Source organism: Tetrao urogallus, assembly GCF_951394365.1.
Source record: "Tetrao urogallus genome assembly, chromosome: 5".
In the NCBI taxonomy this organism is placed as follows: domain Eukaryota; kingdom Metazoa; phylum Chordata; class Aves; order Galliformes; family Phasianidae; genus Tetrao; species Tetrao urogallus.
In genome coordinates, this window is record NC_136818.1 from 35,176,068 (window position 1) to 36,329,500 (window position 1,153,433).

General features: G+C 39.0%; 5 protein-coding genes across 8 annotated transcripts; 2 read left to right on the forward strand and 3 right to left on the reverse strand.

Annotated features, from left to right (window-relative positions):
- Window positions 1-397: 397 nt before the first annotated feature.
- BMPR1A (bone morphogenetic protein receptor type 1A) lies at window positions 398-21,006 on the reverse strand (the record flags this gene model as incomplete). 3 transcript variants are annotated; one of them, XM_079535708.1, is made up of 11 exons in its annotated part: window positions 20,970-21,006; window positions 11,478-11,640; window positions 9,827-9,929; window positions 8,316-8,409; window positions 5,907-6,006; window positions 4,969-5,113; window positions 4,144-4,330; window positions 3,473-3,770; window positions 2,504-2,679; window positions 1,620-1,750; window positions 398-523 (listed from the first exon to the last, which is right to left on the reverse strand). In XM_079535708.1, the coding sequence occupies exons 2-11, from the start codon at window positions 11,621-11,623 to the stop codon at window positions 398-400; spliced, it is 1,506 nt and encodes a 501-aa protein (XP_079391834.1). In that variant the 5' UTR covers window positions 11,624-11,640; window positions 20,970-21,006. The 3 variants fall into 3 exon arrangements, with proteins under 3 accessions (XP_079391834.1, XP_079391833.1, XP_079391835.1); XM_079535707.1 differs by having other exon boundaries at window positions 4,144-4,336; XM_079535709.1 differs by lacking the exons at window positions 4,969-5,113; window positions 5,907-6,006; window positions 8,316-8,409 and having other exon boundaries at window positions 4,144-4,336.
- A 69,021-nt stretch (window positions 21,007-90,027) lies between these two features.
- Window positions 90,028-201,856, reverse strand: LDB3 (LIM domain binding 3; the record flags this gene model as incomplete). Of its 2 annotated transcripts, XM_079536258.1 has the most annotated exons (17): window positions 90,028-90,117; window positions 91,780-91,895; window positions 93,181-93,301; window positions 95,751-95,931; window positions 97,131-97,431; window positions 103,774-103,901; window positions 106,128-106,172; window positions 110,529-110,636; window positions 112,244-112,414; window positions 118,336-118,371; window positions 132,978-133,014; window positions 133,975-134,144; window positions 140,760-140,963; window positions 143,940-143,962; window positions 157,456-157,531; window positions 171,354-171,505; window positions 201,764-201,856. In XM_079536258.1, 17 exons carry the CDS (start codon window positions 201,854-201,856, stop codon window positions 90,028-90,030), a joined length of 2,052 nt encoding a protein of 683 aa, XP_079392384.1. The 2 variants fall into 2 exon arrangements, with proteins under 2 accessions (XP_079392384.1, XP_079392385.1); XM_079536259.1 differs by lacking the exons at window positions 90,028-90,117; window positions 91,780-91,895; window positions 93,181-93,301; ... (5 more) ...; window positions 112,244-112,414; window positions 118,336-118,371 and adding an exon at window positions 129,021-129,117.
- Window positions 201,857-222,920: 21,064 nt separating this feature from the next.
- Window positions 222,921-245,072, reverse strand: OPN4 (opsin 4; the record flags this gene model as incomplete). Its single annotated transcript, XM_079535259.1, has 12 exons — window positions 222,921-223,112; window positions 223,932-223,970; window positions 224,444-224,512; window positions 225,055-225,207; window positions 227,108-227,294; window positions 228,433-228,540; window positions 230,923-231,087; window positions 231,912-232,083; window positions 233,811-234,014; window positions 235,464-235,597; window positions 237,541-237,683; window positions 245,046-245,072. The coding sequence occupies 12 exons, from the start codon at window positions 245,070-245,072 to the stop codon at window positions 222,921-222,923; spliced, it is 1,593 nt and encodes a 530-aa protein (XP_079391385.1).
- Window positions 245,073-274,839: 29,767 nt separating this feature from the next.
- On the forward strand, window positions 274,840-333,663 carry WAPL (WAPL cohesin release factor; the record flags this gene model as incomplete). The annotated part of the gene is made up of 19 exons (XM_079535710.1): window positions 274,840-274,940; window positions 280,466-280,989; window positions 294,015-295,064; window positions 299,178-299,296; window positions 309,289-309,384; window positions 312,056-312,208; window positions 312,459-312,595; window positions 314,478-314,589; window positions 320,037-320,264; window positions 324,424-324,535; window positions 325,413-325,510; window positions 327,001-327,077; window positions 328,456-328,631; window positions 328,909-329,024; window positions 329,712-329,873; window positions 331,053-331,260; window positions 331,964-332,052; window positions 333,098-333,193; window positions 333,598-333,663. Exons 2-19 carry the CDS (start codon window positions 280,488-280,490, stop codon window positions 333,661-333,663), a joined length of 3,597 nt encoding a protein of 1,198 aa, XP_079391836.1. The 5' UTR covers window positions 274,840-274,940; window positions 280,466-280,487.
- Window positions 333,664-406,320: 72,657 nt separating this feature from the next.
- GRID1 (glutamate ionotropic receptor delta type subunit 1) lies at window positions 406,321-920,092 on the forward strand (the record flags this gene model as incomplete). The annotated part of the gene is made up of 16 exons (XM_079535236.1): window positions 406,321-406,399; window positions 408,398-408,553; window positions 618,373-618,657; window positions 695,571-695,776; window positions 797,356-797,409; window positions 811,110-811,283; window positions 822,569-822,730; window positions 824,476-824,595; window positions 866,470-866,571; window positions 867,978-868,175; window positions 871,434-871,758; window positions 872,479-872,617; window positions 892,407-892,602; window positions 900,871-901,037; window positions 902,342-902,582; window positions 919,664-920,092. 16 exons carry the CDS (start codon window positions 406,321-406,323, stop codon window positions 920,090-920,092), a joined length of 3,033 nt encoding a protein of 1,010 aa, XP_079391362.1.
- Window positions 920,093-1,153,433: the final 233,341 nt, after the last annotated feature.

Below are 1,153,433 nucleotides of genomic sequence, written 5' to 3' on the forward strand. Positions count from 1 at the left end.
ATCAGGTAGAAGGCAAATAAAAAGCTTATATTCTCCATCTCTGTTGAATCCATAATAGCTTGTTAGGCTTTCACAGAAAGCACTGTAATCGAAACATTCAATTCAGTACCCAGAGTTTTACTGGAGACTCACAAAGTATGACTGAAGTCTCAATGCAGCTAATACCAAAACAAAATGCATATTTTATCAAGGCTGTCCATATACATAGCACGTAGTGTAGAGAGTCTCTCAGTATCACAGTCTATGAAGTACTGAAAGATTTGATTAGCAGCCTGTAGAAGTGTGGTGAGAAAATACACTGAATCTCAGTTATTTCCTCTTTCCACATAGGTCTCACCCAGGTTTGAGTGAAAAGTTCTAGGAGTCCAGCTTTGCTGTCCAATGTCAGTTTACTTTGTCAAATCTTTACATCTTGTGATTCCACCATCTTGGCAAGTGTCTTCTTGATCCTCAAGGCCGTGAGTCTTGAAGCAGGATTGTGAGCCCAGCATTCAGACATTAATTTTAATATTGCTCTTAAACACTGTTAAATAAGAAACAAAGGACAAGTATTGTAACAACAGACAGATCTGAGGTGTAAAATTTCAGTTATTTGTCATGCTCAAAGTAGAACACTCTTAAGCCCAAACTACTTACACATTTTCAGCAAAACTGATGGAGATCTTTCTCCTAAGCTCCACTGCCTAGTACTACAATTGTTGAAACTAACTGAAGCATTTCTTAAGTTTCATGGATTTTTTTGCCACAATTTGTTGCTATAACTCAAGAATGTCAGTACATAAATGATAGTAACAAGCAGAAAAAAAATCCACACATACAACAGAGAAAATGTAGATAACTTTCTCACAGGAAACAAGTTAAGTGACAGAAATTCCTCCTGCCCTCAAAAATACTGAGGAGAAAAGTGGGAATTCCTAAAAGAAATTTAAGATTTGGGGGAAAAAAGGGCATGGCATATGTAGCCTTTTATATGAAATCGTGAAGCCTTATTTACTGCATTCAAGCCGTGACCCTTTAAAAACACATTTTTGTTTATTATTTCAGTTACATCACAGTATAAATGTTATACCTTTTGAAATCAGAAACAAGTAGTAAATACACCTGTCATAATAATCACTTCACAAGTAAAGATCCTATTAATAACCTTCCAGGGTAAAAAAAAAAAAAAAAAAAAAAAAAAAAGCTGAACTCTGAATATGTACATACAACCAAATTGCTTCATATTCAATAAAATACTTAATGTCACAAACCAGTAGGCCATACATACTAAAACTAGTAAAACCAGTAAGGAAAACAAAAACAAAAACAATTGATTGGCTTTAGCTTCAATTAAAACTCCCAAATGCCATCAGCTAAATACAAGATATCATTTGGAACAGTACTCGTATGTTTGGATGCTATTTCAGGGTGTCTTATTCCCAGATTACTGAAAAGTTAACATCAAAATATAGAATTTTGAGTTTATTTCAAACAGATTTTTATCCTACCATTGCTGTGAAGTTTAAAATATCAGCATGTCTGATGGTAGTCTCTATTTACAGTGCCTTAAAGTTCAAAACTAAAATACCCTTCTTTAATGATGAACAAATGGAATTAATTCTTCCTTTCAGCATACTCACTTCATCACTATTCCATCTGTTAGATACTACTGGGCGCAGACGTTTGACACACACCACTTCTCTCATGTCTTCATAAGATGGATCATTTGGCACCATGTCATAGTATGGCAACTGATACTCTTCAACAATACCTGGAGATAGATGTGAAAGATTAAACACCATTTAAGAAAAAACAACAGCAACAAACAAATCTATGTCTCTACTCCCTGATTTCCTTAACCCGGAGCAAAACCAAACAGCTTTATGCCAAATCAAACCCAACACACTATTATATAGCAACAAAAAGCCCAAAACTTCATAACAGCAATCTTTTACAAGCAAAACTCCAGTAGTTATGAATATTAAGTTTAAAAAGTCATGCTAGTTCCTTTCAGTCCCTTTGATTTTAATACGTACTGTAGAATTTGGCATCCTCTATTCCAATCTCAGCTACAAAGAAACACGGAGAAAGCAAAAGTTGGAAGAACAGAAAAGATGCCACAATGTCACAAAGGAACAGTGAAGAGGAAAGAAAGGAGGAGTCACAAGAATATCTAAAACATTGAATAAGAAATGCTATAAATTGTATCAGAATACCCCAGCAATTACATTTTAAAAGTTGCAGTGCATCTGTATCCCACTACCTCTCCAAGACCCGACACTTTGCTTTTTGAGAAAGGAGAAGAAAACCCCTAAGCTTCTTAATTTTAACAATCAAAAAGGTTCAGGGTCAGTGGTTTTCAGCTTATATGCTGGACAGATAGTTAGTACTGCTTTAAAAGAAGGCAAGTCTGTTGATAATAGGCTTGTTCAATTATTTCCTTTCATTATTTTCAAGAAAAGTATATAAGGTTAAGGAGAACAAAGGTCCTTGTAGATCTTATACAGAATATAGAGAAGTTTACCTCCTGTGACACAGCGTCGAGCCATTTCCCAAATTATCAGCCCAAAACTGTATATGTCAGCCATGATGTATGGCTGAAAATGGTTTTTATTCAGGCTTTCATCTAGGACCTCTGGAGCCATGTAACGTTTTGTTCCCACTCTAGTATTCAAGGGAACGTCAACTTCATTTGTGTCACTGCAGGAAAACATTAACAAGTCAGTAAACTGCTGACTGTCACAAAACACGGTATGAAACTGCACGTGTAAGGATGCAATCTCTACACCCCAAAACGCCCATTTATTTTCTTTCATTTATTTTCCAATTATTTTCTTTCATCTATTTCCTTCCCAATTTTACACTTGGACTATACTGTACCACTGAAAAACATAACATGGCAAAACAAACCTGTATGGAAGTTAGTCATTAACTGCATTGGTAACAAACAAAATTAAAAACCACTACAGAGATGCATATAGTCGGCAGCAACTCAAATGAAAACTACTCATAAAGGCTTACATGCTTTCTTGCATGCTCTAGCGTAGTACTTATCTCAGGTTTCACTGAGCTTGTAAAATTAAAGGAAAAAGTATTTTCAATGTTACTACTACAGTATTATTTTCATCATTTAGTTTCAACTCCTTTCACACTGTTCATATTTTCAGTGAGGTAATTTGTAACAAAACTGGAGCAGTTAGCATGAAAGATCAGTTTTGAGTAACAAATTAGTTTTCTTCCTTTCCTCTAAAAAAATATTGCAACTTTCCACAAATAAGGGTTGTTGTGTTTTTTTCCACTTAGTTCACTTCTTAACCTGTTTTCACCTTGATGCTTACCAGCATTCCAAGGATTAATCACATTTTAATCTCAAAACAAACCAACAAAAAAATCCCCCAAAAAATGCAACCAAACAACTCAGTCTCCCTTCTTAAACTGGTGCATTGAAAGAACCCAATTTTTTTTTCCTGTTACAGAAGATTTGTTTATCTACCTGTTAAACTTGACTGCGAGACCCAAGTCAGCAATACAGCATGTCCCATTCTTCTTTATCAAAATGTTTTTACTTTTCAGGTCCCTGTGTGCAATAGCAGGCTTGCCTTGTGTCCCATAGATTTCTGTGTGTAGATGGCACAGACCACATGCAGCAGAGTATGCCAGTTTGAGGAGAGCCCTGTTGTCTAGTGTAGTGCACTTCAGAAAATCATATAGTGATCCATTTTCATGATAATCTGTAATCAAGTAAAGCTGCGTCCAAGATCCAGTGCCTTTAATATCTGCAGCTATAAAACCTATCAAACACATAAAAACAAAGTTTCGATTATTTGCATGTAAGTTCTTCATGCAACCCATTAAGAATTTTTAAAGCTTTCTTGTCTTAGACTGCATCAGAATATCTTTTCCCCCTTTGAACACTGGTAACACAAGAGTTCAGATTTCTCCTGTATGAGGTCCCCATTCCAGACTTTCAGCACAGAGATGGCAGACGTTTCCAACCAAAAGTATAAGGAATTACTATTTTTACAGTATTCTATTAGTATACATTAAGAGGCAGACACCAGATAATTTCACACAGGAAGCAACATGCTCCTTAACCCATTCAGTAAGAGCTCCTCCTTCTTCACTCTAACATAAGCTCAAACAAACACCATGCTGTTTCCTTACCAAGGATGTTTTCATGACGCATTAAAACAGTCTGGTAAATCTCTGTTTCTCGAAACCAACTGGCTTCTTCTGTGGTAAAAAACACTTTGACTGCAACTTTTTCACCCCTCCATTTGCCCATCCACACTTCACCATATCGTCCCTTTCCAACTTGCCTCACCATCTGGATTTGTTTGGCAATAGTGCGCTGAACCTGAAGAAAATGAACAAAAAAGAAGGGGTGAGGGAGAAGAGTAAATTCCAGCAATGAACCAAAGGCACCTAGGGCAAGAAGCTTGTCAAACCTAGTTACTTTGGATTTTCATCTCATTGGAAAATTAGTTCTATATTATTTTCCATAATTCTCATTTTAAACTTGTTTTCTCTAGGGAAGAAATCAGAACAATTTCTTATTTAAATAAGATGCGTTCTATTTGATTCTAGATTATGAATCATACACTTATCACTTACCAATTCTCATACAAATATTAACTATGATGTTGAATAAAAAAACGCAAACAACTATTAACCAATAAAAAGCAAATCAATTTATCAGATAGTAGACAGAGAAAAAAAGGGAATTCATTCATACGTGTGTTATCCATTCAATGCATTTCCATCTTCTCCCTCTATTTTGCTGATAGCAACAGATTTCCTAACAAATAACCTGCTAACCTGCTTTTACACTTCAAGTATGAGCTTCCATACTTCAGTTTTTCTTTCACCTTCCACAGTAATTGCAAAATTAAAAATAATTAATGGATAAGCTAGGCATTAAGCACTAAGCCAAATTTCATAGTAAATGGACACAGGTTCACTGTTGGAAATCTTGGGTTTACAATTTACCAGCAATGGTAGTCCTGAGCCACTGCCAGAACTCTGCGACTGGTCAATGAGGTCTTTTAATGACTCCCCAGCTGGAATAAATGCTTCATCTTGTTCCAGGTCACGATTATAACAGTGTCTCTTTGCCATTGACTTACAATAATGCCTGCAAAAAGTAAGAGTAGAAGAAAAGTTGAGCTTCAAAACACTTCTTCAGACTATGTAGTAAGCTAGGAAAAAAGCTATACAAGTAGTACAAGTTTTCTTAAGAAAAGCAGATTTCACTGCACAATTTTATCCAGAAATGCAGCTTACAGAGGTTTGCTCTTATTGTTTTTTTTTCTTTCAACACAAAAAACTTGTATTATGTACAGAGGCACAGCAATTTATTACGTGTCAGGTGAAAAATCAGCATTTTAAAAATTCAGCTTGCAGCCAATGTTACCAGTATAAACCATCACTGCTTTTGGCTTAGAGGAAAAGACTGAAATTTGAACCATGGCAGATGGGGCAGACACATACATTGCTGCTGAACCTGTTATAATGATGCTAACCTCCATCTAAGAGCTGGAGCAGACAAAAGCAGGCATTAAACTGCACTTGTATGAGGTACCATAGCTCAGGCAGTAAATTATTTAAAAATAGCAGAAAGTCAAAAAACTTGTTGCTTAAGGCTTGCAGAAATATTATGCAAAGGTAAGTCTGACAACAAATTTAATCAACAAAATGATCAAAGATTTAAATATACAATTGACATAATCCTCTTAACTGAATGCTATAATAAAGCTACACATGGCTTATAAAACTGTCAACAATCACTTGGTACCTAGAATAAAGAATCAAAATAATTTAAGTCCCACGTTCTGAACATTTCATTTTTATACAGCAATGCAAACTACTCTTTTTACACTTATTTGAGAAATGAAAAATGTTACCAATAAATGAAATGCTTTCCTTACTTGTAACAAAAGCAGCTAAATAAGATGATCATGACAATTATGCAGACTGCCATAGAAATTAAGACTGCCATCCAGCGAATGCTGCCATCAAAAAGTCCATCTATTAAAAAAAAAACAAAAATAATTTCCAAAGTAGTTCATTAATAAAATATGTGGAGCACACGCAGCTTATTCAGATTTTACCTTTTCATCTACTGAACGCTTTAGAATTGCATAGTGATGACATAAACCGTGTCCCAGAAAATGTGACAGCTCTAGAGATCTTGCAGACTATACAGCAAAAGTTCTCTTAGGAATTTCAAAACACTGCATTTCATTTGCCATATTAAGGCTTTAAATATCCTGTGTACGCACATAAGCATGTGTAAGTGATGGAAACACAATAAAACTTCATTTCATAGCAATGAAACAGACCTACAGGATAATTACCTAGAATTTCCTGATGTCATCATTGTTATTTATAATACTGCTGATAAATTAAGCAGGTAATAAAGTTTCAGTACTGACAGATGACAAAACACAACACTAATAATAAAAAAAATTTAGTGCATATCTTTTGCACATTATGGCATCAGAATCAACTCACTCATTGTAAAAATGTAACCACAGTAACATTGTTGGATTGTTTTTTTTTTAATCTTTTTTTGTAAGGGTTTTGGTCTAGCATTATAGAATCCAGACATGAGAACAAACTGTATTTCTTCTAATACAGCTACTGACTGAAATCTAATCATTCAAAACACTCGTGGAATTGAATGAGTAAGAGATATATATAGTACCTTGGGTGTCACAGGTTCTCAACAGAAGTCAATTCTGTAGTAGGACTTGTTTACTTATAAAATAAGCAGATTAATACACTCAGGGACCCTTACATAAATTCTGAACTGACAAAACTGTCAAAAGATTAATTGCTGGCAAATTATTACAAAGAGCCTACTTGAGAACTTCCCATTGCTACTGAGCATTTCAGGAATCTCCACTGCTACCCTAATGGAAACGCTTACTAGAGATGACAACACATAACAGGAATTCATTTAAATAGAAAAACAGTTAAGCAGAATCTAGGGTTCAACATTATACACAAGAGAATAAGGAATTTATACAATTTTTAAGGTGTTCAGTATTCTTTGAAATTCATGTGCTTTTGCAGTCTTAAAAATGGAGGTAAAAGTAGCTGGTTCACAGAAAAAGAGGGAAGTGATCAATCTACAAGAGTATGAGATTCATTTATCCATTAACACAAAGTTAATTTATTTAAAAAAAACAAACCACAGGCAGAGCAATTGCAGTCCAGATACTGACTATTTTAGGTGTAAAAAACAGACCATCAAAGCTATGAGGAAATGCCATATTACTGTCATTAATCACCATCAGGTTAAATAAACACAAATGCTTATGCGAAAAATCCCCAACGACAGGACGAGGGCCAATGGGTGCAAGCTGGAACATTGGAGTTTACACATAAATATGAAAAAAATACTTCTTCACAGGAACAAAACACAGGAACAGGCTGCCCAGAGAGGTTGTGGGGTCTCCTTATCTGGAGACACTGAAAAACTGCATGGACATGCTCCTATGTGACCTAATGTAGGTGTTCCTGCTCCAGCAGGGGGATGGGACTAAATGATCTTCCATGATCCCTTCCAATTCCTGACATTCTGTGATTCTGTGAATGGAACAGTTTGAGAACCGTGTGTCAGGTGAAAAATCTCCATTTTAAAACTTCAGCTTGCAGCCAGTGTTACCATTGTAAACCACCACTGCTTTTGGTTTAGAGGAAACAGTTTTAATGATAAGATTACTGCAAATTTGAAAAAAATTGTATTCATGAGTCTGCAATGTGCCTTTGCCACAAAGAAGTCTACCTGTGTCCTCATCTGCTTTAGGCAGAGCATTGCCAATAAGCCAAGGGAGGTGACCATTGTTCTCTGTCCAGCACTGGACACATTTTGAGAACAGTTCTGGGCTCCATGCTCACAGGAGAGACACCATGGACATCACAGAGAAAGTCCAGCAAAGGGCTACAAAGATGCTGAAAGGACTGGTGCACCTCTCCTGTGAAAAAAGGCTGAGGGAATTGGGACTGCTCAGTCTAGAGAAGAGAAGGGTTGTTGGAATCTTAATGTAAATAAACAGATCAGAAGATCACATGCAGATCAAGATATAAGTGAACAAGCTAAGAGTAAAAATATCGTGACTGTGGAGAAACAAACTTAGCTTTGAAATGCCAGAAAACTAGAAATAAAGAGTGAAGAATAATAAAGAGCTTCAAATCAAAACGACTTTAGGAAAAAAAAAACCACACTACTGCAATATTGTTATTACATTTTCTCCTTGTGTTGATCAAGAAGCAGAGAACACACACAATAGCAGCAGCAATATGAACGCTTAGGAGCTGTTTACCTGTACTATCGAGCGGTGGTAATGTTGGCTGTAAATCCTGATTGCAGAAGTCAGTCCGACAGCACTCAATCGTCCGACGTAATTGTGCTTTTGGTGAGTCCTGTTGAAGGAAAATTGGAACATTCAGATTCTGAAGTGACCAGCTAGGACAAGCACTGGAAATCCTACTGATACAACTCAGCAGAAACAAAAGTTTAGGTCATCTTAATTTAAAAACACAAACAAACAAACAAAAAAATCCCAGCAGAAAACAGTTCAACTCCATCATTTAATGCATGAGACCTTTACAGTGGTAGAAAAGTACCATCTAATTTCTTTGGGTGCAAATGTTAAACAAGTGTATTGCTTCTTTTTCACATTACAGCACAAAAGTAAATACATGCAATTTAGCTGGCTATTTCATATACTGTAGAATTTTTAAGGTTAGCCAACAGCAGTTAATATATATTAAATAAATATTACTCTTATGACAGAAAAGCCAACTGCTTTAGAAATTTCAACTGCATTCACTACAGCAGCACTATTTGCTTCGAGAACACTTTCAGAACAATATATAAAAGATGGAATAGCATGTAAACTAACCTGAAGGTAAGACACTACTACAAACAGAAGAACAATTTCAGCAGGTTATCGTGATACCTCAGGTCTGATTTGCAGTAATGTTAAACTTTCACCTCTGTTACTGGAGTCAAGAGTGCTTACAAGAAAGATATTCTGAGTATTCAAAACAGAGATAGCATTTTGGCAAAAATAAAATAAATAAAAAAAATTAAAAAGTGCAATACAGCTGGTGATTATCAGCTTTGTTTAACATAAGGAATGTGACAAAGGAAAAAGGCAGTTCCTCGGCTAATGCTATATCCCCTTCTTCTAAACAAATCCCTGCTCTATTAGCTGCATTTTCAGTTCCTATTTCTGTAACAGATAAGGAGTTCTATAGGCTTTGCTCTATTTAAACACAGCAGTTCAAATTGAAAGCAAGTTATATGCAACTAATTATAAATAACCTCTCTGATAAGGAAAAAAGCTACGTATCTAACAGAAGAACATAGACATTTGCTAAATTGCGTGCATGTTCATCTAACTTTAAGGGAACTCTTGTAACCTGTGGACATAGATGCTTAAGGTTAGTACTCTCCTGTCAAATGAACTGAAGAAAACAAGAAGTTACAAATTCAGACAATCAAGAAATCCCAAACTATAACAAGCTCCCTGGATCAATTAGTTTTACTATAAAATTGCTTCTTCAACTAAAGAAACAGCTGATAGAAGTAAAAGGTTGTTGTCCTCTGTTCATTTTGTCATCAAATTCGAACTACTTGCAGGGAGCTCTAAAAAGCCTGGATTTTACTCTAATCTTTGCTCAAAAACCCATAAAGAACCCCAATCTCCTCAGTGGAACAGCAACATGTAAAACATTACGACTGCAGTCAAATTACAGAGATTTAAATTACTTATGCAGTTTTCCTAAATAAACTCCATGGATATTTCCAATTTTAACAGTGTCTCCTTTTTACCTTGCATTGGAAGTCTGAACCTTCATACTTCATGCAGCCAGAAGCAAGTGTTGGTTCCCCATGTTCATCTTCCTCAATGATAGCAAAGCAATGCCCATTAGTTCTGGAATAAACAAATTAGATGTGTTTTACCAACCTGTTCGCTGTTGGATATGCAGCATTAGACGACTATGAATTAATTAAGCATTGCAGTTTCTAAAACAAAAATAGCTGTCTGTAGTAGTGGCTACCACACTTTGATGGTTGATGGTTTGAGATCACCATTCCTTCTCCCCTCTCCCAGTATTTTCAAATAAAAGACTGCAGGGATATTTCCTCTCAAATTTCTGCCTTTACACTCCAATTTTCCCCAACTATTTATTTATTTTTTTTTAAACCAATCACACAGACAGTTGTTAAGAAACAACTGAGGAACGTGGATGTGCAGAGATGAGACCAAGCAAGCTCACTGATTTACAAATTTATATGTTAAAAAAAAAACCCCAACAACAAAACCCCCAAATTCCCATGTCTCTTCTGTGAAGCTCCTTCAATGAAAGACACTACCAAAGAGTAAACAACATACAAACAACATCCAAAATGTAACTCTGAGCAGAACACTCACAACCAGTTTCTGTTGTTTACCAGTTTAAATTAAGGTAAAGAAATGAACAGTGTTATTTCAGAATAATTGCTTTATTCCCATTAGTCACTTCAGATGGAAAAAAAAATAATAATGAAGGCCTACATTGACTTTATACAGTAGAGGGCGATAAAAAGCAAAAGAAAAGCAGTAAGGGAATTTAGAGATAAAAAATCTGAGTGATCAATGAACATTTTCTAGCTGGAGAGCTATGTTTCTAAAATACTATGTGAATTTATGTTTCAGAATGCATTATCAAGATTTGATCCATAAAAGCTACATTATATGCCAAGCAACAGCTTTAGAGGCTCTTAATATTGTAAACAGTCAAATTTCATTAGAAAGCACAATACTTGCTATGATCTATCTTTAGATCGGTTCTTAAGGACGAGTTTCCACATTTCTTTAAAGATGGAAAGGTGAATGAAAAAACAGAGGACAAAGAGTCAGGAACAATCAAAGAAATGAAAGTAAAAACATCAAACATCCTAAGGGGGCATACAATCAATGATCCTTGTAAGATACCTGTTCCTTATCCAAGTCAAAGCTACCCACCTGCTCCTATGTTCAAAAACTTTTTTAAAGCCTGTCTTTCCCTCACCCATCTCTATACCTTAAAATATAACATGAAAAATACTCAGTAAATGCACATGTAACACAAACTCTTTTTTTTTTTTTTTTTTTAAACTGAAAAAATATTTGACAGTAACAGGCAATATAATCAAAACAGAAGGTTTAGATTTTCATTATTTAATGTTTACCCAGTTCTAAAATGCTACAGGTCACTTAAAAACTCAGTTTTTCCAAGCAGTTGCTGGGGCAAAATGACTCGTTGCAAATGGTTCTAGTAAAAGCAGCATTGTTTATATACAGACGACTGTGGATTTTAGCTCTCAGCTTTTCACAGTACCACTGAATTACAACCAAATCACCTGACAGAGCCTGATTCAGCACAGTAGAGATACTTCACGCTCTCATGAGCAAAAAGCCTCCTCAAAGAGCCTGTTTTGTCCTGTGTACAATACTTACATGCATGTGTTATTAATAGCATCATCTGGACAATGTCCTGAGCAGTAGCACTTAAGAAATGGTAAGGTGTCTTCTGGAGCAAGTGTTACCCCATTTCCTTGTTTCTTTTGGTCAGGATTTGTCTTCATTCCTGTGCCATGGAGCATGCTGTCTAGATTTTGTCCTAGACATTAAAACAATAAAAATAAAAGAATATGTATTTTCTGCAACTCTGAGAACTGGTTAGGAATTTCAGAGAAAAATCTGCTACAACAGAAAGCTTTTATTATCATGTAACTGCATTATACAAGATATTACAACCTGAGAATGACACAACTTCGAGTTAAACATTCTATTCTAGAAACATCTAGCTCATATTTTGTTTCTGAGCAGCAAATCACAATCTTAGCCACAATCAATATAAACAGGATATTTTTCCTTTTTGAGGCGGGGCAGAAAAGTAGTAATGCAAGGCTGGTAAGAATTTTCTGCAGAAAGCCTTTCTCATTCCTGTGCTCAGAAAGCCAAGAGGCTGGCTGCTGGGTAACCACAACAGCATAATTTTATGCATGACCAAACACACTTAATATGCAATTTTGTAATTCTCTGAACTGAAGTCATTTTTTATGGACTCACGGTCTCATAGAAGAGCATTAATAACTCCAGAATCTCTTGGGTTTTTTTGATCTCTGCATGCATTAGTACTTCAAAACAGAGCTAAGGTAAATCTTGTTTGCAAATTAGATTTCCATAAATGACATGAACATTCTCACAAATGAGCTTTCAGAGAACAAAAATAGGGCTGAATAATGTTCCCAAGTAGCCTTCAGTTGCTTGGCATTAGTAGACTTGAGCATCATTTACTCTACTTTGTATTATTGTTTGAAAGTGCTTTTAGCAATTTAGCAATTAGTGTTATTGAAAGTGCTTTTCTGAATGTAGGAATTCATAAGAAAAACATCATCTGTCTTCTGAGGAAGAACATCCAGAAAAAAAAAATCTGGAACTGCCTCATTTGGAATATGCTTTGTGACCACTACGAGAGATGATCTTCATCTGTTTCCTTCAGCTCTACTGCATGTAACATCACCATGAAAAAAAAACTTTTTCCAAGAGTTGCCCCAACACTATTCTTGGTATTTTAAGTCCTCAAAGCGCAAGCCAAACAAAATCAGAAGAACTGTGAACAGACTCACCTGCACTGACCAAATTTACAGCCAATCTGTGTGAGATGCTTACTGTGCAATAGAAAAGAGCAGCCAATTCATACTGATGGAAGCTTTTAAAAAATCAGTTACAATCCAGCAAGTGCAAGTACCTCAGTACCTCTCAAAAAGGTCTGTCACAATGAACACTTTCAACGTATCACGGAATAAAACATTTTGGAGGAAGCTCATGGTTTCATAACAGATTCTTGGGGCTTCTTGGTGAACTCCTAGACCACTAACTGTAGAGAAATGAAGACGTTACTCTAATGTTGCACTGTGGCTGACAGATGTGCAAAGAAGACTGATAAAATGTGAAGCTATCACTTTCTGCATGACTCTGTTCTAACATCCATTGTCAAAATGTGTGAATAGTAGTGTTCTAAATATCTAAATGTGTTCTAAATATAGTAGGGAGTGCAGCCCCAATTCAGCTATTTCACTGGATGTGAATCTTCTTCAGATACAACTAAGAGTACCTCCCTATTCTACCTAAAAACTCAGATCACTTAGCCATGTTTTATTTGAAACAGTTTTCAACAGTACTTCAGCAACATCCATGCACACCACCTTTACTTGTGCAACAGGTATTTCAGATTTAATCAAAAGGAATTCTGCACTTCTCAAGTGCCCACTCATCCACATCTGTCCTTTCTCTCTTTCTACAGTTTTCAGCCCAGCAAAAACTGTAAGTTCATTTTAATACCATGCTGCAGATGTTACACAACACTGCTCTCTCTTCCGAGAAATCTTGACCTGCTCATAGAAATGGTAATTTTACTTACTATTTACATGAAGAAAAAGCCACTGCATAAACACAAATATTATTTTTCCTTCTTATTTTGTCCAACTACCAAGATATATTTCCTTAATTTAGGAACTATATAGTTAATATTATAAAACCCCTTATATCTTCAGGGAAATTCCACATGTTCGAAGTCTGAATACTTTATGACCTACATCTCACAGACACTCATCCATCTTACTACTCTGCACATTAAATGCATTTTTTCAATTTGTTAGAAGATACCAAGCCCATTAATGTAGGGCTGCTCCCAGCTCTTATGAGAATAAACAAAATATGAAACTGCAATTTGTAACAGGTTCAGGCTAACATAACCATATAGTTCCCCAGAACTTTTTGACAGAAAAATCTATAAATTATTGAAGGACAGTTTTCAATTTCCCTGCCAGTGTAAAGGTGCCATCTAAATTTTAAGCCCTGTCTGGCATTTTTCAAGCAGTATTATTTTTCCTAAACTAACGCTGCAGGAAGACTAGTGTCTACCAGTCTTTCATAAATACAAAATAATAAAAATAAAATACATTTTTCCTCTTAATTCTTTAGGGATGATTTATATAGCAAGATTTGTGAAAAGCGGGAAACGTCATTCCTATTTACAAGAAAGGGAGGAAGGGAACTACAGGCCGGTGAGCCTCACTTCTGTGCCTAGAAAGATCATAGAGCAGATCCTCCTGAAAGGCATGTCAAGGCACACGAAGGATGAGCAGGTGATCCAAAAGAGCCAGCATGGCTTCACCAAGGGAATGCTGTTCCTGACCAATCTAGTGGCTTTGTATGATGGAGTGATGGCAACAGAAGGTAACTGATGTCATCTACCTGGATTTCTGCAAGGCCTTTGACATGGTCACCCACAACACCCTTATCTCTGAACTGGAGGGAAATAGATTTGAAGGGTGGACTATTCAGTAGATAAGGAACTGGTTGGAAGGTCACAGCCAGAACCAAATGTCAGTGCTGGTGAGCTCAAACATTCTCACACAACCACAGAGAAGCTCATGAAACTTCAAGCCAACAATTTAGCATTTCCTCCATAACACTGCCACATTGCCTCATATGTTCTGTGTTTACTTCAACCAAAATTATGCCTGTGATTTCATAATCAACTATCCTCCACAAATCAAGCTGTAATGCTAGAACTAGTTACTGAATTCAGAGAATCATAGAACAGTTTGGGTTGGAAGGGACATTTAAGATCATCTAGTTCCAACTCCCCTGCTATAGGCAGGGACATCACCCTCTAGATCATGTTGCTCGAAGTCACATCCAGCCTGGCTTTGAATGCTTCCAGGGAGGTGGCATTCACAACCTCACTGGTCAACCTGTTCCACTCTCAAAGTAAACAATTTCTTCCTAATATCTAGTCTCAATCTACCCTCTTCCACTTTATAACCATTTCCCCTCACCCTCGACTCACCCTGTTGCTACCTCCTCTTATAAAAAGTCCTTCCCCATCTTTCCTGTAGGCCCCCTTCAAATACTGGAAGACTGCTGTATGGTCTCCTTGGAGCCTTCTTTCTCCAGGCTGAAGATCCACAGCTGTCTCAGCCTGTCCTTGTACAGGAGGTGCTCCAACACTCTGATAATCTTTGTGGCCCTCCTCTGGACCTGTTCCAACAACTCCATATCCTTACTGTGTTGGAGGCTCCAGAACTGGACACAGTATCCAGGTCTCACCAGAGCAAAGTAGAGGGGCAAAATCACCTCCCTCGACCTGCTGGTCACACTTCTCTTGATACAACCCAAGATACGGTTTGCCTTCTAGCTGCAAGTGCACACTGCTGGCTCATGTTCAATCTTTCATCAATCGAAACTCCCAAATCTTTCTCCTCAGGGCTGCACTCTGCCCTGACCCTTGGTCTTGTTGAATATGATGAGGTTGGCATGGGCCCACCTCTCAAGTCTGTGCAGGTCCCTCTGGATAGCACCTCTTTCCTCTAGTGTGTCAACTGCACCACTCACTTGGTGTCACCTGAAAACTTGCTGAGGGTGCACTCAATCCCACTGTCCATGCTGCCTACAAAGATGTTAAATAGCATTGCTCCCAACACCACCAATCTCCACTTGGACATCAAGCCACTGACCACAACTCTCTGAGCGCAACCATCCAGCCAATTCCTTATCCAGAGAGTGGTCCATCCATCACATCCATTTTCCTCCATTTTGGTGACCAGAACGCCATGCAAACCAGTATCCAATGCTTTGCACAAGTCCAGGTAGTCCACTCAAGTTGTTCAGAAGTTTTCTGCTGAATTCATAATAGTATCACTTTCCTCTAGTTTATACTGACATTATACATGAAAACACTTTCATTCCAAAATAAATTATCCTTAAAATGGATCTTTCCTAACAGAACTATAGTACTCTAAATACCTCTTACGTTAAATAGGTCTTCCTTAGAAAAAAGGAGATATTATAGCCAGGGCCTGTCACCATTCTACTGATGAGAAGTTTCCAAGATGTACTGTACACAAACCTTGGTATAATGGGCACAGATTGAACAAAATAACAGCACTTTCAATTAAAAACACAGTAACACAGAAAATCAGTGTTATGGGTACAAATAAAGTATCTTCAATACTTCTATGAGCTCTGCATTCTGGTATTTTTAACCTTTAAGTTTCTATAGAGCTGCCTTTTTTTTTTTTTTTTTTTTTTAAAATAAATATGTCAAGCCTGTGATCTCTGAAGGCCAGGCATGTTATAGGCAGCTCCACCTAGCAGAACTGGTTCCTTAAAAAACAAACAATGACAACAAAACAACAACAAAAATCACAAGTTCCCAGACTGCTTGTTTAAAACCCTTCACTGCCACCCTCTGGCTGCCCCAGGAGGTATGCCGCACAGTTTAACATAACAGCGCTTCAACCAGCAATACCCAACCTCTGGTCCTACTTCCCTTCCCCAGAACAGTCACTTCTGAAGAATACTCTCTGTTCATGTATATTAAATACAAGAGAAAAAGAAAAAAGGATTTTACTTCTAATTTACTTTAAAAAATTAAAAAAAAAAAACAATTCACTGCATTACAGCTTACATTAAGTGTACTTTTGAAAAACAAAGTTAATCTCAAATTTAGTGTAAGATACAGATATATATACTCTCTTCATAATCCATTGAAGTAACTTAATCAGAAGAAATATTTACCAATAATTTAACAAGTTTTAATTGACAATAATTTAACAAGTTTGCTGCCAATGTTTTAAAGATATATGGAACCATGAGTTGGGAAGAACACAGGTAAACAGAAATATGACGTTCCTAAGCAATAAATCATACCCTGAAAAATTAAGTTCCTTCTGCAGATTTTAGAACATACAGATTTTTTCAGGTTAGTTACTGAACTTAAACACAAAACGTGAAATTCATAAAGTGCATTAAAGTTCAATAAACTATTTTCAACACAATAATTTTCAATCATAGAATGGCTTAGGTTGGAAACGATCATAAAGATCACACAGTTCCAAGCCCCCTGCCATGGGCAACTGTCACCTACCAGATCAGGCTGCCCAGGGCCCCCCATCCAGCTTGGCTTTGAATACCTCCAGAGACAAGGTGTCCACAATTCCTGTGGGAAATCTGTTCCAGTACTTCACCATCCTCGGAATAAGAAAAATTCTGCCTAACAGCTAACCTAAATCTCCCCTCTTTTAGTTTAACGCCATACCCCCTTTTCTTATCACTATCAGACCACATTGAAAGTCAGCCCACCTCCTGCTTATAAGCCCCTTTCAAGCACTAGAAGGCTGCAGTGAGGTCTCCCCCAGATACTTCTCCAAGCTAACTGAGCCCAAATTCCTCAATCTTTCTTCACAAAAGAGGTGCTCCAGCCCACTGAGCATCTTTGTGGCCCTCCTCTGGACCTCCTCAAACAGCTCCGTGTTCTTCCTTCATGGGGGACCCTAGGCTTGGACACGATACTTCTGATGGGGCTTCACAAGGGCAGAGCAGAGGGGGACAACCCCCTCCCTCTCCCTACTAGCCACTCTTTTAATGCAGTCCAGGATGCAGTTGGCCTTTCTGGGTTGCAAGCACACACTGCTGGATCACGTTCAGCTTTTTGTCTACCAGGATCCCCAAGCTCCTCTGTGCAGGGCTGCTCTTGATGAGTTCTTCTCCTATCCTGTGCCCATCCGAGACTGCCCTGACCCAAATGCAACACCTTGCACTTGGTCTTGTTAAACCTCATTAGATTTTCACATCCCCACTTACTGAGCTTGCCCAGGTCCCTCTGGATGGCATCCCTTCATTCTATTGTGTCAGCTGCACTGCTCAGCTTGGTGTCATCAGCAAACTTGCTTAGGGTGCACTCGATACAACCATTCTAGCTAGTTGATAAAGATATTAAAGAGCACCATTCCTAAGACTGACCCCCTAGGGAACACCAGTCATGACCAGTCTCCACATGGACATAGATCTCTTGACCATACAAATAACAGGAAGCATGATACTGAAAACAAACATGAACAGATTTATTTTCTGTTCACTAATTGACAGTACCAACTTTAAGTCTTAATACTGAAGAAGGTTTTAAAATTTAAGTTTCAATAAAATTTTCTTCATATATATTGAATGTAGTTTTTTTGTTAACTAATTTAGATGATCTACTATACTGGTGTTCCGCAGTGTGCCTGAGGAACATACAAAAACGTGATGAATCAGGTGTCTAATATTACATTATAATTATATCCAAGTTTAAAATTTAGGAGAACATTTTTAAGTATACTTGAAGCTACTTAAAAAGCCCATCGCATACTTTGATTAGTTCTGCTCATTATGGTACAGTATAAAACAAGGAATGCTACTCTGAAGTAAAACTGGTTCTGTGAACTGAAAACCTGCACTAGCAGTAAGACAAATACCCATTTACTACAGTGCTTAATTGTAGTTGAAGGTGATGAATTCTTGCCTAAGATAAGCAAAAGTAGCTGGTTGTCTATGTGAAGCAGTAGTGAATGGAGACTAAGTTACATCTATGATGATATTGTAAAGGTCTTCCACAATGAGAAAAGAAATACAGAAATGGTTTGTGCCTTAAATAAAGGCTATTAAATTTAATCCTCTGCTATTCACATCCATTTCTGATCATTTCTCAACCAGGGCAGTGTTCCATAAGCTAAAAAGAAGATGCAATCCTCTTTCCTAAGATAATACTTGTAACTATCAGCTTATTTGTTCCATACTGCCCTAAACCAGATTCCCCCAAGAATCCAACAAGTGTATAGATGACTGGATCTTTGTTTTGTTTTTGTTTTTTTTCCTTCTGTTTTTACCCCCTCTTCCCCAATACATTTCATGTGTTTGAAGACAAGCCCTTAGGCAATTTGCATCAAAGAAGCAACATTTCAGGTAGCTCAATTTTCTCAGGGCTTTCAGAACTTTCTCTGTATTGATATGAAAGTCAAGAGATATTCTTAAGAGTAATTCCTTCTTCAGAGGCAGATTTTTTTTAGAATACAGAGCATTTCAAATTAATTAAGTGAAATTTATTATTATAATATAGTAGAAAATATTCATTCAAGCATTGTTATCAGAAAGAATGTAGTTGAATTTTAAGTCACTTTGAGATCTCTACATTTATCTTATTTCTATTTGTAACTAGGGAGATATGAAAGAGAAACAAATTTGTTTTTCCGGTTAGTATTGCTTTTGAGTAAAATGCTAGTGGAACAAGCTCTACTACGAATTACTATATCTGAGAATAATCCAGAGTGGAACAGATCTTTCTGTTCCATTGATGTGTCCCTGATACCACTTGGTCAAAGGTGGTCCAACTTGAAAGTTAGACTTGGTTGCTCAAACTTGGTTGCTCAAAGTCTTCCAATCAAGGTTTGGACAGCCCTAAGGACAGGTAAGGCACAGCTTCTTAGGCAGCCTGTTCTATGCTTGACTGCAGTCATCACAAATTTTATTTTTCCTGATTTCTCTCCAAAGTTTCCTTTACTGAGATTTCTAGCAGGAATAAATTTAATTATCTTAGAGCTATTTGTAAATAGAAGTGAATCTGTACTCTAAACTTCAACTACATGCAACCTAAGCTATTTCTGTCTGAACAGATTCAATTAATTCTTGTTAATTAAAAAATTGCACATTCACAATAGGATGTGGGACTGGTATTAAGGATTTCCCTCTCCTGGGTTAACTAAGATGTGAGAATCCTACATTTATGATTGTTTTATTGCCTACAACCTTGAAATATTCACTACAATTGCAAAGCTTCAAATCAAGCCCCTTGCTCCTCCTCAGACCCAAAGTGCGTGCATGCACAAGAACTTTAGCCTTAAATACTTTTGACAAAGTTTTGCACGTATCCAGAGAGAGGACTTGTGTTCCACAAAACTTTAGCTGTGAACAAGTGAGCAGAACGATACTGCAATAAGCTGACAGATGATCTGCCCTGCACAGAAGCGTTCCTCATTATTTTAAGACATAGTGTAGCTGACCAGCTCCTCCACAGTCAATTCAAAGAAAATACTTTTGTGTCACAGCCTTGCCAGGCTGCCCCTTGCCACACCAAAGCTGCAATCAGCACAGATAGCATAATATATTTCCACTGTTCATTTGAAATATCATTTATATGTATTGCTTAGGAAAGCCTGGTGACCTGTGTAAGCATTCCTCCCCATGCAGGTTAGAAGCTAGGGCAGTTCCCAGATAAAAACTATTAAAATAGCTTTCACTGATACCATTGTAATTAACAAGAATGGGATTCTTATCCACCCATCAGAACAACGTACAGCCAACTTACTTTCTTCCCCCCTAACTAGTTGCAGTCTTGACAGTTATTATAATATTAAAATTTATAATCTTAAAAGTTATAAGCTTCAACTCTGTATCAAGTCACAACAAGAAGACAGGCACACTGGTTTTCTTTTTAATTTAACCTAATTCAAGAGAGGAATAGAAGTCCTAGTGATAACCGTATCTCCAGAGCTTATTGGTAATTCATGACCAGACAGACAATAGACTCACAAATACTTCACTAACCAAAAACCAGGCTATTATGAACACCATGAACCCTCAGCACATCCAATTGAGTGAGCAGAAATGGTTTGTTCAGTTAATGCTGAACTGTCTCGGCTGTTGTGTTAAAAAAAAAAATATGGAGAATTCCACACTGCAGTTTCTACAGTGGGTCAAATTTGAAGGGTTCAGATACACATATAGGAAACTGAAATCCAAGAGGTCACAACACAGAATTTCTTCAGTTTTACTGCTCATATAAGTTTCTCTACAGCGTATCTGTGCTGGCATCTGCTCTATTCAAGCATTTGCAGTTCTATACTCCATAATCTAACCTCCATGTGACCACTATCATCTTCCATTTTTTTTTCTTTTAGTAGGTGTTTGACACATCAGGCAGACATACCAACCTGCCTGAAAAAGAATGGTCCTTGGTGTTTGGTGAGCATAGAGCTCACCAAAATATACAAAACAACAGCAAAACAGAATGCATACTCAGTTACAGATGAAATACAAGGTTTTTTTCAGCTAGTATACAATTACCTTGAACATGGAGAATGATAAGCAGATAGGCTCCAAGCAATCGCTCACAAACTCTCAGTCGAGTCATTGTTCACTTTTAATCCTTCCTGTGCAAGGCAAGTGGCCCTTCTGCTTGACAAACGTTAAGCTCCGTCTGTTTGGTGAAGCCTAATACAAAACTGCAAGGATGATTTTGTAACTTTTCCAACTTCGTTTCCTGAAAGATACAGTAAAGTAGTGTTCAGTTACTACTTGCATTTCTGAAACAAGGAAAGAAGACTTCAACATTCTCCATCACACTGAAGATAACTAGGTTGCTGCAAAATAAAATTAAGGCAGCGGATGTTTATTAAGATTCAGTAACTAAAAATATTAGTAATAGTTAGGATTTTCTAAAATAACTAAGAACCAGACCCACAGCAGTTCTAATGGCTGAAACAAAATTATGATGTTTGTTAACTCACCAGTTGCCATCATAATTTTTTGACTCACACAGCTATCACAGGCGCTATTTAACAGATTAACATGTAAAATTAGATTGAATAAAAAGTTACTTTTCCAGACCGCAGTGGTCAAATACCACTCCTTTATTAAGTGCAGTAGTTGATTGTGTTCTGCTGAATGAACTTTTTACAGTGATTAAAAAAGGAAGCGTAATTAGGCCTGAAAAGACTCGAGAGCAGCTCTAACACCTAAACATTGCAGAGAAACAAAGGCGATTTTGTAGGAGGAAGACGAGAACCCCGAATCCGCCTTTGTGCGGCCTCTTGTTTCGGCGGGCCTGACCCCCTGACCCCTGTCAGCCCGGCGCTGCTCATGAATGCAGACCCTCACATTTGTGCTGCAATTACTGCTGGTGGCCGCTTCCACCAGAAATAACTCAATCTGTCTGCCGTAAGACCCGAGAACTTTTCATTTTAATTAGTGCTTCAGAGGCATTCACCATGGAGGGAAATTAGCGGCAGAGCCGGGAGGTGTCTGTCACTTCAATTGCGGCGGGAAGGGGCACGCAGCCTCCGACCCATGCCCTACTTTTCACACATCTCTGACTTCTCTCTAATGAAGCAACAAAGCACTTCGGTGCAGGCGGCAGCAAGGCCCTGAGCTGTGGGCTCAGAGCAGCCTCAATGTGGTGCGGGCTGTCGGGGAAGGCAGGCAGCATCGCCCTCATGCTGCACGAATGGCAGCGTGCCTTGCTAACGGCCCCAGTGCTCTGAGCTCCAACAGCCGCTGTCTCTAGAAACGCAACAGCTTACAACCCGTGTGCATCTCTTTTCTTTAATACTTCAATTTTCACCATGCATAAGTATGCGCATCAAAGTACATGTAACAAAATGACACAAAGAACATATCCTTTTTCCCAACTCCCAATTATTATATCACTGCAACCCCGGAATGCTTATCACCGTTTAAAAGAATATCTCAAAAACGGAAACTAAAACCCTGCAGGACTGCAACTCCCTTCTGTCCTCCTGAAACATATGCACAACGCCTTCACATAATTGCTAGCATTACCTTGCTGCCGCTGCCAGCGTTTCAGTCCAACCCAGCTGGCTCAAGGCACTGGCAGACAGGCACTACGAAACTTGCTGTACCCACAATGACAACACTTCATGGTGTGGCAGGGAAACTTAAGCTACACCGATGAAAAATCAGAAATTCAGCATGAAATGCCACAATAGGAAATATGTGAACATGTCTTGTTCTGCTGCCCGGGCTACAAAAGCAACAAACAAGCGTCAAAAACCCAGTATAGGCAGGTTGGGGCAGTCTTCTCAGTCATCACAGCAAAACTCAACAGAGCTTTTCTGCCACACTATCAGAGCAGATTTCAGACATTTCTCACCCACCCTCTGAGCCGTTTCTTGTTTTCATTTCAGTTTCTGAGCTGAACTATGCCAAATAGTTCTCTAGAAACCTTCATTGTTCCTTCTCAGAAAAAGGAAATTGCCTGACAAGATTTAGTTCTCAACACTACCTTGCACTCTGATAACTGATACAACTGCCACATAGTTTAACAGATTGAGAATGTTATAAAACAGACTAGTTATTCTAGTACTATACTAGAACTATATACTATACCACACCCCTAAGTGTGAGAATTTCTTCCTCTGAGAATATATTTCATTAAAGCAAGACAAAAACACGACAACAAAACCACATTTAACAAAACACAAAGGGCCATGGTTACATCTCTCCTGAGCTGCTGCTGGACTGCCAGTAACAAGGAAGACTGCAGCCACACGGTAGCACACCAAGGTATGCAGTAGCTGGAACATCTCCAAAAACTGCCTATTAATAGACTGTTAATAGTGTAGAAGGACACAACTAAGGGAGCGCTTCAAATGTGTTAAGGCACCAATTAACTAATAGAGTGTTTGTCAACTCAGTTACACTGAAGAAATTCAAAACCACAAGCCAACCAGTTGATTCCAAAGTCTTTAATCTCTTTTTTTTCCTATTATAGCTATGAAGAAGCATTCAACTACAATTTTTTATCTTTTTGAGTGATTTGTTCATAAATCAATGTGCAATTTGTTTACAGAGTAGATTATTATCCCTCCTAAAAACATTTAAGATAATGCTTTGGTTATTATAACTGTGGTTTTTTTTGTCTAATTGGACCTCAGCTGTGAATTCATGAACCAGGATGGTCATCTTAGCCTTACACTTTGTATGACTCCAAAAATAGCAAGCTAAATGACACAAAATGTGTCATGTGGTCCAAGGTGATTTTTGAAGTAGAAAATCTAGGAGTAATTGTTCTTTAGATGTGGTTTTTAACAGCTTGACCCCAATACCAAAAGAGCTGCACCATCCCTAACTTTCAATAAAGTATGACAGTACGCAACATACCACCAAGATAGTGCTGTAAAAAGAGAATATATGAAATGTGAGAATTAGAACATAAGTTCATTTCAACACACAAGATACATTTCAAAACATCTGCTTTAGTATATAAAGTACCAGATAAATGTATTTGGCAAAGCAAAATTGAAAAACATTCATTGTGGTCCCTGCACATAATGGGGGCAAGATGCGACTTAGGTAACTATAAACATGCTACCTCAATCATACAAACAGCTTCAAACACAACCTTGAAGTAGAACAGAATGCCAGACTGTCAGTCAGATGCAACAGCAACTTTTCTACTACAAATATTAGAACTTTAAAACACACCTGATATGATGACACAGACAATCGTTAATTTGGTTGAAAGAACAGCAGTAAAGAATTCAATGCAGAGCAGACAATAATTAGTTCTGAGAATGGAAATTGCTCACGTAGTTCAAACGACATTAAAGGATCTAAATTCTTACATAAAATTGAATCAACCTGATCTATCATTTTTCATTAAAGAACTAAGCTCAGTAAGTAGACTGTTGATAAACTCTTCTGGCAAACATGAACTGTCAATTCAGTTGAGTGTTGCTTTTATGTAAAAATGATTTGAATCAACGTGAAGAACTGGAATATGAGAACCAGGATGAAATACAACGGCATGACAGTGGCAAAGTTTCATTTCTTCTTTAAGCAGCTTAGGAGTTGATGCATAAAGGTACTGTACTGATGTCCTTGGACATAGTTAACCAAACACATGATGTTAGAAGCATCAGTGCAGTGTGGCTGGAAGACTGAGGCAAACACAACTTGAGGACCCCCCTTCAAAATTTTCCAGAGGAAACAGCACTGTAAGAGAGACAATGCAGATAAATTCACCATAAGCAGAGGACTGGTAACACTATGTGGAGAACAGGAAAGACCTATGAATGGAGACAAAAAGATTAATAAAGTGAAAGTTGGAAAGGAAAAGAATCATCTTTGAAAGCATAACGTGTAAATAAAGAAGAAAAGACACACAAGTATTCAATCTGCAAACTACCATCTCAACAAGTAGGTATGATCTAGCCATTAAAATGCATTTAGAGCAGAAATTAGAAGATTATTTCCAAACCCGGTTAGGTTTTTGGGCTGATCTAACTAAATCTAATCCAGAATCTTAACAATTAAGTCCACCATCTGATACAGCTGCAGGTGACAGAAAAGGTGCGGACCCTGAAACAAGTGAGTGTTTCTAACTCCATATTCCTATTCGTAATAAATAAAGAGCTGAGGTTAACTTTTGATCAAAGTCAAATTTAGTCCATTTCAGTCAATTCCATAACACAACAATTCAAATGCAAGTTTGATGTTCTGTGCTTTTCTTTTTCTGACTGCTTTTTAAAACACGTTTCTATGTAGTTAATGGAAGGCATGCCTGTAACAACTACAAAAAAGCATCATACTGAAACAGATAAACTAACTATACTTAAGCACTGTCAAACGCGCCACATGAAAAACACAGGTAAATGCAGGTAAAACCACCACTGAAATCTTTGAAGTCAGGAGTCAATGAGAAGACTGCCGGCTACTGCAAGCCAATTGGCTGCATGACATCAACAAAAACTACTCCAATCCACATGTTCATGCACCTATCTGTGCAAGGCCAAAAAACCAATTCGATTAAACTGAAGATTATACAGCATTATTTAAAAAATACTAGTGATTTCACACATTTAAAACCCAAGATTGTGAGTATGGTTTCCACATTCTTTCACCAACCACAATCTACTACAAAATTTGAAATACTAAATAAAGTGTGTCACATGCTTCTCAAAAGATTGAAATGCATAATATAACCTAATTCAGTGGATATTTATAAACGTATTTATAATGAACTTAGAGTAGCAGTGGGTTTGTTCACTCAGAAAACATAAACCCTAACAACTGTTTTCTGCAGAAGAGTTAATGCTAAGAACGGACTTGATATTAAGCAGCTGGATGAAAGTCACTTCAGAAACCAAACTACCAAATCATGACGTATCTGTCTGCTTCACAAACAAAGTTGTTAACCATGAAGAAATTAAAGCATAGCTACTTTTTACCATGCCCAGCACAATTAGGTAATTGGGGACGCTACTCATTGGACTCCTCAATGTCCATCTTACTGTTACTCTGGAATTCCAATTAACTAACTGCTACAAAGTTTCTGCCATTAAATTAACAGTAATGAAATTCAGCAAACGTATTTTCCCAGTGCCATCAGGTATTCAGATCTATCCCCATGTGCTACAAGCAACAAGCACGACACATTCTCTTGAGCATATTCAAACAAGACTTCACTACACCACTTTTATTCATCTTGACCCATTTTCCCCCTTCCAGCAGTGCTGTTTTTGCCATTAGCTGGCTGAGGCATTCTGCCCTTCGCACAAGAGTCTCCTCCCTACCCCAGCCAACATCACCCTTCTGCCGCTCTTCCAGGTGCTATCACCCTTCCTTCATTGCTTTTATCACCTGTCATTTTCGCTAGCTCCTTACTGTCACACCAGTCAACGTGAATTGAAAAAAAAAAAAAAAAAAAGAGATTTTCTTAAAAATGCCTTATGTTGCTACTGAAAATACCATATGGTTGTACTAACGTGCCTGGGGACGCACTTGGGTTCGGAGTCTGAAGTATTTGATACCGTGCCCGTGTATCAGGGCGGTAGCAGAGCACTATCACACACGGCCGCCTCGGCCTTAGCTGCCCGCCGGCCCCCCAGCCTCGCCCAGCGCAGTGACGCCTCCGCCCCGCACCGCGGGTGCGCGCAGCCGCCGCGCCGCGCCGAGCAGGGCCATGTGGTGCCGAGCCCCGCCCGCAGGGCGGTGCCGCCGCTGCCGACGGTGCCGTTTCCAGCTCGGGAAGAGAGGAGTGGGAGCCGCTCGGCTGAGGCGCTTCGGGCCCTTTTCCTCGCGGAATACCGAAAAGCAGACCGACGGCCCTCTCGGTGCAGCCCTCTCTTCTCGCTCCCCTCGGCCCGACCGAGGCAGCGAGGACCGCAGTGCCGTGGCCGGCTGCCAGCAGCGCAGCGCCGAGCCCCCCCGGCCCCGCTCGGCGAGGTGCCGCGCAGACTTTCTGGCTCCACGGCCATTGTTCGCATGGCTGCCCCGCAACTTGGCCCCCGGGCATTAGCATGACAATGCCGCCTTCCCCCGGAACACCTCTAGCCCCGGAAAACAGCTCGGGCTGCGGTTGCTTTCTTCCTCTCCAGATTTTCCTTCGCCTTTTCCTATTCAAGGCTTCCAGTAACTAAGCACGAAATCAAACGCTCAACAAGCACTGCGGACGAGGCTCAGAAATACCGATAGCGTGGATTAGTAATTACCAAGGTCACAAGAGCCAACTTGGTAACACCGACCGCAGGGCCTGTGCTCCTTATGCTGCAGTGTGAAATCTGCTGCTGTGATGTCACCTGTTACATGAAGGGCACACTTTCCTGACAGGGCACGGAGCACATAATTCCTAGGAGGAGGTAACCATCAAATCATAGAATCGTGGAATCACAGAATGGCCTGGGTTGAAAAGGATCACAATCATCATCTGGTTCCAACCCCCTGCTATGTGCAGGGTCGCCAACCAGCAGACCAGGCTGCTCAGAGCCACATCCAGCCTGGCCTTGAATGCCTCCAGGGATGGGGCATCCACAGCCTCCTTGGGCAACCTGTTCCAGTGCCTCACCACCCTCTGGGTGAAAAACTTCCTCCTAATATCTAACCTAAACCTCCCCTGGCTCAGTTTAAAACCATTCCCCCTCGTCCTATTACTATCCACCCTTATAAACGGTCGTTCCCCCTCCTGTTTATACGTTCCCTAAATCTTCCAAGTGTATTTACTACAGAAACAAGATTTTAGGTATGTACTTCCCAAATGGCATGTAATTCTTATGTTTGTTACCTTTGTTTGTGCCCTTCTAACTTTAAAGTGCTGAAACGCGCCCTTTCACCCTCTCTCACCATTTTCTCCAACTGCATGAATTGCCTTCTGTCTGCCATGAGCCTCACTACCCACCTTAGAACTCACATTGGGATATTTTCATAAGGTTACAGGCTCCAGATGCAAAACATGAGGAGGTGACCGCCTCCACAGTAAGGGCACAAGAGGTGAGCAAGCATTGTCAGCAGCAAGTCTTGCATGGCCTAAATCAGAGTGCCTGGCAGTTCAAATTAATATGCCGGTCTCTGAACAGCTGTGCCGTTGAGCTGGCACAAAGCTGATACTGCCACGGAGGCACTGACCTCCAGCAAATGAGCGAGGTGGCTGGGATGGCAACAAAACAAGCCCTCTCACCAGCAGCTGCTCTGGATTGCAAGGAGAGAGAGCCCTGGTGCATGGGCGGTTAACAAAGTTTCCGCAGAAATAAAGTTTCAGCACAAATAAAGGATAGAAAGAAATAAACCAGCTAACTGCAAGTATTCTGTAATTACAACATTAATTATCTCATGTAGAACTTGGAAGGAATTCAGTTATGTACTTATGTATAAAGCACACCATGCTCAAGCACGGTTACTTCACAAATAACAGGTATTAAATTTGATGTCTATATTAAGAAAGTCTATATTTACGGTATAAATTATCCAAAATTATTACTAGGCTACATTCAGTTTCTACTTTTATCCTCAGTATTCAGTTTTTAATTGTGAAACATGTAAGAAAGTATTACTGCTTTGGGAAAAACTTCCAGGACTTTGGATGAATGCAGCTGAGCCTCTTGGACCACGTTAGTATTCTGACTGGGTATTCTGCAAGGCTTGCTGAGACAAAAGTAGGAGTTTAACTTTGATTTGCATTAAACTAAGTGCACTGTAGATTTGCTCGGTTAAATAACTACAGAAACAACATGGCATGCACACAAACTGCTTCTCTTAAGTTTGAACAATGTACTTTCATCAAATATAGCTTCAAAGACATTTCTAAGTCCGAACGGTAATATTTCAATTAGTGGACAATGACAGAGTTCAAAGGTAATGTTTATACTTCAACAGTTATAGTCCCCTGTCTCCTTGCAGTGAAGCAATACTGTTAAAATTTTTCACACAAAGTTCACCAAAAACAAATATACAAGAAGCAGGACTAGAAAACAGATTAAAGTATTTCAACTGGGAGTTCAGTGGTTCTATTACTAGTGTTTCTCCATTAGTTGCACCACCTTCTGACTGCAAACTGCTAATATTACCAGGAAAAGGTTTTCAACAACCATAGCACAGCAGATTTAAGGACAATATGTCAACATGTAAATTGGTTCTCTTTGTTGTATTTTTTCTTCTTATATTAAAAAACTTCTAGCTAAAATGTTCTTTTCTTCTTTGTTCTTTTCCTTTTCTTCAAGTCACCTTTTCTCTTCATATGGTAAGAAAGTAACACTACATATCTAAGGAATCTAAGAAGGTACTGAGTTTGTAATATATTCCTTCTGTCAACCTTCGTTGTTTCCCTGCTTTTGCTCTTTGACCCTTGCAGTATATGACAACCTGCCCATGCTCAGTATTACAGGAAAGTCTTGGACATAATTGTATAATAACATTCTGCCTCTTTCGCCCCCCATCATCCTCTAGCTTGAACGTATCTATCTCCTCTGATGTCTCAATAATTCCTTAAACTAAAGTATTGAAAATAAATGCATCTACCTCCTGATGTCATCTCTATTAGTTTTGCAGTTTGGATATTCTGCAGTCATTCAAAGCCACTCTCACGTAACCACCACATTCTGTCTTCTGCTGCATTATTCTGTCAAGGCCGTTACTGCATACAGAGATCCTTCCACATCTACACTATCAAATCCTTGTTTCTTTCACAATCCTTTACCTTTCAATGATCAACTCCTACTCCACACGCAAATTATCTGTCAAGGATGAAGACTTGCCTCCCCATCTTTACACATAACTTAATGGTCCAAGGTAGTTTCATTGCCAAATAAGCCATAAGCATCCTGGTGATTTTTTACTACCATTTTTTTTTTAAACAAGTATAAAATTAGACACCTCTGTCTTGTAAGACTGAAGGCTGGGCTTAACATGAGGCCCATCACCATCTCCTTGGCTCTAGCTGTAACTGAAAGATGCGCTTTTCAGATCTGTTAACACTATCAATATGGAATCAAACTCCGTTAATAACACTCTTCAAGTGAAAAAGCAGTAACATTTGCCATCTGTTAAGAGACTGCCATAGTCCCTTAGATGGAAACAGCACCCAGGGCCAATCTTCCAGTATAGAGCATTGTTTGTACAACTGGACACGAAAGACAATCTTACACACTGGCTGTATTGTAAGTATACAGATTTTCTATTTGCACCAACTGCTGTGAAGGGGAGAGAAAAGAATAACATCAATCCCAGACATAACATGCTTAACTTCCCAGAACTTGCAGCTGTATGATATGGAGGAACCACCGTCAAGGTGAAAAACTCCACAGAGGCTTTGGTAATGGAAACAAAAAAAAAATCTACAAATGGGAAGGAAGAAAAAGCCTCACCACTGTATGAAGGAAAAGAGTATTAATCACTGTGATGATGATGGAATGATGTTGGTTGTCAAACAACCGTTTTCAATGCTCGGTGTAAAAGCATCCAAAAAAAATCCAACAAACAACCCTCAGAGCATTTCCAACAAAAAAGTAATTTGTTTTGCTATTGATAAATCCAGATACAGTTATCAACTGTATTCAAGCCCAAATATTCTATTTTTTTTTTTTTTCCTTTGTGAATTTAAGCTGTCTTAAAAAAACCCCAAAAAACAGCAAGATAAAGTACTGGCATCATATAATAAGGGAAAGCACAGAGAAAATCCTCATTTTAACTTCACCATGTGACTTAAGTGCAACACAGATTATTGTGGTGTCAGACTTGAGGGGCACCTGACATTTTTTTTTCTCCCCAGCGAAACCTAGATCTTCATGCTTCCTACACCAGCCTGAGCCATGGGGGCCAGTCAGTTTGGTACCTGCTGCAGTTACCAAGTAGTTGCTGGTTAGAGGAAGTATGACAGGTGCAATGTAAAAATTAAATAGTTCTGGTTGAACTCAACTCGCTGCTGAGGAGAACCACAGATAAATCCAGGTCAAAACTTGTGTTTGCACTGTTCATCAAGTGCAAGGTGACAGCTGCATGCAAGCACCCCACAAGACTGCTGGATAACAGTGTTCAAACTAATGATCCCCATCAAGCAATTCATGCACATTTTCAAGAAAAAACATCAGTTGTCCCTGCATCATATGATAGCATCAAAATCCCTTTGTTTCAACACTTGTCTCCCATCTCCATCACTCAAAATCTTGCATGCACTTAAACTCATCTTGAAATTTTTGATATGAAATGTCTACCAAAGTGCATCCCTGATTTCTGAATTGATTCATATTCTAATGACAGCAACTAAAAACCGATCAATTTTCATGCAAAGCAAAATTACCTGAATTAACTGCTTAAAAAAAAAAAAAAAAAAAAGGTTGCTGTACTCCTCATTCCTGTTCATAATTGTGTGTGAAATAACTTCAGAAATAACTTTATGAGGGCAGAAAATTCAGAGAAGAACACAAGCTTATCATGTGTCAGTAGAACAAAATAGTACTGATTATTTCTGCTTTTCAAAAGGAGCAGGTTCATTAGCAGTGTTTGTAAATATTTCAGGTGTGGTCCACGAAAAGGTGACAAAGGAAAAGATCAAACTGTAGAAAAGCTTATATTTCAGGGCTGGTTACTGTGACTGAATATAACTGCAAGTCAGAATTAAGGCTGATTATTCAAATTAAATATGTGAGGGAAAAATAATGGGTTACAGGAAAACTACAGATTCAAAGGGAACAAATTTTGTTGTGATTTAAAGAGCATAAAGAACTATTTTTGACAGAAAAAAAAGGGACAGAACAACTCACCATTACTGAAACACCTCTAGCAAATGCAGCACAGTATCTCATTATGATCAATCCTTTATCACCTCCCAAATATGTATTTCCATTCCTCTTTCCAGTTAGATGGTTTTTAATCAGCGTTTCAAAAACTAGCAACTTGAAACCACACAAGTGAATAAGTAATTCAAATCTTGGGAAAAGATCAGTGTCTTTGAGGAAAGGTCCAACGCTTTGGGGTATGTTCTACACAACCTCACTGTGAAACCTCTGACCTTCTTGGGACCTTTCTAGCATTACTCCATCTCCAACAGGCCCGTATTTTATGTTGCTGTGACCAGCCACAGACCTTTAAAATCTGGGTGCAAGATGCCTCATATGTCACAAGGAGTCACCTGTGCATGGAAACTTCCTTATCAGTGTAAGCAACCTGCAGCTTCCAGGAAACTCAAGCTAAAAATCATACACATCAAAGCTTCTATTTTCTTCAGAAGTATGTATACAAAACACACAAATACAGGCTAAAGCTTCCCCCCATTTGCTCATTCACATGCCTGCTCTTTCAATATACGTATTAAACACTATTGCAACATGTTTTCACAGAGGCAAAAACTCCAAAGGCCACGTCCTCCAAGTCCTCAGCTGTAAAGGAGCGCTCTACCACGTGCATTCACAAAGTCACTCAAGACAGGGCCATCCATCCTACTGCCTTCATGCATGCACTGTATGTGACAGCCACCACGTTCACAAGAACAGGTGGGTAACAGGTTCTGCTTACCAAGATGACAGTCTCTCACCCCCTTCCAGATGTAGATATGCAATAATGTTTCTAAGACTCCTTTTACCTTTTACCTCCACTAAAGGAAATACTTGACATTGCTCATCCTACAGGAATATATTTTCCTTACCTTAAATTCACTCCAAATGGATCAAATGACTTTGTCTTTCATCATCCTGACTTAATCAGTCATTCCGGAGTTTATATTTTTTCCGGATTACATAATCTTGCCTTTTTTCCTGTTAGTTTGCCCTTCACATTATTGATAAATACAGCCAAGTTAGCGTTACTTTCTGGCATTTACATTGTTAGAAGTAACTACTGACATTATCACGAGTCAGTTCATAGCAAACAAAAAACTTTTTTTTTTTTTTTTAAATAACTTATCAACAAATGATCCTCCTTCTATAGCATTAACAGACCTTCCTGTTAAAAAAAAAAAAAGGCAGAATATTTAAATAGCAGATAACTAACCAAGACATTAATATTTACTGCCTAGTTACTCAGATTATATTCCACTGTATGTATTTCTATGAAGTTTTGAAATTGACTACTTAAGTTTTAAAATAGTCCAATTACTCAAGACTCTGAAATCTTGTACTGTGTTGTAAGCACAAAACATTTTTGAAATACACGATAAAAAATAAGCCTTCTTTACCAAGACTTTGTTACTGTTTATTCTTCATTTTTTTAAGCATACCACATCTCAGAAACAAGGAAACCAGCCATTTCCTACTGCACTATGGGAAGAAAGAGAAGCCGTACTTCAAATGAAAACAAAACGTTCCTTGTGTTATTGTTTAGAACATAACTACATCTTACCATTCTTCATTTAAATGTTTAAATTTAACCAAGTCAAGTAACAACCAAAACAGAAAATCAGGAATGCTTCTAACTGCATAATACTGTCTGTAAAATACATTCCCATCAACATAAACATCTTCAGATCGTTCCATGAATGCATTCCCTCTATACTTCTCCTATCCTTAATTCTCCACTCTACCATATTAAGTTCCCATCCCCAGATACATAAATAAGATATAAAATTGAACCTGATCGAATAATAGAACTGTTTGAGTTGGAAAGGACCCTTAAAAGTCCCCTGCAATGAACATGGACATCCACAGCTAGACCAGGTTGCTCAGACCATGGTGCAGCCTGACCTTGAATGTCTTGAGGGATGGGTTTTCCCACCACCTCTCTGGGCAACTTGTGCCCAGCAGCTCACCACTCTTACTGCCTCCTCTTGCTACACAGGAACTTGCCCAGATTTCCTAAGAGCTGTTACTCACCAGACTTTCAACAGGAGATTCTGAGCTTAACAGGTTCAACATAAAAATGAGCATAAAGGGACTGCAGAACAGCATAACTTGATCTTCCTGACAGTCTTGGTCCAGCAATCAGGAAGTCCCATGTGTTAAGCTGTCTGAGAGCAAGATGGTCATACTACTGAACAACTTGGGTGAAACTAGGACAAATGGATCTAAAAAAAGGAAGTACTGTCAAGAGGATATCGACCACAGATTAGGCACACACTACTTTCCGAAGGATGTGTGACAGCATGCATCAGAAGTGAACAACTCTAGAGTGGAATCACTGGCACTTCCTGTTTTGATCAGCAGATAAAAAAGAGGACACGGATTTCTGGTTACTCCACTCCTGGAAAATGCTATGAGCATACTGACCTGCATTTCCCATTTGTGGTTTGAGTCTGAAGTGGCTGAGCCTGTTTGCTATAGAATTAACTCCTAGCCAATAGTTTGCTGCCAAGAAAATTCAAAGACAACTACCCCAACCTTTTAGAATAATTGCTTCCTTATTCAACAGAGGAGATCTTGATGATTAATAAGAAAACCATTGCAAGAAAAACATCTCATAGCTTCAAGATTTTGTTCTAAAACACTTGACGTGATCCTGGCTACTAAATGAAGAATCTCCATCATGAGATGAAATAGCCCTATCACCACCAGCCCGGGAGGGGAAAAAGGTGACTCTAAAGGCAAAGAAGCTGAAAAATAGGAATTTATTCCAAAACTGTCAACTGAAGTTGCTGGTTAAGCATCACTAGATCAGAGGTCTTTAATCTTCTTCTAGTTATTGCCTCCTAAAGGCAAGATGAATTAAGGGAGTATTTTAAGGTTTAATGGAAAATATATATTGAAGTAATCCAAGTTGTTTTCAACACCCTGAAGAAAAACTAATCACACAAACAAAATCTTTATATTAAATAAAGAGACAACATGACATAGGAGACTAGTTGCAGAAGGTAACTAAGAACGTACGGCCATATTGATTAAGTGCAGTATACCATGCCACATTTCTCCATTTACATCATGCAAATGCTGAAGACTTGCACACATTCACAGTTACAATCAAGAAGTAGGTATTTACCCTACTAAGTAAACGCAAGAGAATTTTACAGAGCCCCAAAAATAAGGTACAGCTACCAGAAGTACAAGGAAATGCCATATTAAAAAGACATTCTGCATTAAACACAAACCAAAATAAATGAGGATTATTCCTCATCTTGAGAGGTCAACAGCTGTCGGAGATGCATGACATGCTTCACTGAACCTTAACACAGAGGAGATAGCCAAAAAGATTTAATCACAAATTGGTATACCACTTAGGAAGTGACAAATGAAGTTTTAGATGATAACATCATCTTTTTCACAGCATAAATTTACAATTAAAGCATTCACTTTCACAGGGCTTTGTGGGTGTCAAAATGCCCCCGCCAAAAATTCAACTGAAAGCACTTCATGGTGTGATATGCAACACTACAGGCTGATCTCACTTAGGGAGTAAATTGGCTGACCAACATCTGGGATGATACACTCCATCTAAAGCCAGTATTTATATTCTTTCCCTCTTTTGGCTTTAGTAACCTTGATTTCTCATCTTTTGTCTGTTACCTGGCTATTAAAATTAAATTACAAAAGGAATGAAAAGAGAAGGTAGAACACGTAAAAACAGAAGTGACTAGCAAAAAATTCTGGGTTTGCTTGGTTCAGACTTGCAAAGACTTGCCCTCTTTTATTTTCACGCTTTCTGGCTTTCAAGTAAAAATCTTCAGTAAAAATTGTACAAGCTGTGTCAAGATAGTGAAATCTTGAGGAATAATGGTACTGTATTACTTTTTGTCAGATTATCTGTTCACCTACAAGAAAAGTATCAAACAACTTCCCCTCTCCATCTACTGCTAATAATCTAACTACTGAAAAATACAGTGCACAAGGGACAGGAGGGGGAGGGGAAGTAACTCGTGCAGTTTTTATGGCTTTGTGGCATTATTCTTTTCTCCACCATTCTATTTTTAAAAGCGTATTTCATCTGGAGTTTTCAGTCCAAGTGCATCTACTTGTGCTCTGCCACATGACAGTTTTTGCCCAGCGTCATCAGAGAACAAAAATAAACAAATATTGGCAAAAAAAGTCCCTTTCTTTTTCCCACTGTGCAATAGAAGGGCATCTGCCTCTTTTCGAGCTTATTTCAAATAAGGACAGTATCTTAAAGATGCTTAAGAAGAAAATACAGGTGTTATTTCAAAGGCATAAATATTTACTGGTATTCCTTATTTCAACCAATCTACATATGCAGTCTCTGAAAAAGTACCTTTCTCTCAGGTCTCTTACATGAAAGGAGAGAGATTTTTCATGAAAGTTTTCCCTTTTCCTCTGAATCAGCTACTGCATCAGCTCTACATGCGTTAGGAATGGGATCACTGAGAACAGTGGGCAATAGGATGAAAGAACTGTTCTGTGATGACACATTCCCCACCCTTAATGATTCTCTATTCCTGTAAAACTCCAAACATATATTATCCTTTCAATTCCACACATTTATCATTCTTCTCATTGGCTGTTGTGGTTCTGTCCTGTTTAATGACGTTCTTCAGTGCTACAGACAGCCCCTAGCGTACACAGTCTCCTGTTAGCATGAAAAAGTTCTCCACAATCTCTGTTCTGATATTTCTTTGTAATTCCATGCTGAGAAGAGAAGCTGTTATTTCTGGTAGACAAAAGAGAGATCTTTTAAGACAGTGACACATTTTGAGAGAACTCTGTAACAATTTAAAAGAAAAAATTATAGAATCATAGAATCCTTAGAGTTGGAAGGAAGCTCAGAGGGCCATCTAGTCCAACTCCCCTGCGATGAACAGGGACATCACAGCTACACCAGGTTGCCCAGGGCCTGATCCAGCCTCACCTAGAAAGTCTCCAGGGACATCAACCATAACACTAGGCAACCTGTTTCAGTGCTTCACCAATCTCACTGTATAAGATTTTTTCCTTATATCTAGCCTGTTATGTATTGTTCAGTTGTCTTTGTCATTGGATGAGAAATGATCTGCTCCTCTTCACAGGAAAAAAAATAGGAATAAATTTGTTTTTTGCTTTGTGTCAATGCAAAGCCTATTATTTTCAGCACTGCCCTTTAACTTTTTAGTAGTGCATAAATGTGCTAGATCTAAGGTTACTTTGGCTGCAAGAAACACAGTAGAACTGGTCTTCGAATTATCCTTTCTCCAATATGAGGAACATGTGATTAAATGCAAAAGAGAATAAAAGCTTGCCTATCTTCTTGTACTGTCAGACACAAAAACTTGAGTAAAATAGGATTATAAAAGCTAACATAAATCAAGACGTGTCCCATGTAGACCAGATTAGGATCTTCCTCACCTGACGTACTGTAGATTTGACTACAGATTTTGCACTTCCCAGCATGAGTTCAAGCTTTAGAGCTTTGTCAATTTGTTTATGGTGTGCAGAAAGTTACTGTTTTCAAATAATAAATCAGCAGAAGAAAAAAAATACAGGTTAGTCAAATTCTACGTTGATCCTTTCCTTGCAGGATTTTCTCTAAAACCATATGTTTCTCTAAGTAGGATATATCAAACATAAAAACTCCTTTCAATCTCCCTTGGCTGATCTTTGCAAGTGAAAGAGAGATAGAGCTGCTGTACCTGAATTTCTATTTTCCTGAAAAGAGATGTAAGGTGAATTTGTAATAAGGGCCGTAAGCTACAGAACTAACATAATCCAAGAAGCAAACTTCCTTTGGAAAAGAACAGATAATGACTGGTGAAGCCTGAGAGCGCAAGTCTCTGAAGCTGTTCCATCTCTTATGAGACAATGTTCATACCCAAATGGGAAAAAGAGAGAGGAAGGGCCAACAGTCACAGATCTGAACGCTGTATGTGGGCATTGCCTCAGCAACGACAGTGAGAAGATAGAAGGGCCAATACCAACTGAATTAATGTTGCAGAAGAGAATTCTGAAACTTGTCAAAATCCAACATAACAGGATGATTGTAATCAGTGTCATAATTGCGTAAAGGAAAAAAAGCTTCAGACACTGCAAAACAGCAAACTTGGAACAGCACACCAAAACCCCACGCACAGCGTTCATAATCAATCACAGGAATGACTTCAAAATATTAAGGCAGTGGAATGTAGTATGAAAAACCATTACTAATAGCAGTAACAATTAGAAAAAAACAATGTAATAAAACTCTGTAGTCATCAGGCACTATGCCAGAGGACAAGATGGCCAACAGGCATCTGTCACTTAGCAGCAAAACTAGTCATTTACTTCCACTAAAAGATTAATTATAACTGTGACCTGACTATAACCTGGCAGGTTACAGCAAACAGAATTTGTATAGTAGCAACTTTTTTTCCAATCTCTCTCAGTAAAATAAATGCCTGTATTTGATACTCATTTGTCTTCTTTTCTTAAGTGATACACAGAACAGAAAGAAGACCAAACAGCAGTTTCAGCATGATGTTAAAAACACTGTCATCAGCATTAAAAAAAAAAAAAAAGCAGCAGCAGCTTTAAAATTTTTTAAAAGAAAGATAAGGTGGCTGCTTATCATACGCATATTTACTCCAGAAACATTAAAAATATTTTTGATATATTTACCTTGCTTCAGAATTAAGAAACTGAATGAAACTATATTGTACTTCAAGCTTCCTCCAGACTGTTTTCATCTGTATTTCCACTTCATTAGTTCAAAGGTGGTACTATGGAAATGCATATTTCCATGAATCTGTAAAATAAAAAAATTTTACTTACGAGTTATCCAAAGAAATTGTATTGACAGCTTATAGAACATAACGCAAACTACATATTGAAGATACTGATATCCAAAATAATGGAAGCCATCTGCCATTATGAACTGCTCCTAGAAAAAAATCCAACTTCTTAGACTGTTATACTTCTAGCAGTTGTATAGTTACATAATATTTGCACTGAAAAGCATTTTCAATTCAGTGTTTTAGGTGACATACGGGTTTGTCGTAGATGATGGGAGATCCTGGGGAGGAGGGATGCTCTAAGTCCCTCTAGGTAGGTTTCCTATGAATAAGTTTCCTATGTGCCTTCCTCATCTTTGCCAATTACCATCCAGTAACTCCTGGATTCACCTGTCCTCCAGCAATCAGGTTTACAAGCCACTCAGTTTCTCCAATTTTATTTCTGTAACAGATTAGGAGTTGGGCGTTGATGCGCACAAATGGGAAAAAAAAAGAAATAATGCTCCAATCAACCTTTATTAAACAAGCAAGAATCTTCAGGACTGCAGGTTCACAACAAAAACACACTAATATGACCCCACTGGTTCCATCACACAAGGAACTCCAGTATTGTGAGAAAGCATCACTAGGTTTATTGAAGTTACACACAAGCATGATTGCTCCTCAGAAGAAAAAGCAAGCCAGAAGTTTGGAAATAAAATACTGAGTTTGATTTTTTGTTCACGTTTGTGAAATAGCCTACATCCAAACATGAGAGAAGAGCAAGGGGCAGGATCTCACGCAGCGTTCTAACAGTTGAGAGCAAGCCTGACTTGTGTCAATTGGCCCTTGGTTTTCAAACATAACATGAATTTTGGGCTTATCAGCTTTTCTACTTAGATTTCAACTTGAGCATGTGGCACATATTGCCAGCTCTTCCCATTTTATCACATCACAATTTGTGAATGTTTCTTTTCTATCTGAAGTTTTTAGAAACAGCACACAAGAATTTTATCACTAAGAACTTCCACTCTGCAAACATGACCTAGACAGTAAAACAGAAGCTCAAACATCACTAACACAGATGGTTAAAAATATACAACCAGTCTTACAATCTAGTAATTTAATGCCTTATTTTTGAATGTGAAGGCCAACAGCATTAGGAAAAGGGATGGATGAAGCATGCACCCACATGATTTCTAGCAGAGGAAAAGTTTGTGTCCACTTCCTGTTTCCTTTCTAAGCTCCATAAGAACATTATCATCACAAGGTCAAAATACTTCTGTCTCCACGTCCATTTATAAGTACTGCTCCTAACACACTGAGGTTTAATAGTCCTGGTAATGAATAATAAATCTGTGCAAAATGGCAATCCGAAACCACCCTGAGTATCGGATGGCACCAATTCTTCAAGACAACTGTCTCCACTGAGCAGACAGGCTGACACTTAACAGCTATTTCTTCCATGGCAGAATAGAAAAATACATTCTCGCCATGCAAAGATGCGTTGTATCTGCAAAATAAATCCATCTCTCTCCCTATCTTTAATCAAGATATTCAAGTAAAACCCTCACAACCTCTACAGAGTGCCTGTTAGGTTCTCTGCTCTGGACAGATCTGATTCTCTTACATCACTGGGTAACACGGGCACAGCCTCTTTCATGACTTATTAAATTTGTGTGTCAACATCAAATTCATCGCCTCTTTTTTTTTTAGAGGGCTACAAAAATCTCAGAGGTGAGTGAAGTTAATATTAATCTGAGTGACCTCATTCTGTTACTTTTACACAATTTCTTCATCAGCATGAGGTGCTACGTCAGAATGTACTTAACTTTATAAAAAGCAGTGACTTACGTTATTGTTATCCAGAATGCTCAACTGCTAACAGTAGTTTTTCAAAATATTTTATGTCATTCTCAGTGGCATTTTGCAGAAAAATGTCATCAATTACAAATCAAGCTATTTACTAAGTTATTCACAATGCATCTTCACTTCATTAGAACTTTATCTACTGCAGTGACTACAAGAAGCACTAACAGCTTCAAAAGCACATGGGCTCTCAGCACTTCACACTAGTTACATAAATCCAGATTGATTTGGAAATTTTTACAACAGGATTAAATTTGAATTCTTCATACACTACTAACTCAGACTGTCACCGCTCAATCTGAGAAAAAAAGACACCCGAATTACATTAATATACTAATTATAATATACTTGCTAACCCAGATAAGTGTTAATTTGCAGTCACCAGCAGGTCACAGGGAACAGTTACAATACCCAGCCTGGAAGGACTCCCTGTTGAGTTTTCCACAGCTACCAGTGTCTGAGGGCTGAGGTGGGTTTTCCACCTCACTTCCTCACACCCTCCCCATGGTCACAGAGGGAAACCACAGGATGGTACATGTACTGTATCCTCTATATCCTACTACTCTATCCACTATATCCTTTGATCCTTTATATCCTTTGAGCGGAGGAGTGCTTACTTCTAATAGCTGAGATTGGTTTGTACAGGTGGGGAGCAAGACACAGCATCTTTGAATTGCTGGAATTCCTGGGACAGCTTCTCCACAGCTGAGACACAGGCCCACAGATAGGAACTAATTCTGTTCCCTCCTAGTTCCTTGGGACCTTTGCTGATAGCAGCCCTGGCCCTGTACAGTGCAGCAACTATAAACATCACTGTGTTATCAACATTGTTCTTCTCCTAGAAACTAATCATAGCAGACATCATAGCAGACACTCTAAAGAAAATGATTCCATCCCAGCTAAAACTCAGACACTATCTTGTCAGCTTTCAGCTTTGATATTTAATTTTTATTTTAAATCTTAAATGACCTATTCATCCCCAAAGCATCTTCTTGTAGTTGGGGAAAAGTGAGAATTACCCTTTATTTCAAGGAGAATTAAAAAGGAGCATTTAATATAAGTTAGAAATTTTAGAGTAGAATAAACAATCATCAAGTAGATGAAGGGCTTTGCTATGTGGTTGCTAAAATCCAGTATCTGACAAATCTATAGCTGAATAAACACGCTTGTAGCCCAGAAACAAAGAGCAATGGTCAGTGCAGAGGAAGCCTACAACTGCCAGAAAACAGGTGCTAAGGAAGGCTCTAACTTTTAACAAAATCTGAATACCATGAAACTTAGGAAAAGAAGGATGAAGATGGCAAATACTTGCAAAGAAATTTTTGTTATTAAACTTCTTAAAGTCATGTGCATTTTACATGCAAATTCATGTTTATTTAAGGAACATAAGTTTAGAAAAATCTTCATTGAAGTATTAACAGTTACAGTAACTCAACTGCAGTTATGTACATGATCACAGAAGGATCCATTGGTACAGATTATGGGCTAAACACCCCTCAATTAATTCCAGTTTCCAGTTAGATCTTCCCCTTTTTCAACTAATCCAGCCTCCATCATTGCTTCACTTCTGCTGGGTTAACCGTTCAACTGGTCACACTCCCATCCCAATTTTTGAAGCAGAATCTTGTTTTCCTATAAATTCTAAGCATGGGTTTGGTGATATCAGACCAAAAACAAAAATAAAAATGAAAAAATAAAAATCAACAAAACACAAAAAGGAGGCAATAAAATTTATGGAAGTGTGACCAAAGGGGAGAATGGGGAAAGCAGGTGGTGCCAATAACATGTCTGTAAGCAGTGCTGGAGTGCCCATGGCTAGTTGACAGTTCTCTTGAACAACAGACAGGAAAGGTCTCAGAAACAGAATTATCCATTTTAGGGTAAACCACAGGCAAAAAAAAAAAAAAAAAAAAAAAAAAAAGCTTTTATTAGAAATTTGTGAACACAGAAAATACACTGCAGGTCCAGACTGAGTGAGAGTACCCTGGAAGATGCTTCAGTCTTATGACTGCCACTGGAAAATGTAGCCAGAGCTGCTGTAAGCTATAAACTGATCAAAACAGTGATTATACTGCTATGACAAGTCCAATATAGCTGTAAAATTTGAGTAGAAATTTTAAAAGCTGCCATACCAAAATTTCAGGTACTATTTCGAAGTTCACGTTCAAGGCTACGAATTTCTTAAGGAAATCCTTTTTAGTGTGAGAAAAGCCACACTAAGCTGGAAAAACAAAAACAATATGGCCTGCTGCACACCTGAGGCTTGGTGGTGTTGTCTGTGGAACAACAAAGGTATATATGAGCATTCTAGTAAACAAATAGCCCTTTCAAAACATATGGGACCAATACACAAAATGAAGTGATGCTAGGGCTGAACAAACTTAGTGCTCTGCAGCCTGAACATCAGGTAGCAAGATGTTAAAGAGCCTGAAAAATGGTTCAAGCACCTTTATCCAATCCTTGAGAGAAGACAGTTTTTGATCAATCTCCCACTTCAATAAGAATATACCCCCTTGAAAACTAATTTTAAAATTTAATTTTAATAAGCTCCTGAGTGAGGCTGGCCTGTGCAGTATGAGACAGACAGAAAGAGAGGCTGAGTTTTATGCTGTGACAAATGTACTCATACATACACCACAAGGCACCGTACCCTTCAGAATTCCTTGTCACACAATGAGTTTTTTATTGGGGTCATGACAAGAATCCAGACATCAACCTCCTGTGATACTGACTCAGATCCATAACAGAAGTCTGCCTTGGCAAAAAGAACAGAAAATTCTACTAGGCTCTTACTTTGTCCGGCAGATGTAATTTCCTACAGTAGAAAGGTTTTAAATCTTCACCTTTCTTAGGAGATCATTACCAGTTCTTTCTGGCATACCTACACCATCTGGAGTCACCCAGAAGACTCAATGGGGCTAACCATCTATAGCTGCTTTGAAAGCAGGCTCCGTGCTCACAGTGAAGTATATCTTTCAGTTGTTTCAAATATCCTTCGCTCACAAGTCCAATGAGCCAAGAGAGTGAAAAATCAGCTGATTCTCCAGACTTTGGGACTGAAAGCTATCTGACAGCAGCTTGTTGTTAAATCAAAAGCAGTTCTTCAGTAGGCCATTCCCAAAGGCAATCTCATCAGCTTACAGCATTGGTGACACATCAAAGTTGGATGGTTCATCCAGCATGAAGAAGTCAAGTCAGGATCTGATTTGCCAAGCTTTGTTACTAAACCAACTGGGTTAAAGATTGCGCTGTACAACAACTACTTTCATCATAGCCCAAAGCTCTCCAAGTACCCAAAACAGTTCTGAGAAGTGCTTCTGTTCGTAAGAGATCTAAAAAAACAACTCTTTTATCTCAACTGTGGCGGTACCCACCAGAAAACTCCACTGCACACACAGTCTGAGCTTCCTCTCAGAATACTGAAGACCGTTCTCACAGCTAACACGGCCTTCTGCCGCAGTTGACACCCCAAAAACATAAGGCTAGCTGTGTAATCACATACTTCTCATTCTTCCTAAATTTCAGAAAATCATCAAAAACTGCCTAGGCTCTGTTTTGTTTAGTCATCAGTTAACTTTCATAGCCCACCTTCCCAAAGCACTTCAGAACCTCACTGGGCCTTGTCACTTGGACAGTGGTTTGCCTCGTGCAGATGAAAGCAACAGTAAGCAATCACTTGGCACACAGACCTAGAGGAGCACATTCTTATCATAACACTGATCCTGGGAATGCTGCCCAGACTTCAATTTCTCTGACAAAAGCACCAGTGAAATCTACCTCCTGCCAGTGCCGCAGGACCATTAGTTCATGTTTTGACAGGTGACCCTCTTCCTCCTCCCACTAAGATTCCTGCAGAAGGCCAAGTATTTCCTCAGTCTGTCTTTTCACAGAATAACTCAAATGTGAGAATGACTTTCAGGAATGCTTTCATTTAAATATATCGTACTATTTTATATATACAAAAACCAAAAAGTTCCTGGTATAGTATCACAACTTCAAACTCCTTTGGTCTTTGGATGCTATCAAAATTACTTTCTGAATAAGCTGAACACAAAAACTGAAGCCCGGTATGTGAAAACCATCCATGGCTTTTTCAGGTCCTTGAATCTCAAGGAGCCATCACCTGAACAATTTCAAACACGTGGAAACATGGAAGAGTCTTTATGGAAACCAAAGTCTGTCACACAACAAGGAATGGTTAAAGGCCTCCACCACCAGCAGGCCTGTCAAGCATTTCAGTTTTACTGACAGAACGTGACATGGATCACACGCTAACATCCAAGACAGCAAACTAACACTTCTGGGGGGAACCAAGACAACATGTGCTCTAAGAAAGAAAAAAACAAAACAAAACCCTACTTCTTTTCATTAAGATATGAAAATAAGAATATCTAGACACTTGTTGGCAGCTTAAACAGATGTTAAGAATCTTCAGTAAAACACCATTGATATGTCATACTTAACACCAGGACTTCATTAAAATGTTATGCAGTTTTCCTTCAGACAAGTTACAGCTTCTCAATACCGCTTGGAAGAAACCCACTACGTACAATAAGGATGCTCAGAAAGCTACAAAGCATTTGTGCCTGTGAGATGCATGTGAGATTCCACAGGTTGACAAGTTTCTGTATAAGGCTATACATGTAGCTTAGTTCCCAGTATATTCACCCATATTCCGCAGAATATAAGCTCATTTATGTGAAACAATGATAAGTCAGATAGAGAACCAACATCCTCTCTGTGAAAACTTTTGAAGGAGACAACCAAATATGGGCCTTCTGTAGACATCAGCTTTAAGGTAAGGATAAAAGATATTACATCCAATCTACTGCCCTCTTTGGAGTTACCACACAGACTGTGGAAATACTCAATTTCAGGTACTGCAATTGGACAAAATAAATTCTGAAGTAGCCTACAATAATCCATCATTGCCAAAAAGCATAGCTAATAGTGGTGACTGTTGAAAAATACCATTTTGTAGCTGAGAATTTGCTCCATCAAACAGTGTAGTTTTGCTCTTCATTGCTGCTGTAGTTTCCAAGGAAATAAATAGGAGAAATTAGTTTCAGAACGAATTACACGTTTCAACACAAGTACACAGTCACAAGCATAGACACAAGCACAGGTCTTTGGCAGGGAATACAAAAGTAAAAGCTTTACCAGTTTTTCACAATCCAATGGTACAAAACCCCCCAATTTTATCGGTAGAGGAAGGTGAAGGCGTGCTTTATAACTCAGAAAACTGTATGAAATTATCTTGGTAGCATTTGATTATTATCTGCTGTAAGTGAACTGAACTTCATTTCTTTAAAAAATAGGGTAATACATTTAGGTAACTCTTTCAGATACAGTAGACTAATTTGTTATTCTGATAGCAATTACTCCTATCACCACAAAAAAACAAGAATTCTTTTTGCAAAAAAGATAACATTAAAATAAATATGCATATCACCTCAAATAAAAGCTATAACTATGGAATCAAAAATATTTGATTCCAAAGTTTGCAGTAGGAATTTATCCTTGCAGCTTTGGTCCCTGAAAATTTCTTCAAAATTATTTTTAAAAAATGAACTAAGGAAATTAGTGTGATGAAAACAAACTATATAGTGTTGAAATAACCATTTACTCATTAGAATCTCAGAAAATATGACCATAAAAAGATGTTCCATCCTTACCATTTGCATGATGATACGGAACTTGCTTTGCAAGTCTAAACTGGACTAGCTTAGCCACCAAGGTCTCAACTTGTGCTCAAGCAGAGCTCAGAGCAGAGGTTAGATTAAAGTATTGCAGCACTGAGTAGGAAGCAATGCATGTGGATAACTCAGTATACAGACTAAACTGCTCAAATATTCTCAGCCACTTCAACTATTACATCTAACAGCTATGAGCTCAGAGTGCTGGAACACTGCATTGCCTCTAGTTCTTCAGGCTCCAAATCAAGGTTCTGTCCAACTTGACCTATGATTTCTAATGACAGATTTGTGAAAAAAATAACTACATACAGACTAGACCTTGAGGGCACAGACAAACACAGGGCAGGAAAACTTAAGAAAAAGTTCTTAGACATGCTGAATAATTATCTAAATAGCTAATATGGCTTCTTGTGTTTCCTACTGATTTGTATGGTCAGAAATAACAGTAAATCACTTCTATTCATCTCAGATTCTCTTCTCCAGATACACTCGACTGAGGGAGCATTCATCAAGGGCCTGAATGAAAACAGTAATTTTTATTTTTATTTTTAATTAAAAAAATAAACTTCTGGTAGATACTGGTAACAGGCCACTTAAGAGAGAACAATTAACTGCTTGGAAACAAGTTCATTTTATGTGGCAAGACCACCCATCTGTGAACAAACTCTAAAATACTGGCTATATCTTGAGTAGGGTAACTTTAAAAAAAAAAAGTTAAATGGATTCCATGAGAGAACTTAGGCACCACAAGCAGCATTTACATGATGCTCATTTAGTCCTCATTAGCTTCCTCAGTCACAGAGAGGTTTTTGCCAAACAAAGTTCTACAGGTACCAGAGGTTTGCTACCACCCACTTAAAGCAGACAAGCACTCATCTAGAAGGTCATCCTGCTAGATATTGTGTGTGCATCTTCAGCCACTCAAGCTAATGTGAGTCGTTAACTGTTGACTCTTTTCTTCAAACACATTTTTGAGGCAATAATCTGGAAATTAAACCATCGTCCTACAGGCTCTAGATGAACAGGGTGCTCTCAGACCCAGAGAACTGGAGATCACCCTTCACCTCCCTCGCTGAAAACAAATCACTTCACAGAGAAGTGCACAAGGCTCATGGAAGAAGATGCCAAAGGAAAGAAGGGTGTTTTAGCCAAACAATTAAGCATACATGGGGTGGACAAGAATCCTGAAACATGACCACACGTGTTAATATATGCTTTAAATCAAACACACTCCAAGCTATAAGTTATTTACTCTTGGGAGGTAGAGAAAGAGAGATAGAAACCCCTTCATCTAAAGTAGCATGACTTCTTGGATTTCCTTTATCAGAGTTAACGTGCCACCTGCAAGGATGCAGTCAGGTGTAACTATGGACACATTCTAATAAATGGATAAAAGGACAAGATAGTTCTCAATAGTATTAACAGTGAAGTCCACAGTGACATAAAAAACATATGAAAGCTTTTCCATCAACACGGAAACACTCCATCAGGAAAACACATACACTGTTAAGGTGAACTGTTCAGTAAGCTTGCTTGTTTCCAATTCTGCGTGTCTTAGGTTTGGAAGACTTGCCCTGTTGCAAGAAGCTCGAGATACCTGACATCGTTCCTTTAATGTGACATCTCTTGAACAAATAAAGAAAAACTCTGACACTAACAGCTTTTTCTATGAAGTAGAGATACAAGAGCCAACAGCTGACATTTGAATCTCATCTTTATTCAAACAGGAAAAACACATCTAAGAGTTATCAGTTAGGGACTGATTTGCTCATGACTGTAGTGGGTTCTTCCTTGCCAGAAGACAGCTAAAAGCACACTGGATGCCCTATGGTTACATGTATTTACAGCACACTGGCCAAGAAATTAATGTGCATTTCTCTTCTCCTCACACTACCTAAAGAAAAATTCCTCACACTTGAGAATAATAAATATACCTCTGCCCAAACTACCCAAGCAAAGCAAGTCTGTGTGCAAGACCTCCTGGATTCAATGGAGATGAAGTTCCATTGCACAGGGAGTAAGTACTAACACTGGAACATCTATATTTTCACTTCCAGCATTGTCCCATTTGTTCCTAACTAATAATATTTTTTTAAAGCCTAAATAATCTTTGAGAAAAGATGAAAGTAGAGCTATTTCAGATGTACACACTATTACATCCCATAACTTGAATCTTCTAAGAGAAAAGCTACAGTAGTAAATTGTGGAGATATACTTTAAATTATTAACTATCAAGTTACTGTTCATTATTATTTTCTCGGATATTTAAGAGAAAAAGAGTATCTTTTCATGTATCTTTCACTCAGGTATTCCACATTCCATTCAAGGAAGTGAATAAAATTCCTATTTTAAGCAAGGAAAAATGCAAGAGGAGTTCAAATATAGAGCTAACCTCTGCCCCTCTCTACACTGAGAACCATCTGGATTCTATTAAACCATCAAGCAAGTACCACGATTAATACAAAAAGAAATAAAAGAACCACTGAAACGTTTAACATTGGTAGCTTCTTTATAAGCTATGCTAAACCTCCACATGGACCTCAACTGATTAACACTTCAAATGCACGACATCTCTCTTATAAAGTTATACAGACCGCTTTCACTCTCCCTTCTCTGTGACCACCAGGCAGAACTGCAGCTAAATATTTTTCCACATTATCCTACTCTACAAGGCAGCTGCCTAAGCAAATTATGAAACTGTAAAATAGCAATCAACGTTGTGAAATTCAGGGGAAGGCAACGACGACTTCCATTTAAGGTCATCAAATTATTCTACTTCAAACACTTCCACGCTTTAATTTCGTTTAACGCAATGCAGGTGATACAGAACACAGATCGTGCATAGCACTACTCAAAGATGCAGGAAGAAAAGGGCCCAATGCCAGACAAACACCTCATGGGCTCTGAAGAAATTCAGCCTCGTCTAGGTTTATGACTAAGTCACCAACCTGCACAGGACTTAACAAACCCCAACAAAAGGAGTGTTCCTTGGAATTGTTTGGCACTTTAAATAGATTTAACAGCACAACTGAAGCGTCAGCTTTCAGGCAGCCTTTTCAGCATAAAATCATTCCCAAGGAGCCAGAAAGCCAATTAATTTCTTGACTCCTTGCAGAAACAAATTTCAGCCCACTGATAATTTCCTGGAACTTCAGCATTCTCTGCGTGACAAGAATGCAAGATACTTGGGAGCACTGATGGAGTTTTAACATTGTGGATAGTTTCAAGTATTCATGGAAAACAGAAAAGAATCCAAATTCAGGATAACTACTTCTTTGTTGACATGAAGAAAGTAAAAACATTCTACAAGAGCAACACGAACGTAAATGACAAAAAGTCAGTTCTCCTTCAAGTGTTTTATATAAAACTGGTAATTAACATTTTGCCTGTTCTCTTTTAACACAAGTATACACCAATTAAAACTCCAACATGATTATCATACAATTAAACAAGATTATAAAAGGATGAGATACACATACATAGTCATGACTGCTTTTGCTTGTTCAAGCCTCAAAAGCAACTGTGGGAAAAATGGATGTGGATTCAAGTCTTCTGAATGTGAATCATGGTGCATCTTAAAAAGACAAGAAATACTAAGTTTGATGTTCCAGTGTTTTTAAAAGAAAAAAGAACGGAAGGAAAGTAATTTCCCTATTCCCTAATAAGCCATGAAATATTAGGAAGGTTGGAATAACCGTCTACTTTCTTTAAAGTAGCTTTGAAAATAGCTAAAACTGACACAGTCAGCATGCGGTCTTTATACAAATCTCTCTCACTGCCTCACAGAACTATGCAGCCTAACTGCTGGTCCCAGCAGCTCAAGACAGATTCAAAAACAGGTGACTTCCTTGGCACTCCACTAACTGTAGAAGATTCTGCAAGAGAGAAATATGCACCCAGATATGCCACTGTGTTTCCGCCACGTGATATATTCAGGTATACACAACTGCAAGTCAGGAAACGGATTCCAAGCACCAGAGGAAGATTAGAGCATCTGACTTGGTTATGCTGGCCCTAGAGAGTCATGAGAAGGAACACAAGTCACTGAAGTGAGCTGAAACAAATGTTTAAATAGTTCTTTCCCATATTAATATATTCTCTGAACTAAAATAGAAAAAATATTTGAGTATATTTAAACAAAACCACACAACTCAGCCACAACCCTTCAGTTCTTTATATTTAAGAAGAAAACAGAACTTGAAAGATCTAAGTATTGCAACTAAATCTTGATCAAAGAAGCATGCATCACATATTCTGGCAGTTGCTATAGTAGATGCCTGCCATTGGTTAAATGTAAGCATTGCCATAACCTAACTTTTTAACTTTCAAAAGAGGAAGGGGGAGGGGGGTGAGGGGAAGAGTATCTAGGATAAGAGAGAGAAAAAAAAAAAAAAAAGAAAAAAAAAAAAAAAAAAAAAAAGGCTTGAAGTTACAGGAAGCCCAGTAAAGCTCAAGATGCTGCAATACACTTCACCTGTGTATGTGTTTGGAAGTCAGGTGAGACTTAAAAATTCTCAAGTTCTTTGTTATATGGGATATATGTCCCTAGTAAACCAGAATCATAGAATGGCTTGGGTTGGAAGGGATCTCAAGGATCATCAAGTTGCAGACCCCCTGCTGCAGGCAGGATTGCTAACTGTTAGCTCAAGCTCTGGATCTGGTTGCCTAGGGCCCTAACTAACCTGGTCTTGAACACCTTCAGGAATGTGAATATGATATGGTATTTCAGTGATCTGATTTAAAGGCCTTTAGACTGTAAAGACACTAACAATATCCAAGTAATTTGGCTTACATGGGTCTTGGTCTTCCTTAAAAGCTGAGAAGCGAGTGTGGCGACACATGGATTGAAGATGATATAGGACACAGATGTACACAACCCAAAGCACCAAACTCCTCATAGCATCCCTGCTAACACTTGCCAAGGCCTTCAAAAGCACAGAATGGCACCAGGTTATTCTGCAACGAATGAAGAGCCTGTGGGCTTTCCTGGCCTACATGATTACTCAGTAAGATTCATCTCTTTGTGGACAGAACCTTATACAGTGCAATTTGTACAAAGCCAATATCAGTTCTTTTATGCACAGTTCAGCAGACTGGTTTGGGGAGGTGGGGTTTCTTGGAGGTGGTGGTTGTTTTGTTAAATGATGCTTGTTCTGTTAAATAAGTCGAGACCTGCCCATAGTTCCTACTTACTTGTTGAAAGTAACAAAAATCATTTTTAAGTTCTCAAGAGGAATATTCTTAGATATTGAAAAATAGCAGTGGTTTGGATACATAATTCTTATCGCACTGTGGTAACCTGACCCTGGAACTGACACGTGGAAAACAAGCTCCAGAGACCTATTATCCACCTCTGCAGGAAAAGAGGAAAAAAAAAAAAAAAAGACCCCTGATCATTTGAAAACTTGATCAAGAGACTCTTAAAAATACAGAATAGGGTAAGGTAAATATAAACAAATGCTAGCAGCATGAAGCAATACCCTTCTGTTTAATTCAACATATAAGATACCAATAGGATGAAGAACAAGATTAATTCCTTCAGCCTCAAAGGTCATTAAAAATTCCATTGCATCAGTTCATCAGCAACGTATACAGAATGGTGTTTCAAGCAACTATCAGATTGAAAATATCTATACTTTGAATGGGATGAATAGGAAGAAGACTGCTGAGAAGAATGGAAGAGGTAACGAAAGGATGTGCACAAAGAACAGCTGTTTTAACTGCTGCTCCTCTCCAGAGCAATGAAGCAACTACAGACCTCCACCCAGATATATAGCAAAGGAAATGCTCGTGCCAGAGCTCCCCACTGACACACTGCCTTATGTGCACTATGTTGCACATTGAGCAGCACCCAAAAAGGCAAATTGTCTGCTGCACATGAAATAATGACATTTTTTCCATTACTGCACGGTAGTATTACACTATTCTTCTACAGGTCTTTCAGCACTGCGAGTATTTACACAAATTGAAAATTACAAGTTTTATAGATAGTTATTTTATTATTTTAGACTTGTACAATTACTCCATTTAACTCCCTCTTTAGTCAACTGCTCTTTCTTCCATCTGGCCATGACTATTAAAAGCATTAATAGTTTAAGCTCTACAACTAAAGCCGGATGCATTTTGATGAGCTACAAATGCTTCTTTTCACTTGTAGAGGGGCACGATAGGATGCTGAACAAAAAGAAAAACCCATCTAATGTTTTAGAGTTCTCTGACATTTTGCTTTTAGGATAAATAATTGCATCTAACACCAGTAATACAGCATCACCAGTACACACAGCTGACACTGAACAGCAGGCAAAGGGCTTTCCAAGCCACTGTCAACAACGGCGAAACTAAAATACTTCATGGAGAATCTAAGAACTATTGAAACCATGGCTTCTGCTACTGCAGTAAGAAACACCATGCGACACAATGGCAAGCTGCCTACCAGCTGGTCTTATCTTTATTACATTTATTTTATTATCTATATTTTATCCACTGTAAAACCGCTTCCTCTGATGCTATTCAGTTTATGTGCTACTAAAACTAATTGAAAAACATTTTTTCCTAAGAAAACTGTCAAAGACAGCTATTACAAAGAATATGGGGAGCAAGGGACTGCTATGTAATTTTATTATCTAATCCTCTGCTTGAGCATCTCTACTTATAAAATTACATATCATTTTACTTTCTATGATTGACAAAAAAGACGAACTAAAAGATGCAGAAGCGAATCTCAAATCTTGAGGAATTCAAAAGGAAAGGAACTGCTTATTGAAGTCTGAGCTTAATGCTAGAGGACAAGCAAAGCAAAGCAAACAATTGTCTCCACAGAAGGAGAATATAAAGTATTTGTATTTGACATCTCAAATTATTTTTGATAGAACTACAGCCACGTTTGAGAAAGTTTACCAGTTCACAGATCTATTTCTTGTTGGTGCTGCCATAAGTTTTAATTAAAAGCAAGCAAGAAAACATCAAATACAGTTTTGCAAGAGAGCAAAAAAAAAAAAAAAATCTTAAATGTTTACATCTTCTAATGATGTTTGGAGGAAAAAAAAAACCACCAAGCTATATAAAAGCTGCAAGAGTTGCAGAAATACTACCAATGCATAACATGTTCTGTTTTCGGTCTTATGTATACCATATTACACAGAACACGACTTGCAAGCCAACATAGTTCATTTTAGGTTACCAGCATACATTTATATAGGCTATGTAGTACAGAGAATATAGAAATGTCAATTTTATACTGTCAAAATTGAAAGGTAAGTCAGGGGACAATAGGGTGAGAGGCCTTACATAAAGCCAGTACACAGTTTATACCTGGAAAATGGACAAAAAGCATTTTTAAAAGAGACAAGATTTTAGTATACGGGGAATTTTCTCAAGTTCAGTAATCTGCCTTAAGGCTTCTGGTCCTCCGTCAAGTTCCAACACGGCTTGACAATTTAATTTAAACATTTAAACTGGAAAGGATTCTGTGAAGTTGAGCGATAACGTTCACATCTCATAGCATTGCCAAAAAAACCCAGGTGGAGAAAAACCCACTGTGATTTACTAATGCAAAACCTGGAATCACAGAACCATTAAGGTTGAAAAAGACTACTCAGATCATCTAGACCAACCGTGAACTCACCACCACCATGCCACCACTGCTGTGACCAAAGCACAGAACCCAGCACTTGGTCCTGCTCAGTTTCATACAGTTGTTCTCAGCTCACCAATCTATCTATCCAGATCCCCCTGCGGGGCCTTACTTCCCTCAGGCAGATCAACACTTTCTCCCAACTTAGTGGCATCTAGCAGATAGCCAGAACACCAATCCAAAACCTGGCAAAGTTAACTAGCCATTATAACAGGAATGTTATCATAGTCCTATGAAAACCCAGTGTGAACTTCTGCTGAAAAAAAAAATTCCAGCCATATACATTTATTACATTTTAAAAATAATTGCTCTCAGACCAACAGTTCCACACATAACTATTTCAAATCCTACCTCCCAAAAGGAAAGAAGAAATAAACAATTAGTTCACTTAAAGGAGAAAGGGAGCAGTTTACTTCTGAGTCCTACAGCAGGCTCTTATCATCGGAAGAAAAATCATGGGTCTTACAACAAGTACATTAAGAGTTACTCCTTTCCTGGCAAACAGTTCCTTGTGTTTGAGAACCACTGCCAAATCTAACACTGACAGAAGAAACACTTCAGAACTTAAGCATTTTTTGAAGTCTTTCCATTGTTTCAAATATGCTCTTAGAAACAAAAAACATTGAACAGCCATGGCATTATGTTGGCTTTCCCAGGTCATAAACACTGATATTTTCAAAAAAAATATCAGCAGTAGCTGTTGTAGCACAAGACTGTGTAAGTAACTACTTCTGTTACATAACACAAGTGCTAAGACTTAAAGCAAAACAGGAATCCAAATCTATTTACACAATTAAATTATCAGACTGAAAAATAAAAATTAAATGTTAGGCATCTACCCAGCAGCTCCCACTGACAAAATATTCAGATGGAGATTTTCAGATAGCCTGTAGCACTAAACCATTTGGCAACTCTCCTGCCTCGGTTCTCTACATACAGACAAGCTTAAATTGGGGAATATAAGACTGCCACAAACAAGGAATGAACAGGAAAAAAAAGCCTACATACTTGTTCATGCTGCAACCTTCAGAAAGCTAGACTTCAGGCCATCGGAAATAAACAGATCTTTGTGGTAAATCACTGATTTTTAGAGGTGAAACGAAAAATGAAATTTTCCAAGGTTGTCCATAGATATTAAGAAATATCTAGCAGAAAAGCCCACCAATCTGACCCTCAAAACAAAGGATCATTCAATGCCACTCCTGTTAGTCAAGTCCTTCCTTCAGCTATGAAACTAAAGGAAGATGATAGGACAGTTGCAAATTATACACTGAAGTTCCAGATTTCATTTTTCTTTCTTGGCACAAAATATAAATCAAACAACCACTGCAGCCAGGTAAAAACAAATGGCTGCTGCTGAACAACTTCAAGTGATCCTTGTTCCTGTCCTCCATTCATTCATTCTCTTAGTCAAGATGTAAGGATCCAGTAAGTAAGCTAGTAGATTGGGTCAGTCAGCAGACAAGATGCAAGCTGTCAGAGCTCTGGGGAAGATGAAGAATCCACTTCACGTCAGCCAGCAACCCCACACACCTGACGTGCTTCCAAGAAGAGACATCAGATCACTGAGCTAGGAAGAGGCCTTTAGAATTTCTCAGTCCAGCCCTCTGCACAACATGATCCCAATTCAAAGTCAGGCTGAGTTACACAGCACTTGGTGCAGCAGCATCTTCAACATGTCCACGAATGGCACTTCTGCAACTTCTCTCAGCAATGTGCCCCATGCTAATGGCAATTTATTATTATTTTTCTTAGTCCAGTAAGAAGTTACTCTGCTGTAACTTGTAACCACTAATTTTCCATCCTTTGAAAATGCACTTCAGGGAAGACCTGCTAAAAGGCCCCTCAGACAGCTGAAAACAAGCAGGTAGGTCATCACTCCTCAGCCTCTGGCTGGCTGAGCAGCTCTGCTCCATCAGGTCACTGCACCACATCAGTGCCTCTCGCACTAGGGACCTACATCTTGAAGACTGAGCGTGCAGAGTGGCTAGCTGCCATTTCTGTTCTAGTTCAGGTGAAGTGTAAGCCTTGGTCTCACGACTTCCTTTTCTCTCCCTCAGCTGCGGATCAGAGCTAGTATCCACATAAACAAAGGATGAGGTTCCTCAAGTAACTGATGTGATGATTTCGGGGCTACCACAATTGCTAGCTGGAACATAAGAGAAAGGCACAGAACCACCTATCTGACCATTATCTCATTGCACAGACAGATGAACAAACATCTGAAAATTTCCAGAAAGAAAGCAACACTAGAAACATCCATCTGCTCAGTTGTTAGCTTAAACACTGCGTTATTTCAGTGCCAAAATAATTTTCTTGCTTGCCACGGCACATTAAGGGAAGAGTTTTTATGAAGATCTATGCAAACATTTTGCAAGGTAAGCATGCGTGGGCAGAAGCAACATAATTCAGATAGGTTCACTGCTAACGTTCAGCCTGGCTATAGCAGCTCTTTCAAGGGAGGCAGAAGTCGGGTGCTGGTGCTGCAGTTTTACGCAGAGCTCAGCATCCATTAATCTACCTTTAGCCTCAGCACATGCAGTTCACAACCAAAGTTAAACTACTTGAAACTGCTGCACTGGCACGAGTACTAAACAAAATACAACATACGTGAATTAATAGTTATTTTCTCATTGCTAGTTACGACACAGATTTAGGATTGAAACTGAAGAAACCTTCCACCTGAACTGCACTAAGCCTGTTACAAAGGTATACACTGGAAGAGAAAAAAAAAAAAGGGGTTGCATCTGTGCCTTTTTTCTCCCTTTTTTCTTCTATCATTTACCTTTATTAAGTCAGCAGCTGCATCCAGTGCATAGCGCTTCTCTGGAGTAAATATCTTTGACCAACACCATACATTTTGAAGTAGGCTACAGTGAGCTGTGCAAACAGAAAGAAGAATATGGCCAAAGAGATGATCGAGTCATTTATTTTTCATCTGGTCTCACTGAAGAAAAAAAGAAATGCAAAGTCCATTTTCGCTTTGCTCTTTAGGGGTAAGTTCAACCTTCCAAGAGAGCTTACGTTCACAATTTTAAATGTGTGCAGTGGACAGTAGTGTGCAGAGAGTGGATTTCTCAGGTATTTGGGCTGAGAAGATGTAAAGTTCAGCAGCCTGTACCAGAGATACTTCTGGTAGGAGAGAGGGAAGGCAAAAGACTTGTTGCAGTGAAACAAAGATCAATTTAATCCTGGGTCTGGGAGAACTCGGGGATAAAGAGAAAAAAAGAAGTTTCATTGGAACAAGATACTCTCAGTGAGTGCTTCATGCTAACTTAAACTGGGGAATTTTGACATAGGACTCCCAGTTTCAGCGGGCTGTTGCTTTTATTTCTGGGAGGAGGGAGGCGAATAAAAGGAATTCCTTGGATGAGAGCTGCATTGCTAACCACAATCAGGATCATTTTACTTCTTTTGCTACAAAGAGGTTACATGGCATGATGAAAAATTCCATGATCCAACAGCTTATTATTTTTACAAATAACACAACTCCAATCGGTTGTATTTTTGCAGCTGATTCACTCTGTACATTTCTCAGTACTTGATACCCACTGTTTATCATTCAAGCTGCAATAAACATAAAATCTTGTGTCCTTGATGAGATAGTCCACAAACAGAGTTGTTTTTAGCTCCTGAAGCAAGACTCGGGTCCTCATTTGTCTCATTTTTTGTGGTCTCACACAGAAGGTAGAGGGGAGAAAAGTCCCAAGTTAAGGGCACCTAAATGGCACAATCATTTGCAGTATGAACGAAAATGGAGAGAGGGGAAGTCTCTCTCGCTCTCTCTCTGTCACACACAGAAAGTAACCCAACCGAACATGGTCAGAATTTCTTGTTAGTTTTCCTTCCTGAGTTTCTCTTACCTGGAAGTATTTATGCAGCCTCAGAAGAATACAGATGCGTTAATGCCCCTACAGGAAGAGTAGATAAAAGCTGACATTGCGGTATCTTTAGACCAGAACAACTGCAATATTGCACAGAACACTGTGTTCCAAAGTCGACTCCGAACTTTAGATGCAAATACAGCTATGTTATAAAAAGCCTCCGTGATTTTCTCCTGCAGTTTTTTGTTCTGTGTCTTGAGATGGTGAAAGCTTTAAGAGGGGTGCATTAAGTCCACAGCTCTTGTCCTTCCCAGAGGCAGCTGAGCACTGCTGCAAGGGAAACCATACAATCCTTAAAGCACACTGCTTCCAAGTGCTATTTTGTTTTCAGGATGAGGGAGGGAAAAAGCAGCTCAGAAAGCAAACGGTACCCTGGGCTCCATCAGAAGAGCGGTGGCCAGCAGGGACAGGGAGATGATTGTCCTCCTCTACTCTGCTCTTGTGAGGCCCCATCTGCAATACTCTGTCCAAGTCTGGAGCCCCCAGTACAAGACAGGGAGCTGTTGGAGAGGGTCCAGAGGAGAGCCACAGAGATGATCAGGGGACTGGAGCACCTCCCCTATGAAGACAAGCTGAGGGAGCTGGGCTTGTTCAGCCTGGAGAAAAAAAGGCCGCGGGGTGACAGAAAACTGTACTTTCAAAGCGTTCTTACTCTTGGAACCAAGAACAAAATAAAAACCAAAACCCATCAGCAAGGCAGAGGAGCACAGCGCTCCGCATACACGGGGAAAGACGCGCGGGCCGCCGGGCGGGGCGGAGCAGCTGCGCGCCTCAGCCTCGCCAGCGTGTCTGCAGGCCGGGCTGTGGAATGCCGAGCGGGTAACTTGATCCCTTCCTCCCCTCCTCCTTCGCAGCAGCATTTAGAAAGTAATTTAACCTCTTAAAATGGCATCTCGGCGCTGCTAGCGCGGAACGCATCTACTCGGGTACGCTCTGCTCCAATAGGGAAGAAAACTTAGTTGTTGTGTTGTTCCCATATTTCTTTCCTGAAGCAAAATGGAGGAATCCGGCCCACCTCACATTTGATCTGCCATTTCTAGCCGATACGCCCCGTGATTTCATGGTAACGCGGCTGCGCTTGCACGCCAGCAGCAGTTGTGCTTGTGGGAACAATTAGCTCTCAGTGCAGCCATGAAGGTCTGTTTGTTCCGCGCTGCCCCGCTCCCAGGGCGCCTCACTCTCACTGCTCTGACCAGCGGGGAGCGAGGAGTCGGTGAAAACAGGGAACGGTTCTTCGGCTGCTGGCCTCACTTCTACAGTCTGTGATGCAACCGCACTGCTGAGTGCGAGCGCTCCCATTGCACACATGCACAGAAATATCACAGCGAAGCTCTGCCTCAGGTAACGCACGAGCTGATCTTACAGACTGCTGCCCTCTTTTCTCCCAGTTTTCCATAGCACGAAGAAAGGCTGCTGCAATTCAGAGTATTTTCCTGTAAACAAAATAGCCAACATTTTTACCATTCTGAACATACTGCCATCAGTAGGATACCACTATACTACCAGATAAGAGACAAAGACTTGAAGAAAATAAGTTATCAATCATTCTAGCAACAGCACAATGCAAGAGGGGAAGATCAAGTTGAAAAACATTTTTCCAGCAGCAGTAATTTAGTTACTGAACACGTTACTAAATGTTACTCTATCAGAACCGTGCAGGAAAAAAAGCCCCCAAGGAATCCTAGCAGGGCTGCAAGTCTGAAGGACATGCATGTGCTACAATGAGGAGCAACGAGCAACAAAAGCTGCCAGGAATTCGAGTGTGGGGCCACATTTTAAAATATATTTACCGAGTCAGTAATGGAAATTCAGAGCTGAAAGGTCTTTAGATACACGGTCCTTAACTCGCACTTCCTGGTTCCCAAGTACAAAATGGAAACAACTTCTAATGCTGGGGTGGTGAACTAGAACAGTGCTTTAATGATAAAACCTCAGGATCCAGGGAAGAAGGTGAAATGCCACTATGATGGGGTCTTCTAGAAGACTTAAAATCTAGAAAAGAACTCAGAGTAGACAGGATGTTTGGAAGTATTACCCTTATCTATATTCTGATGTATTAACAAAAAATAAACCAAAGCCAACCAACACCCACTAGCTATGGACATTTCTTAATGCTGGTTATAGCATGCCAAGGATCACAAACACCAACTGCTTCACCCTTATGTTCTAGGCAAAGTAAAAGCGGGGCTATCTTTTTGTTTTGTCCCAGAACAAACTCCTTAACATAGATGCCTCGGTTGCTCACAGAACATGAGCACTTTATACACAAATGTTTGTCTAGGTCAGTATTTACAGTAATTACAAAAGCTGTGCATATAGTGGCCGATGAGCTCCTACTTTACAGAAAGCTAAGCTAAATGTTTTGCTGTATGCATCATATATGTTATCTTCAGTTTTTCAGATTACACAACTCTCAATCTTCACTCTTTCCCCAAAGAAATCTATATGATGGCTATTATCTGTTATTCATCTATGGAAATTTATTTCTGGATCACTTATTTCTAATGTACAATTTGGTAACTGATATCTAAAAGTCAAAGCACCATCAGTTATTCTTCTTTTACAATACATTTAATAACTCTTACTTGTGTGGAATAAAATTTATGCAAATTGTTGGTCAGGAATGGAAAAGCAAAAAGAGTATGTTTACACAATAAAACTGAAGTTCAAACCACCACAGTGTGATTACATGACAGATTTTAAATGGCTTGCACAAAGTCATCAGCACTGATTCCTTTCCAGAAGGCCAATGTAACAGTTCCATTCTCAGTCGTTCCTGTGGTAGTGCCCTCCCCCTACCTTTAATTGTCAGCTTCTCTCTTTTCCATAGGTTGCGTTTTGAACCCCAGGACCTGTTGCTGGGGTACTGCACACAAGCAGTGTATATAAGGATAGCAGTAAAAACATGAGGTAATCCTCAAGGCTTTAACAGGCATAAAACCCACTGGCCTAAAACAATGTATACAAATTTTTCTGAAGATACTATCTGCTAAAGCTCTGTTTTCCAAAACAGCAGTTGGAAAACATGAGTGTGAAAGGTTTATGAGAACATACACATGTCTTCAGTTCTTCACTTCAACACAAGCTTCACGCAAGCAGAAATGACAACCAGTAACTGGAGGGGAAAAAGAAATAAAACCTATCAAGCAAATCTCAGTAACGCTAAACTTTCAGAAACATACCAAAAAGGGAGAACAATTATGAGGGACGAGAAATCTGCCTTCTTACCCAAACGTTTAGATCTAACATTTCAGGTTATTGTTTGATCAGAATTTCAGAATTTCTCACTTTTTTTTTTTATTTTATTTTTTTTTAAAGAAACAGGGGAAATCATTTTAATAAGTGAAATGTAGCATCAAGAAACATACCTGCTTGTAACAGACTTTATGGCTTTGCAGTTGTAACCTTTCTGAAGGCCACAGATCACATATCAAATAAAAATATATGTATTACACTTCATAGATAGTAGCACAATAAATAACTGCTGTTAAAAAGTTTTCAGTACTTTCATTGTGCTAGTCTTGTATTCATAGCACAAAGCCTGACAGGTACCATCCTAATCTAATAACCCCTTTGAACACACTTCATTTCATGAGAGAATTACAACTGGGAATTTTTCTAGCACTTTAAGTGCCCCTTTAGACACCAATTCCTAATGCATCTTTTCACAGGCGGTCCTACTGAGCTATAACTGAAGCAAGTACAGCTAACTGAAGACCTGCGTTACCACTTGCAAGAGTAGAGAAACAGATCTTCTGTAAGACCTAAAAATAATAAAGAACTTTTAGAAACTCGAAATTAAAATTTAAAAATTCAGTAGCGTTTGGGAAATCTGTTTCCATGAGGATAAAGTATTTCCTAACACACCTCCCAAAAGCACGTGCTCCGGATTATAATCTATGCTGCCCAATGGAAGGAAAATTCAGTGCAAAAGAGCAGCATGCAGGAAATCCAAGCATTTTCAAGATTAAGCTATCTTGCAAAAGGTGATTTATACAGAATTAGTTTTCTGTAATAGTATAATGAGTTTAAGTGGAGGAGTGGGTACTGCACATACATTAATACATAAACATTTGGCTGTATCAGTACTCCTCCAACCTTGTCGCCCATTTCATTGCTGTATTTTTAGAGCATTCTCTCACACCAACCATGCTGTTACGGTAGCATTTATTTCCATTATGTGTGCTGTCAAAAAATGGGTCTTCTGCTGCAGCTGCAGCAGTTCTTCGGAAAACACACTGAAATACGCTGTATCCAAATATCAAATGCTTTCTTCCATTCATAGCTACCAGCCAGCTTTGTATATCAGAAACAAAAGAAAAGTACCCATGTTTCACTTGCTAGGCTTGTGTCACCTCTAGCTTCTTTTGACTACCTAGAATTTTTTAGATTTGGGAACAGAAAGTACGTTGTTATATCTGTCCTTACTATATAAAGATTTTATTGTGTTTTTGCTCTTCTGAAGCCTAGGTTACCTGAAGCAAACAGAACAAAAAATACTCAGCTCAAGTACTTTTGTCCTAGCTGTGAAACAAAACACTCATTGTATTTCTGGTTCTTACACTTCTAATGGTTCTTCCACTTCAAATTTTCTCTTCATTCAGAGGAAAAAAAAATAATAATCCACCACACATCCAATAAATTGTGTGATGAGCAGCAGACCCGGGAAGAGCTCATTTCCTAGAGATGTATGTTTTGTTTTGGTACATACCTTTTCCCAGTGTAACTGGCCCAGCTTTTTCCCTGTATCCTGTATGGTTTTCACCCTTGCTGCCCTTCACAACATACCTACTTCTCAGCTGACATGCATATTCCTCTAAGCACAGTTTTCTCTCCCTCTCCCATCTTCTGCTGCCAAACCGCCTCTCAGTAACTGGACACAATGTGCATACTGACTTTCCCCTCATCAGAAGCAACAAGTTTACCAAACACTTCTGGTCCTAACGCAGGAAATAATATAGCTCAAGACCTTCAAATCAAAAACAATGTGATATCCACTCCATCATCTCACCAAAACATCTAATCCTCAAATCCATGCCTTGCCTTTCAAGTTTTTGGTATCAAGAATTTGCCCTAATCCCAAATTTTACATATTGTATCACATACAGAAACATTTAACAAAACTATAACAGAAGACTGCTGCAAAAGGAAAAGAACAAAGGTGGATGTGGGGATGGGAAAGTTTCTGCTCATCCCATTTTTGTTTGGGGTGTGTGGGAAGAACGTACTTAATGTACATTAAGAGATTACACAGGAAGACTATTACTTAAAGTAATGAAAAGCAGTGTTCCAAAACAGGTAATACTCCCAAACTGCAGCTCTGTCCACAGGCAGCCTACACTACAGCCAAGCTGCAGTTGGAAGGGCCATCTTGTTCCACAAGCCAACTGGTCTGACCCAACCATTGCAAAAAACGGAAACCCGTGGGAAAAAAAAAAAAAAAAAAAAAAGAAGTAACGAGTTTAGACATAACTTAACTTCCTATGGTATCACAGGAGTGCCAGAGTTGCTTTAAAGAAGAAGGTGAGGACACACATGGGTGGTGTTAATAGAGCACAGAACTGGCCTTTCTAGCACACCTAGCTGTTAGGCCTGCTTATCTCAAGCCGCCCTCGGTCTGCTTGTTATTTATTCGTCTAGCAGATTTTCATTGCAGACATCAATGGAAGCCTATCTGGCTGTATTGCTGCAGTCTTTAGGAAACTATATCATCAGACTTTCCACACTAAGCAAAATAAAACACCCGAACAGAAAACGCTCAAGACAAGTTAGACAGTAAAAACACGTTACTTCATGTTTGATGGCCGTATCATTAAACCTAAGCCAATGAATGTGTCAATCAAGGCAGCCAGACGTCAGTGAGATATAACCAAAAGTAGGTGTGAAAGTCACTCCTGAATATAACAGGAGAGGAGCTGACGTGACTGGGTGTGTGTGCTAGTGTGATAAAAGGCAGAAGAATTAGCATAGTGATTCTACCAGATGTCTGGCTGAGTCCTCTGCGTGGGACACCGCCTTGCTAGCAGACATGTAGAGAAAGAAGGTAGGAACAGCTTCCTGTCTGCCCCAGTTGGAATTGCCCATGCAGTGCCTAAGAATGGCTACAGGTAATCACACTGTTGTCACTAATGGACACATCCTTCCAAAAATTTGTGTCAGCTGCAACTTGGAAGATACTTTGGGCCCCAGCCACATATTCTGGTGTTGATTCTTCAGCTAAAGCACTCACTGTGAGGAGGGTAGGAAACCCCCTGCCTCCCCTTGTATTGTGGGAAAGAAAAAGTCATGGTGAAAAATTATTTTCTATCAATTTCTTAATTTCTTTTCAGGTTTGATAGACCACCATCACATTGCCCTCACAGTTGTTTTTCTTTCCTGGCCATGAGAAACACAAGCCTATTTAGAACTGCACCCCATTAGTAATGCTGGGGGAAGGAAAAAAAGACCAACCTTCTTGTTTTAATGAGATTGTTGAAATTGTGTTACCGGAATTACATAATATGCATGTTTATATACAATCAACATGCACAGCTGTATAATCTTTTTTTTTTTTTTTTTTTTTTTAAAGACTTATAATGACAGTATAAAATGCTGCTTCAAAATTGACTTATTTAAGTCTGCACTGTTTGTTAGAATGGAAGTGCTGCCCTTCCCCCCCCCATTACTTCACATCTGGTCTCCTGGTGAGCTGGAGGGAGAAATTAAGGTCTTTTTCATAGGGTTAGTTTTCAGTCAGATTAGCAAACAAATCCAACCTTCCACCTGGCCACAATTATTAGCACTGGATAGAAGGGAGTAAAACAAGTCATTCTAAGCAGATATTTGTGATCTAAAGTTGGAGCTTCACAACAAAGAGCTCTTTGGAAAACTATCCTCTTTGGAAAAAATCCTCCAGAGCTTTGATACCTACTTTAGAGTCTTTAATTATTCCTCCCCCCCTTCCCTCCCCCCCCCAGCCTCCCCATTAGAATTGTTACTTTACACTTATTGTATCTCATCTGACATTCTATCATCCAGATATTCAGTAGTACTACAGCAGTCTACACCACCTGTATTTTCTGTTTCTTTACTACCTACTCCACTTTCCAAAGTGGAGTAGAAACACACAAAATGCAAGGCTGTTAGTACCTTTCCATTGCAGTGTTCACTGCAATTTTTTTGTTGTTGTCGCTGTTGTTTCCCCTTTAATTTTAATAAATTATTTGCACGTGGTAGAATTATCCCCTCATATTGAAGAAATGTTAGGGTTTTTATGGAGGACACTTTTTGCCACCCTCCTGAGGACACGATGAATATTTCATAACTTCACAATAGCTTAATGAACAGGATCACTGCTACACAAACATGACATTCCTTCAAAGGTCTAACAAGTGAGATACAACCTTCGCTTATAAAAGCTGCAATGCCTCTTCCCCATTCTGCATGCACATGTGTAATACCTATGCACACACATTATAGTTTATTACACCATTTGGCCACATCCAGCAGTTATGCTTGATGGCCTGCAATACTCAGTATTACCATCATGTCTTCCATGGTCACTTTATCAGAGAAAACAGATTTAAAATAGTAAAGTGGGGAGAGAGCAAATTGATATTGATTCTCCTTAAACTCTTGACCCTGGTAATTTATCTGACAAATAATGCATTCCACCACCTGGTAATACTCAGCAGCAGACAAGTAAGCTAGCTGACTCTTAAAAAAAAATAAAAAAAAAACAAAAAAACCCAACAACAAATACAAATGGTAACAAAACCAACAAGAACATACTGAAGATTACTTAGCAATAGTTAGAATACTAAAGTGTGAAAGCAAAAATGCTGAAACCTGGCGACTCTGCAACAGGATGGGAGAAAAAAAATACCTATTGCTAGGCTAGCAGCCTCCTCAACTATTTTGTAAGCCTGAGCAAGTGGAAAAGGCACTAGGAAGGGCTGTAAGTTCCCAGCCAGCAGAGTAACCAAGCACAAACAGTACCCAGACCCAACTTCCATCTAAAATGCAGCTGATACAATAGACGCAGAAGGAGGAGCTGGTTTATTCACATGATAAAACAGTCACAAGATTTGAGACGTGGCTCCCTTACCCAGCTGGTTAAAACAAACCAACGAAGTTTGCAATTGACATGAGAGTAGACAAGAAAAAATAATAGAGTAAGATGAAAGACAGTGTTCTGAGAAATTCAGAAGAAAATACAAAGAAAAACCAACGGGATAAGGAATAAAATGTAACAAAATACCTGCATTTACCTAGATTAAGTTTCAGTAAATTAATACCAACCAACACTAGATTTACAGAAGCACAGAATAGATGAGGTGCAAAGCAGCCACGCAGTGTTCAAAGCAGGAACCTCCATGCAGCCCTGAGTTGTGTTCAGTCACATTCTGGGTATCTCTAACATCAGAAACTCTAACATCAGCCTCTCAGGGCAAATCCGTTCCATTTTTTGACCATCAACAGTTTCTAAATAAATTAAAAATAAAAGGCAAAAGGGTACTACTTACGCTTAAATAGCATTTGTTCTATTTCATTTTGTACCCATTGCCTCTTGTCCTGTTACTGAGCACACTGGTGCAGTCTCTGTTCTGCTCTTCCATCAGAAATTTCTACACATTGATCAGAAATCCCTGAGCTCTTTTCCCTGGGCTCAAATGCCAGCTATCAGCCCCTCCTCATATTACAGCTCCTACAGACCTTTGATATCATCGTGGCCCTTCACTGGACATTCATATCCATCTTGTACTGGTGAACCAGAACAGGTCACAATGTTCCAGATGTCTCACCAGTGCTGAGAAGGGATTAATCACCTCCTTTGACTTGCTGGCAACACTCTTCCAAACACAGCCTAAGATACCATTCACCTACTTTGCTGCAAGGGTGCACTGCTGGCTCACGTTCAACTTGTTGAACAGGACTACCAGGGCCTTTTCTGCAAAGCTGCTCTCCAGGCAGTCAGACCCTACTCTGAGCCAGTACCCAACATTATTCCTCCCCAAGTGCAGGGCTTTGCATTTCCCTTTGTTCAGCTTCACAGAGCAGAGTCTCCTCTGCTCGTTTCTCCAGCCTGCCCAGATCCCTCTGCATGACAGCACAAACTGTGTGACCTACAAAACTCCTACAGCCTTGCTGAGGGTGCACTCTGTCCCTGCTCTGATAACATGCAGTTATCGTTACCAAAGGCATCACACTGTACTTGGACCTAGCACTGACCTCTTCAGTTGGACTTCATGCTGCTCATCAGAACCATGCAAAAATGGCAGTTTGGAGGCCACTTTATTGTCTGTCTGATCCATGCTTTTTTAAGTTTGTCCATGAAGATACTACAAGAGACACTGTCAAGAGCTTTACTGAAGACAAGATCAACGATATCTGCTGCTCCCTGCCATCCACAGAGCTAGTTGCTTCATCATGGAAGGCTACCAGGATGCTCACCAACACCACCCATGCTGACCTGCCTGCTCATTCTGACCCACTCGCTCTCTATGAACTACTACTTACCCATCCAAGGCAGAGCTCCACACTCCCATTGCTCTCCAAGAGGCAAGGCAGCACCCCAGCCTGGACCTCCTGAAGAGCCTGCGGCACGCCAGCTCTATCACCTATCTATCTGCAGTGAAATCTTTTGGATTTCACTGAGACTATAGCCATCAGGTAGCACATATACGTTTAGCTGCTCCAGTTCGTTTGCTGTATATTACAAACAATCAAGTCAAAGTATGTACAGGAAAGTAATACATGGTGTGGAGGGAAACATCTTACTGACAAAACTGGCTGGAAACTGCGTATCATGCTATGAAGTCACACATGCTGGAGGGAATAATCAGAAATGACAACAATGGAATGCCTGCTGTGTGAAAAGTACAGTTCAAGAGGTGCTATGCAGCTCTTTCAGAGAAAGGAGATAGATGGGTCTCTGCTGAAGGAAGTCTTCTGAGGAACAGCTTGTGAAAGAAGAATCCTAGTGCCCCTAGATTCCCTAGATCTCTCTGTATACCTCACCCCTACTGTGATGCTGAGCTCAAACCTATCCAACCTTCCTTGCCATGCTGCTACTCCACTGCCTTGTCTCCTTTCACCTGAAACTCCTTGCCCCAAGCCTTATTTCTGCTTTCATATCCTCAGAAGTCTTCCCCACCTGCATTTGCAGCTCACCCAAAGCTTCCCCCCTCCCCCAGTTCTTCCCCCTTCATGTTACTTTCTATATTTTACTTTTAGTTTTTCCAAACACACAAGATTATCTTGCTAAAAAAAACAACAACACTTCTTCCAAAACCAGAAACACTTTGAAAACTGTTTTCAAATTTCTGAAAAACAGAAGTACAAAGAAACAAAACACAAACTCATAAAATTTACATCGTGATACATCACATCCAATTTTTAAATTTTGGCCAGAATTCTTTCAAACAAGAATTCTCAATCGTTATTTTTTTTACAGAATAAAAATCACAGGCTCTTGTATTAAAAAAATCCATAAACCAACAGTTTCCATAACAGAATACAAACTAACCTGTGCTCACAGACCTGCTCTAATATAAGTCATTTCAGTATCAACACAGAACTGATGAATACCACTGTCATCAGAAGAGTACAAAGAAAAAAAAAACAACACAAAGGAAAATACAAAAATGTACAATTTTACATCTTGCTTAATAGTTGATAAAGACATTTTCAATTTCAGACAAAACTCCTTCTAATACTGTATAGAAACACGCTGTGGATGTATATACAAGGATTTAATGTCTCAGCTAGCTTCTGGTTGTTGGGATTTAAGAAGAAGCTGCCACAAAGTGGTGTAATTCCTCAGCTGCCTGCTAAAGACTCACACTCCTCTCCAGAATGGTAATGCTGGCCGTTGTTGGGAACAGAACACCCGGGGCTGGGCTTTTCATGTTCCTCTCTTAGTAGCACACTGTCGTTTGATGCACAAGCACTTACTACTGGGTTATTTTTCCCCGTGGCCAACTCACCTTTCGATTAATAAAATTCAGCAGAAATTAAAAGATACTCATGAAGAACCAACGAGAAAGGAGCTGACAGAATTTCACGCAGTAACAAGTATAAATGCCACGGATGCTTACTGCTAAAGATGGCCATTCTTACATCAGCTTGCCACCTCTTTCCTCCACCTCTGCTTCCTGCAGATTTCTAGGACTATTACCTAAAGTATTACAGAGGGGCATAAACATTATACAACCGCATTTGAAATCTTTTCTTAAAGTTTACTAACGCCATTTCTGCAGCAGAACCCCAGGCTAAGGAATGCACAGCTGCCAAACAGATGTATAATTTCAGCATTTAGATTCCATTATTTCAAGGGGATTTTTTTTTTTTTAAACTAGATGTTTTTATATTTTCTATTTCCATCTGTTGTTTGACCTCCTTCAGCTTTGTCCCCTCTTTTCTGATTTAGTTCATTACACCAAAATAATTTTCTAAATTAGAAACATCTCTACATTTAAAAACTTGTGAATTTGAAAAGAGGTGGGGGAGCGAAGCATGGTCGGGGAGAAACAAAAACAGACAGTTCAGCAGAGGATTGGGTTCAATACAAACTGTCCTGTCTGGGTCGGGTTTTATTTCCTAGTTCCCAGTGAAACCCAAATTGGCACATCTCTAACTGCATTCCTTCCATGAAATTTTAAGAATGGGATACTGAAGAATATCGGCTACAAGGGGATGATCTGGCACTTCACCACAGCCCTGTGCCCTAAGTTGTGAGTGGAAGAACATTCAAATTCTTGATTCCTTCTAAAAAGAGTTGTATTAACTATAAGTTCAAAAAGAAAAAAACGTATCTCAGCATGTCCCAAGATAATCCATGGAGGGAAGATTTAGGTTGGATGTCAGGGGGAAGTTCTTTACAGAGAGAGTGAAAGGTGCTGGAACGGCTGCCCAGAGAGGTTGTGGATGCCCTGTCCCTGGAGGTGTTCAGGGCCAGGTTGGATGGGGCCCTGGGCAGCCTGGTCTGGATTAAATGCGGACGTTGGTGGCCCAGCATTGTGGCAGGGGGTTGGAGATTCATGATCCTTGAGGCCCTTCCAACTCTGTGATTCTGTGATTCTGTGTTACAAAACATTAAGACCAGCACAGACCACTATCAGTGGCTGTCAACTTCAGCTACTTCAGTAAGAATCAATTCATGTACCAGTAATATCAGAAAACACAAATGGAATTAGCACAGGTGAAAAAAAGTTTCATTCTACTAACCAAAGTAGAAGATAAGGGCATTACTAAGAAACGTTCTTAAACCTTGGTCACACTACGGATTTTAAAGAGCCAAGATCCCAAGCAGGATCACTAAATTCAGCTCAGCAGCTATGACAGACGTGGTTTCAAAACCTAACAATATTTATTCTATTTTTAAGCTTACATTAACAATTTGCCTAGGAAAGGAAGGGCACTGCTTTCAGCCTTAATGAACGGCATACACCTCCGAACATTCCCAGAGACCATTTTCTATAGGATACTTTCATAAAATAGACTAAACTGTTGCAATCAAGGAAATGTAGAAAACAAAATGAGAGAAATATCAACATGTAAAAACAAAAAAGAATTCTTTTAATTCTGCAAGGTTAACTTGTTTCCTCTCAGAGAAGACATATCAGGAACCAGCTTTATTCAAATTGCCTTGAAAGTTTTTGTTTGTTTTTAATTCCTTCCTTCAGGGACGTTACTTAAAGATCAGTATCACTATCAAACTAAAATTCATTCACTGATCTGAACTGAGCATAGTCCATGTTTTGGGTGCTGAGTCTGTACCTCATTAGCAGCAGAGCCTTCCTGTGCAGCATCCCTATCCTGTCTTATCATTAACTGTCAGCTTTCCAGGTCAGCAGCTGGTTCTGAACAGCTTCTTCTTAGGCCAAGGCAGAAAAAGGGACAAAGAATCTCTGAAACATACTCCAAGGAAATCTGGAAGAGCTGCATTTCTCTTTCAAGGAAGAAGATATGCAGCAAGAGGGGACACGGAACACACTGTGCACATCCTTCTGTTTTTCTTTGTGCTTCCAGACACTTTAGCAACTACAAGCCACTCGTTCCCACTGTTCTCTCTTCCATTTGCAAGAGTGGGGACTACAAGTTCCAGTCAATACTTTTCCTGCTAAAACATTCCACCCACGTTACTTGTTCACACTGTTTTCAAAGCACCTTTATACTCCTGCACAACACCACGGGACATGGTGTCTGTGCTTATGCATCAGCACTATAGACTGAACTTTCAACTGAACAAATAGGGAAAAATCAAATGGACTAGAAAATGATATCTGAACGTACAAGCCAGGCTACATCCTCTATCAATCTTTTCACTGCTTCTGTATGCATGGAATTCTCTTTTAACATGCAATGCACTAAGATGTGCATCAAATCTTTTGTGAGCAGAATGTTAATTTCCTGTAGCAGCAAAGTTTTGCACGACTTTGGGACTCAGAACTGGGACTCTACCCACTGATTTCCAGTATAGTCTGGCATCAGTCTCTTACAAAGGAAGTATAAATGCACATGAATGGTTTTTCCCCCCCCTCAACTGGAGAAAAAGTCGTTAATAATTAACACTGTTAAGACAAGAGTCTGCAAGAATAGCAAGCTTAGGATTTCAGCAACTGCAAAAGTGAAAAGGAAGGAGCTTCCACAAAGCAGGTCTGAATTCTGGTACATGACTTCAGAGACTTTCTTTGATATCTGTCTTACCCCTGCTACATCTGCTTGTATTCTTTATAAGCCACAACACAACAATGCTGATACGTTTTTCCCTCTGCAGAATGATGCACTGAGGGAATCCAGACAAAAAATTGCTAGGTGCTTCCACATCTTAAGCTGAGGAAGTTGACTGAAGTCATCTCACAAAGCAGTTGTATGAAGAAACATGGAGAAAACTGAACTAGTATCAAATTTTTTGTAAAACACATAGTTGCTCTTATAACACGTGATAGAAATTAAACTACAGCACCACTGAGCTGAAGTGGCAATTTCTTCTTCTATTGCACAGCCCGTCTATCGTGTACTAAAAAAAAAAAATCACATTTTAAACTACTGTATTTCTCTCTCTTTTGAAGGGCCACGGGGATCATACTCTCTTAACTGTTACTTCACAGATTTTATCATGTTGAAAACTTTTGAAGTACTTCCAATGAGTTACACACCTCAATCCGAAGGAACACAAACACCTCTGAATGCAGTACAGGCAAACTATCCCACCAATGAGCTTAAAGGAAGCACTCCATCAAGTCAATCAATTCCACTAAAACAATACGTGTCCTCAATAAATTCTATAGAAATAACACACCGGACTTTAAGTCTTCACCACTGCTTCTCTTTCTGCATACACAACCCGTGCATTTTTACACAGTCATGAACTAGAATTCAGTTGTCTGCTTTAATAACTATTTTGATTTTTTACTTACCAATTCTTCCTGAAATAGTACAGCTGAGTGAAATGCACAGAACTCAAAAGAAAGAGGATGACTATAAGGCATCCACTAGGAAAACGGCAAAGACTAGATCTACTACACTACAGACCTCAAAGAGATGCCCACAGCATCTGTGTACAGCGTCAACAGTTTCATAACCAGAAACACATCTCATCTCTGCTGTAACACAAATGAAGGTCTCAAGCCCCACTATATTATCAAAAACACTGATGTAAAATGTTTCAGTTGTAAGCTGGCTACAGGAAACTACAACATTCTCTCATTTCTGTGATTCCCACATGGTGTTGTGAGTGCCCCATCTCATACAGTGGTCAGACCAGCCAGAGGCTGCAGCTTACTCTCTCAGTCAGGACACAGCCTCACAGGAGAACAAAAGGAATCTAACATTCACCCTCCCTAGAGGAGAATGAAATTCTTGATATTAAAGACTAGGAGAAAAATTGCTTTGTTTTGTCGAGGGAGGCACAAAACACACGCCTAGAGCACGAAGTACGGAGTGTATGTTTCTGGACTGAATCCCTCACAAAATAGCTATTCTGAGTAACAAGAATATTAAGAAAGCAAAGCTTTGTCTTCTCTACAACAAAGATAAATTAGCTGACTACTTCAACTTTCTGTCCTATTTCAAGGAGCATGCATTACAGTTCACAGATTATTTTTAAAGAATTCAATACAGTGGGTTAAATTTTGCATGGTTTTGTTGTTGTTGTTTTAAACTTCTTTGGGGAGGTAAACAAAATGGCTATTCCTGAGAAAAATCAACTGATCTACATACTTCACTGTGATTTTTAAGTGATTACGAGAATGAGAGACAGAAATTCCTTGCTTTCCCTTTAAAGTACTAAATGTTTTAGAAAGCACAGAAACTCAATGACATCACCATGACTAGGAATAATCAGCTAGGGTTTGGTGGAGCAACTGCAGAAGATTTTTGCAGCTCTTGTTCAAGGAAGAAAAGGCACTAAATCATCAGCTGCTACAAGCAAGACTGCTGTCAAAATGAAGCACATACACTGCCCCCCACCCCCATACATTTGGGGAAAATTAACGTGTGAAATAAGGCTCTAAGCACTCCATCAGTGCCTACATACAAGAGCTCTGAAGTGACATATCTTAACATTACTGCAATACTTACATGATTTATTTACGGAAAATATTCAGGTATGTGAAGCAAAACCCATGCACTGAAGACATGCTCTGTTCCCTCCTCCCCCTTCAAACGAGGAACCAAAAACCTCACAGAGAAAGGTCTGATGCTTGACAAAAGCAAGGGAGAAATACATCTGCAATACGTGCCCTTACATATGCCATCTTGTCTGTTTGCCCATCCATGCCTTCCAGCCACTTACCAAAGCTACCGAAGTTCTATGTGTCAGACATTTACTGGAAGAAGATACTGTCCTCATGACAGAAGTTGCCATCCACAATAACAAACAAAAGAGAAACAGAGTGATTGGCCTTTTTCTGTTGGTTTCTTGCTTTTAAGGACTTGGGCGAAGGTGAGTTTGATGCTTTTGAAAGCTTGGCCAAATCAAAATTACTGCAAGCACCACTATCTCTTCTTTGATCACTTTAATAAAGGGGACTTACTGAAACATTCATGACACATCTGTTACTTATGTGGGCCTCGTTCTTCTCTGTGAAGTTGAAGGAGTTCTTAGTTACACTGACTGATGAGCAACGTAAGAAAGATTCCATTAATTCAGTGTTGTTTAACACCGCTATTTTCAAAACAATTTCTTTTCTTTTAAGCTGTGAATGTAGCCTATTCTGGTTTCTCACTATAAAACTTAGTGAATATGAATCCACCTAGCTTTTTCGTTTTCTTTTAAATTATTTTTTAATTATCACTGCATAGTCACATTATGTCCCAATTGCTTTACAGAGAACAAGTACAAATTCCTACCTTTAAACCAAGGGAAAAAATAAATAAAAGCCTAAGCCACCCACATACCGCTTGCTTTTCAGGACTCCAGGAAGTAGACAAAGCTATTTATTGTTTCTTCAAAACGCTTTCCTCCTTGCAGTCCAGTGCTTTGTGACAACTCATATCACAGTAACACTCATCTATGGGAAACACATGTCTTTTCTAAAGGAAGCTAGCAGACTGCTTACTGCACATCTGAAAAGCACCCCATTCAAACCTAGATGAGACCCAAACCTTGTTAACCCTAACTTGGAGTAGCTCAAAAAGTAAGCCAACTGCTATGTATAGGTTAATGACTACTTACATTAATTATGCTTTAGAACCCCAGTTCCCAAATTTTGGCACCCAGAAAAAGCACATACACCACTTATTCAATTGTATTGAGTATTTTTGTTTCTCCTTACAAAGTTTACAATTCTCATTGTGACCATCATCAGTGCCAGCATCAAGAACACCAGAATCTGGAGCCCACGTTTTGACTAGGGAACGCTCTTTGACTGGTGGATTCCGGTGGATTCCAAGTTCTGTGTTACTTCTTGCCATTTACCAATAGCTGACCTCCCTGCTTTGGGTAGGGGCTGGGCCCAGTGACATGCAGAGGTGTCTTCCAAACCATAATATCTTTTTCGTTTTGAAGAGAAGAATTCCAACCAGCCCTCACGAATTCACTGTCCGCAAACAGAGTGACCAAGGGGATAAGTAGAGAACAGGCAGCTGAAGATCACAGCTATGCATTAAGATCTCTGACAGATCTCCGCACTCAGAGCCTGCATTCACGCATGTGTCCATACAGAAATATAAACCACACAGACCCTAACACAACAAAGCACATGTGTTGAAAGACCTATAAGAAAGTAACAAAAGTAAAGACACACAGGACACACAGGACACATCGTCAAAAGTAGTATTTTTTTCAGGCTGCTACAGAACACCACAACACGAGTGTCTTACTAACTATGGGCTGAAATAACGAATTTGAATATCAACTGGTCTCGTGCAGCTCCTCATTCCAGGATGAGATGCTACTGCGAATCAGGGAACAGTTCCAGCCCAGGCCATCACAGAAGGAGCTGCTCCACTCCCACAGAGGGCAGGCACCAAGGAGCTGACTGCAAATGGAATCCACCAAATTGTTACCCGTCCTCATGGAACGCACAACACGGGTCCCAAACACAACCAGCCCGCACCTGGAAGACTCCCCATCGCACAGCCTTCACCACAACAGGCCAGACGACCGCTTCACGGACGTTCTACAGCCTCCCGCCGCACCTCGATACCGAATTCACTCTTAGCAGTACAGAAGATTAAAGGCCGACGAAAATCCAGTCAAGTTTTTCAACCTCTTCGGGACATCTTGTCACCAGGTACGAGAACGCCGCGTGTAACCGGAACAGGACAGCGGACGCTCCCGCCCAGCAGCGGCGGGTCCCCGCTCCGCAGGCGTGCGGTGCCGTGCCGCCCCCCGCGGCCTCCCGGAGCCGCTCGCAGGCCCCGCTCCGCCGCCGGCTCGGCACCGCGCCTGGAATTACAACACCGCGGGCGCAGACGCAGGGGGAGGGAGAAGGCGGCCAGACAGAGCGGCGTGCGCCGGGCCTGCCCGGCCCCGCAGGCGGCCCCGTGCCCACGCAGGAAGCCGGCGGCTCTGAGAGCCCCCGCGCTTCGCCCGCAGACGGGTCTCCGAGCATCGGCCCGACCCGCGGGGCGAGCGGCCGGGTCGGAGAGCCTCGGGCAGGCGGCCCGAGCCGGCGTCCGACGGGGAGAGCGGGACGAGGGCCCGGCGCTCGGAGCCCCGCGGGCTGAGAGAAGGTGGAACGCGGGAGCGCGGCGCTCCTCGCCGGCCGGCCCGACCCCGCACTCACCGCTCGCGGGGGCTCCTCATCCTCTGCGGCGGGAGAGAAGACGAAGCAGGAGGGAGCCGCTCCCGCCGCGTTACGCGGGCCGCGCCCGGGACCCCGACGGCTCCTGGGAGACGGGAGCGAAGGCGGCCGAGCGCCGGGAGGAGGAGGGCGGGGCGGGGCGGCTCGGCGCAGGCTCGCTCCCCGGCAGGCGCTCCCGACGCCCGGCGCGTCCCTGCGGAGCGGGCGGGGCGGGCCGGAGCCGGATTCCAATCGCGGCGCCCGCCGAGCCCGGCCGCGCGCACGGCGAAGGGAGGGGGAGAGCGGGGACGGGCGCTCGGCGGAGGCGGCGCCGACGGCCGCCGTTGAGAGGCGCAAGGCCGCCCCTCAGAGCCCTCCCGCTTCCACCGCCATTCCGTCGACGCGCTGGCGGGGTGCCGCGGGATAAAGTTGGCCGCTTCTCCTCCCCCGTTGCTCCCGTCACGGGCGGTAGTACGGGCCGCGGCAAGCCGCCACCTGAGGCTCCGCAAAAGGACCGTCGAGAAGAGCTTTCCCAGTGAAATAGGCGCCGCAGCTCCTGTAGGAGGCGCCAGAGAGGCGCGAGGGCGCGGCGGAGCTGCAAGGGGCAGCGCGGCCGGGAGCGCTGTGGAGGTGAGGTGAGGGGTGACGGTGGAAGCTGCCTGTGGAAAAGTGAGGGCCTCACACCGGTCCTTGAGCTCTGTGGAAGAATAGTTCTGAAAAGCTTGGCATCCCAGTGCCTTATGAGTGATGAGAGTTGCAACGAACGGAATTGTTCGTTTGCTTTTTTCCATTTCCTTTTTAAATAAACAAAGCTGGCTAGTTAGATTGGAATACATCATAACTTCTGCAACGAGCTTCTCTCCTCACTGATAAGATTGCTAAAGGCCATGATTTGCATTGCATTTCCAAGCTCCTCGTCATTAGGACACATTACCAAAGTAACAATTTGTCTGTCTGTCTCCCAACAGCAGTGCAGGAGCTTTAGTAGCACTGTGCCATGGGATGAGCAGCTGGACCTTTCACTCAGCAGAGTGGCAGCAACTGTAATGTTGATGTGGTCCCATTACACAGCTCTGCACCAAGAACTTTGTACACAGGGCCAATCATGACCACACAAACCTGCTCGCTTTCCCTTTGCTATTGACCAAGACACCCCTTAGGCCATCTGCATGCCCAGATAAGCTGTTTTTAGAGAGTAACCAACTGGGAAGCGATCTCACTTAACCACATGCATGTATGATGTGAGAAACCCTGCTTTGCTCGTTGTGCTGACCTCTTCACAGTCCAGCTTCATTTTTGTCTGCTAGTGTCATATAGAGTTTATGTTGTCCCATTTGCGTGTAAGATGAGCACATTGGCTAAGTAATGTAGTTCACATGTGTTGTACACGTGCATTGTTAGGCAACTGCTTAGCTTGCATTCTATCCCATATAGTGAAACAAAAGAGGAAGTACATTCAAACCTATCTGCTTTGCAGACTCCTTTAAAACGCAGGCAATTAAAGGCACACCTACTAAGTGTAGGTGGCCAGATACTACAGAGAAAGGCATTAAGAAATGTAGGACTTGCATTACTAGACTTGTAGAAAATTTTTTTCCGATGAGCCAGAAAAAAATGTCAGTGTCCAAGACAAAGACAGCCAAGAAAGACAAAATCACAGTGCTCATGCCAAGCAATACAGAACTTGTATGCTTATGTTTATAATTTCAAAGGAAAATATGAGTCTGCTGTTCCTCCACTCTGTCTACTATCAGATTGTAGCAGCAGAATAGACACTCAATATGGAAGAAGAATGCAACATGCATGTGTGTGCTCCCAAGCAGAACCAAAGCTGTTAGAGCTAGCATCTCTCTTGGTAATGATCTGTGTGGTAATACAGTCCTGCATTTTTCAGATGTTGGATAGTGATTTAAATCCATCATGCCTGAATTCAGCAAAAGCTATTAGCCTTGATTTGTTTTTGAGCTCACTTATGAAATAGATCAACTGTTTTCATTGAATTTCTTGTAAGTAATCACGGAAACTGCTCTCTTAGCTGGTATTTTTTTAAGGAGTTGGGCGCTGAATATATCTCAGGCAATAGTCCTGTCACATCAGAAATTGTGTTGCTGAGGATTTGGTTTGCTCTACCCTGCCAGTGTGCCTATTCATGGCATAAATAAGGAGCATCAGGCTGTGTAAATAATAGTCTTAATCACAAAATAAATTCAGTAAAAAACTTTAGTAATTTCAGTTTAAATAAAATAAAAATAAAATAAATTTTAAAAAATTTAGTAATATCAGACCTGCAAAAGACAGCTTAATCGTGATCTAAAATGATGAATCATAACAACCTCGAAAGGTATTTGCATCACAGTATTGTTCTGGTTGTCTGATGAAACATCACATGGAAATACTGTATTTATGTTTATTTTTCTAAACATACAGTATGCACCGTATGGTTTCAATTTCATAAGGTATAAACTTTTTTTGAGACACGGGTTAACAACAAAAGTATGAAAACTATATGATTAGACTAAAACTCCTTGTTTACATTCATATAGCAGTCTGCATGTGAGAAGCAGCTTGTTGACCAATGCTAACGTGTGAGATAATGCGGTATGATGGAAGCATTTTCTTGATGTGCTGCCTTAAGAACCCAGTTGTATTTCCCTTAATGAAAGTAACTGTGGAAGCTTAACCTCAGAAAGAATCAAACCTGTTTTGTTTTGACTTGCCTTGTTTACCTTGCAGGAAAGGCAGAGATACCTGTTTAAATCAAAGATGAACACTTCAGGTGATAGGCACTCAGAAAGAGGCAGTGTTCCTGTGAGCTAGTTATCAGTAACAGACATCTCACCTGGTCAGGATTTAGCAATCTGCAAAAGCTTGGACACGTTAGGTTTTAGTAACATGAGGTATTTATCCTGGTAATACAGCAACACTCAGAGACACTGTAGTCTGAATTTGAAAATAAACATACGTTAATTCTCCACTTGACCAGGATGGGGTGTAGAAGCCTGGCATAAAACACAGAAAGAGCAGTTCAAGATTGTCGTGATGAAGAGAGCTGTATTAAACAAAATATTAAATCATGAATCGGGTAGTCTTGCAGCTGCTTTCTTTTGTCATTTCCCGTCCAGGAATTTCTTTCTAGTTCTTGGAATCACTGGGGAACTGCAAATCTTAAACTTATGTTTAGGAGAGGTATGCATAGGTAGAAGGTCACCCATCTGATAGGACTTAATCTTTGTGTGATTCCTCTTCCCTTCAGTCTCTGAAATCCATACGTATAAAATCTGTGATCCAAATATGTTTTTGAAAGCCGATGAGCTCTTCACTGTTACTGTAAGTGAATATTTCATGCTACGTGTTAAACAAACGTTACCCTTTAGTTGGGGACGCATTCCTTTCATTTTATTTACATTAATTCTTGTCTTTTTTCTTCAGAATTACTGTACTTGAAAACACATTCTTTTGATTATAAATTCATTGGAACTGTCTGTTAGTTAGAAATGATACCGATCTTATTAAGTGTTTTAAACATAATCTTAGTTAATTCAATTAGGGTAGAATCAAATCTGTGAGGGAAGGTTTGTTTTTCCTTTTTTTTTCCTTTTTTTTTTTCTTTTTTAAAGATCTACAAATGAAGCACTGATAGTAAAAAGGCAAAGGTATTTTTCATTTTTTCAGTGTTGCAAGCCTCAGCCAACCTTCAGCCCAAAAAGCATGATGTGGAACTGAGTGCAGTGCAGGACTGCAGAGCACCATGGAGAGACTCCAGAGAACAGCAGCTCAATGTGAACACAGGCAGAAGGAAACAGGAAACCATTTCTGCAGCTGCAGCACTTGTTGTATTCTGCTATTATTTCTGCAGTCCAGCTTCTTTAGCCTCGTGCTAGTGAACAGAGAGGAAGGAGGATACAAAGGCTATCTATACCTGTGATATGACTCAGGCAGCTGCTGCAGGAGCTGACCAGATTCCTAAATAAGACATGTAGTAGGGACCACAACTCTGTCTTGCCAAGGGCTGTAGGAATGGGGGAACTATGCCTGACTTCACAAGAGCTTTAGGAAACATTTTGCCCGTCAAGAATCAAATTTCCTATTGTGTTTTCTGCTTGCTCTTTCTTTGTTGTTTGTTTTTTTCTTTCTATGCCTTGTTGAACTTTTTACAGTCTTATTTCTAATAGACTCCTATGTACAAAAAGCACTGTTTTCACCAGACCATAATAAACTCTGAGAGAATTTTCCTTATAAATACAAGAAATATTTCAAATATATATGTATGTATATTAAAGCCAACGTAGGGTAGCAAGAACATAAAAAGTCTTACAGAAAAAGAGTACTTGTAGGCTCAGCAGGAGCTTCACCTGGGCACTTTGTTCACATCAGTTTGCTGGAGACTTAGTAATATGATTTCCCTAGATGCATGCAAATAAAATCTATGAAGTCTTCATTTGCTCTAACAAGATTAAGTATTTAGGGTTAGACTCTACTGCTGTTTTAAAATTGATAGTTTGAATTAACTATGAATTAATTCTGCTCTGCCCAATGGTCTATAAGGAAGTTTTAATTATCCGCTTCACTCTTAGAAGATTTGTAATACACTAACATATATTTCTGTTCCTCCACTTTTTATTACAAGTGAGATTTATTAATTCCTTTTACAAGCTTGGGTAATCCTTAGATCCCAAACCACACTGTCTTAACTTTTCTTCCCCTTGATGTGGAGGCTTCATTGCTTCCAACCTTTTTAACAAATAATTCTCTTCTTGACAACTGACTGTCCTTTTCAGCAACAGAAACTGAATGCTGAAATAGGAAATGTTTTCCAGTCTGCTGTTAAACAAAGAGAACTCTTCATAATACAGAGGAAGAAAAAATCCGTTGATATGTGTAATAGCCTTATCCTCAAGAGGAGTGGATTCAGGCAGCTTTGTTGCTGGCAGCTCTGGTGGGCACTGTCAAGATTTATAAAGAGGGACATTTACAAGACGGAAGATGCAGTGTTCTTCCAAGGTTGTTAGAACAAAATAGATCTGAATCTCATACAAAACAAATGAACCGAATAATTTTAATTAATCAAATCCTATTTTTGTTCCTCAGCGTAATCATATCTTTAACCATGAATGCACTGCTGTTAGATAAGAAATGCAGCAAAGCATTCACCTCTTTTTTCATTCTCTAGCGCAAACAATATAACATAGCTCTACTGAATCGAAAAGAGAAAGGATATGCTCATATTTCAGTCACAGCAGTTAACCCACATGTTTGAAAATGTGTAATGAAGGGCATAGTAAGAAATCTTCTCCCTCTGTCTTAAAGTTACTTCATATGTACTGGAACTTGAATAAGCTCAAAAAACACATGCAGCTGAAGCAAATCCTGATAAATAATCTATAAGTTCCCTTGCTTCCAAAGAGAAATGGCCTTCGCCTGCAAATCTCTGGATTTGGCAGCTATGCCTAATTCAGTTTCAACTCCCACTGACATCAGCAAAAATTACCTGATTAGGGATGCAGGATCAGCTCTAAGATAGTAGCATATTAAAATGCTATTATAAATTCAAAAACTGCTACCCAAAGTATAAAGTATTCAAAGCAGTTGAATGGTTCTCAGTGCACATATTCAAAATGCTGAACAATAGCAGCTATTGCATGTGTGACCATCAGGAAACACAGCTGTGCTTCTTTGTGTTACAATTAATTACTTCCGTTGTATATAAAATTGAAAGTATTGGTACTCCGGGGCGGAAGAAGGATATCCTGATACACTGCTCCTATTTCCTTAGGAAGAACTATGACTGAACCTTTCACCATTAATAAAGTTACAATGACTTTTCCTGTGATGAATAAAGGAAGGGTAAATTTTGTGGTTAATCTAATGCTAATGGAACTTTCTCTCCGCATTTTCACACTCCTACATTTATATCTCATTTTACTGTTTTCACATGCCGTCTTTGATAACAGTTGCTCACTTCTAAGTAGTTGAACTTAATAATGCAAAGTCTAAAATAAATATTTGGCTTAAGGATTTTTTTTTTTTTTTTTTTAAATGACATTAGATCAGAGGAAAGCAGAAGACTTCACCACTGTTCTTTAGCAGGCTGAGTAAAAGCTTCTTACCTCAGGTATTTGTGGCTAGATTCTCTGACGCTGGCACACAGCAATGTAATTTTTATCTTTTTGCACCAGTACAGTTCCCTAAGCTGGAGGGCGATGAGGAGTCTTAGCCAGAGTTTGGGAGGATTAGTAACATCCCAGCATTTTGTTATGGTTTTTTTTTTTTTTTTTTTTTTTTTTTTTTTTTTTTTTTTTTGCATTTTTATGTCAAAAAGTGCGTAGGAGCAAAAATCTGTTTGAAGTTGGACTAAATAGTGCAAATCTGGACTGTGAGTGTGTATACTGCCCCCAGACTTTGATATCCACTTTTGAATAACAATGACCCTTTCTTTTGAAGGAGCTTCTGAACAGACAACAGCTTCTGAGACTGTTTAGGAAATCCGTCCGTCTCAAGTCTCCATCAGCCAACAGCCAGGTAAGTCTAGAAAAGGTGGGAAATGTGCTTTGTATTCGCTGTGAAGAATTTAATCTTTCTGGATGTTCCTCCTAACCTTAATCTCTGTGTTGTGTGCATAAGTGTAATTACAACAGAAAACTCTTTCAAATCCATAAGATGTGTAACAAAAAGCTGACTAAATGACATGGGGAGTAAGTGACAAGCAGAGTCCTTCAACATGAGCACTAATAAGTTCTGCAAATTTGAATTCAGGCTAGTGGGGTCACAGTGGAGTGACTTAAGAAAGGGAAGTCACAAAAGCTGCCATTCCAAAAACTGGTGTACATAGTACAGATGGCAGAAAATCATAATCCGTATAAATTACAGCTCTGTTCTGCTTTTCTTGCTGCAGCAGCTGGCGCTGGGAATACAGTCTCAAAGGCTAACTGTGCTCTGTCAGTATTCCAGAAGAGTTTAGATTCATGTATGCAACGTTTGATGTGATAGCTAAAACCTGAACCTCTCTGACAACGGTTACCACACTTCTTGCAAGGACTTTTAGCCCAGAAGTTTGTGTAGTGCAGCAAAGACCTTGCTTAACATATATCCAGTAGAACAGAAACTTTCAACAAGTACTGTATATATCGTGCATTCACAAGAAATCTCAGCAAATCTGTTATTTCCAGGATGCAATAGGCTGAGTACACCCACACTAGCTTCAAAGCACATTTTGCTTACTACCCCACAATATTACACAGCTTATAAGCATGTGTAACAGCAACTCAGTTCAGCTTCCCCACATGCAGAAAGCATAGGCAAATTTATGACGTCTTCCGAATCAGCACAGGGAGAAATATCCACAAAGAAAATAGGTTATGGAAGATGCAGGCCTACCAGTGGCATTTGGTAGTACAGAACAGTGATTGGGAAATAATATGTTTGGTCTTTGTTTATAATGCAGAAACAAAGTTTTTGTTGTCTGAAGTGTTGGGATTTTTTTGTATGAAGCTAAATGTTTGAAAATACACCCTTTTTTGTGTTCCCACATCTTCCATATTATGACAAATATGGAGAAGCTCTCCTGTAAATTACAAATACCTGATAACAGAAACGAAGTCTCTGAGTACACTCAGTTCAGTGCTTATTAACACTACCTTAATGGCCTCAAGTTGTGCCAGGGGAGGTTTAGGTTGGATATCAGGAAAAACTTCTTTACAGAACGGGTTGTTAAGCACTGGAATAGGCTTAGCAGGGAGGTGGATGTGGTGCTCAGGGCCATCATTTAGTGGGGAGTTGTTAGAGTTAGGGTAGAGTGGTTAGGTTGTGGTTGGACTTGATGATCTTAAAGATCTTTTCCAACCTGAGCGATTCTATGATTCTGTGATTCTATTGTAAATGGACTATGACTCCAAGAATTTAGACTGAAGTACCACAGATATAAAATGCATCCAGTTCAAGGGAATCAGAGCTCAATTCTGGGTAGCTTCCTGTTCAAATCCATGCATGTGTTCCATACATGCATTCATCATGATTAACGTTTCTTTAAACCAAGCTAAACCTTGGTCCCAACGTTATCATTGCAGTCTATGTATTATTATATCTTAAAATTAATAAATCCTGTAAATAATTATTTCTTCTCAAATGAGAGCCTCTGAGATTATGAATATAAATATTAAGCTTCCTAAAAATCCAGAGCGTCTGCTATAACTCACTGTAAGAATAAAACATTCCAGAAGAACAGCAAGGTCCTTAGCTTTCTGGTAGCGACATGTATTCATTACACAGATATTGAAAGGACTTTATTCAACTGTAAAAAAATCACAAACTCACCAAGACCTGAGGTCTGTTTCATTAATGCTGCACATGGTAAAACTAAGCAGAAGCAAAATTTCCTTAACATCTTTGTCATTAAGGAAAGTAATCTTAATTCTGAAGTAATAATTAATCTTCTGCTATAAAATATTTTATACATTCCATTTTATGCATATTTATTATTTCCTCACAGCTAAAATGTGTAAACTTTTAAAGGAAGAAACAAGTTTTGTTCAAAAGGTTATTTTTGATGAAAAAAAAAAATTAGGTTATTCTTTTTACACAAAAAAGTCTTGTAAATTAGCCCGACAGTGCTTGTTAATACAACACACATTTGTTACTATTTTGATAAAATCTTCCTAAGAAGAAACTGTATTTTTAACGACTTTTTATATGCATGCAGCAGAAAATCTGTGCTTGAATATGATCTGAATCTCATCCGAAACTCCGCAATTTGGCTGAGAGAACAAAGCATTTCTTTGTGTATTCAATAATGGCTTCAGCAATCTTATTCACACATTCCTTTCTTTCTTAATCAACAGAAGCTGGCAGAATTTAAGATTCACAATTAGGGAAAAAAGCAATGCCTCGGTCAATAGTCTTGAAATCGCCATTTTCTTCTGAGCAAATAATAATCTCTCTTCTATTAAGAACCTCTTAACACAACACTTGTCAAGCTGTTTTGCACCATGTGTTTCCCTAATGAACTTTGCTCTGTTCACTTTTTGCACCCTATTAACTGGCAGAGTGTTATACCTCCAGTGCTTCCCCTCAGTACCGCTCAGCTCTCCAGGGATCATGGTACAACTGTCTAGTGCAAAGTTTAAAGGTCAGAACAGGCAATCTGGAAAAAGAGCAATTCAAAATTAACAGCAATCTGCGTACATTCTGTTCATTCTTCTGAATTGTTTTTCCTTATGCACACTGTAAACAAATTAGGGCTGTAAAATAAAACCAAAGTTCACAAATTTGCAATTTCTGGTACTGTACTTTGTAATGCCATCTAAAGCCAAGTTTGTCCATTTATTATCTAAATTCTTAATTATGTCTCATGTAATTAGTTGTATCTTTAAAAATACTGCATGCCTGAGGGGTGTGGATTAGGAATGCACAAAATGGCTGTTTTAATAAGTCACGCTGTGTATGAGATACCCTTTCATTTGGAAGGACTTACTTGGCACTAGAGTTCAATGAGAACATTTAAAACACTTTGTATACTATTTAAAGTCATTTCTGCTAAGAAATGGAAAAACATCCACCAGAACTCACGCAATCTAACTTCGTTCTCAGATTCATCTGTGTAACCCAAGACAGAATTTACCCATTCCTTGTAAACTTGCTATAAACAGCATTTGTTGACACGATAAGGTCTCTGAGTATACAAGTCTTGTTAAGTTACAATATGTACTGTTAGTACACTACATCTTTTAAGCATATGAATGTTTGTTTAAAATAGCACAATTTAGCTAATAAGACTGATACACAGTAAGGTTGAAACCAATGCTTCTAATTTTATTTTCAGGTTTGAAGTAGAGAATACAAGCTTGTGTATGCTGTCAGCTGTTCACGTGCCAAATTAACAAATATGTCCAAACTGTAAAGCTTTAAATGTATTTGTACATTCATTTTATTACTAGACTGTTTTATCCATGTTGGCACAGGTAATCCATGCAAAGTACAATTACTCACACCTCATAAACCATGCTGCATTCTGACCTGAACTAACTAAGAACTTCAGAAAAATATGTATCTAAAAGCAAGGGCACTTGTGGTATCAAGTCAACATGTAATTATATTATAAAACCTAGGCTTCTATGATCACTGCAGACAAGAAATCACTCAGTTTCAAATTCTGATGTTTGTAAATACTAAACAATATCTGCTACCTGGAGACAAGTATTACAAATAAACATTAGCATTCCCAGCACTAGACACTAATGAGTGTGTTCAGTGCTGGATGTTCACATTATTAAACATAAGTATGTCTTTAAGAAAACATTTCACCCAAAGTACTGACCACTGAAGGACCAAAGTAAAATATTTTCCCTTGTTTAAAATTGCAATATGTGAATCCAGTACATTACAAATTAACTTAGAAAAAATAAGTCAGATGAGTGGTTTTCTTTTCAGGTAATAAAAGCAAGGCCTTCTTTGGTAATCTTTACTCTCTTATGCAAAAAGAGCGGAAAAAGAGAAAAAGCATTAAGGTCATTTTTGAAGCCATTGACTGAAAAGATGCTGAACACCGTATTAGACAAAATACCGGTATTCTTATTTGGTCATTCAGAGGTACAGGATCTTTGTTTTGTCACGTAAAGTCCCATGTTAATTAATATAAATATTTAGAGGAACTTATGACTTATCCCAGGCATCTGTTACAAGACAGAAAACATAAACAAGTGCACATTATTCATCCTGCAAACACTATTTTTGTATAGCATTTATGTTCAGTGATAGTTGAAGGGCCCTGTTCTGAATTATATAAGTATGCATCCTTTCCTCCATATCACAAAGGTGACATATAGCAGAAGAGTATCAGTGTTATGTGGGATTCTATCCCTGTGAAAGTTAAAATTCTACATTACTATTCACAAATTTCTGGTTCAGATATGTGCAAAAATTATGTAAGGGCAGGTAAGTGGATTCCCTATTTTTGGACCATATTATGAAGCAGCACAAGTCAAAACAGGAAATTTATTACATGATAATCCTCAGGGTATCTCTGTTTTTCACTCAGAGATATCACTGTACCTCATAAACTGATATGTAAACTAGTTTTAATCTCACTTGCTCAGACACCAGCTGGAGTCAGGGCATGTGTTACAGTGCAGATTACCTGTCCAAGGAAATTTTCAGGACCCCTTCAAGTTAGTACAGCTCCCACTGAAATCTCTGCTGCTGCATTTTCACAGTTGCCACTGCACAAGCTAGCTCAGCTATACCTAACATATGTTGCATTCACCCTTTTGCAGTGTTGACTTCTACTAGGTAGGATCCTGGATCTTCCTTGCTCACTCATTCTGTATACATTCATACTATATATTGGGACTACTGTCAGCTCTTTGTACCCCAATTTCCTGCGCCAAGCCTTTTCCTTGACCATAGCAAGTCATGCTGGCTATTCTCTGCTTCCCCCCTCTGCCTCAACGAAAGTATCTAATATATCAACTTAGTGCAACTGGCCTTACCTAGCTCCTCTCCCTCCTCCAGCCCCAGCTTCCCCTGCCTCCCCAATGCTTCACCCTTCTACACAATATCAGAGGCCCTCAAGCCCCCCCATATTCTGGCTGCTGCAGGTGCTCTGCCCTCTTTGATCCAAACCTCTCTTCCCCTGCTCACACCGAGACCCCTAATGGAAGTCTTTCCACATCCCATACTTGTCCACCTGAGCTCCTGATGGGAAGTCCTGTGCAACTTCATCTGGCAATCTTGGGGTCCCTTGTGAATATGGAGAAGAAAGAAGCAGCTCCAGCCTGGCTGCCTACCACATTCTCTGCACAGACTGTACACCCCTGGTTAGCTGCAGCCAATCATCTCTGACCATCTCCTAAAATGCTGTATTCTTCATAGTACCAGCAAAGAGGGAGCTCTTAGGGACAGAGAAGGTGGAGAGGGAGACACACATAAATACATAGATCATGACATTCTACTGTGGTGTTACATGCTCTAGCAGTCTGTGTTGTGCCAAGGAGTCAGACTCCCTGTTTTGAGAGTTTGATGTTGACAGTAAGAGACTAGTCCCAGTCAGTGGGTAACACAGAAGTCTGCCCAAGGAGCATCTTCAATGCATTCAAAAATTAAAAGGAAGTATAGAATTGTCTCACTCTTATAAAAAGGTATTTAATGAATCAAATATGAGTAAAAATGTATTTAACTTCCATGATTATAGTTTATTCCTCTGGAGAACATTATGAGCCAAATACCTGGGCTTTGTAGTTAATGGAACCGCGTTTACATCAGCCCAGCACTGACTGAAAACAGAAAATTTGTTTCCTATAGGAAAAAAAAAAAAAAAAGCTTTGCATATAATGAAGTAGTGTTATAGAATAATGAATGCATTCAAAATCTGACCCTGTAAGCACTCAGATCAGATCCCTGCTAAGATCAGTGAGAACTAAGATACCTGCTGAATAAACACAGGTCATACATGTCTGAACTGCCACAGGCAGTTATGATTGCTATTTTCTTCCAAGATGTGGACTGCCTGCAGCTAATTTAACTCACATATTAACCCCCTTTTTCTTTTATTTCCTCCTCCCCGCATTTCTCCCCACAGCTTTGGATAGCTTTTCATCACTAAAAAGACACACCTATGTTCTTAAAATTGGCATTACCTATAGGAGGGAAAAGACAGACAATGCCAAGTCATTCCCGGCTACTCAAAACACAAGGTACAGTAGTGTGCAGATAGCACCAGAATGTGGCCCACAGAACTCATTCTCACTCTCAGAAATACGAATTAAAAACTGTCAGTACTGCAAGCTATCAATACACAATCATAATTTTCATTTAAGCAAATTAATAAAACTTGAATATTGATTAGGCTTTCCATTATAACTCCATTTTCTATTCAACAGAACTGCTGCCTCCAATACAAATAGATATTTAAAATTAGGAATTCAAAATCACTGCTAGTACTACAAGTATTGCTTTCAAAAAAAATCAAACCAACCAAACAAAAAGAACAGTTTTATAAATGTTTGAGCAACTTCGAAGTTTTTTATAAAATATTTAAAAATAGGACTAAGATGAAGTGTCAAAGCTACTGTCTTACAATGGCAAATGCTACGATGTAGAATGTGTTATATTTAAACTGAGGAAAACAATAAAAAGCATCTGTCTGTGGTGTTATGCTGCCCAATGAATTTTTATCAACATTCATTTACATTGATAAAACATTGATTGATTACATTCCACAGGAGAAGTAAAGGTGCCTTTTTTCTATGTATGTGGGATAGATTTGGCAACTTTTTCAAGCTATCTCCCACTTTCCAGCTGTACTAGATAGAAATGTGTCTTCACTGTTAATCAGTGTTAAAGATCCAGAAATGGGTTCCTACCTCCCACTTTATATCAGTGGACATTATAAACCAAAGTAATGTTCAGGTTTGTTTTTTTTTTCCCACAAGAGGAAAGGTAAACTGTTTTTGAATCAATAGCCACAGTTCCTTTCCAGCCAGCCTGATTCCGTTCAATTTAAGAGCAGGCTGGACAAAGCCAGTTAGCCTTTTCCATTAAGATTTGAAAGTGAGGTATCTACTGCTCACATATAAGCTAAGTGCACTAGCAAGGTTGACCCAACCTTTCCTCAATCTTATTGGGTGTGGAAGGAGTTAATTCCATTTCCACTTCATTCTCAAACTAAGCTACTCATTGTCTCTTAGGCTTCAGAGCTACGTATGGATTCAAGGCAAACTTCTTATTTGGAAAGAATCTAAAATACTTGATGCTATGAGGTAGCACCACAACATAAAGGAATAGCACACACTTTTCATAGAGGAAACCCTAACCTATTTATTTCCCTTTGAAAGCTGCGCCCTTTGGTTCTACTGATTATTGTCCGTATAGCACTTACTCATTCTTTTTATGAAAGAAAATGAGCTATTACAAGAGATGAGTTATTACAATTACAATAACAGGACTTTTCCTGTTATTCTTAAACACTAGTGTGTGGTCTAAGCAGTAAAACTGCTGTGGGTAGTTCATTTTAAACTGTATTTATGTATTACATTTCAAATCACAGGTTTTAATCAGTATTTCTCCAAACTGCTGCACTAATAATCTGTTTTTAAATGGAGTATTTAATTTGGTTTTGATTGTTCATTTCATATGAACCATGCAAAAGCATGTTCTGCTCCTAAGGAACGAGTTAAAATGAAATTTTAGAAATATCAACTTTATAGCTTCTACCAAGACAAATGCTAGCCATGGTTATCAACTTTATAATTGCTCATTTAGTCATCAGTTTCCCCAGCATTACTGATTTCCAGCTCTTTTTAAACATTGATGGCATGGGCATGCTTCTTGCACAATGGCTTATCCTTCTTGGAGTAGAATGGTTGACCTTCCAAATTCACATGGCATACCTAGAATTAGAGAGAGACAGAGGGAGAGAGAGAGAGTTAGTTTAGGTCTTGGTTTGGTTAGTGGCACACTCCAACACACACAGGTGGCTCAGACTTCAAGACCCAGATTCTGATCCTCGCAATGCATGATTTTATATCGGCATGGTCCCAAGTGTACCTCCTGCCGTGGCACCACCAGATACTCATTCCTCTTATTACTTGGGTGTTTTTGTGATCAAGGAATGACTCAATCAGACAGCTGGTATCATTGAAATTGTGGATTATTCTTCAACGAATTAAGTTCACTGCCTGGCTTCGTAAGTGCCAGCGTTGACATAGCAAAGTGTGTGAAAATGCATAGCTGAGGGCAAGGTAGCCTAGATTTAGATTAGCTTTATCTCTCCTGGAATTGTGCTGATATCCACACTGGGCAGCACAACAACATGTGAGGTCAGAGTTAGCTAAACCTCTTAAGGAAGTCAGTGCATTAGAATCTAGTAAATGTTGTCCCTGCTTATGGCAGGCTTAAGACCAGCGAGAGATAACATCAGTGATGTGCCACTACATGGGGAAGGAAAAACCATGTGAATGGATACGAGGATAAGCACATCAGAAAAGATCTTGCATTTGACTTTTAGCTCACTGCTAAAAGGTGAAATTAGCTTCTACAAAAACAGCTTAGAGAAATACATTAACAAAAAGGATGTCACCTCTGCACAAAATTGAGTTGCTAATAAAATAAATACATAAGGATGCAGCTAGGTGAAAAAGTAAAAACAAGAACAGGAAGTATACAGAGAAAGTGTCTTTTATAAGTTACAAACAGCTGTTGGTTTGTGAAGGAGAATGGCTGCCTTAGTATTGCTTTCTGTGTTCAAATTTCAAAGATATTTCAGTTTGCATAGAAAAACACCTTTGTGGTACTCACTTCCAGATGCACTTAAAGGATCAGTAACCAGTTTAGCCTAATATATTTATAAATATTTCTATTCTTTCTGTTATTCAACCTGAATATTAAAGTTCAACAAATCTTAGAAATTGTCACTTCTGGTGTGGCCAACATATTTTTTTTTTAGCTAATTACAGGTTCTGTTACCTCATGAATAAGAGGTTGGGGAGCAGCACAGCTGTATTGGAACCGTAAGAAAAGTACTGCTTCTCATGCACATTTAACTACTTTGTGTGCAGTGTAGGAATATGGCCACACTACAACTGATGAGTGTGACCAACTTCTACATTAACTACTATTCATTCTCTCTAAACAGATTCCTTTTTGCAAATTTCAATAAGAATTCTGAATGGACATGCAAACTGCTCTGCTTTGTAACTAAGATTATGCCTATACTCTTCAATTGTATTGATTTATTTTAAATCCTAATTTATCTGGTAAATATTAAATTAATAGCAAATAGTGCTAGATATAAGTGTACATACAGACTCTCTAGAACTGTGTGATTTATTGAAGAGCATTCGCTTGTGCTAGTTAAATTTATTAATTCTAATAAAAGTTTACAGAGGAGAAATGACTCTCATCCCTCTCCATCTGTAACTAAGAAATGAAATTCAATCCCTCTGCATCCTAAGACATATGTTAGTCATTTCTGCTTCCAGGTCTTCTGGTGTTACTTAACAATTTATGATAAAAGCATAAAGAAATGAGATAGTATTTGGTATAGAACCTACAGCACAAATGAAGCAGGTATCATGCCAAGTATGTCCAAGGGCTTCAATGAATTTATCTCCAGCTTCAACAGGAAAATCACAGCCATGGCATTTTGTGCTGAACAAAGCAATGTAATCTAAAATAATAAAAAGCAAACTTAGAACAAACTCTTAGCATAATCACATTACACCCAAAAGAAATAGAAAGTTTCCAGAGGATAAATTTTTTTGATTACTTTTGCTCAGATTTTCTTACTATATTCATTGAAACACTCCCATAACAGAATTTTCGAGCTGCATTTTTTCCCCCCATTATTTAAATACAAATTCAGTGCAATGCCCTGTGGCTGTACAGTACTACAAGTTGTCATCACAAGCACAGAATATGCACTAAAAAATTCATCACATTCAAAGTTATGTTTAGAAGCGTTTGTTTAAGTTTCCATGAGTAGTTTTATTTAATGTTGAAATACTGTGGTTCTTCTGCATTAATAAAGAATATTATGGAAACCCCTTAACTGCTGCATAATACATCTCTGTTTGGAATATCAAGTCCAACTTGCAGATAACTTGAAAGAGACAAGCAGAATTTCAAGCTATATATGGAATTAATGAAAGTGATTAGAGGCTGTGGTGAAAACTGCAATTTTAAAGGATATCAAATCAATCATGCTGTAGGATTTTCTAAGAGCTACAATGACAGGAAAATCTGATTTTTGCAACCATAAGGAAGGCATTTCCAAAGAAAACTAAGCCAGAAGCACATTCACAGGACAAGGACGGGCTTACAGAGGGAATAGCAGTTTAACCTTTGCCTGCGTCCTGACCTTGTCAGGCCACTACATTTACCTCTTCTGTATTTTTGGAAATCCTGACTTTTTCCTTGCTAGTTGGCAAGAAGCAGCACTCAGAAAACAAAATCTGCACTACCATGTGTTGCACATCTGAGCAGAGCTATCTTTTCATATATTGATCCGTTTTAGGTTGGGGTAGAAGCATCAAACAACTTAGAGAGAATTTGGGCAGCAATCCACACATAATGTATAGAAGCACTGTCAGAAGAAGAGTTTCTCACCACAGTAACAGGAAGATTTTTAGTGAGCAGAAGATACCAGGGAAGTTACGGGGACAGGAGCAAATGTGAAGGGAGAGAAATTAGAGCCAACTGTTATAATAGGTTAGGGAGATAAATGAAGTCAGGCAATCTGGTACATAGGGGCAAAAAGACCAGCTCTCTGCCAACCTATCATTAAGTAGAAAAAATTCCAAGAACAAAACATTTTTAGATGTGGACAGTGGAGGCAAAATACATTCTTGGTTGGGTAGCTGGTTTTATTTTGTCCAGCAACTGCTTTATTTTATGTTGCTTCCGTACAACATGAAGCACACGAATGCTAAGCAGAACCATCCAGCTTGCTGTACCTTTCTCACAGTAAGGTTCTCCATCTTCCATGTGAAAGAGACTATTCCCAAATGGCTTCTTACAAGCAGCACAAACAAAGCAACTCGTGTGCCAAGTCTGTCTTAGGGCGTGCATCACTTCCTGTAAAATAAAGAAACAAAAATCTCCAGCAGAATAGCAAGCACTGCAACTATCTACTGGAGAAAAAATACAAGGCAGAGATGCTCAAAACTTTTCACTTTTGTTTCAGGCAGTTCCTTTCCTCAAAAGAGAGAAGTATAACAGAAACTAAACTCCACTGGAAAGACAGAAGTACAAGTACTGCAAAATTTCTAGAGCAACATATTTGCCAAAATGAAACAGCATAGTTCAGCCAGCTGTTTGTATCAACATGCCCAGTTGCTGTTGCAAAGGAGATTCTGCACATAGATCTCGATTTTTTTTTCTCCTTTTTTTTTTTTGACATTATGAACTCTTCAACGCAAGTGTATGATTTGTTATTTAATGTTTGAAGAGCAATTTCACCTCTGAGACCAAGAAATGCACGAAGGAGATAAATGATTTAAGTCTGATGTTTTCAAAGCAACTTCGATGATGTACTCATTTCTTCTAGCTTCTCACCAGAACTCTTTACAAACGTGATTTTAAAAAAGTTACTGGATTATGACTTACATGATTAGTCAAAATGAGTCTGTGCATCTGTTCCTAGGCCATGTGTTCATCACAAAAAAAGCAAATTCTGCACATGTTCTTTACAGAAGAGAAGCTTGAAAGTGTACAGGTGGCATTTTTTAAACATGCTTGTGATCCATGCTTTGTATAATCACAAGCACTGTAAAGCACCTAAGTTTCTGGCACCAACTGAGCTGTCTTTAAACTCCCACCATTCTCAATTGTTTCCTCCTCTCCTACATAGTCACCTGTGTTCATGAACAAGTGTTTACAGGACAAGACCAAGGAACTGACCTTCCTTTGGCAGGCTACCTTAACCCTTAGCAGTACTTTAGTTGTGTGTATAGCCACATAAAATCTTATCCAATGCCAAGAAATGGATGGCACAGGAAATAGGAATAGCCAGATTCTACCATGTTCTTTCTTCCATCCAGTATGGAGCAATCTCTATGCATTCTTATCTTGTCATACGTAAGTTCTGCAAGTCCAAAAGCTGCCGCAGTGTCTCTAATGTATAGTTAAGTACCTACTAATTTGTCAGTCTCGTTTGTCAGTGTTTGACAGTGTATCCCTGTCAAACTGTCAAAGGGCCAGATGCTTAACTAGAGTAATTTAGCTTTGTTAACTTCACTGAAATAGTGATTAAAGCAGCTGAGAATCTAGATTCTATTTTACATTGTTTCTGATTAAATACATAGGTTCTGATTATTTGAAACACTTATTTCTGTCGACTAAAATAAAAGAGACTGAAATCTATTTCCAAGCTTTAAATCTAAATAGTCAAGTTTATGCTTTGCATATAGAAAATCACCACTGAGTTTCATTAACTTCTGCTACTGTTTGCAAAACAGTTATCACTGATAAATAGGCTTGGATCCATTTATGAACCTCACTGAGCTAAGAAACAAAGAACAGATAGAGAAATCTTATTAATATAAATAGAGGCAGCTGGCATCTTTGCTATTTTCCTGATGAAAATCCATAATGATGGACTGATCTGTGCCAACATTAATTAGGTAAATCAGTACTCTGCTATAAAATTACTCCTACTGCTGCAGAGCCAGAGCTCCACCATAAGCATCTGATGCCGCCACCCCTAATCAGCAATAGCAGAGTAAAGCATCTTCTCAGTCAGTGCCAACATTCAGACAGATGTCAAAAGATGACAGCTAAGCAGTCAAAACTGATGTGGTATTTCTTTCTTCCTCGGTAAGAGAATCATGGCATATATATAGCATATATACATATAGTATGTAATTGCATGCATAAATAAACTGCTAGAAGTATCTTACTGTATTCAAGCCTCATTACCATATGGTATGCGTAGAACATATTTGCTTGTATCTAAGCATCTATTTTAAAAAGTTTGCATCTATTTTTGTCTCTCTTCAATTCAGATCATTTTATTTACCCTGTTTTGTTTGTTTGTTTTTAACAATAAGAAATCATCAGCATTCCTCTCAGCAGCTGTGCTGCTAGCTAACAGTGAAGTGCAGTATGAGCATTTAGCCCATCTAAGATCAGTCTTCTCCATGGAACTTTAGATTAAGTCAAGCATTAAAACATTCCAGTTTAAGTCTCCATTGCACAAAGACAAGGAAAAGGTAGATAAGATAAACATCCTGTGTGTTGGATAGCAGTGAACTATCCACAAAGCGTACTGTGTTTTACACCTGAGAGATGATAATTGGATTACTTATTCTATCTAGTTGGATAAAGTACAGGAATAGCCAAGATTTTGGTTACCTAGTGATTATTATAAAATAATGTGTTTCTCATTCCAAAATTATATGTAGGCTAAGGAAGTATTATCAAAAAGGGAGAAAATAATAAAATAAATACAAGCACTGCTTACAGTTTAAATTATTTCTAATTTCAGTAGGCCACATATAGCTGAAATAACGGTTCTCTTTCTTACCCCCATGATCTTAGTGTGGCATCTGGAGCAGGTCGGTGCAAAGAACTGCTCATAACAGCGCTCGCAATATACGCTATTCTGCTCTTCCACAAAGCACATATCAGCCAAGGATGTCTTGCAGTAAGCACAGTTGAATTCTTCTGGGTGCCAAGAGCGACCCATGGCTACTAGGAAGGGACCCCTGTGAACAGAGATATTTTTTACTGCAAAGATACTGAGTGACCCCAATTACAAACCCATTTTGCCAGATGCTGCATCCATGTATAACAAGCATTCTATTCAAATTATGAAGGTGCATATTAAAATAAGATCCAGAAACCTGACCAGAAAGTGTCTTTTTTAAGATTATTACTAAAACAGTTTGCCAACTGTTTAAAGTATTTAATTGTTTGGACACATACATTGTATTTACAAATAGCTTTCAGAAAAATCATCTATGGTTTTCATATCTGCATAGCTGTAAGTGATCTTTGTGACCAGCTAGAAAGACAGTAGGAAAAGACCAAGGTTTGTAAATCAGAAGATAAATCCACTATTTAAAATCACGAGAAAGCAGGCCAGTTTCCAAACCTACCCACATACACCCAATATCCTGCCGTATTTTCTTTTGAGAGACTGCTACGTGCTGCACGTTCTAGAAACGTTAGTATATCGGATGACAAGCTGCTGTTGGTTATATGGAAGACACAAATTTGTTTTGGTGATTTACTCTTGATTGTAATTACATGTAGCGATCAATTCTTTTATTACTGGAGTCTTTCTGTTTCAGAAAATATAAAGGGTGACGAGCAGTAGTTCCACTTCACCAAACTAGCTCCTTTTAGTGGATGAGACTGTCATTAAAGTGGATTACTTCAAGTTGGTTAGCAGTCCAGAGAGTTACACTGGGCGCCAATCCAGCAGAATGAACTGGGAAAGAAGGGAGAGGCATGCTATGAATCACTGATAATAGAGTGTGGGCATTATCTCTCCAGACACAAAAGCAACAATTACATCTGGCTGCTGTTCCAAAATGATGTCTTGTTCCTAGTCTACCATCCTCCTACTGGCCCCCAACATCGCAATGCAGTGGTGTATATACCTCCTTCAAGGGGTACTTCAGGGACCTTGTTTAAAAACTTGTTTAAAAAAACAGTAATTTGCCACAGCCTCCATGAAACAAACAACTAGCATGCATAACTTCACAGTGATAAAAAGTGAACTGCACCATAGCAAAATGAGCTCTAGAAATGTTAAATTAATGAAGCAGATAACAGACAACCCTGCTGAGTAATTTAACTGAGGCTTAGGCTCTGGTACTGTATATTAATGTATAAAAAACAGTCTCCCTGTTATATTGTCTTTTCTGCCTCGTCCCTCTTCAAAACCTCATGACCTTACCGAATTATGCTGTTACAGTGCCCACAGAGAGGAGTTCGGTTGCTGGCTGGAAAACGCTCAGCCCTCTGAATTGTTCCTCGGGCTATTGCAGGAGCCAGGGGAGAAGCTGAAACTGGAGACGGGTATGCAGATTTAGAGGCAGGAGGTGGTACTGGAGCACCCTTCGGAAGGATGTTCTTTGTGACAGTGGTGGTGGTTTTTCCAGGTGCAAACTTCTGGGAAAATGACTCATCTGTTACCCAGGGAGGACGGCTTGCTGGCTCCGTGTTGGCAGGGGTGTAGGAATGAACTGGTGCAGGTGCTGTTTAAAGTATGCCAAAAGAAACCAAGAAGGATTTTTAGGTCTTTTCTTCCCATAGCAAAACAATAACCAAAGCTTCAGAGGACAATTTATTATGGCCTCTCTTATTATCATTCGTTAATTCTGGACTAAAGCCAAGGATTTCAGCACAATCTTTGGCTTTTAATCTACATGCATTACAGAAAACATTGCCTGCTGGCTTGTAAAGACTTTGTGGAGACCATTCTCAAAGATATCTCTTCATTTTTCCAGTAGAAATGGATATGACAGTTCTGTGATAATTTGAAAAGCTGCCACGTAATCTGTTTTAAGGCAGGTTATAAATAGAAAGGCCAGATTGTGTAATGAAGTTTTAGACAGAATTCCCCACAGTTTCAATATGGAGTTATGCTTGAATTTTCATTACATTCATTAAAATGTAATGAATGTGCACAGACGTCAGTACTGTTTACCACTTGTAGAACGTTAGATTCGTAGGTTTCTGACAAAAAATAGACTCACACAGAGAACATAGAGCTAGAGAGCACTGTAAGCAACACTGAAGGAGCCAGTTCAGCTCACATGACCAGCAAAACAAAGCCAGCAGCACTCAGAGGAAGGCCAGACTTGCGGTTGTGACTGATCTTAAGTTCTGCTCTTGGCTCTGCCACAGACTTCCTGTATAAACTTTGAGTGAGTTGTAGTATCTCTGTGCCTCAGTTCCCATCTATAAAATAGAAATGCTATACTTCCTTTCTCCCACCTTTGCAGTACCACATAAAATCATCTGCGCAGAGACTGTGCCTGTTTGTATGTATCAGGCTTTCATCTTGGGTGGAGCTTTATCGCATAAAAATAAGCAGAAGCTAGAGCCTGTTCATACTGAGATGTTTTCCCACTGCCTTGCTCTTTTCAAAATGCCAGATCTGGCACTGTGCAGGACTGCAGCTATTGCCTAAGAAACTACCTCACTTTGCCAAGTACGGGAGTACTAAAAGCAGCTTTTCTTTTGCAAAGAAAACAAGCGAGGGATTGTCAGCATGTGTGAAAAGGAGTAAAAGCTTGGAGAGTTGAAGTGTTCTGCCCAAACCAGAGAGCACAGATTTGGAACAGAAGCCAAGTCTCCTGTACTCAAAGCAAACACTCTGCATAGTAGATCACGGTGCCAAAAAAATGATGAGCAAATATACCATTTGTGGCTTTATGGGGCTTTCAGGTAGAAAGGTATTTCAAGCAAGGAGAGGTTTAGAATACAAGACAAATATCTCAGGATAATAAAGTGGTGATAAGATTATATTTTACTTAACACTCCACTCCTCCCTTAGCTCACACTGCCACACAGAATAACATACATGGATTATTGTCCTCAATGTGGGTGCGTAAATCGCGTGTGTATCAACCTACTCTGGTCAGCCAGCTTAATCATCTCTGATTCTATTTTTTATTGGGTTCAGAGTTTCTAACACATCTTCTTGATCAAACGTTTTTGTTCTTCAGCATCAAGTTTTCTCCTTCATAAAACTGAATCTCCCACCTTAGCTTGAGGCTTCTTTTTTTCTCCTGGGAATGGTAAACATCGTTTAAAGATTTCTGAACAGAGTTTGTATCCAATCCCTTTAAACCCCGGGGCTGTTGCTATTTATGTATTATGGTATTAGGGTAGGCAAAATTAGAAGGCAATATTTCATCTCTAATTGGTGAGTTCAAAAGGCTCCCACCTATGAGACTCTGTAATTAAATAAGGTGACTTTTAGCTCACTCAGTTTTGTGGAAGGATTCTCCCTCCCCCACGGCCAGTTCTTGTTCATACAAAGTCAGGCAACGCATACCACAAAGGACCTAACAAAATGGTCAGATATTCAAACCCAGGGATCCAAAAGAAAACAATGAATACAGTTAATGTTTTTAGGATATATTTTTCTTAATGATTGTCTTTAGTAAATTAGGAGCTCTTTGTTTTCTGCTTTTTTCCCCCTTAATCTCATAATGTCATTGTTTTATTTTTCCTGTTTATTCTGATCAACGTAGACAGCATATGATTTATCTGGGTTCAGAATAGTCTAGACTCCTTTGAAGGATTAACACTTGGGATGGGCCTTTTTTATTCTCTATACCGTCTTCTATTTCTCCTTTTTCTCCCTTTCTGGCAACTAAATCCTTCATTTTCGGTTGCTGAAAGAAGATACCAAGGGAATTACTGCAAAATGACAAATACCGGGTGTTCACAACTGCTCTGATTTCTCCATAGTTAACTAACATTTCAGCCATTATCATTTAATTTTAAAAGCTGGATTTATTACTGTGTGAACAGGTTGGAATTACTGTAGGTTTAAAATGCCATCATTGCAATGCATTACACCTGTTTCATAAACAATGAGATTTTAGTAATTGTTATTAAAAAGAAATTACTTTCTTACTATCTTACAGTTATATTCCCTGAACTTACATGAACAGCTCTTTTTTCTTAGCAAGTACAGCCATATGAATTTACCTTGCATGTTTATATATTTCAAAATCTTTCAAAATTTATACAGCAAATAAAAGGTGCTGTTTGCTGCGCGTTGTGTCAGCTAACCTTTACCTGTTCAGCAGTGAATACTTGAAATAATTCAGTAACTCAACCTCTATCACCTTGTTTCTCAGCCTTCAGATTCTCTTCTAGTAGGAGAGAAACAATGGGACTACTGTTATGTGAAGAGAATGGTAGGAGAAGAAGAGATTTCTTAACAACTGTAAGAACAAGCCAATTCCGTGCTTCTGAGGAATTTGGAATTCTCATCAGCTCTTCGTTTACTGCCAATGGATATTCTTCCTCCAGAAAAAAAAGGTATGTTTTCAAAGATTCATGTAGTAATATATAGATTCATATAGTCTCAAAAGCTTTAGCCTTACAAACTAACCTGTGAAAACAATTTCTCTTTTTTTGTGTTTTGTTTTGTTAGTGGAATGCAAATTTTATTATTAGTTTTCCAGTAACAAATGCAGTTTATAATCACAAATGATTTGGCTAGTTCTACACATAGCGGCCATGTCCTTGAAGCCCCAAATATTTGCGTATACTGTTCAAATGCATAATAAAAGACAGACAAAGCAGATAATGCAACAGTCCTCTATAAGAAGACACTACCCTTATTCAGAAGTATTTAAAAAGAAATAAGAATATACATAACCTGCTATTCTAGTCTTGAATGTGTTAAGGCATTAGTGAAAAGTTTGTTGAGATCTGTGGGAATCTTTCTACTGATTTCTAAAAGAACAGATCAAGCCTTTACATTTGAGCCATTTTGCATATCTGAATAGTCCCTTTCTGGACTTACAGATTTAAAAGGGAAGATCTCCTTTCTTGTTTTTACGTATTGTGTTACTTTGTAGTATAAAGCTGGCATTTGGGTTGCTTGAAACAATGAAAGCACTATTGTAGTCTGGAAAGTACAGGAAAGAGAGATGCAAGTATTTTCTGCCATCTAGTGGACCGTGTTTAGAAAATAAGTCTATGTGCCTCTTAAAAGCACCTGATGTAATGTGTGAAACAGAAGTGGGTAAAAATCTCCGTGTAGGAACAACAGAAACAAAGATTTTTAGCAGCAGAAAAGTCCTAGCAGTTCTTCTCCTTCCTTTAAAGCATAGACTTACTGATTTACTCACATCTGAGCTACATATTCAACAATGCAGTTTCACTGTGAGATTAGTTTCAGTGTAAACAAGATTTAACCCCATTACTTTTCAATATGATCCAGATTAAAATAGTTTCATAGACCTTCTTAAGTGGCTGATTTTTGTTTCCGGATGTTGCACATATGGGGCTGTATGTTTTAATCTGAAAATTGCTAGTGTGGAATTTTAGAGGAAGTAAGGCATCCTATTCCTATTCAGTTAACACTGACTGATAGCATAAAGGAATTCCTTTGCTAAATTCCCCACTACAAATCCTTCACAATATTCATTATTTCAGCCTTTTCATGCAGTGGATTTACAGAAATGGAAATCTAAAGCTTATTGGTTAGAGTGAGAGTACAGCTACTGCTAAGGCCTGAGGTTGTACTTGGAGGAAAAAGATGAATATTGTGGTCTCATCTTTTATCCTTCGAGAATAGTTGATCTTTTCAGATTAAGGTTGCATTTTACACTGCAGAGCAGAATTTATATGCACTGGCAAAGTTGGATGAGAAGCTTTTCTAACTACTTTCTTGGTGACAGGATCTATCGGTGACAGGAACTGTTCCTTCCTCCATTTCTTCCAAGCAGCAAGTTTCTGTTTGCTTACAACTGCATCTGTCTTTAAGGCCAGGGTCACGTTCCAACTGAAGTGCTACAACACTAAATGAAGAATACTTGAAAGAGGTACCAAACAAAAACCAACAACCTACAATAAAATGACTTTCTGTTAAACCTCATGCACCTGAGTCACTCTGGGGTTTAATTAGAGAGGTATTTTATAATTCTTTATTTTAAAACTTCTATTTATTCTCAAATATCTCTCTGCATCTTCCTGATGAGGGGAAGCACAGGAAGATGTGCTGGTCTCTTCTGTGGTAACTGATGGCAGGACAGGCAGGAACAGCACAGTGCTGTGCTACAGGAGGGTCAGAGTGGAGATGAGGAAAAATTCCTTTCTTGTGAGAGTAGTGGAACAGAGGAACAGGCTTCCTACTGATAGGGTTGATGCCCTATGCTTGTCACACTTCAAGAGGCATTGAGCACCAGTAATTATCTTTAACTTTTGCTCATCTCTGACATGGTCAGGCGGTTGGATCTGATGGTCTTTGTGGGTACCTTCCAATGGTATTATTCTGTTCCAGTCTAAACTCCTGAGTAGAACAGAGAGACTTACTGTTTTTCTCTCTGTGAACTTTAATGCAATTTGCATCTGTTGTATTACATTTGTATAATTGCAAATTTTCTCATGTCCTCTGGAATACATTATATCCTTTCATTACCTACAAAAGAAGAATTTCCCACATGCAGGCAGGCAAAGCTTCAATTGGAAATAATTTTGCTGTCTACACAGTGACACAGAACATATTTTTCATACTGCACTTTTTAAAGTAATGGGGCTCAAAACCAGCAGTATAAGGAATTGCAAAGAAGATGCCTATCACAGAAAGTAAAAGTTGGGCCTCTTATTCTGAGCTGAATTAAACAGTCAGCTTTTTCCCTAACAGATATGTGTATTGGTTTATGTCTGCTGCAGATCTGTGTAAACTAGAGTTTTCACTGCCCTCAAACAAGCTTGGTATTTTGTACTAATCAGTTTATTTTGAAGATACTTTCACTTTCCACAGCTTGCTCTAATCAGCATTATGGAAATAAATCCTCTGTTCTCATCTTTCCTTCTTTTGCAGGACGGAAATACCATTTGACTGAGAGCACAGTATATGCTGACTCACCTAACCAAAATCAAATGAGGAGAAAGTGAAACCTTGATTGACTTTGAGATCCCTGTACAGTTTGTTAAAGCTCCGAACTGACTTTTTTTTCCACCTTCATATCTCAAATACAAAGATAGATATAAAGCAGGCAGACTGATTTAAGTAGAATTTCTCAATCAGTTTCATTGCAGTAGATCCAGAAATAAAGCACTGCAGAAAAGAATGAGCTTAAGACTGTTAGAATTGTTGAGCTTTTCATACATACTTGGCTGTCAGAATAAAAATCAACATTTTAGTTACCTTGTTAAGAACAGAAAACTTAATTTGAAACAGAATTGCATTTAGAATTAGATTGCTAACTCATTTAATTTGTTCATTTTGAAGGTTCACATTTTGGTCATCACTAGTTTTAGAAGTTGACTCCATTTGTAACACATTAATACAAACAGGATTTAAATAGCATCAAGGAGTATATTTTCCACCTAAATGAATAATCAAATATGTTTCTTCAGTAATTGGATCTGTGGGAAATGGAAGCATAGTATTACTAAGTACTTTAAGTCATTCTTTAATCCAAATACAAGCCTGAATTTTAGAAATTCATTATGTGGTTTTCTCTATTTTGCAAATATCCTACTTCATTTATTTTGTTTCCATCCTAAGGTGTGCTTTCTTAAGCTATTCTATCAACTAGGAAGTGCCCTGAGGATCCTAAATAGGTGTACTGGGCTTTTTGCAAATGCACTGATTTTGAGAAATGAGGCTATACACCATTTTTACAGACTGCTCCCTTGCTTATCTTCTTTCTCCTACATTTGGTCCACATTTTCACTAATACAACATCATCCTTGATCCTAAGCTGAAACAACATTGTCAGTTCAGTTGGTTCTGTGCATATAAATTTCCTGATAACACACATGTCCTATAGCAAAATGAACATATTATTTTTCTAAAAGTAATGCCTGTGCATTCCGGTACTTGGAAATCTCCTTACCTGGCTGGTAGACAGAGGGCTTTATGCTAGCAGTAGTGACAACTCTTGGTTTTGAAGCAGCAGAAGCAGCAGGACTTTCACCATAGCTTGCAGAAGCTGGCACTGGTGTATATGACTGGCTTGTGTTTCTAAAAACAAAACAAAGGTATCAGCAACTTTATAAACAGCCAAAGTTATTGAGTACAAAAGGAAGAGATTTGGATGCTTCCTTCCGAAGTACCCCAGAAGAACTGTGAGAGCTAGAGAGAGAATGCAGTGAGAACCACTAATCGTTATCATTCTAAGAGAGGCTTGAAAGTTCTTTGGAAAGAAAAATATCATAAATTATGATCTCAGTCTAAATTCAATGCTATTTTTTCTGAGGTTTGGATTCAGCAACTGAAAAATACATGACATGAAATACTACTATGTGATTTCTGCATTCCTAGATAAAAACTTTTGCTCAGGGGTTCAAGCATCAATAATGATTTTTTTTTTTCTCCATTTTATGGCTTAGATGGTTATTCTGTGTTTGATTATAGTAACATGTTGAAGTATATGCCTCTTCTACTTGCCCGTTACTTAGGACGATTCTGTTTGTAGTAACTTTGCTTCACAGACACCTAAAAGAGCATGACAAACAAAGCAAGCAAGAAGGAATGAATTAAAGAAGTACAGAGAAGGGAAGTAACAAATACTGAGATGCCTGCAGTAATAAAAACGTTCAGTGTTCAATATCATTTTAACTCACCTCAATAACATAAACATAGTATTACTCTTTCAGTTTCACTATCTCAATGAGACAGGTATCTACCAACTTGTGCTGAGATTTTAGGAGTTGCTTCTATGTTGACTTTGTCTATAAGAGACAGTTTGTAAGCATAAGAAAAGATGTCCTGATTTGCAAGATCATGATCTATTGTGGCTCGTTCTTTCTCTGACAATGGAAGTAGATCCTATCTGGAGAGCATGTTATAATTTTTACCTATGACGAAACCAGCAAATTTCTTCCAGTGGTTTATATTCTCACAAATGTAAACTTTTGATTTGATTTTTAATTGTTAACAAAATAAACTTATCCTGGCAATCCAGCTACTCTGCTACTCTGACATTACTTACACAAGATCTAGCCTGCAGAGCACTGCTGACTCAGGCTGGTTTATTTTGTCTACTGAGTCCTAGAAACATTGCTGTTGCTATAACGACTGTAGCTAGTTATTTCTACACCCACTCTAGGGGCTAGGGCTGGATTCTGTTGTGAACTGTACCATGATTTCACAACCACCAAAGCACAGTATACCTTTCAATTTTCCATTCCTAGCATCTACCTCTGCACCTATGATGCATAAGAACAAACTCTACTTGGGGTCACTGGAGAGGGGATCATTGCTTCCACTGTAGCGCAGACAGGAAGAGTTATATTTCAGGGACTTGCAAAACATCTTTAGCTGAATATGCAACATCTAAAGATTTCCCATTGTTTCAAAATCTATTATTCAAGGTAAACCACACAGAAAAGCAGTAAGAAATACTTACCTTTACAGGATCAGTGATCAATATTTACTATGTGAACAGAAAGTTTTTAAACTGTGCGTGTCATACAGACTTAATCTGAAAACAATTTACACACAAGAAAGCCTACTCCCAGATGTGCAGTTTCACTGACGGCAAGATTCATTTCAGTGTTTCTTAACACACAAAACGCAAAGAAGTTCTGAGCCAGATTAGTGATACCTGAACTGCCTTGAAGAAAAATGGTTATTAAAAATTCAAGTGTTTTTTGAAGTTAAGAGTGTGATAAAAACATGCTACCAGATTCCTTGTACGTGTAGGGAAATTAAAACAAAATGACAAAAGGAAAATGCTGAAAAGAATTCTATTCGTTGTATCAAGTTAATGACAAAATTAGAAGTCAATCACTAAAATCTATTGCAAATGTATGATGAATATTAAATACAGTAAGAAGATAAAGAGCCTTGTCAAAGAGAAATGAAGTGTTATGAAACATCATTACAGGTTTTAGTGAAGTTAAAAGATTTATCAGGTAGAATTTCTGCTGAAGGAAATAGAGTTATCATTAAAGAAAAAAATGGAAAGGAAGGAAGAAGGAAAGAATGAAAAAAGATGTCCTAAGTGCTGAAGATGCTGTAATGTAAGAAGAAGCAACAGCATATCTAAAGCAGTGAAAGCACCTTTACTGGATTTATCTGTAGCAGCCAATGGCATGTGAGAGGCAATGAATTAAATACTGGCTCTGAACACTATTAGTTTTAAGAAAGTAAGGATTTTCATGTTAATACTTCACTGGATGCAGCAATAGACTGGGCTGTTAAGTGCTTTTAAGGTATAGTAGCTGCACAAAACATTTTTTATACCTCTTCGACTGGTAGCTGATGGAGGTGGAAGAATGCCGGTTGAAACTAAAATGAGACAAAAGTTGTATTTGAAAAGAATGTATCAAGAAAATAGTGACATCTTGTCTTACAGAGATTTTTCTTATGAATAGGAGATATTTTTAATAAGTGATAAACTAAACAACATGTATATACTTTTAATAATGTAAGATCAGTATTATGTTACATTTTGCTTGTCTTATTAAAGCTGGGAATCATAGTGAAACCCGAATAAGGATTACAAGTAAATGAGTAGAGTATATTGCTTTGTAATTCACTCTCAGCCCCTTCTGTTCATTTTTTAGTCGTGGAATTACAATTCAACCACATTCTTTGACATTCACCATCAATTTGTAATGCCACAACAATTAGGTATGAATTTTCTTTTGTCAATAACATAAGCTTAATTTACATACAAAGAAAACTTGAATTAACCAAAGTTCAAAGATCAGCTAAGTTTCCTGGCTAATTATGGATCAAACAAAGATAACCCCACAGAAAGGACAAGAAAAAATAGTTGAAGTAGCAGAATCAATCTATCATGAGCAACTTTTCCATTGCAGTACTGTTCTACTGTTACACACTAAACGGAGCCCTGGGTGAATAGGCAGATTTTTTTTTTTTCCTTGGGGAAACAACATCATTCCAGAAAAAATGCTTCCTTCGTGTAAATACAAGAGGCACTGAGTCCCTGCAGAGCATAGGATATGAGAAACAAGGGGGTTCAGAATGAACATAGCTCCTGCCTAAGTGCAGAGCAGTACAGAGCTGTGTGGCAACAATCACACCATGAAGGAACACAGCCTACATTTGCCATAAATAACAGTAGGATCTTGTCATGCATCAGTTATCTTCTTAGCTTCTGGAGAATTTTTTCTCTTTATCACAGACAGTGCTTGGATTCAGACCCTAGGATCATAGCAGCTATGCCTTTCTTGTAGAACCATAATCCTGACTCTTTGCTTCTCCTGTTGCTATGTTCCCAGACTGCTGTCTTGCTTGTTGCCCTGCTTTTACCCTCCTAATGGAATAACCAATTGCATAAAGAGTTCTGTCACTTATTTTAAAAACTTCTGCTATGCTTTCTTTATTTTTTGTAAATATGATTTCAAGCGCAAAAGTAACATTAGTTCTGCAAGTTTAAAAGGGCAGAGAAACACAATCAGTTAAAGGTTAATGACTTCTAACGTCCTTCTTCAGGAAGATTATGAAAATTTTAGCCATGTCAATTGCTATGCATCCATGCAGCTTATTCAGAAAAGTAAAATCAATATAGAACTGCTCTGTCAAGGTTTAAAATCAGATTTAAGTGGCTAAGGACACTGACCAAGAAATCATCCCGTATTTTCTTGGTAGGTCTCTTTAATGTAGCTGGAAGGGGAAAAAAGAAACTACTGAATCAGCAGTGGGACAACCTCCGGCTTGTTCTACCTGTACATGTTTTACAGGATGGAATACTGCTGTAACTAAGATCATCCATATTTTATTTTGAACTAAAGTTATAGGAACTGCTGCTATGCTCCAATGGTAGATGATACTTGACCTTTAGAACTGTATTTTGGCATGCTAATACATTTCTTGATTTCTAAATCAAAACTATCAGATGTTTGACAATTTGAATTACAAAAGAATTTAGAAACTATGCCCTTATATTTGAACGCCGGCTACAGTATGTGGCAGTTTTAAAAATAAATAAACATGAAACAAATGCAAAGAGGTAAGGAAGCTATTTCATCTGTAACAAAACACTCCAACAAAATGTGAATTTGCATTTTGCACTTGATTGCTAGGAGCCAATTTTTAACCAATTTTTTCCTATGAGTTTCTGATTTGCTTTTATGTCCTAAGGCTTGTCATATTACTGCACTACTGAGAGAGGTACTACCTAAGAGAATAACACGTGCCAGCTGATAACAACTTGAAGTATATGTCAATATCCTTGACTTAGAATAATTGCCAGCCATGAACAGTAGCTTTTAACAGCCTGATGAAAGCATTACTCTCTGAAGTGGACACTTGTTTTTGATAGGTTCTGAGGCTTTCAGGCTGGAATGTATCTCAGATGTCCCTCATTCAATCTTTTGCTCAAAGCAAGGTGAGCCATTAGATCAGACCATACTGTTCAGGGTTTTATCCAGTGGGGTCTTGAAAAATCTTAAAGAACGGAGTTGGCACAGCCCATCTGAGCAATTTGCTGCCCTGCCCAACTTGAAGGTTGGCTTAAAGTTTTTTTTTCCTTAACCAGTCAGAACCTTCCTTTTCATTTTGTCTCCTGTTCTCCTGCAGGGCAACACTACAAAGAGCTCAGTTCTATCCTGTTAATCATTTCCTCATAGGTAAAAGAAGACTCTTATTAGCCTAGAGAAGAGAGGAATGTGGAGGAAGAAGCTAAGCAAAGCTTGTTCCTTCGGCTGTTTCATCTCATCAACATCTCAGTGGCCTTCCACTGTACTTGTTCCAGCTTATCTACATTTTTGTTTACTGGGGAACCTAAACTGGATATAACATTCCAGTTGCAGACTAACAAGTGCAAAGCGAAGGGAGTAATCACTTCCCTTAGTCCATGTTCCTTATTCCTAGGCAGTGCTGGGCACATTTGCTGCCCGCTGGCACTCAACTAAGATGCCCATATCTTTTCAAAGGAGGAAAACATAAAACAATCCATGCCAATTTAATGCATAGAAGATATCTAAAATGAAAAAAAAAATCTAGTATTTCTGAGTGATCTTTTTATTCTTGTTACTTGTTAGAATTATGATTGCCATTGATTATTGCAAAATTGATCACTATTTGCAAATATTTTGTGAAACTACTGCTAGTATTAATGAAAGTACAGAAACAAAGTACTAATGCCATAATACTACTACTTCTTGCATGAGACCTATTACTAGCTATTTTGTATAATTTTCACTGTAGCTAAGAGAATACCAAAGAAATCTACGTAGATAGGTAAAAATATACCTCTCATATCAAGAGTCTTATGGCTCCTAGGATACAGACTGATAAAATACAAATAGATGTCCTCTTGCTGGCCAGAGTAGTACCATGGCTTCAGATTGATGTCATGTTCTGACTGATAGATACATTTTGTTCCTTGGCTCAGAGAAATGCCTAATGTGAGTCTCTTCTGTCACTCAGAAGAAATCACTAGTTTTTTTTCACATCAGTGTAATAAAAAGCCAAATACACACAGTTATTGTTGCTTAGTAAGTATGGGTCTTGCTTTGACTATTAGGGGCTCCTGTCAGTTAGAGCTACATAGGACCCTGTTCTTATATCGATAGGTGATCACTCCAACTGACTGAAAGGGATTTGTTAGCAAAACATGCATCAGATAAAATAGTACTGGTGGTCATGTTTAAGAGCCTAACACAGAAAAGGAGTATAAGAATTACTTCTGAAGTGCACTGAGCACTCAATTTGAAAATGAGGTAATCTTACAGTTCTATGATAGATACCATAAATAACAAATTCTATATGTAATTCATCACTTCAGAATTTTGCAAGTTTGTGCATAGAACTAGATGTGTTACTAGTAGTAAAAACCCTTACAGAGTCTTCCATTCCATTCTTGCCTTCTGTTCTTGGTACATTCTTGGTGACACCAATTTCATAAAGCAATTGAAAATGAAGTTACGAAGAATGTAACTTCGATAAATGGACTTACATCAACATGTTAGTTTGATTTCTTATGTTTTAGTAGATGCATATGGGAATTAGAGAAATGGAACTAAACAAAGCCATGCTTACCTACTAAAACTCAGAATTCATCTGATCTTCTGTTACGTAGCTGTTTCATTTTTGCACTGGTTTCAGTGATGTGAAGCAAATAAAAATGCTTTCAAGTCTGTATTTGTGCTTAGCACTTAACTGCTGTTTTTTACATTAATCTTGAAGATCATTGTATTGCTTATTATATCTCTTAACGTGTGCTCTTCAAATGTGCATGCTCTTGCCTAGCCGTGGTCATTCATTATCCACAACTAAGAGCATAACAAATGAAGAGCTGTGGTCTTTTGAAAGTGTATCAGATGGTTAAACTATGATCCATGTTTTCACCAAGAAAAAAAAAACACAAATCTGTCATTCTCAGCTGGCCTCACTGGACACCTATTTTCATTTTAAGATGGCAAAACAGCACAAGCTTACTAACTGAAGCAACTTTGATCAAAATTATTTCCTTGGTTGCCTATCATAAGTCTACAACTTAGGTTTTAATGTGAACCATCAAACAAGGCAGCAATTCTATTAGACACATCATGCTTTTAAATATTTTTCACAAAAGCAGTCTCTTAAGAAGCCAAAAACCTTAAATGTGAGAGAATAATACAGAATAAAAACAAATAGAATACAAAGAAACAGAAGAGATCTTTATAGATATACCTAGACTGAGATGAGAGAGCGGATGAAATAGTGGAAGCTGCTACTGACATGTTCTTGGACCCAAGGAAAGGCTTAGGTTGTGAAAGAGAGCTGGGGGCTGCAAGCACTCTGCAGAAGACACAGTAAAAGTATGAAAGCATATATACAAAAAATTTACAGGGACAAAGTAGTGCCATCAGAATCAAGCTCTGTCGGAGTTCAGGTACAAGAGGGCTGCTGCATAGTTACCAGGAACAGGTTTTCTGTAGCATACATCTGCAGGCTTACAGAATAGCACAACCAAGCACATTCCCAGAGAACACAAGTCACAATGCACACATTATGTAAAAATCTTTTTTAAAAAAGTCTATTGAAAACTAAGAAAGACTGTATTTTGAATTCAGATGTTTCAATCTGAATTCAAGCAAAAGATTTTAATATAAAAGCACTATCAGACAGAAGATTAACCTCCTTCGGAAAACACGTTACCAACATGATTAGTTGAATAGAGAATTTAGTTTTGAGGCATATATTCACATATCAATTTTCTTCGTGCTACTGTTTGAAATAGGGAATAAAATTGCCTAAGTCATATCATTATTTCATGTAAAAGTGCCTTTCAGCATAGTTCTGAATTACAGTGTAATATCCTATATTCAAACCTCCTTTGATAGCTGGTGATTGGCTTTCTTGCACTGGACTAAAAACATTGGATTCCTGTAGGTCACAATTAGGAAAAACATTACTGAGGTAAAAATTAAGTAGTTGGCATGCATAAGTAATTCAAGTGAACTAGCACAAATTTAAAAAGAAATAGAGCCAAGAGAACACTTTCAAATCCATTTTCAGAATTCTAAGGTATGAGAATCTACATCTTAGATCTCAATTATTTTAAGTAGTTTATATTATTGGAAATGTGCTTTTCCCTGGATTTTTAAAGCACTCTAGAATACATATCTTTTAGGAATAATTACGTAGCAAAAAACATAAAAAAAAAGAACAACAGAGAAGCAGATTCTATGATTCCAGGTGCACTAAACAAAATTCACTCCTATTTTCCCAACAATCACTATAATGTGACAGCAATGTGAGTCCTATTTCTGCACAGGCTGAGTTTGATCATTTCTGATACACGACTGGAACTTCTACTGCACACTACCAGTGTTACGAATTTGCATCTCCTTGAAACTCACATTAGCTCTATAGCTTAGCTGCATTAGAGGAAAAAGCTAGATAAATCTGTTAGAGATGACTTAAAACTTTACAGAGCACTCAATCATCAGATGTGTGGTTTTGCTGAAATCTGCTACAACTCAGTAGGCTCAATTACGAGTGACCTACTTTAAAAAAAAAAAATTCCATTTCACGCCTCACTACAGAAATATTATTAAGAGAAGCCACATTCAACCACTCCTAAGTACTGTGATGAGTTTTAGTTTCACTTGAAGTGGTAGAAAAACATTTCCAGTTTTGACCGTAGAGTTGCTTTTTTGAAATATAAATTATATTCCAGACTTAACATCCTTTTTGTCATTTGTAGGACAGTTTTATTTTGCAAATTCTTTACAATCATGAACATTCTTTGAAATAAGAAAAAAACCCACAAAATTATACAAAAGCATACAAAATAGGCTACAGCTTGTACATACAACATTCTTAAGTTTAGAATGTGTATGCAGCATTTCCAGAGCTATACAGGGGTATATCTGCAAAAGGACAAAGCAACGAAGCATTACCTTTGGAAGGAGGATGAGAAAGACTCTTGCACTACTGAGGTGGGAGTGGTTGCTGGTGGTGTCATCATACTGGCTGTATTTTGAGCAGCGGTAGCAGGCTGATGTGCTGAAGCATGTGGTGCAGGGGCAGAGGCAGGGCTGGTAGACACCGGAGCATGCTCAACAGGGCTACTAATTAGAGTTAAATTAAATAAAACAAAAAGCATCTTAAAAAGCTGCATTTCTAAAAGGACAGCAGAAAGCCTACTATGTTTGCACCTGAAGCTACAAACATAGTAGCGTGCTGAGTTACTGAGAGAAAAGCACAGTAATGCAAAGGAAAAAAAAAGCATTTGTTAGACTTTTCTGCACAAGCAGTTAGGACTGTAGTGTAGCCCTGCATGACTGAAGTTTACCCCAGGTCTCATACAGCACTTAAGTCCTGCTCCCACTGAAACCTGCAATAGGAAACGTGGCGTGGAGTTCTTAGATGTCGTATTGACCTTGCCACAAGCTCTTCGAATTACGATAAATTTCACTCAGCATTCATTCCTGGAGCAGAAGTTTACACTAAGGAGTAAACCTCTTAATTAGATGTAGAAATGCAGTTTGAGGAACATTATTATAGTTCTGTAGCAGCAGGTTTCCTGCAAGTTCTGAAAGCCTAAAGCTATGATCAGCACAGTTTTGTGCTAAGTTTAATCATTTTGCACGATATGGGTACTGGAAAGATGTTTATAAAGTGTCCATTGACTCCTAGCTCATCTCTGCCCTAAATTCAGCTCATGTTCTGCTGGCCAGCCCATCAACCAATAAGAACACTTTACACATAAGAACAGTACACAACATATAAGGGGAAAATACAGCATAAAATGCTACTATCTCACACTGAGTCCTCTCATGGCATTGATAAATATAAACATTCATTTTATCTGTAATTGAAAAACAGCTAAATTTAAAAGAAAAAAAATTATTCTTCTGTCCTGTGGCCATTTTACTAACATTTCCTTCATTACCTGCTATCTAAGCACACAGTGCTCATTAACATATTTTGTCCTTGAACCTTCACTCAGCTTTAGAAAGTATAACTCATACGTTACATGTAGACAAATTGGGTGAAGTTGATCTATCAGACAACCTTGCATGGCAGCACAGTCAGAGTATCCACTGTTAAAAACTGAAACAGTCTTTTGGGAGGCTCAGTTTGTCGTCTTCAACTATTTACAGGGGAGAATAAGGTTAGATATCAGGAAAAGGTTCTTTACTGAGAGAGTGGTCAGGCACTGGAACAGCCCCCCAGGGCAGCAGTCGTGGCACAGAGCTGCTGGAGGTCAACAACCAACTGCAAAATGCACTCATACATAGGGTCTGATTTTTGAGTGGTTCTGCATAAAGCTGGGAGAAAAAAGGGAAGGACGGAAGCATAATTTTGTCTTTAGACCAATTCTACTGTGGGTTTAACTAACTTTTATCTACCAGGACAAATAAGATGCCAAAAATTATAACCAATTGCAATTTGAGTTTTCAAATTATCATACTATTTTGGGGCACAATTTTCGGATATAATATGGCCATCTAATAGCCAGACATTAGGGTCATTTTTCTTGATGCCATATTTGTGGGTTATAGGTTATTTTCTCTAGCAGTTATCTCAGTGTGTTCAAAAAGAAAAAAGAAAGAAAAAAAAAAACAAAACCAGAAACAACAAACCAGACTACACTATTAACCTAATGGTCTTATCCACAAACATTGGTGAACATCATTAAAAACAATGGCTGCATTTTTACTCCTTCTCATCTGATTTATGAGTTAGGTTCTTACATGACACCTATGAAGGTGACGGCATGTAAGTGATTCTGTCATACAACGTAGAAACAATGCCCAGAATATTCTTTTCTGAGCATGCTAAAAATCAAATAACAAAAGGCAGCTCGCAGTTCCAAGACTGCTTTTCAGCTAGGTTTCAGCCCCTAAACATTCTTTCTCTCAACCTTTTTTTCTGTAGTTTTTTCATCGTGTATTTTCTGCCTTTCAGCCATTCTGCCTAATGTTTTCTTATGCTCCTTTCAGAAAGGAGCTCTGATTTAAGATGGTGCGCTCCTCGGCAGCTAGAATGAATGTCCAGAATTCCTGACACCTCTTGCTCTTTGAGAGACTGTCCCCTCCTCTTGTACCTTCTCCTCTGGGTTTGGTAGTCTAAATGATGGTATCTCTTATTTTAACTCAATATTTTACAATCTGATTAGCTGAAATTGAAGCATGCTTGTTACACCCAAGTTGAATGCAAACCACAACAAAAACAGAATGTTTTCTTCCTTACAAATTTCACCTGCAATTAGATAAATAGGATAAATAGAAAGGAGCTTTTGAAAATACTCATCTTGTTGGCAATTCTGGCTTGCAGGCCATTACGTGAAAAGTCTTGCAACAGTTTTGCAAAAGTTTGTTCATCACAATCTGCATTTAAGTTCAAGATGAACTTTTCTACCTTGATGTATTTGCATTTTGTTGTAAATTCTTCCATTTCTGTAATACAGCACTGCAGAGCAGTGTAGTTGCATATTGTACATCCCAGCTATGGATCATGGGCTAGTCTATTACTGAGTTTAAATGCAGAGGAATATTCACAGGATTTCCCTCCTTCCCCCTCAGCAACAGCAAGTACTGGGGTTTTAGCATCACATGACATTGACCAAAACTTAATACTTACTTTGACTTAGCAAACATGAAAAGATAGAAACTATACAATACCACATATCTATTTTATAATGGAATGTAATGCATGTTCTAACAACAATATATGATTTTGCCTATTCTGTCTTTCCATTACCACTGAAAGGAAAATGGTTACAGATTGCAAAAGAATCTCTGAGACCGCATACCTTGAGTAGAAGAAAATAGTGAGGTTAGTTAAGTGTGGAAAGGATCTTCAAAATGTACACCAAAAGACAATCTGTGATATACGTTTAAAAAACAAGAGAGAGAAAGAGAGACAAAGAGAAAGAAAAGAGAATATATGTCGATATGGACCTGTGTGGAGAAGACGAATTTGAACTGGACAAACACGTATGAATTAAATGCAAACATACTGATATAAAATTTAAAAGAAACAAAATTTTTTTATCTTACATGCTGTAATAGCTTTTCAGAGTGATTAAAGTGTTAGAGGCTCGATCACATTCCTGCAGGGCAGAATACATTAAGAGTTTAACAGAAAAAGGAAGTAGAATAGATGTAAATGAAATAGGGAAAAGCCTTAAAAAAATATCACAATGATCTTATTATACACAAGATGGACAGTTGACAACAATTCTCTATACTCAGTTTTACAGAAACAGTTCACATTAACTTGAACTGTTATTAATTGATGCAATATAAATTTTAAATAATTTTACTTAGACATTCAAATAAAATAATTCTCTTTCCCCCCAAGACTGCCTTCTTTTCAGAATTCCAATTTTTTTTTTTAATTATTTTTATTTTTTAAATTCCACTGTAGAAGAATTTTGTGAGCAGGTAAGCGTGAATGGTTTTTACAAACCAGGTTACAGGTTAATTTTTTCTTTAAAGGTATTACATATACTTTTAATCTTCACAGTACTGTGTATTTAGAGGAGAATCACAGGAAATGGATGTTCTCAAACATTTCCATTTTTGTTGTAACCAATAAACATAAAATCCATGATGTCAGTTAGGTAGATGAAAGTCAGTACATATTCTCAACTGATTTTCACTTACGAAAGTAATACAAATCAGTAGAGGTTAAAAGGATAATTATGGTTAACAACCATACTGAGAAAATGTGGCAACAAATGCACTCTAAGATTTAAAATACCGTAATCCCAGTAGAGTCCTAACTTGTCACTTTCTGTCCAGAGAACAATTGAGTAGATTAGTAAAGCTGCTTTTAGTTTCCTTTATATAACATGAAGCCCTGTCTGTTTCAAGTCATCCAACAGAGCTCTTGTATAAAATTGAAAATATAAGGGACAAATCAAAAGGTATAGAAAAAATTCTCTATTTTACTGCTGCATTCATAGAAAAAAAAGGTGCCGGAGGAGGTATTTAGAGAAAGACATAGCTTGGAAGAGTTTTGCATTTGAATCTGACAATGTTTGAGAAATACAGTGCATAACATCAGCCGCTGCTTTTCTGCAGAAGGTGCTTAATGACTTGTCTCTATGTTATAGATGAAATCCTTACAAGTAAAACCCACAGGAATTAGAAGTTGCTGTAATTTGTAGAACTTAGACAGCTGCCTTTTAGGCCATAACCATTTCAGTCTGGAAGAGTTAGAGATTGTTATTACCAAACCATTCCAAAGCTCCAAACCAGGTCAGTTGCGCAGTTACACATCACTGTGTACCTTCGATTACTGGATGAAGAAAGAGAGACTTTATGGCCAGTAGTGACACAACTGGCTTCCCTCTGACTTGTACTCACTCCAGGCCTCACAGAGCCCTTGGAGGCCATTGGCTTAGCACTGCCAGTGTTGGCACCCACGGTGCATGACTGAGGAGGCTGCAAAATACTGGAGGTCACACACTTTGGCACATATGTAGTAGCTGTAGCCCTGGGTAACAAAGATTACAAGCAAGTTGTAAAGGAGATATTTGTTATCAGGTCACAGATTCCTGAGGTAATAGGTTTTTGAGGATGAGAGAGAATTCCAGTTACAGAAGATGCTGGTGTTTTTAAAATAAAAATAATTGTTTAAGTTTTATGGTTTTCAGAGGTATTACCATTTCATATCCACATCAAATAAAGCAGCATTCTAGAATACGAACATCTATCCCCTTAAAACAGCAGTTATTGTTTCTGTGCAGTGGGCAAAGCCTTTGGCAGGAACAGGGGCAGGAGTGTAACAAGGTAGCTGAAAAGTCAAGTCTGGTTTAGTAATTAAAGCTTCATTTTTCTGTCTCTTCTTTTTCCTGTAAGAAGATTTATATTTGTAAATATCCAGCATGTTCTTCAAGTATTCCTAAATTCTCACTGTAGGAGATCATCATGGTATTGCATTTGAAATCACAACAAATTTTGATGGCTCATTACTGCATAAGCCAGGGAAAGGATGCAAGAATTTTACGAGTACCTTGTGTTAAATCTGGAAACCATATTGCTAGGAATATCATAATAAGACACATGGCAAAGCTGCAACAATAACAGATGGAGGTGGATAAAAGCAATGGTTTGACAAACCATGCAAGATTAAGGCAATGCAGTGTGACACTAACAGCAGTCATAAATCAGATATAGTTCCTAGTAAAATCCAAAAAAAAGATTTCAGTGGAGCAGCTGCATAGTTCTGTAGATGGTTTTACACAAATCAAACAGCTACTCAAATGCTAGACGTGTTATTGAATTTTTTATTTACCTTATATACACTTGCTATGCAGGAATCAAGGTTTAAATTTTTTTTTTTAATTTTTTTTCCTTTTTGACATAATTCTTATTTTCCCTGCGTGTCCAAGTGCCAGTTACCATTGCTTATATCATTAGTCAGGATGATGCTTGCACTTGGATTTCAATTCTATGCAACTTTTGTTGAACTGTGAGAAGTCTTCAGAACAAATATAAAAAGTATTTATTCATGGAGGGGTGAATAAAATTGGAAAGAAATGAGGTAAAATTTGTTTCAAGGCATGAACTAACAAGCGACATTTCTTTGCTCCATTAAACAAAAGATTAGATTCATTTAAGAAGTACCTGTGCTTCAGCTCTTGTTTGTACCTTCATAGATACATTTCTACACATAACTACAAAGTGTGCTGAGATTCTTTGGGAAAAAATCACTTTTGAAATGAAAGAAATTACAAAACCTCATATCCCATCAAGGATCACACAACATACACAAGAATCAGATACAGAAATGTTTATACAAAAGTTCCAAGCAATTAAATCCCCTTCACTACTATGTCTGCTACCATCTCACAGACCTTTCTGAATTCTACATCAGAAAGAAACGCCTAGCAAATCTGCTTAGTTGAAACCTATTTATTGAGAAGGCAACATTTATTGCCTTCTCAAATTTTGCATGTTTTTGAGGTAAAAGTAAAAGGGGGAAGGAGGCCAACTGAATAGGGATAAAGGAGAAAACACAGAGCAACAATTACCTGTTTTGTGATGCTGCTGCAGCATTTTCTTTGTCTCTGCGAAAGGAGGGAATACCATATGAATAAAGGAAATGCAATTGTTATTTGTGGCAAAAAAAAGGAAAAGAAAAAAAAAAAGAAAAAGAAGACAATCAAAATACAACCAAAAAACACACAGGGCAAAGGAACATAGGTTTAGGAAAAATGTTTGGTTGCCAAAAGCATCGTAGAGTGGTTGCTCATAAACACAGCTACAAGAAACATCTTCAGCTCTTAAATGAAACTCACCAAATTTTCAGGTTTCCCCATGAGCATTGTCTCTCATTCAATATTAAAGAAAAACAAAGCAAAATTACCAGTTTTGCAAGTCTAATTTCTCATGCAAATCTGGCACGGTCTGTATGTATGCAATTTCAGAAATAATTTTTACTTAGTTACTTCCTTTTTAAAGGAACAGTGGAATTCCAATGAAATATAGTCTTATGCCAAATCTCAGTGGTAAAAATAATCAGATTGGGGCAGTCCTTGAAGATCCAATACTTTAAAAATTATTAAAAAATAACTGGTTAACAAAAAACATATGGATTGCATATGCCTGGCATCACTTAAAAATTCTGTCCTACCCAAATAATTACTAGTTTTCTGAGTTATAAATTTTATTTAAGCAAGAAGTTTCATCTCTTCAGAGAAGTAAGGAACAATTCAGCCTCAATTTTCAGTGATAGTCTGTAAATCCTATCAACACACTCACAGAAATAACTGATTGATTTAAGTGCAAGCAACTCTATATTTGTGGAAGAATTGTAAAGACTATAACACTTAATCTTTAGACTCCTATGTTTGAGATCTAGGTGAGTTAAATATCTGAGATAAGTCTCAAGATTTAGCAATATGGTGATGATTATTACTTTTTAGGACAACACTCTCAGACATATGGCTTGAATTTTGGGTGGTCCTCTATGGAGCCAGGAGTTGGATTTGATGGTCCTTGTGGGCTCTTTCCAACTCTGGATAATCTATTATTAAAGATTATACTGTCAATATAATCAGCCTCTGACAAGAAAATCGGCTGGAATCTCAGCGTGTTTAAAGTTAAAATGTGCCAAATTAGAATATTTCCCACAACTGAGATATAAAATTACAAAATACACAGCAAATGCCCCCATTCACCCAAGAGAATCTCCTTGCTGAAAAGTCCTTCCAAGTAAGAAACACAGATATTAATTTATCTTGATTTGGTGTGCTCTGATCGTTGTCTTACATTATATTTTGAAAACTACTCAATATTTTTCATTAGAAGTATTTTGTATATTTCTGTGTTTCTGTGTGTACACATGCATACGCACACGTGCACCCTTCTCGTGGTTTAACCCAAATAAATTTATAAATACTTGTCTATCAGCAAAGACTTCAGCACAGATATTCTCTAACCTCCCAATTTTTAAAATTCCCAACTAAAATGTAACCCTCAAAATAAATGAATTGAAGCCAGACTTTCAAACACAACAGTAGATTTGAAACGAGACTCAGATGTGTCTGTCTGACTAAGAATGTTGTTACTGTCTGAATGGAAGAACCTGACTTGAAAGTAAATACCCCAGTAAGATGAATTGCTCACCACTCTAAAGCAATGAGAAACCAAACACTGCGTTATGGTAACAAAGCTGAGATTTCACTGGAACATCCTGTATAGTAAAACCAGGCTGAAACAAAGTGGGGGAGGACGGATTAGAAATTGGTAGAGAGTGGCTAGGGTGGGAAAGCGTTAGTATACTGAGAGTCATCATCATGCAAGTCTGATAATAAATAATTACAGTTGCAGCCTGAAGATAAAATAAAGCATTGTCTAATGTCAGTGTTACGAAATACTCATGAAAAATTATAAAGCCAAAAGGCAGGCAGCTGGGGGTTGAGCAGAAGCAGTATTAGGCCTCTGGTAAAACTGTTAATCTGATCTATTAATCTGTTTCTGCTTTGCTAGCTATGGCTACGCTGAGAAATGCAGAACATCACTTGAGCTTGAGATAAGGATTTTACAAAAGCTTTCTCCCTGAGTTTACAAGTATAACAATGCTGAGTAACGTGGCAAGGGGAGTTGAGAAGGTTACGGAGATAGATAAGTGTAGTAAACATACTTCCACAGAGTAAAGCAAAGAAAAAGGCAGAGTAAAGGGAAAGATGAGCTCAAAGGCACACAGTACTTTCTCAGTGTTGCTTTCAGGAACTATTTCTCTTCTTAGTCAACAGGAATAATTCCTGCTTGGTTAATAGTGAGAAAGGCTCAAGATCAGCTATGTCTTACTGGTGATACTTGCATTTTGAAGATCAAAAATTGAATACCTTGCCGATGTTACAGTCAAAATGTTTTTTGCAAACTCAATACAGAATTAAATTTACTTTTGAATCAACTACATCACTGGGACAAGCTTGGTAAAGTTCATACTCTCTCAACACGTACAAAATCAGCTCAGAATATTATGGGCAGTTTGTATCCAACATTAGTGGATATTAGTTTTGAGCTAACTGGGTGAGATTTAGTATTAATGATTTCTCTGCACTCCCTTTTGTCCCAGCAAAATAGCTTTTGATAGAGGGACCTCAGTCAATGACTATTTGACAAAACACTGCAATTCCCACAAGGTTTTGTTGAACACTGGACATATCTCTCAAACAAGACTTAAGTATGGAACATACTGTCTGTCCCAATTATATAGTTTGTTATACAGCAGAAAATATTAAATGTTACCTTCTCATTAAAAATGTGCTATGTGATATGGTCATAAAGACTGAGTTAATTGAATGATTAAGATAGAGTCATATTCTCTCTCACACTAGCAAGAGTTTGAGAAACAAAATGTAAAATTCATTTGCAAGCCAAACTTGTGTGTTCTACTGGACCCTAAAAGATCAAACACCCTAAAAGAGCTTCCATTGAATGAGAAATTATGTGCTAAGCAGAAGAAACTTAGTCATTTGATTTCCAAATATAAAATGGGAAAAATTCCCAATCATTTATATATAACAAGTATTGAGATGCTAAACTTGTGCCTTTCCTTAAAGAATCTAGACTTGCTCTTGAACAGCTCCTCTCTGTGCCATCAAAATGTTTTAGACAGAGAATCAATCTATAATGAAGATCTGATGTTATGAGGAAACATTGGCATCCTAAGAGACCACAAGGTCCTTCAACTCCTTTCTGTGTTTCAATACTGAAGCAGTACTGAGAATATAACACATATATTCTCAGCATTCTCCTGCAGAATTTTTTTTTCTGCATTTTACACACAAGGAACTAACTCTTAATAGAATTACTAATGACCAAATAGAAGGTCCATGGCAGGGCAGAGAATTGAAATGAATCAGCATTTGAATCCCTAACTGAGCACTGTAAACATCAACTCATTCTCTTTAGCAAGAGATTATGGAGTGATTTGTTATAAATGTTAGTATGCAGACTATTGGTATTTTCTTGTGTAGATCACCCAGTAGCTTTCTATCAAAGCAGACACCTGAAACATATATTGGCCTCTTTTTAAAAGAGGAAGTATTTATTAAGAATTACAGATTATTAGGGTCTCTTTCTCTTAAATTAAAAAATTCTTTTTCTAGCATTTTATTGTGAATTTGCAGGACCTTTCCTAACTAGACTAATAGATTTTATCCTACTACGTGCTTACATTTACATAAACACATTCTCTTAGAAATAAAATTTCCTTTCGAGAAGTTGAAGTCACAAAATATTTTTTCAGACATTTCTTTTAGGGTGCCTGGGAATAAAATTAAATGAAAGCTATTTAATAATTGCCTTCCAAACATTTTTTTCTTGACAGCAAGAAATCCTGATGCTGTTGGACACTCTTTACTGAGCCACGTTAACTGCTGATCCAGTTCTGATTCGGTAAGGCAATTTTTACCTTTGTGTTTGGAGCTGAGAATTTTTCCATTAACACGTGGATATAAAACCATTGAGATGGCTTATCTTTTTTTTTTTAATCCCCAATGCTGTGTTTTTGTAACTGCAACAAACTATTACCTTCACAGAGACACCACAGGACACACACAAAAAAATCATAGGCAGTTAACTGGAAAGGATAGAAGATAACTATCATGCTGGTTTAGTTCAAACTTTAGCTTGGGATAAAAGAATAGCTAGTCTCTCTTTTTCAGCCACCTTAGTTAAGAATGTGAGCAGCCCACGCCAAAACAATTGCAGTTTAACCTGCTAATATGCCTGCTTTTCAAAACAGGAAAATCCATTTCTCCCAGAAGGTGCTTTGGTTTGCACACACAGTGCCATAGAATAGGAAAAGCACTGTCAGATATTCATTAAAAAAAAAAAACATACAGGTACTTATTCTCAACAGGTACTACAGAACTCAGTCAAAGCAGCTCACTAAATCAAAGCAAATCCCTCCTATGGATTTTAGTGGCATCTAGTAATATGCTATCACATTAAGCATTCAAATAATTATTGAAAATTATTTCAATTGAAATTGAAATAAAGCAGCAACTGTGCTGTTTGTATTGAGATTTATATAGATTTATATAGAGACATTTGACATGCAAGTATGCTCTCCAATTTATCTTATTGGTAAATGTACCATTTTAGTAAGAACAAAGACTGTAAAATCCTGAGTATATGGAACATCTTGAGCTTGGATGTATTCCAGCTCAAAACAAACAAACAAAAAACTGCAGATAACTTTCCCTATCTTGGCCTTAATTCTGCAATCAGATCTATCTGAACATTTCCCTCTACTGTTTAAGAACTCTACTAGTAAAGCACAAATATCTGCCAGCAGGAACCCGACATAGGAACCTTTCAGATTGTATTTAGGACCACTGTAGACAAGGACAGTGCACAAGTTCAGATACCAAAGGATACCTAAGCTGGGAAATGATTCCCCTTTCACTGAAGCATGTTTTCATTATTGAAACTTCACATTGCTTCAGAGAAGCTGAGAGAACTCATAGACCTCCTTACTGTCAGCTGGAAGTTTTTCAAGCCAATTTTTTATTTGTGCACTCAGATACACTACTATGCCTTTTTGCTTAGATTCTTAAGACAAATAACCAAGTATGAGATAAAACAGTTGTCAGTATTTTTTCAGAACATGGGTTACATTTTATTTCACAGATTCCCTTAAGAGTTTTCTTTATTTCCCTTCCTCTCATTGGTAATTATACAACATTCTGGGTCAACAATTGATTACATGGAAATGAACTATTAGGAAATTATTAGTACCTAATACAATTCTGTTAACATTAATGCAATTTAGAAACAAAGAAAAAGGAAGCCAGTGCTAAGCCATCAGCCAGTTCTCCAACTCATCTTACACAAGGCTCTGTGAATCACTCAGATGATCCACAGACCACAGCTGGGTGCTTCCAGGTTACACATGCCTCTTAGAAAGCTGTTACATGCAAGAACTGCTTTTTCCTTGTTAGACTGAAGGCAGTGGAAGAAAACAGTACAGTAAGAGAAAGCTGTGCCATGCACTGGTATTTTGGTTAGCCATCAGCATCAGTGGCAGGATGTGTGTGGGCATATATATACTTAAGGGATGCATACAGTTCCACAGAAGGAAGGAAAGCAGTGTGTGTTTCTGCCAGTGAAGAAGCAAGTGCTGGCCATGAACATGCAAAAGACTGAGATGATAAGTAAGAGATATTAAAACACAGCTCACTACAGCCAAAAAGTGAACACAAAAGTGAATCATGAGCATCGACAGTCTCTATTATTCTTATGTGTTACTTACTTTATTACTATTCCATTGAATTTATTAATTTCATATGAAATTACATCTCACTCCCTCAGTTATAAGTGAGTGCATTCAACTGGATACAATAGACCTTACGGCTCCCACCTTTGATCAATTTGTTCTACAGAGGACTGGCTTCAAAAAAAGCCATCTATGATATCTAAATTCACTTTTCCCATTGAACTTCAAGGAGTGTTTTGGGGAAGGAAGACATATTCGATCAATTTACCCTTCTGGATTCACTCACAAATCCGTAGAAACAATCGAGTTTATTTGCTATTGCAATGTTTTGCTTTGTTGCTCTTCAGACATTAAAAGGTAAGCAGGGATAAGAATAAATAGATTTACTTAATATTATTTACTGTAGTAATGTTGCTGAAGTGAAAAAGCTAGCTACCAAACTCTGCTTTATTTTGTGTGCTGTTATAGAAAAGTAAGCTATACTCTGGGAGGATTTTTGGTAATCTGCTTAGTGTACAGAAAGAAGCCATGCTAACCTCTGTAAATTTTGGCATATGAAGGAAGAGGATCAAAGTACCTTACATCTTGTCTTGGTGGTATCAGATAGATAGCTTTGGAAATGAGAATAAGGCCACTGTTCTTGAAAGCAAACTTAAGTCAATTCATTTTCATGTACATTGGAGAAGGTCTCTAATAAAAGGCTGATTAATGAAAGCTATTAATTGGTTTTACCAAGACCTACCACAAGAACTACTACTATTATGTACCATACCAAGATTCTAGCTTTTTACATTTGCAAATTAGAATTTGCGCAAGTGCCCCAGTATTTTCTAAAGAAGCCATGGAATCAGTCAGCTTATTCCCTGCAGGAGCCTGAAAGTACAAGTGAAAGATTGGTCGCCCCTTCCTGTTTATTCCTTTTTACTAAGAAGGTTTTAGACAATTCTGTGATACATGAGATACGCTTTTCAAAAGTGATAAAGCACTCCCTAGAATTCCTGTCCCTTACATTCCACATCGTTGTGCATAATGACAAATAAACAGCAATGAAGAGAAAGTGACCTTTACGTTTATTACGTAACAAAAAATTCCCTCTCCTATCCATGCAGGCAGGTGTGAAAAGAAGGAGGCAAGAGAAGGAGCCACAGAACTTTTCTTCTCTTGATTTCCATGCACAAAAGGAAGTGAGGTCAATTTCTCATGCCTGCTTTCCTAAAGACACACTCTTGCCACATCCATCAGCATGCCCTGCATGCAGTCAGTAGTCCTGCTGCAAACTAAGCACTCTAAGAGGTGAGGAAGAGACCATTTGTGTAGGAGACAAAGCAGCAATATTCAGGAAAAAGGTTAGTGTATAACAAACGGTCTTATACCACAGCAGAAAATGAGCATTTCCCTGAGTCATAACCAGACAAGCAGATTTACCTGGAAGGCCTTCTGGTTTTGATTTCCTAGTGGCATCAGCTTTGCTGTATCTTCGTTAAATGCTTATAACACTAAGGCTTTATTGGAAGCACTGGGAAGGACAGGGGACTAATATCTCTATCTGCATCCTGCGTTTTACTATCCTTTTTGGCATGGAGATTACGTAGAAGACACTCATCACCATCTCAGTGTCCTCCACTTGGTGTAAGAGTCATGATTCAAAATATATTCAACGTAGAGCAGATATACCTGCCTATCATCAAAGCCATTTTAAAGAACTACTTGACTCACTGAGTCTTCAGTCAGGAACCCAGTTTAAGCTTTACTGTCATTAACTGAGACTAGTTTTCCTACGGAAAACAGCAGACTTCTGCAAATGGTCAAGAAAGAGTGGAAGATGAGGTTGACTGATCAGAGGCAACTTAGAATGAGATAAGCCTGGACATATTAAAAACAGGAAAACTTGACCTCCAGCCAAAACAAAGCTAGCAGACTCTCATAACTATTCATGAATTCTCATCAGGTCTAAGCCTGTCATAGTCTCCAGCAATGAGAGATAACAGAATGACAAATGCAGCCCAGCTTCTCCATCTTACAGAAAAAAACCTGCCTCCTCCTCAGGAAGGAAAAACACAGCCTGTTAACATTTACACGAGGAAATATTTGCAGCGTGAATTTCCGGGGCTTGGAGATCACCAGGACAACATAAAAGCAGATTTTTGAGGTGTAAGAGTTAAGGGGTTGCCAGGTTAAGTATAAACAAGAAACTAAATTAAAAAATTAGATTTTTTTTTTTTTAAGGGATTGGATCAGTAGAAAGATGTTGTAGTAAACAATCTTGCATTAGGGGTTAAAGACAGCAAATTCTACAGGATTTTTCTCATTTTAAAAGTTCAAAAAATTACCAACTATTGAAGAGTTTTTTCTATTACTTTTTCCTATGGTTACATGAAGGACTGAAATTCTACAAGCTCATAGAGTACTGACAGTTAATTTTCTGTCCTCCAGGGAAATGGTTTATAACTCTCTCATTATGATTACATGGCTTATGTGCACTATTGTTAAATCCACAGAAGCAGAAATAAGGGGAAGATGTCCCTTAACTATATTTGCATTAATTTCACTACTAACCAAACTGTGCTTTTCTGATTATTTAAAAGTATCTTTGAAAATGACATTAAATATAAATATTCAGATATAGTACAGACATTTTCATTATAGTACATGCACTAGAACTATTTGAAAGAAATAGTATCCACATATTATGTTCATAAAACATTTAAGGATACCCAATTCCTACTTAAGTGAAACTACTATCATGTATTTATTCAGAAAACCATTTAATTTGGTTGAATAATAGAATGAAGACTTTCTATTTAGGTACATTCATTATCTGTTTAAAAAAAAGTAAATTGCATAATTACAGTTTAAGTTCTCCTAAAATCATCTACACATAAATAAGATTTACCCATTCTGAATTGATGTCTGATATTAGCAACACGCAGGAGAAGTGAAAATGTTACTCTTCTTTTGTGCTGGTATCAGTTTATGCTGATTGTCCACACGTACTATTGAGATAGGATTGGAATTTGTTTGCATTCCCATAAGGAAAATATGAATGAACACTATACATTAAATGGAATGTTTACTGAATTGCTACAGTACTTATATTTTAAAAAGTGAAGTACATTTTAAAATGGACTGCTGTCCTTGTACTCTAAAATACAAGTCAAACTTTTTTTTTTTTTTTTTTTTTTTTTTTTTTTTTTTTTTTTAATTCTTTAAACCCTCATATTTGGTCAATTTATGCAAAATCCTTCAAGAATAGTAGCTTTTCCTGCCTACAAAATGAGAGTTTCACCATGTTTTGTTCTCACCAATATAAATTGCAGATGTTCAAAAGCTTCAAAAATTGTTTCAATGTTTTCATTGAATTTCAAATTCACATGTTAATTTCTTTGGTCAGAATTACTGCTACCAAATAAAATAAGCTAGCCTGCCATTTAAAGAACAATTAAAAAAAAAAAAATGTTATTTAGGCTATAAGCAAATCTGCAACAGAATTAACCTTTTGTTGCTTTATTAGCGGAAGCTTCAGTTTTAATCAACACTAAGGTCTGCTAATGCAGATTGCTAAGGGATCATATCAACCATTTCTATGGAAACCATAGATGTAGATGTAATTGAAATACTTTTTTTATTATCATTTAATGATCAGAGCATAAACTAGAAGTGATACTTCTCTGGGTGTACTTTAACCAAAAAAACAGAAGCACATGGGGGCCTTTTGGATAGATGTACCTCAGTTTGATGAGCACAGTTTAAAACTGAAGCACTGCTGTACTGTTCAAATAGAAAGATCCCATTTCACCAGCAGTGCCTCAAGGGCCTTTATACATTAACATGTCAGAGAATGTATATTATTAAAAAGGAAATCTGTAAAGGTATTATCAGTGTCTTCTCATCTAGCATTTATTAATTATGCCATGTTCTCTTTCACAAGTAAGAAAGATTATTTCAATTATTTTATCAGGTTGATTCTAGTTCAGATAGTTTAAGGGTCAGTAAGAACTACAGCTAATAGGGAAAAGCTTTTTGACCAAATTTTCTACTGTGGAAAGAAAGTGCACCTTTTTTCAACAATCAGTTAAAGCAGTTGAAGAATTGTCTTAAAAAGGAATGAAGTACTGTGTAAAACAGGCACATCATTATTTTAGTTTTAAATCCGTTTATTTGAGATAAAGCATGATGCTATATACAGAAAAAAAATGTGGGTCAAAGCAAGAGCAATACAGAATGGGCAACATGTTCCTTTGAACTTTGGAGTTGCTTTTATAAACTTCAGTGCACCAACAGTACTATATATGTCGTCTTACTCCTAAACACCTCTAGCAAAAAGTCAATTCCTTGCAGGTCCTGAACAACCACATTCTATCTTTCATCTAATGACAAATTTAGATTTCAAATATTATAGCAAGTAGTCTTATCAAATAAGTTTTACTAGCATTATATACTGAAGAAAAAATGATAACGCTTAAGTCTTATTTCAAACAGCATCATTTGACTATGTGAACTAAGCAGGTTGTACATTTAGCAAACGCTTGGCCAGGCTCAGTCAGCTTTCCTTTTCATCCTATGTTCTAATATTTAATTATCTTTACAGCAATAAAATTCAATAAAACCTAAGTCTTCCTCCTAAAGAAACACTGTGAATAACTTTCATTTTCTCCTGTAAGTAAAGTCAAAAAAGTAACACAATGATCTTTTCCTTCTATCTGTATATTGAAGTTGCTTTTGATATCGTAAAGGACAAAAGCTAATCTACTTTATACCAAAGAACGTGAACAAGGCAGTATGATTATTTTTGCTTTTGGTGACAGTGAGTGAATTCCAGGCTAACAACAGAAAACTACCAAAGACGGGCACTCAGAAAAAATAAAAACAACCTAGCGATCATCTTTCCTGTACGTGTGTTACGCTCTTAGGCTTTAACTCAGGATAGCAGTTATTTCTTTCCTGTAATTCTCTCTCACATCTTTGCCCACTGAATGTGGGCTTTTAACTTTTAACATTAAGGATTTGCGCCGACAGGCCGTGATGCCAGTTGCGCAATTTGGCAAAGCGTGGGCTGTTACGTTCCGTTTCAAACCTTTCCCTGTGGCATGAAGAAAGAGAGAGAGAAAGACAGAGACAGAGCGAGAGAGAGAGAGAGAGAGAGAGAGAGAGAGAGAGAGAGAGAGAGAGACAGAGAGACAGAGAGACAGAGAGACAGAGAGACAGAGAGACAGAGAGACAGAGACAGAGAGAGAGAGAGATAGAGATACAGAGAGAGACAAAGAGAAGAAAGAAAGGAGGGAGAAAGAAAGGGATTAGGGAACATGGCTACCACTCCCCTGCCTTATTATAATTAGGGCAATGGCAATTTATTTGGATTTGTTTCCCCGGCTTTTGAATCAGTGCAAAGAAAGCTGGACGATCCTTTTTAGACCATGAATGAATATTTTTGCATTTGTTCATTTCTGAGGAGTAATTTGAAGTAACTTTATATGCTATGACTTAAATTTGGTATTACAGGTCTGCTTTTGCTAGAAATGCAGTGCAATCCCATTGTTTTCCTGCCAGCAGATTCGCTTGGCTCTCCCCTCCCCAACCCAAGCAGTCATTTAAAGTTGATTCAGTACAGGAGCAAAATTATTGCAAATATTTTCCATTCCGTAACTAATACATAGGCCAGCATATTTATATCTATTTCTCATGCTGTCCTATAAGGCCATCAGATGCAGCATTCAGCAGTAGTTTCTATAGGTTTCTCAACAGAAGCAAGTACAGGTATTTCTGATCATTTGTGTTGAAGAGAATAACCTGGGATTTTCAAAAGTGCAGTCCTGTGAATAACTGACCTCCCCCTGCCAGTTTTGACTGCAGACTGGTGCTCTTGAGCAAGTTGTAAGCAATGTTCAGCACCTCTCAGACCTTAATTTTTTCTAGATGTTCTATAGCTTAAATTAAGATTTTGCAAACAAAAAGTGGATGGAGGAGGATGTGGGATGAGAGTGTAGTCAAGGAGAAGTATGTTATTTACAAATTTATTTGATCAATTGCAAACAGATTATTTTACCTGTTCTGCCTATTATTTAAACTCAAAGTTAACTCTGTTAATTGTAGCAGAACTTGAGAGTGAAATCAGCGTAAAAGAAAGGAACAGACCAAACTGGTTTTAATCCTCAGGCTGAATATAGCACAAGACATTGAACAGTGTAAATATCAACAAATTCACTGATATTTCTCAATTTTCTTTCTAAATCTAAGGGAGTCTTTATGTATGACTTCCTAAACTATCTTTTAATTACTTAAAAATATAAAAGTATTTATTGCTGAACCACTAAAAGTGTATGGTGGCATTTATTCCAGTTACACTGAAGTGCATTAGCTACAGTGGGTCTTGAATTTCATTAATTCCCTCACTGCTTTAAAAATATATCCCTCCATTCAAGGAAATGGCATTAAGAAACACCTGCCAATCTTGAAACAGATACCATCTTTCTGGAAACTGTTCTGTAACAATCATCACAACAGCAAATTAATGTTTCCACAGCAAGTTATAATCGTATGTGCGCCTTCAAAGTAGCAGTAACATGAGCAAAAGGAAGTCAGGCTCTGCATTCAATGATGTTAACAGAAAATAAATACTCTGCCTCCTGAAGATTCTAAGTCTTACCGATACCACTCAAAGCATATGTTAAGAAGTTAGAAGCAGCAATCCCAAAGTGACTATTTTTATGTAAAATGTGCCTGCCAAAACTGAGCCACGTGTTCCTTTTTCCAAGTGTTTGGAAGAAATCTTACTGCCGTCTCATGCAGCTCTTGCTGACTACACTGAAGAACTGACACAGAGACAACGGAAAGCACCAGAGGGTGACTGCTCACAACACGCTCTAGGACCAAAGTCATTCATTCTGGCAGTTTACATTTTGAAACATTTAATATTTTTTTTTCCATAGAGCCAAAACAAGATCAGTGCAACATTTAACCTGACAAGCTTCACACCCCACAATTCTGTGACAGCCTTTTGCGTTTGAGAGCCCAGGAAGCCTTCCAGCTGATCTCCTAACCGTGGGCATGCAGCAAAACCTGGTTGTACAGGCTGTACAGTGTCTACCATTATTATGATGGCAGAGTGAAGTTCAAGTATTAATTCTGTGCATCTGACATAGCTTCTTCCACCCTTTCCAAAATCAAAAGATGAAACAGAGAGAGGTCCAATCAACCCAAGAAAACATATGATGGACGCATGCACAACCAGTGCCTGTGCTACAAAATCTGTGGGTAGGGTACATATAATGTATGAAATAGGCACCAGGGCACCAAGATGAGGCAAACACTATCAGTTTGCTATGAAAGAGGCCCTATTTCACTTCTTGCACCAGAGCTTGTGATGTATTACTACACACACTGTACTACTAACTATCCACTACAATATTCCCTTCTGCCTCTACTAACAAAGAATGTCCTTAAATTTCTTTTGGTAATCCAGATATGCTTAAATATACTCAGAATCATTACTGTCCTTGTGGTAAAAAAAAATAACAGTAGCATTAATACATTAAAACTGCAGAAAATGTGCAATGCATAGTAAATACAGTCACGTACTTTTAAGTTACAGTAAAAAATGTAATTTACACTATGCATGTTGATGTACTAACTTTTGCAATCCACCTAATATCACATTAAACTTCCACTATCTAGTGTTTTACAAAGCCAGAAACTACATCCAGAAAGATCACTTCTTTAATAAAATATATTACTATCAGATGTGTGTATAGGAGAACTGTTATGTTCGCTACAGTATTTCAAATCCCCCCGTAGTAAGGATTCACATGTGTGCTATTACATCAAAACATGTAACGTAGGGTACATTTTCTAAGAGTTAGGCTTGCACATTTGATAGGAGAAATGAATCCAGCAGGGATGTAATGCCAAGCCCGATGTTCAGGCACCCACCCATGAACTTCGGTGAACTGCAATAAAAGGCTTGTGGCAGACATAAAACTGGAATTCTGCATACTGTATTTTCATAGGGAAAATGACAGCCATCTTTCTCACTAGCTCAACTTCGTAGCTTGAACTGTGATCGAAAGCTCAAAGTATTCATAGAAGAAACATGCTGGTAAAAAGATGATGATGACAAAATAGAGCAAGTGGATTGAATATCAAAGAAATCACAAACCCAACTAGTGGTGTAGAGTAGCTAATGTGAAATAGGAGTTTGAAGTATGGAAATAGAAAATCAGGCTTACATGCAGGATGCTCCAATTCAACTTCAGTTATTAAGCTGTACACAATAATGTAACAAAAAGTGGATCCCTGGCAGTATAGGAAAACCTAAGATGATCACAGGCCTTTAATTCCTTGTTTTATTTCTGAGCATACTCATTTTATCAGCATTATTGTTAGGTCATAGAAGGAGACAAATATATTTCACCTCAGCAAAAGCAGTCCTGTGCTTCCTTATTATACAAGTTTTGGTTGCACTTCCAACAAAACGTGAGCAAATGATTATGGATACGAATAGAAAAAAGCTCCTTTAGTGTATCGTTTCAGATGAATCAGATGTCAGTCAGGATCATCCAAATAAATTGCACATAAATTTTAATGCTATCACAACATCACATATTTTCATACAGTTACACAATCAAGCAGTTACACAGGATTTGGTCTTAGAAGCTCGCTGCATTCACACACAGAGTAAAGTACATAAAAGTTGCATGGGCAGGGAGCTTTCAGATTTGAACACACTTTTTTGTACTGCCTTAAATGCATGCCAGTTTGTTAACCCTTTTCATTCAAATTACTCTCACGGATAGCATTTTAATTTTAGTTATTTTTAAGTAACTGAGTTAGAGACAATGTGTAAGGCAAGAAAATAGTTGTATATGCTAGTATTAATGCTGTTTTAAAACATTATTTGGTTATCACTAGGGACAGAAGCCACGTTTTTCACAAGGAGTCTCTTACCTTGATCTCCTCAGGGCTTCTTCATCTGGATCTTGCACTGCAGGAAAAAACCATTTCCGTTAGAACAGAAATGAAGAAAGAAATAATCAGCTTTGTGATAAAATTACAAGTTCTTCAGGAAAGCATCAAAAGCCTGTTTAAAGGTACACTGATGCTGACTTTACAGCAGTGGCTTTTGTAACAGTGAGAAGAGGAGCAGTTTCCCTAGAGCTAGGCAGAAAGATCTTAGGAAAGTGGCTATTACTACAACATCCTTTACTAGCAGCATTTCATAGCTGTAGGCAATGACCCTACAGAGAGAGCTTGCTGTTCTGTGGAATCACGTCAGAGTTAGCAGTAGATTAATACAAGGAGAAAAAACTAAATATTTCTCTGTGATGTTGGAAAGGTTCTTAAACTAGAACAGAAACAAGATCTGAATTTAGCACCAGATGGTCAGAAAAGTATTTCTGTAGGCAATAACCAAAGAAGTTCAAACTCATATAATGTTCACAAAAGATTTAGGTTTAGACTAGAGGCTGATAGAGGAACACAAGGTACAGTACAAACAATGATCCCTGTTTTTTTGTTTTTGTTTTTTACTTCAGGAATTCACTTCTATAGAAGTCTGTTACAAGATACTTAAGTGCTTTATCCTTTCTCTAATGAATTGAAGACTTTTATGTATAACTGCTGGAAGGGTCACTGTGCATAGATTACATTTGTAAGAAAGGATTATACGGTCCCAGATAAACTTCTACTGTACAGTCTTATACTTATTTTGGTGAGACCCTTGGCAGATCAAAGATTTTCTTCATAAAGTACAAGGTGAGACACAAAACTTGGATTTCCTAATTCCCTTAATTTACATTCAAGGCTTCTCTGTCTGATCTTAGCCCTCCGTGACAACAACTGCAAGAAGAATGTGAACCAAGTATTAGCCACCAGCGCTAGGATAAGAAAATAAAGAGACAAATCTAAAGCCAGGATGAGGAAGATGCTTTGTTATTTGACTTACTGAACTCTGTTCCAGTCATCTGAGCAAGGATGCGAAAAGACTTAGACTGCAGGTTGGCAGAACGGCGGCTCCAGTCTTCAGTTTCATCTTCAGGCTTGTTCTGAGTTTTGAGAACAGCCTGATACACCGGAGATGCACTGTCTACGTGAGGATCTTTAATAGGAAGGGTACTGCAATTCAGAAAGTGAAATGTTGTGAAACAACACGCAGCAGCTTTCATCTTAACTTCTCTCTGGTCTTACAGCTTCTCATCCGAAATAACAGCAATTCAAAACAAAAGGACAAATACATAGATTAACATCTGGTGAATTAAGAAAGATTTTGCTCGTTATAACTGTGCAATCATTCAAACCCTTATATTAAAAGCACTGTGAAAATGGCTTGGAGATACCTGTTCATGATTCCTCAGCCAAAGCAGCTATAAGCTTCTGTGATGATATAAAGGAGACTGTGATGATAAAGGAGACTTATTTCTCCAAGCATTCTGACCAATATTATTTCTTATAAAAACAGCTTTGTGTTGGTACTGTTTTACATTATGTTTCATTACAGTTTTGGGCCAGTGTATTTTAAGGTAGCACATAAAAACAGAGAACGCATTTCATTATATTATTAACGTAATAAACTTTTTTACTATTATTTATTTTTTTCCTTTTCAGAGGTCATTATTCTCAGACAAAAGTCTGAATTCAAACTCAAGCTGCAACAACTCCAGATTCATTGCCTACTTTTAGTAGAAAAAAGATGACTTGTACTCAAGACTTACTCAAGTATTTTATATCTAAAAACTTCAGCAGTAAAATGTACCTCAGGCTTTTCCAATGTCTCTCATCATCTTGCACCGTGATATCCAGAAGGAAACTTCTAATTTTTCACATCCAAAGCCAAAACTACAGATCTCTGTAGCACACCTGAGGTTAATGTGCTTGTTTTGTGTGTTTTTTTTTTCCTCCTGCGTAACTGATTTCTGCATAGCACAGTTTGAATAGTGACAGAACTTTAGAAAGACACTGTGAGGGAATGATGTGTACAGCCATGTGTACACAACTTTTGTAAACACAAAGTCTTTTTCTGAAGCAAGTGATTATTTTTAACTGCTTTAATGTGCTATTCCATACAGAGATTTGCAGGCAGGATATTCAACTTCACAAAAATTGAGAAATGACTGAAGAGATAGGGGCCATAACTCAGAGCTATAAAGTTTAGGGAACGGTCACCTGCTGTAGAAGTTGCTTCTCTGGCTCAGGCGCTAATTTAGTATTATCTGAAAATTTTGCACGTTGCAGAGGAAATCAACAAGGAAGTTGGTTTTGCTATTTGAAGGCAGATGAGGAATGATGAAAAAGCCAAAAGCATATCTGATATCCTATATACAGAGGTAGATCCTAAAGTAATGCCTCCTATTTATTACCATGGAAACTACAACAGATACAAAGAATACAATAACACTATTTGAGAGAGCAAATTCTTAGCTACATAATGCTGTTTTTCAACATAGTCATCTCTATTAGGTATGCACTTTTGCCAGTAATGAACAAGAGCCTGCATGCCATGCGCATAAAGACTTGCACCAGCAGAGGTGATCCACTGTTTCACAGCTGCTACAATTGCATTGTTGCTAGAAAAACGTTGCTCACACAGTCTATTTCCACTGAACTGAGCAAGTGAAAGCCAGAAGGTGCCAAACCCAAACTATACAGGGAGTATTGTAGGACAGTCCAGCTTAGATTGGCAGTTTCTTCCACAGTCTTCAAACTGGTATGGGACTTGGCATTTGTGCGTTGCAAGAGAAAGGTTGTCTTCTTCTCTGGCCTGAGTGTTAAGTCTGAGCCCTCAGCTTAGTCAGTGTTGTGACATAGCAGTCAGAACTGACGGCTTGCCTGGACCCCAGGAAATTCACAAAGATTGTGCCTTTCCTGCTCTGAAAGAGCACACATCACTTAACTGGCAAGGGCTGTGTAACAAACTTTTTCTTCAATGGGGAATTCACATCACCACTCCATGGACTACCATTTTGACTTCAGCTTGTAGCGATGACTCCCTGTCTCATCACTGGTAATGATGTGATCTGGGAAATAGTCACCTCCAGCCTTCTATTGGTTCAATTCCTGACCAACTAGCATGCAGTGTCCTTTTATTTCAGTGTAAGCATTTGTGGAAACCATCTGGTACAAAAGTCATCCAACTCCTGTGTTGCCTCCATCGTTTGCAATACAGTTAAGCTGATATTCAGTTCTGTACAAACTCTTGGTTATAAACCCACAAATTCATGTGGATGAGCTCATTGGAGCAGTCTTCATTTCATAATACAGGTGTGCATGGCTGTCTAGAACACGGCTGGTCTTTCATTTCACTGTCACCAGAGCTGAAATGTGCCAGCCACTGCTTTACTGTGCTAACATCCAGTGTTTCATCTCCATAAACATTCAGCAATCATCAACAAATATCAATGGGTGCCATTTTTCCACATAGAGGAATTCAGTTCCACTCTTCTGCTTCATACATACTTCCATGCCGTGTCAGACTCCAACCTGTCAGACTGCCCCTCTGCTGCCATCTGTCACGTGGCAACAAACTGCAATGGAGTATTGGTGGGAAGGTTCAATCTCTATTCCATACCACCAACATCCGCCTCTGACATCAAGGACCAACTTAATATAATGGGAGGCATTACTATCACAACAGCTCTCATACAGCATACAGTAAAAAAAAAAAAAAAAAAACCAAACTACTAGGCAATACCTTAAATGTCAGTACTTTCCAGGTGACACATCTCTGCTTCAGCATTGCATAACAAACTTTTTCAGTGGATCCACAACTAGTGATAGCATGGATGTGTTTTTCAAGTAAGACTGCAAGTGGTTCGGAAACATGACACACGCTTATATATGCTGTAGACTCACAGCATGTGTGATATGTGGCTGTTTCATACCCCAACACCTTCGAATTTTTTTAATTATTTTTTATTTTTTTTAAGAGTATTTATATTTCTCACACCCCCAGCATATGCAGACTTTTCACTTCCTTGAGGACTCAGTTGGGCACAAGTTCATTACTACATGGTGGAGCGGAGCTTTGGAGAAAAAGACCCTAAAAATGAATCTTCAGTTCAAGATCTGAAAAAAAGAAACTTCCCCCAAAGGTGACCTAGTTTTCAAGTTCCCAGCTGCACTTCAGGCATTCCTCTTAGTACTGGCTAAGCATGCAGTATCTTTTGCCTTATCAATAGAATCACAGAATGTCTGGGGTTTGGAAGGGATCTTTGAAGATCATCCCATTCCAAAACCTCTGCTGAGGGCAGGGAAATATCTAGGGGGAGGAAAGGCTAGATGATTACTTTAATTGGCCAACAGTTACTTTATGCCTCAGACTTGTATTCCAGTGCTGAAGTTCAAAAAAGAAAAAAAACAACCCAGCTAGACCTGATAGCAAATTTTAGAACTGCAGTCTGTTGCAAACTGGATATACGCAGTACTGTTGATTTTAACCACGTACTCCTGTGGCAACTGTGGTATGCAACTCACAGATTATTCAAATTCTGTTCTTTACATGCTCTAAATTGCTTTATATTTATATTACAACCAAGATGCAAAGAGACAGTTAAAAAGTATATGTATGGATATGCTATTTTTTCTAAAAACTAGACCACAGATTTCATAGTAGCAGTACATGGCATTAATATGACATATTTATGTCTTTGTGGTAGATGATTATGGCAGGAAATGGAGGTTGGTGAATTAACATCCTTAGAAGAGTGAAATATGCTCCTATAAATTGAACTAGATTAATGCAATACATTGGAATAGTTCCAACTGTCTTTACTGCAGCAGGCTTTTTTCTTTTTCTTTTTTTTTTAATTGTAATTATATTGCAAATGGGTATCTTGGACATCTAAGCCACTCAGCATGGAAGTGCAAAACACAGGGCATCAATAATTATGAGCATTTCCTAAACCTAAATGTGGTGTTTGACTCACACAGATAGTTGAGCTACATACATAACAATGTTAATAAGTAGTTCTTATACCTCTTCGTAATTTAATTTTTCCATCTGGGTACACATGTGCAGAAATATCATGCATCCTTAAAAACGTTACCTCAGAATGGCATTACTGAAAAAAAAAAAAGCCTGTCAAAATGGATTAGAGCTTTTGAGTTTTCTTAATACAATACCCTAAGATATTATAGTAGTATTCAATAGAAAGTTATTTCTTTTTGCACATTACCATACAGATCAGATGTTATTAGCATTAAAAGAAGCTTAAAAGACAGTCAAATCTCTTTGGATATGTACAAATGTGATTTTATCTTGCAGTTCATTATAAAATATGGTTTACCCTGTGAATCACTTACTGAATCATGACTCAGTTTTAGTGCAAGCAAGTAGAAAGACGATAAATAAAAACTTTGGAAGTTACTATATAGCTCTACCCTTAACGTAAGCATACAACAAAATATTGTAACACAGGATATTAGACTAATTCTGGCTATTGACTAATGCTTTGAGATGTAAAAGGAAAAAGTTCCTGCAGATCAGAGAATTATACAGCCAAACTAGCTTATTGTAAAGAGATGCTAGACTTCATTTAGTTTATACAGTCACATTATTGATTCTGCTACCGGAACTGTAAGATCTTAATCCTGATAAAGCTGTTGGATTTATATCTGCTTACATGAATTGTGAATTTGGCTGAAACTGCATAATGGAACCTAAAAGAGGTTTTACTGAAATGTACTTGAAATACCTGACCACATGGTTTTATTGCAATTAACTCTTAGTTCTTGGTATATCAAAATTAATTGTAACAAAGCAACATACAATGAAATATGAAGTCAGAGCACTTGAACACTGCTATCCTCATGTTTTAGCTTGAGTTCTGAATAATTGTAGTGTAAGTAATTTGTAAACTTCCCTTTAAGTTCTCCAGGGCAACCCAGTATTTGTGTTATTTTCTAAACAGCATAGTCCTGACACCGGTCTTACTGATAGAAAAGATAACAGATTTCCAATGGTTAAACTGGAGGATGAATCCCTGTCCTAGTACTACTTTCACTGATACCAGAAGTAAACAGTATTTGCAGTTACTGTGCAGAACAGAAGCCTTTTGGATCTCCAGTCATAGTACTGTATTACATACACACCTGTATTACATACCACCTCATGGCTTCAGAACTTATCTGTAATATAAAGTTAGAAGCCCAGAGGAAAGTAACACATGTTACTGTGATAGGCAGAGAATTGGGACCAAATGGATCAGTACATAATTTAGTTTACTTTTATTTGACAAACTTCTCATACTATACTAATATAATTTCCACATGAAGCAAACTTTTATCTCAGAGTTGATCTATTAGCAACCTGAAGAGTTGCAGTAATATCAGCGAGGATTGTATCTTTCTATCTAGATTTAAAAGGTTGTGATCATAGTAGGATAACTGAGAAATAACATGGAGAAATTTGTTTAGTTACTGAAGCGCTAGGAGTTTTTAAAAAATAGTTTATAAATCAGGCTGTAACACACAGCACAGTAGGCTTAGAAAATTTCCTGCAACTGACCACACATAAGAATAGAAGCACAATTTTCCTCTGGAGTCAAGTGAATGCTTAGCTTAGGAATGGAGTTCTTAAGCATTACAATTTCCATTATGCAATGCCACACCATCTGGTAGAAAGTGTTCTTATAATCTACACCCTTATTGAAACCACAGATATAAAGAACTTCTTTCATTGCACTTTGTTAAATTGTTCAATTTACTTACATCTTTGGAGACTGACTGAGCTGTGATCAAGCCAACAAATTGTTTGGGATGCATATTATGGAGTTATGAACACAACAGAATAATATTGGTGGGGAAAAAAAAAAAATCTCTCAGTGAGAAAATAGCCAGTAAAGGGAGTGTAGGCAAATCTATAAAAATGCCTGCATTATGAATAAGCTTACAGCTAACAAATTTGAAAGAAGCAATGTTAATGTTTGTTTCTCTACCTATATTTTAGATTCATGTGATAAGAAGGTAGGCTCTATTTTAGGTCAAACATACCTAGTAAGAAACAGGGCTACACTTATGCCACATATAATTTCAGTTAAGTCACAAATGTGGATAAGTTTATCAAACAAGATTAGCAGAAACATGCACTGGAAAAAACAAAATTATTGAAAATCAATGAATTTTACTATAGTCCTAAGGATAACAAAGCATATGGCATAAGGCATATATACAGTAAATATACTAGAAGGATAACAAAGCATATGCATAAGGCATATATACAGTATATATACTAGATAAGGGAATAGTACTATACAATTTTCCATTATAAAGGATAAAACCAAAGTCAGCACTAAGTAAATACTTGGCTTCTTTAACTATTAATAGAAACCCTCCCCCTTTCCTTTCTTAATTCAGTGTTTGCTACAAAGAATAGTCAAGATAAGTGAAAAGCCGTCTATCTTCAAATACAGACCACTAAATCTTTTCCTGTGGTATTTGAGATACCAAAAAAAAGTTGCATTTGCTCAATTCCATCCCAGCTGAAACTAAGACACTAAGACACTAGTTATCCATCCTTTAAACTGGAAACAAACAAACAAACAAAAAACAAAACCACAAACCCAAAAACAAAAAAACAACCCACTTTCAAAGCAGTACCTAGAATTGATTTGTATTTTTCACAGAAAAGATACTCCAGAAAAAAGAAGAGCCAAGGAAGAACTCTCATCATGCATATGGGGACTATTAGATGTTCCATGCAGAGAAAGAGCATTCCACACAAGGAAATAATCTTACCCAGCAAATTCTCCACCTTGGGCTTGTGCCTGGCCTGCAATTGCATCCATGATGGCATCTTGGGAATACATGCTGATTGGGGTGTTATACTGGGCGTGAATTATAGTAGCCTTGCCGCCTAGGCCTTTCACCTCAATGGGTTTGTGTGTAGACAGGGCAGAGTCCTTCAGGACACTGGGGTTGAAACGCTCCGTGAAATCCGTACTGGATTGTGCAAGAGTGAGGTTCAACAGGAAGGGAGGGGAAGAAAGGAGAAAGGTGTGATAGTTAAGTGAGAGAAAAACTAACACAGGAGTGTATATGTGTATTCATGGCATCTCACCACAAAAGCTTCAGTTCAGAGAATAAGAGTAACAGTTAAAAGCTGGCTGCACTCATGAGTGACATCTTTGTGTTGGCTATTGGACAGATAAAAAAGGTGAAGAGTTGTCTTCATAAAAAATCCCTATGTATTTCTCATATTTACATACATTAAAATTGTTCTCTTACATGCATACGTAATTGTATTCATGCACATAAGCAAAGGCACACGTATGTATGCATGTCCATGGATGTATGCACATCAGCGAACTCCCCACGAAGGTCATACACAGCACTAGGAAAGTACAATGAGGTGAAGAGATGTCAGCTTCTCTATTATTTAGAAGATCACTGCGCATAATTAATCACAGTGAAATTTAGTACTCGTGCCTTTTCATGCTGAAAGCCCTTCTCAGCCTCTACAGAAGGCCCACGTGTTGCAATAACATGATAAATGTTCAGTCTCAAATCTAATTATCTCATCGCGCAATCAACATTGCGGTCATATTTGGAGGAGATGCAGCCATCTTCTTCCAGTGGCTTTGCTTATGAGGGAAGACTTACTTGAGAAACTGAAATATCAGTAATATAATTGGAGTTCCCATAGCAAAAGGAAGAGTTGGTTTAATGTTGTACTTCAGCTAAATTGCACCTAGTTTCCTTGTACTGCCTAGCTGAATACTGTTACCATCCTACAGTTTGGACTGAGCACTGTCTGGATTTTTAACAAAAAAATCAAAACCTCAGCTGTTAGTCACTGAAGTAACTGCCCTTCCTTAACCTGCGGAATATCAGATTAATATCCAGCCTGCTGATCCTACCCTGCCAACAGCAGGAGGATGACAGCAGTGCAGCTCCTGAACGCTCACCAGGACTAAGCAAAACTGAGAAATCCATCCTTTGGGAAATGCAGGTATTTCACAAAGATTTCATTTTGAACTGAGCCAAAAGCTAAGAAAGGATGTAACCCTCCTGCCCAAAACAGCAGCAGCAGTAGTGCAGTAATTCTGAGAAATGTAATCCAATTTGAATGGAGTAAGTTTCATTTTCAACCTAAAACCATTAGATCATATCGACTATATTAAGTCTTCTGCTGAATTCTTTCCTGTAATTGAACTACACCTGCTTTGGTAGTGGAACAATACTGTTCCTGTCAGTCATGAGTGAGCCATGGAGTGTGTCTGAGCACTAAATCTGAACATCCAACACTGCACTGAGGAAAAAAGAAAATAAAGATGGCAACCATCAGACAGTCTTCCAATGATTAACAAAGATGATGCTCCATCACTGAATCCAGCCAGGAGATTCCACTATGCTTTAAGCTTTCTCTGTGGTGGGATGCCCTGACTGCAGATGGGCAGTAGGAGAGAGGCAGTTACATGTCATTCAACAATACTCTACAGAACAAAAACAGCAACATGCTCAAGGAACAGAGACATAAATAAGCACATGCTGTACTACAGCCATAGCCTTTAATGACACACATCAATGTTACAAGGAAGGAAAATGGAAAGCTGAATTAAGAGATGATTTTCACTTTTCCCTGAACGCATAAAAATACATTTTCACATCTAAAACACCTCTTCATCAACTGTTCTCTAACATTATATTACTATTCTAATGGCATCATCTGTCGAAAGGTGATGTGCAGAGATGTCCAGCATATTATACTTGACTTTACAGCATGCACATGCCTTACTCTAACAACTGTATCTCTTTTCTTCGTGACATTCTCAGCAATCATCTACTCATTATAAACACATTGGTCCCCAAGATCCTGAATTTACTGTTCTCATTTCCCCACACTACAAGGCTTAATAGAGATCCTAAAGCTAGGATCTGAGAAGACTGTGAACAAAAAGATGGAGATTAAAACTGACGCTATAAAAGAAGATACGTAAAGATATGTAAAAATAAACACCAAAGAAAGGCAGTGACACCTTACAATGTGACTTCTGCTTTCCAATACAGTCAGAACAATTATCACTGTAAGGTGTCAAGAGCTTTATTTGTCCAAAGGAGCTGCATCAATCACATGACATTTCTCCAACACCTCACTGAAATCAACAGAAAATGCCTGTCCAGTGTAAATTTTAAGTATTAAATATTATTTCAATTTTATATATTCTAGTAGCAACCTTCTCTTATCAGTTTAAATTTGACATTTAACTAAAACAGTTACTTATTTTAAGCTGAATTTAGCCCAGTCTCTTCAGCAATTTATTGACAACATTCAGCTCAGAGACAGAAGAGGACTTTAGAGAGAATTCTTTGCCCTCATCTTAGAAAACAAGATCAGAGCTGAGTATCTGTAAACTTCACTAATAAAGCAAATCAATCACAATTCCAAGTCAAACATGTATACTTATTTGGGGATGATTTTTTTTTAATTAGAGTAAATTTCTTTTTAGTTCTTTTCAGTATTAATATCTATTGCCAGCCTAAATTCGAATTCTAATGGAGTGTGGCTTAAGAAATTATCTTAATGCTTAGACAAAAACACATCACAGATAATGCCCCTAAAAAGACTCTGATGAATCCTAAAGGCACAGACTACATAAAAAGTTAGAAGGAATCCAATCATGACTGTAGAGATGAGCAAGTCTGAAAGCATCTACAGGAACTAATTAAGCACAGATGCTAAGTCCATTTGCAGAATTAAAACACCACCAAGAAATGCTAAACACATCATGTGCTTAGAACAGAGCACCTCTGCACAACAATGGCAGCGTATGATGCTTGCCAAGCCAACAAGACTTTTAAAAAAAATGCTTGTAAGCAAGACACAGCAGGAAAATCAGGGATCATGCTACCCCAGAAAGCAAATCTTCACACATACAGCATAACACAAATACTTAGCACTATATGAATAATACTAACTTGGAAGTGGTGTTGGTTATAACCTAAAAGAAGAGAAAGAGAACAAACAACATCATAACCAAACAGAAAGTATCAGTAGTTTTTACAGTGCAAAAGGAAAAGGTAGTTACAGCTTACTAAAGCTTTAAGACCATCTGCAAATAAGAGCAAAAATAAATGTATGCCTGAAAACCCCAACATGATTAAGAAAGGAAAAAATGCAGGGATTATAGTTTATCTACATGGATTTAGTAGGTACTATGGCATTTTGGCTGACCCTTGAGCATGATGTTATTACTGTACATCCCTGAATGTGCTGTTATCAAAGTGTATGGTAGGAAAAAAAGTGTTTGCAGATTATATTCTCAACTAAAAATAGTAAATGTGTTATAGAGATTATATTCATCCCTTAGGTACTAAATTTTCAGGGGTGAAGTTTGTTCTAGTCAGGTCATCCTCAAAATCAGTATTGCAAGATTGACTTTTTTGTCTTACTTGCTGGAGAATATTAAAATTTTTTTTTAAATCTAAAATTGAGGAATATGCCTTATTATTTAACAAGCTATTGGCTGAAATTCTATTGCACATACATTATGCTGGCAACAGTGTAAGCCAATTAATTTAAGCATAGATATTCCTAATTTTCTCACTGCGAAGACAGTCCTTGTGGTCTGTATTTTTTTTTTTGCAATCCTTATCTGAATACTTTATTTCCTGTGCAATGTACACAGCCTGAAAAAACACATGGTGTATTCTGCTTCACTCCATAAGCAAGAAGAGACTGTGACTTGAATGGTAATTCCAAAAAAAACACAATACCAAGCTGAAAACATAAGTCTTATGCAGTCAAAGCTGGGAGCAATGAAGAGAGCATGCTCAGACTGTCATATTTTATGACATTGCTAATAACTTCTGTTGATTTCAAGAATGGCTTTCATGGGCTGCATGTATATTTTCCTTTACTTCCTTCAAAGCTTAGATGATATTCACAGATGAGGAGAAACGCATCATAATTTGAGCAAATGAATAACAAAGAGTTCAGGATCAATTCGTAATCATTTCTTCTTATTTAGCTTCATGCAACACAGTTACTGGGCACTACCCCTTCCAACTTGCTACTGCAATGCTGGATCCGGAGCAGATGTGGGACTGATACAAAGCACTGGACAGCAATGTTAGATTGACATTCAAGCCAGAATGTTAGGCTTTTTCTTTTGGGGAATCTTTGATATGCTGCCTTTTTTTTTTTTTTTTTTTTTTTTTTTTTTTTTTTTTTTAAATCATACAAGCATTTTGCAATTGGTTCACCCTGATGCATTTTTCATGACTGAAAAAATGCTCTTGTGAGTCAGAACTGCAGTAAAGGATTTGTACTTCTGCATTTCCACGGAAAGGACATAACAGACCACCTTCTGCAATTACTGTTCTTCAGCCTCTCAGATTCAGGAATATTCTTCTGATTTTATAAACCCTACATAAAGCCAAATATAACAATCTGTTACAGGAACCAGCAGAGCTATATTAGGAACAAGCTGTAGCCTGTAAGCATATCACTGATCCTATGTCCATTTTAGGTACCTACAGGATGACAGCTGGGCACTCATTTACAAAGAAATACGGTGTAAGAGTATCATTTTCTGAAGTGGATTCTGATGGATGCTTTAATCCTCTAATCCAAGTCTCTGCTTTACACATACAATGACAGAACTACAGGATCCTTACCACTGGTTTTAATGAAAGGATATATTACAAAAACAAAAATATGTGCAAAGATGAAAATCATTATATGTGTATACTAAGAACAGCTCAACAGCCACATATCAAAGATTTTTTTTTAGGTGTGAAGATGTTATCGGTTTCCTTCAAAGAGGAGTTTGTTTATATTTGGTATGCTATGAGAAAATCCTCTCTGGTTCTGAGCCACACACTATTTTAGCTTAATCCTAAATATGGACACATGAAGGACCCAACTTGCTGCTCACGGGGGTCATGCAGTAAGAAGCAAGTAACCCAAGCCACCTGGCAAGTACGTGCAGGACAGGTATCAACAGCCCTTGACCTACCATGTGAAAACTAACTTACATTGGAATGAAAAAGAATATGTTAGAAGCTGTCACTCATTCTTCACATTTACTAATGTTCCCCTTCGGGAGCATGAAGTTCTGCACTTCTAATGAACCACCTCCGTGTTTTTTTACCCTGGCTCAGGATTCTCAACTCTTTATGTAAAAGTGCATCAGAGCAACAAATGCTCTATGTTTCCTTGACTTCTTCAGAATAAATCTCAAAATTAGTTTTAGCTTACTGACAGGATTTTTCACGGTGAAACCTCTGACAGCAATTCACACAACTGAGCTTAAATGATTTGGTGAAAACAGCAAATTGAATTTGTATTTCAACCAATCAAAACAAAATGCATCTTCAAATTTACCCCCAAACCTGCATTTTCTTATAGGTTTTACTCCACTGATAAGTGCATGCCCATGAATGCAGAGTTTTGAAGTTTCAGAATCTCACGACCTCTATACAATATCTCATCCAAAGCAACAAAGTCCAGAATGGATTTTGCAGGGCTTGGAGTGCCTTCCTTGCATGCTCTTTCACATAACAAAATGGAGACAAACATGAATGATACAAAGTCCCAAGGTAGTTACATATTTCACCTCACTATCACTTCACTAAGAGCAATTAGAATGATGCCTCTCACTTTATGGTTAACACTCCACTGGGATTGGGAAATATTTAATGTATTCATAAGTTTATTTGCATGTAAACAGATTTAGAATGCTCTAAACCTCAGAGAATTACCTGAGAAGATGGGATAAAGGCAGTTTTAATGTGGTTTTGTTTTTTTAAACAGAACATTTATATGATTTTTCATATATTGTCTTGTCATTCAAGTTCATACACACTTCCATGTCAAGTGCCATTCTGTCAGACTGCCCCTCTGCTGCCATCTATCACACATGAAAAAAAATTAATGAAGTACTGATGGGAAGGTTCAATCTCCACTTCCATACCATCAATATCCACCTCTGATACTGTGGGCCCACATAATAAAATAGGAGGCATTACTTTTGGAGCAGCCCTTGTACATTTTGATTATGTGTACAACATGGAAGAACCACAGAACGAAGACAGAATTGTTGTAGCAACTGGATAGATCAGTACGAGGGAAAGGCGTTACAACAGAGGTGTGACGATGGAAGGACTGGCATGATAGAAAGGTGTTATACAGGAAGGGAAGAACATTGTTCACCTGTATCAGAAGATTCCAGGTTCTCGGGGGAAAACTTCACCAAGGAGGGATCTCCAACCAGAGATCCTTCCCCAGGGCCAGTCAGCCCTTAAAAGGGGTCTAAGAGAGGTGCAGCCAGGCTCCACCCCTTCCTGTCACACAGCTGAATTGCCTTCACCTGTGCTCCCTGGGCTGAGCTGGTCCTTTCCCCAGGTGCTCAGTGTTTCAATTAGCTTTCCTCAAGAAAACTGTAAATGAGAAGCATTTTGAGGCATACTTGGCTGACCTTGCCTATGATCCTGCTTTCTTTTAAGCATGAATTGCCCTTCTTAATTATCCAGCATGCAAAGAGAGCGTAAGATTTCTTCTGATAAATTATTAGGAGTGGAAATGCTGAATCACTGAATTACAGAATTGCAGGAGTTGGAAGAGAACTCTAGAGACCAAGTCCAACCTCCCTGCTAAAGCAGGTTCCCTACAATAGATTGCACAGGTAGGCATCCAGATGGATCTTCAATATCCCCAAACAAGGAGAGACCACAGCCTTTCTGAGCAACCTGTTGCAGCGCTCTGTCACCTTCACTGTAAAGAAGTTAATCCACCTATTCGCATGGAATTTCCTATGTTCCAGTTTGTGGCCATTGCTCCTTGTCCTTTTACTACACATCACTAAAAAGAGCTTAGCCTCATCCAATTGCCTCTTGCACTTTAGTTACATATAAACATTGGTCAGATCTCCTTTCAGCCTTCTCCAGGCTGAACAGATCCAGGTCCCTCAGCCTTTCTTCACATGGGAGTTGCTCCAGACATCATCATCACGAATGCCCAAGAGAATTACAATAAATTATCTGAACCAGAAGAATCATCTAAAGCATTTATACATGCTCTTTCATAGGAATAAAATATCCTTTCCAAAAACTTTAAACCCTTACATTTTACTCTAGCAAAAAATGAAACTCTTCTGCATTTGCATATAAAGTAGTTGAAAAGGTGCATTTATAATCACATCTTGAATGGATTGCCTGAAATTTTTGTTATCTCGCGTAAACAATTTGCTCCTATTGAAGAAGGGAATTTTCCCATATTCCCAAGATAAAACTTCATTTTAAAATAGGCATGAATAAACAAAATAAATATAGTAGCAGATTAATTCATGAAGGCAGAAAAAGGAGAACTCATTTCTCATTGCTTTTCTCCTCACATGCTGCAGTCTGAGTTACTTACGTCACACACCTAAGAGTAACGCAGTTCTCTGGAATACATTAATACACTGAAAACCTTGACAGTGTGACATCAAACTTTGTAGGGAGCATCTGCAGATCATGCCTTCTTAGTATACTAGTTAAGAACACAATGATCAGATGTAAGACAGATTATGTTCAAACCAGAGGATTCAACAAATGGCGCTTTAACTCATTTTACATAAGGAAGCCAATACATACAAGGGAGGGATTAAAGCAGGACATTGCGGTGCACTAGCTTGTCTGGCTTTCTGGTCAAAGCAGTTCTTCCTTAGGAAAGTAGTAAAGGGTCAAATCTCTACTAGAGCTGCTTCTGTAATGGCTGGTAGGAATACTTTGTTCTAGGAGAATACAAACATCATTTTAAAACTGAAAATGCCACAGCTCTGGCTAGATTACAGATGCCACTGTCACTGTGGTTCCTCTCATGCTCTGATGATTATTGCCAATTCATATTGCAATTCAGATAACAAAGACCTTACTCTGTAATGGTACTGTGAATATGTTTTTGGAGGTACTAAACAATTTAAAAATCGTTCCAAACTTCAATCATGACTACAGCACAAATGAACAACAGGGCAGGTACTATTACATTCATTTTCCAACAAAATCTTGTTTGAATATTACTATGAATTTATTGAAACATTAAATATTTTACCACGTTACCTACCCTATAGGAAGTCCACCTTCTGAAGCCCTCCGTCTGAGACTTAATTTATGCATCTCAGCCATTTCCCTTAGAGTTTCTGCTGAGTAAAGGCCAATAGGGTTGTTATATTGCCTTGCAGGGCTCAGCTGGCGTACAGGACTATTGCCATCAGTCAGTAGAGGGCTTAGTTTTGAACCTAGGTTACTCTTTGCAGGTGAAACGTCAGGAGTCACGGACTGAGAGGACATGGAAGATCTAACTGCGGTAGTCTTTAAGTAAGAAGAGCTATTTGAAAAGCTGATCTCTTCCTTGTTGAAGTAGCCTGAAAACGTTCCATTGGTTGCTAAAACACTACCCATAGGCCCAGTCGCCGTGTTAGTTAGAGGACTGAAGGTTGCTCTGTTGCCATTGATTTCCCAAGCAGGTTCCTGTAGTAGCAAACATGCAGGCCAAGAAAAGAAAAAAAAAGAAAAGAGCAATCATAGAACACATGCAAAAAATAATACATCTGCAATCACTGCTTTCTAAACATATTGATAAACTAGCAACAAACGGATTAAGTGCCAAAACATCCAACCTTTCAGGGAAGATTTTCAACAAAGAAGCTCACTGTTTCAAAATCAGGGAAGTAAAACATACTCAAGCACTTTTTATCCTTTTTTTAGTTCAAACCAACAAATTAAAGCTTATTATTAGAAGAGCATTTGCTATTGGTCAGCTTCATAGCAATGATTGTATACAAATACAACACTGTCTATTAGTTTCTAAGATAATTAAGAAAACTTAAAGAATATCCTAAGGTCAGAACTATCTGAAATAATATACAAACATAAAAGTCAATCTTATTATTACAAAAACATAATTATTCTAAACCACACCATTCTATTTTTCATGAGTACACTTAAAGTTATTGAAGCCCACACCTTGCATTGCTTACACAGGCTTTGGTTCATGCTGATTAGGCCATGCAGCATTGTTAGCAAATAGACCAAATGGATTCAAGAATAGATATCTGTTCTACAGACAAAATGCCTCTATATTCTGACAATTTCTGTATAATTTCCACTTGAATGAGTGTGTGCATGAGTACATGGCTGATGGCTTTATGATCCTATGGCTACATCCCAGATAGTGTTTCTAACTAGGACTGCAGTCAAAGTCACAGTAAACTCTCCTAACAATAACTACACTCACAAATGACTGTGCTGGTTCTCAAATTAGAAGTGTACTAGCAGAAACTAGTAAACTTGTATAAGACAGTACTATGCTTCATTTTAATACATGATTTACTATTAATGCAGTTTAGTGCAACTGAAGTAAAGGGTAATATCAAAATAGAAAAATAATGCTTCTCCTGCAACATGAAGAAGTAATACTTATCAAAAAACCCACCTGAACATCAGTTAGAAAATGCATGTAAAACTTCTGTTCTCACATTAGCTAAAACATCCTTTTCCTTTTTCTGCCCTTCAGTTCAAACTTATTTTGGTATAGCACCATCTAAATCATTGGAACTGGAAAGCACCGAGCACTTCACAGGACACATTGAGCACACTTAGGGTTAAACCACCCTTTGGTTCCAGCTACTAGCAGGGTGCAGTGACCACAGTTCTGTGTTTTTTGGAAGGCTGCCTGCTTATAGTATGAACAATTTTATCAAAGAATGATATAAACTGCTCTTTCAGGTGGGCCTTTTATAACTTTGCTCTGTTTTCTTATTCTTTTTTTATCTAATATTACAATAATAGAAAACTACTAGTGCTTTGGATATGTATATTAAAAAAAACCACTTTTTACCATTCTACTTGTCAGCTCTTTGTCTTGACAATACCTAACTCTGAAGTTTCCTTTTTTCATTTAAGCAAAGCACCATCTTCATGTTTTAACTCGTCTGTTCAGCAGGTCATGCTCCCTACACGCAGCATCTTTGACAATGTTTTGCATTTGTAGCTTTGGGAAGGTTTCCTCATGCAACATGAAGAAAATTTTAGCATGATCAATTATAAAAATTACCCGATCTAGGGTATGATGCAGAAGTGTTCCATGTTTGAGGAAAAAAAGGTTTTCAGAGGCACTCACTTCTGTGACTTTAAACAATTCTGGTGTACTCTGAAATATCTAATGCTCTTGTCAAAGCCGTGGTTGACAAGAAGAGTAAGTAAAACAATTTTTACAATAAAAAATTTTTGACAGCCCTTCTGGCAATGAAGGGAAAACACAGAATTTAAAATCTTAAAGGCTCAGTGACAAGCAAAATTATAATACTAATACTAATAACATTTTCCCATGCTTGCTTTTTGAACCTAGAATCCTGAGTTCAACTCACCCTGTGCATCTTTTAAAATAAGGAATTAAATAGTTTCAAAAGTAGCTACTTTATTATATTTTTGGGGTCTGTAATTCTGTAATTTGGATAAGATATTCTATAGCTGAGACGCCCAACAAAATATTTTAGTGCTTCGCAACTTACAGGTTTCTCTAGAGCCCATAATAACCACTTGAATTTTATCTGAGAGGCTTAGAATCCTGGCTCCAGTCTAAATTGGGTTCTGCATGTTTTTCTAGAGGAGGATCACTCCCATGTTTCTCTCTGTACCTGCAGCTGTAACAGGTGCCCAGGTACCCACACACTCACAGTTCAGAGATCCAGCCAGCCAGAGGCTGCAGTCCACCTTGGGGGACAGGAACAAGAAGGGGACACAACTCTGAAGAAAGGACAGAGCTCACAAGCTGCTCTCAGTGAAAGCTAGTACAAGAGCAGGTAGTAACCTACAGGGACATTTTGCCTGCTTTGGACTGGCACTGCTGTGTTTGCCATATTTAACATACTACAGGCACTTCCCCATAGCCTTACATGAGCCATACACCTGCAAATAATTTAGCCTCTGATTCTCTATGTTTGCTGGTATAGGTTATCATTAAACTTCTTTACTTCGATACTGAGGTTCGCTAGAAAGATATATATTTTACTTTATCCTCTTAGATTTTTCTATATTGCATATTTAAGATTTAGGGAGGTTGAGTATATTTGGAAAATCAAGATAATATGAACTGATCAGTTATAACTAATTGTAGAAGAACTAACCCATCCAACAAAGCTAAATATGTGGGAGAGAATTATAATATTAATACATTTAGAATGTTTTGAACCAAATATTGCAGTCCAATAAAATGAACTTAGAACTTTTTTGTTAATAAACATGAAGAGATTTTAGCTGGCATTAATAGCTGCCTGGGGCTGTAGAAATAAATGTGAAGTGCTATTCCTTTTAAAGTTAATAAATAAAATGGAATTACATGCTCCAATCATCATACTGCGATGCTGAAAACAGCAACCCACCAGTCTTAAGTGGCCTACTGCATGTTTCCAAGTATTACTGAATAAATAGAAAGCACTTATTGTCTCTCAAAATGTTTTTTAAAAGCAGCAAACACACAAAGCTGTGTTCTCAAGCTAAGTCACCACTTGTGCAAACGAACGTTACGTGCTAACTGAAAGGGGACAAATAATAAAACAGTACAGAGGTGATTGACTAGAAAAAGTATCTGAAGGAGCTATATTAGTTTGTTACATTGAAAAATCAGTGGCTTCTATCTATGTTTACTGTGAACTTCCTTTCTAAACCTTGGAATAAAAGGACATGCAAATAGATCTGACTATACAGCATCCATATTATAGAACTGCTAGTGAAATAAAATCCAGATATTTCATTAATCAGAACTCATTTTCATTATTTTAGTGTCACTGAACACTAACAGTAAGTGAAGGGAAAATTACAGGGAAGCCCTAAGAAGCAACGGCTGATGATTTTACCAAGCTTTACGACATAAACGAACCTTTGCTTTCATTCCACAAGCAATTTCTAGCTGGAAGAGCAGCACACTAGCAACTCATTACTAGAGTTCATAGTAATCCAGCAGTGCCAGGTTAGCATTCTCCACTTTAAGTTAATACTCGTGTTAGTTCAAGTGTAGGGTGTTTCCCCTTATCTGGGGAGAAAGAGATGAAACACAAAGTGGATAAAAGAGCACTGATACAATTTCTTTTCCATATTCTGCCCAATAATCACCTTACTATCTCTTTGCTGTTGTGATCCCTCATCCTGGGATTGTTCCTGGGACTATATCTTAGAATAAAATACTGTTCCTTCTCTATTTTTTTCTTTCAGGTCAGTCACAACAGCAGATCAATACAGGAAAACAGTTTTTGAAATATGAAGTTCAGATTTCTAGTGCTGAGTAGCAGCATTACTTCTCAGGAAACACAGCCAACAGTAACAAGCACCCCCTTGTTTCCCAACTGTCTCTCATCCCAATCTGCCTTGTCATCACTGCGGCTGGAAGGGCAAGATGACGTTTACAACTATGCCAGTGTGTTGCTACTCTTCAGCCGACCAGAAGAGGAGGCTCTGGCATTGAGCAGCGGGCTTGCAGAAATCTACTGCGAGGGAAAACTGGGTTTTAATTTCCCAGCGTAATGGCAGTGAATGAGCTTAAAACTGACAAATGCAGAGGAATCTCAGACATTTGGGAATTCAAGGAAGCAACAAATCAGTTCAGTTTCTATTCTGCAATATTATTAGTTCTTTTTCTTATAGATATTTCTGTGAAGAGCAAATTCTGCTTTTATATATTGGAGAAGCGAGAAACATTTATATAGAAAAATACTTCACCAGTTTTTCAGGTCCCTTTTTTTGAAAGCTCAAGTACCTTTTGTCTCTTTCTTATAGTCCATACAGTCTTTATTATAAATGACTGTGGCTTTTAGCACTTCTGGGAGAACAGTTTTACATCTCTTCCACTACAGTAATGAATTTGACCTCCCAGCATGCCCAAGAAAAAGGTGTTACTTTAAGCTTTTTATATAAAAGAAAATAGAGGCACAATGGCATTAAATGAGTCTGCTCAAAGACACTCAACAAATAGCTTTTGGCTCAGCCTTCTCTTCCATAGTACAGCTTGCTAAAGAGACCTATCCTCCCTTCATCTATTTTCTCTTAGCCACATGGGTACCTAAATTTGTCAGGAAACAAGTCCTTAGCATTATGAGATCCTCAATGGGATTCTGTAATGTGTGTGTTCAGGAAGGTAGTTATATTATAACAATTAAAGAGGCTTTCTTAATACCTTTACACAAAGGGAAAAATGTTAAATCAGTGCTTAGCCTTAAAGGCTCGGGTCAACTACTTTGAACTGCACTGAGCTGAATCCTTGCCTGTATTATGCACGCCTGAAAAGCTGGCAGCAGCTCACTGACTGGTAATGGCTTCATCTCAAGTCCTTGGATTCATACCTACTCTTCTCTCTGTTTGAATGCTGTTAGCCATAGTTATCTCCTCCTCCTCCACCTATGCTACATCTGCGGTGACATATCTGATTAAAACATCACAAATCAAAACTGTTTCAAGTTTAAGACTAATGTTAGAGAAGAAAATACTGGAACTGCAAATCAGTTTAACTCTTATTTTCAGTAATATCCTGCAGCTCAGCTGAAGCCATACTTATAGTTGCAGAACTTGTACCATCTGTAACATCAATCAGCTCAAAAAGGTAATTAGAGAATGTATTACTTGGGATAGATAGGAAAAATCCTATTGTCCTTCCTTACATCTTTTTTTAAAAATTGCACCTTTATTTCTCTTTAGTGCAGAAAGTGATGACCATAACAAAGAAGAAACACGTGCTTCAAAATTAGTGGAAGCTACATTCTGATCAGAATAACATACACAAGAATTATGGTTTATAATAAGACACTGAACTTGCACATGCAGATTTTTTTTTAGCTAACATTGCTGTGACTTAACCTTCACCAGAAAGAGGTAAGAAAAACCTCCCTTGATGTTTGAGGTCAGCACTGTCATGATTTGTTTCGTAATGTCATTTTTTGCTATCTTGGTAAGGCAACTTAACTCTTTTCAAGTGAACCATCAAAGTCTAAACATTGTCAAGCAGTGATGTGGAGGTGGCAGCTTCTTGCATATGTGTCAAAGAACTCTTCATTTCTACAGTGACAGTGTTAACAGGAATAATATAGGGATAAACAACGAAACATTGATTTTAAAGTGTACTTACTGTGTAACATATCTTATTGTGACATCCTCACACTGCTGTTTGTGCCACTAAAATTTTATTCTGGATTTTGAAACCTATTTTCCAAAGGGTCAATGCCTTCATTACATTTCAAATCATCCTTAGAGAAGAATTCCACTTTCTGCACTCAACATTACCTTTATTACTTTATAACAACTAAACTCACTGTTGTCCACTTCAACTATTTTTCTATTACTCAGATAAAAGTCTTAGGCCAGGAAGACATACTGCTGGCTTTCAGTAGGCTTGTTTTTATATCTGGTCAGCAACTTCCATGCTCCAAAACAAAACTGTCACTCCTAACCTGCTAATGGCCCCCCACTCCAGCACTCCACTGCTGCCTGTTCCACTAGGTTTTTTTTAGGCAGGATCTCTGCCCTGTTTGAATACTGTCAGAAAACCAGTTCCCCACCATGCCTTCACGTAGATGTCACCTTCTCCAAATAAAGGTGCTACAAATTCTCTTTTCCAGCTGCAACTACTGCTTATACCCCATTCCAAATCCTACCTTCAGTAGCTGCTATAAGCTTTTCCTAAGCCAGGATACACAGAATGCTCAAGTGTAAGACAACACGCTCTTGAAAAAGAATCAGATCCTGTGGTATTATATCACTTAGGCAGATCAAAATAGGAAACATGAAGTGCATTTTATGACTTCTGTGTCAAAGGTGTTTTTAAAAACCTACAGTGTGGAGAGTTAATTCTTCTATAGGGTAGTTGGGTATGGAAAACAGTTTTGTGTAGTAAGCAGCTTTCAATGCCTATGGCAATAATTTTCAAATTGACAGCTGCTATGGAAGGATCATGCCTAAAACAGAACTGTATTCATTTTTATAGATTCATTTTTATACAGGCTTTTATAGGCCTGCGGTGAGAGTAGTCAAACTTGTCATACCTGTGTAGGTGTCTCTCAAAAGAGAGTCATCAGTCTTGCATTGGGGAATAGCTCTGAAGAGAGATCGTGTACTTGTTGCCTTGAAAACTAACAGCACTCTGTGTAGTTCTTAAAGGAAAATAAGGACTTGATTTCCCTTCCTGCCCTGTATTTTGCTGGTGCATTGGAACACCAATCTAATTGAAAGAATGATCCACCCTTTTTTTCCCCAGGAATTTCTAAGTACTGTTTGGCACGTCTTCCAATAACTTTCTCCTAGATAACACTTGTAAAATCATGATATAAGGAGAAATAACTCTGAGCAAGATCAATTATTGATTTCTTCCCTCACCAAAAAGATTACAAGATCCAGAATGAAGTAACATTTTTTCTGAGTCAACTAATAAACAGCTCTTCAAGTTCATTTCAAATTTAGCAAAACAAAATTGACTCAAATTATTCTTCCTGGTTGTGTTTTCTAGCTTCTTGCTAGCTTCTATGTGCCCATGGTAGTCACGTGGATGATGCCAACTTCCTAAGTTTTGAATTTGGGAAGTATGGTGTTTATTTTAAACAATGTTTTACAAATTATCACCAGAAATTTGAACTATTAAAGTAGGAGGAGATCACCTATTTCCCCATGCCTTTTGATCATGAATGTTTCTTTCTTATATTACAAGGTTGGGATGAAACTGATGCAGAATGAATAAAATTGCAGTAAGGGAGATTTTACCTCCTCTCCATTTATCTAATTAAACGCATCACCAATACAAACATCCTCCTCAGTGCTTTAGCCTTAGGATGTATACCATCTGTCAGGCACCCTAACTCCTCAGTTTCTCCAAAATATATCTGATGTCTTGTCAGAGAGTCACTGAATGGTTGTTCAAATACAAACATTTAAATTATGGAAACTAACTACATTTAAGAACAGAAGCCAAGCCATCCATTTCCTCTGCCATTTGCTGTTATTCACTAAATCAACTCATCATTTTATTTCGATGTTTGTTGAATAATGCAACAAGAATGCAATATGATGCAAATCTTCAATTCTCTGGTATGTCTGTGTTTCAAATCAGTGCATTTCCAGTTGTAGCCTGGATTCAGTTACACTGAGGCACAGTCTAAAGGGTTTTTCCCCAAGAACAAACAAAAACAAATGTCTATTTTCAGCATTTGGTAGCCACTTTCTTACATGAAAAAAGTCAGGAAGACAACAGATTCTTTGCTCAGAATGAGATCATAGGACAGCTAGATGCCTTGGTTCTGTTAATCAGAAACTAGCAAAATATAGGTCATCAGGTACATTATAATCAGTTTTGCTTCCTATGCGTTCATTCAATATTTATTTAGGATGGACAAAATATATTTTCAGTAGTAGGTATTTACCTTCACTGTTGTAGATAAAAATGTTAACTTTGGCTGAATATAACTGTGTCACATACCTTCTGGTGGGGAATTACAGCTCTGGGTGAGTCAATTTTGGGTGGTGTGGTTGAAACTGGCACTGGACGTTTCGATCTGAGGATTAAAAAAAAAGATTTTGCAATCAGAACTCTTTTTTCCTAGATAAAATTTTACATTTCTTGCAAAAATGCTACTTCATCAGTAGTGAAAATTAGGCAAAGCTAGTACATTTTCTAGTCATCATAAAGCTTTTTCCATGTTCTCACTTGCAAAAGTCTTAGATGTGAAAAATAATGCCTGATTTAGTTTCTCTGAACAGTGAAAAGCCTTCCACTTTGCATCACCCATTTTCTAGTACCTTATGACTGGATTTTTACAGATGCCAGCTAGCTATAACAGGAGATAAACTCATTTTTGGACAGCATTCTAGAAAATGGGACTTAGAAGTGTCTTAAAATGCAATGACTATGCTTTGATACTGAGGCATGTCAAGATCAACTCCTCAAAAGATTATGACTTTATAGTCTCAACAGTAGATCACTTCACTCCAAATACTCACCACCTTCCATCTGTGTTTGACAAATACATGAGGATTTTAAAAACTGAAGTAAACCATACCGAAATATTTGCAAAACACACAATGCATCCTTTAATTGGAATATAACAAAATCAATTTAGCAGGTTTAAAATGTTAACTAAGTACTTCAGGATGCTCAGAAAGTGAAGATGTATTGTGAAGGTTCTGAGAACTTCACTGAATGCCCTTCTGAAATCTTGCCAGAAAACAGGATCATGGGAAAATGAACTGAAGAAAGTACATGTAATCAAAGGAATCACAGTTCTGCTATTGCTGTGCTATTGCCAACCCACAGATTAGAGTTATATTTCAAAACCTCATCCATAAAAATTATATTTTGTAATATAACAAAAATGAAATAAAAGTACTTAAAATCACACAAAACTGTTACTGAAGCAGAATTAAGTAAGATGTCTGGAAACATTTGTTTTAGAAAATAAATGAATAGAAGACATTGTAGAAGTTAGGAAAACAGTGAACAGTAGGAAAAGGAAAAATAATGCTATGCTGGACATAAAGTAAAATTGAAAAGACAACATATATACAATTGGTAGAAGGCAAAATTTGTTTCCTAGAGTAGTTGATTAACCTGAAGTAAAATTTAACGCTAGAAGACAACACTGAGACTACAAGAATAATAGGCCATCAGGATGGATTAGACAGTTATCCCTATAACAAAAACACAGAAGATGCTTTTGGTCCAGTAAAAATACGTAGCCATACAGGTTCTCATTTTTCATAGCACAACTTAATAAAAGACTGATAGGGGAAGATATTCCATTTTAGGCTCTTTATTTCCTTACTGAGGGCTGTGTTGCTCTTTCCAATGACATACCTAACAAGGGCAGCTACTGGAGAGAGAAAACTGAGAAAGACAAACGCTGGGGCCAGTCATAGTGGGAATCCATGTGTTAAAACATAGCATCACACTGAGCTGTGTATTTAGCTTTAGTTGCCACATATAAAATGAATTATCTTCATAGGAACTGGAAGATTTCTTAATGGAGAACAGAAATTATGTGACCCTTTTAACCTGCCCACAACACGGGGGCTGGAACTAGATGTTCTCTCAGGTTCCTATCAACCCAAGCCACTCTATGATTGTATAATTCCTGAAGCAGGAGGCTAGAAAATCGTAAAAGGCACTAATAACTGATATTTACAGATTGCATATATTGTAATATAATATCAATCCAAGAAAGGCTTCAAGTTCCAAGAACAAAAGTTGATTGCTAACTGCCTAGAAAATACTTTCCTCAGTGATGCATTATTAACCCATCTTTTTTCAGAAGTGCTTCCACCAACCATTTCAGCTAAGAGAAAAAATAAGTCATTTAAGATGTGCACACTCATCGCAAAAGAAAATAAAGTAAGCTCCAGCCCAGAACACAGAGTTGCAAAAAAAAAAAAAAAAAACTGAAAAAATTTATAAATAAGTAAAGATTTAGGGGAGATTCTGATCCTCCTTCTGCTAGTACCCAGGTATTTCTGTGAAGTTATTGAGGGGGTCCTAGACATAGTCAAACACAGAGCCAGGCAGCATGGGCTCTGAGTGTACCTTCTGCTCTATCCATTGATCATGAATTCTAGTGCCAAAGTTGCTCAGCAATGTAAATGCTTTTTGTTGCTTTTACATGCAGAACAAACAGCTGCATACAGCAAGTTTAATGCTTAACTAGAAAATATTTGTATTGCATTATCCTGGGCTGCATCAAGAAGGGTGGCCAGCAAGGTGAGGGAGGTGATTGTCCACCTCTGCTCTCATGAGACCCCATCTAGAGTACTGCATCCAGGCCTGCAGTCCCCTACAATTCTGCTGCTTATTTTATCTCTATTTTTCCCAGTCATTACTTCACCACAGAAGATGCTAAGGAGCTTTATTTCTTTCAAACGTTGCTCATAAACTACCTCTGCCATTTACAGTGTTATCCAACAAAGATTATTATTCTGCACCAACTTGAAGATTTTAAGATATTACTTTAGAACAAGAAGCGTTCCTACATAACTCTGTCTTGGATGTTTGTAACTGTGATATTTAACAACAGAATGATAAAGCTTGCTAAATTTGGCACAGGTTTGCATCGGAGAAAAGGGCAAAAGAGGTGAAGTCAATTTGTGGAATGAAAAATGTATGTACTTCTAAAATGATTATTTACATAAGAGCTATCATTCCTCAGGGAAAATATCTTGCAAGTTCAGGACAATTTTTTCTCCCTTCTTTTCTAACCATATCCTGCGGCACCACTACTAACTTAGATTTTTTGCTTTTCAAGTCACTAAGGTGCTGCTGTACGTGTCTGTCTCAGCTTACATTTTAATTCATTGACTGCAAAATTATCTTCTTCCAAAAACCCATGGAGTACACTTAGTTTGTAGAGTTGCAAAGAATATGGAAGTCCAAATTCTACAAATGATTGTGATAGTTATAGATTTGATGTTGAAATATTCCAGGAAATTTTTTTTCCAAGTCAAAGCAATTGATTTATTTTCAACTTGTCCACTTTTTGTTTTCTAGTTTTAAAGTTAAAAGTGGAAATGAAAAGCTTGTTTCTCAGCCTTAAAAAAGCCCAAATACGTAATTCCAGCATCTTTTTAATTCTTCCCTAATATCTCCTGTTCTGGGAAATACACCTCCCCTGTCTCCACATACAGATTCTCTGCCTTACTGAAGTTTAAAAGCAGTAGGGATCTAGTTTTGAGAAGCAGTTCAATTTTGTTAGTACTGTTGATATAACTGTCAAAATTTCTACTTGTTCCCATCTACCTAAATATATCTTTAATTAAAGAGCTCTTGTCTTCAATTCTATTATCTTTGCGCTCACAACAAATGTTCATTAGGACTCAGCTGCACTAAGAGGAGCTGCCTGCTTAAGGAAAAGCTTCCAGAGAGTTCGAATTCTGTGATGCAATTACAGCTTATCCCTACTCTCGGGAGCATATCACCATACTTGGAGACAGCAGATACGATCTAACAGCTGATAGCTCTTTTCCATGCACATGGCATTTTTTTGTAGTTTATAACTTTGGCAGTCAGTGTCCACCTTCACTTCTTGGATTCTCAGGACAGCTAAAATCATTTTTACATTAAGCTCTTGTTGTTGCTTCATTATATATGTGACCATCTATATACACTGATTAAGATGCTCAAAATGTGTCTTACTGTCTCAAAACTTGAAGAAGGGGGGGGGGTCTATACAAAGGTAATAAAACAAATCAACTACAATACTACAAAATACAATATTTTGAAATCATTTTACCTACTTTACATATCTCCTAATTTAATAGAGTGGGTCACACTGGACTTTGGATACATATCAATTAAATGCAGTAATATTAATTTTGGGAAAACAGAAGTGAAATAGCTAGACTAGATATTCTTCATGGTCATCACTTCAATATGTCCATCTTCAGCCAAACACTGAATGAAATATTATGCATAGAAGCTACCTACTGATTCTAAGTCTTGCGGGGAAAACCCCGAGTCTTGTGATCTCCCACAGTTTAAGCTCACTAAGCTCTTCCTGTACATTAGCAAACAGGCTCAGCATCCTTTATGAGAATCACAAATACAAAACCCACAATACTTCATATATCATTGTGATCACTTTGGGGCTAGGATGAAGCCTAGTTTCACCTTATCAAGATAGCATCTGTACCTGCATTGAAATTGATAAATACTTCCATCAGCAGTTTTGCTCTATGTCAACAGTAACGCAAATATTAGCATTTGGATGCATGACTGACTTGTTAATTATTTCCCTGCATTGCACTACACTCAGATGGACTGCAGAACTGGCAGTTATAGTTTTCAGGCCTGTTGTTCGTACCCATAGCATTATATGAACAAAAATACTCGTAAATGTCATCTCTAAGTAAGCAGTTATCCAAAAATCTGTGGAAGAGAACGTTTACAAGTATGTAATATCTATTTCCTTTAGAAGGGATTTGAGCAAAGGGTAGATGTAAATACTACAGGACAGAAAAGGAAAAAGCAGAGAAATCTTGGTGAGTTTAGATTAAAGAAGGAAAGGAAAAGTGAGAAAAAGTACTTGTGAGGCTGTGAGTTTTGAAAATGAGTACATATCTATAGATTCTGAAGCAGCAAACAAATTCTACTCTCCTGTTTTCTCTTCAGCTCCCCCTTGTCCCACTGGATGACACCTACACATCTTTTTTACTCTTCCCCTTTCACTTGTGAGACAAAAACTCTTCACCTGAATTCCCTTGTATTCTGCCCTTGAGCTGTTCCCTCCTGGAACTAATGCTTCCATTGCCTCCCAGTTGATTCAGTAACAGCTCTGAGATTCCTCCACCCCAGCAGCAACTGAGGGCAGAATTCAGATTGCTCAGCTGTAGAGAAGAGTGTTAGAGAATCACAAGGGAGACACTGAAATAGAATCACAATAATCAGGGAGGGTTCAGAGCTTAATCATATATAATCTCACTTTAAATCTCTGACAATTCAGTAGTTATTTATTATTCATGATTGTATTTATTATTTCTAATTACTGCCAGATGCTAAAAATAAATGTAATTAAGGTGAAGAAGCAAATAATGAAATAATTTGTTAGTGTAAGAAGAGAAGAACAAAACATTTAGGTTGTGAAAGAATCTAATACTGAAGAGCTGTTATTACAAGGAGCAGGAAAATGCACTGTCTTTATCCAGCGCTTATATGTATGCATTAACTTGGACTAAAAATGTCACTCTCTCACTCACCCCAGTAAGCATAATAATTAAAAAATGCTGAGGACTCGGACATTAAAAAATATTTACCTATGTGTTTTTTACTGAAGAGCATATAACGTGAAACATAGCCTTTTCTCCTGTTTAACTTTCCCCTACCACGCAGATAATGTATCTGACTCTTAGATCACCTCCATTCAAGTACCATCAGACTCCAGGGCAGTCCCGCAATTCTTCACTTTCCAACAGCTTTGTTAAGGGTGAACATCATTCAGCTGCAGATTTCAGATCAACACTGGGAGCTGCTGTAGAGAATCACCCAGAAGTATGCAGCCAAGACTCAAAGGTATGGTGAATCCATCCCTTTTTTAAAAAGGAAGGAAAGAGATTCACAAAAGAATACAAAGCTCAACAGCTGCCTTCTGTTGAAGGTACTTCTCACAGTAGCTGTCTGTGCTGTCCAAATCCAAATATGTTGATATTACACAGATGAAGTCTATTCTTCCCTTTGCCACTCGACATTTGCTAATAGCAAATCTAATGCTCTAGATACTTTGAGCATCATGATCACAAATGATTAGAATTTCCCGAAACTGTCAATGATGCAAAATTAGTATCTGTTTTTCCTGTAATTTCTTTAACTCGGAATGTGGACATTATAGCATACTGCATGGCTTTCAGAGCATTTCTAATTGACGTATATGGCAGAAAGAAAAATTAGGGGTCATGGATAATAGGATCTTAACTGTAGTTCAATTCATTTAGCTATTCACTGTTTGCAAACCAGAATACATCAGTGAGCTTTCCATCGGTGCCTTTCCTTCACTTTTTCTTACAGTTTAGAGGATGCGAACTGAAGTGGGTTACACAGAGCCAAACACTCGCTGCCACTGTCTCACCACAATAATCAGTAACTTATCTAGGCAAAGTTCCAGTGCTTCTGAAAGATATGAATATCTTCAGTTATTGCAACAAGCAAGTGTGATGTTTATAAGCAGTACTCAGAGATACCTGAAGAGATGTACATTCTACTCTCCAGTGTGCTGATACCTATATTTTTACACCTTGCTTACTAGGCTAAACAGACATTCACAAAGGCTCTACAGAAATACAAATAAGATATGCATCTATACACACCACAGTCACTACATGGTTCATTTTGCTCTTTGCTTTGTTGATTTTTTTGTTTGTTTTTTTTTTTTTTTTAAATGCTGCTACTTGCTTAGAGTGCCTTCTTCACCAAGACAACTAACTTACAATTTCATGCTCAATAATAATTCCATTATTTGCTTCAGTAGCTAACCTGCCAATTATGCTGCAGAAAAAGGATGATCCTGTGACAGGGCCACTATCTTTGGAATTAAAATTCAGTTTTATCTGCTACTACACAGGATGGCCTACAGAAAGTTACTGGACATTCTACTTTGCTTCTCTGCAGAAAGACAATTTCCTTCATGAGAGTAAATATATCAAAGGCTATGAGTGATCCAAATGCACTGTTGAGACAGCAATATAATGAGCAGATGCTTTCTCTAATTATTTAACGCTTTTTGGAACTTTTGAGATAAACAGTTTTCTTCCTACACTGTTGATTAGCTGTAAGAAAACTAAGCAACCATTTTTTTCCTCATCTGATAGATGTCAAATCTGCCAGAAGCTGTATCTGACAGATTTTGACCTGAAACTTAATTCTTATTTTAAGACTGCTTACTTAAGAAAGTTTGCCAGGCCTCGTCAAAAAAATTTGCTTCCTTCTGAATTATTCGAGTACTGCTTGAAGTTGTATTTATGACAATGCAGAAACTACTCCACCACCTGCCAGTGCCCAGTACTGCCATGCTGCACTAGACAGCAGTCAGAAAGAGGAAACAAAGAGATGGCCAACCTCTGAAGAGCCTAAAAGCCAAGCAGAACATACCTTGGTGTGTCCCTGATCTTAATAGGGATATCAATTATTAAAATATGGAAAAAAAAAAAAAAAAAAAGACCTGGTAACTTTTATAGTGGCTGATGTGCATGAAATATCACAAAAAAGATCCAAAGGAGACTGGTAACTTCACGTACACAAATAATGTATTACAGGATTGACCCAGTAAAGCATTCATATTTCACCCAGTTGAGTTACTTTCTACTTTGCTCTTGTGAGGCCTCATCTGGAGTACTGTGTCCAGGTCTGGAGGCACCAGTACAAGAAAGACAGAGAGCTGCTGGAGAGGGTCCAGAAGAGAGCCACAAAGATGATCAGGGGACTGGAGCACCTCCCCTACGAAGACAGGCTGAGGGAGCTGGGCTTGTTCAGCCTGGAGAAAAGAAGGCTGCGGGGTGACCTCATTGCAGCCTTTCAGCACCTAAAGGGAGCCTACAAACAGGAGGGTAATCAACTCTTTGAAAGGGTTGATAACTGCAGGACAAAGGGAAATGGTTTTAAGTTGAGGGAGGGAAGATTTAGGTTAGATGTCGGGGGAAGTTCTTTACAGAGAGTGGTGAGGTGCCGGAACAGCTGCCCAGAGAGGCTGTGGATGTCCTGTTGGCCAGGTTGGATGGGGCTCTGGGCAGCCTGGTCAAGTATTAAACGTGGAGGTTGGTGGCCCTGCCTGTGGCAGGGGGGTTGGAGAATCATGATCCTCGAGATCCCTTCCAACCCTGGCCATTCTGTGATTGTGACTCCTTAATTCCACTTCTTAAGAGTAATGTATTAGCTTGAAGCACGTAATTTACATTTTGCCACATCCATACTTAAGCCAATCAACATTAATCAACAAGAAAAGGTCTCAGCCCTGATATATTGTGACCTTCTTGTGAGCTTAACATTTTGGGTAATATACCAACTTGCTGATTGCAGAATGCAACTAGTAAATACTTGTTTCAAAGATTATAGCTGTCATGTATATTGAGTTGTGTAAGCCTGTTGATTTGGATAAGATGTGCCAGTGATATCCATCATAACTATTCCATGCTAAATACAACATAAGACATATAAGAATTCACACAGAGATGGATGAAATTAGCTCATCCATTGCATTTTTATCTTACGAATAAGAGCATGATTTTAACTTCACTGAAAGCTGGTGTTTCAAGGTAGGGAAGAAGTATGTGCAGTCTGAGAATAGTTCAAATCCCTGAGCAAAATCTTCTTATAATCAAAACCTGATTGCACTTTAAAGCCTTGGTGCTACAGTTTCCAGGCTCTAAAACTAACAAGGACACTTTATGCACTGAGTGTAAATAGCAGTCCACTCATCCTGCTCATGTAGAGAATATATCTATATTCATTGCAATGACTGATATTTGTATTTTGTTTTCCATGGAAAAAGCAAATCATCACTTTCAAAAGCATTAAATGTTAACTACTCCAAGATGGTAACTCATAGTCTTGTCCAGATACCAGCCTAACATTCGGAGACAAATGCTACCATCCTCTCATGTCTGCACACAGGCACAACTGGGGTATTCAATGCGATTCATCTCCACTTCAGAACTCATAATAATACATGTTAACTTTTTTAAGCCAACTTTTTCTTTAATGCACTGAGCACATGGTCTCATCAGAAGTTTGGGGAAGAAACCTTGGATACTGAGGATAAAAGCTCCAGGGTTGAATTTCTAAGCAAAATAAGAATTAGTGTCACACCACATTCACATGATTGTTGCTTTCCTCTTTTTCCTATCATTGCGACTAAAATTTTGAATTTATGCATACTGTGACTAAGTAAGGAATGTAAGAATCTGACTACTACACTATTCTTGTCTTGCCAAAAGTAGAATTTAGAATTCCTTTCCTGAATGCAGGTACACGCAGTCACCAACTGACTCAACTGAGGAACCATCCTTTGAGGAAAGGCTGAGGACACCTGGATTGTCTTCTCAAGAGAAAAAGAGGTTAAGACAACTTCATCATCCTCCACAGCTCCCTGAAGATAAGAAATCACAGAATGGCCTGGGTTGAAAAGGACCACAATACTCATCTGGTTTCAACCCCCTGCTATCTGCAGGGTCGCCAACCAGCAGACCAGGCTGCCCAGAGCCACATCCAGCCTGGCCTTGAATGCCTCCAGGGATGGAGCATCCACAACCTCCTTGGGCAACCTGTTCCAGTGCCTCACCACCCTCTGGGTGAAAAACTTTGTCCTAATATCTAACCTAAACCTCCCCTGTCTCAGTTTAAGACACGAAGGTGCCTGTAACTTCTTACCATTAACCAATGATGGACACACAAAAACAGATCTCTCCTATGCCAGTGGAGTCAGACTGGACATTGGCAAGAACATATCCACTGTGGGGGTGGTCAGACACTGGAACAGGTTTCCTAATGAGGTGGCTGAAACCCTATGCTTGTTGGCATTCAAGAGCCATTTGGATAATGTCCTTAAAACACAGCTAAATTTTGGTTAGCTCTTGAACTGGTCAGGCATCTAGACTCAATGATCTTTGAAGGTCCCTTCCCACTGCAGAATTCTAGCCTATTTTAACTTGAGGTCTCCAAAATGTACTGTCCACATGGTGTAAGATCTGAGACCTCAGTGCGATCTAGACCAGAATTACTCCAGTGAGTATGGCACTGAATAACCAACATGGCATCAACTTTGTATTTTTTTTTTCTGATATGAAATTCAGGAACTACTCACTCAATATGTAAATTCTCTGAGAATCACATTAGCTTTTTTAAACAATTTCTGCAAAATTCAAGAAGGGAACAGACTAAAGGACAGAGCTTCGTTTTTTTGTGTGTGTGTGGTTTTTTTGTTTTTTTGTTTGTTTGTTTGTTTGTTTTTTGTGTGTTTTTTTTTTTTTTTTACTCTGATACACTTCTTTCTTGCCATAAAATTTCAGACCATATTTCTAAGGCAACGTGAACATATTTATACTTGAAAATATGCTAAGAATAACACTTCTAGTGAAATTGTATCAAATGCAAGTCAAAATGCAAGTCACACACCTTCTTGAACTCTGAAGGCTGTGGGTAGGAGGCAGGCATTTGTATCCTTAGTCTAGACTGACACAGTAGCAATGGACTTGCTTTTGTATGTAGTAATTCAGAAATCTGACTCAAGTCTTGATAGGGTTTTTGCTTCCCAAACTTTTAAGTGCTGCTATCCTAGCTATTGAGTCCCAAGCGGTACTGCTGAGCTGTGAAAGTATTGCTGCAGTCTCATCCAAGGAACAGTCATTTGACACCAGGAATTCAGTTTCCATAAAGACTACAGTAGAAAAGCAGTAATGGCCAGGAAGAAGTTAGCTACCCCAAGAATGGATTTCAGGATAGGCATTCACAAGGCAGAATGCAAGCACTAGCAAGTCAACACTAGCTTTAGCTTTCCTTTCAAAAAAAGGAAAGAAGTCATATTCGCATGAGAACAGATTCTCCCTCTATACATAAGCAGTCCCTGAATGAAAGCATTATTAGTCTAATGAATGTAATAAAATCATCCAAATAAAAGGAGAAAAAGTTCCAAAACCATGCTTTCATTTTCTGTCTGTTTTTACTAATCTCTTCCTACAATGCTTTTTGGCAATGTTTCCAGTAATACCCCAACTACTCAATATTTTAGTCTGTGCTTTTGGGAGAATTGCCTGTAGAAAGTTTACTCTTAAACTGTAATATTTACCCTCTTCTAATTCTTGTTCAAGCATAAACCCAGCCTAAATCTGGTTCTGATTTTAAAATATGCCCATCAGCCCTACAACATGTACAGAATTGTTTACTATTCACAGCTTCAGACAAAAGAAAGCAGTTTACAATGACCTTTCAATTTCCTTGGCTTGCAGTTTGCTGTTACCACATACTTTATTTATGGTAGATCTGAAATAAATACTGCAGGATCAGCCATCTTTTGGTGCTGCACAAGAAAAGGAAAGCTATTAAATATTTACCATAAATCTCTCCTAGCTTTACAACTGATTCTTCCCATTTCACCACTAAAAAGTATTATTTAGCTTTTGATTTGCCAGCAAAAAGCAGTCAATTGAGGCTGCCTGAATGCAAACTGTATTCCAACACTGGCTTGCCCTGAAAGGGGGGGACATTGTGTCAATGCATATCAGGCCTGCACCTTCCCTGCTCCTCTGCAGGAACTCGTAGTGACACCAAAGCAGGCATCTTGGAGCATCACAGGAATGCCTATGCCAGCAGAATGAGGCATGCTCATATTACAGCATTTTCCAAAACTTAGTCAGTACATTTGGTGAATCCTTTCCAAGGAGGCTGATCAGATTCCTCAAGTTAAGATCAAATGAATACTGTGGATGCTCCAGTGAAATGTGTTAACAAATAATACTGTACTCATGAACTGTATTTGAATTTTAAAAAGAAACCTATTTGTATCAATTAAAAATAAATTTTGCATGCATTTCATTTTTTTTTTTTTTACCTGTGAACTGAATGCAGCAGAACAATAAGAAGATGGCCCAGTTCCTGTGGGACAGCCAGCCAGTTGAAGATGAACTTTAACTGGCCTGGGACTAAAATGCCTGAGGGCAGCTGTGCAGCTCAAGTGACCGACCAGAAACAGATACTGTAAAATGACTGAGAACTAATCTCCAGTAAGGCACAAAAAGATTAGAAGCAGTTTCTTTTTCCACAGCAGTTCATTAAAGAGTATGATCACAGCCTTCCACAGCATTGTCCAGCAGCACGGGAAGTACATAGCAAGTTCTGGAGATCTAAGCAGCCAGAAATTGACAATGAGCATTTGGAAAAAGCAGTATGCTACTGGAAAGCTGAATTCTGACTGCCTGATCAAACCTCTGGCACAGTTGTCAAGTTCTCATCCAAGGAATTCCGTGACATTGAAAAAGTTTTGTGAAGGTTCAGTGAAATCATAGCCTAGATAAGGTGATAAGAGGCAAATTTAACAGTGAGTTTAGGAAAGGGTGAGATCAGAAAAGATCAGAAAACACTTGACAACTACGGCTTCCTTAACCCAAAATGAGATACTTGCGTGACAAACGCAGGCCAGCACTCCACACAAAACACTCACTGAAGAGCTATGTTAGTGTACATTGAGAAGGGCAAATTGATGGTGCTTGAAGAAAAACTAAGTTTGTATAGCCAGAGAAGTGAAGACTCTTTGTTTAGAGTAGGACAGGACTAATGAGCATTCTTAATGCTTCCCTTCTACTACATTTGATGTCTTGCAATTTGATATCCTGCACAAGTGCTGACACTATGTACATTTTGCTCAATAACCAAACCACCAGTTCTTCACCCTGAAAAAGAAACTCCAAGGGGAATTTAAGTATGAACATAAAAGTGAGTAGCAGCAAACACTATCTGAACTGTCAGGTTATAAAAAACACTCATGAAACCTTCATGGTCAGGATCAATAAGAGAAAAGGCCATTGCTCTTGAGAGCCCATAGCAGTTAGATAAATATAAAGCTTTTGGTCTTAGAATACTTATGTCTAGATTTCATGTTCCATTGTTTTTCCCTTGGCATTACAGACTAAACAAACAAGTTCACTTTGATTCCAGAGCTGTAACAACAAAAATCAAGCCACAGGTCCTCCAGTAAGGAATTCTAGGATCTTGTAAAGATTTTTTTAGAGCCATGTGACTACTAGACATTGATGTCTAAGATCACTGAAATTTACGGCTTCAGTTTTCCTATCACTATAGCCAATTACTAACACACATCTTTTAAATTTGAAAGTATTCCATGTTTTCAGACTTTAATACGTATCAGATAATTGAGTGTTCCCATCTCAACAATCTGCACAGAAAGTAGACTTTTTTGTCCACTCCATCATGAGTGACTGACCCAATATTTTGTGTTAACTGGTCTTTCTCTCACCAATGCAATATTTTGTGAAATTGTTTTTGCTGAGAGATCTTATCTAAATGTGAAACATAAGAATCCAATAGGAAAGCAAACAGAAGGTCTGCAATAAATTATCAGAAATTATCATCTTCAACCTGCAAGTAACTCAAAACGATTTAGAGCATTTTTCAAAAGATGCCATATGAATCTCTTTACCACTACTTTTCGTTAAATTAGACCAAAAATGCTGGAGAAGGTCACAGAATGAGGATTCAACTGCAAGCATCCAGGATAATGCCCTATCTTTTTTAAAATACTTTAAGGTTTCAGTAACTTCAAATGACCACTTTTAACTGACTTCTATCACATTTCTGTGAGAAAGTCTCCCCTTCTTGCGTTCAAATGTTTTTCTTTCCTGCACTGAAGCTACACCTTTTTTACCCTACCAAATGCAGAGGGGTCACTCAGGTAACTCAGTGTGAACTTAGAGGTGCCAAACCATTAATAAAAATTCTCACTCTGGGAATGACAGATTCAATCCATGGGATCAGAATACTTACGATAGTTGTTTCTAGAACAGTCATTCATATATTAACCAAAAGTGTGTGTGTTCGCATAGGACTAAAGAAACATCACTGTTGGACTTTTATCAGGAGCCTGAATGAACAAGGAATTACACCTGTATTCAGTGGGCTAAATACAACACAGATTCATATGTCATACAAGCCATTGTGATATCTATAAAAATCCATGCTACTTGCTACAAAATCACCACAGATTTTAGCTGTTCACCTCATATCTATACATTGGACACTTCAAATAAAACTAACAGGTAAAGAAGAAACACATAGCCCTCAGTCATGGGTTTCATAGGACATCCTTGGGAACACAAAGATTTTAACTGATGTCAACGTACTTCTGAAGAGTGAGGCTCAGGTTGTAACTTGCTGACTTGATCTTGTTCTGAGCCTCTAAGTGAGTCATGCTGTCAGTATTGACTCCATCAATGGCTACCACAAGGTCCCCTTGATTCATCTGTGACTGTGCTGCCTTGCTGCCAGGAGTGATCTGTACGGGGAAAGGAAAAGAAAAAACTTCTTAAGTCATTCTGTGCATGCATTACTTCTACAGAACTGTCCAGAATTGTAACACAATTTTCCTCAATTATTGCTATTGTCGTATTCATTCGTGTACAGGTAGAACAACAAAAATTATGGAAATTAAACAAATACACTTAACTTACATTTCTGCAAAGGTCAAGAGTATTACCTACTTGTCTTTATTTGCGTTTTAAGGGGATAATTATCATAATTCACTTTGGGGTGCTGTATAGAGACATTACTCAGAACTGGAAAACTAAGAAGCCAATAACCGCTGCACGACTTCACTGTATTTTTCCTCCTAATAGTAATTTTTCCCAAACTAACTCATTACACTAATCAGACAGAAACGGAATATGTGTGAAGGACCTTGGACATGTTTTGTTTCCCTATAGTGAGCTTTATAGGAAAGTATTCTGGTTAACTTTAACCCACATAAAACTACAGCTCCATTACCAAGACACCACTACTTATCCAAGATAACCTCCATCAGCCTGTTGCACATAACAATCCAAAAATAAAAGACAAGCACTTTTAGAAATAAGTAACTAGAATACTCCAACTGCAAATCCAACTACTGTAACAACAGTTCAGAATTTCTGATTCCTCACTACATAATCACACTGTGCTAGCTCCAGGTGCCCAGTGGAATGCAGCATCTTCAAGCAAGCAGTATTCTCACCCATATTTAACATAGCCCTCTCAGGTGCATCTGGGTGCAATCAATACGCTACAGTTATAGCAGTCAGAAAAATCACAGTGAAATGGTGATAGAGGAGGTGTAATGACAGAGGGACTAGCACAATGGAAAGGTGTTACAAAGGAAAAGTGCTCACCCATATCCAAAGTGCTAGGCTCACAAGAAAAACTCCACAAGGGAGAGATCTGCAACTAGAGATCCTTCCCCAGTGGCAGTCAGCCCTTAAATGAAGTCTAAGAGAGGTGCAGCCAGGCTCCACCCCTTCCAGTCCCACAGCTGAATTGCCTTCACCTGTGCTCCCAGGGCTGACCGGGTCCTTTCCCCAGGTGCTCAATCAGTGCTTCAGGCCTTGACTCAACAGTTACCATCCAAAAGCCATCTATGAAATTTCACTCCATTATTGAACTCCAACTAGAGAAGAGCCTTCAGATACCTTCAGCCAGTTTTCAATGAGCACATCAGATTTTTCCTTTCTTCTCTGCACTCAGTATTTATGAGGTACAGATATAAGCTACAGATCTTTGCTAAAGCTTTTAAGATACTCACTTCATTAATTTCCTCACTGAAAAAATCACCACCACACCAAGGGTAATACCAAGGAAACCACACCTGCAGTTGTTGACTCTTGTTCCTTCAGTATAGTAAGCATAAACCATGTCTGACTGCAAGGTGAAATTCCTATGTGCAACATTCCTATGTTCTTTTTCCAGGGTGAAACACATTGACTTCTCTCAGTTTCTGATTCTTACTTCTTCCAGTTCAAAATTTAGATGTTATAAAATAAAATATAAATAAGCATACAGAAGTTAACTACAACTGACATAGAATTAGATACAAATTTTGAGGGAAGAGATAATCATACCAGTTTCACTTACTCTAGTGGGATATTTTCTGCCAAACGTGTTTTAAGATGGAAAACTTTCCAGGAAGTTTCTCCGGGAAACTTTCAAGTGAATCCAGAGTGGGCAGTTACAGAGGACACTGAGAACCTTCAGGAGTTGCTGGCGACAAAATACCAGCACACACGGAGATAAAGGAGAGCCAGATCTAAAGTGCCAAAGCACTTTCAAGACTATCTTGTTCCCATTTTTAAAGATCCAACAGAAAGGAATGGAATGCAAAGTGTTTATCTGTTGGCATGTTTTCTTAATCTGAAAATTCAGCTCTGATCAACCATTTATTTATTAAGTGGTTGCAGACAGATCAATGTTTTTGTGAAATCTTCAGGACTTATTTTCTATTTAAAATGTTCTTTTAAAATATTTTTTAAATGAAGCATTGATGTTAATTAAACCTCAGGATTAGAGCAAAAATCCAGATCTATTTGCCCACACCATAAATTCTACTTTACTGTCATCCCTGCTTTTCCTCTAATAGAGCATTACAAAATGAATAAATGAATATATAAATACTGTCCAGTTAAAATACAGTTTTCATTTTGTCCACTAATGCTTTTGTCTTAAAATGTAAGTAGGTAAAACCCAGACAGAGCTATTTCAGAAAAAAATTGTAACAGTCTTAACTCATTTGCTCTAGATTATGGCACAGCTTTCAGCTGCCAGGTGTTGCAAGGGTCACAGACTATTTGCCCCAGACTCAAGGTATAATTATAATATGTCAGTTGATTAGAAAAAAAGTAAACTAATAATAATTTTTAAAAAAATAAAAAAGAAAAAGAAAAAGAAACCAGGATACCACTGACAGTAAGACCTAATTTTAATTGCATTTCTTTAGCACCCAAAGCTCAAGAACAGGCTGCAAGTTGGAAAGTAAAGTATATTTCTCATCTCAGAAAAGCACAGAAACACTTGCTCAAGCTCTCAGAAGTTTCCAACAAGATAGACATCTGACTTCCAATGTGCCCAGCTTAAAACCTGTGGGCAGGCTAGTGGTATCACACTGTAAGGAGAGCTGTGTACTGGGTAGATATATAGCATAACAGTGACAGCTGTGCCCCAAAAAAATAAGTCTGCACTGGCTTCAGGGCAAGGACCACCTAGCAGGAGCTCTGGGAGGTGGAATACAAAGTGCAGCTGCTGCACCACCTTGAGAACAAGATGTGCTTCCTTGCAAGGCTCCTCAGCTCCACTCCAAAATGGGAGAGATGGGATCAGGCAGCATTTCAATGGCTGAGTGTTAAAATATTATCAGGAATGCTTGTATAAACAGATAGATGGACATAGCTTCCCTACCGCAAGGAATTCCTAATTTACTGACAGACAAAAATACATACAGAGGCCTACACAAGTGAGAAGGTGCTAATACAGCATCTTGCAGAATTAGTCAGGGCCTCTTCTTTTCCTAGGACTTCAGCTATGCCTGCCCTCTTCCTGACCCCAGCCCTAAAATCAACACATCACACCTTTGCATTTAAGAAAATATCTCACTAGCACTATAAGTATGCTAAAGCACTGGAAATGAACACCCTCTTCACCTCTGGATACGTACAAAAGAAGAAAATAGCATGAGGAAATGTTCAGTTCCACAGTTCAGCTGAAATTCAGAGACAGGACACAAGCTATCAGAGTGACTGTAGCACTTTTTTTTTTTTTTTTTTTTTAAACAAGAAAAGGAATGGGCAGACACTAAGAACCACTAGAAAATAAAGTCTGCAGAAAGCAGCATTTAAAGTCTCCCTCATTTTACCACTGTTTTATATAGATGTTTCCAGCAAACCTTCAGAGGCTTTTTAAGCACTGAGGCTCACAATGCCTGAGAGTGGCAGGAGAACAACCTCATTCTACATATAAAAGCATGACCCACTGGAATGAGGAAACATTGAAATCCCAGTGTGGAGCAGTTAACAGTGAAGTGATGAATACCCAAATGAATCCAACTAGTTATCTCCAGACTGTATATATCAGTTCCTCTCTCATCTACACTGTGAAAAAGTCAATTGAGGAATTCTATGTTTTGTTTCTTAAATGAGTAGGTTTCCATCCTTATCCATATAATAAGTACGTAATAACTCCTAAGGGAAAAATCAATGGTTTTCTTACAAAACAGAAAACAATTCTGGACAAGAAATGACAGCAAAAAAGTAAAACTCACTGAAGTGAATTTCTGTCTGATGAATTAGTTTCATCTTACACATTGCTAGAAGGCATGAGACAGGAACAAAGACACAGCCTAGGTAACTCATCCCATACATTAAGCATCCCACTATCTTTGATGATTGCTTTATACTTTTCAAGGCCAAATGGGAGAGCTTAGCAAGACTGATTAATTGTAAAGAGGACCACAGTATACTGGAAAATTGAAGTTCCTGCACATATGGATGTTCCACGGAGACAGAACACATCTCCTCTGTGTGTTCTAGGAACACATCTAGAGCTAAGAGAGTTGGGGTGGTTCAGCCTGGAGAAGAGAAGGCTCTGAGGTGACCTGATAGTGGCCTTTCAATACCTGAAGTGGAGCTACAGGAAAGGAGACAGACTCTTTAGCAGGGCCTATTGTGATAGAACAAGGGGAAAAACTATCAAGCTTAAAGAGGATAGGTTTGTATCAGAAATAAGGAAAAAGTCTTTTACAGTGAGAGCGGTGAGGCACTGAAACATGTTGTCTGGAGATGTGGATGCCAAATCCCTGGAGACTTTCAAGGCAAGGCTGGATAAGGCCCTGGGCAACCTGATCTGTGATGTCCCTGTGCACTGCAGTGAAGTTGGACTAGATGGCCTTCAGAAGTTAATTCCAATTCTAAGGAAGCTGTGACCTGGCCCTGGTCTACCTATCTAGCTGTGGGTGTCTCTGTTCATTGCAGGGAAGCTGGGCTAGATGGAATCATAGAATCACCAAGGTTGAAAAAGACCTTTAAGATTATCCAGTTGAACCGTCCACCTATCACCATGGTTTCTCAGTAAACCATGTCCCTTGGTACAACATCTAAACATTTCTTGAACATCTCCAGGGTTAGTGACACTACCACCTCCCTGGGCAGCCCATTCTAGCACCTGAGCACTCTCTCAGAGAAGCAGCATTTCCTAACATCTAACCTGAACCTCCTAGGTGCGACTTGAGGCCATTCCCTCTAGTTCTATTGCTAGTAACACAAGAGAAGATGCCAACTCTCACCTCATTACAACCTCCTTTCAGGTAGTTGTAGAGAGAGATATGATCACTGCTGAGCCTCCTCCTCTCCCAGCTGGAGAACGCCAGCTCCCTCAGCTGCTCCCCATAAGTACTCCAAACCCCCCACCAGCTTCATTGCCCTTCTCTGAACAAGCTCCAAGGACTCAATGTCTTTCTTGTAGTGACGGGTCCAGAACTGAACACAGTACTCAAGGTGTGGCCTCACAAGGGCTGAGTAGAGGATCACATCCCTGTTCCTGCTGGCAACACTATTTCTCATACAAGCCAGGAAGCCATTGGCCTTGTCGGCCACCTGAACACACTGCTGGCTCCTACCCCCAGGCAGACTGACACTACCTGCCAACTTGATGTCATCTGCAAACTTATTGAGGGTGCACTCAATGCTTTCATCCAGATCATCAATAAACATACTGAACAAGACAGACCCCAATACCGATGCCCGGGTAACACCACTTGTGACCAATCACCAGCTGGATTTAACTCCATTCACCATCACTCTTTTGGCTCAGTCATCCAGCCAGTTCTTTACCCAGCAAAGAGTGCATCTCTGCAAGCCACAGGCTGCCAGCTTTTCCAAGAGAATAGTGTGGGAGACAGTGTCAAAAGCTTTGCTCAAGTCTAGATGACCTTTAAAGGTCCCTTCCTACTCTAAGAATTCTATGGTATCGCAAATCAAGCCTAGAGAAAATTTACTTTTTGCAGCCACCATCTTCCCAAATAAAATTTCTTACTGCTTTAATAAAAGTAGTTCTTTTTTATTATTTGTTTTTAATAGGAGAACAAAACACACCTTAAATGAATGCTCAGGGGATCTGCAAAACGTGCCATTGACATCTTAAAGAGTTTCTATTTATATTAAGCAAAGCTGAGCTGGCATGCTGCAGAGGCACACTGAAGTGGCCTCTCAGGCTAATGTTTCATCTCTAGTTAGGAGGGAAGGTTACAATACATGTGAGAACACCCAAAATAGCTTTAATCTACCTCTCTTCGATATAAGAAGCCACCGTATCAGAAGCACAAAGATTCTGTGGGACAACCAGTCAAACACAGTTCAGAACACTATGCTCAAATCTGTACTGCAGCAGCAGAACTGCTATTAGAACTAGAGCCACCCAGTTTACCTCAGCCTTGGGGATACCACAGCATAGTGGGGAGGAGGGAATATTTTTGAGTGTGAAAACTTCTGTCCTTGGTCAGAAGGTATTCCAGCCTTCTCTCCTCTGTCCCAGCTTCACCTTTTCTGGTTGAAATGTCCTGTCTTTTGTTTAAATAAATAAATGGAAATGCTTTGGAGCTAAGCCTGTAAGAAGAATGACCAGTCTACGTATACCAAGTCTACCTATAATAATCAAATGTGGATGGAGCTTTTTAAAGGATGTGTTGGCAAAGCCAGAAGACTACACAGCTCTCTAAATCTTGTACAGTATTAGCTTTAGTAATCTCTATTCTCCTACAATTCATCAAAAAAACAGCTATTTCAACCATCCAGTTTACTTTTATCATCATACATTGTGCCATGACAGTGTGCTACTGAGTTCTTCTTTGGTACCGGAGTTTAATATCCTTAATGCAAATTACATTTGAGAAAATAGCTGAGGTATTGATGCTTCACCTTCCTGGAGATTTCCACAGGACAACTTCCTGCAGCCAAGTTACATTAAGCTTTTAAGTGCTTACAGGACTACAAGTGCCAATATTTCTTTCCCCCAAATTCTTCTTTCTCCATACCTCATTTTTCAGTTTGAATTCATTTTAGGGCAATTTTATAAGGTAAATGCTTATGAAGACAAATCTTACTTATCAATACACCCTTCAGATTTTCCACTGCTTTCATCTTATTTCAATCCATACTCTGCATTTGGATCTCCTGATAGAAGTAATTTGTCTCTTCTATCCCTACAAGTATCAGCATTGTCTTTTCCCATTGGCCACTATGCTCAGATTTTCTTTTTAAGGTCATTCTGCTTAAGGCCTTTCACTGTATATAACCAAGACCACAATGCTTTATAATTTTGAAGGAGTTTTGATCTGCTCAAAAGCAGTAAGGCCTCACTGAAAGGGCATCTGAGACAATACCATGTGCATTCATTTGACATTTAGTGGCCTGCAGCCAATTCTGATATTAAATGGCTCAAAATAAAATAGCTTTTATTTTGAGCACATCCTGAGGCAGAAGCACAATTTTTTAATCTGTAAGCAACTCTTCTGCTCCTGTGCGTTTGTAACTTAAGGTGCTTTGATGCAGGTTTACAGTTAACTATTCTTTCAAAGTGTATATTTATTGAGTTCATTTTGTTTCTGTCTGCCAGGGGAATAGTTCCTCCTCTGATCAATTAAGTACTAGAAGCCAATTTGACACAGCAAATAGCAGTCCTGTCCCTAAATGAAAAACATGTAGCATTCAACTCCAAGCATTGCCTGCAGATGCTATAAGAGCAAAGAAAGGCACAAGGGAAGATGGAATGTAGCACATGTACACAGTGACATTGAATCAGAACTAAATTTGCATCAACTACAGTCAGTATAATGTCATTATTCTGTCTTCAAGGTTTTAGAGGCTGTTCAGTGTGAGTCTCTTCCAGCTGAATTGCCCAGCACTATCAGAATCAGCTACCTATCAAACAGCATTCTTATCTTCAAGAGTGTTTTGCACCTGTGGCATTCATCTCTGTGAGAGAAACAAAATCAGAAGTTTCAGAACTCCAAAATGAAAGCAGCTTTAAAATTTAAGTGAATAATAATAAAAGAAAATAAAGAACTGTTTGTAAGTTTCCCCCACAGAAGTGCAATGCAGATTTCTTTTGCCATACGCTGTGCCACATTTAGTGGCTAACAACATCCTGCCAGGTATTCCAGCAGAGTCCTTGGAAAATAAAGGAGATTTCAGGAAGGAAGAAGTTCTAAAGACTGAGGATGTTTATTTTACCCAACAAAATGTAGTAGCTCAAGCTTTGCTCTAGCATTTCAATCAAGCAAAGATGCCAAATATGTATTAATGTACTAGCACTGCCCATAGCTAAAGGCTATTTTGGATTCAAAATAAAAATAAATTAGTAAGAGTATAATTTATTAAGAAAGAAACAGCACTTTCAGTTTAACCAGAATTGCAACAATGGCAGATTCAGTGACTATGAAAGATTACCTACTTGCTTTCTCTTCTCCCCAGTCACGATCAAGCTTATAACGAAACACAGGGCCAAATAAGATCTGAAAGAGTGGCTTCTATATAATATAGGGTTCAGAAGCTTGTTTCAATCCTGGCCCGAAAGAAATTACGTCAGCCAGATGTGCTACACAAAGTTTAACCTGGTCTTCCTCCTCCACTAAGTACTTCTTTGTCAGCTCCCTTCCTTACCCGCACTATTTCCTAGAAATTTTTCTTAGAAAAATTTTAGAAAGCACTGCAAAGAAGACAGAATACATTCTAAAATGGTTCAGAAAATCATCCTTAAACTAACATCAATATTGTTTGTAAGCCAATACACCCTAAAAAGTACAATTGAAACTAAAGTAAGAAAATGCAGCGTCAAAGAAGGGTGCAAAGTTTTAACAAGAATGTCTTAAATTTGAGAAGCCATAATCTGAGAAAGAAGTGGAATATTTAGAAAGACCTTTAAGAAATTAATGACCTTAACTAATTAATACTAGCTTGCCTGTGATGAATGGCTCTTCATCTGAACTGATCTGCGTTTGAAGATTCAAGCACTGCCACTCACCTTCATCACTGTCTTCTATTTTTATGCCCAAGTTCTGGGCTCAAATATGACACAAAAATTCCCAAACACTGCAAGGAAAGATATTCTAGGGACATTTCCATCCCAGATAGAGGTAGGAAAATATGATCTCATGATTCCTAATTCAGCAGAGTGCACAGTTCAAGCAGACTCAATTATCTTTGGATAAGTGACTGGGTTTTTAATTCGCAGATGGATTTTTTTTTTGTTCAAACTGCCAGTCTCTAGGGTTTTCAAAAATAGTAAAGCATTTTTACTTCACCATCCCTTTCAGCAGCACATTCACAGTATTTTTTGAAAAATGTAACTACTTCCACAACAGGAAAAACAGAAACTTTGATTTTTACTTTTTGCTGTGACAATTAAGAATTTTCACTCCTTGCCAGCAGTAATATCATTATAGTAGCTATTTCTCAGCATTCATCTAGCAATCTTTTAGGAGCCTAGAGAATAACTTATTGTAAATAAGCTATTCTGGATCATTGTTTCACCCCATTCTTTCTGGGTATTGTGCTTCTTTCCCATTTTATCTCATCTAGGTGTGGTATTCACCATTTAACTATATAAACAGCAACAAGTTAAGACTGAATTAAGCCTTACATTTTAATGGAATGCTCAAGGCAGGGCCTTGAAATATGCCCTCTATATATGCTTCTCAGCTCTTAAACTTTTATACATTTCTACTCTTTCATGTAATTAATCATACTTGGAAGGAAACTAGTAGCAAGTGACAAAGATGTCTACAGGTTTTGTTGTATGATGAGCAGTATAGAAGTTTAAGGTAGATGTTTGAAAATGGATTAGGTTTCTATCCAATAAATGTTCTTAAGTAATAAAGTTTAGATGCATAAGTTACACAAAAATCATATTTATTCTTCTAGGTATAGTTAGCTAAGCTTTATGTAGATTAATATGCATCTATTCTTTAGTTTAAGATGTGCATTTGTGCTTGATTCAGAGCATAATTGATTCAGGCTCACTATGGATCATGAATCTGTGCATCTTGTACATTAAAGTTGTTCTGCAGGTGCTTTCCTTCACTTTCACATCAAAGCTACTTTTCTTTTTTCCTCCATTCCTTTCTTGGAAACTGCAGACATTTTTCTCAGTAGCACTAGAATCAGAGTTTGTAGGGACATACCTACATACTACATACCTAGTCACAGTAAGTTTCACAATTCAGCATGCCCATATTGGGAGTTTTCCTCTCCTGGTCCAGGATAAATACACCAATTAAGATTATTTATTTGCATATTCTGAGCTGGAATAGACGTTCACAGGGCATCTCTATTTATGTACATGGAAGGAATGCATTCAAGCTCAGAATGTGAGCAAGCAATGCTTTCCTTGGCCACATTAGACGCTAACTTTTGCAGTACAGCATGTTATACGCTACTTGTTTTGGGGAAGCAGCAGCAAAGTTTTCATTTGCCCAAGAAAGTCCAAGAAAGTTTGAAGTGGCCTGCCTATGACCAGTTTGTGTTTTCTTCCATCTAGTACAAAATGCATTACTAAACAGTAAATTTCTGTAGATGAAAATATATATACACAACAGTTGCTTTTATAGGGATTCCTTCTGCTAATTGTCTGTTACCAATGAAGAATGAAAGGAACACATGAAAAAAATGTAACCCTCTGTTTTGATCGCTAATGTAGACCTAGCTAAACTGCAGGATATGAGCTTCATTATCCCAATTTATCAGCAAAAAAAAAAAAAAAACAAAAGGAACCTGACATGTTGTTTTGGATTGCAGTGTATGTCTGAAGTAAAAATGTCTCTAAAAAAGACAAAAAAATAGATGTATTCCCTAATTTCAACATGCAAATCTCAGGTCCATCCAGATCTCAGCTCTTCTCCAGGCAGAGTTACATTCACAGTAAAGTTTTGCAGAGCTATATACCACCTATGCATGTACAAGATCTATAGGCATTTGTGTTTTAATATGTTGTCAGACTGTTTTTGGCCAAGATTCTCTAAGGCCTCATAGATCAGGAGATTACTTTATGAATGACTGACACATATCCTTCCTGGTGGTCTTCTTAATTTTGTTTGCTCTTAATATTCTTCCTTCTCTCACAGTATCACACTAACATTGCTCGGTCTCATGAATTGTGTTTGCGTACAAATTATTTACTAGCAGTCGGCAATGGTGTTCACATCAAGAACATGTCAGCTGAATGGTAGCAGAAAACACCTTTCAGAGTGAATACGCACCTATTTAACAATAGGAGGCTTTCACTTCAAATATGGAGCAGCAGAAATAAATGGAAAAATAAGATTACTTGGATGGTTATTGGGCAGCTGAGGAAATTTCTGTGGCAGACAAGTGCCGAAAGGAAGCGTTTTAGTAATCTCTATCCCAGGATAGGTTTTCTATTTATAGAATTATAAAGCTCTTCAAGAGACTGCAAAATTACGTAAATAAATGAATAATGCATCTATCTTACATGTAACAGCCTAATGAAGTCTGAAGATCCACCCAAACATTTACTAGGCATTTTTTAAATAGCACCACAGAGAATAACCTGGTTCTCTGAGCTGATGACAGGCATTTTCTTGAATGACCTTCCCCTTCACCTATGTGTATCACTTCCAAGACTAAAAGAAATGCCCTCTACCTCCTGCGTCCATTTTGCATCTCCTACACAATTCCAGATAACACCAATGAGTCTTTCAGGTCATTCCAAGTCCAGGATATGTACAAGTAAAATTCATAAAAATTTGAGCAAGCAACATGAGCCACTTAATCTATAACTAGAAAATAACAATTAATGCTTTATGAAAATGCCGTTCTTTTAGAGATATCTAGAGTGATAACTAGAAAAAAGACTCATATTAACCTACCTTTAGCCTTCTCTCACTTCTGGCAATCATACCAGTAAAATTTTATGAAAAAAATGGAAGAGACTCCCAAGACTGCTTTGAGTAATATTAAGCATATGTGATAGTTGATAATGAAGCTATATACTGCACAGAGAAGATATAAATACAGACTTTTATTAATCTATCAATCCTTGCCTATAAAGATGCACCAGAAATTTAAGGAAATTCTGCTTTTAAAGTGAGACACTGACTGCATTCTTCCACACATGTACAGTGCCTACCTCCTGTAGTGGGACCCAAACCACTCTGGCCCTGTACCTCAGGGTAATAAAGTACAATTAACAAGCAATAAATGTTTGAAAGTTAAAAAAAAAAAAAATGGCATTAAGCACTATTTTAGGCAAATTATACGGAAGACAATTATAAAGAAGCCAACCAAGTGTTAAAAGAAGTTCTTGATAAAATACAAAGGAAAAATGGAAAAATCAAAACATAGGGGGGAAAAAAAAACATGTCTCAAAACATCAGTCTTGATTCCTTACTTGCAAACATTATCATTGCTTTTCTAACTCCACTGCTTTGTGAGAATATCATAAATAGAACTCACATGAAATCATCAATTTCATGCATAATTTTAGCATCTGTTGCAGCCCCTGTGAAGAGATTTGCAATGAGTGCTTACATTCTACAGACAATTGGGTATTGGTTATGACTCTTGGGGGGGGGGTCACTTTTTTTTTTTTTTTAACCACACATGATGCTGTAAGAGTGTGCAACATGACAATCCAGAGAAAAATTCCACTCAACATATCCATTCTGTGACCCCAGCCTTCTTGGAAGACCAGAGGACCACCTCTGGGGATTTTAGTTTTCTTGTTTTTTACTGCCAGCATATCAGAAATAGAGCATAAGCACAGCAAAAATATTATATTCTCCAATTCTCCATTACTTAGCCTGAACTTCATTCGAGTCCAAACACAAGCTTTCCAGTTTCTCTATTAACTGCTTTATAACACTACCAGTGACTTTGTAGCTTTCTGAAAAATGATTGATGTGACAGTATTTTCTGTATTTCAAAATACAGCAGTTTCCAAAACCTGATGACAGCTTTCAGTGTAACAGCATTTGTTAATACTTTAACTGATTAAGTTTTTAAACATTCAGTTTATTCATGATGGGAAATTGTTGAGATCTGTTAAAGATGAAAGTACCTGAAAACTACATGAGGCCCCTTCTTACTTACATATATGCCCCTATTTCATAAAGGGTACTAATCCAAATTGTTATAAGTACTGAATGCTCATTAACTCTCTCTTAATGAGTTATGATAAATTATTAAAGGGTAGAGCTATATATTTTCCAAAGGGAGCTATGTTGACAGGGCTTTAAGTATGTTAGTATGCTCGGTAGTACCCTAAAGTAGCTGAAACAGGTGCCACAGCAGGTGCCACAAGTAGAACATAGATTTGCTTTGGCATTAGAACAGAGTATATAGCAAGTGCAGGATTGTTTTATGGATTTAAAAAGCATATGCCATGAATGATTTGGGAAAGCAGAGCCTTTAGGGGTATAGCATTAGTCAAAGCTAAGCTAACAGGAAGAAGTCCTGCTTCATTACTGTAACAGCTGTTTGTACTTTATGACCATCAAGATATCTATTACTAGGGGAATATTTTGCCCTTCTGATGGAAAAACTTGCTGAACTGTTACTTCGGTCTTAATTTCACCAAGAAGTTAGAGGACTGCTCCAAAAGTAATGCTTCCTCTTTTATTAAGCTGGCCCACAACGTCAGAGGCAAATGGTGGTACAGCGGTAGAGGTGGAACCTTCCCACTAATGTTACATTACATGCTGTTGCCATGCAACAGATGGCAGCAGAGAGGCAGCGCCTGACATGGAAGTGCATGAAGCAAAGGAGTGGAATTGAATAACCCCATGCAGACAAATGGCCCCCTCTGAAACTTGCTGAACATTTATAGAGTCCAAATAGTGGATATTAGCATAGCAAGGTGGTGGGTAGCATGTTTCAGCAGTGGCAACAGCGATGTGAAAGATAAGCCAGGTTCTAGAGAGCCTGAACACAGATTTTACGAGTACAGCAAGCAGGCTCTTTGGCCTCCGTGCTAGACAAAGTGCACAGCTAATGGTGGTGACCATGTTGAAAAATGATGTTTTGTGGCTAAGAATTTGCTCCATCAGATGATGTTATTGCAGGTACTGTAGTTTTCATAGAAATAAATAAGAGGCATTATTATTGAAGCAACAAAACACTGTTGAAGATTTAAGGGATATAGTTCTGCCACTCACCTGCAAAAAAAAATTATATTTGCAACTATTAAACAAAATGTAATAAAATTTACACTTATTTCACACTTTTTTATAGTGACCTCTTTGTTAAAAAATTCATCTTAGTTTTTTTCCCCAACTCCTAATGTCATGGGAAACTGGTAATGAGTAATAGCCCTAGTCGCTAGTATATAATGTCATAGACAGTGACATCTTTTACCAACAAAAGGATCTATCTCTAACCATGGCTTTAGATACTTCCAATTGGTCAGTTAACTCAAGTAGGAGATGAAAAGCACTTCCTCATGAGACATAGCTAACCTGTGCTGACACTTGCATACTTACTGCATCCACAAGCTCTACTTTCCATGTGGATTTGCAAATTGTCAGTATGGCTGTGATTTATGCAACAAAGTTTCTCCTATAAGAAATCACAGAATGCCCAGAGTTGGAAAGGACCTCAAGGATCATGAATCTCCAACCCCTCTATCGCAGGCAGGGCCACCAACCTCCCCATTGAATAACCAGACCAGGCTGCCCAGGGCCCCATCCAATCTGGCCTTGAACACCTCCAGGGACGGGGCATCCACAGTCTCTCTGGGCAGCTGTTCCAGCACCTCACCACTCTCATAGTAAAGAATTTTCCCCTGACATCCAACCTAGATTTCCCCTCCCTCATCCTGCAATTATCAACCCTTTCAAAGAGTTGATTCCCCTCCCCTCTGTAGGCTCCCTTTAGGTATCGATGCTGCAAAGGGGTCACCCCACAGCCAAATTCTTCATAGCTTCTGAGAATGTTAGTCATTGAAGTTATTCTACGGAGGCTTTGGTGATCCCCTTCCTAACAGTTGAGCAGTGATACAACTCTGTCAAGTTTTCATTTTCTACTGAACTTTTCTGGCCCAACTGCAAAATCATTATTGCCTTATATCTGAATTAAGATCATGGATAGCTCGCAATAAAAAAAAAAAAAAAAAAAAAAGAAATCTAACCAGTCTGCTTGATAGCCAGCCTATAGACATGAGACAGCCAAAACTGTAACTAAAATTGAATGTGTGAAAAATAATTATCCTAAATGCCACTAGGAAAGCAGCCTAGCACTTCCTACACATTTCCTAGATTAACCCTAAGAAATATGCAGTCAGAAAACCTCAAACCCTGCTCTTATATTCAGAACTTTCAAGCTAGACTTTCCGATAAATAAACAAAAGCACAGTTCATGTTGCTCAGTTTCCTTAATGAAGCTAGGTTGGTTTATACCAGGTAAAAATATCTTTGAGCAGGTAGCATTACTCACAGAAAGAAAATTTATATTAAATGATTTTCCAACCTCCTTTTCACACAAGTGAATGACAACAGAGGTATTATCCTTTAATTGTCAAGGCTCTTTACAAATCTATTTTCCCTGAAACTTCACAGAACTAGCAGTATTATACCAGGAATAAATCTGTCCCGGTATCTTCAGTTACTCTATTTGGAAAGCAGTCATTTGCCTGACCTTCAGCATTGCTAAAAACAGAGTTTGTCTGTCATCAAGAGCCAGTGAGATTTCAGATAAAACAGAAGTCATGGCTCTTGCAGTGAAATTCCAGGAGCATCCATTAAAGGCTTGCCAACAATAGCATCTCACACACTGATAGAAGTATGACAGTATGGACTAAAGAAAAAAAAAAAGAAAAAAAGAGATAAGACACTTGAAATTGAGCTTATCACTGAGACTTGGTAAAAGATACACGAAACCATAAGGATTTTTTAATTACATTCAAGCTAAAACTTTGTGACTTGAACTTTGGTTCTTTAAAGACTCAATTTCTCTCACAATTGAGAAATAGTACACTTCTGCCCCTTCCTCCTTCAAAAGTATTGAAAGAGGAGTATCACCAACACAAGAATCTATTTGGAATAACACATAGATGAACTGAAAATATTTGTTCTAACTCCCAGTGTAAGCAGTTTGGGTAAGCACTGAGATAGAAGCAGAACTAGTTATTTTTCAAGCTTCCAGCTTCCTTGTTTGAATTAAAATTGATGACATCTGTGATCATTAGAACACAGTTGTTATAGTAAAGGGTTGGTACAGAACAATAGGTGCCAAGCCAGCTTTCTTCATTATGGTCCTATGCCAGCATGTTTACAGTCCTATCTCCTCTTTCAGACCAGAGCCTATGATTTCTCTTCACATTACTCACTCCAAACAAAATTCTGTCTCAGACCTAGCAGGACGTTACAGAATGCTTGGATGGCAAAAGACATGTAAAGCAAAAAACAAAGTCCACTGATACAAACACCTTACTTGCAACATCGTTATCTTGAAATAAGCCTATACTTCCAATATTTGTGCTCTTTGTCTAATCTTACAGCTACTTCATCTCCCAGTGAAAAACAATCATATTTATGGAAAAAAAAATCAGATGAAAACCATATTTCAAGCCTAAGCAGAGGTTAATGTTAACACCAATTTTTAAGTGCAGCTTATAGGCAACTCTCCTTAAACATGAGATTGTTTAGATACACTTCCTGTTACATTATCCAATTGAGAATGGTAACAGTGCAACTAACTTGAAGGACAAAGTGATCCAAATTACTAAAGTAGTATTACCAAGATGTACAGTTGAACCAATAGCTATTTATTCATTTGTCCACATCAGTGCCTGTTCTGACAAGTACTCCTAGAGCCACTGAGCCTTTTGGACAGGCTTCAGAATTTCATCCAATGGACAGCAAAACTATTGCCTGGCTAGACAAAGCAGACAAATGCTAGCACACCAAACTACTTGAATCAGGAGAAAAACTCAAAGTCTTGTGTTGAAGAATTCTAAAGGAATTAAGCAAAATACAAAGCATGAACATACCATCAGCTCAGACTACATTTTTACCAAGATCAAGTAAACGGTGGACAAAAAGGGTGCATTTCAGCCCTGCTGAGAGGAACTTAGGTGTTCTAGTAGATGGAAAATTTAAGATGAGCAAGGAGCACGCACTCGCAGCCCAGAATCATAGAATCACTCAGGTTGGAACAGACCTTAAAGATTGAGTCCAACCATGACCTAACCACGCTGCCCTAACTAGCAACCCGCCACTAAATCATGTCCCTGAGCACCACATCCAAATGGTTTTTAAACACATCCAGGGATGGTGACTCAGCCACTCCCTGGGGAGCCTATTCCAGTGCTTAACATCCTTTCTGTAAATAAGTGTTTCCTGATATCCAATCTAAACTTACCCTGACACAACTTGAGGTCATTTCCCGTCATCCTGTCACCTGTGAGAAGAAACCAACCTCGCTCTCACTGTAAGCACCCTTCAGATATTGGAAGAGAACAATAAGTTTTTCCCTCAGATTCCTTTTCCCCAGACTGAACGTCCCCAGTTCCTTCAGTCTCTCTTCATAGGGTTTATTATCCAAGCCCTTCACAAGCCTCATTGCCCTTCTTTGGACCTACTCCAGCTCAATGTTGTTTCTGTACTGAGGTACCCAAAACTGAACACAGTACTCGAGGTGAGTCCTCACCAATGCCGAGTATTACTTCCCTAGTCCTGCTCACCACACCATTCCTGATCCAAGCCAGGATGCCATTGGCCTTCTTGGCTAGCTGGGCACACTTCTGACTGACATTCAGCCAACTGAGCATCAGTACACCAAGGTCCCTTTCCATAGGCATCTTTCCAGCCACTCATCCCCAAGCCTGTAGGGTTGCCTGAGGTTGTTGCGACCAAAATGCAGAATCCAACACTTGACCCTATTGAAACTCATGCAGTTTGCCTTGGCCCATTGATCTAATCTATCCAGGTCTCTCTGCAGTGCCCTTCTCCCCTCAGGCAGATTGACACTTCCTCCCAACTTGGTATCATCTGCTAAATTACTGAGGGTGCACTCAATCACCTCATCAAGATCATTGATAAAGATGTTGAATAGAAGTGGCCCCAGTACAGATCCCTGGGGGACACCACTCGTGACCAGCAGCCAACTGGATTTAACCCCATTGACTGCAATTCTTTGGGCCTGGCCATCCAGACAGTGTTTCACCCAGCAAAGGTGTACGCCCGTCCAAACCATGGGCAGCCAGCTTCTCCAAAGAATGTAGTGGGGGATAGTGTCAGAGGCCCTACTGAAGTCCAGGTGGATCACATCAACAGCCAACAGTATCCTGGGCTGCAACAGAAGGGGTCAGAAGACATCACAGGTAGATGATCAGACTCCTGGAGCACCTCTCCTATGAAGACAGGCTGAAGGACCTGGGACAAAACGCTGTGGAGAGACCTCATTGTGGCCTTCCAACGCTTGAGGGGAGCTTATAAACAGAAAGGAAATCAACGGTTTTACATGGAAATCACTGTTTTACTGACAATATTTACATAAATAGTGATAGGATGAGGTTTTAAGCTAGAAGAGGGAAGATTTAGATTAGATTAAATGTTGGGAGAAATTTTTCACTGAGAGTGTGGCGATGTGCAAGGGCACACCAGAGAGTTTGCAGATACTCCATTCCTGAAGGTGTTTGAGGTCAGATTGACTAGGACCCTTGGCAATCTGGTCTAGTGCTTGATTTAATGGTTGGCAACCCTGCCTGCAGCAGGGAAGTAGAAACGGAATGATCTGAGAGGTACCTTCCAAACCATTCTATGTCCAAATGACAGAGAAAAGAATGTGTACATACACACACACACACACACACACACACACACACACTTATCAGGGGAATCTCTTTAACATAGACACTTAGAAAAAAAGCATGTGAGATTTTTCTGTAGGTCACTTAAATCCAAAAGGCAAATCTCAGATCACATTTGGCATATGTTCAGGAGACAATAGGGGAAGTACATTTCTTGAGTACCAACAAGAAATTTGAAACTAAACTACAAGAACACAAGGACATTGCATGTCCTCTCATTGAGTGGTATGTTTGCTTACTAATGTATTATTTGATTTTCTCCCCTCCTGTATTTAAAAAAAAAATTAATCCAAAATAAAGATAGGAGTGTGGAATGTTTAATATAACAGTTACACCAAACTACATGAAAGCATTCAAATAAATATTGGGAAATGATTAGATGCCTGAGCTTTTATAATGGAACTCAGAATTCAGCCAGAATAATTCTAGTTTGTGACATATTGAGAAAAAATAATTTTTACTGATTATCACATTAATGTAACTATAGTATCAATGGGGAGATACAAACAGCTTCAGAATATGACATGCACTCTCCTCTGTTTTTAGGAAAATTTTGAGATTTTTTTTCCTTGCCTCTTGATCCCTATTTTGTTCTTGTTAAAGCAGGTGAACTGCTGTGGAAAAAGATTCTTTTAAAGAATTGTTTCTACGCTAACTCTTTTTACAGGATTAGTATACACAAAGACATCCTCATATCAAGGTAGCTGCATGAGCCAGGCAGTCACTACTCTCAAACAGCAGCCAGGAGCAGATACTTTAGCAGAATATGAAAATTAAGGAATGCTATCCTCAAGACCAGAAAATTCCCTGTAAATGTTCTAGAGCTAAGTGCAAAAAAAATCTTCCTTTTTATTTTTCTTCCTTTATTCTTTGAAAGAAGAAGGCTTAATTGACTATCTGACAAGAATACTTCCTGGCTTCGAGAGTTTGGAGATCCAATCTAATTCCTAATCAGGGAGGAGCAAAATTAAATGTAGACAAAAGGAATACTATTCAGGAGTAGTCTTAATGTTTTCCTCAAAAGTAGCTAACTGAAATTCTAGTTAGTATGAGGCAAATAATTTTAAGCAGTGCTGGCTGAGAAGACATTGTAATTAAAACAAAGAAGTTACAGACCAAATTAAATAACAGAACTAAATACTCAGAGTTGCAAGAAAAAAAAAAACAAGAAACACTTAACCATGTCACAAAATTACATGCAACTCGGATCCAGTTCTCTGGGAAGGATCAGCATCCTGCAGTGTACTTAAAAAAATAATACTGTACAGGACTGTTCTGCCTACTTTCGAGGTTGTCTTTAGGACACATGAATTACAGGGAATCATGGGTGGAGTGTATGAAAGATCTTATTGCAGCTGCTTGTACTGCACCTGTTCAAAGGATAAATAAAGCAGCTAAGTTCTAGTTTTGGATTCACTTGTTTCTAGCCCCTTGATGCGGAAAGAAATGATATACCACCTCCTCATCTTGTCAATCATACTGCAAATGTGTCTTCAATATTGTGGAAGTGATAAACTCCCCCCCACACTCCCCCAAATGTTCCCACAGCCTGGGATAAGCTCTATGACAATTCACACGCCCTGGAAAAATACCTATAGCTCTGCTTCACATTCTCCCAGACAGCAATCTCATTCACATGGATAGCCAATTCTTCTTCCCAGTTTTTGCTAAGAATGGTATTGGAATTGGATCTATGAAAATGATCCGAAATTAATATTGGATTAATTCCAACACTCCGGAGCTTACATAAACTTTGTTCTATACCTCCTCCTTTGTTTACCTCTGACTCCCGAAGTTGAAAGCGCAATATCATACTGCATGAAAGAAATACACTGAATCTGTGCAAGTTAAGGAATTAGACTTTTTTAATCCATGTCATTAGTGTATTTACAGTGACATTTGGGACATGGAAGAATATATTCACATGACATTTTCTTTGAATGCTGGTTTTTGTTATTCTACAGGGCGTATTATTTTTTAAACTCTATTTTGATTGCCTTCCTACCTGAAGAATTATTTCTGGAAAACCGAACAAATTTATTGTTAGTCCTAAACACAGGTTTAGAAAAGTAGTACACAATCCCACATATTTAATATGGAAATTTAACTGTGTTTTGCCACTAAGAATAGGTGGAAATGTCCACAACCACTATCCAGTGTTTTTCCAAGAGTAATATTTCCTACTCTCCACCTTTGGCATATTTTCTACAGATAAAAAGTTGGATGTTGCAGCCAATAATAACATTCTGCAGGATTCTTTTCATATTTCTCATCACTCTCCTACAAGGAGTTATTGTAATTCATTGTGGAAGGATCCTTAACTTTCACTTCCCAAACACAGTCCTCATCTTGCTTTTCCAGTCAGTGCACTGAATTTGAACATCACAAAGCTTAAAGCAAAGAAAGGATGACAGACTCAGATGAGAGAGAATGGGTGGGGCAGAGCAAGGAATGGCAGGAAGGGGAGGCACCCCACTACAGCATTCCAAGCACACAGAGGCAGAGCTGTCTCAGCAGAGCACCATCCACATGAAGCAAGGATGAGTGCCAAAAGACAACACTGGAACTCCTCCACATGACCACAGCCCACAGCAATACCAGTACCTGCCCTTGCAGTCAGCTGCTACAGCTAAGGTATACAATTCCTAAGCATGGGATATTCCTTCCCTCAATGAGGGGCAGTACATTTGCTATACTTTGGGAGTGAAACAGCCGAACACTTATAGGATCCAATGATCTGTTCATCTTTCTGTGTCAGGGGCTTACCTTCAAGCACCCACCTTGAACTACCAAAGACTATACAACCAACAGTGCATTTTAATTTACACTCAGAAACATCAATATGAAGTAGACAAACTGGAGAGGGATTCTGCTCGAACATGTTTGGTTCATTGTTACTGTTTAAGATGACAACTCTTAAGCAATTTTGATTTGTTCATGCAATTAAGAAAGCAAACTTAACATTGAAAACCTCATTTGCCCCACACCACAGACCTGGCAGAAGGAGTTAAAATGATGTAACAAATCCAAGAGTAAGTGAAAAATTGAAACAAGAACCTTCTAGACAGGAGAGCAATTTTGACAGCAGGTCCAGAGTATATTTGTACCTTGCAACCCCTAACAAAAAAAAAAATTAATGTAGTAGGAAGACCATTATTTCCTAGATTATCTTGGCCAACTCTAGGGACATAGAACATCTTGTATTGGGTATTTGTTTTTTAAACACCTGCCATAGCACTAACTGCCCTTGGCCATTTTTGAATCAGCTGTAACTAGGTAAGGAGAGAACACTGACATTCTCAAATAGAGCATAGGCCCAGCAATCAAGAAAAGGCAGACCAAATTCACCCTAATACCAGAGCATTCTGATTTGGCACTATGTACCAGAATCTGGGGTTACATGTAGTATTTTTGGAGATTTGGATGCTATGTCCCATTCCAGAAGCTTGAGGTAAATGCAGCATTCGTTCCAAATCAAATAGCTTCCTAAGTTACAGGACGCTTTAAATATAGCATGAGAGTCCCACAGAGGCTTCTGAAGAGCACACATGCCACCCTAACCAGGTAAAGCTGGTACTATAGGGCCTTAACATTATTTTTCCTCATGCCACAAAGACTAATTGTCACTAACACTGTCTTTAAACTGAAAAGCCAGAAATCGCCTACAGAGTGCACTCTTTGAGCCAATTACCTTTAGTGAGAAGGGCTTATGGCTTTAGTTACTCGACTAACCAAGAGCAGCAAGTGAGGGAGCCAAAATAGCCCAGCAGCTGGAATCTGGGCTCTAAGCAAGGAAAGGGAAGAGACAGGGTGCCTGCACATAAAGGCTGTTATTCCTAATCCTCAGCTGCCATTGCTACAAATCAAGTGTATTTAGAAGGATTTTGGGGAAAGGTTAAAACCTATATTCATAGTGTCCAGGCACTGAACACCTGTGGCATGGATAATCAAAACACCAACTACATATGTGAGAGGTGCAGAAAGTAACTCTACCCAACCCACGGGATTTGCATGCCTTGAAGACATTTGATCCATCACGCCTTCCTAAAAGAAGAGCAGGTTCTCACTGACTTTCTGGAAAAATGGCTGCTAGCCACTGCTAACAATAAGAGTCACCTTGTATTGAGCAAGCTGAAGATGTCAGATGGAGACAATCATTAGCCAGAAAATAATTGTTTTCAGGATACTTACTTCTAGAAACAGAGCAATGACTCAGAAAATGACTGGAAAAAATGTTATTTTATCCCTCTGTAACTAAGAGCTAGTTGCTCTCAGTCCCTGAAAGGTTTCCAGAATAATGTAGAAAAAGCTTTGTATTTGGGGAAAAAAAATATATACGTTTCATCAACCTGTTATTGATGAACTATTTAGAACTCTTCCCATAAGATATCTAACAGTAGAGTTAGACTAAGCCTTCAGGGCCAATTTCACACTGACAGCTCATATAATCAAGCTTTTAGTTCACTTAACTGCTCTCATAACTTAAGGGCCTGAATTGCATACATCATTTTTTCATCATCTACACAGAACATTTTGACAGGTGATATCTGTTTACTTTCAATTAAGTCACGTCACTTAAATTATGGGTCAGTGCAATGTGACTGAACAGCACATTTGTTGACATCCTTTTCCTCATTCTACTGGCAAGGATTTATTTATGAAATGCCATTTACTAAGTACTACAGCATACTTTCGGAAAATTAGGATTTAAAAATTTAGACTGCTGTAATAGAAAGCCTATTCTGAAGTTTCATTCTCTAACTTTTTTTATTAATACTAACTCAATGCAAGGATACTAGAAGAAACATCCCTTTCAGATGCCATATAAACCACCCTTCTCATTATCCATTTTAAAGCATGCATAGCTGACATTTTCAGACACTGTTTAAATTTATTTCCATAAAACTTGCAAGTATCAATTTTTATCATGTTTGAAGTTCCCCTTCTTCCTCATGATCTCTCAGTAGGGATTAATAACTTATCTGCACACTGAGCAGCTAGTTCTTTCTGCAACAAAACCCAGTGAACAAAGAAGAGCAGAATCTCATTATGTTGGAGAGCTTTCAATATTGCATTATGAAATTATAGCATCTCGGGTACTTCTGTACAGAAACTTCTAGTTACATGTAAAACAAATCAACTATATCCATCCAATAGAGGTTGGAGCTAGCTGGAGACAATTGGTGCTAGATCATAATTGAAGACCATCCCATTTAATACACAGTTTTGGTACTCTGAGTACAACTAAAAGCTTTTTTTTTTTTTTAATCTACTTTTTGTATAACTAAATAGTAATCTTCTCCTGACACTGGTAATTAGACAACTGCAGCAACCAGATGAGAATTGCTGTTGCTACTATAGAAAATTAGTACTAGCATATTTGTACAGCAAAGTTTCCAATTCATGTCACACTGGTTGAACAAGAGTTTGAGGTAACATATTCAGAATGAAGCTAATGGCTGAGTTGTCTGCTGTGTTGTGGAAGACTGCCATTTGCTAAGTTCAGATAACCAACACTAATAAAAATGTCACATAAAAAAAGCTTCGTGACTTTTAGCTATAAAGCATTCAGTAGCTTTAAATATCAAATTTAATAGTTATCTCCTGCTGTATTTACAGGTTCTAAAGCATCTGCAAAGTTATCTTTATTAATAATTAATTAAATATGACAACTACTTGAAATACTACATTAACTGTATTCTGAACTAAATACTATGTTAAAGGTTGAGGAATTAATCACAGTGTAATTTCCCGTTGCCAAGAAGTGCTTAATGCTAAGAAGAATAAAACTCATTTGAGCTGAGGTCTTGCTTCCTGAGCTTGAGAGATCTCTTTTACATAAAGACAAAATAATTGTTACCCCACTCTTGAAATTCTCAATTTCCTCACAGCTTCTGGGCCGAAGTGTATTATCCCATTCAACACTATTCCTTCCTGTTCAAGGAAAGATTATATTTATCTGCCTTTGAGGAACTAGCTGCAAAGTCACCAAAGTGTGCTTGGTTTTCTTTTGCACCAAGAAATACTGAGTTTGTAATTGCATAAGTTCTATTGTCTAATTCTTTATAAACTGAACTCTTCTACAAATAGTGCCACAATGGCATTAGTAATTCAGATACGATCACAACCCTGAAAAAACAGCTGTGTTTAGCAAGTGAAATAAAGAAAGGGCTTCAAATTTGCTAATTTTACATTATGTCAGAATAGTCAGAGCAGCAGGTTTTATTATGTAACATCCTTTATCTAGTAGTAGCTATTATGGACCATTATTCATGTTAATCTGGCCTATGTTCTAACAGGCCTACATATTTCTCCTGAAATTCAGAACAGATACAATCGAAAATCTTAAATCTATTCATGATGTCTGCAGAGATTCTGTGTAGAGTACATAATACTGTTTATATGCTGCTGACCTTTAGCATTAATCCTAGTATTTAGTGATTACTTTACTCACACAAAAACATATAATAGGGGCTACCTTTCCAGCTGAGTATCTATTTTCTTTAACAGAAAAAAATCACTTGATAAAGAGCTGAAGTAAATTAAATATCCTTCCTGAAAGTTACTTGAAAACAATACACATTCAAGTTACATTTCATTATGATGCTGAGATTTAAATAAATCTAACAATACTTACCCCAAAATCCTGAGTTTAAAGTTGTAAGAATAAGCTGTGTGGATAGTTCAGAAGGTTTTCTTATAGGAGATAAATAAAAATCCTCCCACTTTTATTATAATCACTTAAAAAAAAAAAAAAATCTCTTGCAATGAAACTGCTTTATATCACCAAAACTAGTGTTTGTTAACAACCCTTCAAGATAGCTAGCAACTCATGTGAAACACCCAGTGAGGGGACTCCTCAGACCAGACATGGCATTTTTGGTCAAGACAAGGAATGCCTTGTATCTCAGAATATCTAATCCCACATTTCGTAGAGAACCTGAACAGCCAACTTGAGAACTTTGTTCTACTTTTTTCAGAGTAAAGGCTTGAACTGAGTGTCTAGTATCCAAGGATGTTCTGATCCCTGATCCCAAAACCCATCATAATTATTGGACCAGAGGAAGAGAACACCACTGGAGCATTAGGTCCTTTCCTGCTAATCCAACATATGCCTGTGCTTGCTGAGATACAGCCCTATCATATAAAATACCCTCTGTACTGTATTGTCATTCAATGTCAGTGCTAACTACTGCGATACCTCAGATAAACAGTACCAAACTAGGTGTTTCAGGAGTTACTTGTAGAATTGTAATCCACAGAAATGCAATCAATTCAGACATCTGGGATGGTAAACATATCAGAATTGGATGGTAAATTAACTGGAAATCAAAGATACCATCTAAAGTAATCAGCATTTCCTCATTGTATCAATACACACATACAACAAATGACTTCATATAATAAACTTCAGTATCCTGTGATTTTTGGGTAAGACTATCATTCAAGAAGCAACCTACAAATTAAAGACCCTCCTGAAGAAATACTGATGGCCACAGGATAGATAACATATTACTAAAAGGTAGGAAAGCTTTGGAGTGTTCTTAAAAGCTGCTTTGACAGCTCTTCTCTGTCATAAAGACCTTTTTGAAGCTAAGTTATAGAAGACTGAAAGAATGTGAAACCACCTACGCATATGTTGGTGGACAACAGGTTGGCCATTAGCCAGCAGTGTGCCCTTGTGGCCAAAAAGGACAGTGGTATCCTGAGGTGCATTAAAAAGAACATGGCCAGCAGGTCAAGAGAAGTAATCTTCCCCCTCTACTCTGCTCCGGTGAGGCCACACTTCAAATGCATCTGGTTCTGGGCTCCCCAGTTCAAAAAAAAGACAGGGATCTCCTAGGAGGAGTCCAGCAGATGGCCACAAAGATGATAAAGGACTTGGAGCATCTCCCTTATGAGGTAGAAGGCCTGATGGATGAGGCCAAGCTCTTCTCAGTAGTATATAGTGGATAGAACAAGGAGCAATGGCCTAAAACTTGAATATAGGAAATTCTGTGCAAACATGCAGAAGAACTTCTTTATGGTAAGGGTAATGGAGCACTGGAACAAGTTGCCCAGAAAGGCTGTGGAGTCTTATATGGAGACATTCAAGACCCATGTGAATGCCTACTTGTGTGACCTGCTGTTGGAAACTTGCTTTAGCAGAGGGCTGGGACTCAAGCTCTGAGGTCCCTTCCAAGCCCTGAAATTCTGTGACAAGATGTTACCATAGCTTATCTAGCCATAGGACAGTCATTACATATAAGTCCAATGGCTCACTCCTTCTCTCAGATATTGATTCAAAGTCATTTGAGTTTTGGAGGGAAAAAAAAAGGGAAAAATCTCTAACCATCAGCATATAAAAAGGAAGACTTTTAGAGTACATAAGACCTACCTATTAGCTATGTAAAATATCAACTATTTAAATGCTGATTTATGCCTTTTAAGGTTGCGAAAGATTTTACATTTGGAGATGAGACAAATGATCTTCACGCTACAGTTATAGAAGCTACTGTGTGATTAGAACTGCAACTACTCAGTGATTAGATTTACCAGATATGGATGTGTAACACATGATGCAGACCAGCATTTCAAGTGATCTTGTTCAATGCCTTCATTTAACTGAGTGAAGTTACAGTTCACTCATTATAATGTATGGTCACCACATCCAAGAGACATTTAGAGAATACATAGTGATTGTCCTGGATAACCTGAGGTTTCCTGCCTTCAAGTATAGGAGAAAAGAAGCCAAGAGGCTGTCCTTTTGCCATCACTTGCCTGTTGTAAGACACTGATACCCTACATGCAATTAAACAAATTAGAGTACAGAATAAGTAATCACAAGATTCTGTACAGGAAACACAGCCACAGTGGGAGATTGACATATATATGCCAGAGAGCATAGGAAAGTGAAATGTGAAACGCTAGAATAGCTTTGTTTCATTTTCCTTCCAAATAAATGTTTCAAGCCATTCGTATCAAAATAAATATACTGACCATCTAATTTTTTTTTCTCTATTAATATTTCCCATTTCTCCTTATTTCACTTACATGATGATCAGATATCAACTACTTCTTCACTTAAAGTAAAACCCAAACAGTTCTTATGTTTTGTTTAACTCTATCTCCTTCAGCTCCGGGCTCTGACTTTCGATTTGGAGCCTAGGCAATGCCAGTCACAAGCTGTTACTGTTTGAGGTAATATTTCTGCATACCTTTCAGCTCATTTAAACACCTGCAAGCCAGTCTGCCTCCCCGATACTATTTGTTGTTCAGCAATCATCATACATGAAGAGACTTTGCTGCTGCATCCATCCATGTACAATCACCCAATCTTAGGTAACAGCACAACACATTAAACTATACTTGCACAAGTTACATCTATAAAATTAATTAATTCTGCTTGCTCCTAGACAGTTCATGCAAGCAGTGTGAAAAAAACAAACCGCTTTGCTGCCCATGTTAATTTTGGATTTGCACATATGATCAGGCCACCTGTGACAGCTCTTGCAGTGCCAACAGTCTACAGCTCCCATTCACTTCAGTAGGAGAGATAGATGCTCAGCTTCACTATGCCTGTCAGGATTATTCTCCTACCTCAAGTACCTGTCCCTTACATCTCATGACAGAATGTATTCTAAAATATAGGATGTCTTGTAGAGTGGGGACAGTCCCCTTTTTGAAGTCCTCCCAGACTATTTTTTAAGTTAACTGTTCAACAAGTATGACTTCAACTCCTTGCTACTTGTTTTTGTCTCCTCTCTTGTCAAGAGCGCCCTGGAAATCAGTATATTTTCCTCTTTCCCCACAGTAAGATTGCAAATGTGGGTGAGTTCAAAGCTTATCTCACACAAGTGTAAATTGCTGATAATGGAAACATCTGACCTGTTTGAATACATACTCATGTGAAAGATGATAATGTCCCTGCAATATCTATTTTTTTCTTTGGCAAAAGCCATGTATTATACTGCGTTCCAATTAAAAATAGCTCCTACTCTAGTCCTCCCTACAAGAAACTATATTCATTTCTGTATGCCTGCTTTTTCCCCCAAGGCAGATTACAAAGCTCTCAGCTAAAAAACTGTGCCTCACTGGGGAGGACTCCAGGATACTTAACAGGGCTTTCTGATGCTTCTATTGCTTGCTAAAAAAACACAGCCAGCTGTGTAAAGAGGTAATACCTCCTCACCTCTGGGAATCCAACTGTCGCAGTTCAGATTATGCTCATCACAAGTTCTGAAAACCCCAGGATAATCATGCAGCCTTTGGTACATTGAGTATGCCTTACATGATTGCAACTTGTGACAATAGGTTCTTCTGGAAAGAAGAGCTTTTCATTTCTAGCTGTCACATAACATGCAAGTGCCACAGCCCTGACCCCTGAATGAAGGACTCCCAGCACAAATGAACTGCGTAAAAATTAAATATCTTACAGGGCAGGCTGCAAAATGTCATGAAAATGCCTACAGAATTATGTTGGCAACTCTACATACTTAATTTGGGCGCAATAAGGAAATACTAAAAGTATTCAACAGATAGTAAAAGCATTAGTGAAATTAGTTCAAGTTAATAAAGAGACTTTCATTATCTGGGCAGAGTTCACTGTTGCTTTTTGTTATTGTAACAAGACAGCTTTCTTTGCTATTATTATGGAACAAAGACTGCTTCTGCAAAATAAACTCTTCTGATCATTATGCAACTTCACATTAAGGAAAATATGTTTCTATGGAGAAAATATTGTGCATTAGAATAAGAGATGAAATAAGAGCACTGCAGTTTGAATAAGAAATAGGATAGTTAAGATTTAAGAAGCTCATTGGTGACTCTGAATCATGATTGTTGCAGAGTTATCCATTTGCTATCTATAATTTAACAGATTTTCTCTCCATTATAAAAGAACTATTTTCAAAGTAGTGGAGGTGGTTTCCATCCCTCCCCACTCCAGTGGAGCAGACCATTTGTTTGCATTCTACTCATCTTCTTAAATCATTCTGGTATTTCTTTAAACACTTAAGTAACTTCTATAGCCATTGCTTTGCAAAACAATAAGCCTTCTGCAGATGATTTGTGGAGACACCTCTACAGAGCAGAACATTCTAGAAAGGATTTGAGGCTGTCAAAAAAGGAGGAGGGAGCTGTAAGAAGTAGCATGAAGCAGAGTTACCAAATCAGAAGTTACATAGAATACAGTAAGAAAAGAGGAAGATAAATGCTTGTGAATTTTTTTTATAGTCACTCAACCCTAAGAACTTCTGTGGAAATGACATTATCAGATAACAAGAACACTCCATTGCAATGCCTTGAAATATTGTTGTTAGAGGGGGGGAAAAGATTACTAGGAAATAAATGCACTCATCTATAATCAACAGATACACTGGGTAATTAATAATTAAGTTACATACTGTTCATCAGCTAGAAATGGAAGGCTCCTGCATAATTTAAGTCCTCATTTAAGCATTATTGAATTTTCTGTTTGACATGCCTAATTTTCATCCAGTTATTCCAACTGCTTCCAAAGAGGAACATATCTACTTAATTTGAGAGGACATAGATTTCACATATTTACAAGCTGTCACATAGTTTCTTCCCTGAAATGCCATTGCTTGTTCACATTCACAGTTCTTCTAATCCTTTCCCCCCCAAATAAACTGCATCAGGGAGGCCCCTGCCATGGAAAAAAGGAACACTGTACAAAACAGCACTGGAAGTTCGTTTGAAAGAGACTTCATCATCATTTTTAAAAATACACCAGCAAGATGTGCCTTTGAGACATCAGGCTTTGCCTTGAACTGATGTATCTGAATTCCACATTGCATTCTCAGATCCTTTCATCAGACCTACCTGCAAAGATCCTCTACTTTATTTGGCCAGGTCATACAATCAGTTTACTGCTACTTTCCAACTTAGACAAGCTCAACGAAGCCTTTTGTTCACTTACTCTGGAGATGGTCAAAGGCATGTTGAAGTCCTTGCCCCCTTGCAGTCGGAAGCCCCACGGTCCAGGTCCATTCAGAGTCACGCTGTAAGCCATTCTGTACCTTTCTCACAAGCCAGCTAGGCACTGCAGGATAGAAGGATGGGGTAGACAGAGAAAGTGTGAAAAAGTAGTATGAGAAGAGGGAAGAGTTTCATATAAATAAGCAAGTCTTTCTGCCTTGCCTGTTCAGTCGTGCTGGGATATCACCTAAGAATAGTTGGGAGCTATAATGCAGATGCTGATATCTCAGCTGAGTAGGGCCCATAAAAGGTTTGTAACCAGACACCTACTATGCAAAGACTTCATGACTCAGAGGTCTAATATAGCCCCCAGGGAGGGGGACAGATCTTTCTGGGCTTCTCAAACCCCTCTTCACATTCAATTAGTCCATGGGTGAAACACATTTTGAAATAAAATGAAGTCCCATGCTAAAATCCCAAACATCTAAATCTCACTACTGATTTGTTAAATAACAATATAGCCAATTAGTTTCTGCTTCAGAACACACTGCAAAGCAATACATAACACACTACAAACAAGTTCCTACTATATGTAGCAGGAAGGGCACCAAAGGAGTGCTTATCTTACATGAATCTGTTAAATGCAAATTATATACTACACTCACTTGGAACCAAAAAAAAGAGTCCTTGATTTCATTATTGGCTCATGGTACCATAACTTAAGCTTACTAAAGGGGCAACTACATTTTTTTCCTCTTAGAATGCAGGTATTATGAATGATTTCTAAGCAGCATATAATCCACATAGCAAAAGCGTAGTTTCATCTCATAGCTGTCATACTGTTCTCAATACAACTTGTCTAAAGACATGGAAATTAAGTGGAAGGCTAAGAATATAATCAGTTAGCTGTTTCCTAAACTCACTCCATAACTTTTCATATATTCTCTTCATGCTAGGTGTTTCATACAACCTTTGTAACTCATTTGGAATATCAAATACATTTCAGCTCTGGATTGAAAGTAACTAGAGAATCTGAAGGAAGGGGAACTTCTAAACTGTTGGCAGAACTAAGATAAATGAAAAGCTTCTGCTCTTAGGATAAAGCTGTAATCTTTAATACCACTTTTAAGTCACTAATTTCTGCAGGGCCTACAGAAGTTCTCTAGTACACTTCCCACAGCATCCCTGCTTTTACCCACATATTACAAAGAAATTCCCATTATGTTAAGTTGAAAAATAAGCAAAGGCTCTGCTCTGATAACTAACCAAGACCTATGCACTAGCTCATTTGAACACTGATAGTAAAAGTCTGCCCATGCACCTTAATGTCATCTAACGACATCTTAATGTCACAAAAAAACTGATGGCTGAACTACAGAGAACAAACACTGTCATGGCCTCTCTCTTCATCTGTGAAGTAGATCAATAATTCTTGCAAAGCCACAAGGCAGTAAGTGCTTGTTTTGTATGAATACTGGCAGAAAAGACAATTATACAAGGGAATAATTATCCTCCACAACGATGGAAGGACAAACAACATAACCACATTTTCAAATCCCAAATTCAATTTACAACAACATGGCAGGTGCAGTGGGTTTGAGTGAAAGTTGTACTCAGTCAGTAGAACTGGCCCAAACCAAAAATCAAAGAAAACAGGAAGACAGATTGAAAGAAAACAGGTTGATGTCATACAAATACCTATCTATGCATGTATTTATAGCTTCTTTTTTTTTTTTTTTAACATTATCAACATTAATTGTTAATCTCTGTATGAGTCATAAGCAGTGATACTTAGATAATGATTTTGAGGGGAGAAAGAAAATATACTTTCTGCACTCTGAACCACAGAGCTTCCAGGCTTGACAATAAATCTAGTAAGCCTCAAGTCATGTGCAGGATTTCTTTTTTTAATGTTTAATTTTGAAAGTACACAGACACGCATGAAAGAAGTTCCAGTTGCATTATTCCTTCCTTTTTCCCAGGAGTTCACTGCATTTTTCTACTATCTTTTCTTAGCTCAATTACAAAGGTTTGGGTGAGTGCAACAAAAATGAGAGTAAACCAAACATGGCAAGTCATTTCTTCACTAGCAAAGAGAATACCACAAAAAAAAAAAAAAAAAAAAAAAAAAGAGAGGTTACATTTTTATGGATGATCAATGCATTCCTATACTTAAACATTCACTGGGAAAAAATTGCAAAAGCTACAGCAGAATTAAACTGCACAGACAGCAAGCTGAACAACTAAGCATGAAGAAATAGAATTGCTGTTTAATCAAACACTATGTACTTCTATCCTACTTTCACATGCATAACATGCCACCCACTTATCAGTTTAGGACATCTAAAAGGGTCTCTGAGGCCCTTCAGGCTGGGTAGCATGCTATGAAACTGAAGTGATAATCTCATTAGGGGCACTGCCATTTGAATGACATGTTAAACTGAGGTTTAACTCGTTTTCTACTTCCTTGGTTTCTGCTTGCACCCACATGAATATTCAGTACAGCTTGGCACTTGTATGAAGAAAAAGTAGGAGATACACCAGTGTCCTGCCCACTTCGCCCTTCAACAAAACAGGATGACATCCTTTCATTTGCTCACACTATCGGGTGCCTCTTGGAGAGTGTAACAATCAGAAAGATCAGTGCAGTGGAGTGGTGATAGAGGAGGTGTAATACAAAGAGACTAGCACAATGGAAGTGTGTTTCAAAGAAAAATGGCTCACCCATATTTGAAGATCTAGGCTCACAGGGAAGAACTCTACAAGGGAGGGATCTCCAACCGAGAGCCATCCCCAGTGGCAGTCAGCCCTTAAATGAGGTCTAAGAGAGGTGCAGCCAGGCTCCACCCCTTCCAGTCCCACAGCTGAATTGCCTTCACCTGTGCTCCCAGGGCTGACCAGGTCCTTTCCCCAGGTGCTCAATCAGTGCTTCAGGCCTTGACTCAACAGTTATTGTTCACAGAGGCAAAAAGATTCCATTATTTTCTTCATAAGCCTTTCTAGGTCCTCAGTCTCCTGTGTTTGTTTCCCCTCTGCATGCCTGTGCCTTATTCTGGACAGCTGCAAGCAGTGAAGCAGCTCATGCTGCAGACAGAACTCCATTTGCTGGGAATGCTCTTAGAACTGCTCCCGTTCTTCTCCTGACTCCTACCATAGGCAGCCTCTAGACCAGAAAGCCAGTGGCCTGCCTAGATTATTATTTCAGTCCTGATCTGTTTTCAGAGGTGATACAGACAAATGCGCTCGCTAAGTCAAATATCCAGAACAAACACAGGGAAATAGACTGGAGCAGCAGATGCACTGCCATCACAGCTATCAGCACAAGCCTCCACAAAACCTTCTGGGAAACTTGCAGATGAAATAAGCTGTATATACATAGTAGACTATCCTCTTGTTTTTAGAACCTTATGGTGTTTGGATTAGGTTTATTTGCTTTAGATAGCCACTTCTCAGACTGTTCCAAAATCACTTTTCATTTACTCAATTGAGTTTTATTACTCTTAGGGTGCCTTCTTCCCTATGTTCTCCATCTAGGTGAAAAATCTCCGACAAGCATAGATCCCTCCCTTAAAGAAGCTACATGGAGTCAAATGAGGGCACCAATGTGATGAGTGACATTTAAAGAAAAAACATTCCAGAAACCAGGTGACATTTTTCTCTCCAGATACCAAAACAAAGATTTGTTCAGAGCTCACCAAGTCCCCTCAGAGTTGTCCCATATGACTGATAGGAACAGCTGCGAGGAAGCTGGATGGGTACCAGGCACCATAGGTCCCAATGCCAACAGGTTCCATGCACATAAAAGAGTGCTCCAGCCTTCCACAAATACCTCAGAGCCCAAGCACAGCCATCCTTCCACAGCTACGTCAGAGCTCATACACTGGCGGAAACAATTCACATATGCTAGGAGACCATGTTGCATTACAGTGAACAGGCTTTCTGAAAACTACACCTGCATGCTTGGAAGTGCACAGACATCAAGTGAATGAAATAAAAACCTCTAGTGCGAAAGCTAAATTAAGATGGAAGGAAACAAGTCATGGAAATTCCAACTGTTCAAGTTGCTACCACTTTGTTAGGCTGGCCACATTACTCATTATGTATTTTAGCTCCCGTGGTAGAGTGCCCTAAGAGAGCCTTCAATTACTACTACTGCAGCAACAAGTTTATATCATTTATATCATCCATTTGTAACATTTCAGTAGCAGATGGTTAGAATGTTTATCTGACATCTGATTTGCAACAGCCTGTGTTGCTTGACAATAAGTCATGTGTTGAAATAGGTCTGATATATGCAGTCCTAGTGTTGTCCAGTATTTTTGGATTAACAGTGCTGACTGTAAAACTCATGGAATAATGAGAAAGCAATTGCTGAATTTGGGTTCTCATCTTCACTCCAACCCATCAAACATAGAAACACATATGTACTATATATTGTCTAATCAGTACAAAAGAAATAAAACCATTTAGCTTCACCTAATTCTGCTTTGTTGCTATCTTTCCCATACTGGTGTTTGTAGGTCCCAACAGTACATGCACTGAGTGAGCATATGCTATAAAGTAGTATTCCCAGGGAGGTGAGCTAGAGAAATACGATGATGGAGTATTATTCCCCTTCTCTGTAATATAATGCCATCAGAAATGCAGTTCAAACCACTTTGTTTGGCTGTATGCTGCAGCATATATCACTTTACAGACTCACCAGGTTCCCCACTTTCTCACTACCAGGTTGTTCACTGTAAATGCTTTCATCACTAGAGAAAAATCACTTTTTACACTATTTTTGGGTGTTAAGTGGCCTCCTTTTTCTATCCCAAAAGACTGGATATATGTCATAGCATAGCCAACCTTCACCTTCAGAAGACTCTAATAGTTTCAGTAACTATGTTAAACTGCAAACCACTCCTGTGGGAAGAGAGAAAGAGGAAGGAAAGAAGCTGTCACACCTCTCTTCAGTATTTGCAGAGACCCCATTTACAAAACGACTTAAGGGTACATTACAAACTTTTCACCTTCACACCATCTCAGCTATGGTTTTCAAGGGCATCCACTATAACACGTAGTACTTAACACCTCTGTGGCACCTACTTCACCAAGATAATAAGATTTTCTTGTTTGTTTCTGACTTGTTTTAAAGAGAAAGAACACCAAAATACCTGCTGTTTCAGCAAACATGACCACCTCCTTCCTGTGGCTGGACTCACAGTGCTTAGGTTACCAGCTTCAGACTGTGAAATGAGTCAACAGCAATCGGATTAAAATGCAGAGCTCATTTTCTAAGAGAAGTATTTGAACCAGAAACAAGGCTGCAAAATGCTTTGCTGTTATGTGCGTGTCATTCTCCTCTAACTCTGGGCTGTGTGCGTGTCACTCTCCTCTAACTCTGGGCTGGCACCAGGAATGCTCACAGCCACCCTGCGACTGCTCTATTTTGTGCCTTGCTGCAGGGGATTCTAAGCGACGGGAGAAAAAGAAAAAAAAAAAGTCACTTAAAAAAACAAAAACAAACAAAAAAAACACAGCAGATGCACAGGGGAAAAAAGAGTGAAAGGGGCTACGTGCAGATCGCTGACAGCTCCAGAGGGCAGGGACAGAGCTGACACTGATGTCACAGGACTTGCACGGCGCTGGCTGGCCTCCAGAGAGCCCGGGGCTTGGCACGGCACAGCGAACGCTCCACAAGGCTTCGACGACAGCTCCTGTACCGCTACTCCCGCCTGCACAGATACCTCACGAGTCGCCGCACAGCTGAGGCACGATGCGCCTGCAAAAGCGCACAGTGCCTCAAGGTTTAACCTTAAACTGTTCTCACCCCTAGAGTTAGACTCACCCACCCGCGTCTGTATCCCCACACAGCCTCCAGCGGGAAACACTTCCCCCTACAGCAGCTCTCCGCACAAACGGAGCTGTAGCAGAGCCGCTCGTGCTCCTCTTAGGGCGCCGGCGTCCCTCAGCGGCGCGGCGCGACCCACCTGTGCCAGCCTCGGTGCTGCGAGCAGCACACCCGCTAACTCCGTGCGCTGCAGGGGATTCTAAGAGCCGCCACACTCACGGGCGCTCAGCGGCCCGCGGACGCTCCCGCTGCACCAGGAGGCAGCCCGAGGGCAGCCCTGCACCGCCCCTGAGGGGAAGGAGCGCTGTCGCCCAGGTGGGGCCTTAAAGCGGCCGCCGCAGCGCGTGGCTAGGGGATGGGGGACGTGGGCAGCGAGGGAGGCAGCCTCTGAGGAGTGCTCGACAAGCGTTCCTTTCTGCGCCCCAAAGATTTTAAATCCCAGTTTTTGAACTGAGATCGTCCCTCGGCTTTGGTGGCAGAGCAGCGAAGTGACACAAAGCCGTGCCGGGCCCCGGGGCGGCAGTTACAAGGCACACACCCAGGTGCCCTCAGGGATGAGACGGCGGCCGGGAGGTGGGGAGCGTTCGGAGGGACACGGAACGTTCCGGAAGGCGGCAGCCCCGTGGGAAGGGGCGCTGTGGCGGCGGGGAGCCCGCGGCCTTCACCCGACAGGAGTCTGTCACGGAACGCCCCGGCCCCACCCCCGACCTCGCGCTCTCCTTCAGCACCAGGGACAGGCGCTGCGCCCCGCCAGCCGGGCAGCGAGGGGAGTGTGATGTGTGAGGCGGCGTGCTCATGGGGTAATTTGTTCTACCGCAGGTTAAGGAGACGAAATCATCCTCATAACTTTTTTTTAATTAATTTGTTTTTGGTCTCAACTATGATCTTCACGATGGTTACTCCAGAAAGAAGAATCACAGAATCATAGAATGGCTTGGGTTAAAAAGGGCCACCATGATCATCTAGTTTCAACCCCCTGCTGTATGCAGGGTCGCCAACCACCAGACCAGGCTGCCCAAAGTCAAACCACAGCTTTGTGCAGTGTTATGACTAATTTGCAGCAGGGGGAACGAGCTTATGCTGACAGCAGTTTGGTCAGTTTGTCTTCTAACAAAGAAGGCAATTTGTAAAGTGATTTTGGGATGGCTGTTTGTGACTGCTGTTGTCTCGAGCCATGGATAAACTGCAGTACTTTATTTATTGGATTGCTTGCTGTTGCACAGCTAGCAAGTCTAGTTACCATCATCCACTAGATTATCCGTGGGACAGCAATGAAATTGTATGGTAAAATGTAAGTTTTACTCAAGTCAATTTTTTCAAACATTGTGTGTATTTGACGAAGCGCAGTAATGTGTAGTGGAAATGCTAAGTTATGGCCTGAAGCAGTGATGGAGCACCTGGCAGGAAGGTAGGGCCAATCCAGGGGAGCTCAGGTGCACGCAATGCTTCTGAGTGACCAGAAGGGGTGGAGCCAGGATCCACCCCTTACAGACCTCATTTAAGGGCTGGCAAGGGGGAGGGTGCTTTGTTAGAGATTCCTGTATATCTAAGGTCTTCTAAGAGTAAGCAGTTTTTTCCTTGTACATTTTGTGCCTCGAGCTATTGTATTTGAGTGAATGTTTAGTTACTATGGTCTAGGATGTTGTCATTTCAATCACATTTCTGTGATGCTAACCAATTCATGTACTGATGCTTTTGCACCTCACAATTTATCTGCATAGCGGGTATTTTCAGGTGAAACTGTGCACTGAGGAGGTTTTCAATTAAGATACCATTTCACAGAATCAGAGTTGTTTTTGGAAGTAACCCTTAAAGGTCACTTAGTTCATCCCTCCTGCAATGAACAGGGGATCATAATGTCAGTATAGTACAGCAAAAGACTGGTATCTTTTTCTCTCTCTCTCCTAAGAGGCATTTAAACCTGAAGAGCTTTTTCATTTTTTCAGCTCTGAGTAATGCATCATCTGAGTTCTTTTCTGAGTTGCATCAGAAGCCTCCATCTTGTGCATGTTAATAGTATTGCATTAAAGGCATGTGATCTCCTTTAGGAAGATTAGATGGAATTAACAAGGGCAGAACCTGATTTGACTTTCTGTGTTGTGTAATGAGGCACTTCCGTATGTCCTATACTAATTTCATTATATGTTATATGCATTTAAAATGGTGTATATAGCCTCAGTGCCATGTTTAAGAAGTAAGAATTGTGACTGTCAGAGATTTCATGCAGTGGGCCTGTGTTAATGAATTAAAGTGTGAAAATGTATGCTCAGTTATGCTTGGAGTTAGTCTTCACAGTACTAAATTCCTTATCAGGTTTCTTCCTAGAAGTCCTCTTTAAACACTAGAAGCTGCAAAATAGCAAGCAGATCTTCTGCAGATGAATGAACTTCATTAAGTAGCATAAATAGTGGCTTGAGTTGGAAAGCACTTTCCATGTAGAGAGAAATTATCCTTATATGATGATTGAGAAAGTGGTTATCATTTAGATTATTCCGTTCTATGTGAGATAAAAAGAGTTGTGAAGACTAAGAGCATATATTTTAACCTCTGCCACACTTCAGCAATCTGAATTTCTACTCCCTAGAGTATGTTAGCTACAAATTGTCCTTTCACCCTGTTCTGACAAATAGCTGATCAGTTCTGCTTCAGTGTTTTTGTTTGAACCAGAGGGGATCTACTGGCTTGTTTGTTGCTCATTACATCAAATTAAGACCAGGGAATTTCAAAGTACAGGAATTCTGTCTGCACAGCACAAGCATAAAAACCAGTTCCCAACAAATTTAAGAAAGAATTGGTTGTACTTAAGAGCCAGCTGAGTCTGGTCTTCAGGAAGGACAGAATCTCCTGTGCTGCGCCTTCAGGATCGCCATTAGAAAACCAAAGAATGTGATGGCAGGCCCTCCTGTGCAGAGAATCCTATTTGGTTTCTTGAAAGTGGCTTACTGGTAGGTTTAGCTGTACCGTTTTCTCTGATGCTCTCTTGGTGTGATTGCTTTTGAGCCGTGAGTTTGAGCCTGTGTAATTCCCTTTCCTGGGAAATTCTGATAGTTCTGCTGAGGGTTAGTTCTGGGTAAAGTGGCTCTCCCTTTGTAGCTTTAACCTTGTAAGATAGGTCAATTTTCACTATTATCAGCCATTCACCACTTTTGCAAAGCTCCTAATGTTGCTAACACGCAAGAGCAAACAACAAAACAATCAAAACTCCAGCTGTTACGTAGAGTTCAATGAAACATTCTTAATTGCAACCCATCATTAATTAAAATGTTGTCTTTTTTTCCAGTTTAGCTTAAAAATAATTTAAATGGCTGTCTATATGGTAAACTTCCTGGACAATTCCTGTATTTACCTGAGCCATATTATTAGTATAACATTCCCAGAACAGGGTCAAAGCAGTGTTATGGCAGTGGATAATTCAATGGGGACTACTGGTCGGATGGACTCCAGCAAAAAAGCTTAACTCCTTATGTGGGCTGTTTTCCTGCTTGGGGAAAACACCTGGCTCAAAATGTCAGTGTTGTCTACACAATATCTACAAAGATTGTGGACATCTTTTAGATAAAAAAGCTTAAATTCTTTTTCCATTTGCTCTGTTTACAGTCAGTTTATCAAGTAGACTTTGTGTTCTTCATTCCAGCTCACTATTCAACTGTAAATATTAAGTTATAAATGCATGCTATCTGCATGAGGGGGAAGGCATCGTGAATGTCCTCCCACCTGTTTCACTCTTTATTTCTCTGCAGTTTTCAGTTGGAGGCTGAGTAATCCATCATTGCATCTTTTTTAGCACAGCCATTGCTAGCTCTTTAGGTATGGAAAAAAGTAATGGTTTAAACCTTTGTGCAAAACCTTGCTTTGCAGTACTTCAAGTGCAAATACTATGCCTATTTATGGATAAACTCAAGTTCCTTGGTAACCTGATTTGCCAAGGTCACAGAGGGACTCAATGCCATACTCTTGCTCAGAGATTACTGCGAATTAGTGGTAGTTGAGTATCAGCTTGTTCAGTTTGATTACTTGGTGCTTTGATTTGATGATTTGTTCAGTTGATCCTGATGATTTATTGAAATGATTCTGATCTCTGAAGACAGGGTACACTTAGCTGATGAAACCAAGCCAGCTGACTTTTGTAAATATTGATTTAACTTAAGCACCACTTTTCCTTCAGAACTAAATAATTGTGAAAATGTTGACATACACATAATAAAAGCTTTAAAAATAATTCTTTTAAAATAGCTCTGTTACCTCTTGATTATCAAAATGAAGACCTACTCACCTACTCTAATGAACGTTTTGTTCTGTCATAGGTATGTTTACTGTCTCAGTGCAGTGTGTGATAAGGAATAGTGTATGGTAACTGTTGAATCATGGCCTGAATCACTGATTGAGCATCTGGAGAAAGGACCCAGTCAGCCCTGGGAGCACAGGTGAAAGCAATTCAGCTGTGGGACTGGAAGGGGTGGAGCCTGGCTGCACCTCTCTTAGACCTCATTTAAGGGCTGACTGCCACGGGGGAAGGATCTCTGGTTGGAGATCCCACTGTTGTGGAGTGAACTTAGGTCTTTGGAGATGGGTGAGCATTCCTTTCCTGTTTATCTTTTTGCCATTCCACTCCTGTGTTGCCTTTCCACTGTGCTAATTTTTTGGCTGTAACAAACAGAATGACCAACACTTCACCAAAATTTTTCATCGTTCTGTACAAATAATTGTTTGGCTACTTGGGAGTTGCGGATAAGGATGATAATTTTAAAATAATCTTGGCAGCTGCTGGAGAATGACTGCAGGTAGATGGCCATGCCAAATGGTAGTATCCCAGTGCCTCACTTTTCAGGCATCAGGTTAAACAGTAGTGCCTCAAGAGGTAATCCAGAGTAAGTTACTAATGGAATAGTATGAATGTTAAAAGGGTAGTTAGACAACTAGATTTAAACCTAAACATGGCAGTTTTCATTTAATATGAGACCTGCTCCTAAAGTAATTCTGCTTATTATGCTGGCCCACAGCATCAGAGGTGGATGTTGGTGATAGGGCAGTAATGATGGAACCTTTCCATCAATATTAACTTGTGTTTTGTTGCTGTGAGGCAGATGGGCAATCTGACAAAATGATATCTCACATGGAAATGCATGTGAAGCCAAGGGGTGTTACTGAATTCCCGCATGTGGGAAAAATAAACCCAGTGATATTCATTGATGCTTTTTGGATGTTTATGGAGACCAAACTGCGGATATGAGTACAGTTACACAAAGTGAAGGACAAGCTATGTTCTGGGCAGATTTTTACAAGCATGGCATGCAGGCTCTTGATCGTTGCTGGCCAAAGTACATATCTAATGGTGGTGACTATGTTGGGAAATCATGTTTTGTAGCTGTGAACTTGCTCTATCTGATAGTTATTGTGCTTTTTTGTATATTTTTGTATTGTCTATTGTTGTTTCTGTGGAAATGAATGAGAGGGATTACTTTCAGAGCAAACTATATGTTTGTTAACAGTCTCAATTTTTTATTTGCACATTTTTCCATCCTTAGTGTTTTCAGCTGTACTGGCAGTAAGGGAGGAACTGAGCTCCAAGCAATTAGGGCTAACATGTCTAAATACTGTGAATGTTGATTCCTATGGACTTAGAATTACTTTGGTTCCAAAATTCTGTGTTGCCTGTCTTAACTATTCTTGTATTTTCTCCTCTTTTCCAACTACATCTATGGCATAGGTTATACTAGCAGTGGTTGTTGACTCCTGTGGCTTGAACTTGTACTGTATGTATGAGTTTGATTTCCTATCAACCACCTGGTGGTTTCCTATGAACCACCTGGTCCTCAGGTGTCTAAGGACCAAAGGATGTAATGCATTCCTCAGTTTTTCAGATTTCTGGAGGTAGATCTACCCACACAATCTGTGGGATGGCCAAGAGATGTCGAAATATTTTTGGAAGAGTTAGGCTTATGGCTAGATTAGAATGGCAGGGTAAGGGAGCATGCTAGTTGCCACAGTCTCATGTGACCCTTAATGAATGTGTTGCATACTGGTTTTTAAGTAGTAAAAACAAATCAAACTAATTTGGAATGGTTTAAAAGAGCAGCCATTAAGTTTTCAAATAAAGGCAATTCAAAATTTAAATTACTGTGAACTTGCTTGAATGCCCATTTTTCAGTTTCTAGTGCGGAACAAATATTCCAATGAAATGCGTGATCAGTGATGAGGGATTTTTGTAAACTGAGGTTGATTAAAATATTAACAGACAAATTATACTCAATTTCAAGGGAATCTGGTAGAACCAAGCCACTAGTTCTTGAGGAGGGAAGCAGGTGAAGACAGGTGCTTATAAGTCTTCCATATGTTAAAGGGGAAGCATGGTGTTCTCTTGTCTTCTGAAATCAACCAATATACTGAGTGCAGTTTGCTCAAACTCTGCAAAAGCTGAGGTTATTGTGGTAGTACTTAACCTGGGACTTCCAAAGTGTTTCAGTTGCTGAAGTTCCATCGAGTATCCCTTGAACGAACAGGATCCCTTTTTTGGGTCAGTATCCAGTCCTGTGAGATCTAGAACCTTTTGTTGTCCTTTTTAACAATCACTTTATTTTGATGTGGTGCTGATAGCTATCCTGAGTTGCTTCCTTTTTGTCTTCCTTTCACTTTAGCTGTCTTCTGAAGTGACAGTTTGATATTTAAAAAAAAAAAAGAATTAAAATGGGTGAGATTTATTGAAAATAAATGAATAAAATAAATGAACAAAATACTGCTATTTGTGGAAAATCTTCAGCAAGTGGGAAACAAAACACCAAGACACTAAAAGGTCAGTAGGGGATGCTGCTTTATTGCCATAGGATTTTGTATTTTCCTTTGTTTTAACATTATTTGGCAAATCTAGTGGTGATTTGAGATCCCTATAAATTGCTTAAACTTGGCTGATTTTGTTTTTAGAGAATCATCTTTAAAAAGTTGATTTAAAAAATTACTTTTCTCTGAAACCCAGTTTCCATCAGGATCCATATCATGTGACTCAGTTATTTTACTGATGTTAATCTGTTCTTACCCATATGGCTTTGCTGGTTAGACCATGTGCCTCTGGCTGTCTCTTGATAAAAGAAATGAACTGATCTTATCTAAACCCCAAATCCTGTATTTCCTAGATGTAACTTCCAATAATATTGACTAGTCAGCTGTGTTGTTTTGGAAACTCTTGCCATAATTTCATTTTTTAAAATCTGGAGCTCAGGCAGCTCAAACTATTGCTGTGTTCATGACCTGATCTACTAAGCAATTGCTTTTGTGCTGTGACCTGTTAACAAAGGAGCATGTTCAGCTGTGATGGGGATTCTTTCCATTTCAGGAGGCAGCATAATGAAAGGAAGGTGCCAGATACAACTTTCTAAACCATGCTATGGCTTCTTTTGTCCCTTCTCTGATATCATTATGGTCTGAGTTCTGCACTAGAGAAAAGTCAAAGAGGTTTGAGTCTGGGGGGGGAAAAAAAGGTGGGGAGGAATTTGACAAAAGATGGTAACTGTTGTATTCCTTTGCTGAGTAGTCTACAACAGGAAAGAGAAGGAGCATGTTTTGCAAAAGGCTATTATATTTAACAGTATTTCATCTTGTTGTCCTTTTTAACAATCACTTTATTTTGATGTGGTGCTGATGGGTATCCTAAGTTGGTTCCTTTTTGTCTCCCTTTCACTTTAGCTGACTTCTGAAGTGACAGTTTGATATTAAAAAAAAAAAGAATTAAAATGGGTGAGATTTATTGAAAATAAGTTTTATGGAATGTTTGGGTTTTTATTCCTTCAGAGAAGACAAAAATGTTCCTTGCAGTGTGCAAAGTGAACAGCTTTTATTTCTAAAACTACATGAAAGTTAACTTCTCATCTGATGGATAATAAGTGAACATAAAGATCCAGGGACCTGAAAGATTGGTGTTTGTTTGCTTGTTTGTTTTTCAGATGGGGTATGATTTTCAGAAGTCATCTGTGTTGTAATTGTTTCTTGCCACTGAGTTGCCTGATACTACTGCCTCAACCTTGCCCTTCATATGGTTAAGATTCTTCTTACTTCACTGAATAGCAGCAAAAAGTGAGCTTTAATTTGGGTGTCTGGAAAACAGTATTTCAAATAAGATTTATCAGTACTTCAAGAGTTCTGACCTGTGCTTCTGTTACTCAAACTTCAGCTGAGGACAGAAGGATCAAAATAAATCATTTTAAAATAAAACCTGATGGATTATTACGTTTCATCTTTTTACATGCAGAGATGGAGGCATACATAATTCCTTTAAAAGCCAAGAAAGGGTTGTATTTAATGCTATATTTAGCACCTAAAGGCATTGGAATTGCTTGAAAAATGTTACAAGAAAAGTGAACTAGTGAGAACTAGAGGTTGTTGACACTTCTGGGAGGCAAGACTCTGGAGAGGCTTGAAGGCTGTACTGCTCCAGGATTGCCACTGAGGCGAGTAGCAAGGATGCTTGATCTGAGAACCTGCCTGTTAGAAGCGAGCTGAGATCTGGGCTTGCAGGAGCTCCAGAGTTCAGGGTTATGAAGAAATGAGAATCCATTTTGTGCCAGGCCCTTGGAAAGAGTTCTGGCCCTTTGGAGTAGGAAGCAGGATGATTGGTTGCTCTGTGCTGACACTGGGGAGAATGAGAAGAATATCTAGGAGATGAAGATTGAGTTGAGTAAGCTCTGCCTTCTGCACAAGTGTGTGAAGATGAGCCGTGGCCCTGGGAAAGAAATTCTTTACTTAGATGTGAAAATTTGAAGTAAAAAGGAGAATTATTTTGGCTTGTTTTATACGTGTTCTTGTTTTTCCTCATGTCATATAATGTTTTGTACAGACAAGTAAGGGGTGAAATACAACCCAAAGTTTCAGTAATATTCTATTTTTCGGTTACTCCCCATTAGCGTTTACAACTGTGACTAGTCTAAAGTGTATTAGTACTACTAAAAGTCAGATGTAGAACTGATGCCCTCAAAATCACAACCCAGCATTGGGCTTGTGTTAGAAAATATAGAAGTCTATAGTGACAACCCCGTTCCCCAGCCATGGGAAATGCTATTCTAAATTTATCTGAATATAATCTTTTTGTTTCCTTCATTGCTTCTTTTTATGGATGAACCTTACTGTGTTTTTGATACTAGGAATTCAAACTTTGAGTTGCCCTATTTTAAGTCTTTTGACATGAATTGGGCTCTTCTGTGAATGAAAGTAGAAGTTGGTCTTGAAAAGGATAGTGTATGTCTGGGCAGGGCAGAAACAACTATTTGATGTTCAGAGCAAGCTGTGCTATACAGTTTCTTAGGACTTCTTTCTGATTAATATACAGGGATAATTGTGAAAATTAATTTGATGTTTCTAGTGCTTCATCCTGTTAATGCTACCCTTGTGTTCTGGATGACTCTGGTCAATGACTCCCTTCTTTCATTGGCAATTTTTGTCCCATTAATAGAGCAGAAACCTTACCAATAAGGTCTCAACCCTCTTTCAAGGATTGCCCACTTAAAATAATTCCCAGTAAATAATTGCTTATGCTCCTAGGTTTACTTCAATGTCCTATTCACAGGTAGATTTTCTTTTTAATTATGTACAGTAGAGCAAAAATTGATGGTTATTTGTAATATACAGTGATTTTTAATATACAACTTCCTCAAGGAAATACAGTATTACGCTGTGGGTTCTTCAAAGACTGTACATGATTACATAACATAGATTTGTGTAAACTATGTTTTACCACTAGAATGCTCAATTTTACTTTTATAGCAAAGTAAAATATACCCACATGTGATGTAGTCAGCCTGGTGAGCATCTCTATAAATTATTTGTTGAGTAACTTCTGTTGTGGCAAATGAATTGTTGAAGAAAATGAATTTTTTGCAAGTACATGGTGAAAGAGGAACTGCAAACAGTTGAAAAAAAGTTGTATTTCCAGATGTGAAGCTTGAAGCAAGCTATGAAAATGGAGAGCAGCCTTATGAAGAGGATATTGTCCCTTGTTTAAAGTTAGCGATGCTGATACACAAAAACTAGTGATTTGCCCAAGGTCACCCAGATGATGGGAAAACCACAGAAACAGGATTTTGAACTTCTGATTCCAGCTCCTCTATGTGGTTGTGTGAATGTCCTTTTTCCTCTTTGTGAGGGTTTCTTATACCCAAGTGCTTAGTAGCCTTGAGAGGAACACAGTTTGCAGATAGTTTAGCCGTCAGTTTTTACCTTGGCTTTGAAGAAAAACTTGAACTTAGGAAATTTACTAATATACAGTTGCGTGGAGTTGGCAGTAAATACTAAACTGGAAAAACATTGGCAGTATGTTTGGTCGCTACTAGAAGTCACTGAATGTTATCAACTTGTTCGGTTGTGTATCTTAAGGTGCTATGTAAATGTTTATGCGTAGGATATCTTTAGGCATCTGACAAAAATGTGATATAAATGGATTATATCAATCCAAAGGGTGAACTTGTGCAAGTGTAGTACCCTTTATAGCACTGGAGCTTTTAAAGGATGTGCTTCTACATTAGATCTATGGTCACTTTCTGTGTAAACCTTCAGGCTCGTTTTGTGGAAGAGCGAGGGTTTTCTGTTTAATTTTTCCATTCAGTAGAAAATGCACAGTTACTGCAAGCATGCCTGTAAATGTTCTACAGCCTATTCAGGAAACATCCTGTATGCGACTTTGCATAGGAGCACTTGTTCTATCCAATGATATGGTCTCAGATTTTTGTCTGTTCCTGAACTATTGTCTTATATATACGTGGAAGTTACAGCGAAAACTGAGTGTTGAGGGAAATGAATAACAGCTTTGTTCTTGCTTTGTGGATAAAGCCTGCTTTGCAAAAATTTCCTTAAGCAACTTTTTACATACATGTCAAGTTCATGTTCTTAGTAGCTGAATCTAATTATTTCTGACAAAGTGAAATGTTAAAGTTGGATGGTGATACAGAAAGCAGATCCTTTGTGGAGTGAGAGAAAAACAGGAGGAGGTAACTGTCTCGAGGAACTGTAATATAAGAGAACTACATATGACTCCATAAATACAAACAGGAAATGATGGTGGAATAAGAGTTATATCATGAGGTTTCTTTTAGTTCAAGTTGTGTTGGATTGCTTGCTGAGACAGTTTAACCTGAGCTGCTGCTCACTTGTTCTTTGCAGCATATCTGAGACACTTGATTTAAGCCTGGTAAAATTAACAGGAGTGTTTCCATTAATTCTACTAATTACTGAGCTTATAGTTAGCATCAGAAGATCTAATTTGGCTTTTTTTCCAGTGAAATTCTGTGCTTTATGTCTGAGTATTTATTCTAGTAGTCCAAATGAGGGTGGATCTTAAAAAACATTCTCCTTGGCAAGTGTTGGTTACAGCTCTCCTGAGAGGGGTCCAAAATATTTTTGGTGCTGAATCTGAAGTAGTACTGCTGTTTTTGCAAGTTCAGTAATTGAAGAGTAAGGAAAAAGTTTGTCATCCAGAGGAATGAATCCCCTTCTGTTTTTCCCAGCCACTGATCCTATTTTTTAACCTCAGGTGAATCCTAATCTTGAGAGCCCTTTCCATTGCCAAAAAATGCTTGTACTTAATATGCCAGCCAAACACTGAGACCACATTTGTGGTTGAACATCACAAGATCCTGATATCCCCATGCACGGTGAGGTGATATCAGTGTTTGGAAAATGCGCTAGCATTTTCCTATGCTGACATATCTCTTGCACCATTTGCTTTACTCTGTGAGCCAGGTACATAGAATTCCTGTTTCGTGTCTCTAGCAGAGCTCTGCTGCTGACAGGATTGCTGCAACAAAGCTATTACTTTTCTACCAAAAATTTTGTACTCTGTATTAGACTGATTAGGCTAGATTTGCTTTTGAGACAATGTACTGAGTTTATTAGGTTTACACTGATCATCTCCTGGTTTTTCTGTCCTTGTAAGTTATGTCAGAGCTCATCGTTGTCAAGATTTAGAAATTGACCTATTTGCAAGTTTGAAAATGAGCATTTAGGTTTTCAATTAGATAGGAGATGAGGAAGGCATCATAACCTTTTTTTGTTCAACGTAAAATGTTTAGTGCATGGGATTGTGGTCCTTGTCTGAGGTTGCTAGGTGTGGCCAGTACTTGTAATTTCTTTGTTTTAAGATTGCTTTTATATAAAGCTATTTATAACATCGGACTCTTCACATTCCTATGACGTTGACAACTGCAAGGCTATAAGAACAAGTGTTTGAACTGAGATACCTGTTGCTCAGCCACTGAAATAACTAACTGATACTGACATTGCTTTGCAGAAAAAGGACCTCTCATTAGAGTCCTGTGTAAATAGTTGTTACAGGAACAGAGACATACAGCTGCTCTGTCTGGGTTACTGAGATGCGATTCTTTCCCCGAGGGATCAGAGTAGGATGTGGGCTACGCTACAGCTTTCCCTGGGATGTCCCATGTAAAAACATGGCACCAGTCATAATAAGAAAAACGGGCATGCCTGTGCAATTTATCCTTGTTATGTGCCTTTTTTTGGATGTCAGATATGCTGTTGGTTTTTCACAGGACTTGAAGAAAAATACTCTTTGCTACCAGTGCAGGGAGAGAAATTTCCTTTTCTCTGTTACAATAATTTGAGTAAAACTGTCTACAGCTCTGAGGCTCTTTGATAGCAGTCTGTGTCTGCCTTACATGAGAATGTGTGAACATTTATTTAGTCCAGTGCTGGATGAAAAGTGGATTCCCAGAAGTACATTAACTGAGCCTATAACCTGCAAAACATATGAACTAAGATTCTTGATAATATGTGAAAGCTGGAAAGATCAGCTGCTTGCCATTGCCTTTTTAGGTGCTGCTTCAGACTTATCTTGGAACAGGCTTTTATTACACTGGTTCTTGGCATCTTCTTTATAGGACCACAGCAATTTTGCCAAATTACTTGGAAGGCCAAATATTTCTACTTGTGACCCAAGTCTGAATTTGAGCTTGAGCCCATTGTGGTACAGAGCCCGTAAACTCACAGCACTGCTTGCTATTCCCTTTGCCAGCAGTCTACTCTGTGAACAGCTGCTGGAGCATGAAAGGCCAAAGGGAAGTGCCTCAGTTTTGCCCTAGTCCTTTCACACCACCACGTCACTGGAATATGCCCAAGTGCATGGTGAAGGCAAGCAGTCTCGCTAGTGCAGAACAGCCTGTACAGTTGACTTTAACTGAAACATGAATCACCTCAGTCCTGAATTATTTTAATCTGATCAGTCATCTCTGTTAAGGGGTGTAAAGAGACAGCAAAGCAGAGAGAATGGCTGCCAAATAGAGGATGCAGGACACAAATAAAGCTGCTAAAGTGAGATGAAATAAGAACTAATAATGATTTATTCCAAATGCCACTGGGGTTACCATGTCAATGACTTTAGTGAGAGATTTAGGTGTAATGAGTTTTGTGGGCTTTTTCACGAATGATTTTGGTAGTGTCAGTAGAAGTGAAGGGAAGGTGAAGTTGTTAGTTACATAGGGAATACACACGAGTTTTCAAGTGCTCCTAAACAAATTCTCCCTAATTAATATATGCTTTTCAAGCCTCTTGTAAGTAGACAAGCACTAACAGCTGCAGTTCTTTTTATAGACACAAACTAATCTCTAGTACATGTTAGAGCTGAAGGATAGAGAGAACAACATGCTGTGGATTCATTGGGCTTTTCTAGCCATCAATGTATTCTTTTAATACTCTCTAAAAGTAGAAGAGAATGCAGAAGAGCAGAGTATAGTCTTCAAGAATATTAATTCTGAACGAAATTGTAACAGGAGTGAAAAGGCTAGCTCTTAATGGCAAGTTGTACACAAATGCATCTTATTAACACAAGAAAAAAGCACATGTAAGCTTTGACCTATTTTCTTAATGTTTTCAGCCTTTTGCAGTCTGTATGAAATAGGCAACCTTTGCTAGCATTTCTTCCCTACTGTCACCTGCTTTCCTGGCAAAAGATGGGGACAATTATATGCTTCATTTTTCTTTTTTTTATAAGCCAAAACAGTAAGTAAGAATGTAATTGCTCAGGCTTCATGAACATCTTTGAACAGGTTTCCTGTTTGAAGATATGTTTTTGCCCTTCTTTTTCCTTATTGCTAGCATGTGTGTTGTCAGTTTAACATTGTTTTCTGCATGGAAACAATATCGAGTTGTGGTAGGTGAAGGGAGAAACTGTACTACTCTTTTTTTTTTTTTCTCATTTCTAATGCCTATGATTTTATTTATGCAGAAACACCCAAGACTTTCAATGTTTTCTTTTGGTTGTTTATTACCTGTCTGAAATAGCCACTTGTTTGAGATCTGATGTTCAGCTGCCTCAAAAGTCATTATCACCTCCATTTTTAATTCAATTCAAAGTAAGTTTCAAATATTTGGTTGTAATCAATGACCCATGTCTTCTGGAACTGACTGAACTTTTTTGCCTTCAAAGGAATAAGCTGGTTATATTTGTATAATCTGATGGCTTTCTCTGAAATGACATCAGAACCAATTTACTTAGAACAAAATGGCTTGGGTGGTTTCCTCTATTCCTGCAACCAAAGGGAGAGCTATTTAGGCACCTGTTGTTAAGAACTGCTTCAATAGCTCTATTTATTCTATGCTTTTAGACTTAAAAGGGACATATCCCCACTGTGGACTGACTACACCTTATCATTCTTGCAGTGTAAACTTCTACAGATTGTAAATTAATTCTATCTACTAATTTTTTTTTATTCCAGAAGGAGCACCAGGGAAAAGCAGATTACTTTTTCATCCTCTAGAGTCTCAGAAATTAAAAAAAAAAAAAAAAGTCTGAGACTTCAAATTAGTGCTCAAGTGCATTACCTTTCAATTGCATTGTACAAGAATATGAGGAAACTTTCTAATTACTAAGAGAAAGGAGCACTGAGTGTTTTCATTTGCTTGAGGAACTTCAATAATGAAAGCATCTCCAGAAAGCAATTTAAGCTTTTCCACAAATAGCTTTGAAGTTACTCCACAGTAATTAGACAAAGGCTGGATCTCACGCTTCCCTTTTCTCTCAAATTAATCAAAAGAGCTTGTAGGCAAGATTGTAGGCAAGATCCATATAACAGTGTCATATGCCTGAGAAGAGTAAAATCCAAGTGAGAAAAATAATTTATTTGAGCCACAAAAAGAAGAAATAATAAATTGCAGTGTGGCTCAGATCAAAAGTGAAGCACTGGAGTCAGTTCAGAAACTGAACACTTGATTTTATTCTTGCTTGTGTTGTGTTTCTGTAGAATTGTTGCAGAGCAAGGTAGGAAAGTCTTCTGGAGTCAGCTAGTCATGGTTCCTCTAGAGATACTGGTTAAGGTGATATTCTGGCTTGTGCCACTCAGCTGCTGGAGCTCTTGTTCTGCTTGTGGCTTTTGTTCTTTGGGTACAGGAAACCAGTGCTGTATCCAGAAGGCAGCTCTACTCCTTGTACATTGCTGCATGTTATTATAATGCTGGGTATCTGAGACGTGGATGTTTTATGGCGAGGCTCTCCTTTTCTTAGTCCAATGCCACTCAGGCTCTCACCTCTCTGAAGAATGCAAGGTTTTAAAAGAAATAGGCACAAACATCTACAAAGAATATCAGGCAGCACTGTCTATGAAAATGTGATGTATTTAGATCAGTGCTTTACCAGTACCCACTACTACTCAAACTCAAAAGATAGAGGATGAAGTAGATCTGAATACTTCTGGAATGCTTTATGAGTAATGTGGGGGGAGGAGGGGAAGGTTAAACAAGATAGTGTCTTTGTGTTAGTATATTAATTCAGAATCGAGTTTACTTTGAAGGATCAGGCTAATGACAGCAGATACCTCTGTGGGAGGAAGAAAAAGTACTGAGAATGTTCTCAGTGTAAGAGACAAATGATATAAAGAGTTCCTCTATAAAAAAAAAAACAACCCTACATAGTTGACAAAGCAGTTGTTTTGGTTCATTAAGATGAGGTGGTGTGAAACAGATAAAAAGATTGATATTTTGAAGGGGCGACAAACTAGAGAATGGAGTCAAACAGAAAAGGATTAATTTGTGCTACAATAGCAGTGCTATCCATCCCTAGCATGGGACCACAAAAGGGAGTGTTAGGATTAGGCTAATAATAGCTTGTAAGGAACACTACTATCAATAAAAATTGCATTTGTTACATTTTTATTATTACTGCAAAGATAAAACTGATTTTTTTTCCACCTATCAGCTCTTTTATTTCACTAATTTAGGGCAAGTTCACTCATTTGAGAAATACGTTAAAAAAACAAACAAACAAACATCAGTATGCTATAGCTTTGTTAAATGGAAGTAGAGAGACACTATGCCCACAAAATAAGTGATATGACATGTTTCAGAAACTTACCTGAATTTCCTCCACGCTGCATTTTTCAGGTGCTTTGCACTACCCAAAACAGAGAATAATAAATAGTCAACAGTGTCACTTTGCACAGATGAACTTGCTACAAGATTGACTGTCCCAAAAGGACTTTGAATAGCTACTGAATAGCTTCCACTTGCTGTATACATTGATTTTTCTTATCTTTATTTGAATAGTGTTTCCACTCATCCCAAAGCAAAACATGGGCAGGCAACCTACTGAATTCAACTTCAGTTCTCTCAAGAAGCAGAGCTCAAGGAGAACCCTGTAGCATGTGTATTCTCCATTAATTTCTGCACAGTTTTAGCAGTGATCTACCCTTGGAGGTCATATTTACTGTATCCTACTGGGAGTATTACATGCTTTTTGTTTTTTTTTGTTTTTTTTGTTTTTTTTTACATCTCAGCAAATAACTTAATTTGTGCTCAGGGAGTGGGATTGTCATTAGATTTTGTTGCTTCAACTAAACCCATGCCAAATATTAAAGTAGTTCTTACAGTAGAAGTAGCAGAAGGCTCTGTGACATTCATTTCCACCATGGGTATTTCATCTGTGTTTACAATTGTCTGGAAAATGAACACAGGTGAAAAAGACAAATAATGTATAGGTTACCATGTCCCATGTACATGAAATACAAAGAGAGGGGAAAAAAAGAAAGGGAACAGAGAAGGAATGCAGTAATAAACTAAATGTGACTTTGTACTACAGAACATAAAGTAATTTAATGGAGATAGACTAGTTTTCTATCACTCGCAATACAAGCTTATTTGATAACAAATGGTGAGACAACAGAATGATGAGTCAAGTAATTTGGGCAATATGGGGAAATAAAAATATTACAGATTATACACTTAAAAACAAACACAGGACAACACATCATGCATATGCTATGTTCAATATAACAGCCAGAAATACGACAGCTGAATGATGAATTAGAGCTGTAAATAAAAAGCTGATGACCTTTTACAGCCTCAAGGACATTACTTACAGCACTAATTTACAGGTTATTCCCATCTTCTAGGCCAGATTCTTCATGATTAATTATGATAAAATGTTCATTGTTGATCTACCTGTTGCTAAAGAATTCTGTTACTACGCAATTTATTACCTTTCCAAAAATTTCAGAATTGTGGCTTTTCACTTCAGGTTTGCCTCCTAGGCCACTAGTTTGGGTGAGATCTTTGCCCATTTCATAGGAAACCTGGCTGCTAGCAGGTCTGGAGGTCATACTGGTGATATCAGTTTCTGTATCGGTACAGCCCTAAAATGAATACAGCAAAAGCAATAGCATGGTCTTAGATTTCTGACTGAGTAGTATGATACCTAAACAGAAATTTTAAGAGACAGCCACCTTGTGAAAGTTATTTCAGGAAAGTTATGCCACGTACAACTCCATACAGTGTTTTGCTTTAAAGAAGTCCAAAAAACCTTATCAAATCTCTTCAGATAACTTTGGCTTACACCTTGTTTTCTTGTTTGTTTATTTTGGTAGGGTTTACTTCAAAATTTCTAACAAAATGATGTTCCGCTGTGTACTATGGAAACTTTTCTAATGCACCTGGCCAGTTTAGAAGCACTTATTTTCATAAAGGATTCCTGATATTATAAAGATTTATTTCAATGAATGAAAAAACAAACAACAAAAAAGCGGGATTGTGCATGAGTCAAGCGTTCTTTTCTGCACTACCTTTTTTTCCTCACTCTGGCCTTTTCACTGAGTTTTGGTTGGACTGAGTACTCAAAAGAACATAGAATCTGAAGAAATTGAAATGGCACTGTTAAGAACAAATGTCTGAATTCAGGGTGTGACTGCATTAGATATGGTGTTTAGTCTGACTATGAAAAAATAATCATTGAGAAGATCATTGCCTTTTCATATATTTGGAGATTGTATTTAAAATGATTTCAAAATTATTAAGTAGCTGTGTAGTAAGGGAGAGCCTGGGACACCAAATATCTGCTTATATCCAGCTGCTGTGCAATGCATTTGGCTTTACCTGGAATGGTAGCAGAATGGTGTTGAGGTCTCATGTGAGAAGGATTTGGAAATGCATTTGTTGATTTACTTAAGTCTGATGGTTAATGCTTCCAAACACACGCCACTTCACTTTAAGAAACCACTGTTTCCTTAAAATTTTGGTTTCACTAAATTTTTTAGTGACTAATGGATCGGTTGTACTGACGGACTATTGGCAAAATGTTAGCCAGCAGTGTGGCCAAGAAGGCCAATGGCATCCTGGCTAGTATCAAAAATGGTGTGGTGAGCAGGACTAGGAAAGTAATCCTGCCCCTGTGGTTGGCATTGGTGAGGCATCACCTTGAGTACTATGTTCAGTTTTGGGCACCTCAGTACAGAAAGGTCATTGAGGGCAACAAAGCTCATGAAGGGCTTGGAGAATATGCCCTATGAGGAGAGTCTGAAGGAACTGGGGCTGTTTCGAGACTTTATTGCTCTCTTCCAGTATCTGAAGGGTGCTTACTTGTGCTTACAGTGAGAACGAGGTTTGTCTCTTCTCACTTGCGACACACAGGACAAGGGGAAATGGCCTCAAGTTGTGCCAGGTAAGTTTAGGTTGGATATCAGGAAAAGCTTATTTGCAGAAAGGGATGTTAAGCACTGGAATAGACTCCCCAGGGAGGTGGTTGAGTCACCGTCCCTGGATGTGTTTAAAAACCATTTGAATGTGATGCTCAGGGACGTGGTTTAGTTGTGGGTTGTTAATAGTATGTTTATGTAGTATGATTAGGTTGCAGTTAGACTTGATGATCTTTAAGGTCTTTTTCCAACCAAGCAATTCTATGATTTTGATTCTATGATTGTTTTCTATGTTCAGACTCAAAATCTGTGGTCAGACAAGTTCAGTCATAGAAGAATGGTGAGGCTTTCTAGGATGCTCTGACTCTAAGCTTCTCTTGCCTTCTAAAATGCCTGTTGTCCAATGTCTTCATTCTTCCTTCAGTGTAAAAAATGGACAAGAATATAATATGCTACAGTTTGCTCTTACATGTTGGCCTTCTTTTGTTTTACTTCTTCCCTTTTTCTGAAGTTCTTATCATAATCAGCATAAAGTGTTTCATGTAAAGCAATTATCACTTTGGAGGACTCTATGAAAGTCAATTACTCTGCAGTTAAAAATGGGTATGAGAAGTGTCTTTCTTACCGATTCACTGTCAGAGATGGAAGATAGTCGCCTTTTTCCTTTCTGCAGCCCACCTGAGCCAGTCTCAGAAGATTGGCTGGTTATGGTGGTTCGTCTGGAGGAGCGAGAACTGCTGAAGGATCGGGAGTCTTTAGGAGAAACTCTCAGCAGGGATCCAAGGCAGGGAACATATGTTGCAATGGCTGTTCTAATGGAAAGGAGGTAGAACAAGTCAGATTTTTGTAACGTTAGCATAAAAATTCAGGCATCATACGCAGTGCATTTATTCAGAGAGATAGACTAATGCTGCATGGACTGGAAAATTACTGGTACAATAAAGGGTTTTCCAGATATCAGTGTCTTGTAAACAATTGCCCTTCAATATCACTTATTAATAGTGGTCCATAGAATTTAAATGCTTTACTTGGCAGGGGTGAGGGCATTAAAGAGTAACTCTTTGAACTGAAGGGACCTATTAAAATATTTTATCTGCTTTCAGCTTAATCAGGTCAAAAATAAAATTCTGTTCTTTCAACTGAACCTTGCAGAAGTACCACATAATAAATTGTTTTAATCTGCCCCTAAGCAGCTATTCTGGCCTCCTTTAGCACATCTGTCTGCCTGCTATCTGTCGGGTAGTACAAAGGCAGCTATATTACAGAATTCTTTTTCTCATATGCAGCATAAGGAAGCACTTTTGCACAGCTTTTCTCTCCCTCCCAGTCATCCCACTTAGAAGTCCATGCCCACACTTCTCTGTCAAATTATCTTGTAGGTCTGTGTAAAGAATGAAACAGCATATGTGTGGCTTTGCTGCCATCCATCAGATTCCATGGCCTGCATCTGAACTTGGTATGGTCATGTGTAGATGTTACAGCTCAGAAGAAATACTATCTGAAATAAGGAAGCATGAAGAAGAGTGAGGAAGATGCACAAAATAGGGAAGGAGTAGCTTGACTTACTGGATTGCATTCCTCAGTGGCCTGGTTAATTTAACAAACTGCTATTTCTAATGCTGACAGATGTCTGGATCTCTCTTGAAGACAGTTAAATTTACAATGATTTCCTCTGAGCTAGGAAGGTCTCTATCTTCTATCATGTGATCTGTAAGTACAGATCAGCATTCCATAAACATCTCTAGCTCCCATCTGCACAGTAAACTGTTCCAAGTACAAATTCTACTGACATTTTTATGGCACTGAGAAGTTTGCTTGGAGAGGAGGAGGTTGTCTTGCAAAGGTAAAATGAACAGGTGAATGAGAGTTTGGTTACTAGTCCCTTAAGTGATAAAGCTACTGCCTGATATTCTCTGCTACATTAAATTTATTTTACAAGAATGAACTTACCTATATTTAGGGTGAGTGATGGCATAAATAATGGGGTTATGGATGGCAGAAGCTTTGGCAATCACAGCTGGTATTGAATTCATGAAGGGTGTTAGAACATGAGAATACCTAGAGTAATGCAAATACATAATCCATTTAGTGTATATACAGTACATGTTTAGTACTGAGTTCTCAAAAGTCTCAGCATTTATAAGCTGACAACACAGTGTGTTGTTATTGCTCCACAGAATGTAACAAGGGGATGTTCTCTACTCAAACAATGAGAGAGAAAAGTTTTACATCCTTTTCCTGCAAAGATGCACACTAGCCTAATCAGGGAAACACAATTTTTGTGATGCTTCTCTTGCAGTACTGCTATGATTCAGTGATAACCCCTGTGCTGTTTACCCTAGAGACAAAGTCTGCCTGCAGTAAATGAATGCGTGTTCATCAGAGTATCTGTTTCAAACTCAGCAGATGTACTTGCTAAATAACCCATCACTAAATATGTCACTAAATGAGTGTGCAGAGTGAGGCATTACAGGAAAGATATGTGATCAGTTCTGCTTTTCAAATTTTTTGCCTGATCTGAACTAAAATCAGGAGGGAATGGGTCTTATGATGACATACACTTCACTTGTGTTATTGTGGCCATGCATATATGCAGGTTTTGTGCCCTTAAGGGATACAGCAATCATGACTGATGTCTATCTGCCATGTTCCTTTCAGCCATTTAATCTGAAGATACTTTGAAGGAGCCCATAGAGTCTTGTCAGAAGAAGGTCAGGAGAGCTACTCAAACCAAAATAACACATTCTGTAGGCGGTTTCTATCAGGCAGGTTCTCCATGGGTCTGATTAGGAGCTAAGAAGAACTCGGATTGGTAGAAAGGGTTAAGTAAAATGACTCATTAGTCTAAGTTAGCATCCTTTCTTTATGACACCTCTATTTTCTGAGACAGCAGTTTAACCTCCATCTTTAACTGAGCTATTTAGCATTGTGTTCCTGCTTGTACTCCTAATATACTCAAGGAATTTCTTTAAAAAAAAAAAAAAAAAAAGCTGAATGAAGCTATATTGTTTACTTGCTGTCTTTGTGAGAAAAATTTGCAAATGCTCACTTGACAGGTGCTGTATAAAAAACTGTCCATTTGTTTTGATTTTAGTCGACAGGAAACATAGGCTAGAAGTCAAGTTCAGCAGGCACTTGATCATGCTGAAGTAGATACTGAATCATACAGAACAACTGGCAGAACAACCTGGCAGTTCTGTGCAGCTAGAATGCTTAGCTTAAAGCATTTTCTATTGTTTTCAGTTCACTTGGAGCAAGCAGTGATGTAAGGCAGCTATGATTCATTTTTTTATCTTCACACTTTTCTTCTATCTCTAGTGGTCTCATATCACCAGTGGTAAATGCCCAATACCTAAGTCCCCTGTGACAGGACATGGGACTCTGGAGTTGGACGTATTCTAAGGATTTGAGTTTCTGAGTGAGGAGCCTTTGTGGAGAAAAAGTTTGCTGCTGCTTGGAATTGGCTCTGTGGGTGCCATAGGAGAACGTTCTCTTAGCAAATTTTCATCTTAAGCAAAATATTTCTAGAAGTGCAGTGTTTAGGAAGCCATGTTTGCCTCTTCCTTATGTGTGTTACAATGAGCACTCCTGCCTCCCAAAATGTACTGCCTTCTGCTTGAGTCTTCTAGTTGAGAATTTCAGATTCTTTGCAGTTTACAAGGCTTTCTAGGGCATGGTCATATCCACTTTAGAAAGCCTTAACTGAAGCACTGGAAAATGAAGAAGCCTGTTCACTGTCAGCCTTTAGCATAATAGACATATCTACATATAGCCAAGACATCCAGGCTTAAAGTTTTTGACTTGTACCTGGGTTGCACCAACGGTATTCTGGTCAATATCTGATAGTCAAGCTTTATATAGATTCTATATTAATGGTATCATACTTTTGTGGAAACTACTGTATGAAACACTGATAATTAGATAAATGAAGGACATGCTGTTATGATTTATGTTTACTTCTATGTCTAACACTGACAAACTTCCCTAAGCAAGTATATACTTGTGTAATTTTGAGCTTGTTTTCCTTACACGTATGTAAGGAATTTCATCAGTTTGATGTAAGACAAGCAAATAAATAGACTTGCAAGTAAAAGAAGTGGAAGAAAAATCTCCCCTGGGTGGTTCTTTTTGGCTCCCTTAGCATTTTGGTGCTAAATAAAATTCGGATGGATCAAATATGCTGTCACAGAGCATGCATTCAGGAATCATCAGCATTGTTTCTTATGTTGAAAGTAATAAACTTCCTACTACTGTTTTTTTTTCCCCTTGAAAAGTCAAACTTAAGAAAAAAATCACAGCGTGTGCCTTATTTGTTAAATGTCACTCCAAAATAGGTTAATGTTTGGAATGCACTTCAGGCATTAGGGTTGACAAGTAGCTTTGGCTTTCATCTGTCTTTCCCAATTGCACACCCTCATTTGCTGATACATTCATAATTACCCAGCAAAAGCTACCAGAGCAACGACAGAGTATGGTGACCAGGAAATGACATAAAGCAAGATGACGATCAGTGCAATCTTAGCCAACTTCCACTCATTCTTCATCCGATGATACTGTTTCTGGAGATCTTTGTTTCCATGTTTGCATCCAAATGTCTGTACAGACCTAGGGGAAGTAAATGTGTAACAGCAAAATTGAGATAGGGAATTGCAGCAATTACTCTTATGCTAGTTTATGTGATAACTCATGTACTTTTAATGTGTGTCACTATGTGACCAGTCCCTTGCAATTTGGTGTACTTCAGCTGTGCTAATCAAGGACAAAATGTAGGGGGGAAAAAATAGTCCCATGCTAGAAGAGTTTCCACATAAATCAGGTATTCCATTTAATTGGACAAATACAAAATATAACTAGAGAAGTCTTTGTTTCCCTATATCTGATTGCTGTACTTTACTGTCGGTCTGCATTTTCTACTGTGCTGATAGTTACAAGACAGATATCTAAGAATAGTGGCAAACACTGGCCTGTATGATAGTTTTTGTTTAGAGATGTGTGATTATTTTTATTTTCTTTTTACTCATTGTGAAACATGGTGTTTGCAGTTGATTTCATTTTTTTCCATGGAATAGCTTTTATTTACTGTTATTGGACATATTAAATGGACAAATGATATCCATTTAGTATTGCTTTTCACAACTGGTTAATCTCTATAGTCCTTTCACATCCTTCAGATTTCTCAGGTTGCTACTTGTACCATTTTCTGTATCATTAGCAAGTATACTGAACAGCTCTGGCATAAATTCAGAGCCCTGAATGGCTCTTCTAAGGATCATAATTCTTACATGTTGACAGAATTCTTACTTGGTTTCTTGTCACAGTTATATATTTGAACTGAAAAACTTTCCAATTTTCTTTTGTTAGTCTGTTTTAAGAAAAGAAAAAAGTCATTTAGACAAAGAAATAAAAACTTAAGACTTCTAATTACTTACTTGTTGGCCTTCTTGATAGCCTCAAATATAAAGAAATAGCTGTATATGATAGCAATCAAAGGAATGAAGAAGACAAAGCAGAAAAGCAGCATTGTGTAGGCACGGACTGATGGTGTGAAAGTCATGTAATCCCAGGAACAGGAAGTCAGTAGGCCTTCAGGAACATAGGCACCTAGAGACAGGAGAAGATATCAACCACAATGTGATTCTTACCAGTATCCTGAATGCAGGAGTTAGGGAAAGATACTCAGAGTAACATGAGATGAGATCTGAAAACTGAATCATTTTGTTCCAATACTTGAATATAACTTTAAGCTCAACATAGTCAAAGTGCATCTCTCCAAATACTTCAGTGGGTCTTTCATCAGACCCGCACTGTTTTCATTTAAGTCCAGATTCGCTCAAATTGCTTCTTCCCATGCAGTGAAATGAAACTGATTGATTTAACTGCCTCTTTTTAGAACTTCTACATATTAATCTATTCTGCAAAGGGAAGAGCTATGTTGTGTAGGTCAAATTAATTTTGTCACGAAAGAAAGTTGAGTACATGTAGAAATAAAATGTAATTTCTTTAGAGAAACTGTGTCAAACAACTAAAGACATTCTTAATGGCAACGTATTTCTCCTTTTATTTCAATTTTCACTGTTTACAGTGATATTTTCTGCTGAACTTTTAAAAATAGCATACCAGATGTTCTTAGATGCATCCAATTTTTATATGAAGGTTAGTAGTGTGGATACTATTGGAATCTAATTATAAGATAATGGCTTAACATATCTCAAGTTAGTATTCTGCCTTCTCCCATTAAAATTCCAGATTGTCACTTTGTTCTTCTAACCCTGCCTCATTCAACTTAAGGCTGCTTTCCCAAGCACTGAGGATTGGCTAGTTAAATATGCCTCATACTGAAGGCAGACACGACAGGCAGTAGCAAGTCAAAAACAAACATCTTCTAAAATTCAACTTTGTAATTTTTTTATTTTATTTTATTTTTTATTTTTTTCAGCATTCATTGGGGAAAACAAAACATTGCTAAATTCTCTCCTCAGCTGAGCTGACACATTCTGTTCTGGAATTAGGGAACAAAATAATGGGCTGGAGTTTTGAATGATGAGCTCATTCTAACTTACTGACTGAAACTTGGTGACTCATAGGAAACAAATTAATGTTACTGAGTTGGATGCAAATGAGGAATAATAACAGGAGCTCTCTTTGCTACAAGTGGCAATGATCAAATGTGTGTTCCAATTTGCAAACAAAAAATTTACAAAAGCAAATTGTATTGTTGTTATTAAATGCCACTCCTAGTAGAATCCCCAGTGAAGATACTAAAGTCTGAATGGACAATGCAGCTGATATCCAGTGCCATTTGCACATCTAGAATACAATCAAGACCTACTCAAGATGTACTTCAACAAAATATTCACGGAATATTCTAAGGAATAGACTGTATTCCTCTATTACATGAATGAAGACATTTAAATTGCCACCACTCATACACAGCACCTTTGGGGAAGAAAAAAATATCATGAGAAAAAATAAAAACTTATTTATTTCACTTTTATATTGTTCAGTTTGGCTCAACAGAAGTAGATATGGGAAAATAGGCAAGTTCATCATTTCATAAATTTTGGCCTTTATTTTATCTACTATTCTTTGTACAATAAGTAATAAGTTCAAGGAAAAATGCCAGTGTGATGTAAGTTGCTCTTATTCAAATTGTACTTTTTCTTCAGATTGAGGCCTTCAGTTTCAGTATGTATCTTATCAATTTTCCTAAGACAGGTTTTTGAGGCTTAATATGCAAGCCATTCATTTACCCATCTGTTATAAATGTAACAGTCCAGTTTTTAGTCCAGTGTTATAAGGGAAAAAAACTTGTATTCCATTTCACTTACTCCATCCAAAGAAGGGTGGGAGGCTCCAAGCCAAAGAGTACAGCCAGACGCCTACCAGGATTATAAGGGCCTTCTTCTTAGACATCACTCGAACAGAAGCCAGAGGTTTTGTGATGACAAAGTATCTGTCCAAGGCAATCACCATCAAAGTGATCATAGATGTAATGCCAAAAAGAGCTCCGCAGAAGGCATACAGCTCACAGCCTTTCAATGAAGATGACAGAAGTAGCAGTGAAATTAATCTACTCGTGCTAATTAATTTATAGGAGACTCAACTCTGTGTTTCCTGTAAACTAATGTCTTCTGGGATTCATAAACCAATGGAATTTCAGTTTTCCAGTATTGTAATGTAATACTATTTCAAAGCCACTGTTTATCTTGCTAATTATATTTTCACTCACTGATTTATGGTGTTCCTAGTAGAAATTTTTCAACAGTCCCATGATATCTTGCTTAACTCCAGTTTTACTGAAGTTCCCTTAAAAACATCATTTTTGTTCAACGATGCCTTCTAGCTACTTTGATGTCATGGTATCATTTGTATCTCAAGGTCAGCATAATTGTAGTAGCTATTCAGACTATGAATATATTCATAAGTAATTTTAACAAGTCAAGCATCATCATGATTAAAAGCTGAGGGTTGTGTTTTTTATTTCTTAACGTGTGCAACTGATCACTTTATTGAAGTAGGAAAAACAGCCATTCTTTTGGTCATCAGGAATCAAAACAGCCATGTTATTTCTCTGATATCCCTCTCTGTCCATACCTATTCAAGAAGCAAAGACTAGTCATCTTCTTACTATAGTTATAAAAGAATGAAAGCAATTCCCTTCTACAGGATTTTTTTATACATTATTGATTGGACTCCTTAGGAGTGAGTTTTCTCCTTAGATTTGCACACCTCTTAGGCCAAAGGTGAAAATCCCGCTGTTGAAGCCTGCAGCAGATGTGCTGTTGGCTTCAGTCACATGTTTCACCTGCAGTTTGAGAATCTTTTGAAGAAATACTGCCTTCTACCTGCTAGAACAGAGGTTTTGTTTTAGGTTCCTTCCTTGGATATTGACTATTTAGATTGTAAAATGATTTGGATAGAAATTGGGGTTCATTTTTTCCTAAGTATTTCTGCAATTTTATAGCACGTTGAAGTTAATTACTCTTGTAGTTGCAATGACCAGATGTCTTCTGCAAATCATGTTAACACAAACTCCCACAAGAACATTTGCTTACTGTGCAGGCATGTTCGGTTAATATTTCTGTTGAGAAAACTCACTGTTGCCAAGCTTTCTGGTTGCTAGTCTCTGAGCAGATTATCTAGAGCTGCTATTAAGTTGGTGATTTGCTAGTTGGTGGTTCCTTGTCACAGGGCTCTACCAGTAGTTACCTTACAAGATGATTGGGAAATAACACTGGCAAGGAGACTGGTCCTCTGTATTAGATTGCCGGAGTCTCCTTTGTATCTTGTGTGTGTAATTTTCTTCTTTGTGTTGGGAATGTAATTGTTGCACAGGGACAAATATGTTCAGGGAAACTTTGGTTTTAATATTGAAGCAATGTTGAAAATTGCAAGTGTACTTGAGGATTAGGAAATGGGTAGTTAACTGCTACTACAGTAGGACAATACTTAGTGATTTATTGGAAAGTAGATATACAAACCTTTCTCACCAAAAATCCATCGTTTATGGAGACTGTTGGTGAAAAATACTGGAGACTGTGTGATGGACATAAGGAAGTCACTAACAGCTAGATTGATGATGAATATATTGGCTGGTTTCTGAAGGGTCCTACTCCTACAAAGAAAAGATAGAAGGAATGTTTCTTAGACAATGCGGTGCTCTTAATTATGTCATTACTCTTTTCTGTGAGCTTTGGCAACTTCACAAACACCATGGCACTCTACAGAACAAGTTAGGACAGTATGCTTCTCATTTCTCTCCCAAGAGAACATAAGGTTGTTTTACATCCTTATCCTGCTGTGCATTTTAGAGGACTGTTTTGATAACCAGCTCAGTGGTGGGGATAAATCACATTGTTCCTTAAGTACTCTGACCGAGTGCACTGCATGTCCGTGATTAACAGGAAATTAAAGCTGATGTGTTCCATGGATTTGCTGGATCTGGGTCGTGTTAAGCTGGAGGAGGGATAGTGCATATCTCCATGCTGGTGATCTTATCAGCAATGACTTACAAATACAGGGATTAAGCAAACTTGCTGTGTACCGCATCAAGCATTTTGTTTCACATCAGTTCTTCCCTGTGACATTCATTTCATTTGTACATACACTGACTTTGAAGAGAATAGTAGCCAGCCTTCAGTGTATTCTGCCTACATATGTCATTCATAACATCATAGTACAATACTTTAAAGGTACACAGAGAAGCTGAATTGAGAGCTCCTTTGTTCATGGCTTAGTGTAAGTTTTTAGCTCCTTTCTCAAAACTTTGGTCTTAGGCAAAAATATAAAGTATCTGAATAAATGATCAGTTCTTTGTACTGATCCAGAATCAGTGAGTAAATATACTGTCCCCTGAATGTCAATTTGGGGGCAACAAGATGTTTTTAGTAGATACTTAGGGGTGCTTATTTTTGTCCAGTAATCTGCTAAGTTGCTGAACAAATCTCTATTTCAGATACCTGGCTGTCTTAGACTTTTGTGACTTTTTGAGACTGTTTTGTAGGCATCTGACATGTAGTCTGAACTTCTGATGCACTTATTATTTTTCTTTCAATGCCCCTTTTTATCTTCATAACATCTTCAATGAAGACAGGCTGTCTCTCTCACTAGAAATGCAACTGGCTGGATTTGCTGTATGGCTGGATTTGCTGTATGGGACCAGCCAAAGTGCTAAGCTAGGTCACTTACTTCACTCTTGTCTCATGTATCTGGTCTGCACGCCAACACCTGATCTGTTCTTAAGGCTGTGTCATTCACACTGAAATGTTGGTATCTGCTCTGAACGCACGCACTGTATGTAGCAGAAAATGTGAGATCACCTTTTTAACCTTCTAGATAAATGCACTAGATTAATACAAGCTCAAGAGCCTCATTAGTTAGGTTCTCACTCCTGTGATTCAAGTTAACCCAGTCAAATTGTCATATAGTTTTTATTTTTTATGTTTATTACAGTAATGCATAATGATCAATCATGAAGGAAAGGCTCACTGGTCTAGACATCATGGCAATGCTCTGTCAGTGTTCAGTGAACAGAAAGAAACAGTGTGAATAAAAAAAGAAAAAGTGAAAAAATCACATTGTTATCATTGATCAGGTTACTTTCAGATATAAAAGTTGGGATGTGGTTTTAGTTAGGAAATAAGCCGAGTATTAGAAAATGTGAAAATGAAAGTCAGTTCCAGTAGGGAACAGGGGGGCAGAGCAACTACAAAGTAGATAGCAGGGGGAATGAAGCACCTAAAATACAGATGATAAATGAGAAAGAAGCAAAACATCACATCAGCCCAGTGCAGAAGCTCAACCAATAACAAAAATATTTCTGTAAGTTTTCTGCTATGGTGTGTTTCCATTGCTTGGCATATCTGGGTGAGTCTTTGCAATGTTGCTAATGGACCACAGTTAATGAGAAGTCAGAAAAGTCAGGTTGCCACTTTCTGTCATAAAGCAATGTTTCTTCATGCATTTAGAGTGATAGCATGTCTGCACTGCATACAGAGTACAGTCATGTTGATGTTAAAGTTCATCTCAGTATTTAGAAAAATATGCAAAACAAGATACCTGCAGAAAGCATAGATGACCAGGAAATTACCCAGAGTTCCTGTGATCCCCACGATAAGAATGACTGTTCCAATTGTATAGTGGGCATGGTCTGGGACATCCACTGTAGGAAAAGCACTACGAACATCTTTCACTGTCATCTTCTACAAAGCAAACAAAAGTCATAGGTAGATTGTCAGACTTTGGTGAGTAAGTTGGCATGTGCTACCCTAGTAGAAGGGTTGATCAAGAGTGTGAAATGCCAGCAAGCAAAAGGAATCAGAATAAGCTAACTACTTTCAAATTACGTTTACAGTTGATCATCTTCGGGAGCCACATATACACCATCAGAAGCACACAGGTCAAACAGTACTCTATGCTTTTCCTGTGGATTGAGAATTTTAATGAAGAAAAGCAGTTTATTCCCTCCCAAAAGAAAATGAAAGATGTAGAAGAGAACTAGAGATATGAAGGGACCTTTTTTATTTCATCTGACATCAATAATGCAGTACCTAACAAGAATATTTTCTGCGGTTTTCGTGTCATTAAAGTTTCTGTACCCATGAAGTGTGATCTCTGTTCTGACAACAGTATCTTCTCTAAATAGAATTGATGGATAACTGTCTATTGATAAACATGCATTTAATCCTTTATGGGATTAAAGGTATATGGGTAAAATGTTGGTTATTCAGTGAGAGAAATGAAATAACCACATTGCTAGCTGCCCTCAAGGCTTAGTTACTAAAAGCCTGTCAGTTGGTAAAAGACTGAGCAGCTGTCTGGTGGAAACTACATTAATGATTGGAAAACTTTAAACAGGAAAATTTTCTAGTTTGCACCTTTTTTACATATCAGTTTTATTTTCACTCTGGACTGAGTGAAGGTATTTTGCTTTTTGTGATAATTGTGGTTTAAGCACTTGAAAGCGTGTGGATCTTATTTACTAATAACTTGTGGCAAAATTCACTAGGTAAGTCTGGAGAATTCAGCACTTCAAATAATAGTTTAGAATGTTTTCTTAGTAAGTGTCAGGAGCTACAAACACTTTTTAGACCAAATGACCCCATCTTAGTAATGAGGCGAACAAGAAGTCTGCAGCCAGGAAGCAGGACGACCTAACAAAAATGGTAAAGGACTTGCAAACTGTCACTGTTCTGCTGCTTTTTCTTGTGAAGTCAGGCAAGGAGATTTAAACACACACCTCTGTGTGTGCTGCCCTTGTCCTAAACATGCTTTGGCACCAGCTCCAATCAGTGAATGTAGCTGTGACAAACACAAAGCCCCATCCTCATTCTTCTGCACAGATAGATCCTGTCTCTTCTTCATTGCCGGGTTTTTCTCATCATAGGTGGCACTCACTCTGGAATGGCATGCCATGGCCACCACACCTAGTTTAAATCTGTCAGCTGCAGCCATGGCATTCCTCAGCTACTGAGCTACAGGAATCATGCCATGTCAATAAAACCCAGCAGATATCTTGAATAGCTTATATTTTTCCTACTGTGAGTATCATCAGTCTGGCTGTGGCTGAGGATCCAGGGAAAGGCACCAAAGTCTGTGTCTGTACTGAGCGTAAATAATGCTATGAGGCCGGATGTACTGTTTCCCAGAACAAGTACTGGGAGGTGGTGTTACAGCTAACACATTCAGTTATTCCTTCCCAGGAAGAGGAAGGTTGCTGGTAGGAAAGTGGAAAGCAGTGGATATATGTATGAAATTCTTACTTTATGCTCCCATTGTGTCAACTGCTGGCATTCACTGCTAGAATGAACTCAGGAATGCCTTCAACAACACTCCTGTTATTAAAGGACCCTGGTGTTTCCAGACAATAAAGGCAGACATTACTTATAAATAGATCTCTGAGATTGGATTGAAATTTATAAGAGAGAGTTTGCATTTAAAACCAATGTGCCGGTAGCAAAAGCTAAACCCCAGGAGAGTCTGAAATTGTACAAAAGATTGTCTTTGACTGTGAGTTGGAGATCTGCCCGTGGCAATCCTCAACAAGAGGAATGCGCTCCCTGAGTTTCTTTATTAGCAGGGATGAAATGCTGGACAAATAGTAGAGACTGAAAATGTAGCTCTGGCTGTTACTGTAATTGGAGCAAAATGTTATGATTGTATTAAAGCTGATATAATAACTGAGAAACAGAATCATGATGTTTTTTTGTTCAGGTTCCTTCAGCAAGTTGGCCTCACATAAAAATGAGTGGGCATCTTGCCCGTGTAGATAGATATTGGTTTATTTAACACACTGTCAGTAAGGTAACACAAAATCCCACTAATAGCAAGTGGAGTGGGATAGTCTGAGATAAAACTCTTTTAATTAAATTAGACCAGGTGTTCTTTGGTTTAGGTTTATTTATTTTTTATTTCTGTAGTTTTATGGATGCTGCTCTGCAGAGAGTGAATCATGATCACTAATGTAATGGAGATTTCTGATATTTTCCTCTATAGCTATCCATTTAATCAAGGTAAAAGAAATGAAGCAACTAAAGGAGCTTGTTTTGGCTACAAAAAGCAGATTTGAAATGGCTGTAATTTAAATTAAATTTGTGGGAGACAAAGGACAAGAAACAATTTGAAGGATAGATTTGGATGTAGAAAAAAAAATAGTGGAAAAGGTTGTTTATGGGACAGTAGAAGACATCAAAACTACTTATTGGGGAATGAAACAGGTGTAGAGACGATAAAAATGTCAAATGTGAAAAAAATAAATGTGTAATATTTGTAATTGAGCATTGGTAGGACATAATACCAAGTAGATGGAGAAAGAAAGGGATTGGCAAAAGGAGTAAATTCACATTCTAGTGTGGACTTCCTGGAGATGGCTTATTTTCACCACAGACTCCAATTCTTGCTGTTCGCTAAGAAAAAACTCCATTATTTAAAGAAAGAAAAAAAAAATGTAATTTAACTCTTTATTAGAAAGACAGGTCTGATTCAAAGCTTCTTGAAGACAAAGAAAGGTGCTAGCTGACGCAAAGGCATTAAATCAGACCTAAGCACTTCAAATTCATCACTGAGTTGTACACGATACCTTCCTTACTAGAAGATGAAAACACTTGCCTGTCTCAATCACCTCTAGGTGTTATAAGGGGAAAAAGGTAATGCTTGAGGAAATCAGGACAGCAGCCTAATCGAGAAATCAGACAATTCTCAAAGCTTTTCTCTGTTTAGCCTTGTTTAGTCTGTCTTCTGTTGTCACCCTATGGTATTAGTACTTGGGTGGCATAAGAGAACTAAAATCACACCTTTGCAATCCCTGCCATAGCAATTGTCCTTTGAGAATGCTCCATCTGAACAACTATTTCAATTGCATTGATATCCCAGAACATGATTATCTTGCCTGTTCTTCTGTTCAGCCTGCTTTCTGTATGCACTTACGTAGTGAAAATGCTAAGTCACAACTTGAAACAGTGATTGAGCACCTGGTGAGAAGACAGGGCCAACCCAGGGGAGCTCAGCTGCATCCAATACACCTGAGTGACCAGAAGGGATAAAGCCAGGACCCACTCCTTCCCAGACCTCATTTAAGTGTTGGCAGTGGAGGTGAGGGTGTCACTGTGGAGATTCCTGTCTGCCTGTGGCCTTCTGAAGGTAAGCAGCTTTTCTTCCTTTATTTCTGTATCTATGGCTGCTGCATTTGCATTTGTTCTTATTTGCTGTAGCCTAGGATTGTGCTGCTCTGCTATTATTGATGAACTTTCCATCACATTTTAGCATTTCAGCATTACAACACTGTAATGAAGATTAAAAGAAATGAACAGGCAGAACCAGTACTACATTATTTCTCTTCTAAGTGATACGAAATCACAGCTTGTTTTGTGTAACATGGTTCAAAACAGCACCAGATGAACGAAGAAGTAGAACTGGGAAGAAGTTGGATGTTTTACTGTAGTCAGTTAATACACTACATCTTTCTTGAGTCAACTAATAGAGATACTTGTATCTGAGGCTCTGGACCACTGGGTGCCAGTATACCCACAGGCATACTGCGTTGTGGGTGGCTTAAATTGGTATTAATTCTGTAGAAAACGATTTACTGAGAAGCACCAGTTTCCTGGCAGTCCGCTTAAATATTGCACACTTCTTAAGTGAGCAAAAAAAATGGTAGCTTGAGAAACTGTGGAAGATGTTAGAGGAGTAACTGAAATGTTACACAATATCTTCACAGTAAGTAGGGTCAGTTTGAGAACATATCTTAATGCCAAGGGTGGCATTTTAAGTCTCCCTTAAAAGCAGGTTTTATAATTTGTTTAGATATGATGAAGCCTGGCCTTTTGAAAGAGCTGTAAAATAGTTAATCTCTGATAGACAAGCCATTTATTATTTATCTGCACTATAGTTTTGAAGAATCAAACTATCTGCGTGTGAACATTGTCCAAATGTATCTTGGGCTCCATCAATCTTGGTGCCATGACTCCTGCCTTGGGAAGTCTGAGTGCATAATGAACAGCGATATGAGAATTCCCTTCCCACTCTTAGCAGTTGGTTTGTATCCTAAAACAGAGTTGTTATCCCTTTGAAAAGATAATCTTAATGGAGGATATTTTTATCCCTCATATATAGGTGTAATCCTTTCCTAAATCCGACTCTGTCATTTGCCTTAAGAGTCAGTGGCAGCAAGTTATGAAGGTTGCTGCAAACCAGTGTACTTTCTTCCATCATGTTTAAGTGTGTCCTTGTGGAGGCAGTAGAAGAAGGGGGAAACAACTACGTTTAATGCAGTCTTCCTTCTTGAAATGTTTTATGTTCTCCCTGAAAGAAAGCTTGTATATCGCCTATAACAAAATGGCTATTGCAGAACTGGCCATACTGTCAGCTATCATTCAGTAAACTTCAGCCTTGATGTATGGCAGTTTGTGTAGTGTGTCAGAACCATACAAGATGCTGGTCTAAAGAGAGTTGTAAGGAAATAAGAAATTTTGCTTCCCAGGGTGAAACCGCTGACTCTTTAAGTGTTTTGCCCCTGTTAAAAGGAAGTCCAGACCAAAAATATTTGATGCCTTCATTTGCTTTATCTTGGAAATGTGTTTATTATACACATTTTCCTAAAGAGAAGGTTTTCTAAGTAGCTATTTCAAAGTTGTTAAACAAACAAAACAATACCAGCTCACTTTTGAGTAAGTTTCACTTAAACATGTACAGTTTTTAAAAGTCCTAGTGTTCTCCCTGCTTCCACGACTTGAGGAAAACATTTTTGTGTAAGTGGAAAAAAATGAGTGGAATTTGTGTAAGTGGAAAAAATTGCACAGAATACACTGTACTACTGAGGGAAAGAAATTAAAAAAAAAAAAGCACACCCATAGTTCTTCAGAGTAAGAACTACACTCTTCACTCTTCTGAGACATCTTGATAACTGAAGTTCTAGTAAAGCTAAGAGTGATGATAGTAGGAGCAAGGCCACAGGTGTAAGTATTTATATAAATATCGTATTTGATGTAGCCCACTCCTCACTTTCTTCCAAAGGCAAGATTGTGAAGTAATGTTTAGTTTGCAGGGAAATGAGAAATCCTCATAGGAGGATTTTGGGATTTGAACATATCTCAATCTTGGTTCTAAATGATTAGTTGACTTCTTTGCTTGTTTGTTTCAAAAACTGGGAACAGAAAAGATTTAGATAAGGGCATTTTCCAGCTACTCTTGCCTGGATGCCAGATGGATTATATCTAATTCAGTGTAAAACAGGGAAGAAGAAATAGGGACTGCTATGTTGTTCTTAGGGATTCATCTAGCTTCCACATTGTAGTCACACTGTAGAATGGCTGCTTTAATGGAACAGAGCCCTGTTCTGAAACAGAAGTTTTGGCAGTCTCATGTTGACTTTGGTAATGTATCAGGTCTCTTTGTTCTTTATTTTTCTACTAGAGTATAAGTGATGAAGTTGCTTATTTATACATTACCACTGATTGTATAAACCGTAATGTTAAGCCTTTTGCAGTACAACAAATTATACAGATAGAGAAAATTATCAGAACAGAAATACAGTAATTTCCTAGAGTTTCTAGGTGCAGTTTTTATTCTACCTACCGGAAGCTTCAAATAACTGATAGCACTTATTTTCTTCACAGTTTCTTGCTCTAATTCCTGAGCTTGCTTCTAGTGGCACCTTCTTCGGTGATGACAGACAGAACAAAGAGAAGTGTAAGCAATCCCACTTCAATTATGGGTTCAGCAGGATGACGCCAAATGCTAAGCCCTCTTTCCAGTAGGCAGCAGGGCTTTCCATGTTTGCCTTTAGAGCAATTTGAATAGCAGATTTTGTATCCGGTCTTCCAGATTTAATCTCAACTACAGGCAGCACATATTGCTTTCAGTTCTGAAGCTCCCTTAAACTAATCTTTGTGTGAAATTAAAATGCAGAAGTTTGAAAATACTTGACTTAAGGGGAGGGAATAGACAGCTGATTTCCTCTTCCAGCAGAATAAGGACAAAATTCATTTTGAATTTTTGAGTGTGAATCACTCTGTCCCCAGAATCCTTTTCCATTTTGCCATGTGCTCTCCAGTCCCAGTTATCCCTCCCTGCTTTGTTCTGCTATCCTCTTTCATTATGTTATCCATCTAATTCAGTTTCTAAGCGCTTTGGCTCAGGATGCTTCTCTGTTCATTTTCCTGTATTATACGATGCATATCCAGCTTTTATTAAAAATAAACACTCTGCATTTTTACTGTGCAAATAATAAAATATTTACTGCTGCTTCAGTATAAATTAGGGTCAAGCTGCAACATCAGGTCCAACATGCTCTGTGTATTAAAAACTGGCTTATGTGGATCATGCCAAAATACCTGGTGTGACAGCATCAATATTTTACATAGAAATTCAGATTTCAAAAACTTCGGAAATTGCTTGGATATCTTTTTCTTTTTAACAGACTTCTGTACAAACAGAATGCAACCCAATAGTATACTGAGTTACACAACCAAGAAGAGGTTTCTGAACTCTTTCTGTTTGGGTTTGTGATACAAAATATTTTTAGAAAGCCCCAAGAAGTTCTGTCATGAGGAGTCATTATAACAGAACTCCACCTTCACACTTTTAAGGAGAGCTCTTTGGTAGAACTTACCTGGAGAAACCTTCTGAAAAGCTTTGGTAATAGCAAGTAACAACTCTTCAGCATTTACATAATCAGTTTGCTGCACTTACAGGCTATTATAGAAATGATGGGGATTTCCATTTTTAATAATAACACAAGCAAGTGTTGTATTTGAACTATTAACCAACTGTATAACTTAACAAGAACATTCTCTCTTGGTAGTTTATAACATATTCAACATAGTTTTCCATTAAACAATCCTCCCTGTCTTCTGCCCAGGTAAAACTGCTGAAGAACACTGTTTCTACAGTCTTTTCCACAATAAATATAGGAATAAAGAGATTTTAAAGATTTCATTATGTTGTTTAGTATTGCATTACATCATTAAATCTATGCATGGACCTTAAGTGTCTATATACAGCTCTATAAGTGCCAGCTTTGCCAGCAGAGCTACTTACTACAGCTGTTAGTGAGAGAAAGCACTTACTGTTGGGGCTCTAAGAGGCAGGTCCATCAGTGTGTAGGCAATCGCTCCTGAGTCATTCCATGAGTTGACTCCACAAATTTGGTGCAGATGGAGTCTTCAGAGAGACAAGATATTCCCCCTTTGAACGGGCTGGCAATTTACGCAAATGAAATCTAAGCAATAGCAAAGAAAGCAAAGCTCTCTTCTGATTTTAAGTCAGCCAATTTACCTTTCTGTGTGTGTGTAAAGCAGACTGTCAGATCCTCTGCCTGAAATAGTGCAAGATCTAGTGCAGAATTTCTCACCAGAGCCTCAGCTTGCTTTATTCCATCTTCAGCTTAGCAAAGGGCAGCAGCGGCAGCTTCCATTTAAATACAGAATCCTGCAGGGTCTGCACATGCCCAGTTTGTTGCTTGTTCCATCCAGATTCAGGCTTCATTTCAGTGGCAGTACAAAACTGATGCTCACTTGAAGCTGCTGCTGTTTGTTGTTGTTTTGTTTTGTGTTTTTTTTTTTGCCTTTGACAGAGTTATGTCTGAATTTTAATGCTGTCTCTACAATGTGTCTAAACAGGAAGAAGGTAAAAGGCTGACTTCACCAGCTCTCTTAAACATTAGACCTTACTGTTCATTTTCACCATACTGGTGAATTAGGTTTTTGTACTCTGCATTGGAAGAAGATGTATGTGTACAGTTCTGCTGAAACTATTTGAACTCAAATAGATTCTGATAGTTAACAAAGTGCATGTGTGCACTTCTGTCCTATAGAATTTAGGTTGTGGTTGTTTGTTGGTCCACTTCTAAAAATAAACAGAAAAAAAAATAGAATAAAATCCACTGTCATCATCCTTCTCTTCAGTTGAAAATAAACCAATAACATGCACTGATGCCTTAGGGAAAGTATAACAAATAACTTTTTCAAGAGTTGTTTGCTTTCATTTTTCATTGTGTTTAGTTAGAGCATACATGGGCAGATCCTTATTCACAAAGAACTTCCTTTACACTGCACTGTATATAGTTACGAATAACTCTGTTTCCAACTGAAGGCCCATTATAATGGTAAAATTAAGTTTATTCATTAAAAAAACAAAACAAAACAAACACTGTTCTAGCACACACTGCAGCCTGAGCATGATAGAGTTTAGGCCTTCAGGCCACCGTCAGAATCACCATACTAGCTTCACTGCAGTCAGTAATAGACGGTGTGATCTATTTCTGGAGAGCCCCTGTGAGAAGGTAGTGATTGTAACTGTGGGAACAGGATTCCCTCTACTCTGTATGGACTCCCCTTCTTGTGTCCCCTTCCTTCAATTCACACTTGCATTACCTTACCTTAAATTAAGAGAGAAGGGATTGCATTTCTTTGGATGAACAGGAGGTGTCTTTGGATGAACGCGGATGTACATGACCTGTGTCTTTATCAAAAACACATCCCTGTAGTGCTGCGGATTCCCCTCCATTGACAGTCATTTAAGGAAGGTAGCATTTATCTTGTATCATCTGCTTACTGTTCAGTGGCCTGACGAAACAAGATAAATGTTACCTGTACAGATTCTGCAGGTTGTTTAGCTGAGAGACTTTAAAATTAACTATCAGTAGATATATTGTGAGAGGCAGAACAATTTCTTTGAATATCACCGTAGTGTTAGATACACCCAAGCTAGGTTTAAACTAGCACACGGGGCAGAACAGAGCTCAGATGTGACCAATCACCTGGCAAGTTTAACTTTGTTGTTGACTGGCATTCTCTAGTCATTTTCTAGGGTATTCTCTTTCCCTCCTGTCGAAGTCTCGCATCGTACCCATGAATATCACTGTGATAGCAGTTGTGGTGTTATGGGATGAACTTCAGAAGTTGATGTGAACTCAGAATCACTGTTTCCTTGCTTTGTCTGCTGCAGCAAGCAAATAGCACACCGCAGCTACAAGGCAGCAAATAATGATGTTGGTCTCCTCGAGGGACAGGACTTTCTGGAAGACAATTTTGTATTTTACTACTACAAAGGTAGGAGTCTTTCCAGAAAGCTACAATATGAAATTGCAAGAGCTTGTACTGATATCAAGAGAATAGAGTAGAAAGTACATTTTAATGATTGAAGAGTGGAGAAAGGAAGGAAAATGAGATCTCCCATTTTGAAGAACTTTACGTTCAAAGCACTATACTTTGTTCTTACCAATTTGACAACAAAATTCAATGGTAGGCATAAATACTAGATCAGAAATATTCTTTGACTCTGTATTCTAATTTTCTTGCTCAAATACTCTTAGTTTTCTTCTTTATGTCTCAGTATTGAGCAGTTCCAACATTCAGTCTCTTTGCTTACAGTTTGTACGTTACATTTTCCTTTTAGCTGGGGCACGGGTTACTTTTTTCTCCCTTCTTATTCCGTCTTTATGACAAATCAATGCGCTGAAATTTTTTCGTTCCCAGTTAGCCTGGAAACATCCACCTCTTTGGCATTTCTAGAGGGGACCATAATATATCGGCAGAGTAATCAAGTCATGGAGTAAATATTCCTTTATAAAGTAAATCAGACATTATAGAAACGTTATCTTCTTGCTGCATTAGATTTAACTTTGTTGTACGTGCCTTTCCAGACAAATGAGTTGGATTAGTTCATTAGCTGCTGAGACTCTATTATAAAAATATATGCAGTACAAAGGAAAGTTTCTACCTGTAAGAAGTGGATATTAGTCCAAAGTGAGCTTCCTTCACCTGCAGGGGCTGCTTTTGTGAATGCTAAGCATTAGAAGGCTAGGTTAAATCATTTTTGAAAATCTGACCTTAACAATGACCTTAACCTTAATGCCCAATGGAAATGTCCTCATAAGGTTGCAGTCTTCTGATCTGGTGTTGTAGCAATTGCTAGAAGCAACTCAGTTGGTCTGTTCCATATTCGATGCCTCAGCTTCCTTGGAAGGAGAGTAGTCACATCCTAGAACTGCACAAGGTGTGAAGTATGAGGAATCTCATTCTCTGTGTTAAGGCTTGCTAACTGTGGCAAAGACATACAAAAACAAATAACACACACAACTTTTTATTTCAAATTTTTGTCTGTTTTACGTGTGGTATTAAGCCAGAGAGACCAATTAAAAGTAATTTAGTGAGCAATAATTGTTTTCTTTATAGGTATAGCTATTTCACTTACAGTTATCAGAACCGTAGTCTTATTGATATAGAGGGAGAAGTTTGCCCTCTGCCTTTCCCCTGTTTATTCTCCAACAAAAGTTCTTTCCTTGCAAAATGAAATGGAGAAAATGTATCAGTTAATGACTCTTGGTATTTTCTAAAGCCACTCTGCACATCTTAAATTTTTCAAACACTTCCTCCGCAGTCTTGTGTGAATCACAGCGGAAACCCACTTGGCTGATGGCCCAGGTCTGAATTGCCATGCAGAGTCTGTTCTAGAGAAAATAAAACCTGCCAGAGTTCCTCTCTCTGAATTCTGTCACATTGAGGTATGGTGAGAACATCCCCCCCAGTTTCAAAGGGCTTTCAAGTGCACCTTTTGCTACTAGTAATTAACTCTTGTTCATGGCTTTTTATAAGACACAGACAGAAATAGCACAAACATTGTGAGGTCCTACCATGAAATTGAGAAAATTTCCTAATAGAACAAAAGAAAGATAATTCATGGGTAAAGATTAATGAAGTCCAGATGAATACAGTATTTCTTTCACAACCACTGGAAAGGAATGGTTTCCTCCTCTTTGGCTGGGAAATCCGTGTGGAATTAAATTTTTGTTTATCTGCAGGAATTCAGAGTGGACTGGAGGAAAGGGGAACTTGATGCGTAGAAAATGAATAGGCTGCTGTTGGAAAGAGCTAGGAGGGTTGGAAGACCAGGGCTGTCTATGGTCAGCCAGGCATTATATCCCTGAGATGCCTTTACACAAAACCACCTGGGCTTCCTTAAACTCTCCTTATCCAAACCCAGGACAGAGAGACAGGAACAGACTATTCAATAAGGGCAAAGTAAACTCTCACACTTTATGAGTGCAGATACATTTCTGGAATTGGAGATATCACAGAATAAGAAGGCACAGAGCATGGAAGTTGTGCATTTATAAGGCTTACTAACAAGTTATGATTTTTTTAAAAAAATTATTTTTATTTTTACCCCTGTTACAATGGGGAAAAACGTGCGAGAATGCCTGTAAAACATTCTGGAAATAATAATGCTAAGCTCGATTTCATCTCACAAGTGGAAAATCTAGATGATGGTATGAGAAGAGCATCAAATTCCTTCTTGATTTGTAGAGCTGCCATTTGTCCTTTCTCCAGAGGCCTTTTCTCAGATTCACAAAAAAAAAAAAAAAAAAAAAAAAAAAAAAAAAAAAACCAACCACACCCAAAGAAAGAAACAAAACAGCTGCTTTTTAATGCTTCAAGTACTGTTTTCTTATCCTCAATTAAAAGATCCATCTCATCCTCCTCAGCAGCTGACTAGGAAGTTTAATCATGCTCTGCTTACTCTGTTTACATCCTCCTGCAAGTGGTAGGATAGAGAAAGGAATTACTGACTTTTCACATGAGAACCTACCCATTTTCAACATCTGCTATTCAAAAGGCACTAATATGCTATATGGTTTAGTAGGAAAATACTGGTGATAAGTGGGCTGTTGAATTAGATGGTCTTGGAGGTCTTTTCCAACCTTGATGGTTCTATGATTCTGTAAAAGTCTGTTCCTCACAGCCTTCCTTCTACAATCCCATCTCTATCGGATTTGTTAATCCTGAGTAGTAGCACTCATCAGTGGTGCTAACTTCTGAAAACATGCTTCTCAGAAGCATTTTCAGAGGCCTGCTTTTGTGCCAGTACCTACAACTGCTTAAATAGGTGGGTGAAAAAAAAAATTGTTTTATAAAGATTTTTCACTTTCCTTATTTTTTTTGTCTCTTAACAACTAAGACCTGTCAAGTGATAATTGTTCCACTTCCTAGATATTTCTAAATGGTATACTGCCTTTTGGTATCCCAAATAACTGTGCAGGCAGAGAACTGTCTTTTATATACATCTCTTTTATGCTGTATTAATCATAGAAATTAATTTTAGATGTTCATGCCTGGAGAAACTTGGCAAAGGGCAAGAACATTCTTTGTAAATAAAACTGTTAAACTGAGTACAAAGTTCTGTATGGCCATTTATGGGAATGTGCTCTTGGGACTACTCGAAAAATCAATAGTCTAAATAGAAAATATTAAATCAAATCAATGCAGTTTCTGCTCAGCTGTGGAAGTGAATATAATTCACCCCATGGGTAGTTTTGATTTTATAGGATAGCAAAGATCTGTGGTGAACAGCAAGAACAGGAACCACAGGGAACAGCCAGCAGATGTGGAGCACGTCAGCCCCATAGCAGAAAAGTAAGAATACAGAGTGAGGCGAGCACAGAAGGGCCAGGCTAGGAGAGGCAGTATAGAAGGGTCCATTCAGATGTGTTTTGCTAAATCTTAGCAAAGAAATCCCTCAGTTCCATGGTGAAAAGGATTCTGTCAGTGTTCTCTGGTTTGAATTTAGTCTGTGACACAGCATTAGACCTGTTCTTTATGGCAAGACACCCTCCAGCAGCTACTCTGCCTTAGTTAGTTTCCCTAGCAGTGTTTCCAGCTTATTCCCGTGTCTGATGGCTCCCATGTCAGGTAGCTTGGAAAGGTCTACCCACCTCTGTCCCTCCTGTCCTTCCTCAGAGTCTGAAGACAAAAGACATGATGCACAGCACTCTCCAGCACAGCCAAGTTCAATCTGCAGTGCCTCCAGAACAGCTTGTTCGTTAGCTTCATGGGCTGAACTTTCAAGTTCATTCCTCTCTCCTGCAAAGCCTACCCTTCTCCAGGGAACTTTGGTTAGACAAACTCATCTCAAATAACTTCACTTGGTAGCTTCCCATTTCCAGTGGTCAAGTTCTTATCTTTCCAGCCCTTCTCACACGTGAGAAAGGAAGCAGATCATAATACTCTAAGCAGGGAAAAAATCTTATTTAAAAAATGATTAAAATAGTGAATTGGTAACGTTTGCTTTAGAAATTACTAAAAGCAATCATGATGGGGTGTGTGGGGGAGTTGCACGAGTGTCTTGATAGGTAACATACAGGAATGGAGACAGCCAAATCTCTGATGGAAAGACTAAATGGAGAGGAACAATGAGAAGCAATTTGTACCTACACACAGCAATCAAAGTTAAAACCCTAGGGCTTGCAAAATAATATCTCATGATAACTGGAGGGTTAAAAAAAATTGTGGCCAAATCTGGTATTAAAGAATTATAATCTTTATCCACAAATAATAGCACTATTATCTTCAAACAATCCACAGAGAACAAGCTTACTACCTTAATGGCTATGCAGCTATGTTTCCTGGTACATCCTGCCATGTGCAAGAAATCCTGTCCTTTCTACAAGAATTGTCAGTGATTATGTTAAAAAAAAAGAAAAAAGAAAAACTGAAAAACAAGGCGTGATTGCCAATCCACTGCTGAGAGAAAATTATATTACTGCACTAATAAGCAGACGGCTTCATCACCAACTGTAACTTAAGTCTCAGCATCTCACTGCAATAGCAGGTGCCCTGTAATTTGCTGCTTTACCCTGCACTTCGCCCAGTGCTTTCAGGAATCTGGGCAGGATGAATAAGAGGAAACAAACAACAGTAACATAGCTGAATTTTCAAAAATCTTCTGTTTGAATTGTTTCTGAAAATAGCTTGAGTGCAGATTAAAAATACAGAAAATTCTTAAGCTGAATTCCTCATAGATTTCAGCGATAAGTTACTGAGGCAGGAAGTTACTGGAGCAGTGATCAGGGTTTGGCAGAATTCTGTCATGACCATTGAGAACAGAGATGTTATGAGGAGTTTCTCCCTGCCACAACCTGAAACCTCTCATATGGTCTCCAAAATCAAATAGACATAATGCTTAAGATAGGAGAGTATCCAGTGCAGCTCTATATGTACAGAGGTGTAAAGCTACATGCCCATTTCTCCATAAATGCTGAGGGCAGGGTTATCATCCAGCTTGTCATCACCTTGGACTTTGATCCCCAAGTGTTCATATTGTGATCTCTATGTTAAGCTACTTTGTATAACTTGATGCAATATGGACTGTATTAGTATCTTCTCTGCTAAATTCCTCATCCGTATCCTCACTGACTTCTGCTTCAGTTGCTATGACACCCTTCCCCTCTGACCTTGATTAATGGAATGTAACAGACAATTGTCATGAGGATACACACAGGATGCAAGTGTGTCAGTGTGACTGTACACCTATTAGCAGCACTGTGGCTACCTCCCACCCAGTTTGAGCCCTTTTCATCTTGACCCTGTCCCAACTCGTTGCTTTAACTGTTACTGCCATGTGTCCCCTTCCGTTATTTCCCCTTTCCTTTTAATTCAGGTACATCTTGCTGGTCTTCTTGTCCAAGGGCCTTGATGGGTTATCTATCTCCAGCTTACCTGTTATCTTTCAGACAGATTTGGCGTTCCAGCTCTCACACCCTGTCAGCCACTGTTGCTCACTTCCATTGTTCACTGAACACAACTTCCAACATGCATGATTTGCTTGTCTTCATGCAGCTCCTCGTGTGGTAGCAGAGGCAACAAAAGACACTGACAGTAGCTAGGCTGCAGGCACAAGAAGCCTGCTGACCTACATTGTCTTATTGTTGCCTTGTACTTTCCTTCCAACACACCTTCGTTTCTTCTCCCTTTATACTTTCATAATAAGTTTTGTGGAGGAGAGACTTTTCTCTCAGTGCTGGTTTAATGCTGTGACTTGGCTAGCATTTCTAGGCATTATAGTGATGCAAATGGTGATACGGTGGGCTTCAGTTCTCTGGTAGTGTCAGAGATCTCCTTGTGGATACTCCGCTTATTTTCTTGCTGATCAGTTGCTGAATAGTACAGTATGGCCACAATAGATGGTCAGCTAAAGCTCAGGATTTTGTTTTAATATGAATGTAGTTTTGTTTTTGGGATTATTTTGTTGGAAGATTGTTTGCAAGGTTTTAAAAGTAAAACAGAAAGCCTCCTGAATAAATAAATATTTAAAAAGTAAACATGAGAATTAAAATAATGGAAAACACTGACACTGATCCTCAGGAAGACAAATTATCATTTCTCACTTTGCTCTAATTTTGTAGTTGTGCCTGCTCCATACAAAGCTGTTTTTCTACTCAGCCTTTTTGTTTTCAAATTTAGCAACTTGTGTTGGAGTACTTTCTTTGATTTCTTTTAAAGTGAGAGAACACAACTGTTTATTTTGCAGCTCAGAGAAACATCCTTTTGTAGCAATCAGAACAAGTTACCATCATCAGCTGCAATGACCCCAGTGTGCTTTAGTGAAGCGCAGACAGTAAGTCAACAATGATTACGTTGGTTAATCTGTAAGAAGAATAGGAAAATAATTTCATGGCAGCCTTAAGTTAGATACCAGAAGAAGTCAAACTTGTTTTCTGAACATAAATATTTCCTATGTAAGGGGTTGTATACCTTTTGGGACTTGATTCTACAATTTACCAAAATAGATATTCCACAGAATGTACTGTAAGCTTCTGTGTCAAGTTGCCCTTACAGAATTAAGCTCTTTTGTACTTTTATCATGGACCAACTGCTCATGCAACATGAAACCAAAATGGCTCTACTAACTCAGCTCTTGCCACTCAAGGATCTGGGATCCTTGACAACCTTTTCAGGTGCTGCACAGAAGCCAAAGCATGTTTCTTTTCTGGCAGTGCTTGTTACCTGAGACTCTGGAGTGAGAAAACAATAGATTTTATTTCCTTTCCTCTGTTGATTTGAATGCTACAGCACCTTATTCTCCAGAGGAAATTCTTAGTGTTTTAGCAAGTGAGTTGGTACTGCTGCAATTCCAGTACAAGATCTGTAGAGCAAGGACAGCATTTATTTTCTCCTGGGGATAGAAATCAAATAGCAAAGTATTCAAACACTAAAGCAAACAAAAACTGAACTAAGATCAATATAAAATATAAAGTAGTAATTTAAAATTAGAATATTCGTGTTAGATCATATACAAGTGTAGCAAGTGCCAGTGGCTCTGCAGGGGCCAAGAAGATGACTGTAATAAATCAGGAGGACAAGAGCAGGATGAGTCAGGCAAACCCAGAGATGGGCAGCCAGGATCAGCCAAGATTCCGGGATATCAGGCAGGCCCGTGACAGCAGAGCAGGTCTGAGATAAAACTAGGAGCAAAAAATTAGTGACAGTATACAGAGCCAGATCAATGTGGTCAATGACTGAGCACATGCACAGGTAGGCAGTGAAGGATCAGGTCTAAGCTTAAATGGAGCCTCTTGGGTAGAGGTGGGTGGATGGGATACCAGGTGAGGCTGGTCAGTGCAAGTAAGACCTGTTAATGCAGTCAGGGTACTGACAGACCCTGAGTCTCAAGTTCCTGTTAAATTCTTTCAATTAAATTCTTTTACTAAAAGAAATTCTTAATAACTGAAGAGATTTTTCTCAGGTACAGAGTACTTACTATGTTGTGCTTTGACCCTCAGTACCATCTAACATCTGGCCACTTATTTAACATCTTAAATTGGGATTTAGAATCTTCCAGTATTTTGGAAATTCTGAGCAGGAGGTCTTGGGGGATATTTTTATTTTAAATCATCTGTTTCATTACATTAAGAGCAATTACATTTCTAGTAACATAAAAATCCCAGAATGACTATTCTGATTCAGTTCCAAGGTCTATTTAATCCCAACATCCAGAAACTAAAAGCAGCGTAGTAGGTAAGAGTGCAAGAATATGTTGAGGTTTCCCTGTACTCTTCCAGCTTCCTATATTATACAACTCTATACATCTGTGCCTCTCACCATATATTTTGCTGATCTACCTCAAATATTGTGGAGCTTCTGTGGGTTTGTAAAATGAGTCTGTAATGTGAGAAAGAGTGTAGTTTCAGGTTGTCAACACAAAAGTCAAGAAAAAGAAAAGCTGCAGTATGAACCATGAAGTTACTTTGGTTCAAGTCAAATTGGTCTTTAGCACAAAAATCTGAAAGTTCATATGGTCTCTATTGCAAAGCTTTATGTAATTTAAAATGCAGCCATACTACAAACCACTTTTCACCTCAGCTCAGCAACTCTCCTTGTGGTATGCAAGTGCCTTTAAAAAGTCAGCAGAACCTGCTGAGATGCAAGCTCTCTTTACCTTTTTTCTCATTTTTACCTTTTTTCTCATTGCTAGAAATCATTCTTCCCAAGATGAAATTTTGACTCACAGACCATAATAAGACATCCATTTTTTTTTTAGGTATAAGTTCCAAATAGTCTTATTAAAATCTCCGATTTTTTTAAGTTTGATGACCAGAATGCCGGAGAATGTCCACAATGGTGATGTTGAATAAAACCATTAAACTAATGAGTGAGGCAGTGTGTACTATGTTGGTCCATACAGTTGGTCCAATAGTGTCCAATTCCTGCTGTTGCTTAGACTTTTCTTGAGGTAGTTTGGTTCTTCTTACCTCCACTCATTACACATGATTGCAGTAGAAGTCTTTTCATGATTCACTGAGCACAGAAAAATAATTGAGAACAGACTTTAAGACAGGCACTTTTTTTTCATTCTCCAATTTTTTCACTGTGACTGAGTTCTTAATTTTTATTTTTGTTTTATATATATATGTAAATAAGTCTTCAAACTCTGGAAGAGGTGTTTTGCAAGTTTTGCTTAATGATCAGTAGTGAGAGGTCGTATTAGAGATCATTCTGTGAGAAATATTCCCCCATGGGGAGCTGGTTATTTGTTCCATTTGTGAAAGTATGTTCTGGTGTACCTGGATTTCATCTCTATACTTGTGAGATCACTCAGTGCACTTTCCTTTAAGTGGATGTGTAGGCCCCAAGGGTCTTGGGTGAAAAAGTTTGAAAGAGGTACATTTCGTCTTTACTACGGAATGGCAAACACTCCATTTCATACTGATGGTACATTTTGCTGTCTCTCATTGGTCTGGGGTTATACAAACCAATATTTTTTTCAGTTTAGTTTTACAAACTGTATGTGGAATCCAGCAACTTATCTGGATTATTTAAGGTTTCTGTCATTTCTTAATGAACAGCAGTTCAGATGTAGCTAGCAATTTTTATCATTTTCTATGTGCCAAATGAAACTCAGCTGTTTCCCTTGATCATTTTGTCTCTGTACTGTTGAAATGACTTTAAGTATCAGTACTCCTTTTAGTAATTTACATTCTAAAATGACTGTGGCATAAAAACTCTTTCAAGTGAAGGTGTTGTATTTTTTCCCCTTAACTATAGTTGTTTGAAAAACTCTAAGGCATGCTACAGACCAGGCAGGAATTAGTGCCAGTGGAAGCTCACATTTCTGGCTGCCACTGAAAGGAAAAGAAACAGACACCTTTTTTTTATCACATCTGAATAAAAGGTACTATTTTCCCCACCAGGTTTTACCTGAACATTTGTCTGTTAACTGTTTTATCATAAAACCATATTAACCCAATGGTTGTGGAGAATTAGATTTAACTTGTGGGAAGGCATTTGATCGTTAAATACAACTGCTACTGACACAAAGTCATTATCAGAATACTGTATAATGAAAATCTTTCTCTTTTTTTTTTTTTCTTTTTTTTTTTTTCTGGTTTTAATATGAAGAACAACGTTTTGAGTGGACAGGGCCATTGATTACTGTTAGGAAAGAGCATAGCCATAAAAGCAAGTTTTCCCACTGATTCTACCTGATGTGATTTTTATCTGATAAATAAAATCCTTTGCTTCCCTGAAACAGTGTCCAGTTCTGGGCTCCCCAGTACGAGATACTGTACTTACAGACTTAAATTCTATCTGAACATGAGAGAATGGTCAAACATTGGGATGGGTTGCCCAGAGAGTTGCTGGAGTTTCAATCTTTAGAATTGTGCAACTGCACAAAATCCTGAGGAAGCTGCTAGAAGCTGCTCCTGCTAGAGAAGGGGCTGGACTAGATGATTTCAAGACGTCCTGTTCAACCTCAGCTATTCTGTGATTCTGACTGTACGAAGAAAACAATTCTTCCTTATTTACCAGAGGTCTACTTGCCAGAAAAGCAGTAGGAATATAGTAGAGGGCAAGACGTCTGACCTCGATAATGTAAAAACCAACAGTTCTGCATTTTGACAAGCTGAGAACTCAGATTCAGGAAGAAATATGTATTCTAAGAAGACCAAAACCTAAGAAATCTCCCTCCTGTCCCAAAGAGCCTATCCCCAAAAATGAATGCTGGCATGAAGAACTAACCATGTAGATGGTTACTGAGGCTGCTAATTCCATTCATACTTTCAGAACAAGATAATTCAGAATTTCATAGCTTTTCTTATAAATGTATCAATTTGTAGGCAAAAACAAATGTTAACCAAAATAGTTTTTCCAGCATATTGCTACGTCCATTTGTTGAGATGAAGCATGCTAATAGACAAATCAGATAGGTTCCTTTCTTTGTCCAGACACTTGCCAGTTGTTTTCCTGTTCTGGCACTTGAAAAGTCACAATGGAAGCACCTCTTGTTTTTTAATAAAAAAATAAATTTATTAATATAACTGTTAACATAAATGTTAAACTCAATTTTCTCTTTCTTACAGAAGTAAGATTTTGCTAAATAAGATAAATGCTCACCAGTAGTAAAATGTAATATGCTGAGTTACAGATAGTTCCTTTATTGCTGCCCGGTAGTGTACAGCACTTTCTCTCCTCTCCTATATGTGTATGTAGATTTTTACAATTGCTAGCAAAAATGATTATTTCAGCTGTGTCATGCTGGTTCAAGAAGATTGTTATCTGCCCAAGAGATGTTCTAAGATGTTGAAGAGATATCCACAAAACTTCTGTTAGGGCTTTCTCGTCCTCCACCAAAACAGCCACTTCTGCTCTAATCAACTTGTACCAGCTGACAAAACATGCAGGTGTTCTTGGATGTAAGGGTGTCCCTCTTCACTGAATACAATAAATACAATACAATTATAGCTCAGAATCAACCGAAGATTATTTTCAGATAAAAATGTGAAGAACTGTATAATTATTGATAATTAGTGATAATTTATGTATATATCAGCACTTAAACTATATTCACTGTCAAACTGAACCAGAATTTCAGGCCAGTGGTCTTTTCGCAGCAGCAGGATTCCTACAGGCAAAGTGCATGGTCATTCTGGCAGCCTGGGCTGCCCGGAACCATCTCCAAGCAGCCCTGGCTGGGGAAGAAGCAGTGATTACCTTCCAATGTCTCTCATCCTTCTCTGGAGAATTCCTTCTATTTAGTATCTGACAATTAAAAAAAAAAAAAAACAAAACACACACACACAACAAACAAAAACCACAAACACAAAAGTTGCTTTTCTTTTCTTTCCTTTTTTTTTTTTTTTCTCCCTTAAAAGAAGTCATCATAGGTCTTCAGTGAGAGAACAGTTCAGCTGTTAAGAAACTTCTCTACTTTGGAGGTTTAAAGCAGAAACCTTTCTTCATGCAAGACTGCAGTATCGACAATTCTACTAAACATTTTTGTCCACGACAGATGTTTGTCATGTTTTGCCAGAGGCTTGAACAGTTCACAGCTTTTCCTGAACATAAATTGTTAGTATAAAAGCAGGAGGTACTGGAAAGCTGACATACCTGTCCTTTTTCAATAAATAACAGAAAAGAATGTTGTCAGCAATAATGCCAATTTTTTATCTTCTATTTACAGAACTGCAAAAGAAATTTACTGATTTGAAAATGAAATGGTCTTGAGGTAACAGAGGAAATGGCAGCACGCTAAATTTCAGTTTGGAATAACACAGAGGTTTTGTGACTGTATCTCAGGCAGTTAGTCACCAAGCCTAGGTAATTTATGTGCACTATGTTAAACTTACTTTGTATTAAAAGAAAAGAACAGGAGAAGTAATATATATCACACAGGATAGTGCTTTCTGTCTCTGAAGCTGTTGCGGTTAGATTTAAACATTCTCCCTCCATCCTTCACCGTCCTATTTTAATTCTCCGTTATAATCAGCAAACTTGAAGTCTTTTATAAACTAAATTAATTTATATCCTTTTAGCATAAAGAACTTCCGTAAGAGGTTCTCTTGTGCAGTGTTAAAGAACGTTGTAAGAAAATATCATGTGCCAAATACAAAAATAATTTCCAAACAGATCAAGTAAATAACAGGATTAATGTTAATACAGGGCATTGCATTACGTCATTTGTAAAAGTTCAGTGCTTTCACTTTTTCTGTTATCATGTTTTTGCTATGACTTGTTTCAAATGTTTATTTATCAGAATACGATAAGCACAGTCTAAAAATAAGAGCTGCTAAACTCCTGAAGCTGAGGATGAGGTTGGTTAACTTCCAGGGGTTAATCCAAACTAGATATTAGGGAGGGACAAAGTGACCTGTGTCATAACTGGCAATGCAGTTCTGGCACAGTGTGTCATTAGTTAACAAATATGCAGCAAACTAAACATTTGTCATCAAAGCCTATAAATTGCCAGAGCTACTCCTTGTATCTTTGCATTGCCCATGCATGGTCAAAACCAGTGTATGTTTCACAGGAGATAGGGAAGACAATTTTATATTTGAGTTTTACAGAGGTTGGAGGCACTGAGGTAAAGATTTCCCACTGTGGAAAAGGACAGTTCACTGCATAGACTTCAATAGAGCACCACACTCCAGCACTTACTATTGGAATTTTGCTGAGGCTCTGACTTTCATTGATGGCGACTCTCCCTTTTGACATAAGGGAACAAATCAGGCTTGAATGGGAAAATATTCTCAAAAATATTTTGGCCATGCTAAAAAGTCCCTCTGGCTTAGCCAGTGAGCTGTACACTGTGTCTGGAAGAAAGTCAGAAGTGGTATTTCACATGATATTTTCTTTGCGTTTGTAGGAGAGTGATAGAAGGAAATAAGTCATTTAATTATTGAACTGTTCTCTTTGGTTTGCTAGTAAGTCGGCAGCTGGAAGCCCTAAAGCTTAGAGCCTTACACATTTTTCTATACATGTTTACCTAGGAGTAAATAGATATTTTCCAAGTTAATATTAATATGCATTCAGATTAATGTCAAGTATTAGCACTTGTACTTCTCTCTTGAAATCAAAGGCTTGGTTTCATAGGTCTTGGGAATGGAGTTCAAAAGCCTTTATACTGATTATCTCTGATATCTTAGAGTAGGAACGGAAAAAGGAAGGAGAAAATATTCCTGAAGGCAAGTCTGTTTAGTATTTCAGTATTCTGTTGGATGAGAGCCAAAATATCTTGGGCAAGTGATAGTTGTATTTCTAATCATACACTTGCCCCAGCAACACTTTGCATTTGTGTGTCTGGAGTGATCACAATGCTGCTTCCAGCCATTTCCATTGCTTTGTCATCTCCTCAGTATCTCAAGGGGCTCCAAGACCTGGGCTGTGTCTTCCCAGAGGTCTGTCAGGTGCCTTTGTCCCTCCCTTTGTTGTGTCCAAAATACCAACCAAGCTAATCTTAAAACAGTTTACAAAGGTTCAGTGAACACCAGATGTTTCTTCTCCTTTTTTATTCTTAGTTTTAAACATGCTGGCAAGATCCACAGCTTCTAAAATCTGCTTCATTTCCTTGCTCTTTGTAGAGGAGAGTGTTCATCATTAACATATTCAGCAAACTCATGCCACTTAAGTGCTCTGTGATCTTTAAGGAGGAAATAAACAGAGTAATACTGAGGACCTGGGGGTCTTGGTGGACAACGAGTTGGCCACAAACCAGCAGTGTGCCCCTGTGGCCAAGAAGGCCAATGATATCCTGGGGTGCATTAAAAAGATCATATTATATAATGTGTTCCCATGCCTTTGTTTATATAAGCATACAAAATGTCTGTGGTCTAACAAAAACAAGCTTTAAGATACCTGCAAAGCATGCAGAAAACCAAAGATAGCTGAATTCAGAGGTGCTAATGACTGAAGTGTTCACTACAGAAAATAATTAGCTAGCTATCTAGATAAAAGCTAGAGGAGCATACACATTCTGTAAGTTACTAGTTAAAAAGATAAAGATAAGTAGTGTGTTAAAGATCCTGGATTCAAGAGATTGCAGGGCTGGATCTGGTTGTGCAGGGGCTGATCACTATTTGCATGCACTCTACTGTGCTGCTGGAAATGAAACATGAGAAAACCAGTGCTGGGTAAAGCTATGTAGCTGGGCACTGCAGATGATCTGGCCTATGGAGGGGTGGCATGAGGAGTGACGGAGTGCTGCTCTGGAGTATCAGCAGCAGGCAGTGCTCTCTGTTAACAGGAGTAGCAGCTAGAGGCAGAGTAATGTGTGGCCAGTGGTAGAACAGGGCTCTGGAAAGGGCAGTGAATGTGAAGCACCGCAATTACCTTTGAAAAAGGTAATGCTACACATGCTTGAATTTTCCCTTTTTGCCAAACTTTGAATTTTCCAAAGTTAAGTGCAAATTCTTCCTACAAAATAGGTGAATGGAAGGGGCCTAACATTTTTTGAGTATTAGAAAGAGTTGGTAAGGGGGCAAACAGACAGCAGAACAGGGGACAGATAAGAGCAGGGAAAGGGATGAAAACTAACGAAGGAACCAAATATATCAAGCAGTAACATACCATTCATCTAATAACGGTAACAAGAGGAGCTAGTTCTTTGTATTGTAGGAGCAGAAATAAATCTACTTACAGCATTAATCAGTAATGCTTTGAATTAATAATACATAATGGACTAATGGATCTGAAAAGTCATTAGTGGTTTGCAGGAGGCTTACTTCCTGAAAGTAATCTGCATGAACATTAACATTAGAGCTAGTCAGAGAGCAGATGATCTTGTCTGTGTGATATTACATCTTCAAGCAATAACAAATGAATTCTGTTTTTCATAAAAAATGCTAAAATAAGTCTTTTTCAATAAGTTTCTTCCAATTTTTTTGTGTGGAGTTTCTAAGCGTTTATTTCAGAAAAACAGTGAAAGAATGCATGTCATGGGTCACTCCCAGGTTTTGCTCACCAAAAGGCACATATTACTCTCAAAAGTAGAACAGAAGCAAGATGGGAGTAGGTATTTTTCTCATTCCTACCTCTTATTGTCTTACAAAAAGATACTTCTGGAAAAAAAAAAATGTTCTGAAGACATTCAAAACCTTCAGAAGTTAATGATATTGGTCATACTACTTTTCTCCTCACATGACAAGAGATTTAGTAACTTCAGAACCTACTATTAATTTGTTTTCCTTTGTTTTACCCCTCTGGTCCATTTCTTGTCTTTATTCTTTGTTTCTAGAAGTTGCTGTTTTGTAGAGAAGTGGTTTAAAAGAACCAAGGGTGTGCTCTAACTGAAAGTAATAAACAAGGTTAAATGCACCTATAAATAAAACAAATTCTAATAAAATTGATTTCTGAAAACCAAGCAACTTTCCAGAAGTGTTGATAAATCAAAAATGTATTAAAAAATATACATATGCAGAAAGCCTGTAAGAACCAGTGTAACATAATGTAATTTGATATCACTTAGCTTCTATCAAAACTGATACGGACATGATTAAGTTTATAATAAATAACAATAAAGCATGCTAAATGATATTGACTTTAATGGTATCATCTGTGTGTAGCAGATTAAGCATTCTTAGCTTTAGAAGGTCCTCTACTTGTTAGGAAAGCAAGTATTGATATATCCATTTCACTAACAGATCCTTGCTAGAGGAGTCGATAATTTACGTCACTCGAAATGCGGAGGTCTGGCTGTAATTAAGGGAACTGAAGCATACTCTAGTAAAAAGCGAAAACTGTCAGGTTCATTACCAGTCATAAGAACTCCAGCAGCTTCTGAACTCATCAGATCTCATCATGATAAACATTAGAAGGAGAGTTGTGTTTTTTGAGGAGTTGGTACACTAAGAACCACTGTATACATGGCATCAGTTGAGAACATCATCAGTGTTTGAGTCTTGTTGAAAACGAGCTGTGAGTGTAACTGTGGAAGAAACAAAGAGTAGGATGGGGCCTCAAAGGACTTTTGTTCAGAAATACTTAAATAATGTTCCCTGAAAGATTGAGAGCTCAAGCGACAGTGTATTTATTTAACTTAAGCTGTTCTATTCCTGCACTCTTGATGTTGCCTTAGCGATAGTTTCTCTTCTCACAAGTCACCTAACTCTGTTCTTTTGCAACCCACTAAACTTTTTTTCTTTCATTTTCCTCCCACCTTCACTGCTTCTTTCTTCTCTCCCAAATGCCAGCTTTTTCGTTCATTCTCTCACTTTATTCATTCTGACATTTTTCAATCTGGAGAAGAATAATTATTTAGCCTTGTTGGAAATTCGAAAAGCACGAAAGCAAGCTATTTTCCATAACGGAAGTGGTGGACCATATCTGCTGGAAATTTAACAGTGCTTGCATGGACAAACTCAAATTCTTATTTTAGTCCCCCTGATTTTGTGTTCAAGAACTCTTTGCACGCCCAGAAAGCCAACTAGTACAATAAATGTGTAACAAGACCTTTGAGAAGCTTTCACTGCAATGTTTTCCACAAACTTCAGGGCTTCTTATCAGCTAAAGAAAGAAACATTGATTGCAGAGGATGTGACAAAATGTAAACGAAGAAACATCTTTTCCCCTGCAAAGCAAAGGTATATAGAAGCATATTGCTGCATACAATGCACCAGCTGAATGACAGCCATTTGGAACAGATTTACTCTGATTAAAAAAAAAAAAAAAAAAAAAAAAAAAAAGCTTTAAATGGTTCATGACCAGTGCTAGAAATAGATAAATATGTAAAAGCCATTTGTTAAATATATTTTGACCTGGTTATTTGTGAATTAGTTCCAAAAGAACATTGTTCTGGTTTTAGAAGCTAGATAAGGAGAATGGAATTATTTTCTTCTAAAAAATAGCATTAAGCTAAGGGATTTTTAGCAGTACTTGCCAAAATGACTACAGATTCTTCTTTCAGTTTAACACACTCTGAACTAAACAGCGAAACTGGGTTTGTATGCATTGTTCCCTCTTTTGATCACACTCTTCAAGCAACTGCAATCACAACAAGATTAACTAGTCTCTGAGATAAGACACAGGGCTCAGCCAGAGGCAGCTGTAAAATTTCAAATCTGTTTCACAATTAACTGTTTTCAAGTCTGAAGTATTTTATATGGATAGGGAGTAGCTTGTTTTGTATGAAATAAGCAGGCAAATTCTAATTTCTTTAAATATGTATTCATTATCTATTTTCAAATTGAAAGCACTGATAAGGGACAATGCCTTTACTTACCTACTATTTTATCACATGACAAAAAATAGAGCACCTTGTCTTCATTTCTTTTCTGCAGCAAGATATCCAGTTATATGCTTCATATTTTACAATAAGTGTTTTTATTTAGTGAAATGAGAACATTAACTAAGAGAGGATTTCTGATACAGTACAGCAAAAAGAGTCCAGTCCTTTGAAAGCCTTCTTGCCCATTTCTTTTTATTTTGCTGTATATATCTTCCCCTGCATTTATCTCTTTCCTTTCTTTATCATCTGTGGTGAAAAATATACAAAAACTTTCTGAATCTATAGAAGTAATTCTCACCTGTTGACTCTTCATAGAGCCCATAAAGATCCATGTTTCTCATACTTCTCTCCCTTAGTTCTACTTTAGAAGCAATATTTGTTATAATATCAATATTTTACGTCTTAATTCGCCTCCTATCACTTGATCAGAGCAATTCTCAGTGCGTGAAAAGTTCCTTGAAAACACATCTTTCATTATTATGATTAATTATATTATTTAGTAGACTATGATTAATTGCTAAGAACTCTAGGAAATTTTAATGTTAAGCAAAGGTATTAAATATATATATGTGTGTAATAAAACAGATGGGGACAGTAGCCAAGAATCTCCAACACGTTGCTCTCATGGATTCCCTAGTGGAGACATTATTAAGACCCCTGATTTGAGGAGGATATAGACATAGCCTGGTCTGCAAGGCGCCACTGGATATTCTTTGAAGCAGAAGTTGGGAGCAACAGAACTGGCCACACCAATTTAAGCAACACGCAGTGTTCCTGTCGTTTTCCAAGTGGTAGATGAATGGCTGTAAATGAGCACAGTTCAGAGCTGTCACAAGGCTGAGAGGAATGTGATCACTTGCTGAGCAGTCTGTAGTCCTGTGCAGAGCCAGCTGTGCCAATAACTGCTTGAAAATTAAATTGTAAGAGCAATGGAGCCTAAGTAGTCCTGTGATATCCATTTGAGGCAATACAATTCTTCCAAAGTATCTTTGTTTTTTATAATACAGTGCTTGGGAAACTGAGTTCTCTGAAGAACTGTGTGCTGGGTTTCTTTTGTTTACTGTAAATGAATGAAATGTGACTAACCAGCCTCAGCTGGGACCCACACTCTTTGGCCCTCAGCTCAGCCCCCTAAACTCAGGTTTAAGTCTGTGTGATCTTTGGGCTTTGTTGCAAAAATGCTGATCTCTGAATCAGTCACAGTCTTCCTGGCTGATCTATGGGGTGATTTTTTATCTTGATTTTGGGCTTATTCCATCACCTTGTGTCTGCTGGGTACTCACTGAGTTGTGTCTGGCTGTGGTTGGTCCCACTGGATTTGACCTGATCTCTAGATTGATTTCCTGGCTTGACCTTGGGTCTGCCTCAGCACAGCAAGTTGCTGGATAGTCTGGATACTTGATTAAATCATCTTGCTGTTATTAAGCCTGTCTTGCTCAGGTAATAGGAGGTTAGTGCTTCTAGCCTTGTTACTGTACTTGGCTTCTTCTTAAGGAGTATCTAGTCCTTATTGCGTCTTGGCAAAATGAAGCTCAGCAGCTATAAAATGTGTTTTTTTACTTAAGATCTTAACATTGTTGTTAACAAGGCCTTATGGCTCACTGAAATCCTTGTGCTTGTCTTTTTAATTGCCATTCAAGCTATTCTTAGAGTTCATCTGCAATGTAATGTATTTCTATATTGCATCCTAGAAGCGTGGCTCTTCCCTTGTTTGTACTGAGGTGGCTATTCCCCACCTGCCCTGTGGGCTGCTATTTCTGGTAGCTTTGCCCCTCTTTTTGTTACAAGATGGCTTTTGTTGCTCTTCTGTTTCTGAAAGCAACTGCACAGTAATTGCTACAGTGAAGAGTTTAGTGCTTGAGGCAGCCCCTGCTGTCAAACTCTACTGATAAAATAAAAACAGGACAATACATCAATTACTAAATGCAAGTATTTTTACTTTATCTTATTTTAAAATTGTGAGAAGGCGGAGTTTTGTTATGAATTACAGTGGTCCAAGCTGCAACTCAAATGTGATAACTCCTGAAGTGTCAGGCTGGTCCTACTACATTTTATGATAGAGGACTGCCAGGCCAGATTCTGTTCTTATATAGCATATATATATGCCTTATATACTGAGGAAATGAAGGTCATAACATTCCTTTCTCTCCAGTGCAGCATTTTTCATCATGGAATGACAGCTGTGAAAGACTGAAGAACTCATCAGATTTGCATTCCAACTAAGATGGCAGGAAGACAAAAGTAGCATTTTCATTCTGAAGCCCCGAAATGGGATGTGAGGTGGGTAAGAGTTGTGCAAGGGTAGTCAGGAAGTCAGTCCTTAGCAGAAACACAGGCTATCTGATTCACAGCCTTCTTTAGAAGAACTGTCTGTATCCTTGCTTGCACAGGAGAGGGCATGCTCCTGGAAAGAAAACAAATTAATTCTGCCTCGTGGCTATTACCAAACAGGATGCTGCATCTGTAGTAGAACCTGTATTCATGGATATCAATTGCCAGCTTTCGTACCTATGGTAGTAATTTCATTTTGTGTGTGTTCTGTGAGTTAACTGAACATCATGTTGCATTGAATTGTGTTGTTTTGATGCGTTGTGTTGGCAAACTCTATACTGGAGTGGGGCCAGTGGTGCCAATGCTGCCATTCCCAGTCAAGCTCAATTTGCATTCTTCATAATGTGCTTCTGCTTCCTCTGCAGGACTTGGTCTTTTCTATTTTTATACCATTTTCAAAGTTTGTAGTTAATACTAACTGACAGAGCCGGATGAGAATCTTGGGATTTCCTATTACGGATAATTAAGGAAAATAGTATTTCATGTACAGACAGATGCCTTGTAGTAAACTGCACTACATGAATATCAGTGCCTTCATTGCTAATTCTTATTCCTGCTGATTACTGAACCTGCCTTATGCTATGAAGTGCTAGAGGTGTGTAGCAGACTTTCTAGATGTTAAGCACTCTGCTGCTTTCTTTATACATTTGTTTGCTTTGAAGTCTGACTTTTAGGGGCCAGTTGCCCTAATCCTTTTTGAACCTAGAATATGTGGAAACTTGCATTTATTAGTACAGCTTAGAGAAGGGCTTAAGAGGCTAGGGAGGACTTCCATTCATCAAGAACTCTTCTAGTTCACTTTGGTTATCACCAAATCAGTGTATGGTTTCATAATAGGTTAGAATCTAGCTTCCTGTTTCTCTTGAAGAGAGATTGCTATCAGAAAACCTCAGGAATGGACTGCTCAGCAAGGAGAGGCTGCCAGGAGCTGCGCAAGGCAGGTGGAAAGCTGGCTTGCCAGCTCACGAAGAGTCGCAGTCCCACCAGATCTGTGTAGTAAGAGCAGAGCAGGAGTGGTGGTAGTAGCTGTAGTAGTCTGCAGCGATGAGGCATGGATGGTGATCAGCAAGGAACATCACTACAGTCGGGCACAGGCTTACCTGCAGCACAGCTCAGGATTAGAGGCTGCACTTTCAATTTGTTTAACCAGGCTTAAATACAAGGGCCTGAACTTAAAAGTAGCATGAAACAAAGCAGAGGAAACAGGAAACCCTGATGAGGCGTCTCACTGCTCTTGCATATAGCCTGACCGAGTGTTATGGCTGCACTACATCTGAGTTGGCCTTGAGGCAGTGGCAGTGGGGTGGCTGAGCCTGCTGGTGCGCTCATGTAGCAGCTGCAAACCCCTATTTCCCAGACAGGAGATGTTGGGTTACGTGGTTCTGCAATCTGGTGTGGAATAGTGTTATGGGAATATGTCAGCAAACCTTTGTAGCCTTAAAATAATCTGAATTTGAATGTGCAAGAACAGAACTTAAAACTGAACTAAATGAACTGCTGCAGATTTGAAGTGTAACATGCTTTTGTAAAATAGTATTTCCTTATTGGCTTTCAGTGTAAATATAACTAAGTATTCAAAAAAGCAGGTGACTGTGATCAGAAGTACAAAGCTACACATTTTAACATCTTGTTGAATAGAATTGTTTCCTGGGATACTGGCTGTTTACCTTGTCAGTTGTCTGATAGTTTAGTTCCTTCCTATGAAAGAATGTGCTGGGGTTGCCTGACTCATAGCTTATCAAATAGCAGAAAGGTAAATTTTTATTATAACACGGACGATGACACATGAGGAAGGAGATCAGTGCTTGACTTCCATCTGCTCAACTGCTTCCTGCTGGAGAGATATGAAAGCATTCACTGCAGTTGCACGTTTGCTCTCATCTGTGTATGCTGAGTCCCAGCAGCAGGGACGCCATAACAGGGCTGGCTCCATCGTTCCTCTGCCTGATAAGGAGCTAGCTTAAATGCGGTCATTCAGACTGCAGACATCTTACCTGCAGTACAGGTGTGGCCCCAACCAAGTCAGTTCTCTTATTACAACTGAATCCACAGATAGACTCTGCTGTAAAGCAAATACACTGAGTTGCAGTTCAGTTGCTTAATGGAGAGTGATGTCAGGTGCAGAACACAGTGTTGAGACTTGTCTGGGCCATAGGTGAAGTGCTGGTAGTTACAGAGGGTGATGTCTGTAAAATCCGTGCTCCTGTAGGGATATAGAAGCCCTGCTCGTGCTGTAATTAATTGCACATGAAGCTCAAGGTATGTAACTCAGCCAGGATTGAAGCTGTTGCAGAAGCAGATGACCATTGCATCAGAAGTACCCAAAAGCAAAAGACATGTGAAACTAAATGGTGTAAAAGTACTGACTCAGTCTTCCATACCTTGTTTTCCCAACAAGCTTTATCTTCCTCCTCTGCAATCTAGGCATGATTTGTGTCTGTATCTGATGCTTCTTGTATCTTTGTCAAGCAGTAAAACCAGCATGAAATTGATGTGATCTTCTTTCATTGCTGCCCAAAAGGAGCTGAATAGCAGCCCTGGAACAGAGCAGGCTTGTTGACTGTGTTATGCAGCTGCATGACAAATCTGCCTCTCAGCCTGCAGCTTCAAGAAGACAGCACAGCATCTGTTCACATAAACGGTAGCTGGTTGGTTGGTTTTGTTTGTTTGTAAAAGTAAACTATCGAGTTTAAATGGAAACTTAGAAACAGGTAACTTAGGCTTCCCCCATTTGCCAAGAAAAGCTTCCCACTTATCCTTCACAAGGGAGTGAATGGATAATCCTCAAATATTTTTGCTCTGTGTGTAGAGAGATTAGCATCTAATTTACAAGAAGCTTAAGTCCTGGTACAATAATTGTAACATGTGAATCCAAGGTTAATCAAGGTATGGGTATAAAGTCTCCTCAGAAGGCGTTAGTGCATAAAAACTATATTCCTCTCTGTCTGTATGAATTTGTCACCACGACAGCTCCCTGTGAGTTTATCTGTCACTGTGCACTTCAGCAAAGATAACCATAGGTTTGCAAGCACAGTGCCAGGAATAACACCTGGGCATCCCATTTCCACCGCCTCACACAAAGTCCTGTTCTGACATCTGATGCATCTGTGTATGCAAGCTTAAGAACAAAGAATTAACAGTTCTCTCTGCTCACTCCAGTAACCTAGAAAAATATTCTTGCTGTGCAAAGTTGCCTCATCTATATTCTTTAAGTTAGAAGTAATTTTCAAATTAAATGGTGGTTCTCAAAGATCTGTGTGTTCCTTCTCAGGGATGCCTGTGCTGGCCTCTTCAGAAGCTGTGCTGTGCCCTGTTGGGCAGGGTGGCTTGTTCCTCTGCTTCCTCATCCCCCCATGGAGTGTTTCTGTTGTCGTGGCACAGTTTGTGCTGCAGACCAGGAGGCTTTACCAAGTGAGTGGTTTGGACTGAAAGCTTCAGTTTCTTGAAAGTTTTCTAATATGAGTTGAAAGATTTATTTGGGGCGTCTGGTTTTGGTTGGTGATACCTGAAAGTGCCTTAAGGTTGGGAGAGCCAAAACTGAGGTAATTCAACCTTCCAGAGGTAGTAAGGACAAAGTTTCAAATGAAATGTGAACAAAATACAGCTCTATCAAAGTGGTGTTTATTGCCAGTCAGTGAGCAAGGCAGTAGTTTAAAAACCTTGTGTATGGTTATTTACCTTTCAAACTCAGAACAAAACCCTCATTCACAAATTTTCTTAAATGTACCTATGCCAGTACATTGAATTAGTTTGTACAGTGGGGCCTAAATGGTAGCTGGAGAGACTAGAAGTACTGCGTCCACTTATTGCACTGAGCTTGTGTGTTCCAGAAGTAGCTGCTGTGTCTCCAAATGCACATGGTGCATAATGTGCCCATTTTGTGAAGTTGCTCAGTAATAGAAGTATGAAGCCTTGCATTGGGGTTTGGAGCTATAGGATTAGCATGGGAGGATTTTCTTTTCCTAAACAAAGTATCTCAAGTATCTGAAATTTGTTACTTTGGCTGTATTGCCTGATCAGAAAGATATGTAGAAATGTGACAACTCTATTTCCACCGTGAAGAGAGCTATTCATTCCAATTTTTGCTAAGAGACTGCTGAAAATATCTTTTTTTAATCGTGATCATAGATCCTGGTAATAGGAAAGGTAAGCAAATCTTTCTTGTCTAACTACTGAAGTATTCCAGGAGCTTTCAGAAGTTCACTGACACAAAATCTCACTAACAGAGTAAGAAAAGTGAGTTTTGTATCACCTGAAAAAAATAAACAAGCACAAACTACTTACCAGAAACCAGAAAAGTGGCTCCCAGCTGTCTCTGAGTGAATGTATTGGTGTTCCTTTTTTTATGAGTGGTGGCAGAATTGATGCTTAGAAATATCTGTTATGCCTACAAGATAAACTGAGGAACTGTTAGAAGTGAAAACAGTCTCGTTTGGTTGTGCTATTGTTGAAGAAACTTTAACTGTTGCAATTCATGCAAAAACACACAACTGAGAGCAAGTGAAGAGGTATTAATTACTTTCAGACAATAGTTATGTGAATGAAACAAGTAAAGAAATAGTTGAACACATGTCACAGTGTACTCTAAGCCAAAACTCCACTGGTGTATTTTAATGTCCTGCTGTCAGTAATAAAACGTTTGGTAACATCCTAAGTAATGCAATTCCAAGAAGTTAACAACCAGGTGGAGTCTAAATCATGTTTAGCAAACCAAGTACAATTTTCCTTAAACAACTACACTGAATTGTAACATGATTCTCAGCCTGAGCTATTGCAATGAATGCACTGTGAGTGGGCTGCACCAAGTAACGCGTTAGCATTTTCAAGGAATGTTTGGTAACCTCTTCATTTACCAGTAGATGTCACTGGAGTCCAGCAGAGAGCTATTACTGGTTTAAAACATCTACTCGGGTTAATTTTTATTTCATAGGCATTTGCTATTTGTACATATTGTCTTACATGCGATAAAAATGAAGAACTACAGTCAATGCCCTTTCAGATATGGGATTTTATCCCCCTCTCAGCTACTGGTAACTGCTGGAGGATACTTTAATGGCTTTAGAAGTAATTCTGATATGATTATTTTTTTTTCTTTTCCTTCTGTGCAGCATGCCTGGATCTGGTCCAAACAGATAATGACCAAAGTGACTATTCAGTGCAAAGGGGATGGCAGCAAGCAGTGCCTGTATGATTACTCAGCCTTTGCTCAATATTCTATCAGCAGGGGGGAAGACAATGGAAAGTCAAGCCAAAAGACTCGGATCTCCAATTTCTTTGGCAGTTGCATCGAAAATTACAAGGCCTGGGAACTGAGTGGGACAGGAAGGACCTGCACTATCTGTCACTCACTGAGCATCTCTCTGTAAGCCTTAGGTAAAGCATTTGGGGATGAAGCTCCACTCTTGGTGTCTCTAGGTACCTGCCTCTGGAAATAAGCCATGCTGATGACTATTTTTCTCCAATCTTAGAGCTAAATTATTTCCAAAGAATAGAAATTTAAAAAAACCTCAGAGGTAAGCTGTGTAATCACCTGTCTTTAGTTTTATGCACTAGTACTTTATTATTGGAATGTTTTTCTGAAGATTCAGATCTTGCATCCTATAACCTATGTTATGTGATACGGATCACGGTGCTGATCAAGGCTGCTCAGGATTGCACTGAAGAAGACATTCTTATTTGAATGAGCTGTAATGGGATGTAATGCAGAAGTGTAGGTCAGGTATATGCAAGTGAAAGAATCAAAATAAGCAACAGGAATGGCTGCTACACTGCTGCTGGAGAAGGAACTGGACATTCAGTCCTATCAAACTCTTTATAAGAAAGGAAATGTAAAACACCAACTGCTTGTTGCATTTTCATGCTTTTCTCTCCAACAGGTGCTATTCTAGTACATTTTGATAGCTTTCATTAAGGGCTACCATCATGAAAACAGAAAAATTCAACAATAATGAGAACTGAGTTCTTAAAAGAAGAATTCTAAGACAATTTCCAGGAGGAATTGAGGGTGCTCCTCCTACAAGGCTGCAACAGATTTCAAGCATTTGAGAGGGTGATCCTTTTAGTTCATGAAAAGGAAACAATGCAAAGTTTGCCTGAGCAAAAATTTAAGTCTTCATTGTCTCTTCTAAAGTTAGGCTGCATCATCCCTGTTAGTGAGGTGGTTTCATGTTTTGTTTTTCCTGGAACGCCTTGGCACATTGCAAAATCTTCTTGGGAAAAGGCAGAGCTTGCTGAGATCAACTTTATTCAGCAGAATAAAGTTACCCCTGACAATTATGCCAAGGTGAAAACTATTTCATGCATTTCCCACCTGTACTTCACCATGCTTTTTTCCAGCAGACTTGCAGGCTTATCACAATGTTGTGCAGAACAAACACTGAGAATTTAGCTGTAGGTGAATGACTGCTGTTGGTTCATCGTGTAAAACTCGTATTTCCAGAGGCTTTTACATTGCAGAGATGATGCTCCTTCTCATGTGATTGCATCAAATGGGTGTGCAGACTGGAGAGAGAAGGTGGAGTAGCACAACTTTTTTTTTTTTTTTTTTTTTTTGGCTAGCTGCCTGGGTTTAATTCACTGACATCAGGATTGAGGGAACTCTTTTTACCCCCCAGAAACCAGCCCCTTGCTGTGCTCTCATCAGCGTCTCTTCCTTCTGTTCAGTGGTGCTTCTTTTAACCTTTCAGTGATGAAGCTTGATGCCTTGACTTGGCTATCTCATAGGATGAGAAAGCTACAACCTGATAGAAATACAGAAAAACATGTTCTAAAACTACACCAAGATCTCCTTGTTGAAAGCCTTTTGGTCCTTCTTCCCAGGGACCAGTATCAGAAAAGTAATATGCTACCCGTTTGGGAATGCCTTGCTGAGAAAAGCTTTCTATTATCAGAAATCACACTTTACACACTGTGCTGCAGGCCTCCAAACTCTGCTTTATGGTCTGCCCTCATTCAAGCACTGTGGCTCTCAGCACAGCTGCTTTCATCAACTCTCATGCAGTCACGAGTTGTGTTGCTGAATTTCCTCCAGCACACATTAGTAGTGATACTAATGTATAAATAACTATTTTCAGAGCTGTTTCAGGGAGGTTGACTAAAGCATGGTAATTAGTTACTTAACGTGTCTCTTCACCTATTTGCATAGCAAATATGAAGGGGGAAATTCTAGCCCCAGTGAAGTGAAACGGCAAAGCCCTGAGTGCTCTCACCCTGGTGTGCTGGGTGATGCTTGAAGGACAGGAACAGGAGGAGACTGACATTTCACAAAGAAAAAGCAAAACACACCAGGATGTTTGATGTTTTAAGTGGCACTAATTGAGACATGAAAGTGCTGCAGCAGCTGTGAGTGCAGTGAGAGCAGCAGGACATCCTCTTCTCTCCGGTCCCTTCCTACCTGGAGAAAAGGCACAGAAGGAATTGCCATATAGAAAGCTGGACATGATGTGGGAGGCAAATACTGGCTAGGTGAGACAGGAAGGAGAGAAAAGGAGGTGGAGAAGGAGAAGATGCTGAGTGTTCTAAGGTGCCACTGACTTACAGTTCTGGAGGGAAAGGTCTGGATGCTGGTGAAGTGGAGAGAGCCTGCCTGTGAGTTCATGTGTACTTGTTGGGCAGTGCCTAGTAGGGAAGTGGGACAGTGGTTTATTGAACTCATTCTCTTTTGGTGGGAAAAGGAGTGTAGCAAGGTTGTATTTATGGTGTTGCCTCCATTTTCTTTTGGATGAAAAACTACACTGAAACAGTTTAACGTGTTTTAATGGATACTGAAAGATTGAATTCTTTGAAAGGCTCTGTACTGGGCTACAGCTTATTTTGAACAACCTAGTTTGTATTTTCCCAAAGAGAACTGGGAAAGCTTCAGGGTGTATTATCCAAATTAACTGTTCTGTCCTTCCTAAATATTCTTCCTCCTGTTTCACTTTTCTCTCCCCTATTCCCAGCTTTGAAGCATTTCAGCAACATCTTTCAGTGCTTTCTGACTTCAATATAAATAGCAAAGGTGCTAGTTTCTTTTGAAGGGGAGAATTATGGAATGAATTAGAAAAGCCCACTCTGGCTTTCCAGAAGAAGTTTTTAAGACAGAAAAGCTGCAATTATAAGATGGCTGCTTGCCTCCCACTGCTTTCCTCATGGAGGCAAATGCCAAATTGAAGTGCTTGGTCTGGTTAGTTTCCTGTGAAGGTTTCTGTGTTGTTTTTGTTTGTTTGATTTATGTTGTTATTTTTTGTGAAGGGAGATAGCAAAAAAAGGAATAAGATGCCTGTTGAATTCCACCCTTTATGAGAACTAAACTTATGTGCTGCTGAAAATGGATGGGATTTGGTTATCTGCTCTGTCTTGTTGCTTGCATGCTTGAGGTAAGCCAGATAAAAAGGAAATGGCCAAGTTTAATATGTGAATTGACAAATTATTAAGTTACCTGATGTAAAAAATTTCAAATGTATCTAAAATAAAGTAGGCGTAGAAAAATTGGCCATCACTTCAGCGGCTTCTGAACTTGGCAACGTTTGCTTCCCACGATCATTTAAACAAAAGGTTTTCTAAGACTTAATGGCTTTGCTGAGACCTAAGACAGTCAGCACATAAAATAGGTCAGCATCCCCTATCAGTCATGAGGAATTCCACCACGACCAGAAATCTGTAATACTGTAGATTGTAGACTGAATGGAGATTTTATGAAGATTAGAAATACTGTTGAAAACACAAAGCTAACTTGAGGATTCAAGGGTATCTAGCAGCTCTCAAACTAATTGTACCCAGTTCCTGTCACTATGCTGCAAAATTATCTAAAATACTGTTTAAATGATGTAAGTTATTTATATCAGGCTTTCAGTTAGGAACTTGTTTATTTACTTATCTTTTACGTGACTTCATATCCAAATAGTTTCTTGGTTTCACTTCCTCACTCTGGCCATCTTGTTCAGTTTTTCTGGTCTCAGGATAAATTTTTTAATGCTGTAAATAACTCCACAGAGACCGAAAGTATTTTGAGCTCTCATAGTACTATTTTTTTTCTCTTTGTCTAACAGATCAATTAGTTACCAAATTAGACATTAAACTCATGCAATGGATAGCTAAACCAGTTGAATTGTGTGCGCTATTTTACTCTTGATGATTAAACAGAACTAATTAATAGCTCTGATACAAGAATATTCAGAGGACAAAAAAAAAAAACAAACTTTTTATATTCAAATCATGTATTTGGAAATGTTTAACCTATTTTCAATTGCTTTCCAATAACTGAGTCAGGTGTTTAAGGCATAAATGCACTTGTAAACTACCTTTGAAATGCAGCAGCCACTTCTGTCCTATTTCAAATCAACTTGGATTTGTCATCACAAGGCCCAGTTCATTTTCTCTGCTCTCTCTAGCTCCAACTGTATAGCTACTTAAAGAGCACATTCAGCATGTTTGTTGTTTAGATGTTAAATGTAGAAGCCAGTAACACGGCAGTAGGCACCAAGCAGAGGCCAAAACCCCATTATCACTTTGTATAATGTTCCTGTAAATAATCTTGCTTCTCCATACTGTAAGCCATTAATTTGCGTTGGATAAAGATTAAGAAAAAGCAAGCTTTCCTAGCTAGAAACAATGAGATAACCATAACCTCTTCAGTCTGATGCAAGCAGCCTATTGTTTTCGTTCCTACTTATTACATTCATGCTGCATTTGGCTCATGTGCTTTAAAACCTTTTCTCAGATGAGAGCTAGTGTGACAGCTGTGTTGTGGAACCATCTTATAACCACGGTTATGGCAAGGCTGCGGTGGTGGTAGGTTCTTGTGTTTGTTTGCTGCTGGAGGATTTTTTTCTTCTTTACAGCCTGTATCACTACAGTCAGTCTCAGAGGTGTGCATCAGTAGTGAGCTGGGGGTCAGCCTCTTCTCTCGTATAACCAGGATAGGACTAGAGGAAATGGCTTCAAGACGTGCCAGGGGAGATTTAGGCTGGACATCAGGAAATATACTTCTCTGAAAGAGCAGTCAGGCACTGGAATGGGCTGCCCAGGGAGGTGGTGGAGTCACCAACCCTGGAGGTGTTCAAGGAACATTTGGACATTGGGCTGAGGGACATGATTTAGTGAGTACTATTGGTAATAGGTGGACTGTGTGATCCTGTGGGCCTTTTCTAACCTTGTTGATACTATGATTCTATGATCAGCGTCCTGGGTGGCTGTAAGCCTCGTGTAGGGCAGTGCTCGTGGCACTGCAGTGCCCCAAACCTGCGGTTTAACCCAGAGTGGCTGTTCTGTGGGACCTCTACGGAGCATTTCCTCTCTGGAGTGGCTGCTGGGCCTTGTGTAGCCACTGTGAGTACCAGTGAGGAGTGGCGGCTCGCTAACTTTTAATGGAGCTGCCATAGGGCCGTGCCACAACCACAGCCACAAGCCACGGGGCCCGTGGCTGCCCGCGGCTCTTTGCGGCCTCGCCACCGCCCAGCTGGAGTGGGGGGGGGGCCCGCGCGCCGGCCCGCGCCTTGCGCCCGCCGAGGCCCGGCGGTACCGCCCGCCTCCTTCCTCCCACACAAACTACAGCTCCCGGCGGGCGCCGCGCGGGGCGGGGCGGGGCCGGCGGGGGGCGCGCGTGCGCGGCGGCGGCGCGGTCGGTTGAGCGAGGCGGGGTGCGATTGGCTGCGGGCGGCGGCCGGGCGTGGGACGCGCAGTGACGGAAGGAGCGGGGCAAATGGCGGAGAGATGGTCCCGGGCCCCGTCCCGAGAGCGGCGATAATTCCGGCGCGGAGGAAGCGGCGCCGGAGGAGGCGGCGCCGGGGGCCCTAACGCCCGCGCCGGCCCGGAGAGCCGTGCGGGAGCCGCGGAGCAACCCGGTCGGGCGGCGCCTTTCGTCGGGCGGCGCCTTCGGTCGGGCGGCGGAGCGGGATCGGCGGCCGCAGCCGCGTCGGCGGCACCGCCCGCAGCGCGCCGGGCCCGGGCCCCGCCGCCACCGCCGAGGCCGAGGTGGGTGCGGCGCCTCGGGCCCGCGCGGGCGGAGGGGAGCGGAGCGGGCCTCGCGGCTGGCGGGGAGGAGCCGGCGGCACCGCGCCGCTTCCGGGGCGGCCCGGCGGGGTCCTCTGAGCGGCGTCTGTCCGCGGGGCAGCGCTCGGAGCCGCGGGGGAGCGGCGCGGGCCGGGCCGGACGGGGGGCGGCGGCCGCCGCAGGGCGCGCGGGACCGGGCCGCGCCGCCCTCGGGCCGGGCTCGGAGCGGCGCGGGGGAGGGGGCCGGCGGGAGGGGAAGTGACATCAGGCGGCGGCGGGGGGGTGACCCGGTTCCGCCGAGCCCCGCGGGGGGAGGAGGGAAGGAGCTGTCACCGTGGGATTTCGTCAGCCGCCTCCCGGCTCGGCTCCGGCCCCGCTTATGTAAGGGCGGGGGCGGTCGGCGGCGTTGCCTGGCGGGGTCCGAGCCCCGCGGGGAGGCGGCGGGCGGCGCCGGGCTCTGCGGGCCGCTCGGCTCCTGCGCCGCTCCGAGCGGGAGAGCGAGCGGGCGGGGCGCGAGGAGCTCGGGCCCGTTGTGATCTCGCGGCGAGCGAGGAGCGGAGGAGAGCTGCGACGGGCTGGGGACCCGCTTTGGTGGCGCTCCGGTACGCGGAAGTACGTCGGCGTTTCCTGATCTTTAACCCCGGTCCGAGCCGTGCGTTGTCGGTATTTCCCCGACGCTCGTCTGTTAACCTCTTTGCGTTATGTAGAGGGTGCGTTTGAGTATCGATGGTTTGATTCAAAATGCCTCGCGAGATGAACTTGTTGTTCCCGTTAAAGAGGTAATCCGGGTTGTGTAACTCTGATTTCTGAAAACGAGGTCTTCCCGGTTGCAGCAGGCTTCTCTTTGGAACTGCAAACCACAGGCGGCAGTTCAAATACATCGATGCTTTTGCAGGCGCTGAAAGTGTCAGGGGCTGGAGATACATGAGTCAGGGGTTTGGGAGGAACAGGGGCTTTTCAGGAGTGCCGTGACCTTTTGCATAAGAGTCACACAGAAATTCAGACGGCACTAAATATTTCGTATTTGTAGTTGTGAGAGCTGACTCTTTTCCTCTACAAAATGTGTTGGTGTTGCAGTTGTGAGTACTTTCAAACATCAACGAAGTGAACCTACTGAGTTTGATTTTTTTTTGTTGTTTGCAGATGGGGAGATCTTAGCTTTGCTCTTGGTTGGAAAATAGGAATTGAAAGCAAGATGTAAGGGAGTGAAAAATCTTCTGGTTCAGCAGCGATGTTTGAGGTAGTGCGCAGCAGCTTGTGACACCGCAAAAAGGGTGAAGGTGGGCTGAAGAGTGACTGCTGTCAGCCATCCCAATGTGTTCCCAGCAGAAGTAGGGTTGGTAGATGGGCACGTGCCTTTATCATCTGTCTGCTGGATGGCCAGGAGAAGTGGTTGTCCTGCATCTTCTGCACTGCAGCACCACCTGGTTCTGAAGCCCAGATGTGATGTTCCTAATTCACTTGGCTCAGAAATGACCTTATGAGTTGCTTAGTTCATATAATAGGGGAAAGTCGACCAGATAAAAGGAAACTATTGTTAGTGAGGCAGTCTTCCTAGAACAAAACATAATGATGTTTCTGGAAACTGGTCTGACTTTTTTTGGCAGAAGCTGCTCCGGTGCTTCAGGTGGAGATGAAAACATGATGGAAAGACAGCATGTCACTTATTCAAGGAAATAAGAACAGTTCTCCCTAACAAACAGTTCACATAATAACTTTAGTGGCCTATTTCTCATAGACTATACAGTAAATGAGGCAGATGACACTTTGGAAGTAGGATTTCTTTGATTCCATACTTTAAAGAATTATTCCACCCCCCTCCCCCACCTCCTCTTTTTTAGCAGGCTTTTCTCCAGAATGGAGAGAGCTTTCAGACTTGATTAGATTCAGGCTGACTATAAAGAATTCCAATTTCCTATTGATGTATGGGCCAAAATGAAAAATAAAAAAATAAAATAAAAAAAATCTGGTTTACAGAAGTTACACTTGTTTTGTGCTACGTTGCCATTTGTCCTGTAGCTCAAGTATTTGTTTTGGAGAGGAGGCAAAATGTAACAAACTGGTCTGTCTTCCCTCTTGAGTGGAACAAAAGTAGAAATAGAACACATGCAGGGAACTGTTTAAATTTGTTCCTGTTTAATTTGTTTATATTTAAACTTTATTCTTCTGGCAGAGAAAGCTGTGGATCCGGCTGCAGTTCTAACAGCTTGTAGACCGATCATGGCTCATGCTGTCTCATATAAGCTGACCTCTATGCTCTTGGACAGGAATTTAGAAGGGTCTCCTCAGTCCTGTCTGTCGATCAAATCAATCTTACTCCTGGGGAATTGCTGTGTATCAATGCTGATCATGAACATGCATGTCGTATTTGGAAATAGTATGCTTGCTAAGCAAGCCTGAATGCATGAGCAGAACAAGGGCTGAAGTTGTCATCGTTATTTGTGGTGAATTATTATCTGAAATATCCGAGAGACTTGAACTAGGAAGAATCTTTCTGAAAGCATGCAGTGTTGCTATACAAGCAGAGAGCTGCATGTTTAGATGTGCTTTCTCCTGATGTTTCATGAAAGCAGTACCATCTACACTTGAAAATATGAAGCTAGAACAAAGCAATATCAGAAAGAATGTATGGATGGGGGGGTATTTGATAAGGATTTATTGTGCCTTGTCTTGATTAAATACGTGCAAATAACTCAGCTCTGAGTGACACCGGACAATAGGCTAGATGCTGCGTAAGCACGGGACCTACAGTAATGATAATATCTAAATGAATTAGTCCGTAGAATGGAGCGGGTGATATTGCTTGTGTTAAATGTAGATGCTTGGTGCTCGTAGGCTAAACAAACGGTGGAGGTGCAACCATTTGTGCTAAAATGTTTGTGAATTTGTTTCTTTCATTTTTTTCCAACAGAGAATATGAAACAGGAGCCAAAATGACATCCCGATTTGGAAAGACCTACAGCCGGAAAGGGGGAAACGGCAGTTCCAAGTTTGACGAAGTATTTTCCAACAAACGGACCACCCTTAGCACGAAATGGGGAGAAACAACCTTCATGGCCAAATTAGGACAGAAGAGGCCCAGTGTCAAAACTGACATTTCCGAAGTTCCTAAAAAACCCCGCGTTGAAGATGAGGTAACAGAGGATCCGTTTGGGTTTGACAGTGATGAAGAATCTCTTCCCGTGTCTTCAAAGAATGTGGCACAGGGTAAAAGCTCCTCCCAGCTGGACCCAAATGAAGCTGCTCAGTCTGAGGACTTTGCTTCTCTACTTGAAGCCAACAGCAAAAGTAATCAGCCAGACGGTGGAGAAAACACTGCATCCAGCAAGCAAATACCTGCTGACAGTACTGCTCCTCTTATAAAAGAAAAGAGCACAAGCAAAAATGTGGAAGATGGAGAATGCAAAGGCAGCAGTGCTAAACCCGCATCTGCAGGTACGTTTACTCAGCTGTCCAGATAGCTTTGTTATTCAATTTTTACCATTGTACATTTAGAATCAGTGCTTTCTGAAATCTTTTATGTGTTCAAACTGTAGGGCAGCCCGTAGGATATGCTATTTAACTAAAAGCACCAATAAACATCTCACATTTTGCATATTGATCTGAGATTCTCAATACTTAGTTCTTGTCTCCGCAGATTCAGATACAATATGTTAGTCCACCTTGAGTAAAATGGAATATTAACCTCCTTTTTAAAAAAAAAAACATTGTCCTGATCCCTATGCTTTTGTCTTTTTAAACATGGGATGAGTAGGGGGTAGTACAGAATGCCTTATTCTGTAGTTACTGGCCTTAGTTTAGTGAAGGTACACAGTTGCTTTGATGCAAGTGCAGATGTAGCTCATGATCTGCTTTTGTAATTATTTGTATGGACAAAGCAGTCTTCTGAACTTCAGTTGCCTAGAGGCATGTTAATTTTCTTAATTACCACATCTTTATCAATGTGTATGTGAAAAGCTTCGCATCTGTAAAAACAGAATTCTGTTAAGCTTATTTGGGGGCTGTTTCCAGAACCAAACTGAGAGATATCTTTATGCTTCAGAGAGGGAATTCACAGAACATCACTTAGGCAAGATCACATGTCATTACATCTCCTTAGAAGTTTTCACATAATGGGCTGATTAAACTGTAGCTTCTAAAATTGGGCAGAAGATCACATTAGATGAACCTTGATGAAGCTGACACCTACTGACTTGCTCTGGATTATCATAATCAACTTTAATGAGAAGTACTTATGTAACTTTGAATTCTCAGATACTGTTAACTTATCCTTGGAATCAGAAATTGGAGTGGACTTGTTCACTTCATAATGCAGTAGACAAGGAAGATACCAAATAGCGCAAGATATACACAGCTCAGTAATTTTGTGAGATAATCTTACTGAAAGAAAACCAAGACATGGAGATGGAACTTCAGTTTGACAGATGAATTGGTGGAATCTGTAGTTTTCTTCCTGTTTTACTCTTATTTTCCTGCTGAAATATTTCTGATTTTCATGTGGTTTTCTGTGGAATATTAATCTGTAAATGTGGTACACTCTCATTTGGTAAATACAGTTTGGTTTTCCGAGTTTGAATTTAGAGATGGGAGAGTCTCCTCCCCCAGTATTTACAAGGAGAAAGCAGTGAGTTTTCCTGCTTAATAGCAGCACAGTTTGAGGACGAAATGGCTTCCACGTATAAGTCTTGTTTGATAAGTATTTTTTGAGTTGGAAAAGAGCGCTTGTAAGCTGTGGAGAGAAAATTCGTGGTGCATGAAATGCGAGGAGGAACAGACCTTAACAAACCCTAACTTAGGGGAAGTTGCTTAACAGTTCACTGAGTATCTGCTCACCTGGCATGCTGGCTGCCAGAAAGTGCGGGACGAGGAGCGGGAAGATGCGGGACGAGGCGCATCTTGGCCTGATAATGCTCTTCTTTCAGACTGCATTCTTGTGAACAGTTTAATCTTCGTTTCATTGTATGTAGAAACCTATTCTGTAAATCTTTTTCTTCAGAAATTAAGTTCAAACGAAAGTATTGAAGTAAGTATTAGAAAACCTGGACTGTAGCTTTGATGACAGTGTTTATTTTGGACAGGTAATATAAATGAAACTTGGAGAGTTTAAGCAGATACTGTGCTTGTGTGTAGTAACCAAAATAAATATGTGGTCCCTGAAAATGTCACTGGGAACATTGAGCAATTAGAGATAGTGGTGTAGTCAGCCAGTATAAATATGGCTACTTCAAAAACTTCTTTGTCGTGTTGATCATTAAGTGAAGTCTGATGGTACCGGGCTGTTTATCAGACCTGAAGAGGGTTAATTTTTTTATAGCCCCTTGTTATCCTTAGCTGTATAGTGTATGTACTTCACTGCTTACATATCCTTACCTTTTCCATAATCATTCTCAACTACTTGGTGACTCTTGCACTCTACCAGATTCAACCAAACTTGTTCAAAGAGCTTATAGATCCTGGAGACAGCAAGCTGTAGCATTCCTGAAGAGTGCAGAGAAATAAAGAAAGAACGGTGTTAATAGTCCCACTGTGAGAGAGACTGCAATGTGAGCTCAACCTTAACCCACATACTGTGGTGCATATCTAGTATAAGAAACTAGGTTATATAGGTGCTGATGTTCGTGCTGCACTTGTTTTAAGTGCGTTTTGCTAGTCCTTGGCATGATATTGAATTAAGAGATAAGCCAAGGTCTCAGAACTTTCTGGTAGCGTGTTCTGTCGTTGTGTTGTAATCCTTATGCTTGAATAAAGTGAAAACTGTGGCTGTCACAAACTGAGAATTACTCTTCAGCCTAACTTTGCTCCAAATGTACTTCCTTACCTCAGTGTTCATTTCTTTGTTAAAATGAAGGTGATGCAACATCAGTTAATTTTAACTAATATTTGGTATTAAAAGGGAGTCTGTTGTTGTTTCAGTGGTTGTGCAACTTTTTTTGTGATGCAGTTGGGGATCTTTATCTTTTATTTAAAATGGCATGACTTATGGGTCTTTTTTTTTCCCCAATTGCCTTTGGCTTGTAGTTGTGACAATCTCGTTTAGAGGGCTTTGAGAAGCTCTTAATGTGGAAGGCTTCTCCTAATCTTTCCCTTCTGTCACTTGATCAAGGCTTGAGGCAGAGTGAAGAATGTCCATGAGTAATCCTGTGTGTGAGAGGCAATTTGCAGGTAGTAGGAATTCAGGTAACTCAGAAATAGCAAAAGAGTATTCAGTATTAATAGCCACTGTTAGATCACCTTTGTTAAGGTAGAAGAATGTGTTAACTGGAAAGAAAATGGAGTCATTTGAAAGTTATTGAAATAGTAATTTGTATCGTGCAGAAATGCAACAATTCAGTAGCTAGCAGGTGAACTTTTTGTGAGGGAGGCAGATTTTCACTCTTGGTACCAGAAGGACAAATGTGGCTGTTGTGTGCTGTATAGTTCAGTTCTTAGGTGTTCCTCAGTAGCTCTTAATGCCCTTAATTCTCACCTGGGGCTCATGCACATACCAGTAGCAAATCTCAATGACAAATGCAATCTTGCTTAGTAACTTCAGCTTATGCAGTACAGGAGAACATGGTACAGTTTTGCTTAACCACTTCATGACTTCCCATGTACAGAGCCTAGCTTTACTTAGCTGCCCAGAAAGAGGAGCAAGTGAATAGAGTAAGGTGCAGAAAACGGTTGTTCTGAGAGGAAGATAGTGTGAGCCATCAGGTCTGTTCCCTATGGACTGTCCTGATAGTTCTGTGATGATGTGTCTGCAAAGCCTCTGCATCCTGATTGTGTGGGTGGGGTGCCCTATCTTTAGAGCTACGTTTCAGCTTCTCGAATGCAAGGTTAGCGATACTCCGAAATTACATTGGGCAGCAAGATTTGTCAGCATCTCTGAAATTCTTTCAGAGGTTCTATTTTGTGTGTAACAGTGGCACGGTCATTTAAGATAATAGTTAGACTTTAGTGATCTTACCTTATCTTCCTTTTGCAGAGTTGTTGAATGTATTTTGTTTACTGATTCAGGAAGAATTTCGGTTATGTCATGTTCTGTCCAAAAATGGAGCAAAAAAGCTGGGGGGAAATGAATGAGGCCTGTGCATTTGGCTGTCTTAGGAGACAGCTGGTAGCAGCCATGATTAAGAAGAACTGCAGCTGTGCTCAGGCTGGCTCAAAACATTAAGAAAGCGATAGCTGGGAGTGGGAATGGTTTGGCAGAAGATGTGTACCTGTAGGATTTCAGTGTGGCAAAGCTTATTTAGGTGGCTGTGTTAACGCAGAGTATACACTTGATGTCTATCCCCCACCCTTCCATTGTCTCGTTCTTATGTTTCCTCCTGTTTGTGTTGTCCCTTCTCCTATACGTGCAGAATACTGTGATAATGCTTCTCTTTTTTCAAAAGTACGAAAGAACTGAAGTTCTGCTTAAATTTCAATGTGTATAATTGATCTGCTAAATTAGAAATACTTGAGAAAACACTAGGGAAGTAAGCTTCTGGTTGTGTGTCAGAAGGTCTCTGGACACAGTGTTCTCTCATTTTTAAAAAGTTGAACTAACTGCATTCAGAAAAGTTGTTGGGTGCTCCCAGAAGGAAGAGCCTGCGAAAACGTATACCTCTCTCCAGCTGGCCTGGCGTGCAGGGGTGTATGAAGCAGTTGGTGAGGCAGCCATTTCAGGCTCCAACTGCTGAGATCTGTAGTACTGTATTGCTACTGTACCATTAACTGCATGGAAAATGTTATTCAACTCCAAGCTGTTAGTTCATATTTTCATTTAAGAAACTGCAACTGTATTCAGTAAAAGGTTTCAACTTATTTATGAGTGGTGGTTGAAACCAGACTGACTTAAAAGTCTAAGGATACATTTTTAATGGTTATTAGTGCTGCTGTATTATAATTTACTTCATTACTCTGTTTTCAGAAGGGCTTACAGTACAGGAATTGGTGGAAACAAGCATTTATTAGCATGTGCCAGCTACTTGTGTTGCTGGTGACACTTTGTCTTGCTTTCCCTGCAAGGGGGAAGCGGTTATCTTGCTGGGTCAGCTTTCTCCTGCTGTTCCAAGTGAGCAATGCCCTTCTCAGTTACCAGGGAAGAGTAACGTGCCTGTTCCACTGCGCTTTTCATCACAGGTGAGGATGTGAGGCAGAAAAGTAAGGATTTTGAAGAAGTTTTGCTCTGGCTGACAGGAGCTGCAGGAGCTGTTGTTTTTACGTTAGCATGTGACAGCTGCTCCAAATCCCTGGTGGTACTTTGCTTTCCCAGCAGGAACAAATGTCTGTGAGGGATTACTTCATATGGCATAAACAGAGGTCCAAGGTGAGCAATCATAATACGGTGCTGAGGATTTGGTCTTCTGCAGGAAGCCCTAGTCTGGGGTGTTTCACCAGCAGCAGTCCTTCTGACAGCCAGCATACAGGCTGGCCTGAGCTCTTCTTACAGAACCCTGGCAACCTTGCACTTGTCTATTTCAGAATTTCTGCACTGAAGATTTGTATTTCTTTAAGAATTGTCTGGTTTGTTGCATGAGGCCCAAGTACAGTTTTGCATCACTAAATGAGAGAAAAACTGGGCACTGTATGATGACTCACCGACAGAGATGCCAGCACAGGTTCTGTCCAGCTCCACAAAGTCATGTGCTGGGTGCCTGGGTTAAAGCAGTGGCTTTTTAGGTGCTGTATCGTTAAATGGAATGGCTGTGTCTAGGTGATACGCAAAAAAAATTGAATGTGTCTTCTTCTAACAACCTGTATGTTTAGAGTAACCAGCTACAGTGAGGAGCTGTAGTGTATTGGAACTCATTAATGTGTATCTTTTTTAATAGTAAATTTGGACTTCCCATATAAATTACTTCAGAAATTTTCATATTCAGGATATACGAAAGGGAAAAAGAGAAACAAAATGTTTTTAAGGAACATAGTTTTGTGATAGCAATAAAGTAAATCTTATCAATTTAGGGTTTTCATGGAACTCTGCAAAATACAGAGAACTTAAAGCATCTTCAAAGAAGCAAAACTGTCTGTTCAGCCTGAATATGAACTTGGTGGGAATTCATTTTGATTCTGAGTGTAGAGAGTGAGCATTACTTAGAATCTGTAATCATAGCTTTGGGATATGGTGGTTCTATAATTTTATCTGTTTCAGTGAGTGTCAGCTATGAAACTGGTCTTGAGAGTCTAATCTTTTGAGGCTCTTATGCGTCTTATCTTCTGTTTATGCCTGCTAACAGATCTTGCAGGCATCAATGGATAAAGATGTTATCTAAGTGGCAAATTTTGCCCATTTCTTAGAATTGTGTATTTTATATCCATAAGGTTTTTTTCTGTTTCCCAGCTGTTCAATCATAGGCAGAAAGCATAGCAAAGGCATTTAGTCTGTAACCTTTTCTCCTTACCAACCAAAATATTTGATTTCCCATGTACAGTAGAAGAAAGAAAGTAATGAAACTCATTTTCATATTTGGAAAAAAAGATGGCTTTTTCTACAGCTAGTAAATCTGTCCAAACCAGTGAAGACACTGTATGTCTTGGTTGGGCTCTCTTCCCAGAAATGAAGAATATGATACAAGCACCGGGTAAAGATTCGTCTTTTCCTTTAGCTTGGCCAGCTTCAAGTTGTAAAGTGATGTAGCATTATGCTCTGGAAAATTGGTGAGAGTTATAACTAAGCCATAATAAATGTTCCTGAATGTTGAGGAACATCAGGCAGAGCTCATAATGAGCTTACAAACTGCTTCCTCCATCTTGTGTCAGTGCTCTGTTCTCGTACTGGATCCCATTAATGTATGTGCCCTCAGTGCTTGGAGATAATGGATAGCCGGGTCCTGGATACCAGTCTCTACTTTTAATCTTAAAGCCTGCTTTTTTGATGTTTCTTTTTTTTTGCTTTTGCCTCTGCCTAGGTGGTCAGATGTCATTTGGAGAGAAATAGAGGAATATCAAGTTGGATTCATGCCACCTGCCTGCCCTTTAAAAGATGTCATTGCCTTTGACTAACTTTAACATCTATGCGTTCAGAATAAATTCTGTGAATTTGTGTGACTAATAACAAAGAAACCTAGCTTAAGTCTGAACATTAGTTTTCTGTGGTTAGCAATTTAATCATGTTCTTTTTAGTTTTAAAATGAAGGCTTTTCCAGCTGGCTGCACAGCAGTGAAGGTGTATAAGTTCCCAGTCAATACAAGTAAAAGAAGGCAGTACGTCTTTCATCCACAGCTTCAGGAAACCTTGGTTAGCAGTCACCAAGAACTGGTAGAAATGAGAGAAAACTCACCGAGTTCAAGTTCGTAGCACTAACAGGGTGCTCTGCTGCCCTGCAGCTCTTCTGAGCAGCGCTTTGCATTGGGAGTCACTGTAGCTACACACTGAGAGGCCAGCCTGGGCTCAGAGTAGCTTCTAAATGACAGCAGGGCACTGCAGCTCTATTGCTGAGTTGTTAACCAAAAGATACAGTGTTCGACTTCAGGCAATTGATGTTGGATTGGAAATGATGATTTGATTTTTTGGAGTTGAAATTGATGTTTTCAGCCTTGGAACTGAGCTGCTTAAGTCTTACGAGTTAATTGGAAATTAGATTGAATTGAAATAGGGTCTGGGATGGGGTATATATTTGCTGGTGTCTGGTTTGGATGATGGTAATTTTGCCAACAAGAGTGTTAGGTTTCCAAAAGGGTTTTTTCCCATCGACTTTGTATCTTGGTATATGTTGTACCCTGAGCACATTCAGACTGTGAAATCATTGACTCCTCCGGGTTGTTTAGCTAGTGGCAGGAGTTGAGCTTTAATCGGAGCTTCAGTTTTCCCTGTCAAGTAGGAGGTACTTGGTCAAATGTCAGATCTATAGTGAGAAACGGAGGGAGATGCTATTAGGATTTCCCTTTCTGCATTAGCACACTTACTGCTTTTAGGCTTCGCCTGGAACCAGTTGTGACCTTGTTTGAATTAATGCAGCTGTAACACTGTTTTGGTGTACCATGAGCAGAGATGAGGATGGTACCATAATGTGTACCCCAATGCTAGATGTGTAACACTGGGTTGTTTCAGTACAGTGTTGTTACTGTAAATATTCTGTAATGTCATCGGAGATATGAGAAGGTAGAGGCTTGAGCTGTATAAAAATTCCAGTAAAGATCTCTGAAGCTGTCCAGTCAAAAATCTAAGGTCCTGTAGTTTGCCTTAGTGGAATGTGAGGAAGATGGGTAGAAATCCTGGAAACACTGCAAGCTCCTGAGATGGCTCTGCACCATGCAATGCTCCTGTCCTCTCCTCCTCTGTCCCCACTTTCTCCTCCCTTCTCCCCAGGTACTTTCAGGTGGGCTCTGGTGTTCTCCGACTGTATTGCCTTCCAAAATCACTAGACAGAAAGCTTTGCATGAATTACTCTGATAGTTTTTGAGCCATGTGAACAAATGATTTCTCAGTCCTCTTTTTGAGTTGTCTGCCCACGGTAAGAAAAGGTTTGTGTTAACATCAGTGGTCCAGCTTGACTTGTCCAGCAAGGCATTTGCTCTGGAAGAGCTACTGTACTTTATTTTTTGTTCTCTAAGACAATATGTAACTTAAGATGGAAGGTAAGAAGGAAGCATACTGGAGGTTGTTGTCCAGTCTTCAATTACTGTTATTTTTATGGATTAAAAAGTTAAAAAGAGTTAAAAAGAAAATGACTTTTTTTACTCTGCCAATTCCTGGACACCTTGCAATTTTTTTGAAGACCTTTTACCATCTCAGTAAGTCTGTATGATGTTTTCTGCTAGATGATTGAGCGAAATATTTTGTTGTGAGATCTCTACTTTTTCCATATAGTATGATGAAAAATTGTGGTGCTTCTGAGGATGGTCTGAGGGCAGGCTTTGACTTAGACACCTTCTAAAATAAGCATCCATAAGGCATCTTAATGAAAAGGTGAAGTTGAAATTTGAGGCATCTTGAAGTCAAAGTTACCAAGAACCGACCGAGGGATGTAGGTGTAGTGTCCAATAGAATGTTTCACTTTCTTAAAGAAAATTTTGTGTTGAATGGTCATCAGAGCTGGTTGGGAGATGAATCACTGTATTCACTTACCTGAAACTGGAGTTGAGTTGTGTGCATCTGACTGAAAACATCTTGGTGTGTTTAGTGAGGGGGTGCAGGAGTTGCTCTTTTTATATTCGTCGGCATTTCTTAAGACATCCCTATCTTTTTACTGATGTAAACTAGACCATAAAATAAAGCAAGGGGGTACATGTGGGGGTATTGTTCCTTCATCTGATGGCCTTATTTTGCCCGCAGTCAGTTAGATTGGTTCTCTCATACTTTAGTAATTAAGTTCTAGAGACTTAAACAAATGGTGGTTACTGCACAATGTTGTTACGGTTCTTAGAAATGTTGTACTAATACCTGGAAGAAAGACTAGTGAATTATATTGTTATGTGATACTGCTGATCTGGAATTACCTCGGAGATTTTTTCTGTCATATGAACCCTGGAAGAGCTTAATTGCAGTTGAAATCAGGAGGAGAAATTATACTGCCTCTTCCAAACCACAGAGTATCTAATCATACGCATTTAATTTTTTTTTTTTTTTTTTTGTATTTTCTTTGTGCATTTTGCATCTGTGGGTAAATTGAAGTGTTGCAGTTTCCTACAGTCCTGCTAGCTTCAGCTGTAATAGCCAGCACAGGTGGAGACTGTAATTTTTAAAATCAAGTGTAGATTATTGGGTTCACTCATGTTGTACACCTTTAGCAGTGAACGAGTGATTTGTGAGTGAATGCTTACAGAAACTCCTGCCTGGCTGCTGTTGATCTGCTGCTGGTGAGAAGACAGGGGATTGATCAGGTATTCCTTGAGGAAGTACTCGCCTGAATGTAACTGTTCAGTTTTCCACTAGTGCATTGTGACAATCCAGTTTTAGAGCCAAACTTTGTCTCTTGTACAGAAAACAGCGTACTGGTGAAATTTTTCATCAGCCTTGCTTATGAAAAACCTTTGTGGTTGCAGTTAGTGTACTCCCTAAACTTTAGGGAGTGTGCTTTAGATAGTGATCTTTAGTGGAAGAGCTGAAAGTGTACTCTCTGAGTATTTTAAATTATCTTTAAGTACTCCATTTTGTGCTTAAGAACTGGAAGTTTGAGAACATATTTGCATGTGTGTGTTACAGGGCAGTCATGCTTCTTGTGATGCTGTAGCAGCAGAGTGTTTATAAAATGACAGTAAGATTTTTTCCCTTGTAGTTTGTTAGTTTATTTGTAAACAGATTCCCTGTTTTTGTTTGTTTGTTTTAAAATATTGGAACTGGAGTGTATGAGATGCAGATAAATATTTCTTTGGCCTGTTCAGTCTGTTTTCCAAGGATGATAGGTACATCCTCCTGAATGAGGAAAAGGCTGAGATACCTGGGAATCTTTAGTCTGACAGAGAAGGCTGAGAAGGGATCTCATCCCTGTTTATAAATATCTAAAGTGTGGGAGTCAAATAGATGGGGCAGGCTCTTTTCAGTGGTGCAGCAGGACAAAAGGCAGTGGGCAGAAACTGGAACGCAAGAAGTTCCATGCAGACACAGGGAAGAACATCGCTGTACAAGTGATGGAGCACTGGAACAGGCTGCCCAGAGAGAAGGTGGAGTCTCCTCTGAAGATGTTCAAGATCCATCTGGATGCCGACCTGTGTGGCCTGCTGTAGGGAACCTGCTTTAGCAGGGGGGTTGGACTTGATGATCTGCAGAGATCCTTTCCAACCCCTGCAATTCTGTGATCTTATTTTGTGCTTTACAGTGTAAAAATAGCTGTTATGATAATGATTGAAGCTGTCCCAGTTCTACCAGTAGAACCTGACTGTCAAATAATTCAGAATCTGTTTTTATATAGGGACAGCTGTGATGTAATGTGTGTATGGTCATGTGTATTCCATTTCTTTCTTGGGAAGAATAGATTTTATTTGATCCTGATATGACATAGGATAGAAAAACCGTTGCCCTTCTGGATACATGTACTGAAACTTCTTCATAGCAATTCAACAAAATATTGAGTAAGCAAAGACTGACGTGTGTCAATTGTATGTATTCTACATTTTAAAACTATGGAATAGGAGCATTAAGACTACAAAATGAAATGTACCTTAGTGAGAGACTGAAAATCAAATTTTGTAGGTTGAATTTGCTGTGTTTCATGTCTGTGTACAATTGCAGCCTTCAGTTGTGTGGTAATACAAGACACGGGAGGGGAAAGAACACATTGTATGTTACCAAGTGCCATAATATTGGTTGGGCATGTCAGGTTATTGCTAGCAACAAATAGAAGTGGGAGTAACAAGATTTCTAGTAATATGTACTGATAGTGGAAGACCAAGATTGAACCAGATTCCATTGCTGAGCTGGTTAGGATTGATGTTCTTTAGAGAATTTAGTATTACATTTTATATACACTGCGAAGAGATTCTTTTTTATTTCTAGCTGACTGTTGGAGCTTCAGTGTGAGACATGAGGTAAAAATCCCAGAAGACTTGGATGCAGTCTGAGATACTACTTGTCCTTTATCCCTGAGGAGTTGCACCTAGGGTTAGATCCGTTTCCTGCAAAACTTGGCTGGCTCATCATTTCTTTTAGTAGAATTTCTTGTGCACTAAAATTCTTTTACAATCAGTGTGAGTGTGCATGGGCATTTAGATGATGCAATTTTGATTTTAAATGAACAAAAAAATCCTAGAAAAGGTGCTGATGCTTGCTTTCCTCATCAACAAGTTTGAAACCTTTTGGTCAGTGTGGTGAAATTTCTATGCCACGTGGGTAAATGGTGTCTGATTAAGTTTAGAGAGATCAGGACTAGTGCTGAAAGCTGCTGAAGTGTTCATATTAGTGGTGAGTTTGGAAAGCATTTGCTGCATAACAACGTCAAAGCTTAGGAATTTGCTTGCTGTGAGTGGAGTGTCCTCCATTACTGTGGCATTCTGTACCTGTTTCTTGACACAAATTCTCTTCTAGCATTTTGTTCTACCCATCCCTATCATAGTTCCTTCTGAGTCTATGGTACAATTTGTCATTTGACACCAAAAGTAATGGTTTCTCTACTAGAAGTTCTGTCTTTCCTGGCATTACTGTAGTGTGAGTGTTGGTCAGATCTGACAAAAACTGCTTACAGCTGAATTTCTTCTTGACGGTGTAAGAAGGATGCAAGCGTGGCTGTGGATCAGACAAGTATAAGAACATAGAATCATAGAATGGCCTGGGTTGAGAAGGACCACAATGCTCATCTAGTTCCAACCCCCTGCTATGTGCAGGGTAGCCAACCAGCAGACCAGGCTGCCCAGAGCCACATCCAGCCTGGCCTTGAATGCCTCCAGGGATGGGGCATCCACAGTGTCCTTGGGCAACCTGTTGCAGTGTGATAGCTTTGGCGGCAGCTGTTCCTTGGATTTGTAGAAGTACATTATTAAAATTGGTCTTGAAGTAATTCACTTTACGGTTGTGATGAGAATCAGTTTGTCTCTTTTTCTTCGGGAGGTCTGAATGTTTCAGTAGTAGCTGTACAGTTAGCATGGCAGGCAGGGGGTTATGCTATAGTTTTTAGGAAACTAAGTTAATTGATATCTCTAGCCAATGCTGATTTCCATTTCTATTGTTACGATACCTCACTGCTGTGTAGTTCTTAGGCCAGAACATACAAATGAGCAGCTGTAACTTGCTCCTGCAGCCCCTTTACTGAACACAGTGGGCAACCATGTGTCCTGTGGTATTAAAACTGAGTGTCTGCAAACTTAACCAGCCTACTGATTCTTATGTGACATGTTAGCAGTGATGGATCCTGTTCCTTTCAAGTTGCAAAAGGGAAGAAGCTCTTTAAGAAGAGTGTGAAACAAAGGAGGCCTTATAGCACATGCATAACAAAACTTCTAACTTTGTCCTAACTCTGTTCCAACTCTGAAGTACTACCGTAGTTTCGGTTGTTTATTACAAAAAGGATTTTGTGGGGAGGATAATACAGCACCCATATCCTATGTATCCAGATTTTTTTTTCCCCTAGCGTAATTAGAAAATGCATTATGACCATCCTTTATCCCTAATTATTCATTGTAAGACACTGTGAGAAACGGATTAGGGTTTTAGCCATATTGGATGTTTCATTACTGACTTTTTTTTTTTTTTTTTTTTTTTTAATTTTGCAAAGGTTGCATATGAAGTATGTAGTGCATGCATTTAGGGCTTTCTGTTTTGGTTGGTTTTGGTTTTTTTTTTTTCATGATATGTTTGTTTTCAAAATGACACTCATTTCAAACTGGTGTGTGTTTTTGCAAGTGATCATGAAGACACTTTATTATAGCAACAGCTTTAAGCTGGAATGCTTAGAAAACCTACCAGTATGGGTTGGAAGGATTGAGAACCTTTTAATGTTCTTTGTTATTAAGCACTGAATATTTACTGTTATTGTGATTTTTTTCTAAGTTTGTCTGCAAGTGTTGATTGTTGTTTTAATTGTGCTTTTTAGCAATAATTCTTTTTTTTTTTTTTACGTGTGCAGATAAAATGCAGAATTTGAATGAAGATGATGAGAAGAACAGTCATTTCATCTTTGAGACTGCTGAAGACAGTAACAAAACAAATGCTGAGACTACGGACACTTCTGGATACAAAACTGAAGCCAAGGACTTGCCTGATTCTTGGGACTCCCACGCTGGAAAACCAACAGACTCTGTATCAGAAGCATCTCAGACGAAGGGGCCTTTAAGAACTCACTTGTATGAATGGGATGATGAAGCTGAAGACTCCAGAACTGGAGAGTACGTATTAGATTTTGACAGTGAGCATCTCTCAGAGATGAAGAGCAAGGATGAGGAGGGTGATAAAGAAGATACAGAAAATCCAAAGGAAACCATTTGTGAAGAACTTGTGCAAACTATTCCTAGGCCAAGCAACTGTAGGACATACTGTAGATCCAACAAAGCAAAACAACAGGGGGCAACAAACTTTGACAAGCTAATGGATGGCACTAGCCAGTCTTTATCCAAAGCAAACAATGAGTCAAATAACGATGGTCTGAACCCAGCAAAAAAAGCTTCTTTAAGTAGTGGGACCAGTTACAGAGGGACGGTTGGACGGACTAGAGACTACACTGTTCTGCATCCATCTTGCTTGTCAGTTTGTAATGTTACTATACAGGATACTATGGAACGAATTGACGAATTTACCACAGCAACCCCTACTGACTTGGGAGAAGCTGGACGTTTAAGAAAAAAAGCAGACATTGCTACTACAAAGACTACAACCAGGTTTCGACCAAGCAATACCAAATCCAAAAAGGATGTCAAATTAGAGTTTTTTGGGTTTGATGATCAAGATGAGGGAGAGGGAGATGAAGGTGCCTCTAGAAGTTCTGGGAGTTCCAATTACAAAATTAAGTACTTTGGGTTTGATGACTTGAGTGAAAGTGAGGATGAAGATGAAGAGTGGCAGATAGCGGAAAGGAAAGCTAACAAAAAAAGAACTAGAGCTGCACCATCACCCTCACTACAGCCAACTTCTGACAGCAATGAAAACTGTTCCCAGGATAATCAGGTCAATACTAACACAGGTAAGCAGAGCTCTTCTAGAATACACATAACATACTTGAATTCAGTTCTTTATTTTGTTCTTTTTGTAATGTACTGGAGAGTTTGTGAAATGCTATCCTTGGCTTGGAAATTCAGAAGTCACATTTGCTTATGTCTGCTGTGGTCTTATTGCTTGCTGTTTTGTATCTGTTCTGAAATATGTTTTATGTCCCTTAGTGTCATGATAGAGGTAAGAGGATTTTCTTAAAAGAAGATTCTTACCTCTTTCCTTACACATACAGTATACTGTATTACAGCATACAGTACTCATGCCTGGAAGGCAGATATCTTTCTACAGAAGCAAATGCAAAACTGCTGAACTGAGAGCAGAAAATTGTGCTTTTTGAATGTATTTGTAACAGTTCAAACTTCACTCAGGAGAGGAAGGCTGTGGGGCTGTTGAAGGACATGTCAGCATGCTGCCTTTGTGCGTTCCTCTGCGTGTTGAAGAACTTCCACTTTTCATGCCAGTTTTCAGCAACAATGCTGGTATCTCTTTAATGCAGGTCGTACATGTCGTATATTTCTGTGTACACAGATGCACAGACACATGAATGAAAGTGTTTAGGCAGAATTTGCTGAGGAAGTTCTGGTGTTTGGGTGCCTTTGGAAAAATGAGATTGTTGTTTGGTTGTCTGTGTGTTCCATGTGGTGACTGAGCAAGGCTGCGGGAGGATATGTTGCTGAAGTAGGGGAGGAATAACTTTGGTGCAAGTCTTCTTTTATTTTTTTCATATTCAGTAGTCTGGTATAAAAAAAATTTGTGCATGTTTTATTAAGTATTTCTGAATCCTGCTCTAGGAATCTCATGGTCCTTCACTTTGGAGCATGAAGCTGCAGAGTTTTTATCCCTTCATTGAAGGGTAAGACTTTGTCTTGAGGAGAGTATTGAGGTCTAGCCTTAGAAATGCTGAAGAAACTGCTGTTTCTCTATACAAATAGTTTCTACTGAAATAAGTGAGAAATAAGAGTTTGTAGGAAAGATATTCTTTTCTCTGTTAAAATTACATGGTTCTCTAAGAACAGAATTGTCTGTAGGACCTTTGAAGCAAAGGTAAGTATTACTGCTAATGATTTTTATGAACATTAGGAGGAACTTGATAATGACACTATACTGGAAATGTGTTTTCAAACAAAAATCAGAGTTGTCTCTAGTTATGGTGAGACACTTGCATTCCAAACTCTTTGGAAAGTGGGTTTCACTTACAGGGTCACTTATGAAATGCCCTGAGTTCTTCTCTCTGACAAGTCTTTGTTTAGCCATTTGTTCCAAGGGAAAAAAAATCTCTCATACAGTTAAGGCAGCTGAGATGCTGATCCCTCAAACATTCCATTCTGCTGCTGTGCTCTGGAGCCTCAGTGTATCTCCAGTTTGCATTCAGCACTGCAGTCACAAAGGAGACTGGTATGTTCTGAGCTGTTGCAGGTTATTTCTGACATGTTTTGAAGAGATTGCCTTGGCACAGGTGGATGTAGGTTTGTTTACTGAAAGTTTTCAGCTGGGGGAAGGTAAGTTTAGTAACACAAACATGCAAATCAAATTAAAGGAAGCTCCAAAGACCAAATGGACAGCATCGTTAGTGCAAGAAAAAATGCAGAACAGGTCAGTAAAGTTTGTTAGCCTTAGACTGTCTCACTGAACTGTCTTTTCTATTGTTCAGTTGTCCGCTAAGTTCACATGCTGAAGTGGTAAAAAGCTTGAGATGTCTGGCTTTTAAATTCTTTAATCATTTTCACAGCCACTTCTGTTGTAGTGGAGGCACCTCATAACTTTGAGCTGGAGATTATTAGTGAAGTTTTGAGTTCTAGTTCAGGTTGCCTTTTCTAACTTTTATTTTTGTGGTCGTGGTCTCAGTTATCTCATCCTAGCCACAGGAACAGCCCTGTGATGTGAAGGCCTCCCAGCTGCAGGCATTTGGAATGCCAGGGGCTAAAAATGTGAATTGGAACTCACTAGCTCAGGAGCAGTGCCTGTGTCTATCCGGTAGCCAGAATGCAGGATGACTCCAGTAAAGAGAAGCTCTTACTGTTCAAGTGATTCAATTGCTTGACTCTATGAATCAGTTGGCAATTGTATCCAAGGGAAATCTGAAGTAATGGCAAAGACAAGAATGTCTTAACCAAAAATACCAATTTAAAGCTGCAGCTTTGTATAGCACACCTGCTTGTTTGGGACAGTGGTATGCTGGAATAACTGCCTCAGTTTGTCTTCCATAAAAGACCCTTTCTCCCTGCTCTTTTGTTTAGTTTTGAAAATCTGGTAATATGTGAATGCAGTGCTTTTAGGATACCTAGAAGGCCACGAAGAACATTGCTCCAATAAAAGCAATCCAGATCATTTTATGATATTAACTATAGAAGCATTTGGTGTGTTAACAGTATCAAAAAATGCAGTGTGACTATAATAAGTAGGAGGAGTTAAAACTTCTTGAGAAATTGAATTTAAATGCATTTAATTTGATTGAATTAGTGTCACACAGGAGCAGAATTTCAACAAAAGCTTAAATGATTTAAAATTGTGGCTTAATTGCTATAGAGTGCTACTAATCATTATTGATCACAATAGCAGCTCCAGGTCTCATTGCGAACTGAGGTTGATGAAGTGGATGTAAATGCATCCTGCATTTCTAATAACTTTCCTGTTTGCTGTTGTGGCCAAGTGAGTTACTTCTTAGCTTTTAATCTGGAATAGAAGGCTCTGTTCCTGGTGGCTTGTTGGACCTTCTTTGGGAATTGCGGTCGGGGCCCTAAGGATGTGTGTCTGAGCAGTTGGATTTGACTCCTTTAACTGGTAAGTTCCAGTAAAAGACTCAGCTGACTTCTGAGTAGACTTGAGAGTAGTTTCGTATTATTTAAGTTAAGGGTAGTTAGAACTGGTCCATAATTATTTCTGTTTTAGACTAAATTTATTCATTCACCTTGTAGAAAGGCTCAGGTTGTGCTGCGTTGTCAAGCTGCTGCTGATGACTGAATGGAAAACAGCTGGGCTGGGCTGAGTGGGCCTCTGCCTTCCCTGCTGTAGGTGTTGAAGTTGACTGCTTTGGGGGCTTATTTGCAGAATATTTCTATCTCCAGCACTAGCTAAATTTTGTGTAACTGCAGTTTGAAACTCATTTGCTCAGTTTTGCTTTCAGTTACTTCTTCTCCGAAGGACTTTGGCTGGTCTGGTTCACTCAGTGTGCTGAGGATTAGAGTAACTGATCCAGCCTGCTTGTGGTTTTGCAGTGCAGAGCTCAAACACCAGCAGCTGCTTCAGAATAGATCAGTTTTCTAAACTGTTCATCAGATGAAAAAGTGCTGCTCATTGGCTCTCTTTATTGCTCTTTTGAAATTTTATGATAGCTTCTGGTTTGTGCCAAGTCAAAGAACATTAGTTGGTCACCAAGGGATAATGCTTCAAATACAGCACAAGTTTAAAGAAGAAAGTAGGGCAAGGATTTAATTAGATAGTGAATTACAGGTTTGCAGTCCAGAACTAGGTGGTACAAATACTGAGGCCACAGGTACAGGGCATGTTGGCAGAGCTTCCAGTGTCACTCTAAGCCTCCTCCTTCCCGAATTTGTGGCTGCTGGTTTGTAATGCTGTTTGCAGCAGAAGCAAATACAAACAGGCAGCTCTTGTGAGAAGCCAAGTAGGATCAATTTGTCTTTCCTGCACTTGCAGTAGGAAATCTTCCAAATCTCATAGTCGTGCACTTTTGAAGGTCCTCAGCTCTGATTTAATTCACCCGCTGCTGAGCTGTGGCTGTAAGCCACAAATTGCCATGTATGGTGGGTGACCCAGCGTTTGGAGGAGCGTGTGCCTGTATGGGGAAGTCATAACCCAAGGGACACGGGATGGGCAGGAGGTGCTATGGTGCTGTGTCTTGTAATGCATCATCGGAGTGCTGCAGCATTCCAGTCGGTGAACCTGAGCTCCATGCAGAGCTGCGTCTGGCTTGAAAATTGATTTCATGATAAAGATTGTTGGATTGGTTTGTTACTTCAGAAGCTATGCGTGTTGAAATGTTAGATGCAAGAAATGCAAGTCAGTGGTTCAACAGTAGCAGTTCATCAGCTTTCAGTAAAGACCTTTCTGTAATTTCCTTTCACAGATCTTCTGGAGTTTTCAGAGGATGCATCTGGTGTGCCTGAAGGCAATAAAAAATCCACAAATAAACAAGGTGATAAATCCAAGGAAAACACCAGGAAGATTTTTAGTGGGCCAAAGCGGGTGAGTAATCTTACCAACAGTCCTTATTTTCATTAACTCTTCACTGTTAGTGTTTCTTCCTGTATATTAAACAGGGCTATTGTACAGTTTATACCTGTGCTTGAGGTGATGTTGTCTTTTAATACTGCATTTTAAGCTTAGAAAAGTAAAACCTTTAAGTGAGAACATCCTTGGGTAAGTAAGTGAGGATTTCACTTCTCAGATGCAAGTGTGAAGTTGGGGGTTGTGCACTGCTAACTCACAGCTTTATGGGTTCCCCCTAGGAGATGGATAAGGTAAAGCACCATTTGATCATGTGCACATTTTTTTAATTCTCTCAAGAAATATCTATCACATTATAGGGTTGAACCCAAAAGCTTGGAATTTGCCATTGGTGTAATCTTTCTAAGTATGAGTGCTATTCAAAGATGGAAATGTGAATTAAAAGAAAGAAAGAAGAAAAAAAAAAAGATTCTGTGTCCCCATATACCCCAGCTATGTAGCATTTGGTGTCAGTTGTTCACAGTTTCTTGTTGTGAACAGAACTTATGTGTTTCGCTTAGTTCGCTTAGTTTTGTTGTGCTGCCTGTTTCTGTAGGTCATTTTGAAGGTTTAGAACTGTGCATATAGCAAAAAATTTATGTAGCTGTTGGGTGAAAAACTACAGTGGTGGGATCTGTGTAATTATGACCTGATTGTCCAGGACACCCATTTTAGTGCCTTTTAGTATGCTTTTTTGCATAATGTGTTCCCATGCCTGGAACAGGGAGTAGTCATCTCACTGTCAGTGCAATCCAGAACTGATACCATGGGAGAGAGGAGACTGGAGATGGAAGTGCTCTTGCATTTCAGATTTCCCTTTGATTTCCTTAAGGTTTGCAAATCCTGGCAATCGTATGTTAAAATATGAATGCTTCTGTATGCTGAGGAATGTGTTGAGTAGTCCAACAATTCAAAGACATTTTAAAGAAATTATTTTCCCTTGGAATCAGTTAGAAAAGAACAACAGTGGTTTGATAACATCCTAAAATTTCTCATGAAGCTGATTAATTACTTGTATCACTACAAGTATCAGTATTACTTGTACTGTAAAGGAGCTTCAGTGTTAGTTCTGATAAGTCAGGAAGGGTTGGTGGGTTTTTTTCCAGAACCGAAACAGTATTTCTTGAATTCTAGAGTTCCTCAGCTTCTGCTGATGTAACAGTAATTCTTACAAAAATCAGCTTTCTCTCAGTGGACGTGTTACAGCAGACTGTGAAACAGCAGTACAGAAAAATGCAAATGTAACCAAACCTGTTTTGCTGTATTTTTTTAGCAGCGTAAAACTTCTGTGGGTGTTCTGGTAAATATGGATTTTTTGTTAGTTTTAATATTAATATGCTTCATGTATTTTGATAACATCTGTTTTTCAGTTTTTATACTTGAAATACTTGAGGGTTTGTAGGAGAACTATTGAATGCACACATTGGAGTCATGTAGGGTGGAAAAAAAATCCAGCCATGTTGTACTCTATGGGGATAAGTAGATTCAACTAGGAAGTTCTCAGATGAGAATGAACTTAATTCAAGTGGGAGATGTGAGAGTTAAGCAACCTTTTTGACCTGCAGTGATATAATAGGCATAGAAGCAGAAACTGCTGTAATTGCAATTTGGATTTTAAAGTTTAATGTTCTCTAATCATATGGCTGTTACGTGGAGTTAATAATAATAATAAAAAAGCTTGTGAAGCTTCTGATGGTAATTAGAGACACTATAATTATCGTCCTAAATTACAGATATAAACTCTTAATCTCAATTCCTTTTTAATAGAATTTTCATTCTGGGAATGAAAAAAAATGAGCTAAAAGTACTAGCCTAACCTTAACAGCCTCATCCTGATTACAAATACAGTAAAATAAAGTTATTGCATCCTCACATCATTTCTTTCTTTCTTTCTTTCTTGCTTTCTTTTTTCCTTGCAGGAACTAGCAGATTAACTCTTAATTCTTTCCTGCTAGGCAGGGATGTTAGAGGTACTGCCCTCTGTGGCAGACTAAGTTGAAAACCAAACAACACCTCTATTACTTGGGAAGCAGCAGGTGGTATTGTTCAGCTTCAGTAGATCCAGAGAGCTGAAGAGTTTTTCCAGTTTGTGACCAGCAGGGTTGTTGTTAACTTTCTTGTTTTTTGAAATTCAGCCATTCCATTCCAATGTTAAGGTCCAGTTTTTGAAAGTTTGAGTATACAGGCAAGAAAAGCTAACAGACATTAATAACTTGCTTCTGACATCAAGAGCAAAGAACAGTGTTTCTAAAAACTGCCTTTAATGTAAGGAACCTCACTAAAATGATTGACCATTCATACATACAGTTATGAGCATTGGAGTTGAGGTAGTTTGTACATTACGTTAGGTACGTGAAGTCCTAACCTGACTTCTGCCTTTAAGTGGTTTAATTCTCTTTATCCCGAGCCTGACTGACGGGGAATATTATGTTCTGTAGCAATGTAATTATGTACTTAGAGTACATAAATACTGGCATTACTTGACTTGCAAATTATGGGTGGGAACCTTACATGAGTAATCTCTGCAAAAAGTTTCTTTGCTGTTTACAGTTTTAGTTCAGCTTGTTTAATAACTCATTCCCCAAGTAGAATCTTCTGGGAACTCAGCATGGCTGTAATATGCTCACCTATAGGTCCTGCCCTTCCTCTTCTGTGGATGAAGCTAATAATCAAGTATACACACGGTTTTTTGCTGCTGTGGTTCAGATCTACTCAACATTGAAGACTTGAAAATAGGGACTGAACAATTTTTTTCCCTGGGTGTTACAGCATTGTGCTTTTTTTCAACAAGGAATAAAACACGAATAACAAATGCATGCATTGGGACTGTGTAGAAAAAGGCATGGAAAAACCTCTGTATTGACACTGTCACAGTGTTTCCTTTATACTGCTCACTGGGAATACTGGACTATGGGATTCCTCTTGCAGAGTACTGCCTTTGTGTGTAACTGTGTGGCCTTGGTGGAAGTTCTTCCACCAGCACAGAATGCATTAGCCAGGAGGAGTTCATCTTGTTGTGCATTTCAGACAAAATGGGGAAGAGGAAAAAGACTAATGCAGTGAGTGGTTTAGAATGAAAAGGGGAAAAAAAAAAAAGCACTGACAAGTAGTTGGTGAAGCTGACTTTGCTCTCCTTTTACCACACCTGCTCTCTCCTATCTCCTTGCTCTTTCAGTTTCATAAGGCAAGAAACTGAACTAAATGGGGAACTGAACTGTATTTAAAAATAACTCATGGAAAGGAAACATTTAACACAAATCCTGGTTTGCTTCACCAGGAGACTGAACAATTGTATCTGCTCAGTTAAAGGAAAGCAAAGAAGAGGAATTAAGTTGTCTTTAACCTGGTTAAGTCAACATTGCAACTGAGAAATGCTCACTAAACGCAGCCGGTGTTAGGAGGATTATGCGCATTGCTTTGATCAAGTGACATTAATAGAGTTAGACATGACAGTAGTGTTGAATACATGAATGAAATCATTGCTGAATGCAGACATGGCTTAGCCCAAAGACTGCTTCTGAACTGTGAGGCCAAGATAATGATTTGCTTCAGTCATAATCCTCCAGCCATTGGTTTTCCAGCCTTATGTAGTTTTTACGAGCAACATCTAGGTTTTGTGTTCAACTGGGTGCAGAAATGTGTGAGCTTTCAGAGTGTATTTTGGGTAGATTGGTTGGAAGGTTGTGTAGGTCACTGCTGTAGGAAGAGCATGAATTTCCAGGTAGATTGACTATCAGACTTCCGCTGATTCAGCACTCAATTTTTTCCTCTTGCATAACTTCAGTGTGATCCGCAAATAGCACGTAGCTTGTTGGTTCACTGCATCTTGCCTGTCCTGTGAGGGGTTTTTTTGCCTGCAAGTAGGTTGTTTTTATGGAGTTGCCGTTTTCTTGTTAAAAATTTTAGGCATCCTGAGAAAGTGTCAATCCTCGAAAATAAAGGTGATGTGTGGTCCTGTTGTTTCTAGTAGGGATTTGTGGTAATGCAAGCTAAGGGGCACCACCTAACAGATTTTATGGGCTGATCTGAGCCTTTTCCACTGGTACTGCGTACTGACTGGAAGCTGTGAATACCAGCTAGAAAGAAATGCTGTGTCTGGGTTTACTTGCAGCCCGAGATGAAGTGTTTTGAAATTGAAGAAGTAAGAATCCGTGCATGGCTCTGCTTGGCAGCTCAGTCCCCTGTGAGCGTGGTGGTGACGTGCGGCAGGGGATGGGCCGGGCTCTGCGCTCAGCTGTAGTTTTCCACTCGGCTCGTGTTGCACTCTGCTGTGGATATTTATTGAAGATACCCTCCAAGGAATATTTATGTTTGCTTCCTAGCAAGTGAATCTGCATTTCCCCTAATCAAACTGGAAATTTTAAAAGTGTTTTCTGGATTTGGTTTTAATATGTGCGAAGATAAGTGCATAATCTTGGTTAGTTTTGGTTAATTTTTTTTCCATAGAAAAGTAAATAGTCTTTCAAAGTTATGCTCTCTCCGCCACACCCTTTCCCTAAGCCTAACCATGTGGCTCTTTTAGAGAGAACTGCTTACATTCAGTTTGCATAACCACGGGGAGAAGGGCACGGTGCTCAAAGGACGAGCAGTTATAACAAGACTTTCATTTTGGTGATTTCAAACAGCTCGCACTAAATGTATTGAACTGTTTGGGGTTTTTTTGCATCATAAATCGGGAAATCAAAATACCTTTTTTTAATAGGGCGGATGATTAGCTGACATCTGCAGTTCTGACTCTGAGGAGTTGAGCTGACAGTCCACATAATCTGTAAAACACCCGGCTGCTGTCAGCACGGCGTGATGTGGCTGGCTGCTCCATCAGCAGTTGGATACACAGCAGCAGTCAGCCCTGACAGTCTGTGACAGCGAGCTGCTGCTTCTGCTGTGCATTCCTTCCATCTGCTGGCTGCTGCTTCTGGCCTGTGCTCTGCCCAGTGCTGAGCTCAAAGCACGTTTGGTTCCTGTGATTTTTGTCCAATAACTGTTAGTGGCAATGATGAATGACTGGTGAGCTGTTCTGAGTGCTAATCAACGAGAAACGGTTTGTGTGCTTTGAGCAACTCTTATATTGCTGAATGAAGAATGGATTTAGAAAAATAGATTTAAAATCTGCTTATTAAACAATGGTTTGTTAAAACCAGTCTCATGCTGATATGGTTATTTTACTTTTTTTTTTGTAGCTGGTAAACAGGATTCTAATCAAGACTCTCAGGTTAGATTAGTCACCTAATTTGAAGAGTGAAGCAGCCCTGTAATTCAGCTGTATTGAGCTGGGGCATAGCACCTTAGAGCTATCAGCAAAAGCAGATGTGGGAGTTGGTCTGTCACCTTGCAGATAGTCATTTGACTCTGCTCAAAATTGTTTCCTTCCCACTCCTTCATCTTAAGCGATGGCAGAGATGGGTGTGCCCTAGCAGATGCTGACTGAGATGCTGCCCTCTGCATGCTGTTTGCCACCGCAGCGGTGACGCTGTCCTAAGCACGTCCCTTCTCCCATGTGGTGCTGGGAAAGGTGTTACTGGCTGAGATGTAGCTTTGGTTCTGAGGGAGGCAGGGATGCAAAGTGCAGTGTGCAGATAACAGGCTAAGTCCTCGTACACGGAAGAGGAAGAAACAAATGCTAAGTGTGGAAATTTTTTACATGCTCAGGAATAGAAAGTTGAGTGGAAAATGTTCAGTGTCACAGTGGAAGGCCTTGTTTTATCCTTCCAGTTCCTGCTGTTATTAACTCTTCTTAATCAAGAAACAAAGATCCATTAAGGTGTTTTGAAATGAGATTCTCTTACCTTTTTACAGTATTCCCCACCCCCATCCATCAGTTGTGTAGTTCCCTGTAATTAACTCAGTGTTCCAGTGATTAGGCAGCACAGGATAACTGTAGGATACTGTAGAGAATTCTGAAAAGCCAAAACACTGGAAGAGAGCAAAATACAGCACTTTCATTTGCCAGTGGAAGCTTAACTTACGTGAGTTGATGCAAGACTGTTTTCACAGCTCCCATGTGCTGTATGAGCACAGCCTGTTCACTCAGCTCTGGTGACTGTGCTTACATTAGGTGACATGAGATGCAGTGCAACATGAGCAAGTACAGAGAGTGAAACAGTTGGTGTTGAGGGCCTGGGTGTGTATGTATAGCAATAATGTGGATAGGAATTCTGTCTGGCTGTTTTTCTGCTGTCTTGATTTGAAGTGATAGGTTTCCAGGTATTGTGACAATGTGTCTGAACTGTTGTACCCTCTCCCTTTTAATTAGAATTAGTGTACGTTTCAGGTCACGTGAGTAACAACAGCCATGTGGCTTCTGCTTCAGAGCTGACCAGCTTTGCTTACGCTTTGTGTAGGTAGCGTAGAGAGCACCATTATTTCTGTTAAAGAATTAATCTCAGGTTGACCAAACTATCCTATCCTAACCTATTTCTTCAGGTTAAATTTTCATGTTCTATTTGGATGTCGTCTATCTTGCAGTGCTTTATAGGCCTCCTTTGGAGCTTGAGGAAGACTTTCCTTTTGCAGTTCTTCAGAAGTCTGGAGCAAAGAAAGCTTCAGTGACTTTGGTCTCCGCTGCTGGAAGACTTCAGCCTTGGCTGACTACGGCCAGCTTGTAGTTGCTAAGCCATGTGCATGCATAGTGTTTTTTTATGCTCTGCCTGTCTCTGAGGAGAACAAGATAGAGAAAGATAGAGAAAGGGGAGAAAACACAGATTGCCTGAAGTAGACTGTTGTCTGCCTCTTGGACTTGCTCCTTGGGATATTTTTCCCCCCACCCTTCCACCTCCATTTCTTTCATCCTCTTCAGAACCACAAACTGCATGTTCAGTCCAAGTACTTGTTCTTTGACGTTGTATTCCTAAGGCATATTTATACAGGATCGTTTAGTCCATTTCTGTAGTGAACTGCAGTCAGCAGTTCTAATGCCTGACTGCATAGCCAGTGAGTCTGTAGAAACTTTCCAATGAGTGGCATTCATTTCAAGTGGGTTTGCTTCCTTCAAGTGCAATGTTTGGATCACCTTTCCAAATATGATTAGCACATAACACCAAATCAGTTAGCAAATATCTGTTTTTGTGTAGAGACATTCTCTGAGAAAATATTAAAGGAGATCTTTTGCACTGCAGTGTAGTTTCTATGAGTGTTATTGGAACTCCTTTCTGTTTAACAGAGTAAAACAATTGGATATAGCAATACTCGTGGCATCGGAGATTTGGGGTTATGTAAAAGAGCACTGTCTAGATGTTGAAGATGTTTTTACTGCCTGACTCAAAATAGTCCTTATATGAAGAAATGCAAAGATAAATGTCAGCTTTGAAAGAATGATTGAAAATGATGGGGTTCTGTCATGACACTGGATTTTACTAAGATGTGTCTACAGAGCTATTAAAAATAACTTTAATTTCCCATTCACGTAGTGAAAACCAGCAGCTGTTCTATGCCTGCAAACAGAAGAGCATGCTTCCCTCCCTGGAAGGATATAATAAAAGCTCAAGATCCAGATTCCAGCCGCATAAGTATTTCTGTAGGTAGTGTTAAACCTAGTTTTGCTTGTTGCTCTGAGTGGTCTAGCAGCTCGTGATGAAGTGTTCCAGCACCCAGAGGTGATCTGTTGGCACTCATCTGCTGCTGTGATTGAGGGGATGCATTTTGAACACTGAATAATACAACTTTGGTTCTGATCTGCTTCTGATTTTTAACTGCTCTTTGAAACTTCTGTCCTATCAGAAGTTCAGAGAAACTTCTCTGTTTTATGAACCTGTGCTGAACTGATATCCCATCTTCTTGTTTCAAAGTGTAATCTCTATTTCTTTGCTCCAAACACGTGTTCATTTCTTTCCCTTTCAGAAGAAACAGTCAGTTATGAATAGCTTTGTTGCATAATGTATTTGTTACATTTTTTTCCTTCTCAAAGACACGCAGAGAAGTGCTCTTAAAGATTATAAATCCTTAGTAAAAAATAGTAAAATATTTCAATTTATTTTGAGGTTTTTAAAATTTATTTGTAGTTTTGACAGGTATCTGCTACACAGTCTTAATGAATGCCCTTCAAATATAGATAATGCATTTTTCAGGATATCTATTAAAAATGTGGGTGGGTTTTTTTTGTTGTTGTTGTTGTTGTTCTTTTTTATTCCCTTTGACTTCTACCTTGGAAAGTGTTCTGCCTGCACATAGCTGCTGTCTGTCTTGTTTTGCTAGTATTTTCAGCATGACTCATGTTCCTGGCTCTTACTTTCTGCTATTCTTACATCTGTGAACGGCAGGCAGTGCTGCATCAGTACATATGGTGTGCCAGCTCTTGCTTTGAAGCTTGCAGAGAGGAGAGGTTAGAGCCTGACCCACGGTTTATGTTGTTGGAGATGGTTGTGTAGTGCTGACACCCCTTGCACTCCTTCTGTACAAATAAATAGCAATATTAAAAGAAATCCCTAGTGTTAGGTGTGGTTCTGCGTTCCAGCTCACCCCTCAGTGCCACGTGAGGTGTCCCACTATAGAATACTCTTTGCACCTTCACTGGGATATTTGCATTCTTTCAGATATCTGCTTCTGTGCAAATCACTGTTAGGGCTCTGCATGGGAGAGAAGGAAACTCTGTTCAACAGCAGAAGCACTTACAGCTGATTAATATTATGGAGCTTATTTGCCTTAAGAACACAATTCAAAGGAGCAGTGTAATTCCAATCTCATCTCTTTTTAAGTTAGTCCTTAAGTTAGGAAATTGTGGGAAAACCTTCTGTTATTTCTATGTGTGTTCTTTGTGGCTGTGTGTGACTGCTGTAGGGCTTGTTTAGAAGAGCTGCTTCAGAAAAAGGGATGAAACCATTGTAAACTTGCAGCAGTTTGATAGAGGAGCATGGCTTTAAAAAATTAAAAATAAATAAAAATTCAACTAAGGTAAGTTGCTTACAACTGTATCAAAGCACACTTTGCACTTCTTGTAAAGAACAGAAGGATGTAGTGCAACAGACTTTGTAACTCAGGAGTTTCTACGGTGCTGTCAAGTTTGCTTTCCAAAGCCTTACCGTATTTCATAGGATTGTGAAATCCATGCAGATGGTTCTGCTAGGTTCGCTACACACAGTTCCTCTTTGGGCTATATTTGAGCAATCATTTATTTTAAATAGCTGATGCACTGTATTTTCACAGAAAAGATTTTTTTATACCCACAGTTTTAAAATATTTTTCAACACTTCAAGTGTATAGGTGCAGGGTGAGGTGTTAAGCTATTTAAGAACGTATACAATATATGGCATGCTGAGAAATAGTGAAGATTGAAATGACATATTAGTCTGAAATGTTTTCATGCAATTAGAATGGTAAACTCTTACGCTAGAATACAGTTCTCTTAGCTTCCTTCAGAGAACTGGATTGTGTTTCCCTCCAGAATCAAGGAAATTATGTTCTGATTCAGCTTTGATTTGCCTTGGCACATCTCTGGGCAAGAAAAATAAGCTTAGTGTATTAATGTGGATTAAGACGTTTCATTGCAGTATTTTCTATTTCTCCAAGCATCAGAATCTGCATAAATTCATATTTTGATCCCAAACTGTTCATGTCTTCTGCTGTGGTGCTGTTGGCTAACAGTTTTTTGCCTGTAGCTGTTTTTGTCTATAGGAATGTTGCAGATCTTTTGTGTTTTAATAAATCTTAAAAGAATGGATTAAAAAAAAAAAAAAAGAAAAAGGAAGAATTCTTGATATACTTGGGTGTAGTGTCTTTTGCCATTTACGTGGATCTACATATCTTTAGACCCGTAAGATACTTCAAAGCCTTTGAGGTTTTCTGATATGTACAATATAGAGAATTTAAATGAAAACTTGTGCTGCCAGGAAGTCAGAAGGGAAAGAGTGAAGCTCATTTTACTTCCAGCTTTGTTGCCTCTTTTCTTGGTACAGCCATTTTTGAAATATAAAATAACTACTGGTGAATTTGCATTTTAAAAAGAAACAAAACCCAACAACTTGATTTTTGTCTTGTAGTCTCCCACAAAAGCTGTATATAATGCTAGACACTGGAACCAGCCGGAATCAGAGGTCCTGCCAGCACCACCGGTTTTGAAAACTCCCAGTGTCCCAGTAAGTAGACTGCTATTAGTGTATCTTCTAAGTTTCAGTGCTATCTTTTGAAACCGACAGCAGGTACTGATGTTTGGTTATGTCACAGTCATTCAGAATGAAGTCTGCTTTGTGAGACGAGCCACCGATTTGGCAGGAAGGAGGTTGTCAGTGGAAATAATCTAGAATGAGATCTTCCATATCATTTCAGTTTGTGGATAGTTGTGTTCCCCGGTGTGCAGAAGTTAAGCTTTCTAACAGTGGACTCCATTTTATCTTCTGTGAACCTTGAGAATTAAGCTGCTAATATCCATAAAAATCAGCAATTTGTCGGTCAAAAAGGAAAACCTCATAAAGATATTTCCATTATTTCTTCTTTCTAAGAACAAACTATTGTCAATTGGTGATGTGAGTCCACAGGAAAGGTGAAACAGTTTTCTTTATGTCTAGTAGGACTAATGTTATAGAAGGATGTATGCAGTAAGTTAATAAGAGGTGAAAACAATTCTTAAAGATATTTGTTCAAAAGCTAGCATTTGATTAGGGCTTTAAGGTAATAGGTAAGTTCTAAATATGTTTTGAAATGTATTTAGACTGTGAGAATCCAGCATCTTGTGCTTGTATGTGTGTAAAAGGTGTTACGGATCATGCTGGATGGCATTGTACTTTGTCAATAAACTTTATTTCATTTGGTGTGAACTTATTTCATATCTGAGAACAGAAAATCGAAGTGAGGTTATTCTAGCACTGATATGTCTTCAGTTTTTGTGGTTTTTTTATTCTACCCTTGTTCGTGTCTTCTGTGCTGATGACAGCTCTTTGATTTACATTTCTTTTGTTTGTCCTCACCTTATTCAAAATGGCCTTCCTTTGCTGTTAACCATGCTGCCTGAAAAGCACAGATGACTGGATTGAAATAACTAATTGCACTAGCTTTGAGGAGAGCAGATTTTTCACCCTGAGCTTTTCCTTTAAACAGATGATTAGAAGTTCTTAAACCCTTTTCTCGATTTCAAGTGTGTGGGTTTGAACTGAAGCTTTTATTGCTTGCTTAATCTTTCTATCCGTACTGTTTTGCGTGAAAGACTCAGCTAGCTGCAAGGCAGGTTTTCTCTGAGTCTTCTCAGGTAGTCTTGGAGCATAGCCTCTTCAGGTTAGGAGAATGTTGGGATCATCCATATTCAAACAGGCCATTTTGTCTTCTGTCAGGCTTCCACTTTGGAACCATCCATGTATTAATTCAGTAGCATGGCAGAGGTCTGGTTAAAGCAACTTGCTAGCAGAAGCTGTAGGTGCTTCTGATGTTATAAAGAGTATCTGAAATTACTTCAGTCATGTTTTTTAACCTTGATTTGTGTGTATGATCAAGGGGTAAGAGTAGTAAGAAATAAGCCTTATTCCAAATGTTCAGCAGTAATTCCTGAGCAGGTGATCCTGCAGGTACAGACAAATTTGTTTTAAATTTACAAGAAGATAACATGCAAACTGCTTATGTCAAGTATTCTTTCTTATGGCTTCTAAACTCCCTTGGAATCCCTTTTGAAGGGGAGGTTGTTAACCAAGACTTGGATGAAACTGTTCTGCTTCAGCAGATCTCCTGTTCTCCAAAGCTGATTAAGATCACAGTCCATTGAATGCTTTCCAGGATGGCTTATTATCCTTTTGCCTTCAGAACCTAAGTGAGCAAGCACTGAAGTGCTGCACACTGGTAGAGGCAGTGTGTAAGAAACGGTGTGTTTTGTCTTGTGTTTTAATTTTGACTGTTGGTACACAAGAAGAAAGCTTTTCTTTCTAATATCCCCTGCAGCATGTAACAGCTAATGCATATTTTCTGTCTGCATCAAGTTCTTTACTACCTATTTGCTTATTCCAAATAGGTTTTGCTGTAGTTCTTGCTGTAGTATGTTGTTCCTGGAAAATATTAGTGACAGAAGTATGCATAGGGCCAGTGAGTGGAGAATACCTTATTGGAGCATACCCTGTCAGTTTTAGGCTTTTGTGCTTCTTTAACAGCATGTTTTTATAGCACTACAAAAATGATACTGGTAGTCTCCTACCTGGAGGCATTCTGTAGTGTGTTAGGTTGGTGAGGTACTCCCTGAGCACAGCAGTGCGGAGGCCTCCAGTAGATGGGAATGAAAGCAGTAGAGACAAAGTTTTTCAGCTCCAGCTGTGCTGAAGCAGTGATTACTCGGTGCTGTGACTGTATCCAGACCAGTGTGCTTACTGATGGTTCAGTATAGCTACCAGTTGTACTGTCAGTCCTGGAAGCTCCAGTGAAAGGGGGTTAAATACGTATAAGTATCAATAAATACTTGTTTTTAAACTCTTGATTGTTTTACTTACCCTAAAGCTTAAAGAACTTTGGTTGTAAGTTCTTTGGTTGGTAAGGGATTTTTTTTTTTTTTTTTTTCAGTTTCAGAATTCACTGGAGCGTTCCTGACTACTTAAAGATGTTTTTAATACTTAAAAATGCATGTAATTTCTGTTTTTATTGATTGATTTATTTTTTTTTTTTTAAGAGTAGGTACATTATCACACAGTTTAGGTACATCTTGGTAGCGTAAGGGAAGGACTAAATTGTCCCAAAATGTGAGTTTGACAATTGCACACCTGTACTGTTTCCTGATGTATGCAGTGTATGTTTACATGCTCAAAACATCTGCCCATTTTAGCACTTTCTTATTAATAGGTAAGGCTATCTTCAAAGGAGGCAATTCATAAAGATGATGGAGTTTTTAAGGCTCCTGCACCACCTCCCAAAGTGATTAAAACTGTGACAATACCTACTCAGCCCTATCAAGAGATAGTAACTGCATTGAAATGTAGGAAAGAAGACAAAGAAGTAAGTATTCTTGACACGTTTTTAAAGTAAAGAATTATTGCTAATTCTGAGTACTGAAGGAACAGTATCAAAAAGAAATTTGGCTTTCCTCTTAAAGGTAATATTTTCTTATATGGTTGAATGGCCTTTGTTGACTACTTAATGTTTCCTTGCACTCAAAACTGAATAGATTTTAAACTGTACTTGCTAAGTTATAATGAATTCCAAGAGCTTAAGAACTTACCTAGGTCAAAATATTTGTCTCTTCCAGTTATACACTGTTGTTCAGCATGTAAAGCACTTCAATGATGTAGTGGAATTTGGTGAAAACCAAGAATTCACAGATGATATTGAGTACTTGCTAAGTGGATTGAAGAGCAATCAGCCCCTAAACACACGTTGCCTTAGGTAAGATACCTTAATGTCAAACATCAAACTGGTATTTAAAAGAGCAGTTGAATTAAATAAATACCCTTTAGAGAAGTGGCGAAACTTTAAATTTTGTTTGGTAGTTACTCAGTGCTGCTTTTGTAAAGAATAACACTTGAAAATAGTCTTGAAGATAAGTTATGAGTAATCAGCAGCAGTACAAAGGAAGAAGATGAAGAAAGAAATTGCAAAGTAAAGTCTTCAAAACTTGTTTGCCTTACTGTAAATTAAAGAAATCTTTCTTCACTGTGATTTTAAATGCGATGTCTATTGGGTTTCTCTTATTTTTTTTTTAAAGCAAAAAGTTAATTCTAAAATGAAATCCGTATGACAGTTATATTGTGGTGTCTAGAATATAAAGCTAATTTGATGAGGTGATACTGCTAAACTTCCACTGGAAGTGTTGTGGCCACAGTGCTTACTGAGAGCTTTCCTAAGCTGTCTTTGAGCACTGATGCTGCTTTTAATGTTCAATTCACGTTTTATTGCTAAGTTAGTATCAAGGAAGTTACAGTCATGCTTTGACGAAGTTTATTCACAACAATACTGGTTTCTATAGGCTGAACATAAAATTAATTGGAATGATGTTCTGTAGCCACATAATAGTTTATCTCATCTTCATATTTCTAAAATTTCCTGTTTACTACGACTGAAATGCTAGAGAAAGGAACAGCGTGATTCCACAGACACAAGTGATAAGGATGCTTGGAGACCTGTCTGCGATGAGAAAGATCTTTTACGCTTGCAGGAGAGCTATTACAGAAAGAATTTATTCTTCTTGTGCCCTGAAAACAGTAATGGATGCTGTTGATTTAGCATAAGCTCAAGTAATCTGCTTTCCTGTTTCTATGTACATCATAGAGAAAACACATGAGTACCTCTGTGGTAGTTCAGGACTGTCTTTCACATCAAGTGCACCTGCTTGTATTGCGAGCATCCTGAGGCTTTCAAATGACTTCTGACTTCCCACGTTTTTGTCAAGGAGTGCAACTTATATAAATACCATAAATGTTTTTCTTTCAGCTAATAAATTAGAAGGAAGTCATTTTTCCAAAGGAGAACTGTGTAGCTCTAATTGATGCCATTGTGATGGGAGAAAGGCTACTTGTTCTCAAAACACCATACTGTATGAATCTTACGGTGTTTCCTTACTAGTCATAGAAGAGTTGGTGGCAGTATTGCTCCCACATTACTCCACACTGAAAAGCAGTGTATTTTTAAATAGTCTCTATGTAGGGCTGTGCTGGGAATGACAAAGCAACTTTCTAACAAAAATATGAGAGAAACTTCCATCTTGTAGAACAGAATTGTTATGCTTTCTGATTAGACTAATATATTAACACTATAGTGTTTCCATCATCTCTGAATGTAGCAATAAATATGAAATAATTGTGTTTGGTTGGTTGGTTTTTAGCTTTTGTAGAAGAAGCATTGGACATGGGCAGTTCTAATCAGTCAGTTAAACAGATAGCTATTAGATAGTGATGGAAGCTCATGTTTATAACTCTGATTATTCCTTGATCCACAGTGAGTTCTCCTGTACCTCTAACTCAGTTTTGTGCTTAATCTATGAACACTTCATTTTCAATTTAATTATTTCAAATTTTGTTTGAAAGAAGCAAGTTCAGGCTGCACTTTCAAATTGATTTCTAGCTGACCTTAAAATAAGTAAACAGATACAGTATGGTGCTGGTAAACAACTGTTGAATAGATGCTGCTCTGCTCTCCAGTGCCAAAGTTGGCTTAAACAAGTTCTAGAATTTAGACCACAGCTTCTTGAGCTGTGTTTCTTAGACTTGTTTCACTACCGTTCTTGTAAATGTGGAGATTTTAGCTCTAATCCAGAATTAATTTTCTCTAGTGTAATCAGCTTGGCGACCAAGTGCGCCATGCCCAGCTTCCGGATGCATCTGAGAGCACATGGGATGGTAGCCATGGTTTTCAAAACACTGGATGATTCTCAGCACCATCAGGTATGTATCCATTGTGCATTGTTATTAGAGTTTGGCCATAGCTGTGTATTTCTCATAAATTTTGTGTACGCCTTATTTGCAGTCAAGCATCATGTATGGATGTATCCCAAAACAAAAGAACACCACCTTTTAAAAACTTATTTTATCATGTTTTTTTTTTTAATTGAGAAAAAGATCTGAGGGAAAACGATGTATTTCATTCAAATAAAAGACTTAACATTTTTAAACAATCCTTTGTTTTTGTTTAAAGATGTCTTCAGTGCTACACCTGTAGCTAATATGAATTGCTTCCCTTGCTGTGGCTGTGGTGGGAAATTCGGCACATCTGGGTCTTGTCTTCTGGAGCAGTGCTATAGTTGCATTCATGAGATGTCTTGAGTATGTGCAGCGTTCTGTGATAAAACAGGAAAAATGACCTGAGGGTTGAAAACTGAAGCAGTTTGGTTTTTCCTTACCAGTTTCATAAGCTCAATTCAGCTTGTAACCTGTGGGTAGCAGTACTTTTTTGCCAGTGATAGACAACTGTGGAGTTTCCCACCAAGTATTGCTATGAAAATGTAATGTGGGTGAAGTTACTAGAAGCGGATAGTAGATATATGTATACCCAGTCTGCTTTATTGGTTTTCTAATAGCTATCACAGAGCGACAGGTGTTGCAGTAGAAAACTTTGTAGGAATAAACGTTTAAGAGCTTGTACTTGTTATTTTACAGTGAGGTGAGGGGAGGGTAGAAGAAGGGAGTGTGAGGTGAAGAGAGGAGCTGTGGAGCTCTAGGTAGCTTATTTTAGAATAATAATTTATTTTCCCTCTTCCTGGCAAATTAGTAATGGCTAACTGTAAGACACACGAACCAGATTCAACGTGTTCATTGTTCTGTCAGTTGTTGAAATAGTGCTGAGTGATACTAGCAATAAATATAGTCACACTATTTAAGATGGGTACCACCACTGAGTTGCAGGAGATCTGCAGAGGGCAGCTACAGTTACTTGGAAAATGTACAGGCTTGCTCAGTGTATTTTAGGCTGTCACTTAACAGTTCCCATTATTCCTTCATTTTCAAAAGAACTAGCACATGCAGTTCAAAAGGAAATTGCATGCTATTATTAGGCTGCAGTAGCAAAAAGCATTGATTCTATTCACTCTTTTCAGCTTATCTTCTGATGCTCTCTTCTGTCTGGGGAAAAAAATGGAAGTCAACATAATAACGTATTTAGCTTTTTAACGTGTATTTCTTGGTATATATTATACGCCAGTACAGAATCACTAATTTATCAAACTGATAATAAATTCTAAAAATATATGCTCTAAATACTGTCAGTGTATGTTTCAGCAATGGCTTTTTTTGTATAACCTTGCTGTCTTTTTAAACTACCCATTCATTCACTCATTGTTTCACTACAATTGTAACTTCTTTAAAATCCAAAGAAATTTCTCCACTGTATCGTAGTGCAAGTAAATTCAGTAACAAATTGTGTTACACTGAACTTAGGTGGCTGATGTTTTAACATGAATAGGGACCTCAGGGGAAAAGAGCACAATTAATTTGTTGATATCTTTGGCATATAGTGTTTTGGATGTGAGAGAGTACTGTCATGATGATACAGTTTGGGTGTATCCTGCATTCACTTGTACTGTACAGTGGAATAGACTGAGAAAGCAGATGACTTGCCATAAGAATATAAAATAGTAGATGCAGAGCAATTTTTCAGTAAAGAAAGCAACATAGCTTGTTATCTTCTTGAGCTGTGCCCCCAGAATATTTATATGATCAGGACTTATTGGATGTAGTTTGCTTATACATTTCATTTCTCTTCTAAGCTGCAATTTGATTTATTTTTTTTTTTAGGTTGACTTTTCTCTTTAGCTGTGTTTTAAAGACTATGCAGTATTGTTCATTTTTCAAGTAAAAACTGTATTTTCATTACAGTTGTCAGTAGTTAAGCACAGAAATGTGATTTTGTAATGTCTTGAGCATGTGAATAAAAATAAAATTTTAAAAAGGGTGCATTGAATGAAGCACTGAACCCCAGAAAATAACCATCTGTTCCTGTAAGTTGGGATATAAATAGAATGAGCAAGGGAAGACAAGGATGAGAGTGGGTGTAGTTGGCCTGCAGTTTCTGGAGTAAATGTTCAACTGGGTTGTTTTCCTAATACTGTAGAAGAAAGGATAGCAATAATAATCTGCCTTAAATTCAGTGTAGAACAAATGCTTTACTCTTTTCTCCCCTCCACAACCTTCATTTGGAAGCAGGATGTGTTATAAATGTTGTCAGGAATAAAATAGGAAAAAAACAAAAACAAACAAAACAGGGCACAGGTTTACTGTTGCAATACATAAGAAGGTTGGTTTTGTTTTGTTGTTGTTTTTTTTAGTGCTTTTGATTATGTATTTTGGGATCAAAAATGACTTGTACAGATGTTTTTCCTCCCCAATTCTCAAGTTAGAATTCTCTGTATGGTAGTGCATGAGGTTGTCTGAAACCTATGTAAATAACTGTCTTGAACACTTACTAATCAGAGCAAAATTGTTTGAATTCAAAAGTCACTGTTATTTAAGGTTAAACCAACCTGTCTGTAAGAAATCTGACTTTCAGTAAACTGTATCAGTAACACAACACACAGCTGAAGCAGATCTGTTCTGCAGTAAAGCACCATGACTATCTGAAGTCCTTATTTTGCAACTTGATCGTTTTCCTCTTGCAGTTGAGCGTTTGGGAGTTTGTTGCCCCGGTTGTCTTTAGGTTTTCCTTGTTGCAGGAGTCTAGTTCTTGTTACACATACCTACTCTGCTTCTTTTTGCAATCTGGCAGTCCTCCTGTAGCCTGAAACCTTCCATATAATATCCTAACCCCCACCTTGATTCCTTTTTAATCTGAGCATGTTAAAACCTGGGTTGGAAAGTCTGAAGGGAAGTGATGCCAGGTGCTTGCGTGGAGGAAAAGCCATTACTTGCTGTGTAATAGAAAGTCAGCTGGATTGCAAAGAAGGAAGCTTGAGAGAAATGAGAGTTTGGTGCAGTCTTACAGAATTAGTCTGATTGCCCTTATCAGGCTTGTAAGTATCTGTAAAGCAGAGCATTCTAAGTAGTGATCCAGTCTCTGGCTTTTTGAAACGCCTAAGCGTTTGTAGTCCATACCATAAATTCTGCAGTTTTTCTCAACTACTACATAAATTTCACTTGTCAGAAACTAAATGTCCTTTGGGGGGTTTGAGCAGCTGAGTAATGCTGTTCACTAGGAGCTGGTTCTGTCTGTTCTGAGAACTACCATTCTGAAGGAACAAAAAGTGCAGTCATCTTCCAGTAACCTGAAATCTCTTATAGTTTAAAACCAAATAGAATTTCTGTAATTTAAATGATAAAATTGCAAGCTTATTGGAGAAAATAAATAGAAATTAAGGTAATATCTATCTAGGCAAGCTGTGTATGCTGCTTCCTGCCTTACGTGGTCCAGCTGACAAAGCTGGAATAGAGATATTGAAAGCTAAGCTTCATTTCTTAAAAACAATCCTGTGCCTTGAGGTTGTACTGTGAAAGAAGATGTAGATTTAAAAACTCGTGCTCCCTTCAGTATTCAGATGCATTTTATTCACCTGTGCCCTCAAGGGTTTCCCTGTCTCAGCCAACAAGGCACTTTACCGTACTTTTTGATAGACTGTCAGCTGCCTAATCCTGCTTTGGCGATGCTGGTACTGCCTGGTATGACCAGGTATGATTATTGCTTGCTTCTAAACTAGAGGCAAGCTAATGATTGCTTTGATGGTTGGCTGAACTGTTAACAAAACGTTCATCTGTTATGATCCAGAAATTCAGCTCTTTCCTGTTGAGCCTTACAACATGTACTTCCCAGATTTTAGTTGTGTGATGTGAATTTAACTTTTCTGCGTTTAAAATTTACTATTCGTGAAAAAAAAAAAAAAAATTAGTCAAAAAAATTGAAATACATCCATGCAGCATATTGACTCTTCTTTCCCACTTGAATTCAATCAGTTACTCCAAAGAAAACAGACCGTCTCCCCCCCCCCTCAGATGTCTAAAAAGGTTTATGGAAGTACCGTGCCCAGCACAGCTCGATTCTCCATGTACGTTTTTACTCTTTCTTGCTGCTTGGAGCTCATCTGGATAGATGGCTCTCTTGGCACCAGTACTGTACTTGCCAGCCCTAGCGACAGATAGCTTTGGTCTGATCTCTTTGCTCTTACTGTCATTTGTCTTTTCCTGACAGCCCCCTTCTGCCTTTGCTTTTCTGGATCTTCGTGAGGATGAGTTACAACTCCTTGAAGAAGGTTTAGGTATTCTTTAGCCAATAAGAGGTCCCTATAGGCCATTTCTGTTAATTCTTTGTAAGATAGGGATGGCTGAGCTAATAGCATTTTCTAGTTGAAAAACTGATGTGGGAGGAAGGACTCATTTGGTTTGTACTCTCTCTGCTTCTGAAAAGCAGAATTCCCACGGAAATGAAATGTATTTGTGCAGGAAAGGTTTGGATAAGCTGTTGACTGATAGACCTGCTTGGCAGAAATGGAGTGTATGTCACCAGGTGCTTTTTTGTCTTCCTTTCCCCTCCTTATGATCTTTCTCATGCTTTCTGTCACTAGCTGAACTTACCTAACTTGAATTTGCACCAACGTTGGCACATACCATGGTCTTTTTACTTTGTTCCTCTGCCATCTGTCTCTTCCATAATTCTCTGTTACCGGAGTTATCATTATTCATTTGCAGCATTGAATCTCTCAAAAGCAGAACAACCTGCTTCTCAACCTGAGCTTTATGAATATGTTGAATTATTTGTCTCTTTCCTGTGAGTTAGAAACTAACTACAGTGAATCAATTTATGTAACAGAATAAATACTCGTGCAAGTGCTAGTGGAGATGGGGACATGTCGGGTGTTTTCTGTTGTGTAGATAGGTGAATGATGATGGCATGGCAGCAGAGGTGGAACCATTCCACTAATGTTCTGCTACGTGTTGTTGCTGTGTGACAGATGGCTGCAGAGGGGCAGTCTGATGGAATGGTGTCTGACGGGGAAGTGTGCGTGATGCAAAGGTGTGTCACTGAATTCCTCCAAATGGAAAAAAAAAATGGCATCCATTGACATTCATCAGCACTTCCTGAATGTTTATGGAAACCAATAAGTCTCTACAAGTGAGGCAGTGGGTGCTTATTTTAGCAGTAGCAGCAGTGGCTCACCTCCACTGGGGCAGATTTTTACAAGCACAGCATGCAGCTCTTGTTCATTGCTGGCAAGAATTCATAACTGGTGGTGGCTGTGTTGACCTCGATGTAAGTAGTGTTAGTGTGCTCTTTGTATCTGTTGTAGTCTCTATGGAAATAAATAGGTCAGAGTGACCTATGTACGTTTTCTTCTCGTTAAAAATTGTATAATTTGTTTAATGTGCTTATTAAAAAATTATTTTCTTCTTTTTCTTTCCTTTCCCAACCCAAGAATTTGTCCCTTTGTACAGCAGCTCTAATGTACATCTTGAGTAGGGATCGTTTGAACATGGATCTAGACAGAGCTAGTTTAGATCTGATGATACGGCTGTTGGAATTGGAACAAGATGCTTCTTCTGCCAAGCTGCTGAATGAGAAAGACATGAATAAAATTAAGGAAAAGATTCGGAGACTGTGTGAAACTGTGCACAATAAACATCTTGATCTCGAAAACATCACGGTGGGTATCACGCTTCTGTTTGGAAACCTTGACAATAACGAAATGCTTAATAAAATGGAATTGATAAGCACCAACCTTCATTTCCTATCTCATAACTCACAAGTCGTGACGCTATCGAATTTCTCTGTACATGTGATTGCACTGCAGGTATCTTCTGAGCTTAAAATTTCCTTTACGGAAGATTTTTAGAAGGATAAAGTTGTGTTCTTTAGCTGTGTGATTCACCGTTGGCTATTGGTAGGAGTGTAGTTCATTACAGGTAGCTGTTAAAAACCAATAAGATTTGAAATAATGATGTTTCAGGATTACGTTTAGTTTATTTGACTTTCTTTGCTTAAATGTTCGTTTGTGTACCTCTACAAACAGTAGGGTTGTAATGTGAGAGTAAGAGTGCTGTGTGCTAAACTGAAAGTGTGGTGCAAGTACCTGCATTTAAAAGTAAATAAACAAAGCTGTCTTTCAGAAACCAGTTTCTCTCTGCTGGAAGTGCAGTGCCAGATGTATCGATAAGCTTAAGTTTAGATGAGGGCTGTTTGTTTTATGCTTCCTTTCTCAAGCCTACTAGTGCTTTATGTATCTTCAGCTTCTACAGAGCGAGCACATTTTTATCTAAAAGTAAATTTGACCATGATTTGATGCTAGTGTCAAGCCAGTCTGAAAAATAGAATGTAAGCTGCAAGTCTTTTTGAAAGAGCATCTTTAAAGAATGGGTAACAAATTGACTAGATGTGTGGTCAAAGAGGCACAGATTACTGGTGTTTTCTTGTTTTCACCTTGTTTCAGTATAACAGATGTTAGTATGATCTTAATACCTTCTTATAAGTTCTTTAATGTTTCAGAAGTTCTTACTGGGTTTTTGTTATTTTTAATGAAACACCTACATTGATGAGAACTTTCTAATCTATTGATTATGAAGTGAACTTTCCAGAGCTTCATCTCCCTAACAAACATTTCAACTCTTGTTGGTAACCTTAAGATTGTTTTCTACTTTATGGTAGTTTGAAAAATACTCTGCATTGGTGAACTGGCATTTTCTTTTGTAGTTGTAGTGACCTACTTTCGTCCTTTAAGTTCTAGGAATTTCTTTGTCCTTTTAGCACCCCATCACCCACTCCACATTCTAGCTGTGGAACAAATAGCTGAATTGATATCAAAAGTCAGTATTATGTAGTGTTAGGAGGAGTGGAGATTTAAGGGAGGAAGGATAATCTTGTTACAATTCTTAACCTTGGTAAGTGATTTGTGTTGACAATCGATAATTGTTCCAGTATTTGATTTTTAGCCTTATTTCCTACCAACTCACAAAATATGTAGTCAAGGAACTCAGTGATTTTTTTTTGGCCTTCAGAATTGGCAAAGGTAGAATGAGATTCGAGTTGATTTTCTCTGCTTTCAGCTTGCTCTGGTAATTCAGATGATACAATCTTAAGATTCCAAGGCAGAACGAACTGTGCTTTAAAGGTGATGATTAGCAAGGAATTGTTATAAACAGTGTCTTACCCTGGAGAAGACTCACATAGTGCACGATCTGCTAGATCTTCTGCATTATGAAATGTAAGGCAGCTCCATTTATCAATCATGGAACAGCTGCTTACAGGTTTGTGATTGCTAAAGCATGTAGAAGCACAGGCCACTGTCTTCTATTAAACTTTTCTCATATTCATAATCTGAGCTGGCCTGAGTTTTAAAAGGGAAAGGATATGTTAAGAGGAGCTCTGTCCTGCGAGAAAATTGCCCATGAATAAAGAAAAATATTTAAAAACTCAAGTTGTTTTTTTTTTTCCTGAGACATCTTTATTTTTTAAAATCATACTGAGCTGTTGCTGTAAATGTGTTGAATACTGTAGTACCTCACAGATGGAAACTGGTTTCCTCCCTGCTGCACCATCTAGAAGTAGACTGTACAGTGTTTAGTGAATATTTGCAAGCCAAATGATGTGAATAGGTTCTTTGCCAATTTGTGATGATAGCAGTGGTAAGTTGAGACAATAATGAATTTCATGTATAGAAGATAAATTATTTTCAAATGAATCTCTGTCATGAGATGTTATAAGTAATCTCCATTTCGTACCAGATGACAGGCAGAAAATGCTAACAAAAAATGCAGATCTTCTTGAGTTACAGAAAAGACCTTTTTCTAACTTGGACATAACCACTGAAAAACAGAAGGATTGCAACAGATGTTTTGATAGCTCCAGTTTGTGCTTTACCAACTGTAATTAGATTGTTGCATCTAATTTGACCAGTACAGCCCCAGCCGTGTCTTTATGCAGAAATTTTGTGTGACTGCAACTGGAAATGAGGGTGGGTTAATTTTTGAGTACTCATAAATGTATGCAGAGATCTCAGCTTTCTGGGCCACTCTCAACATTGAAAAATGGAAAGCCAGAAACTGAAAAGGAATTCTCTGTGAATCTAATTTATTCTGGTTTTTTTGTTTTTTTTGTTTTTTTTTCTGGTGTAGCAGGAGATCAAACCTAAAGAACTTAGCCTTCCTGTTAGAGAAGGGCAGTTTGCTTTTAGTCAGTGTAGCCCAGTGTCTCTGATGCTTGCAGGTAGATCTTATCTGTAATTAAATCATCCATAGTGAGTTCTCTTTTCAGCTAGTGACATGTTTCTGTGAGGGAATGTACATAAAACTGAACGGGATAAATGACTGCTCAAAAGGAAGAGTTAAGATTTGAATCATTAAAACACACATGAAAATCATCTTTGTCCTTATGGCTGTTGGCAGTTAAAGGCAGTTAGCTGTTACCTGAGTGATGAAACAGCAGCAGGAGTAATGGCCACTGGTGGTTGTTGTTTCCTCTGTGATGGAGAATTAAGAAGCTGCTGACTCGGTGAGAAATGACCTGTAGTAGATCTGCTGCTGCCTGTGTTCTCCCATCTCAACACCTTCATGGCCCAAGGATGCTTCCATTTATATTGCTGCAATGCACTCAGTAACTGCAGGGTCATCGGTGACCATGTGCTGCAGAGGTTTCTTCTTAAAAAAAAAAAAAAAAAAAAAAAAAAAGAAATAGCTGAGAACTTGAGTGGGGAGCTCTTCTTTATCAGTGTAGATCTTCAGCTTCCCCTTGGAAATCACTACTCTGAAAGCAAGGAAAGCAGCTGAAGCTATCAGGGTTGGTGAGGAGAATCGTGCAAATAATAACTTGGCTTTCAAAGATAGCAAGGTTTATTCAAGCCCAGTGAGTCCTGTTATTCCTAGGAAGTGTGAGGCCTACACTGGTGTCCTGGAGCATGCTGCACAGCTTGGAGTGGGCACAGCCCTCCTCAGAAGCATTACAAATCAGACATGTCAGGGAAGGAAGATAATTTGAAAGTAGTTAAATTCAGTTCACTTTAAGGATGCCTTACAGTTTTTTCTCTAGGTGTTCATGGTTGAATTGTGGCACATGAAATGATTAGGTGTATAGTAGCCCAGATTTACCTGTGTGGGTTGTTTGTTTTTTTTTTGGAGATTACAGAAGTTGATATAGTTCTTTGTAGGTGTAAATCTTATATATACAGATGTGTATGCCTAATATGTGTATAATATCTTTTATTATTATCATTTGCCTTTATAGAAACCTTTAGAAAGTCAACCTAAATAGTAATGTCATAAATTGGGGGGGAGGTTGGTTAAAAACCTTGCAGAGGATTAACTAAGGTGACAACCTTAATCTGTTCAACGGCAGTCTGCAGGATACAGTTATCTTCAGTGTTGTTGAATTTAGATCTGTGTTCCTCTTAGAGAAAAGAATTCACTAAATAAAATACTTTTATCGGCATTTTAGTTTAATTGTTGTCATCAGTACTTTTAAAATAAAGTCACACACAAAAAAAGCCTCCATTAGAAACAAATGAATTCTCCAAGCAGCAAAGGCATTGTGTCTGGGAATAACAGAAGTAATAAGCAGGGTTTTTTGCTGTCTGGCTAGAAATGCAAAGACATCTTTTTTCATCAGTAGCAAGTCCTTTTAAAAAAATGAAGAGAGAATGAATGTCTGTTCTTACTCCCTCTGGTGGTTTTTCTGCTCAGAACCTCTAGCTTTGCTTAGATGGCTTTTCTATGAAGTGTATTTATATGATCTGGCTTTATATGATCTGTATTTATATGATACTGGCTACAGCTGCATGTGATGATTTCATTCATTCTGGAATGTGACTCTTTCAGACCGGGCACCTGGCGATGGAGACGTTACTGTCTCTCACCTCAAAGCGAGCTGGGGACTGGTTTAAAGAAGAACTGCGACTCCTAGGTGGTCTTGATCATATTGTAGATAAAGGTACGCCGGTGGTTCTGCTTTGATGGGGTGGGAAAATCGGTAGAAGATGTTTGCTTTTCTTAATATCCATTTGCTGTTGCTAAGAATTCGAAAAAGTCAATTCTAAAAAATACCCAATTCTGTGTCATGTTGTTGGAAAGCATTAATGGCTTTAATCTCTTCTTTGCGAATTGAAAGTAGCTTTAAGGTTAAACAGAATGTGGATAATGTTGTCTGCAGTGTAAGACTAAAAATGGATTAAGTTTAGAGTGCAGATAATTGTTACGTGCAGTCTGTGTGCAACATACTTACTGCAGTGTAAGTGTTGTCAAATCTGTCTTACAGTTCTATAGCATTGTTTTCAGGCCTGGTAATGTGTGGTTTCCTGTTATGGTTTGGTTTTGAGTTTTGGTTGCTCTTACTGAAGGACAGGAAAGTGGACTTCTGAAAAATAAATTCCTAAGCATTTAGGTTTTAAGTAAGCAGAGGGGTGGGCAAAGGAAGGATTGAAGAGATGAGCACTCAGCTTGCACGTGGCTTCACCCTTGTGAAGTGTAGGGAGAACATTTGTGTTGTATTTTTTTTCTTCCCCTCAGTGACAGTGCATTTTTAAGAGGTGTAGGCGTTTTTGTGGTTAAGAAACATAATTCTGTGCTGTATTACATCATCTTTGTCATTAGAAAATAAAATATACCTGGAAATAGGAAATTTTGAAATGCTGATGACATCTTCAGGGTTGTTTCTTAGTATTACAGTTTTGTAAAGCATAACACAAGGTTGATGACAACTCCCCGAATAGTTGATAAACCCTTAAAATTAATAATACTTGGGTAATTTTTATGCATAGCTTTTGAAGACTTCATCTCAATAGTGGCAAATCTTATTTCTTCTCCTTTAGTTAAAGAATGTGTGGATCACCTTAGCAGTGATGAAAATGAAGAGAAATTAGTTGCTTCCTTATGGGGTGCAGAAAGATGTTTACGGGTCTTAGAAAGTGTAAGTATGAGCAAATGCACTGCATTCCTGACCAACACTTCTTCCATCAGGCCTTTTCAGCAGGATGTTCCTTGGATACATAGTTACATGAGTAACAGTATAATGCTTTTCTGTTTGTTTGGGGTTTTTGTTGTTGTTGCTTTAATGAAAGAAGACTGCTAACAGAAACGTTGGAATGTGTATCAGTGTTCCTGGATTGCTTGTTGAAAATTTTATCATTCTTTATAAAAGATACAATATTGGGTATTGCAAATGTACTGTTGTTAAGAATAGCTGAATGTAATTGGATGCTTTTTCTGAAGTTCCTTAAGAAATTAAAACTTGCTGTTCATGGTTATTGTTTTCTTGGCATGAGTTTGCATTTATAGGGTGTCTAGTAATACCACATTGTAATTGTGTTTTCTTAAGAGTAACAAATTGATGCATATTACAAGGATTACTGCATTCAAACATGAGCTAACTGCCTAGAAGATAACTAGTCATGTAGTGAGTTGATCATGGATACTGAGATAATAAATGTTTTCCAATGAAAGCTTTGAACAGAATAAAAATAATTCTGTGGAGCTTAATTGACAAGAACTGTCAATTGTGATACAGTAGGCAAACAGAAGAAGTGTTGTGCTGTCTTAGAATTACTCCTTTGTGCATCAGAAAATGACATGCAGGTTCAAAGTACAGGTCAGCAACCTTAAACCTGAGGGCAAATAGCTACTGTGGCTTTTTCCATGCTAAAATAGCAACGTAAACATAAAGGTACTGTAACAGTAAGCTAAAAACTGAGAGAGATGAACAGATATAAGGGTTACTACTTAAAAGGTATGGCACTTATCTTTTTACTTGAATCTTGAGAAATTTTCGGATCCAGTCTCTGGTTTTATATTCAATGGATGGAATTGCCAAGCTCAGTAGAGAGGCTTGCTTAGTAGCAGAAAATTCATATACGAATTTGAGGATGGCTTTTGTATGATAAGATCTTTATGAATTTGGGAAGGAAGACAAAAATCAGCATACCAGACAATGCAAATGAAGTAGTAGAACATCTACTGTTTCTGTAAATTGATTCAGTGTGCCAGTCAGGAGAGTCAGGAGAAAACTCACAGATGCATAATAAGCTCTCAGAAGTGGAGCTGACACCCAGTTTTAAATAACAAAATATTTGCATGTGTGCATGCCCATATGCACGCACTGGGACTGCAGAATCCCGGGATATGGAATCAGGGTTCTGCTATGGCAGAGCATCTTGCCACAGTGTTTCTGACTGCCGCATATCTGGGAACATATTCAGTGTAATGATCTTGTGGTATTAATTATTAGCTGGAAACTCCGAGAGAATACTGGTACAATATACCAATATGTTGGTAAGTGGAAGTTTATGCTGGATAATGACCAAGAAACATGGAACTAAAGAAACTGGGGTGGTGATGGAAGGGAATATTACTTTCAAGGAAAAGAAGAATGCCATTTTTAATATTGCTTTATCCTATTTTCAGGTAACTGTGCATAATCCAGAAAATCAGAGCTACCTGATAGCATACAAAGACTCACAACTCATAGTCTCCTCAGCTAAGTAAGTTGTAAAAAAAAAAAATAAAAAACAAACAAAAAACATTTTATCACAGCTCTGAACATGATATGAATGACAGAAAAATTATGGGGGGAAAATATTTAACTCATTATTTTCATTAAGTAATGTTAAAATAAGTGGTGTCAAAATTATCTTAGATGAGGGTATCACTAACTCCTTGAGTACTGACGGCAGGTAGTGCTGTTATTGTTGATTCTATTAAAGTTGCAAACTGGATTAAGCTCTTTCAGTGCCAAGATAAGATGAACGCAGAAGAGGGCAATTGGAAAGCTACTTTTATTTATAGTATTTTATTATGCTTAAGTATTTACTGAAGCAAAGCAGAATAGGCAGTTGACAGAGTGACTAAGTACAGAGGAATTCTGTGCTGAACTGTACTCCCTAGGCCACTTGTCAGTTGGGATGAAGTCTTTGTTGACTGGCAGAGGTTGCATCCCTCCTGCACTGCCTCGGTGGCTCACAAGAATGCAAGTTGAGCTGAAAACTCTGCAGGCTTCACTGGAAAAAGAATGGCATAATTGCAGGCCGGATGTTTTGACCAATGGATGTTTTTGACACCTTAGTTTTGTTTGTAATTGATATCGGTGTTGTCACTTCAGTGTCAAATGAATGTAATGCAGTAGACTCATAGAATCATTAAGATTGGAAGTTACCTTTAAGATCATCTAGTCCAACTGTCGACCCATTGCCACCACCTACTAAACCACGTCCCTCACAGAACAAGCTTTAAAACCAAAGAAGTTTGAGCCTCAGACAGCTAAAAATATGCACAGACTTCTAAACATTTGTCTGTAGAAGTGAATGCAACATAACTGTAAAAACCCATATCTTCCTGGATTGAAAAACTGGTTAGTTTTGCTTTTTTAAAAATCAACTGTTTTAGCTTGTGACTGGTCCAGTGTTGTTATGAGATGAATGTTTCTCCTACTCGAAAATAACGTAATTTGTTTGTTTGTTCATTTATTTATTTATTACAGAATAGGGATAGCTCTCTGTGAGGACAGGACAAGAGCAGTTAGGTAACTGTCAAAATGGTCGGAGGATGTGAGAGGCTCTGTTTACGGGGAGAAAAGATGCCTCCTTTAAGACCATGTGATGAAGCTGGAAAGAAAAATGTACTTCTGCTCTTGAAATCTCAAGCTGATGAAGCTTTAAGCAACAAACCTTTCAAGTTTTTTATTTTCACAATTTCACTTAAGCTTATAAAAGATCTTATAGGTGCGCAGTTAATCATTTCTCCCTGCGCACTTGAATTTAAAAAAAGCTGCATAAATTCTATATTTGTAGTTTTCCTAATGAAATAAGATGAAATATTCTGTATGTTGTTCAGGTAATTTAGTTCTGTATCTTCTCTTTGCAGAGCATTGCAGCATTGTGAGGAATTAATCCAGAGATATAATCGTGCTGAAGACAGTATCTGTTTGCCAGACAACAAGCCTCTGCCTCACCAGAATGTAACTAACCACGTGGGTAAAGCAGTGGAAGACTGCATGAGGGCCATCATTGGTGTCTTGCTCAACCTAACAAATGACAATGGTAAAGCAAATAAATTCAGATTCTGTTACAGCATCAGACAATATATTAATGTAAACCCTTTTCTTATGTACGCATGGTAGGTGCTTGCTTTACAGTAGTAAGTTACTTATCTTTGAGAAGGGGATGAGTAATTGCAAGAATTAAGTGCTAGCAAAATCTTGGCTTTGGCCAAAAGGGTGCAGCTCATGTAGAGGGCCAAAAGGTTGTATCCATCTGCTTACAGTAATGGAAAATCAGTATTTTCAAAATTGAGCCTTGAAACTCTTTCTGTTCACAGAATGGGGTAGTACAAAAACGGGTGAACAAGATGGTCTGATAGGCACGGCTATGAATTGTGTGCTTCACGTTCCGAAGTTCCTACCTCAAGAACAGAGATTTGATATTCGGGTGCTGGTAAGCTCTTGTACTTGTTACATTAACGTAAGATGCTTTGCTGTGTCCTTTAACTGCTCCAGTTCCAAATTAAGGAGCTGGCTGTGCAGTCTCCATTGATTGTATACTTAGGGAGGTTCTAGCAGAAGGTTTCTGTAAAGTCCAGGGAAAAGCTGCTGAAGGATTTGATGATTGAGCTGTAACCATTTTCTGTGTGTTTTATAGGAAAAGTAGATGAGTTGGGAGATCTAGGTTAATAAGTTTGTGTATTATCTCATTTTCAAATGTCTTTTCAATTTTCTAAACACTATGCTTGTTATTTTTATGGATACAGATTTGTCTCATTTACCTCAGTATGCAGAAAACAGGTGTCCTAAATAATGACACTGAAACTGTGTATGTGAAGGACCTGTTAAGAATAGAAGCTGAAAGTTGGACACCTGAATCCTTAATCAAGAAATACAATTTCACCTTTAAGAACGTGTAGAATGATTATTATGGTTCAGAATTGGAAGATCTGGAACTTGTATGCGTGATTCTCATTTTTGCCTCATATTTCTCTAAATCCTGATCCCTCTATCTATCAAACTGCTTTATAAAGGTGTGCTAGTGAGATATGTATACTCAGAGAGATGAAGCCTAAAGAAGACATCTGAATGAATATTTTGCTAGATTTTTTTTTAATTTGTGACTATATGATCCTTTCAGGGACTGGGTCTGCTGATCAATCTAGTGGAGTACAGTGCTCGGAACAGGCACTGCCTTGTCAATATGGAAACGTCATGTTCTTTTGACTCGTTCTGTACGGGAGAGGGAGACGATAGCCTAAAGATAACTGGACAGATAGATGCTGTTCAGGCTTTAGTGCAGGTAAGAAATGACCCAAAAATGTTTTTTTTCTGTAATCAGTACAGTTTTTTGGTATCAGAAATTCAAGGAAGGAGGAAGAACTCAGCTATGAAAAATTTTGCCAGAATTTTATTCTGTTAAGCATTCTGAGAATGTTAAACAGCATAGAGGGGAAGAGGGGTGCTGCTCACAACTTGGATTTTTCACTACTATCCTTTACAGGAACAGCTTTCTTGGTAAAAGATGGTGGTGTCTTCTACGGACATCCAGAAGCTGCTCTGTTAAGCTGCTCTTTCTTTTTCCTATAGGATTTATTTCTCGTTGTGCTTTCAAACAGCTGCAAAAATTTTAAGTTGCTTATGTTATCTACTTTGCTACCATAGATTTTTCTAAGTGCTGTCTTTAAGGGAGTTTCAGACCATTTTTAAAAATCACGCTGTATCATTTTTTTAATAAGAGCAATAAATATGAATGTAACAAACATGGATGTGAAACAGCATTCTTAAATGTTGTATTGACTAACTTGTTAAAATATAAATCAAGTGTGAATGAGTTCCAATCTGCTAATTAAAATAAAAGGAAATAAGAATTTTTATTTACAACCTTTTTACCAAATGGAGATAAGTTCATAGATGCTTTTAGAAATTGTTCCATTTAATTAATGTGAATAGTGAAATAACTGCCCAGCAGCAGACAAAAAAGATCTGTAATCAAGATATTAATATTAACTATCTTAATGTATGCAGCTCTACAAAGTCATATTTAGAATTGATGATTATATAGCATGGGAAGTAGTTCACAAGATGTAAGTGCAAAGTATGAGAACACCTTGGGTTACATTCATCTTAAAATGGCTCGAGTCATTTTATATTTCTTTAAAATTCCTGCTTTTTACATATCTGGCAATTTTTAGTCTTCAAGCTGCGTCTCGGAGAATATGATTAAGCATTTATGGCAGCCAAGAGAAGCCTGGCAATTGGTTCGACGCTGGGGAGGGTGGGAAGTCTTTTCTGCAGAGCACAGCATTAGTGTGATAAATCAGATTATCCTTTGAAGAAGAAAAGGCTATTGCAGAGAACAGTATTGAAGGCTAACTGTATTAAAGGGGTGAATTGTGAAGGGGAAATAAACTTTTGAGTTAATTCAATGTGTTTAGGGTTTAATTTATAATAGAAATCCTTCTGAAATTTTCCCCATCAGCTATTTCTTGAGCGTGAGAGAGCGGCACAGCTGGCTGAGAGCCAGACAGATAAACTGATTAAAGAAGCTCCTACAGCTCAGCATGATAAGAGTGGAGAGTGGCAAGAAACAAGTGGGGAGATACAGTGGGTCTCCACAGAAAAGTCAGATAGTACTGAAGAGAAAGATAAGAAGGAAGAAGATGATGAAGAACTTGATCTTAATAAAGGTATGTTGAATAATTTTGATGAGCTCAGAAATAGTAAAGAACTCTGTTTGGGCATAAATTCCTAATTTATCTTTTACTGCCTATCTGTGGTCCACTGGGTTGAGATTTCAGCATATTCTCTTGTGAAACTAGAACTTGAGTGGGAGCAGTTCATAGATAAAGCACGAGAAATAGAAAAAACAATGCTACTTGTTACTTCATAGAACCTTCTGTCAGGCCCTTTTTTAAAACAACAGAAACAAAACAAAAAAAAACCCTGTGGGTTGGTGGTATTTTTGAGACATTCTGTGTAAGAAACCACCTAAATGGCATTCTTTCTAGGCTTTTCTGGTAGAATCGTATCGAATTCTCCAGCCTTGCTTTGTACAAAAATCTTTTTTTGTAGAAATCTTACTGGCTTATAGCATTACAGAAAGCATAATTGTATTTTGTTGTATTGAACATACAGTTGTACATTGCAATACTGAAAGTACTGTGCAATATTATGAATTGAAAGGGAATGAGCACTTTTTCTGTCAAAGAATGTGTGTTGCTAAGTTAGGTAGTAAGGAGTTTGATTCTTGCTGCTGTAGTCTCTGAGCAAAAAGTCATTTTGTTTGAGAAAATAGAATTCTGGAAAGTGATAATGAAAGATTGTATTTAAAGCAGTAAAAGATGCCAGCTGCTTAGAGGACACAATACACTGACTTGTCTCTTCTTACAGCTCTTCAGCATGCTGGGAAGCACATGGAAGACTGCATTGTGGCCTCATACACAGCATTGCTTCTAGGCTGTCTCTGCCAAGAGAGTCCAGTAAGGGAATAAGTCAATAACTCACTCTTAACTCCAGTAGATTTTTTAATGAAGTAATAATTTGCATTACTGAAATGGATTCATTAAATTGGGGTTCAGCTAGTACATTTATTCAGCTGCATTGATGTATATAGTTCAGTGGAAAGTTGCCAGGGGTATTCCATCCAAAACAAATCTTCTGAGCATCAGTATGTTTATCAAAGGAGACTGGATTTGAGTATTTAATCTTCTGTACCTCTTTCTTATTTGTTGTTAGTCTTAGACCACAAATGAGCTTTGGAAAAGCAAATTGGCCTGCCTGCAACTTTTCTAACTATGAAAGCTTGCTTTGTTTTTCAGTAATTTCACTAAGCAAGTTATTGTCATCTTGTTAGTTTTTTCATCCTAGTCTGATTTTTATTTCCAGTGAAGTTGTGTAAAGCTGTGTAGGTCCACAGAAGCTGAAGTTGATTGTTTCAGACTGGAAATACATAGGAGAAAGTTGAAGTGAATACCGAAGTATTAAGCGACTGAAAACTTAGAACTCTTGTGTCAGATACACGTTCAAATGAAAATGAGGTTCAGGCCTGCCTTCTGGATAGTTTCAATTTATGGGATGGCAGAAGTGTTCTTCAGCATGCTATTCTGTAAATTTTATTTGCTTCTTGATTACCTTTATGTGATCTTAGTGTGTAGAGTCATACTGATGTTAAGTGTTGAGAATTATTTAACTTATTAGTTGTAAAGGGATCTTCTCTGTGTGTCAGGAAAATTAACCCAGTCACTTCCTTTTTTGTTTCAGTTCTTGGTAACCTTGTTAGGCCATGGTGAGCTTTGATGGTAATAATTTTTAATTGAGAAAAGATTGCAGGAATTGTTGTATCCTAGAAATAAACACCATAGAAATATTAGAGCCTTGAGAGCCTTGAATCACGGAGATGATAGCAGAGTGCCATCTTAATTATGCTATAAATACACTTGTCTTGCTGCTTCTCACATACGGAGTAACATGACTCTCAGTGTTGGAAAAATATTTCTCAATTTAAACTAGTTATATTTTTCCTAGATCAACGTGACTACTGTGAGGGAATACTTACCTGAAGGAGATTTCTCAATAATGACTGAAATGCTCAAAAAATTTCTCAGTTTTATGAATCTTACCGTAAGTAATACATTTATAATTTATATATTTATTATAAAATTTATAATTTTAAATTTCTGATAGAGGTTTTTGTAGGTTTGTCATCTGCTATAATAGCCCATACAATTTTAGAAGCTTTTATGACTTTTCAGTGGGCTTCAGAAGAGCTTGAGGTCATTTTCTGTGTTTGCAAATATTGAAGACCAGTTTCTGTGTCTTTTATTTATTTGTTTATTGTACTAATTAGGAGCTAGTTTCATTCCACTTGAATGTGAAATGAAAATGTTTGAGTCCTCTTCTTGAACCTAATTGTTTTTACTGATGTCTAAGTCCTAAAATTCTGAAACAGACATAGCCCTAAAATGTTTTCAAGTGGTACTGTATAAATGCTCACTTGGTACTTTGTTTTCTGTCACGTTTTCCAGTGTGCTGTTGGAACAACAGGCCAGAAATCCATCTCTAGGGTGATTGAATACTTGGAACACTGCTAGATACTTAACTTCCGCTGCAAGCACTCTAATGCTGGAGCTACCCTTAGACAAAAGAAGTCATGAAAGAAGTCCTTGAAGGATATACCAAGAGCATTCATCTATGTCATTCGTGTTCGGATTTTTAAGGCTACCTGGTCTCTTAACCATGCATTCAGCATTTTCTAAAAGACAGTTACTACATCAATCTGCAACTATCAAAAATGAGGGGAAAAAGGTTCTGAGGAAAGTAAATAAAGAAACCATGCTGTTTATGATGCAGTGCAGTATTTAAATATTTTTGGCAGGGTTTATCCTCCCTATCTTTTTTCTTGCTTTGTTCGTGACCAGTTTCAAGGGGAAAAACTTGCTGCTGATAGTGCAACTGCTGTTTACTGTTGAGCCACTGTTTCATGCCAGCCAGGTGCAAAGGCAGCTTAGCTACTGAGGTATCAAATGTTCTAATAAAGAAGTTCTGGACAGCAGCACCGCTCCTATTTGAGTTTAATTTGCTCTTGCTTTTTTATTACTAGATTATTCCAAAATCGTAAAATATAAATTTTTAAATACTTTTGTGATTTTAACTACTGTCTATATTTAAAATTTGTTGGAATCCAAAGAGGTGAGGATTGGATAGTTTATTTTTTATACTGTTTTGATTGAAATTAGGTTGTTGAACTATTTCTCAGTTCTAAAACTGTCATGGCCCATGTACTGTAAACTGATAAGACCATAACACTTTGTAATTCCAAGATGCATGCAAACCCATAAATACATAAAGCCATTTGAGAGGGTATGTTATCCACAAAAGAAATAAAAATTGTGCCCTGTTCAAGGAAAAAAAAAAAAAGGGGGTGGGGTGGGGTGAGGGGTGGGAGGAAGTTATTCATTCCCAGGGCAGTTTACACTTCTAATAAGCAAAAACTTTGAAATGCTGTTTAGATTTGTTTCAAAGAAGCGCTCAAGATGTATTTTATAATGCTTGATACAAAGAATTTGGATGCTGTAGGGGGAAGAATTTTGAAGAGGCTAAAACACCAATGGGGATTAATGTTTCCAGCTGACATAATCTTTCTATTTCATCCTTCTGTAGTATGTCAAAGTTGAAATGCATACAACGCAAAGCCTTAAATTGCTGATATAGCGAAGATTTTGTTCAGTCTGAGGTCTAGTTCACAGCAAAGCATTGTGTTTGAAGACTTAAATGGAACAAGAAATCCCAGAAAATACATTACGTGTTTCTTTAATATTTTTTTCTTGCACTCGTTATTCAGACCAACAGAATTGGTAATTATTTTTATTAAGCTGGTCTTGAATATTTGCAGACTGTTCTGAGATCTGCTTCATCACATTTTTAAATACCTGTATAGATAGTTAAATCATGTTATTCCATTGAATTTGTAAAACTTGAAGCCATAAAAATATTAGTTCTATGTATAATGAGGGGGAAGTAACAGGAAATCTAACCTGCTTTTAGATCTTGTTATCTCCGTGTATAAAGTTACGAACTTGTGCTTTTGTATCAGTGCCAGCTGTAAATTTTTTACATACAGTGGCTGCCTTCTATGTCTTCCTATTTTTGATAATGCAGATTGTTGAGAATTCTGTAAGGAAGTAACTGATTAGCGGCAAAATTCCGATGTTGGTCATATTTTTGCGTTTTCTCTCATCACCTTCTAAAACTTAGCGTATCAGTGTAACTCAGAAAAGTTTTTGAGGTTGTGTTCCCTTTGCTTAAAAACAAAACTGAACCTGAACAACTCAGTATTGAGAGACAAAAGCTGTACGTAAACCGTGTGTATCAAGAGGAAGCCATTGAATATGTTGTCTGCCCACCCTCCTGATTTAAGACCTTTTCATTTGGAGTGGGATTTCAAAATGATCATAGAGCTTTGTGGGGTGACGCAAGAGACAGTGCGGATGTGATGAAGGGGAAATCAGGGACAACTACCTTTCTTTGTTACACTGGTAATTGTTTGGGAATTGGTTTACCTCAGTGTTTAACAGTTTTTTTTAAATGTAACTAATTGTCAAGCACTGACAAATGCAGATTTTTTTTTTCTTTGAGGGTGGGGGGAGAAATCACCCTGTGAACTGCAGTGCATTTTTGTGTGTTAGACCCTCAAATAACTCTGCGTTAAAGGGTACTTGAGGCCAACTTGCAAATTAAAGTTTTAAAGTAACTTTTTTTCCATTGTAAATATTTGTGTAAATAATCTCAATTGGAAATTAGAACAGTAGAGTACTTTTCTGAATCCAATCCTATTTTTATTTTATACAGTATTTCTCAGCTGTGATCTTTGGAGCAAAAGCCAACGGCAGGAAAAATAGTTTGTACCAGTTTCATGAAGTATGTCTTTGGGTTTTTGTAAATAATTTTAACTCAAATAAAATTGCTACTTTCAATACATATCTTGTCTTTTAACATGTAATAAAGCACTGCCCTGAGTGACTGCAGAAAGAAGGCAGCGTCAGGTAAATTGTCAAATGAAGAACATGCAGTAAGTAGAGGAGTGCACTGTTCTACATTGGTGTGATGGAATGGCAGAATTCAGTGCCCGGACCCCCATGTATGATTTATCAAACCGACCGAGCTTGAACTGTTCTGATGTACTGAGAAGATGTACTGAGTCTTGATGCATTTTTGGAGATCTCCACACAAGTTGCTGTTGATCTTTCTGCTGAAGGGACACGGTAGATTTGAAGAGCTGTAATTAGAGTAACAGAAATGTACAGAGAAATCAAGCAGGTCTTGTTATAGTGATACTTTTTACATTATGAAGGATGTAAATGGCTCTTCAGCAGGAAAAAATGTTAAATTGAGAGTTGTACATCAATATGAACGATGCTTTAATTTGTTCAGGATGGAATTTTTTCTATGGATTTTTCTTAACTGATCCAACCAGATACAAGAACAGAAAGTCATGAGCTGTAGTAAAGACAATTTAAACTTGTCTGTCATCTCACTGCCACTGTTAATGAGCATCAGCATAATGGAACTTTATTTCTGTGCTATAAAGGAATCCTGCTGGAGGTTGAGGTCTGGAACAGGGTATTAATAGAATGTGGCACTGTTAATGGTAGATACAGCTTTATGTAGGCAAGTGTTTAAAAAAAAAAAAAAAAAAAAGTTGTAATCTCTAGTGAAATAAATACTTCCTCTAGGTTTTGTCACTGGGTACGTAATGGAGACGTTGTGTGGGTGCTTTGAGAAGACATGGGCTGAAGCTTCTATAGATTTTTGAGTAATCTGCTCACATAGATCATGTCACTTTGTAAAAGACTTGTAAAATGCATGATCTCTGCATAATGACTAAGGCTGGCATGATCTGTACAGCACTGATTTATAGTAAGCTTAATGTAAAAGCAGGTTGTAGTGCACGAGATAATTTCTCAAGCTGGCCTAATGGAGCTGGTTTTGTGCTGGCAGCAGATTGGTTCTATTTAGAAGATTGGACAGTGATCACAAAGGTATAAAAGCTTTGTTCTTGTTCTTGAGCTGAGCACCTGTGCCAAATGTACAGCTGGAATACTGTGGTTCTACAGAGTTGTCATCGCTTTATGGCTGCTTCTACATAGACAAACGATGGTGGGACCTGCCATAGGCTGTTCTAACAGGCTTTTTAGCTATTGGTGATGTTTTCATTCTCAAATACTTCAATGAATTGATACAGATATTTTTGGTATCAGATACTCCAGCAAGTATTGTCTTCCCTCATTTTCTGGACATCAGTAATTATTTCATTGAGTAAGCAAGTCAGCTGGACTCTTACCAGGCAAACCCATGTGCCTTTTTCAGCGGAGGGTTGGTTGGTTGGTTGGTTTTCTCTTTAACATGCTTTCCTTATTCAAGCAGCAAGGAAAACAAAAATGTGTACTCGACTTCAAAAGATAAAGCAATTTAAGTTGCTGCCATTCTTCTGCGTCAGGGTTTTCCTTACAAGATAAAATTTTAAAAACTTACTAATTGCTTTGTTTTTAAAGATGATGAGTCTGGAATTTGCCCTGAATCTACATGCTAAATGTTTTCAAAACCAGGACAATGTAATTGTTGCTTGCTTTTCCTTTCTGTATGATGTTTTGTTTCACTACAGGTTTCTTTTAGCTATATGGAACAGAAGCCATTCACACATTCTGTTTTTCTTGTCCCGCAGGTCCCCTGTCCAAGGAACTGTGGTTTATTAAGACATTAGCAGCATCAGTAGGTGTAGATAGTCTTACTGTAAGTAAAAGTGAAACCATTATAAATAATGCAAAGACTGCTTTAAGTCCTTATCCAAAGGTAGATTGATTTACTAATGCCCCAGCGATCTTAATTCCAGCTGTGGAAACTGACCTTGAGTTACTGCTGTAGGTTGAGTTTCAGGCTGCCAAGCTTGGTATGATACCTGTCTGGGACAGTGAGCACTACCTGGTGATGCAGAGGATGTTGTAAGGTGTTCTGGAAATGACAGACTCAGTGGGAGGAAAGAGCTGTACTAGAGAATGCCTTAAATCTGGAAGAACGGTGGTGTTAATATCTTTCAACTTCTGTTGTCCAAACTGTATCTCTAAACCTCCCAACTCCCATAACATGGTGAATTTGTATTTCATCTGCTTGGCAGTAAAGGCCAAAGAATTTCTTGAAATGTGCTCCTGAAAGTTAGGTTACTAAGAAATAAAAAAAGTGTTGTTTAGACAACAGTACGTAATTCCATTTATGCTCACTACATAGTCTTAAAATTTTAATTTCTGAGGTGATCTGAAGATACCAAGAAGATTCAGTGCTGGATGAACATTAATAGAAAGCTTTTGCAGTGTAACACTTGGTGATGAGGCATTGATGACTTTTCTATTTTTGAAGTAAATGAAAGAACTACGAGGAGTTTTATTTAGATTTGCTGTTCAGTGTGAGAATTATTTATCAATATTCTGTGTTATAAGATTTAGTTGTCCCTGCATTTAATTTTTTTCAAAGTGAGGAGGAAGGGTGTTAACCTGGAGCATGGAACGATTCTCATTCCATCTGCAAAGCTGACCATGTGATTGTGTCCTAATACAGCTGTACAGTGCTGGTCAGGTGAGTGAGTTCATGTGCTTGTTCTTGCTCTTTTTCTAGAACTTAGAGCTCTGTCACTGTTAAAAGAATTGAATGTCTTCTTCACGTTGAAAAAAAAATGAATAAAAACAGTGAGAAGAGGACGCTGTGCTAGGAAAAAGGTTTGAGCCAAAGGTGCATCGAAGAGTTCATGTTTAATTGTGGAGATACCACTTGGATAAATATCTCTATTAAAGCCCCAAAGCAGATTTCTTCAAGAGATTCAGAACTTGGATTTTCTTCTTCAACTTCACTGATGTTCAATCAATCCAATAGAAATCAAAAGAATAAAGTAACAATGGCTGTAACTTGAAGGGGAAAACCCCACAGATGCATGAAATAGTATACGTTTTTTGTGGCCAGTGATAGACAAGAAAATGTAATCAGCTAGGCTGTTTGATGCAGGAAGGATTTGTCAGTCCTGGAGCCAATTACTGCTGTTTGGGTTCCTTCCTCATTACAGTGTTGTATTCGGTTAATACAAAGCCTGCTATGCAGTCTAAGTAGTCTGAATTAGGAGGTTGAGCAAGCCTTGATGAAAGATACATTGGAATGTACGTATGTGTATAGACACACCCACACACCTTCTAGATATATTTTGCTTTTCTGCTGTTACTGGTGCCTAGCAGAACCAATGCCTGAAAAAGAAACTGAAGGGCGTTTCTGCATAAGTTTGAGTGAGAAGGGATTGTCTCAAATGAGTGCATTCGAAAGATACATACATGAGTTAATTTGTCTGGGAATGTTCACAAAGTTTTAGAACTTCATTTTTGTTCATGGCCTACCGTCCCACAAGTTTGGCTCTTGATAACATTTCTGAGGCAAAAAGCTTTTAAAATATCCAGCCTGCATTGTTTTCTAGTCTGTCTGCTGTTTAATTTATAGATTGTATCCGAACGGAATTTAAGTACAAACCATAAGGGAAAACTTGCAGTCAAATTACCATGTGTCACAGATTTATTCTCAGTTGTAAAGTCAGTTTCAAAATGTTGATCTGCAGGTTACTGAGCCTCAAGTTTAAGAAGCTTAGTAAAATAGTATATAAACTTGTGTAGCATCAAGGGTCATTTTTCTGCCTCAAATATCAAAGTTTTAATTCAACAAGGAATTTTAGAGCAGGTTAAGCTAGCTTATCCAATTAGGTAGGTTGCTCTGAAAGTAATGCCTCCTATTTATTTCCATGGAAACTACAACAGCTACAAAGAAGACAGTAATGCTGTTTGATGTCTCATCACTGATGTGATCCAGGAAGCTGTCACGTTCAGCCTCGTATTTGTTCAGTAGGACCTGACAAACTTGCATACAGTGTGCTTTGTGTTCTTGTGTGAGCATTTATGGGACCTAGCTGGTGCAAATACTGTACTGTTGCCACCATCATTTCCAATGCATTGTACTCAGCTCCATACAGAGTTACCAATATGCCAATTTGCATGGATGAGCTGATTAACATGTTCCTCATTTCATGGTGTGATGGTTGTGCATGGCCATCAGGACCATGGCTTGTCTTTCATGTTGCTATTGTTGCTGCTGGAACACACCACCCACTGTTCGGTCTCCATAAATGTTCAGCAAGCATTGAAGAATGTCACTGGGTACAATCTTTTTCACAGGGAGAAGTTCAGTTCCACACTTTTGTTTCATACACACTTTGTGTCAGGTGCCATTTTGTCAGATTGCCCCTCTGCTGCCTGTCACATGGCAACAACACATAATGGAATGTTGATGGGAGGTTCAACATCTACTGCCATACCAACATCCTTCACCTCTGATATTGTGGGCCAACATAATAAAATAGGAGGTATTACTTTTGGAGCAGCCCATGTAAAAATGCCATCTCGTTTGTCTAGATTGAAGTGCTGTATTGAAATTATGGTCCAGCAGCAGAAATTGAGTGCTGTAACTAAACAGAAATGATACATTTATTGTTTGTAGTGTTCCTCGTCTCACCTCAAAAACCTGTTTAAACCAAGCATCTACTGGAAAAATCGGTTTGGAATTTGCGCATAGTCATATTATACATCTGATTTTAAACCAGAGCTTCCGTCTTGCAAAATCCCTTTTTTAACTTGTGATCCTTTAGAATACAATGAGATTTTTATTAAGAACTCTGAAAAATTAATTTTTAACAATTCTATCCCAGATAATCATAAAAATTTGTTTCCTCATTATGTTCAGATTAGAATGGTTCTTCAAGTATGATTTCACTTGTGAGATAAACCCCAGTATTTTATACAGGACTTCTTATGTTATTTATGCATTCCTGTAGAGCATCAATTAAAACTGCTGGGACAAAATTGTGCTCTACAACAACTTGCTAGTCTACTGTGTATCCAATTGAAGACTGTAGATTTATCTTTTGAGATCAGTTTTTATGTTCCTCCAAAGATAGAATGGCTGTGTATTTCTATTGTTGTCATCTAGTTAAGATGCTTACAAAAAGCTGAAACATACCACAACTATAATTTTACCATATACTTCTTGTTTGCATTCAGATTCTCATTAAGGAGAATCCCTCAACCCCAGTTGCATCATTCCAGACAGAAGAGTTTATTCAGCACCATGGAATGTACGCTGTCCCATATCTAGCAAAGCAATACTGCACGTTAGAAATCATGCAACCAAAAGACCCGAAGGAGTTCCACGACCAGATTTCACTTAACTACTTTAATATATGAGATTAAGCATGGACTTTATGAGTAGGTGGTCTGATTTCCCATACCGCGCAGGTGGAGAACAGTCTCCCTTTCTGAATGCATTTCCAGTAGTGTATCATGCTGTCTAGGGTTAGGTTGCTATCTCTGTGTGGTGCAAAACATACCACCTATGTACAGCTGCCATGAAGACTGCATACACTGCTGCACCACAACTTGGTTCCAGCACTGAGAATTTACCAAGATACAGTTAAGTTTGATATTCTGCCTTAATTTGGTGGTACGTGATGTACCTTTATTAATGTGGCAGACTCCAGAACTAGACTGGGCCTGGTCTACCAAGTGCTTTCCAGGCAAACAACTTTGCTGTCTTACATTGATTGTCGTTGGAAATTATGACACACAACTAAGAAATCTGTTTACAAATCACCCTCTCTACCTTTTCTATCATCTGTTTTCAATATAATCACTTAAAGATTTTACAAGAGGAAAGTTTTGTTTGGCAGAAGTTCCTGAGAGCTGTTATTCAGCACAAGGAATGAACATTTATTATCTCTTTATTCCAGGAGAGATGAAAAAGCAACACCAACAAAATACCCCATCTTGTTCCCATCCCAAAATGACTCTTCTACAGTGGCTTCTGTATGAGGACACGGATTCTACCTTCCATCAGTTTAAGGTCCAGACCTCTTCACAGCACTTGGTTTATGGTCCACATTTCAAGTGCCAGTTACCCAGAAATGCTAAGCATATGTAAGTGGTCCATCCTGAATTTGCACATTACAGTAAGGACCAGCACAGTAAGATCCAGCCTGCAGAATACCAAAGAGCAGTAGAAGAAAATGAGACATTCTTTACTTGAACTTGCCAGCCTGATAAAGCAATGCACATGAGGAAAAACAGCTCTGTACCTGCATGAAGTTAGACAGTAAATTAGCTGTACCCAGTTGAAGAAAACATCTCAGACCACTGAATTTCAGCATATGGCAAAAAGACAAGTAAAACAGGAGGCATTATTAGGGAGGCAAATAGAAGAGAAGCCACCTCCATTTCACAGTATGCATCTGTTGTGTTGGCTTGCTTTGAACATAACATGGATTTTGGGAGATAGCAAGAGAGGCAGAAACAAAAAACAGCCTCTTTCTCTTCCTTTCTTCTTCTTTATACCCTGAATATCCAGGCTTTTGGAACAGACAGAAGAGGTTCAACAGATCTCTAAGTAGTAATAATCACTGGGAGCAACAAATCCAATTGTGATGTGGAAAATCTAAATAGGAAATGACTGTTTCTCCCAGGAGCTTTCCTTTGTTCTTACAGGAGGGAGCCCAGTGTAATTAACAGGCAGTAGAACTGAAAATAAGCAAAAGGAATGACTTCTTAACATAACAGTGCAGAATAAAACTGGAGCTCCCTGCCCTAACATACTGCAGGCTGCTTACTGAACATTAGCCTTTCTATGCAAGGTGGCTAAAAATCACTGAACTGCAAGAGGGATTAGTGGTAGGTCCTCCTGTTATCTGCAAGCGTTGGTCTCTTTCAAATTTTGCAGCAATTCCTCCACTCCTTAACGTGCCACTGGTTTGGGGCAGCACATATGCTGTCCACTGTGTACAAGCAGCAGGGACAGCTTTATTTGGAGCATAATTCCTTGGTTACCCAGCAGTGCCCCAGATGCCGCTATGCTTCAGGATTAGCTGGGCTTAACAGTCACGTCCCTGGATGGCAATCCTAGAGTGACAGACTGGGCCAGACTCCGGTGGGGCAGGGAGAGGGTTTCCACCTCCCACCTGCTCAAGCCAAGATTTCCTAGGGAAGAGTTTCCTTGCACATGCTTAGAAGGTGGCAGACGTCTGTTCCCATTTCTTTCAAGTCCTTGCTATGTATTCCAGAGCTCACTGCATACCCACTATCCCCTTCTTTCATCTCTTCTACCACTAATTTCACTAGCCTGCTTACTCCCAACCCCCACATGCCTTCCAAGCCTCTGTGTAAATAATCTGTATTCTTTTCAAAAGCAGCCCCATCTGTATAATCAGTTGCACTCAAATTTCATTTCCAAAAATACTGAATAAATATCATAGGCAGACAGATACGCTGGTAGATCTCGCTCGCATTTCAGCTCTGGGTATCTTTCCAGCTTCTGCTGCTAGCTGGAGATGGTTTCAGTTCAGTTGTCATACGTATCCCCTTGAGCAGGTCAGGTCATATGAAATCAGGCTAGCGAGAAACTTCCTAACCCAGCCTTTCTGCTTTTTGCTGCTTGGCACATCACACGTGCCTTTCTGCAGAGCTCAGCTCTCCCTTTAATGCAGTTCTTGCTGCAACTCCCTCAGTGACGAGGCAGACAGAGCAAAGTGGGTGCTCAGCCACAGATACCCCTGCGGGGAAGCCGTAGTTTCAGACATGCTGCTTCATGCCTTGTCATGTGCTGCTCCTGGGGCGCTGTGTGCTGAGAACTGCAGCTTGTAAATACCCAAGAAGTGGCAACGCTAAGGCCAATTTGTGTCACACACCACTTGTTCTGGGCCCATCCATGGAAGCAAGAGGGTCTTAGCACAGGAAAGTCAGCCTTTGAACAAGACTTCAAGCTTAATTGCATACAGAAGCAACACTAATTCATCTAGCAGGAACATATACTGTGCTGGCATCAGTCCCACTCTTTAGAGTGTGTTAATTATTAAGGAGTGGTATTTTTAGTCAGCATTTGCAATAGATTCCACGTCTGCAACCTTCTTCCCATGGAAGTTCATCACAATGTCAAGTATTTAATTAATTACAACCTTTATTTTAAAGGTGCTATTGCAAACAACTGAGATGTTCTATTTGAGCAATCTCTTTGATCTCTCTCCACCCTCTCCCTGCTAGGAAGGCTAAGCAATTGTGTGAGTTTTAGCTGTACTTTCTAACATCACCGAGTGCCAACTTTGTCCAGCCTATAAATAGAAATCCACAGAAGGAGGGAGGGAGAAAAATTTGATGAACAAGAATATGGAGCATCTTCTAAAGAACTGCATAAATGTCTCAAGTTAATTACAGCAAGTAATCTGCTGCTTAACTAATAAAAAATGTATACTTTTAAAAATAAGTAAGTTAAATAATGTTTAATTGCAACAGTTGAAAGAAATTTTTCATGCAAAAAAGATAATCCTTTAGTAGTTGGCAGCTCTTGGTATCATTTGCCTAAAACCACAGAATAACTTACATGTAAGATCGTGTTACCATGACAACTTTTAAATTTTGCTAAATTCTCATCTTACTACTAGATCTTTTGCAAAAAAAGTAATTTGCAGTTTGGAATCTCCTCCAGACATAAAGACCTTTGTCCTGCAAGTCTGTGTGCACTTTGAGTACTACTGCAATAAAGTAATATCGCAGAATCACAGAACATCAGGGACTGGAACGGATCTCGAAAGGTTATCTAGTCTAATCGCCCTGCTGGAGCAGGAAAGCCTCGGTTAGGTCACACTGGAACCTGTATATTATTCTATATAATAATAGGCTTAAAGCATGTTACCCTCAAAACCATGTTTATGAGCAAAGAAAAAATCTATATAAAGCTGAGAAATTGTTAATAATATTGAAATCGTAACAGTCTAGGAATTTGTACTGAATCAATTATTATAGAAAGGAAAAAAACAACAATACACACACACACATATATATCTATAATATGTGCGTGTGTAATGTCTCAATGACAGTTAAAAATATAGTCATGCTTCCTAGCATCTTCCCCTTTTCTTGGTTCTATCCTCATTCTTCCAATGCTTCCCTGGGCCCTTAGCTGGTGGCTTCAGCCTGGTAACAGGCATGCTTAGGCCATTTGCCAGCACCTGGGGGCTTTCGTTAGGATGAATGTTGGTTGCTGCAGCTTTATTGTTGTGATTCATCTGGCTCCTTACATGTTTACCAGCATGCTTCTACAAACCAGGTATTCTGCGTACAATGTACTCTACATGTGTTACTTTGTGCATGGGGTTTTATAATAGAATCACAGAATGGCCTGGGTTGAAAAGGACCACAATGATCATTTAGTTCCAACCCCCTGCTATGTGCAGGGTCACCAACCAGCAGACCAGGCTGCCCAGAGCCACATCCTGCCTGGTCTTGAATGCCTCCAGGGATGGGGCATCCACAGCCTCCTTGGGCAACCTGTTCCAGTGCATCACCACCCTCTGGGTGAAAAACTTCCTCATAATATCTAACCTGTCTCAGTTTAAAACCATTCCCCCTTGTGCTATCACTATCCACCCATGTAAATAGCCATTCCCCTTCCTGTTTATATGCTCCCTTCAAGTACTGAAAAGCCACAATGAGGTCTCCCCAGAGCCTTCTCTTCTCCAAGCTAAACAAGCCCAGTTCCCTCAACCTTTCCTCACAGGAGAGCTGCTCCAGCCCTCTGATCATCTCAGTGCCCTCCTCTGGCTCTGCTCCAAGAGCTCCATGTCCTTCCTGTACTGGGGGCCCCAGGCCTGGACACAGCACTGCAGATGGAGCCTCACAAGAGCCGAGTAGAGGGGGACGATCACCTCCCTCTCCCTGCTGGCCACCCCTTTTTTAACGTCCAGAACACAGTTGGCCTTCTGGGCTGCAGGCACACACTGCTGGCTCGTGTCCAGCTTCTCATCCACCAGGATCCCCAAGTCCTTCTCTGCAGGGCTGCTCTCAAGATCTTCCCCCAGTTTGTAAAAATACCTGGGATTGGCCCAAGTGCAGCACCTCACGCTTGGCCTTATTGAACTTCATTAGGTTCACATGGGCCCACTTCTCCAGCCTTTTTGTTGCTTTTATTTCTCTCTCCCTCCTTTGCTATCAGTCTTGAGGCCCTGCAAACTGCAAAGCACTTTGTTACTGACTGTGTGTCTGGAAGGACAGTGCAGGCTGCAAGCATACAATCTTGTCAGCAGCAGTGAGAATGTAGTGCTCAGCTACAGCAGGGCCTGCCCTAACAGGTGCACAGCTGTAGCACCTGGGATCTCATGCAAGGAAGGAGCCCAGCCTGGTGTAAGGGTTTCACTCCTCGTTGGTTGTGTGGGAATGGAAAATAGCTGATGTGTGAGCTCACTGTGGGGAAGTGAGAAGAGCAGCTCGTTACAGAAATAGAAGGCAAAATGAGGCAATTCCTCTGCCTGTCACGCAGCCGGTGAGGCTCCTCCGACTGCTCCACAGGCTCTGCTCGGTTTGGTTGCCCGTTTCATGGGCCAGAGTAAAAACTCTTGGCAGAGCAGTTGGTGCTTTCACAAGTGCTGAGTGCCAAGCCTCTAAAAATTAATACCATCTAGAGAGCATGCTTTGTTTTGATTAAAAGGCTGTTGAAACAGGATGTTAAAGGATGACAAAGACCTTTGCTGCGTCTCCTCAGGAGCGACGCCTGGTTTCACTGACGGCGCAACGAAGCCGGGGCTCCTGCAGCACCGGGGCTGAGCTGTTTCCTCAGCAGCGCGCGGAGCCAGTCCGCGCGCACAATTGCAGCGCCCTCTGTTCGCGCAGAGCGAGGCTCTGTTGGGCCCGCGGCGAGAATGGCGGGCTGAGACCTGAGAGGAATCTGCCCCCGCCCCGCCCGCCAATAGCGGCGACAAAGAGGCACTGCGTGAAGTTTATTAAGTGTGTTCGGTCAGTTGGCGCAGCTGTAGCGAAGTGGTGATAGATGTGTCACGCAAAGCCCTGGCGAGCGGTTCTGCCAGGCTACGGCTTCCGTCCGCGCTGAGGGAAGAAGCCGAGCTCCCTGCAGAGCTGGGCGCGCTCCTGCTCTGTGCCGCAGGTGTTACAGCCGCCTCGGCAGCGCGGTGGAGCCGCCAGCTCCTAGGAATTGCTGAGGCAGGTACAGCTTGCGGCGTTCCTGCTGGCTCTGGGGCTGTCGGGAGGCTTCCTGCGCCAGGCCTGACACTGAGGGTCGGCTCTGCCAGAGCTGAGGTAGAAGCGCGCATTCCGCTGCTCCTCGCGGCGCTCAGATCCCCAGCAGCTCGCCAGCCCGGGCGCCTTCACTTCTGGCAGCCACCATGGGGTGGCATACAGGGCGAAGCTTCGGATTGTTTCCTTTTTTTAAAAGTCGGGGCTCTGATAAAACAGCACAGAGAAAGTTTTCTCAGCGCCTCGCGTGCTGCAGGTGAGCCCGCGCCTCGTGCTGCAGGTTGTGTTCAGGGAACGCTGGCTGCAGCTGGTGGATTTCGTGTGAAAACATTTTTTTCCTCGTGGAAAAGAGCGGCTCGTTAAAATGCAAACTGCCAGAATGGGGAAAGAATTGTGATTTATGAATTTTCTGGCATAAAGGGGAAAAAAAAAAAAAAAAGGAATATGGCGTATCTGTCTAGTTCTACCAATGTTTTCAAGAATACATTTATTTACTTTACTCTTCAGTTTGCAAATTTACATTCTTCTTTTTCCTTGGGATATCATGCACAATTAGTAAGATGCCTCTAAATGCTAATGCATTCTGAAGGTGCGTGTCTACCCTCAGCCCCAGAGGCAGACTGTGGTCCTCTGGTGCCATGCCATGTGTCTCCCTCTGCTATGCTTGCCGAGCCCTTATCTTGCCCCTGGCAGCGGAGTCTGATGCTGCATAACCTTTTCTCCCTGCACCATGCAGTGCTTTTACCCCCAGTCACTGATCTGCGTTCCAGCTCCTAACCTGCCCATGTTGTTTAGAGCCAGCATGCATTTCTACAAGACAGAAAGTTTTAAATGCATTTTGTAGTTGGAAAAGAAAAGAAATTAGAATGGAAAAAAAAAAAAAAAAAAAAAAAAAAAAAAAAACATGTAAACCATGTGAACTCCTGCATAGCACCATTTGCTTAATCTGCAATGAGGAATCTGAGTCCAAAGGGCGACTGAGGCTTGCTCATGTTTAGACATAACCTGCAAAAGGACCAATGTGACTGTGGAAAAGGTAGACGTGGAAAGCTGGGATTGAGCAGTAATAATTTGCTTTATAGTGGAAATTGCCATAACTGATAGATGTGTAGATTGTGCTGATGACAGATGATCATGTTTGGATTGGCTAATATTGAAGATCCATATTTCTGTAGAGATCAGAAAAGAAACTGCAGTGGGGAGCGATGGCATTCTTTGTTTTTCACGAGAATAGAAACCTTAACTTATCCCCATCCAAGTACCATACAGCACTGTGTGACTTACCTTCCTCTGCAGCCAGAAGAGAACAAAGGACATGCACACTTTCACTCCTACCTGTGGTGTGTTCTTAAAAAAACACTGCCAGCTCACTTCAGGAGTGAAGATATATATTTTTTCATATTTCTGGTCTGTGTTTTTCATATTCATGATCTATAGTGCAGCAAGTAGGAAAGCTTTAGGCAGGAGTCTCGTGTTCTTCAGGAAAAGTAGAAAAGCCCTCTGTTACAATGTTTTCTTTAATCCAAGAAGCATTCACTGTTTTCTTCAACAAAATTATAGAATCACAAAAGAACTGAACAAAAAGGACAGCTAAATTATGTTATCTTTAGCTTGCTTTTTTGTCAAAGTACTGCTGTGTTGCTGATTTACAACTCCACTAGAATGGATTAATAGGAAAGGATCACTCATGCAACAGACTCCTTACTCAGTCTTGGAAGCTTAGAAGGCTTTTGACCTCTCTAGGAGTTTCACTGCCAGAAATACTTTCTAATTTCTATGGTTAGATAACTACTGAGATGGAATGCCGTGTTTTGTTCCTGGTCCTGTCCATTACATGAAGAAAGAAAAGAGCTGAAAATTGTTTCTTATTAAAATCCAGGCATGCAGTTTCTATTTTAAAACCCAAGTGTTTGGGATTTTTTTTATACTGTGCTACTGCTGACTTGGCTCTAGTTATACGTAGTTCTTTGCTCTCTGTCCCAGCAGTTTTTATCTCCACTCTTCTGTTTAAAAGAAAATCGAAGTGGAGATGAAACATGCTTCTAATTCAGTGGTTTTTTTCTAGATCTCAGAGATGAGAATTGGAGTTGTTCTTGAGGGAGGAGTAATAGATGACCAGCACTATTTGGCAGCATCATAGTCATAATTCATGCTGGTTGCACAGAAGTATAAATTGTACTGTTCTTGAAATTTCATTGGCTTTTTGTTTTTTTTTTTTTTTCACCTAGAACAGGGATTCAGCCTCTTCATTTTGTATAAAGAAATTGGTGACTTCGTTGACTTTACTATGTGAAATCTTCAAGCGAAACCTGTCTTCTCTAAGGAGAGTGAGGTAAGTGTTAGCTCGACAGCAATAATTAAAGCTGAGGTTTTCTTTCTGCCAATTCTCTTCTTATCTCATATGTTTCTAGGTAATAAGCTGCTTGTTGCTAATGTTTTGTATGTAATTTAGAGGTATAGTAAGGCTTGTGTGTAGACTACATTTGAGAAATCCAGTTGCAGCTGAGCCAATTTCCTAATGATTGTATTTAATTGTTCTGCTCATGGGCCCCTCCAAGTTAATGTGAGCTTTAGATAGACCCTGCTCAGAGACAGAACCTCGGCAGGTTCTTGATGAATTCAATTCAGTTCAGTAGGGGTTTCTCTCCTAGTCAATATTATGAAGGTAGAAAAATTAAAAAATCACCTGTAGATCCTCCCTACCTGTACAGCTTGCAGCTGCTCCTGAGCTTTTACTCCTTGCCATTGCAACTTGTTACCACTGTTAACAGCTCAGCCAACTGAGCAGTCCCTGTGCAACCCTAGCTCTGCTTCAGTACAAGGATGTCAGATTCACTGTGGCCTCAATAGGTAAACAACTGATTTTGCCAGCTCTGCCTGCCATAGCTCAGCTCAGGTGCTGGAGATGCATTTATCTCCCTGTTTTTAACTGGCATAATTATACAGTCAAAATGTTGATGTGTAAATCAAGCTGCAGTGTGTTTGCAACACTAGTGCTACCTTGGCTGGTACTTCCATCTAAGTATAATTTGCGTATTGTGTTTATTTAAGCTGAAGAGAATTAATAGGGTGAGAAGAATTGCTTCTGTCTCTGGAAGTAAAGGACATGGCTTCACTTTTCTCCCATTTCTAGGGGTGTCTTAAAGGCTCTGCTGATGGTAGAAGAAATGGGAGAACCTTGTTAGGGTAAAGCCTGTCAGTCTGGGCTGAGCCTGTCACTTTGTAAGAGGAGCATGGTGGCATCAGGGGCTGGTGGGTGGAAGAATTGGCACTCTGTGATATGAGCAGTATATCACTTATATTCGCTGCTTTCTTACCTAGCTACAGAGATCCTCCAGGAACCTAAGCCTGTAGAGAAGATCGTATTAATGAAGACTTTCTGAGATCTATATTTTCAGCACTTCCTGAAAATTTGCTGCGGTATAATATGTGAGACAAATACCTCAGTGGCCTTATAGCAGTCACTGTTGAGATTCTTTGGGAGTGGAAGGAGAGGGATAAAGTAAATACTTATCCAGACAAGTTCTACAATTTCTTTTGTGACATGTAGTGCACAGCAGAAAAGAGGAACCAGACGTTTTTCTGTGATAACCACAGATCTTGAAATGAGAAACAGCAGGAAGGGATATTCAGCCAATAAAATATAGGAATATCTAGCCGCTGTAGTGAGCTTATAAGCTTTCCAGTGCCATGTCTTCATTTTGCTTGTATAGGAAATAGCGATGCCAGCAGGAGCAGGGAGGTGATCATCTGTCTGTACTCAGCACTGGTGGAGCCACACCTCGAGTATTGTGTTCAGTTTTGGGCCCTGGAGGGCACTGGTGCATGTCTGGAGGAGAACGAAGCTGCGAGGGCTGTAGAGCACAAGTCTTGTTGTAATAAGGGGCATGGTTTAGTGGGGAAATATAATAGTGGTGGTAGGTGGACATTTGGACTATATGATCTAAGAGGTCTTTTCCAACCTTGGTTGGTTCTATGATTCAGTGATAATTGAAGTGTTACCATGCGTATGTATTGTACAGGAGAGGTGTAGCTCAAGTATTTTTTCACTTTGATCTGATGTTATGCAACAAGGAATGCTGAGTAGGGAGTTTTGGTTTTGATTCCTTTTTGCTTCGTTCCAAAATCTGAAAAGGCATTATGTTGTTAAATGAATCAAAATTACCAGTGTGATTATTAGTATTTAGTTCCACAGGAAGTTACTTTCCCCTACCTAAGCCCCTGTGAATTTCCAGTACATATTTTCTCTCTAAATCCTTGGTCTAGATCTTTATTACAGAAGTATCTGCAAATACGTATTGCCTTTAATATAAATACAGCATGGCCTACAGCTCCGAGGAACAGAGCAGGGACGGATAGGTGCTTGTGCAACATGTCTGCAGTGCTGGATGGTTGTTCACTGCCATGCCAGGCTTTTTGCCTTCCCCGTGCAGCCCTGCTCCTGGGGAAGTCACACGCATGTTCACTAGTGAGATCTGTTCAAACAAGAATGGAGATGATGCAGATGCATTTTTACATTTCTCTCCCTCTCTTACCTTTTACCTTATGTTTTTGAATTGCAATCTCCACAACATAAAAAAGTGCAGTTGCTTTAATAGGGAAAATGAGATATGGAAAGGATGCTTAATAAACAAGCTTACTGGTGTGCTGTTTGTTTGAAGTAGATGTTGCTAGACTAATTGACATGGAGCATGAAGCAGAACTGGCTGGCAGGGAGCCCCGTAATGTCCTCCCTATGGCCGTTTCTGCATAACTTGGGAGACAACATGGTAACTTGAATATGCAACCTTTGAAATTAATCCTGTTTGACACTCTTCTGCCCCCAAAAAGAAAACACACACTGCTTTCTACTTTGATTACTCCAGTGTGGATCAACTGGAAAGACACCTCCTCCCATTGTGCCTCACATTTCCACATATTCTTGAATAGAAATTATCACAAGGTTAATAGTTGGGGCTTTCGACTATTTTTGAAATCTAGGTAGATAGGAAGAGGCTATGAAAGCTTGATATGCTTTGTTTATTCAGTTAATAGTTCATCCAAGAAATGGCAAAGGAAATCGTAGAAGAGATCAGAAGGACCAACCCTTGTCTTTTAGTGTCCCTTGGTGGTTTTCAGGTTTTCACAAGCACAAATTGTCCATTCCTAAGGCAAAGGAAAGATGCTTTTCCAGAATGGAAACATACCAGCTAGAATTTGTCCAGGCCTGTTTGTCTCTTCCTCAGACCCTTATCTTAAAGCAGGTGTGTATTCATGGGGATCTCTTCTCAGGTACAGATGTGTTACTGCTACTCTTAAGATAGAGACCAGCCTTGTAATGATTTGCTTTTCTTCTTTGCATTAATACATAAAAGTGAAGAATGAAATGAAAATTTGCTGGCACTCAATGGACTGAGAAGTGGTGGAGCTTTTTTTTACTGAGCTACCTGATAGTAATGGTGTTAGCTTGAGGAAATGTTACTGTGCTATTATTGGTCTGCTTGAGTCCTCTCTAATACCATGTGAACCTACTAATGGCAGTGAGCTGAACTGTTTCAAAGATGGAATTTCTGTGAATGCCATGGGAATTATGACAATAAAGGGGAGATTCCACTTTTTCTGGTTGTTTTTAAGAGGACAGGAACATGTTCTGAGCTACTTCATTTGGGAATGCAAAACACCTTGACATCAGCCATGCTAACAACTTTTATGTTTTCACTGTCAATCGCAAAGCCCTTGGAAATTTTAGTTATTTTTTTTCCTTCAGTAAATGTGTCTGTCTCACATGGCTGTTTTTTCAATTAAAAAAACAAACAAACTCATAATGAGTGAAAAAAACAACTTTGAAACACTCCCAAGTTAGTGAGAGCACCGCAATAGGAGAATAAGCGTGAAAGTGAAATGATCAGATTAAGAGAGGATATTTTTCTTTGGTATTACTGCACAAAGTACTAGTGAGACTCACAGAAGACATACGAAAAGTGGTATGTTAGAAAAGTTAGTAGAGTTAGTAGAACTGTAGCAACTCAGACAAGATCTACATTTGTAGCAAAGCGAGAAGAAATGATCACAGGCCGTACCACGGCTGAGTTGAGGAAAAAAAAAACAACACAAGAGAAGTAGTGATCAAAACTTGATTGAGTTCTGAGAAAGAGAAGAAAAGGATGGATTATTTTGTGCTGTAACACTTATCCAGTTCTTTTAACATTAGAAAAAATGGCAATTCTTTATGTATTCAGATGTGACAAGAAGTGGATGTCTCTGCTGGATTTCATTCACTTCTTACTAGTTCTACTCCTGTAACAGTCTCAGAAGGGTAGCTCTTGGAAGTAGTCAGTGTTTGTATTTCCTATTGCTCTCTGCGAGGTCTTGGAAGTTGTAGGGGAACTGCTGAATCAGGGCCTGAACATGTGATTGACCACCTGAGGCAAGCAGTGAGTCAGCCAGGGGAGCACAGGTGAAGGCAATTCAGCTGTGCTGCCGGAAGGGGTGGAGCCTGGCTGCACCTCTCCTAGACCTATTTAAGAGCTGGCTACCAGCGGGGGAGGATCTCTTCTGGAGATTCTCCTCTGGAGTTTTGCAGTGAGCCCAGGGCTTCGGTAAGCTTTCTATCTATTCTCTTTGTTATTGTAATCTGCTTTGCTGAACTCTCCTGTTTATTTCATAACTGTAACATCTTTATATTCATTGACCATACAGAAGTAAAGCACTGGATTAAAAATAAGGAAATGCACCGTTTAAAATGTTAAATAATGGCAATTTGCTCATTCATTGAATCATCTGACATAATTTAGCAGAGGGTTGTTAGTTAGGGTAGTATGGTTAGGTTGCAGTTGGACTTGTTGATCTTGAAGGTCTTTTCCAACCTGAGCAATTCTGCGATTCTGAGGAATAAAGTTGTAAAAAGGTCAGTAAGTATTATTATCCTGCACAGTATACTCCTAGAGGAAAATCATGAAGGAATGATTTTTTTTTTAAATAGTAATTGAATTTTGAATCGGAGACCAATGTGTAGTAGCAATGATGCTTCATATCAGGGAAAACTCTTTTACTCTGTACGCAATCCTGAATGAATTTCAAAATATGAAAAAAACCTGAGTTTATGTGGGTTCAGCAAAGACTGACTGGAGCTTAGCTGCTAAAATTTCTACCCACATTAAGGCTTAGATTTTGAAGTAGCTAGTGAGTAATAATTTCAAAACCCAGCTCACTTTGTACTACCATCCTGTGTAATCAAGCCCTGGATCTGTTATAAATCCTGTTTCTCATGTGAAAAGAGAGGTAAAAATAAGAAAGAGTTTTAGAAAAATAAGCAATTGGGAAACTCTAAGCAGTTTTCTGGAATGCATTATGTCTTTTGGCACGGGGTATTTTATTGCTAGGTATGGCCATAGCATCAGAAAACAGTTGAAAAGTCAACATTGAAATCGAATCTAATTCCTACCCAGTGTTTTGGACTTAAATAGTATGTGGCCGTTTTTGAAATGAGGACTGGTTGATTGGTGGTTTTCTTGAGATAATGTTTTCCTTTCTCAGTGGATAATGAAATTTGTGTGTGCTTGTTTTTAAACATCTCTGAGCAACTTTGTTATATTCTTTTGTGTGTTTTGACAAAGGCTGCTTCTTGGCATGGAGCCGAAAAGGAGTAGCACCTATCAAAATAACCATATCTACCATGCTGCATCATTAAGAGCACAGGCTGATAAAATGTGTCATTCTAATACCAGACACTTATGTAGATAAATTGATGTTGACCTTCTACTACTTTCAGTGACCCATTCTTCTTTTTGGAAAACAAGTTGGTGCAATTTCTCTTTCGAGGAAGATTTATTGTCACTTAGACAATAGGCAGGGAAAATGTGAACCCTTCTCCTGCTATTTATTCTCTGGTCAGCTTCAATCCTTAGGCCACTCCATATTGGCTTCATTATACCTGTCTTTGTCAGATATTCACTGTAGGATTTATTTTTTCCATCTCATTCTTTCTGAAACTGTAATAAGAAGTTTATTTTACAGCCTTGATATCTTCAGAACGCACAAGCTTAGAACTTGTGACTATGTACTATGGGAAAACTTCAGAAGCACACTTCAGTTTGCAAACTTTTTGGAAGGCAGGATTATTATGTGCCTTTTTTTTTTTTTCCTTTGGTTCTATGTAAAGCTGTGACACAAATACTGTGTAATCTCCATAACTGTATTGAGAGTGATACTGGCATTTAAATCAGGCTAGTCTGTAATGCCGAAGTTCAAACGTTGGGTGTCAGCTGTGATATCAGGCCCCTTGGCATTACCTGGAGTATTTTAGGGTAAGTTAACCAGTAGGCTGAATTCTGAAAATACCCTAATTTAGTCTTTTTTGAACTTCTAATGGTGGAAATGTCTATAGCTCCCATATCATTATTTCTATGGAATAAGTGCCTCTCCAAGTTCTGTTACATTTTGTTCCTTTTATTGACATGCTAATTGCTGGAAGTAGCATATAGTGAGAACCACAGTCTGCTGCTACTCCTATCAGTAGTCAGGAAGATAATAAGGTATCTTTAAATACTTTTCTTTTCTTTACTTTTCTTGCAAGATGAAAGTGGATCAATAGAGAATACAGTGGCAAGCTGAGCTGGTTTTGTAATCATAATGGCTAGCAACTGAATCAAGTAAAATTAATTCACAGCAATTGCTTCTTTATTGTGGTTATTCTCAAGAGTTCTACTTCACAAAATGTCTCTTCACATGAATATTTTTTTTTTAAGGTATCACAGTGCATTTTGGGGCAGAAATGGGCTTCTTTGTAATGCAAGTGACAGCTGAATGTCATAGTAAAACAGTCAATGATTGCATGCAACTGGAAAACTTCAGTGATCCCCCTGAGATCAGTTACAAAGCTCAGGTCATTCGGGGATGAGTGAGGAAGTAGTTAATCAGGCATGTATAATGATAATAGGACACCTCTATAACCAAGGGCATAAGAAGGCCTTGTTTCACTTGCACAGTTCTTCTGTTACAACGACTGTATTAACAATTATAATTCTCTAAGCTTGTTTTCAGTCACATCAATATCCGATGTGTTTCCCTTGTCTTTTAATAACCTTGAAATTGATCTGTTTTCTCTTTGATTGTGGTTAGCTGACCACAATCAGTGGTCACTGTTCCATTTAATTCCCCTACTTATTGGCTACAGTTGCTGACAGTTTAATTAGGTGTGTTGTTACTGATTTCCGTGGTTTTCTTTTAACTTAAGAGATCAGAAAATTGTTGAATGTCAAATCTATGGCACTAATTAGCAGCAAGACTAAAAAAAAAAAAAAGCTTCAAGCTGTAAGAGGCAAAGTACAGATTGTGATCCTAAAGAAAGAATCAAATGTACTTTTATGAAGCTACCAGCACAAGTTGTTGAAGCCATTTCAGGCTTTGTATTATCTTTGACACAGCCAGATGAGTTTATTACCAGACTGCTTAGAGGTGCTGGGTTAGCTCTGTATAGGTTATGGCAAATTTAAATTTAAACTTTAAGAAAAACTTATAGTCTATATCACCTGTTCAATCTCTCCAAGAGGTAGGCAATGGTGTAGGTATTTACTGTGTATTGAGGGTGTTTTCTTTCATAACCATAGGATCCCTAGGCTGACATACTGGAATTTTTTTTACCTGAAACTCTTGTTATTTTTGCCTTTTTCATCTACGCTGTGTTCAAGTTTAACGGGCATAGAGTGTAAGGGTTCTTCAAGAAAAAACCTTCTTTAAAGTGTTCTCTTGATGAAGATGTATTTTAAAACTCGTTTGCATTTTTTTTTTCTGTTGACTGAAATATTACAGGAGAGGGTCAGTGGGAGTTCTTTGCAATAGCTGATAGCTTGCTGAGTAATGATCTCCTAGGCTCAAGTGGCCATTGTGTCAGTGAGTATATTTTCTATGACTTTTTTTGTTGTTGTTGTTGCTGTTTGTTTTAACCTCGTTGAGTTAATTTGGACAATTCAAGGTTTTTCCTCATCAGCTCATATTGTGGCCCATCCTCTGCCACGCATCATCATGGCAGCAGCTCTTCACTGCCGAGTGGCCTGGCTGGGCCCTGGGCATGCAGCCATCACTCAGCAACAAACAAATGTCGTTGTGCTATTAACCCTATCTGGGCTGAAACCAGGGTACAGAGCGCAGCACAGTACTACCTCAAGTAATGGTGAATATATTTATGGATATTAATTCAGTGGCCAAACACAGTTCCGCAAACAATATACTTTCTGTTCTGTGCTTTCAGTTGTGATAAAGGATTTTGAGGACAGGTTTCAAGATTGCCATAAAATTATCAGTTTTGTAGCTGCTAATTTGCTCTATCAAATAGTGTTATTGTACTCCTTGCACATATCCATTTCTCCCACTCAATCTTGACTTGTGCTGACCCTTCAGAGTCAGTTTCCTGACTTCTGATGTACTGAAGTTATGATCTGGAGCAGTGGAATATGCACAAACATTCTGTTGTGTGTGCTTATCGTTATCTTACAGAGCACAATGAATTTTATGCATGTTCTCCAGGGTTCCTTAAAATGTGCTGATGAGCAAATATGCTTGCCTGTAAGCCAGTTCAGCAGAACAGTTGTGAAGTAAAAACACAGAAAACAAAGCAGACTTCTTGTAGGGCTGGGATTTTAAAGTGTCGAAAGCATGTAGAGAATTTTGGAGAACAAATCCCATTGAGAGTCAAAGGGATTTGTGTGGTTAAATCCTCCAGCCATTTTGGAAAAATGTTTCCTAAATAAGTAAATAAAGGGAAACTGCATTCACCCTGTTCTAGTTTTGAGCAAGATTCTGATAGTACAGCAGTGTCCCTAGATCTAGATGGTTCTGAGTGACCTTTTGACAGAAAGCTCCTAAAGCAATCCTGTAACAGCAGATCAGTGTATCCACTACCACGGAAGAAAAAAAGTTTGGGAAATAGATTTCAAGTGGGAGCAGGCAGAGAAACCTGAAAATTACAGAAGACAAAAAAAAAAAGACTGACACACACAGGAACAAAAGAATCCAGAGGATTTCCTAACTGATGGTTAAGGGAAGTGTAACTGCAGTGTCCTCAGAGGTTCAAACTTCACTCCTAGTGTTTTAAGGAAATAGATTCGGAGCTTGCTGATGTGTCTTAGTCTCCATTAGCTTTACTGGATGTTGCCTCCTTCTCAACTACCTTTCACCTAAAGACTGTATAACACTGTGTTATATCCAGAACAACCTCATCATTTGGTTACTAGGAAGATGATTTTTGCATAGGCCAGTGGTTGCATGCAGTGAGTCAAGTAGAGTCTAATTTGGCTCTCTTTCAGTTTGATACATACCTACCTCAAGTCCAAGCATAGTAGAGAGAATCTAAAAACCCATCAGAAGCAAATGAGAGTTTGCATAATACACTAGGTGTATTTCTGAAAATTACTTTGAGAATAGGTTTCTGTTGCAGTGTTCAGTGCTGAGTAACTGCTATGCTCCTCACTTCAGGTTCAAATGCTGATAGCAACGTAGGTGCTACTATCCATCCTTCATGTACTGTTACTGCAGTGCTGATAGCTCCTACCCTGTTCAGGTAGGTACACCAATGAAAGTGTGTTGTACACATTCTCATGTTATTTTTAAAGCAAAGCATCCATAAATATATATATCCATCCAGTAAAATGTTTGTCTTTTGAGAAAGGTCTGAAAAAATTCTGAGACTTTCATGTTTCTTAGCTTCTTTTTCCACGTCTTCTGAACTTGAGCTAACTGAGCCATTCAACTGTTATGGAGGTACTTCTGTGCATCTCCACGATTGTTACTCTATTCTTTGAGTTTTCTATGCCAGAAAGGTTTCTTCCTGACTTGCGTAAGTCAGGATGAGTAAAATCTCACTTTCCTACATTGAGACACTTATGAAGAGCAAAAAGACAAAGCGATCTGACTCATTTTGACAGTACAGGTGCACCATGGACAACTATGGCTGAGGAACAAAATTCTGCTTGTGCACAGGGCTACCTTACTTCACAGCAGTGTACATATTCACAGTAGAGCTTTTCACTGAGGACATGGATGGCACTGAATTTGTGAGAGAAAAGGGCTCCAAAATGCGTTCTGGTCAAGTAATTTGAGTGCAGTGTATTCTGCAGTGTGCTGTTTATCTATCTCAGAGACCACAGAGGTGCGTTAGTAGTACAGACCATCCTGCCTGAATCTTCCAGCATGCTCTTCACTTGCTGTAGAAAGTGAGAACCTCCCTGCAGGTGTGAAAGCATTGAGTCTTCAGCTCAGTCAGCTGCTGGCAGCTTGTCTGAGGCAGCCAGAATGGTGCCAGCTAGTTCTGGCTGCTACTGGAGGAGTCCTGGAAGCTCTTTAGATCAGGCACCCTGCAGCAAAAATAAAGGAGCTTCTTTATTTTCCAGTAATAACTCAGTATATTGCCGTTCATGCAGAGGGGATAACTTTGCATTAGTTACTCCTAGAAAAAAGATACAAGGAATTGTTTATGTAAAGCTCAAAGGGAAGATTACGTGAATTACCATCTGATAATGGAGGCACGCAGAATTAATGATAAAGGTACATGCTTGTGTACGTCAGACCTTTGACTCTCTAATCCTGCCCAATTGCTGCAGTCAGGATCACAGAGATTATTTTTGTGTCCTATTGCTCAGCAAAAACAAAACAGATCAACCATAGTTTGTGGGATTAGATCAGCCCTGTCCTGAGGCATTGAGCACAAAATACAAAGCTTCTGGCAAAAATAAACAGAAATACAGCCAGCTTGTCCTTAAATCTTAGTAAGAAAAGTGCATCTGTTGTGGCCATAAAATAAATGACTTGTTTTAAAAGACAAAAAAAGCATCAATACATCATTTTGGAGCTATGCTTTTTGTAGTGCAGAATTGTTCTACGGCTTGCAGCAGTCAGGGATAGAAAGAGACTATTAATTGAGTCCATTCCCCTGCACTCGTGGACATAATCCCCTGATGCAAATACATGGTTTATTAAGGTTACAATGTACTTGCTATGGGAATCAGGCCTCTAATAACATCATCTCCAGAGCTCTGGAGGAGTAATGCTTCTTCTCTTTAAGACATGCCCTGTGGTTGGATATAAACTAGTAAAAGGAAATGGTGTAAACGGGCAGAGGAGGTGAACAAAGCGCAGTAAGAAATGCCACTTGAGTGAAGCCATATGTGTTCAGGTTATATGAAGGCACTGAGTACTTTTCCAAATAGATCACTGTTTGATGAGAGAACAGATATATTGACTTATGTTTAAATTCTCATGGCAGATTTTGAGTTTCAGTTTCCATCCCAGTACACTGGAGCCTAGAGTGGATAAGAGTGCTGAGCCCCATAGTAAGTCTGAGAGGCAAGAAGGCATCAGTATTCGGTTCTGCCAGAATCTTCTTCAAACACTTGAATAAAAGGCCAAAAGAATAGCTCTAGCACTCCAGACTGAAGAATGGGGAAGAGATTTGAAGAGCCAAGTAGCTTTATTGTGGAACATAATTCAGTACAGGATTTTGCCAAGATCTCTTTCTCCCCGACTTCGATGTGTGGCTCTTGCTGTTCAGCTTAGCTTGTCGCAGCAGTGTTGGAAACAGCCCTATTGTACAGATGTCTGTGATTGTGTCCTTCCTCCTCCACCTACTCCAGGCTTTTGCAGCTGCTGAGACTGCCTCATTTATACTAGTAGTTGCAATGGTAGGAGCACTGGGATACATAAAGCAACGCATTTAAGTCACTGTGTTTGTATGTTGCAGTGCACAGTGGAGGCCTGAGCACCAAAATCTGCAGATAGTACAATAGTGTGTCTAACTTAAGACACAAGAGTGAGCTTGTGATGCATGCTTTAACTAACCTGATGCTTTTGTCACAAGAGATTTGGTTCTTCGTAGTAAATTTAATGCATTCTCCACTTGCCTACCACTTTCTCAGAGCTGCTTCATTTTTTTCCATTGTGAGAGCTGATGTCATTGTAAAGGCACATGAAACACAGCTGACAGTGGTATTTTTTTTCTACCTACTGCTTTACAAGCTCCATGTAGCATAGGACGGTACAGAAAAGACACTGACACTAAGTGTATTGCTTTTATTAGGATTTTAGTTGGAGTTTCTCAAAGTTGTACCTCACTCAGTGTTTCAGTTTGACTTGTCAGGATCCGTAACTCAGGGAAGGAAGCAGTAACCTTCAGAAATCAGCTCTGGATGAGGGTGTTAAAAGTTGTTCATTCAAAAATTAAGATACTGAATTGTTCATCATTTTTTTTAAATAACATCTGTCTTTGCTTTAAAACCTCCTGTTAAGTGCTCATCTGTGCATTTATACACGCATAGTGTCAGAAAACTGGGATCTGAAATGGTATCACTTGAAATCTTTGTTCACCATTTAGAAAGCTAGTTACAGTCATTTTCCTTTCCTAAAATAAATGTGAGAGGAAACATCGAATTAATCATGGATATAAAGGCTGCCTGAAGTGAGGTAGCTCATTAAGATTCCTTCTTGCAAGATCTGTTTCTTTAAGAGTTTTAATCTCTATAGTATTTTTTTTCCTTAGTTGGAATATGTGTAATATTCTTCAACAATGAAGGGCTTCACTGGGCTATTTATCATCCTTTGCCTTAAGCAAGTGTATACAATTATTTTTGTACTAGTGTTTCTCTGAAAAGTTTTATTACCCTGGTATCTCCTGGCTTTTAGAACCTGTGCAGTGGAATATGCACTGTTAGAGAGAATACATTATTGCCTCTGAAAATCCGTCCTTGGAAGTTGCATCCCTCTACACAGAGTAAACTGTTTGTTTTTCCATCGCTGTTCTCTGGATTATAGCACCACGTACAAGTTACTTTCAAACTGCAGATGCAAGCTGGTGATTTTTGCATGGTTTGTGTACCTTTGTTCATGATGAAGCTGTAATTGCCCTCTCTTCCCATGCTCACAAAGCATCAGTGACTTCAACCGTAGGAACTTGCTGCTGTTTAGGAAACGATGGCTCCTGTACATCTTACTCTTTTCTTAGGAACCACTGCTTCATCTAGTTCTTAAGAGCAATGCAAGTCTCTGGATCCCATTTATTTTTAAGGTCTAAATTAACGAGGGAAAAGGGGTCTTGGAAGGGGGCTTATTAAAAACAATCCATATGCCAAAACATGATAAACTAATATAAAAGGCACTGACGAAAGATCAAGTCTGAAGACTGAAGATTGTTATGGTGAACCAAAAGCAACCTTATTGTTTCTTCGAGTGGATTATGGAGCTAAACTATTTTTTCTTTTTATCTCAAAGCCCTGTCAGTTTGACAAGTCTGATTACTTAAATCTCATGAGAGTGAAATCTGTCTTACTCTGTGACAAGGTGAGTAAGCTGCCCCAGATATCAGGAAGTTATTGCAATGGCTGTAATGGCCTCAGTGAAGTTTATTCTTCTTGGTCTTTCTCAGAGCACAATACTCTTTGTGTACTTTCATGGCATTACGTACAGTTTGAGAAATATTTATCTGTAGCTTTTCCATTGGTTAATCCCTCTCTCCAATGTAGCCAACAAACTTTTACTCTGATGGAAATTATGATGACATTTTATTCTTTCATTTCTGCTATAACAGGAATGTTATTTGTACTCAACAGAAATAGAAGACACTCACCAATAAGGATGCATTTTACATCTATCACAATAGTTTATAGACTGCTCTTGCAGCTGCTTTAACACTAGAAAGCCAAGCCAAGAAGGGAGCTCAGACAATGCACTTTGCAGTTTGGGAAGCCTTGGCTTTGTTCAGTATCAGAAAAGAGATGTTGCCATCTGCTTTGAACCAGTGAGTGCTGCTGCAGACCCAAATACCCTCATCAGACTTCCCATGTGGCCTTGGCCTGGTCTTATGGATGCTATTTATATGAGCAGCTGCCAACTGCTTCACAGCTTAAAAAATTGCTGCCTTGCAGTCAGAAATGACCATCCCTTCTAATGAAGTGATGAATTGTCCTGGTTAGTCTCTTCTGGCTTGGAGTAGAACAGCATGCACAGGCTGGCTTGTACTGACCTATTTTTGCTCTGCTCTAGAATGGACTGGGATTGCACAAAGAACATTCCCACTATCAATTATTCCTCTATTCGTTATAACTGATAGACCACTTTGCTGCCTTGCAGAGATACAGAGGGAGGCTTTATTGGCTGCTTTGATATTGTGGAAATCGGAGCCAAATATGATAGGACTAGGTCTTCAAATTTAAAATTATATTGACCAAGGAAACAAGAGCTCTTTTTTTGATAACTGCTTTGACACTGAGCCACATTTGCTTACATTGGTAAGGGTTTTTCACATCCCCCCCAGCACCATAGGACACAAACTCAGAGTCTTCTCTCTAGCCTTTGTGTTCAAATTATCAAGGAGTGCATTTAATACCCCTGTGCCATCAGCAGTACATCTCAGTTATTCTTTATTAATTTCTGTGCTTTAACTTCTGTGACTTGAATGGGTAGCATTGTACTTGCATTGCAAAGTTGCTTTTGTTCATTGGCTAGTAATGTACTTTAATGTGGAGGAAGGCTGGGTAAGGGCTGAGTAAAACAGTCTCATTATGAGAGACTGTATTTACTTTTGATGCATTCTGTTGTTTTGTAGCTATCATGAGCCAGAAGTTTCCAGCAGTTGATATTGCTGGGGTGGAGTGAGCTAATGCATGCTCATAGCCTTAGCTCTACTGGTTTGTTTGTATTCTACCAACCTGGGCACTGTGCTGTCCTAGCTTCACAGCACTGCAAGTTAGTATTCATCATCTCAGAAACCCTATGTGCTTAACTCCTCAGCTGTTGTATTTAAAATGCACGGAGTTAGACTTGTTTTAGGGTTTTTAAGGAAGCTACAGGGTCTTGGGCTTCTTGCTTTAGCAATCACTAGACTGGATCAAGTCTTAGGGAGGCATTATGCTCATCTGGCCAGAGCCAGTTTGCAGGTTTTGCATCTGAAACCACTATAGTTTACAGCAACTGTAACTCATACTCCTTACATTGCTCTTGGTAAGCAGTAATAGGAAAGAGAGATGTGCTGGATTTAGATAAATACAATTTTTTTTTTTTTACATAACAGAAACTTGTTCTGTTGATGTGATAGATGGCACACAACTTGTTTCATGTTTTACCTTCCTCCTTATCCTCTTCACTCCCTCAGTCCCAGCTTTCAGCTGTAGGCTGGCCGATGTGTTCAAAGGATGAAATAACCACAATGGATGGGGTAACTGTTACTTGATTGATTCCAGCCTGTACAAGCAGGGAAGAGATGATTTTTGTGAGCCCCTAAGCTCTGAGTTTTGTAGGTTCAGTGAAATTGCTGGCTGAAGATGCAAATGAATAAGTTCCTGATGATGACAGCAGTTATTTTGTAGATCATCCTCTTCCTGCAGCAGTTCCTCACTGACCTAGTTGCTTAGTCTGTATTCTGTCACCTACAAACACACACTGGGGAAAGAGTTGGGGTTTTTTTTAGCCTGTTTCCTAGTTATACAGCATGCTTCTCCAGTGGGTCTACGTGAAGTGATTTTCTAGATTGAAGGTATCTTAGATGTTTTGGAATTTATTACAGCACTGAAGTTTCTCTGCCTTTTTGTGGCTGTGTGGAAATTAAGTGTGAATATACCAAGAAAATCTTTAGCAAAATTAAAAAAAAAAAAAAAAAATTCCTAGCAAGAGGACACACTATCTTTCAGCAGAAAAGGATCCATTGCATTCCCACATGTATTACTATTAGCAGTAGGTGCCTTGTCCAAATGAGTTATTTGTTTATTTGCCTAGGAGTAGCCTTATTTCATCACACAACTGTGAGTTTTCTGACAGAGTTGCTAACTCCTGCTGGTGGAACTTGAAAAGCACATTGTCTAGCTGCCCTTCTGCTGACTCTTATTTCTCCTTTACTCACTTTTTTTTTTTCAATTGCCAAATGTTTTGCAAGATAATGGGATTCAATATTTGAGAATTCATCTACTCCTGCTGCTTCTTTCCTGACTGAAGTCATAATCAACTCATGGAATCACAGATGGCTTCTTCAGAGGTGTTTATGTCATAGGAATGTGGTTTCAGGTGGGGACAATAAGAACTAGGAGGAGAAGAAATGTAATTATGCAGGTTCCATACAAGTTACTGTAGTAATAAAAGCAAAAAACTTTACCTTCTGGTGCCAGCAGAGACAAAACTATTTCCAAACAGAGAATAGCTGAAAAAATTGGCTTTTTTTTTTTTTTTTATCAGAAGCTCCTCGGGTTTTTTTTTTAACAACTGGATTACCAACTTGTAGATAAATATATAGTGTAGTATCATGGGCTTTTATTATGATACGTGGAAGAGAGAGGTGTGTTTTTTTTGTTTTTGTTTTTGTTTTTTTTCAATGTAGTAACAGATGCCAAAGGTAATCCAATAATTTCTAACAATCTTTTACCTTGAGAACAGCACTTGGGTTGTGGGCATGGCTACATTTAATTATTAAATTTAATTATTTCTTCTGGCAGAATACCTTATTGTTAGAAAAGAGGGAAAGCCAAATGACATGAAATGGTGATAGTGTGGGGGACCCTTCATTTGCATGTTAGGTTCACATAACCTGGTTCCCAAATCAGCTCGAAAGGCCTCTGTCCCCTTGATGGATTTGCACACAAGGCCTGCTCCAAAAGTAATAGACTTGAGTGTGCTGGCCTGCAACATCAGAGGTGGATGCTGATGGTATGGCAGCAGAAACTAAACCTTGCCACCAACATACTGTTACGTGGTGTTGCTGTGTGACAGATGGCAGCAGAAGGGCAGTCTGATGGAATGGGGTCTGATGTGGAAGTGCATATGAAGCACAAGTGTGGAACTGAATTCCTCCATGTAGAAAAATAGCATTTACTGACATTCATTGATGCTTGCTGGATGTTTATGGAAACCAATCAGTGGATATTAGCACAGTGAGGTGGTGGGTGGTTTATTTCAGCAAAGGTGACAACAGTGTGAGAGACAAACCAAGCTCCAACTGAGCATGCAGATTTTAATGAGTGTGGCATGCATGATCTCATTTGTGGCTGATGAAAATACATAGCCGATGGTGTTGAAAAAGAGTATTTTGTAGAGAATTTGCTTTGTCAAATAGTATTATTGTGCTCTTTGTTGTTTCCATGGGAATACATATGAGGCATTATTTTCATAGCGACCGACACACTTTGCTATGTGTCTTGGTTGTCCTCTGTAAAATGAAGGTGGAATAAATCTTTATGTAAGGTAAGGAGTGCAGTGGTAATAAATGCTTTAGCAAATAGGAACAGCATTCACTGGAGCCGTCTTCCTTCATTTCTTTTATCCTCTGGGAAGAGTTAAACTTGCAGTGAAGGTAGACTGTATCTTGTGAATCACTGACCTTATGTCTATATCACTCCATTGGCTACTCTGCTACTTCCTATGAATCTTCTGATAAACCCATTCTTCCAAATCACAAACTTCTGGAGAAACTGTATGTACCAGTTGCAAATATACTCTCCAAATATTTCTTTCTGTTAAGTCTTACTCATTGGAAACTTGGAGCAATACCCAGCTTTATCACCTAATGCAATGACAAGTATCAGGACACTGATCCTGATTTCACGCTACCCCTGTGTACCTTATGAGGACACTTGTCTTTTTTTTTTTTTTTAATGCTGCAAAACATATCTACAGTTGGATATTTTACAGAATGCTACATTCACATGCTATCAATTTAAGGATTCTGCTTTCAGTTCAAGGTCTTCAGTTCTACTGCTTCTATTCCTACCATTTCTTGTCTTTGGGTCTCATTGTTAAACATGGGATGGTCTTTAAAATGTAGGCATAGTTGTATGGAAGCTGTTGAGTCATGGCCTGAAGTACTGATTAAGCACCTGGGGGAAGGACCTGTCAGCCCTGGGAGCACAGGTGAAGGCAATTCAGCTGTGTGACTGGAAGGGGTGGAGCCTGGCTGCACCTCTCTTAGACCCCATTTAAGGGCTGCGTGGCCGTGGGGAAGGATCTCTGGTTGGAGATCTCTCCCTTGTGGAGCCTTTCCCCGTAAGCTTAGATCTTCAGAGAGGGTGAGGATTCTTTCCCTATTTGTCCTTTTGCCATTTCATTCTTGTATCACCTTTCCACTGCTCTAATCTTTCCAAGTGTAACAGTAGTTCATAATAATATCATAAACTTCTTGGAGTTTAGAGGAGAGTTGTTAATTTCTTCTTTGTGTAGATTTATCTTTCCATGATTTTCTTTCTAATGTTATTTGCTGAATGCAAAACCTGCTGAAAAAGGTAAGATATTCTGGGTATCATGGTAAGAAAAACCATGCCATAACTGATTTATTCCTTAATAAGTAGAAGGTAAAGTAGGATGAGTTTATATGGGCTGAACCCTTTCCTAGCCTTATTGGACCATTGTATTTGAAACTGAGAAATTTTTTTATCTGTGTTTATTCTTGCTCTCTGATTTAATTGATATATTTTTCAAGAAGTAGGGAGACTTTAAAAATGTGTGTTGTCCTTGCTTAGGACTTGAGGAAATAATTCCTACTGTGTATTTCTGTATTACACAAGTCATACATAAAATGTAAAAAAATTTCTGTTGGAGTATTACCCTCCTATATGTATTGTATCCATGCTTTTTTCTTCTCTAGTGCAATGGGCCTGTTTGTTTATTTGAATTACTTTGTTTTTCCTCAACACCCCTTTTAATTCAGACCTTTGTCTGTCTACTTTACCCCTCCAGTGTTGAGGTCAACCTCTAAGCTGACTCCATTCAGGAAGGACAAACAGGATACAAAGAAAAGTTCTTGATTTTAAGTATGCATAAGCCAAAAAAACAACCAAACAAAAGAACCATACCAATGACAAAAAAGCTTTTAGGCAGCTCATCAAAGGTCTTGGAGTGCTAACTTACTTGTAGAGAGAAATGTAGATTGAAAAACAATGTGTGCTTCAGTATTTCTACTAGGCAGGCCATGTGTGGGTATAGGCAAAATCTGCGAGTCACTCAAATTCACAGTTTATAGCACACAAAATCTCCAGTCCAGTTGGATGCCATCATGCCATCAGGTTTGCTTTTATGGTTGCAGCTGACTCAAATGGCTGGTATATGCTGACTTTGCAGGTGACTTTTCAATCACAAAAATACTGCTGTTCTTGCACCTAATTATTCTCACATAATGCACTATTCTGCCTCCCAGGACTCAGTTCAGTGCCTCTGAAGTGGTGATAAAGCCTGAGCACTGACAGCATGACCAACTGGTGTTCTTAAAGGTAAACATGTAGACTTATCACTTGGCTGTTGCAGCAGATTGTGATAGGGGGATGAGTAGAGAGTAGCGTCCTTTCAAGATCAAGCAGTGCAACAAAGGGGGAAAGAAAAATATCTGTACTTGATAATGAATCAATACTTATTAGGTTTGATTTGCGTAACTTTGAGCAAGCTATTTCTTATTCAAGTAGTTGCAATTAAATACATTTCCAAACTGCTCAAACAACATAGAAACTAAAGGTAGTTTTGATTTTTTACCTTCTATTAGCTTGGATATTTGTACCTAAAGGGTAGAAATGCTGTGAATTGGCCAAGACTGGGTAGTCAAGAATTCTAATTGATAATGTATAAAGGGCTTATTAAGCCTATTGTGTTCCTGTCTTCCAGTTGTTTCTTGTGCTTAGGAGGTCCCAGATGCTGAATTTGAGTATCTGATTGCAAGCTACCATGCTTCATAGTGAAGTTAGCCTATTCTTTGCTGCTTTTTTTTTGTTGTTGTTCATAGTTTCTACAGGCCTAGAGAATATGTAATGTTGATGATCAGATCTGAGGCGTACTGGCAGGACTAGCTATGATATTAAGTGTTCTTTCTATTTACATATGTGTCATGTTTTAGCTTGTGCAGTCACTAATGCTTGTGCTCTCCGTAGAGCTAATTATCTCAAGTGCAAATTCACTCCTTTGCAGCTCTGTCTCTAATCTCACATTTAGCCAGTAGAACACTTCCCTCAGCCGCAAAACCTGTGCTCAGCTGCTCTTTTATTCTGATCCTGCTTGTGTTTCAGAGCCGTTTGCAGCTTAGATCTGCAATTTAAAAAGAATTATTATCTGCTGCTTTTACCTGGCGGCTAACCTGACAGGCCTGCCTGAACTCCAATAGAACCTTCTCCTCTAGCTGATTCATTTGAGATATTCTGATCCAATATGAAATACAGATTAGAAACAGGAAAAGCAAGGGCATCCTTTTGTTTCTGCAGATGGGTGATATTTTGACCTTTTGGGAGTGAGATGATAGTTATCTGGTCTACTGAATACTTGAATATTTTTATGGGGTGAGACAGCAAATACGAGGAAATTAAGAGTGTATGTCAGCCCATAGCAAAGCAGAGTTGCAGGACACAGCAAATCTGGGTGCAACATAAAGATAATGGATAAACATAATGGATGTGAAGAATCTAGTATTTTTTTTTCCAGTATTCCCTAGAGTTCAACAGCCTGAAAGTTCCAAACGGTTTGTATTGATGCTTACCTCCTTTGTGGTCACTGTCATTTTGCAATCTATGCATTCCAGTCAGTACAGAGTTCTCTTACATTTTGAATGTCGCTGAGTCTAGTGTTAGTTTTTAACCTATGAGAGAGAATAGAAGAAATAAGGAGTGTAACTGCAAACCAAAAGGAAGTAAAGATGTATGACTGCAAATCAAAACCAAGAGGTAAGTAACTCCTGCCCTGTGCACTGAAAGTTCATAATCTAATTAGGTGAAGTTTGAATTTCTTACAGATACTGGGATAAAATATCCTGCCCGGTGACAGGTGACATAGAAAAGAGTGCTCCATTCCCTCTGAAACTTCTGGCTGGTAACTCCATCAAAGATGGTAGTTCAGACCTGTGCAGTGTCTTCCTAATTTCACGTTATGAAGCTGTTTATCATGCAGACCGTTTATTTCCTGATGAAGCAAGGATCAGTAGGGTGATTGTACATATGCTGCAACTCCAGAGCTTAAAAATATCTCTGTAATGCTGGAAAAAGGCAGAGATGCTGCACATGAGGAAGGGGAGAGAGTGTTAATTGCTTTCACATTCATCACTTCAGGAGGGTGAGTTGTTGATAAAGTGCTGATAGCTAAGATAACAAGCTGCATCCCCATGTAACATCCCGTTTTTTATTTGTTGCCTTGCTTCTTAAAGCACTTCCACAGCCTATCCCTGAAGCAGAGTTTCTTTCTAGAACTGATGCTTGTTTTTGTGAAAAAGCTATGGGCAAATAAAGCATTAAACCTGGTTCCTTCACTTTACTGAGATATCAAGGTTTTGACGAGGGCTGCAGCATCAGTAGCACAGATTGTATCCTAGACTTGTATCACTATTGCTTGAAATGGCATCTGATTTAGGAATCTCTTAGAGCTGCTTATAAGACATATCCAAAGATTTTAATATGTCTTTGAAACATCCCTGTGTTGTATATACTGTGTGTGGCTTCTGTTGCTATTAATGTGGATTGAGCCCGATTGTTTACCTAGTAGAGACAGCAGTGTGAGAAAGTCTTTCTGCAGGAATGTCTAGGTAATGCACTTTAATGCCATTCTTAGAGTGGAAAGGGACTTTTGACCTGTTCCCCTAAGAAAAGAAATAATACACTAATCTTGACATTATGTTGGCATATTTAGTTCTTCATCTTTAATCTATAATTGGCATCTGGCATTTACTGCTCTGCTTCTTCCTTTGAGGAATACTTTAAGTTAAAAAGAAAGTCCAGCATGTAGTGCAAAACTTCAGACAGGCTTTAATTATAGTCTTCTGCTAATCAGAGTGTGGGAAGATGGGCAGAACATGAACGGTTGGGATTGCTGTCCTGGGTTGGAAATCTGAAGAGGAATTTCTTCAATTGTTCTGAGCAAGTCAGTGGTGTTTCCACATCTTGAAGTGGCATCTGGTACATGTAGAAGTTTGTGTCTCTGATTAAATATTAATGGAATCATTTATCTTTATAAAAATGTTTTAAGGTACCTGGCTAAATGGTAACTGGAATACTGGGACAAGCATTTTCTTTCTCATTTTGTCTTTTTTTTTTTTTTTAATGCCTGCTACATTAAGAAGCATTATGTTGTATTAGTCTGAAATGAGCTTTCTGCTGTGTGGATTACAAGGTGCTAAAGAGTGAACATGTTGTCTAATTCAGCCCTTCTGAATATTCTTTATGGTAGTATCCAGGTTCTTAATTGTTACATTAAGAGTATTTTTTGGTTGTTACTTAAAATATTATGCTTTTGTGTACAGTGTGGCAGCAGAACAGATAATGAAAAAAAGCACAGTCTTTTTTCATGCTTAGCTCTCGTTTATGGTGTATTTGTATGCCTGCCTGTACAAGCTTAATAATGCTTTAACCTAGTTTTTTTGTGTTTATGAAGTAAGATTCCTAGAGGCTCCCAGCAGTAACCTCTATGTTAAATCACAGGAGAGGGGAACACGCATATTGAAAATACTGCTTTAGGTAGTCAAATATCTAGATTATTTGCTGTTATGGAGGCCAACTCTGTTTAGCTCTTTCCAGTGTGTGTGACTATTTTGGCAATAATAAGCCTGCAAAATAATCACTGATCGTTTGAGACATCTGCTCAGATTAGAATAATAGATTGGTATAACTTTCATAATGCTGTGTTTTCACACTGTGAGCGTAACTGACCTGCAAGCTGAGTGTCGTAGGAGGAATAGGCGTGGAGTATGAGTTCAATTCTAAATTCTTTAGTAAGATGTGTTTCTTTACCTCAGAAACAAGAGGTCCGGTTCTGAAATTCTGAAATCTGATCCGTGTGTGTTTTGAGTTCTGCAGCATGGAACTAACGTCTTCTGGAGAGCACGAAGTATTCTCCTTGGCTCTCAGTGTGATCAAGGAATCTGTAACTGTGAGGCCCATGGCTAAAGGATTGCCTGGAGAACCGCTTGTGCTTGTAATGAACTGTGGGGAGCCACATCTACTGGTAATCAATTACAGGGAAGGAGTATAGCTTAATTTTTGAGATTTGAGATTGAGTTTGCAGCTAAATAAAAAAGCATTTCCTTGCTTATAAACAAGACAAACCTGATCAGTAAAACAGACACTAAATGTGTAGTCTCTCAATGTTCTTCTGAGTTCTGATAAAAGCACCGCTTTGTCTTCAATTTTTAGATTTATTAATCTTTGAGGGATGCTGCAAAAATTGAGAGATTAAGACGACAATAAATGTTCCCAGAGCTTTCAGATGAGGTAACTGTACAGATTGCAGAAACAAGAAGAGTATTACCTCCATGTGTTCAAAAGCTATATCAAAGCTATTTTACTTAAGCAGTAGAATTTATTAAAGTATACTCTTGTATAGTTTAGCCAGATCAGTTTTGACACAGAGGTAATGTGACAAACTGTTGAAAAACTGCTGCTAACAGAAAGCAGCTCATTCTGCACTTCATTTTCCTACCACAGAATGGTTGAATTTGTATCCCAGGGGAGTAATAATGCACTGAAAACCCTAAAATTAACAAAACAGCTCCTAAGAATACAATACTTCTCCCTCATATTGTTGGAGTATACTGAACAGTTGCTCTGCGTGTGAACACCTATATCCGGATAACTTTTTGCCTCTATTCCCAAATGCAGACTGTGATGATGGAAGCTCAGCTGAAGAGCCCAAATATATTGCAAAAATGTTGCTGATTTAAAGAAGTTTTCCAGTGAGTATCAAGTATGCCACAAAATTCTAAACATTCTGTTGATTTTATGGGTTTTTTCATGTCTAAGCATAACTGAAAAAGTGTATCTCTGAAATAAGGAATTTGGAACATTTTGGTAGGATGCTAGGAAAACCAGGTAGATTTTTTTTTTTTTTTTCCACCCCCAGTCTTATCCTTGAAGGAGATAAATCTTTGTTCCTTCAATGTTTCTCAAAACACTAAGTCAGGATTTTTACCTGCAGGCTCTCTGAGGTACCTAGGAACTGTTAAATTTTTCTCTGAATTGTTCGTTGAAATTCATTTTCTCAGCTCCCAGGAAAAGGTTGAAACTAAGAACAGATTGGGCAGCTGTTGTAAAGTAATTTGTGCAGATATCTGCAATTCTGAGACCCAAAGCACTGACAAAAGTCCTGAAGAGATGCTCTGACCAGAAGCAAGTGTTACACATTGCCAAATCACGTGCGAGATAACTAAATCAGCCCCAGAATTACCTACTTTCAGTGTTTTCTTGAAAAAGTAAGAATCATGTAGATTATTTGAATGTTTTTCTGCTTGAATTATGGAAAATTTGATATGGGGTAGAATCAGAATAAAAAACAATTACTTTTATTTTTATGATGTGAAAATTGAGTATTTTACCTCCTGACTTTGAAGGTAAGTCTGAGATAACTGGTAGCACTAGAAATGCACGTCAGAGCTCTGTGTATTTACATGAGAGTGTATCTAGAGGTAGCTAAGCTGCCAAAATCATTCAAATCCATTGTTATTCTTTTTCCTCCAGATGGAGCAGTTTTCTTCTGAGTCCCTGTTTAGCTGGGACACAAGTTTTCAAAATGAAAACTCAAAATCGTATTTATCATTGTTAATTAAACTCTGTTTTTTTTTCATTACTTTTAAAATAAAACTGGGTCATCGGTACGGCATTCTGAGTTCAGAATTTTTCACTAGTTTTTTTCCCTTTTCTCTGCAGAAGAGTATATTCTGCAGCTCAGCTCAGTGGAGCTGGGTAGGTGTGAAAGTAACTGGAAGAGCGAATGATGGCTGTGAGGAATTCCTTCACCTTTCCATTGAGGACGAAGGCTTTTGGTGGCTTGTGGTCACAGTATTGCTCCCACAGTGTTGTCCTGGTCTTTGGCTCAGGTTTTTCATGTGGGACTTCTGTTCTGCTTCCATTTCTTTTTGCCCCAAACAAGTTAGAAATTTTTCAGTTTTGTGAACTGATGATTTAGCTCTTGTGCTCACTGAGTAGTTAGTTAAGACCTTGGGAAATCACGCCATTCTCACTGATAGGTTGGTTGTTTCGAGTCATTCTGAAATATTTCAGAATATGTAATAGAACTCCCATATATAGAAAATATTCAGAAAACAATGGAACTCCAATATTATTGGATATAAGTGCTGTGTGTGGTGGTATGTTGTGTTCAATGCTTGACATTTCACAATTTGCTTGGGAAGGTAAATGGATTAAAATGTTAATTTGTTACAGTGAGTTTCCATGATGAAAAATTCACATTTTCAGGTCAGGAAAAAGCTTGACTTTTACAAGTCAAAGTAAAAGGGATTTCTACATAATGCATGAATGGTGTATAACTTCAATTTTGACTTAACTGGAACAGAGTTTGTCTGTCCTTACCTAACTGCTCTGTACTGGAAAGAATTGGAGAGGAGGGGATAGTGGGTTGCTTGAAGGATTAGTGGAGTAGTGCAGAGACTTTCGCTTGCATAGCAGATCATCAGCTTGAATGCAGCAGAGCTCATCACCACCAATCAGCTTATCAGTGTCTTCTGCTGATTGTTAGCCCTCTTTACCAAGTTCCTGATGACACAGCACTGAACATCACAAGTTCAGGTTGATGTAATGAAGAATGGCAGTCACTGTTACAAAACCTGTTGATCTGAGGGCCCGTGGGCTTGTGATATTGTGAAGGGAAATGGCTTCTTGGATCATGGGATTTTAGAGGCTGTCGAGTTTCGGTGAGTGTGCGGTACAATCTCTGCAATGAACCAAGGCTCTGTTTCACAACAAGTTACATTACGTCTTTGCCTCCTCCTGTGCTGTTGGGAGGCTGCTCCTGATTTTTGTAATAACCTTTGGCTTTCCAGAAAACTCTGGCCCAGCTTTCCTGTTCTAGATGTAAGAACATCCTATGGGGATTCATTTCTTTTTTTTGAGCATGACAGACTTGGAATGCATGTGCCCATGCCCAGCAATTAGCTGTGTTATGTTTGGACAGAGCGTCTGTAGCAAATGCTGCGGTCAGTGATGGGTCTTGAACAAACTTTTGGTCTTGTGTACCTTGATTATCTATACATGGTTTCAAATTCTGAGGTTGTCTCCTGCTTTAGGAAAGTGGGGGAAAAAATAAAACCATGTTTTGCCTTTGTAATAGGATTGACCAAATAATTTGGAGCTGTTTGACCATTGTTTAAATTTAAAAGTAAAATCTGGCCATTTAAAAAAAAAAAAAAACAAAAAAAAAACAAAAAAAAACAACCCAAAACAATCAAAAGTCCTCTTAAAAATGGGGACTAAACAAGAAACTATTTGATGGTTCTTTGTATTTTTCTGCTTTAACAGCTAATGTTTCAGACATCATTCCAACTCTGTTTAAAAGAAATTCTGTTCCAAATAATAGTTGTAAAATAGCTTTTTGTTTCCCAAGGACTGGGAATCATGCATGAAATCTTTCAAATTAATGACAAAATTTGAATTGAGTATGTACTCTTAGAGCAAAACTGTCTTGTTTATAAAAAAAAAAAAAAGAAAAACAAAACACAAACAAAACACTGTTTAGACAGCTCGCAGCTAAAGAAGATTAAATTACTGGATTGGACTTTTATATAGCTTGACTGATGAGAAAACTATGCTGCAGTATTCATTGTTTATCAAGTATCACTTGATCAGTGGCACTAACAGAAACAAATCTGTGTTGGATGCATGATTACAAAATGATATTGCAGATGCATGAGGAGTTTTGATTCCAAGACCTCTGCAGAGGCAAAAAGTTAAGAGATGCTGAAACAGTAACGTGTACAGCGTAACCAGGGACACATCAGGCCAAGATTTCTTGCTTGAAAAGAATTGCTGTTTATTGCTGTTTTGTGATCTCTCACTGAAGGACATTGCAGGAGTAACCTGCAAGTGTTTATAAAATAGCTGCTCTCCGAATTGCCTCTTCTTCTTCCTCAGCTGTTTTTGAAAATAAACAACTTGAATCTCTTTGTTGTCACTTCCCAGATAGAGCAGCCTTTGTGGGGAGTTATACCTGCACACAAATGATGTCCGCCTAGCTGCAGCACTTCTACTCACAAGGGGGGACTGGAGGCTCATCTGTATGATCATCTAGTTTAGACATAATGTATATTGTTTGCGTTAGTGCACTGCTGCGTGTAATTTTATTAGGAAGAGAGAGAGGAAAGATGGATTATCTCAGTGTTACCTATTTAGAAACAAACTATTGCCACATGGTGAAAAGTACATTGTGGACATGTTTATGTTATATGCTGTCCTCTTTTCCTGTCTGGAGAAGAGAATTTAGCAAATATTGGCCTTTTGGGTTGCGTGTGTGTGCTGTCGGAAGACCTGGGATCCCATTTCTTCTGTGATTACATAGCCTGAATATATGAGTAGCTACTGCCTTCTCAATTGCAGGGGATCCTATGTGTAGGTTTTCTTTTGATTCTTCTTTATTTGTTTGCTTCTTAAAAAGCCACTTACTTAAATGTGTTCGTAAAATCAATCTCATCTTAGCTGTATATTAATAATGGAAAGAATACAGGGCAAATACCCTCTAGCTAGTCTGTCTGGAAACTCAGCTGTGGTCTGTGGAAAAGTTATCTTGGCTAGTTTGATCATTCCCCACTTAATCAGTCTGGACCGAGTTCTTTTATTGGATTTTCTTTTTTTTTTTTTTCTTTTTTGAAAGTAATTCTCAAATTTGTATTCATGGGGCAGTGGCCAGTAGGAGGTTATTTAACTCCTGCAACTTAGAGTCTCTGTCAGCAGATGGCTGTCTCCCAGTGGGATTTCTAGTTCATGCTTCAAAGGCGGAGAATTCAAATCCTGTTCAGTTTGCTGTGCTGTGAGCAGAGCTACGATACCTGCCTTCTTTCCTGCTGCCTTTTAAGCTAATAGTGCTGCTTTTAATCCCAAAAAGAGAAGTTGAGATCTGGAGGGTGTTAATATTATATCATCCTCTCTGAAATAGGAAAGTACTGGCAGGTTGGGGTAGAAAATTAAGGAGAATTAACCATTTTTCTTAACTGTAACTACTTTGTGGGCTTCTTTATTTAGTCCTTGTACTGTGTCCTCCTATTGTTTTTTGAGGAATAAGAGTCTTTGTATGCACATGAGGCAAAACTGCCTTCGTGCTCTTGTATAACTGAGGAGCAGAGCTGTATTCTGCAGAGGCAGGAGGTGGGTACTTGTGTCTGCATAGTTCCTGTTGGGATGTCTGCCTTAAGGTACTTTGCATACATCTGCAGTCCTTTTTCAGATTCCAGTGCTGGATTCCTTCAAAAATCTTAGAGAAAGTGTAAAATGGGAAAGGTGAAGGAAATTCTGAGGTAGTGCTGTCTCTATAACTCTCATTTGAAATAAAGAAATGTGATGCTTGTGGCTGATTGCTTGTTTGTTTAATGCAGTATCTAATCTGTAGAAAGAGAATGTGTGCTGCATTTACCCTGCTGCAAAAGCTCTGAGAGATCATCTGTATTTGCAGTGGTTGCTCGGTTAATCAACAGGAATAAACTGAATTCTACTGTATGTTCTAAAATGAGAAAACTGCCATTTGGTTAGAAAGTAATCAGCACTGCCTGATAGATAATAGACAATTATTGCCTTCTCACACAACTCACAAACTGCATAGAAATATTTGCTCCAGGTGGCTGAGAGATCGTTACACCACACTGAGTATTCTGTTGGTATTTTGGCCCACGTGATCAATAACCTCTCATCAATCTCAGTTTCTTCAGGTTAAGAGAGCACTCAAAGTTAGTATGAATTTCGTATCATCAGAGAAAGGACAGTCTCATAAGAATAGGTACTTTCTAAATTACCAAAACAAAAAACAACAGCATATTGGAGTGGCAGGGGAGAAGCTGTTTGTGCAGAAGGCTGTAGCCTCACAGAAGTGGGGCAGACCGAAGTGGTTGAAGTGAGCTGTAGAGTTAGCAACTGTGATGGGCAGGTCTGGTGGAACAGAGGAATTCAGAAGACCTTGTGGAGAGCTGTATCTGGGGAAGCCTTGCAGCCAGCCTATGAGTACCCCAGGAAATCTAAATTTGGATGCTGGAGTACTGCAGTTCCTCTATTAAGGCAGACCATGTCAGGCAGCTGGTGTTATAACTGTCAGAATGGATGTTGTCCCATAAACAGGAAGGACACTGTTTTGAGGACAGTGCACTAGAGCACAACTCCAAAAGGTAAAAGAAACAAACAAGTTTTTGGAAGATATGTGAAGTAGAGCTCCATCTTTGTTCTACCTCTAATACAGTTTATGGCTGGTTGAGTAGGGCTTTCTATTACCATCTGCTGAATTTTGCAGTTTCCCTTTCCTCCTGCTCTAAGTATTTGCAGATTTCAGTAGCAGAATTGTTGCTTGGAAACTCAATTGTCTTTTTGCATTTACAGTTAGAAAAGGACTTTCAATTTTGGTAATTTGATTACCATGACTAAAACTCCTTAGCAAAGTTAATTTCTGAAGTGACAGGCTAAATGCTGTAGTTACACTGTGTGATATAAACTGTGTTTTCATCAGAGCTAGAGCTGTTCTGATGTGAAAATATGTTGGTATCATAATGGCAACATAAAATAAGTTGCGTGAAAATGATCCTGTTGCATATGTTCTAGTGTTGATGTGCCATTTCTACTTCCCCCTGTTTCCCCCTGTTACATTTTTTTAAATCAGTAAAGTATTGGCTGAATATTGGCTTAGGCATAACATAAAAAATGAAGATGATCCACAGTTTTCTAAAACGCTGTGGGAGTCTTTAATTCAGAGTGGTTTAAACTATACCTGTTGTTTGGACTACTTAGCAGTCTGATTTGTTAATGTCTGAGCAAGGAGCTGCCTTGAAACTGATCTAAATGAGCTTAACTGGAAGGAAGAGACCAGTTGTCAGCATAAAAGAGGCTGCAGAGAGGTGAATCAGCAGAAGCTTCAAGGAAAACTATGACTTTTTGAGAAGTGCAAGCAGCAAACTGTAAAGTTTGTTAATGAAATGCTGGTAGTGAGCAGGTGGGAGAGGAAGTTGTGTAGAGTGTTTTCTTTTTTTTTTTTTTTTAAACTAAACTTGTGAAGTAAACAGGTTACTTTTTCATCTTTGTTCCCTTCCCTTTGTGTTCTTCTTTTTCTTTAAATAAAGTCTTTCTATTCTACTCAGTGTGCTTTTAGGATGAGCTGGAATTTCCTAAACCTGAAGCAGCTTCGACTCCTGCTGGCGTTGGATGGAGAATGACAATGCCAGTGGCCACGTCAGAAGTGCCACACATGGAGCTTTGTCTGAAATGGTATAAAACTGTGGTAGTGTCTTTAATGAGACTATGCAGGGCTTTTGCACACACGTTTGTGGCATGTACTTCTAGCCAGGGTCAATGGGTGCTGTGATGTTAAGGTTAGCAAGAAATTTTGTACGCAGACTGTGAAAGGTGGCATTTCTTTTTACTTTTTCACACTGCACGTTTGTGTCTAGGGAATGTGCAAAGTGAAATCCTTAACCTTCACGGGGAGCCTTGAAAGGTCGTGTGGCTCTTTACGTGGGTGTAGCAAGATCGCTGTGTGGAGTGGAGCAGTGTCTGCTACTTGGATCTGAATTGGCTTGCTCTATCTGGTGCACTTAAAAACAAACAAACAACCTTCTGCAAAGTTTCTGGTAGCAGACAACAACCATTTTGTTGTTCTCTTTTTATTTTGTATGCTGCTAGATGTTATTTTGTCTTTTCTGGAGCACAATCTGTAGTTGGTAATGTGATAAAGGTGTTTTAAAGATGGCATATTGAGAAATGCATGTAGTGTACTTGTAGAATATTTCACTAAACTTTCTTGTTGGCTTTATCTTAGCATCTTTTGAATCCTAAACACTGCCTATAGCTTTGAAGGAAATCATACTGTTAGAGAAGTGTCTAAATTCATTCTAGCCAGTGCAAAAATAATAATTTAGTCAGAATCTGAGTATTGAAGTGAATTAACCATAGAAAATTCATACGGAAGTTTCTTTAGGAAGTACTTCATTTTACAAACAGCAGCAACAAATATGTAACAGGGGATCTGCTGGAACAGGTTTTGCATTTTATCCCTCTTTGCTGAAACATTTCTCCATTTTGTTAAGGTGATGGAGTTCATTAGGATTTATTTTTTTAATGCTGTCATGTAACTGCAGAAGATGCCCAAGATGACTTCCTATAAATGTTGATCCAAGCAACTTCTTTGTGCCTTTCAAATTGGTGGTGCTATTTCTAAGAACTTGTATTAAAATCAGGTGCTAGAAAAATAAATATCCTTATCAGCTAAAGATCTGTCATGTGTTTGTCAGCCTGTAGGATAATTTTTTAGGCACAACATGGCAGACAATATCCAACTAAGACATGCTGCAGTTCTCTGTAGGCTCCAGCTGTGTGTTTTCTTCAGTGGAAGACTGTTAGGGAACTTGCGGTTGTAGCTGAGAAACTGAAGGAGAAAAAAATCCCATATCTCAAAAAATAATCTTTTTTCTGTAATAACCACAAAGTGAACATACTGTACGAAGGAGCCCTACATGAAAAAGAAAGCTGCAGAACTAACCATGTAATTCTGTTAGCCTGTTGGAAATAGTTCATGGTTTCTTGGATCTAGGATATGGCTTGAACTAGATAGTGCAAGTTCCTCTGTTTTGTCGTGTAGCTTGGGCTTCCGAAGTCGATCTTCTGTATGTTAGAAACAAAATCCATGTATTTTTATAGCGTAAGGTAAACAAAGCTTCCTGTGAGTTCTGTCCAAGAGCAGAGGTGCTGAGAAGCATGCCATAAGGAAACCTCTCTCAAGAAATTTGGTGGAAGTACTAAGCTTTCCTTCCGCCTGCACAATCCTGCTATGACAGTTTATCTAAGGCAGAAAGGAAGCTTTCTTGCCCCCATTAGCAAGACTTCATCCAAACAACGTAGTTTCTCTAGTAAAATGAGCATTTTTTTTAACAGCACCCCCTGGTGACTTCTGGGGAAATACTTCCTCATTTAATACTGAAAATCTGCCTCTTCAGCATGAGTGGCATAGCTAATTCTTAGTCATTTCAATTTATCTGTAGTTCTCTTACTTGTGTATGACAGGTCATCGATTACTGTCTACTTGGGTAAGGTGATATTAAATTCTTGCTAGTCTGAAACTTTCCACAAAGTCACTTGCTACTGTGAACTTACAGAGCAATTAAGATTGGTAGCTAGCTAAAGACGGTTAATTCAAGGTAACTACAAAACCATTCGGTGAGGAAGAGATAACATGAACATACTCAAAAAAGACAGAGCTAACTGGTCATCTATAATTTGAAGTCAGCTACTTTTCCTAAGAGGTGGACTAACTGGCAATTTACTAACTATAGAGGTTTGTTTTTTATCCTTCCTCTCCCAACCCCCATGACTTCCCTCATGGCTCAAACTCTAGCTGTTATTCTAGTTCTAATAACCTGTTCACAGCAAAGTGGAAACTGACTTCCTCAGTGCATGCTCTGATGTTAGATTGCCATCAGATGCTGCTTCTAATGTAGGAAGGGTTTGAATGAAGTATTTCGAACTTAAGATAAGAAATGAAGTATTCCAGGCTATGTGTCTGTCATCTTTTATCACATGAAGTGAGTCTATGCCTGACTCTATGAGCTTTGAGCTACCACCAGCTACAGATTTAAACTGCAGCATGAAGCAAGTTGAACCTGGTATTCTAGCTAGTTATACAGAAGGTTAATTTACTACAGGAGCCAATAGATGTAAAAAGCAAAGCTGAGATTTCTTCAAGGTGTTTTTGGGGCCAGCAGAGAATGAAGGGTGGATTTCTTTTCTACTTTTTCTGGTATGTTTTTGTTTTATTGCTCTAGAAAAACATGAAAATAACCTACGTGACCTGGCTTGACAGGGATGATGGGACTCCATGTGGTCCCAATGGAGTCCCATCACTGTTTGCCTGGAGGAGGGTCACTGTGAGTGTAGATAAGCCATGGAAAGACAGGTCATTGACATTTCATTTATTCCTAATCAAGCAAGGCAATCACAAGGAGTTGTGTAAGCACTGCAAAACCTGCAGTTATATTGCAGTAACACTTTCCTAAGAGCCTAACTGAAAGAGGCAACGCTTTGAACTCCAGTGATTTAAAAGGCAGTAATTTCCTGCACTTGTTTGGTGAAAGTGATGATAATAACAGTGACATGAAAAACATGGCAAAATGGACCTGCAGCTGCTTTAAAGGTAGTTTTGAGGTCTTCTGATTGAAATAATCAGGATAAACAAGTTCTGAGATCTTAAAGCAGTCAGATGGTAGCCTGCACTTACAGCGTTGACAGCATGTGAGATCGGACTTCTGTCTTTTTGAAGGAAGGCTTGTTCTGAGGGAGGTTTGCAGAACTGAGTTAGAGTTAGACTATAGAAAGAGAAAATAGAAGGAGGTTATGTAAACAGCTCTTGCTGTATCTGCACTTTGAAATATTCAGGAAATTAGCACTAATAGTGCCATGTACTAAATCAGTGGTGTGGGGTTTTTTTTGTGTGGTTTGTTTGTTTGTTTTTCTTTTTCCTCCAATGACAGACATGAATATCAACATATGATCCATTTTTTTTGTAATTAGACCTCCAGAGAAGGAAACATTTGTAGATAGTGATTAAGTTGTTCCTCCTCTAGCAAGCTGTTTCCTAGTTTTCACGAAGAATGATTAGTTTGAATTTCTACTGTCAAGTGGAGGGAATTGGTAACTGTGCATTACCCATTTCATGGCTGACTTTGTGCTTAATTTTGATTTTGTGTTGTTCTTGTCCTATTACTGTGGAAAGAATAAGATTTAGCATCTACAATAGTAAATGAAGTCAAGAAATGAGTCCTGCCTATTCCCTTAATACAGGAAAGTTCCTCTGAGATTCCTGTAAATGGAAAGTACTAATTGAGTATGCAGCAGAATCCAGAAATCCTTTGGAAAACACCCTTTGGCATGTTTCAGTCTGCTTCCTCTTAAATTTTCTTTAGTCCTATTTTGTCTTTTAATATTCCATGTAACGCATGATTCCATGCAGTATACAATTTCATGCACTATTCTAATTCAGCTTTTGAACAGATCAGCTAATGTTGAACTAAGACTTTGAATTTTTTTAATATTGCTGATGTTTTGGACTAATCAACTAATGTTGATCTGTGAGATGTTAGAGCTGCTATGGTACTTTGCACAGTCCTTTGATAATAAATACTGTTTGCTTCCATCAGAAACAAGAGTTAGCATGCAAAGCAGTGGTATAGAGGAACAAATATTCTTCAGGCATATTTTGGCATTGCCTTGAAGCATGTGGGAATCTCTTCCTTTCTGCTTACTGCGAAAGGATGCAAATTGCTTCCTCTCTCCCAGACTGTGTGCTGGATAAGATCTTGAAAATTAAGTTTAAATGTAAAATGTGTGAAATCTCATGCAATTTATTTTGACATGAGGTTCGTGGTGCTAACTGTAAAGAAACTTTCTGAATTTAGATTGTGCAGTGCAATTCCCCACCAGTATTACTGTGACACGGCCCATGATGCGCTTATGTTGCTGTTCTCAGGTAACCTCCCACCTAGATACAGCAGGCATTGGTGAACTATTTCAATCCTTGGCTGCTTTTGGAAAGAGAGACGATGATTTTTTCAGGCAGGGGATGGCACTGTTGCACTGTATCTTTTCAGCCTTCTACCCAAAATGTCTCTATTTATAAAAAGGCTTGGTATTTACCAGAAAGGGAAACGATGAAGCAGATGCATTATTGGAAGATTTTCTCAAAATAATTCTGAAAAAAAATCTGGGTTACCAGGAATTTTATATTTTGATTAAAAGCCCAAAAAGAATGTGTTAACATGCACTCTAAATTACATGTTAGCAGTAGACTTAGTTAAGGCATTCCTGTTTATTTTGGATTTTAAATAAAACACCTATGTGGAGCTCTGAGAAAAATCATCATTAACACGATAAATGCTCAGCGCCTTGACAATAATAATTTAGATAAGAATTCAATGAGCAAGTATTAGAAAGGTAGAAAGGAGTTTCTCTATTATCCTGGGAAATGTAAACTTCCTTTCTTTAAAGCCCTCAATAGATTGTTGTCTTCTGAAGTTCAGCCAGTAAAATACCAGTTCTGAAGGATGCTTAGTTTACATGGGCAAGCACAGCAGTGGGTATTGAAGCAGCAATCAACTTGCTTGTCTTGCCTGGCCACAGTCACTGGAATGTGGAAGATGGACCAAAATGATTTATTTTGCAAGATGTCTTTTGGCTTGTAAGACAGTGCTGATCAGTGCCTTCAATTTTAGATGGTACTTGAATGCAGTCGGAGCCTGTTCTGAAGCACTGGCACATGGCAGTGCAGTGTCTAGTTCAAATACCTGATGATTCTCAGATGGAGTCCTGTCTGGTACGTATTGTTAACAAACTTAGTCTTGAGGTGAGAATTGTAGGTCGTGATGAGAAGGTCTGCTTTCAAAATGGTGCTGCTTTCAAAATGGCAGGAGGAGCTGACTGGGCTGTTGCTGTAATGCAATGGCTGAAGTTAACTCACTGATTCAGTCTGTGTTCTTGAAGGAGCACAGCTACTTCTGTCTGTTTTCCACCAAGTCCACTGCGACTCCCTTAGTTTTACCTGAGTGGTGGCTGTTTCACGTTCACCTGCATGTATATTTCAGCAAGGTGTGGTTGGTAGCCCTGAGCTGTGTAGGTCGGATGAGGTGAGGCTGTGCAGATGGCATAAGTCAGTACACAAAATCCACTGGAATTCACATGTCCTTTTAAGGCCCCATGTCACAGAGCGGCTGCTTTTACTGCTGCTGTGAAACCTGTTGCAGAAGAAAAGGCCACATCCACAGCTACCAGCGGAAATGTCTCAAATGAAAAGAAGGAAAGCACTCAGAAGAAAATTAAAGTTCACTAAAGTCTGTCTCTTAAAATTTCCTCCTTGCCTGAAAATGTGTGGCTTAATCAACTGCTTCTTGAAGCAATCTATTTCTTGATACAACTCCTGTAGTCTTTTTTGGAAGGGGAGAGGAAAAAGGTACAGATAACTTTTCAGACCATTTCATTTTACATTTGAATTTAAAAAAAAAAAAAAAAAAAAAAAATTAGCATGACAGTTTCAAAAGAAAACTTAAAATACCATGCTTAGTTCTGCATGTTTTGTTGTGTTTTTTTTTTTCGTTTTTTTTTTTTGTTGTTGTTGTTGTTCAACTTGAACTCATCTCTCCTCACTCCCATCCTTCCTGCCATCTATGGGAAGAACTGAGAGAAGGAACAACTTTGCTGGAGCTTGATTTCTCACTTGAAGGACAGGCCCTATTGCTGTCTGCTGAGGTGTGTAGGTGACTCAACTCTGAGGCCTTCCTACTTCAAGGAAGTCAATTTATTTTGTGGACAAGATAAATCAGATTAGAGATAACCTGTTTGCTTCTGTGACAGTATCAAAGGCAGCCAATCAAGCTAATAATAGCAGCATTATTACAAGGCATCCGATTCTCATCCATCACTAGAAAGATGTAATTACCTAAGGAGAGATTTGTTTTTTTCTAGGTCTATACCTAGGTCACAAGTGTCGAGTACATAGAAGGCATGTATGTGTTAAGTCTAGTTTTACAGTCTGTGTTAGATAGAGGATTTGAAATGCTGGTTAGATATTTTGTGAATTCTGTCTTCTGAAGTGTGCTTCTTTTCAAAGCTGTATTCAACCTGTGTTAGAGTTGCTAATGACCATTACTAGCTAGGAGTTCGATACTTGTCCTTAGGACACCTTCAGAAAAAGATTACCTGAACATAGTAGAAAAGGTGCCACTAATATTTTTTCTAGTGCTTCCTGCATTCTGGTAAGCTAGTAGTTGGCTAGAGCATGCTAAAAACCAGCAGAGTATCTGGGAACTGTCTCAGAATATTCCTCATGATCCTCTGTCCATTGCACTACTGTCACAGGTTTGTGTGGTAATCTGGAAATGCTATGAGTAGAAATGCAATAAAAAGTCCCAATTCTTGCTTAATTTGTGGGCTTGTATAATAAATGTAGTGTTCTTTCAAGTGCTACTTTGTACCAGAATCCTTATCATTTTTATTTTATTTTTTAGCCTAGAATCATATTCCTCCAAAAATGCATTGGAGCAAACTGTATTTTCATGTTTATGCGCTTGGTCGTGCAGTCTCTCTGTACTTGGCACTGGTGAGGTTACACCTGAAGTACCGTGTTCAGTTTTGGGTCCCTCACTACAAGGAAGATACTAAGGCCCTGGAGCATGTCCAGAGAAGGGCAGTGCAGATAGTGAAGGATCTGAAATACAGAGAACACATAGAAGGAGCTGAGGGAACTGGGATTATTCACACTGGAGCAGTCTCAAGGGAGGCCATATCACTCTCTAAAGCTCTCTGAAGGGAAACTCTAGTGAGTGAGATGTTGGCCTCTGCTCCTGGGTAACTAGTGATAGGATGAGAGGGAATAGCCTTACATTGTGCCAGGGGAAGTTTAGGTTGGATATTAGGAAAAACTTCTTCTTAGAAGGAGCAGTGATGCATTGAAACAGCTGCCCGGTCACTGTCCCTGGAGACATCTAAAGAAGGGGGTAGGTGTTGCACTGAGTGACATGGTCTGGAGTGGTCACAGGTGTGGGATGATGGTTGGACTAGATGATCTTGATTCTAGCTGATAAAACTAGATGATTCTATGCTATGCACATTTGTGTAGTAATGTGGTTACTCCTTCCTGGGAATTAGAAATGGGAAATGCAAGCCTTTTAATGAAGTTAGAAGCACTGTTGAAAAAGTATTTCACTTCAATGATATGGCTGATCACCAGTTGTGATGATTTAAGCTGATAAAGATAAAACTGGACTGGAAAACTTTAAAATTACATTGCAAAACTAGTAACACTGCAGTAACCTACAAAAAAGTAGAAGACTCAGAGGACGAAATGGTTACTTGAAATTTCAGATACCTTTTTGGTAGGTACTAACATGGTTACAAAGAGTTATCATTGTTTCGTTTCACAAGGGGAAAATAAATGCATTTCCAAGTGTCTTCAGGAAAGATCTGCCTGTCATTCATGTTGAGTGATGTCCATGTGAAACAAATCTAAGACATGAAGGTACATAGCACTTACACATTTAGCAGTGCTGAAATTGGGCTGTGAGACAAAATGCTGACAACCTAGCAAGCACTGAAATGAGGCTGATTGATGCAAAAAGTGGTGAAATGTGCATTATCAACTAAGTATTGAAATTAACAATTTATTTAAAGTCTACTGAACTGCATGGCTATAAAGCAGATGCAAAATGTGTATCTGCCACAGCTAGAGATGAATCTCAACTCTGAAGGCAACTACTGCTAGATTCCTGTTGATCAATACCTAAACCTAAATTTAGTTTTGTATTGCTCTATAACATGGATAGATATGCCATTATTTGAAGACACAAATCTAGTTGCAATGAATATTACATTATGAAACATCCTGTTTTGGACTATATGATGTGAACTCTTGCAAATCACTGTTTGGATAGGATTTTGAACAATAGGATTTTTGAATGATTCTCATCTATCTGCTTTGGAAATGGTTTTGTGGCAGAGTCTGATGTGGCCAAACACTGTTGGACTTTAAGGCTACTGTGTCTAGATCTCAGTAGCATGTAAAAGTTTCTTGCTGTTTTGTAGGATCTGTTTGGTCACTCTACTATGGGAATTTTGCTTCACAATCTCTGTTGGTGCCTAAAGTACTTAACAACACAAAGTACAGAATCACAGAATATCCTGAGTTGGAAGGAACCCGCAAGGATCATGGAGTTCAAGGCCAATTTACTTGTTAAACTACACATCATAAATGAAATCTCAACTTCAAATAACTGGTTGAGTTGATCTGGTTTCCTTCTGCCATTCACTAACTAGATATTGTTGAAGGTATCAGTGGAAATAAATGTTTCCCTATGCAACTGTGATTTAAACTTGTGAAATATGGTGTTGAGCGATGGCCACATTGGTACTTCTTTCAGGGTGATGTTTTTGTAGTTGTGAAGACTTCCTTGTAAAACTTCTACGGATTTGTAAATAAACAGAAGCTTTCTTCAAGCCATTATAGTATGATTGCACATTTATTGAATATAATATACATTTTTCATTTGTTAGGGTTGGCAGTTAATTATTATATATTAATATAATAGATATCATTATATATTTTATAATATATAATAATATATTATATATATTATAATATAATAATATTATAATATATTATATATTGATATATAATACATATAATATATTATAATATATTATTATATTATATAACAATATTAATATAAATAACATAATATAATATAATAATACATTATATTATTATTAAAATATATTATTTTATATATATAGAGTGTTAATTATTGTTTCACTTTAGATCATTTGATCCCCAGTTAATGTTGCTTACGTTAGAAGAAGGACTTGTTTATAAAATATCATGGAGTTTTAGAGACCCTTAATTAAATTTTCTTTGAGATCTATTAAAGATGCCAAGCAACAGTTGGCTGTAAGAGCTCTTTGAGCTGCTAGATCTTTGCATCCTTACTGTTAAGAACAACTGAGAATTTACAGTCCAGTTGCATGCTTTTGGTTTGTTGTTTTTTGGTGTTGATTTTTTTCAAGCCAACAGGTTGAAGGGATAGCAGGTTCCAAAGTGTAATATGCAGGGGCTGAGGGAAAAGGATGTGCAGGGAAAGAAGTGTGTTAACCAGATGGCTTCACCTTGCAGCTCTTGGGAGCTCTTAAAGGGAGTGAAAAAGAGATCGAAGCAGCAGGTCTCTGCCTAAGTGGAATTTCAAGCAGGGGGAGATGTGTGTGTGCTCTTTGCCTCACAGGTTCAATTCGACAGGGTTTTAGAATACTCTGTAAAACAAACAAACAATTTCCTTGTACTTTACTTTTCATGTTTTCAAGCACCACACAGTCAAATTGTCTGCATTATACGTAAGTCATTCCAAAAGTAATGCCTCCTATCTATTTCCATGAAGACTAAAACAGATACAAACAGCACAATAAAACTATTTGATAGATCAAATTTTCAGCTACAAAACACTTTTTCAGTGTAGTCACCATAGCCGAAGCTGTGCATTTTTGCCAGCAATGAACAAGAGCCTGCATGCCATGCTTATAAAAATCTGCACCAGCAGGGATAACCCACTGTTTCTCTGCTGCTATGGCAGTGTAGTTGCTAGGAAAATGTTGCTCATGCAATCTGTCTTTCATTGGCCCAATGTGTTGATGACAATCAGAGGGTGTGCTTTTTCTGCTTGGAGGAATTCAGTTCCACACCTTTGCTTCCTACATGCATAAGACACCATTTTGTTTGACTGCCATCTGTCACATGGCAACAAAATATAGTGAAGTACTAAGAAGGAGATTCAATCTCTGCTGCTGTACCACTGACATCTGCCTCTGATGTTGTAGGCTAGCATAATAAAATGGGAGGCTTTGCTTTCAGAGCAGCCCTTGGAGTTCTTCTTTCCTCCTGGACATGTATGAACTCACCTTTACCTTTTTCTTTCAAACCAACAAAACAAATCCAGTCTTTATTACTCATTCAGTAGAGGGCTCCCACTGATTAGAGTTTTCATGCAATGGGTGCCACTCTGTATTTGGCTCACTGAAATCTGGGTGCTCCTCTTTAATTTAACTAAGAAGATCCAAAATACCTCTCAAGGCCTGTCTCACCGGGTTAAGCATGGGCAGTATCATTCTATAGGAATCCATTTAGAGAACCGAGTCTTTAAAAATGAAGCATTTGGGAAGTCTAGGCTACCAACAAAGCAAATAGGAAGGAAAAACATTGTGCAATCTGTAGCATTTCTCTGACAAATACTCCGTCAGTTACTACTGAGACACTTTGCAGTCATCCATTTAAGAGCAGCCTTTACTCTAACATGAAGGAGATATTACCAGCAAGCCTAAACTGAATCGTGACTATGTATTCTCCAAAGAGGTGGAAGCAGCATCTATTTGTGTTTCCTCTTAATGCAGATTTCAATGTGAGGGTGTGTTGATTATTTATTGGCTACACCTTGACTTCACATAACTGCCCTTCATTTAAATGATTTTGAACAAACTAGGTAGTGGCATTTAAGTAAAATACAGGCAGTGTTGTTCAGTTTTTGTTTTAGAGTTCTTTGTGCCACCTGAAAGCATTTTAGCTTCCAATCTCTTCTTCGCTATCATTCACTACTCTTATTATTACTGTGTCACATTTCATAAACTAAGTGAAGTTGGTGTGTTTTTTGCTGACTTGCTTTGACTTGCTTTATAGAACTGCCCTGATCTCCTGCTAAACTTAGCTTCTACTCATCAGCTTACAACTCTCTGGGTTTTGAAAAAATACCTCACTAACAACGGATGTCTAGAAAAACCACATTTGGCAGTATTTGTAGGAACAAATAGGAACTTCTCTATATCCACCCCAAAATCCCCAGTCCATTAGCAGTTGGTCTTCATCTTCTGGCCAAATTTTATTTATTTATTTATCACCCCCTGCCTCAAACTGTATCTGTGAGAATAGGGAGAATGCCTGTTTTCAGTGTCAGTGAGAAGATTGACATTAGAGGTTGCTTGGGTGCCCTTTCATGGAAATTTTATGGTTTTGGGGGGTTTCATGCTCTTCCTTAGGCTGATTGAGGCCTGGCTGTATAAGCAGCACTAGCTGCTCTCTGTATGTTAAAATAGCAAATAGGAAGTTATTATCAAGATATCTTAATTTGCCTGAAATATCAACCTATCATGTATCAGGAATCATATGTTGATAACCCTAAAATGCCAAATTACAAGTTGTTCCTTATGGTGCTCAGACATTTCTCCCTGGATTTCTTTGCCCATGAACAGCTCAGTATTTGTGGTTCTTGTTAGAAGCAATAGTGCTGGTTAGACCTGTAGCCAGTGATATTATGCCCTTCAACTTTATGCTGATACGAATACACAGTGAACATTTCAGAAAAATCAATCACAATTTCATTAATTGCATTAAAAGCACCAGTTTCTGCTCAAAGGGAAACTAAGCTCTGAATATTGGGCTATTTGTTGACTTAATTAGTTACTAGAATCAATGATAGATGAAATTACTAGACCTGATGCACTCCAGTATTAACCTTCATTATTAGTGCTTTATTTTCATGGTAATATGCAAGAACAGTGCATCCTTTAAGTATTGACGGATGTAATGCAGATAGATCTGTGTTTTAAGAAATACCTCTTTGATGTCAGTGTTTTTAAATTTTTTTTTTTCCAAGAGAAAGAGTAGTTGCCATTTTACCTGTGGTTGTTTTAGATTTCTGTGAGCTTCTTTCATGAGAAACCTTCTCCTGCAGAGATCAAAGAACAAAATCACTTCTATCACATTTGTGGATAATTGCAATATATCATTTTGTGTGTGTTATGCGATTTAAATGACTGATCAAAATCAATTACATGAAAGTGTAAATTGCTTTTAAAATAGATTAACATCGAAAGACAGTAGATACGCTCTTCAGGATATCTACCCAGTCTGCTTCTTGATGTTTAATGGCTCAAGTTCTCATAACCAAGGGCTTTAGTATTTCATGCTGTAGCATTATCAGCACTGCGGAGCTGCAGTTCCTGAGCTGTCAGAAATTCCGTACATTAAGAAGAAACCTACAGATGGCATTTCATAAACCCCATGTTTCATTGCCCTATAAATAGATACTATCAAATGCGTAGTAAGGACCCAGCAAGAATAATGTTCTTTCTCTGTTAATTACATTTATTAATCATAAGCAAGCACTAATACCTTTTTTAATCTTGCTATTAAGCTCTGTAATATTGTTATTATCGTAAGTCTGTGTTCATCTCTGAGTTAGCATTTGAAGTTAGGTGCCAAGAATGCAAATGGTGCCCACGTTTTCCTTTAAAGTGCATGTGCAGGTATTAGGACTATGCCATAGTGAACAGTAAGGATGCATTTCAAATGGCTAGAAATCAGATTTTCTTTTTGTAGAAGGGAGAGTAGTAACTGGCAATTATGTTTAACGTGAGTCTTAACTGAAAGGAGATGAAAGAAATTGCTTTTAAAATAATAATGCCAGGTAGATGGAGATTGCTTAAGGATGGTGTAGCCAGCTGTGCAGGAGAAATGTTAAAAGATGGTTATGGAAGTGTTTGGTTTGTAGAAAAGTCGGTCTAAAAGGAAGCTAGATTAAAAAAAAAACTATGCATTTTATGATGATGTTGCCTTAAGACATTACCCTTTATGCTGTAAAGTTACTCTTCCTTTTCTCATATAATTCTATTAAGTTTCTCTTATTTATTTATTTATTGAAAGGAAAGCAGTGAGCCGCTTTAGGCTGTGTGATAAGCAATGAGCTAAACCATCCTGTTGGAAGAAAGTCAGAAATGTGCTTTGGAACAGGGGAGGTATTGAAGAGAAAAGAACCCCTATTATTTGGTATATGTTGTTCCTTCGGGTATTCCAAGTTCTGTCAACTTACTTGAGGTCTTGTTGAGGCTATAACCATACAGACGTTTTAATTTTGTATCAGCAGTTCTAGTAATTCCTTGGCAAGAATTCATCTTTCCAAATGGAACAGTTCGTCTGAGGCTTCCTTTTAGCTCTCAGGAAAGAAGTCTGTGCATACTAGCAGTTATTTGGGCTTGCAGAATTCTGAGATTGGTTTGCCCAATTTTACATAAGAGAAATACTTTATTACAGGTGTTGCTGTATTTTATTCCAGAAAACACTTATTTACAAGGAAAATCTCATGCAGACATACAGAGAGAAGCCTTGTTCTTTTGTAAATTGTTTTACACTGTTTGTCAGCAGATAATGCCATGGAAGGAATAAAATTGCCTCTTTGTCTTAACAAGTAATGAGAACAGTAGCTAATAATAGCCTTATTAATAGCCATTTGTCTATTAGTCAAAATGGATAAAGACTGATTATAGAATGGGATTTGGACCTGTGGTCATGAAAGGCTATTTGTGGTGGGACTGCCCCTCTGCTGCAACAGGCTGACCCAAGAGCTGTGTCGGTGCTATCCAAGGAAGGATCTAGAGAAGCCATGGCTGTGGAGGAAAGCTGCATTAATCCAGCTCTTGCCTAGCCAAAGGTGGTGGGAGGAGGAGAAGTCTGACACCGGGGCTAAAAGCTGTCCTTGGAAGGTGCAGAAAGAGCTCACAAACTCCAAGAGCTCTTTATCTTTTGTGTCTAAAGGGAGACCTCTTAATCTTATTTTTCTGCCTGGTTCTATAAAGATCAGGAAGGGCTTTGGGGGTTGCAGCGTACATAGGTGTTTCATTCAGTTTTCTATCTTTTCTTGAAGAATTAAACAGCCAAAATCAGAAGGTCCACAATAGTGGACATGCAAGTTGAAAGATGTCAAATTGAATAATCCTGATGAGCAAGGCTACACAGTAAGTTTAAAAAAACAGTCTTGCTACTGCAGGAAATGTGTTACAGAACTATATGCTGCATTAGTGGATGAGTGGACAGGCCACTGCAAAAAGTTGCCCACAAGTAATCATAAGCGCTTCCCTGAATTAGGAGATTTTGGGAACTAAGTAGTAGAAGTTCAAAAGGTCATCCTTTGGTCACTGTTGGCACTGCTGTGAAGTTCAGCCAGTGCAGCCTTACCAGTCAGAAAATGGGATTCCACCCTGATCTTAAGATACTTCTCTTGGCTTGAATCTGAACTCAGACTAACCTGCTGGCTGCTTGTCTGTGCTTCCTCATCTATATTTTATTCTGAAACAGCATACCAGTGTGCATTATGTACTACATAGAAGTTAATGCTAGCTGCGGCCTTCTACAGGAAGGGAGAGAGTGCTTTCTGAAAATCCTCCTTGCATAGCCTTAATCCAAAGCAATTCACTCCTTTTCCTATGAGTCAAAAAGCTTTTTTTTTTTTTTTTTTTTTTTTTTTTTTTTTTTTTTTGTGAGCTGATTTGGTTATCCTTGGCTGTATTAATTTAATGATCTGATCATTTGAACCTATTGATTTAATTGTAACTGTTCACTCAATTTTATTCATTGCATTATTACATCTTTAATTAGTTTAGTAAAACTGTATAGTGAAGCATCTTAGTACTACTATGTTTCTTTTTCTTGTTCAGCTTTGAAATGAAATCCATATATAGACAGAAGAGATTTATTCCACTACACTGCCACAGGAGTCATGAGCTCAAGGTTACCAGAACCGATGCATGAGAAATTCATTTGCATCTTGGTTTTGTTTCCTCAGGAATGCCTTACAATATCAGACAGTGTCCTGAATCTCTTTCCCCTTTGTGAGCAATAGGAAGTTTGATTTTTTATTTATTTATTTATTTTTGTGTGTGTGTGTGTGCTAATGGAAAATTGTTAGAGTTGATGTGGTGCCACATTCATCAATAGAGAGGGGTTTTCATCCTGTGTGAGGAAAATCACAATTTGCTTCTAACTGCAGATAGCGAGAACTTCTGCTCCAGCATTTGCAAGTCTAAATATAGGAAATAATTTATTATGTTTTTAAAATGCATCCTCTCAGGCTGTGTTGGCCAACACACATTAAAATATGAAGGCAGCCACTGATGGAATTGAGCAGATGAGCTGCTGCCACTGAATGTGAGAAGCTGGGGATTTGTCCCCATGTACCTAGTTAGCAAGTATTGTGCAGGAGCCACACATACAGCTTCACATGAAGGCAGGGAGCGGGGTTGTTGGTACCTACATCTTTACCATATTTCAGCTAACTTCCAGATTCTTAACCCATCTAGTGGCAGTTGATCCTGTATCTGACCTACAGAGCTTTACAGACAATGGAAGCTTTTAATCTTGTGACTTTTTTTTACTGACAGTGGTCTAGATAAATGAAATGTAAGTACATACCTGGTAGCGATCATCATAGGGAGTGGTGACTTTGAAGGACCTGAGAGATTTTCTTTCTTCTCTCTCAAGTGATTCTATGGTCATGCGGTGATGTGTGTGGGAGGGGAAAAAGGAAACAATGTCACTGATTCCACAAGTGCTTCCACTTCTAGAGCCAAAAAATGCCACTGCTGAAAACAGTAGCAAGCTAAGGCTGTATTGCAAAGCTATGCTTCCCGGAAGATTACACAAAATCCATGCATATACCTCCACTTTATGAATAAGAAAGAAGAAAGCTCTCTGTTAGAAACGTTTATCAGGGATAACAAAAATTTGTTGAACTGGGTGTCTTGGGCATGTTGGAGTGAAAAGTGAAATGGTTGTGGGAAACCCATCTGCCCGTTGAATCAAGTACTGCAGTTAATAATTACATATGCTTGTCAGGTTTGGTTTTTTTAAATGGATGAGAGGGTGTAACTGAATTGATATAATATAGCAAGAAGCATGGTTTTGCAAGGACATGTTCTGTTATAACTGTTCTTTAATATCATAGCAATTTTCTTCAGTGTGGAATTTAGAGAGATGTGAGGGGTCACGTATGTATTAAGAGGCCTATTTTGTGTATAATGCTAAGGTGTTTGGTAGCTTGTTTGTAGCACAGAAAACTTCTGAGCTTTCAAAAGAAAGCCAGGTAGGTGGTAACAGAGCAGTGGGAGAAGATCAAGTAGCTGAAGCAAATCTACCCCATAAAACTTCAAAGCGTAACAGTGCAGAGAGTAATTGTGTTCCTCTGAGTTTCTCAGCTGGTCAGTTGCTCTGACCAACCATGAGATGAGGCACCTGTGGAGAAGTGGACGTTGCACTTTGATAATCCTAATTCAGTTTCATTTGATTCTCCTCTTATGTGCAGTTTTGATTTGGCCCTCTATTGAGGGAAGGGAAGTCACTGTTGCATGGACTCAAACTAAATGCAAAGGGTTTTCAGGATTCAGGAGGGCTATAGCAATTGCTACTGGATCCTCTGTGCCCTTTTCTGCAAGCTGTGTTACAGTAATTCTATCGACACAGATGAAAGTAGTAGAGCAGCCATGGGTTTAATTAGGAATCCACAAGTGCAAGCTGGAAAGAGAAGTTCGGATGAAAAAATTGGATTTAATGTTGACAAATCCTGTTATGTCTCCTACCTCTCCTAAATGTATTTTACTTGGTAAGGCACAGTAACTAGTGGAATGACTGAATACTAAGTGCACCTTAAATTACTGTTTGTACCGGACTGATTTGAAGCCTGACTAAATCATAGAATTACCAAGGTTGGAAAAGACCTCTGAGATCATCTAGCCCAACTGTCCACCTAACCTCAGTACTCCTCCACTAAACCACATCCCTCAGTACAACATCTAAGTGTTTCCTAAACACCTCCAGGGACAGTGACTCAGCCTCCTCCCTGGCAGCCCGTTCCAGTGCCTGACCAATCTTCCCTTTTCAAATCTTCCCCTTGAAAGGAGAACCTGCTTTATTTAATATGCCTTAGTTACATGGCAGACTAAGCTCTCTGAACAAACCACTGTGGAAAGTGAAATATAATTGGTCCGTAATGAGAAGTCCATCAAAAGCACGAGTAACTAATAGCAATTTAGAGGTAATGCTCCAAAGACAAAGAGTTAAAGCTCAGGAAAAAAAGCTCCCTTTATTGTAATGCATGATGTAAAGGTCACTGTGTACTTAAGGTTTTTGTAGTCTTGGTGCTCGTGGTACTGAGTGAAACAAAGATTTTGTGATGAATTCAGGCTTCCCAGCACAAATAAACTAGAACCAGAGCAGGATGGTCTTTGTGCCTGACTGCAACAAACCCGCTTTGCAAACTGAGATTCAGCTGGCAGAGTAATAAGAGAACCCGGAGATTTTAACCAACTTGGGAGCTGTTGGAAGTATGAGGAAAAGCCCAAGCAGCATGGGAGTTTTGAGGGAGTATTTAAAAGTTACGTCTGGAATGCAGTAAGTGGAACCCTGGGGAAACTGGTCAATCAATGGCTTGCTGTTGTTATATCTGGAGGACTGTTTGAGAGCGTGAAAATTCTATTGTAATGATTTTATACCTCCAAGTGTGGCTTTTGAATTGGAGCTGCAAACATATGCTTTGTGTTTGATGTTGAAATTTTTTTCTCCCGAGTATAATTTATTTAATGTAAAATGTTCTTCCAAGAGTGGTTTGCTTCCTTCCTTGTAGAGTCTTGCATGACTCAGAGCAGTATGTGAAGAACATGCCTGTGTTTGCAGGGAGAAGAAATCCCTACCTAGGTATGCTCTGAAAGCTCATATTCAATTTAATAAACTTATATTTCATGGAAAACTAGTGAGGAGGTTAAAAAAAAGAAAGTTTGTGTTTCCGAATAATAATTCTGAAGCATATTGTGTAAGTGTAAAGTGCTAAAAGCTCACATTACTGAAATCATGCTGGTGTAAATTTGTATTACGTGTTAAAGTCAGCAGTATTACTTGTGGTCCTGTAATATGTAAAGAAAGGATTGTTGCTGGGGAGCACAATTCAAATTGGGGCTTACAGTACTTGTCTAAAAGCTGAATCCTGACAGCATTTTGGAAATAAGACTCCTAATCAGTGCTGTTGCTTAAAAATCAGTGTTGCATGGTATGGTCATGCGTGGTAAATACAGCACTGTAAAAGCAAAGCTTTAAATTTAAATTGCAGACACGCATTCAGCTGGGTAGCATACAGCTGTAGTGTGATATGTAGTTGTGTAATACAGCACCAGTAAGAACAGAAGATATGGTGTTGATACGATGTGAAAATATGAACGAACTGGGCAGTTTTGGAAAACACTGGGCATTCACTTGGGAGCCAATGCAGGGACTGCAGCCTGTAGTGCTGTATTCTTAAGGTGCCGCCTGCTTTTTATCGTCCCTTTTGCGTAAGCCCTTTGTCACAATATCTTTGAGTTGTCAGAAGTCCAGAAAAAAACTTTGAGGCTTTTTTTATATTCATTTAGAACTGGTGAATCAAGTGAGAGATGTGTAGAGTAATAATTTGAAGTTCATTTCTAATAGGAATCAATAGCACAAGGCTGTTGGTTCCAGTGCTTTCTGGTGCTGTGTACCAGGAACTGAGTTGTACTGGAGTTTTAATTTTTGTGTGCGCATTTATTTGTGTGATTTAAACTTGTGTATAGTGTGGCAGTCCTAAATGGAATGCTACCACATGGTCCTGGGTTACTTGTATACTTTCTATACACCTTATACACATAAACCCTATACTGCAGCTGTGTAAGTGGGAAGTAACAGGTGATGAAGGAACAGAGATGCAAAAGAATGGCACACTATTAAGATGAGGCTTTTGTGACTTAAACCACTGGAAATCTTGTGAGTGCCAGGTTGTGTTCATAGGCAGGTGTTCATGGAAATAGCTGCTTTTGAGTGAGTGTCAGAAAAACAACCACAGAAAATCAACCTGACATGACACAGGGAAACTTGACTTGGATTGCAACTTCCCCTTTCATGCACACAAGCACTTTATACAACCTAGCAGTAGGACAGAAGTGGTATGTTTTTCTCTTCTTTCCCTTTTTTCACCAGGCCCTGTAGACATACGTATTGGAAGGTGATTAGCTTTTTTTCCCCCCTCAAAATAGGTATATAGTCTTTCCCACTCCTTCCCCAACAGGCAGTCATCAGGACATCCCTATCTCAGGTAGGAGACTTCAGGTGAATCATACAGGTGCCTGCTCTAGAGGAATTAACAAGTGACTTGAATTTCTCTGAAAGATAGATAGAACCACCCAAACTTCTTGTAGTTCTAGATGGGCTTGTCTGTAGGGCTTTCCCTATCCCTTTCAGTAGAAGTGGGGTTTGTGTCTTTTTTTTTTCCCCCTCTCGTACAGGATGAAAAATGAAACAAAAACAAAAGTCACTGAACAATTGAAGTCCTGTCATTCAGATCAGCAAAGAAGCTTAGACACTGGACATTTGCATCCATACTCAACTACATGGAATGGGCTGGTCCCGAGGACCATGTGAAACATTTTCTGATTGAAATTATTTTTAAATGTGAGAAAACTTTGTACTTAGTGTATGATTCACAAACTTGAAAATACTTGAAATTCACTGTTTGACCCGCCAAAAATAAACCTACCGTGTCTCCTCTACACCTCCTGGAGAAGTAGGACAGCTGACCAAGGGCAGTAACTAAGGAAAGGAACTTGATGTTCTTGTTCCTCCTTAAACTGAGAACTGAATACAATGTTCATGCAACAGTCCACTCGATTAGTCATGAAATGAATTGGTGACTCCGGTGGGAATGGAGCCCAGGAATTGTCACCCCTTTGCTCCAACTGCGGGATGGAACTGTTTGAAAAAACAAAAATCCCATCTGGGAAGACTGAAAATGTATAAGATATTATTCAGTACCACGACAGATTATCACAGTGGTTGGTTTGAACGCACCCCCACTCAGATTTGCAATAAAGTTTACTACAATAAATTTTGAAGTCAGGCAAACCATGAGAGTCAAACCGATGTTTCTGTTACAAAGTCTTCATTTCGTACATTCCTGGAAATGTGAGTATGAATTATGAACTCCATGACTGGCAAATTTTTCCTGAAGAGAGGATGCAGATCCCTGGGAGAATGTATTCTCCCCTGCTCTGTGTGTGTGGCTACCATTAATGTTAATGGAGTCAAATATGTACTTGTTTGTACAAATGGCTGCAAAATAGATGTTGCAATAGCAGGCTGGAAAAAAAAAATACACTCCATGGCACAGCACTGCAGGTCAATAAGGAAAACCTACTAGCTGGAAAAAGTGGCCTATTGTGAAACAGTCATTAAATATAATATGTTTTAGATTGGACTGTTGAGAAAGATCAGGTATTCTTAAATGTAAAATTACTTTCCATTTAGAGTACTTCTCACTGTGAGGCTTTTAAAGGACTCTGCACATACAAACTGCATTGGTATTTAGTGATAGCGAAGGGCTGAGTTAGTGCAATTGAAAGGTCCTTCTTTGGCTGAGATCCAGCAAAGGACAGTGTTCAAATTCCTCGTTTGTAGCAACATCCTTCTGCTTAAATGGCTCCTCTGTGGCTTGGACAATGAAGTAGGAACAAACACAAGATCAGTTACCATTACTTGGCTGGAGGGCACAACTTCTCAAATGTACACGTTCAGTCTTTTCTGACTGTCTGCCATGCTGTGCAGCAGCATCTGCTTTACTGGTTTTGTTACTGTCTGGATGGGTAAAGTGAGAAACAGAAGAATACGACTTTTCTCCAAAGAAAAGTCTCCAAAGAAAGTGAACTGCAGGACAACTTCTAGTACTTTGTCTTTTCCTTTGGCGAGTATACCCACCCCATGGTTTCAATCAATCCTAACAAAGGAAGGATATATTCTTAGTTCAGTGTTAGGTTTTGTAATGGTGGGTGCTGGGAAATGTGTTCGTGGTGAAGTATCTATACAACACAGGTACCATTCCTGACCTGTTATGTGAGAAGGTGTGAGACCAGTCAGTACACATGTATGGTGGTTATACAAGCAATGAGATCTGAGGGTTTTCTGGTTTTGGTTTTCCTTTTTGTACTTTGGTTGCTATGAAGACAGAAGGACTTTAACTGCTTTAGCAATGTCTTGGTATCCATGAAAGGCAGCTTATGAGACCGGGCATCCTGCTCACTGCACGTGTTTCAACATGAAGCAACTTTTAATGACTTGGACAATGGACACAGAATCATTTCTGCTTTCCTGTCTGCCCTAGTACAAGCAGGAATTCCTTGGAGAGGATTATATCTCTTTCGAGGATAAATTTGTAGTATTTCTCTCTTAGATGTTTGCTAAGTTCAGAGACTTATCTTGATGTAGCTACTGTTAAATTATGAATAGCTAATGAATATTTTTCTTTGAGAAGCTTGCATCTTTATGGAATTGTACTGTAACAGAGATGCCAGCTGTACTTACTTTGTTTCAGATCTTGATTTTTTTTAAGAAAAAGATCCCAGCTCAGAAAACCAGCTCACAGAACTTAGCCTTTTCCGGTCAGTGTCCAGTGGATATGATGACAACGGCCTTGCTTAGAGATGAAGAAGAAAATATTTTTCCTGTGAGTATGAGTTATGCTCACATCTCCAGTGGTCATGACAAAAAATTCTTTGTCCATCTGTGTTTTAGAGCTCTCTCCGAGATACCTAGTGGTGGTAGTAAGATGGTGTGAATAAGTAGATTCCTTTTGAGTTTCTTCTGCTTATTCAGGAGAAACGCCAGGACAAGTTAAATTTACCAAAACTGATACAACTTGCCTGGGACTAAAAAAAATGTATTTGCACAACCAGGAAAATGAGGAAGGTTGGGAGAGCCTATGAGGGTCCTCATGTATTGTAAAGAAAATACCACTAAGAAAAAATAGGGCGTGGAAAGGAAATTGGAAGAGAAGAGTGGGGATGTAGATATGAGTCTTATCAAGATGCAACAAGTACTGAATGATAGGATTAAGCAAACATAAGCATGAATTAAAACAAATATAAGATGTGTGTACTCTACTGAATTAAATCAGTAGAAATCTGAGGCTAATAGCACTTTGCTTTCTTCGTGGCATGTTAAAAGGCACATCAGTTCAAATAGGGTTGACTGTAGCAAAGTTTCAGATTGTTAGTGGGAACACAAGTTAATCTAGAATGTCAGCTGTCCTGCAGTTGTGGTTTAACCCCAGTAGGCAGCAGAGTACCATACAGTGCTTACTTGCTTCTCTCCAGAGGATGGGGGGAAGAGAGCTGGAAGGGAAGTTAGAAAACGTGTGAGCTGAGGTAAAGGCATTTCATTAAGGAAGAGGCAACAAACAGCAACAAAGCAAAGGAACTACAACAATAAAAAAAAAATCCAAACAAAAAAAGCCAAACACAACAGGAACGTACGAAATAAAAGCAAGCGCTATGAAATACCAGCCAAATCCCTGCAGTTTCACTGCTGAGCATGATGCTGTGTGGTATGAGATATTCCTTTGGTCAGTTGGGCTCAGCTGTCTTGGCTGTGATGCCTCCCAGTTCCTTGTACACCCCAAGCCTCCTTGCTGGCCGGTCAGAGAGAGAAGCAAAGTCCTTGACCCTGTGTGAGCACTCCTCCACAGCTAAAAGGTCGGTGTGTTACGCGCACGTTGTCATTGCAAATCCAAAAACACAGCACCATGTGAACTACTGTGAAGAAAATTAACTTGATCCCAACCAAACCAGCGTATCTGCAAAGCGCTTTATAATTCAGCAGCCTCTTCTTGCACAGGCACTCAAGTCCATTACTCCTGGGAGGTTATCATACTGTGCTTTCAACCATGAAAGTAGGAAAAAAAGGTTTCCGTAAGCTAAAGGAAATTTCAGTAATCTATTGACATCTTGGGCTGTCACTGCAAGGGAATGATGATCAAATGACTTCACACACAAAAATCTAAACATTTAGCAAACAATCACAGATTTGAGGTTTTTTTTATTTTTTAATTGTTTCCAAAGAAAAGCAGGGCTATTCAATTTCTTACTCTAAAATTAATTTTTTTTTTTCTTTTTTGGTGCTAACTACAGATCTTCTCTTGGCTACTGGGGAAGGAGACTGAGTATTACTATGTTGTGTATAGAATTTTTTCAGTTATCTTTTACAATGGTTGTGACCCTGCAGTCTGATCAGCTGACGTGTAACTGATACAGGAAAGGAGTTCATTTCACTTTCAGAAGAAATAACAATCATTGCTACATGCACTCACATTGATATACACGTATGTTTAAAGAGCTAGCTTTTACCTTAGTGAAGTACAAATGCACTGGCTACTATGGATGTGCTGTAAGGGGGACTGGAGAATCTCTCCTACTCCCAGCAAGTACCCTTTCTTCCCTCTGCTGGAGTTAAAAGGTCCTTGATAAAACTGTAGGGATGTCTTCACAGAAGGTTATTTCCCCTGGCTGAACTACAAACACCCTGAATTATTTTTTTTCTGTTTTCCCTCTCGTCAGGCAACATCCATAATTACCTTCTAATGCTTCTTACCCCATTTTAAGCACTTAAAGTTCTAACTTCTACATGGGGAAGTCTTAGCTTAGCTGTAGCAGATGGATGGTTAGAAAAAGACAGGAGAAATATTGACAAGGATACAATGGACAAGGTTGACAAGGACAATGGGAAATGGTTTTAAATTGAGGGAGGGAAGATTTAGGTTGGTTATCGGGGGAAGTTCTTTACTGTGAGAGTGCCGGAACAGCTGCCCAGAGAGGCTGTGGATGCCCCATCCCTGGAGGTGTTCAAGGCCAGGTTGGATGGGGCCCTGGGCAGCCTGGTCAGTATTAAATGGGGAGGTTGGTGACCCTGCATGTGGCAGGGGGTTGGAGCTTCATGATCCTTGAGGTCTCTTCCAACCCTGGCCATTCTGTGAATCTTAAAGGCACCCCATGTGTTCTAAGCATAGGCAATGATCCAGCAAAATTCTCAAGGTTCTGGTCTTGCAGATCACTTGCTTAGGGAGCAGCTTTGTTCACCCTGTGGCATACGCTCAGCAAGCATCAGGGATTTTTCCCATGCAGGCATTTTCTGCAGCTGTAGTTCTGGAGCTGCCTTTCAGAATATGCAGCAGGGAGGAACAGAGCTGAGCCAAGCTCTGAATGGCACCGTGCAGGCCTAAAAAGGTGAGCATTTCCAATTGCAGTGTAGTTCACAGAAGTTGTCCAACACATTCTCTCCTGGTAGCAAAACCCTCTTGGTATAAGTTTCATTCCACGTTCACTCTGACAACAGAAATGAGCACAGTGATACCTCATGATAGGTTAGCTTAAAATCACCACAGTGCTTTGCAAAGGTAATATAGCTGTTAGAGATGTGCATAGAATTGCATCTGTTGCCAAGGAGCTGATCTTTGAATAGTGACTATTGCTTGAGTTGGATATTTATTTGGTATTTGGAATGAGAGGCCTTTCTTTTGTGGGTGCTGTAAATCCAGTGGTGCCTTATGCAATAATGTGTAACAAACTGCCCCTGCACCATGATGATGGAGTATTGTGGCAGCTTGTAGCGTTCATAATATGCCAAATGGATGAGCCTCTTAGTGCTGACTGCTGTGTCCAAACAACATGCACCCAAGCACAGAATGTCAGCACTCGCTGAGTGGTGAATGGCAGAACTGAAATGAGCACTCGTTTTTATGGGGCTTCTGCATTCAACATAGGTACCTTTTTTGTAGGGAGGGAAGGAAGGAAAGAAGGGCTAAGCGTGAGCAATGGGTAACAATGGGATTGGGTAATGTGACCCAAATTAAAAAAGAAAAAAAAGTTTCTAAGGCCCGATTTAGATGAGGCACAGCAAAGTGCAACAGTTCTGATGCTACAACTCCCCATCTTGTAGAGTTCTACTGAAGCTGCAGTTCAGCTGCTGGGTCTGATGCCAGAGGAGTTCCAGCTGAGGTCAGAACCACTGTGCTAGCCTGCTCCCGAGTGCTGGGATTATAACAGGCTGGGATTTGGGATCCTGCATACAAATAGTAGGATTCATGGCTATGTATTTCTACAGGTTTCATGGCTAGGATCCCAAAGCGTGCTCCCAACACAAATTGAGCCTGTTTTCCCAGCTGGATGCAGAAACACTTCCTCTCCATTCCCCGTAAGTCCCCCACGTGGACTCGTTACTGACATATATATGACTGTGGTCAATACAGGTGTTTAACTTTTTGAAGAGCCCATGTAAGTCACTAAGTGCGTATTGATTTGAAGCAAATGTAGATCAGAATTAATTTTGGCTCTCTAACGTAGTCAAATAAGGAACATTTCTATTGATCTTTGTCCCAGAAGCCAATTATCAGGATTAAGCGTTTTTATTACGTGAAATATGGCGAATGGTATTTAATCATTCTGCATCGACCAGTGTGAAATCGCATATTTAGGGCAGGGACTGTAAGTAAGAGCTGTTACCCGAGTGATTTATTTGCGAAAAGCGTTTCGCCTTTTATCCGCCCGCCGCTTTCCGCCCCCCTCCCCTCGCCCGTGCGGAGCAACAGGGCTCCTTCCAGCTCTATCCAGACGCTCCCTCCCCGCCTGCCTCCCCAGTCACCGTAAACCCTGTCTGTGTTTGCCGCTCCTCAGCGCTAAGCGTTTTGCCGTACTGTGCTTTCTCTATTAGATAAACACGCTGCAGCACTCCCTCGGGCGAGCGACAGATCCGAAGTATCCGGAGCGTTCGGCGGGTCCGGACGAGGCGCAGGGAGTAGAAGCGGGCTGCGTTTGCTCGGCAGCGCGAGTGGCGGCGGAGCGCATTTGCGGGGAGCGCCTCCCCTCAGCCCCGCCGCTCGTTGCCCGCCGTCCCGACCGCCACGCCGCTTCCTCCCGGGCAGGTCCGGCCGCAGCAGCCTGGCGCTGCCGAGGCGGCGACCTCCGGGAATGGCCGTGCCTCGCGTTATCCGAACGCTGACGTTCTCTGTATGTATCGCCCCGGCCCCCAGCAACTTGACTGCGTTGGTAACATCCTGCTCCCGGCTCCTCTTCTTGGCAGCGGTTTTAATTGCGGTTTGGGCTCCTGAATGAATTTGTTTTCTCTGGATCCTTGGCGTATTGAGACGCTCGTCACGTTTGGGTGCCTGCAATCACTGATGCGTTTGTTTTAGGGGATGAATTAGTCTTCTGAGTCCGAGCACGTCCGATTTATGAATTAGATTTCATTGAAAGCTAGAACAAACCAAACCGAGCAGCGGTTTTGCCGCACCACTTTTCTCCCCACCTCTTTGCTCCCTGCGCGGTGGAGGGGGGGGGAATCTCCGCTTTCCAGCCCGGCCCACACCCCGCGCCCTTACCTGCCGGCATCCCCTCGCCCCCCGCTTTCCTCCGTGCGCCCGGAGCCCCGGCCCCTCTCAGCCCGGCAGCCGTACGCGTGTGATACGTAACATCATTCCCAGCGTATCCCTCCGTGCCTCGCAGCGGCCAGTTCCCCCCCCACCCCCCCGCCGCTTCGCAGCGCCCTCCCGCTCCGTCGCTGAGCCGCCAAGTCCCCCTCCGCGCCGCCCGGGCGCCCATCGCCCGCACCCCGCCGCGCCGTGCCCCGGCGGCACCGAGCGCCGAAGCTCCGCAGTCACGTGGCGCGGGGGGCGGGCGGCGGCGGCGGCGGCGGGGGGGCCGCTCCGCAGTTCGCGGTCTGCCGGCGCCCCGGCGCACACCGAGCGCTGGAGGCTCCGTCGCGCCGCCTGCCAAGCCGGGATCTACCGCCGCGCCGTTTCGGCCCCGTCTTCTCATCTCCGCGTCGTCCGCTTCCATCCATCTCGGAGAATCGTCTGCGTTCCGTGCGAATTGGGGATTATTTTTCTACGGGGGGTGTCGAGGCATCCCTCCCTCCCGCGCCGCCTGCTCCACCTGCCCTTGCGCCTTTCTTCTTTCCCCCCGCCTGCTTCTCCGCCGACCCCGGGCTGATGTGCTGTGCGACAGGCTGGAAATGGAAGTGTTGATGCTCTGGCTTTTCCCCTGGATATTTCAGTGCGTTTCGGTGCGGGCGGACTCCATCATCCACATCGGTAAGAGAGGAAACGCGGGGGGTTGGTGGGGAGGGGTGGGGGGCGGCGGAGAGGGACGCGGTAGATAAATAAATGAAGGGATCTTCTCGTTCTACCACTGTGATCTTTCAGGCAGCGAACGAGCCCAACTCCGCGGAGAGCCGGAAGAGGGGGGTGCGGGGAAAGGCATCCGGACCCCCGGAACGCAAAGTTGGGGGCTAAGGGCGAGCTGTGCGTCGGGGTCGGGCTGTGAGGCAGGGGCACCCTGGCGCCCTGTCGCGGTCTCCCGCGGGGCCGGGAACCGAGCTCGGAGCCGCTCGCGTGGAGAACGCTTTCCTCCTTCCTGCCCGCCGCCGAAAACAAACAGCCGCCCCCGGAACCTGGGCACAGAGAGTCATCGTCTGAACGTGCTCGGAGGGAAAACTTTCGAGGAGATAATCCCTCGGTCTTCGTCGCCTGCCGTAGCAGGTGGCAGCCGAGCCGGAACGCGAGGAGAGAACTTGGCCGGGAAAGGGTTAGAGAGGCGAGGTTTGCGGCGGCTCCGCGCGTGTGCGTGTGGCTGTGCGCGCAACTGTTGTGGTTTGAGTAAGATCTCATTAAAACCCCTGGGCAGTAAGGAGGCTGGATCGGCGGTGGGAGGAAGAGGGGCATGAATTAGAGGCAAAGGAAAGGCTGATGTGAACTTTTGCGGCTTCTGGGAGCGAGCACGGCGATGTCCGCGGGAAGCCTGGCGAGCGCAAGCGAGGCTCTGCAGTCACCTCTTGGCTGGTGTCGGAAGGTACCAGCAGGAAAGAAATGAGGATGCTTAGAGGCGGAGAGGGGGAGAGGATCACTTGTAGAAGATGGTAGGGGAGGACACGGGAGTACGGCCGGGGAATGAAGAGCTGTCCTTCCTACCAGCCCCTTTGTGGGGGGGGGTTGGGAGGGCGGTTGAGGGGTGGGAATAAAAGGAGAAAAAGAAATGAAAAGGAAAAAAAAAAAAAAAGAAAGAAAGAAAACCAGTAGGGGGGGCGGGGGGAAGGAGCAGTCCTGGCTGGGGAGCTCCGCGGCTGTGGGCGGAAAGTCCCCCGCCGCCCGGAGAGGGGAGGGGAGGAGAAGGGAAGGGCTGAGCGGGGCCCGGCGGCAGCGGCTCCGGGCCGCTGAGGGAGTCTCCGCTCTGCGCCGCGCGCCTCCGGAGCCCGGGGACGTAGCCAAGGCAGACAGCATTGCGGAGCCATTAAGGAGACGGGGTCAGCCCTGACCGCAGCGGGGGCAGGGCAGCTTCGGCCCCGGGGCGCTACTCAGCGCTGGACGGACCCCGGCTACCTGTCCCATAGGCCGACCCGCAGGGTTAGAGCCTTGGGGAAGTGCCCGAGCCGGGAGAATGAGGTAGCCCCGCTGCGCCGTTTCCTGGCCCCGCGTCTCTGGTGTGGTCGCGGCGTCACCGCTGCTTCTCCCCGCGCAAACTTCAGCCCGAGCAGCGTTTCTCGCTCCCTGGAGAACGCTCCGGCGAGCAGGAGAGCGCTGTGCGCGGAGCTGCGCGGTGCGGGGCAGCCCCGGCACACACCGGGCAGAGCTTCTCAGAGCCTAGGGAGAACACTGATTGCCAGCACGACAGATCCCCATCGCTCCTAGAGTAGGGCACTAAGAGTGATGCGTGCACACACATGCTCGGCACAGGGCATCTTACGTAACGCACGGCGCCAGATGTTTTCATGTTAAGTGCATAAGCAGGACAGTGAAACGGAAGCGTTCAGGTGACCGGCCGCAGAGCCTTCGCGTCTGTGTGGGTGTTCGGCCCCGGACCGGAGCGCTGCCCCAAGGGCCGCAAATGGTGCGCCGTGAGCACAGATCGCTCCCGTTCCCAGGCCCGCTCCCATCCCGTCTCCGAGGGAGCGGTCACTCTCCCCGGGCCTGCAGTGTCGTGGGAGCAGCCCCGCTGGCACCTTGCGAGCCGGTACGGCCCTGCTACGGCCAGGGGAGTTCCGGGCGGGCAGCGGGCACGGCCCTCACCGCCCTCTGCTTCCTTGTTCCCCGCAGGTGCCATTTTTGAGGGCAATGCTGCCAAGGACGACGAGGTGTTCAAGCAGGCGGTGTCGGATCTGAACCTCAATGACGACATCCTCCAGAGCGAGAAAATCACTTACTCCATCAAGCTCATAGAGGCCAACAACCCCTTCCATGCTGTGCAGGAAGGTGAGCCCCGGGGCAGCACGGCGCAGGCGGGCGGGGAGAGAAGGGTCCGTCCTGTTAGCGGGGAGGGAGTCTCGGTCCTGCGGCTCGCTTGGAAACTTTTCTTCGGTCGGGGGTTGGCGCTGTCTTACAAGGAAAGAGAAGGGACGGTGCGGTGCGCCGGCTAGGCACTGTGCCGTGCCATGCAGCGCAGCGCAGCGCCGCGCAGGGGCAGCCCAGCCTGGGCGGGGGGCAGCAGCGGCAGAGCCGATAGGGCCGGGGGCTCCACGTCGCTCCCGAGTCCGCAGGCGCCCCAACTCTCCGTTGCTGCGGCCCGCACTGGAGCCCTCGCGTGGGCAGGGCAGAAGAACGAGCCCCGCCCGGTGGGGCTCGGCCGGCACCGAGAGGCCGGAGCGGGCGGGAGGATGGGGGATCGGCGGGGCAGAAGGCAGTGCCTGGCCCGGAGCATCGCTCTCCGCAGCCACCCGAGGAGAGCGAAGGTGGGCAGGCGGCGGAACAGCGCGGAGCTTCTTGAGAGGGGAGCGAGCCCTCGCCTTGCAACGGGGCAGGCAGTCTGTCAGGTAGCCAGGCACCGGCTGAAGCTTTCCAGAGTTCAGGAGATCTGACAAGTAGTAACGTAGGTAATTCATTTCAATTAGGTTTTTTTTTTTGTTTGTTTGTTTTTTTTTGTTTTTTTTTTTTTTTTCCAAAGGGAAACGTTTAAATTAATCAGCTTGCCTTTACAAATAAGACTTGAAAAATATATTATTTCTGATTTAATGAAGCCGAAGTTAATTATGGCCTATATTATTTCAGAAGCTGTGTTTTCCAGTAGTAATTATTCTAGAAACAGAGAGCTATTTATATACCCAAACTAGAATATTTAAAAAAAAATGATTCATCACCAGCCTTGCCCTTAGTTCTGCAGAGCACAGAGTGAATCTTTCTCTGTGTGAAAATTTGCATTAATCCATATGTATTTTTATGTAACTTGTGTACATGCAAATTATAGCTACAAAATTACACCAAATGTTAATTTTCATGAACTCTAAACAATTTCTTCTGCTGTCTTTTCTCCCCAGTGTGGTTCCTAGTTAATGTGCACATTCAGGAGAAACAGCAAAGTATACCTTTTCAAGGGACCTTTCCCATTAATGGGGTTCCTTCTACTGCTCTGAAAGCTTAGCAAGGAGGCATGAAAGTAACACTGTTTTTGAAAAAGAAGGAGATTTTAAAACTGTACTCCATGCATGTGGTCAGACACCAGAGAATTCATTTATTGGCACAGGTTAACCCTGAGCAATTGGATCTTCTTATCTTTTGCAGAAGCTCGGTGTTCTGTACTGGAGCTTGTTCAACTCTCTGGCAGTGACAGTAGTTGAACAATTGCTTGCTACAGTGTCTCTTCTTAGAGTAAAACTTTGTGCAACTGTTCTGAATACATTGCATTTGGGCTGATGTTCTTGTTGCCAGACTCTTTGCTCAGTTTTGTTGAGGGCGGGCAGCGTGATCAACTGGAGGATTCTTCTTGATCTAGTAAGAGTTTTTGTTGTTGATGCTACTGCTCTGTTTGCTAATCTTGAAGATTAGTATTGCGTTTAAAAAGACTACTATCAAAACAGACAATCTCTGTTGAAAATCCATGTTGAAGCCACAAAAGGGACCCCAGTCAGATTTTTAGTCTATTCAATACAGAATATTTGTACTGTGAGAACACGTGTCAATAAAGATGTTTCTTCCTTCCAAGATGCTCTTTCAGGGATCGTGTGTGCATTGCATTTAGAATGGCTCTTGGATGATCTGATCTCATGCTGGGCAATTAAGGAAGTGATCCAAAGAGGTATTGTCCTCTGTCTCTAAGAGAGACATTAAGGCATACCGAGGTGTTCTTTTGGGAGGACTGTGTAGTGGTCCTGACCTGAAGCCTTTGCTCAATTTCCTGGCTTGCATTGTTGGTTCAGGTCAGATTTATTATTTTTATGTAAGATTTAATTTTCTACCTTTGAAACCATTACACAGCACACTGACAAAATGATGCATGGGGCACCCAAGTAACTGGGCTGTTCTTACTGTGTGGTGTCACCCTGCTTGAGTGTTCCTTGGTGTCACTCTGACTATTCAGAATCTCACCACATCTCACTGTACCGATGCCCTGCTCATTTTGGTAGAATATTGCAGATAGTACTCAAAATAACCCGGAGCAAATCCTCTGCCCAGACTGCTTGCAGAATGTTGCTGCTGCTACATAAAATGCCCTGACATTCACATTATTCTTCTGGAGTCTTTCTAAGCAGTGCCATGGAAATCAATGTTGCAAGAATTAGTTTCCTAGCTATGGAACTTCTTATAGTAAATTCCAATCTGGAATAAAAATAAACCACCATGATACTACTGCCAGGGTACTGCATACAATCAATCAAATCATAAATATTGTTTTTATTTGAATAATCTTATATGCATTTTTCTGAAATGACGTTGTGAATGATTTTTAAGACCTTTTTAAAGAGTGCTGCAAGCTAGGACCTACATTTCAATGATGTCATGCTGGTAACATTATGGAAAGTCATCTCTCCATGTTATGAGGTCTATTTCTTGGTAACGAGCTGTTAGTTACTGATGCTGGTTGTTACTGATGTGTCTGACCTGGTGGCTGTTGTGCAGGTGGAGTACTTCTTTGTGGGTAAGAAGCATGGAAAAGCAGAAGCTACTGGGTTTTAGAGGCCAAAAATGTAAAAGAGCAAATAATGTGCCTTCCATATGGAGTGGTTTTTGGTGCTGATAAATGCGGAGAAGTGGTGTAGGATTTTGAACATAGGGGCTGCAGGGACTTTGTTTACAGAGAGGAGGGCTCTGTTCTGGTAAGTTGTGGTGACTTCAAGAAGTAAATGAAATCAGAAGTCCTTTTTCTTCGGAGATTCGGTGGACACTCATGCTAATGGTTATTTATGTAAGGTGCCGGAGAATAGAAAGTGACAAAAAGTGTAATTGCATTCCATCTGTCTTTTATTTTGCTATAAATTGCAGAAACAAAATTCTGTTGTGCTATTTTGGCTCCATCAACCTCACATTTTATAACAAAGGGCAGCAGATGCGTGTGTGGAAGGAATTCCAGTGACAAGGGATGTAACAGTGAAGAACAAACAGACCCTGGTGTATGCATGAAATAGGACTTTGTTGTCTGTTTGTGCTTGTGAGCAGGCATTACATTTTGTGGCATATTGCTTTTGTGCATGTGGCAATTACTGGAGGGATAAGTTGTTTTTTCACTGGCTGTCATGGGAGAAAATATACATGGGCAATCATCCTTCTTTTCATATGATTTTAAGAAAATCAACTGAAATCACAAACATGGTGTTAAATTATACGCTGGCTTCCGAAGGAGGTATGCACTCAGTTTCTGTTAAGTGATGGAGAAGGGGAATAGTGAGTAGCTGTTTGTGTGCAGTATGTATTTAACCTAGTAATGCGGCGATGGTTTTGTGATTCAAACGTTCAAATAAGCTCAAAGGTATGAGGAACACTTTAAAGCTCTCAGTTCAAATTGGGATTTCTGAGCCTGCCATTGGTGTTGAAAAGTGATTCTTCATGTGACATATGGGTGGTGAACAAGTTTCCAGCCGGGATCGAAAGCCTGTGTTTAAACTAAAAAAACAAACAATATTAATGTGTAAGTTTTTAACATGTCACTTTTGGAGGGGGAATAATCAGCAGTAGGTCAGAACTGGGGCATAGGAAAAGCTAATATTTACCTTTCTTAGCGCTCTTTGGAGAAGAGATGCCAGGAGATTGCTATTCAGAAACTGTGAAAGTTTAAAGCCCTGTTTCTCACTGAACGATGCTTACACATCTATGGAGCTTTCCTGCAGCTGAAACTTGCTGTTCTCTCTGCATAGCAATTTCACATGAATTGTTTCTAATTTGAGCAGCCTTGTATGTATGCTTGTTGATGTTAAAATGCTGTCAGCTCTGGAAATGAGAACAAATTTGGAAAATCAAACTGTGATCTGAGAGCAAGAATGGTGTTCCATAAATGGATTTATTGTCAATCCCATGGATGCTGCTGTGGTTTTACAGCGGCTCAGAGTTGCAGATTTTTTAGATGCCTGTGTTGTACAACGTTGGGTGAAGCTGATCTCTTACATGGTGTGTAGAACTTGGGGATGCACTTGGCACAGTTCTGCTATCTTGTCTCAGTACGTGTATTTCAAGTTACCCCCATGGTTGCATTCTAACTGTTTTATTTGCTGAGAAGGTGTAAGCTGATCAGTGTGGGGATAACTGAGGTGAACTACAGAACTGCAGAATGGGACTTATCAACTCCATTGCTATTCTTGCATTTATTTGATTGACTAAGACCCCAAACAAAGCTGTACTTGTCATATGCATGTTGCCCAGTGGCAGGAACTGTGGGGGAGCAGACTAATGGTTTATTTCAGCATGTGCATGTATCTTGGGATTTTGGCTCATAGCTCGTTTTGCCAACCTGGGACTTTATGTCAACTTAGTGCAATTATCCCTAATTTGAAACCCACGGTGGGTCAGAAGCTGTATCTTGATTTTAATGGAATAGAGACTTCAGACTTCAAATAAAGGGCTGTTCTCCATTGGGAGAATTTAAACTTGAGTGGCCATTAAATACAGAAGAGAAGACCTAATAGAAGCTGTGAAAAGATAGCCATCAGTCATGGTGATAACACTCTCTTCACCTCCTGGTAAGCCAGATTCTGGACCATTTAAAGCTGTCAGATGGGGTGTTTGCGTAAGTGCAGAGCGAGGCATTTTGTTCTGCTGAGCTGTAGTTTCACATGCTCCAGAACTGAAGGCTGTTGTTTTAAGAATCAGGATTTTTTAATACCAGAATGGAAGAGCAGAGAGAATGCAAGGTATAACAAATATAAACCAAAAATCTGGTAGAAATTAATGAAGATTTAGGTGAATTAAAAAAAAGCAAAAACAACACATTAGTTTTGTTTGTTTGTTTGTTTGTTTTTAATCACGCTTTACTGATTTGGTTGCATTGAATTGAGGTGTTTGCCACCTAGCTAGAAGTAGTTTGGTAGACTGGATCTAGATTTTTAATTCGTTTGCATCCATATGCTCTCCATTAAATTTTCTCCAGTGGTTTCTTTTGAGTCCTTCACTGCCACATAACGTTAACTTCATCTTCTCTCCATCCGCAATGTGCTAGAATGCAGATTTCACAGTGTTATCATCAGGATATGATGTCTTGCTTGGAAGTTCTTGACAGAGCTATGAGCTCTCCAGAAAGAACATATTGTTATGTATAGCTTTTCTACTTTTAATCTGAGCTTTCAACACTTATTGAAAACCAGCCACAAGGAGTGAGAGTAGGGCATCTCTCATGTGGTCAGGGAGGCCTTGCTGTGTAACTACACTTTTTTTCTACTAGTCTGCTGCAGTTAAAAGCTGTTGCTCAGTGGGGTGAATGTGCTTAACAGTTTACCTCCTTGTGCCCTTCTAGACCAAACCAGGGCTTGTTAAGGACTGCCACAGTGAGGACATCTGTGACGCTGTCACACCATTGTGCCTGTTCTTCTGTAAGATGTAGTTGCATGGCTCCGTTTATTATTAACCAGTGTTTCACAGAGCTAAAACCCCAGCAAATTAAAATGCCTATCCCTACCAGTTCTCATGTTTTTGTTATGCTGAAAGCAGAAACATACTGATATTTTCAGTAGGAAGGAGAGAAGCCAGCAGCACAAACAGGAGTCAGTTCAGTGTTGGGAATGAAGGCAGACTACAGGTTGTGGGAGAACATCCAAATACATGTTTGTTTAGTTGTTTCTTTCCATTTGCCATGTTCTACTCATAGCCACAGTTATTCACGTTCTGAGGTGCAAAATGTTTTGTACATTCAGAAGGAGCTGCTTTTGTTTAAAAACATCCCAGCAGTAGCATTGCTGGGACATCCCAACAGCAATAGCATTGCTTTTTTGTTTTTCCCTAAGTGTGCATAGATTAATTCCACTGCAGTCATGTTATCTGCTTTTGGAGAAATTCCCATCATTCTGGGCTGGATCTGAGCTGCCCGGAGAGTGAACTCCATGAAGTGTCACACATAGTTTTGGGCCCCTCACTACAAGAAAGGCATTGAGGCCCTGGAACGTGTCCAGAGAAGGGCAACGAAACTGGTGAGGGGTCTGAAACACAAACCTTATGAGGAGCAGCTGAGGGAGCTGGGGTTGTTCAGTCTGGAGAAGAGGAGGCTCAGGGGAGACCTCATTGCACTGTACAACTTCCTGAAGGGAGGTTGTGGTGTAAAAGGGTCTGGCCTCTTCTCCCAGGCAAATAGTAGGACCCGAGGAAACGGCCAGAAGTTATAGCAGAGGAGGTTTAGGTTGGACATGAGGAGAAACTTTTTCTCTCAAAGGGTGGTCAGGCACTGGAATGGCTGCCCAGGGAGGTGGTGGAGTCGCCGTCCCTGGCAGTGTTCAAGAGGCGCCTGGATGAGGAGCTACGAGATGTGGTTTAGTGGCTTGTGGTACTAATAGGAATGCGTGGTGGTTGGACTAGATGATCTTGCAGGTCGTTTCCAACCTTGTGATTCTGTGATTCCATGATAGGAGTGCAGTAGGCAGCCAGAGTCAGGGAATGAAGGAGGGCTCCCTGCTCAGCAACCCGAAGCAGAAAGAGAGGCTGTTGTGCAAACCGTGGCAGTGTGGATGGAACCTGCTTAGAGCACAGGGATCTGCTCCAGCTGGGTGATGAGGGGTGGTGTGCTCAGCCTTTCACAGCAGGGGTCGTAGACTCTGCTTGCCATGAGATGACAGGAAATTCCTGAGTGGTTTCCTGCTTTCAGTGAATTTTGTCCGAACAAATTTTTTACTGCTTCCGTCTACATAGCTGTGTAAGCTTATTTCTTCTCTCTTTTACCTGATATGCTGACTAGCTAATGCCTTTATGTCCACATCAAATTGCAATATCTGATGGTCTTCCCCACTGATCCTGCTGCCAATGGTGATCATTTATCAACAATCTGCAGCTGGGTTTCTTACTCTAGAATTTCATTGCGGAGAATATGCTTTACCATTAACGTGCGTGCTAGGAAGTGTCGTAAAAAGTATATATTTCTTTTTTTTCTGTTTTACTTTTTTTCTAGAAGAAAATAATTTTCGGAGTGTTTTTGTTTGTCTCTGGCAGCTTTTCTCAGTTATTACTGTGGAGGAGGATCTGTAAACATGAAATGAGTATACAAAACTGCCTCCAGTTAAAATAATGGCTAAAGATGATGATAAATGGTGCAGTATAAACTATATATGCATGTGTATATATATGCATGAACATATACCCTGTACAAAGGATTTAGTTATTAGACTTAAGTGCAATGTGTCCAGCAGGGAGTCTGCCTTGAGCTTTTCTATGTTCAGAGTCTTACAGACACCGATGATGAGAGGACTGACTAGCTAAGTGTTCTATTTTAAATTACATCTTAATACTTGCAGAGTTAGATGAATTTATTATTTTGATGTGATTTATTTGGTTTAGCCATAGAATGAAAGGAATCAAAACCACACGTTGTTTGAAAAGGGGGGATACTGTCATGTTTATTAAAACTGTTCATGGCTTGCTATGGTTGTTTACTGGAAGGAAAAAAAAGTAAGGTGTGCAATGGTTTGTGAATGTAAGACTTCAACACAGTAAGACTATGGCTGAAACAGTTACCTCAGGTTGAACTGCTTGCCATTTCAGAGGAACCACAAAGTCTTCTTTGTTTTTTAGGCAAAGATCAGACTGTTTTTCATACTTCTGTTCATAGTATGTTCCCTCTGATGGGAATTCCTGCTGTGTCTTTATTTGTCTCTCTCACTTGTTGCCTAGGGGTGTTTCTTCAATTTGCCCCTCCAAAAAAATTGCGTAGAATGCCCTGTTGGAATCATATTGCTATACAAATGTTACAATTACTTAAATTAAACCCCTCCCTTTTTATTTTTTATTTTTCATTTTTTAAACAGATGTCTGTAAAAAGGGAATGTCCCATACAGCTTTTGCTTTTCTGTCAAGATTTTTTTTCCATAATTTACAGATGTTTGAGTTCATGGGATGGCATTTTCAATTTTGACAGGTTTTTTTATATACTGGACTTAGTGGTGATTTTTCTTAGGTGTAGATATGCTGTGAGCTACTTTCCATTTGTAAACCTGCTGGAAGAGGCTGGCTTTCAAACCAGAGAATGAAACACTGCGCACAGGGCAGGTATGAGATATGCAGACTGCTGTGTGCAAAAATGGATCACTTGTGAAGTGAGAATCGAGGCACCGTCCTGAGACTTCTTTCCACTTCATTCCACCATCACAGATGGGCGCTGGATGTTACAGTTCCTCCTTGTCCACAACCAAAAAGCCCCCCTGAGGGACAGATGCATTACTAAAAAGAGCATGGTTTCCTTGAAGCTGAATTAAAAATCAACAATTTAGGATCTTTGTCGTGGAGAACATCGGGCCTTAAATAAAATGAATGCCAAGGGTGGCACTTTCACAACTTAGAAAGCATCTTGGATTTCAGAATACAGGAAAAAGGTTGAGGGAGGACCCAGCTAACACAGATCAGCACAGTGCAAATTTTTGATTTGTTAGTGTTCTTCGTGGGAAATTTGAAGTGGGAGTGTTAAATGACATGCAGCATTTTGAGCTCCCCATTTTATTTCATATACAGTTCTGTGATAATGTAAAAGGTGGATAATAATGATGCTCTAATATGACAAAATTTCTTTCATTTGCATAACTTTAAGGCAGTAAATATATAAGCTATGTGGAAAGCTGTTCTTTTATGTTTTTTCTAATAGCTTGCATTCAATTATGATTTCGAGACCTCATAGTTGTGCTTGAAATTGCATTTAGGTTTTTGGGTTTGAAGTGCATTTTATAACCCGCAAGGTTTGCCTTACCAGAAGGAGGCTGCCTATGCTAAGCCCTGCTGATGTCAAGTTCCCTTCTTTTGACCCTGCTGTGGCATCTTGGTGCCTGCACATTTTTTTTCTTTTTTGCCCCTTATATTATAATATATTAACTAATATGTATATTAGAATATGCAATAAGAATTAATATTGGGAAGTACCAACAGCTTGCATTTAAAGGAAAAAAGAACCAAGAGGCATTAATGTCAAGCGGTATTTGGCTGTATGAAAACACACAGCAGGGCTTCTACTGCTTGACCTTACTAGAACCATTCCCTTAGTAACCTTTCATAAAAGGAGTAAAAGGACAGTAAGAAAACAGTCTTTTTTTTTTTTTTTTTTTTTTCTTTTTTCTTTTTTCTTTTTTTTTTTTTCTGTATATTCAACAGAATAATATCTAAGCATTGACTTTCCCTTAAAAAATACAAGCTAAAATCAGGAACCTCCCAGCGGGTCCAAGCTCTCATTGCTTATCCTGTTTCTCAGTCCAACCATTCATTCCTCTGCTTTTTATGTTACTGGAGTTTTTCAGATTTTAACTAATAGCTGTGCTGATAGAGTACTTCCAATATCCTCGAAGTCTTACTCACAGTCTGTCTTGTCCTTATTTAGAAAGTGAATAAAGGATTTTGTATATGAGCAAATATTTGTAAAGTGAATGAGAATTACCTTTGTCAGCAGGTAAATGACTCCGTGCTACTAGTTGATAATTAGAAAATACCAGTTATTTACTGCTTGGTTATACTTTCAACGTAAAGTTGAAATTGTGTGATGATGTGGAGTGGCATTTCCATTGCTCTGTGTTTTCTTAACCTTTGCGCTCCTGAATAAAGATAAAACTTGGAGTGAGGGAAGAGGGAATTTGTTCCTGGGAGGCAGAATCTCAGTGTCATTTTTTTTGTTTGCAAAACCCTCAGCTTATTATTTCCTTTCTTAAAAAAGTGCGTTACAACACAAAAGGAAACTTTGTTCTAAAATGAACATTGTCTTGTATTGAATATTAACTCTATTTTAATCCAGAGGAGCCGTGCTTTCCCATTTTCAGTCCTGCTTAGGGATATTTCTGGAAAGGGAAGCAGCTATCTGCGAGGCTCAGAAAGAAGGAACTCATGATGTGATGCCTCTGAGGGTCGAAGTGCAAAGAGTTAAGATGTTTGGGTGGGGGGAATCCAATTATCTGCCTTAAGATTTATTTTTTACTGAAACTTTATTTTTCTTTCATCTTGTCTGCCTGAAGTACTTCAGTTACTGTGGAGGTAGCAGTGGTTTTGATATCTGTTTGACTTAACTGCAAAGAAGGAGAAAAAGCTTGGCGTCCCTCTGGTCTGAGCAAGGTACTCGCATAGCACGGGTCCACATTTTTAGAGGGGCAGGAGAAGAGCAGGGGTGCCACACTGTTAGCCAATAATAAATCTGCAAATAATCAGCTTGTTGCAGGTATTTCCTTTTCTGAGAGAAGAAAAGGCTTTTCAAAGTATGCTCACGTAACAAGATGAGGAAAGATATGGTGTAGCAGAAGTTGAGGTTGAATGAACCTCTGCTTGTAGAAAGACACTTGTCCCGGGCAGCTTGAAATGAGAGTGCCTATATGTGGATTAAACTGTGGTACAACCTGCACAAAACGTGATTTTGTGCAACCTAGATTTTTTTTTTCTTAAAAAAGAAGAGTAAGAGAGTTGATGGAGTACGTGCTGTAACTCTTGGGAAACACTTGGGAGGGATGTCTTGCAGCAAGGCTTTTAGGTAAAGCGGTATCTTTATCCACAAGTTAGCGTAGCCATTAAATGTTACAGTGCTTTGGCAGCCGGTGGGGTCTTGCTTTGCCTCTGGATGGGTACTCACAAAGTCACTTGTGCGGGCAGGCAGAAGTGCTGTTGTCAAGCGTGATTAGAGACAGCCTTTTCAAAGCAGGTGGCTGGAGTCATCTTCCCCTCCCTTTGCCAGTGGCAGAGGCTCTGTTGTGGCAAGGCTGGTTGGTTCACAAATATATTTCTAAGGCTTAATGCTGTATCATGTGTTGAGGACAGCTTACATTTTTGTGACCACGTTGTGCCCTCTTTGCATTTACACTGTGATTAAGAAATAAATCATGGCAGCTATAACTCAGAGTCATCTGGGCGATGCAGTAAGTAGTGGTGCCTTTTTCTTTTTGAGATAAGCATGCAACCCTATGTCTCAGACTTTCAGATCTTGTTTTGCTGTCTTTCATTAGATTTTTTTTTTTTTTACAGTGACCTAGTATTTTTCTCAGGATGAACATCCTTCTGTTACTCATTCAATTTCTTCTTTGCCTTTTTGTCAGGTCTTTGATTGTATAGTTGTTGCTGGTGTCTTTATGCCTTGGGTTCTTCACCAAAACTCCAGTTTTGCAAAGACACTTTCCTGATGAGACGTATACTTTCCTATGTCCTTTTCAGATCTTCTTCCTCCTCATTTGCAGCCACCAGTGCTGCACCCTGTTTCATATGGGCAGCAGCAGATTCATCATTCCAGTTCCTAGTGAGCTTTGTAAATGTCAACTGTTCCTCTGAATTCAGATGTCTTTCCTGTACCTGCCTTCTCTAGTTCGATAGTGTGTTGCTCTCCCTGTCTGTCCTGTCTCTGCTCAATGCAGTAGATTTTATAAATATGTCTTCTCTTGATTTGCTGGATTATTTTATTTCCATTGCATTTTAATCATTGTGATGACAACATCTGTGGGCTGCAATATACAGATGTTTGCCAGAGCAGATTTTAAGGTTCATAAATAGTTGCTTTATCTACATGAAAAAAGAAAGGTTTTGTCTTTTGCGTTTGCACCAAAAGAAGCGGAGCTGCATTATGAAAATGAAATGTGTATCTGTGGGAGACTTGCTGCCTTTCTGTGACTGCCAGGGGAATCCTGTAAGTTCCACACAGCTTCCTCTATGTTAACCTGCTGAGGAGAGCCCAAGGTCTGTTTTGCAGAATTGAGCCTCTCAGCCTGCTTTCACTAACACAACATGTAATCTTCCTCCATTTTTATTTTTCATTTTAACCTTCAAAAGTGTACTTCTCTGACATCATAAGGAAACAGAGAATACACATGAATGACAAGCCAGAGGTGTTCCTTGAGAACGTCACATTACTTCAAAAGAATGATAAAATATCAAGAATGTAAAAAAGAAAATTACAACAGTGGTTGTAATTGTATTTGTAATGTACAATTGTACTGCAGGGCATTCTGGCAGTGCTGACAGTTGACTACATTCAGGTTAAAATGACAATTTGGTCGAAAGTGCTTCATAAATTATTGGTGAACTAGAAGGCAGATTATTTTTTATCATAACTTTGTGCCTTTTTGTTTTCTGTTTTGTGCTTATTATCTTCAAAGAGAGGTTGTCCTTAAGGCAGCTAAACAGGCAGAAAAGCTCCTGGTGAGTATTTAAGAAGTAAAATTTGTTGCTCAAAGACAGAACTCGTGCCCTGTACTCCTGGTAGCATTGAGGCTCTAAGATGTATTTTGCCAATCTGTCTATCTATCTATCTGTCTATCTGTTTATGTTTCTTGGCTTGCAGGGAGCTTATTTGTAAACTGGAGTCCTCCTCTCTTGAAGATATTACACAGAGTGGTACATCCTCTAAAGAAGTTGTATGAGTAAGGCTTGGAACGAGACACGTTGGTTGTGATGTTTTGTCTCTCTTTGGAATTTATTTTCTCAGAAAAAGAAATAAATTAGCTGTTACTAAAAGTAAGTAGCAGAGAGCTTATTTTGAGTCTCTCAAAAAGAAGAAAATGTGCTATAAAACGTTGATGTTCTTTTGAGTTTGCAAATGAGTGAAGATTACAGCCTGAAACTTGTGACAGATTTATAAAGTTTTATTTATTTATTTAGTTTTATTTATTTTCAGAAATATCATTGCTAGCTGCCCAAGGGCGTAATTTACCTTTGCAAAAAACCTATGCACAGAATGTAAGTTAACTGTAAAATTCATACGGTCTAAAATAGTGTGCATGAGACCAGAGAACTACTGTACAAGGCCCTGGAGAGCAGTATGTGTCGCATGCATGACACTTTACCTGGACAGATTCGAGTTCAACTTACTTCCAAAATGATGAAGGCATAGGCAGAAAAAAAGACTCGAGGCCACATCATTCAGATTGTTGGAGGGCACTGATAAGGTAAGATGGATCTTTTCTAGATTGAATAGGAAATAGGAAGAGTTTCTTTGAATTTAAAAAGCTTGAAAAACTCTGGTGCCCCTGGAAAGTGCATTAAGGCGAAATGAAGGCTTGTGTCAATTTGCCATTCAAATAAAGGTGTCTTTTTGGGAATTTTTTTCACAACTATTTAGTTGGTGATGTGTAATACACTTAGAAAATACAAATAAACATAAGTATTTAGAAAGTTCTGCCTTTTAAAAATATATCTCCATCTCTTTAGGGTTATTTTAAATGTATGACTTGCAAGTGGCTTGTCAGATGATCAGATACACTGGAAAATAGTCATAAATCCCAGGGCCTGTAGAAAATGCACTTTGAAACTGGGATTTTTAACTGGCATATTTAAGGTTTGTGAATTAGTGCAGTGTTACTAAACTACTTGGAAATTCACATCAGAGCATGGCATACTGTTGATAAAATGCAAGTACAACAAAGGAAGCTTATTTTTTTATATTTTTGTTAAGAACATATCTTTTTTTTAAAAAAAGTCATGTCACTTCATTTTAGTTTTTGGGCAGAAAGTCTTCTAACAGATATGACAAAATCATTACCTTCATGAAAGCACAGAGATACAGATGCAGATGGGCTTTGGCCTTGGTTTCATAAATCTAACTGTAATAAATCTCCTTTGAATTTCTTAATGAGAGATTGTTAGCATGAAGTATGTCTGTGTTCTTTCTAGAAGATTACCAGTTACCTTTGTTTCCAGGGTATCTGTGTTTGCAAATAATGGCTCACATGGGGAAAAAAAAAGTGGCATCAACGTAACAGGCTGTTCACAGTGCTTTAAGAAAAGTGTGCTTGCAGTGCATTCATCTGGAATAATGCTGAGATTTAAACTGAAGGTGGAAAATATTTGCTGACAGGGCTGGCCTCAAGGCATTTTTTTTTCCTTCCTAAATGCTGATAAAATTGCTTGAAATGTACAAACGTGCATTGAAGGTTGTCTCAAGATGGGTATATTGGCTTAAAAATAATTATTCTATTCTCCCCACAGTTACATTCTCTTTTAGATGAGATTTTATAGGGAAGTTACTTTTGTCAATTTTTTTTCTGTGGATAATTATTCATACAAGAAGTAAAATAATTGTGGGTATTAGTTACCTTAATACAGAGAGGGATCAGCTGGTCTACTGGATAGTGATTCTGGATTGAGCTCTATGTTGTGGAATGGACTCTATCTCTGATTTCTGCTGAATGAGGATTGCTAGATAAAAAGAAACGGTGCTCCCAGTGCAGTTCCTGATGTGCTTGCTGATGTGCTTGCTCTGTATGACAGGACACGGAACGTAAAACTTTAAGCTCATGACCTCTGTAGGCATCCTTGGGGTTAGAGTTCGGCCTTCCAGTGCTCATGTTGTGCTGCCATGTGCTTCATGACTCCTTCTGACCTAGATTTGGATGTGTGAAGGAATTTTTTTTTACTCTCTTCAGATGAGTGAGAACCTGCTGTTTATTTCATTTTTACTCTGTGTTGTGTGGATTGTGATCTGTTTCTTAGATGAGTCTGAACTATGTGACGTAACACATATCTTGATATTGTTGGGGCCAGCATGATGGACTCAATTTCTTGTTTTCACCTCTTGAGTCACATAGTGGTTCTGTTTTTTTCGTCCTTTCCTGTACCCTTTGGGATGGCTGGAAGCCAGTTTTTCCTTGATAACCTAAATCCACTGATGATAGATTTGATTATTTTTTTTTCTTAATGACCACATTGGTGTATGAGCCATAGACTGAAACCAGTGATAGAAGGTTTAGAAAATAGTCCTTGTTGTTCACAGGCCCTTTGTGTTACTGAACCCTTCTTACTTAGCTATGATTGTGTCTCGCTCCAATTTATAGGAGGGAGATGAGGTTCTTTAATATCTGTATACCCGGTGTGAGATTAAGAAACAACGGTTCATATGTTGTTGCATCCAGTTTATTACTAAGACCTAATCAGGGAGACGGGGAAGGGAAGGAGGGAGACAGAAAAGATGGAAAAGAAGCAGGAGTTGCGTAAAGCGGGGAGAGTCACCAGCAGGATCCAGCAGCGGTCCCGTTGCACGGTGTTTGAAGGTCACGGGCAGAACGCAGCAGAAGACGGGGAGCAGCAGCGTGGCCGGACTTGGGCAGCAGGCCGGTAGACGAGGAAGTCGAGGAGCCAATTCTTGAAGCAGCAACAGCAGTCCGGCAGCAGGCTCAGGAGAGTTCAACAGTATGCAGGAATCACCTCAATCTTCAGGAATCCATCTATCTTCCGGAATTCCTCTCTCTCCCTCTCTCGTGGTTTTCAGTTCCTCTTTTATCCTCCTTGTTCTCCTGCCTACGTGAAAAGGATGGGCTTCGAGCAAGAGTCATTGAGTACCCTCTAAGATGGCCCATCATCCTGAGATAGGTCCACACAAAGGCGCACTTCACAGCTATTTAGCTGCAGTTCATCTCGCTCTCGTTGCCCCTGGCCTTGCCCATCTGCGTTCCCCCAGACAAAGGATTTCACAACCTTTGCCTAGGGCTTGCCTGGACTTGTCCATCTGTCTCCTTAAGACAAAGGTTTTCACCGTCCTTGCTCGGGACTTGTCTGGACTTGAACAAGTCCATCTGTGTCCCCAGCAAACTTTGAGACACAGACGTTGACAGAATAATATCTTACAGAGTAATATCTTACAGATTGCTGAGGATAGCAGTCGGTGACCCAGATGATCCTTCTATCTTTGTTCACCAGATGTGGAGCATTAAGTATGCTCTTTGTCATTAATTTCATGCTGTTAATTTTCTTGAAGATGATCCGGTAATTCTTTATTGGAACTTCTTATGGCTTGTGTTATCATTAAATAACAACAAAGACCAGGAAAAATGACTGATGTTCTTGAACAACAAGCAGGTAAACACCCTTGCTCTGAGTGTTGGTGAACTCACTTGTCTGATTTGCTTTCTGTAGGGAAATACAGTGTGAAGGAGGAGAACTAGGTCCTTGGAGTATGAATCCAGACAAATAAAATGAACATGAGAATTTGGGACATCTGACATCCATGAGCTCAGATTTACCCTGCTTGCCAAGGGTAACTGTGCCACTGTTATAACACAGGCTAGGAATCTTTAGTAGCTATACTTTGGTGCTTGTGAACTAGGAGTGATTGTTTCAACCTCCATTTTTACCATTCATTGAAGCATTCCAGGCTGAGAAGGCCTGGAAAATTCTCAAGGGTTTTGCTGCTGTTAATGCAGTGTTCTACAGTGGAACGTCTCTTGGACAACAATGTTGTTGAATATTTCTAATATTGTAGTCTCCATTGGCACTAATTCTGTATCAGAGAGTTGCCTATTGCTACCATCTGCCTCATCTGAACTGATCACAACAAATTCCTGGGAAACTGTTCCTTTTGTATATTGCATGTTAACTTTTGAAGTTGGTTATGTTTGCTGTCATTTGCAGCCCACATAGCAATTTGATGATTCTGGCCAGTCACTTAAAATGATAACTAGAAAGGATTGTTTCTGAGAGGATTTTGAGGAAGCGAGCTTTTTTTTTTTATTGAGAAATGTGAATGAATCTTCCCAAGTCACTGTATGCAGTAACGTTTTCCTGCTCTCTCTAATTTCTTAAGTGCTTCTGTAGCCATGTTCCGTTCATGGAAGTTCAGTGTGAGGATCAGAACCTGCTATCACTGTGTTCAGACGGATCTGAAAAAGTAACCTTAAAACCATCAATAACCTTGTAAACTTTTGCCTGACCTGATCCTCAAGTTTGTTACAGCTGAGGTTCTAAAACATACATAATCTTATGGCAACTATGATTTTAAATAGTTCAAATCACAGCTAAATTCTGTAAGCAGCCTGGAATCTGTGCATTTAGGCCTGACTTGTGGCTAACACAGTATGAATATTGTAAAAATGAACCATATCTGGTACCGAGGAAAGCTATAGGTACAGGTCGCAACCTTTATTTCCTTTGTAACCTTTGTTTCGTCTTCATAGAGCTTGGCATGTACATGAGAATATGTTTTTGGATGCGTTTCTACTTTCCCTCTGAGTTATCTTGACTCTTTCAGCCTCAGTTAGTGGGCATCTTAGACCACAAAGGAATATTTACATACTTATTAAAGTCACTTTTGCAGGTAATTCTGAAATATGATACTTAGTCCTCACACAGGCAGATCCTCCTCCTGGGAAGAACTTTCACATGCATGGATTTAAACGCAGGATGACTCGAGGCATATGGCAGGCAGGCATCTTGAGAGCTGGAAGAGTAGTGTCAGCTTTAGCTCTAGTGATGAATGTGACTGCATGGCAAGGCTTGGTGCTATTGCTGCTGCCCTGGAATGGCTGGGAAGTGGGAATGGCAGTAGGGAAGGAGCACTTCTGCTATTTTCCCAGCATCAGGAAGAATAGACTTCACTCATCTGAGTACATGATGAAGACTTGGCCTGTGATTTGCACCTTTATATTTCTTTCTTACAGCAGAAGCAACTTGAACTTGTCCAGAAACAACCTCTTATCCTGGTGGTATCAAAACTTGATTCTGCCTGAACTGCTGACACTTGAGCTGTCTCAACTTAGCAGTCATATCATTTATGCCCAGTTTCCAAAATGTTTCCCGTATTAAAGTAATTGAAGAGATGGAGTGGTGTCATGAATAGAGAAAAAAAATTGTGTTTTCAAAGTTACGCTCCTTTATCTTGGATGTAGGTGATCATCTCACAGGTGATGGCATTCTCATTTGGCTAGGGAAAGTCAAAGAGGTGTTCCTGGAGTGACTGCATTCAGGTAGTGATCATTTACAGTGAACTTAACTGACTAGTAAAGGCCAGGAGTGATTAATGTCTAAGAGAAAGGATTGCAGTCTGATATAGGCTTTTCAGTGTGGACACAAGGATCAAGTCTATAATAGAGGAAGTTATTTATTGAAAAATATTTAATCTTCTGTGGAAGAAATAGGCAAAATATTTTCTAGGCTGCCTTCATTAATTCCAAAATCACCTACTGTAAGACTTATTATGGAACGCAAAGTGGGTATTAAATCTGACTGTAAAAATTATAGAAAATATAGTTTTAAAAATTCATTGCTTATTTTATCATTAGCAAATTATTCCCAAAAGTCACTTTTCCAGAGACTTTAATAGATCTGATCTGAACCAAGGAATTGACAGTTCTTGAAGTCTTGGTTCGGGTTTGACAGCTTTTAGCTCTTTCAAGGAGAGCCTGTTTGCAGGTATGCAGTCAGTATCAGAAGTTGCTCTAAGCTCAGAGCTGACTATTGCACACCAGTAAGCAAAACTAGCCAGGCATGCATGATGGGGGAACGAAAATGGGCAATTCCCTACAACAGGCTTCCAGGCTGTAGTGCCAGCTATACGCCCGGGGCTTGATATCTCTTTCTAGGAATACGCTTAAAGCGTAGCAAGAGAAAGGGTCTACTTATTCCAAAGTGCACGCTGCATTTCCTAATTTACTGTGGTTGTACACAGTCCGTATAGAAACAGATTTGGCAAGAGAGATGGTAGAGCAGTTACTGATAGTATGAAACATACAGAAGATAAGAGTTCTGAGCCTGTAATTATTTTTAAACAGAAATGGCAATGTGTAACACAATGTGTTCTGTTTAGAGATTCAGCATTAGCTTTTAAGCACTCTCAGCACCTGAATGAGAAGAGAGCTTTGAAAAGGCAAGTAGGCATCTTTGCTCTCTTATCATCCTTCTGAGATGAATGATATGGGAAAAACAGGGAATGCAAATAAAACTAAACTCCTCTTTTAAAAAATTCATTCCATGGGATTTGAAACATTGGTTAGAAAAATCCTTGTCACCTTTGCTTTTTGAAAGCTGAATAGAGCCTGGTTTTTCTTTCATAGATTTTTTTTGTTTGTTTAAATAAAAAATTCTATATTGTTTTTCAGAGAGTTTTCTTCTAGATGTCTCTTGTTATATGCTGAGACCATCCTTCCGAAGTTCTGTGAAGAAATCTTTGCAGCTGGGACACAGGCTGAGCGTAGGGCATTGAGCAGTGCCTTCCTGGTCCCACCCAGCCCAGCCCTGCCAGCTTGTTCTGTGCTCCAGGGCAGCAGCTGCCATCTCCAGCAGCACAGGCTCCCTGCGCACTTGTTGGTGTAAAACTTTGTGTTTGCACTGGAACTTTTCAAGTGCTTAAATGGCCACCTCAGTGGCATTATTTCTCACAGAATAATGAGAACTTTGTTTAATATGGCCTTTCATGAGAAACAACTCTGCATAAGTTTTAACACTACCTGGATCCCAATAAGAATCGCTGTTGCAGAACAATGTGTGCTTCCTATAAACGTTGTTCCTGCTCATTTGGTGCAACAGAAGGATTTTCTGTTGATAATAGCTTTCCTCATAGAAAAACAGCTTTGGTGCTTGGATATTTACACTTTCAAGCCTAAGCTTTTTGATACTGAATGTTTCTTATTCAGGAATAGTTGATTAGCTAGAGATTCAGGATAAAATAAGGAGGCGTCAGGTATGGTAGGAATATCAAAAGCAGCTGCCATGTGTCTGCATTGTGCGTTCAATTAGAGAATGCTTTTTAAAGCAGGGGAAGCAGAGAGGCTGTAATTCTTATTTCTGATGGAATGCCTCGGAGGTGGAGCTGTTAACTGCTCTTGAGATGACGCTGTGGATTTCCCTTCAAAATAGTCTTGAGAGATAATGCTGCTTCACCCAGACCCTTGGTGACATGAAAGGCTCAGGAGTGCACATCTGATCTACAGCCCTCGCCAACTCTTCTTATCCAGGGGAGTCTTCCCAGAAGTCTCTGTAAAGATACTTGAGAAGAACAGAGGATTGCTGCTTGGATGCAGCTGTATGATCACCTAAAAACAAAAGGAAGTATTGCAGAGTAGAAGATTCTGTCTTCTCTTTACATACTCTGTAGAGACTGAAATTTGTTAAAAAAAAAAACCAAAAACCCCAAGCCTAGGCTCTATCACATAGCAAGGAAGTCAGACTTGAGTTAGACAAATGTTTTAGTTTGATATAAACCATTGTGCTTTGTATAATAGCTGTGTCAATTCTCTATGAAAGACTCAGAGGGCTTTTATAGAGGGATTTGGATGAACGCTGAAGAAAAGATGACACTGACTTGTTTTACACGTAGTCTGTCATTTTAGCAATGTCAAAGTTCCTTACAGACTCAGTGTTTCAAAGAGGCAGATAGATACATGCAAATGCATTTATTATTCAGATTTGTTATAAATTTCATACTTACCAAAAAAATTTTAAAAGAATTTAGGTTTGATTTAGATTTACAAAAAAAGACAGTCACTTTTCCAGGAAATCTGCATTTTCTTCCACAGAAATATTAGCTATTCTGGACCATTTTACTGTCTATCACTGTAAGATACTGTTATGGTTGCTCTGTAATAATATAATCTTTCTGTTCTACATACTTGTGAGGAGCATTGTAAGAATTAATTAACAAGTCCTGATAAGAATATTCAGTGTGCCCTTAAGTATTTTATTCAGAGATATCTTCCCTTCACTATGAGAACTTGAAGTGCTTTTCTCTCTTTGCATGAGAATAAAAGGTCAGGAAGCAGAATTGCACTGTTCGGCCTCAGGGATGTGTTTTCAGATGTTGAGGATTGGGTGGGTGGCTGTACCAGCCAAGTGAAAAAGTAGCTGAAATTGCTATTTTTATTGCCTTTTGATCGGTTTGCACTCAAAGCTTTCTGATCCTACGTGTTCCTTCCATGGCGGTGTCTGATTTTGAACCTGAGAAAGAATTTGATGGCATATCTTGTCAGTGACCAAATTAAATACGGTGAACAAGGTCTTGTCAAAGCTGCAACCACTAGGCTGTGTAGTAGTAACTATTCTGAGAGTGTTTTATGTGTAGTCTGAGGTTTTAAGCAGAGCACTCAATAGTACTTAATTAGTTGATTAATCACAAAAAATAGCAGGATGCCAATGGATGGGGATCACATTTTACTTAAAATAATTATTTGGTTTCTTGTTAAATATCCCTGGTTGTCGGTTTGTTTGTTTTTGGCATTTCTTCAGTTCCTTGTGATCATCTACGATGTTCAGAGTGATTTTTTTTCTTTGGAGGCATATTTACATGAAATTGATAAAGTACTGCTATTATTTTGTAGATCTTGAGAATGATGGCATACTGCAATTTGATAATTTGATGACAAATCCCTGCCCAAGTCCCTCAAGACTTTATTTTCTGTCATTTGTCCCAATCCTCCTGTTGTCCCCTTGTTTTACATTTATCCTTGGTGAGCTGTGCCAGGGTGTGATCCGGCCCTTGGTGTCTGCCCATGATATTCCAGGAGAAAATGTATGAAGACTGCACCATTTCTGCTCACCTTGTAGACTGATCTTCATTTACTGCGTGTCTTTGATAGCTGCCGGAATTCATTTCCAGCTTCGTCAGAAGTTGAGTTTATCTCCCTTCAGATCTCATTATCTTTTGCAATTTTACTGCCCTGGGAAGCAAATGTATTTGTTTTTCATCATGTTATTGTTTTTCCCATTAGAACATCATCTCTTCTACTTTATCCCTTTTCTGAATGTGTGAATAACAGATGACTTTTTTCAAAATACCTGTTTTGTATTCTGTAAATCTGCACCCTAAACATGTTTCTTTGAAAGGTGTATTGATGGCTCTTAGGTCCCTCTTAGTCTTGTTCCCTCCCTTGTCATTTCACATTCCTGTGCCTTGTAGGGTTCTTTAGGCTCCTCTGCTTTCTTCCTCCCATTGTTTTTGGTATATTCCAATTACACCTGAATGTGGCATTTTTTTTTTTCTTGTCTGTCCCTTTTGTTTTCCTAGTCTACCTTAATTTATTTTTTTTTCTTTTTTTTTCCAGTAGTGCAACCACAGAGTTGTGGAATGCTTGTGACCTAGAATGGTTGTTTCCTTAGTACTTCTAGGAGATAGGAAACAAAGTGACGCATTTCTAATACAAGGGAGGCCAAAGTGCAACCTGTCCTGGTGCCAAAAGAAAATCTTTGTGCTCCTCACTCAGGAGAAATCTGAGTACTCCACCGCAGTAGAAACTCTTTTATCACACCTTTTTGTTTTGCCCCTATTTTTCTTAGACTGAATGTATGTAAATGTGGTTGAGTGGGAAGACAGAATATGATTCATTTAAACTGACCCAGACCATCCAGATCTCAAACATGCTGCATACGCATCTTTCCCCGTCAGCTATGCTTTCAGATTTTATGTCCTGGAATGCGTACTTTCTCACTCTCTGTCTAGGCTCTATTTCCTATTTACAGTGGAAGAACTGAAAACATCTCATCGTTAAGTATTTCCCCCCCCTCTGTGCACTGGCACAGCTGGAACTCTGAAGGATACACTTCAAATGAGCACTGATTCTTATATTGTTTGCAGCAACAAACACTAGAGTTACAAAAAGACTTCCATTATAGTCTCTAGCTTGGCTCTCACCTCCCACCAGCACTACGGTTTCTCATTTCTATTATTCATCTTTAAACAGCATATTTTATCTGCAGACACAGATAAGAGTGGTGAGATGAGCTTTTCAGAAATATTTGTAATAATAATCCTTCCTGTGTGCATGATGTAGCAGGTGCTTTGGAATCTGTCCTTCCATAGGAAAGCAATGATTTTTCAAATGAACTTTGCTTTGGAGAACGAAGGCAATGCCCCATTTTCCAATAGAGCATGGGAAGTATTTCATGCTAGCTTGGTTTTGTGGATTTTATAAGTAAGGATGAAATTTCTAGTTACTCTCATGAACTGAAGTGGCTTGAATTTAGGTTTTGGAACCTAGGAAGAAGACAAACATTTGCTTTCATAGGAGGCATGCAGTAGTAAGTATCAAAGCAGGACAACGCTGAAGGTTCAGAAACTGTTAGGGCCTGTTTACTCATGAAAATGGCTTTAGAACAGGGCAGAGGTACGGTCTTTTGGTCTTCCTGAGGTGACTTCCCTTCCCACAGCTAGCGTCAGCATTTCACACACTATGAAAAGAACATTTTGGGCACAATGACAGTAAGTGATGGGAGACTTCTGTGAAAGGGAGGAAGGCTTTGATTTCATTTATTCTCCTGTGCACTTGTCTGTATGTGTTTGTTATATAGGATGAATTTCCTTAGAAGGGTGACCAAAACAGATGTAGATGATCTCTTGTTGCTATCCACTTGGTAGTTGCTTCTTTGTTGCTTGTTCGTGTATTAACAGCATACCACTAGAGCTGGGCCTACACAGTAGGCTGTGGTTCATCTTACTTCAAGCAAAGGCTGGAATTTTGGTTCTCTGTATGTGTGAGAGAACTTTACAGCTTTAGATATTCCAGATGTTTCAAAATAGCTAATTTTTGGATCTCTGTTAGTCAAAATGCATGCCTAAAGAAGTTGGGCATCTGCAGACTCATGTTCTGACTTCTGTTGAAGTGCTGGAGTCAGTGTTTATTGCTGTTAAATGGGAGGATTGTTTAAAAGGTCCAGAGAACAAGTTTAGAGCTGTGCAGTCAATGTCATGTAGCTGTGTTATAAGAACAGAAATGTGTATTTTGGTTTCCAGTTTTTTGAAGATCTGTCCTGTTTTTGCAGAGGAAAGTTTCTAGAGTTCGGTAGATAGAAAAGTTGCAGGAAATTACAATCACTGGGCAGAGTCTTTGTTGCCCTGCATTGTGGTTTAAGTCTCCTTCATTTTCTACCTGTGAGAGAAAAATCTGTCCCATATTGACATTACTACAAAATAATTCTGCTGCTGAACTGTGCAAGTTTGGTGTGATAGCAGGAGGATTGTGATCTCTGTTGTGCTTCCCTCAGCATGTCTGTATGTATTCCTTTATTCATTCTGTCTTTCTAATATAAAGAATTTATTCTTCTGCTTTTTGACGAAGACAGAAATAAGATGAACATAATGAAAACTTGTTTTCAATTATTAGGCAATCACACCCATCTTTTGCTTTTTTGTACTTTAACTGAAATGTAACATTTCTGAATTAATGTTGAAGATCTTCCATGGCACTGGTAGTAAGAAGGATAATCAGAGAGGTATCTCCTTTAACCACTGCTGTACAATGGGAGCACCTCCTTTGGGTTTCCATCAGAGGTTTAAGATTTGGGAGTTGAGACAGAATAGAGTGACAGTTACTGACATTATAGTTTTTGGAAATATAGACCTTAAGTGACTATATGTATGCTGGTTTTTGTTTTGGGCTTTACAGAAGAACTTGTCTCTTCAAATTAATTTTCCTTCATTGTTATAATTGGAACTGTGTAAATGCATTAAAGATATTTGTAGTTTGTGAATACATGGCTATAAAAAAACAAACAAAAAAAACCCCAAAAAAACCAGCTTGTGCTATTCGTATGAACTTTTAATTAAATTCTGATGGGGTTCATACTTGCCAAGAATGCAGTTTTGGAAGAAGGAATAAGAAAACAGACAAATTTAGAGTTCTCAGAAAATTTGAATTAAAAAGGTATTTTATTTTTTATAGTATCTTCAAATAAAATGTCTTGACTTTTTGCTTTTGGAAATGATGAACCGTAAGAATTGTTTGCATAAAGCTATGGGTGAGAAATTTTATTGCCAGCTTTCTTATTTCTACAACTTTTATCAACAAATCTATTTCAATTTTTGGCCCTAAAATTTCTCTAAATTGAAGGAAACACTGTTGAAAGCATAATTATGTTGTGTACTAACATTAAAATAAGCATTTTCCCCCCCCCAGTATTTTGGTCATGTTGCTGTTTATCCTTTCTTCCCTCTCTCCATCTCTCCCTCCCTCTTAAAAGGAATACTACACAAACAACCACTTATCTCTAGCTATAATTCTAAAATCTGTAACTGGTAAATAAGCATTGGTAAATGAAAAATCTCAGCATATTTCTGTACATGCAGACAGCCTTGTGTTCTAATATTCCCCTCAGGGAGAGAATATGTTTTGAGAAATCAAGTCTGCAAATTATCTGCAGTAAAAATGTATTATTTCTGGCAAAGCTACAAATGGGGAGCCTGTGTTGATGCATGCTCACAGTGCCATTAACCATGTTCCTTAATAACTATTAATTAGTTTCACTTGAGCTCTGGTAGTCCAGATTAATTGCAGTAGGAGGGCCAAGGGAAACTAAAATGTCCTTTATTTTGCTGCTTCTACAAGTTGTGACTGCATTTATTGATGGGAGACTGCCTTTGGTCACTGTGTAACTGTTTCAGTGGTATTAGTTTTCTTGGATCTTTTTACCTGTCACGACCAAAATCACATCTATTAGCTGTGTTCAAAGTTATGATTAGGCCGAATAGCACTACCCTCCTCCTCTGCGTGCCAATATGCAACTTTCAGAACTGCACAGGTAGTGTGAAGGTAATGTTATGGGATTTTCCTTCCTCCTGTTCTTTTTACGTGAAGTAGCCTTCGTTACTAACTTGGCAAACAGCATAAGGACAGAAAAGCAGTGCAGTATTGACCAGTGCGCTGATGAATACAAAATATAAATTGTAAGAAGGCGAGTCATAAGAATCTTCTCCTTTGTTCTTCGAACAAATTTATCTTCCCATAAATTACAAGGGAGAGTCCATTATGCATTAAACTGTTCCAGGATAGCTATTTTGGTAGAGAATTGAATCTTCATCAATTTTTTTTAGAGTTCTTCATTTCATTAAGTTTTGTGTCTTGGGATCAGTTCTGTGGACCCGATTCAAAGAAGTACACCAGATAGTTTAACCACAATTACTGTTTGTATGGAGTTTTGTCTGGGAAATGTCAGTACTTGCTCAAGTTTCTTCTTTTTCCAATCACTACCAAGTGGTCTCTCCATACAGGAATTAGCCATGTTAAAAATTAGACCATATTTTAAAATGATTGGTGAAGAGCATTTCATTCTCTCTCATTTCAGGATATTTCTACAGGCAGACATTCTTTTATCCATTTCTGGTATGTTTGTTCTATTGCTTTCCTGGAATGCTGTTAAAATCCATATAGAAGACTTACCTGTTGTGCAGTTGCTGATGTCCCCATTTTAATTGATGTAATCTTCAGGTTTGAAGAACCTCAGCAAAAGAGGAATGCTTGCCTGTGACTACTTGTCTATTGTACAGTCAAAAATATTCATTTTTCTGTTGTAAGGTGAACTTTGAAAACGATATGGTTTAGGCTCTCTTGATTCTATTCCCCATGAACCTCTCAAATCCTTGTCTGAACAAGCATTTCCATGACTTTGGCTCTTCATCAACCCCCTGGCTGTTGACATAATCGTGTTTTAAAAAGGCTTTTATTAATTACTGATTGTTTTCTTAATTTTAGTTCTGTATTTTTTTTCTCTCTCATGTATTAGCACTGATGTGTCAAGGACACAGTAGTCATATCTTGTTGCTTGAGAAAAGCCGTTCTATTTATTCATTTTGCAATGTTTAGGAACTCATACTTACTCACACTCATCCTTTCTAACTTTCACGCTGCCATCGATCTCCTGAAAATACACAGTAAATTTTGATGGCCTTCGTTCCTTACAAGTTGTTTCTGTAATCATTTTTCATTTGGAAGGAGTAGAGCAGTGCTGGTTGAGTCTTGTAATTTGTGTAGTAATATTGCAACTGAGTAACAAGTATTGATCTTAAAACTGTCAGGTATATTGGTTTAAAAAAAGAAAGAAGTTACCCTTTAATCTTAGACTACTGCAGTTCAGAGAAAACATTGTCTCATTCAGGTCACTTTCTAATTAGGAAGCAGATTGGTTCAGCTTGGAGCAAATTGCGGGCTTCCAGCTTTCGCAAAGAGCTCCAAAGCTTTTAACCACTGAGTTGTAATTCAAGTTTGTATCCCACTTAAAGTTCATACACGTGAAGAATTTTTAGCTGTTATTATAAATATATGAAATTTGGAGAAATGCAGAGGGAATAAGAACTCTAAAATTACAGCAGTCTGTTTTCAATAGCATTTGCTGGTTGCCTTCAGAGATTCTTGCTATTCTCTGCATTGTTCTATCCTCTGCAGATTTTGTGTATTGACTGATCTTTTCGGAAACAACCTGCTGGGCAGTGGAAAACTGCCAGTGTTTTTTCTGTATTGACTGAGATCTTTAGAGGTAGTTCAGAGTGGAAGTGGAGAAGAGAAGGGGATGTGGAGTGTGTTAATAAAATCAACTGCATTTATATTCCTTCAGACTGTTTCATCCTTATAAAGGAAGAATTAAAAGATACCAGCTGTCTGTGGCAGAGTGATACGTTACTTCATGAAGGCTTATTCCTTGTGTTTTGGTATCTGCTGATAGCCTGAAGTAGATGTGAGGCCTTCTGTGTACATAGTTAGAAAATGATCAACTGTGGCCATCATTAGCAGGTTGTATCCAAACTCAAAACCTCGATTGTAGTTTTTCCATTAATTACAAGGAATTCAGGGAAGGGACGTTGCAGCTTCTTACTACCAGATTGACTGTATTTGTAAGATCATGAGCCATTCTAAATGCACCTTTTAGCTCAGATACTTTATTCTCATTAGATTTGTAATCCAGAATTACTTTCACACTGATTGCTTAATGGAACAAAATTATACCTACATTAGATAATACTGTAGATTTTCTCTTTAACTCACAAAGTGAATATTACCAAACCTGTGTATATATCACTCCGAGCCTTTTAAATTATCAATTAACTCTTGGCTTCAGTAATGTAAAATGGATATTAAAATATAGTTTCATAATTAATGCTTGAGCTTCTTTCTGTTCTTATACAAGAGTTTCTAAGTAATACTGCAGTCCTAATTGTTTGTACCAGAACCTTGTATATCTATTGCTCAGAGCACACAGGGAAATTCCAAATAGATAATTTTTTTAGCCATATGGCAAACATCTGGAATGGTTTTGGTGGTAAGGCAACGGTATTATATAGTATTAATATTTACCATCTTGTTTTAGGAGGAATTAATGATACTGCAGTTTTTTTCAAGTACTGGTAAACACTTGGAAACCAGAGAGGTGAATGCGAATGTGATATGCTAATAGAACTATACAGAATCAAAGAATTGCTTGGGTTGGAAGGGACCTTATAAAGATCATCTAGCTCTAACCTCCCTGCCTGAGTGTTTTAAGACAGTTTTGTGCATTGGGATTTGTGGCTCTCAGATTGCATCTGTACCAATGTGTCTTACGGCTGTGCGGCAGGTGAAAATTTCCTTATGCTGTGGAAATGGACTTATAGTGTGTGGCTGCCTTGTCTGGTTGTGTATGTAATTCTGTGAAACTATTATACAGAGATGTATTATAGTATGATAATGTGAACTTGGTTTCTGTCTCAGTCTCATGTAAAATGCCTGGGTGTTAATTAATTCCCCAAATTCCCAGCCTGTAATTCAGTTGTAGACAGGATCATTAGAAAAAATCTACTTGCCATACAGTGATCTTACATGGAAGTAGAAGTGTATATGGCCTATGGAAAAAACAGCTTGCAGGTGTATAGCTGTAAGAAAACAAAATTGTTTCATGGAAGGAAAAAAGCTCAGAAATATTGTTTGTCTATTTGGGTTACGGTTGCGTGACACCATGTTACTTTGTCACTTGGAAGATGAGTCTCAGTGAGAGAACAGATGAGATTCAATATGTGCTGGCTTTTAACCAGATTTTAAAACACCGTAGCAAATTGTAATTTAAAATTTTTATTATACTTAATGTGAAAAGAAAACAGTCTTTGTAGTCTTGCTAGCTCACTTATTTATATTGTGTAACTAACAATAACTTCATCTTGTGGAATACTAATGAAGTCTACAGAGGTCCTATTGAATGGTTAGCTTGATCCCCACAGCTGTATGTAACCTAGTCCTTAGAACTGATGTTGGAAGTAATCTTTTTTAAATTGACTGACTTGATAGAGCTTCTCTTACACTAGGAAGTGTGGTTTTCATCTTATTTAGGATATTACTGGGATATGAAATGCAGATCTGGTAATGAGATTCATCAACAAGTCTCTGTTTACTATTAGGTTTAGTATTGCTTAGATATTATAAGACCATTGAAGCAATAATCATGTTTAGTCCTGTGAGCACATGTAGGTCCAGAGACAACGTTCTGCAAACAGTGTTTCTTTTACACTGAGACAAAATAGACTACATCATTTGTGCTGGATTGAGACTCTGCATATTCCTGTAGAAGACAAGCGGTATACAAAGAGGAGTTTGTCTTCATAACTATATGAGTGTAGTGATTATTAAAATGAAAAAAAAACCACCAATCCTAGGATCTTTCCCACTTCAGAATCTTTTTAATTTATTTGAACTATTCAATTTAAATTATACAACATTTTCCTTGAGTTATTTGCATGGGTGAAGATCCTGTGTCACTACTGAAGGATGCATCCAGGTAAGGAACAACAATGTGAGTTGCTGGCAATGTTCTAATTCTTGAAGATCTTTGATCTTACTCCTTTTAGGCTTGTAATAGGCTAAATTGTTTTGTCTGACACTGTTTATGTATGTTCAGATCACTCTTTAAAGCTCACTATCTGTAGAATATTTAACTTCTGTTCTTTTATAGCATTCACAGGAGTAAACGTGCTTGAAAATCACATATGAATGTACTGCAGGACTTTATGTGTAGCTCTACTGTGATTACATTTATAAAAGAGAAGTTAAAAGCCTCAAAGTTCTACTGATTTCCCTGGTTAACAGGCCCCATATAGTACAAAGCTTATTATACCTGAGGGAAAACTAATACAAATGATATTGTAGTACATCATTAACAGGAGGGTGATGGTTTTACTTGCACTATTAGTTTCAGGTTAAAAACCCGGAGAGCAAAATATTTCATGTGTACTTGACTGTAATTAACCCTTACGCCTTTACCCCATGGTCGTGTCATTCAACATAGGTTCATTTGCAGTGGCTCAGTAACACAGCATGTGCTCCTACACATGCAAAGACCACTTCAATGATTCCTTCTGCTGGAGGTCGTTTATACTGTAGGGCAATTTGCAGGATTAATTAGTCACTTTCTGAGTTTCATACTGCTGTTGCAAATTTTAGATGCTAAGACATAAGCCAATTCTGCATTCTCAGAATCTGTTACTACCTTCTGCTTTGAATTCTGTTTTTATGTAAACACTTATTGCTGGTTTCTTGGTTTGTTTAGTATGCATGGATACATAAAGAACAGTAAACACTTTTCAGGGGAATGCTGGTAAATTTGGATCACAGTTGGCACAGTTTTCACTGCTTCTATCTTATATCCACAGCATTTAGCTGTAGCTTTCAACTGTGTCCTGCACTGGTCTAGCATTGAGAGTAAGTGTGTTCAGTCAGCTTGAGTGCTTCACCCCTCTCCTGCCAGATTCTTTGTTGAGTTTTCCCCAGCTTGTTTTTGTTGGACGTTGTACAACAAAGGCCATGACTGAGTTTCATGTGTTTCGTTTATTACCGTTAGCCAGGAGAGTTTGAATCTGTATCTTAAATCTTTTTTTTTTTTTTTTTTTTTTTTAAATCTTCCTAGTGGATTGGCAAGGGGAGAATTAGGGTTTGTGACTCAGAGCCTTGTAGCTTATATTGTTGAAATTGCTTGAATTATCCTTTAACTGCAAATCAATTGCTCTGCTCCAGTGATGACTACATGCATGCTGACACTTACACTACTAATGAACATGTTTTTTTAAATCTCGGTGCATTGTAAAATATTCTAGATACTGTATAAGTAAAAGTCAGTCAATACTAAGAAGGCTGGGATTATTACATTGGAAGAAGGGAACAAACAGAAAAAAAAACTACTGGTTAAAATAGAAAACATGTAAGTTTTACTGTTCTTTCAGGCTCCATAAAAGTATGAAGCACATGATTGTGTTACCATGGTAAAATGTTTCCCTGAATACTTTGTCTGCATGTATTTCTTGCATTCTGCAGTTCGTCCTGCACTTAGATATAAATTTGTGCATTGCTATTCGCTGAACGAGATCTATAGTAGACATTAATTAATCAAACAGTAGGCTGCAAAAATGGTGCTAAAATCACAAGCATTTTCTGTCCTGGTAAAATGAGGTAATTTGCTTCCTAGTAGCTGATTTAGTCCTTTGTCTTGAATTTAGGATGAGGTTTTCTGGTTTTCTTACGCTGCCATGCCAGCAAGTGTGCTGAGGGAGCACAAGGAGTTGAGAGTGGGCAGAACTAGGACAGCTGACTGAAAGTAGCCAAAGGGACATCCCATACCAAATGGTGTTGTGCTGACTGTACAACTGAGGGAAGATGGCGCTGCTCAGGGACTGGCTGGGCACCAGTCAGTGGATGGTGAGCAATTGTGCATCTCTTGTTTTGTGTAACTGTATACACATTGTTATTAATATTGTTGTTGTTATTATTATCTCCACCTGTGAGTTTTACTTCTTCCAATTCTCTCCTCCATGTTACTGCAAGGCAGTGAGTGATCAGCTATGTGGATCTGAGCTGCCTTCTGGGTTAAACCACCACGGGTTTTGAGGAATATGTTTCTGTGTCATTTACAGAATGGTATATTATGGAGGGTTGAATACAATAATTAAAATTCTTTCTATTTAAGTAGTTGCCATATGTTTTTTAAGAGACCATAAAATCCTATTGATTTGAATATTAGTTTGGAGAAAATTCTGCTGAGTTTCATTTTGAGATTAAGGAAAAACAAACATTTGCAAATCAGGGATATCAGTGAGAGAGTTGGTAAGGTATAGCTGTACCTTGGAATTGCATTTACTTGAGTTGAGCAGATTCTTGTGGTCAGCAGGATCTAGAAAAATCTCAAACTATTTTCTTACTCATTCGTCTAGACAAAAGGAGATATTTTCCCTCCCTTTCACAGCAGCAGCAATAGTATGATAAATATGCGTGGGATATTCCAGGGCTTGTAGTCTTTTTTTTTCACTCTAGAAGATTAAATCCTGTGTGGGGAATGGTGTACTTTATTTAAAGAGCAATTACTACAGCCTCTGCCATCTACTTTAGTCAAAAGGAATAATTGATTCCTTTTCTACTGGTGTGAATCTAGCTATTCAGATTGATATTTTCAGAATTTTCTTAATACAAATTCTGAATTGCTTCATTCCTAAGCTTAAAAGGTGATAACTGCACCTTGGCTTGCACAAAAAGGCCATAAGGACTTAGATCACAGGTTTCTTTTCGTCCCTTTCCCCATTGCTTTACAAAACTGTATCCTGCCCAGCGGAGTACTAAATAAGGTGGCTGCAGCAGGTGTCCTTGCCACAATGAGAGACATGACCTGATTCAAACTTCAGGTCTTTTGTCATCTCCATCCTCAAGGCTGATTACATCTCACAGAGATGGAGGACTTGTGAATGCTGTGTGTTGATGACTTTCTCAGGTCTTGTATGTGAAAAGTGTAGAGTCTTCTTGCTTGTGCAATATTTATCCACAAGAACATATATACCTCTAGAGATCTAGTGGTACTAAAATGTGAAAACCTTAGGCTTTGTTGTATTTTGGATATATGTGCCTCAAATTGGTTTTGATTGCAGTAAAATTCCACGAGAACTGAGAGCTATCTGTTTGTTTGTGAGCTGGATGTGTTACACCACGTAGCAGTTCCTGAAACAGGCACTGCATGTATGCAAAGCTTCTTTTTTTTTTTTTCCTGATAAATTCACTATGACTGTCTAAAACATTTTTCCTCCTCCCCTTTTCACATTTTTGTTTGAGAATCATCTAAATAAATATTGTAGAGCTTGTTTTAGCTTTTACAGCTATTGAATCATTGCTAGGTACATTGAAGTGACTGAAACAGCTTTCATTTCTGCTGTTCTTCAAATAGTTTTCCATCTGCACTGTCCATCTTCTTATGGCAACGTGGGGAATCTGCATTACAGAATACTTAATCAAGCACTGTTATAAAAAGGAGGGAAAGCTGTCGGAGATAATAGTAGGTGCAGTAATAAAAACAGCATTTGATTATTTAGTTACAGTAACAGTTTTCATGTCTGCTGTGGTACAGTTACAAACCTTGTAGAAGATTTGTATTGAAAGTGGCTTTTTGATAGACTAAATAAACTCTTCAGATCTTTACTCCATTTCCATTAAATGGAATGTTCAGTTTATTCAAGACTAATTACTTTCTTTAAGCTATGGAGAGTCTGAAAACAAGAAAAAAATCTGGAAGGGTTTCCAGTGTTTCCTGATGTGGAGGTGGAGAGAATCTCTTTGAAGGAATTCAAATTCTTTGAAACGTTTTCAGTGATCAAAAATATGTAAGATTAAGCCTGCAAAAGATTGGTTTTATGTGATAGAAAGGTGTCAAGTACTTAGCTGGAGCTAAGAGAATTAAATTCATTAAAGGCACTGAATTCAGGTCTCCAGTGAGTACAAGCATCCACTGATCAATATAGCATGCTGTAAAATAAAAGGGAAGGATCTGTTCAGAATGCTAATGCCACGTGTCTGCTGGAAACAACTGCTAGTTGCAGAGCTACTCCATGCTTTCTCGTGTACCCTGTGCATCCCCTGGATGCAAAGCTAAGAGTGTCATCCTCTTTTACTTGACCCTAAAACTGTGTGGAGGGAATAGCACAACAGTGGTGGTTATAAGTGAACGGTTAGACCTGTGTACATTTTTGCAGCAAGATCCTTTTACAGGTGGGAAAAGACCTTTGTGTAAATGAGACTTGGAGAATTTTGTCTGTATGGTCTCAGTCATATGTAAGGTTTGACTGCCTTGAGCAGTCAGCTGTTGCTGTCATCTCTAAAGAAGGGATTAGCCTTAGCCTTGTTGCCTTCTTCTCAGTTGCAGTTTGAAGAGTCCCATGATGGAACATTTTGGGTAATGGTTAACAATGGTGGGGACAGATCTCTCTGTAACAACAGGGTTTACTTCCAGCCCTCTGTAGCAGCAAGCTGAGCTCCTTAGACCTGGCCTTACTTGATGTGGCACTCAGAAGATCTGAACTACTTCTACTTCTTTTGGCTTTGCAGCATTGACAAAAGCGGGTGTAAATTTAGTTTCTAAAATAAGTAGAGAATGTAGTACGAGCTGAACTATTGCATTTGTGGGAAAGTCGTGAGAGCTGTTTCCTTATGGGTTAAAAAGTAGCATGCAGGAGCTCTGTGTTGAAGTGCTCACAGAAAACTTAAATCTTCAGAAGCCCAAGTTAATATTTTAATTACTCTGAGAAAGAAAAGTTTCATTATCTTTAGAGCACTAGATAATAGTATTAATGGCAAATTAATTTTTGCTTGGGATTAAGTGATAGTACTGACTCAGTGACAGAGGGTGTTCAGGAATGGGGAAGTCAAGGTGCTTGTCACAGGTTGTTACTGGAAATGCTTGCAAGGACTCAAGACTTATACCGGGTCTTCTGTTGTTTTACATAGAATTTGTAGAAGATTTTAGTAATAATTCACTAAAGAAGTTTCCTGAGCGCTTAGTCTAAGTCTATGTAACGGCTGTTAATCTTTTTGTGGTAGGCAGGCATGTGTGACTGCTGAATTCTGGAGGAGCAGACTTTCTGCTGTTCTCATGTAGTACATCAGATTTTGATTATTGAGCTGTTTGTGCCAGATGCTAATCTGCAGTCTTTGCAGTTGCCATTGTGAAAAAAATACACCAGATTGTGAAGTGAATCTGTACCCTCAAAAGTGGCATCGAGTAAACTAAAGAAATGATCTTGTATGGAATTATTTTCTGAAACAAAACTGGAATGGCCATGAGTCCTATGGCAAGCCTGTCAGCCATATTTGAAAAATCAACAGTTATAGAGAGCAGTGTTAATAGTTACAGACAACAATAATTACGTAGTCTTTTATTGCCTTTGTATGAACAGACTCTGAGATTTCAGTATGCACAGAAAGCTTTCCGTACCAATTGTCCACCGAGTTAAAAAGACTTCATGTAAATTAGCAAAAGAAGATGGCAATGAAAGTGACAATATGCCTGAAAATTTCAGGAGAGATGAGCAACAGCAGAATTTCTTAGGTTGACATTATTCTTGGGTGCTTATTGTTTTTGTGCAAGGTAGATGGAAGAGGGAATGGGATTGTCTTGAAGGATTGACATGGAGCTGCATAAGGGAGGGTCAGGCTGAGTGTTAGGGGGATGTTCTTCACCAGAGGATGGTCAGGCACTGGCACTGGCTCCCCACAGCGGTGGTCATGGCCCTGAGCTGCTGGAGTTCAAGGAGTTTGGATGTTGCTCTTAGATAAAGTGTTTGATTTTGGGTGGACCTGCGTGGAGCTGGGAATTGGACTTAATCCTTGTGAGTGTCCTCCAACTCAGGATATTTTGTGATTCTGTGATTTTTTTTTTTTTTTTTTTTTTCTCAGTTTGTAAAGAGCCCAAGACTGCATCTGAGCATGATAGTTCCATTGTTCTAAGCCAAATGTGAATTAAAAAATTATCACTCTACTTTTATTGGTTTTGTACAATACTCTTTTACTTTTGGACTACAGTAGTCTCTTTTAGTTTTAGTGTAAATTATAAAGAATAACGCTGGTCTTAAATTGTTCCAGTTCAGGACTTCTTTAAAGGTCTATATATACTTGCTCTCTTCTCATTTTGTCCTTACATATACATCATTTTTAAAGAACTTGAGAACGTCTTTCAGAAAAAAAAAAAAAAAAAAAAAAAAAGATGAATTACTGTAAGTATTTAAATGCAGATTTGGGAGACAGAAGCTTGTAATATTTAGTTCCAGTACTAAAACTAATCCTTCTGTGGCATTTACTTTTCCTAGGATTCTTCTAATGTTATTACTACAAAATTATTTTTATTACCATCTGCCAGATACCTATCTTCAAGCTCTAGCAGTTAATCTCTGAGCCTCACTGGACCCATTGTACAGATGGGGGTGCTGCTTTTCTACATTATCTACATTATGGCTCAGATTCGGGAACACCCTGAAGTCTTTATCTATTGTGTTTGTGACTTGTACTATACAGATGCACATAGTAACTTTAGATGCATGCGTGTGTTTTGTCCTGGGTAAGGACTATTTGAGAAGAGAATGGAAGGGACTAAATCAAACTTGCTTCAAATGTAACATCAACCAAATGCTAATATAACATCAGAGTAATTAGCAAATAATTGTCCCAATTATTTTCTTTTAAAATTATTTGTATGGCTAAATGGCCAGTTGATTCAATAGACTTCTTTCCTTTATCTGAGTATTCCTTAGGAATGGACTGTTGAGATAAATGCTGTTAATTAAATAACAATTTTTTTCTTGATTGTGCAGAAACAGCCTTGCTACTGGTTCCTCTCCTAATCTTGTTACAACCATCTCCTGATAGGTCTCATTAGATTGTCTTGTTAGCTGATACAGAGTCTACTTTGCCAAGGCACAGACAGAAAAGTTAATTTTAGTCCGTTGTAATTTGTCTCAACTGCTGAAGAGTTCTTCCCTCTTATTTTATTAGTTTTTCTTACTCTCATCATCTAGTTTCTTTTGTTCTGCAGCCCAAAACAATAGACGTATGTGAAACCAGTAATTCATTTGCTTTGATTAATTTTTATTTAGTTTGTCATGGTTTATTGAATTTAATTACTTCTAAATCATTAATTTAAAATGAACAATGTGAGGGGGAAAACAGCCCTGAGTGTCTTGAGAAAGGGACGTGCCATGAGCTGGTTCCTGATCTGCCATATAAAGGATCTTCTTCAGACATAGAGATCTATTCAGAGATGCCCTTTATTTTGTCAAGAGAATTTATGGAGATATTATCACCTCTAATTGCATCTGTTTTTTTCTCAGTGACTTTTGCAGAAGGTCAGCTGCAGAGCTGGCATTCAGTCACCCAAAAGATCCAAAACACTGACACTGAGAAGAATGACTCTTCGTAAGACTAAGCACACATATAAAGTAATTCCAAGTATTTACAGTCAGTTGTGATTGTAGTAGTGAGCTCACTGGATGCCTTATGGATGGTGAACTTAAGTAGAGACAGCACATTTTTTGTGGCCATATTTTTAGCAGGAGATATTTAAGTTTCTAATCATCTCAAGACCTCAAGATTTATCAACCTGGTACCTATCAAAATCTGCTGCTGAAGTGTTGCTGTTGATTATATAACATATGGGATTTAGGATTTTAGAACTTGCTTTTTAGTGAGATTACCTTTATATTAAAGCCTTACCATAACATGGGTTGATTTAGTAGGGAAGAGAGATTAGACGTGCGATGTGCAACAAACTCAGATATTTTGATATTAGCTGGAAGTCTAAGAAGTCTTAAAGGGCATGGTGGGAATGATTTGTGGTTGGACTGGATGATCTTAGTGGTCTTTTCAGCATTTATGATTCTGCAATTCTATGAAGTCTCATAGGACTGCGTGTGTGTGAATTAAGGGTGGAGTTGCTTGTCATGTCTTCTAGTTTGTAATCTGAGAAAATAAAATAATTTTAGTACAGTTTGTGTCTGGCCACTGATTTGGGGATATTTTTACAAAAGAGAAAGCACTTCGGAAAATTACATGTACAACAAAATGTTTTATAGAATATGAAAGTGGTAGAAATACCTGAGTCCAAGCACATTTTTGAATATTAGCTCAATTTCTAATGAAAATATTGATTACCTGTATATGATCTTCAGGATCTGAGTGTTTCTGTCTTTCTCTATTGGGTATATTTCTTACAGTTCTAGAAAAATGTTTGCTTCCCAGTATGCATAGTAGTCATAAGTAATGAATCACATCAAATGGGATTAAAACCAGGTATTGTGGATCATATTGGGAAAAGAATGGCAGAACATGTGAAAATTTCAGCATTCCATTTGCTTTAATAGGCTAGCCTTTTTTCACTAGATAGATTCACAGAATGATCGAATCATGGAAAGGTTTGGGTTGATGACATTTAAGATCATCACGTTCCACCTCCTGCATTACAGGCAGGGACGCCTGTCTCTAGACCAGGTCTCTAGACCCCATCCAGCCTGGCTTTGAATGCTTCTTGGGGAGGGGAAGGGGGGGCATCTACAACCTCGCTGGACAACCTGTTCCAGTGTCTCACCACTCTCATAGTAAAGAATTTCTTCATTGTATCTAGTCTAAATCTGCCCTCTCCCACTTTAAAACCATATTCCTTCATCCTACTGCTACATGCCTTTATAAAAGTCCTTCCCCATCTTTCCTGTAGGCCCCTTCAAGTTCTGGAAGACTGCTATACAGTCTCTTCGGAGCCTTCTCTTCTCCAGGCTGAAGAGCCCCAGCTCTCTCAGCCTGTCCTCACAAGGGAGGTGCCCCAGCTCTCTGATCATCTTTGTGGCCCTCCTCTGGACCTGCTCCAACAGCTCCATGTCCTTCTTGTGTTGTATTGACTTCATGTCACGGTGAAGTGACTGTTAAAGAGCATATATTTCAGTTTCTTGTGGCTTTTTGCAGAAAGTTATGAATGTCCACTAAATTTCTAATCAGAAATTGAACAGGCTGATTTATATGATTTTCACAGACTTCCATCATGAAAAATCAAAGACTGAGTTGAGATTGACTCTTGAAAGCCCTTTGTGGATGTCCTTGAAACTCCTGTGAGGTTATGTTATGACTTAAGTATAATTTTTTCAGTTTCAGAATTAGGTCTTTAGCAAGAAGAAAAAGTGTTTCGTTGCCTTTTTTTAAAATAGTTTGTTTCTTTTCCTATTTTCTTGAAGAAATCTTGGAGGAAAATGCAATATAAAATAGTTTTCTTAACGTTTAATAATATGACAAAGGTTATGATTTGATTTTTTTACTGGGCCTTTGATTATTGAAATTGGGACTGTATTGCAAATGTTTACCTTCACTTTTTATGAAGAATATCTGGTGTACCATCTGCTTGCTGTCCCACTGGAGACCAATAGTTTGAGTTTTGACTTTGATTCCATTACCATTCAGATAAGAATGAGTTCAAATTCTCCTATTTCTCAAAAATCATGGCAGTGAAAGGTACCTTCTGCTGCAGTGCCCTTTTTTCTCTAGTAACTCTTTGTTTTTCCTTCTTTCAATGTATCCCATTGCTTTTGAATCTTAACATAATTAAATATTTTTAGGATTCACAGTCTAAGGAGTTTCTTCTCAGAAATCTTTTGAAGTGAATGTATCATAGGAAACTGCTGTAAAACAAAACTGGTTTCCAATAAAAGACAGCTACTGATGTGGACTGTGGCATCAGGTGGATAACTCATCTGTACTGGCGTTCAAATCTCTATCCTCTTCCAAATATATCGTTAGTCTCTTTCCTTTCCTGCTCCATATTATGTTTATGACAAATCCTGATTTAAATCTGGCTTTTTGGGAAGGAATATACAGTAAAAAATAAAAAAAATAAGAAAATGATGGCACTCCGCAGGCAGCACTGCATGCTCTCGTTATCCATCTTTGCATGGATGCAGTTTGGAGCTGTTGCTGTAAGCTTTTTACTACAGCATTTGTAAAAACATCCATGGTGCTCGTTCACTTTTATAAGAGGGAAGGATGAGAGTATCCCTGGAGAACAGTATTGGGATTTTCTGCCAAGAAGCTGTATTTTTTCAGGAGCAAAGAATGATTGCTTGGCAGATGAAAAGTGGGTGGGCTGATTGAAGTGTGGGTGCTGGCATGAACGGAGAAATAAAACTGAGAATAAGTACAGGAAACAAATGTGCAGGTAGGAGGGACAAGGGAACTGTTTACTCAGCAATAGCCTTTTTAGCTCCAGCATAACAGCATCACAGTGATTTTTCTGATTTTTGCTTAACTAGTTGACAGCCACAGGACTACTGTCCATTGCAAATTCAAACGTGTGTATGTTTGTGGAAACTTGTGCCATGTTAAAAACCATGTCTGGCTACACAAAAGCAAACTGTGGCTTTTAGCATGAATTACCATGTAGAGTTTAATTTGAATTGAGAGTGTTCATACGAGTTTTCTGTATTACAAAGTGGTCAATTCTTTCTGTTAAACTTGAATTCAAACCGCACCTAAAACTCATCTGGCTTTTGAAAAATGTGGTTAGGTTTTGACCTTCTAACATTTGTGCATTTTTCTCTAAAAAGCTCTTTTATTCTGACTTTGTGCATGGGTAAAAGGAATGATAAGTTCTTCTTCAGGGCAAATACATGGGTTCTTTTTAGCATACCCTTTTTTCAGAGTTTCAAATTCAGCAATATATTGGACAGAAGAGCACCTGAGGAGATGTGCTTGAACAATAAGCAGAGCTAGTAAAGCTGCTTTTTATTTGTAGCATAATAAGAACAAAAGCCATGAGTAATTACTTTTTTTGTTTGTCCTGAAAGACCAAAAGTCTATATGGGTCTTCAGAGATGTCAGGGTACACTTGAACAACGGCATTGTAGGTTCTGCGTTGTGTAATGAGTCCCAGTTTTCTTGGCCAGAGAGCCCTTTGCATATTCTCACTATAAGCATATAATGAGTTATTCTATGGAAAATAACAAATGTTTTCCTAAAGTCCGTACTGGATTTTGAACTTGGATCTGCTTCTTTACCAACAGCCACCCACCTGCTGCTACAAAACCATAGCTTGAGTCTTCGGTAACTTGGGTCTTGGAAGCAAGTGTTTCATACAGGCCTTAATTTCTACCTCAGAGTTCCTAAGGGTGGTTATAAAATGTCTTCATCATTAATTTTTTTATGGGGTACAGTTTTTGGTTTTTTAAATTTACTGAATGTAATAATGTCCAGGTGTCTTAAACTCCCTTTAAAAGTAGCAATAGAGAATTTGTGTGTCTAAGTCCTACAGAAAAGATTGTCACTTGCAGAAATACCATGAGCAGCCCCTACTACTGAAACCTCTTCAATGAAGGTTGAAGCTGTGCTCCATGAGAACTGGAAGTATTTGGTCACCCTGGCAGACACAGGCAGGAAAAAGTTCTTCATCTCACCTTGCAAAACTTCAATCATGAAATCAAATAATACTTTCTCAGTTAGCTAAGCCCTTGTAAAATGTGAGAGGCTAAACTTCTAAAAAGTTAGCTCAGTTTTTAAGATCTGTTCATTAGGAAGAGAATAGAGCCTTATGTTTAGGTATTGATATGTACCCCATATTTCAAGCAAGGAACAGCTGAAAATATATTCTTCACTTTGTCTGCCCAACAAAGTGCTGAATTCTGCATCTTGTCGTCGTAACTGGTGATGCCAGCAATGAGAAAAGAGACAAAACCAGTAAATTCTGAAGAGGTAGTCCAAATTTATTTTGCAGATTTATGATCACAGGAATAAAGTACCAAATGATGCAGTGCTAAGCCAATGCCTGCCTGTGACTTTTGGAGTAGATTCTCATGTCTGAGCCTGGCCTACCTCCTGAATAGAATGGAGTGAATCCTATTATCTTCCAGTCTTGTGGGAATTTTTGCTGATTTGTGTGATCTGGTCCTATTCTTGCAAACATGTTTAAAAGTAGGGAAAAAACATGCTAAATAACAAAATTTCTTCAGGGGGAAACAGAGATAGGACTTCAGAGTAGTTTCTTGACTTTGTTTTTCCTTTTGTTGCATTTATACCCCATGGATCAGTTTAGATTTTCCGTTACTGTGACTTTATTTTTTCTTGGACATTTTTCTGTAAATTTTAATTTACGGTGTTGCATTTGTATAACGAGTATAATTACATTTAATTATATGTCATCTTCCCACTGAAACTTGTAATTACAGAATTATGATGTACAATGACATCCATGTTAAATTTAGTAGGGAAAAATACAAAGGAAGATCATGGCAGATGAATTTGAAAAGTGAAATTATTGAATTAAAAAAGAAAACTAAAACCAGAAGTAATTGAATTCAACCAGTTGAATCTTTAGTGCCTTGGACAGGTTCTTATTTCAGATTTCTGGGAAAACATAATTCAGTTTCTTTTTCAGATAACATTCACTTTCTCAGGTGCAGAAAGTAAATTTTAGGATCTTTCACTTTTTCACTGTCTCGCAGTTACACAACGTTGTGTCTGAGCATTTCACTTATGATTTGCTATTAGTTAAATCAGAATTAAAAATCTGCAAATTGTCTAAGAAGTGCAGAAATAGGCACGGATTAAAAGAGAAGGTCTTTTGCGTCTTAAAGTCTCCTACCCTTTTTCTTTTTGTTGTAGTAGAAACAGAGCTTTAGCAGTAGTCAGTATTTAATCAAGCCCAAACTTCTCTTTTAAAAAAGCCCAGAAATTTCTGATTTCATTATCCAGTTGGACAAAATGCTTAATCAAAGGCACTGACAGTACATTTATTTACAAGTCATGGTGTGAACAAATCATGAATTTTGTAACTGAGATCTGACTGAGAGATAAATAAATTCTAGTCATGCTACAGAGATAACAGCAAGATACAGAGTTGTGTAGCACCTGTGGGTCTTGACAGCAATGCTGGAATATAATTCTTCGTTTCCAAGGACTGTCTGATTTTGATCTCAGAAAGGTGAGAGGCAGAACTGAGTGACTCACTGAGTTGCTTTGTGCTGAAGGCTGTATATCTGACTGAAATGAGCATCTCTTAATAGATTCATAGACTCTCAGACATCTTGTGGGTACTGAAGTATTTGTGCAGTAGTGCAGGCTGCTGTACAAAACTTTTCACTGGTTAGTCTGTAGAATTTCTACCAAGGAAAATCTGTAACATGCTGCCTCAGGGGATATTGTTGGACTTCAGATGACTTCAGTAATGACGTTTGGTAAATTCTATATGAAGGGGAATTGCATTGCGTTTTGCAGTTCGTCTAGGGCATGCTCTGAATACTTAGGGACAGTTCCTTTATTACTCTTGTGCCTTATATTTATATTGTTTTAACTGATTTATACCTGGTATGATTAAGAAGGGAGGCAGCCTTTTTATAATAGAAAATATGCTGGCTTTCCTGATGTCTTGAGAACAAAGTACAGTAAGAGAGAGATGGGAAAATCCTGACTTTTGGCACATAAGGGTGAAAAACCCAAAATGTTCTAACTATCTTCTGTTGGTAGCTAATCCTTTCAGAAAAGAAATGACAGTTGCTTGCAGTCTTCTAAAGGAAGCTGATCTGGCCCAATTCCACCTTCAAACAACTCCTCTTCTATTGCCTCCTGAGAGCCTCTTTTGCCTCATCAGTGCAAGGTCAATGTTTGACCTTGCAGTGAGTTATCTTCTGACAGATAATTCTGTTCACAGTGCATTCTTTCTGCAGTACAGACTTGTCAATAGTCTCCTCTTTGAAAAAATGCTTCCCAGGATTCATTTTGCAATCACCACTCCGTATATAAATGGGCTTTTTCAGGCAGATGAGAGCTGAGCTGAATTCGAGCACAGTCAAACCACATCACTTGTAACACGAAAGGATGTTCCTCGATAGGCTGGGTTTGCTTATTAAAATGGACTTAAATGCTAGACTGCCCCTCCCAATTTCTTTATGCCCTTCCCCTCTGTTTCAGTCACTCAGCAGCCTCCCTTACCTAACTTCCAGCAGCACGTTATTTACCTACTCTACGAAATGAAACTACAGAGCATAGTTGAACCAAAGACATGATTAAATATATTACAAGCTACCACGAGTAGGAGGAACATGCCATGAAAGCATCATCTATCACTACATATGGGGGGGAAGGAATCTGTCAACTCATTCTATGTAAATACTGTGATAAATTGGTACTTAACACATGTATGCATGTGGCTGTTTAGTCTAAATTTCACTGTAAATAGGTAATAGGAAAGCTAAATGACTGCAACAGCCTCTCAAGCTATTGTTATGAAGTTAGCAAATCCTTGCCTGAAAGTAGTTTTCTTGAGCATGTAGTTGAAACCAATTTCTTTTTGACTGAAATGCCACAATGGTGAACAAATGAATGGTGTGTTTAATTACATCTGTGGAATTAAATAAAACACCCGTCCAGAGAAAAAGTGAGAGTTGCAACTGCGAGTTTATTTAATTATTTCAAAATATTCTTTGTTGTCAATATTATGTGATCTACTTGAGTAGTACACAGATGAGTAGGGATCAGACACCGAGTATGTGAACAAAGATACAACAGCCGCAGGCTTCTGTTCAGGAATATCCCTGTGCTTATCATTTACAAGCATGGGATCTGCAGTCAGTTTTCTTACTTCTGTCGCAAAACATTCAGTGAGGGTGTGATAGAAAAGCCAAAGTAACAGGACAGAAATATATTATTTCTGGTGCTATTATCTGTGCAGTGACCCATGCAGGCAACCCTGAGCCTAAGAATGCCGAGCAGTTGTCTGCCCATGTTCCTTCAGAAGCAAGGCGGTCAGGGGTGGAGTAGAATCAAAATCTCTGTGAAGGGAAATAGAATAAATGTGTCACTTAACTGGTTGGTCTGTCCTTGAAAATGACATCTCTTTCCTAGGGGATGTTTGGATTTCCTCTCGTTAGCTGTTTGTTTCTCTACTCCTAGTGACAATATGCTGTTTCAAAAAGCCGTACCTATCATGAATTAACTAGCTATTTTAGGTTTTTTTGCAGATGATTTCTGTTTAGTCAGATGTAAGGTGACAATGTAAAGCTATCTTGTTTATATTCAGTGAGGAGTATGTGGGCCGCAGGGTAACTTTTGATGTGGGGTTGCATCAATCCTGGTGAGCTGTTAATTTAGAAACAGTCAAACACGGTGAAGTTGTAGTCAAAAATGAGATGAAAGTAACTGGGAAAAAGCAGTCACAAAAGCAAACATGGCTGCTTCTGTAAATACCACGAAGGAGAGGAGGAAAGTCCCTTTGGAAGAAGAGTTAAAAGGATGAGGCTGCACCTGGTTGTGCTCCTTTTTGAAACCAGCTGAATGAAGAACTCAAGCTGGTTGAGAGCCACTGAGGAAAAAAATCTGAAAAGAATTATTTGAGTTTTAACAGTAAAAGAAAAGCCTTAGGGCAATTGTAAAATTCTGTACCTGGCACGTCCCAAGATCATGCAGTGTGGACATTCCCTGTCTCACTGGGAGTGGGAACTGTGGCCTCAGAAAGTCACTAGAAGAGTTAGTGTTGACTTTTTGGAGTAGAAAGAATGTTTTCTGTTCTTTTAATTCCAAACTTGTGGCACATCTGAGGAAGGAGGAGGTGGAAGACAAAAATACCAGGGCTGATTCCTTTTCTCTTTTCTTCTTCCCCTCTCTTCTGATAGCTACAGCTCCAGAGGGGAAAAATAGTAGAACATGGGCATTTAAGTACCAGAGATGTGTTCTGGTTTGTAATGCTCAGGTGAGGAATATGTATGGACAAGTAAGTTGTTGATGACTGGATATTAGCCACCACTGCCAATGGTTGAATTTAAGCATATTGCCTGCTTTAGGACAATGTGTCTTAGCCATAGTCTACAAATGGAAAAGCAAAAAATATATATTTTTTGGTCTGAAAGATCAGTTCCATTATGAACTACAAAATATTAGGAAAGCTTCCTTTTAAATAGATCTTATTATTATAGTTGAATGTTCTGTATAACACGTTTTCACTTATAATTTATTTTTTTTTTTCCTGTAAATGATGAAGTTTTTCACAGGTGGCTATGAAAAACATTTGGCATGTCAAATTCAACACGGTGCTGATAACATCCAGGAGAAAATCCAAAGTACACTGAAGTGATGTTGGAGTTTTCAACACGCTCACTGATTGGATAAGACCCTGGCAGATTCTTTTTCTTTGGCTGACTTTCAGAAATAGATAACTAAGGTTATTAAGGCAATTGGATGTTACTTCTGAGTGAAATCCAATATGAAATTTGGCAGGAGTAAAATATCATGAATTAATTGCAGAAAGATCAGGAATCGGTATAAACAGAATACCCTGTACCCATCTCATGTGGTTGATCAAAAAGCAATTACAAAATCTATGGAAAGACCTAGAAAGAAGGATCTGAAAATGCAAGTTGAAATAACAGGAATGGACAGAAAATCAGTGAGTTTTTCTTGCATCTCTCTAAATTTAAATTAGGTATAAATGCCTTTAGAATATAATCTTATGATTTCTCCACCACTTGCACAGAATTTATGCAATTTATGTGCACAACTCAAATGTTAGGATCAGAGCAAGGAAATGTTTTGTTCATACTCATCCACCATGCAAACACAGTTACCTGTTCTGCTTTTATTGTTTATTTTCTGCAAAAAGAGGACTTGATCCCTTTGAGCATTTTGTCCAAGAATAATTATTTATGTGGAAACAAACTAGGAAATATTTTCAAATCTTTAATTAAAAATCACTAAGTACATACATTTTAAAATGTATTTTATTTACCATTTATTGTACTCAAGACTTTTTTTTTTTTTTTTTTTTTTTTTTTTTTTTTTGTCACGATGGCTTGGATGACTTAAGGCTAACAAATCTATCAAAATGACAGGGTCCACTTGGTGCTCTAACAACATAAAATGGGCTCTGTCTATCAGTCTTTAGAGAATTATATATATATATATTATATTATATATATATATATTATATATATATATATAATTCTCTAAACATATATAAATATTATATATTATATTATATATTATATATATATATATATATAATATATATATAATTCTCTAAAGAGATATATATATATATATATATACTGGAAGTTGTGTCAGAATTTATCTTGGTCAAAGCTAATGTCATAATCACTGTCAGTTTCCAGGCACTTCTGCTGTATTGGAAACTGTTGTGATTGGTTAACATAGTCATGTTTACTGATGTCAACTTATGATGGATTGTGTGAGTAATGGAGGAAGAAAAATATGTAATATCTATTATAACAGACATCCACATTTCAGTGAACTATGAAAAAGTACCTATGAGTAAATTGTGTTATCTCTTAAAGTGTTACTAGCCACAACAATGTATGTGAAATATAAGTGTTCTTTTTGTATTGTGATACTTGCAATGAATTTCCCTGGAGGAAAAAAATAAGTATATAGTCATGAACCAGAAAATAGTTTTCTTGTTTGATAGATGTGTCAAGTTTCATCCTTAACAAAGATGAGGGTGGACGTGAATAGCAAACTTTCCTGTTCCACGTGTGTTCTAGCATAGATTTGTTGTAGTCACAGTTGTCAGAGCTGCCATCTCATGTGTCACCTCATTTGACCTATGTGGAATGAGGGCTCCAGAATTCAGTTCCAGTACTGACTTGGAAACTGATGAGTGTAAGAATCAGAGGAGGTAGGGAAGAACAAGTACGTGAAGGAGGGTTAGAAGATGCTGAATGAGAATCAGAACTTTGTTTCATTGGCTACCGGAGAGTGGGTCAAGCTAGAAAATGAAAACATTTTCATTTGGAAGCTGTTAATTAAAGAAAATGAAGGAGTTTCACTTTCCAGTGTGCATGAAAAAGCACTTTGAATGTGCGAATGTCATACAAACACAGAAGTAGCCCATACGTTGATATGATTATGTGTAATACCTGCATTTATTTTCTGCCATTATGTAATTGTTTCTTATCAAATGGCTAAAATCTGTTATGTGCTGGCAAGGAAGAAGGAAGGAATGTACTTATATTATCATATATTGTATATCAAAGAATCACAGAATTGCAGGAGTTAGAAGGGACCTCAAGAGTTCGAGTCCAACCTCCCTGCTAAAGCAGGTCCCCTACAATAAGTCACACAGGTAGGTGGCCAGATGGGTCTTGAATATCTCCATAGAAGGAGACTCCACAACTTCCCTGGGCAACTTGTTCCAGTGCTCTGTTACCCTTAGTGTACTTCTTGTGTTAGAGTTTTGGGCCACTGCTTCTTGTCCTATCATAACACACCACCAAGAAGAGCCTGGCCTCATCCATTTGCATCCCGTCTCCCTTTACATATTTATAAACATTTATCAGATTCCCTTTCAGTCTTCTCCCCAGGCTGAACAGACCTGGGTTACTCATCCTTTCCTCATAAGGGAGATGCTCCAGGCCCTTAATCATCTTTATGGCTCTCTGCTGGACTACTTCTAGGAGATCCCTTTCTTTTTTGAACTGGGGAGCCCAGAACTGAACACACTAATCTGAATGTGGCCTCAGAGAGGGAGGATCACTTCCCTCAACCTGCTGGCCATGTGCTTTTTAATGCACCCCAGGATATCATTGGCCTCATTGTGGAGAACTGTCTTCTTGTATACATTAAGGTGAACTAAAATAATATAAAAGCTAGAATCCATTATTCACAGAAATGACATTCTCACCATCAATCAACTGTGTTTGGCTTGAAATGTGGCTTCCTGACATTCTTTTCTTGTGGTTGTGTTCGTGACCTGTCTTTTGCTACGATGAGGAAAATAAGCTCTATTTTTCATTAAAAAAAAACCAAACACACACATTCTGAGATTTGGCTCTCTTTAAGATGTGCACATAGATTAGTATGCTGATTTGAGATCTTGTAGTCTACTTTTTCAAAGAGGTCTTATCAGAAAGCAGAATTAAAACTAAAAATGTATTGATTTTAGAATAATTTTAAGATACACATTTTGATTTTAGGTGACATTTTAATATATCTTTTGGTACTGCAGTTTGATTTCTCTTTAAGTTACTCTTTAAGTTACTCTTTAAGTTAAGTTACTCTTTAAGTTAGTCTTTAAGTTGTCTTTAGTATTTAACACTTCTATGAAAATCATCATAGTCCATTTTGTCCTCTCTTTTTTATGGGAGATGTTCTGAAGACACATGTTCCAGGAGAGCATTTCACTCCAGAGGCAATTCTCTGGTTTTGCCATTTTGTAACTGCACGTTCTCAAGTGTTAAAACATGTATTACCTTGAAGTACTTAGAAATTATTCCGGTCTTAGAACAGGTCAGAAAGAAAAACAAATGAGCACAGAAGTATATCATTAATGAATTTGAAAGTCTTAGTAGGTATCAATAGAATTGCAACTATTTTACTTTGATTGTATTCACTAACAGAGTAATTATCATTTTAATTGATATGTATGAACAGGTGCTTACGCTGAGAGCAGTTTCAAACTGGGATATGTTATGCTTGAAAAGTAGTCTGGGTGATTGTTCTCATTAGCCAAACAGATGGCTGGACGTTTGCTTGCCATTTTATGGAGAGAGAATTATAATCTGACAATATTTTACATAGTGTGAAGTATTTATAAATCAATAAAAGATGAAATTTATGCACAGTGTTAGCGTAGGGTAAACATACCTTACATGCTAGGCAATGGCAACTCAATGATGAATATCAAGTTTTTGTTCTAATTAACTCTTTTGGAGGGATTGCTTACAAGTGCGATGAGGCCGGATCATGCTCAGGAGCATCCAGAAGCAGACGCTATTTTATATGATGAATATTAATGTCCATCTCTAGGTATCATGCATGCATCTTGTCACTTTCATGCTAATCTGTATTTGATTTTTAAAATCTTAAGGCTTCCCAGAGGGAGCCTTGCTATGCATCTTTGAATGTGACTGGGTCACACTCTAAATGTTGGCCTATGTATTTTAGTCTTGTAATGTAAAGTTACTTTTTGTTTTAGGCTCTTCTTCCATAATGCTTCTAAATATTGTAGGATAGCTCTTTTAACATCCATCGCGTATTTGTGATGGATATGTTCTGCTCACTTGTTTGGATGGTAATGTATTTTTGATAATGTTGGATCCAGTATCATTTGAATTTCAACTAAATTTGTTACTGCACTTGTCCCCGCACAAATGTTTGTCTCTGAAAATGTCCATTCTATGTCAAGATAAGCGTGTGAGCTTTTTGCTCCAAAACAAATTGAAAGGGAAGATATATTCTGTTAGCAAAAAGTGTAGGCAATTGCTTCGAATTTTGGAATGGCAGAACCAAAATTTTCACATTGTCTTTTTATTTCTGCTCGTAAGTAGCGCAGTCACCAGGTTAATAAATGTTCTCCATTTGTACACCTCTGATTTTGATTTTAGATCCAAAAGTCCTTTTCCAATGAGAGAATCCCTGAACCTTGTAAGATCTCCTCAGAAGTCTGGCTTTCAACTAAACCAAACAACACCTGAAACAGCAAATCCATGAAAGCAACATTGGAGTATTCTGAACAGAATTTGCTTGTAACTTTTTTATTTTTACCATTACAAGGTATTTTAAGTGCAGCTGGTTTGGTGGTTGCTAAGCACCTGTTATATCTTCTAGGTATCGTCCTGATAAAAAAATTCTGCTCCGATAAGAATCTTCTTTACTTGGCACGACAATACTTTCCAGAATGCAGTATTTGAAAGAGAAACAGATGACCAGCTTGAGGGATCAGTAATATCTCTTCACAAACTTGAGTGCTTGTTGATTGCTTTGCTTTGCTTTAATATATTGTTCCAACAATGTGTCATGGATGAAGTGGAGCATTTAGGACTAGAGGGAAAAAGGGCATTTCTTGCTAACGGCTGTAGCCTTTGCTGCTTTAACGTGTTTGGGTTCATGCTGTGCCTGGTTTCCAGGAGCAATGGAATCTTCCCGAGCAGAATACACTACATTGCAAGGAGCTGCATCCCTGTTGTACCAGGCATTACGCTGTTAAATAAGCAGCTGTGAGCATCAAATGCTACTGAGCTGAGTGAAAAAATAAATAAATAAATAAATAAAATAAAGTAAAAGAAAATTCCTCCTGCATTTAGGCTAAGAATTTGAAACTAAGATGCAAAATCTTTCACTTCAGACAGCCTGTAACACACATTGCATCTAAAATAAGTTGTCTCCTCCTTGGTCCTATGGGGCCAAAAGAGAAGGCATTTCATGCTAAGCACTGAAGACATTTTTGGTGCTGTACAGCATTCCTCTTTGTTTGTTAGTGCCAGGGGCTTCAGAACAGTAAATAACATCAACAGATTTTCTCATGTTTTGGCCATATTGTTCTGCAAGACAAAGCTAAAAAAGAGTTGTTTCAGTCAAAATATGATGAACAGCACACTTTTCTAAAACTCAGTTACAAATCATTCTGTCAACAGACTGAAATCACTTGGCCTTCCAAAGAGGATGGTCACCATGGTAACAAAAGAGAACAGATACTTCATTTTCCCCAAACCTTTATTCATGTCATAAATGGAGTGGGAGCCCATCCTTCTTTTACTGAGGGAACAGGAGAAATGCTTTTGTCAGTGCTTGTTATCTGCTGAAAGATATTCACTGTCTTGCACAGTACTGAAAAATGCTTGATAGGGCAGGTATTCCTGCACAGTGTCTGCATGTGCTGAGAGGATCACCTGAGTACGGGTCAAGCCCCAACTTGGTAAACATCCAAATGGTCCATAGTGACTGAGGGACTGCGAGGGCAGGTGAGAGGAGGGAGGGAGAAGTGAATGTTTGATACTACTTGTGTATGAGTGCTGGAAGATAAAAGCAAACTTTCTCCAAAGCTAGTTATCTTTATTTCCCATGGTGAATTTATAATCTTTCAAGGGCCCAGAGCTCATAAACACACACCTGGCTTTTGAGTTGCAATTTGCGTATTGAAGCCTCTTATTGTGAGGCTGCTGTACTGGAATAGGCATAGTTGGTTTACTATTATTGTAGATTCAGTCAGTTCTTAATTTAATTTTATAAGCATCTCTATGTATTTTGTCTGCAGCTCTGACAGGCCATCTGGAGCAGTTTTGTTTTCCTTCTCTTGCTTTTATCAGTTCCACGTTGAATAGTAGTACTTCGCTTCATAACTCAGTTACAAATACAGAATAAGTCAGTTCAAACAGAAAATATTGGGAGCTAAGGTCCACACCCAAGACTGTTCATAAGAAAAGTGAACAAATTTGAGGATTTTACTGTAGTTTTGCTTGACGTACTTCAAAAGTCCCTCAGGAGGGCACAGAACTGGAGTGAAATTCTTGGAAAATTAGTTGCTACTTCTTTCCTTCCACTCCTTTTCTAGTTATTCTTCTCTGTTATTCCTTTAGGAGGGGGCTTCTTTTCTCAAAACTACTTCTTTTGCTTGGCCTCAGTCAGAAACCAGAAGCAATCTCTGGAGTTATTTTATTTTTATGTATATCATGTATATATTATATATGTGTGTATCTTAATATATTTGGGGTAACGACATAATGTCAGAAGACTTTGATAAAGAGAACAAGTTTTCTAAAAGCATCCAACTAGTTGACCTTCCCTCTCTCTGTGCGGTTCACTAGCTATTGCCTTTAAAAGGGATTTTTGTTAATGGATATTTTAGTGTTCAAATTCGGAGCTGGTTTTGAAATGAATTGTTGTTTCAAAGTTAGGTTAGGGTATTTTTTTTCTAAATCCATCCTATTTATCAGGTTTTGGTTAAGGCCAATGAATTTACCATGAAAATAAATCTGACCTCCTCTTTCTGTATAATGTGATCTTTGTTACTGGTCCTGTCACATTCTTCATGTGATGTTGTGATTTATTTTCTTTCTGCTTTATTATTATTATTTAAATGTGATTCTATGATGAGACATTGATCTTGAGATTTCTTGTATGTAGCTGTTAATTGTATTTTGGATGTTGAATTAAAATGTGTGTGTAGTATTTCACTATTTTTATTTCAGTATGCTATTTTACATTGTTACCAAAAGGTTAAAAAAGAAAATAAGGATATAGATATACGATTACTTTTTGGTTGGCCTCTGCTTTAAGATGAGAAACTAAATGTTAACTGTGGGAAGCTTTCCTTGATCCAAAAAATGTTGGCATAATATAACTGATTACTTATAAAGGAAGTTCAGATAATTTCATGTGAATGTTCAGTTGAAACACAAAATTCGAAAGTTCCAAATTTATTAGGAAGGGATATGTATCAGCTTATCAGCACCCTATCATTTCTGTGCTTTGCTCTCCCTGGTGATGGATTGCTACTGCCACTACGAAAGCCTGAGTGTTCAACCTTTTGACTTCCTGGACCACACTGAATTGAAAGGAACTGTTTTGGGCTGCAAGGACATAAGTTGTACTGAAAGTAATGCAGCCTACTTATTTCCATGGAAACTACAACAGATACAAAGAACACTTTGATAGGGCAAATTCTCATCAACAAAACACTATTTTTCTACATAGTCCTCCTCTGATGTTGTGGATCAATGTAATGAGAGCTGAGGGATTGCTTTCAGAGCACCTCTTGAAAAATATATAATGTAGTTAAAATATATAGGTCACAAAAGTTATTTTATTAGTTTATTATCATTATTATTATTATTATTATTTTTAAGAGAGCAACAAAAGCGTAATGCTAGTGGAATATTTGGCCTTGTTTTTGTGAAACTGATGGATCAGACTGGTTCAGTGGAAGTAGCTGCAACTCCTAGTGAGGCTTCAAGGTATTCATCAGAGATTTTTGATGTAATGTTACTCTTCATGGAATTGTATGATTCCTACACTTCATCCTTGAAAACAGTTGTTCACTAATGTGTTTACACTCAAAAAGTGATGACGTGAGTGAGATGTGATTTGAAGTGAGGGGTATTCGTCTCTGGTAAGAGGGGGCTTATGATAGTCTGGTAAAGAGACACGATCACATTTTTGATTGGAACTCTGTGTGTTCCATTTGAAAATCTGCAGGTAATGTATTTTTATATCAGCTGGAAGCATAAAAATAACTTTTTTTGCAATCTTGAAACCTATCGTCAAACTCCTTTACCAAACCAGGAAACATGGCTGCATATTCTTCACTGATCAGAGCACCATGTTTAGCCTGCATATCAAAATGCAGATGGTTATTTGCCGTCACTTGAGTCAGCCCTGCACAGCGCTGCCTTCCCCCGTGCCCTGATGTCAGTCAACACAGTGCTAACTGAGTGCCTACGGTGGGCTGTTGCTGAGCTCCAGGTGTGTGCCTGGAGCTGCTGAGGTGAGGAGGCGCCGCCATGATGGCGCGGGGCAGCTGCCTTGTGAGCCATGCCGGGCTGCATGCAGCCTGCGGGTTGGAGGTTCCTGTTCTAAAGGGAGCACTGTGGGGTTGAGGAAGCTGCTCATCTGACATGCTGCTTAGGGCATTTAGGATGTTCTTGCAACTGCATGACCAATTGCTGTTGGTTTTTGGCATAATTAACAAAGCAGGCCAGGATAAAATGGAACACGTTGTAAAACAGGCTTATTATTTGGCCATGTATGTCGATAAAGGGAGAACACCTTTTGTATCTTCAGTCTTTTTAAATGTGCATCCTGCGTAGATGAAAGTGTCTGGATATGGTGAGGACATCTTTTCAGATTATCATCTTTTGAATTTCACTTCACTTTCTGTTGCTAGATAACACTAATCTTGGTATAACACCTTGGACTGACTCATTATTTGAGTAATCAAGTAAAGTTCCTGATGCATGTTGTTGTGGTTTTTTTCTACTCTGAAGCATGTGCTCTCAAGATAATTTCCATTTAAATACATGCTTTCTGCTAACGAGATATTTATAGTGGAATTACTTTCTTATATATATGGAACCAAACAATTTGCTTTCTTCCCCATGTGATTCTAATTACAAATAAATTTTTTCTGGAAAATATACAATAAAATTTGAGTAAGTTTAAAAAAGCATGGTGAAATCTTTTCTAGCTCTTTTATTGCTAGCAGGGAATAGTGTTTCACACATATAATGGTGAGATCGTTGTATGCATTACAGCATAGTAACATCTGCACAACACAAAGCAGCATGTAAAACCTTAAATTATCAGTTAATGGTGTCATAGATTTTTCCCCCCATTTATATTAAAACTGCATTTTAAGAAAACAATAGATCATATATCATCTTAGACTGTAATGTCTGATCAGGTGGAGTAACTTTTCAAGTATACAACACCGAGGCATTAGAAATAGTTGATGGAAACCTATCTTAGTTTGCATCAAATGAAATTGGGTTTCCTGTGAAGTTATTGGTCAAATAGACTGGGTGGGACTATGGATGTGGATGAATGTGGTACTTTTCATATCAGTCAATCGATTAAAGAGATTTTAATTTAATATATGTTTTTGGGAGTATGTGGAATAAGTACCTAATGCATGATTATCTGACTATGGTAAGTATTTCAGATACATAAATCACCAATTTTTTTTTTTTTTTTTTTTTTTTTTTGCCTTTTCGAACACAGGCATTTTTAGGCACTGAGAAAGGGTAATGTGGGATCTTCGTTGGCTGACTGTAGTAGACAATGCAACAGCTGACTGGCTTAGGGAAATGGCTTTAAAGAAAGATCAAACCATCGTGTGAGCAAAATACCAGAAACCTGGACAAATGAATAAAGCTGAAAAGTCACTGTCCTGTAGCACAGGGAGCATGACTTTTCATTTTGGTAATTTACAAAAGATGATGAAGTCGGCAATCTGACAAGGTTGTTTTTAATGAATGATAATAAAGAATGCAAGAGTTCATATACTATGAAGTTAAAGTAAAGCATGATTATGCGGGTTGAAGAAGAAGTGATGGATGCTCAGCGAAGTCTTAGAATTCATCAGGTTCATTAACTGATAAACATTTTTTATTGATATCTTGTTGATAGGGACAGAGAAAAAAGAGAAATTGTTCCAACGTCCTCTGATCTGCTCTAGAAACATTTGATGCGGAGGAAGTTAGTGGATGGAAACTGCTGGACGGGCAGAGCTCATAATGTTTTGGTTGCTCCAAATATAGTGCCTGCTGGTTTTTTTTAATGGAAACTTCAACAGATGCAAAGAACACAACAACACTATTTGGTGGGTCAATATAATAAAATATGAGGCATTATTTTTGGAGCGGCACTCATTTGGAAAGGAAATGACTGAAAAAAAAAAAAAGTTTTAAGAAGGCAGAAATATAAAAATTTAAATATCCTGGGGAACATCCTAAGGAAAAGAGTAAGGGAGGCGACCTGTTTTCATGTAGATGACATTAACTGCATAATTCAAAATTATCCATGTGTAGAGGGAGGATACCAGAGCAGAAGTATTAAAACCCAACTTGGCTAAATCACGAACTCCCCGCTGGCTTGAAGTAGTGAAGGAAATGAGCTAGTTTACTAAGAACAGCTGTAGGAGTAGCACTGATTTATAGAGAGGTACTTAGAAAACGAGGTCTGAAGATTATGAATAGATGCACCTAGCAGGAAACATTAAGGCTTTCATGAAATATTTCTATAATTGCGTTTGTTGAAAAAGAAGGCCAAGAGCAACTTTGCTCCTTTGTATCAACAGAAGGAAGATTTCTCGATGAATGATGTTAAGAAGGGCAGTATTCTTAATGTCATTAGAATAACAAAAGCACTCATGAAAATGATCAAATATAAACAGGAAGGTAACAAAATTAGTACCAATAACAAAAAGGTGAGATAGCTACCTGCCCAGGAAGGAATGTTAGTCTTTGCATTTAATGCTTTTTTTGTTAACATGTTTTCAAATTATCTCGATGTAACTTTGTGATATGTTTAAAAGCTGCTGGAATTAACCTCAGAGCAGCAGTAACTTACTTTTGGGAGGAGAGTGGCTCAAGCTGAAGGAAGGCACAGATTTGCTGTCTTTAAAAGAGGCTGAGGAGGAGAAGGAGAAAGAAATTATTATCTGGGCAGATCAGCTCCTAAATACATTTCTGAAACACACAAGCTGTTTGTAAACACCTGTGGTTTGAGAAGATGAGTTGCTGCCAATTAGGTCAAGCATGTTTGATTGTCTTTTATGCTAGAAAGAAAAGACCTTGTATTCAGGGTAGCATTGGATACTCTGTACCTTATTAAGACTTATGTCACAGTCTTACGTTTCTCTTGCAAGCTGGAAAAATGTTCTTGGTAGAACTGTTAAGGGATAATTGGAAAGATCAGGAAATTAAAATGAAGAATTATTAAATGCTATGTGTGCAAATTGGTTAATTTGCCATGCCTCCAACATTGTATTTTTCCTGAAGGAAGAAATCAACATGTATATATGTACATTGTAAATATACATATAAATAAATATATAATATACATATATTTGTCATATACAAATAAAATGTATATATATACATTTGTAATAACATTGCTTTTCTTTTCTTTTTTTCTTCCCCTCCAATTTTCCCTCCTCTTTCATCTTTGTGATTTTAGAATAATATCCTTAGACTCATGAGGTTACAATTTGTCTTGGACATACTGTTTCTGATTTCAAGTGTGTGAATGAATGTCAATTCCTGTGCAAAGCATGCCCAAACAGATACTGAGAGGATATTTGCAAAACACAAAATTCATCTGTAACTTCAAGGTTAATATTTTGCGTCTCAGAATTTGAACTGTCCAATTTATGATTACTTGCACCATAGTCACTTCAGGCTACCATTTTTATGGTACAGGTAGTTTATAAATTAATTGAAATTTTCAACATATTGGAACATGTTTCTTTCTGTTGAAAAAATTGTGGCTGGTTTGGATGCTTCTCAACCACATTCTTTTGAACAATCGTTCTGGTCAAATCAAGTGATAAAAAATGACTTCTTGTAGGAAATGAATTCTTAAAGTCAGTTCTTTGATTTTATTTTATCTTTTAATAAAGTTTAATCATATAATGATGTAAGTACTAACCCATAATGTGAAATAATGGAACATGTATTGAAATAGCAATGTGAAAATGAATTCTTTTTGGCCCTTTGCACAATGACATGGTATGTCTCTGGTAGAGCACCTTAGTCAGTATTGGTATGTACAGTAGATACATACATAGGTGTAACTTCTCTATGTTAACCTATTTTTTTCTGATTACTTTTTCTTTTTAGGTTATTTTGCACTTGAATAGCTCTTACTAGCTTAACTTACACGTGTTGTGATAACTATATAAAAATATGATATCTTCAACACATAACAGGAAGCTTTTTATGATCAGAAAGGTGCTACAGCCTTTTCCTCACGTTTTGCCACCCCTTCTTCCCCTCTGTCACTTTGTCAAGATCTCTATTTAGCAGTTCTCGTCTAGTTTCTAATTCTGGCTTACTGAAGCAGTCGTATAACCTTGTGGTTTTTTCCTCTGTGCTTACATATCTTACTGAGAATCATACAGCATTCAGCACAGAACACATCCCTAAAAAAAATCTATAGTTGGCCAAGAAACATTGTCTTTTGTATCACTCATCAGAGACACTTTGTCCTTTCTCTTCTTTCAAGATTCTGTATGTATCTTTTGATCTATTAGCTGAAATAGTTGACAGCAAGAAAGCAACAAATAAACCTGTTTACGAAGAGGTCACAGAAAGCCTTTTGTTCTGCATTGTGCTTGCCATATGACATAGGATTCAGAAAAAAGAACTGTCAGCAGCAATGAGGTATTTTCTTACCTTATTTCTCCTCAATAATACAAGTAGAACAATCTTTTTTTAAAAGAAAAGAGAAATTAAAAAACAAACCTAATTTAACTCCTTAAAATAGAAGTTAGTTTTCTTTTAACAATGTAAAGAAATTACTGATTTGACAGAATAAAGGGGACCACTGGCTCTGAAGTGAAAGTCACTGTCTTACTTCAAAAAGTTATCGAGAGTAATGCAGCAAGAAATAGAGGTCTCCAAGCGGGCCTTGGAAAATCTGATGACAGATGAGAACTTGTTGGAATACAGTACTACTGACTGATTTATAATGTTTATGTTTTCTTTGTACTCTTCACTTTCCAATGAAAATATAGAAAAGTGATCTTAAAAAGCATAGGAGTAACTTTTCTGTGAAATGAGTGCAAAAGCACGATATGCTTTTGTTTCATATGTGGATGAGAAAGGACACTAGTCAGTTTTTCATGGGAAAAGTGAATGTAACAGCTGCAATTGACAGCAAATGTTTGTTGGCTGATGATACAGGCTAGAGGAGGTGTGACACCCCACGTATGCATTCTATATGCAGTTCTATTTTGAAAAACAAAAACAAAGCTCAGCAACAAACTTTATCAAATTTTGTCAGCCTCAGTATCTTTACAACAGCAGCTTTCGATATTCAGGGAGAAAAATCTTATAAAGGAGATACGCTTCCTTTAATCTTTCTATCAAATTCAATTTTAATTGCATTATAAATGTAAGTAACAAGCTTGTGTTGCATAAAGAGTGATATGTGGATGAAGGTTCTCTACAGGATACTTAACCACTGAGATCATGGAAAGATCCCCATAGTCTGTACCTCTTCTTTCACTTTCTTTGGGTTAATTCCTATCTATGCTGGGAAGGGGTTGCTGGGCAGAAGAATTTTTCGGAAAGCCTCTTCTCTGCTCTATTTCCTAAGGTCTCATGGTTCCTTGCATTGTGGAAGTACTGTGTGTGTTTTATGGCCAAAACAGGTGTTCCTCCTTTTGAGGCCAAAAAACATGATTTTGTCACTGTAGGCAAACGTATTTTCACATTTTGCACATTTGGTCAAGACAAGTAGGAGGCCCAGGAGACTCTGTGAATGGGGATGTGGACGGGGAGGACATTTCCTTTCCCTATTGTAAGCAGGAAATAAATCATGAGTGATTTTAGTCTCAAATATGCTTAAACCTAGCTGACTCTGCTAGTAAGAAGTCCAGCCTCTAGAGCCCGGCCTCTACCAGCTTCTGTCACCTGATGCAGCATGACTGCATTTCAGGTCATGCAAGTCCTGATCACAGATCCTTGGTGGGAAAATGAGGAAACAGCTGTACTGAATAAAAACTTGCAATCTTTTTCATATTTTATGTTGAACGGAAAATTTTGTAAAATCCAGCATTTGTTTGTGCCAGGCTGTATAAATGCTGAGGCTACAAAAAGTGGTCTTGTAAATGCCTGCTAGGTGATTCTGTGATATGTGCATGTGCATCTCTTACCTTTTGGCTGATTACTGCATGTATGCTTTGCACATCCACAGTCTTGTGTCAACCTCTCCAGTAAATTGGAGTTCCTGGATTCACAGGCTGGGGCAGGACTGCTAATTGGGATCTATCCTTGGAGAGTTAGAAGTTGAAAGTACAGTGGAGAATAAAGAGGAGAAAGGAAGTTGGAGATTATCCAATAAGGCTGTATTTCTTAGATCAATAGGATCTCAGAATCGTTTTAGGTCCTAAGGGGTAGGGCCTGCTGACAGAAGCTAATTGGCTTTATTTTATTTCAGCAAAAGGTGACCTACTCTGTCCCTGTGGACTCAGGAGCTCAGCAGTGGCTGGGAGCACAACGTGGCTCTCTTTCAGCTGGGGGCACAGCTTTGAGAGCCCTGTGACCCTGCAAAAGTAGCAGATACAGCAGAAGATGATTTTATGCAGATACGTCTCCCGCAGCTGCAGGGCAGCACGGGGCCTGTGCTCTGCTGTGCCTCTCGCTAGCACCCTGGAAGCGGCAGATGGTGGGGGCACCTCTGAGGGCCATGCGTTGGGAGCAGGCCATGTGCTGCTCTTATGGGCTGCCACTCAGCCGCTTGCAGGTGCTGCGTGGCTTACGGGGCTGTGAAAGTGCAGGGTTAGGTTGTTCTCCCATCAGTGAAAATGCGAACCGTCAGATGTCCTGCTGGGAGCTTTCCCACATGCTGCGTGACTGCTTTGCTCTGAAGACATTTGTTGTCAGAGCCCAGGTTAGCAAGATGTGACAGGGAAGGTGGGAGGGCAGAAATGCCTGATGCCTAAAGAAATTACCTTCTCCAGATGGCAAGCTGGGAGCAAGAACAAACCCAGACATGAAGTCTCCAATCACTGGAAAGGTGATGGGAGTCTGAGGAGGAGGTTAGTCAGAGCTTCTTGCTGAGCAGGGCTGCAGTTGTAGCCAGGTGTCCCTGGGTGCCCCGTGGTGTTTTGCCACTGTGACCCAGGAAAGGGTGCTGTGACAAGGTATCACATATCACCCCATATGGGACTCTACTTAACACCTGTGTTCTAACATGTCATGTACGTGAATGGCACACGATCTTCTCAGTTCTGTCATCACCAACTTTGCTGAATTTTGATGTTTTTTTTCTCCCCTCTCCCCATCATCCCCGAAACATGAACAGATAATTTTCTCCCTCTAACTACTGGCAGTGCTGGATGAGCTACAATTGTATTTCTTCTCTGCCTTTCATTCCGTCATTATCTAACTTCAAGAAATCTATAACCTTTCTCTGTCTTTTTCTTTATACTCTGTTATGTATTTTTCACTGCTTATTTATTTGCCTTTTATCCCATTTTCCAACAAACACCGATCTTTTTCTTCTGTTCTTCTTTCTGTCTTAAGACCTTCCTTTCCCCTAAAATTGTCCAAAGTGATTTTCTTACAGGAGAGTAGGAACTGTTCATTTATTTTTGTCACCAGCACTTATACTTCGTTTCCCAATTGCCACTAAAATTTTGTCATCAAATACTTAGTAGTTTTTAGACGGGAAGTGATATTTCTCCATTCAGTCTATCCAAGAACAAGAGTGGTCTCTTCCAGCATGAGAAAGGTATGAAGCAAGAAAAATAGCGCTAGGAAATCTGCATGGATAAAAAAGGATCCTCTGAAATTTGGCCACGAAAAGGAAGCATGCAAGAAGATGTAGATGTGGGATCAGGTCATCCATGAGGAATGCAGTGACTCTGAGATCTCCAGCCTGGAGAAAAGCAGGCTTAGGGTAGTTCTTATCAAGGTATCTAAATTCCTGTTGGGGGGGAATAAAGAGGACAGAAGCAGATTCTTCCCAGTAATGCCCAGTGGCAGGACAAGAGTCAATAGGAATAAACTGAAAAACAGGAAATACATTTGAAAGGAGGAAAATCTTGTTCATGGATTTCTGAACACTGGAAGCGGTTGCCCAGAGCAGCTTTGGAGTCTCCATCTTCAAAGATGATCAGAACCCAACTGGACACAGGCCAGGGCAAGCTGCCCTGCAACTTCAGCTGTTCTCCGAAACAGCTCAGATGGAGCTGGCATGGGGAACTGAGGTGAACAGGAAACTGATCATATTTATGTTAATGCTTATCCTGGGAAAGTAAAATAAAAATAATAAAATTGCTTTCTGAAACATGCTTAATTTTATGTTCATCAAAGATTTTATCAATAGTAAAATCCATTTCTTCACAGTGCTGAATCAGTATCACTTGGTTTCTGATTCTTGTGGTAATTTCAACTTTGGAAGATCCATTTTTGTTTACTTCTTAGTGAAGAAACAGTTTTGAAAGGGGAAAACAAATAGATCATAGTAGATTTGCAAAATGATTTTTCAGTCTCTGTTAGATTTTTCTGTATTTGGGATGCTCAAACAATAAAATGAGCTAGGAAGAATGCTCTGTAGCAGTCATACTAGCTAGTTATACTTGTAACTGAGCTTGGAATTACATTTTTAATGTGAGATTATCACATTTGTTGTATCACCAAAAGGACTACTTACTCATACTTGTGTCATTTAGTGCATGAATGGTGAAGAGGAAAGTTCATTTCATTCCTTTGTCAAGGGAAGACAGCTGGCCAACTGCTGTATAAATTATAAAGTTACCTTGGTTTTTCCATGTACAGGCACATTTATTCTATTATATGAAGCAAACAAAACTAGCCATTGAAGGAGGAAAAAACCTTTTTCACTTTCAGTACTACAGTGTAAAAAATACAATAAGCATTTGACTTCCCATTATCTGTCTGGCAGGTTATTTTAGTTTAGATTAGGTTGTATTTCCAATCTCTTTTGTCTAATCAAAGAAATGGTGATACCATACTAACATTTAGAAACTGATAAAAACCAGACATGACTCTTCTAGCGTGAAACTTAAGCCTTGAAATTGCAGCTATATCTGAGATAGGATACGGCTGAAGGAAATTCAAATGCCTACTTTTTCAGTTTGATTTAATTTAACAACAGAGATTTATTCTCTTAAAGCAGGAAGAATAAGCTGCATAAACAGGCTGCATGGCTCAGCGTGGGCTTTGCTTTGCTCTTGTGTCATTCATTTCTGAAATTATTGGCTGCCAATTTGTCTTATCCCAGAACAAGTTTTTTATTCGCTGGCGTGAATGTTCTTATCATCTTTCGGAATCAGAAACTTGTACATGCTGATAGAATTAACACAGTTAAGATGTGGAGCTTACTTTTCATTTTTTCTTCGGACAGGAGGGTAGAACTTCAGCATCTCTCACAGTATATTGCAGGTACTGTAGCAAAGCAATAACAGAAGAACTGCAGCCAGGAATGGCATATGGCAGAATGAATAAAGCTGACTCAAAATTGACTTACCTTCTTGCCAGGATCCTAAGTTTTTTTTTATGTAGTAGATAGGTGGGAACATTTTTGACAGAGGCGGAGGAATGGCATCTGTTTTATAGATGCTGGAATAAATATGCCACACAGGATTAAGACAGCCTTTGCCCAAGGTAATGAAATAATTTAGTCAAACAAGTTGGGAGTAAATATATCTACTTCTTATGTGTTAAAATGTGACAAACTGTTCACTGTTTTTTTTACGTTCATCATTATTAGGCCTTTCTCCCGTCACTTCAAATCCTTTCTCTATCCTTACACAATTTTTTTTCCCCTGGGCTATTTCTCTTATGACAGTTTTATGTCCACTTTATTCCGTATTAATTTTTTTATTCTGTGGTTTCTGAACATGAAGTATAAAAATAAATACAGATGGGTCAGGAAAAAAACAGCAGCAATAAGTAAGAGAACAACTGCCATCTTGGTGAAATCCTGGGAGTTTAATAAAATTACTTAAAATTAATTCTAAGAAGGAATGAAATTCTGAAAGTTTTTTTAGGAACAATGTTTACTCTCAAGAATTCTTTGATTGTAATCACAAATTACAAATTTAAAAGAATGTATTCTAAACTAAGTAAAAAAATTAAAATTAACCTTTTCATGTAGAAATTAGATATTAGAAATTATTGCTCCCATAAAACCTTCAGATGAAAACCCTTCAGAAATTATTACTCCCATAAAGCCTATCTCAGATAAATAAAATTCCTGAGGATTAGCTGTAGGTGAATTACCATTTTCCTTGCCACTTCCATCAGGGTACATTGTCATGCTAAATTATAGCAATAGTGCCAAACCACAAAAGAAAGATATGTCCTTCATGAGAGTAAAGTTTGTTGATTTTTTTTTTTTGTGTGAATAAAGCTGAGCTAAATCCATATAAAAGTAGGAATTATAAATCTTTAAAGTGTCATTACAGAAAAAGAACACAGACACTTGCTATGTAACTTCAACAGTGGCAGGCTCCTATAAGGTGGGCTGTTGTTCCTTCTCTGTCATTATCTTTTTCTTCCCTTCTCTTTTTCTTAAATAAATTATGAATGTCTGAGGGAAAAAAATAAAACAATAATTCCCTTGTTTGACACTTGTTTTGCACTCTCTTATAAAGTGTTCTGCCATATCAATTTCTCCCTTGTTATGATGATGGTAAGCACCTGTGTTCTTTTTCTGTAATCAAACACTTATTTTTCTGGTGTTTTTTTTTTTTTTTAAATATATTTTGCTCAGTTATATTATTGTGGAATAAATCTTTCACAGTTGACCATTTTTATTAATTTAATGATTATTCTAAAAACTAAATGAAATAACTTCATTACTGTAGAACTCAAAACTTAAGCTTACAAATTTACAGTTATGACAATACAGAAATCACGTTTTCATCCCATGCATTTTGTCACGTTTCAAGTGCCCATAGCATCTTCCGAATGAAGCAATCCTTGTTACATCTTCAGCAGTGAGAAGGTTTGCATTTTGTTATTGTTGTTTTCAATTTTGTTCTACAGAGTCAGATGCACCTAGAAAAAAAAAAAAATGTGATGTATTTACTTTGTGTATGATTTTCTGTAATTTGCTCTACAGTACTTCCAAGTTGATCTAACCATGATGATAGGAACTGGCTAGGACTCTACCAGGACAAGCACTCAAGGACGAGCTGCAGAGCATGTGGTTTATGTTTTTGAAGAGGTCAAAGCACTGCTGAAATACAAAGGAGAGCTCTGCTTACCAGTTCTTTCCTTTGGAGATTTGCAAGCTGAAAACAATTCAGTAGGAAGGAGTGAGTGTTGCCGAAAGGTAGAGATTAGTACTAGTCCCTTAAGAAATTGCTGCATGATGGCTATATGGATCTAATTTTCCCCTTTGTGCACACACAAAACTCCCACTTCCATTAATGAGTGCCAAAGGAAGAACAAAGTCTGTAAACCATCGGAATGAGTCCTTGTTTCTAAGCATCAGTGAGACTCACTGCTTTACTAAATTAAAAAACACCATTGGCAGTATAGAAGTCAATTTTACGGCAGAATGTTACAAGCTCTCAGGCAGGTTTGCGCCTTCCCATCCCATCAAGCTCCTAGGCAAGTGTAAGGGAACCACCTGTCCCCTGCATCTTGAAAAAAGGAGAGTACGTACTTATTTTTCCAAAAGCCTTCTCTTTCATGTCCTCTCAGTCAGAGTAGTTACACAGTGCCGTGATTGCAGTGCAGCTCATTTAGTGTGGGCAGTGAAACTGTGTGCCACCTTTATGATGAAGTGCCAACACACTAATCAGCTGTTATAGCATTAGAAAAACTGTGTGACAGTGACAAAATCATAGTTGGGGCTGTAACTCTCTATAGTCAATGGAGAAGTTGGATGGTTTGATACAAACCCAAATATTTTAAGCCTTTTTCTGCAAAATGCACTGTAGGGAAAGTTTGAGTGATGTTACAAAACCTGTAAATGACAGTGGGAATTTAATAGAGTCATCAAGGTTACAGCAGTGCCCAGTCTGTCAGTTGCTCAGGACTCTGCGTGGCTTCTCATGACTACACAGCAGTGAAAGGGGCCTTTCTTTCATGGCATTTTTTGGAAAGTAGATGAGGAAAAATGTAAGGGAGGAAGAAATATTTTGGCTATATTTGCTGATAGATCCAAATGATTAGCAGCCTAATGATGTTGATCTCCTGTTCGCAGCTTCTGTGGTAGCAGTAGTGAGTGGGAGGTGAGCTTTACAGTGATAAAAAAACAGGAAAAGTTTGCTTGCTTGTTTGCTGCTTTATTGATAGGAAGGAAAATTCAGTAGTGCTGCTGCATTACAGCTGGGTGAGTTGCATTCTGCTGTGTTTCTTCTGGCCAAGTCAGGAGATGTATATATACTCTGAACAGTAACTTAATTCTATGAAAGATGTAGAGGCTGTAGAGCATATCTTACAGTCTCTTTTTAATCTGTTTTCAGAGGAAGTTATTCTTCCCATCCTCTGTTCAGATTCCTTGTAGCTCTGTATGGCCAGAAGCTCTCAAAATTGTACAGGTATTTTGGACCCAAAACATCAGAAGTGAAAGTAGAATCTTGAATAAATATGTTTACAACCACTAATTTGAGAAGCATTTGTACTGAAACAAAAGTTCTTCCTTTCATCCTGTTCTGCTTGAAATCTTGCTTGGCAATAATCATCTCCAAAGAGAAAAGCCGTATTTGTCTACAAAATATCTGAGGAGATAATCAGTACCTAGGAGAGCATGCTTCCTTCCCCTTTCTGCTCGCTTTTCAGTGCTTGCTTTTGGCTAACATTACAGGGATTAGTTTAACACTCAACATAAAGTGGTGTTTGCAGAGAAAATAGGAGTTTTGTAAGCAGAATAACTGTGCAATGCACTCCTTCCAGTTTTCATTCTTTATACATCTGCCATGTCAAGGAGCTTTTAGCTTTGGACTGTGGCAGTAGAAATATGTAACTAAGACCTCTTGCCCCATAATACCGTACATATTTTTCCAGTTAACATGAAAGCTCTCTAGGGCATGACATGAAAATTTTTATGTCGGCTGATTGCTTTTTGATGTCTTGTATATTTACATGACTTAGAATATACTAATATGAGGATGACAGTTGTGAAGGCTGACAGGGCTGCTAATTCTGTGGTTCAGGGACTTCTGTGACTGAGGGAAGCATTACTGGAAGTCAGTGTTGGTATCACCATGTTAAATCTTCCACAACTGCAGAATCATTCAGTTTTTCCAGAAATGGGCAGTTTTAAGTGAATTGATGAATGCTCAGGTGAAGGTAAGCAGTGCTAGTATACAGCTTTTAGCATTCTTGCTGTCCGTTTTAGTTGCTAAGCACAGACTTTGCATGGGGATGTTGTGCTGGGCCAGTTCTGGTTGGAGTGAGAAACCTGTGCAGGGACGTGGCTGTGTGCCATGGGGTCTGACAGTAATGCACCATCGCTTGCGTCCAGTTCTTTAACTTTTCTCTGGTAGGACTCTTTCCTAATAATAAAGAAAAAACATACCATTGCTGTTTCATAGTATTAAAAGTTTCTAACAGAAGGTGAGAACAGTTGTTTACCACTTTCAGTGGAATTTCCCTGTCTGCAAAGATACTTCATCATCTTTCACCTTACTTCTTGTCCTGAATTGCTGCAATTGAGTAGTTTCTCTGCCCCTCACAATCAGGTGAAGATTAGAGAGTAGTGATGTGATCATAAGTCCTTAAGTGGCAGCAGTGTGGAAGTGAAATGAAGTTCTGGTGCCCTTGTATTGTCCACAGTTGAGCACAGATGCTGGCTAATGCTTCTGCTACAAACAAGAATCTTACATTCAGCTAGAGAACAGAACTTGTTAAATTCTCTGCTGTTTTAATTTCCCTGCTGATCTGAGAGACAGGAGTTCACAAATGTATTCCTCAGTTATTTTGCAACATGGATGTATATTTAGCTGGTTGTACTTCATTGTCACTTTTTGTTAAAAATACTAGGAGAAAGAAAAATAATAGAGAAGTGATCTGTCAAGGCTAATAATCTTCATTAAAATCTTATCCATCTACTGGGTATTTTTCAGTATTTTTAAAAGGCTGTTAGAAATCTCATTATCAATAGTGTGTTATACATGTCTTTTATTAATGCTGGCAGTTCATCTTTTCGTAGAAAACTACACGGCGTTCTGGCTGTTTGGCTGTTTCCCCGTCCATTTTCTTACTAATGGTTTTTTTTTTTTTTTTTTTTTTAAATTGGAGGTAAATATTTTGCCTTGAAATCCCTGTTTTAGGTCAATCGGTTTCACTTCTTTGGTCTGATTAATATGATGTTTTTTTTATGAGAATTTCAGAATGCTTTGTTGCTCTAATTTTGATTTGTTGATTCAGAAAGAAGAGACCATGCAGTCAATCTTGAGGCAGTATAATACAAGACTAAATCTATATTATGTTCATCCTAACCAAACTAATCTTTGGAAGCATTCATCTGATTACTTTTTGTCACACTTGACCCCCCTTGATGTAGTGGTATCTAGAAAGTCCCAGAGAAAATCTTAGTAAAGCAGTAGAAGCAGATGAGTTTTGCAGTGTGAACGTAACTACTGTTTCAAGAATGCTGAAGAACACAGGTTGCAGGAGCTGAACAATCCCAGAGTTGTACACAGTAAACAGTCAAGTGCCAACAGCTGAGTAATAGCCAGGCCTAAGCCAGTCACAAAAAATATATCATAAGAATGTGAATTGTTAACACACCCGATTTTAAATATGCTTTAAGTACCAAGAAAACTTAAAATATTAATGGAAAACCAATTGCACTTAGATATCTTTGTTATAAAGTTCCTGCTACTGAGATGTATTCACCAGACCTTCAGAGCTTCTGCTCTTCTTTTCATTGGCTTCCTGAAGATAAAGCATGTAGTCTTTGCTGCTTCTTGTTAGGTCATCTTTTGCCATAGAGATCAGTAAACAATTGATGAAAGTTATGGAAAGATTTAACAACACAGTTACGGTATTTCTTCAAATTCTGTTTGTATTTAAGAATTAGCTACTCTGGCCACATTTATTTCTAATCCTCATGGAAGTGCACAAATTGTCAGGTTATCAGAGACTTTAATTTATAAATCCTCGATTCACAGAATCACAGAATTCAGGTGGATTTTTCCGATTCTGGAAATCATCCTAAAGCCAAATTAGTATAAAGGAAAATGCAGGATTTTCATAGGGATTTTCAGGGAAAGTTCCAATTCCATCTTATTGTTTCTCCAATTGAAGACTCCAGTAAAATTTGAAGAAACAAGTTTGTATTGAAAGATTGAAAGATAGCAATATGATTTAATATAATTATATACATATAATTATACATATATTTGCTTGAGTATGAATTGCCTCCTTTACATTAAAAAAAATATAAATTGGATTTCATTCTTTAAAATGAGCTTGGATCATCCAACATTTTTGAACTTGTTTTTCTGTTTTGTAAATACACCATGAACATATTTTAGTCAAATACATGCATGTACTTTGCAGAGAGACTCTTACCAAAATGACAGTGCAAGGCTGTGCAGATGCTTGATTAACACTTAGCATCCCTTCTGTGAAGTGTTTTTTTCTTCAGTAATTGAGGGTTTTAATCACCTTGTCTCCAATTCTGTTTGTCAAACCCTCCTTAGATCCCTTCTCAGTTTCAGTCCCTCCCTCACCTGCACTCTTTCCTGACAAACTCTTGTGGCCTCAAAATGCCATTGATCACAATATAGCTATAGCTATCTCCAGTGCAGTTTCCTGACAATGCTGTTTTATGTGTCTGTACAGTAAAACCTATGTCACTGTACTCAGTAATAATACAGCATCTTCCCTCCAATTATGTTTCGTACCCCAGAAATATATGGTAAGTAAATATTTGACTTTGTCTTAGTGCAGGAATCAGAACTATCAGAACTAAGACATATTCACTGGTTTTGTGGCCACCTGTAAAAGGTTTCTGTTCAGTTAGATATAATTAATGTACTTTAGACCTGTTAGGGCATCAAGACCTGCAGAGCTAATTAATTAGGAAATTATTTTTGTATGTGTACAGGTGCACTCATTTAAATGTCACTGACTTTATTTAATACCACGCTGTGTGTTTGGACATTGGCAATGTGACAGAGTTGTTTGTTTCTTCTTTACTTTATATGTAAGGCACTTGGGAAGCTCAGATGATAAAAAATTTAATTCTTTCCTTGTGAAAAGGAAGTATTATGATTTTTGTTTTTAAATGGTGATCAAGCATTTTCTAACAATAACAGTTGTTTTATGACATTAAGTTTCAGTGTTTGGAAACCAGAGGAGAAAGAGAACTGCATCTTTCTTAGGACCATTTTCTACAGAGAAAACGTTTGTTTTTTAGAATATAGGGAATAATGACTTAATGAGCATTGGCAGCTGAACTAACATTATTTAAAAGCATCTTTGTAATTACTCATACAGATTTTCAAGGATTTTTTTTCCTGTTTTTTGAGGGGAAAGATATTCTGCTGAGAAAGTAATATAGCAGTCTGTTACATATCAAGACAAGTTCACTGAGGACATGAGCTTGAAGCAAAGAGTTCACTGCCATTCACTGTCTGTCCCAGCACAGTTCCTCAGATCCAGGTTAGTCTGGCGAACATTGTTAGAAAAATGATGGCTAGAATGAATCCCACTGGATGTGCTGCAGAGCTCTGGGGTGTGGTTTCTTCCTATCCTGGACATATCAAACTTCACTCATTGGAATGGAAGAAGAATGCCTTCCTGTTCTGTGTACATAAAATTAATGTTTCAAAATCTGAAGGAGTTCTGAGACAAAATTATAGAACAAAAATCCAGTCAGTGTTCTTCATGTTGGTTTATCGGTGTTGTTGATAGCATTCTTAGAAGTCTGTTCTGGAGGGTTTGAGGCTTTTAAATTGTTCAGAGGATTAATGCAATGCTCTTAACATCTGAACTAAACACAGTTCAGTTAAGCCATTAATTTGCACAGAAAGATAAAGTCTTCTCCTTCCAATCAAATTGCACTGAGCAGAATTTCTAGTTCTGTTTCTTAGCAGGGGATTTTATTGCATGCAGTCTTCAGCCCAATCTCTATTACAGCATGATCTTTGCTGTCTTAGGTTTCAGAGCTTGCACACTGCAAGAAGTGTGCTGACACTTATTCATATGAAGGAACAGTTCTTGACATTATCAGGAAAGAAAAAAACGAGTGCAGAGAGAAGGAAACATTGCCAAATACCTTTCTCACATTAACAGCAAGCAGTGAACTTTTACAAAAAATATTTTAGCAATACTTTACAAGAATCAAAGCTCATTGTTTTCCCCACTCCCCACATCTATAAGATACCTTCCTGAAAGGAAGTCTTTCAGTTTCTTCAGTATTGACCTGGCCAGATCTATACCTGTGAGTCTTCAGAGAGCAAGTAGAAGCTGTTCATTAGGGCACAAATCCTGTCTCTTGCACTGACTGACTGTCAGAGGGGTGTTGATATGGCTCCAGTGAGTCTGGAAGGAGAATGGCTGGAACAGTTTCCTGCAAAATGTTACTACAGCTCTTTTCACAATATTATGTTAGGATTCACAACTTAAGTGCCTTCAATAGAGCCAAGTGCTCATGCATCTGACCAGCAGGGAAAAGCTGCCTAGTGAAGTCATATACATATATCCAAACTTATCCTCACACTGACAATTTAGTCCAAATTACTTTGACATTTTCTACTCTCAAGGTGCTTGACAAGCAGAGGACCCCTTGTTCATAGATTCTCTTTGCGCTACTAACCTTTCGAGTTTCCAATGCTATCATGTTGTGAACTGTTTCCTTGACTCATCTGACCCTTTCCTCAATCAGCCATCATTTTTGTGCACTAATTTCATGTCTCCTTCAGATTTTTTTTGTTTTCCTCACTCCTGCTTGTTGCCCATTACCGTTTACCAATGAATTTCATTAACCTTTCTCTTCATCCAGTCCTATATCAACTTCTAAGTGACAAGATCTGAAACGAGTTATCTTATTATTCCACATGCTGATTTTTCCAGATGCTCACATCTAACCACATTTTTACATGTTTTTCATCAATATTTTTAATGAATTTTGATCCAAATAAGGGAACACCCACTTGCTAAGGTGCCATTTACATAAAAGTATAACTGAGTTCAGAGTTAAAATAATTTCTGAGCAAAGTTGTTTAGTGAAGTAAAACAACAACGACAATAAAAAAACATAGGAAAGTATTTATTAGATATTGCTATTGAATTACACATGCATTTTGTATTCTGTTCATCTGTTATTGCAAGATACTATATTTATGATCACAGGATACTCATTGGTCTCCTTTTCATTATACTCTTAGCTCAAACTTTTCCTTATTTCCTGTTCGGTTACTATGATGATTATAGAGATAACTTATAACTTTTATTTCATTTTCTGAATGTTAGCTCAGCATCTTTTATGCGTTTCCTACTTAAACAATAAATTTTCATTACTTAGAGTAATAACAGCAGTTGCAGAGACGTGTTTTTTTAAAAATATTCTATAAAACTTGAGCAAGTATATTTATTCTATTCATAAGCACTAAGGCTTTCCAAGAACTTTTTATCAGCTCTTCGTTGATGACTTTCTAGACTTTTTCATACAGCTGAAGTGCCTTTTTTTTTTTTTTTTTGTTTAAATGAGATAATGGAAGGCTATATCATTATATGTGTAGTTATTTACTGTGAAATCTCACATGATTTACAATGGTTAAACTGTGGTGAACTTAAGAAATGAAAAATGAGCTTGTAGAATATTTAAGTGACTTCATTGCTGATGATTAATATGATTCAATATTAACAATGAGGAAAGACAATGTCCATGAAACTTCTGCTGTTAATGGAGATCTCTTCAATTGGTTTCTGTTTTTCATAAAATTATATTCCCCTAATAAATAAGAATTTGTTTAAGTGTATGGATAAAAATATTCTATGAATATTCTATGGAATCACTTCAGAAAATGTAGGGGAAAAAAAGCATTGTGGAAAAGTTTGGTGTTTGTCAACTAAAAGTTTGTTTTATATTAACATTTGAAATTATAAATGCATTTTTAGGAAATAATTTAGCAAAAGGAAATTCAAAATATTGTAAAGAGCATGAGAGTTTTGTATAGTGGATAAGAGCCACCACGCTTCTATCGTTTTAAAATTGGAGAGGACATAGCTGTCAAGTTTATCATAAGAATCATCTCACATTCGTTTTATAATACATTGCCCAATCTGAAGCATACTTTCAGTCTGCTGCAGTTTTTAATGTGACTTCATATAAAGATGTGTTTCATTTAAAATGATAAATGCTTAATACGTCTGATCTAATAAATATGTCTCTGGTGAGGGGTAGGAGACTTGATGCTTCACTCTATTACTGTGTCAGACAGCGGGCAAAGCACTAACAAAAATGTTTGTGCTCAAATAAGTGATGTGTAGTAAAATTAATCTCTTCTAAATTAATCATTAATCTGCCTGCTTTCTTTTGGAATATTGACTAATATATTAAATAAATTCAGTTGCTGAGCTCTGGAGAACGTGAGGTTGTATTTTGCCTATACTTCTCATGCGTCACTCAGAGTTTTGGAGGATGGCATGACAGTGACTACTGATCAAAAAATTCTTCCAGGAAAATGAAGTGAGTTACCTTGGTATGAGTGATAAATGACAGCTGAAAAATCTCTTGATACACTAAGAAGTATACAACCCTATCACGAACATCTTCCTTCAATCCTGAATTTTTTGATAACCCTATGACAACTCATATCTGACGTTACCAGGAATCTTCAGACTTCCTTTACTCCTTTCAGGATGGCTTTGGCCTCCCTCTGTATGTTAAATGCTATTTAAGTTCTCATCTGGAATGTGCTGGCAGCCCTCCTGATCTTATCTGCTTGTGTTTGAGAGGGGGAACAAAGGAACGTTTTGAATTTCACTACAGTAAAGAAGTAGGTTATGTGCTTCTCCTCATTCTGACTGTGTCATGAGACTTGAAAGTATTGAACTTAGTCATCCTGAATTTTATACTGATAAAATAAATGTAATTGATTATATGTACTTTTTAAAAGTTATAACAAAACTTTTTTCCTGTAGTGATAATTCTGGGGCAGAGAGCAATCACGTTTTGTATTTTATGTAAAAACTTCTGTTTGGAAATCAACTGCATAAATAATATTTGAAGGTGAAACATTTCATTATCAAAACATTTTCTCTAAACATTGTGTTGCTGACATCAATATCTGGAAGTAAAGATCTTTCTCCCAAGCACCATACTTTGATGATGGCCGTCCATGATCAGTTACAGTAGAAGAGCATTTTTATATTTACCTAAGGAATCTAATACTGTAGGAAAGAAGGTGGGTTTTTGTTGTTGTTGTGATTGTTGTTGTTGTTGCTGTTTTTATTTGTTTGCTTGTCTGTTTTTACTATGTAAGAACATCTGAATTCCTCCTGGTTCAAATTTGGCCACTTGAGTTACTGGTGATAATAGTAACTGACAGAGAACACATAGTATTTTTCGTGATGAGGCTATAAATATTTGTTCTGTGATTTCTAAAAAGCTCCAGGGTTGCGGTTGTAATTCTTCTCTGATGTGATTCTTGTAATGTGCCTTTGTGTTGATGCATCCTTAAAGGGAGGGTTCTGACCCTCTAACCATTGAGTGATTCGGTAACATCAGAAGTCCATGAGCAAGTTTGTTGGTTAGGGACCAGTTGCTTTGGCTCGAGCCAGCTGCTGTATAGACAACTTCAAGATCATACACTGTGCAAGCCTCCCCACAAAACTGTGCTCAGACTTGTCTGCAATGCTGCCAGCTGTACAGCATTAACTGCAAATGGTGTCACATCAGGCAGTGGTATTGTGCAATGCTGTCCCTGAGTTCCATCATTCCAGAGTGTCAGTTTGCTCCCCAGGCAGTGAAAAGTATGCAAGCGAGATGCTAAATGAGTCCATGTAATTGTACAGCAAGACTCAAGTAGTCTGTTTTATGTAGTTTATTGTAAGCCTCAGCTCTGGCTAATCTACTATTCTTTCCTTTGCACTATATCAAAATAAATTAGAAATAACTTCAAAAGGGTAAACGCTAATAATAAGTCACTTAATTCAATAGCCTCTGCTGTCAGAAAATTACAAAAGTGTATTGGTTCTTTGCATAGCCAGGGTGATTTCATTGTCACTCATGAGCTTGTGTCCAAGGGAACATTAATAGAAAGATTTCATAGGCATTTCATGTCTACTGCAACCCATTTTAATTATCTTGTTTTAAAGAAATAGTTTAATTTGCAATAAACATTATGCCATGTTTGAATAGTAATGTTTTATAATTTTTCATAATTTAGTTTTTAAAATGTAGCACAGAGTACAGATAAGACACAATAGGCTAAGGGCTTTAGGAGGCCAATTTCTCTACTAAAATAATTTTATCTTATTTTCTCTTTTCCCCTTGTCTATGTCTCCTTCTTCAGCTTCAAAAAAAGGAACAAAACCAGTCATAGCCTTTCCTTGGAAGCAGAGAAATGACTTCACCTGCCATAGGAAAGGAAAGAGATTTCTTTCAAAGTTTGTGGGAGATATTGGTTTATGCAGTTATTACGATTTTGCTGTATAATGAATAATAGCAATGTGGTATTCTTAAAAGCCACATGCTGATATAAATTCACGATATAATCCACAATATAAGAAGGATGTTAAGGTCCTTGAAAGCACTTTGAGGAGGGTAATGAAATCCAGGTAGCAGGACTGAAAGGCATGTCCTGTGAGGATAAGCTGAGGACACTTGGACCATCCAATGTGGGGAAGAGGAGGCTGAGATGTGACCTTCATGCTCACTGCAGCTACCAGAGCAGAGGGAAGTCTTGGGCTCTGCTCTTGGGAACTGATGGCAGGATGGTAAAGGAATGAAGCTGCACTGGTAAAGGTCAGTTTGGGCATCACTGAATGTTTATTTATCATGAGAATGGTCAGACACTGGAGAAAGCTCTCTAGAAAAGTAATTAATGCCTCATGCCTGTTGGCATTTAAGAGTCATTTGGATAATTCATTAACTTGTGTTTTATGTTGAAGAGGTCAGGAGGTTGGACTTGGTGGTCTTTGTGGGTCCTTTCCCACTGAACTTTCCAATTCCATTCCATTCCACTCATAGATACAGTGTTAGCACACAGTAAGCTTGCAAGAGCTGACCAGATTTTCTTCTGCGTTTGGTTGATTGAAGAGGTATTTCATGATATGTTGCACTTTTATTTTATTTATTGAAAAGAAATCCTAACCAGTAATTACTGTAAACTGTCCAGTATGTACCATGTATTTAACAGAGGTTGTGACTCTTCCCTTGTTTTTGTGAGATCTGTACTAATACATTGCTGTTCCTGACTCTGGTTGACGTGAAGTTCTCTGAATGGAGATACTTTGTTTTGCCTATTGAGATGCCAAATTGTCTGACTAAGACTGTCTCTTGCTATGAACAGTACTTAAAATAAGGTGACTGTAACCTCAGCTGGTGTTTCTGGGTCCTGTTGCACACTAACGTAATACGCAGAGGCAAAAATGAAGGATTTTCTCTTATGTGAAGATTCCTTTCTGTCTATTTCTCTCTCCTCTCCCATCTTCTGTACGTATTCCCAAGCCATTTGTGATTTCACCTCTTTTTCATAAGATTTTGAAAATTCGAACCAAATATATTCAGTACTAAAAAGCCCAAGGCACTATAGTTGCATAGGCAATCAAATATTCACGTTCTATTCAAATATTTATTTGTGTGTCGTTAATAAATTAGAAGACAGGAATGTGACCTTTTCCTCCCTGCGATTGAGAGCAGCTATCTGGCACAGCAACACCTTTGATAGATCTTAAAATTGTAAATACACAAATCTAACGCTTATGTATCTGTGGCTTACTTTTTTCTTGTGGTCATTGTAGTAGAGGATTTGAAGATTTTCAGATAAGACATCCACATATCAGAATCTGTTTTGGGTAAGGATTTTGGTTATTTGAGTTTTATGAGAGCCTGTAACTTTTTGACAATGTGTTAGAAGTTTTAAAGTGCAGATAGTACATTTTTATATTTCCAGGTGTATTTCCATCTTTCCTGTTGTCAAAAGATACTTTTTCACGTGTGGATCTGTATTATTAAGATGCTGCTGTTGCATACTTGATTTGTGAAGGATGAAATTGATTGGTCTTATAGGGTTGCTTGTAGGTTTGTGAAAAGAAACCTAGCAACTCCTGAGCTATACAGCGTGTGGTAAAGGGAATTTTCTTTCAGATCTGTGATGTAGATAATGCTAGCTTGAACTATTTAAATGAGTACAGTCCTCAGTGGCTTAAACCAGAGATTCAGTCATAAGAGAAATACGAGATGCTGGGTTAAAATACATCATGGCCAGACATACTGTATAAGTCTATACTTCATGCTGAATATAAAGCACAGCAAGGCACATTCTGGCTCCCTATGGAATGCTATATGTATCATAGCTCAAATACTACTTGCAAACAGACAGTTTCAGAAGCAGCTGAGCTTGATGGAAAGACAATGTATTTCAAGCTGTTTTTACCAAAGAGCTAAAATAAATTAAAAATATATGTGAACAACATCATAATCAGCAGCTTATTGTAATGGAAAAAGCCAGCAGCTTACCCCCTGCCAGCTGTTGAATTTTCCTAGCTACCCAAAGATTTTGTCATAGGAGCAATTTCTAATACTTGTAAGTTTAATGAAATATGGCCATAGAAATTAGCTCAGATCCTCTATTTTTATCCATTTAGTTTGTTTGGTTATGTCTTAGGCTTATTATACTCTGTTGTTTCTTATATTTTTTGTTGTCTTTCAAATAAGAAAAGCAGGAATTCGAAGTTGATTCTCCTAGGAGCTGTGGCTATACCCTTGGATGTTGTCCTCAGGATTCATTACAAGCTTCAGGACCTTCATTTGTTTACAAGTCATTGTATTTTTATTTCATCAAGAAAAGACAATTTAGTGTTTGACCAGAAAACAAAATCCTTCATTGTTTGTGCATCTCAACATAAGGTGCATTTATATGTTCCCTTTGAAAATGAGTTACCAAGTGCCATGCCTGCTTTTTATAACTAAAAAGCAGACTTAGTTGAGAGCCTTGTAGATTCATTACATGACAGAAGTGCCAGTTAATGCCTTCCAAAGGAGCTGTCTGGGACATCATGGCATTTTTGTGTCTTGACGTGAGAAAATTAGACCTTTTACTTTCTTCTTCTTGAAATTTTTCCCTGAAAAATTGAAGCAGGTGCATACCTGGGACAGAAAATAAAGCATACAGTCACTGTTTTCTCCCTTCTTTCACTTCTCTATTGACTTTTGAGATAACTTTATCAGATGTCAAATTTCTGGAGCATGCTCCCAAATTTTGCAGAGCTGGTTTAGATGTATCAGGACACTACAGTGCCATTTAAGACAGACTGATCAGCATACTTCCATTGAAAGTTTCAGTGGAATTGCTATTTTCTTGTCAGAGATTCTGACAAAGTTAAATGAGCTTTTTCTTATTAAAAGATTCTGAATTTTGGCAGTTTTTCTCTCCTCTCTTCATTTGTTTTCTGAGCACCAGTGTATTAGGCAAGTGTGTTTTCAAAACATCTTTTCACAATTGACTTACATATTCCTTTTTCATTTTAATACTTGTTATTATGGCTGAAACTTCAGGGTTATGTCAAGGCACATTCAGAAGCATAGCAATGTTGGAGAACAAACCCCGGAGCAACGCTGCCAAGTATGATTTGCAATGCTGCAAAGTCTGTGTATTTACAAAGTATTATTGTTTTGACATTGTCTTGGAAGATATGTTTTTGTTGTAAGGATTATGACTAGGTAGTTCCAGTTTACCTCTGGATGGTCATATGTCTGCCTTCCATATTAACTTTTATTGACGACTACATTTTTTTGCATGCCTTCAGTACGGGATAAATGTCTGTGTGATGAAAGCACAGTCTAACTTGTCAAAGCTAGTAGACTTTTCTCAATAGAAACAACTCCCAGTACCTTCAGGATTGGTCAAGGGTGCTATTTTCCTATGTTGAAAGCTAAAAATTAGATTTGCTAGTTGCAAGGTGAAATATTACCAATGTAGTCATTATTTTACACGTCAGTTAAGATCTGTGTGTGTCAACATCAGCAGTTTCCTGCATCTTCATTCTTCATCCATCTCTCATCCTGTTTTTGAATATTGCATTAAAAAAAAAAAAAAAGCTGCACATTTAATGCGTTTTACGGTGTACGTTTTGGTGTACATTTCATCTTCTGGTTGGAACAGGCATCTACTCTGTATGTATGTTCCTGCCCAGGAAAAGAGATGATTCTTTAGTAGAGCTCTGGTGGCAGTGCTACTTTTCTGCTAGGATGTAGAGCACAGACCATCCCTAGAAGGAAAGTGACCAGCAGCGCATCTCTAGAGCTCCGCTTTCTGAGGGAGAGCCTGCTCTCTGAACCCAGCAGTGGATCTGCTGCCATTTTCCATACTTTCATACCTGAAATACTGGCTGACCTACTTTGTAGCTTTTATTTAATTCTTTTCCTTCCCTAATAACTCTTTTTTTCACCAGCAGTTAGCAGAAGTTCATCTGGCATATCACTACAGTTGTAGTCCCATCTCTTTATTTCTGTGGATTTCATCTGTGTTAGTTACTGAATCTGGTTAAGTTGCACCCAAATCTAAGCTTTCTTTTCAGATTGCATATTTTTTGCTTTCCTCACTACTGCAGAATTGTTGACAGAGAACCAACAAAGAAATGAACTAAAATTTATAGATTGTATCTGAAAACACTAAGGCTTTTATGAAAACTAAGGATAATTCTGCTTTTTATCTTTGATCTCTTGAATATATCCTCTAAAATGACATCCTTGCTTTTGTTTAGAACCTACTAATATTAATTAAGTTTAGAGAAAATGTAAGGTTCTGCAGGAAAAATTCGTATTCTACCTTATAGATTGTTGTCCAAACCTTTTTTACCTTTTCCTCGATGATTTTTGGAAAGACAACCCCACCCCTCGCCCCTGAGTGTACTGATGAGATACAAACCAGGGAAACTGGGTGTTCTGATTGGTTAATCTGAATTTATCACTAGTTTTTAATGTCCTGAGAATATGGAGAATATGGACACAAATCCTCTTGAGAGGAAGATACTGTGCTTCATATGACCTATCGCAGTTCTATAAGCATTATGATTTTTGTGATGCAATATCTCAGTTTCTAAAGTCTTACAAACTCACCAAGCCACTAAAATATTTTTCAAGCTGAAGGTATTGAATGTTTCTCAGTTTCACAAATACTGTTGGAATAACAAAGCTTTTTTGCCCCAAAAGATATTCTAAAAAAAACCCCAAATACTTAATTGAGGAAATAACTCATCCAGCCTCCTAAATTTAATGAATCATTCACAGGCATGTGCACATAGAAAATTATACAGTCTTAGAAAACAAATATATTTTGGTGAACACATTATAGTCACTGAATTGCAAATAAGTGTTATTTCATAGTATTTCTGTATTCATGTAGGGAAGGCTTTTTCCTTGTTATATTTGTTGCTAGATTTTATGGGCAAGATTAACAAATTAGGCATAGAAAGAAACTACAGTCTGTCGCTGCATACTTTATTCAAATATCTCATCTACTTATGCCTGTGGACCTACATTAAAAGCTAGAGTTTTGTGATAGTAAATCAAGCTTTGCTATGTATTTTAACATGCAATATTGAAAATAATTCAGTATCTTGGCACCACTGAGAAAAGTGCTCATTGGAATTTCATTGTCAATTAACTTTCCTTAGTGATAGTTACCAAAATCTAGTCCATGATACTTTGAGTTCTGGTTTTAGCACAAGCTTTGGTACACTCAGACTGTGCTTATTTGTTGTTGAAAAAATAGACTGTATAGTGAGGGTAATAGGAAAGAAATAGATACCAGACAGAGAAATCAGCCTGGTTTGTATTTTGGTTCTTAAAGAATGGAGAATTAAAAAGTACCTCTCCCAGTCTGCACGAGTCCATGTGCAGAGCACAGAGTGCCTCACCTCTCTTTCTGAGAAGAAGTGTTTCCTAAAACCCAACCTTTGGTCATGCTCCAAGGCCTCGATGTCTTTATGCAAGTTGTGAGGGAGATAGATGGCTTCAGACACTAGGTGTTGAAGTTCTTCATCTCCATGTTACCACTTCAGATTCTGCATAAGTCAGAATCGTTGTGCAATCTTGCTACCAGATTGCTGCCTTGTCTGTTTCCAGTTTGTTATTTATCTCTTTTACTGACAGCTGTCTAATAGTGATCTCTCTAATAATATCCAGAATAGCAATTTAAGCAATCTCAAAAGCCAGTGTAAATATGGAATCTAATTTTTCAAACATATAGATAACTTTCTTGGTTGACAGCAGTGCAAAATTGGCATAACAGGAAGTTTGGAATTCTGCTTAGTTCTGAGAGAACAAGTTTATTGTCCAGATCTGCTAGGCCAGGATCTTCTATTAGTTTCTTTCTCTGAATAATTAGAGAAATCTTGGCTACATTAAATTTGATATGTTTATGTTAACATCTGTTTCTGTTTTCCTCAATAATTTTAAATAATTTTCCTTTACTTGCTGCATTTCTCAAAGGGTTAGACCTTCATATTCTACTTCTGCTTATAGCAGAAGTATGAGCAGAAGTATTTGCTGCTATGAGCAGTAGAGCTGCAGGAAAGCCTACGTTTCTCACCTTTTATGGTGAGAATGGGCCAACTCTGAATGCTCTGTCTTTCCTGGAGACCATGTTTGGTTTTATGCATCGAAAAGATTAAAAGAAAGGTGTTTCAGAGAGGGAGAGATGCTTTCTTATTAAAGATGTCACTTAAAAGTTTCTGTCAGGGTAATGCGCTTTGGGGAGAAGCAGCAAGCCAGGCTGTTGCAGATTTGAAGCTTTACTAATTGGTTAATTCTGCTTTAATGCCTGGCCACTGGTTGGCACCATGGCGTGGAGAATTTTGCATGGATCCTGCAGGGGTGGTTCTGCTTTTTATCTTGAAATAGGGGAATGGTTTGATAGAATGAACTTTTAGTGAGATTTTCATATATTTTAGCATGTTTCAGGATTCTCTTTTTCAACCCTGCATCCACATCACCTTTTAGAAATTTAAATTAAAATTGGGTCTTTGTTTTTTCAAGTAGACTCTAATTGTCTCAAGGCAGTGGCTAGTTATTCTGAAAGCAAAAACTGTATTTCAGTAAATTTACTAATAATAGATTTTGCTTTTGGCTTGTTGTAACTACTGACAGATCTGTGGACAGGATGGGCACACTGGCTTCTTCTTATTCAATAAAGTAAGTACCTCTCTGGACACGGGGACAAATTTACTCTTGGACTTACTCCATACACTTAAATGCACTTAGAGCCAAAATGAATTTGTGCCTCAGGTACCACTTGGAAAGCAACGTTCATCATTATTATAATGATTACCAAGTAGAGAAGGTTCTTTTCATTTATTTATTTGTTTTGTGTTTTTTTTTTTTTTTAATTGTGTTTAAAGACAGTGAGAAGCCCCAAGAGAAATCAGCATATAGTAACACAGTATTATAGTAATAACAGTAACTCTATACTCTGCAAAGTATACAGAGGGAACTGTGGGAAAAATATGGAGTGTCCTGCAGACGCAAGCTTGCAGAGCTCAATTTGTGGCAGAGATGAGACTTAAAAGAGGGTCACTCAGATAGACCTTTCCTTAACTTGGCCATACCTTTTGAGGTTTGTGCATGTGTGTTTTCATTGCTTAAAGAGAGCACCATAGTTTCTCAAAGGCTTTATTAGAAATGAGTTGGGACTAGGAGTGAACACTTCCAAAATAAAAATGTCCTTTAAGATTAGTGTACTTCTCATCTACTTAGTATTATTATAATAGGTATATAGTATAAATACAGTAGGCTGTCTGCTATGATTATTCTTCAGTGTGTTTTCCTTGAAAATAAAAATCATTCAAGAATTGAAAATGGAGCATAAGCCAGGTTAGTGATATAAATGAGAAGAAGCTTGGGATTTAGACTGGATGAATCTTTCCTTTCATTATCATTTACAACACTGCATTCAGCATTCTCTTCTGTAATTTAGCAATGACCAAAGAAATACTGCAGATCTCTGTCTCTAGAGAGACTTACCATGAGAAGAGATGATCGAGATTTTAAAGTTATTAAGAGGACCTTTAACATGTGATATGTCAGGGATAATTTTAAAAGGAATAGTGTCAGATATCAAATACTCATAAACTTCTTGTAGACATACATAATATTTTTTGCAGTTTGCATTGTGTGCCTTTTCCTCTCAATATGTAAGTTTCCATATTAGAACATGATTCCACCTACAGTATATTTTCTAATGGCATTCCCATTCTTGGTTTCTTTAAAATATTTTTCTGTTTTCATGGTCGTGGGAGGAAGCAGAGAACCTGTGTTCCTCTGGTGAAGTCAATTTAAAGATTTAAATAGCAAATTCAGATCAGAAGGGAGATACTTAGAAGACATTACTTTCTGCTGGAAGATATATTTGAGTTGGTGTAGGCAAGTATATGCACACATTTATACCTCATTTATATTAGGAAAGCATAAAAATGGATACATAAAATATTAAAAGCTAACTTTGGCTTGTTTTTCCAGAAATTTCCAAGTGCCCCAAATCATCATGTTAACCTAGGCAAACACTTATGGAATCATAGAATAGTTTGGGTTGGAAGGGTAGATCATCTAGTTCCTCTCTCTCTACTATAGGCAGGGACACCAGGGTGCTCAAAGCCCCATCCAGCCTGGCCTTAAATACTTCAAAGGAGAGGGCATCCACAATCTCACTGGGCAACCTGTTCCAGTCTCACCACCTTCACAGTAAAGAATTTCTTCCTAATATCTCATCTAAATCTACCCTCTTCCACTTCAAAACTGCTTCCCCTGATCCTGTTGCTGCATGTTCTTATAAAAAGTCCTTCCTCATTTCTCCTGTAGGCCCTTCAAGTACTGGAAGGCCACTATAAGGTCTCTTCGGAGCCTTCTGTTCTCCAGGCCGAAGAGCCACAGCTGTCTCAGCCTGTCCTTGTACAGGAGGTGCTCCACTCTCTGATAATCTTCATGACTCTCCTCTGGACCTGTTCCAACAACTCCATATCCTTACTGTGTTGAGGATCCAGAACTGGGTCCAGGTGGGGTTTCATGAGAACAGAGTAGTGGGGCAGAATCAACTCCCTTGACCTGCTGGTCACACTTCTCTTGATGCAACCCAGGATGCGATTGGCCCTCTGAGCTGCAAATGCAGTTTTCTCTACATATTGCAACCTGGATGAGGACTTTATTCATCCTCTGGCATCTGAGATTTCTGTTTGGGAATCTTCTTGTAGAAGCAGGTAGTCATGATAACAGCTTCATGAACCATAAATCTTTTTGCAAGTAGGTCATCAAGCATATATCAAGATAATATGCCTAATACAAGGTGAGTTCCAGTGAGCTTGTAGGAGTTAAACACAGTTAATTTTCCCATCCCAGTCTGCCATTTTCTGTGTTTGTAGTGGACACTTGTGTTTACGTTATTGAAAAGCATTTAGTTTTTGACTAGATTTATTTTGTAAATTGGTGAAATAGAATGACATCTTGTCTTCTGTCCATGTCATCAGCACTTTGTGAATCAGTGCAAATGATCCAGAGAAGTTTCCAAACTCTTTTAGAAAAGAGACAGTTGCAACAGAATGTGATAGGAATCAACAAAATCTTCAATGACATAAAAAAGGATCAACATCTCACTGTCTTTTCTAATCTAAACCCTATTGTTTATTGGGTTAAATGAGGGGGTGGCAAGTTTGAAACAAATGCAAGAGCGTGTTTTTTCTTACAAGAGATTGCTGCGGAAGTAAAATTCTACATAAATAGAGGGAGGAACTTTACTTCATGGAGGTGAAATGTACTGAAATTAAGTTCATAGAGATGATAGCCATGTCAGGAAATCCTAGTCAGAAAATTGTTGGCTTACTAAGCTGTGAGTATTAGGTTGAAGTTAGGAACAATTTTACATTGTTCTTACTCTTTTTTGTAGGAATCTTTTCAGGAACCTTGTTGTACAGAAAGCACTGATGAGAGATTAGAAGTGTGGGTAGAAGAAAATGTCTCATTTCTGCCTGAAGGAATGACAAGTTTGTGGTCAAACTAGTGATGAAAAGATGTATTGACTGTTAGCTATGTTAGTTACAATACATTATTTGGAAAATATTTGTAAAGTTTAGGCAGTGAAGATTTATAAACATTTCTGAGACAATAGTGAAGTCAAAGGCAAATGGGATCGAAAAAGTCGAAAAGTCGAAAAGTCGAAAGGCAAATGGGATCCTGGGCTCCATCAGGAGAGGGGTGGTCAGCAGGGACAGGGAAGTGATTGTCCCTCTCTACTCGGCTCTTGTGAGGCCCCATCTGGAGTACTGTGTCCAGGTGTGGAGCCCTCAGTACAAGAAAGACATGGAGATTTTGGAAAGGGTCCAGAGGAGGGCGACTAAGATGATCAGGGGGCTAGAGCACCTCCCCTATGAGGACAGGCTGAGGGAGTTGGGCTTGTTCAGCCTGGAGAAGAGAAGGCTGCGGGGCGACCTCATTGCAGCCTATCAATACCTGAAGGGAACCTACACCCAGGAGGGGAGTAAACTCTTCATAAGGGCTGACAATAGCAGGACTAGGGGAAATGGATCCAAGTTGAAGGAGGGAAGATTTAGGTTGGATGTTAGGGGGAAGTTCTTTACAAGGAGAGCGGTTAGGCCCTGGAACGGGCTGCCCAGGGAGGTTGTGGATGCCCCGTCCTTGGATGTGTTCAAGGCCAGGTTGGACGGGGTCCTGGGCAACCTGATCTAAATGTGTATGTTTGGTGGCCCTGCTAGGCAGGGGGGTTGGAACTACATGATCCTTGAGGTCCCTTCCAACCCGGGTGATTCTGTGATTCTGTGATTCTGTGAAAGGGAAAAACAAAACAAAATAAACCTCCCCAAAAACAAACAAAAAAAACCAAGTGGTCCATAGCCTGTAGTCTATTTTCCCGTTATGCAGCTCTTGGGCATAATATACCCATTTTTCCATTATTTCATTCCTCAGGAAAAATCCAAGATAGAAAGCATACTTTTGCCAGTCAGTAATCAAATGCTTTGCTATCTATATCTTCTGTTTCTGTTTCTGTAGGACAAATGAATGGGAAATAGAATTAGCTGAAAAATGCCACAAAGCACACGGCATTCCAGAGTATTTAGGCAAAAGTATTGCCAAAATGGGAAAGGATTTTGCTTAAGTGTTGTTTAGTGAATTGTGAGATGCTTTGTATTTAAAAACCGTTTGGATATGGTGCTCAGGGACATGATTTAGCAGGGGGTTGTTAGTTAGGGTAGTATGGTAAGATTGTGGTTGGACTCGATGATCTTTAAGGTCTTCTCCAACCTGAGTGACTCCGTGATTCTGTTCTGTGATTCTGTGTGTTTCAGAGTAAAGCTTTAGAACACATTGAGTGACAGAATATGAATTATACTTTGTATTTGGCTTGTACTTTTGAATAATTAGCCTCTATCTCAATAGCTGAAATACGTCAGAATATTCAAGAGGAGTGTAGTATGATGCTTAGTACTGTCTATTTTGGGTTTCTATCTGTTTTGTTTGTTTTTTTTTTCCCCTGTTGTTTTAAGACAAAGTCTGCATTTCACAATTTAGTGTGAAGGAAAGCACAAATACAAACAATAATTCAGATTCATGTTTACTCCAGTCTGGTAAATAAAGTTGAGATTTCATTGCATGACTGAGAAGCCTCTCTGAATGTTGTCCACACTGAGCCTGCCACTCACACAGGTAGTTATTGCTTATGTTGTTGCTTAATTTACAGGAGTGTGTTATCCCATATTTTATGAATTTGCTCTTCCCATTGTAATTTAAGGAATCTTAGGAGACATCTGGAGGTCTTTTTCCATGCTCAAGAAAGAATGTGGAAGGTCTCTACTGCAAGAAATTAATTGCTGTTGCAGAAAGTAATTGAACACCACAAGGTGCTGCACAGAGCCTGAAGAAGTAATACAAAACAAAGATGCCCTGAGTAGAACCTTGTCAAAGTGCTTGTTGACTGTAAGAATGTGAAAGAATTCAAATACCAGAGGGAAGAAAGCTTTGAGGGGTAGCTGTTTATCACACATGCTTTTCTTCACTCCTATTTAGAGATGCTTGCAGCTACTTTCTGTTCAAGCCATACAAGATGCATAAAGAGAAGCTGATTGCTTACAGGCTGGTAGCATAACACTTTTTAAGTACAAGAGCACTGTATTAGCTTCCTTTTAATTCTGTGCATGTCAGTGCCTTTCCCAGCTAATACTGCCAGCATGTTTTCCCTGGAAAGCTTTAAACAATATGAGAAAACACTTTGGGAAAGCTTGTAAAATTCAGTCAATTTGTCACAGTGCTTTATAGCTTTATCACCATAGTCACTGGAGACTGAGTGCTGCATTTCCAAAAAAAACTCCAAAAAACAAAACAAAAAAACCCCCAAACCAACAAAACAAACCCAAACAAAAAAAAAAAACAAGCTGGAGTCATTGCTGCTTTTACATGTTCTGATATGGAAACACCATGTAGAAGTGCTTCCTAAAATTGACGGTGGTAGTAGATGCGTAGTAGGTGGTAGTAGGTAGTAGATCAAGAAGTACAAGGCATAGGACATCCGGATAGCAAAATAAGTATCTGGAGATGTTTGTTCTTATTCTTCCTTGGTTTTGTTAGATAAGGTTATTATTGGTTCAGTGAATCTCTCTAGCTTCACTGAAAGATAAGCTAAACAAATCAAGAACAGAAATTGTGATGTATTCCTTTAAATGCATGGACAAATAAGATGGGATAATGTAAGGCTAAGATTGTGTCAAATCTTAGAAGTAAAATAGATAGTATGAAAATTTAGTAAAATTGATACCTTTTGTTTTAATCCTAACTGGCAGTCAGGTTCCTGCAGCTGGGAAGCTTGATGGAAATGGAATTGCTGGTTGTTGAGGCTTCTAGGATTTTTTTTTAAGATGACTGATTTGCATGTATTCACATGAAAGTAGTATTCATGTTGATAGCATAACATGAAGATACAGACATGATCCAAATGCCATAGTAATTCTCATCTTGAAGAAAGCAGGGGAGTGTCTGGATATTTTTTCCAATTCTGAATCCACATTTCCAAGCCCTGTTTGTTTTTTATCCGAACCTCTGAGCCGTTCCTCCCCGTAGTACAGAGTCCTGTAGGACTCTGCTGGGAAGCAGCTCTGTTTCCCAGTCAGCTGTTGCACAGACATGCCACATACCCTGAATGGAATAGGGTTGTCAGTCACTAAGTAATTCACTGATTACTGCTTTACAGATGATGATACATTTGCTTTTGTTGTTTTCATTACAGTTTTGTTAGGATCCTTAGCTGTGAGGCAACAAAGCAAGCAGTTGAAGTGACATTCAGCACAGAAAAGAGAAGTCCCAACAGTGAGAAAGGATGAAATAACTACAGACATGTAAATTTATCATGGGGACAGCAGATCAGCTTCTCTTTAGATGTTGCTTATTATATTCTCAATTTATTGTCTGTGTAGCAATTTTCATGGAGAGAAGACGAATGGAGTGATAATGGGCATCTTTTTTTTATAAGTTTTTCATCTGATTATAGATAGTAGATAGATTGTATAGATATTATAGGTAGTATATACAGTTGTTTACAACATCAAAATTAACAGCTCTAAAAAGAAATAATCATTAAGCCGTGTAATGAGATTTTTGTGTGGATCATGGTGTGCAATTAATGTGGCTTGAAAGGAATCTGAAATTGGAGATGAGTGTAGTAAGTAAGTGTGATTTACAAAGTTAATATTCGTTAACATCATATTTCAGATGTGGAATAAAAATGCAAGGATACAAAATCAGAACACTTGTAATGTTTTAGCATATTTTACATGTAATGATTACTGTAGTTATTTATCATAATGAGTAAAATAGTTGCAAAGAGTACTTTATTTATAGCAACATTTGTAATTAGGTACTTGAACATTTGTTATTTCAGACAGGAATGTCCTGTAGAGCTAACCCATGTGAAAAGAATTCTCCAATTAGTGAATTTACATATTATGCCTGTTTCTATGAGAAAAGAAAAGGATTTCCTATTTCTTGGCAATTACTATTACTACTCATTTTATTTTTAAAGAAGCAGTACAAAATAATTTTCTTCTTGCCATATGTAGTTCTCAAGTGGGACTTAAGTTCAGAGAATATTTTCAGAGAACAAATATCACAGTTATTTTCCAACTAGAGCTCTCTAAATATTATTTCATGGGGATAACTTCATAAATTGAGTTACGAAAATACCTTTGATTCTTTTAAATCTTCTGCTCTTCCTCCCCTTTTTCTTCCACAAAAACCTGAGGAGGAGTATTCCTCAAAATGAATCTTTAATCTTTTGGAAATCAAATGTTATCAAATTGCTCAGTAAGTTTTCTTTTGCTTTCAGCAATACTAAATTAAGGTAAAATAGCAAATTAGAGGTGATTGTTCCCGGTGCAGAAGGCAGAGTTTGAAGAATACTGTTCAAATGCACATGAAAGAGTCACCTTGATTTAAGACTGAAGGAAATGCCTTCACTACTGTGAGCATTTTGAGTATGAAATGTAGAATATGAAATAAATATTTAGACAACGCAAGATTATGGCCTGGAGGGCCAACTGTGTTCTGGGCTGCATTAAAAGAGAAGTGGCCGGCAGGAAGAGGGAGGTGATTGTCTCTCTCTTCTCATCTTCCTGCTCCCTACAGGCCGTTGTGATCATCGATCGTTTGGGTTAAGTGAATCATCGCTGACCTCCTTTCTTCTTTTTTAACTCACCTAACTGAGATACCCTGCTGATTTTGTTTGTGTCTGTAGTGTCTTTCAGACTCAAAGCTGTGTGATTTGCACTCAATATAGGAATACTCAACTTCCTCTTTCCCAGTGTGAGGAGTTTGGGTGCTGATTACAGGACTCTGGGTTTCTCTCGGTGAAGGGACAGATTTGATGCTGGGATGGCTGTGTCCCTGGGGGGAAGGTTTTCACTTTAATAGGAAAGCTTGGTTTACCCTGGGTACTGCATTACATCTGACTTAATAGCTCTTTAATGTGGATGATAAATATCTTTTTAATTTAAATCCACTTTTACTACCTTTAGTTTTCTTGAGGGTGACTCAAGGAGGAATTGCCACTATTGCATGGCTTCCTTTCAAGTTCTGAATCACCTTAAGAGAAATAGAAAAGCTGTGAAATATCTGCTTTTCTCTGGAGAAAAAGTTGGTTAGGCAGTTCCACCTAATCTTCCATTGCCAAATCGTTTTGCCAAAAGTGAAGTCATGAAGACGTTGTCACGTGGGAGATAAGAAGTAACTATGATTCTGGGCTCTGCTGGATTCGTTCAGAGAAACACTTGCAGTGTTATGAATGTGTTTTATTAATAACAGTAACAATGCATTAACGTCCTTAATTAGAAGATCTTACGACTTTATTTATGGGTGGTAGTGACCCAAACGATATTTAGAAAGAAAAAAGTACCAAACTGAAATTTTAAATATTTACTGTGAAAACATGTCATTTGTGTCCACTAGCACTCCTGCTAGGTTAGAGGAGAGTCTGACCTTCTGTTTTCTTAGCTGCCAAATTCTGTTAATGCCTATACATACTTCTGTTTCCAGAGATGCCCCGCTTCTCTGTAAGAAACTCTTGTAGCTTTCTCTTTCCTGAAGAAGCAGAAGAGGTTGTTTCATACAGCACTTCACATCTTGCTGGAAAGTAGGGAAGCAGAAACTGTTCAAATTCTGCATGACTTATGCTTGAGTAGTTGAAGCTGTTTTCATGGCCTCTTAAAAATGTGATTAAAAGCTTGTTTTGAATCCAAAAATACCAATGAGTTGAGATGGTCCCTGCAAGAGCGGTCTCTCAGGTCTGTAACAGAATTTCTTTTGATAGAGGCTGATTCTGGTTTCAGGCAAATGGGTGGCCTGCTAGGTACATCTAGCCATCATGAGAAGCAAAGTCAGGCTATTTCAGGTTGCATGTTTAATTGCATGCTGTTGGACAGTTACACAAAGGTTTAGTATCCCTTGGGCATGGCACGTGCTGGGAAAGGAGACTCTGGTGTTCTAAATTTGTCAGAATAAAGCTAATTTGTGAATAGATCAGAATAAAGCTAATTAGTAGATAGGATATGAATGCCGTGCTCACCAGACTACTGGCTGATCTCTGCATGTCTTTCTCTATCTGGTCATTCATGCGATCTTACCCCCAACTGTGCAGCTTTCCACAAGAACTTGGTTTCTTATGCTATCTTATTTGTAAAACGCTGAAGGCCTATGGATATTTATGACAGTCTCATATCTCTCACGTTTGGACCTTTCAATAACACTACCTAGGGGGTGTCATGGGAAGGGGAACATTATAAAGATTTGTGCCTGGACTGTGTGTGCCCCTTTTTATTAAGTCCAAGATGTGACTGCCAGTACAGAAGAATTTAAAGCCTTTTTTTTTTTTAAACTGAATTTTAAGAGCCTATTTTAAAGGCTGTGTTTGGAGAAGAAACACTATATGCATAATGTAATGTTTTAGTAGGCATTTAAAATGTAAAATGTGAACTCTGTGAAATATTCTTTTAGCTTACAGAAAGAATAAAAAAGTGTAATATTTCAAATTCATCCCCTTTTATTTTCCATGAGCTTTCTAATGTGCCCGAATGGTAATCTAGAACGTACATTCTGATTTCTCAGAAAACACATTTTATTAGAAATTTCTAAGAAGTCATATTCTTTTAGAGTATGTCTTATCACAGAATGATGGTTTTGAAGCATTATAACACAACACAAATATGGTGCCCAGTAACATGGCTAATTCTGCACAGTCTGATATATAATTAATGGCACTCTTCACAAAGCGATTGCTTGTTGTGAGAAATAAAAATGCAAGTGCAATTTGGAGATATAATTAACAAGTAAAATAACCTGCAAAGAATGTCATTTAACTGTGGGTGGAGCAAACAGTGGCTGTTGAAGAGTCAGTAATGTTCATCTCATGTGTTTGCAGACTGTGCAGTTGGAACTGTGGATAAAAGTGCCTGAAGAATTAATAGTAAAACTGAAAAGAAAAAAAAAAGTGTTAATTTCCTCTGTTTGGAGGAAACAGATGGCTAATGCTTGAATATAGTAAAAGAAAAGATTTATTGGAATTTCTTAATTATTTATAGCTATACATTTCCAGCATGCTGAGGTCTATATGGAATGTCAGGGAAAAAGAAAACCATTGTTGCTTTTGCCAGTTGTTGGGATTGGGCAGACGATGCATAAAACTGTCTTGCAAAAAGCAAAAATAATCAATCTTGAAATCAGAGTTTGATACAGGGAAATAAAAAAAGAGTCTGTGTTCTGAGTAGAGTATCTATATACAGCTGTACATTATTACACTCAGATTTCTCATAAAGTGGATTATGTCAGTTCTCAACAATAGCAAATTCAGATTTTTGCCTTAAAAATTCCCAAATCTTAAAAAACAAACAAACAAACAAAAAACCCTTTGAATTTTCAGGTTCTGGAAGTCAAAAGAAGCCCAGGAGGAAAAGTATGAGTGGTGAGGACAGGATGGGAGAAAGGCATTCTGTAGAGTTCCTGGAAATGACAGAAATTCTGGTCAGACTGGATATTCCTTGCATTTGTGTCATACTCAGAGAAGATGTTGTGTATGAGGTGAAACATGGATGAGACTTGTTTCTGTTTGCTCGTCAAGCAGCTGCAGCCATTTACAAACAAAACTCTCCTCTGCTGCAGGCCAAAAATCAGCCCAGAGTTCAGCTGAAATTAGTAAGGCTTAGAGATACAACTAAATGAAATGCTCTCCTGGGTGTTTTGCTATCCATACACAGTGCATTTTAAAGCTTTGCACTATGCATACACCGTATTCCTCTCTGATGCTCTAAACTCCGTTTCATCTTCTTTACCTCGTTCTTCTAAATGTAGCTATGACCATAAGGACTTGCTGTGCTCCCTTACTCATACTGCCCTGCTGCCGGAGAGAATGGGGGAGCAGGGGGAGGGGGACACTGTTATGGGTGCCAGAGCAGGTTGTTTTACTCCATGGTTGGCTGAACTCACAAGTGTTTTGGGAAGCCAGGGCTGCATGGCCATGTAATAGCACTTGGCTGGACAACCACTGCACAAGCAATAACATAAAAGGATTCATAGTCTGAGCATCTTAGAGGCTGCCTGCTCCTGCATTTCACCAAACATTCTCGTTACCATTCACACCAGTACTTGTGGTTTAGGAAATGCATATTGTTGTTGTCTGCTTTTGGTTTTCTGACTAAATTAGCAATCACAATTACTTCTGTAGTTATGCTGGCACTTACAGTATATGAGCATGCAGGGTTAGATTTTTTGTGTGAGTGTGTATGTTTGTATATAGTTAGAAGAAAAACAGTTCTGAAGTGAGAATTATGTTATTTTGGTGAAACATTTGCATTCTGTGCAAGTGCATACAATGAATATGAAATCCTAGAAAACAGTCTAACTACCTTTATCTCTGTTTTCATAGTTAGCAAACGATATAACGTGACTTTTGCTTTATGCCATCTATCACTCCTATGTCTCACATGAAATTTAAATGCACCTCATTGCTTTTTTCTGTTATTTTCTAGAATGTCTTAATTTTATTTTCAGTCATTCTCCCCTGTAGCCTTCAAAGAAAAGGAAATAGGTGGGACAGACAAATTGAGAAGCAGGAAAGTGCTCTGTGTCAGCTATGTGTCAGGTGCGCTGGAGAACAAAAATTATCTATTTCATTATCTCTTCATCCAAGTGGAATACTAATCAATATCAAGGACTAAAAGAAGAACATATAACAAATGCAAGCTGCTGCTGACAGTTTGCTTTTTAAAGTGATCGTTCTTTTTAGAGGAGCAAGTCCTTTTTTAATCTCACTATCGTGTTAACTGTTAACTATTGTTTAGAATGGTTAAGTCTTAAAGGGCACTATGTCACCACTTTCAACCTTGAAAAACAGACAGCACTGAACTGTCCTTTCACTTTCTACTCCTCAAAATGAAAATATGTTAAAATGCCTTTTCAGGATGAGATAGTTTAGGGAAGCCTTTCTCATGTAACTTCTTCACTTAGAAAATGAGTATAATAAATTTCGTTACTGCAATGGCTCTTCTTCTTTATGCTGTATTTTTTCTTCCCGGATCAAGTTCTCATATGCTTGTATATGTTAGTACATGACAAATAGAGAATGCACAAATATTAAAATAAGTTCTGTGATTGAATCTTGTGCTTACTGCTCCACACATTATTATTACGTAAGTTACTTTACCGCAAAGTGCCCCTTGTTCACAGGCTGGGATCCTTTTCTGCCTAGTGAACAAATTGCCTAAAATTTCTATCCTTGTGCATTTTGTTAAGTACCAGATGGAGATAAAACTCCTCAGGCCTCTCCTTAAACTCCTTGAGAGCTCTCTGTGTAGGATCACTCTTGAACAAACAAGCATTTCTTTCTTAGGAAATATTCCTTACTATATCTGCACTATAAGAAAAGATGTCTATCTCCTTTTTCTGGAGGTATACTTTGCCACAGTAAGAGGTGTTTACATTTTCTACTCTAACACCATCTTCACATGGCTTAATCTTTACTAATGACTTCAGCTTGGCTCTGTGCCATGAATCCACCTATGTCTTCAACAAAACAAAGTGGGAAGAATATTGGAAATCTAGCCAGAAAAACTCTCTTTAACTTCTTTGGCAGCGTGCCGGGAAAGGAAGAGAGAATACAGAATCAAAATAAATTACAAGATTCAGAAGTGCATTAAATTAGACCTAAGAAATTGCTTTCTCCTGTTATTAGTGACTAGTGATAATTTGAAGCATTTCATCCCTGATCGCTTTGTTATTTTAAAATAAATGGAAATAGAGACATAAGAACAGAAGCCTTAAGAAATAGAACCAATGGTTGTATATTTTAAGGGGGTTACTTAAATTAGAATGCTTTGGTTTAGAGAACATGCCTTACAGAAGAGTTAATTTTAAAAGGAGTAAGAGGGATCATAAGATGGAAGGATTTTCTACAGGTCCTCTTGTTCTATTTGCTCAGAGCAGAGCAGGGGAGACAAGGCTGCTCCAGGTTGTCAGGTTGAATTCTGAGTATTTTCAAGGATCCAGGTTCTGCAACTCGAATGAGAATATGAGAACGAGACGCACATTTCCCATCACAGATCAAGGAGAGACCAGTTTGGAGTCAAAGGTCATTCACACTTTTTACAGGTCCCTTTGTCACAGGTTTTTATGACAAGAGTGCATTTTAATTCCAGTGTGGTTTTTTGTTTTGTTTTTTTTTTTTTTTGTTTTTTTTTGTTTTTTTTGTTTTTGTTTTTGTTTTGTTTTGTTTTTTTTTGTTTTTGTTTTCCAGTGAATGTATAATACTGATCTGTCTCTATGAAGACAGGGATCGTTTCTGGAGAAGTTCAAATTGCGGATGTGTGTTGTTTAAATCGATATTCGTTGACATTGTTCAGGTAGTCCTGCTGTGCTGGTCCTCCTTTCTGAGGATTAGGAAATCTGCAGAAGAGGTAATGTAGGTTCAACATTAAGTGAGCAGTAGTAGTTGGTGCATCTGAACTGCAGTCAGCCATGCAAATCTGATCAGGTTATTTGGCTGTTACACTCATCAACTTTGAAGGTAATTATAGTTAGAGAGGTTGAAGTTTGTCCAGTGCAAGCATACAGACAAAGCTGTCACAATGCTCTTCTGGATGTGAAGGTCTTTCTACTCATCTTGACTGCAGCTTCACTGTCAAATAGTTGGCCATATCCATAAAGTAGGAAAAATTGAGAAAGGAGAAAAATCACTGTAATTTTGTCCATGGCTCAGTAGGAAAAGAACACTTTATCAACAATAAAGGAAACATTTACGGTATGTACAGCACAAGGGGGTTCTCTTTATTTCCTGTAGGTGAAGATAATCTTTTATTTATTGTGCAAATGTATAATCCCAGGGGTAGGATTTGCTCAGAAAATAGTGTTCACCTCAAAACAATACATCAAAGGATCTTCAGTCCTCAGATTTTATACAGTTGTTATTCTTGGATTCATTTATAACTGCCAGAATCAACTTCTTCCTCTCTGTGCTTTGCTTGTCAGTAAATGCTAAACAAAGAGAATTTCTAAATATGTACCATGAAAGCTTTATAAATGTAGCATTAAAACCTCTGTCCCACTGGAACATAGTAAAGTCCAAGGGAAGCAGATTTTAAAAGGACGTACTTTGGTTCTTGTCTGTTCTCCTGAGCATTTGAATTCTTTATTTTATTTATTTGCTTATTTTGTCCTATGCATATTTCATTGATTGTGACTGTCAGATGCTCCTTTTAGCATTTATTTTCCACTATTTATCTCTTTGTCTTCCTTGATGGCTTTGTTGTAATGGAAGGAAGATGCAGTCTGTTTCCAGGAGTTGTCTGGAACAGCATCCTATTGTTTTACAACTTGGAGATACACAGAGTAATGAATGCAGTGGCATAGTGGAGGAGACAGATAAGTGGAGTTATCATTGTTTTGGAGCAGAAAGGAACAGTTTAGACATGTCTGTTAGTAGGAGAGAAGAGAAATGGGTCTCCAGAGAGTAATTCAAAGGATGTCAATGGAAAAGAAAGGTGGCACATTCCTCTGTAGTTCACAGGAAGCAAGAAGAGCATAATTGCTACTCTATCACATTGAAAGAGTAAATGATGAGACCTTACTTCAGGAAGGTCACAGACTGAAGGATCCCATAGTTGCATTTCAGTGCAACAATGAATTAGAATTACTACAGTTACAATTGGATAGTTATTCTACTTCATAGTTTTGCTGTGTTTTTTTTTTTTTCCTTCTCTAATACATGCTATAATTTATTTTGTTTTGCTTTTTGTGGTTTCTTTTACATAGAACTGTCTTGGCAATTTCTGCACCTTCTTAGTTTTTGTAACTGTGAAGCATTAGTTCTGGCAGTGTAACCTACAAATAAGTAACTTGAAAGAGGAAAGGATTTTAAGTTGCTTATGTGAAAAATATATCAGAGAGTATTTGTAAATAGAGATGCAACATAAGTTTAATTGAATATATTTGCATTTAGGAGCAAGAGATTGAAAATTGGAAATTTAAGAACTCAGTGAGTGAGTGATGAGAAACAGTCTTTCAATGAAACTAATATAAAGGGCTATAAAGATTGCTGACAAAATAAAATTTACTACTAAGTTTCCTAGGTATTTCTTTGGGATTACCACAGTGCTTCCTGTGTTTTATGATTTATTGATTTTTATTATAGTTTGAACAAACTTTTCTGAGTCAGAAAAGTGATATTCTTAGCAGAAAAGTGCTATCCTTCTTTTAAAGCTGGGTGACTGAAATGCAGGATGGACTGTAGCTTTGCTTAGGTGAAAAAAGATGTCTGAGGTGGGACAGAAGGTGGTAATTTGGTTTCCCATGTCCCAGGCTAGAATCCTAACGCCCAGATATACCTGCATATTGCATCTGTTGAATGCCTTACAGTTGTATGCAGCTCATTGATCCAGCCCGCCCAGATCCAACTGCAGAGCCTTCCTACCCTCAAGCAGGTCTCTTTTTATTTCCCCAAGTTCCAGAAGAAGCTCTGTGTTCAACTGGAATCTCCTGGTTCTGCCATAGGTAAATGGATGTGTGATGTTGGCCAGGGTGCTTACTGTGTTCTGAAGTTCTGCTTCTGTAAACTGGAAGCAATGTTTTTTTGTCTCTGGACAGTGCTGTGCGAGTACATTCATGTCTATAAAATGCCAGAAGCTGGAAGGAAACAAGGCCATAAAATTACACATCTAAGTACCTTAGACCATTAGTTTTTCAGTTTTGTAACAGCCTAGACTGCTTTGTTACTGTAAAGTAGAAAATGAATATCATACAATGTCTACATCCGAGAGTCTAGAAATGCAAGTCTAGAGGAGAGTGCGGAGAGTAATAAAAGGATGGCATTTCTCTTATTTGTTGTTTTGAAACAGAATAATAAATTGTGTATTTATTGCTGTAGATTAGTTATTGCTGTAGATGTAATTGCAGTTACTGACTTGAAGAGTAAGGTTGCAGCCTGCTCTATGCCTACCACTGATACAATTTTGCAGAGATTAAAATCTTTGTTTTGCTGTGGTAAAAGTGACAACAAAAGTTTTGAGTGAGTATAATTCCGTCTTGATACGATCACCTGAACTTAGAGCTGCCCGAAGGCTGTGTATGGGCATGAATTGTCCAATGAACAGAGTTCTAATCGAAGAGTACTCTGAAGTCAGGAGCAAGGACTGCATGAAATTGAGTCTCTCTTTGCCTTGAATAACTTAAAATTGAAACAGTTTCTGAAATCTATTCTCAGTATCTCAGGTAGCTATAGGCAGCAGGAAACAGGATCTACAGACCACCTTGTTTTACTACAGAGTAAACAAGTAAAATAATCATTTTAGAGAATGGACAGAGCGTGTTCCTCTGAAGTGCGGTTATAGATCATCTTTCTAGAGTTAAAAAATAATGGAAAAATGGTCTGTGACTGGACAGCTGCAGTGATTGATGAGAATACAGGATATTTTATGTTCTTTCATTTTTTCGACCCAGAGCAAGTAAGAGGGTTACACTATGACAGTTGTTGAGCTATCTGTGCAAAATAAACCAGTAGTCATTCTACAGAATCTGAAACCTTTCTGAAAGGTTTAGATTATTTTTAGAGCTACTTAGTATTACAGATATTTACTGTAATACTGGTACAGTATGTGAGGAGAGAAAGTTCTTAAGGCCAGAGTGAGAATTAAAAAGTATTATTCTGAAGCCAGAAAGAAACCACTGGTATACTTCATGAAAAACTACTTACACAATTTCTAACAACAAAGATGTATTAAAAATGCTGGTGAAGAGTTAAAAATAGGAGAGGCCTTCTGGGGTTGTTTGTGAAAGTATTTTCTTACTCTCCTGAGAGGTTGAGCTAGTTCACTCAGGAAACTTTTTAATGCTTTATCAACAGTTCAGTGACACTCCTGTTGTAAGCAAATCTGTGTTTTCCAGGGCAACACTGAGGAGGAGAATGTAACATCTGAAAGCTCATCATCCTTTGTTACAACTTGTTGTGCGTTATCCTATGTAAAGCATTCATTAACACATAAAGTAAGATGCAAATTAAAATGATTTGGTAAACTAACCCATCACAGAGTATGAAAATAACACATCTCTGTTTTAAAAGCTAGTGGTTGTAAAGTCTGCTGGCATAAGCTCCCAGAACAGATTTCTGAGCAAAGAGTTGTCCTGAATTTCCAAGTAGTCATATAATTAAGTAGAGTCATCAAGGCAGTTTCAATTATGGCTTGTTGGCTTTATTGTTATTATTTAATTACTAAGTAAAGAAATCTTACAAATAGATGTGATATGTTTTGCCCTACAGATACTTTCTGAAATTCTTTGCAGTTTGCCTTTTCCATAGGTATCCTTTCTAACCAAGGGTACCATGGTGATGAAGTTGAGGATGCTTTCTCAGAAATTGACCCTGCAGTGGCTTTTTCTTCCCTCTCAATTATTACTGCAAAACTTTAAATCTTGGACTTCTACAGACTGATGAAAGCATATTTTCAATTGCTACACCTCCTGTCTTGATATCAATGTCAGAAAGCAAAAAAACTCTATTAGCTTAATAGGTTTGAGAATAGGAAATGCCCCAAAACAGATATCTGAACTGGAATTGAAAGCTTTCTAATTACTCGGGCAAGAGCAGAAATTATGCTTCATGAATCATTGAAAACAAGCAGGCTTATAATCTTTTCTTGATTATACTTTTCAGTTGATATACTGAATACAGCCTCCTTCCTCAGTTCGTATTTTTGGTGATGAATTTGTGTCAGCCAGAACTAGGGCTGAGCTGATCCTTCCAGTCTGGTTCTGAAAGGTTCATCCTCATTGCTTTGATTCTTTAATCACAGCAAATCTGCAGCTCTGTAATGTAAAGGAAGCGTGTCATCTTAGATGTTAAGATGGTACACAATATATCACTATTGATTATCTCTGAGGAAAGCCTTTAATTTAGCATATTAATATTTATGTTAAGTGAATTTCAGCTTTTGCCGAACTTAATTTAATGATGGCATAATTACACAGCTCAATACAATCTAATAATCCAGGCTAATGTACGGACAGTAGAAGATTTTTCTTTGTGATTTAGCTGGCACCGATCAGTAATCTTTGTGTCTGTTATCAAAAAAGGCATCTGAATCTTTTTCTGGCCCTGAGTTCTTTCTTTCTTGTTTGGTTTATTGTTTCCAGTTGTTCTGTGCTCTTAACATTTGTCTTAATTTCTGTGCTGTTTTTTTATTTTTTTCTCTTTCCCTCCGTGATTCACAGCAATAACTTACTTTCTTCTTAGGCTGGTAAACAAAATACTGATGTTCACATTGTATCTGATGCAGGACTTTGTTGTTGGATCAGAAGCACTTATTCAGCTTTCCTCAGCCAGCAAGCAGCCAGCTGCTGAGTCATTTTGGCAGATGTCTGGTTTTTGGTCAACACTGGTGATTGTGACAGTATTCAAGGAACCCCTAGGATAAAGTTAGTGCTCATTTTGAATTCTTTAAAAGCTTATCCAGGTACAATTGGAGTGAGAAAAAATATATTTATGGAGTGACCTCATCATTTAAAAAAGTACATTCTGTGATATAAAAAAATCACAGTTTGCTATTTCATTATGAGAAAATACTTAATAAACTGAATTCATTGCTGGCATAGCTGCCAAATACGGTAATCAGGAATTAAAATGAGCTTCCTTTGCTTTATTGTTATACTTCATATATTTATATCAGAATGTTAAGGTGAAATTCCTCACTGGTTTTGCAGGTGTGCATATTTTCACAAGGTCTGACACCCCCTGAAATCCAATGACTGTCTTAAGACGCAATCTGCAATTGGGATGGATTGCTTTCTGCAATTTTCTCCTTGAATCCAAGTAATGGGGCAGATCTGTAGCTGTTACTACAGCATACAATTTTCTTTGTGTTATTTTAGACTGCTCAAAATATCCTTTCTAATAAACATGCATTGCTAATTACTGCAAATAGAATCTTGCACCCTCTTCCTCCTTTCTCTGCTTCGTGACCAAAAAATGATGATTCCAAGTCTGCGGCCAACACTAGTATAAACTTGTTTTTTGATTTCTTTTCTGCTCTTTCTACTGACATGACTTAGATGAAGGCCCTATTAAAAACAGATAAAAAAATAAGGGCATTGCCGTAATCTCTAGAGACAAATAGTTTTGATTGTGATTTCAGGTTTCCCTTTCACTCGCTTTCTTAAGCAGGAAGATGATAATCTTTCCTTATCAGAACAGAATTTTGCTCGTCACTGATATTTCAAGAGGCTAGACTTAAAGCCTATACATTTTCAGATTGTAAATAGAATAATGCAGTAAGCATACAACTTTACCACATGAAGACTGACAGGTCTCATCAGATAACTAAGAATATTCCTTTTACGCATTGAGAATTTCAACTTGCCTGTCTGCAAGGATTAATGGTTGGAGCGGGTTTTGTTTTGTTGTATGGTTGTTTGTTTTGATTTTGCAGAACATTATGCTATTATTTTACAGAAAGGGTTGTTAAGCACTGGAATAAACTCCCCAGGGAGGTGGTTGAGTCACCATCCCTGGATGTGTTTAAAAACGGTTTGGATGTGGTGCTCAAGGACATGATTTAGCAGAAGGTTGTTAGGGTAGTATGGTTAGGTTGTGGTTGGACTCAATGATCTTTAAGGTCTTTTCCAACCTGAGCGATTCTATGATTCTATCAAAGTGATTTAGCTACAGATTGTCTTATTTTGTATTAAAGGTAACCTGCTATTTAAATACAGGAAAGATTATATTTTCTGTTAAAAAATTGTTGTTGTTGTTGTTTTTTAAGCAAAAAATGCACGTTTTGTGGACTTAAGGGTACAGGAACTGTAGAGTAGAATGAATTAAGTGAAATAAACTAGAGTAGTGTCCTAATTCTTTTCTTTATTAAACAAAATAAATACTCCCTAAAGGGAAAATGTAAACATATCTCTGGGTATGTTTCTAAATATGTGACCAGGTTATTTGGTCTGTTATATAGTACATTTAGGACTTGTTTTCTTTGCAGATGGATGCTGAAAATCAGTTGTTGTCTAATACTAATATGATAATAATAATCAAAAAATAATATTGGATATGCCACAAATAATCTTCACTGATATTTGTTCCTCTCGGAAAAGCTTTCTCTGAAGGATGGAACATCGTCTGACCTCAGTACACCATTTCTGAACTCTTGTATCATTTTCAAATTAGTTTGTTATTGAAGGATTTGCTGAACACTTCTCAGAATTTTACTGTTCACACTTCACACACACTGGCCCTTCTGTCTAATTGCTTTCTTCATTTTCTTACTTCTATCATGACATCCCTACTGGAAAAAATGGAAAAAAGTAAAAAAGTGAAAAAAATAAAAAGGTTAAAGTGATGAAGCATGTCTGTTTGAACAAGTTAGTGCAACAGGGATCAACTAATACATCTCAGAAGAGAGTGGTTACAGAGCAATGGCAGTATCTAGGAACATCTTTCTTTGTCCTCTTCTAAAATGTTTTGTATATCAAAACCTAACAACAGAATCACAGAATCACAAAATGGACAGGGTTGGAAGGGATCTCAAGGATCATGAATCTCCAACCCCCTCCCACATGCAGGGCCACCAACCTCCACGTTTAATACCAGACCAGGCTGCCCAGGGCCCCATCCAACCTGGCCTTGAACGCCTTCAGGGACGGGGCATCCACAGCCTCTCTGGGCAGCAGTTCCAGCACCTCACCACTCTCTCTGTAAAGAACTTCCCCCTGACATCCAACCTAAATCTTCCCTCCCTCAACTTCAACCCATTTCCCCTTGTCCTGCAGCTATCTACCCTTTCAAAGAGTTGATTCCCCTCCTGTTTGTAGGCTCCCTTTAGGTACTGAAACTCTGCAGTGAGGTCACCCGGCAGCCTTCTTTTCTCCAGGCTGAACAAGCCCAGCTCCCTCAGCCTGTCTTCACATGGGAGGTGCTCCAGTCCCCTGATCATCTTCATATTGTACGGCATACTATGAAGTGCTCTGTTGTAATGAGATACTATAGGTATAAATATAGTAATGCCTGGTGAATCTCATAAAAGTACAGTATTTGAATTCAGATATTCATGATTCTGGCCATGTATTTTATTTATTTTTAATCTCACAGAAATGAGTGCACTTGAAAAGGTTTAAAAAAGATTGCTTGATGGAGAGCTAGCAAAAATATACATATTTGTGGGAAATTAAAGAGCAAGAACTGGCTGTTTAAAATAGTTCTGTGGAAATTTTCTATTGCTAATTAACTGTTTTCCTTCCACCTTCTGTTTGCTTGTCGTAGACAGTTGTTTGGTCTCATTTTTTGTGCCTTTAACTGGCTGTTACAACCCAGTGAATTGCCTGATGTCTGTACAGGGCCTAGAACAAGGAGGACCCAACCTTGTTAAAGCTGCTAGTTGCAAAGAGTAATACTAATAATTAAAAATGGCACGAGAAAATTGGATTGAGACTGGAGCTTGTATGAAAAGTTATATTGAATGTAATAAAAAAGAGTCTTTAACATATAAATGGGTCTGAGAAGATACAGAGTAATCAAGTTCATCTGCATTTTTTTCAGTACTTTCCATCTCGTGTCTCCCAAGGTGCTTTACAGCACAATAATCATGATTAACTCTGGATTTAATCAGTGAGCTAGTGCAGCAATCCACAAAGTGGGACGAAGACTTAGAAGAGCATGGCATTGCTGAGGACCCTAGTGACAGTGTTATAATTCATGAAGAGATGTCAGCGAAGAGCAGAACGTGTGGGTGTGACAGAGAATAGGACTAACCTATTCAGTATTTCAGAAGTCCACAAAGACGTCTTATTTAACGTAGGAATTGCAGGATGGGAGGTTTGGGATGTGTGCTTTGTCTTAGGGTGATGCTGACAAGTCATGAGAGAAATTAGACCACGGTTTCGGATTTACTTTGGTTTTACTTTCATAAACATTTGAAAGTACAAATATCTCTTGAATATGAACTCTGTGAATTGCAAATACTGGTTTCTTGGCAACCACCTCAGCAGTTTGCTGTTTAAAAAGGGTACATTTTTGAATAAACTGGGAATTAAGAGGCTTTGACGATCTGACTGTAATGGAGATTTGTGTCTTGTGTTTTAATTTTTTTTAAAGGTTGCATTCTCAGTCCATCAACATGGTGAGTACCAAGCTAATCCATGAAGTGCCTAAACACTGAAAACATAGGTAGCTTTTCCTGGTTTGGATTCTTGAAATATGAACATTCCTTTTAAAGATATTTAATCACTAGGCAAATTAAATGAACTACTTTTTTAAAGGCTGCTGCCTTAAATGGGTAATTATGTCTTAGATGGGTAATTATGGAGGACTCACTGCATGTGTTTCTGGGAGGCAATAATGATGGGGAAGTACATGCCTTGGCAAGGGGCTAAGAAGTGGATCAGGTGTACAGGGAAGAGTCTGGGAAGGAGAAAGGGTATTTCATAGAATGGTATGGCCTAATAAATTTCAAACACAGTTTTTGATTTCTCTCTACCTCTACTCTCATTTCACTGCCTCAAATTTAGAATCAGTGTTCGCTGTCCTGGATTTCTGTAGAGCTTGTAGAAACTGAGATAATGGGCAGTGATCCAGTTGCTAGAGTCTAGATGTGCAATGTGCAAGAGGTTTAAGTTCAAATCTTAGATACATTTTTCTCTTATGTTCTATATGGTTTACTGAAATTGATATTAAAAAGTAATATTATAGGTTAGAAAGAACTCCTTTAAAGTCTTTTATTATGTAAGGACTTTATTGCTTCCCGAGCAAATGAAATTTGTGGTTATGGGAATCAGGTGTGATTTGGTAGGATATAGATTCTCCTGCAGTTCTGGTCCTGCAGAAGAAAAGGGAGGTCAGTGAAAGGAGTAAAGAAATATTTTCAGACTCTTTTTCTGTTGTTACTGGCTCTAGAATACATCTTCCAGATGTGTACTGGATCAAGATTTTAGGTTGTACACTGTATGATGGAGAGTTTTCAAATTATGCCATAAGCGATTTATATCCTGCTTCAGATAAATGCTGGCTACTGCTACCAGAACAGCACTGTAATCATAACTGCATCAAAGTTTATTACAAAGCCTCTCATTTTGTGACGTTGCAATCTAAACATCCTGCTTATTTAACAAATGTGAATGAACTTTTAATTCCCTCAGAGAACAGCTAATTTTTCTGTAGATAAGGAACTCATGGTAGTGTTACTACAGGAGCTGCCAGGTGTTTTGTGGAGTCATAGCTAGGAACCAGATCTCATTTGTCCTTGCTTTACCAACCCTCCCTCACTCTATCAAACTTCGTTTTCCTATGACCCTTTCCTTAGTTAGGCACCTGTCAAGGTTGTCTGTCATTCTTGATGGCAATGATTGTCCTTTTTGTCGTAATACATTTTCTTTTAAATCTTAATGCATTTTTGTTTTTTGTTTTTATTCTGTGAGATGGAGGGGAAAAAGTGCTTGTATAGCCTTCAGAGGATTTAGTAGCATTGGCTGGTTCAAAGATGCAGACTTCTTGAGGCAGGGAACTGTGACTTAACTCATATATGTGCTCAGGGAAGAAGAAACTCAGATTAATACTCCTTTTACTCCTGGAACTTCTAATGTCTCACTGGACAACTGATGGGTACAGATCATGCATTCCTGTCTTTCCCAAGTTCATGCTGCATGAAGTCACAATCTACATATTATCACAATCAATATTTTATTTATTTACTGAATAAAATATTTAGTGTTTTACTTACCATTATTTTCAGAATCTCTTGACACAGTTATTGCATTATGTATACTTATGGGTATGTTAGTTTGTGCAGAGATAAAGATGGTACCACACAGATTTTAATTGTTAAGTAAAATCTAACTACATATAAAGAACATCTTAGACAGATGTATTGTGCTAAAGCAAATGATGTTACTTTTTACTACTTCCCTCTGGAAAAGAGACATGTTTTTGAGATGAAATCCAGCAATTCAGATGAATTTTTTATATAACTTGCATACATACAGAATTCATTTTCTTCATCATCTAATGGATTATCTTATGTAAATGTGACAGTCTTGAGAAACTGAGCTTTCAGATGCAGTGAGAAAACTGCCTGCATTTGTCTGGCATCATCAGTTTATCAAGACTTTTATCTTAGAATCATAGAATCATTAAGGTTGGAAAAGACCACTAAGATCATCTAGTCCAACTGTCAGCCCATCATCAGTGCTCCCACTAAGCCGTGTTCCTCAGGGCCACATCTACATGTTTCTTAAACACCTCCAGGGACGGTGACTCCACCGCTGCCCTGGGCAGCCTGCTCCCTGCCTGACTGCTTTTTCTAAGATTTTTTTTCCTAACATCCAACCAATCTTGTACAGACAGCTGCAGTTAGAGCTTCCAACACTTTTTAAGAAGTTCCATAAACTTAACACTAGTATTGAGGAAAAAGTGTTATTTAGGAAAGCTGCTAGAAATATTTAATAGAAAATTTATAGGCTACTGTAGGGTAGATGAGTGGTTACTGACTTCCTCTTCATTGTTTTGGTTTGGTAGAGATGGTGAATGTGGTTTCTAGAATAAGAAGTTGGTTTTGATCTTGCTTCTATCAGAGCAGCAAAACTTCTACCTCTATTAAAGGTATGGATACAAAGCTGTTTGCCCCTGAGAAAGATTTGTTTTTCTTCTGTGGAGGACAGATTTTGCATTTACAGGAGTTCTTCCATCTGAACTGTCCGTATGTCTGCAAAAAGACTGATTGTGCCCATCTCTGTAGGATAAAAATGTGCACCTTTTTTCCTAGTGCTTTCTCTCCATTCTGAACGCTCTGGAATATAGGAGCTCCCCTGCTTTGAATCTGACCTTGTTACACTGAAATCAGCAAAGAGAATTATCACCTCCTTGTTGTTGATAGAAGCAGAGTCAAGCCTAGACTTCCAGAATCACTTTTAGCAGGTACCTTGAATCCACACTATGTTGTTTTATGATTTCTATCAGTTTTATACATGCCATTTGCATACAAGGCAGTTATGGGGCTCATGTTAAGGCAGCAGATGACTCCAAATGGACAGCAGAGTAGCAAACAACATATGGGCTAAAGATGCAGCAGAAAAGCAGTTGTGGGGAGTCTTTGAAAGGGAATTTCCAGCAGGTATGGTGGAACCTTTCTGAATGCAGGAAACTGGGGGTACTCTTGAGAAGAAGTGGTCTGCTTAAGCATTAATGCTTTTGAGCACAGCTGTCATGTGGGATTTCAGTGTTTTAGAAGTAGATGATACAACTTAACTATGTAGGTAACAAATAAGAGTTACCTATCTATCTGGTTATTTATGGTCACCTTTGCTTATTATTAACATAGTGGTTTTTATTTCTTTGGAAACTCATTTTATGTTTGTGAGCTCTCTAAGTCATAAATCCTTTCCAGGTCTACCCTACTGCATGAAGATCATTGTACAGAAAGTGTTTGGGGTGCAAAAGTCAATTATCAGCCCTGAGGAAAGAAATCTATTTTCTTCTGTCACCTAACTGACCTAGCAGCCCCATTGGGTTGGGAGCTATCGCGTTGCTATTTATCTGGTGTTTAAACATGTTGGGTGCCTGGAAGTCACGGACAGATGGTTGTCGTGCCTCCAAAGGGAATGCTGTTGTATGCTGAGTGATAAAAACGTATGAACTTTGTTAAAGCTTGTAGGGGAACTGTTGTGTCACAACTTGAACTGGTGATTGAGCACCTGGTGAAGTGGTGTGACTGGCCCAGGGAGGCAAATTATTTGCACCTGTGCTTCCCGCTTGTCCAGAACGGGTGGCCCTAGGCTAGCTATTGAACAGAGAGCATCGTGGCTACTCCCTGAGAAGGGGTGCTGCATGGCCAGAGGTTGCCTTTACCACTTGGGTGAGTTCCATTCTTTCTTTGACTATTGGTCTCTCTGTGAATACTTTGGCATCACCAAGAACCTGTCAGAAGCAGGAGTGGTAAACATTTCAACCTTTGCACCATGGATTGATTCCATCCTGCTACTTGTTTTGTGGAAGCTTCACTGATGGAAAGTGGGTTGTAAAACTCCAGCAGTCATATTGATATTAGGGATGTAAGAAAATATACAAGTTGCAAGATAATATGTTGTTATGCATGGTTCTCTTTGTGGAAATACCTCCTTTGGAAAGTCAGAGTAAGTGTCGTTAGAAGTGTAAAGGGGAAGACTTGGCTATGCAACTTATATGTTTGGGTGGTTTTTTTTTTTGGTTTTTTTTTTTGTCAAGCACTAGTTAAATCATACTGGTTTACAATAAACATTTACATTCTAACAGATAATTCATCTTTATTCCTTCTCTAGTAGGTTCCTTCTTCATGGAAGTCACAGGAGTGTGAAATTAAATATAGTGTACACTGTGGCATATACTAATTGATATACGAATTGCTAACTGATATAAGTTGGTTTTTTTTTTTTTTTTTTTTGCTTCTTTCAAAAGCTGTTGGTAAATGTTCTGTGGTAGTTTGCTCCTGCTTGAGTGGTTTATTTCATGTTTTGTGGATATCAGTGGTATGTTGTGAATTTCAAGGGTTTATTTCAGTGCAACAAAAACTGAGATATCTATCAGCAGGGAGGGAGTTCAGTGTTCTTAAACTACCAGCGTGTAAATGAACTCCAAATGGTGTTCAGGGAGCTCTGTGAAGTGCTGCAGTGTGCGTGCTTCCTGCTGTGAAGGATGGCTGTTGATTCCACTAGCTCATCCAGAGGAGGGTTTTTATTCTAGCTCACATTTGAATGACTGATTCATGTTATGGTGTATGTGCATAAGTGTAATTCATTGATTACATTTTCTACTGTTCGTAGGCTCTACTTATGCGCTTCCTTATCAACAGTCATCACTGGAAGCTTTTATCTGGTGTGCTGTTAATAGCAAGAAAGCTTATATCATTGTTAGCTGTCTCTGGTGTGTCTGAATGAGCTGCTTTACCTCTCAGAAATACATTTTTGCAGAAGGGTGGGAAGAGTGATGGCAATAGTTAGGCATGGTTACTGTGGCTCCCTGCTACAAAGTTCTGGTGTTTTTTTTTTTAATTTTCTCTAAGCAAATTTGCTGTCTATGAAATCCAGGCCCAGGTACATCTGGGAGGGGAGAAGGGTGAAATATTTCCATGAACCAGTAGTACCCTTGAGAACTCCAGCCGAGGGTTGAATATCTTTATACCTTTTGGCTTTCAGTGAACTAAACCCATGCTTGAATCAGGCCTGCAGCAGAGGTTGGAGTAGCTCCTGCCCTTTAAATAGAAATAAATGTATTTAGTGGAAAACCAGTCTTTACAAGGGAGTTCTTCCTACTGTCTCGAGAAACAATGTAGAGAGGAAGTATTTATTCAAACGTTGTAAGGTATTTGAGAGACTTCTTGCTTATCTTCCCTCTTGAATTCTGTGTTGTAGCAGAAATGCTAAGTCATGGCCTGAACCAGAGATTGAGCACCTAGTGGTGGGAAGGCAGGGCCAACCCAGGGGAGTTCCAGTGCAAGCAGTGCAGCCAAGTGAGCAGAAGGGCTGGAGCCAGGACCCCCCCCTTACAGACCTCATTTAAGGGTTGGTAATGGAGATAGGGGTATCTCTTGCTGGAGATCCCTGTGTCCTTGAGACATTCCAAAGGTAAGCAGCTCTTTTTCTTCATTTCTGTGGCTGCTGCATTTGGTCTTGCTCTTGTTTGCTGTAGCCAAAGGCTTTGCCACTCTACTATTATTGTTGTACTTTCTATCCCATTATAGCGTTACATATGTCTTATCTTTACTGACAGATATATACAGAATTTGCAAGTCATCAGCTGTCACTGAAACCCAACACAATCAAAGTAATACAGTGTATTAATATGGGTTTATCAGATACTTCAGCACAAGTGGTTAGAACTACAAAAAGCTCTGTCCTGTCCAGAAATTGCAGTATGAAGCGTTTAGATGCTTGTATAAATTATTCTGTTTCATTGGAAGTTGCATGCTGTCTCAAAATCATTTAAAAACTAATTATATTTTTTAAAGTTTAGGTTTAAAGTTAAGTAATCTTTTTAATTTAATGAGTCACTTTCTTCTGACACCTAATTGAACTTTTGACTGAACTTATTTGTTCACTGAGAATCTGTATTTTGAACCAACAAATTTCTAAAAAATATGACTGATTTTAGCCATGGAGCTCTGATGTCTTGAGGTTTTCCTGTACCTGTGTAATGCAGGTGGGAAAATAATGAAGAGCTCCCTTTCTGGAAAAAAAGTCAACTGCAAAATTTTGTGTAGGGTAGACTTAAATGTTTTTTTCACTTTGTAAGTCCTAGTACACTTAAATCTGAGTACACTTATTAATTGTAGGCCTAATATTAAATCCTGCAGTTTATTTAACTCACAAGCTTTTAATTTAATTTGCCCAGTTCAGACTTGATGATTTTTTTTTCCTTAGAGAATTTAGAAGTAGAGACCTGTAATGTACATGCTGATGCTTAAGGGGTGAAGATTGATAGCAGTTTACTTCCATAGGAAGTTGAAATTCTTCACTTAATAGTTTTCTCTAAATTAATCTTGAAGAGATTTTATGCTTTGGATGTTGAAGAATGGATTGTGCAGTGAAAAACCCGTGTTTGGTACTTCTAGGGGCTGTAAAATCAGCACCTGGAGTTTACCTGCTTTTTTGTGTTATAAAGGCCCTCCTTTATTTCCAACAGAGTAGTGAGAATATTGTTTTCATGTATGGTTGAAGATACTCTGCATGTTTTCATAGACAACTTCCACAAAAAAAAAAAAAAAAAAAAAAAAACAAACACAAAAACACCCTGAAATTGCACCTGGCACTTAACTCTGGTGTGTGTGTGCACCTGTGCTGGATCTTCCATCAGAAACTAATCCTCAGTGAGTCACCAACTTCTGGTTCATGTCACGAACCAATTTCAAACTCTAAAACAGCCTTTTCAGATGAAATTGAACTGGAAGATGCTCTCCAGGTGGACTCCAAAAGCTTTGAAAGGATACTTAGCCTACAGCACAGAATCAATGCTAGTGCTAAGCAAAACCCCTATAACGTTATTCTGGGAGCACCTGGTCAATAGCTCCTGCTGATTCACTGCTTGTGGGAGCAGCTCACACTGTTTTGAGTTGCTGGCTAATACAGGTAAAGTGTGAGTTTTTTTTTTGTTTTTTTTTTTTTTGTATGTGTGTACCACAGAAAGGAGAAGGTTGGTTAAGTGGGAAGTTGAGGGATGAAGAAAGAAGTAAGAAATGCTTCTCACTTGAAAAGAAAAAAGCTGCTACCAACACAACACTGTGTAAACTCTGATTTTATTTTTTTTATTTTAACGAGGATGAATGAAAACCTCACCTTTACTTTCACAGAGGATAAGGGATAACTATACTTTTTCGAGATATGGCGGAACCATCTCACTCTTACCTCTGAGATTTTGACACATATCTCAACTTGTAGCATGGTAAATGCCAGCTTTGTAAGTCATCACTGGATATTTTGTTTTGCTGTTAGTGTTGCCCACTGAGGTTCCACTTTGCATACAGTATGCATTTACTATGCTAAGTGAGGGAGAAAGAACTTTAATTTAACTTTAGATAATCAACCCCTGGGTCCCAGTTCCTGCTGCAATTTTTGTTGCAAAATAAGACAGCTTCAGCAATTTGCATTGTATATGTCAAGATTTCAGTAATGGAGATAAATCTAATTGAGTTTCAGCTTCTGGACTGTGATAATGAAAATATTTAAAGAAAATAATAGTTTGTATTCCACAAGATTAAACAAATGAACAGAGGGGGTGACGAGGCGCCTGGAGTAGGAAAGGCCTACTCTTAGTAGTTAAGGCTGTATGAATGTATTGCTTTCATCATCTACTGCTCCACTTGTCATTTTTATCACATCTTATATGTGTTCTTCTCAGTTTGCCTCCTGTGTGATATTTTTTTTTCTCCTGAGAGCTTGTTGTGCAACCGTGACTATCAGGAATAGTGTCCCACTATTTATCCACATGGAAGAGTTCTGATTTTTGTATGTTGTTTCTGTTTTGAGAGTATGTCCAACCTTTTTATGGTTTCGTATGCCTGGTGTCCTTTCACTGTTAGACTGGGCTATGCCTTTTTGCAGTGTTGAAAACCCATTTTTCCCTAAGGGAACCAAGAATGCAGCATAATGGAAGAGAACATACGATTCTGTGACATCTGTGCTACTACTATTCTTTTTTTTTTTTTTTTTTTTTTTTTTTGTAGTTTTTAAGGTAAAAGCTTTCGTATCTTAGTGAAGTAACAGGAAAAATGTGATAAGAATAACTGATAGAAGCTCTGTCAATCAAAATATAAAACTGAATCCTCAGTAGAATTTGCGTAGTAATATATTGTCATGAATGTTGCTTTTTCATTCAGGATTTTTTTTGGTCTTATGTAGGATGCTGAAAATTATTATGGAAGCAAAATATGGAGTGGTGATTCCTAGGCAAAGTTGTTCAGTCTCAGTTCCTTTCTTTAAACGGTTTCCTTTGGTAATTTTTCTTCTGATTACCATTTATTCTTATGTAAGACCTAATCAAAAAACTGGGAAACTGAAAGTGTTTTCGGGTTGTTTTTTTTCCTCTTAGAGGTGTAATAATAATTCTATGTAGCCCAAAGGAGAACTATGTCCCCCATTTTGTCTTTTGTAAATACTGATATTCAAAGGCATTAGGTGTATAGATGCACACATATATGAGGTAAAAGAAATCACTGAGAACTGGTAGCATACACAATGTATTCATTATTTTTCTGCCTTATTGTTATTGTGCTCTATGCTAACTACTAGCTTATTGAAACCTTTCATATTGCATTTATCATTTTGTCTTGTTTTTTAGAAGAGCTTTGTTTATGCTTGCATGTGTATCTTCTTTTCCTTGCACTTTCTTGCCTTGTTTAATTTTAGCTGACCCTAACAGGGGGTTGACTGGATTGGGGAAATCCTATTGGCATTCCTTGCAGCAACTGGAGGAGAGTCTCCCTTGTTTTTTGCATATCAGAATATCTAGTGAGGTGAGCAGTCCTGTATGCTTGGTTGCCTCAGCAGCTGTTGCATTTGTTGGAAGTGATTTAGATTGTAGAGCAAGTTAGGACACACATTCATTGAAAAAAATCTTCTGCTTAAAGAGCTTTTTTATTTTTTTCAATGTAGCATATTTATTTTTGATTGTGGTTCCCCTTCTCCCTGCTGTGGAATGACCAGAGAACTGTGGTGACATACCACTTGCTTTCAGAAAAATGAATTTCAGAAAGCATGTTCTGATAGGCAGCAATTGGAACATCTTCTTGTCTTTGTACCGACAGCATATATTTAATTTTGTCTGGACATCTTGTTAAACTATTTAATTTCAGCCCTGTTGGGCAATGTTTCCTTGAATTAAGTAATGATAGCAAACATACTCAATGCTTCTGTACTTAAAAAGGTTTCCTATGCTACTTCAAGGACATCTGGTGTTGATATCAACTTTGTATGGCTATTTTGTATTTGAAATATGTGATGGTTTGTCACTGAACGAGGCAGTAGAAGCTTTTTGTGGTATTGGTGTTTACTGACATCAGAAACTTTACCAAAAAAGTTTTCTTTGCAAGGGAGATGTATTTGTGAAGTAGTCTGGCAATAAAGATGATTTACTAGTGTTTTGTATTGGATTGGGTGGAAATGAATGACAGTTTTTAGTGTTTTGGGAACCACTTAAATAATAAGTGTTTCTGTTGTAGAGACAAGAGGAAGGCTAACCTTCTCATAAAGCAGTGGGAGAGATATTGAGCTTCTTGCTGTGTCATGGAGCCATGTGCAAGGCAGATTACAATTTTTTCAGAGGGCTCAAGAATCTTGGATGCTGAATTGTTTGATTGAAATCCTTATGAGTTTAACAGAGCCTTGAATGTAAAGCATCCAGCTGTTATGCTATGAACTGTCTCTTTTGAAAGTACCTTCAAGCTGCGTTAGAATTAGTATTTTATTTGCAGTGCATTAAGTATTGGATTGGAAGCAGGGTTGTAACGTTCTCCTAATGTTCATGGGAAGTGAGTATTAAGAAATAAATACAGTTTTTCCTTAGTGATATGTCTCTGACAGCTATTGTGGGAAGTGGTGAACCAAGATTCACAATATGGTGTTGTCTGAAGGCACTGAGGGTTTTTTGGGTACCACAGGATTATGTTTACATTTGTGGTCACACAGCAGTCAGTATGGAAGATCCTGGCTTTGCACAGAGCAAAGTGATTGGGTTGTGCTTATGAGAAGTCTTCAGCAAATTTGGGATTGCGCCCTGGTGTCAGACTGCCTCATATTATTATTTTAGTGTCTCTTGATAGTTGCAGCATTTGATCATCATCTTGTGCAAGGAATATAAATAATGACAGTTTTATCGGAACTTCTTGGTAATGAGTTTACAGATTCATGAGCTTAAATTTAGCTTAACTCTTTAAACTGAATGGACTATACTTTTGAAATGAAAATGTCATAATCATTACCTCGCAGGATTTTTTTCGTGATATATTTGTCCAGTTGTACTTTATTCTTAGGGAGCTGCCAAAAGTATATTTGATATGAAGGTATTATTCAAGCATTTTAAATATGAAAAGGAAGAGTAAAGGAGAAAACCATTCTAAAATTGGATATTTTGGACTTAAATTTATTTTGAATTACTAAGCATGAATTTTTTTCTGTGTGATGGGAATAATGTGAAATAATAATGTGAAGTACTTCATGGATTTGAAAACTTCAAATATCTATGTAGTGTTATAAGTTTTAATTTTTATCACTACTTTGAAACTAATTCTTCTGGAGCTTTGGCTTACCAGTTAAAAAACCTGTCTGATTAAAATGTTCTGAAGTTGCTTCTTACTAGAACTAGATATATCATTAATGTTATAACATAAACTTCATGTGCAGTCAGATGTGAACAAAGGTGTCTTGAATGATCAAGAGCAAATGATTGTACCGAATGTGATGTATTCCCTATATAATGTACAAGTTCTGGTTTTTTTTCTATTTGCTTATTTTATTGTTCCTTTCTACTTAGGTAGCATTAGCTCCTTAATATCTGAACTTTAAGAGGGGAAAAATGAAAACTCAGTGATCTAGAACAGACTCTTGATCTATGAGAAGATTACAGATTATACAGATTATTTCACATTTTTATTCACATAATTATACAGATTATATCACACCTTGCAGATGTGTTGGCACTTGTTGGGCAGTTCCAGTTTCAAACTTCGTGGGTTTTGATGATCTGAAGGTTTTAAGGAAAAGTGGAAAGAGACCAAATGTGATCTTTTTGGCTCCGAGACACTTTTGTTTAGTTTCAAATATGGGGCTGGATCAAGATTGAAACATCAGTGTAAATAACTATTATAAAAATCCTGGTGTAATAAACTACATGGCATTAATTGCACAAGTGTTGTCTCTGTATGCAGGAATAAGTGATATGTATATTAACAGAAGCTTAAATGTTTAATAGCAGTTTTAGTACGCTTGCCTTTTGCTTTTGTTTAATAGATGCTTTTGTTCTTACTTGCAACAATAGAATTTTTCTGAGGATTTCCTTGCAATTATGAGATCTGTTACTTTACTTCCCTTCATTTCAAAGGTGTTACTTATTAAATATTTTACTGCATTAGATTTTATTTTACCAACTGTTGCTTTTTTTAGAAAGCCCTGATTAACAAAAGGGAAAATAATAACCTGTGAAGCAGATATAGCTGTAATCAAAGTTTCGATAATAAGCTGCTTTAGTCCTTGGGGAATCACCACAGTAAAGATGTTGTTTGTTCTCTGGAGCCACTTGCTGATGAGCTTTTCCCTGGAGAGCTGAAAAGGTAAGATATAATTAGGGTGTTTTTTTTTTTTTTTTTTTTTTTTTTTAATGGGTTCATGCTCTGAGTGGTTAAACGCAATTCTGTTTTACGAGGTATGTCAGAGTGGGCCTTAGGAATTGAAGTCAAAGAGGTTCTGCTAATTGCCAGAGCTTGATGGTTTAGGACCCTGTTGACTTGGACAAAATTCAAACTAATGGCTGAGAGTGGGATGGGGGTGTAGTTGGGGAATTGAACTTATTTTGATAGAATCAACACTGCCTTTTAGTGCTTGGCAATCGTGCAGTCACTGTTGGTTTTGTGCTGCAGGCACATCAATCTTCTCCTTGTGTGTGATGCAGGAAAGGAACAAGTTAAGCAAGATGAGTGGCCGCGCTCTTCAGGATGACATTGCTTCCTCTTGGATTAGGAAGCTAAAGCTTGAGGTGACTAGAGATTGTATGCAACTCAAAACTATATAAATGAGTGAGGCTTCCTGATCATTAATCAGTAGAAACCATATGGAGATGGAGTATAAATGTTCATTTTGGCAGGCTTCAATATGTGGGAATGAAAGGGAATAGATGGGAAGGAGATAAAAAATAATCTGTGATCCTGTAGTTATCACTGGGTGCACTTAAAATGTTCTATTTATGATAAAAGGATACTGAAGAGAAAAGGACTTTGAAAATACTCATAGGAGATACTAGATCCCTTGCAGTACATAGGAATAGAGTTTAAATAGTTTGTGCGAGTGAATTTCAGTTCAGTTGTTAGAAGGCTTCCAGTCTTTGCTTTTTAGGAACTAGGTGGCAAATGTAGTTAGACTTGTGAACATTCTTTTCCCAAAACATAAGCAAAAAAGCACAGTTTCTTTGTCTTTTCAAATAGAGCAAAAGATAGTCATAACTAGAAACGTAGCTTCTATTGAGAGAAGTCTTCTGTTGTTTCAGTTGGAAACAGAAGTGAATGGGTTGCAACAAACTACAGCGCAAGAGGATTATATCTTATCATACTCAGAGATTTGGTTTATGTTCCTTCTAAATGATAGTTTTCATCAGATTTCTGCCGAAAACTCCCTTTGGCTTTTGATCTAATTACTCCTGCAGAGAATCAGCTTGTGATGATTGATCTAGAGTTAAAAAAAATAACAATAAATCAATAAAAATTAGGGCATTACTTGGATAAAAGCTGAGTTCCTCATGTCCAAGTACATGGTTACATCATATGTAGAACACTGGTTCAAAAATAGCCACTGCTCATTTTTTCATTGATACACATCTATGCTAGTTGCTGAAGTGTGACATTAAAAACTCTTCCTGTAATAAAGAATTCATTTTGTTGATGGATTTTTCTTTTTGGAAATAGACTTTCTATTCTCATGTCTGTGCTGGTGGTGGTTCAGTACAGAAATATGCTTAATTTTAATCTCATAGGAATGCTGAAGAGTAGTGAACTGATGAAAGTGCTAGTACCTGTATCGTTCACTCTTGCATTAATGTGATAAAGCTGTATGCCCAGTTACAAACACAGAGAGACAGGTGAGCCAAAAAGGTTAATTATTTCTTTTCTTATCCTCACCTCTTTCCATGGCTGAAGGTCGCCAGTTAATTTTATGTACTTCTGTTTCTACCAAAAGGATGTTTGTGGTGTGTCTCGCTGTTCTTTATAAGGATGTGAAACGATCTGTACTGAGGAAGAACACCAACAAAATTAGAAAACCATTTTGCTTTCAGAAACATATTTGAGAGGCTGTTTAAAGTTATAACTTGTCGTGAGCTTGCAAGTACATTCAAGTTGTATGTTAAGCCTTAACTTCATAGTTAAGGCTTTCAAATAGAATCCCACCACTAGGGAGCCAAGCCACTTCCCTCAGTACATTGTCTGTACTTCCCAGCTTCTTCACTGCTAAATGGTTTGCATCGCAGTAGACAGGTCATTGCACTCTGACTCTTACCTCGTGGCAGAAGAGGTGATAGAGTTCTACCTGCTACTGCACTATTTATTTTCTTAGCCCTATGAAAGTGGGATAAATCAGTGTGAACTTAGTTTTCTTAAATCTAAAGCAAGACGCATCTTTGTGTTTCTCCTTGTTGCATTCCTCTTGAATTTCAGTCATTTCAAAATATTTTTTTTCAGAAGCTGTGGGATACAAAAAGCTGTCTAACAGTAATTTGCCAAGATTTCTGAAAGCACTAACTATTGCTTCATGTCTGCTACATTAAAAACCCTTCTTAAAAAAAATAAATTTAAGAAAACCTCTTATTTTTTCTCTAAAAAAATCTTATTTCATTAGTAATTATTATTTATAGCTTTCTGCCAACTGGATTCTGTGACGATTGTATGCATTTTCACAATTGGAAGGTTGTGTCTTGGCTGGCAAAGAGTTTGAAATATATCAGGAAATTGATGTTGAAAGGATGTCAGCACGCGGTCACTGTGTAGGAAGTTGAATCAGAGGTAAAATTTGCTTAGTTATTAGAAATGGTGTCTTAGGTTATAGGCAGATTACTTCAGAGATGAACCTAAAGATTGATGCAAAAGGATCTTTGTGATTGTTACAATAAAATAACCAGTCTCCAGAATATTTTAAGAATTCTTCCCCTTTCTTCCCTATTTGTTTTTACAATAAGAGACCTCTTCAACTCGTTCTGACTTTTCTGCAGTTAAGTATTATTCAGAGACACTGATTTTTCATGTACTAGTAAAGGCTGAAAGACTACAGCAGTACTTGAGTGCTGTGTAAATTGTGCTCGTGATTATGTGGTATTTAAAAACAAACAAACAAAACAAAAGCTCATTTTGCAGCATTTAATACAATTGCGTTTTCTTTAACGGGCAATCTAACCAGTCTTGCCAGTCTTATCAACATAGGGTGCTCCACATTGAGCTTGTTACTTACACAAAGTGCTTTTGGCTATTTCTTTTTTATTCAATACTTCTAGTCAACTCATGAGCCTTATGAACTGAACTGTGACAAAGTTTATTACTTACCTGTATTGCTAATATAAATGCCAATGCAAGTCTTGATTCCTTAGTTCCATAACTACAGGGATTTGTCAGACTTGTTGCATTTCTTCTTTGACTCTGTGGAAAAACAAGAGCCATGAGCATTTAGCTGATCCTGTCTTGAGACATCACCTAAGATACATACTCAGATCTGGGAGCTGAGAGTGCTACTGAGCCATGTGTGAAAGGCAAAATTATTACTGTTTTTATTTTTATGCCACAGTTACAGTGGCTATCCTCATAAGTATATTTGTGGTCTTGCAAACATTATTAGGGCAACATTGTAAGGTTGCACTGTGCCACAGAGGCAGGAACCAGCCAGCTTCATTTCGGACAGTACTTACCCAAATTGCTCCTTCATCTATGTACTATACAAAAAGATACATATATGTTTTAAAGCTCTATCTCCAGTAAACCTCCCTGGATGCACAAAGCTAGTCCTAAATCTGTCAGTTGAGATAGCCTTGTTTTACTTTCTTAGTGGGAAGGAGTGATTTCAGCTAAGGGAATGCTGAATTGCTAACATGTGAGCGTTGGGGAAATGCACTTAACTTTCTTCAGTGTGAATCATTTGGAAGGCCATGTCTTCAAATTGATAAGTACAATGCACATCGACTGTGCTGCTTAGTCTGGAGGGAGAATGTGGTGATGCTGCGACTGGATGCACATGGTGTTTTTGTAGTTCTCAGATAGGCAGTGTGGCAGTAGGTGAAGGTCTCTGGAAAAGTTTTAGGGAAATATCTATGATGGAAACCTATTTATTTTCAAACATAGTATGATTGGGAAAGAGCCCAGGTATTTCCAAATACAGTTTCTCCAGTTTGTCTAGGCTTTGCTTCTTGCATTGCAACTCTTTACGTAATTTTCAAAAGTGAAGAGGCTCTTTCCCACACTTATTACAATATTTAGTCTAACATACATATATATATATATATATTTCTCTCGTTATTGCACTTTGACAATTTTTAGCCTTACATATATAAATATGGTTTTGTGGTGTTACAGTATTAGAGTAGTAAGAAATGGTTAGGGTGATCCTGGAACAAGTTGCTTGGAGAGGTGGTGGATCTGTGTCTGTGGACACATTTAAGGTCATGCTGGCTCAGTCTCTGATGTCCCTATTCACTGCAGGGGAGTTTGACTTGATGGTCTTTAAAGATTCAGTGGTTTAGCAAGTGAAGTACTACACATACAGTCAGGCATTCTCTTCAAATTTGTTTCTGCTTCTTTCACTCTCCAGGACGTGTCCAATTTGCTTTGTTGCTCCTCAGTTTCTTTCTATACAGAGCAGAGATATCAATATTGTTTTAATCTCTTAAAATTTTTGAAGACTAGAGTTATTTTCAGCTTTTTTGGATTATCTTTACTGTCCCTGTTCTGGACATGAATTAGATCTATGGCTGAGAAAATTTGGCTGAGTAATGTGAAGAAGTAAAGATTCCTCTACTTATCAAGTTGTGATGAATAATCTGCCTTTAGATGGCTTCGGAAATACTATCTGTATATATATCTTAATTATCTCAAGGTGTTTTTCTGCTGTAGAGATAAGGATTTGATAAACAAGACTTTGTGTAGATCTCTAGATCTTGAACTATAGAGCTGGTCTTCACTGAGCAGGATTAGTTTAGTTGTAATCAGTCTGATGAGTGGTGAAAGGCTCTTGTGCGGACTAGCAGACATGGATGAGCATTCACGTGATACATAGTATGGTCAGCCTTACTGGCCAAATGAAAAGAGTGGGAACTGCATAAAATGTTGAAAGTGATGCTTAAGAAAAAGAAGGGTGATTGTTCAGTAAAGCCTCCTCAAGATGAAAATGTACAGATTTCCATTGTAAGCCTATTACAATTGTGCATCAGCATGTGGAAGTGTCAGTACATCATTATCACATAGCAGCTATTCAACTCCAGTAGTTTTTAAGTTGCTGTTGAACACACAGTAATTACCTTATTCAGTTTTAATTAAATGTGAAGTCATGCATATTGGAAACACGATTTACAAGTTTTTCAGAGTGTAATGATTCCGAAGTGATATTTCTGAGCATCTAAAAATCTTAGTTATAAAAGTGAAATTTAGTATAATTGTTTTGCTTTCTATGAGAATTGGTTCTAGTTCGGCTCTCTTGACCCATCGATCTTCTGTGTACCCTACAAATGCGGCAGGATTTGTAAGTCTGAAAAACCAAGATTGAATTATCAAGCTCTTCTGCTTTGAAATTCTGCCAGCTCTTACTCGGTAATCCCAGAATTAAGAAAAAAGGGGATGGACTGTGCCACATCTATTCACATCAACTTGGCTTGTCATCGGGTCACAGGCTAAAGAGAACAATTGCATAACTGCCGAGGCAGAGACACAGGCACTGTCATTAAGGATCCGCAAATCGAGCGGGCCGCTCAAGTGCATGTACGTGTGGCCCTTGGGACAATGCTAAATCGCTAAGAGATCTGTATGCTGAAGGTCTTACATCGTGAATCTCTGTACAATTAAATCACCGTGATGCATTGTTAGTTTTTTTTCCAAATCTTTCTTTCATGGAGTTAGAAGGGAATCTTTTAAGTATAGAAGTTGATGTGGATCATTTCAGTATGTTGAAAATGTGCTCTTCAGTGAGGAAGCAATGTCATGCTATTTGGAGAACCTCCTACTGTCTCTCCGAAGCACGATCCCAGCACTTTGTTTGCTTATCTTCTTACCTGCTGCACACTTCATTTTTCCAAGACCTCTCCCTGCATCCTCCCCTGAAGACCACAGCTTGGCACTGGGTGCTGTGGAAGGGGGGCATGCTCCCTGCATCTTATGATGTTCTGCATGCCCTCTGGCCACGCTGAGGCATGGACCAGAAGCCATTCAGTACGTTTGCCCTAGGATCAAAAATTATCTTTGAGCCTCTGGCTGCTTGTTGCCGGGTTTGCCCTTGCTCATTGTGTTCATTTCATAAAGTTTTCAGGTGTCTAAATAAGTTTAAAAGAAATAAAACTGTGGAGGCCAACTGGAAGAAACAAGGGGGATTCTCATCAGAGCTCTTAAGTCTAAGTATTTGCATATTTGCTACTGAACCTGCAGAAGACAAGTTGCACTGTTTCTTTCTAGTGCTATACACATTTTGGGGAGTTTTCCCAAAGCAGAATAAAACACATTTGAATCCATGTTCCATCTTGGTATTCTGCAAATGCCTTGTAAGTAAGACTCTTGTTCTGGTGAGAAGAGGCTGTGAATTAGAAGTAAACTGGGTTAGGAGTCCACGTGCCAAGTTAACTTATTTGCGTTCAGGAGAGCCAACAGATTTTATTTAGTGTGCAGACTGTTCCACATTCGAATGATCTGCTGACATCATGTACTTTCTTCCTGTAAGTCATCCAGAATGAGAACAGGTTTTATTATGCATTGAACACACAAATTCTTACTCTTTCTAATTTACTGATGGAACTCGGCCTATTTTAGCTGAACCAGCTCTCAACATATGTACATGCAAGTGGTCATTGTAAATATTTTCTTTTAAGAGTCCAAGAAATAGAATATACACCAGCATTCATATTTATAAATGTTCAGATTCTTGCAAAACTTGGTTACCAATGTTAAATACTGAATAAATCCCCTACTTCTAAGACTTCAGTTCCCTTGTTTAAGATTCCTTTTCCCCTCACCTTCCTTCTTGCTTTTTTTTTTTTTTTTTTTCCTCCCCTCCCCCCCCAGTCCTTCAAGCTCTCTAGATGCTGCTTTTGCTTATTTCCCTATGTGAAGATGTGTTCTACCCTTCAGCTTTCTGGTGAAATTGTAGCTAGTAGTGGTTTTAGAAAAATCAAACTTTGTTATTTATATGTAGAAAAGGAACAATGAGAATATAAATTATTTAGTAACAACCCATTTCGTCATTTAAAAAAAAAAAAATACAGAAAACATTGCTTTTTTTTTTTTTTTTTTTTTCCAGCAGGGATATTTCCATCAATTTTTTTTTGTTTATGATCTTAAATGAGCAGGCTTGTTGAGTATTTTCTTTGCAAGCAATACGTGCATAGCATCCACTCTTGATAAGTAAACCCCTTAATTGCCAGCTGACCTCTATCATGCCATGGTGTCGGTGATTCCCCAACCACTCATAAGCCTTTTTCTTCAAATAGAGGCAATCAACATTGATACAGCTGCCCTAACCCAAGCTTTCCTTAATGTACTCTTCTGTCCATGTAGCTGCAGTGGTATCTGTTTTGATATTTGATAACTTATTTCATGTCAACGTGGCTTTTATTTTCCTTTTGTGGAGTTACTTTACTGCTTTCCAAGGGCTTAGTTATAGAACAGTATGTTTGTTTCATAATAGTACTTGAGGAATAGGATTCACCTTTTTGAGAGAGAGATTTCCAGCCCATGCAGTGCTTGGGCAATGGAATTACAAAATTGGAATTATTGTCTGACTAGTGAAGGGATAAGTCCAATTTAAAATAGGGGATTTGTGTTCCTCCAGCTGTGCATCTAGTTTAGGACTACCGGTTACTCTGTCAAGTAGCAGTCAGCTTAGTGATTTGAAAGAAGTTTTCATGGTTGGAATTGTGCTTGAACGGTCCTATTTTCCAGTACACACAAACAACTTACAAATTGTGCCTTGCTTTTCACTGTGCTGGTAACTTCCATTTAAAACAAAATCCCACCCACCATTTCTCAAGTGAAAGCCTTTGTCATGAAGGTGAAAAACCTTCTGTTGGTGTGAAGATTACTGTAGTGTCCTTGAAATCATGAAATGGCTTGGGCTGGAAGGGACCTCATAGATCATCTATTTCCAACCTCACTGCCTTGGCAGAGTTGCTAAATGCCAGATCAAGTACTAGATAAGGTTGCCCAGGGCCCCCATCCAGCCCCAGCTTGGCTTTGAATACCTCCAGGGATGGGACATCTATGCCCTCTCTGGGCAGCATGTTCCAGTGCCTCACCACCTTCTTAGTACAAAAATTTTCCCTGACATCTAATCTATGTTTCTCTTTCTTTAATTTAAAACCATTCTCTCTTGTTCTGTTACTATCTGCCTGTGTAAAAAGTTGGTGTCTCTCCTGTTTGTAATCTCCCTTTAAATATTGGAAGGTTGCAGTGAAGTCTCCTTAGAGCTTTCTCTTCTCCAGACTGAAGAAACCAAGTTCCCTCAGCCTGTCTTTATACCGTAAGACTGTAAAAACCCTTGCTTTCATTCCCTGTCCCCTTGAGCTTCAAAAGACATATGCTACCTGGCCCCAGTAGTGCAGGGCCACCTCTGGGGTGATTGAACTTGTTAGGACAAACCCTAATGCCAGTATGTTTCTTGAACCTTACATGCTCTGAAGTAGGAATCTGAAGGTAGGAGTCTGGAGTTAACTTCCATTTTCACCTATAACCAGATATAAATTCCAGAGAGCTCTCTTCTTTCCTGTGCCTGAAAGGAAGAAAGAAAGCAGCAGGTGACAGAATGAAACGTCCTCATTATTGTTGATACAGACATGTTTACCCAGTAGGGGTATCTAGTGAAATTCTTGTACATAGGGCAAAGTAAGTACACAGATCTGTCTTTTCTGACTCTCTGCTGAGAAATCTGGGTGGAATTAAGAAACAAGACCAAACGCTACTCTGTCTTGTCTTTCTGTATTGTGCAGGATGCTGAACAGCTGTCACATCTTACTGTGCCATTGGGAAAGGGGTAACGTCACCTCAGTTCAACCTTTCAGCTACTGGATCAGTCTCTGCCATCCTGAATCTGTGGTTTTGTATATTCAGTATGCCCATGTTTGTCCTGTGGTTTTGATCTCTTAGGGAAGGGCTAGCTCAGGAGTTATGAAACTGTTTTGTACCTGCTGCTTCAAACATAGAAATAGACTAGAAGGGGAAGGGTAAATATCTTCATTGCCCATTTTCAATTTACTGCCCATTCCATTCTGTCTCAGTATCTTTTTTTTCTCTCCTTCTCTCCCCTTTTGCTAGCAGACACGCTTCGGTGTCACTGTTACATGGACTGCTTCTGCTGCCAGTGAAGCACCAGCAGCTCATGTGGCATTGTGAGTAGAATGGGTATGGTACAGAAAGCACTGTGTAAGTTAAGTGATGTGCTTTAATGAGGGAGAATTTGAGATGGCTACAAAGAAATCTTTCTTATTTGGTCTGTATGTCACCCCAAGTAAAGGTATGCGTATAAATAAGCATTACAGAGTAATTGCAAGATGAAATGCATGAGAACTTTGTATATGTATAGTGCTGTTCTTTACTGCATCTAAGAACCAGCACTTTTTCAGTAAGCAAGCTACTTTTGTTATCATTCATATAGAACTCTTCAATTAATTCTTTAAGTTTTACTTGTAGCCCATTGAAAAAATCTATTTAAATTTTGCCTGTGGTTGTCATTCCTCATCCATTTTATTTTGGCTGTGCTGGCTTGTGGTTTTGCTTACTTGTCTATACAACAGTTTTAAGGAAAGACCAAAGATTCTTATCTAAACATACATAATTCAGTAAATTAAAATTGTTTCCTTCCTGCTTCATCTGTTTGTTACTGTAACTCACATTTAGTTCTCTGAGAGGTTGACAGCTGTTGGCCAGAAGTCAGTGTTTACACATGTTGATTTCACTGGTTTATTATTAGTGTTGTGAATTGCAGTAGTCAGTACTGCCCCTTCTATCATGGATTTATAATCCAAGTAAAAAGTTAATACTCAGTTTTAGAGAGAGATGTTCAAGAAAACAGTGAGTTGATATCAGCTGACATAACATAAATGGTAGTAGTAGGATACCAACCATCTGACTGGATAATCCTGCCAGAACTAAATAAAAGTATGGCAAGAGAAACTGTTGGAGTGCTCAGCCAAGTCGTTACGAATCATTTTGCAGGAACAGGGTTGGATTTGATTGTCTCACTTATTGTTTGAACCTCCAGCTTCTGGTTTCATTCTCCATGGGAAAGAGAGAACATACTGACTCAACCCTCTTGAACAATGTACTGCCATATAATTCCAAACTAGAGCATTCTAGTGGAGCTTAGTATGGAAGAGGACGGATTGGTTTTGTATTTCCTTTTCTCTAGGAGGCAAGGTACTGCTGGAACAACTGTGCTGAATGCATGGATCACAATATAGGCAGAGTAGCCTTCTGAAATCTGTATGTGTAGATCCCGTGGTATTTTGCTATTACTATTGCTGCTCTCAGTCATATCTGCTGTCAAACAGCAGAAACAGATTTAGTAGGAGTGTCTTGCCCATCTGAACAGAAGCAATTGTCTTGTGTAAAATAAATAACCCAAACCAACCTCCATTTCTTTCTCTGTAGTCTAAACCCCAAGATAGCTCTGCTGAGATTTGTCTTAAAGGAATTTAACTCCATCTGTCTGTGGAGGTCATGTGAAACCATCTCAGTTTTGGGGTAGGTTGAATTATTTAATTTGGGAGCAGCAACTTAAAGATATCTGAAAAGAAAATCAAATACAAATGTGACACCATGGCTGTTATCCAGTGTTGTAATTGGTATGACAAACCTTTCAAAAACTGTGTGTTCCACCCAACATTTCCTATTGTAGTGTTAAATAGGAGGCTTTTTTAAAGTGCTGAGAAGTCAATTTTTGGATATCTAGGGTGCTGCTTATGGGTTTAGGACGTACAGATGTACACGATACCCTCAGTCCTAATTGTGGTATGCAAGCTATTTAAACTGTGGCATTTTTTTCTTTATGATTAGGTCTTGTTCAAGTTAAGTAGACTTAGAACCTAACATGATATATAGCATAAATGAGAAGGTCATATGAAGCAATTCAACATGCAGATTTAAATAGAAATTTTAGCAAAAATTAAAAGGGGGCATCTGTAGCTTATTCCTTATTTTTCATATAAAGCAATGCAGGGCAGTGTTGCTGATGAATGTGTTTGATCAGGTGCTGTGTTAAAGAGCTCAAGAACTCCCCTGATGTTACTCTTAGCAGAGCAAGATGTCTGAGCCAGTTACGTATGGAGGGGAACATCTGCAAAATGATTCAAAACTTCTGTATCCAAAAGAAAGCTGGAGAGTTAGAAGCAGAACTAAGATGGTCTGTGCTTTCCAAATTCTCAAAGAATTGATCAGTTGAAGATTGAAGGTGCATAAAACAGTATTCAGATTAAATGCTTTTTCTGCACTTCCTTATAAAGACCTTTGTGCTTCTGGAGTTTGCTCTTGGGTACTGGGCTGCTCAAGGGATGACATCAAGGTTTCTTTATTTCTGTCTTTGGAAATCGTGTCTTCCAAGTGATAGAGGGAAGAGCACTCATCTGTTGGATCTGTTCTGGCATTTGCAATTTTAAATCTGAAATAATATGTAAAAGACAAAAGAAAGTCGTAACTCTAAAAGTATTTCTAGGCTTGTGCTTACATTTACATGTGTTTATGATACTGGCAGCTTGTAAATGCTACCTGCTACTGCTGAAATTTCTGCTAGCATTTCAGTTGTTCTCTGAACTGAGCTAAAGGTTAGAGAGAAAAAAACTTGTGTCCCATTAATTAGCAGCACAAGAATAATACTCAACATTTCTTTATGGTCTGAACATCAGGATTATTTATGATAGGTATGCAATTAGTCAAAACTCAGCATGATGTTTCCCCTGGGTCTGTCTTGAAATACAGCTTGGGGTTAGGTGCTCAGATTATCATGACAGCTGACATTTGATCGCGGGCTGTTTTTGGAGGGTAGGCAGGGATATGGTGATGCGTAGAATGACCTTTTGTCTAAATAATGCAAAATAAAGCTTTTTTAAAAAAATTCTGTTCACATTTCCAAAACAAGACTGTAAAACTGCTTTTTCAGCATCTATATTTTAAAATCTTTTTTTGTTTTTGTTGTTAAAAGCGAGAGTAAAAGCAGCTTGGTTACCATAGCAATGAGCACATCAGACTGCAGTTTGTTCCTTATTCTGAGAAGGGGGGAACTAATACCAGAGTGCTAGAGCAAGCTCTTACAAAACAAGAGGTCAAATTCCCTTCCTTCTGGCCCTGCAGAGCATAACACCAATCCAGAAGTTTGAGAAGAAGAAGAGCTTTGCTTTTTTTCCCTTGGCTCACTCTCCCACCTATCCTTCTCTGTGTTATGCCTTAGGAGATGGCTTCCTCTGGGATCTCCTAGCTCAGGCTGGAAAAAAGGCCAAGTGTGACTGACAGTGTGCAAAGAAATACAAATATACAGAAGGGACTAATAACGTAGTGTTGCAATGTGAGTGATTCCAGTATGGAGGCTTGTTTGGCTTTCACAAACAAGACACAGTAAGGATGGAGTGATCCCAATACAAGCAGAAGTCATAATGTCATCTTTTGTTTTCTCCCTTTGTCTTGCTATTTAGTAACAAGTATCATGCTAGTGCCTTAACTAATGGCAATTTCAAGCTCTGGGAAGTATTTGTTTACATGAAGAGAACCATGTGCGTTGCTTGTTTGGTATGGAGAACAATCACTTGAATCCAGACATGGAGCTGCTTTAGGACCGTGAGTGCCTGAGAACATTGACTGCTTTGTGAATCCAGAGGGTGAAGCTGTTTTCCATGAAATCCATAATGAGGCAAGGCTAGTGTCTGAATTCTCATGCTCGGAAATTGAACCAAAGCCCTGTAAAGGAGCAGTGAAGGCTGTAGTGGCTGATCAGGACTTTGTATCAAGCTGTTGATCTGAGAGGTGTAAGCTTTTCTACTGACAGAGTCTTCCATGAGATGGTGTGTGAGGATTTGTCTTGACTACACATTAACTCTGTTGTTTAAAAAGGAAAACCAAAAAATGTACCTGGTTTACAGAATGAAAAGGAAAAAAAGCAACAACAACCAAACCACCACCACCAAGACCATGGAGATAATGTGTTTGTTGGTCCATGTTCATGCTGACTGGTGGACTTGAGTAAAAAAAAAATAGAAAAATGAAGTTTCATCAAGTTCTGGTGTTGATTATTGGTGCTGAAAACTACATCAGAGAAAAACTTCAGCAAAATTTGGCATGGTAAAACAGCTGTCTGCCCGGAAAGCTTTTAGAATTATAGGAGATCTACACTGTTGTGCGGTAGACCTGTTACAACCCACTGGTGTTTGTTCCAAAAAGGATTCACTTAAGAGATAGCAATTTTTTTGTCTTTGATAGTTTACTTTAATTGCCTTTCTGTAGCTCATGCTAATTTCAGGTTAATTGTATACAATTTGATGACAATGTGCTGCGTATACAAAATGCAAATTCTCCAAAGTCCTCAAGCAGCGTTTCATCTTAATGAAAATGCCACTTGGAAGGGAGAAATATGGTTTAAAAGCAAGAGGTCAATTTTGGCAGCTAATGAGTTTGTGTAAATTATCCTGCTGAGGAATTTTTTGTTTTAATAGTGAAATGTGGTTTTTTTCCTCATTTTTCTCTATCAGCTACTTAGTAAAGTATGATCTTTTTCTTATGATGGTTTCTGAAAAAGTGCATTTTGCAAGGCTTTATGAAATTGGCCCCTTCCTGGTATAAATTACAAGGGCCTCTTCTTGTCTAGCTGAGCATGTTGTCGATCTGAATATAGGGGTGGGAGGATGGGAGCAGTGGAGTAAGGGAAGTGGAAGTTAACGAGTGTTCCCAATAATCCTTCAGGTTTGGAGCGTTATATATATGACTCTTGGTGAGGCAAAAGCAATGATATATCTCATACAGTTTTTCTGAAGCAAAAAGAAAACATGTTCAGTAGGCTGAAAGTGTAAAGTGAAACTGTAGTCCTGCTCTAGCTTTGTTTAAAAAAAAAAAAAAAAAAAAAACCCAGTGCCAAGATGAGGACATCTGAGTCTGAAATCTCTATTTGTGTGTTAAGGAAAAATAGCATACACTGAAAGGGCATAACTTTCACTTCATACATGCAAAATGGTCTTGCTGCATGTTTCCCCTCTGAAAAGACAAAAATCTTTTTTATTCTATGTAGAAGATATTGTGCTTCTTGTGTGGCATTGGCTAGAAAGAAGATACAATTCGAACACTGAATCAGCCCGGGCACAGGATGATGGGATTTTGATTACCCAAAGAGAGGGAGAAAACCTGTATTCCATTAGCAATCTTCCAAGACTAGAGTACTGAAAGGTTTAATCACTTAACAATGTACATCTGTAGTATTAAGCATGTTTGAATGAATGCCAAGCAATGACTTATAAAATGTAACTCATTACAGAAGTCTTGGGACTTTTTGGGACTTTTGTCTAAGCAGTGATACTGTGAATTTCAGAAGCAAACATCAACTAGGAACCAATGGAGATTGATTTATATGGTAAGTCACTTCTCCTCTCAGATGAAAAGTGATTCCCTCTTTCGAAGGAAGTCTTATGCCACAGACAACATATTTGGTGAATATCAGTGATTTTTAATTATTAAGCCTGTGCAGAGACTTCTTCCTGTGAAAAATTATTTTGTAAGAACATTTGGTCTAACGTCCTTCTTTCTAGCTGAAAATGCAGGATCTGTTAACAGGAATGCTAGCATCAAAATACAGATTTTTCCAAGAGAACCATTGGCAAATGACTGAGAAGATTGTTTCAAATGCCAAATGCGAATTAGCTGTCCAGTTCTTACCAGCTTCCAGTATCTAACTGCTGTTTGTTCTTTTGTTAATCTTATTTATATATTTCTAAAGCAATTGGCTTCTGCCCGTGTATCTTTATCTCCTTCTGTGAGGCATGTGTGAGGAGAAATGCTTTTAGGGGGATTTGAGCTGTTCATCAAAAAGAGCATCATCTGTGTGCTGGCAGCTAGATGAATGTGACAGCATGCGGAATGTGGATTGCAGACCTGCAGAGGGGAGAGTGGCAGGATTCACCTTCTGGTGACCTTACCATGCCAGCAACCAAAATGAGTTGCTCAGATATGTCATAGCCAGGTAGCAGCTGGATTCAGTGAGTGCACTGCAAACTATGTGTCAACTGCCAAGGCATTGGTAGCTTAGCCTGTAACCTCAGATGCTGTCCTGCCCCAATGTCTGCAAGCTTCTCACAAAAAGGTTTCTTAAAAGACTGAGTTTAGATGTAGGGATGGCAGTGCAGCTATTCGATAGTTTCTAGAATCGTCTGGACTGAAGTTTCAAAAGATGAGAAGTGTGTGTAAAGCCTTTTTACTGCTTTTGTTGTGGGGCACCAGAGTGATTCTAAGCAAACTGCACCAAACCAATCTTCCTACAAGTTTCTAATTGTACCTGTGTTGTTACGAAGCCTTAGTGTTGGATTCACAAAGTTGCTGAGTACTATCTGATATCAAAAATAAGCCTGGGAAGTGGGCTAGAGCATGTAATAGATAATGTGAGGGCAAATGTCTGGGCTGTTTCAGTGGTTTTGAACTGGATAACCAAGATTGCTGATGTGAGTCTCACTATTCCATGCGTAAAATGGCTATAGGGACTGAAAAGTGTTTTTTTTTTTCTTTTTTTTTTTTTTCTAGCGCTTAAGTGATTAATAAGTGAATACCATAGGAAACTCCTAGTAGGAAATGAACATTTGTGTTTGAAGTTAAATCTGGAAAAATAAGGGGTAGGCACAAATGCAATTTGTCCTTGTCGTTCAAACTGCTTATTATGTGAGTTTCTCTTTTTCAGTGCGTTGGATAACATAGGAAAACTTAAGGGTGGGGGGGAGTAGGATCATATAATTAAAGATTGTATAACAATACAAGAAGGCTGAATTGATTTTGTTTACATAACCTGTGCTGTGTAACTAACTTCTTACTGTATGAGTGTTTGTGGAGGTGTGTGTAATTTATTGGAAAGTAAATAACAGTGAGTAGTTCGTAAAACATTAATTAAGATACGCGGTGTGTTCATATATTGCTCAATAGCTGGGAAATGGTGTTGCACATTTTTTTTCAAAGGTTACTCTGTGGCACAAGGTCAGCCAGCACATGGGGAGTGGCCCTTGCTTCTTGAGCCAGAGCCATAACTGAGACAGTAATTCTAAATGCTAACTTTGTGAGAAATAACCAAATAGTCCTCTCTTAAGTAAGGAACACCTCATCAAGTTTCCCTTTACTTTCTAAGTAATGGATTTTTGAGCACCATATTATGCCACTTTATAGAATATATACTGTCATGTATGTATTGTATCTATTGATGTAATGCGTATTATAAAGTGTATTGGAATATATTTAAATTATACATACATTAACCTGTATCTATTCTGGGTATTTAGAAAATGGAGAACTTTGTAGAAGTCTCTCCATTATGGGGGGGGGGGGGAAAGGATGTAAATCATATGATTGTTGCACTGTTATTACTAGAGCAATTCTGAAAATGGGTGAGGAAATTCCTTTGGACTGACAAAACTCAAAAAATGCGCTAAATGATCTGAAATAGTGGAAACAAGTGTTTGGGGTGAATGGAGCAGTCCATTTGACCCTAATGATAGTTTCATAGTACTCACATATTAAATAAGTTGGCAGATGTAATGCATCATAAATGAGGATTTTACTGCTTTAAAGTCAGTGTGATGTTTCAAATAGAGGGTACAAAATTGAATGGCTTTATTGAAAAACATCAGCAGAACCTTGTTAAAATGGTCTATGAGTTGATAGCCCCTTGATAGCCACATAAGTGTGCGCACCAGCCTTTAGATGCTTGTATTCAGTTTTACTATTTGGAAATTGAAGTGTTTTCAGATTGCTCCCAACTCTACGTCAGTTTTATCCACTGCGTGGCTCACTTCTTCCTTCGTTTCAATGAGGCTGAGAGCGAGATAGAGGAAGGATGAACAGGTCAGGGCTCTCTGCAGCACATGGAGGGCTCAGCGAGAAAGCCAACGTAGAGCTTGTCCAGGAACTTGGCAGGGAGCTCCCTGCAGCTTGCTCCTGGTTTTGAATTCACTTGTATCCTTCCGACCAGCAAAAAATAGACACTAGTTAGACTGGTGCCACAGGAAATCAGTTATGTAGCATGCCTGAGAAATAACCAACTCACAAAGTCCATATATTTGAGGGCCATGATAAACTGAGCAGTGAGAAAGTATCCATATTGCATGTTACAATAGCTACAATGTAAGAGAAGTAAAACGTGTCTGTAGTATTTCTCTTCAGTGTGCGAAAGGGACTTTCAAGGCCCTTGTCAAAGGGGCTTGTTTGGTAGCTGATGTGTTGGAATGGCTGGATGTCAGCTCCCACAACAATAGTATAAATACTGTCAGAATGAAATTTGGTTTAGTAAGATCTACGACAGGAAGCTCCTGCTGTTCCAGTGCAGCAATGAGGAAAAATCTGTTCTAGTGATGAGAAAGCTGAGTAGGAACCTTCTTTACTCAGATGGAGAAATTACTGCTCTGCTTAACTAGACCTAGATCAAAATGTTTGTGCCTATAAGTTACTTAAAAGTTTTGAAATTTCTCATGGGGAGAATTCCTTTGCTGTTGGGGCTTGTTTTGGAAATAGGATGTGTTTCTCTGGGAGTTTCAGACCACTCCTATGGCATCAACCCAACTCCTGATAACTTTTGAGATTAAAAACTTTTCTGGTTCTACCATTGTCTTCTATTCCCTCTAGTAACCTTCACATCCATGATGAGTACAACAGAGTACATACAGCTTGTAGAGGGTTCTGAGAGCTTGGCAGGAGAAAAAGCAAGGACAAAGCCAATCTGAGCCTCTAATGATTAGTAGGTGAGCTTCATTTTCAAAACATTGCTTGGCATTTTGAAGGAGGAAGTGGATCTCTTTGTGTCCCATGCCTGTTCAGAACCCTCCTTTTCTAACTATTTAGCAAATATTTCCACTGAAACAGAAATTGGTGAAGTAGAAATCCTGAGAAGGGTTTGAGTCAACAAACTTCATAGAAACCCTCTTATGCTGCTTCCAAAAGTGGCTGGAGCATGGGAAAGAATGATGGAACATCCCCCCTCCCCCGCCCTTCCACCCCCCCCATGTGTCACATCAACATGGCATTCAGGTGGTGGAGTGATTTGGTCCTGGGTGCTCTGGGTCCAGCCCCAGCTCTGCTGCCAGGATTCTTGTGCCAACCCAGCCAGCTGCATGCTGTGCTGCTGGTGGGTTATTGGCTTAGGGCTGGGAGAGACTCTGTTGCAGGCATCCGGATATCCCCACCCTGATCTGAGCTCTGTAATATCATATTAACAGATAAATGATTCCCAACCTATTTACTTTCAGAACAATCGGGGAAGTGCTGTGGGTTGCATGATGTACAAATCTAAGATTTAGAGGATTACTGGAGAATATTAAATTGTTGTGGCTGGATTGTATTCAATCTAAGAATCTAAGGTCTTTTGTGAAAAGTTGATACATATGTAATTTTAGTCATTACAGACTTCCTGGTTTTTGGGATTTGGATACTCTGCAGAAGCTGGTAAACTGACAATTTGTCAGCTTAAAAAATCACAAAAAATTCCAGGGATTTAATTCCTTCCAAAGACAGATGTTTATTTTGTGTTGGGTGAATGCTATCAGATATTGTACCGTTCACCAGAAGAGGGGTGAGTGGGAACTGCTCCATACTGTCCTTGGCTCCTGCCAGCACACACTCCACAGCCTGCTGGGGAGCAGGCAGGTACCCATTAGGTTATTGTGAGCAACAGCTGGAGGCCCAGTTATGCTGAGACTTTAACTCTGAGTAACTACTGAGCTTAATCGTGTTAGTGCTGTAAACATTTCCCCAGCATAGATGGCATCTGTGTCTTTAAAGTGAATAAGGTTTAAAGCTGAGTGGATAACAAAGCTATCCAAATAATGCCTGCCTTTCTAGGTCACTGCCTTCCTTTAAAGTGCACTTCTGCTCTGGGAGGCAATCAGCACCAACGGTGTTAGGTTTTCACTTACTGTATATTTTACAACATTATATATGGCATTATATTGATAAAAGCTGTGGTACGAAAGTCATCGGGCTTCACGTAAAAACTGTGCTCTTCCCTCAGGAGGTGTCACTCTAATTTTAGACATTTGAAAACAGGATATAACAAGTAAGGATGAGAAAAGATGAGAGCTGGATGTATTACATCAGTAAACACTGAATTTACTCAGAAATGGAACATGCAGGAAGATTCATAAAGGAAAGAACGATCTTTGTTAACCCATCCTCATAGCTGTCGACATAAAAGAAGATCTAGAGATGTGAGTGAGGAACATGGTGCAGATGGGTATGTGGAGGGTGTGCTGCAGCCAGAAAACAGAACTGGAAGGTCTGCAAAAGGGTTTGTTGGTGAGTGAAATAGCTGCTCGGGACGTGGGGTCTGATGTTACTGCCATGTTGCTGGTGCCAAATTCAAAGTCTCTGAGTAAGTTCAACATTAATAATACTGAACTGTGGATCTGGTTGAAAGAGAAAACATTTTTTAGAACATCCAGAGAAGCCAAGAAGGTGAAGGCTAGGAGACTTTCTTTCGTATGGAGAAAAGTGGATTAGTAGAGGGATGTAAACTTGTAATAGAATTGTGTCAACAGAAAACTCTTAGGAGCTGTATTTTGCTGGGAGCATGTCCTTGTGTCTTGGATGCACAAGAAGAGAAGGATTTGCTAGTTGAATCTGTGTGGTGAGGGCTGGAATGGAAGTTGTAGCTGTCAGAGCTGAAAGAACAGGGCACTTCCCTAGACACTGTGGGCTTTGTCCTTTGGAGTTTTGCTCCTAGGGAAAGCTCTAAATGAGGTAGCAGAAGATGAATATGTGGCCCTTGAAGGGTTTGCAGTGGAGAACACACTGTATTAAATTGAAATATGCATAAAAACTAAATTAGGCTGGCTTATAAAGTGAAGTTGAAGCCAATTATGGAAATTAAGCATGATGTAATAGTTAATGAAATCAATGTAGCAAACACAGTGAAGCTATGCTGATTGCCAAGAACATCTTGCTTTTACAGTACTTATGTAACAGGGAAGGCCTCCGAGTATTTTTAATAATAATAAGCCATTTAAATAATATTTTCTGTCCTCCTCCTTTTCTAGTGTCACTTCTTTCTGCAGGTGGGAGAAATCTTTTATACTAATGTAGTTTTCCCAATGTTCAAGGTTACATGTACTTCTATTGTCGTTATGGGTTTCTATGGATTGTGTGCATTTACTTCAACAGTAAGGGAAATCTTTCCACCCCTTAAAAGCTGGGTGGAAAGTGTTTAATTTTTCTGCCTTGACTTGCTTCCATTTCCAGCAGTCAAAATGTAATTTCAGTAGTATGGAAGAAGCATTCAACAAAACATAAAGCAATGTAATGCATTGGCTATTTGACAGTAGCTGTTCTCTGCACTCTTGTTCTCTTTAAAAATATATAAATAATAAATATGTATGTGAGTATTACAGAATTTGGTTTATTACTTGCTAGAATTTCTGAGCCTTGTTCCTTCAATGGGAAGCTTGACGAATCTTATTATGAATGAAGCCAAATTAAAATAAGACTTATGGGCAGCAACGTGCAGTTTAAAATAGATTTCCAGTATAGGCTGGTAATAGAAGTTTGCCTGCTCTGGGTTGCCTTTGTCAGCACTAGCAGGTTTTACACTTGTTCTGCGTGTAATAAAAGCTGAAGTTCTGACTAACATGCTGGACTGAAAGCTAAGTGATTATCTTTTCATGAGCATATCATGTTTACAGAAAGATAAATGTTAAAAGCAGAGATTAGAAAATTTAAAATGGGTTCTTAATTGTCAAAGCCAACTTCTGTAAAAGTACAACCATTTGACAATTGTATCTGGAAGAAGGAGCCATAAGGTTGGACATATATTTGGATATGAAACACATGGTACTGGGCTCCACTGTGCCTACACTTCAGCCTAGAACTTGTTATTGGCATTGGAAGGGCTCTTTGCTTTGGTGTTGAATGATAATGGCATGACATTGCAAGTGTTCAGTTTTCAAAACAAGTGGATTAAGTAAAAAGCTTGCATCTAAGCTGCTTCTGTTTTTTAGTTTCTTAGTTAAGAAGTGACCTGATATATTGAGCAACAATAGCCTGTAAAGAGGTGGGTATCTTGACACCCATTCTCTTGGATGTACTTGCCCACAACCATATTGCTCCATGCTGTAGTAGAGAAAGTCTAAAGAGGATTGTTAAGAATTTTGTTTTGTTAAATCAGCAATAATCTAAACTTGTGTTAAGAGTTTCTTTTTACTGCAAGATATTACTAACTACTTAACTGTTCATGTTTAAGTTATGGATGTAGCAGGAAGATGCACTGCAAAACTAGTATTTATCAAACTAAGATAAATAATATTGAAACTTAAACCTAGTTTTGCATTATTAGTGTTTAAACAATGGAAACAGGAAGTTGAGTGCTAATGCTGCACTTGAAAAATTTCAGTCTCTGAAAATTGAAGACCTGCTCAATTGGCTTTTCTACCAGATCTTCCTGTAACTATATGGCAAGTTTTTTATTACGGTATTACCATGTTTGTGATCCCAGGCTAGCTTTAATTTTTGAAGATGAAATACATCAATTTTGTTTCTTTTCCTCCCTCTGCTTAGGGAGCTGGCAAAACTATCACAAATTATCTCCCAAATAAGTTCTGAGCTTCAGAGTGCTAACTTTGTTAGGCAATGAAATATAAAAAACAGTGCAACAAGTCTTTGTGTTGTAATTGCTTCCTTCTTGAAATCACTTCTATCTCATGGATCAGAAATTCTGTACCAAGAGTAAAAAGATTGAGGGAAGATGAATAAGAAAAGGAAAAAAAAGGGAAAGTGGGGGATATGCAATTTTCTTTCAGAAAACATGGATTTATTAAGCAATTAATATTTTTTTCTTTCTGTCTTGGTTTTATGATCTGTTATCAGTATTCCACATCATGTGGAACATCATGTAGTGCACTGGGAGTTAAAGAGTTAGTGCTCCAGTTCTGTGGATTGTTAATATTCCTGGGTACCTGGTTCTCAAAAGAACCCAGAAGGCTGCACTGTTATGTTTTCCATTCAGACAGGAAGGTAAAACTGCTCAGGAGCCATGAGATTGTCCCTTCTTTTACTGCTTGTCTCTGCAATGTGTGCTCCCTAGCTGTCTCACCTTCAGCATAAGAGTAAGGACTTCAGTTTTGGATACTCTCTTTTCCATCTCTTTGATTTATTAGCTTCAGTTCCAATTACATTGTATTATATTGTTATCTTGCATTCCATCTATCATATTTAGTAAATTAGTTTTTTCCCTCAGATCAGTGCTGCTGTTTTGTTTATAGGCCCATCTCCCTACCTTTATCTTCTCCCCCTTCCTCCTCTCTTGCGGTGTGAGTAATTGGGTCCTCCACCCCATTAGTCATGGGACCAGGCTAGAACCATTGACACTTCACAATACTGATCACACAGAAATATTTAGTATTTACACAGAACCATCATATACAGAGAGTTTGATGTTGCTTGTTCCTGTAGCTAGAATAAATGTAATTACTGAAGACGATTGCATGGCAATTCCATTGTAACTTCACATAGCTAATGAAGTTGACTTTTCCTCTTTCTGTCTGGGCAAATTGCTCATTTTTAATTTGACACAAGTAATACAAGTTTCCATCTTAGTAGCATATTTTGTCAGAAGACTTACCTCTACATATTACATATATGATTACATATATATTACACTTATTAAAGAATATAATTGCTACTTATTTTCTGGATGGAAGATAAATTACTGTGAGCCCACAAAAGCATATTTCTTTCATTTTCACTGTTTGCTACGTACCACTGCAAATTCAGCATGAAATCACTGCAGAGATAATTTATACTGTTCTCCAGTATCTTGTATTAAACCAGAGGTACCTTGGAGATTATAACACTATCTCTGGGAATACACACTATGTAAATACAGGCTTGTGACACAGGGTTATGTTAGACTGTATAATTTTCTTAACATAAAAAAAAGAAACTAGGTAAAAAAAGAAAAATTGTTCTTCCTTTGTTCATGAGAACCAATTTTTCAGCTAACTGCATGCTAATTACTCTTTGGTAAGAAGGAGATTTGCTTTTTAGGCAGGTTCTTGATGAAAAACGGTGAATTCAGTGAAACACAGTTGAAGCTGGACATACTCATCAACTGTGGAATTTAAAGCTCTTTAAGGAACATATATGAGAGCACTTTGGACCTGTGAAGGACACAGAAGGGGGGAAAATGAATTAGTTTCTTAGAAATGTGAAAAATGGCCTGGACTGTTGAATAATCTCAGTTGGTTACTTGTTAGGGTTTCTAGACTGAATTCAGGGAATTAACTTTTCTCATTTATTCATGACTAGATGTGGACTCATCAACAGATGAGACTTCCAAAGCAAAGGGTAAACTAAGATTTCAGTTGACTTGTCTGAAACATTAGGTGCAAAATTAACCTGTTTAGGTAAAAAGAGTGTCCCTAAACTTCTTGATTTTTCTCTTACGCAGTATAACACAATGAATTTGAAGATTTTTAAAACAATATTTCTAGTCCTTACAAAGTTTTCTGAGTACTGAAAACAGGGATGTTTGCTTCTGCACAGGTTGCTCTCTTGTCCCTCCAGAAGGAAGAACCAGCTAATTTTTGGTATCTTGTGGCTGTGAAGTAAACCTCTGAATTGTAGACTTATGTAGGTACAAACTTTATATGTAGATATATATGCATTTGGAGATGCATGTATATTTAATATGCATGCATGAAGTCAGAAGAAAATATGTTTTTTCAGTAGACTTACCCTGGTTGACTATCTCAGATGAAGTAACTGGTCCTGATTTTCAATAAGTCAATTAATAGACTTTATGTTAAGAATACAAAAATCTACGAGGATACAACTTGATTGTCCTGATAATTAATGTTTTATTTCAATGCTGTCTTAGCAGCACTTGACAGATATTTGCATTTTTGTTGCATATCTTATTTGGCAGGTTTGGATACACTGTTGAATGTAGCTATTTAAAAAAAAAAAAAAAGTAAAAAACAAACAAAACACACAAATGAGTGATAAATAATTCAATGGCCTGACCATGTTCTAAATTTTGTTGTGGCCGACAGCCACAAGAAGTGGATGAGCTGAAGAGCTGGAAGATGAGTATTCCAGGAGAGCTTCACAACCAGTACCTGATAGCATTTTCTCCAGGCTTTCAGGATGGGGCTGTGAGTGAAAGCGGTTTAGCTGTTCCCTGGCATCTTGCTTTTTTTCAGTAGCTGACAGCTGGCAGACACAAAAACCGCGATGCCAGGAAGTTCTGACACTAATTCTATGTTTTGCTCTAGCAAGTAAGAGCAAACTCTTGGCCATCCGTTTTATTGCTTGGTACGGAAAAGCAAGGAAATTGTAGGGTTAGATGTATTCTGCAGGCAAGGGTTGCTTACCTTGTCATCTGGAGTTTTTTGGGCATCAAAAGGCATAGAACGCCGATGACAGATTGTTAAAACCTTTTCTTACACATTAGCACCCATCATAAAAATAGAAAACGAAGGGAGGAGGTTTGGATTTATTCCAGGCAGGATCCCAGCTCCCTCCATTTGGTACATGGGTGGTGTTTCCTATTCTGGCACTAAGGGATTTGACTGTTTACACAGGCTTGCTTAGCGAGTGCACAATTTAAAAAATGATTTGACAGGAAAACAGACTTGCCTGTATGTGTGCATGCACACATGGAAAGTAGTGTATTCTATACGAATGCGTGGGGAGGGATAGAAAGAAGCATGTTTCTTTTGATAGTCCATCAAATAGGCAAGATGGAAGCATCATAGTGTCTTGCCCCTCACTCGATCTTTCTCCAGCAGCCCTTTATTTTTTTGGCACCTTTCTGGCCAGCTGGTGTTTGCTTCTGGGTTCAGCAGCTGACATGGTGGCTTGGGAAAGAGCACCCAAGAGCCAGAAGGGAAGGATGAAATTATTTTTCAGGACTGGCAATAATTGCTTCTTTCTAGGTCCTTGGTGTCTGGAATACTGGCAATCTATATGGCATGAATAAAAGAAACACAAAGAGGAGGGGGGGAAGATGAGCTTGCTCTGGGTAACAAAGTCTCTTACTGCAGCTCACTGAAGGGTCTGTACAATGATTTTTACATGCATGCCCAAGCAGTGGTTGGTATACATGTGCTGTCACTACTGTGCGTGATGCAGGAGGTGCAGTAGTGTGGTTTTATTGCTGGTTGCCATGCAGATAGTTTAGGGGAAAAAAAAAAACTCTCAAATGCAGCACAGTGAACTAAAAATATTTGGGTATTAATTATATGTGAAGAAAACTTTTTACAAGCTATTTTATTTAAAAGCTGTTTATCAGGAAGGAAAATGAGTATGGTATTAAGATTGTAATTGAGTCAAGACTTCTAGAGCTCTCATAAAGCCTAATGCAGTCTACATAGCACATCGTAAAAGTTTTGGGTGTCATCTCTGTTTCTGTTTACTGTTTTAAACCTTAGCTGGTCTTCCTGCATAGTTATCTTCTTCTGTTATATGAATTCTAGACTAAGTTAAAGTATTGCAATATTTCCTGACAGCTTCAGGGATTTTAGATGAATCAGACTAGCATATTCAGTTGTCTTTTTCTCAACTCATATTACTCCTTGGCATCACTTAATAAAGAAGAATATAAAGGATAATTTGAAGGAAGCAATGACAATTGTACAAACACTTAGAACAATTTTTATTCCCAGTCTGGTGAGAGCCAATATTATGCTCATGTTATTGATATATGGAAACCAGGCTAGTAGAAGTATTGGAGATCTTAACAGCAATTGGGAAGAGGAGAACCTCCTAAGCCTTCCACGGACATCCTTTGTGCAGGGATGAACAGGTCAGACCCTAGTTTTAATTCTTTTTCAACAAAACTAGACAGGATATATTTACTCACGCTTTTTCCCTCTACTTCTCCCATTTTTTTTTTTTTTTTTTTTTTTTTTTTTTTTTTGTTACTACCTACACAGGTCATGCAAACTGTGTCTTTTCACATATTTCTCACCTTCCTTTTTCATTGCCTTTCTTTCACCTGCTTACTGCCACTGATTAATACTTGTCTACAGGCTATATTGATAGAGATCCCTAAAACTGATCTGTGCTGACTGTGTAGCCAACAAACTATAACACAGACAGGGCTATTAGCAAGCCGCAGTGTCAGCTTTTCTTAGTGTTGTTTTATCATCCATAGAATTGGTGTGTATCAGAAGCAGATCTGTCTCTCCTGCTTTTCAGAATGGGAAAATACTACTGTGCAGTGTGGGACAGCTTATTTTTAATTTGAACCAGTAGAACTTTAAGACTGATCAGAGCAATACAGTATATTTGGACCTCAGTTACAGGATGTGGTTTAACTTCTGGAAAGTGACTTTTCAAATGACAAACAACCCTTTAATTGATGCTGTTTGACTCAATTGAAAAAGGAATAAGTCTTGGGCAAACCCATTATGGCAAAGTTCCTTCACATTTCTGAGACAGGCAAAAGGTGGTGGTGGGTTTTTTTGTTTTTTTTTTTGAGTTGCATATTTGAGTTGCAGGATGTCAAATGACAACCAGTGATCAGGAAATTCTTATAGAGTTATTAGGCTTTTAATAAGCAAGAGAAGTTGTTTAGAAAATGCCTTTGTATTCAGAACATAGTTTTAGAAGGGATTTTCTGTGACCAATAACCTGTCTACCGTTGAAAATCAATTTGAAATGCAAAATATAGGAAAGATCAAATAAGCTGGCTATAGCAACTCTGGGAGGAGAAAAAAGTGTGGCTTGTTACAAAACTAGCTGTGTAAAATGATAGAAGAAAAACTGAATCTTGATACCAAACGAGCTTATGCATTTCCTTGACAGAAATGAGGATCAGACTGTGTTGTGGAGGCAGCTTGGTCCAGCTGAGTGAAATCGGCTTCCAAACCCTAGCCATTTCCTGACTTGGCCGCTCAGTAATGCTTCCACCAAGCTGCGCTCCCTGTTATTGCTGGCCCTTCTCCTGGAAGCTGCACTTTCCCTGCCTAATTAGATGAGAAAAAGGATGAGCTGTTTTTATTTCTTCAGGCACATGTCTGGAGGATCCTTATTTCAGTGCTCACTAGCACAGCTCATTGACCTGGCTATTCTGAGTATCTACCTTCAATCAATGGATCTACTTTCTCCTCTAAAATTATGAAGAGAGTAAATTCCAAGTAAAATTGCTCCTGTGTTGATATCAAATCCAGCGTGACTGCATTTTAGGGGAAAGAGCAAGTGGAGAGTTCACAATACCTTTTCCATTTTGGGTGACTTCTTAGCCTTGAGTTAAAAATAAAAAATAAAACAATCTTCCTTTCCTGATGTTATATCAATACACTAAAAAAAAAAGCATATATTCTGCGATTAATGGTGAAATGAATTTCCACCAATGCAGTCTTCCATTTACCAAGCACCAAGAAATGGTTCAGTTGTTTCAAGTTGAGCGACATAATGCTTACACGAAAAAGCTGACTCTAATGGGAGCTAAGCTGAATCAGCTGAGTTTGTGGCTTCTCTGAAATGGTGCAAGAAGGTTACCAATTACTGCAATCTCACCGGGCCTGGACTGGAGTCTTCAGTATAAAACCAGTGATGGTGCTAGGTAATAACCTTTGCACCAGTCTTGTCAATAAAGACAAAAGCTCAGAGACAGAGAAAATATAAAGTGGGTCAGCTGCATTTGATGCCTCACACATCTGTGTAGAGGGGAGGGAAAGCAAAATTGTGTAATTGCTGTGGTTACTCTTATGTCTAATTGAAGTGAAACCTTTTGTGTCTGCTGAAAGTGTTTGCCTTGTCATGAGAATGAATCTCTTGGGGTTACAAGCATTTAAATGAAAGAGGGTTGCTGAAAGAAAAGTTATGGGGCTAGAAGCTACCTGGTTTGCTGTTTTGTCCTGCTGCTCTGAGTGATCCTGAGCACTTGTGTCATGGTTACCTCCTTTCCTAGGAGCCTTGAGGCTCCTTTTTCTACCCTCTCCCATCCTCCTTTTCAGCTAACTCACTGTCACTGCTTGCCTAAATGTGGTTTTGACTTCTTACATTACTGCAGAATAATCTCACATAAGAAAAAGTATTAATGTGAGCACATAAGCAATTACTAGCAGTAGGTTATTACTCATCATGGTTTAGAAAAATACATATATAAGCACTGCTTTTCTACGGAAGAAGGAGTGAATAGATTATCTTGAGCACTGAGAACAGGGCTGTGTCTTTCTATATATTGTTTAAGAATTCAGCAAGAAATTGGACAGGGTAGGAGAGGATCAACTTCATTTGTTACAGAATTTGAAACCTTTGACTGTGGTTATAATCAGTCCTCTGAAAAGTTGCAGCTATAGCATTCAGACACAAAGTTCAGTCGTTTTGGTATCAGAAAAGTCAGATGCTAGTACTCAAAAAATTATTCACCTCAGACGCCAAATGTAGATTATCTGAAAATAGCCATATGCCAGTTTGCTGTGGTGATGTGCACATGCTTGAGCTAGTATGTTGCTTTTGATGCCAAATGTCTCTCAATGAGATGAGTAAAAGCAGAGTGTAGATACAGTGAGTATAATCCCATCTAATATTAGAAGCTGGATCCGGAGAGCTGTTCTGCCTTGGCAGCCTCACACTTGCAGCTGCAGTGAGGCTGCTCAGGACCTTGATGCTTCATGTGAGGAGCATTCGCTGTTTTTAATTTCTCATTTTCTAAGAAATGTGAGTGAAGGACAAGTAATTCCCTTATAAAATGTGGCCAGAGTGTAAAATGTGGTTGAGTTGAAGTGGGGAAAGTGCTGTGTTCTAACTTTTTGTTACTACATTTAATGATGGATGTTTCTGGACTGTTGGGCAATCCTCTTCATTGTCATACTACCAAGAAATGGAGTTTGCAAATACCACTGTTTCAAGTAAATAAATAAAAATCCAACCAAACACAGAAACTTATGGCCTGTCCTGGATTTGAATGCAAAGATCAAGAACTTCTGAAAGAGATGTCTGTAGTCTGATAAGAACAGAAGTTGGTGGGTAGGTAGGTGAGAAGTGCTGCCTCTCAGACTTGTTTTGTTTTTATGGAGATTTCCAGAAGCACAAATGGCTGGTTTGTGTCTGTATGCCACTCAAAAAAAAAAAAAAAAAAAAAAAAAAAAAAAAAAAAAAAGCCCTACCTCAGAGCACTGTCCTGACTTTCAGACAGAAGATTAGATAAGGATGATAGGAAGTTTAGAGCAGGCTGCTGCCCCCTTAAGGCTAGCTGAAAGTCATCTTCACGCAGGGCTGCAGATGCTCTCCATACTATTGATTGGAATTGAACTTAAGCACTCATCTAATCCACAAATCATCCTTATGGCAGGATCACATTATGAGCTGTAACTGGAGGGCTACTTCTAAAAACAGTTTTGAACCCATATCACAATAAGCATTAGTAGTAGGATTTGCAGTGTGTAATTGCAAAGATTGAGTACTCATTTTAGTTGACTAAAACAAAGGCAAGAGACAAATTTTATTTCATTTGATAGTAACTAAGTGCATCCGTGTTGATGTTTCTTTTAATGGTGCATTTGTTTAGTACTTGCATCTTAAAGCATAAGAAAAACATACAATGATCTCATAGGATCATAGAACGACTTGGGTTGAAAGGGACTTTGCAGACCATCCCAGTTCCAATCCCCTGCTGTGGGCAGGGTTGTGAACCACTAGACTGGGTTGCTCAGGGCCCCATCCAACCTGGACCTGAACACCTCCAGCGATGGGGCAGCCACAACCTCTCTGGGCAGCCTGTGTCAGTGTCTCGCCACTCTCTGAATAAAGAATTTCCCCCAATATCTAATCTAAGCATTTCCCTCTTTTAGTTTAAAACTATTCCTTCTCGTTCTGTTACTGTCAGACTATGTAAAAAAGTTGGTTTTATTCCTTTTTATAAGCTCCTGTCAAGTACTATGGAAGGCTGCAATGGGGTCTCTTTTGAGCTTTCTCTTCTACAGGCCAAACAAGCCCAGCTCCTTCAGCTTTTTTTTTTTTTTTTTTTTTTATTTAAGAGAGGTGCTTCAGCCTCCTGAGCATCTTCATGACCCTCTTCTGGATCCGTTCTCGGAGCTCCAGGCCTGGACACAATACTCCAGGTAGAGCCTCAGAGGGCAGAGTAGTGGGGAGCCATCATGTCCCTCTCCCTGCTGGCCACATCTCTTTTGGTGCAGCCCGGGATGCCATTGGCCTTCCAGTCTGCAAGCACACAGAACTTTTTGCTTTTCATTTTCCCCCATCAAATCCATTTGAATGTTGTTGTTGTTTTTGTCTGTTTTAAAAGCATTAGAGGGGAATGAAGATAATTCTATAGTTTGCTACAAGAGGAAAGTTCTGAACATAATTGAAAAATGAAGATATGTAGCCAAAACGTGTGTTGCTGTGTCTCTGACTGAGGTACTTGGAGAAAACCCATCACCATAGTAACTAAATCTCTGCTAAATAATTACCAACAGATTTGTTCTTTTATTCTCTTCCTCTGTCTTGTATAATATGTGTAGCTTGACTATAGTTTCAAACTGTGTGTACATACATATTTGGATGCTGTGTTTGGAAGATAAGTAGGATTTACTGTCCTTCAGGCTACAGTCTGTGTGAGCAATGAGCAGAGAAGCCAGCTGCAAACTAATAGGCTTCACCATCTTAATTTACTTTCTAGTTATTAATTACCATTTATCTGAACTCTTCATGCAATATTACATTCACCTTTTGCTTTCAAGATTGTTATGGAAAATGCTGGAATAATTAAAGAAATCTGTGACTTTGAATGGGGAAGTAGTCTGTTTCTCCTTGGCTTCAGTCTCCAGGAATTCTGTCTTTGGGAATTTTCTGTTTGTAATCCCATTCTCATTGGAATGATCTGTTATCCTTTCATTTTACTCTTAGCAGTGACATAAATGACTTTGCAGGATTTCCTCTGCATATTATTGGTTCTTAAAAGGCATTCAGCATTATCAGTTTGAACAGATCTAGAAAAGTAGCTGTACCTCCAACACAGTCTTGCAAACCATTGCATTTGGTTAAATAATGAAATGGTAACTCTGTGCTTTTTGCTGACTTCAGTTTAATCTTTTTGGGAAACCAAATGGATTCATTTGCTCTAGCAAATTGTACAACTTGGTGCTTCAGAGAATGGGCAAGTGAGTCATCTGTGATTGCCAGGTTTTTCTCTATCGGATAGCTGCTTCTCAGTGAACTTCTGAAGTCAGTAAATTATCACGTGCTTAGAACAGTTAGTGTGAGGCATGCATAAACCTGTTTGTAGTATTCTTTGGTCAGCTTCAATTATTTGCATTAGAACTCATCTTTCTCTCCTAGTGAGGAATAGCCTCCAGATAATTGATCAAAATAACCCATTCACTTCATCTTTTTAGGGGGAAGAGTGCCAGAGTTTGTTCTTGACTTTTTCTTGTTAAACTCTCAGAGCTCATAAGAGGCTCTGAAATTAGAGAATGTTGTTATAGAGGTTTGGTGTTTTTCTTAATGCTATGCTGAATGAGTCAAAGCTGGTCCACAGCTCATAAGATATTCATGTGTTTGAGGTACAGGCACGAGATTCTACAGACACTAGCTCCTCTATATGGTCTCAAGCTGAGTGTGGGTTACCCTAGAAACAGTAATAGAAGTTAGACAAGCAGCGCAGAGGAGTGTGTGTTTTGAAGTTAGTGTAAGTAACAACAGTAACTTCGGAGCTGTGCTACACACACCTTTCACCGCTTTAGAAGCCATTTGTTGCAGAAAAACATGGCTTTTTAAGGCTGAATTTTTTGAAGTGTGCTTTACATTATATTTGCAAGGATGTTTGAAATGTGTTGGAATAGGTTAGGAAATGAAGAAGATAGTTCAGAGCAGTTTTTGTGAATATTGTATAAAAATGATTTACAGACATGCGATTTAAAAATTAAATGGAATCACTGAGGTGGATCAAATTAAGCTCAGTTTTTTTTCTAAGGAAACAAACCTGAAAATTTCAGCACTGCTACTACTTTTAAATCTGTAAACTTAAGTATGTTCCTGAGGTAAATCAAGAACATCTCTGTGAATGAAAAGGTATATCCTCTGGATGCACTCTGAAGTTTATTACACTTTTGTTCAGTAGGGTATCAAATGTACGTAAATGTGTCTCATTAGCCCAACTCGTGTGACTTAAAGCTTCAATAAATATCATCTCAGTCAAGTTACCTAACAATAATGTTTCACAGGGCAGTGTGTTCAAATTCCAAGTGTCTTTAGTAGTGCAAAATGTGAAAAGAGCTTTTCCACTTGTACAGATTATTCATTCTTGGAAACGCTTTTGGGAGTATCTCCTTGTACTATAGCTAAGGACATGCATGTTAAGTCTAATCTGCAGTTTTAAGTTTAGCTGGAGATTAAGATTTATGATAATATTGCCTTGGTAAGTATAACAGGAAAATGTCTAACTTAATTTTGAGCTACAAGAAAGTACAATTTCTTATTCAAAGTACCTATACCATTTAAGCTGTATCAGACAAGTCGTGGATAGAGCACCTGAGCCATTATTGTCCTTAACAGGCAATTGCTTTTCTACTGACTCATGTCCTCTGAGAAATGCTTTGTTGCTCTTTAAGCCACTTCTAGAGTGTAAAATAGCCACATGCCCCATTTGAAGTGAAGTGTGTGGCTCTTCAGTTGTAGCTTGTATTTATGCATTTGCTTTTATCAGTATCTCCTATTAATTTTCTTTAGCATATCCTGTTTACTTCCTTTTGATGTCCATCACTGATTCCCAAAAACATTTTTAGATTTAATTTTTAAAATTTATTACTGATTCGCATTTATGTGGGGATGTGATTAGGAAAACAAGCTACTTTGCTATTACTGAGAAAATCAGGCTTTATTTCCAAGCACTGACTCTTACCCAACATTAGTTCCACTAGTAATCTCTACCTGTAAGTAGTTCAACAGAACTCTTTTTTTCTTTTTGTTTTTTTTCAGTTTCATTTACATGGTTTATTTAGTGTAGAAAAATCATTCCTTTTATTCCATGCCACATCGTTTGGATGCTTGGGACTTGCATATAATTATTAGATATAATCCTGTCACTGTGTGATAACTGCACTGAGACTTTACATGTCTACCCCGATCACGTGCTTTCAGATTTCAACATTTCCCATTTGTGTTCCTGCAAAAGAGATAAAACTAGTACAAAATCTAAATATCTTTCCACTTCTTAGTCTTGGACTAACTAGTTTTATGCCTAGGTTTTTATGCCATTTATGCCAAATGATAGCTTGTATTGGGAAGCATCGCAGATTATGAAAAATTAATCTGTATCAATTATGGCAATAAATTGCATAACAGTCAGTGTAACTTACCAACCACAGAGATATGCACTGCTTTCTAATACTTTCTAATAAAAAAGCTAGTGTTACTATTGCATAATATCTAACAAGGGAAGACTAAGAATTTAGTGAGAATGAAAATAGCATAAAACTGAATTCTCTCTGAAGAATTCATAGAATTAAGTGATTTTTCCTGTTTCATAAACTGAAATGCTTTATCCTCCTTATCTGAATTCTGTGGAGAAGCTGTATTCCAATGGCCTCAGGTAACCCACTGCCACTGAGCCTGCTTGAGATGGGGTTGGCCTCAGTGATGCCACCTCACACTCTCAGCCGTTCTGTCTCTATGAGAATTTAAACGGACTTGATCTTGAGTAACGTGTTGAGATTGGATTTTTCTCATACCTTTTTTACAGTTCAGAGAGGCAATTTCAGCTGCTCTCTGTTCATGGTGATGGTGAAATTTTGTGGAGTCAAATTTACCCTTTGTTTAATGAGGTAAATTGAACAGAGGGGAATGCAGGCTGTTTCTGTGCTTTGAATTAGAATTATTGCAGACCACGCTCCTTGTGAGGAGATAGCAGGAAACACTGAATTGAATGCCATAACTTCTAATGTTTCTTTAACACCAGTTTTCCTTGTGTGCAGAAAATAAAAGTGCACCTAAAAAGCAAAATTAATGTAGTTGTTAGCTGAATTCAATAATTTATTTGCGAGCTTAATGTTTGCGGCGGTTAGATCCAAGTCTGCCCAATGTGAAGATTTTTGAAGTACTTTTTTGCAGAGGGTATTGCAGTGGTATAGTCAGAAAGAACTTGTAGAAAGGTCTTTTTTCCTTAATTATGATTTTATTTTCATTTTAAAAATTGAGATGCTTTTGCCATTGAACAATAATGCCATATGAGAACTTTAATTGATAGTTTAACAACCCTTTATTGTAAGTCTTTCTTCTCACAAAGACACATTAAAAACAAACAAAAAACAACCCTTGTGTTGATGAGTTTGCAGTTGATTTTAAATTTCATGCAGAAATACTATTATTCATTATCTCCTGAAGTCAATAGGTGACAATAAACAACGCTTGCCTTTTGATCAGGGTGATGTATGTGCCTGATCCCTGCCAACTCTTCAGTGCAAAGCCACTCAAATGTATCTTGGTTTAAATTGTAAGAGAGGTAAATGTCATGGCAGAGCACAGCGTGCTGCCTTTGTTGCTATTTGAAGCTGATTGTAAATCCAAGTTGCTGACTTTGTTTACATGCTTATTAAAGCCATAAATTTGAGTAATTTACCTAAACCTTTTGTTCAGTGCTCAGCTATTCCTTCCCCACCTTCCTTATGTACGTCTTGTACACCACAAGCCTTCCTGTGTCCACAACATTATTGTTTTCAAGAGATACAGGAAAAATGTTGTCTTCTCTTGTTGAAATAGGTAACAGGAAAAAAAAAAAATCACAAACTAGTGCCATGGGGATTTCCAAGGACATAACAGTGTTAATGTAACAAAGAACAAATAATGAAATCCAGCACAAAGGGATTTCAAGTCTATAAAACAAATAACTTGTATGAATATGATAAAAGACTAATTCAGTACAGAGTGATTTACATTGGTACAGTGATAGGTATTTCTGGAAAATTTAGCTGAATGTTGATTTGAGTTTTTTTACAATCTGAAAGCATCCACTTCAACTTTCTTGAACTCCGAAAATCCTATCCAGGAATAGCCAGAAAGCTGTACTCATACAGGTAAGTAAGAATTAAAGACTGTAGAAGAGGCTCTAAAGCTTAGTATAAATACCTAAGAGGTGGAAAGTAAATTAAGTGATATTTGAAGTTTTTATTAGGAGAGTTCAAACTTGATGCAAAGGTATGATGTATGATATGCCTTCCATTAACGGCTAGCCTTGAGCCTTGTATAATTTTTATATCAGTAAAGGCAAGCGTAAAGCATAATCATTCTGAATCTTAAACTATTACTGCACTGATGCATGTATCAAATAAAGAAGCAACCTGCAGGGCTGTGGAAGATTGGAGACTCAAGATGGCTTTGTGTGTGTCTGGAGGAAAACATGCTGATGCTTGGCCATATTCTTCCTTCCCAACGTGCATCTGTGTGTGTAGGCAGCATCCTGCTAATAGTGTGGGATGTTCTTGCAACAAGGCCTTGTAGCATCGTGGGGCCAGGGCCAGCAGTGGCAGTGACCTCAGTCTGTGATGAAACATAGCAACATAGAGCTACTACTCTAACAGTGTATGTTTATATTTATGTGTGTGTGTATTTACACATATATATGTTTTAAATGAGAAGTGTAATTCCTTCCACTACTACTCTAACAGTGTATGTTTATATTTATGTGTGTGTGTATTTACACATATATATGTTTTAAATGAGAAGTGTAATTCCTTCCACTGTGAGACTGCTACAGGCTTATCACAGAATCGTAGAAAGGCTTGTGTTGGAAGGAACCTTAAAAGATCACCTAGTTCCTACCATGCTGCCATGGGCAGGGTTATCAACCACAAGATCTGGCTGCACAGGGCCCCAACCCATAAGGCCTTGAATGCCTTCAGGGATGGGGCAACCTCAGCCTCCTTGAGAAAATCTGTTCCAGTTCCTCACCACTCTAAGTAAAAGATTTCTTCCTAACAGTTAACCTAAGTCTTCTCTCTTTTAGTTTAAAGCCATTATCCCTTGTCCTATCATTATCCGCCTGTGTAAAAAGTCAGTCCTGCTCCTGCTTATAAGTGCCTCTTGAGTACTAGAAACCTTGTCCTCTATCCATCCCCAGAGCCTCTTATCAATTGCTTAGGGGCACTTCATAGAATCACAGAGTCCTTAGAGTTGGAAAGGACTTTCCAGCGCAGGATACTGTTGGCTGTCTGGGCTGCGAGGGCATTGCTGCCTCATGTCTAGTTTTCCATCCACCAGTACCCCCAGGTATTTTTTGGCAGGGCTGCTCTCAATCCTATCTTCTTCCTGCTTGTATTCATAGTGGGAACTGCCTTGACCCAGGTGCAAGGTCTTGCATTTGGATTTGTTGAACCTCATGAGGATCACCTGGGCCCACTTTCAAGCCTGTCTAGGTTCATCTGGCTGCCATCCTGTCCCTCTGGTGCGTTGTCCACACCCCACAGCTTGGTGACATCAGCAGACTGGCTGAGGGTGTGCTGCACTCCACTGTCAATGTCACTGATGAAGATACTAAGGAGTGTTAGCCCCAGCACTGACCCATGGGGCATACCACTTATCACTGGATTTCTGTCCAGACATGGGGCCACTGACCACCCCTCTCTGGGTATGATTGTGCAGCCCCGCTTCAGGGGCAAAGGAAAGATTCCTTCCACCCTGAGCAGAAACAGAGACCCAAATTCCTTTGTCTTGCATGTGTCCGTGATCTGTTTCCTCAGGGTTGGAATCGAGTGCCTCTGCCTGCAGAAGCTAGAACACGTTATAGCCTTTCAGGCTGTGTGGGTACCCGGAGAGATGGCTGCTTTTCTGTGTGTGCATTCAGCTAAGGCATGTGATCTGTATATGTATTATATTAAATTTATAAAGTGAGATTTAGGCCTGATTAAAACAAACACAAAATAATTAAATTTGTTTCTCAGCATTGAATTCGATCCATAACAGAACAAATCAAACAAAAACAAGGGAGAAAAATTAATAAGAATAACCTTCCAAGGGGAAAAAACAATAAAAGCTTTGAAGTCAATCTGAATCATGCCTCTTATAACACAAATACTTAAAACAAAGAAAGTAATTATCCTTCATTTTTAATTCATTTTGCACCTTGAAAACAAGCTTGTATTGTAAAGGTCTGGATTTAAGTTTTGGTTTCATTGTTTATAACTGTAGGATCTCTGGGTAGTTACGTTCTGCAGGTTTTAATCAGAAAATACTCCGACAATCTGATCTTACTTTGTGTATCTTGCAGAATAAGTATTAGACTTAACTAATAGAACTACCACTGGCTTGACCTTGTTTGTTTTTCAGGTGCAGCTGCTTTGTAGTTAATTCAAACATACTTGAGGCTGAATCCTTATAATTCAAGAATTGCCCATTACGAAACTCAGCTACTTCAGTAGTATGTAGAAAGTAGCTACTTCATTCTTATAATATGTAGGTTGCTCTGAAATTAGTGCTGCGTATATCTATAGAAACTACAGCAGATACAAAAATCATAATAATGCTATTTGATTGAGCAAATTTTAAGCTACAGAATACTTTTCCAGCGTAATCACCACCATTTGCTGTGCATTTTTGCCAGCGATGAACAAAAGCTTTCATACTGTGCTTATAAAAATCAGCACCAATGGGAGTGACCCATTGTCTCACAGCTGCTTTGATGATGGCCTTGCTAGGAAAATGTTGCCCATGCGATCCATCTTGCATTGGCCTGAACAGATGAAAGTAAGAAGTTGCCAAATCTGGACTATACAGTGGCTGTTGTAGGATGCTTCAGCCAAGATTAGCAGTACACTTCATTAACTGGTATGGGACTTGATATCATTGTTGCATGAGAATGGCTGTCTTCTTCTCTGGCCTGACTCAGGAAGTTTGCAATTCATGCAAATAGAGTTGCAGCAATTCAGCAACAGAGTTAACACCTAATTCCCACCTCAAATAATTCAAATGCTGACATAAGGAATCTAAGTGCTGAATTTAAATGCAGTCTTCTAGCTTTGCATAAATTGAAAGTTGTAGATAAAAGATCATTTTAATAGAATCTTGGCTCCTGTTCTCTTGTATCTGATAGAATGTGAGTACAGATCATAGTATCTATTCAATATAATTTGACTGTACAGAACCACAAAGAAAAAAAACAACCTGAAAAAAAGAGCAAACTTTTGAAGGTTTAGATCTGCTTTACAGTATACACAATTGTGAGTAAAATTGAATGTTAAAGTTAACTGAGAAGGTCAAGTATAGTGATGGTTCAGAGTTTAAAATTACAATATTAATGATTAATGTAAATTAGCTGGATGCTGCCTTCATTTTGTGAGTGCTGTGTATGTGTTTGGTTTGACTTTTCCTTTTTCTGTGCAGATTCAAGCAGCTTTTCATTAAAAAAAAAAAAGTCTGAAAACATCTGAGTGAGTATTTTATTGACTTAGTATTGCTGCATCTCTACAGGTGTGTTTTTAGTTTTGCCTCTGATGCCAAAGATTTGGGGATTTTCTTGGAAAAGGACAGCATGGGGGAGAGAACATAAGTCTGAATTTAGAAGATTGGTTTGCGGAATTGGTTGTGACCCCAATCCTATGCTTGAGTTTAATGAAGTCAACACAGTCTGCCCAACCTGACCTAAGCGTGGAACAAAAGTGCTGGGTAAATTGTGTGTGTTTATATATATATATATATGTAGTACTATATAGTACTATATATATATATATATATATATATATTTTTTTTTTTTTTTAACTGAGGTGTTTACATGGAATCTGTTTGCTGGTCGCAACCTTTGTAACACAGAGACTTAAAAATCTAAACCTTCCTTGGCCTTGTAAAGAATTGTAGTTTGCTGCAGCCCAGTGATCTCTGAGGAGGCAAGGAACGTGGGCTGCTAGTGAAGGGAGAAGGCACTGCAGTTGCATCTAAGTAAGCCTCATGGAGCAGCTGCAGAGAGCCTGGAGATGCTGGAGACAATATAAAGACAAGGGAAACCTGCTTCTCCCAGGGTAATTTTGCAGTATGGAGTTGTATTGGAATGACAAGCAGTGGAAGCATCTCTTCTCTATAAGAAAACTGAAGGAGGAACCAGATCTTTTTTGCTCATTTGCTGTCGGCTCACATACTTAAAGAGCTGAGGGGAATGTAAGTTTAGTGAGTTCACAGTGACAAGTGAAAAAGATTGAAAAAGCTTATTTTTCAAGTTACTATAGTATTAATCCCTGAAGTCAGCCTTCACAGATGTGATCATCTGTTACACCTGGTGCCAAGAGGTCAAGTGCCATGCCCTTAATCTTATTTATTTGTATTTTTTTTTAAATTATAGGGATTGAAATTTATCTTGGGTGGATTACTTACTCAATCTAGATCCAGCATGGTCTGGGGACATAGGATAGTATGCGTCACAGATATACTAATTGTGCCTTAGCTTCCCAGGAGTTGCTCAGAAGGTCTCTGAAAATGAGAGCTCCCGAACAGTGAGTTTATTCCCCTCTGAGTGGGAACATGGCAGGTGTCAGTGTTGCAGTGTGCCTGGAAGCAGTGCAAACTCAGTTATGCCAGGAAGGAGCTATGCACTATGTGTGGGGAAGCTGTACCATGTTCAGTGATCTGCTAGGGTGCCATGTGGCAGTAGCTGCCAGGCTCAGCAGTGTCTCTTTCCAATTTACAGATGCTAACTTGGGAAGTGCTACACAAGACAGTGGTGGAGTTGGCTGTTTTTTTTAGATTTCCAAAGAATCCTCAAGTACTCACAAAATGAAAAACTAAGTAATAGCAGTGCCATGGTCATAGGAGAGCCCAGCAGCTGTGAAATAGTTAGCAATATTTAAAGTTATAGCTAGTGGTATAATTTTATTGAGAGAGGCTGTGTTAGCAGTATGTACAGATTAATTCTCTCTAGGCATGGACTCCTTAATTTATCTTCAAATGTCTCTATAGATAAGTAAAAGAGACTTTGTTTCAAGCATTTACTGGAGCTAGAACTTGTCAGCACAGCAGAAGCTGTGCAGCTTCCCCATTCTGTGTAGTGAACCAGCAGGAGTACTTTAAGTGCAGGTTTTTGTGAGGATTTCTATATATTATGCTCTTCTGCTTCAATCAGGTTGCTGACACGTCTGAGCTGATGTTGTTCATGAAGTGTTTAATAAGTTTCTGGTCTTCAAGTATGGGTAAATGCAGCCTGGCTTGAAAGACGATCTTTCTTTATAATATATGTGTAGGTGTTTGCTGTGGTGGTTTGTTTGCTTGCTTGTTTTTTGAGTACCACTACTTACAAGTTTCACTTACAGTTCATTCTGCCAATTCAGAGGTCTAGAGTATGGTATGAAAGGATTTTCAGTCTGCATCAGCAACAACGCAACTGCCAAAGTTTTGATGGAAGGCCAGGGATAGTATACAGTAGGATTTTAAGCCCTATTGGTTTTGTTCAAAGAAAGCTTAATACAGGGATGCCGTGTACTCAGAATACTATGAGCACAGTACCTGCTGAGTGGACAGGTTGTAGTTTGGGGAGATGTAGAGCCTAATAGTGCATGTGTGCACACTTGTTTGGTATTTGTTTTCTGGTTTTAAGAAGGTTATGATGTTGGAGGGAGAGGGTCCAGACACGTAAATGGTTAAGATGCCATTTGAATGGTGATATCTTGTTTTCTATTACAGATACTTTGCTAAAAACTTTGCATGGGTCTGAAAATGGCTGGGTTACTTTGGAAAGCAGGGATTGAAAAACAAACAAGCAGAGTATTTTGAATGGCACATCATTAACAAACTACTGTAGTTTGACACTTACTAATGCCTACTATCTTCTTAGACTCTTCAAAGTGAAAGGATTGTCACTGTTAACTCTTCCTAATGTTTCATTAAATTTCTGAAAACCAGGTAAATGGGCAGTACTTGAAGAAAATGGCTTTTGACTGTTATTACTGATTATCAATTTTTTTTAATAGTAGTGTGTACGTTTCCTCGAGTAGATTATTTGCAGTTTAGAGACCCTTCAACCTTGAATCAGTACTAAGATGGGAAAGAATTTGTCTTCAGACAGCAGTAGGTGTTGGAGCCCGACTTCATGTATAAATTCTGGTAGTCAAGTGTATTGTTGCAAGGTGATTTTTAGCTGAGTATTTGAGGCTTATGTTCTGAAAATATATCGTAGTATTCTGAAGCTCTGGTCTGTTTAGAAGCTATACTTTTTGTCTGAGTTAATAAATCCTAAGGAATAGTGCATAAGTGTCCTTTGATTTTACAAGAAAAAACCCTTCAATGAAAATCCTCCTAGTAAACTATAAATTTACTGCAAAACTTTGTCTACAATAGGGAATCACAGAATCACAGAATGGCCAGGGTTGGAAGGGACCTCAAGGATCATGAATCTCCAATCCTCTGCCACGTTCAGGGCCACCAACCTCCCCATTGAATACCAGACCAGGCTGCCCAGGGCCCCATCCAACCTGGCCTTCAACACCTCCAGGGATGGGACATCCACAGCCTCTCCGGGCAGCTGTTCCAGCACCTCACCACTCTCTCTGTAAAGAATTTCCCCCTGACATCCAACCTAAATCTGCCCTCCAACTTAAAACCATTTCCCTTTGTTCTGCTGTTATCTACCCTTTCAAAGAGTTGATTCCCCTCCTGTCTGTAGGCTCCCTTTAGGTACTGAAAGGCTGCAATGAGGTCACCCCGCAGCCTTCTTTTCTCTAGGCTGAACAAGCCCAGCTCCCTCAGGGGACCTGCTCCAGTCCCCTGATCATCTTTGTGGCTCTCCTCTGCACCCTCTCCAACGGCTCCCTGTCTTTTTTGTACTGTAACAGTAGCAACAGAGCTCCTCTGCCTGAATAAGAAGATGGAGTTTCTAACCTACTAATACTGTTTGCCTCTGCTGGTTGGGTACTTGTTATCTCAGTGCAGAATGGAATTTTTAGTAAAGATCTACATTTTCTTCATTGTGAGCTCTGTTGTGTGCTTCGCTTTTATTCATGCAGCAGAACTTTGAGAATAGAAGGTACCCTGTGCAGTGTGCTTGGCAGATGGTCTTTCAGTGGGCTTGAGAGCATTGGTTACAATGCAGTCTGTACAGGTAATGGTTTGTAAAGTGAGCAGCCTGAATTTTCAGCAGGATTTGGGGAACCATCTTCTAGTTCATAATTATAGTCCCTGAGACATGGAAACATGCTAACTCGATTGTGGAAGAGAAGCTAGCAAATTTGCCCTTTTAAATCTGAAAACAAATACGTGCTTCTGAGAAAAGAAGGAATGTGCTGGGTGTAATAGGAGCTTAGGCTGGCCAAGCCAGGACAGTTTTGAGCCCAACAGCACAGGCCAGACTACAAGCTCTATGTAATTATTACTTGCAAAGAAGAGGAGAAATTATATGCGTAGAAATGCTTCTTAACATGATGTGAAGAAAGTAGTTTCATTTTACTTGTTGATTTTAATATAATGTTACACTTGCTTTGTCATTGCTTGTATACTTTTATCAGCCAGAGGATTCATGTTTCAACTTAGGCAATAGAAAGGCAGGAGTCAGGGGGACATTCACCCACACATTTCGTTACATTGATTTTAAAGGCACAGGAATGAATTCTAGTGAGAGTAAAAAACAACACCTTAGCACCCGAATCTCCACTCTATTTATTTCCAAGGACACCATTCAGTAGAAAGGGGGAATGTAAGGAGCCAGGTTTGGATTTGCCGGAAAAGTTAGAAGATGGCCTTTAAAATTAGGATGTTAGTTCTGACTTTGGAGATGAAATAACATGAGTTCTCTGGAGCAGGGGAGTTGTGCTGCAGTGTTCTCAACTTGTTGCTGCAGTTCTGAAAGGAGAGCAGTGTAACAAGGTAATTTTAAAAGTAATTTCATTAGTGGAGACAAAAAGTGACTAAAGCCTAGATAAGGTTCTAGCAAAAGCAAGGAGCAAGGTAGAGATGAATTTTGGCAGCTTTTCCTCTGCTTCTCTTTCAGTGCTAATGGTTACTTATGCTCAGCACTTCTCATTGCTGGGACAAACAATTGCTTCTACATCTGCTGTGTCTGACAGATCTGGGCAGCTGGCAGGAAAATACCTCTTCATGGACTGAATGACCCTGTCCCCTTGGAGACTGAAAGTGGATGCTGCATCTGCTGACCAAGGGAACAAGGGGCGTTCTGTGCTTTTGCTCCCCAGCTCGCCTTTCTTCTGGCTGCGGCAGCAGGAAGGCTTCTCACACCATTACATGCTGCTGCTTTGCCAAGAGTGGAAAAACCTTTCCTTGATGTCTGCTGAGCTTGGGGGTGTTGCAGAATGGAGGAATATAGGTAGTAAAAGGTCAGATCCCTGTACCTTGACTGTACTTATATCAAAGCATACTTTTAAAGTTGTTGATAATCTGTCAGGCACCATGATGAGATGCAGATCAAACCAGAAACTCTTTGATTTCTTCACTGGTAAGGTTTTCTGTATGCGTGCCAGTCTTGTTTTCCTGTTCTTAGACCTTAGGCTTTATACAGCTATTGATTTTTCTTTTCTAGTTGATACAACATTAATGGTTATTCAGGTAAAGATATCTGTTATTTTCCCAACACAGCCTCACAATTCATTAAGAATGTGATGGGTTCCCTTGTGCTAGTAATGGCTGCTGTAATTCTAGCAAACAGGATCCCTGACAAACAGCAGGTTAGATATTCACAGCTAGTTCCATGGTCCATTACAGCAATTCCTTTTCTTCTTTGCTACAGCTAGCATTAGTATTCAAAAGCTGGAAGCATGCTGGTGGAAAGCTACCTAAATATTTATGGAATATTGCTAAGGTCATAGTAACAAGGGCAGCAAATGAAATTAAAGTTTTACGCTATGAGACAAACTAACTTTTCAATCGCCCTTGGCCAAGTTGCTCATGCTGTTTAAAGAAGAGGTTTTCTAAGAAAAAACTTTCTTATAAATTTCAGCTTAAAATTTTAATCTGTAACTTTGCCTCAGTATCAGTTTTGTTTCTTCCAACAAGAGAAGTGGGTGGAGAAGGTTTTTAACACAGCTGTCAAAGGTGGTTTCGCGTAGCTTGATTTCTTAAGAACAGTGCTCCATATCTTTTATCTGAATACATCAAAGTGTTTTCTGAACTTCAGGGTCATAAATACCCTGTGTGAGGAAAACAATGTAAAGGGAGAAACAGATGCAGCAACCTCAGAAAATGTATGTAGGTTGCTCAGAAAATAATGCCTCCTATTTATTTCCTTGGAAGCTTCAACAGCTACAAAGAACACAATAACACTGTTTGAGAGAGCAAATTCTCGTATACAGAGGAATATTTTTTGCCATAATTACCACTATTATCTATTCATTTTTGCCAGCAATGAACAAGTGCCTGAATGTCATGCTCGTAAGAATCTCCACCAGCAGAAGTGACCCACTGCTGTGTTGCACCACTGCTTTACTTTGCTAATATAGAATTGTAGAGTTAGTCTTAAGGTTGGAAAAGACTGCTAAGATCACTGAGTCCCACCATCAACCCATTACCTCCATGCTCACTAACCCATGTCACATATAGCCTTTTCTTGAGCACCTCCAGTGACTCTACCACCTCCCTGGGGAGCCTGTGCCAATGCATCAGCACTCTGAGAAGAATTTTTTCCTAACACCCACTGTTAGATCTGCATAAACATTCAGCAAATATTGATGAATGTCAGCGGTGCTGTTTTTTCCACATGGAGGATTTAAATTCCACCTCTTTATTTCATTCACATTTTCATGTCAGACTCCATTTTGTCGGACTGCCCCACTGCAGTCACGTGGCAATAAAATGTAAGGGAATATTGTAGGAAGGTTCAGCCCCTGCTGCCTTACCACCAACATCCACTTCTGATGTTGTGGGCCAACATAATAAAACAAGAGGTGTTATAGTTACGGAGCAGCCCTTGTATGTGCCAGGTTAAAATTAGGAATGGAAAGCAGGAGTTGAGCAGGTTTTGCATTTAAACTTTGCAGTCAGATCTCAGGCTGGACAAGGAATCTCACTGTGCTGAGCATTGAGCAAACTGAGGCTGTTTTACTGCTCTATGGTTTTCCAAAAGGATGCAAGAACCTGGATAGCTTGGCATCTGCATTAAATGAGAAATGGCATTCTTCTCTTTTGTGGAAGCACGACAGAACATATATTTTGAATGGGAGTTGCCTTGCTTATTGAAATGAAAACTCTGAGCACGGAAGCTCTGCCTTCATTATTTGGTAAGAAGCTGAATAGTTCGAAATAGTATACAGGTAGGAAAAAAATCAAACTGTTGGGGAAGAAAATGTTTTTTAATCTTCCAGCTATGGCTTTTGGTTACTTTGGGACACATGTAAAACCAAAGACATCTGAAAACCAAAGCAAAGCATTTTTTTTTGTTGTTCTCAGATAAATTTAAGTAATTCTCTATAAAGGCCTCCATAAAGTGACAGCATAATTTGAATAAGTACATCATATAGGTAAAATAATCTGTACTCTAAGTGGCTTTAATTAGCAGCATGCCATCTTTATTCTTTGGATTCTAGCTAGGGACTGCATAAAAAAAAACAAACCCAGAAACTGACTTAAGACTGATGCTTTTTTCTAATTTTCTCACAGCCACAGCATAGTGCTAAGCATTTAAACAGAATTAAGTGGGACATTGAGTAGAATGGTGATTTTAAAAAACAAAAAAACGAAAAACAACAGATTTAAGACATTTCTACAAAAACTGCACATGTGTAGGACACCCTTTGGTTTGGTTAGGAGAACTCTTAAGACAGGATCTGTAAGAAAAATCATATCGTCTTCCAGTTAGATATTGAAGTGGCAATTATTTGCCCTAATTAGTGTGTGTTTCCAATGTCAGTAAGGCCATGTTGTTTGGAATCAACATTTGAATTTTGCAAATGAAACTGGTCCCTCCTGATGACTCAGTAGTGCAGAGCTGTGTTGATTATGACCCAGAAGGGATCTGGGGTATGCTTGGAGAAGATCCTTGCTTGTTTCCACTAGCAAAGTGCTTGAACATTACCATTAGCAAATATTTTTGTTTGCAGATAATTTACAGTTCTTTTGCTGTCAAGGGAAACAATACCTCAAACAAGGAAGGTGAAAGAGAATCTAGAAGAGACACAGAGATTTTCGTTATTATTATTATATGAGGCCAAAGGATTCAGAGAGAGGATGTGAATTTAGTCTCTCTCACAATGATGGTGCTGTGTGTTGTTTTTTTTTTTTAAATCTTAACCAGTCTTCCTTCTACCCACTGCCCTACGGAGCCAGTTATCTGCAATTGTCTTAAAATCTGTAAAAGCTGTATGTTCGACACTGCCCAAAATCCCATCAATGATGAGGGCAGCAATTCAGTCAGGTAACTTTGCTCATTTTCCACTATTGTTAAAAAATATACTCGAATTTAAAAAGTAATATTTTGCTTTAAATCAAAACCTTGATAAATCAATCCCATCAAATCAATTAGCCAAGTTCTGAATGGGGTCATGAAGCAAAGAAACTAATTTCTTTAGAAATTAAATTTTTGCTGATTTCTGGTTTGAAAAGGAATGTGACCTGAAGAATAGTCCTGTTGCATAGTCCTTAAAGAAAGCTGTGATAGTTGAGCATGCCAATCTTTTTCTGCCTCATTAATATTGGGCTGATGCTATGTATGCTGTATGGCCAGCATGGATACTCACCAGCTTCAGAGCACCCCCCTTATTTAGCATTCATGGAGGTGCCTGACTAAACATAGAGTCTTTCTTCTATATTTTTCTCAAACTGTATGTTCTTCCTTCGTGAGAAGAAAGGCACACACAGCCACAGATGCCTGAGTGAAATATTCCTCTTGATGCACTTTGAACAGAATTCTGAAAAGTCCCCGTTAGTTTAGATGAAGATATTTGTTGCTAAGGATCGTTAATGATACACATTCATGATTTTTGTACCATAGGCTAAACTCACAATGTGTGATTTCTTCAACTTTTGCACCCCGTGCAATATCTAATTGAAATTTTTGTTATTTTTTCTACACAAGTTGAAAGATATCTAACATTTTGTGAGTATTTGCCTTGGTTAAAGGAATTAGTTTCCCCTGTGAAACAGATATTTCCTGCAGAGCTTGTCTTTCTCTCACTCCTGTTTAACATCTGCAGTGGCACATATCTCTCTTAGCTAAGGAGCTAAGAGCTGGCAGCATCAGTTAAATGTTTCACTGGAAGAAATAGTAGTACAGAGGGCTTAACTAAGTCTGAGGAACGGCTGCAGAGAGTCATACCCTGAATTACCTTGAGGCGCTGATCCCCCTGAAAGATGTAAAGGAATGTTGAGCAGAGGCAAAAGACATGAGGCTTCATGCACTGAGACACCTCAGGCAGTGCTCAGAACTTGGCTGAAAAGAGCTTTGGAAGAAAAAAATCCCTGGTAATGACAGGGGAATTAGATATGCAGTAGCTTACAGCATAAAATACTGCTTCTGAGCAGTAGTCTGTCCAGAGCTGCCACGGGTGTGTGGAGTGGGTTTTCCTTGCTTTGTTTTTCAATACCAAGAGTAAATGCACATTAGAATACAGTGCTTCAAGTATTTAAAAATGTATATGTGCCCTCTGTTAGCTTATCCATTTTCCATGGGTGCAAGCTGTAGGATGAGTTGTACCTTTCACGCTTCTGTCAGTCTTCTTTCTCAGGAAAGACTCCTGAGGACAACTGCTGCTATTGTACAGTGTTCTTAGGCCCTAGAAATTGCTTGTGAAGGCAGAAGAGGCTGCAGCACTGGATTCCCAGTACTGTAGGTTGTGTATTATGCACTTACACCATGATATTTGAACTGGCTGTTGTCAGAAAAGATATATTCCTAAGATGTGCAAATCTACACTGTTTGGTAGCTGTACTTTTCTTTTTTTAAGCAGCCTTGGAAGAATTTTGGTTGGCTTCATGTACAATAAAATTAATGTATTTAATATAGCAGTAGTGTTTTCAGCTTGGAGTCTAGGAACACTTATTAAAAATGAGCTTTTTTTTAATGGATGAGTGTGGTTTTGCATCACCTTTGGAATTTAAGGGAACGCAATAGAAACTTGAGAATTACTAGATTGAATTAAACCCCCGGTTTAGGTTCCATTCCTATCCTTGTTTATCATTTATTGTAAAAATGTCTTGACTTCCCTGAACTGGTAGATTTGAGGGGAGATAGAATAGGAAAATAAATTGAATATCTTGACATTATATTTTCAAGTGTTAGGTTTCTCTCTACCAGCATGATTTTTGCTTTCTTACTGTGCCCGTATTTTTCTTAGCTTCTCGGCAGAGAAGTGGTTGATCACTGGGCAAGATAGTGTTACACAGAAATGTCATTATTATGTGGTGTTGTCTACTGAGGGTAGTTATAAACAGCACATGAGTGAATAGCTGTCTACTATTTGTATTACGTAGGTTAGCTGCTATAGTTTCCCAAGGCTGGTGGGGCTGTCCCACAGAGAACTACAATGTGGACAAGATATTCAAGTAAGGATTTTTATTCTTTTTTTTTTCTTGGTTTTTTTTTTTTTTTTTTTTTTTTTTTTTTTTCCTCCTGGAGTTGAAGGCAATTACATGTGTGTAAGCAGTCTCTTGCTTGCCAGCAAGCACAGCCTGCTGATCCAGAAGACACCAGCAGAGAGGGATGGCTTCCTGCTTGCCGGCAGGGAGCCGAGCTTGAAGTGACTTCATCTGCAGGAACTGTTTGGGAACTGACTGCTGCGGTGGTGGTTGGGAAGCTCAGCCTCATAACTGCACAGCTGCCCTGGTCTCTCTGTATTTCTCTGGTGGTTTGTTTCCATACTGGCATGATGGAAAGAGAGGCAATGAGCGGCATCATCTCCCAGGGATGAGATTTGTATTCTGTGTTTAATTAAAGCACGATGACTTGTGCCAGAGAATGTTAAAATGTGACATAGAATGTTCTTTGCCAAATATTGGGATTTCATGGAAACTTGGAAAGTCATTAACTACTGAATTTTATTCATAATAAGTGTGTAGCCTGTTTTGCAGGGCCCATTGACTTCGGCCTTGTTTTCTTTTGAGTTTCTCCCCCACTGAGTTATTTCAGCCTCACATAATGTTGATGGAAATACTCTGCTTGGTGACAAAACTATTTGAGGAACAGGACACTAAGCAAACTGTTTGTTGACTAACGAGTTGCTGCAGGAGACTGCTAATGAGACAGGGAACCTTTGCCATTTTAGGTCTTTGCTTTGAATTTGATCGCATCGGTCTAATTGTAATCTCATGATAAGCTGTTTGTTGGCCTGTAAAAATGCAGTAGGTGTTTATACTGCTTGTTAGCTTTTTACAGGACAGCTGAACAAACCTTGCCACTCTGACAACTCTATTAGTAGTTTCAGAAGAGAAGTCAAGTACTAAATAGGAACAATCATGTGGATAACTGTGCATAAAGTCTTTGTGCGCTGGATCAACAATTCGTAACAAGCCACAAATTTCTCCCCGTGCTTTGTGAGTTGGATCTCAAGCTTAGCACTTTTGCATCAACTGTTAGCAAGTGAATTCACTCAGCATCTGTCAGTTTTGATTAAAGAAAAAAAAAAAAGTTATTTTTACAAGTGTTTAAAATGTCAGACCACCTGAATGACTTGACTTTTTTTTTTTTTTTTTTTTTTTTTTTTCTCCCAAGGAAAGGCTTGCATCAAAAACAGTGTTGCAAGCAGGAGCAGAGAGGTGGTTGTTCCCCTATATTCAGTACTGGTGAGGCCGCACCTCGAGTACTGTGTCCAGTTCTGGGCCCCTCACTGCAAGAAAGATATTGAGGCCCTGGAACGTGTTCAAAGGAGGGCAACAAAGCTGGTGAGGGGTCTGGAACACAGGCCATATGAGGAGAGGCTGAAGGAGCTGGGAATGTTCAGCCTGGAGAAGAGGAGGCTCAGGGGAGACCTCATTGCTCTCTATGACTTCCTGAAGGGAGGTTGTAGTGAGCTGGGGTCGGCCTCTTCTCTCATGTCATTAGTGATAGGACCAGAGGGAATGGCTTCAAGCTACAGCAGGGGAGATTCAGGCTGGACATCAGGAAGTATTACTTCTCAGAAAGGGTGGTCAGGCACTGGAATGGACTGCCAAGGGAGGTGGTGGAGTCACCAAGCCTGGGGGTGTTCAAGGAAAGGCTGGATGTTGTGCTGAGGGACATGGTTTAGTGGGAGCTATTGGGAATAGGTGAATGGTTGGACTGGATGATCTTTTAGGTCTTTTCCAACCTTGGTGATTCTATGATTCTATGATTCTATGATTTACCAGGATTCTGATAGAATTTACCCTTCTCTTGGTTTTGAAGTCATCAAGATTGCCCTTATTCTTTATTGTGCTGTAAGAACCAGCTAACCACACTTTCACAGTGTGCTGCAGAGTTTCTCTTTGCAAGCAGATGTGGTTGGTTAGTCAGTGATGTACATGAGTTATTAATGTGTAGATTCAGAGTGGTTAGAATTATTCACAATCCTCTTTCATCAAAAATTGAGCTGTAAGGCATGGTAAAAAGTTACTTTTTCATGTGAATGAGTTGAACATCTTTATATGTCCTTTTCAGAAATTGTCAGATAATCTGCATAAAGTCAGAGCAGGCAAAAAAGATTGTTCCTGAGGGTGAGGGAAGCTGACAAAAGGGGTTGGAGATTGGAAAACTTTTAGTGGAGTGACTGTGAGGTAGACATTTCTCATGATCCAAAACCTTGCTTGATTTGGAAGGATTTTTCCTTTTTCCATTGTAGATAATCTTGGGTCATACGTTAGATCTTTTTAACAAGTCTCTCCCAAAGAAATAGAATAAAATCATATATTTTTCTGACAAAAATAGGAAAATATATCTGTAGCTAGCACACACTCATCCTTTGGATTCAGTCTCTTACCGAGGCTCAGAGCACTGGTGTGCAGCCCTTACTCCACACCCCCTAACTGTGCTGCTGCCTGGCACTGCCTGCTCTGCTGGGTGCGAGAGTGTATGCTCACCTAGTCTGCTCTTACACTGTGTCTTCTCTGAAACTGAATTTCCTTTGGCATGGAAAGGCATCTCTGTAAAGAAGCCGCTGCTTTTTGGAGAAGTGGGCTTGCTGCTGCTCAGTCCAAAGGTAGGGAGATTTTGTAGAGCAATGGGATCTGCCCATGGCAGGGCTTTTCTCCTAGCGGAACAAAGGACTCTTTGCATCCTGAGTTTCTTTTACTTATCCTTGTAAAGTGAAGTGTGTAGTAAAAAAATTAATTATGTTATACGAAAGTGGCACTATGGCGCTTGGTAGGTCCTTAAGCAGAAAGCTGAGGTGTCCCATTATGGAGGAGTCTATTCTACTCCTAAATACAAAGGATTTTTGTTCAATTTAACTTTGAATTATTTAGTTTTGTTTTATCTAAGGCCTGAAATGAAGAGAGTTATGACTTTTCATAAAAAGTAAATGTTTGTGCTATTCAGTGAATTTCAAATTGTTTCAAGGTAATTGCATTTATTTGTGATTAATGACTTGATATAGCTGGTTTCTTGGTTAGTTACTATACTGGAATTCTCATGCAGTAAATCATACACTAGGCTGTGATTTCCTGTTGATGCTGATATATTTTAACATATGTTTTAATACTGGTGTATTGATCTTTTATGGATATTCAGAAATAAATAAACTAAAGGAAGTGCTCTGTTGAAATGCATAATTACTAACACTTCATATGGAGGACTATGTGCTATTTTTGTAAGAAAAATATATGATTTTATTCTATTTCTTTGGGAGAGACTTGTTAAAAAGATCTTGGAGGATTAAAAGAACAGGAGAGATTACAATTAGATTTTTTTTATAGCTATGTGTTTTCATCAGACATCTAGTGTAACCTATGCCCACATGGTGACAGAACAGACAGCATCCAGAGAATATCCTCTGCAGCACTGTATACCTTTGGTAAGACCTTTTTAAATGTGGCATCTGCTTGTATTGCACATTAATGTCTTACATCACAGCCTATTACATAACCTGAAGCCCCACCAATGAGAATTGAGGTGGGGGTCTGTGCAGAAGTATCTGTAATCTAATAGAAATATGGCTGAAAGAATTCAGCAACTCTATGTTTTTGTGCAACTGCAAATGGTCCAAAAAGCAGGCAGATTTAACAGCATTCACAGCTGCAGTGCTTGAATTTCTCAACGGCAGAACAAAATTGCAAATGAGATATTTGGAAAATTGTTGTATGGGCTTTTTAATAGACAATACTCAGTGTATGTATTCAAACAAATTTGAATACAGAAAATAAAATCAGATTGTAGTTAGTATTTTTCTGAAATTACATTTTGAAACCATAGCTTCTGTGCTGTAGCTCTTTTTTTGGAATCAGTGGAATTGATACGATTATCTGAGTTATTCTAAATATCTTTTTTAAACCACTGTAGCCTTATACTTCTGCTTCACCGTTTAAAAACTATGTGCTGTTTTTATTTATATCATTAGGTACGTGTGCCCCCAGTACTTCTCATAGAAACAGATCTGGGTTCTGATCCTTTTCATGCTAACTGCCAGTATACGTATTCTGTGCCTCCACTGAATAAGCATTACTGCCTTAATACAGATTGATTCTGTTTTGATATGGCCAAGGACTGCTGGCCATCCCAGAAGACTGGTGTTTGTGGTTATAGGATACATAACTGCTTTATCAGGCCTTTTTGGTGACAGTAGTTCAGTGTGAATTAATACTGAACAGACAGCACTATGTCTCAATTGTACTGTTAGATGATATTTGTGTGTCTTGTGAGCTGGCCACTACCAAGGTGTTTCACATTTATGTTTCTGCCGTTTTCACTGGCAAGTCCTCCATCATCATTGTGAATAGCTGAAGAATGATTTTCAAACTTTTACCAAATCTCTGTTCTGGCTAGACAACTCAATCGCATCTACAAGAGATGTTGAACTATATTCATAGAACCTAAAGAAGTCAAAACTGTGCAATGCCTTGCTGTGTGACCTCATGTCCAGAGCAATCTAATTAAAATATCATGAGATGGATTGGCTTATAAAACCTTCTAGACTCCCTTCCTTAACTGGAAAACTGTGTGGCTGTTTTGTTGTTATCAGATCTTAAGAGTTCGGTCATTGTCTCTTTTAGTTTGGTAGGCTCAACATCGCAGGCAACTTTTAATTTGTTGGAAAGAAACCAGGAGGCTTCAGTGAGTTATAAGCCAACTTGTGTTTCTTGGTACTGTTCTCTGATTCTAATTCGTGGTCATTGGTTGTCCAAGGTGTGAACTCCTTTGTGTGTGTATATATATTGCACTGGAGTACATGGGAAAAGTACCTGCCTATGGGAGAGTGTTTGGGGAACTTCTAGGATGACATTAGCTGGCTGCTTGATCATTGGAAGTAGAGGAATTAATTCTGATGGATCTCTGATGCACATACACCTTGTTTCCCACAACAGAGATCTTCCACAGCATACCCATGGACATCTCCAGCCCACAAGAACCGTCAGCAGCTCCCAGCACAGCCCTTGTGGTCCCAGAACCCATCACAGCCAGAGGGCACTGCTCAGTTAACTGGGGCATTTCCTTTTCCCAAGGGCTGTAGGTACAGGGTGTGGAGAGGTCTATCCACTGAGAGCTAAGCTCAGGACTAGGCACGCACACAGGGGCTGGTGCCAATGTACATTTGATACAGCCATGAATTAATAACATTTATAAGGAGAACCTTAAATACTGCTTTTCACTGAGGATTTTCTTACAAAAGCAGAATTTCATGTAGGTAGGAAGTAGTATAAGATTTGACCTGTGGAGGTCAAATCAAGGAATAAAATTCTAGAGTTTTCATGTATAGTTAATATCTGAGATAAATTCTATTTTGGTTTCAGTTGTAAAGAAAGTTGTGCCCACAAATTTCCTGCATAGCATGTTGTTTAAACTGGCAGCCAGAAAATATAGAAGACAAGCTAGAAGTTGTAGATTACAAATTGTTCTTGCTATGGACCATTTGTAAATACTGTGCTCAGTGCTCTGAATGGGTGCACACTGGAAACAAGAATGTGTGTTTGTATGTGCAGAGCTCTATTGGTTTAAGGGCGGGAGGATCTGCCAAGGTTGGATTTGGTCAAGCTGAATGACGCTCATCTTAAATGTGTGGAAACTCTCATGTGTTATGCGTGGATTACAGTACTCTGACATCTGGATATTGCCTTGAGGTTTTTTAAAACTGTACAGTGCCCCCTCAGCCTGAAAAACAATGGCAGGAAGATGTATGCTATTTTGGTAAACATCTGTTGTGGGCATGTTTGTATTTGGAAGAAAAAAGATCTCATTTTTGTCCTAACAATACCTATTTTATTGATTATTCAAATGTGATTTTGTTTATTTTAATTACAGCATACATTTTTTCAAAACTTCATTAATATTTCATGTCTGAGATTTTCATTTACTATTTTACACTACCATTCTGTAACGATATGAAATGAATATGATTTAGTAGTCTTAGAGTCCTACGCTTCTGACTTACAAAAAGCCATCAGGAATGTCAGAATTTCCTATAGAATGATCTATTTTCAGCCTTGTTATTTTCAGTTTGCCTGTTACGGCAGAAGAGGGAATGATCTTTTTGCATAACATGGAGCAGAATTCCCATTGAAGACAGTTGGATTTCTCTCAGAGGTTTAACTTAATCTCTTACTGAAGTCCTGTGCTAGTTGCTGGAGCTGTGGTTTGGTGGACTAGTGCTTGTTTTTTGACTACCTTATCAGTTATATCGGCACCAGCCCCTGTGTGCGTGCCTAGTCCTGAGCTTAGCTCTCAGTAGATAGACCTCTCCACACCCTGTACCTACAGCCCTTGGGAAAAGGAAATGCCCCAGTTAACTGAGCAGTGCCCTCTGGCTGTGATGGGTTCTGGGACCACAAGGGCTGTGCTGGGAGCTGCTGACGGTTCTTGTGGGCTGGAGATGTCCATGGGTATGCTGTGGAAGATCTCTGTTGTGGAAAACAAGGTGTATTAATTCAGGCATCTGAACAAGACCTGTAGTGGTGCAGTCACTACAAAGGTTAACATTAAGAGAGAACTCCTTGTGTCACTGCTTTTGCACTAGAGACCTGCCAGCTTGCTAATTTCTCACCGTTTATGGTCTCATCCATTTTAGTCTCAAGGCTGTATAGTTTTTATTTCGTGCTTTTTCCTATACATATTATAAACACCTACTGGAGCTTCGTATTAAAGTATTCTCACTGTTGGCATTCCAGACTAAACTTCTCAATGCAAATTTGCCATAAAATGCAGTTTGTGAGATAATTATATTACAGAGAGCTGCACTCTGCAAAATGGTTTAAAAGCTGGAGTATAATTAATTATGAAGCGACCTCTTAAAACAGTAGATTTATTTCTTTAGCATGATTTAATTTGCTGATAGAGATTTTGGATTGCCATCAAAACAGAATTGAATCTATCAGTGTCAGTGTTGCTGTACCCGTGTCCAGCGCTATTTGCCAACTTTGATGTGAGGGGATCTCTTCTGTAGGAGAAGGGGCTGCTTAGAGGCCACAGCTTTCCAGTTCATGACTTCCAAGTGTCACAAATAATGCTGATAACAATTGATGTGTCTATTATTAATTACTAGAAACTGTAATGAGATCAACAGCTCTATTCACAGGAGTGGCTGAGTGCCAGGAAGGAGGTGTCAGCTGGTTCAGTCCAACTCAGATCAAACTCAGATCAGGATGGAGAAGAAGGAAGTTTGTACTTTGTAACTGCTCTGCTGGGGGCCATAGCATTGATCCAAATCCCATTATTTTTGCCTGATTAACTTTCTGTGCTACATCTCTGCAGGAAATGTAAATCCTTCAATGGCTAAGTCACTTTATTATGTTTGCTTATTTTTTGTATATAAGCTAGCTAGAAGACTGCTAGTTTTGGAAATTCCCTCAATTTTTCTCCTGGTGATTTTGGCTTGAGCTACATTCAGCTCATCACCTGTTAAGTACCAAACCTCTCGGAAAGTGCTGGGCAGCAGCCAGCTGGTGTGAACTGCCTTGCACAACTGTGATGTTGATTACACAGATCAAGATTAGAATTAGAAACTCTGGGACTGAACAGACCTCTTTCTGATTCATGGGTCTCAGTGATGACTGCAGCTGCTCAATGAGCATACTGGGCCAAAAAAAAAAAAAAAAAAAAAAGTGAGTAAATATCTCCTTGGAATTGTACCTCTTTGGAAATGTACAGTATAAAGCAACTGTAGTTTAGAAGGAACTTTATTTCACCTGAAGCAAAAGGTGTGTTGTAAGGCAGAAGATCAACTTTAATGAGGATAGGACTGACTTCACAAAAATTTCATATTTTTAGTATTTTTAAGGTTGACGTGGCAAAGAAAGCTAGCATGAAGAAAAGAAGAAGAAGAGGCTGAGAGACAATGTTCGTGCTGTTTGCAGCTCTCTGAGCAGGGAAAGCAGAGGGGAGGTGCTGGGCTCTGCTCCTGGGAACCAATTGCAGGAAGGGAATGATGCAAAAATGAGCCAGTGGAGAGTCAGACTGGGCATCAGGAACAATTTCTTTACCATGGAAATGGTCAAACAATTGAATAGGTTTTTTGGAGGGGTAGGTGATGCCCCAAGTCTGTCAGTGATCAAAAGGCATTTGAATAATGCCCATATTAATGTGCTTTAAATTTTTGTAAGCCCTGAAGTGGTCAGGCGGTTGGACTCAATGACCTTTGAAGGTCCCTTCCTACTGAATTATTCTCTTACAGATGGCTGAAAAGTAAGACACAAGAATTAAAATCATAAACTCATATAAAAGTTTGGTGAGTTTGAGATCCTTGAGAAGAAAATGGATTGTGGTTCATATGTGTGACAATATGGTACCAACTCTGGAAAACACAGTTATTGTTGATAATATGCTAAAACAAAGCAAACCAAAGGAAGCTACCCACTTTATAATGAAGGACAAGCAGGGCGTTGATCCCAGAGTCACAAAAGAAAATTGTAAATACTTAAAGTGAAAAGGCAGTTAGAGCTGTGAAAGTCAAGTCATGTGTCAGCCTGACATTTGGAGAAAGAGGAAAAAATTGCAGCGTATAACATGAATTTGCAAGGAGCAATAAATATGTCCAGTCGAAAAGGTGGTGAGCTCTAAAGTACTACTTTTAGAAGGAAAGGATGAAAGGACACAATAGAGAATGAGAGGAACATTTATGAAGAAATTGGACTTCTACTGACTTTAGGGTAAACATATCAGTGCAGTACCAGGAAAAACAGTATTATCTAACGGATAAAAGCATATGGGTGAAAATGAGGCTTAACAGCAGCCATTTTGACCTCACTGTAGAAGTACTTATGGAAGGGCAGTAGTGATTTTCTTGCTACGTTGTAGGGAAGCTGGTGAGGTGACTGGAGCCCAGGTCTTACAACAAATGGCTGAGGAAAATGGAATTCTTTAGTCTGGAGAAGAGGAAGCTCAGGGGAGAAAGCTCAGGGGAGACTTTATTGCCTACTACAACTACCTGAGAGAAAGTTGTTTTCTGGCTAACTATGACAGGACAAAATGGAATGGCCTCAAGTTGTATGAGGACAGGTTCAGATTGGATATCAGGAAAAAAATCTTCTCCAAAAGAAGCGTGAGGCATCAGAACAGGCTGCCCGGGAAGGTGGTGTAGTCACAGTCAGTGGAGGTGTTCAAGAAATGTGGAGATGTGATACTAAGGAGCTTGGTTTATTGGGCAATATTGTGGTTGGTGGACAATCTTGGAGGTCTTTTCCAAACCTTAATAATTCTGTGAATATTCTTTCCTAGGAGATGCAGGTTACATTCATTAGACCACTTTTAATTGGATTAAAATCTTTTTTTTTTTTTTTTTTTTTTTTAATGAATGGAATTACGGATATTTTAGCTAGTCCTCATGTTCCTTAGTTGAACAGGACAAAAGACAGTAGACACTGTAGAAAATGAAGCTACTTAGATGAATGCATTTAGAACTGATCATAGAGCTACAGTAATTAAACTGAGGGTGAGGTCACCTTCTACTGATTTGTTCAGTGGGAGAAATGAAAACAAAAATATCTTGCTTCCCACACGATGACAACTAATGACAGAGACGCTGGCTGTTACACATCTAAGGAGACTGATGGGAAAAGGAGAAAGACACTTCAATATTAGTTAGAATCCCAAACGATGCTACTACTACTTAGGAAAATGACTTGCATTTTTCTAAGATTAGAAACAAGGGTTGGAAGCTGCCGAATTGTCATAAGGCATAACTCTGTGGCCACATGTGATTTCTATCTCAGACAGCAATGTGAGGTTACCCCATGTGGAGCACTGCTTAAAACAAATTCAAACACAACAGAAAAAGCACCCCTAATTGAAACAGTTCCCAAACCTTGCATTTGTCTGGATCCGTCTTATTCTGCAGACTGCTCTCACTTCTTGCTCTTGTCATCTGCAGGAAATTGTTTCCTATGGTGTTACTGGCTTTGCTCATAGTGATAGCTGTGGCACCACACAAGGGTCAATGAGGGTGTATTAGTGGGAGAACATGCACAGAAGGGAACCAAGTCAATCCACTGACTCAGGGCCATTGGTGGCCTCCTTCTCTTTTTGTGTTTTGCTCTGGATAGGATTCTGCTTCTTAGCATCAGCAATGCATACATTTTGTTTTCTCTTCCTCCTCACATTTATATTACTACTACAGTTCCCGTGCACGGTATTAAATCTGTTGTGTGGTCCCTCTCCATTTGTTTGCATTAGCAGAGTATGCTTCTAAGTTATTTCTGTGGAAAGCAGCTTTCTGTTAGCGCCAGCAGCTCAGATACAACATGCACAATGCAGACATTATGGTATACAGTGGCATTACAGAGTGGAATGATTATCAGAAGTGTTAGATTTGGAAGTGATGTTATTGGTATAATCTGTGATGCTAAAATCTGAGCCGAGATGACAAAGCAAAATATACATGATTTTGTTTGCAGTGCAGTGAATGGATACGTACCCCAACCGGAGTCACGGGGTGAAGACGCAGTGGTTACGAGGCCGTATAAAGCTGGGGAGTTGCTAGAACTAAGGGCAGGATTTTCCCGTAGTCTTTCTTGGAAGACTTTGGTACCAATGGAACTGGTGGGAGGGTTGGTGTGGATTGTTCTTTTCCCTCTAGAAGTTCGGTAGTTTTAGCATTTGGAAGTGGATTTACCCCCTAGAACTTTTTTATTTAAGTTTAGGTTAATGTGGAGAGTGTCAGTGCTACTGAATAGCTGAGCGACCAAAATCTTTTCGGTTCCAGTATCTGGCACTGAAACAAAGTGAGATGTGCAGAAGTAAGGGCAGGGAAGTGGTTCCATGTAAGACCCTGCTGGAAGCAAGAGCTTGGGGGCCCATGGCAGGTATCTCTGGAGTGCTGAATCAAGCTATACCTGACACTGGAGCACTGCTGTCCTCCAGCGTCTGTGTACATAAAATAAATGCCTCAGCACAGAGCTAATACACAAACCATGCAGTTACTCTTGAACTACACAGAAGTCACTAATCTGTATTTACTGTCTAGTCTGGCTCTGGCAGGATGCTTTATTCCCATGCTGATCCTGATTGCTACATCTTGTGCGCTTTGCATGAACAACAGATGTAAAACGTGAAATGTTTTTTCTGTAATTCATTCTCTACTGATCTGAGGATTAGAGGAGGTACCTCAACAAAAATGAGAATGAAAGAACGACTCTTTTGGCAGTTGAAAGCTAAAACCTTTTTAAAATAATTGCTTAGTGTTTACATTTAATAGGGATTGTCATTCTGATTTCAACAATATTCAGTATAAGTAAATTGTAATGTTACTAATCTTGCTGCATGCTGCTAGCGTATCACTGGCAAGTGTTTTTCCTTGACAAGCAGTATGTTTACTAAGATTTTCTGCTCCTAGATTTACCTCTATTAAACCCTGATACCAATGCCAAGCATGTGAAATCCATTTTATTGTTTTTTTCTTAATCTTTTGTACTGAGACGATTAAAGGTATCATCAGCGCATGTTGTAAAAGCAGGAGAAATAGAATTGCAACCTTGAGAAAGATCAGTGTGTTTCTATTCTAGAAAGTGCTTGTGTTTATTTTGGAGCAGTCAGTTAAAGCTCCTTTTGAATATCAGGAGCAAGCTGCCCCGTGCTGCACTTTGACTTGTGAGAAGTACTGAGAGCAATGTGTGCTTTGTGGGCACTGTCAGAGGAAAAAAATCCCTAGCAGTGATGTCAAACAGCCCCATCAGTAAGGAGCTGAGAAGTCTGACATCACGATTTGGACCTGTGCTCGTGTGAAAGGCTATCTCGCTGCATGAACACTTGTGCCAATTGTGTCCATGTGGTGCTACTGCTATGATGTGTCCTTCGGAGAGGGCAAGTTCTACCTATCAGTGTTACAGGAAAAATTGTCACTCAGAAATTCACCGCAGTACTAGCAGAAGAAAATGCTATAGAGAGTTACTGTCTGGGTGTGATTGTGATGTGGTTAAGCAAGGTTCGTTTTCAGGGGCTTGGAAGGAATCTTTATTAAACTTAAGGCCAGTGAGCTTTTTAGTGTTACTCTAGTTGTTTTCCTATATTATACACTGTACTGTCCTATACTTTTCTTCTGCTGATTCTGCTGCAGGGAGCAGCTGGTGCATAATGATGGACTTGGCACATCTTAGCCTGAAATTTTCATTCTTGCAAGAGAGGTGTGTCCCATGAGGAGGTCTGAGTGATCCTCCTGGTAAGGATGTTGAATCCAGTGATCATAAAAGGAGCAGCCAGAGTGCTTTGGAGGGAGCTGTACTCTCATTGATCACTTTGCTCATTTATTTTTATTTAAAACTACATCTTGAAAATAATAGTAATCTATACCTAGTAATCTACTTGTCCATCCCCCCTGGGAATCTGTCTCATTTAATGAGACTTTTAGACCCAGTTTATTCTATTTATGCAGAAAGTTGATTGCTTTTTAGAAGCAAGTAGTGTTGGCTTTTATTTTGTATACAAACTTTGAAAGTTATACTTTATTCTTTGAAAGTAGGATGATCTATGCTGATGTAATTGGCCAGTGGGATACATATGGAACAAAGTCCTGCATGACAGCAGCCAGTCTTTGCCTCTTTCCAGTGATTGTAGGCTGCCATTTTGGCAGTGCAGAATACAAACTGAAAAATAAGTGTGTATCTAATATATTTGAAATTAGAATCAAAGAAGGCGCCTCCAGGTGCAAGCCGAGTGAGGGTGATTCCCAAGCCATCATAACATGCATTTCAGAGCCAAGAATGAGAGAGGCCACAGATGAGAACAGCCATCCATGATTAGTCTTGCTTACAATGCTTTCACAGCCTGACCTCAGAAGCAGCCATGGTATCTGGCTTTGGGAGGAAAAAATGGACCAGTATGTTCATTAAGGCACCCAATTGCTGTGTAGAATCAAGAGGATCCAGAGCCAAGTGAATATTGAAGTTGATTGCTCACAGCTCTGCATTTTGGATTTTGGAGCTACATAATGTTGTATAAATTGTATCAAAGGCAGCTTAATCACTCTGTGTTTATTTGTGTATGTGCTGGATCACAATGAGAGGTCAGCTCTCTTATGTGGGAGATGAGATTTAAATGAGTTTGCTCTACCTTTGGGACCAAAAACTATTTCTCTGCAGCTCTGCATGTAGTACAGAGATTCTGCATTTTAGAAGGAGAGAGAGATGAATATGTTTTGGCCAGAAAATGTGAGAGTTATAAGCATGGCATGGAAAGCATATCAAACCTGATTACCTTTCTGATAGAATTGCAAATTTGGTGAATGAAAGGAATACAGTGAATGTCATATATTTTGATTTTAATAAAGCATTTTTTATTGTTTCAAGAAATTTTACTTGAAAAATTGATTCAAATTGATTGTGATGGAGATGCTGCTGTATGATCTAAGAGCTACTGTAAACAAATAATGCTAAATGTAAGTAGCTGGAGCTCTGGGAAATTCCTAACCAGGGGATAGTGCTGTATGTGTTATAGTGTTTAATATCTTTGTTAATAACATAGAAAGTAAAGAATATAAACTGAAAACTGTGGAGGTACTGAACCGTGATAGCTTCAATGCAGAGAAAAATGGTTAAATAGCACAAAGGGCTGCTGAAAATTAATAGAAATATGGGTGGAAAATAAGAAACAGAAGATGAATGTTGAAATGCATGATCTGAGTCCTGGCTAGGAGGAAGAATAATACATTACAAAAAATTCAGATGCTTACAGTAAAATGTAAGAAATTGATTTTTCCTCTTCTAATTAACTCACATTAATTGAAAACTGGAGAAGACTTTCTTTGGGGCTTTTCTATGTTAGGTCTAAAGGCAGTCAGTTATCTTCCAAAGCAACAAAACCAAAAAGCCTTCAAATAACATCCCCGACACCCCACAAACAAACACATAAGCACCCACAAAACAAAACCAAAAGTACCCCACAACCTACTAAGCAAAAAGGAATCCCTACATTGACTGGCAAGAAAAAAAGAAAAAAAAAAAAAGTGTTTGCGCAGAGATGTAGTCATTGCAAATAGAGAATTGCTAGGTGCAGAAGCTGATAGTTACATGGAAGTCTAAGAATACAATCCTCTTGCGACCAGTCCTGAAGATAAGCCCCTATTTAGAATGTGATTTCTTGTTTTGTGTTTGGCCCTTACTTTATGCTATTCAGTTGGTGAAATGCCTAAAATCAAACAAAAAATGCTTGAAGAAAATTAAATCCCTACCTTTCTAATGCCACTGCTGGTGCTACCTTGTACTATTACTGATAAAGCATATACACATATCAGAACCTCTAAGAATTTTATTTTCTTCAAGAAATTTCAGAAAGATCTTGATGTTTTTCTTGAGAAAATAGAAATGTTCTCAGAAACATCCATTTTCTATTTATCCAGCTCTGTAGCTCCTGATATTTCAGCATGAGAGAAGCAGCTCTTGGATGTTATGCATTCCAGTACGGGAGTTGTTTGCCATGTACACCTTTTCAGGGAATATGTTCCCATTGTCAACTGGACTCCCTCGTGTGAGAGAAGCGCTGGTCGGCACTGCCGGCACGTGGGTCCTGGGTGAGGTGTGCTCACCAAAGGCTTTGCCTGACAGCTCTTACAAGCTTTATCTTTTAGCAGATTATGGTTTGTAAGAGCCCGAGGAATGAATGAGTGACTTTGAAGACAAAATTCTATCTGTAAAGCTTACTTATTTTTGAAATCTCCTAAACTGGGTTGTCACTGCAAAGCTTGTCAGTGATGAAGAAATGCGAACACTGGTGAAATATATACAAAAAGAAAAAAAAAAAACACCTCACCTCAAATCATCCAGATAAAAAGCCCCCCAAAAGCGCAAAGAAACAAATAGATTGCTTCTAGATTAATTGTTATTATCTGTTTAGGTATTTCAATTTAGCTAAGTTCTTTCCTTTCAAGTAGGATCTCTGAACTGAATGTGTTTAAAAACTGTTTGGATGTGGTGCTCAGGGACATGACTTAGCAGAGGGTTGTAAGGGTAGTATGGTTAGGTTGTGGTTGGACTTGATGATCTTTAAGGTCTTTTTTAACTTGAGCATTTCTATGATTCTACAGATGGTTCACCTGTAAATCAGTATCTGGCCATGGCAGATGTCAGTGGTGGAATGTTTCTTATTCAACCATGTTTTGGATTGCCTGCTTTTGTCTGGGAGAGTCAGATCACAGTTTTGTCAGGAGCTGAAATCATGGTAGATGCCACAGAGCCACTGGGGCTCTGTTATATATTGTGGTTAAGCAGCACTGATAAACGTACTGAGTAGGAAGCAAAAGTAAAAATTCAAAAATTTAAAAAAAAAAAAAAAAAAAAGCTCACCATGCCTTCTTTAACAGGCAAACCAGTTTTTGTGTTCTCTCTGAATAAATGCATTGTGGGATACATGTTTTTTTTCTTTTAGAAATGTTTGATAAATATGAATAAAATGTAGTATATTAAGTCTTCCTCTGGCAGTGTACTTGTAATCAAATAAAAAAAATGGCTAGGTCAGCATGTATTAATTCTCTTCATATTTTCTCAAGTTGACCTTTTCGTGTGCTGCATCCTAATTAGTATATACAGACCTGCAAAGTTGTGACTATGTGTTCTGGGAACACGTGAGTTTTTCTGTCAGGTTTTGGATGTCTTTGATCATCCTATAGATTAGCATTCCTTTTCACATTAATTATGGACACAGTAAACTTGGCGCTTTTCTCACCTATGTAGCTTTCCTCTGACTAATGGATGCAGATGTTACTGAAAGACAAAGCTAATCTGTATTTGAATTTCAGATATGCATAAATCCTGAGGAACAATGGGAGAATACTAACTTTCACTGTTGAGATAGTTTCCTGTGCGTTACACCCTGCTTAGAATGTTCATCTCCATTTTCCATGGATATTACAGAAAATAAGGGGAGGAATCATTAAGAAATAAACTGTAACCAACTGGTTAAAAATGCGAGAATTGTCTATAGCCTTGTTACCTCTGTTCACCTCAATGAAGTTCCATCTTTAATGTCAATGAGATTATTTGTGAGCCTGATGGCAAGTTCTGCGTGACTCAATATCCGTGGTATTAACAAGATAAAAGACAGAAATTGGATTTGATGAAAAGAATATACAAAATTTAAAATTTTCTTAGAATTGGTTAACTTCTAACTATAGGGTTCTTATTATTATTCTATATAATATCTGAAATTTCATCATCTACAGGGAAGTTATTTGCAGGCAAATTATGTAAAATTTCTATAAATATTCTAACTAAAGGTTTGGAACTTGAGGTGACATTTGGCTGTACCTTTCTGATGTTGCAGAAGGCATTTCTGTTCAGCATTTCTGTTCAGCAGTTGTATTAAGTGATGTGAGCTCAAGTTTCTAGGTATGTAGGATACATATCAAACTTGCATAATAGAGGAGTGTATTTTTGAGGAGCTGTAGTTTAGTAAACAGTAGGGGTTGTTATCTTTTTTGACTTCTAAACATAAGCCCTAATGGCTCATGGTAGCTATGGGAGAAGTACATTGAAAAACAGTATTAATACTATGGCATTACTGTAAACTGCCTTGGAATACAGTGTGCTGCTCAGCTGTATGTCTCGATAAGGGATCTGAGCAAGTCTCAATGTTCAGTCTAGGGCTAAAGGATGACTGGACACTCATTTCTCTTGTTTTAAAAGACTAAAAAGGTTCACTTGATTCAGAACAGAAAAGCTTATCTTAGTCTTTCTGCAATTTTAAATAATATTATTAAATTACTAATGATGTGTATTCTTACAGATATTATTCTTATAAATATTAATATTATATATATTCTTATTCTTGTATTCATGGATGTCGTACTCCAAATACTATGAAATTTTGGATACTAAAATGAATGATTCTCTAACCTAAATGAGTTTAATGTGATTTTCAAAGTTTTTCTACAGTTGTAGCAGTCCCTTCCCCATTTTTCTTTCAACTAGAAAGAAACTAGTGGTTGACGGTCCACAAGATTTTTGGGGCCCCATTGAATCCTCTAGGAAAGGTGGCTGCCAAACTGATATTTGCTGCATTTCAGTGTAGGAAATCTTCAGCGTCCCAAACTTCCACTGGAAAACATCATTGTTAATGATGCACCACACAGCTGCAAATGACTGCCATCTTAGTGCACAGCATAAACCCCATGCTCTTGGGGTTCAGTGTTCAACCACTGCCGTGTAGGAGTCATCCTTCAGCCTGTCTGGCTCCAGCCCCTCTGACCAGTGCGTAGGCTGTATGTGTAGCATATGTTACCTGTAAGCAACAGAACTGTCTAATGTTATCACGTTTTCAGTCTGTTGTGGACAAGTTGTCACTGATAACATGAAGTCCCAATGGAAAAAAGGCATTTTCTTCTCTTTTGCCATTATTTTGTTTAGAAATAGTGCTGAACTAAGTAGAGAGACGTCATCAGTTCTTTTGATATGAATTTAGCTGACCCGACACAAGATGAACCAAATGTTCTCAAGATGCTATTTCAGTAAGGAAGAACAGGCAAACCGTGTTGCTCAGAGAAGTAATTTGGCTTTCCTGGGCTTTCGGTGTAGAGCAATTCATGGCTCTGAAACAAATGAAGTATTTCAGGAAGTATTTTTTGCTCCTGGAAACGTGAACAGTAAACAGCACTGAAAGGTTGGCTGAAGATAAGTAATGCCAGGCCTTCAGCTGCATTTGTTAGAGAATGAATTTTTGCTCCGCTTAAAAAGTGCACAAGACGTACAAAACAGATGTAGGAAAGTGCAACAAATTAACTCTATGGACCAAGTCTGAACTGTTGTGTTCTTGAATCTAAAACATTTTTCCATGAGCTGCTCACAGCACAAGACTTTCTGGTGGTATCAGCTCTGAGGATTAATTCAACTTCCTGGCAGTTTTTGAATTAGAGAGTGTATAATGACCATTAAGTAAGGATGCTTCAACTGATAAAGAGAAGTTGAAAATAACAAGATTGCATGTGGCCTGGTCTTTAGATCCTGTTATTACTGTACAGCTTGCTGATGTTTCAAATGAGCTCTGTAGTCTCCTCCTGCAGTGGTATTTTTCATTCATTTCAAGTAACATGGAACATCCCACTTTATTCTCTTCACTCTTTTAAATTAACTGTGAAGAATGGGAGATTTATGCTGTAAGTACAGCTTATAAAATATGTTAAGGAAACATTTTGCTGAAACGGTTAGTACTGTGGTAAGCTTTCTTGGTCTCCTGTGGCTTGTAAAATGAGTATTACTTTTGTCAGTGTGTGGTTCTCCATGAGCACTCAAGTTCATTAGTTCCCATTTGCTGCTGTGCTGAGGCCTTGCACTGGTTGCCCTAGCAGTGCCAAGTGTGTTGTTGGAGCATGTCTGCTACAGTGGGGAGAGCTAATGTAAAGAGAAATCACTCTCCATTTGTGCAAATAATTTGCGGTGGCAAGTTTGTAAAATTGAATAAAGTAGCAAAACAGGATGATAGATGCTCGGAGATGGAATCAGCGACTGGAAAACAAAAAAGATATTGCAGCAGATGAGCAGGTCAGTACAAAGGAACTGGTGATGTAGCAGTGCTCAATTGGGTGCAAATGAAAAAACACCTAGACAATCAGAAAACAGAAATAGAAAAACCTAGCAAGGAAATAAGTTTCAGTGCCTCATAATATGCTGTTTGATTTCACTGAGACAGGTAAAGGTATTCAGCATGTTTTCTGAAGAAGATGAATTTGAATGTAGCTCAGTTTGTTGTTTTTTTTTTGTTTGGTTGGTTTTTTTTTTTTTTTTTTTTTTTTTTTAAAGGAATGTATTTGTATTTATCTGTAGTTATTTGGGTTTAAAAGAATTTTCATGGTCTTGCACTTCTCCAGAATGAGCTTTGTCTTCTCATGTACCTAAAAAATACATTCATCCTACTCTTTCTGGTGTATCCATTGGTTGTTTTATCAGGCATAGTTATGTTTGCTGTTGTGCGTGTTCTTGTTTCCCTCCTGGGTTCAGAGGTGTTTGTTAAAGATACACGTGAAGATAACAGAAAATATTTCTGCTGCCTGGATGCAGAAGCCTCCTGTCAGCATGGGGATGTGTTATTTACCTGCCCTGTGCTGGCCAAGAGGAGATTTATCTCTCTGATAAGCTTCACCCAGCTTTTTTTAATGATGCCCTGAAAGTGCCCAAAGCTCAAAATCTTGTGCTACATGCAGAGACTTCCAGCGATTTTGTGGTAGTCTGGTTCAGGCTGGAAATTAGCCCTGCAATACCTACACACAGTAGGCTTCATATAGCTGTCAAAACAGTTTATTTACCTCTTTGAGCTCCGGTGCAGTTTCTGTTGAGCTGAGAGATGTCTGGCTATGTGAGCAACCACCTGCAACACCTGTGCTGAGTGGTGGGAGGGGCGTTTCTTGGCAACTTGCCTCTAACTGGTGAGGGCATACCTGTGGTGTGTTTGGTGGCTGCTTTTTGAACACTGGCCAAACCCGCAAATGTACATCCTCCTGATTCTAGGCTGTTAAAAACAAAAAGGAGTTCCTTATTTGTACTTTCACAGATAATCATCATTTTGGGAAACTGGACGTAGGGTTGGATAGATGCATACGCTTCAGTTGCTATTTTGATGTGGAATGACAGATTATTCTTCTCTGATATTTTATTTTCTTAGCATTGTGAGACTGTCAAACAGCATTTCCTGCTCTGATGCGCTGTGTCTGTGTTTCTGCACACAATATATATGCATCTATGTACAGTAATAAATTCCTGAACTGCTATTACCACTCGAGAAAGAGAGCTTGGATCTATTGTAGGTATTTCTCTGAAAACACTGGTTGAATACTTAGTGGCATAAGAAACAGCAAATAAATCTTCAGGATTTTAAGGAAAAGAACGGGGAACAAAACAGAAATCCTCATTTTACAAGTGTATGTCTGCATCTTAAATTCTGCCTGCAGATTTGGTGACCTCATCTCACAGAGGTCACAGTAAAACTGATAAAATTGCAGAGGACAAGAAGAATGGGTAAAGCTGTGGGAACAGCCTGTAAGGGAGGAGAAAAACAACAGATTAGGATTACTGTATGAAAAGATATGATAATAGTATATTAAATCATGAATAGGACAGAAATATGAGTAGGGAAAGAGAAATACCTGTTTTGTTTTGCTTTGTTTTTGCCATAGGAGCTAAGAGGCATCCAAGAGAAAACAGGAAAAGAACAAAAGTAGTTTTACATGGGAGGCACTTAGAAACTGCAGAGCTCATTACCACAAAATCCATGTGGGAAAAGATGATCTGCATCGTCTCAGACTCTGCACTTTCAGATGACACCGAGCTGAGCAGTTTGGTTGACGCAGCAGAAGGAAGGGTTGCCCCCTGAGGGACCTTGGATAAACTCAAAAATGGGCCCATGTGAACTTAATGAGGTTCAGCAAAGCGAAGTGCAAGGTTTATGCACTTGGGGTGGGGTAATCCCAGATATGTATACCAGCTGGGAGAAGAAATCCTTGAGAGTAGTCCTGCTGAAAAGGACTTTGGGGTCCTGGTTGATGAAAAACTTAAGATGAGCCAGCAGTGTGCACTTGCAGCCTGGAAGGCCAATGATATCCTGAGTTCCGTCAGAACAAGGGTGGCCAGCAGGGAGATGGAGGTGATTTTCCCCTTCTACTCTGCCTTCATGAGGCCCGATCTGGCACACTGTGTCCAGGCCTAGGGCCCCCAACACAGAATGATGTGGAGCTTTTGGAGAGGATCCAGAGGAGGTCCACTAAGATGATCCAAGGGCTGAAGCATCTCTCCTATGAAGGCAGGCTGAAGGAACTGGGCTTGTTCAGCCTGGAAAAGAGAAGGCTGTGGGAAGACCTCATAGCAGCCTTCCACTATTTAAAGGGAGATTATAAACAGGAGGGAAAGCAACTTTTTACATAGCGATAGAACAAGAGGAAATGGTTTTAACATAAAGGAAAGGAGATTTAGATTGGATGTCGGGGGAAATTTGGTGGTGGTGAGGTGCTGGAACTGGGTGTCCAGAGCAGTTGTTGGATGCCACATCCATGAAGGTATTTGAAGCCACATTCAATGGGGCCTTGGGCAGTCTGATCTAGTACTTCATCTATCAGCTGGCAGCCTTGCCTGTGGCAGAGGGGTTGGAACTTGATCCCTTAGATTCCTTCCAACCCAAGTCATTCTCTAATTCAAGAGAGTAAAAATATAAGGATTTAAAATTTGCCACTTATTATGAAAAGTATTCTTTTGTAGACTACTGAATGGAAGTGCTTGGAAACCTGCTGCAACTTATAAAACTACTGGTACACCTGTGAGGCTATGGAGATTATGGTCACAGAACATAAGCTTTATTTCCTTGAGCCTTTAAGTATGTACTGCTGACCAGCATTTATTTAGGAAGAAAATAAAAGTGGTGGGAGGGAAGAGGAGAACAGTACTGGGCTAGATGGCTCCTTTACTCCCTTTTAGCATAGATCTTCTGTGTTCAGGATGGGGCTCTTCTGTAGTGTAAAGCTTTGTCTTCACTTGTTGTAGGGTCTAAGGAGCAGCTGTTGTTTATTTGCTGATTTATTTTTTGGTAATTTCATGTGTTAACTACAGGAAGACGTTCATCTGTTCTATGTACTGAACTTTGTGTATGTACTTCTTAATGAGTATTCATGTTTATTTTTAAAAAACAGTGTAAAAGTCACTTTTTACAGTGCTGCTGTTCAATACAAACTTCTTTTTTTCTTGTAAATCTTTGTTGTAGAGTTTTGGGCTAGGAAAACAGTAGGTCACCTGTGACGTGAATTAACTTTTTTGATACCTCTGAGAAACAGAATTTTCAAAGCAATGGCTCTATCTGATCTGGTCCAAAATGTCAAGCCAAAAAGAATGCGTACTTTCCATTGGCCCTTTTTATTTTACTGGTGTGTTCAAATCTGAGAGGTAGTGCTTTTTGGTGTAGCCAAGTTTTGTACTATTTGACATGTCCTATATAACAAGGGTTTGCTTTTACCTTTTTTTCCCCCTTATGTCTATCACCATAATTATGTCAAAGATTGAATTCCAGGTTTAATATTCTTACTCGTAGTGAGCGCAAGAAGCTGTGGTACTGATCATGAACAGGTTTTTTTGGTATACTTGCAAGAAACTAAGCGGCCATGCAAGCTGTAGCTTACTGAGGAATACCAATCCTATTTTCTAAATGTGACTTAAAAGTTATCTGTCCTAAGCACAAATGGCAAAGCCTGTGGTCCCGTGGCTGCATGTGGATAAAAAGTAGATATATGGCATATAGAGAGAGACATATAAAATAAAATGTCCTGATTTTCATCCAGTCTAATGTTTCTTAGAATTCTGACTGTTAGGCCTCTCTCAGCCACTAGGTTTGAATTTCTATTGTGTTCTTACTCTCTGAAATTAAAAGGGCATTATGAAAGTCCAGCAAAGATGATGAAAATAGAAAACTGTTTTTTCAGGGGTAAGCGAATACTTTTGTCCAAGATATAATTTGTATATCAGGCAACAAAATCAGCAGTGCAAACTCTCACAGAATCGTAGGGGCTGGAAGGGACCTCCAGAGATCAAGTCCAACCCGCCTGCCAAAGCAGGTTCCCTACAGCAGGTCGCACAGGTCAGCATCCAGGCAGGTCTTGAACATCTCCAGAGAAGGAGACTCCATGACCTCCCTGGGCAGCCTGTTCCAGTGCTCCGTCACCCTCACCTAAGGAAGCTCTTGTGCACATTTGTGTGGAACTTCCAATGCTGCAGTTTCTGGCCCTTTCCCCTTGTCCTGTCTCCATACATTGCTGAAAACAGTCTGGCCTTGCCACTTTGCCCCCCACACCTTAGATACTTATAGACCTGGATCAGGTCCCCTCTCAGTCTTCTTTTCTCAAGGCTGAACAAACCCAGTTCACTCAGCCTTTCTTCACAGGGGAGGTGCTCCAGGCCCTTCACCATCTTTGTGGCCCTCCACTGAACTCTTTCCAAGAGATCCCTGTCTTTTTTGTACTGACTGTGAGGTGCTCATCTTTGAGGACAGGAACTCGATGCTGTGGCAGGGCTCAGTCTCCACTATTTGCCAGTTGTTTTATTCAATGGTATGTGTAAAACCAATGATCTTGTTTGATATGGATGCTGAGGAAGTAAAATGAAAACTCTGAATAATGAAGACCATGATTTTGTTCTTTGGTTCAAAAAGGGCTTTTTAATCTCTTTGAAGTTCATTGTTAACTGTGATTGTAGGGGTTAATATTCTTCACTAATATATGGGAAGAAAATACTGAGGTATGCGATGCACACATCTCTGTACGCTTTGCTGAACTGCAAGAAATACTCCGAAAAGAAAGTTCAGTAGAGTCACGATCCAATTGAAACATAAAATCTCCTCTAAAACAAGTAATAGCACTGTAAAAGTTCATGATGGTTTAATAAATCATTTGCCATGTAAAAGGGATATTTGCGTGTCCTGAAAGTGCATTTCCATTTGAAGTGTCTTATGAGGGTATAAGAAATGAGTCATGAGGCTTCTGATTGCAACAGCAAGCAGTACACAGCATGCTCTTACTTTAGCTATGAGAAAGGACCCTAATTTCCAGCTTCAAGTATTAAATCCTACTTTGAAGTGCTTAAAGGGGGAGACTTGTATTGCCAGGGGAAATAACCTCCTCTTCCATCTTAGCTGAATAATGGGGTTGAAAACCTTGCTGAAAAGGTATGAAATATCCCTAGGGCATTTTTAACCCATGCTCTCAGCCCATGATTCCACAGCCAGAGAAAAAGCAAGCTGGATCTACTTCAAGACTGAATCATTCATTTTTTTTGTGATACAATTTTCCTAGGACATGAGAGAGATTTGTCATGTGATTTCTGTGGCTCTGCTGAATCTTGAATTCCATTGCATTTTGCAAGATTTGTGTTTAAAGAAAGGAACTGATGCAGGCATAAGTACTACATCGGCTCTGTGTCAGAAACACGTGAGTCTTAACCAGGATGTCAGACCTCCTGCCCTACTTTGCAGATGTGAAATGTGTGCCGCTTGCAAGCTTGCCTGCACTGCTTAGTGCACTGTAGTACAGCAAAGCCCAAGTGACTTCAGAATGACCTGGCTCACATTCCAGAAGCTGATGCAGCTATAAGCTGCTCAGTATGGATGAATTGCAAAGTCTTTATATGGATTTATATTGTGGTTTTATGTTGGTCCTGCCTTTCTTCTCTTTTGAAGGTGGCATGATTTGGCATTACTAAATGTTTGAAGAAGAGGAATATAACTGTCTCATTATTCTTTTGTTTCTTACCTTTTTCAAGAACTGCTATGAGGTGTGTTGCTGCAATACTGAGAATGAGATTCCATTAAAATAGGAGTGCTGCAGTGCCTCTTAAGTATTACTGGAAAGCTTGTGGCTTTTACTGAAGCCAAAATACAATTTTCCAATGCAATACCCAATTAAACAGATGATTTTACAATGTTAACTTCAAAGAGAAAAAAGAATGGCTCTAAGATATAGATATCTTTCTCATTTTTTGGATTGTACTACAGTAGGTAAAATTGGTGGGCACTGTAATAGCAGGTGAAAGGCAGTGCTGAGACTTGTGCACTTGTGCCCACGGAGAAGTAATGAATTATACAAGTGTACTGCAGTTTATGAAAAGAGGGCCAAGTGTCACTGGAGAAAGGTTAATATAAATTTGTTACAACTGCTTCCTGTTTCCCCTTTACTTTCTGGTGACCGTAGTTTGTGATGATATATGGGAAACAGAGTTAGGTAATCAGAGAGAAGCCACTGCTGATTAACAATGTAGAGAAGGGTTGAACCTTGGAACTATTGTCAAACAGGATTCATAATTGGAAGACAGATAATGAGAAAGCAAGTGAGATTTTGTTACTGTGTCTTCAGAGGATGCAGAGTCAAGGCTTAAAACCAGCAAAAATTTGTTTAATTCCCCAAATTAATACATTGAAAGCTCAGGAGCTTAGTAGTAGTAGTTGTTTTTTATATTTTTAAGGATTAGACTCCTGTATGGATAATTAGAAAATCCATAACTATGTTTGATAGGATTAAGAAATTATAAAGAATTTAAATTCTCATACTTCAGTACAAAAGCTGTGGTGATATTTTGAAGAATACTCTCACATGGGAATTCGGATTTCGTATATGTCTGCATAAGATTTTCATAAGCTTTTCTAAGACTCATGTGGTATTAGCGACTGATATGGAAAAGACACTGACCTAAACAAACCTAGACAACTAATATGTTATATTCAGTATTTTCTTTCCCTTCAGTGAGGGTTTTGCTTACACTGGTTGCGAAATTGAACGACGACAGAGGAAAAATAAAACATTAGAAGGAGTCCCCAAATGCTCCCAAAGTTTTGCCTCAAAAGAAATCTTGTTCTTCAGCTTTCATTCAGTGTATCAATTGCAAAAATGTGTGATATTTTGAAACAGAAGGGATCTGATTCTGGACTGCAGAAGAAATTCATGGACAGTTATTGACATGAAAAGTAGTTTACAGGAATTCAGATTTCTGGTCACTTGATTTTTATAGCATCTGCACTGCTGTGCTTTCAGTAGCCAAAAACAGCACTACTCGTAAATGTGATTGTGCCATGCAGGACCTGAATTGTCACAAGTACAGATTTCTCTTCATGCTGTATTTATCACTTGAACAGAATACTGCTGAGCGTTTCATGCAAGTGCTCCACAAAAATCTGAAGAGAAGAAATAAAAGGAAATCACTACTCATGAAGCTAGACATTGCTATCATACATTTGTCTCCATAAATTATCTGTAATGCCTCTGTTTTGTCCCATCTGTGTGCAAAGTCCAGAAATAAATTTTCTCAGTCAAATCCAATTGACCCTATAGGTAACGAAAGTTTTGTTTGTCCTAATTTGTGTATGTGGCTTAAAGTGCTGTGCTTATCATCGCATTCACTCTAGGCAAATGTTGGCATTCTTGATAAAGTAGTCCATTTTTGAACTGGGTTTCTGAACTATGGAGACTGGGAACTGTTTGATTCAGTCACAGTTTTAGCTGGCACATAACCAAAGTGTAGAAGGGAGCTCAGCAATGCTTTATGCTGGAGGCTTTGTGTAACTTGCCTGTGAGATTCCAAGCTCTTCGTAGCAAAGAACTGAATCAAGTGGTTGCCAGCTGATGCTCACCCCAAATGGAGTTTACAGAGGCCATTCAGTTGCCAAAAATTTTTCAGCTTCAGACCCTTGAGAAAAGCAACTGTCTATGGGCTGATGTAGCACATGACCTGTATCAAGCATCAGATGTGGGGACTGGTTATTTAACTGAGGCACTCATGGGATCTTCTGGCTGGAATCTTGAGGCTCAGAGTGATGCCAAGTGTGGTCAGGAATCACAGGGCTCAACCTGAGTCCTGCTCAGGTCGCAAAGTGGGGAGAGAGGAATGGAAAAGCTCTGTGGTGACAAGAGAGTGACCGAAAGTCTTCTGATCTGGCAAACTCACCTGGCAACTTGGGAAGCATTGTTGGAGCCTATGATGGTCCCAACTGATGCTCCAAGCACCTGCAGCCCTGTCTGAGGCAGCCCAGAAAGGCAGTAAAGCTGAACATCTGCTCCCAAGGAATGCAAAGCACACTGTGAGAAAAGTGCCGCTTCTGGGATTTACAGTGGAGTTCAGTCTACTGTATAGGCATGTTAAAAACTGGCACGCAAGGAATGTACCTCTTCCTGCATCAACAGATGCTGTATGCATATGTTAGATAGAAAACAGTCTGTGTGCACTTGTGAGTAATGTGTTGTCCCAAATATATGTATGAGAAAGCAGAAGCTTGTAGGTAAGAGCTAGAGAGGCATTTAGCAAGACTAAGATATGCTTAGGGAAGATGGGAGTGCATAGGAGATGTATCTGTATGCAGGCATCACTGCAAATCAACATGACATTCACATGAACTATTTTCCTTGGGGGCTTCAGAGAGAACAAGAGACACTGAACCACTGTTACTGATTTTTTTTTTTTAATTTGCTGCCCAGTGATGATCCACAGGTGTGGACTGCTGAGATGGGCAGGTACAGAAGACATTTTGGCTGTAGCACCATGCTACCAGCTGAGAGTGCAAGCACTACTTAGCATTGGAACACTTCATCAACAACCCCTGGTTTTTCAGAACCAAAAATTATACAGTTATCTTTCTCCTTGCAAGTATCTAGATTTCAAAATAAGGAATCAAGAAGGTTAGATTTAAAGTAAAAATTGTTTAGATTTTATTTTAAATGTTTTATATGTTTTTCATGTGAAACTTTTGACATTTGTTGCGTGGAACTTTATATTTAAATGTCTTCAGCAGAGATCTGCAGACACGAAACTCTCATGTCAAAATGCTTTTCCTTTGGGTATCGTGTCTGCTTTCCAGTGCGTTAGCATCGTGAGACCCAAGCAGACATTTGCCTGCTTATCCCATGCGGGGCTGTGCATGCACTTGTGGTGCCTGGAGCTGCTTGGAGGCTGCGCTGCTGGGTCAGCTCCCGAGGCTTGGTGAGGTCTGGCTGCTTCATTTGTGAGCTTGTCCTGAGTGGTAAAAAGAGTTTATCTACACAACGTGAAAACTAGCTTGTAATTAATACAGAACAGAAATGAGCCTAGCTGAGAACATTGGTAGAAAACACTGTTGTTCTTTTTGTTATGCATTTCTGTGCATCTTAAAGTCAACCTGTAGACTGAACGTTATCTACATGAACAACTCATCCATTGTATATGTGAAGTGCTATCATAACTTTATGTTAATGAGTGGTCCTTATTCAGAGTGCATTTCTCAGTAAAAATACGGATATTGTGAAGGTTGTTTGTGATTTGATGTATGTTGCATTAGGTCATTGCAGTGAAAGTGAGAATGGCGAATTAATACCTGGATAGGATTTCTGCTTAGAATATCCAAATTTAGCTGAAAGTCTTACGTGATAGAGATCATCAATGAGACTCATAGGTGTACCTCATGTACATGAGTACCTCATACCTCAAGTTATCATTCTAAGGTAAAGAAATTGACTTTTTGTATCCTAGGAGACTTGGGTGGTCAAATTTAAACCTCCGGGCTTCTTGGACACAAGATTTTTTGAGGGATTAATTCAGTTGCTGCCTATTCCCTGCCAGTTTGCCAATCCAAGCAGAAGTGAATGACCAACAGATGTTGAGAAGCGTTTTGCCTAAAATCTTAGGTATTTGTCATTCTCAAGGGAGGACTAATGAAGTATTATAACTTCACACATCCTTTTATCTCATTTGTATTATCTTTGTAATCTTTGTTTTTCAATCTTTCTGACTGTTTAGCTGATATATTTGATCACTGCTCACAAAAACCTCATCTAATTTTGATATTCAGAGAAGTTTGGCTCCTCTTGTAGTTAATGTGGAAAAAAAGATTAGGTGCTCCTAACATCTCACTGTTTCCCCCCACCTCTCTTTAACTCATGAATGTCTGGCTTTCTGCATTTGTAGAAGTGCAACAGGCTGAGAGAATCTTAAGGGAGGAGAAAAAAAAAGATTAGATTTCATTGCGTTGCACAGTCACATCTTTTAAGCTGTAAAGGGCTTGTAGTGGAAGAGCAAAATAGTTGTCTATCCAGTCTTATCATCAAAGTGGGCTTAAATACAACTGAAGATTGCTCTTCTGCTGTCATGATCCGGTCAAGCTGCCCATTTTAGCATTTTGCCATGCTCTGTCGTAGCCACTAAGCTGAAGAACAGAGGCAGCAATGTAACCTTACAGCAGGTGTTGTCCTTGGTCATCTTGGTATTTGGGCTGTGTCTGGTAAATCTAGATGTAAGATGTAAAGCATGCAAGAGGGGGATAGATTTCTTCCAAACTTTAAGCTTGCTTTGAGCTAGAATAGCCTTGTTAACATCCTCCATTGGTGCTATGGTTGAGAAAAATATATTATGATTTGGGTTGTACAGATAAGATACCCTGTTATCAGTAGAAAAAATCACTTTTCTCCTGTAAAACAGGGAAACACACATCAGTCTAAATATATGCGTAAAATAAGACTGATCCCCGTGGAATTTTAGAATGTAATAAAATGTACAAGGTCATTGCCAGACAGGCAATCTCAAGATACAGATTTGAACTATATCAAAATATGCTTATCATGTAAAAATGGAGAGCCACTCCGACAAAAGGCCTCTCTGAAAAATCAGCTGACACGGCATATCCGGGAGGTAGTTTTTCTTGGTTGCATAAAATAGTTTCAGCACAGTGAGGGAATAAATACCATTTGCTTTCAAAAGAGTCACTTATTCAGATGAATCAGGTCCTAAACACAAGCAATTCATAGCACTGTGTGTCTGAGGACTGCCCCAAAAGTAATGCCTCCTGCTTTATTATGTTGACCCAAGAAATCAGAGGCAGGTGTTGGTGGCATGGCACTAGTAGAGGATACCTCCCACTAATATTTCATTACATTTTGTTGCTGTGTGATGGCAGGGCAACAGAGTGGGCAGTCTGACAAAATGGCATCTGGTATGGAACTGTGTTTGAAGCTAAGCTGTGGAACTGAATTCCTCCATGCAGAGAAAATGGTACTTGTTAACATTCATCAATACTTTCTGAATGTTTATGGAGACCAAGCAGTGGATGTGAGCACAGTGAGGCGCTGGGTGGTGCACAAATGCACATACCAATGGGGACAACTTTGTTGAAAACTATTGCTTTGTAGCTGAGAGTTTGCCCTATGAAAAAGTGCTATTGTGCTATTTTTATTGTGCTCTGTTGTAATTTTTATGGAAGTAAATAAGAGGTATTACTTTTGGAGTCACGTACATGTAATAAATGTTACAAAAAATGCTGAAGACTGGAACTACAGAACTGGTTGTAGAGGGTTTGTAGTCTGTGTGTAAGTACGTGCAAGCTGAAGTACCTTTCAGCACAAGTGTGCACTTGCACTGCTGAAGAGCCTTTCTTTCTGTCAGCATGTCAGGAACTTTGTAAGCCAAGGCACTACTAGATAGACCTTGCAAAAAATTCAGTTGTCCAATCTTGGCTTACAAATATCATTTAAGAGGTGAGTTAACTGTGACAATAGTAAGGCTTTTAATAAATAATATTAGTAATTAAAAATCTAAGGCCTTCAGGTATGCTGCTAATGTGCAAGCCTATCTTGGTGATTCAGGTCTGTGATGAGGAGAATCTGAATCTGGTATGAGAGAGAGAAATTTCTGGCTGTGTAACCAGTATAAAACTTTCAATTTTATTTTCCAAAAACCAAGAGATGTACTTGCACATGTACTTGATAAGAGAGAAAGGAAAGTGGGAAAACAAAGTGTAGCACTTTCCTGAAGGTGATGGAACTCTGCAGTAGTAAATGATTTACCTTATGGGGAAAACGCATCTGCTTTGCTTTGAAATTCTTATGGAAAAAGCTCTGTGATTTGTGAATCATTGTTTTTGAAACTTTCTGCACAATTGGTTTATTTACAGCGTATGATTTCTATGATCGCAATCTCTGTGCAGAAGCATACATTCAGCAGATGAAAAAATCCACTTCAAAAATGTCTGTTCTGCTTTCCTTTTGTCTTCTACTTTTGACAGATTTTTATGTGATAGTATAAAGAAGCAATGGAAAGATCCACAGAAGTTCTATGATTGCGGAAGGCTCTTGGAGGAAGGGTTGGTTATTGTTAAGGAAAAAAAATCCGTTTAATAAATATCAAACTGCAATTAAGGCAGGAAGTTGTGTTCTTAGTGAGGTCTTCAATCAGCTGATGACCGAAGGTTTCCTCACAAAGCTGACTATGAATTATAAGAGCAATTTTTCTCAGCACTCATTTTAAGGAAGGAGAGAGGAAAGATTACTTGTGGGAAGTGATTCTATGGTTCAGGCAGTAAACAGAGGGAAAGAAAAGGGGGAAAGGCAAATCTTCAGTCTGAAGATATCACATACATCTGAAAGAATAAAGACTGAGATGAAGGTGATGTGTTGAAGAGACTGAAAACTGAGATGCTTGTTACTATTTTTATAAAATTTCTTATACTAGCTAAAGGGCTGTGTCAGGAACAACTTCAAAAGTGATGTCACAGATTTAACCGTCAACCTCCTTGAACGAAAATTTATAGGCTGGTCTGGATCTTGGACCCCGAAGAAAAAGTTACCTTAAGTGAATTGGAGAGCTTCGGTATCTAATAGTAACCACTAGTATGCAAAACTGAGCTATGTCTGAGCTTGCAGAAAGTACACTTTGATGGTTTGTCTGGAGAACTAACCTCAGAAAGGCAATTGCTCACTTCTGGACAGCCTCTGGAAAATTTAGAAACCCGCAGCACTAGTTGTTGAGGTTATTAGAAATCAGATACATGAGATCCCAGAGGAGGAAGTGCCACCAGGCCTGAGTACTGCAGTCAACTTATTGTATGATGGCCAACTCAATAATTGTTAGGAAATAAGAAAGGGAAAAAGCAGCAGCAGTTTAGCTTGTTTATATAGCTTGTGCTTTTTAACTAATCCTGCGTGGGATGTGGTTTTATAAAGATCATGTATAATAAAAGAGAAAAAATATCAAAACAAGCATAGCAATCTTGCAGCAATAACTGAAAAACAAACAAACAAACATACACATACAAAAACAAAAACAAAACAAAACAAAACAAAAAACAAACCAACAAAAGCAAACCTTGCCTAATAGGGAAGAATAACATAGTTGCTGATACTTTTTGTCTGTGGCATCTTACCCTAACTTGATTTGTATTAGTCCAAGAATGGAGGTGCTTCTCTCACCACAGACATCCCAGACAGTTGGGGAAGTGCAGGAGGGCTGCAGCTGCAGCTGCTGCAGCTTTTCAACATTTGGCTTCCAAACCTTTTTCTCCTGGCCTATGACTTGAGCACATGGCTTTAACGTGTAGTCTTGGCAAATCTGTATGACCCAATAATTAATGCACAGATGTAATTAAAGCCTTGAGTGAGAAGCTGGTTCATATGAATAAATGAAACTTCTCAGTTGTAGTGGTATCTCTGTGTTCAAATTCACTTTTCTAATAAATCATTCATTATGTTTTAACATTTAAGAAGAGAATTGATATTTAAATGCACAACCATTCTCTGACCCGCTCTATCTGCTTCTGTATTTGAAGTGCATCTTCTCTTAAACTGATCTCTTTGCATGTCCAGGAAGGGAGCTGTTATTTGGCACTGACTTCTTTGGCATAAGACCTAACATATAAGTTTAAGTATTTTCCTTTTATCTATGTTTAAGAATTCAGTTCTTCATGTAAGTAATATCTAATGATGTTTTAACACCCTGAAGAAACAGACTGAGGAAAGTGTGATATTGGAATTCCATACTGATTGTTCATTGTCCCATCATGGTAGTGTCTCAGGTTCTGTGTTTACTTCTTAGGGTCTGTTCCTCTTGCTGCAGAGCAGTGGAAGCTCACTTTGTGTTACATGCAATTTATACTAACCATACAATAGGATAACAGGGGAAAGTTAGTTTGGTTTTAGGGTGTGACTAAAAGTTACCTGGAGTTTTTTTTTAATGAGGCTTAATGAATGCAAATCTAACAACAGTTAAGATTTATTGGTAACGTACCCTAAGCAGTGCCTAATTAGAAGTGTTGTTGCATTTATGTGTGGATGTCATGGGGCTCAATTATCCTCTATTATTCAATTTTATAATTTTGTGTTATGGAGTTACCAAAATCAGATGAAGTTGAAGGAGCCTGGAAATGAAACAGACTCTTTCAGTGGAAGCTAAGGCCTTTTAATAGTAGATCTTCTGGATTAGTCAATTTAGGCTTGAATATATTGACATATTCACTTTCTGGATCTTTCTTCCACTGTGCAGCCTGTAGTCTTTCTATTAAATAAATAATTAGTTTCATATACGTGACATATCTTATTTGTCTCAATTTAATGACAGATGTAAGCTTTGTAATTAATTGTACGTCTTTGAAAGTTCCCGTACTTCAGAACAATGGGATCATCAATTGTCTTATTATTAAAACATTTTAATTGTTAGCATGATACTTTATCCATAGCAACCTGACTAATCTGTGCGTAAGATTGCCCTCTCTGTTTGTTCCTCCTTCAACTTCATTCTAAGAAAGCTTGAAGTGAAGTTCAGGTGGACTGATTGGTGATGCATCCCATCTGGGGAAGCATAGGAGACTACTGAAATACAATATTTATATGTATTTATTTTTGTTCAATGAAATCCTCTATAAAGCTGATTATTTTTTTCAATATGAATTTAATGTACCTGTTTTCTATTTCGGGCCCACGTTAGCAGGTAATTGTAAGGTTTATGTATTAAAAAAAAAATTCCATGCATAGAACATCAAGAAACTTGAATTACATTAACAGACTCCTTTGCAGTTGTGATTTGAGTGCTTTGAATATATTTCTGTGAGTTTCCAGAACCCAGTCAGTAGATGAACAATGGAGAAGTAAAGCTTCTTAAAAACATGCAGTCATTGCAGTGCTCCAGTTCTTCAGGAACTGTTTACTCTGGAAAAGAATGAAACCCTATTGCTTTCTACAGCTCCCTGAAAGGAAGTTATTTTGAGCTGGGGATCAGCTTCTTCGCCCAGGTAACAGTGATAAGATGAGAGATAATGCCCTCAGGTTGTGCCAGGGGAGGTTTAGGTTGGGTATTAGGAACAAATTCTTTGAAAGAATTGGCAGCGTGTTGGAACTGTATGCCCAGGTAGGTGGTACAGAGTCCCTGTCCCTGGAGCTGTTCAAGAAACATGTAGATGTGGCACAGAGGAACATGATTAGTAGGCATGATGGGATGGGTTGGGGTTGGACTAGATGAGGAGGTTGTTTCCAACCTTAATGATTCTATGATTCTTCTAGTAGAGAGTATGGCTTGATCACTTCTAGATTACTCTTGATTTGCCTTTCAAGCTGGTTTTCTTTGAGCTTTCCACTGTGTTGGAAAGGCATTCACCTCTACCAAACCTGTGTGTCTTCAGGAAAACTTACTAGTTTTAAGATGGTGTCTTCCCTAAAGTGATTCTCATAACTACAAAAAAGAATAGGTGCAAGATATTATTAGGAAAATTTTAAAACAAATTTGTATAATGTGATATTAAAGAAATATTCTGCTTCTGTGCTGATGTGTGTTGGTACACAGTGTCATATAAGTCTGCTAGCTTACAGAGATGGAGATATTTTCTTTTTTCTTTTTTCTTTTTCTTTTTTTTAAATCAAAGTGTACAGACAAAAATTTGAGAGATCAGGTCTCATTTAAGTTTCCAAGGAAGTGGCCTAATCTTCAAGCAGCCTCTGGGCAATAGGTGCATAAATGTTGAGATGTTTTGAAAATCTGTCCTAAGCTCTGTAGCGAGAGCTATCAGGTGTTAAATATGTTTGAACAACTGGCTCATTTCATGTATTTAGATGAGATCTCTTGAAATTGTGTAGGTTTTGATGTTTTTCCCTGATTTGGCACATGGCGGAGCTGAGGGAAAGAGGGAAATTCAGACTGCTGCTCAAATGATTTAACACAGTTCTGTTAGATGTCATAAAGTCATGAGCGGCACTTGAAATTACTCTTGGGCAACTACTAAAAGGCAAACTGGATTGCCACCCGTTTTGTAGTTCTGGATGGCCATAGGGATTTGAAAGTGGCAAAGTGGTTTTTATTCTATTTGTTTCTGTTTTGTTTTCTCTATGTAGGAAATACTGATGCTGAGTGAGGAGTGGATCTTTTTCTGAATATCGAGCAAAAATGATTTTGCCATTCATTATGTGTTTCATGGATAAGGAAAGAAAAAAGTGTTCCTTTTAAAGTTGACTTTATATACTGAAATAGTAGCTTTAGACTGTTGCTAGGCTTGGAAAATTTGCATAATCTTTGGATGCAATTGTAAGGATTTGGTATATTGCAGAGATTTCTCAATAAATCAGCTACTAAATTCTGTCAATAAATATATGCTATAAATAAGTACTGACTCACAGCTAGACCTATAAACACTACAAGTCTTTCAGCAGTTGGCACAAATAAATATATGTTGTTTGCTGCACTTGGCTCCCTCACTATGAGTACGCTTCCCCAGCTACACAAATTGCTTCCTGGTGTCTCTATGGCTTATGTAATGGCCCTGTCATTTTGCTGGTAGACCTAACACCTGTCTGGGGGAAAAACATCAGAAACAGGATGATAAGGATACATTTTCAGAGCATGGATTCCTTGGGCTGCCCTGTGGTGTAAGGAGCCTGCTTGGCTGTGCGTGGAAGTGACTGTAGCTTTTCTGAATTTATTGACTTGTGACACTTACTTTCTCTCATAGCACAGCAGCTCTGATAGTATTGTACATGCCTAGATGCTTAATTCTGAGTCTCTGCGTAAAGTTTATGTCAAAGGAAGTGAAATGCTGCCTTGTGATGTTTGCAGTAGTTTGATGTAGGCGTTTTCCTGAAGCACGATGCCAAATGGGTTATGGAGATGGGATCACACGTCACTGTTTTGTTTTGCTTGGATTTGTCTCAGGGAATAGGAGCGTGCATTGAGCAGCACGTGCACAGTGTGCCAGGGCAACGAGGGGATGGAGAAATCTTTTACAGTTTGCTTGGGAGTAATGTTGCGATGCTCAGACTGGTTTGCCTTCCCTTGCTGCTTTCAGTATAAGGCAGGATACAAAGAAGAACAATTTAATGGGAGGGAGAATGCAAAAAAAAAAAAAAAAAAAGAAAAAAGAAAAAAAAAAATCGAAGTTTCTCTCAGCACTTTTTGTGCATATGTATCATTTGCTGCTAATTAGACGGGCAAGCAGGGCTAACGTGTTCCTTTGCTTGTCAATACTGCTCAGAATCCAAATGAGTTTCTCACTACCAGGAACTCAGAGGTTTTATCAGCTTGTCTGAAACCGCCACGTTTGGCTGCTTTTTCTAAATGGCAGTAGAGTGTTTTCCTTTTGTGCATGCCGGAACTGAGCCTGAGCCACGCTGACGTTAAAATAATACTCGGCGTGTACATGCAGAACAGCCCCTAAGGAGGCAGCAGAGGCGGGCATCCCTGCTGAATGCTAATGAAGGTGGGAAAAAATACTTGTATAGCGTTATGATCTGTAATGAGAAGCAGGTGAAAGAAGCAGAGGGTGAGAAAATGGAGTTTAGTCTGTGCTGAAAGGCAAAAGAAAACAGTTATTGAAGAACTTGCAGGGGGAGTGGAAGTGAAAATCTGTGCTATTCAGGAAAAAAACACAGTTGTGTGCCCCCCTCAAATAACTGAGATGGTTTGTAGTTAATTCTACCTTGAACTAATGTAGAAGGAGAGAAAAAAGGAGTCAAAGCTGCTCAGTTCGACCTGGTGATTTAGAATAGTATTGATGCCATTGTGACTAATGTGCAGCTCTGTAAAACCATGCTCCATTTAAAATTTCCAGAAATGCTTATTCAATTTCAAACTTCATGTTAAGCTGCAATTCTGGGAGAAAAACATTACTAATGGAATTACATTTTTTTGAGGAGAGTGCAGGGCCACCTTATTTTGGAGACTTTGTATCTGGTACCGCTCAGTTGATTTTTTTTTTTTTAGTAAAATTTAATAAAATCTACAAAATATTTAAATGGGTGATTCATGTCTTGACTCGTACTTCTAAATTGCTGTCTAAAAAAAAAAAAAAAAAAAATTTTTTTTTTTTTTACATGATGCAATCTTTACTGGCTCAGTCTTCCAAATCCACTCGAGTGCAAAGGCAAGCAAAATTCAGCTATAAAGTAGATTATTGGCTATAAAGCTGCTTTACTCTGAGATTCTTACCTTCTTTGGAGGAGTCAGAGAGCAGTATCAGATCTGTCTTTTGTAAAACAAAGCCATCAATTATCTTTCACTATGTACTCTCAGTGCACTTTTAGCAGTAACATATGCCCTGTTCTGACTTCATGCTGGCATCTATTCTGCACACAAAGTCATGTTTTCAGTGAAGATTAAACAAACAAACAAAAAAATTTGGAAAACAACTGGTGCATTTGTTCACCACTTGGTGGCATCACTCAGTTGTATGGAAGCTGAGCTGCTTTGCCCATAGACCAGCTTTACTTCTGTACTTGTTATGAAGGGACTTTCATGTTTTATTCTAGATTATTAAAGACTGAAGAGAGCTATTAACATGCTCCCATAAGCTAAATGAAAGCCACAACTTTAGTTCTGGTAACTGTATTTCTTCTTTATGGCATGTTGTTCACCACTTTGAATCTTATTTTTAACTGCGTAAAAGCCAACAGGAGGCTGGTCTAGATAACTCCTCTTCCTGCCCCCCCCTTGTTAACTTCTCGTGGATGGCAGCTAGTGTTTTATCAGGCTGATAGTGATACCAAAAAATGGTGTTGTGCTTTGAAATTGGTTTGGTTTGCTTTTCCAGGGAAATTATTTTAAGCCTCCAATTGCTGCAGTCAATGTGCATTCTAGGGAAAGGAATTACGCAATTTTGTGAGTAAATACTTCCAATAAAACAAAAGCATTTTTTAGCTGTCACGCTGAAAGTGGGTGATCTTTCCTTGTATGTACAAGCCAGCAATAACTGTTTACTGAAAACGCTGAAACACGGAGATAAAAGAGGAAACAAGGCATGACTGATATTCAGAGGTAAAGGACAGTCCTGGTAATGTCAGGGAGCTCTGGTGGCTTATATATGCTGAGAGCATTGCCTGGTTAATGCAGAGTAGCTGCTTGCTATTGCTTGAGCCACATCCTAAGGATCTTTTCCAAAGAAATCACATTTAATATATCAAAATAGGATGGGACAAGGGGGAATGGTTTTAAACTGAGACAGGAGAGGTTTGGGTTAGATATTAGGAGGAAGTTTTTCACACAGAAGGTGGTGAGGCTCTGGAACAGGCTGCCCAAGGAGGTTGTGGATGCCCCATCCCTGGAGGCATTCAAGGCCAGGCTGGATGTGGCTCTGGGCAGCCTGGTCTGCTGGTTGGTGACCCTGCACATAGCAGGGGGGTTGAAACCAGATGATCAACCCAGGCCATTCTGTGATTCTAAGAATGGGCCTGCAACATATCAGTAAAGCATATAGTTGTAGGCAAGCTTTTTTAAAATATTGCTTCCCGTATTGCCAAAGCAGCACAAGTAAGGTTGTACTGCCAACGTTCCTTTTGGTTCTGTGAGGAACAGCAAGCAGTTCTTGCTTTGGGGGAGTGGGGTGGCTGGGTTGGAATTTGGAGAAGCAATATGTATATAAACTCTTTTTTCTTCCCCTCATGCTTTCTTTTGTTTACTCTGCTGAATGCTTGAATTTCAGTAAAACAGAGCAGCTATCAAATAACACTATTTCTGAATTTTTTTTGTAAACATGTCTAAATCTCTTGCTTTCCTTTACTGCTTAGATGTGGTTTTTATATATTGCTTTATTGGAGATATTTTGATATGCTGACTACATGTGCACTTAGCATGCACAGAAATGTATACGTGTACTGTTTTTCTTGATCCTTTCCTTATAGCTGCTGGCCTTCTGAAATAATCAGCATTATCTTAGAGAATGTAAGCAGTGATGCATGTCTGGGTTTTTTGATCACTTAGTGATGTGAGCTGGCCTGCTGAGAATTTTTCCTAAAGTTGAAACCTAAGTATTCAGCTATAGGGCTGGATATACCCATGCAATTTATAATAGATTGTTGTAAGAGGGAAAAAAAAAAAAAAAAAAAAAAAAGATATATTCTTCAACTGACTTACCATTCTTGTTGCTAAGATTCAGTTGCTATGAAAAACACCTAAATTTCTCATCTTAGATAAAAAAAAATCAGAAACAGGTTAAGTGGTAATTTTTTTTTCTTCAGTGTGTTATCTAGTGGAATTGTTTTAGTTGGTAGTTATTAGGAGAGTAAGTAGCAAAAAAATGGAGGTCTCACAATGAAAATTTCAGTGCTGGTAGATACTATTTCCTCTGTAGTTTCATTCAAGGCACTGAAGGCAAAGATATGAGCTTACAAGACTTTGTCAGTGATCTTTTCTCATCTGCACTGGGGTTAGTGGCTGCCTGTTCCTCTCTGTTGGCGTCTCGTCCACACACAGATGCTAATGATGATACTATATGTTCAGTTTCACAAAATACATCTTTTTGCTTCAGTAAGCCCATGCAAGTCCATGATTTTGGACTATGGTGCCCGGTTTTATTGCTGTTGTCAATCGCTTGTGAAGGACATTACATCACATATATTTGCACTTGAGAAAATTTCAGTGTCTTGTCTGGGGAAGCTTTGGCAATGTGGCATGTCAGGTTTTGGAGCTGTTCCTGAGATCGTGAGCTCGCAGGAGAAAATGTGCTTGGCTGCTTGGAGATGGAGAGAACCATGCACTGAATTCCTGTAAACTCTTCTCAATCAGCTTTAAGAAAAGAATGCTGAAAGGATGTTTGCTTGATGCTGGGCTCTGACAGCATGGATTTGGAGGGGGCAAAAATAAGAGTTTGCTCTACTTCTGTGTTGAGTATATAGTTCATTTATTTTTAGTATCTGTGTCAAGTTTTTGTGAAGTCTAGCAAGCTTATCTATCTGACCAACATGATTTACATCAGGAACATGATTTACATCAGGATCTTTGATGAGGCTACGTTAGACTTTCCTGTAGCTTCCAATATAATCATGTCGGGAGTGCCTGGGTACTTGTCTCAAATATAGAAGAACAGCTGCTTAAATGAATGAGAGGGAAGATTTATTTTTCTTAAAATGCAGTATCCAAAGCCCCACGGTCTAATTTGGGCTAAATAGGAGTTTTGGTTGGTTTTGGTTAAACCATGAGTAATTTTAAATTTGCTTTCTTGTTTTAAGGTGCATTTTGTTTGAATTGAAGATCTGTAGAAGGTGGTGGAGTGAGAAATGTTCAACTTCACTGCATGTGAAGAGATGCAGTAATAAAAGTGCTACATAAAGTATTTTTACTTCTGACATTTGTTACATTGTTCTCTCTTTTAACAGTTATTCTGTTGTGACAAGTAACTATAGCTTCATGTGGGTTTTTAGAATAAAATCTTAGTTATTTGAAAAGGGGGAGGTATACTGTAAATGTAGAATGTACAGAGAAGCAAAAGCCCATAAAAAATGAGAGAAAGAAATAGATTCTTACTGCTGAGTATCCAAAGAAAGAGGAATTGCATAAAATGACATGCATTAAGTGCTAATAATGTAAATTTATTATAAATTGCCTTCCTCAATTAATGAAAGAAGCTGAAGAGTAACCAGACGCCATCAAACATGAATTAAGGAAGAACACATTCCTTTGGAAACCCGATTTAGTGAGTCATCAGGTTGAGTGCTTACATAGCTGATTTTGATATTGTCCTCAATTCATCAGTAGTATGAGTTAATCTTTTTTTTTGTAGATCAACACATTCAATAGAAGCATCTTTAGTGGTACTAATAAGGTTATTCTATGATTTTGTGTGCCTGATTGAGTGAATTTGCACAAAGGCATTTAAATCTTAAATACCTGTTAAGGCTTGAAGAGAATTAAAATGTAAATAGTTAATAGTCTTGCCTCTTTCCTGCAGGACTGCATTTGCTGTAGATCTTTGCTCTGGACTGTATAAGTTTCTCATGTACTACTTCAGAATCAGTTGGGTTTTTTTGTTTATATATGCATGAAAATGCTTCCCTGTTTAGTGTTGTTTTTTTTTTTTTTTTTTGTGAAGAAACTGTCATCATCTGTCTTGTTTTAAACACCTGCTGGGAGGACTGCAGTCTTTTTCCTCCTACTGTCATCCTTTTTATCTCATCTCAGTGCTCCCAGAAAGACCTTTTCCATCTAAGTTAAAAATACCTCCATGAATGAGTTTCCTGCACACTTAACGTCTTGATTAAAGATACAGCTTATCGCCTTCCTGATCTGATGTATTTTTATCTCCCGATTCTTCACTATACCAGTGTTTTACTCAAAACTTTAAGTGCATCTGTTTGTTTATAAATTGACTAATGAATCAAATTGGTGATTAAATTTTCCATGCACAAGCAATACAACAGCTAATTATGTGTGACACGTGATATTTTGCTAGCTGGACTACTTGGTTAGATTTGCAGCAGAATAAATTACATAAATTGATAATAATCCCATGAAATACTAGGATTTAGTATCCCAAAATATACTTTTCCCAGAATTTCATATGTTCCCTTGAATTTGATGCTTTTAATAATAAAATTATTTTTATTCCTCCTGGTTTTCAAAGATAAACTACAAGAAAAATGACTTTTCACATCCAGGGTGACAGAGACGATAGTACTAAGGGAAATGTAAAGTCCTTCATCCCAGCAGGATGGTAGCTTTGAAACTTAATTAAAAACACTTAAGTGCCAACTTTGTTAATCATTTCATGGCAGAGTACTCCACCAAAAATACCAGGTGTTTGCAGCATGACTGGATTTCCATTCCTTTGCTGTGTCCTGTGTCTGATTGATGTTCTCATCCTTTGTTTGAGGATCTTTCTAAGCCAAAAAAAAAAAAAAAAAAAGCAGTAACGTCTCGGTTTTCAAGCAGTGAAATTGTTTAAAACACAAGTAGTTGTTTGGTTAGAATTATACTCCATTTGCTGTGCAGTAATGAGCTCCTAAGGGCTAGTCAAACTGGAAAAGATGAGAATAATTTAAGGAAAAAAAATAAGGGAGTATTTATCTAATGGTGTCCAAAGTGGTCAGGACCTGCTCTAGTGATACACAGAAGTGAAAGATGTCAGGGCGTAGAAGCTGGAAAAGGCAGTGTGAATGTCAGTAGGAGGATGTCTTAGTAGAACAGAAATCAGTGGCAGCTGGACTGTTGATAACTGTGTGGAAACAAAGGAAAAGGGGACTGAAAGATAACCATACTGTCATGTCACCAGGAGCAGGATAGCAGTTTCTCTTGGAGCATTTTGATTCCATGCAGAGTGAAAGAGGGATTCAATTACAGGGGGATTTGAGCTAAAGCCCTTAATGCAAATACCCTTATAAAGCTGATGCCAAACTTTACAGTTTGTTCATATGTCTTCAGAGATAGGATGGTGATAGAGGAACAGTAAAATCTTAAATGTAGTTGTAGCAAATCAGAATTATGGCATTATCTCATATGCCATGAAGAATTCCACGTGTTGAAAAAGGCAGTGGGGATAAGATGCAGTATGAAAAATCATAGCTGCTCTTCCAGTCTCACTTGTGATCTTAATGGAATATATTTAGAGTTAGAGATGCACTCAACAAATGAGGAAAAAAATTACTATATATCACTATGATATTAGAATCAAATTAGAGAAATGGGTGTAAAAAAATATCAACCCCAAAAATATCAACCCGTTACTTCTGCCAATATCATGACAAAGATAACATCTGACAAAATCTGGAAAAAAGATGCTGACTACAAAGAAGGCAGATGTTAATAAACAAACAACAATCTAGTAGATAAAGAATTCATCCATTCCTCAGTAATAGAAATAGCAATTTAAGACAAAAAATGTCAAGCAGGTGTGAAAAAAGGAGTTTCTGAAAGTGGGCTTCAAAAGAGCAGGTTAGCAGAGATACTTCACTGAGATGATTAAAAACTGTATTAATTAATAATTTAGGAAACAAATCAAGTATAAGCTTGAGAGATTATATACTGTTAGAACATTGACCAATAGCGCCATTAAATAGTTTAATCAACTCAAATGGTTTAAATGTAGTGATCGTGTTTTCACCAGGTTACCATGTAAATTTCTTACAGTATGGTTTGTGGGATGGTGGTATCCTCTTAAATTGCATCCTGACAGTGATGAAAGCATTCAATACAGGAAACTAATAACTATTGCTATTCATATAGCACTGCAATCTGGAGACAAGTTTGCCAAAACACTGTCTCTTTTATCTGTAGAACTCAAATTAAAAGTCATTATTTCTTTATTTCTTGAAACTTCAGACTATTAACTTCAGGGTAGATAAATATGAAAGTATCTTTGCTAGGTGAAAGTGTGGTACATCTCTAGTAATAAAAAAAAATGACTAAAAATCAGTGCATTTGGATTCCTCTCTCCCTTATGCTAATAAACTTGTGTGAACCACAGTGCTTCAAACTTCTGTTCAGCTTTAAGGAAATAAAGATGGGATTTGTGCAATTTATGTACAAGAAGTTGAAGTCCCATTGAGGCACTTGTGAAATGATAGCCGAGGTACGTAACTATAGATCTACTCAGTCACATGCTGAGTGTTGCTGAATGGTTGCTCAGAATCTGTAGTGTCATCCAAAACCCGGGAAGAAAACCCTCTATCTACAATGTGCTGTTAGAAAGCAGCACTGTTTTGTTCCTTGCAATGCATACCAGTGACTTGACAAGGAAGTGCACTGTCTGAGAGTTCACACTGTACATTTTATTAAGACGTGTATATGCAGTGCATTGGCATACATATTCATTCCTTTCCAAGGACTCATAAATATATGCTAATGTCTCTTTGGGCTTGCTCAGTGCTGTCTGGGGTGGTCAAGTGCCCACCTACTTCTGCATTTTTCACTATCAGTTTCATCACTGAGGCCTTTGGAAAATTTCCGCTGCTCATTAGGCCATAGTGTGCAACTTTTTAAAACAGTGTATGTGGAATCTAAAGAAAATGTCCTTGTGCCTTTTGAGGCAAAAGATTAAGGTATTCTATGGTGACATTCTACCGGTGATTCTTGTGAGGCAAAATCATTGAGGCAAAAGATAAAAGTGTTCCATTATGTCCGCAGTGCAAAATTATTGAGGAAAACAAGGCTATTCACACACTAAAGTTGAAACGGAAAGTTTTAGAGCTATCACTTAACGATTTCTCTTGCTAATGTAGTAAATTGATTCGCAATCTAATGTAGGAATCCCTATTGCTGAACAAACCTATATCAATAGCTAGTATGAGGTAAAACAAAATTACACATCTTTTCTCTTGCCACAGAATGACATGAGAAATCAGCAGTTTTCTTCTGAGATCATGTAATCCTTGAACATCCTATTGCTAAGCAATTGCAAGATGTCTTGAGAGTTAATGAGTTAATGAATTAGAGTCTATTATACTTCTGTAGTTGTTGCCCACTGTGCTACTCATGTAGAAAGTAGTTTTCTTCTAAATGTGCTAAGGGCCTATTCTTAGCTTCAGTGAAGACTGTGGAGGTTAAACTTCTTGGAATCCATCGTATTTTTATATAATGCGAGTCTTCTATTGAAGTGATGACACGTTTGCTTTCACATTCTGTAATTTGACTAAAGAAAATGATTCAGAAAATATGAAACCTTTTTTCCTTAGTCATTCCAATTTTTATTGCTGGCAGTACTATCTGAAAACAGAAAGGCAAGAGGAAAAAACACTTACTGTGTAGCATATGCTTTCAGGCAGAAAACAATCAATTGACAAAATATCACAATGTAAAAGCTGATTGGCTAATTCTTCATTTTAACCCATTGGCACAAACTGCAGAACACTGTGACAGTTCCTCAACCAAAGCAGTCTCTGCTGAGATAGTTCAGCTCTGGTCTGTGCCAAGAGAAATGGGGGACCATTTGCTGTGGTCTGTTGTACCACAGGTCTTTTCGCTGCTGGTAAGTGAGCAGCTTTTGATTACTGCCACCTTCGGAATGAAGATCTCTCTTGTAATGCAACTGATGATGGGTTCTATATTCCATGAATAAGTGACTCTCTGAATGCAGTCTCTTGCAAGAAAGGGCTTTATTTCTTCTCTTCTTCTGTGTTGTTTGTGCAAGTAAACTGTTCCTTCCGTAGATCTGTGGGGCTTTGCTTTTCTCACCCTTAGTGCAGCAAAGCTCAGTGGCTGGTGCTCTCCACAGGGGTCCGTAGCTCAGCTCTGCTCTTCTCTCCCTCTGTTCTCACTTCTCTGTTTCTTGTTCCCTCCCCTGCTGTGACTAAATAAATTACCTGTATGACATGTTCAGTTTTCTCTGGCAAGGAGCCTGGGAAATCAAATCTGTTCCCAAACCTGGATCTCCCATTTGGCAAATGTAATGCCTCCCTGTTGCTAAACCAGGTCAGCTCTCAGGAAAAAACAAAGTACAAATTCATATAACTATAATTAACAAAGAGTAAATTTAGATAATGCAGCTGACATGTTTATTGTAAAGACCATCAAAAAATAATTTTGAAAGCGTTTTGTTTTTCTCTGTTGCATTAGAATACATGTTGAACACTGTTCATAGAGAAGATGAAATGTTTTTCTCAATTATCTCATATCAATGTGAAATAAATTTGTTTTCTTTCCGCTCTAAGAAGATATTTGGTGAAATGATCCATTGGTTGAATTAGGCACAGTTTTATGTATTCAAATACCATGACTTTATAAAAATCTATATTAATTGATAATTAACAGCTAATTATTATTAATTATTCATAAACTCTCCCTCTCCCTTGGCTTTTTGACCTCTGAACATGGAGATATAAATGAAAACGTTAGAAAAGGGAGGACAAAAGAATCCTTCCAGTACCCTTTGTTCATTTTCCTATTTGTGCTCAGTCTGTTTCCCCCTGAGAGCTGAATCCTGAGCAAACCCCCAGCCCTCTTCAAGGGAGGAACGTGGTGAGAAGCACTGGGCTCCTACGTGAAGGCTTGTGGCTGCTGAGAGCTCCTGGGATATGCTGTACCACAGCACTGACAGAGTAGCTGCTGAGCTGTAGCTGAGGGCTGTGGTGAAAACCTTTTCCAGCCCCAGCTGAAGTCAGGCTCACCCTGAGGAAAAGCAAGCCGGGTGTGAGTAGGCCCAGGCTGCGGGGCACTGCTGCTGGCATTGCCCATCCTGCCAGGCTGTGCTTTGAGCTTGGTTTTGCTTCGTTCTTGGAAGTGAACGGGCTCAAATATCTATATCTGTTTTTCAGTGGCACATGCTTTCCCTGATTTTTCTAAAGGGAACTACAGTGTTACTAATGATTGTTTAGTCATTCCTGAATTGCCTTCCTTCTAATGAGCACTTCTGTTGTTGCTTCTGAGAGGCACTCAGTGAATGTTTCTTCGTCGATTTAAAAATCTTTTGAAACTCTGTTGTTTAAAACAAATCCTTGAAACAAAAATTACTCTTTGTTATCCAAAGGCCACTCACAGCACGTGCAGCATAGAGGGGAAAGCAGTGAAGTGAGTTGTAAGGATATGGAGTTTGGTTCCTGCCTCTGCCCTGCAGTAAGGGCCACATCTCCATTTATATTGGCTTTGGTATGAAGAAATGGCAGCAGTAATGTTATTTGTCCCCAACTTAATCTTATCTGTACAGACTGAAGTCGCCTACTGTAAAGATACAGGATGATCTTTGAAAGGCTTCAGCTGATACTGTAACAGAAATCTCTTCCACTCTGTCTTAATGGCAAGGGCAAAGCCTGTCACGTCCCCTTCCTGGTGTGCAAGTCAGTCAAAGGAATTTCAGAGCCTGCTCTAACCCACCTTTATGTTTTGTCTTCTGCAGCCTGCGACCTGATGACCCTGGGGATCTTAGCCTTGGTGACATCCACAGGTTGCGCCTCGGCCAACGCCCTGCAGTCCCTGACAGATGCCATGCACATCCCACATCTCTTTGTGCAGCGCAACACGGGAGGCTCCCCACGCACCGCCTGCCACCTCAACCCCAGCCTGGAGGAGGAGGAGTACACACTGGCTGCCCGGCCGCCCGTCCGCCTCAATGATGTTATGCTGAAATTGGTCACTGAGCTGCGGTGGCAGAAATTCATCGTCTTTTATGACAGCGATTACGGTGAGTGAAACAGGATTTCAGACGCTGCTAAATTTAACTAGGAAAAGGAAATATAAGTGTTGGGGGGATAGAACTTGCTGGGCCCCTCGCTGGCGAAGGGAAAGTGTTTTAAGTGACACAGGTCTTTGGTTTGAAGGAAAGATTGCAGTGAAAACTAATTCTCAGACAAGCAGCAAAGTTGCTTAGCAACAGCTACAAAGAAAGCCAAAGTTTGAATTATCTCACACTTTGAAGTAAAATATTAATAAAGCATTGTCATTGATTGGCAAGGGTCATATAGCTGTGTAGGGAAGTTCAACATGGCCTCTACCCATTCCCTGAAAACACTTTCTGTCAAAGCAGAGTACTATTCACTTTAAGAATTAATTTTCAAAATAACTACTGCCATATTTTTTTCACACATGCTTCCTCTTTTCTATGTTTGGAGTAATTTTCACAGCGTTATGCTTCCTGGAATTAACCCAAAAGTTAGAGTTAGCATTTTCACTATGTCTGATGCACCTTCTTCAGCAAAAATTTTACTTTGTGCTGAAACATAGCAAAAAGAAGTCTCTGCACAAGGAAATTTAATACCCTTTGATGGGTGTAAAGAAGCAATAAGAAAAAATATAAAACTCAGTTTGTGCCAAGCTTTGAGTGAAGAGAAGTATGTGCCTAGTTTTTTATTTTTATTTTACCCTGCTCAACTGGTAGGAACATTGTTCCATATGATTAACTTAGAGTATTTTCAGTACTCTCATCTTAGGACATGGCATCTGTAATGGGGACAATAAATTTTCTATTCAGCGTTTTAAAACCCTGCAAATACTTCGTGTTTACATTGTGATGTGTGTGATTTTTGGTGTGGTGACTTAGTATGAAAAGAATATAAAAAAAAAAAGGAAATTGAGGTTAGATTGCTGTTGGAAAGATAATCTTATGTGCATCTCTGTGTATAGTTTAGATTTTTTACAGTCTTCAGCAATTGCAGTATAGCTCTTATTTGCATTATTGCTATGTAATGGAGCTTTTTCATGGGTGAATCAATGAGATACTTATTAATTTGGGCCACTCATAGTTTAAAAACAGCAATAAAAGAAAGCTGCACAAGAGGTTGACTTTTGTCATTAACTGCATATTCAACAGCCAAATGGAAGGTGATGGTGATGATTTTAAGTGGGAAATCAGTTGAGGCTCCTGCATACTTTTAATTACACACAGTTATTTTAAGCATGAGAAGGTTGCTGTGATAGTTATACAGAGGTAATCAGTTGACTCAAAAATGTAGGAGCCCAGCAAATAAGCTGTTGTTGATCTACTGTCCTATGCAATCTTTGACTAGTGAACACTGGAAACAAAACCAGCACTGTAAGTACATCCCAGTAGTGATGACCATGTTGCTATATAGCAGAGGATTAAGCTTGAAATTAAAATTATTCTAATGGTAATTTTCAATAAAAAAGGGCTTTTAGAAGGATGCCTTAAGCATCATTTTCATAGTTGCTGTTCTTTTGTCCCTTCTAATCTGTAGCTTTTGCTTTGCAAGCCTGAAAGAAATTAGGCTGCTATACTCAGAAACCTTCAAAGGGGAAGGCAGTTACATCCCCAAAGAATCCTGGACTTGATGAAACCACAGATATCCTGTGTAGAAACTGCTGTCACCTATTTTCCGTGGTAGCAAACCTGGTTACTGAACTATACTACCTTTTTTTCCAATAATACATGTGTTTCTTTGCTCTTGACAAGGGGTTAACATCTCAGTTCCAAATCCTGAAGTCTTTAATTCTCGTAATCTGTAAATTCAGATATCAAATTCACAATTCACTTTTTCCACTTATCACAGATAGACTTGTAACCCATAAAACAAACAATAAAAGGGAACGAAAGACTACCACAGGTAGTATGTTCATATCAGTGGAGAGCATTGTGTATACTGTAGCTGTCCATGTATTATTTCCTTTGCTATTCATCATGGATGGGATATCCACTTTATATTAATTTCATCAGAAGGACTTTTTCATAAGATGGAGTTTCAATAAAGAAGCATTTGGCAATTGAGTCTTGCCAGCTCTGGGCAGGCGCTGGTGAGTACTGGATGAATAACTGGATGAATTTCCCAGGAAATTGCATGCTGAGCTCAAGAACAGCACCTGGCTCTCAGGGCATGCCCAGTGCCCTCATTAGTTTGCTTCAGCAGAGCTGTGCTTAAGCATCTTCAGTGGCACTTCCCTGCTCAACATGCAGGAATCGAATGCTGGCCCTGAGGAGGGAGGTCACTTGAACAACATGTGTTAGTGATTATGGAGAGTTTCCAGCATTGGGCTTTTGTTGTTTAACAAATAGACCTTCTCTACCTGCTCTGTGGGAGTCACACTAGTCCTTAGAGTAATGTTTTTAATTTGTCCATCTGCTGATCTCTAAAAACCAGCCAGTCGCTTGGTGTCCTCCTTGTGGAAAGTGTCAGGGTTTCTGAAGATGAAATAACACTGCACAATTTAAGGAAATCTTATTTTATAGTAATGCCATGTTATGCGAGAGCTGAAAAATATTTACCTCATGAATTACTCATCCCTTAACAGACATGCATTTTGTACTATAATTTTTGCACTGGTAAATAAAAGGAAAATAACAGCCTTAGTGATCAGAATACAGAGTAGTCACTGTATCACTGAACATATATATTAATATGTTTTTACTTATGATAAAAATTCCTTATTTGACATTTTTGTCACTGGAACAGCAGATAGAAATCTGTATGCATAACATCAGTGAAAGAATGTACTTCTTTCCCATGCCTGTAATTCTGGTTTTGAATCTATAACAAAAGATGGGAAGATTTCACAGGGAAGATGCAGAAATTTTAAAGAAAAGGATGGTTAAGTGGAGTAGATAGAAGCAGGGTTCAAACTGTGTAATTTCCCCTTACGTGAAACAAGCTTTAGATTTTGTCACTTTTTTGGTGAAGAAATGGATAAAAACTAGCTGCTGCTTCTCAAAGACACACTGATCTGGTGAGTGGGAGAAAGGCAGTTTATACATAGCACATGGTTCACCTATATCTGTATAATGAAAAATAAGGGTTCACAGAATAGCAGAGAGATTTCACATAGGTAGTGGATCTTCGTGATTCAGTCTGTGTTTTATCACTTCTCTCATTAACAGCTTGTGTGTCATTTGAGAAGAGGCACAGAAATCTACTTCCTGTTGATCACAGTGGGAGCTTTCTGCTGATGAAAATGCAGCTTGATATGAAAATGATGATGAGGGCCTATAGTAACTCTCATAAGCCATAGATAAGACAAGTCTCCTTTCTTGTTGATATGCTGTACAGCTGTTGGAAGTGAGAGACTGAATCTCTTCTTTGCCACAGCTATTCTTTGCTGTGCTGCCTTGAGAAAGCTCTGAAATGTGAAATGGGAAGAAAAACCATCCCACTGTGACTGAACCTGTGTTTGGAAGGTTTTTAGGCAACAAAATTAAATGGCACATGCTGAAGGGGAAGTAGTTCCAGTAAGAACTCAAATGACTTGGTCTTATTAAAAGCATTGTTATTCTAAAGGTTTTTATGAAAATGCCATGCTAAATCATGGTATCAGATCTCAATTTTCTGGGGAAAAATGAATTGTCAATGACTGTCATACAGTGCACTGTGGAACTGTATCTATCTACCTGTTAAAGACCTTGCAATAGCAGTCAGCTGTGTTGTATTGACCTCAAAAGTTTCAGCTGTGCTTATGGCTTGAATTGCTTTTTTGTCTACAGAAGTATCTTTTGTACTTCTGCATATATATCACATCAGTGTGTAAAGGCCTGCTGAGAAGTTTAATGTGTTATTTTACTGACCTCCTGGAAGTAGAAACATCAGTAATCACGTTTTCTGACACAAAAATTGGTAGTGTGGCAACTTTCATAAAGAATCTTATCAGGCTCTACAATGAGTATAGGTTAAAAGCAGTGGGTGCTTCCCACAGTAAGACGAGATTGGGTAATAATGAGTTGAAAGTGTGCATCTAGGGTAAATGAAGAGCTGTAGATTCAGAGGGAGGATTTGAGAAGGATCATGAGAGGTAGATGCAAAAATGAAAGCAGTGAGGAATAGGAAGTCGTATTTTTGAAGAGAACGTGAGTAATAGCTTTGTTTTCGCTGGAGTAATCGTAGTGTTGGAAACACTTTGTTATGAGGCCTCTCTGCTTTCCTTCATAAACTTATTACACAACGTAAAACAACACAGTTAATTTTTTATGGCTCCACTGTGTTAATGAAATTATATTAGACTTGTGAAAGGTAGGTGTTCACGTTTCGGTCTCAAGAAGTGACAGTGTTGCCTGGTTAAGAGTAGAATTGTGTAGAAGATACAAAAGAGAAACATTTGAAGAACTTTAGACTGTCAATGAAGCTCTGTTTCTACAGGGAAAAAAAACAAGCCAAAAACCAACCAACCAAAAAAAAAAAAATCTTAAACCTAGATTTTATTGATTTATCTTATTTTTAATGTCTAAATTTTTTTTTTTTTTTTTTTTTTTTTTTTAAGACTGAAGGTATTTTTCTCATAATGTTCGTGAATGCCACATTAGCATGAAAGCTTCCTGATTAATTGTGCTACATAGAAAGAGCTTGGTTTTCAGTGTAGTGACTCCCAGAATTTTTTCTTTCCTACAGCAGTTACATGGTAATTTTATTTCTGAGTCATATCTGTCAAGGGCATTTGATTGGAAGTTACAGGAATTATGCTATCAATAGCTCTACAGCTAGCTATTGATCCCAAGATGATATGCTGTAAACGTGCTTTTCTGCAGGCGACTACTCTTGCAGTACTTAATCTGCAATGGACAACAGTAATGAAAATTAAGAAATGTGTGTTTTACACAATCCCTATCTGTAATGCTGCAAATCAGTTGTGATGTGAGGCACTGGCTTCTTTAATGCAAATACAGGGAAAATGGCACTAAAGTTCTGGACCAGCTGCACCTGTAATGTGCCAGTTCGGCACATCTGATGCTACTGGAAAGTACTACTATTTTTTTCTGCATGAGCTGTATGGTTGAGTTCGCATATGTTGTTAAAAACACCATTTTTTTGGGCTGGTTGGAGCAGGCCAGCTGGAACTGTTGCAGAGAAGCCTGAATTGGCATTGCTGCATTTGAATAGTAAAAAAGAACAGAATTTAAGCAGCCAGCCATGGAGGAACATAACTTCATTATGATGAGTAATGATGTGGGATGGGAGTCCTTGGACACCTCTGTCATTGGTGATGCTGCATAAAGTGAAGAATGGAGGAACAGACTGGACCAAAGCTCCTTTTCATACAAGGAATAAGGTTCTCTAAGCATTTATTACAAGCAAGCTCTGCACCACCTAATTGTTCACTTCTAGCAGGGCTGCAGCATGTCTAGGTTCCAGGCAAACATAAGATCTTCAACTTCTACCTGGATAAAATGAAGGCTTTCCTTGGAAAAAGAGCATGTCTTAGGATATAATGTATAATTGCCATTACTGCTGCAGAGAATGCTAGGAAAGAAAGTATTCAGGCAAGATCTCCAATTCCAGTGGGAAGTTTGTGATGCCATGGAGTAAAGAGGAAAAAAAAACAAAACCAACAAAACTTGACCTTTTGGCTTTTACATTGAATTTGATCTGGAAACTATTGAAGAAATGACATTGTGTGTTCCCATATTAATCCTTGAATCAGTTTTCTGACTGTAACAGCACTTAAAGTAATTGGCCTTCTTAAATTAAGCATGGATTTTTGTCATTTCTGATGGTATTTTTTATTTAATAATGCATCACAGTATATAACACTGAATATAATTAAAGCAAATCAATTTCACTTCAAATTATTACTTATAAATTAATTTTAGTACTTTGATTTTTAAAGCATGTGAGTAGTGTGCTAACAGGGGCAAATAGCAGAAGTAAGGCTCTTCCTCTTTCCTCCCCTGTAATTCCTAGCAGAATACGTAGCAGTGGGGCAGAGGCTGTTTCTCATAAAAGTAATTCACTAAATACTTTCAGGTTAGTGGTTGATGTTAAATACAAATGATCTTAAAATTATGGCACAGCCTTTACTCTTCAGATTGAAGCAAAGGCATTGTATCAGAATCTACCTGGAAGCTCAGTAGAAACAGGAGCCGTTCAGATCTTTGGACGGTTTAAACTGTTTCAGGTAAATTGTGTTACTTAAATTCAAGGCAAGTTAAGGACATGATTTTAATCCTTCAAATAGTTTCAAAACATGCTTTGCAAAGCAAGTTCTTTTGCAAAAAAAACAAAAAGCATGTGTGGATTAATAACTTCAAAACAGAAGGTTTGCCTTCTTAATTCAAACAGTTATATTTAAAATCAGTTTGTACCTTCAAAGACTTCAAAAGTGTATAAGTGGGGGAAGCTCATGTAAAAATAAAGTGAAAGGCTTTATTACAAGCATTTTTCCACTGGTTTTTCAGCATGGTTGTCTGACTAAAGGTAATTATTAGTCTAGTCTAGAGACTCTCACTGTGCATTCTTTACTCTTTTTTTGACCACATATAACTTGTTAACTACTAGTCTCACTGCTCAGCATTGCCCAAACCAGTGACTATTGGTGATTCTTTTTTCTTTCTTTATACTGTGAAAGATGCTTCATAACACAGCACTCAGTCTAAAGAAAATGCTAAGTTCAGCACCCTTGAACTGAAGGGTGCAAATGAATTAATTTTGAACAGAGAGATCTTTGAAAATTGTAGATGTCATTTGTAGAGGATCCTAACTTCTTGGGGATTCTTTCTCTGCCTGACGGTATTTTGAATCTCTTGACTTTTCAAGCCATGGCATAAGGCTAAACTGTTCATTCAGGTGTGTGTAAATGACAAGGAGAAATGTAAGGATGATTTGCTGTACTTGAGCAGGGAATCTGAGCAACTAATTCCAGTAGGGAGTCTGTTAAGTTCACATTTGTTCAACAGCAGATGTTCATACATCCGTTTAGAAATTGTTCAATAGATGCATAGGCAGAAATGGAATGTTAGAAGGATGGAGTCTGTCCTGGAGGATTTTTGCAGCCCTTCAGGCAATAACACTATTATTCTGAGAAAATAAAATCACTTTACATCAGTCTGCAGTGAATTTCTGTGGGCAAATTCCCATCCTCAGTTGTCTTTCATGGAAAGTGTATCTGTGTCTGCAAGTATACTAACATATGTAGGCAGATGTATGGATTTCATGGAAAGTGATAAAGAGTTGTGTTGTGAATATGTAAATACTTATGCAGGAGTTCATATATGGAATTAAGGAAACACTCACTTAGCTTCCTGCCTGACTTCCCCAGTTTCTCTTAGTAAACTTTGCTAGTGCTTCTTAGGGTGCGAATTTTTGACCTTCCTCCTGATTAGGCAGGATTTCTTCTTTGTTTTACCCAATTAGGAGTTGACATGACTTCCTATCACTAACCCATGCTGTCTTTATTGAGACAGAAATTCCATTCCTTCTTCTCATAATTTCCTGTGTTTAGATGTTGAGTTTTATGTGTTTTTCTTGGGTGCACCATTCGTTCATTTCTTCAGCACTCTCCTGATAGACCAGGGCTAGCAGTTTAACCAGGGTTAATCCTTTTCTCTTCTGATAAATGATAAGCCAAATGAATGCACTCTGAAGGATTTTTTGTTTCTTTTCTGCTAGTAAATGTTAGTGACTGAGTATGTCAGAGAGCAGATAATGTTGTTAGCCATTGCCTTCATAGAAGTAATTAATCTTGGTGGCTATAATGTACATAAATCCTTGTAGAGGGTAAGTATGGGAGAGAAGGTAATTTTGATGGAGCCCTGAGGGTCAAAATGGTTTTCTGCTTAGTTTGCCAATCAAAAAATGTGTGCTGTTTCCATGCCTACATAGTATTCATGTGCTTGTGATATATTCATACACCTTTAAAATAGATGACAGCATTTGTGTATATGTCTATGTGTACTGTCTGTGTGTGGAAGCAGAATTATTAATGCCAGCATTTTGTTCAAAATTCAAGATCGGGAAAGATCCATGCAATCGAAGAGTTTAAAACCAAAGCCACAATATATCTATTTTTTTCTGAAAAGATAAGTTAGGACTGTAAATTGTCTGCCCTGTAGTGATCTTTATGGAATATGAAATAAGTAGTAACAATCCTATGAATTTAAACAAACTTGAGGGCCATTTCCTTAGTCCACATGGCTAGATTGCAAGATTGTCGTATATTTTGTAGCTGGAAGCAGGAAAGAAAGATTATTTTCATTAACTGAAAAAAAAACACCAAAGAAGAAAAAAAAAAACAGAAAGAGTCAGGGATGAGGAAAAGAGTAAGTAAATTTTGATTGATTTTTGGGTGCAGTTTGAATGTAAACACAAACAAGCTTCCTTGTCCATTTGTGAAGTTATGAAAAATGCTGGGGAAAAACAGTGTATTCTTGTCAGTGAAACACTCTTTGGATTCAAACTGCACAAGTTTCCATTCTGATGAACCCTCTCGTCAGGAAATTGTCTGTGAAACTGGGGAGATGCCCTCAGCTGTGTAGATTTCAAAGCGTTTGGAATTACCTGGGCTCATAACAGAGCACCAAGTTGTACACTTGGACAATTCTGGAGTCATCTCTGTTATAGGCTTCATTTGTGACTTTGCATTAAACTATCCATGTATTAAAGTACTTTTATCAAAACATTTCAGCAACTGATAGTTTAATGGAACTCCAGTAAAACAAGAGAACTGTGCTTATTCGGCTGTACAAAAGTTGCAGAGCCACAAGGAGTACTGGGCCTATGAGGTTTTGTGACTGTGAAGTAGGCATCTTACTCCCCTCTTACTTCCCTCCGTGAAGCTTGTTTTTAATGTCTGCATCAATTCAAGATTTTCTTCTTGCCCAGAGCAGTGCAAAAGTGGCATAGGCTTGCTGTTCCCTCAGTTGTTCTGGGCAAGCCTTTTGTACAGTCTTCATTTATGTTCTAGTGTACTTAATGCTTAGATCAGTTGCTTTGAGAGTTATTTTAAGAGCTATTTCAATCATTTTAGAAGCAAATGCATCATTAGACTGTGAAGAATTAAATAAAATGTGGAGGAAAAATTGCTTCACAATTTGGGTTATTCGGAGTCAGAGCCCATTAGGAAAGTAATCTGGATCTGTAAGTTCCACTGGAGGGTGATTTAATATTCATCACGTTATTATAGCTTTTGTTTAAATGGAAATAATGCATTATTTTTTGTGTACAAATTGAGTAAAATAGGATTAGTCTCATTACTGAAGAACATTGAGTCCTACAGAGATCCTTTTAATACTGAATGTTTTGTTTTTGTATCTCTCTCTTTGGTAATCAACACTCAAATTATCTGTTTCTAACAAAAACAGATGGAAGAATCACAGAGGGCTTTAAGAAAGAGAAGAAAGTTGAATAAGGATATTCCTAAATTTCACTGATCTTTCCAATTAACAAGAGAGCTCTGAATGGAAACACAGCTACTGAAACACCTCTTGGAGCTGTAGTTTAGTTCATCTGTCAGGAAGACACAGGGAGTCAGGAACTACTGATGGTACTCAGTTTCTAGGTGCTGATCTCGTTGGTGAGAGTCAAACTTTTGGCTGGATAAATCCTTCATTTGTTGCATAGCAGACTGGGAGGGAATGCAAGAGGGATAATTCAGCTCTGGTACATATTATGACTGTCAAGAAATGAATTGACAACATGGCTATGATTTGCATCCGACCTGTCTCTGGCCTCAACAGAGTGTTTGCCTGGCAAAATACCTGTGTTGAGTAAGGAAAATAGAGAAAAAACTATGCCATGGGAGGAAATGTTGTGCTTGTAGCAAGAAACTTGGGTATGTTCACTCCCTGAAATACAAAATACCTTCTTTGCATATGGAACTGTAATTCAAAGATCTCTTTTATCCCAGTACAGCTCCTCACTGATTATGAGAGTAATTTTGTTTTGGCACACTGATATTATATTTGCTAACCAAGCCCAGCTCCCTCAGCCTTTCCTCATGGGACAGGTGCTCCAGCCCTCTGAGCATCTTCATTGGACCTCTTCTGGACCTGGTCCATCAGCTCCACATCCTTCTTGTGTTGGGGGGCCTGGTTCCAGGCCTGTGGGCAGTACTCCCAGGGAGGCCTCACAGGGGCAGTGTTGAGTGGGACACTTATCTCCCTCACTGAGTCTAAAGTACATCAGTTAGCATATGCATATTTTTGTTAGGCTAGGAGCTGATACCATTTTCATGGGCATCCTGACACGGTATTAGACTCTATTGCTTCAAAATGCCTCATGAGGATATTTCCACATATGAAGACCTTTCTTAAGGGGGGATTAGAGTTCACAAGTCAATCTGAGTATTTTAGATAGACTATGAATGCCTCAATTCCATTCCTGTGATTAATCATTTACATCTGGATTTCAAGGTGACTATTTGCTCATTTAAAGTTACACTGGTATATCAGTTCATGCATAATTTGAGAATCAAGCATGTGTCCTTTCACTAAAAAAGAAGGTAATAAACTTTTCGTCCTTTATTCTTTATTGAACAACTCAATTCAGATTATTTAATTTATAATTGGATATGCACAAGTAGATCTCAGTCTGAAACCAAAACTTCCTCCTTTCCTTCCTCTCAAATTATAACATTTTGTTATGTTAATTTTTACTACAAGCAAGTTGCTGGCTTGGTGACACATCTCACTGTTAACTTTGTGGTTTTCGGTCTTACTAGCTTGAGTTAACACTAAAGTTTTTTTTTTCAACTCCATCATGTTATTATCCATCAAAATTTTTCTGAAATAACTGTCTGAAGAGGCTCTGGATGTCTTATTTTTCACTGACGTAACTGAAGGTATTCAAGGCTTTGTTATTGCTAATTAGCTTTTTTTTTTTCTTTTTTTTTTAATTGTTGCACAGCAGGTGTTACTAAAACAGATCAATAATGAACAGATTAAATTGTAGTAATCTAACCTGAAAGAATATTGCTGGATACAATAGAGAAACAGATGCAGTATCTGCTTCTAGTCTGCATATGGAGCAGAAAATAATGCACAGAAGGTGCTGAAGAGAGGGAGAGAGGTGCCATAAGGGGGGTATCATGATGAGCTCTGTCAGGAAGAGGATGGTCTGAGATTCCACCAAGAACTCTTCAGTCCTGTGGTGATGTTACTGGTGACATTACATCAACGTGACTTCTTTCCATGACCGATGTGAGGTTACTGAGAGTGCTGTGCTGTCCAAGCTCACTTATCCTATGGGGTTCCAACCCTCTCTTGCAACCATGTTTTGTAATTTAAAAAATAAAGAAATAAAGAATTCCCCTTCTAATGGTGGATTTGAGAGAAATGAGACTTGAGTATATCCATCACCGGTTCTCACTTACCCCTATTAATCAGCCTCTCACCCTTACTGCTATAAAGCTGCCCTTGTTGCACCCCTTAATAACATAACAGATCGCTTCCTTAATTAAAGCCTGTCCAAACTTATGTGGCTGCACAAGGTGAGAGAGAATAAAAGATAGAAACGACCATGAAGGCTCCCACAAAAACTGCCAGTTGCTGCATGGTGAAGAGGGAGATTGCTCGTTGGGCATCAGAATTATCATTTGAAGTCAAATGTCTGCAGTCTAAACTATTAAAACTATTATTTTTATACTTTCATACAGGGCAACCATAACACAGCTTCCTTAATGCAAAGCAATAGGAAATATCTTCACTCAGGATTAAAACACACTGCTCTTCCTTCAGACAGCAGGATTTCTATTACACCACAGGCGCCTGATAGGACATCCAGTTAGGTGTTGTTGCTCAGGCTGTGCCAACTTATGAATACACTGTCAGAATTTGACCTTTAATTATTCTTCCACAGCAAGGGAGATTCATAACCCTACTTACAAAAATAAATGGAAGAGAAACAGTTTATTCCTGTAAAGATTCTGTCTTTTGAAGGACCTGGACTTGCTAGAGAAGAGAAAGCTCTGGTAAGACCTCATTGCAGCCTTCCAGTTCTTGAGGGCTTGTAAGCACAAAGGACGCCAACTTTTTACACGGTGTGTTAGTGACAGGACAAGGGGAAATGGCTTTAAACTGAAAAAGGAGAGATTTAGATTAGGTGTTATTAGATATTTGGGGAGGTTGGTGGCCCTGCATGTGGCAGGGGGGTTGGAGATTCGTGATCCTTGAGGTCCCTTCCAACCCTGGCCATTCTGTGATTCTGTGATGTTATAAAGAAATATTTCATTCAAAGAGTGGTGAAGCACTGGAATAGGTTACCCAGAGAAGCTGTGGGTGCCCCATCCCTGGAGGTGTTCAAGGCCAGGCTGGATGGGGCCCTGGGCAGCCTGGTCTGGTAGGTGGCAACCTTGATGATGGCAGGAGTTTGGAACTGGATGAGCTTTAAGGTCACTTGCAACCTCAGCCGTTCTATCACTCTATGGATTAGAAGGACTGCAAAGACTAAATATAACCTCAAATTGAAACACATATTAATATTTGCCAAAATGGAGCTGTCTACCTATATGTGAGTACTGAATTGGTCAGTTTGTGTTGAATTTTTCTTAGTTCCTGAAAAAAAATATGTCTGTGAATACATTCTGTATGTGTGAAATTACCTATCAATCTGCATGTGACCTGTATAATTTCAAACTTGTTAGCCAATTTAAAACCAATCTGGTATGGCAAAAGCCTCAGCCCTTTTCTATACATTTTACAGAAATAGTTGGTTAGTACAGCAGAGAGCTCAGCAGAGTGCTCTGAATTCCTGCTGTGCAAAAGGTTGCAGCATGAGCTTGACTGCAAGCTATTAGAAAAGAATCAACCCAGCAGCAGCAAGAGCTCAGATAGATCTGAAATCAGGGAATCCCAAAAATAAAGAGTCTTACAGAACTCTCAAGGATACTAAAAACATTAATCAAACATTATTAAACAGGAGGTAACCCAGCCATCAGACACGCAGTCACAGGAATCACCGCTGCCATTGCGCAGGAAACAGTTTGTTTCTGATGCTGCATTTTGTGTCTTCATTAACCTTTTGTGTTTCCTTAGCTAATGTCAGGAAAACTCATTATTATAATAAATAGTGGATTAGGAAGGAGTAAGCCATATATAAAATCGTTTCTAGAACTTCTGTCTGTAGCAATCACTGTGCTATCTAATGAACTGCAAGACAGACATAAAGAAATAAGTGATGGTATTCATACTTAATGTAACTTCTACTTTTCTGTTCATATTTTTCTAATTCCTCTGAAGATGGCCCTTTCTCTTTCTTGGGATGCAATGAAACTTATTCTTCTATTCTCACACTTCTATAGTGAAAGCAGGCAGATTTGGGACCCTTCTGCTGCAAAGGGGTTGGCTGGGCCACCTGAGGGAGAGGAAAATCCTTACCAAAGTAATAAACGTCCGTGAAGCAAGGGAGAATGTTTGAAAAGCTTGAATTCTTTGCAGAAGAGGGGTGCATTTACATTGCAGGGTTTTATTATTAATATAGAAGAAAGATTATACTTGCTCTCTAGTCAAACAATAGCTAATTGGATCTTTGTTTCTTAATGAGAATGAAAGCTTAAGTGTTAAAACATCAGGAGAACCATCTGGGGATTCTTAATGAGTGTTTGGAAATCAAATAGCGTGGTTGAATTTCCTCTTATTTGTGGTCATTGCTGTTTTTAAAGAATTGCTCCAGCACTGTCTGTAGGGACATTAATTTGTTATGGATTTATTAGAAAACTGGGGTGTAAGAATACCTCTGCTTTTGTGCATAAATGAGAGTGATTTTGGAAAAGTGTAGATGATGTGTTCTTGAATATTATTTGTTATCCACCTAACTGTAAAAAAAAATACCTTAGTTGAAATGCTACTATGAGGAATTGATTCGACTATATTCTCTTTAGCAAAACAAGCTAATAAAAATTAACAACTAAATGCTTTTTTGCCTTAATGATTTAAAGACTGGAAATTGGCAAGCAAAAGGAGACCTGTGGGGATATATGCAAATAGCTTTGTTTTCCCATATGTCTTGGGTGGGAGGATGGCTGCTTTTCGTTTAGCTAATTCTTTATGTGCTAAAGAGATGTTTTGTTAGGAGGAAAGATCCTTTTTGTTATTTAAAGGAAAAAGGCAAGGCTCTGAAATGATCTGAAAGAGGGTTTTGAAACATTTAATGCTCACTGCTGTTAATTACTGTGGCGATTGTATAGAGCTGGCAGTGTGTGGTGTTAATGCCTAGTTTGTTTATTTGAAATGTGCAAATACATCCGCAATCCAGTCTTTCGTTAGAAGATCTGAATGGCACGGAGCTGTGCTGTCAGACAGTGGAATCTCCGTACAACCTGTGTTATTGCGGGGTATTTTGTACAGAACTTGACCTGTTGATAAGTTTAAAATGAAGTGAAGCCAAAGGAGTCAAACTTAATCAGCACAGGGAGCGGGAAGATCAGTCATTTCTACACTTGAAACTTTTTATTCCCAAGGAGAAGTTTCGGAAGGTCCAGGGGAGGAGAGATGACTGTTTTGTTTGCTTTAACTCTGTGGTTTGGTGACTTGCCTCTTAAATTACTATTTTTTATTATTACTTAAAAAAAAAAAAAAAAAAAAAAAAAAAAAAAAAAAAACCAGCAAATGTAGTATAAAGTTAATTTTAATGAAGACCTTCATGTAGAATCTTTTATATATCAGTTTTACTGGCTAAATTTCGTGTGGAGAGCTCCTCCCAACCATGTTTCCATGCACATATCCTCATCATTTGTGTTCATCCTGGCCCCAGTCAGTCAATCGGACTTCAGGGCACCTTGTTCTTATCAATCAGAGCAGTGCACACCTGGCTTTCATCAGTCAGGTTTATGTGCATAGCCTGAAACCTTCCAACTGTCACATGTATTGTAGAAGCCCTAAGTCTAGGGTTAAAATCAAACAATATTCACATCCATTTTGCTGCGACTTTTCCACAGCTTTGCTGCCTCTCAGATGTTCAAGTCACAGACAGAAGGGAGAGAAAAGAAGATTTGGATTTGTTTGTTTTTTTAAAAGTTATATTTATCACAAAGGATGTTGATGGCTATGATGCAGATCCAATTGAGGTCTAGCCCCTAAAGCTTATTTTTAAAGCTGTAGTAAGAAAAGCCAACTTAAAATCTTGTTGTTCATGCACTTTGAACAAACAGATTACAATTTCCTGATCTTAGAGAAAATCAGTGTTATGACCTTCTTTTATCACTGGTTTTGGATTAAAAAAAAAAACCACACACATAAACAAACCAACAACTGTGACCGTTCCTTCAGAATATGAATGGCATGTGTAAGCTTTCCTGTATACTCTGTTGGTTCATCTGCCACCTTTTGACACATCCACCTGGATGGCTTAATAAGGCAAGGTATCGTTGAACCAATGGCTATTTTCTCCAAAGCTCAGGGTTCAGGAGGGAGCCAGCTGTGCTTACTGGCAGTTTTGTTCTTTTTAAGAGTGAGAAAGTTAGATGAGTATTTATCAAGTTAGAATTGGCTTCTGTGTTCATTTGTGGTTCTCCTGACATTCATGCACTTTGCATTTGGTGTGTGTGTTTAAGGTTATCTTTTCTCTCTCTGCTTGCTTCTCTCAGCATAGAGGAGATGGAGCCGCCTCTATTAGAAATAATTGGTGAGAAGCCATAACTAGTGTCACACTGTGCAGGGACTATCTCACTAGCTGCTGAGGCTGTGTGTCAGGGCCCTAAAAGTGCCTTTCTCCTTTTGTGAGCACATATTGCTTTAGAGACTTTGCTCAAGTGTAACTTTAGTGGACTGTGTTACAGCTCCTTCCACATGTGAGCCTTTCCCTTCCAGCAGGAAAAGCTGCAGAATCATTTGGGTAACACTAATCAGGGGACTAGTGAGGAGCTCGTTGTCTTTCTTTCCCTGTAGTCTTCTCAGTTAGGGATGTGCCTCTTTGATAGCAATTGCTTATACGGTGACACAGCAACTAACAAAGAAGGCTGACCTCTTGAGAAAAAGGTTTATTTTGCTTGTCTGTCCTTACAGCTGACTACCTGTTGCTGAATATAGTTGGTAGTGTTTCAGAATCAATAAAGGATAGGGAAAAAAAAATGAGATAAACCCATATGTACTCAATATCCACACAAATCTGTAAACAGTTTGGAAAGGTGTGTCTTTGTGTCTTTATTAATGTTTTCATGCAGCATGTGTGTGATTCATATATACGTGACTTATGTGTACACATGCATACGAATTCAGATGAATGCAATTGCATGCATGTATATGTATAGAATGAGCAAAAGCTGTGTGCTTATGTCGTGTGAAAAGGTTGGAGAAGTTTGGCAGAAAATAAACCAGTTTCCTTGTCGCCAGGTGTCAGAGGGGCAGGGGCTGGCTGAGCTTTGATTCTGAGTGATGCCCAATTGGATGCTGCAAGTCCAGGCACAGTCAATATCTGAGCTGTCATGACTATGGATTCACAGTGTGCTGCCAAGTTTGTCTGGTTGCATTCGAATGGACCCTGGTGACCACTGTTAAGGAACATGGCTGCACCCAATGAAAACTCTCACTGCCAGGCCAGTGAATAGTGCAGTTTATTAAACCACAGATTACAGATTTTTTGGATTGTTGATGATCAGTGCGGTGTCTGGAAAGCAATACAGCAGAGTATGAATCTTACCCAATAGATGTCCCCGTGAAAGGATGGGAAAGAGACCGCAATGCATTCTACTCTGGAGGTTTACCTTCTCAAGAATTGGGCATTTCCATAAATCACTTCTAGTAGCTATTTCACATAATCCACCCCATGACTACAGTCACTCAAGCTTCATGTTATTTCGGAGGAATTGGGGAGATCACATACAGTCTTGTTACTAGGATTGGAGTTCAAGGGGCTCTCATGCAGCTCACTGTTAATGGGTAAAATAATTGGCTTATAGTCATAGCATTTAGTAGGACAGTGTTATCAGCCCTGAGCAGGGCCTTAAGCATAACGGCCAGGCTGAAGGGGAGGAAGTTAGGGGCAGGAGGGAGCACACCATCACAGTTTATATTGAAGAACCTCAATTACCTACAGTTTGGAATTAGAAATTCAGCTTTAAACACAGAGGTAGGAAAAAGAAAAAAAAAGCCAACAAACTTGTATACATAAAAGTTTGCTTTGTCACTAATTGGGAAAGGCTAGTGGGGTGCCACTAAGAAAAGGGGAATAAAAATTCACGTATGCTTTCCAAGTTCCCAAATAATTCAATGTTGCTGAAGTTGGAGGGTAGGGACTACTTCATGTTTTCGCTATAACTGCTTACAGCTCAGACTGCATGACTGTAAATATACATGAATTTAAAAACAAAAGGAAAAAAAATAATAAAGCCAGCAAAAAGCACTATCTTAAAAAATTCTGGAGACTATTAGTGCCTGTCTTTATTAGCACTATAAAGCTTGTTGTGTTATAGTTTTGTTTCCATGTAGCCCTGGTAGCTTTATTTACCATTCTGCTTTCCAGATTAAATTTTATTGCCTTTGGTCTGCACTGGGGAGTGGATTACTTTGGAAAGGTCAAGCTATACAGGTAATGCAGTGTTGTTTTATTGAACATAGCATATCTAGCAAGCTGGAAGACTCTGCATTTTAAGTACTGTGAGCTTACCATCCTCAATAATTTTTTTTTCCTATTCATGCTTTTTTCTTCTCTCCCCTCACATCAAATGAAAATTCAATGATTTCCATCACGTATAGCCTACACCAAGCACTCCATTGTCAGAGACTTCCCAAGGGAGGACAGCTGGGGGTTGCATCTTTCACCAGGCAGAGATGCATAAAGTTTGCTTTGACTTTCCCTGGTACAGAGTGGTTAGCAAACACAAAATGGGTAGCACAAGGAAATCCCAGTTACCTCAGTTCTGATGTTCCTGCTCAGACTTTGCTGACTTCTGAGAAATTCATCTGATAGATGTGGTTTTTGAAGTTAACTCCATGCTTGTTATAATTAAGTCAGACAAGCTGATAAATATTGAAAATGGCTGGCTGTGAATCCTGATGATAGTCAAGGTAAAATATGTTTTAACCTATTTCAGTAACAATACTGAAGTAAATTAACCAAAGGATTTGTCTCAAGGTCAAATTCAACTGTTTTTTTTCAAATAGTAACATGTTCCTGTGTTAAATTGAAAGATGAAAATTAAATGTGATGTTAAAATCCTTGCAAGTTCAGGTAGTGGAATATTACAGTATGTATCTAATCACACTTTGAAAGACTTTCACCTGACCATCCAGATATCAGAAGGGTAAGTGCTTGGAAGACAATCCTCCTGTGAAAGAGACATTGCCTATCATCTTGCTGTGCAGGTCTTCCCTCTTCAACTGTTTTCTTTATTGTTGGGAAGATTTAAAGATTATAACCTTGCAGTTTTAATTCTGTATTATGCAGTATTATTTCATTTCCCTATTAAGAGAGTTAACAAATGATATACGAGCCAGCAGAGAAATAACTGCAATACAGGAGAATGAAGATGGCTAAGCTAGTTTCCCTGGCTCTCAAGACATTTTGGTAATTGAGAACTTGTTTCTGCAACCCAACGTGCGTTAAAAAGGCAGTAATTATGGAATCTCAATCCTATCATGATGTATTACTTTAGAGTTCACGCTATATTGATCTCTCTTTCATGTTACTCAGACTCTTCTATATCACACTTTATGAATGGAAGGTAATTCAGCTTCAGATTGTAGACTGTTTTCTCTAATGCCCTTCTATGTTTATTACTGAATGCTTAATAGGGCTACACAGTGCTTCCTGCATAACAGTGATCAAATATTATTTTAAGAGTGGAACTTGTTTAGATAGGAAAGTTTAATTAAACATTTTCTATTTTCTTCTCATGATTGATATTATTTCAATACATTTGATTGAAACAGGGTGGGGGGAAAAAAGGGGCAGCAGGGAATTTTAATCTTTTGTTTCATTTTTGAATGCATGAAGTTATGAATTGTTTCATTATGCTCTGAAGGATAATTTATATATTAGAACCTTTTGAACAGCCTTCTGCCTGGACAGTGGGGATGCCAGTATTAATTGCTGGCCATGGTCCCAAGTGACTTTGCATTCCATTTTTTCCTTGGGAGCGAGAGGTCTGTGCCAGTGTAGGCAGTGTAGGCAGCACTCTGCTTTGAGCTGTAATGCTGGAAAAATAGAATTTGGCAGTAGGAGAGACTGGAGATGGAAGTGATATATAGAAAAATAACTGTCGTGGTGAGAAGGTTTCCTATAGCAGTCCTCTCCTCTGTCACAGGCCGTTATGCCTCACATGGCTGCAGCGCAAACTGACCGAACAAATTAACATGGGTTCCTTCCAGTTTCATAGCAGGGTCCGGGAGGGTGTTTCGATGGGACGTTTCTCTGCTTCTCATTATTGATCTTCTACAAGTGAGTGCTGATAAGTGCTACAAAATGGTTGGACTTGGATGATATTAGTGTTCTTTTGCAGCCTTAATGACTGTATGATTCTGTGCTTTAGAGTAAAACTATTCACTCTTTTCTTTCATGGAAATGAGAAATTATTGGTCTTTTGTTTTTTTCCTGGTAATTTCTGTCCACCATAATTATGAAGACACTAGGATCTTCAGATGTTGGCTGTGAGCTGAAACTCCAGTTTAGTTGTGGCAAGACAGACCTGCTGCCACATGAGTGTTTGGTCGGTTGACTCTGTTTGACCTATGGGAAAAAAAAAGCAATGTAATACCTTGATTATGAGTTTAAAATATATATCTGCTTTTGTTTTATTTTATTTTGTTAGGGTATACATTAAAGTTCTTCTGTGTATTGTTTTCATCTGTAGACATAAGTACTATTTTTCTTGCATGCATATATTTCTGGAAGCTGCATAGGATAGGAGAGCCAAATTAATTTCAGATGCAGATATTTTTATCAATGCTGATAATTCCAGAACAGCATTAAACAACCAGCGATGTTCTGTAGACAGGGATCTCACTTTCATCTCCAGAGCTTTTCTGTATTTTAAAATACATTAAGTAAATTGAAAAGTAAATGGAAAATGTTTATTTTTATCTCAGAAATTGTTTCCAAGTCTTCTGTTTATTGACAGGCACAGACTTAATATTTCCTTGCTGCTTCAATCAGCACATCAATCTTTGTGAAATATACGCTTAGTGCCAAATTCACCAACTTCTAACAAATTTTTCTTTACTTGTTTCCTTTTAACCCTTGTATTTGCTGATGAGCCTCTTCTCAGTGTACCAAGCCTTACAGTCTTAAGAGCTTTGTGAGTTCTGTGATAGTAATGAACTGGAATTAGTCTCCAGCCTTACAAACACACCACTGTTAAGCTTTTTGGGAGACTTAGTTGAGCTGGCCTACCATGTGACTCAGGAAGTAATTGCTGACTTGATCTAATTGCTGGAAATCACTCTTCAAATTGTTAAACACGAAGTATTAATGAAATATAGTTCTAAACCTAAGCATTCTTCCCACTACAAATTTATCAATGCATTGCTACCTGTCCAGTTCTCTGTGTTTGCACTGTTTATTTTTAATATTTTTTTTGTTGGAGATGTGAAGGAGAGAGGGTGTTGGTAGTGTTTTTGTTTGTTCTTTTGTTACTTCATGAAAGTCTGTTTTGTATGGTTTCAAGTTTTTGTCTCTAGTTTTGACATCCTAATTTAAATGGGCTGAAACAGTACTTATGAGTTGACTACAAAGGATTATTTGTTTTATCTGCTATGTTTTCCAGATTTTTTAAGCATTTTAAAATTTCTTTGGTTCAGAGTGCTTTAGCACCATAGCTCTATAGAACTATTTCTTTTACTTTTTCAGTATTTCAGTTAATTGAAGATCCTGTTGAACCAAAGTAGTCATAGCTCTTCTATGGAAGCATTTCAGGAATGTTTGATTATTTATGCATATACACATGTATGAATGCATGTATAAGTAAAACAATTTGACATGCATTTGAAACTTTTCTCATTATTCACATTTATCAGAAATTATAGCTTTCATATTTACTAGAAATTATGGGCCATTTAAAGCTTGGATATATATTTTGTCTTGTAGAAACCAACAGTTAGGATGATAAAGCCAGCTCCAAAAGTATTTTGGATTAAGTTTATCTATTCATATCCATAACACAGTATCCAGAGTTTTGATCTGAGTCTTCTGGCCTGTGTGCATAGGCCAATAATAGAGCACTTCATTCATGCTAGTAGTCATCTTCCTCTCGGTCTTCATTGTTAACCTGCTGTTGATAAGGTCATTGAGCAATGGATTACTTGCTAGTTCTGAAATTACGGAGTAAAGAGACCATATTGCCATGGAGAGAATGGAAGATTACCTGGTGTTTTCTTTCCTTAGAAGGTCACTTCTAGAGTGTCAGTATGTCACTGCATTTTGTTTCAAAACCAACATGTGTTTCAGTCTATCATCTGCCACATCATTTCAGATCAGATTTGTGAGGTTGTTTTTCACCATGTCAGGTTGTACCGTGCTCTGCTTCATGCTGACAGGATGTAACATTATGGGACTTAACGTGACCTGACATACCTGAAATTCACATTTGCTTAGATAGCCTGTTGTAGCATTTATAAGGATACCAATGAGTTATTGGCTTCATAGATTGCTTTGCTTACCAAGAGCACCATGTAAGTGAGATTGGGGAATGGATGCTTTTATTTTTGGTTGTATCTAATATAATAACTTCCTCAGACATGAAAATAGCTAAATTGCTAGGAAATAGAGGGAAGCACTTCATGGAAAATAATCAGCAAACAAAATAGGTAATAGTAACTGCAGAACTTACTCTGTAGAATTGAGCGTCATTAGAATCCATGTAAATGGACTAATTCCTGGATGTACCACTTATTTGTCATCTTCTGCATGTTACCTGTCTGCTTTTTAGTATTGACGTTAAGTATTGAAACTGTAGTCCATTGCTGCTGTTAAAGCTGAATCAAATCAGAGTTGAACTTTCTAGTAATAATGCAGCGCAAATATTTTTACTAATTTTGTGGAGTGTGTGTTGTTATTTCTGCACTGAGGTTGTGAAGTGCTTTATCAATCACATTATCTGAGAAAGACTCGGGAAATTGCATGTTCTTTGTATGTGTATAATTCATTTTCACATGACATTATGGGCATTGCTGAGATGACTTGATGAAGAGGTATTCATTTCAGTTGAAATGACACTAAGAGCATCCTTTGATTTTCTTGCCTACATATCAGTAGATTTTGGAAAATGACCTGCAAGAAAACTTAGTTATGAAATGAATGACAGTTGTTGAAGAATGTTTTGATTACTGACTTTTTCCTCTTCAGAAGTTCTGGTTTCTTGCATACTACCTAAGCAACTGCAGCTTTAAAAGTGGTGTCTCATTTTTATGTGGTTCGTTATGACAGTGAGAAGAACAAAATGCTTACTAGGTGTAAGTACCCTGCTTCCTTAAGTGCAGTTTTTCTCATGCCGATTTGTCTTGATCAGAACATTTCATCAGTAGTTGTGCTGTCACCTGAAAACTGGCTTACACGTGTCTATGCTAACTGCTGCTCTGTATTTGGCTGCAGTGGGGATACAGCCACTAAGGTATAGCCACTATACGTCCAGCTGCTTGTTGTCATTAATTATCACAAGTAAGAGAAAAGAACATTTGGTAAGTTTCTTGTAGCCAATTTCCAGGTGCCAGAATTGCTTTCTGCCATTTTAGATCATCTCTGTAGCCCAGGGAATTCTAATCTGGAGTTTTGTGTGAAATTGTGAAATGTGTTGAAACTGTTCATCCTATCTTTGTAAGACAGTTCTTCTAACTTGGGAGAAAGAGCTGGCAGGTTGATATGGTAGCTTGTATGTATGCTTTTGATTCGTTAGCTTGTCACATTTTCTAAACTGGTATGCCCAACCATTGTATCCTGGCAAAACTAATGAAAAACTAATGTCCAGGTTTGAAAAGGTGCTTGTCCTTCTGTCAGCATCACATTGTTAAAGGGGTTCTACATCTAGAGGCATGCCTGATGGAGGGCTGGGCTCTTCTTGCTTCGTGGAAAGAGAGAAACAAAGAAACAGCATTGAAATTGAGTTGAAATTGAGGACCTTGTCAGGAATGGCAGAGCAATGGGTATTTCCTTTGAGCAGAGATCTAGAACTGTCAGATCTAGAATCTTTTTTTTAAAGAGAAGACGTTTTTTACCTTGGAAAAGATGTTATTGTGTCAATTTCTACCAAGATCTTAAAAGGAAAAAGAGAATTAAAAATCTGAACATTATTCCCCCTCCTTCCCCCCCCCCCCCCCCCCCCAAAAAAAAAGAAGAATAAAGAAAACACCAAAACAAACAACAACAAACCAGTTTATGTTGGACAGTTCTTCGTTGGACCTGTGCTCTAATTACTGCTGCAAGCCCTAATTGCCTTCAAATGTGAAAGCCTTTAAGCCCAGCTTACTATATGACCTGTGTTCTATGTTTGCCTTTTAACTGTGACATTAGAAAGATTATTGGCCGTGTTTATTGCACACCTCAATCCACAAGGGCTCAAATTTGTGTTTTCAACTTCAAAGGTCAAGTGCTAGATTTACGGTTTTGGTAACTTGGACAGAATGCTAATCAGCTGCTATAGTAACTCTGAAGAGCTTCCTATAGTCCACTTGAGAACTTTGCATTGTGAACAGCTTTTTCAGGAGAGGATTAATTACCAGAAAGGCATTTTCTAGTTTAAAACAATTAGTTCCTACTTTCTAGTGAGAGTACAGAATATTTCAAAGCTACTTTCTTTGTAACACATGTCCTAGAAATAGGGCATTGAATTGGGCTTGCAAGTGAGATGTCCTTAAATTGGAGTAAACTGCAATCTGATATCATAAAATTCTCTGTATAAAGGAATGTTTCCAAAGTTCTAAACTGTTTGTGTGCAACTTTCACTGCTGAAAGACTGCGCCATGGCCAAACAGTAAAGCAGCAGTGCAACTTGGGGCATCATATCCCTCACACATTCTTTTCTCTTTGCAGTTTTTCCTCCTATTTGGTTTCCAGAGTGTGTTTAGATGTTGTCTGTGCTTTCTGCTTGTTTTATTTTGTATGCCATTTGAATCTATGATACCTAAATATTTCACCAATCAAAACTGCTACTTGACTGTTCTGCTCTTTCAGTGGAAGCACTGAAATTTCTAAATTCAGCCAGACAGAGCTGCTGCTTCTCAGCTGAATGTGGCAGCTTAACTTTCACGAGGATTTATTACTTTTAAGAAATAAATAATAAGTAAAATAATAAAAATAACTTTGTAAATAATAATCTCAGTTTCCTGAGCTTGTCAGCCATGAAAAACCTATTTTATTTCTTTCTAAATGCAATATTTCTCTTAATTGAAAAGAAGAGAAGAGAAGAGAAAAATCTAACAATCTTTTTAAAATTAATCCTTTCTGACAATCCCTATCATTCAACAGAGTCAAACTGTGAGGAGACTGAACAACACAAAAAGTGACATCAACGTGTTGCCTTGTGAAATAAGGAGAGGTAATTTTAACAGAGACACAAGAGAAATATCAGCTTGCACTTTCATGGTGAAGTAGTGCTGTTTTAGCCAGACTGAGTATTCTATTGCCAGCAGCAATACTCTGAGACTTTAAACCAGGAGCTAAAAAGATGATGTGTTTTCTGTTTTGGATATGAAAACTGATTGATGGGTATCACAGATAATCCTTGAAATGTCCTTGGGAAGATTAACATTGACTTCCTGGTGAATGGGTAATTATCTTACAGTATCAGATATGAACTCATATTCAGTGGGTGGGCATTTAGATGCATATAACGAAGAGCTAATGTAATAGCTTCAGGCAGAATGCTTTATAATTGCATGCAAAACAGTTCAAATGTACTGCAGATCATTAATATGAGTCTAACTCCTCTGCTACCTTTCCTGGGTAATGAGGTGGAGATTAAGAAAGATATTGTCAGTTGCTAAAGACACTGCTCTTTAATGAATACTGTTGTCTGCTTTTTTTTTTTTCCTTAAATTTGTTGTTGTTGTTTGTCTGATGGAAATACATGAAATTCTGATAGTGACTCAGTTCTTTTTCTCACTTCTTTTCCCCATTTGCTATTCCTTTCCTCACTTGTTCTCATAATTTAAATGGGGTTGGTTCTTTTCTCTGTAGAGATGTGTTAGAAATGAGTGAGGCTGAGGAATGAACCCTGAGAGGAAGGCTCACAAGAGATGGTGCAGGTAGGAGATCAGATCCTGATTATAATCCTGTAAAATAAAATATCCTGCATAGCTGGACTCACATACCCAGTATCACGTGCCTATGCTAACAAGGAGACAAGCACAATATTTTGACCTGAATGCAGGGACAGAAAGGACAGACTCTGTGAAGCAGAACAGGATGAATCTGGATCAATTCATACCTAAGATCATGGGAATTTTTTCAGTGGCTTCCGTCATGCTGTCTGGGAAATTGATGGAGAGGTTTGTGTGTTGTGACCTGCTGAACAAAACAAGTTTTTATGCAGTTTTGCTATTCAGAAATATCAGAGGAGGCCTGTGCAAGATTCTGTTGCTTTCAATTTCAGTTGAGAGTCAAATGTTGGGATTCTGCATCTCTGGTCTCCCACCACAGGGCGTACTTGAGAAGTATATAGATTTAATGCTTCCCATACATGGGAAAGAGCAATCTCAGAGTTGTGGGTTAAGAAAAAACTCCACTGATTTGTTTCATAAAGAATCACGTACAAAAAGTGTGGAATGTTTTTTTTGGACAGTCGTGACAGGTGCTGACACTGTGGTTTGTTTTCTCCCTCAGGTTAGTCTTCTCTTGTAAGCATGAACTCCAGGAGGGAGCCAGGTCTGTTCTCTCTTAGCATGAGGCACAGCAAGCTAACAAACCAATTCCACTTTGCTACTCTCAGAAAGACAAACTCCCACAGACTTAATTTTAAGGAGAAAAGAAAAGAAAAGAAAACGAAAGAAAGAAAGAAAGAAAGAAAGAAAAGCTCCCAGAAAAATCAAAAGCACAGAAACATTTCATGGTGGTACCTCCTTATAGTGCTTCCTTCCTCCTTTTTCTCCTCAGTCCCCAGGACACTGTCCAATTTTTCTTCTGAGTAAATTAGCTCAGGTCTCCATTTTTCATTATTAGTTTTCTTTAGAATCAGCGGTGATGGACAGTTTCCTGATGACATTCTGCTTTTCTCAATTTCTGCCATAAATGTGCTTGTTTGATGCAGTACTGACAAAATCAACATCTTGGTTTCTTTGTTTCCAGAGGTTTTATCCCAGAGGGACAATGTTTCTCTGTGATAATTTTAAGGTGTTTCATTTTAATTGATTTTTGTTAGCACTCTGCTGGTTTTTAGTGCATATACAAAGAGAGTGTCTTGCATTGCCTGCTGAAGAGATAAATGAGCCATAGTTTTAAAACTTATTGCATTAAGATATCTTTAATCTAGATTTAAAAATATTAGTTGTATAGCTGCTAGTCTTCAAATGAGAACAAAGCCACCATACCGAAATTCTGTAAAGCACGCCAGAGAGGAAGTATATAGCCCTGTAAAATTTGAAGATAAATAAGAAAAAGAAAAGAAATCCAACCCTTTTCCTTTGCTATTGTTTAAAATGATTGCAGAGGAATATCTGTCCTGAATACAAAGAATAACCTGAAGAGGTAATATTGGAAGGCAAATTAAACTGCACAGCTCAGGTGTTGTGCAAAGAAAAGTCTCATCAATAAAGGACTGTGCTGTGAATAAGCCTTTGCTCTGTTTTTGGTGCTTAGCTCAGGAAGTCCAAAAAGAACATGATAGAGAAGTTGGCAAATATAAACTGAAATCAACTTCCATGGGAAAGGGATTAACCTTTAAGAATTCTTTATATCTTAGTTTTGCAAAACAGGGCTGTGCTTCTAGCAGAAAATGAAGAAGTAATTCAGTCTTATCAGAATATAACCTTTTTATTTTTTCAGTGTTTGTGGTGCACATGGAAATGGATTTTGAATGTAGTGTGAGCTATTTCAACAGTTAACACATTCTACTTCTAGGAACGTGAATGGCAAATAACTATTGTGCCTGAAGTTAAAGTGATGGAACAGAACAAATAATTAGCTTTCTTTTTCTGGGGTTTATCCTAGTGTTACAGTATTTAAAACTGCTACTATGCAAGTTTGTTATTTCTTGCTTTTTGCAGTGGCTTAAATACATCTTAACATCATTATGAACTCGCATGTCGAATTGATGGAGAAGAGATTCTCTCTGCCTGCATCCGAAGTCTCTTTATGCACCTATTTTATGCTTTTTTAAAAGCCAAATAGGAGTCTAATTGTTCCTCCAAAGCAACAGGATGGTAGTCAGTATGGACAACTGACAGAAAGCACCAAATCAAATAATCAGAGCAGGAAGCAATATTTGGGATTGTCAGTGTCTCGATTTAAAACAGCTGCAGCTTCACAGCCAAAAGAGAGTAGCTTGCATTCTGTCTTGCAAGATAGATTGCTGCAGGAAGAAAAGTAGGCTTGAGTGTCATCGGCATAACGGTGATACAATTACAGTGATAAATTGCAGACATGCAAAATCACTGAGAAGTGCCAAGGAGTTACAGCTATCTATTTTTAATGCCTGTAATTTTTTATTTTCTTTTTAGCTACACGAATTGCTAACACTGGAATACAATATAATCTCATTTAGGGGATATTGCACATAATGTCTGCAGTGTTTGTTAACTGCAAATCCCATGTTCATATAAGATGGGAACTAGAACATGAACCTGTAGTCTTTCTGATGTATGTTAGCAGCAATCTGTCTTGTGTTTTAATGTTTGTGTTCTTTGGTAACAAGCAGGTAGGGTGCTTTCACTACATAGAAAGAAGAGGAAGCCGAAACTTTTTTCTTCCCACTTCTGATTTAGATTACCACTTGCATTAATTTCTCTGGAGATGGCTGCAGTCTCAAGTTCCAAAAGCCTCATGTAGAACACCACTTTCAAGCAGAGACTGACTCAGAAAAGATACTTTAACCCAAATCTTGAAGGGTGGCTTGTGAATAGCATGTTTTTGTGGATGGATTTGCACAACAGGCTGTTATTTGTACAGTTTTATCTCTCTCCTCCCCACTGTTGTGAACCACAACTAAAGAAAAGTATAACATCAGAATAATTAATCTCTGATTAGAAAAGAAACTAGAATTGATATTTTGTGAAGCTGTATTACTAAAGACACCAGATTAAAAATATTTGGCTGATCAGAAAGTATGAGTAATTGAATAAAACTATGACTTGAGCTTTTAATCTTGGATCTTCTGTTGCCTGTTGCTAAGCTGTCTCAGTCTTCTCATCCTTCAGATTTTCATACTTCAGCTTTTCTACCTGTGTTTTGGGACTTTACATATTCCAAGGTCTTTTGAGGAACAGCTTGGTGTCAGCGTTTGTGAAATAGAAATGTCTGTGTAATCACAGAATCTGCATTTCGTGTTTGACATCTTCATTGGTTTCATGTTTTTTATTTGAAAAGAAAACAAATATGCCATCTGAAAGAATATGAAGTGCTTCAGTACAAAGGTTCTGCCTTTTTTTTTCTTTTCTTCAGCTGTAGGAATATCAGCTTTTCAGTATGTGTTTTGTTTATGTGTGGGAATAATAGCTTTTTGCTTATTTGATTGATTTTTGCTTTTGTTGCTATTGAAGCACACATGATTTAGATTCCTGGGCTATAGTAAAACTAGCAGCCTGAAATCCAGACAGTTTTGCTACCTCTGCTATGATTGATGAGAAGGTTTTAACTCATCCAATACTGAGTTCTTGTCCAGGATATATTTGCACTATTAGGTATCAGATATCACTGTTATTGATCATATTATGCCCCAGAAGCTTTCCTAGTTCTGTGCAATTATTTATGAATACAGAACTTTTGACTTGAGTTGTCCAAAACAGCACCTCCTTGAAGGTCTGAGACCACAGTCTTAGTGTGGAGTTACCATGCTACCAGTAGGACTTGTTGGACCTTTAATCACTGTGTCAATATTTATTTTTTCTGAATCTGCTCGGCTCTGTTTCCTGCAATTCCTTTGTGCATATTTATTTAACAGCTTTTTTTCTTTTCCTGCATCTTCAAGTGAATGATTAGTTTCTCTGGCATTATGAGATGAACAATAGGTACTGATAGAATTGGAAAAGTATCTTAGCAGAGAACCTTTCCTGCACTGATGCAAACGAAATCCAAAACTTCCTGCAGCTCAGTCAGCACAACAAAGCAGACTATCCCAAAGAGATACAAAGTGCCCTAGGCTTGAATCTTTGCCTCAAAGCCAAAGCGAGCAGTCGCAGTGAAATGCAGCATGCTGATATTTTACACATTCAGATGTTAACAGATTTGGTGCAGTTTTCACCAGAGAATTTTCAGCTTCTGATGTTAACTGCCATGAAGACCCTATTCAGCACACTTGCAAACTCTCCAATAATGAAGCATTTGTGTGGGGAGGAACAGAATTTATTAGTCACTTTGCGTGGAACTTCAAAAAGTTGGTTAGAAGACATTAACTGTTGTTTGTAACATTCCCACCTTCTGTTTCAGTCTGCCCTCACTAATCCTCACAGAGAAGTCTGGCTTCAGACACATCAGCCACGAGTAGGTGTTATTTGGAGCTAATTTTCAACATGGCAGTGCTGGACTGCGGAGCTTCAAATACAAATGGCATCAGAAAGATGTGGAACTTCATTGTCTGTGGTTGTCTGTGTGTTGAAATGATCTCAGAATTTGCAGCTGTCTACTGAAAAATGTAAGAACATTATTGTGTACTAACATTTTCATTCTAAGACTTTGTCTTTTGTCTTGTTTGAGTGTTGCTGAGCGTTGTGCATTTAACTAAATGTGCAATTCTTTGAATCTCAGTTGCATGTTCAGTGTTTATCTGAATGATTTTATTCCTACTGGTACTTTTTTTTTTTTTCTAGTATAGTTTTGTATCTTTATTAAAGGGAAAAAAAAAATACAAGGAATTTCAGTATCCAAAAAAAAGGGGGGAAGAAAGTGCCTAAAATAGCTTTACTGCATCTTCATAGGACGTGTTTTCAGGCACAGGTTACACTTGCATAAACCGTTAAACATGAAATATTGTAGGGCAATTTCAGTGTTGGTAACAACTATTTAATGCTGTTGCATGTCTGAAATCTGTGCCACTGAGTTTTGTTTTTGTACCTTAAATATTACTTTTCTGTCATGAAAACTAATCTTACATGCAAGGGACTTTGAGCAAAGTAGTTGCAAATTTAAACTGGAAGAATCTACTGTTTTAAGAATGCCTGCTAATTCTGAGAACCAAAATTCTGAATCTTCTAGAAACTTGTGTAAGATTTGAGTTTTTCCTGCTGTCTACAAGGTAAAATTATCTCTCGTGCTCAAGGACATGATTTAGCTGAGTGTTGTTAGAGTTAGGGTAGTATGGTTAGATCGTGGTTGGACTCGATGATCTTTAAGGTCTTTTCCAAACTGGGTGATTCTATGATTCCTATCCTGTTAACTCTGATCACTTCTTTCCTTATGAGTCTTTTACAAATTCATGTATTTTAAGGGAAGAGAGGATTATCTGATGTATTCTGAGTACCACTTACCCAGCAGACTGATTGGTTTATAGTCTATGACCTGGAGAGCTGTTCACTTTGCACAAAGGGTCTGAAATGAAAGCAAATCTCCTGTTTGCCCTGTAGATAGTTCTCTTTGTGCCAGCATTCTGGTTCTCACTATTACTTTTTTGGTCTTGTGTTTTTAGGCTTTCCACTTGGTCCACTTCTAATATAAAATAAATTTAAGAAGAATTTCTTTCCATTTCATCTGTCCATCTTGTTCTGTTAACATCTCTGCACATTCCCATTCTAAGAAGATAGATATTCTCTTTCTCAGATCCTTCCGATTCTGCTCAGCTCTTACTCTTTGATGTGTGGATCTGCTTGTGTTGGCCAAGGCAGGGCAGCTGCATGCCTTTTAAGGCTTCCAGAAAAACACTGTTGAAAACTGTGTTTTCAGTGAATTATTTCTCTCTGCATCCATCCTGATCTAAATCTAGGAGTGCTGCACCAGTAGAAACTCACTAGTATATGGCAGTAACTTGTAGCTAGAACAAAATCAAAGTGCAGTTGGCAAGAGTGTCATCATAAAACCCATCTCAATATGACAGGCTTCAGAACTGAGCTTGGGAATGTTCTACAAGAACCTCTAATGGTTCTTCTGTTATTGCATGTAAAAGTGAATTAATTATGCAAAAGTCACAATAGAACATTCTTGGTTCTTAGGCTTATTGCCAACATTATTGCTGAAATTCCAGTGTTTAATAGTTGTCCTGCATCTTTGTATTTGGAATTCGTATGCCTATCATAAATCATTCTGGCCAGACATTCCCGTTCTGTCGTGCACTGTTCCTTTCATGGTGCTTTTATGATAAATTCTTTTATGAAACTAATGAAAAGTCATTTCCTGTGTTGCACAAATATGTTGAGAGAGGATCATATGCACAAAGATTTATTAGATGGGCATGTAGCTGATTTCAGATGTTGTACTGATGAAACTTGCTTCAGAGGAAAAAAAAAAAAAAAAACAAGCACAAAAGAAATGTATCAGGAAAAGGTGCAGTATAGCTAAGTTAATATTTGTAGACGGCTGATGATCTTCCAATAGAGGTGGACTGGGAGGAAACCAATCCCAGATACAAATGTAAATACTGAGATAGTGACCTAGTACCCCTAAATTTGAACTGCATTATCTCTCTGGTGAAATGTTATTCCTGCCTTTTCTTACATCATCTTTAATATTTGTAGATGTCTGCGCTATTTCTTTTGCTGTTTTTGTTTTGTTTGTTTTTCTTTCCTGCATCTGGTTGAGCATAGCAGCTGCAAAGGAATCTCAGGAGAGGTGGCAGTTGTGTGCACAAATGCTGCACTGTGCAGATTGCTCCAGCTAGTCTGCAGCTGGCTTCTGGTGCAGAATGCTTTTTTCTCTTCCATACTGCTGCTTCCACTGGTGTTTTCTCATCCTAATGCACCAGAGCACCATATGCGGAAGGCTGGTCATAGAGATCCGGTGGCTGTATAAGCATGTGGGGAAATTGGTGTGGTGGATGTGTTGCTCACCAGCACATCTTTTTAAAAGCACTGCAACTTCATTGCTTGAGAATGAAAGTGCAGACTGGGATAGGAGCTTCTGAGTTCAGCAGCAATAATGGAGTTGCTTTGTTCACCAAACATATTCTTCTTCCAGGGCATATTGCTGTAGACAGACCTGTAAAATGCATGCTGTAGTGCCACAGGTATAGACTCTAATTCTGGCTGACTGCTGTATCAGAGATCTGCTGTATTAGAGTTTTCCTGTGAGAGCATTCCACTTACAGAAGTGATGCTCTTAGTATTTGCCAAACAGTGTTTTATGCCTTGATGCCTTCTGCAAATTGCTTAGTTTCAACTCTGAAAGCCTTCGTAGCTTCTAAGAGGTGTAGTGGTAGAGAAAAAAATGCTGTTCCAGTCTGCGTACTGGAAAATATGAGCAGAATTGAAAATGTGGACTAAATTTTGAGTGCCTCTATGAAATATGATTGTCATCTAGATGCCTGATAACTGTCAGTGTTGATCTCCTAAGCTGCTGATGTACTGATCCAGCTGAGATCAAGGTAAGTGTGGTACTCATAAGTTATGTTGCTGTGCACTGAACTGCACAGAGTGAAGAAACTGTGCTTTTGAAAGGATGAATGGCTATTACTTTTTCCTAAATATCTTATCATTTACGTCTGTGCAAGGTAAAGTATGAGTCAAGAATAGTTTGGTTGGATATTAAGCATTCTTCTGCCAGGACTGTATACTGACTTCGGGAATGTGTTTCTTTCAGTGCTGCAATTATCAAAATGAGCAAATAGAGTCTACGTTACTGTCTTTCTCTTATAATTTCAAATACAGACCATGACTCAGGTAACGGGACTTTTTTTGGATGTTTTTGTGATTAATTGTTTCAGAGCAATTTCACGCCTCAGAGCAGTCAGAGGAGTGAAGAAAATGTTTGTTTAGAAGCAAATAAGACAGAAGCTTAGTAGGGAGGGGAGGGGGCAGTTTCTTCTTTGTTTCCCTTTGTTTGAGATTGACATGACCGTATTTTCAGCTGAAACTTTCAGTGAGCTCTCAGAAAAATCTCTAATCCTTTTTGTAAAGAGCAGGAATTGGAGAAACTAATTTGTCTACTATAAAATGTTGCATTAAAACCTAGGTTACTAAGTGGCATGAATAGGAAGTATTTCAAACATTTTGAAAGCATTTTGTTGCAAAGACAGCATAGCAGGAAATAACACCCATTTTTTTCTCAAGAACAAAGAGCAAACACTGTGTATGAAAGATTTCAGTCCCTTTTAATTTGCGATTCTGTGTACTTAATGGAAGAAGTGCAGAAGTGATTTTGACTGTCTTTTGATTTAGGCCAATGCTTTTGTTTGAAGTAACTCTGGCAGCATCAGTGCTGAAAAAATACTGGAAGGAAATTGAGAGCCTCAGGTCTCTGTAAAACACAGAAACGGAGGTATGTCGTACACTGAGCATCACCGCCTGCCCTATTGCACTGACTGTGCTCATCCTTCTGTGCACCCTGCTAGTGGCTAGTCACAGAGAAGCCAGCTGCACCTTCCCTAGAATAGTATCCCTATTTCTGGCATGGCTGTCTGAGGCCCTGGGCAGAGATGAATTGGTGATTAGCCCTGGGCCCGAGCTTGCACAATATCTTACAATCGCCGATCTCCTCCCAGAGTTTTCTCTAATCTTCACATTTTCTTGCTGTACAGCAAGACACAGTCTCTTTCTCCTGTCTGTTTGTATTACTCCATTTTTCTTGTCTATACAAAGATGAAAAGGGTAGAGGATTTGAATCTCTGAGGCTCATCCAACCCCAGAGAAGGCAGTACTTGGGGCAGAGCCAGGAGTGATGGCAGCCAAACCGACTGTACAAAGGCAGCCACTGGGAGTGTGGCATCCAGATGGGCAAAATGTGGTGCGGCTTTAGGGTGGTAGGGAGTGCAGGCATGGAGAGCACTCTGAGCTACAGAGGTGAGTTCAGTAGGGACTTATTGCCTGCTAAGTACGGGATCATCATTCTCTAAGTGGAGATTATCACCCTCCAAGAAGAGAGATCCTAGTCAGCCTGTCCATCTGAGGAGAGCCAGGCTGTCTGATTGCATCAGAAGCGATACAGAAACAATCTGAACTCCCAGGCAAACAGAAGAAAAGGCTGAGGTACTCAACAACAACTTTTCTTCAGTCTTCACTGGCAACTGCTATTCACACACTCCTTGAACAGGTGGGTTGAAAGGTGAGAGCTAAGAGAGCAATTTCCTTCCCACTTTGAGTGAAGATCACGTTCGGGACCACTTGAGGAAGCTGAACATACTTAAGTGTGTGGTTCCTGATGAGATGCATCCCAGCCACCAAGCCATTCTTGATATTTCAAAAGTCAGTGATGGTCAGGTGGAAGATCTGCCCCTGTAGACATTCAAGAGCAGGCTGAACAAGGCACTGAGCTGATCTAGCTGTAATTGTCCCTGTTCATTGCAGGGGAGTTGGACTAGGTGATCTTTTAGGATCCCTTCAAATTCAAAAGATTCTGTGGTTCTGTGTATATGGAATGTTTTACAGTGAGAAAGGTGACATTACTTATGTTTCTACTGGACCAGCAGTACTTCAGATTTTCTTCTGATGAGCAGTAAATATATTACAAAGGAGCTGACAAATTAAAATACTTGGATAACACGAGAATAAACGGAGTTTTAATGTAAAGACAAAAGCTGCTCCTTGAAGCTCCTGATTTAAAAGTTGAAATTCTGAGGAGATAATTCTCAAATCTTGTTGAATCAAGGAGCTCAAGTACTTGAACACAGGAGGAGCCTGACATTTCTTCTTTAAAAACAAAGCAAAAAACAACCAACAAACAAAAAACCACAGCCCACTACCTTGAGTAAATGATCATCCCAGAAAGAGCATTAGGAACAAGCAAATAATGAAAGGATTATGGTTATGAACAGGATACCTTACAGCCCAAGTACTTTAGAATTAGATGTGAACTGTCAAATTCAAACTGAGTTAATTCTTAGGAACAAATGATTCTTCTGCTAAATAAGCAACAACAGCAACGTCAACAGCAAAAAAAAAACCAACAACAACCAAAACACAAACACTACAAACACATTAAGAAATCTGATAAAGAAAAAAGATGATCTAGCTAGACTTACAAAGCTCAGTAAATGCGTTTGTGTTTTGGTTTCAGTACAACTGATTACTGGCCACTCTGGCAAAATTAGGATGGCTAATCACAGCAGGCCTAAGGGAACAGACAGTGCCACAAGTAAAGCTGAAATACAATCAAAAGAGTGGGGTACGCTCATACAGGATAGATCTGCTAACCATTCCATTGAAGTTGTGAAGGCTTGACTTAAGACAACACAATTGCATTTCCAATTATCGTACCTACTTAGCAGTATTACTGTGGGATTGATGAGTAGCAACCACAGTGGTATACTGGGAATTATACATAAGAAGTTCATGTGGTTCAGGGGCAGAGGAAAAGAGAAATAGTAATCCAGAGAACAACAGAATTTGTCAGTCTGCCTGAAGTAAGGAATAAGAATTTATGGGACAGGGAGATGGGTTTTATTTGTATTTTTTAAATGGGTAAAAATATGTACGTACAAAGAAAATGGAAGAAAAGCAGATGAAGCTTCTAAAGGCAGAATATGCAAAACCAACATATCTTTCCTTGCTAAGCCCAGTCATTCCTGAGGTATAATGTATACAGTTGTTCTTTCACATCTGAAATTGTTCAGTGCAGTGCCCCAAGGAAAATTGTTGGTTTAAGTGGTGACTGATATAAAAATGGCAGTAATGTCTAAAGTGGAAGGATAACGTGCTGGAAGTGACATAGCCAGGTCAGCAGGAGGGATTTATTTTTCATTACTGTCCTTTTTGTGAGAGGTAATGCAGCGTGCCTTTTATAAGTTCAGATCTGCAGTGGTAAGTATTCATTGCAATAAATGCTAAATGCTGCCCATTTAATGGGGTGTCTTTACACCCTTCCTGATGTTTGTGCGCTCTGTTGCTGGCATGTTAGCAACATTGGTGGTAGGTGTGCAGGTGATGGACTAGATGATCTTAGAGGTCTTTTCAAACCTCAGTGATACTGTGGTTTTATGATTCAATGGCAGTGTTGTGCCAACACACTTTTGGGGACCTCTGCTCTGTTAAGCTGCCAGCAACTTCTGCTCCTGATGCAGAGAGCAGGTGAGACACCTACCTGGCCCTCAGACAGGCAGCTCACTTCCTTTCAGGAACCTGGACTCCCTCCTGCTCTGTCACTTACACTCTTTTGTGGTCTTTGCAGTTATTCTCTACAAGAGAGCAGCATGGGGTAAGGATGGTAAGCATGGAGCTGACATTTTTTATGAACAGGCATGGGATAATCCCGATGAAGTCATCTTTGTCTCTTGTGTTTTGAGATGTCTGGAAATAGACCTTCCATTTTTTCCTGCGTTGGAGTATGTATATGATAGAGGAAGGAACTAGGTACTCAAATATATTTTGGATAGAGGACTTTAATCTCTAATCTTCCTTAAAGAGATATGTAACAGCTGGTATGCTGATGACAATGAAAAGATAAAAATAAACAGAGCTTTGTTACAAAACAAGCAAAAAAACCCTGACTTGCTTTCTTTTGAGGGGTTATATCTAATGAGGTTTTTATTTCCCACATAGGAGAAATGTTGCAGATAGTGCTTGCACGCAGCCTGGCAAATATTAGTGTGAAAGAGTGCTTTATCATTCTCTCAGGAAGTTTATAATCAAAAGCATAATCCCAACCCACAGGATTTTTCCTTCTCTAGACTGCTGATAAGCTCTGTCTTGACAATGTTGTCAAGAGAGATTTAGATGACTGCTCTGGGCTTTTTAAGTAAAGGGATGAACAGCAAGACATTATTGCAATAACTTTAAATTCTAATACATTTTAAATGTAGTTATTTGGGGATGGAGTGTTGAGAACTCACTAAAACTCAGGTAGTTATCATCAAAGGGTTTGTTCTGGACTTTTCCAGGTCCCCTGTCTTGTTAATAGTGTATTGTCAAGCTCTCTGAACTCATCTGTTGTGCTATCTGTTTTTACTTTTCCCATCCCAGCTTCAGGAGTTATGACAATGTAGTTACTGTAATTCTTGTTTGCTTATTTGTTTATTTAACACAAGTTTTTCCTCTGCCTAATTTTATGGAGACAGAAATGTAAGCCTAGGAAAGCTGATCATGGTACAAGGTAAAGTTGAAAAAAAAATACAATAAAAAAAATCAGTTTGCATTTCCTCCCTATCTACCTGCCCTTTTTTTAAGCAAGTATTGCTGGTTTTAGGGTCTTCCTCAGTTTTGAATGGTTGAGATTGGCAATATTAACTCTGTGGAGTCAGTAAAGCCGAGGAGCAAGATTCATATTAGTAAACATAATAAATAAGAAACCCATCGCCAGAGATCTCCCAGGCCTGCCAGTGTGTTGTGTCCTGAGGCAAAAGTCACATTCCAGTGGTCTCCAGTCTGAGGGGGAAAGCAGGCAACAAGCACCTCACTGCAACCAGGGTTAGAAGCAGTACGTGGGATTGCAAGAGGACCAGTGGAGCTCAGATCACTTTGTAAGGTTTCTGCACAGTTCTGCACAGTTTTTGAGATATGTGCTTTGTAATAATATTCTCTAGTTTTTATATCTTTGTCTCCACGTTTTTTACCTTGTCAATAGTTAGTGTACTCCTTAGGGTCCTGTAAGACCTACTGGACAGCTCTGCAGCCTCCTTGCTTTGAGAAACAAAAAGTGGTTTTATGCTGACCACATAAAAAATGCTTTCATTGAGATGTGTGGGAAAGGGGAGGAGTAGATGGTGGTACTGGTCACAGGGCCTCTACTTCATGAAATTTAGAAAACCCTTGGAGTTACTGGTGCTTGTCTTTTGCTTACACATCATGCTAGCCTTTGTTGGAGATGCTAACCTGTAATGTGGGTGATTCATCCTACTGCCGAGTATTCACATCTTGGCTAACCAGCCTTATGGTCCAGGCTGGAGTGGAGGAATTGACTGCTGGGTGGAGGACGAGAAACATCCCTCATCATTTTGCATTATATGCTACTGCAGATTGCTCCAACCCAGCCAGCTGCATTCCAAACTGCTATTTGTTAAGGCTGATATATTCTTCATTGAATCTTCACTGGCTTCTTCATTCCCATTGAAAATACACGTGCTTAACCCATCTCTCCCTTTTGAGTTCCTATAGAGAGGTTCAGCAATGATTACTCACCACTACATCAAAATGATTTTATCTGTTCCGTGGTTGCTCAGTTGTTAATGTTAATTTTCCAATTCTGTTAATAATCTGTACAATTGATATCTCTGATTAGCACTGAAACTGAATCATCTGAATGCGAGATGTGGAATAGACTTACCATTACATGAAATTATTCACATAGCAGTAGACTCTGAGGGATGAATGTGAAATGACTGTGTTGTAAGCAATTTTGTTGTGGTAAGCTTGAGACAAGATCTGCGGCTAGCTTATTGGCAGCATCTGAAAGATATTATAAGCTAAGCAAGTGCTGCATCTATTTTATTTGGGATTTTTTCTCACCATTTTTTACAGTACAGAAATTTTAATAGCTGTGTTAGCAAATGAAGATTTATTGTACAGACAGACAGCTCAGATGTTAATCTGTGTATAAAATTTTGGTGTAATGTGATTCAAGTCTATGGAGCATAAAAGTACTATGGAAAGCCACAGAGAGCCTTTTTATTTCCTCTTTAAAGAGCACTATACCAAAATATGGTTTTTTTTTTCTAGAGTTGAAGATCTGGAAAGGTTACTCAGGGGCAGTGAGCTGCAAATTTTCATATTTTCTCTATAGAGATATGCATATGGCACTAATGTTTTAAAATATATTTATGTATCAGGTTATCTTTGCTTGATTAGCACCCAGTTTTATGATATGGGAGACTAACACTATGGAAATTTCTCCTTTACTTCTTGTTGTGTAATGGCTGTGCTGTAAATTACTATGGGGAGCAGGTGGTAAAATCTGACTTGAGCTGAGCACCCAACCAATAAAAGCAAGCACAGGAGCTTGTGGGAACAAGGCATAATCTCCATCTGTGTTTGCTGTTTGCAGTTGACAAAGATCCCCAAAAGTACACCTGAGCCAACATGATGAAGGAGGAAGCACATACGGGGTGTTAAGACCGGGTTAGGTGGGCTTGTGATGAAAATGCAATATGTAACTACACATTGGTGCAGTCTCAAGCAGGCATTTCAAGTGATAACAGATTTGTGAACACCAGGGGCAGATGATACACCTCCTGCGATTATTTGATTTCTTGTTTGCCTATACTATAAGAGTCTGCAGACATTTTATAAAGTAATAATAAAACTGCTGAATTCACTAAGAATAAGGGAAAAAATATTCTTGTGTTGGTGAAATAAAATTTAGAGAGGAATGTTTAAAATGTGGTAATAGAATTAAGCAGTCCCATAATCTGATAGAAGGCACAGAGCATGACGCTACTGCACAGTAAGACTGCTGATGCTTTTGTTGTATGTTCAGATCATTTCAGTACTTACTGTAATTGGGTTTTCTTCACGCTTCATTTGCTTTAAAGAACTATATGTTTTTGGAATTGAGCACTAATTGTTGCCATGAAATTTCAGGGAGCAGAAATCTCTGGTCGTAGTAGACTGTGGATTTCTTTCTCCATGTGCATTCCTTTCTCATTTCTTGAATACTGGGCTTCTAACATGCTTCACAGCACTCTGAGGTTCTCTTTAGAAAGCCAGTGTAATACGAAGGAGGTAGGCGGGTTTATTTTTTTGTATGTTTGTCTTTTTATTGCTGGGCTAAAAGTCCTAGCTAGCCTGTGTCTGCACATTATGTATTCTTCCTCTCTGCTTAATTAAGTATCTCTCGATTGAAAAAGCAGCTGTTCCAGCTGAACACCCTGTGCACCCTCTCTGTCTGCTGCAGGAAGACATCATTCAAAAAGCTCCAGGTAAGCTCACAGCAGAGCCAGTGCAACAGATAAGTGAGAGCCCAGCCTTAACTTCCAGAGGGTATTAAATATTTTTAAAGCCTGAGTGGAAACCTCTTGAGAGGATGGAGTCAACATGGCACAATAGTTGCTGCACTGAAAATGCACAGCCAAAGGCACCCTATGCTTTCAGCAGTTTTCCAGGTACACAGTGTTCCCTTACTTATGCCCAGAAGTGTCCCTGTCTTCACAGAACAGGCATCCTTAATCTGCTTGTGTTGTCCATTTTGGTATCCAAATCAAAGCTCTCTGAAGTACAGCTTTGCAGGCCTGCTTGCTGTTGCCTGCACTGTGACACCACAGTGTTCCACATCTCCTAAAGGGACAGGGCTTGTCTGTGTCAGCAGACTTGTGGTTGGTGTCCTGCCACAGGAAGGAAGATACCTTTATTGGAAACTATTTTCTTGCCTCTTCAGAGTTAAAAGTACTGTTTGTGTTTTTGTTTCTTTGGATCAATACATCTGGCAGAAGGGAAGTGTAGGGGTTGACCTGAAACAATAAAAAGGAATCTTGTCAGAGGAGCAAGCAGCCTTGGGAGATAGTTGCTTGTCCCTGAGATGTGTAGGTGTCTCACTGGCTGTAGAGTGAGGCATACAAATTTATTATTAATGGATAGCATTGGTCACTGCCCTTTGCAGGAAGAATACAGAAGATAGGGCTTGTTTACAAGATTCTCATTATTTAAAGGCCTGATCTGATACCTGTTGAGAGCAACAAGAGGTTTCCAGGCAAATACAGAGGATAGTTCTTCACATCCAGCAGAACAATTCAGTCCTGTACTGTTTGGCAGTCAAGGAAAGAGAGAGAGTGTGTATGCCTTTGTCAGCATGAGTTAATGAGTGGATGATAGGAATGACCTTAGGCAGGTATTAAATTTGGACACGTACAAGAAATAATACGGGTTTTCAATTGTCTGAGTGATATTAGTATGGACTTCAGTTTCTTCCAGTGAATATCTTTGTAAAAATCACATAAGTACAACTTCTGCCTGGGTGCCTGCAGAGCTCTGCAGGGTGGGTATATTGAGCTGCTGCTGCCCTGCTGTACAGCGTCCTGCGTGGAATTGAAATGTGCTGCATGCAATTACCTGTTCACCAAAGAGAGGGCACCGTTTACCAAGTTAATAATTCATCATTTCTATGGCAACAATCAAGCAGCCTCACTATTAGAATATTTCTACAGTATAAACTTTGTGTTTCATGTACCACCTGAATCAGACTAAGGAAAAGAAACTTGAATCTTAATGAAATGCAGTTAATTTTTTATTGGACTGTGAAATATCATATGAAATCAGTGAAGGATTTTCTCCGTTCTGACTAGATTGCTGAGTTCAATTATGTATTTTATCTAACAATGCAATTATAGTTTGAAAGAACAAAAAGAGCAGAAATGGATACATTTTAAAGGACAAAATCAGTGGTAGACACAGACCAGTGAACACACTTTAAGAAGCAACTATTGCTATTAATGCATTTGCTGAAAAGTTTTTATCAGTTTTTAGAGCAGCTTTCTTTTCATTAGAAGAAAAGGAATTTATTGAAGTGTATGGAAAGAAAAAAATAGAAGACAAATAGTTGAAGCAGCATGCTGAATATAAAACATCGTGAGAAGAAATGCTGTAGATATTAATAATATTTTGGACTGCATGATCTGATTTATCATGACCTTTGTATATATATTCAGATTGTATGCATTTTAAAATGCAAATTAGGGAAGATTCGCTAATGTCATATGTTTTTCTTTATGTACTCACTTCTTTATCCTAAAAGGCAGCTGTAGTACTTAATCTCTTGCTGGCGTACTCGTGCTGACTGCAAAGTTAGTTTCCTGATGATTAATTGTCTGTTCTGATGTGGTCAGTGATGAAAAGTCAGAAAGAGTTCAGTTGTCTAGGATTTAGAAAATATAAGTTAATGTGAATTAGTAATTTGCCATTTGTGTGTAGATAGAGCAGAGTGCCTTCTACATCCACTTACGTGCTGGGTTAAAATATGCTGGGCTGTTTTACGTATCAGCTAATACCAGTTTCTTTAAACTGGGATTTGGAAGGTATGTGGCTGTAGAGGAAACTATATATACTATATATATATATATATAAAGGGCAATTTTCATGCTGTTTCAGCTTTAGTTGCCCTGCCAGTTTCCCTTGCAGGCCTTCTATAAAAAATTAACATCACTGTCATTCTGACATCTTGCACCCACCTTACAAATTTGTGTGAAATTCACCCCAAGCTCTGAAGTTTAGAGTAGCTACAATTCATCCTGCATTATCCACAAATGTTCTGACCTGACACGACTAGTTTTGTGGAATGAATGTTGGAAGTTATGTATTTCTTGTTCTGAAAACCACTTCAGACAAAGTTTATCTGATTAGACTAGGAAAAATGACCCAGCTGAAAATAATCAAAAAGGAATTACGCTGAGGGAAAGACAGCTCTGTATATGTGGAAACTGCATGATGTGTGGTAGTTACCCTACTATTACTACTGTTTATTTTCCAACTCTTTTTCCATCTTCCAGCACTCAGTCTGTCATTAAAGAGCAGTGCTCGGACTGGCAATTTTGCTGTACTTGCTTGTATTGTGAGAGAAATATCTTCAAATTTGGAACCTAATGAAACCATGAAAGTTTGATCGTATGTAAAATTCATTCTTTCCTGATGAGGTAGCAACTGAGGATGTGTTCTTCAGGGCTACATTTCACATAATTCATTCAGTTTGAGACACAGTTGTTTCAATTTGTATTTTCTTAATAATTTATTATCTGAGTATATTTTAATAGTATTCTTTTTTTCTGAAAGTAACTGGAAAGCTCTAAGTATACCTTCCCCCTCCCCCCATTCTTAATTGACAGTATGTTTTCTCCATCTTTATCCTGATTTCTACCTACCCTTCAGTTAGTGATCACTTCCAATGCAAGAATAATACTTCTGTGTAGTCAAGCTATAACATGTTGTGTCCTGCAATTTGTGGCTCTAGGAACTGAGGTTTTGTTAAACTTTGAATTTCATAATTTATGATTTTTGACACAAAATGCACATCTTGAACCAGAGGTATGACCTATATGTGGCAATTTGGATGTGATTTCATTTCAACATGGACTTGTTGTAATTCTGTTCTCCTTAACTCACCGCAAGTATCTCTGTCAGCCTTAGCAAGAATGGTCAAGGCTCCTTGAAAAGTGGCTTTGGTATGAGAGTGTGTTGCAATTATTCATGATATGAAGACATCACAACTGCAGAAACAATTACAACCCCCTTTTTAATTTTACCTTTTATTATGGGAGAAATTCTTGAGCTTTTGCTCTTCCAGAGTTAGGAACTCTAGATCCAAATATTGAGTACTTTCCAAACTACATTGCAAAGTGCTGTCTTCTAGCTGTTGCTGAAACTTGATGAAATACAGGTAGTTTCACTTTTTATTGAGATCACATTGCTACAAACATTATAGTATGACAAAGAAATACACTTATGGATTACTCTTTCCTCTCCCTGTGTTCCATTTGAAAACCATTTCTATACTATATTAAAAATATTTTCCTATGTGCTGCTCCTTTCTAGAGGGCTCACGAGTAGTCTACATTTACAGTGTTTTTTCTTTATTCACCTGGCTCACAAACTTCCTTCTGGTGATCATTAAGCATACTAGTACTTCTGAATTTCCAGTAATAAATCTTACTATTAGTTTCTAGTTACATGAAAGTTTTACAGTTGCTTCATTGATTATTTCATAGTCTTCAAATGTTGATAAAGTAACACAAAAACACAGTAACATACAGTCTCAACATAGTTGTGTTGTGTCTAAGATACTTTCAAGCTTGAACGGGTAATCATAGTTTTCCTATGACTTATTCAAATGTATGAAGATTAGCCTTTGAAGAATGAATTTGTTTTTGAGCAAATGTTATTACGTAATTGCATGTTGGAGTGATTTTCCCCTTATTTTAAAGATGTAAAGGGTCTAATGAGTGCCTGGCATTACTAATACGTCACTGTTTCTGGCCATGAGTATGACTCTAGGATTGCTCTTTAGTCTTGGTGCACAGTGTAAATCCATGTAATGTTGTAGCAAGTAGTGCAAGTACTTTGACAGTAAAGAATATATTATTTTGCCTAACCTATGAAAATATGGAGGTGGTAACTCTGTACCTAAAGTGTTTGGTTAGTACCATTGTAGATGCTTGGAGTGTGTTCTTTAGGCCATCTACGTTGTCATACAGTAAGCTACTGAAGGATAATTTGTAGGCCGTGTGACATGAGATGCATTTTGAAGACTGCAGAAAATACTAAATTAGATTCATGTGTTTAAAGATCTGAGTAATGATCCTAATTTGTTCTTAAATGAGGTAGGAATGAACTATTTCTTTGTTCTTGGGGTGCTCTGGATTTTTCCTAAACATTTGAATAAACATCCAAGTAACTTCAGAACACCATTTAAATTTCTGGACTCTAAGTGAATCCTTTTTTTTTTTTTTTTTTTTTTTTCCTGAGAAACTGGTGGTATTTGCTTCAGAGATAAGCCGTGGATTTTTCTGTGCCTTTGCTGGTGACTACTTTGAAAATGTAAGCTAGCTATCCTGCCACGATACAGAAGAAAGGTGAGGGGAGAAGGCTAATCCTGACAGCATGCAATAATCTTTTTCATTAAATCAAGTTCTAGTGGTCATAGTCATAAGTGAGTTATTTGAAGAGTACGACTACTGATACTTTGTTTTTTTTCTCAGCCAGGGCAGGACAGCATCTTTTGTAAGATCCAATTCTGCATCACACACTTCAGACTAGAAGGGCATGAAAAATAATACCTCGGCTTTTGAAACTTTTCCACCATAATGAAACTGCTACAAAGTGAGTCATTTTATAGATTAGGTAAACCATAATTCATTTAAATCAAAATTATGTCCAGCTTCCAGAAACAAAGTAATTAATCTTGACCATCAACTGTTGTGTATTCGCTGGCACGATTTTGAATGTGGCTGAACAGTTATCTTGTAAAAATCTGGAGGGAAATAAAAGCCAGGCAAAGTTTTTATCCCCAGGCAAGTACATTTTATTACAAGATTTTTACAATACAGCCCAATAAACTTTTATTTTTATTTGGAATTCTTATTGTAAACAAGATTATAAGGTATGAAACAAAGAAGGAAGAGATAACCAGATACTATTTTTCCAATAATCATAAAGGAAGCGGACATTTGGACAGAAAAGTATGCTATTAAAGGCACATAAACATAAAAAAAAAAATCCTAATTTTGGACATATTAACTGAAAATGAGACTGAGATGTATTCTGTTTTGTTTTCATACAGACATGTGGGTATTGTTGGTACTATTCCATACATCCCTTCACAGTGGCAGTAGGCTGTTAGAGCTTTGTTTTCTTCATTATATTTGTAGTAATATTGTCTATAAAATGGACATGAGTATAAATAACTGTACTAAAAATTGGTATATGCTTGCGTGGGTGGCAGGATAGGGAATATTTTGTTCCTTGCAGCATTCTGGAAGGTGTAAATTCCCTTAAGTTAAGAGCCATTACAAGTGAAATACTTTGGAGATGTTTCTTTACCTCATGCATTAAGGAAAGACTCAGCTCTAAGCAGAGCACATTAAAGCAAGGTAGAATCTGAGTTTTGTGTACAATTTTTACAGTGAAACTTCTCCTTCACTCAAAGCTCTCTTCCCATCATGTTTTACACTTGAGTGTTTTCTGAGCAGGTCATAGAGCCTGACTGACTTGGTGAAGAGCTGTGAGCTGAAACCCACCCACTGCTTTCCAAAGCTTGAGAGTGCATTCGAATGGCATGGTACTTTCTGGGAAAAGGGAGCTTTACGTTTGCAGAGATCTATTGCCTCTTCTCTGCCTTTGAGTAGAGCAGAGAAAAAGATCCGAATTACTTTAGCAGGCTGCCTATGGATGCTTCCAAATAGCACACTGCTTTCTGCCATGTCCTTTTCATTATTTTTTTTACTTTCTGTAAATCTTATTGAAACTGTTAAACCAGATATCCAGTTCTGACATCTTTAAAGAATGGAGCAGTGGATATTCTTTCGTTGTTTGGGTCTGCCATAGTTTGAACAGCTCCATTGCAGTTAACTCACTAGAAACATTCTGCAACAGGAAAGCAGGAATTCTGGATGGTGGTATAGGAGAGTGGAAGGTAAAAGTCCTACCACAGCAAGCCACTGCAGTCTGTTCCCTTGGAACACAGCAGGTGTTTGCTGCCATATCTAAACAGGGAAGAAAGCGTGGCATAAGGCTAACTTCGTAAACACTGTTTGGTTTTATGTATGTATTTCTGTGGTTACAGCGGACATCTTTGTACTTTCAGTCCTGTTGTCTCAGTGCTCACTGTTTCCTCAGCTGTGTGATGTCTGGTGCAGTCAGCTCTCCAGCTCTGACATCCGCCTCATCTGTCTGTAAGGTAGCATGCACACCTGGGCTATCATCCAAGTAATAAGTAATGGTAAAAACTGTGGCTAGAAGCAGTCGTGAGATCACAAACCAATCAATATAGCACAAACTTCTATTTAAGCATACAGATACACATGTACAGTTATGTGCATGTGTGAAAAACCTGATAATCTAATCACAGAATCACCAAGGTTGGAAAAGGCCTACAAGATCACGCAGTCCAACCATCACCAATAGTCCTTCAACGCAACGTCCAAACGTTCCTTGAACACCTCCCTGGGCAGCCCGCCTATTCCAGTGCCTGACCACTCTTTCAGAACAGTAGTATTTCCTAACGTCAGGCCTAAATCTCCCCATGCACAGCTTGAAGCCATTCCCTCAGTTTACACGAGAGGAGAGGCCGACCCCCTGTCTCGCTCCAGTTTATAGGAGGGAGATGAGGTTCTTTTAGTATCTGTATACCCGGCGTGAGATTAAGAAACAACAGTTCAAATGTTGGTCCAACCAGTTTAATACAAATCCTAATCAGGGAGACGGGGAGGGGAAGGTGGGCAATGGAAAAGATATGAAAGAAGCAAGAATTGTGTAAATGTGGCCGGCCTTGGGCAGCAAGCAGGTAGCAGGAGGCTGTCGCAGAGCCAATCTGGGAGGAAGCAGCAGTGCTCAGGCAGCAGGCCCAGGAGAGTTGTCAGCATGCAGGAATTCAGTAGTGTGAGGAATCTGATGTCAGACACCTCTTCTTCTACTTCAGCACATAGGCATCACTTCGTGAGGAATCTGTTGTCAGAAACCTTTGTTCTTCTTTATGAGGAATCTGTTGTCAGAAACCTATCCTCATGGTTTTCAATTCCTCTTTTATCCTACTTGTTCTCCTGCCTGCCTTGAGCAAGATACATGTGAGTACCCCCTGAGACGGCCATCATCCTGAGATGACACAAGTCCACACAAAAGAGCATTTCTCAGCCATTTAGCTGCATCTCTCTCTCCTTGTCCCTGGCCTTGTCCATCTGTGCCCCCCAGACAAAGGATTTCACAACCCTTGCCCAGGAGTTGTCCATCAAAGTTCTCCAGGCAAAGGATTTCTCAAGCCCTACCCAGGACTTCCCTGGTCTTGAACAAGTCCATCTGTGTCCCCAGCAAGCTTTGAGACACTGATGTTAAAGAATAATATCTTACACCCCCAGCTCACTACAAACTCCCTTCAGGTAGTTATGGAGAGCAATAAGGTCTCCCCTGAGCCTCTCTCCAGAGTGAACAATCCCATCTCCTTCAGCCGTTCCTCGTAAGCCCTGTGTTCCAGACCCCTCACCAGCTTTGTTGCCCTTCTCTGAACCCACTCCAGGGCCTCAATGCCTTTCTTGCAGTGAGGGGATAATTGATGTGTATGTAGTAGGACATGGAGAGAAACATTGATCTGAATAAGGAAAAACAAGATTTATGGCCAGCATTATTTGTGTAAGTTCTCCAATTGCCGTTTACATAAGATCTGACTTTTGTGCTGTTCAAACCTGCCAAATATTTATATGCTGTTTTTCTAAAATATGGAATCATAAATATAAAGATTGTTTTGAGATCTCTTTTGACATGGAATACCAAAAGATGTTGTTTCATATTGTGAGACTATTGCAGACTTGGAAGGGGGTTTTGTTTCTTTGTTGAGCTCTGGGTCCAGGTCTCAGAACTGGACCAAAATTCTTTTAATTGCTTTGCCTTTGAAGCAATTAAATTAAACAAAGCTAGTAACACTGATCTAGTCCATGACACAATACTGTGCAAGTAATGCAATAAAATGGAACTACATTTTGCTTGTGTCTTAGAAGTGAAAACCCTTTTCAGTTTTCTTTAAGCACTGTTTGGTTTTAATATTGAATATACCTGAGGGCCTCTAAGTACACAGAGTTGCCTTTAAATTTTTACTGCTGTTGCTCCCTGAGGGGCTCTTTGTTCTTTTATGGTTTTTTTTTTTGTTTTTGTTTTTTGTTTTTTACTTTTGTCTTTTTTTTTCACCCTCATTTTCTCATTTCCACTGGTTTTGGTTGTTTACATTCAATTTATTAATAGGTGCTTACTGTGTTTTGACTGCTTGGGTTAAGCATTTACTCTGGCTTGACTTCACAAACATGGTGTCCAGGATAATTAGGCAAGTTTAGAACAGTTTATAGAACTGTTTGTAGCATCTTGTACAGCTGAGGTGACTTGGTGACTCTGCTAACCCTTAACTCTTTAAGCGAGTGATGTGAATTAGAAAACTCCATTGCCTAGAAATGTCCAAGTATTTGGTCTGAGTACTTATGTTATTTTTAGTAATAAGATTTAAACTCTTGGATTATATGAATGCTTTTCAAATTGCAGTACTAAGCATACTATTACTCCTTGGCAAGCTTTCTGTCCTCTGCTGACAGTGATTACCTCAAATATTTTAAGTACATGACAGGTTTAATTTGACGTATATGAATTTTCTTTTTGCTTTCTGGAAGAACAGTCATAATTGAAATTAACCTGGAACTGAATGTGAGTTTGACCCTTGACTGTGTTAAATAAAAGTGCTCTGTACTTAGCTAGAAAGGGATCCATGTGGGTCAAACCTGAGGCAAGGAGGTGCGCTAGCGGCTCGTTAGAGCTTTTTGTTCTTTTTTTATTCAGAGAGTAAGTGGAAATCTTCAAACTTTAAATGCTGTAATCTTTGAATGCTGTCTTCTCCTTAGTGTTTCCTAGCTGAGATGTGAGGAACATGGATTGAAATCATGACTTTTAGAACAGTCACTTGCAACTCCATTTCCTTTCATCTTGGGCTGCAGAGTGGCAGGGTGTAACAGTTTCACTTTACAACCGTGGGTTAATGTAGAACTCGGGATCAAGAGCAAAAGTGAGTGGGGTTGAAGCATTAAAATGAGTTAAAATATGAAATAAAGCAATTTCTCTAATACTATTCCAAAGTTCTTTTCTGACATAATGAGCAGCTGCTATGTATTCCTCACCTGGAATCAGACTTTGCTTAGCGGTATCCTTGGTTAGAGCAAAAATAATGACTGTGTCAAAATACAGGAGCGTAACTACAGGGGAGGGAGTCTGCAGCAGCAGAAGATTGCAGCTTGCCTCTTAAATCAGGTAAAATTGTTGTGCAAATGTCCTTTGCAATATTAATAATTTAAGAGCCTAACAGTGGTTAAATGCTTAGGGATTTCTCAAGCCCTTAAATATATTTTTAGGTTGGATTGTTTGTTATTTATTTTTCCCTTGAATTGTCAATAGCCAGTAATATGTATGTGCTGGTTTGCGTCCTGGCCTGGCATGCTTTCATAAACCCAGTGAGGCTTTGGTCCTTTGAGATGGAGGAGAGCACTGTGTAAGGGAGTTGATGGGTTTTGTCTTCTGAGGGCAAGTTTTGGCTGCTTCATGCTGCAACTCTTCAGGCCAGACAGTCAAATGCCATTTCCAGTGAAACATGCAGTCAATCACCACCTGCCCATGCTCAGAGATAGAGAGCTGTGTCATCTAACAGATACTCCCGTTTGGTGCAGAGCAGAAAATGGAATTTTCACTTTTTCAGTCCAAGCACACACTGAAAAACCATTGAAAAACTCGTTTAACCTTATGGGCAAGGTACTTGGAATGCACTTGCTTAAGACTTTTTATACAATGCAAACTCGTACACATGATGTTATCAAAACACAGGGGCTTTTCCTCTGATTGCTGGCAGCATATTCCATAGGAGGCTGCCTGTTAACTTCAAAGAAGAATTGTCACACTTGTGTGAGAGATCAGGACAGAGCTGAACTACTGTGTATACTGCTGGCAGCCATCAAATGCTGTGTGCTTGTCTCCTCCTCCTGTTTGAAGTCAGCATTGTTCTTGCATCATGTACTGTCCTGATTCTAAATGCTTTCAAACAATTATGAATCTCATCTCATATATGTATTACGAGATTTTTATGTATAGTGTATATATGAGTGTGATATGCATGCTCTTGTTCATTGCTGGTGGAAGTGCAGAGCTCGTGGTGGTGTCTATGCTGAAAAATAGTGTTTTGTAGCTGAGGACTTGCTCTGTTAAGTAGTGTTTTTGTGCTTTTTGAATCTGTTGTAGTTTCCATGGGAACAAACAGAAAGCGTTACTTTTGGAACAACCTGAGTATGTTATTGAGATTGGTGGTTAGCCCTAAGTGTAGTTAGTTTGTATGCAGTAGGCCAAGAGCAAGTTTTAGGTAGAGTTTAGCAGCAGAGGTTAGACTGACCTTTCCCGGTGTCAGTAAGCTATCCTTGCTGCAACGTGCTGGTATAGCAGTAATTGAATGGATCTCAGAGTGAATAACAGGAAATTAAAAAGAAATTAATCTGGCAGAAGTTGTGTGCTTTTTTGTGTGGTTGGTTGGTTGTTTTTTTTTTTTTTTTTTTTTTTTTTTTTGTGTGTGTGTGTGTGTGTATGTGTGTGTGTGTGTGTGTGTGTGTGTTCTCCTAGGTTTCTGCTTTTCTTGATTACCATGACAGGGCATAAGAATAATAAAGATGAAGGAAGGAATACCTCTGAGCTGCTGCTGTGCATGCTGCACACCAGAAGCACTGTGGTCCCACATAGGGATACAGATTGCGTTGCATCAGGAATGTGCGTGCAGTCGTGCGTGTAGGTATGCTGAGACACGTGCCTTCCTGGCACTGCTGCTCTGTTCTTGAAGTGATATTGCCCATTCCAAAGGCACCACAAAGTAATTCAGTGCTGTCAATAGTGGAAAAATTGGTGTTTTTTTTATTAGGGCTGACCTGATTTTAGTGAAAGAGAAGATTGATTTAGCCACTCTGTGTCTGCCATATGCTGAGGGAGCATTAGTCTGCATCTGCAAGGTGGCAGAGGTTGGAGGACACAGAGCCTGAGCTGGCAGAATGATGGGGAAAAGAGGCTGTGAAACAGTTTCTTTAGGAAGCCCATGGAGCATGTTGCACTGAATGGTTGATATACTTTTATCTTTGTTCCTGTTATTTATTGGACATTTTAGGATACTCAAATTTATGACCATGTGCGTACTTTAGACTGGATGTTTCTAGAACTGTTACTGTTGCATTCTTAAGGGCTATTTTGCAGCTAGCATTAAGAACTCCTGTTCTCAGACACATTAGCTCCAAATTTTCAAACCTCTGCCCAGGTCTCATTGAAATCAACAGAGACGGTGAAACTATGAGAATATAAGCCAGTTTGAAATCTTCAGGATTATGTTTTAGCCACCAAAAGGAACTTGCTCTGTGACGATAGTTAGCTTTGGACACCATGGTTAGAAGAATGGTATAAATGCTTCAATTTGAATCATCAGTTAGTTGCAATGTACCTGTACCGTGCAAAGCTTTTCCACATTAATAATACTGTTAAGGAAAAACAGCTTAAAAAAAACAAAACAAAACAAAACAAAACAAAAAAACTATCAAGGCACCTTATTAAAAAGCGCTCAGACTTTTATTAATTACAATTGCTTTTGCATTTAAACAGTTATTTTAGCACTGAGATCTGAATGTTTCCCCATACGCTTGTTCTTAAATAACTAAATGTATTAATGAAACACAAAATAGAATGTGTCAATAACAACCTGTCTAGATTAGGGTTGCCAACAGGCTCATATCTGATCCTGCAAGAAGGGAGTTTGTTACTTGATGAGTTTGAGATCTCAGTGTGTGCCTGCAGTGCAGCTCAGTGGGCTTGTGTTGTGTTCATGCTCAGATCACTGCAGTTAGGGAGAAGACTCCCTTTCAGTAGTTTGTCAGCATAGGTCCATTTTCATAACCAGTTTATTTGAAATTGTACACAGAGACAAAGCCAGTAAAGTAAAAAGCAGACAGTAGCTGGGACTTCCAGGTGGTCCAGTTTACCCTTTAGTTTTTCCTGTTCTATCTAAAATAGGAAATGCCTTGCAAGAAATGTGACAGCTGGCTGAGGGGGACTAAATGTCCTGAGTTGTTTTCTGTATGAGAGAGAAATCCTTTTGATACTGTGCAGTATGGTTTTCAAAATGTGATTTTCAACTTCCATGCTGCTGCATTATTTTCAAAGTAGCTATGTGTAAGCTCAGAAGAGCTAGGATCTAACTGAACTGCTTCATCCAGTGGTGCTAAGGCAGACTGAATAGCCAAATAAGCTTTGCACCTCTTTCACGTTAACTTCACTGAGTCTTAAAAACAGTACATTGTTACTGAGACTACACTTTGCTGAGGGCAGGTATAACCACCAAGATGCAAAATCACTGGGAGCTTTACAAAGCCAAGAATGTAAAAATGTAAGAGGAATGGTCTGGACTATTTCTGGGATATTTTATGGTATTTTATGTATGGAATCATAAAACCATGTAGGTTGTTGGAAAAGACGTTTAAGATCAAGTCATCATCTCTATACAGTCTTGATTTTAGGAAGGGAAATGACACCCACTGATATTTTGCTCTGACTTGTGCACTGTGAAAAATAGCTGTTCATCTCAGATTTCTGCCAAGTTCCAAGACAATTTAGTAGCTATTATCAGAGTTCCCTTCTTTGAGTAGCCTCAAATGAACTTTTTAAAGTAATATAAAATTGCAGGGAGAGAGATCTTGTGTGTTGCAGATAGATATAAATAAATGAAGTACATGAGACTATATTCTTCTTTTCTGTGTGTTTGACTCTTAGTGTAGTTAGTGAAGGCATTTGTCATAGTCTTCACGATCTAAGATGGTTTTTCCTTAAGCAGGATGCAAATCAGAAAAGCTGAGGTGCTTGAGAGGATAAAATTCCAGTGGAAATGTCTGAAAGTGCAGCAAAAGACAGAAATAAATAGATGTTAGAATCTTGCAAGTTGGTGGACAAAACTGACATTTTTGGTGAAGCATGCTTAGGGTCAACATGTGGTTTGTAAAACAGTAGAGTGGAAATTGGGAAGGAGAATCAAAAGGAAGAGCACATCTCTTGGAAAGCTTGAACTAGCAGTCTATCAGTGGTGATGCTGAAAGATTTCTCATGGGTAAATGCAGTCTGCATCATAGAGTAGGAAGATAGCTGCCATCTTGTGTGAACTGGAAGGGGTGTCATGGTTGTCAGAAAATATCTGAAGAGTTCATAGACTTATATCACAGTGGTGACAGAATAGAAAGGAAACAGCAGACAGCAATAATCTTATGAATAAAAAGGCAATAATGTTTTGACTGACCCTTGTGTATTTTTTAAAGCATCTGTGACTAAGAGTTCTGCCTCAGCAGGTTAGCCAGAGAAGAAGGGATGAAAGAAGGAAGACATGGGAAGGAAGCTGGAGGATCATAAATGTTAAGGCTTGTCTGAAGTGAAATGTCATATTAAAACATGGCCATTTGCTTGTTTATTTCATTTTAAATGTGTATCAATTTGGATAACAAGATTTCTTACAGTCACATTACAGTCAAAATGACAAGCACAACAAGGACAGTCCTTCCCAAGGTGGTAGGAGGCCTAGGGTCGAGTCTTTGTGTGTTTTTTTATTTAATCTTTTTTTAGACCTCCTAAACTCATATTAATGATTATTGTATGCAGTCACTGGAGACAGACTTGAAATGGCATTTAACCTCATTATGTTTAACTCTCCAAGTATTTTGTCTGTGTTCAAATGTCTCCTTTTGCATTGGAGAATGAAGAGGCAGGATGACCTTTGTGCAGGTTTCTAAATCCTTTCTGCCTTGAAATATACTGGTGCACCTCAGTGAGATTTATACTTGTAACTTGAAGAAGGAAAACGTACTAGGCTAGCACCATAGTTGTCATTGATCTCTAGTTTTTGAAGAAAAGTAGCAATGTTAAAACTGGAATTTTAGAACTCAGTAAAAGACTTGGATACCTTACTCTGCTTAGTGAGCTACTGCTGAATAAATACACAATTGAATCTTTTTTATTCTAGATGACAAGATGTGAAACGAAATAATCATATTTCACTCCTAACTGAATTTTAGTGCTACTTCAGAAGGGAAGGATTAATTTTAAATGCTTTCCTGGATATTCATTTCCTTTTAAAGTGCAAATTGCTATAATCAAAATGAAAACTCTTGACAGTGAATTTAAATGTTCATCTTCTGTTTCTCATCATAACTTTGTTTAATAGACATCTACCGTTTACCAGAGAAAAGCCATTCTAATTCCTTGCAGGAAATGAAAGCAATTTCTGTATTAAAATTTCAGCCTGTACGGTGAATGAAGGCTAGACTACACACCACTTTGTTCTGAAATGGTGCTGCATGATTTGTTTCTCAAAATTGATTGCATGGAGTTATAAGGCTTCAGATACATTGCATGAATTATATGAACAGACTGAAGAAAATTTAGTCCAATTACTCAATTTAGATTTATTTTTTGAATGTGTAAGTGTAAAATCTTTATATAATGTGTTTGACTAAAGTCTAGTCAACTGGTCTGTGGTAGCTATCCAGTAAGAAATGAAAGGTTGCTTCTGATTTCTGACAGCAACTAGGACTGTCAGAATGCTTTCTGGTAAGAAGATACATGGCTGTAGATACATAAATTCTGTGAATAACTCTGTCTGAAATAGCTTAGTAAGATATCTAATGTTGTACTACATGCACTTGTGGATTTTCTGGTCATCCTTGTTCACCCCATGACTTTTCTTCAAATAAAACCATGATATAGACTTGATGGACTGTTTTTTTAACTGTTTCTTGTTTACAAATGCGAGTAGCCTGGCATAGATCTTTCTTATAAGTTAGAAAATAGTCTCAGTTCCCTTATAAATTCTGTCCCCAGAACCTTCTCAGTTTGAAGCTTCAGAAAAACAGCCCACAATTATGTTCTGGTAATTGGTCATTTATTCTAGCTGAATAACTCCTTCACAGTTTAAACTTCTTCCAAGGTCATTTACCTCCTCTGGAAGAGTGGCATATAACATCTCTTTTGAGTAAGCTTTTAATTTCCAATGTGTAAATAATCACCATCTCCCATGCACCTTAGGCAATGTAGCTTTGCTTCAACTGAACCTCTGTAGTGGATTTCTATCTTTTTGGTTTGTTTGCTTTAATTAGTTGCTGTGCAAGGTTTTATTAGACCTGTGCTTTCACTCTCAGCTTTCTGTTTGCCATTTACTAAAGTGGTGTGTTGTATAATCTGAAATGCATGTACCGAACATGGAAGTACCATTCCCATTCTTTGCTCTCTCACGACTGACTGTGCCCATTGGGTCACAGCTTTGATTTATTGCAAGTCTGGGCAGTGACAGCAAGTGATGGATCGTGATGGTCTTGGTATTTCAAAAGTAAAGTTCAAATTATATTTTAGAAGAATTTTCCCCTCCTTTGAAGCACTGCATTTGTAATCCTCCCATAGTGTTTATGGCAGTAGATGACTAGTGATTGATTATTTGCACATCCTATTAGACTGGCATTATTTTGCCAGTATTGCCTTTTAATTAATGTTGACTTTTTTGTTTGTATACTTTATTCTTAAATTATCGGCAAGAATTGATCTTCAGAAAGGATCGCTAGTGATATTTTTAATATGATGCTAACTATAGAACTGAATTTCTTCATGCTGGCAGCAAGCAATGTAAGGGAATGGACTTTGTCACGGAGTGCAAATGGCTTTAATCTGTCCAGACCCTGGATACTAAAGATTTTGATATTGCTTGATTTTAACTAAAATTAGCCTGATGAGTTCATGAGTGCTATTCTTACTGTCCAAGTATTGTGGCATTGCAAACCCAGTCCTGGCACAGTGCTGGGAAGGCATGAAAGTGAAGTACCAGCAACATTGCCAGGAGGGATGTAGAGCAGGAGACTTGAGCAGCTGCATTAGGCCTGGCTGGGATGGATCCATGCCACATTCCTCATGGCAGCCCATATCCTGCTGTACAGTGTCTTGAGGCAACACTTGCAGGTGTTCCAGCTTAAGTCCAAAGTATGAAACTTCTTGTTAAAAAAAATAATTATTTTACTTAATTGTAAAACAGCTCCATCAGCAGCACATTTCCTTAGCCAAGAATAACATAGGCAAAACTGAAACATTCTGTAAAAAAAAAATCTTGTTATACAAAAGAAGAAACGTATTGAACTTTTAAATGGGCTACAGAGCAAAATAGTTGCTGGAAAATGCATAGTAAGAGAAAGCTACATATGCCTTTCCTCATACATGACTATCTTGTGTTGTGGAAGATTACAGCAGCATCGTAGAAACACTGATATCTGCTTTTCTTGCTTTGCCTGTTCTGAATCCCAAAGGAGGGTAGCTGTCTGTCCCCTGACAGAGTTACCTACGTAGATTGACAGAATTCACAGAACTGTAGGGGTTGGAAGGGACCTCCAGAGATCATCGAGTCCAACCCCCCTGCCAAAGCAGGTTCCCTACAGCAGGTCGCACAGGTAGGCATCCAGGCAAGACTTGAACATCTCCAGAGAAGGAGACTCCACCACCTCCCTGGGCAGCCTGTTCCAGTGCTCCGTCACCCTCACTGTAAAGAAGTTCTTGCGCACATTTGTGCAGAACTTCCTATGCTGCAGTTTCCGTCCCTTTCCCGTTGTCCTGTCTCCATTCACCACTGAAAAGAGTCCATCCTTGCCAATCTGCCCCCCACATCTTAGATATTTATAGACCTGGATCAGATCCCCTCTCAGTCTTCTTTTCTCAAGGCTGAACAGACCCAGTTCACTCAGCCTTTCTTCATAAGAGAGATGCTCCAGGCCCTTCATCATCTTTGTGGCCCTCCGCTGGACTCTTTCCAAGAGTCCCTGTCTTTTTTGTACTGGGGAGCCCAGAACTGGACGCAGTACTCCAGATGAGGCCTCACCAGGGCAGAGTAGAGGGGGAGGATCACCACCCTTGACCTGCTGGCCATGCTCTTTTTAATGCCCTCTTGGCCACAAGGGCACACTGATGGCTCATGGCCAACCTGTCGTCCACCAGGACACCCAGGTCCCTCTCTGCAGCTCTCTCCTCCAGCAGCTCATCCCCCAACCTGTACCGGTGCATGCAATTATTCCTCCCCAGATGCAAGACTCTACCCTTGCTTTTGTTAAACCTCATCCGGTTTTATTCTGCCCAGCTCTCCAGCCTGTCCAGGTCTCGCTGAATGGCAGCACAGCCTTCAGGCATGTCAGCCAATCCTCCCCTTTTCCATATCCAAAAGTGAGTAGCCATGTAACATCTCTGTCATGTCTTTAATGGCACTGTGTGGGTATGGTATTTCTAGGCCTGACTAATAACGATCATCTGAAACACCTCCTGTCCAGTAGCCTAAGAAATTTAAATCAGCTCTTTAGATAGTGTCTTCAAATAGCCCTTCCCCATTTGTGAATGAAGAGTCAAGCAACTTTATGAGAAGTATTTTTGTTTTCTGCTTGTGTGTGTGTTTATCTCCCCACCACCTCCTACTCTTCCTTAAGTTTTGCCTAAGCAGCACCTCTCTGAGAACATGCGTGCACTGACAGTGTTACTTCAAGTCTCCTCCTTGCCTGCCTGTGCAGGAGGAGGAACTAGGACAGCAAGCAAACATTCACAGGTTATGTGTAGCTTGCATTAAGTAGACTTAGATCTTGAGGAAGATATAATGCAAGGGGTTCCTGGTTCTTGGATATGTTTGTTAATGATCTATTTTAAGTAAGAGAATATTACTTCTATTAATATTAGTAGTTTATCTTTTATCATGCCTGTGTGAAAAAATGTTCAGAATGTTTTAGATGGGAAGCAGAGGCACAGACATGCAGAATTAGGTAATTATTTTCTTCTAGAAAAGCATTACTTACCTAGTTGCTTAGCAGTTTTATTGGGGATTGGCTAGGAATTTTGTAGTTACCATGAGGCATCTTTGCACATCAGACCTCCAAGCATATTAACAAATGTGAGCTGTCATGGTTCATCCAAAGCCAGAGGTGGGGCACAGACCTGAACCATTGAAAGTATATAAGATCTCCCTTTGTTTACTTCAGATGAGACTCTGAAGAGCAAATAATTTCACTCTAGCTTTTCTTTCACGCCTGCCCTTTTTCTGTTTAGATTTACACTGTCTCTCATAAAGTGCTGCCAGCACTTCTCACTGTGTGGCCAACATAGAATCAAGGTCTCTCATGGGCTGTTAATCTGCAACAAATAAAAAGCATTATTATTCAATGACATAAGAGCATAAAGAACACTGGCAAGATAATTATTCAAAGATGGCTTACATATTGGGAATTCTTTTAGATAAAACTGAATGTTATATTGTTTAAAAGATTATTTTTTTCTAGTAGAAGTAGTTGAGAATTACATTTCTAAAGTCACGGTTACAGATACCCATTTATGTTCTAGGCTTTTGGGGAGGATCTAAATAGAACTTGGTTACATTCTCTCTTGTTTTCCCGTTCGTGTCCTTCAGGAGCTCTTTCTTTTTCTTTTTCTTTTTTTTTTTTTCCCCAAGAATGTAATAATCACATGCTCTTTCATGCTCATTTACACTGCTAATAAAGATAGAATTTAACTTTCTAATGCTATGGTTATTAAAGCTGATTAAAAATTAATCACTGTCAATGATATACATCACATATTAATAGTCTATATTTTTTCAGTGCCAGATATGCTGTGGCTGATGGCTAAAATATTAATCTTTCAATAACTATAACGTACCTGTATGTGATGAACAGATCCAATATTTCTTCAGTATAAATTAGGGTGTATTCATTTGTGTACTTTCAGGTTTTTAACTAGTTTTGTTTTATCTTTTTTAGCATGGCTCAAACACTTGGTAAAGGTTAATATCAGAACTTCAATATTATCAGTGATAATGCAGTTCCCTAGATGAGTAATAAAAATGTGTACATTCATCCTGTGTATCAGATTTAATAAGCATTATCACGATCAAAATCTGCTAGTACCAAAAGATGCCTTGCCACTGTTTTCTTAATACTATTGCCTTTCTGAAATAGTTGGATGACTTTTGTTGGAATGACCACCTGCAGAGAAGGGCATGTAGGCCTGATGAGCACAGCTTGCTGAACACAGTTGGCTGCAGATTATTGAGGATCAAAGCAGCAGGAAACATTAAAAAAATAAATAAATCTTGTATGTAGAGCTGACATTTCTCTCTATATAAACTAATCGTTCCACCTCAATCCAAACCATCCTTGCCCATTTCTTTCTCTGTCTGGAGCTGGTAGACAGCAGTCTGCCAATCTTTGTCAGGCAAATGGAGGGGCAGGGGAGGAGGATGCTGGGCAAAGAACTCACAAGTGTAGGGCCTCAGCACTCACCTGCGAGGTGATGGAGAGGCTGGAAGTCTGCACTTGGTTACCTTCCAGACTTTGCAGTGGTATATTGGAAGAAAACACACACCAAAAAAGTGAGTTCCTTTTTGTTGGGGCTAATTCTGGCCTGAACATGACAAATTCTTAATCCTTTTTGTGAGTTTGGTGTTGTTGAACTGGCATAATGGATCTTCCATGGCTGACTATTTACTTTCTCAACTACAACCTTGTCCTGCCTTGTAAGGCAGTGGGTTCTTTGCTCCTGGGTCAGCCTCTGCAGAATTAAATGCTTCAGCCAGCCTTGGCTCCAGTCTCCTCTCTTGCTGGCTTCTCCATTCCTACTCTGCTTTGCCAAGGCAGGCCTGGGAGGTGCCATTGGAGACACAAGAAAGAATCCTGACATCACTGCGGGGGAAATGTATGCTAGCTACAGTGTCACCTGTAGTAAATGAGCTTTTGGGGTAGGCTGGTCTACAGAGAGTGAGAGCACGTGAGAATTAGGAATGGCTTTGTGGATGTGCCACTTGCTGCCTGGCCACGTTCCTTACAGAGCGTTTGCCACCCTCACTGATCTACAGTGCTTGGGAGAGCATTTTTTTAATGGAATCTCTAAGAAGAGCACTCTGCTTCAGAAGTAGTTCAAAGTGGAGTGCAGAATCATCTGTGGTTAGGGGAGAAGGTAATACATTACTGATGAAATGAGAGATAAGGACACCCTGGTGTAGAGGTGAGCATATGGAGACAGAATTGCTCAAAAGGAGGGAGCGATTTAAGAGATTTGATAAGCACCACTGTGAAGAATAAATTCTAATTTTATTAAGTTTCCATTAGTTATAGACACATGTTGAAAGCGAAATTACAAAATTATCATTTTGCATGTACTGTAATCCATAAAAATTGTATCAGATAAATTTAATGAACCTGCAGGCTATAGAAATTTTAATTTTAAATCAAATGTGGTTTTCAGCTACTATTAGTAGAGGCTAAAAAGAAATGGGGCAAAGTTAAGGGGGGCTTATGAGTCTTTTTTTTTTTTTTTTTTTTGTGTGTGTGTGTGTGTGACATAAATCAGATTACATGAAATCTATTAATTAGAGAACTAATAATAGGTACCCAAATTAGTTGAAGTGCAAGCTGCAACACAAACAGACACTGTACATCTTGTGAATCTAAGACATGAAACATTTTGGTGTGTATATAGACCTTTGAAAAGCCTTTTGAGAAGGAGGAAAAAGTATCTGTCTAAAGGCAGAATGATATTCAACCTTGATTTTAAAATCTCTGTAGTAGAACTTGTAGTATAAAATTGTATATAAAATCTCTATAGGATAACATTAACTCCCCAGTCCTATTATTTATGCAGAAAGCTGCAGCTAATGGCTGCTTATGTCTTTAAAGGCTGTATTTGCAGCTTATTTTTGTCTTTTGACTGCCAATGTCACGCAAATTGTAAACACAATTATAAATAGAAAAAAAGAAAGTTAAAACTCATCTTACAAAAATCTATAAAATATGAACTTACCTTTAGTTATTTTATTTATACATACATATATATATATATATATATATATATATATAAAATCCTGTTCAGTTTGCTGAAGGGAATTGTAAATCAAAGTGACTATTTATTGCAATGGGAATAAGGGATGAATAAAAAATAAAAAAGACAGAAAAGGAACCAAGATAGGAAACATCAAAGACGGCATCAGATAAACATCACCAAAATTCATTTGCGGTAGTGAATTGCAAAATTAGAAACAAGGAAAAGTTTTTGAACAGTTACTCTGAAAACTTATTTTCATCATAATACGTGTAAAATGCAAATTCTGATGATTATGTAAATTGTTTTCTAGTATGATTTATGTAGTTCCAAGTGTATAATACCATTTTTGTGAGGTGACTCTGAATACCAATGTAGAATTAGCTCCTCAGTAGTGTGAGAGTCTCATTCTCTATAAGAATTAATATAAAGAAATAGTTTTGCCAAATTAGTAATCACTGAAATCCTTTTCACTTGGAAGTTTTCAACTATGATTCAGAAATAATTATTAATTTTACATTATTTTAAAAAAGGATGATTTACTGGAAACGTCCTTCATAACAAAGTCATTTTACTCAGCTTTTCTTGTGGAAAGCTGAGAAAATGGGATATCAGAGCATAAGAAAGCAGTGGCACTCACAGGGGATGAGAGTTACAGTTGTTTTAGGTCAGTGTCCCTCTTTTTGAGACTGAGTACCCTGACTCACAGGTACAGTACTTGTTGGGTCTTACAAGCTTGAAGGCAACTTCACCTGGCAGATATAGGAACATCTGCTGTTGTGAAAACTTCTATCAAATTCCCTGCAAATAGAAACCAGGTTAAGCCTGGAGAGATGTCTTCTAATATACCTCTAGGTATTCTACTCATTGGCAACAGTTGATTCACCCTCCTGCAATTTTGCTAAGTCCATTTATTTATTATTTATCTATCTATTCATTTATTTATTTTAAATAAGGCATCCCTTAGGAAGTGCGTTTCCAAATGCATTTCCTGGAAGGGATTAGGCAGCAGAGGGATGGGAGTGGAGCGAGTGGGGGGAGTTCTCCCTTTGTATCCTGGGGATGGGAACAGTGGGAAGGGGACCTCTGGTCTTATGTGGAATGAGGTAGAGAAGGTGAAGGAAGAGGAGGTGCTGGCATCCATTCAGGAGCAACTGGAGACAGCAGCAGAGGGCAAAATTTTCTGTAGCTGGAATTAAACAGTTTTTATGAACAAAATCATCTATGTTGATGCGTGTTTGTCCTGTATAAAAGCATGTTGTCTGAAATTTTGCACAGTGAATCTTATATTTGATTTCTGAATAAGAATTTAAAGTAATAAATATCTTTTTTTTTGCCTCAGAGAGATGAAATCCAGCTGATTGAAGAGAACTGACACTGCTGTGGAGAAGTTATCTCACTTAGATAATAGCTACTACATTTTTTGCTTTAAGTTTAGGGTTTTCTTGTTTGTTTGTTTTTTGCCTTTGCTACTGGGGAAGGATCCTTTCCACTTTTCTGAAATCTAAGCCTGGAAAAGTTGCTGTGTGTGTGTGATGTTTTTGGTGTTTATTTATATTATTCTCAGTCCTTTTTCCCAGAACAAGGTCAAAAATGTAAATGAAGCAACAGGCTTGGCAACATGCTCGTGTTATTTTCTTCCTTTCTGTTCTCTAGCTGATAGAAGAATTTGCCTCTCTATTCCCATGGCATTCCTCATTGTCCAGTTGTTTCATTTTCACAGTCAGCCTTCCTATCTCTATTCACATCTCTTTAGCCCATGGGACTGTGCACTTCACTAAATCCACTGCAAATTTCAGATGATTCATTCTCTTTTAAGTAGTTTTTTTTTTTCTCACAGTCTCTTCAGATTGTCATCAGCCGGATGCAAAGTACGTGTGGTCTTCTTTTAGTCCTGATATGTTTATCCTTAATTGACTAGTTGATATTCATTCTAATATTCCTCCTTTGGCTTCTATGCTCAAATTGTACCCTATTTGCTCAAGGGAAATATTCTCATTGCTCGTTATTTATTGATCTAGTAGTGAAGTCCTATTCCCTGCTTCTCATACTACAGAGACCTAAGCAGCTATTCATGTTTTCAGAAGCTCTTTTTCTAGAACGGCTTGGGAAAGAGTACTTATTTACACATAGGTAAACCTCTCTGAGTGTAAACACATCACAGTAACTTCTTCCTATAAATCTAAGAATGACTCATTCTGCACTGAACTATTCAGTCGTTCTGTGGTTGCCCCTTGAATTAGCAGCCAGCACAGGAGATAAGAGGTGGGAGTTACTGTGTTGGATGTGAGTACACAAATTGAAGATACATGAGCAGAAACAACAGGAAAAATTGAGGGTGAAAGTCTTAGTAATAGTGGGTGAAAGGAAACGTGTATCTGGATCTTATCATACAATACTTAGCATCTGAGCTTTTTTGTGTTAGGCACTTTACATATGGAATAGATCTTGCTATATGAAGAATTTAATCAGTGACCTAGTCACTCTCAAAAGCCTAATTTCCAGCCCCCTCTCTTTCTGGTGTTAAAATACATTCTGCTGCTTGCTCATTCCACTCCTTTGAGCAAAAGAGCTGTGTTCATACAGACAGTGAGTACTTGTTTTCAGGGGAAAAAATGATTCTTTTTCATGCAAACAGTAGATATGTACTAGAGCCTTGGAGGTGGCTGGGATGTGAAGTTTCAAATACTGTCACTAGATATGCACAGCAGTGGTTCTGGGGACATGTCAAAAGAAATGAAGTGTGAAACTGTATCTGCAACTGCTTGCAGGAGGTTTTGAAATAAGGGTGTTTCCAGCAGCTTACACGGTTGTCTCGTTCCTTGAACTTTATGACTATATTGTCTGTGCTGCTGTATAAGTCAGTGTAGTTTTATATCAGGAGAAGGATCTAAATAAATGATAAGGGTGAGAAGAAAGAAGGCACAGACTGTTAATGTACTCAGTGACCAAGAGCAGCATCGTGATAGTATGAGGAATGATTGTATGAATGTATGAATGAAGGGATTTGGAAAAAACACCTGAACTGAAGTGAACCTAAGACACTAAAGTAACAAAGATGTCTAAAAGACAGTTACTCAGCCTTCTAAAGACTCTCGACTGTTTTTTAGAAAAGTGTTTTACTGGTGTTTCAGTGATGTACATCACATTTTGCTAGGAAGTCTCTAGCCTCACACCTCCCGGAAATTCATTAATTATAATAATCAAATACACTTTGAAGACACAGAAATGCTAGAGTGTATTGAATAGCATCAAAGCACTACGATTATCATGATGTTTATGCTCAAGCTATAAGAAATCTAAAACAGTATTATCTGTACATGGAGCATGAATGGGCTAGGAGAATGTGAGGTAGAGCCCTTATCTCATTTTTGTATTTCTGATTATTTACAGTACATGGAAGTTACCTTACAGCTGTAAAGAGGGCAGATCAATGTGTAATCTCTTAGGAAAAAAAAACATGGGATTTATTCTACCTGGAGCAAGGAGCAAAATAAAAGATAAAGATAAAAACTTCAGTGTATTAATTTGAAAACCTGTAGCTAGTTCATCTAGAGTTCAAACAGACTTTCCATGCTTTTGTAGTAAAGCATCACATGCTGAATAGTTCTCATGAGCCAAGCAGATTTAGTGTGGGGTTTTTTTTTTTTTCCTCTTGGGCATTAAATTATGTAAAATTAATGTGAAATTTTTAGTTGTATTTTTAATCTTTTTCATTTTCCTTTCATTGCATTATTTCTTACGGAATTTGCTATTTCCTCCTCTCCAGCTTTTTCTGAAGGATAAGAAAATGAGGAGTCAGTAATTATATTAAAGCCTTGTCCTTACCTGATCGATCGGGCTTTTGGATGCCTGGCAGTAATATCCTGTTCTTCCTGGCATAACTTCTCTTCTTCCAAGCCATTGCTTTATTTGAAGTAACTGCAATTAGCACAGTGTCTGCTTTGGTGAACCACATTAAGATGTGCAGGTCTGCCAGCCCACATGGATGCTATTGGCACCTGCACGGTGCTGCTCAGCCAGTGGTGTTCCTTACATCCTTTTCTAATGATAAATCTTTTCCCAGTGGCATTCAGAATTGCCTAATGCCTTTCCAGTAAATTACAGGACATCAGCTGAGGAATTAGGTTAATTAGGGGAGAAAAAGTAGACCTCTTCATGTTAACCTTAGGGTATGTTGGGCTTCCTAACTGGCCTTCATATTAATAGTTATATTCAACAGAGATAAGCTTGTCAGATTTTGGAGGAGTTAAACTTTGTTTTGATGAATCCCACAGTTGAATCTCAATTTAATCTTACTGAGGCATATAGCTCTCATTTAATTTTCTTATATATACATATGTGTGTGTGTGTGTATATGGGATATGCTTATGTATATATATACATATTTATGGGATATGCTATGGTCTGTAAGTATGCAAATAAAAAGCTAGTATCACTAAGTAAATTGAGAGAGAACCCTCAATGAGGGGCTGCATTTTTCCAGGCTTGTAAATATTTATCTTTGCTACTGCAAATGTATATACAATGTAGTTAAGATGTATAAAGTGTATATACAAATGTAGTTAAGAGAAGAAAAAAAAAAGCTATGTTTTCAAGATGGCTTTTACTTTTGTAATGAAGTGCCTTGGTGAAACTTGTCTGGGCACATATGAAACCAATGGAAAGCATGCTTTTCAAGAGCAAGTTTGCTGTGCTTTCGGAATAGCTGCCTATTGCAATACAGCCACAAGCTGATAAATACCTGCCTGAAGATTGGAGAAGAGGGCTGGTTAAAATGGTGTAAGGATTTTGCTTGTTTCTTTTTTTTATTACTACTTAAAGAAAAAAGGGCTTCACATCCTGAAAGGTAGGAGTGCACTCCACACAGCTGAAGTGTTTATCTTGATCATAACCGCAGGAATAAATCACAGCGTGCAGTATCTATGTGAACACTTATTCATATGTTGAGAGATTTCATATGTGGGAAAGAACTTAGCGCTGAGATTCCTCACACAAAACTGAATAAGTGCTTGAATGTTTGTAGGACTAAGGCCTAAAACATCTCATTTTTCATTCTATTAAAATGTGTTACTTTTGTTTACAGTATGAGGAGTGGAGAATCTTTTGGCACTCATCTTGGTACAGTGTGCTACCTCAGTATTACCAGTTGTCCTTTCAGGAATCATTATTCGTTACATTTTCCAAAAGTTTGGAGCTAACAGAGGGATGCCTGGGGATATTTTAGCTGATGACAAATATAAGCAAATTCGTGTTTTTATTCTCCAGAATGTTTGTTGTTTTTTTTTTTCTTCCTCCTCTGGGATCAGTCATGTTGCTGGAGAATAGAATACTTGTGTTTGCAATCATACTGAAAGTGGCTGTCATAATGCAAGTGAAAAATTTGCAATTGTCTTTTTGTTAATTTCTTACTATGAGACCAACTAATTGATGGTCATTATATGTGACATGAACATAGTTTCTGTTTTCAGCTCCCTCATGCTGCCACAGGAGATTCGTTATCTCAGTAGGGATCCATCTTGTCTCGCTTTTAACGGACTACACTGGAAAACAGAGAAGTCTGTAATTGATTTTACATAGTTAGATGGAGGCAGTACTGCAAAAATTAGCTTCAGAATATAAAGGAAAGAACAATGCTGATCTTATGCATTCAGTCTCTGTAGAAAAATACGCTCTGTGAGGCAAATGGCTCACAAGGAAAAGAGGAGCCAAGGAAAAGAAATTTCCAGATTTCAGTTGCCACTCTCCTACGTACAGCCTGATCAACAATATTTGAATGACACAGAGTGGCCACAGGGTTCTTCTTCCTGAGTTCTGACCTAAAAATATGCTCACCATTGTCCTTGACTTGTCAGCCAGTCACCAAATACTGGCCACATAGTTTGGGATTGACTCAGGTTGGAATTCTGTGGCACCATTCTGAAATTGTGTTGCGTGCTCTGAAAAGGAAAGAAGTGGAGTGGAATTTTTTCAACAACCAACGCATAATTTAGACTTCTTAGCATAAAGGTCTGGAGATATTATGAAACACACATCAGTAAGGATGTGGTTGTGCAAATCTGAGACTGGTTGAGAAGCAGTAACCTTAGAGAGAAGTCACAGTTTATCAGTGAGAACTCAATCCCCAGATGGTCACACCAGCACAAGAGCTTGCAGCTCCTACAGCCTATTTGCCAGCTGTGTCCAGGGCTCTTGACTTCTGCTTGAACCTACAGAAACACTGCAGAGGGAGAATGTTTCCTCAACAGAGTTGAGTTATGATGTGCTGACATGTAGTTAAGTAGGTATAACAGCAACTAGCTTCTGTAATGTGTATTTATAGTGTATACTTTATTATACAGTGCAGGTGTTTATAAAGTACATTGAGCACCCTAGCTGAAAGGTGGTATATAAATGCAAGCAGTAATTACAGTTGCACATATAAAAGAGTAAGGTCATCCTGCCAGTAGCCTTTCCTCAAGGGGGAATTTAATTTCTTTATCTGCAGGAATTTTATTGCAGTCTCTCTTGAGATTGGAATGTGTAGTTTTTAAAGTTGATTTAAACTAGAAGGACAGTTACTCTGCATTCCATTAAAATGAAAGGGAGCAATTCTTCCTTCTCTCTGCTGGACATTTGGCTATGCATACTTGTCTTTGCATAGCTACAAAGAATCAGTCTCTTCCAAATTCTCAGGTGACTTCAGGTTTTCTTTCAAAATGAAGAGATGCCTTTTGCCTCTCTATTTAAGACATTTTCTCTATCCATTCAAATTATGTCAGGATTCACTTGTTTGCAATTGTTTATCTAATTTAGGGTGACTGGACTTATTTTTGAAGGATGTACATTATGTATCAAATATAATAACCAAGCTTAAAATACAATAACAACAGTAAAAGTGCAGTAGAGCAAACAGGCTTGGAGTTCCAAAATCCCAACCTTAGATTTTCATTCAGATTTTTGTGTAAAATCACATGGTTTTAAGAAGATTCATTTCAAATCTCTCCAAAAGAAGAAAAATACAAGTACATTTTCCTAATGCCTTGGTGGATGGAGGCTTAGAATTACTTACACTCAGCCAGAGCAAATATTAGGCTCTGTAGTTTATCTTCATTACTTTAAGATAATTTAAATGATGTAAAGCAGTCATTTGTTTAAACTTAAGATGTATGTCTGCAAAATTATGATGTCTGTCAATATCTCTATTTTCATCTCTTAAAAGAAGATACAGCACTGACACTACATATTGTCCTCAGAAGTGTTTTTATGTATTAGCAACAGTAATGAGATGAGGAGCTATTACAGCTCACTTAAGTGGTTCACCATTGGACAAACAGTTGGCAATTATTGCACTTGGAAGAATTCAATGAGTGATTTGAATAGAAATGCTAGTTCTCCAGTGAATTTCCTTTTTACAACAATTGCAGCATATGTCCACTTTTTTTCCAACAGTAATGAATTTCCTGAGGTGGTTTCCCTTGTGCTTTTGAATGCTAAGCATTAAAATCCAGCAGGAGAGACCTGTAGTTGAGCTTGCATGCTAAATATGAAAGGACTGTTGTAGCCTTTAAAAAGCTTTTCTGCTCTTGGGCCTCCGGAGAAGCTTCAGACCGGACCAGCTGCTTCAGGTATGAAGCATCAGTGTGTAGAGTAACCTTTAATATTATTAATAGTCACATCTGTCTCCTATTGCAAATCAAATCTGAAGCCATTTGCTTGTATGTGCAACAGATCTGACTTTCTGATTTCTTCTGTCCCTTCCTCATCCATTCAGGAGTGAAATCTGTTTAGTCTCTGTTTGTAGACCTTTTCCTTACTTAAAAATATAATAAAGGAATCTATGCATGTAGTGTAACTGCTTAATAAAAATAATTCCTTAGCCATTGTACAAACTCAGCCTTTGATATTGCAAGGGGTTCTGGTTATACCTTTGCATTCATATCAAAACACACGGTAAGATTTTCAGTTTCTTCTGAGAAGTGGTCAAATGTCAGGCTGTGATCTAGACTTAAATGGCAAATCAATGCTCCCTGTATTTTTCAAAGCTTACACTTCTGCTAGTCTGCTTTATTCTTTCCAGAAATCTCAGAATTTCTTTTTTTTTTTTCTTCCCTTTAACTTTTTTGAGAAGAAGCAATGCAGCTTCTAAGTCTGAAGGGCATTGCATAGTGCCTGGTTGGTCTAGCAGAGCCAGCACTGGCATGTTGTTTTGTATTTGATCTATACTAGTAGAACTACCTAGGAAAGTAAAGTGGAAAAAAAAAAATATAGGTGGGAAGAAAGTCCATTGAGTTCCTGGAAATTCCCAGGTCAAAACTGCTAACGATGCACTTAATCTGGCCGCTCATAGTTTACATGGATAAAGGAAAAATTACTAGTCTATGGAGGTTATAGGAAAAATTACTAGTCTATGGAGGTTATAGGCACTGAGGGTTATGATGCAGAAATAGAGCTGTGGAATACATAGAAATACACAAGAACTATGTCTGCCTGATGTATTCCCTGCACTGCCAACTGTGAATTGCTGGCAGAGTGTTAGAGGGAAGTATCGCTGTGTGACTGCTCCTGTTTTACACTATCCAAAACAGGTTGTAGAGCAAGACAGAGCTTCTCATTTGGTCTCATTTGGCATAGCTGCTCCTATGTAAGTTGAATAATAATAATAATAATAATAAGAAGAAGAAGAAGAAGAAGAAGAAAATGATGAAATTGTATTTTGTTGAAGTAGAGCTATGGCTTCATGGATTTACTGTACTTGTATGACTATTAGTTACTGAGTGAAATTAGAAAACCGTTATTTTGATTTCTGGCATATCTAAAAGCATGTAATGAGCAAAAAGGGTCTTTTTAGCAGAAAACTTTTCAGGTGAAACTTGAGAAGGAGATAACTAAATCACAGACAGTGTTGAAATGGTGCATTCCATCGTTTGTATAAGAATGATCTGGCTGTCAGCAATTACCTTGGCATTGACTGTTGAAATATACAGACAGACATGCGGTAGGTGGAGAGAGATGTTACATGCATAGTGAGGGATTGTAAGAACAGAGGGAAAAAACAGGTTTTTTTTAGAAATAGAAAATCAGCCTTAGCCGTGTCATTTTACATTTTCAGTGAGTTCTAATGAGAATGTACATTCAAATATTAATTTAGTCATATCTTCTATTGTAGTCATAACATATATTGTTATAGACTTTGCTGTTGTTTTTTTCTGGTCTAAACACTCTACTTACACAGTCAGAATTGCATTGTGAGTCTCTCAGATTGAAAATCTCAGTGCTTGCTAGAAGTTGAATTGTTATAGATGGTATGTATAAAATAATTCCCTTTGGGAAGCACAAGCTGCATTCTATTCCCTATTGTTTGAAGGAAGAGAACTTTGTTACTTATTAACATAAGAAGAGGAGCCACTCCTGATGTCTGCTTTCAGTTTGCTAAAATACTAGTGTATATTCAAATCCTTCAGGCAGGTTATTATCTCTACCAAGAACCCAAAGATGATATTCAAAATCATTCATTCAGAAATTGTACAGTGCAGCAGAGGTCTGATCTCCAGGATGTGCATCTGTTTCTTTTGTCAGTCTTATTATTCCTTATTTCTTGTGTAAGCAGTTTGCAATTGTGAAAAGACGTAAAATGAAAGGAAACCTGTGAAAATGAAGTGGTTTAGGAGAGCCATTTCAGAGCTTGAAGATTATCTTCCAAACCAGTGAATCCTACATATGTATTTTATTCTGTCTTAAGAAACTAAATTGCAAGTGGGAAATATTATGCACAATCAGAAGATACAAACCTGCAATAAAGCAGAATATCCTTTTATTAAAAGTAAGAAATATCCATTAAGAAAAGGAACTTTTTCTTCTTGTTTTCTCTTAAAGCTTAAGCACAAGGAAAAAAATGTCTTGATATTATTTCTAAAATGTTGGGAAAATGTAATGTATTTTTAGAAGTGTATGAGTGCTAAAATAATGAAACCATCCAACTCTCTTTGACACACTTTTTACTGCTGAAAAATATCACCAAAATTATGCTCAAATAAATAGAATGCAGAAGTGTGAAGTGTAGAGCCTACATTCAAGCAAATGAGAACTCAAAAGCTCATCCTTTTCTGCCTCATCTCATTGTTTTTCACACTTATTTACTTTTCTCTTTTACAAATGTACAAGTGAAAAGAATTGTGTGGGTTATTCGATAATACAGTTTGGTGATGATACTTCAGTGCTCCTAAAATTTATGTGCTGATGGATAAGAGTGAAAGAGTGTGAAATTATTTCTTGGAGCTTCTCCAGCCTAGCCTTCAGCACCAGCTTGTTTCCTTCCAGCTTTTTTCTGTCCAAGGTGGCACATTTCCTGGTCATGTGCTGCTTCTTTTTATGTCAACTGGGGTTAAGGAACTCATGTTGAAAGGACAATATACTGCTCTCTACCTCCTGGAAATTCCTTTCTGCCATGAGCCATCCTTAGAGGCCAGTTGTGCCCAATTGTACAGCTGTTTCATACAAAACTGTTAGCTTTACACTGTTTGTGTCAAGGCCAAGAATCAGATACTACAATTTAATGACAGCAAATGTTATCATAGACTCTCCAATTTTTTTTTTTCCTGTAATCAAGATTGCAGGTAATGCGATAAAAATGGATTGCTTTGTAAATGACAAGAAGCTTTACCTAATGGAAGCTAATGCCACATACAGTGCTATGCTTTTAGAGATGTCTTCCAATAAACAGTGCAGTGATCAACATAATCTCAAGCAGTAAACGATTTTATCTTATAGTCCAATAAATCCCCCTTTTTTATAGCTTGCCTTTGTTTTGCAGTCATAGTAAAAAAAAATGTGTCTTCTCAATCTTCTGTTGTCAAATCTGAATGCACAGCATATCTGTCAGAGTTAAGAAAAGGGCTCTCAGCTACAGCAGTCCCCTCCCAAGCCAGATGTAAATGGAAGGACGTAATTCTGAGTTAGTTCCAGTTACAACCTGCTAATTTCACATGGCTCTATTTAACACTAGAGTACTTTAAACATATCCAATTATTATAGGGTTTTACAGATGCATTTTATGAAAGAGGTTCATCTTTTTGTGCGTAGTGTCATTTTCCTTTTTGAGTGGAGGTGTTGCATCACTGCCAAGAAGTTGATATTTGCTAAAGAATGAATTTCAGATGTTGTCTCTGAAGTTCTGCTTGCCGTGTTAAATGTGTATGAGCTGGATATACATGGGCAGTGAGATGATTAAAATCACACAGAGTGACTTCTGTGGTTGAGTATAGGCTACGCCCTGAGGTAAAGTAACTGCTAAAGGCAGAGATGGGTGTGGGTTGTGTAGATACAGCAAACTGTTGTTTTCTTTGTCAGACAGTCTAGGAAGTGTTTAACAGTTGTTGAGTTTAGATTGCTGTGCTTTTCCTATGAAGTATGAAATGATTGGGCATGAGGAATTATTAGCAGTAGTTCAGGATAATTCTCATGTTAGAATTTGAGCATTAATAAAACATAAAGAGTCACTGTTAAGACTACAGGAGACAAAGTACATGCACTTAACAAATGCATTTATAGGAATAAATTCACAATTGAATTTCTGTTAGTATTTGTTTGAACTACCATGGAACAAAGATCTGGTTTTATTTTACATTGAATGGATTTGTTGTCTACTAAATGTAGAAAAAAAAGAGAAGATCAAGTTATTTTCTTATGTGATATGTCAGACAAAATAAAGCTGAGCTTAATTCATTATGATTTATAAGCAGATGCTCCTGCATATGTGCCTGTGTTTGTGTGTTTCTGTACTCATACGTTTTAAGAATTGATTGTCCTCTTGGTAACAATAGCAAATAATTATTTGAGAAGAAAGGTCCCATTAGTCAGGCAGCTAAATTGGTTAGTCACCCCTGCAAATTGCTCTTCAATTCCCACTTCCACTTCTGAGTTCCCACCAAGCCTTCTCCTCCTCCCCAGTGTCGTGTAGGAACAGGCATGTCAGCATTGAGGAAGATATAGTCATGCAGTTCTTTCTAATTGCCAACACTGAATAAATTCACGTTCATTTATATCTGTGAAAAACTGACAGATTGTGTTTGTACACTTGAGCTTGGACAGTTTCTTCCATCTCAGAGTTTGCTTTGTTGTCAAGCTGGAAAAAATATGAGTCCTTCCCTTTTTTTTTTTAAATTGGGAAGTAGGCTATTTTGCTTTGGAAAAAAAATAATTGTGAGGGAATACAAAATACTGTGAGAGAATTCAAATTGCTCTTCCAAGTCCAAATTGTCTTACCGTATACATCAAGGATTTTATGCTGGTCTACAGCAATTTTTCTAACCAGTGATTTGGAGGGTCATAACATAAAGCAGAAAGACCTCGAGCAATATCAGCATGGCCAGTTTTTGGTAAACAAGCTTTCTTTGTGCAATGATGACTTCAGATGCTTACACAGGCATCAGGTTGTTAGTAAGCTATGTGTTTTGTAAAACATATTTAGTTACTGTTTGTCAAGCACTAGTCATTCAAGTCAATTCAATTTGGGGAGGAATAATTGCATGCACCAGTACAGGTTGGGGGATGACCTGCTGGAGGGGAGCTCTGCGGAAAGGGACCTGGGTGTCCTGGTGGATGACAGGTTGGCCATGAGCCAGCAGTGTGCCCTTGTAGCCAAAAAGGCCAATGGCTTACTGGGGTGCATTAAAAAGAGCGTGTCCAGCAGGTCGAGGGTGGTGATCCTCCCCCTCTACTCTGCCCTGGTGAGGCCTCATCTGGAGTACTGCGTCCAGTTCTGGGCTCCCCAGTACAAAAAAGACAAGGATCTCTTGGAAAGAGTCCAGCGGAGGGCCACGAAGATGGTGAAGGGCCTGGAGCATCTCTCCTATGAGGAAAGGCTGAGTGAACTGGGTCTGTTCAGCCTTGGGAAGAGAAGACTGAGAGGGGACCTGATCCAGGTCTATAAATATCTAAGGTGTGGGGGGCAGAATGGCGAGGCCAGACTGTTTTCAGTGGTGAGTGGAGACAGGACAAGGGGAAACGGCCGGAAACTGCAGCATAGGAAGTTCCGCACAAACATGCGCAAGAACTTCTTTACAGTGAGGATGACGGAGCACTGGAACAGGCTGCCCAGGGAGGTGGTGGAGTCTCCTTCTCTGGAGATGTTCAAGACCTGCCTGGATGCCTACCTGTGCGACCTGCTGTAGGGAACCTGCTTTGGCAGGGGGGTTGGACTCGATGATCTCTGGAGGTCCCTTCCAACCCCTACAATTCTGTGATTCTGTGATTCTGTGATTCTGTGAAGTCATTCTTGAAAGACTAAACAGCATTAAAAAAATAGTTTTCTAGTATCACAGACCCATTAAGTGAGCATATGTATAGGAACGAACACAAGTTTATTGAATTTAAATTAGTAAAATCCAAACTTGGCTTGACAACGTTAATAAAATACTTTAACCAGTAGACAACAGTTGTTTGTCACTGTCATTATTTCAGCAACCTGCAATATTTAGCAGTTATACGAGTGCTGAATTCCTCTGGCGTATTCCAATCCATCCTTTCTTCAGTGACTCAGGATTTTGGAGACTGAGCGTGCCTAGCAAATAACCTGTGTGTGGCAGAGCTGCTGTGGGCTTGCCTGTGTCACGAGCAGAACCCCATGAGGGACCATGCTGAGCATGGGCTTGGCTGAAGGCATCATCTCAGCAACTTTGTCCAAGTTAAGTCTACTGTGGTCATCACATTACTAGCTTCATTTCTGTTATTTTCTGAAGCTTCTCCGTAATTGTGACTCTTTCCTGAATCTGAGTGAATCACATTAATGATCATTTCCATGTTTAGATAGAAGTGTGAATATACTGGAGGTAACTTTCAGTGTCTTACTTTTGGATCTAGTATTTACTACTTAACTTAATTGATGTTGGACTTAAGACCTTCAGCTGGTACAACCTGGCAAGATGTTACTTTTGTTATGTCTCATACAACACTTGTGGGGAAAGATAAAAGAAGCTCATATATGTATTTCATGATCATGTCACACCAAGATTGGTAGTGATCTAAGAGCCTATTCATATGAGGCAACAAGGAATAAGGTTAGATTTTGATCCCTTCTCTTCACTGGTGCTTTATGGTGTTGATAATAAAAATTTTATCATAGAGAACTTTCTTACTTTCGGAATTAAACAAACAAAAACAGGTTTTACAATCTAGTTTATAGATACAGAGATCATTAGTGCTGTAATAAAGTTTTCTGAAGAGAGAGCAGTAAATATCTTTCGGATGTGCTGAGGATGGTGGGGTAGTGAGTTAATGAAATTGAGCTTGAAGGGAAGAGTAGAACCTGGCTCTCTCCCATTTCTGCCCCAGCACCCACCCTGCTCAGGTGAGCTGTGTCTGGGTACAAAGAAAAAAGATGATGCCCACTCCTCTTTGCCAGCTGCCTGGTTCTGTGTCCAGGGGTAGTCGAGGGAATGGAGATGTTTGCTGTGTATGAAAGGCTCGGGGTGAGACTGTCCTGATGGAGGCATCCTCCCTGGGCCTGTCCATTGGCTACAACAGCTATGGCTGCATTTGTGTTTCAAGGTTCTGTGGGTCACATCAGTCAGCATATTTCCAGTTTCTTCACGTACTTGAGATAAAAATTGTTACAGTTACAATGGGCAACCCTTGCAATTTAACGAAGCAGCAGTGCTGCCTTCCATGAAACTGTTTGTCCCAAATGTTCTGTTCTTCTTGCTTTAAAAAGGCTACATATTTGGATGTTTACTCTAACTTACACTGTACAGTCTCACCCAGGAACTTTCATAATAAAAGTGTGAGAAGCGAATATGAGGAGAGTTAAAAATACCTTCTTATCAAAACAAGCTATACATGTTTGAAATAAAATTAAGGGCTCCTTATGACATGATACAGCTGCTGTCAGGTCACTATTAATAATGAGAGCAACCTGGTTCGATATAAGCTTTGACCTTTTCCTTGCTTGAAATTTCTCTACAAAATAAAAACTCAGACATTTATTATTGAAAAATGCTGATAGTCATAAAGACAGAGTACAGTTTGAACCAGCAGTTTTCAGCATGAAAGTATAATGAAATGTGTTCTTCCATGTTAATGTCCTAACAAATTGGGTTAGCAAAACTTATTTTGTTCAATCAGCTTGAAGTTGAGGGGCAGAGCTCAAATGAACAGTTTTTGAAGGATTTATTTGCATAATTTCCCATATTGAAATGCTATATTTTTTACAGTTTAATATATCCTAACACTTTGGAGCTTTGTGTACTGTTTCATAGATTTATAGAAGGGGAAGAAAAAAGGAGGGCTGTATATACACTGCACATCTTAATTTTTTTAAGAGAAAAGCATGCATGATATTACATTAGTCAAGTTGAAGAAGAAGGAGAGAGGCTTAGGGGTGAGATCTTTATCCCCCTGCTTTGCCATCTCCTGTTGGCTTCCTGCATTTGAGCTGTGGTTTGCTTGGGGTGGGACTGTCTCTCAGCAGGGTTCAGCCCTGTGTCCTTGAACTGCTGAAGGGAGGCATCCACAGCCATGCAGCAATGTGCTCTGCTCTTTCAAAGAGTGCTTCAGAAACCTCCAGGGAACGGAATTGATGGGCTTTCCCTGCTGCCATTACCTATGAAAGGGAGCTATGGGCAATAGCTGCTCTAGACCTGTGAGGCTGTGTGCAATGATCTTCTGACAGCACTGCAGGAAAAAAGGAGTATTTTTCCACCTAATTAGTGATGCTTGCCTAGTGATGCTTGGCAGAGGTTGATGCAGCGGTCTTTTCTTTTTTTTTTTTTTTTTTTTATTTTGCTCCTGTGTTACAGATATACGCGGACTGCAGGGATTTCTTGATCAGGCCTCCAGGCTGGGACTTGATGTGTCATTACAAAAAGTGGACAGGAACATCAGCAGAGTCTTTGCCAACCTTTTCACTACAATGAAAACAGAAGAGCTGAACCGCTATCGGGACACATTACGAAGGGCTATCTTACTTCTAAGCCCACGGGGAGCCCAGACTTTTATTAATGAGGTCAGTGAACAATTATTTTTATCAACATTTCAAGAATGTATATGATGACTTATGTGATACATAGCTGGGTTTTTGGAAGTGGTAGATTTTGACAGGGATGGTTGGTAAGCATTGAATGTTCTTTGTCAGATCAGTTTCAGAGTGTAAAAATGTAATGTACTTCATTTAATGCAAACTTTGCAGAAAATGCAAATGGGGTGGTTGTGGCCAGATGGGCACTTTCAATATAAAACACAGTTCAGTGGGGAAATTATTCTTTTTTTTTGGTTGTCTTTCATACCAGTACTTGGATTTCAACACTGTCTGAAGTGACTTGAAAATCTACTGTGGTATATTAGAAATGAAACATAACATGTTTGGGAGTATAATCTCTGGAAATCTCCAGACTTGTTGCAAAAGTGTGCATTACTGATGTTTGGCATTTGAATCACAGTGTTTTATCAAGTACAAAATAGGAATTGTATATTTGCCTTTTTCTTGATGATTTCTTGGAGTCATTAATGCTCATTAGGACAGGGTTGTGGCTGTTGGGCAAACTCATAATTAATGTTGTGCTAAGGGCTAATTTTTGGCACTAATTAGTTTTATCCAGTCTTTAAAATATTAAATAATGGATTATTTTGCAGAGCTTTTTATATGTCAGATTTGAGAATATGAGTTGGATCCTCAGCCTAACTTATGTTCATTAGTGAAGAACTGGGCTTTTTTTTTTTTTAGCCAACCAGGGATAAGGCTGAACCAAGAAATTAAAATATAGATGTGACCTATTTCTAATTATTACTTCTGCCACATCATAGTCTGCTAAACTTAAAAAGTAATGAATTTTTTTTTAAAAATCAAGTTAGCTTATTGGGGCTTTTTTTTTTTTTTAAGATAGCAGCATAAGTAAATCCTCCATATTTATGTTCAATGGTAATTTTAAAACTAATGGAGTTAATTTTATCGTATATAGACATGGCAAAGGAGTAGCTTCAGCAGGACTAAGCACAGGGACAGATTTCAGATGTGTTTGTGCATGCAGAAGGATTTTTAGTCGGGGAACAAGGGAGTTCATGTCTTAGATGCAGAGTTATCTTGCACAGCTCAGTCAGCAGTGTTATGTGCTTCATAGTAGACCTCCAGCAAAGATAGGTGAAATTGGTTTTCCAGGGGATCCTCACAAAATTTCCAAGCCAGGTATTGAAAAGAAATTGTCATGTGTGTTTTATTATGATGTGCACCAGCAAGAGGGTCTGTTGCCTTTCAGTGTCCCAGACTCGTGCAAATGTTATCAGGAAGCAAGCCTGGCCAGGACTCTGCAAGTCTCCAGAGTGTAGGGGCTAATGTATTAAACTGTTTTACTACTCACTTCACCTTAAAGCAGTGTCTATTATAGGCATTAAGGCTAATGATCTTGATATATTTCCAGATCCCTACAGGAGTTCAACTGTAGGTAGAAATGAGAAGTAATTTATTTGGCAATCTTCCTATATTGAATCTTGATTGATTCAGAAAAGCTTTGTAAAAGAAAATGTAAATCTTTGACAGGAGCTCTCAAAAGAGGTAGGGAAGAATCCCTCACTACTGGTGGCTGGACATAGGCAGTAAGAGCTGCTGATTATATGTCTCTGATGGAGCCAGGGTTGGCCTGATGGACCCAGAAGGTCCTGCCAGCCTCAGCTGCTTTGTGATCCCATGTACAATTTCTGGCAACATAAATTCTGTATGTAGCAGAGATTCCTTATTGAGATTAGTTGATATTTTGTAGTTGAGGAAAAGTCTCTCAGAAAAACTTCAGCCAGTTTTGTTCAAAATCTGTTGGTTAAATGATAAATCTTGATTTTTATTTTCTTTTTCAAGTGTTTCATACAGACCCTCTTGTGGAATGCATAATAAAAATAAGAGACATTCTCAGACTGTCTGGATTATGAACCCTGACATGAATGATTGTAACAATTTTTTCTAAGCAGAAGTCATCCCCATCAGTCATTTGAAGCAGGCACAAGATTTATTTTGCTTGTTTGATATTGAAAGTGATGCATTTTTCCCTCTAAAAATATGGATCCATGTTTTAGTCCTGCTTATCATCTCTTGGGTGGACAAGAGAGATCCCATCTAATTTCAGATGAGATCTAGAGTTAGAGGACTCTGAAATCTCGTATATGAAAGCCTTTCGAAAGCACAGAAGAACTCAATTTTAGGATTTTTTCTCTCTTGGTTTTCGTTTAAACATTGCTTTTATTTTTTCTGGCTTTGTATTCTCAGTGCCAGATTCTGTGATGTGTCAGCCCTACTGCAGCAGAGATTACTGACAATTTCATAGGTTTTAAACGTTGGTTATTAAGCTACTGATTTGCCGAGAGTCTGAGAGAAGGGAGGAAGAGGAAAAAAAACCAAAAACTTGCTTCTGGCTCCACCTGCAGGAGTCCTTCGTGTGCTTGGCCTGGTGCCACTATTCAGTTTGCATGCAAAACCATTCTCACCTACAAGTGACCATGTAAGAGCAGTGGTGAATTATTATTTTTTTGAAGACTAGACTATGTGATTTCCTCACAAGGAAATACATAGAAAGAAAAGAGGAAAATTCAGTGAGAGATGGAGGGGGGAACACACGGCTGTTACTGTCTTTGGCCCCTATGCCAGGATGTGAGGTTCAGAAGGCTCCCTTCTGTAAGACCAGCCTATAGAGGCAGCTGGGTACTGCCTTGACTTTCCACTTGCCGATGGATATGTTTTTTTGATTGTAACTAGAAGTACATTGTGGGGATTGCTTTTATCATTAAGAGCTCTGCAGTATATGGAGACATGAAAACAGTTCAAAGATTGGTGTCAAGAATGATAAAAGGATAGGAGAGCATGACCTGTGAAGACAGGTCTCAGGAGCACAGTATATACAGCCTGCCTACGGGAGTATAACTGACATATTTGAGAAGAAACATGAGAGGAGGAGGAGGAGGAATTATTTGAGGTGATGATGGGTAGTCTAACAGGAAGTTATGACCTGAAGCTAAACAAGGCAAGTTTTCTCCCAGGGAGGTCAATTAGACATAGTGAGTGGTTGGCAAGAGGTCAGCAAGGCATTGTCCTTCAGGGCATTCCAGAGCACGCTAAATAAAACGGTTGGGTAGCTTAGTGCTGCCATCTTTCCTGAACACGTTTGAAGGGATGTGCTAGATGACCCAGGGGTCCTCCTGAAGACCTATCAAAAAACATTTGTTGTGTGAATAAATTTAGATTTCGTACATTTTTTACACAGTGTATTTGAAGAGGAGAAAGAGATCTTTAAGTTAGGGTTTCTTAAGTTTTCTATTGCAGATCTGCAGTAACAATTGCTGAGGCTTCTTTTTTTCTTCTTCACAGAACTCATGGTTTGTTTGGGATGTATATTTTGATGAGTTTTTTTTTAAAACCATAGGTGACCATCAGTTGCTTTATAGATTTCAGTCATCCTACTTCCCAGTGTTATCACTTGTACTTTTGTAAACCAGTAAAGCAGAAACTGTAACAGTTGCATGTGGTTATTGATTTGAAAAAAGAAGGAATTCTTGGCTTTATAAAACCTTTAACTCAGCATGACTTGTTTTTTTTGGCAGCTTCAGTGAAGTGCAAAACATTTCTGTTTAGATAGGTCTTTGAGAATGATATTATTACTTGTAAGACTGTCCTGCCTGTAAGCTAGTAAGCTTACTGCAGTAAGGTGCCCACTATGTATGCGTATCACTGCAGCATGCCAGCTGGAAGCAGAGCAGTTTGCATGTCATATGCCTAGTACTGCAAGCAAGTCAAAAGCAAAAATAAAGGGTGTATAATAGAGAGCAGATTAATTGCATTAAAAATTAATGCTAAAACTGTGAATTGTTGAGGCAGGATAATCTGAATCACTGCAATCCCAACAGCAGCTGAAGATTTCCACTTCCAGAGTGTTACGAATTTTGTTAGAGTTGTCATTTATCTCTGCCCTGTTTATGTAGTCACCTCTGCGTACTCAATGGAAAGTAATGATTACTCTTTTTCTCTCGCTCATATCCCGTGTGTGACCGGTTCTTTAAAGGTAAAATGAAAAAAAAAAAAAAAAAACAAAATGAAAAAAAAGAGATTCTGCTTTTTGCTTATGCACTGTTTCACAGTGATTTGTGGCCTTCCTTCATTTCTGGTCATCGGAGTTGCTGAGTGCCTTGTTCCTGGAGTACACCCAGTTGGCACTTGTTTGTGACCGGTGCTTCAGACTTCTCTCCCTTCTTCAGTTACTGACATGCAATTACTTGATAGGAGCTGCAGGAATTATTTATAGCATCTTGAACACTGCACCCACAAGTAAATGTGTGAATTTTTTTTTTGTAAGAAACAAAGTCTTTTATTTCTCAGAATTAAGCAGGAAAAAAATAGTTTAATACTGATTTTCTTGGTAGTTCATATTGGCATATATGTCTTTTCTATTTACATTGCAAAAGTACAGTGTATTAGTCTGTATTTCTGTTTTATATACACTATATAAACATCTTGAAATACAGGTGAATAACTTCAGGGAAAAATATTATGCCTCTTCTGTTTTTAGAAGGTAATTCCTTTGTTTAAAGAGCTGGTAATGATTTGTGAGTGCTGGTAACAGAAGTTAGAAATAATAGCTGTACAGTAGTAGAATACTTCAAGATAGATTACACCTGCCTGATTTTTAGCAAATCCCTATCTGATTTTCTGTTTCTTCCTCAGAGCTGTAATCATGTGTGCTGTTGTTGACAGCTGCAATACAGTAAGACTCTTTGTGGTTAAAGAGAGTATTAGTTATAATTAAAACCCAAACAAACCTCATTAAACTGCCACAACCTGACTGAAAACAAAGCTTCCCATTTTGGGATAATTTGACTTAGAAGCAGACTTATTTGGGACTAACAACAAGAAAACAAACAACAACAACAACAACAAAAACAACAAAAACCTAAATAAGCAAAAAACACCCCAGTAAACAAAAAATGTAACAGTGAATGATCCAAGATATGGGATCACTGCAAGCATATGCTTGGAGCAATCATTTACTTATGTTATAGATTTATGGGCACACTGAAGAGAGGAAAATAAAGCCATAATTTGGTGAATAAATTACTTCTTTAAATGCTTACACAGGTTCAGGTAAATCCTACTGCAGGTATGCTTAAGTGATTATACTTTAAAAAATCCTTTCTGTTTGACTCAGCTATAATGTTGCATGAAATTTTGAAACTGAGTGTTGCAATTGTGAGGCTTGCATCCCATTTTGTAATTCTCTAATAATAAAACACAACAGTTTTTTGAGTCCTGTGTAACATTTGAGAAAAAAAGTATGGAGATTGAGTCCATTGGCAAGAGTTGCAATAAGTCCTTATGAGTCTAAAAACTGCTTTACTAGTAGTCTTATTAAATCCCTCAGTATGGCAGATAAAATGTCTGGTCTGAAGGAACTGGATTTTATCTCCTGTTTTTATTCTGTTGACTGGGCTCATGAATAGAACATCACTTTTTTTTTTTTTTTTAATGTCATTAGATCAGTATATACTGGAACTGGCTGTTCTTGCTCTTTGGGCAGGGTTGGAATCAGTATACTGCAGTGCACTCCAAGAAGGGGTTTGAGACACAAGCAGCAGAAATTCATGAAGGCCTGAGCCTTCCTTTTTCACTGATATTAATGTTGAGTTGTCTGTTATCTTTTATAGGCCTATTATTTTGCCTGAAACCATATTCCAGAAAGATAGGCAGAGAAAACATAATTAACTCCATAAGGAAATTTAAAAAAAAAAAAAAAAAAAAAAAAAAAAAAAAGGATAAGCAAGTTTATCTTAAATTTCCATTGGGAGAAATAAAGGGAGTCCAGCTGAAATAGTCCTGTTACAAAGCGGAACAAGGTAGTGACATCAGGTAACAGTGTAGACTGTATTCTTGTGTTGGAAAGATGATGTTGAACACAGGGTTAAAAGCAGAAGGGCTAGTGAAAGGGATGGCAACTGTATAGCAAGTGGAGAACAGACAATAAACTCAAGAATTTGGAAAGGAACAGGTATATAATGATAGAAGAGAATGGGCATCCTAAAAATATGTTTTGTTTTTGTTGTTTTTTTAGCAATAAGCAGTTGTTAAAGTTAACAATTAATGTGGATTAAGCGTGTGAAAAGAACAAGCATCTGACAGAAGTGTAGTTGTGGCTTACCAAAACTGATTCTTTTGTTGAAGGAATAACAATGCAAGACATACAGCTTCTATTCCAGATAGAGAAGGTGGAAATGAGAAAAATAATGTGGGAAAAGACCCATCTAAAGAGAATATCATGGTGTTATTGCCAAGGAAATTTCCACTATGAATTGATGGAAATTCCTTCTGAAGTCTCACAGAGATGAGTGTTGTGAGCAATCCCTTCAGTGCTTCTTGGATAAAAGTTTTAAGTGAAGTGCTGCTGAAATTGCTCTTAAGTGAAATGGACAAAGCTTCTTAGTGAATTGTGCTGCAAAGTGTCATCCTCTCTCTCTATGGTGGAGGACTGTGACTCAGAACCGCATGCTACAGTTTGAGGCGCTTGGAGCAATCTAGTGATAAGAAGTGGCTGCTTAGAATCGATGTAAAATCAGAAATGCTTGAGGCTGGAGAAGCCACTTTGCTGTAGGACTGCTGTGGGACAAGACAAGGAACTGGTGCTGCGGGGAATCAGGTGATGCTTTAAGGAGGAAGGAACTGAATCTTGAGATGATTGTGTTCTTTCTTACTCAACCTGCATGTGATTACCTGGATGTTACCTCTGGAGAATGCTGAGGGAGCACCACTTCCCTATGAAAGAGTTGTCTGCCAAACACGAGGCTGGGTTTTGATATTCTAACTCTGGCAAGTATTGACAGCTTAGGAAGTTCTTGGAATTTTCTTCTCAATGTTTGAAACTCTTAATGGTCAGCGCAATTTTGGGTACTTTTCCACTGCAGTTTTTTGAGTTGTTAGATGTGATGCAGTTTCTAAAAATTTTTCTGCTGTCTGAAAGTATGGTTGTCAGGTCAAAGGAAACTGTGCCAAATATCTGTCTAATAAAATGGTCCAAACTTTTAAAAGAAACTTCTGATTGACTTGTAAGCTTGATTTTGTTTTTCTTTCTCTCTATTTTTTTTTTTTTCCTTATCCATTGTATATTTATATTTCCTGAGCATCACTCTTACATATAGGAGCTGAACAGTGTGGTGCAAAGTAGTGTGTTTGTATGGAAGGTCCTTGGAGAGGCTGCTATGTCAGTGTAGTAGGAGAGTACAGAGGCTGACACCTGTGTTTGGAAACTGGTGTCAATGTAGTGCTGAGTCTGGGTTAATGGGTTCCTCCCGCTTGTGTTAACATGGTCGGTTCCAGAAGTAGCTCTCTGCACAGATTTATTCTAATGATTGTGGCTCTTGGGTAGAACTGCGTTCCTGGCTTTGTTTTTAAAGAATAAAAGCTATTAATGTCTTGGAAACACAAAAATGGCCTGTTGGGCAATGTGTGATTCACTTTCTTTAGTATTGTCTTGTGACATCCAGGTGGCATCCAGGATTAGCCTTTCTATAAACTGAAAGAGACCAAGTCTCAGTGAGCACTGAAAAAAAAAATGAAGCTACCAGAAAACATCCCCTCTCCTAACTCCTTTATATTCAAAGGCCATTTTTATCAGATTATTTTACTTCAGATTGCTCAGCTGACTCTTGGAATGCTGTGTAATTTAAAGTCAAAGATTATATATATATATTTTTTTTAATGCAGTGGAAGGTTAAATACAATATTCTGGCATATCTGTGGTCATTACAATGCATTAATATCTGTGAACCATTTCTTTAAAATACTGTAAATCTGCAGATGACTTTATCGTTCATAGCAAAGATAATTTTCTGCAATTTATCTGTCACTTACCAGAAAGCAGACATTACTAATTAATTATAGATGATTAATTTTAAAATATGTTCTTGCATTTGCATTTCATCATTATACGAGTGTATGCCTATGTTAAGACTTTAGCAGAAGCAATACAGCTTCATGAAAAAAAATACACACTCTTCTTATAAAAATCAGAAAAATGTAATGCTCACACAAAAGCTATTTACCATTTTCCAGTCCTAACTTTCCATAAACCTTCAGTGAATCGTTCAGCTTACTGTGTTACGGTAGCTTGACTTTGAGGATTATAAAACACATATTGTAATTATAATGCATTCAATTTTTGAACTTTCAACACCAGCGCATACACATTATAGTTACAGGTTGATGTTTTCCATGGACACATCTGTAAGTGATTTTGAGCACCAGGACTGACTTGGAGCTGGGACTTCTGCTCAGTCTGTCAGTCATCTTTCCCTTAAGAGGCTCTTGTAGACCTGATGTACTGGATTAAGGAAATCACTGGCTCAATTCATTACTCTTTTCAGGGGTTGTAGAAGGCCTTTTATCCTAAGAAGAAGGGATGAGTAATAATTGCTAATAATGATTTGCACCTGCTTTGCATCTTTTTCAGAGGAGGTTTTTAATCGCTTTTAGTAGGTGAAATGAAATGATATTTACCTAAGATTTACTTTTGGTTTCAAACTAATTTGGAAAATGATTTAAGACTTCACTAATTGCTTGCAGCGTGCAGTATAGCAGTATCTGTGTGCAAGATAAAAGCTTGGCCTAGATTTATTTTGGTTTGAGAAGGTTAATCCTAAACAAGGACTGGTGCTCTGTTCCTCTTAAAGTTCTCTCTATGCATGTGGCATAGGTGCAAGGGTCAGCCTTTGCTGTTGTAGCATTGCCAGCATGTAGGAGACAGCACTGATGGTTATTTCCTTGCAGTTCAGAATGTCAGTGCTCCCAGAGAATCCAAAATAAATACTCATGTTAGCTCTCTGGAAATGTAAGGGAAGATATATTCAGTTACCTTGTGCATTATGGGCAAGCAGTTAGACCCAATTAAATTAAGCTTATAGCTTGAGACAGTGTGATAACCATGCAATGAGATTGTCTTTTCCTCAGGCCAAGAGTGTTCTGTGTCAAACAAATAGAACAGTGTATCATCAGCATAAAGCGTGATGTACCAGCTCCTTCATTTACCTTTGTACATTGTACAACGAAAGGATGGAAGTTGTTGGTTTTCTTTGATTTTTAATTTGTTTATTTTAAATAGTGTAATCCCATGAATAATTATTTTCCTACTGCTGCTGTTAGTACCAAGGGTGCTATCATAAATACTGTGCTTGTATTACTTGAGTACATAATTATGAATTGGCATGTTGTTTTACTGGATGCTGTATGAACATGTGTCCCCAGAGAATTTACAGTGTACAAGAGGTGACAGACAGTGTCTGGATGAGAAGGTTGTTCAATGACAGAAAAAGTCTTTGTATGAGAACCCTAGCAATTAGCATTTTGAAAAGACATAAAGGGTCTTAAGATTTGTGGACAATTTTTTTTTTTTTTTTTTTTTTTTTTTTTTTTTTTTCATTTTAAATAGGAGTAGAGAAAGTTGACACCAAGACCAAAATCTCAGTGATGAAATATAGGTAACCTGGAATATTGGGATAAAAAGTACATGGTGTTGGAAATGTACTTTGATGTTACAGATAATCAGAGTGCTGCTGAAGCAATGTGAAGAAATAGGTGAAATGATCAAAGTGAGGGGTTAGAGATCCTCTTTGCAGCAGAAGTTTCTGTAGGATATGAGAGGAACTTGCAGCTTTTAAGGTCAGAAAGATGAGCTTTGCAGTAATCAATATGTAATATCATCAGAGCTGGGAAAGGAGTTTTAGCATTACAGATGGATATAAAGAATTGTTTATTAGAAAGGTTATGTCTAAAGAATCTGGGAGATTTTGGGCTTATCCTGGATGAGAGGCTTTGAAAGAAGTACGAGGCAGAGATGACACTTGGATTTTAGTCTAAATTGGCAGGTCTGATGTTCTGTCTGTCTATTTGACTGAGAAAAAGGATTTCCTTTTCCCTGAAGGGAGAGGATTGAGAAATCTCATTATCCCCATAAAGCTTATGAGAGTATCCAGAAACAAGGTTAACAGTTTATCTGTGCAGAATATGAAAAATATATCAGAGTGGTAGAAGAAGACTGAACAACATGAGGATGGCAGTGGATTATTTGCTTTTTTGCTTGCTGGATAGAGTTAGCACAAAGAGAGGAGATCACAGAAAGAATTGATGAGGGACCTTCCTTGGGAACTTGAAGAACATTCAAAAGTATCCCGGCAAGGCTGTACTGAAAGAGTGGTGTAGACAGAAACCCAGGAGAGAAGTGCTGGGACAATAAGATTTAGCCAGAAGAAAGGAGTTCAGTTGTGTTAAAACACCTGGCAAGTCAAAGAGCAACTATTTGAGAGTTTGGCTAGGAAAAATTCATGAGTTATGTCAATACAAATGGTTTTACTGAAGTACAGAAGACAGAAACCAGACTGAAGAGGATTTAGCCTGAGATCAGGAGAGAGAGAGTCAAGGCAACAGATGCATGTTTAAGGGGCTGCAGCTGAAAGGGAGAGGGCAAACAGGGTGTATAACTGTGAAGAGTGTGAAAAAAAGAGGAAGTCTCAAATGCTTCCTGGCTTCAGGAAAGAGAAATAAAGTAAAAAGAATTTACAGCCAAGGTATATATAGGGGTATCTTCTGATTCTTATAATACGAGTTGTGTGAAAGATATCTTCAAAGGTTCTGGAGATTGGAAGGCATTGCGTGTGTAGTGAAGGGAGAGGATGGCAGTGGCAGCAGATTGCTTTAGGCTGGGGATTGCATGTTTTTGGATAGACAGCGAGTGCTTTTTCCAGAGTGACAAATTAGGAGTTGGCCTTGTTTGTCTCTACAGTTCTCATTGGGAATGAAGTTTCCTTTGTGTTCTGTCCTCCAATGATTGGAAAGCAAAAGATTAGTAGGTAGAAGAGATGCTTTTCCATATCCCCCCTCAGAGTAAAGAGAACAGCGTTGTGCAGAATTCTTTCATTTTAGTTTTATTGAGAAAGGAGTCAATGTTCCAGATATTTGGATCATTTCCTTTGCAGTCTGACTAAGGGAATAAAAGAACAGTGGCTCTGACTGTGTCTTGTGTGGGGCAGAATATAAACTGTGTTTTGTAGAGGGCAATTTCTAATAGAATTTTAGTTTTTAGTGCTGTCTTTTTACTGGAAAAATCTTTGTGCTGAAATTTTCACAGAAGGAAATAAATCACACTTCTGTACATTGATTTGCTGTTTTTCAAACTAATGGCATATGGCTTTTTTTTTTCCCCTTGCTGTTTATATATATATATATATATATATATATCAGAGCTATATTAAAATATATTTTCATGATTTTTCTAATGATTTTCATTTCTCATGATTTTTTTCCTAATGGTTATCCCTAAAGCACAGAAATGTGGAGGATACAGGATTATTAGTCCTTTTTTTCCCCTCTGGGGCAGGTGGCTGCAGAGAACAAGGGCAGTTTACTGAATTCACTTGAAATGGGGTCTGAACTTCTAAATGTCACACCAAGAACTTTTCCAAAAGGTCATTCTTTCATTTGATACTGCCAGGTATGTCTTTGCTACTATTGACCTCTAGTTGTTTCATTTGATGGAGCTGATATTTCTGTCACTCCAGTGTTTCTTGTATCAGACACACACCCTTTAACCCATACACACTGTGTCAAATATTATGGCACTTTTCAAATAGTAGGTTGGCTTTATTTTCAGATAAATAATGCAGCTTGCACATAACGTCCTACAGATCATTTTAAGAGCTGCTCAGGTAACTTTTAAAATTTGTATTTTATTTATTGAATTGAGTCCTCTCTGTGTAATGGAGTTATAGTTTGCTCTGTGAATGAGATCAGTTTGTTTGGCACTGAGCCACCCGTTCAACTTGAAGCAATCAGATTTAAAAGCTTTGCACTTTTATTAATGTATGTGCAAATAGTGATTGGATTCCAAGGACACTCTTTAGGAAAGCACCTTGAGTGACTGGTCTTGATATGTAATTAATATTTCTTCCCAACTTAAAAAAAATCTAGTTAAGATTATTTTTAGATCAAACTGAAAAGGAAAAAAAAGCAAAATAAAAAAGCACACCCACGCACAACCCCCTTCAAAAAAAAAGCCCATACCAAAACCATAGCAATGACTGTGTGTGCTTAATGAAAGTATCCTGATTTGAAAACATAACAATGTTCCCCATGTTTTCCTTTAAAACTATTAGAGAATATTTTGAGAGGTACATCATTGCATAAAATAAATGAAAAACAAAAATGAAACAAAATAACTACCTTACTGTTCAACTTCTAAAATGTATTGGCATTCAAGGATATTATGAAAATGAATGTCAGTTCTGAATGCGCCCTGATTTAAAGTCAGAACAATCTAGCGCTTCTGCCAGGATACAGGGGTGAATACTTAATAAATATTCGCAGTTCATTTTATCTGATAGTTTGCATAACCAAGTGGCACCCTAGCACTGTGGGTGCTCTAAATGTCACTGTATAAATAAGATGGTTACCTCACCTTGGCCAAGTATACAGTGAAAGTGTCCAAACTGGAAAATGTGCGGCATGCATGAGTGCTGAGTCAAAACTTTGATAAGGAGTTGGCCTTAGAAGCTTCATGCCAAATTCTCCTGAATCTCTGGGAAGGTATGGATGGGATTCTCCCTGCCTGCTCCCTTTAATAAGACCCTGAAGAGTGCAGCACTGCTGTGAACATCAGTGAGCCTTAGGTGTCTGACGTGTAAAGGCACATAGGAACCTGTGTGTCAGGACATCTCCCCTGATAGTGCTCACAACATCCTCTGTTTTCCCTAGGATTTTTTTTCCTGTAGTGTAATAGTTTGTATAGAACAAAACTTCAATTAAAAAAAAAAATATATATTTTTTTTTCTGAAGAATGATTTGCGTGAAATTCTTCAGAAGGGTTCGTATAGCCCAAATCATCAGACAACAGAGTAACTCATGTTCAGGTTTGTGGTTTGGGTACTCTCATATTTAGTTTATATTTGCATCTTCAACTTTTTCTGTCTTTTTCATTCTGTTTGAGTATGTTTTATACCGGTTTTTCAAATGTTTGACTAGATTTTAATAGAGATATAATTCCCAGAATAGTAGGGAAGGTGTGAGCTCAGAGTTGTTCTATTTCAGCTCATTGAGAACATTTGCATTTCTAATATGTCCTACTGTCACTTCCAAACAATGTCAAAATTTCTCATTGTAAACTAGGAGGGGAATGGTATCTTAAAAACCCTGTTGGAACTGGTTATTGTTTCAGACAGGGACTTGCAATGCTGATCAGATGGAACAGAGACAGTACAGAAAGCCTCCCTTGCTCAGGCTCTGCCACCAAATTTTTTTGTGAATGGCAAAGACATAAGGAGTAAAATGAGGAAAAGTCAAAGCCTTAATGCGAGAGTGAAGAGGGAAAAGTCACCCTGGTGCTAGCTGGCTCTTCAAGTGCAGAAGTCTCTTACGGAACATGCATGGAACACTTGAGCTATTGAGCCTGACCAGGAGCTGGACATCACGCCTTCCACTCTTCAATGGTAACTGATGTGGAAGCTGTTGTTTGTGATTACTGAGTAACATTTATGGAGTGCTGCAAGCTCAGTTGAAAAGGAAAACAAACTTGAATGAAGTCTCTGAGAGGAAGTGTCAAAACATCGCATTTTTCTGAATATCGTGAGGCAAAGTGTCTGTTTCACCATTTTGGGGTTATTGAATAGAGACACCTGAACAGATCCATGCTTCTGGAGAATGGAAGAGCCTACGCAATGTTTTGAATAATCATTTGGGGAGCATAACTTGAACAGAAAAAATCAGTGAGATCAACTCCTGCCTGACAAAGCTGCTTGGGAAAAAGTAGAAATGTTTTACATTTTTAAGCAGAAAATTTTAAAATAACTAGGTATGTTATCTGTGAAAATAAACCTTTTCCCCAGCACTACTTAGGAAGGAATAGCTGAAGAAAAAAAAAAAAAAAAAAGAAAACTCTGTATTTTTCAGTATTCTTGCATGTACCTTCATAAAAGTGGTGTTTGTATATGCTCTCAGGCAGCATGCTCCTGGCCTTTTGGGCGAATGTGTTTGGCCTAGCTCCCATGCACCATTTGAAGGCATGAAATGCCTACAGAGGGCACGCTAGCCAGTGCTGAGCAGTGATATGTGGGGAGGCAGGCTACTGCTAGGCTGCCAGGGATGCTCAAGACAACATGTCAGCAGGGTCTGCTCCATCACGCTCTCCTCTACATGCAGGATGGAGACACTATATGGTACTTTTTCCCATCACTTCTTTTATAAGCTGATCTTATAACACTCCATCTGATATTCAGGCACAATTTCTGATGTATCTGAGAGGACTAGCTTGTCAGGAGGATTCCTCTATCCATTACCATTTTCAAGATCAGCTCTATGCAAGTGATCAACTTGTGAAAACATCCTTAATTAAAACTCCAGAACTCCACAGAGAGAAAGCCGGCAGTTTGCTGCTCATGACCAGCAAATCTGGTGACAAGAGGACTGCAGGTCAGCTGTCTGATTCATAATTTCCATCTGCTTGTAAACTTCTGATGGAAGTTTTCAAGTATAGAAGCTAAAAGCCACCTGGCAGAAGAACACTATCAAGCAATTGTGAACGACTATAAAAATCAAATGCTATGATCATTTGAATCTCATTAGTGTATCTTCAGTTGTTAAAAGCAGTGTCCAACTGCAGATAACGTGGGCTTTTCTTTCAGTCCTCAAACTCTATTTTTAATATTGTACTGTGAGACTGTCATTAGTTGATCATGTTTTTCACTCTCCCGCTGTTGGCAAAGAAAGACCCCGCTGGCTGCTTGCATATACTAGTTAAATAGAATGTGCAAATGAGTCACAAGATGATGTTCTTTAAAGTAGAAAAGCCATGAGTGTGTTGATATCAGCCTGGTTGTACTGGAAGCCTGCATTGCTGATCATGCCTACCTTGGATCATACTCATCATGTTGATGCTCCCACAAGTTGTACGTGACCTTTGTCTCTTTGTTTTCACTGCTGAAATGCTGAAATGCAGCCTCTCTAGCCAGAGGATTTGTGTTTTTCTGTTGTTCTCTTTTTTTTTCTTCCACTTTCCTTTCAAACATTTCCCTTTGTGATAAATTTGTATCAATTCAATTCTACCTTCAATCAGTAAATAGATGAAGATAAAGAGATCCTACCATTAAATAATAGTGGTGATAATGTTAGAATGAGTGACATGGACACTTAATGAGATGTGTTTGCATTGTTACAATTGCTACCCTAATATGAGAATTAAAAGTACATACAAGTCTTCACGAGGAGGTAATGACGCAGTTAAAGAATTGCCATGTAAAGGCGCTTTGCATATTTACAAAGCTAAAGTAAATTCTGTTCATTTCAACCAAAATTTGTCCCCAAAAATGTTTCCTCAAACTACTGAAGCTCCCAAGTTGGCTGCTGTAATTAAAAGTGAACACTTATGTCCCATCTGTTTTGCCGAATCACTGGAGTTATGAACACTGTCAGCGGCCTTGGGCGAACAGATAAATCAAGAGGCTAGTGGGCTGCTCTAGAGCATAATGACTCCCCTCAATTTCCTGCTCAGTTCATTGATATTGATTTGCAAATGAATCTGCCTGTTTGTTTATTGGAATCGCGTCATTACTTCAGCAAAGTGCTCTAGCCAAGATGCAGCAGCTTTTCCAAGGGCTCCGGTTTTCATTGTTTGTCACTGTCACTTGCTTGTGGAAAGATCAGGAAAACTAGCAGTGGGGACTTCAAATAAAGAAATAAATACAAAAGAACTTGGATAAAGAAGTTATTCAAGCAACTAAATGAAGCTTAAAGAATAAGAATGCAGCAGTGCTCCAGCTGGGCTTAAATAAACATAAACACAACTTAGTATGGTAAACCATAGCTTGTATGCTGCTGCTGTCACTTGTTATGTACTTGTTGATATAAACATTCCTAAGATGAGCGGTTACCGTTTAAATCAAGGCTGAGGAGAGGCTTTATTTCTGTTAGATACCATAGTACAGATACTAAGGGATAGCTTTGCTGTGAGAGGTGCGTTTGGAGGATAAAATCCAGTTGCTCTCATAAGACATTAGATGGCAAACTAATAGGAAGAGCATTATCTAAGAGGATGGATAGTTTTAGACAATAGGCCAAATCAGATGTTTGTTGGAAGAGAGTCATGTGAGTGTCTTGGATTTGAACTATCCATAGAACACATATTTCAGAATGCTTTAAAAGTCTGTTTTGTTATTCAACAAACTTTTCATTTATCAAGAATGAACAATTTCCCTGTATCATATGCACTTTAGGACAATTAATGATTTCAAAACAGTGTCATTCTCCTAAAGCTATCTGCTTGTGTCTCTTTTTCCTGAATTTTCACCTGCCCTCCTTTGGTCCTGCACAAAAATGAGTAAAAGAGAGTAGGGCTTGTCTCTTATAAAGCTGGACAAAATAGTGTTATCTATACATGAGACAAGAAAGACAGGATGGAATAATGGAGTGCTGCATTTGTTTTGCCCACATTCAACTACTGACATTTCCGTTCATCAGCTGAATCTTCTACACAATGTCAAAATGTTATTGAAGAAAACCCCATGCAAACTCCTTCCAGCTTTGTTGCTTTTGACAAGCATACATGTAGTCCTCTTGTGTGCAAGATTGCTATATCAAAATGGTTGGATTTGTGCATTTCCTGCCACTACTTATTGGCAGGATGACTTCTGGAAAGGTTGAAGTAGCCGATTCATCCAGAATTCTGGCAGCAAAGGTAGCCAGAGATTGGGTGCCAGTCCCCTTATTTGAGCTTGACCTTACTTTCCTCTCCTTGCATATAGGGCCTGTCTAATACTCTGCTGTTTCAACGCTAGAAATATTTTTTGGTGAAAAACCTGAGTTCAGTTGAATTTTTGTGAGGTCTTGGCCACCTCTGCAATTCTGAGCTTATATAATGCTAGAGGAGAAATGCACGATTAATTTTCCTCCGTGCTGGAGGAACAGTTTTGAGAATGGGTGGTGCTTCAGGCTGGAATTAAATTTTTATTTTCATATGTATTGAGTTTGTAGTGTATTTAAAGATTAATCTCTCTCACTTTCTTAACTGTAAGCAATGAATGGCTCCTGAAAAAAAATTGAATGATTTCCTTTGGTTTTACTAATCAGTTGCAAAAAGTATTTATTGTGAATATGCAAAAGAGTAATACAAGACTATTACTATTTCACAGTAATGGTCCATCAGGCAAAACCAGTTGCAGATTTTCTGTGAAAATTTGGAAAAGCTTCAGTTGCTCTTTGTCTAATTTCTGAGTCATCTCATAATGAGTCCAGATAAACACATCTGTTGTGGTTAAAAAATTTAAATAACAATATTTTATACTTTCAACGTTGCATAACTTAATCTGTTTATTTTAGACAATGAGAAATACTCAGTTTTTTTTTTTTTTTTTCTCCCTAAATATTGTAATGTGCAGTAAACAATGAAATCCTGTCACATGTTGATATATGGACAACACTTTTGATTTTTTATACTGAGTGATCATGGCCTTCAGGTCCATTTTGCATAGAAAAACATAGAGTGTATCAGTATGAGAGAGAGAAAAAGAAGAGAAAAAATACCTGGCATCCTTCTTTTATATATGCAAAATGAAAGGTTTCCTAACCATAGCTTGTCCCTAGGCTCCGAGTGCTATGAGTTAGCCAAGCAAAGTTTAACATAGCAGTGAATTTCTCAGAGTTATCAGTAGAATGTGGAAATTGCTGCTTTTCCACTTGGTCGGTACAAGGCTTTTGGAGTGCTCTCTGTCACTCTGTTTTCTAAGTACTTTCCTGTTACTCAGTAGCATAAGGTCTCTGTGGATTTGGATGTGAGTGGGGGCTCTCTTCACCTTTTACTTCTTAAATTAGAAAAAATTCAAGGCACATGTCAAGAGATATATCTTGTGAATATATTGTTTTCTCTTCAAAAAAAAAAAAAAAAAAAAAAAAAGACCTGCTTTTTTTTTTTTTTTTTCCTGAAAGCAAGAAAGGAGCTGTTTTTCCTCTCACTCTTGACAAAATTCTTAGCCGTTTGGGAGAAAAAGCTCGTGCATCAAAGTAAATAAGACCTCTTGAGAGGGTAGCAAAGAGAAAGTATAGAATGAGGATTAGAATACAAACTGTGCTGCTAAGGATGTTTCTTGACCAAGAAGAATTTCTTGACATCAAGAACCACATCCTGCTAAGAAGTCTGAGAAGCACCAAGAAAGGCTTCAAGATCACAGTTTTGTTGGAATTTGGAGGAATTCCTTTTGGTATCAAGAAACAAAGGGCTATTTCATACTTACATACATTCATAAAACTCATCTTGGCTCCGTTGAGGAGACCAGCAGGATAAAATGAGAGGTTAACTGCTCAAACTAGTATAAATTTTAGCTTTGAGACCTTAACACTCAGTAAAAGTCCTAAAATGTTCAGACTGACTGAGGGACACCTTTCACATGTAGGCAACAGTAGCACTAGTACAAATAGAGGAATATTTGGCATCATACATTTCAGTATACACTGAATTTATCTGGCCTCTGCTTGGCTGATATCAGTTTGAATGCTGCTTGCACTGTTGCTCTGCTTTTTATTTATTTTTAACATGGAGTATTAGGAAAGAATATTTATGATGAGCAGGAAATGCTGAGTTTAGAGAGGGCATAGAGGGACCTGTTTTTGTTTTGGAAAGTTTTTTGCCTTGCCTTGCAAGAATCCCATTTGTATTTGATTTAAAAATTTATGAACAAATAATGAATTTTAAATAGAATTTAGTGAGATGGCTTTGAGTTAGCTGCCAGTTGTACCAGTAAGTAGTAAATTGCATTTAAGATTACCAACTCAAGTACGATATAAGCTATTAAAAATACTACCAATAGAAATTTAGTTCATTAACTGCATTGCTAAGGCTGTAAACGTGTTTCTTCAAATTCAAAGGGAAGTTCTGTTTACACACACATATATAGAACTGCTGTCTATTTTCCTACAATTCTGAAATTTGATATTCTGAATATAATGTATATTCACTTCCTTGGAGTTAAATAGTATGAGTATAGGCATGTGTACCTATATGTGTAAACAGCAATAGACTATAATATTTAAATATTTTGAACATGTGAGTGTGTCTGGACTCTTAAATTAGGTACTGAACATGTAACTACTCTCTTTATATCCAAACACTTTACTGTGCAGTTAGGCAACTATTTAGTGTTTCTAGAAAGCTATACAAACACCCATGCATGCTGTTTCTAGTACAATTTACAAGAAAGCTTCCATATTTTTGTTTTGATTAAAATAAATTTGGTTAAAGAACGTTTGGTCAACAAATGAGTTACGTTTCCAGACAGCTTAAATGCATGGCATCGTAATGTAAAGTTGGAGAGGCACACAACTGCCTTATTTTTTTCCAAAATCTGGGACTGCAAGGGGTGAGGAGAAAGACTGCAGGAGATAATGCAATCACATTTCTAAGTCCAGTGGCTTAGAAAGATAGTATCTGTTATCAAACAACCTCAGAAGCTCCAGATTCCTTTAGTCTATGTCTAGGGACATTGTTATCTGCTTTCTTGACTCTATTTTCTATGCAGTATCAATCTGGGGACTTCCCAGCCCATTTTTTTCTGCTTTCATTTTCTGAGTATATTTTAATTTTATATGCGATCCTAGGATTTTACAAAAATCTTTTCTTTCAAAATTTTGATAGGGAATTCAATAAACGCACGTGGTGAAGTTCTATCCTATTAATAATTATGCTATTTTGTTTGTCCATGCTGAAAAAGTTGATGACTAAATTATACTAAATGAATTTCTGATTTAACCTTGAATCTCATTATTTTGGCTTCCTCCATGACTCATTAGTTCTCCTGCCTGTTCTCAGTAGCTTGTTGGGGTATCAGGAGAAGCAGACCAATAAAAAATTGTTTACAGATTCAGCTATCTCACATACATGCAGTTTTGAACCTTAGGGTATTTGAGGCCTTTTCTATCAATTGCTTGGTTTGTAGCAGTGCTATCCTTATTTCATATTCTTTCAACAATGAAGTACAATTCAGATATTGTATCTGTTTGCCAGTGACTGGTACTGTGAGAAATCACAGAGCTGTGCTGCTGACTTAAAGTCAAGAGGACTGACTGGTTTCCAAGCAGTCTAGAAATCAGCTTGCTTTGTAATGCAGTGCCATGTAGAAATCAGCTTGCCTTGTAATGCAGTGCCATGTAGCTATCTTGAAAGTAGCATCAGGTAAAACAGGCCTGCTGTTATTAAAGCAGAAGACTGTTATTACCGAGTTATTTCAGTTTTACTAACTTCTTGTGTTGAAGTACACATTTATTTATTTAGCTAGTTAGTTTTAGTTTTTCTAACAGATGCCTAAGTCATATATCAATTGGCAGGTTGGTTACAGAGCTGATCACGTAGAAGTTAAAATCAATTCAGCTGTCAGAGTAACTAGAGATAAATGTAATTAGAATCAAATTCAAGGACATTTTGAGAAAGGGAGAATTCAGACACAGGATGGCACTGGGTCCTTGCATAGAAGTGTAACATCACAACAACCTTCTTTCTGTCATGTGTAGAAGAGAGAAAATGATTGCGAGGATGTGCATGGCTGGACTCCTAGCACTTCCTCTGGAGTGGCATATCTGCAGGGCCTCCAGACCTCGGATATCTCAAAATGTAGGCATTTCTGCCTCTGTTAGGACATAGGTAATTGTGGTCTTCCAAATTTAGGTCCATGTCTTGATGTCTGTATCAGCTCAAATCCAAGAAAATCTTCGTAATTTTGCTGGGCCTGACTTCATTCATTTCCCACGGCTCCTCAAAAAGGGGGTCAAATTAGAGGTTCTTCTGTCACTCTTTCCTTCTGATTACTCCCAGGCTCTCTTTGTTGCTGCCTTGGTGCCCTCAGAAAGCAAATTTCCAATTGCAGTGCCCTGTCCCTAGCAATGAGCAAATAAGTTAATTGCTTTTTAGCAATTATCTGTTTTTAGGCCAAACTGATACAAACAAGTTGGCATTGACCAAAAATAAGTACTTCAGTGTATCCAACTGCCATATATCTGAAATTACTGTTGTGTTCCTTTGGAGATTGTACAACAATCGCCAAGACCCAAGAAATGAATCATTAAGATCTCAGCCATGTCTTCCTGATGGCCTCAGATGTCCTGGAGTGGGCAGACTGACACTTGCCTCTGAAGTCATTACAGTGTAGCAGTGGCCTGGCCGGACCAGATCTTGGAGCATTTCAATATAAAACTAAGATCTGCTAATCCCCAGCACAACGTGAGCTGAAGGAAAACAGTGACCTCTGGATTAGGTAAACCTGCACAATGGGAGGCAGATACTCTTGGACAGAGAAAGGTCCAGTTAGATAAGACTTGCAGTGAGTTTCAAAATATTTATTATCATTAATCATCTGAGGTCTTCATGTATTTTATGTCCATTTTAGTGTCAGTCATTTTTAAATCTTGCCGAATTCTTGATCTCAGTGATTTCTGTAATAAAAATTCAGTTCACTTCATGTGAGAAAGATGTCCTTTGTTTTACTGTGCTACAAAGCAAGAGAAATGCCAGCTCAAAGGTTGCTCTCTCCAGAACATTTGTTACTCAGTGTATTTTATTACATGCCCTATTATTCATGTCCTTGCTAAAAATAATATACTTATTTAAATTCTTACTACTATTTTTCCCTGACTTTTGAGCATCTTTATCCTTTTGAGTTTAAGTTCTTCCCCTAATATTGAAGTACCATTGGTTTCTGTCTTCATTATCTTGCAAATGGACACCATTGATGAGCTGTAGAAAAACTATTTCTTTTTTTTTAAATATGCCAGGAAATTGAATGAAGGATGTAATTGTATGTGTGCAATTTTTCTAATTCTTATATGCTAAAACAAAATGAGAAACGATGCAAAAGAATATCAGTGGATGCAAACACTTGGATGGAAGGTGGTGATACTAGATTTGAACTAGGAACAGGCTTCTTAATTGTCCAAAGACAAATTCACACTTTAATAAATACTGCTGCTTTGTTTTAAATAACTGTACAAGACCGATGGATTCATTCAGTTGTACTATTTGTCTTTAGGACATCTATCAATGAATCAATGTCTTTCATTTGACTGGCTGACACTTATTTAATTTTGTGTAATATATGATACATAGAAAATGCCTTTCAGTTTGAAACATTAATGACAAATTGTTACCATCATTCAAATTCTGCCTATTACAATTCATGTTGTTTTTTTCTCTACTCATCAAGTTTACTAATAATGATTAAAGATTTTCTTAGTTACATTGTCTTTGACAGCACTGATGATTAAAGATTTGGGCAGCTCGTGGTATGGAACAGTTCACTTCTGTCCGTCATTGATCTTCTCTTTCATATTCTCTGCCAGTTAGATTTAAGCAGAGGTACAGAAAAGCAAGGTTACTCAGCACATCTGAATGAGTTATTGATGAGTAGACATCAGTTAACATAATAAAATATGTTTTTTAAAACTGATAATCAAGGGAATTTTATTTCATGCTTAGGAAAAGATTGATAGTACATTTGGAATTAGATACTTGCAATTAAGAAAAATGTGTTATGTTGTAATATATAATACAGTGGTAGTACAAGGGTTTCATGTGATTAGAGCTTGCACTTTATCTGCAGTTTAATACTTTGTTATGAATTCTCTATCTTGTCACGTGAAAATCCCATCTTCTTGGTTTTAGGGGCAGAAATATTACTGTTCTGTAGATTAGACCTTAAAAATAAAACCAGTACTTAAGAATAAGAAAAAAACATTGAAGATGCTGCACATGACTGATCTGGAGTTGTGTTTAAGTACTGCATGCCCTTGGTAGGTGTTTACTGGCTTAGATAATAAGCACATGACCGTGCTGAGCGTACTTAGATTCTGTCACGCACTTGCTGGCTGACCTTGGACCTTGGCAGGCTGTTGCTACACCACATGCCATAGTTTCCACAATGTAAGAATGAGCTTTATGAAGCTGACCTCCTCTTTAGAAATACAGAAGATCAAAATCAGTGCAGTGTAATGAATGAGCATAAGTCTGTTACATCTATTTAAACGGAGAACAGACTTATTCATCCTCATATGAGATGAGTTTTCCGTTTGGTCACTGATACAGAAATCAGTGCCTTTTTTTCCAGGCTCTGACAGAAGGTGTAACTTCAGGAAATAACTTTGGCTTGCTTCTGTTTCTTCTATTCCCATCTGTCATGTAGGAATCATCATCTTTTTATACTGGTTCTGAATCTATGGGAAGAAATGCTATACAGTATATGCAGTTTACTCATGCTGCTTTTTAACCTCCATGGCCAGGATTGCTGTAGCATGAAAGTTCTGGGAAGATTTCATTTAGGATTTCATTTGTAAATAAGTAATTGAATAGAAATATTATTTTTTAATGAGTGAAGAAATGTCTCTTACACCATTTCTTTCTCTTTTTTTCCAGTTTATAACAGTAAGTTTCAAAATGCTCCCTCAGTAATCCTTCATTCCAACACTGAAATTTCCTGGCTAATAGCTTCTGAGTGAGAAGTGTGGGTTGTATGATTCTGTGATTTCCAGTCAATAATTTCTGTCTAGTGTTGTGTCTTAAACATATCTTACTTTTATAAATATGCTTTTTTGGCAAAATGGAATAATAATTCAGAATAATTGCAGAATGATTTATGTAAAAATGTGCTCAACACATATGGTATTGTCTTAGATATTTTCTTATGGGTAACCGAAAGCAACATTTTTATCCGTTAAGGCTGATATATATGTATGTGAAAATGTTTTTAAATGGATAATACACTTAAATATATTTTCACATTAAATTCACACATTGCCCATTACACAGAATGTAGTGCATTTAATTAATGTGTATCTCTTTATATATGCATGTATTGAATTATGTGTAAAATGAGTTTAAAGAGGCTCTCTAACCATGTTGACTTTAGGTTCTTGCAACAGAATTAGTAAAGATTAGGAAATGCACCTGTGTATTACTTTAGGCATACATGCATTGTAATTATTCTGAAGTCTTTTTTCCCTGTGTGTAAGTAGACTATAATTTAACCAAGTGAGAGATCTGAAGAAGTAGTACTAAATAATCTAGCTGTAGATTTCCTTGTTCACTGCAGAGAAGTTGGACTAGATGACCTTTAAAGATCCCTTCCAACTCAAATGATTATGTGATCACGTGAATACAAAGCTAAGGACGCATCCCTGAAGTCCCTCTGTGAGGCAACAGTACCTTTTGACTAAAGATGAAAAAATATGGTCTTTGCCTTAAGTTAGATCTTTGTACTTTAATTCAGAAGTTTACTCTGGCCTCTTCCTAGTAATTCAACAGACCTTACTAAATTGTAAAGTAGAATATATGATGATGTCTTCATTTTCTGTGACTATTATCTGGTTCATTGATCTTGCGTGTGTGTGTGTGCGTGTGTGTGTGCGTGTGTGTATGCCTTGGTCTGTTGTGAGGTTGAACAGAAATACAAATCAAATCTTTTTTGAGAGTATTTATTTATTGCATAGCTAAGTGCTGGCTGCTCTGCATTAATTGTTGACTTGCATGTTTCAGCTGTAGTCCTGACCTTGACTTAAGTAGTGCTGCATATGGTATGTAGATAATTCAGCTGTTTTTTAAACCCGTGGAATCATGCCTGGCTTAATACTTATTGCAATGCGACTGCTATACTGTGTTCAGCAACATGTTAATCACTGATGTTCCATAACACATAAAATGTGCAGATAAAAATGATGAAATAGATAATGTGGATCTATTTTTTCCAGATTTTGCCTAGGAACAGAAATTGTTTGAGGAGCAATGATAAATGTTTACTTCATGTGCATTGAAATACTGCCATTCCTAAGTGTTTCATACTTCAGTTTCCTTTTATCTGTGTTCCTACACAATTTGTCCCAGTGCTGTAAGCTCAGGTAGAGCTTTATTATGACTCTGAATATGACCTTTAGACGGAAGGGCAAAGAGGCTCACTGAGATAAGATAGAACAGAAAAATCATTACTAATGAGAAGAAAAGCTGCAGATAGTGATGAAATCAGGGTTAAAAAATGACCAAGCACAGAAACAGATTTTCAGAAAAATGCCAATGACGTAAACTCTGCTGGGTCATGAACATGTGATGTTAGCTACCTGGCCTGGTGGCAGAACATGTAGCAGAATAACTTGTCAAGTTTTTGGGTTTTTTGTTTTGGTTTTTCATAAACGAAATGTCAATATTAAAGGGGTTGTTATCTTGCATGGACACAGTTGTTTGGTTTGACAGAATAAAGGGATTCAGAAAGCAGAGTCCTAGCATAAGATAGTACAGAGTTTGAATGGATTTTAGAAAGAAAGCTTAGTGCTGAACAATGAATAATGGCATGTTCAGCTGTGAAGATTAAATGAGTTTGGCTGTATTCTGGAATAGATCTCAGTATGTTCTTTGTGAAGATGAAGTTACATGCTCCTGTCTGTGCACAGCTGTGGCTTTTAGAAGACCGTGGCTTGTTCAAGATGATGAAACATACAGAAACTCATAGGTGTGTGAACGGATAAGACTATTAAGATTCTGCTTTCTGTAAGAAGGTTTTGAATTGCCTTTTTTGTTGAAAGGAGATGCAAATTATCATCCCTATCTAGGATAATTAGCAAAATATCTCTATGAGATAATAGTGGCCCCAAATCATTGATTATATCATCAATCTCCAAATTTTTTTTAATTGATTTATAGGAAGATTCAGATTGCTCAGGATTAGTCTGAGAATTTTGTCAGCTTTCTGTTGGTTTAAAAGTCTGCAGGGAGGAGACATTCACAGCATACACATCTTTTGTCATGCTTATAAGCAAATAATCCTCTTTGTTTGTTTGTTTGTTTTTTTACTGCTTAGCTTTGTGCTGTAAATAAACTGTAGGGTATTCCTGCTTTGATCTTTGATTTGTGATTAGTAGCCTTTTCAGGCTGATCCTTCTTCAGCTGAATTCTTTGTTGCTACTGCTTTCATAATTGTTAACACTTTTGAGGCAAATAATTTCTCTCTAATAGGATAATGCATGCCAGATAATTAGGCCAATAATACCCTAATGAAGAAAAAGGAAAACAAGGGGAGTATAGCTGGAGACTCATTCCTTTTCTATTAACTGGCTTTGAGGAAAACATCTGAAGATGAGAATGTTAGAGGAAAAAATACAATTCTTTTAAATTCAGCTTTGAAGTGGGAATAATATTTGGTTAAATTAATATGAGCTGATAAAGAACAAGTTTATCTCCAGAAATAAAAGCAGTAATTTCATTACATTCACACTTTATATTCAAGTGCATCTCCTATATTTGTCTTTCAGGAAGACAAACCTATTTTTTTATACATTTACACTCCCTCTAGCACACTTTTGAAATAAGAACAACCGTGGCTGATAACCTTCATACGTTTTACAGATAAGACATTTCAGGATTGGGACCTTACTGCTCCCAGCTGTTTCAGCTGCAACTGCTTGTCTGCCAAAATTTAACTGATTGTTCTGTAAAGTGCTTTTAGATGCCTTAAGTAGGGCTGGTTGTATGGAAAAGAAAAACTTCCATCTTCGTCTGTCTAAATAATGGACAGGGATTTAGTCTATTGAGATATTTCAAGTACTGTGCTGCAGTAAAAATGAGGTACAGAGAAAAGATTATACACGGTAGTAATTAAATGGAGTTAAGTGCCCGTTTCTATTCCATCTGTGTTATTTCTGTGTAAAATTCTTCTGAAAATATATCAAGCTGATGCTATCCAGTGCAGGGCTTGTCTAGAGCACTTCCACTTTTCAAATTAGCAAGCTGATTCATCATTTTAGTTTTTATAGGACAAATGTAATTGACTGATCATTCACTGAAGTACTGGGATGGCTTAGTTTTATAAAAAAGATGCAGGGATGAGGCTGTCCATCAATAAGGTGCATTGTTCACCTTAGGAGTTCAGCTACAGCAGTCTTTTGAAGCCCAGATCTCTCAGCCTTTCCTCATACGACATCTTTGCATCTTGAATCTCATGGAAAGCTAGAAACCTCTTTGCTCAGATACTGGGGAGAAGTAGTACTCAAAATGCAGTTGTCACGTAGTGTAACCTTGTCATGACATTTCAAACATGAGTTGCCACATCATGATGCAACATTGCTACATACATTGCATACATTGTGTGTATATATAATCACCTAAAGCATCACCATGCAGATATGATCAATGTTTCATCCTTAATTTGTTCTTCTTTTGAAAGAGCCATTTGAAATCAGCAGCCTCAGGTTGAGCATGGTCTGGTTTTCTGGACAAAGCTTTTCTCTTTGGTGTTATGTTTCTGTACCGGAATGGAAGTTTTAGTCTATCTGAAAGGAGAGAACATCAACCGAGCTGTTTCTCAAACTGTTATCAACTTCATTCCCTCTATTCCAGGAAATTGGGGAGATGCAGTGAATGGCCCAAGGCTACTCACTTGATCAGTGGCAGAGTAAAAGATTCAGCTCTCAGCTGTTTCATTTCAGCCCAATGCAGTAACTGCTAGATTGCCTTATTTCATCAAAAAACCCTTGCTAATGAATTATATTAGAGCTCTTGGCAGACTTCAGGAGTGTGACAACAAGGATTTGTTGACTCTGTTCTCAAAGTGGTTACCGTGGCTTTCAGTGGATTTGTTGCTTTTCCTGCCAGGTCATGAAAGCCACTGTTCTTCAGGCACCAGGTTCTTTCAAGTCCTGTTGTCAGTGTTGATATCTGAATAATCATCTCAATTATCCTCTGCAAAGTCATCCTGTTCCCAGGAGACTCTTGACAATAGAATGCTGTTTGGTTTTTGTTTTTTGTTTTTTTCTCTGGAAAGTAAACAAAATAAGCAGAAGTGAAAGCGGTGGAAACCTAGAAAACATTAAATACTTAAGTTATTTCAGTTCATGTAAGATTGAAGTTTATGGCCTGGGGAAAAAAAATCCAGTAGTTTAATACTATGCTCTCCTGCAGGTATGAGAACTTCTATGGTATTTCACTGTAACAGGGCACTGTCATGTCATGCAACATATGTTTTTCATTACAGAAACTCAGCCGTTAATATTAGGTTCTGGCTTTAATGAAAAGTTTGAAGTTTCATGGAGATGGATCAAAGTCTGCAATGAATAAACAGATAAAATAATAAATATCATTCAGGTTTCTTTCAATGTAAAACTTCCACGGAGACTCAGCCAAACACCTATAACTCCTTGAAATACAGTGTGTAAATCTTTGCTTTTACCATCAATTATTTAATGCTCACTGAGCTTTCGAGAGACTGCCTTTGATGTTCAGAGGTAGCTGTGTCTAGTCTGACTTTTGATACTTCTTCATGGCCAGAGACCACATCAGTTGTGGAAACATAGACAAAATTCCATTTAGGTTCATTATGTTTGTATTGAATTTTGTTATCCCTCTGCATATGGTCATTGGTCTCCTAAGTACACCACAAGAAAGCTGAACACATTTGCATTTCTTTCTTCCTTTTGTGATCTGTTGACTTTTTCACCTTGCTTTAGTCTCTTCTTTCCATTTAACTACCCAGCAGCAGCTTTATGAGGCTTCATCAATTGATATTAATAACTACCTTGAAAGGTTTAGAGACATCACAGATTTTAAGAATTGATTTTGCATCGAGTTAAATTTGCATTTTGCATTGACCTCAACAGATGAGTATTTGTAACTGATGACAGTAACATTTGGGACATAACATGAAGGAAACAGAAACTAGTTTCCATTCATTTGCCTTGCTATTAGATTGATAATTTTACATGAAGCTGTAAATTAAGCATTTATCAGTCTTAAAGTTTTCTGGCTAATAAATCTGTGTTGAAGCATGTTTGAAGAACGCCAACATTAGTGCCATATGTTGTACAAAAGCAGCCTTGCAAGTAGGTGCAATTTCAGCCTTGAGATGAGGTACTATAGGGAGCAAAAGCTGCAACTCTCCTTTTCCCCCCATACTTATTTTATACAGTACATTACTGTAAAAAAAATAGTAAATTCTCATTATAAATTAGAGCAAATTGCAAACTTAAACAACTCAGTGTGGAAAAAAACGTGAATGTGTACCCTTTAATTCCACAGCATACGTAGGTTTAGTAAATCTACGTGTAATTACTTCCTATCCTTTCAAGCAATAGTAAGGGAAACAAAATTAGCTGCATTTAACACATCCAGAGGAATTGAATAGGTGGTAAAAAGATAATAAGCTGTTTCATAGCATTTAATTTGTCTTAGATTTGTGGTGGAAAAACACAAGCTAGTGAGTGGACAGTGAGGTATTAAATCCCTTCGATATTTAAAGGTTGACAGCTGCATTTTGGAATGTTGAAAATAGGAAATAGACTTCATAACTTCAGATCTGCACATCTTCAGGGCCTCAGACAGGGCCTGATTGAGTCTGTCAGGAGCAAGACGTTGGAAGAACAGCTGTCTTGTTCACTTAAGAACTCTGTTCAGTTCCTTCCATCTGGTTCAGTCGAGTTTGTTATTTGTAAGCTTTTACATGCAGTGTCTTTTGCTGCAAAAGTTGGGTTAATGGAGAGTTTAGCTAAAAATATTTTTAATGGCTGATTTATTAGCCTCAGGCTTGAAACTGCATATCCTCTTTGAAATATACGTTCCATCTTTACAGATTCTTTTCTTCCTCCAAGGTTGAGCTGAGGTAGTGGTGACAGTAAAATTGTTTTGATGCCACAGCTGCATCAGTCACAAGCAGTGATGTGGAATCTGACTGACTCCATTGCTTAGGGTGTATTTAATAAGAGATTCGTCTACAGCCCTAGAGACTGCACATTTTTATTTTTGCTTGGGCGGAACTTCACCAGAGAGAGCTATGGTTCTGTCAGGTAACCGCATTCAATGGATGGCAGTAGGACAGAAAGGAGACTTCTGCATTCCACATTTGATGTTTTAAATGAGATTTTCCATATGGCACTTCCTACAGATGTTAGGACTTCAGACACAGATAATTAGCTAAGTTCCAGGAAGGTAATTAGTCCATTAGCCTTAGCACTACCCCTTCTAGCAATAATTGAAGCTTTTTTTTGTTAGGCTTCTCTCTTCAGCCACTGCTCAGTTCTCTGAATCTCCTGGGAGGCCCATGTGCTCACAAAGTCTGAAGAACAGATTGGACATGGTTGAGCAAGGAAGGCACTCAGTATGGCGCAACATGGAATTGTAGGGACACCCAAAAGGCAATACAGTCTCACTGTTCTCATAAGGAGGGTTCCACATCCTATGTAAAGCTCTCTGCTGCTGTATTCTGAGCCTTTGAAGTTTTTATCCTGACCCTGGAAAAGTACCAGCTCAGGAGTATCTGCAGGCCCAGAAGTGAGTGATTGAGATATGGGGATGGATGTTCTGCCACTAGAAGATGATTGCAAAGCAAACAGAACACAAATTAGGGAATGGTTAAGTCCCCCAAGGAAATGTTTCCTCAGATTGTCTGGAATTGTTTTTGATTTCTTTCACCTGAGAAAGTAGCAGTAGAAATATGTGAGTAGTGGCATGAAGCAATTTTAGATAGAAATTGAATGATGAACTGAGACAACTCCCCAAAACAAAGAGCAAATGAAAGGGAGATGCACTGTAAGTTCAATTAAAAAATGAGAGAGAAGTGAGGCCATCGGTAAAACGCTGTGCCAAGAGAAAAGGAAGAAGAGACTCATTGCTACTGGGACCTATCTAGAGAAATGTGTTCAATCTCCTTGCTTAATTGTTCCAATCTGAGTGAGCCTGGTGCAGGGTGCAGATGGTAGGTGAACATGAGATATTAATTTTCATAAAGGATTTGAAAATGGCAAGGATTTGAAGTCACCTCTGCACGCGCTGGGGCTCCTGCATTGAAAAAGCAATAGGTATTTCCAGAGCCATCATAGCATCTTATGGTTTGGGGATGTCCTCAGGTAGAAAGAAGTTCAGAACTTAGCAACTTTTGGCCTTAGTTGAAATTGAATCTCTTTGATAGATGTTCTGTTTCTGAATAGAACTATATAGAACTATATTTCTGAAGAGAACTATACTAAATAGTTCTCTTTCTGAGTAGATCATACCATACTCACTATAATGACAACAGTAGAGTGAAAAAGTTATATTTATTGTGCTGTGCAACTGATTTTCTTTGTGCACTGAATTGTATTTGAGTGTGCAGTAAAGTGTGTGCATCTTTACATATATATCTGAAGTTTATCTAGAGCACAGCCTTTTTGCAAAACAAAGCATTCCTAAAATAACATTTGTTTCTTTGTATTAATTGGAAAGAAACTTGTGTATAACGTGATGCCAGATGTTTGCTACCATCACAAATCACACCAGAAGAAAAAAAAAAGAAAAAGCTGGCATAATTATTTAAGGAAATAATGAAGCTAGAAATTTGGGGGAGTAATTTGTCAGGTAAATGAATCTCAGCATGAACTGTATGAGCATGGAACGAAACCTTATTTGTCAGAAAGCTATTAGCTATTCGGGAGGACAACTGCTTCATTGCTCTATTTTCTTATTCCTTTGTGTTGCTCTCAAAGTAGATGTAAAGTAAAGCAAAATGTAGAGCTTCCAAAGTGACATGTATACAAAACTCTCACTGAAATAAGTTCTGAGGAAACTCAGACCCTTATAGCATTACACAGACTCTACTGACAAGTGTTGAAGAGGAAGAAGTATGGCCAAAACGCATTGCTTCTCTTTTCTTACTTTTCTCTGAAATATTAGAATTTAGTATATTTTCAAGCATGCCAAATATCACCTAAAAACATTTTTTTCCAGCTTTATTTCAACTTATGTGTGAGAGCTGCTGTACCAAAGCTAATTCATTTTGAGGAGAAGCAGTAGGGACACATGCCATTATATTCTTGATAACAGATCACCTTCCCAAGCTGAGGAGAAGTATCTTGCTTTCCAGATTCCTCTAAACTGATGTGTATTGGACCTCACTGATCAGCCAGTTATAGTCCTGAGTACCCCTTCAGATGTGTGCACTCTCAAACAATTAAATAGGAAAAGTATTCTCAATCTGGAACCTGGAACAAACAGATACAGAATCAAAGCAGATAGAACCGAAATATTTTTTGTTTTTCTCTTAATCACTCTTAAATAATTGTGTTTTGCCAGGGTGAAATGTTTTTTTCATCTCAGATAATTATTCCTTTGTTTTTAACATTTAAAAGAAAAAGAAATCCATGCTTTTTAAAATACTAAGCAGTGTCAAAAGGAAGGGAGACTATGTGATGATAATGTGTGTGACTTGCCGGCCTAGAGATTTGCACTTGCTGACCTATTTTGGTGACATTTGTTGTGGAAGCAGAAATCTTACAGTTGCTACTTTCCAGTGTATTTTCTGGGAGAAAAGGCAGCAAGAGAAGATAAACCCTATTTGTCCTGTGGCTGGAGGAAAGGCTGTTCCAGCTCTGAGCGGAGATGCCACACCGAAATGCATCTTGGGGTAACATGGAGTTAAATCCAGCTGGCAACCAGTCTTCAGTGGTTTTTCCCTGGGGTCAGTACTGGGGCCAGTTATGTTTGATGTCTTTACTGAAGATCTGGATGAAGGGATTGAGTACCCTCAGTAAGTTTGCAGATAACATCAAGTTGGAAAGAAGTGTCCATCTGCCTGAGAGCAGAAGGGCCCATAAGAGGGATCTGGATAGGCTGGATCAATGGACTGAGGCCACTTGTATGAGCTTTAACAAGATCAAGTGCTGGGTCCTGCACTTTGGTCATAACAACCCCATGCATTGTTACAGGTTTGGGGCAGAGTGGCTGGCAAGCTGCGAGAGGTCATGGATCTGGTAGTATTAGCTGACAGCAGCTGAACATGAGCCGGCAGTGTGGCCAAAGAAGGCCAACAGCATCCTGGCTTGTATCAGAAACAGTGCAGCCAGCAGGAGCAGGGAGGTGATTGTCCCTCTATGCTTGATACTGGCGAGACTGCATCTTGAGTACTGTGTTCAGTTTTGAGCTCCTCACTACAAGAATGACATCATGGAGCTTGTCCAAACAAGGGCAACAAAAGTGGTGAGGGGTCTGGAGCACAGGCCTTATGAGGAGCAGCTGAAGGAGCTGGGATTGTTCAGTCTGGACAAGAGGAGATTCAGGGGAGACCTTGTTGCTCTGACAGAAGTTGTAGTGGAGTGGAGACTGACCTCTTCTCTCAGACAACTAGCCATTGAACAAGAGTTTAAGTTGCACCATGTGAAGTTCAGTTTGGATATTTAAGAAAAATTTCTTCTCAGAAAGAGTGGTGAGGTATTGGAACTGGCTGCCCAGGGAAGTGGTGGGGTCACTGTCCCTGGATGTTTTCAGGAAATGTGTAGATGTGGCACAGGGGGACATGCTGGTGGTGGGCTAAAGGGTGAGCTACATGATCTTAGAGGTCTTGTCCAACCTTAACGATTCTATGACAGCCTGAAGAAGTCTGGCTGGGCTGGGCAGGAGCTGCTTGTGCAGGCAGCAGGCAGCTGTGATCAAGGTCTTCGTTGGTGGAGCCAACGGTTCAAGGGAGAGGAGCAAAGCAGTTTTGATAGACCTGGCACATAACTTCCAATGCTACAGCCAGAACAGATGTGTACCGTAAAAAGTATTTGCCTTTAGGAATAAGTGAACACAAATTAACAGAGTGATGAGGCTATAGAAACAGTATTCTTCCTCTAAATAGAACTCTAAATAAAATTAATTAAAATCTTCATCTAGGATGAATAAAATTATGTAGCCTTAAAAATGTAAATTGTTTGCTTGTGACAAGCTCCTGGTTTCTAGGAATTTAGGATGGGAACGTCAATATATCAGTTAAGCTGCTCAAAAACAGGCTTATTTGTGTTTTAAGTAAGTGACTTCCTGTTAATGTTTTTCCCTTATATAAATTGCTCTGTAAATAGGACAGTATTATTTTGATGTGCCCACAAAGCATGTTGTTGATGTCTACGCGTGTATGCACACGTGCAACTCATGTAGTTTGGTACAGCTTTCTTGTGTTCAGGTTTGAGCAGTTGCTGTGGAAGACTTGCTGCCTGTACGATCTTGCTTGTTTTTTTTTCACGTTGTGCTGTGGCTTCTTAGTGTATAATTTCATGCTGTTGCATCTCAAAATCAATTTATTTCAAACAAAGCAAAGGTTGCCCATGTTGAGTTCTTAATTGCGGACACGGTTCTTGCTCTGCTTGTAAACAACCATCATGCTTTGCTTGTTTCCCTAATAACAGAACAAATGTGTGCGTATGTATATGTTTTGTTGTTGTTGTTGTTGTTTGTTTGTTTGTTTGTAAGAGAAAGATGTGGATTTGAAATATGAGAGGCTGGGGTGAGTGTTTGGGATGAAGTCACTGAAGAGCACTGAAGGAAACCTTAGAAAAGAGCTGCAGTTTGAGTACAGCACTACTCCTTTAGAGGACTGCCAGGAATAAAAGAGTATTGAAGAACATAATTGTGGGAAATTACTATAATGGCAGCTATTTTGTGTATGGTAGCATTAATAAAACAGTGCTTCCAATTTTTCTTTTTTAATTTCAGTGAATATACTTGATAAGATCAGATGGTTGCGTTATACAAATATCAGCAAGAGCAAAATGATGTACACTGTTGCATTTATAGGTTATTTATTACTTGTTACATAAGTAAGATATTGATTGTAAGCTGTTCTAATTTACTAACCTCTCCAAGCCTAATTTGTTTTGATGGTCTGTAAACAGTCCTGACAGAGAAGGAAAGGCAGTAATGACCAAAATACTCAAGGTATTCATAGGAAGAAAAAACTAAGTATTTGAATATGATGGTTCCTTGAAGAAATACAATTCAAACAGATGAGAATAGACATTGTCAGAATGATGCTGCTAGCCTCATAGGACTTGAGAATGGGAAGGAGAACAGAATCCATCTTTCTTTTTTTTTCTTTTTTTTTTTTTTATCCTTTATAAAGAAAATAGCAAAATGGTTTTAAAAGAAAAAAAGAAGTTGGGATGAACACACTTAGGGATCCAAATATTTTGAAACTTAGAAGAGTTCCTTTTGTTCTGATATTCACTCAAAACAGTTTCCAATGCATTATAAAACCTCGTTGCTAATTGTTTCTACCACAATACGCGACAATCAAACAGGCTTTCAAATACTTTTCCCCATTACTGCCACAAACCCCTTTTTTATAGCATTAACGCAGTGAAGCAGGTTTTACTGCTGGTAGTGTGTATGGGAACTGCTGAGTCACGGCCTGAACCTCTGATTAATCACCTGAGGCGAGCCATGAGTCAGCCAGAGGAGCACAGGTGAAGGCAATTCACCTGTGCTGCCGGAAGGGGTGGAGCCTGGCTCCACCCCTCCTAGACCTATTTAAGAGCTGGCTACCAGAGGGGAAGGATCTCTTCTGGAGATCCTCTCTCTTGGTGTCTTCTGGTGAGCTCAGCCGAAGGGTAAGCTCTTCCGCTTATTCTCTTTGTGATCATTGTCTACCTTGCTTGATTCTCTCGATTATATTGTGATTACAACATCTTGATATCTGTTGATTAAACAACTATATTGCAATTATAGCATCTTGATTATACATAGTGTTTCATGTAGGCTGAGAACCTGCCTTCAGCTGGTGACGTGGAGGCAACTAGCAGTGCAGCCATGTCTGCATCACTCAGGAATACAGGGAAAGGCCCTAGACATATTGACACATTCCTGCTCTTCTCTCGTGCAAGCTTGAAGATTTCAGGCAGTGTATTACTCTGACCATCAGCTATTGCAACTTAGGAAGCTAACTGAAACTTGTTTGTATATTCTTAGGATAGTGTGAAGCTACTGCTCAACAGTGAAGTCTACTCATTGCCTAGTTCAAAATAAAGAAATCTAGTGTTTTTTCCGTCCTTTGCTGACTTCAGGACGTCCCAGGAAATTGTGTTCATGGAGGATGTTGATTAGATTTTGATTTATTTTCTGATTGACTCCTTGCTGGTTAGGGAGAGCAAAAGCAGGTTGGACTCTCAGTCTGATTTTGTCATCAGAATAACAGAATGGCCAGGGTTGGAAGGGACCTCAAGGATCATTAACCTCCAACCCCCTGCCACCTGCAGGGCCACCAATCTCCCCATTTAATACCAGACCGGGCTGCCCAGCTTATTGCAAAGGCATCTGACACTTAGTACTGAGTATTCTTTTACTTTTTTTATTGAATTCTGCAAGAAATGATTCAAATACAGGATTAAGTGATCTAGCCCTTAAAGTGGGAGCTCTGGGTGTTGGAGAGGCTGCTGAATTGGTGTATGAGGGCATCTGCAGCCTGCCGTGCTTTCCTATGCTGTGGATGACACTGCAAATGAGCACAGGCAGTGTGAAGTGCCCAGGGTGAGGCAAGATGCTCACAGTAGTTCTAAAAGCATCTGAAACTGGTTCCGTGTAGGTATAGACCTTCCTCCTCCATATTAGATTAACAAGCAATAATTTTGCTACAATCCGTTGGAATACTGTGCACAATGTCATGCAAGGGATATCTGTTGTCGCAGAGTACATACCAACATCTGTTTATCCCATATGGAAAGCTTTTGAGCAGTCTATGTAGAAACAATTCCACTAACTGAACATATTTTGTTTTTCCTGACTCATTATTTATTTTAAGAACTTCTGTTTGGTAGAGCAGATCCTTCCTTCACAAGAGCTTTTTCACTTAATATAGTTATTAGTCAATATTTTACTTTCATTTTTGAGGTATTTTTGTTCCTATCAAAGTTTAGCTCTGATATGCTGGAGAACGGTGGCCACAGGTGAGAAGCAAACAGTGGAAAGAGTTGAGCTTACTATAATGCATGTCTAATGGCAGGAGGTCTGCCTGGAGGTGATTTAGAGACAGCTGTGATGCGAATGTAAGAGCTGTGTGGAAAACAGGATTTGTTGACTCTGTATCGCAGATTTCAGCATCCTGCTTACCATCATCTGATGGCAATGAGCATACTTAAGAATTTGGTCGGGGCTTGCAGGCTCTGTTCACCTCCTGCCAAAGGCCTTGCATTTGAAGCAGTGCAGTAATCGAAGGATAATAATTTGAAGAGGATTTCATTCCAAAACTGGCCATGCTTTGTCTTTAAACATTTGTCTACCATTTACTGATGCTTTTTCAAACTCTTCTGTGCACATTTTTTGCATGCAGGAGCAAACTCTGTGACAAAAAAAAAAAAAAGAATGATTAAATACATTTTGTTCTGGAATGTCAAATTTTGTCAGCCACTGCCCCACAGTTACAGTAGGTTGCTTCTGGTTAGAAATAGATGATCCCCTCATAATCTGATCGGTTTGCATAAGCATTAGAAAACGATGACCTCGAAGTGGTGAGTGCTGTATTTATAAATAGAAAAAAGATCAATTTAATAAAAGGTTTTAAAAGATTTCTTTATAGAGTGTTAGTCCCAACTCCCTTCTCCTCTCAAAAAAGCCCACAAACAAACAACTCCATAAAAATGCAAATACTGTTCTTTCAAGCCTTGTTAATGAATAAATTAGCTTGCATGATTAAAAAACACTTGAAACAAAAAATAAAAAGTAGAAAAAATTCCAGGTGAAAGTTAGGTGTTCCATAATTAAGAAGCAAATGAAACTCTTTTACCAGTTTATTTTATTGTTTATATTTTAATTAAGCCACTCCTTAACAAAATATCCTTTTTGTAAGAACAATTTGAGATGTAAATAATTGTGTCTCAAACCTTTAGCCGGGCAATTATGTACATTTTAATTTCAGCTCTGGGGAAGGCTTGCACAAGTACTTTATTTGCTAATTGGCTGCCCAGAAATATTACATGTCAACCAGAAAATAATAAAAATAAAGAAAGACAGAGACGTCAGCCCTCCTGAAAAATGTATATGCTTTTCACTGCTATTTCAGTATAATTGGGATTTACCTTTGCGTTAGTTATAGGTGGGAGGGTGTTGCAGAGAATGAGAGCTGCTGTTTTGCATGACCAGAGCAGGGAAATGAACTTGAGCAGGGCATTTGTAAGCAGGGGTGCACACTAGAGGGTGCTAGCATGTAGCATCACTGCTAACGCTGGTGTTCTGCTCATAGGAAGTAACTGGGGATCAGAAAGGGGTTTCTGCACAGTGCAAGACCAAACTATGAAGGTTTTGTCATATCTTTCCCGTGTTATTCTCACAATTTATTTGCATGTTGTAAAGTTGTAGTAAATGTTTGTGGCATGCGTTGTTCAAGGCCCTTCCCATTACTGGAGATACGGAATTTGCATGGAGTTTGAATTTGAATCTTCCTTCAAAACCTGTAATACATTACTTGCATCTTTCTTGTATTTGTCTTGCCAACCTCTCTGTTTAACTGAGATTTTAGGAAAGGTGTATATATATGCCTTCTAGCTTTTATTGTTCACTCAATGAAAAGCGTCACTTAGAAAAGATAAGGGTTAAGGTATACCAGCATCAAGGTTAAGGGTATGGAACTAAAACACAGAATTTCCTCATTGCTCACTGCCCTTCTCTGCATCTACTCTTTCTTCTCCAGTTTTTTTCTCTCAAAATTTCATACGTGAGCTTGGTCGCCTAGTCCGACACCTTTGCTCAAGAATTTATCTGCCTTTAACTCCTACCTTTGAAAGCTGCACCAATCAATTCTAAAATAGCAGTGTTGGCATCACATAGAAGTGGTTTGCTTTGGGAAAATATCAGTATATCAGCATGGGGAAAAAATGAGCCCTCTCTTACAGAAGAGTGCATTTGCATTTGTCTGCAGATCAAAGATGGTTTTTGAAGCAATGAGTAGTCATAAGAATAGCTCTGCTTTACCTTTGCCCATTTTTCTAGAGTAAAAGCAGACACATAGTTGGGAAATGGTGGAGGGAAGATGGGAGAACTGGAGAAAGATGTTGTGCCTTTGCTGCAAGGAACTAAGCTGAGGAGTTGTGTCTACAGAGCAGCAGTACGGCAGGCAAAAACCTTTTTGTGGCCAAGGGAAAGGACTGGGAGTTGGTCTGGAGAGAGGCAGACACATGGGGGTGGTGTGGATGGAAGAAATAAGCAGGTGTCCATGTGCAGATCTACCCTGGGAGATTTGACTGGTGCTGTTCTGGCCCAGGGAGTGGAGCCTGTTATGGGCATTGAACAAGATGAAATAAAGGTCCTTCCAACCTGGCTTACTTTGTGCCTCAATGGGCAGCAGAGCAAATGGGGGCAGATCATGCCTGGTGTGTAGTATGAGCAAGTAGGTGACTGAAGCATGAGAAGGGGCATGCAGAATCTTTTTAGAAGAGGTGATTCTCACAGAAAAGACTTGGGAAGAAGAGGCACAAGTAAGATTGGTACCCTTAAGTAAACTTTTGAGGAATAGCTTAGACAAAAATTAAATGATAGCAGAGGGATGGAGAGATGACCCTAACCTCACATAGGGTACTGTAGAATTGGAGAGACATAAATCCTGCTAGAGGGCAAGTAAAAAAAAAAACTTTTTTGAAGGAAGGCTGGCTGATAGCAATGGAAGCAAAGGACCAGTGCAGCACAATTGTAGGAAAAAGGGGAAGGAGAAACAGATCTTACATGGTCTGGCTGCTCTGTGGGACACTGGAGGGTGCCTCTGCCAGATAAGGTGCAGTCAGATGCTGACAGATAAGGTGCAGGCAAAAGTGGAGTGGGATGTGACAGGTTTGGTCTGTGTCTCAGAATGTGGCATCTTTTTTTTTTTTTAATTGTGTTTTACCTGCCTTTGTCTCTCCCCATGTTTCCCAATTCTTATTCTGTCCCACAAAGTTCACCTTGTGCATTTGGCCATTGATGGGCTGCTGACCTCTACCGTCTCTGAAGAAAAACTTGTTTTTGTATTTCTTTGTAAATCAGGTGCCCCTGTCTCAGGGCAGCACAGAAGAGGCTGGCCTGGAAGTGGGGCACTGGATGGTCTGATAAAGCTGCAAGTGGGTGAAAGAGTCACATTTTTTTCTCATTTCAGTTTGGCCTCAGATGCTTGCTGTCTAATTACTGAGCACCTTGGGTTGTGAACCACACAGCTGGCCTTTTCAGTAATCTTGTAATTCAGTCACTGAATCATACTGACCTTCCCTTTTGCTTTTCCCAATGTATTTATAAATCTAATACTTTGTTCCTAAGACAGTGAAAGTTATGAAATAGCTGGAACTTCAAGGATTAGGAGAAATTTCAGTTCTCAGTGATTCACTTGTATTCTGCAGTTCTGCAAAACCAGAAGTTCATCTGTAATTCCCCTTCTTCTCCCACATCACGGATGGCATTGCGTGTGCACAGAAAGGAGTAACAAACCTGTTTAATAGTCCTGACTTCAGGCAGAGCTGAAATTTAAAATGTGCTACATAGATGAATATGTAAGGAAGTATCACATAGTGCCCAAAGTATTTAGCTCACAGGAATACTTGCCATCTTAGTGTTCCAGTGTGAGGTCCGTAAGCAGCATAGGTGCTCAACCCAGATGCCCAGATCAAATGCTTGATTTCAGAACAGCACTATTTTCAGAGAGGATGTTGCCTGAACATGTGAAATCTCCTCTCTGTGGGTGCTACATATAAAATTTCCTTTTCTTAAATATATGCTTGAGATTGTTCTCTCAATCCCCTCCTCTGTTTCTGTTTTTGGTGCTGATGAACCTTACAGGCAATTGAAGAGCTCTATCTATTTGCAAGTGTTTTTCCATCTAATCACAAGGACAAATAATAAAGTTCTTAAAAATCAAAAAGTGAGAATTTGTCTCAGTGAAGTACATTTGGATTGTATGTGAAACTACTCTTGGCTGTTCTGGGTCATCCAATTGCTACCAACCTTCAGCTTCTAATGGGAGCAGACTCTTTTAGGGCATTGTCAATTCTTCTGCATCAGCTTGCTCTCCTGCATGGCTGTTATTATAAAAATACTTTTTATCTGCTTCTTTTGATTTCTTCGCCCTTTTGAAAGATCAAGTACAATTTTGACTAGAGGAATATGTATTATGAACTTATTCAGTATGATCAGTTCTTCACTAAAAGCACAGGTTTTTGGCTACACAGAAGAAAGACATTAAAATAAAGACTTGAGAGTTTTCTAGTAAATTGTGGAACATCACATAGATATTTCTGTGCTTCAGAAGATCTCACAAAATAGGCATCCTTGGTGAAAGGGGCTAAGGGAGGAATCCTCTGAAACCAGATGGCTTCAATTGTATTAACAGATGTTTTGTAATTGGAAAACTGTATTCTTGGAAAAATGTTAATAAATGCATGCTAAATAACCAGGAATTCAACCCCCCCTCCCTTGCATCATTTATGTATACGTACTGCTGTTCTTCTTGCAGTGGCTTTTCTCCATTATTTGTATTTTCTTCTTCAGTTCCACTGTTGGACTGTGATTAAATTGATTGTTTTCTTCTTTGTTGAGGTCTGACAGGGAAGAAAATCTTACCAAAATATCCTGCTATGCAAGTTTGGTCACTTCATTATTTTATCTTCAGCAGTTGGTCACGGTGTTGTGTTTTTCTCTTACAAAACAGAAGAACTGCAAACACGTTAAAATGAATGTACTAGAAAATGAAATGTGTAGCATTATTGTACTAATGACATCTACTGTGGGTTGGACTCTGCATGGAGAAAAATGAGAGGAAGTTGCTTGCAGTCCCCCATTAGATGTTGCTCATTGCTTTTTTATTGCAGTATTGCTCTTTCCTCCTATAGGCTTCTGCTGTCGCACCTACCCAGCACCTCTCTTTTGGAGGATGAGCACAGAAACCTGTTCAGGCCCAGAAGACATGTGCAGCAGTGTGCTGCTACTTCAGGTGCCTGGGTCTGCATGTACTTGGAACTCCTAAGCAGTGCCTTGGTCTTCCTTTGCTGCCTCAAACATCTAAACATAGAATCATAGAATGGCTTAGGTTGACAGGGACCTTAAAGACCAATCAGTTCCAACTCCCTGCCATGGACAGGGTTGCCACCCACCAAATCAGGCTGCCCAGGTCCCCATCCAACCTAGCTTTGATAGGCTTCCAGGGATGGGGCATCCTGTGCCACTGCCCTCCACTCTCTGAATAAAGATTTGTTTCCTAATACCTAACCCAATCTTTTTATTCCCATCTTTTAGTCCTGTCACTATCAGAGTGCGTAAAAAGTCAGTCCCCCTCCAGCCTATAAACTCCCATCAAGTACTGGAAGGCCACATTGAGATCTCTCCTCAGACTTCTCCAAGCTAACCAAGCCCAGCTTCTTCCATCATCCTTCACAAGAGAGATGCTCCAATCCTCTGAGCATCCTTGTGGCCCTTCTCTGGACCCACTCCAACAGCTCTGTGCCCTTCTTGTGCCTCCTGTCCCTGGCAGCAAATGAAAAACATAATTTAAGAACAAATGACATGCCAGTCCTTGAACACACAGACCCAAGTCTTCGTTAATCTGAAGAGGTTTGCAAGCCAGGAGACTCTGTAATGGTTGCACGTGATTATTTCACTGCTTCCCTCCCTGGGCCTGGTACAGTGTAGCTAAAGAAACAAGGATGCTTTAGCATCATACTTTAAAATGTGGGTGATATTTGATATATAGCTTTCTGTCCCTCTAGTTATTTTGCTGAAATACATATTAAAATCTGTTTCTGTAGAAAACATTCTGTAAAATATAATGCAAATAGAATACTTTGAAGGCATATTTTCTTATTTGAGGTTTATACTATGAACCATTCCCGTGATTTATATCCTAATGATCTGATTTATAGCCATTCATTATTTACATTTTATTTATATGTAATCTGATGCCTGAGCCTGGTTATCTTCTTTCAGAGCTGAGAGAGGATAATAAAACTGTGATGCAAAACAACACAAATACTTAATTCTTCAAAGTCACCATTTTTCATGCTCTGCAACAAATAGAGCAGATGAAACAATGCAATAACTTTTTTGAGCCCAAATGGTTGTAATTCCTAGGTTGTCAATTAGTCATAATGACTGCAATATTCTTAGCTTATTTAATATTTTTGAGTAAAGTAGAGATTTTTGTCTATACTAGCCTCTGCAGAAAGGAACCATTCCTAAAGTGATCAATTAATAATGTTCACTTTCTAAGCACTTTTAAAATCATTTATTCCTCGTATCACTTGGGGGAGATAACTGAGATAATGTCTCAGTATTGACCTGAAAATATTTTGTCTTACTTTTATGAATTTGATTTTGAAATGGTATTTTCCTACATAACAAGTTTTAAAATAGCCTGGCGTGCATCAGGCCCAGCACTGCTACCAGGTGAGGGGAGGAATTTACATTTCCTCTGTGTCCTCTGTGCTACATGGCCTCACCTCAAACGCTGTGTGCAGCTTTGGGCGCCACAGTGTAAAGGTAGCATGAAGGTATGAGAGAGCATCCAAGGAAGGGCTATGAAGATTAAAAGTCTGGAGGGCACGGTATGTGAGTTATGGCTGAGGTCGCTGGGTTTGTTCAGCCCAGAGCAGAGGAGCTGAGGGAAGCCCTCATGGCGGCTGCAGCTCCTCACAAGGCATGGAGGGGCAGCGCTGAGCTCTACTCTCTGGGGACAGTGATGGAACAGCATCAGGAACAGCATCAGCTGCAACAGGGGAGGATTGGTGGGATGCAGGGGACTAGGAAGAGGTTCTTCACCAGAGAGTGCTTGGGCCCTGAAACTGCTCCCTAGGGTGGTGGTAATGGCCCCAAGCTTACTGGTGTTCAAGGAGTGTTTGCGCAGTGCTCTCAGACATAGGGTTTGAATTTTAGGTGGTCTTATGTGGAGCCAGGGGGTTGGACTCGAGGTCCCTTCCAACTTGGGATATTCTGTGATTTCAAATTCTTGTAACACACGTTCTGTTTTGGCTGATGTAGACCTGATGCAAGGTGCTGGTTGCCATTTGCTTGGAAAATTCGCAATGACCTGACTTAGTCTTCTGAAAGATGAAGCTGAAACCAATTGATATCTAATGTTTACAATCCAAGCATACTTTGTCAGGTGCATTTTCACCATTTAGTTGAAAACACTTGATCCTTGGAAATATGTACCCAGCTGTGTACGTACTGAATATTTTCTCTGCTTTCTATCTTTAGATTTCCTCTTTTTCTTTAAATTGGACAATCTGGCTAACCAAATTGTTGGCAGAACATTCAAAGAAGATTATAATTGCCTGTGTGTAATTCATAGCGCAAGGAATTTTTGATTTCTTACACTGTTTACTCTCAAGTTTGTGTGTTTTTGTTGGTGTTGTGGGATTTTCATTTGGTTGTAGTTTTATTTTTGATTGGTGATTTGTTGTTTTTTTCTCTTGAGGATTTTGCTTGTTTGTTTGTTTGCATTGAGGATTTGGGCAGCGTGTAAAGTAGATGTATCAGCAATCAGTAAGAATGGTTAGTAAGGTGGTGAGATGTAAGAGGAGCCAATTGGCTTGTTCAGAGTCCTTGGTGTGTCCTATCATAACCCTTTTTCTTTACACTAACTTTGGGTCTGAGGTTTTCAAAAGCAGAGCTATGGGAACATACACTTTTATTGTCTTCCCTAATCACTGGTTGCTAAAGCATCTCCTTAAAAAAGAGTTTAAAGCTCAGTCATGGGAGGAATCTTTTTCAAGATAAGACAGCTGAACATGTGAGAGGGGGCACATTGTCGGTGCCATTGTTCTCCACAGTGTGTCAAGATAGCTGTCATTCATCTCTGGTTAAGTTGTTTATTCTCTTCACCACTTCCAAAGAATCAAGCTCTCTCTATGATCAAGTAGAGGAAGGAAATTTGAAGTTGTAAAAAAAAAAAAAAAAATTGGTTTTATAAGAGATTTTTGGAATTGATTTTTAATAAAATTGAGCAGAGGAAAGGCTAGGAAAAGAATATTCCATGCTACCTTTCCCATGGCTTGAATGACTGACCCCAAGAGTCATGCATGGCTGCTACCAGATCAGCCAGCACCCTATTTGCTGTTTGAGGCCGAGTCCCTTTAGGATGAGATAGCTTCCTTCCTCAGTGCTGTGTTCAGCAGATGAATTATCTTCCATCACCAGAAAGAAGCTGTGTATTGTCACTGTGGAGTGATACTGATAAAAGGGGAACAAGGGAGGAAAAAGCAAGAAAGGGCATTCTGTATTAGTGTTAGCTGTACTATAAAACTACCGGTGGCATTGCGGGTTCTCTCTTGTATGCTGCTTTTTAAAAACACTGAATTCACCTTAAGTGGCATGTGTTTCCTTGCTGGGCCCTTAGGTGCTGAGTTTTTTCACATTTTTATGATGGCTAAAGTCCTTAACAAAAAAGTTTCTCCTAGAAATACTGTCAGATTTAACTAGAATATTAAGAATGAAGTTGCTATGGAAAGTGTGTTGAATACAAAGTTAATACTATGAAACTTGTGCCATGTGGAGCAATTCTCCCAATATTCATACAGTAATAATAATAAAAAAAATCAGTACCTCATAAAAGAAAGAGATGTGTGATCTGGTGGACAGCTGAAAGACAAGAGTATACTGGTACTAATTGTATTCCTCTCAGTGTCCAAAATCCATATCATTCATCAGCTTTAGTAACATCCTGCTTAGGATTCAGTTCACATTCCTCTGCCACATTCTGCAGCCATCATGTTATCTGCAGAGGCAGAGTGGCTGCAAACAGTACCAGAATGGAGCAGCCCTATGACTAACCTAGGTGATGACAGATATTTGCCAAAACAATTTTTAGAAAGTGCTTACAGCCCCCCGAATGTCTCCTCCACAAATAAACATACTTGGCAGATTTCCATCCCCTTGTGTAGGAAATTGTCATCATAAATCAAGAATAAAAGGAACTTGGGGGGGTTGTGGGCTGTGATAGTGTTCACATTTCTGATTTGTACCCTTTGGAATGAAGGATAAGTGACTGTGCTCCATATGTTCCAAAAGTGCAACAGGTAATAATTTGCTATATAGGGTTGGCATGAAAAGATTTATTCACATTAAAGCAGGTAGCAATTGTTAACTGTTTTTCATGATTAAGACAGGATCACTAGTGATGCAACTGTTGTTGTGTCTGATTTGCTGAGTGCCACATTATTGATTTTATTTTGATAGGAGTAAGACTGATTGCCACCTTGGAAAATAAAGTTGTCCTTGAATGACACTAAGTATTGCATTCCCCTGAATGTTCATTAAGCCTCCTGTTTTAATTAAACTTAAGTATTACAGATAAGTGTCAGAAGTGCTAATACAGAAGAAGCAGAGACCTGATATGCCCAAGGGCTTTTTCCCTCTTGCTGGAAAATGTCTAGATTGTTGTGGAAGAAACCAGAGAGATTTCTGAGAGACAAACTACATAAAATGTGAGACTTCTTTCTCTTTTTTATTTTCCTTTCTACATTTGTTCTGATCATGTTGCTTCATAAAACATTTATTTCTTAAAGGGAAAAAATGTTTTATGAATACATATGTCCACTGCTTTTGTATTTTTTTTACGATTGCTGTTGAAGCAAGGAACTTTTGGGGAAAGAAGGAAGCTGGTCTGACTGAGTTCTCTTCTGGATCCATAAGGTTTGTTTCTGTCACTTCTTGCTTGATGTTGCACAAATAATTTTATCTTTCCTCGCGATTTCATCTCCAACCCATTTTTGCTGGCTTCTTAGATTTGGTTCCAAAAATCTTCTCCTGCCTTTACTTTGTCAAATGCACATCACAGAGCTGCTCAGTTTTAAGAGCTCTAGCTTATGTTTTAAGTAGTAATACTTATTTTTAATGAGAACTTTGCTGGCTTTCAATAAATTCATATATCAGTTTTCTTCCTTGCTGTTGTTACAGCCTGCGGTATTTGCTTTGCATGATATCTTATGTTAACCTATGTGATGGCTTTCACATGTCCAAATACCTCTGTCAGTTACCAGGTTGCCACTTCTCACTCATCAGTGGAGAACCAGTTGTCTTGGCTCCTCCACACTACTGCCACCCAACATTCAACTCCTGAGCAGAAAGAGCTAAAAATAAATACTTTTTATTTGTATATCTAGAGTTGCTTAACAGTTGACATCTCCATTTCAGTGTCACTGATGAGGTGCAGAGAATACAGACTGAATTCCTAGGGTCCTATAGCGATGTTATAGGCTGAATAAATGTTACAGGAATGCTTGAAGCATTCCTTAAATGTGAGAAAGTCCGTGTATAAGCATGTATCTTGATGTTTGGCATAATTCAAGCTTGCTGGGATGAGCAAGAATATTTAATAAGAAGCCATTTACTTATGTCTTTGTATGTTCATCATCATTGAAAATATTTCTCTAATGTTTTCTGCCTGTCACATCTCTGCCTGCTTAGAAATTTATCCCTTCTACAGCAAAATAACTGTTGTTGAATCAGCGATTTCCTAATAAGATGTGATCATAAAAGGATGCAAGAGATTTTGGCAAAAAAAAATCACTTAGGGTATGCTGTTTTATGATTAGAGATGGCACCTGCACTTTCAGGTAAAGTGAAGAATGTTGATAATAAAATACTGTTTAGTGCACTTTTGCCTCCTAAAAAAGTGATATATGCCCGTTAGAAACAGAGTAGAGACCTTAAACAACTACAAATTTGTTTTGGCCCAGTGAACTCTGGAAAAAATAGGAAGATTTTGTTTGTTGCCCTTCATTACTTATCATTGCTCACTCCGGTGAGCGATTCATGCATTGCGCTTATGGAGTTTAATTTACCAATACTGCTATCTGCGGAGAATGCAACAATGTACATAATGAGACAGCCATAATCAGAATTTGCTAAGGTTTATTAACACCTTATCAGGACTTTGGAAGGATCAGCACATATGCACTCTTAATATGCATTATCTCACTTCAAGAAATTTGAAAACAGCCTAAGCAAAGGTGTTCTCCGTGGCTCATTAGATCCTCAGAGCTTTGACAGAGGGGTATTAGTTGGATAAATCTACCACATATAATGCTTAAAAAAAAAAGAAAAGAAAGGAAAAAGAAAAAAAGGGCTTGATGAATGATATTTACATTAGAGATTTAGTTTTTAATTATAGAACTGTGTTCAGAGATGGAGCAAAAGCAGTGTTGTGGTGTCATGGCTGCAGAGGCAATCCCTGAGTACAGAATTATCCCTAGGTGACATGGCTGAGTGGCAATAAAGTGCTTTTTTTTTCTGGTGAAGTCTGACTGTGAAGAAACAAAATGTCACGTACATTTTTTTGCAGAAATAATTGAGACTGAACAATCTACTAACTACTATTTGAATTCTGGTTCTTGAAAGACTACAGCAGTTATAATCTGGTATAGATTAAAACAGTTGTGCTGGAAAACAGGTAAAATGCCATATACTTTATGCCATGGACTTTATGTGGTGAACATTGAAAGAGGAAAGATCAAATGAGCTAAGGTCATGAAACAAGATTGTCTTACGTTACCTTCTTGGACTGTGTTAGATAAGAATGAGTGTGTTTCAAATGGAAACATCAATATCTTAGAAAGGGAGCACGTCACTTGGGTGTCCCAAGTTAAGAATTTTTATGTGCCTGATATTGGGGCGAATGGGAAAAGTGAATTTGGGTTTGAATCTCTTGGAAGATCTATTGCATATTATCAACTTGCCATAATACAAGGTCTCCTTACTTTAACTGTACCATTTAATGCCTGCCCTTCTGTAGCAGTCACGGGCTAGAGCTGTTTTAGTACTCGAGAGTAACCCCTGATTGTCTTCTAGCCGCTATGGACTTCTCCGCAACCTGCCTCTAAACATAGCTCTCTCAGGAACATGGTTCAGTTGATATCACCCAGAAAGCAGTATCAGTCTAGGTTTTATCAGGGCAGTAGGATCTCATTCTGTGTACTATGGCTATCCAGTTCCCAGTGCTGTCCCACCTTACAGCTGCTCAAATCCAAATAAACCAACCTTCTATTTTATCTGTATAGATTTCTACAGTGTCTCAATTTAAACCACCCATTTTTCAGGTGCTTCCTATTTGGTTCATCACTTTCTCCATGCTCTAGGCACACATTGCAAAACAACACTTAAATTCACACTGCTTTTAAACATCTTCTTTTGATATTGCCCCATCAACATATCTGTCTTTACATATCCACAGGTGTCTTCTTCAGAGCTTTGTTAGTCTTTGGTGGATTGCAGACATCCAACTTGTTATTTTGTCATCTTTCACACTCTCAAACTGCCCTGTGTTTCTGTTACAAAGCTATACCAATTATATTAAATATTTTCAGGCCTGCCTTAAGTGATAACCTGTGGTTTTCACTGTCAACGCAGACCTGTATTGGCCTTCTTCAAGACCTGCAACACTCCTTTTCCCTTCTGTAAAGTATTTCTTTTCATTTATCATTCCCCAGGAGTCAGCTTCTCCTTCCCATCAGGGAAAACTTGAGGCTTTGGTTCAAGCCATAGGGTGTATAGTTTTCAGGTGATCCCACCTTCTGGTCTGTATTTCTAGGTTACCTTTATAGTCTAGACAGAGTGTTTTCCTCTGTAAGTTTGAATTTGATCAACAGGGAGTGTAGCCTCATCTTTACCCTGTGCCCTGACTTCTGAATGTATGTCTAGAACATGATTCTGCCTCATCGCATCAAGGCAAATGTTGTTCCTATGTTTCTCTTATTTCAACCTATGACATTACCTGTCCTGTAATATCTGCAATTAAGCCTGAAAACAGGAACAGTTTTTTACCTGATTTGAATGCAATGCTGACAGCTTAGCTCATATGCAGCCAGTCCTCAGAGGGGAATATCAGTACAAATGATTTTGTGTTATCAAACCAGCAGGCAGCAAGGATTAAGTCAGTAATACCAAATTATTGATACTAATCACAGCCATTGATAGTCAAATCATAATTACTCTCTGCCTTCCAGTCTTGAAGGTTTTAACTTCAAAGTATGATAGTTTACTAAATTCCTATTTCAATTGTGAAGTGAAACTTGGTATTAACTTTAACAAACTGCACTGACTTAAGCAGTAACAAATGCAGGCTGGCCTCTTGGGTGAGACAGCAGCATGGCAGCAGCTGAGCTGGGTGGCACAGGAGCACACACTGCATGTCACAGAGCTCCTGGCAGAGGAAAAGGAATCAAAGCAGAAGCAGACACCTTTGTCCACTCCCTAAGGTGCAGTAGATTTCATCCTTTTTCAGGTATGTTGCCTTGCATCTGAAATTGAATCCTTCCTAAGCAGGCAACCTGAATTCCGTGTGCCTTTTTATTGTGGTAATGGCTCTTTATTACAGGATTAAGAGTCTCTCAGCCTTTTTTTTTTTTTTTTTTTTTTGGCACATATGTAGTGATTGTATTGAGGTAAGTTCATCATGTCACACACCGTAATGCCAAGGTCCTTTTCAAGAGAGCTCTCCTATGTGCTGTTGTTTTGCATCTGTTTCATTTGAAAGATGGATAAATCTCAACTTCTGAAAAGGATTTTCACAGCATCACAGAGCCATGACAGAAATGTTGTTTTTTCATGAAATTGAACTAGTATAATGAAGTACAAATGAAAGATGTCTGTTCCTGATATCTTAGGTGAATGGTATGAATGACATCGGGCAGTATGAGGGAAGGGAACTAGTTAGTTTTTAACAGATCACTGAAGTGGAAGTATCTCCCCATGGTCACATCTTGTGATGGGAAATAGCATATCAAGGACTGACCAGTTAATATTAGTTCACATGTATAATCTATTTAAAAAACTAAGTGCATGTATTTTCCTTTTAGAGTTAATTCTTGTCTTAAATTTTATTTTTATTCATTTTATGTCAGTATGAATTGCAGAAATTGTATTATTTTTACTTTATCTGTCTTTTTAAAATGTTCTGTCAATCAAAAAATGCTTGTCAGTTGACACGGTTACTTATAAAAACATCTATATTACTTATCTAGTGCTAGAGGAATCTAAACTAAAGAGGAATCTGAACCAAAGGAATTAACTTGTATTGTCTAGATTGAATTTTACTAACCAGAACTCCAGTCTGAATAATACCTTCTATTTAAGTAACGTTTTTAGAGGGTTTCAAGGATGTTTGACACTCTTAACAAGAATAAATCAAAACAATAAATAAACTCAATTATACCTTATATGCCAGGGACAGAATGACTTCCACTTGTGGAAGGATGTTCATATTTCCTCACAACAGCTGGAGAGGAGCAGCTTTTATGAGTTGTTCTTGGTGGACTTAGCCAGATTGGATGTGCATCAGCATTGCGTCAGTGCACAGACAACCTACAGTGTGTCAGCAGGCTTCCAAAGAGTTGTGTCTATTTCATTGTACTTGTGTAGTGCGATGGAAGTGATTGCAGCTGGGCTGGGCAACTGAAGACACAATCTCTCTTGCTATGGATGGCTTGTTTTGTTCATTGTTGTTGGGAGTTCTTGCATTTGGGTATTTGAGGTAGTCTCCTTTTTCATCCTTCTGTTACTGTTAAATTAATGTTAAATAATTCTGACAAGAGTGGAAGAAATGAATATCTTTCCATTCTCTCTTCTCCTTTTCTCTGAAGTGAAAACAATTTTTTTTGATGATTGAAAGTGACTGAGTGGAATTTCTTCAATTTTTTTTTAAAACAAATTTTACCTGTAAGCAGTCTAAGTAATCAAGCAAAAAGGTAGGAAGCATAAATTGCATCTGGAGTCTACAATATTGTAATACATTTCCAGACATGGGCTTCTCTGGTGAAAATTATTTTCTAAAAATTGTTATAGTGATTAAATTTGAGGAGTTCAGTAAGATTAGAAGTTTTGTTTGTTTGTTTGTTTGTTTTTTTCTCCTTACAATTACTTAACATTTTGATCTTCAAAATAGCCTTTTGCTTTCTACTGCTTTAGGAATTTGTATATGTTATTTTATCTTACAAGAAATAAGGGAGCATTTAGCTTGTTGTGAATACAAACTCAGGCTTTTATCTTGTGCAGTGCACTCTACAGAGAAAATGTAAAAGAACTGGCATCTTGGTGAAAATAGTGTACAAAAATAGCCAACAGTGGTGGGCAGGTTTTCTGATAATCTCAGCTTTGAGTGCTTTCCTCTGTCTTCTCCCATAGTGAGCTGAAGTGCTTTTGAAGACGCGCTTCTCTGTTGTGCTGTCATCCATTTCCACACATTCTTTAAAATGCTGAGCCAGTGACTACAGTTGACTACAGTTGACTACAGTGCTGCTGCCTTTCATTAGTGATGATCGATCCAACCTTCCTTTGTGTAACTCCAAATGGTGCCATTAAGTAATCTCCAAGGTATCGCTAAAGTAAAATTATGGTGCTGAAAACCAAGTCAGCATGTAACAAGTTGATGGCTAATAACTGTCTTCTATATAGGACATCAATGGTTATTTTAAGAAATGTAAATTTAGTATGCCTGATAATTTTTCTATAGTATAAATCTCCCATTTTCTTGTTACATTGGGTGTTTCCATTGGATTTTCAGAATTATTTGTATTCACTTAGAGATTCATTTGCATATTTGAATTTCAAATGCAATTTAAAAGTGGTTTGTTGGGGTTTTTTTTTCCCTTTTTTTTTCCTTTCCTGAGCCTTTGATTTTGATTTGATAGATAAAAGAGATGGGGAAAGCTTTTGAAGAGTGACAGCTAGCAGATCCTCAAGTAAGCAGTGAGGGGAACTAAGCACAAAAATAAACTATGGAGTTCGTGTCAGGAAAACTGGACAAATCTATAGTCACTGGCAAAGGGAGAGTTAAGGGACCGACACGGTCTTTTTATCTAATTTTCATAACTTCCTTAAGTTTTGAATGTTAGAAGTTTGGCAGGGTTGGTTTGAGGTAAGTAGAACTTTTTCAGTGACAACTTTTAATTAATGTGGGTTAGTCAATTTATTAATTGTCATTTTCTTTGTAACAATAGGGGTGTTGGAAAACTGATGAGTTTTCCAATCCATGAGAGTGGTACTTAGAAATGTAATGAAACTGTTCACTAGGAGTCTTAATTAACCACCAAATTATATGCACTGCCCTTTAGTACTGAGTCTTTTTAACTTCATTCTTCAAAAGACATAATTGCACTGTTTCTCAGGGCTGCTGCAATACTGTAGCAAAGGGCCACAGTAATTAATCATCATAATGCAGCATAAGTGATTTCAAGCTTGTGTTTTTGTGGTCTGGGCTCAACTCACTGAATGTGATCCTTCCACTTTGTTTACCTCTGTATGTTTGTTCATCGTTGGATCTGCATGCTGATGTAGATATGCTAATATCAGTGTGTCTGGGTGCAGTGATGGCAATTGGCCATTTTCCAGAGCTTCTCACACCTTTCAGTGTGCTTATCTGCATCCAGGAAATTCCCTTATTTGACAAATAAATCTGGCTTTACTTGGAAGAGAGGTGGCTTTTGTATAATAACTTGTTGATGACTATTTGCATCTCAAACATTTTAAAGGAAGTTTATTAAGCAGCCTGTTGCTTTTCTGTCCAGGCATCTGAGCAAGTGCAGTCTGAGTGTTGTGCAGACTCCCTCCTCCCAACAGGAATACCAGAGGCTGAGTGATGGTTGCAAGGAGTTTTTATGGCTTTCGCGAATGCCTGCTGCTCCTTCTTCCCATCTGCTACTCAGTTCTCAATATTGATTAAATGGCAGCCCTCTTTTTCCTGTAATCAAGTTACTCAGCAAGGCCTGCTATAAGAACCAAGTGTAATTAAAGTAAGAAGTTAAAACAGTCTTGTTACCAAAATGAATGAATAAACAAAGGCATCATTTTGTGTGAAGATGTTTTGTCAGTGCACAAGTATGGAATAGAACATCACAAACTTGCAGAATCACAGACCAGGATTTTATGTATATTTCTGAGTAAGTGTGAATAAGAATATTCTATACAACAACTCCTCAAATGGAGAGATTATATTATTTCTTTGTATAATTTTTATCCTCATGCATAGCTAGTGAACCTGAGCAGTTAGCAATCTCTGATTAAGGAAGCATTATCTCTTCTGCAAAGGGAACCAAATCAGAAATTAGATAAGTTGCTCAGTGTTTTATATGGATTCTCTTCTATTGTTGGGCACAAGCAAAGCCTTTCATTTTTTTAGTTAAAAAAAAAAAAAAAAAAAAGAAAGAAAGAAAAAGAAAAAAAAAGTATTTACTCTCCTAGACTAAATGTGGAAGTATTTTTTTTCTTTATATTCTTGAACTTTGTGCTTGTGGATTGATCTTCAGAAGTGCAATCCTTTTCTCCTCCCAGCTAGTTCTTGTTCCATTACCTCAATCTGTTGCATATACAAAGGCATTTTGTGCTGGGATTTTAATCTAGTGTTTAAATGTAAGCACATAGAAAGCTATGTTGAGGTCAGAAAACTACTCCCACTGGATGAAAATAAGCAAGGGAGAAATTAAACTGTACGGCAAGAAAACTTTATGGCAGAGATATATTAGATTGTAAAATAGTCGTTTTAAGGAAATATTAGAAACCCATTCACTTGAGACTTTTATAACTAGAATTGACAAAACACTGGAAAATGGTCTGTAGAGGAAAAGTTGTGTAATGCAGAGAGCTAGATGAAATAGGGTAACTGAGCTTTTCAATCTTGAAATTCAGTGATTTGGAGATACTGAAATAAATTATAGCTGTGATATATGCTTCACAGACTTCCATGTGTTATGAATGCATAACTAAAAACTGGCTCATTCAGACACCACATACGTAACTGGCTTTTCTTGTTCTCCCTTAATAGCTAGCTTAAAAGATATTGTTTGGATAATGGCAGCCTGCACCACTTACGGCACATGCAGTGCCCCATTCATGTGATGGTACGTTAAAGAAAGACTTGTGAAAAGTATCCTTCTGAAATAATCCTGGCATGGACACAGTCTGGGTTTTCACTGTCCTTTTTTGTTGATATTTTTTACTTTTTTCAGCATTTAAAATCCTTGTTGCTGTTCTCTTTCTTGAAGCCTGGATACATGTCGAAATACATAAGTCTGTTCATTGCCATAGCTAGAGTGCCTCAATCTGCATGACCTACAGAGATCTGGAGTTTGTTTCCTTTACAGCTTCGTGCTACAGCATTTGATTGTTGCCACTCCCTAACAGTCATTCATCAGCTCGAGTTCTTGTGCTTATCCAAAAATAGAAGAGCATTGCCATAGGTAAAAAGTGAAATGTTTACTCTTGCAGTGACTTTTAAAAATGATTCTGATGATTTCTACTATTTTTTTTTTTTTCCCCAAAGAAGATGGAATTGGGATTACTCAAAATTTCTCACAACTTAGTCTCTCTTAAGAGCCATTACTGTGGTGACCGCAGCAATACCTGTATGAAATCATGGGTTTGCTACTTCTTTTAGGAAAGTTTTAGGAAGGCTTTAAAAGTTGTGTAGTTTCCTTGCGCTAAACTGTGAGATGTCAATGCTCCTAAGACACTTAAGGTAATCTTGACATTCATATTACATGTCATTTGTCCTTAAAACCAATACTAGCAAAAGAAACTGTATTTGTGATTCTGAATTATTCCAGGGTTAGGTACATTCTGAAATGTTTGTATATTTTCCTGAGATAAGAGAGCTGTGTTTAACTTGCGCCCTTAATCCAGGTTTATTCAGATAGGTATATATATAAATATAGATGCATAGATGAAAGGAAAAAAATTAATGTAGCACATTGGAAGTGCAGGTGTCAAAGTAAGCAAAAATAAAAAAGGAAGACACCATTAAAAATGTTCTGTTAAATAAAGGTGATTTTTCTCCCTTTCATCCATGTTTTGGAGAGTTTTCATTGTTCATCAGCTACCAATTTGATGAGGATGTGATATTCACTGCAAATGATCAGTGATGGACCTGAACCTGATGTGACAACTGCACCCAGCCTCTTATGACAGAGTTCCATCACACATTTCCAAGGAATCTGAGAACTGGTAATTCTTCAACATTTGGAAAGGAGAGGTGTATACTGTTTCTTATTTTCTGTTACATCTCTGCTTCATCCTACTGGGCATGACCCATATCTACCTCTGCATCCACTTCTGTGTGCTCAAATCTCTCCTTAGTATTCAGCAGTGATTTCATTTGTTGCTTGATTCCAAAATTCTATCCTCTGTGATTCAGGGTTACCAACAACAAAGCCCTGAATGGCACTGCACTGTTGTGTTGTACATCATATGGTGCTTACTGTAGGAGTGCTTGTCATAGGAAAAATACTCTTTCAAACAAAATATTGTAGGTCCTGTTTCTCAGAACATATTGCGCATATTGCATATCATTTCATGCACAGTGACTAATTGCAAAATGAAGTATTACTTGAATGCAGGTATAAAATCACCTGAAATAACCTGTATAGAAATACTACTCTTCCTGCATTCTGTGCTGAACTAATCACTCCTCATGAGCAGCACAGTTAATGGGCAGTGATTTGTACAAGACCGCTCTCCTGCTGTCAGAACAGAGGTTTGCATGTAGGAGTGCGTGTGTGTACATACAAGTAGTGACAATTTGTAATTTCATATCGATCTTTTCACCATCAGAGACTCTAAATCTTACAGCTGTAGAACAGAATTGACAGCCTTGAAATGTAGACTGTCAGGTATAAATGGCTGAGACGTGGCCCTTGTTTCAGTCATGTCCAGAATGTTTTCCCAGAAGACTGTGGAGGAGATCCTAAAAGTGGAAAATTATTCTCTTGTTAAAATGCTTGCTCCGTTCCACTGAAGTTAAGATAATTAATTGTCTTTATTGAATCAGTGAAACAAAGAGACGTCTTTGGGGTTCCTACAGTTTATTGTCTTCATTATTTGTCCTCAAGCACAATGATGAATTATGTAGATGATATTAAACTGGAGGAAGCTGAAAACTGAGATTTATTTAATTGCTTATGTAAATCTGGGGCAGGTATCAAGTGCCTTTTGAGAACAAGCACCCTGTTGATAAAAATTTGGATATTTTTAAGTTTGGATGAAGGAATTAATACTGCACAAGCTGGGTTTTGCATTCATTTACAACTGTTTAAAGTAGCAGTTTAAACGCGCCATCTGTAATCACCAACTGCTTGACAGAGGGTTAATGTTTGCTATTTTCCTTTAGCTTGGATCAGGACATCTCAAAGATCTTGCAAGCCCAATTTCTTCACGTAACTTCTACAGGCTGGGGACAAGCTGCAGGTGAGGCTGCCTGGCCAGCCCTGTGCCTCCGTTTGTTACTGTGAGCCCAGTGGAACACGGTGCTGCTCCTCCATCCCTCGTGGGTCTTAACTCAAGTCCTCCCTCTGCTTGAGCATAAATACAGCATCGTGTGATCCGTTCCCTGGTTTCAACCATCTGAGGCCCCACTGGATTAATTAATGTTTAATCTCCCATTGTTTTGCCCATGGCTCCAGCATTTCTTGCTGGGATGTAAGTATTCTCTCTTGGGCATCACTCAGGGCCATTGGTGTACTGGGCAGTAATTTTGTCTTCAAACTATTCTGCTTATGGTAGTGTTAGGAAGCAGGCCAAAATAATTTCCCCATAATAGCAAATAAGACCAATAAAGTAAACACCGTGTTCCTTAGCTGAAAGTTTCTCCAGAGGCTTGCATTTTCAGCTTCTGTAATCAAGGAGATTCTCCTGAGCTCTCCGGTGGCAGAGGTTTTGGAGCACCAGTATTACTGCATGTCAGAGCTTAGCAGCCCACGGTACATTTAGGTCTCCCAATTCTTTTATTAGAATTGTAGCACTAAGTACTTAACTTTTGCAGAGTAAACAAATGTAAAAAAAAAAAAATCGGCAACTTCCCTCTGGGACATACAGTAGATTTCTCCAATAAACTATTTTAATTGCCTGCATTTTAATGGAAGGACATTTGGAGATGAAGATTTTAAAAATTAACAAACTGTTAAACGATCAGCACAGTTACGGCAGCAGAGGGAAATGATGGCTTTGGCTTTGTGGAGGCACCTTTTAATTTCCAGCAACCACATGTAAGACTGTATCTTCAAAAATTTCATTTGAATGCAAATATTTTGAAATGTGATGCACACACTGCCTGCCTGTGGCAAAACATACATGGGTCTTGTGAATAATATGGGTATTTTTTCTTTACTTTGATTGCTAAAGGAACTCATAGTAGGTTGGGGCAAAAATAGGCTGAAAGCTGAGGAAGGACATGGCAGGTTGTGTTAAAATAGAAGGGATTTATTAAGAATTTATTATAATGTCTTCCAGGAGATCAATATTTACATAGTTTCTATTATAAATCTGCAAAAAAAATCATTCATGTGCAGGAAAATGTGACTTACAAGTTAAGGCTTATATCACAGACAAATACAAGGGTTTGAAATCAGGCATATGTGTAAAGCTTGTTATTATAGGGCCATGCTTATGGGCAATGCTTGATCGTATGGTGCAAATAAGGGAGGTGCCTCTTTCTCTAGATTGTCACCAATTCTTTAAAATACACTTGTGCAGATAGACACCCTGATGTGCAAAACGACAACTGCAGCACAGCAGTCAGCAGCAGGAGCAGCGTGCCTATGTATGGAGGGCTGGATTCACACACCAATACACACACACAGGGGAAAAGTTACACTATGAGGAAATCAGGGCAGTTTTGAAGGCAATTTGGAAAGGAACTGGAAACTAATGATATGAGGATTGAAAGTCAGTAGATTCTCTGGATTTTTCAGAGAGAGCCTGAGCAGCATAATGCAGTGCTGGGATCGCCTCTCTCTCGTTTCAGCCACGCTTTGGTTTAGGATTTTTCTGGGGACGGGGAATATTAATAACAAAAAAGTCCAGGAGAAAATGAACACTTGTAAATAACCAGCAGTGGGTGGCTTGTGGTTACTGCTGAGGGAACATGCATCGGATGAGAAAGTATGTATTAAAAATCTGGCTTGTTCCACCTGGCTATTTTTATCTCACTGCAGAAAATGTGACTGATTCCTCTATCTGCTTACACATTCCTCTTTGAGCACTGGCTGTCATATTTCTGTCGCATGCACCATATTTTTCAATAAGTTACCTTTTTTTTTCACCCTCTTACTGCTCCATTATGAAGATAATAAATAGGTGAAAATATTCTCAAAATAGAAGTAGCCAGTCCTATTAACTTTGCTGATTAAGAGCAGCATGGAAGAATTTTTGCTTGCACACAGTGATTTTGAATCTTATCCCTTATCTGTAGGTGTTTTGCATGGTGTTATCTGGGGTATCGTTTTGGTATGAGCCTCATTCCAACTGAAGGCACATTCTTGTGAAAACTGTTGCCAAACACACAAAGTATGTCTGTGCCTTCTCAATATGGAGAGAGCACTTCCACTGTTCTAGACCCCTTGGCTGAAGGACAGCACCTTGCTGGTTTTGTTTTCCTCTTTCTTTTGGCAAATCACTTAGGAAATAGGCTTTTGGACAAATAACAACCACCGTTACAAAGAAAAGTTTGTAGATTCTGTTTATGATTTGGCTCTTGGAAAACAGCGAATGTTTGTTTGTGCTACATATAAATTCAAATGCTCATTGGAAAGCTTCTTGTGTTTAGACAAAAACATCTTTAATAGTTTCATTCATCATCATGTGTGGAATGACAGTAGTATCTATGCTTTTTCAACTCCGTCTCAGTATTTTCAAACCTAGAAGCTGTTTTTTCCTGACATAAATGGTAGCAAGAGAAGAACTCTTTCTCCTTAGGTAAACTTGCTTCTTTGCAGAACACTAATTAGTTGCTGTTCATTAGTACAGCATACTGAAAATATATAATGACTATGTAAGACTTGCTCAGATATTGACAAGCACTTTTATTTCTTAAATTTTTGTCAAGATTCATTTTCATTGTAGAAACATTATTAACTGACTTTCAAAAAATCTATAGCTGCAGATTCATTGTTGTCAATGGAATAGACTTCTCTACTAGCTTTAGCAAGATTTAGGTTAGGTTTGGAATATTCCATTATGCTGAGATACTGAACTAGGTTGTGACCCTATTATGTTCTGAAAGTATGAAAAAGAATAAGGGTGCTTTACCTGAGATAGAGCACCACTGCAGTGGGGCTGTTAATTCCATGTTAGTGGCCAGCCAGGAGCTGGAGCAGCCTGTGTCAGGCAGAGGGGCCCCTTTATGGCTATTAATACACAGGACACTTAGAGCTACTCTCCAAATTAGCATTTTTAAATTAGCTTTCATCTTTAAATGACTGATAATACAAGGAAAAAGAAGCAGTAAATCTCTGCAGTGTTTCATTGGTCCTCCACTTTTTTTCATTATTCACTGGTGGAGAGTTAAAGTCTCTCTTCACTGAAAAGAGCACTTGGTAACTTCTTCGCATAGGATGAATGTTTTCCAGTCAAAAAGAATTTATGGCAGAGGTGTTCTGAGCTAATTATTGACCACTGATATGCACAGGGGAAAGCAGGTTCCATAGAATGGTTAATACTTGTTATAAAACACATTTTAACTAAGTATAATATATAAAAGAATACAGATGATGAGAATTATTGCACATCTGCAATTCTTAAAAATTATTTGAAGGGAAAAAAAAATTTAATACATCCATCAGCTGAACTAACAAGGGTTCTCTATTAATATAGTGTGTGTCAGAAACTCAGAAATACTCACTGTGGAAACTCTAATTTGAAGCCAATCTTATTCTGGTGAGTAATATTACTTACATCAGAATGAGGTATTGTGTACTTTTATTTCATTATAATTGACAATACATTAGACAGTGATGCTTGAAAGCAATGAATATTAAAATAATCATATAGTGGAATTTTGATGATCATGTTTAAGTGAAATGTGCTTATACAGGCTCATTGGTATATGTAGAGCCTCTTACCTCAGGTTTCACAGGTGTTTGTATGCAATATGAAAGACTTAATTTTATATCTATCTGCACCTCCCTTGTCTAGTTTCACTGCTGCAGTTGGGTGATTCCCAGCCTCAGAGCAGCCCTGCCCAGGCACTGCTTTCCACATGCATGGTGCACCATGGCACCACAGCAGCCCCTTGGCATGCATGTCCAGATGGCATGCCGTACACTGAGCAGTGATCATAGAGTTCAGGAGGCACTTTCTTGCCATGCACTTGCATGGCCTTGCTGCTGCCTCCCTGGGCAGTTTTGTTCCCCAGCTTAATTATAGTAGCAGAGAGGCTGTGTCTTGAGAGCACAGTGAGAGAGAAGCCTAATACAGGTGGTCGTTATTTGGTCAGAAAAAAAACTGCTGTACTGCACAGAGCACACTATTCTTCTCTCCATACGCCATTACATCTGACTTTGCCTTCTGCTCTCCATCCTACACTGCAAAGCCCAGGTGGCATGCTACAAGAGATGCCTCATTTCTTGTTCAAGGTACCTCCTAGTCCACTCTTTGGTACAGTCCACATCATAGGTACAGCTCAGATTCCTCTGGACCATTTTGGGTCAATCCTCGGGGCTGGACAGCAGAAGACATGCTTGACCTGTTTCTCCTCCAACCCACAGCCATGCCCTAACCATTTTACAGATTTGGGCAATGGCACGAGTGTTAGGGGACCTGCCTGAGCCAGACACAGCAGGCTGCTCACGGGGCTCAGCGGTGTCTGAGGCCTCAAGCACAGTGTGCCAGCAGTAAGGCCAGCTATGCCCTGCAGTCTGCTGCGGTGTGGCCTCATTAGAACCAGATTTGGCCTGATGGCTGGTGATGGGAGCAGTCCATTGGAGTTGTTCGTGGATAACTGAGGAAGCTGATGAGATCATAACTTCCCTGGTGTTCTCTTCAAAAGATCTGAGGCTTAGAAATGTTCTATAAATGCCAAATTATTATGATAGTCTGGCAATTGTTAGGATAACAGCAACTTTTAAAACACATTATATTTTTCCCAGAGCTGCATACTCTTTACAATCATCCTGTTGATTGGAGAGCCATACCTATCATCATATATTTGTGTCTGAAACTGAAAAAGAAGTATATTTTGGCAAAGTTAGAAATGGAAAACAAGGAAAAAGTGATTATTTTCTGGGGATGCAGACAGTAAATCTTTGATTTCAGTATTTACAGCAGGTAGATTAAAGTACTCATATAATGAACTCAGGTATTCATCAGAAAGAACTGTCTATGTAGTAGCTCAGCTGTTTCTTTCATTAAATGGCACTCAGGTACAGTGAGATATTTCAACAAATGTTTTGGTTATTTATATGTTTTCATATTGTGCAGTATGCATTATTGTTAATTTATTATTGCATCAAAATTGTGGTTGATTCTCCTTAAATTTTAATGTAAGACCATTTTAGTGAGTATTTTATAGGGTTTTGGATTTATTTGAATTTAATGTAAGACCATTTTAGTGAGTATTTTATAGGGTTGTGGATTTATTTGAAAGGGCTAAGCTCAACAAAATGCTGCTAAAAAAATCTAATTATTGCACATTGGAAAAAAAGAGGAATGTGGTTAAGGGACTGAAGAAGACATGGTCTTAGGGCGTATATTTGTGTACGAAGCAGATCCTTCTGAGGGTACCTGTTTTCTGTGAGTGATTTTCAAGAGGAGGTCATCAGTCCGCCGTGTTTTTACCAGCAGAGGGTTCCCTGAATGAACGTTCTTATGTTGTTGATTTCAAGACAGGAGCTGAGAAAAATGCGCTTGATAATTGAAGGGGGAAAAGACTCCGATGAACACAGTTGGAATTATGTCTATAATATATTAAGATATATATTAAAAGTTTTTCTCTTTTGAGTTGTTTCATTGTATTTCTCAGGAGATGCTGCTACCAACACCACTGCTTGATTTTATTTGTTGAATAAAATTCTGTTACTTAACAGTTCTATATTTGGCAACTTTTATTACAGATTATCAAGTGAGTTCAGCTTTTAAGAGAGTGATTTACCTCTTTTCTTTTAGAAATCCTGTAGTTTAATGGAGATGTTAACTTTTCATTCTGCATGTTGTTTTCTATTACATCTTTATTCTTAGCTCTAGGAGAATGAATGCATAAATAAAAATCCACTGTTCCTCTGCTGCTCTTCTGCCATTTAAATCCCTATTTATCTCACTCTTAGATGCCAGAAAGGAAATTTAATGTTGAGTATTGGTTCAATAAATGTCAAGGAGGGCAGGCAGTTTATATCCTCTTTTGCAATAAACATTTAGCTCTCCTGACACTAGCAGCATCAGAATATTGGAAGGGAAAAACCAGTGTAGTGGCCTCTGCTTTTCCTCAAAAGCTGAAAATGAGGAATGGTAGTGTTGGCCATGAACACAAAGCTGAATCTCCAGAATTTATGTGCTGTCAGGGATTCAAATAATTTTCTGATAAAATTAAGCATTTCTTGCCTGGGATGTTGAACTGTGTGAGGCTTGGTCTTGCAAAATGCTGGTGCATCTGTAAGTATGGTGTACATTTAAACATTATGTGCAAGTACTTTCTTTGCATGTACTATTTTTTGTATGCTTTGTTTGCATTACAATGAAAGGCAATTACATTTCTTACCCGTCAGTTTAATAAGTAGTTGTAGAATTACTGAGTGAAACTTGGGCTGTAATCCTGGGTGTGCATCAGCTAGGAAAAGGAAGAAGCACAGCTCTGGAAGGAAAAATTATGCAAGTTACCTGGAGACTGGTGCCATGTCAGGTAACCTTTTCTCTGAAAGGTTGAAGAACTTTTTATGTTAGTGTTTATTTTATGAATAGCTAACACAGGTCCTGTTCATTTTATGGCAAGAAAGTACTAATGGAAATAGAGAAAGTCTTTCTAAAATGAAAAGTTTATGAGTTAAAGGTACTGAAGTTAAATCTCTTGTGTACCAGTTAATTGCCACACTTTTCAAGATGGTCCTTCCCATCCTCATTCATCAGATTACCATCATCTCACTTTCCAAGACAGCTTCACTGAAGTGATGAAGTGGTAGCACACAGGCATTAAGACATGTGCACAAATGTAGATTAAGATTTAAATTCCAGTTTGTGTGCCTGTAGGCCTCTCTTGATGTGCTGGACAGAGTTTGATGAGATTCAACGTTCAGGGATTGTTTATTTAGTATAAAGGACATAATGGTTTGGAAGTGTTCACAGCATTAAATGTCATATAGTAAAAAAGTTCTATATTTGTTGGAATAATGGAATAGTAATAGGTTTATAATTTTTTTAATCAACTACTGTATCACCAATATATAGAATATGTATATTTTCATTGTGTACTGATAATGTCATATACATACATATCACATAGTGATACGTGATTTTGTTTTTTGTCTATTACAGAGATCCTTTATCAATTAACTTTTTTTAGTACATGTAGTTAAAATTCTTCCCTGTTCTTCAGATCCAGTATTTCTCATCCTCACATCCCATGACTGGTACATTTAAAGTCTTCCCTTTTCTTTCTGAGCTTTTCTTATTACCTTTCTCATTCTACTTTAAGCTCCTGTTTAAAAACATGAGAGAGGGAAAAAAGCACCCCAAAATGATGCCTGCAATTTGAATAAAGAATAGAATTAGAAATACTCTTGAATCTTTTATCCCTATGAGTGGCGAGTCCTTTCTGCTAAAGCTTTTTTGTTTTAAGTCATCTATCAGCTACTTGTTAATCAAACTGAAAACAACATAGCTGAGTTTGAAATTCAGTCCTTTTGTCCTTGATCAAAAGAACAAGCGTAAGCAGATGGCTGACAACATGACTAAAACCATTCACAAAACATAACTTTCTGCCTAGAATAAGAAAAGCACAGAAAATTTACAAAAGCTGTCTTTTGGAACTTCTAGACACTTAATTTCAGGCTGATGAAATCCCCAACCATCAGTTTATTTTTTTGATCATGGAGCATATTGAGGCACTGGCGAGCTGGGGTGTATAGGACAGGGGTACATAGGGCTGGTATGTCTCAACCTGCCTGTACTTAAAAAGAGGGGGAAAAATACTGAGATGAAGAAAAACCTGGCTAGATAGATAACAATCCAGCAGGAAGGATTCTGAAGCTGATAGCACTGCCAGCTGAAATGGTTGAAGTTTCATGCGATTTCATGAGCAGCAGATGTTACGCTGGGGATTAGGGATTGCAGCAGCACTTGTTGAGCAGCTCCTCAGTGCTGCGTAGCGCTGGTCACGGCTCAGCAGGGCCGTGGTGTACCCTGCAGCTGGGGCACTGCATGGCAGAGCATCCCACCTCCTGTGGACAAACTGCCTCTTGGGCTTAGCCTGGGGAAAGGAAGGCTGTGGTACAAGTGTTAGTGCTGGCTGATAGGGCTGGGCCTTCTGCCTGCAGCGTCTGTCTTCTGCCTCTGCTGTGCTCTGTATGCAGCGGGCATTCTTGGATAAAGCCCCGAGCACTCAGCCAGCAGCGGCTGCATCCCAAAGCAACAATCCTGTTAAACAAGTATCATGGGAGCGTGTCATTTGGGCTGTCAAAAACAAGGAAGCCAAGCATGATCACTTCTTCTCCCCTTCCTCTTTCCCAATTACAGAGCTTGTTAGATCTTTCTGATAGTTTAATCATTAAGAATTGTGGCTGTGAATCCTGACGACATGCAAATCAGGGATGCCATCTGTTGATCAACACTGCGAACTCCCTGGGCTCAGCACCGGGTTAAGCTGCTGCGAGGTGTGCTTTTGTTACTCACCTTGTGCATGAGAGTGCTCAGAGGGATGCAAGTCAGGGATGTGGAAGGAGACAGCCTCTCTCTACCCTCATAAAGAGCTTATTTCAGGCAGCAGAAGAGCAGGTTTCCCTTCTGTGTCTCTGTTTACCACCTGCTGCTCTGAGTCAGAGCAGTAGGCCCACGTTGGCTCCTGTCTAAAAGCATCCAGGAGTTGCAATGGCAGTGGGCATGTAAAGGGATGCTCTCAGCACGTGTGCCAGAGCTGGGAGCTGCATGAGAAGTGGACTGCTGCCAAAGTGCCTGCTGCTCTTCTGAAGGCAGCCCTTTCGATTTCTCCTCACTCTTCAGAGGTGAGCTACATACTTTAATGTGCCTTGTGGAGAAGTACTTTCTTAATACTGCAATCTGATAATATTGTTATTTGGCTCCGTCTAGTTCTTGAATTGTGAATAATCACTTTCTATTCACCTTCTCCAGGCTATTTAAAACTTCAGAGTTGCTATTCCATATCTCTTCAGTCGTAATTTTTTCCAGCTGAAAAGCTGCGGCCTATTTAGGCTCTTCTCATGCGCAGGAGCCATTTGACTGACATGGCCAGCTGGTTTCTTCTTTGTTCATGGAAGAGCCACTGTAGTGGAACCATTTCTGGTCATTATAGGGCGAATAAAAAGCCACGTTTTATTTGAAATTACTTAAAATATTGTACTGTATTACCAGAAACCTTGCAAAAACTATAAAATCCTGAAATGCCACTGCTGCCTCTCTCTGACATCACCACCCCAAAAAGTAAGCGAACAACAAATGACAAACCAAACACAAAGGTCGACTGACATACAGTAATATAAAAGGAAGTCGTATTTCGCTGTAAGGTAGTAATTCACTGCCAGGCAGTCTGCTCCATCGGGATAGATTCATGTAACACATACGGCTCTTAGCAGAAATTGTTGCTGCAGGTTGAGGCAGAGTGCCTCAATTTCATAATAAAGAAAATTGTTTATGGCTGAAGAAAAGTTAGGGTCTTCTGTCATCTACCAGAATAGGTCCACTAAAACATCAATTATCTTAACGTTACATAATGGCTCAGGTTATGAGGAATATGTGAATGACATCTGGTCCAACCACACACTCAGAGTAGGGGTAACACTGAAGTCAGCGCTGAAGCTCAAAGCTGGATTTGTTTTCTGATGGCACTGGTTCACTGACAGAGATTTGCTATACTTTCTGATTTTTATATTTTGGGAAAGAAGTGGCTTTTTGTTTGCTTGGGTAATTGACTTTTTTTTTAATGATCTTTGTTTTCTTTTAAGTGCATTTATCAGTGCCCTAAGGACTACATTAGATTCAATTACTGAATTTTTTTAAAAAAACAAAACAAAGCACTTTTTAAAATATATGGTTTTTTATTTTGATACCTAGAATCCTTACAACCATTAGTTCAAACCTAAGAACATAAACATCACATCTGAGCTTATAGGGGCCTTTGGGGTTTACTGTTTGAGCCTTCTTGGCAAAGATCTTTTAGGTAGGTTTATTTCTGCTTTACTGGTCTTTACTCGTACACTGGGGAGAAGCTTTCTCTGGCTCCCATTTCCGGCACTGATTTCTGATATTAATGGTAGGAAAAAGGAGACCCAGCTTTACTGTTTTCCCTGAGCTAAGATACCAAAAACGTTTTATGCTCCCTTCCTGTTACAGGTGACTCTTACTGGATATAGTTAAAAGTCTGTGCCATGCTCTGCTATAGGTGATCCTTGCAGAAGTTGGTTTCTGGTATCTATACTAAGATTTTATTTACAGTACTGTAGTGGAAATGCTAAGTCATGACCTGAACCAGTGATGGAGCACCTGTTGGAAGGCAGGGCCAACACAGGGGAGCTCAGGTGCACGCAATGCAGCTGAGTGACTGGAAGGAGTGGAGTCAGGATCCACCCCTTACAGACCTCATTTAAGTGCTGGCAGTGGAGGTGAGGGTATCACCTGATGGAGATCCCTGTGTATCTGAGGCCTTCTGAAGGTAAGAAACTTTTTTCCTTTGTTTCTGTACTTATGGCTGCTGTGTTTAGGCTTGTTCTCGTTTGCTGTAGCCACGGACTTTGCTGTCCTGCTGTTATCATCCTATTATTGCAATACAAATACCATGGTTGGTTGTTTGTTTGTTTGTTTGTTTGTGTGTTTGTATCTGCTTTTATGATTTCCGTGGTGTTTTATTTCTCTTGTGCATCCATGAGACCAGTCAGGTACAACACCAAGTACTTCTCGCCTTGGGCTGAGCACTGTTTTAGAAGGAATTCAGTTTATTTAATAGCAGCCTTTGTTTCTTACAGGCTGGATTTTTGTAGCATCAGAGGTGAAAACATCTTCAGTCTCATGTTAACTATGGTAGACACGATGTCTAAAGTGCAGATTCCGCAGATGAAAGATGGAGGAGTGAGTTGTCCTTTGCTACTGTTTTTCACTTAAAATAAATACAGTTCTGTTACAGTATAGAATATGACGAGCTGTAAAATAGCTTAAATTGCTCATTGGGAAAACACTGAAGTGAACACGGTTTCTAATTAATAATTTTTATGATCTGGTTTCACAAAGCTTTTAAGTGTCTTGTAAAATAGGCTTTCTACGTAGACTGACTGTTATTCAGGATCCTATGGAAACTGAATTCTATAGATATTAAATGCACGTGGTAATAATGGCTTATAAAGATGTCAGAACCCTGGCATCAAAAGGACCAGCTGTGTATGTGATACACACTAAATGGGACTTAAGAGCTTATATAACCTAATTTTTTCTTTTTTCCTTATTTTTATAAATTGGCTTATATGAAGATTTGGAGAAGAAAGTTTCTTGAATTCATTATCTTGAATTCCTTCATATGTAACTGTTGATAAAGGTAGTTTATGGAGCAGACCTCACCTGGAAAACAACAGATAAATGACAAAAATGCATGACTGATTTTTAGTACATACTTTTTTTTTTTGTACATACTTTGATAGTGAATCTCTGAGATATGTCCAAACTGATGAGATAGGCATTATAACTGTTTAGCCCTGAGCTCTGATGGTGGGAAGATTGCTTTTTTCCTCAGAATGCCATAAATAAGGAGTCAGTGCAAGATAGTGGGCTCAAAGTAATTTGAAAGTTTGACTCGATAAAAATTTGTCTGTTTAATCTAGTGCTCTTTGGTTTGCTTTTCTTGGAGGAATAGTAGTATTTTCCTTCAGGCTAAAATAGAGTGATTTTTCTTTGTTACGTGCTTACCCATCTAACTAAACTAAACTGCTTATCCCCAAAATGGTATATGGCTTTATGAATCATATCTTATCATTTATAAACTGACTTGTTCATTCCTGAGTTGTCCTGCAAATGGTAGCGTGTGCTGTAGTACTTCTGGTAGCGCAGCAGTAGTCAAGTGTTTGTGTGTATTAGAAAACAAACAAATGATATAGATGTTGATTATGCAGTGTTTATACAAAGCATCCACATAAGTACAATATCAGGTGCTTGACTGTGTTCTGTTCCATAACATAGGGGTGAGATGTAGACTGCTACCATTACATCAATATAGTATAAGCAAGCTTCAGTTCATTCCATATGACATCATTCCCCAGACTGTTGTTTCCCTTAATTTAGTATATTCTTTTTGCTAAAACCGGAGACAATCATCGTAACTAATAAGGTGTTAAATGTTGCTAATGTACCCTTATGGGTAGCTCCAACTTCTCGGAAAATCAGAGGTGCGTAGAAACGTCTATGCTGTTTGTGCCGAATTTCAAATTGGAACAGTTCATTCTAAAACAAATTAATATCCTTGCATTCTCTGCAATCTAGAGCAACATTATGTTCTGTTTGATTTTTGGTGAACAGGCCTAACATAATTCATTTCTTGTCAGGTATAAGAGATACTGGGGAAACTAACAGTAGTTCATAGAATGGCATTTATTTCTTCACAGTGTGACTTTTAAATGTCACTGTTCTCCTAAATTCATTTGAAAGTAAAGAATCAAATTTACTTTTTCATTATTATTTTTGCATTAGCTATGAGAATTTATGGCTTGTTTATTCCCCCTGTCCCCTTCATTCCTCAGTCTCCAAAGTGCATTAGAGCTCTTTTGGTTGTAAAACATTCCAGGCAGACAGAGCTGTCTTTGTATGCCACACACAATGTAATTTCTGTGTTTCCCCTTATTCTTCTTGTAATTACCAGGCAAAATTCCATGAAATGGGATTTTTTTTTTGTAATAATTTATCTTGTGCTACTAAACCCTATTATGTTGGGAGCATAAATGAGTATTGTCAAGGGGATTGGTAACAGGAGGAGATGAAATCTTATGGAAAAATAGATTCTATTCAAAGTGAACCTAAATTTGTGGGACAGTTCTGTAGACTGTGTGCGTGAAATATTGCACCCTTACATATAAAGTTTTCAATTTCCTTCATGAGTCCTCACAAAAAGGAATCTTTCTTCTCTTATTAATTTTTATGAGGGGGGAAAAATATTTTTAAAATGGTCATTGTCAGATTAGAAAGAAACCGTTAACCTTCATCTTCATTGGTTCAGTATGTCATTTCCAAAGAAAATGATTTTATTAAAATGTTTATATAATTCCAACAGTTAAAGGTTGATGATAGGCATTGTCTGAGTTAACCATATTTCAGCATAACGGCTATGCAATCAATGGATGAGAATTTTTCATATAGAGCCTCTGAATGCCATCACATTTTTTATTTTTTATTTTTTAAACTCATAGTTGTCAGGACTTGAGAGAAAAATGACATTGACAAAACTTAGCACTTTAGGACTGATTAGTCCTTGGTTATATTCCCGAGAGAAGTGACTTAAATATTGGTAAGGAATGTGTTGCTCTTGCTCACTGAAATAAAAATTGTAGCTTGTTGGAAATAAACAGTTCTGAACTTTTTACTGAGACTCTATGTTGTTGCCCTGTAGTATTTACATTGATTGCACTTAGTATTTTACTGTTTTTCCCATTCCTACTTGCAAACCCTAATTTTAAGGGTCTGGAAGTGCTCAGAAGATTTTCCAGACCGCTGTTATGCAGGAGACATAAACCAACAGTGAACGCAGACATTCTGCTCTTTGCTGTGTTGGCTGTGTTATAATTAAGGTTGGCTATTGCAATTAATTACTGTTCCAATTAGAGTCACCTGTTGCTATGGCTATCTTACTGCTCTGAGCTGTTGGCATGCACTGCATTGCTTGCTGAAGGCTGTCAGCTGCCTTGCTGAGAACTGACTTCACAATGCTCTCATCTCACATCACTGACTGAAAAGTAGTCCTGGGGTGGTATTTTGCAAAAAATCAGTTGCTTAGACACCAGGGGGAAATATTCTTTTACAGCTTCAAAGGAGGAGATTCTGCACACTGAAAGAGGTTTAGCTTGAAATAAAATCTTGTGTATACCACTGAAAATTCTATATTCAGTTCATTAAAGCAATTCTGTGCACCCTGTTGCCACAGGATCTTAAGTTCCTCACAACTTTTTATGTTCTTAACTTCACCGCCTGACAGAAGCCCTGCCTCACCGAGCGCGAGTAGGCGACAGAGACAGTAAATGACTTGGACGAAATGAATTGTGTAGAGCACATCTGTAGTTTATGGCTTTGGACTGACTTTTCAGTCCCGGACCGACAGCTCTTCCCAGCCCAAAGAGGCTTGTGGTCATTATAAGCAGGATTTTCACAGGGTCTGCCATATGTTATGCTGGTGTTCTTGCGCTGGAGTGCTCGGCGTTTTCAGAACAGAGTACATTTATAAAATCATGAATACATTCAGAGACTCTTATCACACTACTTATGTTCCATCTGAGAAGTGGTAGAGGGAAAAATTGCTATTTCTATTTTTAGAGCACTTTCAGTGAGCTTACACTAAAAAGGTCATCTATGTATTCCTGCGGTGCCCAATGCCAGAGAACAAGGTCTCTCGGCACTGCCATGAAAACAAATAGATTTTCCTAATTGTAACAGAAACCAAGGATTGTTGGAGGTGGAATATGAGTCATAAGTCTCTAAAGTACATGTTATTTAACATTTAAATTGCAAAAGCGTTTAGAAGAAACTCTTGTGAGAGCAGGCTCTTCACTAGGCTAGGCACTGTGCAGATTTTGAGTGAACGACTGTCCTATTCATTTTAATAAACTAAAAAAAAAAAAATAAACTGAAAACCAGAAATGAAGCAATCTACCCCCTTTGCATGATACAGGTTCAGTGCTTTTCCATTGATGAGCGGCATATTTGCAGGCTGTTTATAGCTGTCTTCTTTCCTGAACATGTTTTAATTCCATGAGGGCATTGTTTCAGTGGTAGATGTGTCAGCTGCACCATATCATGCACCTTCATGTGTTCATCTTTTGAGTGCTGTGCTAGTCAGGCCATCAGCTAGGCAGCTTTTAAATGATCATCAGCATTGCCATTTCAAATGCTATTCCTTAGAGTCAACTGTAAAAGTAACATCTTTCTCAAGCAGATGTCTCTTTTTTGCCTCATTCTCTTTGCAGACCAGCAAGATGTGTGTAACTAGAAACATCCTAAATGTCATATAAATGATGCACAGATAAATCCTTCTAATTTTTTTTTTTCCCCTCCTGAATAGACAAATCAGAGCTGCCTTGCTATGAGCTGGGTCTGTTGTTTGGGTGAGCTTAGGAGATAATCTGTCATATTTGTCTGTTTGGTGACATGATGTTTCTTACAACAAACAAAAATAAGAACCTCTTCTGACAGGCGAAGAGATGCTTCTTTATCAGCAGCTTTATCACTATCAGTGCTGCAGTGCTATAATCTCTCCAGATTGAAAAAGAATATACGTGATTTGATTTCTGTTATTTGATCTGCTCATGTTGGACTGAGTAGGATTCACATTTGTGGTCACCTTAAGTCACAGCTTCACTGTAGTGAAATTGAATGAGAGTAGAAGCACTACAAAATAATTTGTCTTTCTAAGAGTGGCTGCCTGTGTAACTTGAGGAGTTGTATAATTTGGGCTGTGACCTGGATGAATATTCATCTGGAGTTAGAAGTAATCTTCTGGAAAAATGATACAAGCAGATTCTGGCACTTAAGGCTTCTTATGAGAGAATGTTGCTCAGTATCCCCTCATGAGGAATGGTCTGTGACTGCTCAGAACTTGCATGAAGTGCTTTGCGTAGGGTTTGAATGATGTTAGACAACTCGAGTGTCTGTTTGTTCTTACTGCAAATAAGGCCTCACAAATCTGCATTAATTTTCAGCTCGGGGCAAGAATCTCTTGGTGTGCCCCTTGGGGGAGTTCGTGCCTGCTAAGACAAGCAGTTTGTCCCATACCATGTGCAAAAACGTGTACTTGGCACTTAGTTAGAATTTTTCAACAGAGCCTTGAATCTCAAAGATTTCAAGCACTAAACAATTTCAGGAGCAACCTAGTGGGAATTAGCACTGTGCTTGATGCTGAAGATGAAGGACAACATTCTGATATTAACGCCTTCATCACGCTGTGTCCCTAAATTATAGCTGACTCTCTTTGTCAGGTTCATTCTTTTTTAAGAATGTTGTGCTAGAAAAATAATCAAACCAGCTCTGTTAATGTTTGCGAAACAAGACCTCTTACAACTAGCTATTTTTTCAGAAACATAATACTTTTAAAAAGCTTAAGAAAATGGAAAAACAAGTTGAAATTCAAATTTTCATGTCAGATAGGAAATGAACTTAATCAAGGCTTTAGGATATGCACAGTATCAAGGAAGGTGATTAAGGTGATTAGATGTGGTATTTCCAACAGAAGCTTTGGCTCCAATGTCTACAACTTTCTAGTAGCCTTCTTACAAGTAAAGAATTATTCTTTTTCTTTGCCTATATGTATTTGGAAATAGCTATTTCCTTTTGATTTAGAAGTAATGCCTGGAATATATATTTTGTAAACAGGTTGGATATATAAGGAATTACTTTGTCCTTTTCTGATCTGGTTATTAAGCAGAACTAAAGAAAAACCACGGATACAATTCTGAGTGGTATGATGTGTGCATGTAACAAAGCCTTCCTAATACACCTTCCTAAAAATTACTCAATGAATAATTAATTTTACATTTGCTGCAGTACAGTAATAAAGCATTAAGATGCTCAGTCTTCAGTCAGCTCTGTGAAGAATTATTTTATACATATTATTTTGATTTAAAATATGGGTATTAAAGTTTTGCTAGCAGTTATATATCAGTGGGAATCTCTTCTTACATGAATTTGGTAAAGATCTTGGCAACTGTTAGTGAGTCTGTAGCAGTAAAAGCAATAACTTCTTATCTTCCAGTATAGTACAGCTTAGCTTCAAGTTACAGAACACATCTTTCTGCCTGTGTCCTGTATGACCAGTTTAGGACAAAATTCCTAAGCATCAGAGAGCATTCCAAGACCCAGAAGAGTGGAATGAATCCCTTCATCTTTTATTATGCTCTTGTTTATTCCTGTATTTACTTTCTTGTTTTTGTGCGCTGGAGATGCTTGCAGTCCATGACACAAAATGTAGCTGTGCCTGTTCTGGGACTAGTAAAGTCTGAGCAGGAAAGGAGAGCTTCCAATATTGCTGAAGCATTAAAGTGTCACCTATTATAAGAATCCATCACCTGAAGGAAAGACTGATATCAAAGCAAATCATATTTTTAACACAAGTTAAAAAGTTCTGGCTTCAGCTTTAGTTATGGCATATTGTAAATCTTTTTGAGTCTCGTGTTTCAGGTGCAATGAAAGTGCTAAATAGTAATTTCAATTCTGAAAATGTTCATTGATTCTACAGAATCTTTCTCTTTTGCACAGATGAACTGGGATTTTTGCTTGTTCTCTTTAGAAGGCTTACATTTTAAAATTGTTTTATTTTCGTACATGCTTGAGGCACGGCACTCAGTTATGGTAACTTTTGGGAAGGGAAATGTTTCATAGCAATTTAAAGCCTTGTTCAAAGAAACAAATGAAAATACCTGTTTCTCTTTGTAGTGTGCATGTTCTTAAAGACTGCCAGTTTTAAATGAAGTGGGAATTTAATAATTTCCAGGGATCAAATGCTACTATTCAATGTTCTGCTTGAGCACTAGTCGAGTACAAGGCAAACCTGTATTTATGTCAAATATTTACATGCTTATTGCTTGTTGACAGTTAGTCTTGAGTTCTCAAATGAAACTCAGCAGGTGAAAACATCTTATGAAGTTTTACAAGAGAACTATATTATGTTTTCATTAATAAGTGGAGTAGACACCAAGATTTATGGCAGTAATACAGAGAAAGTTCTGGTATGTTTTTCTCCAAAAGAAGCATTCGCTTTTACTGCAGAGCCAACTATGGTGGAACCTGTTTTTTCCTCTCTGCAGGGTTATTGATGATATATTATTAGAGTTTTCAGCTGTAAGTGTGGGTCAAAAAGCTGCAATTTTTATTTATCTTGCAATTTACTTTTTCTCCTTGAAGTTCTTAGTCTAATGAGGTATAGCCACTGGAAATTCAAAACTGGCAAGAGATGCTAAGTAAACACATAAAGAACAAGAAGACGAAAAATAGAACATTTAAAGTAGGTATGTTTTGGCTTAACACTTTTGAAGCCTTTATCAAAGTCTTCTCATAAAACAAGAAAATAACAGTAATTTGTGCCAAAATGTATGACTGGAATTTCAGTGGGTGGGGGAGGACTGTACAGCTTTGAAATCCTGACCTTGTTCAAGTTTTCACGAAGGATGTATGTACCATTCTTCTTTATCCTATTGTGGCCTGCCTGGGTCTTGACATCTAGTTCTTATGCCTCCAGTTAGAACACTTGTAGTTTTCAGCCTCTCAAACGCAAATTGATTATGGGTATGCAGTTTTATGTTGAGTCCAAACTCTTCATGATATTTCTATCAATTATCCTTTACTCCAAAGTTTCAAGAGGGAACACTGCATTACAAGAAAACCCTCAACACAAGGTATTCAGATGCTTTTATTCATACTATGAATGATAATAATGAAATGTAGGTTATTAAATATTCAAATTTACATACTGCTGTGGGCTTGCATTAGTGAGCTGCATGACCTCCCTACAATGAGTCTTTCTGATTTGGTGGAGCAACTCCAGATGTGGCCAAACCCACTGGTGGGTGAATGCACAGTGCGTGCAACAAAATAAAGATGCCAAGCCCATTAGCATTGGCATCAATTAAAAGCGGTGTGAGAGACAAGGCCATGTGTTATTAAGCTCAGTTCTCAGAAAAAGTGGTACTCAGTATTTTGATCCATGCCTTAAAAAAATGACATTTCTATTGGAAGTCCTTAGCTGTGCCGGAATACATAACTTGCAGTTCTGCTGGAGACTAAAAGGCTGTGCCAAAAATGTCTTATGTTTAGTGACTGAATTTGAACAAAAACCTCCTGATATTTACAAGAAGCTGTTCCAGTGTACTACAATGAAGAAATTTAAAATATATTTGTAATGACCAACTTTCTTAATGCAGTTCATACTCAAATTATGCTCTGGCTACACTCAGCCCAGAGATGGAAAAGGAACAGAAGGGATTTATCTCACTTTCCAAAGACCTATTGTAAGCTGCTTGGTGAGTGCTTATGGTGATTGTAAATTATACATTAGCTGTAATGAAGTCAGAGACAAAACTGTACTGAAGCACAGCTCCAGACATTACCCAGTCATACTCCCCTACCGCCCTGCATATAACACAAGCATTATTGGTCATTTCAGAATAAAACACTGTTTTCAGAGAAAAGGAAATGTTTTGACGTTATGCAAGTGCAGCACTTTGACTTCTATCTCAATTCCAAACAACATATGTATTTTTTTAAAAGGTATATTTTAAGACTCAAAGGCAGAGTTTTGGTTTGAATGAGTTTTTCAGTTGACCCAAAACTGAGTTTTTAATTTTTTGTCAGAAATGCGTTGCTACAGAAACTGTTTCAATCCAGTTGGAATAAGGTCATGTGCATTTTTTAAAAAATTATCTGCTAAACAAACAAATGAAAATTACTATTCACTGAATTCTAAGCAGAACTGCAGAAAATTGTAGCAGTACATAATTTGCCTTGCCAATAGATGTGAGAGGCATATAAGTTCCTGAATGAAGTACAGACTTTATCAGTCACAAAAAGCACATATTTTATGAAACAACAAAGTATCTCAAAGTGGTACTTAAAGAAGAAATGTACCTTATAATATACAACACACCCTGCCTCTCATCCTCAGCAAAACCTTTTCTGAAAAGAAAGGTGGTTTTTTTTCAACCTGTGTAAAGCAAGAATTCTACTACTGAATTATGCTGGGAATAAGTCAGGTAGCTTTGTCCTTCTATAATTATTCTCTAAGTATAAATGAATTGTAGGGAAAAAGATCCACAGCGTTTGAAAGATTTATATCTTGTTAAAGTCTCTTATATAACAGTATCAAAGAAGTATCAGTATATTCAAATGATATATCAACTAGTGAAGTTTTCATTTTATAGGCACGTTAAATGAAAAAAGCAATGCATTACAGATGTGTCATGAGTCACAGTCAAAGTTGTTCTCTTTTTCTTTTAAATCGGAAGAGAAGTTTCCCTTTAGTCAGTAACATGTAGGTGATGAAATCCTCAACTGTCTGCTTTATTGCTGGTAGGAAATGATACTGTAAGTAATGTTCATGGAGAGAAATTACAGTGTCATAGAAGCTTTGATTCTAGTTTTGCAAGGGGGTATTTTCTTCTGAAGCGTGCGTTATATCATCAGGTAGACTTAATAATGTCACTTATATGTGTGTGTGTGTGTGTGTATATATATATATGAATCACTACTATTTGTTGAGTAATAGGATTTAAAAAAAAAAAAAGGAAATCTTATCTCAACTTTGGAAGCATCTATTTTGAGATCCTTCTACATTTGCAGAGATTATCAAGGAAAGTAGGGAGAGAGAGCAAACGTCATATTGTGGATGTGATGAGCCCAAGGGGACAAGAAGAAATAACCTTTCATGCTACCCTTCCAAGTACTACTTGCATTGTCCCTCTTGGTGGCATTTGAATTTTGGAACTTCTAAAATTATTATTTTTTAACTCTAAGATTATTTGTTTCTTGGGTCAATACATGTTTTGTTTTAATACCAACAATATTATTTGTTGTTTCATTACTACACATAATTCATTATTTCAGATTATGTTTTTGAATTTTGTGCCATACTAGTACATAAAGGTACTAGTACATAAGTACATAGTACATAAAATCAGTAGTTTCAACCACTATGGCAATTCTTTTTTCAGTGAAGTACCTAAGCTTGTGTTTAGCTGAATCTGAAGGGAGAGATGGCTTTAGAAACAGGAGTGAGAGAACTCAGAATAATCTTAATTGTGTGTGTGTGTATATGTATACATATATATGTGTGTGTGTGGTTAGGAGCTTTGCACAATGGCTCAGGCAGGCAGGAATGCATTTCTTATGTATGCTGTATAAGGCAGACATTCACAAATAATAGCGGTACTCTGAGCCTTTCATTGTATGAGTCATATTGCAGTTGTTCCTTGATAGTAGAATTCACACCGTTGTGGAATCACGAAATGGACGACTTTTTAAAATTTTCTTCAACAACAACAACAGCCAACTCTCAGTATTTGAAGATCAGTTGTGGAATTTTCTACTGTGGGTTATGAAGTACACATGTGTTCTAAATGATCTTCACATTTTGCTGCTATGTTTATGCCCCTCTAGAAGGTTCCTGGTGCCTGGCTGCTGCTTGCCTTCTGTTAGTGCTGTTCCCATGGACTTTGCAGGTTCTGTGACCCTGGGGGTAGAACACAGCTAGGAAGTCCAGTGATCAGAAGTGGAAGAAGGGAAAAGTGCCAAATGTAAAGAGTTTTGGAAAACTGTGCCTAGTTCTTCAATTGTCACCAGAAGAGCAAGAAGGGAGGAGATGCCAGCTGCTGTTAGAGAGCAGTGTATTCCCTCTGTGTCCTATCTCTCATCTGTGACTACAGACACTGTGGAAAGTGGATTTGGCATAGACAGAGCGGGCTTTGGCACCACTGCTGCTTTGCTGCTGTGGGTAATCTGCTGTGTTCATCACCAGTGCTCAGGGACATGGCTGAGAAGCTGAACATCCTGGCAGCATTTCATCCATTACTTGTTAGGCTGCTCGTGCCATGTCATGATTGGAGCATCTCTAAGCTACAGTAAGCCACAATGTCTGGGTAAACAAGGAAAGGCTTTAATAGAACAGCCTTCTCTAACCTTACCATCTAGGTTTGCTCTGTGATCAAAGGACAAACACCTCCAAAGCATGATTCACTAGGCTTCTCTTGAATAGGTTAAATTACTCTGGAGTTGAGTGTCTACTTCTATTGATTTGGTATTCTAGTGAGCTGCTTGGATTGGGAACCTAATTTTAGGTACCTAAACTTAGCTGAGGTAAATCTGTCAGAAGTGCGCAAGATGGAAGAACTTTCATGTTTCTAATGCTAGGAAAAAATTGCTGGAAATATAATAAGTTGCTCATTACCACATTTATCTTTATTACCTAAATGAAAAGTCATTAAGTGGTACTGAATACAGTACAGATCTCTCTAAAGGACTGGGCTGTAGTCACCTACTGGCATGGGATACTCAGGTTGACAGTAGTGATTGTTTCATGACAATCCCTTATAAAAAGTAAAGTACTGGAATCGTATCAAGACATAAAATAGGGCTGCATGAAATGCATCAAAAGGGTAACTACGCTTCACAAAAATCTTACTGGCTTTGAAAGAGATTTAATATTATGAGTCATTAGTGCTCTTTTCCTGACTTGTCTTCTGAAAAGTTCCCCCTTGCTGTTTAATTGAAAGGACTTTCTTTTCCACTAAATAAAGAACTGGGCAGTTAAGACCAAAAGGCATTTATACCATCACTCAATCTGAAAGTCATTTCTTTTTTGAAAGAAATGTTTATCAGTCAGAAATTGGCACTTTGAAATAACCATTTTTTAGGGCCTTTGGAAAGTATGGAGTGGTGAAAAGTAGTAAAAACAAAGGAAATAAACTTCAGAAAATAAAAAATAAGAAACACAACCACTGTTAGAAGATCTGCTGTTCTTCATGTATCCTACACTGGCTTCCCAGGTATGTTCCCAGGAACATACTCCATCTCCTTTTTCTTTGCCCTTTTGCCTGGCTCCATCGCTACTGCCCGGACTTTCCATAACAGCCTGCATGCAGAAATGGAGAGGCCATTTCAGGACACCCACAAAACACTTTGTGTCAGTAGAAAAGAAGTGAACACATTTTATGATGAGACAGCACAGAAGTGTGGAAACCGTGTCACCTAATAGCATAACCTTCTTTTCCATCTTGAAGAATTCAGTTTTTAGAAATGCTTCTCTACCAGCAGCAGGATTTGGACATCCTAGCAGGGTGTTAGTGAGAGAGGAGCTCTGGCAGTGGCACTAGGAAGGTGTTCAGTTTTGGTGTTGCCTTTTATTTCTTGACATTGTCTGGACAGAGTGCAGTAACTGGGAGAGATGTTTAAAGTCATTGAAATGTATATGGTGCTTGTTGAAATCAGTGAGTTATGTCCAGGTGCTTTTGTGAGCTGAAATGATCCCAAGTACCACAGCACTGAGATGTCTGTCTTTTCTGTGAACACCTTGTGCACTGTTGTACAAAGATTATTACGGACTGGTTTTCGTTTTCTCCTGTGAAACATAACCCTATAGACTCTGTTTAGCTTTTCCTTGTATGCAAAACTACAGACATTTATTCTCAGGATCTGGCTTTTTTATTTTCAGACAATGAAAATTCCATCATACTGGATGCATAATAAATGACGGGTATGGACCTTGACTGGATTTGATCTAGTGTCAGATATAGGAAGGTCCGCACATTGCAGGAGTCTTATTGCACTCTTTCCCCAAGCCTGTTTTCACAAGTGAAATGAAGATACGTTTTTTGTAAATATTAAAGATATAAATTATATTCACATATTTTGTTTGGTTTAGGCAGTATTTGCATCCCCAAGCTTTTAAGCTTCAGAGGCAGATCTCCTATTGCCTTTTGTTCATACGTACCCTGGCACTCTTTCACTGTGCAGGATCTGAAGCAGATGTTAACTTCTGTGTAAAAATCCTAGTCTCAGAGTTTTATCAAGGCTCAGAGTTCCTAGTTTAAGGAAGAACCTCCTGATTTCTGCATGGATATTTAAACAAACAACCCAGCTTTGTACCTGGGTTTCTAAATACATTATACTTTACTCATTAGAAATCACCTGCAACTGCCTGCTCCATGCAGCTGTGTTCATGATTCAGGATTCTCCTTACTTCAAATCTAGTCTTGCTTTTTGTCGTAGTACTACTCAGAAGTGACCTTGTTCTGCTATGGCTTTCCACTTTTCTGTGTCTCATGACCCCCCCTGAGCAACCATCGGGTGCTATCAGATGATCAGTTTCTGGTAGTTGATGGTTGGAGCCTGCATTATATTAAGGTGCAATTTCATGGAGAATTTATTGGGCAAATCATAACATGAGTCATACACTCTTAACTTTGATATATAAAAATTTCCAGCCAAAGTTGTTTTATTTTCTTTTTTTTTTTTTATGGTATTTTAAAGTTTCTAGCTTTAAATTTAAAATGAGAACTTTGTACCCCCAAGTATGCATCTGCATCTTCTGTAGTTTTCTGAGTTTCGCCCTGGTAGTTCCAGAATATTACAAACATCAATAAATTTTACCTCTATAGCAGCTTTATGATCTAAGGAAGCATTATTATTTGCCTTTATTCTGGGCAACCAAGTATTTAAATGTTGAATCACCTGCTCAAGGTTAAAAATGAAATCTGGGAAGGTCAAGGAGTTTAAAATAGTATGTGGTAATCTCAGGGAAGCTGCTTATTTTCATAACAATATATTTGCTGAAATGCATGCACACTACCCTGTAAAAAATACTTCAAATGAGTTTTTATTGTTATTTATATGTTTATTATAGAAAATGCACTGTGAAGAAGGAAAAACAGAGTACTAGATTTATTTTTTCTCTAATGAATGCACCATGCTTACTAAAGAAGTAGTATTTGCAAGCACGTTGTTAATATGCAAATTTACATTTCATCCCTGTAGCCTTTGCATGTCATACAGGATGTCAGAGACATGGATTGCTTTTGTGATTAAAACACTTTTTTTTTTTTTTTTTTTAATGTATACATGGTGAGATGTATGTTAGCAAATGCTGCTTTAAGAGAATGCTGCAAGTGGTGTGGATCCACTAAGATCATTAGGTTAGATTCTGTTGTCTTTTTTTAATGTATTCATAGTACTGAATTATTATTCATTATATATTTTTTCTGAGCTGTGTTGACCGGTAGCTGAAGATTATTCACTTTCATCTGGGATGATTCCTGAGGAAAAATTGCTTTGAACACACTGTAAAACAAAAGCATGCTCTTCAGCTTTAGTGGGATAGCATCTATACTGCGTTTGAGTTACTGAAGATTTAGATGCACTGCTATACAGTGACAGAGGGAAAAACCAGTAGTCCTGAAACTTTTTTGAAAGAATTAATTTGTAATACCAAGTAGACTACGGAGATTTTCAATTTATTTGAGCAAGAAGATGAATACAGGGGGAGAGAGTTGTTTGAATTATTCTTAGCTAGGAATCACTTGGTATCTTGTAAAGACTTTCCTTCCCATATCTCACTTTTTCTGTCTTTGTAAGTCAGTGAGTGAGTTTGCTCAAGGAACTGAAAGGGCCTTGAGTTTGTATTGTGCTTTCAAAGGAGTACATAATTGCCTTACTTCCAAAGCAGTTGTCCTATGTAATTTGCATCTGTATTGAATAGATATTTTCTCAGACAAAGGCAAGAGATTGTTCTATTGATTCAGATTGTATACATATATTCCTTAGCAAAAGCGTGCAAGAAAGGCTGTAAGTACAGAGGAAACCAATTCTAACTTTCAGAGCTGTTACACCTTGGGTGGTAGTCCAGACCTTGAATAAGAATCTCTGAGGCTGCCAGGAAGTAAACCCGGTTTTTATGAGGTAATTCAATGAACAGGTAACAATCTCCTGAGGGGTGGTTGGGGGGAGAAAAAAAAGATGGGTTCGGGTTTTCCTTTAATAAAGGAGAACATATTAGTTTCTAATTGATTAGTATTCGCAAAGGCAAGACTTCTTTAGTGACAAGTTGACCCCAGCTGGAGATAACCTGTAACTAGGAAAGACAGGCTTGGCTTTTGGAGTACGAGAGTCTCTGCAGCTCCCTGTTGCCAGCTGAGGTGTTCTGAAGGTAAAATATTTATCCTGTTCTCCCCACCACTGTTTGGTAGGAGGGGAGAGCAAAACATAAAAAAGCTACAGCTTGTGACAATACACTAGAAGTCTCAGATTGTCTTCATATCATTTTGGGGAGAAGGTGATGAGAGAAGTGGAAGAATATTCTTGATTTGTCACTTGAATATTACCACCATGTATGTGCAATAAGAGTATGTCAATACGTGAATGCTTGTGTGATGGCTTTTGTCTTTATATAGCACTCAGCTGAACTGAAGTATTGTGTAGGAAATACTAGGAAATAGGAGATTGAAAGGAAATACTAGGGCATGTAGAAAGGAAGAATCAGACATGTGATTTGTTTCAAATATATAAACTTACTTTTGAAAAATAGCAGTCATGTCTATTGTGGCTCTTGCAAACCTCTCTTCTTCCTCTCCATTTGTATTTTAGGGCAGAGGCGGGGAAGGAATGCTTTTACTACATGGGAAGAAATACAAGACTATGGTGTGTTTGAGTTAAGATTTCAACCTTTTACAGAATTTTATAGATCATGCGTTTTTTGAGGGGGGCAAAAAAAATTGAGCTATATTTTGCCATTTAAGATAACCATATTTACTTCAATTTTAATGCGTGCTGATGCATACACTGGCAAAGGCAATAAGCAAAATAAATGTCAAACCTCCTTGTTCCTGGTTTCTATTGTCAGTTTGTCACGGGTATAGTGATAGAACTGTTAAAAAGGGTTTGAAGGATGATGAGAAGCTAGTTTATCTGTACAAAATACATGTGTCATACATTTATATGTAAATGAGAAAATTATGCTGAGTGACAAAAGGACAAAGTGATGTTGGTGTTTTCTGCTTCTAAGAGGTATTTGATAATTTATCACATTTACTGCATTATATTGTTTCAGCTAATACCATACCTACATTAAAAAGTATAAAGTCTTTTCAAATTTCTTTACAATGCTTGTGGTCAGCCTTGCATGAAAAGGCCATTTGTTCTTTCCATATTAGAGCTTGTGCTTTCATGTAGTTCTGAGAATTTCCTATTACTGTAAATTAATTTCACTTCATTAAGTGGCTTGGTCACAGGCAAAGGAATAATAGCAGTCAGACATAGGAAGTTACTAGTTTGAGTAATGGTAAATTGGCACCCATCCACATCTTTGGTGTTGGGAAGAAGCTGCTGGCTGTCTGGCCATATCATTAATCAGAAAAACCTATGAATATGAACTTTTAAATGAGACAAGATAAAGTTATTTCCAACACAAACAGTATTTTACAGTGTGGAATAAAGAATTCTAGCCCCTATGGGAGAGGTCGCAATGACGGTGAAGATTCAGCTTTCTGTGTTATGCTGCTGTTACTTCAGGTCACTTGTGATAATTTGAAGTCATCCATACAGCAGAGGTGCACTGTGCATACAGAAGTCTGTTATGAAGAGAAGATCCCAAAGCATGGAGGGTTTATTTTTTTTAGACATTAATGTGCCATCTTCTTGTGGTTTAAATCTGGCAGGCAGTTATGGACCACACAGCCGCTCACTTGCTCTCCTTACATGGAGTGTGGGAGTGAATTGCAAAAGGCAAAAGTGCAAGAAATATGAGGTAAAAATTGTTGTTTAGATAAAACAAAAACTGCATGTGCAAGCAAAGCAATACCGGGAATTAATTTGCTACTTCCCATCAGAAGACAGATGTTCAGTCCCTTCCAGGAAAGCAGGGCTTATCATGTGTAACAGTTTCTCAGAAAGACAAATGCAGTCACTCAAAACTTCCCTTCGCTTACTCTCTTTTTAGCTCAGCTTTTATCACTGTGCATGATAGTGGTGCGGGACACCCCTTTGGCTGAGATGAGGTCAGCTGTCCTGGCTGTGTCCCCTCCCAGCCTCTTGTGTACCCCAGCTTCTCATTAGCAGGGCAGTACAAGGAGCAGAATAGTCCCTGGTTCTTTGTAAGCACTGCTGAGCAGCAACTAAAACATTGGTGTGTTCTCACCAATCATCAAAAATCCAAAATGCAACTTCTTTCAAGCCTCTGTGAAGAAAATTAACCCAGCCAAAACCATAACACCTCTCATTTAAATTATGATTTCTTCTGCCAAGATAGTCATTAAAGCTGTTGCAGTACTTTTCTCCCAAGAGGAAAAAAAAAAAAAAAAAAAAAGATAAGATCTAAGGGGAATCTTTTAATGAAAACTGACAACTGCTATCTATTTCTAACTAGTCTTTCTCCTAGGCCTGGCCTAGCACTTAATGCAAACAACAAAAAAAAAAATTAATTTCAGTAGATTTCTGATCAGAGCACTGATGTCTAAAGGAGGTCATTTATTCAAAATCCGTGTCCCCTTATTCTGAGTAGAACTAATGGAGTAGCATAAAAGACTCTCCAAAACATCCTCAGTTCATGTCTTGGAGAAGGCTGTAAAAGTACCCTTTAAGGAGCAGGTTGGTTACTATGTACAGAGGCTGCATGGGAAGTGTTGCAGCTGTGGAGAATGGTGCACAAACCAGGCTCCTAGAGCTTGGGGAGTTGTGGTGGATTGTGCTCCAGTGTTCGTTCTGAAGCACAGGGCATAACAGTGCCATGGAGAGGCATTTCCCAGTGCTCTCAGCTCTCCCCACAGCTACTGCTCTCTTCGAAAAAGAGTAAATTTCAATTATTGCTCTTTTGCACTGGAGAGGGCTCCTAATGTTGACTCTGCTTCCTCAGCTCAGAGGTATATGTGGCACAGAGGATTTCAGAATCAAATGCCTGGCTGGGATGCAGGAGGCAGGTATTTCTATAATGGAAGCTTCTAGAAGCACTCTGGTGCTGCAGTTCATTGTCAGCTCTATTAGAGGATGCAAGCTGTGGTAAAGCTGCCAGGGCTTGCTTTGCTCTGAAAATACTGTGTGGTATTGACTCTGCACCTTTGATACATCAGCATGGGAGCTGTGTTGATTCCTTGTTCCTAACTTCTCCCTGTACCCAAGCTTGTAGTGAGATTACTCAAGGAGAAAAGCTTGTTCAGATTGATCAGTTTATCATTTTTTTCATCTTATTCCTACTATATATGATATGTATCATGTAACTTAGGGTGACATAATTACTTAGATAAAGGATAAAGGATAATTTGGCAAACATTAACATATGTAAATTTGAAAGTGTGATTTTAATGAGACCAATTAGTCATACATTTTAAGTCCTATTTGCATTAAAAAACACGGTTATAAACAATTTGAACCCAGTTTTCAGTTGCAGTCACTTTACTTTAAACATCAAAGTTTTTTTTTTTTTTTTTTAATCAGATGGATGTTTGTAACATTATTTTTTACCCCCGATTCTCTGGTAGTAGTTCAAACAGTAATTAAAAAAAGACATCTCAGTTTATTTCAGTTATTACCACAATTATTCATCTGAGACAGGTTTTGAGACTTCCATGGCAATGGAATGGGAGGGAATAGCAAAGTTCAGGAGTTTCTTACGGCAGTCTCCCAAGCTGCTCAGGCATGTAACTCAAAGCACAACTTAAACAATTAATCATCAGTTATTAAATAAATGTTCAAGTTGAGTAAATTATGCTTACTAGTCAGAGAATGATTTAAGTCTCTGTGAAGCCTGACAAAATTGTAGATATCCTAGCTGATTTAAGTTAGATGAATAAACTACTTAAAATTCAGCACAGAATCATAGAATGGCTTAGGCTGGGGGAGGGGGGGGGGGGGGGGGGGGGAAGGGACCTTAAAGATGACCTGGTTCCAATCCTTGCAATTAGCAAGGTTACTACTCACCAGATCAGGCTGCCCAAAGCCACATTCAACCTGGCCTTGAATGCCACCAGAGATGGGGCATCTATAACCTGTTCAACTGTCTCACCACCCTCTTAGTTAAGAATTTCTTTCTAACATCTAACCTAAATTCCCCCTCCTTTGGTTTAAAGCTGTTTTCCCTTGTTCCATCAGTTCCATCCTGGGATTACATTTGTTAGTCCCTTTTAATCCATCATGGATTTCAGTCATGAAATTTGAAATGAGAGCTATGTTGAAAAGCCAAATGATTGTTTTGGTGGTTTTTTGTTATTTTGGTGTTTTATTTTTGTTTTTTTGTTTTTTGTTTTGTGTTGGTTTTTTTTTTTTTTTTTTTTTTTTGAGCAATGATAATTTTTCTGATGATTTTTTGGCACTTGGCATGGATAGCAGCTGTACCTTGTGTTGGAGGTTATGTGGAGGGTATGTGTGTACATATGTGTAATTTTATGTATAAATAAAACTATGTATCTGCAGTTATGCTAAATGAGAATTGAGGATTGCAAAGGCTAATCATCCCTGTTTATTGATGCTAAGAAAAAGTATCTTCCCTTTTGTAAATAGATGGGCAGAAAGGGTAGAAAGTCATTTTGCAAGCTGATTGTCCTGTCTTTTGAAAGCTTGTGAGAACTTTATTGCTTGTTCATTTCTCACGGCACAATTTCAGGTGGCAGACCTGAATTTACAGACCTTGAGAACATGGAGGCAACAGCTCTCACCCTACATCCCCAGCATAGAGGCAGAGCTCTCTGAGCAAGAAGGTTTGAGTATATCAAGAAAAGCGGTTGAAGTAACCAGAACTGATAAAAAAAGCTTGGGTTTGAAGTTGGTCTTTTTTAAATATACCTGATTAAGCTAACACACAACTGCCAATTTCTCTTTCCTTCAAGAAGAGCAGGAAAATCTGGTGCAGGTTTTTGTGCAGCTGCTGTAGACTCTTCAATCTGTGTGGGAAGGCAGTAGGAAAAATGTGTTATGTGGTATTTGGAGAGAGGAAAAAGTTTGTTTGTAGAGTTTATCTACAAATAAGGGCAAGCAGTTCTATCTGTATCTTGGCTTGCAATGGAGGAAATAGTTTGTGAGGATTTCAGAATGAAGACTGGTTATATACGTGTAATTAATTTGGGAAATAAATCTCAGAAATACATAGTATGGAGTAGGTAAGGGAAGGCAAAATAAAAGCATAGGTAGTGTGCTGCAATCTTTTCACTTGACTGAGAGCTTTTGTTTCAGCTGTGCAGCAGAGACAGCTGAGTAATGTCTTGCGATCGTTGAAAGGGGCAGGAAGAAGTCAGCTGATAGTCAGCCAAGACACAGATATTAGAGAGAAGAATTGAATAGACTTAATGAAAAGAAACAGAGAACAATCGGAGGTTAGGGAAGGTGATGTTTGAGCACGGTATGTAGACTGCTGTGAGAGGCAATTTGCACAGAGCTCACTCATGTGGTATCTCATTTGACACAGTTAACTGAAGTGGTGAAATGTGCTTTCGAAGGCGAGGCAATAGCAAATCTAGCTGGGAAATGGCTTCTTGCCACTTGTCCCAGAAGCACTGCCTTGGGTAGGAAACACATTGTTCTCCCGGATGCAGACCAATGATTACAGAAAAATGTGCATATTTAAGCCTCTTCAAAATTACTTTCCTCCTCTGTCCTCTTATTCCTTAAGCCATAGAAGGGAGTGATTACATGAAACACCAGCAGAAGAGAATCAAATTGTGTGGTCTAATGATTTAATTTGTTTTCCAAGGAAACATCTAATTGACACCCTCCCTCCCCCCCCCCCCCCCCCCCCCCCCCCCCCAAAAAAAAAGTTCTGCATAGGTGCAACCCAACTTAAATATCATTGGCCAAAACATATGCAAACACTTTTTCATCAGCACAGCCAACATACAGATGTTGTGTTCTAGATCACACAGGGCCCTGAACGGTTACAACAGGTCAGCTTGTATCCTGGGAGTCAGTCTTGCACTGCTCATGCAAAATCCTGCTTGAGATGCCACAGTGGGATGCGATTCCCACAAACTGCCCTTGCGGCCGCGAGAGGAGGAGCAGCCATACTGCACAAACACTGAGCAGAGCAGGAGTTGCTCTCTTGTCCTGCCAGTCAGCAGCCAGACCCCATCCCTGCAGGTGGCAGCTGTTGCTGTATGTACTCTTGTTCGTTGTATGTATGTGTGAAAACACTTATGTTTTATTTCTTGTTATTTATGCTCAATTTTGCAGTAGTTTTGTGTATTTTATTTGTCTTGTATTTACACAATCTGATACGTGTATATACCTGTTTGTGTCCTTGTGTGTGTGTGTGTGTATATATATATATATACACACACACACATAACATGGATGTGGTTGTTACTGTGCATCAAACTTGAGGGAAAATTTGTCCTAGAAGTTTCTGAAAAATCCAGGAGTCACTTTTTCAGTCCAGTATGGTATCAGTACAACTCTGTTTGAAATGATCTTTCTGCTTGGAAATGTCTCTGGCTGTTCTGTGGGCCATTACTGCCTCCCTCACGGGTGAGAGCATGGCTGCCTCTTTCTTCCCCACAACTTCCTTTACTTGCTTGCGTGCCCCTCCCTAAGCACCCGTTTGTGTAGATGTCTGTGGGAGGACACCCACACAAGTGGAGGCACATATGCATGCAGACATGTCTGTCTGCTAAGAGAGGAATAGGATAGTTCTGGATTGTGGCCAAACTGTTTGGCTGTCAGCTTCAGATTCTTGGAGGAAAAATCCTTCTGCTGTCTTCTGGCATTCAGCTGAAAAGAATCAAACCCCAGGCTTATTAGTAGCTGCAGGCATGAGACAATAGGATATAATTTGTAAGTGCAAACTCCTAATGATATTCTTGTAACTAAAGGTTTTGTTTTCAGTTTGAGTGATGTAATAGAGATGGCATGAAAGGCAGATTTATGGGACAGCCAAGCGTACATATCTTCACAGTACTCGTCAAATGGTGATATTGTATGATTTTAAAAATGAATCTGTGGTGAGGACTTGAAGATTTTTAGCAGAATGTCTCCAAATTTGCATTGTCTTTTCCCTCCTCTGGAGCAGTAAACAGCAGGTTCGGCACATGCTTTGCTGCCATGATCCCTTTTGATGCTACTTGAAGGAAAAAAAAAATAAATTAAATAAAAAAATCCAGGCTTTTGAAATCAGGATAAGTGCTGAAGACCATGAACAGGAATGTGTACTCTGTTGTGTTGTGTGAGATACTTAGTGTGCATTTGATCTGTGTGCTGTAATTTCCAACCTGAAAAAGGGTGTAATACTACTACAATAAGTATATATTTTTTTTCTTGTCCATGCTTGTGAAAACTCACCCTATATCATCATCTTGGAATTCACCAGCTTAGAACTCATGCTAACCTCATTTGAAAACTACACATGTTGGCTTTGGGTCTTTTTTTGTTTTACTTTGTGGGGTTTTTTTTCTTCCTAGAATTCTGATTGTCAAGGCTGAGATTTCTTTGCTTATATTTAATGTGTATTTGTTTGTAGTAGATATTTTCTGTAAGGATGTGTTAAATTAGTTACTTTACTCAGTCATTTGCACTGTTTCTTAAAATAAGCTTCTAAATCTATCAATTCTGCAGGATTTGAAGCAGCTCCTAAAACAGAAGATTCTGGGGGATGAAATCTTGTTGCTATTGGCTTGAATGGAGCTAGTATTGATACTGTATTACATTATTATTTCATGAACCATATGGTTTATAAGAAATATCTTTTCTTTTTTGTAAGCCAAGTTCTTCATAGCTGAAGTAATCAGTCTTTTTTCAGACCTAAATTCAGAAAATAGCAACAGTCAAGCTTTAGTAAATAATAAATGTTATGGCAGACAGTTATCAGAATGGTAAAGGATTGCTGTTTTTTTATGCTTAATACTGTATAAAATGAGAACACCTTAATCTTTTACAAACAATTTGGATTTGGAAAAACAAATTGCATTGAAGCTGACAATTCCAAGCTTTCCAAGACCCAGGAGGTGCAATTTGAAACCTGTGATATATTAAGTCTTGAATGTCTGAGTTCCTAATAGAATCGCAAACTCAAAATTAACTCTTCCAGCTCTACTGTAGTCTCTAATGCATAAAGTGTGTATTTTGTACCCGTATCAGAAAACCTGGAACAATCAACCTGCTGGTTGGTTTCTGCACTGCCTCAGAGTTGTAAGATGAGGAATGAGCTCCTGGATTACTTGCTCCCATCCCCCTGAGAACAGAGGCCACAGTGAAAAGTGTGTGTGTATGTGTGTATATATATACACGCATATTCCATAATTGCTTTTATAAATTGATTATAACCTCTTGAAATTGAGTTGGCTATGTTTTGACCTGCTACTATTGTTCTTGAAGTGAATTCAGAACCTCACCATAATACTTAAAAATCTTTCTCAGTCAAGACATATCTGATCCTATTTGTATCTATTCTTTTTTCCAGCATATCCAAGTGAACTTAGCAATTGTGATGGTGTTTTTCCTCCTGAGGTACTTAAAATAGTACTTGAAATACAGCTAGCTTATTCTCTTACTGTTCTGCTCTTAAGTATACTATTCAAACTTAAGCTCAACTTCCATGCCACTACTTACTGCAGGAACCTCCCTAGTGTTATTAATATTTTCTTGCTCCACTGACACTTCAGCTGATACATCCTGGGTTCAACCTGTTCGTGGGAGCACAAATTGGTAGAGTGGAGAATAAACCTCTAATAAGCCTCTTGTGTATTCCCAAGTGGTGAAATCTCAAGTAATACCAATGCTGTGGTTTTGTGTTTGTTTGTGTTTTTTTTTTTTTTTTTTACCGTTCTCTGAGTGTGTGACCTTATTTTTCACACTATTTCACTGCAGTTATGTTATCTGAATTGAGAAGTCATCATGTGTTTAAACATTCTTTAAGTACCTCTGCATTTATCGTACTTTTTATTTTTCTCAGGCAGCTAGGACGGTTTCCTTCAGCAGTATTTTTCAGAATCACTGCTGATAATATCAAACAAACGTTTAAAGCTCTCAGGTTTAAAAGGAGTATCTGCTGAGAAAATGGGCTAATGTAAAGTTTAGAATCTGAGCATTGCTGAGGAAATTTGGAATTACTTCAAGGTCCTCCATTATAAAGCTAGCAATCTGGGCTGTTCTTAGCTTCATGATCACACTATCTAACAGGAACACTATAATGTACTTTATTTTTCTGTGATGCATAGGCTTCTTTCACTAGCTTTCTTACTTGTATGGAAGGGATAATGGAAATAAGTAGTTAAGGATGCTATATCACAAGTAAAATATTCTCTGATTTAAAAAGAAATAAATAAATACAAGATTCACTTTTTTTCCCTCTGGATTTGTACATCATAATTTGAACACAAATCTGTTTCGTCTAGATTTTACCTCAGAAACAATGAGGAGAAAATTACAGTTGTTAAAATGTTAAAGATGGTTTGTTTTCAATAACAGAATCGAGGAATAATCTGTTATGAATGCTCTTTTCCCTGGAGTTGGAAGATAAGCTTTTGCTCCAGACAGTGTAGAGAAGTTCATTCTCAGAAACCCATTTGTTTACAACTGTGCAAACACTGGGCAAGCTTCTGTAAGACAAAGTGGAAATTGCTTCAAAGGTTGGAGTATGTATTCTTAATTTACTTTACTTTCTTGGATAACTGTTTGCAAGCATTTAGGAAAAGTAAATATGTTTTTTAGTCAAATCTGTTCAAGTTACGCTATTGTGTATGGATGTGTGTGTGTATGTTACTGTATATAACATCCTTGCTGTCAAAGATTTGCCAGCTGATAAAGACTGGCAGCAATGAAGTGGCAGCCACATAGGCTCAAATGCATCTCTACGAGATTTGAGAAAGTGTGAATGCAAAACATTGAGAGTTATGACTTAAATAAGTGTACAAATATTCACCGTTTGGAAGAGAAATCTGTAAAGGAAGCTGAACTAATCAGTGTCTACCTCTCAGCCGTGTGTGCTATGTAGACAGAGCTGAGGGGCTGTTGTTTTGGCTTACCTGTTTGCAAAGCATTACATTTGCATTAAGATGGTGTAAAGGGAAAGTTAGCTCTTCCATTATTTCTCACCAAGGGTTTCTTTCCTCCTAGTGCAGACAGAGTTATCAGTTGATCAGTACATAAGAGCCTCATGCAGTATAAAAAAAGACAATTCTTTCTTGCTGGCAGACCTGATTAGTAACTCTTCTCTTGTTAAAGGTGATCTTTCTCTTCTTTAGTGCTCGCACAGCCTGTGGCACTGTTTGTGCATGTGGAACGCGCTATAACTGACAAGAAGGTCTTTGCATCTGTAAGGATTTTATTTATGTATTTATTTTGCAATTTAAAATAGGAGTGCTGCAGGCAGAAAAGGACTGGTTTGAAAGTGATTATGTTTGAGGCTGAGGCAAGAGTCTTGTTGTCATCTCTTCTTTAAAATCAGGCAGTATTTCTAAGCAATCTAAAGGGAAGTGGTGTTCTATATCTGAGCAGCTAAATAAAGTAGGTAATGGACAGGGTTCCCTTTGATGTGGATGTAGTTTTCCAAGTTTGTGGAGTTTACAAAGAGTGTAACCTCTGTAAAATACCCGTCTTGAATTACGATTGGCAATGTTATGAAAGAGGCTATAAACCATCATTAAAACCCTAAATTCATGAGAATCAAAGAGACTTTCTGACCCTGTAGTTGATTCCTCAAGTTTAGAGTTTGTGCCATGATGCATGATGTTGGGAACTTTAGCTACCATGCTGCCACAAGACGAAGTATACTTTTAAAAGAAGGAATTAAGAATGTAAACTTTGCCCCTGTTTTCTGCTGGGTGTATGTTAGAAAGCTAAGAAGTTTGCATCTCTTTAATGACATGGTTACCATCTGCTGTTTAAATCTACAAAAAAGTCATGTTCTTCGTATGGTATATGTGCAAGCTGAAGTTTGGAGCTTAAGCTATTCTGAGTAGAGCGATGAGTATGCTGAGTATGGGAGTGGTGGTATACATTGAAATGTATTAGCACTGGCTGTGGAATGGATGCTTGTTTTTAAAATACAGAGCAGTCACCTATGCTGATACTTCATTTGCAAAGGATCTGTTCCTGATGAACAATTTTCAAGCTTATTCAGTTGAAAATGAAGTCTAGTCAACTCCATGTAGGTGTTTCAAACAGGAAGAAAACTTAAAACACTGAAGTGTTTTAGGTGAGTTCATGGGGGATGGAGAATACAAAAGCAAACAGAAAGTGAAATGCTGACGAGTTTAATTTGTTCTTTGCAGTTTGACCTTTTCAGGAATACCTTTGTTAACAAAACATTAGAAAAATTTCTCTAGAAAAATGAGGCTTTTTAAAATAGAAGATAGATGTAAAAAATCTGTTAAAAAAGAAATTCAGTATCTAAGTGAGGAAAAATTAAATCTTTTTTAAGAAGATTGCAGAGCATCTTCAAAGTCAGCTCAGTGTGAGAATTTGGTAATGTTTAAAGTACAAGATTTTGGAGAGGTTATATTCTGTAGTTAACATTAGATTTATGTCTTTACAGAAATATTGCTTCCTGACAGCTCTGCAATTATCTGGTGTCACCACTGTGCCAAACAGTTAAATGGTCAATGGTTAACAAGTTTATAAGCTTGAGCTTTGAAAAGTAAATTCTTACTGAATGCTATTGGACGAACTCCATATACAGTATTTTACTTCCATGTATGATTCAGTAGAAAATGCCATATATGGAATGCAAGAGAGATTGAATATAAGCATTACTTATAAAAAGTGAATAAGATTAAGCAGAAACCCAAGGTATTAGATTTAAGTGATTAAAATAATAGGCAATGTCATCTTTATTGCAGTAGTTAAGAAGGAACACAGCCATGTAAGCAGGAGATGTTGCTATGTGTGGTTTCTCCTCTTTTCCTTGTCCCTTTCCCTTTTCTTCATTGTTCCTCTTGATTAAGATTAAACTTCTGGGTAGCTTTCTTCAGTTTATGCGTATATATACTGAGTGTACATATAATTTTACCACCTATGACATATGTAACAGGAAACTAGTGTGATTTTCAGTTATATTATTAGTATATTTCTATTTAGGTTATTATCAAGTTATAATGTACAAAATGTCATGTACATCCTCTAATCAGCATTCATATACTGTAGGAGTGTGTACTAAAAGCAGGGGAAGGTCCGGCTCAAGTTTACTCCTGTTTGCATGACATGTCTTATTAGGGACTGGAAACGGTTCTCCCAGTTGTCAGAGTGCAGGATGAAGTAATATATGCACTTAGTGATCAAGAAACGTGGATGTTAAAGTGCCATTATGCCTGTGGCTCTTGAATCCCTTCTACATAGTTAATATGAACTAGATCTCTGAATTGATGGCTCCTGTTGTATTATATGGAAAATAACTGTACCGTTGATGTAAGGTGGTGATCACTGGAAGATACGTACTCAGCTTGCTAGGTGTTTTTTATCAGTGTGCACATTCCTAGGAAGATCTTCAGTAAAGGAAGAGTATTGAATTTTAACAAAACTTTTCAATGGAAGGACAAACTCTTCATGAAGAATTTCAGTCAGAAAGGGTCAGGCTCAGTGAATTTTCTTATTTGAAAAAAATATGTCATGGAGCTTTTTCAAATTACCATTTAACATTTAGAGAAGGAAGAATTTCATATTTGTTTGAAATGACATTTAAAAAATTTAATTAACCTGTATTAAAAAGAAAAATGTAAACATACATTCCTAACACAGTTTATTGGAAGTGAGATCTTTTCTTTTCAAAATTCAGAGTCCAGGTTGTCTCACTCTCATGCTTTTGAGTATGGATGTAATACTATGGTGTGGAAAGCTTACTAATGGCAGTACTACCATTAGCTTTAAAGACTGTCGATTTGGAGTCTTCTTCACAACATTATAAATATTGTAAGTAGATTAGACTTGTCTGACGTTTTTCTTCACATTTAAAAAAATATTATGGCTATTAATGCTTATTTTTAATTTATTAAGCTTTATAGAAGTTGTGTTGCTCTGGAAACACTGAGCAAAGAGATACTTAAAATGAAAAGCAAAGAAACTTTGTAATGAATTGCAGGAATCTCAGTTACTCTGAGATCTTGTTCATCTGTGAAGCTTTATTCCCAATGCAAACGAGTCCTGAACGTGAACAACTGTTTTATTAGATATGGGTTTCTAAATATAAATTGAGTATCCAACGGATTACTCATGAGCCCACCTGCTCTGCCATAACGGACTTTCCCATATCTTCTGTCTTGACTTACTTATGTCCAGGTACATAGCTTCTTAGATACACACTTTGCACTTTGATAGTATGGAATGAATTACTGACAGGTGTATTCCATTACCAACTTGGTTGTGTCTTCTTTGGAATATAAGCCAGTTATCTGATACCTAGGTTTTTTTGGTATCTTTTTTTTTTCCATCTAAACTAAGAAGAAACATATTTTTTGAAATGTCTGTCTCCTGCTAACAAAAGTCTGCAACTGGAGATAGACTTGTCTCAGAATTACAAAGTAGATTTCAAAATGGTCCTGAAAAATTTGCCTTTTTCTTTTTGTGAGAGGAATAGTAGTAATAAAACACTCTACTTAAATCCTTCCTCCAAGGATGTGAAGAGAAAATATAAAAGCTGCTTTTGGAAGCGGGTCGCTGACTTTAGCCTTGCTTGGGACAATAGGAGCTGGAAACAGTTTTCTTTTGAAACCTATTCAGTGACAAATGTAAAATAAGCAGGTAATAAATTGTAAGGGTAGTGAATGATGGCTTTTAAAACATTTGCAAAAAGCTGACATTTAGACATGATTACTTCCAGGAGCTCTTCTTTACTTATTGTTTCATTATGAATAATAAATACATTAACAACAAAGAAAAGTTTATCAGTCATTGTCCTACTGGTCACTTCAGAAATACAAAGAAGGAAAAAATGACACAGGCCCTCGGATGAGCCAGTACTTTGTGATATTTGCCAATGATGAAGCTTTCTCTTTTTTTTTTTTTCTTTTTCTTTTTTTTCCCCCATGTATTCCATATTAACAAAGCTGACCCTGGGCATTTCTTAGTCTCTTCACTCACAGTTCTCATCTCAGAAAAGGACATGGGTCCCCAGCTGTGACTCTCTGCAGATCTCTGTTACAGGTCTCCAGTCTCTCTCTGGCTGTAAACATCCCAAAGGCTGCCTGTTGGCAATCTGCCCAACTGGCAGGGGGCCTGCAAGGTGGAAAGCAGCTGCACAGTAGGAGTTTGTGAAGGAACCTAATTGCTGGTGTTGGGCATCACAGAACTGAATGTCAGCACCCAACAGGCTTTGATACTAGTGGCAGTTGGTTCTCCATGGAAAGAGTTAGGAGTTGAATACTCAACTAGTCATGGTGGAACCATTCCACAAGGGTCTGGAGGCAAAAACCTGTAAGGCATGACTGAGGTCCCTTGACATATTCAGCCTAGAGAGGAGTAGAATGATGGGACAGCTAATTGTGCCCTGCTCATGAGGGGGAGTGGAAGGTCAGGTGCTGATCTCCTTTCTCTGATGACCAGTGGTAGTGCTTGAGAGAATGACAACAGGGGAGGTTCAGGTTGGATATCAGGAAGAATGTGATCTGGTGCCAGAACAGACTTTCCAGGACAGTGGTCATGGCACCAAGCTTGCCAGAATTCAAGATTCTGGGCAGTATTGTCAGTCATAGGGTCTGATTTTTTTGGGTGGTGCTCGTTTGGAGCCAGTAGTTGGATTCAGTAATTTATATGGTACCCTCCCAACTTGAGATAGTCTATTTCCTGTTCGATCTGTCAGTGCTCCTAAGCTAGATTCTCTGTGTTGCAGGTGTATCTGCACTCTACTTCTAGCTGTAATTAGTATTAAAATTCTGCTTTTGTTTTTCTTATAGTGCCTCTTAGGACACTTTCCAAATGATTTTACAACTGTGAACTCACCACTTCTCACTTGATTTTTATTTTTTTTATTTTTTTTCCCTGGAAAGCTGTAATGTTCTTTATCCCCACCATTACAGTGAAAGAATGAACAATATCCTTTTCTGTTTTGATATCCTTCCTGGCAAAACACACTGCTTCTTTTCTGTCGCAAATTTCAGAGTGACAGCCCTTCCTTCTGGAATTGTAGAAACAACAGGACCATTTGTTTGCCATCTTCAGCTGTCGCTGAAACATGATTTTTCCCCTCTCTATTTGGACACTCATCTGCTTCTCACCCTCTAGGTTGTATCTGGACACTCATCCCCATGCTCCCTTCTACAAAACCAGCTCTTTACTCTCAGTGCTAAGGTGCTGACCCTGGCAAAGCAGCCAGATACTTTAGAATATATCCATCCCTGTCACTGTCTGCTTGGAAATGTTCTTGGTTTCAGATTTTTGGAAAAGATCAGGAATGGATTGCATCTGGTTTGCTTGTTTTGTTTTCTGCAGAATGGCTTTCTTTCTGAACATTGTTGTATTTGTTACAAACCTTCCTCACTTCTCTCTAATTCTACAACTAATGAGCAGAGTTGCCTCCTTTAGAAAGCAATGTAAATATTTGTTCTCCATGAATATTTTGAATAAAATAGATGGATTTTAGCAATGTATTATTTCAATTCATAAATTTAAAAATAAAACTGTCTACATGAAAATACAATTATCTTTTTTATGACCAATATATTTTTAACCCTGGTTATAATTTCTCAGCAGAAAGCACTAGCAATAGAAAGGAAATAGGGAGAAACAGAAGATCAGAAGACAAACACTGAGATTTCAGATCCTGTTTTAACTGTCTTCTATGTTCACTGCTCTGTTTCCCCTCTTCCCAGTCTGGTAGAGTTCTGCTAGTATCTTTTGTATGTTGTCACAAATAGTTGTTCATCAGCTGAGTTTTAAATCTTTGAGTTTAGGTTCTGTATTTTAACATCTGGTTGTTGAAATGTGGCCAGGGAGGAACAAGGATGTGTAGTCTCTCAACACCTCTTTTTTCCAAACTTGTGGAAGCTACTTACTAGTCTAAGATTAAAGAAATATGGATGTACTTTAATTTAATTTATTTAATAATTTAATTTAATTAATTTAATTAATAACTGTTTATCTCATAAGCAGATTAGAAATGCTGTGAGGCATTATTCTCAGACTCTCTACATAGGTATATAAAGAAATAGCTGTTTTTGTATATATATATATATATTAGTATGCTTTTCACCAAAGAACCCATATTTTAGCAATTAATCCTGATACAATCTATTTCAGAGGTTTTCCTCAGCTGCAGCAATGAGAGATTCCTAGCCTACTTTCTTTAATGAAGGATGCATTTATGAAATAGGCTGTAATAGGATGTTTTGTAGAGAATTCTGAATGGTTTGAGCCAAAAGCTTAAGCAAATGACAAGATGTTGAACATCTTGAATATTTAAATTCTAATTAAAAAGGAATGACCATAATCTCCCCAGTATAGATACTTTTTCCTTTTTAACAAACAAGAAACTACACAAATTACAAACATACAAAATATATATTTATTTGGAGAATTCTGAAGGAATTTGTGTATGATATCATAGGTGTCTAAGAGCTTGGTCTTCACACTCTTTAATTTCCTTGGGCCTCTGGCAGTGAGTACACCTCCAATATACCAGTGCTATTGGAAGGCTGAAATTTTCATGATCTCTTTCAGCTATTCCTTTTAGGATATTGGAGGGGTTCTTTAGGGCAACTCTGTAAATGTGGCTCAAAATTTGAAACAAGTTTTTTTCCTCCTCTCAGTGTGTCTGGTTTTAGAGTACTACTTCATGGGATACGGCACAGCTCTAAACAGAAGATATTTATAGACTTTTAAACTTGCCTACCTCTAGTTTTGTTTCTAGATGCAGTTATGTTTCTAAATGTTTCAGGCTTCTAGAGTGAAGAGCCATTGACTTTTGCACGGGATGCTGAATGGACTAGGACTCTTCTCATCTATTTTGACACCAGGGATAGTTACATTCCCCATCATGCTGTTTATGATGCTGATGAGAAATAATGTGTCCTGTCTGTGATGATTTTTCTCCTTTGACTTTTTGATTTTTTTCTTTATGGATTTTTGTCTTTTTAAAGGAGTACTTCACCTTGTGGACGTGAGAAATAGATTAAGATCCGTGTATTGTCCACTGTTTTTTCTCTTGTTTATGTAGATTGAATAACAAGTTTTAAAACACTGTTACTTAAGTAATTTACGTGTATTTTTTTTAACACAATATTAATGAAGAGTGACATTAAAAATGTTGATGTTGGCTACTTACCAGCTTTTGTTTTGTTTTCTTGCTAGGATCAGGTATTCCCTTTGTCTATATTAAGGACAGATAACTTGTCATTGCATTTCAGCCTTGTAAATCATGGGCGTTTATGCTCAGCCAGTCATCTGGAGTCATTGTCATAAAAGAAGGTGCATCATCCCTGCATCTGATGCAAAATATCTGAGAGGCTTATTATGCAAATGTGTTTGGAGAGGAGGGTGGTTGATGCTGTTCCTTCCCAGCCCAGCCAGTCTATAGAGCCTCTCACTATCAGTGCAGTTGTTTTTGAAGCCACAAAGAGCAATCATGGCGCCGAAATGACCCAGGTTAAAAAGCAGTTACTTAAAAGGATTTTGTTCATTTGTGTTTGTCTTTTTTAACTAGGCACATTACAGTGATTCATAGGGCAATTTATAACATGGTGTAAGAATGTCTGCCCAATAAATAGGATCGTATTGGCATGGAAGAAGAAATGCAGTGACATAAACTGGTTTTGTGTAATGAACTGCCTCCTGAAATACAAGTGTGTGCTGGGACTCGTTTTATTCGGTGAGCTGAATCCACGCTCATTGTTTAACTATGTGTTAAGCAGGACATTAGCAATATCATAATCACTGTAGTGTACACCTGTTGATCCTTGATATAGTTTTATGAGACTACAGAATAACTTACCTCTGTTAAACAAAGGGGGCAATTAGAAACTTCCACGTATATTACCAAATCTTTCCACCAAGATCCTCATTACTGGTAGTGACAATTGTGCTGGTGGTCTTTTCTGGTTTTATCCTCGTAGTGAACCACGAGGGCTATCTGTTGGCTGATAAATATCCTGTGTGACAAGATGAACTGTTTCTCTTCATAGTATGAAATCATTATCTAAGTCCATACCAGGAAGCTGGAAAAACTGTCCATGCAAATCATAACTTTCTCTTGGGTCTTGATTAAATGTGAGGAGAGGATGACTCATATGAGTGTCTTTTGAGTGTCTCAGAGTGGTGTTTTTAATTAAATAGGTTAACTAAAGTTAAATGAACAGAGTTGTAATAAGGCAGAAGTAATATATTTGGGAGGCATGTTTAGAAGAAAGCAAGCCTATGGGATTATTATGTACAGGTCTCTCTGAAAGTAATGTGTGAAAGTAATTGCTTATTTCTCTCCATGAGAAACAACAATAGCTACAGTACCTATGAAGAGCACTTATTGATAGATCAAATCCTCAGCTACAATGCAGTCTTTTTCAACACAGTCACAACCTTTAGCTATGTGTTTTTCCAGTGATGAACAAGAGCCTGCATGCTACGCTTGTATAAATCTGCACCAGTGGAGGTGAGCCACTGTTGCTTTAGTTGAAATGCACCATCCACCACCTCCCTCTGCTCACATCTGCTGTTTGGTCTCCATAAATGTTCAGCAAACATCAGAATGTCAGTGGGTACCACTTTTCCGCATAGAGGAATTCAGTGGCACTCCTTCATACACCCTTCCGTGTCAAACACCATTCTTTCGGGCTGCCCCTCTGCTGCTATCTGTCAGATGGCAACAAGAAGTAATGGAATACTGGTAGGAAGTTTCAACTTCTACTGCCATACCACCAATGTCTTCCTCTGATGTCATGGCCAAAGGAATAAAATAGGAGGCATTACTTCCAAAGCAGCTCTCATAAATACAAGCATACCACATATGTCCTGAGCAATTATTCATTACAGGATCCCTTATCACGCTGACATACCACCATGTTGCAATATGCCTTCAGGCTACATTTATAGATTATCTTAATGGTACACGGGACTTTGGGTGCAGTAGTCAGAGAAATGTGACTGCAACTGATAAAGTACCTCTCAATCAAGTAGCAACGGAAGAATTGGAAAGTACTGTGCTGAAACAATGCCAGTGGAAAATAAAGTATTCAGAATAAGATGTGACAGTACCTTACACTGTAAATTCTCTTTGGAATATACTTCATGTTTTATTTATTTTTATTATTTCTTTTTCTTTTTTTTTTTTTTTTTTTAGGCTGTGGAAACCAACCTTGCATCAAAAGATAGTCACTGGGTCTATGTAAACGAGGTAAGAAAGTGAAGAGACAACCTAGCTTCGTATGCTTACTCATCACCATCCTTTGTTTTCTGTATTTGGGTACATCAGACTGAGCATACTCTTACCATTTTTGCTTCTTGAATGGTACAAAGGCAAACTCTGTGGTGTTGTATCTCGCATGCCTTATTGAATTGATACAAGTTGCATATGAAAAATCAAAATAAAGCTTTCAAATATGTTATTTTTACTTTCATGTTGATCCTGCCCCATTACCTACTTAGTAACCAAAGAATATCTCAAAATAAACCTTGAATAAATACTTCTGTATCTGCTAGAATCTCACCTTTCTCACCTATGAACAACTGTGCTCAGATGTCAGGAGAGGAAAGAGTGAAGCCTTAGCTTGTTAAGAGAATGCATTTGCATGACATGCTGGCTTTCTGTAGAGCAGAATTTTGTTGGTGTTCTGGCTAAGTTCCAGGATAGCACAGATCTAAAATGAGAGATTTTCTCTCTGCAGCAAATGGTATCCTGTCCTGCTACTATGTTTGTTTATTTTAGATTAATACCATGATGCCCTAATGGGAATGAGTGCAGACTTGTATTTAGAAAGCCTGAGAAAGCTTCAAGTCTTGTTCCATATATAATCATTTACAAATCACTTATTGTTCAAACTAAATTGCATTGTTTTATATGCTTTTGCTTTCAATAATGATTTGTTCAAGGGTATCATAATATCTAAGTAAAAAGATCTGCATTCAGTTTTATTTTTATATTTTGAATGCATAACCTTTAATTTAATATCCAATTCCTTTGTTTAATATCTCATTCCTTTTTTTTACACCTAGCTAATAATTTTGAATAGACTATTTTTAATAGTAACTGTGAATTGTGTGGTATTAGAAAGCACTGTAATTAAATATGAGGGTGAGGAGAGTGTGAAATCTCTGCTTATAAAGGCTTTATAAATTCTTCCTAGGCCATGTTACATTTATGTACTTCCTGATTTGTTAGCTGTGGTAATGACCCACTACAAAATACCAGCAAGATGCCCATAGAGTCAGTGTTTATATTCACATAAAGATAACAGTGTGTATTTTCCTAAACGTTGACTGCGAGGGAGTCTTTGTGAATTTGCTATTTCTGCTCTTCAGGTGTTCAAACTTACTTCATGAAGCCTGAATCTATAACATCACAAATAAAAACCTTCAGTACTCATGCATAAACATGTGCTTACATGCACACACGTGTGTCATATAAGATGTCTGCTCTTATTTTGAGAACTTTTATGTTTTCCCCTAATGACTGGATATGGAAGCTGTGGTAGCAAAATGCAGATCTAAACTAAAAACTAATTCTAAGCTAAAAAGGAAATTTCCTTGCAACTTGAGAAGTATGGGGAACTTGTTACTGCAAATAGACTTATAAATAAACTTTAGTGAAAAATATTAGTGCACATACTTACTAATGTCTTTAGAATTCAATTAAATTCAAACAAAATTTGAGAAGTACTTAAACTTTGTGAAGCTTCAGCAGGTTGCCCCAGGGGGTTGTGGATGCCCCATCCCTGCAGGCGTTCAAGGCCAGGCTGGATGTGGCTCTGGGCAGCCTGGTCTGTGGTTGGCAGCCTGCACATAGCAGGGGGATTGAAACCAGATGATCGTTGTGGTCCAGGCCACTCTAGGATTCTTTAGAGAAAATTTGCAAATATTTTATGAAGTGTTGATCTTTGTGTGCTTAGAGCTATTGCTAGAAGAAAAAGATATAACCATATAGGTACTTAAGTATTATGGATGGATTCTTTAGGGCCTGTTTCTTACTTAACTGTTTATGTTCCCCAATGCCAGCAAGAAGACAAACTGATTATGCTTTCCACATGCATGTTTCCAGCTAGTATTAATGGGAACTCTGTGGATATTTGATGGAAAACAAGCTGTTCCTTTGCTGGATGTTGATGGGCACTGTAATTTGCAGAATTGAATAAATTTTTAATTCCCAAGAGCCAAATGAGCTTTTTTTGATGCAGTTCTGCATGTGTAGCAAACCGGGTACAATTTCTGTAAAATAGTGCTAATACTGAGCCACTCTTTTTTTTTTTTTTTTTTTTTTTTTTTTTCTCTCCCAGGCAGATTGAAGATCTGTTCATCTGTCTACCCTGTGGTCTGTGTGACTTAATCATCCCATTGCAGGGAAGGGGAGAGGTGTAGGGCCAATTGACCCAAAGGGGCAGTAATAGGAGGAGAATACAGTGACAGTTGTTTTTGCTGACAGTTCCTTCTATAAAGAGTGTGGGATTCTAGCAAATAGGTTCCTTAAGCTGTTCTCATTTCAGGGAGCCATTGAAGGGCTTAGTACTGAATATACATAGACTACCAAGGCTCATCTCACAATTTGCTCCATTGGACTTATCTGGCTATAATTAAAATGGCTTTAAAGTACAGTACTATTTCTACAAGAAATCAATTATTAAATCTTATTTGAGTTAAATCTACTTTTTTCTACATTGATAATGAAATATTTGTGGGTTTTTGGGTTTCTTTTTGTGAGTTTTGGACTTATGTATTTTTTTTAAGTGAATTTCTTTCCCACGTGCAGGGAATAGGAGTTAAATTTGAGAGTTTCAACTTAACTTATCCCTTCATTTTTTTGTTGGGAAAGCAATACCAATGAGCTAATGTAAAACTGTATGCCTGTTAAGCTTATTATATTTCAGATGAACAAATGTGGGCTGTGTTGGGGTTATACACAAACTGTATTACTCTGCTGCTAAGGGGTTGCATTTTTAGTTTCTAATGACTTAAATTTCTGTGCTGACTTACCCATTCAGTTTGGGGTGCCATTGGTGGTACAAAAGGACTCAGTCACTTCTTTTAAAAAAAAAAAAAAAAAAAAAAAAAAGCTGATGGGTCGGAAGGCTGCAACCTTATATGGCAGTCTTTCTGGATAGGAGAATACATAGGGATGTCTTTGCAGGCTGTATGCTCCTTCTGTGTCCTCTTTCAAGTCATTATTTGTCCTCCTCATCTTCTACTATGTCTTAAGAACCTTGCTGTCTTAAAAATAAATGTTTGTGAAATATGTCTGATTTTCTTCATATGTTTCATGTTTCAGACTTGCAGAGCTCTTGAAAGTAGTGGAGATTGGAGGGGGAAAACTGTATTTCTAACCACCTCTGTGTTTTATATTTGTTTTATCCTCTTTACATTTATTTGTGCAGGGAATCATTTAGTATTTCTAGACTTAGGTAGTGCTTGTATCTGAATTCTATGTTAAACATGCTTTTAGCTTTTCAGAAACCCTAATGTATGTGACTTTAAAAAAAAAAAAAAATAAAAATCCTTGCACAAGCAAACACCACTTGAGAACAGCAACTTGTCCAAAAACTTTGATTACTGGCAGTTGTCCATAATTATCAATTCTGACCTGCAGTAAATTGTGTTAGAACAAATCCAGTATTTTGGATGTATCTTTGCTATTTATCACCTGATATGTTGGTAGGGTGACCTGCTGGCTTTGATAGGTGCATGCTATTGCTTCTTGTGGCATGAGTGTGTGACACAGTTGCAGATGCTCTCTGACCTTACCTCCTCCTTTTCAGGGTGTTTATTTTCCATCTTTTTTCTTGTTTTCTTTTTCTATTTTTCTTATATTTCTTTTTCTTTGGTGCCTGACTTCAAGCATTTCTGCTGGTTACTCCTGATGCTTTTTGTTCTCCCTTTCTCTTTTTTGGCACATTCAGAGAAAATGCTGTGTGTTGCCTAGGGCATATGTCTGTGGGAGAAACACAGGAGCAATACTTGAAACTGAATTTGTATGTGGCTGTACAAGGAACAGTCCTCTAGGAGTCTGCATCTGCTTTTTTTGTTAGCAGTAGTAGATCTAGGAGTATAAATACCATTAGAAGCCATGTTTCTCATTCTGTGGGACGTTTTGTGGTTTGGAAACTTTCTCTGTTGCAAGCAGGAGAGAGAAAAAATAAAGGCTGCATACAAAATAAATTCTGCAAAATTGAGCACTGATAAAAAAATATTGTTAGACACAGTATTTTGTTCCCATACATCAATAAATTTATTTGTGATTCCAGATTTTTTCTTTCATGCATATATAAATTCATTATTTTTATATATAAACCAGTTAAATTCACAAAGCAGTCAACCATTCTTTACTTGAGTGGCTACTGAATGTAACTGTTAAATAAAATGAGTTGTTTCACCAAATCCTTTCTTTCATTTCTATTTCAACAGATTTTCATCACTAGACAGAATTTTGAATTGGGAATAATTGTTTCAGTGTCCAAACTACACGTCCCAGTAGTATGTACACATACCTCAGCCCTGAACCTGAGGCGTGGTGAGAATCAGTCTGGTTGAGTAGCTGTGTGTAAATACAGAGAGATACACTGGAAAAGACCTTTGTGTATCTTTGATAGAAATGCCCAAAGGACAAGAAATGGTAACAGTGGTGGATTTTAATTTCTCTGGTAGCTGAAAAAAGCAGTGTTAGGGCACACTTTCTTGCTATGGACGTTGTTATCCCTACACGTGTAAAATGTTAAGGTTCAGATTTTGTTTAGGCTAAGGAAGAATGGATTAGGAATATCAAGTCAGAAAATAATTATTGTGGATCTGACTGTGAGATGGTAGCATGCACTTAAGAAGAGGAAGATGTGAGAATAGGATTAATGGAGCTCAATGAAGAGATTCTATAACTTCAGAAGTTTAGGGAGCTAGTAAAGCTCTTAAAAAGATAGAACAAGGAAAATAGTATGGCAAAAGCACTGTGGAGTTCTGTGAGGACATAAGATACTGTAGTTCAATGGGGATATTTTTATGGATCTTGAAATCAAAGGGATTCCATTAAAAAAGGAGAGGGGAAAAAATGATGGGCAACTAGGGAGGAATGCAAAGGCATAACAGAAAAATGATTTGCTGAGGTGTGAACTGACTCATAAGAAGCGATATGAAAAGGTTGGATGTAGTAGAAGGTAAAGTGTTAGGTGACTTCTAAGGAAAAGGCAAGTGAGTTTCTAGTATTTTCACTGACTTGAATCTGCATTATAGAAAGTATTAATTATTACCATACTATTACAAAAACATATTTTAGTCCAGTTTATTTAGGCAGTACACTAGATGAAATTCAATGTAGTGCTGAATACTTCGGCTGGAAAATAGCTGTTGAGCATCTGCTGGAGCAACTTCCAGTTGTCATGGTTTATCAACAGAATATGAATCAATACTGCTGTGGTTTAGTTATCACTAATCTTACAACAGTTGTATCCAGTAGTAGAAAAGAGGCAATTATTTTGCACTGCTTCACATGAACTTGGACTTGTTGGAACTACGTTGGAAGTTTGGAGCAAGACACTGTAAAACAAAGGATGACAGAAGAATTTTGAAAACTGGGGGGAGACTACCTAGTATGGTGAAAGCTTGTTAGAATATGACTAATGAGGAAAGATTGAAAGAATTACATTGAGCTCCTGTGAAAATGATGAGTTGAAGCAAATGTATGGTGGTAAGATACATACAATTACAAGAAGAATACATTTACCCTGTAAAGAGAAAGGAAATACAATTTAATCTTTAGCAATAGAAATTAAATTGGGTATTGGGAAATAGTTTATGACCTAAATATATCATAATGAATAGGTGCATCTTCCTTAGTTACCTTTTTCTGTCTCAATCATATTTCTGTCTTGTTCTGCTGTTGTTTTTATTTTATTTATTTATTTATTTATTTTTACATCCTGCTCACATTGAGTGCTAAATATTTTCAGATCTCAATTTGGAAAGACAAATACAACTATATTATGAACGCCACTGGATGTTACTTTTCAGATCTGCACCTTCTGTTCTAGGTTCTTTCAAATGTCGTATTGCAATATGTGTGTGACAGTGCCAATTTATACAAATAATCATTCCTTATACTTCTGATCAGAAAGTTTATTCAATACCTTTGGTGACAGATATGAAATTTATGGGAACTATGTCACGTATTTTATTTGCAGTCAGCATGAAACTCTGTCCTTCCCGTTTGCTACTGAGCAAGCCATAGTGATTGCATTTGATTACATTCTGTTAACCAGGTCCAAGTTTGGGATAGCTCCAATGACTTTACTTGGCCAGGAATTAACCTTTTATATCTAGATTACAGTTGTTTAAAATGTATATATTTTACTTGTTATTACTTTTGATGGGAAGATGCATGTTAATGAATTGCTGACACTTTCAGTGCTTTAAAAATAAATTTAATTATAAGGTGTAAAAATAAGTTGGAAGATCAAAGGTTAGAAATTCCACTTGGCTACAGTTTTCATTTTCTGATTTCCCATTTAATTTATTCTTGCTGGTCCAGATTAGTCATTGTCAGATCAGATGCAAAGGAGTCTTTGTTGTTAAAACAAAATAACCTATTATTATACTGATTTTTATTTATTTATTTTTTTTTTTACATTCCACAGACTATAAACTATGTGGAATGAATGCCACATGGAATAGCAAATGCTGAAATTCACACAATATTCACTTGTAAATTCTCAAAGTATTGGTGAGGGAATTATGGGGACAACTGTGGAAATGACAGTGGTTTCTTTCTATGTAAATTATTGTTATTTGATGGAACTATATTGAAAAGGAATGTACTGGGGTGAAAATTCTTCTTGATAATCAACTATCCATGTGGTTAACTGTCATGGCTTTTTCCTCAGAGGAAAAGGAAAAGGGAGGATTTCTTTCTAATATAGCAAAGTTTTGTTACTTTGCAAAAAGCCTATATTGCATTCTTCTGTTGTATTTTTTTCTGTGAACTGTTGTGAAGGTGCCAGAATGAAACTTTGTAAAGGAAAAAGGAATCTTACTATTGGTGGTCCTGGCAGATTCATTAGCGCAGTTCTCAGTGTTTGTGTGTGTTCCTGGGGGCTTACACATGGGATGGCTGTATGTTTGATTCAAGATATAGTTTAATGCTGTGCAGAGTAGCTTGACTCTGCACTTCAGTATGGGGTCATTTCTTTGTCACTAAGAAAAAAAAGTAGGTCCTATTGTTTGTCACATTTAAATGAAACGGAAATCAACCAAACAGGCTACTCTGCAGCACTATAAGATGGATAGTAGAAAGGTAGGATTCTAAATCCATAGGAATGCTAAGTATTCAGTTGTTAAAAGATTGATGAAATTCTTCTTCAGCTGCGAAATAAAAGTGAAGTCTCAGGAAAAGTTGCTTCTGGATGTTTTCTGTTTTCAGTCCAAAAAAAAGTTTGAAATGGAAAATAATTGAGGCTGTGAGTATAGGCAAACCACTAAAGCAGTTGTATACTGTAAAGTATTTGGATAAACTCTTCCCATCTGTGGTAGTATATTTGTTAGAGAAAGCCCTCAGAGTTGAGAAGAGAGAAGTGAAGAAGCTTTATAATTTCTACAGGAGTAGTAGTAAAAGCAACTGAAAACAAGACAACAGTACAGGTTATATCAGTGGCAAGAAGTCATATACGAGAAGTTGAAGTGCTAAGGGACTTGGAGAACTCCAAGCTGTGTTGAGAAGATGTTATCCAGAGGGTTTGGTTAACTGCATTACTTGAATGTGAGTCAAACTTTAGACAACAAGTCTTCCTTTCCAGGCTGATGACAAATTTCAAATGATGCTGGTGGTGCTGCCAGCGGTTGAATTTCTAGAGCTTCAACAGATAAAGAAAAATTTCTCAAACTCAAGCCGTGTGATAATTCAGAACCAAGTACAGAGAAAAGTTTCTATTTTATTTATGCTTTTTTCCTTTTGCCTTCAGAGCATTCACTCGAAACATGTTTCCTCTTTAGTGGACTCTACGTCAGTTCTCTATTCTGTAAGAGGCAGTTTGTTATATGAGAAATGAGAAAGTGTTCTGTTTCTGCCCTGGTGCGATGTATTTCGTTCTTTCTGTTTCTACCCTGCAGCTCTGTCATTTCTGCCAATAGTTATCTTTTCTTTTTTCCATGTAATATGTTCAGTATATCCATAGCTACTCATCCCTTTGTCTTATCAAATCAAATGTCTTCTCAGCCACTATCAAGGCACTTCTTCCAGAGGAAAATAATGACATAGAGATCTCTATAAAATATTTTCAAAGGTTGAGAAGGAGCAGAAAATAGGATAGCAATTATCAAATAAAGTGTCTCTCAACAAATTACTTTACCTCTCTTTTCTCCAAGGGTATCAGGTAATAAGACATTAGACAATGCATGATGAACAGTGTTTCCTAATGCAGAGCTTGTAGAGTAATCTTGGAGAAACTTCTGACTGCAGAAGAAAAATCCCATATGGATGCAGTGTTTATTTTCCACTTTCCGTTGAAAAAATCTTTCTCCTTTTGGCTAGAAATGCCTATGTAATACCCCTTGAGTAGTCAACAGTCAGATCCACAGCTATTTAGAAATTGTTATGGCTTCATTTTTATTTGGGTAGAATCAGGACTATATGGATATAGTCATAGTCATACTCAATATTTCTCTACATGCAGAATTTCTAAAAGATTTTTGGAAAAAACATTCTATAGAATTCTGTTTGTATGTATTATAATAATAATAAGTCTAATATGGTTCCCTCTGCCAAGTTTGCTTGAACAAAGCAGAATTTTTGTGATACTTCAGAAATAAAAGTAGGGCAAGCATTCTATGATATGCATAATCATTTGAAATTACAGAAAAATGTATAGATTTACAAAACTTGACCAAAATACTAGAAAGGCTCTTTTTAAATAATCTAGCAGATGACACATTTCAGTTCAAAGCTTAGTAATTCACATGTCTAAATTTATTCCAATTTTATTCCAAATAAATCTATATTTGTAACTTGCTGACAAATCTTTTTTCTTTCCTTTTGAATGCTGTCTTTGACACTATAGAAAAAACTGCATATTTAGCATTTTTTACGTGTGTGTGTGTGTGTGTGTGTGTGTGTTTGAAACTGGATTTCATATGCACCTGCATTCTCTTCTAAGTAGCTTTTAAGGTTTGGCATTGACCTAATTCAGATGCTGTTGAATTACACTGAAACAGTCAAGGAGCAAGATTACATGAGTATGTCATTATGAGTTCTCATCAGTGAAGTCTGCATTAAAATCAATGTTGAGTTGTTTGTTTTTGTTCTGTTCTGGTTAACTATCATTTTTCATGCTTTTACTCATGCACTCATTATAATCTGAGAAAGATACTCACTGTGGAGTCTTTGAAAATAGAAATAGACCTATAGGAAATTTTATTGGCATCAGGTGAAAGGAAGAGGTTGTGGGAGAAGAGCAAAGATGGAAATTGAACAGGCAGTCATGTAGACCTCTATTAGAATGTTTTCTGTGGCATGAAAAAGTGTCCTTTCCTTAAAGGATTAACCTGTGTGCGTGTCTGTTCATGTGAGATGCAGGGAAGCCAACATAATATTAAGGTTTCATAAATCTGTCTATGGAAGATTTATGAAATGTTTTAAAACCAGCTTATTGTGAAGATGTTTTCTAGATTTGCAATGTATGAACAAGTGTCCATTTGTAGATACATGTAGTGCATTGAGAGGAGTATTGATCGTATTACATGGGCATATATCTAAAGCTTGTCTATGTGAGCATCCTTGTACTCTCACCATTCAGTTTTATCCTCCAGCTTTCTCTGCGATCTTCTTTCTGGTATCTCTTGATTCTTTAAATTATTAATGTCATTAAAATTTATAATATTCTGTTATTACCTCTAGGAAAATAGAGATTGTAATGTGAAACATAATTGTCTCATTTTGCAATTTGTGTTATGATAGTTGGGCACAAATAGAGCAAATTTAAATATTCCCCTGAGCAATGTGGCTAGGTATTACAATCTAACTCAAGTTCTTAATATGCAGATAAATAAATAGATACATGCATGCCACAAATTCTTGAAGAGTGATCTCTGTCATTAATGTGCCACAAGAACAGAAAACAGTGTTTGTAGGAATACTCCTTCAGTGCTGAGTTGGATGTTGAGAACTACTAATAGCCTGAGGTCTACTAATAGTCAGATTTACACTGATGTCTGCTTACCAAAATATTTAAGTGCTACCTGAATTATTTAGACTACCCACATTCTGTCCCTTCGTGGAGAAGAAATCCAGCACGTGTATGCAAGAACATCCTTTATTTTTCAGAAAAATGCTCTCTTTCCATCCTAATTCAAGAAATTCAATACTTAAAGGTTTGACTGCAACTTGCTATTCGAGGTGCTAGGCAATAGTTAGGCTCCTTTCCTTCCTTAAAGCATACCCCTGAAGCAAGCAAAAACCGCCATCTATATTAATATCAGTAACAGTCAGTAACATCAAGGGATCACGAAAGCCAGAAAGTGGGCACTTAGTATGGGATTTTGTAAGATCTTGCAAACCAATCAATAAAATCCATTTAGAATGCAGTGTCCACACATAGTATTGGAAGATAACTAGTGTGCTGTCCTGTGATGTGTAATGATCCATGATCAAGATTGGAAATTTGGAGCATAGTTGCTTATAAAGGTTTAGGACTGAATTAAATGGCTTGCTTAGTTGTCACAGAAAACTTGAGTCCCCAGTTGTTCAAGGGAAGCCAGTAGTCAGTTGCAGTCTGTTTGTATTTCAGCAAAGCTTTCAATAGTGTTTCTCACAATATCAGTGTAGACAAAACATCCAGCATGTAGCAAAGCAAAATCATAATGCAGGGAGTGAACAGTTGGCTGAAGGGTTGAGCTCAAAGCGTTATTGGGAATGGGGTTACATCAAGCTGGTTTCCAGACTGTGGTGGGATTCTGCAGGGCTTCATTTTAGAGGGCCAAATCTCTTTAATGTTTTCGTCAACAGCTTGCATGAAGTACTCAAAGGTATACTAAGTAAATCTGTAGATGACACTGAATTGAGAGGAACTGCTAGTTCCTCAAGGGCAGAGAGGCCTTGCACAACAAATTTGTCAACTGGGGGATTAGTGTGATTTTTTAAAAGGAGCAAGTTTCAGATTTTGCATCTAGGATTGGGCACCCCTGTGTAAATATCTGTACAGATTGGGGAATGAGAGGCAGGAGAGCAGCCCCATGGAAAGGGATCTGGGGGTTCTGATTGATGGAAGTTGAACATAATTGAGCAGTGTGCTCTGGCACACTCCAACTTGGGATATTCTATGATTCTGTGATGTCATATACAGGGGGAAAAAAAAAAAAAACAGGTTATTTTTTAAAAACTAACTAGATAAGTAGAAGTTAATTACAAGATCAGTGTGAAATGTTTCTTTCCTCTATGACTCCAAGACCTAGAACAATATACAGATTACATGCTGTTATCCTGGTAGATATAAATGTAGTCAGAGCACAGGTGACCTTTAAAGCTTCACATGCTGCTAAGCCAGAATCAGAGTGTTTCTAGAAATGAACCCCCAGGATATGCCAACACTACATGAGGGGGAGACCTGTGGCCATGACACTGGTCCAGGGAAATGCATCTGCTGCTGAGCAGGATGGCATGTCCTGTTGCTGTCCACGGTTCACACAGACACACACCACTGTTCTGCTCTAGGAGCTGCCCAAGATGCCCTGTACCACACTGCTTGCAGTCTACCGGGGATCGTGTTGTACAGCTTGGAAAGGTTTGTAGTTACCCTTAATTTCTAGAGCGCTAGCTCTGAGATGTAGTCATGCACAGACCCTTTTTTTCTGCAACAACTTTTTTTACTGTCCTTTTAAATTTCAAAAATGGAATCCTGTTTCTAAAATGAGCAGATCATTTGCTGGTATTAATGGTAATCAGATGTAGTGTTGTTGCCCTAGCATTACATATAGAACTAAGGCATTGAAGCCTCTAGCTGCTGCCAGCTGTCTACACAGGAAAAGGTAGCACTTTGAGAGTTAGATTTAGCTCAGTTATGTTCTGAGTCTCTTAGAGTGACTAGGCTCTTTTGTTCAGGATTCACTTGATGTGCATAGCTGAGTGTGAACGATGTGAATTAATGTACCTAGGAGAACCATCCTGCTCTGAGTCAAGCATTTTGATGCAGGTTATGGTATGTCTTAAAAAATAAGAAACATTCATGACATGGGTAGAATGCAAAATACAGGTGGCATGAGTTGAATTATGGATGATTATCTTTTTTTCAAAAGGTATCTTCTGTTTCCAGTCATGCAGTCTGTGTTTCCCTACCACCTCTAGAGAGTTAAAGGTATTGCATAAAGCTGGTTCTCCCTCAGACCACAGTGGCAGAAGCTTAGACACAGTATGTGGCATTAACACCCTCAACACCAGAGAAAAGAAATCCAGGGCTGGTTTCTGGAGAGACTCTGTAGAGCTCAAGGCAATTCTGTGGTGATCTTCTACAGAGTTATGAAGTCTCAGAATCTTTTTACTTTATATATTTGTATAATATATGTATATTTTCGTATATTTTCTGTATTTACTTCACACTGTTGTTAACACAATGAATTTTACCTTCTACGAAGTTAAAAATTTGCATTCCTTAAAAATGATGGGAAATCAGCAAAGAAGAACCGAGCCAAAGCAATTACGATAACCCCATGGTCACTTCACTCTCAGCTTGACAGAAAAAAATGTTAAGAAAGCAAAATAATTTTTCTTGAACGTTGAAAATATAGTATCAGCTTCACTTCCCCTGATGGCATATTGCAAGATGTAAGCCTTGGTGTCAAAACAGGGCGAGTCCATTGATATGAATTGCTGACTGCTCTCTACTCTGAGGTACTGAGAGCAGCCCTGTGTGAGCTTGGCCATGAGCTGGCCCAGCTGTGCAGGTTGCACAGCCAGCTGATGTTGGAGATTGGCTGATGGACGTGTGAGGCTGCTGGTGGCAGTGGTAGGGAGCTTGGCTGTAAAGCGTTCTCTGTGAAGGATGTGTCTGAAGGGAGGAATACAGACAGTGGTGCTGCAGCCTGTCATTCCTTGTGGGGAAGGAATCTCCATGGCAGCTGATAGCCATCGCAGGCTGCACAACTGTTATGATTTCAGGATCAGCTAAACCTATAATTTTCGCATTATTTGTTTTAAGGGTAAGAAAAGAGGTTTTTGTTTGTTTAGGTACGGAATACTGAATAGAGCATATAGTTGAGTTGGCATCAGTTGCAACATAAGGGCAGTAGGTGAAGACTCTGTCCCTTGTCATGATTTTTCTTTGTATCTTATCCCAAATTATTCTCTGTGCAGTACTTTATATTCTTAACTGGGTCCATCCCTTCCATGAAGCTTCCCAGCTTTCTGATTTTGTAATATCGATTACTTCAAAAGACTTGATTGAGTCATTATTATAAGGATTAGTCTGAAGAAATAATTTAATGTTCTTCCGGGCAAAAATGTTCTCACAACATTGTTCTCAGAGGTGGGGGCTGTATTTCTTAAAGGTGGCTACATTTTGTATTTGTTGTTTTGTTTTGAGGCTGTAGTGAGGTTCTATTCTGTCTGTATACATTTCTTGTTCCTTACCTTGAGATCTATTGATTCTATTTTTGTGCTTTTTCCTATGAGGAACTACTTCCACAGTATGATAATATTTCCAGAATAGATGGTGCTATGTTAAGCTGTTTTCTTTATTTCAGATAGCACATTTAAAAATGCTGTTATTAAACATAAAAAAAACTTTTTGTTCTAGACAAAACATGCATCTGTAACTTTTGATTCTTCCTTTGTTTGCTTAAAAACATTTTTTTGAACAATGATAGATATATATTAAAATGTCTTCACAAGTCTTTGTTTCTAAAATACTATGTCTCCATTCACAGGAAATCACTGATAATGAAATATTAGAGTTGGTGCATAGTGCCCTTGGGAGGATGACAGTTATCCGGCAGATTTTCCCCCTCTCAAAGGACAATAATCAGAGGTGCATGAGGAACAATCACCGAATATCATCACTGCTCTGTGATCCACAGGAAGGCTATCTTCAGATGCTGCAGGTCAGTAGCTACGTTCAGCAGAAAAGTCCTTTTTAGGAATTCAATGTGAGATAGTTTTCTGTGACTGAATTACCTCAGAGGAAAAATAAAATGAATACAGATAAATCTGTGCGTGTAGTTTTTGCTCAGTTATTCCTGATTTAATTCTTTATTTCTTTTTTGCAGAACAAAGTGTTTTAGATATAATGTTATGTCCATAAAGCGCTAGAAATCAGTTGTACTAACCCAAAGATGATTTTGGGTATGCCATCCTTTTATGAATATTTTTCTATGTGAAGAAAAAAAAAACAACAACAAAAACTGTCATCATAGTTTTCTGACATTACTATCTTTTTTATTATATTTATTCCTCGGATATCTGATACAAAAGAATTAATCTTGAGCATAACGGAACTCTGATATGTATTGGGCTGTGGAGCGCATCATATTTAGTTAAATGGACTGAGTGCAGTTGATGTATTCAATCTGTCCCATTTCAATAGTCTCAGAAGTCTCCAGCAGCTGGTAATTGTTAGAGCATATGAAATATGCACCACTGGTTTGAGTTCCAGATTTTGGTAACAGATTTCCTAGAGCATAATTGATTGAGTTGAAAGGGACCATTAAAGGTCATCCACTCCAACTCCCCTGCAATAAACAGGGACATCTACAGCCAGATCAGATTTCTCAAAGCCCTGTCCAGCCTGACCTCGAGTGTCTCCAGTGATGGCACCTCTACCTCTCTGAGGAACTTTGTTCGTGCTTCGCTACCCCTATTGTATTAAAAAATAAAAAAATAAAAAAAATAAAAAAATTCTTGTCTATGTCTTCCCTCTTTTAGTTTGAAACTGTTTTTCCTTGTCCTGTCACAACAGACCCTGCTAAAGGGTCTGCCCCCTTCTTTCTTCTAGCCCCCTCTTAGACATTAAAGGTCTCTCTGGAGCCTCTCTCTTCTCCAGGCTGAACAGCCCCAGCTCTTAGCCTCTCCTCATAGAGAGGTGTTCCATCCCTTGGATCATTTTTGTGGCCCTCCTTTGAATATGCTCACATTGCTCCTGTACTGAGGACTCCATATCTGAACTCAATACTTCAAGTGAGGTCTCACCAGCACAGAGGGGCAGGATCACCTCTCCCAACCTGCTGACAATGCTTCTTCTGGTGCAGCCCAGGATGACTGGCTCTTTAGGCTGCGGGGGCACATTGCTGGCTCATGTTCAGCTTGTCATCCACCAGTGCTCCCAGGTCCTTTCTGGCTGGGCTGTGCTCAATACAGCTTTTCCTCCCACTTGTATTGATAATGGGGGTTACTGTGACCCAGGTGCAAGACCTTACACTTGGATTTATTCAACCTCACGAGATTCTCCTGAGCCCTTGTTCAAGCCCATCGAGGTCTCTCTGGATGGCAACCTCAGGCATGTCAACAGCACCATGCAGATTGGTGTTACCCCCAAACTTGCTGAGGGTTCACTTAATCCCACTGTTGATTATTAAGGGGCATCGGTCTCAGTACAGACCCCTGAAGATACTACAATGATTTTACTCTGGCATAGGCAAAATCTCCAGATTTATCCCAGATATCAGAATTTTTCTTGCAGTAATTTAAGCTTAAACAGCTTCAATTGGTATTTCCAGTCATATAGTGCAATAATTTTGAAACACAGATCTGGGACTTTCAGTGGCACTCTACATGTTTCTAGTTTACTTTAGACAATTTAAGAATCTCCTCTATAGTATAGTACAAGCTGCTGGACAAAAAGGAGAACTTTTAGATTGAGCATATAAGCTTGGTGACACACTTTTTATTGCAAATGTAATTTTAACCTGGGATAGTATAAATATGCAGAGGTCAAGTCTATGAGTCAACAAGCATAGGTATTGTGTGAGTGAGTCAATTTAGGGCTAGGTAAGGCTGCGGGGAAGGGGCTGCCTGCAGTCTGGGCTGCTGCAACCCGGTCAGGAAGGGTGTCCTTGCTAGTGGGTAACTCATTTTGGCTTAGAGCTTCAGCAGGGAAGATGTGAGGCTTATGGGAAGCCAGGAAAAGTAGAAAAAGTCCCAGGATGAGAATTGTAAAGGGGGAAGATTTTCAACAGAACAGGAAATGGAGATGTTTGTTTTACTTATTTGTGCTCTTCTAACGAGTCATAGTTGCAGAGACTGAAATCCATCGAGAGAAGGTGTGTGGGCATTTTCTCCTCAAAAAGAGCCTCTGCCTGACTCAGATTCTGTCGCAACGGGTTTGATCCCAAAGTTTGGGAAATTCCAGCTGCATAAATTGTATCTCTGAGCACTGGTCTGCTCTTTCTGCACTGGGGAAGGTCTATGCCTGTCTTTTCATAGAAAGAAAAGACACTCTCAATGTTTGATAGCAATTTTGAGAACTGCTGTAAGGAGAGCAAAGGTCAGTCATTTCAGAGGATCAGAACTATTTCCATTATGCTGAAAAAAGTGATGTAGCCTGCACCAAAAATCACTTATTGAGGAACAATCTTACCTTACAGCAGGATTTTGAGTATTTCTGACTGAGCTAGCTTATGCATGATGTAATCCAGAGAGTCATCCAAAGAGCTCTGGCAGACTTCTCTGAGGAAGTTATTTGCTAAACCAGTAATTGGTTTGCTGGCTTGAATAGCCTCACAGTCTATTACAGAAGTTCACTGACAAAAGGCCCTCTAGGAATCTAAATACTCTTTCTGCTATTTCACAAATGTGGGTTTAGAGAAGTAACACATCTTTAGCATTCTCATTTCTTGTCTTTCAGAAATACTGTGCTACCTTAGAAACAGTCATTAAGAGAATGGAAAAATAATGTTATTCTTTGCCCATTAGTTCTTAGAAACAAGAAAGAGGTGCAGAGGTGTATAGCTAGCTTTGTGGAACTTGATTCTATAATTTCCTTGTCCAGCCGTGCTGAAATGCAATATCATGGACACTGAAGAGCACTGTATACTATTACCAGTTTCTCAGATAAACTGCCCTGAGTATGTCTTATGTTATCTTTAGGTTTCTACTAATTGAATATAGGATGCTCTAAGCATGTGCAATTATGTCTGAAGCATTCTGTATCTGCATTTTGTTTAGACATTGTCTAAACATGTTACATAACATCTTGTTGGGAATAGAGCTTATATTCATTTCTCAGTATGATTGACATATTATTAATGGTTCTGTAATTCAGGTACTTTCAATCTATTTCCCTTTTCTTGCTTAAAAAATAGTTTTGACCTTTTGCTGTACAGAAGTACATCACTAAATTACCTGTGTTGCCAAAGGCAGCGGTAGCTCCTAGCTCTGTGTCAGACTGCGTGAATCCACCAGAGGCAGTGACTGCCTGCCAGCGCTGAGTCGTTGTGTTGCTTTGAAGTAGTTTGATTAACCACAGTTTGAAAATCCCTGGCTCATTTTCCCTTGGGCAATTTCAAATTAATAATTCTTTGTTGTCAAGGTTACTTACCAGCTATTGTTAGTTAATTATTTATTTAACGACTTTGAAGGCGAATAAGCTAAATTCTGCCAGCCTCTAGCTGTAAGATGTTTAGGAGAGAATTTAGCATTTTTAACAACCTAGTAAAGAAGGAAATATTTATATCCAAGATTATTAACTTATTTCTGGTTAAATTAATGAAAGTCTTTTTGGAACAATTTTGTTCACGGTGTCTTTTGTACCATATCCTGGAAAGTTGTTTTTCAGTGGGTTATCATGTTGGCATTTTGACAAAGCTTTTAAAGATCAGGCTGTTCTGCAAGCTTATCCAAAACCTCACCTATTCTGAAGGCTTTGTGGAAATACAATCTTGCTCCATCAACCCACCTGTCTCAGTTTTGCTCATGCCCTTATTTCTTGCACGTATTATCAATTGGGTTTCTTCTTCAGAAGTCTTCGTAAGGTTTTCATCTTGGTCATTCTATTTGAATTCAGAGGTCTATGTTAATCTTTGATTGATTCTTCATATGTGATTTCCCGTCCCTCTTCTACTTTTTATAAATGGTAAGAACTCTTCAGTGCTTGCTGTTTTCCAGAGGCAATGAGTATCCTGTAATTTCGACCATCAGAACTGTCATTATTGCATCGACAGGAGAAAGTATACTGAAGCACTTTAGGATTTATAACAAATCCTGTTCATCTCAGATATGCCCTTTCCGTATCTCTCTATGGCACTGGAATGATGTTTAGTAGGATTACCGCTAATGAAGTTTTTAGATTATTTCAAAGCTAGATTTTTGAAGATCACTCTTTCTTCTTCAAGGTTATTCATGGTGTGTTTGGTTATAAAATCAGAATTTTTTTCTTGTTATGGTTTTGAAGAAACACTTCAGAAATTTGGTTTCCATTCTGGTTACCTTCATCCCTTATTTGCTGTTTACTGTTCATAAGTTCAATTTATGTGAGAATCTGTCTATAGTAAAATATATTAATGGGCACAGGGTATCTGAAATTATTTAACCAAATATTTAACCAAATTGGACCAAATATATATAGTAGGATTTGAAAATCAAAAAGAAGAAAACTCCAGCAAACTGTGTCACAAAAATAACGAGGCTATTCCTAAAAGGATTAAATATCTTGCCTCTCTACTGAAGAACTATTCCTGGCGTGGTTTGACATATTTGAAGAGAAGATGCAGAGAAGTGTAGGAGGATATTCCTTGAAACATCTATACTCTTCTTTCCATGTCATTCTCCGAAGACTTGACCGTGAGATATCTTTGGAGGCATCTCTTAGCAGTTGCTCCTTCAGAGCTGCATTTTTAAGAACTGTTGTCTTTTCTAGAATTACTGCATTTTAACTCCTGTACCTGGAGATATATTTTGTAAAAGCGTTTGCCTATATTAACTTAATTCTCCTATCCTGCAGTTTTATCCAGCTAAACAGCTTGACTCTCATTTGACACATCTGTTAAGTGCCACTGAAAGCAGTGAAAATTGAGCCCTATTAAAACATATACTTTCTGTCATCAAGAATTGATGAGCCACATTTTTATTTTCCTGTCGTTGTGAAACCTTTAATATGGCGTCTCTTTAGCACCTTAGTTTGGACTTTTGGCCAGATAATCAGTCATAGTTGAAATATTTTTCAGAGAACAGAATGAATGAAAAGTAGTCTTGAACAGTCTTCACTGCCCACTGTAGGCATAATCTCCCGCTCAAGCTCTGTAGCACATCTAAAAAGGTGCATTTGAAGAAGGGAAAAAAAAGAAGGAAAAAAGAAAAAAAGGTGCCTTCTGACCAAGTGCAGTTTTGTGAGAGTCTGGATTTTGAAACCCAAATACATTGTGAAGTTATTTTTTTCCTTCGCTTAGACTAGCTCTTTTGACCTCTGGAGTTTTCTATTTGCATAATTAAATTTTCATTGAGTTGTTGTTCAGTGTTTTACCAGAGAGTGGATGACAATGGCAGGAAGCAAGTGTTAGAACCTCAGTTTTTCATTTTTATAGCCTCTAAAACATAATATGCAGCCATACTTGCTTATATGTGATAGAAAGTAGAATTATGATCTTATACTCTCTTTTGCAATTTACTGTTACCGTTTGTCCTCCAGTGTGACTGTGTGCTCAGTTTTTTCTTATCAAACGTCTTCTGCTAAACTTTCCTCAGACTGTGAGCGTTGGCTGTCCCAAATTCTTGAGATGTCAGCTGAAGGCACTGGCATTGCTCACTATACAAGTTTTGAGCTGTGCAGTGTAACCTAGGCCCTGTATAATTGTCAACGTTGTTAGAAAACATATTGAGTAGGAAAATACACATAATTATGACAAATGCTTGCAAAAACTAGCTGAAGGACAGAAAGCATGCAGAGAAGAGAAGCTGTAGGTAGGGAAATGAGCGGTGTGAGATGTGTAAACCAGTATGAAGGAAATAATAAAGGAGATAAAAATTGTTCATCAGTTTAAAGAAAAAGATTCTGATAGTGCAGACTTCCAAATACATCTTTAGAAGCCCCATTTTTGAAACACTTAAAATTAAACTGGACAAAGCACTAAATGTACTTGTTAAATTCCTTACCTCTAGAGAGCTTACCTAAATATATTCTGTGGTATGGTTTTCTGTTTTGATTTTCTGAAGATTTTATTCAGGCTTTTGTTTGCCTCCATGATAATAAATAGCTCTTTGGAAATTTGAAGCTGATATTTGAGTCTTTAATGAAAGTTTGTTTTCTGACTCTGATTTTCTCATGAATGCCAGGCAGCTGGCTGTGATTTTATTCTCTATGAGCAGCGAAGCATACATTTAAAACATACGCACTCACATGAAGTCTCACAATGGGCTCTGAAAACTAATTTGGGAAAATTAAATGGGTCAAGTTGTTAGTCTCTCCCTCCTAACAGTACCCTTGTAAACATGCTGTTAGAGCATAAGTAAACCATTGATCTTCACTGCTCCTGGCAAGATGCATCCTGTCATTTGGGACATAAGTGCCTAACTCACAGGATGATTTTGGCAGCAGCAGGGTACAGATGCTGAGTTTGGGAATACCTTTTTGAAATAGTTGTATCTGAGTGTCTTCTTCCCAGCTGATCTTCTCAGTAGTCTTGTCTGTCTGGAATTCTGGCACAGCTGGCAGATCAGAAGTTGGGTTCAGTCTTTGTGGCTTGCTATCCTTCCCAGAATAGCACATTAGTGCTTCTGAAGGAGCTAAAAGCTATTTTCATATTCAACTTCAAAAGTAAATTCACTCTGGAAATTCTTATGGAATTCATATAGAAGTCTCTTGAAAATCACATTTAATAATGTAAATACGGAAAGATTTCCATTCTCTCGTTGAAAATTTGCTTTGCTCAACTAGTGCATGGCAGCGTTTTTCTTCATTGTGAAACTAAGGCTTCTAACAGGATCATAAAGGTTCTTTATCATAATCATAAGTTTTCTGAATATGTAGTGGAACAAATCTGAAGTTACTCGTGTACAGTGCAAACTCTTTAATATATTGGTAAAACAGTCACCATCATTTTTACAGCAGATAGGTCAGAAAGCATTTATTCAGCTCTTACAGCTCTCAGCAAGTGAAAGAGGAACTGAAAATTACAGCTTCTTCCTTCAAATAGGATGAAAATTAAACACTTTGTTCTTATCTAGGAAGTTTTGTTATTTGGAGGGGGGGTCTCTGCAGGCAAATACGTGTCCTTCCCCCACTCCTTTAGATCTATAAGTAAGGAAAATAAGTAACGCTGCAGAGCTTGAGAACCCAAAGGAGTCAAGTCTGTTGCCTTACTGTTTCTTCTCTCTGACTTTGCTACTAATTCTGAATAGCTACTTAAAGACAAATTTTCAAATTTACTGTTCCCTCATGTCTTAAACAGCACTGGTGGAAACAAGGTATAGTTGATCCCTTGGGTGTCTCACAAATTCCCTGTCACAAGTCATTTTTGTATGCAGAGTTTGATAGCTAGCTGAAAATTGAAGTGTGTGCACTTGCAGGAGCAAGTGCTTACAGGCTTTGTCCAATTAATCCTTTTTAATTTTGTGGTATTACTGTTCTGGAGGTTACAACAAACATATGCAGTTGTAAACACCATCCAGTACATATGCAGAGATTTTGTAGAAGACTGTTTTCTTCTGAAGTAGTTTTCTTTTAATCTGGAAGAGACCAAGAGAGAGAACTTTGTTGCCCTCTGCAGCTCCCTGAGCAGGGAAAAGAGAGGAAGGCGCCAGGCTGTGCTGGTGGGAACAACATAAAGCTGAAGCAGGGGAAGCTCAGATTGAGCATTAGGAAATGTTTCTTTACTTTGAGGGTGATCAAACACTAGAACGGGCTACCTACAGAGGTAGTTGATATCCTAAGCCTGTTCATGTTCAAGAGATGACTGGACAATGCCTTCATTAATTTAACTTTTGATTAGCCCTGGAGCAGTCAAGCAGTTGGACTTGATGGTCTTTGAAGGGCCCTTCCAAATGAACTATTTTATTTTAGAAATACAGTGACTTATGGTAGCCTTAAAAGATATGCAGGTTATCAGTAGCTTGTTGTGAGCGAGGTTATTATGATTATTTTCTTTGATACGTGCTGAAGGCCTGTAGGACTGTTAAGGTATTAAACAGAATATCATAGAAAATAAAGGAAATTATTGTCATGCTGGATTTAATGTGACATCAGGCCAAAATTTGTGTCTTGCTTTCATTATCTCTTTTTCTTCCCAAAAATACCCACTAATGATTTAAAGCAGAAAGTGAATGTGACTTAGAGAAGAAGAGCATATTTGAGCGGTTTTAGAGTTCTTATTTTTCTACCTTAGAGAAGATTCAGGAGAAAAGGAGATAAAAGTTCCTGGTCTAGAACAAACAATTTGTTTTGTTTTTCTTTTCTTTTCCCTCTGATTTTAGACTGGATATTGCTGGGAAAAAGAAAAGAAAACACCAACAAAAATCCCCACGTCTATAGTTTTCAAGGAAGCAACTGTTTAGCTGTGTTAATATTCAGGCATCAGATTAGAACTAGAACCACAACTGCATTCTCCAGCATAAAGCTGGTTCCCATTTGGAGTTAAGCAAAGACATTTATTGTATATTACTGTGAATGTACAGGAGCTGGGTTTTCCTCTGTAACAGTGAAGCATCAAAATTACCTTATTTTCTAGGGTACTGAGATAATTTTGGTAGTTCACTGCTGTTGGAGCTGGATACTCAGTGTATGAGTCTATAATTATTTTGTTGGTTAAACGGTACTTTATACTCACTGCTTTGGACAAAATCTGCAATGGATTAAAACTGATGTGGCAAAATGGCAGTAGATCGGTGTGTACAGCAGGGTGTATGGAATAGGCTTTCCATGTCAAAAAAAATAACTTGCTCTGTCTCCTGAAATGATTGTCTGCCTTGCTACACGACTCCAGATGTGTGACAAAAGGAAGTAAATAGTGTGAAACTTCTCTTCTGCAGACTCTTTCTTTCTGCCACTTAATTTATATCCTTTTTTCTTCCAAAGAAAAATAATGAAACAGTTGTGATACAAAATCCATTATGGAACAAGCTAAAACTTTTTGTTTAGGCTGGTAAACAGGTGACTGATTGTTTTTTTGCTGGTTTGTTGTTGTTGTTGTTGTTTTTTTTTTTTGTACATCATGTAGTCTTTGAGTTGTATGCAAGGATTATGTAGGCTAAGACAGTCAGCGTAATTACTCTCAAGCTTTCAGTGCATTATATGTGGAGAACTATGTCATAAGAAGGGTAGGAAAGCATTGTACCAAGTCACTTTATGTTACCCTAGAGTTTTCTACTACCAAACCAAGCAAACTGGATTTGGGAATGAGGTTGCATTTCTCCAGACCTGAAAAAGTGTCAAAGTAAGACGATACAAAGCATTTCTGCTCTGTGGTTGCTCCACTGCAACGTGGCACTGAGGTCTCAGTTAAAAATGTAGATGTAAAAACAAACATAATGGGGAGTGGAGAGGATCTGTATCATGTGGCATGTAAGAAATTTCATAATTTCATTTTTCGTTTGCAGTTTGTACATGTAAACTGCACTGCTTAGCAGTTCTTAAATTTTACTTTATTTTTTGCGGAGACTAGAAGAGGAAAAGTGTTGTTGAATAATAAGGATTTGCATGGTTGCTTTAATTGAAAGCTGTTTGGAAAATATCTGCTGAACAATGCAAATGCAGTTGAGCAGAAGAGACTTAACAAAAACAAAACTTAGTTGCTGGGAATTTGGGAATCTTATTAACTCTTTAAGTTCATACTTTCCTTAAAAAGAGGAAGTGTGGAAAGTAGCTGCTTTGGAAACTCTTCTAAAAGGAAAAGGGTAAGAAGATAAAGTCAATTCTGGAAGGAAAAGAAGAGAAAGAAGATTACACTAAAAATGACAACACCAAATGGGAGACATCTCAGAGATAGTATTTATTAGGGTTTGAATTAAGATCCTTGCTTGTGTTTAGTCACTTAAATATGGGAGTTTCCTTACTATTTAGTGTTTTGTTTTCTTCCTATTTTAACTGAGTAATTTTTGTTTACATATGTTTTTACATATTTGTTTAGAAATTTACATATTTGTTTACATATATATTTTTGCATATTTTGATCAGATTAACATACACCAGAAAACTTTTCAAAATGACTAGGCTTTCAATTTATGTTGAACAACAGGTTATGGAATATGGAACATTTTATTTCTTGACCTTAAGATCTTAAGGTATTAGAAGTTTGTTGTAGACAGTGTTGCAACAGCATTATATGTTTAAGCTTTACAGATGAGTGACGTTTCGTAGGAATTATGTCATTGCATTAAATTCCACATGTAGCCTTTTACTGATCTCTAGGCACCACTTTCTATGGTGGGTTACAGAAATCCAAGTGATAAATAAGTCACCAGCTAAAGCCCTCAGCTCAGTGAATGTTCTTTTAGTGTAATAAATAATTAAATAATGGATCTGGCACCTCATGCTAACTGCTCATTTGAGTTTAGTAAAGAATAAATAAGACTCCTGAATCTGTGCGTAGGTTTGAAGAGGAATTAAGATGAATGAAGAGAGTATCTAATTATTTTTTTCAAATTACTTCTAGGTAACTGCCACTGCTAAAGTTTTACCACTAATTTTACCACTTGAAGTAGATACTTGCCACATGTCACCATTGATTTTGTATCAGAGGCTATGTCTTGGTTTGGAAAAAAACTTTGAAAAAGCAACATCTGAATGCCACTAGCGTGCAGTTCTTATTAGAGCCTTTGTCAATTACTGCTGTTATCTCTCATAAGGAGGACAAGAAGGCTGACATAAATATCTCCCAAGAAAGTAGAACAATGACCAGTCTCATTTTTATTTGCTGGAGAGAAATGATGAGACCAAAATAATACGGCCATTTCTTCTCCCTGTGTGCTGAGTAGATGCATTATATTGTATTTTGCTCTGCCAGAAATTACCAAGATTACTCAAATGAACAAGACTAAGAGCTTAATTCTGTTCCATCTTTTTCTTCTTGCTGAAATGACTGACAGGGTAGCAGTCCTTGACTTTTACTGATAGACAGCTGTACTCTTTCTGTAGCTTGACTTTATATTTGGGTTACGATCTTTTATGTCTTCACTGCGGTACTGTAGGTAATGTGCAGGTAAGGCAATGCATCAGAATCCATTGGCCAGAAAAGGACTATTACTAAGCTGGAAGGAAGAAGGTGGGAGCAAACACTGGTGTTTGTCTGAATTTCCTTAGCTGTTGAACATCTCAAATGTGCTTAGCTTTTGGTTTTTACATATCGTCTTTTTTGTTGTTTGCTTCTGTTCTTTTTTTTTTTTTAAATTTGTTTTCTTGTTTTTACAGTTTCTTTGGAAAGAAGCATAAATAAACAAAGAGGCTCATTGTTATTATTGTTTGCAGGTTTCCAACCTGTACCTGTATGACAGTGTGCTCATGCTAGCCAATGCTTTCCACAGAAAACTGGAGGACAGGAAATGGCACAGCATGGCAAGTCTGAATTGCATGAGGAAATCCACCAAGCCTTGGAATGGAGGACGATCCATGCTTGAGACTATTAAGAAGGTGAGAATAGACAAACCACAATTGTCTGCAAGATTGAATTGTTTCAGTTCTCCTTAGCTTTTGAAGAGGCTTTTGACCTCTGTTTAACTTTTGTTAGAAGTAAGTGATTTACAACTACAATGAATGATCTGCTGTTAATAAAGCAAATGATTTACTGCAAACAAATTACACACACTGCAGCATTACTCCAGTGATATGTGTTCTGTGTCTGTTGCTATCATAGCTACCTCTTCTGGAGGTCATGTGTTTAGAACTAGTCCAATAGATGTGTTCATTTGTTGTAATCCTTTTGTCAAGAAAGCTTAAGGAACTCGAGGAGCCAATCAACAAGGTGTAAGTTTTAGGTTCCAATTACTGCTGCTCAACTAGCTGCATAAGTTAGTTGAGCATTGTTAAATATCCTTTTTGTGGTGTAGCCCAGAGCTAATGCAGTGTGATTTAGTTGTTTAAACTGTCCTGCAGTATGTTGAATTAATGAAATATGAACAGTACTGTGATTTTACAGATCCATGATAACCTCTTATACAAAAGATATTTGATCACAAATACTAGTTGAAAAAGTACTCATACTTTAACAATGTTAGCATGTATTTGTAAAAGCAACCTGTTTATATAAAGCAGTGATTGCTCTGAAAGTAACGCCTCCTGCTTGTTTCCATAGAAATGACAACAGATACAAAGCGCAATAACACTATTTGATAGAGCAAATTCTCAGCTATAAAATGGTCTTTCTCAACATAGTCACTATTACTAGCTATGCATTTTTTTGGTAGTGAGGAACAAAAGCCTGCATACCATGCTTGAAGAAATCTGCACCAGCAGAGGTGACCTGCTGTTGCCACTGCTAGAATGTACCACCACCCACTACATCTCTCTGTTCACATCCACTGTTTGGTCTCCTTAAAATTCAGCAAGTATCAATGAGTGTCATTGGGTGTCATTTTTTCCACATGGAAGAGTTCATTTTCACCTCTTTGCTTCATATGCACTTCCATGTCATCCGCTGTTCTTCCAGACTGCTCCTCTGCTGCCATCTGTCGCATGCCAACAAAATGTAATGGAAGTTTGGCGGGAAAGTTCAGCCTCCTCTGCCATGTCACCTACAGGCACCTGTGACATCATAGGCCCACATAATAAAATAGCTGGCATTACTTTCAAAGTAGCCCATGTATATTGACAAAATGCTTTTGCTCTAGTGCTGTATATTGCTCTGTCATTCTTAAGAAATGTGATATTTTATTACTAAATTAACTTGGAACTTAGTTTCATCTCAATTTGCATTTGCTGGAAATGCAAAACAAATTTAGTCATACTTTTACAGGGAGGTTTTAAAAGTTCTTCAAATTTCGTCTTTTTTTTACACCTCTCCTGTAAGCACAGCAAGTATTACATTTTCTTCTGGACTTGAAGTTCATACCTTTGAATTCAACTCCAGCACTCAACTGACTGCTTTCAGTTACACTGAAAGGACAGTTGTCTCGTGTTCCACCACAGTCCTGTTTTCTAGGGTCTATTTCTGTGAAGATAAAGATCTGATGACTTCCTAATACAATTTACAGTGGATATGTTAGTGTTGGAACCATTTCCTCAAAAACATATTTGAACTGTTGAAGAACATGTAATCACTACATTTAAGTTTGCTGTAAACATTTTCAGAATGGATTTCTCTTTATCTTTAATAAAAAATGAGTGTTTGTAAAGGCAAATTTGTTCTATTGTAAAATTTTTGAAAATTGTCTCCTTAGGGCCATATAACTGGGCTTACTGGTGTTATGGAGTTCAGAGAAGATGGCGCCAACCCCTATGTTCAATTTGAAATACTGGGCACTAGCTACAGTGAAACATTTGGCAAAGATGTCCGGAGGGTAAAGATAAGCTTTTCTCTTTCGTTTTCCTCTAAATAATATAAATTCTGTTATACAGAATAAATTATTTTCTGAGACTGAGTTACCACTATACCACAGAAGAAATTTACCATAAAAGAAATATTTTCAAATTTCTCACATGCTTAAGTGTTGAAAGTTAACTTTATTCTAGTAGGGAAGAGTCCTGCAAGTTGTTTTCACATATATAGTGATGATACAGTACCATAACAGCACTGTGAACATAATAGTTAAGCCTACAATTCATATATTTTATTTTTAATTAATATACCATTGGTATAACTGACACTTATTTTACTAAGGAAGCTAACTGTAATTATAAATTATCTAAACATAGAAAGGTGTAAGGTATAATTGCCTTAAGAATATGAGATAAGTAAAGTAGAAACTTCTAGAGAAGATAATTTGAGAAACAGCTGATGTTGTACAAAATAAAGGATAAGCTATCGGTGGTAGCTAGTGGAACAAGGACCAACTAGGATTAGATGACAGAATGGTTCCATATGGTCACTAACATAAAATGTCTTGGACTGAAAAGGCTACCAAGAACTTGTTTATGCAGAGGGAAAAAAAATAATTAAAACTCTGAATTGAACAGTTAGGTTTTGATTGGAACACAATCTATAAACTTTCCCTATACTGGTCACCTGGTTTAAAGGCTTGTACTACATATTGTCAGTCATCCCTGTGTTGAGCAGACTTGAAAAGGGCAAATTCCATACAGAATTAATGTTTATGATATTTTCTTCATTTGACCGTTCATCTATGTGTTTTATTTTGATGCACCTGAATTATACCAGCTTAAATGAAAAAAAAAAAAAAAAGATGAAGAACTTGTGTTTACGTTATCGTCTTAAATAGCTCAACCTGAGATTCAGAGTCTACTTTGGCATGATTATTCTGGACATGCAGACAAAAGCTGCATATCTGTTGGGATTTCCAAAGAAGGAAAAATAAAAACATTTGAACTGCATAAAGCAAATATAATTGAAAACCATCCGTTGCCAGAAAATGTCTCAGAAGACTTCAAATTGGCTATGTACCCTCCTGTATTGTCATGACCAGAAAAGGTTATTCTTCAGTCCACTGTACTTAATTTCTAGAAGTTTTTTACTGCAGATGGGTCTGAGTCCTAGCTGAATGATGAAAAATTAAGATTGTTTTGGAAATAATGTTGCTGTTTTAATAAAGCGGAATGGCCATAGGAGGCCTAGGAAGAAATTCAGCTTTATAAGCAGTACATACATGAGTTTATGGATGAATACATAAAACTAGAATCCAATTGTGTTTGCAATGATTTGGGAGCATTCTGCTGTGTTTCTCTAACTGCTACTATGGAAAAATGAGTCTCCTGTCAGTGCCGTGTTATCCTCAGCAGACATCTGATGTTTGGGGCATGGGTCAACTTGTTCAGTTCCATTTTGATATACGCTTCCCAAATGACTTTGTATAAATCACATAATCATTTTGAAAATGAAATCAAAACACAGCAAAATTGGCATAATTATCATGCAGAATGTTTGAGGCCTCAAATGAAAACTGGGATGTGTTAGTACACATTATTACTTTTTTTTAAATGTGCGTTTCATGAACATATAGAAGAAAAAAAGACTGAGTTGGAAGATAACTAAAATGACTGATCAGTAATACTGATCACTTTGATACCTAAATTGCTAATTAGATGATTAATATAGAAAAGCTTTACTCTTTGGATGTCAAATGCAGAACATATTCTCAGAAATGAAAGGGAGTATAATCCTAAATGGGTAGAAGAGAGAGAGAGCAAGAAAGGGGCAGAGACTGAGAGCAAAAATTTGGCAATATGCAAGAACACATGTCTAGCAGTATATAGAAGAACTTCGAGTAGAAGATATTTGTCAGAGCAAAACTACCATGGAACTAGTAGTATTCAATTATTTTGACAGCCTGACTTTTTATTATTGCAGCAAAAATATGTTATATCTCAGAAGTATTTTTAAAAGCTTCAAAAGTCGCTCTTGTCTTTATATTATTTGAGTGAGAGATCAATTCTGATTTATTGTCAGTCGTTTCCATATCAGCCTTTCTGTGGATTTAGCTGTGGAGGGACACTTCTTCATGAAAATACAGATTCTTTTCTGCATGGTTTTCCTTATCAGTACATGGAAATTTTCTGTACCTGTTCATTCCTGCCTTTATCCTAAAAAAGCCTTTATACTTAGGATCTGTGACAGTGTGGAGCAAAGGCGTACTCAGTGTTGAGGCTTAGAATGAATCCAGTCAAAAGCTAAGGTACCATAAGACTCAACATTCATTAGAGAGTCTCTCAGTAGTCATTTCCTTTAGAAGAGTCCTAGGAGCATGTTGATGAGGGTAACCCAAATCCCGTGGGAATTTAAAGGACTTTTTTGCAAAGGCAAGTTGATTGTCAGCAGTTTCCCTGAGATCTCTTCTTTTTGCAACCGTGATTGTTCTTCAGTCCTCACAGGTGTGATTGAATTATGAGTGCAAGTAAATATATGTATTTCCTGTCTCAGTATATATTTTCCTTTCTTCCAGAGCTGTAGCATTGTATTTCTGTGGCAAAGGCTGATGTGACTTCCATTTACTTTTTGTGTATTCTCTTTTAGATTGTTTAGGCAGACCTTAATGGAAGGAAAGCTTCAGAAAAAGCTCTAGTGTCTTTGGTTTCAATACAAAAGAATGGGAGCAATCCCTTAAATCTACTACCTTGCTTTTCAAAAGGTTGGGGTGATTGCCTTCTATTCACTGTGTGCATATGGAGTTTGAGAAAGCATGGCATATTCATGCTTAGAAAAAGAGAGCAGCATGTGTTGACCAGTCAGGACATATGAAGGTTGAAGATTAAGATTGTCAAAGAAACTGAAAAGATTTAAGTACCTACTACTTGATGATTATTGTATGATTTATGTTCCTAGTCTATGTAAACACCTGCAAAGTAGCAACTCAAGCATTTGTATACTAAAAAAAAGGCCTAAAAATCTAGGAGATACAGAGACTGTAAAAAGTATAAAACATAATGGAATAACACAATCAAGTGAAAAGATTAAGTATGGAATTTTAATATGCCACACTAATATTTTAAATTCAATGATACTGGAGTGAAAGAATCAGTTAATGGAAAACAAGCATAACTTGGAGGAGAGGAATAAAAGAAAAAAGTGGTGTAAACTGTTCAGGTGAAGCCTGTGGAGCAGTTGCATTAGCCTGTTAAGTTCAAAGCCCTTTGAGATTTTAATTGGCAGCTGATAGACACTTTCTTTTCATTTCACTTCTCATGTCTGCTCCCCATGTTAGACTGTATGCATCAAGTCCAGCATCAGCCCTTATTCCTATAATTGCTGGAATACTCACCATCACACACTCTTCCTCTGAATGTAGAGTTTATCAACGTTTCTCTCTCTTCTCTCATTTGAATTTTTATTTTTTTGCCCTTTATTCATTCATTTATTTTTACCTACATTCAATCGTCTATGTTTGAAAAGATCCTTAGTGCCACAGGGGACATGGATGGATAAAGTTTATTTACATTTTTATATCTTTTATCTTAAGCTTCCTTTGGTTCATTCCCAGCACAGGCAGTGGCTGAAGGTGGTCATTAAGTTGTTTTGCTTCATTGACTCACTGTTCCCAGCTATAGCATGGAGCTGAGGGTACTTAGTGCTTTGTGGAATGTTTTAACTCTGATAGAAAAGGATTATAATGAAGATATTTAACCGCTAACATCAAGAAATTGAATGAATCATATTATTAAAATCTGTATATTCCTAAGCATAGGGAGAACATCCTTTCAGAGCTGGTTTGTAATTGCCAGTGGTAAACTTTGCTATCACAGTACAAGAGATGTGAAGTGGGAAAAGAGGTCACGACTAAGTTAATTTCCTTTCTGCTCATCATCTGTATTATTAAGTGTTATTAATAAGAACCTTTCTGTAACTTTCTGAACATCTGTGCAGGTTCATAATTCCTATATTTCTGCTCTTAGATGAATTTTCCACAATATAATAGCTTAATTATCCATCTGTGAGAGAAAAAATAAGGGAGTCAAGGCTTCAGGGTGGTATTCATACCAGCTTACCAACTCCCAGTGATCTCTTGAGATATAAACTTGCTTGTCTCATTTGTCCACATATACAGAGAATGTAATAACCCGTAGCTGCCCTTGTAGGCTTAGTTAGATAATGCTGGTAAGGAGCTTTGAGATTGTGTTCATCTTCATCCCTGGCAGGAAGAGCCTACGTAAGTGAGAAATCATGTTCTTGTTCAGGATATTTTATGACAGGGTTCATATAAATATATAAATATAAATATATATATATGTTTAGAGCAGTCTGCAGTTCTTCCCCAAGCTGGCTGGAATGATGGCAGAATTAATGGTTTACACACACACTCTATTTCACAGGAAAAATTCTGTTCAGAACAATAACATTTACCATTGGTTATTTATGTCAGTTGACATGTTTTCATTCTTTTTAAAATAGATTTTCTTGAAAGACCATCTGCTTCTGAAACAGTCACATTCTTGTCACACATGTTTCGTACAGTACCTCTGAGGAAGATTGGAGAAGTTACTCATTTGTGATATATTCCGAAGTTGCTGAAACTCCATTTTTGCAGTCTGATAAAATGCTCTGATTGTTACGTTTAGATGAGATTTATCATGATGAGAAACCCTATGCTTCTTGCTCACTGCAAAAAAGAACAGCATTTTTAGGAATCTGCAATATTAAGTGCTTTCATCTGTAAGAATGTTGCCAAGTTGCATCATGTCAGTAAAAAGTTACATACTGAAGAGAATTTTATCTTAGGTGCTTACAACTGTAATTGAATCAGTTTTACTCATATTGAAAAATGCCTAACTAAATTTCCTTACTTTAGACTTAAAACAGATGCTTGTCCACTGCAGAGCACTTTGTAAATGTGCACTTGAGTATACTAATTCAATTTGGTATGTGTTGGCAGTGTCTTACAGCTGAGAAATAGGACTGGAGCCTTGGCTACTTGTGATCTTTAAAGACCCTTTGTTGGCAAAGGAAAGGGGTAGAAGTCTTATTATGGGTAGAATGCAATTCTTGCATGTTTACATTTGGTTTAATTTTTTCTTTCTGCTTGAGTGGATTACGTATTATGATAGAATAATTTGGAAAGAAGGTTATTAAGGTTTTTCCTATAAATATATTGTGTCAAACCAAAGATAAATATAGAATATTTTCTTCAAAATAAGAAACCTCCTTCGTTCTCAGTTGTACTTTTTTTTTCAAGATGAATGTGAGAAGAAAAGGTAAATGTATTTCTTGCAAATTCCGTAGGTTGAATTATTCATGGAGAAAAATACAGCTGAACGTAGAGGTGTACAATAGAAGAAATATGAAGAACCTGAGTGTTTTTATTCTAAAATGAAGTAGAGTCCCTGTTTGCCCAAGTTCTGTAAATGAGTTCTTTGTTTTGGCAATTGAAATATTTTATGTTCTGTATGCTTTCATTGTAAAACTATAGCTGAATTATTCTACTCAATAACTGGGGAAAAAAAAAAAAAGAAAGGTAAGTGAGTTTGGAAATGCTTTTTGTTGCAAATATGTGACACATTTAAAAAACATTTCTTTATTTCATTTTATTTATGTTTGGGAAAATATTGCCTGCAGGACCCATGCTTTGTGTAAACTGTGAGTTGTATTTGCAAACACAAAATACACTGGAAATATTTGCAAATAGTCCAGTGTCAACCCTCAGTAAAGGGGATGTCTTGCAGATTTGTTTGGAATTCCTTTAAGCGTAAGATCTTGCTGGTAATCTCCATTGGAACATTGTTTGACTGTTTATATGACATTTTCACAGCATGAATCTTGAGGCTAGATTACAAAAAGCAGCCACATCTTAGTTATGAGGAAGAGACAGGATACCCACAGTGATTAAGACAGTGCTGAATCTTCTATACCTCATAAGCATGACTGCCTGTATTTAACATATCCTAATGAATCTTGAGTTGAACATTCTCTCTTCTTTTTTTTTACATGCACAAACATTGCACAAAAGTTAGGCATTAAGAGGATTAAAATCAACCTTGTACAAAATAATTACATCTCTAATTATGGAGTTTTCATCAAAGCTCTTGTAATTTAGTTGTGGATCTTAGGAGAGTATTCAGAGGGAGATGAAGAGAAAACCCCTTTCAATAGATGAGTTCATATAGAATTTTGTTCTCATCTGTGCCTTGTGCAGTTATTTCCACATGAAAGCAGGTCAGAATTTGGTGAGATATGAAGAAAGAAAATAGGAAATAATGGAAAACAACTTCACAAATTCTAAGGTGGGAAATTACTTGCTATCCCTTCTTGCACAGCATCAGTGTGGAACTAAGACAACAACCATGTGTGCCAGAAATAAATGACAGTCTGACTGTCTTTATTTCCCACTCTAAGAAATATATTTATCTAATCATTAAGTTTAAAAATCACACCAGTATGAGAAGAATTTGCTGTGAGGTGTCAGATCTGCTTTTTAGCATAGTATCTCAGCAAAATCTCTGAGAGATACTGTCAGCACCAGAGTATGTGCTCGATTATTTTAACTAACAAATCAAATTGATGTCATCTTGGCTTTCATGAACATATAAACTAGATCTTGTAGCTCTTCATTTTTAGCCTGATTTCAGCGTCAGGGACAGTTGCAGGAACTGCATGTTGATGGCAACCATACAACAGTTTCCTTTTGGTAGTGTTTGAAGTGTGTTTAGTTCTACTAATCGTTACTGTTGCTTCATATTATTTGGTAAGCTGCAACTACAGCTGGATGGAGGAATCTACTATTTCAGCAGTAATTATCAAATTCTATGAAGTCTCCATCCGTAAATTGTTATGATATATTCAGTATGTCTATAGGTGGACAATTGATTGTAAGCAGTTGAGCTATTTGGTTGTGGCACAAAATCAGATTTGATAAGAAAAGTGGTAGTTTCAAGCCTTTTTGTTTAGCTCTATTAAAATAAACAACAGAAACAGAAGTTTAAACATTTTCTCTTTTATCTTTGCTTCTGACAATTTGTATTGAAGTATATTACTGAATGCTAGTAAATACTTGCTGCTCACATTATCAAAAGCCAAGTTTAATGGCAGAATTTCATAGTGGTCAGCTGAGATGTGGGGCATGAAGAATTTGTAGGTCACATTGTGCCACAAACTGTCTGACTTGATTTAGCTCAGTTCCTTAGTTTCATTATATTAAAAATAATAATAACAACCTTAATTCCTCAATTTAGTCTTTTGAAAAGATATGTGCAAAAGGGATTGGAATTCTGATTGAACCTCTTTGTACAAATTGGCTAATTCACTTGAATAACAATATTTGGCAGAGATTGTCTGTCAGTGTTTCAGTTCCTGGCACAAATACCTCTAAATGCAGGACTTTCTGTTTTCAAATGACTATTGAAATGCTCAGTCTAGCAGATATTTAAAAAAAAAAAAGCACAATCTGTATGCAGTGTGAACTTCTGTCAAAGAAAGAATTCTGAAATACACCTGCTCTAGAACTACATTACCCCTTGAATGTATGAATAATGAATAAATGAATACTTGGGTAAAATAAGCAAGCACAATAAAACTTGTTTTCTATTCTGAGACTTTTTTTTTACTGGAATGGTGACATTATCAAATGTTGATAGTAACTCTCAGAATGGAAGATTCTTTCTGAGCATGATGCCTGTGTATCAGTCTATGAGATTATGGTCAGATTATTGTATGTCTGCATTTTTAATACATTAACTGACTGATGTACAGAAGTATTTATAGAACTCCTCTGCCATATGATCATGAACAGGAAACATTTTAACGTTAAATGTTTACACCACAATATTTTTAAGTAATGTGTACATGTATTTTAGTTGATTGCCAGCATGAAAGAAAATATATGAGCAGAGGAGAGTAATAATAAAAATATTGACAGTATTTTAAAAAGTCAGTTCTGTGTCATTGCAGGCTAAAATAGAATCACAGAATCATAGAATGGCCTGGGTTGAAATGTATTGAATACCAAACTCACCAAAATCCACTGTTGATGGAGATTATTGGGAACAATTTCTAGAGATGGAATCTCACAGGGGGATCACTCTGTGTGACCTAGGAAGTCACTCTCTATTTTAACTGAAAAATGTTGTTGTCAGTATGGAAAAATTGGATAAAGGCGATTTTCTTAGATGGCTGGATTCCAGGTCATGTTGAGCATAAAAGATTGTTAACAAGTGAAATGATGTCTGGATCTGAAATGATGTATCATAATGAGAGTCACAAAAAAGGGCTGCACTTTGTTGGCAGAGATCTCACAAACACAACTGTTATTTCATGAAGGCAGGGCTGACTCAGAAAGCTGTTAGTACAGCATAGACCAGACAGAAATGTCGTGTAGATCTAAAGCCTGGTATCTGCACAGGCCAAAACACCTTTACAGTCAAAATTGTCTTAGGAACAGTTGCAAAAAACTGACTGCATGCTGAAAGCACATTAAGTTTTTATAAATAGTGTATTATAAAGAATAAAGCATGCACAATACCAGTACAGTATTCCATCTATGAATTTAAGATGCCACGAAGAACAGAGTGATGCAGCTCTCTTTCCGTATTCATTATTAACTTTTTGTATTGTGCTTAGAGATCTCTAGTTGAAGTATGCTGTCTATTATCATTTAATTCTTCTTCAAAAGAATGAAGTAAATCTGTTTGAAACAGCACTTCCTTAATGTATTCAAACAGCTCTAGCCTATAAGCATCTACTTCAATGACGACAATATCTTTTATTTGAAAGAACAAGCTGTGAAGTTCTGTGTGTTTAATGGTGAGATTTGAAGAACCCTCAGGTATTGGGCTATATTATAAAGCAGATATATTGAGAAAGACTCCACAGAGTCTGTTATAGTGGAGGAGTCAAAGAAATATGCTACTGTTCGTTATCAAGCCAAGTAGGTAGCCAGATACAGGCTTGTTTGTTTTTGTTTTAAGAAAAGAAAGTGAATAAGAGTAGTTGCTTCTGACATAAGTTATTTAATTAAAATTGAGTTGCCAAGATCAGCTTCCCTGAAAATAGCAACAAGAAGAAAAAGGATTTGTTTAGTTATAGCAGTGATCCTCTCAGTCAGAATACCACCAGAAGGTCCCTTCCTACTGCTTTGCTTCAGGACAGGTGCTTGCGTTTGTTCCAACTCTGTCTGAAGTTTCTTTGCTTTCTTGTCTGGTCCTGCTGCTTCTGCTGCTGTCAGAAAACTTTGATAACAAATGGTGAGGCAATTCTTGTCTCCTGTGTGTGCTGTGTTCTGGGGTAGTATGTCTGTGGTGAAACTGATTATGACAGTTTTTGTTGCATGCAGTTAACTAACAGTCTGATGGTCTTACTGACCTGACAAGTGAATCTGGTTTCAGCAGGTTGACCCACTGTTTCTCCCTGTGTTGTTTGTCTTAAGGTTTCAGATTCTTAAAGTTTTATTAGTTGATACAGTAGTTAGTTGAGCTGCTGCTAGAAGCATGGATGATATTTAATATGAGAACATTTCAGTTCAAGAAGTGCTAGCACCAAATATAATTTTCTCAAATATGCAATTTATTCAGCCATAAAATTGATAAAACAGTAAGCATAAGTTAGGATATTCTTTGCAAGTCTGCTGTCTGAACTGTACTGAATCTAAACTGAGCCCTCTCTTGTTTTCTGTGCTCTCATTCAAGACCCCATTCAACACCAATCTACAAGGCCAGCTTAGCTACATATGTTTCAGTAACGCCTGGGGCCTATGGTTTTATTATACCAAAAAGTTGCACGTATAGTTAGATATATAACACATAAGCCATCTAGTTACATGTTCAGAAAACTGCTATTGTAGTTTTCCTATACTGTCAGAAAAATGTTGTGGAAAAGTAAATTTTGAGAACGTTCGGTATTGAAACTCCTACCATCTGTTTGTTAACATTTGGGGCTTCAGATATTTGCAGGATAGGTATAACAGGCACTGCTGCTCATTGTTCAAACCAATGATTAAAGCAACCTGAGGGGTTGATAAAGGAGCAGCTCACTTGTGGAGTTGAACCTGATGTTGCATTTGCTTTTTTTTCCTCTGTTCTCTCCTAAGTTTTAAAATAATTGGGTTTGAGGCATTTTTTGGGAGGTTTTCTGAGTTTGTACAGTGATATTGCGAAGCAGTTTCACTAGAAATTTTGAAGAGGAACTAGCATTGCTAGTCCATGCTTTTACTGGGCCAAACAAGGGCTAAAGAGCATAAAATAGTTACTTCATGTGCATGTAGGAAGTGCACCAAGCTTTTGTTATTATTTTTCATTAATTCTGATTAGTTTCTTAGTGTTTAGAGAACTTTTTCTTTATAGGCTTACCAGCAGGACATTCTAGAGCTTCTTTAATTGAGTACAGATAGAGAACACAGTAACCAGTGAAGCAGAAAACACAGATTTGCTGGGTGAGCTAGCTTAAAATAAAAGGGTGAATCTGAATCTAGGGTATGCCCACTGTATCTGCTTCTTTCATTTCAGGATTTGTCATTGGCTTTTGTAGTTAAAAGAAGATGTCCCATTTTCTCTACATACCTAGATAAATCTTTTCTCAGTGTCTCATCTCTCTAGGTTTGATTCTCCTTCTGTCGCACATCCTCTACTTTCATCCCCTGCTAGGAGGCCCTTAACTGTATGTTGCATCCCACATGCTAGAAGCATCTCTCTGTGGAGAAAAGTCATCTGCCTCTGGGGAAGCCACAATCTCCCATTTCTCCATGCTACTTGGTGTGATCCCACGTGCAATCAGACTATGAAAAAAATGGTTGGCCACCTTTCTCTGCTGCCCAACCACAGCCTTTTAATAGAGCATACCACACAGTCATACAGTGAAGTGAAAAATTAAATATATTCTGTCTATTCCAAAAACCAGACAAACTAGACAAACCAGAATTCAAATCAGTATTGTTTTTTTTTCTGTTTCTGTTTTGAATCATGATGGAGGGTTGGTGAAAAGTCTGAAGTGTTACAAGATCTATAAGTATGTTATTTTAACTGGTTTGATTTAATAAAACAATAAGGAAAAAGAAATGCCTACTGGTAAACCTCTAAGGAATAAAGTGAGAAGTTTTCAAGTTTTTATTATTTATGTGATGCCTTGCTGTAGATTTTGCCTGTGGGAGGGATTACAAGTCTTCTTCTGTGTATTGTAATTATGGTATGTCAGCCATGACTTACCACCTTCGTAACACTTTATCCAAGATAACTCCTGTTTGAGGCTTTTTAATAATCCATATACCATGATATTTCTCCATTTCTTTCATTCCCAAGAGACAGGGCAAAGTAGTCATTTATCATGGCTCATAAAGAAGAAATATGAAAGGAAAATAAGGGTTGGATTGCCTTTTGTTAATATATTCAACTTTCAGTGAGACTCTGATTTTATAAGGATTAAACTAAAGAGGTATTTTTCAGATTTAATCAAACACTTAAGGGATTGAATGGAAGTGCCTTTAGAACAATTATTGCACTTAGTGAATTCTATAGTGAAATTAATCTATGATTTTTAAGACTCCCAAAAGAGACTGTGCCCTACTGCTAGAGCTCAATTTTAGCAAGTAGGTCAACCTCCTTTGTGCATCAAGGTAGTACATTACTGAGCCAGGCAAGATGGCAGGGACTCTCAGCATTCTAGCAAATCATTTAGTTTCCCCATTGCTGATTTGGTGTAATCATTGAGATAGATTTGCAGAGCGTAACAGTTTGATATTGGAAAATCTGATGAGGATGTGAGAATAACTACTGTCTGATAACTGATTCGTCTGTGAAGAGTTGGAGGGGTCACTACTAAAACCTTTGTTTCTACCACAGGGAGACTAAACTTGGGAAAATCAATAACCATCATCTTAAGGGAATCTTTCTAGTTGGACAGGGTATCTCCTAGCAGAGGGAATGAGATTGTACCTTCTTTTCTTTCTGACATATGTGAAGCACATTAAACTGAAGCTCATTGGCATTGCCTGGCATAAAGCAGCATTCTCCTGTTTCCTATTTGCATTAATTTTAGACTTCTGATGTTTTTTAATAGCTTTTTATTTGAGAAGCAATGTGTTGCAATTTCTGCTTATTCTATATATTGTTTTTAATACCAGTTAGTTTAAAATGTCATTGGAAATTTGTAAATGTTCTTATATTGTTTTACTCTAAGAAAAACAGGAAACAAGATTCCTTGCTTGAAATATGTAAGTTGCACATATACGTTATCCTCTGGCTTCAGTAGAGAAGAGTATAATGCATTTATTGACCATTTACTACAGTCCAGAGGTGAGCTGTGTGCTGCTACTATTGCCTACCTGGTGACCTTTTTCAGTTCTCATAGTTATTAAGCAAAATGCACTATAAAGACCTGCAGTAGTTTGGCTGTTGTCTCTGTACAGGGGGATTTATGGTAGGCGTTTTGAGTAAATTTTGGAGCTGTCAATCTATTTTTTCACCGATGGAAAGGCTTTGCGACAAAAAGTAAAAGAGGCGGCTGGGTCTCCTGGAAGGACAGGAGTAATTGACCAGGAAGGATCTCCTCAACCTCTTTTTTTCTCTTGTCTCTCCCAGTACAGCCCACCCACATTAGTAATGCTCAGTTGCTCCATGGTGGTTAATCAGGCTGTAGCAATGATTAAATATCCTTCCCTATAGTTAAATTAACTTTCTAGATGTAGATAGTATAAAGTACGTACATTGATGCATATACCGTCTCTCTAGTTTTAATTATTTCAGAAATCCTGTCCATTTGGAATTTGTAATAACCATGAGTATTCCCAAAATTTGGATATTCAGAATGGCAGCCTCTGTAGAGGCACTTTCTTGCTGAAGTGTGGTATTATAATTCTGATTTTGAAGCATCCCTCTAGAACGTATCATTTCTCCAGTTCTGCACTGTTTCAGTCAGCATTGCATGACCAGTCTAGAAAGACACTATATAGATTAATGCTGCTACAGGTCAATGAGAAAAGGAAGTGATTGCTTTCTTTCATCCATCCTGTCCTTTAGAAATTAACCCACCTTAACCCTGAAGCCATTTGTGTGTCTGTGTGAAGACATGATCCTGTCCACTGTCACTGCTTCCAATCTTCCATTGTTTTCCCTGCTTCCCATTTCCTAGACTGTTAGTTTGATCCATCTTAATTCCAGAGCTTCTTTAGTTCCTGTAGGCATCTCATAATATGTATTGACAAAATAAATAGGGCATAAACCCAGGTAGCAGAGCAGTCCTCTGTGGGTGAGTGAACCAGGAGCCCAAGCAGCTAATTACAGTAATTCCAGAAAACAGTTCATAAGATGAATAAAGAAAAGGACCTCCAGCTGGCCTGTAACTTAAGCAAGCTGACAAAGTCTATTGAATTAAATACTGGTTTAATTGACAGCAAGTCTGCTGAGATCTAAATCAAGGCTAATTCTATTGACTTCCTGAAGTATATTTATTCTAAAGTATGCCTTGTCATGGGTGCCTCAGATTTCTTATGTTCCAATATGCTGAATTGCAAATTTAGACATTCTTTTGTTAATTGCTGTAAACCAATTACTTCAACACGGTAAGTCTTTCAGTTGTGTGAAAGATTATAATATACACAAACTCATATGTACACATACACGTGTGTAGATTTCACTGAATCTTAATTCCTTTATGGCATATTCAAATCTGCAAATCTGCTCTTCCTGTCCATCACTTACAAAAAAAAAAAAAAAAAAAAAAAAGTAGTAAGTAAAAGCAAAAGACAGTTGTTCTGGCAATATTCTGAGAGCTCTGTGTGGACACATACGAAGATGAAAAAGACATAGCATTATGATCTGATATTTTACTTTGGTGTGCTGACTAATGCTGTCAGATTTTGAGAAACAACATGCCCAATAGAAATGTAGGGATGTGAGAAAAACAGAAAGAATTTATGAGTAATAATCCTTAATAAACCTGACAACCGATATCAGATTTTTTATTTAGCTGATTACAAACTAGAAATACGGGCATGCTTTCCAGATAGTGCATTAAGACGTAAAATAATATTGCTATAAGGAAGAGTCTTTCCTTATTTTCCTTATGTAATATTTTGAAGACAGTCATCTGATCTCTTGCTCTGGACTAGCCTCCCAACCTGGTTTGAGCACAGGAGATGCTCAGTTCTCAAGCTTTCTCTCAGCAGAGAAGCTGGGCTTCAACATGCCACCAAGGTAGCACAGCTGGATGAATTTTTCAGGTCGCCACACTGGGAGAACAGGCTCATATTTGTTCAGATGATGCACGTAATGCTCGCATGGCTCACATGTGCTGCTAAATGCTACAAAGATGTTGACATCTGTGATGCTCCAATTTCTTTCTCCAGCATCTGCTGCTGGAAGTTCCTGTCTAGCTTAGCCACTGGTGAACGTCTGATAGATGCTTTTCAGAATGCAAAAAAATTGATGATAGGTTTCCTAGAGTTCAGAAGGAGGTGGAGGGAAGAAAAGTTTCAATGTAGTGAAACTACAAGCTGGTTTAGTGCAAGATATTTCTTGTTTTATTTAAATCAGATGCTTTTCTTTTTGAAATAACGGTAGTTTTTCATAGGCTGAGGGTTCATTTGTTGTCTGTGCAAACTTCTCTTGCCATTTTTCTGAATGCTAAGAAATATTTTTGCTAATTGGTTCAAATATTTTGGGTTTTGGTTAATTCTATGAAGAGATTTAAATATGCATGCACATACGTATGTATAACTTTTACTGTTTTCGTGGAAAAGATGAGGAACTGAATTAAATGTTACCCTGGATTCACAGATAATAAGCAATTATTCGTTCCGCTGAGACTGGCAGGTGGTGAGTACAACCAGGACAAGCAGATGTTTGGTTAGCAGAAAGTGCCACATGTTAGGTGATCTATTTAAGCATGCAAATCATATCATAGCCTTTTCTTGTTTTTCTTTTCCTGCTGCCTCTTTTTGCAACTGTTTTAAACACCTTTCATTTGGCTGTCATTGCAAGGCACATATATGCCTCAATTGAAAGATTATTAAAAGCATGTCTTTTCTGTTCATAGATGTGTGTCTGATTCTAATTGATAAAACCAACTTTATTAAAATTTACTCTCATTTGAGATTTCTTTTGATTGTCTGAAATGGAATTCTGAAACTCATGTTTTTTCTTTGTAAAGACTAAATTATTGATTTCTAGCTAGCTGAATTTTTTTGTTTTTCTTTCTGCAGCTACTGCTGTGTCTCTGTAGCAATGCAATCTCTTTGCCTTCATGTGAAGACCTTGTACCTTTGCAGTTCTTTATTTTTTCTCTGAAGGAAATCATACTCTTAGAAATGGTTTTGATTGGATTTTTTAATTCTCTGTTTTAATCAAAGAAAGTTAGTTGATTGGCAGTGACAAGATTATCTAATTTTTTTTTTTTTTTTTTTTTTTAGAAGTGTTAGGTTCTGTTAGTTGCAGCACATGGGATAGAACTCCACAGTATTATTTACAGCTGTTCACAACTTGGAAAGGATGCATGCTGAAGGTTGTTAGCACAGATATCCTGAACTTTGGAGAGATAACTTTACGTGGCCAGTGAATTTAATTCTTTGTGTGCACTGTACTGTGATTCTGCACAAGCAGTAGCATTAAAGCTAGTGAGGGCAGTTTTGAAGGTGCAAGCACAATTCCTCAGGCTGTGAACCAGCTATCAGCTATCTTACCTGGAGAGGGCACTGTCAGTGGTTTACTGATGTCTGAAGAAAATCAATAAACAGTTATGTCCAATTGTTTGAACAAAATTCATAATACAAAGGTTCTTTTTCTGAACCAGCCTTGTATATGGAGTGAATACAAACTTCCTGCCTGACAGCCATAATGAAGAACGAGGTGTATAGTTACACTGATTGCAGGTGCACTTCCAGACCCAGTGCAATTAAAATGCCTCGAAATACCAATAGATGCTCTGTATCAAATTATGACTTCCCGAAGAAATTCTAATACTGTCTTGTATTAATTTGCTGAAAAGAATCTAGTTCTTTGCAATTACAGAAGATTGTGGTCTGCCTGAACATCTCCAAGCTAGACAATTTCTACCGCTTCTAATACATGCCTTCAGAAAATAGTGCCTATTTTCTTTAACTTATTGAATTTAAATTATTAATTCAATGTGAGGGAGCACAGAACGTACAGAAACTGCCTTATTTTTCTAAATGCTACCAACCAGTGTCAGTAGTGCATATTGGCTTTGTGTAACTTTTTTAAGGGGCGTGTGGTTTGGGGACAGCACATCAAGGAAGAACAGCTGCCTTCAAGGTGACCAAAGAGACCAAGTTCACACGAGTTTGGATCTGGTCAAAGCACAATGCAGCAAGGTTCTTCTGTGCCCAGGCAGGTGGATGGCACCAGAGGACAGTGCCAGGTTGCTGAGTTGTTAAGATATCGGACCAGATCCAAGGAGAAAGCTCACTCTGCTGTAATGCGCACACACTCTGAGTCACAGTGTTTTTCCTTTCTGCTCTGTCCCTTTCCTGTCCAAGCCTTTGCTTCCTTGATGTGTATAAAGCACTTGGCCATATTTTGCTTAACTTATTGCTTATATTGCAGTGCAAACTAGCTCACTCGTGCCTGGCTAGTTTCTTCTTGAAGTTTATTTTCAGTCATGTTGTTTCTCTGTATTTGAAGCAATTTCTTAGCTACGTTACTTAAAGCATGAAGTGAATTGACTTCTATTGAGATGAATATAAGCTGCTAGTATCCACCCCCCTGAAAACTCCCTTGACTTCTCCCCTTCCCTGAATCTTACTGTTGTGTACTTGGAAGTGGTTTATCTAGCATGTTTTAAGCTATTGACATTGTGAAACAGCTGTTACATTTCACCCCAGAAAAGAATGAATGCATCTCAAAAAAGGTTAAGGGCCCTTTAGAATGAAAATTGCCATACCGCAATAATTATCTCGACTGGTGAAATTCTAAACTGCATGCAGTTCTTTTTTCTTCTAAACAACAAAAAATAAAACCATTAAAGCATTCAGACGTTATAAACTTCAGATGTGTTTTGTTTTGTTTTTAAATAAAACAGCAGACACCTACCTCAGTAAGGTTTTAAACAGTCTTTCAACTTCAGGACTTGGTTTCATTATGCCCTCAGGAACCTATTCTTATTATAATTATGATCCAAAGGAAATATTCTTGAACAGTAACACTTTTCTGTGGTAATAGCACAGTAGATGTTACACTGAATTGATGATTGTTTAAAAGCTTTTTACCAGTATGAGGTAGAACGGTCCAACATCTTTGAAACAAGATACTAACTTTGGGTTTATTCAAGAACTGCAGTAGAGTGGAGAAATACATTCTTAGGAAATGCATTGCAAATTAGTGGGTAGAAGATGAAAAGACTGAAATTATTTGAAAGAGTTTTGCTTTAATTTCACAAGAATAACTGGCGTTCTTGCTGTTGGAAGGTCTGCAGTTAAAATTAAGGGATCTATGCTCTGTCATCATTGTTCTCCTGTCACCTGTTATTTTAATGATAGAGAAAGCGCATCATGGGGTCAGTTTAAATCAGTAAGTGTGTATATTTGTCTTAATCTTCAGAGTAGTTTAATGAATATTATCAGAATCACAGACATAATAATTATTCTATATTCTAGTATGTTGGAGACCAGAATATTGGCACTTCTACGTGTGGGAAGATAAGATTATATGAGTTATATGGTTTGTTGCTTCTCCAGCATGTTTGAGTATTGTTGGTACCTTTTCAGTTTTTTCTCTGATGTGGAAAAGAGTTGAGGTAGCTGAAGGTAAGATCTGTGCTGTTAAGCTCTCAACTAGCTGCAATTGATGGCCTTCATGTCCTTTTATCTTACTGTTTCTATACCACAGAGGCATCTTTGAGGCTTGATACTAGGGACAAAGACACTGAAATCAAGGTGTTATGTTTTTCAACAAGTGCTAAAAGACCAGGCAGAACACTTTCATCTCATTTACTCCTTGGACCAATTTTAAAACTTGGATAGTTCTGCTAGTGTTTAGTCTGGTTAGAATCCTGTCTGATGTCAGAAATGTCTCTTAGGGGTTTTCTTGTTATTTCTAAGTAAAATGAGGAAAAACCCACGCACCACATCTACAAGCCCAGAATCTCTTCTGGCTTTTGCTTTTTTGTTTTAAGTTTGTGTATTTTTCCTCCATTTTCAGAAATAGACATAGTCTATAGTCTCCTTGTAGGTTTTTCTGTATAAGGGTAATTAACAGTTGAATAACATTTATAGACAGGTAGTTTTAATTCATGTCAGGTCAGAGTTAGACATCTAATAGGCTTGCAGTCATTTAAATAGAGGTTGCAAGTGGAGAACTCCTATGGATGTCTTCTGATATTTTTCACTTAAAAAAAAAAAAAAAAAAAAAAAGCCTATTTCAAAAATAGGAATTCTGTATTCCTAAGCCTTAATATATATCTCAAATTCCACATTTTAGAAAGCATGTGCTATTTTGAAATACAATTTCTACATAAAATTACATATCCATTGTCTGGTAGCTAGGAAACTATTCTAGATTTGAAGGGACCTATATGGAGAAATAATGCCCTGTTCTTTAGTCTTCCCTCAAAATCAAATGAAATCTTGGATATGCCTCATAAATTCTCAGCTGCTGTGGCAGCTCCTTGGAGCAGGGGAAGATTACTAAATTTTGTAAAGATGAAAAAAGTCTGAATTAGAGTGCAGAAGAACTATAAGCCATCTCATATTGGCTCTTTTGCTGAACTGTGTTCTGCTGGTTGCATGTCAGTGTGCCAGCTTCTGTTCACCATTATGGTGATTAAATAAAAACCCACAAGTTTTTGAACATTACTTTTGCTGTTAGGTGCTGGTACTCTCATACAGTTCTCGAAGAAGTGAAAAGCTAATGAATAACACTGGCAGTCTTTTAAGTATATCTTCTTTTTGATGTTCACTGTTTTTGGATTTTGAGCCATAGTCATTTTTTGATAGGCTGTAACTACTCTGAATATTTTGCTTTCTAAGGATGGATGCAGAGGTTGGCTCATAATATGCATGGCAATATGCAATTTATATATAACTTGAAGAAGTCAACTTAATTGAATCCAGGGGCACAACAGAAATTCTATTTAAATATGAAGTGAATAGCAGCCTACTAAATTAACTTGGGAATAATGAGAGAGCAAGGTGGGGGAAGATACGGAGGGGACTGAACAGAGTGAACAAAGTTGGGAATAAGTAGAAGTTAGAAAAGAGTGGATAAGTGGCAAATAATTGTTTTTTTTTATATATATTAAAATTTGGCTTTTGTTTGCAGCGATTATTGTAGTGTAGTGAAGCAATATCTAACTGAAAGAAAACTGGAGAAGAAAAAAGAAAAATATGCCAGCCACAGCTGTAATAATTACTGGAGTATTGCTCTGATAGTCAAGTCAAATTAAAGTTTCTCTCGTTTATTTAGTTTGTAATAGAATGTTTGTCCCTTGTCTGTTGTAAGAGATTAGGAGACATTATTGACTGTTCTTCCACAGGAAACTGATAGCAGCAATTGCCTGCAAGGGAAAATTATATTCCTTTAAACCAGATTATTAACCTTGTCATATTTCTGCTGATAACACTGTCTGTTTCTGTGTACAACATGTTTTAATTGGGAAGAGAAAAGAAATCAGTGGAGAACGGAAGGGAAAAAAGACCATTAATTTGTTCTTATTTTATTATTAACTTTCTGTATGTTAATGTACAGAGCTGAGTGAAAATTATGTTTAAAAGCCTATTTGCAAAAATTCAATTTCCTTCTCTGTTCTTCCCTTTATAAATCTCTGGAAATATCTCTATTTCTGTAAAGTTAAACAGGGTTTTATTTTGGACTACAGTTCCATTAAATGGAATATCATGTTGACCGTTTCATTACATTAAAATAATTTTATATACTATACTGTAGAAGGTATAAAGAGACTCATTTGCCATTCACTTGTTTTAATCATAAGTTAAGAATAACCAAATGAAGCCAATAAAAACTTGTTGAAAAGAAAAAGCTATAAATAATTCATCTGCAAGATATTACTTCATCGGAGATTTCTCTTTGATAGTTTGGTGATGTAGACAGTCTATGATATGGTTGTCCACAATATTGTTGTGGGCTGGATGTATGTATGTTCCTGAAAGATTCTTGTTAATGCAGATAGGAAGTCTCTAGGAACAGACGTAAGTGGTAAAGAATCATCTGGAACCTCAGCTGACATGAAGAAGTTTATATTCAGTAAAGTCAAATGATCTTGATCAGATTTTGTGGTTAAGGATCTTGCTTGGAATATCATTTCAGATTTTCTTTCTTTAAACAGAAATGATGTATTAATTTCTTATATTCATGACATTGTATGTTACTTCTGACATTAGTTTATAAATGGGGAGAATTAGGCCAATGTAAGTGTTCTACTAACATATTTGTATTACCTGCATTATGTTCCTTCTAAAACACTGGTCTTTGTTTCTTGACAACTGATACTGAATCATCCTATCTTGAAATGTCCATTGATGTGAAAAAATGGAACACCACTGATACCCTACAACTCTTTTGATGTGCTTTAGTTGAATACCTGGATGCAGTATATGTCTTCTGGATAGTTATCTATGTGTGATTCTAGTCTGAAATTAAGAATAAATTGGAATTAACCCTGGTTTAAAAACAGAACAAAACAAAAAACTGGTTTGTTGCCCTACTCCTTTTCTCAAAAAGATCTTAATTCTATACCATATAAAAATCAATCTGAGTTTGATAACTTGTCTGCTAGTCTTTAATTAAAAGGAGTGGCTGGTTCCACTGAATTAGTTTCTTAGGAGTTCTTGAATATGGATTTCAGAATCAGAATATTTTTCTGATATGTCCAGGTGTAAAAGATGATTAATGTTTTGTTGAATAAGGGATGATCTTGCTGCGTGCCTTGAACGGGAAATTTTTAAAATATCTCAGCATTTGTATACAACACAGTGAACTTTGAGTGTGTAGGAAGTGCTGCTGGAGGTGAGGGCAGTGCCGGCAGAAAGCATATGCAGAGCTCTGTAGCCATTGCAATATCATGGAGCAGTGAGATTCATCTCCATCATCTCACAGTAAATTCAAGGCTGCAAGGGCTTGGAATGCTGGAGAAGTCTGGATTGAAGGTATTTTAGACCTCTTTTGTTCAGATTTTACCTTATCATGATCACAGAAACCAGTGGTATACAGCATCTGAACTATGTTCCAATGTTCCCCTGTGGAGCTTTATTGTGTGTTGTTTCTTCTTGACAGATTTCTCAAAGTGCTCTACTCAATAGAGTAATTATCTGAACAGCTTGTGAGAAAAGTGAATGGTCGTATTTATTTATTGTGATGTTTTGCATTTCAGGAAAGCAAGGACTGGGCCTTGGTACAGCAAGACCTTTAACCTGAGTCTAATCCAAAATTTAGAGTGACTGTTGGTATGTTTAAATTCTTTGCCAAACTGAGGACAAAACTTTGCTAAAGTGCACAAGTCCTTGTCCAGGCAGTGAAAGCCTCCTACGTGCATCCAAAGGTAGATTGGATGGTATGCACATAGCTCATGGAAGAAATCTGGAGTGAATGTGGTGACTTTGTCACTGTACAATGTTGTAATTATCCTGACAGCTTCCTTTATCATGTATTGGCATCTCTTGAAATGGAGAGATCATGCCGTTTGTGTATGAACATGAGATAATTTACCATGCTTGTTTACTGTACCATGCCTAAATTACAATGTCAGTGCTAATGTTTTAGATAAAAAGTTAGTCATATTTGAAAATATGACCTCTAATTCTAAGAAATTAGGAAAGAAAGAAAATAAGAAGTAGCATAGCTGTAATGTATCTGCCTTTCTCTTTTGTGCATTTATTCTGCAATAATAAACTGAGATTGTATAATATAAATCAAAAGCATACTTGCAGCTGTTAATGTTTGATATTGTATCATTTGGAATTCTGCTTGCTCTGCTTGAGAGAAATGATTGTATTACAATACAGTATTTTTATAAAGTAATTTTAGATTAGTTACATTATGATATCTGCGGAACGGTGGAAGAAAGAAGACTTGAATAAGTCCTTATTAGATAGCTATTCAGAGATACAGACAATAATGTTTTGCTGTTCCATTTAAGGGTGCTCTGGGAGGAGCAAACAAATGTTCAGCTCTTCAGAGTATGTTATTTGGGTGATCAGTCTGTCAGTACTTTAGCACTAGTGATGCTTGTGGTGAATGCAAAGCAAAAAGCTTCATGTTCCTTCTTGCTTGCCCTCTCTTCTGAGCAGTGGTGTTTTTACTCAGTCCTTACGACCCTTCCTTTTCTCCCACCTCTCTCTCACTTATCTCCTGCTCTTTTGTGTTTTGCCTTAGCAGTTCTGTTCTCTTCCTCTCAACTTTGTGTGCCACTGATCTTTGAGATTCAAAACTACCTTGTTCATCAAACAGTGAGGAGACAAATAGTAATAATATTAGGTTGCTTCTTTATAGACTTTACGTTCAGTATGTTTTGTAGAAAACCTAGGCAGTGTATGTTAGAAACAGTAAGTTCTGTGCTGTAATAGTAGATAGCACATTGGCTTCAGCCTTGTTCTGCATATAGGGATGTGATTCCTAACCTTAAGTCATTGGTTAAAGTGAAAATAGAAGTAAATGAAAACCAGCCTGGAAGTTTTGGATGAGGCATCTGTCTCTATGAGGCCTACTGAGTCACTTGCAGTCCTTGGGCTTGCAGTGTTTATGGGCTTCAAAAACAAGAACAGTGGTAGAAAGATCTTTTTCTTCTTTTCATTATCATATTCCTCAGTTTAGAAAAATGAAATAAAAAATCTTGCATGCTGCTACTTAAAACGTTCCAGAAAAGAATATTTTGTACATCCTACATTCTCCAACAAATATTTCTTTCATAGCTCTGTCCAGAGTAAGAGAAGATGATACTTTTTTTAATCTGCTTTTTTGCTTTAAGCAAAATCATAAGGGCTGATTAGTTTGTGCAGGTGTGAGTATGTTGCACTTCAGCTTTGCCAGGCTTTTTTCTTCAGCCACAGAGACTAGAGAGTTCCTCTCTAAAATTAGAGATGTGATGGTCATATATGACTCCAGCATCTGCAGACTTCAGAGCTCTTAATCAGATTTATTGGCAACATTGCTGTTAATATTCACAACCTAACTTATAAACCCACTAACTTTATCATGATACATGAGCTGAATGACTGCCAGTACTTGACACCAAATCTATAGTCTTCAGCCTTATTTTGTTACATTACGTTGGCCAATTAAAAGAAAATGGTAGGCTTTCTGAACAAATTCCTGGTTTACCTATAAGATAGCAGGCAAGTGGTGTGTAGATTTGCACAAACTGCCCAAAATGTGTTCTGCCATGACTTTTTATTCAGTTCCAATATTATACAGTATTAAGTGCCAGTCATCCTAACAAACACTCAGGTTTCCTTGGAATCTCACCTGCAGCAGCTCAGTTTCCAACATTTTCAGTTGTACAAATGAACATTGTTGTTGTTTAAAAGTACTAAAATTTGATACCTCAGGGAGCCAAATAAATCATGGATACTGAACAAAAACTTTTAATGCACTATTTAGAAAAATCGTACCAATAAAAAAAATCAACTGTTGTTGTAGCTGGTTGGCAGGTTTTCATTGGAATGAATTTCGAATGGAGATATTTGATGAGGAAAGCAATTATTGTAATGGAAAAAAAATAAAAAATAAAAAAAAGCAGAAATAACCCAGTTTTGAACTGTTTTAATAATGAACTGTCTTCCATTATAGGTCACGTTTTCTCATGCAATCCTGAGGGACTGCAGGACTTTGCAGAAATTTATTTTATTGTGCTTTAGCTCATAATGTGCTTTACCTTATAATGTGCTTTAGCTACTGATCCATAGGAAGTAATTAAGGACTAGGATTGCAATGAATTGAAAACAATAGGAAAACGTGTTTTAATACTGGAATAGGTGAGATTTGCAAAGGATTTTTCTGAGAATAACACTTTGTCAGGATATTTTGTTTGAATTGATGCTGTCTAGTGTTTTGATGCTGTCCAACTTAGATTTCTCAGCTCCGCATCTCATTTCAGGGGAAAATCAACCTTTATTTCTCCTTCAAGAGTAGTTCCAGTTTTTGCTCAACCCTAATCCTCATTCAACCCAATCCTCATTGAAAACTTACCTAAATTAGCATGATATTTCATGGATTGTTTCTTGAGAGGTGAACAATCTTGTAGAGGAAAGGTGTTACCTACATGGTAGATTTGGTTCTACAGCAGCTGTATTTTCAGAGGAGTAATAGAAGGAAAAGGCATCAATAGTGGATATGGTGAAGTATTTTTGCTGGGTTTCTGTTGCCATACAAGAGGTCCTGTGCAGCACAGGTAACTCATTACTCTGAGAGTGTTCTAATTCAGGAGCACTTCACTACTGAACAACTATAAGAAGGGAAGCTGTAGTAAAGAGTGCATTTGGGATCTTGGTTATTATAAATTACATTCTTTGATATCTCATTTAGAACTGGGAACTAAAATGATGTTAGAAGGCTCAGAGGATTAATTGTTCCTGAACAATAGACTGTCACTGATCATTCTGTAAAGTAACTATGCCAAATTTAATTATAAAACAAGCACAATGTATGATAGTCATAGCGTGCCCAAAAGAGAGTTTGAAAAAGTGCCTCACAAGCATATGGACCAGCTCTGGGAGCACAGTGGCAAATTAGGCATGTTGAAATTGAGTACAACTTAATATCAGGCTTAGTTAATTAAAGGTTTAGGGCTGTGTGGGGTGGGTTCTGCCTGGCACACTTTGCTTGTTGATATGATCAGCATAATGGAACAACCTAACTTTTCCCTCACCGTTTTATAGATTCTATCAAGACTCCTTAGAGCTTGCAGTATCGTTAATGTGTTTATATGGATATGTATTTATATGGGGGGTAGAAGGTAAAGCCAGCATTAATCAAGTGGTTGCAAGTTGCTCTTTCAGTATTATCAATCCTTGTTGTGTTTTCCCCCATAAAAACCTAAGGCTCTTACTTTACCGTTTCAGGATTCTCTCCTCATCCAACTCCATGTTGGATTTGGGCTAATTGTAGAAATAACATTAATTAGAACATACAGAGCTGGCAGGCTCAATCAAATTTAAATTGTCATTAAGGTGCTTGGTGAGAACCTTTTACAGAGGAACACAAAAGCTGTGTGAGACATACATAAACAAAATGAATATAATAATGAAAACAAGAACAAGATGCAAGTTGGGAAAATTGTTCCATAGCTGGAATGACATGGTACAGTGAGCCCAAGCTGAAGTTTGTAGTGCATTTGTGCTTATGTTGTTTCAGGGCAAATATCTAGGGAGAAAGCTAACAAGATCTGGAATGTGGGCATCAGGAGTAATGAAGTACGAGTGGTGGTAATGAGAGGTATATACACCTGTGGTTCGTATTGGAGCACAGGATATTCTCTAAAAGGCAATAAAGGTGTTTGGGATCATAGGTCAGAAGTAGTGGAATGAGTGTGGTTCTGCAGAGATTACCAGGTTTGCACTCACAGCAGGGGTCAATTTAGCTTTACGTTTCAATGGAAAAAGTTAAAAATAGACATTCGTGAAGACTAGGAAAGCTAGTCCAATCTAATCTGTCTTTTTTTCCCTTACTTCTTTTGTGTCTTTGTATATACAAACGTCTCTATGTTATATAGGAAATATGCCAAAAGTATGAATCTGGTTAGACTTTCTAATAGTAGCTACAAACAACTGAGTTACACTGAATAAATTCCAGTATATGTAGGGGTTGGTGCCAGAACATACCTGCATTTTCACTCTCCCCTTCTTCACTATCCTAAAATACTGCAGTTGAGAATTGTTCTTCAGTAGAACTAGTGAAGCTATTTAAATAAAAAACATGAGACAGTTGTCTTCTGTTTTCCTCCACTGCAGAACATTCTGTTTTCCAGGTCACCTTTGCAGGAGTGTGGTATTTACAAGGAAGGTGTTTAAAAAGAAATGTTAATTACTCTGTGTTTGGTTATTTTGCTTCACAGTGTGATATAAATATTCACCTGAAGCACATTAATATGCAGCTTTCTTTAGTAATTTGCATCATCATTGATATGTTTTCAGATCCTAAACCATACCTGCCATAGATGGGAAGAATATCAGTTTGTTTTATTGAAGGATATTGAATGAGAAATCCGGCATGAATTGTAAGGTCAGCAGTTTTCACAGCATCCTCTAGGTGACATGTCTATGAAGAAATGTGTGTTGATGTGGTTGGCTGCTTATCAGGACAGCAGTGATGTGCAGGTGACTGGCACTGTCTGATGCGATTGCTCATCTTTTAGCTTTGTGAGACTCCTTAACCAAAAGTTTGTGACATATTCATATGCAGCCCATTATAGAAATAAGCCTAGTGCTCTTTGAGAGTTTCTATGTGTACATGCAGCCTCTACAATGTTGCCAATCCAATGAAAACTGAAGTCCTGGTGAAAGTTACTGAGATCAGATTTATTCATACTAACAGCAAAATTCTATTTGTTGAGAGGTCCAGTATTCTTTCCCCTAGGTAATGTGGTACCAATTCAAGCCCTGGAGAATTTGGTAGAAATAAAATAGAGTGAAATTTCTCAAGTGAAAAGCAGTTAGCTTGTTTAAAACTCCATGAAAATGAATTGAGAATATGGAGATTAAAAACAAAACAAAACACAAATTTGGTATGTTGGCCTCCAGCACGACAGTGATGTTTAGTGCTGGAAGGCAATTTAAACTTAGCTGTGTTTTAGCAGCATTCTTACTAGTGGAAACTGCACACGCTTCATTGTATACAAATACACATCTACATGTGTCGTATGTAGACATGTATGATACATGTACATAATGCCAACTGCATGTTTCCTTAAGGGGAGATGAAAAAGTGTTGTTTATAACAACCCTAGGTGAATATAGGGAGGGATATATTTTTAAAGGAGATCATAGTTTATTCAGTTAAGACTTGGATGCCTGTGATACTGTGCAGAGTGAAGGTGAAGTCCTCTGCTGGCAGAGCTGTATGTAATCAGAATCTCCCTTTTGAAGGACCAGAAGAGACTTGTCACTTTGGGGATGCTGTGCCTGTGACCTGGGTACTCAGTTCAGCTGGGCAGCCAGGTTTTTCAGCATGTTTTGGATGAGAAACATTGAAATCTTTTTCCCTTCCTGCACTCCAAGAGTGAGTGTTTTTGCAGGTACCAGCCTGACAGCCCTCAGTACAGGAGTCTTCCTTGTGCCTCTGAGCAGTGAACAGACGTGTCTGTCATGGTCTGAGCTGTCAGTTCTGGAAGGACCTCAGCTGTCAGAGTTTCTTCTCCATCCCTGACAGTGTCCATTTTGTATACTCATGTGAGCACAGGTTGTCAGCTAACTATGACCTTGGGAACGCTATTCAGCAGCATTGTATTAGCATCATCTGGGTGGATATGGTGTTGGGATTTGTCACCTGATATTCATACATCAGCCCCAGTAGTTGCTGCATTTTGAAATCTTTCAGCTAGTAGTGTTTTAGCTGCTCAGTGCAGGCCCTTCTAGCTCCGTAGCAGGCAAATTTCCACTCAAGTATAAGAGCCACTAAGTTGATGGACAGCCAGCAGATTGTAGGGCCTTTCAACCATTAGTACTTGTCCTAAGCCTGTTCCAAAGCAGCTGGGAATGTTGTACCATGGAGATGTGGACAACAGCTGATGATTATTAACACACTGTTAATTTTGTTTCTTTTTCATCTGATTTGTGAGCAAGTTCCATAGCCTTTAGAAATTCAGGGTTCTGCAAGGGAATTCTGTGCGTTACAAAAAAAATCCATGTTGGTGGAATGTATGTAGAAGCGTGGTGTGCTTTATGCAGACAGAAAAGCAATCTACAGAGATGCTGGAATTTAAGCAACTGCTGCCAATTACTCTTAGTTTTATGAGGAAATGCCAACATCCAAATACCAGCAAACTATTTTACACTGAGCCAAGTGAAAGGAAGGAGGTCATTGTTAGCTCATAGCTTTCAGCGTTGTGTACAATACCTTTTGCTTAGTCAAGGAAAAGGTTTTAGGGAGAGTTCCCAACTAATTCAATGGAGTGTTTTATCACCTTTTTCTTCTGAAGCTTCTTTTCCCGAGGAGCATTACATAATTCTGCATTTTATTGTGGATATAGTAGTAAGAATTTATTTTCAATTTTCTAAGTATATCTTATCTAAATGCATTCAGTTTCTATTGGCAAGTGACATTTGCTCTCCTCTTGCCTTGTTCAGCTGTGTCTGCATTTTAGTAATGAAATGCAGGTTAAAGAAAAAGCAGGTTTTTGAGGCAGCTCTTTTCAGTTCATTTTAGAGTAAAGATTTCTGCATCACAACCCTGGTTTTCCAATTTTTATGGGATGATTTTGGCCACCCTTTATTGTTAGGTTTGTTTTTCTTATGTGTGTTCCCCCCCATACTCCTATGTAAAATGTATCTGGAAGAACAGAGGAAGAAAAAGTGACTGGGAGCTGCCTCTGTATGAGCAGACTACAGAGGCTGTAACTCCTTAGCTCAGGAAATAGATTAAGAATGGGAGCGTGGCTAGGTGTTTATGAAATGAAGAGATGAAAAGACAAAATGGGAACAAGTATTCATTTTTTTCTCTTAGTAGAATCTAGAGGATGCTTAATAAAATGAACAGACAGACAGCTTACAATGAATGTGAAGGTACATTTTCATACACTGTGTACTTATGGTTTGAAGTTCATTGCTGCAGAATGTGTGGAAGAGAGAAGTTTAAAGGGACTCAGATGACCTTAGGAAAATGAATATCTGATAGGTCTGTTGAGGTAATAGTCTTTATATTGCATTAAGGAAGGATTTCTCACACTTAGAATTTCATGAGAGAGAATACTGATATTTTCCTTAAATGTATAAATGACTGGATAACAATCACCATAGCAACGAAAAGAATATCAGGTTAAAGCAGTAAGGAAGGGTTTTAACAAATGTAATGCATGTAGTTTTTTCCCCTTCAAATACATTTGCAGTAGCTCTTTGTCATATTTCTGCATCCGTATTTCATAGCTTTGCACATTTCACCCCCAGTGCTGCATACCAGCATCCTGCTGCTTGTTGCTGCAAAGATCCTTGCCTCACAGTGGCAAGGAGCCATTTGCACTGTGGGAAGAGATCATCTACAGTGGTCAGCTTGCACCTGGCCTGGGGGTGTTCCCAGAGTGTTGCTGCCTTGTCCCTATGGGCAGCCTTGGGCAGTGTGGCCTTTAGGCCAGGGCAGAGTCCAGCTGGCACAGAGAGTTGGGGCTGCTGCCGCCTGCAGCTTTCAGTGAGGATGAGGGTAAAGCATAAATAGTTTCTTCTTTCAATTAGTTTTGACCAATCAAAATGTTTTTCTCAACAATTTGCAACATCATAAATCAAAGCATCGAGTGTAATATTAAGCTTTGGAATAGTTGCATAAAATTATTGAGTCTTTGTGAACACAATGTAGAGCTTTCCTAATAAATCTTCTTAGAGATTGGTGTGTTTGTTATTTTTTTTAAGCTATGATAGGGAATCTGAAAGGCAAGTCTTTAAGCACTACAGATAGTACAGGCTGGCTTTCTTACATACTCTTATTTCTTACCTTTGACTATTTGATTGTAATAACCACATTCTTTCTAGATATGAAGTTTTTTGGGTGTGTGTTACCTAGTGGAGCTGAGGAAAGGTACATATTACTATAATCTTTCTTACGTATCTTATGTGCACAGTCTGTTGTTGCATAAAATTGCTCAGAAGTTCTGAACTTCCAGCTAAAAAGTCTTCCAAGAATTTTGAAGTGGGGAAAAATAAAGGACAACAAAAGCTTTGTGAGCAAAATATTTGTGAGTACTAACATTAGAAAAATATTTTCCAGGGATACCATAGTTTCTTTTTGGAGAGTAATCAAATATCAGCTGAGTGTTGTTACAGACCTTGTGAGTACTTAGCAAATGCTGTATAGATTTTATAAATTATGCTATCTGTGGACACAGTGTTTGTATATTGTTTGTTCATTTTCTTTGTGACTGAGTTGATTTCCTTTGCTTCACAAAACCTGCTTTATATATGTAACAAAACCAATGGAAGATAACGTTTTTGAAAGCATTCTGAATAGAGCTTGATGTTAATAAAAACCATTAAAAGTACATAATAATAGAAAAGAAAATTCATACATTACTTAAGGCTATCTTTTTTTTTTTTTTCTTCTGTTTCTTGTTACCAAACATGAAGTTACATCTTTTTCTGTAGTTGTCTTTGTTTTTTAGGAGGTAAATGCCTGTGAATTGTGAAAGCCATTCTGTATCATGTTCTGTGAGGAGCAAGGAAAGAGAGACATGTAGAAAAGATCAAAATAAAAGGAGGTCCAGTAAAAACCTAACTCTTTAGTTTAATACAGGAATTTTCAGTACTCTATGGATAGTGGTCTAGATTGCGCTACCTATAACCAGAGCAGGTCAAAATTCACTTAAACTGTTTGCCAGGGAAACTTTGGCACTTACATTGTTTAACTGTATCTCCAGAGAAGTCTAACTTTTCTAGAAAAAATGTCATCGAACATTGCTTTTTAAATGCTTTCTTTCTTTTTTTTTTTTTTTTTTTTTGAAAATCCATCTGTGATTTTGACTTCTCTGTGTCAAGAATTTAAAATTTGTTGTGTAAATTATGTTTATAAATCCATGCCTTTTAAATGAAAATGTGAGTAGGATAAATTTCTTCTAGAACACTGTCCTTTATGATCTCAGAGCTGCCACCAAAATTTCATTGTGTGGTTAGATAATAGCATGGGTAGTAAAATGATATAAGAAATGTATACAAATTTAATGGAAAATGTTGGTGAATCTCAAACTTTTTAATTGAAAATTTTTGTTAAAAATAATTTTTCAAGAAAAAGTATTCCTGAAGTTGTAGAGCTTTTGAAAAGCACTTGGAGTTAAAGAAAGGAGCATTTTTTAATACACAGTTGACAAGCCAGCTCACCAGGTCATATAAAAAATGGGCTGAACTTTTCTTTCATCCTGAGATGACTCAGAACCATCAACCAGAATCAGAAAGTGAATTCATGATGGCCAAGCTTCTGTAGCTGGTAGAATCATACCACGATCTCTTTATCGTTTGACAAAAGGCTATGAAAAGTTTGACTGTTCAAACTGCCCAAATCTAGGTGTCCTTTAAAGGGGTAGTCGAATTCAAAAGCACTCTACTCAGATAATATCCAAAAACCCAACAATGAACTGCAAAAACAGCAGATATTTTGACATTCCCAACTGCAGTGTATCAATTAAGTGCATAAATGTGGAGCTCACATGTAGAACGACTGCAAGTGATATCAAGCTCTGATGGTTTTCCAGCAAATGCATCATCTCTTGCTCTCCCTGGCCAGTAAAAATTTCAGTGAATCACTAAGGCTGGATATTACACTGCAGAGAACGGGAGAACATATATAAATCAACATAAATTGTTCTGTTACATCCAAATATGCGGTGTATTTTTTTTGTTTCTTTATGAAACAGTCTACTGTGGTCACTGTTGCATAGATGAGGGTAGTTCTGCTCTCAAAAGCTGGTAACCTCCAACCAAAAATCATTTGGAGGCTTTGAAAAGAGTCCACAAGTAATTAGTAATAGCATAAGGAATTGGTTCTGGTTTGTCCAAAACCAGCTACTCTCGAACACCCTGACGTTTCTTTCAGCATTTAACATTTGACAACAGTGTTTAGAGTATCCTTGGACTCCAGCACTCACCGTCTCTCATTTGACAGCAGTTTTGTTTGTTTTTTAAACTGCAAGAGGAAGATGAGGTGATTGGTTTGTCTTTCAAATAGTCAAGCCAGTGGCAAGATGATCCTGCTGTTAAGCAAGTCACTTTTAACATCTGTTGTGGCCTTTATACATCTATTAGTCTAACTTTTATGATTACTTACCAACGTTAATTTTAGAGGCATGGTTGTTGATATCAATTGGTAATTAGCAGTGCCTCTGGGAAGCGCCTGATTCAGCAGTATCTTAGGCACTCACAATTAGTTTATTAAACCCTTAAAAAAATTGTGATGCTACACAGATCTTGTGCTATAACAGTGCTACCATCTGATTCAACAACAACATCACTATGTTATTGAGTACTGTTATATCTGGAAACCCAGAGGAGCAGGAAGAGTGCAGATGAACAGGGGTGGAGGTTATCTGCATGCTTTGCAGGAGAAAAGCAGTAGGATCCTAGAAGAAAATAGTTCCTGTTCATTTTCAACATATCTTTCCCTGCATTTCGATTTTGTGCATGGGAAATGAAATGCAGACATTTGGGGACAGAATGGTACTTGCTGGCACTCTGGACAGGTGCTATCAAAGGATAATATTGTTATCATCACTGTTATGATTGCTTCATTTAATGCTACGTCTTTTCCAATACCTGTGTTGCGGCAGTGTTCCCCTACTCATTTCTTCTATTTACTATCATCACCATGTTGTCACTGTTCCTTCGAATACTACTATTAATTGAAGCAATTCCCTCTACCAGAGTTGAAGATGGTTTATTTATAGTTCTATATAATGCAAACCGTGAAGTTAGATTTATCTTCTCGCTGTCTGTTAGCTCCTTTTTTCCACTTCCTGCAGGTCTGCTGTCCTGTACCATTCTGTTCAGATTTGGTGCAGAAGAATGTAGATGTTTCTCTGTGTTACATAAATGATCAAATATGCTCACTGGCTGTCAGAACATGGGAAGAGGACCAATGCTGAATTGGTATCATTGCTCTTTCAGTGACTTCCTGGCTCAACAATGTCTCATTCTGCCTATTAATGGAGCAAGATCTGATTTTGGCAGAAAGATAATATTAATAATTTATCTTTTACCATAACATTAAATTTGATGTACAGGGAATATAAAATATAAAGTATGTGATTCTGAACCATTCCAAGGGATTATGAGAAGTCTTTTACTGGGTCAATAAAAGCTGTAGATTTACAGACAACTACTACTTCAATTCTGCATGAAACTCCTCAGTCACTGTTCTGCAAATAGCTACTGTATACACAAATACATTTACATCTTAGTTTCCTTAATATCAGCAGTGTAAGGCATTATGAGCCTAATCTTCATTTATGTAATAGAGCTCTGTTAGGTATAAAGTAGTTGGCTTTTAATAACGTGGCCATTTCATTAAACTAAACTGAGCTATGGCTCATAAAAATATAAAGGGAACCACTGCCTTTCACTTCCAAATATTTTATATTCTCTGGTATGAAGAACCATAAAAATAGTGCAACAAGGTACTGCTGAGTTATGCCAGGTAAGGTCAAAGTTGTTGATTGCAATGCACAGCTGAATTTGTAGAGCAAGAGCTGAATAAATACTTTCACTCAAGCTTCTAGAGAATTAAGAATATTAATGCTGAAATGCCTCCACCAAAGCCTCTGACTGTGTAGTCTTTGGTGTTCCTAAAATACCTTCCCAGTTCTAGGTTAGGTGTTGTAGTCTTTCCCTCTTGGTTTTCCATATCTCTTAAGCATCACTTACTGTAAATGACATAGACTCCTTATTCGACTCTAACTGCTTTCTGTTTAATAGTGATTTAATGCTGTATTTGATATTGCATGTGAAAAAAATGTGTTTCTGATTCTAATTTGTGTTTTTAATGTAATTTTGTTCTCATTTGGTTTAAGCACTTTGAATTACTTTAGAATCGTCAGCTTGCTATTATGCAGCTTCTTACTGGAGTATATTTTGTTCACACAATTGGAGATTTGTGTTCTCTTAAATCTTAAATAAGAAAGCCATGGGACAATCCGTGTAGGTGGTGATTCAGTTAACGCATCTCTCTTAATTGTGAACCTGTTCCCTTACGTGGTTTGAAGGGCATTATGCTGCTGCAAGGGCAGCCTTCATGTGGCATCTTACTCCCAGACATTTGCTGTTTGTCTTGCAGTGCTTCTCAGAAGCACTCGTATGTCTGTTTCCTTACACGTGTCAGTTCAAGTCAACTGCTCTTTCCTATTCAAATCCCTCCTTCAGTGTTCTTGAGCTTTCTTTGTTTTCTGTTCTAGTCTATGCTCAATTTACTTTATATAAGAGAAACTCTCAGGCTTCTGTGGTATTATGTACATTTGCTAAGCTGAAGTACATCTGTAAGTAATTGTAAGGCTGGGGCCTCAAATAGCTCCTATGCACTTTTTTGCATAATTGCTCCCTATCTACTTCATCGTTTCAGTAGCAGTGAATGATTTTTTTACTGGGTATGAAAATATTTGAGACTTTCAAAAATTTAGGGATTACGCCACTCCTCAAAAAGCATGAATGAATACCTTTGTGAATAATAAAGATCTGGCCATGCTAGTATTTAAGATGGTGATCAATCCACTCACCTGAGTGCTGATAAATTGATGTGATCCCAGGCTAAATCTTGTACTATTGGACACAAATCAACTGGCTCTACACTTAAGTATATCCTCATAACTGTTGGCTGGGATCTGAATTCTCAGAATTCAGGTTCAGAATTCTATGAAATGTGGACTTGATTCAGATATCTCTGGTGAATTCAGTAACCACCAGGCTATCAGGCTGCTCTTTGATTTTTTTCGTATATGTGCTTACTCATATCCATGATACACCAAAGGCTTCCCATGAAAAATTATTTTGTTGAAAGGGCAGAGCTTGTGTGGGTGTTTTTTTGCCCGTTTCTCTTTTTGCAGTCTACATCAAGAATGAAAGAATGATTCCAGGAACTGGATCGGATTTCACATGAAAGAGCTTCTGTGTTTTATTTGAACTCAACAGCAGTAGTTCTGTTGTCTTATATGCAGTGTTGCTTCTAATTTTTCCAACTAGTCATCGTTAGCTTAGATATTTGCAGTTGCTTCTTTTACGCTTCTTATGCTGATCGTCCACCCCAGTAGTTGTCCCCTTCTCCCTTGATTTTCTTCCAGCATGCCTAAATTCTGTTTGGACAGATGCTCAATGCACTATTAAGATTGCATGTTTCTCTCAGCTATGTTGTGACTGCTCTCTGTGCAGCATATGCCACGAGACGCGTGGAGTCCCAAATCACACTTTTGCCACTGTGCTGTACTACAAGCTTGTCATCCATTTGCAGCTCACTTTCACCTTGCAGAATTTTTTAACATCAATTGCCATTTTTTCAATAGATGAATCTCTGCTTCACATTTCTTTCTTTTTAAATAATGTTTACTTCAAGTCAAAGCAAAATGGATAGCGCTGTTTTGTTTCTAGATTTGTTCTGCTCCCATTTATTTTTACTTTCTCTTCTAGTCTGACATATTTACGGTGTTTTCCAGATACTATTTGCATTTTAGAAAATTTGGTTTTAGTAGTTTGCTATTTCTTGTTCCAGATCATTAATAAAGATATAAGATAAACAAGTTATTAATACCGACTTACGCTAAGCTACCTCAAAACATTTCTAATCATCTTCATATATCGTTCTTTGTTGCTACTTAGAAACTAATTTATAAATCATGTGATACTGTTCTTATTTCAGGGAATGAATTACAATTTTCTTAGCTGAGTTTTCGCAAGACTCTATATGAAACAGAACTGAAATCCACTTACAAGTTTGTCACATTTTCATTTCTGTTATCTATTATTTTTGCTTTCAAAAAAGCAAACAAATTTTTCCAGAATGCTGTGTTCATCATAAGATATTACTGCCTAATGCTCATCTTCCTATTATTCTCTAGAGATGTTTTATTTTAATTTATATAGCACACTACATGGACAAAACACTGAAACTAGAATAAGCTGTGTTCTTCCAGAGGACCTTGGATTCTTAAAGGCCTATTAAAGCAGCAACGCACATCAGTGTGCTTCAGAGTTCCACAGAGAAAGCCAGGGTCCTTCAGTGGGATGGTCAGCCCTTTGCTAATCCTCTGTTTTTTTCTTTAAAGGGCTTACTGTCTCAGGATGGTCCTGTTTGCTGAAGTATTGGGAATGAGAGAAAGTAGCTTTCCATGATCTCCCTGCCATGCTCTGAACTTTTACTATGCAGCTACAATCCTTCTGTGGCCCTGCAATGACAAATTGATTGTTCTGAGCGTTAAAAAGGGTGTGATAAAATTTTCATCCAAAAGACTGAGATTTTCTGTATTGCTTAAGTCTTGGTTCACAATCCTCTGCTTCATAATTTTGGTATGTTTTGGAATTCTCCATGGCTCTGTGGCTGTGAGTGTGCAGATATTCTCAGCATATCCCAAGTGCTTTCAGTCAATATATCCTTGTAGACCTGTGATGCAAGTTTTTGATTATGGATATTATCTTAGAATTAAACTCAAATATTTGGCTTAGATATTAGTTTTCCAGAGATACAGAAATGTCTATTGGATCTTTGGAAATGTCAGCAAATGAAGTAATTTTTCAAGAGCCCTAACATGCATCAACATTTTGAAGTACATATTATCTATATCTACATCTTAAAAAAAGTAAATACTCAATTAAATCTTGTAGTAGTACATACAATTTCAGAGACTTGTTTAACTTCCTTGTTTCTCAGTTTAGATACTTATGGTTTCTAATGTGCAATGATACCTCGATGACCAAATCTACTACTTCCGGTCTTCACAATAAGACATTTTGTGTGATTACAGAATTTGTCACAAACTGATTATTTTCCTATCTAATGTACATGCATTCTAACAATTCCACAATATGTTTAGAAGCAGGCTGTGTCTTTAGTATAAACAAATGCAGAATATCAAAATAGAATAGAATAAATATCTACACCTTGGTGACTTGCAGTTATTACACTGCAAAGATAGGGTTATGCTAGAACACAGAATACTACCTTGAATCAGTTTGATTGCTGTTCTTGTCCACGTTCTTATAGTTAATAATGCTTGTGCTTCAGAATAGAGATTTTTGAATATTCTTTATAATATGTAGCCGTTAAAGAAAAGTGTTGTATCAAATTTGCTTGTAAGAGTGTCAATACCTTTATATTTTCCTAATCCTATTTTATGTAATTACAGATTATACAAATACGCAGTTCAAAAGGATGTTTAATTTTTCTTAGTTATGATTCCATATTTCACATGAAAAATTTTTGCAAGGCTACTCCAGTCATGGAGAAGGAAAAGATGTTCCAGGAAGTCCTGTCTGTTCCTTAGAAAGTTTGTTGTATAAATCCTATTAATATCTTGCTGTGAATGATACTGAATGACAGCAAATCTCTAGATTACAGATACAGTGTATTTTTAAAAACTCCTTGGATAAAATGTAAATATTTGTTCCACTTACTTTTTAAATTGAGTTCTTTTTTTTGCAGTAGAATTGCAGCATAGGAGTGTCCCATTTATTCAGTTAACTTATTAGGCCACTGCCTTATTTTATTTGCCTGTAAACTTTTATTGTTTGTATTGATTTGGCATTTTTTTATTTCAATCGTTGTCTCTATTTGAAGTCTACTTTTATAACATTAAATATATTTTTGTAAGTTCTTAGTCAGAAGTTCCAATGTGCCAAATATATGAGTATGGTACAAGGACAACATATTTGATTTAAATTATGTTGCTTGAAGTTTAAAAAACTGTTGCCAGTGACTTGAAAACCATTACAGTTCAACATTGATCTAAAAGCATTGTCATATTGTGAGTGGCACTAATTAATTTATTTAACTTCACAGACAGAATGGCTTTCATATAGACAGTATAATTTGGGTTGATAAAGGCGTCACTATCTCAGGGCATGAGAACTGACTGCCTTATTCTCTCTCTTCCATTTCTCTCTGTTAGAAGTTCTTGAGGTTTCAAGGCAGGGATTCCCAAGTCTAATTTGTTTGGACAAATTAGCTCCAAAGTCACCAGACAGAAGTTTTCAGTTTTTTGTGAAGGTAAAAGAGGCAGGCTCTGGTTTGATGCCCTTTCAAACAGTACTGTAAATGTGCTATAAAGAATTGTTTTATACTTCTTTTGGGAGTCACATTTTCTTTGAAAAGTAGAGGAAGCGTCTAGGATGTCATACTTAAAATGGAGGTAGCTAGCAGTGACATGCAGTATTTATGCATTTATAAACAGCAACTAGTGCATCATAAACTTATACAATGTAAATGGTCTTATGCGCTATTGTGAGATAAACATTAAATACTCACTTTTCATGCTAATGCAATTTTTCAGCTATATTTCCTACCAGTTTAGGATAAATTACATCTCCACTTATTTGGGCATTAGACAAATTTCCCATAGTCCAGTGGTTTGAGCACTCACAGCAGAGTTAGGAAAACTAAATTCAAGTTACTTTTCAAGGAGTATGTAATTATGGTGTAGTAGAGAAGCATGAAAATACACATTTTTCAGACAAACACCTACCTGTGTGACAAATCATATAGTTTTTCATCAGTTTCATCTCCTAAATGAGGAAGCACACAGGCTCTCAATCTAATTGATTACGATCAAAGGAGGTAGTAAATCTTGCAAATATGTGTTAAATGCATGCAACTTTGCTTTATTTGAGCAAATGGATTGTCTGCCTCATTATGCTGATGAGGGTCTTCACGCTTCTGTGCAGTTGTTTCTGATATTGTTTGGTGTAAGTTTACCATGCCATCTCAGTATGATTTCCCCTGGGGAACTAAGCTCAAGTAAGCATTGGGCAGCCAGGTGCTGCATCATTAACAGTGTCATGAAACTCTGTTGTAGAAATTGGTTATAATTTATCAGTGGAAACTCAGGAAACCTGAAATTATATTTGTCAGGTCTTCTTTGAAGGCCCTGACAGGTGTCAGTACTTTTCAGGAAAAAATCCCCCAGGTTCATGAGACACATGGATGACATCCTTTATCATTTTACATTCCCAGGTTTTCTGGCCATGCAGTTATTTCACTTTGGTGTTGAGGAATCGTGTTTGGACCTATATATGGTTTTGGTTATGGTTTTGGAGGCTTGAACATAATGTTAAAATTTGGAATTTCTCTATTTGTTTTTGTTGAAAACGCAGTAAATATTGGTAAAGATCAGAATCTTGTCTTGAGTCGGAATTTTCCAAGAAATTACACTTTTGACTGAAATTCACCTTTATTTCTTCTGGTTTGTCTTTAGAGGGTGATTGACCTTCTGATGTATGGTTAGAACTGTAAGATTGCAGTTGTAAGAGCCATATGGCTCTTTCAGAAAGAGAAGTTAGATAGGTTTAAATTGAAAAGCTTTATTGAAGTAGTTGCTTTCAAATCCTAAACTCCTAAAACCCAGTAACTTGAGAGTCAAAGAACAAAACAAAACCAGAACACTCAGAGTGCCATTAAATGTACTTTCCAGACACTACTAATTTTTGAATTACATCCTGGAAGTGCTGACTTTGCAAGTAGTTTGTGATAATCAGATCTTAAAGTTGTGCAACTCCTACCAGCTGATGTTCTATGACCTTTGGTTCCAGGTCCTGGTAGGAGCGTGGTGCATATTTCTACTAAGAGTGAAACTCCAATGGTCTTAACAAATAATGGCAGTACTCATCATGTTTAACAGTGCTGGAAATTAGTTTCTCAGGCACTGATCTTGATAGGTCAGCTGTCACAAATTGGTATACATATCTGTAAATGCATCGGTGCCATAAATAAAATTCTGTCTGCAGTAAGTGGAAGCACAAATTGGCACACTTCTAAGTAAGTGAAATGTTCTGAAGCACAAAAATATTAAGGGGAAAAATCCCTAATGGAAAAGGATTTCCTCATGTTCCATCTATCAAATTTATCTGCATCATTTGCCTTTTAGAGACTGAAAAAATTGTTTTTTCTGTACAGAACACCATGGAGTTCTGTACTGATACACTGTGAAATATGCTTCTCTTCCTTGCACCTATCTCTACTGCATAAAAAGAGAAAACTTTGGTTTCGAATGAAAGAAAAAGACTTAGAGTCTTGCAATAGTGTGTTTCCATTTCCTTTTAAGAATTCTTATTTTTAATACAAAATGCAAAATATAGGGTATTCAAATAGTTTGCCTAATACGAAGTCAAATATAGTTTATGAAGGGGAAAGGAACAACAGAAGAAATTGATATCAGTCCACCTGTGCTGAAGTAATCAATTTATTTTATTTTCCATTCTTGAATAAGTAGTGATTGTCTATAGATTGTGTAAGCCATTTTTGCTGAAACTTTCTCTGTATCTTCACCATTATTGTATAGAACAGTCCAAGAAAGCTTAGATAGGTCAACATTCTTTAATGATTTGAGAGAATATGTTTACCACATGCACTTAGATTGGTATTTGTTGAACCATACTGATTCTTTGCAGCTGGCAAATTGGTTAATTTTGTGTAGCAATAGAAAAAGCTAAGGAACACGTGAGGTCGTATTTCAGAGCAAGCATCTGAATTTGAATTTAAGATATACAATGGCTATAAGTATCTACCCATATTGCGGAGTATTCATTATAACTCCAAACTTACATCACAGGGAGAGGTTTCAATCTGAGATACCTCAGCTTTCAGGCGTGTCATTAGGAAGCTTATTATTAGTCATTTATTCTCCTCTTCTATCCCTCAAGTCAGCTGGGTAAAAGGAGGTATAACTTTAGTTCTTTTCTTACCTGTGTCTCAACTGGAAGATTTAGAGACTATAGAGTAATTGTATAATAAATTACAATAAATATACCTCTGTGGTAGACATGACAGCTGAGTCACCACTGATTGTCCTGTTCTTTTCTAGTTCCCTGTTTATCACTTCAGTGCAACAAAACAAAAAGAAAACTATACAGATCTCTCCTATCACATTGTATTTGTTGGTTTGACTTTTGAGGCTTTAGGATATGACTAAAGTCATAGAAATAAATTGTGTAGGACATCTAGCCATAGGCAATTTCAGCAAAATAAGTTCTTTCCAAGTAGATTTTGACTTGCTACATGAAAATTAGCTTCTGGCAGGAAGAAGGCACATTTCACATATCTTGGACTAAGTTAAATATCTACAGGGCATGCCTTCAGCTAACAGCACTGCCTCCTATGTGAACATAGTATTGGTGTTTAAGAGTACAGCTGGATTTAAGAGTACCATGGATTCTTTTTTGAGTTAAAAGGAGTGTCTGATTTCTGCTGCCACTGAAGAGCGTATTCAGTTGAATAATGCAAGGGTCACTTAAGATTGACTTTTCCGTTGAACCTCTTTCCAGAAAAAGCACTAAAATTGATTTTGAGGTGCTAAATTTAATTGAAAAATAAAATATTTACGTGTAATGTTCTATGGAGATATCATGAAAATACAAGTCTTGCATATAGCAAATGCACATAGTACATACAGAGGTTATCAAATATTTGATGATGGGAGCTTGGGAACTTGAGAAGCTGTCATTGTTTTACTGATGAGGTAGAAGTAGGGCAAGAAGAGAGAAAATAGAACTTAATTTAGAATTTGAAGACAACCCAAAATAGAAGGCATTTTGCCTCCACAGAATCTGTGTCAAGATTTTATAACCACCAGTGAGCAAGAACGTCATGCAGCAGGAAAAGAGGTTGGTCTTTGATGAACTCTAGAAAATGATTTAAAAAGTAGGGGAGGATCTGATGTGAGAGAGGAGTTTGGGATAGTGAGACTGTAGAGATAATCCTAAGGACTGTCAGGCAATATAAACTTACTGTGGAGGGAAAAGTCATATCGTAGTAATCTAGATGAAGTAATATGACAAGTACTGCAGATAATAAAACAGTTTTATTACAGACATTAATGAGAATACATTCACACAAAGGATTAGTTTCTGTTCTCTAAATCTCACCGATTCTGATTCTGCACTTAAAAAACTCACTTCTTTTATCCTGTATGTTAGTTCTGGATTCAATCAAGCAGCTGTTAAATGTTTATGTAAGTGCTGAAGGATTTCTGCCTACCAATGTTTCAGACTCACTGCACTTTCTTCTTCTAGTTGGCAACGTGGGACTCTGAAAAAGGACTGAATGGTAGCCTGCAAGAACGACGTCTGGGAAGTGATTTACAAGGACTGACACTCAAAGTGGTGACTGTCTTGGTATGATCCTATTTGAGCTCAGGAAACAAAATGCTCAAAATAAAAAGGTTGTGACTGAGTATTCTGGGCAATTCCTTCAGTATTTTTCCCTATCATTTTCAATTTTGTATTTTTGGATGATCAGTTACATAAGCAAGGAGCATAGATGATGGCCTTATGTTATTTTATGTGAATCTATGCACTGTCAGAGATGTACAGTATTGGCTTGTTTGCTTATGCTGTTTTTCTGCATTCAAGTTCATACTGCACACAGAACTCCCACAAGACCTGAGTACTCAGGGCTGCACTTCAAATATGCAGTTTCCAGCATTTAATGGATTTTTAAGATCAGGTGGGCCAATTACAGTAATCTGATCTTGGCTTTTGTGCACTGCAGGCTATAAAATTTGAGTGTTTCTTCCATCAAATTCATAACTTCTTGTTGATAAACTATGTCTTTGAAATTAGTGGTATGCTGAGTGGTATACTGACACCGAGTGATAGCAGAGCTCCTATTAGTTGAATGCTAAATTACAGACAAAGACAAGAATGCATTCCTGTCTAAAATATTGTAGTTCCCAGATTGAAGAATGTGGCGTCTTTGTGATTTCGTTTTTCTTCTTTTTAATCATGGTACAAATAGGAAGTAATGTGCGAGATCATGAAAGAAATCGCTCCAGCTTTCTTTCCGCAGTCAGTTGATAGGCAAGGTTATGGTATGACATGCAGAGGAGGTTGTCAGTACCACACCACAGATGCAGACAACTGCAGAGGATATACAGCCAACAGCCTCAGCATTGCCTCTCAGGAGAGCAGGTTCCCATTTCTGACAGAAAGTGTACAAAAAACTGCTGCATTCCTTGGTCTCAACATATACTTCAATATAAAATATGCCAGCAAACAGCACCTCTGAAAGATCTTCCTATTTCAAAATTTTAAATATTTTAAAAACCAACAATTTTAGCATCTGCTTCACTGTCTCCTGGATAAAAGATTACTCATTGTCTATCAAAGATTACTTTCTAAATCTGATATGATCTGAGTTGGAGAGCTGTAATGTTCCTACGACTCATATGCTTAATACCTGTTTTCTAGGCAGTTAGTTGAAACATTAGCCAGTGAAGAGACAGGATTCCAGAGAGCACTTCATCCTGCAGATGCCAGGAATGAAGTTAAGATCCTCTGGAGTCTCTGCCTCTTCTCGTGAACTGTGTAAAATCGAGGACCGTGGATGGGACAGCTCCTGAAGCAATGGTGTCTGGCAGGGATGCCTGTGAGTGTCCCACCCAGCCTACAGATTTTGCCTCAGGATGTTCTGAAATCTGTGCTAAGTTGTCCAGAATTAACTCAGAATAAAACGATTTTGATAAAAACATAAACTGAAAAAATTGTTTCAAGTATCAGCTGAGACAGTGTTTTGTTCTCAGGAAGAACCTTTTGTGATGGTGGCAGAGAACATACTTGGGCAACCAAAACGTTACAAAGGATTTTCCATTGATGTCCTGGATGCGCTGGCCAAGAATCTGGGCTTCAAATATGAGATATATCAAGCTCCTGATGGGAAATATGGACACCAGCTTCAGAATGGCTCCTGGAATGGCATGATTGGTGAACTTATTAACAAGGTACGTAGAGAAGAAGCTATATTTGGGGGAAAAATAGAAAAAAACCAACAACTCTGCAGAGTAGGATGTCAAGACTCTGGAAAGGGATTGCTGAAATTCTCCCCTTCCTCCATTGCAAATTACAGGAGGTGGAATTGGGATCAAAGAGCTAGCACAGAACACTTCTGAGTTTTGGGTGTTTTGACTGTGGTCTAAACTATGTATTTTAAAACTATAGTAACTACCGAGTCTGTTGTTCTATTTACCCCCAACTATTATCAATACATTATATACATTATATAAATGTAAGTCTGTTTATATAGATGCCAGTATAAAAAGAAAGCGATTTTCTGAATGTGTGAATGTGTGAATGAATAAGTACAGAAAGTACGTCTTTTTAACACATGAATATCCATGGAGTACTGGAACAGGCTGCCCAGGGAGGTTGTGGAGTCCCCTTCTCTGGAGATGTTCAAGACCTGCCTGGATGCCTACCTGTGCGACCTGCTGTAGGGAACCTGCTTTGGCAGGGGGGTTGGACTCGATCTCTGGAGGTCCCTTCCAACCCCTACAATTCTGTGATTCTGTGAATTAACTTTTTTTTTTGTCATTATGTATTTGCTACATTGCTTCAAAGTATGACTTTCTTTGTGTCACTTTATGGCAGTGTGTTTCATAATGATCAACTGTTTGACTCCAAAGCGGGAGAAGTATCCCAAATAATATATGCTCTAAATAATTTTTTTTAAGGACTAGAATTTCTAAACTGAGTTTGAGATTATTCATTTATTTAAAATAAAGGGGAAAATATTTTCTTACTTAATTCAAGTCTTACAAATCAAGAATAAATGAATTAAACTTCATTAACTAAGTGGGAAAAGTCCAGGAGAGTCAAATTAGAATGTATTTTGTTTGCATTCTCACCGTCTGACACATGACAAATGCTAATCAAGAAAAAGAATCAAAGGAGTTAATATTCTGTGTTACTGCCCTTTGTAGAAAAGATTACTCTTCTGCAGTAGAGTTGTTACTGGGAATAAAGGCTTTCTCGTTATCTAGTAAGTAGGCGTCTCAGTGTCTGGTAAGTAGATGTTTAGGAAGAAATAGAAGCAATTAAAGCACTATCAAATGTGTGTATGATAATGGAATAATCTTGGTGGCAGCTAGGAAAAGTAAAGGATTTTCGACTTATTTTGCATTGATGTAAGGTATTTGACTTTCAGTCTAGTAAGAAATCCTGTGAAAATTCTTCAGAAATTGCATACTTTGAGGTAACAAAGGATAAGCAATTGGTTGAAAGGCCGCAGACAGAGGGTGGTGTCAATGGCTCTATGTCCAGGTGGAGGCCGGTAACAAGTGGTGTCCCCCAAGGGTCTGTCTTGGGACCGGTGCTCTTTAACATCTTTATCAATGACATCGATGAGGGAATTGAGTGCACCCTCAGCAAGTTTGCTGACGACACCAAGCTGAGTGGTGCGGTTGATACGGTGGAAGGAAGGGATGCCATTCAGAGGGACCTCGACAGGCTGGAAAGCTGGGCTCGGGTGAACCTAATGAGGTTCAACACGGCAAAGTGCAAGGTTTTGCATTTGGGCTGGAAGAACCCCAGGCACCCGTACAGGCTGGGAGGAGTGGTCCTCGAGAGCAGCTCGGCAGAGAAGGACCTGGGGGTCCTGATGGACGAGAGACTTAACATGAGCCAGCAGTGCGCTCTGGCAGCTCGAAAGGCAAATGGGATCCTGGGCTCCATCAGGAGAGGGGTGGTCAGCAGGGACAGGGAGGTGATTGTCCCTCTCTACTCGGCTCTTGTGAGGCCCCATCTGGAGTACTGTGTCCAGGTGTGGAGCCCTCAGTACAAGAAAGACATGGAGATTTTGGAAAGGGTCCAGAGGAAGGCGACTAAGATGATCAGGGGGCTGGAGCACCTCCCCTATGAGGACAGGCTGAGGGAGTTGGGCTTGTTCAGCCTGGAGAAGAGAAGGCTGCGGGGCGACCTCATTGCAGCCTATCAATACCTGAAGGGAACCTACACCCAGGAGGGGAGTAAACTCTTCAAAAGGGCTGACAATAGCAGGACTAGAGGAAATGGATCCAAGTTGAAGGAGGGAAGATTTAGGTTGGATGTTAGGGGGAAGTTCTTTACAAGGAGAGCGGTTAGGCCCTGGAACGGGCTGCCCAGGGAGGTTGTGGATGCCCCGTCCTTGGACGTGTTCAAGGCCAGGTTGGACGGGGTCCTGGGCAACCTGATCTAAATGTGTATGTTTGGTGGCCCTGCTAGGCAGGGGGGTTGGAACTACATGATCCTTGAGGTCCCTTCCAACCCGGGTGATTCTGTGATAACAGTATTTATAGTGGTATTTCTGCTACTAGCTTTTCCACCAGCTCAAAAGGAGAATTCCTTAACCTAATATTTATTCTACTTTCCTAACAAAGCACAGAGATAGGAAACAGAAAGGTTTTTTTGGTTTGTTTTTTTTTTTGTTTTTTTTTTTAGAGAACTGTTTTGAGATGAAAAAATAGGCAAAATCTAATAGCAGCTCTTAAAAGCTTTGGGGATCTTATTTATTAAACACTTCTCTTTCATTGAATTTGCGTAATCTTAAAGGTCCTTCTGTATATAAATCCTGCTCATTTTAAATATTGAGCTCGGAGCAGGAGCTGATTTGCTTTTGCACATTCTTACAGTTATTAATTTTTGCAATCACTTTATTCATTGTAAAAAACAACAGTACCTCCACCCCGAGATGTCATATGAAATCCCTTCTTGAATACGGGAAGTTGCCAAGACTGCGGGGATAACAATGAACTGTAGCTCTTCACAACTTGCTACCAAGTGCACAAGCTAAATAAATTTTGTATGGAGGAGTAAGGAATTTTTTAAAGTAATCTTGTGATGATAATAGAGTAAAAGGAGCATTGATACAACTGTGAGGTCTGTGTGGATGATGTTTCATTTTTACTTCTTGCAGTGCACTGAGTTAATATGGTTTCAAGTTTTAGACATTGTTTTGAAAATGAGTGAGACGTAAAGGTTAAATAAAAGGCACACATTCCAGACACTTCTTGTTCTGCAGTGCTTTGGCAATTTACATTTCACTTTTCTGCTTTAAACCAATGCAATTAACATTTGAATGATGAAACTGATTTATTGCAAGTTGTCTTAAAATGTTAGGTTTTAGAAGTGCATGGAGCTGCTTGCTTTTTGAAAAACTCCTGAAAGGAGTATAGCAGAATTCATGGTTACTGAAGGAGATCTGACCTGTTGCCTTTGTCTCACAGAGAGCAGATCTAGCGATTTCTGCCATCACTATAACACCTGAACGAGAGAGCGTTGTGGACTTCAGCAAGCGGTACATGGACTATTCAGTGGGGATCTTGATCAAGAAGCCTGAAGAGAAAATCAACATCTTCTCTCTCTTTGCTCCTTTTGACTTTGCGGTGTGGGCTTGTATTGCTGCTGCCATCCCTATAGTTGGTGTCCTGATATTTGTCTTGAACCGGATCCAGGCAGTCAGGGCACAGAATGCCTCCCAGTCAAGCCCCTCTGCCTCCTCCACCCTGCACAGTGCCATCTGGGTTGTGTACGGCGCTTTTGTTCAGCAAGGTATTCAGTCTGATAGATCTTCAGAAGTGTTCTGCCTTGGATAGAGCATTTCATGACATGTTAGTCTTGACCAGAATGTTCTCAAGATGAAAGAGAAGTTTTATATAAGGAGGTAATATGTTTTGTTAGCCGAAATAATGGGAGAATAGTTGAGCTTTAGGGTGTGTGTTCTACTTCTCTATTTCTCAGAAGGTCTGATAAAATGAATCCCAACAGACTTTTCCACTTTGTGAAAATGATTATTTGGTAAATAAACCGCAGAGCTGCTTGATGTGACATTACAATACCACTCAGCAACTGGCAGCTTTTTTAATTATTTAAATCTGATTTTAGAAATTTGTGTGTTTTTGAACTTATGTGAGACAGTTTATCTTTCTGTCATTTAAAACCAATAGTAAGGTGTTCTGAACACTCTAATGATTTAATTTCTGCATATTAGTAGTACTTCAGCATAAAATTTACTTATGTAGAATGTTATTTATGTTCTCTAGGTTTGATCCTGAATAATGCCTGAGGGAAACATTTTGAAATACCATTTTCTAGAAGAGTATCCAGGGCAAGATGTTGACTGTCTGTCTTAGTGGAAGTAGCTCTTAGCTCACAGAAAAAGGGTGGTCTGAAAGCACAAATGCAGATGGGTTACTTCAACAAAGTTGAACACAGTAGGACATACAGGGTAGAAGCTCCTGATGCACCTTTATTTTCCTTGTTTGCTTTCAGGGGGTGAATCTACTGTCAATTCTGTGGCTATGCGCATTGTGATGGGAAGCTGGTGGCTCTTCACCCTTATCGTGTGCTCATCCTACACAGCAAACTTAGCAGCATTTCTCACAGTATCAAGGATGGATAATCCTATAAGGTAAGAACCTCTTCTTAACATGAAGCTGGAAACCTGGATTTCACAGAAATGTATTATCCATTTGAGCAGTCATTCTTGCAAGAAGGAGATAGCTTTCTAATAAAATAATAGTCCTCGTATTTGTGACTGCTTCTCTCTTCTACCCTTACTGCTCTTCATTGACTCCAACATTCCCCAAGTAGTTTTGTTAGATGAATGGAGGGAACAATGGCATTTTAATTCTATGTTTTTCAAGAAGCAAGTCTTTCATGTTTCTTTGAATCTTTCTGTATAATCAAGATGCTATAATCGCAATATAGTTGTTTAATCAACAGATATCAAGATGTTGTAATCACAATATAATCGAGAGAATCAAGCAAGGTAGACAGTGATCACAAAGAGAATAAGCGGAAGAGCTTACCCTTCGGCTGAGCTCACCAGAAGACACCAAGAGAGGGGATCTCCAGAAAAGATCCTTCCCCTCTGGTAGCCAGCTCTTAAATAGGTCTAGGAGGGGTGGAGCCTGTCTCCACCCCTTCCGGCAGCACAGGTGAATTGCCTTCACCTGTGCTCCTCTGGCTGGCTCATGGCTCGCCTCAGGTGATTAATCAGAGGTTCAGGCTGTGACTCAGCAGTTCCTGTACACTTTCTTAATTAGAGGTCTTAATGCTTCAGCTATCTATTTTTCTTCTTTTTTCAGAAGGAAGCTACTGCCTCTAGGGAATTACGTGTAATTTCACTTTTCACCTTCAGCATATAATTTTATATTCTTAATACTTTGATAGACATTGTTCTTTATGCCATTATTTGCATATAAGATAATATAGGAGAACTTTAAAATATAAATGACCCTGTTTGGTGGCATTATTTTCGGAAGAGGCTTCGTCACACAGAGGATAAGATAACCAAATCTGACTCGAGGACAATAGATGTAATATAGCAGTTGTTATATTAAATTTATATATAAATCTCCGTATTTGTGTTGGCAATGTTATGATGATAAATTACAGCTTCTGTAACAAACCCAATTTATCTTGCCCTTTGACTTCTTTCCTCTGCCATCTGCCTACTAATCTATATCCTGTGAGAATATTTTCAGGCCTCTGAGCAGCTCCTGAGAGCTGCTGACTGTCTGTTGGCTTTTTTTTATGTTTGTTTGTTTGTTTTTCTTTAAAAATTTAACAGTTAAACAAAATTTCCCTTTTTTTCTTTCAACATGGACAAAATTTTTAGCTTCACATTGCCAATGGAGCACTGAGAGGGCCATTTATTGTCCTCTTTCACTGCTGACAGGATTAGAGCCTGGTATCTCATGTTTAATCTGACAGCAATTGAGAGGAGAGGTGTCTAGAAGACAGGCATTGCAACACAGGCTCTCCTAGAATATGCTGATGCAAAGATTTTAGGTGCTACTGATTGACACGGTTACTATGTCAATCTCATTTGTGGTTTCAGTGGCCAACCTGAGAGTGGAATCTTTGTGCACAGCTCCTAAACACTAAGTTGTGCTGTTAGCACTCAAATGAGGATAGCTCTTAAAAAAGCTTTTGCCTCATTATCCTGCAGGGGACAAAAAAAACCCTACTTTTCTCATGAGTTTCACAGTATTTCCAATTTAACTTGCCATTGCAAATGTGCAAAAACCATAATGCTTTGTATACAGATAGTGTTGTGATAATAATATGAACAACTCAGAATCATAAAAGCTTTGTTTTAAAATGAATTTTCTATTGTTTTGTTTAGAATTAGTAGATTTAAACAGTAAAAGAAATAAGATCTGCATGTAATTTCTGGAAATAACAGGAGAAACTAAAGAGAATAAAACTAATACTGCAGAGTATCTTTGCTGTAAGACCTCATCCTAGGAGGATGGAAGACTAAGGTTAAGCCCAATGAATAAATTGCTCTTGTAACCCGGAACAGAAATAGTTCTCTGAAAAGCTTGAACAATGACCTTCAAATGATTTCTGTAAGTTCTATTTCCTTCATGATAGGAGAAATTGTCTGTTATGTTTACTGTGCACCTGCCAAAACTCAGCAAATTTCAGAGCAGGGAAAATGTGGGATAAAATGCAGTGGAGAATCTGCAAGAAAAAAAAAAAAAGAACCAACCAAACATATTTATGAGCTGAAATGCAGATCATTGGATGAGGTGTCTGAGGCTGATCTATTACAACATGTATAACAGGATTTGATTTCCCATCTTATTGAAATTATTAAGAGTTTTGGGCAGGTGAGGTGCTCAGTGTTGTCTTGGGTTTTCAGAGTCCATTCTGCCCTCTCATTTCATAGATAGCCACTGAAGAATTATGGTTATATGCCCTTCTATACCCAGTGGTGGCTGCTACGTACAAAGTTCAGAATTATCACATCCACTTGTACAAGGAGAGGATAGAGAAAATAGGAAACACTATACTGTGATCTGCAAACACCAGTAGATTCATTCATGTGCCAAGTCAGAAAAGTTTACTGTTATTTAAATTGCCATAAGCTTGTGCTTGTGCTCCAGCTGCTTGGCCATAAGGGCAGGAGTTTCCTATAGATGTTTCAGCCAGAGTGTGGATTATTCTTACTGTCTGGAGTGTTTAAATTGATCGTGGATGCTTTGGTTTTTGCACCCAAATCATTCCTCAGGTAATCTTAAATGCCTGCTATCAAAAAACTCTTAGCTTTAATGACTAGTTGGCAAAACTAAGCCACTTAGGGGAAGATATTTCATGTCACCTATCTTCAGAAGAAACATTTTTCATAGTTGTAGTGTCAGGTTTAAAACAAACGTATTTCTCATGAAAGTAAGTTATTACCTTACATGAATGCATTATTCCCTGATCTCTCAGGACAACCTAACTTCAGCATGGTATGATGTTGAGTATTTCTACGTTTCTAAATTTGCCACTGAGCTAGCCTGTGTTAGGTCTTTCATGGACCCAGAAAAGAATGCTTATTTGAGATCCATTTGTTCCCACCCAAAGAGGCACAATGAGTTATAGTTGAAAATTTGCTCAGCAGCTGAGAAGTGCCAAATTCATCTGTGTGTACTTCCATTGTTAAGAAACCAACCCCCTGTCCTCTCAGTAAGTGCTCTGTTATCTTTCCCTCCTTAAGAAAGTTCTCTGGTGTTCATGATTGCTGCTGCTAAATTGCTAGCAGGGGAGAAAATAGTACTTTGGTGCTGCAGAAGCTGAAACATAGTTAAAATTTTCATTACAAGCCGGATTCTCTTCCCAACCCCTCTGCAAAATACCTAATAGAAGTATCAATTTTTGCATGTGCAGTCTGCACCTAGCAGAATAGGCGTATGTTTGATTGAATAGCTAGGTGTCAATCAACCCAGTGATATTTAACTCCACAATTTTTACTACAAAACAAGCGTGGCATGGAAATCATAGATGACATTTAATAGAAAGGGCTTGGCAAGATGTTCACTGAAGCAAAGTTGAACTGTTGGAAGGTAGATTTTTAATATTAGCATGTCAGATGAAAGCCTGCTGATGAAAGAAACAATTTTTGGGAAAAAAAAATAATTGGTACTAGTAATTCTCAAAGGCTTTCCCACCGTGCTGTGAGTTTCAGAATCTGTCTGTGGTTCACAGAAAAGTGAAGTACTGGACTGTACTGTCCAGGTGCCCAGAACACTTGTAAGAAATGTGCTTGGACAGAACAAAAACTTCTCCATGGGTTTTCCAAACCATCATGGGCTTCATGGCTTCAAAGGGGAGAGAGCCTAGGATTCCCTTTCTTGCATGTCTGCCGATACTGCCTTGCTCCCTTGTGTGTCTTAGCTGTCTGTTGCTCACTCCACTGTGACAGGTCAGGGGGAATAGTCAGAATGCAGAGTTTGAGACTCTCACTACAATCCTTGTCTCCTTAAAAGATCAAGGATAAGTGAAAAGACTGGAAGCCTTCTTAAGCTGCCCTCCATTCTCCAGTAGTAAGTGAATGTATTTCTGCTCCCCTTTGCTCTTCTAATAGCCTTTTCTGAGCCAACTGTCTGACCATTCACATTCTTCTCATCTTCTCTTTATTTTGTTTGTCTGTTCCATATCTCACAACAAGGGGACCAAGGCAGTAAAGCAGTCACCTTTTATGCTTTCTGTATTTGTGGAGATTCGCAGGCACAGCAGTGTGTGCTTCAGCAGATTTCCCAACCCCAAACAGGCAGAGGAGATACACAGTACTAAGGAGAAAGCATTTATGTGAATGTGCTGGTGGCAGCCACTCTGGATATTGGACTGCAGGGCTGTAACCTACATTCTAACTTGTGAATGAGCAATTAATAATTTCTGTTTTCAAGTCCTATTTTAAACCCAAGTGATTTATGTGTATTCTAATATTTGCAATATGACCTGTGTGCAGCTGAGGAGTCTTTCAATGGATCAGTCTGCCAAATGAGGGCTAGACTATTACATGAGTTTGTTCTTTCTTTTGTCATATTACATTATCAAGCAGCCCTTGGATCTGCAGTCTGACCTTCCATTTGTAATTATGAGTTTAATTAGCAGTGACTTAACTTCCAGCTTCGTTTCTTGTTAACAAGCAGACTACATGCTGTTCAGTAGTGCAAAGATATTCTTTAACCTGGTTTTAGGAGAGCTTGTGTGATAAGAGGTAAGAATCATGCAAGAAAAATTAGAACATAAAGGGTAGGCCATTTACAAATTCAAGATTGAAGATTTTATCAGATCAGTCCTTAATATTTGTGCACTCTATGGATGCTCTTAGATACACCTGCTTTTATGTTCACATTTATTTCATGATTTGGGGTTTCCTTCTTTGTGGTTCAGCCCACAAATTTCACCTCTTTTGATGACAGCTGAAGATCCACAGCAGCTTAGTCAGGGTGATAAGTCAGGCACTTGGAAGACTTGGAAACAAAGTGTGATTTTCTACCACAGACTTTGTTTAATCTTTGCAAGCTGAGCCTTCTCTCTGTCTCAGTTCCCTCTCTCTCTGTGTAACAGAGTAACTTATTTCATATCTTACGTGGCATATTGTCACTTCAGCTGTTTTAAAGATGTTGTCTGGAAATGACCATGTTATAATAACTCCATAGGAATCAGAAAAGTTAGATGTTCTGAATTGCATACTAAACAGAAGCAATCTCAAAATATTAAAAAAAAAAATTTGGAAAGTATTTTGAAGATGCCAGCTAGAAGGAAATGAACAGAGGTTTCATCTGCTATATTTAAATGGATTTGATAATGCTGGTAGCAAGAAGCTCACAGGAGTCTCTTTATTTGCAGTGATTTTGCCCTGAAATTTTTTGCTTGAAAGCAGCCTTTCTGTTTTTAATATTGCACTTGGCTTTCTAAATATTTCATTGGATTTTCTTTGATTGTTAATTTTCTTATGTTTAGTTTGTACTGTGTTTTATCTGTGCAGCACCTCGGGCACATTGACAGGAGGCATGTATGAATAAGCATGATAAAAAATAATTATCATGATTATTATTTAAGGCCTGCGAGCAAAAGCTTCAATCATTAAATAACTAGGTTAAGTTCATCCATAAAGAGATGAAGGCTAGAAAAAGAGAGTGAGCAGGGACAAGAAACTCAAAATATACTTTAATTTCTAGAATATTCCCTTCTTAGAGCACGTGGAAGAAATGCCAAGAGAAATATTCTACAACCTGTGCAGAGGGGCTGCAGCACTCAGGGACAGAACTTGCCTCCGGGCACAGTTCATAACAAGACACAGTGTTAAGGCCAGTGCTGAATCCCCACTGTATACCATTTCATTTCCTTTCTGTTGATGGTGTGGCCCAATGGGTGCTTCTGGGCAACTCAAGACTTGAAAAAGTCTGAGTTTTTTATAAAGCTTTCTGAATGGTGTCATATGCCATTCCAATGTGGCTTAAGATGGATCCTAATTACTCCTGTATTTGAGCAAGCAGGCAAGCATGGAAGTGCAAATATTTCCCAAGGGCGTATTTTTCTGGGAAATATGAGAATGCAGAGCTGAAAATTAGGCTTGCATTCCACCACTCCAGTTGCCATTATAAATAAGTGGCATATGTTGGAAATGGATAGAAAGCTAATGGCCTTGTGAGTCCATACCCTCTCCAGTTCTGCCTTCACAACACCTATATTATAGCATCTCTTCATTTGTTCTTGTTACTAGGAAGTTCTGTGACTTAAGTTAGCTGAGGCATTAACATTCGTAGAGTTCAGAGCAGTAAATGATTTGAATATGATATTAGCAAAATCTACCATCTGTGCAGATAATAATAATTTGTTAATCATTTTTACTTTTTTATTATTATTATTTTATTTATTTGTTTCAGAACAGTGAAAAGTCTAGCAAAAGCTTCATGACGACCCATCTCTTCTTCTCAGCTCAGATTAAGTTGTCTTTGAAATCAAATTTTCTTATGTTAATGTCAATTATTCACTGTGAAGAGTGGTTGTATGCAGCCTGCATACATTAACTTGGCCTCTGTCTTCATCTTCCTTTGTTATAGTATGTGGTTTCTGATACTTGTGGATACTTGTGGCTTCTTTGGTTGTTGTTTTCTGTTTTGGTTTGGTTTTTTTTCCTATTCGGCTGTTAAGGGATAAACAATACAAAATACAGCAACAGAAGAATTTTGCCCAAATACGATATTTATATTTGTATTGTTTTTCTCTCAAGAAGCTGATAAAATGTCTGTTATCTTTTAACTGATAATAAAATCTAATTTAGCAGGGTATTAAGAAGGCAAAAAATTATTATGACAATAATTCAGACAGAGGTAGCCTTAAAGCTCCAAACATCTCCTAGTTGTGAAGACTAGCTCAGTCCATCATTTGTATGGACAAAAACAATAATAATAAGAAAAACTTCACAGTGAATTCTCTTTTTCAAATGCAGCTGAGTTGAGGAAGAAGTGTTTAAGCAAGATGGCCACTGTGCTTGTGTGTTTGTTTTAGTCTTGCAAGACCGCAAATATTTTTTCCCCACTCTATCTGGTAGCTGTTTATTTGATCTACAGTTGATACATCTTTCATGTCACTATAGCGTTCCGTGTGTTTGTCTACTGGCTTTATTTACTTTTCTTTTGGACAGAAAATTATTCTTACATGTCCCTACATTATATGTCTTTCTCAGAAGAATGTTTTAACAAGGACTTAAGTGGGAAGCCAGGTGGAACCTGGATTAAAAAAAATAAGTGACTTCATGATGGTTACTAGAAAAGAAGCTCTCTGGAAAGAAGACACTCAAACAAAAAAAACCCTGAGAAATGATTTGTATTTTATACCTTTTATCTGTACTGGTAACTGCCATTAGTGTAACAGCGGGTCCTAATGTAAAAGTAATACAGGATGTTCTATAAGGAGGTAAGATAGTGCCTGTTTTTGCATAGGCTTCCAAATCCTATGGAGTCAGATGCAAAGCAGCTCTGCAGCCAGAATAAGCAAGTAAGCTCCATTTGCAAAGCTGCCAATAATTAGCAAGCACTTTATCACAGTAAAGTTATTTCCTGTACTCTGCTCCCCATAAACACATAAAATTAAAGAGTGGATCTACCCAATTTGTAAGAATGGGAAGTTATAACTATTTTACTTGCTGTCAGCTCAGACAAGGATATAGATGAGCTTCCAGCCCTGATAATCTACTGCATATTTTAGAAAATGCCTCCATTGTTCATGCCAGAAAAAAAACTTCTCTTCTTGCATAATTCTTTACCATCTCCACACAAGTGTTGGTTCTGTCATTCTTGTACCACACTCGCCTTCCCACCCACTATTCACTACAGTATATTCAGCATCAGCAGGATAACTGTAAATGCAAAGGCTTGTACCAAAGCATCTCTTTTTTTAGATTATTTTGGATGGATAGAGAAGGATAAGAATAGAAGTCTCCAGCAGGAGTACAGGAAGAGCGTTTGTCCAGCTGACTTCCAGGGGTGGTGGTTAGTTCTTACAACTGACCTGTGTCACCAGGCTATGGCCAGTCATGTGTCCAGTTGGATAATCTAACTTTCACATCACAAGGTTTGAATTAAGAGCTTGCAATAAAAGTTAAGTAATGATCATATCTCCTATAGCTAAAAGCTCAATTCATACAAGCCCTTTGGAAGCTGATTTCTTGAAGTAAGATTCAGAAGCCTTTCCTTCTGTGATTAAAATGGAACCTGTTATTGGGAATTCAGTGAGGGCAAGAAGAGCTTCCAAGAAGCCTCACAATACAGACAACGTGCAGAGCAGTAACACAATCCTGCTGTACCTCTTTGCTTGCCAGTGCCTTGCTCAACATGCCTTCATGGCATCTGCTTTTTCAGCATTGAGTATTACTGTTCACAAATCACCCTAACTGGTAGCTGTGATGCCTCTGCTGAAGGTTTTGTAATGTTACAGCTTCAGTTTTGGTGAGCTTAATGCAGTGTCATCTATTTCATGTTGTGTGATGAAATCAGTCATAAGCTAAGAAATAAAACTTTATTTGGGCTAATTGGGGTATAGGTGCGTATCTTTTTACCAGATCTGTTGTGGACGCAGGAACTTCAGGCAAAGGATGAAGCAAACAACCATGCAGTAACACTTTAAATCATAGGATCTAGATTTGTTAGTTTTGTAAAGAGGATTTTTTGAGTTTCTGTTTGTTGTTTTTTTTTTTTTTTTTTTTTCCATGCAAGCAAGTGTTCCAGTCAATTGAGTTACATGGTCATACTTCTCCTTTATAGTGAAGCTTAGATAAAGTGTTGCCTCTGGCCATAAGGTGGAAAACTGTAAACCTACCATTTAAATTCCTGATATTTTAAAAACCAATCAACCAACCAAACAAAGCCTGCAACAAAACACACACTTAATAGATCCAGGTTATGGCTTTTGAGGGGAAGAGTACTGGGAGTTCTTAGCTTCCTTTGAAGCTATGTGTATCAGTCTGAGTGCTTCCTTGCTAATTCTTAGTATTATTTTTTATTATTATGTTGTGAAGGATTTTCTAGAAGGAAGGAAGATTTTTTTTTTTTTTTTTGAAGTAATACTGTGTTGCTAAGAAAAGGATTGCATATGTTCTTTCCACTTCCTAGGCTTTACTAAGCAGTTTCTTCTGCACGTGTGCCCCCAAAAGATGTCTACAGGAGTGTTTCCTATATCATCCTCCTGACAAAGGAGAAAATGGTGTTGCCTTAGAAAAGTTGTTTTAATGCAGCTGCCAAAATCCCATTAAAAAAAACGTAATCACATGCAATTAAGTTGTTTGCCTTCTGAACCATTAAAACCAGCGTAGGAGAATAAGCTACTGATATAATTCGATTTATGAATAGTCATATCTATCTATAAAAGCATAGAAAACCATTGGTCAGAATGGGGTGGATGTTAACTACTGTGTTTCTTTTATGTGGCAGTAATTCAATTTGCAAGCTAATATTTCAAGGAATTAAATTAGGCTACCTTATAAACTAATGAATTTCAATATGGAGCACAGCTAGTTTGCTTTGATGCAATGCTGTCTGTGTATCTAATACGGGATATGGCATTCAGGTGAGACTCAGGTTTGGGATGAGGAGATGCAGGAGGAACTGGAAGGTTTCCCTTTCTCTTTACTTCATTGTACATTGGGATAAGGGGGAGAAATAAACCTCATACTGAGCACTTGCCTTTTGGGTCCTCTAAGAAACAAGTGAGTGGGCTTCTAGACTTGAAAATATGCCTGTGTAATGCATGCACTTTAGACATCAGTAATAACTGCTGTATGCTATATGTGCTTTTGGTATTAATGAAGAGCCCTATGTTTTGATTTCCCAAAAGTATCCCTGTTCTGGCAATCAGTATAGCTCTTCAGAGCCTTTCTGTTTTCTTCTTTCTGTCAATATCAATAGCTTCTGCTTTATTCCCTGTGGTTAAGGGAAGGGTGTGAAGCTGTTTCCTAGCATCACTTTATGCCTCCGAGAGATCTAAGCAGTGTGATGAGTATCCAGTCACTCCACCACAGCTGTGAGGCTGCTGGCACTGGTACAGGCAGCAGCCCGGAGCTCTCTCTACAGAAATCCTTGTCCTACAGAGTGAGACAGCTCCTGATAAATCAAAAATTAATAAAAAGCTGAGCAGGACCTTACCTTACTCTGAGATTTCGTAGTTTTTAATGGAACTACTCATAGTGTAATGATATCCTAACAGTCAAGGTACGAGGTACCATTCATCCTGAGTAGGAGCTTTGCAAGTCAGCACCAAGATGCCAAGCTTACCCATTCCACACTTTGTTTAATTAAAAAGATACTCTTTTTACATCATCTGAGTGCAAAGCAGAAAGGCAGTGGTATCAGTACCTGTGACAGTAGTTGTGAAGGAAGAAAGCAATTTCTTCCCTTTCAGTATTAGTCGTTAATCTTCATTAGGATTTTTAGCTTCCAAATGTGAGTGATAGAAGACATCAGCATAGCAAACAGTTTCAAGTGCATCTGCATAAATAACAGAGGTAGTTTGTTATTTTCATTATAGGTAGAAGCGTATGTCAGTTGCCAGATGTGTTTGATTCAGACAATATGATTTTCATGCCAACTTTATGATATGTTTGATTTAGGAGAAGTGACTAAAACCTGCTGTTGGGACTGAGTTACTGTTAAACACCAGCTGCAGCTTTTATTTTAATTAATATTGTGAGGAGTAGAATACCTTGCTTTAATTAACATGTTAACCATTCAAGGTACTTGGAGAAAGGTCACAGTGGCAAATTGGTTTAAAATTAGGATAAGAAAACATTCAGAGGTAGTCCAAGTGATTTATTTATTTCTTCAAAATTATGCTACAACCTCTTGAGATGTTTTTAACTCCTCTTTTTCCTGCATTACACACATTTTAATTTTCTCCTCACTGTTAAGTAGGTTATGGGGTGTGGGTAAAGGACACAGGCTGGCCTAGATTTTTTAGCAGGACTGATTATTACAGATTTGCAGAGCAGCTCACAGCTGCTCTGAGTCCTCTTCTAGGCTTTGAACTAGATTTCTGAACGTCTTACAGATGTGCTGTTGTGCCAGCTTTCCTTGATCAGTTTTGAAAATCAGCCCAGTGATGCAGCAGTTTAAATGTACATCTAGGCACACAAATTAAAGCTCCAGCTTTTGAAGATGTGGGCCTGCATCTTCAGGAGGCTCTGATATGATCATTCTGGACATCTTGTTGTCTGACTACTTCTTTCAATCATTAACTTGCAGACTTTTTGCCAAACTATGATGGGTAATACCTCAAGTATATTCATTAATCAGAATTACGGAAAAATAACATAGTGAAAAGAAATCCTATAAATGCCTCTTTATATTTAAAGGAAAGGCTTGCCTTTGTGCTCACTCTCTGTTAGGCAGCGAACAAACTCACACAGGATCATGAGAGAAACTGCCCTCAGAGATCATGAACTATTGTGTGGCAGTAGATTCAGATGCAAATCTTTGGAAATTAGATTTGATCGTTATTGCTGTTTAAGTAGCCTATTTGTGATGCTATTGTTTGATTATTTAAAAAAACATTTTCAAACAAAGCAATAATGACTTATACTGCAGGGGACATCACACCTTCTTTCTCATAAGACAGTGATGCCAGAAAGTATAGCGCGTGCAGAAAGAAAAAAATTATTACACACAATAAACCAAAAAAGGTTCCCTATTTAATGGAATAATCAGCAATCTGTGACAGGACAGATAAGAGGAGGGTTAGAGATATAATTAGAAATGTGATCTTGTGATTGAGATGTTTTGCTAATTTTGTGCCATTTAACAGATTTCTCTGCATGCAGTGCTTGCACAGAGCCAGTGTCAGCTTTGAGCAAAACAACTTCTATGATCCAGTGGCAAGTCAAGTCATACTTGTACAGATCACTGCAGATGATTGGAGTTGCTGAGGTGGTCCTGCGGGCATTGTTTAGAAATAGCAGAGAGGAGGAAAAGGCAGATTTAACTCTGTTTACAGGAGAACCTGCTTTACTGATTATGATGATGAGGTTCATTTTTGGATCCAAGGTTGAGTCTCACAGACAGAAGAATCATAAAGTTGTCTGTTTGGTTGGTTTTTTCAATGGGTATGCTTCCTAAATGAACCACTGAAACATATTAGCCAGTTGTGTGAGCAATGGGACACAGACCAGATATACGGATTTTTGTCCTACATTTCCTATGCTTCTTTGACTTTGGCAAAAATATTTTTTATTCTGAATTATTCTGAGAGCAGTAAGCAAAATGAGATTTTGTATGATGGTGTAGAACGTTTCTGCTGCATATCACTCTCTTAGAAACTAAGCAAAGCCTATAGATGTTTTGCCTATGAAATATTTGTAGATAATAATTAATTACTATTAAAATCATAAATGTGGTCATGTATCATTTAATAATAGCCTTACTGTAGCTTTACATTTCATCAGTGGTTATACATGCTATTTGTTCCATTCTTTTAGGAATTAGTCATGCAATAGCTGTGCAGGAACAGAATCCCAGAGAAAACATTCATATCTTCATTGAAATCATTTCTATGTTGTGATTTGAGAGGAGTATAGCTTTCTTAATGGGTAGAAATATTTAGTTTATTCTTCTTATTTAGTAAATTAAGTTTTTTTTCCTTAGCTTGTTGCTGCATTATCCTTCATCCAGGCCCATCTCCCTACCTTTGCCTCCTTCCCAGGGGTTCCCTTCAGGCCTTTGTCACAGAACCTAGGCTGAACCAGGCTGAACCATGCTGAAATTGTTTCAAGGAAATGAAATAATTGTAGAGGCACAGGAACACACATCAACTCCGTTTTCTGTGGTGGAAATGAAGCTGGCTTTAGCTTCCTTCTCCCATTAAATCCATGACTAGATATAATATCTTGCTGTTAGCTGTATCTAATATAGGACAGTTGATGGGGCTTATCGAAGCCACCACGTTGGCAGCAGTGCCCATTATCATCAAGAGTACAGCTGCCATGAAAAGCAGCTGCTGCAGTGCCACTACCTGCTGAGAGGTTCAATCACTGTTTGTTTTCATGGTAGTAGAAGTATGTAGTTGACATGGCAACGTGTTTTGTGATACATGCCAACTGATTGGTTTTTCCACTGGAGGAAACTCCCTGCTTCTTTGAAATCATGTGTAGCAGCTGTTCCTGCTCCACTGGTGGTGACAAGCACACATACAAGCACAAATGCCTGCACTGTTTGTCTCTTTTTGTGATCAGGAAATTTTTATTCCTGGTGTGAAGGGCTTCAATGCAGGTTGTTCAATATAGTTTAATCTTCCAGTGCTTATAACTTCTCTCATAGAAGGTCCTATGAGGCTTTTTCTGTTAAGGCTTTAGTTGTTTAGAATAAAGTGGATGGTATTTTTCACGGACACCTTATGAAATGTGCTTTCTGTGAACTATAGGATGATATATTTACCAGTGAAGGACTTGAAAAGTGTCTGTTAAGCATTCAGTGCTGCTGCTGATTTCTGCTGGATTGCCTCTCAGTAAATATTTTGCTTAACGTAGTTGCTGAAGAAACCAGATGCCGAGCAAGTCGCTGCACTGAGGCAGAGTTAAGGGTGGCTAAAGTGACTTGATTTGCAGTTAAATGAAGCAATACAGGATTTGGTCATGTCACAGTAGAGAAGTTGTCAATTCACTGATTGATTTAGGAGCTCAGTTTGATTGTAATTTTGAAGAAAGTCAAAGGGATGCATAAATTAAAAGCCTGAATCTTCTGTAGTCTAAGATTATTAGATGTGAAGCTAAACCTGCTTTCCTTTAAATATGTTCTGTACTAAGGCTACTGCCATTCTGGCAATACTCTGAACAGTCTTATTGGCCTCACTTAATGGCCTGTATTTAAATTCATGTACTTCACATTCATTTTATCAGATGCCAATAATATTCCAGTATGTACTGACAACAAATGTTGTACGTTAATGCGAATGTGTCTTTTATTGGAGGTGAGATGGATATTTAATTTTCAGGCTCACAAATGCTTAAAATAGGTTAATTTTAATCTCATCCCATTATTCAGCTAATATACTGTTCTTTTCAGTATTGGCTGCACAAGTGTTTATGAAGAGTAACTGTTATTTTTTAATTAATATTTAAGTGGGCTTCTTCTTTTATAACTCTGCTCTGGTAAGACAATGAAAAACTTTTCATATAACCCTCTGAGTCACTGAGACTATCATCACCTATTGGCAGTTTATATATATGACAGATGACTTTTTTTCCTGAATTGAATCTTATCTTCAGCTTGGGGCTAAAACTCTCCAGGGAGTGTTTTTATGTGGGAGTTTGAACTCAGGTTCAGATGTCTTAAGACATTCTCTACCCACTCATAAATCTTACTTAAACTAAAGATCCAAAGTTTGGCTATCTATGAATAATGGACGAGGGCTCTAGTCCTTTGCCTTGCTGCTCAACAAATTGATATAAAAAGTAAAGAGAACTCAGTTTCTGAACTGAGGGATCTTCTGCTCATACATGCTTAGAACTATTCTCAATAAATTACTTGTGCTGGTACACTACAACCCATGACCTCAGTTCAGCTTAACTTCCACAGGTTTTCCAGAGTTTTGCAGACTGCTCTCACCTGCCAATCTTCTTACATCAAAAAACAGCTGTTTTCTCACTGGAGATGAGAAGCTGATACTGCAAAACTCACCTCGCTTCAAAATTTCTCTCTCAATGGAAGGGCTGAAGTGATCATCAGCAACAAACACCATTTTCTCATTTGTTCTCATTGTCTTTGTAAATATATCCATGCATGGTCTAGTGCTGAACTTAGTGTCTCAAAATGTGAATGCTTCCCTCTGTTCTCAGAAGATTTCTAAGCCTTTTCTTTCCACTTGTGATAGTTAGTGAAATAAATCTCTTTTCAGATAGGATTGTATATGCTAGGTTTCAACTCATAGGTAGTTCTTGCACTTACCCTGGTGGTGTAAGGTGGTCAAATCAATTCAGCTACTTTTATCTTTATTTTGATGTGTAAACTTTATTTCCTAGTATGTAAAACATGTATTTTCCTCCAGTAAATGTTCATTGAATCATAGAATGGCCTGGGTTGAAAAGGACCTCAAAGATCATCTAGTTTCAATCCCCCTGCCACAGGCAGGGTCACCAATCTCTAAACCAGGCTGCCCAGAGCCACATCCAGCCTGAAATGTTGTTGAAAAGCCCTTATAGTTAGAAATTGCAATTGTACTTAATTATGTACATATAATCAATTCCTAGGCTTTGAAAAAAAATTGAAATAAAGTAATTTCAAGGTATTTAAAAAGTAGAACTTCAGAATTTGTAGTATATTTTTGTATATATTTCCAAGGCGCTCCATTTTGGTAAAGCAGCTTAAAACTCTCATCTTCTCCAGGTTGCTTCATCTTAATGGCAGCCGTCACCTGGAATATTATGCTGCATTGAGCAATAATGTTAGGGTGCTGGCATCCCTAGGTAAAATAAGAACATAACTTTCCCAGGCAAATGTGGAAAAGCATACTGTGATTTAGGGATTAATATTATTTAAGAAAATTTATTTATTTACTTGGGAGAAATTATTTGTTCTGTATTGTTTTTCCAAACATATGCAGTAATTCAAAGGGAGAGGCTATTCTGAAATGTACTCACAACACAGCAGAGTGCTGGTGCCCACTCTTATGTCTAATCTTAACCTATATTATTTCTAATAGTTCATGTGCAGATGAGCAAACAGGAGCTAGGCAGGAAAAATACTGCATCATTTTTTAAACATAATGCTGTGGATTCAGAAACTGCTAAAATGCTAACTTTCCTTAAGTAATAGCAAACTGGAAAAATACAAACAGTTTCAGTGTTAAAATATTTACAGTGGTGAATACTAATGAGAAATTACCTCCAAATCAAGGAGCTGCCACTATTGCCATTATGGTCTCTTTAAGGCTGAAATCAAGATAAATACTACTTTTTTTTTACAGTGGCATAGAAGAATTCATGACATTACTACATAGTTATCTTGTTAACAGACACAGAATTTACACATAGGATTCCAGATGTGCAACATTCTCCTAACTTAAAAGAAAAGGAATAATTAGGAAGGTGAAAAACTCAGAAAATAAATATATTTTGCCTTAAAAATAAATAAATAAATAAATAAATAAATAAATAAATAAATAAATAAATAAAATTGAAAGGAAAGTTTGCTTATCTTTTTGTGGGTTTTTGTTGCTGTTATTTTGTTTTTGTTAGTGTTTTGAGGTTATTTACTTTGATCGTGACTGACAATCGTGAGAGGCAGTTTTGGATGAACAGCTGAGGCTGCCGTTTTCAAGTTGAGATAATTGGTCAGCAGTTACTTCCGAGCACCTGGTGACAGGTTTAGTCTGTCCCTTAGATAAGATTTGTTCATACCGTTCATCCAGAAAGTCTTATCTTTATAGCACCTCTAGAGTCAAATCAACCTTTGCTGGCAGAACCTTTTTTGGTTACGTATCTACAGCTCTATGAGTCTCTTACAAGTAGGAAAGCATTTCCAAACAGTACAACTTAACCAATATTTTTATTGTGTCAGTTATTTCTAATGGTCTAATTATAAATGCTAGTACAGCTATTGCCTAAATGTTTATTCCACAGCATTTGGTTTATGTCAGTATGTTTCTAAAAATTGAAACAAACAGTTTTCAGTTGACTCCACTTGAAGTAATTGCTACTCCACTGGGAATTACGTATCAATTGTCCTATCTATCTAGCAGATATTATTACACTGGTTAAATATTTCAGCTGGTAACTCTGTTCTGTTTGGATGGACCACAGATACATTTACTTAAATCAATTGGTTTACATGTACTTGCCAATTACAGTAATCACACAGTGGATGTATTTATCTACAAATTGAAGGTCAGCTCCTATAAGTGTAAGTGAGGAACATTGGCTTTTTCTGCTTTACTAGCTTTATCTTTAATCACACTTACAGAGAGTCCTTAATGGGTTGTGAGATCCAATAATTGAGGTGGTAAGGTTAATGGAGCGTCGTTATGCTGCACATTTTTGTTGCAAATTATTTTATTTATTAAATGCATGAAATCTTTACCGCAGGAAAGTGAACCAAGAATTTGAGTAGCAAACAAAGGTGGGTTCTGCTAATGGCTATTCAGCAAAATGAAGAAGTCTAGGAACAAAGAGTAGCTACCTGTAGAGAATGGCACAGTGCTAATATATAGAAGTATAAATATATGAAAAATATGTGAAATCTGCACTTGTGATTATCTTAATTCATCCTATAAGACAGGAGATTTCAGTGCAGAAATATAGTAAAAGAATTTTTTTATACTGAATAACATCTGTTGTCCAGACCACTCCCCATCGAGATAGTTTCTGAGATAGTTCTGGCTAAGTGGTCCCTTTGGTACAGACATAAGGTTACCTTTTTTCTCTGACATTCACCATCTGCATTAATTTATGCTGCAGGAGCCACTCGCAAGCTTGGTTACCTGCTGTGACCCTGGCTGTGTCCTTTGGAGACCTTCTGACTCGCTCAAAAGATGTTTTCAGTAGTGATACAGAGAATCTCCTGTGTCAGGAGCAGTTCTTACAATGGATCAAGTAGGGCACTGCAGGAAAGATGTGCATAATCCTCAGGACATGCAGTATTCTTTATTATCCTTGTAGGAAAATTCTGCCAACTAAAGGGATCATAGTTGTTCCATGCAACACCCAAGCAAAGGCTGGGCTTTCCTCCCTGCCACCTCTTACCTGCTTATTGGGCCAGCAAAGCACTTGATTTATACCCAGAATTTGCTCACTGCAATGCTTAGAGAATTGAAGAAAAATCCTTTTCGAAAAGCAAGATGTACTGTGATTTTGTACAGTACTGATTGTCAATAAAGTGTGATTTAGCTAAAACAAAAGTAGTGATTGTCAATAAAGTGTGATTTAGCTAAAACAAAAGCAGTGATTGTCAATAAAGTATAATTTAGCTAAAACAAGAGGCAGATTTCTGTCAAAGTTCCCATGCAGAGGCAGTAGAAGGGATCCATGTTATGAAACATTATGAAAGCTACAGTTTGCTTTTTTTGAATGCTTACATTTTCAACAAGAATGACAGCGTGAACAGTAGACATTTGTAAAGTTGTTATCTGCTGAAAGTCACATTGAAGTACAATAGCTAAAAATGCTGCTGCTAACGTGCTTCTACCTTGTATGTGCTTCTACAGGCACTGAAATCTAGACAGCAGACTGTGTTAAAAGGGTTGCCACAGAAACCCTGCGTGTGTATTCGGCACCTTTCTTAGTCATTTGGACATACAATAGACTGAAATGTGTCTTTTAACAGTCAGATCATCCATCCCCAGGATGTGAGCAATTTCATGTGATATGATGAAGCTTATTCTAAAAAATAAAGAAGGAACTAAATGTAGCATGTAATCATTTAGATCAAAATTGGAGGAAAAATGGTCCTGTTCAATGAAATGTACCAGAAACATTTAGGAAATCAGAATATAACTTTCAGGACTGTTAAACAGAGAGAGAGGACTGATACAAATTCTCTCATTTTTTATTAGAATTGTTGAATATCTGGCAACCTACGGGGTGTTCATTTCTGTTTTACTGAAGTGGTGTATATGGAGCAAGGGAAGTAACATATCTGGGGTTTGATGCAACTCCTGGAGTTAGCGCAAACCCACAAGTGTGCAAAAAAAACTCTTCACAGTCTTACTGAAAGCTGCTTAGCAGCTTAAAATGATAAAAAGTCCTAAACACAATTTAACAAGTTAAACCACTTAAAATTTTAGAAGCAACATGTGAGTTGGAAGGGTGCTTGTAAGGGTAGAAGAGGCATTCCTGCTGAGCTTCAGCTTTGGGGATGGAGCTGGCAGCCTCACATGGTGCCTCCAGGCAAAGGGGCTCCTTGGGAACAAAACTCAGAAGGCCTGAAGGTGATGTGATGGGAGCATGGTAGAGTGGATGGGAGACTTTAGTTTGATCTCAGCTAAAGTTAATTGGTAGTTCATATGAGAAGCATCTGAAATAAATCTTATATGAGGTTATGCATTTATGAGACATAAATATATATATGTCATAATTTGAGATACAGTTTAGCCCGTGCTGCCACTCTGTACCTGTACAGAAAAGTGAGATGTGAGAACAAAGGAAGAGGACACAGGAGCAAACATTGGTGGCTGAAAATAGAAAATTGACATGATTCTGCTTCAAATGTTTTGAAACTTCGCCTGGTTCTCAGTGACATAGGCAGTGATTTACACCTTTCTGTGCTGAAAAGGCTGTAAAACAGGAGTGAATTACATTCAGTACAATTTGAAAATAAATGATGCATTCACAGTCACTCAAGTTGAGGCCCATTTACACTTCCAGGGTGGTATGATGAGTAAATGAAAGTTAGACCTCTGTGTGAATGAAAAATGTCTGTTTTACCAGAGGCTGTGAAGAAAAGAGAGAGAGGGACATGGTAGAAATTGGAACCAAGGCTTTTATTTGTTTGTTTTAAAAAGTCTTATTGATTTGGAGTCAGGTGGAGTATTGGTATAAGTTCCAACTAATTCCACTGAGTTCTGTGAGGTGGTGCCAAGGTGGCTGACAGTTTATATTTACAACCTTTTCCTGCACTGGGGTATGTCTGTAATGGACTCCCGTTCTGTGCAAACTTGGGATAAAATTTAACATGGATTATCTACCCAGAAAGTCTTTATTAAGGTTAAAAAACAAACAAACAAACAAAGAAAAAAACCTCAGGTATGACTAAGTTCGCATGATCTCAGTTGAATTCAATTACTCTTTCGTTTTCCTTTATGATGAAGGCGAGAGATACTCAAGTATTGCCTGGTATTGATAAATGCTTTCCGACTGAAGACAAAAATAAATCATTTAATTAAATTTCAGTAGCATTCTATGTTTCACTAATATCTCAATATTGCTTGAATTTCAGAACATTTCAGGATCTGTCTAAACAAATGGATATATCTTATGGTACAGTCAGAGACTCAGCAGTATATGAATACTTTAAAGCAAAAGGAACAAACCCTCTGGAGCAGGATAACACATTTGCTGAACTGTGGAGGACAATAAGTAAGAATAATGGGGCAGATAATTGTGTATCGAACCCTTCTGAAGGCATCAGGAAGGTAAGACTGGATTACAGTGCTCTTCATTTAATTGTTGTGCTGTATCAAATTAGTTTGCGTGGAGTTAATATTGTTGAGTCACATTAATGCAATTACATCGTAACTTTAAACAAAAATATCCTTACATAAAGTTCCTTTCAGTAACTATGCCAGATAAAAGGCATCTTGTGAGGTCATGATTTTGAATTAAAGTACTTTAGCTCTGCCGGAATCTCCAGTATTTAAATCCTCCTTTGGAGCTGGCTGTAAAACTTACAGGTTTCTTGGCAGCTTTGACAATACCCATCTTCAATGATATTTTTTATTATTCAGATTTTGACACTTGTCCTTTGCTCTTTTTTTTTTTTTTTTTTCATTTGCTTTGAATTAAAGTAAGTATTGGTAACATGAGGAATGAATGAAAATCTACTAATGTTTCTTAGAACAGAACTTTCATGCCAAATTTCTTTGTTTATTCGAGACTTAACAAGCACATGCTCTTTCACATGTCAGAATGTTCTCACCTAATTTTTATTTCTCTCAGATTTTTTGATGAAACTGAGTATTGTTGTAATAATCAAGGTATATATAGTAGCTTGAGATTCTACATCCTTGTGCTGACTTCTGTTATAAACAGCCCTGGTTAAGTTCAGGCCCACACTTTCTCGCCCTTAGTCTGCTGGTCTTCTCTGCTTTCCATCTTGTAGCTTGGCAGAAGCAGATAATAAATAGCAGCAAACTGCATGTGTCCTGAAGTATATTGTGGCAGGTGTGCAGAAGTAGCCAGTGAAATTTTAATGTGCTTTTCCTTTAGAGAAAAGTGTCTATTTTTTAATTGATTTTTTTTTTTTTTTAACAGAGCAGGAAAACAGCTACTATTAAAGTTGTGATTGTTAGATCAGGATTATTCTGTTGTCAATGATACAGTGATTTGGAATAAATTTATTACAAGTTCCTTATGCTTTTATAAATGAGAAATAAGAAAATGTTTGAAGCTTGGGTTTTTTTTTTTTTTTTTTTTTTTTTTTTGAATATTTGAAACAACTTCTAAGCTGTCAGTGAGGAAAAATAAAAATAAAAAAAATACTGTTTTTTACAACATCATAACCATAGCATGGCTGAACATCTTAATATAAGCCATCCTATTTCCTGAATCAAAGTCCTTTGATATAAGATTCCCAATTGTTTGTGTGACTTCTGGATAAAATCCTTATTTTTGGGAAAATATACTTTTGCCTTTTCCAGTACAGGAGTATTCTGTCAATAGTTTTGGTTCCCCCTGCATTTTCTCCCACCTTCCAGCTGAGCACTTGGCTCAATTAAACTTTCTTCTTCTGGTAGAAGGTAGAACCCTGGCTATAGAAAAGTCTGCAGTGATTTGATTTTCTTTTTTTTTTTTTTTTAATTTGCCTGTCACTTTATGCAAATGAAGCCTCTATTTCAAGACTTTCTTAGCAGAGGCATAAGTAGTGCCAATGTGTTCTAATCTATGTAGCATGACATTAAAAACAATATATAAGTAAAACAGTTTACCATAGAAAAAAAGCACAAAAAATTACCTTTTTTGTCCCTTGTTTGTTTTGTTACCATTCTTACTGTAAAGCTATAAATACTCTCTTTCCATAAGCCTATTGCATGCTGCCATTTGCTGTAGCTAGATTTGCCTAAAACTTAAATGTAACTGTGGACTGGCAGGCTGTTTGGACTACCAACTATGTTGTCTGTATGGAGCTGGCAGCTCTGTCTCTTGTAAGTAATGTTGAATTTTTCATACTGAGTTTGATTTTAATATTGTAGGGTGATTTTTATATAACTCGATCAGCTCATTCCATTAACGTCAACAATAACTGAATTTACCTCAGCTCCCAAAGCTGACCAAGGCTGCTATTTAATTAGGCACGTAAATTGAGCTCAGTATTTAATAACTTTGTCAACTAAACGTTTGTGTTTATAGTTTAAATGTCGTTCTTGCTAACTCACTGAGCTCCTTGAAAAAACAGACAAGTCAGCCATATCAAATATTTTGGCTAGAAACTCTGTTTCCCTAAAGAAGAAATGGTATCGGCCAAAGAAATCAGACTTTTTATATCTCTAAACACGTGCTGCTGCATGAAAGAGATGTACATGTACCTTAGAAATGCTTTATAGGAAAAGGAAAGTCTAAATTCCTCCAGCGTATAAAGATACCTAACACATTTTCTGAATAAAGACTTGCCTGGTACAATGGAAAAAAAAAAAAAAAACAACTACTTCTTCTCTCCTCTTGCTCTCCATTTTCTTCAGACAGCATCACAGTTCAACTGCAGTTAAGTAAGAAAAAAATAAAAGCCTCTTCAATGCAAAACAGGAGAGTACTGCTTACTCATGCAATAGGCAGGTATTTCCAGTCTTTGTCTCAATTCCATTTTCCTCTCTCCATTTCCCAGACATGTTTCTTCTCCCTTTGACTGACTAAAGCCAAACAGACAATAATGGAAGAATGTCCTGAATGCCACAAAAGCTTTTGGTTGCCATGGAATAGGTCACTTTCAGACATAGCACAGCCCTGTAGCCACAGTGACCATCTCCCATTGTCAAAGCACAGCTTTTGCAACACAAGTACGGCCACAGAGACAGCATTAATGCACTGTGAAGTCACATAAGTGGCAGAAAAACATTTCAGAGCTGTGGGGGCAAGTTGCTTTTGTTGTACTGCCATGGGCATTGAAAATAGTCATTGCAGATGTAAAATATCCACCTATTCATAAATGTCTCCGCATAGAGTAAGAGGAATTTGCCAGACAAATCACAAGTCCACGCAGAGCGCTATTTTGCCACTTGAGTTTTCTGGTACTACGGAACAGGACTGACTAATTCTGTTGTATAGAAAGTTTCCTTTTGGGTCAAGCTGCAGCCAGAATGTCCCGGAAGTGCGCTGTGCATAGCTCTTGCCATGTCATCTCAGATTGACATTGATAGGGGAATTGCATATATCCCTAACGTATCTGCAAATATGAATGAGGTGTTCACATAATACCCCATGGCAGTAATTTCTTGAGGGTAATTATTAGTTATCATTAACTTACCTAGTAACTTGCAGCATTTCTCATTGTGAGCAGCCATTCTTGCTTTGGAAGAACAAAGTGATATGTGCCGTGTATACTCTCATGTATCTCACTATATATTTATATACACGCGCACACATATATATGTACATATATACAAAGATACACATGAGAGAATGAAATTGCTTTTGTGGCTTTTTAACAGTCTTCCTTTAATGGAGACAGTTTGTTCTTCTGTGTGGTCAATTTGGTGCCAAAATAGTTCTGAATTGGTTCTATTGGTTCTTTTCTTCCTGTATATTGCTTTTGATGCAATGATCAAAAGAAAGTATAGTACAAAATATGAATGTATCATTGATTTATGCAGTAGCACAGTACAAGTGCATTCCTATCTTTTTTACTTCCTTCAAAATGTTCCTCTCCTTTAACAAACAATAAACATCAAATGAGATCTTTTGTTGTTGAACAGACACTTCTCTTCATTTTTATTTTGAGATTGCAAGTAATTTAATAGTTCCATAAACAGGATTTTTTTGAAGTATTTTTTCCTGTGATTTACTGTCCACACTAGATTTTGCATTGTGAATTATTATGGCTCATCCATATATTTTCATGGATCGTCATAAATTTCTTCATTTTTTGACCATGATCAGCCTCTGGAGTAGAAGCAAATGCTTCCTTAAAGCCCAAATATATTGCATCCTGTAGTAGCTTCTAATGATATTAATTTTAAGTAATTTCAACAGGATTAAGTGGCAAGTTTTTTCTTTATTAGAACTGTGCAGCTTCTTCTAAGGCGCTTTTGAAATAGAAAATAAATATTATCCAAGCATGTTTTTGAACTATTCTTCTAATAGCAATGTGAAGGTCACTCTTTGATATTTCTGTGTTACCAGCTATATAATGGGATCATATAATGGGATCATCTACAGTGACACTCCATTTTGGCAATAGATTAATGATGAATGTAGCATTATTGTACTTTTTTTTTCCAGTGCGGGAGCTTCTTCATAAGTTGCAGATGAATCACAGGCCTATCAGTGATAAAGCTGAAGTTCAACTTTTTTTAAAGTATTGTTAGTTCTTAACACATGTTCTTTGAAAATGCATAACTTTACCAACAGTAAGACAGGACCCTTTGAAATATATTCCATCTCCCACTATGTTGAAGAGTATCATAATGAAATTGGTTACTGCTTTTCAGAAGTATTACTGTTATCTTTATGGTCCCTCTTATTATACCAGGGAAACAATCTTCCTTGGTCTTTTCATTTTTGATGATTGCAAAGAAGGCATTTTTAATGCAAGTTTCTTTTTCCTTCTGAAATTTGTTTTCCTCAATCTCTTCAACTGAAGATAAATCTGCTATCTTCTGGTGTTAACCGCTACAGAAGTTCAACCTGGGTGGAATATATGACCACTTTGGCTGAATTTCTGTGAAAGAGGTTTTTGAAACTTTTAACTGAGTTATTTCTGTTTTCTGCAGTGTGCCTGCGTGCTGAAAGTCACAAAAAGGCCATAGCAAAGGAGCAAAATATGAAAGCCAATTAAAAGCCTAAACTGTAGCTTACTATTCTGTGTTTCATTTCAATCATTCTTTCTTTCTCTATCTTACCTATTCTCAGCTGGTATTTACCACATTCCCTTTTACTGTCTTTTTTATCTATATTTTCTTTGCAGTGGTCTCTGATCCTAGAAAATTTGGGACCCAAAAACAAATAGTTCAAGCTTGAAATGGCTAGGCTGTGAATGCAAAAAGCATGAGGATATGGAGCTTTAATGTACTGCAGTCATGATGCAGTTGCATGGATAGATACATCTGCGTAAGGTGTCATTAAAAAAGCCTATGTTTCCTGCTTATACATCCCATGGGCCAGTGCACAGTGTCACTCATAGTTTAGCTTGTCTGCCTTCACCTAACAGCCACAACAGCCATTACAGGGATATGAAGCATGCCAAATTTAGATAGGAACTTACTGTTTAGTCATAAGGAAAATTTCTGTGCAAGGAACATGCTAATAGTATGAGATTGTTACTCTTAAGAAAAGAAAGATCTGCAAGAGGAAGAGATTTTGGAAGAGAAGAATCTTCCCTGAGGAAAAAGGAATCTTTGGGAAGTCAGTTTTTGACAATTAGAGAGGGGAAGCAGTTCCACGTTCAGTATTTCTGGAAGTTAAGAATACATATAATTAAGAGTTTAAAACTCAGATTCCCATTTATGTTGAAATGTACAGTCTATCAGAAAAATACTGCTCAATGGATGCCACTGGGTAGAATTGTTTGTCATAAAAATACTAAATTGATACAGAGAGACTCAGTAAACTTGTCATTGACCACTTGTATTCATAGGATATAACTTAGGACAGCAATGTTGCAAATGCTAGAGAAGTAGACCTTGTCAAAAGATCTGCTGTCTAACCTTGAAAGTCAGCGTACAGAGCTCTTCTACATAAAATGAAGTGCAGAAAACTGAGGCTTGAATGGTAGAATCAATAATGTGATTTTCTCTAGACATTGCCTTATAATTGAAATCGAATATTTGAGGAAGGCTGTGTTCCTCAAGTATTACTAAGAAAAAGATGAAGAATGTAGGATGTGTTGTTGTTCTTCTTTTGTAAACTGTTAATTTGAAAAGATGATTTATTGGAACAATTCTGAAACAACTAAAAGATCCAGCTATTAAAAAAAGAAAGAAGAAGAAAAAAAAAACAACCCAGAAACCAACAAGAAATCAAAGACATTTTATTACTGTGATATAGGTGAAATCTTCTCTGGGTCTTCTTTCTGTGTGTACACCAGGCAAGCTTTTGTTCTCTAGTAATAACAGATTTTGAACAAATTCTGTATAGGGAAAAAAAAAAAAAAGCTGTTGTCTTTGGTCCTGTAACTGTGGCTTTTAACACAGAAACACTTGCACACAGTCTTGTATCGTAGATAGCAAGAGCCTGTGTACTGTTTACCATAGGATGAAACCTGAGATGTGCAGCCAGGAGCACTAGTGGGAGGAATGCCCATTGCTCCCGAGCAGGTAGGAGGCCTCACAGGTGTGGAAACATAAGATGAGAATTGTTAAAGTCCATCAGAGGAAGAGCAGAGGGCAAGATGCAGAGGCTTGCTGCTAACATCATGGTTATTTCCAGGTACATGCCCATTCAGAAAGTTCCTTTGAGAAACACATTTTAGGCTTCCAAGAGTGCAGTTTACCATCTGAATATAAGCTAAATACCCCGAGGAATCTCCTTCCTTTCCTTTTTTTTTTTTTTTTTTAATGCATCTTTGTGTTGATAGATTTGAAGCCTTTTCTGACTGTCACATACAGTAAGCAGTGATTTATTTCTTGATTCCTCCTTTCCAACACCAGTACTAGTCAGGTGGATGGCCAGGGGAACTGGAATACAGATGTGGAAGTCATGCAGTACCATTTGAGAGAGATTTTTTTGTGACCAAGCTTGTATAATTAGTCATATTAGTTAAACCAATGTATAGTTTAACATTAGGATCTTGTGGCTCCTACTTGTATCCTGTAGTCCCTATGCTGAGTTTTAGCTTTAAATGATTGTTTTGAGCTAGCAATAGCTGTCTGAAGCAACATACGTTAATTGCTGTTACCCTGAACTGACCGAGAGATTGCAGGAGAGAAAGAGGAGCTTGACTGGCCAAACCTACAGTGCTGGCATACATTTAAAAAATCTGTTTTCAAAGTGGTCAGTACAGGATCATTTGAATCTTGCCAGAAACAAAGGCTATAATGTATTGCTACTCTGGTGTAGTTCAGAAGAAAAAGAATTTGGGGGTCTTTGATTGCATCGATGCAGACAGAATGTAAAAGAGAAAAGGAGGTGAATTGTGGCAAGTAATTTACAGAAAATCCAAAAGCATACTTTTCAGTTTTATTTCCCTCGATTCTATCCGTTACAAGATAATTCACCCATCTGATTTATTATCATGTTTAAGCAACTGTCAAGGACTTCAGAAAGCTATGATTTATACTAAAGCATGGTGAAATTAACTTAGTTGCTCAACTGAGGAAATTAATTTAGTGAGCCTTATAGGCTTGCAGGTCAATTCTTTAACTGAGATTACACAAAATGGAAAATATATGGAATAACGTCAGCGCTGCAGCCATTGGCAAAGAAAGTTTAATGATTCAGTTTCCAGACTTCAGCTTCCTATCTTGCTTTGTTTTGACCTAAAGAAATCAGCCAAAGGTGGGCCTTTGTCATTTATTTTGTTTTTTGTTTCTTAAAAAGAAAAAAAATGTCTTGGAAATCTCCAGTCATGATTATTCATTTATTTGCATTAGCTGTTCCCATCCATCTGTTCTTCTTTTGTGCTCTGTATATTCACTTGAGACTAAAAATCTTAAATACTTAAATTTATTGGGAAACTGATGATTACTTTAAACAAACAAAATGATCACTTTTTTCCTTACTGAATTTCTATCCAGACATTTTTCTTACATCTTATGTTAAGTAAGGTGATTTACATTCATCGTATTCACTGCATGCAGACATTGGCTAGAATGCCAATTAAGGCTGACATTTAAGGACATCTGCACGAACGTGTGCTAAAATAGAACAATATTTGTCCCAAAACTGAGCTGACAAGAGATGCTGGTGATTATTCTTGTCTGGGGAAGGGGGGGGGGGGAGGGGGGGGGAAGAATAAAAAAAAAAGGAATTCTTTTTAAGCTTTGAGTGTGATTTTTTTGTTACAGGACTAACACAGCTCTTGGAGGGCACTTCTTTCACTTACATATTTACTTGAGGGAATCTGTAAAGTTTCCATTTTGGTGACTGCAATGATTAGGGAACACCACTAAGTGCTCATCCTGTACCTGTCTAGTTACATAAATGTATGGAGCTCCTGCTAATCCATGTCTCCTACAAAACGTACATCAAATTTCATCAGTTAAGGCAAAGGCTTTGATTTATAATTAATTACCTGTTATGTAAGCCTTGCCTAAACTTACAGAAGGCTATGTCATCCTATGCTCTCTCTCTCTATTAAAAATGGAAGACGTTTTAGAGAGGTTTGAAGTAGATGATGTACTGCTGGGAAAAGCATAGATGAGGTAATGTTGTGGGGGAAGACTTAAAAATGTATTAAGATGCTGGAGGTCCATAGATGTGACCTGGTGAAGTACCAGCATCGGGCTTTTTATTTTTGCTTTTTTTTTTTTTTTTCCTCCTATCTAAAAATGTGGTTTAGTTTAGATTTTGTTGTGTTTGTATTGTATTTACAGGCAAAGAAAGGAAATTATGCATTCCTGTGGGATGTGACAGTGGTGGAATATGCTGCGCTGACAGATGATGAATGCTCTGTGACAGTCATTGGTAATAGCATCAGCAGCAAAGGATATGGAATTGCACTCCAGCACGGAAGCCCCTACAGAGATCTTTTCTCCCAGAGGTAAACCAAAACAAAGTTCATTTCGTAGGATTCTTCTCTGCAACCAGCACGGCATCCCATTGATGGTTCACTTGAATTTTGACAGTGACAATTTGCTGAATAAATTTAATTCTCTTCCTACAGTGACAGCAGAAAGGTTATAAGTTCAGTCTTCAACAAAGCTGCTACTTCTACTCTGTGTACTTCTGTTTAGGGAAGAAGGAGTGGAGATGGTGTGTGGCTTCACATCTCTGAGTAGCACCGGCTCTGTCAGAAAAGGGACCAGAGTCCCCAGAGCTCTGTATGAGCTAGGGGAGAGATCAAAGAGAGATTCCTGATTTATATGTTTTTCAGGCTATGAAACGATGTTCTTCCATACAGTAAGCAAGTAATAATGTCTCAGTTTATCCTTTAGGGTGGAGAGACATGCTGAATGTCACAATAGTACAGGAAAACAAGAATTGTTGATTATTGCATGGCATTACTACAGTATCTGTGGCCATTTGGTGGTCTATGAGCTATGAGCATCTTTTTCATGTCAGCGTGTACACTGAATGGAAGACATGCAGGTGGGCAGGCATGCGTGGCCCTAGCAGAAGGTTAGTGGGTGCACTGCTCCAGACAGGAAGCTGGAGCAGAATTTCCCCATCTCACTTGTTCTTTATAAGAGGGAGTAAAGCTCCAGTTGTATAACCAAAGAGAAAGGGTTGTTAGTAAACAGCAAAAATAGTTATCAAACCAAATCCAAAATGAATCATTCTTGGAGAGAAAGGACACTTCACAAGAGGCAAAACAATGATTAATTAGCAACTGTTAACAAAGTAATTCAAGCATGAAGTAACAGCACTGAAGTAAAATCCTTTTGAATAAACTGCATTTGCTGAACTAAATAAGTCGGTCGCTGCTTAAGCACATTTGTATGAAGTGGTGCACAAATAGTAGCATGTTTAGTCTCCCATGATTTTAAAATTACTGTGGGAGAGCAGCAGTGAAATGGGCTGCATATTTCACTAGTGGAACAGCTGCTGCAGCTGAATGTAGCCAGACCAGCCATGACAAACTGTGGAATATGGTGATTTCCCTTGGGAATGCTTCTTCCCTTGCAATGAAATTTCTGACAGTCATCCTTCCTCTAAAGTTACTCACTGAAGTTTGCCTGCTGTTGTGAGCAGAATGAGTTTCAGATTAATACTGCATGGGGATGGGGGCTTGCAAGAAAGAGTTTTGAATTGTAAGGCAGTTCATGTAACAGGAAAAGAGTGCAAAAAATGTGGAAAAAGATGTAATTGAATGTAATACTTGTGTATGTTTTTAAATTTCTGCAGGATCTTAGAGTTGCAAGAAAGTGGAGATTTGGATGTTCTTAAACAAAAATGGTGGCCACGGATGGGACGTTGTGACCTGAATAGCCACACAAATGCACAGACAGATGGGAAGGCTCTCAAGCTGCACAGTTTTGCAGGTGTTTTCTGCATTTTAGCAATAGGCCTTCTTCTTGCCTGCTTGGTGGCAGCATTGGAGTTGTGGTGGAACAGCAACCGTTGTCATCAAGAAACACCGAAAGAGGTCCATAACTTTTATTCTTATCACAATTAGAAAACAAGTAGAAAACACGAAAAAGAGAGCAAATGGAAGGTGGGATTTTAGGTGCTCTCATACAATAAATTTGATTTATCTTGATTCGCCATACTAAGCTTTGCATATAACTTTCTGGGCGGTTGTTTCTAAACAAACAAACAAAAAACCACAATATGTCATTTGTGCACATGAAAGGTGCCAAACTGACAGTCCTGGAGACTAAAGTCCTCTATTTATTTATAGAGCAGGTACAGCATGGGCAGCAGCAGTGCAAACTTCCCCACATTGCCCCACCAATGTGCCTCAACCCTGACCTGGAGAGACCACCTTTAGGGGTAAGAGTAGTTCAGAAACATGCCCTCGGCCTCTCTGCTGTGACAGGGAGGCCAGCCATGGGCACCTGGTTGTGCCAACTGTGGTGACGGTTTCTCTGATCTAAGACCCCATCTGCTGGCTGTGAGAACCATGTCCATCTTGCGCAGGCTAGGCAGCTGCCAGCAGCTAGTGGTTGTTTTCCTTCATGGCTGACTTAGGCTGAGTTTGATGAAGTACATGAGCAATTAAAAAGAAACCATCTACTTATTACTGAATAAGCCATAACTGCCATGACACTGTTTAAATGCTTCTTTTCTTTTGAAATCAGTTTTATTTCTAAACCTAGGGGCTTCTGACTGAACTGAATTTCATGTGACATTTTACTTAGGAGCATACATCTGAGAATGTCTTGTTTTTGAAATGTTTTGCCACAGTAGGAATAGTTAGCAATGCTATGATAGAATAATCAGTCCATAGTCAAATCTGTCTTGCATGAAACCTGTATTTGTTTACATAGCTTAAATGTTTAACAAACTAACCTCTTGTAATTTTTGAAGCAGAGGCACTTGTGGGTGCTTTCATCTTGGAACAGATGTTTGTAACAAGAAAATAATAGCAGTGAGCTGCACTACAGCTGGAAAATAGTACATAGCCCATCAATTATAATCTGTGTTTCTCAGATTGCCAGGAATATTACAATAATTGACACACGCATCACCTGTAAGCAATTCTGCCAAATGGGATCTGATGATATATGTTGCAGTATGCAATGCTGTGAAATATTTATCAGTAAGATTCCATTTCTCTGAGTCCCTGCTTCTCCCATTTGAACTCATCCATCAAGTGTCAGTGATAAACATCTGTATCGTGTTTGAGGGACAAAGCTGCAAAGTCACTTGCCTGTGGCTCTGCAGTGTATAATAGCAAAAGAGAGATTTTGGTTAAAAGGAGGCATGTCTCCACTTTGTACAATGCAGCACTCCAAAAGCAGCCAGAGAGAGCACAAGTACAGTCTTGCATGGAAACCAGCTTTTGTATGAATGTAAACAAGTATTTAATTGTTCTTTGGTTAAATAATTTGTTATTTTGCTCTTCTGCCTTGTAGAATTCAGTCCGTGTTAGTGTAACTAAGGCCTAAATCATAGCAGTAGACAGTTCTGTTCCCACTGTGAAAGGCTGGCAAGGAAGGAGCAAGGAGACTGAAGGGTTCTAGTATTACATATAGAGCATCTGTCTTGCCATACTCTGGAGCACCTTCCTCTCTCTGCACTCAGAGGCTCACCTTTGTGCATTTTTCTGGTGTGAGATGAGTATGAGCCCCAAAGATAGGGTGAAAGAATTGGTCACTTTTATTGCAAGGATTTGTAAATACTTAGTTTCCATTGCTGGGAAGGATCTGTCTTCCTGACTTTAAATATCCCCTTTATGCTTATCTCCTTCATTTCTCTTTTTCACCTGTTACAGAGATTACTACAGATCCCTGTCTTTACTGTCTTTTCTTCCCTTCCCATTCCCCTCCTTCTTCCCCTTCCCTCCAGTATGCTCTAGATTAAGGGTGCTCCTCACATCCTCTTTGACAGTTTTCATGATGAACAATAAAATACTTTCAAGATTCGATCTTTCAAAGTATACTGCAGTTACTGCAGTATTACTATGTTGCTGCAGTATACTGCAGATATGGCAAAGTTGTACTCAGGAATATTGCCTGTGTGTTGGAATGAGCATAGCAGATGTAGGTTAAGCAGTACAAACTAAAGTCAGGCATAACATGCATGAGCAGGCTCAGAAAAGACTGGTCTTTGTGGGTGCTGCTGAGTGAGGGAACAGCCAGTGGGATTCCTGGAACAAGTAGGTGTTAAAGCTGAAAGAGAAAGTGAGTGTTCCAAACAGAAGGGCACCAGGGATGAAGGCTCACAGATGTGAGAAGACAGAGGAGGAAAGCATAACCATGCCATAAGGTTGTAAAGCATGAGGGGTTCTGAAAGAGGGCAGCTGGGTGCAGTGAAGTGCAGGAGGCCAAAAGCATCTCTAGAAAAGGTCAGAGGAGCTGGAGAGAAGAGTGTGAGCATAAAATACGCTTGGATAAAGTAGTGGAAGAATGTTGCAAGCACTTCTCAGTAGATTAGTTATAGAGACATTTATATACTAGTGAGGAGGGACTAAAGGGAGGTTACTGATGACTACAGTAATCATGATAGGAGCCATGGTTTAGAAGAGATGGTGGCGTGCAAATTGCTTGAGGATTTTCAATGTATGTAAGGAAACCAAGTTTCAAAATTTTGGAAAGGATTGAATCCAAGGACCCCAGGGACCCTCTGTTTGAGCCACACAAGTGAGGAGCAATAACTGAGCTGTGGGGACTGAAAGCAAAACGAGGATTTGATTTCAAGGAGTTTCTTTAGGGATCTCTTTTCTGTAACTACATATTGTCTAGCATTTCTGCAGCAATGACCATAATAACAGAGCTGCAACATGTATATCATATAAAAAACATTAAAGCCAGCATCTGATACTCCATCCAAGTCTTTAGTTCAGTAACAGCTGCCAACTTAAGCCATTCTGCTGATTTCATTTTTCTTCTGCTTTTTTTTTTTTTTTTTTTTTTTTTTTTTCAGTCAGGCTTTGGAGTACCAAACCTGAGTATTGTGATATCACCTACAAATTTTGGGAATTAGATTTTCTCCTGACCGTTTTTGTCTGTGCAAAGCCTGTGAGATGTCACTGAAGGGGATGATTCCCTTGTGGCCAAATATTACACTTAGGCTTTGGTAGTCACCTCATGCAGAAAAAGAACAGCATTCTCTGCAATCACCATTAAAAGTCAAAAGAGGAAGCCTGGCTACTGTGACCCTTAAACTGTTAGGAATCCTGTAAATCAATTGCAGAAAAGTGGCTTCAGGATTGAATGAGGAGCCGATATAACTTGCTGAGCCCTTTTAGAAGTTTCTCTCTTTGGCTTGACCTGCTTGTTAGACTGTCATGCTAATCTGGTGTCAACTAGAAAAACAGAGAAGAATTGGGAAGGTGAATTTGTGACCACTCTGACAGGTTTATGATAGGGTTGGGCAACTGCAGCTTGACAAAGAAAAAGAGAGATTTTAGAGACTGTCATTTTTTTCCTTTGGGGGTTGGTGTGAAGTCTGTGGCCACAAAGACCTGAACAACATTTGTTAGCATTGGAGAAATATTTTCAGCTGGTATTAAGGTGTCCTTGTATTTTCCTCTTCCCCTTTCAATTCCTTTGGCTTTTGTAGAGATCATTCGGAATCAATCCACTGAGGTATTCAAGGACTTGGAGCTCTGCGTGATATAAATCACAACTCTTAATTAAAATTAGTGTAAAAAATGTGATCTTAACTATATAACTATGGGCACTGTTTTTTGAACCCTGACACCATAACCTGGACTTTACAAATGTAGATGATATTTGTGTCAGAGACTTTATAGGAAGCACTATGTCAGACTACTTCTAATTGGAAATCCTTTGTTGCCTTTTTTTTTTTCCTTTTTTTTTCACTTAAAAAAAAAGCCATCTCCCAAAATTAAGCAAATTATATATTTTCTACCCATAAAGTCAGTTCATTAGGATGAACTTCCAGGAAAGAAGGACTTCTTTATTTTCCCAGAACAATCAATTGCCCTTAGTTCCCAAATCTGTCATGCAAGCAGTAGTGAAATTTCTTTAAGAGTAACACAGAATCACAGAATTTCAGGATTTGGAAGGAATCCCTAGAGATCATTAAGTCCAACTCCCCGGATAGAGCAGGTTCCCCACAATAGGTCACACAGGTTGGCTTCCAAATGGATCTTTAAGTTTCCAAAGAAGTGCCTGGGTCCTTTTCTAAAGATTTATTCTCTAAAAATCTTAATGTGATCGTAATGCTTCCTTATCAATTCAGATTAACAAAAGAAAGATTAATTTCAACATCAGGAAAATTGTACAGCTGCAAGACCATCTCAGGTTCCATCTACTTGGGCTCAAGTCTGTGGTGCATTAAAATTGAAAACGTATCTGGTAATGTTTAAACATTCTTATTATTTCTGCTTATGGGAAATTTACTTTTGGCCATCTTTTTCAAATTGGATTTTCTAGAGCTTATAATCAGCTTCTCCTAATTGCTACTAATGACCAGACATTCTACACTCACTGTGAAATTTAGTCAGCTCCTACATTTATCTCTACATTTCAAAATCTTGAATTGACAAAACGGCTACTCAGGCTGCAGTACTGATACCCAGTCTTTCAACTATGATCAGCTTCAGAGATTTGGGGAATTGCAAAAGGAAAAGTGAAAATTAATATTAATTTTGGAATCTTTGCCCTTTTTGAATAGCTGAGCAATCCCATGAAATTACTGAAACCCAGTGGCATGAAATGTCGAACTTTCAATATTTATCTCTGTATTTCTATATCCTTTGGTCCCATGCTTTTATTTCATGATCTTTGTTAACTCTGATGTAATCTGGATCATTTAACTACCAAGGGCTTCATCACATCATCGGATTCTTCCTACCTTTTATTCCATGAAAATATTACTTTTGTGATTGAAAGACAGTTTGCAAATGTTCCTTGTTGTTAGGATCTGGTACAGCTACTTCCTGCAATGGACTCAGCAGCATCCTTTGTGTTCCTTTGTACTTTATATGTTATGTCTCATTGAAATCTACTCTTCCCCTTCAGAGATCTCTTCAGAACTATTTAAGATATCACTTCTTATTCATCCACATAACATACTCCATATCAACAAAAATATAAAAGCAAAAGTTATATTATCATACTATTCATGGAAAGAAAAGTTGACTTTTTCACTTTTCGCAAGGTGTATTCACTAAAAAACAAATTAATAGATCACCTTTTGTCAAGTAAACTCACTTAGAGATGTTATATGAGGTAATTGCTGGAAATTGATACTTGTTGCATCTTCTATGAAGGACGAGCTTGATTCACTTACTGTTATTACAGGTCTTGACAGATGATTCTCAAGAAATTCTTGCTTTGATTCTTTCTTATTTCTGATTAATGTATGTTGTAAATCAGAAGTGTATTTTCTCCAGACTGTGCTGCTCCTAGCAATGTGTTTCAGCAACCGTACCCAACATGTTCTTGATTTTGTAGTGCATGCAGATTATTTTTTCAACTGCACAAGGGGATTTAGCATTGTTTTCCACATGCTGAGCTGTTACTAGCCATTTCCCTATAACCTGTGTCTAGTTTATAATTCATTAACAATCACATCCTTTGCTTAGTTTGTGATTTCTTAACTTTCTGTTGCTTCTGTTACTTCTGTCTATACTCTGCAATGTTTCCTAGCATTATATTATAGCAAGAGGTAGCAAAAATTACCCTGAAAATTACAACAAATACCAGCATTCAGGATGAAAGAAAGCAAGCCTGTATCTTTTGCCAAGGATGCCTTACATGATCTGCCTTAAGTTCCCCTTTTCCCATGTTTGATGCTACACAAATTCCAGCCTACCTCAAAAATCCCTACTTCCAGCTTTAGCACTCTTAAGAGTTACCCACTAGGACTCTTCTCTGGCACTGGAAGAATATGAAACCCAGAGTACCTCAGAAATGAAAATATGAGTAAACAGATATGAGTCCAATGGATCAAAATTTGTCACTGCTAAGAACTGAGATCTGCACCATATTCACTTACCATTATTGCACAGCAACTAGGGCTTCTATACCTTCAGCGTGGTGTCAGCGATGTTGGTTTGGATTATTAAAGTCTTATGCTTTCACTGTTATTTTCACTATCCTTGTCTTGTCTGTCACTTCATTTACATTGTCTCTTTTGTGTTGTTATCTTTTTACCTGACAATTTGATTTCCACTGGGATGGTTCCTTTTGAGAGTGAAAGGAAACATGCGGCCATCAAACTGATGTTTTATTTTCTTCACTGCATGTCCTCTAAATTTTATCTCTTTTTTAAATTATTTTTTTTCTGTATTTTTATGGCATGTCTGAAATCTTTGTACATTTTCTGCTCAATTGCATATAAATGATCATTTGTTTGTACCGCTGTATTGTATTCTACTTTTCTAAGAATAAATAAAGTTTTTTGGGGAAAATAAATAATGCAAATGCTGGCAAAATAATGCATTTCAATGCCATCTAGAAGTTCAGTTTCTAAGTAACTTCAAATATAAAAGGTTGAAAATTTTCACTTACCTGGCATTTTCAATTCAGCAAAGTAGTGTTAGGAATCGGTCATTACAGAATGCAAAAGTTTAACATTGTTTTATGACAAAGTACAAGCTAGAATATCAGAGGAAAAAAAAAAAAAAAAAAAGGAAGGTAAATAAATTGCCATGTACAGAAATTGATAATAGTTGAAAGAGCTTTTTCACTAACTCAGTGTTATCTTTTTACGTGAGTGAAGAAACAAGATTTTCTCCTTAGAGGCCTCTAATGGTGAAGTAGATATTCTGTAATATCTGGTTGCAGGCAGTGTGCTCATCTGGAATCCAGTGCAATCAGTAATGTCCTGCTATCGATCACCATAGATCTAGGTCAAGGTTGCAGGGAATTAGAATTGTCACCCCCATGATTAAGGATGTTGGATCCAGGCTCCTGATACTTAAAGCAGTATTCATGCATTCACTTGGTTCTAGTATATTTCCATAAGTGCAAGAAAGGGATTTTTGTGTTTGCTTCAATTTTTCTTTCAGTGGTATTAGAAAGCCCAAAAAGATTCTTAGGGATATGATCTGGATTTTCTCAGTATAAACCTTAGGGGGGAAGGAAAAAAAGAAGGAAAAAACTGAAAAATGAAAAGAAATAAATTTTTAAAATGAACGTTGCCATGCAGAAAACTCAGAAAGAAACAACCTGTTTAAAGTTCCAGTTTGGTAATGAACTTAGGTATTTGCTTATGTTGCATTACGTGACCTGTCCTAGAGAACTTCAGGGGTTACTCATGTGCTTGGCATGAGCTTATGTATTTTACTGAATTGGAACCTTAATGCATCAGATTCTTTTTAGATTCTTTGCACAGTGTTTACAGAGCTAATGTTTGTATATTTTATCTCAGCCTATGGTGGTATTTGAAAGTTGGCTTCTTGAGGGGATGTTGAATGTTCATTAATAACGAGTCAGTAAAAGTTTAAAATAAAAAACAAAAAACTACAACATAAAATGTGATTTTTTTTTTTTAATTTATGAGTTTGTTCCATTATTGTTTTTTGTTTTTTGTTTTTTTTAAAGTAGTTTTTAAAGGGACCTGGGCCTTGATCCAGCTAGGGATTTTAAGTATATACATAAAATTAAGTGAGAGTTTGATCCTAACCACACTGAGCACACACTGAGCACATTCACCTTCAGTGTAGAATTAAATTCAGTTGCTTTGAAACCTACGTACATCTGAAATTGGACATTGTTTGCAATGAGATGACTTTATGAAGAAGTCTTTATTTTTTGTGTCACAAAAGTTGCTTGAACAGTTAGGTAGTGTCTTATAAACCTGCCTCTTTTAAACAGCCTCTTTTAAAGGGTATTGGCTTCTTGCTGAAGAAGAAAAATGCTATAGTAACAGGCAACTTATAAATCTATTTGTCTATTGAAATTAAATTTCAGTTTGAGCTATCTAACGATTTGTTCCTTTCTTTTCTCATGCTGAAATAGGATCTTGTGCAGTTTCCAAAATATTGCCCTGAATGTGGACGCAGAAATCTCTAAAGAGTTAAATTTTAAATAAAATACTTATAGGTAAATATCAGGAATAACAGTTTTCTAAGGCTTTCTCAAAGCTGAAGTGGAGAGGAGAGTCTTTGCAAGGCAATTATTGTTGGGGATCAAATGGGTTGTATGAGCAACTCCTTATGTCTCCTCTGCCAGCTCTCTCGTGTACCTTTGACACAAAGTGTGGAAATTTCTGAGTTTAGGCTGTAAGGTGAAGAAGGATGGTGATAGAGCAATCTGTTATGCTGATGGTCCAGTAGAGTAAATCACTCTGGTAAAGGGTAGTAATAGGGTGAAAAATTATGTTATTTATTAGCTCTATAATAATGTAGGATTTAAAAGCTGTGTAAAATAATGTAAAGAATGACATTAATTTTAGTGAGTTTTGGAATTTAACCTTTATCTTGTAAAAAAAATTATCTGTCACCTCATAGGGTTATCTTAGATGTCATAGTTGAATTCTGAAACCAGCACCGTTTTCAAGGATCGTCCTATTTGGTTACAGTGGCTAGAATTTGCTATTTCAAACCAGAAGTGTAATTAGTATATGTTTGCTAAAGAGTGAAATACTAAATATACTGTTAGCCTCACTGTTTTGATCCTTTTTTGTCTCCCCACATCTTCTTTTCCCTTTCTGTCTGGAGATGGCCAATGATGTGAGGCTGGGCCTCAGAAGCATGGTGAGAATTTATAATATACAGATAATTGGTTTGTTGTTGAAAATGCCTGCACAGATGAATCCTTGCTAGTTTTCTCCCCACCTCAACCTCTCCCTGAAAAGTCCCCTTTGACCTAATCTTTGTGTTGCTGTAAATGCCTGTGACTATAGTATAGGCAGTGTGTACACAGTAAAGGTTTCCTTTTGTGCAAGTTCTCCTTTCTCCTAAAAATATTCCTTTTGAGAGACTTTGGCATGCTTCTCCAACAGCATTCATTCAGTACTGCATTTTGCTGCTTGTTTTGAACAATGTTTCTATGCACTCTTACTATCCATGCATTTTTAACTTCATGAAAACTGTTGGAAACATCTGTTTAATGTGAACTAGTCATTCACTTTCTTTGTAGTTGAATCTACTGCTTGTGAACTGAGGTTGGTAAGGATTTTAAAGCTTGAATACTTCAGCATGATGTTGAATGTCTCCTTCTGTACTAAGAAATGAAGATGCTACCATAGCCTCTTAACTTCTAGGTTTGAGTATGCTGTTGGTTGTGAGGACTACCCAGTATTTCTTTGTGATTGCACTTAGTTCATGGGTTACAATGAATGCGGGAATAGGTCACTGCAAGAGACTGTGGGTCTGCCTGTCATCACCTAATTTGCAGTAGATGTCCCATTAGTACTGTTGCCTGCATATTTGTTCACAGTGATGTATCATGAAGTTGCAGTTGAAGAGAAAAAAAAAAAAAAACAAAAAAAAACAAGAAAAAAAAATGATAGATGTTTAGTTAATTTGAATTGGTGTGCATCATCTGTTTCAATGGCCCGGTGGGGAACTAACTCTCCTCCTGGCACAGACTATGGGACAGTCATGGCCATCATCAGAATTAGAACCCTGGCTAGACGTGACTTCAGGTTAAATAGAGCCACCCTAATCAAGGGGAAAAAGGTGAGTGTGAGAAGATGTGGACTACTTATTGAAATGCCTTGATGCTGCAACAGTTCTGTAGCAAATCTTTGCCACTTCATTGGTCTTTCATGTTTTGGTAATAGTTTCTTTGACCAGTTATAGGTATTTTCTGAATAGGGGAAGGTGAGAATGGAATTTGGCAATGTATCTAAAATATATTCCTATCACAGTGATATAAACTTTTCAGTATTCCTTTATTTCTTACTTTTTTTCAGATTTACTTTCCCTTAGAAAGGGAAAAAATATTGCTTTCTCTTCATAACAAAATTTCTGCTCTCTTGTGAAAACACACCTCCTAGTGAATAAGGTGGCCTCTTCTATATAGATTTTAACAATGTTTTATTTCTTCAAAGGTGATTACACATCAATTTAAATTAATATATTGCAAAACTCTTATTTCTTTAATCCTTTCAGTTGGATAATGGTTTACCGGACCTCAACCAATGTCAGTCTCAATGCATTCTTCTGACAGCTGTTTCATGGATAATGGCTTACTTAATTGCTAATTTAAAATACATGGTATTGTTTCTACTTATAAGAGCAGAAGTTTGATTTTGCAGAATTGGGCCTGTTTATAAAAGTAGGTTTTCAAATAGACTCTGGAGATGCATCTCTATTTATTTCTAGAAAGATAATGTTATGGTCAAACCAGCATCTCGTAGAGTACACTCAGAAACCACTCAGCAAATTTTATGTAACATTAAGTGCTGTTTGACGAGGTCAGTTGCCTGTGTTGAATTAATGACAGCAAGCATACATCATCGCTACATCTGTTTACACATCTGTCTGTATTTCACTGCGTTGTCGACTGTGGAATCTCTAAAAATAATGAGTGTGGCAAACAGATTTGTATTTAAAAGGAGCTATTTGTATTAATATAATACCATACTGTGTTGTCATTGTTTTGCAGCACACCTATTACTTATATGTTTGCTGCTTTTTCTTCTTGAACAAGCCAATTTTGTCTGTTTTTGCCACTCTGCCAGAGCCTCCTGGAATAAATTAAAACTATATTTCTACATATGTGATAGCTGCAGCTGAAAGCAACGATAATGACCCAGTGTGAATGCAGCATTTCAAAAGAAGTATTTTCTTAAACAAATGCAGAGCTGCTGTTTCTTCATTTCTCCCTAACAAGCTAAATGTGTGAATGAGTGATGTCTGAACCTTCCCAGACAAAGCTGGGAGCTGGGCAGAGCTGCTGGTTTTGCTGCTAAGCTAAGAAGCCTGTGAGTGGCTGAATGGGGAAACCTGCCTGTTTGGGGCTTATTTCTCTGCTTTCTTTTTCAGTTATGCAGTTTGCCTGTTTGCTCATGGAAGTGTCCAAGAGACTTCCTTCCTGAGTTGCTTGGTACATGTGTGCCTTCTGTCTCTCATGACATATCTTCAGCGCATGCATATGTGTTAATAGATGTTATATGGATGGGAGAGGGACTGGCCTGTGACCTCGCCAAGGTCAGAAGAGGGAATGTGTGTTTGAGGCTGGGGCTTGACTCAACTCTTGAACCCCAGTCTTACTCACAAAATTACCTTACTTTCTTAAATAGTTGTTCCACAGAATGAAAGTTCAGTATTAATGTTTATCTCTTGTTTGGCTTTCATTCTCTCACTGAAAAATTATCCTTCATATTTCTATTTCCAAGTTTTTTGTGTCTGATATTTAGAGTCAGGACCATCAGACTTTTATTCCTGCTGTAGTCTAGTTTCATTTACAGGTGTGAGTGCAAATGCTGTTTTGTCATAGTTTTGGCATAGTTCTAACATCAAATTTCTCCAGATAGCCAACTCTCCTTTCTGAGCATTTGACCTTACTGGAGCTGCGTCATCAACTTGTAACTTTTATCTGTTCTTCTCTTGAACTTTATGATAAGATGGTAGAAATTAGAAGTAAGAACAAAAGTCTTTCCTCTGGAAAATCCCAGCTATTGCAAGCCAGGCAGCTGAACAGAACGCCTTTGAATTAATAGTGTTGGGAGTGACATAGGTAATTTCTTGAGAACAGCGTCCAGTGGCTCCTCCCCAACACTGAGGCATCTCTTAAGTCTGACAACATTAACTGACTCCAAACCTCCCAAGTAGTTTCATGTTCTTTCATTTTGATTGCCCACACACTTTCCTTAGAGCCCACTGTAAAAAGTGGCAGAAAATAAGCTAGAAAAAATACTATGTTTAGAGTTGTTCTATCATAATTTATATATTGCTGTAATTTCTCTCTGCATGATAAAACCAAGCTTAGTTCTGCCAGCGAGCCATAGCTCCTTGCAGTCACGGCTGTGCAGAGCTAGTTGTTTTTAGGTAATTCAGGTAAGCGTCCTTCAAATCCATGCAGATGCTTGCCATGGTGTGCTTTGCTCTCAGTCATAGACCACTGAGCCTGTCACTCAGAATCAAGTCCTTAAGATGTACCTGAAACACACCCTTCATTTGCCCTTAGAGAAGTCAAACTTATTGAAAAAGAATGACATTTCAATTGGTATTTATGAATGAGATAATTTCCTGACTAGAAGCATTGTTTGGTTAGCTGTTTTCCTTAATGTGGAGAAGGATAAGCTTGTGTTTATCATTCGTTTACTTTACATGAGGTATTTTTTTCCCCTTCACTGATTAACTTCTTTAACTTATCTACTTGGAGCATAACATTAATACTGCAAATAGAATTATGAAGACAGCAGAGGAAAAATATTTGATCTCCTTTTGGCAGCAGAACCATAAGCATTTGTCCAATGTAGCTGTACGTGAAAAATGAAGTTGAATTGGCGTGAAACATTGTAGAGGTTACATTTATAACATTAACTAAGTTTTGCATATTAAGTACAAGAAAAGAAAGAGAAGTAACCTTCAGTAATGTGTCTGCCTCAGACACTGAAGCATTAAGTTTGGAGCTCATTCATTCATCTCTGAAAGAGAACAAGCTGAAGCCAGAAGCATTTGTGATGAGAAACAGCAAGGGGCTGCCTTTGGGCCAGAGAAGGCTCTGTGCTGGAAAATGGGCACACATACTCCCCTGTGGCTCTGGTTCTTCCCATCCAGCTGCCAGAGCCAGCTCTTCTGCTGTTCCCCAGCTCCAAGCCTCAATTTGCTAATTTATATTAATTTAGCAATTTTAATTCGTTAATTTTGCCATGGAGAAATACAAAAATAGAGATCAATTACAGCATTGGAAAGTTTGGAAGTCTTTTGGAGTGTTACATTACCATTTCAGAATTAAGATCACAAGGTTTCAGGAAATGAGGAAAAAATGCCAGCAAAGGGCTTTAAATGATATCAAATGCCTCATACTTAATTGAGAATTACAGAGCTGAAAAAAGAGAAGAACACTGATCTGACAAAGGAGAAGAATGTCATAACTTTTAAGATTCGTTTGTTTGGCTTTATTACCTCTTAACCCTTTCCATTTATCTTGTTACTTTTCCGTAGCATATGTTTTGTTATTGAATTTTCTAGGAGATCAATAAAGGAAAAAGAAAGATGAGCTTTACAGAATTTACAAATTCTGCAAGCTTCACTTGTCAAATAAAACACTCAGAACACTTCTGTTCTGGAAATCCCAGGATTCAAAGAGATCTTCTAGTATATAAGGACAAACTAATCTTTTCACGTGGTTCTAATCTTTATCTTGGATCGTTGGTTTGTTGTTTTTTTTTAAAGCATTTGAAAATCATTCATTCAACATTAGGATAGTTTCGTACAAAGCTTGACATTTGGTTATTTAGCTGCTCTTCATCTGATAAGGCAAAGAAAAACGAAGAACCTTTACAGTGTATTTTTATTAATCCTAAGAGAGAGAGTTGTTTTCCTTAACCTTTACGAACATCCTATTTTAGCAACAGAAAGAGGGAATAATGTGAACTTCTGGGCTCTTTGAGGCTTTTATTTATTTTTTTCTCTTATCTTAGTAAGGCCAGAGAGTTGTCTTCGTTAAATAAAGAGTTAGAAACAGGCAAATGAAATCCCACCCCCTTACAACCTTCTAGTAAAATCCCAAGCATTTACTTCTCTACTTAAAGTGTTTTGTAGTAGATTAAAAGTTATATTTGTGTGCAGGAATTAGGTTCTCTTTTTCTTTACAGCAAAATGTTGTGCATGGTTAAGCATGTGTTTGTACCGTGAAACATAAACAGTTGCAATTGCACCATTTATGAACAGTGCTGTTCCAGAGCTGCACTGTGCATAGGGAGGAAGGGACGGCAGTCCTCTTAGACCAGTAGAGTGGCACCTCCCCAACAGGATGGTCATTAATATCCCCTCTCATCTGAATTAGATGTCTAGTAGGGTCATCCCATCTTTATTTTTACATCTTCAAAGAGCTAAATGTTATAACAAGGAGGAATTATTTGAATTTTATGATCTGTTGTGCACAGATGCTCCAAATTAGGAGTGTGCTTCCTTCACCAATGTGTTTTTCCTCAGCAAATAATTAATAGCTACGTGTTACAAATATCAGTACTATACTGTTCTCTCTGGCTTGGCTAGTTATCCCTGTTGCATTATTTTTGTTCCCATAGCAAAACAGGATGGAATGCACTGGAGATGTGCATGCAATCAAAAAATACAAGTATGAGATGTTGATATATATTTTCACTTGAAATGATCTGAAGAAAGCATTAGATAAAAGCTCATAAAAATGCAAAGGAGTCATGAATATTTCTCCAAAGCTTTATTTAGGAAATATTTTTCCTCTTGTATTTGCTCAGCTTCTGTCTGAGTACTCTACATTTGCTTTTCTCGTAGTAGAGTATTGGCAAGAATGTGGGTCCCAGATAACTAAAGTGCTAACCTAGGAGTCTAAATACAAGCATGCAGGGTTTTTGGGAAAAGGATGTGTAGTACAGGGTACCTAAAGAAGCACCGTTTAATGGGCTTTGGGGAGTTAGCTTCCTTAGGCACAGATGGCATCAGACACTACAGTAGCTGAACTTTGCAGATAAGCAGAACTTCGCTGCAATCTTTCATTGGCAGACAGATGAAAAAAATACAGAAGTGCATGGCCAGACACTGTACAAAATGAAGCTGCTCAGAGAGGTTGAGCCCTTACTCCCAGCTGAGGATAATGCTAAGAACACCTCCAGCACTTGCCCCCAGTACACAGTTTTATTTCAAGAAACAGAGCTACATAAATTCTAAAATTAAATCCATGTACTCTGGCCATTATATCACAAATGCTTAGTTTTCCTTGCAGTGGATTTTATGGTCAGCTTAGAGCATTGTCTGACTTAGAGAATAAGGAGCCTGACGTGTCAGGTTGGTGAAGACTTGATGTATCTACAGCAACTATCTTATCAAGTATTGTCCAGTTCCTTTCTGCCATAAACTATTTTTTTATTTATTTTCCATTGATTTTATCTAACTCAAAATTATTTGATTAGAGAATCTATCTGAAAAAACAGTGTTAAGGAAAAAAAAAAATTTCTATCTATTTCTCTGGTGAGGAAGATAATATCCCCAGAGTCCCAGAGAGCAGCACTGGGGGCTTGGTCGGCTTTTTATGTAAATGAAATAGGAATCATTTTTCCACTGATTAAGAAGGGAGGTGCAAACTGCTGCTCAGCTGTGTAATTGTTGAACAATTGTACTCCAGCTGAACTCACTGGAGACCTAGCATAAGCTCAGAGGTTTGGGTTCATGTTACACTAATTCATTTTCAAATGCGTACAGAGATCACTAAATCCAATGGCTCTTGAAAAATATAGAAGTGGTTTAAAGTCATTTTAAATCATACAAACAAATCTATATTTGACAGTGGCTGGAATCTAGGGCTTTGGAGTTGACTTCATTGTCAATTTAAGGCTGAAGGTAAAGTTGCACAGCAATGTATGACATGGAATAATATAATTCACTGTGCCCCACCTGAAACGTAATGGTAAAAGATTATGTGGGGTAGTTGGCAGCAACCCTTCATTCTTATCTACTCCCAGAGCCTACGTTTTGGCATGAACAAGAGTTTCTTTAAGGCTACTGGTTTTGTGTTTAACCAGTTAGGAACATGTTGAGCTATGGGCAGTCAGAGATAGTGATAGGAAAGGGGAAATGGTTTTAAACTGATCCAGGGGAGGTTTAGGTTAGATATTAGGAGGAAGTTTTTCACACAGAGGGTGGTGAAGCACTGGAACAGGTTGCCCAAGGAGGCTGTGGATGCCCCATCCCTGGAGGCATTCAAGGCCAGGCTGGATGTGGCTCTGGGCAGCCTGGGCTGCTGGTTGGCAACCTGCACACAGCAGGGGGATTGAAAACCAGATGATGATTGTGGTCCTTTTCAACCCAGGCCATTCTGTGATTCTATGATGATTCTGTGATTCTATGATGATTCTGTGATTACTGGGACCCATCAGGTAGTCCCGTTTCCTAGCCTCGGCTTTCTCTGAGAACACTGTGTAGTTTGTCAGACCAGAGGCTACCCTTAGTTCCAGGACTGTTGGGCTCTTACAGATACTTTGCTGCTAGTCTGCAGTATGTTACACTTGCATCAAAGAGCTGTAACTGCACAGCTGTGCTTTCTGAAATATAGAGAAATGATATAATACCTTTTTATTTTATAGACTGCTAGCTATTAAAATTTAGTCATATAACATCCCAGGTGGTTGGCTTTATTCTGCCAGTTTGGTTGTTCTCCATTTTGGACATCCTGCATGCCCCACTGAGGTCATAAAAGCCCATTGGTCTTTGCTACTTCAAATTTTAAAGGCAACTTTTTTGGCCTTGGGAAACTAAAATGGTGGCAGTTGGTGCCAAAAGTCTCTTGACAAGACCACTCTGGGAGCCTTAGATGACTCATTCTCAAGGACAGTGATGCATTTCCTAAAGATTGGGGCTGCTTTCCCAAACACTGAAAACAGATGTAAACTTTTACCAGATGAGATGCCAAAGTGATAGACAGCTTGTAGTTGATCCCACAACTGTTCAGTTCACAAACGCATGCTCCCCTGCCAGGGCTCCAAGAGCCGGTCTCCATCTTAATGCCATTCTGGGAGCTCCATGGATCTTGCCAGGTAGGTGACACAGTGCTCCCTGCTGGTTAAGGAAAGTTTCTTCACCACCATAACTCCTGGCCGGTAGATTTTGGTGCATGAAGCAAATGTTCTGGAGCCAGCTAGGCTGTGCACAGTATTACACTGCTGTAATCTTCAGAAAGTGTGCTTCAGATATGTAAGAGTGCTAAGCTCTACTGATGCCAAGATGTGTTGGCTGAGACATCGTTTTATGTTCAGGGAGTTTCATACTGAGAGCATCAGTGGGCTTTGCAGGCTGAAACAGAGATGGTGCTTTCTTCAGTACGTGTTCTCATTTGGAGGCGTTGGACAGACCTCGAGGTTTTGCACAGGCACAGATGACATCAAAGCAATCTAATGAGTAAACACCAATTCCCATCACATAGAAGAGGGGGAGGGATGGGACACAAAAGGGGGTTGCGTTGTGAGTGATTGTTCTGTTCTCTTCCTCACTAGGATAAAGAAGTGAACCTGGAGCAGGTCCATAGACGCATGAACAGTTTAATCGATGAAGACATAGCCCACAAGCAGATCTCTCCAGCGTCCATCGAGATCTCAGCCTTGGAGATCGGTGGCATGCAGCCAGCTCAGACCCTGGAGCCGGTACGCGAATACCAGAACACGCAACTTTCTGTCACCACCTTTTTACCAGAACAGACAACTCATGGTGCCAGCAGGACACTCACAGCTGCCTCTGGCAGCAACCTGCCGCTGCCCCTGAGCAGCTCTGCCACCATGCCCTCCATACAGTGTAAACACAGGTCACCAAATGGAGGACTATTTCGTCAGAGCCCCGTGAAAACCCCAATCCCTATGTCATTTCAGTCTGTGCCGGGGGGAGTCATTCCAGAAGCAATGGAGCCCTCTCACGGAACATCCATTTGATGAAAACAAACAGTAACACAACCAGCAGAGCTTTTTAATACAAAACTAAAAACAAACAAACAAAAAAAAAAGCAAAGAAACTCTTACATTTTTCTTGTATATAAGTGTAAATAATGAAAGAATGAAGTGGGGTAAAAGTGTATTTTGAATATTCCCAATTTTCGAAGTCAGTAAAAAACAAAAGAAAAAAAAAACAAAAATGTATGAATGACTTTGTAAATTTTGTTCTATATGAATAAAAAGGCAAACTACTTGTGATCGTTCTCAAGTGCCAAAGAAGACCAGTTACTGGGACTGAGGGACGTACATTATTTCTTCTGTGGATTTCAACATGTATTCCCTTCCTGTTCTTGTTTTCAGAGCGAATTTTATCCATTTCTTGCCATCACCGTGCTCAGACCTCTCCTTTCCCTAGAATCCTATTGCTGGCAGTTCATTCAGAGAGTTTGGCATCTGGTACTAGAATAGCAGTAGCAAATGTTTTAAACCTGAATTACAGCTAAAACCCAACAAGTGATGAAAATGAACTTTTGCTTTCTAACAAGCATTTAGACATCCATGCAGTTCTTAAGTTTAAGCACAGGATTATGGAATTATGTTTTTACATGTGTATGTGCTGTGTGGCTCTTCTTATTTAATCTATGTTTTGCTACATGTGTATACAAAATATATATGCCGTATAGCGTATATATTTCATATTTATAAATGCTTTGATAAGAAACAAGTTTCTGGTTATGGGTAAAGCTGTTAAGAAAAAACCGATCAGCTCTTTTTTTATCTTATGTAGACAAATGCAAAAGGAGAGTAACCAGTGGCTGAAAGGACTGAGAGAAGGGAGAGCTTGAGCAGGCAGGAGGTAATGGCACTGCAGTGACTGTGCCCTCTGGTGCTGTTCCTCTCTTTAAGATTTCAAGGAATTTGCTGCATAATGGATGTAACGCTTGCAGCTGAAGTTATATCCCTGAATGACAAGGCTAAGCTCATGACTACAAGCACAACTCTGCTTTTTCTTCTCACTGATTTTATAAAGAGAAAAATGTTAATGGCCATGTCTGTAATATTGGTAAAAGTGGCCATTAAAAGGTTTTGGGGTTGTTTTTTTTTTTTTTTTTTTTTTTTTTGTCTGTGGAACACAATCAAAGGGCAAAGACAAAACAGCATGTGTAGCTAATTTAATGTCTGATTCTGCAAATGTTACCAGTGCCATTTCATATGACACACACACACAAAAAAAAAAAAAAAAAAAGCAAAGCCAAAACATGTTGTTTCATTCCCAAATAGTAGTCCTCATGCTAAAAATAACTGATTCCCCCTTTGCCCACTGTTGCTAATAGACAATCAATAGCTTCCAGGATTGGGATAGTTTAATATCTTCTCATATCCCCATGGCTAGGTTGCAAGTTCCCTCTGTAGCAGGATTTCTCCACTTAACTAGAACGCTGCTATTTGGAAAAGGCTGTAGGTCTCGATGCAGCAAAATCACAGCCTACATTATGGTGAAAGTCTGTTTGAACAGAGGGAAAAATGCAGTCCCGTCCCCAGAAAATCAGCAGGCAATCTAGGTCAGACTTTTGGATATGTAAATATTTCATTGATCGCTCCCAATTTGATTTGTGTTATTAATCAACAGGTATATTAAGATAAGATAAAAGTCCCCAATTTTTTACATTTATATTTCAAGCAATAGGGGAAAAAAATCAAGCTGGGATAGAAAAGCAGTCTCACAGAAGACGATACCCAGCACACAATTTAAATGAGGAATATTGATGGTGAGCTTCCAGAAGGAGGACTCTTGCAGGGATTCATTTGTTTCTGCTGTCAGTATGGTTCCTCAGGAACACAGTACAGTTTTGCAGCCTGGCACAAATAGTGCTATTTGCCACAAACTAATTAAAAATGAGTAATGCTGTAGTCAGCTGACAGGATTTATCCCGTTTAGACACTTGGCCCACACAAGCCTGGGATTTTTTTCCTCCCTCTTCTGTTGTACTTTTTCCTCCTATTCTCCGAACAACCCTCTGGCCGCAGGAAAAGAGATATTTCTCCTCCTGACTTTTCTACCTTCCATGCACAGGCAACAGTTTGTTATAGCAGAACGAGCTGAGCAAGAAAGCCATGCACTCCTAGCTATCTGCAAAGATGCAAAGAAGAGAGCATGCAACTGTTTGCACTGGAAAAAAAATCTCTTTTTTTTATTCCTAATTTAAGATTTCTAAAGAGGTGCAAGGAGATGCATAGCTGCAAGCATACAAACTAGGGCTTGGTTGGAGCAGGTGCTTGGTGATCACCTTCATTCCTAGCATCCCCTGAGCTGCTTGGCCACAGCTTCCCCTCTGGACAACGAGGAGCCACGGTGAGCCCCTGGTGCACAGCAGCACAGCTGCTGCTGCCCATGTTGTAGCAAATAAGTATGTCAGTGACTGCCTCGACATGCAAGGCTCAGAGCAGGGGGCTGAAATGCTGCTTTGGTTGAGGCATCACTGCATTCACAAAGTAAATCAAGTCTTTTTTTCACGTTGTAGTCTAAACCACAGTGCTAACAAGTGCTGAATAATTTAAACTGAACAACGTTTGTGGAACAAAGTGTGAACATAGTATATCTGGGAGATTAACATTCTCCATATTCAATATTCTTCTCCCAGCCCAGTCTTACCACCATGTTTAGAAGTGTGATTTAACTTATAAATGATGCTGAATCTGACTGGTTTTCATGCATAGGCTATGAAAGACTTGTTTAAAAGCTCTGCAGGATTGCATCTAAGACAATCAGGATTTTGCAGCATCAAGCCACACTGTCCTTGCTCAGAGAAGTATTTAAGCCTGTGTGTAAGCCCTATAGAAGCACATGCTTTATGCACAGGTTGAAGTGCCTTGCTGATTAGTGATGGAGTTCAGTGCAGGCATCTGACTAAATACGTGGTTAATTTTAAGCAGGTGAGTGAGCTTGCAAAAATCTAGGGGACTATTCAGTTGTTTAAAGGTAGCCAATGAAAGCACTTTGCTGCACAAAGGGTCCAGGCTGCTAAAGTAGCAATCCGTGATAGCGAAGGTACTGCCTAGTAATTATTTATATAAAAGTTAGCAAGTCATAGCATGGGCCTCTCAACCACAGCAGAGAGCTGTTAAATTTTTCATGTGGTAGTTTGGTTTTAGGTTATTATGTACAAATCACCAGGTTCTCCCTGAGCATAAACAATGCTTCTTTCCCTTAACTTTCAGTTTGAAAAGTAAATGCAGAGTGTATAATTTCCATGTCCAATCTCCTTTTTCAAATATATATCTTTATTTTGACAGATCAAAGCATACATTTTCTATATAGTATGTATCCACCACACACTTGCATATATATATATATACATGCACAGTTATTCACAGATGAAGCAAGAAGTGTAATTTCCATGTGATGTAAATGGGTACAAGCTCAAAGCCCTCACAGAGCTATGCTTGTTTACATCACTTGCAGATCTGACCTTTCCCTCTTAGTAGCTGGCAAGTAGAAAAAAATGCAGAAATTCCTGAAAGCTTTGAAGACCAAGCTGCGCCCTTGATTTTCAAACAGAACCTCCCTCTTAGTGTGCTTAAAAAGAATAACGTCTGATCCCAAATATTCCAGATCCTCCAGAATGTTTACATTGCAAAGATGACTGTACAAGAAATGGAAATTGAGTGCCTATACCTTCCTTTTATCGCGCTCTTTTGCTGATGAACTTCTGCGAAAGTGACATCTGTGGCACAGCACTTGTAGTGCGTCTTGTTCTATTTATCCATTAGTTTAGAAATAACTATATTTTCATACAAAAATGTGACTCCGTTTCTTCTACTTGCTTGCAATCTGCTTGCAATTTGAAGGATGCATTGCTATTATTTCTTAGAAGTATGTCATGTTTTTTCTATCGCAATGGAAAAAAATATAGTAATTGTGCTTTTTAATTTCAGAGTTGAAGCTTGATAGAATGTTTAAATGCTGAGTTACAACTACATGTATGTGATACTTGGCTTTCTAAGTGAAACTCCCACCACCTGCCTTGCTTTGGTAACCTGCCACTGCTGCACTGTAGATGAAGGCTCAGCGAAACATCTCACTTTCTCTCAGCCTACTGATTTAGGCCTGGGTTCTCACCTGTGTAAGCCAACAACCCTTCCAGTGAAAGGACCTGCCAGGCTTTGGCTCTTAACAGTGAGACTGCCAGCACTACTTCCGATGAACTTGTATTCAGTGCTAGCTCTGGAAAGGGAAATGTTTTGAGAGCCTCAGAAATGAAAATTACCTGAAAGAGGAACTTACGTTAGTGTGATGATTTTGAGCACTTAACATGGATTTGAATTTGAACTGTTAGCTTAGAAAACATTTATTTTAAAACCTGTTCAAGTTTAGGCATATCTCTTCTCTAAGAGAGGTTACAAGCTACTGGCTTGGTGGCAAAAAGCCTTCCTTTCAAAGGAAACCAAGGTACAGCAACCACAGTGCTCAGACCCTTTGATTTGATTTTATTTTCGTTTGCTTTGCTGAGTGGAACTTATGTTATGAGCAGCTAAATAGTGACAAAGAACTAAATGCAACAAATTTGGGGGACACTGTTGGAAACTTTCCAAAATAATCTACACCCTATTGCAACCCTGGGAAATGCAAGGACAAAGGTAGAAGAAAACAGTGAGGAGAATCAAAGGACAAGGTAAAATTGGATGTGTGGTGAGGGGGGGAGGGAGGAAAGGGTGGTTACAATTCATCTATCTTAAATGTCTAGCAAAGCTCTATTACTGTATCAGAAGCATAGATTCCATCATACAAGCAGTTGCCTCAGTTAATTATTATTTTCTTAACTCTTAGGAAACAAATAAAAACAGCTTTTGTTCTACCAGAAGCAGTTGTTATATTATTTAAGAGCTGGAATTATGTGGCTGGCGGTGCCAGGTTTTTTGGCTCGACTTTCTCTCAGCTGGGGGAAATGAGCTCTGATGAGTGAGGTGTCCCTGAGCCAGCTGTGGGCTGTTTGCAGGATTGCACCCTGCTGGCTGGCTCACTTTCAGCTGGGAATAATGAGCTGTGCTGAGCTGCCCATAAGCCTCCAGCTCCAGGGAGTGTGGTTCAGTTGGAGTTGTGCTGCATGGTGTTGGGTGAAGTGTGCTGTTTTACTGATCTTCATGTTGGAAGAAAGCAGCACATAGACGTGGCTCTCCAAGCTCATAAGGTACCTAACAACAGGAGCATAGGATGTGTAGGGCTTCCCTCTCTTTATGATTTTTGTACTTTTTGATGTTTTAAGTCAATGTTCTTAAGTGGATCTTTAACCTTTTTAACTGTAGAGTTCTGAGGTACTACTGAAGTGACTTTCTCCCCCTCATTCGAACTGCTCAGAGCTAACTTGTTTGCAGGTTGATTAATGCTGATAACCATCATCAGTAAACTGTGTTGTCTTCCCCTTCTTTTCTTTTGTAGGTCATAGTGGAAGGCCTCTATCTGTAGCTGTTCAGTTTCTTTATTGTTGTTACAAAGCTCTGTAGTTTTAAGGGTAGGGAACTTATTAATTGTTTTGATCCCTATTAAAAGGGTGTGGGGGGGAAGTAAATCCTCACCATCACAGATGAATACAGATATGGCAAGTAGCTGGGCATGGAAGAAAATCAAGCAAATATGGTGGAGGGGAGAATATTTGTGTGTTTTGCTAATTGTTCAACTGCTGGGGTGCCTGGCTGGGACAGGAGACAGTTTCTGAATAATAATACACCATGAGTAACTATGCTTTGGAAACCTGAACGGTTCCAGGTGAGAAGCTACAAATCATAGCACAACATGCTCCCAAATTGTTTTTAAAATAAAGAAAGCACCTTTTATTTTTATTTTAATGCTGTAGTTGTGTGTAATGGGATGCGGGACCTGATGTTTTAAAGCAGTTTTACCTGATTATCGATCTGCTTTTGGACACAAAAATGCTACCCATTCAGTAGAGAAAATAACTCCGAGTTGCTATAATTCAATTTTTTCCTTATTTAAAAAAAAAATGTGTGTTATTTTCTGAGGGAAATATTTTCCGGGTGGTTAATTCTAGCATGAAGGAGCCCAGAATTTCAGGTGAGGTTTGCAGCTAGAAGAGCAAACAGGCATGACAGTGAATCTGAGAGAGATTTATGTATGTTTTCTATAAAACAGCAGGAGGAAGACTTGTGTTCTATTTAATGTGCTTTCTATGTGACTTATACTGGATTAAACCCATAAAAAATTAAATACTTATCAGAAGTAAAATATTCCAGGCCACTGAAATGCATGCTTGAAAGAAATGTTTCGCTACCTAAGAGAAATGCTATTTCAATCTATGAAGGCAGTTTTATTTGCAGATTGGGGATCCAAAGGATGTGACTGCAGCACCCTGTAACACTGTTCCACATCCTGGCTAATTGCCTGATGTTGTGTCCCCTGACTGCTGGTGACCACTCTGGGAAATGGAGATGACACTTGGTCTCAGAACTTCAGTAAGGATCCCAGAAGAGTGAGCATGACCCTGAGTGGGAAGTGCTCCTCAGCAAGGGTGGACAGCCTGAGAATAAAACAAGCAAGGGGCTCAAGTGAGACTTCAGTGGGGTATGCAGCAGGGTGATGGGCCTCTGTAGGTAGCTGCGTATGCTTCTTATTTAATGAAGAGGTTTCCTAACATCCAGGTGATGCTAGATGCAATGCTCAGGTCAGGCTGATCCTAGCATACAACGTAGGCTGGGTTGTGAGTCTCTGATGTCCAGGGCCTGGGCAGCATTGCTCATCCCTTTTTGGTGGCACTCCTTGTGTTGGCTGTGAACAGCTGTTCAGTGTTTGTCCAGTTTTTTGACAGGGAAGGCACACTTAAAGCAGGAGTTTTCTCTTGCATGTTTGCTTGCCTGGCATTATCTTGTTACTTGTCTGTCAAAGCATCAAGTAGAGAAACATATGCTTTGAAATAAAGCTTTTGCAGAGCATTTGGATCAATGAGGGCTGTCTGTCCATGTGCTTGTAGCGTCTACCATGGAAGAATATGAAGCTATCAATTCAGTGCCTTAATAAACCCTATTTTATTCTGGAATGCAGCTGTGTTGCATTTAGCAGCTGGGAGTAATTGGTGACTGAGACCACAAAGGTGTGTTGTGAGGCAAGTCCTGCTGTTTTTGGAAACTAGAGGTCTACATCTTGCATGCAGCAGATGCTATGTTTGGGGGATGAAGGGCACATGGTATCTCATGACTGAGATATCATGGCTGGAAAGTGGAGGTGGAGTGCAAAGACAAGAGGGAGAGAGGAACCTCTGACAGGAAGAGGTGGTCCTCTGGGGTGATATAGCCGTGAGAAGCTGTGGGCTACACTGAAAGTCCTAGAGCATGTCCAGAAAAAGGCAACAAAGCTGTGAGGACTCCAAGCACAGGCCTTATAGGGAGAGGCTGGGGGAACTGGAATTGTTCAGTCTCGTGAAGAGGAGGCTCAGGGGAGATCTTGCCATTGCCATTAGGAGGTTGTGGTGAGATGGAGGTTGACCTATTTTCCCAGGGTACAGCAGCAGGATGAGAGGTAATGGCCTTAAATTGTGCCAGGGGACACTTAAATTGGCTATTAAGAAAATTTCTTCTCAGAATGAGTGGAAATGCATAGGCGCAGGCTGCCCAGGGAGGTGGTGCAGTCACTGTCTCTGGGAGTGTTCAAGAAACATGGAGATGTGCCACTGAGTGATGTGGTTAGTGGGCATGGTGGGGATGGGTTGGGGTTAGTCCAAGTTTTGGTTTGCCATGGCTGCACCGTGTCAAGAGGACTTGTCTTGGGCTGCATAAACTTAAGCTGCTCGGAAGTAATGCCTCATATTTGTTTCCAGAGAAATTATAACAGACACCAAGAGCACAATAACACAGTGTGATAGAGCAAATTCTTGTCTACAAAACTTTTTTTTTTTTTTTAATCCCCCAACACCATTAGCTTTGTATTTTTGCCGGTGATGAACCAGAACTTGCAGAATTTTACAAGTGTGGTGTGCACCAGCAGAGGTGACCTACTGTTGCCACTGCTGAAACATGCCACCCATTGCCTCTCTGTTCAAATCTACTGTTTGGTCTCCATATAAGCATTCAGCAAACATCAGTGAATGTCAGTGGGTGCCATTTTCTTTCTCCATATGGAGGAATTCAATTCCACCCCTTTGCTTCATGCGCGCTTCCACGTCAGATGCCATTTTGTCAGAGTGCCCCTCTGCTGCCAACTGTCACAGAATCACAGAATGGCCAGGGTTAGAAGGGACCTCAAGGATCGTGAATCTCCAATCCCCTGCCACGTGCAGAGCCACCACCTCCCCATTTAATCCTAGACCAGCAACACAGCAATAAAATGGAACTAAGTATTGGCAGGAGGGTTCAATGTCTACTGCCATACCACCAACAACCATCTCTGACACTGGGACAACATCATAAAACAGGAGGCATTGCATTTGGAGCAGCCCTTGTAGAATATACAATGTTGTTTATATGTGAATTTTATTTTTTTCTTAAAATATTAAAAAAGAGAGGAACGAAACCGTAAAGTTAGTGAGATGTTTGACCTTGTTCCTGTGACACTAATGCATCCGTTTTGTTCTATGGCAGTGATTGCAATTCTCAGTGAGCTCTGGAGGCGGCCATCAGAGATTTCTGATGACCTTGAAACCTGTTCTCGAACTCCTTTATCAAACCGGCCGCGTGTTCTTAGCCGTTCAGAGCACCGTATTGAAATGCAAACAGTTACTTGTCGGAGCTGCCCTCCCCGTGCCCCGGCGTCGGCCGGCGCAGCGCTAACCGAGCGCTGAGGGTTGGCTGTTGCTGAGCGATGGGCGCGTGACCGGGGCCGCTCAGGTGAGGAGGCGGTGCCATGATGGCGCGGAGCGGCTGCCTTGTGAGTCGTGCCGGGCTGCACGTGGCCGCGCTGGGTGACCTCAGAGTTCTTTCCCGCTGACCTCAGGGACTCTCGGAGTCGTGGAAACGTCCTTCGTAGGTGTAGCGTTCAAATTGTTGTAAACGGCGGTCTAAACGTGCGCTGACAGTGAGGATCTGTGATTCCTTTCGTTGGGGAACAAAGGATTGGGATTACGTGGATCGGCGCTGCACGAACGCCAGCCGAAGCGGAGGTGACTGCGCTGCAAATTGCGAGCACTCACACGTAGACACAAACAGCAAAGTAACACTTTGCTTTTGATTTGAAGTAATTAGAAATGATTAGCATTACCCAGCTGGCCTTAGTTGAGTCGTTATTGAGAGGGAGCAGTGGCAGGTGATGGTTATGATTCTATGTCATTCCTCTTTTTCCAGCAGTGGAAAGAAATGGTTTAAGTATTCTGACAGTCAGAAAGGTGGAAAGGAAGGAAAAGGAGGGGGAACAAACAAACAAACAAAAAAACTTGTATGATTGAGTCCAAGGCATTTAAATTCTCCAGACTATTAAATTGCAGTGGGACTTAGGAGTTTAAATGCCTGGAATCCCTTTGATAGTCCCTGATCAAAGTAGACATCAGCTCGAGGTTTCAAAGCTTGTAGTTTAGATGGTTAATTCAAGCCCATACCTAATATTTGTGGAAGGTTGTTTTTTTTTGTTTTTTTTTTTTGTTTTTTGCTTGTTTGTTTGTTTTTTTGCTTTGTTTTCTTATAAACTTTGATCAGTTCTGAAACTGATGTCTTGGCTTCCCACCTTTTCTCTGTCCTAGGTTATCACTGTTTTTATATGAAGAGTAAATGTGTTATTCATAAAGGCGCATAAGGGTGAACGTTCTGGCTTTCATTGATGCTTCCTCCTGGAAGAAGCCTTTGCATGCATATGAAAGCATCTAACGTGTGCTATCAAAATGTGTTTTAACTGATGGTTGTTAGAGCAACGCTGCTTTATGCTTGGTAAACCTGGTCAAGGTCTTGACGTGTGCGAGGGAGCTTAACTTGATGCCTTTCTCATATGAAAAGTCTTCCAATGCTTGCTGAGTACTTACACTGACCTCCTCTGAGACACCCACCCTCACAGGTATCGGACTCTTTAAGGCTCATGAAGGGTTCCAACTGTTCAAAAACTTAAAATAGAACTCTTTCAGTGCTGTAAGAGGTGTCACTGATGTATGTAGAAAGGGAAGGTACATTTCAAGGGCTATTGATGCAGAGACAATTAAATAAGCTGCAAATAATCTGTTAATGCTAATGATGTTGGTATTTTTTTTGTTTGGTTAATTTTGTTCAATAATTCATATAGTATCCACTATCGGAATAAATATGTCTTTAGAATGAGGTTATATTTCTTAGCATGTAAACACAAAGGCAATGTTATCTTGTGCAGTGGGAAAGAGAAGGAATATTTGTCTTGTTTGCTGTGTTGCAGTTACTGGATATTTGAAGTATGATAACCTCAGAAGCCCAAATAATTATCGTGGTAAGGTGAATCAGTCTGAGAAATTGGAGCATTTTTGAGGAATCCAGTGCAATATGTGGTCCTCTTTCCTGTCTGAAAACCTTGAAATCAAAATGCATTGTTGTTCTCTTTAGCTAGATTTGTGTTCTTGCTGTGGTATATGTTCAGAATGCTCCTTTCTTCTCAGATGGGCAAGAGACAAACTGTACAGTGTTGCTCTGGCTTTTCTTTGAGTCTTTACCTGTAAGGCAGCATTTGTACAGTGGCATGTGTGATTTGGGGGTATGTATGTTTGTGTGGTGGTTTTGATTTGTTTGTTCTTTATTTTCTTGGTGGTGTTTTGGGGGGAAGATGAGTAGCAGTGTGGTGTTCCAAAGAAAGGGGTCTCAAGATCTCAGCCTTAATTCTTAAGAGTTATTTACTGTCAGGCAGAATCTTGGATTTCCTGTTGTCTGCATGGATAAATTGCAATCTGATCTTCTAACTCGGATTTTTTTCAGAGAAGCTAAAATTGTCACCAATTTCTGTGGCATCAACTTGAGGCTTGACCTGTATTTGATGTGACAGTCACAGGGAGTAGCTTTCTCAGTTTTTCAAGCTAAAATTAAGGAAAAAACATCTGGAGAGGAAAGGAAAAGCAGTGGTGAAGAAGCATAATGTTTGTCTCAATGGGGTGGATACTGTGTATGTCTGTTACTCATAGGAAGCCCTACTGAGGCTGCAGGTGAGAGCATTCTAATGCATAAGATGTTCTGGACCTGGAAAGTTCAGTTACTGCCCTGAAGTATGTGTTTTGTTTTGTTATTCTTTTCCTCTTATCCTTCCCATATGCTTCAGCAGACCCCATTGAAGATGTTTGAATTTAATACTGTTTTCTAATTGCTCCTTTCTTCTCCTTATGGGACTCACATGCATGAAAGCTTTTCCTTTTCTATAGGAGTGGGGATTCTCTGCATTTGTGGCTCACATGAAGTATGTCCTGTGCTGGAGTCACTGATTTGTCAGGGACTAACCAGGGTGTTCTGCTTGCTGTCTGGTGTGTATTTATGCTGCCAAGAATGAGGAAAACCAAGGAAAAACCATCTGACAGTGAAAAGCAAAAAGCCTTTTAGAATCTGATTTCGCATGCCTGGGGATAATTGTTTTTAGCTACGACTTGGAGCTTTGTCCTTTGAATGCCATGTGCTAACAGTTTTACATCAAAATAATCACCACTGTGAGTGAGAAGATGCTGGCTTGCTTTCTCAGCTTATGGAACTTGAAACTTGGAGATGGCTGAGCGGCTAGAAACTGCAGGGCTTGTGCCAGATTGCTCACTACCTCAGGCAGGCTCTTACCTTCCCGCACCCCCAGAAGTGCATCTCTGCTCCCGCATCCACCTATAGCCTCCACACGTCACATCTGTCACAGGCTGATGCTCACCATCCGCTCTATTGGACATTATGAACCTCTTTATCAAAATAGAAGGCAATTGTAAGGGCAGCCAAAATAATGGGGGAAGGTGCCCCATTCCTGGAGGTGTTCAAGGCCAGGCTGCAAGGGGACACTGGGCAGCCTGATCTGGTGCCTGATTCTGCGGTTGGCAGCTCTGCTGGCAGCAGGGGGTTGGAGGTAGGTGGTTTTCAAGGTCCCTTCCAACATAAGCCATTATGATCTGTGGGTGCAGTCTGCCCCAAGATCTTTTTGGAGAGAAATGGATAGTTTGACTCTTCATCTACCATTTGTAACCTAATTGCTGTGATTTCTGTCTTTTAGGTTGTTAGTATTCGTTGTATGCAATTATGGAATGTGGTAGTTGGGTGCAGTTCTCTGTTAGCAAGCCACGTGCACTGTAACTCAGTCTTGTTTGAATGTGTCAGTTTATTTGATGTTAGGTGGCTTGGTTTGCATGTGTGAAACAACTCAGTTTTAGATCCGTGATCTTTTTAATTGTTTGGCTTTTACACGTAAATTGGTTCCGTGTCAGCCAAATACTCTCTTCATTAGGAAACAAAACACGCAGCCTGGCACCTACTGTTTCCATTAGCTTGTTTAAATAGTCTGGGTTTGGAGCTGGGCCAGATTCTTTATTCAGAGTGCGTTTTTAATTGGATTATTGGTACACAATAATTGATGTATCACCGATCCATTAGTAAAATATAGATGTTTGAAGGTGTTCTGACACATCCTGGCAGAGTTCATTTAGAATGTTTAGTTCTATATGGTAGCAAAAACCTTTCTTCTTTTCATGCTAAATAATCAAAGCCAAATGGTTTCATGGTATATTTGATATAAATCTGTCTCTAAAAAAAAAAAAAAAACCAACACAAAAACAAAAGAAAAAACAACTTGTATCTTCTGAGATGCATCTTTTAGTCCTTTATCTATAAAGGAAGCAGTTGCTTTCCTGTCGACATTGAGAATAGATATATTTATTTTTGAAGTGGGAAACTGAAATAAGGACTCCTTTCTGTTAGAAGGATAAGAACTTTTTCTGAATGCATTTTCTTTGAGAACTGACCGGTTGTATCCACTTCTTCAGGTTTTATCTTTTCATCATTTGTAAAGAGAAGATGCTAAAAGATAAATCTGCTCTTAATCTGAGCAAAGATCTCTTGTTATCCCCTAACAACTGAGTTGTGCTAAGAATTACTTGAACAGGTTCAAAGGATTTTTGAACGTGTGCCTTTGTTATGCCATCTGGATTGTTCTTTGTGACTTTCTAAAGGACAGCAGGTTGGGGGAAGATCTTTTTTTTTTTTTTATTAGTATTATTTTTTTTTCCCTTTAAGAAGCCTCTGTTGTTAGTACAGAATTCTCGTGTTCTGCTGTCCACCACCACCCACCTATATACTCGTTACATAAATCCGGCTGTAATTTGGGAGGTGGGGACTAGAAAAGAGCAAGGCCTGCTGTCTATCCCCCCCAGCAGCTGGAGGCGGGGCTGTGGAATTGCTGCCCTGTGTTCTGCTTGGGTGCCTGTTGTAGAGGCTGGGCCTTGTGGCTGTGGGGTGGCCCAAATGGTTGTGATCTAAGTGGTGTATGGATGGGGTTTATTGCATGTGGGTGTTGATGTGTTGGGCAGGCAACTGTGTGAAGGTGATAGCCTGGTCTGAAGTTCCCGTTATCAAAGCCTGATAACTCCTGTGCTGGAGAGCAGGTCGGCATGCAGAAATGGCAAACTGATGAAGCAGGATTATAGGTTGTCCCCAGCGTGGTGCTTAAACCCTGAGCCAAAGAACTGGAAGTTTGGGTTGCACAACTTTGATGCAAAAAATCAGCAAGGAAAATGTGATTCTGTATGACTTCAGTGACTGTGGTGCAGGAACACGCTGGTTTAGTGCTGCATGGAGGTCCCCCTGAGGAGTAGGCAAGGCAATAACCATTTTGTGTCCCTTGGATTTCCAGCTGGATCAGAACCTGCCTTCACTTTGTGCTGCTGAGCTGGGAGTGACTGAGGGCACTGAGGCAGAGCCAAGGACAGGATGAACTGGTGTCCCTTGCTGACTGTCCTGCAGCAGGAATTTTTGTTGGATGTTGTTGGAAGTTTGAGCAGGCTGGAAAATGTTCTTGATGTCCTTAAGCTGCTTAGATTTGAAGCTTCTCTTCCCCTCCCTGCCTTTTCTGTCTTGCAGACTCTTGTGCTGGCACAGACTAAGTGTATAGAACCTGCCAACATTTTGTTTGTTAACTGGCTTAGGGGTAAAACCTTTCTTACTGTTTCTTACACCAGCATTTCTGATAGAAGACACATAATTTCTAGTAAAATGTAACACTCAGTTTATTCTAGAATATCAGATATTGCCTTCTTGTCTCTCTTGCTTAGTCACCAAATTCTTCTAGTTGAGATACAGCTAACATCGATTGAGGAGGGGGAGCTTGGAACCATCTCCCACTCCAAATGAAAAACCAAAATGCCATCTCCATAGGTTTAACTCCTGTAACTGCTCTGTGCTGGGCAGGATAAGGAGCCAGAGCCCTGTCTGAGTCAGACCAAGTGGCAGACTTGAATTCAGCTGGAAGCAGTTCACAGCTGCTGCCTTCTCCTTATCCTCGTGCAGATCTCTGAAAGCTAAAGCCATCTATCTAGGTGCCAAACAGTCAAGAATGCTAACTTTTTGGTCATATCTTGAAGAAAAAAGCCCTTTCCCTTTTGGAGGCACAGGTCAGTCTCTTTTGTCATGACTACAATAAATGTTGTTGGCATCACAGATAAGATGGGGGCATTTTCCCACAGCTGCTGCAGGTGAACAGCTCTATTTCCCTCTAACCAAAATCTTCTACTGCTGACCCTGCATTGCCTTTCGGCTGGTAGCAGGAAACCTGGCTGCCCTGGGAACCTTTGTGGGAGTATGTGCAGGAACCATGAATCAGGGAGCTGGTCTGGTGCCTGAGGCACCTCCAGAGCCAGTGGGAACAGCTGCAGCCTCATTACTTACCAAAGCTTATTTCCCCCAAGCAAGGCCATTCTGAATGACATGTGCTGTATTTGGCATTGCTGTTCTGATTTTTGGCCCTTTTATGAAATGCCAGTCTTCCCATTTGTTTGGTTGAGTCCATTACTAAATGTTTATGAAGGACTTAGTGCAGTGGAATGGCTTTTGGCTTGAAATGTGCTAGCCACGCTTTGCTCTGTCCTACCACCTTATTTAGCCACTCCTAAAATGCCCTTTTGCTAGGTCACACTGACATTCATGGATCTGAGCTGATTTATGCAAAAGTTTTGGGGCTTAAATCACACCATGGGACATCATGGCTTATCTAAACAAGTGTTAAATCTATGAAATGTGAAATCTGTAGATAAAAGCAGGCTATAAATAGAATGGTTAAAATGAAAGGGAAGAAAAATGATTTTTATGAAGTTTCTGGTAAGGCCCAGGGTAAGATAAAGTTAGTTTTAGTGTATCCAAGCTCCACTCTTCTGTGAAGGCCATCTTTTGAAATGAAGTTCATCCTGTGAACTTCACAGCTGAAGTGTGCAGAAAGCTCCTTCGGATGATAGGAAGGATTCTGTTGTGAGATTTTTTTTTTTAATATTTTATTTTTAGAGTAGAATCTGACTTCTCTTCTTCTTTGCAAAAATAAATGAAATAGTGAGTTATTTACAATATATCTGCTATATATAATTAGGCCAAATATTTGATCAGTTTGTCTGTAACTGGGGAAGTCAGCTCTGATGCCTATCAGAACTTGGCCAAGTTTACTTCTGCAGTGTAAGTGGCCTAAAAATTGTTTCCTTCCAATCTGTTCAACTTGCACGTATCTCATCGTTGTTGAAGTAACAAAGATTGCTTTTTTTTCTTGTTGGAAAAATGCAGTAAAAGTAAGCAGAGAAGACTAATCAATCAGTAGCTAAAGAGGTGCTGCAAGGAAATGAAGAGTGCTGTAGAGGTGACAAAGGTGACCCTCCAGGTTAATGCGTAGACACCAAGGAGGGAATGGTTGACAGGTCTTTATTTTTAGTCATCGTGCTGAAAATATTTCTGTGTTGGATGTGAGGTTTTGACTTCTAGGGGACTCAGAGCCACAGCCAGGGTAATTCCACAGGATGGAAAATGTAAGAAAACAGCCATCTGCAGCATGGAGATAGCAGATATAGTATCATGAGTTATCATGGCTCTTAAACGTTAAAAAGCCAATTTCTCTGTGGAAGAAACAAAAATGCCCCCAGAGGATTGTACAAACAGAGGTTTCAGCTCTTACCTCAAGAAGATGAAAGAATGAAAATGTACCTGAGGTGGGTTTTGTTGACACATGGTGTGGCTCTGCTTCATCTTTCATGTATAGTGGTGCTGTTACCTCTAGGTCACGCTCAGATTCTGTGGTGTGTGCACACATACAGACACTCTGTGCTGGCACAGTGTCACAGAGTTGACCAGATCAATCTATGTCCGTGACAGGGGCAACAGGCCTCTGCCCTCCCCCCCCACCCGGAAGATCCTGTGACTTCTGTAATGTACAGGGATAGGTACCTGGAACTGGGGCAGTGACACTTTAATACACTGTACACTACATGATGTTTTGATGTGGAATACTGAAACCCAAAAAAACAAACAAAAAAAAAACATAGAACCATGACACACAGGAAGCCTGAAACTATACTGTGCTTGCCTGGCTGAAGAGCTGACTTGATCCCTTGGGGGGGTGGGGACGGACAGTCTCAGGTGGAGGGTCTGGTTTTCTTTGCTTAAGGTCTCAACTTATGCTACTCCCAGACAGCAGGCTGAGCTGTGCTCGTTGCTATCTGTGGGTTAAGCAAGCCATCCTTTTCCCTTCTTCAGGCAGCTTTTCTAAGCAAGCTGCCTTTCCTGTATTTCTTTAAGAGCTGCTGTTTGTTCCCTTGCAGGTGGCATCTGGTGCTCTGTTCACCCCAAGCCACCTGCTGCTCCCCAGAGGAAATATTTGGTTTTGAAGAATCACTTCTGCAGCATTGAGTGAAATGAGTGGGTGAAAACCATCAGTGACATGAGAGAATGGGTGCTGTGCTGGTGCAAGGTGGAAGCTCACTTCACTGTCACTTGATCGTTGGAGTTGTGTTACACAGTGGTTTCTGTGAAGCCTAGGTCATTGAAAGGTGGGGAAACCCTCTGCTGCAGCATCTGTAACTCAGCTTGCTCTTTCTGACTTCTCTTGAGAAGCTTGCTTCCTTAGAAAAATAGTATCTAACATTCTGCTTCTGTTCCTGGATACTAGTATTCTTATTGTAACATGGCACAAGTTATCCAGAATTGAAAAACAAGCAAAAAACCATCACAGGATAATGCCCAAGAACGCATGCATTCAGTAGTAAACAGGACCACAGAAATGCTTTAGAAGCATAACAGCGAAAGAGAAGATGCTAATTTATCTATTTGGTTTTTTTCCTGGAGAAAAATTTACAAAGCCTATGCCTTTATCAATCATTTATTTCTTCTGGAATAAAACAAGCTCCCAACAATCTTGCATCTATCTATGGAAGGCCCTGTGCACGTTCTCCAGCCGGGATTTACAGTCCCCAGTAGGTTCCCAGCACCAGCGTACTGTTCCTTAAATGAATCTTTAAGGGCTCATTTCCTTAGTTATATTCTCATTTTATTTAATTACACTTCCTGAGGAGATGTCATTCTATTTTATGTTTAAGGCTGCTGTACGCATGTGAAACAAGTGGTAGACAGAACTGGTAAAAATCTATTGTGTGAAGCTTTTTCTGACTGAGATCAAGCTTTGACTGTATTACCGTCATATCTGGAAAACACACTTCTCCAACAGTGTTTTATTTGTTTTGGTTTGAATTATTTGAAGCTGACAGGAAAAAAAAAAATAGTAGGAGAAAAGAAAATTCTAATTTCTGTTGGAAGTAATGCCTTTGTTTATTTTAGGCTATACTGTCTACAAAATTTCCTGAGGTTTCTTCTGAGATGAAGATCTCAGATCTTTGAGGGGCATTACATCTAGTTCCCCAAGGTGCAGGATTCTGTCTGAATGGGAGTTAAGTATCAGAGGGGGGTAAGGGAAAGCAGAAGGTGTTCTTGGTATTTCTGAAATGCCTAATTTTTTTAATTTTTTTTTTTTTGCGACTGTTCTTTCTATTTCTGTAAGGCTGTAGCTTAGCCCTCCTTGTGTTAATTACAAGTGTCACCGCTTCCCTGGTTTCTGAAGTGCATCTCAGCAGAGATACAAGGCCAAGGTTGGTGCAGTAAACCTGTTATACTTTTATCATTGTAGCCAGGTCTAGAGATTGTGTAGTGATAGTCTACATATCATCACTGACGTTACATGCAAAAGTGGCTGAAAATCAGAAGTAGAATCATAGAATCATAGAATCATAGAATCACTAAGGTTGGAAAAGACCTAAAAGATCACCCAGTCCAACCGTTCACCTATTCCCAATAGCTCCTACTAAACCATGTCCCTCAACGCAACATCCAGTCTTTCCTTGAACACCCCCAGGGTCGGTGATTCCACCACCTCCCTGGGCAGTCCATTCCAGTGCCTGACCACCCTTTCTGAAAAGTAATACTTCCTCATGTCCAGCCTGAATTTCCCCTGGCGTAGCTTGAAACCATTCCCCCTGGTCCTATCACTAATGACACGAGAGAAGAGGCCGACCCCCAGCTCACTACAACCTCCCTTCAGGAAGTTATAGAGAGCAATAAGGTCTCCCCTGAGCCTCCTCTTCTCCAGGCTGAACATTCCCAGCTCCTTCAGCCTCTCCTCATATGGCCTGTGTTCCAGACCCCTCACCAGCTTCGTTGCCCTTCTTTGAACACGTTCCAGGGCCTCAATATCTTTCTTGCAGTGAGGGGCCCAAAACTGGACACAGTACTCGAGGTGCGGCCTGACGAGTGCTGAATATAGGGGAACAATCACCTCTCTGCTCCTGCTTGCAACACTGTTTTTGATGCAAGCCAGGATGCCATTGGCCTTCTTGGCCACCTGGGCACACTGTCGGCTCATGTTCAGCCGAGCATCATTCAATACCCCCAGGTCCATTTCCTCTACGCAGTCCTCCAGCCACACCGCCCCAAGCCTGTAGCGTCGCCTGGGGTTGTTGTGGCCGAAGTGCAGGACCCGGCATTTGGCCTTGTTGAAACTCATCCCATTGGCTCCAGCCCAGCTCTCCAGCCTGTCCAGATCCCTCTGTAGGGCGTCGCTACCCCCAGGCAGATCCACGCTTCCAGCCAATTTGGTGTCATCTGCGAATTTACTGAGGGTGCACTCGATGCCCTCATCGAGGTCATCTATAAAGATATTGAAGAGGACAGGCCCCAGCACCGACCCCTGCGGAACACCACTCACGACCGCTCGCCAGCAGGATTTGACTCCATTCACCACCACTCTCTGTGCCCGGCCCTCCAGCCAGCTCCTTACCCAGCCAAGAGTGTACCCATCCAAGCCTCGGGCTGCCAGCTTCTGCAGGAGAATGCTGTGGGAGACAGTGTCAAAGGCTTTGCTGAAGTCTAGGTAGACCACATCAACAGCCTTTCCTTCATCCACCAGATGGGTCACTAGATCATAGAAGGAGATCAGGTTGGTCAAACAGGACCTGCCCTTCATGAACCCATGCTGGCTAGGCCTGATCCCCCGGTCACCCTGCACATGCCGCATGATCTCCCTCAAGACGATCTGCTCCATAACCTTCCCTGGCACCGAGGTCAGGCTGACAGGCCTGTAGTTCCCCGGATCCTCCTTACGACCTTTCTTATAAATGGGAGTCACATTGGCAAGCCTCCAGTCATCTGGGACCTCACCAGTCAACAAGGAGCGCTGACAGATGGTGGAAAGCGGCTCGGCTATCACCTCCGCCAGTTCCCTCAGCACTCTTGGGTGGATCTCATCTGGCCCCATCGACTTGTGACAGTCCAGCTGGAGCAGTAGGTCTCTGACTGTTTCTTTCAGAATCGCAGGGGGGTTAGTGTGCTCCCCGGTCGAGATTACCAGGTCAGAGAGAGGGGTATCCTGAGGATAACTGGTCTGACTTTTAAAGACAGACGTAAAGAAGGCATTCAGAACCTCCGCCTTTTCCTTATCCTCAGTGGTCACATTCCCAGCCTCATCCAGCAAAGAGTGGATATTCTCCTTTGTCCTCCTCTTACTGTTAATGTATTTATAAAAGAGTTTCTTATTCCTTTTCACACCAGCAGCTAGGTTAAATTCAAGCTGGGCTTTTGCCTTTCTGATTTCACCTCTACACATCCTAACAACTTCCCTGTATTCATTTTGAGTGGCCTGTCCCTCTTTCCACAGGCGGTAGATTCTCTTTTTCTCCCGGAGCCTCAGGAATAGCTCCCTATTCATCCACGCCGGTCTTCTTCCCCGCCGGCTCATTTTGCAGCTCAGGGGGACTGCCTGCTCCTGCGCCCTTAAGACTTCCTTTTTGAAGAGCAACCAGCTCTCTTGGACCCCTTTGCTTGCTAGGACTGAATGCCAGGGGACTCCCCCTATTAGTCCCCTGAACAATTCAAAGTCCGCCCTCCTGAAGTCCAAGGTAGCAGTATTACTATTCCCCCTCCAGGCTCCACCGTGAATCACGAAGTCTATCATTTCATGATCACTCTGTCCAAGACAGCCTCCAACCTCCACATCTCCCACCAAACCTTCCCTGTTTGTGAACAGCAGGTCTAGTGGGGCAGTTCCTCTCGTGGGCTCTCCGACCAGCTGTATCAGGAAGTTGTCCTCTACGCATTCCAGAAACCTCCTAGACTGCTTCCTTTGTGCTGTGCTGTACTCCCAGCATACGTCAGGGAAGTTAAAGTCCCCCATGAGGACAAGGGCAGGCGACTGTGCAGCTTGTGCCAGCTGCTTATAGAATACCTCGTCTGTTTCTTCATCTTGATTTGGGGGTCTATAACAGACGCCCACCAGGGTGCCTGTCTTGTCAGCCCTTCCTCTGATCTTTACCCATAGGGATTCAACGTTATCGTCCCCAGTCATAATCTCAGTAGCGTAAAAGCATTCCCTAACATAGAGAGCTACACCTCCACCCCGCCTTCCTTGCCTATCTTTCCTGAAGAGTTTATAGCCATCCATTGCAGCACTCCAATCGTGGGAGCAATCCCACCACGTTTCCATTATGGCTACTAGGTCATAGTTTGCCTGCTGCACAATGGCTTCCAACTCTTCTTGTTTGTTGCCCATGCTGCGTGCATTAGTGTAGACGCACCTCAGCTGAGCCCCTCGCCTCTCACCTAATCCCACTACCACTTCCCCAGGCTGCTCTCTAGCAGGCCTGGCTTTATCCCCCTCCCCCTTCCTATCTAGTTTAAAGCCCTCTCTACAAGTCCCGCCAGCTCCTGGGCAAGTATCCGTCTCCCTTTTGGAGACAAGCAATTCCCATCAGTAGACCTCAGGCCAGATGCCGAGTAGACCACCCCATGATCAAAGAATCCAAAATTTTTACGCTTGCACCAGCCTCTCAGCCATGCATTTATAAGATGGCTTTTCCTGGTCATCTCAGCGTTGTAAAATTGAGTAAAAAAGATGAAGCTGATTGAGTAGCTCTAACAGTTGATATTAAAGAGTAAAATATAAAGGAAATTACTAACATCAGCCCAATACTTGCTCTGCAGCCTCCCCATCAGCACCTGCTCTTGATTAATCTCAGTCCTAACTGGTATTGATCAACAAAATTACTTTCCAATGTCATTGCTCTGGACAGAGCTTTGTGCCAGAGATGAGCAGCATCCACTTTACAGGTGGAAGAATGCCTGAGGTAGATGGTGAGTGCTAATCCTCCAGCATATGAGGCTGTGATGGGCATGGGGTGTGTCAGAAGCCCCGAGGGAACATTTGCTCCAGACAGCGTTCATGGAGATCCAATGCAATCCTGTTGATCTTGGGACTGCATGGAGTAACCCAAGATTTTCTGATTTTAAAGTGATGGTTTTGACTTGCTTCTGCAAATGAGGCCTCCGTCTACTGGTTGCTTTAATGTGAGATTTTGAGAGCTTTTACTGTGTGTAACCACTTGATCTTTCAGTTCATAATCAAAAACTTTCTTCATACCTCATCTTTTTGCAAGCTTAGTCAAAATCAGTCTTTAAAATAAATGGTGCCTGCTTGAAGCTTGTCTTGGAGCAAGCTGAGTGAGTTTAATCAGTACTGCAAGACTTCACCAGAACCCTTTTCTCTTAGACATGTGAAAGCACACATGCATGCCAATGGCTGGTCAGAATTACAAAGTAATAAGAAATTTTATTCCAAGAAATAGTAGTTCAGTCTTTTATTGAGATCCAACAATGGTACAAAAAGAAATAAATTAGTTGAAATACGTTCTGTCCTTAGAAATGTGTTTCCCTTTTGAAAGCCTGGTCATTGTAGATAGACAGGCTTTGGAGGTTTTCTCAAATCATTTAAAAAGAGGATAGGCCTCTGTAAGTCTTACATTCAGCATTGCATGGTAGAAATAGAGAAGACTGTGTGCTCTTTGAAAGTCTGGCAGCAGCCAGCTGGGAGAAGCCACTTCTCATGATGGAGGAAGATATCACAGTGAAGTTGATTCCAACAGAGGACATCTTTTTGTCTGTTACAAGAGGTACAATGTGTTGAGAAAACTAGATTCAGGGTTTTTTTAAATCTCCTTAAGATTTTCAGTAATGACTTCTAAATGTGACCACTTGCTTAGAGAAATGCTGAAGTAGGGAGAAATATTTTAGGGATCAGCATGGTTCCCATTTATTTTTACTTCTCTTTACAATGAATATTGCTAGCTTCTTAGCTAAAGCTCGCAAAAACTCAGCTTGAGTATTTTGTATTTGCCTGTACTGTAGGTTAGTGTCTGAAATAGCAAATAGAGTTATTAAGGCTTCCCCAGCATCCCCTGATTGCCTTACTTTCCCATCTGTATGTCTGCTCTAGATGGGCTGGAGCTAGCAGGCTTGAGTGGATTTTACAAGCACACCTCTATGAGTGTGTGACAGAAAATCAGCTTACACTTAATCAATTCATTTCTCTGGTGCAAAGAAATAATAGCTTGCAACTGGTTTCCATTTTCTAATGATCTCTGTGCATTGAAAGAGTCATCAGCTTTGTTCCATGTAATTGCATTCTTTAAATGTGGCTATTTGTGGTAGATTATAGCTTGCAAGTACAAATGCATTTGAGTAGCCAACAGACAAAGCTCATTGGTTCTCCTTTTAGCTTTATCTAAGCAGCTTCCTTGGTTTTAGTGCCATGACAGCTGGCTTATATCCATGGGAAGAGATGAAAGCAGTGCAGAGTTGTGCTCTGATTCTATGGGAGTATTCAGTGGTCTTGATCTCATTCTTCTATTTCTTGAGTTATGTATTAATATAACTACAGCAGCTTCCGCTGATACGAAATATTTCTGAGGAAACTGCAGAACTAACATTGTAGAAATAGCAAAGAACTCAATGCAAAATACCCCCAAATCCTTTCATTATGCACTGTGTATTTAAAGCATTACATTTAAAATAGACATTAAAAAAAGTATTGGTATTAGAACAGAAAGACTTGAGGAAGATCTTTGCTGGTTCTCACTCTAGACTGTATCATTCTGAAAGTCAATGCTGATCTTACTGTCAGCACATCAGCTAACTTATAAACCCAAGGAGAAAAAGTGGCAATTTTTAACCTTTAGTTCTTATGTAGCAATATGGGCTACAGATAACTCTTTTTTCCAATTTATTAGAAGACTTCAGTGGTAATTCGGTTTTCATGCTAGCTTAATCTTCAGCTCAGTGGCTGCCAATTACAACAGAAACACAGTGGTGCTGCTTTAGCAATTATGGTCTCAAGGTCAAACAGAAATGGGAAGTGACCACTCCTGTCTCATTCTTGGGCACCTTGATAAACACAGGAGTCCTCAGTCACTTATCTTGCTTCACTTAAAGAAGAAAGAGCCAAACCCTTCAACCTTTCCCAAAATATGAATGACTGTTCATCTCTTTTTGCTCTTCCCAAATGCTTGCTTCACCTGTATTTTCATTTTGAATTCCTTTAATGTGCTCATAACTCTTTGTGGTGTCAGAAAACATGTTAATGAATGCCTTTCCTGACAGAAAATGAGAATATTTTACTGAGCTCACCATGAACCGCTCACCACGAACCTCTCCCCTAAAAGCAACAGGCTGTCTTTATTTTACCTTTGAATATCACTTGATGCTCACACACACACACGGATACTATATATTTAAAATGTGAACTCTGTTGTTTATGTAAATGAAAGAAGGTGTTGTTTTTTTTTCCACAATAAGGGAGCTCCTTTTAAAAATACATCTGAGTGTTGAGTGGGGGGATTGTTCCTGTGCAGTGCTGTGTTAACTAGCAGCTCTGCATCCCAAACTGTTAATGGTACTAGAGAGATGGAAGCGATGAACACATTCCCCTGCTGCGTCCCCGTGCAGACAGTCCATTGATACGCCTCATTTGAAGCCACATCTTGCATAGAGGGAAGTGGAATTAGGCATCTATCACTTCTCGCAGGAAAAGAAATAATGAGGATATGTACAATGGAGTGTCATAGGAAAGTCCTCTGTTCTGAGAGGCAGAGGGGATTACAAATGAAGTACCCATTGGTTTATTTTCATGTGCCACCGGTGCTGCCTCCCCAGAACTGGTCCTACTCACCCCACGTTGTCCCTGAACAGTTATGGTGGCATGCAGCTGGTAACTTATTTTCACTGCACATGGGAGGCTCTCTGTGCAGAACTCGCAGTTCTGAAGGACGAGCTGCCTGAGGGCCCAGAATGTGGCTTACCACTGTGATTCTGAAGGAGAAACTTGAGGACTGTATGCAACTCCAAGTGAGAAACTCACAGCATTGCTTCTCCCTTTTTGTCTGCCTCTTGTTACTTGCAGGAAGCAGCACAGCAGGCCTGTCTGCCAGGCATGGGTGCTGCTGGAATTGAGAGGGATTGGGATTGAGTGAGAGGCGGCAGAGACCCTACTGTAAAGTACTTGTTTTTGTTTTTTTTTTCCTTTGAGCAGGTACTACACAAAAGTGAGAGACATTTCAAGGCTGTAGGCATGATGTGTTTGAAGGACAGCAGATGGGAGAATGCAGGTGCTGTTTCTCTTGGGCATCTCTCCTTTTGCTGAGGCCAGTCAGAAGTATTGCTTGGATATCAGATTTTTGTGGGATCGACCACATGGCTCTCTCTTGTGCTGGAGGTCAGTTCCAGAAAGCCCATGAACATTGCACCAGCCACAAGTTTTGAACGTGGTGCTACGCAGGAGCACTGTCTGACCACGTGATCCTTGTGGGTTGTTATTCTGCAGTAACCTTACGGTACAGAACTGTGCTAGTGGCCTAGTGATTTACAAAATTCTTGGTTGGTTTAAATAAGTAAGTGATGTTCTGACAAAACAAAGTGATGTTCTGACAAAACTGTGGAAAATTTGTAGCAAACTTCAGAGAGGGAATTTGGAGACATCGTTGAAGTATCCATGGTGAATGACACCACTGGGCTATCAACTTGTCACCATTCCTCTTCAGTAAGTAGCTGAAGAAATTTAAGTTAAACTGGCTGTGGAAGTGAAAGTGAATTGGGGGATGGTTTAAAAAATAAACCACAACTGAACAAAAATCCTCAGTGCTCAAAAAGAAATAAATCTCATGCAAATTTTCCTGGAAATGTGCAAGCATAAGGCACTTAGTTGTCCTTAGTGCTGGAAAAGAAGATCAGGGAGCTTTCTAATCAACATCAAGCATAGTTATTTCTTTACCAGTTGCTAAATGCTGACCATAAATACCACATAATGTTTCCAATTATTCATGTCTCGAGGCAGTGAAAGTGGACTTGGATAGCTAAAGGAAGGATACAGCATCTTAGCAAGATACCTCAGTGCTATTGCCTGCCTTTTGTAGCAGAAGCATGAAGTAGGTAGCAGCCACTGACAGACAGGAGCATATCAAGATAGATTACTAAGCATTTACAAGATAGATCAAGCAGAACAAGAACTTCATTTGAGAAATGTTGCACTAATGCTTCACTAGACAGATCTCACAACTGTGGAATACTAATAAATGAGGCATTATTGGTTAAATAAAGGGTGAGTGGAGGTGTTTGTGTCAATACCTACGTATTACAGAAAAGTACTTACACTAGAAGAGTAATTTTTTTCTAACATATTTCTCCAGATTGGCAATATAGCATACTTAAGAGACCTATGTTCTGAAAGTTTCTTATTGACAGTCATTTGTGCAGAGATGCACAGAGTCATAGAATCATAGAATGGCTTGGGGTAGAAGGGACCTTTAAAGATCATCCAGTTCCAACTCTGATGCTGTGCCACCAGATGAGGCTGCCCAGGACCCCATCCTGCCTGGCCTGAACACCTTCAGGGATGGGGCATCGATAGCCTCTATGGGTAACCTGTGTTAATGCCTCACTACCCACTGAATGAAGAGTTTATTCCTGATATCTAACCTAAATTCACCCCTCTTTTGGTTTATATCCATTCTCCTTCTATCTGTTCTGATGCAGCTCCATGGTACTGCTGGCCTTCTGGTTTGTAAGTGCGCACTATTGGCTTGTGTCCAGCTTTTCATCCACCAGGGTCCTCAAGTCTTTTTCTGTAGGGCTGCTCTCAAGGTGTTTTTCTCTTAGTCTGTACTTGTATCTGGGACTGCCCTGACCTGATTGCGATGGTTTGCATTTGGATTTGTTGAACCTCATTGGGTTCACGTGGACCTATGTTTTGAACTAGTCAAGGTCCTCTGGATGATGTCCCTCCGTTCAGTTATGTCAACTGCACTATTCAGTGTCATCAGCAAGCTTGCTGAGAGTATGCTCAATCCCCCTGTCTGTGACATTGATAAATATGTTGAAGAGTCCCAACATGGGCACTTGCTGCTCCACCTGGATTTAGGTCTGTTGATCGTTAACGTTCTGGCTGTGACCATTCTGCTTGTTTTCTTGATATTCCACCCTTCAAACCTATGTTTCTCTAATTTAGAGGTATGGCATCTTGTCAAAAGCTTTTTGTAAGTCCAGGTGGATAACATCAGTTGCCCTTCCTTTGTCTACCAGGGCCATCAGTATGTCATAGAAGACCACTATATTGGTCAGATGTGATCTGTCCTTGCTGGAGCTTTTCTGGCTGTCTCAGATCACCTCCTCATCTTGCAGGTGCTTTAACATCTCTTCCAGCAGGATCTGCTCTATAATCTTCCTAGGCACATACATGAGAATCACTGGCCAGTAGTTCCCCAGGTCTTCTTTTTTCTCTTTCTTAAAAATGGAAGTGATTATTTTCCTTTTTCCAGTCATCAGGAACTTTGCCTGACAGCTGTGACTTTTTCAAATACAGTAGAGTATCTTTGCAACTACATCATCCAGTTCCTTCAGGACCCTGGGATGCAGGTCCTGTGGCCTCTTTCCCTCCTGCAAACCCTGCCTAAGAGGTTCAGGGACCTGAGAGATGTGGGAGGCTGGACTGCTTGTAAAGACCAAGGCAAAGAACTCATTGAATACCTCAGCCTTCTCCATATCTGTTGAAGTCAGTTCTCCCCTCTTGTTTGTCAGAGGGAAGTCTTCTGGATCATTTACAGCTTGCAGTGTTGTTTTCCCAGCAGATATCTGGGTGATTGAAGTCCCCCGTCAGGGTGAGAGCCTGTAAGTGTGACACATTGCAGCTGAAGCAAGAAGGCCTCATAAAAGCCTCGCCTTGATCAGGGGGCCTGTAATAGACCCTGACCACCAAATGTCCTGTATTGGTCTGGTCCCTATTCTTAACCCACAGACTTTCAACATGTTCTTGACTATTTCTCAGAGGGAGCTGCTTGCAGTCTATTCACTTGTTAACACAGGACAGGCATGGGGGTTGACCCCTACTTTGCCTATCCTTCTGAAAAGCTTGTAGCCCTAGAATATTGTATTAGATGCTTAACTGGGTTGTATGTTTAAAAAAAAAAAAAAATCATTTTAATTTGAAAGTAATTGCTAGTGCTGACCCTTGCTTCTGGCGTTCCTCTGTGATGCTGTTACTCCACAGTGGCATGAGGCTCTCCTAACTGCAGCATCAACTTGCATCTCTCCAGTGTTTTGAAGGATGGACAGGAATTAAACCACTTAAGTTCAGGGCTTCCCTTGGAAGAAATCTGTGTGCTGAAAGCAGGTTGTCAGCTGCAGTACTGAGCTGGCCTGGTGATGGCTGACCTTGTTATGCCATTCACAGGTATCTGCTGTTTTTACTGTTTTCTATTTGCTGAGGAGGGAGGGGAAAGGAGCAGATATATAAAAATGTCTTTACTGGCATATTACAGTGGATACATTTGCTCACCAAGTGCACGTGATTTATACGTGCCGTGCAGTTGTGATGTGCTGCTCTCCCACAGTGAGGGATTGTCTGTAGCTTTGGCAGCAGTGAAGAAGACTGCAGCTAATCCTGGTAATCCTCTGGCTTGTTTATGCTGTACATATTTATCTGTTGTAAATGTATGTTTGATAGGCTGGGAGTTCAACAAAAGTGAGTTTCTCTAACTTCATAATGCAGCAGTGGTTGCCAAATTAGTTCTCAGGAGGAGAGGTCTCTGCAACCTTAAATACTGCGGGGAGTGCTGTGTGCACAGCCCTACTGGCATTTAAATAAGCCTCTGTGCAAAACCCGTTCTTTACTGAATGCAGGAGAGATAATTTGCAGTTATCTGTTAGCAGTAAAGCTTCAGCAATGCTGTGCATTTTGGAACAGCGTTACATAGAGCTTCAGCTGAGCCTTTATCCCAGGCTGACAGCAAATGCTATATTATCTGCGTTGGCTCGGGCCACCTTTATACCTATTACAGTGATTTACAACAAACTTGCGCTTCTCAGAACAGAGAAGGGTTTTATCGAGGACTTTAGAAGTTCCAGTTAGCCACAGCACGGGTGTTATTGCTGCAAGTCCCATTATCATCAGATGAATTACTAATGCATTGCTCACCGCGCTGCAGCGTGCGCCCACAGCTGCAAATTGAACAGAGCCAGCTGACAGCATCGCAGAGCCTGTGCGGAAGGCAGATAAATGGCAGAAGTTTAGAGCAGGGTTTGGCTGGGGAACTGAATTCCACTGAATCAAAAGCGATACACAGTTTTCAACACTTGTTTGTTTGACTTCACTAGGATAAGAACTAGACAAGTGGATGCTTAGAGACCTGAAAGGTGTCTCTAGAATTGGTGCAGGGATTTACAGCCTCCCAGGGATGTTACATTGCTAGCAGGTGCCTCTTCACCAAACAGAGCAGAGGTTTGAGCTGTTTCCGCTCAGCTGCATGTCCTGATGGTTTTTCTTGGGGATAAGCATTGGTCTTCAATTAGAAATACTGTCCAGAGAAATGCTTTTTTTCTCCAACTTATATTTTTTCATAGGAAGCTTCTGTTTCAATAAGTCCTCACTTAGAAAAAAGGAAAGAACAGCACCTTCCCCCCCCCCCTTTTTTTTTTTTTTTTTAATGGAAGGTTTCTGACCTGCTGTATTTTAGAGAATATGCTACTATGATAGCTTGGATATCACAGAAGTAAAGCTCCTGTGAGTACTTCTCAACAGAGATCCTAAATCCTTTAGAGCCAGGAAGCCGTATCAAAGCTCAATTCAAGTGAATCTGAGGCTTTTGCTACTGAGTAACATGGTGTTTCCAAGGCACCTTGCTGTACATAGGGAAGCTGCGGGTAAGCTGTGATGGCTGAATTAAAGGCTGGTTCCAAAGCCTGGGGACTTCAGTGGGTCCTACTTAGCCCTTATGTTGTGCTTTTCTTTTGGTAGGAGTCAGCACCAGGGTCAGAAATCACTTCTGTTCTGCCTCAGGGAGCTGCTTTGGATATTGTTCGTGCACAGTTGAGGGCTTCCACTCTTGCAGCATGCGTCTGCCTCTCATAATGTGTGTAGGATGGCCAAAACCAAGGTGCTGCATTTACATAAAGAAAACACGGGAAGGGCTCTGGTGGATGCTTGGGAAATGGAGCTTCTGCACGTAAGCTGTTCAGTGAGATCCTTCTGTTACTTGCAGTTCCATGGAGGAGAAGAGTTTCTTTGCAGGTGACAATAAATATAAAGATGGATAAACAAGTTGGCTAAAACAGCGTCAACAGAGGTGATCGTCAGGCCCTGAGGAGCGTGGTGTAGTTCACTTGTGAACATCAGTGTCCAGTGTTAAGGGATGAAGTGCACTTCAATATGTTGATGCAGATAGCTGAGGAGTGCCTGAAACCTCTGAGGGGCTGGTGCTGCTCAGCACCTGCTGGGATTGGTTCTGGTTTCTCTGCAGGATCAGCAGCTCTCAGCTGGCTGCTTTATTTACTTACAAAATAAAGCAACAGAAGCCTTGACTCACTGCGCTCCCCCTTTTCTCCCAGGAGGTATACTGAAGCTACAATCTGCATGCACACTGGGAAAGAAAATGCCAACATAAAATCAACAGAAAGATATACGGTTGTTTCCTTATGGTTCTCTCATTTAACTTTGGTAGCGTTCAGCAATGACAAAAAAGGTGCTTTGTGGCTGGGGCAGGAGTGTTTCTGTTCTGTCAGAGGGGAAAAAACAAAACCGTCGTGCACTGGTGGCTGGCTCAGGTGAGGAAATAGTCAGCACCACACTGATCTGCCACTGGAGCAGAAATGTCAGAAAGGATAGTGAAAATTCACTGATGGTAGCAATTATATTGATAACCTACCGTTCCTGGAAGCAGAGAAATCAATCTTGCACTGACAGGACTCTGACAAATTTCTACGAAAATCAGAGAGGAATCAATATTCATTGTGTGATAGAAACAGCTGTGAGGACTCTCTTGATTTTCATGGATTTTCCCTTCCTTTTTTCTTTTTTTTTTTTCTTTTTTTTTTTGTTTTTGTTTTTCCCCCTCCATACAAGGTGGTTGAAAATGCTGTCAATGAAAAAACCAAGAAGCATTAAAAGCAAGTGTCATTAGTCATGTAGAGTAGCTGCCTGACTAACCTGGCTTTCTTTATACTTCACTATGCATGGTTTTCTAATGGCTTTGGCATTTGGGAAGAGTACTCTCCGAGTGCCCTGTCCTGTGCAGAGGAGTGTAGGGGGGTTATGGTTTTTGTACTGAGGTTTACATCTGGGGTTTGTATTTTTCTGTTTTATATTTCATGTGCCAGCACTGGATCAGACCATTAGAAGCAATTTACCTTTTGTCCTGGTGTTATGTAGCTGCAGGAATTGATTGCTCTGTTAAAGGGACATGCTCCTACAGCTTTACTCCCCTGACTGCTTGCAGCTATTGCTAGAAAATGGCTTCATTTGGTTATCTGCAAGTTTTGGTGGCCCACAAGCTGTTTTACCTTCCTTCTTTTCAGAGAAGTTAAAAGAACTGTTGCCACCTCACAGTCATCTCAAATTCTAGTTTCCAGCCCTTCGCTGTGTCACCAACCATACACTTTGCACTGCATTTCATTTGGTTTTCATGCAGTAGTGGATTTTATTTTAGTTGCAACACATATGGAAAGGGAGCAGTTGGACCTCAAGAGAGCTTTCCGTTTTGAAATACAAGCGAATTTATGATTGGGAAGCTGAAATGGAAACAGTGTTTTGAATGCACTAAATTTTTTTCTTTGGATTTTCAGTTTGTTCTTTTGAGCCATTTCTTTTTTAACCTACTTTAGAGTAGGGAGAGCTGTAGAAATGTTCTGACACCTGTGAGCTGAAGCGGGTTATGTGAAATTACAGTGACGGGAATAAGGGAATAAAGTTAACTGTCCCATCTGCATTCTGTTGCTTTCTCATTATTCACTACACTGAGAAGAAAGCAAAGTATTTGGCAAAATAGAGTAAGTTAAAAAGACGCCATCAGAATCCTACCAGATTATAAAGAACCGCAAAAGACACAAAGACAAAGATTAAAAGTTCATGAGCTGAAACCAAATTGCACAACTTTGAGAACTTGCACCTTTCAGCAGAATGTGCCAGAAAACTGGAGGCTTGGGGATATGTTAGGTCCGGGAGCATTAACTCTGACTAGCAATTGCTAAATGAAATGTTGAATAAAATCACTGCTCCTCAACACCATCTCTTAGGAGTGCAGATGAGGCCTGTCTGGGCAGAGTGCTAGCTGTGTATTGCCTGTTGACATGATGGAGGTGCACAGTGTGAGTCAGAACTGCTGGAGAGCCAAATCTGTGAAGGTTTGGACATATTTATTCCTGCCAGGAACAGGAGCCAGGCCAAAGTCCCATACCATGCAAAGCACTACATGTCTGCAGAGAGCAGTGAGTGCTAGAGAGCAAGAGGAAGTTTGCGTTACTGTAATGAGAAAATAATGTAAGCATACGTCATCAAAGATCTGCAAAGGTGTCTGCGGAACACAGCAAGGGCCTTGTGCTGTCTGCTCTTTCCCTTGTGTTGTGTTGGTTGATAATGGTATTTAAAGGACAGTGAGGGGCACAGGATGTGCTCCTGTGGGGTTTCCTGAGGCAGCAGGACCAGGTATGCATCCTGCGGGAGCAAGTAGGTAAGAGAATCCTGACACTCACTGCCTTCTGCTGCTCATTCACTGCCTCACAGCTGCCCTAATTCCTTCTCTCTCATTAAGAATTTCTGCCATTAGAAGGACAATCCCAAGGAGGGGAAGTAATAGTGTACTGCTGTGAATATAGTTCAAAGAATTGTGGATAGCAGAATAACTTCTTTGTTCTACAATAAGTGGATTTGAGGAACATGCTCTTACCATAATTAGAATATTGCAGCAGTCTTTGCAAATCTTAATTAGCAACACCAGATTAGCAACTCAAGGAAAACTGTAATGCCGGTAGCTAACAAGCTTCTTCTGAGGCAAAGGAAGCTAATCCCAATTTACTTGCAATTGATTCGCACACAGTGGACATGAAACAGAGGGTGTGACTTTTTTTTTTTTTTTTTTTTTTAAAAAAAAAAAAAGAACTGCTTTCACATTTATTTCACTGGAAATATATTGGTCAGGATTGCTCCTGGGGTTCGTAGGCTGGCCAAGCTCTGAAAGACTTTTAACAGAACTTAGAAACTTATTGGTAAAAAGAAATTCCATAATGCAAAAGAATTTTTGAAATGAGATTTTTTTTTTTCCTCAATGTTGGATTAGCACAAGCAGCCCGTGTTGAAGAATTTCATGAGTTCAGTCTGCCTGTTATTCATGTAAATCAAGTTCACATGAGATTTGTCATGTACAGCATCAGCACAGCTTAGGGGCTGACCTGTTGGAGAGGAACTTTGTGGAGAAGGACCTGATGGACAGCAGGTAGCCCACAAGCCAGCAGTGTGCCCTTGAGGCCAAGAAGGCTGGTGGTATGCTGGGATGCATTAAAAAGAGCGTGGCTGGCAGGTTGAGGGAAGCAACCCTTCCCCTCTAATCTGCCCTGCTGAGGCTGCGTTTATTGTGTCTGGTTCTGGGCTCAACAGTTCAAAAAAGACAGAGATCTCCTAGAAAGAGTCCAGCGGTGGGCAACAAAGATGATAAAGAGACTGGAGCATCTCCCATATGAGGAAAGGCTGAGAGACCTAGGTCTGTTCAGCCTGGGGAAAAGAAGACAAAGGGGGTCTGATCAATGCTTATAAATATCTAAAGGGAGGTGGGGAAGCAAATGGATGAGGCCAGGCACTTGGTAGCATGTAGCGATAGGGCACAAGGAGTAATGGCCTAGAATTTGAACATAGGAAGTTCCATGCTAACATGCAGAAGAACTTCTTTACCATAAGCATGATGGAGCACTGGAACAGGCTGCCCAGATATGTTGTGGAGTCTCCTTCTGTGAAGATATTAAAGACCTGTCTGGATGCCTACTCAAGCAGGGGAGTTGGACTCAGTGGTCTCTTGAGGTTTCTTATAACCCCTGCAATTCTGTGATGTCTTTTAAAACAAAGAAGACATTCTGCTTCATCAAAAAGAACTGTGTTTAGCAATGTTGTGATATCCTGCTCATTCCGTTTTGGTATTTTTCAAAGAGAAATTGCTGTAAATGACTCCATGAGTAGCTGAGCTTTAACAAAGTATTGTTTTTGCAGTGGAGAAATATCTGTTTGTATTATTCCTACATAATTTTCATGGAGAGCAGTGTATTGTAGGAATTGATACATTGTGGTTTGGCATCCTGGTGCATTTTTAATGTTTCAGCAAAGCAAACCGTGTGCTGAACCAGTCATGCCTGGAATATTCAGTGTCGTGTGAATGTTTCTGTTGTGTGTAACCATAACTTCTCTGTTTTGCTTGTTGTAGACATTTCAGCATGCTTTGGCATTGTCTCTGTCTTGCTGAGTGAATGCCAAAACACAGCTCTCTGTAACTGTAAATTCAGTGCATTTTTTCTTTAGTTTGTTTGTCAGCCTTCCAAGGCAGGCCAACATTGCTTACCAGATAGCAGGCACCAACTGTTTGTAGGGCTGGGAGCAGAGCAGCAGCAGTTTAATAGCTGGAAAAGACATCACCAGCTGGCCTCTAAACTTAAGGACTACTGTCTGGACAAATGAGATGCAAGCACTTATTATAGGTGATTGTATCCAGCAGAAAAATGATAGATATGTCTTTATTATCTCCATGAAAAACAGGTATTTCAGAATGTAGAACAGCTTTGTGTAATGAGGTGGATCTCTGTCTTTCCTCAGGACTTTGGGATCCTTGGCATTTTTTCATTTAGTTCTATAACCTGGATGTTACTGCTTCTCTTCTCTTTCTTTCTTTCCTCCTTTTTTTTTTTTTTTTTTTTTTTTAATAGGGCTATTTTAAATCTGGGAAAAAGCCCTTCTATTTGGCAGCACCAAATCCTAACCTAGGCAGCCAACAGAGTATATTACATTAAAATACATCTTTGTTTTATACCCGTATAAAATGTTAGTATTAAACTCTTTGAAACTACTGCTTTATCTAAAAATAACTTATTCGCCTTCCATAAAAATCCTTCTCTTTCCTGAATACAGACAGTAAAGTTCAGATACCCATACTCATCAAGTTGTTAAATGAGTTTGTGCGTTAAATATGTTGAGTGTCATTTTCAAAGATGGAAGTCACACTGCACTCTTTAGGCTTATTACTCTTCAGGGTAAGGGTGGCCTTCCTGGGCTTCAAAAGCCAAAGGTAAGCAATTGAAACAGAACTGGGGGGGGAAGTGGACACCCACAACTTTTTAAACTTTACATTTGGCTTTTCTGTCTTAATCCTGTGCAAAGGCACTTTTGAAAAGTCTTTGAGTATAGAGATGTTGTTCTAGTGCAATGTCTGGGATAAGACATCTTCTGAGTGTGTTTCCCAGTCACCGATTTTGCTGTCGGGTTACAAGTATTTTTGTGTAGCCCCTATGATGAAACCTTGCTTCCCAGATTTGCTCTAAAGGTCCTTAAGTCTTTTTTTTTTTTGGTCTGTTTCAAGAAATGGTCATTTGCTTTTCTTTCTGAATTGGCTTTGGAAAAGTCAACCATATGCCTCATTGCTTGCAAGAATAATAAATACCTTTGAGCTTTGGCAAATCCTTAGCTAAATGACTCCAGGGTCAATTTTCTTTAATAGTCTTAGTCAGTTGGTGCATGCTAATTTCTGAAGGAAAAGGAACAAAGGTGATGTATATTGAAGCACGACTTTATAGTGTCTTTCATGAGGAGGAAGTGTGTCCTCATAAATCCAGCAAAGGGGCTCTGTACCCTCTTTGCACCCATTTTCACTTGATTCTTCTGAGGTTAGGGTTCCTGCAGAATTCAAGAGATTGTAAATTAAATGCAGATGGGCACTGGCCAGATTGTTCCCTTTGGGTGTGCCCCATTTTGTCCTGTTTTAGTCTGGGTGTTGGGGCAATTTGGCTGAGCTCAAGGTGCCTCACTTACCTGTATTTGAGAGGAGTGTTTAAACTTGGTTCAGACCTCCCCTGTTCCCTCTCCTGCCTTAGTAGGTCACTGACCCTTGTGCTCGTCTTTAGCCAAGGCAAATAAGTGTCTATTTCAGCTCGCTTTTTGTGTTATTCTGGCTTTTCCTGACCCGATTAACCTGGTGAAGCCTTTCACTTTTACTTCCACTTGCACCTTCCCTTTGAAAGTGAAGTACAGAAGCAAAATGCTTGCTGTTTTGGCTGATGAGCTGGGCACAAGGAAAGCAGTGACAAACGGCTGTGTTGCTGGGAAAGCTTTCATGCTTTGGGTTTGATGGTGCTGTCAGAGGTTTTGTCAAGAATAACTTTGTTTCAAAGGTGCTTCTGGCACTGATGGTCGGCAATTGTCAAATAAATTGAGATTGCTAAGAGAGATGCAGTGTTTCAAAGCGGTCTTTCTCCAGCACAGGGAGATGAGAGTCCAGTCTGAGGTGCTCCAGCTCTGACCTCGTTAGATAATTAATGATAAAGGGCTCAGCATCTTCCTCCTGTGTTCAAACCCTTGTTTCTCTATCTAAAGGATACTTCTAGTGAAGAGAGACCTGAAACAGATAGAAACATTAGGAATTTAAGGAAGGTTTCTGAAGGTCTGTGTGAGGACTGGACACACTTCCTTGGTTTATTTTTGCTGAAGAAGCTCTCCAGAGATAGCAGCCCCCGCAGAGGTTAGGGACAGTGAGTCTCACTGCTTTTGATGGCCAAGTGTCATCCTGTGGTGCAACGATGGTGGATTGGTGTGTGTAGATTTAATGGGATGTAGTCGTCCCAGGGAAATGTTTAGATTGATGAGAGGCTTCCCTGCCCTCCTGCCGCTTCTCTCTGCTGTGTAAGACCCCAGAGAATGAGGAGATGGCTCTTTGGAGACACCAGCTCCTGGTTGGCTGAGTCCCCTCACTTCATCGGAGGACTGAGGTGGAGACGAAAGTCAAAAAGCTTGGAAAAACCACAGCATGGACTGGTGCTGGTTGCCAATGCATACAAATCAGAATGAAGTGAAACATAAAACTCCCAAACTCTGGGAGCTATGTCTCTGCACAGTTCCCAGATATATTTAGAAAATTAATTTCAGGCTCTTCTGGTTTCTGCTTTTTCCTCTCTCTTCTTTAAGAGGCCCCAGAACTGCATTAACTTCCTGGATCCTTGCCATAAATTCAGCCATGGCTGCCAAATGAGCCCTGGTGAAATGAACCTCTGGTCTCCAGTGCACCTTCTCATAACAATAGCCTTCATCTCACCTGGAACAGACTGGCTCTTTTGGCCAGAGTCTCATTAGAGAGCCATGAATAATGAATGAGTCTGGGAGATGAATTGTCCTTTCCCTGCTGTTACAGGATAAGGCCAGGTAGAGACCGCATGTCTTCAGGAGGGCAGCAGGGCCTGCTTTCTAGATAAATACATTAATAATTTCAGCTGAGAGTTGTCAAACCAGAACTTAGGACCAGCATGGAGTTCACATAGGCCCTGTGCTTGGTATGGCTATAAAATAAACTGAGGTGACACAGTGCCAACTGGCACATAGAAGCTCACAAGGCCTTATGCTGAAGTATGTGCCGAGCAAATAATTTCTTCCTCTTCCTCATCTTTCTACCTCTGAAGTGGTCTTGGCAGGGTTGCGTCTAATGGTATTGAAGGGAGGAATCAGTCAAGATTGGAGTGGTATGAAAGTATTTTGAAATAAACAGCTGAAAAAATGGTAACACTAGATTTTTAGATCTGGGAATTTTGTTTTTTAAGGACCGTATTTTATTTCCCCGATGTTTTTGACTTTATCCGTAGTAGGGCCAATTGCATTAGAAATAAGAGCTACATTCTGCTTTGCAGCAACATGTCATGAGTAAGTGAAGAACGTGTTCTTACAGGCTTTTTAGAGGAAAGACATTGACATGACAGCCCTAGATGGAATCAAATGATATGTGGGTTTATGTTGCTGAAGCTTAACTGTGATGCATTGAGTGAGTAGTCTTTGAGTTGTCTACTTACCTCCACTGGTTACAGGGGAAATTTAGATGCCTGATTCTCAAACTACTGATGTAATCACAGTCCCCAAAAATGTTTAGACTGTAGTATTGGTATGCTAAGAGGGAAAGTAAAATTATGGAGATGAATGTAAATGTTTGTGGGCTGGTATTAAAGGGGCACTGGGGTAAGATAAGGTGAAGAAAAACTGATAGCAGGTATCAAGTCTGTATAAAGAACCCCAAATAAGTATACAGAAACACTAACAAATTCCTTCACCTATTCTAAATATTGAGAGAAAAGTGGAAACATTTCAAGTACTAAAACTAGAGTTTGGAGATTTCCCATATGAAGACTAAGCCTTTTGCAACTCCTGTCCAACCTCACCCTTTCAGTGACCCCATAATAGCCTCAGAGCTGGCAGAGCTGGGCAGTGGGGAGCTGCTTCCAAACTTGCTTGTGTCCAGGCCCCAACTACAAGGAGGAAGGGAAAGACTTGAGCGCGGGCGGCAGAGCTGGCGGATGAGTCTTTGTTGATGGTCCTTTGTTTTTTCTTCCTTTTCTTTCTTAATATACCTTGCTTTTAGTTGTTGGAACTTCAAATGTTAATTACTTTAGCTCTTTTTACAAAGCTTGCTGAAAGATGTTTATAATCAGATCCATTTCAAACGTTCAGCCAACTAAGGGCCATGGTAAGTACATATGCTATTAAAAGCATTCATTCTTTACATGTGCCCAAAAAGTTTATTTGGAACCAACTGTAAGATCATATCTAGCTATGACAGATGTTCCTCAGTGCTGGACTGCTAGAAATATAGGGTAAGGTGGAAATGAGAAATGAAAAAAGAAACATACCAAGCAGAACAATATGTGGATAAATCAATGTTTCCCAGTTGTGCAGCTCCTGTATAGGGAAGGCATTTGAGTGATTTTCTAGTTGCTGTAAAAAGAACAAAAATAGTAGTTGCTGCGGTATGGAAAATGTTTCAAAGAAGTCATGGGGAAATCGACAATGATGGAAGAGTGCAGCATTAAAGTTGCTCGTTTTGACTCTGTAGGTGATCTGTTGATGGAATACATTGGAGAAGAGACTGCCATTGGTCTTGCAGGTCACCAACTCCTTTCCCAGCTGCAGGCCCTCAGCTCAGTGTCTTTGAAGTCAGCGTCAGCTTCAGTGTTATGGCTGGTTACAGGCATTAGCAAGAGCAGCTATCAGAAAATGGCAAGTAATTGTGATTTTTATAAGCAAGTACAGCTGGGAACACGCATATAAGATAGTAATACGATTTTCATTGAAATCTGGTTCAGATCCCCTATGTTATGGAAAGTTGAAGGGAATATTGGCATTTACTATTTCAGAACACCTTTGCAAATCTCTGCTCTTAAAATGTAGTAAGAACGTAAGCAGTCAGAGTAAGTCATTTATTCCTCGCTGATCACACATTTGATAATAGATGTATGAATGCAGCCTGAGGTCAGAGGAGGAATTGCCCAATATTAAACATCTGTGCCTTCTTTCTTGAATTGCTGTGCAAGAGGTGAGTTTCAGAAAGTCTGGAATTTGTCTGGTCACACCTTTCTTTATTTTAAATAGAGAAATTCCTGAGGAGTAACGCTTATGCAGTAACGTTTGCACGGCATGAGTTGTGTCCTGTTAGATGATAAGTTTTACCGTGGTCTGTCTTAGCCATCTCTGTAATGTGAAAGGTGTTTCGAAGTATCTGCTTTCTCAGAAGAGTTGTGCAGTCTGTTCAAGCTGTTCTTGGAGCTAAATGAATAATTGGGTGCAGGGCAAAACCTCTGTGTTGTTCAGTCAAGTACAGAAATGACACATTGCATTTACCCTCCTGCCCAAGATTGCTGGTGTGTGGTGGCAGGCTTCTGCAGTCCCAGCATAGGGCTAGTAGCTGCCAAAATGAGGCCAATCTGATTTGCAAGCACACGATGAAGCCAAATTAGATCCGCTGTGCTTTCCTGTGCCCACTGAGGATGCGAAACCACAGCAGTACCATCTTTTCGTAAATAGTAGTAGAAAGAAACTGTGGAGCAGGACCTCTTAGAAGGCATCTGTGAGGCTCTTTGCAGGCATGGAGGTCTTTGGCTGGCTGCCTTTCCTCTCCTTTGCTGTTAGCTAAATGCTAACACATGCAGAGGGTGTTTGAGTCATTTCTGAAACAGTGGGATTCTTGCACACGGGAAGGGAGATGTGCAAAGGCCTGGGGCAGGGAAGTGCTGCTGATGGGGGTTGCTGGAGGATACACTGGGTCTGGCCTCCCTGCCCTCGGTGCTGTGCTGTTGTGATTATGTTGTAGCATCACAGAGATTAAAGATGAACTGTGCCAAGACTTGAGGAAAAAAGCAGAAAAGCAACAAACAAAATAACAAACCTGCTAAGAAGTAGCCTTCTGAAGAACTCAATTCTAAGTGAGAAAAACTGATAAAGAGTAAGAAGGGACACAGAGGCACAAAGCGTTGCGTGAGGTCTGGCAGCAGGGTCAGTGGCAGAGCTGGCAATTGAAGCTGGTCACAGAAGTTAATCTTCCCAATGCACGGTCCCTTTGAGGGCAAAAAGCAAAATTACAAGAGCTTTCAAGGAGTGTGCTGGGAGCTAAGCAGCCTGAATCCTCAGCTCTTCGTGGAGGCTATAGGAGTGGTACCCAAATCATGAGTAGGAACAAAGCACCCTGCTCTGTCCCTTAGAATTACAGCAAAGTGCATATGGCAGGAACACTTACAGCTTCACTATTTATCAAGCAAATCTCTTCACAGATGTCAAGAGTACTCACAGAATACTCAATGTATTGACTGCTGTGTTGTGTAAATCATACACTTCAGCTGGCTAAATGCATATTACAGATGAGGAATTACTTTATCATCTTGCTAGGAACTGGCTGGTTGTGAGAAGAGTGAGTCTCCACTTGTAGGGATTTCTGTTAAAGATCGTCAATACAACTGGAGTTGTGTGGCCCAGAAACACAAGAACCAACAAGATGACAGTGGCACCAGAGCAAGGAACCTGCTGTTCATTGATTTGCTTAATAAGTCACTCTAAAGAAAAGCACTCCAGAATGGAGAAAGGAAACGGGCCTCCATTTTTGGAAAGGGACTCTGCCCTCTGGAGCTTTCAGGAGGCCCTATTCTCTACTGTGTTCACCAAAAGGTTTCATTGTGACTTCCCTAGATTGTCATAGGTTAACATCTTTCCCCTTTAAAGATTTAGCTTTTTATTTTGCTTAGATATTTAGAAACATAACCCTATAAAAGGTATAGTATTTAAAGGTGTGTTTCAGTTTTTGTCATCTGTTTTCTGAGCAGGTTGTTAAGAATCATTTAAAGCAGAACCATTGTTCTGCTTTGAATTAAAGCTCTAAAAAATGTCTGGTTGTGTTGATACAGCATTTGATAACTGAGATATTTCTGCTAAGGAAATCAGTGAAAACATTCTTTGGGATGATGTTTCAGGCACATCTTTCACGCATTATGGTGCACCTTATGCTTTGCTATAAAGCCATTCTGAATTGAAATCATATTCTGAGTGGCAAAAATTATACTTTTATTCTTATCTTTGAACACTTCACTGCAAACTCTGCTCACCAGTAAGGTCACTTCTTAAAACTGTATGTCTGCTTCTTAAGAAGTTTGTAAGGTTTTTTTATTAGAGAATGTTAGAGTTTGCCTACTATCTCAGCTCTCAGAAGAGGCAGCAATAACTTGCCTGCTCCATGAGAAAGAAGTCCTTGGGAATGATTTTCCTTCTGGTGCTCATCCTCATTTCTCAAAGTGTCTCACGGACAGCTTTGAGGCCGTCTGTTGCACAGTCTGGGTGCTGTTTGAGTACATATGGATTGAGATACAGCAACAGGGGTGTGGTGTTTGAGGTGTGAGCTCTGTTGAGCTTGGGAGCAGAGTCTCCAGCTGAGCTGCAATGCAAGGCTAGCAGTCAGAATAGGAGAGAAGGATGGATGGGTGCAGCTCCCCGCCGTGTGGGAATGACTCCCTGAGTTGCATTGCATGTTGCACTGCCTTGGTGGCAAGGAGTCCTTTCTCCTGCCTTGCCCCATCCCTTAGTTTTGCTCCATAAGCTCTGGCAATGAAAAGCAAGGCAGTGGCTGCCAGGATGATGGCAGGACTGCCTGGAGTTCAGTAAATTCCAGCATGTGCTAAGCTATGAAGAAGTATTTTGAAATAGATGATTTGTGGAGAATAATTGGCATAAATACAGGCAGTGTTTACAGCCACATTTACATGCAGAAGTTATTTTGAGTTACTGTGGTATAAATAACAATGGCATAACTGAAATGTTAACCTTCTTTCTGTGTTCTTCAACTCATTTTCCATCTTGACAGCTGCACTTCAGGGCAAGCAACACTGTAAGGGAAAAACAAGATAGTGTTTTCAGACTGAAAAAGCAATGGAAATATCTTAGGTGCGGGCTGCAATGTAGTTTAGCCTTGAACCTTGAGTGCAGAGCAAATTAACCCATGCTGAGTGTCGTGCTTCTATGTGCCACTGATTGCCTGAGTGTTGAGTAGATCAGTTAAAAGAGGCTGGGCATTTCTAGGCTGCTCCACACGTACCAAGGGGCACTACCCTTCTGTATCTGATGGGGAACACAAAGAGCAGCAGGAAATGGATTGGGCTGCAGTACAAAGTCAGCACACAAAAGAAGAAAATTACATGTCCTTTCAGTTTCCTACCTCTGAGCTTCCTCATTTAAATAACACAAGTTCAGCCTCAGGAACTTGTATGTACCAGGCCAATTATTGACCCTTCTGAGCAGTGGCAAGGCTTGATGTTTAATCCAGTGCTCCAGGCTTGCTCCTGGTCTTCATTACTCAGTTTACAGTGAGGTGCTGAACTAGTGGATGAACTGTTTTATTGTCACTATTGGAGAGGCTATTGGAACTAGGTAGTGAGCTGTATTCAGCCTGGATGTGGTCTCTTTGAGCTGCCTGACTCTACACGTGCATTTGGGCAGCTTTGGGGCTTACTCGCATCCTGCCTGCTGCAATCACCCTGTGTTTGTTATCTTTCAGCTTATGCCCAAACCCACTAATTGAGATACGCTTCATGTTGTTGTTCCCTTCCCCTTGTTTCACTGAGAGTTTAGATGCAGGCATCTAGATTGTGGAAGATGAGTGTGACAGTCACATGGGATAACACTCATTCCAGGTGTTGTCCAACACTACCTGGACTCAAGTTTGTGGTCCTGTTGTGCAGTTCCTTATTTCAGTGCTTCAGATGGTAGTACAGGAAAAAAAAAAATCCTCAACCATCATGCATGTGGGGTGGAGTGTGGCCATCTTAACTGACAGGTGATGGAGATCAAGAGACAAAAAAAGCGTGGCATGAGAGAGGGCAGGTTGGAAGAAAAGGCCCATGATGAGAGGCCACATTTTCAGAAGAGTCTAGGGTAATGTTTATTGTGAAAATAATGGAGATTATTCCATATTCTCATGGCTTGGATGCTGTGTTGCCCTGGAACATTAGTCCTGAATTGCTTCCTATTGCTGAAGTAATGGACACATATTGGATTTAAATGGTGGCCAGCCAAGACTCATCAAAGCATCTAAATGATTGACCATGAGGGTTTAATCTATGCCAATACACCACAGATTAAAACATGATTAGTTCTTCACAGCAGACGGGAACCTATTGTAAAACTTCTCATCCCCATGTGTACCTGCTGTCCCTGCCCTGAGCCAAACATCTCCTGGTCTGGACAAAGAGAGGCTGTTATCTGCAGGGCTCTCTCAGTGGCAGCATTTTTTTCTCGGGCTTGACTGCTTTGGCTGCCTGGCCAGACTGTCCAGCTGTCAGCATGGGCTCAGGGAATGCTTTATCAGGTCTCTCATTTATTTAGCAATTTGATACCTTGTGCTCTTCTTGCCCTTTTGTGCTTCCCAAGGAGTTGTCCCCCAGCAGGACCTCAGGCAGGAAGATGGAGGTCTCTTTTCACACAGCAGTCAGGAGAACAGGGAGAGTGTGCTGGATTTTGGCATTTCTTTCCTTTCCCTCACTGGCTGCATGTATTATCTCTTGAAAATTGCTGGACAAGAGCATAAGAGCCCATTTAAAAGTCTCTGTGATTTGAAAGGTAGTAAGGCAAAACACGAGTACTGATAGTTTGAGGAAATTGTGCCTGTAAATGTCTCGAGGAGGAACTGCGCTGGGATCACAGAACTGAAGATCAGCAGGGAATGCCAATGCCCCCACTTCTCTCCTTGATTCACTGGTATTTCGAAAGCTGTGCCAAGTCTCGGAGATCTACATAAGAGAGGAAAGGGCTATTTCAGTATTGCAACTGATAAATGAAAACAAATCACCAGGTAATTTCTTCACATATTTGGCAAGTACATAAAAATGCAGTCCAGATTGCAAAACCCAGCATAAGGAGAAGCCACATTGTTGATTGAAGTGCTGCTCTCACCAGAAATACAATTATGGACAAATTAACTGCTGGCATGCAGGGTGTAGACATAGTGACCTGGCAGAATATGAATTGAAGAACATTACCATGTTAAAAAGGTGTTTGACTAATTTTATGTGCAAGTGGCTGTGTATGGGGCAAACCAGTGAAGGAGCTGGCAGTCAGCACTGGGCTCTGTGGGCTGGATTCGCATTGCCTGCAAACGCCTACAGGCGAGCAGAGAGCCCAGAGAGAGCATCTTGCCAGTGGGAAAGGAAGCACTTCCAGAGCTCAAACTGTTTACTTCAAGTTGTTCTATATTGGGTGCTGATTGAGTTCTCTTTTTTTTTTTTTTTTTTTTTTTTTTTAATCCTGAGAAGGGAATAAAACTACACAGACAACCCATTAAGTGGGAGAAACTTATATTTAGATGAATGCATCTCACCCTGTGTGCCTGCAGCTCTCCTGAAAACAATGCCAATTATCAGCTCCTGGGGACTGGAGCCTTTGCTTGACATTTTAAGGCAGGAAAAATACCAGCAAGAATTTAACTCTGAGAAAATGTTGGACAAATTCCTGTGTCTTGAAACATCCTCACTATGACAATTTGGATAACTGGAAGTAGATTTTAGTAAGTGATGATAAAAATGTACACATTCAACTTCTTTTCCCATTTTCCCTCATTTTTGACCTAGAAGTGTGGGGTAAATTAAAAGTGAACAGTAATTGATACCTTCTTCATTGATACTTTGATAACTCAGTTTCTTGGGACTTGATGTTTAAGTATGTTCAGAAAGTTGTTATTCTTCTGATTAAGTCAGCTTAACAATAATACATCCTAGCCAATAATGTTGAAATTCTCCCCCTTTGGAGACTATAGTTATTAAATGTTCAGAATAGACGATATTTGGTCACCACCCAGGATTGTATGGAGACATTTCCCACCTTAGGGAAAGGGATGGCTGTAATTTTGCACTGGGACAACACTCTTCAAGTTCTGGTGGGCCGTGAGTTCTGACAAAGTAAAAGCTACAGCAGTAAGTTTGAGATGTTTCAAATGTTCTGTACCTCTGAGCACAGTAGAGCAATGGCTTATTTTAATTAAAGTCTGGTTTGCAGTTGGAAGGCTAGAAGAAATGGCCCCAATAAAAAAATTTTAAGACTCTCTAAAAAGTGTCTTATGTAGAGCTTTTTCCTTCCTGTAAAATAAGTCGCATATGTAGAATATAGGACAATGTCATATAAAGAGGTTTTATTGGCACTTGTTGCAATGACTTTCATAACTTATTCATGAGTTCACTGCTCATGAGTAATTTGGTCAGACCAATATAACTTTTATCTCCTACATATGTCGTGTCTTCTGCGCTTGGGATGAGCAGATAAGCAAAGGCACATAAGAAGTATGTTGTAGATCCATCAAGAGAAGAATTGAAGTAGACTGTAAGTTCAACTGTGAAGAAAAGATGGGTGATTAGATGGAATAGATTGAAAAAACAAACAACAAAACACCAAAACCAAAGCAAATGTGTTCTGGCTTTGACCTTGATAAAATTGATATTAATTTTTAAAGCGTCTAGGATTGAAGATATTTATGGATCTGAAGCTGGTGCCTACAGCCCTTACTGGTTATTCATTCAGGTCTCCTTTCTTTCTGCCTTTTTAATTACTATATTTTATTTATCTTTGTGAGCAGTGTTAGGACAGTTACTTGTATACAACTAAAGCTGTATTAAACTGGACTTCTTTCGTGACCTCTGAAGGTGTTCTGGAGGAAATACTTCCATGCAGTTGAGCATAGATCAGATGTAAATCTAGAATCAGGCTGTCTGCACATGGAAAGCAATCTCTTATAAATCTGGTTTGACATGATTCCCTATTTTTAGCTCTGTGGTACAGTATCCAATGACTCAGTGCCCCGAGGGTATCCGCTGCTCCCACGAAAGAGGAAGGCTCCCACCTCTGGAAAGCAGGCTCACATTTGTTATGCTGCACAAGAGATATAATGAACTTCTGACTAACACAACATTTTATAACCAAGAGAGCTTTTAGGTACCCAAGTTTGGAGATAACGTACTGATTACCATTCATTTCATTTCCCTACCATTTTAAATCAGTGGCATGAAATGTATCATCTTTCAGGCTGTTTTTCTGTCAGATTACTCATGCTATATATGCCCCCTTCTTGCAGCACATTGAGATCCATGCATCTAAAATCTTCCCTAACATATTTTAAAAGAGCACATCCTGTGCACAGAGGAGCAGGGTGAAAGTCTTCCCCTGCCCGTCCCTATCCATAGGTAAGATTGGTAAAAGGTGCAGCAGGAAGGGGCATGCTTTAGCAGAAATGGCATAAAGAGAGCTGTACACAAGAGGGAATTCTGTAAGGTGGGAAGGCTTTCAGGCTGGTAGCATCACCTCATTGCAAATACACCATAGTTGGAGTAGTTTTTAAGCTCAATCTGTTTTCCATGTGTCTTAGGTATTGAAAATGCTGCCTGGTCTTAACAATCTTTTAGGCTGAGTTCTTTTTATTTGAATGATTTTTCAGTAAAGGAGACCTTGTCATCAATGATTCTTTGAATTATTATGCAAATATGCACACACATCTACAGTTCCTATTTGTTTTAGTTTCATCTGGGATGGAATAATTTTCTTCAGTGTCTGCTATGATGCTATGCTTTAGTTCTAGGAAAAAACAATGTTGATAACACACCAGTGTTTATAGTTACTGCTAAGTGGTGCTGTATTGAGCCAGGGCTTTCTCAGATAAGGGCCCAAGGAGCTGGGAGAGAATTAGGACAGCTGACTGAAACTGGCCAAAGGGACATTCCATACCATGTGATACCATGTGGAAGGAGTTTTGAATGGGATGGGAGCTCAGCTTTCTCTCTTCTGCTGCTTGGGGGGCATCAGTCTGGGTGTGGTGAGCAATCCCTCGTGCATCAATTTTTGTATACGTTCATATATATATATATATGTGTGTGTGTGTGTGTGTGTGTGTATATATCCATATATATAGTAATAACTACTGTCTGTTTCCTTTTCTCAATCTTAGCAAATAGTTTTGTCTTAAGCCATCAGTTCTGCTTCTTTATCCCTGAATCTCTCCCCTATCCCACTGGGAAGGGTGGAGTGAGTGAACGACTGTTTGCTGCTGAGCCACCTGCCAGGTTAAACTACGACTCTACTCCTTTCCTTTCACTGACCTGTTATTTACTATTGTCATTTATGGTGGCATTGACAGAGGTTGTGTGCATCATGGCCTGAACTTACTGCTATCTAAAACACAAGATAAAGTTACATACAGACAGGTTGTGCATGTGCACTGCCACACTCTGAGAGTCAAAATGCAAAGAAACAAAGATATTATTGTTAACCATTCTTCAAGATAGGACTTTAAGGGACTGTTTAATTTATTATTTACCTCTGATTCTCCCTGCTAAAGAACAGCATGTCTGCCTCCTGCCTGCGTGTAGTTACAGCTAGTGCCACCACACTTAACAAGGTAGGAGGCCCCATCAATTACATTTTTCAATGCATACACACGAATGCTGCAGCACTTAGGCTTTTACGCCCTGCTGCTAGCATGGGAAACTGATTGTCAGTCCTCCAGCTGTACAAGTGTCATTTGCAGGTTAAAATGACTGTAAATTAATTATGTCTTTCTGGAGGATGGGGGGGAGTGGATAAAAATGCCTGGATCATACAACTTATGACAGCTCTCTGCTTTCTACTTGAAGGGTTATTAATTTTAACCTCCTTGCCTTTCTTCCCTACTTTTTCTAAAGGTCAATAATGAGGGTGCTACTTGTATCCAGAAAAATGGCTGTTTTATTTGTTGCATGCATGGGTTTTTTTCTTGGTCTCATTCTTTAGAATATTTTAGGTTTTTATAAATAGTAGAGGGAAATATTGTTTGAGCTCTTTCGATTTGCGACTTTATGGGAATGAGGGATGGGGGAAGTGGGTTTGCATGGAACCCCCTGATGGTGTCCTGGGCAGAGATCATACTTGGGTTTTCCTAACGACAAACCTCATACTTCATTTCCTCCTGTTTTGTCCCCCTCACTCACATTGAAGCATTTCTCTAAGAATCAGATCCACAGGGAGGAGGAGTTGCATGTATAATGTCATCTCTAAGTGACAAAGCCTAACACACAGATGAAACTTCACTTGTTCTCCTGCAGTGAAATCTGGACTACTTTAAATTGTATTGGTGTCCATGTAAGCCAAACTCCCTGGTTAATTAGTGCTTTGTTTCAAGGACTGTCTAGAACAGCCTATAAGCCAAGCAGCTTCAGGTCCAGCTCTTAGAAGTCCCAAGCCATGCTTATGAGGCCAAGTCCTCTACACAGTGAAGCGCTTTCGTGCAGTGGTTTGTGTGAGATAGGAGACCTCTATAATCCTCCTGTTGGAGCTGTTCAGAGCTGCTGCTTCCATGTCCACACCTAAGGTCTCTTTCCACCCCCTTCAATAAAAATCTGCTCCAAAGCCTTCCCAGTTTTGTCTGTTGAAGCTGTGTTGTTTGTTGTGATAATAGTAAATACTGCTTTTGATTGGGAATATATAAGCATGAACGCAACCACGTTGTGTGTATGTATAAATATAGATGCGCACACACGAGTACCTTTGTCAAGCATTCCATCAGTGGCTTCTCTGGGGGGTGGGCATGTAGAAGAGTTTAGCATCCTCAAGTACCAAATGCTCAGGCTGAAACTGGGTGTTTTGATTTCAGTGGTGTAAAGAGATGAGTTTCAGTTGGCTGAAATATATTTGGGGGCAATCACGATGGTGGGGAGAACGATATCCTCTTTCATCCATGTAGATATATTTGGGTCTAGTCTGAATGCCATGAATTGTTTGTGTGGTAGAAGCCACGTTTGTAAGAAACAACTCATTATAGAATTTCAGTTTCTTTTCCAAAATTACTTTAAGTTTATGCATATTCTTCAGCTTTTAGAAATGCTTCTCAGCTGGTGTGTAACTCATTGATAACAGTGACAACTGGAAACAGCAAAACTTCCTGTAACAACTTCCTCTGAGTATAATTTTTGTTTTCAACTGCAAATCAGAAAATGACATATTCCAGCTGCAGATGAAAAAATATTTTAATTGTGAATTACCACTCTGTTTCCTGAGGGGAAATCATTTAGGTGCCCTGCATTTGTCTCTGCCTTTCTCAGGTTCTCTCCACTATGATTCATCTTGATTTCTCTCTTGCAGTGGAACTTAGTGGAGTGTGGTGCTAGATGTATGAAAGTAATTTAATGGCAGATAAAGAGGATAAAGGAGGGAAAAGAGTATTTATTTACCATGAAGTATTGATTATTTTTTTTTAAGGGAGGGATTGAGATATTTTGCTATTCATTATTTAGATAAGAAAGTGAAATTTACCAAACAGAGAAACATCTTAAAAAAAAAAAAAAAAAAAAAAAAAAAAAAAGTGCTCAGTTGAATATTTGGTATTACAAGAAGCTGATTTATCACAGTGAGCAAGAACACCAGCAGAACAAGAGCTCCTGTCAGTATGTGGAATGCATCCTTTGGTCATAATACATGTGTATGAGAAATATATCCTGTAAAAGGCATATAGTCAGGAAATCTTGATTCCTTTCTGCTGTTATTTATATATTTAAAAGGCTTAGAATTTTAAAATTAGTACATTCATAAAACAAGGAGGTTATTTAGGACATAGCAAAATTTTACGATAACAACGCTAGTACTGATAATTGCAGTGCTGCAAATCTGATATAATGCAGTAAGAGTCACTTAATTTACACCAGAATGAAGTGGAGAGATGAGAAATGAAGCATTTTAACTTGTTTTTTTTTTTTTTTTTTTTTTTTTTTTTTTTTACAATTTTCTTTACATTTTGATATAGTGAAGAAAGATTTCCTCAAATGAAATTGGTTTGGATAGCAAATGTTGCTGCTTTGGTCTGCTTTTAGTCAGTACAGCTGGGCTCTGATGTGCTGAGCTCAGACACATCTGGTGCCAGCTACCTAAACCGTGCTAAACTAATACCAGCCTACAGAGCAGTCTCTGCAATGGTATGATCTTACTTTTTTCAGAGCATGTTTGCTACCTGATAACTCGCACAGGTGAGAGGAGGTAAGAGAAAGTTAGGAAAAAAAAGATGTTTCTTCTAAAATCTTTAATCATACTCAAACAAATTGATTAATACATAGCAGTTGTTTCAAGAGAATGTAAACAAGGGGTTTAGAAAGGACTTTGGTAGTGCCCATTAGCCATGGACACTAGATGACAACTTATGCGTTGCCAAGTAAATCCATCTGCAGTGCTATGAAATCGATGAACGTCATGACAAAGTAATGCAGACAATCTGACTCCAAAACTGTAAAATCAATTTTTGTTCATGTTGTTTTGTAAAGCAATTAATACACACAATGTGATTTCAAATGTCTGATGCTGTACAGGCTGCTGGATTGTTAGCTGTACTGCAGTCAGCGAGCCCTTGAGTATTTAATGTGAGCTGCCAGTTGGACACAAATCAGGACAAGGAATTCAAAAGAATTTGGGGTATAGCAGAGAAGTACTCGCAGAAGTCCGAGATGCTGTCGAACAGTGAGAGTGAAATACCTCATTTGAGATAACTCTGATTTTGTCATCCTCTGCCATAGCCATGACCCATTAGCAGGCACCTCCTGTAGGAGGCAACGTGTAGGATACGCATCTAACAGGGCTGCAAGTGGGGAACTGTTGGAGGCAGAGGGCTGAGTGACGCTTCTCGCACAAAACTTTTTTCAGCAAAATGTGCACATTTCCCAACAGTAAAACATTTTGCTAATATGCGTTGACACTTCTGAAAAAGTGCTGAGAGAGTCAAAAGCCCTGGTTTCAGCGCGTCCTAAAAAAAGGTATTGACTTTCGGGTTATACATGTGACTTTTGATAAGAAATTCTCTTTGGTAATATTTTAGAATAGGTAGAAGAGCTAAAAGAAGTAAAAAGAACTGTATGTAAAACTTCAGATATTGTGATATTTTAATTTTTGCAACTGTATATTTGCTAGAGACATTTCTTTATTTATTCCTCTGTGGTCTGGTTCACCTTGTGAGGAAAGGGGAAGTCACCAGTAGGCTGGGGCTGCTCTTGGTGGTAGAAGGCTGTATAGGACAGGCTATGGCTGGTAGGATGGAAGAGTGGGCAGCATAGATGATTAGGCTCTTGTGTTTCTTGAAGCACGTATATTTCTGTTTGCATTAGGCAATCCACATCAGGTTTGGAGATTCATAGCATGATCTACCATTGACTACTGCTCAGAGTGTATTTATAGTACAATTTTTCCAGTTAAATATAAATTAATTATCATTTATATTACAATGTTATCCTTGGGGCCCCCAGTGCTGCTAGTTCAGCACAAATTTATGCTGTAAAAATGCTGCCTTCTCAAAGGGCTACTGTTATTATATGTAAATCTATAAGGAGAGGAAATTCTAAAGAGGCATTAATATCTCCATTATTTTCTCATCCTTGTTTCAGACGTGAAATAGATTAAATGATTTTTTTTTCTTCTACGGGTCTCAGAATTTCAAACAGAGACTGGGAATTCAGCCAAAAAGGTCTTGCATTGCAGACCATATGCATGAATATTCAGGTACACCAGCAGTCCACATATCAATATTGAACTTATGTAAATATGCATAAATAATAACAAAGTACTGCAGTGACCCATTCATTCTAGAGTAAAGGAGGCTATGATGTTTTAATGTGGACTTCTAGAACCTAAGACGTGCTTTTTGCCATTCTGCAATTACAACAGTTCAGATTACATTTCCTAGGTGGAGATGGGGTGTTAATGAATGAGTATGTGCTACCTGCAGCTAAAACCTGAGCACTGCAGGAGGAGATTATATTTCTAAATTCAGCAGTCTATTAAACCCTTGATGTATACATACTTAGCTGAAAGCACTTGCAAAAAAAAATCAGCCCATGTTGTTAAAATCCTTGTTTCTAGCTGCTGCTATCTTTTCACTGATGATTAAATCTATTGCAGATGACCTTTGGGTTTGTCCTGTCTGCTTGGTTTATGGCCAATTCCAAAAAGTGGCACGGGACAGGGCTGGGAAGCCCCGTTTGCCAGGGGCATGGAGTCAAAGAATAAGTTTTGCACCACTTTCCTGCCCTATAGAAAGAATTGCTGTCCTAAGTGTAAGAGACTGCCCTTAGTTAGGGTTGTTTTTAGTGGGTTGTTTTTGTGTGATGAACCATTATTTTCTTCTCATTTGCTCATAGGAGTTGTAAATGGCTAACGATCTGCAGCAGAAATTAATTATTATTAATTATTCCCTTTCAGCCACAGACTGTCTTCTTTTAACACAGTGTGTGGATGCAGGTTAAATAAACTCCAAATTTCATTCCCTTTTGTGTCTGTAAACACTGCTTCCTGTTTGTATCTGGGTATGCAGGTGCAAGAGAGGAATGCTTGTCCCTTCTCCATAGACAGAGAGGCTGGTGGTGCTTAAAGCCTAAAATGGGATTAAGGCATCGCTTTTGTCACAGCTTCACTTCTGTCTCTGGGCTTTAAGTAGAATGAAGGTGAGACTGATATCTGTCTCAGATAAATACATTGAGAGAAATTCTGTGTTTAATAAGACCAGTGCATCTGACTTTATATAAACGAAGGTCACAATAGTACTCCACATACGCTATGCAAAATGATGCTATTTTATGCATGGTCTGCAGTTACACTATTATGGAAAAGTTTAACTTGCAAAATGCAAAAAGTGTAGAAATGGATTATACAAAGTGACTCCAGAATAACTGTTATCAAACTGGTATACCAAACAAATTAAATTTCATCTGTTGCTTAAACGGATACATAGTTTTGATCAGCACAGGGGGCTGTGCTGTGTTTCCCCTCTTCCTCTAGGAACTCAGTCTAGAAGGCAGAGAAAGCTGAAAACACCCCACAGTGAACAGCAGTGCTTTCAGGGGACAAAGAGAAGTCCAAAGTGCACTGGTTTTGGTGGTTGTGTTTATTGTGTTCTTTTTTTCCACCGTCGCAAAGATGCTGCGATTTGGTGATGTAATGAGCCCCCTGTAATGATGCTGGTTTGCACTTGCTGGCAGTGTGATGCTCTCCGCCGTCCAACCCAGGAAATGCATCAGCTTTGACGGCACCTACAAACGTTTGCCAGCAGGAAAAGTAGTACCTCAATTTCTGCATTTCATCACATGCATAATTGCTGGAATACGGAGCGACATATGTGTATGTAATGGCAGCATCTCCCAGCAGTGGTTGTAGAAGTTTCTGGGGCAGGGCCCAACAAAACATGTTTTTTTGTTGCAAAACAGCCCCAAGCTGCTCTCCTTTCATTAAATATTCCAGCACTTAAAGGGCTCCTGCAGTTGACAGATGTGTTTTGAATCTCATCTCTGGCTCAGAGCTGTGATTTCAGCTAAAAGAAGTGAATTACCATGGAGATAGGATGAGTTTGGGGCACTTTCTTAGTTTTGCAGCAACAGCTTGTGCTTCAGTTGTGTTCCTGCACAGGAAAGCTGAGACCACCAAAGCCCCATTTTTAGGTGCTGTCATTGTGAAATGAAGTTCCTGTGGTGAGCAGAGCCTCCTGTTGACTCTGAAGTCAAAACTCATCCCTCAGCTGTGGGAGCTTCCCCTTGGCTCCCCAGCTAAGGCAGGGGGCTGAGGCTGGGGCTGGGGCAGCCACCTGCTGTCTGCTCAGCTCCATTCCTCTGAGCCATCTGCAACCTGCTGGAGTGTTCCTAGCAGCTGCAGTGACAGTCTGGTGAGAAGGTGCTGCTGTAGGCAGCCTGATAACTGAGCAGTGAGAATGAGCAGGTAATTCCCACATGCTTCTAATTGGCAGTAATCTGCTGTAGGGAATGGTTTGTGGAGCTAGCTCCTCTTAGCCCCAGTGTATACCACTGCTGTAAATTACAGAGGTACTGAAATGTATTCCTGCATATGGATAAAGGCTGTGATGCTTGATGGTGTTGTGAGAGATTTAAGAAGGACCTGCAGCATGGGACAGGAGAACAGAGAGAACAGTGCTGAGATGTGCTAATGGGAATGAAGCCAGGTCCAGCAGCGGGAGCAACGTGTGTGTGTGTGTGTGTGTGTGTGTGTGTGTGTGTGTGTGTGTGTTAAACTGGCATGGACTGGGTGGGAAATGCTTTCATTTTCTTCTGACATACTGTGTGTGATTCCAAATTTCTTGATTCAGTCTGGTAGCAGTCAGTATCAGTGTGATGAGGGGAAAGGAGGACAGGAAAAGAAAGGTGCATGAAAGCACACCTTCGATGTATTTTTTAGGTGACCGTAGCTAAGAACATATGCTCATGTCTTGCCAAAGTGTGTATCATCAACTACCTGATTGCTTTAAGACACTTTTTTCTTTAATAATTGAAAAAAGCAGGAAAAGACTTCTTAAATTTTCACAGCCAGCAGCCCCAGCCAGTGGCTAGTGGCCAGCACATTGCCCACGAGGCTCTTAGACATAAGAGCTGATGTAACATCCCTGTAAAGAGTCCAAAGAAGTTGATACGCGCACAGTTCAATTGCTTGAGGCTTCTGCTTGCAGTGAGCTGGGTTGGAGATCTCTGCCCCAGGGCCTGCTAGCTGGCATGGAGGGAAGACGTGTTCAGGGATAGTTGGCCACAGTGGCTCAATTCCACTTGCCAGCTGACTGTCACAGCAGTTCTGGCACCTTGGAGGCAGTCCTATGATGGCAGCCAGAAATCTGGGAGGCCTGAGAGCAACCTGCTTTTCATTACCTGGCTCCTCCTGGTAAATAAGGGAACAGATGTGACAAGCACAGCAAGCAAGGCAGTGCTCCTGGACCTCGGGCTCTGCAGCTGCCTGTAAGAGTGGCCAAATTTTCCAGCTTTATTTATTAGAGAATGGGCACCAGCTCTGTAAAGTCTAGAATGGAAGATCTGGAAATTATTGTCCTTTTGGGAAATATGAAACATTTCATTGAGCCTCCAGCATGAGCTGCGAGTTCCTGAATCTGCGAGTCCCCAACCTGGGTGAACGTAATGAATGAGCTGTTTCCGCTGTGTATCTGTAAAGAGGTGCCCGGATGGTGTTTGGATAAACGTCGAGCACCATGCACCAAGCGTCCTGGAGCTTGACAAGTCACCGGGGGCCTCAGCAGCTTCATTTTTCGTAATTCCTGACATATGTAAAACTTCAGCTATGGCACAATTAATTTGAGCCATTAACAAGAGCTGGATCTGGGCCTTCGTAGATTCAAAAGGGCTATCTAGTATGTTTTCAGAATGAAACAATTTCTGTTTCTCTCTAACAGGGGTTACAAGGGACTAATATGCCTTTGGCTGTAATTCCTCAGCTAACTTTATGTAGGTCTACTGCTAGGTAGGGTACTCTGCATCCTTGTGACTCTCTGGATGCACACAGGTCTTGGGTCTCCAAGACCCAAGACTCAGCAGCCCTTTCAGGAGGAGTCAGTTTGCGGGCACAACTTACCTGATAAATTTCCAATAAGACATTATTTCCAAGCAGACTGGTTTAACACTTATTGCTTCGTCCTTGTTTTTTTTCATCTTTGTCCTCATTTTTAAAGCATGTTCATTTAAGTCCCAAACAAGACCTTATTAGTGACCTCCTGTTAGCTCCTCTTTCAGAAATATGAATATCTTTGTGCAGGCTTTTGCACGTACAGCTTCATAAAAGCATGACCTTTAAAACCAGTGCCAGTGTCTGGCAGCTTTAATGGTCTTAGTTTGTACTAAATAATTTTCAGTCTACTTAAAATACTGAGAAATTTTTAATATCCTAAATTAATATATGTATAAATAATTTCAGATGTATGTCCTCCTAAGTTTTATACATTCTTGCCAGTTCTATTATCCTTTGTGATTGCATAAATGTAGAGATGCTAGCTGCATTTATAGTATAACTAGCTATTACAGCTGAGTACCTAAATCAGGATAAGTAATTTATACAGGAATTCTGCGTTAGAGTGTTCATTAGGAAACCACGCTGCTCTTTATCTCTTCGGTGTCTTGTGCTGTTCTTCTATGTACCTATACAGATTGATTTGAAAAAACGCCCTATGTGGGTATCTCACTTCTTAATCTATACTGATGAGTTGTGTTTGCTAGGATGTGTAATCTGACATTGTTCTTCAGCTGCAGCTAGATGAATGCACAGCTAATCAGGGTATGCATCATTACATTCGCAAAGCAAAATCCATTTTCTACCAATTCACTTCCCAAGAGCATTCTTTATGAAGATGAATTGCTGAAAGGGAATATTTTTGAATGTGTTGGTCACTTTTAAGTGTCTCCCTTGAGTAGCTTTAGCAATTACTTGCACCTGATTTTAGGTGAAGCAGACAGGGCTCCAATAGGGCCACCATATGCGTTATTTTTCTGACTTGAAGTCAGAGATGGTGAAGGTGGATGAGGGCGCCAGCCTGGCCTGCCCTACCTCTCCACTCGTACAGAGGCTCCTGAGCTCCTCTCTAACCTAGCTTTTTTTGTACTGCTTTGTTTAAAAATTAATGATCTGGACTAAAATAGCACTATTTCTGGGTCTGTGGTTGGTGTCAATTTAGCTTCCATTTACCATGGGATCATTCCAGTGTATTCAAGCCATATCAAGTAGGGGAACTGAAGAAATGGAGGCAATGCCTGCTACACATGGCAGCGGGGTGGCAAAGCAGGGCTGCAGAGATGCCAGCACCCAGTGTTGTATGTTTGGGAGCCCTGGGTTTGCCCACAAGCTGCCCGGCTGCAGGGATTGCTGCTCTTCTTCTCTCAGGCCATTCGGGTCAGTCTGTACATAACAAGAGGTCCTCAACTGTATCTAAGAGGACTTAGATAAATGGAGCAGCAGGTACAGTTGGGACCCAATATCTGAAGGTGTCATTAGACACCATAGTTACACATGAGATGGCAAAAATGAAGAGCAGGTTAATGTAGAGAGAGACATGAAATTGTAGTGCTGATGGCCCTGTGTTGATGAATATCTCATAGGCCTTCTTGAAAAGCAGAGAGAAATTCTCTGTCTTGTGAATTACTTGTGATAATGATAGCATTCTAATGCCTTGGAAAAAAAAAAAAGAAAAAAAAATTCCCACAGAAAGTTGATGTTCTTCTTGTGCCTGAAGAAAAGGGATAAGCAAACATTTGGCCATAAGCGAATGCTGCAGTGAGGTTGTCATCACCCATGGCACTGCAGGAAACTGAGTGTGAATCAACACCAGAAGGAGTAGAGTGTGATGTTTGGAGATCTCACGCAGTTACATGCCTTCACCCACTGTGGGCTTAGCCCAAAGTGAAGCACTGGGCTCTGATGAGGGAGCAAGGGAGGCAGTGCCAAGAAGTGCCCTGCTGAAAGTAGGTGGCAGAGAGAGGACCATCTTCATGGAGAACGTCCTGACTGAGAACAGCTCTGCATCCAGTTCACAGCAGCGATAGAATATACATGTTCTGCCTTTCTGGGCAGAACAGCAAGAGGAAAATGCAATTTAAAAACCTCAGCCCCCAGCCCCTGAAGAACTAGAGGAAGCAAATTAAATTACTGTAGGAAAAGAATAATCTCTGGTAGAAGTGTGAAGTGTGGATCTTACGTATTTTTTGCACATTGTAGAGATCCTTAAAGGCTGTCAGCATTTTAATTAAATTTGACAGCTTGACAAAAGGAGCAGCTAGGTGTGAAACGCATATTGTGCTGGAGGGAGGCTTTTTGCATGGTGTGACCCAGGAGCGGGTGTTGCTGGCTGTGACCTTGGCGCTCTGCGGAGCAGCTGGGCTGCGGGCAGGGCTGTGGGCTGTGCAGTCCCCAGAACTGACACACCACGTTCATTGCTGCAGGAGCTGGGTAGGGTGAGGTGCTGCCAGTGCTACCCGCTGCTGCTATTGCCATGGGCCAGTAAGGAGCCGGCCTTTCTTTCCCCTTGGCGTAGAAACTTGGCTTCTTGTTGATGTGATAGATCTTGCCTGAAAATGCTGAGAAACCACGCTTTTCTAACTTCCTTTCTGTTGGGAAAAGAATCTTACAACTAAGATTCTGACATTCAATCTTATTGCCAGAGACTAGCCAAGACAATACACTGTAACTGTGTTCTTTCTGCCATTACATGACTTTTCCATTACATGCTGTTTCCAGTGGAAGACCTTTCTATCTCAGAAACAGTCTATTGCATTTCAGACATTTCTGTTACTAATTGATTTGCTTCTCACAGTAATAAGCCCATTCGTAATCAGTTGATTTAGCATGATGTGGGTATTTCATGTCTCCTAATTATGCACTGTTGGCTATTTCAGTTGTAGGATTTCCCTGCTGTCAGGGTACAGTACCCTCTAGTCCCTGATGCAGAAGTATATATACATCCATACCTTTGCCAACAGCAGTTGACTCAAATTCAATTCAAGAAATTGAACTAAAACTGCTTAAAAATTTTCTGTGCCTTTTTCAGATTTTTGAAGGGCTTGGGTATGTCAGTATTGTCAGGATGAGGGCCATGTCTGACTCAGGGAATTACAACCACAGCGTGGTGGAGCTGAGTGACCTCTGCCTTGTTGTGTCCAGGACTTGGATCTGAAGGGCCACTGGTGTCGCTTTCATGAGCAGTGCTGCTGATGTTAGATCTGCTTGCAGTGATCCATGCTGTAGAACTGTGTTCTTCCAAAGCATTCATGAAGTAAAACTGGCTTTAGGTCCAGGAGCAAAATGTATTTCTCAAGACTAGTAGGGTTGTACACTCGTGCTGCTGAACTGTTTCACTGCTGTGCAAGTTATTCAGGTAGGAAGATTCATTCAGAGGGGACTCCATGTCCATTAACATCCAGAAGAGAAACTAGTAGGAAACCTTGTGCAGAAAAACAGCATTTTAGTTGTACTTAGATGAATATAATTGAGCTACAGTCCAGTGGTGAAGAAATAGAATCTCCCATGCCCTGAAGAAGGTGAAGAGTTCAGCTCATCCCCCTCAACTATATAGTTTATCATTCGCTGTTACCCCTGTGGATTTCTAGCACTCATTCTATCAGAATTGGTCCCTCACTTCCTTAAGCAAAAATAGTCATAAATGCATGAAGAAGCAGGCTTGAAACAAACATCCTTTGAAAAGAGGGTATTAAACATTATTTGTCAATAGCATATGATTTGGTGATGCTTGCATGTTATTTATTTCCTCCCATCAACATATAAGCAGTATGGTTAATGGCAAAATCAAATGCTCCCATTCATACCTTAACAACCATGCCTGGAGCAGCATATGCTGTGCTGCTAAAAACAGTTTTAAAAAGTGCAACAGGGAAAAGTCCAGCTAAGCTTCAGCAGCAGTAGTCGGATGGATGGGAATAGGAAATGTAGCTCTGGTGGTGGGGCTGGAAGTGAGCAGTGCCAGACCCCAACCCCAGCTCCTTTACTTCAGGGCTGGCTCAGTGCTGCTCAAACAGCAGCAGTATCGATGTTGCTGCTCGGGTACTGTGGTCTTTCTGGCCCACATGGCCCTGCCTCCAAAACCTGGTACAGGGAAGGGAATACCACAGTACAGCCCAGCATGGGCTTGAATCAAAACAAAACGTGTGTTCAGCAGAATGATCAATAAATGTGTTGCAACAGGGACTTGACAGCTCAGCTGGTCATTTTCTGCCTGCCTGCTGTTGAGGGATTTTTTTTGGAGGGAAAAAAAGGAGAAAAGATAAAACGAAACATACTAAGAAAAACCTCTCTTCTAAAACAGTAAGTCAATTCAGCAAAATAAACCCAACTCCCAGTAACAAAAAGCTCCATCACAAAAACTGCTTTTTCCAACTATCTCCATTTAAAGCCAGGAGTTTTTATAGCATGTAAGTGATTTTGAAAGCATTCTAGATGTTAAAACATTTGTGTAATATGGCCGTGTCATTGACCGTTGTCTAGCAGCATCAGTGTGTGCAAAGTGATAGGATGAGAGGGAATGGCCTTGAGTTGCATCAGGGGTGGTACAGGTTGGACATGAGGAAAAATTTATTCTCAGAGTGAGTGGAAATGCATTGGCATGGGCTGCCCAGGGAGGCGGTGGAGTCACTGTGGCAGGGGGTGTTCAAGAAACATGGAGATGTGGCACTGAGGAACGTGGTTAGTAGGTATGGTGGGGGATGGGTTGGGTTGGACTAGATGATCTTTGAGTTCTTTTCCAAATGTTGTGATTCTGGGAAAATAAATCCTGTCTCTGCCCAGCTTTTCAGCTGCGGCCACAAGCACAGACATGTATTTGTGCTATGCTGACTGTCTCCTTTGTGAAAAGGAAGCCAGAACTTATGGTTAGTCTGACATAAGCTCCCCACCTCCATCTTTGTTTTATTCCTCTACCTGACAGGTGCACAAGGTGGAACGTAACCATGACGCTTATCATGACTTTCACCAGGAGGTGCAGGAATGAAAGGAACTGAGGCTCAAACAACAGCTTTTGATACAGCAGTGTCTATGCATTTACAGAGTGCCACATCTGGAACGAGGCTGTATGTTTAATTGTGTTGAACAGTGTGTTTCCTTGGAAAAGGTTTCTCTTGACCTAGCAGTGAACATGACTATGTTGGTTAAGCAGCAGTTTGCTGATCATCTCTATGCATGGATTTAATCCCATTTGTCTGGTTTAGAGGGGCAGGGCATTTAAAGTTAAATGGCACAGAGTAACACAGTATAATGCCTAGGAAAGGAAAGATCTGTATGTATTTGGGAGTCTTCAGAAGCTACTACAACATGTGTTCATGAGCATTGGTTCTGATCCTGAACACGACAGCTAAAATAAGTGGGACAGGTGTGTTGTCTGTCACAGTCTTTACTCCAGAAATCTTCACAATGATCCTTTCTTTCTCACCTCCAAAATGTCTCCCATGTTGGCTTTTATTTAAGTGAAAAAACTACAAAATCTATTTCTAGATGAACCCTAGCAGTAGAGGTTAGCTGGGAAAGTAACTCGATTACTTTTTCAGTGTCAAACTGTGTCTCAGTACAATGGCTGAGCCAGAATTGGCATCACTTGCAAACTGTGACATGCTTCTGGAGACGTCTTATTTTTAATTATTCTAATTTTAATTAAACTACTTTCCGTCAATAAAAAGCTCTTTTTTTTTTTTTTTTGTCAAGTTTCAAAGTGTGAGAATTTGTTGACTTCAAGGAAACTTTGATGAGGAAAATATTTTAATAGCTTCTATTTTTTTTTTTTTTAATTTCCCATTTTATTTCAGTGAGTCTGAACACTTGGACCATCTTCACTGATCTAATTAAGTCCTCCTGAGCAACAGTTTTCTTCCCAACCTACCCTATCTTCCATTGCTCTGAAGTGAAATCATTAAATAAAGATCACAAAGAATGAAAGCATTCCCTTTGCTCCCCTCATTAACAGTGTCCTCTGGCTCTCCCCAGTTGTAGTCGGTACACACGAGCAACACTGAAGCAGCATGCAGCTCACTCCTTCCCCATGCCTAGGGAGGGAAGCCTATGTCTTGTGTCTCTGTATAGGTCCTGCTTCCCTGGTACCTCACAGCAGGGATGGGGATGGGTGCAGAGCTACTGGAAGCAGCTCCAGGAGTTGGTGGATGCACCCTGGGCAGCTCGGCTTTGGGTCAATGCAGCCACTTCTCATTTGTTGTCTCTGGCCAGGAAAACTGCACCTGGGGGTAAACTGCAAACCACTGTAGTTTGCTGCTTGGCAAAAAGTTGTTGGCTGCATTCCTGATCCCACATGAATCTTTTGCGCAAGGCTTGGTATGAGCAAGGACTCATTTCTGAGGGTAAAAATAACAGAGCTGAACACCCTCAGTGGGTGAACCGAATGCTGTGAGTTTTGAATTTAAGTTCTTGGCTAGGCTGAAAGTAATAGTCTTTTAAATTATGGGTGAGATACCACAATGGAGCTTCCGGGTTGAGGCTGGGTCAGTGGGCCAGCCTCCACCTGCAGCTGTTGAGCCTTGAGGCTGTGTAGCAGGCCTGCCCTCCATGCACTCTGCTCTAGGTCAGTAAGAGGCAACCTTCTTTGGGTCAACCCTGAGCTGCTAAACCTGTATGAAACCCAGAGCTGGCCCTGGGCGTGCTGCAGAGCTCAGAGGCACAGTCAGCCCCTTTCTTCCCATCTTATGTGTTTGGGTGGCCCTGCACCTGGATAGTCACATCTCAATTCAGCCTAAGACCGTGTCATTCATGTTGATCTAAGGGTAGAAAATAAAATTTAAGCTGCCCGGAAGAGGAATTGGTTTGGTTTTGCTGGTAGAAACATTTTTTGAAGTTAGCTTCTGGTGATTGACTTTTTAAGTGTTCTTTGTTTTTTTTCTTTTTTATAATAGTTAATCGACAGCTGTTTAGTAGCAGAGTTGCCTCAAATGGAGCCCTTCCAGCTCTTCAAATGAGTCCAGACTGTTTCAGTGTAATTCTCTGTAGGGAATAAAGCCCAGCTGGGCTTTATTATTTATTTAGTTATTTATTTATTAACTACTGGGAGCCCACTCCCACCCCAGCACTGTTCCCCTTGGCAGTGCTGCTCCAGGCCTTCCCCCAGTAGCCAGACCAGGCAGACTCACATCTAGAGGCTCACTGCAGCATCCCCCCCTCACATGGAGGGAAGGTGTGGGATTTATCTCTTGTGCTTCTCCCTGTCCTGTTGTTCTGCCCACATATAGCAGAGTCATTACATCCTCATACAGCAACTGAACAAAACCAAACCTTTTGTCCTTATCACTCCCTGTCTGTTTGTTTGCTTCCTATTCAGTAGTGTTTAAAACAAGTTTTCTTTAAATGTTTCAAAAACATCTCCTCCCTCCTTATTTTTAATTTTTTTTTTTAATTATTATTTTATTTTATTTGAAAACATCATTTTTTAAAGAAGCCCAACAACTTGCTATTTTTCCCCCAAACACTTCCTGATTTGGAAGACAGGTCCCTTTTGAAGAAAGGGAAAAATAAACCCTCAGGTGTTTGGAATGTCTGCTCAGATCTGCTTCTGGTGCCTGCAGTGCTCTCCCAGGAGTCAGGAGGCATTTACCCCCAAGGTAGCAACTAATGATGGAAACTTCAAGTGGAAAGAAATTTAGTTCCCGAGGGAAGTCTGACTCTCCTCTTTGATGAATTTCCCATATTATTGCATGAGGCATTTCATGAACCCCGTTATTCTGGATTGTTTACTCTGACTGTATGGCCCACAGTGTTGCCCATTCAGTACTCAGTAGGACTGCCACCCCTAGAAACATCCCTTTCTGTGTAAGGTTTCAGTGAGCTATGCTAGTGCAGAGCAGGACAAAAAGCCTCCATCCAGAAAGGCAGCTGTTCAGCATCTGATCTGAAAACACTTGTGATACCTCAGTCACTTTGTAAAACAAGAAAATAAGGTCAGTTATTCACTCGTAAGAAACCCTGAGCTTTGTTGAGGATTGTGGTGATCTTCAGGAAAAGCTGGCTTTGGCAGCAAGGGATAAAAATAAACTGGTGATTTGAAGGCTACCAACAAGGAAACCCTTGTAGGTTTGCTTGAACTTGAGTTATTAAACCATCATCTGCATAGGACAAGGGGGAAATGGTTTCAAACTAAAAGAGGGGAGATTTATCATAGAATCATAGAATCACCAAGGTTGGAAAAGACCTAAGAGATCATCCAGTCCAACCGTTCACCTATTCCCAATAGCTCCCACTAAACCATGTCCCTCAGCACAACATCCAGCCTTTCCTTGAACACCCCCAGGCTTGGTGACTCCACCACCTCCCTTGGCAGTCCATTCCAGTGCCTGACCACCCTTTCTGAGAAGTAATACTTCCTAATGTCCAGCCTGAATCTCCCCTGCTGTAGCTTGAAGCCATTCCCTCTGGTCCTATCACTAATGACACGAGAGAAGAGGCCGACCCCCAGCTCACTACAACCTCCCTTCAGGAAGTTATAGAGAGCAATGAGGTCTCCCCTGAGCCTCCTCTTCTCCAGGCTGAACATTCCCAGCTCCTTCAGCCTCTCCTCATATGGCCTGTGTTCCAGACCCCTCACCAGCTTTGTTGCCCTCCTTTGAACACGTTCCAGGGCCTCAATATCTTTCTTGCAGTGAGGGGCCCAAAACTGGACACAGTACTCGAGGTGCGGCCTCACTAGTGCTGAATATAGGGGAATTTAGATTGGATATAAGAAAAAAAAAAAAAATCACTATAAGGTTAGTGAAGCACTGACATAGCTTGTCCAGAGAGTTAGTGGTTGCCCCATCCATGGAGACACTCACAGTCAGGTTGGACGGGGCACTAAGCACCTGATGGAGCTGTAGGCGTCCCTGTTCACTGCAGAGGAGTTGGAGCAGATGGCCTTTAAGAGTCCCTTCCCACTCAAACAATTCTATGATTTATATTTGAGCAGTGCTCCAAATGGAGAGCAAGCACTTCCAGAGCTTCAGAGATGTTTGGTGAAAGCAGACAGATTTTTTTAAAATTTTATTATTGCTATCATTTGGTTCTGTGGGCATCTCTGTTTTCTGAAGTAGAAATATCAAAAGAATGTGTCTTTCCTTGTGCGACTTCTGACCTGTCTGAAAGCAGCAGCCTGAGATACAGCTGCTGGTCAGCTCATAGCACAGTCTGCATCCATCACAAACAGCCTCAACCTTCTGGAGACACAGAGCCTGGCTGAGCTTGCTGCTCTGTGATGTGTGAGATGCTTGTCCAGAAGGAAGTCTCTGAAGTTCATCAACACCAGGTTAGGAGATCACAGAGACTTCCTCTGTATAACAAATAATGCCACGAATTCTGATTTTTAAGCTTTCTTAAAAAACAAAGGTCAGAAGCCCAGCTCAGGAAGAAAGACAGGAGGCCTAGGTGTAGGTATCTTTTGCATCCTCTGCAGGTTTCTATCCCTGTATTAGAGATTATATGATAACTAGCATTGAATGTGAAAAGCCAATGGGTTTGTGTTAAAGAGGGATGTAAGTATTCCTTATACTCACTTAGAAAGTCCTTTTCTGAAGTACTTATTGTAGAGCTGAAAAAAAATAATCCATAAAGGAAAGTAATTTTACCAGGAAAATGATGCCTTAAAAGCTGTTTTCCAATGTACAGTGCTTTGCTTTTGTCGTGGTAAAGGTGGTCAGTGTGTTTTGGGGGTCCATCCTTACTTATCCCATCTTTTACCCAAGAAACATCAGTTATCCCCAGAAGCGATGGAAATGCAGGCTGTGCTGTTCTTAGCAGGAATTATATGTTTCAATAAGTAATAATTTTTGGTATTCCATCACAGAGACAAGCTGCTGTTTGAACCCCCACAAGCAACCTGAGGCAGGCTTTTAGTTACCAATGCCAACATTCACTTGAGAGGGAAAAAAGAAAAAAAAAGAAGAAAAAAATCTTTTTCAATTTCTGGCCACTAATTAGAATTAAAGCCTGACTTTTCCTTTTTTTTTTTTTTTCTCCAAACAGATGGGAAAAATCAAAACATTAAGTAGCTTCATTCTCACCACTGGGCTTTTTAGAAGCTCTAAGCTGCTGGATGACAGCTAGGTTTTTGGCTGGGTTCTTCTCATTGTGATTGGTCCCTGTAGCTCCAAAGGCATGAGAACGAGGAGCTGCACATCTCCACATCTCCCTTCAGCCTGCCCCACTTGTTTTCTCTTCTGCTCAGTTAGGAAGCTTCACTCAAAGTAGGTTAATGTTTCCAATGCACAGCAGGCTCCCAAACCAAAGCTTGATCTTTGTTTTAATTTTTTAAGCTATCAGCAGTCATCCATTCAAGGTCTTGTTCTATCTGTCTGTTTACCTAAAACAAGGCATTGTAAAATGACATTCTGAAAGTCCTAGGCACAATTTTGTGAATTCAGAAGGATTCTTTAAAGCTAGTCAGATGATTTGTTTTTCTGCAGTGACAATTGTGATTTGTCTTATTGCTAAAAAAGCCTTTACTTGTGAGAATTTGCATGGGGTTATCCAAGGAAAACAGGAGGTAGTGGGACTTGTACCAGAAGGCAGGGGTATTTGGGGGCTGTCCTCCTTTAATGTTTTCCCCCTCACCGTTATTCTTACATCAACTTTTCAGGCTCTAGGGACCGTGGACCTGAACACTAATTGAAGATTCTGCCATAACTGGGATGCCTCCAACCATCGGACTGCTGGTGGCAAAGAGTAAAGGGATGCAGTGTGGAGGCAGCAGATATATGTGTAAATATACCCTTTTCTTCTTTCTTTTAAAGTCAGAGATGTCTCATGTTGCCCTTTCCCTGTGTGGCAGTGACGCGTTACCAGCACACTCCCTGTGCCAAGGGTGCCACATGGGGCCCCAGCACCCAGCTCTTTGGCACTGAGAGACATGTTTCAGTGGGCATGGTGGTGATGGCTGTACTGGATAACCTTAGTGGCTTTCCAACCTTCACAGTTCTGTGACACTGTCAGCCTGTTCCCACCCTCGGTGCTGCCACTCATCAATCCATGAGTCCTGGGCAAGTGTCTGTGATGTTTAGGACTCTTTAGAAAACACGAAAGGAAGGTACTAAGTGTTTTTTGGAAGGACAGGACTGTGTCTGAAGCTTATATTTAAGAGGTGGGCTCATTTGTCAAATAAGGGAGGCAATTCCTGGTGAAAAGTGTTCACTGCAGTGTGTCAGGAGCTGGAGACTGAAAACTATTAATGCAAGTATGTGGCCTGGAGGAACAAATATATTGGATGACCTCCTAATGGATGATTTTAAACCTTAAAAAAGTGAGTTTATATTGCTTACATTGCTCCATCTGAGTTATTTGCCTGACTTTGATGAGAATTCTTCCTTCTCTGTCACTGTAGTGAGAAATCACAGGAAATTTCTTCATCAGGGATAGGAAGAGGCTTTATGCTTCAAGTTTTAATATCTCTGCACTTATGAAATATGTTACAACTTGGGTGCTTCTCAAGAGAAGCCCTAGAAAGGAGAAGAAGTGGTTTCAGATGCAGCAGGAGTGCTAAATCGACAGTGTTAAAAAAGTAATCTGTGTAAACTGTTTTACAACTGAAGAGTTATGCAAAGCCATATCTTAACTTGGCATCCTGCCCCAAACTGTGCATCCATAAAGTACCACAACCCTGGCTTGACACATTTTATAGTACATTTCAGCTTTGAGAAAAGTAAACTAGTTGTTAAAATACTTCTGCAAGTCCTGTGGCTGGTCCCATCAGCCTGTGGACCAGTAGACCTATGAGGCTATCTCAGAGGTATGTAGAAGTCTTATGGGTTGTGTGCTTCCTGGCATTTGTACTGTCAGTGAGGAGTACTTGCTGTTCACAATTACAAAGATGTAAAGGGACGTTACCCACTACCTGCCATGTAGTTTTCCAGGTGGTTGTATGGAACTGATGTGACAGTTGTATGAAACTGCTACACAGCCTGGTATGTAGGGTTTGGGGGTTGCAAGTAAGTAAGTCATGTGAACAGTATAACAAAGGACTGATCTTGTACATGGTGTTTAGTTTGTGGCATCTTAATTTTTAGTGTCAAAATCAGAATTCCTTCAGTGGCCAAATACATCTGTACTTCTATGCACACTAAAGCCTTATGGGCAAAACATACCAGAGCAGGATCCCAAAGCTCTGGCAGGGACCAGGCAACAAAAGGGGCTGCCTGGTGCAACCCCCTGCAGCTGGAACAGCTGTGAGATGTTCTGCCCTCTTTGGGGGCTGAGGGTGGGAACCATCTGCACCTCCACTTCCAAGCCCAGAGAGATCCCACACTGCGCTGGGAGGAGGGCAAGAGGAAAGCTGGTGAGCGGGGGGTGTCAAATCCAGCTGGTTTTCTTCTATGAAGGGCTTGATCCTCATGGCACTGACATGCTTCTTGTAGTGCAAAAGAGGAACTGATGTGTGAATTAGAGCAATTTATGCACATTAAGAGAACGTTATGATTCTGTAATTAGATGGCCCTCTCTACTGAAAGTGCATGTCAGCAGCTGAAATAGATGAGAAAACTGATGTGCTTTTGTTTGTGTTGCTCCCTTTCTCTCTGTGCCTTGTAGATCCAGTGCTGTCCAGATGAATGTCTCTCTAGACTTTGTCCCCTAAGAGGCTCTTACCACAACAGCATGCTATTAAGAGGGGCTTTTGATTATTATTTGGAGAGTGTTTGTGTTCTCTGGGATAATGTGACTCTATAAATGGAATGCTTTTTGCTTTGCTTTTGCAATAGTTTTCTGCTTGTAATGAAATAGTTTTTAAATAGTTTCTGGCTTTCAGAAGAGCAAAATACAGCTGCTACTGGCATCTGATTAATTATTGCTATTTCATGATAACTGTAATTAAATTCAGCTAATTCTCCACTGCAATATTTATGGAAAACAAGAAGCAGAAGCTTAGTTCAGCGCTGATGCTGGAGGGTATAAGGGCATGGGAAATAAGTATAAAACCTGCATGGCACAGGCATAGGGGTCTCGTACAGGGTCTTGGAGCTTCCCTCCCACACTGCCCTCGGTGCTGTGGAGCCACATCTCCCTTCTGCCTCCGTTCCTTTTCTTGTGCCACAAAAGGTGTGTCAGCATGAAAAGCTCTCTCAGGGCTGTGGTACACAAGAGAAAGGTTGCATCCAACTCTGCTCCGCAAGCACTGCTGCAGAGGTACCTTTCTCACTGGGCAACCATCAGGGGGATTTACAGCTCCTTTGTCTGCCTTTGGTTTAAGATTTAAGAGAAGAAGAGAGAAACATCATTTCCCTGGAGGCTCATCTTTGGCAACACTTCTGCAATACCAGAGCTCTGACAAATGGGCATGGCAGCAGTTCATGGGTGTGTGGTGTTTAAAGCAGTGCCACTGCTCTCAGCTCACCACATATATGTTAAGTGATGACAGGAGCATCTCCAAACCAGCTTTCCCTTACATGGCTGTGCCCATCCAAACTCATCATATCAATTCCTGCAACCAGCTTTTCAAATCAATAGCCAAACCACCCTGTTTTATTTCTCCTTCGGCAACTATTCTTGTAAATCTGAGTTCTCAATTTCTGCGTTCTCAAACTGTGGAGCAGTGTGCTAGAACACTGTCCAGGGCATGTCCATCAGCATGCAGAGGAACATGCTGCTCTGGTTGTGCACATCTGAGTGCGCAGCAGAAGAGGAGCTGGGGCATGCAGCGCTCAAGTGTTCCCATAGGAGGCAGTGGGGACCCCTGATAAGCCTGTGGGATATCCTGGCTAAATTTCAGCCACACGGTTCTATCTGGGTATCATCTGCCCTAATGTAATGTGAGGATTAAAGTCAATCTGTTAAAAATCTTTCAGTTGGCTATTTTCTAATCCAGACAAAAACAACCTTCCTGGGGGGTGGAGGGGGGGGGGGGGGGGGGGTTGAGGGGGAGTCAAATATTTTGGATAAGCTTGACAATTTTAGAATAGAACGTTTCAGTTTTTAGTTGTGGTAATAGCTGCTTTTTTTCTGTGCTCTACTTTCTCAAGCCTTTTTGCAAAGTTATTGTGTGTGGCTGAGAGAAGCGCTGCTTCTCCAAGTTTATTTAGAGCTTTTCCTTGACTAATGCCTTTTGTCACAAGTGACAGTGAAGGACCTGTTTGGTAATAGAGATCAATGGAGATGAAGGTGACGTTCCAGAGCAGCGTTTTAAAACTAATGCATTAGTATTTATCTGACCACGGCACTGAGGAGCTCTGGCTCACAGTCTGAGAGCACTGTGACCCTGTAACTTCTGTCCCTGCAGTCCTTCTCCTAAAATGCACATTTCCCCTCCCTGTCACTCTTCTCCAACCCAGTGCTGGCTGACTCCTGGCCCATTCCAGAATGCTCTCTGCCAGTCTGTGGCCCAATGGGTGTGTTTGCAGCAGACTTCTCATGCTGCTTGTAGAATGGTGCCATGCCTCCGCAGGTCACCTCGCTGGCTTTAGCAAAGACATGCCTGGCACAGTGGAAAGGGCTGGGGCATGAAGGGTGTCACTGCCTTTTGGTCCACACTGAGAGAAGCGTGGGGCTTGCACTGAGCAAATTAAAGAAGTGTGATTTCATGCTCCAACTCGCTCTGAAAATTTGAGTGCACTGATGGTACTTGTGAAAAGTGCTAAAGTGATAGACAGCTAAGAACTTAGGGTCTCATTTCGCTTGAAGAAAGATGTACAGCAGAAGCTAATTGTCATCCTACATTATATACTCAGCTTTGAGTATATAGTTCAGTTCAATTCCCAAGCACATTCAAGATTTAATCCGTATCTTCTTTACCGAGGAATCCAGGAAGGGTGGCAGCTTTCAACTCTGCAGTGGTCTGAGACCACCGTGTACTCAAATAAGTTTTCAAGCAGCTGTCAGATTAAAGCAGTACCAATGTTGCCTGGGTTTGAGTAAATATTGACTGCTGTGCATCCAGATACTCCTCTCCCTCCACATGAGCTCTGCCATCTGTGCCCAGAAGCACTGGCTTTCGGGGGCTGTTAACTTGACATCGTCCGCACTTAATTCTAGCATAGGAAGGCCAATTCTGATAATGCATAATGTAATTGCGTATAAAACACAATCTCAGTAACTTCTGTACATAACTGAAATGAAAACATATTAACAATAACCTACCACGCATTCTCCCTGGTTGTATTGGCAATGTATTTAGTGCCGACCAAGTGAAAGAAAGACAGATTGTTTTCCCAGAATTTGCTCAGCTAATGGAGAAAAATCCACCCTGATCTAAGCTCACTCCAGCAGTTTCTCAGAAATATTGATGTCTCAAGCCCTCATGCCTTCATTAAAGTAAATCGTAATGTATTTCAATGGAAAAACAAATTCTGCATTTTAGCATTTGTTGCAGCTGATAGCTACAGTACTGGTTTCAAGCAGAGCATGCTGAGCTAATTACATTTCTACCAAACTCTGTTGATTTCTTGATTGCTGATGTGGTATTTGAAAGTCAGTGATTCTTAAATGTCAGCTTAAGAAACTGTCTTTACCAGTCTGAATCTCCTAAATGCAGGACTTGTTTTACCAATATTCCCAGTGAACAATTACTGTCTCCTCTGCTCGGCTTGCAAGTAAGACAACTAATTTCCAAAGATTGCACCACGCGTAGTTGGTAGGAGCGTGGAAACATAGAAATATCTCATTAATGCTCCATTATTAATCAGTGAAAGATGGATGCAGATCTTGAGGGAACTGCTGAATGGCAAATTCCCCAAGCACTTTGTGTTGCTTCCTTCAAAGCAGTAGCTCTTGGGGAAGATGGACAGCCCTATTAGCGTGCATGTTGCAACAGCATTGTAGCAATGAGCTTCCCTGTTAATGTGCTTTTTATGAAAAGGGAAGCATTCCCAGTACCTGGATAACTCTGAAATGTTTGGTAAACAAAGCAAATGCTATTTTCTGGTCTGTGCTGCAATTTTTCTAAGGCTTCATGGGCACACTTTTCATATGGTTTTTGGTTGAAGAGTCACATGAATGCTACTTTTCTCCTTTCTCTAAGTTTCCTCTTAGGCATCTTTGTACTCATTGTAATACTCATTGTAATACTTTGTAATTACAATACATTGTAATTACTTATTGTAATACTTGTTCGTACATGTTCTGATATTGCAGTGCAATAGTAACTAAGTCCAGATGTCAGCAGAGACATCTTGGGATGCTGTCAGTGCGAGGCAGAAGCAGGCACTGGGGGCTACAGCGCAGCCGGACACCTGAGCTTTGTTTGTGTGGGAAGATGGGAGGGGGAACCCTTCTGAAAATGGGTCCCTGGTTACTGGTGTGAAAGTACACGGAAAAAGTTGGGAGAGGAAATCTGGATAACTGAGTTGTTCTCCAGTCCTTGTTGTAAATCTGCTTCTTTGGGAGTCTGTAAGGGTTGCTCTCAGGAACAGTACTCAAATCCAGTTGCTCTTATACTCAGAACTCTTGATGTTTAGACATTTTTCAGACAATCACATGCAGAAATCTTTTTTGCTGTGAGGAAAAAGCCCCTGTGCTTCCCCCAGCGGTAATGCAGACCCTTGGCTGACACAGCCTCCTCTTACTGCCTTAGTTGCATCTGTCAGCTGTGCGCAGTAACAGACTGTGATGGAGGGGGCTTCCATACAGCAGCAAACCATGTGGATGCTCCTCCTCGCAGTCCCAGCAGTGCCCACAGCTCTCCAGCCAGCAGTGCAGCTCCATGGGTTTGGGGTACAGCTGGGGCCTGGAGAGCTGAGCTCGACCTTCGAGCAGGAGGTTCAGGTCCCAGTTAGGGATCTCCAAGCACTGCAGTGGAAGCAGTGTGCAAGGTGACTTGCTGTTCAGTGTTTGGCATGTACTATGGGATGCTGAAGCCAGAGGAATCTCCTCTTTAGGCTGATTCTGTCTCTGCGGCTTCCTAAAGCTTTTAGCATGCCTCCGGGCTGAGCTGGCTCAAGCATCACTGTCCTGGACTGCTAGTGTTGCATCTCCTCATTTGGGCTGTCTTCTTAATAGACGTTGAAATGGCTGCAAGCTTTTTGGTAGCACTTGTTCACACCAGGATGCATCTTGGGAAAGTATCTCATTTCTCAATCAAACAGTATTCAGGCATGACATTCCAACATCATCAGATCTGTAACCCTTTTTAGCCCTTAGGATGAAAATACCTGGGAGTAAAGTGACTGAGGAATGCATTAAAACTGAAAATAAGGTTCAGTGTATTCTCACCCATCACTGAAGAACATTTTCCATTCAATTCAAAGAAAAAAGCACATACTTTTGCCTACTTTTATGTCTTATAGGATTTGTTTTCTCAGCAACGCAAATTGCATCAGAGACATCCATAAACTATTCACTCATTTCAGCCCAAATTGGAAAGGCAGCAGGGAAGAACTTGCTTATTTATTTTCTCTTTAACTCTCCGGAGAGAGGCACAAATGTGGGACCTATCATGACTGACATAGCAAGTCATTAGGTAATTATACAGAAACCCCTTTTATTGAAGCATCTGTGTTAAAATGTGCATGCTAAACAGAATTTTAATAGGCTATGACTCTAAATCCCTAAGCTTCAATTTGGTAGCAGAAAAACTTCCAAGCATTTTCAGTGTTATTTTACAAACACTTCAAACAGATCCCATTATAGAGCAAGAGTTTTAGAGAGAGATGTTATTTTGCTTTGGCCTCAAAGCAAATGTTTGGTAGCATGTTTATCATGATATAAGGCTGTTATGTCTGTGAGTTCTCTCTAGCTTCGGTTGTCCCTTCAGCACCCTCTGGGGCTTCCTGTCATGTCACCAACTCTTTCCTTTCACTCTGGCACCTCTACTATGGCTTGTTTCCTTCTGGCTGAGGGGAGATCAAGGCCCTGTTATATTATTTTGGTACCTTTTCTACCACGAGCTCTCCTGGCTTGCCTTCCTGTCCCCCACAGGATGCTCTCCCTCTTGGGCTTTTCCTTCTCTTGGTGCCAGGAACATCCCGTAAATCAAACCCTGTGAGCACTTAGCTCACCACAGAATAATTTTAATTCACAACAGCGCCCAGCACTTTCTGGCAGGTGTGAACTGAGCATTTGTCACATGTGTTGACAGCATATACATGATCTCTTTCCATGTGCAAGCCCAGACACCAAACTGTTTTTTTGTTCTTTCTTCAAAATCATGAAGGATCTCTCATTTCTTGTTTTTTTTTTAAGTAGTTGTGAGAATTAAAGTGCCTTCCCTAACCTTAAATTTTGCTTAATATTTTTTTTTAACTTAGTCTAAAGATGGAAAATATCATCTTTACTTCAAGGAGTTCAGCCATACTGTAAGCCTGGAACGTACAATCTGATAGAAAATATCAGACATCCCTAAATTTAGATGTTGCTACAGTTTTTCTTGTAATACTGCACCCTTGGAATCTTCTACATGGCATAAATCTTGAGCTGCAGTTGATCATCATTTTTATTAATGGTTATGCAGCAACATAAATATGTATTTTTTGTCCCTCAAGTCAATAAGCATAACCTTTTCTCTGTCGTAAATCTGTCAGAAGTCCTCAGGAGACCACATCTCATGCAGCTCTTAGTCTAAGGTGCATCTAGCAGGAGCTTCCTTATAAAAGTAATTGGAGTGAGTAACTCTGCTGATGTCTGTAGAATCATTTGTATGAAGGAGAATATTAGAATGGTTTTATACGTTGGTAATTGATGCAGGTATCTGTATGAAGTGCTTTTGTCTATTAAGTTCTCTTCTTTACTTTTTCTCATTCTTTTTCTCTTTTCTTCATCCCTAAAGGAATACATAAAGCTTTCCAAAGGTTATAAATCTGTGCTGTTTTGTTTTTTTTTCTCCCTTTCTTTGAAGCAAACACACGATGAAATGCTGCCTCTGATGGCATTTGCCCACCGGAGTAAACCCTCCCATGAGGATATTCTTCTAGCTCGGATCCAAATCGATCTTTTGCATGTATAAAACCTGAAGCATCCCATAATATCTATTCATTTTTTGTGTATTAGATGTAAACAGCAACAGATGGAGAGTGTAATAGCTACAGGAAAATAGGGAAAAGGTATAAAACATTTACCTGGCAAGAAGAGTCAAGGATGTTTGGAAATTACATCTTTTGTGGAAGTTACAGTACCATAATTCTTTCTGCGTGACAGCCACGTTCGGCTATTTCGCTCTTCAGAACAACTGCTGCAATCTTTTGATGTATGCCATATAACAATTTTGTTCATACTTGTTTGTTTCCCGGCCACACACTGTACATTTGTGAAACAAAGCTCTCAAGCCTCAAAAAAGAAATTTCTTACTTTTATTTTGTTTCTGCTTATGGGAAGGGAAGATTTATAAGCATTGAACAAACATAGACTGAAGCAGCCATTAAATGAAATTCACAAAGAGGAATCGCTCTCTAAAACCTGTAGGTATTGTGCTTAATGGACTAGCCAATATTCAAAGCAAATGAAGGGACAGACAAAAGCGAGCACTTTTAGATAGAACTTACTTCTAAATCATAACTTTGACACATGGAATATTTTCTGGATCATCTCTTTTCACACAGAGATGCAAACAGGAGGTAGTGGTACAAGCGTGCAGGTTGAAAAAGCCTCTCATTCCCCGAGTATAACAGAAACCAATTAGAAATATTAAAACTTACCAGACATATTAGCCATGAATCAATGGCAATCGAGACAGTCACAGCTAAGAACAATCCAACACCATCTTCTTATTAACAAGATTTTCTGGAAAACTGTATTGATTTTCTGCAGTGAAACTGTTTTCTCTGTGGCCAAGCAAGTGATAGGAAACAGAAAGGCAGAGGGGGTCCTGGGTGCAGGACCTGAGGAGGAGGGGCTGTGCTTGGGCACAGTGCTGTGGGTGCTGGGGAACAGGAGAGTGAGGATGGTGCTGGGAAGCCCGCTGTGGCTGCATTGTAAGGAGAGAGCTGCCAAGAAAGGAGATCTTTTATCTTACGGAACAGAGAAAGGCTGTGCTGTATCTGTAGTACGGGGAGAGAGAGAGAGAGAAAAGATCCATGAGGAGAAGATAAATGAGAGCAGGGCCTGCCTCATGCCACCGCTCCTTCTGCAGATAAATGGCCACCTTTACCTTGCTCTAAGGTTATCCAAGCTGGGTTATCTTCTCCAGCATGCCTTTCTCTGCCCTCACATTGCCTCAGCATCACAGGCACCAAAAGGTCTGTGCAGAGATTTGCACTGCTACTGTGCATTGGGAATTGTTAATTCAGTGTGTTTGCTAGGGGGGCTGTGGTTGCCATAGCCAGCTCCACCTGAAACCAAAACCTTCTGGAGTTACTTGATGTCCCAGCACAGCTTCTTTGTTCAACAAAGCCTCAAAAAAGCCGCTTGTTGCTCTAGATGCTTTTCTGTTGCTCCCTTAGTAATTCATCAGGACAAAATCAGCTGTAGCAAAGTAATTTAATCCAGTACAGTTTTCACTGAAAACCACGAGGAATATTGTGAAATGAGTATGAAAAGATGCAGAGGCCCAAACTGCTCGTTCCCTTAATGTCCCTTTTGGGCTCAGGCTGTCTGCCTTTCAAGCAGATGTTTTCCTCTGTGGACTCACACAGCATAAAATCAAACAGGACCTGGGTCTAAAGTACCCTTATTATTGGTAAATTGGATCATTTAAACCATTAGCCTAACATATTTAATTTGGCATTTGTGTTTTCCTCCAAGCACAGGTTTGGTCAGTTTGCTTCATTTCATCCTGTACTTGGCCATTTGTAATTTTACATCAATATCTATGTTTTTATGGTGACTTAGATAAACGTTTCTCAATTATGGGGATTTTATAAAATCCAAACAAGTAATGCCATTAACCTGAGCCACTCAACAATAATCCTATTAATTCCCAGTCACATTGCTACAAGATGAATTCGTAGTAAAGCTCTCAGAACTTAACTATTTCACTGCAGATCAGTAAATCGGGTCACTTAATTCTTTTCTCCATCCACTGCTACAGCAGCAGGACACCAGGAGCCATCAACAAGTGCTGGATAATGATGCAGGTATATTCTGCTCTGAGATCTACCTTGAGGACACCAACAGCTGCATGCATCAATGCAGACTCATGATCTGTAGCTCTGGGCAGCCTGGTCTAGTGGTTGGTGACCCTGCACATAGCAGGGAGGTTGAAATGAGATGATCTTTGAGGTCCTTTTCAACCCAGGCTGTTCTATGATTCTATAATCTCACCAGGAAGCATCGTGGCTTGGCTCTGGCCACAGGATTGGCTTCTCCAAACACCTCAAGGCCCAGTGAGATACTGTTTATTTCTGCTGTTTCGCTTTTCTCAATAGAGAAATGTTTTTCTATACTTTGCTTCATTACTGTTTTGAAAAATACATGACTTAAATTGATCAATCTATACCTATTTGGCTTAAGACTCAAGTAAGGCTACTGGATTAGGAAACTGAATCAGTATACCTAAATTTCTTATGGAGATTTCTATTAATTGCTTTGCATTTTTACTCTTAAAGCCTCAAAAGTATGGACAAGTTGAAAAGCCAAAGAAGAACTGGTTTGTTGGCATTTTCTGCTTTGCAGGGGTTTTCCAGGGACATGCCTCATTCTCTAGGTGTGTCCTGGCTGATTAATCCTGGATCATGAGGGCTGCCCAGAACATCTCTATTCTAGCAATAAAAAGCACAGCTCTGAGTTTCAACTGGCATCCCTGAAGAAGTATAGGGGGGAGAAAAGTACCCAGCAAAATAAATGCATTTGGAAAGGGAAAAAGAACGGCTGGCATGAAAATAAATGTGCGAGGAGGAGATGGAGGACTTGCAGAATCGTTTAGGTTGGAAAGCACCCATAAGATTAAGTTTGTGAGGTAGGGTAAAAACAGACACAGAGAATAAAGAAGAAGAGGGAATAAGCAGGCAAAAGGAGCAGTGGCAGCACAGGCTGGGGAGGGCTATGAGGCACCCAGGAATTTATTATTATTCCACTATGGTACTTCAGTAGGGAAAAAACAAGGGAGGTAATGACTCAGGACTTTCTCCTCCCCTAAAGCTGTTTATGTCATGGATTATCAATGCCCAGATTGTTTCTTATAATCTCTTCTAGCAAGAATATATTTTATTTGTATTATACTCCTATCTCATGTCTTCTGTTATTATCCTTGTGTTGCGTACTGTTTGGCTGAAGATACTGCTCTGTTTTCCTCACGAATATGGTTTTGTCTCCCTGTGACTCCATTAAATATGTCAAAGTGTGACCAATATTACTAATGTGGAGAGCTATAGCACAAAATCAACCATAGAGAAGAAAGCAGCAAAAGCTGTCTGAGGGCTGTGCACAAAGAATGAGCAGAAACACCTCTACAACATTGCTGGAGGATGGGAGCTACAGGGAGTAAAGCAGTTTCAGCAAATGTGAGTAGACGTGGATGGCACAGTACTTTCAAGGCACGATGCTATCAATTTAAAGTCTACCAACCTGCCTGTTAAATACATCCTTTCTTTTAGTGCACAGAGCTAAACCGGCAAAATTCTGCAAAAAAACACCACTAACTCAGCCCTCTTTTCACAACCTATAAATCATGTGCAGTATCTCTGTATTATATAGCTTCCATCATGCCCACAATCATGTTACTGGAGCCTGGGCTCATCATAATCTTTACCCAGCATCTGTCTTATCTTCCACTGTGCTGGAAAACACCCGCACGCTTAAATTCAGGAATGATTTTATCCAGAGAGAAATGAGTAGCTATTAGAAATGTCACAGTTCCCTGCCATCCCTCCTGCTTTTAGCTGACAGCAGTGTGCCTGTTCTGGGGGGCATAAAATAACTGTTCTTCTTACAGCAGATAGGAGCCAAAGATAGATCTCTGTTGGTGCAGTGGGGAAACCATTGCACTCAGAGTGGTTGAGAGGTCAGCTTTGGTCTTTTTGAAATCACTTTGTTTTGGGGGGGAATGTATTTCCTCTTCAGAATCAGCTAATTCACCTTTGATGAGCTTATTGGCTATTACAGGTTCCTGGTTCTCATTTTTCTCCTGCTTTATTGGTTTTATTGCCCACTGTTGGTTTTGCTAATGCTGTAGTTTTCGGGCTCCCTCCCTGACTTCAGAGTTCCCGTTGCCCCAAGCAAACCTCCAGGTATACAGGCCTAAACTGTGGAGACAAAGCCAATAGAAAGGCAAGGCAAAGGGAAGCAATTCTATTTTGTAAGGTATTTTCTGTCTCTTAGTTTTACCTGAGGTGATAAATGCAATCTAGGGCAGGGAAGGGAGATGAACCTTAACCTTCCATTCAAGTGCATTTAACCATAAAACTGTCATTTGTCGTAGCATACGTGATAAATGCGCCAAAACACCCACTCTCCACATTGCTCCTTGTGGAAGATTTTACAGTTATGACACCATGCAAGGATCAACTGGCATGATTTAGCTCCCTGAGCCCCACATGGAGCTGCCCTCAAGGCCAAGATGCCTCTTCTGAGACCATGCAGAACTGTACTGGCTTGTGGTTGGGAGTGCTTTGGGGGAAGGATGCCAGGGCAGGGAGACAGCTAACAGCTTCCCAGCTACTTCTGGAATGCTGCTCCCAGGCAGTCTTTCTTGGCAGTTTTCACAGTCTCCCTAAAGAATTTACACAGTCAGTGCTGGCCAAAGAAATTGAACCGCATGCAGTATTAAAACAATACAACAATAGCAACAAAACAAACAAACAAAAAAAGCCCACTGTCTGAAGAGGGAGCTGTGCCAGAAGGCTGTGTGGGACAAGCTGGCTCATGCAGAATGTCTTTGCGTACTTTGACCTGCAAGGGACCTGGAGGGAGAATCCACATCGTATTGTTGCTGTAACCTCTGCCTTCTTGCTTTCCCGGTGCTCTGAGCTTCCTAGAGGCTGTTCGCAAATTCCCATTAACTCCAGTGTGTCAGTACCTGAGTTTCTAGTGCAGATGACTGCTTGAATGACAGGTGCGTTGTTTAACTGGAGGATGCCCTGCAGCAGGCTCCTTCCAGCATCCCACCCGTCCTGGGCCATCCAACCTGGGCTGCATCCCTGCTGCTTGCACTTATGTTGCAAGTGAGGAGGGAGCTTAGCACCTCCCTACACTCGCTCAAGCCTTGCCTGGTGTCTGATGCACTGACAGAAGCTGTAGCGGAGCTAGATCCTGAGCCAGCAACTCTCAGAGGGTTTACTTTAAGTTGCAGGCTCTCATCTTGATGGGGGACTTCAACTGCCTGGATATCTGCTGGGAAAACAGCAGCAAGTGATCAAGGAGACTGGAGTGAAATCGACATTTTAGAAGGGCAGATAGTGACAGGACAAGGGGGAACGGTATAAACCAGGGGAGGAAGGATTTAGATGAGATGTTAGGGGGACATTTTTTACAGAGAGTGTGATGAGGTGCCCAGAGAGGTTGTGGGTGCCCTGTCCCTGTGTGTTCAAGGCAAGGTTGCATAGGGCCCTGGGCAGTCTGGTCTAGTACTTGACCTACCGGCTGGCAGTGCCTGCAGCAGGAGATTGGAACTCAGGATCCTTGAGGTCCCTTCCAACCCAAGCCATGCTATGATTCACAGATGCAGGCACAGTTACCTCAAAGGGCTGGAGGTGGTTGAGGTCCCTGTGGCTGAGTGATGCACTGTATGCATTGCTAATACTTCTGCAGTACTAAGAATAAAGTTCCAACACAGACAGGAATCAGGAGCTCTAGGTAAAAGAACCAAATATTCAGGCTGCAATTATGACTGGTGCAGCATGGTCATTTTGGCTTTGTGTTGGCCTGTGTAGCTTTAGTGACCTATTTCTTAGACTTTCAATGGCACTTTCTTTCAGGTGCGACAGTTTAACACCTTACCATTTCATATTGTTTGGTATCCAAAGCTTTCTGCATGATTCTAGTGTAACTTCCAAATTATTCAGTACTTTAACGGAAATAGCTTCCATCCAATGCAACCTTGGGCTGAAATCAAAGGCATGTAATCTGTCCTCAACTTTATTAAAAAACATAAGGCATCAGCCTTTATGTAGCTCAAATGCCTCTCCTTACATGGTGACATGCCGCGTCTGATACCTCCGCATAAACTCAATATGAATTCCTATTCAGTGTACTCAGCATATTGAATATTATTTAATTTTCCCCATGCTGTGTGATTGAATACTCCGGTGATGGAAATGGAATAGTCGCACAGCCTTGCATTGCTTTGCTCTGCTGTCTTGTTTTGTTTTTCCTTGCCACGTCTGAGGATTAAGCACTTGCTATCTCCCTACCATGGCCAAGAAGAATTTTGTACTTCTTTTGTGCTGCCCTTGAGAAAAAAATGATTTCATGTAATTAGGATAGAGGTTAGTGTTCAGGTTAACAAGGGAAATAGTGTTTTCTGTTCAAGCACAAAGCTTTTATTTCTCCAACAAATTCAAACATTAGCTTCTCTGCAGAAAATTTACAACTATGTACATCTGTTTGTAATATCTGTGGCTGGATGTATTGGTTTCAGCAGCTACAGCTGGCCTAGAGGAACATAGAACATACAATGTAAGGGGCTCATCAGTATCTCATTCAGGCACCATCATCAGAAAGTTGCTCTGTGTAACATATAGACAACATTTCTGCATTCTCTGTCACTTATTGTACAGATTAAAGGAAAGATAAACTGTCCAATCATCATTATATGCTCAAAGCCACAGATGGAAAGATCGGCGTGTATCAGTTCTGTAAGTTTCTAGGAAATTTGCAGAGGAAACAAATGATCCACAGTGAAAATGTGTAATACTTTGCAAAATTGGTACCTGGGAGCCATGTGGCTAAACTAGCAGTAAAAATGACCTTTTTTTTTCAGCATGAAATTAGTTTTCTCCTGAAGTATAGAAAAGCGATTTTTAGGCTGTTTTACCACCTGCTCCTCGTCCCTGGGATCTGTGTATTCACTTTTGATTTATGAGGGAAAGCAGGGGGAAATCAGGTGAATTTTAAATGGCATATATCAAGATTATAATGACTTCGTCTTTTCTTCCAGGCTATTTTTTAATCCCATTTTTATGCAATAGCCGAACTGTAACCGCTCGCAAACTGCTTGCAGAGATTTTTCTGTTACATCTCACCCAGTGTTTTATCGCTGCTCCCCTGTCAAGAAATTCTTTTGCTAAAGAGTAAAAATGAGCTATTGGATATGCAGCGAGGATAACCAGCAGATAATTTGACTGTAGGTCAGATCAGCTGTTGCCTTCTTCCTTATTTACACTAATAACTCGTATGTATGTCTAGATATGTGCATGTGAGTGTATTTAATGCTCCTGGAGAATGTCAGCCTAACTCCCCTGTCATCAGACACACTGCGTGGCAGTGGGATAATTTTCCTACTGCTTTTCAATATGTGAAACAGAGCAACAAAAAGATATGCCAGACGTGTTATAAGGCTATTCTAAAAATAAGTATAAATATTTTTGTCAAGCTAAAAAAAAAAAAGCCATCAGTAAAATGGGTGAATATTCCAATCTTCGTGGAAAGCCACAAGACTGGGTAGGTGTGTGATCTGCCCTCAAAACTTGTATCAGATGTGTAAATAACTCACAAGATCTGGCTTCTGCTAGCCTGAGGAGAGACAGACAGTATCATTATACAGGACAAATGACTTGTTAATAATCCTTACCTGTATTGGTAGCTCCTTTTTATGTTAACCCTAGTACGCTGTGCTGTACTTTATACTGTAGCATACTGAAGTGTATGAGAGAGTCTACAGTGTAAGGATTGTGGAGTGAAAGCACTGCAGGTGGGCTCCAATTTCAGTTTCTGTATCGTCTCAAAGATATCTGTATTTCCTTCTATGCTACCTTCTGCATGAAAACAAATGTGGATTTATATGTACTGTGATCATATTTTCCTCCTAAGGCTGGGACATTGTATGCTAAGGTTGTAAAGACTGTCCTTAATCTTTCTGGACTCCATTATCTACTGCTGCCAGTTAAGATGGATAAAAATTGAGATGAAAATGCAATAGAAATCAATCAAGAAGTCTGTTCCCATAGGAGCAATTAAGTTAGCTGAAGTAAAATGATATTTTAGGGCAATTTGGATACAATTAATATCAGAATCGAACATTTACCACTGTTCTTTGGAGATAAAATTAGGTGCAGCTTCTTTACAGAAAACTTTGAGGAAAAAAATTATTATTTTTTTAAAAGTCATTAAAAATTCTACTGAAATGTTTCTATAAGATTTTATTTATTTATTTCCAGTTTCTTACTGAAACTTTTTTTCTGTCCTTTTGAGTAAAAGTTTTTTCTCAATTTCCAGCTCAGGTTGATTGGATCATTTGTTAGGACTTGTGACAACAGATGCTGAATGAATTTGAAGACCAGAGTCTATATAAAGCCTTAGCTTTAAATGCAGCTTCGCTGAGGCAACAGTATGATAGCAGCGTGTGTTTCTCCAAAACTTCATTTTTTCTCACTAATGCTGTTTTTTGTGCTTCTCATTAAAAACATCCTGATGGCTAAAAATTACTTTCCTTGTTAGGGGGTCACGAGCCTGACAGAGCAGGAATGAGAGTTCCTTCTCTGAAGATGTTTCTGTAGGTGCTAATAGTGCATCAGATCTCTGGGCTATTTTGTGATAGGAATCTGCCTTTGAAGCTGCTTGTTGAAAGCTCCATGTAACTCCAAACTAAATATTGGCTTTATTTGAAACTGTAAAAGAGTTCTATTTTTAAGAGCTCCTGTTTTGACTTTTCATCTTTTCATACCAACGGAATGTCAACTGAATGACAGAAACATGAGTCTGGGATGGAGGAACAGGTAAAATTTATGGAATACTTTTTTGGAGAATATTGCCTTTTGTGCTACCCCTTGTTATCTTCCGGGAATCTTAACACAGACAAAGCACTGAGGAGACTCCTTTTGCTAGTAATTATATCACAGACTTTTTTTCCAACCAGCAGTACTTGGTGTCTGATGTTAACAGCCGTAAAATCATCCAAGCCTGAAAACTCGTCTTGGAACAATTTTAGAATTCTATCTTTGACTCTTTAAATAAATAATATCAGTCTGCCATCTTTTCGCTTTTTTAATATATGTGAGACTTAAATATAAATCTACTCTAGATTTATATATTATTTATTATATATATATATATAACTATATATTATATATATAATTATATATTATTTATATATTTTATATATAAATATTTATTAAATATTAATATTAATATAATATTAATATTAATATTTATATATTTATCTATTATATAGAGCTACTCTTTCAGGCTCCGTAAAATAAATGTATGATATTTTCCATATAATGAATATATACTGATATTTTCTAATACTGAAATTATTACGGAGATTAAACCTTCATGCCATTTCTCACATACATTTGAGTTTGGATATTTTTTTCTTTAATTGCGAGAGGTACTTTATTTGAAAAATGGCTAAAAACCAGAATGTTAAATTGTGTTCAGTAAGAATAAATTCTACTTAGTCTGTTTGTGTAGACAGTTAGGAGTCAGGATGAATTCTTGGTGTGGGTAGGGGGCTTATCAAGATGGGATTTATTAGCCAAGAAGATCTCATAGTTCTTTGTTACCATATTTGATCAGAGAAATGAGCTGTTACTTCTTTGTGAGAGCTAAGTGTGGAGAAGTTTCAGGATTAATAAAACATACTCATCTATTTCATGGGTGTGTAGTTTCAGCCTATAGCCCGTGAGGAAAAATAAGTGTATATGGTAAAACAGGGCACTTTGGGTTTTCAGAGTTACAGCACAGTCTTTTCATAAGTGCTTGGGTTCACTCTTTGCACAGATCCAGTTCTTGGAAGAGTGGGTTCCACACAGTGCCCGTGCAGGGCCCCGGTTGCACACATCATGGTCCTTCTGGGTTCCTGTGTCACGGGGCCTGATGTGCACGCTTTCCTGCACACCACCACTATGGCCATGCAAAAAGGGCTGCCTGCACCACCGGTGCCTGCTGTCTGACTGATCCAGCTTCCTCGATTTGACACAGCAGTGAACTAAATAAGACCGCAGTACCATAGATCCATTTCAGGACCTGAATCAAATCTAATTTAGTTTTTTATTGATCTCTATTGGGTGTAGTTATCTTTGAAAGTCAGAGCCCCACCTTGGAAATAAAGCCCTCATCCCTCATGGCTTTTTCATCTCTGCTTCTACTTCTTTATCACCATTTATCTTTATCAGTTTCTATATAGCCAGAACACTGCACAGCTGAGGAATGCATCCAGCATGTGATGAAGGAGTGAATCTGGTCACACGGGGATGAATATATACAGGTACTTACAAAATGATTTGCTCGCTCTCAGCTTTTCTCACTTTTGATGTAATATTTTCCCAGATACTCTTTTTAATCTCAAATTTTAGTATTTAGAAATATTGTGTTTTCACTAATATTGTTAATATAACCGTATATCATTACCATATATGGTTATATACCATATAACCATGTACCATAACCATTCTTCTTTTCCATATTACCGTGCATAAGATGTGTACTATATCAGTGCAGTGCAGTGCTTTCTGTGTGGTTGCCTTTTTTTTAATGTGGCCTGTATTGAATATTGAAATATTTGCCACAGTTAGATGAATAATATCACACAAAGGAAGTGTTACAATTATACAAAGGATATGTCTGGGCTCTGCCCTGTTTTTGTTCACGTTACATTGTGCTTTAATGGGTAATGAGTGCAACCTGATATTTCTAACTGTCTGAGTTCAGTTTTGGGCCTGTCATGACAAGAAAGACATTGAAGCCTTGCAGCAAGTCCAGAGAAGGGCAATGAAACTGTGAGGGGTCTGGGGAGTGGCTGAGCGAACTGGGATAGTTCAGTCTGGAGATTGGGCTTCAGGGAAACCTTATTACTCTCTACAGCTACCTGATAGGAGGCTGTGGTGAGGTGGAGGATGACCTCTTCTCCCAGGTAACCGTGACAGGACAAGAGGTAATGGCCTTAAGTTGTGCTAGGGGAGTCTCGGGTTGGCTATTTGGAAATTTTCTTCTCAGAATGAGTGGTGATGCATTGGCACAGGCTGCCCAGGGAGGTGGTGCAGTCACTGTCCCTGGAGGTGTTGAAGAAACATGGAGATGTGGCACTGAGGGACGTGGTTAGTGGGCATGATGGGGATGTTGATAGTTGGACTAGAAGATATCAGAGTTCTATTCCAGCCTTATGGATTCTGTGATTATTGAGCATGTTATTCAGTTCTTGCCATGTAGTCAGTGACCTGTTTTCTTTCTAAAGAAAGAAAGAAAGAAAGAAGTACTTCCTTCAAAATAGGGAGAAAGAACAGCTAGGGATTCATGAATGTGTAACTGCAGAGAGAGAAAAGAGTATTTTGCATAATGTGGGCAACTATTCTCAGGCACATTTTCTTGAATAAAAGGAATAATAGCAGATGAATTTATTTGAGGATGATGCCTGTATGTGTTTTCATTAGGGACTAACTTCAGCTTCACAGTATGTACCTGTGCAAGGGATAAATAATAACTCCTTATATCTTTTGTGAAGCCTGTCTCAGGGTTCATGCAAGTCAGTGTGTCTTCTAAAGTGGCATATGCTGGTGTCCAGCAGAAGGTCCGTTAGGATGGCTCTGTTAGGATGGCTATTTTTTTGAAGCTTTGTTCTGTACTGTTTTCCTACAGAAATGGTTTTTGTTTTTGTAAATGGAGTGACATTTTTTTCCATCTTTTCAGATCTCATACTATTCATGAGCAGTGTCTGAAGCAGTGCAGGGAGAAAGAAGTATGACTAGAGTGTCCCTTTTAGCCAGGTCATTCACTGAACGTATCTGCACTTAATCCTGATAATGTCAGGATAAAGAAACACAGCTTAGCAGAAAAATATGCATGGTAATTTTAAATAGAAATCCAGTCGAACAGAATTGAAATTAATTTTTTGAGTATCTGGAAATTAGATGCCTAGTGTTTTTCTATTAATAGATCTATCAGACTTTAAAACATTCAGATTAGGTACCAGCACTAATTGATAGCTGCATGCTACAAGAGGAAGAATTTATTGCAGCTCCTCAACTAGAGACATTAGCATTCTTTTGCAGAAATAGGAAGTTTTATTTTTAAGAACAAGCTGCTGGAGGAAGGTGGGGTATGTTTAGCATAGCAGGGCTGGTTCTGTGTGTGGGGCTGACAGCATCTGGATGCTTAGGGGTTAGGACTCAGGTAGAAACAGAAGATGGTGTAATGGCTTAGACAGTGAACAGCGAAGCTAAGTGACAAGGTAAGTGCTCAGGCACAGTGCCGAAGCTAACACAGAAGACATTCACAGCAGTCAGAGCAAAGCAATGTTTCTGCAGTGGCACGCTGTGCCAGGTTGCAAGCAGGCATGCAGCAGTGCAGCAGCCACCCCAGGCACAGTGCAGCCATGCCATTCACATCCGCTCCTGCTCCTTGCACCTGGAGCTTCTCAGCAGTAACCAGGGGTCCCAAGGGGCAAACAACAACAGTGTCACGCACACCTGCTAGCAGCATCCCTCAATAATATCCTCTCTTTGCTGCAGTTGAGAGGAAACAAGAAAGGATTCAAATATTGGATATATTCATGTGTTCTCCTCCTGGGATGGCAATATGTTTAGAGAAAGTCAGCGGATGATTATATTTACACACCGGAAAGGCTTTTTGATACCAAGCAGTCATGGTAGTATGAAATAAAAGCTTTGTTTTTACAGGCAACTTAAAGTGAAAGGCAAATATTTAATACTCAGAATGTTCTGTTTCTAATTGTGCCCTGAAAGTAATGGCATAGCTGTTTTCTCAGCCAATCGCCATTGTCCACAATGTGCTCTCACCCAAAGAGAAGGCTGGCTTCTCTTACTTTACTGCTATGTTCTGTGCTTAGGCTTGGAACTTAAAAAATTACAGCCTATGTGCATCATGCTGCTGGTGCCATTACAATAGGCTAATTGCCAGGATACAGACTACTGATAGCTGACACACACATCAGGTAATTGGGGCTCCACTGTAGTATGGTCATGGATGAGTCAATGCTGGAGAAATTGGGTTAGTTAAAGCTCTGAATATGTATTTTTTTAGGGGGAACAAAAAAAGTAATTTCTGGCCTCTTCTCATTGCCTCACAGTCATCGAGAGAGAAAGAAATCATGAAAATGACACACGATCTAAAAATAAGATGGCTTTTATTTTATATTTGGACTGGAAGAATAGTTTGTTCTGCGGCAATTTTTCTTTTCATTTTTCTTATCTTTAAACAAGGTGGCATTTAAAGTAGACATCCACTGTGCTGGAAAGAAAAGCAAAGAAGTGTACTGCAAATTATTGCTGTGGAGGTAGATAATGGGAAAGGCAAGGGACAGAAGAAAAAAAGGGAAAGTGAGGGCACTCAAGTACATTTGTGTGGGTTGGTTTTCAAAGTCTGTGGCAGGGAGAGAGGTAGTCAAATGTCTTCACAGTTAAACACATAAATAAGAAGAGTTGCTGTGTTAAAGTGGAATACCCATGAGTTGTTCTTGAAGTAGTGGTAGGTAGGCATGGCTGAGAGTAATGCTTGCAAACTGTGGCTGTGTATGTCATGGGCAGATGAAACTTTTGGCACTACAGTTCAGCAAAGTAAATGCCCCAAGGTTAAAAATATCTATATACAACAAAAATATTGTAATAGGTTTTGTTTGTTTGTTTGTTTTTTAAGTAAGTTATTTTTACAACATTAATCCTTCTCCTTACAAAGACTTTTTACAGTGGCCTCAAACATTAGGAAAATACATAAAATAGAAAAAAAAAAAAATCCATGCATTTCATGCTTTGAAGTTTGTCTGATAGTTGGGAATGTTGTCAGGTAGAGTAGGTTAGATAAAGTAGAGTCAGAAGGCAGGGAGGGAGGGCTCTAGATTAACCAGTATACATAGCTGTCTGTGATTTTTCACTGAGTCAGTTACCGTGTTAGAGTAAAAACGTGAGCGAAATCATAATGGATAATTCAAAGGCTTAAATGCTGTATCAAAACACACCTGGTCATAATTAACTGTACAGTTTCATTTGTCCAAATATCTGTTATGTGCAACTACATGATTATCACTGTAGTTGACTGGCACTTATACTGTATAATCATTGCAAGCAAGACACAAGATTTAGCTTATTTGCAAAGGAAAAGCAAAGAGCATACTTCCAGCAATGGTCTGAAATAAAAAAGGGATGGGGGAGGAGGGAAGTGTCACTGCAAATTACCTTCAGTTTGAACTCCGCAGGAGAAGTGGTGATGATGCATGGAGCTGTTGGTTATTTGCCAGCGTTAAACCAATGTTGAAGGTGATCCATTTTTGTCTAGAAGAATTCCCTACAAGTCCTGCTGCACAAGACTTCTCCAAAAGAACAGATTCTTTTTGAATTGTGATCTGAATTATGTTTTTAAACACTATTACTTTCACCTCTTACTTCTCCATCTTATGATCTGTTACCCCAGTACGTGTTAACAGTTGCTTAGTCGTGTGTTTGTAGATGTCAGGTATAAAGACTTCATTAGGATTTGAGAGAGAAATCTCTTACTTGGAAATTCCTTTTTACTAAGTAGTTCTTTGCTAGGAAAGACTGACTTCCCACACATCACAACTAACATTGCAGAAATACCAGTTGTGCTGACAATTCAGTCCTCTTTTTACTATGATAGAAGCCTGCATGAGCTGCCATCCACAGCAGACAAACTTTCTGCTTGAAGTACTTTAAGGTGACCTTCCAACCTAAGACATTCTATAGCAGCACTCAGCCAACTCAGTGCAAATACCATTTTATTCATCAATTTCTGTCTGATCCACAGATAACCTTTTGATTATATTATTGGAAAGAGTTTGACATAGATGAGACTTAACTGTGACGTCAACTGAGCAGATTGTTGTAACAAGGAGAAAAGGTACACTTACAATTACAAGCTGTAGTGATCAGCAGCTAGGCTGATACAATATTTTTCTCCTCAATGTTATTTAGGCTCCTGCTAACATGTTTACAGGTTATCTCGGCATAAGGCACCATATGGCAGTAAACACATTGGTGGTAATGAGAGCGCATATGAGACAACTGTGTCTCTGGTTACCCCTTCCTCAGTCACCCCAGAAGCACTCTAAGTTGAAGCTTTTGCCTGGAGACAGCTGAAGTTTGTTGTAGACTTTCCAGGTGTTTGGGTGGCCATCTGGAACATGAATAATTTAATGAATACAAGAACTACTCCAAGGCTGTGTCTTTCAGAAGGATGTATCACCAGGATGAATCATAGGATCATCTTGGGCCTTTGCATCCCTTCCATTTCTTCTCATAGTCTTATGCCTCTTCCTTATCAGCTGTGCCTTACACATTATTTCAGAATCATGCTAAGTGCACAACCTGTTTTTATCCTATTCATAGCCCTCCACGTGCTTTACCCAGTACTGCATACATTTAACTGAGATATTCCACACATCAGACTTAGAAAAAAAGACCTCTATGACCCTGCTGTTGCCACGAGTTGAAAGCATCATTTAATAATAGTACTGATGCACTAGGAAACGTGTTTGTACATATCCAATACACACTTTATTTCATCTTTTTCAAAGAAATTACAGTGGAGAAGGAAGTTAAAATTGATATCCAGCACCTCACCTTTGGAATGATTACCTTCTGTTCAGTAACCAGCTCTGGAGAGGAAGCCAATGCTCATCTGAAACAAACAAGGCTGAGTTGTTTAAATATGGGACCAAATCCTCCTTCTAATTCCAAAACTTTGATTTTCTGCTCTTCTGTTTGTTTTGCTCAAAGGAATTCCACATTTCTTTCAGTGAATTTCTAACCTCAACCTATAACAGCACCAAAGTGAGGTCATTCTTGCCAAGTCTCAGAGAGAGTATAAAAACTTCCAGCAGAGCAGCTCTACCAGGCTGCATCAGATGGCCATGCAGTCTGGTATGGCAAAGTGCAGAACAAGTATGCAGGGATTTGCCCTTAGTATACTCTCCCCTCCTCTGGCCATTTTCAGGTCAGAGGACTTCTCACATGGAAATGTGCCAGAGATCTCCCTTCTGTTAGTCAAGGCTCATCCCTGATACGTACAAAGTTCATGCATACACAGTGCCCTTTGACACTGCTACAAATGCATGCACACCATTTAGAATAAAACTTGATATTCAAATGCAAAAAACGCAAACAATAGTAATAATAAAAAAAGAAAGCAAGGAGAATGGAAAGGGTATTTGAAATCTTAAGCCAGGCAGATATCATTAAACTTACTCAGAAGAAAAATCAGATGAAATAAGGAAAGGTTTGTATCCTCCTGCTTACCTCATCTTCTGTAGGACACTTCTCTGTCACAGCTGGGATAAGAAGACAACTGCTGTTAGATATAGCAGCACATCTATGGCATCAGTCAGTGACAAGCACCAGAGCTCCGGCAGCCCAGAAGGTGTGCTGAGAGAGCATCAGATTCTGCGTAGCTGGAGTTACAGTGGCTTTAGAGAGGGCACAGGGGTGGCAGTGTCCTCCAGAGCTGGTGCTGAGGGACCCTGCAAAACAAAGCGTCATCATAGCAACAGATGGGCTACACAGACCTTGAAATTACATTGCTATACGTGAACAGTCCACTTCAGTGGTTCAACTCCGTCCTGACGACCCAAGTCTTTGGGTCATTATATTGGAGTTACTTAAGTGCCTTTCAGATCTAGACAGAATCCCTGTCCCAGGGGTTTGAGGATCAGTGCACTGCAACCAGGTGCTTAAAGCAAGAGAGATGTGTCAGTAACTTCCAGTCTTGGAGCTCCCTATTATAGGTTCCTGCTAGAAACATTTCCTATGAATATTTTACAACCCTTTTAAAATGTATTCATTTTGCACAAATATCTTTTGTATTTGATGTCCATGAATATTTATGCTGCTGGATTTTACTGTGCAAAATCTGCATGGAAAGGTATTCTGAATCCACTGTCTGACATGCTCAAGTTAACACACTCGCTGTCAGAAAGGAGTGCCTTTTGGAAGCAGCTGTTGTGGCTTCACACATTATTATGCAAAATAATATTTTATAATTCAATGATATATGATATATTTCATAGGTTGTACATTATACATCTTGCTTTAATTGCATACTTCTTTATATTATGTATGTAATATATATAATACACTATATATGAGGGCTGTTCTGAAAACAGTACCTCTTATTTTATTATGCTGGCCAACGACATCAGAGGCAAATGTTGGTGGTATTGCAGTAAGAGCTTGAACCTTCCCACCAATTTCTGTTACATGTTGCTGCTGTGTGACATGGTAGCAGAGGGGCAATCTGACACAATGAAGCAAAGATGTGACATTTAATTCCTCAAGTAAAGGAGTACTGATTAATGAAATGGCATTGTTACTCTTCTATTAATCCATATTCTATTTTAGTTGTGTTAACGTTCTGGTTGCCATTCAACTACTCTTGTACAGAGAGTACAGAAGAACAGCAAAGGTTTTTACAACTGCAGGTCCCCCCTTACTCCATGAACACAGGTAATGCAGCCTCCAACTGGGAGACAGATGTTCAAATGTCTCCTAACTGCTGTTGCTTAGTACAAAGCACTCATTATCACATTGCCAGACACTGGAGCTGAGTTACGGTTTTTAGTGTTATGGTTTCATCTCAGCCTGCATGAAGTGGTGACTGAGCTGTAGTAAGTATTTTTTAATCTGAATACTTAGCAAAATTTGTAGGGGTTGCTATTTTCTGACTTGTATAATTAATAATAGGGTTGATAAAAGGATCCTCTCTTTGTGGTGGTCACCATCAGGTCTGTGTGTAAGACATGCTTCTCCTGGCTTCAACACCAACCTCGGTTGCTGCTGCAAAGATGTGCTGAGCCCACCGAGGCCTCTGACACAGGAAGGACCTGGGCACTGGGTGCCTGCAGTGTTGCTCTGCTCAGCTTCCAGCAGGAGGGGGGAGGGACAGCAAAACTTCAGTCTCAAGGTAATGACACACAAAAGGTCGAGGATGCAACGACAGGAGCTCCAAAGCTGTATCTCCTAAACAGAATGGCAAAATGAAACTAATACTTCTTAGTGAAGTTAATACTGCTATAACCTTGTCATATAGTGCTTCAAGAAACAGGCCTCAGGGTTTCCCACCTCTGAAATAGATGCCAGAAAGTACCTCTTTGCATTCAGCAGGGCCAGGATCAGACTTTTCCCATCCAATTTCAGGTCATAAACTGACTGACTGACATAGTGTTCTCATAAAAGAAGGCTGATCATATGGTTCGGTTGTCCATTTCAGTCTCACAACATTGCAGTTTGGCTGTGTGATTAGAAGCACCATCCTCCTGCCTTGTAGGGGATATTTCTCTGCAGATGAGCTGTTACATATATCTAACTCCATAGTCTATGAAAAGAAAATAAATTCAAGTAATGGGGGAAAAAAGATAAAATCAAGAAAGTAAGGGTCATTAAAGGCTCATTTATGTAACATGGTGATGCATGTCAGCAAAGTCACATGTGGTTTGAATCAGAACTTTTAAAAAAAAGTGACAGCCACACAGTGTGGCCAAGATTCTGACCATCTTTTTGGTTTCCACAGCTTTTACACAGAGCACGTGTTTTGAAAAATCAGTGCTGAACAGAAGCTTTCAAATTAGGGTAAGTAAGTATTCCTGAAATGACATGCTGCCTCTTTGCATGAAAGCAACTTTAGGGTTAGAGCACCTGCTGGGGAACACCAGTGTGTAGAAATAAACTTCCTGCTCTTCAGACTTACAGACTTTTAGTTGTTCATTCCAGAGAAGGTTTAATTTTTCGGTTGTTTTCCTTTTTGCAGAGCATGCATTACTGTCAGTTGCAATACTAACGGACATCAACATAAACATCATCTCCAGGGCTGTTCAATGAAACTATCTAAGGCTGATTGTCTTGAAATTAGCTTGACTCATATCTGAAAATTGCCAGTGATTAGCTGATTATGGTTTGAATTGAACTCAGATTGCTACAAAAAGCTACAAAAAGTCAGCCTCGGATATATTCTCGTAAATGATGCCTCGGCTGCTGCCAGCACTTGCATTAGGGATGAAGGTTTATCACTGCATCACATTGATGGCAGTCACTTTAAAATACACATTCTGCCTGGGGAGAATCTCTCTCCTGGGGAGAATGCTGTCTTCTTACTTTTTAACCTACTCACTAGGTGAAAAAATAAAATAAATTCGGCACATCGCTAACAGCAGAGCAGATTAAATTTCTCCCTATGAGAGGAACCTGCTGCCACTTTGTAAATACAATTATTATAATTAGAGGAGCAGCTCAATCCTGGACTTTTACTGAGAGTCATCTCTTCTGCACTAGGGGTACGTGACATTTAAAATAAAATAATCTGAAATAAATCAAACACTAACAATGCTGAGCGACAGACGTCAGTTGAGTTGAAAAAGAATTCATGCATTATTTTGTCCTAATTATAAAGTTATGTGAAAATGTTTGATTAAATCCTGCTGATTTACATGTTCTGATACAAACAACAAAAGGTGTTACCATTGGTTCCACTGTCCAGAACTACAGGGAAGACATGCATTTGACACTTGTATGGGTCTGTATTTCTAGGGCTGAATTAAACACTGTTAGCTCTATTTTTGACTAAGATTTGTCTGTCTACAAGAAAAAATAGCAGAACTTTTCTCTGTGTGCCTGTGGCAGCTAGGCCATTCATCCTGGACTTGCATGGGGTAAGAAGAGCTGTGGTTCTTAAAAGGGGGTGTTCATGCTGCATTTTCTTGTGTTTTTGTGCACAAGGCATGGCAGCCCTGGCTCTGAGGCCTTAGCTGGCTCCAACACTCAGCTACAAGTCTTCAAGCAGTGCCCATGCACACGAGTGCAGGGCTGGTCCATACATACAGTGCTCAGAAAGCAGAGAGTTGAGATTCCCCCTGTGCTTGCATCAACTCCACTTCTGTCAGCACCAATCATGATACCGTAACAACTAACCCAGGATGGCAGCCATTTAGCAAGCTTAAAAATTTAATTTGGAAACAATAGCAGGTCATTTAAATAATTAAATTCAAAAGAACACTCAGGCGACTCACAACACCGTAATGGTTTCATTGTGTTTGACATCAGCACGTACCTCAACTGCAACTCTACTTCTAAAAGTGCAAGAGGTGAGTGAGTCAGTGTGTCCTTGGTGCTCTGGTGTGTCCTGGTGCCCAATGGGGGCTGCTCCAAGGCCCACAGCCTCAAGCACACAAATACACCCAAAGGGCTATGCTGTATCCTTTGCCTTGGCCTGAATTCAAGGGGAAAAACAAAACCAAACCAAACAGGATATTGCTGTTGTTGCGATGGCTGCTCATAGAGGTCTATCCCTGGTCCTAGTCCTCAGCTGCCTTCAGAAGCACTATCAGTATCTCTGTGAAGGCAATAGGGTAGCTTTGGGTACCTGCTGCTGAAGGGAGCAGAAGGGCTGCATGCTGCTCTGCCACAGTGCCAGGAGTGAGGTGGGCTGCTCTGCCAGCAGCTCCTCTTGGCAAGCCATGTAAAAGTGCCTGGGAAAACATGACTAGGAGCTCAGGGTTGCCAGTTGGTATGTGTGCCCATTCTCAACACAGATTCTTATTTTTGGAATCCAAATTAAAATAATTAGTAACCTAAATCTTTTCTGAATTTGAACCTCAAATGGATGATATGAACACCGTTGATGTCAGCTTGAAAGTACTATATAAATACAAATTGTTTATGTATGTTAACTATTTCTGCATGCCTAATTACTTGGTCAGATGCCATAGGTAAGCAATGTTAAAGAACACGTTCTCTTTACCATGAAGTAAAACACAAACACAGCAGACTGACCATGTAGAATTTTCTGTCTCAAGCATGAGGTTTGGACGTGGCTGAGGAGATGAAATGTTAGCTACTGGCAGGTGAGGAGACAATCTTTTGAGCATTCATTTGGAATATTAGCTCTTAGACCACATGGCAGCATGAAACAGCTGTGGACTGCAGGTGTCCTACCAGCAACTAATGGCAGGTTAAGCTATAAGCTAATGACACACAGAAAAGGAGTTTTGCAATGCCAGCAGCAAAGCAGCCTGCTCTGTGGTACTTTCAGACTGCCAACCCCATTGGTACCAGCCACGCTGCCATGTCCTGCTGACGTGCCAAGGTACTGCTAGGAAGAACACAGGGTATGCAACCCCTGGTCAGTCTGCTAGGATCCACATTTCTGCCCCTGAGGGTCACCCTCAGGTGAGTCCAGTTAGGGATACCACCCCACTACAGTCCCATAGCACCCCATGAGGCTGCTGCCTTGGGCACCCTCACCCCGCTGCAGCATTCGCCTCTCCCACAAGGCATTCTGCAGGGTGGCCATCTAATTGCTATAAACACAGGGTGCTGTCAGGTGGAAATATCACACTGAGAGCAGCCAAGGACCAGGCACGAGGCCTGTTCAGCCGTCTAGGGACCAACGCAGCAAATTTCAGTCAGGCCAGGAGGCAGATGGTGCCCTCGTTAGCAGTCACAGCAAAGGCCAGCAGTGAGGCACATCCCTAATCTCCAGAGCTAAATTATGTAGCACATCGAAGAGACAGCGTACCCTTAATAAAATATTAACATTGAATATAAGATGCCTCCAGATAAACTCAGTTGTATATAGTAAATATATTAATTATCAATAGTCAAAACAGTGTTGTTGACAGCACCATTCCTACTTACCTTGTTTGTACCTGTTTGTCTGGGGACACAGACCTCCAGCATCTCCGCTGTTTATACATTTCTCATCTTCATATAATGCTGCCTGAATTCATAAGCAGCCTCTCTGGGACCTTACTCTCCTCTCAGATGTCCATCAAGGCATGGCAGACTTCATGTCAAGTGAAGGCTGCTGGGGAAGCTTGCCAACTCGATGCACAGCTGGTATCACAACTTCTTCCTATGCCCTTGTGTTCCCTTTGCCTTCCAGTACAATTGGATTTTCTACTGCTGGTCAGATGCAGCCTATAAGTAAGTCAATGGGAAAGTGAGGGAGACAGCCTATTTTCCTGCCACTATTGACAGCTCGTCAACTCAGCACCCCGAGCAGCTGCACTGTTCCCAGACATTTGGTAAAGTCGCCTTCAGGATTATTTCTGTTCTCATCAAACCCCTTTATCCTATCAACCTATTAGCAACTGGATACTTTGCTTTATGTTCAGTTATGTTCCCAGAGATAGAACAAGTTATAAAAGTGCCTCTCGGACTAACATCAAATGTATTTCTTGATGAATTGCAGCCTGGTAGACTACATGGAAGGTTTTGAAAAGTGAAGTCTATAAAGCTTTTCAATAAAATAATGTTTTTCTCTTCAAGGATAGCAAATATAACTGACTGGAACTTGTGTTTGTCAGTTGGTGTTTCTGTTTTCAAGCCTGTTTGTTTTTGTTTTTTTTGCAGGGATCTCAAAATCCCACTTTGATAATGAGGGACCATCACTGGGACAAGTCTTCCTCAATCAAACAGTTTCCATTAGGCTCAAGTGTAAATTGGAGCCCACCGAACTCGTCATCCCTAAATGATGACCCCTAAGCGGTGGCCTTCCTTTTAAACACAGCTCACCAAAGTCTGCAGTCCACAATAATTAATAGTGAGCTGTTGCCTAAAAAACCTGATGGCTCTTGTGCAAGGACACAGAAATACACTTGAAATCTATTTTCTCACTGACTGTATTTCCAGATTGGTTGGAGAGGGTATCTGATGAAACATATGGTTTTTTTAGGCATGTGAACTAAAAGTGCATAAACCCAGAAACCGATCAGCAGTTAGTAGGGGCACTGACCACAGAGTTGTAGTGTTCCTCTGTATTCCCAGGGGATTTATAAGGTCACCTCTTCCCCCCAGAGAAGCACAGAATGAATCAAGGCAAACTCCACCCATAACCTTTGCTCCTAGACTTGGCTGCTTTCAGGACTGCGTCCCAAGTTTTAATTGCTTCTTACCAGACAGCATTCACCTTTTCTCAAACATGTGGCTGGAGAAATGAATTTCCTGCAGTGAAGAACTTAGCAAATAACTTCAAAAGTGTAAATAAAACTACTGATTTTTAAGGAGGTGGAGTTTCCAAGAAAATACAGGCAAGCTGAAACTTCATTTAGGAACCAACAGCAATTACTATCCTTATGCATAGGAAGTTAAATGTTGTTTGGTAACTCTAAACAGGTTAAGTCCTTTGAGATTCACATTTGCAAGGTACCCTCAGTCCAGAGGCTCAGCACTCCAGGAGACATCAATAAAAAATAAAATCATGCAGGCACTGAAGAAGTTTGCTCAGCACATTGTAATACAAGGGAAAATTCAATTGTATAAATTTGGGTAAACGGCAAACAAACAATGAAAGAGAAAAGGTCATAATGAAATCAGACACTTTTGCAAATATGGAACAGTAATTCCCTTAAGTATGATGTTCTAAAAGTAGTTGCTTTGTGGACCACATTAATGTCATCTAATAGCTTTTTAATTCTTATTCTGCTTGCATACTGTAGCAGTAAAGTAAAAATTGTAGAAAAATAGAAGTGTGTTTAAAACTGTGTGTGTGTGTGTGTATGCGTGTGTGTTGAAGAAGGGGATGGGGGAACCATAGATTTTTCTCCTCCAAGTACTGTGCTTCACTTACCAGGAGCTACAGAGGATGTGCTTCTATCTACAGACCCTCTGTAGAATCAGGAGGTTAAATCACTAGAAGACCCCTTCCTTGAAGCGGATGAGTTGCAATCCTCCAGAGACTCCAGACAGATGGTTTTTTGTTCAAACACAGATGCACAGAGTGCCGTGGTGTCATTTTTGCAACCTTTGATGTAAAGTGTCCTAGATCAACAAGACAGTTATGGGAGGATTAACAAACAACCAGACAAAACCTCCCAAAATGCGACAAGTCATATGCTAAGCCAGGACAAACCAATTAAGAGCTTTTGAAAGCAATTTCAGGTTTTGGACTTTAAAAATCGATAAGATGAGCCAGCAAGGGAAGCTTTAGAGTAGTTCAGCATTATCATTTGTGATGACTAGGAAAAAAGGAGAGACTGTTTAAAAAAAAAAAAAAAAAAAGGAGCACTCTGTGAAGGTCTACTTGGAAACAGAAGAAAAGAACAGAAGAAAGAACTTACTTACATACTCAAAATTATTGGCAAAAGCTTTCTATTCAGCAGTCTTTCAGATGTTGCTGATGCATTTCCGGAGCTACACAGAAATTCTAATCAGATGGAAAGTCACATCAAACCAAAAAGGGAGAAGATCCTTGAAAAGATGAAACCCTAAAACAGTTGACATCCTTTCTCCTGTTTGCCATTTCTTTGCTTTCTACATAAAAAAACGTTTCCAAAGAAGCAACTTCTTGGTGAAATTCATCTATTGACTTTGTACTGAGCCAGTACAAATAAATGGGGATAAATATGTAAGAAGCAGGAATCAGTATTGCTGAGATAGATAGCAGAGCTTCGGAGTAACTCACTGAGTGTGAAGGAGAATTTTTTTAGCTGTACTTCTGCATTTAGGCCATTGAACTACTGAACTACTGTTTTGTTTGTTTGCTTGTTTGTTTTTCTTTGTGATTCTACTAATAAAAAATGATATATGACCTTACATATGGTGTAGGAAATGGGAAAGAAGAAAGTGGCAGCTAAAACTATCAGCCTGAAGTTTATGGATGTGGATAGGGAACTGACATTAAAGGCTATTACATGGTACAGTACCGTTATTACTTACAATTATTGCTTTTTTGATTGCTGTATTTAATGATGGTAACACGCTGCTTTGAAGTTGTAAGAATAATGCCACCAAGCAGGGTTTGCTTGTGCTTTCAACTTTGGCTAAGCACTTACTCATAGGGCCTGTTCATGTTATGCTCAAGCATGAGACACGATTAAACTGGTCAGTTTAAAATACGAACCACTTCCAAAAATTTATTCATGTTTTAGTTTATGCCTGTGTTTGTTGGAAATACTGATGTAGGTGTGGCTAAATTCATGTAAAAATGCAGTATCCATTTGCAGTATTGCAGATGTTACATACTAATTGTAATGTACATAAATTACAAGAACACTGTGATTGCAGTAATACAGTTTAGAAGGTGATAGATAGAAAGTGAAATGAGAGGAGAAATAGTTCCCAAAAATCTGTAGCTTTTTTTCTTAGTTAGGATACCAGATAGTCTCAATGAGCACTAAAACACAGCTGGGGAATGTACTTACCTATGACCTCTTTGAGTACTCCTAAGTACACTAATTAACCATGCCTGTAACGTAGGCTTTGGTTGTTTTATTTACTGTTGGAAACAGTCAAAAAAACACCATTTGAAGGCTATTCCCATGCCTTCTTTGGAGGAAAGTCTGGCAATAAAGTTAGTGGGCATCAATCAGTCCATCAGTCATTCTCAAATCTTATTTTAATTTCTTTTTGCCTGGTTTGGGAAGTTCTGATGAAGGTTCCACAACAATGGCAACCTACCTTTGTTCTGTTAGAAAGTGGCATGCAAAATAGCACAAAAATGTACGAAGTATTTATTGCCAGCTAGCTGTACTGTTAGAGGACTCAGCACATTTTGTTAATGTACAGAAAGGCAAAATGAAAAGAATGACAGCATTCCCTCCTTATCATATGGCTTAGTTTGGAAGGGACCTTAAAGATGCCTACCTTCCAACCCCATGTCATGGACAGCAACCTGACTCTGCTCTTTGCCAGGCCCACGTTCCCCAAGATCACCAACTCAACCAGGGCTTGGTCACCACAGCTCAGACTATCACCAACCTTAATTTCTTTAAAGATCTCCTCTACATTGGTGAGACCAGGTCCAGTAATACTTCACTTCTGTTTGGTCTGTCCAATACTTGAACCAGAAAGTTATCATTGATGGACTCCAGGAGTCTCCTGGATTGCTTGCAGCTCTGGACGCTTTTGTTCAAAAATCCCCACGTTTGCTGATTTTTATAAACATTGAAAGAATAGCTCTGGCAATTACTGTCAGAAGTCTTCACACAGTAGTCAAAAGAGGAGTGGCTTTCAGGCTTACTGTTTAGCTCTTGTCAGTCGTCAACCCAATGTAAAGAGCAGCCTTGCCATAATTTGTTCTGTAACCACCAAAACTACAGCTCTAAAGACCAGAAAGCTCTGGGGGAGGGGCTCATCAAAGTCACAATGTTCAGTTGAATTTGAATTTCTTTAGAGTGGGTCACTGATGATTACAAATTATTTTGTAGGAACAGATCATTGCAAGAGAGCACTTGAAAACCAGTTCATTTTAGAGGTTAAGATATGACTGGTTGTTTTAATTTGATTGGTAGTCTTCAAAGAGACAACATTTTAATTTAAGGGTCAACTTGTTCTGAAAGGCTAACCAATCATGTAATCTAGATAAATGTCAATCTAAATAGGATAAAGATAGCCGTGCATAATTGAAGTTTTCAAAGGCACCTTTGTCAGCTCACTGCAGGATTTCAGGATACTAAAGGAACATTCACTGAAGCAAATAGTTTAAAAGATCTATCATTAGTATGGGTAGTGAATTCTACTTTATACTAAGAAATTTTTACATAACCATCCCTGTGTGACGAGAATTTGTAAAACAGATTAGCAAGGTTTGATTATCTCTACTTGAGAAAACTTGAAATGTTCCATGTTAAATTTGCAAGTTTAATTCTATTAGCTTCTTACATCTCTTTTGCTTCCCATAGTTCCTTCTCTACTAATGTCACTAAATAAAGCATAGCAGTTCGTATAGTTCCATCTTTTAACTAAACACTAAGAAAGTTGGCATGCTAGTGAAGAATGTTTTAGAAGTTTTTTGGTTTTTTTCATTTCATTGTCATTACAAAGTCTTTTTAAGTACTTTGCAAGTAAGTACCTTACTGTAATGTAAATTTCTTTTTTTTTTTTTTCTTGTTATTTTAGTCAGAAAGCAAGAATTTTCTTGAGGAAAAAAAAAAAAAAAAAGAGCACAGAACTTACCATCTTGAGCTTCAAAGGTCTGAAAACCAGAACCTTATTTACCTCTTCACGCCAGTGAATCATTGCTGACAAAATGCCCCTATCATATAAGTTCATCTAGTATCATATTCATGTACTATCTGCCATATATACTCTCTCCATCTTTCAGTAGCATTTGATTCTATTGACTTATTTTGTATGAATTACATAGTTTACCATTCTTCCAAAAACACAGCTTTTTAAATTCTTGCAGAGGACTCATTAATAAATCCCCAGGAAAGTTTAGAGTGAACAGCAAGGACACATGGGAACCTTATTAGGAGCCTGAGCTCCCAATACACATGAAAAGGAAAGCAGGCATGAATGCTCTTTACAGATCAGCAGATCTACTTGGATGCTCACCTGATGTTCTTCAAAAACCTACCTCCAGGGTGCTTAGTATGTGAATCTCTTACATCACCCGAAAGTTCAGACATCAGTAAAGAGAGAATTCTCGTATTCGTGTACAGACCTGCTAGGGTTGCACTTCACTCATTTGCCCAGAAATGAGAAATGGACCTCTTGAGTGAATGACAAGCTCGTTCTTCACCATGGTGGAATAAAAGGCAGGAAAACATAGAATGGTATATAAAGGTTAACATTTCCAAATAGTGTGAACAAAACTCTCAGCGAGTTAAAAATAATTTCCTTCTTGGCATTCAATAATTGCACTAGAAGTTATTCTAAGATGACATGCTAAGGTAGGAATCCTGATGTCATTTTTTTCCCAAAAAATAGATTATTTGAAAAGTGGACAATCAAATAAGTGACAGAGCACTAGTTCACCATGGAAAGCAGATATATACTCCCACACCAGCGTAAAGTTTCAGGGTTGCTTCTTTGAAGAGTAGGGCAATTTTGTGAGGAAGGAGAGAAGGGCGACTTGCTTTAGGGCTGGATACTTTATGTGACTACTAGCCTTCAAATCCATCTCTCATGAGCACGGAGGAAAATGGGAAGGAGTCTGTGTATTGTGGGACAAATGACCCAGGCTATGATACCCAGGAATGGTATCTGCAGGAAACCCCATCTGATGCTACAGATGGCAGCTGATGACCTGAGAGGAAAAGAAGGCTTATCTTCAATTATCAAAACACCAGAATGAAATTACCATCAGCAAAGTAGTAACTTTAAGGTTACCTGATGTTTTCCCCATAGTTTCCTCCTTTTTCTTTCCAAGCAAGGAAGAGGAGATAATCTTTACAGGAGACATATGATACTTTTTTGATTAGTTCTCATTTAGCTTATTTTTTGAGGCTGAGTAAGATAAATCAACAACAGTTAGCCCCCTGAGGTGGGTCTCAGTTTTCTTCCATGCAAATGGAGAACTTTCCATTCTTCAACGAGGCAGCAGCACAGAAATAAAACAAGCTTTCCATAAATTAGAATAACATTCTGTGTTTACACATAACACTGACAAAACCACTCAGGACCAGACAGACTCAAATTCAAGCTAAATACTGCCCACCCCATCGCTCCCTACTTTCATGTAGGCTGACTTCAGAAGAGGAACAGGTCATGGTAGGCTTGAAAACTCACGTAAAGTAGACAGACTAAATTTAGCCCATATGACATATTGACCAGAAGTCTGCCCAAGCCTAATCTTATACGTAACAAACGGATTTAAGTTATGTGAGCATGATCCAGAAGCCAGGTTTGTAGGGAGAGATGTGTGGCTCTCACCAGGCCAACTCATATCGTTTGAAAGCACACAAAAAAAGATTTGTTAAGGAGTCCTCCAGATCTGAAAGCTCTTTTCCAAGTGAGTTGAGGCTGAAACCAGATTCTGAGTCCACTCTAGTTGTGCTTTGTTCAACTCCCTACCAAGGTTTTCATAGAATCAGGTTGGAAGGGACCTCAAGGATCATCAAGCTCCAACTCCCCTACCACATGCAGGGTCACCAACCTCCCCATTTAATACCAGACCAGGCTGCCCAGGGCCCCATCCAACGTGGCCTTGAACACCCCTAGGGACGGGGCATCCACAACCTCTCTGGGCAGTCTGTGCCAGCACCTCACCAGTCTCTTGGTAAAGAACTTCCCATTTTGATTCAGTGGTAAGTCTAATTATGACAGATTTGATTCACTATAAATTAAAGGTATGTAGTGCAAATTAAATATTATAATAGCACCTGCTCCTTTCCCTAGTGCTCTTTTGGGACCTTCCATATTCTGGGCATACAGTTGATAGAGCAAAATCTGTTACATTGAAGGGTTCACATTAATAATTAAGGTCACTGAGATAAAAATAACTACAGTTGTACAACCGAGCTCTTTAAGTTAGTAAGATTTATAGTGAGAATTATTAACTCTAACAGCTATTTTATCTCCAAGCAATGTCCATGAAATAGGATGACCTCTTATCTATTACCTGTTGATTTTACAGCATCTATGAGTTCCAGATTGATGAGTTTCAGACTCAGGCCAATTTCATCACATATTCTATTTACAACACGCTTCTTTTTCTTTCCTCAGATGATTGTTTTCCCAGGAAGAAAAAAAGTCTGGCATTTATGGGATGAGAACTGGAAGAACCTTAGAACATATTCAGTTAGCTACAGTGGTTATCAAAAACAGTTACACTGGGCTTGTAGGGGCTGGAGGGAGAAATGAAGCACTGGCTGTAGCAATCCAACACATTTTGAGTGGTAAATATTGCATTGTGCAGTAATGGATTCATTTAATGCATGATAAGACTTCTGTGATTGAAATCACAGGAGACATCACAGGAATGTTTGCTTAGAAAGGAATGAAATTCATAGAACAACTTTAGTTTATTAAGTCTGCAGCCAGAGAAAATAACCTGAACAAGCACTCAGCCTCCAAAGCACTTCCTGACTTTCAAGGAGTCTTCCTCTCTGTGTGGACATTGATGCCTAGGCTGCACCATGGCAACCTTGGTCAAAACAAAGACCATCTTCTGTTTTGCACCTTAAAGAAACACCTGGACTTTCTATTCCAGCTCAACATCAGGCAGCTCCAAGGGCTGTACAGTCCTATGGCAATCTGACTGAAGGATGCTGAGCTAGATGAGTGTCAAAGAGAAAAGGCTACTTAAAATACATGCTAGGGTGGCTGATAGAGCATACAGAGAAACTGGAACCACCTTGCTATTTTCTCCCCTTAGAATATTGCTCTCACAAAACACGTATGAAAGTCCAAACGCACTGTAAGAGCAAATCAGTCATACTGTGGTTGAATGCTTTAAAATAAAATTGACTATTAAAATGATCCGGTCTCTCTCTTTCTCCTGTAATATCCTTATTCCTCCTCTGAGATCCACAAATCACATCTCCCCCCAATTTACTTACTCAGACACTCCACTGAAGTACAAAATCGTTAATTGGAGTATTATCTGATCCTTTGTAGCCCTTGAGTAAAATTTTGCTGACTTTCCTGTTAAAGTGCTTCAAATGACAGAGATGTTGCTATATTTCTCCATAAAATAATTAATGGTGCTAAATTTTGCACTAGCATCATTAAACCTTGTGACTAAAACTCAGTTGAGATTACTGGGGCTTTTTGTATTTCTTGTACATTAATGACTTAATGATTTCCATAGGAGCAGATATATCAGCCTGAATCCCGCTGCAGGTGGAACAGTCTCATAGTAAGTCCAGGCAGGATTTCTTTGTTGTTAAGTAGCGAAAATTGGAAACAAACAAACAAAAATACTGGAAAACAAATACATTTGAGCAGAATCCATACAGCAGCATTAATTTTCATACAAGTACGTTGAAACAGCCCTTGTGTCAGCTCTGCCACAAGGCAGCTCCAGCTCAGCTTATGTCACTGGTGCCCCAAACCAACTATGTTTCATAGCTGTATTGTATCTTCAATGTGCTAAGTTAGTAAGCCCATCTACCTGCATCAAGGAAATGTTCATGATACAAACCCACAGTAGGACAGACTAAAGACTGAACACCAAAAGATGCTACCAACATTTATCACTCGTAACGCTGTGGGAAGTACATGCTGGCCATGAAAACTGAAAAAAAAAAAACAAAAAAACAACAAAGCCCAACCCAAACCCTACCAATGCAACAAGGTAAGGACAGCATGAATGCTAATTGTATATAGACATGGCTAAGCACACATCACCAATACATATTCAGCAGGGGTAGAACAACTCCTTATGATCTGCAACAGCAGCCCCATACAGTGAATGTTCCACATTGGGAATGGGATCCAGTTGCTGGGTTCACAGCAAGCTTTGTTGAAGATGAGAGACCTACTCCATCAGGACCACAACTTGCTGTCCTTGGAAATCTTGAACACTGATCTATGACAGGGCAAGGAACACACATTTTTCCTTGTCTACTTGCTGAAGGTGATGACCCAATGGAGCTGACTAATGACATTAGTAAAAGAAAAAAATTGGCAATTTCTAGATCATCCCATTTTGGCCACCTGCTCTGAGTACAACTGCTTGCACAGATTCTCTTTTTCAACTTTTTTTTTTTTTAAATAATACTCCTGTCAAAATACCTGCGTATCACATACTCTATAACAAAAGCGTCTGGTAATTCCAACCTGGAAGAGCAGCATTAATATTATTTTCAGGTACAGCTCCCCGGTGTGGATATAGCCTAGCATTTTTCATGCACACCTATGTTTAGTCTATCGTGAACTTATTAAAGTGCTTTAATAAATTACTTATGTTTTAAAGTTCTGGTTACCTGGTGGTAGCTCCTGCAGGTTTTTGACTGACTTTTGCCTTTGTGAGGGCCTTCATTTCCACAATAGTTCTTTTCTTTCTAAGCAGCAAATAGTAATTTTTACCATCCACACCAGTAGTTATGATTTTATGCACTGATGATAGCCTATTTTATTTTAAACCACACCATTGCTCTATTAAGCATAAAGCCACAGAGCATTTTGGATTACTGATTACTTCTCCAAAAGAGCATCACAGCCTCAAAGAATTCTCTCTTCCTAGGAGAGGAGTAAAATCTGCATAATTTGTATTTCATGACAAGGCAACAGCTCACACTTGGAATGACTACTGTTATACCACGATGCATGTCAGCAATGGCAGCGCAGTGCAGGCTCGTTATTTAACAAAGCTAAATTAATTTGTAGCTGTCAGTCACATTTGCCAGATTTGCTTAGATTCTGAAATTTATTGACAAGCTATAATAACTGACATTTAAATTGTCTGTTCTTGTAGAAGCAAACATGAAGCAAGCAGCTAAAATATGACATTTAGTTCTAAACCCTGCTGCAAATAGAGAAGAGATGAGAGGATGTAATTTGCTGCTTCTGTAATTCTTCCATTTAAAGGGATTTTCTCAAAAGGCCCAACAACTTTTTGAAGTATCACCTGAAGATCTTAAATTTGCCACCTTCTGAAATATTTTTATCTATTTTTTAAATTTCTTGAATGCGTTTTTATTTTATTCTGGCAGACAAGTGCAAAAAGGTACATTCATAGAATCACAGAATGGCCTGGGTTGAAAAGGACCACAATCATCATCTGGTTTCAACCCCCTGTTATATGCAGGGTCGCCAACCACCAGACCAGGCTGCCCAGAGCCACATCCAGCCTGGCCTTGAATGCCTCCAGGGATGGGGCATCCACAACCTTCTTGGGCAACCTGTTCCAGTGCCTCACCACCCTCTGTGTGAAAAACTTCCTCCAAATATCTAACCTAAGCCTTCCCTGGCTCAGTTTAAGGCCATTCCCCCTTGTCCTACACTATCCACCATCGTAAACAGCCATTCATCCCTCTCCCTCACACCTACACTATGGGCCCATCCCAGTCCTGTCCAGCAGGTAGCGGGTAGAAGACTGAGGGGTCCTGGCTGCACCATGTTCACTGTTGCCAATAGATATGGGGAGTTTGGGCTTCTCGTGTCCCATCTTCCCTGCAGTATGACCGCCCTGATGCTCACCCACAGCTCCAAGTTCTTTCCCTCCTCCAGCAGCAAGGTGTAGGAGGGCAAAGTGCATATGCCTTGAGCCAGCTCCATGCCACAAAATGGGGTCGGCCATAAGTACCTCAGCCACTTCTGTGCTGTGGTGGACAGGCACTGGCACAGGCTGCCTGTGGCATCTCCTCCTTGGAGACTTTTAGCAGCCATGTGGACGTGGCCCTCGACTGTTGCTCTGGCTGACCCTGCTGGAGCTGAGGTTGGGCCCAATGGAGCCAGAGGGCCCCTGCCAGCCTCAGCTGTGCTGTGGCTTTGTGAAAACATGGTCCTGAGATTGCATCAAGGGCATCTATACTATTAAACAGTAACAGTAATGCTATAAGCATGTTACACAGCAAACATGGAAAAGCCAGAAGTACCCAAGCTCTCCATTGCTCTTGATGTCAAACACACCCCATAACAGAAGAACAGCCTGATGACAGCACACTGTCTTATGCGCAAACCTCAGGCCCTCACTGACTTCAGAAATGCCAAGACCAGATGGGAGCAACATGTTCCTTCCCCACTTTAACATTAATGCTTCAACACAAGACAGACCAATACACCAGGTTAGATGTCTCACATTCCATACTGACTCCATTATAAAAATCTGAATGTGAGCATCTATATAAATAGCAGGTATTACCAGTCTGAAGGGTCTGGCACAGAGGTTCAGCTCAGATGCAGCCCCAGAAGCTCATATGCAGAACTGAACCCCACCACCTGAACAAAGGTCTCTCATGTCTGTGAAAGCAAATGAAACAATCTGCTTGAACAGAGTGTTCTCCCCGGATTCTGGACATCCAGCTTTCATCAGAGCCTCACACTGTACACACAGACCTAAAGCAAAGAGTCAGACTATGTTCCAGGGAAAATTCTGAAATTACTGCTGGGAGGTGGGCAGGCCGATGATCTGCATGATGCTGGGACAGCTCTGTGACAGGGCTTGCTCTTTCCATTCCTGTTGTCATAGCTGCCAGCAGATAAAATCAGCCCCTTTTGCAGACTGCTTTTAGCCAAGTCTCCACTTCAGACACAGGGTTAAATCCTCCCCTGCGACAAGAGAGTGTTTTCCTTCCAGCTGTGTGATTGGGCTGGTGCAGGTACACTCACTCAGCAGAGGACCAGGGTGGTGATTGCAGAAATCACACCCAGCACAGAGCCCTTCAATCCGCTATTGTGTCAGAACACAAAGAGCACAACTAGCACCTGGCTGCCTTCAAACCTACAAGTAATATTACGAGTAATATATTTTTTTTCTTTTAAGTAGTGGTCACATTTTAGAAAAGCAACATCTGATGCTTTAAGTCCTTCGCTGGCCACCTAACAATGACCGACCAGAACATCAGAGCATCCTTGGCTTCCCTTCAGGCCTTTAACTGCTCCAGCTGGTCACTAACCACTCTGTAAAAAGACCTCAGTGTGACACATTTGTACACAATATGGATCCCACAGGTTCTCTATCCTCACAGCACTAGTTAGACAAGTGTTCCTTCCACGTATTGGCTGTGCCCTGACTTTCAGGCAACGTATATACATATATTTTCTCTTACTGCCAGCTTCTCTGACTTCTATTTTTAATATTCAGTTAACTTTGTAGAAAGTAATTATATTCTGCTCATTCTACACCAGCTGGTATTTACTTCATCCTCCATCAGGCATCAACAGAGCATGGGGCTGCAAGACAGAAATATTACTCTGGCAAGCATAAATATTTCATTTTTCACACCACAAATGTGTTGATGATTTATTAATTAGCCTAAAGGCCTGCTGCTTCTGCATAGCTGAGTAGCAAAATAACTCAGCTACGACGACTGAGAAAGTCTATGGTTCGCATCCCACTGGAAAGCTTTGACCAGCAGCATGTCTGAAGGCTAAAAAACATTTCCAATGGGCCAAGACCAAAATTACCAAGATAAATCTTGGCTGTTACCAGCTTTGGAGGAACACCTTGTCGAATTCCAAGCAGCAGCTCCATGCTGTCTGCTGGCTCTGCAAGGGAAACTTCCTGGTGCTGTTAGACTTTCATGGCAGAGCAGACACTCTGAGCAGTCACAAAACTTGTGCAAGCCAATAAAAGCAAGAAACTGAGCAACAGTGCACGATTTGGTGGTGCTCATCACTCCAGTCCCAGACTGGCAACCATAGCTGTCTTTTTGCTTAAAACAAAACAATTTGAATTTCTCCATTCAGAATGCTGCTGGCCTAGGCAGGAGGGCAGCCAGCAGACTGGGAGTCATGGTCCCCCACCAGGCACCCGTGGACAGCAGCACACATTGTATCCCATGGAGGGGGCTGAGGACACAGTGTGCAGAGGGGTTGAGGGAGTTTTGGCTCATCTCACCTTGAGATGAGAAGGAAAAAGGGTCAAGAACTGCAGTGTAGAACCACAAAGAGGGGATCACAGAAAAGACAGAGCCCAAGAAACTATAGGGGCAGTGTTGTGTGGCTTGATGGTGGGAGGTGTTTGGAGCTCAGCTAGATGACCCCCCAGGCAGCAAATTGGGCTACCTAACCTGCCCATTGGTCCCCCCAACCTACACTCAGTGATCTGTTGTTTCAGAGAACTTAGCAGTAATTGGTATTTATGTAGCCTACTTAATAATGGATGTCATTTGATGTTTGTATTGCATTATGATGCTTTGACCCTATTTCTAAAAATTACTCTCTTCTGTTTATCTTGAAAGAAATCTCCTCTGCACTCCTGAAAGTGACACGATCGAAACAGCAGCCGCTCCAGTTTAGGGGAGCATTTCAGTGCAAGGTTCTCTAAATGTACCTTCAGTCCAGTTTGCCTGACTCTCTCTAGCAGCTGCTGTCAAATGTTACTTCATACATAATGAACATTACAAATACAAATATAAGACTTCAGTTTCTTAACATTAATAATGCAGGTGTTATTAACATTAATATTCAGCAAATAAACGTAGCTTTACTAAGTTTTCAATTTGTATAACGATGGATGTACACGTTAATACAACTGTGACTGTAAATGCTTTTTAGACAGACGGATGCCCATCTGATTCTGAACCAAGCAATAGCATCACCTCATCTACTTGTATGAGAAGACACTGAAGGTCCAATTCCCAAGACAGAAATCTTCATTTTCTTTTGCTTTGTCTGGCAGCTCTGTGCACAATAAAGATATGTAACAGGAGCTGTAAATACGAGGGAAGAAGTAATAAAAAGTTTCCTGCTTTTTTCTCTGAGAATTTCCAGACTTCTCAGACATCTTTGCGTAGCAACTTGAAATGAGATCTCACACATTGAAGAGATGACCACATTTTCTGCCAATTTTATACAAACAAGCCAGAAGGAAATCAGCATAAGACACAGGTTTGTTTGCTTACTTTTATCTAAAACTGTCAATAAAATATTATAACCTTCATCTGAGAAATGTGTCTCTGCTGCACTGATGCAGTATTTTGCTCACTGCTTCTAGGCAACCCCCGTCCCATGATGCACTCCCAAATGGCAGGTGCAGTGGGAATTACCCAATGAGCAGCTTTGCCACTCCTGCCATTCCCCTGTTGCCTTATGCCCTCAGAAAACTTTGCTTAAGCCAAGGATGTGAAGTTATTAATTGTCACCATGCTGACTCTTCCGGCTGCCTTGAGCTTATGTCCCTTATTACAATATATAATGCATCACAGCAGTGAAATGGGGCACCATAGCAACAAGGGCATGTGGAAGCTGGCTATTAAACCAGAAAGGTAGGTGTGACAGAGGGCCTGGGGTTTGTCAATAATTCATTCTTTATGGCAAGAGCAAATTGATAAAAGGCATTTAGAAAGAGGTAAATCTATTCTTTCTCTGTGATCACGTAACACATCCTTCATGAAGATGTGAACTAACACCTCTAATAAGAGCTAAAGGACACACAATTCAGAGGCTGATCACTCCGATCTCCATTTCCTTACTCTTCCCCACAAATCAAAATGAAATACTGTCCTTGAAGACAAGGCAGGATGAGAAGCTTCCCAGAAAACAAGGGACCAGAGACCAATGCTAGAGGCACAGCCCCACTTGGCACATGGCATAACTCTGCTCCGGCTGCATGGGGCTGGCCGGGGGCATGGGGCCAGGGGTGCTCCTTACCCCACAGTCACTGAGAAACCTGCAGTCACCCTTACAGGCTGCAAGACAGACACATCTACATTTACGGTACAAATGGGTTCCTGTCGTCTCCTTGTAACTATTTAGCCTGGTTCAGGAAACTACTGCTATTTCTCAACAGACGGGAAACCCTCAGCCTATACAGAACTGCAGAATAGAGATTCAGGGTTCATTGGCTTCATTTTGAGAGCAACTGAGCCAGCCTGCCTCTCTCTTCTCATTAAAACATGCTGCAGAGAGGTACAGCTAATGAGCAGAAAGACAGGAGCTGCAGGACAGACACGCTGGTGCAGCAGCAACACAACCTGGGGACGGCAAGCAGCAGCCCTGGGTGGCACTTACACAGCCCTTCTCTGCAGCCCCACAGCCACTGCAGGCTCCCACAGCTTCTGTTGAGAGTTGGTGCTTTTCCTAAAGTCCACCGAGCCTGGTGCCAAAAGCATGTCATGCTTTTCATAAGCAAACAGCACAACTGCCCAGAATATGAACCAGACAAATTAACCGAAACACACCTTCTGCTTCTCTCTTAAGCAGTGAGGTATGTTTTCCTGTACTTTCTGAGATCTACAGCAAAACCTCTCCATTCTGGGTAGCTGTGCATCCTGCCACTGTGTCTATATGAAAAGAAAGGTAAAAGCTATTAAGAATAACAAAACAGCAGACATGAATTTGGTTAACTTCAGTAATGACATCAGAAATCTTTCACAGTTATCAGAATGAACCAAGCCTACAAACAAGCGGGGAGTCAACTCTTTGAAAAGATAGATAATGGCAGGACAAAGGGAAACAAATTTTAAGTTGAGGAAGGGAAGTTTTAGGTTGGATATCAGGGGGAACTATGAGAGTGGTGAGGTGCCGGAACAGCTGCCCGGAGAGGCTGTGGATGCTTCGTCCCTAGAGGTGTTCAAGGCCAGGTTGGATGGGGCCCTGGGCAGCCTGGTCTAATATTAGATACGGAGGTTGGTGACCCTGCGTGCAGTAGGGGGTTGGAGCTTGATGATCCTTGAGGTCCCTTCCAACCCAAGTCATTCTGTGATTCTATCCAGAGAGAGAAAAAAAATTCTCTGTTATTCTCTGCTGCCTTGCAGAAATGAATTAACCATGAGTAGTGCTGCTGAAAATAATGGAAATATTTATTTAGATGGACAAATGGTATCAGGGAATAAGATAGCCTAAGTTAACAGCAAATAATGAAAAGTAGAGTAAAAAGCAGAAATACTGAAATAAATGAAAAATTCATGGTTAAGTGCCAGGAGAACTTTGTAGACAGAAAATAGCAATAGAGTTTGCTGCTGTTGACAGCAGACATACAGCTCTTCATTAGGATATTAAAAGGGAAGTTGGTGCAAGAAAAAAAAAAAAAAAAAAAAAAAAAGAATGTAAAGTTTAAGAATGAAGGCTTTCATCAAAAACTTGGGAACAGAAGCCTTGGCTACCATGCATTTTCTTTCCTCTTTGGAGTGATTACCCAGCAAAATCTAGAAGTCTTTCTGAGGTGATGCTGCCAGTGGTGGCTTTTGGGAAAATTTTCAAATACACCTTAAAGAAAAAAGGAAAGGAAATGTCAACCTAAAATTCGAGCGTTTGAGTGTATCCAAATGAGATTATGGTGTAAAAACCTACAATTGTTCATCTTTCAATTCACCACTAACTAAAACACAAGATTCACAACATAAAACTAAGGTGAACAACTGGCATAACACAAAGGCACCTGTCTCAAATAGGTCTTTATCAGGAAAGCCCTCTTGCTTTCCCGATAAAGATGTCTGTTCTGCTTTGATATCTGTTCTGCTTTAAAATCTTTGGTGCACTATCTGTTATGATTTTATCAGTGATAAAGAATATATTTATAATAGCCTACTAGAAAAAGAAATCCAACCTACTGTTCTAATGTAGAATATAGATATTCATTTTAATCTGCATGGTCAAAAAGCTCAGATCTCTCTAATCTCACACTGACTCCATCAGACTTTGGAACAGAACCACTATGGCTGTGTGCCAGGAAAAGGACCAAAACTCAGCCTGAAATGCAATCAGATGGGATAAATGCTCCTTTTATCCACAGTTCAAATGCAATACCTTGCAAGAACTCTGACCCTTCAAATCTAGCACTGCTGCACGGGCAAACTTTAGAATACAGAATGTTTTGTCTCCTCACATACAGAGGGTTAAACGTGAAGACATTTCCAAGTGCCATGAAAGTTTCTGGGAAGCACTGGAGCATTCTATGATTTCAAGTTATTAATAATTTCAAGCAATATTTCAAGTCAAGAAATGGTCTAAAAGTCTGCAAGAGACAAAGGCACGCGCTCGCTGCAAAGTGCTGCCCTGGCTGCAGGCCACAGCAGTGCAGCACAGAGCTCTGCACAGCCACTAGGATGACCTCATAGACATAACGCAGGAGACCCACGGATGCAGCCGACTGCAAATCTTCGTATCACTACTGGACCCACTTCCTTGGCATATGCATGTGGGTCTGGAATATAAGTGGTGCTTCATCATCATTCTAAAGCTAAAACTGACATCTCTATGACACTGCCTAGCTCTCAAAGACCAGGAATTTCCTATGAATGTTAGAGATAACTTTACAGGGAGTTACAGAAAGAAAGATATCAGTTTACAAAGCCCTGAGGAACATTCAATGCAGGTATCTATTTTCAGCAGTTGAATGTTGCCAAATATTCCATGTGAGGAAAGAGAAAATGGAAGAGAAATCTTAGGAGCATGTGGAGTCAACAAGAAAATCCATCTATAGCCAATTTAAAAAAAGTAATTGACCCAGGTGACACAGGCCCAGGGTAGTTTCATTAGTTGTGCTTATTTGGTAGCTCCCTTTGGGACCAAGGGAGACCTGCTGTTCTGCTCTTGTGTGGCTTCAACCAGCACCCAAGCAAACACATGGTGCTTCAGCCTGCACCACCATACGCCTGCATAAGCATGCAGAAAGGTGCAGCTTTAACATAGCCTTCTTAGGCTTGTTTTTAAATACCTGCATGAGAATACGTAGAGATCAGTTTTCCTTTTGCACCTGCTTAATTTTAGCAACGAATGTCTTTTCTCCTTTTGCCCTATGCCTCATTCTCTTTTCCAGTCATAAAGCCTACATGGAAGTACACTAGTTAAACATTTCTTCAAAATCAGTCACGTCTTTGCACAGAAAGCCCCTCCAGCTTTCTGCATAATCCTGCCATGCCATCCTTACACAATCTGAAAAGTACAGTATTAACATCCCTAACCAGAAGACACTGATGCTAATGAAATGGAGATGGCGACAGATAGAACCGTGTTATGAAGAGTTCACAACCAGCTCTCAGGAATGGTGAGCACTAGGCAACCTTCCTGCTCTGCAAGCAACTCATGGAGGCCTTCAGGAGTCACGTGCTCTAATGCTTTATGTCGCTGAAAAGCCAAGTGTTGGCTCAGATCTCCTACTATTGCCTTGCTTTGTTCTTCTAAAGACCTTCTTATCAGCAAATGTATTATTCCCTTTTCTAACACCTGGCCAAGAATTTCCACTAAAACATGTATCCGAGAATGCATAAAGAGGTAGATGCTCTTTCCAGGAATAACCCAGGTTTCTTTCCTAGTTCTTTCTGTTTTAAAAGCTACAGTAGAATATACTAAAATACTTTCCTTAGGAGTTGCAAGAACTTAATAAATTAAAGTGCCTCAACAGGATAGAAGGAAGTCCAGAGTACAATTGTCTTCTTTGCAGTTTTTGTTTCAAAATAGATGGATTTTCTCTCATTTCTCCTTCTTCATTAATTCATCTCGTTTTTTTTCCTCCCATGCCAGGCATTGGAACAGGCCACCCAGGGAAGTAGCTGAGTCACCATCCCTGGAGGCATTCAAGAAACATTCATATATTGTATTAACGGACATAGGTCAGCGGGGAAATATTGGTCTAGGGTTGACTAGTTGGGCTAGATGATCTTGAAGATCTTTTCCAACCCTGGTGATTCTATGAGTCTATGTTCAGTACTGACTGCTAACTTACCAGCAATTCATTGTGGTTTTTGTTTGATAGTTTCTTTTTGTTCCTTTCTGTTTGATAGTTAACATTTGATAACACATTTCTACTTTTTTATTGACACAAATGGCAGTAAAAGCACATCAGAAATAATGTAATCAAAATATAAGCAAGCATGAATAACTGGTCATGAATTTCACAATCCCTAAGTGAAAACAAAATGCTGCACTTTGTCACGTAGCAAGGCCTTCACGTGAAGTACAGGGAGCCAGATGTCCCACACGTGTGCTGGTGGGAAATTAGGGTCCTCCCTTCAGCTCACAGTTCTGCCTTGCCCTTAGAAAAGCCAACCACTCCTTAGCAGTCTTAGCAGTCTTTTTCCTACACGGGCCAATGGCACCAGTTTCACCACAAACACAATCTTTGCTTATCAGAGATAGTCAGAGATCCTACAGCTACCATGCAGCCCATGAAGGAGAGCTGCAGCCATGTGTGGCTCAGACCTTACGCTACCAAAGGACTCTACTCCAAATGATTCTGCAAAAATCCAGATGCCTGTTACTCAGCATCCAGGAGAAGTAAACTGCCTGCACTAGCTGAAAAACAGACCTGGAAAATAAGAAGTTCAACCTCTGATCTCAAATAGCATTTGTGTCACCTAATGAATATGGTATACTAATTGCCAGACACTGCACAGCAATAATCCAAATTCTGCTTGATCTTGGTGCTATCCACAGAATTATTGAAGCTCTTTTCCCTCTTAATCATCCATCCAAATGCTGGCACAGAGGGAAACTATTCTCTGTGAGAAGTCTTTCACAGCAGCAAATGCTGAGTTTTCCAATAGCTCTAAGCCACCTCGATTTACCCCCCACTGGAAAGCTCCAGAGAAGAGTTTTAAAAAAAAAAGTTTTTGCTGAATGTAACAGAATGAGCAGCACTTTTTTTCTGTCGCTTCTTTTTTTCCACCTTTGGCAATCTCACTCTTGAAAAGGACAACTGAAACGCATTAACTTTCCACAGCTGAAAAATTTTCTTTGTCTGAGCTTAATTTCTGCAGCAGAAATGGAAAACGTTTAGAAAAGCTGCAGACAAGTGAGAAAGGAGAATAAGGGTAAAGGGATAAAAATAACCAATGAGAAAGAATAGATATCACTTACTGTACAGAATGTCAAAATAGAAAGTTGTGTGTTTCTGCCTATGCTTTCCCAGGCTTTGCTGGGAGGAAAACATTAAATATTGAAGCTTTTAAAGATGCAATTTATTTCAAATACAGTGTTTAGAAAGTTAGAAAGCCATATGGAAAAAAAACAGTCAGAAAACACCTAAAGGACAGAGTAATGGGTGTGGAAGAGGTACTCTAGAGCTATGGCACCAAGGGGCTGGAATTCAAGAAGCATCTGGATAATGCTGTCAGTCATATGGACCGATTTTGGGATGATGCTGCAGGGAGCCAGGGGTTGGACTCAATGATCCTCACAGACCCCTTCCAACTCAGGATATTCTATGATTCTATAAGGATTAATTCAAATACATCAAAATGTTAACAGCTTCGAGCATCAGAGGGGGAAAGTAAGCAGGGAAGAGATGCATCATCCCACTGGGAACAGGCTCTGGTGGGCCTGGTTCCCCCATCCACTATGATGGATGTGGCTCACCCACCTCCTCTCTTAAAGGAAGGGCAGGAGACAAGTACAGATCTGCCAGCCTGCGAGTCACACACAGAGCTAAAACAGGACAAAAGGGCTCTATGGTGTGCAGCCAGAGGCTATGAAAACATGGGTTCCGTGTCCAGGGTTGGCAGCCCGAGGCACATACAAATCAGGGCTGAACTGCAGAGCCTGGTTGTGTGCAGCCACGCCGCTCCTCAAGGCATGTGGGGAAGCAGCTGTGCTAAAGGCCGTGATGCTAAAAGCCCCCCAGATACAGATTTCAGGAGCAGTGGAGGTAAAAGAATCCCTGAGGACACCCAGAGGGGAAAAGCACAAAACAAACTACCTGTACAGCCACGTTTATGAAAGCTGCTTATTCTGAGATGTAGCTTTTGCTGTTGTGCTGGGAGCTACAAGCAAAGGTGGTACTACAGAGCAGACAACACCAAGTTACCTCAGCTCCTGTACACGTCACACGCGGGCTCTCATAGCTAGCTTGATGCAGAGCTCAGCTCTACCAGCCTGCAGCACTGGAGGTGAACAAACTGCACCTGACTGCCTTAGGGGAGTTAAGGCCATAACCCTGCTCTGGGAAGAACTATTCCAGCTGATGAATTCCAACAGGGAAGGAACATTTCCTAACAGTAGCAGAATAGCAACAAAGCCATATCATCACTGCAGTCAATCCTTCACAGGGCTATTAACTTCATAAAGAGAAGACCCAGCCGTTTAAATAACAGCACAACTTTGGTTTGTTCCGCTCCAACAGCAGTGCAAACCCTATATGCCTCCCCTCACAGATCTCAGCTCTGAAATGCTCCCACGGTAACAAACGTGCTTTGGGAATTTGTAAGTACTGTTCTACTCTTTGGGGCTGGTGGGCAGAAAAACAAAAAGAACGCTATCACGAGGACAGAGTAAAATAATGGTAGGTTGAAGATGCAATTTTCACAAAGCTTACCTGCAGCAGGTTGTAATTTCCAAACTTAAAACCTACTCAGTGAGAGAAGAAATATACTGAAGAACACATTCCCTGATCTCTCCTCAGCTATTCACTCATCATTCAGAAAATATGTGCCAAACAAGTCCTGTGCATAACCATTCCATTCTCAATAGCAGGACAAGAGGAAATGGCTTTAAGCTGAAGGAGGGAAGATTTAGGTTGGATATCAGGGTGAAGTTCTTTACAGAGAGAGTGGTAAGGTGCTGGCACAGGCTGCCCAGAGAGGTTGTGACTGCCCCATTCCTGGAGGTGTTCAAGGCCAGGTTGGATGGTGCCCCAGACAGCCTGGTCTAGCATTACATGTGGATGTTGGTGGCCCAGTCTTGGCAGGGGGGTTGGAGCTTGATGATCCTTGAGGTCCCTTTCAACCCAAGTCATTCTATGATTCTGTGATTATGATTCTATGAATACCTATACTAGGAAAAAATATTGGGGGTAATGTAAGTTTCACAGTATAATAGATGAAAGCAAAGCTCACACGGTAAATTACCATTCCTTGTTCCAGAATGCATTTCAGTGAAAAAGATCACTAGAAGTTGCATGCTGAGAAGGGCAAACCAAGAAATCCAGCTTAGAGGAAGCCTGGCACCTGCCAGACCTGAGCTCCCATTGCCCATGGCTGCCAAGAACAGAGAGACTTCTTGTGGCATCGCAGTTAAACTCAGTTAAAAATTTACTGGCTTGAACTCCACGTGCCCACTCACTGAGCTTTTCTGTGAGAATAAGATAAAGCATCTCGTATAGCCACTACTCCACTACCTTTCATGTTTCTGTTCCCCCTTTCTGACCCTCAGTGAGTAAATTAGAGTTATTTTTCTCCTCACTATTGCATTTTAAGTCCAAGCACGTTACAGGGCTAATGCACTTACAGTCACCTCCTGAGCTGGAACCTCTTCATTCATTTATTGGCTCCGGTTAGTCTCCAAGTAACTCACAGCCTTCAACACACAAGTGCTCAGACCCTGCTAAGGTAGACAGTCCCCCCAACCCTCACTGGCAAGGCACACAGGACTGAGGCACTGAATGCTGTCCTGTCTTTGAGAGCATTGCTGGAGCTGCAGTGTAGCAAAAAAGAAGCGAGCCCAAAGTAGGATGGATTTCTCACATAGTTAACCTTGCCAACTTTACCAGGAACTGTGAGCTGTGGTCCCCCACCACCAGCTGCTATATATATATATATATATATATATATATATATATACATACACACACATATATTACATATATTACATATATGAGTTTGTTCAGTGATTGTGGCCAAATCTACCCTGAGTTTACTACTATTTTACGTCACCTTTGAGATGGGACCTATGGCTCCGTTTGTGATGTGGTTTAGGAGAGATGAATAAGAGCAGAAAAAAGTGACGGAAGTAAAATCCCATTTTAAAGTTTCAATGTTTACTATTAAGGCTGAAGAAAGGAGAGATTGGCCACTAAAAGCAACACATCAATTATTTTATTTTGTTTTTATTAGAGAAAATGGCTAGAGGGAAAACAGACATGGCATCACCCTCTATCAGCAGATTTAGCACTTGCTGGAGCACCATAAACTCTGATCCTGTTAGAATGAGAGAGCAATAGAGGGAAAAAAGACAAATCTCCCTGGATGTGGCTCTTTTAAGATACACCACAGGCTTCAGGGATAAATCCACCATGCTGAACTGCAGCATCACATAGCCTGAGCCCCAGAAGCGAGGAAAGTCAAGAACAGCAAATAAAAGCATAGCATTCCCTTGCTTTTTATCATTAACATTTAAGGATATAAACCCTTGATCCTGTTGCTGAATCCAGGAGAGGAGTCAAAGAGCAGCACAAAGGGACTGCCATGGTAGAGAACACCCTTGTTTCATTCTCCACCCCTGTGCTTTGAGTCAAGGCACTTAAGCGCTTTCATGCTAGACCAGCTTGAGAAAAATAAAAAAAATAAAAAATAAGCTTGGGTGACCTAATCCAGTTTGAAAAAAAAAAAAAAAAAAAAAAGAAAAAGAAAAAACACAACAACTTTTTAATCTAGAAGACAAAGCTTTGTGGGATGAAAGAAGAGGCTGCTGCCAATACCAAACTGTATTTAGTAAAGCCGCTGTGATGCGTGGGGAAATTGGCTGAAACACACATTTCATTCAGTCCCTGATTTATTGCTGTTAGTCTTCATTCCTTCAGCAAGTCAAAAATCTGTGAGGAGTTCCACTCCTTACTGTAGCAGGCTCACACAGACATGGGCGTTCCCCTAACTCAATTATTTTTTACTTCTTGTCTTCAGCAATGCTGGCCTTCTCTGCTCAATGAAAGCTGTTACACAGCTGACAGGAGACTTCCCAGTTGAAATATGCTGAGTGCCAACTAACTTGCCGAGTGGTATTCTACTGCCTCTTGGCAGTGTGATAGACTGTGGCATGAAGCCTCTGAGGCCCTCATCTGCCTTAGCCTTCAACTCTGCCTGCTTACTCTTAAAGCATGACCCAAATACCATCTATTATTCAATTTACCTTTTGAAATTAAGCTCTATTCTAGTTTGTCAGAGGCATTTTCATTTAATTGCTTTTAATGTGGAGTGACACCACCTCCCTTGTTTAATATAGTAAGAAAACAGAGGTCACTCAGCAATCCTGCTAAAAATCTAAGTTTCAAACAGCACACTGCTGGGACCCATTCAAGGGACATTGTGGTAATAAAGTTGGACAGGCCTTGCACATAAGTTAGGCACTCGAAACTCACTGCAGGGAAACTACATACTTCAAAGCTCTTAGTTTTTAAACCAGCTGGTCAAGCAATGCTACTTGCAGAGAACTGCCCCTACACCTTTGTGATTCAGAAGTAAATATGTGCACCTTACTGAAGGCGTCCCAACAGATGGGCACCATACAGAAAAAAGTGACTGTTTTCTACTGTTAGATTCTACTTTACTTTTTTTAATATGATCACCTCCTCTAAAAAAAAAAAAAAAAAAACCTCACTCATATGCAAATACCAACTGTGTCCAGCTGACAGAAATTAACAGAGTCCACATACACCTTCCAGCTTTGACTGATCTGTACATTTACTTAACACTGCATATGTGATAGGCTGTCTATACTTACAGCAACTGCAGTTGCAGTTTGCCCCTCATCTCCATCATGTGAATTTGGCTTAGAGGCCAGTCCCAGAGAGGTGGAGTTCCTATGGCTTCAGGTAACAATTTTGTCACAGTTTATGTTTTTTTGGCATAACTTCCTAAAAGCTGTAAAACATTTCATAGACTTACAACTCCAAACTGCAATCGCGTTAAGAAAACAGCTCACAAATGTTGTGAAGGCTCCTTTTAGGCATCTAATTTATATTCTAAACTTGATTTACCCCTGAATGGTCAGATGTAAGCCTTTTAAGTTTGTCATTTAAGAAAAGAACATCTACAATTTTTTCTCTTATCTAAGGATGTCAGAAATGAAAGTTAGATTGTTTCTTGCATTTCTTTTATCATACTAGTTCAACCGCACACCATACATGAAAGCCTGGTCTCTGCTTTCTTCTAGCCAGCAGCATTTAATCCTCTTAATGGGTGACTCACCTAACTTACTTAGTCTGGTCAGATACAAAATCATCTGTGCAGCCAAAGAATTACAAGTATGGAACAACACGGCATGAAATTACCTCAAGGATTTTCATTTGGCTCTTGATATCTGCAAGACTACCCTACCTAATAAGCCCAGGGGATTCAGATAACATATTTACAAACCATACTCCCATTGATTTTTGCCTCTTTTCCTCTCCTCATTAAACAAGACAGATTCCCAATTTAAAGTCGCTAGTTAACAGCTAAAAGCAACTTTTATAGGTTCTGTAGCAAGTAGGAGTGACAAAAAAAAAAAACACCTCCTCTATCACTTCCTGTAGGTCAATAAAATGTAACATGATGAACCATCTGCTGCTTGTATGAGGGATAAAGGCTGGAACAACACATCAGAACTAATCTAGTCTTTTCAGAGCTGTCTTCATGAGTTTTAAATGCAACCCTCCCACTGTCTACATGGAAGAGATGACTTAGCTCTGCAGTAAGCTGAAGGCACTTCATACATAACCACCTTCTATGCTTCCATTCTCACTACAACCAGCTCATGGGGTAATGAAAAATACAAGATTAAATTACCAAAAAAGCTTTTATGTGGTTTATGATTTTTTTTTTAATTCGCTCTAAAAATAGTAGCTAAACACTGCCAATAAATGGAAAAAAAAAAAAAAAAAAAAAAAACAGTTGCTGTATAATACTAAGGGTCAAGTCACACATCTGAGATGTTCACATCTGAAAGACAGTCCCTGAGAATAACAAGTCACAGTACTTGCATGCTAGAGGTAAAGGCAAAATGGGATGTGGATGGGGAGCTGAACACATCAAGTTACAGAGATATGCATGGCCTTGGCAGGGGTACTCCTGGGGAGATGCATGCCATGCAGCAGGGTGGATGACATCCCAGCTCTTGTTTGGCTCCCAGAGTGCTGAGGAAAAGCAGTGCAGGAAGGCACCAATTACATTTAACATCCATCCCAGACACTCACTTATTTCTGTAAATGCGGAGACAGCCCAGCACTTGAAATAGAATCAACTTTAAACCAACCAAATCCTTGAATCCAAATCCAGCTTAAATTTCTGAATACTATTAAGTACTTAATACTCCTCTTCTGATATCAATTTAAACAGAAAATTAATCTCCTGAGGCATGATGGACAAAGGCTCAAACATTTAATATTAACATATGTTATTTCATAGAATATCCCACGTGGAAGGAACCCATAAGGATCACAACGTCCAACTCATCCACCCTGCTTATCACAGAACGACATTGGCAGGGGCTTCTGGAAGTCATCTGTTCCAATCTTCTGCTCATGCAGAGACACCTAGAACAGATTACCCAGCACCACATCTGGCCAAGTTCTGAATGTCTCCATAGATAGAGATACCACAACCTCCACGGGCTATCTGCTTTAGCATTCACTCATCCTTTCAGTAAAAATGTACTTCCTGACACTCAGATGAAATTTCTTGTGCTCCACTTTGTGCTTTATGTCTATCTCAGTTCACTTTACATCCTCCTTTCAGTTATTTGCATACATACATTTTTCTCTCTGCATCTCCTGTAACAGGAGGCCTCACTAGTACTGAGCAGAGAAAGAGGATCACCTCCCTCAAACCTACTGGCAACATTCTTCCTAATGTTAACAGTCACTCCTCTCAGTTTTTCCATTATCAACAAACAACGAGGACATGCTCTGCCCCATCATCACTTAATGGAGAACAGGATTGGACCCAGTATTGACACAGCTTTTGGAAACAGCAGTCATTGACAAGTAGTTTAGGTATTTTAAGTCTTACCTTGCTTCAAGTTTCTGGCTTCACTTGAAATGTGAAGAGAAAAGGAGCATTAATCCAACAAGACAAAGTAACCAACATTCCATCAACAACTGACAAATCAAACCAACTCATCTGACAAGAAAAGGAAAAGCCCTGCATGTGCAAGTGCTGTAAGTCACAGCAGCTCTGGCTTTTTGTTATCTCAACCTGAGCACAGTGATGGTACGTTTTTGCTGGAGATAGCCTGTTAAAAGTCCAGTCGAGGCACAGCTTTTTAGAAGGACAGATACTGAGATCGTTCTTTGAGACATTTGTCATAGCAGTTCTTTATGTTCTCATTTATATAGAAAGGCAATATAAAGATACTTTAAAAAAAATATTTTAAGTATCTGTAGTTTTGAGCATGAAACCAAAAGACTATTACATTTCCTCAGCATTTCCATTAAAAGTTAATGTCACAGATCTTCTGGAGCTGCTTGAAGCTAGAATAGAGAATGCTGAGACGTACCAGAATTTTATGAACTGTCAAACATTCAGTGCTTAATATGGCTATTTAACTCTTCATCTCTCAGAACTAAGGCATCCCAGGAAACAGATTAACACATAGAGTTAAGACCATGAAGGTTTCTAAAATAAATTATCCAGGTAAGAGATGATAAATAGCAAATCCTTCAAAACCCATCTGAATGATCTTCAGAGCGCTTACACACACACACACAACACAGCTCAGTTTCTGAATTAAATTTCTCTCGCCTCAGACAAGGTGAGCCCATGCTCATGTAAATTAATGACACTATGGCAGCAAGATGCCTTTCTGAGGCACAGTCCTACAGCACTCGTGAAATTCTTTACACCTCAAAGTGTAAAGTGCCACACACACCTGGCAGAAATCCTATTTTCAGGGAACAACAAAGCTTTCACACTAACACAAGCCTGCGGCCCTTAAAATACAGCAGACCTGATCTATCAAGGTGATAAATTAAAAGCACTGGCAATCTAGTGTCACTGTATCACCTTTTTTATAGCATGGTGACTGCTGTCACCAGAACAGACATTATCCTTGGGCTGAGAGCATGCTCTCAACACAGCCACAACTTAAGTCTGTTTCTGTACATCAGGGCTAGGAGATCTTTTCCCCCACTCTTTTTCTAGATGCTGCCTTGACATTAGACCTCAGCTTTAAGCTATTTATTCAATCCAGCCAAGGGATGTTATCTCGTGTTTCACAGTAAGCACTACAGTTTGGAAGGAAGCACCTCTCAATGCCATCTCCATCACATGCTGTCCACCCACACAGCACTGACACCCCTTCCCAACTCCCTAGCCTTATGAGGCTGCCCCACCTTCCCACTCCAGGGGATCTGGAGGACTCCTGCACTGTCACTGCACTGTTGTGCCCAAGCTGGCTGAGCCAATCCCTCCCTGTACATCCCACTGCTTCTCATTTGTATTTTAGACTGTTACCTTTGTCTGCTCCCTCCCTCACAGCTGAAATACTGATCACATACATTCATACCTACATCATAGAATTTGGGAATAATTGTTCAATTCTGCTAAATGTCATTGACTTCTGCTCATTTCTTCTTTAACACTTTTTATTTAAGGGCTTAGTAAATGGAGATGGCCAAATAAAGCTCTACCCTATACTTAAAGGGCAACTTCTGTTTTGAACCTTAAGGACAATTTTACACCAAAGTATTTCAGCACAGTTGAGTCAAACGCATCAATTAACATACTTTATTTCTGATCTTAATAGTTACTTTCCATGCTTCACTACCTATTTTGTATTTTTACAGCTTCACACAGGAGAGGAAAAATAAAAATAAAAATGTGAGACTGTGCCTGTGAGGGAGCAGGCTGACCCAAAGACAGCAGTTCAGTGATTCAGTGACTGACCTGCAGAGGATGGCACAATGCTCTTTGTGCTCCCCCAATATAAAGCAAATAAGTTACATAAAAGCTTGCTGCTTGTATCAAGACCTGAAGGGCTGCATCACAAGTGACAAGCAACAACTCCTGGGAAGGATTTGGACAGGAACAACAATGGCAACACAGACAAACTCAGATTTCAACCCTAATCCAAACCACAGCACTATTGTTACAAAACAAACAAACCACTCAACAACACTGGACACAAAACCTGAGCATAGGAGCTGGTGAGTTTGCCCACGCACAGGAGCAGAGCAGTCTCACAGGACACAGATCTCAGCATATGCTGCTGCCCTGGGTCCGACCGCAGGCTCAAGTGCTTGCAAGGAGTTACATACGAGTTAGCAACCTACTCCTTAGAGTGCTACAAGCTATCTGACCGCTACCTTGTATGTTCAGCAGAAGCAGAGGACACAGACTTGCTCAGAACCACTAACCAGGCTAAAAGATCAAGCTTAGTACCTTCCACGTGTGCTTTGAAGAAGAAATGCAAAAATATTCCAGGAAGACTAGCTTATCCACACAAAAAGCCTTGCAAGCATTTGCCCAAAGCAATGTCTACAACAACTGGCCAAGCAAATTCAACAGATTAAAACAGCAACAAAGCATCAGGGGGAAAACAAACAAACAAACAAAAAAAAACCTCAAAGCAACATCTTGGAAACCCTGTAAAGACCTTTCCTTCTCTCTTTTCAAGGAAACAGCTGTGCTTGGAACTCATACAAGGTTACTTCTAAACACAACTGCCTATCCCCGGTTGAAAGTAAAACATTTATTTGTGGATTAAAATGGTAATAGTGATTGCCATCTTTCTTCCTACCCAAAAACACCACCAAAACCACAGAACCAAGAAAACCCGGAAGTTTCATACTCCCTCAACATGAACTCTTTCCTAAGTCACCCCCCTGTACAAAACAAATTGACTAAGATCACCCAGCCCCACACCCTCAAAGGCTGACTTACAGCCACATAATCTGCAAACCCAAAGGGAAAATACCTTTTCTGCATCAATCTAGAAATAAAAAGCTTCCTTAGAGCAGACAGTTGAGACCAGTGCTCAAACAGAAAACTGAAAGGCCACCCCCTGAAATGTTGTTATATATCCCCCTGCCCTGCCAGGTGTGCTCCCTTGTTAGGTTTGATTGGTGCATCTGACTGAGGCAAGGTGCAGACCCCCAGGGCCTGGCTCACAGGTTGCTTTCTCTGCTCCCTGCCTTCCCATCCCTCACAGCTGCTGTAATGCTGCAGAATGGTGCAATGAGAAGGTTAATGAGCACCCACAGCAGGTGATGGAGATTGCTATGCTTCATGATCCTTTTCAGTCTAACTGCCATTCTCCTCTTACCAGGTACGGGAGGTCTCCTGAAAATGGAATGGAGGTTTATAAAAATACATCACTTGTACATCTGCTCTAGAGATTTTACTGTGATAAAAATCATACCCACACTGTGGTTTGTGATTTCTAGAGCAATGCAATTACTTTTCTCTGGAAAGTACAAAACCCTGAGATGAGTGGGTCTCTTAAAAATGCATGCCTTTTTTGGTACACCTTTTCTTCCTTTTCCCATCACTAATAATTATTTAAATGTGATTCTGTTCAGAGCCTCATGCATCTGTAAAGTTGCAGAGTCTCTCCTCTAGACATCACTATAAAAGAAGCAAGTAAGAAACATGAAGAAACCTCACACTATTTACCTTCTCCACCTACAGGGCTGTGTGTGTATGAATCCATTTCTATTTGCTTGTTTTTATTTAACCACATCTCCTACATTGTAGACATTACCAAAAAAAGAATGGTTTTTGTTGCTGTTTTGGGTTTTCTGTTGATTTGTTTGTTTGAACATGACTCTGACTTTCTTTAATTAGGGAATGTGACTGACACTTTTGAGCAGATAATTTCCAGAAAACATTTAGATACACTTCAAAACTAAGTGAACTGCTGATGAGAGAGCTATCTCCTGTGTTATGCGATGGCAGAATCCTGAAATCCTCATTCAACCACGAAACTCCTGAAATTCAGGAAAAATTTATCAGAGTCAAGACCGCAGGATTCAAGCCCAGAGATTTCAGTGCAGAGCCCTGGGGCCAAATCTGTACTTGATTTAAATCAGGCTGGCAGAACTGAAGTCAATAAAATGCCATTGATTTATATGAGCTCTTATTTATTGCTATAGTACCCATGCTTATTTCTACGCCCTCACTGTAATCATTTTCCACCATTCATTAACTGCACGTATATAAAAGCTGTCACAAGGCTGTGGCTGACTGACTGCTCTTTGGAAAACTCCAAATGTCAGATTTCCCTTATTTGCATAACAAGATCTTGATCTTACTAATGCTATTGAAAATAAGGATTTCTACAACTCAGCCTCATGCTGTTCCACCAGGATAAATGAGATAAAAACGGGGACTGGAACATTGCAAAGATGTCAGCCAGTGTGACCACTGTCATTTGCATTGCTTTGAGGTGTGACATATAAGGACTATTAGGGCTGGTCCTATCTCGCTAATGTTATTTTGGTAATTTGAGTCTATTCAATAATGTGAAACCTCCTAGTGCAGTTTCTAGGCAAATTCTCTGTCATTTCCTACTCAGTTGCTTTAACTTTTTTTCCTTTTGTAGCTGCTCCACAGAGATACTCAAAATTCTAATTTGTGCCAAAATGTTTAATTTCCAGTATTTATTCAAAGTGGTGAATAATGACACTGCTCAGGGATAGAATACATATACATAAATACTTGCCTGATCTAGAGGTTGGCGACCCTGCCCATTGAAGGGAGATTGAAACTAGATGATCATCATGGTCCTTTTCAACCCAGGCCATTCAATGATTCTATAATACCTGGGCTGTGCCTACATGAATGGCCAACAGGGCAGCTGTGAAGTGCCCTTTGATTCAAGTCACAGTGATTTGGGACAATGGAAGCCTGAGTTTGGAGAAAACCTTCCCCTTGTTTTCCAGCTAGTCGTAGTTAAATGGAAACAACAGTCCTCTAAGAACATTTTAGTGTGTGTGTTTTGACTCTGATGCCTTAAGTCAGCCTAAGGATGGTGTAGTCCTGCAGTCTCTCCACCAGCCACTACCTGCCAGAATTTTAGATCTGATTAAAATTCCCCAGAGGTTAACTTGATTTCATTGAATTTACCATTCATTTCGATTCAGTTAAAATCAGAGCATTCATTACTGCCTTGAGATCCTACCGAGTCAAGTTATTGTGTACAGATACTTAAAAAGTTAGGAAACTTAAAAAGAGTCATCTGAACCTTAGAGAGCTGGGCTGCTCTTTGCTCTTATTCGGATATATAACCAATATTAAAAAAACCCACAACTTCTCTGATGTGCTTGCCTTATTGCTGTCTTCAGGCAAAGAATGCAGTGTAATAAGATGGGTTGCTTTCTTTGAATACCTCCTATCTGTAATGCATTAAGGTAGGAACATGCATTTGATGATATTTTCTCTATCATAAACATTAAATTGACTTTTTTTCATTATATCTTTATTGTAAATGTCAAAATTTTACAGTTACTAAGGTTAACTTTAATGTAGAACATAAAATTCTGTAGTACAGTAATGTTTGCCTGAAACTGAAAGAAAGACATGCAATCTAAAAAGAAAGATCCAGTCCTTAAAGTTGCTGTTTCAGTGACTGTGTTTGTTGTGAGATTGCCCTTTTCAGTGTTTTTCTCCAAGTAAATAATCTAGCTAACACAGTAAGATTAAAATGTGGAAGCTTAAATGAGGCAACTCCTCCAGCTCTCTAAGTAGATTTTATTTTTGTGATGATGGTAGATCCATATTTACCAACCTACACACTTATTTTCTATGATACTTCACGTGCATAGTCTCACTGAAGCAAATAGAGCGTGTTGATGCCCATCACTTAAGAGACTGCCAAATGAATTTCTCTGCCTAAATCCTGTAGTAATCTAGCAGTTATTTGTCAAGGTTTTCTAGCTCTGCTGATGCATGGTTACTTACAGGGAAGAAAAGGAAAGTTGAATTTGATAGTATTTGATTCCTTCATAGAAGAGCCCCTCATTGAAACAAATAAGCATATAAAGCCAATGGTCATGATGGCACTGCTATGTGCCTCATACTGCATGATGCTGACATCTTCGTGGAGTCAGTCACCATGATGAGACTTGGCTCATTGAAAGAGACAGTTTAGTTAAAGCTCATTTCGTTACAGTTTGTATTGCATTTTTTAATCCTCTCAAATGACTTTTGTGTCATCACCTTGTCTAATCACCTTAGCTGTGTTACATCCCTCTTGAATTCCCTCCTTGATCCTCCTTGGAATAAATGAACCTACAATGCTCAGCCTTGACACACTTGACAGAAATGCCTGTTGTTCCAAACAGCCTCTGTAATCCCGAGTACTCAGAAAGTCTCAAAAAGGCACGGGGACAATAGCAAGCACTTGAACAGAGGGAACTGGAAGAAACTATGCTACAGCAGAAGGAAGTCAGTTGACACAAGAGACAGATGTATCAAGAGAAGGGACCAATACATCAGTGTATATATCAGCATTTGTCTGGGACAAGGAATGTCAGCTGTGAAAGAAGGACGTGCTCCTGAAAACCCACCATTGGTGGTCTGCCTACACAAATCAAATTCACTGAAAAATGGGGTGGGGGAGAAGCTGCTGGGAGTCACTACTCTGCAGAAATCCAGCTGAGGAAGCGTGGGTGCTCCATAGGCAGGAAAGTGGCCAGACCTACACAGGAGGCACTTTGACTGTGATCGCTTGGGAGAGGCTGAGACATACATCTAAATATGAAAAGCCTTTCACAGAAAGATGAAATTTAATTTTTTGCTCCTCTTTCCCATTTATTTTCTTCCTTCTTTTCTCACGGGGGTAATTCTCTTCATCATTACTGCTGCACTGAAAGCAGTGACATATCTAGAGCCTTCCAATTTTATACCTAAGGGTCATGCTATCTCAAAAGGCACTTTATTATACTGATATGTAACTTCATTTTGTCATTTGTTTAGCTCTAATTGTGAAATGCATCTTATTTACTTTTTAAAATTCTCTCTTGTTAAATTTTCTTGTGCGTGCTTGAGGTGACCTAAATGCTTCCCGTTTGTCATTGCTTTGTTCCCATTCTGCAACAGAATAAGAACTGGAGAACATCACATCCTTCCTAAGATGTTCTGCTCTTTTTTTTTTTTTCCAGTGATGTATTCTGAGTATGTTCTTTCCTTTGTCATATGTAGTGCTTTCTTGCAGCAACTTTTAGCAATTGTGATTGATTTCTTGGCTTTCTTTTTAACCACAGGCTAGAACTTCTTCAGCTTTCCAGCTGACAGAGTCCTTCAGTTTTTGTATCTTGACATTTTCTCTAGGAATTTGCTAAATGAATCTCAGAAATCCACATTCTGAAAATTCTTCCAAATCTATCTTTGTTCAATAAAACACTGGGATGGTAAATAAAACTTACTTCAGATTTATCCATAAATATTAAGTAAATTTAAATACGCCTGCCTTTTGTTAGAGACAAATACAGTTATCATAACCACAGCAAGTAAGTACTTGGATTCACTTGAAATGATACCAGTAGTATCTCATATTTTCATTTAGATCATCAGGTTTAGGGTTGTTTTTTTTTCTTAAATAAAACCATGGGAACACATAGGCATTGGTCACTAAGCTGTATGGTATCACAAGTGCATGTCAGAACTGTAGGCAACTCCTTGTAGGCACAGTGCTATTACTGTGATATTGTGGATCCAAGGCAATACCTAGGCATGCACAACTAGGGAATGTTTACATGTCTTTGGCAATTAGCAGGTGGGGCTGGTAGATATGGCAATCGTCTAGAGAGGTGTAGATGAAAACTGCTAATACAGTAAAGCCCACTGCCTCTGATTTTAATCAGAAATTAAAATAATGCAAGGTTATAGCCTTCTGTATAACTGTGCCAATTTACTGCAAAAGTCCAAAACCAGAGGAAAGCAAAAATATAAAGCATTATCAAAAACAGTTTTGTGCCAATTTCGTGCTTTGTTTCAGTGATAAATACAGAGGATGAATATAGTGAAGAGTTCTTCAATCTCATATTTCAGGCTGGACAAAGCAGCTAATGGATCCCATTTTTCCATCAGGAAATCAGACAACGTTCTCACTTGCACAGAGCAGTAGACTCCAAGTTGACTCACAGCCAAGGAAATAATCATGTTTCCCTTCTTGTTTTTTAAGCATTTTTAAAACAGAAAGATTTATCTCATGATTAAACGCCAATCCTTTTTCTGAATCATTTTCCTGAATCAGTTTGTTTGCATTTTGTGGTATTTCACACAAAACAGGATATTGATTTACTTCAATGCAGAGCTAGAAAAGGGCAAGAGGGGGTGATGGGGACAAAGAGAATAAAGTAATTGTTTAAGACAACACAGCTAAGCATAATGCCCAGGTGATTTTTCAGAAATGGGATTATAAAACTCCAGAATTCTATGAAGTATATGGAAAAGAACCACAGAGGAAGTGCCAGCTCCTGCCAGCACTGAGAATTAAGGGAGCAAAACCTCTTCTGTGGAAGGTGTCAGCACTAGAAGAAATAATTAAATGTGATATTGGTTGAGTGAAGAAATGCAAAGGTACTTTGTCTGGTGCTCTGTTTTATTAAAACCTATAGAGGTGAATAAACAGATGAGAACTCTTATGAATGAGATTAAGACTTTAAAAGACAGACTGAAGGACTTAATTGTACTTGGCAGTCTTATCAGATGCATGTACAAATGGATCAGTGTGTTTTCTTGTCTCTCTCCAATACCATATAAACCTCAACCAGAGCTGGATGAATCAGCAGAAGGAAAGACCTGGAAATCAGTCTGTAGCTGCCCTGACTTCTCTGGGACTTTTGTTCTTCATTTGGTTTTTAGTGTTGTTCATTATAGCCTATTTGAAAATCTAAAATTCAATCCTTGAGGAAGTTTGAGTTTGATTTGAAAGCAAAAAAGCTCATTTAAAACAAACATTTGCACATGTACTTCTCAGCAATCAGTTCAAATACACTAAATCCAACGCCCACAAACCAAGCTGAAACTTACACTTACACTGGAGGAAGAATTTCCTCCCTTAAGACACCATGATTTAAATAAGTAAGAAAAAGAGTAGAATAAAAAAGAATGACTTCTGACGCAGTACAGAGAGAAGTAAAAAAAATATTAGGCAGATTGTGACTGCAGAAGTGGAAATCTCTGGAAAAGCAAGGAATGATTCAGTGCTAGCTTAGTCAATTCAACTGAAGAACATGTTTCCTATTCAGCCCTGAGCAGTTGTTTGGTTTTTTTTTTGTGTTTTTTTTTATTGTCTTGGAATGTCCCTGAAGTTGAGGGAGATTGGATGAAGGAAAAAAAACAAGGAAAAAATTAGAGATAAAATTAAGAAATGTACAAGTAGCATTTTTTCTTGGTCCATTTGTTCTTTTTCTTAATCAGCTCAAGTACGAGCCACAGCCAAACCTCAGATGAGATTCAGTTCAAATTTTTCTTATGTTCTAAGTAGAAGCTGGAGCTGTTTTACTGAAATGATTTCATAGACTATGATAGATTTGACAGCTAATGACCTAGCAAGACAGGTGAGGTGAAGAGCTGACATCCATCCTGTTCTGACCCCGGTCAGAAATTCTGTACAGAATGCTCATGTGTCTCATGAATCTTTGGTTCTCATCCCACCTGCTTCTATCAACCAGTTACACTGCTGGGCTGCAACAAACATGAACTTATGTAGAAATAAATGCTTCTGGGAATGCTTCTGTGTCTGCATTCCCACAGACCTCTACACAGCTCAGGGAGAGTATATGCAGTTTTCTGAGAGTATATGGAAAGGTAATAATAATTTCTTAGACTTGTTTCCAATCTACAGCATTTTTCCTTTCTGAGTTACTACTTCTTTTTATACAAATTCTGACAGTGAATAAGACATTAAAAAACAGACTGTGGAACAAAGAATCAGCCACCCCAGTATCGATCCCATATATAATGCAAGTATAAGAAGAGCACTTAATCCGGACAGTTTGCCAACACTTAAGACATTTTCAGTCATAAAATTAATGCTATCCTTCAATGATAAATAGCTGACTAAAATCACTCATTAGACGGTTGAAGTTTGGGTACACACACACACAAAAAAAAAAAAAAGTTGGCTAATCATTCCTAAAGTGTTCTGGCCTTGACATCTATGTGGGGCATACTGACTGGTAGACTGAGGAAAAGAAAGTTTATGAAAGATACCTCCTGCATAACATGCTGGAAATAAAACACAAGTCAGCTGAAGCCTACAGTTACGTTATCTAACTAGGTAAAAGTAACAGTTATCAGCCTCCCTTGCCTTATAAGTTTACACTGATTTTTTAAAGAATGTTTTGGCTTTAAATATTTATATGATGAAGGAGAACCTGAATTCTGAAAAGTTCTTAAGTTCTTCCACAATTTCTCTCTTTCTTATTTTCCTGAAGCAGTGGTAGAATGGGGCTTTCTCTGTCCCTTCTGCTGCCCATCTCTTCTGGTCTCTGAGCAGAGGCAGAGGAAAGGCCCTTGCAGGAGAAGGTCAGGGCACCTTTCTCTACCCCATGTTGCTCCTTCTCTTCCTCACAGAGGAAAAAGATAATTGTCTTTCAGAGGAGGTGAAAGAGATGAAAAAGAAAACTAATTCTGCTAGGGAAAAGCTGCAAAAATATAAGCCCTAAATATGAACTCTTATGAAGAACACAGAATCCAAATTTGGAGAGACCACTGGATAAATCTAGATTTAAAACAAGCAGGGAAAATGAAGGGGCTCCAGGTGACTCTGTCAACAGAGTTATTAATAAATGATGGGCTCCTCAGATACGGTACACAGAAGCACGAAGCTGCCTGCTGCTCATCTGCACGCTGCTGAGAGCAAAGCAAATTTGCACAGACCAATTTTGCTATTTTGGAAGGGAAAAGTCCTTGGTTTTTGCTGAAAATGAAATGCCACGTTTCCAGATTGACTGCTGATAGCACTCTGTTCCTAGCAGTAAGAAAAAGAGGGTTTAAATATTGACAATATTTCTTATGTTCTGCTTGAGGACTAAGAGGACACACTCCTCTCCTTCCTTTGTCCTTTCATACCTTGACGTTTGCTTTCCTTCACAATGCTACTCTTTGTTTAGAAAGCAGAAAAAGTGAGTATTTCCTCAGGTGAAGCAAGTTCTTATCCAACACCTCCCCTGATTTGGTTCATATTTGCAAATTGCCTTTTTGGTTTTTGCTCTTTGCTTTCAATAATCCTCCATTTTGTCTAACTGCAGTACACAGGAGAGAGGTAGGATTACAAGAAGAGAATGAGCAGCTTGATGCAACCTGAGGAGGGTGTGGCAACTGGGATCTTTCCAGCAAATCAATCCAAAAAGGGATTATTTTTAAGTCATCTTTTATGTTTTTATTAAAACTCTATTTGAATGGCATTAGACTGATGTCCAATACATATTTGATTTCACTAACTATTTTGAGACCCTTGCTTGCCTATGATATCTCTGTGTATTAAAGGATTCTGCAGCTATGATATTTGTTTTATTTCAGAGTAAATTCCAAAAGAAAGTATTTTAAAGCTGTGTGAAAGATATAATCAGAGCATACTGACATAAAGGCTTCATAAATATCCTCCTTTTTTTTCTCATTATTGCAGCCTACACTTAAGATATCTAAGCAAGCACACTTTTGCTTAGGTATGAGACACATATACCACCTGATAAAATGTGTCATTCTTTTAAACCTACAGTAACCTCGCTGACATAATGGCTCATTTTATTTTAATCGACTGAGATTTCTTGGATGAAACCCTGACTCCAGTGAAGCCTGTAACTAAACTACAACCCCTTAAATTCCTTGCTTTCTGTATACTGCTTTAATAATTTCTCCACTAATGTTACTCATTCATTTCCTTCTCAGCTCCCCTCACTGTATGCAGCTGTACGATGCTGCTCCCAGCCCCAGCAGATAATTCTCCATGAGCGCAGTTTGCTGAAGTGCACAGGTACACATTCCACCTAGACTGAGCTCAAGAGGTGAAACAAGTGTCCTATCCCACAACAACAGCCTTGATTTACTTCACAAATGAGGCCCAGGAGTCCTGGAGACAGAAAGAAAACAGGAGATAGGCTGAGGTGAGGGTTCAGCGTAATTAGTTCTGCTTAATGTACTTTGAAACTTAGTGTGGGGTTCAGCTCTTCTAGTTCACTTTAAAAAGGTAGAGGGGCCCCTTTTAAGCTGCCAGAAAAGATTTGGCTGAGGTACTGAGGGGCCCCCAGTGCAGATTTACCCGTATCATTAGAAAAGCCATTTCCTTTCACGTGAGCATAATGAAAGTACACTTAATTTGTAATTTTGTATAATTATAGATCTTGATGAGACGGACGAATGTGAATTCAGTATCAGCTAGTGAGTTCATCATTTCTTGTATCATCTATTTCTCAATTATCTCTAATGGTTGTCTTCAAGAGATTTATATCTTGTCATTTTACTGCTAATCCACGTAAAATATCTTAGAATAATTGGACTAGTGATTTGTCCTAAGGAGACCAATTTCAGTGTCCTGCACCAAGTTTCTGAAGGTTAGTCTTCTAAAATTCTCCTGGACTGAGATCAGATATCTCAAAATGTAGCTAACATTTCCCCCTAGTTCATGGCTTTTCCTTTGTGCGCTTTGCGTTTCTACAAGAACACTCACTGGTGTTCTCACATCTCAAATTTCCTTCCCTTCCCTTTCTTGAGACTTTACTCAGGCACATGCTGAACTTTAATCATACAGCCAGTTATTTCTACAAACATTTCTGGTTTTATACATTACTACAATTTCCTGAACACCATTTGGGGATTTCTGGTTCTCTTTCTTTTTTTTTTTTCCTCTTTCCTCCAATGGTCCTTACAGATAGTTCCAGCTAACAAAATGACAAAGTGACCGCAGCCCTGGGCTCTGGGCTCTAAATCGCAGGGGCGTTCTGCATCTCTCATCTTTCCTCTTAGTAATATTTCTTCAGTCATGTTTCTTCGGTTTCTTTAAACTGTTTGACTTACTCCCAGGAGCAATGCTTGCAAGAGATCTATAAAGCCTTAAAGAAAACCAAATGTGAGGCAGTACAGAGTAGACTTTCAGAATTCGTTGGTGGCTCTCAAATATTTGGAGTGACATATATCTGAACAAATGTGTTACAGAAAGACCAATTCTTCCTCTTCTATGAATCTCTCATTAGGAAAGAAGCCATATGAACCATTCAGATGCAAATGACATAAAACAAACAAGCAAACAACCACCAACCACATTTCTAATCTCCATTTTCCTCTTTTTTTGGTCACCTCAAGTTATTCAAGTTCACATATTATGGTGGTTTTTCTGGGCTCATTCATCTTGCTGACTTTAATCTTGAAAGCATTCAGGACTACTCAAGAACATTTTTTTTCCTTTTTTTTTCAGACTAAGGTGATGGAGGCAGCAGCCTCAGCAGAAACAAATCCTTTTCCATCAGAAGGAGGAGTGTTGATAATGCAGCTCTGTTTATCATCATACAAAACAAGAAATATTGCAGCTGCTAAGTCTGCCACTTCAAAATGTTCAAAACCATTTATGCATTCCCATATTTCTTTAACCAGGAAAATATTTCACTGCTCTGTTAACACTTTTTTTTTTTTTTTTTTTTTTTTAAATAATTGTTAATTTTACAGTGTGTGATGTAACTGAGTACCCTTAAACATATGTAAATAGTCAGGCACTCCAGGTACCTATCAGCATCCTATCTGATTATGGAAATGCTTGTAGTGTATGACTTTTTTCCCCTCACATTTAATAACCGTATTTTTATGAAATACATGAATAAGCAATATTTAGAGATAGGCAGATTAGAGCCAGTCGGGAAGACATTAAATGAATAAAAGGCAGATTCCATCTTGTTGTGCAAGAAAAGATACAGGTGACTTTCCATCACTCATTGATCAATGCTTATTGTATTGCAAAGGCTGATTTTGTTCAGGATCATGAGCAATAAGCAGATTGCTCCAAACTGCAAAAGGTCGGTCAAAGACAAAGAAGGAACAGAGCCTTTTCCAGAACAGGCTGCAAGTAGGACTGGCCTCACCCTGTCAGAGAAACTATGATTGATGTGAGCATAATCCTAGACCAAAAGCCACAGCATCTCTCTACATTCCCAGCAGCTGCTATGAAATAAAGTTTCCTCTTCCTCTTAACAATGGAATAGAAATGATAGTTTTCAAGCTCAGAGGATAATAAGATTCCCCAAGGGCTCTCATAACTTAGCTTTATGTGATTTGTGTTTGGATGATATTTAAAGGAAGGTCTTCTGTGAAGAAATTGTGAGCCCCTGACTGCCTGACTGCTACACACTGACCTGGGTGAGATCTTGCTCTGGCAAATGAACGTGAACTGGCTATAGAATAAAGGCCTGCCATCATGCCCTCATGTTTCACTGCAGCTTGAGTCAGCAGATTTCTAGCCTCAGCCATCCTCATTAAAAAGAGCTGATAATACCACAAACACAGAACTGAGGCATAATTCAGTGAGATACAATCAGCAGGAGAACAAGTATAGGTTAAAAGGAAAGATGTGTGGTTACATAAGGGAAGAATAACTGGAAAGAGAGTTTGCAAGGAAAGTAAGGATTCTGATCGGGTTTTGATAGCAAGGTAGAATATGAATTTCAGTGTAGTTGTAGGAGGAAAAAAAAGTATTTACTGCAGTATTTCCTATCTTAACAGTAATTCCTGAATACTCCTGTCTGAAAATTGACCCTGGAAACCACTTCCACAGAGCAAAACTTGGGTTCGGGTCTCTGGTTACTGTAATTCCCCTGTTCTACTTTGGATAATCCAGCACTTCTTCCAGCACAGAATCTGCTCCCTCCCTCTGCTACAATACCTATGACTAGGTAGAAGCAGAGATGGAAAAATTTCCCACCATACTGTGGAAAGATACAGTACAATCCTTGGGAACTGCACAGGCAGTAACAGCAGAACACAGAGCTACATCTGAGAGCCGGCTCCTACGTGATGTCTCACTCCTGCAGTAAAAGTGCTACATATTTGAGGACACACGGACTGAGAAGTGATTTTTCTCAAAATGAGAGAAGTACTTACTAGTCAGTGTGCAAGATCAACAGAACAAAGAGATTTCATGAATCACAATTTCCTCTGTTTTCATTTTTTCCTTTCTCCATTTATTGAATGAAAATATCAAGCATGCAGATCATTTATCTAAGTAATGTCTCGTTTCACAAGTTTTTAGAGAGAAGGCAATACAGGCAAAATGTAATAATCACATCTTGCCTGTCATATCATAACCATATTGTAACCTGGAAGATTTAGAAAGGGGAGCAAAAAGCCGAAATGTTTAGAAGATTGCAATCCATGAATGTATATGCACAAAATAAATCCTTGACTGAGAATTGGTTTCTCACTTTTCTCTGCTAATGTGGGGCAGACAAGGAGACTTCTACAAAAAGCAACAGTAAGCCCCTTCCACCTCAACTGCCAATAGTTTTTTCAGTGATTTGCGTAGCAGAAATTTCATCTGAATTTGCTGACTCACCAGAGATCATCACATGGATTTCAGTAATTTTACATAGCTTTGCTGTAGCCTTATATGCAGTACACTTGCTGGTACTGGCATGTAGCAGTGGCTTAACAGCAAGTTAACAAGTTTTTGCTTGTTTCCACCCCTGCTGCAGCAGCTGGAATGACTAATGCCTGTACTCCTCCCCTTCCTTTGGAAGCACACTGCTGCCGTTATGTGCAACACAGGGAAAACTTGGGATCCCGGTGTCACCTCTGCTTTGCTGTGGCACTGCTCTAGCTCCACACCCATGGGCTGCTTAGCCCAGCTCTCTGCTGCCTGGGGCTCCTGGCCAGAAGTGCAGTCAATTGTGTCGGAACCATAGCAGATAGCTCTGCAGGGAGGAACTGTCAGCTCACTTGGCCACGTGTAATGGCCAGCCCTCACTGCTTCACGGTCTGATAGGACAAGGGGGAATGTCTTTAAACTAAAAGAAGGGAAATTTAGGTTAGATGTTAGGAAGAAATTCTTTATTCAGAGGGTGGTGAGACCCTGGCACAGGCTGCCCAGAGAGGCTGTGGGTGCTCCTGTCCCTGGAGGTGATCAAGGGCAGGCTGGATGGCACCCTGATCTGATGAGGGGCAATGCTGCCCATGGCAGTGGGGATGGAGCTGGATGAGCTGTACGTTCCCTTCAACCTAACCCATTCAGTGATTCTATGACTCCATCAGCAAGGGCACTGTGCCCTCTGGGGTCCTTACACCTCAAATTTGATGCCTTACTCTGGTAGAGATTAGGAAGATCGCTTGTGGTGCCTTTAACTGCAATTCTTCAGTCAAGGGTTCAGGGAGAAAGAAAAAAACACCAACTATTGTGTGCATCAGCAGACTCATGTAATAAATCCCATTATGGCATTGTACCCATACTTTATCTCTTCTTTGCCTACTCCCTATTTTTTTTTTTTTTCCTTTTAAATCTCTTTCAGTTAACAGAAAGTGGAAAGAAAATACGGTATACAGAAAGTTCAGATGCTAAAGTCATGTTTGACATGAAATGTGACATCATCACCATCCAGAAATCAACTTAAGCTTGTCTTTCCCTTGAAACAGTGAGCCTCAGAGAAAGCCCGTAAGTGTTCACATTGCTTTTAAGTTTTTAATCCTTTAGCACTAATCTGACAGCCTGTTCTGCCAGGGCCAAACTGGCAGAGCTTCTCCTGACACAGGGCAGCTGCTGAGCCTCTGCCCCTTCAATCAAAAAGAAGACGAATGAGTTTGGGATGCCTTGCTTTCCAAAGAGCATCTTTATTACCATCCATCTCTTCTCACACTTCCAAAATACAAACTCAACTTTTTAATCTACACTTTCCCTATTTGAAATGATCCGGATTGATTTTTGCTGTTTGTCTAATTTAAAGTTGTTCTTCTTTCATCTCTTTTCTTCCAAGTTGTTGTAGACATAAACTACAATGAACCCAAAGACAGGTAATAGAGAATTCCTGACTATGGCACTGAGAGGATCTACTTCCTTTTTTCTTAAAGAGCTACTTAACTGGGTGCTTGAGATCCCTGAATGCACAGCTACTTGCTCCAAGATCACTTCACAACAAGCCCCTACACAACAGGCAGCTGCCGTTACCTGTGTCACGATGCTCAACAGATGTAGTGCAGAAGAGCACATGAAGAGACAGCACCTGAGCTTTTCTGAATTCGGCCTAATGCAGACTGCACAACCTAGAATATTTAGCCTCTGTGTACCCTTCCTGAAGCACAGACCCTAAGAGAAGGTCTGTAGTGATGATAACAATGACTGAAGACTAGCACCTCTATTCCAGGAGCTATCATTTAAAACCACTTTTATTAAACATACTGCTGTCACAGTGGTTAGTTCATCTGTTATTTAAATTAATAAGAATACAAATTTATTCTTCAGCTTCAGCATGGTCTGTAATTAAACATTCTGAAAATTTTGGTAAATATTAACCCTTACACAGCTGTTACCATCCTCACTTGAGAATTATGAATGTCAAAGATTAACTAATTTATTCTGAAGTTTCCCATTGATATATCTGGCATTTCTTAGCTTACACACCCTTCTCTTAAGCATTATATTTTAATTATTTCCAAGAAGCACCTAAAAACGAAAGGTAGAAAATAAAAATCAAGACTATTTGTGTCTAGCTGAACAAAAGGAAAACCCAAGTGAGACTGACTACAAACAAACCAGAGCTTGGCAAGCAAAGTGGGTTGGCTCTTCTGTACAACAACAGTATTTTTATTTTTCAATGTTTTATCAGACAGAGGAGTGAGAAACAGCACAGCATGCACAAGCATGCCATTGAGTTTGTCAGCAAGGTTAAGCACTGCATTAGCATGGTATTGTGGCCTTCTGCTATTGTCTACCCAAGAAAACTGGCTAGCCCAGTATACATTAGGATACAGCTTTTGCCTTTTACCTCTCATTTGAAGAGCCAATTTTTAGAGGCTGTTGGTAAAGAATGGGAAACAATGTATCACGTGGCCTGTGGCAGGGGGGTTAGAGGTTGACGATCCTTGATGTCCCTTTCAATTCAAGTTATTCTATGATTTCTGTATTTAATGCTGTCTCTTCCAGATGAAAACTGAAAGAAAAAATTTTTGAAGTGTTTTTGCTACCATGGTTTTGCCAAGTGAAAAAAAAAAAAAAAATCTTTCAAATATTTGCAAAATATTTTTATATGAACAGTACTTGCAAAAGACCAGAGTGAGAAGACTGAAAGAGAGCAGGGCATAACAGGATTGCTATAACTATGAAACTGTTTTTCAATAAAATAAAACTGGTTGAACTGCATTTTGGAATGCTGTGGTACTGTGAGAAATGGGGGTCTCAATCCTCTTTCACCTGCAGGAAAGGGGAACAAATTCTTCACAATGCTCTTATTAAAATGGTGATTTTGACTTTTTGCCTGTGACAGGGCAATCTGTCAGAGAAAGTTATATGGCAGTGCAGATTTGAATGTTAATACCTTTCTTCCTTCTTCTTTCACTTCATGTTTTCCCCCCTTCCCTTGGCTAGTATATGATTGGATGACTGTGACTCAAACAGGTTAACTAAACTAAAAAGCTTACCTTTTTCTGCCTCGTTAATGACCTGTGTGATGGTAAATGTTGCAGCCAAATGTTGCAGCAGTCCCAGGAAGTCTTTGTCTAGGAGGACCAACAATGTGGCTATGTGACTGTCTTCCAGAAAATTGACTGAAGTTGATGCTCTTAGACTGGATAAGAAATCCAATCTGAAATAATTTTCAAATTAAACTCATTCCACTTGGTGTAATTTCCTGATGCCTATTTCTTCTCAGTGGCTCACAATTTGTATTACAGGTATAGTGTCCTGCAGAAGTGGTGTCTGGTGGATTTAGAATGAAATGAGTTAAGAAACATTTCCCACACTATGTATTCACCAGGTTATTTAAACTGAGGGAATTGATTTCTTCCCATTCAAGTGTTGAGCTAAAAGCAGATCTAGGAGGAGATATGAAGTTTAAAAAACAAACAAGCAAACAAAAACCAGCTGATGGCTCTGGGCAGGAAACAATTCATTGCTATTAATAATGTTTGGCTTCTTGAAGATTGCTGTACTGGCACTTCATCACATGAATGGTACAAAACAAAACATTGTGAAGCAGGAGCGTCATGGGATCTTACTGTCTTGGCTTAACCAATAACTTGCTGTGTGACCTTGGATAAATCACTTGTCTCAATGAATCTCAGGAAATCAGCTGGAAAACCAGTATAAAGGCTAACCTCTCTGACAGGCTGCTTTGAACTAACTGAAATATGCTCCTGTGATGTCTCTTATCAACATGTGTTTATTCAGAGAGAAGATTGTTTAATGTATATATACCAAAAATTACCAAACATGATAGGTAAAAATGTACATATATTCATTTACTGCATAAAAGGTTGGCATTCCTGTTCATTTACTGTTAGTACTTGTGTGCAGGAAAAGACAGTAAAAGATTGGTAGTACAGCATTTACTTTTTCAACTACTTTTCTTAAATTTTACCAAAAAACCCTCATCTGAGGGGTAAGGAGCAAGCTCAAAATCATGTTTAATTTTATTCCAAGGTGCTAATCCATGCCAATTATTATATTATGCATGCAAATCAAAACAGATCTCAGATGGACACAACTGGGGAATATGAATCCTCTGGCACTCTGAGCCTTGGCACCCCTTTACCCATTCCAACATAATCCCAACACAACACACACGTCACTGACCTCTCAGTGATTCATAGCCCTTATTACAAATTAAGTAGTATTTTTTTGTGAGAGTCAGGAAGATGGAAGAAGAGCAACAGATGCTGTGACTGCCTAGATGCTAAAAGGTGTCTCAGAAATCATGAAAGAACAAAAGGTGATTATTGATAAGAATTAAATACCCAGTTTCCACTACGTTTCTAGTGACTCCTTAAACATTAGTGCCCTACTTTGTTATGCTCTGCTTCTCGGAGCAAGCGTATGTATGCAACTAGGCAGTTGCTAAGGTAACAATCATTTGGGGGAAACAACAGGGTAAAGCAGACATATACAACTTACAGAAAATTGACAAGGAATGGCAATGTCTTCTCTAGGCTTATGGTAAGTCCCTGTTTGTTCACGAGCAAATGTAAATATGTTTGGATTTCTCAGGACTTTAGATAAGCTTCTGTTTTGAAGGTGTACAACAACATTGCTTGTATTTGCTTGAACAAGAAAAATGAAGATCGATAATGGAAATGTGCTTCTGGTCAAAAACATCACCAATAAGTGACAGAGCAGTTTTCCAGGCACGCACCTGGCAGCTGCAGGAGCACCCTCACCTGCCCATGCTGAGGTTCGGGATGCACCAACAGCCATGGCAGCTGCCTCTCCCTCCCCATGCTCTTTTCATCACACCTGTAATGCAACACTGTCCACTGTTCTGCCCAGCCTGGTTTTCATGTTGTCCTCCATCTGCAATCTCATGAATTCCCCTAAAAGAGAGGGAGCCCCAAAGGACTTGGGTGTGAGTGGGCCCATGACATCTGAGATAAGGTACATGGATTCTTACTGTGCCCACACCACCTTCCAAACTTTGGTCTTCTGAGAAAAATACATTCTGGTTTATCTAAAGAAGATAGTCTGAAGCAGCTTTACCTAGCATTATGCCACGCAGGGATGCTCCTTTTACCTTAAGTTAAAATGGATTAACAGTGAGTTAATTGGCCTGAGATGAACAATTATTAAACAAAAAACAAAAAACAAAAAACACGTTTGAAGCAGGTCCCAGGTAAAATTTTAACTATTTTATCGCAAGATGTTCATAGCATACCAAACAAGAAACCAACAAAGTACTCCAAAATGGAGTTATCCGTCCAGCCCTTAAAAGTACCCATGGCAAAGTACCTTTGACACTTCAGCATGGTGCATCCTAGCCACAGCGTGCACTGGGTGTTCTCAACTTGGCAGTACTTTTCTCATCAGTGGAACATCACTTGCCTTGTTGTATGTGTTTTATTTTTAGGAAAAACAGATGGAAAATGCGAGACTTCAGGATAAACACTTCCCAGCTGTAAGACTGTACTTGCCTAAAATAATGGTTACATTCATTCCAGTATTCTTTGTAAATATCTTCAAACCTGTTTGCCTACCTGCAGGCTAGCAAAAAAATAAAGAACAAGGCAACCTTCAGCAGAGGAACACAGGCAAAGCTGAATAAACCTCACTGAATACCTCACTGAATCCAGCTTGTACCCTGACACCCTTGAGGAACTGAGCTGTGCAAGGCACTGTCTCTTACATCCCTGCCCACTCGTGGCTCTAGATTCAGTGATTTCCGAAATGTCACCCCACAGACCAGCACTCACTGCCCTGCTCCAAGCCAAGGTTTGTGTCCAGCACAGGGACATGTCGTAGGGATGGGAAAAGGCACCTGCTCTGTCCAGGGGAAAGGGCAGCAAAACCTCACTGTTTCAGTGCCTTCCCCCCTGGCAAGAAGAGCAGAGCAGCAGTGCAGGGTTTCTCAAGAGGAATCAGCACACCTGCTTGGCAGACAGACTCTCAGCATTACAGCACCACTTGAAGTTGGTTCACATGCCCCAAACCGCCACCACATCTGAATTTCTTCAAGCTACATCAGTGTGTTTCAGTGAAGCGTATGCTAGGAGTTTCAGGCCTACCTTCAGAACATGCCTGTCCCAAGTCATTTCTCCAAGTCTAAAGCTTCAACTCTGGAATAGCCTGGGCTTAGCAATAAGTGGAGGAAAGAAGATTCTTATGACTTGAGAGTGATTCTTACTGGAATCCAGTCACATGCAACATTTTATTTATAGGACAAATGGGAGAGTGGTGAGAAGAATCACATAGTACAACAGTAATTTAGTGTAATTTATGTAAGTAGCAGAATTTTCCTGAAGTTTTAGAATGGCATCCTATGAGACACACCTACAAGCTCTATTTAATTGACTTGAAAGCTCTTTGTTGATTTAAATGAAAATTTTCTACAGTTAGACAAGTAAAAATGGTGCCCTCCTAGAGGAAAAAAAAATAAATTTGTATTTAAAATATAGCCATCAATCAGTGAGGTGAGTTCCTGCACAACCAGAGCAGCAGGGACACAAATGGTCGGTGTTCCTCAGGGGCTGCTGGCTTCAAGCAGAGCATTTGGCAACTTGTCCTCTCTGGTGGTTGAAAAATGGACCCTTGAGATACCTTAAGGTCATAAGGTGTGGACAGAAATGGACTCTGTGCTGAATTGTAGCTGCATCTAGCGAGGAAGCCCGTTCCTCCTGAAATAACTGAATTCACTAATGGGATCCTTCCCTGCGAAGAAGCAGATAAACATCTAGGCCACTCATCACCATCTGATTATTAAACATTTAGAAGTGACATTAAAGGAGATGACTCTCAGACTGCTGCATGTACCACAAGTGGCAACTCAAAACCACATTAGCAGTCCAAACTGCTATGCCCTGACTGTGGAAGTGCTAATCGCGTTGTGCCGGGCTGGTGTCTGGTGGAAATGAACATTGCTTGCCTGGGGCCTTGGTGCTGTACTTTGACTGTTCTCCAGCACAGCGAAAGCAGTCAAACAGAAAAAGCAAATCTACATTCAGGAGAGCTCTGTGCAAAAGCTCAGATCCTTGACACAACCACTTTGTTGTGGTATCATCCTTTATTTTTAGCATATTTTGATAGAAGAGGCATTTTCTTTTTGTCTCAGCCTGGTGACAGTTAATTAAGCAAATGCTTCCCTGGGTTCTGATGCATATTTTATGTAACGAGTTGGTTCAAAGTAAAAGCTTGTTTGAACTGCAGTGAGTAGACAGGTGTGGGGGGTGGAAGTCCTTACATAAATAATCACATCATTTTATGAATCATCACTTAGGGTTTTTCATCACCTCCTTGCCTCTCTCACGTATTCCTTCTCTAGAAAGCTCTTCTGTTTGCTTTGGTAAATTGATGTATGAACAATTCAATCAGTTTGCCACTCTGAGCAGCAAAGTCCTACACATCCATGTTCCTAAAAGCTGAGGAAAACAGAGAGAGAAGAAATTCTTTTAAGAATGAATGGAGAAGACTTGCTCCTTTTTCTGGCAATTCACCAATCCCTGGAGGGTCACTCATTAGATTTTGATGTTGGATTGTGGAACAGAAAGGCCACTAATTGGATGCACCGAATGCCGTATGATTACTTACGTGCCCTGACCTCAGAAGGGAAATCAAACATAACCTTAAAAATGCATACAAGAAGTCAAATTCATGGCACCTCTGAGGATAACCACCCACATATCCCAGGAGCTCTGCTGACTAATTGAAAGGATAGCAGGAGGCTGAAGGAGACCTGGAGCTGTTCTCAACCCTGCACAACCCAACCTCTAAAGAAGGGAATGAATGATGAGGTTTGAGGAAATTATTTCTAATTGTTTTCCCATTTGCTGATTGCTGAGATGCCCCTACCTGATGGACAGCCTTGTTCCTGTGGCTACTACAAAGAAATCAGCAAGGAAGAAAATGACATTCCAAGTTATAAGCAAATTGCAGTTAATATAACTTCTACACTAAATCCTAGAGAAACACCAGTATTAACATTTCCTTTGAGTGGACACAGAGCACACAGTGGGGTATTTTCTGACTAGGGAAGGAGCTATCAGGGTGGGACTGCCCTTTCTGGATGCCCGGGTCTTGTCTCTGCAGTAGGTTTTGACTGTTGTTTCATCATTATGAATACTTCTTACAGTATATTCATTATCAATATTGCATAAGGTAGGAGAGAAGAATCTGGATATCAAAAATGAAAAAAATGCAGTGGATTTCAATGATGAGGCAAATGATTCTTCTGAGGACTCAAAGATTCCAAATGCAGAAGAAGATTCACTCAGTTTGATCTGGAAAATTTAGGTCACCAAACTTTACTCAGTGACTTTGGTAATAAGTTTAATAACTGAAAGATAAACTAAAGCATCTATTTTATAGAAAGTCCAATCTTACAGCTGAGATAAAATTTACTGTACCACTTGGAAAATTCTGCAATTACAATTATCCTCATTATAAAAATGTGTTCCTCCTCATTATTTTAGGTGCTGTTGTTGAAAGCTTAATGGTTCACACTCATTTATATGGGAAAAAAAATAAACAGTTTATTATGAAATATAGAACTACAGTATAATGTTCTCAAAATATAGTTCAATTTTAATGAGGCTGCAGAAAAAGTAAGTTATGTTTTCATTTTTGTTCTGGCTGGGAGTTGAAATGCAGCTGTAAAGGAATGTTCCAACTGAAGAGAGAAGCACAGCTGAAAACTCGCACAAAAACCTGCCCTCTCAGGAGATGATCATCAAATTTTCATTAAGACCTTTGAATCTTTACATCAAAATCCTTAGGCTATAGACAGGTCCAAAACAACTACTTTTAAACCAAGGTGTTTAACCTCGAGGGAGTTATTTGGTCTGAAACACAGATGCTTTCTATTTTTAAAGTTGATCAAAATCTATGCCTTTAGAATTCACCCTGGGCTTTGGAGTTCATGTACAAAATTACTTGGAAATACAAATATAACTCCACATTCTTTTTCTACACAGAGCAGTGAGAAAAGTTTACAACTTTTGGGACAGCCCATGAATTTTTGCACAATTTCTATTCAGTTTTCAATTGTGCCTTTGTAAACTGCCAATTTTTACCTGGAGAAAACAATTCTCCACTATGCCAAAAAATGAAAATGGGACATTAACTTACAACTGAAACAAAACAAAACAGGTCTGATGATACCAGATTAAAAACGAGAGAGAGAGAGAAAAAAAAAAAAAGATTGAGGTTAAGCCAACATTTTGTTTCAGTGCTTCACTTCATATAAATAAATCTGTGCCAGAGGAGTAAAATAGCTTAGCATCACTGGAAGCTGAACACATGCTCATTTCTTTATGATTCCCTGCCCATCTCTGTGGTATCTAGACTCCAAATTGGTACTAAAAACTGGTACTGACAACTCCTCTTTGCTGCTTTGCACTGCACTATAGACAAACTCTACTTTGACCTTCAAGATCCCCATGCACTACTAGTAAAAATAAACCACTGAAAACATAACTTTTTTTTGACACTGAAAAAGAACAAGAGAGGCTCCTAAAAGAGCCTGCTTAGACACACACTCACACACACACACTTTTATACCAGCCCCCACAGGTTTTCCAGTACCCTTATAGACTTCACTACAAGCTTTCCATTGCAAATGAAATGTAGATTTCATTGAACCACAGATAAGCTTAGGTTTGAAGGGACCTTAAAGATTATCGAATTCCAGCTCCCTGCCATGGGCAGGGTTGCAGACTGCTTGATCAGGCTGCCCAGGGCCCCATTCAGCCTGACCTGGAAACTTCAGGGATGGGGCATCCACAATCTCCATGGGCAGCCTGTTCCAGTACCTCACTGCTCTAAGTAAAAAATTTCCTCCTAACATATAACCTAAAATCTCCCCTTTTTTAGTTTAAAGCCATTCCTTCTTATCCTACCACTGTATTCCTGTGTAAAAACTCAGTCTCTCTCTCGTTTATAATCTTCTATCAAGTACTGGAAGGCAACATTGAGGTCTCCCCTCAGCCTTCTCCAAGCTAAACAAGCCCAGTTCCCTCAACCTTTCCTCATAGGAGAGGTGCTCCAGTCCTCTGGCCATCTTAGTGGCCCTCCCCTGGACCCGCTCCAAGAGCTCCATGTCCTTCCTGTTGCTTGTGAGATGGGGCCTCACAAGAGCCGAGTAGAGGGGGATCTCCCAATCACCTCCCTTGCCCTGCTGGCCACCCCTCTTTTATGCAGCCCAAGATTACAGTTGGCCTTCCAGGCTGTTCAGCATGTATGACATGAGGATGTGTTATGCACGTAAGCCACCTAAGCAGCAGGATGGAAGATGGAACAAGGCTGAGCAGTACTTACATTATTCCCCTAGGGAGAACCCTTTGTTCAATTACACTCGTCACTTCCCAAGGCTGCTTTGTAGTTTAGTAAAGTTTCTTTGATTAATATGTGAAAATATATTCTTCTAGTTTTCTTAGATCATTACTAATTGCTGCTTTGTGGCATATACTTCCAACTGAGATTTTCACAGGGAAAATTAAACTTCCTAATCATCCCCTCTGTTAAAAGTTCCTGAAATAGCCATCTATTCGAGTTCTGCAGTACGAGTAAAATGTCTCACGTACTTTGGAACTCTCAGCAGATCATGGCACTTGTTTATATTTATATGCATATACACGTCTGTACTTTTTCAAACAGCTCCATGTAGCCCAGGGGAGAAAAGTGGGACAGTTTTATGTTTAAGAGCATGGGAAAACCTACAATTTATACTTTTAGAATATGTGTGTCTCATGTGTAAAATTTATTCTGAATTCCTGCATCTGACTTTGGGTACCTTTCTTTATAAATCCTCCATAATGCATGATATTAGTAAAGGTAAATTGAGTCAATATTTACTCAGATTTCAAACCAGGAGGGACAAATCAATCATCCTTCAACAGGTATCCAGTTGGGGATGTGGCAGTCTTGCCCTCAGCTCTACACTGACTAAAATTACGAATGTAAATGTATCAAACTTAGCTTAATTTACAACAGTATTTTTCCTTGTTTTCATCCACTACATAAAGTGCAATCAAGCAGTGAGCTTAGGGTAGACTGACTTCAGTCATCAAATCCCATGGGCATTGTTTATGGTTCTTCTTAATTCCACGCTCTAGACTAGTAGGGCATTCCTTTTCCTCCAAAAATGCTGAATCAACAAATCACATCATCATCAAGATTCATTTTTCACAAATATAAGTGAAAACTATACATTTCAAATTGAAATTTTGTGCATTATATCAATCATGTAAGATAGAAAAGCTGGTTCATAGTTTGACATTTTTTGTTACAGTGGAAATGGTGAGGCTCCATCTGAAGGTTCCGCTTCAGGACTCAAGGAAAAATCATTTCTTTTATCTTCTGTGTTTTGACAAAATTCAGGTTCTATATATACTAACTCCTGTTCCTAATTTGAAGACAGCATTTCACTTTCAGAGCAATCTTTACATTCTGAACATTTCCTTAAAGCATTTGACGTAAGATATACCTCAGCAAAAGTCAGCTTTCGCTGTAAGAGCAGGCTAATTTGACCAGATGAATTCAGACTTCACTCTGAAACTCAGTTGACATTTTCAGATGAGAGGTGAATGATGGCAGTAGGAGAAAAATTCAGGGTAAGCCACTTCGGTTCAGTCACCAGGGGAATCGGAAAATTTCTATTGCACAAACTCAGCATTTCTCAGTTATTATTTCTGCATGAAAGTTGGATTCTGAAGCTCAATGGGTTCAAGAGGCTTCCTCACCTCTAGCAATAGCAATGTGTATGCTTCCATGCCATCACAAGACCTCACAGAAGCTAATTTCTGAGGTGTGCTCCCTACCCCTGCATGGCTTTGGCATGGGCAATGCATCCTTCCTGAGCATCTGAGCAGCCCCCAGCCAACTGCAGGGCCAAGCTGCTGCCTCACTCACTGTGCCAGCAGTTGCAAGCGAAGGGCAGAGATGCAAGGATCTACTATTTTTAAGAGTATGAAGAACGTGATTAGCGCAGAAAACAAAAACTGGAAATAACCTATGTTTGAAGGAAAAATAGGGATATATATCTATGTGTACACATAGAATCATAGAATCATAGAATCACCAAGGTTGGAAAAGACCTAAAAGATCATCCAGTCCAACCGTTCACCTATTCCCAATAGCTCCCACTAAACCATGTCCCTCAGCACAACATCCAGCCTTTCCTTGAACACCCCCAGGCTCGGTGACTCCACCACCTCCCTTGGCAGTCCATTCCACTGCCTGACCACCCTTTCTGAGAAGTAATACTTCCTAATGTCCAGCCTGAATCTCCCCTGCCGTAGCTTGAAGCCATTCCCTCTGGTCCTATCACTAATGACACGAGAGAAGAGGCCGACCCCCAGCTCACTACAACCTCCCTTCAGGAAGTCATAGAGAGCAATGAGGTCTCCCCTGAGCCTCCTCTTCTCCAGGCTGAACATTCCCAGCTCCTTCAGCCTCTCCTCATATGGCCTGTGTTCCAGACCCCTCACCAGCTTTGCTGCCCTTCTTTGAACCCGCTCCAGGGCCTCAATGTCTTTCTTGCAGTGAGGGGCCCAAAACTGGACACAGTACTCGAGGTGCTGCCTCACCAGTGCTGAATACAGGGGAACAATCACCTCTCTGCTCCTGCTTGCAACACTGTTTCTGATGCAAGCCAGGATGCCATTGGCCGCCTTGGCCACCTGGGCACACTGTCGGCTCATGTTCAGCCGAGCATCAATCAATACCCCCAGGTCCATTTCCTCTACGCGGTCCTCCAGCCACACCGCCCCAAGCCTGTAGCGTCGCCTGGGGTTGTTGTGGCCGAAGTGCAGGACCCGGCATTTGGCCTTGTTGAAACTCATCCCATTGGCTTCAGCCCAGCTCTCCAGCCTGTCCAGATCCCTCTGTAGGGCCTCACTACCCCCAGGCAGATCCACGCTTCCAGCCAATTTGGTGTCATCTGCGAATTTACTGAGGGTGCACTCGATGCCCTCATCGAGGTCATCAATAAAGATATTGAAGAGGACAGGCCCCAGCACCGACCCCTGGGGAACACCACTCACGACCGCTCGCCAGCTGGATTTGACTCCATTCACCACCACTCTCTGTGCCCGGCCCTCCAGCCAGCTCCTTACCCAGCCAAGAGTGTACCCATCCAAGCCTCGGGCTGCCAGCTTCTGCAGGAGAATGCTGTGGGAGACAGTGTCAAAGGCTTTGCTGAAGTCTAGGTAGACCTCATCAACAGCCTTTCCCTCATCCACCAGTTGGGTCACTAGATCATAGAAGGAGAACAGGTTGGTCAAACAGGACCTGCCCTTCACGAACCCATGCTGGCTAGGCCTGATCCCCCGCTCATCCCGCACATGCCTCATGATCTCCCTCAAGACAATCTGCTCCATAACCTTCCCTGGCACCGAGGTCAGGCTGACAGGCCTGTAGTTCCCCGGATCCTCCTTACGACCTTTCTTGTAAATGGGAGTCACATTGGCAAGCCTCCAGTCTTCTGGCAACTCACCAGTCAACAAGGAGCGCTGACAGATGATGGAAAGCGGCTCGGCTATCACCTCCGCCAGTTCCCTCAGCACTCTTGGGTGGATCTCATCTGGCCCCATAGACACTATGCACACACACTATATCTAAATCATAAACATACATACGCACACTCAGATACCAACGAACTCCACTACACTTTCCTGAGCAATGCTTTTATTTTCACAAGACGCAGCTGACTGTGTGAGCTGCCATGCCCACCAGCAGTGCCTGACCTCCCCCTGTGGCACAGAGCAATGAGAACGGTTGCTGCCTGGCCAGCAGCCATGCCAGCCTAGCCTCGAGTTTGAAGCTCCTTTGTCAGTTCCCCATCCCAAAGTGCTGGAGCAGCATTCATATCAAATAAAAAGAAGTGCTCATGCTACATCAGTTTGTTGGGCAGGCTCACCCCTTCCCTTGGGAATCTCCTGCAGACTCCCTTAGCCTTCTCTACAGAAGTGCGGCATGACTTCTCCCTAAAGGCATTCATCTCCATATAGCCTCACTGTGACACAGACAGACTCAATATACAAACTGCATCTTCAGACTCATTATTACTGAATTCTTTCCAAACAGCCAAAAGCAGCAGCTGCAGGTGCAAAGACAATTGAAACTGTAGAGATCACACATTTGCAATATGGGCATTTTGTTCTGTTTTGTCTTTCTGATAAAATATCAAAGAACAAATATCTGCTATTAGGTACTCACTGCACACAAATTACTTTTGATTTCCCATAGCTCTGACTTCAGGTGATGGCATTCTATTGGGTAAATCTTAATCTGCGAGGGGGTAAGGAAGGGTGAGTAAGCAGTCTGAGCTGAAAGCTGGTTGTACCTCATGAAGTGCTGGTATATTCAGCTTTGAAGTGTTTATTGCAACATAAGTGAAAAGAAAATAGGCTCAACAGGGCCTGCACTCTGCAAACAAAGTAATGTCATTAATACTGTTCTAGCATTGAATGTCCCTGCAAAATATGGCCATTAAGAACTTTTTCTACTGTCACAAGTCATTATGCTACAAAATGTTTACACATATATACATTCAAATATACATAAAAATATATATATATCCTTTTGTAGCCTTATATTAGTATGTTAATAAATACAGAAACATGATCTCTATCTGGATATGTCACAATCCTCCTATCAGCAGTCTCACTGTCCAAGATCAGCAAATGGTTTCCCCTCAATCATGGCTGTAATTAAGTAGCAAGAAAACTGAAGTGGCGGAAAGTTCATGTGAGAAGACTGACATGATGTCAGGTTTCATGAGTAATAAGATGTGGAAAATGTCAAATTACTGCCAAGAGAGAAAATGCCAGGGCTGCACTTAAAATTAGACTTCTCCTGTACGAGTCCCAGTGAACAAGAGGATGTAGAAGAAAGGTTATAACCAAGGTCAGATGCTGGCCTTCAGGACGGAGACATGTCTTGGACTCGGGCACACAGATCTGTTTCCCTTCTTCACTGACACCCAGAAAATACTGAAGTTCTGTGTCTTTTCCCAGCTCTTCCCACACGCAGCTCAGCTTCCTTACCAGGTTACACCTGGGGCTTTACAGCTGTTTTGCTTGGCTTAAATAAGCATTGTTCTAATGAAATCAAAGGAATTTCACACACAGTCTTAGACCAGCTGAGGATTTTTCCATTTTCATTCTTTTCTTTTTTAAATTTCAGATCTTTCTGATTAACTTTTAAATATGAAAGTGCATCATTTATTAAGCTAACAGACTCTGCAATTGCATGTCATGCCAAGAAACACTTAATGGCCCACAGAACAGGCGCACCCCAGTGATGGGAACTGGAGGAAAGGCTCCAGCAAGGCAGGGCTTGCTGCAGTCAGCATCCTCCATCCTGTGATCAAAGTACTTGAAAGAGAGTAGGCAGCTTTTATCAGTAAATGCTTCGTTTTAAATTGTAACAGCTATTTAAGTTTTCTTGTCCTTGTTTGTAAATTGCATCCTTTTTTCCCCAAAATGTTCCAGACATCTACCAAGGGAAAAACTCTAAAACTTTATGGTGCATCTGAGTGGATGATTAATCAATCTTTAAGCTTACAACATGAGAGCTGGCTGTTAGGGAGCACTATAAGTATTTAGCTACCCATCACGCAGTACACATTTCTTCTTTCTCCCCCAGCATGTCCCATATTGCTCATAAATTCTTTGTATGAAATAATGCTGTTCTTTTTCCTTAGACCTATATCATACATTTAAAGAACTCCCCATGCATTTCTTTTCAAGCCTGGGACCCTTCACCTTTTCCACAACGTTGCCTCTAGCTGAAGCCACAGATTTCTTCCAGAAGGCTAACACCACAGAGAATCAGGATGCCCTGAGCTACAGAACAATGGTCACTACACATTTCATTTGTCAGGTATTATAATTACACTTGTGAACTGCTACTGCATCCATCTCCTATAGGGAGGATGCAGGACCTCTGTGAAGTCCCAAGAATTCCACAATGGATGAAGTTCAGCTGTTTCACACCTGGAAATCTTTGCTCCTGCATCGCGTTCATGTATCATTGTACACTGAATTTCAAGACCACAGACCTTCTGTTTTAAAATTCACTCAACACTGTGTTTTAATTTCAGGGTGTTTGCTCTTCTTAACAGATGTATTAGCACTGCACATGAACACTAGCAACACTGGTAACATATATAATACTCAACATTCAGTTAGCCATCTAGGCTTACATTTTGTGAGGCTTTGTAGCAGAAAGACTAGCAAGAATAAGTGGTTTAGAAAAAGGGTTACATAGTGAAGAGTAAGTGTTCTGCAGCAAGTCAGATAAGTCTTTGGTATAGCTAATCTTCAATGTCAGAGGGAGAATAACCTCAAAATGCCCAAAGAAACTCACAGTATCCTGGTTGAGACAAGATTAATATCAGTTGGGCACTAAAATGAATGTGTCTGCACTGAAATGGCTGGCAGTTGCACTTAAAATCCATGTTTTATTATGGCTTCAATATTCTATAACAATTTACTTAATGTGGACTTCAGTGTTTCAAACTTCAGTTCAGCCTACTCTATGTTTCATTTGGGACAAGGCTGTTTCGAACTGTATCTTCTTTCCTATGAGTATAATTTGAAAAGGACATTTGTCAGTAGTTTAAAATATTTCATTTTTTTTACATCAAATCAAGATTAAATTTATGTAAATGTTCCTAGAGAAAACAAGTATACTGGTCCAAGACTCTGGAGGAGATAATTTGCGTTTTATTAGTAGAATGCCTGGCCAACAGAGGGAGGGTGACATTAACTTTTAAATGTTTTTTATTACTTCCTAAAGATATAGAAAAAAAAAAATTGGTGATGTGGTAAAGAGTATATATAAATATATATGTGTGTATGTATGCATGTTTATAAACAGAATACAGTTAATTTTATTCCTAACATAAAAATAAGATCTAAAAAAACAAGTACCCACAAATAAAATTAACTTTATGCCAGATCCCTGCATGAATCCTCTTTATTCGAAGAGTAATTCAGCTGGTGCTTACCTTTAAGCACTGAATAAAATCGCACTGCAGTTGGGAGTGAAATACCTGTTAGACACTTTCCTGAATTAAAATGTGTTTAATGTGTTATTGAACCAGTCCTTAAACTCTGACCAGCCATGAGGAGCTACTTATAAGCCTCCACTTAAGCACATGGCAATGCTGCTATATCAAATCATCAATAAGTTTGAACCTGGAGCTGTCGCATGCAGGCAGGCATGAAGGAGAGCAGCATGGAGCAAAGGGATTGGTGCTGCAAAAGAAGGATATGAGAAACTCACATCATAAAACTGCAAGTGTAAGAGGAAACTGTTTGACCAAGAGAGACAACAAGATAGCATCCTCACACCTGTAGCCTGTGTGCACCTGATGCTTTTAGCATGAGCAAGAAAAGTCTCGCTGCTGCCTGGGAAACACGCCTTCTCTACATGTAGCTGGATTGCCTCTGACCTTTTTTTAAGCCTCTATGTCTTAAATCAAGCACAAAATGCTTTGCAGCCCATGCTGTCATCTTCAGGCCAGCCTCAGCTTCAGCTCTTGAGCTGAGCAGTCTCAAGAAAAGCTGTGAGGACTGGTGGGTAACTGCAGGTAACTAATGATCTGGGGAGGCATCTAGAGAAGAGAGATCTTGCACAAATCACCATAAAGTGATAATTCCAGAATGGGTGGAGCAGAACAGGAAAAACCTGTGTATGACTGATAGCCTGCAAGGCTTCCGTGGTTTCAAAGGATTCTGGTTTGATCAGACAAAGAGATATTTGCAGTCTTCAACTTAGACTGAATGAAAATACATCACCATCTGAAATACGTTACATGCATAGAGAAGCTGAACGAAATTCAGGTTTGTCTGAAGAAGTAATGATACAAGTGAAGTTTGAGCATCTATGTGTCACTAGTTTAATGGCATGTGATATGCTATAGGCTTCGTCTTAATTTAACTTCAATGCCTGAATGTCTGTGAAGTAGATGTCGTGAGGGAGTCAAAATAGTATGTTTGGTAAGAGAAAACAGAAAGGCCATTTTATATTTAAAAGAATTGTGAATGATATTTGTTTTCCAATAGCTTGGACCAAAAAGCCCTGAAGTGCACACATCTTCACCATCACACATAACTTGACTCCAAATGTTTTTATCCTTATTTAAACAGGACATCTGCACCCTCTTTATAACTTTCGAGTTATTAATATTCTATTCCCTCTTTATCTTATTGCAGACAATTCTTGGCTGCTTCAGAATATATGACTAATCTGTGTGAGGTTTCTTCCTTTCCCTAAAATTACTGGCTTAATTTATCCTCATCAAATCCACTACTCCTCCTGTTACGAGGTCTGACATTAAGAAATTGTGGTAACTAAAAAATATAGCAGGAAAATTGAGAAGAAAAGAGAAGGAAAAAATCACTTTTCACTTTAAGGTAGAAAACTGATATATCTAAGAATAACTGGCAACCCTTCCTGTTTGTGTCATACTTCACTGCTTCAATTTGGGTTATCATAACTGCTGCTGTCTCATGCTTAGGTTCCTGTGGCATCGATGGATCAACTCCACATGAAGCTCCAGCTATATCAAGCCCAGGAAAGGACCCAAAGCAATGTACAGCTCTGACACTCTTCCCATCTTGCAAACCACTGAGCACTCTCTCCTATCTCGTTACAGATTCTATTTTATTAACCAACTTCTTAACACTCCCTGTTTCACAGACTTGGAGTGCTATGAATTTTAGAGAAAACACAAGATCACACAGTTTACTGATGTACATCTGAAGGATGCCATCCAAACTGCTGACTGCTAGAGAGAGGGCAGCACTCAACGTCTGCTGAGTCCTGTTGTGAGGGTGTGAGAAAAGTACAGGTTGCACATAGAGCATTGCTGGAATGCCCTGTAGGGATTAATTTCACTAGAAGATGACAGCAGCTGTTTGCACTGCTTCCTAACAACAACCTTTTCCACAATAAGATCTGAGGATGCTATTCCTCCACCAGCCTGGATGAAAACACTCAGGAACGTTTTTATTGGGCTGTGTGCCTGCTGTTGCAGACCTAAACCAGGGTCCATCTAACCCACTGAAAAGCTGAATATCCACTGTGAGGTACCTGCCTGCTGTCACTCTGCTGCTGCTGTCAACACCTCCCTCGTGCCACTGATCACACAGGCAGCCCTTGCTAAGGGTGACATTGTGCTTGTTAGGGGCAACCTAGGGGCAGGGCTTCATGCACCTAAAGGTGGAATTATATGTCCCCAGTGCTGATCTCCACAGCTGCACATCTTACCTGGCAGGAGCACCCAGCACCGGTATCCTTAGTGCTCTGCTACAGTGCAAGCAACTTCTACCTGAAATCAACAAATACCATCAATCCTGGTTGTGACAGCAATCTTGCTTAGAGTAAAGATGATCAGCGCACATGTAGAGCACAAACCTTCAACGAATCTTTGGAAAACATTAGTGACACTGCCTCTGCTGCAGGCAGAGACTGCAGATTACACCAAGGTTTTTCCACTGGCCTTTCGCTTGGCATGCTCTCCTTCCTGAGCTCTCTCTGAAAATGTAATTTCCAAGGTTTTTCCTCTTTTCTCTCTTTTAAATGTTTCAGTCACCAACAGCAGCACACAGAACATGAGGTGCTGTGTCGCTGATCAAAGTGAGCCAAACTACCTCAGATCAGAACCCGATCCATAGGTGTAGGTAGGTAAAGTACAGCACGGTGTCAGTGCCTTAAAAGGAATGAGAATTCAGAAGTGTTTGAAGCTCTGGATAGCAATGATATGTGTTTACTTATTTATTTTCAGCGTGGCACTTTTGTCTGGGAAGAAGAGAGTTTTACAAGGCCTGAGGGAAGCAGAGTTGTCAAAGTAAGAAAAAAAGAGAAGCAGGGACCTTTTGGTAGTAGTGTATTCTAAAGGAATCATTTTCATTACAACATTTCACTGTATTTTATTAATATTACAAAAATAACACTCATGAAGATATAAGTCCTGCAATTATAAATCCATCTTCATGGCATTATGTTGCCTAAGATTCACTTGGGCTTTTCCCAAGACACTGTATTAATCTCCAGTGTTTCCTGATTGATGTGCATCTTTGCAGCCCATCTCTTCTCTAACAGCTTCACAATAATTACATCCCTCTGATTTGCAACAGATTCTTCCATGCCAGCTGCTCCTGCTCAGACCCTTCATGGATCTGTTGCAGGGAGATGGAATTGTCGTGCATGCTAATTTTGCATTATTGTCTACAACAAATCCATCATGAGCTAAGGTGGTACAACATTATCCAGAAAATATGCTCCTTGATTAATATCTCTGTTTTTCATTTCACTAATGCTAATTGTCTTCAGTTTAACAAAAGAGCTGTTGAATAGATCCAAACCTGGACCAAACCTCCACATATTCATCTCGTTCACATTTCAGAGCAGTTAAATTCTTTTGAACAGACTGAGTATCGCTGACTATTCAGTAAATATTTATGAAGAAGACTGCTAAGATACAACAGTGAGAAGCAGCAATAATATTTTCACATAAGCTATTTGGTGTGATGCAATTAACGCAAATGTCCAGCACAGAACAAGAACCATGCAAGAAGTGGCAGGGATTTCTTCTTTTCTCTGTGAGCCACCTCAAACAGATGTTCTTCCATACCACAGAACATGGAAAGAACACGAATGGGACTCCAGACATTGACTTTTATGGATAAGAACTCTGTACTAGGAGTGAAGCAAACAGGTCCATATTCAAACATGCTAAGGTTTTCTTCAGCAGCATGAAATCATCTTCTTATTGTGATATTTCATTTTAATACAGGCACTCTCATACAAACAGAATTGGTTTTATCTAGGCTACGCGTACTGATCCACCCTTTCCTCACCATCTACTATCTTAAACTTCAATTTAGAACAATACCTTAACCTGAATAAGCAAGCAGCACTTCCAGACAGAGAGAATTAAAAAGAATATTGTCATTTGTTCACAGAAAATTAGTTTTCATCCAGAAATAATGTAGTTTGGTTTGCCACCTTTCTGCCCAGCTTTCCTCTCTCTATGCCACAAATCCAGTAACATGAAAAAATACACTCAAGTACATTGATTTTCCTTCTGCTACCTGTCTGTCATCAGACAGGTGTGGGAATCTCCTGCAGAGCCAAATGATTGAGTCTGCTGACAACTTCATGCTGTAGTTTTATTTCCTGTTTTTTTTATTTACTTTTGCTTTTCTTCCAAGCTGTGCCAGCTTAACCTGAAGGTGAGCAGAAAAGCCAGTGAAACATAAGATACTGCATTGGCTGAAGAACTATGCTTTGGCCAGGCACAAGCCTTTGCTGTCCCAACTAGTTTCTATTATGCTAGCTGCTCATGCTTTCCAATCCCAGATATCTTGAAACCATAGACACCACTAGGGTGAACAAGCTACTCTTCAGAATGAGGAAGATGAGAACAAACTGTCCCTACAGAAGAAAGGGCTTATTAACAGTGTTGAGCTGGTATTCTATCTGCATCACTTTGAAACAGTTAGAAAGGGAATTATACATTCAGCACACATCTAACTCAGGGACAGATTGCTAGTAGCTTTTCCAAAAAGTGTTACTCTCAAATAAGTCTGATCTATAAGCCTCCCAGCTTAGAGTTTTGCAATGCAGTCAGCATTTTCACCTTTGTTCCCTTGATTGAGCAGTCACAGATTTAAAACACAGATTTAATTGGACAGCATAGGAGGAAACTCGAAACACATGACTCGCATATCCAAGGCAGGGCTCTACCTTCCAACACAAACTACAGAAGTCAGAAGGCAAGACGCTTTTACACTCACATCTCATGTAAGCTATGGGAGGGTGGGAGTGCACAACAACAACTGGCAATGCTCTCAGGCAAAGGGCCTGACAACAGCATGGCTACAGACACCAGGACAAGGCTACGTATGTGGATAATGCTGGAGATACAGTGATGGGAATTAATAGCCACAGCACCAAACCCACTGATCTAATTAGATAAGATGTGAGGTGGAATAAACTTGTGATAGCGATGCCAAGAGCTAGCACAGAGGATTTAAAGTGATAATGCCAAATTCCAATGGTGTCCAGAAAGCTGAGTTCTGAAACAGATGATAAAACATCTATTCTTTTTCTTTTCCTTACAGAAATTAATCTAACTTAAGAGCCCATAATTGTAGTCTCTGCCAAAGACAGAGAGATGGAATGGCTTGGAACAAACCAGAAAAGGTGTGGTTTTGTTTTTGTTTTCGATTTTTTTTTTTTTTTTTTTGTAATTTGTGACAGGGGAGATGCAGAGATCTGGATTTAAAAATGAAAATCAATCTGAACCCTTGCTTGGAAATGAAAGGGAAGCCATTCTGAGGACTGAGTCAATTAGACTGACAGCTCCTAGCTGCCAGCTTCTGAGACTGAAATTGCATATTTCAACTCACAAGTGAAAATGAATGCAGTGGCTTTAATCACTAAGTGTTATTGTCACACAGCACCATCAATAGATGTGGGGTCTATTACAGAGAGGTCCAGGACTGCAGTCACCTTTGGTGCTGCATATTAGCACTGGGGTAAGACACCTGGAGAACCAGCAAAGAGAAGCTCAAGCCATGTTGATCAAATACAGACAGCAGCATCTCAAAAGCAGCAATATGGTACTATCTCCAATACGAGACTGATGCAATTTTATTTTATTTTTTTTAATTTTTTAAATTCCTTTATGTCTTCCTCTGGTTTTGTTTATTTCTCTTTAGCTGCCTTTCAGTTTGAAGAGCACTCATCCATCAAAGCAGGAGAAAAATAACGCCCTGTGAAGACACTGGAGATTCTTACTCTCACTCAGATCAATAGGGAAAACTAACTTTTGCTTTTTATCCATCTCTACTTGAAAGCTGTCATACAGTTTGTGTGTGACTTACTGTGCATGCCCTTTCCCTGCCACATTGCTCATAAACCCATCCCTTTCCCTTTCTGCTCCAGCAACTCATTAGGTGCCAAACATGTAAACGGAAGGTCATTGCAAGTTTCCTAAAGACAAACAAATCAGAGTGCTACTGAGCTTTAACAGCTGCGCACTCTTCTGTTTCCAGCATTTGGAAATATGGGACACTTGGGAAGAAGCTCCTGCCTATTGGTTCAGTGCTGCTCAACAGATGCCTAGATAGGGTTGTTCTACACCTTCATATACATACAGCTTTGGTACTGTTTGCTTTGTTCAAGCGCATCCTTAGGTGGAATTTGAATGAGGATTTGCAGCAGTCATGCTGTGTAGTGGCTGGCCTAGAAAGCTTATAAACCTTGGTGCTCCTCCTAGAAGAATAAAAGGCTGCAATTGTTTTATCATGTTTATGGTGGACTATAACTGTGATGAATGCTCTCATGTGTTAGCATCACATCTCACTTTGTATGGAGTCAAAAATGCTGAAAAAGCAAATCTCACGTGTTAGAAGGTATTTCAGGATCTTTTTTGAAAACACTGCATCTTAAAATGGACCAGACTGATTTATGGAGACTCATGCAAAGGATGAACTTGATCTAGTAAGCTTCCCTGAGAGGGCAAAATACAATCAAAAAGTGTTTTACCCTGGGAGAATGGCAGGAAGGATGGGTCCTTGCTGGGCTGAGGTGCAAGCTCACTGGATGGGAGCAAGGTGCTGAAGCGTCACTGTGTTCAACAGAAACGGGCCAGAGGACAACAATAAATGCCAGAAATTTTGATGAAAGCTTCGCTGCTCATAAGGTAGTTTCAACAGTTAATATCATTGCCATCCAGCTAACTAGCCACAGTGCTTTCTCCCACATCCTCTGCTTTCCATGGAAGTCTCTCACCTGACAACAGTCTGGGATATCTGATATACAGATGAGAACAGTGAGCAATAGGTACTGAGCTACATCTTCAATCCATTCAGGATTCTGAGGCTGAAAAATGTTTTTGCAGCACTTGGATACTGGGAAACTCTACTTCTGCCTCTTACTGTGCAGAAAATTTAATAGATGTTGTCTACCAAAAACATCCTTAAAGACAAATTTTTACCATGACATCTTCATAACACTGCACAATCAGTACAAAAAAATCTGTCAATGGACATGTTCTTATCTCTATTTCTGTGGCTAGCTAAGAGAAAACTTAGAAGGGCAAGGAACAGTTCCTATATAAGGAAGAGCTAAGGAGATTGAGATTTTTCAATTTGGAGTACAGATAAATGAAGAAGACATGATAGAGGTCTATAAAATCAATGGAGCAATGGAAAAGTGCACAGAGGACAATTATTCATTTTTCTTCTAATGCAAGGATTAAGGGGAGTTAAATGAAATGAACAGATGACAGATTTCAAAAAGCACAAAAGAAAAAAACACATCTTCACACAAAATGCAATTAAAACTGTAGAGCTCATTACCACAGGATGCTGGAGATGCTAGAAGTTTATGTGAGTTTAAAAAGTAACTGGAAAAAATACCAGAAGAGAAAATCCACAGAGATTTCTCTCCATCCAGGCACTATATATGCCTCAAGATTTAAGCTGCAATTCACAGGTTTGGAGAACATATCTTGGAAATATCACTCTGCCTTAGATGTCCACTGCTTTCTACCATAGGAGGTAAGATATCTTGGTTTGATATACGTTCAGGCTAGCATGGTGCAATGATCTTCTGTCATCATTATTAATAGATTTGCAGCCACAGAAAGCTGCAAAGCTGATAAAAGACCACAGATACTTATCTGCAACTGAAGCAATTGAAGTCACTGTGGCTTTATGGCTATTGTCACCTGCGGGATGAAAGCCTGCACAGAACACCTACCCCTGCTGAACACATGCTTCTAGCAAAAAGCCACAGCAACTGCTTCAGCTATCAGACTGGACAGCTCACATTTTTCCATCTGTAAATACTGAAAGAACTTATTTCATTTCACTTCTTTTTGTAATTCTTTGACAATGAGATCTGAGGATGGAAAAGGAGCTACAGTGACTTACACAATAGAAATGGAGGTAGAAAATGGCTCGTGACTTTTACTTGAATGAGCCAGAGAGAGAGCTAGTGAGCTGAAGAACTGACATACTTATTTAAGGATTGACCCCAGTTGGGTTGAAGCTGCTAGATGTGCAAATCCACAGGCAGGTCTGCTGGTGCTCAGCAACAGAACAGCACGCCCAGATGCTGTGCAGAAAAGGCAGCCGTGATACAGCGCAGTCCTAACTTGAGTAGAGCCAGTATTGAGAAAGGCTTTCTGGATATTGTTCACAAAGTTACAATGGGCTGGAAAAGGTTATGTCCTTTTCAGCCTGCTTTACCTCAGCTTCCACTTACCTCAGGTTTTCTCCCTCTGACAGACTTTTTGACAAAGAACTTTGAAAATTAGCAAATTAGAATTGGAATCAGCCTAAATATAATAGAATAGAAATTCTCACTGCCCAGTAACATTTTTCACCCAAAAAAAAAAAAAAAAAAAAAAAGTGAGAGTATCTCAGAAATGTGACAGTTACGGTACATCAGAACAGTGTGAGCCTTCCTTCTTTCTGCTTATTCTTCCTCAGTCTATTTTTACTTCTGATTTACACCAGTGGACCTGAAAAGATAATGAAGCCTGTGTTGTCAGAATGGATAATTCACAAGGCAGGGGCTGCAGAGAGGGCGCTGATACTGGTGTTTGATGCCATTTCCAGGATGGCTGCTGCAGCGTGCACGGCTGCACAGCAATCTTTCTGCTCTCTTTCACACAGAAACCTGTTGCTATATATATAACTAATGTACCCAGTGTCCTTTCATAAGAAGCAAAAGATATTAGGGGCTCATTTCATTGTGATGAACAAAATTGCCAGGATGTTCATGTCAAAACACTTGTGGCACTAATTTGAGACATCAGTCTCATTTCCCTGTCAACATCCACTGATCAATTTTTTAAAAAGGGGGTCAGAGGGGGAGAGGAAAGGATCAGGATTTTGATTATTAACAAGTAATTAAATAAAGACTGAACATTTATTAACCTGGAGATCCCTCATGGAAATTTTGCTGTCAGATGCTGTGGGGGCTGGCTGTTTTGAGGGAATCTGACGAATGCGGGCTCACGGGAAGCTGTCAAAATGATGAGCTGAGCACAGGCCAATAGATTAATCTTTTTCTACCTGGCAGATTATAATGGGATCTGCAGTCATCCTGCTGATCACTGGATATCTGTAGAGAGCCCATCATAAAAAGAGCATCATTAGGATCAAAAGGGAATATTTTTTTGGAGCTAAATACCTGTAGACATCATTATTTGCAGAAAAGCTGATAGAGAAGACTCATGTTGGGGTATAGCTTGCAACAGATTGTCAAACCATCTGCAAAGAAGTAGTTAAAATAGCTGGTGTACTGCTGATGCCTGTTCATGGAGAATTCCCTTGGGAGATTCCTTCCTATACCCTCGGAGAGCTAGCAGTGCTGCATATTTCTGTCTGAAAGCACAGACATGTTGACAAAGAAAAGGCTGAAATAATCAGAACTTCCAAAAGCTCCAGCTGAAATGCTGGAGGAGTCAGCTGGATTCTCCAGTTTACTGAAAAATGGGTAGTAACAGAACTCACTTAGAAAGCTAGGAACAGTATCATTAAGCAGCTGACTGCAAAGAAAGACCAGACCACAACGTATGTGACACCTCCATTAGGTGAATGGGAAATGAAGCCCTCTTGTGGCAATTGCACTAGAACGTGGGGTGATTGCTGAACACAAACACAGATCAGCTTTGCTTTTGCTGCTTGCGACTCAAGTGGGTCATACTGAAGAAAGGCGTTGAAGTCAAGTCCATGTCATCTATATGTTTTCTCCCCCACATCTACATAGTGATTGAAAATAAGGAATCTTTCTCCTAATCTCAGGTAATTCCATAAATGTACGTGAATCCACACAGTGGATGGATGGAGCACCTGCCACAGAGCAGTTAACTGCCAAGCCCCATCTACACACAACCTTTCACGGGGAGGATTATTAGCAGCATCTTTACACTGGATTGGTTTGAGGCAGTTTCAAATACCTTCATTTCTGCAGTCCTGAGGGCCACGTTTGTGTGAGACGTCTCTCAAAGTCACATTATTCACATCCCAATAACGCTTGCCAGAGCCATTCAATTTTGCTTTATTTTTTGTCATTCTGTGAATTCTGGAGAACAAAAAGCAACTTTTGTTCCTCTCCCAGTTTTAAATGGCTTGACATGACAGCAGCAGCTGCCAGCACCAAAACAGCACCCAGAGTTGTTCAAACACACTCATCATCTCGTCTGATTTTTAATGCTTAAAAATTTAAAAACGCAGAAATTGCTTTAAAGATAAAATCAAAACACCAGCCCTGCTCAAATGTTGTTAAGTCTCAAACATGGATTCTGCATTACAAAAGGGAAAAGCCTGATCAAAAGACCAGTTTCAATTTCAAAAAAGAAATATTTTTAAATATATGCTATATATATGTGTAGAAAATGAATGACCATCATGCCATTAGGAAAAAGCAATTCCCATTTTCAAAATATTTAACATAAATAAACCATGTACAGTGCGAGATGAAATAGTATTATTCCCACTGTTCAAACCAGAATGTTCAAACTGAAGCACAGTTAAAATGAGATTGTCAAGTACCCGCTACCAAAGAAGATCGTAACAAAGCAAATTTTATGTAAAACCCTAACTAACTTTTCTTTCCATATAATATTTATGGTCACAATGTCTGGCCAAGAAGTAAAGCACGCAGACAATTACATGGAAGGGATTTGCTTCAGACATCAGCTGCAGCAGAGCTCAAGCACAGGATTTACAGAATCTGCTATGTAAATAAACTGATATTTTTAATTGGAAAAGAAACACACAAGCAGTTTGGAAACTGCAATTTATCTGCAGTGGATGCTGGATTTATATCGATATTAGAGCACAGTGCTGTGAAGTGTAAGCCCTTTAGTCAGTGACAGAAGATAGGACGTTCTTTCAAGTTGGACCCCTGGGCCCATGTATGCCTATGGTACCTGACACAAAGGTGTGCAGCTTCCGTCCTGTGGAAGACACACAAAAAACAGAAAAGCAAAGAAAATGCAGTGTTGGGGAGTAACTACTCATTCAACTCCTGATCCCTGTCATGGAGGGAACACAAGAATAGCGAGACCCCAGCCAGCTCTGCAAGCCCTTCAGATGAGTACTTGGACAGATGAGCTTCCTGTTCCCAGGCATGCTTTGTACTTGGAGTGTAAAATGCCAGCAAACTACTCAGTGGGTAAGCAGAAAATAGCTTTAGAAAAATGCTGCATTCCATTTTTCTCCACTGAGCACATGATGACGTATGTTTTTACACGTGCAATACACCTTCCCTTATAAAAGTGCCTTGTAGTGCATGGGACATTAAATGAACTCTCATTTGTCCCTTTGCTAGCATGCTACAGAGCAAGAATTCTTAGTGCTTAGCAAGAGTCTTAGTGCTCGTGTGAGATCTGAGCCAAGACTTGCTGAATTTTGTGAGCGTTGGGTCAAGCAGGCTCTAAAAACTTAATAGCAATGAATGGGATTGACTGGCTAACCTTGCCTTTTTCTTTTAAATATTTCATCTGCTGTGGTGTTTCATGCACACACTTGTGGCTGCAGACCAGTCCCTGGCTGCTGTACATGAGCCCCACACCTCCCCGGGCACACGACAAGCTGTGCAAGTCAGCACCAAGCCTGCAATTGGCCCACTGCAATAAACTATGGGTTGGCACCAGCAGCCAACTCATGCATCACTACCAGTTCCAGTAATTGCTTTGGGAACCTATAGGAGTAGTAGGAGCTACATTAAATTAAATTCCAGTCTAACGCAACTGACTGCTATTTCACAGTAAAAGTATTCCTGCTTTTGAACCACTGAACAATAATTTTGAATACCTTACTTTATATGGCTCTATGCTACCTTGTTCAGCGTCACATGGGAAAATCTACAGCTGGAAGATTGTTTTACTCTCCTCCTAGTTATCATTAATGTTAATTAATAAGTGTATGCTCAATCTCATTTTTATTCCTTAATGAGTAGTTAAAAATTACAATAATGAATTCAAACTTCTCCAGCCAAACGTAATAAAATGGTGATTAATATTCTCCAGGGCTGGGAGAGAGTAAGATTCAGGGTAATCCGAAAGAGTTGTAAACCTCCAGCGCAGTACACATCACAGCAAATGCAAGGCACAGTCAGCAAAGTGGGCAAACAAGTAGGTCGGTGCCCCCTACTCTAATCACGTGCCTTGGTTCCAGCATTTGGATGAGAATGAACCAGCTATCTCCTTTTCTTCCCTTAGTCCAATTACTGCGTTTCTATCTCTTGAAACCCGACCATGTATAATGTTGACTTCTGTGCTCAATGAAGCAAGCAAACCTCTCACTCTGTTAAATAAAAACTGTTTTAACACGTGCATGGTGAGCACAGTTAGCAAACCAACACAGAAACTGAGCATAGCTGAGAGCCAGCCTCACGTCAGCCAACCTGCAATCAAAATTTTCAGGCCTTATTCCAGCTGCAAGTGCCTATCGCAGATGTCATCCATCCTCACATGACAGTGCCCAGAAAAGGATCAGAAGCTATGAAATATGGATGGAGATGGGGAATGACCTTGGTGAGGAACCAGCAGACAGGTGTCGGAGTAAATGTGACAGATGGGCCAAAAACAGCTCCTGGTGTCAGATTTTCCAGAACAAATCTGGAGCTTGTTTGACAGAGGACATGCAACAAGCTGAGCATTCCAGAATATATAATGCTTTCATAAAAATATCTACTTTCTGGTATCTTAGATCTCTAATACTGCCAAAATGATTTTTTTGTTTTTTTTTTTCTGCAGGAAAAGGAGGTGGTACAAAAGTGGGAGGCTTTTATCTTTCTCTGCTAATAATCTCTACAAATTCATGTCTCAAAAACATTACTTTACATAATCCAATTTATACAAATGTATTACCTTAGACACTGCTGTGACTACTGCAATGGAAGGAGTGATGCTACTGGAGAGGCCAGGGTGAATCCCACCCTGCACTGCTCTCATCTCACTGCAAACCAAGAAACTGTAGGTAACAGAAAAGGCAGGGATGCACAGAAACCCACCCTTCACAGCAAAACCTCCCCAGCAAACAGCTTCACAGTGAGAGGTGCTCAGGTGATACACGGTCGTGTCATAAAGAAATGCAGTAAAGGAAGTACTTATAGTGTGTGCCTATTTGAAAACATTGCAAAGTGGTTAAACACTACCCCATACATTTGTGTGTCTTGCAAAAGAAAAAAGCCCTTCTCTCTCCACACCCCTATGTACAAACTGAATAACTTCACAGATGTCTTCTTTTACCCCCAGTGTTATCTGGATGATTAAGAAGTAAATTCAGTGAGTTTTAAGTGTTCTATTTCCTGAGAGCTCCTAAAACAAACTTCACTCCACTTAGCAGAGCTCACTGAAGCAGCTCAATGCAGGCAGTGCAGATTTCACTGCCCTAACCATCACAACCTGGAAGGGAAGCTGAGGAAGCAAACACAGCATCCCATATATCTACCTTTTTTAAAAAAATACCTGAAGCATGGAATATTTACAGCATAACTAGGCACACAGTAGTTTACAGCACTGCTTTGTTCACCAGCTCCTCACCAGAAAAATACACAAGTGCTGGTGTGCTACAGCACAGAAATATGGAACTTGCTGAGGACCTTGTGTTGCTGTGCCCCCAGCAGAACACCCAATGCCTGTTTACCTACAGCTTGTCCTTCTGTGCACCCCAGTCTTGTGCTCGTATCACCTCATTGGTAGGATACAGGCATACACACAACATGACCTTACCAAAAAGCAAAAACCAGCATCCATTGTGCTCTCAGTTTTATAGTAGAGGGTATTTGCAGTGAACTGGAAAGCTGCTGAATCTAGAGGTCTTAATTCAGTTCTAGAGAGTAATGTTGCTAACTGGGCACAATAGTCGGGGAAGTTTCATACAATATCTTGGAACACATGAAAGCTAATTGATGCAAATAGGGGAAAAGATGACTATCACACTGTGCAGTCGTAAAGCAAATTCAATGGCAGCAAGTAAAGAGACAAGTTTACAAAAAATTATAGTCTTCTACGACAGGATTATGATTTATTCATAAACAAAAACTGCAGAGCACAGATGTTTGTTGGTGGCTTTTTCCCCCTAAAGATTTGCTCTATTGTTCTAGCATAAATTTCCTTCTGTTGATTTTTAGATGTAAAACGAATGTCTTTTTCCCTTTCGCTCAGAGGAAGAATCTTTTCCTATCTGTTGACATACAAGACAAAAAGGGAAGAAGCACAGTTTACCCAAACTACTTTCTGAGCACTTGTCTCACTCTTAGCACCTTCACAGTGCTGGCAGCAATACCGAGAGCAGCCCGGCGCAGTGCAGCAGTGGAGCAGCTATGTGGACATCTTCCTAGTGAAGCTCCAACATCTCTGCTCCAATTTTGCTAACACTGGATGTTTGGGAGCTAAAAATTTAATTTGACTGTATAAGTTCATCATCATGCATTAATTATACTTAGGAGGCAGTGACTCAGTGACCCACTCAAGCAGATTTACCTGCAATGGATTTACCTGCCTGCGAGGCTCAATTCTTAATAATATAAATATGAAAAAAGCTGAGCTGCATTTCACTTGAAATATTTCAACTCTTTGGAGTGCGAGAAGATTTTTACTAAGCAGCTGCTAGTATAGCAAACAGTGCAAAGAAAAGGGAAGAGTTAATAAAATTGTGACAATTAAATACACTGTAAAAAAAGTAAGCAGGTAAGCAGGGCAAGGCTTTCATGAGGAAAGGGTTATCTTAAAGATGCACAGAAGATATTAGAAACTAAAAGTCTGCATTAGAATAAAGGTCCAAATTATTACAGTTTTCCCCAATCTGAAAGGAAGGACTTTTATATGGGAAATGAATGCTGCTCAATGGAATATGCCCTGTTATGGGAACATAATGTCTGTTTATTAGTTTTACACCACTTTCATTACTACACATTTTATAAGATGGATTTTATTTAATTAGCACATGTTCCTGGTTATAAATGAGAAACTAATGTTCTATAAAATGCTACAAAATAGAATATCTAGTTAAGGGCTCTTAAAAACTTTAGAATTTGAGATGCCAGGAACAAGAAAGAAACCACTGGGATTGGGAATGATCTAAAGTCATAAAGAAACCTTTGTTTTTTAACCTTGCAAATCTCTTTGCATCTTGTGGGACATAAAGAAATAATGAACGCTACCTGCCTCAAAAACGTTCAGCAATGTGATGGTTTCATGTGTGATAAATAACCTAGGGAAAAAAAAAGAAAACAGAAGGTTCAAGACATGTTTAGATTTTGTACTAAGGGACAAGATTTAGTGGGGAAATATTGGAGGCAGGTGGATAGTTGGACTGGATGATCTTGGGAGTCTTTTCCAACCATGGTGATTCTACGCTAAAACAGAACAAGTTAAAATGGATCTCTGATTCTTCCTCTTTGAGCAGACTGCTAGCTGCCCATCAGCTCTGCTTCTGCTATGAACATGACTGACAAACGTGGCAAGGAAGAGCATGAACCTCAGCCCTTCAAGGGGCTGCCTTCTCACAGCAGTCAGCATGCACTGACAGGCAATAGCAGCGCGTCGTACCTTTCAGGCAATGCATGGATAAGTGAATAATACACCTCAGCTAGGTTACTCTCACAGTAATTTTGTACAACAACAGTAAGGCAGCATTTCTGCTTTGTTTTTGTAAAGATCATAGCCCAGAGGGATGTTGGTTCATGGCCTTCTAGAATCAATGAAAAACAGGCATTTCCACTTGGCAGCTCAGGACCACTGGACACATAAGCAAGGTTGAAACACTTTTCTTGTTCTTAGTTTCTGTTTGCTTTTCTCCTAAATCTAGTTTTAAAATACAGATCGTTATTTTACTATAATTTGTAACTACTTTACTCGTTTATCAATAATTGTGAAAATATTAGTGCTTTACTTTGGATGAAAACTAGGACAGCAAACCATCACTAACAGAAACCACATAAAGAAGTGAAACGTATCAGGATACAAACACTGATTTTCTTTAAATCCTCAAAAATTGTCATTTTCTGAAATGCAAAAAAAAAAAAAAAAAAAAAATCCAAATCATTTGTTACAGCCCTCTCTAAATTGCTTTCCCCTCTATGCTATCAAAACATAACATTTTATCAATTCAGTTACAGATGTAATAAGGTTTGAGTGTCAGAGTGAAAGAAGATAAAGCTTATGATTGCAGTGCATGTGTTGGTTTTCACTACATATTCACAGGAATTACTGGAACACTTGCTCAAGATGCCACCAAGGGAGGTAGAACAGTAGGCCTGGCTTTTGCCCAGTGGTGTTGGTGGGAGGGTTCTGGGGTCTGCATAGTGTCCCTCACCACAATATGGTCCCTGCTAGTGCCTTTCTGATTTTATAAGAAAACTGCAGTCACCATTCTCTGCAATAGGAACAGATCCAAACGGGAGCTGTTGCAAAACCTCTGGTTCAGAAAAAAAAATAAAATACTGAAGTTATGAAGGGCAATGTGTCTTCTTGCTCCGTAACAAGTTTGGATTAGTCTGAAACACTTCAGACTTCATTTAATGTTTCAATGAAGGAACTAGATAGCATTGTCAGTTTTCCTAGAGAGCACAGCATACACTGAGAAAAAGGAACAAATGTTCACCAGCAAATAGGTGAGATGCCCCATTTTGCAGGCCAGGAATGTAAAACAAAGATTTGCATGAGTCCTTGCAGCATTTCAGCAGGGTATTTCACGCACTCCCAATTCTGTCATGCTTCTGTGGCCTCTATCTCCTCCTGGGAGCACACATAAAAAAAACAACTGGAGACTGTTAATGTTTGCTTATATAGTCCTGTCTTCCATGTTTACATTTGTCTTTCAGTGTAGGAAGACAATAACCAATATCTGGGTCTGCAGACCACAGGTGCACAGCATTCTGAAGGGAGTAGGTTCAAGAGCACCTACAGAGGTCCCGAGAGAACAGTGGCCTGATGTTTGAGGCAACCACTTGAAATTATGATTGTTCTGCTTCAGTATATGTTTTTGGGACTGCATTACTTTGCAGGGTATGTATGCTGGGAAGTAGGCTACAGATGAATTAGAGAAGCTGAAAAGGGTATCCCTACCATCACAGGTTAAAAGAAACCCAAGACATACATTGGTACATTAGCCATGGCATCAAGGAAAAGGAGATGGTCATTATAAACACATGAAGAACTGAATACTGCAGATCTTCACAATGATACTACTTACTAGCTGCACAAGCAGCCCTAAGAAAAGCAGAAGAGAGAGAAGTGGAAGGATTTCTTTTGCTGCATTTGATTTATTACCATTTAAAAATACAAATCTCAGAGGAACATCAGGCTGGTTCTATACTGCTGCCTGAAGCAAGGTGCTAAAGAGTTCATTGAAACTCCTACCAGGAAGCACGTGGGACACAAGGAAGCACCACTGGGTAAGCAGTAACAGGAAGCCACATTCTGTACCAGGCCAACACAGATCCAAATGAGGTTTGGCTGTGCCACAGGCTTGATGCGGCAGCTTGACAGCTTCCTCTGCAGCAAGGAAATCAGGTGAAGGTGCTCTGACAAGGAAGCATTATTAATTGCTCTAGTTAGCAAAGAAATATCTAAACTAAATGCCTCCCTGTCTTGTTGGCCATACTCTAAGCACATCACAGCAGAGGTAAGATGGCAGGGACACCTGAGGAGATACTTTGCAGTGTTCAGAGATGTTTTCATGCACTATTGGCCATATTTTGGGGGATCAGCTGATGAAGACTCACAGTCCTTCCTCCAGTCCTTACTGACAGGAGTAGTGCATTGCCCTACAGCTAGAACCACTGGTTGGCTAAAACTCTAACTCTACACATCCATTTCTTCCATCTACAGAAAAGCCACAGTTGTGCCTGTCCTGTACTAACTACAGGGGCCACAGACTTGACAATAGGCTGGACTGTATTATCTTTGAAACCTACTGCCAGCTTCAGAGGTGGCAGAACTTCCTCCTGCAGTGAGCTGAGTAGACTAGCCAGCTAAAGCAGATCCTTGTCTTGATTGGAAATCTTTAATTAGGGGTATGTTATCTGCCTCATTCTGCATTTGCTTCCAAGGCAAAATCTCCACGAAATTACTTCCAACTTGAATTTTGTTTCAGCTTCCAGCCATGAAAGTCTGAAATACTGTTTCTACCACCTAATGGTCATTAGCCAATTTAAAACACAATTAATGTCCTTGGTCATAAAGCCAGATCTCTACTGAGAGCTTGAAATGTCAATAATGAATGCCGATTGTACTGACTTGTCATTGATCTTTCTGGAAATTGTATCTTTGCAGACTTTAAGTCCTTAATAAGAAGAAGTCTTTGTGCAATATGTATAAATAAGACTTTAATCCAGCATCTTTATTCCACACTCTTTTGTTTTGGTGAAGGACTCAGGGCCCTTTGGGAAATGCAAGAAAACATATCTGATTCTCTTTACAGGATCTTGTAATCAGACAGAAAACGCAGCTCAGATGCCAAACATATTGATCTAGCCACAGATCCTCCTTGGAAGAGTTCGTAATTTCAATCTTTCAGCTCCTTCTGCAGGATTGTTCTTCTGATGGTGCAACCCACTCAGCTTCTCCTTCCAATAAGACTTACCTTTAAGATGTTTTCTCCACACAGCATTCTTTTGTGAAAATCTCTGCAGAGACCACTGAAGTGCTTTGTAATGCTTGTCACAAGAAATTCCTCACTAAACAAGTCAGTATAGATTCTGTAGCAGATTTTCTTATGGCACTCTCACTTCAAATGCCAGAGGTACTGAAGGCACTCTCAGTGCATAGTAATACATCTGCCTCCAGATGTCTGGCAAAGGGAATGGGAATATTAAGCTCAGCCTGTAAAAGGACATAGAAGGATTGTGGTAACAGCAGCATTTCAGGCTGTCTGGTATTGTGGGATCTTGATAAACCTTTCCCTGAGCCTGGTCAGCTCTCTGTAGTACCCCAAGGAGTCTTGCTCACATGAAGTTCCTGAAGAACTTACATGAAACAGCAATTCACATGGCTTAGACTGTCTCTTTGATAGACACACTGTCTCTGACTTGTTCAATTTTGACTTATTTCATTGCCTAGATGCAGTATTCAGGTAGCGAACCATACAAAATATGCCCTTAACCTCACTCCAAATTCAGAATTCACAACTATTTCATACATACCCAGCCACCCACTTTCTGAAAAGGCACCAAATAGAAGCACAACACAAAATCTGTCAGAGGTATAGTGATAATGGTCACTTCTTTTTGCTGGTTTAATGGCATCACAGTGAGCATGCATTACTTGTTAGCCAATGGCAAGGTGAAGGACCAAAGTCTTGAAGTTCAATAGTGCCCAGTAGGGCAATTTATTCATGTTGGGGCTGAAGAAAGCCTTGGACATTAGAAGAGATACGGACTTCCAGTCCAGTAAACATTTCCAGAGTGTATTTACTTAGTGTCATCTCCCACTAGCCTCTGCCATGTGTTTTTTAAAGTTCATAATTGATTTGTAGTAACATATTGAAGAAGATTACTTCAACCTGTATTATCATTATACTGTTGCTGAGTTACACTTCCTGATTGCATACGTTGTTGCCTGTGCCAACTTGTTAGATAAGATCATCTTTAAAGCGTGCTGAAACTCAAAAAAAATAAAGTTGTACTTCTGAAAAGCATTTTCTGATTTTTGCGACTGCATGCACACAACTTGTGCCTTGAATAATTCATGCATCTTTCCAGTACTAAGATCTGAAAGATCTGAAAGGGAAATACTGGGGAAAAGAGGGAAATAGATGAGCAATATCTAAGGTAAAAGAGTGACAACAGGTAAGCGATCCTGAGGTAAACAGTCATTTTGTGGCATTTCCATACAACTCCACTTTTGATGGCTTCTATAACCCCTGCTGATACTCACCTGAAGCTTAGTCTCTGAATTTGTTTGGAAAGCAAGATTTTTTCCCATGCAGATTGGCTGCCAATCTCTTTTAATCTAAGCTATCATTTTTCACTCATTTATTATCTACATGACTATACACTCCTTACAGGTCATATGATTTCCCTGCAGGGCTCTGCACAGCTCTTCATGTGGCACTTCATGGTGCCCAGGTCTGAGCTGGGGAGCCTGGGCTGCAGGTAGCACCTCCAGCCACACCTTCATGGAGTGGTAACGTGGGTACCCACACATTCACCTGTTCACTCACATAGCATAGATCCCATCACTGCTTCACACTAATCAAACACATCTAAATTGCTGTTTCTCTTCAAAGGTGGATTCATTGCTGTCCTTGCCTTTTCGGATTTATAACAACTTCAGACACAGAAGAAAAAAAAATTGCATCTATTTAGCATCCTTCTTCCTACACAACTAAAATCCGGAGGGCCCAACAATGCAGCAAGATGTATAGAAGAAATCTTTACAGTTTTGTACCTTGTTCTTACAAAATAGTAATGCTTGCAGTGTTGGTGCCTTTGCAACTCTACAACTGATTTTCTCTCAGGAGATCAGTTGGTTTTTAGGACACAAAAGAGCTTTGTTCTGGCTTGACTACTTCTTTGCATATGGCTGTGCTACACACTGATAAGCAGTTTGGAATAAACAATATACTTAAAAAAAACAGGTTTTTTTTTCTTTTTAATAGAAAAATATGCTATTTAAAGACTTCACCAAATAGTGGGTGTTGTTGCTTGGACTCCTTTGCATAAATCAACTGAAGACACACAGATCTTTCCCCATCACCTCAGGTACACTGTGTCAGCACAGCTCACTCCCACAGGAACTATTCTACTTCGGCTAGAATGGCAATATCGTTCAGCTATTTCTATCTGCTCTAGAATGGTCTCTATAAAAAGCAGCTCCCACTGAAAACCATGGCTGCCTGCTGGCAGGCTCTTCAGGCAACACTGCTTCCTATGGGCATTAAGGCTTTTGAGGGCAGAACATGGGCTGTACCACACAGCGTAGATGGAGGTGGCATCTTTCAGTGTTCTTTTGTTTAGATTCTAATCCCAAAACGTACCTACAGAACAGGGGACAGGATGCAGAGTGGAAAGGTGCACAAAGCCATGAGGTGAGTCTAGTGACAGCTCTCTTGAAGTGAGTGAAAGTGTACTGAAAATTAGAGTTGAGTGATCATGTATGTTGAGATGGACACTGTTACCTCACTGGAATGTGCAATGTAGATGGTGTAAAGGGAAAAAACACAAAACAGAGTATTCTTCCTTAAAGCTAGGAGTAAGGAAGGCCTAAGTAAAATCCTAAAATACCTCTTCAATGCACAGCACACTGGATTATAAAACTGCCATTTAACTTCCATAGATTTGATAATCTACCACTAACACTCTACACTGACTGAGGAACAGCTCACTTAATTCACTAAACTGGGATGGTGTCCACAAATTCAGAGGCAGAAAGTTTCCACAGCACTTGCATGAGTGACTGACTCCGTACAACATTATCCCTACAGCTGTAGGGCAAACTCATTCCTTCTCTGCTCTGCCACAGAGGGGTGCATAGATAACATCTTCCACAGTAGCTCTGCATAAAACTGAAAGTCTTCGCTAATCATTATATTGTTGTTGGTTTTTTGGTGGTTTTTTTTTTTTTTTTTTTTTTTTGCCAAGATCCTAACAATATAAACCAAATCAAACAAAAAAACACAAATCAACAACAACAAAACACGCAACAACAACAAAACAAGCCACATAGTATTTGCTATGTCTGTGAGTTTGATATAAGGGTGCTAGGATACTTCAGGCATCTTCAGGTCTTAAGAATTGTCCAAGACAATATTTATCATTAAATGAACACTAAAGCTTCTTAAGCTGTTGAGAAAATGGACACTTCTCTGAAGTGTGCTCTCCTCCATCCTCTCAGTCCTATAGCACTGAAGTACAACACCATGACATTGAAAGCAGGACTGGAGAAAAGGTTGTTATTTTGACGTACAGAAAGAAGTTCTGCTTATAGATTTCTCCTATGCAGCCAAAGCTGCAGCCTCTTTGGCATAGTGATCACCTTCACAACGGATAGGCAACAAGTTTTCATCACATTTTTCTTCTCTATACAAAAACAGTACTAACATGTATTACCTGAAGTGCAGTACATCTAGAAAATGTCAGATTTCACCAGCCCTCCAGACCAGGTCATTTTTAGATTAAGAACAGGTTTCCTCCCAAGGGTTACTTAATCCACAGAACTGTAGATTATTTTTATGAGGATCAGTTAGAAATCCCACAGGTTTCGAAACCTGTTAGAGACTAAAGTCACAGAAGACTGGGTTGAAATGCAATCTTTGAGAGCTTATCTATTTTATTGCTTCCAGGAGGCTTGTCAGCTTCCTACTGAAACACAGTTCAGTAATTGCGTAGTGAATATAAATGAGAAGGTGGCTTTTTAATCAGCAATAAATTATCAGTTTGATTGATATTAGGGGTTCCCTTTATATAATTTAATGGACAAAAGCATATGCTCATAGGCATCTCTATTTTCCAATAACACGTTTCTATATGTGATAAAGTAACTCACTACACAGTATTAGGCTATTGTGTTACTGACCACTTGGAATATGCCTCTATCCTAATTCCTCCTTCAAGCAATATCAAAATCATTAGGCTTTTTTTTTTTTTTAACTTAAGGATTAATTAAATGTACTAATACAGAAATTTATTTATAATAATTATTTTGCCTGCAGTCCTAAGGTTCTCTGAATTAAGCAGTCCATGGTAGGGCACTTCTGAGTGGGTCTGTCTTTTAGATAAGCACATTTCAATAATCCCCAGCACATCCCATCTCACTGCTTACGGAAGCCCACAGTCTATTCTTAGCTCTTCTCACAGGGAAGTTCATACTTACACCAAGCACATTTGAACCTGAGGTGTGCAGCACTTCATGCATTCACAAAAGCAAAGTGATATCATGAGATAGAAGAGTCCATAACAGACCAAAGTGAAGGTGGTTAACTTCAAAAGCCCATTAGGTGTTGTTTTAACACTTCCCAAGAAAGCTTTTAGCAATAAAGTTTCCACCATTTCCTATGGATAGTAATTTCCAGAAATCAATTGCTTTCTCCACATACATTTTTCCTGTTTCAGTGGTCTTTTACATTTCTGTAAGTGCAATGCCTGCCCAACCCTTCACTCCATCAGCCTTTAGGTATTTTCTTACCCTTCCCTATTCATTTTCCATTTGAGTTACCCAACGAGAGTCTATTGTAGGAGCCACTCACAGAGGTTCTATGGAAGAATATTAAACATTTCATGAATTTCCCGACAGCTATAACAACTCATTCTGTAATTAATTGTTTCCATTTGCTGCCTTTGGACAGAGACTAACCATGAGATAAGCTAATATGACATGTCTAGTGCAAAGGAAAATCAATGTGCTGTTTTCCATGAAGCTGCATTAGATCATGGGGACTACCAAAGAGATGAGACTTGTGCAAAAGCAAAAGGCTTACTTAAGCAGAAAAGGCTGAAGTTACCCAGTGGTCACAGAACTTCTCATCAACCCCTACATTCACTAACAGATTAAATATTCTAAATATTCAGACTAAAAAACAGAAAAGCTGATGTCCTGATAATTACACTGTTTCCAAATTCATTTCTACAGTACTCATAGGGAGAGACACAAATATAGTTTCCAAGATAAAAAACAAGAATTTGACTGAAAAATAGTTTTTCTTCCCACACCACACTTTTTTTTTTTTTTTCCCCCCGCTCGTCTCCTAAGAGGTGTTTAATAATGCATTAAAAAAAAACAGTTCTGGGCTTTTTAAATCTCTGAAGATAGGGAAGCCATGTGAAGTGTAATTGTGGTGCATTTAATTTGATTTCATGAAGAATACAATAGAGTTCCACAAAACTTACACTAAAAATTACCACATTTAAATTTTCATGAAATGAGGGGGAGTTGAACGTGAATACTGATACTGCATTAAAAGTTCTGTTTGGGATTTCCTGAATTGCCTTACTTTTGAATGCAAGAAAGCCATGTAGTTCAGTCAGTTCAGCTAGCTAGCTAGCTGCAGGAATACTTGCACTCAGGACAGACGACACGCTCAAAGATGCATTAGGACTGCTGATTCCTAGGAAGAACCATCACCCCTCTTTCCCAACTCCTGTTTAAATGCAGCACAAGTTGAGGGGATACACCAACAACCTCACTGATTTGTAAAGCAGTTATGCTAAGTCATGCACAGCGTATACCAAGATACTGCAATACATCCCAGAGCCTTTTAAGCAGTTCTCATTCACAACAGTAGTGGCCATTATGTGTTCAGGTGAGAAGTCCAAGAGTTAAAACTAACAATGGAAAAATCTCAGAACTGGATGTACACTAGCTTAAAAGATAGCAAAATTAAAGGAACTGATGTGAAATATGGAAAGTAAGGCAGAATGAGTGGAGGAGTCATTACTTATAACAGTTGGTGGGATGACTGCTTTCCAGTTTCACTTCTAAAGTCAAGAGAAAAAAAAATGGTTTTACCTCTCCTTTCCCTGTCCAAGAAAACTAAGAAAAAAGTGAGAGAAGGAAGATGAGACTGATAAACAAGGAGATCTAAAATTATGCTTAAACTTATTAACTGATACTCTTCTGGGTAAGGAAACAGGCATGGACCAGAGGTTTTTGTCTTCCCTATATAAGCACTGGGGCAATAGAGCAATAGGGCTCATTAGAGCAATAGCTAGAGACGTATGGCAGATTTTCTGGAAGCCTCTCTGATTTCTGTTTGCTTTCTTTCATTTTCAAATAAATCCCAAGTTGAAAGAAGCCCTTCTGGAGAGAGGAGAAATCTTGGCCCTTTTCTCCTTGCTCTCTGCAAGAATTACCACACTCTTACACAAACAAAGACTCAATCGATAACCACTCACAGAAACAAAATCCAGGTGCATGAATGAGGAAGAACAGGTTACTGATGGTAAATCACCATCTTCTACTGCGTAGGCAGATTGCTTCTTTTACTCCTCCTTTCCTGATCAGGAACAAAACGGCTCCACTATTCCTACCCCTTACACAGTAAGTGCATCACTCTCACTCATGCGCTTATGAATACGTTATAAGTCATGACTAAATGTAATTATGTAAATGATAGTCATTTGTTTGCCGTACAGATTAATGTTCTGCTTCAGTGGGGTCCCAACATGGAGCAGCAGAAGTTTGAGCTTTGCAGCTGTGCCTCTGTGTGGTGCTGCCTCTCATCTAAAAATTAAATTGAAGATGGAATTTGTCTTTTACTTAGCATGAACAAAACAAACCATCCCTGGGTTACTTAATACATTATCTATTACTTTCTACCAGTATCCATCACCCTTCCCAGTGGTGGAAAACTCCTGGGGCATAATTTCATACACATCCAGCTCCATAACACAACGTCAAAGTGTTAATTAGAATCCCAATAATGGTTTTGCTTTTTACAGCTAAGTTTCCTTTGTCAAACTGAGACCTGTCAAGCAGCATGAGAAGAAAAGTTCTGCTATGAAGAAAAGATGTGGCTAATAAAGATAAACTAGAAACAGATTTCCCATCATGATATTATACATGTATATATAATATATTATATTATATGTAAATATGTATAATATATATATTTACAATTAACACCTTCTCCTATTTTGCCTCAGGATTAATCTGAGAATTCTGGTGGGAGGGATGGGTGTCAAAGTAAATACTTGTGCAGTTTATAAGAATGCATGTACACATCTCCTTTTAAGACAAGACGCTACAAATGCTCTCTGCACACCGCTGGCAATTTTCTCTTCCCTCTCTAAAAAGTCCCAGAGAGGCATTTCAGAACCAGGCTACAGCGCAGTTCCCAGGCTGACTGCTTCCACATAAAGCCCCAGATGTAAGGATGCCTTACAGTTTGCTAGCCTGCTTCTCTTTTTTAAACCTGTAGCATCATACAGACTAAATACTGCTTCACATTGTTCCTACAGCAGTTCCAGTGCTTGTAAGACAGTTATCCCAAAGTGTTCATGTTCTGTTTTCTAATGATGTCTTTTGAATTGTCTCTACCATAGAAGCTACAACATAAGCAGCTCTAGAAAAGAAAAATTAAAAATGAAAAAAACATTTAAGACAGACTTATAAGGTAGTGGCTTGTTAGTTAAAAGTGAGGCCAAGAGACAATTCTCTTGAAAAAGCTCCTGTTTGTGACATCAGTGCTTAGACCTGCTATGTATTCAGTGCAACGCAGCAACAGTGGCAGGAACAGACTGCCTACACATCCCAATACTGTATTAGTAAAAATCCAATATTCAGAAAGAAGAAGAAAATTGTCTCTTGGGGCTCTTGTACCTAATAACAATGGAAACAACTCCGCAGTTCTGCACTTGAGGTTCACAGCACCATCAATACTCCTCCCACAGAATTTTAGCCTTTCATGACCTAATTGGCTTTCTGCTAATTACTCGTGTAAGATAGCTACTAAAGTTTTTCCATTACTCTTTATATATACCAGACATCCCACCATGGTTACAGATGGCACAGCTAACACACACTGGGATCTGTAGATAACCAGGAGTACTGGTGCAGGGCCCAGTTGGAGAGCAGCATTAAAGGCTGTGTTTCATCACCAACCTCCTGTGTGGCTGTGGTCAGGTCACACAGGACCCCATTTATGAAGGAGCATTACAAAGACATTTCACAGTATGACTTCAGGCACTCGTCTCTCTGACTGTGCCTGAGGGCACCTGGTGATACAGAACTGAGCATTAGATGTGTTTCAATGTACCTGGTATGTGAATATGGGTTTTTAAGCTACTTGAGAGCAGCTTTGGACATCCCTCTCTGCCTTGGTGTTAAAGAATTGTGTAGGAGCTCCAAGCCTGTGTGCTGGATGCTGATTCTGCACACCACCTTTCTCAGGAGGCCTCTCACAGAAAACACAAAAGTGGTTTCGTAAACAGTGACCAAGGTGCCTTAGCATTTCTACCGCTCCAGGGGATGTGGAAATACTTTACAACCTTTTCTACCTTAGAAACTGTCCTGCTTGCAAATAACGCAGAATTCCTTAGGTAAAATGAGGATCTTAGCCCAGAAAAGAGTATCTTAGATGGTGCACTGAGTTCACACCTGCAATACCATCAAGTCTTATTCCCCCAGAAAAATAGGTCTGGGGTCTGGGGTGCCTGGGATATCAAAACATGCTACCTGCAGCAGGAAGAAATCACTTAAACATCATTAATGTATTCCTGATTGATTCCTGGGAATTAACATGCATTACTTCATTTTATACATACGCAGTGAAAGTTACAGGAGAACAGTTCATACTGTGTGCTCCTCTTTTATAATTTAACAGAAAACGTTTTTTATCTCCATTTTACTGTTCCTCTACTTCCATATGCAGAATGATAATCAGCGCATGGGAAGTCTGCCTCCAGCCAGCCGAGATCCATTTCTCACAGTACTCACACATCACGGAGTAGCGTAATTGTACAGCCTCAGCAACAGTGACAGCAGCCCTGACCCACCAGGATGCTCCATGAGTACAACCAGCTCAAATATTCATAAAGCTACTAATTTATTGCAAGTACTTGGCTCCCATCAGAGTTTTGCTTTTGACTGCCTGCAGATTGCAAGCTTAAAATGTTTTCTTGCAATGTGGAATTGTAGGAAACTGATATTTCAAGAAGCAAAGTATAGGCAGAGTGGAACAACACCATGGCTTTCCACACTTTCACTAAAGGAAACATTTTCCGCTCTAATTTAACTAATTATTAGTTGTATGTGCAAATAATTATGGTCAAGTAGTTACTTTGTTAAACAGCAGTACAGAAATTGATCTTCCATAAAACTTCAGTTTTGTGGAATTAATTACACTATTCAGAAGCACTTGTTAATATATCTTGCAAACAATGTCATATGTCAAAGAATTGTATGCTGTTACACAGCAATGTAATTGAATAATTTTAGTAAGTTTATCACTTCTCATTTTATTACAAATAAAATATTTCTTTACTTTTTTTCCTCCCCAGAGCAAAGCAAAATCACAGCAAGTGAGAGGATAAAGACTATAGCCCTAAAGAGCTCGTATGTCAAAAACTGCTCTCTTCCCTCCAGCAGATTCCAGCAATACAGCTGTTTCCTAAGGGTTGGCCTGACACCACCAGTTCCAGTTCTTTCCTGATTATGAATTAAGGAATAGCTACTGCAGACAAGAGGTATTTTGTAGTACAATACACTGATGTTTAGATTATACATTCAAATATACAAATAAATGTAATTTTCTAAGAAAAAAGGAAAATGCAACTAGCAGTGTTAGGTAGCATGAGAGAATGCTACATATAAAACGAGCATGCACTGCATGCATTGTTCAAGTCAAGCTATGAGTCTGTAGGCCAGGTATCTGCACACCATCTTATCAATATGTCACAATCCTTCTTCTCTGGAAGGCAATTCCTATCGATGTTCATTCTATCCTCTTTTGTTCAGTTAAGACTGCTGCTTTGGGTTGTTTTGTGTTTAATATCAGCAAGTAAATTCTTGGCAGTACTTCAGACACCCAGCATCTACCACCTATTTCCAAGAATATCTAAGGTCAGTGATGCATCTGCAGGATCACCTAAGAAGCTTTGGTGACCTGAAATAAAACTGACTACTTTGGTTTCATGTCAGACTTGAGATCCTGGTTCTCAGGAGCTCAATAATCAGTTTGGAGAAAAAGACCTTCCACAGAAGTAAAGAAAGGCATCTTTTTCAAGTCTGCTAGGCTGTCCTGAAGCTGTAAATCTAAAGATATTTGTGCTGGGGACATAAGCTCTTTCTACCTACTGATGCTAGTGGGAAGAGGTTACAAAAATATGCCAAGCTGGTAAGTGACTTTAGGTAACCAAGAAAGTGACAGGTCTGAATGGACATACTGCTGGAGGGCTTCTCACGAAGTACATTACCTCTTCAGTTGGCCAAGCTGCTATGCTCTGCCCCATAATTCCCTTAAGACTGGGCTTTGCCTCTTTACCAAACATACCATGCCAGCTATGGAGAAATGGGCTTAAAATGACTTTGGCAAAAGGCAGCAGGAAATGGTTATTTTACTGTAGAGATGTTGGTGTTATGCATTGCTGATCAGACACTGAATGAAACAGACCTCTGTTAGGCACTTTGGCTCTATTACTGGGAATATAACACAGGAAAACATTCCAAAGGGACGTAAATAAACAAACAGAACAGTTAAGAGCTCTGCCAAAACAAAACTCTTCAACAATGAGCACAGCTAATAGAGAAAGTTAAAGACCTGTAGCAGCTCCTGACAGTAGACCTCATAGCAGTGATAAGGAATGTGTTCATTAAAGACTTGATGCCTTTGCAACATTTGGGTGTTTAACTTAACATTATGTTATCATACTTTAAAGACTGCTGACTGATGATCAGTGGGATATTTTTACTATGTTATTTTGAAGTTAAAATATAAGGAAGGATTTCTGTAGTCCAGAAAGCCAGTGAATTCTGGATGTTCCTAATAGGAATCTTGTCTGTGCATTTGGACAGAGACAGAACATTCTCAGCTATAAGCACAGAACTAAGAGTTATGTCTTTATGAAGAGATTAGAGTTTGCCTAGATGTTCACCTGCAGAGCTTGAAGCCAGGATATGTGGAAATGGGAACAGCCTGTGTTGTGGATAACATTACAAGTCAGATGACTTGACAAAACAATGTCCTGAGGGATGCTAAGGGGAAATTTACAGCTGAAAGTTCTCATGACATCTCAGAAGAGAGTTCTGCCATACTATCCCTTGTAACATCTATAAAAGCCTTGGAAGGGAGGCACGTGCAGCTAATGAGCTGAAAGTCAGAAAATACTTAAAAAAGATGAAAATGGAGAAAGAGGCCCCAGAAAAGATAGAAATGAAACTAATCACCTTCGGGCATATTTGCCAAAAGGCTCCACAGCCCTGCATCTCAGAACACTTGGACATTGCTAATAATGGCGTTTATCAATATCTGCAACTACATGTATTTCTTCAGTTGCCACTAATATTGAGCTTAATTGGGAAAGAAAGGAAATTCCAGGAAGCAGCTGACTGTTGAGTATTTAAGCCATTGCATGACACACCAATGTGGTCTGGTTCAGAGTAGACACCAAAGAATGCAAAAAGTTCTGTGGCTTTGGGTAATTGCTACATCACAACTGAGAACGCATATATTCTCTAATATGAAAATAGAGTTACTGAAATAAAAGAATCTCAAATGAAGGGAAGTGACAAGCTCAGGCAGTAACATCTTTCTCAAAGCTGAGACTGTGGTCTGCTTCAGTACATACTATGCATTTTGTTGCTGCCATGCCAAAAAAAAAAAAAAAAAAAAAAAAAAAAAATCACTAAACTTTACTAACTTCAGCCTTAGAGCACACCGTCTACAAAACTGTGAGCATTAACTTGAAAAGAGGGAATTCTCTGCTCACAGGTGCTTTAGTAAGTAAGCATCTTTTTCTTCAAAGGCCACGCACAGAAAAAGACCATAAGGGTCTGACATGTCACAGTGGGTTAGCTCATTATGAACAAAAATGGAAGGAACTGATGACAGCATAGAATGAGCCCATGTCTGCAGGTTAAATGTGCTTCAACTGCTGGGGTCTTCCCTCTCTTCACTGGGTCTAATTTCCACCTCTCCACTCCTCTGTTTGACTACAGCACAGCCAGCCACCAACGCCATTAGTCACTTCCCTATTGCCTTTCCCCCTTTAAACCTGACTGTTGGACCTCTCAGCACAGGCTGGCCACACATTAGGTGGGAGTGATCAAAAATCCTTCCTTCCCTGAAGCCAGCCTCAGGGGAGAGGACTCAACACCTCTGAATGCTGCCCCATCTGGTTACATGCAGCTACTTCTAACAGCATCATCAATGGCACCAGTTGAGTGGAAAGCTCTTTTATTTACTCATTTATTTATGAGTTGGGGGGATTGTGTGAACAGAAAACTGCAAGACAGAACGAGGTGGTAAATCTTTCAAATTGAATTTGTCCATGATGCAGCAACTAAATTCTTTTTATCAGGCTATCAATAAATATTCATAAGCCTATTAACCAAACCTCTCAGAGCACAGAAATACCAGAATTCTAATTCTTCAAGATTCTTATCTACTCTCCACCCTCTAACTCTTAAAAATATCCCCAGTAAGCATTTGCTCTCCTAGACCTCACTACTTTAAAAAAAAAAAAAAAATTACTTGCCCCTCAAAATAATCAAGGGTTGAAAAATCACTTTGTGAGCAAACTTTCTTCTTTTTGAAAAAGTTCTATTTTCTTACTCTTTCAAGAAACACCATTATAGTTTTCATTTAGTTTCCGTTTTACCAAATTTGCCCTGCAAACTTACATTAACTCAAAATCATTGCAGAAATGCTACCCAGTAGTTTTCAGCTGACAGGTGAGGAGAACTCTCAGTAACCAAATCCTAAAGTGACATGCAAATATTTCAGCTGGTCAGTCCCTGAGCTTCCAAATCTCTCCCTCCTGTTAAAGCCTCAATCACCATCCATACCTTTTGGGAAAACAGCTGAGTGGGAACTAACGGGATGCTAATGCATGGTTATGAACTGATGCCAGACTACTGAACGTAACAGGGCTGATCTAAAGCTGAGACATCAAAACAAGGATCTGATTGCATTAACTTCAAGTTACTGCAGTGGACATAAGTACAGTACATTCACTCTTGGCACACAGGTAGGAGATGTCATTACTAACAATGCTGTCTGTTAATCTGACATAGAAATATCACAAGGCTTTCACTGCTCAGGCAAGACTGCACCAGGAGCGTGGCTCCTTGTGCCTGGGCCATTAGCAGCAGCTGGGGATCATACAGTGGCTGCTGTAATTGCAGCATCTTCTCTTTGAGCAGTAGGTGGTTGTTAATGGTTTCTTGGGATCACAGCAAGTGCTCTTCATTGTCCTGCTTCAGCACCTCAGGCCAGTATTTTCATCATCACATGCAGCCATGATAGGAGCAGCAATCTTCAGGCGTCTGAGATGTCTTTTAGACAGATGAACATTCTCCAACTACCTTAACATGTCCTCTCCTGCTCAGCTGCTGAGTCCCAGCTAGGTGAGCATGCTTCCCGGTCCTGTTACAAGTTTTCTTTGTAACTATTTCAGTGTTACAATCTTCTACTACAACAGGCTCTTTGCTGCCTTTCTGTATCTAACTACCGTTCAGCCCATTACGATTTGTAATACTGGGAATCAGGCGAGATTCCTGCAGATGTTCATTTCAGCATCATGCTTAAGATGTATGCATGGGTGAAACTGCCTGCTCAGGTGAGGTCTGAATGCCCTGCAGAATCAAGGGAAGGTTCTGAACACTTCCTCTTGAGCTGTTCAGGATCTGTGTCAATGGGCTGAGGGACTGCTTTTCTGCTAGCCCGCAGAGGGATGAACTACAACCCACTGCCATTTTTCAGGGGCATATGAAGATCCACTAGTCATAACAAAAACAGCACTGCTCTTGGACTGAGCTTGATACCAGAAGCATTGATTGTATCGCTACTTTCAAGGCAATAACATAGATAACAGTTACCTATTTGTTTTCCTGTATTTAGTAACATCTTTGTACAGAACAGTTCTTGCTGTATCTCATTCACTTGTTCTTTTTGGGTTATCCATGTTTTATCTTTTGTTTTTATTTGCTTCATCATCATGGGAACCTCAAAGGATTCATCGATTCAGTATGATGGAACACAAAATATATTGTAGCTCAGAAAAATAGTTTAACTATGCTGCTGCAAAACACATGCTGCCCTCCAAAACAGACATTTCTGACTTCCAGTGACAAGAGCTAAGGAGAGGAGAGCCAACATCACTCTCAGCATTTGGTTCAGCACTCCTGAACCAAACATCAGTTTTCTTGCAAGAACGTTTCCCCAACTGCTGCTTTTGAATCATGTTTTCTAACTTTGTTTCATTGCAAGATCTGTTTCCTTAAGAAGGCCTTATCTACTTTATGTCCCAGATACCCCTTAATGATATCTTCACATACTTCTCAGTTTGCCTACTAGAATATCAAACCAATATAGTCACTCCTAACCCGATTTCCAAAAATCAGAAAGAAAACACTTGTTTTGAATAGCCTTATTCTCAGATTGTTCTGATCTGTTTCAGTGACTCTTCTATCTAGAAGGACAGAAGTAACTCATTTTCTCAGCACTGATTACATTTTTCTGCAATTCATTTTAACGTTTGAGTTCCCTTCATCTGCAGCTACGCAATTAGTCTTGTGCTTCTTTCAGGGTATGATTCCTGGAATACATTTGGATTTAAGAGATGCAAAAAACACACTCTCAAAATGTCATCTTCTATATGGAGTTGTGAAAGAGATAAATGCCTTGCCCTTTCTGTCCAACTGAACTCAATGAGTTGCAGACTCACAGTTTCCTAACCAAGCCTGAAAAGACCTTTAAATTTTTTTTTTGTAAGAAGCTCCAATTTGTTTGAATAAATTATAATTTCTGTATGTTTACTTCTGAGGATTTCCACAGGTCTGGGTCACATCTATCCTTCTTAAACTAACCACTCATCACTTCAAAACAATCATTTCATTACGCTTCTTATTCCTAAGCACAGCCAGTTTTGTGCTTGAGGCTTTAGTAGGCAAACCTAACATCTAAGAAAGCCATATCTCCTTTCTTCCCCTTACTGTCATTTTGTGATGCATGTGCCACACAGCACCTAGATGGAACATTCTCTTGTGCTCAGGATTGTAGTTCCCTGCTACACTGAGGAAACAGCTTCAGAGGGGTGACAAAGAAACTTCTGTACTTCAAGCTGAAGTTTTCCTGGCTTTCCCCTCTGGGATGTTCCTTACTTTTGCCACGACATCAGTTGAAAAATCTACAAATCAGTTAGAGACGTCTTCATTCTGCCCCCCCCCCTCCCCCCCCCCCACCAGTTTTGCTGTTTTGCCAGAAATTTTTCTCTGTACCTTGAGGATTTTATTACAACCTTTCTAAAACACCTCTACCTCCAGTGTGCTGCTCACTTCATACCTAGAGAGCGACTAAGCCATTAAACCTCTCCTTCAGAGCTATAACTTACCTGTACAGTGCCTAGCACACACCTGAGTGGTGTGCTGTTGACTTAAACTCATTGCACTGCTTTATTACATTGCCTGCAGTCACTGCCTTTAGGCATCTTCAAGCTAGCTTTTCATCAGAAGCTCACAGTAGAAGATGCAATAATGATCTGTGTTCCACAGATTAATTTTGTGAAACTACAGGTTTAGCACTTCTGCCTTATTCAGGAAATAGAACATCTGCTTATATATACACACAGTGGGACAGAATCTAGCTGGAGGCTTGTAACTAATAGTGCTCCCCAGGGGGTCAGTGCTGGGTCTGGTCTTGTTCAACATCTTCATCAATGACCTGGATGAAGGGATAGAGTCTACCCTTCACAAGTGTGCTGATGATACAAAGCTGGGACGAGTGGCTGACACACCAGAATGCTCTACTGCCAGGCAGTGAGACTTGGACAGACTGTAGAGTTGGATGGAGAGAAACCTGATGAGGTTCAGCAAGAGCAAGTGAACAGTCCTTTACCTGGGGATGAATAACTGCATGCATCAATACAGATTAGGGACTGACCCACTGGTGAGAAGCTCTGGAGAGAAGGACCTGAGTGTCCTGGTGTACAATAGGTTGACCACAAATCGGCAGTGTGCCCTGGTGGCCAAGAAGGTCAATGGCATTCTAAGACGCATTAAAAAAAAAAAGCATGGCCAGAAGGTTGAGGGAAGTTTTCCTTCCCCTCTACTCTCCCCTGGTGAGGCCACATCTGGAGAACTGTGCCCAGTTCTAAGCCCCCTAGTTAAAAACACATGGATCTCCTACAAAAAATACAGCTGAGGGCCACAAAGATGAGGAGTCTGGAGCATCTCCTGTACACAGAAGACAAAGCTAAGATAGTAGTAGCCTATTCTGTTACTACTATTGAAGACCTTTCCTTCTAATCTAGGTTCCTTCACCTCACAGACCATCTTCTACCCAGGAATGCTGAGAGGTGGGGGGGGTAACTAGCCAAGTGCCATCTGTGGGACAGCAGGTCATCTCTCCTTATAGAAAAAAGAAAAAGACTGAAGATTTGCATTTTCCAGATCTAAACACCTATCTCACCGGATTTTATGGCTGGGCAATATTAACTTCATAGCAACAGCTGACAAGGAAAACTCCTCAGAGTTTTCTTCAAAGCTTTTTCAGTGAACTGCAGTTTTAGTTGAGAGCATCAGAATAAGCGTGCTAAATTAAGACACTTATTTATAATGCACAAGTATTGCTGACTGCAGCCTGGACCTGCTTGCTTGCAGAAACTAAGAAGTCTGGTTGCATTGTGCCTTGAGGGCCCTTGGTGCACAGTTGTCTCTTTTTTAGTGTCATCCTGTACCAGTCAAGCATATACTTCTACAGCCCTCTCTGCAGGTGATGCGAAATCATTTTGTGCTGTACAAGTGCTTTACATCAAGCTGCTCTCTGGGTTGGCTGGATTTCCATTAGTTCCATCCTCTTGAGAGCATGGCCCCTCAGTCACATTACAACTGAGCCTACCACAAACTCCTTACACCCAGCTAGGAGCAGCTCAGGAAATGCTGATACAGCTCCTTAAAGACTAAGATGAGGTCAGCTTAAAGGGAAGGGAGAAGGCAGAAAAGGAGGTCTCGACTGTTAAATCTCTCTGTCTGCCCACACATTAAGCAAGCATATGTAACTAGTTCATTTGTGCTGTTAGGCAGAACAAAAAAAGCATCTGAGAGAAGGAAAAGCAAATATAAATGCAGCATTTGTATAACTTTTACATCAAAATATAGCCCATAACCAGAGTCCCTAAAAAGCAGGTCATTTAAAAAAAAAATTAAACCGATTATGCTGCAATTATTCAGAGATTTTTTGGTTTCAAACTTGTGCACAACATCAGTAGGTGTTGGCATGCTTACATGCAAGCACTGGCACACTGACACTTCCTAGTCCATTTATAGCATGCATGATTCTTCTCTAAAGTGTGTTCACTAGGACATCATTTCAGCACTCACACCAAGGCCTACAAAAAAAAAAAAACCAAAAAAAACCAAACATACTACTATTTACAGAATCTTCCTTCTTAACTTAGAATATTGCAAAATGGGGTATACTTTGCCTTTAAATGAGGTACTATACCAGACAACAGCCATCAGTGCACCCTAGGTAGTTAACCATCACACTATTTGTTAGAGTGTGCTTAAGAAAGGACTAGTATCAGATTGGGTCAGTGTTATACTTGAAAAAAAATGCAAAAAATTTTTACTTATAACCAGCCATCTATCTGATCTGTAGCTGGTGACACGTGACATTTAATTACTGTCACATGCAAAAATGCTACTTTAAATATTACTTTAACATTTCCTTATGTCTTTGGAGATCATGTGAAGAAGCATTCTACACGCATTAAATGAGTACACAAAAAAGCATAGTTAATTATCTCATTTTTCAGAAATGAGTACAAATTCAAAGACACAGTTCACATGAGTTACTGTACAACTATTAGTCAGTAAAGCCAGGGGCAAAAACAGATGGAATTTGCTTAATTAGGTCCAGATCCAGTGAAGTATATACATATCTCTAAGCCAGGGAGTGCAAACAACTTAAAATATCTGTGTTGACAGAAAATATAAAGCTACAATCTGGCACAGGTTTCAGCCTCAACAGGTGATTTCTCATATGCTCAGGATTACCTGCATGTTGAAATATTTTGCTCACTGTTCTGCCTCTTGTCAAGAAACTGCCTTCTAGAGCATTCTTAGGGACCATCCTGAAGCTGATTAACATCTTCTGTTCCTTCTCATTCCTCACAGTCAGCTCTACAGAAGCAAGTTTCCCTCCAAAGACACAAACTACTATCAGGGCCACAGACTGCTGGAAGCAACATGAGTGAGCTTACAGATTTTCAGGAACCGAAAGTGATTTGAAGTGTCCACATTATAGTTCAGAATAACTGTTCAAGGAAGAAATGCTTGCCAGTAGGCGAAGCAGGCACAGCTTATGTTATCAACATGTGGTCAAGGCACAGGTTTTAGAGATATCCTACCTGCATAGCATGATTTTCTCTAAACCTGTTTCCTTGATAAAAGCTATTCCCTCTGTCAGATCCTTATAGAAACAGTACAGAAAATACTTGTCAGTATCTATCTGAAATGTTGTGGACCAAAGCCAACTCTTGACCTGAGGAAGTTTCTCAGTTGTTATATAACAGGACATGGCTCAGTTAAGGAGCAGAGCCCATAGGAAGCACTGAGCTGCAAAGGAGCTCACCCAAGACAGCTCAAGTCCTGCAGAGGAATAAAGCCACAAGAGCAGAAATCTGAAGGAGACAACTCAGAGGCCAGATGACCAAATAAATTTATACAGGTGTGACAGAAATTATTCCTGTCCTCCATCAAACTAACCATTAACATCCAGTCTAACAAAAAAAAAAAAACCAAAAAAAAACCAAGCATTTTTACCTAAGCAAGATATGGTTTTAATTAAATTGTCTTCTCAGGAAATTCCCATGATGCAGTATAAGAATTAATTCTAGAAATGAGTAAAAGAATCAGATTACATGATAAGCAGTAAGAAGGAAAAGAGAAGCAGCCCCAGATATTTGCCAAAACTAAGCCAATTAAAAAGCTAATGCCTTCAGAGAGATGCCTAAACTGGAGTCACTCCTGAATCCAGAAATAGGAGTGTTAAGTTACTCCTGGGAGCCAGAAGTTTGATACTACCACATGTTTAGATGGCTTACATTAAGAACTGAGACTTTGCAGAGAATTAGCCACACTGAATTGTATCCCCTTTGAAGTTTGCAACTGTTCTGCACTATGGTGTACTTTAATATGCATCTAATTGTTCTCTAGTTCTTCGGTCTTGAAGAATAAATAGCTACTAAAGGCTGAATATGCCTCATCTAAATAACTCATGATGAAAATAAGGACATACAAAGTTTGGTTTCTTTTCCCCAGCTGCTTGTGCTAATAGTCAGCTTTCTGAAAAAGGTGAATATGTCTTTAAAGAAAAAAGACAACATACTGAGCCAGCCTATGCTGCAGTAGCTATGACAACAGTGTTTGAAACAAGCATAGAAAAAGCTGGACCTGAATCTTAATTTCATTTAATTTTTTTTTTCCCTCAAGTCTTCATATAGACTATTTTGCATTTTACTCTGAAATTCTGCAGAGATTGTGATCGTGTTTCTTACCAAATGCATAATGATAGAATCTGATACATAAAAACAATGTTACTTAAAAGTCAGGAAAGAAAGTACTTGGAAAATTATTGGACATGTAATATCTTCAAGTGAATGACAAACTGCTTTCAAGGGAATATGGTTTACCCAAAGATGCTGGACTCAATGCAGAGAGGTATGTGCAAGAGACCTGACTGCATGGTTTAATGGTTCCTTTTATTACAGGATGATCTCATTTGATCAACTACTAGCAAACAGCACCATACTGTCCATTAGAGATGCATGTGTGTGACAGAGGTAAAGTTCTCAAAAAAATCAGGACAGGAAGAAAAATTTAAGTCAGATTTTCACTTGATTCAATAGCTGGGCTAGAGCGATAGAGAAGAGGCTTTAGTTCTCGCCTCCCTTTCTTTTTATTCTAGCCCTTCCCATCTCCCTTAGACCAATCCTCCATAGAAGGAATACACAACCATAGATTATATCAGCTTGACTAGACAGAATCTGGCTCCCAAAGTGTATCCTTTCCCATCCCTTCTAACAGAAAAGAACAGTTTCTTCCTCCTCCATCTAGCACACCAGGTTAGAGATCAAGAACACTTTCTTTGAAAAGGGAACAGAAACACAGACCATCACCACCATTATTTCTTCTCACTCTATAGACATTCTGTCTGCCCTTTATATTCTTTGAACACATCCAAGGCTTCACATAAACATCCAAACACTTTACAGCCACAACTATATAAAAGAACAGACATTTTAACCTATTTAGAAGTAACTCAGGACACCTGTGCTCCCAAAACTTTCCCAGACAGCAGCCAACCATAATCCCATAGAAATGACCAGACCAGGATCATCACAGGATCACATTCCCCTATCTCAGCTCAGCAACACACAAGCTTGGTGTAGTAGATGGCACCACACTCTGCACTGTCGAGGCTGACAGCATCAGCTACGTAGGCATTAAAACACAGAAACAGACAACCATCATGCTACTAGTTGTTTATCAATTCCCTTAGGAGTTTATTTTTGAACAGTCAATCCTTGTAATTCTGGAAAGCTAGAGTTGCATAAGAAATTGCAAAAAAAAAAAACCAAACACATAAGTCATTCTTACCCATCAAATCTAACAGCCTTTTTCCTCCCATCTCTCTGTAAGGTGCCTCCTGCTGCACCAAATGAAGAGTCTGAACAAGGGCCTATGAGTAAGCAGCCTTAGTGTGAGCTACCTTTCTACTGTTGCATTAAATTTGGACCCAATTGCCTGTCTGCTGGGAATTTGGGCTAGGCCCATCTCACACTCAGCCAGGCACTTAGACACAGTCACAAGAGGAGCCTCCAGCCTTGCTCCTCATGCACCTCCTGCAGTGCAGGAGGTGGCTGCCACACATTCAGACTTGTCACATCCATTCCTCTATCTGCTCTCTTTTCCAGCTGAGGCCCCCACATCACTCTTGAAGATTCCCTCTGCATATATAATCACTTCAACCAAACTGAATTGTTGCAGTGCCCCATATCTACTATTTATAAAGCTCTGGACAGTTCTGAAGTACTTACGGATTGCACCCAGGGCTTGCCAGCAGCTGAGGACAATTGTCATTGTAAATCCTCATTCAGAAGAAAAGATTCAGAGCTTTTTAACCACAGTAAATGAAACACATAGTTGTGTAAATGCTAAGAAAAACATGAAGGAATATGGAAAAACCAAACCTATAACTGAGCACAGCACCAGCACACTGCTCACCCAGGCCCCATTTCACACAGGTGATCCCTGCCTGGAGAAGCCTGAGTTTAAAGAGGGCCCCTCCTTTGCACAGCTGCCACCCCTTAACCTAATTCCCCCTCCCCTGGAGAGGAGAAGCATTAACTCTCTGGTGGCTGGCTTGGGGGGAAGAATTCCTGAGTACTGCTACTTTCTGACAGCTCCTTATTATTCCATCTGGAAAGGCTCTCTGCATACACTCAAGCTCTGCTCTCTTAGTAGCAGAGCTCTCTCTGAGCTCCCTCTTTTCCATGAAGGAGCGTTACTTTATGCTTTGTGCTTTCTCTATGTACTCCAGATAGCATTTGCCAACAACATCTTTGTTTCTGCCCATGCTACATTCACCACCTAAATTGCCTTCTGTTTGATGAAGCCTCTGTGAAGTGTCTGTGCAGGTAATTCCAAGTTCTTCCTCTTTAAAGCAGATATGATTTTTTTAAACATTGTTTATCCTGTGTGCAATGGATGCTCAGGAAGTAACACAGAAGGACATTTTCTGATAGAGTTGGTATAACTTTTCCTTTCTTTCCTATCTACCATGCAGCAGCATGTAGAACTGTTTCAGGCTTTCATGTGGCAAATTTAATAGGCTTTTTTTTTTTTTTTTTTTAAATATGGAGTGAGTCATGGGCACTTGGATTTCAACAAATCCCCAGGGCAGCCAGCTTGGTTTATTTTCAGTTCTGATGACCCACAGACTGAAGAAAAAGACTTTTTCAAACATGGAAGTAGGATATTTTTCTTACTATACATAAACAATCCCCATAACACAGGAGGGGGGAAGTCTATATCAAAAGGGAACGGCTACTAAAATATCAGTTTCTCTGAGTTCCTTCTTTGTTCAAACAACCAACTGCTAGCTTTCTCAGAACTCTGCTTGACAGCCAACACTAAAAAACAAAGGTGCTGGCTTTCACTTGGAAGGGTGACAGAAGAAACCCTCTTTCCATATAGTGCCATTGAGCTTGATGCCTTCAAGCAGAAGCTGAAAGTAGATGACCGTTATAGTCCTTTTCAACCCAGACCATTCTATGATTCTATGACATCAACTGCTTCTAGCATTATGCCTGGTACAGCCTGGAAAGCTACCTTAGAAAAATGGCCATTTCCACATTGACTGGCGCATTTCATACATCTCTGTATTACCCACATACGTAGATTCAGTTGCCTGACACTATTAAAGAAGGAAATTGATGATGATGTGCTGGCCATCAGTGACATCTAACAATGTGGAGACACAAAAATAACCCACTCAGATGGTACAGAATGAGTAGAAATTGGTTCACATTATGTCTCAGGCATCGCAGAAGGCTCCATGTAACATCAACAGGGGCAGTTCAGTTTTGGCAATGTGGGAAGCCTCACACATGGATCCACATTTCCTCCACTTGTAATTTGTGAGTGGCATGATTGTTCTTTCTCCTGACATAGGGATGGAAAGGGACAGACACAGAGAGCGAGTCAGATCACATCACGCTCTGACATGAACTCATCTGGGCCTCAGTGTCACATAGATACCTGAGCTTAGTGCCTAAACTCAGACAGGGCCTAGCCTTCACGCTTTCAAGTACTTGGAAATACTAGTTAAAACTGCACAAGCTGAAGAGAGCTTAATCTGATGAGGAAGGCACTCCCAGAGTGTTCTGAGATGACCACCATTTTCAGTTTTGTGTTTTCTGCACTGAGTCCATCAGTGAGGTCAGCATGTCATTTTACTTCTCAGGGCCATAATCACTTAGAAAAAGAGGTGCTAAAGCCCTTCTTTCATCTGTATAGCACACAAGTTTACGGCGAAACCCTTTTCCTGTATATTAGATAGCACATAGCATGGACTATTTGTTTTGTTTGAGACTTTGTACTGTGTATTTGAGAAGCTGTGAATCATGAAATAATTGTCAAGCTGTGAAAGAAGTTGTGGTTTCTATTACTGCACTTAAGCCTTCAGACTGACCTGTGCTCTCTGACAAAAGGTCAGAAAGGACCTAACATGTTAAAGACAATTGAAATTTTCTCATCTCAGAACCATTTTATTTTCTGAAAACCAACACAATAACTGATCAAAATGGCCATAGAGAACATCATTAGCACTATCCTGTGCTTTTCAAAGCATGCTTTGGGCCCCAGGAACTTTAAAAAAGGACAAAGTACTGGGGGAGTAGGAAAGAAAGATGGCTTTGAGAACAGCTGGCTGCTTAGTGCTGGCTTGACACCACATCATATGCACGATGAGTACTAAATACAATGGAAACATTTTAAGTCTTGGCAAAAAATTGTGCTACGCCTTCCTAAGAACAGTTGGGTCATCAGTGGTCATTCAGTCAGACAGACCGAAGCTGTCTCAGAGCTATTAGGTAGCTGGTGAAAGGTGGGTTGTGAGCAAATGTTGTACTCGAGAATCATCACACTGAGCAATTACGTGGCTCAGCTGTGTGTAGAACGACAGCCCTTGCTGCAGGGCTGATAGACCGGCAGAAGCCAAAAGGGAAATCAGCACTTCATAAAAGTTAATGACCAAGGATAGACTTCTGAATCCTGACTATAGCAGGATTCAAATGCAAACTGCAGTCCTATTCCCTCTTCCATTGCTCCCTCCATTTTGAACCAGTCTTCCTCTCCATTTTTACTGCTGTTGTTTATGATACATGCCTTTGTGAGAAATAAAGTACGCAGAATAAGATAGCCTGAATAAGATACACTCCATCATTTTCTCCAACTTCCCTATTTGTTATGACTCAGTGACATTTTTTTTCTTCTTTTCTACTTTCCTGGAGGTAGTATCTCAAACAAAATCAAACATCCTCTTCTACGTGCCCCATTTTTCCTAAGAAAGTTCAAGCAGGAATCCATGCAATGGCCAATCTTAAATTAGCATCTTGCACAGAGGGAAGCAGAGGCACTCTGAGTAGTAGGCATTTTGTCTACTGCTATCATATTGTCAGTGCTGGTGTTTATTGCAAGCAAAGATATTTCTCAAGAATGCGAAATAAATGCTAAGGACTGTAAGCATGATTACTCATTACAGATACAGTGTTATGTTTCATAATTTCATGACTATTTATTTTATTAATGTTATTATAGTTCAATGTTATTAATGGAAAAGAGAGTGTTATCATTTCCTACTGTCTGAGAAAAAGAGAATACAATACAATCCAGTGCAGCTTTCAGCCTGTTAACACCTCAGGACGTATGCAGGATGTATGCATCTATGTTGAGGATTTAAGACCAGCTGTGACACTAAATAACAGATTAACAACAACAACTAGAAAAAAACTGAGCTTATTAAAATCAAATTTTTGAAAAAGTAAGCTACTGGTAATAATTATTTTCTTTCCTTTTTACCTGTGTATATTTTACCTGGTATATTTTAATGCTTTGCTATTTTGTAACTGACTCTGAAAATAATTCTCCCAGCTAAGCAGCATTTTTTAATTCCAATACACTGGACATGCATGTGAGATGAGTTATAGTGGTTGTTATCAAACACAGGGCTGGAAACACAGATTGTGTTGCATTAGAGAGGATTTAAATCTGAGAGCAGAGCACCCTGCAAGAGGTGCCCACAGCAGCTTCAGCACCAGCAGTGTGGTGGCTGTGGCTGTACTCATTAACACCACTTGCTGGTTTGACAAACATTGGTTTTATACCAAACTGAGTGATTCCCTTTGCTGGCAAAATGTTTCCTCCTTCCTCTTCCATGTTCCCAGTGTTTAAGCACACCTAATGATGCCTCTTGCTGTAAAAGCATTTTGAGATTTATAAGGGGAAAAAAAAATCCATAGAAATGATAATATTTAATTTGGACGACAAAGATGAGTGGCACAGGACAGGAACCAATGTAGGGAGCAATTCACTTGGAAGTATGGTGCCACAAGGCAGGCTCTGGGATATATAATCAAGAGACAAACCTGGAAATACTGTTAAGATTCTGCCTTATCGGAATGACAAGTATGCTGGAATTAAAACAAACAAACAACAACAAAACCACCTGCAGTGCTAAAGGAATGGTCATGACCATGAAGAAAAATGTTGAATTATTGTGGAAGACCACCCAGACTGTGACAGAGTATTTATGCTCTACTCAGGTAGCTCAGCCATGAATTTGCTCACAAGCATAATTGTATACACCTCTTGTGCCAGGTGCAGCTTTGGGGGGTTTGGTGATGAAAGAGCAAGAGGGGGATAGCTTTATCTATTACTGTGGAAACCTATTTTCATCTACGTCTAGAATTATGTTTTTCTACTCGAGTCAAAAAGGTTTTCATTAACTCCCCAGCATCTTCTCTTCACCCCAATGCTCATTTCTTCACACATGCATGCACACCGTTTTTACTGGAATATGTACCTTTAGGAATTATACTACCAAGACTATTACTACTTATTTGCCATTATTGTGCAGCACTAGATTTTCAGGTCAAAATAAATGATAATGGCACAGTGCTGTGCTAAAAGTCAAACACATAATATAGCATTTTTGTCTCTTTCTGAGATAGCGCATAAGTTCAGTGGATCTTCCTGACAGCAGGCACATTAAATATTTCATGACTGTAATATAGGTAAATCATGAGATTTTTGAGGTTTTATGTACAATATGATCAGGTTTATCTTTGTCTTGGTCAAATAGCTGTAACTTTTTCATCTTGGTCAAAGGTTTCATTTGCCACTGGTTTTGCACTACGAGGACAAATCCCAGTGTTCGCTGTGAAAAGGAACTAAAACTTCTTTACAGAAAGGGTTGTGAAGCAATAGAATAGGCTTCCTAGGGTTGAGTCACCATCCCTGAATGTGTTTAAAACTGTTTGAATGTGGTGCTCAGGGATATGATTTAGTGGAGGGTTGTGAGAGTCAGGGTAGTATGGTCAGGTTGTGGCTGGATTCAGTGATCTTTAAGGCCTTTTCCAACTTGAGCAATTTTATTCTATTCTATGGAACAGAAAGGACTAGGTAAAGATTGCTAAGATTCTGAGCTTTACTCTATTTCCAAACTTACACTTCTCCATCATAGTACCAAGGGAAAGTACAGGATCAGCGCTGCAAACTTAGCTGGGAGACAGCTTTTGAAATATCAGATTTATTTATTTATTTATTTATTTATTTATTCATTCATCTATTTATTTATTTTGCAAGTGGAGATGATGTTGAACATATGGTGTTTGAAAGAGAAGTGGCCAAAATTGTAAAAGCCTTTGGAATCATCTTATGTTTGGGTTGTTTTTTTTTTCACTACCCTCAGATTTTAAGTCTGACAGATTTTCTTAGTAGCAATATAGTGACCTATTTATGGCAACAGCTGCTCATTCAACTTATTAGTAGGGATGTTACCTATCACAGTGAAGAGGAAAGATTCCAGAATGCAAAGATGATCCTAAAAGTTTAAAAAAATAAGACGTGCTTATACTTTATTGTATGGCCTAGATTATCTTTTCCTAACACACAAATAAAACTTGGCAGTAGGCACATGCTCATTGCAGATATGCAGTTTAAGCAAAAGTCTTTTATTGTCTGTAAGAGTTCAGTGTCATATCACGCAGAGAGCAGAACATTTTTTATCATTGACATTGAATAGCCTGAACTGGGAGATACCACGAAGCATGACGTGATGAACTGCCATCATTCTTGTTAGGCTCAGTAACATGCTTCCATGCTACACTGTTTGGCTCCATATTACACTATTTTAACTTGTGTCTGCATTATCAATGTGGTTAGAAAAAAGTAAAGCCTAAAAAATCATGTTGTCCTATTTTCCTCTCCCTTCAATTTTATGCAGCTTTTCTCAACCTTACATTTATGTGAAAGCTATTCTTTCTCAACTTATGCATTATGCAGCTCCTAACTTTCTCCATGCATCATCTGTGTCACACTGAGGGGCTGTAGTTGAGACATTTATATCATATTATGACTTCAATTTTCTGCTTCTTATTCTATGGAAAACTACTATGGAATGGTTTGTTTGTTTGTTTAGTTTCTTGGCATTATCTGGATATCTTACTATTTGTGAATTCAGACTACCAAAATCTTCCTGCATGAACATCCTAATCACAAGGGGCCAAAATTGAGGTCTAAAAAGTCTTTAGGCTTTTGCTTTGTTATTGAATACCTGAACTTCAGTGATTAACTAATAATTTATTCAGAAGGTGGCAAAGAGTCATCCTTACTATTTTGTATGCATCTGTCCAACCTTTGTAGTTAGGCAAAGTTGAATAAGAACAAAAGTGAGATGCTAAGCCCATTTATCTTTTTCTAACTGCTTGCACCTACACTTCAGCATAGAAGTCTATGAGACACTTCTGCTCACATCTCTGCCGTTTCAGGTTACTCAAATGAGATTACAATTGTTTTTATCTATAACAGCTGGTTGGAGAGTGAGACACTTCTTTATGCCAACAGAATTCCATGGGATTCACACTTACCACATCAGACAGAATTAAAGCAAAGTTCAGGGACCAATTAAAAGAAGAGCATTCATACTCTGACCTCTGGAAAAGAATGTAAAAGCAAGTGAAGAGTGCTGACATGATTCATTGAAAGCTCTCTCACAGGCAGCTCACAGGAAATCCATACATAGCTGAGGGGAGTTTATAGTTAGTTATGGCCTTCAAGTGCTTTTTGGTTTTAGAGTATTTCTGAAGTGTGTCAGCAAAAAAAAAAAAGAAAAAAAGAAAAAAAGAGCTAACCAGAAGTATGAAAACAGAGGCTTTCAGAAAAAAAAAAAAAAGCTTTCAAACACTTGAAGAGGGAATGCGCCTTCGTATTTGGAAGTGATGGAGATGGAATGTCAGGAACTCAACTCCATGGCAAGGGTCTTCAAAATCTTCTGTAGGACAGAAACTCACCTCTTGCTGCTGTCTGGTTCACTGAAATCTGAAGTTTCTACACTTCATGCAATTCAATTAATAGGTGGGCATAGTCTGGGATACAGGGCCTCTTCATATTTGGTCAACCTCTTGTAATTTATTTCAACTATTGACTTTTAATTAACAATTTGAGCTGTTTGATGTTGCTTCACTGATATCACCACAGACACATGCTGCACAGTGCATGGTGCTCTCCTAACTGCAGGAGAAGCAAGTTGGTTGCAGAGCCAGGCAGAGTGGAAAATTTAGTTCAGAAATAGGGGAACTAAGAGAGTCACAGCTCTATTTGTATGCTTTCACTTCCATATTCATATTTTGCCTTTTGAACTAATATTTTGGATAAGGATACCAAATGCAAAGATGTTTTTTCTCTGTATCACAAACATCTGCTTGTTAAAAACTGGTCTGATGGCACAAAATCCTCTATAACATACCTTAAGAAGAACTTTTATTTGACTACAAATCTATGCTTGGTAATATGATAATATGACTTCATCATTTGCAGCCAGTAATTCAATAGTGATTCAATTCTATTCCTGTGACAAAGGCACCTGGCACTAACAAGATTTAGATATATAGTATAGTACAGCCACTGAAGATGGGTGCAGGTGGTGGTGCTCTGATTTGTCTTACAGTTCTGGTCACAGCTGGTTGAAATCCTCATGCTGTTCAGTGTGGCACTACTCATGTGGCCATCACCGCCTGTCAGCCCTGGCAGTGGGAAGCTACAGGGCCAACTGCTGCATCCAGCAGGTGATGAGTGAGTGAGCCAGGGGCATCATTCTGAGCCTCTGCCAGGGCCTGGCCACCAGCAGCTGCGTGGGCCAGCAGGCTGGCAGAGCTTGGGTTTATCAGTGCATGACCCAAGGTATGTCTGAACCCTACATGCAGACAGGTCAGCTGGCCTGAATTTGCCATTCTCTTGGAACCCCACAGCCACTTCCAGTATGGCTACAAAAAAATCAAGGGACAACACACAAGAGAGAACTCTAGCAGGTTGCTGAAATCTTGGCATTCCATAAATACACTGAAATTTTTTTTGGCATGTACAAAAGACATAACAGCTACATGCCTTGCTACAGCTTTCCTTTCTTCCAAGCAGGCAGTGAGACTGTCTCTGCTACCGTCTCACCCATTGAGCAAGAGCCAGGGAATTAAGAGGGTGAGAAAAACCCACAGAAAGTAGAGTAGAAATGATGATTTTTTTTACCAGTGGAAATATAAGCAACAGGGAGTGAACAAAGGCAGAGACAAACACTATAGTCTGCAAACATTTATTCATGACAGCCTCAAGAGGATGGGAAGCACTGCCCTTTTCTTTCTGCATTAGCCATGTGGGGAGCTCATACGTTAATGTATGGTCAGTATACAAGCCATCTTTCACATATACTGTGGGCTTTTGTCCTCATTCATTTCCTGTATGATTGTATTCAGGTTTCAATTTAATACTGTAGTGAGTTGCAGTGTAATGTATTTGAACTGAGAAAACATATGTTACAGATGACACAAAGCACATCAAACTGAATGCAGGAAATATGGCTGTAGATGGCAGGTAGACATAAAATCCTCCACCCTGTAAGCTGAAAGCAGCAATCTGCATTGCTCCAACATGGAGGCAGATTTTTCTTGTGCTGTTGTGGAGCAGCAGCAAAAGAAAACAAAAGAACATTTCATCTCTTCACTACCAGCATCTAAAACTGGGCCTTTGTGAAAACTGCAGCTTGCTTCGTTGTGCCACTGAAATGAATGCAAGATCTTGTGTGACATTTAGAATAACAAGAACAATATACTTCTCCATTACTTTATGTACATTAAGCACATTTTTCATAGTTTATGTAGTTCCTGGTGTTATGAGAGAGCAATGAAAACAAAATCCATGCTCAACACACTGAACTTTGACAACAGTTAGCTGCAACTCAAAATTAAAATCCACTCCTTTGCTTTGGTGTACAGATCTGAATCAGCTTTGTGAAAGCGCTGCAGCATGCTGAGAATGAGGGTGTGTGAAATGAGAAATGCCTATGCGACTGCCTAATGGACAGATCAAATGACCAAAAGCAAACAGTGATGTGCTAGACTGTTTGCTGAATACTCGGGTAAAATCAGACAAAGCCAGAAAGCCTTGGAAATTTCAAGACAGAAAGAGAGAAACTGAATTTCTGTCATCTGCTGCAAAGCACCAATCATGTAGATGAAAGCCTCGTTCATACCTGATGGCTTGACCCAGAATCCAGAGAAGGCAATGAAGACAATGAGAGGTTTCTGTTACTGGTCTCAAAGCATTTTAGATATGGCCAGAAGGCATATCCACTGCAAATCTGGAATAAGAATCTGGAATAACTGCATTTTAGAGTCATCCAGCTTGTTCAGGTTTTGTTTGTTTGCTTTCATTGGACCTGCATTGGTTGAAGCAGTAGCTATGCAAAATCCAGTCTGTGTGTGAAGGAAGGTTCATCAGAGCAGATTCTGTGGAGCGCCTGGCAGGCTTGGAGCCTTTGCTGTTTTTCTGCCTGTGCAGGGTGAAATTCCATCTAGGAATTTCCTCCACGTTTGTAGGGACGGTGGAATTAAAATCCAAGGCAAGAAAAATGTGCAGACTGATCTTTGAAACATTATGAACGTGGGGTGATATAGAGAGAGAGCTGTTGGTGCCATGCTTGGCTGCTCCCAGAGAATGACTCCTGTGAAAGCCAAGACTCAGAACTTCAATGAGGATTCTTCCCACTGCCTATCCTCCACAGAAGAGGCATTTCTTCTTTACCAGACAGGGGCCCATTCGTGCACAAAGACTCTCCTAGAGGGATAAATGGCAGCCAGAGAAATAATATGGCTCCTATAAGTTTGATAATTGACATGCAAGTTTAGTCAAACTAAAAGAAAATGTCAAGGTTCATAGCTGGATTATGCTCCTGTGATGTAGAATATAACTGATTCAGTTAAATAATAAACTCGTGTTACAGAATGTGCTGCTTATTATATGTTAATCGCAGTAATGTAAACATCTTGCCAGCCTTTGTGCACTATCCACCATTCATTTTGAATGAGGAATAGAAGTAGCAGGAGTCAATAGGTCTGACTCCACAAGCTTTCTTTCTTTGCATTTAACTTTCCATGTATTGAAATGCTCTGAATACAGATTGAGTTGCTTTGTTCGGTATTTATTATTGTTCCACCTGTGTCGAAATGGGAATGGCAATGGCTTTGATAAATAGATTCAAAAGCAGTCAAAATTCATTGTGCCTTTTCTGAATGCTTTTGTGTCCTTTGCTGGAGTTCTTTTTGACAACCTCATCCAGCAAGACATCTCTTAAAATCAAAGCAGATATATTTCTTGCTTCCATAGAACATCAGAGCAAAACCTTTCATTAAAACAATCATCCTATGCAACTTGTATGTCCAATTTTTGTGTTTTTTTCTTTTTTTCCTAAGAGCTAAATCTGATCCTTTTTTGCCATGTTCAGAGATAAATTACTCCTTCTTAAGTCCATGGAGCTCTACATATGATAACTGATAGATAATTCAAAGTAAAGGTGTCAGAACCTGGCAGTACACTTTCATTACATTCCCAAAGCATACCAAAGAATATTTGTTATCACAGTATGAAGTATCATAAATCATTAGCAGCAAACCCACACGTGCCAAGAGAACGATTAGTATGACTTCATATTGTGATCAGCTTGCCTGTTTATTACTGTGCTCATGTTTTGCTCCATATTTTGCCATATTCTCCATTCACAGTAGTTCTCCCAGTATTTGTGTGGGGAAAAAAAAAGCCACCAAGATTGTCTTGATATTTTTCTAAATCAGGACATCAACTAATTGAAAATATTTAGCACAGTTATGCTTTCACTGAACATAAAGCCACTACACCAAGACTATCCGCCTCCTTTTTTCAGTTCTGCTTAAGAATGTACAGTAATATTAACAATAAACTAGAGTTGTAAAATGAGGCATCACTAAGCATAAGGTTGATACAAATGTTCCTCCACCAAAAGAAGCAGAGTTTAAAGATAGATTTTATGAGAGGTAGCACTTGGACGATTCATGCCTGCCTCTCCCTTTTATTCTTGTACTGAGTAAAAACTCCTTCTCCCAACAGGAGAACAGAGCGCACAAAAGAAAAAGCCGCCAAATTGACAAACTTCCCCTGCAACACGCATTCCTTACGTAAATATGCCTTTAAATGTAATTCCAAGATCTTCCTTGTCGGCAGCCTGTGATGTAATGCGCTGAATAATGAAACAGGGGCAGCATTAGTTTAAAGTGATTGTTGTGTTTGTTCCATTATAAAGTTTTGATGCGTGGTGATACGGGGTAACACAACATGACACGGCTAAGTGGTGAAATGAGTACAGTAAAAATTTAAACTCAGGCACACACCAAGAAGCCAGAGGCTGCAGAACATCTAAGGCATGTGATAAGCAAACAAAGGGGCAAAACAGACCACTCATCCTAATAGGCCTACCTTCCCTTCTTCCTCTGCCAGTCTCATACACCCGTGCTGGTAATGCTCTTCCTGCTTCTGTCTTTAGATTTAATTCAGACGTTGGACTATACTACTGGGTTGCAACAGAAGGCCAAGCAGGCAGAGCTGGCAGCCCTGGTGCACGGGGTGGCCATCAGGGTGCCAGCCCACCTCCCTCGCCCCTGACCCCACCTATATCTCCTTGGGAGGCAAGCAGCGGTGAAAATCCAGCCAAAATATAGTGATTAAGTACAAGGTTAACGGCACTGGAGATCAGAACAAGTTGCCTAAGAGTAGTCGTGGAGCTGGAGCCACGCCACTACCTCTGACAGGACATGCAGCCAGCAGCAGTTCGGGCCATGTCCCAACCCCACCCACCTTGCCCATTGGGCCCAGCCTCTCCCCAGACTGTTAGGCTGGTGGGAGAGAGCTTGGAGGGGTACCCCAGCAGCCACAGAGCAGGAACTTGGGAAATAGAAGGCTAAATCTGAGCACAAAGCAAGATTTGTTTTGTGAACTCAGCAGCTTGCTGGAATCTCCTGTTTCTCAAGTCACATTTCTCTCTGCCTTCACATGAACAAAGGCACAAACCTTCAGCTCTGCACCCTTCCTTTTTTCACTTTTATTGTACAAAGAAGAAAAATTGACTCAAGGCTAGTGGTAGAAGACAGCACAGTCTTTAACTGTTGCACCTCTCATCCTGCATTTCTCCAACTCCTTTGCTATCAGAACCTGTAGAAAGGGGCTAAGGGAGGGGAAGCCATTCTTTCCTTCCTCCTTTTTTTTTCTTTCTCTTCTTTGAAAGGTCTGAATATTTTCAAATAATTATAGCGCTAACAAAAAAGAGCAGTAGATCCTGTTTTGAAATGTGAAAATTCACTATTATAAATGTGATGACAAGACACAAACGCAGATGTCTGAACAAGTTAGCAGGAAGAAGATCAGGGAGCACAGGGCTGTTGTATAGTTCCTGCAGAGGAAGAATGGAGAAAGCAAAAGGTACAGGCTGCAGGGAGGGAGAGAACCAGATAGTCTGAGATTCATTTAATTGAAAATTGAATCCGGGTTCATTCATCATATATTTTTTATGAAACTGCAGAATGAAAAAGAAAAGGTTTCAATGAAACATGGTGCTTCCAGCTTGCTCAAGAATACCACAAAAGCCCTTATTCAGTTTCCCTTGAAGCCAAGGGAAACATGTCTTTTCTGGTTCAATTTTCAGCTCTTTGAAGCAGAAACTCACTCTTTTATGTGTCCCTACAGTTCCCACTGCAATAGGTCTCCTGTCTCAGCAGGGGATTCTAAGTGCTACTGTAATAAAATTAATTAATCATATTTTTAATGAACTTCTTAGTGTCTTCTGTATCATCCTTGACAAAGAATGTATGCAGACTGAAAAGGCACAAAAGTTTAATTTAGAACACCGTGAAGAGAACTTTAACCTGTAACAAAATCTAATTCAAAGCCGGTAAAAAAGCAGCTCATACTAAGTAGAGGCCGAAAGAGTACAAACAGCATAACAAATGGAAATCTAGACCTTACATCTTAGCATAAAAATTAAGTATCAGCTGGGGGGATATCCACTAGCATGTTGGGATGTTATTTATGACTTTAAGAAGATGGAGATGTAGCTTCATCTGCGTGAAAACAAAAGAGCCACTCAGACGGCTGTGTAAATCTTTTGGATGGGATTCCTCCCCACTCTTTTACAAAGTAGCACTTAACATTGACTTCTGCACTGCCATATAACCTCTGAGTCAGCTACTGAAATGAAAGGCCAGTTCACGTCCCTCAGCAGCTCTGGTTTAGGCTACCAGTGGGTAGACACCTCTGCATCGGTTTGCACTTCAATAAATGTTTTTAAGCCTTATTTTTCACAAGAGGAACAGAAATGAAAAATGAGATTCAATTGTATGTGTTGGCAGCCTGGGAGAAGTGCCAGTATGTCACAACCCCATGTACCAGCCCAGCCCCTTTGCTTTGTAAAGTACAATTGTTGTAAATTCACTCGGAGTCTGGCACACGTATCAGAGGCATACATATGTCTCTGCAAATATGCGTATACAATACGCATAAATGATCCTGGATTTTTTATTTTTTTTATTTTTTTCTGGTAAAGAGAGATTAAAAGCACTATTATGAATTATACTTCTCCCTCAGCCTGAGCTTTCTGCCTGGGATTATTTCTTCAGGCTCTGAGCAAAGATCAGGGACCCCAGAAAGGGCTCTTTTCCCCCAAGGGTGAGTTCCTAATGTGCTATGCCTGTGAGGCTTCAGTACTTCCCATCCCTCTTTGTTAGGTACAGCCCAGCCCAGACACTTAAACTGGACTTGAATATCTCAAACTTGGAGGTATTAAATTCTTGGTATTTGGATGTTCTGACATCAGTTGAGCTGAATCTCTGTATTGCTCAATATCAAAGGACCACTAATCTATTTAAAATATACTGTTTTTATGGAGAGAGAGCTGACAGTTTTAAGTTACATACTATCTGTGGTAATTTGGAATGAGAAGAAATTAAATAATACAAGTATTTGCCTTGTGTGATTTACAGTTATAAAGCACAATGAAAGTTACAGCATAGGAACAGATAACCTATTACCCCAGGATTTAATTTTTTGTATCCGTGACATTAAGCAAGACATAACACTGAAGAGAAATTCTTGTATGTGGATGAATATTCTACAAATATTCCCTCAAAAACCTCAGCTATGTGATAAACCAGTGGGATTCATTAATTTAGCATGCATTTATAATTGCCTAACCACAATTCTCTCTCCAAGGACTAATACTAGTGTTTGAAACCTCTAAGCATCTTCAAGGGGTGACTTTTTTTCTAATCATAACATGCCACAAATATATTTCCTTAGCTTTCATACATACAACATTTCTGTACCTACTGCATATAGGTATTATATGTAGGTCACTCTGAAAGTAATGCTTCCTATTTATTTCCACGGAAACTACAACAGACACAAAAAGCTGAATAACACTATGTGATAGAGCAAGTTCTCAGCTATAAAACGTCCTTTTTCAATGTAGTCACCACAGTTGCACCATGATGAACAAGAGCCTGCATGCTGCACTCACAAAAATCTGCACGAGAGGAGATGACTTACTGTCACCACTGCTGAAACGCACCACCCACTGTGCTCACATCCACTGTTTGGTCCCCACAAACGTTCAGCAAGCTTCAATGTCACTGGGTGCCACTGTTTCCACACTCAGAGGAACTGAGTGAAACGCCTTTGCATCACTTGCACTTCCATGTCAGGCACCATTCTGTCACACTGCCCCTCTGCTGCCATCTGTCACATGGCAACAACATGGAACGGAATATTAAGAACCCCTTCTACCATTCCACTGACTGCTTTTGATTTCATGGGCCAAAATAATAAAATAGGAGGCACTGCCTTTAGAGCACCCTCATATTTATAGACAGACTGCAAGAGCATACAGATACTATATTGCCACTAACTTACAGTAAAAATCACTTTAAAATGTAAATGTTCTTACCCTGTCAATGCTAAGTACCACAGAGAAGTGCAAGACATAACTCAAATATAGAGGTGTGTACAATATCTATGGCATAGATAAATCATAAGATTTTAAATGAGGAGATACCACTGGATCAGCTGGTTTGACATCATTTAATCAATTTATACTTTAAGAGAGACCAGGACCTCACATTTAGCTCAGTAGTATGTCCCAGGAAGTATCTACTTCTTCATCTGACTGTTTTAGCAAAAATTTATACTCATTATACTACTCCACTCACATTTAATAAGCATAAAACACAAGATGCAAAAAGCAATATTTTTTAAATCATAAAGAGTTATTTGCATGAATAACTCTAGTTTGCTTTTATTGTGCTGACAATTCCTATATACTTTTTCTAATAGGTGAATAAGCTGCATCATAAGCAACTATGAAAGAACACTCAAAAGAAAAGAGTTTTTGACATTTTACCTAGATTTAACAGAAAGGTCATCCTGAAGGGTTTGTCTGGACAGGGAACAGGCAGTTACCCAGCCTGTTTGAATTTCACAAATGAAACAATTCCTAAATCAAGAATTATCTATGGAAATTACTCAACTAGTAAATAGAATAAAGATATTAAATTCATGTCATTTCAAACTAACTACAAATGACTGTCGACAACAACAACAAAAAAGATAAATTATAAATTGGTTTTCAAAAAACTGTTCTTGACAAGTATACTTTTTCCTTCAGAACAGAATGTGAACCACAACACTATTTAGAATCCATATCTTGGGAAATATCCAATGCCATGAATAACACAACAGATGATCAGCAAGCTCTCCTCGAAACCAAAACTCTCAGCATGCTCAAAGCCATAACTCAGACGAAAACCCAGAAGTCCTAGCCATGTAGGCCAGGAAACAACAACGGTAATTGCATTTATTATTTAAGGAAAGGGATAGCAAAGTGATGAGTGTGTCTTGCAGCAGGTACCTGTAGCCCCAAGGGAGGAGGCAATGTGTCCTACAGCCCTCTGGCACAAAGTCTTTTTATCTCAGTAAATGCACCACTTTGTATCACTGACATATGTGAGCAGTCTGGAAAAAGTCTTTTGGGGAAACAGTCACTGCAAGTCCTCCTGTTTTTCTGATAACTTAAATATTTTATTTTAGCTCCTAACTAAAATATATACATGATGAGCAAGATAAAGCAAATTCAGTCATCTCTCTCTTCTTTTTGGATAAGCAATCCCTGACTTAAAACACATGAGAGAAGCTCATCACCACTTCCCAGGATGGCTCTTCTTTAAAATGATGTCCTGTTAACATAATATTACATGTGCAGACAGTGATAGGACAAGAGGGAATAGCTTTAAACTAAAAAAGGGGACATTTAGATAGGATGTTAGGAGGAAATTATTTACTCAGAGGGTGGTGAGGCAGTGGCACGGGCTGCCCAGAGAAACTGTGGATGCCCCATCCCTGTAGGTGTTCAAGGCCAGGTTGGATGAGGCAGAGCAGCCTGATCTGGGGTGGCCACCCTGCCCACAACAGGGGCTTGGAACTTGATAATCATTAATGTCCCTTCTAACACAAGCCATTCTGTGATTCTGTGATAAATCTCCATTTTCTAACAGAACTAGAACATGTAACTTGTACCATCTATCTACTTGTGTCTATTCCAGTCCTTTCACTACTAACTTATGACACCATTCGGGCAATTTCAACCTAATTTATAGAGTTAAGACTTCTGAATCATTAATCATTAGTCAGCAACTGTGTCAAATAGAGACAGTTACTTACATTCTGGTGGGAAGTCAGTTTCATCTCAACGTGTATTAATCCTGCAAGTCAGGAACCAGCCAAGCATCTCCGTGTGTCCATTTAGCAGATGGGCATGTTAGCTGCAAGAGACAAAGTGAGAAAGAGGATTAGAAGAGTATCAGGTACAAGTTCATAGGAAATCATATTCTAGTAGATTAGATAACTTATTTTTATATAAGTCTCCCTTAGCAATTATTCTAAATTAATTTTGGCAGTGTTATGCCAATATTTTGTTCCTGTTCCTGCACTTTCTGCAAAAGTGCCTTCTAAATAATGCTCTGCAGCACCATAAACACATTTTCTTATGTCTTGTTCCAGTCATATAATGAAGGTCAGTCCTCAGAAATGAAAGCAGAGAATTCAGTAGCTAGAGTTTGGTAGAAGTAAGAAAAAAGATAGGTACTGGCAGAAAGAGCTGTACAGAAGCTGTCCGTTGCTCCCCCTTCCAGCTTCTTCCAGTCTACCTGCCTTGTCACCACTGACAAGACTTAATAACATTTTATGTGCTGTCCTTCAAACGTTTTTTATATCAACCTCATGGTTAGTTTTGCTGGTTTGCCCTTAATTGGTACCATATTTCAACATATCCAAAGATGGTAACATATCGTCAAGCAATGAAATAAAATGACTGAATCTCCCTCCCTTATTTAACCAACAGCTTCATTTCTGTGGAGCACTTCTTCACTCAGAGCAAGAAGGAAGCCAAGGGTCCACGATGTGAATAAAAACTTGTCTTCTCTACTTCTTTAAATCTCATTTTTATTTTTGTAATTCTCCCTTTTCCTCAGGTTATTTAAGATGACAGCAGTCTCCTCTCATGTGCACTGCAGAACTAAAACTATTTTCAGAAGCAGTAGACTCGAGTGAGAAATAACATCTATAAAACTTGTCCAGTTGGGTTACTTGATCTGTGTAATACTTCAAGACATCTATTATTACAGACTTACTGGACTTCCTCACTCTCCTTGAACATTACCTGCTTGCTATCTTTTTTCTTGATAAGAACAGCAACGATATAACCTCAGGAGGATTTTTTCTCTCCCCCCTTGAGATGTGTATCCTTATAGATTGTACTTTGTGATCCTCTCGACTCAGAAGTGTTCCCTGAGTAAATGCTATTGAATCTTGTAGCTACAATGCTATTCCCCTGCCATATGTATTTTCTGCACAGATCATGGCCCTTTTCTCGCTTCTGGCACAAAAGCATGCTGAGAATGAATGCATGGAAGGGCCATGATATCTCCCTTAGCACGTATTGTGTTCCCTTTCTTTTAGCCCGTGGAAGCTACAACAACCTCATCTGACAAAGGACAGAGAGAAAATGTGTTACAGAATAAAGTGACAATGCAGCAAATAGAACTCACATGTGAGAGGAAGGACGTATTGCAGCAGGAAGGCGACAGCTCTGTGTGAAGCCTGAGGTCAGTGTGCATGGCCATAAGGGCACCTGCTGGCTTTCTGACCCACCTACCAGAGACACTGAGAGGAACAGAGGAGGCAGAGGAATCTCCTTGTGTCTGGTTTCAGTGAACCAGCATGTGGGTGGAGATAAGCTGAGGAGGCTAAAGAGGCTAACTAGACTAAATAACATTTCTGTGAGTCCTGTCAGAAAAAAGAACGCTCACAGCCAGAACATGTTGATCCTTTGAATTGCTAAGCAGAAAACAAACTAAAAACACAAGTGGTTCTATCTCAGTTCAGTACGTCCAAATTCATTTGCTTGTATTGCTATCACTTAGATGAATTTTTCTTCAAAAAGTAAATCATAGTGTTAGGAAAAACTGTTAGCTCTGCAGCTGCAATAAGGCAATGAATGAGACAGGACAGAGCCCTTGCAGATGTTCAGACCACCTGCATTTTTTTTTTCTTTTTTTGCAAGACGTCGTAAAACTAGTTAATAAAGGATATAAGAATGTTTCTGTCTAAAATGTATGTCACTTCAACACTTAGAGCTAACTTTTCATGAGTTAGATAAATACTTAGAGCTAAACAATTGTCATGAGTTTCATATATTCTTCTTTCTACTATTATAAGGCTGATGAGCCTTTTAATGCAAACTTTTCTCATTGGCACACTGATTTCTCAATCATTCTCCTTCAGGATAATTAAATGGTCAAAACTATTCCATCTCTGTTTAACCAACCAAAAGCACTTTATTAGAAACCACTCCTCTACCAAGAAGTTTCACCAAATCTAAAAATGAGCTTTTGATGGGAATTTGTCTGGTTATTGGTGAAATTCCATTTTAATTCCTACTCTCCCTTCCCCACTTGAAGATGCTGGACTGTCCAGATTCTGGATCCCAGTACAGTCTAATGGAGAGATGTGGGAACAATGTTAGAAGCATAAATAGAGGAGCATCCTGCAGGACTAAAAAGAGGTGTCAGGCAGCCCTGAGCAGCAGACAGCTGAGGGAAGCCAGGCTGCGGCTTCCTGTAGCTCCTGAGTAAAGCTGTATTTTCAGGTATCAGTTGTTTGGCTTTTATTTCCAGATATTTTTCAGGTCCTCAAAATGTTCAGCAGCTGCTCAGTGAAAGCCAGAATTCACAACGGTTTCTCCTGTCACAAGCCCAAAGCAGAAGCAGGCAGAAATCACCTGGCACACTGCAGGGGAAGCAGATTCTGCTTCCACGGTCAGTTAAATGAGAGCAGCTTACTGTTTCCTGAATGGTAAGGAAGAACGAATATGAACTGTTACACTCTCAGATAAAAAATACTAGGTCATCCACTTTTGGTTTTCTTTTGTGATGCTTTCCTATGAGAGGGATGACTACAGCCTAAGGGGGAAATCAGAATAATTTTACTAACAAGATATTCTGGTATTTGACGTATTAATTAAAAGGTAACAATGGTCACTAAAGCAAATGCACTTTCAGTTATACGACTGTCCAAAATTACACCACTTTCTTAGATGCTTTTGTGTTGTAACTGTTACTGCTTATACATGTTAGATAAAATGAATAAAAGGAAAACCGGTTGGTGCATTTTAGAGCAGCCATTAAAATACCATTGAATTCTCTATAATCCTTTAGAAAACCAGAAAAATACCAGTAAAGTATATTTCATTAGTGGTTGGAGTGCTTAGGCGATCATGAGAGATGTTGTACAGATTCATAGCATAAATACACTGGGGACCCTTTAAAACTGAAACTTTTCTCTTGACTTCATATTGTTCTATATATTACAAAACTTTGTATATGTCAGTGTAGAGGTTATTTTAAACGGGTTTCATCAGTTCAATATTTCTGTTTGTTAGTATTTAGCCACCACAGAATGGAAAAGAACAAAATATGGTTTAAGTATTACTGTCAACTAATAGGTACTAAAACCAACTTGCTAGGGGGGTCAAAGCAAACAAATCTTACCCTTTTCTCTCTATATATGATCAACATCTCAAATGCCACAGTTATTTGACCTCTTAGGAAACGCATAAAACAGCACCACCAGGAATCTTTGTTGGAGCTTATTGTCTTGGGCACCGCAGGCAGACAGAAATGCAGCTATGTGTTTTAATTAGGCCACAACTTGATTAACTTTGCACACTGGGGATCCCTCCCAGCACTGACCAGTGCAGTGCAGTGAGCGCTCCTTGTACCGGTCCCCTCCCAGCACCTGACCCAACCATGGGCTTCCCAGGGCTCAGCAGGGCTGCTGGGCAGGAAGGGACAGAGGGGCCTGCCTCTGCCCACCTGTACCCTGGCAGCCAGCAAGCCCTGACCCCTTCACCTGCTGCACCTCAAGGTACTCCTCTAACACTGCTTTAAAGTCATGTATGCTGGGAAATCCCGCTCATCTAAGGGCTACCTTGCACAGATAAAGATCCTATACAGCAAGAGGAATATAACCTGATCTACAGCACATGCCATCACTCTAGGAAAAGAAAAAAGGAAGAAAACATAATCATTAGTCCCATTTATAAGATCACTACAGTTATCTTTGCTAGTATCACTTTCCAAAACCACTGAAATAAATAAAATAAATACCAGTTTCTTGTTAAAGTTAATTAAAAATGCACTTGTTTTTGTTTTGTTTTGTGGGTAGGAAATAGGTAGAAATAGCAAAAGATGTAAAATCTCAGTCTCTTCTAGGATCAGACCAGATGTGAGGTTTCCAAATAGTGGTGGGGGAGCTTTGTTTTACCTTCAAGTGTTCCACTTTGATTTTTCTTCTGCTATTGCTTCTTCCTTTACCTGTTACAGATTTTTCATTTTTATCTCATTTAAAGTGATACTTGAAGTGCTAGATTTTGCAATGCTAAACCATATTTGATCTTGCAGGAGTGTTGCCTTCTGCCGCAGTGAAATTCTGAGAAAGTCAAGCTGCAGCCGTGAAATACTTCATGTCATCAGGAAGATGTCTTCTATCAGAATATCTGAGAAGAGTAATGCTCAGCATGTTCAAATCATCCTTTTATTTGACTGTTCAAACATAACTATAAAAGACTTATATTCAGCACTTCCATCTCATATAGCATCACATTGGCATGGTAACAACAGTAAACAGAGTAATGATCCTCCTCCTGTGATCACAGAGCTCTGCCAAAGCCAACGATTTGAAATGACCATATGCATTCCAAATCAGCAGCTTTTCAAAAGACATAACAGCAACCAGCGCAGGAAGTCAAAACGTGCTTAGCTGCCCTGGCACATTCAAAAAAGAGCACGAGCACTTTGCAATTGATTTGAGACCACAAAATAAATACATTTCAATATGCTCTGATGTGTTTCACTCATGAAGTTTACTTTATCTTCCTTCATCACTCCATTCAGAAGTGGACAGGCCATATGTTGTGTCCACACTGTGACATTTGCTCTCTGAGACCATACCTTGTGTGTGCGTGCTGAGCCCCACCTACACAGACCCACACCTGTATTCTGACATGAGCTCTGCAGCTGCATTTCTTGGCAGAAGAGCTTTCCCTCTCACACCCTCCCCTTTCCTTTGTGCAACCCTTCCTTTACAGCGATAGCTGCAGAATTTCAGAAGTAGCTGCAGAATCTTCTACAACAAATAATCTGTGCAACTATGCAACCTCCTTGAAAATGCCTGTCTTTTCCATTTCTTTTTCTTGAAGCAAAGAATGATGTACTTGGAATACTACATATAATTTAGCCTCAGCAAAATACAGCGTGTACCGTGATGTGAGCCTTGATTTGTTTTCTTTGCCAGTCTATTACCTCAATCAACGTAGCTGGAGAAGGTACAAGAGTAAATCGAGTTGTGGAAATGATCCTTGAATTAAGTTGAGAATGAACAGAATTCACAGCATTGTCATTTGGGCACATACTAGAAACTGAATTATTATGCTAGACCTTTCTAATAAACCTTTGTATTAGAAAGGTCTGATTTCTTGCGATTCATTTCAAGAACACATTATAATCTATCAACAGGCAAAACAAACAAACAAAACCCTGTGACCATCTATGTAATCTACACTGCAGCTGGATTCTGGAGGGTACTGTGAATAGAAAATGAGTAAGCTGACAGATATAATACATGAAAGGAATTAAAAGCAAACCTGGTAGTAAATGTGTATCTTACAGCTACTTTCTGCCCCGCTCCAGATACTGCCATTGTTTGAATTCACAATTTCCATAGCAGCATATTCCATGATGAAAATGTGATTGCTTTTTCTGTCCATACTTCGTTCCCCTAACCTGTCAGGAACAACAGGACACAGTTTTGTGCACTCACTTGAGTCACTGCTACCAAAACAGGAGGTAACTAGGTAAGTTAGGACGACTAAAACAGTTCCCTTTTAGCCATAGCATGGCTTGTCCCTAGGGCCATGTAGACACTGGATTTTTACATGGTATCTCTGCTAGATGCAATTGGAAATTGAGGTTTCCAGCTCCATGTTTTATTTAATATGCATGTACATTCACAGGCACATACTTAAACTCAGATCAAAAGCAATATTACTAGACAATCCATTTAAACTGCTCATGGAATAACAGCTCAGTTCAGGCAGCACTTCCTTTCCACTTCTACTGGGGATCCCTCTATGTCCATTTCTAATGCTTCTCTGGGGGGTTTTACCACAAGCCTTTTCACTGCCCCCACATATCCACTCCCATGGAGTCCAGTATTGGTGCCTGGCATGCATGCGTGCCTCCCTCTCACTCTAACCTTATTATGGATCGAGATTTGAAATCCTGATCATTACAGAGAAGTGGCAGACAGCACTATCTGGCGTAAGTTCCTTCATTTGTCCTAGACTCTACCATATTCCTGCTTTCAAAAGTAGCCTTGTCCCAGAATATTCCCCAGCCACCTCAGCTGCCCCACAGCATCCGTCTGCAGTAAGGAAATAAGAGTGCTTCTCACCCAAGCACTGCCTGCAGGGTGTGGCCAGAGCAGCCTCCTGCCACTTAGGAGTGCAGGGGTCACACCAAGCATGCAGAAAGAACAAGGGCTTCTGTCACAAGGTTCCAAACAGTGTCATTTCTACATGGTTTCTGAGGATGAAGAGGTGCCCTCTCAGATGGTTCATTTAATGTCACTTGTAGGGCTAGCTCTGCCCACAGCCCAAGCAGGGCCAGGGTTAGGCAGCTCGCTGTGGCCCACAGCTCACTTTCATGGGACTGGAAGAAGGTGAATAACACTGCTCTCACTGCAGACTGCAGAGAGGCTAAAGAAGTGCTCCTATGCATTTCATGAGAAATCTATGGAAACGTAAATTTGAAAAGCAAAGCTGTCTGCTAAGCCCAAAGTTGCCTAAACTTGTTCATGGATAGTCTTTGTGTAAGCCCTGCAGCACCCTTCCAAAGGCTGTGTGGTACACGCTATTGATAATACATACCTTTACTTCACTACAGTGGTTCGCACAGGATGTCCATGCCATAGAAGCTCCTTTTCCAGGTGACCGTCTTGGGAAGCGCTAAAAGGAGGCTGTTGCATCTCTCTGCAACATATGGTTCAGTTCAGATATTTGGCAGAATTTATTCTCAGAAAGAGTGGTGAGGCACTGGCACAGGCTGCCCAGGAAGGTGGTGGCGTTACCATCCCTAGAGGTGTCCAAGAAACATGGAGATGTGGTACGTGGGGACATGGTTAGTGGACACGATGAGGATGGGTTGATGCTTGGACTTGATGATCTTAGGGGTCTTTTCTAACCTTGATGATTATGTAATTCTATAATTCAGGATCTGCCCTGCCACCTCCCAGAAATTCAGAGCTCTGTGTGTGTGTCAGGGAAAAGGCAGGTCTGATGGCTCTTCCCACTCCCACAGCTGAGTGCCTGCAGAGCACACTGTGGTGTTCTGTACTGAAGCTGGAACACAAACTGCTGTGAGAGGAAGATGAGGAACTAAGTTCCCTTCCAGCATCCTTGCCTTCTTCCTTCCCTTTTCTCTCCACTGTCCCTTTTCCTTCCTTGGTTTGCATTAATTTTTCTCTTCCAGAAGTACAAATAACATCATCATTTGTCCATTTCTTTACTACTTGTATGAATAGCAAATTGATTTCATCAAGAGAAGAACATGGTGTGGGTAAGGAAGGCTTCCTTACTTCTAAATAGCCTCTGATGGATACAATTTCTGGTTCCTGGTGCACAGCCAGCTCCAGCAGTCTGTGCCTTTAAATAATGTGGCAGGGGACATTTTAAATGTGCAGTGTGACCTTGTGCAAGAACAAAGGTCAGACAAGTAAAATGCAATAATTTGAGAGATTTTTCTTTTCAAAGACCATATGCTGTCTCATAAATCTGTACGTACTAATAAGACTCATATATCACCCAGGGTGTGACGTACACGAAAGAATTAACTGAAACCTTTTCTTTTAAAAGAGAATTGTGCTTTCAAAAGATGCCAGATTCACAGCATTAGTGAGTGATAACCTCTGTTTGTCTGCGCTAAAGAAATTACATAGCTAGTGGTATGTTTCTCATTACTATTTCATTAAATCCTTTAGCTCTGACCTGTAAGGAACAGCTCTGAAGGTGAACGCTGGGTTTTATCTCCACATCTGTTCTTCATAAATGGGAGCTGGAAGAGGGTGCAGCAGGGATGCTGACAGTGGGAGGAAGGAGGCTGTAAGGCAAGGGCCTGCTTTGAGGTGCAGCAGCTGACCAGCCTGAGCTGGATGCATCTCAAAATCTTTATACCAGAGTTTGGCCCCCCAAATGACCTTTCAATGTCACTACCTCCACTACACGAGCATAAGGAGCAGAAAACTTGCTTACTTCTAATTGCTCTGGCAACTATGTAAGTTTCCTCTTTTTTCCCTTTAATTGCTGCTGAGATGAATTTACAGGCAGAATAAACTAGGAGAATGTATTGGCAATGTAAACCTTGTGCATATTGTCATTTTATTTCACCAGAATCATTTTTTTTTCCTAAAGTAAACCTTCCTGAAATCGTTCTTCAAATGAGTCAATTACAAATATGTAAATACATAAAATTCACATTGTATTATACAATGTATTTTGTTTTTATGGTAACAAGTAAAATATACTTCAGCACAGATTTTTCACAGATGATTCTGTGGATTGCTCTGTGGGTACTAAATGCATCATGTGCTGCTCCCAAGAGCCTTAGGAAAATGCACCTTATTTTTGTTACTTCTTTACAGAATTCTGTATAATTGAATACATCTATGCAATTACAGTCCCTTTCTAAAGAAGACATCAAAATCACTGTGTTGTTTCAATACCATAGCAATGCCCATTCTGGAACCCCTGATAAGTGAAAGATGAAGTTATGACTTCCTACCTGACATAACGGAGCTATCAGTCTGACCCTGCATCTGCTAACAGCAGAATGGATGCACACACACTGAGAACTCCTGTTGATGCCCACATATTCGAATGGCCACAGAGAGCTACGTGATTTACCCGATTACCCTTTGATTTATTGCCTTTGTGTTAACTACACGCATGCAGCCTACATCTTTCCAGAGTATTAACAGCGATGATGGCACTGCCCCCACCAAAAAGAGAGGGGTGTTTACAACGCAGACCGGGGCACCCAGTAATACTTGATGCCAACAGTGCAGGCCATGATTTGAGAGCAGCACCATTTGCAAGGTGAGATGCTGCACTGCACTCTGCCATATGGCAGCTGCAAATGGCTTCACAGAGCAGCCTGCCTGAAAGTGGGCGGCAATGCCTGCAGGTCCCCATCCCTGCAGTGATGAAGACAGGTTGTAGCGAAGGCCTGGGAGTGCCTTCGCTGAACCAGTGGAAGTGCTGGGGGAGCACCAGCATCAAAATGTGCAGCTGTGTTAAGAATTTTAGAGCAGCCATTGGGACTGAATCAATGTGAAATTGCATAGGTCATCATTTCCATGCTTCTTAATACTCTGCTTGTTTGGGGTCTTAATGTTATTTTAAAAAGAAGTTTTGTTCATTTTGTTGACCCGTTCTTTTGTTTTATAGTGTATCCACATTATATATAGAGATTGCAGATGAAGTAAGTCAGAAATGCATATCAGCCCATACATTTTTTGCAATCAAAGTGACTTCTGATTCTGCAGTGCTGCTAAATTAAAAAAACTTCCAGACAGCAGCAATGCCTATTGGTCCTTCTCTTTCCTTAGTCTTAAGGCTCTAAACTGATGGGGGATCACTGTGGCATTCAGTGATTAATGCAGGAGTCAGGGGAAGTACTGGCCCACACTGTGGGCAAGTGGGAGCCTACAGACAATGCAGCAGAGCTGTTAGCTGCACAAGGTACGCCTCAGGCAGAGGGCTGCCAGGCTGGCAGTGTGCTGGAGGATCCCTATGCACAGGAAAAACCTGAACTATCTCATATGGAGATGAGAAAGGCAAGTGGCAGTTAATGCAGACTAAGCACTGGGCTTATGATGTTAGGTGTGGGCGACTATTATTCACATTGATATGCAGGTCATCACCAGCATAACCTGGTCAAGATTTGGATTTCAGTAAATCACAGAGCACAGTTTCATTTATTCAGCCAATTGGCCACATGTAATTAGTTTAACTACTTATGTCTGAAATAGGATTTTGAAACAACCACTTATAACACAAGGGGCTAAAAGGAGAAACTGGCTCAGGATGTCCTCCTGTCTGTCCCCATACATCCCCGCAGGGAACAGCCTCTCTCTTCCTGCCCATTCTTTGGCATGCTCTCTGACTCTCAGGCCTTGCTGCTCCCACCCCTGCCGGTACACAGTGACAGCTTCAGCCCTCTGAACATTTCCCTAGGCCCTCACAGTACACATCTCTTGCTTTTGTCTAGATGAGGCCTCTGCAGCTTTCCTCCGAGGTGAGGAGAAGCTGCAGCATGGAGAAGCTGCAGCTGCAGGAGAAGCAAGTAGACTTTTAAACACAACTGAAAAAAACATACAAGGAAAAAGGAGTCAAGAACAAACATGAAGGAAACAACGGCACACTTCTGCTGCTTGCCTTGAGATCTCATCAAAGCGTGTCCTTAATTATGGTTAGAGCCTGCCTGACTTGCTTCTCACACAGCAATCCTTTTTAAATGGAGCACAGTGAGCCAGCTCTGTGCACTGAGTTCTGCATACAGCTCAGGCAGCACCAGGTGGAGGCTGCTGGGAGGACCCAGGTGCAGAAGGCATCCCAAGCAGGCCAGAAGAACGCTGCCACTGACTTGCCAGGATGGGAACATTCACTTCTTTTGCAAAGAATTTATCGTGAGCATCGCATTCTCAGCCCCAGGGTTATCTTTACCTGGAACTCATGATAAATTCAGACTGAATGCAAACAGACACATTCCCAGTGCTGGAGTTATGAGCCCAGTGTTGAGGCTGCAGACCAAGACAGCGCTAATGTTGAGTGACAAATCTGAATGGGCCCAGGGCTCCTGGGAGCACCTCTTGCTCCTTCTGAAGGAAACGTGGATTGGGAATTCTCAAACCACACTGGAGCTGCCCTTTCCTCACAGAGAAGTGTCTCCACACATATCTCAAGCTGGGGCTGGCTGTAGGACTTCCTTATGAGGTTTATTTTCATGTGACTGAGGGAGACAGCTGAGCCCCAAATATCTGAAGTTATTAAAAACACAGAGCAGCCTGGATAGAAGCCACTGTTAGATATTGCCAAAGAGTTTCAAAAGATACATTTTTCTCTTTTTTTTTCATTCCCAGAATGATTCATTTTCCTTGAAAAATTAATCCTAGTTTACAACAGGCTCTATTCATTAACTGGAACTATTAGAAAGCCATCCTGTATTATTTCCAGTGGCTCACCATCTCTGCTCAGCCCACCTCTCTCACTAGTTGGGAAAGTTTCCCATCACTCTGGGAGCACCTGGGAGTTCTGGGAGTTCTCCTGCAGCTAGATGCTCCTGATCTATCTCCTACTCCTTTCATGAATATTTAAGGAAAGAACAAAAACAACCAAACAAAAAAAACTTACTACTCCCCCCTTTCTGTTTTCTCTAAGAAGAAATAGTTTTTTCCCCTTTCTTTTGTGGAGGGGGTTAAAATATTTGGAAATCAACCACGGGCATCTCAGACAATGTGTTCTGCTCATCCATGTCTATATTTATGACCCAGGCTGGATGGGGCTTTGAGCAACCTGGTCCAGTGGAAGGTGTCTGGAGGGACTGGAACTAGACAATCTTAAAGGTCCCTTTCAACCCAGACCATTCTACAGTTCCATGATTCTGTGATCTAAATGGTTCTAAAGGATGTCTGAGTGAGAAGCAGTACTCCCTGGGAAGAAACAACTGAGCCTGTAGTCTCAGGGTCACAACTGAAGGTAGCATAAACAACTCAGGAATGTTATTTGACACTAAACGCCTCTTGATTTATTTTCCTGTGCACAGCTTTGTCTTTCTAAATATTTTAAATATTTCTCTTTTATCTTTCATTTCGACAGAAGAATATATTGAGGAAGAGGTAGAAGCCAGGGTCCCTTGTGGCAAGAAGACACTGAGTTTAGGCTGTTCTTTCTCTTTGGACCACGACACAGAGCCCTCAGCCCCCCAAACTCCTTGGAAAGCCTGCTGCCACCTGCAGGGAGCCACCTGTGGCTCTCCTTCCAGCTGACTCCCTCCCAAAGCCCAGGTGCTCTCCTGGGGTGCTTTCATGGTCCCTTCCCTCCCCCTAGGTAGGCTTGTGAAGACAGCAAAGACCTGGCCTTTGAAAAGCCATCGGTGATCAATAGAGAGAAATGAAAGAGGGAGATTTGTTAGCTCTGTGTTACCAAGTCATCCTGTCACAGCTTTTTGACCTAAGAAGGAAGCTCTGCAGTCTCCTTTTATTTTCTTCACTCATTGTATCAGCCATGTCTTGAAAGACTAAATTTTAATAAAGTCTAGTGTCTGAAAAAGAAAAGTCTGAATAATAGAGCAAACAGAGTAAAAGACCGAGCTGTTTTTATCCAGAGATGCATTGCAGGTTGTCATGGCAAGGACCACCAGGTGAGCACAGGCCAGCATGTGGGCAGCTGCCTGGGGGGCAAGCAGGAATGAAAGAGAGAAGCCAGGAGCAAGGCTCTGCTGCCTGGACCAACAGGAGCACCCCAGGGGGCTCCCCTGGGGACAGCTGTGACCCCAGTACATCTTTGGGTAAGCTGAGTTGTTCTACAAAGAGATTTCTTCCCAGCAAGCCAAATGTTCTTGGGCACGCAAGCTGTACGGTGTGTACCGAAAAGCAAACGGCAGTGCTTCTGCAAGGTAAGGCTCAACAAATGGAAGCCGCAAGGGTCACCTGAGATTGTAGATAAACACTTCATGGCATGGAAGGCAGTGAAAGATTTCCATGGGAACAGTGGAAAGGTGGTGAATTCTATTTCTGTTCACAGCCACATCGTTGTTCTTTCTCCTTTTTTTTCCTTTATTTTTTCCTTTTATTCTGCCTCTCTTTGCATCAAAGGCCACTGCCACGTTCCTTCTGGCAGATGACCAGTTCACTCCCTAGCTTTCAGTACTTTGGTGGGAAGAAGCTGTGGGTCTGATGAACATCTACATTACATTTACCCTTTGCCTTTAGGAGCACCTGGCTCCTGTGCCATAACAAAATCCCAAATGCCAGTAACTCAAATGATCAGCTGTGCACTGCCTACAAGGTGGGGTGGGAAGAGGAGGGGAGCACTGCAGCAGGGACACTGCAGGCATCAGGCTGCGTGCTGACGTGTGGGATTTGATTGCCCTCATTATGGCACTCGGTGTACATGACTCTGATTATAGCCGTAATATCACAAAGACCTCTGTAAAACCCAGAGTTTGTTCCTGTGATCTCCTGTGGTGGTAAATTATAGTATGAATACACAATGTGGCAGAAAGTAATAATCTTGAGTAATGTAGCTGATTTTATTGCTCTTTAATTTCATTAAGTGTATTCTTGTCAGGCAAGGGACAGGCTTTGAGCTCCTAGGAGCAGATGCTCGTGTCCCATAGCTAGACCTGAGATACTCATCATGGAGACAGAGGCCATTTGCACAGTCTGGACCCAAACGAGGAGTAATGCTGACATTTTTGGTTCTGAATCATTTCTGCTCTGGAACAGATGCATGAGAGAAGACAGGTACAGGCTCAAGGTCGGTGCCTTTCCTTTCCTTACAAACTGACACCCAAGGCCACCAGGGTTCACCTGGTGGTCTCTCTGCAGAGTGGGGCAGCAGGAGAGCTCTGTGGTCAGTTGCCTGCAGGGAGGGTGCCCAAGGACTAGTGCTGCTGGATGTTGCTGCTGACAGCAGGCTGATCCCACAGCACCAGAGAGAAGGGAAGCTGAACCATGGCAGAGAAATGTGGATTCAAACCACAGTGACAGACTCAGCACTAAAGAGATTGAGGTAGGAGGATGTATTCCCTTCTGTTGATTACAGTGCAAAGAATCCAGGAAAATGATGATGCAAGAACTACTATTTCTTACATGTCAAAGCTCATCTGTAGGTATGTAGCTCCATCAAATTATTGATAAGCACCTAGGTTCTCTCCTACACACAGAAACAGAAAAAGTCTGTATGAATATATAAAAAAAGGTATATACTAGAATGAAGAGGATCCTCTTTCATAAAGACCAATAAAGGACTTCCCAAAGGTGACTCTCTTTGCTCTGGGTATTGGTGTTAAAATTGTACTTTTCTTTCTCAGGGCATGCATATAAGGTTATTGCATGTTATCCTGTGAGGTATCCCAGTGCTGACTCAGCTTACTTCACTCACCAAGCAACTCTTCAGTTCATGTATTAAGCAGGCTGATAAACTCTTCCTTTCTTCCTTTCTTCCTTCCTTCCTTTCTTTCTTCCTTCCTTTCTTCCTTCCTTCCTTTCTTTCTTTTTTCATAATTTTATCTTCCAAGTTTACTAAAAACCTCTGAAAGCCTTTGGGAAATTTAACCGAAGGTTTGTGATTAAATAATGGAGAAGCAAGCTCACGGATTATTTTTTAAGACTTATTTCCTGCCTTCCTCAGCAGAGTCTGCATTGCACCAAGAAGCATAGAGATGTGCTCACAGGGCAAGATTCCTCAGCTAAGGGAAGGCAGCAGCTCCTCCCTGCTCAAGAGAACGTTTCAGAGCAGCCACGGCCAACCCAGCCCAACTGGAGATGCTGTTGGTGCTGGGGTTTCTCATTTTTAATGGCTGATCCTGGTGTGACCTGCAGAGGAATCCCACACCAAGGGCTCAGTACAGAACTGAGAATTCAATCGTTCTTGCAGTGGAGCATGCAGATCTTGCTGCTGCTTGCCATCCCTCTCTTTGCCTCCCTGCTGCTCTCTCTTTCTCTGCTCCCAGAGCTAGCACCAGCCTTCCCTCTGCCTCAGTGAATGTGACATTTGGTAGGATGGGGCAGCAGATGCTGGGGGTGACTCAGAGGGGTTAGTAAAATAATAATATGGAGACATTTAGTTTGTATCAAGTGTTCTTTTCCACTGCCATGTTCAGAAGCTTCTGGACATACTCAATAAATTATTCACCTGTGGTCATCCATTCTCTACATGGAAGATCCTAGATTAAAAACTGTGATTATGGATAGGCATTAAGGTTATATGCTATTTTATTTCAGATATGGAGCCATCTTGTACATTTTTATATACCACATAAATATTATATCAGAGAGAAAATGGTACTAAATTTGAAGATGGAGGTGACAAAAACTAGTTGATGGAGATTCTGCAATGCTAACACGTATTTTCATCCTTTGACCCCAGTGTGGTGATCCAATTCAAGCTGAATTCTGAAAATAATACTGGCTTATACAAAAGTGGGAGCCTACAAATATTCGCCATAGAAGCAAAAGGCTTTACTCGACTAAGTGATTAGAAGATTTCTTTTCCAGAGCTCTTTAGTCTAATTTTGATGTGTAACATCCCATTAGTGGGTTTGTAGGGAATGAAACATTTAAAATATGTAATAACAAATAAATCATCTTCAGGTTTGACAAGCCATTGACTATACACAAGATAAAGAGTAAAGACTGAGGAGAATGAAAAAACATTAGCAAAGCCTAAACTCCTTTATATCTAGCTTAGTTATTACAGCAGTACTGGAGAAAGAAAGCAATAATTATAGTGGTTAATTCCTCTTAGAATGATACAGTGTAGTGAACTAACTTCTCACATGTATGCAATATCGCTCTCTACTGGCTGCTGCCCGGAGAGAATGAGGCAAAGCTTATCCACAGAAGCCATCGTGTACCTGTGAGCTGACAAAGCAGCTCCTTAGAGGACTGATTGCCCAGCAGCATCCAGCTGACTTTCCAGAGAGTTCCAGCATTGCCAGCCTTTTTATTGCAAAAATTAAATAGAGAAAAACGTAGATGAAAAATGTAGGTCTTTGAAAATCTTTCCAGGAAACTTTTGCCATTCAGTAATAAATACAGTATGGTAGTAATTTCTGCTCCTCAGGTACAAATGTATAATTCATATGAGAACTATGATTGCCATCTGAAGCCTTTGGCATCGTTATTTTAACATTGCAGGAATTATTAGTGTGGAAGAAACTCATGAAAGAAACAGAAGAGGTGGTGTCGATCTCACTTCCCTTGAAGTTTGCTGCCTTTAAGTTTGTTTTCTCAAGATCCCATGGGGTTCCCTGGTGACTTCTTAATCTCAGTTACCTAGAGGTTGTGCCACTGGAAATCAGGGAAGGACTGCCCTTCTGATGTACGTATGTGCCCTGCACGCAAACATGTTAGAGAAGTGCTTGTGATGGAATGCGCATGTAGTAAAACATGAATACTTGCTGTCTTTTCCTGCCACAGCTCCAGACACATTCTGCCTTCAGAGCCAAAGAGCTAACCGTATTGCAAAGTGTGCTCTCAAAAATGCAGATGAAGCCTGACAACAGTGAGGCCTGTCAGTGAGGCCACTCAGAGAGGCCTGGGGGCTTACAAACCTGTGCCTGACTTGAAAAGAGGAAAAAAATCGCATTCTGGGGCAAGAAGAGTGAAGGGGCCTCATGCAGTTCCTGACAGCCTGGTCTCAATTTTTTACCCTCTATGACTGGGTGGCACCAGCAAACTCTGACATCTTACAAGTCACTCCGCCTCCAGATCATGAATAGGCATGTTAAGCAGCACAGACCCCACTGCACATCTCTGAGACACCTCTCATGCTTAGTACATAAGCCAACCGTACATTCACAGTCTTTCTTCCCAACTTGCAAACATATTTTGATCCATGAAAGCACTTTCTCTGTCGCTCTTTGGCGCCTTTGTTGTCAAAACTTTTGTTTTGAGGTCTTGCTGAGAAACCTAGCTGAATGCCTTTTGGAAAACCTTATAACAGCTGGACTTTGTGGTGCCTCAGGACTCAACGGAAATGTAATGAAGGCCTTCAGGGCAAGGCAAGGTGTGGGCACATCATGCCCTGTCTCCCTGTGCAGATGGCTTGCTGCAGGGAGGGCAGTGGGGTCCCAGACCAGCAGCCTGCAGTGGCAGTAGGAAAACATCCTTGCCTTGGTTTTCAAGACTATCAATCACAACGCCTCCTATTGCTGAGAAACAGTTTAAGGACCAGACACAATATGCCCCCTAAGGTTTAGCTAATCTGGAGAAGGCTGCCAAAATGCATCCATTCACACAACTTTACTTTAGCTTCCTCCAGATGTGAAGGAGTGGAATTAAAGGACCTGGTGGTGTCAAAGAAATTTTCAGAATATTTGCTTGGTGTCTACCAGCACATTTTCTCAGGCATTTAGAGTACTTAAATGTCAAAAGTGAAATGAACACTGATAGCAGTGAAGCGCGGCCAAAACTCACACTCCTTTTCTCACTGTTATTTTCATCAACCTAAAGAAAGCAATTGAGAAAAGCCACTCGTTTCCTACCGCCTGCATGCCTCAACAGCATGCATCTGTCTTTATGAGCTGAACCTGGAATGAAGCTACAATTCCCAACTTGAAATCATCACCAAAAAGCAGAAATTAAAGATTTTAAAAGATGATGTGAGGATTAATGCTCCCTGGACACCTCAGAAGGCCCTGATCTTGACTGTGCAGGGGACCAAGGTGACTGTTTTTTGCTACTTGATTTATTAGGGTGTAACTCACCTCTAAGGCAGAGAAGGAAATTAAGGGGCTCCTGCAGATGACAGATAGCTGTGGCCTTTCTGAGCAGGGAAGGTTGTCTGTGAGGAAAGAAGACCAAGACAAGCTCAGAAGCGAAGGTCTTGTCTCAGGAGACAGAAGAGAGTCAGGCTCTGGGAATGATGGAGCTGGTTCAGAAGGGGACACGCAACATAGCACACTGTCAGCTGCCTGAGGAGCTTGCACCTCTCTGCCTTAACACACTGGGCTGATCTGAAGTGTGATGTGACTGTACCTTGTGAGAGCTGAGTAAATGGAAGGGCTGCTCAGGATGAAGGTAACCTCACAGGAGAAATGGATCACTACAGGGAAAGAAGGACAGAAAGCTTTGTTCTGAAAGTCTGTGAGCTGTCCTGGAAAAACACACTCTATTTATATTTGATTAGAGGACGGTCAAAGGAAATTTGAGAACAGAAAGACACAATAGATTTACAATTTAAAAAAAAAAAATCATTTCATTGTGTTCCCCTTGTAGAAAGTGAGTTACCTCTACGCTCACGATGTCTTGTTTGGAAACAAGAATCCAGAGACCACAGTTGAAATGATCAGCATCCCCTTCCCTGTGCCTGGCAGGTGTGGGCAGCACCATCCCCTCCTACTCCCCATGGCCCCAGCGCCATCCCACCCAGTCCCCCACCTGCTTCACAGCCTCAGCACCCTGGCAGGAGCTCTGCAGTGCCACAGCTCCTGCAGCAAGACGCATGGGAAGCAATTAAAGTTAGCGTGACAGCATTTGTCCCTGTGCCGCTGGTCTCCGCTGAGCATAAGCTAAGACTTTTAACAGCAATTTTTTCCACGCAGGTTTTGCATTTAATTATAGAGTGAGGGCACCGTGTGTTCCAAGAGCAATCATCTTACTGACATGTTATTCTGAAGCCAGCCTTCATTCGGCGTGACACATGCTGGTTATGCACTACCAAATAGAGCTATAATGAAGTGACGCTAGAGAAAAATACTTCGGAATCTGAAGTAATGCCAGCTAAGAAAGCTTATCTCTACGTTATTATTATTATTATATTTAATAAACAATTTCTCATGCCTCCAGAAGAAAGAAACAAGTGAGAGCTTTCTACAGTAGATATAAAAGCCTTGCATAAAAAATGTGTTTACTGAATTACAAGTACTGAACTTTTCATTTTGTTGTACAGAAAAAGCAAAAAAGAAAGAAAAAAAAAAAAAACAACAAAAAAAACAAAGAATGAAGAAGTCAGCTGAAATGAATAGAAAGGTTTATAAGTATGGGAACTTAGAGAAGAACAAAGCCCTCTTAGGCCAAAGGCAAGCATGTGTTCCAGGTCAGAACTTCTCTTTGGCCAGGGTCTGCTATTTTGCATAAAGGGGACCAGGAGCTCTTGGCTGAACAGCAGGGCCTATGTGAAGCCCCATTCTTGAAATACCTGAAATATTGCTGCTGAGCAGTTCTAAGGGTGGGTTTTTGACACTTTAGTCCAATCATCCTCCTTAAAAAGTGTCCTTTGCCACCAGCAGACAACCAGAGGCTGCAAGTGGAAAGGATCCCAGTTCTTTGCTGGTTCTGTCACATGGGCTGCACCAACATGGCTGTGCAGATGTGCCTCTGCACTGCATGCAGTCCTGCTGGGCATCACAGCTGCATGGTGTTAGGTGCACAGCCCCAGAAGGACCTTCTGAGGGTTGGGCTCTATCTCCTGAAGTTGGGTTGGAAAGAGTCTGATTGTTGGCAGAACAGCCATATACAGAGTTACACTATGTAAAAAAAAAAAAAAAAAAAGCTGGTTCTCTACTTGGTCCATCTTTTTATCCCTTCAGAGAGCAAAAGAAAGCAAGCAGAAGCAGATCCCAGATCCTGCTGGCTGCCTCAAGAGCAGCAAAAAGATTCCCAAGCTTTTGCTAAAATGCAGTTCCTGCAGGGGGAAAAAAAAACAAATTTTTCAGATGTTGCAATTGGAGCTCTGAAGATTTCAGAGTTGATTGTTCTTTTGTATATGTTTTCAGGGTCTGTACTTCTCTTTATTTCAAGACAAAACCTGTCACTAAGGACTGTATTGCTTTTCCGGTGCATGGAAACAAGCAGAGCTCCATTTTTTCAATTCTCTAAATAACATAAAATTGCTCTTGCCATAGAGAAGATCTCATTTTTTTTTCCCCAGACTTGGTGTTTCCAGACCCTCTCTGACCCCTGAGCAAGAGGAAAACCCTGGCTGCATAAAGAGCTCTCAGGCAGACAAGCCATGTTCTTACTTCTCCCAATGGCCCATCAGTATGAGTGAATGCACTCCACAGGTAAGTCCATCCCTAAATAACCGTCCCACCATTGTACCTTTGTCTTGTTTGAGAAGAAACATCCCTGCTCAAAATCAGGGCAGGGTCAAAGCTTCCCGAGAGCTCCTTGGTGCACATTTTTTGTCACACTTTTTATTTTTATGTTTCTTACTATATTTCTTACATGGCAAAGGTTATTTTGTACATTCTAGCTATGCTCATAGACGTGCATTCCTTGTTAATTTCCGTAACACACTTCACATCTGGAGGATACCATTTGCATAGCAAGAGTGCCTGTGAAAACCAGCTCCCTAAACTAAATTCCAATGATATTAACTCATAGCAGAATTTTATAGCAAGATCAATTTGACTGCTGCTCAAAAATAATTTCCCAAGCAAATATGCTGATCTCTGTGCTGTACCTGGAAACATGGCTTCTCAGGGCAGAAACTGCAGCATTTTAACAATCAGTTTGGAAGCTGATTGTGTTCCTGTGAGAACACATAATTCGGTGCCAAAATGGTTATAGTCTTAATTAATTGGCAGTCTGTATAGACCAGCCCTATAAACAGAAGTGTAATGGGATAAACTCCCTTCTCACCCATGCAGGAGGCATCAGTGCCTTACACTGCCACAATGCTCAGCCCCACCACCAGATCTGTAATTCAGATGACACTGGATCCTTTTACTAACCTTGATTCTGACCTGTCCCTCACATTATTACAAGTCATCACAGAGCTACTTCACCAAAAGAATGAGACAAAGCTAACATTCTTTTAGCATTAAAATCATAGCAGCTTTCCATCATGGTTTTGACATAAGTTCTTCTTTACTATTAGCATGACCTGGCACAGCAGGAAAGCCATGGCATATTGCAATGAGGAAAGCTTTAGAAATTGTTTACTCTACGTGTGCCTTTGCATCTTCTTTCTTCTATCTCTAGTTTTACATGATTACTTCAGCTCTCAAGCACTTCCAAACTCACATGTGATTCACACATTAGGGTTTCCATTATGGCTACATGCATCATCCCTTTGGCAAATCAATTACCATTACATTTACTGTATATGCCGGCACTTATTGCTGTTATAAAATAATTACTGCAAATTAGTCTTGCCTTTCGTTAGAAACGCAAAAGATATTAAAAACAAAACAAAACAAACAAACAAAAAAAAAAACAATTGCATGGGCAGCAATCTGAACCTAAGAGAAATAGCAACCTTTTTTAGTTTCTAAACTAGCAGACTCATTATGATCTTCAGAGTTATAGAGCAGCTTCTGCATGCGAACATGTAGTCCCCTATGAAACAACAATGCCATATGCCTAAAT